Genomic DNA, 1153433 nt, shown 5'->3' with positions numbered 1-1153433 from the left:
GCAAACCCTCACGAGACCTTACTCGTCCACTGGGGTAACCCAGGTGTTGAAAGGGCTTGTTGCATGAGCTAAATGCAACCGTGATTCCTACGAAAGTGAGTTAGGTGATAGTTTGATTTCTTGCATTTTTCTAATTTGCTCAAGGACTAGCAAAACATAAGCATGGGGGTATTTGATCATGCATATATTTCAGGGTTAATTAACATTAAAATATGCATGATTTTATGAAAAAATGTTTCAAAAACCCAATTTTATGTGAGTTTTCAGTAAATGAGCTAAAAGGATTGAAAATTAGAAAATGCTTGAAAAAGTAGCTTTATTTTGCAATTTAGTTAATAAAATAATTTTGGTTTTCTTTATAGAAAAGAAGAAAAAAAATTATTAAATATATAGATTAGAATAGTTATATTTTTTTAGAAAAAAATAATCAAATGAGGTTTTGAGGTTTTTAGCAAATAAAAACTCTTTAAATAGTTTTTTAGATTTTTGAAAAAATAAAACAAACCGGTTTACACGGTTTGGGTTTTGAAAAAACTAAAAATAAAGCAAACCGGTTTACACGGTTTGCTATCTTTTGAAAACTAAAAACTAAGAAAAAAAAACTGAAAAACAAACAGTAACAAACCGGTTCAAACCGGTTTGCTTGCTTTTAAAAACCAAAAAAACAAAAAAAGAGGCGTCTTCACCATTTGCGCCAGACCCTTCTTCTTTCCCCTCTTTCCTTCTCTTCCCTCTTTTTCTCACCCTACTCTACCATCGCCGGCTCTTCTTGACCTACCTTCCCCTTCTCCCTCTTTCTCTGTTTAATCTCCAGCCGGCGGTGGTGGTGGATCCTCAATCCGGCGACGGCGTGGATGGTGGAGGCCGATTTCTTTTCTAATCCCTCTGGTAAGTTCTGATTCTTCATCTTCTTCTTCTTCCTCTTCCTCATCTTCTTCATCTTCTTCTTCTTCTTCAGATTCTCTTCTTCTTCTTCTTTTTCAATTCATTTCTATCGTGTTGTGCTAGTTCTGAAAAAAAAAAAAAACGAAAAACAAAAAGAAAAAAATCGGTAGTTGTTTCAGATTTGTGTTCATCGTCCGATCTTCTGTTTCTTTTATTTGGATTTCTTTAATTTATTAGATTTATTTGTTTGTTACCATTTAAGTTTCATTAGTTTAGTTCATTAGTTATTTGTTAAATCATGTTTCCGTTCATTGCATTAAGTAAATTTCTGCTATTCAGTTTTTTTTATTTCCTGTTACCGATTATTCCTATTTTGTTACATTTTTCATTGTAATTTCCTATTTTTTTATTGCATCTTTTTTTTCCTTTTTAGTGTAATCAATCATTTTCTGTATTTCCTGTTTTGCTTAGTATTCTTTGTTTTTCTATTGTTTTTTTTTTACTTACGAATTTCCTGTTTCAAGTGTTCTTCATCTTCTGTATTTTCTGTTTGATTTGTTTGTTACAGCATTGCAGTTCATCTTCATAATTCTCATTCATTAGTTGTTTGCATCATGTTTTCATTTATCACATTAAATTTCTGATTGTTCTCTCATATTTTTTATCTTTCATTCTCTGTTTGTCTCTGCATTAAAGTCTTGTGTTCATTCAATTTCTGTCGATCTATTGTTAGATGCTTGTTTGTTCATTTACTGAAATTAATTTCTTGTTTTTCTTTAGTTTTGTAATTGCCTGTGTGTCAAGTGATTTCCTGTTGTGTATTCATCTGATCATCATTAATTTTCTTGTTGTTTATGTCATTTTCAATTTCTATTTTGATTCATTATCAGATTTTCTGTTTTTCTTTTAAATCCATTTTCTGTTGTGTCTAATTCATTTAGCGATTGTTCTCTTTTTATCTTTCATTCTCCTGTTTTTCATTCTTTAAGTCCAGTTTTAATTCATTTCATGTCCTGTTTTTAGTTATTGCATTTTCCAGGTTTTGCATTAAGTTTGTTTTCCTGTTTCACGTTTTGTTTTTTTTCCTTCGAGTCAGTTTTCTTGTTTACTTCATTTTCTGGTCTTTTAGTTCATTTCCTGTCATTGATTTCCTGTCATTCAATTAATTTCTAGTTCATTTTCTTGTTTTTGTTAAGTAAGTATTAGTTGTTAGTTAAGTAAACAGTTAGTTAATTGATTTGTAATTAGTTAGTTAGTAGTAGATTTAATTAGAATCAGTTTTCAATTGTAAGTAGTCATTTAGGTTTTTTTTCTAATGTTTTTCATATTTCTAGCATTTAATTAGTTTTTTTTAGTATACATGTTATTTCTTCTATCTCTGGTACTGCTCGTGTTTTGTTTATTTGTGCAGGATAGCACAGGAGTGGAGCTGAAGCGCATACGTGACACGAAGTGCAAGAATAGAAGATTTTTACTTTTCAATTTAGAATTAGGAATTTAATTGGGTTTGTAAATATTGCATTTTTACGCCCTCTACGAAGGGTATTCATTTGTTGTAATAGTTAGTTGTTTTCACTTCTCTCGAACATTTTACATTTTAATATTTCAGCAATAAAGAATAGTTTAGATTTGTGTGCTTGAATACGAAATATTCTTATTCCCTGAGTTCGACCCGGTCTCATCCACTAGTGAGAACCGGTTTTTATTATTTGATGTCTGGTTTTCACATGATTTACACATAAAAATCTTTTCAAAATTACAACGATTTAAAAGAAGACATCACTTCAATCATGCATATATGTGTTATAGGGCTGTCAAAAAAATTTCATAGTGATTCAATCATGCTTATATGTGTTCTAGGGCTGTCAAAAAAAATTCATAGTTATATGTGTTCTACTGCTCTTTACAAAAAATTGTAGTGATTCAATCATGCATATATGTGTTCTAAGGCTGTCAAAAAAAATTCATAGTGATTCAATCATGTAGATATGTGTTCTAAGGTTGTCAAAAAAAAATTATAGTCATTCAATGATGCATTTATGTGTTCTAATGCACTTAAAAAAGATTTGTAGTGATTCAATCATGCATATATGTGTTGTAAAGCTGGCCAAAAAATTTCATAGTGATCCAATCATGCATGTATATGTTCAAAGGTTGTCAAAAAGATTTCAAAGTATTTCAATCATGCATATATGTGTTATAAGGCTGTCAAAAAAATTCATAGCGATTAAATCATGCTAATATGTCTTCTAAGGATGTCAAAGAAATTTCATTGTGCTTCAATCATGTATACATGTGTTCTACAGCTCTTAAAAAAATTTGTAGTGATTCAATCATGCATATATGTGTTCTAAGGCTGTCAAAAAAAATTCATAGTGATTCAATCACGCAGATTTGTGTTCTAAGGTTGTCAAAAAAAATTTATAGTGATTCAATGATGCATATATGTGTTCTAATGCTCTTAAAAAAAAATTGTAGTGATTCAATCATGCATATATGTGTTCTAAGGCGGCAAAAAAAATTCATAGTGATTCAATCATGCATATATGAGTTCTAAGGCAGTAAAAAAAAAATCATAGTGATTGAATCATGCATATATGTGTTCTAAGGTTGTGAAAAATATTTCATAGTGATTCAACCATGCATATATGTGTTCATAGGCTGTCAAAAAGATTTCATAGTGATTCAATCATGCAAATATGTGGTCTAAGGCTGTCAAAAAAATTTATAGTGATTCAATCATGCATATATGTGTTCTAAGGCTGTCAAAAAAAATTTATAGTGATTCAATCATGCATATATGTGTTCTAATGATCTCAAAAAAAAATTATAGTGATTCAATTATGCATATATGTGTTCTAAGGCTGTCAAAAAAAATTTATAGTGATTCAATCATGCATAAATGTGTTCTACCGCTGTCAAAAAAAATTCATAGTGATTCATTCATGCAGATTTGTGTTCTAAGGTTGTCAAAAAAATTTATAGTGATTTAATCAAAGATATACGTGTTCTAAGGCTCTAAAAAAAAAATTTTAGTGATTCAATCATGCATATATGTGTTCTAAGGCTGGCCAAAAATTTCATAGTGATTCAATCATGCTTATGTGTTCTAAGGCTGCAAAAAAATTTCATAGTGATCCAACCATGCATATATATGTTCTAAGGTTGTCTAAAAAAATCATAGTGATTCAATGATGTAGATATGTGTTCTCTGGTTGTCAAGAAAAACTTATAGTGATTCAATCTTGCGTATATGTGCTATAATGCTCTAAAAAAATTTTGTAGTGACTCAATCATGCATATATGTATTCTAAGGTAAAAAAAAATATGTATTGATTCAATCATTCATATATGTGTTCTAAGGCTGTCAAAAAAATCTTATAGTAACTCAATCATGCATATATGTGTTATATGGTTGTCAAAAAAATTTCATAGTGATTCAGTCATTCATATATGTGCTCTAAGACTGTCAAAAAAAATTATAGTGATTGAATCATAAATATATAAGTGTTCTAAGGCTGTAAAAAAAGTTCCATAGTGATTCAATCATACATATATGTGTTCTAAGGCTATCAAAAAAAAATTATAGTGACTCAATCCTGCATATATCTATTCTACGGCTATCAAAACTATTTCATAGTTATTCAATCATGCATATATGTGTTCTAAGGTAGTCAAAAAAAATTATAGTGATAAAATCATGCATATATGTGTTCTAATGAAGTCAAAAAAATTTTATAGAGATTCAATCATGCATATATGTGTTTTAAGGCTATCAAAAAAATCTCATAGTGATTCAATCATGCATATATGTGTTCTATGGTGGTCAAAAACATTTCTTAGTGATTCAATCAATCATATACTCATTCTAGGCTGTCATAAAAAATTCATAATGATTCAATCATGCATATATGTGTTCTAAGGTTGTCAAAAAAAATCATAGTAATTCAATCATACATATATGTGTTCTAAGGGTGTCAAAAAAAATTGTATTGATTCAATGATGCATATATGTGTTCTAAGTCTGTCAAAAAAATCTCCTAGTGATTCAATCATGCATATATGTGTTCTATGGTTGTCAATAAAAATTCGTAGTGATTTAATCATGCATATATATGTTCTAAGGCCGTCAAAAAATTTTTATAGTGATTCTATCTTGCATATATATGTTCTAAGGCTGTCAAAAAAATTTCATAGTGATTAAATCATGGTTATATGTGTTCTAAGGCCGTCAAAAAAAATTTGTAGCAATTCAATCATGCATAGATGTATTCTAATTATATCAAAAAAAATTGTAGTGATTCAATCATGCATATATATTTGTCTAAGGCTGTCAAAAAAATTTTGTACTTATTCAATCATACATCTATGTGTCCTAAAGCTGTCAAAAAAATCTCATAGTGATTCAATCATGCATTTATGTGTTCTATGATTGTCAAAAAAATTTATGGTGATTCAATCATTCATATATGTGTTCTAAGGGTGCAAAAAAATTTCATAACCGTTCAATTATGCGTATATGTGTTCTTAGGCTATCAAAAAAATTTATAGTGATTCAATCATGCGTATATGTGTTCTAAGTCTATCAAAAAAAATTCATAGTGATTCAATCATGAATATATGAGTTCTAGGGCTGTCAAAAAAAATTCATAGTGATTCATTCAGGCATATATGTGTTCTAAGGTTGTCAAAAAAAATTTATAGTGATTTAATCAGGCATATACTTGTAACAATGCTCTAAAAAAAAAATTATAGTGATTCAATGAGGCATATATGTGTTCTAAGGCGGGCCAAAAAAATCCATCGTGATTCAATCATGCATATATGTGTTCTAAGGCTGCAAAAAAATTCCATAGTGATCCAATCCAGTCATGCATATATATATTCTAAGGTTGTAAAAAAAAAATCATAGTGATTCAATCATGCAAATATGTGTTCTAATCCCTCAAAAAAAATTTATAGTGATTCAATCATGCATATATGTGTTCTAAGGCAGTCAAAAAAAATTTATAGTGATTCAATCATGCATATATGTGTTCTTAGGTTATAAAATAATTTCATAGTGATTTAATCATGCATATATGTATTCTGATGTCTTCTTTTAAATCATTGTAATTTTGAAAAGATTTTTATATGTAAAACATGTGAAAACCAGACATCAAATAATAAAAACCGGTTCTCACTAGTGGATGAGACCGGGTCGAACTCAGGGAACAGGAATATTTTGTATTCAAATACACAAATCTAAACTAATCTTTATTGCCGTACTATGAAAATGTAAAATGTTCAAGAAAGGTAAAAACTACTAACTATTACAACAAATGAATACCCTTCGCAGAGGGCATAAAGTACAATATTTACAAACCCAATTAAATTCCTAATTCTAAACTGAGAAGTAAAAAGAAGCTCTACTCTTCGTACTTCGTGTCACGTATGCGCTTCAACTCCACTCATGTGCTATCCTGCACAAGTCAAATGAACATGAGCAGTACCAGAGATAGACATAAAACTATACAAAAAAATTTACTAATTAAATGCTAGAAATATGAAAGAAATCAGAAAAGACATCTAAATGACTAATTACAATTGAAAACTAATTCTAATTAAACCTAATAACAACTAACTAATTAGAAAACAATTAGCTAACAGTTACTTAACTAATAACTAATACTTACTTAACAAAAGCAATAAAATGAACTGAATTTACACTCAACAGGAAATCAAAAGAAACTTAAACAAAACATGAATTTACACTAAATTGAAAGCAAACTGAAATAGGAAAGACAGGAAAATTAAAATTTCAGAAATAGTAGTTAAAAGAATTAAAAGAAAATAGGAAAAATGAATGAATTATAAAACAGGAAATCGTGTAAAAACCAAACTTAAAAACAACTAGAATGTAAGAAAGCAAAACATGAAATCAAGATATGATAAAAACAACTGGATACTCGAAATTAAAACAAAAGTTACATTGAGTAAACACAAGAAAATAAAAAATGAAATCAGGTGCTCATCCTTGAAATGAAATCACAATCTGCTGTAAAATAAACTTCAGGTGCCGTGTGTAACTCAGGTGAGACTGCCGGATAAGGTGAATCACATTTTTCTAGTAGATTGATTCACGGCAACAAGATGCTGATGAAGATGAATTTCCATTTGCTGATTAATCCAGATATTTAAGATGCCTTCCAGTGGATGCATACTCAAATCCGACAGAAACAAATACAGATGATTCCAGAACAGTAGATCGAGTATGTTCTGCCAATGAACAGAGAATGCCGATAAACAGTAAAATTTTGGCAGCTATAATGCAAATCCGGCAGCTCAGGAAATGCAGATTCACAATCCGATGAGTTCAATCATGCACAAATATTCAGATGTAATGAAATTCATAAATGAAGCTAGATCAAGATAGAATTTCACACATGGATGAAAACAGAATCTGGACTAATCTTACTTTGAAACTAAAAAAAAAACAAAAATTGAAATTAACAATGTACCAGAAATCTTTACGGTAGATCGAACAAATCTGGAAAAAAACTATAGGTAGAAATCAGGAAAAAGTTGCAGAGATTACACATTTTTTTTTGTTTTTCTGAAATAAGCACATCATCGATTGAAGAGACAACGAAGAAAAAGAATGAAGAAGTTGAAAAAGAAGAAGAAGAAGAAAAAGATGATGAAGATCAGAAGACTTACCGTGAACAGAGGGATTAGAAAAGAGTGGCGGCCTCCACCACCACGCCGTCGCCGGATTGAGGATCCACCACCACCGCCGGATGGATATTGAACATAGAAAGAGGGAGAAGGGGAAGATGGAGGTAAGAAACCACCGACGATGGTGGAGGATGGTGAGAAGAGAGGGAAGAGATGGAAAGAGGGGAAAGGAGCAAGGCTTCAGCGTAAATGGAGAGAGACCCCATTTTTTTCGCTTTTTTTGGGTTTTAAAAACAAGCAAACCGGTTTGAATCAGTTTGTTGCTGTTTGTTTTTTTTCAGTTTTAAAAGAAACGCAAACCGTGTAATGGTTTGTTTTATTATTTTCAAAAATCTAAAAAAAATTGTTTAAAGAAAGTCTATTAGCTAAAAACCTCAAAACTATTTTAATCTAAAGACTATTTCTTAAAAAATATTTACACTAAACCTCATTTCAACTTATTATTTTTCTAAAACTAACTAACTATATTCTCAACTCTAATTTTTATTTTATTTTTAGGAACTCAAAATGACAAAACATTAAAATATTCATTAAATTGCAAAATAATACTAATTTTCAAGCATTTTCTCTTTTTAATTCATTTTAGCTCATTCACTCAAAACCAGCATAAAATTGGGTTTTAAATCAATTTTTTTATGAAATCATGCATATTTTTTATATGAAATAACCCTAAAATATATATATGACCATATTCTAAGACTCTCAAAAAAAATTTATAGTGATTGAATCATGCTTATATGTGTTCTAAGGCTGTCAAAAACAATTATAGTTATTCAATCATGCATATATGTGTTCTACTGCTCTCAAAAACAATTTGTAGTGATTTAATCATACATATATGTGCTCTAAGGCTATAAAAAAAAGTTCATAGTAATTCAATCAGGCATATATATGTTCTAAGGCTGTAAAAAAGTTCTCATAGTGATTGAATCAAGCATATATGTGTACAAAGGTTGTGAAAAATATTTCATAGTGATTCAATCATGCATATATGTGTTCTATGGCAGTCAATAAGAATTCATAGTGATTCAATCATGCATATATGTGTTCTAAGGCTGTCAAAAAAAATTATAGTGATTCAATCATGCTTATATGTATTCTAAGGTTGTCTAAAAAAATCATAGTGATTCAATCATGCATAGATGAGTTCTACTACTCTCAAAAAAAATTATAGTGATTCAATCATACATATATTTTTTCTAAGGCTGTCAAAAAAAATTCATAGTGGTTCAATCAGTCATATATATGTTCTAAGGCTGTAAAAAACTTTTCATTGTGATTGAATCATGCATATATGTGATCTAAGGTTATGCAAAATATTTCATAGTGATTCAATCACGCATATATGTGTTCTAAGGCAGTCAATAAAATTTCATAGTGATTCAATCATGCATATATGTGTTCTAAGGCTGTCAAAAAAACTTCATAGTGATTCAATCATGCATATATATGTTCTAAAGCAGTGAAAAAATATTCATAGTGATTTAATCATGCATATATGTGTTCTAAGGATGTCAAAAATATTTAATAGTGATTCATTCATGCATATATGTGTTCATAGGATATCAAAAAGATATTATAGTGATTCAATCATGCAAATATGTGGTCTAAGGCTGTCAAAAAAAAATTGTATTGATTCAATCACGCATATAAGTGTTCTAAGGCCGTCAAAAAAATTTCCCAGTGATTCAATCATGAATATATGTGTTCTAAGGCTGTCAAAAAATATTTATAGTGATTCAATCTTGCATATATGTGTTCTAAGGCTGTAAAAAAAAATTCATAGTGATTCAATCATGCAGATATATGTTCTAAGGTTGTCAAAAAAATATTATTGTGATTCATTGATGCATATATGTGTTCTTTTGCTCTCAAAAAAAGATTGTAGTGATTCAATCATGCATATATGTGTTCTAAGGCTATAAAAAAAAATCATAGTAATTCAATCAGGCATATATATGTTCTAAGGCTGTAAAAAAGTTCTCATAGTGATTAAATCATGCATATATATGTATAAAGGTTGTGAAAAATATTTCATAGTGATTCAATCATGCATATATGTGTTCTATGGCAGTCAATAAGATTTCATAGTGATTCAATCATGCATATATGTGTTCTAAGGCTGTCAAAAAAAAATTATAGTGATTCAATCATGCTTCTATGTGTTCTAAGGCTGTCAAAAAAAATCATAGTGATTCAATCAGGCATAGGTGAGTTCTACTGCTCTCAAAAAAAATTATAGTGATTCAATCATGCATATATTTGTCCTAAGGCTGTCAAAAAAAATTCATAGTGGTTCAATCAGGCATACATATGTTCTAAGGCTGTAAAAAAGTTTTCATTGTGATTGAATCATGCATATATGTGATCTAAGGTTATGCAAAATATTTCATAGTGATTCAATCATGCATATATGTGTTCTAAGGCAGTCAATAAAATTTCATAGTGATTCAATCATGCATATATGTGTTCTAAGGCTGTCAAAAAAACTTCATAGTGATTCAATCATGCATATTTATGTTCTAAGGCAGTAAAAAAATATTCATAGTGATTGAATCATGCATATATGTGTTCTAAGGATATCAAAAATATTTCTTAGTGATTCATTCATACATATATATGCTCATAGGCTGTCAAAAAGATTTTATAGTGATTCAATCATGCAAATATGTGGTCTAAGGCTATCAAAAAAATTTATATTGATTCAATCACGCATATAAGTGTTCTAAGGCTGTCAAAAAAATTTTACAGTGATTCAATCATGAATATGTGTTCTAAGGCCGTCAAAAAATATTTATAGTGATTCAATCAGGCATATATGTGTTCTAAGGCTGTCAAAAAATTTTTATAGTGATTCAATCATGCAGATATATGTTCTAAGGTTGTCAAAAAGATATTATTGTGATTCAATGACGCATATATGTGTTCTAATGCTCTCAAAAAAAAATTGTAGTGATTTAATCACGCATATATGTGTTCTAAGGGTGGCCAAAAAATTTCAAAGTGATTCAAACATGCATATATGTGTTCTAAGGCTGAAAAAAAAAATCGTAGTGATCCAATCATGCATATATATGTTCTAAGGCTGTCAAAAAAAAATTATAGTGATTCAATCATGCATATACATGTGAGAAGACTGTCAAAAAAAATTCATAGTGATTAAATCATGCTTATACGTGTTCTAAGTATGTCAACAAAAATTCATAGTGATTCAATCATGCATATATGCGTTCTAAGGATGTCAAAAAAAATTTAAAGTGATTCAATCTTACATATACGTCTTCTAAGGCTGTCAAATAAATTTCATTGTGATTCAATCATGCAAAGATGTGTTCTAAGGTTTTCAAAAAAAAATCATAGTGATTCAATCATGAATATGTGTTCTAGGGCAATAAAAACAATTTCATAGTGATTCAATCATGCATATATGTGTTATACGACTTTACAAAAAATTTCATAGTGATTCAATCATGCATATATGTGTTCTAAGGCTGTCAAAAAAATTCCTAGTGATTCAATCATGCATATATGTGTCCTAAGGTAGTCAAAAAAAATCATAGTGATTCAAACAGGCATGTATGTGTTCCAAGGCTGTCAAAATTTTTTTATAGTGATTCAATATTGCAAATGTGTCGTAAGGCTGTCAAAAAAAAATCACAAAGATTTAATCATGCATATATGTGTTCTAAGGCTGTAAAAAAAATCATAGTAACTCAATCATGTATGTATTTGTTCTAAGGATGTCAAAAAATTTCATAGTGCATCGATCATGCATATATGTGTTATACGGGTGTCAAAAAAAATTCATAGTGACTCAATCGTGCATATATGGGTTCGATGGCTGTTAAAAAAAATTCTTAGTGATTTAATCATGCATATATGTGTTCTACGACTGTCAAAAAAATTTCATAGTGATTCAATCTTGCATATATGTGTTCTAAGGTTTTAAAAAAAAATTATATAGCCATTCAATCATGCATAAATGTGTTCTAATGATGTCAATTTTTTTTTTTAGTGATTCATAGTGATTCAATCATGCATATATGTGTTCAAAGGCTATCAAATAAATTTCTTAGTGAATCAAACATGCATATATGTGTTCTGAGATGTCAAAAAAAATTCATAGTGATTCAATCATGCATATATGTATTCTAAGGTGGTCAAAAATATTTATAGTGATTCAATCTTGCATATATGTGTTCTAAGGCTGTCAAAAAAAATTCATAGTGATTCAATCATGCAGATATATGTCCTAAGGTTGTCAAAAAAATATTATTGTGATTCATTGATGCATATATGTGTTCTTTTGCTCTCAAAAAAAATTTGTAGTGATTCAATCATGCATATATGTGTTCTAAGGCTATAAAAAAAAATCATAGTAATTCAATCAGGCATATATATGTTCTAAGGCTGTAAAAAAGTTCTCATAGTGATTAAATCATGCATATATATGTATAAAGGTTTTGAAAAATAATTCATAGTTATTCAATCATGCATATATGTGTTCTATGGTAGTCAATAAGATTTCATAGTGATTCAATCATGCATATATGTGTTCTAAGGCTGTCAAAAAAAAATTATAGTGATTCAATCATGCTTCTATGTGTTCTAAGGCTGTCAAAAAAAAATCATAGTGATTCAATCAGGCATAGGTGAGTTCTACTGCTCTAAAAAAAATTATAGTGATTCAATCATACATATATGTGTCCTAAGTCTGTCAAAAAAAATTCATAGTGGTTCAATCAGGCATACATATGTTCTAAGGCTGTAAAAAAGTTTTCATTGTGAATGAATCATGCATATATGTGATCTAAGGTTATGCAAAATATTTCATAGTGATTCAATCATGCATATATGTGTTCTAAGGCAGTCAATAAAATTTCATAGTGATTCAATCATGCATATATATGTTCTAAGGCTGTCAAAAAAACTTCATAGTGATTCAATCATGCATATTTATGTTCTAAGGCAGTAAAAAAATATTCATAGTGATCGAATCATGCATATATGTGTTCAAAGGATATCAAAAATATTTCATAGTGATTAACTCATGCATATATATGCTCATAAGCCGTCAAAAAGATTTTATAGTGATTCAATCATGCAAATATGTGGTCTAAGGCTATCAAAAAATTTTATATTGATTCAATCATGCATATAAGTGTTCTAAGGCTGTCAAAAAAATTTCTCAGTGATTCAATCATGAATATATGTGTTCTAAGGTCGTCAACAAATATTTATAGTGATTCAATCAGGCATATATGTGTTCTAAGGTTGTCAAAAAAATTTTATAGTGATTCAATCATGCAGATATATGTTCTAAGGTTGTCAAAAAGATATTATTGTGATTCAATGACGCATATATGTGTTCTAATGCTCTCAAAAAAAATTTGTAGTGAATTAATCATGCATATATGTGTTCTAAGGGTGGCCAAAAAAATTCACAGTGATTCAATCATGCATATATGTGTTCTAAGGCTGAAAAAAAAAAATCGTAGTGATCCAATCATGCATATATATGTTCTAAGTCTGTCAAAAAATATTTATAGTGATTCAATCATGCATATATGTGTCATAAGACTGTCAAAAAAAATTCATAGTGATTAAATCATGATTATACGTGTTCTAAGTATGTCAACAAAAATTCATAGTGATTCAATCATGCAAATATGCGTTCTAAGGATGTCAAAAAAATTTCAAAGTGATTCAATCTTGCATATACATCTTCTAAGGCTGTCAAATAAATTTCATTGTGATTCAATCATGCAAAGATGTGTTCTAAGGTTTTCAAAAAAAAATCATAGTGATTCAATCATGAATATGTGTTCTAGGGCAATAAAAACAATTTCATAGTGATTCAATCATGCATATATGTGTTATACGACTGTACAAAAAATTTCATAGTGATTCAATCATGCATATATGTGTTCTAAGGCTGTCAAAAAAATTCCTAGTGATTCAATCATGCATATATGTGTCCTAAGGTAGTCAAAAAAAATCATAGTGATTCAAACAGGCATATATGTGTTCTAAGGCTGTCAAAAACTTTTTATATTGATTCAATATTGCAAATGTGTCGTAAGGCTGTCAAAAAAAAATCACAAAGATTTAATCATGCATATATGTGTTCTAAGGTTGTAAAAAAAATCATAGTGACTCAATCATGTATGTGTTTGTTCTAAGGATGTCAAAAAAATTTCATAGTGCATCAATCATGCATATATGTGTTATACGGGTGTCAAAAAAAATTCATAGTGACTCAATCATGCATATATGTGTTCTATGGCTGTTAAAAAAAATTCTTAGTGATTTAATCATGCATATATGTGTTTTACGACTGTCAAAAAATTTTCATAGTGATTCAATCTTGCATATATGTGTTCTAAGGTTTTAAAAAAAAATTATATATTCATTCAATCACGCATAAATGTGTTCTAATGATGTCAATTTTTTTTTTTAGTGATTCATAGTGATTCAATCATGCATATATGTGTTCAAAGGCTATCAAATAAATTTCTTAGTGAATCAAACATGCATATATGTGTTCTGAGATGTCAAAAAAAATTCATAGTGATTCAATCATGCATATTTGTATTCTAAGGTGGTCAAAAAAAAAATCATAGTGATTCAATCAAGCATATATGCGTTCTAAGGCTGTAAAAAAAGTTTATGGTGACTTAATCATGCGTATATGTGTTCTAAGGCTGTCAAAAAAATTTTATAGTTATTCAATCATGCATATATGTGTTCTAAAGCTGTCAAAAAAATTTCATAGTGTTTCAATCATGCATATATGTGTCCTAAGGTAGTAAAAAAAATTCATAGTGATTCAAACATGCATATATGTATTCTAAGGCTGTCAAAATTTTTTTTAGTGATTCAATAGTGCATACAAGAGTTCTAAGGCTGTCAAAAAAAATCAAATAGATGTAATCATGCATATATGTTTTCTAAGCTTGTAAAAAAAAATCATAGTGATTTAATCATGCATATATGTGTTCTAAGGATGTAAAAAAAAATCATAGTGATTCAATCGTGCATATATGTGTGCTAAGGCTGTCAAAAAAATTTCATAGTGATTCAATCATGCATTTATGTGTTCTAAGGTTGTCAACAAAAATTCAAAGTGACTCAATCATGCATATATGTGTTCTAAGCTCTCAGAAAAATTTCATAGTGATTCACTCTTACATATATTTGTTCTAAGGTAGTAAAAAAAAATTCATAGTCATTCAATCATGCATATTTCTTTTCTAAGGCTGTCAAAAAGATTTTTTAGTGAATCAATCAGGCAAATATGTGTTCTAAGGCTGTCAAAAAAAAATCATAGTCATTCAATCATGTCGATATGTGTTCTAAGTTTGTAAACAAAAAATTATAGTGATTCAATCATGAGGATATCTGTTTTAAGGTTGTCAGAAAAAATTTAGAGTGATTCAATCATGCATATATGCGTTCTAATGCTCTCAAAAAAAATATATAGTGATTCTATCATGCACATATGTGTTCTAAGTCTGCCAAAAAAATTTCAAACTGATTCAATCATGCATATATGTGTTCTAACGCTGCAAAAAAAAGTTATAGTGATTTAAACATGTGAATATATGTTCTAAGGTTGTCAAAAAAAAATCATAGTTATTCAATCATGCAGATATGTGTTCTAAGGTTGTCAAAAAAAAATTATAGTTATTCAATCCTGCATATATGTGTTCAAATGCTCTCAAAAAAATTTATAGTGATTCAATCACGCATGTATGTGTTCTAAGGCTGAAAAACAAATTGATTGTGAATCATCTTGCGTATATGTGTTTAAGGCTAAAAAAAAATTTATAGTGATTCAATCATGCCTATATATGTTTTAAGGCTATCAAAAAAATTTCATAGTGATTCAATCAAGCAAATATGTGTTTTAAGGTTGTCAAAAAAACTTTATAGTAATTCAGTCATGCATATGTGTGTTCTAAAGCTCTAAAAAAAATTTGCAGTGATTCAATCAAGCATATATGTGTTCTAAGGCTATCAAAAAAAGTTCAGAGTGATTCAATCATGCATATAAGTGTTATTAAGCTGCAAAATAATTTCTTACTCATTCAAACATGCATATATGTGTTCTAAGGTTGTCAAAAAAAATTCATAGTGATTCAATCATGCTTATACATGTTCTAAGGTTGTCAAAAAAAATTAAAAGTGATTCATTCAGGCATATATGTGTTCTAAGGTTGTCAAAAAAAATTATAGTGATTTAATCAAGCATATATTTGTAATAATGCTTTCAAAAAAAATTTAGTGATTCAATCAGGCATATATGTTTTCTAAGGCTGCAAAAAAAATCCATAGTGATCAAATCATGGATATATATATTCTAAGGCTGCAAAAAAAATCCATAGTGATCCAATCGTGCATATATATATTCTAAGGTTGTCAAAAAAAAATCATAGTGATTCAATCATGCATATATGTGTTCTAAGGTAGTCAAAAAAAGTTTATAGTGATTCAATCTTGCATATATGTTTTGTAATGCCCTCAAAAAAAATTTGTAGTGATTCACTCATGCATATTTGTGTTCTAAGGCTATTAAAAAAATTCATCTGATTCAATCATGCATATATGTGTTCTTAGGTTGCAAAATAATTTGATAGTGATTCAATCTTGCATATATGTGTTCTAAGGCTGTCAAAAAAAATTTATAGTGATTGAATCATGCTTATATGTGTTCCAAGGCTATCAAAAAAAATTCATAGCGATTCAATCAAGCATATATATGTTCTACTGCTCTCAAAAAAAAAAAATAGTGATTGAATCATGCACATATGTGTTCTAAGGCTGTCAAAAAAAATTCATAGTGATTCAATCAGGCATATATAAGTTCTAAGGTTGTAAAAAAGTTCTCATAGTGATTGAATTATGCATACATGTGTACTAAAGTTGTGAAAACTATTTCATAGTGATTCAATCATGCATATATGTGTTCTTTGGTAGTCAATAAGATTTCATAGTGATTCAATCATGCATATATGTGTTCTAAGGCTGTCAAAAAGTGTATATACTGATCCAGTCATGCTTATATGTGTTCTAAAGCTGTCAAAAAAAATTTGTAGTGATTCAATCATGCATATGTGAGTTCTACTGCTCTCAAAAAAATTTATAGCGATTCAATCATATATATATGTGTTCGAAGGCTGTCAAAAAAAATCCATAGTGGTTGATATATATGAATCATGCATATATGTGTTCTAAGGTTCTGCAAAATGTTTCATAGTGATTCAATCTTGCATATATGTGTTCTAAGGCAGTCAATAAGATTTTATAGTGATTCAATCATGCATATATGTGTTCTAAGGCTGTCAAAAAAATATCATTGTGATTCAATCATCTATATATGTGTTCTAAGGCTTTAGAAAAAAATTCATAGTGATTGAATCATGCATATATGTGTTCTAAGGATGTCAAAAATATTTCATAGTGATTCAGTCATGCATATATGTGTTCATAGGTTGCCAAAAAGATTTTATAGTGATTCAATCTTGCAATTATGTGGTCTAAGGCTGTCAAAAAACATCATATTGATTCAATCACGCGTATATGTGTTCTAAGGCTTTCAAAAAAAATTCACAAAGATCCAATCATGAATATATGTGTTCCAAGGCTGTCAAAAAATTTTTATAGTGATTCAATCAGGCATATATGTTTTCTAAGGCTGTCAAAAAAAATTCATAGTCATTCAATCAAGCAGATATATGTTGTAAGCTTGTCAAAAAAATTTTATAGTGATTCAATGAGGCATATATGTGTTCTAATGCTCTCAAAACAACTTTGTAGTGATTCAATCATGCATATTTGTGTTCTAAGGCTGGCCAAAAAAATTCATAGTGATTCAATCATGCATATATGTGTTTTAAGGCTGGAAAAATAAATCATAGTGATCCAATCATGCATATATATGTTCTAAGGCTGTCAAAAAAATTTCATAGTGATTCAATCATGCATATATGTGTTCTAAGTCTATAAAAAAAATTCATAGTGATTCAATCATGCAGATATGTGTTCTAAGATTGTCAAAAAAAATTTATAGTGATTCAATCTTGCATATGTGCTCTAAGGCAGGCCAAAAAAATTTATAGTGATACAAGTTTGCATATATGTGTTCTAAGGCTGCAAAAAAAAATCATAGTGATCCAATCATGCATATTTATGATCTAAGGCTGTCAAAAAAATTTCATAGTCATTCAATCATGCATATATCTTTTATAAGGTTGTCAAAAAAAATTCATAGTGATTAAATCATGCTTTTATGTGTTCTAAGGATGTCAAAAAAAATTGTAGTGACTCTAAGACTGGCCAAAAAAAATTATAGTGATTCAATCATGCATATATGTGTTCAAAGGCTGCAAAAATACTTCATGGTGATTCAGTAATCCATATAAGTATTTTAAGGTTGTCGAAAAGAATTCATAGTGATTCAATCATGCATATGTGTGTTCTTAGGTTGTCAAGAAAATTTTATAGTGATTCAATCATGTATATATGTGTTCTAAAACAACCAAAAAACTTTTGAACTGATTCAATCTTGCAAATATGTGTTCTAACATTGTCAAAAAAAAATCACAGTGATTCAATCATCCATATATGCATGATTCAATCTTGTATATGTGTGTTATAAGGCTGTCAAAAAAATTTCCTAGTGATTCAATCATGCTTATATGTGTTCTAAGGCAGTAAAAAAAAATCATAGTGATTTAATCATGCATATATGTGTTCTACTGCTCTCAAAAAAAATTTGTAGTGATTCAATCATGCATATATCTGTTTTAATGCTCTAAAAAAAATTGTAGCGATTCAATCATGCATATATTTGTTCTAAGGCTGGCCAAAAAAATTCATAGTGATTCAATCATGCATATATGTGTTCTAAGGCTGAAAAAAAAATTCATAGTGATCCAATCATGCATATATATGTTCTAAGGCTGTCAAAAAAAATTCATAGTGATTCAATCATGCATATATGTGTTATAAGGCAGTCAAAGAAATTTCATAGTGATTAAATCATGCTTATATGTTTTCTAAGTATTTCAAAAAAAATTCATAGTGATTAAATCATGCGTATATGCGTTCTAGGGCTGTCAAAAAAATTTCAAAGTGATTCAATCTTGCATATACGTCATCTAAGGCTATCAAATAAATTTCATAGTGATTTAATCATGCAGCTATGTGTTCTAAAGTTTTCAAAAAAAAATCATAGTGATTCAATCATGCATATATGCGTTATAGGGCAAGAAAAACAATTTCATTGTAATTTAATCATAAATATATGTGTTATAAGGCTGTCTAAAAAATTTCATAGTGATTCAATCATGCATATATGTCTTCTAAGGCTGTCAACAAAAATTCCTAGTGACTCAATCATGCATATATGTGTCCTAAGCTAGTAAAAAAAATCAAAGTGATTCAAACATGCATATATGTGTTCTAAGGCTGTCAAAAATTTTTTATAGTGATTCAATCTTGCATATATGTGTCCTAATGCAGCCAAAAAAAATTCACAAAGATTTAATCATGCATATACGTGTTCTATGGCTGTAAAAAAAAATTATAGTGATTCAATCATGTATATATGTGTTCTAAGGTTGTAAAAAAAATTCATAGTGACTCAATCATGTATGTATATGTCATAAGGATGTCAAAAAAAATTCATAGTGATTCAATGATGCATATATGTGTTTTAAGGGTGTCAAAAAAAAATTATAGTGATTTAATCATGCAAATATGTGTTCTATGGCTGTCAAAAAATGTTCATTGTGATTAAATAATGCATATATGTGTTCTAAGGTTTTAAAAAAAAAATTATAGTGATTCAATCATGCATATATGTGTTCTAATGATGTCAAATGTTTTTTTATAGAGATTCAATCATGCATATATGTGTTCAAAGGCTATCAAAAAAATTTCATAGTGATTCAATCATGCATATATGTGTTCTGAGGTGTCAAAAAAATTTCATTGTGATTCAATCATGCATATATGTATTCTAAGGTTGTTAAAAAAAATCATACTTATTCAATCAAGCATATACGTGTTCTAAGGCTGTAAAAAAATTTTATAGTGACTTAATCTTGCGTATATGTGTTCTAAGTCTGTCAAAAAAAATTCATAGTTATTCAATCATGCATATATGTGTTCTAAGGCGGTCAAAAAAAACTCATAGTGAATCAATCATGCATATATGTATTCTAAGGATGCCAAAACTTTTTTATAGTGATTCAATCGTGCATTCATGAGTTCTAAGGCTGCCAAAAAAATTTCAAACTAATTCAATCATGCATATATGTGTTTTAACGCTGCAAAAAAAAATTATAGTGATTTAAACTTGTGTATATGTGTTCTAAGGTTGTCAAAAAAGAAATTGTAGTGATTCAATCATGCAGATATGAGTTGTAAGGTTGTCAAAAAAAATTATAGAAATTCAATCCTGCATATATATGTTCAAATGCTCTCAAAAATATTTTGTAGTGATTCAATCACGCATGTATGTGTTCTAAGGCTGACAAAAAAATTTGATAGTGATTCATCTTGAATATATGTGTTCTAACGCTATAAAAAAAATTTATAGTGATTCGATCATGCCTATATATGTTCTAAGGCTGCCAAAAAAATTTCATAGTGATTCAATCATGCAAATATGTATTTTAAGTTTGTCAAAAAAAAATTATAGTGATTCAATCATGCATATGTGTGTTCTAATGCTCTAAAAAAAATTTGTAGTGATTCAATCAAGCATATATGTGTTCTAAGGCTGTCAAAAAAATTTCATTGTGATTCAATCGTACATATATGTGTTATTAGGCAGCAAAATAACTTCTTAGTGATTTAGTCATGCATATGTGTTCTAAGGTTGTCAAAAAAAATTCATAGTGATTCAATCATGCTTATACATGTTCTAAGGCTGTCACAAAAAATTCATAGTGATTCAATCAATTATATATCTGTTCTAATGCTCTCAATAAATTTTGTAGTGATTCTAAGACTGGCCAAAAAAATTCATAGTGATTCAATCATGCATATATGTGTTCTATGGCTGCAAAAATACTTCATAGTTATTCAATCATACATATATATGTTCTAAGGATGTCAAAAAAATCTCATAGTGATTCAATCCGGCATACATGTGTTCTTTGGTTGTCAAAAAAAATTCATAGTGATTCAATCATGTATATATGTGTTCTAAGGCTGTCAAAAAAGTTCCATAGTGATTCAATCATGCATATATGTGTTCTAAGGCTACCAAAAAACATTTGAACTGATTCAATCTTGCATATATGTGCTCTAACATTGTAAAAAAAAAATCATATTGATTTAATCAACCATATATGTGTTCTAAGGGAGTAAAAAAAAATTCACAGTGATTTAATCATGTATATGTGTGTTATAAAGCTGTCAAAAAACTTTCATAGTGATTCAATCATGCTTATATGTGTTCTAAGGATGTCAAAAAAAATTCAAAGTGATTCAATCATGCATATATGTGTTCTACTGCCATAAAAAAAAAATAGTGATTCAATCATGCATATACGTGTTCTAAGGCTGTCCAAAAAATTTTATAGTGATTCAATCAGGCATATAGATGTTCTAGGACTGTAACAAAGTTTTCATAGTAATTGAATCATGCATATATGTGTTTTAAGGTTGTGAAAAATATTTCATAGTGATTCAATCATGGATATGTGTGTTCTAACGCAGTCAATAAGATTTCATAGTCATTCAATCATGCATATATTTGTTCTAAGGCTGTCAAAAAAATTTCATAGTGATTCAATCATGCATATATGTGTTCTAAGGCAGTAAAAAAAAATTCATAGTGATTGAATCATGCATATATGTGTTCTAAGGTTGTGAAAATTATTTTATAGTGATTAAATCATGCATATATGTGTTCATAGGCTGTCAAAAAGATTTCATAGTGATTCAATCTTGCAAATATGTGGTATAAGGCTGTCAAAAAAATTTATATTGATTTAATCAAGCATATATGTGTTCTAAGGCTGTCAAAGAAATATTTATAATGATTTAATAATGCATATATGTGTTCTAATGCTCTCAAAAAAAATTTGTAGTGATTCAATCTTGCAAATATGTGTTATAAGCTTGTCACAAAAAATTTATTGTGATTCAATCATTTATATATGTGTTGTAATGCTCTCAAAAAAATTTGTAGTGATTCTAAGACTGGCCGAAAAATTTCATAGAGATTCAATCAGGCATATATGTGTTCTCCGGCTGCATGAAGAATTCATAGTGATTCAATCATGCATATATGTGTTCTAAGGCTGTCAAAAAAATCTTCTAGTGATTCAATCATGCATATATGTGTTCTATGGTTGTCAAAAAAAATAATAGAGATTCAATCCTATATATATGTGTTATAAGGCTGCAAAAAAAATTCATATCCATTCAATCATGCATATATGTGTCCCAGGGCTATCAAAAAAAATTTATATTGATTCAATCATGCATATATGTGTTATAAGGCTATCAAACAAATTTCATAGTGATTCAGTCATGCATATATCAGTTCTAAGACTGTAAAAGAAAAATCATAGTGATTCATTCAGGCATATATGTGTTCTAAGGTTGTCAAAAAAAAAATTATAGTGCTTTAATCATGCATATATTTGTAATAATGTCCTCAAAAAAAAATTATAGTGATTCAATCAGGCATATATGTGTTCTAAGGCACGCCAAAAAAAATCATGGTGATTCAATCATGCTTATATGCATTGTAAGGCTGCAAAAAAAAATTCATAGTGATCCAATCATGCATATATATATTTTAAGACTATCAAAAAAAAATCATAGTGATTCAATCATGCAGATATGTGTTCTAAGGTAGTAAAAAAAAATTATAGTGATTCAATCTTGCATATATGTGTTCTAATGCCCTCAAACAAAATTTGTAGGAATTCAATCAAGCATATATGTGTTCTATGGCTATCAAAAAAAAACCATAGTGATCCAATCATGCATATATGTGTTATTAGGTTGTAAAATAATTTCATAGTTATTCAATCATGCATATATGTGTTATACTGCTCTCAAAAAAAATTTGTAGTGATTCAATCATGCATATATGTGTTCTAAGGCTGTCAAAAAAAATTCATAGTGATTCAAGCAGGCATATATATATTCTAAGGCTGTAAACAAGTACTCAAAGTGATTCAATCATGTATATATGAGTACTAAGGTTGTGAAAAAATTTCATAGTGATTCAATCATGCATATATGTGTTCTATGGCAGTCAATAAGATTTCATAGTGATTCAATCATGCATATATGTGTTCTAAGGCTGTCAAAAAAAATTATAGTGACTCAATCATGCTTATATGTGTTCTAAGGCTGTCAAACAAAATTCATAGTGATTCTATCATGCATATATGAGTTCTACTGCTCTCAAAAAAAAATTTAGTGATTCAATCATACATATATTTGTTCTAAGGCTGTAGAAAAAAAATTCATAGTGGTTTAATCATGCATATATATGTTCTAAGGCTGTAAAAAAGTTTTCATCGTGATTTAATCATGCATATATGTGTTCTAAGGTTTTTCAAAATATTTCATAGTGACTCAATCATGCATATATGGGTTCTAAGGCAGTCAATAAGATTTCATAGTGATTCAATCATGCATACATGTGTTCTAAGTCTGTCAAGAAAACTTCATAGTGATTTAATCATCCATATATGTGTTCTAAGGCAGTAAAAAAAAATTCAGAGTGATTGAATCATGCATATATGTGTTCTAAGGTTGCCAAAAATATTTTATAGTGATTCTATCATGCATATATGTGTTCTAAGGCCGTCAAAAAAAGTTTATATTGACTCAATCACGCATATATGTGTTCTAAGGCGGTCAAAAAAAATTCATAGTGATTCAATCATGAATATATGTGTTGTAAGGCTGTCAAAAAATTTTTATAGTGATTCAATCAGAAATATATGGGTTCTAAGGCTGTCAAAAAAATGTCATAGTGATTCAATCATGCAGATATATGTTCTAAGGTTGTCAAAAAAAAATTATAGTGATTCAATGATGCATATATGCGTTTTAATGCTGTCAAAAAAAATTTGAAGTGATTCAATCATGCATATATGTGTTATAAGGCTGGCCAAAAAAATTCATAGTGATTCAATCATGCATATATGTGTTCTAAGGGTGAAAAAAAAATCATACTGATCCAATCAAGCATATATATGTTCTAAGGCTGTCAAATAAATTTCGTAGTGACTCAATCATGCATATATGTGTTCTAAGGCTGTCAAAAAAAGTTCACAGTGATTCAATCATGAATGTATGTGTTCTAAGGTTGTCAAAAAAAAATCCTACTGATTCAATTTTACATATATGTGTCCTAAGGTAGTCAAAAAAAATCATAGTGATTCAATAATGCAGATATATGTCATAAGGTTGTCAAAAAATTTTAATAGTGATTCAATGATGCGTATATGTGTTCTAATGCTCTTAAAAAAAATTGTAGTGATTCTGTCATGTATATATTTGTTCTAAGGCTGGCCAAAAAAATTTGTAGTGGTTCAATCATGAATATATGTGTTCTAAAGTAGAAAAAAAAATTAATAGTGATCCAATCATGCATATATATGTTTTAGGGCTGTCAAAAAATTTTCATAGTGATTCAATCATGCACATATGTGTTATAAGGCTGTCAAAAAAATTTCATAGTGATTCAATCATTCATATATGTGTTATAAGTCTGTCAAAAAAAATTCATAGTGATTCAATCTTGCATATACGTCTTCTAAGGCTGTCAAATAAATTTCATAGTGATTCAATAATGCAGATATGTGTTCTAAGGTTTTCAAAAAAAAATCATAGTTATTCAATCAAGCATATATGTGTTCTAGGTCTATAAAAACAATTTCATTGTAATTCAATCATGCGTATATGTGTTGTACTGCTGTCCAAAAAAAATCATAGTGATTCAATCATGCATATATGTGTTCTAAGGCTGTCAAAAAAAATTCGTAGCGATTCAATCATGCATATATGTGTCCTAAGGTATTCAAAAAAAAAATCATAGTGATTCAAACATGCAAATATTTGTTCTAAGGCTGTCAAATTTTTTTTATTATGACTCAGTCTTGAATATATGTGTCGTAAGGCTGTAAAAAAAAATCACAAAGATTTAATCATGCATATATGTGTTGTAAGGCAGTCAATAAGATTTCATAGTGATTCAATCATGCATATATATGTGTATAAGGCTGTCAAAAAAACTTCATAGTGATTCAATCATGCACATATGTGTTCTAAGGCAGTAAAAAAAAATCATAGTGATTGAATCATGCATATATGTGTTCTAAGGATGTCAAAAATATTTCATAGTGATTCAATCATGTATATATGTGTTCATAGGTTGTCAAAAAAATTTTATAGTGATTCAATCATGCAAATATGTGGTCTAAGGCTATCAAAAAAAATTCATATTGATTCAATCACGCATATACGTGTTCTAAGGCTATCAAAAATTTATCACAATGATTCAATCATGAATGTATGTGTTCTAAGGCAGTTAAAAAAAATTCCTTGTGATTTAATCACGCATATATGTGTCCTAAGGTAGGCAAAAAAAATCATAGTGATTCAATCATGCAGATATATGTTCTAAGGTTGTCAAAAAAATTTTATAGTGATTCAATGATGCATATATGTGTTCTAATGCTCTGAAAAAAAATTCAAAGTGATTCAGTCCTACATATATGTCTTCTAAGGCTGTCAAATAAATTTCATAGTGATTCAATCATGCAGATATGTGTTCTAAGGTTTTCAAAAAAAAAACATAGTGATTCAATCATGCATATATGTGTTCTAGGACAATAAAAACAATTTCATAGTGATTCAATCATGCATATATGTGTTATAAGGCTGTCCAAAAAATATCATAGTGATTCAATCATGCATATATGTGTTGTAAGGCTGTCAAAAAATTTTCCTAGTGATTCAATAATGTATATATGTGTCCTAAGGTAGTAAAAAAAAATCATAGTAATTCAAACATGCATATATGTGTTCTAAGGCTGTCAAATTTTTTTTATAGTGATTCAATCTTGCATATATGTGTCCTAAGGTTGTCAAAAAAAAATTCACAAAGATTTAATCATTCGTATATGTGTTCTAAGGCTGTAAAAAAATATTTATTGTGATTCAATCATGCATATATATGTTCTAAGGCTATCAAAATTTTTTATAGTGACTCAATCATGTATGTATATGTTCTAAGGATGTCAAAAAAAATTCATAGTGACTCAATCTTGCATATATGTGTTTTAAGGGTGTCAAAAAAAATTCATAGTGACTCAATCAGAGATATATGTGTTCTATGGCTGTTAAAAAAAATCATAGTGATTTAATCATGCATATATGTGTTCTACGGCTGTCAAAACATTTTCATAGTGATTCAATCATGCATATATGTGTTCTAAGGTTTTAAAAAAAAAATTATATTGATTCAATCTTGCATATATGTGTTCTAATGATGTCAAATTTTTTTATAGAGATTCATAGTGCCTCAATCATGCATATATGTGTTTTGAGGTGTCAAAAAAATTTCATAGTGATTCAATCATGCATATATGTATTCTAAGGTTATCAAAAAAAAAATCATAGTGATTCAATCAAGCATATATGTGTTCTGAGGCTGTAAAAAAAATTTATAGTGACTTAATCATGCGTATATGTGCTCTAAGGTTTCCAAAAAAAAAATTATAGTTATTCAATCATGCATATATTTGTTCTAAGGCTGTCCAAAAAATTTTATAGTGATTCAATCATGCATATATGTGTTCTAAGGTAGTAAAAAAAAAATCATATTGATTCAAACATGCATAGATGTATTCTAAGGCTGTCAAAATTTTTTTATAGTGATTCAATCCTGCATACATGAGTTCTAAGGCTGTCAAAAAAAATCACATAGATTTAATCATGCATATATGTGTTCTAAGGATGCAAAAAAAAAATTATAGTGTTTCAATCATGCATATATGTGTTCTAAGGTTGTAAAAAAATTTTATAGTGATTCAATCATGCATATATGTGTTCTAAGGCTGTAAAAAAAAATTCATAGTGATTCAATCGTGCATATATGTGTTCTAAGGCTGTGAAAAAAATTTCATAGTGATTCAATCATGCATTTATGTGTTCTAAGGTTGTCAACAAAAATTCAAAGTGACTCAATCACGCATATATGTATTCTAAGCCCTCCGAAAAATTTCATAGTCATTCAATCTTACATATATGTGTTTTAAGGCAGTAAAAAAAAAATCATAGTGATTCAATCAGGCATATTTGTATTCTAAGGTTCTCAAAAAGATTTCTTAGCGAATCAATCAGGCAAATATGTGTTCTAAGGTTGTCAAAAAAAAATTTATAGTGATTCAATCATGTCGATATGTGTTCTAAGGTTGTGGAAAAAATTTATAGTGATTAAATCATGAGGATATGTGTTCCAAGGTTGTCAAAAAAAATTCAAAGTGATTTAATCAAGCATATATGTGTTCTAACGCTACAAAAAAAATTTATAGTGATTTAAACATGTGTATATGTGTTATAAGGTAGTCAAAAAAAATCATAGTGATTCAATCATGCAAATATGTGTTCTAAGGTTGTCAAAAAAAAAATTATAGTTATTCAATCCTGCATATATGTGTTCAAATGCACTCAAAAAAAATTTATAGTGATTCAATCAGGCATGTATGTGTTCTAAGGCTGACAAAAAAATTTGATAGTGATTCATCTTGCATATATGTGTTCTAAGGCTACAAAAAAGTTTTATAGTGATTCAATCATGCCTATATATGTTCTAAGGCTGTCAAAAAACTTTCATAGTGATTCAATCATGCAAATATGTGTTTTAAAGTTGTCAAAAAATTATAGTGATTCAATCGCACATCTGTGTGTTCTAATGCTCTAAAAAAAAGTTTTAGTGATTCAATCAAGCATATATGTGTTCTAAGCCTGTCAAAAAAAATTTATAGTGATTCAATCATGCATATATGTGTTATTAGGCTAAAAAATAATTTGTTAGTGACTCAATCTTGTATATATATGTTCTAAGGTTGTCAAAAAAAATTCGTAGTGATTCAATCATGCTTATACATGTGATAAGGCTGTCAAAAAAAATTTACAGTGATTGAATCATGCATATATTTGCTCAAAGGACGCCAAGAATATTTCATAGTGATTCAATCATGCATATATGTGTTCTAAGGCTGTCAAAAAAAATTATATTGATTCAGTCACGCATATATGTGTTCTAAGGCTGTCAAAAAAAATTCATAGTGATTCAATCATGAATATATGTGTTCTAAGGCTGTCAAAATTTTTTTTATAGTGATTCAATCAGGCATATATGTGTTCTAAGGCTGTCAAAAAAATTTTATAGTGATTCAATCATGCAGATATATGTTCTAAGGTTGTCAAAAAAAATTTATAGTGATTTAATGAAGCATATATGTGTTCTAATGCTCTCAAAAAAAAATTTAGTGATTCTATCATTCATATATGTGTTCTAAGGCTGGCCACAAATTTTCGTTGTGGTTCAATCATGCATATATGTGTTCTAAGGCAGAAAAAAAAAATCATAGTGATCCAACCATGCATATATATGTTCTAAGTTTGTCAAAAAAATTTCATAGTGATTCAATCATGCATATATGTGTCATAAGACTGTCAAAAAAAATTTATAGTGTTTAAATCATGCTTATATGTCTTCTAAGTATGATAAAAAAAATTCATAGTGATTCAATCATGCATATATGCATTTTAAGGCAGTCAAAAAAATTTCAAAGTGATTTAATCTTGCATATACGTCTTCTAAGGCTGTCAAATAAATTTCATAGTGATTCAATCATGCAGATATGTGTTCTTAGGTTTTCAAAAAAAAAATCATAGTGATTCAATCATGCATATATGTGTTCTAGGTCTATAAAAACAATTTCATTGTAATTCAATCATGCATATATGTGTTATAAGGCTGTCCAAAAAAATTCATAGTGATTCAATCATGCATATATGTGTTATAATGCAGTCAAAAAAAATTCCTAGTGATTCAAACATGCATATATGTGTCCTAAGGTATTCAAAAAAAAATCATAGTGATTCAAACATGCACATATGTGTCCTAAGGCTGTCAAAAAAAATTCACAAAGATTTAATCATGCATATATGTGTTGTAAGGCAGTCAATAAGATTTCATAGTGATTCAATCATGCATTTATGTGTTCTAAGGCTGTCAAAAAAACTTCGTAGTGATTCAATCATGCATATATGTGTTCTAAGGCAGTAAAAAAAAATCATAGTTATTGAATCATGCATATATATATGTTCTAAGGATGTCAAAAATATTTCATAGTGATTCAATCATCCATATATGTGTTAATAGGCTGTTGAAAAGATTTTATAGTGATTCAATCACACAAATATATGGTCTAAGGCTGTCAAAAAAAATTCATATTGATTCAATCACGCATATATTGTTCTAAGGCTATCAAAAAAAATTCACAATGATTCAATCTTGAATGTATGTGTTCTAACACAGTTAAAAAAAAATTCTTGTGATTCAATCATGCATATATGTGTCCTAAGGTAGTCAAAAAAAATCATAGTGATTCAATCATGCAAATATATGTTCTAAGGTTGTCAAAAAAAATTTATAGTGATTCAATGATGCATATATGTGTTCTAAGGCTGGCCAAAAAAATTCATAGTGATTCAATCATGCATATATGTCTTCTAGGGCTGGAAAAAAAATTCATAGTGATCCCATCATGTATATATATGTTCTAAGGCTGTCAAAAATTTTTTATAGTGATTCAATCTTGCATATATGTGTCCTAAGGTTGTCAAAAAAAATTCACAAAGATTTAATCATTCGTATATATGTTCTAAGGCTGTAAAAAAATATTTATTGTGATTCAATCATGCATATATGTGTTCTAAGGCTGTCAAAATTTTTTATAGTGACTCAATAATGTATGTATATGTTCTAAGGATGTCAAAAAAATTTCATAGTGATTCAATCATGCATATATGTGTTTTAAGGGTGTCCAAAAAAAATCATAGTCACTCAATCATGCATATATGTGTTCTATGTTTGTTAAAAAAAAAACATAGTGATTTAATTATGCATATATGTGTTCTATGGCTGTCAAAACATTTTCATAGTGATTCAATCAAGCATATATGTGTTCTAAGGTTGAAAAAAAAAAAATTTGTTATTCAATCTTGCATATATGTGTTCTGATGATGTCAAATTTTTTTATAGAGATTCATAGTGATTCTATCATGCATATATGTGTTCAAAGGCTATCAAAAAAAATTCAAAGTGACTCAATCATGCATATATGTGTTCTGAGGTGTCAAAAAAAATTCATAGTGATTCAATCATGCATATATGTATTCTAAGGTTGTCAAAAAAAAAATCATAGTGATTCAATCAAGCATATATGTCCTCTGATGCTGTAAAAAAATTTAATAGTGACTTAATCATGCGTATATGTCTTTTAAGGCTGTCAAAAAAAATTTATAGTTATTCAATCTTGCATATATGTGTTCTAAGGCTTTCAAAAAAATTTCATAGTGATTCAATCATTCATATATGTGTTCTAAGGTAGTAAAAAAAAATTCATAGTGATTCAAACATGCATATATGCATTCTATGGCTGTCAAAACTTTTTTATAGTGATTCAATCATGCATACATGAGTTCTAAGGTTGTCAAAAAAAATCACATAGATTTAATCATGCATATATGTGTTCTAAGGATGCAAAAAAAAAATCATAGTGATTCAATCTTGCATATATGTGTTCTAAGCCTGTAAAAAAAATTTTATAGTGATTCAATCATGCATATATGTGTTCTAAGGCTGTAAAAAAAATTCATAGTGATTCAATCGTGCATATATGTGTTCTAAGGCTGTCAAAAAAAAATCATAGTGATTCAATCATGCAATTATGTGTTCTAAGGTGGTCAACAAAAATTCAAAGTGGCTCAATCAAGCATATATGTATTCTAAGCTCTACAAATATTTAATAGTGATTCAATCTTACATATATGTGTTTTAAGGCAGTAAAAAAAATTCATAGTGATTCAATCAAACATATTTGTATTTTAAGGTTCTTAAAAAGATTTCTTAGCGAATCAATCAGGCAAATATGTGTTTTAAGGTTGTCAAAAAAAAATCATAGTGATTCAATCGTGCTGATATGTGTTCTAATCTTGTCAAAAAAATTTATAGAGATTCAATCATGAGGATATGTGCTCCACGGTTGTCAAAAAAAAATTAGAGTGATTCAATCATGTATATATGTGTTCCAATGTTCTCAAAAAAAATTTATAGTGATTCAATGATGCAAATATGCATTCTAATGCTGCCAAAAAAATTTCAAAGTGATTCAATCATGCATATATTTGTTCTAACGCTACAAAAAAAATTTATAGTGATTTAAACATGTGTATATGAGTTCTAAGGTAGTAAAAAAAAAATCATAGTGATTCAATCATGCAGATATGTGTTCTAAGGTTGTGAAAAAAAAAATTATAGTTATTCAATCGTGCATATATGTGTTCAAATGCTCTCAAAAAAGATTTGTAGTGATTCAATCACGCATGTATGTGTTCTAAGGCTGACAAAAAAATTTAATAGTGATTCATCTTGCATATATGTGTTCTAAGGCTACAAAAAAAATGTATAGTGATTCAATCATGCTTATATATGTTCTAAGGCTGTCAAAAAACTTTCATAGTGATTCAATCATGCAAATATGTGTTTTAAGGATGTCAAAAAAAATTATTGTGATTCAATCATGCATATGTGTGTTCTAATGCTCTAAAAAAGATTGTAGTGATTCAATCAAGCATATATGTGTTCTAAGCCTGTCAAAAAAAATTCATAGTGATTCAATCATGCATATATGTGTTATTAGGCTGCAAAATAATTTCTTAGTGATTCAATCATGCATATATGTATTCTAATGTTGTCAAAAAAAATTCATATTGATTCAATCATGCTTATACATGTTCTAAGGCTGTCAAAAAAAATTATAGTGATTCAATCATGCATATATGTGCTCGAAGGCTTTCAAAAAAAAAATTTATTGAATCAATCAATCATATATGTGTTCTAAGGCTGTCAAATAAATCTCATAGTGATTCAATAAAGCATATATATGTTCTATGGTTGTCAAAAAAAATTCATAGTGATTTAGTCATTCATATATGTGTTCTAAGGCTGTCAAAAAAAATTCATAGTGATTAAATCATGCATATATGTGTTCCAGGGCAGTCAAAAAAATTCCATAGTGATTCAATCATGCATATATGTGTTATAAGGCTATCAAAAAAATCTCATAATGATTCAATCATGCATATATGTGTTCTATCTTTGTCAAAAAAAATTCATAGTGATTCAATCATGTATATATGTGTTCTAAGTACGTCAAGAAAAATTCATAGTGATTTAATCAAGCATATATATGTTCTAAGGCTGTCAAAAAAATTTCATAGTGATTCAATCATGCATATATGTGTTCTAAGGCTGTCAATAAACTTTTATAGTGATTCAATGATGCATATATGTGTTCTAATGCTCTCTAAAAACATTTGTAGTGATTAAATCATGCATATATGTGTTCCAAGAATAGCCAAAAAATTTCATAGTGATTCAATCATGCATATATATGTTCTAAGGTTGTCAAAAAAAAATTATAGTGATTAAATCCTGCTTATATGTGTTCTAAGGCTGTCAAAAAAATTTCATAGTGCTTCAAGCATGCATATATGTGTTCTAAGGCTATCCAAAAAAAAACATTGTGATTCAATCAAGCAAATATGTGTTCTAGGGCTGTCAAAAAAAATTATATTTATTCAATCATATGTATATGTGTTCTAAGGACTGCCAAAAAAAATTCATAGTGATTCAATCATGCATATATGTGTTCTAAGGCTATCAAAAAAATTGCATAGTGATTCAATCATGCATGTATTTGTTCTACGGCTGTAAAAAAAAAATTCAAAGGGTTTGAATCATGCATATATGTGTTCAAAGGTTGTGAAAAATATTCCATAGTGATCGAATCATGCATATATGTGTTTTAAGGCTGTAAAAAAGATTTCATTGTGATTCAATCATGCATATATATGTTCTAAGGCTGTCAAAAAAAATTCATGTTGATTCAATCATACATATATGTGTTCGAAGGCCATAAAAAAAAATCATAGTGATTCAATCATGCAAAAATGTGTCATAAGGTTCTCAAAAAAATTTTAGAATGATTTAATCATGCATATATGTGTTCTAACGCTCTCAAAAAAATTTGTAGTGATTCAATCACACAAATATGTGTTCTTAGGGTGGCCAAAAAATTTCATAGTGGTTCAATCATCCATATATGTCTTCCAAGGATGCAAAAAAAAATCATAGTGATCCAATTATGCGTATATATGTTCTAAGGCTTTCAAAAAAAATTTATTGTGTTTCAATCATTCATATATGTGTTATTAGGCTGTCAAAAAAATTTCATAGTGATTAAATCATGCTTATATGTGTTCTTCGGCTTTAAAAAAAAATCATAGCGATTTACTCATGCATATATGTGTTTTAAGGCTGTCAAAAAATTTTATTGTGATTCAATCATGCATATATGTGTTCTAAGGTTGTCAAAAAAAATTTTATTTATTCAATCATACATATATGTGTCCTATGGTTGTCAAAAAAATCTCATAGTGATTCAATCATGCATATATGTGTTTTATGATTGTCAAAAAAAAATCATAGTGATTCAATCATTCATATAAGTGTTCTAAGGCTGCAAAAAATTTTCATAGTGATTCAATCATGCATGTATGTGTTCTAATGCTAACAAAAAAAATTCATAGTGATTCAATCGTGCATATATGTGTTCTAAGGCTGTCAAAAAAAATTCATAATGACTCAATCACGCATATTTGTGTTCTAAAGCTGTCAAAAACAAAATTATAGCGTTTCATTATGGTAGATTGTGTTCTAAGGTTGTAAAAAAAAAATTATAGTTATTTAATCATGCATATATGTGTTCCAATGCTATAAAAAAAAATTATAGTTATTTAATCATGCATATATATGTGTTCTAAGGCTGTCAAAAAAATTTATATTGATTCAATCATTCATATATATGTTACATATACGTGTTCTAAGGCTGTCAAAAAGAATTCATTGTGATTCAATCAAGCTTGAATGTGTTCTAAGGTTGTCAAAAAAATGTCATAGTGATTCAATCATGCATATATGTGTTCTTAGGCAGTCAAAAAAAATTTGTAGTTATTTAATCATGCAAATAGGTGTTCTAATTCTATAAAAAAAAATTATATTGATTCAATCATGCATATATGTGTTCTAGGGCTGTCAAAAAAATCTTAAAATGATTCAATCATGCATATATGTGTTCTACGGTTGTCAAAAAAAAATCATAATGTTTCAATCATTCATATATGTGTTCTAATGCTGAAAAAAAAAATCATAGTGATTAAATTAGGCATATATGTGTTCTAAGGCTGTCAAAAAAATTCCATAGTGATTCAATCATGCATATATGTGTTATAAGGCTGTCACAAAAATTTCATAGTGATTCAATCATGTATATATGTGTTCTACGACTGTCAAAACAATTTCATAGTGATTCAATAATGCAGACATGTGTTCTAAGGTTGTCAAAAAAAATTATAGTGGTACAATCATGCACATATTTGTTCTGAAGTTGTGAATTTTTTTTTATAGAGATTCAATCATGCAAATATGTGTTCTAAGGTTGTCAAAAAATATCATAGTGATTCAATCATGCGTATATGTGTTCTAAGTCTGCAAAAAAAAATCATATTGATTCAATCATGCAGATATGTACTCTAAGGTTGCCAAAAAAAAATTATAGTGATTCTATCATGAAGATATGTGTCTTAAGATTGTAAAAAAAAAATTAAAGTGATTCAATCATGCATAGATGTTTTCTAAGGCTGTCCATAAAATTTCATAGCGATACAGTCGTGCTTGTATGTGGTCTAAGGCAGTCAAAAAAAATTCATAGTGATTCAATCATGCATATATGTCTTCTAAGGCTGCAAAAAAAAATCATAGTGATTCAAACATGCGTATATGCATTCTAAGGTTGTCCAAAAAAAATCATAGTGATTCAATCATGCAGATATGTATTCTAAGTTTGTCAAAAAAAAATTATAGTTATTCAATCATGCTTATATGTGTTCAAATGCTATTCAAAAAAAAATTAGTGATTCAATCACGCATATATATGCTCTAAGACTGTAAAAAAAAATTCATAGTGATTCATCATGCATATATGTGTTCTAAGGCTACAAAAAAAAATCATAGTGATTCAATCATACATATATGTATTCTAAGGCTGTCAAAAAAATTTCATAGAGGTTCAATCATGCAGATATGTGTTTTAAGGTTGTCAAAAAAATTTATAGTGATTCAATCATCCATATATGTGTTGTAAGGCTGTAAAAAAAAATTCATAGTGATTCAAACTTGCATATATGTGTTATTAGGCTTCAACATAATTTCATAGTGATTCAATCATGCATATATGCGTTCTAAGGTTGTCAAAAAAAACATCATAGTGATTCAATTACGCTTATACGTGTTCTAAGACTATCAAAAAAAATTCATAGTGATTCAATCATGCGTATATGTGTTCTAAGGTGGTCAAAAAAATTTATAGTAATCATGCATATATGTGCTCTAAGGCTATCAAAAAAAAAATCTATTGATTCAATCAATCATATTCTAAGGTTGTCAAAACCATCTCATAGTGGTTCAATGATGCATATATATGTTCTACGGTTGTCAAAAAAATGTCATAGTGATTCAGTCATTCATATATGTGTTCTAAGGTTGTCAAAAAAAATTCATAGTGATTCAATCATGCATATATGTGTTCTAAGGCTGTCAAAAAAATTCCATAGTGATTCAATCATGCATATATGTGTTATAAGGCTATCAAAAAAAATTCATAGTGATTCAATTTTTAATATATGTGTTCTACGGCTATCAAAACAATTTCATAGTGATTCAATCATACAGATATATGTTATAACGTTGTCAAAAAAAATTTATAGTGATATAATCATCCATATATCTCTTCTGATGCTGTCAAAAAAAAATTATATAGATTCAATCATGCATATATCTATTCTAAGGTGGTCAAAAAAAATCATAGTGATTCAATCATGCATATATATGTTCTAAGGCTGTAAAATAATTATTACAGTGATTGAATCATGCATATATGTGTTCTATGGTTGTAAAAAAAAAATTATTGTTATTGAATCATGAATATATGTGTTCTAAGGCTGTGAAAAAGATTTCATAGTGATTCAATCATGCACATATGTGTTCTATGGCTGCCAAAAAAAAATCATATTAATTCAATCATGCATATATGTGTTCTAAGGCTGTCAAAAAAATTTCATAGTGATTAAATCATGCATATATGTGTTCTAAGGCTGTCAAAAAAATTTCATAGTGATTCAATCATGCATATATGTGTTCAAAAACTGTCAAAAAAAATTATAGTCATTCAATCATGCATATATGTGTTCTAAGGTTGTCAAAAAAAAATTATAGTGATACAATCAAGCATATGTCTGTTCTGATGCTGTCAAAATTTTTTTATAGAGATTCAATCATGCATATATGTGTTCTAAAACTGTCAAAAAAACTTCATATTGATTCAATCAAGCATATATATATTCTAATTCTGTAAAAAAAATCAAAGTAATTCAATCATGCATATATGTGTTCCAAGTTTTCAAAAAATATTTCATTGTGATTGAATCACGCATATACGTGTTCTAGGGCTGTCAAAAAGATTTCATAGTGATTCAATCATGCATATATATGTTCCAAGGCTGCAAAAAAAATTCATAGTGATTCAATCATGCATATATGTGTTCTAAGGCTGTCAAAAAAATTTCATAGTGATTCAATCATGCATATATGTGTTATAAGGTTGTCAAAAAAATTTGATAGTGATTAAATCATGCTTATACGTGTTCATAAGTTGTCAAAAAATTTTATAGCGATTCAATCATGCATATATTTGTTCTAAGGTTGTTAAAAAAAAAATTCAAGTGATTCAAGCATGCATATATGTGTTCTAAGGCTGGAAAAAAAAAATTATTTATTCAATCATACATATACGTGTCCAAAGGTTGTCAAAAAAATCTCACTGTGATTCAATCATGCATATATGTGTTCTACGATTGTAAAAAAAAATTCTCTGTGATTCAATCATTCATATATGTGCTCTAAGGCTGTCAAAAAAAAAATCATATCCATTCAATCATGCATATATGTGTTCTAAGGCTATCAAAAAAAATTATAGTGATTCAATCAATCATATATATGTTATAAGGCTATCAAAAAAAATTTATAGTGATTCATTCAGGCAAATATGTGTACTAAGGTTGTCAAAAAAAAATTATAGTGATTTAATCATTTATATATGTGTTCTAATGCTCGTAAAAAAAATTTATAGTGATTCAATCATAAATATATGTGTTCTTAGGCTGGCCAAAAAATTTCATAGTGATTCAATCATGCATATATGTGTTTTAAGGCTGCAAAAAAATTTCATAGTGATCCAATCATGCATATATATGTTCTCAGGCTGTCAAAAAATAAATTCATAGTGATTCAATCATGCAAATATGTGTTCTAAGGTAGTCAAAAAAATTTTATAGTGATTCAATCTTGCATATATGTGTTCTAATGCTCTCAAAAAAAAATTGTAGTGATTTAATCAAGTATATATGTGTTCTAAGACTGTCAAAAAAATTTCATAGTGATTCAATCATGTATACATGTGTTCCTATGCTGCAAAAAAATTTTACAGTGATTGAATCTTGCTTATATGTGTTCTAAGGATGTCAAAAAAAATCCTTACTGATATAATCATGCATATATGTTCTAAGGCTGTCAAAAAAAATTCATTGTGATTCAATCATGCATATATGTGTTTTAAGGCTGTGAAAAATATTTCATAGTCATTCAATCATGAATATATGTGTTCTAAGGGAGTCAATAAGATTTCATAGTGAGTCAATAATGCATATATGTATTTTAAGGTTGTCAAAAAAAATCATATTTATTCAATCATGCATATCTGTGTTCTGAGGCAGTCAAAAAAAATTTATAGTGATTCAATCTTGTAGATATGTGTTCTAAGGTTCTCAAAAATTTTTTATGGAAATTCAATGATGCAACTATGTGTTCTAATGCTCTCAAAAAAAATTTGTAGTTATTCAATCTTGGATATATGTGTCCTAAGGATGGCCAAAAAATTTTATAGTGATTAACTCATGCATATATGTGTTCTAAGGCTGCAAAAAAAAATCATAGTGATTCAATCATGCATATATATGTTCTAAGGCTGGTAAAAAAACTTCATAGTGATTCAATCATATATATATATATATATGTGTGTGTGTTCTAAAGCTGTCAAAAAAATCTCATAGTGTTTCAATCATTTATATATGTATTCTATGGCTGTGAAAAAAAATCATAGTGCTTCAATTAGTCATATATGTGTTCTAAGGTTGTCAAAAAAATTTCATAGCGATTCAATCGTGCATATAAGTGTTCGAACGCTGTCAAAAAAATCCATAGCGATTCAATCATGCATATATATGTTCTAAGGCTGTCCAAAAAATTTCATTGTGATTCAATCATGCATATATGTGTTATAAGGCTGTCAAAAAAAATTCATAGTGATTCAATCATGCATATATGTGTTTTAAGGCTGTGAAAAATATTTCATAGTGATTCAATCACGCATATATGTGTTCTAAGGGAGTCAATAAGATTTCATAGTGACTCAGTCATGCATATATGTATTCCAAGGCTGTCAAAAAATTTCATATTGATTCAATCATGCATATATGTGTTCTGAGGTAGTCAAAAAAAAATTATAGTGATTCAATCTTGTAGATATATGTTCTAAGGTTGTCAAAAAAAATTTATAGTCATCCAATGACGCATATATGTGTTCAAATGCTCTCAAAAAAAAAATCTAGTGATTCAATCATGGATATATGTGTCCTGAGGATGGCCAAAAAAAATTATAGTGATTCAATCATTCATATATGTGTTCCATGGCTGCAAAAAAAATTCATAGTCATCAAATCATGCATATATATGTTCTAAGGCTGTCAAAAAAAATCATAGTGATTCAATCATATATTTATGTGTTCTAAGGCTGTCAAAAAAATCTCATAGTGTTTCAATCAAGCATATATGTGTTCTATGGCTGTCAAAAAAAAATCATAGTAACTCAATCATTCATATATGTGTTCTGAGGATGCAAATAAAATTTATAGCAATTCAATCATGCATATATGTGTTCTAAGTCATTCAAAAAAAATTATAGTGATTCAATCATGCATAAATGTGTTTTAAGGCTGTCCAAAAATTTTCATAGTGATTCCTGCATGCAGATATGTGTTCTAAGGTTGTCAAAAAAAAAATATATTGATTTAATGATACATATATGTGTTCTAATGCTCTAAAAAAAATTGTAGTGATTCAATCATGCATATATGTGTTCTATGGCTGGCCAAAAAATTTTATAGTGATTCAATCATGCATATGTGTGTTCTAATGCTAAAAAAAAAAATCATAGTGATCCAATCATGCATATATATGTTCTACGGTTGTAAAAAAAAAATCATAATGATTCAATCATGAAGATTTGGGTTCTAAGGTTGTCAAAAAAAAATGATAGTGATTCAATCTAGCGTATATGTGTTCTAATGCACTCAAAAAAATTTTATAGTGACGCAATCATGCATATATATGCTCTAAGTCTGTAAAAAAAAATTGTATTGATTCAATCATGCATATATGAGTTCTAAGGCTGTTAAGAAAATCTCATAGTGAATCAATCATGGATATACGGGTTCTATAATTGTCAAAAAAAAATCATAGAGATTCAGTCATTCATATGTGTGTTCTAAGGCTGTCAAAAAAAATTTATAGTGATTTAATCATGCATATATGTGTTTTAAGGCTGTCAAAAAAAATCCATAGTGATTCAGTCATGCATATATGTGTTCGAAGGATATAAAAAAAATTTTATAGTGACTCAATCCTGCATATATGTGTTCTACGGCTATCAAAACTATCTCATCGTGATTTAATCACGCATATCCGTGTTCTAAGGTTGTCAGAAAAACATTATAGTGATACAATCATGCATGTCTTTTTTGATGATGTCAAAAAAAAATTATAGAGATTCAATCATGCATATACCTGTTCTAAGGCTATTAAAAAAATCTCATAGTGATTCAATCATGCATATATGTGTTCTATGGTTGTCAAAAAGCATTTCATAGTGATTCAATCAATCATATATGTGTTCTAAGGCTGTCATAAAAAATTCATAATGATTCAATCATGCATATATGTGTTCTAAGGCTGTCAAAAAAAAATCATAATGATTCAATCATACATATATATTTTCTAAGGCTGTCAAAAATAATTTGTATTGATTCAATCAGGCATATATGTGTCCTAAGGCAGTCAAAAAATATATGTAGTGATTCAATCATGCATATATGTGTTCTATAGTTGTCAAAAAAAATTATAGTGATTCAATCATGCATATATGTGTTCTAAGGCAGTCAAAAAAAATTTCTAGTGATTCAATCTTGCATACATAGGTTCTAAGGCTGTCAAAAAAAATTCATAGTGATTCAATCATGCATATATGTATTCTAAGGCTGTCAAAAAACTTTTATAGTGAATCAATGATGCATATATGTGTTCTAATCGATCAAAAAAAAAATTGTAGTGGTCCAATCATGCATATATGTCATCTAATGCTGGCCAAAAATTTTCATAGTGATTCAATCATGCATATATGTGTTCTAAGACTGCAAAAAAGTTTTATAGTGATCCAATCATGCATATATATGTTCTAAGGCTGTCAAAAAAAAATCATGGTGATTAAGTGATGCGTATATGTGTTCTAAGGCTGTCAAAAAAAATTCATAGTGCTTCAAGCATGCATATATGTGTCCTAAGTCTATCAAAAAATATTTTTAGTGATTCAATCATGCAAATATGTGTTCTAAGGCTGTCAAAAAAAAAATGTTTTTATTGAATCATATGTATATGTGTTGTAAGGCTTTAAAAAATGTTTATAGTGATTCAATCACGCATATATGTGTTCTAGGACTGTCAAAAAAAATTCATAGTGATTCAATCATGCATATATGTGTTCTAAGGCTGTCAAGAAAATTTCATAGTATTCATTCATACAAATATGTGTTCCAAGGTTGTCAAATAAAATGTATAGTGATTTAATCATACATATATGTGTTCTAATGCACTCAAAAAAAATTATAGTTATTCAATCAAGCATATATGTGTTCTAAGGCTAGCCAAAAAATTTCATATTGATTCAATCATGCATATGTGTTCTAAGGTTTCAAAAAAAATTCATAGTGATCCAATCATGGATATATATGTTCTAAGTCTGTCAAAAAAAAATCATAGTGATTCAATCATGCAGATATGTGTTCTAAGGTTGTCAAAAAAAAATTAGTGTGGTTTAATCTGGCATATATGTGTTATAATGATCTCAAAAAAAATTTATAGTGATTCAATCATGCATATATGTGTTCTAAGGATGTAAAAAAAAATTGTATTGATTCAATCATGCATTAATGTGTTCAAAGGCTGTAAAAAAAAATCTCATAGTGACTCAATCATGCATATATGTGTTCTATGGATGTCAAAAAAAATTCATAGTGATTCAGACAATTATATATGTGTTATAAGGCTGTAAAAAAAAATCATAGGGATTCAATCATGCATATATATGTTCTAAATCTGTCAAAAAAATTCCATGGTGATTCAATCATGCATATATGTGTTCTATGGCTATCAAAAAAATTTTATAGTGACTCAATCCTGCATACATCTGTTCTATGACTATCAAAACTATTTTATAGTGATTCAATCATCCATATAAGTGATATGGGGTTGTCAAAAAAAATTTATTGCGATACAATCATGCGTATATCTGTTCTGATGCTGTCAAAAAAAATTTATAGAGATTCAATCATGCATATATGTGTTCTAAGGTTGTCAAAAAAATCTGATAGTGATTCAATCATGCATATATGTGTTCTATGGTCATAAAAAATATTTCATATTGATTCAATCATTCATATACGTGTTCTAATGGTATAAAAAAAAATTCATAGTGATTCAATCAGGAATATCTGTGTTCTAAGGCTGTCAAAAAAAATTCATAGTGATTCAATAATACATATATGTGTTCTAACGCTGTCAAAAAGAATTTTTATTGATTCAATCTTGCATATATATGTTCTAGGGCTTTCAAAAAAATCTCATAGTGATTCAATCATGCATATATGTGTTCTAAGGCCATCAAAAAAAATTCATAGTGATTCAATCATGCATATATGTGTTCAAACGCTGTAAAAAAAAAATTGTAGTAATTCAATCATGCAAATATGTGATCTAAGGCTGTCAAAAAAAGTTTTGAGTTGATTTAATCTTGCATATATGTGTTCTAAGGTTGTCAAAAATATTTCATAGTGATTCAATCATCCATATGTGTGTTATAAGGCTGTAAAAAAAAATCATAGTGATTCAATCATGCAAATATCTGTTCCAAGGCCATCAAAAAATTTTCATAGTGATTCAGTCATGCACATATTGCTCTAAGGCTATCAAAAAAATTTCACAGTGATTCAATCATGCAGATATGTGTTCTAAGGTTGTCCAAAATTTTTTATAGTGATTCAATCATGCGTCTATCTGCTCTAATGCGCTCAAAAAAATAGTGTAGTGATTTAATCACGCATTTATGAGTTCTAAGGTTGTAAAAAAAAATCATAGTGCTTGAATCATGCATATATGTGTTCTAAGCCAGCAAAAAAATTTCATACTGGTTCAAACATTCGTATATATGTTCTAAGGCTACCAAATTAATTTCATAGTGGTATAATCAAGCATATATGTGTTCTCAGGCTGTCAAAAAAATTTCATATTGATTAAATCACGCATATATGTGTTCTAAGGCTGTAAATAAAAATCATAGTAATTCAATCATGCGTATATGTGTTCTAAGGGTGTCAAAAAACTTTCATAGTGATTTAATCACACATATTAGGCTGTCAAAAAAAATTCATAGTGATTCAATCATGCAGATATGTGTTCTAAGGTTGTCACAAAAATTTTGTAGTGATTCAATCATGTGTATATGTGTTCTAATTCTTTCAAAAAAATTTATAGTGATTCTAAGGCTGGCAAAAAAATTTCATATTGACTCAATCATGCATATGTGTGTTCTAAGGGTGCAAAAAAAGTTCATAGTGATTCAATCAAACATATATGTGTTCTAAGGCTATCAAAAAAATCTCATAGTGATTCAATCAAGCATATATGTGTTTTATGGTTCTGAAAAAATTTCATAGTGACTCAATTATGCATATATGTGTTCTAAGGCTGTCAAAAAAATTTCATAGTGATTAAATCATTCATATATATGTGTTCTAAGGCTGTAAAAAAAAAATTTACTGATTCAATCATGCATATATATGTTCTAAGGCTGCCAAAAAAATCCTATAGTGATTCAATCATGCATATATGTGTTCTATGGCTGTCAAACAAATTTCATAGTGATTCAATCATGCAAATATGTGTTCTAAGGTAGTCATAAAAATTTGTAGTGATTCAATCATTTATATATGTGTTCTAATGCTCCCAAAAAAAATTATAGTGATTCTAAGGCTGGCCAAAAACTTTTATAGTGATTCAATCTTGTATATAGGTGTTCTAAGGCTGTCAAAAAAATCTCATAGTGATTCAATCATGCATAGAAATGAGTGCTAAGGTTGTCAAAAAACATTTCATAGTGATTCAATCATTCATATATGTGTTCTAAGGCTGTCACAAAAATTTCATAGTGATTCAATCATGCATATATACGTTCTAAGGCAGTCAAAAAAAATTCATAATGATTCAATCATACATATCTGTGTTCTAAGGCTGTCAAAAAAATTTGTATTGATTCAATCATAAACATATGTGTTCTAAGGCTATCAAAAAAATCTCATTGTGATTCAATCATGCACATATGTGTTCTATGGATGTAAAAAAAAAATCATAGTGATTCAATCATGTATATATGTGTTCTAAGGCCGTCAAACAAAATTCATAGTCATTCAATCAGGCATATATATGTTCTAAGGCTATCAAAAAAAGTTTTGAATTGATTCAATCTTGCATATATGTGTTCCAAGGTTGTCAAAAATATTTCATAGTGAGTCAATCATCCATATATGTGTTCTAAGGCTGTCAAAAAATTTTCATAGTGATTCAATCATGCGTATAGGTGCTCTAAGGCAGTCAAAAAAAATTCATAGTGATTCAGTCATGCAGAAATGAGTGCTAAGGTTGTCCAAAATTTTTTATAGTGATTTAATCATGCGTCTATGTGTTCTAATGCTCTCAAAAAATAGTGTAGTGATTTCATCACGCATATATGTGTTCTAAGGCTGTCAAAAAAAATCATAGTGCTTGAATCATGCATATATGTGTTCTAAGGCAGTAAAAAAATTTCATAGTGATTCAATGGTGCATATATATGTTCTCAGGCTGTAAAATAAAATTCGTAGTGATTCAATCATGCGTATATATGTTCTAAGGGTGTCAAAAAAATCATAGTGATTTAATCACACATATATGTGTTCTAAGGCTATCAAAAAATATTCATAGCGATTCAATCATGCAAATATGTGTTCCAAGATTGTCACAAAAATTTTTTAGTGATTCAATCACGCATATATGTGTTCTAATTCCTTCAAAAAAATTTATAGTGATTCTATGGTTGGCCAACAAATTTCATATTGATTCAATCATGCACATTTGGGTTCTGTGGCTGCAAAAAAAATTCATAGTGATTGAATCATGCATGTACGTGTTCTAAGGCTATCAAAAAAATATCATAGTGATTCAATCATGCATACATGTGTTCTATGGTTGTGAAAAAAAATTCATAGAGATTCAATCAGGCATATATGTGTTCTAATGCTGTCAAAAAAATTCATAATGATTAAATCATGCATATATGTGTTCTAAGGCTGTCAAAAAAAATTTGTTGATTCAATCATGCATATATGTGTTCTAAGGCTGCCAAAAAAATCCCATAGTTATTCAATCATGCATATATGTGTTCTATGGCTGTCAAAAAATTATGTAGTGATTCAATCATGCAAATATTTGTTCTAAGGTAGTCACAAAAAATTTGTAGTGATTCAATCATTTATATATGTGTTCTAATGCTCTCAAAAAAATTTGTAGTGATTCTAAAGCTGGCCAAAAACTTTTATAGTGATTCAATCTTGTATATATGTGTTCTAAGGCTGTCAAAAAAATCTCATAGTGATTCAATCATTTATATATATGTTCTATGGTTGTCAAAAAACATTTCATAGTGATTCAATCATTCATATATGTGTTCTAAGTCAATCACAAAAATTTCATAGTGATTCAATCATGCATATATACGTTCTAAGGCAGTAAAAAAAAAATCATAGTGATTCAATCATGCATATATGTGTTCTAAGGTTGTCAATAAAATTTGTATGTATTCAATCATAAACATATGTGTTCTAAGGCTATCAAAAAAATCTCATAGTGATTCAATCATGCACATATTTGTTCTATGGATGTAAAAAAAAAATCATAGTGATTCAATCATGTATATATGTGTTCTAAGGCCGTCAAACAAAATTCATTGTCATTCAATCAGGCATATATATGTTCTAAGGCTATCAAAAAAAGTTTTGAATTGATTCAATCTTGCATATATGTGTTCCAAGGTTGTCAAAAATATTTCATAGTGAGTCAATCATCCATATATGTGTTCTAAGGCTGTCAAAAAAGTGTCATAGTGATTCAATCATGCGTATAGGTGCTATAAGGCAGTCAAAAAAATTTCATAGTGATTCAGTCAAGCAGAAATGAGTGCTAAGGATGTCCAAAATTTTTTATAGTGATTCAATCATGCGTCTATGTGTTCTAATGCTCTCAAAAAAATAGTGTAGTGATTCCATCACGCATATATGTGTTCTAAGGCTGTCAAAAAAAAATCATAGTGCTTGAATCATGCATATATGTGTTCTAAGGCAGTAAAAAAATTCCATAGTGATTCAATCATGCATATATGTGTTTTAAGGCTGTAAAATTAAATTCGTAGTGATTCAATCATGCGTATATGTGTTCTAAGGGTGTCAAAAAAATTTCATAGTGATTTAATCACATATATATGTGTTCTAAGGCTATCAAAAAATATTCATAGTGATTCAATCACGCAGATATGTGTTCTGAGGTTGTCACAAAAATTTTGTAGTGATTCAATCATGCATATATGTGTTCTAAGTCTTTCAGAAAAATTTATAGTGACTCTATGGCTGGCCAAAAAAAATCATATTGATTCAATCATGCACATTTGTGTTTTGTGGCTGCAAAAAAATTTCATAGTGATTGAATCATGCATATACGTGTTCTAAGGCTATCAAAAAAGTCTCATAGTGATTCAATCATGCATATATGTGTTCTATGGTTGTGAAAAAAAATTCATGGAGATTCAATCAGTCATATATGTGTTCTGTCGCTGTCAAAAAAATTTCATAGTGATTAAATCATGCATATATGTGTTCTAAGGCTGTCAAAAAAAATTTTATTGATTCAATCATGCATATATGTGTTCTAAGGCTGCCAAAAAAATCCCATAGTGATTCAGTCATGCAAATATGTGTTCTATGGCTGTCAAAAAAATTTTGTAGTGATTCAATTATTTATATATGTGTTCCAATGCTTTCAAAAGAATCTTTAGTGATTCTAAGGCTGGCCAAAAACTTTTATAGTGATTCAATCATGCATATATGTGTTCTAAGGGAGTTAAAAAAAATCATATTGATTCAACCACACATATATGTGTTCTAAGGCTATCAAAAAAAATTCACAATGATTCATTCATACATATATGTGTTCTAAGCTTGTCAAAAAAACTTTTAAATTGATTCAATATTGCATATATGTGTTCTAAGGTTGTCAAAAATATTTCATAGTGAGTAAATCATTCATATATGTGTTCTAAGGTTGTCCAAACAAATTCATATTGATTCAATATTGTATCTGTGTGTTATAAGGCTGTCAAAAAAACTTCATAGTGATTCAATCATGCAAATATCTGTTCTACGACCATCAAACAAATTTCATAGTGATTCAATCATGCATATATGTGCACTAAGGCTATCAAAAAAAAATCATAGTGATTTAATCATGCAGATATGTGTTCTAAGGTTGTCCAAAAATTTTTATAGAGACTCAATCATGCGTCTATGTGTTCCAAGGTGGTCAAAAAAATTTTGTAGTGATTCAATCATATATATATATGCTCTAAAGCTGTCCAAAAAATTTATTATTGATTTAATCATGCATATATGTGTTCTAAGATTGTCAAAAAAATTTCATAGTGATTTAATCGTGCATATATGTGTTCTATATTTGTCAAAAAAAAAACTCATAGTGATTCAATCATTCGTATATGTGTTCTAAGGCCATCACAAAAAATTCATAGTGATTCAACCATGAATATATGAGTACTAAGGCTGTAAAAAAAAATCATAGTGCTTGAATCATGCATATATGTGTTCTAAGGCAGCAAAAAAATTTCATACTGGTTCAAACATTCGTATATATGTACTAAGGCTACCAAATTAATTTCATAGTGGTATAATCAAGCATAAATGTGTTCTAAGGCTGTCAAAAAAATTTCATAGTGATTAAATCACGCATATATGTGTTCTAAGGCTGTAAAAAAAAATTGTAGTAATTCAATCATGCGTATATGTGTTCTAAGGGTGTCAAAAAACTTTCATAGTGATTTAATCGCACATATAAGGCTGTCAAAAAAATTTTATAGTGATTCAATCATGCAGATATGTGTTCTAAGGATGTCACAAAAATTTTGTAGTGATTCAATCATGTATATATGTGTTCTAATTCTTTCAAAAAAATTTGTAGTGATTCTAAGTCTGGCAAAAAAATTTCATATTGACTCAATCATGCATATGTGTGTTCTAAGGCTGCAAAAAAAGTTCATAGTGATTCAATCATGCATATATGTGTTCTCAGGCTGTAAAATAAAATTCGTAGTGATTCAATCATGCGTATATGTGTTCTAAGGGTGTCAAAAAATTCATAGTGATTTAATCACACACATATGTGTTCTAAGGCTATCAAAAAATATTCATAGCGATTCAATCATGCAGATATGTGTTCCAAGATTGTCACAACAATTTTTTAGTGATTCAATCACGCATATATGTGTTCTAATTCTTTCAAAAAAATTTATAGTGATTCTATGGCTGGCCAAAAAATTTCATATTGATTCAATCATGCACATTAGGGTTCTGTGGCTGCAAAAAAAATTCATAGTGATTGAATCATGCATGTACGTGTTCTAAGGCTATCAAAAAAATATCATAGTGATTCAATCATGCATACATGTGTTCTATGGTTGTGAAAAAAAATTCATAGAGATTCAATCAGGCATATATGTGTTCTAATGCTGTCAAAAAAAATTCATAATGATTAAATCATGCATATATGTGTTCTAAGGCTGTCAAAAAAAATTTGTTGATTCAATCATGCATATATGTGTTCTAAGGCTGCCAAAAAAATCCCATAGTTATTCAATCATGCATATATGTGTTCTATGGCTGTCAAAAAATTATGTAGTGATTCAATCATGCAAATATTTGTTCTAAGATAGTCACAAAAAATTTGTAGTGATTCAATCATTTATATATGTGTTCTAATGCTCTCAAAAAAATTTGTAGTGATTCTAAAGCTGGCCAAAAACTTTTATAGTGATTCAATCTTGTATATATGTGTTCTAAGGCTGTCAAAAAAATCTCATAGTGATTCAATCATTTATATATATGTTCTATGGTTGTCAAAAAACATTTCATAGTGATTCAATCATTCATATATGTGTTCTAAGTCAATCACAAAAATTTCATAGTGATTCAATCATGCATATATACGTTCTAAGGCAGTCAAAAAAAAATCATAGTGATTCAATCATGCATATATGTGTTCTAAGGTTGTCAATAAAATTTGTATGTATTCAATCATAAACATATGTGTTCTAAGGCTATCAAAAAAATCTCATAGTGATTCAATCATGCACATATTTGTTCTATGGATGTAAAAAAAAAATCATAGTGATTCAATCATGTATATATGTGTTCTAAGGCCGTCAAACAAAATTCATTGTCATTCAATCAGGCATATATATGTTCTAAGGCTATCAAAAAAAGTTTTGAATTGATTCAATCTTGCATATATGTGTTCCAAGGTTGTCAAAAATATTTCATAGTGAGTCAATCATCCATATATGTGTTCTAAGGCTGTCAAAAAAGTGTCATAGTGATTCAATCATGCGTATAGGTGCTATAAGGCAGTCAAAAAAATTTCATAGTGATTCAGTCAAGCAGAAATGAGTGCTAAGGATGTCCAAAATTTTTTATAGTGATTCAATCATGCGTCTATGTGTTCTAATGCTCTCAAAAAAATAGTGTATTGATTCCATCACGCATATATGTGTTCTAAGGCTGTCAAAAAAAAATCATAGTGCTTGAATCATGCATATATGTGTTCTAAGGCAGTAAAAAAATTCCATAGTGATTCAATCATGCATATATGTGTTTTAAGGCTGTAAAATTAAATTCGTAGTGATTCAATCATGCGTATATGTGTTCTAAGGGTGTCAAAAAAATTTCATAGTGATTTAATCACATATATATGTGTTCTAAGGCTATCAAAAAATATTCATAGTGATTCAATCACGCAGATATGTGTTCTGAGGTTGTCACAAAAATTTTGTAGTGATTCAATCATGCATATATGTGTTCTAAGTCTTTCAGAAAAATTTATAGTGACTCTATGGCTGGCCAAAAAAAATCATATTGATTCAATCATGCACATTTGTGTTTTGTGGCTGCAAAAAAATTTCATAGTGATTGAATCATGCATATACGTGTTCTAAGGCTATCAAAAAAGTCTCATAGTGATTCAATCATGCATATATGTGTTCTATGGTTGTGAAAAAAAATTCATGGAGATTCAATCAGTCATATATGTGTTCTGTCGCTGTCAAAAAAATTTCATAGTGATTAAATCATGCATATATGTGTTCTAAGGCTGTCAAAAAAAATTTTATTGATTCAATCATGCATATATGTGTTCTAAGGCTGCCAAAAAAATCCCATAGTGATTCAGTCATGCAAATATGTGTTCTATGGCTGTCAAAAAAATTTTGTAGTGATTCAATTATTTATATATGTGTTCCAATGCTTTCAAAAGAATCTTTAGTGATTCTAAGGCTGGCCAAAAACTTTTATAGTGATTCAATCATGCATATATGTGTTCTAAGGGAGTTAAAAAAAATCATATTGATTCAACCACACATATATGTGTTCTAAGGCTATCAAAAAAAATTCACAATGATTCATTCATACATATATGTGTTCTAAGCTTGTCAAAAAAACTTTTAAATTGATTCAATATTGCATATATGTGTTCTAAGGTTGTCAAAAATATTTCATAGTGAGTAAATCATTCATATATGTGTTCTAAGGTTGTCCAAACAAATTCATATTGATTCAATATTGTATCTGTGTGTTATAAGGCTGTCAAAAAAACTTCATAGTGATTCAATCAAGGAAATATCTGTTCTACGACCATCAAACAAATTTCATAGTGATTCAATCATGCATATATGTGCACTAAGGCTATCAAAAAAAAATCATAGTGATTTAATCATGCAGATATGTGTTCTAAGGTTGTCCAAAAATTTTTATAGAGACTCAATCATGCGTCTATGTGTTCCAAGGTGGTCAAAAAAATTTTGTAGTGATTCAATCATATATATATATGCTCTAAAGCTGTCCAAAAAATTTATTATTGATTTAATCATGCATATATGTGTTCTAAGATTGTCAAAAAAATTTCATAGTGATTTAATCGTGCATATATGTGTTCTATATTTGTCAAAAAAAAAACTCATAGTGATTCAATCATTCGTATATGTGTTCTAAGGCCATCACAAAAAATTCATAGTGATTCAACCATGAATATATGAGTACTAAGGCTGTAAAAAAAAATCATAGTGCTTGAATCATGCATATATGTGTTCTAAGGCAGCAAAAAAATTTCATACTGGTTCAAACATTCGTATATATGTACTAAGGCTACCAAATTAATTTCATAGTGGTATAATCAAGCATAAATGTGTTCTAAGGCTGTCAAAAAAATTTCATAGTGATTAAATCACGCATATATGTGTTCTAAGGCTGTAAAAAAAAATTGTAGTAATTCAATCATGCGTATATGTGTTCTAAGGGTGTCAAAAAACTTTCATAGTGATTTAATCGCACATATAAGGCTGTCAAAAAAATTTTATAGTGATTCAATCATGCAGATATGTGTTCTAAGGATGTCACAAAAATTTTGTAGTGATTCAATCATGTATATATGTGTTCTAATTCTTTCAAAAAAATTTGTAGTGATTCTAAGTCTGGCAAAAAAATTTCATATTGACTCAATCATGCATATGTGTGTTCTAAGGCTGCAAAAAAAGTTCATAGTGATTCAATCATGCATATATGTGTTCTCAGGCTGTAAAATAAAATTCGTAGTGATTCAATCATGCGTATATGTGTTCTAAGGGTGTCAAAAAATTCATAGTGATTTAATCACACACATATGTGTTCTAAGGCTATCAAAAAATATTCATAGCGATTCAATCATGCAGATATGTGTTCCAAGATTGTCACAACAATTTTTTAGTGATTCAATCACGCATATATGTGTTCTAATTCTTTCAAAAAAATTTATAGTGATTCTATGGCTGGCCAAAAAATTTCATATTGATTCAATCATGCACATTAGGGTTCTGTGGCTGCAAAAAAAATTCATAGTGATTGAATCATGCATGTACGTGTTCTAAGGCTATCAAAAAAATATCATAGTGATTCAATCATGCATACATGTGTTCTATGGTTGTGAAAAAAAATTCATAGAGATTCAATCAGGCATATATGTGTTCTAATGCTGTCAAAAAAAATTCATAATGATTAAATCATGCATATATGTGTTCTAAGGCTGTCAAAAAAAATTTGTTGATTCAATCATGCATATATGTGTTCTAAGGCTGCCAAAAAAATCCCATAGTTATTCAATCATGCATATATGTGTTCTATGGCTGTCAAAAAATTATGTAGTGATTCAATCATGCAAATATTTGTTCTAAGATAGTCACAAAAAATTTGTAGTGATTCAATCATTTATATATGTGTTCTAATGCTCTCAAAAAAATTTGTAGTGATTCTAAAGCTGGCCAAAAACTTTTATAGTGATTCAATCTTGTATATATGTGTTCTAAGGCTGTCAAAAAAATCTCATAGTGATTCAATCATTTATATATATGTTCTATGGTTGTCAAAAAACATTTCATAGTGATTCAATCATTCATATATGTGTTCTAAGTCAATCACAAAAATTTCATAGTGATTCAATCATGCATATATACGTTCTAAGGCAGTCAAAAAAAAATCATAGTGATTCAATCATGCATATATGTGTTCTAAGGTTGTCAATAAAATTTGTATGTATTCAATCATAAACATATGTGTTCTAAGGCTATCAAAAAAATCTCATAGTGATTCAATCATGCACATATTTGTTCTATGGATGTAAAAAAAAAATCATAGTGATTCAATCATGTATATATGTGTTCTAAGGCCGTCAAACAAAATTCATTGTCATTCAATCAGGCATATATATGTTCTAAGGCTATCAAAAAAAGTTTTGAATTGATTCAATCTTGCATATATGTGTTCCAAGGTTGTCAAAAATATTTCATAGTGAGTCAATCATCCATATATGTGTTCTAAGGCTGTCAAAAAAGTGTCATAGTGATTCAATCATGCGTATAGGTGCTATAAGGCAGTCAAAAAAAATTCATAGTGATTCAGTCAAGCAGAAATGAGTGCTAAGGATGTCCAAAATTTTTTATAGTGATTCAATCATGCGTCTATGTGTTCTAATGCTCTCAAAAAAATAGTGTATTGATTCCATCACGCATATATGTGTTCTAAGGCTGTCAAAAAAAAATCATAGTGCTTGAATCATGCATATATGTGTTCTAAGGCAGTAAAAAAATTCCATAGTGATTCAATCATGCATATATGTGTTTTAAGGCTGTAAAATTAAATTCGTAGTGATTCAATCATGCGTATATGTGTTCTAAGGGTGTCAAAAAAATTTCATAGTGATTTAATCACATATATATGTGTTCTAAGGCTATCAAAAAATATTCATAGTGATTCAATCACGCAGATATGTGTTCTGAGGTTGTCACAAAAATTTTGTAGTGATTCAATCATGCATATATGTGTTCTAAGTCTTTCAGAAAAATTTATAGTGACTCTATGGCTGGCCAAAAAAAATCATATTGATTCAATCATGCACATTTGTGTTTTGTGGCTGCAAAAAAATTTCATAGTGATTCAATCATGCGTATAGGTGCTCTAAGGCAGTCAAAAAAAATTCATAGTGATTCATTCATGCAGAAATGAGTGCTAAGGTTGTCCAAAATTTTTTATAGTGATTCAATCATGCGTCTATGTGTTCTAATGCTCTCAAAAAAATAGTGTAGTGATTCCATCACGCATATATGTGTTCTAAGGCAGTAAAAAAAATTCATAGTGATTCAATAATGCATATATGTGTTTTAAGGCTGTAAAATAAAATTTGTAGTGATTCAATCATGCGTATACGTGTTCTAAGGGTGTCAAAAAAAATTCATAGTGATTTAATCACACATATATGTGTTCTAAGGCTATCAAAAAATATTCATAGTGATTCAATCATGCAGATATGTGTTTTGAGGTTGTCACAAAAAATTTGTAGTGATTCAATCATGCATATATGTGTTCTAATTCTTTCAGAAAAATTTATAGTGATTCTATGGCTGGCCAAAAAAATCATATTGATTCAATCATGCACATTTGTGTTTTGTGGCTGCAAAAAAAATTCATAGTGATTGACACGTGCATATACGTGTTCTAAGGCTATCAAAAAAATCTCATAGTGATTCAATAATGCATATATGTGTTCTATGGTTGTGAAAAAAAATTCATGGAGATTCAATCAGGCATATATGTGTTCTGTCGCTGTCAAAAAAAAATCATAGTGATTAAATCATGCATATATGTATTCTAAGGCTGTCAAAAAAAATATATTGATTCAACCATGCATATATGTGTTCTAAGGCTGCCAAAAAAATCCCATAGTCTTTCAGTCATGCATATATGTGTTCTATGGCTGTCAAAAAAAATTTATAGTGATTAAATCACGCAGATATGTGTTCTAAGGTTGTCACAAAAATTTTGTAGTGATTCAATCATTTATATATGTGTTCCAATGCTTTCAAAAGAATCTCTTGTGATTCTAAAGATGGCCAAAAACCTTTATAGTGATTCAATCATGCATATATGTGTTCTAAGGGAGTTAAAAAAAATCATATTGATTCAACCACACATATATGTGTTCTAAGGCTATCAAAAAAAAATCACAGTGATTCATTCATGCATATATGTGTTCTAAGCTTGTCAAAAAAACTTTTAAATTGATTCAATCAACCATATATGGGTCCTAAGGCTGTCAAAAATATCTCATAGTGATTCAATCATGCATATATGTGTTTTATGGTTGTCAAAAAAACTTAATAGTGATTCAGTCACTCATATATGTGTTCTAAGGCTATCAAAAAAATTTCATAGTGATTTATTCATTAATATATGTGTTCTAAGGCTGTCAAAAATATTTCATAGTGATTCAATCATGCATATATGTATTCTATGATTGTCAAAAAAAATTATACTGATTCAAGCATGCATATATGTGTTCTAAGGTTGTCAAAAAAAAATTATAGTGATTCAATCAAGCATATATGTGTTCGAAGGCTGTCAAAAAAATATTATAGTGATTTAATCATGAAGATATGAGTTCTATGTTTGTCCAAAAAAAATTATAGTGATTCAATCATGCAAATATGTGTTCTAATGCTCTCAAAAAAAAATTCTAGTGATTCAATCACGCATATATATGTTCTAAGGCTGTCAAAATATTTTCATAGTGATTCAATCATGCACATATGTGTTCTAAGGCTGTCAAAAAAATTTCTAAGTGATTCAATCATGCATATAATTGTTCTAAGGCTGTCAAAAAAAATTCGTAGTGATTCAATCATGTATATATGTGTTCTAATGCTATAAAAAAATTTCTAATGTTTCAATCACACATATATGTATTCTAAGGTTGTCAAACCAGTTTCATAGTGATTCAAACAAGCATATTTGTATTCTAAGGCTCTAAAAAATCTCATAGTGATTCAATCATCCATATATGTGTTCTAAGGCTGTCAAAATAATTTCATAGTGATTCAATAATTCATATATCTGTTCTAAGCCTCTCAAAAAAAATTTATAGTGATTAAATCATGCCCATAAGTGTTTAAGGGTGGCAAAAAAAATCATAGTGATTCAATCATGCATATATGTGTGCTAAGGCTGTGAAAAAAACTTTATAGTGATTCAATCATGCATATAAGTGTTCTAATGCTCTCCAAAAAAATTTTAGTGATTCAATCATGCATATATGTGTTCTAAGGTTATCAAAAAAAATTCATAGTGATTCAATCAAGCATATATGTGTTCTATGGTTGTTAAAAAAATTTCACCATGATTTAACCATTCATATATGAGTTCTAAGGTTGCCAAAAATATTTCACAATCATTCAAACATTCATATATGTGTTCTAATGTTGTCAAAAAATATTCATAGTAATTCAATCACGTATATATGCGTTCGAAGGCTGTCAAAAAAATTTATAGTGATTAAATCATGCTCATAAGTGTACTAAGGGTGTCAAAAAAAATTCAAAGTGATTCAATCATGCATATATTTGTTCAAAGGCTGTAAAAAAAAAATCATAGTTATTCAATCATGCAGATATGTGTTCTATGGTTGTCAAAAAAAAATTATATAGATTCAATCATGCATATATGTGTTCTAATGCTCTCAAAATAAAATGCTAGTGATTCAATCATGCATATATGTGTTCTAAGGTTGTCAAAACAATTTCATAGTGATTCAATCATGCATATATGTCTTCTAACTATGCCAAAACAAATTGATAGTAATTCAATCATGCATATATGTGTTCTAAAGCCTGTAAAAAAAAATTCATGGTGATTAAATCATGCTCATAAGTGTTCTAAAGGTGTCAAAAAAAAATCATAATGATTTAATCATGGATGTATGTGTTCTAAGGCTGGCAAAAAATTTTCATAGTGATTAAATCATGCATATATGTGTTCTAAGGTTGTCAAAAAAATTATAGTGATTCAATCACGCATATATGCGTTCTAAGTTGTAAAAAAAATTTATAGTGATTTAATCATGCATATATGTGTTCTAATGCTTTCAAAAAAATTTCTAATGTTTCAATCGCACATATATATATTCTAAGGCTGACAAACCAGTTTCATAGTGATTCAAACATGCATATTTGTTTTCTAAAGCGCTAAAAAAAAATCATAGTGATTCAATCATCCATATATGTGTTCTAAGGCTGTCAAAATAATTTCATAGTGATTCAATCATGCATATATCTATTCTAAGCCTCTCAAAAAAATTTATAGTGATTAAATCATGCCCATAAGTGTTCTAAGGGTGTCAAAAAAAATTCATAGTGGTTCAATCATCCATATATGTGTTCTAAGGCTGCCAAAAAAAATTCATAGTGATTCAATCATGCATATAAGTGTTCTAATGCTCTCCGAAAAATTCTAGACATTCATTCATGCATATATGTGTTCTAAGGCTGTCAAAACAATTTCATAGTGATTCAATCAAGCATATGTGTGTTCTAAGCCTACAAAAACAATTCATAGTGATTTAATCATGCATATATGTGTTCTATGGTTGTCAAAAAAAATTCATAGTGATTTATTCATTCATATATGAGTTCTAAGGTTGTCAAAAAAATTTCATAGTGAATCAATCATGCATATATGTGTTCAAAGACTGCCAAAAAAATCCATATTGATTCAATCATGCATATATGTGTTAAAAGGCTGTCAAAAAAAATTCAGAGTGATTCAATCCTACTTATATGTGTTCTTAGGCTGCAAACAAATTTTATAGTTATTCAATCTTGCATATATGTATTCTAAGGCTGTCAAAAAAATTTTATAGTGATTCAAGCATGCATATAATTGTTCTAAGGTTGTCAAAAAAAATTATAGTAATTCAATCATGCATATATATTTTTGAAGGCTGTCAAAAAAAATTTATAGTGATTAAATCATGCTCATAAGCCTTCTAAGGGTGTCAAAAAAATTCATAGTGATTCAATCATGCATACATGTGTTCTAAGGCGGTTAAAAAAAATCCATAGTGATTCAATCTTGCATATATGTGTTCTAAGGTTGTCCAAAAAATTTTATAGAGATTCAATCATGCATATATGTGTTCTAATGCTCTCAAACAAAAATTCTAGTGCTTCAATCACGCATATATGTGTTCTAAGACTGTCAAAACAATTTCATAGTCATTCAATCATGCATATATGTGTTCTAACTATGTCAAAAAAAAATGATAGTAGTTCAATCATGCATATATGTGTTCTAAAGCCTGTAAAAAAAATCATGCTGATTAAATCATGCTCATAAGTGTTCTAAAGCTGTCAAAAAAAATTCATAATGATTCAATCATGGATATATGTGTTCTAAGGCTGTCAAAAAAAATTCATAGAGATTCAATCTTGCATATATGTGTTTTAAGGCTATTCAAAAAAATTCATTGTGATTAAATCGAACATATATGTGTTCTAAGGCTGTGCAAAAAAATTTATAGTGATTAAATCATGCATATATGTGTTCTCAGGCTGTCATAAAAACAATTGATTGATTCAATCAAGCATATATCTTTCCTAAGGCTGTCAAAAAAATCTGATAGTGATTCAATCATGCTTAAATGTTGTCTATGGTTGTCAAAAAAAAATTCATAGTGATTCAATCATTAATATATGTGTTCTAAGGCTATCAAAAAAAATTCATAATGATTCAAGCATCCATATATGTGTTCTAAGGATGTCAAAAGAAATTCATAGTGATTCACTCATACATATATGAGTTCAAAGGCTGTCAAAAAAAATTTATAGTGATTCAATCATGCATATATGTGTTCTAAGGATGTCAAAAAAAAATCATAGTGATTCAATCATGCATACATGTGTTCTAAGGCTGTCAAAAAAATTTCATAGTGCTTCAATAATGCAGGTATGTATTCTAAGGTTGTCAAAAAAAAAATAGCGATTCAATCATGCATATATGTGTTCTAAAGCCCTCAAAAAAAATTCTAACGTTTTAATCATGCATATATGTATTCTAAGGTCGTCAAACCAGTTTCATAGTGATTCAATCATGCATATTTGTGTTATTAGGCTCTAAAAAAAAATCATAGTGATTCAATCATCAATATATGCATTCTAAGGCTGTCAAAATAATTTCATAGCGATTTAATCATGCATATATGTGTTCTAAGCTTGTCAAAAAAAAATTAGTGATTAAATCAAGCCCATAAGTGTTCTAGGGGTGTATAAAAAATCATAGTGACTCAATCACGCATATATGTGTTCTAAGGCTGTAAAAAAAATTCATAGTGATTCAATAATGTAGATATGTGTTTTAAGGTTGTCAAAAAAATTTTATAGTGATTGAATCATACATATAAGTGTTCTAATGCTCATCAAAAAAGTTTATTGTGATTCAATCATGCATATATGTGTTCTAAGGCTATCAAAAAAACTTCATAGTGATTCAATCATGCATATATGTGTTCCAAGTCTGCAAAAAAAAATCATATTGATTCAATCATGCATATATGTGTTCTATGGTTGTTAAAAAAAATCATAGTGAATCAATCATTCTTATATGTGTTCTAAGGTTATCAGAAAAATTTCATAGTGATTTAATCATGCATATATGTGTTCTAAGGCTGTCAAAAAAATTTCATAGTAATTCAATCATGCATATATGTGTTCTAAGGCTGTCAAAAAAATTGCAGAGTGATTCAATCATGCATATATGTGTTCTTAGGTTGCAAAAAAATTTCATAGTGATTCAAACTTGCATATATGTGTTCTAAGGTTGTTCAAAAAAATCATAGTGATTAAATTATGCTTATATGTGTTTTATGGCAGTAAAAAAAAATTTATAGCGATTCAATCTTGCATATATGTGTTCTATGGTTGTTAAAAAAAATTCATAGTCAATCAATCATTCATATATTTGTTCTAAGGTTGTCAAAAAAAATTCATAGTGATTCAATCATGCATATATGTGTTTTATGATTGTTAAAAAAATTTCATAGTGATCAATCTTGCATATATGTGTTTTAAGGCTATAAAAAAATCATTGTGATTAAATCATGCATATATGTGTTCTAAGGCTGTGCAAAAAAAATTATAGTGATTAAATCATGCATATTTGTCTTCTAAGGCTATCACAAAAATTTGTAGTGATTCAATCATGCATATATGTGTTTTCGGACTGTCAAAAAAATTGTATTGATTCAATCAAGCATATATATGTCCTAAGGCTGTCAAAAAAATCTCATAGTGATTCAATCATGCATATATGTGTTATATGGTTGTCAAAAAAATTCATAGTCATTCAATCATTCATAATAGTGTTTTAACGCTATCAAAAAAATTTCATAATGATTCAAGCATGCATATATGTGTTCTAAGGCTGTCAAAAAAACTTTATAGTGATTCACTCATGCATATATGAGTTTTAAGGCTGTCAAAAAAAAAATTATAGTGATTTAATCATGCATATATGTCTTCTAAGGATGTCAAAAAAAATTCATAGTGATTCAATCATGCATACATGTGTTCTATGACTGTCAAAAAAATTCACAGTGATTGAATAATGCAGATATGTGTTCTAAGGTTGTCAAAAAATATTTTAGCGATTCAATCATGCATATATGTGTTCTAATCCCCTAAAAAAAAATTCTAATGTTTCAATCATGCATATATGTATTCTAAGGCAATCAAACCAGTTTCATAGTGATTCAATCATGCATATTTGTGTTATTAAGCTCTAAAAAAAATTCATAGTGATTCAATCATCCATATATGTTTTCTAAGGCTGTCAAAATAATTTCATAGTGATTCAATCATCCATATATGTGTTCTAAGCCTATCAAAAAAAATTTATAGTGATTAAATCATGCCCATAACTGTTCTAAGGGTGTCAAAAAAAATCATACTGATTCAATAATGCATGTGTCTTCTAAGGTTGTCAAAAAAAAATTATAGTGATTGATTCATACATATAAGTGTTCTAATGCTCATCAAAAAAGTTTGTAGTGATTCAATCATGCATATATGTGTTCTAAGGCTATCAAAAACACTTCATAGTGATTCAATCATGCATATATTTGTTCTAAGTCTGCAAAAAAAATTCGTAATGATTCAATCATGCATATATGTGTTCTATGTTTGTTAAAAAAAATTCATAGTGATTCAATCATTCGTATATGTGTTCTAAGGTTGTAAGAAAAAATTCATAGTAATTTAATCATGCATATATGTGTTCTAATTCTGTCAAAAAAATTCCATAGTGATTCAATCATGCATATATGTGTTCTAAGGCTGTCAAAAAAATTTATAGTGATTCAATCATGCATATATGTGTTCTTAGGCTAAAAAAAATTTCATAGTCATTCAAACTTGCATATATGTGTTCTAAGGCTGTCAAAAAAAATTCATAGTGATTCAATCATGCATATATGTGCTCTAAGGTTTTCAAAACAATTTTATAGCGATTAAATATGCTTATATGTGTTCTATGGTAGTAAAAAAAAATTATAGTATTTCAATCTTGCATATATCTATTCTGTGGTTGTTAAAAAAAAATTATGGTGATTCAATCATTCATATATTTGTTCTAAGGTTGTCAAAAAAAATTCATAGTGATTCAATCATGCATATATGTGTTTTATGGTTGTTAAAAAATTTTCATAGTGATTCAGTCATTCATATAAATGTTCTAAAGTTTTCAAAAAAATTTCATAGGGATTCAATAATGCGTATATGTGTTCTAAGGCTGTCATAAAAATTTCAAAGTGACTCAATCAAGCATATATGTGCTCTAAGGCTCTCAAAAAAATTTTATTATGATTCAATCATGCAGATATGTGTTCTAAGGTTGTCAATAAAAATTTTAAAGTGATTCAATGATGTATATATGTTTTCTTCAGCTGCAAAAAAATTCATAGTGATTCCACCGTGCATATATGTGTTCTAAGGTTGTCAAAAAAATTTCATACTATTTCTATCATGCATATTTGTGTTCTAAGGCTGTCAAAAAAATGTCATATATATTAAATCATGCTTATATGTGTTCAAAGGCTGTCAAAAAAATTTCATAGTGATTGAAATATGCATATATGTGTTATAAGGTGGTCAAAAAAATTTTGTAGTGATACAATCATATATATATATATATATATATGTGTGTTCTGAGGCTGTCAAATAAAATTATATTGATTCAATCATCCATATATGTGTTATAAGGCTCTAAAAAAAATCTCATAGTGATTCAATCATGGATATACGTGTTCTAAGGCTGTCAAAAAAAATCATAGTGATTCAATCATACATATATGTGTTCTAAGTCTGCAAAAAAAATTCATAGTGATTTAATAATGCATGCATATATGTGTTCTAAGGCTATCAAAAAAATTCATAGTGATTCAATCATGCATATATGTGTTTTAAGGCTATCAAAAAAAATTCATTGTGATTAAATCATGCATATATGTGTTCTAAGGTTGTTAAAATTTTTCATAGTGATTAAATCATGCATATATGTGTTCTAAGGCTGTCAAAAAATTTATAGTGATTCAATCATGCGTATATGTGTTCTAAGGCTGTAAAAAAAATTTGAATTGATTCAATCAAGCATATATATGTTCTAAGGCTGTCAAAAAAATCTTATAGTGATTAATCATGAATATATGTGTTTTATGGTTGTCAAAAAAATTTCATAGTTATTCAATCATTCATATATGTGTTCTAAGGCTATCAAAAAAATTTCATAATGATTCAAGCATGCATATATGTGTTCTAAGGCTGTCAAAAAAAAATCATAGTAATTCACTCATGCATATATGTGTTCTAAGGCTGTTAAAAAAAATTTATAGTGATTCAATCATGCATATATGTGTTTTAAGGATGTCAAAAAAAATTCATAGTGATTCAATCAAGCATATATTTGTTCTAAGGCTGTCAAAAAAATTCATAGCGATTCAATCATGTAGGTATGTGTTCTAAGGTTGTCAAAAAAATGTATATCGATTCAATCATGCATATATGTGTTCTAATGCTCTCAAAAAAAATTCTAACATTTCAATCACACATATATGTATTCTAAGGTTGTCAAACCTGTATCATAGTGATTCAATCATGCATATTTGTGTTCTAAGGCTCCAAAAAAAATTTATAGTGATTCAATCATCCATATATGTGTTTTAAGGCTGTCAAAATAATTTTATAGTGATTCAATCATGCATGTATGTGTTTCTAAGCCTCACAAAAAGAAATTATAATAATTAAATCATGCCCATAAATATTCTAAGGGTGTCAAAAAAAACTCATATTGATTCAATCATGCATATATGTGTTCTAAAACTCTCAAAAAAAAATCATACTGATTCAATAATGTAGATATGTTTTCTAAGGCTGCAAAAAAATTTCATAGTGATTCAATCATGCATATATGTGTTATATGGATGTTAAAAAAAATTTATAGTGATTCAATCATTCATATATGTGTTCTAAAGTTGTCAAAAAAAATTCATAGTTATTCAATCATGCATATATGTGTTTTACGGCTGTCAAAAAAAATTCATAGTGATTCAATCCTGCATATATGTGTTCTTAGGCTACAAAAAAAATTTCATAATGTTTCAATCTTTCATATATGTGTTGTAAGGCTGTCAAAAAAATGTCATAGTGATTCAATCATGGATATATGTGCTCTAAGGTTGTCAAAAATATTTCATAGTGATTAAATGATGCTTATATGTGTTCTATGGTAGTAAAAAAAAAATCATAAAGATTCTATCTTGCATATATGTGTTCTATGGTGGTTAAAAAAAATCATAGTGATTCAATCATGCATATATGTGTTCTATGGTTGTTTAAAAAAATTCATAATGATTCAATCATTCATATATGTGTTCTAAGGTTGTCAAAAAAATTTGATAGTGATTCAATGATTCATATATGTGTTCTAAGGCTACCAAAAAAAATTCATAATGATTCAAGCATGCATATTTGTGTTCTAGAGTTGTCAAAAAAATTTCATAGTAATTCACGCATTCATATATGTGTGCTAAGGCTGTTAAAAAATTTTATAGTGATTCAATCATGCATATATGTGTTCTAAGGATGTCAAAAAAAATTCATAGTGATTCAATCAAGATTATATTTGTTCTATGGCTGTCAAAATAAATTCATAGTGATACAATCATACAGGTATGTGTTCTAAGGTTGTCAAAAAAAGTTTATAGTGATTCAATCATGCATATATGTGTTCTAATGCTCTCAAAAAAAATTCTAACATTTCAAACACGCATATATGTATTCTAAGGTTGTCAAACATGTTTCATAGTGATTCAATCATGCATATATGTGTTTTAAGGCTATCAAAAAAAATTCATTGTGATTAAATCATGCATATATGTGTTCTAAGGTTGTTAAAATTTTTCATAGTGATTAAATCATGCATATATGTGTTCTAAGGCTGTCAAAAAATTTATAGTGATTCAATCATGCGTATATGTGTTCTAAGGCTGTAAAAAAAATTTGAATTGATTCAATCAAGCATATATATGTTCTAAGGCTGTCAAAAAAATCTTATAGTGATTAATCATGAATATATGTGTTTTATGGTTGTCAAAAAAATTTCATAGTTATTCAATCATTCATATATGTGTTCTAAGGCTATCAAAAAAATTTCATAATGATTCAAGCATGCATATATGTGTTCTAAGGCTGTCAAAAAAAAATCATAGTAATTCACTCATGCATATATGTGTTCTAAGGCTGTTAAAAAAAATTTATAGTGATTCAATCATGCATATATGTGTTTTAAGGATGTCAAAAAAAATTCATAGTGATTCAATCAAGCATATATTTGTTCTAAGGCTGTCAAAAAAATTCATAGCGATTCAATCATGTAGGTATGTGTTCTAAGGTTGTCAAAAAAATGTATATCGATTCAATCATGCATATATGTGTTCTAATGCTCTCAAAAAAAATTCTAACATTTCAATCACACATATATGTATTCTAAGGTTGTCAAACCTGTATCATAGTGATTCAATCATGCATATTTGTGTTCTAAGGCTCCAAAAAAAATTTATAGTGATTCAATCATCCATATATGTGTTTTAAGGCTGTCAAAATAATTTTATAGTGATTCAATCATGCATGTATGTGTTTCTAAGCCTCACAAAAAGAAATTATAATAATTAAATCATGCCCATAAATATTCTAAGGGTGTCAAAAAAAACTCATATTGATTCAATCATGCATATATGTGTTCTAAAACTCTCAAAAAAAAATCATACTGATTCAATAATGTAGATATGTTTTCTAAGGCTGCAAAAAAATTTCATAGTGATTCAATCATGCATATATGTGTTATATGGATGTTAAAAAAAATTTATAGTGATTCAATCATTCATATATGTGTTCTAAAGTTGTCAAAAAAATTTCATAGTTATTCAATCATGCATATATGTGTTTTACGGCTGTCAAAAAAAATTCATAGTGATTCAATCCTGCATATATGTGTTCTTAGGCTACAAAAAAAATTTCATAATGTTTCAATCTTTCATATATGTGTTGTAAGGCTGTCAAAAAAATGTCATAGTGATTCAATCATGGATATATGTGCTCTAAGGTTGTCAAAAATATTTCATAGTGATTAAATGATGCTTATATGTGTTCTATGGTAGTAAAAAAAAAATCATAAAGATTCTATCTTGCATATATGTGTTCTATGGTGGTTAAAAAAAATCATAGTGATTCAATCATGCATATATGTGTTCTATGGTTGTTTAAAAAAATTCATAATGATTCAATCATTCATATATGGGTTCTAAGGTTGTCAAAAAAATTTGATAGTGATTCAATGATTCATATATGTGTTCTAAGGCTACCAAAAAAAATTCATAATGATTCAAGCATGCATATTTGTGTTCTAGAGTTGTCAAAAAAATTTCATAGTAATTCACGCATTCATATATGTGTGCTAAGGCTGTTAAAAAAATTTATAGTGATTCAATCATGCATATATGTGTTCTAAGGATGTCAAAAAAAATTCATAGTGATTCAATCAAGATTATATTTGTTCTATGGCTGTCAAAATAAATTCATAGTGATACAATCATACATGTATGTGTTCTAAGGTTGTCAAAAAAAGTTTATAGTGATTCAATCATGCATATATGTGTTCTAATGCTCTCAAAAAAAATTCTAACATTTCAAACACGCATATATGTATTCTAAGGTTGTCAAACATGTTTCATAGTGATTCAATCATGCATATTTGTATTCTAAGGCTCCAAAAAAATTCATAGTGATTCAATCATCCATATATGTGTTTTAAGGCTATCAAAATAATTTTATAGTGATTCAATCATGCATATATGTGTTTCTAAGCCTCATAAAAAAAATATATAGTAATTAAATCATGCCCGTAAGTATTCTAAGGGTGTCAAAAAAAATTCATAGTGATTCAATCATGCATATATGTGTTGTATGGCTGTCAAAAAAAATCCACAGTGATTCAATATTGCAGATATGTGTTCTAAGGCTGCAAAAAAATTTCATAGTGATTCAATCATGCATACATGTGTTATATGGTTGTTAAAAAAATTTCATAGTGATTCAATCAAGCATATATGTGTTCTAAGGTTGTCAAAAAAATTCCATAGTGACTCAATCATGCATATATGTGCTCTAAGGCTGTCAAAAACATTTCATAGTGATTAAATCATGCATATATGTGTTCCTAGGCTGCAAAAAAATTCCATAGTATTTCAATCTTGCAAATATGTGTTCTAAGGCTGTCAAAAAATGTCATAGTGATTCTATCATGCATAGATGTGCTCTAAGGTTGTGAAAAAAAATTCATAGTGATTAAATGGTGCTTATATGTGTTCTATGGCAGTAAAAAAAAAATTATAGTGATTCAATCTTGCATATATGTGTTCTATGGTTGTTAAAAAAACTTCATAGTGATTCAATCAGGCATATATGTGTTCTATAGTTGTTAAAAAAAATTCATAATGCTTCAATCATTTATATATGTTTTTTAAGGCTGTAAAAAAAAATTCATACTGATTCAATCATGGATATATGTGTTCTAAGGCTCTCAAAAAAAATTCATAGCGATTCAATCATGCAGATACGTCTTCTGAGGTTGTCAAAAAAAATTCATAGTGATTCAATCATACATATATGTGTTTTAAGACTGTCAAAAAAAATCATAGCGATTAAATCATGCTTATATGTGTTCTAAGGCTGTCAAAAAAATTTCATAGTGATTCAATCATGCATATATGTGTTCTATGGGGGTCAAAAAAATTTTGTAGTCATTCAATGATATATATATGTGTTCTGAAGCTGTCAAAAATAATTTGTACTGATTCAATCATCCATATATGTGTTCTATGGTTGTCAAAAAAAATTCATAGTGATTCTATCATTCATATATGTGTTCTAAGGCTATCAAAAAAAAATCATAGTGATTCAATCATGCATATATGTGTTCTAAGGCTGTCAAAACTATTTAATAGTGATTCAATCATGCTCAAAAATATTTCATAGTGATTCAATCATGCACACAATGTATTATTCGACTTTCAAAAAAAATTCATATTGATTGAAGCAAGCATATATGTGTTCTTAGGCTGTCAAAAAAATTCCTAGTGATTCAATCATACATATATGTGTTCTAAGGCTGTCAAAAAAATTTATAGTGATTTAATCATGCATATATGTGTTCTAAGGCTGTAAAAAAAAATTCATAGTGTTTCAATCATGCATATATGTGTTCTATGGGGGTCAAAAAAATTTTGTAGTCATTCAATGATATATATATGTGTTCTGAAGCTGTCAAAAATAATTTGTACTGATTCAATCATCCATATATGTGTTCTATGGTTGTCAAAAAAAATTCATAGTGATTCTATCATTCATATATGTGTTCTAAGGCTATCAAAAAAAAATCATAGTGATTCAATCATGCATATATGTGTTCTAAGGCTGTCAAAACTATTTAATAGTGATTCAATCATGCTCAAAAATATTTCATAGTGATTCAATCATGCACACAATGTATTATTCGACTTTCAAAAAAAATTCATATTGATTGAAGCAAGCATATATGTGTTCTTAGGCTGTCAAAAAAATTCCTAGTGATTCAATCATACATATATGTGTTCTAAGGCTGTCAAAAAAATTTATAGTGATTTAATCATGCATATATGTGTTCTAAGGCTGTAAAAAAAAATTCATAGTGTTTCAATCATGCATATATGTGTTCTAAGGTTGTCAAAAAAAGATTATAGTGATTCAATCTTGAATATATGTGTTCTAAGGCTCTCAAAAAAAAATTCTAGTTATTCAATCACGCATATATGTGCTCTAAGGTGGTCAAACCACTTTCATAGTGATTCAATCATGGATACATGTGTTCTAATGCCTTAAAAATAATGTGTTCTAATGCATATATGTGTTCTAAGCCTGTCAAAAAAAATGTATAGTGATTAAATCATGCTCATAAGTGTTCTAAGGGTGTCAAAAAATTTCATGGTGATTCAAAAATGCATATATGTGTTCTAAGGCTGTCAAAAAAAAATCATTGTGAATCAATCATGCATATATGTCTTCTAAGGCTGTCAAAAAAAATTCATAGCGATTTAATCATGCATATATGTGGTCTAAGGCTGTCAAAAAAAAAACGTAGTGATTCAATCATTCAAAAATGTGTTCTAAGGTTGTCAAAAAAAATATGTAGTGGATCAATCATGTATATATGTGTTCAAAAGCTCTCAAAAAAAAAATCTAGTGATTCAATCACGCATATTTGAGTTCTAAGGCTGTCAAAACAATTTCACAATGATTCAATCATGCATATATATGTGTTCCAAGGCTGCAAGAAAAAATTATACTGAGTCAATTATGCATATATGTGTTCCAAGGCTGTCAAAAAAAAATCATTGTAATTTAATCATGCATATATATGTTCTAAGCCTGTAAAAAAAAAATTGGAGATTAAATCATACTCATAAGTGTTCTAAGGGTGTCATAAAAACTTTCTAGTGATTCAATTTTGCATATATGTATTCTAAGGCCATCAAAAAAAATTCATAGTGATTCAATAGTGTAGATATGTGTTCTAAGGTTGTCAAAAAAAAATTATGGTAATTCAATCAAGCATATAAGTGTTTTAATGCTCTCCAAAAAATTTCATAGTGATTCACTCATGCATATATGTGTTCTAAAGCTTCAAAAAAAATTCATACTGATTCAATCATGCATATGTATTGTAAAGATGTCAAAAAAAAATCATAGTGATTCAGTCATGCATATATTTTTTTTAAGGCTGTCAAAAAAATTTTATAGTGATTAAATCATGCATATATGTGTTCTAAGACTGTTCAAAAAAATTCTTAGAGATTAAATCATGCATATATGTTATTTAAGGGTGTCTAAAAAAATTGTAGTGATTCAATAATGCATATATGTGTTTCAAGGTTGTCAAAAAAAATTGTATTGATTCAATCAAGCATATATGTTCTAAGGCTATCAAAAATATTTCAAAGTGATTCAATCATGCATATATATGTTTTAAATCTGTCATAAAAAGTTTATAGTGATTCAAGCATGCATATATGTGTTCTAAGGCTGTCAAAAAAAATTCATAGTGATTCAATCATGCATATATATGTTCTAAGGCTGTCAAAAAAAATTAATAGTGATTCAATCATGCAGATATGTGTTCTACGATTGTCACAAAAATTTTATAGTGATTCAGTCTTGCATACATATGTTCTAATGATTTCAAAAAAATTCTACTGATTCAATCACGCATATATGTGTTCTAAGGCTGTAAAAAAAATTTATAGTGATTCAAGCATGCATAAATCTGCTCTAAGGCAATCAAAATAAGTTCATAGTGATACAATCTTGTATATATGTCTTTTAAGCCTCTCATACAAAATTTATAGTGATTAAATCATGCTCGTAAGTGTTCTAAGGGTGTCAAAAAAATTTCATAGTGATTCAATCATGCATATATGTGTTCTAAGGCAGTCAAAAAAACCTTATAGTGATTCAATCATGTAGATATGTGTTCTAAGGTGGTCCAAAAAAATCCGTAGTGATTCAATCATGCATATAAGTGTTCTAAGGCTGTCAAAAAAAATTTGTAGTGATTCAATCATGCAAATATGTGTTATAAGGTTGTCAAAAAAAATCTATAGTGATTCAATCATGCATATATGTTTCCCAAGGTTCTAAAAAAAGTTTAATAGTGACTCAATCATGCATATATGTGTTCTAATGCTCTAAAAAAATTTATAATGATTCAATCACGCATATATGTGTTCTAAGGCTATCAAAAATATTTCCTAGTGATTCAATCATTCATATATGTCTTCTAAGGCTGCAAAAAAAATTATAGTGATTCAATCATGCATATATGTGTTTTAAGGCAGTCAAAAAAAATCATAGAGATTCAATCATGCATATATGTGTTCTAAGGCTGTCAAAAAAATGTCATAGTGACTCAATCATGCTTATTTCTGTTCTAAGGTTGTCAAAAAATTTTCATAGGGATTCAATCATGCATATATGTATTCTAAGGCTGTCAAAAAAATTTTGTAGTGATTCAATCATGCGTATATGTGTTCTAAGGCTGTTAAAAAAAATTGTATTGAATGAATATTGCATATATGTGTTCTAAGGCTATCAAAAAATTCTCATAGTGACTCAATCATGAATATATGTGTTCTATGGTTAAAAAAAAATTAGTGTGATTCAATCATTCATAGGTGCTATAAGGCTGTAAAAAAAATTTCATAGTGATTCAATCATGCATATATGTGTTCTAAGGCTGTCAAAAAAAATTCATAAAGATTAAATCATGCATATATGTGTTCTAAGGCTGTCAAAAAAATTTATAGTGATTCAAGCATGCATAAATCTGCTCTAAGGCAATCAAAATAAGTTCATAGTGATTCAATCTTGTATATATGGCTTTTAAGCCTCTCATACAAAATTTATAGTGATTAAATCATGCTCGTAAGTGTTCTAAGGGTGTCAAAAAAATTTCATAGTGATTCAATCATGCATATATGTGTTCTAAGGCAGTCAAAAAAAACTTATAGTGATTCAATCATGTAGATATGTGTTCTAAGGTGGTCCAAAAAAATCCGTAGTGATTCAATCATGCATATAAGTGTTCTAAGGCTGTCAAAAAAAATTTGTAGTGATTCAATCATGCAGATATGTGTTATAAGGTTGTCAAAAAAAATCTATAGTGATTCAATCATGCATATATGTTTCCCAAGGTTCTAAAAAAAGTTTAATAGTGACTCAATCATGCATATATGTGTTCTAATGCTCTAAAAAAAATTATAATGATTCAATCACGCATATATGTGTTCTAAGGCTATCAAAAATATTTCCTAGTGATTCAATCATTCATATATGTCTTCTAAGGCTGCAAAAAAAAATATAGTGATTCAATCATGCATATATGTGTTTTAAGGCAGTCAAATAAAATCATAGAGATTCAATCATGCATATATGTGTTCTAAGGCTGTCAAAAAAATGTCATAGTGACTCAATCATGCTTATCTCTGTTCTAAGGTTGTCAAAAAATTTTCATAGGGATTCAATCATGCATATATGTATTCTAAGGCTGTCAAAAAAATTTTGTAGTGATTCAATCATGCGTATATGTGTTCTAAGGCTGTTAAAAAAATTTGTATTGAATGAATATTGCATATATGTGTTCTAAGGCTGTCAAAAAATTCTCATAGTGACTCAATCATGAATATATGTGTTCTATGGTTAAAAAAAATTTAGTGTGATTCAATCATTCATAGGTGCTATAAGGCTGTAAAAAAAAATTCATAGTGATTCAATCATGCATATATGTGTTCTAAGGCTGTCAAAAAAATTTCATAGAGATTAAATCATGCATATATGTGTTCTAAGGCTGTCAAAAAAATTTTATAGTGATTGAATAATGCATATATGTGTTCTATGGATGTCAAAAAGATTTCATAGTGATTCAATCATGAATATATGTGTTCTAAGGCAGTCAAAAATAATTCAAAAAATTCATAGTGATTAAATCATGCATATACTTTTTCTAAGGCTGTCAAAAAAAAATCATAGTTATTCAATCATGCAAATATGTCTTCTAAGGCTGTCAAAAAATTTTGATAGTGATTCAATCATGTAGATATATGTTCTAAGTTTGTCGGAAAAAAATTATAGTGATTCAATCACGCATATATGTGTTCTAATGCTCTTAAAAAAAATTCTAGAGATTCAATCACACATATATGTGTTCTAAGTCTCTCAAAACAATTTTATAGTGATTCAATCATGCACACTTGTGTTCAAAGGCTATTAAAAAAATTTATAGTGATTCAATCATTCATATATGTGTTCTAAGGCAGTCAAAAAAATTTCATAGTAATTCAATCAAGGATATGTGTCTTCTAAGCCTATAAAAAAATATTCATGGTGATTAAATCATGCTCATAAGTGTTCTAAGGGTGTCAAAAAAAATTTATAGTGATTCAATAATGCAGATATGTGTTCTAAGGTGGTCAAAAAAAAATTAGTGATTCAATCATGCGTATAAATGTTCTAATCCTCTCCAAAAAAGTTTGTAGTGAATCAATTACGCATATATGTGTTCTAAGGCTCTCAAAAAAATTTCATAGTGATTTAATCATGCATATATGTGTTTTAAGGCTGTTAAAAAAAATCATAGTGAATCAATCAAGCATAAATGTGTTCTAAGGCTGTCAAAAAAATGTCAAAGTGATTCAATCATGCTTATTTGTGTTCTAAGACTATCAAAAAAAATTCATAGGGATTCAATCAAGCATATATGTATTTTAAAGCTGTCAAAAAAAATTTGTGGTGATTCAATCATGCACATATGTGTTCTAAGGCTGTCAAAAAAATTTGTATTGAATAAATCATGCATATATGTGTTCTAAGGTTGTCAAAAAAATTTCATAGTGATTCAATCTGCATATATGTGTTCTAAGGCTGTCAAAAAAATACTATAGTGATTCAATCATGCATATATATGTTCTATGGCTTTCAAAAAATTTTATAGTGATTGAATAATGCATATTTGTCTTCTATGGCTGTCAAAAAATTTTCATAGTGATTCAATCATGAATATATGTGTTCTAAGGCTGTCAAAAAAAATCATAGTAATTCAATCCAGCATATTTGTGTTCTTAGGCTGCAAAAAAAATTGTATTGAATCAATCACACAAATATGTGTTCCAAGGTTGTCAAAAAAAATTCATAGTGATTCAATCATGCATATATGTGTTCAGAAAAAATCATAGTAATTCAATCATGGATATATGTCTTCTAAGCCTGTAAAAAAATATTCATGGTGATTAAATCATGCTCATAAGTGTTCTAAAGGTGTCAAAAAAATTTTAAAGTGATTCAATCATGTATATATGTATGCTAAGGCTATAAAAAAAATTCATAGTGATTCAAAAATGCAGATATGTATTCTAAGCTTGTCAGAAAAAATTTATAGTGTTTCAATCATGCATATAAGTGTTATAATGCTCTCCAAAAAATTTTGTAGTGACTCAATTATGCATATACGTGTTCTAAGGTTGTCGAAAAAATTTCATAGTGATTTAATCATGCATATATGTGTTTTAAGGCTGCAAAAAAAATTGATAGTGATTCAATCATACATATATGTATTCTAAGGCCATAAAAAAAATGTAGTGATTAAATCATGCATATATGTGTTCTAAGGCTATCCAAAGAACTTTATAGTGATTCAATCGTGCATATATGTGTGCTATGGTTGTCAAATAAAATTCATAGTGATTCAATCATTCATATATGTGTTCTAAGGCTATCAAAATATTTTTGGAGTAATTAAAGCATGCAATATGTGTTCTAAGGCTGTCAAGAAAACTTCGTAGTGATTCAATCATTCATATATGTGTTATAAGGTTGTCAAAAAAAATCTATAGTGATTCAATCATGCATATATGTTTCCCAAGGTTCTAAAAAAAGTTTAATAGTGACTCAATCATGCATATATGTGTTCTAATGCTCTAAAAAAATTTATAATGATTCAATCACGCATATATGTGTTCTAAGGCTATCAAAAATATTTCCTAGTGATTCAATCATTCATATATGTCTTCTAAGGCTGCAAAAAAAAATATAGTGATTCAATCATGCATATATGTGTTTTAAGGCAGTCAAATAAAATCATAGAGATTCAATCATGCATATATGTGTTCTAAGGCTGTCAAAAAAATGTCATAGTGACTCAATCATGCTTATCTCTGTTCTAAGGTTGTCAAAAAATTTTCATAGGGATTCAATCATGCATATATGTATTCTAAGGCTGTCAAAAAAAATTTGTAGTGATTCAATCATGCGTATATGTGTTCTAAGGCTGTTAAAAAAATTTGTATTGAATGAATATTGCATATATGTGTTCTAAGGCTGTCAAAAAATTCTCATAGTGACTCAATCATGAATATATGTGTTCTATGGTTAAAAAAAATTTAGTGTGATTCAATCATTCATAGGTGCTATAAGGCTGTAAAAAAAATTTCATAGTGATTCAATCATGCATATATGTGTTCTAAGGCTGTCAAAAAAATTTCATAGAGATTAAATCATGCATATATGTGTTCTAAGGCTGTCAAAAAAATTTTATAGTGATTGAATAATGCATATATGTGTTCTATGGATGTCAAAAAGATTTCATAGTGATTCAATCATGAATATATGTGTTCTAAGGCAGTCAAAAATAATTCAAAAAATTCATAGTGATTAAATCATGCATATACTTTTTCTAAGGCTGTCAAAAAAAAATCATAGTTATTCAATCATGCAAATATGTCTTCTAAGGCTGTCAAAAAATTTTGATAGTGATTCAATCATGTAGATATATGTTCTAAGTTTGTCGGAAAAAAATTATAGTGATTCAATCACGCATATATGTGTTCTAATGCTCTTAAAAAAAATTCTAGAGATTCAATCACACATATATGTGTTCTAAGTCTCTCAAAACAATTTTATAGTGATTCAATCATGCACACTTGTGTTCAAAGGCTATTAAAAAAATTTATAGTGATTCAATCATTCATATATGTGTTCTAAGGCAGTCAAAAAAATTTCATAGTAATTCAATCAAGGATATGTGTCTTCTAAGCCTATAAAAAAATATTCATGGTGATTAAATCATGCTCATAAGTGTTCTAAGGGTGTCAAAAAAAATTTATAGTGATTCAATAATGCAGATATGTGTTCTAAGGTGGTCAAAAAAAAATTAGTGATTCAATCATGCGTATAAATGTTCTAATCCTCTCCAAAAAAGTTTGTAGTGAATCAATTACGCATATATGTGTTCTAAGGCTCTCAAAAAAATTTCATAGTGATTTAATCATGCATATATGTGTTTTAAGGCTGTTAAAAAAAATCATAGTGAATCAATCAAGCATAAATGTGTTCTAAGGCTGTCAAAAAAATGTCAAAGTGATTCAATCATGCTTATTTGTGTTCTAAGACTATCAAAAAAAATTCATAGGGATTCAATCAAGCATATATGTATTTTAAAGCTGTCAAAAAAAATTTGTGGTGATTCAATCATGCACATATGTGTTCTAAGGCTGTCAAAAAAATTTGTATTGAATAAATCATGCATATATGTGTTCTAAGGTTGTCAAAAAAATTTCATAGTGATTCAATCTGCATATATGTGTTCTAAGGCTGTCAAAAAAATACTATAGTGATTCAATCATGCATATATATGTTCTATGGCTTTCAAAAAATTTTATAGTGATTGAATAATGCATATTTGTCTTCTATGGCTGTCAAAAAATTTTCATAGTGATTCAATCATGAATATATGTGTTCTAAGGCTGTCAAAAAAAATCATAGTAATTCAATCCAGCATATTTGTGTTCTTAGGCTGCAAAAAAAATTGTATTGAATCAATCACACAAATATGTGTTCCAAGGTTGTCAAAAAAAATTCATAGTGATTCAATCATGCATATATGTGTTCAGAAAAAATCATAGTAATTCAATCATGGATATATGTCTTCTAAGCCTGTAAAAAAATATTCATGGTGATTAAATCATGCTCATAAGTGTTCTAAAGGTGTCAAAAAAATTTTAAAGTGATTCAATCATGTATATATGTATGCTAAGGCTATAAAAAAAATTCATAGTGATTCAAAAATGCAGATATGTATTCTAAGCTTGTCAGAAAAAATTTATAGTGTTTCAATCATGCATATAAGTGTTATAATGCTCTCCAAAAAATTTTGTAGTGACTCAATTATGCATATACGTGTTCTAAGGTTGTCGAAAAAATTTCATAGTGATTTAATCATGCATATATGTGTTTTAAGGCTGCAAAAAAAATTGATAGTGATTCAATCATACATATATGTATTCTAAGGCCATAAAAAAAATGTAGTGATTAAATCATGCATATATGTGTTCTAAGGCTATCCAAAGAACTTTATAGTGATTCAATCGTGCATATATGTGTGCTATGGTTGTCAAATAAAATTCATAGTGATTCAATCATTCATATATGTGTTCTAAGGCTATCAAAATATTTTTGGAGTAATTAAAGCATGCAATATGTGTTCTAAGGCTGTCAAGAAAACTTCGTAGTGATTCAATCATTCATATATGTGTTATAAGGTTGTCAAAAAAAATCTATAGTGATTCAATCATGCATATATGTTTCCCAAGGTTCTAAAAAAAGTTTAATAGTGACTCAATCATGCATATATGTGTTCTAATGCTCTAAAAAAATTTATAATGATTCAATCACGCATATATGTGTTCTAAGGCTATCAAAAATATTTCCTAGTGATTCAATCATTCATATATGTCTTCTAAGGCTGCAAAAAAAAATATAGTGATTCAATCATGCATATATGTGTTTTAAGGCAGTCAAATAAAATCATAGAGATTCAATCATGCATATATGTGTTCTAAGGCTGTCAAAAAAATGTCATAGTGACTCAATCATGCTTATCTCTGTTCTAAGGTTGTCAAAAAATTTTCATAGGGATTCAATCATGCATATATGTATTCTAAGGCTGTCAAAAAAAATTTGTAGTGATTCAATCATGCGTATATGTGTTCTAAGGCTGTTAAAAAAATTTGTATTGAATGAATATTGCATATATGTGTTCTAAGGCTGTCAAAAAATTCTCATAGTGACTCAATCATGAATATATGTGTTCTATGGTTAAAAAAAATTTAGTGTGATTCAATCATTCATAGGTGCTATAAGGCTGTAAAAAAAATTTCATAGTGATTCAATCATGCATATATGTGTTCTAAGGCTGTCAAAAAAATTTCATAGAGATTAAATCATGCATATATGTGTTCTAAGGCTGTCAAAAAAATTTTATAGTGATTGAATAATGCATATATGTGTTCTATGGATGTCAAAAAGATTTCATAGTGATTCAATCATGAATATATGTGTTCTAAGGCAGTCAAAAATAATTCAAAAAATTCATAGTGATTAAATCATGCATATACTTTTTCTAAGGCTGTCAAAAAAAAATCATAGTTATTCAATCATGCAAATATGTCTTCTAAGGCTGTCAAAAAATTTTGATAGTGATTCAATCATGTAGATATATGTTCTAAGTTTGTCGGAAAAAAATTATAGTGATTCAATCACGCATATATGTGTTCTAATGCTCTTAAAAAAAATTCTAGAGATTCAATCACACATATATGTGTTCTAAGTCTCTCAAAACAATTTTATAGTGATTCAATCATGCACACTTGTGTTCAAAGGCTATTAAAAAAATTTATAGTGATTCAATCATTTATATAATTGTTCTAAGGCAGTCAAAAAAATTTCATAGTAATTCAATCAAGGATATGTGTCTTCTAAGCCTATAAAAAAATATTCATGGTGATTAAATCATGCTCATAAGTGTTCTAAGGGTGTCAAAAAAAATTTATAGTGATTCAATAATGCAGATATGTGTTCTAAGGTGGTCAAAAAAAAATTAGTGATTCAATCATGCGTATAAATGTTCTAATCCTCTCCAAAAAAGTTTGTAGTGAATCAATTACGCATATATGTGTTCTAAGGCTCTCAAAAAAATTTCATAGTGATTTAATCATGCATATATGTGTTTTAAGGCTGTTAAAAAAAATCATAGTGAATCAATCAAGCATAAATGTGTTCTAAGGCTGTCAAAAAAATGTCAAAGTGATTCAATCATGCTTATTTGTGTTCTAAGACTATCAAAAAAAATTCATAGGGATTCAATCAAGCATATATGTATTTTAAAGCTGTCAAAAAAAATTTGTGGTGATTCAATCATGCACATATGTGTTCTAAGGCTGTCAAAAAAATTTGTATTGAATAAATCATGCATATATGTGTTCTAAGGTTGTCAAAAAAATTTCATAGTGATTCAATCTGCATATATGTGTTCTAAGGCTGTCAAAAAAATACTATAGTGATTCAATCATGCATATATATGTTCTATGGCTTTCAAAAAATTTTATAGTGATTGAATAATGCATATTTGTCTTCTATGGCTGTCAAAAAATTTTCATAGTGATTCAATCATGAATATATGTGTTCTAAGGCTGTCAAAAAAAATCATAGTAATTCAATCCAGCATATTTGTGTTCTTAGGCTGCAAAAAAAATTGTATTGAATCAATCACACAAATATGTGTTCCAAGGTTGTCAAAAAAAATTCATAGTGATTCAATCATGCATATATGTGTTCAGAAAAAATCATAGTAATTCAATCATGGATATATGTCTTCTAAGCCTGTAAAAAAATATTCATGGTGATTAAATCATGCTCATAAGTGTTCTAAAGGTGTCAAAAAAATTTTAAAGTGATTCAATCATGTATATATGTATGCTAAGGCTATAAAAAAAATTCATAGTGATTCAAAAATGCAGATATGTATTCTAAGCTTGTCAGAAAAAATTTATAGTGTTTCAATCATGCATATAAGTGTTATAATGCTCTCCAAAAAATTTTGTAGTGACTCAATTATGCATATACGTGTTCTAAGGTTGTCGAAAAAATTTCATAGTGATTTAATCATGCATATATGTGTTTTAAGGCTGCAAAAAAAATTGATAGTGATTCAATCATACATATATGTATTCTAAGGCCATAAAAAAAATGTAGTGATTAAATCATGCATATATGTGTTCTAAGGCTATCCAAAGAACTTTATAGTGATTCAATCGTGCATATATGTGTGCTATGGTTGTCAAATAAAATTCATAGTGATTCAATCATTCATATATGTGTTCTAAGGCTATCAAAATATTTTTGGAGTAATTAAAGCATGCAATATGTGTTCTAAGGCTGTCAAGAAAACTTCGTAGTGATTCAATCATTCATATATGTGTTCTAAGGCTGTCAAAAAAAATCTATAGTGATTCAATCATGCATATATGTTTCCCAAGGTTCTAAAAAAAGTTTAATAGTGACTCAATCATGCATATATGTGTTCTAATGCTCTAAAAAAATTTATAATGATTCAATCACGCATATATGTGTTCTAAGGCTATCAAAAATATTTCCTAGTGATTCAATCATTCATATATGTCTTCTAAGGCTGCAAAAAAAAATATAGTGATTCAATCATGCATATATGTGTTTTAAGGCAGTCAAATAAAATCATAGAGATTCAATCATGCATATATGTGTTCTAAGGCTGTCAAAAAAATGTCATAGTGACTCAATCATGCTTATCTCTGTTCTAAGGTTGTCAAAAAATTTTCATAGGGATTCAATCATGCATATATGTATTCTAAGGCTGTCAAAAAAATTTTGTAGTGATTCAATCATGCGTATATGTGTTCTAAGGCTGTTAAAAAAATTTGTATTGAATGAATATTGCATATATGTGTTCTAAGGCTGTCAAAAAATTCTCATAGTGACTCAATCATGAATATATGTGTTCTATGGTTAAAAAAAATTTAGTGTGATTCAATCATTCATAGGTGCTATAAGGCTGTAAAAAAAATTTCATAGTGATTCAATCATGCATATATGTGTTCTAAGGCTGTCAAAAAAATTTCATAGAGATTAAATCATGCATATATGTGTTCTAAGGCTGTCAAAAAAAATTTATAGTGATTGAATAATGCATATATGTGTTCTATGGATGTCAAAAAGATTTCATAGTGATTCAATCATGAATATATGTGTTCTAAGGCAGTCAAAAATAATTCAAAAAATTCATAGTGATTAAATCATGCATATACTTTTTCTAAGGCTGTCAAAAAAAAATCATAGTTATTCAATCATGCAAATATGTCTTCTAAGGCTGTCAAAAAATTTTGATAGTGATTCAATCATGTAGATATATGTTCTAAGTTTGTCGGAAAAAAATTATAGTGATTCAATCACGCATATATGTGTTCTAATGCTCTTAAAAAAAATTCTAGAGATTCAATCACACATATATGTGTTCTAAGTCTCTCAAAACAATTTTATAGTGATTCAATCATGCACACTTGTGTTCAAAGGCTATTAAAAAAATTTATAGTGATTCAATCATTCATATATGTGTTCTAAGGCAGTCAAAAAAATTTCATAGTAATTCAATCAAGGATATGTGTCTTCTAAGCCTATAAAAAAATATTCATGGTGATTAAATCATGCTCATAAGTGTTCTAAGGGTGTCAAAAAAAATTTATAGTGATTCAATAATGCAGATATGTGTTCTAAGGTGGTCAAAAAAAAATTAGTGATTCAATCATGCGTATAAATGTTCTAATCCTCTCCAAAAAAGTTTGTAGTGAATCAATTACGCATATATGTGTTCTAAGGCTCTCAAAAAAATTTCATAGTGATTTAATCATGCATATATGTGTTTTAAGGCTGTTAAAAAAAATCATAGTGAATCAATCAAGCATAAATGTGTTCTAAGGCTGTCAAAAAAATGTCAAAGTGATTCAATCATGCTTATTTGTGTTCTAAGACTATCAAAAAAAATTCATAGGGATTCAATCAAGCATATATGTATTTTAAAGCTGTCAAAAAAAATTTGTGGTGATTCAATCATGCACATATGTGTTCTAAGGCTGTCAAAAAAATTTGTATTGAATAAATCATGCATATATGTGTTCTAAGGTTGTCAAAAAAATTTCATAGTGATTCAATCTGCATATATGTGTTCTAAGGCTGTCAAAAAAATACTATAGTGATTCAATCATGCATATATATGTTCTATGGCTTTCAAAAAATTTTATAGTGATTGAATAATGCATATTTGTCTTCTATGGCTGTCAAAAAATTTTCATAGTGATTCAATCATGAATATATGTGTTCTAAGGCTGTCAAAAAAAATCATAGTAATTCAATCCAGCATATTTGTGTTCTTAGGCTGCAAAAAAAATTGTATTGAATCAATCACACAAATATGTGTTCCAAGGTTGTCAAAAAAATTTCATAGTGATTCAATCATGCATATATGTGTTCAGAAAAAATCATAGTAATTCAATCATGGATATATGTCTTCTAAGCCTGTAAAAAAATATTCATGGTGATTAAATCATGCTCATAAGTGTTCTAAAGGTGTCAAAAAAATTTTAAAGTGATTCAATCATGTATATATGTATGCTAAGGCTATAAAAAAAATTCATAGTGATTCAAAAATGCAGATATGTATTCTAAGCTTGTCAGAAAAAATTTATAGTGTTTCAATCATGCATATAAGTGTTATAATGCTCTCCAAAAAATTTTGTAGTGACTCAATTATGCATATACGTGTTCTAAGGTTGTCGAAAAAATTTCATAGTGATTTAATCATGCATATATGTGTTTTAAGGCTGCAAAAAAAATTGATAGTGATTCAATCATACATATATGTATTCTAAGGCCATAAAAAAAATGTAGTGATTAAATCATGCATATATGTGTTCTAAGGCTATCCAAAGAACTTTATAGTGATTCAATCGTGCATATATGTGTGCTATGGTTGTCAAATAAAATTCATAGTGATTCAATCATTCATATATGTGTTCTAAGGCTATCAAAATATTTTTGGAGTAATTAAAGCATGCAATATGTGTTCTAAGGCTGTCAAGAAAACTTCGTAGTGATTCAATCATTCATATATGTGTTCTAAGGCTGTCAAAAAAAATTCATAGTGATTCAATCATGCATATATGTGTTCAAAGGCTGTCATAAAAATTTTATAGTGATTCAATCATGCATATATGTGTTCTAAGGCTGTAAAAAAAAATTCATGTTGATTCAATCATGCATATATGTGTTCTAAGGCTATAAAAAAAAATCATAGTGATTAAATCATGCATATTTGTGTTCTAAGGCTGTCAACAAATTTCATAGTGATTCAATCATGCATATATGTGTTCTAACACTGTCAAAAATATTTCATAGTGATTCAATAGTGCATATATGTGTTCTAAGGTTGTCAAAAAAAAATTGTAGTGAATTAATCCTGCAAATATGTGTTCTAAGGCTGTCAAAAAAAATTCATATTGATTAAACCATGCATATATGTGTTCTAAGGCTATCAAAAAAAATTCATGGTATTTCAATCATGCATATATGTGTTCTAAGGATGTCAAAAAAATTTCATATTGATTAAACCATGCATATATGTGTTCTAAGGCTGTCAAAAAATTTTCATGGTAATTCAATCATGCATATATGTGTTCTAAGGATGACAAAAAAAATCATAGTGATTCAATCAAGCATATATGTGCTCTAAGGTGGTCAAAAAAATTTCATAGTGCTTCTATAATGTGTGTATGTGTTCTAAGGCTGTCAAAAAAATTTTATAGTGATTCAATCATTCATATATATGTTCTAAAGATGTGAAAAAAAATTCATGGTGATTAAACCATGCACATATGTGTTCTAAGGCTATAAAAAAAAATTTATGCTGATTCAATCATGCATATATGTGTTCTAAGGCTGTCAAAAAAAATTTATAGTGATTTAATCATGCATATATGTTGTCTAAGGCTGTCAAAAAAAAATTGTAAAGATTCAATCAAGCATATATGTGTTCTATGGATGTCAAAAAAAAATTATAATGATTCAATCATTCATATATGTGTTCTTAGGCTATCAAAAAAATTCATAGTAATTCAAGTATGTATATATGTGTTTTAAGGCTGTCAAAAAAATTTTATAGTGATTGAATCATGCATATATGTGTTATAATGCTGCCAAAAAAAATTCTTAGTGATTCAATCATGCATATATGTGTTCTAAGGCTGTCAAAAAAATTCCATAGTGATTGAATCAAACATATATGTGTTCTAAGGCTGCCAAAAAAATTTTATAGTGACTGAATAATGCATATATGTGTTCTATGGCTGTAAAAAAAATTCGCAGTTAAATCATGAATCTGTGTGTTCTAAGGCTGTCAAAAAAAATCGTAGTGATTCAATTCTGAATATGTGTGTTCTAAGGCTGTCAAAAAAAAAATGTAGTTATTCAAGCATGCATATACCTGTTCTACGACTCTCAAAAAAATTTCATAGTGATTCAATCATGCATATATTTTTTCTAAGGCTGTCAAAAAAAATCATAGTGATTCAATCATGCATATATATGTTCCAAGGCTGTCAAAAAAATTTCATAGTGATTCAATCATGTAGATATGTGTTCTAAGGTTGTCAAAAACAATTATAGTGATTCAATCACGCAATATGTGTTCTAATGCTCTCAAAAAAAATTTCTAGTGATTCAATCATGCATATATGTGTTATAAGGCTGTCAAAACAATTTCATAGTGATTCAATCATGCATACATGTGTTCAAAGGCTGTTAAAAAAATTTATAGTGATTCAATCATGTATATATGTGTTCTAAGGCTGCCTAAAAAAATCATAGCCATTCAATCATGCATATATGTGTTCAAAGGTTGTCAAAAAAATCTCATAGTGATTCAATCATGTATATATGTGTTTTCAGCCTGTCAAAAAAATTTCATACTGATTGAATCATGCATAAATGTGTTATAAGGCTGTCAAAAAAAATTCATAGTGATTCAATTGTGCATATATGTGTTCTAAGGCTGTCAAAAAAATTCTATCGTGATTCAATCATGCGTTTATCTGTTCTAACGTTGCCTAAAAAGTTTTATAGTGATTGAATAATGCATACATGTGTTCTATGGCTGTCAAAAAAAATTCATAGTGATTCAATCATGAATATATGTGTTCTAAGGCTGTCAAAAAAAAATCATAGTTATTCAAGCATGCATATACGTGTTCCAGGGCAGTCAAAAAAAATCATAGTTATTCAATCATCTAGATATGTGTTCTAAGGTTGTAAAAAAATTTTATAGTGATTTAATCATGCATGTATGTGTTCTAATGCTCTTAAAAAAAAATTCTAGTGATTCAATCATGCATATATGTGTTCTAAGGCTGTCAAAACAATTTTATAGTGATTTAATCATGCATAAATGTGTTCAAAGGCTGTTAAAAAAATTTATAGGGATTCAATCATGTATATATGTGTTCTAAGACTGAAAAAAAAATCACAGTGATTCAATCATGCATATATGTGTTTTAAGGTTGTCAAAAAAAATTCATAGTGATTCAATCATGCATATATGTGTTCTCAGGCTGCCAAAAAAAATTCGTAGTGATTAAATCATGGATATATGGGTTCTAAGGCTGTCAAAAAAATTTCATAGTAATTCAATCATGGATATTTCTATTCTAAGCCTGTTAAAAAAAATATTCATGGTGATTAAATCATGCTCATAAGTGTTCTAAGGGTGTCAAAAAAAATTTATAGTGATTCAATCATATATATATGTATTCTAAGGCTATCAAAAAAATTTCATAGTGATTCAATAATGCAGATATGTGTTCTAAGGTTGTCAAAAAAAATTATAGTAATTCAATAATGCATATAAGTGTTCTAATGCTCTCCTAAAAAAATTATAGTGATTCAATCATGCATATACATGTTCTTAGGCTGTCAAAAAAAAATCATAGTGATTTAATCATGCATATATGTGCTTTAAGGATGCAAAAAAACATCGTAGTGATTCAATCATGCATATAGGTGTTCTAAGGCTGTCAAAAAAAAATCATGGTAATTCAATCATGCATATATACATTCTAAGGTTGTCAAAAAAAAATTTAATGATTAAATCAAGCATATATACGTTCTAAGGCTGTCAAAAAAAACTCATAGTGATTCAATCATGCATATATGTTTTTTGAGGTTGTCAAAAAAATTTTATGGTGATTCAATCATTCATATAAGTGTTCTAAGGCTATCAAAATATTTTCAGTGTGATTCAAGCATGCATATATGTGTTCTAAGGCTGTCAAAAAAATTTCATAGTGATTCAATCATGCGTATATATGTTCTAAGGCTGTCCAAAAAAATTTATAGTGATTCAATCATGCATATATGTGTTCTAAGGCTGTAATAAAAATTTTATAGTGATTCAATCATGCATATATGTGTTCTAAGGCTGTCAAAACAATTTCACAGAGATTCAATCATGCATATATGAGTTCTAAGGCTGCACAAAACTTTCATAGTGATTCAAGTCAAAAAAATTCAATAATGCATATATGTGTTCTAATGCTGTCAAAAAAAATTCATAGTGATTCAATAATGCAGATATGTGTTCTAATGTTGTCAAAAAAAAATTATAGTGATTCAATCATGCATATATATAAGTCTTCTAAAGCTTTCAAAAGAACTTTATAGTGATTTAATCATGCATATGTGTTCTAAGGCTGTCAAAAAAAAATTCTTGTGATGCAATCATATATATGTGTTCTAAGGCTGCAAAAAAATTTCAAAGTTATTCAATCATGTATATATATGCGTTCTAAGGCTGTCAAAAAAAAAATTTAGTGATTCAATTCATGCATATATGTATTCTAAGGCTGTCAACAAAATTTCATAGTGATTAAATCATGCATATGTGTTCTAAGGCTGTTAAAAATTATTTATAGTGATTCAATCATTTATATATGTGTTCTTAGGCTGCAAAAAAATTTCATAGTGATTCGTTCATGCATATATGTGTTCTAAGACTGTAAAAAAAAAATCATAGTGATTAAATCATGCTTATTTGTTTTCTAAGGCTGTCAAAAAAAATTCATAGTGATTCAATCATGCATATATGTGTTCTAAGGCTATCAAAAAAATTTGTATTGAATCAATCATGCATATATGTGTTCTAAGGCAGTCAAAAAAATATCATAGTGATTCAATCTTGCATATATGTGTTCAATGGTTGTCAAAAAAATTTCATAGTGATTCAATTATTTGTATATTTGTTCTTGGGCTATCAAAAAAAAATCATAGAGATTCAGTCATGCATATATGTGTTCTAAGGCTGTCAAAAAAAATCCATAGTGATTCAATCATGCATATATGTGTTTTAAGGCTGTCAAAAAAAATCATTACGATTGAATCATGCATATATGTTATCTAAGGCTGTCAAAAAAAATTTATAGCAATTCAATCATGAATATATCTGTTATAAGGTATTCAAAATTATTCCATAGTCATTCAATCATGCATATATGTGCTCTAAGTCTGTCAAAAAAATTTCATAGTGATTCAAGATTGCATATGTGTTCTAGGGCTATCAAAAAAATTTAATAGTGATTGAATCAAGCATATATGTGTTCTAAGGCTGTCAAAAAAAATTCATAGTGGTTCAATCATGCGTATATGTGTTCTAAGGCGGTCAAAAAAATCTCATAGTGATTCAATCATATGGATATGTGTTCTAAGGTTCACAAAAAAAGTTTATAGTGATTTAATCAGGCACATATGTGTTCTAAGGCTATAAAAATAATTTCATAGTGATTCCATCATGCATATATGTGTTCTAAGGCTATCAAAAAAAATTCATGGTGATTCAATCATGCATATATGCGTTCTAAGGCTGCCAAAAAAAATTTGTAGTGATTCAATCATGCATATATGTGTTCTAAGGCTGATAAAATAAATATTTTATTGATTCAATCAAGCATATATACATTTTAAGGCTGTCAAAAAAATTTGTATTGAATCAATCATGCATATATGTGTTCTAAGGTTGTTAAAAAAAAATCATAGTGATTCAATCATGCATATATATGTTCTAAGGCTGTCAAAAAAATCTATAGTGATTAAATCATGCATATATGTGTTCTAAGGCTGTCAAAATTTTTTTATTGTGATTGAATATTGCATATATGTGTTTTATGGCTGTCAAAAAAATTTCATGGTGATTCAATCATGAATATACGTGTTCTAAGGCTGTCAAAAAAAAATCATAGTTATTCAAGCATGCATATATGTGTTCTAAGGCTGTCAAAAAAATTTCATAGTGTTTCGATCATGCATATATTTTTTTCAAGGATGTCAAAAAAAATCATAGTGATTCAATCACGCATATATGTATTCTAAGGCAGTCAAAAAAATTTCATAGTGAAGCAATATTGTAGATATGTGTTCTAAGGTTGTCAAAAAAAAGTTATAGTGACTCAATCATGCATATATGTGTTCTATTTTTCTCTAAAAAAAAAAATTTGTGTTTCAATCATGCATATATGTGTTCTAAAGCAGTCAAAACAATTTCATAGTGATTCAATCATGCATACATGTGTTCAAAGGCTGTTAAAAAATTTTATAGTGATTAAATCACGCGTATATGTGTTCTAAGGCTGCTAAAAAAAATCATAGTGACTCAATCATGCATATATGTGTTCCAAGGTAGTCAGAAAAATTTCATAGTGATTTAATCATGCAAATATGTGTTCTAAGGCTGTCAAAAAAAATTCAAAGTGATAAAATCATGCATATATGTGTTCTAAGGCTATTAAAAAATCTTAGTAATTCAACCATGGATATATGTCTTCTAAGCCTGTAAAAAAATATTCATGGTGATTAAATCATGCTCATAAGTGTTCTTAGGGTGTCAAATAAATGTCAAAGTGATTCAATCATGTACATTTGTATTCTAAGGCAATCAAAAAAAAATCATAATGATTCAATAATGCAGATATGTGTTCTAAGGTTGTCTGAAAAAATTTATAGTGTTTCAATCATGCATACAAGTGTTCTAATGCTCTCCAAAAAAATTTGTGGTCAGTCAATCATGCATATACGTGTTCTAAGGTTGTCAAAAAAATTTCATAGTGATTTAATCATGCATATAAGTGTTTTCAGGCTGCAAAAAATTTCATAGTGATTCAATCATGCATATATGCGTTCTATGGCTATCAAAAAAATTCATAGTGATTAAATCATGCATATATGTGTTCTAAGGCTAATAAAGGAATTTATAGTGATTCAATCTTGCATATATGTGTTCTTAGGCTATCAAAAAAATTTATAGTGATTCAATCATGCATATATATGTTCTAAGGCTGTCAAAAAAAAATTGTATTAATTCAATCAAGCATATATACATTCTAAGGCTATCAAAAAAATCTCATAGTGTTCAATCATGCATACATGTGTTCTATGGTTGTCAAATAAATTCATAGTGATTCTATCATTCATATATGTGTTCTAAGGCTGTCAAGAAAATTTCATAGTGGTTCAATCATGCATATATGTGTTTTAAGGCTGTCAAAAAAAATTCATAGTGATTCAATCATGCATATATGTGTTCTAAGGTTGTGATTGAATCATGCATATATGAGTTCTAAGTCTGCAAAAAAAATCATAGTGATTCAATCATGCATATATGTGTTCTAAGGCAGTTAAAAAAATTCATAGTGATTCAATCATGCATATTTGTGTTCTAAGGCAGTCAAAAAATTTCATAGTGATTCAATCTTGCATATATGTGTTCTAAGGCTGTCAAAGAAATTTCATAGTGATTCAATCATGCATATATGTGTTCCAAGGGTGAGTAAAAAATTTGTAGTGATTCAATCATGCATATATGTGTTCTAAAACTGTCAATAAAAATTCATATTGATCAAACCATGCATATATGTGTTCTAAGGTTGTAAAAAAAATCATGGTAATTCAATCATGCATATATGTGTTCTAAGGCTGTGAAAAAAAAATGTTGTGATTCAATCATGCATATATGTGTTCTAAGGCAGAAAACATATTTATAGTTACTCAATCTTGCATGTATGTGTTCTAAGGCATTCCAAAAAAATTCATAGAGATTCAATCATGCATATATGTGTTCTAAGGTTGTCAAAAAAAATTCATAGTGATTAAATCATACATTTATGTGTTCTAAGGATGTCAAAAAATTTCAGAGTGATTCAATCATGCATATATGTGTTCTAAGGTGGTCAAAAAAAATTCATAGTGATTTAAAAATGCATATATGTGTTCTAAGGCTGTCAAAAAAAATTTATAGTGATTCTATCATTCATATATATGTTGTATGGCTGTCAAACAAATTTCATGGTGATTAAACCATGCATATATGTGTTCTAAGGGTGTCAAAAAATTTCATGTTGATTCAATCATGCATATATGTGTTCTAAGGCTGTCAAAAAAAATTCATGCAGATTCAATCATGCATATATGTGTTCTAAGGCTGTCAAAAAAAAATTGTAGTGATTCAATCATGCATATATATGTTCTAAGGCTGTCAAAAAAAAATTGTATTAATTCAATCAAGCATATATACATTCTAAGGCTATCAAAAAAATCTCATAGTGTTCAATCATGCATACATGTGTTCTATGGTTGTCAAATAAATTCATAGTGATTCTATCATTCATATATGTGTTCTAAGGCTGTCAAGAAAATTTCATAGTGGTTCAATCATGCATATATGTGTTTTAAGGCTGTCAAAAAAATTTCATAGTGATTCAATCATGCATATATGTGTTCTAAGGTTGTGATTGAATCATGCATATATGAGTTCTAAGTCTGCAAAAAAAATCATAGTGATTCAATCATGCATATATGTGTTCTAAGGCAGTTAAAAAAATTCATAGTGATTCAATCATGCATATTTGTGTTCTAAGGCAGTCAAAAAATTTCATAGTGATTCAATCTTGCATATATGTGTTCTAAGGCTGTCAAAGAAATTTCATAGTGATTCAATCATGCATATATGTGTTCTAAGGGTGACTAAAAAATTTGTAGTGATTCAATCATGCATATATGTGTTCTAAGCCTGTCAATAAAAATTCATATTGATCAAACCATGCATATATGTGTTCTAAGGTTGTAAAAAAAATCATGGTAATTCAATCATGCATATATGTGTTCTAAGGCTGTGAAAAAAAAAATGTTGTGATTCAATCATGCATATATGTGTTCTAAGGCAGAAAACATATTTATAGTTACTCAATCTTGCATGTATGTGTTCTAAGCCATTCCAAAAAATTTCATAGAGATTCAATCATGCATATATGTGTTCTAAGGTTGTCAAAAAAAATTCATAGTGATTAAATCATACATTTATGTGTTCTAAGGATGTCAAAAAATTTCAGAGTGATTCAATCATGCATATATGTGTTCTAAGGTGGTCAAAAAAAATTCATAGTGATTTAAAAATGCATATATGTGTTCTAAGGCTGTCAAAAAAAATTTATAGTGATTCTATCATTCATATATATGTTGTATGGCTGTCAAACAAATTTCATGGTGATTAAACCATGCATATATGTGTTCTAAGGGTGTCAAAAAATTTCATGTTGATTCAATCATGCATATATGTGTTCTAAGGCTGTCAAAAAAAATTCATGCAGATTCAATCATGCATATATGTGTTCTAAGGCTGTCAAAAAAAATTTGTAGTGATTCAATCATGAATATATGTGTTCTAAGGCTGTCAAAAAAAAATTGTATTAATTCAATCAAGCATATATACATTCTAAGGCTATCAAAAAAATCTCATAGTGATTCAATCATGCGTATATGTGTTCTATGGATGTCAAGAAAAATTTATAGTGATACAATCTTTCATATATGGGTTCTAAGGCTATTAAAGAAATTTCATAGTGATTCAAGCATGTATAGATGTGTTTTAAGGCTATCAAAAAAATTTCATAGTGATTCAAACATGTATTTATGTGTTATAAGTTTGTCAAACAAAATTCATAGGGATTCAATCATGCATATATGTGTTCAAAGGCTATCAAAAAAATTCCATATTGTTTCAATCTTCCATATATGTGTTCTAACGATGCCAAAAATTTATATAGTGATTGAATAATGCATATATGTATTCTATGGCTGTCAAAAAAATTTCAAAGTGATTTAATCATGAATATATGTGGTCTAAGGCTGTCAAAAAAATTTCATAGTTATTCAAGAATGCATATACGTGTTCTTGGGCTGTCAAAAATATTTCAATGTGATTCAATCATGCATATATTTTTTATAACGTTGTCAAAAAAAGACATAGTGACTCAATCATGCATGTATATCTTCTAAGGCTGTCAAAAAATTTTCAAAGTGATTCAATCATGTAGATATGTATTCTAAGGTTGTAAAAAAAAATTATAGTGATTCAATCACGCATACAACTGTTCTAATGCTCTGGAAAAAAATTTCTAGTGATTCAACCATGCATATATATGTTCTAAGGCTGTCAAAACAATTTCATAGTGATTTAATCATGCATACAAGTGTTCAAAGGCAGTTAAAAAATTTTATTGTGATTCAATCATGTATATGTGTGTTTAAAGGCTGCAAAAAAAATTATAGTGATTCAATCATGCATATATGTGTTCTAAGGTTGTAAAAAAAAAATCATAGTGACTCAATCAAGCATATATGTGTTCTAATGTTGTCAAAAAAATTTCATAGTGATTAAATCATGCATATATGTGTTCCAAGGCTGTCAAAAAACTTTCATAGTAATTCAATCATGGATATATGTGTTCTAATCTTGTAAAAAAATATTCATGGTGATTAAATCATGCTCATAAGTGTTCTAAGGGTGTCAAAAAAATGTTATAGTAGTTCAATCATGTATATATGTATTCTAAGGCTATCAAAAAAATTTCATAGTGATTCAATAACGAAGATATGTGTTCTAAGGTTGTCAAAGAAAATTTATAGTGATTTAATCATGCATATAAGTGTTCTAATGCTCTCCAAAAAAATTTATAGTCATTCAATCTTGCATATACGTGTTCTAAGGCCATCAAAAAAATTTCATAGTGATTTAATCATGCATATATGTGTTCTAAGGCTATAAAAACAATTTCATAGTGATTTAATCATGCATATATGTGCTCTAAGGCTATCAAAAAAAATTCATGGTGATTCAATCATGCATATATGCATTCTAACGCTGCCAAAAAAAAATTGTAGTGATTCAATCATGCATATATGTGTTCTAAGGCTGATAAAATAAATATTTTATTGATTCAATCAAGCATATATACATTTTAAGTCTGTCAAAACAATTTGTATTGAATCAATCATGCATATATGTGTTCTAAGGTTGTTAAAAAAAATTCATAGTGATTCAATCATGGATATATATGTTCTAAGGCTGTCAAAAAAATTCTATAGTGATTCAATCATGCATATATGTGTTCTAAGGCTGTCAAAATTTTTTTATTGTGATTGAATATTGCATATATGTGTTCTATGGTTGTCAAAAAAAATTCATGGTGATTCAATCATGGATATATGTGTTCTAAGTCTGTCAAAAAAAAAATCATAGTTATTCAAGCATGCATATATGTGTTCTAAGGCTGTCAAAAAAATTTCATAGTGTTTCGTTCATGCATATATTTTTTCCAAGGCTGTCAAAAAAAATCATAGTGATTCAACCACGCATATATGTGTTCTAAGGCAGTCAAAAAAATTTCATAGTGAAGCAATATTGTAGATATGTGTTCTAAGGTTGTCAAAAAAAAGCTATAGTGACTCAATCAAGCATATATGTGTTCTATTTTTCTCTAAAAAAAAATTTGAGTGTTTCAATCACGCGTATATGTGTTCTAAAGCAGTCAAAACAATTTCATAGTGATTCAATCATGCATACATGTGTTCAAAGGCTGATAAAAAAAAATTAGTGATTAAATCATGCGTACATGTGTTCTAAGGCTGCTAAAAAAATCATAGTGACTCAATCATGCATATATGTGTTCCAAGGTTGTCAGAAAAATTTCATAGTGATTCAATCATGCAAATATGTGTTCTAAGGCTGTCAAAAAAATTTCAAAGTGATAAAATCATGCATATATGTGTTCTAAGGCTGTTAAAAAATCATAGTGATTCAACCATGGATATATGCCTTCTAAGCCTGTAAAAAAATATTCATGGTGATTAAATCATGCTCATAAGTGTTCTTAGTGTGTCAAAAAAATGTAAAAGTGATTCAATCATGTACATTTGTAATCTAAGGCTATCAAAAAAAAATTATAATGATTCAATAATGCAGATATGTGTTCTAAGGTTGTCTGAAAAAATTTATAGTGTTTCAATCATGCATACAAGTCTTCTAATGCTCTCCAAAAAAATTTGTCGTCAGTCAATGATGCATATATGTGTTCTAAGGTTGTCAAAAAATTTTCATAGTGATTTAATCATGCATATATGTGTTTTCAGGCTGCAAAAAAATTCATAGTGATTCAATCATGCATATATGCATTCTAAGGCTATCAAAAAAATTCATAGTGATTAAATCATGCATATATGTGTTCTAAGGCTAATAAAGGAGTTTATAGTGATTCAATCTTGCATATATGTGTGTTAAGGCTATCAAAAAAATTTATAGTGATTCAATCATGCATATATATGTTCTAAGGCTGTCAAAAAAAATTTATATTAATTCAATCAAGCATATATACATTCTAAGGCTATCAAAAAAATCTCATAGTGTTCAATCATGCATACATGTGTTCTATGGTTGTCAAATAAATTCATAGTGATTCTATCATTCATATATGTGTTCTAAGGCTGTCAAGAAAATTTCATAGTGGTTCAATCATGCATATATGTGTTCTAAGGCTGTCAAAAAAATTTCATAGTGAGTCAATCATGCATATATCTGTTCTAAGGTTGACTAACTAATTTCATACTGATTGAACCATGCATATATGAGTTCTAAGTCTGCAAAAAAAAATCATAGTGATTCAATCACGCATATATGTGTTCTAAGGCAGTAAAAAAAAATCATAGTGATTCAATCATGCATATTTGTGTTCTAAGGTAGTCAAAAAATTTCATAGTGATTAAATCTTGCATATATGTGTTCTAAGGCTGTCAAAGAAATTTCATAGTGATTCAATCATGCATATATGTGTTCTAAGGGTGTCTAAAAAATTTGTAGTGATTCAATCATGCATATATGTGTTCTAAGCCTGTCAAAAAAATTTCATATTGATTAAACCAAGCATATATGTGTTCTAAGGCTGTAAAAAAAATCATGGTAATTCAATCATGCATAAATGTGTTCTAAGGCAGTGAAAAAAAATTTGTTGTGATTCAATCATGCATATATGTGTTCTAAGGCAGAAAAAAAATTTATAGTTACTCAATCTTGCATATATGTGTTCTAAGGTAGTCAAAAAAATTTCATAGAGATTCAATCATGCATATATGTGTTCTAAGGCTGTCAAAAAAAAATCATAGTGATTAATTCATACATTTATGTGTTCTAAGGATTCAAAAAATTTCAGAGTGATTTAATCATGCATATATGTGTTCTAAGGCAGTCAAAAAAAATTCATAGTGATTTAAAAATGCATATATGTGTTCTAAAACTGTCAAAAAAAATTTATAGAGATTCTATCATTCATATGGCTGTCAAACAAATTTCATGGTGATTAAATCATGCATATATGTGTTCTAAGGTTGTCAAAAGAATTTCATGTTGATTCAATCATGCATATATGTGTTTTAAGGCTGTAAAAAAAAATTCATGTTGATTCAATCATGCGTATATGTGTTCTAAGGCTGTCAAAAAAATTTTGTAGTGATTCAATCATGCTTATATGTGTTCTAAGGTTGTCAAAAAAAATTTATATTGATTCAATCAAGCATATATACATTCTAAGGCTGTCAAAAAAATCTCATAGTGATTCAATCATGCGTATATGTGTTCTATGGATGTCAAGAAAAATTTATAGTGATAAATCATTCATATATGTGTTCTAAGGCTATTAAATAAAAAATCATAGTGATTCAAGCATGTATAGATGTGTTTTAAGGCTATCAAAAAAATTTCATAGTGATTCAATCATGTATTTATGTGTTATAAGGTTGTTAAACAAAATTCATAGGGATTCAATCATGCATATATGTGTTCAAAGGCTATCAAAAAAATTCCATATTGTTTCAATCATGCATATATGTGTTCTAATGCTGCCAAAAATTTATATAGTGATTGAATAATGCATATATGTATTCTATGGCTGTCAAAAAAAATTCAAAGTGATTCAATCATGAATATATGTGGTCTAAGGCTGTCAAAAAAAATTCATAGTTATTCAAGAATGCATATACGTGTTCTAGGGCTGTCAAAAATATTTCATAGTGATTCAATCATGCATATATTTATTATAACGTTGTCAAAAAAAATCATAGTGACTCAATCAGGCATATATATCTTCTAAGGCTGTCAAAAAAATTTCAAAGTGATTCAATCATCTAGATATGTATTCTAAGGTAGTCAAAAAAAATTATAGTGATTCAATCACGCATACAACTGTTCTAATGCTCTGGAAAAAAAATTCTAGTGATTCAACCACGCATATATATGTTCTAAGCCTGTCAAAACAATTTCATAGTGATTTAATCATGCATACAAGTGTTCAAAGGCTGTTAAAAACTTTTATTGTGATTCAATCATGTATATGTGTGTTTAAAGGCTGCAAAAAAAAAATTAGTGATTCAATCATGCATATATGTGTTCTAAAGTTGTAAAAAAAAATCATAGTGATTCAATCAAGCATATATGTGTTCTAAGGTTGTCAAAAAAATTTCATAGTGATTAAATCATGCATATATGTGTTCCAAGGCTGTCAAAAAACTTTCATAGTAATTCAATCATGGATATATGTGTTCTAATCTTGTAAAAAATATTCATGGTGATTAAATCATGCTCATAAGTGTTCTAAGGGTGTCAAAAAAATGTTATAGTAGTTCAATCATGTATATATGTATTCTAAGGCTATCAAAAAAATTTCATAGTGATTCAATAACGAAGATATGTGTTCTAAGGTTGTCAAAGAAAATTTATTGTGATTTAATCATGCATATAAGTGTTCTAATGCTCTCCAAAAAAATTTGTAGTCACTCAATCTTGCTTATACGTGTTCTAAGGCCATCAAAAAAATTTCATAGTGATTTAATCATGCATATATGTGTTTTAAGTCTACAAAAAATTTTCATACTGATTCAATCATGCATATAGGTGTTCTAAGGTTGTCAAAAAAAATTTGTGGTCATTGAATCGTGCATATATGTGTTCTAAGGCTATCAAAAAATATTTATAGTGATTCAATCAAGCATATATGTGTTCTAAGGCTGTCAAAAAAATTATAATGATTCAATCATGCATATATATGTTCTAAGGCTGTCAAAAAAATTTGTATTGATTTAATCAAGCATATATAAATTCTAAGGCTGTCAAAAAAATCTCATAGTGATTCAATCGTGCATATATGTGTTCTGTGGTTATCAAAAAAAAAATTATAGTGAGCAAAACATTCATATATGTGTTCTAAGCCTATCAAAATATTTTCAGAGTGATTGAAGCATGCATATATGTGTTCCACGGCTGTCAAAAAAATTTCATAGTGATTCAATCATGCGTACTGTGTTCTAACGCTGTCAAAAAAAATTCATAGTGATTCAGTCACACATATATGTGTTCTAAGGTTGTCATAAAAATTTCATAGTGATTCAATCATGCATATATGTGTTCAAAGGCTGTCAAAACAATTTCACGGTGATTCAATCATGCATATATGAGTTCTAAGGCTGCACAAAAATTTCATAGTGATTCAATCATGCATATATGTGTTCTAAGGCTGTCAAAAAAAATTCATAGAGACTCAATCATGCATATATGTGTTCTAAGGCTGTCAAAAAAAATTTATAGTGATTCAATAATGCAGATATGTGTTCTAAGGTTGTCAAAAAAAATTTATAGTGATTCAATCATGCATATAAGTCTTTTAAAGCTCTCAAAAAAAATTTATAGTGATTCAATCAAGCATATGTTTTCTAAGGCTGTCAAAAAAATTTTAAAATGATTCAATCATATATATGCGTTCTAAGTCTGTCAAAAAATTTTACAGTGATTTAATCATGCATATATGTGTTCTTAGGCAGTAAAAAAAATTCATAGTGATTCAATCATGCATATATGTGTTATAAGGCTGTCAAAAAAAATTCATAGTGATTAAATCATGCGTATTTGTGTTCTAAGGCTTTAAAAAAAAAATTAGAGTAGTTCAATCATGGATATATATGTTCTAAGGCTCTCAAAAAACATTTTATATTGATTCAATCATGCATATATGTGTTCTAAGGATGTCAAAAAAAATTATATTGAATCAATCATGCATATATGTGTCCTAACTCTGTCAAAAAAATATCATAGTGATTCAATCTTGCATATAAGTGTTCAATGGTTGTTACAAAAAAATCATAGTGATTCAATCATGCATATATGTGTTCTAAGGCTGTCAAAAAAATTTCATTATGATTGAATCAAGCATACACATGTTCTAAGGTTGTCAAAATTTTTCCATAGTCATTCAATAATGCATATATGTGTTCTAAGGCTGTCAAAAAAAATCATAGTGATTCAAGCTTGCATATATGTGTTTTAGGGCTATCAAAAAAATTTCATAGTGATTCAAGCTTGCATATATGTGTTTTAAGGCTGTCGAAGAAAACTCATCGTGGTTCAATCATCCATATATGTGTTCTAAGATTGTCAAAAAAAATCCATAGTGATTCAATCAAGCATATGTTTTCTAAGGCTGTCAAAATTTTTTTAAAATGATTCAATCTTATATATGCGTTCTAAGTCTGTCAAAAAAATTTACAGTGATTTAATCATGCGTATATGTGTTCTTAGGCAGTAAAAAAAATTCATAGTGATTCAATCATGCATATATGTGTTATAAGGCTGTCAAAAAAATTTCATAGTGATTAAATCATGCGTATTTGTGTTCTAAGGCTTTAAAAAAAAAATAGAGTAGTTCAATCATGCATATATATGTTCTAAGGCTCTCAAAAAACATTTTATATTGATTCAATCATGCATATATGTGTTCTAAGGCTGTCAAAAAAATTTATATTGAATCAATCATGCATATATGTGTCCTAACTCTGTCAAAAAAATATCATAGTGATTCAATCTTGCATATAAGTGTTCAATGGTTGTTACAAAAAAATCATAGTGATTCAATCATGCATATATGTGTTCTAAGGCTGTCAAAAAAATTTCATTATGATTGAATCAAGCATACACATGTTCTAAGGTTGTCAAAATTTTTCCATAGTCATTCAATAATGCATATATGTGTTCTAAGGCTGTCAAAAAAAATCATAGTGATTCAAGCTTGCATATATGTGTTTTAGGGCTATCAAAAAAATTTTATAGTGATTCAAGCTTGCATATATGTGTTTTAAGGCTGTCGAAGAAAACTCATCGTGGTTCAATCATCCATATATGTGTTCTAAGATTGTCAAAAAAATCCATAGTGATTCAATCATGCGGATATGTGTTCTAAGGTTCACAAAAAAAAATTATAGTGATTCAATCAGGCACATATGTGTTCTATGGCTATAAAAACGATTTCACAGTGATTCAATCATGCATATATGAGTTCTAAGGCTGTCAAAAAAAATTCACAGTGATTTAATCATGCATATATGTGTTTTATGTCTGCAAAAAAATTTCATAGTGATTCAATCAAGCATATAGGTGTTCTAAGGTTGTCAAAAAAAAATTGTCGTCATGGAATCGTGCATATATGTGTTCTAAGGCTATCAAAAAAAATTTATAGTGATTCAATCAAGCATATATGTGTTCTAAGGCTGTCAAAAAAAATTATAATGATTCAATCATTCATATATATGTTCAAAGGCTGTAAAAAAAATTATATTGATTTAATCAAGCATATATAAAATCGAAGGTTGTCAAAAAAATCTCATAGTGATTCAATCGTGCATATATGTGTTCTATTGTTGTCAAAAAAAATTTATAGTGATTCAATAATTCATATATGTGTTCTAAGGCTATCAAAATGATTTCAGAGTGATTCAAGCATGCATATATGTGTTCTACGGCTGTCAAAAAAAATTCATAGGGATTTCAATCATGCGTATATGTGTTCTAACGCTGTCAAAAAAACATCATAGTGATTCAATCATGCATATATGTGTTCAAAGGCTGTCAAAACAATTTCACGGTGATTCAATCATGCATATAAGTTCTATGGCTGCACAAAAAATTCATAGTGATTCAATCATGCATATATGTGTTCTAAGGCTGTCAAAAAAATTTCATAGCGACTCAGTCATTCATATATGTTTTCTAAGGCTGTCAAAAAAAATTATAGTGATTGAATAATGCATATATGTGTTCTAAGGTTGTCAAAAAAAAATTATAGTGATTCAATCATGCATATAAGTCTTCTAAAGCTCTCAAAAAAAAATATAGTGATTCAATCATGCATATGTGTTCTAAGGCTGTCAAAAAAAAAATCTCATGATTCAATCATATATATGAGTTCTAAGTCTCTCAAAAAAAATTATAGTGATTTAATCATGCATATATGTGTTCTTAGGCAGTAAAAAAAAACCATAGTGATTCAATCATGCATATATGTGTTCAAAGGCTGTCAAAAAAATTCATAGTGATTAAATCATGGCTTTTTGGGTTCTAAGGCTGTCAAAAAAAATTTAGAATAGTTCAATCATGCATATATCTGTTCTAAGACTGTCAAAAAACATTTCATAGTGATTCAATCATGCATATATGTGTTCTAAGGCAGTCAAAAAAAATTTATATTGAATCAATCATGCATATATGTGTCCTAACTCTGTCAAAAAAATATCATAGTGATTCAATCTTGCATATAAGTGTTCAATGTTTGTTAAAAAAAATCATAGTGATTCAATCATGCATATATGTGCTCTAAGGCTGTCAAAAAAATTTCATTATGATTGAATCAAGCATATATGTGATCTAAGGCCGTCAAAAAAATTCCATAGCGATTCAATCATGAATATATGTGTTCTAAGGTTGTCAAAATTATTCCATAGTCAATCAATCATGCATATATGTGTTCTAAGGCTGTCAAAAAAGAAGCATAGTGATTCAAGCTTGCATATATGTGTTGTAGGGCTATCAAAAAAATTTCTTATTGATTCAAGCTTGCATATATGTGTTCTAGGGCTGTCGAAAAAATTTCATAGTGATTCAAGCATGCTTATATGTGTTCTAAGATTGTCAAAAAAAAGCCATAGTGATTCAATCATGCAGATATGTGTTCTAAGGTTCACAAAAAAAATTTATAGTGATTCAATCAGGCATGTATGTGTTCTAAGGCTATAAAAACAATTTCATAGTGATTCAATCATGCATATATGTGTTCTAAGGCTGTCAAAAAAATTGCATGGTGATTCAATCTCGCATATATGTGTTCTAAGGCTGCCAAAAAAATTTGTAGTGATTCAATCATGCATATATGTGTTCTATGGCTGTCAAAAAAAATTTGTATTGATTCAATCAAGCATATATACATTTTAAGGCTGTCAAAAAAATCTCATATTGATTCAATCATGCATATATGTGTTCTATGGTTGTCAAAAAACGTTCATAGTGATTCAATAATGCATATATGTGTTTTATAGCTGTCAAAAAATATTTGTAGTGATTCAATAATGCATATATGTGTTCTAAGGTGGTCAAAAAGAATTCATATTGATTAAACCAAGCATATATGTGTTCTAAGGCTGTTAAAAAAATGTCTTGGTAATTCAATCATTTATATATGTGTTCTAAGGCAGTGAAAAAAAAATGTTGTGACTCAATCATGCATATATGTGTTCTAAGGCTGCAAAAACATTTCATAGTGATTCAATCATGCTAATTTGTGTTCTAAGGTTGTCAAAAAAATTTCAAAGTGATTCAATCATGTATATATGTGTTTTAAAGTTGTCAAATAAATTTCGTAGTGAATAAGTCATGCTTATTTGTGTTCTAAGGCTGTCAAAAAAAATTTGTATTGATTCTGTCATGCATGTATGTGTTCTTAGGCTGTCAAAAAAAATTTGTTGTGAGTCAATCATGCATATATGTATTCTAATGCTCTCAAAAACATTTTGTATTCATTCAATCATGCATGTATGTGCTCTAAGGTTGTCAACAAAATCTCCTAGTGATTCAATCATGCTAAAATGTGTCCTGTGGATGTCAAAAAAATTCATAGAGATTCAAAAAAAACTCATAGTGATTCAATCATGCATGTATGTGTTTTAAGGCTGTCAGAAAAATTTCATAGTGATTCGATCATATAGATATGTGTTCTTAAGTTGTCAAAAAAAATTATACTGATTTAATCATGCATGTATGTATTCTAATGCGCATAAAAAAAATGTAGTGATTCAAATATGCATATATGTGTTCTAAGGCTGTCAAAAAAAATTCATAGTGATTCAATCAAGCATATATGTGTTTTAAGGCTGTCAAAAAAAAATCATAGTGATTCAATCAAGCATATATGAGTTCTAAGGCTGTCAAAAAAATCTTATAGTGAATAAGTCATCCATATATGTGTTCTACGGTTGTCAAAAAAAATTCATAGTGATTCAATCATTCGTATTGGTGTTCTAAGGCTGTCAAATAAATTTCATAGTGACTCAATCATGCATATATGAGTTCTAAGGCTGTCAAAAAAATCTCATACTGATTCAATCATGCATACATGTGTTCTATTGTTGTCAAAATAATCTCATAGTGATTCAATCATGCATATATGTGTTCCATGGTAGTCAAAAAAAAATCATAGTGATTCAAATATTGAGATATGTGTTCTATGGCTCTCAAAAAAAATTCATAGTGATTCAATCATGCATATATGTGTTCTAAGGCTGTCAAAAAAAATCCACAGTGATTTATTCTTTTATATGCATGTTCTAAGGCTGTCAAATAAATTTATTTATAATTCAATCATGCATATATGTGTTTTAAGGCTGTCAAAAAAAATTCATAGTGATTAAATCAAGCTTAAATGTGTTTTAAGGCTGTCAAAAAAGATTCTTAGTGATTCAATCATGCATATATGTGCTCTAAGGCTGTCAAAAAAATCTCATAGTGATTCATTCTTTCATATATGTGTTCTATGGTTGTCAAAAAGAACTCATAGGGATTCAATCATGCATATATGTGTTCTAACACTGTCTAAAAATTTTCATAGTCATTAAATCTTTCATATATGTGTTCTAAGGGTGTTAAAAAAAATTCATAGTGATTCAATCATGTATAAATGTGTTCTAATTCTCTAAAAAAAAATTAGAGTGATTCAATCACGTAAATATATCTTATAAGGCTGTCAAAAAAATAATTTCAGAGTGATTCAATCATGCATATATGTGTTCTATGGTTGTCAAAAAAAATTCATAGTGATTCAATCATGCATACATATGTTCCAAGGATGTCAAAAAAAAATTATAGTGATTCAATCATGCGTATATGTCTTCTAAAGTTGTCAAAGAAAATTCATAGTGAATAAATCATGCTTACTTGAGTTCTAAGGCTATCAAAAAAAATTTGATTTGATTCAATCTTGCATATCTGCGTTCTAAGAATGTTAAAAAAAATTAATGGTGATTCAATCATGCATATATTTGTTCTAATGCTGTCAAAAAAAATTTGAATTGATTCAATCATGCATATATGTGTTCTTAGGCTGTCAATAAAATCTCATAGTGATTCAATCAGGCTAATATCTGTTCTATGGATGTCAAAAAAAATTCATAGTGATTCAATCATTCATATATGTATTCTAAGGCTATTAAAAAAAATCATATTGATTCAATCATGCATATATGTGTTCTAAGGCTGTCAAAAAAAAATTTGAATTGATTCAATCATGCTGATATGTGTTCTAAGGTTGTTAAAAAAATCTCATAGTGATTCACTCAAGCATATATGTGTTCTAAGGCTATCAAAAAAAAAATCTAGTGATTTAATCATGGATATATTTGTTCTAAGGCTGTCAAAAAAATCTCATAGTGATTCAACCATTCATATGTGGCTTATGGTATTCAAAAAAAAATCATAGTGATTCAATCATGCAAATATGTGTTCTAAGGCTGTCAAAAAAATTTAGAGTGAGTCAATCCTACATATTTGTGTTCTAAGGCTGTCAAAAAAATTTCACAGTGATTCAATCATGCATATATGTGTTCTATAGCTATCAAAAAATTTCATAGTGATCCAATAATGCATATATGTGTTCTAAGTCTGTCAAAAAAAAATCATACTAATTAAGTCATGCATATATGAGTTCTAAGTCTATCAAAAAAAATTCATAGTAATTAAATCATGCTTATATGTGTTCAAAGTTTGTCAAAAAAATTACATAGTGATTCAATCATTCATATATGTGTTCTAAGGCTGTCAAAAAAATTACATAGTGATTCAATCATGCATATATGTGTTCTAAGGTTGTCAAAAGAAATTAGTAGAGATTCAATCATACATATATGCCTTCTAAGGCTGTCGAAAAATTATTGTATTGGTTCAATAATGCATATATGTGTTCTAAGGCTGTTAAAAAAATCTCATCGTGATTCAATCTTGCATATATGTGTTCTACGGCTGTCAAAAAAATCTCATAGTGATTCAATCTTGCATATATGTGTTCTAAGGCTATCGAAAAATTCTCATAGTGATTCAATCATGCATATATGTATTCTATGGTTATCAAAAAAATTTCATAGTGATTCATTCATATATGTGTTCTAAGGCTGTCAACAAAAATTTATAGTGATTCAATCATGCAGATATGTATTCTAAGGTTATCAACAAAAATTTATACTGATTCAATCATGCATATATGTGTTCAAATGCTATAAAAAAATTTGTAGTGATTCAATTAAGCATATATATTTTCTAAGGCTGTCAAAAAAAATTCATAATGATTCAATCAGGAATATATGTTTTCTAAGGCTACAAAAACATTTCATAGTGATTCAATCATGCATATATGTGTTCTAAGGGTGTCAAAAAAAAATCATAGTAATTCAATCATGCATATATGTGTTCTAAAGTTGTCAAAAAGTTTTCATAGTGAATAAGTCATGCTTATTTGTGTTCTAAGGCTGTCAAAAAAAAATTGTATTGATTCAATCATGCATATATGTGTTCTCTGGCAGCCAAAAAAAATTTGTTCAGTCAATCATGCATATATGTGTTCAAATGAGCTCAAAAACATTTTATATTGAGTCAATCATAAAAGTATGTGTTCTAAGGCTCTCAACAAAATCTCATAGTGATTCAATCTTGCTAAAATGTGTCTTGTACATGTCAAAAAATTTCATAGTGATTCAGTCATGCATATATGTGTTCTAAGGCTATCAAACAAAATTCGAATTGATTCAATCTTGCATATATGTGTGCTAAGGCTGTTAAAAAAATCACATAGTGATTGAATCATATATATATATATGTATTCTATGGTTGTAAAAAAAAAATCATAGTGATCTAATCATTCATATATGTGTTCTAAGGTTGTCAAAAAAAATTCATAGTGAGTTAATCATGCATATATGTGTTCGAAGGCTGTCAAAATAATCTCATAGTGATTCAATCATGCATATATGTGTTTTATGGTTGTCAAAAAAAAATCAAGGTGATTCAATCATGCATATATATGTTCTAAGGCTGTCAGAAAAATTTCAGAGTGATTCAATCCTGCATATATGTGTTCTAAAGCAGGTATAAAAATTTTACAGTGATTCAAACATGCATATATGTGTTCTAAGGAAATCAAAAAATTTCATAGTGATTCAATCATGCATATATGTGTACTACGTCTGTCAAAAAAAGTTCATAGTAATTAAATCATTCATATATGTGTTCTAAGTCTGTCAAAAAAAATTCATAGTAATTATATCGTGCTTATATGTGTTCAAAGGTTGTAAAAAAAATTTCTTAGTGATTCAATCAGTTATATATGTGTTCTAAGGCTGTCTAAAAAATTCTATAGGGATTTAATCATGCATATATGTGTTCTAAGGCTGTCAAAAAAATCTCATAGTGATTCAATCATGCATATATGTGTTGTAAAACTCTAAAAAAAACTCATACTGATTCAATCATGCATATATGTGTTCTAAGGCTCTAAAAAAAATTTCATACTAATTCAATCATGCGTATATGTGTTCTAAGGCAGTAAAAAAAAATCCATAGTGATTCAATCGTTTATATACGTATTCTAAGGCTGTCGAAAAAAATTCAGAGTGATTCAATCCAGGATATATGTGTTCTAAGGTTGTTAAAAAAAATTCACAAGGATTTAATCATCCATGTCCGTTAAGGCTGTCAAAAAATTTCATAGTGATTCAATCACACATAAATGTGTACTAAGGCTATCAAAAAAATTCCATAGTGATTCAATCATGCATATATGTGTTCTAGTGCTATAAAAAAAAATCCATAGTGATTCAATCATGCATATTTATGTTTTAAGGCTGTCAAAAAAAATTTATCGTGATTCAATCATGCATATAATTGTTCTAAGGGCGTCAAAAAAATTTCATAGTGATTCAATCATGCATATATGTGTTCTAAAGCTGTCAAAAAAAATTCATAGTGAATAAATCATGCTTATCTATGTTTTAAGGCTGCCAAAAAAAATTGTATAGATTCAATCATGCATATATGTGCTCTAAGGATACCAAAAAAAATTTGTTGTTATTCAATCATCCATATATGTGTTCTAATGCTGTCAAAAATATTTCATATTGATTCAATCATGCATATATGTGTTCCTTGGACGTCAAAAAAAATTTATAGTGATTCGATCATTCATATATGTGTTCCAAGGCTGTTAAAAAAATTTTATAGTGATTTAGTCATGCATATCTATGTTCTAAGGTTGTCAAAAAAAATTCATGGGGATTCAATCATGCATATATATGTTCTAAGGTTACCAAAAAAAATTATAGTGATTCAATCATGCATATATGTGTTCTAATGTTGTCAAAAAAATTTGTAGTGATTCAATCATGCATATTTGTGTTCTAGAGCTGGTAAAAAAAATTCAAAGTGACTCAATCAGGCAAATATGAGTTCTAAGGCTGAAAAAAAAATCATAGTGATTCAGTCTTGCATATATGTGTTCTAAGGCTATCAAAAAAAAGTCATAGTGATTTAATCATGCATATCAATGTTCTAAGATTGTCAAAAAAAAAATATAGAGATTAAATCATGCTAATATGTGTTCTACGGCTGTCAAAAAAAAATTTTTTATGTATTCAATCATGCATATACTCGATTAAATCATGCATATACGTGTTCTAAGGCTATCATAAAAATATCATATTGATTCAATCATGTATATAAGTGTTCTAAGGCTGTCAAAAAAAAACATAATAATTGAATCATGCATATGTGTGTTCTAAGGCTGTCAAAAAAATTCAGAGTGTTTCATTCACGCATTATGTGTTCTAAGGTTGTCAAAAAAAATTCATACTGATTCAATCATGCTTATATGTGTTCCAAGGCAATCAAAAAAAAATCATAGTGATTCAATCAAGCAGATACGTGTTCTAAGGCTATCAAAAAAAAGTCATAGTGATTTAATCATGCATATCAATGTTCTAAGATTGTCAAAAAAAAATTATAGAGATTAAATTATGCTAATATGTGTTCTACGGCTATCAAAAAAAAATTCTATGTATTCAATCATGCATATACTCGATTAAATCATGCATATACGTGTTCTAAGGCTATCATAAAAATATCATATTGATTCAATCATGCATATAAGTGTTCTAAGGCTCTCAAAAAAAAACCATAATAATTGAATCATGCATATGTGTGTTTTAAGGCTGTCAAAAAAAAATTATAGTGATTAAATCAAGCATATATGTGTTTTGAGGCTGTCAAAAAAAATTCAAAGTGATTCAATCATGCATATATGTGTTCTAAGCTTGTCAAAAAAAAATCATTGTCAATGAATTATGCTTATATATGTTCTAAGGCTGTCAAAAAAAAATCTATGTATTCAATCATGCATATACTTGATTAAATTGTGCATATACGTGTTCTAAGGCTATCATAAAAATCTCATAGTGATTCAATCATGCATATAAGGGTTCTAAGGCTGTCAAAAAAACTCCATAATGATTGAATCATGCTTATATGTGTTCTAAGGGTGACAAAAAATTCATAGTGATTCAATCATGCATATTTGTTTTCTAAGATTGTCAAAAAAAATTATAGTGTATAAATGATGCTTATATATGTTCTAAGGCTGTCAAAAAAAAATCTATGTATTCAATCATGCATATACTCGATTAAATCATGCATATACGTGTTCTAAGGCTATCAGAAAAATCTCTTAGTGATTCAATCATGCATAAAAATGTTCTAAGGCTGTCAAAAAAACTCCATAATGATTGAATCATGCTTATATGTGTTCTAAGGGTGACAAAAAAAATTTATACTGATTAAATCATGCATATATGTGTTCTAAGGCTGTCAAAAAAAATTATACGGATTCAATCATGCATATATGTGTTCTATGGCTGTCAAAAAAATCTCATAGTGATTCAGTCATGCATATATGTGTTCTAAGGTTGTCAAAAAAAATCATAGTGATTAAATCATACTTATATATGTTCTAAGGGTCTGAAAAGAAAATCATAGTGATTCAATCATGCATATATGTGTTGTAAGGCTGTCAAAAAAAATTCATGGGGATTCAATCATCCAGATATATGATACAAGGTTGTCAAAAAAAATTTATAGTGATTCAATCATGCATATATGGGTTCTAATGCTGTCAAAAAAATTTGTAGTGATTAAATCATACATATATGAGTTCTAAGGCTGGTTAAAAAAATTCATAGTGACTCAAGCATGCATATATGTGTTCTAAGGCAGCAAAAAACGTTCATAGTCGTTCAGTCATGCAAATATGTATTCTAAGGCTATCAAAAAAATTTATAGTGATTCAATCATGCATATTAGTGTTCGAAGATTGTCAAAAAAAAATTTAGGTATTCAATCTTGTATATACTCGATTAAATCATGCATATACATGTTCTAAGCCTATCATAAAAATCTCATAGTAAGTGTTCTAAGGCTGTCAAAAAAAATCCATAATGATTGAATCATGCATACTTGTGTTCTAAGGCTGTCAAAAAATTTCATAGTGTTTCAATCACGCATTATGTGTTCTAAGGCTATCAAAAAAAATTCATAGTGATTCAATCATGCTTATATGTGTTCTAAGGCTGTCAAAAAAAATTATAGTGATTCAATCAAGCATATATGTGTCCAAAGGCTATAAAAAACATTTCAAAGTGATTCAATCATGCATATATGTGTTCTAAGCTTTTCAAAGAAATTTATTGTCAGTTAATCAAGCTTATATGTGTTCTAAGGATCTCAAAAAAAAATTAAATGGATTCAATCTTGCATATATGTGTTCTATGGATTTCCAAAAACTCTCATAGTGATTCAGTCATGCATGTATGTGTTCTAATCCTGTCAAAAAAAATTCATAGTGATTAAATCATACTTATATGTGTTCTAAGGGAGTGAAAAAATTTATAGTGATTCAATCATGCATATGTGTGTTCTAATGCTGTCAAAAAAATTTATAGTGATTCAATCATGCATATATGTCTTTTAAGGCTGGTAAAAAAATTTCTGAGTGACTCAATCATGCATATGTGAGTTCTAAGGCAGCAAAAAAAAATCATAGTGATTCAGTCATGCAAATATGTGTTGTAAGGCTATCAAAAAAACTTCATTGTGATTCAATCATACATATCTGTGTTCTAAGATTGTCAAAAAAAATTATAGTGATTAAATCATGCTTATATGTGTTCCAAGGGTGTCAAAAAAATTCATGGTGATTCAATCATGCATATATGTGTTCTAAGACTGTAAAAAAAATTTAATTGTATATTAATCATACTTATATGTGTTCTACGAGTGTGAAAAAAATTGCATAGTGATTCAATCATGCATATATGTGTTGTAAGGCTGTCAAAAAAATTAATGGGGATTCAATCATGCAGATATATGTTCTAAGGTTGTCAAAAAAATATTTAGTGATTCAATCATGCATATATGTCTTCTAATGATGTCAAAACAATTTGGAGTGATTCAATCTTGCATATATGTGTTCTAAGGCTGGTAAAAAAATTTCAGAGTGACTCAATCATGCATATATGTGTTCTAAGGCCGCAAAAAAAATCATAGTGATTCAGTCATGCATATATGTGTTTTAAGGCTATCAAAAAAAATTCATAGTGATTAAATCATGCTTACTTGTGTTCTAAGGTTGTCAAAAAAAGAATCTATGTATTTAATCATGCATATACTCGAATAAATCATGCATATACGTGTTCTAAGGCTGTCATAAAAATCTCATAGTGATTCAATCTTGCATATAAGTGTTCTAAGGCTGTCAAAAAAAATCCATAATGATAGAATCAGGCATATGTGTGTTCTAAGGCTGTCAAAAAATTTCATAGTGTTTCAATCACGCATTATGTGTTTTAAGGCTGTCAAAAAATTTTTATAGTGATTTAATCATGCTTATATGTGTTCTACGGCTGTCAAAAAAAAATCATAGTGATTCAATCATGCAGATATGTGTTTTAAGGCTGTCAAAAAAAAATTAGAGTGATTCAATCAAGCATATATGTGTTCTAAGGTTGTCAAAAAAATTTCAAAGTGATTCAATCATGCATATGTGTTCTAAGCTTCTCAACAAAATTCATTGTCATTAAATCATGCTAATATGTGTTCTATGGGTTACAAAAAAGTTTCATAGTGATTAAATCATGCATATATGTGTTCTAAGGCTATCAAAAAAAATTATGCAAATTCAATCAAGCATATATGTGTTCTATGGTGTCAAAAAAATCTCATAGAGATTCAGTCATGTATATATGTGTTCTAAGGCTGTCAAAAAAAAATCATAGTGATTAAATCATACTTATATGTGTTATAAGGGTGTGAAAAAAATTTCATAGTGATTCAATCATGCATATATATGTTCTAAGGATGTCAAAAAAAATCATGGGGATTTAATCATGCAGATATATGTTCTATGGTTGTCAAAAAAATTTATAGTGATTCAATCATACAGATATATGTTCTAAGGTTGTCAAAAAAATTTATAGTGATTCAATCATGCATATATGTGTTCTAACGTTGTCAAAAAAATTTGTAGTGATTCAATCATGCATATATGTTTTTGAGGCTGGTACAAAAATTTCTGAGTGACTCAATCATGCATATATGTGTTCTAAGGCTGCAAAAAAAAATCTTAGTGATTCAGTCATGCATATATGTGTTCTAAGTCTATCAACAAAAATTCAAAGTGATTCAATCATGCAAAATTTTGTTCTAAGATTGTCAAAAAAAATTTATAGTGATTAAATCATGCTTATATGTGCTTCAAGGGTGTCAAAAAATTCTCATAGTGATTCAATCATGCATATATGTATTCTAAGGCTGTCAAAAAAAATTCAAAGAGATTAAATCATACTTATATGTGTTCTATGGGTGTGAAACAAATTTCATAGTGATTCAATCATGCATATATGTGTTCTAAGGTTGTCAAAAAAAATTCATGGGGATTCAATCATGCAGATTTATGTTCTAAGGTTGTCAAAAAAATTATAGTAATTCAATCATGCATATATGTGCTCTAATGTTGTCAAAAAAAATTATAGTGATTCAATCATGCATATATGTGTTCTAAGGCTGGTAAAAAAATTCAGAGTGACTCAATCATGCAAATATGTGTTCCAAGGCTGCAAAAAAAATCATAGTGATTCAGCCATGCGTATATGTGTTCTAAGGCTATCAAAAAAAACTCATAGTGATTCAATCATGCATATTTGTGTTCTAAGATTGTCAAAAAAAAATTATAGTGATTAAATCATGCTTAGATGTGTTCTAATGCTGTCAAAAAAAATGGTAGTGATTCAATCATGCATATATATGTTTTAAGGATGGTAAAAAAAATTCAGAGTGACTCAATCATGCATATATGTGTTCTAAGGCTACAAAAAAAATTCATAGTGATTTAGTCATGCGTACATGTGTTCTAAGGCTATCAAAAAAAAATCATAGTGATTCAATCATGCATATCCGTGTTCTAAGATTGTCAAAAAAAAATTATAGTGATTAAATCATGCTTATATGTGTTCCAAGGGTGTCAAAAAATCTTCATAGTGATTCAATCATGCATATATGTGTTCTAAGGCTGTCAAAAAAAATCCATAGTAATTAAATCATACTTATATGTGTTCTATGGGTGTGAAAAAATTTTCATAGTGATTCAATCATGCGTATATGTGTTCTATGGTTGTCAAAAAAAATTCATGGGAATTCAATCATGCAGATATATGTTATAAGGTTGTCAAAAAAAAATTATAGTGATTCAATCATGCATATATGGGTTCTAATGTTGTCAAAAAAAATTGTAGTGATTAAATCATGCATATATGTGTTCTAAGGCTGGTTAAAAAAATTCATAGTGACTCAAGCATGCATATATGTGTTCTAAGGCAGCAAAAAAAGTTCATAGTTGTTCAGTCTTGCATATATGTGTTCTAAGGCTTTCAAAAAAATTCATAGTGATTCAATCATGCATATTAGTGTTCGAAGATTGTCAAAAAAAAATTATGTATTCAATCATGCATATACTCGATTAAATCGTGCATATACGTGTTCTAAGCCTATCATAAAAATCTCACAGTAAGTGTTCTAAGGCTGCCAAAAAAAATCCATAATGATTGAATCATGCATACTTATGTTCTAAGGCTGTCAAAAAATTTCATAGTGTTTCAATCACGCAATTTGTGTTCTAAGGCTATCAAAAAAATTTCATAGTGATTCAATCATGCTTATATGTGTTCTAAGGCTGTCAAAAAAAATTATAGTGATTCAATCAAGCATATATTTGTTCAAAGGCTGTAAAAAAAATTTTCAAAGTGATTCAATCATGCATATATGTGTTCTAAGCTTTTCAAAGAAAGTCATTGTCATTAAATCAAGCTTATATGTGTTCTAAGGATGTCAAAAAAAATTTATATGGATTCAATCTTGCATATACGTGTTCTATAGCTTTCCAAAAACTCTCATAGTGATTCAGTCATGCATATATGTGTTCTAATCCTGTCAAAAAAATTTCATAGGGATTAAATCATACTTATATGTGTTCTAAGGGAGTGAAAAAATTTCATAGTTATTCAATCTAGCATATATGTGTTCTAAGGCTGTCAAAAAAAATTTACGGGGATTCAATCATAAAGCTATATCTTCTAAGGTTGTCAAAAAAAATTTATAGTGATTCAATCATGCATATGTGTGTTCTAATGCTGTCAAAAAAATTTATAGTGATTCAATCATGCATATATGTCTTTTAAGGCTGGTAAAAAAAATTCTGAGTGACTCAATCATGCATATGTGAGTTCTAAGGCTGCAAAAAAAAATCATAGTGATTCAGTCATGCAAATATGTGTTGTAAGTCTATCAAAAAAACTTCATTGTCATTCAATCATACATATCTTTGGTCTAAGATTGTCAAAAAAAATTTATAGTGATTAAATCATGCTTATATGTGTTCCAAGGGTGTCAAAAAACTCGTGGTGATTCAATCATGCATATATGTGTTCTAAGACTGTCAAAAAAATTTAATAGTAATTAAATCATAGTTATATGTGTTCTACGAGTGTGAAAAAAATTGCATAGTGATTCAATCAAGCATATATGTGTTGTAAGGCTATCAAAAAAAATTAATGGGGATTCAATCATGCAGATATATGTTCTAAGGTTGTCAAAAAAAATTATAGTGATTCAATCATGCATATATGTCTTCTAATGATGTCAAAAAAATTCGGAGTGATTCAATCATGCATATATGTGTTCTAAGGCTGGTAAAAAAAATTCAGAGTGACTCAATCATGCATATATGTGTTCTAAGGCCGCAAAAAAAATCATAGTGATTCAGTCATGCATATATGTGTTCTAAGGCTATTAAAAAAAATTCATAGTGATTAAATCATGCTTACTTGTGTTCTAAGGTTGTCAAAAAAAGAATCTATGTATTTAATCATGCATATACTCGAATAAATCATGCTAATACGTGTTCTAAGGCTCTCATAAAAATCTCATAGTGATTCAATCATGCATATAAGTGTTCTAAGGCTGTCAAAAAAATCCATAATGATAGAATCAGGCATATGTGTGTTCTAAGGCTGTCAAAAAATTTTATAGTGTTTCAATCACGCATTATGTGTTCTAAGGCTGTCAAAAAAAATTTATAGTGATTCAATCATGCTTATATGTGTTCTACGGCTGTCAAAAAAAAAATCATAGTGATTCAATCATGCAGATATGTGTTTTAAGGCTGTCAAAAAAAATTTAGAGTGATTCAATCAAGCATATATGTGTTCTAAGGTTGTCAAAAAATTTTCAAAGTGATTCAATCATGCATATGTGTTCTAAGCTTCTCAACAAAATTCATTGTCATTAAATCATGCTTATATGTGTTCTATGGGTCACAAAAAAGTTTCATAGTGATTAAATCATCCATATATGTGTTCTAAGGCTATAAAAAAAATATGCAAATTAAATCAAGCATATATGTGTTCTATGGTGTCAAAAAAATCTCATAGAGATTCAGTCATGTATATATGTGGTCTAAGGCTGTCAAAAAAAAATTATAGTGATTAAATCATACTTATATGTGTTATAAGGGTGTGAAACAAAATTCATAGTGATTCAATCATGCATATATATGTTCTAAGGATGTCAAAAAAAAATCATGGGGATTTAATCATGCATATATGTGTTCTAAGGCTGCAAAAAAAAATCATTGTGATTCAGTCATGCATATATGTGTTCTAAGTCTATCAACAAAAAATCATAGTGATTCAATTATGCAAAATTTTGTTATAAGATTGTCAAAAAAAAATTATAGTGATTAAATCATGCTTATGTGTTCCAAGGGTGTCAAAAAATTCTCATAGTGATTCAATATGTATTCTAAGGCTGTCAAAAAAAAAATCATAGAGATTAAATCATACTTATATGTGTTCTATGGGTGTGCAAAAAATTTCATAGTGATTCAATCATGCATGTATGTGTTCTAAGGTTGCCAAAAAAAAATCATGGGGATTCAATCATGCAGATTTATGTTCTAAGGTTGTCAAAAAAATTATAGTAATTTAATCATGCATATATGCGCTCTAATGTTTTCAAAAAAATTATAGTGATTCAATCATGCATAAATGTGTTCTAAGGCTGGTAAAAAAAATTCAGAGTGACTCAATCATGCAAATATGTGTTCTAAGGCTGCAAAAAAATCATAGTGATTCAGCCATGCGTATATGTGTTCTAAGGCTATCAAAAAAAGCTCATAGTGATTCAATCATGCATATCTGTGTTCTAAGATTGTCAAAAAAAAATTATAGTGATTAAATCATGCTTATATTTATTCAATCATGCAAATACTCGATTAGATCATGCATATATGTGTTCTAAGGCTATCATAAAAATCGCATAGTGATTCATTCATGCATATAAGTGTTCTAAGGCTGTCAAAAATTTTTATGGAGTTTCAATCATGCATTATGTGTTATAACGTTGTCAACAAAATTTCATAGTGATTCAATCATGCTTATATGTGTTCCAAGGCTGTCAAAAAACATTCATAGTGATTCAATCATGCAGATGTGTGTTTTAAGGCTGTCAAAAAAAATTTATAGTGATTCAATCAAGCATATATGTGTTCTAAGGCTGTCAAAAAAAATTAAATTGATTCAATCATGCATATTTATGTTCTAAGCTTGTCAAAAAAAATCATTGTCATTAAATCATGCTTATATATGTTGTAAGGGTGACAAAAAAAATCATAGTGATTAAATCATGCATATATGTCTTCTAAGGCTGTCAAAAAAAAATTATACGGATTCAATCATGCATATATGTGTTCTATGGCTGTCCAAAAAATCTCATAGTGATTCACTCATGCATATATGTGTTCTAAGGCTGTCAAAAAATTTCATGGGGATTCAATCTTGTAGATATGTGTTCTATGGTTGTCAAAAAAAAATTATAGTGATTTAATTATGCATATATGTGTTTTAAGGTTGTCAAAAAAAATTAATAGAGATTAAATCATGCATATGTGCTCTAAGGATGTCAAACAAAATTCTTAATGATTCAATCCTCTATATATGTGTTCTAAGGCAGTCAAAAAAAATTCATAGTGATTCAATCATTCATATATGTGTTCTAAGGCTGCAAGAAAATTTCATGGCGATTCAATCATGCATATATGTGTTCTATGGCTCTCAAAAAAAAATCATAGTGATTCAATCATGCAAATACGTGATATAAGGTTCTCAAAAAAATTTATAGTTATTCATTCATGCATATACGTGTTCTGAGATTGTCAAAAAAATTTGTAGTGAATCAATCATTCATATATGTAAAAACTAAGGCTGTCAAAAAAAAATCATATTGACTCAATCATGCATATATATGTTCTAATGCTGCAACAAAGTTTCATAGGGATTCAATCATGCATATATGTGTTCTAAGGCAGTCAAAAAAATTTTACAGTGATTCAATCTTGCAAATATGTTTGCTAAGGTTGTCAAAAAAAAAATTATGGGGATTCAATCATGCATATATGTGTTCTAAGGTTGTCAAAAAAAATTATAGTGATTCAATCATGCATAAATGTGTTCTAATGCTTTCAAAAAAAATTATAGTATTCATTCATGTATATATGTGTTCTAGGGTTGTTAAACAAATTTCATAGTGATTCAGTCATGCATTTATGTGTTCTAAAGCTATCAAAAAAATTCATAGACATTCAATCAACAATATGCTCAATGGCCGCCAAAAAAAATTTATAGCGATTCAAGCATGCATCCATGTGTTCTAAGGCAGTCAATGAAATTTCATAGTGATTCAATCACGCTTATATGTGTTCCAAGGATGTCAAAAAAAAATCATAGTGATTGAATCATGCACGTATGTGTTCTAATGCTGCAAAAAAGTTTCATAGTGATCCAATCATGCTTATATGTGTTCTAAGGGTGTCAAAAAAAATTCAAAGTGATTCAATTGTACATATATGTGTTATAAGGTTGTCGAAACAAATTCATAGTGATTAAATCATGCATATATGTGTTCTAAGGCTCTCAAAAAAAAATCATAGTGATTTAATCTTGCATATATGTGCTCTAAGGCTGTCAAAAAAAATTTATAGTGATTCAATCATGCATACAAGTGTTCTAAGGCTGCAAAAAAAATTCATTGTGATTCAATCATGCATATATGTGTTCCAAGGGAGTAAAAAAATATTCATAGTGATTCAATCATGCATATATGTGTTCTAAGACTGTCAAAAAAAATTCATAGTGATTAAATCATGCTTATATGGGTTTTAAGGGTGTAAAAAAATCATAGTGATTCAAGCATGCATATGTGTTCAAACGTTGTCAAAAAACTTTTATAGTGATTAAATCATGCAGATATGTGTTCTAAGGCTGGCAAAAAAATTTCACAGTGATTGAACCATGCATATATGTGTTCTAAGGCTAATAAAAAAAAATCATAGCGATTTAATCGTGCATATATGTGTTATAAGGCTGTCAAAAAAAAATTATAGTGATTAAATCATGCTTGTATGTGTTCCATGGGTGTAAAAAAAGTTTCATAGTGATTTAATCATGCATATATGTATTCTAAGGCTATCAAAAAAATTTCATAGTGATTCAATCTTGCATATCTGTGTTCTAAGGATGTCAAAAAGAAATTTTCGTGATTAAATCATGCTTATATGTGTTCTAAGGGTGTCAAAAAAAATTATAGTGATTCAATCATGCATATATGTGTTCTAACGCTGTAAAAAAATTCATAGTGATTAAATCATGCAGATATGTGTTCTGAGGTTGTCAAAAAAAAATTATAGTCATTCAATCATGCATATATATGTTTTAAGGCTGTCAAAAAAATTTCATAGTGATTCAATAATGCATATATGTGTTCTAAGGCTGTCAAAAAAAATTTTAGTGATTAAATCATGCATATGTGTTCTAAGGCTGTCAAAAAAATTCATAGTGATTCAATCCTCCAAATATGTGTTGTAAGGCTATCAAAAAAATTTCATAGTGATTCAATCATGCATCTGTGTCTTCTATGGCTTCAAAAACATTTCATAGTGACAATCATGCATATATGTGTTCTAAGGCTGTCAAACAAATTTCATATTGATTCAATCATGAAAATATGTGTTCTAAGGTTGTCAAAAAAATTTTATAGTGATTCAATCATACCTATATGTGTTCTATGGTTGTCAAAAAAAATTATAGTGATTCAATCAAGCATGAATGTAATATAAGGCTGTCAAAAAATTTTCAAACTAACTCAATCATACATATATGTGTTTTAAGGTTGCAAAAAAAATTCATCGTGATTCAATCATGCATAAATGTGTTCTGAGGCTATCAAAAAAAATTCATAGTCATTCAATCATGCATATATGTTTTTCAAGACTGTCAAAAAAATATATACTTGTTAAATTTTGCTTATATGTGTTCTAGGGGTGTCAAAAAATTTTCATAGTGATTCAATCATGCGTATATGGGTTCTAAGGCTGCAAAAAAAAAATTGTATGGTTTCAATCATGCATATATGTGTTCTAAGGTTGTTAAAAAAATCTCATAGTCATTCAATCTTGCATATATTTGTTCTATGGTTGTCAAAAAAATTTCATAGTGATTCAATCATACATATATGTGTTCCAACGCTGTCAAAAAAAATTCATTGTGATTCAATCATGCATATTTGTGTTCTAAGGCTTTCAAAAAAAATTCATATTGATTCAATCAGGCATATATCTGTTCTAAGCCAGTCAAAAAAAAATCCATAGTGATTCAATCATGCATATATGTGTTCTAAGGTTGTCAAAAAAAATCATAGTGATTCAATCCTGCATATATGTATTCTAAGGTTGTTAAAAAAATTTCATTATGATTCAATCATGCGAATTTGCGTAATTCGACTTTCAAAAAAAATTCATAGTGACTCAATCATGCTGATATGTGTTCTATGGTTGTCAAAAAAATTTATAGTGATTCAATTATGCATATATGTGTTTTGATGCTGTTAAAAAAAATTGAAAGAGACTCAATCAGGCATATATATGTTCGAAGGATGTCAAAAAAAAATCATAGTGATTTAATCATGCATATATGTGTTCTACGGCTGAAAAAAAATTCATCAGGACAATCATGCATATTTGTTCTAAGGCTGTCAAAAAAAATTCATAGTGATTCAATCCTCCATATATGTGTTCTAAGGCTATCAAAAAAAATTCATAGTGACTCAATCAAGCAAATATGTGTTATAAGGGTGAAAAAAAATTTATTGTGATTTAATCATGGATATATATGATCTAAGGCTGTAAAAAAATATCATAGTGATTCAGTCATGCATATATGTGTTCTAAGGTTGTCGAAAAAATTTCATTATGAATCAATCACGCATATATGTGTTCTAAGGCTGTCAAAAAAAATTTATAGTGATTCAATCATGCCTATATGTCTTATAAGGTTGTCAAAAAAAATTTATAGTGATTCCATCAGGCAAATATGTATTCTAAGGCTGTCAAAAAAAATTTATAGTGATTCAATCAAACATATATGTGTTATAAGGCCGTCAAAAAAATTCATTGTGTTCAATCATGCATATATGTGTTCTAAGGCTGTAAAAAACTTTCATAGTCACTAAATCAAGCTTATATGTGTTCTAAGGGTGGCAAAAAAATTTTATAGTGATTCAATCTTGCAAATATGTGCTTTAAAGCTGTCAAAAAAAATTATACGGATTTAATCATGGATATATGTGTTCTATGGTTGTCAAAAAACTCTCATAGTGACCGAATCTTTCATATATGTTCTACGATTGTCAAAAAAAAATCATAGTGATTCAATCATGCATATATGAGTTCTAAGGCTATCAAAAAAATTTCATTGTGATTCAATCATGCATATAGGTGTTCTAAGGCTATCAAGAAAATTTCAAAGTGATTCAATCATGCATATATGTGTTCTAAGGCTATCAAATTTTTTATATAGTGATTCAATCATGCATATATGTGTTCTATGGCTGTCAAAAAAAATCATAGTAATTCAATACTCTATATATGTGTTCTAAAGCTGTCAAAAAAATCATAGTGATTCAATTTTGTATATATGTGTTCTAAGGCTACAAAAAAAATTATAGTGATTCAAACATGCATGTATATGTTCTAAGCTTGTCGAAAAAAATTCATGGTGATTCAATCATGCATATATGTGTTCTAAGGCTATCAAAAAAAATCATAGTGATTAAATCAAAGTTATATGTGTTCTAAGGGTGTCAAAAAAAATTCATTGTGATTCAATCATGCATATATGTGTTCTAAGGCTGTCAAAAAAAATCATAGTGATTAAATCAAAGTTATACGAGTTCTAAGGGTGTCAACAAAATTTCATTGTGATTCAATCATGCATATATGTGTGCTAAGGCTGTCAAAAAAAAATCATAGTGATTTAATCATGCATATATGTGTTCTAAGGCAGTCAAAAAATATTCATAGTGATTAAATCAAGCATATGCGTTCTAAGGCTGTCAAAAAACTTTCATGGTGATTAAATCAAGCTTATATGTGTTTTAAGAGTGAGAAAAAAATTTCATAGTGATTCAATCATGCAAATATGTGTTCTGAGGCTGCCAAAAAATTTTGTACGGATTCAATCATGCATATATGTGTTCTATGGTTATCAAAAAACTCTCATAGTGATTCAATCTTTCATATATGTGTTCTACGGTTGTCAAAACAAATTCATAGTGTTTCAATCATGCATATATGAGTCCTAAGGCTATCAAAAAAAAATTTTGTGATTCAATCATGCATATATGTGTTGAAAGGCTGTCAAAAAAAAATCATAGTGATTAAATCATGCATATGTGTTCTAAGGCAGTCAAAAAAAATTCATAGTGATTCAATCCTCCATATATGTGTTCTAAGGCTGTCAAAAAGAATTCATACTGATTGAATCATGCCTATATATGTGTTTTAGGCCTACAAAAATAATTCATAGTGATTTAAACATGCATATATATGTTCTAAGGTTGTCAAAAAAATTCATGGTGATTCAATCATGCATATATGTGTTCTAAGGCTGTCCAAAAAAATTCGTAGTGATTAAATCAAAGATATATGTGTTCTAAGGGTGTCAAAAAAATTTCATAGTGATTCAATAATGCATATATGTGTTCTAACGCTGTCAAAAAATTTCATTGTCATTTAATCATGCATATATGTGTTCTAAGGCTGCCAAAAAAAATTCATAGTGATTAAATCAAGCATAAGTATTCTAAGGCTATCAAAAAAATTTCATAGTGATTCAATCCTCTATATATGTGTTCTAAGGATGTCAAAAAAAATCATAGTGATTAAATCATGCATATGTGTTCTAAGGCTCTCAAAAAAATTTCATAGTGATTAAATGATGCTTATATGTGTTCTAAGGATGACAAAAAAAATTCATAGTGCTTCAATCATGCATATATGTGTTTTAAGGTTGTCAAAAAAATTTTACAACGATTAAATCATGCTTATATGTGTTATATGGGTGACAAAAAATGTCATAGTGCTTCAATAATGCATATATGTCTTCTAAGGCGGTCAAAAAAATTACATTGATTAAATCATGCTTATATGTATTCTAAGGGTGTCAAAAAAATTTCATAGTGATTCATTGATGCTTGTATGTGTTCTAAGGCTGTAAAAAAAAAATTGTATGGATTTAATCAAGCATATACCTGTTTTAAGGCTGTCAAAAAAATCTCATATTGATTCAATCAAGTATATATTTGTCCTATGGTTGTTAAAAAAAGTTTTATAGTGATTCAATCCTTCATATATTTGTTCTAAGGCTTTCACAAAACTTTCATAGTGATTAAATCATGCAGATATGTGTTTTAAGGCTGTCAAAAAAATTAATTAGTGATTCAATCAAGCATATATGTGTTATAAGGCTGACAAAAAAAATTTATAGTGATTCAATCATGCATATATGTGTTCTAAGGCTGTCAAAAAAATTTTATGGTGATTAAATCATGCTTATATGTGTTCTAATGGTGTCAAAAAAAATTCATAATGATTCAATCATGCATACACGTGTTCTAAGACTGTTAAAAAAACCTCATAGTGATTCAATCATGCATATATATGTTCTATGCTTGTCAAAAAATATTTATAGTGACTCAATCCTTTATATATGTGTTCTAAGGCTGTCAAAAAAATTTTATAGTGATTCAATCACGCATATATGTGTTATAAGACTGTGAAAAAAATTTCATGGTGATTCAAGCATCCATATATACACTCTAAGGCTGTCAAAAAAAAATTATTGTGATTAAATCAAAGTTATATGTGTCCTAAGGGTGTCAAAAAAAATCGATTGTGATTCAATCATGCATATATGTGTTCTAAGGCTGTCAAAAAAAATACATGGGGATTAAATCATGCATATATGTATTCTAATGTTGTCAAAAAAATTTGTAGTGATTCAATCATGCATATATATGTTCTGAGGATGTCAAAAAAAATTCAGAGTGACTCAATCATGCATATATGTCTTCTAAGGCTGAAAAAAAAATCATAGTGATTCAATCATGCATATATGTGTTCTAAGGATATCAAAAAAAATTCATAGTGATTCAATCATGCATATCAGTATTCTAAGAATGTCAAAAAAAACTTATCGTGATTAAATCATGGTTATATGTGTTCTAAGCATGTCAAAAAAAAAATTTATAGTGATTCAATCATGCATGTATGTGTTCTAAGGCTGTCAAAAAACTTTCATAGTGATTCAATAGTGCATATATGTGTTTTAAGGCTGTCAAAAAAATTTTATAGTGATTAAATTATGCATATGTATTCTAAGGCTGTCAAAAAAATTTATAGTGATTCAATCCTCGATATATGTGTTCCAAGGGTGTCAAAAAAATTTCATAGTGATTCAATCATGCATGTACATTATAAGGCTGCAAAAAAATTTCATAGTGATTCAATCATGCATATATGTGTTCTAACGCTGTCAAAAAAAATTCATAGTGATTCAATCATGCATATATTTGTTATATGGTTGTTAAAACAAAATTGTAGTGATTCAATCAAGCATATATGTAATCTAAGGCTGTCAAAAAAAATTCATACCAACTCATTTATGCATATATGTGTTTTAAGGCTGCCAACAAATTTCATCGGGATTCAATCATGCATATATGTTCTAAGGCTATCAAAAAAAATTCATGGTGATTCAATCCTCCATATATGTGTTCTGAGGATTACAAAAAAAATTCTTAGAGATTCATTCATGCATATATATGTTCTAAGGCTGTAAAAAAAATCATAGTGATTCCATCATGCATATATGTATTCTAAGGCTGTAAAAAAAAATCATACTGATTCAATCATGCAGATATGTATTCTAAGGTTGTCAAACAAAATTTATAGTGATTCAATCATGCATATATGTGTTCCAACGCTGTCACAAAATTATATAGTGATTCAATCATGCAAAAATGTGTTCTAACGTTATTAAAAAAATTTATAGTGATTCTATCATGCATATATGTGTTCTAACGCTGTCAAAAAAATTTCATACTAATTCAATCATGCGAATATATTTCCAAAGGTTGTCAAAAAAAATTTATAGTGATTCAAACATGCTTATATATGTTCTAAGGCTGTCAAAAAAATTATAGTGATTCAGTCATGCATATATGTGTTCTAAGGCTATCAAAAAATTCCATAGTGATTCAAACATGCATATATTTGTTCTAACGATGTCAAAAAAATTTCATAGTGATTAAATCTTGCAGATATGTATTCTAAGGTTGTCAAAAAAAAATTACTAATTGAATCATGCATATATGTGTTCTAAGGCTATCAAAAAAATATCATAGTGATTCAATCATGCATATATGTGTTCTAAGGATGTCAAAAAAAATTATAGTGATTCAATCATGCATATATGTGTTCTAATGCTGTCAAAAAAAATTTATAGAGATTTAATCATGCATATATGGGTTCTAAGACAGTCAAAAAAAAATTATTGTGAATCAATCTTGCATATATGTGTTTTAGGGCTGTCAAAAAAAATTAATAGTGATTCAATCATGCATATATGTGTTCTAAGGCTGTCAAAAACATTTTATAGTGATTCAATAATGCATATGTGTCCTAAGGTTGTCAAAAATAAAATCATAGTGATTCATTCATGTAGATATGTGTTCTAAGATTGTCAAAAAAAAATTAGAGTGATTCAATCATGCATATATGTGTTCTGATGCTGTCAAAAAAAAATTATAGAGCTTCAATCATGCATATATGTATTCTAAGGCTGTCAAAAAATATTTATAGTGATTCAGTCTTGTATATATATGTTCTATCGCTGTCAAAAAAAATCATTGTGATTCAATCATGCATATATGTATTCTAAGGCTGTCAAAAACATTTCATAGTGATTCAATGAGGCATATATGTGTCCTAAGGTTGTCAAAAAAAATCATAGTGATTCAATAATGCATATATATGTTCTACGATTGTCAAAAAACTTTCATAGTGATTTAATCTTGCAGATATGTGTTCTATGGCCATCAAAAAAAATTCACAGTGATTCAATCATGCATAGATGTGTTCGAAGTCTGTCAAAAAAAAATCACATTGATTCAATCTTGCATATATGTGTTCTACGCGTGTTAAAAAAATCACAGTGATTCATTCATGCATATATGCGCTCTAAGGTTGTCAAAGATATTTCATAGTAATTCAATCATGCATATATGCGTTCTAAGGTTGTCAAAGATATTTCATAGTAATTCAATCATACATATATGTATTCTAAGGGTGTCAAAAAATTTTAATTGTGACTAAATCATGCATATATGTGTTCTAAGGCCATTAAAAAAAATTTACAGTGATTCAATCATGCATATATGTGTTCTAAGGCTGTGAAAAAAATTATTGTGATTCAATCATGAATATATGTGTTCTATGGCTGTCAAAAAAAATCATAGTGATTTAATCATGCATATATGTGTTCTTTAGTTGTCAAAAAAAATTCATATTGATTCAATCAAGCATATATGTGTACTAAGTTTGTTAAAAAAATTCCATAGTTGTTTAATTAGGCATATAAGTGTTCTAAAGCTGTCAAAAAAAATCATAGTGATTCAATCATGTATATATGTGTACTAAGATTGTAAAAAATATTTCATAGAGATCCAATCCAGCGGATATGTGTTCTAAGGCGGTCATAAAAAATTTATAGTGATTCAATAATGCATGTATATGTTCTAAGGCTGTCAAAAAAAAATCATTGTGATTTTATCATAAGAATATATGTGTTATAAGGTTGTCAAAAAAAATTCATACTGGTCAATCATACAAATATGTGCTCTAAGGTTGCTAAAAAAAATTATAGTGATTCTATCTTCAAAATATGTGTTTAAATGTTATCAAAAGTGACTCAATCTTGCATATATTTGTTCCATGGCAGTCAAAAAAAAATCATAGGGATTAAATCAAGCATATATATGTTCTAAGGCTGTCAAAAAAAATCATAGTGTTTCAATCATGCATATATGTGTTCTAAGGTTGTCAAAAGAATTCCATAGTGATTCAATCAAGCATATATGTGTTCTAAGGCTGTAAAAAAAATTCATAGTGTTTCAATCATGCAGATATGTTTTCTAAGGCTGTCAAAAAAATTTCATAGTAATTTACTCATGCAAATATGTGTTATAAAGATGTCAAAAAATTTTGTAATGATTTAATCTTGCATATATGTGTTCTAAGGCTGCAAAAAAAATTCATTATCATTCAAACATGCATATATGCGTTCTAAGGCTGTCAAAAACATTTCATAGTAATTCAATCTTGCATTCATGTGTCCTAAGGTTGTCAACAAAAATTCATGGAGATTCAATTATGCAGATATGTGTTCTAAGTTTGTCAAAAATAATTTATAGTGATTCAATCATGCATATATGTGTTCTAAGGCTGTCAAAAAAAAATCATAGTGATTCAATCAAGCATATATGTGTTCTAAGGCTGTCAAAAACATTTCATAGTGATTCAGTCGTGCATATATGTGTCCAAAGGTTGTCAAAAAAAATTCATAGTGATTCCATCATGCAGATATGTGTTCTAAGGCTATCAAACAAAATTATAGTGATTCAATCATGCATATATGTGTTCTAAGTCTATCAAAAAATTTATAGTGATTCAATCATCCATATATGTGTTCTACGGCTGTCAAAAAAAATTCATAGTGATTCAAGGTAGCATATATGTGTCCTATGGTTGTCAAAAAAAATCATAGTGATTCAATGATGCATGCATGTGTTCTAGGATTGTCAATAAAAATTGAAATTGATTCAAGCTAGCATATATGTGTTCTAAGGTCGTGAAAAAAAATTTATATTGATTCAATCATGCATATATGTGTTCTATGGTTGTCAAAAAAAATCATATTGATTCAATCTTGCATATATGTGTTTTAAGACTATTAAAAAAATTTGATTGTGATTCAATTATGAATATATGTGTTCTAAAGCTGTCAAAAAAAATTATAGTGATTCAATCATGCATATATGTGTTCTAAGGTTGTCAAAGATATTTCATAGTGCTTCAATCATGCATATATGTGTTCTAAGGCTGTCAAAAAAATTTCATAGTGATTCAATCATGCAGATATGTGTTCTAACCTTGTCGAAAAAAAATTATACAGATTCAATCTTGCATATATGTGTTCTAAGGCTGTCAAAAAAAAGTAATAGTGATTCCATGATCCAGATAAGCGTTCTAAGGTTCTGAAAACAAAATTATAGTGATTTAATCATGCATATATATGTTTTGATGCTTATATGAGTTCTAAGAATGGAAAAAAAATATTATACTGATTTGATCATGCATATATGTGTTCTAAGGCTCTTAAAAACATTTCATAGTGATTAAATCATGCATATATGTGTCCTATGGTTGTCAAAAAAAATTCATTATGATTCAATCAAGCAGATAAGTGTTCTAAGGTTGTCAAAAAAAAATTATAGTGATTAAATCATGCATATATGTGTTTTGATGCTGTCAAAAAAATTTTATAGAGATTCAATCATGCATATATGTGTTCTAAAGTTGTCCAACAAAATTATAGAGATTCAATCATGCATATATGTGTTCTATGGCTGTCAGAAAAATTTCATAGTGATTCAATGATGCATATATGTGTCTTATGGTTGTCAAAAAAAAATAATTGTGATTCAATAATGCATATATGTGTTCTAGGATTGTCAAAAAAAAATCACAGTGATTCAGTCATGCATATATGTGTTCTAAGGCCGTAAAAAAAATTCATAGTGACTCAATCACGCATATATGTATTCTACGAATGTAAAAAAAAATCATAGTGATTCAATCATGCATATATGTGTTGTAAGGCTGTGAGAAAATTTTCATAGTGATTCAATGATGCATATATGTGTCCTAAGGTTGTCAAAAAAAAATCATATTGATTCAATAATGCATATATGTGTTCTAGAATTGTTAAAAAAAAATCATACTGATTCAATCATGCATATACATTTTCTAAGGCCGCCACAAAAAATTCATAGTGATTCAATCATGTATATATGTGTTCTACGGTTGTCAAAAAGTTTTCATATTGATTCAATCTTGCATGTATGTGTTCTAAGACTGTTAAAAAAAAATCATAGTGATTCAATCATGCATATATGTGTTCTAAAGCTGTCAAATAAAATTTATAGTGATTCAGTCATGCATATATGTGTTCTAAGGTTGTCAAAGATATTTCATACTGATTCATTCATGTATATATGTGTTCTAAGCCTGTCAAAAAAATTAAATAGTGATTCAATCATGCATATATGTGTTCTATGGCTGACAAAAAAAAATTATAGTGATTCAATCATTCATATATGTGTTCTAACGCTGTCAAAAAATGTTCATAGTGATTCAATCTTGCATATACATGTTCTAAGGCTGTAAAAAAAAAATCATAGTCATTCAATCAAACAGTTATGCGGTCTTAGGATGTCAAAAAAAATTATAGTGATTCAATCATGCATATATGTGTTCTAATGCTATCAAAAAAAATTTATAGTATTCAATCACGCATATATGTGTTCTAAGGCTGTTAAACAAATTTCATAGTGATTCAATCATGCATTTATGTGTATTAAAGCTGTCAGAAAAATTTCATAGACATTCAAACATGCATATATGTGTTCTAAGGCTGCCAAAAAAGATTCATAGTAATTCAATCCTGCGTATATGTGTTATATGGCCGTCAAAAAAAATTTATATTGATTCAATCCTGCATATATGTGTTCAAGGACTGTCAAAAAAAATTTCATAGTGCTTAGATCATGCACATATCTGTTCTAAGGCTGCAAAAACAATTCATTGTGATTTAATCATACATATATGTGTTCTAAGGCTATAAAAAAATTTTATAGTGATTAAATCATGCATATATGTGTTTTAAATCTATCAAAAAATATTCATAGTGATTAAATCATGCTTATATGTGTTCTAAGGATGCCAAAACAAATCATAGTGATTCAATCAAGCATATATTGTTCTATGGCTATAAAAAAAAATTCATAGTGATTATATCAACCATATATGTGTTATAAGGCTATAAAAAAATGCATAGTGATTGAATAATGCATATATGTCTTCTAAGGTTGTCAAAACAAATTTATAGTGATTCAATCACGCATATATGCTTTCTAGGGCTGTCAAAAAAATTTGTATTTTTTCAATCATGCATATATGTGTTCTAAGGCTGTCTAAAAAATTTCATACAGATTCAATCATGCATATATGTGTTCTAAAGTTGTAAAAAAAAAATCATAGTCATTCAATCATGCATATATGAGTTCTAAGGCAATAAAAAAAAAATCACAGTGATTCAATCATGAACATATGTGTTCCAAGGTTGTCAAAAAAAATTCATAGTTATTCAATCATGCATATATATGTTCTAAGTCTATTAAAAAAAAATCAGTCATTTAATCCTTCATATATGTGTTCTAAGGCTGTCAAAAAAATTCATAGTGATTCAATCATGCAGATATGTGTTCTAAGGTTGTCAAAAAAAATTATAGTGATTCAATCACGCATATATATGTTCTGATGTTGTCAAAAAAAAATTTATAGAGATTCAATCATGCATATATGTGTTCGAAGGCTGTCAAAAAAAATTATAGTGATTCAATCATGCATATTTATGTTCTAAGGCGGTCAAAAAAAATCATAGTGATTGAATGATGCATATATGTGTTCTAAGGCTATCTAAAAAATTTTATAGTGATTCAATCATGCATATATATGTTCTAAAGTTGTCAAAAAAAAATCATAGTGATTCAATCATGCATATATGTGTTCTAAGGCCGTCAAAAAAATTACATAGTGATTCAATCATGCATATATGAGATCTAAGGCTATCAAAAAAATTTCATAATGATTCAGTCCTGCATATATGTGTTCTAAGACTGTTAAAAAAATTTATAGTGATTCAAGCATGCATATATGTGTTCTAAGGCTGTCAAAAAAATTTCATAGTGATTAAACTGTGCAGATATGTGTTCTAAGGTAGTCAAAAAAAATTATCCTGATTCAATCATAAATGCATGTGTTTCTTTGCACTCAAAAATTTTTTATAGTGATTCAATCACGCACATATGTGTTCTAAGGCTGTAAAAAAATTTTATAGTTATTCAATCTTTAATATATGTGTTCTGTAGCTGTAAAAAAAAACTCATAGTTATTCAATCATGCATGTATGTGTTCTAAGGCTATCAAAAAATTTTCATAGTGATTCAATCACGCATATATGTGTTCTAATGTTGTCAAAAAAATTACGTAGTGATTCAATCATACATATATCTATTCTAAGTCCATCAAAAAAAATTATATTAATTCAATCAAGCATATATGTGTTCTAAGGCATTCAAAAAAATCTCATAGTGATTCAATGGTGCATATATGTGTTCTACAGTCATTAAAAAAAATCCATAATAATTCAATCATTCATATATGTGTTCTTAGGCTGTCAAAAAAAAATCATAGTGATTCAATCATGCATATAGTTCTTCTAATGCTCTCAAAAAAAATTATAATGATACAATCTTGCATATTTGTGTTCTAAGGTTGTCAAAAAAATTTCATTGTGATATCACGCATATATGTGTTCTAAGGCTGCAAAAAAATTTATAGTGATTCAGACTGATTCGATCATGCATATGTATGTTCTAAGGCTGTCAAAAAAAATTTATAGTGATTTGATGATGCATATATGTTTTCCAAGACTGTAAAAAAAAATCTTTGTGATTCAATCATGCATATATGTGTTCTAAGGCCATCAAAAAAAATCACAGTGATTAAATCATGCATATGTGTGTTCTAAGGCTGTGAAAAAGTATTAACAGTGATTAAATCATGCTTATATGTGTTCTAACAATGCAAAAAAAAAATCATAGTGATTCATACAAGCATATATGTGTTCTATGGCTATCAAAAAAAATTCATAGTGATTCAATCATGCATATATGTGTTCCGAGTTTGTCAAAAAAAATTCATAGTGATTCAAACATGCATATATGTGTTCTAAGGCTGTCAAAAAAATCATAGTGATTCAATCATCCAGAAATATGTTCTAGGGCTGTCAAAAAAAATTCATAGTGAGTCAATATGCAAATGTGTGTTCTAAGGTTGCCAAAAAAATTTATATAGATTCAATCATGCAGATATGTGTTCCAAGTTTGTTAAAAAAAAATTATTGTGTTTCAATCATGCATATATGGCTTCTGATGCTGTTAAAAAAACATTATAGAGATTCAATCATGCATATATGTGTTCTAAGGCTGTCAAAAAAAATTTATAGTGATTCAATCATGAATATATGTGTTCTAAGGCTGGCAAAAAAAAATTATAGTGATTTAATTATGCATATGTGTGTTCTAAGGCTGTCAAAAACATTTCATAGTGATTCAATCATGCATATATGTGTCCTATGGTTGTCAAAAAAAAATCATAGTGATTCAATCATGCAGATGTGTTCTAAGGTTGTCAAAAAAAAATAGTGATTCAATCATGCATGTATGTGTTCTGATACTGTCAAAAAAAATATAGAGAGATTCAATCATTAATATATGTGTTCTAAGGCTGTCTAAAAAAATTTCTAGTGATTCAATCATGCAAATATGTGTTCTAAGGCTGGCAAAAAAAATTTTAAGTGATTCAATCATGCATATATGTGTTCTAAGGCAGTCAAAAACATTTCATAGTGATTCAATCATGCATATATGTGTCCTAAGGTTGTCAAAAAAAATCATAGTGATTCAATATTGCATATATGTGTTCTACGATTGTCAAAAAAATTTCATAGTGATTCAATAATGCATATATGTGTTCTAAGGTCATCAAAAAAAACTCATAGTGATTCAATCATGCATATATGTGTTCTATGGATGTCAAAAAAAAAATTATATTAATTCAATCTTGCATATATCTGTTCTAAGACTGTTAAAAAAATTCATAGTGAGTCAATCATGTATATATGTGTTCTAAAGCTGTCAAAAAAAATTTATAGTGATTCAATCATGCATATATGTGTTCTAAGGTCGTCAAAGATATTTCATATTGATTCAATCATGCATATATGTGTTCTAAGGCAGTCAAAAAAATTTAATAGTGATTCAAATATATGCATATATGTGTTCTAAGGATGTCAAAAAAAATTATAGTGATTCCATCATGCATATATATGTTCTATGGCTATCGAAAAAATTTTACAGTGATTCAATCTTGCATATATGTGTTCTAAGGCTGTCAAAACAAATCATAACGATTCAATCATGCATATATATATTCTAAGGTTGTCAAAAAAAATCATATTGATTTAAACATGCAGATATTTGTTCTAAGGCTTTAAAAAAAATTTATAGTATTCAATCATGGATATATGCCTTCTAAGGCTGTTAAACAATTTTCATAGTGATTCAATCAAGCATTTATGTGTTCTAAAGCTATCAGAACAATTTTATAGATTTTCAATCATGCAGATATGTGTTATAAGGCTGTCAAAAAAAATTCATAGTGATCCAATCATGCATATATGTGTTCTAAGGCTGTGAAAAAAATTTCATAGTGATTCAATAACGCTTATATGTGTTCTGAGGCAGTGAAAAAAAAATTATAGTGATTCAATCATGCATATATTTGTTCTAAGGCTATCAAAAAAAATTGATCGTGATTCAATCATGCATATATTTATTGTAAGGCTGTCAAAAATTTTTCATTGTGATTCAATCAGGAATATATGTGTTCTATGGCTGCTGAAAAAATTTTCTAGGGATTCAATCATGGGTATATGTGTTCTAAGGCTGTCAAAAAAATTTCATAGTAATTCAATCATGGATATATGTGTTCTATGGTAGTCAAACAAATTTCATAGTTATTCAATCATTCATATATGTGTTCTAAGGCTTTCAAAAAAAAATCATAATGATTCAATCATGCATATATGTGTTCTAATGCTGTCAAAAAAAATTCTTGTCATTCAGTCATCCATATATGTGTTCTTAGGTTGTCAAAAATATTTCACAGTGATTCAATCATGCATATCATGCATATTTGTGTTCTAACGTTGTCAAAAAAAATTATAGTGATGCAATCATGCACTTATGTGCTCTAACTCTATCAAAAAAATTTATAGTGATTCATCATGCATATATGTGTTCTAAGGTTGTCAAAAAAAAATCATATTGATTCAATCATGCATATATATGTTCTAACGCTGTCAAAAAAATCATGCATATACGTGTTCATAGGCTTTCAAAGAAATTATAGTGATTCACTCATGCATATATGTATTCTAAGGCCGACAAAAAAATTTCATAATGATTCAATCTTGCATATATGCATTCTAAGGCTATCAAAAAAAATTCACTGTGATTCAATCATGCCCATATGTGTTCTAAGTCTGTCAAAAAAAATCATAGTGATTCAATCATGCATATATGTGTTCTAATGCTGTCAAAAAAAAATTAGTGACTCAATCATGCATATATGTGTTCTAAGGCTGTCAAAAAAATTTCATAGTGATTCAATCATGAATATATATGTTCTAAGGCTGTCAAAAAAATTATTGTCATTCAATCATGGATATATGGGTTTTAAGGACGTCAAATAAAATCATATTGACTAAATCAAACATACATGTCTTATAATGTTGTCAAAAAAAATTATAGAGATTCAATCATGAATAGATGTGTTCTAAGGCTGTGAAAAAAAATTCATAGTGATTCAATCATGCATATATGTGTTCTAATGCTGTCAAAAAAAATTTTATAGTGATTCAATCATGCATTGATGGGTTCTAAAGCTGGCAAAAAATTTCATATTGATTCAATCATGCATATATGTGTTCTAAGGTTTTCAAAAACATTTCATAGTGATTCAATAATGAGTATATGTGTCCTAAGATTGTCAAAAAAAATAATAGTGATTAAATAATGCATATATGTGTTCTACGATTGTCAAAAAAAAATCATAGTGATTCAATGATGCATATATGTGTTCTAAGGCCGTCAAAAAAAAATCATAGTGATTCAATCATGCATATATATGTTCTAAGGCTGTAAAAAAAAATTCATATTGATTCAATCATGCAGATATGTTTTCTAAGGTTCTCAAAAAATAATTTTATAGTGATTCAATCATGCATATATTTGTTCTAACATTGTCAAAAAATATTGTAGTGATTCAATCATGCATATATATGTTCATAGGCTGTCAAAAAAATTTATAGTGATTCAATCATGCATATATGTGTTCTTAGGCTGTCAAAAAAAATCTCAGTGATTCAATCATCCATTTATGTGTTCTAAGGATGAAAAAAAAATCATAATGATTCAATCTTGCATATATGTATTCTAAGGCTATCAAAAAAAATTCATAGTGATTCAATCATGCATATATGTGTTCTAAGTCTCTCAAAAAAATTTATAATAATTTAATCATGCATATATGTGTTCTAAGTCTGTCAAAAAAAATTCATAGTAATTGAATCATGCATATATGTGTTCTACTGCTGTCAAAAAAAATTCTAGTGACTTAATCATGCATATATGTGTTCTAAGGCTGTCAAAAAAAAATTTTAGTGATTCAATCATTAATATATATGTACTAAGGCTGTCAAAAAAATTTCATAGTCATTCAATCATGCATATATGTGTTTTAAGGCTGTCAAAAAAAAATCATGATGATGAAATTAAACAGACATGTTTTCTTAGGTGGTCAAAAAAAATTTATAGTGATTCAATCAAGCATATATGTGTGCTAATGAAGTAAAAAAAAAATCGTAGTGATTTAATCATGTATATATGTGTTTGAATGCGGTCAAAGAAATTTCATATGGATACAATCATTATATGTGCTCTAATGTTGTCGAAAAAAAAGTAGAGATTAATCATTCATATATGTGTTCTAAGGCTGTAAAAAAAAATCATAGTGATACAATCATGCATATTCGTGTTCTAAGGTTGTCAAAAAAAATTTATAGTGATTCATTCATTCATATATGTGTTCTTTGGCTGTCAAAAAAAATTCATTGTTATTCAATCATGCATATATGTGTCCTAAAGCTGTCAAAAAACTTTTGTAGTGATTTAATCAAGCATATATGTGTTCTAAGTCTGTCAAAAAAAATCTTAGTGATTCAGTCATGCATATATGCGGTCTAAGGTTGTCAAAAAGATTTTATAGTGATTCAATCATGCATAAATGTATTCTAATGTTGTGAAAAAAAATTTGTAGTGATTCAATCTTGCATATATGTGTTCCAAGGCTGTCAAAAAATATTCAGTGATTCAATCACGCTTATATGTGTTCTAAGGCTATCAAAAAAATTCATAGTGATTCAATCATGCATATATGTGTTCTAAGCTAGTCACAAAAAATTGTAGTGATTCAATTATGCAGATATGTGTTCTAAGTTTAACAAAAAAAATTATAGTTATTTAAATATGCATATATGTGTTCTAATGCTATCAAAAAAAAATTATAGTGATTCATTCATGAATATATGTGTTCTTACGATATCAAAAAAATTTGTAGTGATTCAATCATGCATATATGTGTTCTAAGGCTATCAAAATAAATGCATAGTGATTCAATCATGTATATATGTGTTCTAAGGTAGTCAAAAAAATTTGATAACAATTCAATCTTGCATATAAGTGTTCTAAGGCTTTAAAAAAAATTATAATTATTCAAACTTGCATATATGAGTTCTATGTCTCTCAAAAAAAAATTCATAGTGATTCAATCCTGCATATATATGTTCTAAGTTTGTCATGAAAAAATCACAGTGAGTCAATCATAAAGATATTTGTTTTTCAAGTTTGGCAAAAAAAATTATAGTTATTTAATCATGCATATATGTGTTCTAATGCTGTCAAAAAATTTTGTAGTGACTCAATCATGCATATATGTGTTGTAAGGCTGTCCAAAAAATTTCATATTGATTCAATCATGCATATATGAGTTCTAAGGCTATCAAAAAAATTTGATAGTGATTTAATCACGCATATATGTGTTCTAATGTTGTCAAAAAAATTACGTAGTGATTCAATCATACATATATATATTCTAAGTCCATCAAAAAAAATTATATTAATTCAATCAAGCATATATGTGTTCTAAGGCATTCAAAAAAATCTCATAGTGATTCAATGGTGCATATATGTGTTCTACAGTCATTAAAAAAATCCATAATAATTCAATCATTCATATATGTGTTCTTAGGCTGTCAAAAAAAAATCATAGTGATTCAATCATGCATATAGTTCTTCTAATGCTCTCAAAAAAAATTATAGTTTTCTAAGGCTGAACAAAAATTTTTATAGTGATTCAATCATGCAGATATATGTTCTAAGGTTGTCAAAAAAATTTAATAGTGATTCAATCATGCATATATGTGTTCTAAGGCTGTCAAAAAAATTTCATAGAGATTCAATCATTCATATATGTGTTTGAATGCTGTGAAAAAAAAATTATAGTATTACAATCATGCATATATGTGTTCTAAGGCTGTAAAAAAAAATCGTAGTGATTCAATCATGCAGATATCTGATCTAAGTTGTTAAAAAAAAATAATTGTGATTCAATCATGCATATATATGTTCTAATGTTGTCAAAAAAATTTATAGTGATTGAATCATGCATATATGTGTTCTAAGGCTGTTAAAAAAAATCATAGTGATTCAATCATGCAAACTCATGCTCTAAGGTTGTCAAAAAAGATCATAGTGATTCAATCATTGAAATATGTGTTCTAAGGCTGTCCAAAAAAAAATCATGGTGATTCAATCATGCATATGTGTTCTAAAAATGTCGAAAAAAATTCATGGTAATTCAATCATGCATAAATGTATTCTAAAGCTATCAAAAAAATTTATAGTGATTCAGTCTTGCATATATGTGTTCTAAGGCTTTGAAAAAAAATTCATAGGGATTCAATCCTGCAGATATGCGGTCTATGCTTGTCAAAAAAAATTATAGTGATTCAGTCATGTATATATGTGTTCTAAGGCTATCAAAAAAAATTCATAGTGATTCAATCATGCATATATGGGTTCTAAGGCTGTCCAAAAAAAAATCATAGCGATTCAATCATGCAGATATGTGTTCTAAGGTTGTAAAAAAAAATTTATAGTAATTCAATCATGCATATATGTGTTCTAATGCTTTCAAAAATAATTATAGTGACACAATCATGCATATATGTGTTCTAGTGTTGTCAAAAAAAATTTATAGTTATTCAATCATGCATATATGTGTTTTGAGGCTGTCAAAAAATTTTCAAAGTGATTCAATCATGCATATATGTGTTCTAAGACTATCAAAAAAATTATATAGTGATTCAATTATGCATATATGTGTTGTAAGGCTAGCAAAAAAAAATTGTAGTGATTCAATCTTGCATATATGTGTTATAAGGCTGTCAAAAAAAATCATAGTATTTTAATCATGCATATATGTGTTCTAAGGCTGTAAAAAAAAATCATAGTGATTCAATCAAGGATAAATGTGTTCTAAGCCTATCATAAAAATTACATAGTGATTCAATGGGGCATATGTGTGTTCTAAGGCTGTCAAAAAAATTATATAGTGATTCAATCTTTCATATATGTGTTCTAAGGATGTCAAAAAACTATATAGGGATTCAATCATGCTTATCTGTGTTCTAAGGCTATAAAAAAATTTTAGAGTGATTAAATCATCCATATTTTTGTTCTAAGACTTTAAAAAAATCATTTATATATGTGTTCTAAGGCTATAAAAAAAAATTGATAGTGATTCAATCACGCATATATGTGTTCTAATGCTGTCAAAAAAAGTTCTTAGGAATTCAATCTTGCATTTATGTGTTCTAAGGCTGTCAAAAAAAAATTATAGTCATTCAATCATGCATATTTGTTCTAAGGATATCAAAAAAAAATTTGTACAGATTCAATCTTGCAGATATATGTTCTACGGTTGTGAAAATAATTTTATAGTGATTCAATCTTGCATATATGTGTTCTAGAGCTGTTAAAAAAATTAAATAGTGATTCAATCAAGCATATATGTGTTATAAGGCTGTCAAAAAAAATTCATAGAGATTCAATCATGCATATATGTGTTCTTAGGCTGTCAAAAAAATTTAATAGTGATTCTATCATGCATATATGTGTTCTAAGGCTGTCAAAAAAATTTATATTGATTCTATCATGCTTATATGTGTTCTGAGGTTGTCAAAAAAATTCATGGTGATTCGATCATGCATATATGTGTTGTAAGGCCGTCAAAAATATTTAATAGAGATTCAATCATGCATATATGTGTTATGGGGCTGTCAAAAAATTTTCATAGTGACTCAATCATGCATATATGTGTACTACGGTCATCAACAAAAATCCATAGTAATACAATCATGTATATATCTGTTCCAAGGTTCTCAAACAAAATTCATAGTGATTCAATCAGGCATATATGTGTTTTATGGTTGTCAAAAAAAAATCATAATGATTCAATCAATCATATATGTGTTCTAACGCTGTCAAAAAAAATTCACAGAGATTCAATCATGCATATATGTGTTCTAAGGCTGTCAAAAATATTTCATAGTGATTCAATCATCCATATATGTGTTCTAAGGCTGTCAAAAAATTTTCATTGTGATTCAATCATGCATATATGTGTTCTAAGGCTTTCAAAAAAAATCAAAGCAATTCAATCTTGCATATATGTGTTCTAAGGCTGTCAAAAAAAATTCACAATGATTCAATCATGCAGATATGTGTTCTATAGTTGTCCAAGCATGCAAATATGTCTTCTAAAGTTAAAAAAAATATATATATAGTGATTCAATGATGCATATATTTGTTTTATGTTGTCAAAAAAAATTTGAAGTGATTCAATCATGCATATATCAAAGGCTGTCAAAAAAAATTCAAAGTGAACCAATCATAAATATATGTGATCTAAGGCTGTCAAAAAAAATCATAGTGATTCAATCTTGCATATATGTGTTCTAAGGCTGTCAAAAAAATTTAATAGTGATTCAGTCAAGCATATACGTGTCTAAAGCTTGTCAAAAAAAATAATACTGATTAAATAACGCATATATGTGTTCTATGTTTGTCAAAAAAAAATCACAGTTATTCACTCTTTCATATATGTGTTCTAATGCTGTCAAAAAAATTCATAGTTATTCAATCTTGCATATATGTGTTCAAAGGATGTTTAAAAATTTTTATAGTGATTGAATCATGCATATATGTGCTCTAAGGCTGTCAAAAAAAAGTCATAGTAATTAAATCATGCTTATAAGTCTTCTAAGGCTGTCAAAAAAAATCATAGTGATTCAATCATGCATATGTGTTTTAATGATGTGAAAAACAGTTGTAGTGATTCAATCATGCATATATGTGTTATAAGGCTGTCAAAAACAATTTAGTGATTCAATCATGCATATATGTGTTTTAAGGCTTATAAAAAAATCTCATAGTGATTTAATCATGCATATGTGTTCTATGGTTGTCAAAAAAATGTCATAGTGATTCAATCATTCAGAAATGTGTTCTAAGGCTGTCCAAAAAAATTCATAGTGATTGAATCATGCATATATGTGTTCTAAGGCTGTCAAAAAAAATCCATAGTGATTCAATCATACAAATATGTGTCCTAAATTTGTCAAAAAAATATCATAGTGATTTAATCATGCATGTATATGTTCTAAGGCTGTCAAAAAAAATTCATAGCAATTCAATCATGCATCTATGTTATCTAAAGCTGTCAAAAAGATTTTATAGTGATTCAATCATGCATATATGGGTTCTGGGGTTGTAAAAAAAATCATAGTGATTCAATCCAGCATATATGTGTTCTGAGGCTGTCAAAAATATTTCATAGTGATGCAATCTAGCATATATGTATTGTAAGGCTATCAAAAAACTTTCATAGTAGTTCAATCATGCATACAAGTTTTCTAATGCTGTACAAAAAAAATCATACTGAATCAATCATGCATACATGTGCTCTAAGGCTGTCAAAAAAAAATCATAGTGATTAAATCATGCTTATATGTGTTCTAAGGCTGTCAAAAAAAAAGCATAGTGATTCAATCATGCATGTATGTATTCTAATGTAGGCAAAAACAGTTGTAGTTATATAATCATGCATATATGTATTATAAGGTTGTCAAAAAAAAATTTAGTGATTCTATCAAGCATATATGTGTTCTAAGGCAAATAAAAAAATCTCATAGTGATTTAATCATCCATATATGTGTTCTATGGTTGTCAAAAAAATATCATTGTGATTCAATCATTCAGAAATGTGTTCTAAGGCTGTCAAAAAAAATTCATAGTAATTAAATCATGCATATATGTGTTCTAAGGCTGTCAAAAATATTCCATAGTGATTCAATCATAGAAATATGTGACCTAAATATGTCTAATGTAGGCAAAAACAGTTGTAGTTATATAATCATGCATATATGTATTATAAGGTTGTCAAAAAAAAATTTAGTGATTCTATCAAGCATATATGTGTTCTAAGGCAAATAAAAAAATCTCATAGTGATTTAATCATCCATATATGTGTTCTATGGTTGTCAAAAAAATATCATTGTGATTCAATCATTCAGAAATGTGTTCTAAGGCTGTCAAAAAAAATTCATAGCAATTCAATCATGCATATATGTGTTCTAAAGCTGTCAAAAATATTTTATAGTGATTCAATCATGCATATGTGGGTTCTGGGGTTGTCAAAAAAAATTCATAGTGATTCAGACTTGCATATATGTGTTCTAAGGCTGTCGAAAAAAAATTCATTGTGATAAAATCATGCATATATGTGTTCTAAGGCTGTCAAAAATATTTCATAGTGATTCAATCTAGCATATATGTGTTCTAAGGCTATCAAAAAACTTTCATAGTAATTCAATCATGCATACAAGTTTTCTAAGGCTGTCAAAAAAAATCATACTGATTTAATCATGGATATTTGTGTTCTAAGTCTGTCAAAAATATTTCATAGTGACTCAATCATGCATATATGTGTTTTGGGTCAGTCAAAAAAAATTCATAGTGATTCAATCTTACAGTCATCTGTTATAAGGTTGTCAAAAAAATTTATAGTGATTTAATCATTGATATGTGTGTTCTAATGCCATCAAAATAATTTTGTAGTGATTCAATAATGTATATATGTTTTCTAAGGCTGTCAAAAAAAATTTATAGTCATTCAATCATGCACATATGTGTTCTAAGGCTGTAAAAAAAATTCATAGTGATTGAATCAGGCATATATGTGTCCAAACGGTGTCCAAAGCATTTTATAATGATTCACACATTCTTATATGTGTTCAAAGGCTATAAAAAATTTTATTGTGATTCTATCATGCATATATGTGTTCTAAGACTGTAAAAAAAAATCATAGTGATTCAATCATTTATATATGTGTTTTAAGGCTGACAAAAAATTTAAATCATGCATATATATGCTCTAAGGTTATCAAAAAAAATTAATAGTGATTCAATCATTTATATAGGTGTTCTAAGGCTGTCAAAAAAAATCGTAGTGATTCAGTGATGCATATATATGTTCTAAGGTTGTAAATAAATCAATCTTGCATATATGTGGTCTAAGGCTGTCAAAAAAAATCACAATGATTCAATCATTCACATGTGTTCTAAGACTGTCCAAGCATGCAGATATGTCTTCTAAACTTTAAAAAAAATAATAGTGATTCAATCATGCATATAGATGTCTTCTAAGGCTGTAAAAAAAATTCATAGTGATTGAATCAGGCATATATGTGTCCAAAGGGTGTCAAAAACATTTTATAGTGATTCAGTCATTCTTATATGTGTTCAAAGGCCATAAAAAAATTTATAGTGAACCTATCATGTATATATGTGTTCTAAGGCTGTCGAAAAAAATCATAGTGATTCAATTATCCATATATGTATTCTAAGGCTGTCAAAAAAATTAAATCATGCATATATATGCTCTAAGGTTATCAAAAAAATTTATTAGTGATTCAATCATTTATATATGTGTTCTAAGGCTGTCAAAAAAATTTGTAGTGATTCAGTCATGTATATATGTGCTCCAAGGTTGTAAATAAAATTTCATAGTGATTCAATCTTGCATATATATGTTCTAATGCTGTCAAAAAAAAATCAGAAAGATTCAATCATGCAAATATGTGTTCTAAGGTTGTCCAAGCATGAAGATATGTCTTCTAATGTTAAAAAAAAATTATAGTGATTCAATCATGCATATTTATGTTTTATGTTGTCAAAAAAATTTTGAAGTGATTCAATCATGCATATATGTGTTCAAAGGCTATAAAAAAATTCAAAGTGATCCAATCATAAATATATGTGATCTCAGGCTGTCAAAAAAAATCATAGTGATTCAATCTTGCATATTTGTGTTCTAAGGCTGTCAAAAAAATTTAATAGTGATTCAGTCAAGCATATACGTGTCCAAAGCTTGTCAAAAAAAATAATAGTGATTAAATAATGCATATATGCGTTCTATGTTTGTCAAAAATAATTCACAGTTATTCAATCATTCATATATGTGTTCTAATGCTGTAAAAAAATCATAGTTATTCAATCTTGCATATATGTATTCAAAGGATATTTAAAAAAATTCATAGTGATTCAATCATGCATATATGTGCTCTAAGGCTGTCAAAAAAAATTCATAGTGATTCAATCAAGCATATATGTGCTTAATGCTGGCAAAAACAGTTGTAGTGATATAATCATGCATATATGTGTTATAAGGTTGTCAAAAAAGAAATTTAGTGATTCTATCAAGCATATATGTGTTCTAAGGCAAATAAAAAAATCTCATAGTGATTTAATCATCCATATATGTGTTCTATGGTTGTCAAAAAAATATCATTGTGATTCAATCATTCAGAAATGTGTTCTAAGGCTGTCAAAAAAAATTCATAGTAATTAAATCATGCATATATGTGTTCTAAGGCTGTCAAAAATATTCCATAGTGATTCAATCATAGAAATATGTGACCTAAATATGTCTAATGTAGGCAAAAACAGTTGTAGTTATATAATCATGCATATATGTATTATAAGGTTGTCAAAAAAAAATTTAGTGATTCTATCAAGCATATATGTGTTCTAAGGCAAATAAAAAAATCTCATAGTGATTTAATCATCCATATATGTGTTCTATGGTTGTCAAAAAAATATCATTGTGATTCAATCATTCAGAAATGTGTTCTAAGGCTGTCAAAAAAAATTCATAGCAATTCAATCATGCATATATGTGTTCTAAAGCTGTCAAAAATATTTTATAGTGATTCAATCATGCATATGTGGGTTCTGGGGTTGTCAAAAAAAATTCATAGTGATTCAGACTTGCATATATGTGTTCTAAGGCTGTCGAAAAAAAATTCATTGTGATAAAATCATGCATATATGTGTTCTAAGGCTGTCAAAAATATTTCATAGTGATTCAATCTAGCATATATGTGTTCTAAGGCTATCAAAAAACTTTCATAGTAATTCAATCATGCATACAAGTTTTCTAAGGCTGTCAAAAAAAATCATACTGATTTAATCATGGATATTTGTGTTCTAAGTCTGTCAAAAATATTTCATAGTGACTCAATCATGCATATATGTGTTTTGGGTCAGTCAAAAAAAATTCATAGTGATTCAATCTTACAGTCATCTGTTATAAGGTTGTCAAAAAAATTTATAGTGATTTAATCATTGATATGTGTGTTCTAATGCCATCAAAATAATTTTGTAGTGATTCAATAATGTATATATGTTTTCTAAGGCTGTCAAAAAAAATTTATAGTCATTCAATCATGCACATATGTGTTCTAAGGCTGTAAAAAAAATTCATAGTGATTGAATCAGGCATATATGTGTCCAAACGGTGTCCAAAGCATTTTATAATGATTCACACATTCTTATATGTGTTCAAAGGCTATAAAAAATTTTATTGTGATTCTATCATGCATATATGTGTTCTAAGACTGTAAAAAAAAATCATAGTGATTCAATCATTTATATATGTGTTTTAAGGCTGACAAAAAATTTAAATCATGCATATATATGCTCTAAGGTTATCAAAAAAAATTAATAGTGATTCAATCATTTATATAGGTGTTCTAAGGCTGTCAAAAAAAATCGTAGTGATTCAGTGATGCATATATATGTTCTAAGGTTGTAAATAAATCAATCTTGCATATATGTGGTCTAAGGCTGTCAAAAAAAATCACAATGATTCAATCATTCACATGTGTTCTAAGACTGTCCAAGCATGCAGATATGTCTTCTAAACTTTAAAAAAAATAATAGTGATTCAATCATGCATATAGATGTCTTCTAAGGCTGTAAAAAAAATTCATAGTGATTGAATCAGGCATATATGTGTCCAAAGGGTGTCAAAAACATTTTATAGTGATTCAGTCATTCTTATATGTGTTCAAAGGCCATAAAAAAATTTATAGTGAACCTATCATGTATATATGTGTTCTAAGGCTGTCGAAAAAAATCATAGTGATTCAATTATCCATATATGTATTCTAAGGCTGTCAAAAAAATTAAATCATGCATATATATGCTCTAAGGTTATCAAAAAAATTTATTAGTGATTCAATCATTTATATATGTGTTCTAAGGCTGTCAAAAAAATTTGTAGTGATTCAGTCATGTATATATGTGCTCCAAGGTTGTAAATAAAATTTCATAGTGATTCAATCTTGCATATATATGTTCTAATGCTGTCAAAAAAAAATCAGAAAGATTCAATCATGCAAATATGTGTTCTAAGGTTGTCCAAGCATGAAGATATGTCTTCTAATGTTAAAAAAAAATTATAGTGATTCAATCATGCATATTTATGTTTTATGTTGTCAAAAAAATTTTGAAGTGATTCAATCATGCATATATGTGTTCAAAGGCTATAAAAAAATTCAAAGTGATCCAATCATAAATATATGTGATCTCAGGCTGTCAAAAAAAATCATAGTGATTCAATCTTGCATATTTGTGTTCTAAGGCTGTCAAAAAAATTTAATAGTGATTCAGTCAAGCATATACGTGTCCAAAGCTTGTCAAAAAAAATAATAGTGATTAAATAATGCATATATGCGTTCTATGTTTGTCAAAAATAATTCACAGTTATTCAATCATTCATATATGTGTTCTAATGCTGTAAAAAAATCATAGTTATTCAATCTTGCATATATGTATTCAAAGGATATTTAAAAAAATTCATAGTGATTCAATCATGCATATATGTGCTCTAAGGCTGTCAAAAAAAATTCATAGTGATTCAATCAAGCATATATGTGCTTAATGCTGGCAAAAACAGTTGTAGTGATATAATCATGCATATATGTGTTATAAGGTTGTCAAAAAAGAAATTTAGTGATTCAATTAAGCATATATGTGTTCTAAGGCTAATAAAAAAATCTTATAGTGATTTAATCATGCATATATCTGTTCTATGGTTGTCAAAGAAATTTCATAGTGATTCAATCATTCAAAAATGTGTTCTAAGGCTGTCAAAAAAAATTTATAGTGATTGAATCATGCATATATGTGTTCTAAGGCTGTCAAAAAAATTCCATAGTGATTCAATCATAGAAATATGTGTCATAAATCTGTCAAAACAATTTCATAGTGATTTAATCATGCAGATATGTGTTCTAAGGTTGTCAAAAATATTTTATAGTGATTTAATCATGCATATATATGTTATAAGGATGTGAAAAAAAATTCATAGCAATTCGATCATGCATATATGTGTTCTAAAGCTGTTAAAATTTTTTTATAGTGATTCAATCATGCATATATGGGTTCTGGGGTTGTCAAAAAAATTTCATAGTGATTCAATCATGCATATATGAGTTCTAAGGCTATCAAAAAAAATTCATAGTGATAAAATCATGCATATATGTGTTCTAAGGCTGTCAAAAATATTTCATAGTGATTCAATACAAGTTTTCTAAGGCTTTCAAAAAAAAATCATACTGATTCAATCATGGATATTTGTGTTCTAAGTCTGTCAAAAATATTTCATAGTGACTCAATCATGCATATATGTGTTTTGGGTCAGTCATAAAAAAGTTCATAGTGATTCAATCTTGCAGTCATTTGTTATAAGGTTGTCAGAAAAATATATAGTGATTTAATCATTCATATGTGTGGTCTATTGCCATCAAAATAATTTTGTAGTGATTCAATAATGTATATATGTTTTCTAAAGATGTCAAAAAAAAATTATAGTCATTCAATCATGCATACATGTGTTCTAATGCTGTAAAAAGATTTCATAGTGATTGAATCTGGCATATATGTGTCCAAAGAGTGTCAAAAACATTTTATAGGGATTCAGTCATTCTTATATGTGTTTAAAGGCTTTTAAAAAATATTATGGTGAAGCAATCATGTATATATGTGTTCTAAGGTTGTCAAAAAAAATTCATAGTGATTCAATCATCCATATATGTGTTCTAAGGCTGTCTAAAAATTTAAATCATGCATATATATGCTATAAGGTTATCAAAAAAATTTATTAGTCATTTAATCACTTATATATGTGTTTTAAGGCCGTCAAAAAAATTTCGTAGTGATTCTGCCATGCATATATGTGTTCTAAGGCTGTAAAAAAAATTCATAGTGATTCAATCTTGCATATGTGTGTTCTAAGGCTGTCAAAAAAAATTCATAATGATTCAATCATGCAAATATGTCTTCTAAGGCTGCCCAAGCATGCAAATATGTCTTCTAAAGTTAAAAAAAAATTATAGTGATTCAATCATGCATATATATGTTCTAAGGCTGTCAAAAAATTTAAATCATGCATATATATGCTCTAAGGTTATCTAAAAAATTTAATAGCGATTCAATCATTTATATATGTGTTCTAAGGCTGTAAAAAAAATTTCGTAGTGATTCAGTCATGCATATATGCGTTCTAAGGCTGTAAATAAAATTTCATAGTGATTCAATCTTGCATATATGTGTTCTAAGGCTGTCAAAAAAAATTCAATGATTCAATCATGCAAATATGTGTTCTGAGGTTGTCCAAGCATGTAGATATGTCTTCTAAAGTTAAAAAAAAATATAGAGATTCAATCATGCATATATATGTTTTATGTTGTCAAAAAAATTTTGAAGTCATTCAATCATGCATATATATGTTCAAAGGCTGTAAAAAATTCAAAGTGATCCAATCATAAATATATATGATCTAAGGTTGTCAAAAAAAATTCATAGTGATTCATTCATGCATATATGTGTTCTAAGGCTGTCAAAAAAAATAAATAGTGATTCAATCATGCATATACGTGTACAAAGCTTGTCAAAAAAAATAATAGTGATTAAATAACGCATATCTGTGTTCTACGGTTGTAAAAAAAAAATCATAGTTATTCAATCATGCATATGTGTTCAAATGCTATCAAAAAAAAATTATAGTTATTCAATATTGCATATATGTGTTTTAAGGATATTAAAAAAAATTCATAGTGATTCAATCATGCATATATGTGCTCTAGGGCTGTCAAAAAAAAAATTATAGTGATTAAATCATGCTTATATGTGTTCTAATGCTGTCAAAAATATTTATAGTGATTCAATTATGCATATATGTGTTATAAGGCTGTCAAAAAATTTTGTAGTGGTTCAATCATGCATATATGTGTTCTAAGGCTGATAAAAAAATCTCATAGTGATTTAATCATGCATATTCGTGTTCTATGTTTGTCAAAAAATTTTTATAGTGATTCAATCATTCAGAAATGTGTTCTAAGGCCATCAAAAAAATTTCATAGTGATTGAATCATTCATATATGTGTTCTAAGGCTGTCAAAAAAAATCCATAGTGATTCAATCATACAAAATTGTGTCCTAAATCTGTCAAAAAAAATTCATAGTGATTTAATCATGCAGATATGTGTTCTAAGTTTGTCAAAAATATTTTATAGTGATTTAATCATGTATATATATGTTCTAAGGCTGTCAAAAAAATTTCATAGTCATTCAATCAAGCATATATGTGTTCTAAGGCTGTCAAAAAAAATTTATAGTGATTAAATCAAAGAGACATGTAGTCTAAAATTGTCAAAAAAAACTTATAGTGATTCAATCATGCATATATGTGTTCTAATGCTGTAAAAAAAAATTCAGAGTGATTCAATCAAGCATATATGTGTTTGAAGGTTGTCAAAGAAATTTTATAGTGATACAATCATGCATATATGTGTTCTAAAGATATCAAAAAAAATCATAGTGATTCAATCATGCAGATCTGTGTTCTAAGTTTGTCAAAAAAAATTATAATGATTAAATCATGCATATATTTGTTCTAATGCTGTCAAAAATATTTATAGAGATTGAATAATGCATATATGTGTTCTCTGGCTGCCAAAAAAATTCTTAGTGATTCAATCATGCATATTTGTGTTCTAAGGCTGTAAAAAAAAATTATAGTGGTTCAATAATTCATATATGTGTTCTAAGGCTGTCAAAAAAAAATGTATATTGATTCAATCATGCATATATGTCTCCTGAGATAGTCAAAAATAAATTATAGTAACTCAATAATGCATATATGTGTTCTACGGTTGTCAAAAAATTTCCTAGGCATTCAATCATGCATATATGTGTTCTAAGGCTGTCAAAAAAAAATCATAGTGTTTTCAATCACGCATATATGTGTTTTAAAGCTATCAAAAAAATTCCAGAGCGATTCAATCTTGCATATATGTGTTCTAAGGATGTCAAAAACAACTCATCGTAATTCAATCATGCAGATATGTAGTCTATGGTTGTCAAAAAATTTATAGTGATTTAGTCATGCATATATGTGTTCTAATGTTGTCAAAAAAAATTTGTAGTGATTCAATCATGTGTATATGTGTTCTAAGGTTGTTAAACAAATTTCACATTGATTCACACATGCATATATGTGTTCTAGGGCTGTTAAAAAATTTTCATAGTGATTCAGTCATGCATATATGTAATGTAAGGTTTTCAAAAAACTTCTATAGTGATTCAATCTTGCAAATATATGTTCTAAGGCTGTCAAAAAAACTTTCATAGTCATTCAATCACGCTTATATGTGTTCTAAGGCAGTCAAAAAAATTTCATAGTGATTCAATCATGCATATATGTGTTTTAAGGATGCCAAGAAAATTTCATAGTGATTCAATCATGCATATATGTGTTGTAAGGCTGTTAAAAAAAATTATAGGGATTCAATCATGCGTATATGTGTTCTAAGAATGTCAAAAAAAACTCACAGAGATTCCATCATGGATATATGTGTTCTATGGTTTTTAAAGAAATTTTAGGTTGATTCAAGCATTCATATATACCTTCTGAGGCTGTCAAAAAATTTTCATTGTGATTCAATTATGCATATTTGTGTTGTAAGGCTGTCAAAAAAATTTCATAGTGATTCAATCATGCATATATGTGTTCTAAGGCATGTGTTCTAAGGCTGTAAAAAAATCATAGTGATTCAATCCTGCATATATGTGTTCTAACGCTGACAAAAAATTTCATAGCCATTCAATCAAGCATATATATGTTCTAGTGCTGTCCAAAAAATTCATGCTAATTCAATCATGCAGATATGTGTTCTAAGGTTGTCAAAAAAATTTTATAGTGATTCAATCATGCATATATGTGTTCTAACGCTATTAAAAAAATTTAGTGATTCAATGATGCATATAATTGTTCAAAGGTTGTCAAAAAAAATTTATAGTGATTGAATCATGCATATATGTGTTCTAAGGTTGTCAAAAAAAAATCATGGTTATGTAATCATGCATATATGTGTTCTTAGGATGTCAAAAAAAATTCATAGTGATTCAATCATCCACATATGTGTTCTAAGGCTGACAAAAAATTTTCATAATGATTCAATCTTGCATGTATGTGTTGTAAGGCTATCAAAAGATTTTCATTGTAATTCAATAATGCATATATGTGTTCTAAGTCTGTCAAAAAAAAATTCATTGTGATTCAATAATGCATATATGTGTTCTAAGTTTGTCAAAAAAAATTGTAGGGATTCAATCATGCATATATGTGTTCTAAGGTTGTCAAAAAAAATTTATAGTGATTCAATCATGAATATACATGTTCTAAGGCTGTCAAAAAAAATTCAGTCATTCAATAATGCATATATGTGTTCTAAGGCTGTCAAAAAAAATTCATGATGATTAAATCAAACAGACATGTTTTCTAAGATTGTCAAAAAAAATTATAGTGATTCAATCATGCATATATGTGTTCTAATGCTGTCAAAAAATTTTATAGTGATTCAATCTTGCATATATGTGTTCGAAGGCTGTCAAAAAAATTGCATTGTGATATAATCATGGATATATGTGTTCTAAGGCTGTCAAAAAAAATTGTAGTGATTCAATCACATAGATATGTGTTCTAAGGTTGTCAAAAAAAAATTATAGTGGATAAATCTTGCATATATGTGTTCTATTGTTGTCAAAAAAAAATTATAGAGGTTGAATCATGCATATATATGTTCTGAGTAGGGTTGGCAATTTCTGACACGACCCGCCAACCTGACCCACCAACCTGCTTCTTAACCAAGTTCGGGTTTTGCTTAAACGGGTCTGTGTCGTAAATGGGTCGACCCTCCTAAACAGGTCAAGTTCGTGTTAGAGGTATGCCAACCCACCAAGTCGGTTAATAAGCGGGTTAGGCGGGCGGGTCAATCGGTTTACCCGACCCGCCGACCCGTAAACTTTGAAATGTAAAACCCCGAACCCGACCCGCCAACCCGTTTTCGCGACCCGACCCGTTTATTATACAGGTTAACTGTGTCGTGTCGGGTTACCCGTTTAATAAATCGGTCGGGTTCGTGTTTGCCACAGCCGACCCATTTAATATACGGGTCGGGTTCATGTTGAGGTATGCTGACTTGATTGCCGCCCCTAGTTCTAAGGTTGTCGAAAAAATTTCAAAGTGATTGAATCATGCATATTCAAGTTCTAGGGTTGTCAAAGAAAATTCATAGTGATTCAATCATTCATATATGTGTTCTAAGGATGTCAAAAAAAATCATAGTGATTCAATAATGCATATATGTATTCTACGATTGTTAAAAAAAGTTTCTAGTGATTTAATCATGTATATATGTGTTCTAAGGATATAAAAAAAATCGTAGTGAATCAATAATGCTGATATTTGTTCTAAGGTTGTCAAAAAAAATTAATAGAGGTTTAATCTTGCATATATGTGTTCTAAGGCTGTCAAAAACAATTCATAGTGATTCAATCATGCAGATATGCAGTCTAAGGTTGTCAAAAAAATTATAGTGATTCAAACATGCATAAATGTGTTCTAATGCTGTCAAGATTTTAACGTAGTGATTCAATCATGCATATAAGTGTTCTATGTCTTTTAAACAAATTTCATAGTGATTCAATCATGCATATATGTGTTATAAGGCTGTCAAAAAAATTCACAGTGATTCAATCATGCATATATGTGTTCAAACGCTATCAAAAAAGTTTCGTACTAATTCAATCATGCGGATATGTGTTCTAACACTGTCAAAAAAATTTATAGTGATTCAATCATGCATATATGTGTTCTAACGCAATAAAAAAAAATAGTGATTCAATCATGCATATATGTGTTATAAGGCTGTAAAAAAAAATCATATAAATCATGCATATATGTGTTCTAAGGATGTCAAAAAAAATTCATAGTCATTCAATCATCCATATATGTGTTCTAAGGCTGTCAAACATTTTTCGTAATGATTCAATCTTGCATATATGTGTTCTAAGTCTGTCAAAAAAAATAATAGTGATTCAATCTTGCAGATATGTGTTCTAACTTTAGCAAAAAAAAATTATAGTGATTCAATCATGCATATATGTTTTCTAATGCTGTCAAAAAAAATTTAGTGACTCAATCATGCAAATGTTTTCTAATGCTGTCAAAAAAATTTGATAGTGATTCAATGATGCATATATGTGTTCTAAGGCTATCAAAAAATTTTGATACTAATTCAATCATGCATATATGTATTTTAAGGGTGTCACAAAAAATTCTTAGTGATTCAATCTTGCATATATGTCTTCTAAGACTGTAAAAAAAAATTCATAGTGAATCAATCATCCATATATGTGATCTAATACAGTCAAAAAAATTCATAATAACTCAATCATGCATATATGTGTTCTAATTCTGTCAAAAAAAATCATAGTGATTCAATCCTGTATGTGTTCTAAGGCTGTCAAAATTTTTTCATTGTGATACAATCATGCATATATGTGTTCTAAGGCTGTCAAAAAAAATTCAAAGTGATTCAATTTTGCATATATGTGTTCTAAGGCTGTCAAAAAAATTTCATAATGATTCAATCATGCATATATGTGTTCTAATGCTATAAAAAAATTCATAGTGATTCAATCTTGCATATATGTGTTCTAAGGCGGTCAAAAAAATTTCATAGTGATACAATCATGCATATATGTGTTCTAAGGCTGTCAAAAAAATTTCATAGTGATTGAATCATGTAGATGTGTGTTCTAAGGTTGTCAAACAAAAATTTGTGATTGAATCATGCATATATGTCTTCTAATGCTGTAAAAAAAATTTTATAGAGATTGAATCATGCATATATTTGTTTTAAGGCTATCAAAAAAATTTATAGTAATTCAATCATGTATATTCATGTTTTAAGGTTGTCATAAAAATTTTATTGTGATTCAATCATTCATATATGTGTTCTAAGGCTGTCAAAAAAAATTCATAGTGATTCAATCATGCATATATGTGTTCTAAGGTTGTTAAAAAAAATTATAGGGATTTAATCATGCGTATATGTATTCTAAGGATGTCAAAAAAATCTCATCGTGATTCAATCATGGATATATGTGTTCCATGGTTGTCAAACAAATTTCATAGTGATTCAATCATTCATATACGTGTTCGAAGGCTATAAAAAAAAATCCTATGGATTGAATCATGCATATATGTGTTCTAAGGCTGTCAAAAAAATTCATAGTGATTCAGTCTTGCATATATGTGTTTTAAGCCTATCAAAAAAATTCATCGTGATTCATTCATGCATATATGAGTTCTAAGGCTGTCAAAAAAATTTCATAATGATTCAATCATGCATACATGTGTTCTCATGCTGTCAAAAAACTATTATAGTGATTCAATCCTGTGTATATGTGTTTTAAGACTGTCAAAAAAATTTCATAGTGATACAATCATGCATCTTTGTGTTCTAAGTTTGTCAAAAAAAATTCATAGTGATTCAAACATACACATATGTGTTGTAAGGTTTTCCAAAAAATTTCATAGCGATTCAATCTTGCATATATGTGTTGTAAGGCTGTGAAAAAAATTTCATAATGATTCAATCTTGCATATATGTGTTCTAAGGCTGTATATGCTGTCAAAAAAAATTCATACTGATTCAATCTTGTATATATTGTTCAAAGGTTGTCAAAAAAAATCCGGTGGTACAATCATGCATATATGTGTTTTAAGGCTGTCAAAAAAAATTATAGTGATTCAAACATGTATATATGTGTCATAATGCTGTCAAAAAAATTTTATTGTGATTCAATGAAGCATATATGTGTTCTACGGTCGTCAAAAAAAAATCGTAGCGGTTCAATCATGCATATATCTGTTCTAAGGCTAGCAAAAAATTTTCATAGTGATTCAATCTTAGATATATGTGTTCTAAGGCTATTAAAAAAAATCATTGTGATTCAATCAAGCATATATGTGTTCTAAGGCTCTCAAAAAGATTTCATAGTGATTCAATCATGCAGATATGTGTTCGAAGGTTGTGAAAAAAAATTATAGTGAATCACGCATATATATGTTCTAATGTTGTCACTAAAATTTTATAGAGATTGAATCATGCATATATGTGTTTTAAAGCTATCAAAAAAATTCATGGGGATTCAATCATGCATATATGTGTTGTAAGGCAGTCAAAAAATTTCATAGTGATATTCAATCATGCATATATGTGTCCTAAGGTTACCAAAAAAAAATCATAGTGATATAATCATGCAAATATGTTGCCTACGGTTGTCAAAAAAAATTTAGAGTGATTCAATGATGTATATATATATTCTAAGGCTGTCAAAAAAAATTATACTGATTCAATCATGCATATATGTGATCTAAGATTGTCAAAAAAAAATCATAGTGATTCAATCATGTATATACGTGTTCTAAGGTTGTCAAAAAAAATTTATAATGATTCAATTATGCATATATGTGTTCGAAGGCCGTAAAAACAAATATTAATCATGCATATTTGTTTTACAAGGCTGTCAAAAAAATTCATATTGATTCAATCAGACATATATGTACAAAGGTTGTCAAAAACAATTTATAGTGACTCAATCATGTATATATGTGTTCTAAGGCTGTCAAAAAAAAAATCCTAGTGATTCAATCATGCATATATGTGTTCTAAGGCTGTCAAAAAAATTTCTAGTGATTCAATCTCTTATATATAAGGCGATCAAAAAAATTTCATAATGATTCAATCAAGCATATATGTGTTCTAAGGCTATCAAAAAGATTTCATAGTGATTCAATCTTGCATATATGTGTTTTAAGGCTGTCAAAAAAAATCATAGTAATTTAATCATGTATATATGTGTTCTAAGGCTATCAAAAAAAGTTCAGAGTGATTCAATCATGCAGATATGTGTTCTACCGTTGTCAAAAAAAATTATGGTGATTCAATCATGCATATATGTGTTCTAATGCTGTCAAAAAAATTTTGTAGTCATTCAATTATTCATATATGTGTTCTAAGGCTATCAAAATAAATTCATAGTGATTCACTCATGCATATATGTGTTCTAATGCTGTCAAAAAAAATTCATAGTGATTAAATCATGTATATATGTGTTCTAAGGTGTTCAAAAAAAAAATCGTAGTGATTCATGCATATATGTGTTCTAAGGCTGTCAAAACAATTTCATGGAGATTCGATAATGCGTGTATGTGTTCTAAGGCTGTCAAAAAAATTTTGTAGTGATTCAATATTGCATATATGTGTTCAAAGGCTGTAAAAAAAAATCATAGTGACTCAATCATACATAAATGTGTTCTATAGTTAAAAAACTTTCACACTAATTCAATCATGCATATATGTGTTCTAAGGCTGTCAACAAAAATTCATAGTGATTCAATCATACATATATGTGTTCTAAGGCTAAAAAAAAAATAATAGTGATTCAATCATGCATATATGTGTTCTACGGCTGTCCAAAAAAAATTAGTGATTCAATCATGCATATATGTTTTCTAATATTGCGACAAATACTTTCTAGAGATTCAATCATTCATGTATGTGTTCTAAGGCTGTCAAAAAATTTGCATAGTGATTCAATCAAGCAGATATGTGTTCGGTGGTTGTCAAAAAAAATTTATAGTCATTCAATCATGCATATATGTGTTGTAAAGTTGTCAAAAAAAAATTGTTGTGACTCAATCACGTATATATGTGTTCTAAGACTGTAAAAAAAATTGTAGGGATTCAATCATGCATATATTTGTTCAAAGGCTGTCAAAAAAAATTCATAGTCATTTAGCCATGCATTTATGTGTTCTAAGGCTGTCAAAAAAAATTCATAGTGATTCAATCTTGCATATATGTGTTCTAAGGCTGTCAAAAAAATTTCATAGTGATTTAATCTTGCATATATGTGTTCAAAGCCTATCAAAATAATTTCATACTGATTCTATCATGCATATACGTGTTCTAAGGCTATAAAAAAAATTCATAGTGATTCTATCATGCAGATATGTGTTCAAAGTTTGTCAAAAAAAAAATTGTAGTGATTCAATCAAGCATTTATGTGTTCTAATGCTGCAAAAAAATTTTATAGTGATTCAATCATTCATATATGTGTGTTCTAAGGCTGTGAAAAAAAATTATAGTGATTCAATCATGCATATATGCGTTCAAAGGCTGTAAAAAAAATTATAGTGATTCAAACCTGCATATATGTGTTCTAAAGCTGTAAAAAATATTTCATAGTGATTCAATCCTGCATATATGTGTTCTAAGGGTGTAAAAAAAAAATCATAGTGAGTCAATCATGCAAATATGTGTTCTATGGCTGTCAAAAAAATTTAATAGTGATTCAATCAAGCATATATGTGTTCTAAGGCTTTCAAAAAAAATTCATAGTGATTCAATCACGCAGATATGTATTCTAAGTTTGTCAAAAAAAATTTATAGTGATTCAAGCATGCATATATGTGTTCTAATGCTGTGAAAAAAAAAATTTACTGATTCAATCACGCATATATGTGTTTTGCGGTTGTCAAAAAACTTTCATAGTGATTCAATCATGCATGTGTTTTGCGGTTGTCAAAAAACTTTCATAGTGATTCAATCATGCATATATGTATTCTAAGGCTATCAAAAAAATTTCATTGTGATTCAATCATGCATATATGTGCCCTACGGTTGTCAAAAAAATTTAATATTGATTTATTCATGGATATATTTGTTCTAAGGTTGTCAAAAAAAATTCATTGTGATTCATTCATGCATATATGTGTTCTAAGGTTGTCAAAAAAAATAAATAGTGATTCAATCATGCATATACGTGTACAAAGCTTGTCAAAAAAAATAATAGTGATTAAATAACGCATATCTGTGTTCTATGGTTGTCAAAAAAAATCATAGTTATTCAATCATGCATATGTGTTCTAATGCTGTAAAAAAAAAATCATAGTTATTCAATATTGCATATATGTGTTTTAAGGATATTGAAAAAATTTCATAGTGATTCAATCATGCATATATGTGCTCTAAGGCTGTCAAAAAAAATTATAGTGATTAAATGATGCTTATATGTGCTCTAAGGCTGTCAAAAAAAATTCATAGTGATTCAATGATGCATATATGTGTTCTAATGCTGTCAAAAATAGTTGTAGTGATTCAATTATGCATATATGTGTTATAAGGCTGTCAAAACATTTTGTAGTGGTTCAATCATGCATATATGTGTTCTAAGGCTGATAAAAAAATCTCATAGTGATTTAATCATGCATATTCGTGTTCTATGTTTGTCAAAAAAAAATTTTAGTGATTCAATCATTAAGAAATGTGTTCTAAGGCCGTCAAAAAAATTTCATAGTGATTGAATCATTCATATATGTGTTCTAAGGCTGTCAAAAAAATCCATAGTGATTCAATCATAAAAATATGTGTCCTAAATCTGTCAAAAAAAATTCATAGTGATCCAATCATAAATATATATGATCTAAGGTTGTCAAAAAAAATTCATAGTGATTCAATCATGCATATATGTGTACAAAGCTTGTCAAAAAAAATAATAGTGATTAAATAACGCATATTTGTGTTCTATGGTTGTCAAAAAAAATCATAGTTATTCAATCATGCATATGTGTTCTAATGCTATAAAAAAAATCATAGTTATTCAATATTGCATATATGTGTTTTAAGGATATTGAAAAAATTTCATAGTGATTCAATCATGCATATTTGTGCTCTAAGCCTGTCAAAAAAAATTCATAGTGATTCAATCATGCATATATGTGTTCTAATGCTGTCAAAAATAGTTGTAGTGATTCAATTATGCATATATGTGTTATAAGGCTGTCAAAAAAATTTGTAGTGGTTCAATCATGCATATATGTGTTCTAAGGCTGATAAAAAAATCTCATAGTGATTTAATCATGCATATTCGTGTTCTATGTTTGTCAAAAAAAAATTTTAGTGATTCAATCATTCAGAAATGTGTTCTAAGGCCGTCAAAAAAATTTCATAGTGATTGAATCATTCATATATGTGTTCTAAGGCTGTCAAAAAAAAAATCCATAGTGATTCAATCATACAAATATGTGTCCTAAATCTGTCAAAAAAAATCATAGTGATTTAATCATGCAGATATGTGTTCTAAGGTTGTCAAAAAATTTGTTGTGATTCAATCACGTATATATGTGTTCTAAGACTGTAAAAAAAATTGTAGGGATTCAATCATGCATATATTTGTTCAAAGGCTGTCAAAAAAAAATCATAATCATTTAGCCATGCATTTATGTGTTCTAAGGCTGTCAAAAAAAAATCATAGTGATTCAATCTTGCATATATGTGTTCTAAGGCTGTCAAAAAAATTTCATAGTGATTTAATATTGCATATATGTGTTCAAAGCCTATCAAAATAATTTCATACTGATTCTATCATGCATATACGTGTTCTAAGGCTATCAAAAAAAAATCATAGTGATTCTATCATGCAGATATGTGTTCAAAGTTTGTCAAAAAAAATTTTGTAGTGATTCAACCAAGCATTTATGTGTTCTAATGCTATAAAAAAATTTTATAGTGATTCAATCATTCATATATGTGTGTTCTAAGGCTGTGAAAAAAATTTCACAGTGATTCAATCATGCATATATGCGTTCAAAGGCTGTAAAAAAATCATAGTGATTCAAACCTGCATATATGTGTTCTAAAGCTGTAAAAAATATTTCATAGTGATTCAATACTGCATATATGTGTTCTAAGGGTGTAAAAAAAATCATAGTGAGTCAATCATGCAAATATGTGTTCTATGGCTGTCAAAAAAATTTCATAGTGATTCAATCAAGCATATATGTGTTCTAATGCTTTCAAAAAAATTTCATAGTGATTCAATCACGCAGATATGTATTCTAAGTTTGTCAAAAAAAAATTATAGTGATTCAAGCATGCATATATGTGTTCTAATGCTGTGAAAAAAAAAATTACTGATTCAATCATGCATATATGTGTTATAAGGCTCTCAAAAAAATTCATAATGATTCAATCATGCATGTGTTTTGCGGTTGTCAAAAAACTTTCATAGTGATTCAATCATGCATATATGTATTCTAAGGCTATCAAAAAAATTTCATTGTGATTCAATCATGCATATATGTGCCCTACGGTTGTCAAAAAATATTAATATTGATTTATTCATGCATATATTTGTTCTAAGGTTGTCAAAAAAAATTCATAGTGATTCATTTATGCATATATGTGTTCTAAGGCTGTCAAAAAAAATTCATAGTGATTTAATCATACATATATTTGGTTTAAGCCTGTCAAAAAAAATTCAATCATGCATATATGTGTTCTTCGGCTGTCAAAAAAATTGATAGTGATTCAATCATGCATATATGTGTTCTAATACTGTAAAAAAAAAATTCAATCATGCATATATGTTTTATAAGGTTGTCAAAAAAATTCATGGTGATTCAATCATTCATATATGTATTCTACGGCTGTCAAAAAATGTTCATAGTGACTCTCTATCATGCATATATGTGTTCTAACGTTATAAAAAAAACATAGTGATGCAATCATGCATTTGTTCTTAGGCTGTCAAAAAAAATTCATATTGATTTAATCATGCATATATGTTTTTTAAGGTTGTCAAAAATATTTCATAGTGATTTAATCATGCATATATGTGTTCTAAGGTTGTCCAAAAAATTTCATAGTGATTCAATCATGCATATATGTGTTCTAAGGTTGTCCAAAAAATTTCATAGTGATTCAATCATGCATATATGTGTTCTAAGGTTGTCAAAAAAATTTCATAGTGATTCAATCTAGCATATATGTGTTCTAAGGTTGTCAAAATTTTTTATAGTGATTCAATCATGGATATATGTGTTTGGATCGGTCCCAACCCGGATCTTGTTTGGGTTGGGTTCGGCCCGGAACATGTTTGGATCGGGTCTGATCCTGATCACGTTTGAATCGGGTTCGAGCCAGTTTTTGTTTGGCTCCGATTTGGCACATATCTTGTTTGGATCGGGTCTCGCCCGTATCCTGTTTGGATCGGTTCTGACCCAAATCCTATTTGTATCAGCTCCAATCTGGATCATGTTTGGATCAGGTCTATCTGAGATCCTGTTTGGATCGTTTCCATTCTGGATGAAGTTTTGATCGGATCTAATCCGGATCACGTTTGGATGGGGTCCGACTAGGATCATGTTTGGGTCGGATCCAAACCGGATCCTATTTGGATGGGGGCTGATCTGAATCCGATTTAGGATAGGTCTGAACCGGTTCTGGTTTCGATCGGGTCAGACTTATATCCGGTTTGTATCGGGTGTTGCTCGGATCCTGTTTGGGTCGGGTCTGAACCAGATCCTGTTTGGATTGGGTCACACCCGGATCCGGTCTAGATCGGGTCCATCCCGTATCATGTTTTGGTTTGGTCCAGACCAGATCCTATTAGATCAAGGCCAATCCAGACCCGGTTTTGGACAGGTTTGACCGTGTTCCAGTTTCGATGAGGTCAGACTCGGATCCAGTTTGGATCGGATGTCGCCCAGATCTTGTTTGGGTTAGGTTTGGACCGAATCCTGTTTGGATCCGGTATGGATCGGGTCTATCTCAAATCCTATTTATGTGGGGTCGGACCAGTATCCGCGTTAGATCGGGTGCGGCTCGGATTACGTTTGGATCGGGTTGAACCCAGATCATGTTTCGATCTTGTTGGACCTGAATCATGTTTGTATCGGGTTGAACCTGCATCCGGTTTGGATCGGTCTGGCCCGACTTCTGTGTTGTATGGGTCCGACCCGGATCCTGTTTGGGACATTTCCAGCCCTGATCCAGTTTGGATCAGATTCGGCCCGAATCCTATTTGGGATGGGTCTGGCCCGGATCGGGTCTGATCCGAATCCGGTTTGGATTGGGTCGAACTTAGATCCGGTTCATTTTGAGTCTGACCTAAATCTTTTTGGATCGGGTCCGACCTGGTTTTGGTTTGGATTGGGTCAGACCTGGATCCAATTTGGATCGGGTCTGGCCTGGATTGGATTATGTTTGGATCAGGTCGATCCAGCATCTTGTTTGGATCGGGTCTGACCCGGATCATGTTTGGAACGATTAGACACGGATTATGTTTGTATCGACTTGAACCCGGATCAGGTTTGGATCGGGTCTGATCCGAATCCGGTTTGGATCGGGTCAAACTTAGATCCGGTTCATTTTGAGTCTGACCTAAATCTTTTTGGATCGGGTCCGACCTGGATCCAATTTGGATCGGGTCTGGCCTGGATCCGGTCGGACCTGGATTATGTTTGGATCAGGTCGATCCTGCATCTTGTTTGGATCGAGTCAGACACGGTTTCAGATTGGATCGGGTCTGACCCGGATCGTGTTTGGAACGATTAGACACGGATTATGTTTGTATCGACTTGAACCCGGATCAGGTTTGGATCGGGTCTGACCCGAATCCTGTTTGGGTCAAGACCAATCCAGATCCGGTTTGGATCTGGTCCGGCCTAATTGGATCGGATAAGGTTTGTTATAGGGTCTAGGCACTATTTATACCTAAACTAGATCAATGACCGAGACGGCCCTTTCTGGGACCAATTCAGAGCTATTTTTGACCAGTTCTTTTGTTTTTCACTGATTTCCAGATGTAGAGACCCTGTTTTCATGAATCCATAAAAAGATAGGGATTTTCTCATTCAGTTATAGGGTTGTTTGCTCATGTATTATACTGGTTCATTAGTTCCAAAACCAGTTCAGAGTCTTAGATGGTCGATTCTGAGCTGTTTCAGACCGGTTCGAGGTGTTTTTAAATCGGTCCTAGCTTAAGGATTCCGGGTTTTACCTATTTGACCTTGTTTTTGTTATTTTTCTGTGTTTTATAAGTGTTCATTGTTAAGAAAGCTTGATTTGTGCATGTTAATTCACGTGTTTTATATTGGTTAAGTTATAAATAATGTTTTTAAGCCTGAATTACGAGACATTTTATCATCAAAATTAGCTTATGCATACAAGTTGAAGCATAGTATTTAGGTTTTTTCACGTATAAAAGTAAGAGGCATGGAGAAAACAATAAAAAAATACATATTTTTAACGTTTTCACGTATCTAAGATTACACAAAGGGATTAACAAACAAAAGTGCTAATGTCACAGCTAGGCCATAATTTGTTAAAGCTTCCATAAAGGCTAGACTAAGCAATGAAGTACCTTGTATTTGACCCTCTTCTTCTAGTTGACTAACGATACCTTCTACGGCTTGGCCTATACCAGTACCTTGACTGACTCTGGGTCCATTAGAAGCAAGTTTTATGAACAATCCAGTAGCAATAACGGAAGCAGCAGAAATTAGGGGATTCACGGTAAGCTCCTCACAACAAAAAATGAAGAAATGGTTAATGATATAACCAAATAAACCAATGAGTTGTTATATTAATTTAATACCCAAAATATATGATTAAATTAGGTAGGAGAGTAGAAAAAGAAATTGTTGAAAGTTCTACCATGTTCCATCAACATACTAAAGGGGAGGGGGGGGGGGGGGGAGTATACGAGATATTAGCTGTGGAAGTAGGCCAACAACATTTCTATTGGCAAATAAGAGGTTTCCAAGTGCATGCCCAAGTACTTATAACTTATTTAGTCGTAATTGCTATCTTATTAGGTTCAGCTGCTATAGCCGTTCAGAATCCACAAACTATTCTGACCGACGGCCAGAATTTTTTAGAATATGTTCTTGAATTCATTCAAGACGTGAGCAAAATTCAAGATGGACAAGAAGAATATGGTCATTGGGTTCCTTTTATTGGAACTCTGTTCCTGTTTATTTTTGTTTCTAACCGGTAAGGTGCGATTTTACCTTGAAGAATCATACAGTTACCTCATGGGGAGTTAGTTGCACCTACGAATGATATAAATAATATTGTTGCTTTAGCATTACTCATGTCAGTGACACATTTCTATGCAAGCCATACTAAAAAGAGATTGGGTTATTTCAGTAAATAGATTCAACCAACTTCAATACTTTTACCAATTAATGTCTCAGAAGATTTCACAAAACCTTTATCACTTAGTTTTGGACTTTTCATAAATATATTGGTCGATGAATTAGTAGTTGTTGTTCTTGTTTCTTTAGTACATTTAGTGATTCCTATATGTGTGATGTTCCTCAGATTATTCACAAGCGGTATTCAGGCTCTAATTTTTGCAACCTTATTTGTGGCTTATATAGGTGAATCTATGTAAGGTCATCATTAAGTAGCTTTCCATCAAATAAATAATAAAATAATACTTTGAATTTCAAAGAGTCGCTTTTTCTTTTTTAATTGATTTAAATTCAAAATTAAGTAAGCACATGAATCTTATTCCAATAATTAATTCATGCATAGCTCAAGATACCTTCTTGAGGAACATGATTGATATAAATTTATTTATTTACGATATGTAGTATATAGTGTAGGAAGAAAACAAGAGCAGGAGAAATATATGTACAATATCAATATTTATTATATTACATATTACACTACGGAATTGTAAAAAAAGGGCAGAATTCCCAATTTTTTTCAAGATCCCCTTTTGTCCTATTCATGTCATACATTTCCTTTATTTTTTCAGACAATTACGACGATTCATAATTGGGGTAATAATTGTGAATCGTGAAATCTGGTGTATGCTTAGAAGCATGATTCCAGAGTCTGATCCCATTAAATAGAAAAAAGATGATGATGGTTTATATGGAAGAAACACATGTATATGTGATGAAGGAGATATTGAAGTATGGGTTTGGATATTATATGGATTTACAAAAACTTGGATAGGGAATAAAAATGAGATATTGAAGTAGTTTTGATGATTTAGAAATATCAAATATCATCCCTTCTCAAATTAGGTTGGGATTTCTTAGTTTAGTTGGATGGATCTTAGTGATGGAATATGAAATACTAAGTAATGCAACTAATTAATATTATAAATATATAAATAACATTAATCAAGCACACTAATCAAGTAATATATAATAATTCATTTGTTTATTTGATTGTATCATTAACCATTTCTTCATTTTTTGTTGTGAGGAGCTTAATATGAATCCCCTAATTTCTGCTGCTTTAGTCAAGGTACTCATGGAAGCTTTAACCGTTTACGGCATGTTTGTGGCATTCTCACTTTTATTTGCTAATACCTTTGTGTAATCTGAGAAACGTGAAAACGTGAAAAATACGTATTCTTTTATTGCTTTGGCCCTGCCTCTTGTCTTTTTTAAATTATATCAACTCAACACTTCACTCCTACAATTCTAAAGAGACATGATTGGAGTGCACTAACAAGTTAACTTGTTTTGACCATATCTTTCTAATCATGCATGCTTTTGATGTATGGTTTAATGAGTTTAGTTTAAATTATAGTAAAAAACAAATTTGGCCAAATTGAATGTCAAAATCAGAATGATAACTTTGTGCATAGACATCCAAATGACTCATTTTTTTTTATTTTTGAAAGATATTCATCATTATTTTAGATAAAATCCTTTCGGATGTTGTTTTATAGTAAAAAAATATAGTGAACATAGAGAGTATGTCGAAAATGACTCTAGGCAACTTGTTTTTTGAAATATGACCATTACACGAGACTACAAGGCCAAAATTGGGGTGTTTACAAATTGTATCTCTTTTTTATCAACCATGTAAAGATAACAAAAAAGTAGACACTGATTTTATAGAATGGATAAGATTAACATTGAGATCAAATCCATCAACTTAACACGAGGGTCTCTCTGTCATAATCAGTTTTTAAACACTCTGATTGATTTCACAAATCATTGATCCTATGTTGGACCACCTCTAATCATTTCACAATCAATGTTAATCTTATCCAAATTGCCTTTTCACTCAAGGACCAGCTGACCTTGGGCATTTTTTAAGCCCCTAGTGATGGATCGACCTGGACCCTAAATGTTGGTTTCAAATTTAGATTTCTGGTTCATATTGGTTGACCTTGAATATCTCTTGGATGATCTAGAAATCATAGTAGGATTCAATGATGTATGTATTATGATTCATATCGAGTGGATAAAGGGACTTGAAGCCACATTGTTAGCTTGAAAGGCTAAGGTTATAGGCGACGTCGATTCATCATTTTTAACGTCTATAATTCAAAACCGATCATGAAACTTTGGTTTCATTCGACTGCTTTATGGAATATGGATCGCTTCCTGGATTTAAGGCATGAAGTGATCTAGTCGAAAAAAATTATGATGTATGATATATTATGTGGTAAATTAATTAATTATTTTAGTACCCGAAATATATGATTAACTTATGAAGAGTAGAAAAAGAAATGGTTGAATCAAAATAATTCCTTCTTAAGTTCCATTTTTGTGAGAGGGTACTACGAATGTTCTACCATGTTCGATCACCACACTAAAAGGATTATGTGGGATATTCGGTGTCGAGGTTTCTAAGAATATGCCCAAATTCTTATAACTTCTTGGGTTGTAATTGCTGTCTTATTAGGTTCAGCCAGTACAGCCGTTCGGAATCCACAAACTATTCTAACCCACATACAAAATTTATTCTGATATGTTCTTGATTTCATTCAAGACATGAGCAAAACTAAAAATGGAGAAGAATATGGTCCTTGGGTTCCTTTTATTGGAAACTCTATTCCTATTTGTTTTCGTTTCTAACTGGTCATGTGCGCTTTTACCGTGGAGAATCAAACGGTTACCTCATGGGGAGTTAGTTGCACCTACAAATGATATAAATACTACTATTGTTGTAGCTTTACTCATGTCAGTGGTACATTTCTTTGCAGGCTTTTCTAGAAAGGGACTGGGGTTATTTCAGTAAATATATTCAACCAACTCCACTACTTTCACCAATTAATGTCTTTGAAGATTTCACAAAACCATTATCACTTAGTTTTTGACTTTTCAGGAATATATTGGCCAATGAATTAGTAATTGTTGTTCTTGTTTCTTTAGTACACTTAGCCATGGAAGGTCATCATTCAGTAGCTTTTCATCCAAATAAACAATAAAATAATGCTTTAATTTTCAGAGTCGCTTTTCCTAAGATCCCCTTTGTCCTATTCATGTCATACAACTCCTTTATTTTCTCAGTCAATTACGACGATTCATAATTTGGGTAATAATTGTTACTTGTTTTGGGGCGTGCAACGTAACAACAAGACTGCTTCTAGATTGCTGCTAGATTGGCCATAGAACTTTCTGCTATTGGACCTAGAGTCGGTCAAGATACTATTGCGGGCCAATCCGTAGAAGGTATCGCTAGTCAACCAGAAGCAGAGGGTAAAATATGAGGTACTTTATTGCTTAATCTTGCTTTTATGGAAGCTTAACAATTTAAGGCCTAGTCGTCGGATTAGGACTTTTATTTGCCAATCTCTCTATGTAATCCCAGAAACGTGAAAACGTGAAAAATACTTCTTTTATTGCTTTGATCTTGCCTCTTCTCTTCTTTAAATTATATCAACTCAACACTTCACTCCTAAAAACCTAGACATGCTTGGACTGCACTAACAAGTTATCTTGTTTGGACTATATCTTTCCAATCATGCATCTTTTTGAGTTATGGTTTAACGCGTTTTGTTTAAATTATAGTAAGAAAACAAATTTGGCAAATTTGAATGTCAAAATCAAAACTAAAGTCAAATTTACATAAAAACAAGTTTTTTAGGTAGTCAAACCGACTTGTTTTGGTTATAACTTTGTGCTTAGACATCTAAATGACTTATTTTTTTCATGTTTGAAAGATATTCATCATTCTTTTGGACAAAAACCATTAGGATGTTTTATATGCAAAAAAATATAGTGAAAATAAGCAATATGTCGAAAATGACTCAGGGCAACTTGTTTTTTTGAAATATGACATTTGACACAAGACTACTAAGACAAAATTGGGGTGTTTACTTATTGTATCTCTTTGTTATCAAGCATTAGATTATGACAAAAAAGTAGGCACACTGATTTATTAGAACTGATAAGATTAACATTGAGATCAAATCCATTTAAAAAAAAGTTGTTTTTGAGGAAGATGAAGATAAAAGTATGAATAAGAAGCTTAAAGCATGTATGCAACTTAACACGAGGATCTCTTTGTGATGCCTCATAATCAGTTTTTGAACACTCTAATTGATTTCACAAATCATTGATCCTTTGTTGGACCACATCTAATCATTTCACAATCAATGTCAATCTTATCCAAATTGCCTTTTGACTACAGGACCAAGTGACTTTGGCATTTTTTATGCCCCTAGTGATGGGTCGACCTGGACCATATTGGTTGACATTGAATATCTCTTGGATGATCTAGAAATCTTAGGAGGATCCAATGATGTATGTGTTATGATTCATATCGAGCGGTCAAAGTGACACAAACCCGCACTGTTAGATTGGAAGGCTAGGGTTATTATAGTCGACGTTGATTCATCATTTTTAAGACCTATAATTCAAAACCGAACATGAAACATTAGTTTCATTCAGCTCCTTTATGGAATATGGATAGCTTCCCAGATTTAGGGCACGAAGTGACCTAATCGAAAAAATTTACGATGTATGATATATTACGTGGTTAATTCATTAATTAATTTAGTACCTGAAATATATGATTAAATTAGGTAGGACTAGAAAAAAAATGGTTGAATCAAAATAATTTCTTCCTAAGTTCCATTTCTGTCAGAGGGTACTATGAATGTTCTACCATGTTCGATCAACACACTAAAGGTCGGCAACATTTCTATTGGTAAATAGGAGATTTCCAAGTGCATGCCCAAGTACTTATAACTTCTTGGGTCGAAATTGCTATCGTATTAGATTCACCCTCTATAGCCGATCGGAATACACAAACTATTTTGACCGACGGCCAAAATTTCTTCGAATATGTTCTTGATTTCATTCAAGACAAGGGCAAATCTCAAAATGGAGAAGAATATGATAATTGGGTTCCTTTTATATGAACTCCATTCCAATTTGTTTATGTTTCTAACTCGTTAGGTGTGCTTTTACCTTTGAGAATCATACAGTTACCTCATGGGGAGTTAGTTGCGCCTACGAATGATATAAATACTACTCTTTGTTTAGCTTTACTCACGTCAGTGGCACATTTCTATGCAGGCCTTAGTAAAAAGGGATTGGGTTGTTTTGGTAAATAGATTCAACAAACTCCAATACTTTTACCAATTAATATCTTGGAGGATTTCACAAAACCTTTGTCACTTAGTTTTCGACTTTTCAGAAGTATATTGGCCGATGAATTAGTAATTGTTGTTCTTGTTTCTTTAGTACAATTAGCCATGGAAGGTAATCACTGAGTAGCTTTCCTTTAAAATAAATAATAAAACAATGCTTTGAATTTCAAATAGTCGCTTTTTCTTTTTGAATTGATTTAAATTCTAAATTAAGTAAGCCCATGAATCTTATTTCAATAATTAATTCATGCGTCTCAAGATACATGCTTGAGAAACATGATTGATATAAATATGTTTATTTACGATATGTATGATATAGTGTAGGAAGAAAACAAGAGCGAGAGAAATATATGTAAATATTATACTTATTATTATATAACGTATTACAGTACATAATTTGTAAAAAAAGGGAGAAATCAAATTTTTTCCAAAGATCCCCTTTTGTCTTTAATCATGTCGTACATCTCCTTTATTTTTTAAGTCAATTACAAGGATTCATAATTGGGGTAATAATTCTTACTCGTTTGGGACGTGTGACGAAACAACAAGAACTATGTTCTGTGAAACCGTTGCTATTTTATTCCATCCTATTCAACAATTAACCAAAATTGAAATTAATTGCAATTGAATCAATCAATCATCAAATCTTGATATGGATGGTTCGCTTTGATGAATCTCTTTGTTTGAATTGATGTGAGATAATGATAAAGACAAGTAAAAATCATGAAGTTTACGCAGGTCGAGGTAGATAGCCGTAGCTACGTATTATACATGAACTCCGATGTATGCTTAGAAGAATGATTCCAAGGTCCGATGCGATTCAAAAAAAAAAAGATGATTGCTTACATTATGGAAGAAACACATGTACATGTTATAGTAGATATTCAATAGTTATATATGGACTACCCATGTGTATTATTTTGTTTCCCATATTACTACCGACTTTTTATAAATATAGATTCCACTTTCTATATATGGATTACGATGTAAGTTTTTTCTGTCTGTGACTGTATGTGTGGAATGAATTTGAAGTCAAGCCTATGAATGCATTTAAAGAAGATGAAGGATCAAACAATTGAAGGATTGGGTTTGGTGCAAAGAAATAGAATAACTATATTATAAGGATTTACAAAAACTTGGATAGGGAATAAAAATGAGATATTGAAGTAGTCCTGATGATACAATAATAACAAATATCATCACTTCTTAAATTAGGTTCGGAGTTCTTAGTTTAGATGAATCTTAGTGATGAAATGTGAAATACTAAGCAATGTAACTAATTCATATTATAAATGTGTAAATAACATTAATTAAGTACACTAATTAAGATATATATAATAATTTATTGGTTTATTTGATTATATCATTAACCATTTCTTTATTTTTTATTGTGAGGAGCCTAACATGAATCCCAAAATTTCTGTTGCTTCCGTTTTAGCTACAGGATTGGCTACAGAACTTGCTTCTATTCGGCCCAAAGTCGCTCAAAGTACTGCTGCGGGCCAAGCCGTAGAAGGTATCGCTAGTCAATCAAAAGCAGATGGAAAAATACGAGGCACTTTATTGCTTAATCTGGCTTATATAGAAGCTTTAACATTTCACGGCCTGGTCGTCGTATTAGCACATTTATTTGCTAATCCTTTTGTGTAATCCTAGAAACGTGAAAACGTCAAAAATACGTACTTCTTTCATTGCTTTAACCCTGCCTCTTCTCTTCTTTAAATTATATCTACTCAACACTTGCTCCTGAAATCCTAGACATGCTTGGACTGCACTAACAAGTAAACTTGTTTTCACCATCTCTTTCTAATGATGCATCCTTTTGAGGTATGGTTTAATGCGTTTAGTTCGAATTATAGTAAAAAAACAAATTTGGCCAATTTGAAAGTCAAAATCAGAATTAAATTAAAGTCTTCAAAAAAAAAGTTTTTGGGTTGTCAAACCGACTTGTTTTGGTCATAACTTTGTACTTTGATATCTAAATGACAAATTTTTTTCTCTAGTTTCATCATTCTTTTGGACAAAAACCATTAGGATGTCGCTTTATACGCAAAAAATACAGTGAAAATAGAAAGTATGTTGAAAATGATTCTAGGCAATTTGTTTTTTGAAATATGACCATTGACAGAAGACTACAATGCCAAAATTGGGGTGTTAACATATTGTGATTCTTTATTATCAGGCATGTGAAGCTCTATCAATAGCAAAAAAGTAGACAAACCGAATTTGTAAGATAGATAAGATTAACATTGAGACCAAATCCATTTCTAAAAATGAAGATGAAAGTATGAATAAGCAGCTTAAAGCATGTATGCAACATAACACGAGGGTCTCTCGACGATGCCTCATAATCAGTTTTAAAACATTCTAATTGATTTCACAAATCATTGATCCTAGGCTGGACCATCTCTAATGTGCCGCCATCATTTCTAACATCTATAATTCAAAACCGAACATGAAACTTTGGTTTCATTTGGCTCCTTTTTGGAATATGGATTGATTCTAGGCTTTAGGGTGCAAAGTTACCTAAACAAAAAAATTTATGATGTGTGATATATTACGTGGTTAATTCATTAATTAATTTAGTACCCGGAATATATGATTAAATTAGGTAGGAGAATAGAAAAAAAATGGTTGAATCAAAATAATTCTTTCTTAAATTCCATTTATGTGAGAGGGTACTACGTATGTACTACCGTGTTCCATCAACACAGTAAAGGGTTAAAAAAAATGCGCGATACTGTGCATAAGTAGGCCAACATTTCAATTGGCAAGTAGGAGGTTTCCATGTGCACGCCCAAGTACTTATAACTTCTTGGGTTGCAATTGCTAACATATTATGTTAAGCCGCTATAGCCGTTCGGAATACACAAACTATTTTGACTGACGACCTGAATTTCTTTGAATATGTTCTTGAACCCATTCAAGACGTGAGCAAAACTCAAAATGGAGAAAGAATATGGTCCTTGGGTTCCTTGTATTAGAACTCTGTTCCTATTTGTTTTTGTTTCTAACTGGTCAATGCACTTTTTACCTTGGAGAATCATACACTTACCTCATGTGGAGTTAGTTGCACTTACGAATGATATAAATACTACTATTGGTTTAGCTGTACTCACGTCAGTGGCACATTTCTATGCAGGCCTTAGTAAAGAGGGATTGGGTTATTTGGGTAAAGAGATTCAACAAACTCCAATACTTTTACCAGCTAATCTCTTGGAAGATTTCACAAAACCTTTGTCACTTAGTTTTCGAATTTTCAGAAATATATTGTCCGATGAATTAGTAATTGTTGTTCTTGATTCTTTAGTACAATTAGCCATGGAAGGTAATCACTGAGTAGCTTTCCTTTAAAATAAATAATAAAATAATGCTTTGAAATTCAAAGAGTCGCTTTTTCTTTTTAAATTGATTTAAATTCAAAATTAAGTAAGCCCATGAATCTTATTCCAATAATTAATTCATGCGTAGCTCAAGTTATCTGCTTGAGAAAAAAGATTGATATAATAAATGTATTTATTTATGATATATTTGATATAGTGTAGGAAGAAACTAAGAGCAAGAGAAACATATGTACGATATTAATATTTTCTAACGTATTACACTACGGAACTGTAAAAAAGGGGGAAATTTCCATTTTTTCTTAAGATCCCCTTTTGTCATATTCATGTCACACATATCCTTTATTTTCACAGTCAATTACGCTGATTGATAATTGGGGTAATAATAGTAATTCATTTTGGGCATGCGACGAAACAACAAGAACTATGTTATGCGAAACCGTAGCTATTTCATTTCATCCTATGCAACAGTTAACAAAAAATGGAATTAAGCAATTGGATATATCAATCATCAAATCTTCATCTGGGATGATTCGATTTGATGAATCTCTTCGTTTGCATTGATATGAGTTAAAAATCACGTAGGTTAGGTGGGTCGAGCTAGATAGCCATAGCTACATATTATACGTGAACTCCAGTGTATGCTTAGAAGAATGATTCCAAGGTCCAATCCGATTCAAAAGAAATAAGATGACGATGGTTTACATTATGGAAGAAACACATTTATATGTGATAGTAGATATTCAATAGCTACATATGGACTACTCATGTATATTATTTCATTCCTCATTTACTGCCGACTTTATATAGATATAGATTCCACTTTCTCTATCTCGATTACGATATAAGCTCTCCATTTTCTATGTGTGACTGTATGTGTGGATTGAATATGAAATCAAGCTTATGAATGCGTTTAAAGAAGATGAAGGAGCGAAGGATTGAAAGGATGGGTTTCGATAAAAAAAAATAGAATAACTATATTATATGGATTTACCAAATCTTTGGATAGGGAATAAAAATGAAATATTGAGGTAGTTCTGATGTTTCAATAATATCAACATCACTTCTCAAATTAGGTTGGGAGTTCTTAGTTTAGTTGTATGATCCAAATTTGTGGTGGAATATGAAATACTAAGAAATGTAAGTAATATAATTCATCACATAATATATCATACACCATAAATTTTTTCGTTTAGGTCACTTTGCGCCCTAAATGATGGAATTTATCCATATTCCATAAAGGAACCGAATAAAACCAAATTTTCATGTTCGGTTTTGAATTATAGACGTTAAATATGATGAATCGACGAATATAACCCGAGCCTTCCAAGCTAAGGATGCAAGTTTGAGTCCCTTTATTCGCTCAATATGAAAGATAAAACATACATCATTGGATTATCTTAAGATTTCTAGATCATCCAAGAGATATTCAAGCTCAACTAATATGGACTAGATATCTAAATTTGAAACCAACCTTCATGGTCCAGGTCGACCCATCAATAGGGGCTTAAAATACGCCAAAGGTCAGTTGGTCCTGGAGTCAAATGGCAATTAATATAAGATTGACATTGATTGTGAAATGATTAGAGGTGGTCCAGCAAAGTATCAATGATTTGTGAAATCAATTAGAGTGTTTAAAAACTGATCATGAGGCATCAAACAGAGACCCTCATGTTAAGTTGCATACATGCTTTAAGTTGCTTATTCATACTTTCATCTTCATCTTCGTCAAAAACAATTTATAGAAATAGATTTGATCTCAATGTTAATCTTATCCATTCTACAAAATCGGTGTTACTTTTTTGTCATCATCTCATGCTTGATAACAAAGAAATACAATATGTAAACACCCCAATTTTGGCCTAGTCGTCTTGTGTCAATTGTCAAATTTCAAAAAATAGGTTTTCGAGAGTCATATTTGACATATTCTCTATTCTCACAATATTTTTTGCATATAAAACAACATCCTAAACACGTTTTTGTCAAAAAGAATGATGAATATCTTTCAAAGATGAAAAAAAAGTCATTTAGAGGTTTAAGCACAAAGTGATTTAGTCATTTAGAAAGGCATGCATAGAAATGTGCCACTGACATAAGTAAAGCTAAAGCAACGTTAGTATTTATATCATTCGTAGGTGCAACTAACTCCCCTTGAGGTAGTTGTTTGATTCTCCAAGGTAAAAGCTTACCCGACCAGTTAGAAACGAAAACAAATCGGAATAGAGCTCCAATAAAAGGAACCTGAGGACCTTATTCTTCTTCATTTTGAGTTTTGCTCACACGTCTTGAATAAAATAAAGAACATATTAGAAGAAATTTTGGCCGTGAGTTAGAATAGTTTGTGGATTCCGATGGGCTATACCGGCTGAACCTAATAAGATAGCAAATACGACCCAAGAAGCTATAAGTACTTAGGCATGCTCTTGGAAACCCCTTATTTGCCAATAGAAATGGTATTTACTTCCGCAATGAATATTTCACATACCCCTTTTGCGTATTGATCGAACATGGTAGAACATTCGTAGTACCCTTTGACAGAAATGAAAGTTAAGAAGGTATTATTTTGATTCAATCATTTCTGTTTCTACTCTCTTACCTAATTTAATCATATATTATGGGTACTAAATTAATTAATGAATTAACGATGGAATATATCACACATCATAATTTTTTTCATTTTTGTCACTTTGTTTAGAAAATCCTTGAATTTATCCATATTCCATGAAGGAGCCGAATGAAACCAAAGTTTCATGTTCGGTTTTGAATTAAGGACATTAAATATGATTAATCGACCTCGACTATAAACCTAGCCTTCCAAGTTCGGATGTGGGTTCGGGTCCGTTTACCCACTCGATATGAATCATAATATACATCATTAGATCCTCTTGTTTCTGGATCATCCAAGAGATATTCAACGTCATCCAATATGGATCAGAAATCTAAATTTGAAACCAAGCTTTAGGGTCCAGGGCGATCCATCACTAGGGGCTTAAAAATGCCCAAGGTCAGTTGGTATTAGAGTCAAAAGAGATTTTGGATGGCCTAGCATTAGAAGTGGTCCACCTAGGATCAATGATTTGTGAAATCCATTACAATATCTAAAAATTGATTATGAGGCATCATAGAGAGACCATCGTGTTAAGTTGCGTACATGCTTTAAGCTGCTTATTCCTATCCATTCTACAAAATCGGAGCGTCTACTTCTAAGTTATTAACATGCTTGATAACAAAGAGATACAGTATGTACACACCCTAACTTGTGTCATACTCAAATTACAAAAACATGTTGCCCAGAGTCGATTTCGACATAGTCTTCATTTTCGCGATATTTTTTCATATAAAACATCCCAAAAGTTTTTGTCCAAAAGAATGATGAATATCTTTCAAACATGAAAAAAATAAGTTATTTTGATGTCAAATCACAAAGTTATAACCAAAACAAATCGGTTTTGACTTTCGAAAAAACTTGTTTTTATGGAAATTTTATTTTAATTCTTATTTTAACAAATTGAATATGTATTTTTCACGTTTCTAGGATTACACAAAGGGATTAGAAAATAAAAACCAGACTAGCGATACCTTCTATGGCATATAGTTGTACAATTAAGTACCTCATATTTTACCATATGCTTCTGGTTGACTAGCGATGCCTTCTATGGCTTGGCCCGCAGTACTACCTTGACCGACTATGGGTCCAATAGAAGCAAGTAATATGTCCAATACAGCACCAATAAGGGAAGCAAAAAAAATTAAATAAACCAATAAATTATTATATATTACTTAATTAGTATACTTAAATAATGTTATTTATATATTTATAATATTAATTAGTTACATTACTTAGTATTTCATATTGCATCGCTAAGATCCGTACAACTAAACAAAGAACTCCCAACCGAAATAGAGAAGTGATGATATTTGATATAACTGAATCATCAAGATTACTTCAATATATCATTTTTATTCTCAAGATTTTGTATATAATATAGTTCAGCTATTTCTTTGCTCCAAACCCTTTCTTTCAATTCTTCTCTTCTTCATCTTCTTTAAACGCATTCATATGCTTGTCTGTTGAATGTCTATTGTCACAAACAAAAAACAAATAGCTTATATCATAATCCATATAGAGAAAGTGGAATCTATGTCCATATTATATGTCGGTAGTAATATGGGTAATGAAATAATATACATGGGTAGTCCACATATAACTATTGAATGTCTACTATCACATATACATGTGTTTCTTCCATAGTCTAAACCATCATCATCTTATTTCTTTTGAATCGGATCGGACCTTGGAATCATTCTTCCAGGCAAACACTGGAGTTAATGTATAATGTAGCTACGGCTACCTTGCTCGACCCACGTAAACTACGTGATTTTCACTTGTCTTTATTATTATCTCACATCAATTCGAATGAAGAGATTCTTCAAAGTGAACCATCCCATACATATAATAGCAACGGTTTCGCAGAACATAGTTCTTGTTGTTTCGTCACAGGTGCCATTGAAGGTATCGCTATTCTACCAGAAGCAGATGAAAAAATACGAGGTACTTTATTGTTGATTGTGGCTTTTATTGAAGCTTTAACCATTTACGGCCTGGTCGTGGCATTATCACTTTTATTTGCTAATCCCTTTGTGTAATCCTAGAAACATGAAAACATGAAAAATACATACTTCTTTTATTGCTTTGACCGTGCCTCTTATCTTCTTTAAATTATATCAACTCAACACTTCACTCCTAAAATCCTAGACATGCTTGGACAACACTAACAAGTTAACTTGCTTTGACCATATCTTTTTAATCATACATCATTTTGAAGTGTGGTTTAATGCATTTTGTTTAAATTATATTAAACAACCAATTTGGATAATTTGAATGTCAAAATCAGAATCTAATTAAAATTTTCGTAAAAACAGGTTTTTTGGGTAGTCAAACCGACATGTGTGCATCATAATTTAGTACGAAATGACAAATTTCTTTCATGTTTGAAAGATAAGACTCTAGTTTCATCATTTTTTTGACAAAAACCTTTAGGATGTTGTTTTATATGTAAAAAATATAGTGAAAATAGAAAACATGTCAACAACGAGTGATGATGGGTCGACCTAGACCCTAAAGGTTGGTTTCAAATTTACATTTCTGGTCCATATTGGTTGACTTTGAATATCTCTTGGATGACTGAGAAATCACACGAGGATCCAATGATGTATGTATTATGATTCATATCGAGCGGGTAAAGGGACTCGAACCCACATCGTAACTTGGAAGGCTAGAGTTATAGTCGACGTCGATTCTTCATTTTTAACATCCTTAATTCAAAACCGAACATGAAACTTTGGTTTCATTCAGCTCCTTTATGGAATATGGATAAATTCAAGGATTTACGCCACAAAGTGACATAAACGAAAAAATTTATGATGTGTGATATATTACGTAGTTCATTAATTAATTTAGTACCCGAAATATATGATTAAGTTAGGTAGGTGAGTAGAAAAAGAAATGGTTGAATCAAAATAATTCCTTAAGTCCCATTTTGATAAAAGGGTACTACGAATGTTCTACCATGTTCGATTAACACACTAAAGGGTTATGCGAAACATTCGGTGTGCAAGTAGGTTACATTTCTATTGGCAAATAGGAGGTTTCCAAGTGCATGCTCAAGTACTGATATCTTCTTGGGTCGTAATTGCTATCGCATTAGATTCATCCTCTGTAGCCAAACGGAATACACAAACTATTCTGAACGACGGCGAAAAATTCTTGAGATATGTTCTTGATTTCAATCAAGAAGTGGGCAAAACTCAAAATGGAGAACATTATGGTAATTAGGTTCCTTTTATTTGAACTCCATTCCTATTTGTTTTTGTTTCTAACTGGTCAGGTGTGCTTTTACCTTTGAGAATCATACAGTTACCTCATGAGGAGTTAGTTGCACCTACGAATGATATAAATACTACTGTAGGTTTAGCTTTACTCATGTCAGTGGCACATTTCTATGCAGGCCTTTCTAAAAAGGAACTGGGTTTTTTAGGTAAATGTATTCAACCAACTCCAATACTTTCACCAATTAATGTCTTAGAAGATTTCACAATACCTTTATCACTTAGTTTTCAAATTTTCTAGAATATATTCGCCGATGAATTAGTAATTGTTGTTCTTGATTTTTTTAGAACACATAGCCATGGAAGGTCATCATTGAGTAGCTTTTCATCAAAAAAATAATAAAATAATGCTTTAATTTTAAAAATCACTTTTCCTAAGATTCCCTTTGTCGTACTTATTTTCCCAGCCAATTACGATGATTTATAATTGGGGTAATAATTGTTACTCTGTTGGGTCGTGCGACGAAACAATAGGAACTATGTTCTACGAAACCACTACTATTTCATTCCATTCTATTCAACAATTAACAAAAATTGGAAACAATTAACCAATCATCTTGATATAGGATGATTTGCTTTGATGAATCTCTTCGTTTGAATCATTGTAAGATAATAATAAAGACTAGTAAAAATCAAGTCGGGTATGTGGGTTGAGCTTGATAGCATAGCTACATATTATACGTGAACTTCATTGTATGCTTTGAAGAATGATTCTAGGGTCCGATCCCATTCAATAAAAATAAGATGATGATGGTTTACAATATTTAAGAAACACTTGTATATGTGATAGTAGACATTCAATAGTTATATATCGACTACCCATGTATGTTATTTCATTCCCCATATTACTATCGACTTTATATAGATATACATTTCACTTTCCTTGTATGAATTATGATATAAGCTCTTCTTTTTTTGCCTGTGACTGTATGTGTGGATTGAATATGAAATCAAGCCTATGAATGCATTTAAAGAAGATGAAGGAGCGAAGGATTTTAATAATGGCTTGGGAGCAAAGAAATAGAAGAACTATATATGGACTTAGAAAAACTCGAATAGGGAATAAAAACAAGATATTGAAGTAGTTATGATGATTCAACAATATCAAATATCATCCCTTCTCAAATTAGGTTGGGAGTTCATAGTCTACTTGGATGGATCTAGTGATTGAATATGAAATACTAAGTAATGCAACTAATTAATATCATAATTATATAAATAACATTAATTAAACACACTAATTAAGTAATATATAATAATAAATTTGTTTAATTGATTATATCATTAACCATTTCTACATTTTTTTGTTGTGAGGAGTTTAATATGAATACCATTTCTGCTGCATCAGTCGGGGTACTCTTGCGGGCCAAGTCGTAGAAGGTATCGCAAGTCAACCAGAAGCAGAGGCGAAAATACGAGGTACTTTATTGCTTAATCTGGCTTTTATGGAAGCTTTAACAGTTTACGTCCTGGTCGTGGCAAATCCCATTGTGTAATCAGAGAAACGTGGAAACATGAAAAATACTTACTTTTATTGTTTTGGCGTGCACTTCTTGATTGGAGTGCATGATTGGAGTGCACTTCTTGCCTCTTGTCTTCTTTAAATTATATCAGCTCAACACTTCACTCCAATCCCAGACAAACATGATTGGACAGCACTAACAAAACTTGTTTTGACTGTATCTTTCTAATCATGGATGCTTTTGTTGCTTGGTTTAATGAGTTTAGTTTAAATTATAGCAAAGAAACAAATTTGTTTTGAATGTCAAAATCAAAATTTAAGTCAAATTTATCGTAAAACATGATTTTTAGTTTGTCAAACCGACTTGTTCTGGTTATAACTTTGGTCTTAGACATCTAAATGACTTTTTTTTTCATGATTGAAAGATATTCATCATTCTTGTAGACTAAAACCTTTAGGATGTTGTTTTATATGCAAAAAATAGTAAAAATAAAGAGTGTCGAAAATGACTATGGGCAACTTGTTTTTTGAAATATCACAATTGACACACGACTACTAAGGCCAAAATTGGGTGTTTACATATTGTATCTCTTTGTTATCAAGCATGAGATGGTGACTAAATAGTAAACACATCGATTTTGTAGAATGGATAAGATTAACATTGAGATCAAATCCATTTCTAAAAAGTCGCTTTTGACGAAGATGAAGATGAAATTATGAATAAGCAACTTAAAGCATGTAAGAACATCTCATAATCAGTTTTTCAACACTCTAATTGATTACACAAATCATTGATCCTATTCTGGACCACCTCGAATCATTTAACAATCAATGTTAATCTTATCCGAATTGCGTTTTGAATCCACGACTAGCTGACCTTGGGCATTTTTTAATCCCCTAGTGATGGGTCGACCTGGACCCTAAAGGTTGGTTTCAAATTTAGATTTTCAGTCCATATTGGTTGACTTTGAATATCTCTTGGATGATTTAGAAATCCTAGAAGGATTCAATGACGTATGTATTATCATTCATATCGAGCGGATAAAGCGACTCGAACCCGCATCGTTAGCATGGAAATCTATGGTTATAGTCAATGTCGATTCAGCATTTTTAACGTGATATATTACATGGTTAATTTTTTAATTATTTTAGTACCAAAAATATATGATTAAATTATGTACTAGAGTAGAAAAAGAAATGGTTGAATCAAAATAATTCCTTCTTAAGTTCCATTTTTGTCAGTGGGTACTACGAATGTTCTACCATGTTCGATCAACACACTAAAGGGTTGTGAGAGATATTCAATGTGGAAGTAGGAAACATTTCTATTGGCAAATAGATGGTTTCCAAGTCCACGCCCAAGTACTTATAACTTCTAGTGTCGTAATTCCATTATAGCCGTTCGGAATCCACAAACTATTCTTACCCACGGCCAGAGTTTCTTCTGATATGTTCTTGATTTCATTCAAGATGTGAGCCAAACTCAAAATCGAGAAGAATATGGTCCTTGGGCTCCTTTTATTGGAACTTTGTTCCTATTTGTTTTCGTTTCTAACTGGTCAGGTGTGATTTTACCTTGGAGAATCAAACACTTACCTCATGGAGTGTTAGTTGCACCTACGAGTGATATAAATACTACTGTTGCTTTAGCTTTACTCATGTTAGTGCAACATTTCTATGCATGCCTTTCTAGAAAGGGACTCGGTTAATTTGGCAAATATATTCAACCAACTCCAATACTTTTTCACCAATTAATGTCTTAGAAGATTTCACAAAACATTTATCACTTAGTTTTTGACTTTTTAGGAATATATTGGCCAATAAATAAGTTATTGTTGTTATTGTTTCTTTAGTACATTTAGCCATGCAACATCATCATTGAGTAGCTTTTCATCCAAATAAATAACAAAATAATTCTCTAATTTTCAGTCACTTTTCTTTTTGAGTTGATAAAATTCAAAATTAAGTAAGCCCATGAATCTTATTGCAATAATTAATTCATACATAGCTCAAGATACCTGCTTGTGGAACATGATTGATATAAATATGCTTATTTACGGTATGTATTATATAGTGTAGGAAGAAAACAAGAGCAAGTCAAATATATGTACGATAATAATATTTCTTATATTACGTATTACACTACGGAATTGTAAAAAAAGCAAGGAATTCACAATATTTCCTAAGATCCCATTTGTTCTATTCATGTCGTACATCTTTATTTTCCCAGTCAATTATGACGATTCATAATTGGGGTATGTTATTCGCTTGGGGGCGTGCAACGTAACAACAGGACTGCTTCTAAATTGCTGCTAGATTGGCTTGCTTCTATTGGACCTAGAGTCGGTCAAGATACTGCTGCGGGCCAAGTTGTTGAAGGTATCGCTTGTCAATCATAAGCAGAGGGTAAAATATGAGGTACTTTATGGAAGCTTTAACAATTTGCGGCCTAAACGTCCTATTGGCAATTTTATTTGCTAATCCCTTCGTGTAATTCGAGAAACCTGAAAAATACATACTTCTTTCACTGCTTTGGTCCTGCCTCTTATCTTCTTTAAATTATAGCAACTCAACACTTCATTCCTAAAATCTTAGACATTCTTGGACTGCACTAGAAAGTTAACTTGTTTTGACCATATCTTTCTAATCATGCATCATTTTGAGATATTGTTTAACGCGATCAGTTTGAATTGTAATAAGAAAACAAATTTGTCAAATTTGAATGTCAAAATCAAAACTAAATAAAATTTACCTTAAAAAAAATTTTAGGTAGTCAAACTGACTTGTTTTAGTTATGACACTGTGCTAAGACAATTAAATGACTTATTTTTTTCATGTTTGAAAGATATTCATCATTCTTTTAGACTAAAACCTTTAGGATGTTGTTTTATATGAAAAAAATAGTGAAAATAGACAGCATGTCAAAAATGACTATGGGCAACTTGTTTTTTGAAATATGACAATTGATACAAGAAGACTAGGCCAAAATTGGGGTGTTTACATATTGTATCTCTTCGTAATAAACCTTGTGATGACGACGAAATAGTAGACACACCAATCTTGTAGAATGCATAAGATTAACATTGAGACCAAATCCCTTTCTAAAAAGTTGTTTTTGACGATGATGAAGATGAAAGTATGAATAAGCACTCTCTCTGTGATGCCTCATAATCAGATTTTAAACATTCTAATTGATTTCACAAATCAATGATCCTTTGCTTGACCACCTCCAATCATTTCACAATTAATGTGAATCTTATCCAAATTGCCTTTGGCATTTTTTAAGCACCTAGTGATGGGTCGACCTGGACCCTAAAGGTTGGTTTCAAATTCACATTTTAGGTCCATATTGGTTGACCTTGAATATCTCTTGGATGATCTAGAAGAAATCTTAGGAGGATCCAATGATGTATGTCTTATGAATCATATCGAGCGGATAAAGGGACTCAAACCCAGATCATCAGCTTGGAAGTCTAGGGTTATAGTCAACGTCGATTCATCATTTTTACAATCTATAATTCAAAATCCAACACGAAACTTTGCTTTCATCTGGCTGCTTTATGGAATATGGATAGCTTCCCGAATTTTGGGTGTGAAGTGACCTAATCAAAAAAATTTACGATGTACGATATATTACGTCCGTTCAGAATGCACACACTATTCTGACCAACGGCCAAAATTTCTTCTGATATGTTCTTGATTTCATTCAAGACATAAGCAAAACTCAAAATGGAGAAGAATATGGTCCTTGGTTTCCTTTTATTGGAACTCTGTTCCTATTTGTTTTTGTTTTTGTTTTTGTTTCTAATGGGTCAGGTGCACTTTTAACTTGGAGAATTATACAATTACCTCATGTGGAGTTAGTTGGACCTACGAATGATAATAAATACCAATGTTGCTTTAGCTTTACTCACGTCAGCAACACATTTCTATGCATGCCTTACTAAAAAGGGATTGGGTTTCTTCGCTATATAGATTTAACCAACTCCAATAGTTTTTCCAATTAATGTCTTAGAAGATTTCACTTTGTTTAGTAAATCCTTGAATTTATCCATATTCCATGAAGGAACCGAATGAAACTAAAGTTTCATGTTTGGTTTTGAATTAAGGACATTAAAAATGATTAATCGACGTCGACTATAAACCTAGCCTTCCAAGTTCGGATGTGGGTTCGAGTCCGTTTACCCACTCGATACATCATTAGATCCTCCTATTTCTGGATCATCCAAGAGATATTCAACGTCAACCAATATGGATCAGAAATCTAAATTTGAAACCAACCTTTAGGGTCCAGGGCGATCCATTACTAGGGGCTTAAAAAATGCCCAAGGTCAGTTGGTATTAGAGTCAAAAGACATTTTGGATGGCCTAGCATTAGAGGTGGTCCACCTAGGATCAATGATTTGTGAAATCCATTACAATATCTAAAAACTGATTATGAGGCATCATAGAGAGACCATCGTGTTAAGTTGCGTACATGCTTTTTAAGCTGCTTATTCCTATCCATTCTACAAAATCGGTGCGTCTACTTCTTTGTTATTAACATGCTTGATAACAAGGAGATACAGTATGTACACACCCCAACTTGTGTCATACTCAAATTTCAAAAACATGTTGCCCAGAATCGATTTCGACAGTCTTCATTTTCGCGATATTTTTTCATATAAAACATCCTAAAAGTTTTTGTCCAAAAGAATGATGAATATCTTTCAAACATGAAAAAATAAGTTATTTTGATGTCAAATCACAAAGTTATAACCAAAACAAATCGGTTTTGACTTTCCAAAAAACTTGTTTTTATGAAAATTTTACTTTAATTCTTATTTTAACTAATTAAGTACGTATTTTTCATGTTTCTAGGATTACACAAAGGGATTAGAAAAAAAAAACCAGACTAGCGATACCTTCTATGGCATATAGTTGTACAATTAAGTACCTCATATTTTACCATATGCTTCAGGTTGACTAGCGATACCTTCTATGGCTTGGCCCGCAGTACTACCTTGACCGACTCTGGGTCCAATAGAAGCAAGTAATATGTCCAATATACAGCACCAATAAGGTTAGCAACAGAAATTAAATAAACCAATAAATTATTATATATTACTTAATTAGTATACTTAAATAATGTTATTTATATATTTATAATATTAATTAGTTACATTACTTAGTATTTCATATTGCATCGCTAAGATCCGTACAACTAAACAAAGAACTCCCAACCGAAATAGAGAAGTGATGATATTTGATATAACTGAATCATCAAGATTACTTCAATATATCATTTTTATTCTCAAGATTTTGTATATAATATAGTTCATCTATTTCTTTGCTCCAAACTCTTTCTTTCAATTCTTCTCTCCTTCATCTTCTTTAAACGCATTCATATGCTTGACTATTGAATGTCTACTGTCACAGACTAAAAACAAATAGCTTATATCATAATCCATATAGAGAAAGTGGAATCTATGTCCATATTATGTCGGTAGTAATATAGGTAATGAAATAATATACATGGGTAGTCCATATATAACTATTGAATGTCTACTATCACATATACATGTATTTCTTCCATAGTCTAAACCATCATCATCTTATTTCTTTTGAATCGGATCGGACCTTGGAATCATTCTTCCAGGCAAACACTGGAGTTCATGTATAATATGTAGCTACGGCTACCTAGCTCGACCCACGTAAACTACGTGATTTTCACTTGTCTTTATTATATCTCACATCGATTCGAACGAAGAGATTCTTCAAGGTGAACCATCCCATATCAAGTAATATGCGAACCATCCCACATATAATAGCAACAGTTTCGCAGAACATAGTTCTTGTTGTTTTGTCACACGTGCCATTGAAGGTATCGCTATTCTACCAGAAGCAGATGGAAAAATACGGGGTACTTTATTGCTGATTGTGGCTTTTATTGAAGCTTTAACCATTTATTGGTCGTGGCATTATCACTTTTATTTGCTAATCCCTTTGTGTAATCCTAGAAACATGAAAACATGAAAAATACATACTTCTTTTATTGCTTTGACCCTGCCTCGTATCTTCTTTAAATTATATCAACTCAACACTTCACTCCTAAAATCCTAGACATGCTTGGACAACACTAACAAGTTAACTTGCTTTGACCATATCTTAATCATGCATCATTTTGAAGTGTGGTTTAATGCATTTTGTTTAAATTATATTAAAAAACCAATTTGGGTAGTCAAACCGACATGTGTGGGTCATAACTTAGTACGAAATGACAATTTTTTTTCATGTTTGAAAGATAAGACTCTAGTTTCATCATTTTTTTGACAAAAACCTTTAGGATGTTGTTTTATATGCAAAAAATATAGTGAAAATAGAAAATATGTCAAAAACGACTCAGGGCAACTTTTTTTTGAAATATGACCATTGACACAAGACTACTATGCCAAAATTGGGGTGTTTACATATTGTATTTTTTTGTTATCAAGCATGTGAAGCTCTGTCAATAACAAAAAAGTAGACAGACTGATTTTATAGATTGGATAAGATTAACATTGAGATCAAATCCATTTCTAAAAAAGTTCCTTTTGACAAAGATGAAGGTGAAAGTATGAATAAGCAGCTTAAATCATGTACGCAATTTAACGCAATGGTCTCTCTATGATGCTTCATAATCAGTTTTTAGATACTGTAATTTATTTCACAAATCATTGATCATTGGGTAGACCACATCTAATTCTCGGCCATCCAAATTGCCTTTTGACTGTAATACCAACTGAACTTGGGCATTTTTTAAGCCCCGAGTGATGATGGGTCGACCTAGACCCTAAAGGTTGGTTTCAAATTTACATTTCTGGTCCATATTGGTTGACTTTGAATATCTCTTGGATGACTGAGAAATCACACGAGGATCCAATGATGTATGTATTATGATTCATATCGAGCGGGTAAAGGGACTCGAACCCACATCGTAACTTGGAAGGCTAGAGTTATAGTCGACGTCGATTCTTCATTTTTAACATCCTTAATTCAAAACCGAACATGAAACTTTGGTTTCATTCAGCTCCTTTATGGAATATGGATAAATTCAAGGATTTACGCCACAAAGTGACATAAACGAAAAAATTTATGATGTGTGATATATTACGTAGTTCATTAATTAATTTAGTACCCGAAATATATGATTAAGTTAGGTAGGTGAGTAGAAAAAGAAATGGTTGAATCAAAATAATTCCTTAAGTCCCATTTTGATAAAAGGGTACTACGAATGTTCTACCATGTTCGATTAACACACTAAAGGGTTATGCGAAACATTCGGTGTGCAAGTAGGTTACATTTCTATTGGCAAATAGGAGGTTTCCAAGTGCATGCTCAAGTACTGATATCTTCTTGGGTCGTAATTGCTATCGCATTAGATTCATCCTCTGTAGCCAAACGGAATACACAAACTATTCTGAACGACGGCGAAAAATTCTTGAGATATGTTCTTGATTTCAATCAAGAAGTGGGCAAAACTCAAAATGGAGAACATTATGGTAATTAGGTTCCTTTTATTTGAACTCCATTCCTATTTGTTTTTGTTTCTAACTGGTCAGGTGTGCTTTTACCTTTGAGAATCATACAGTTACCTCATGAGGAGTTAGTTGCACCTACGAATGATATAAATACTACTGTAGGTTTAGCTTTACTCATGTCAGTGGCACATTTCTATGCAGGCCTTTCTAAAAAGGAACTGGGTTTTTTAGGTAAATGTATTCAACCAACTCCAATACTTTCACCAATTAATGTCTTAGAAGATTTCACAATACCTTTATCACTTAGTTTTCAAATTTTCTAGAATATATTCGCCGATGAATTAGTAATTGTTGTTCTTGATTTTTTTAGAACACATAGCCATGGAAGGTCATCATTGAGTAGCTTTTCATCAAAAAAATAATAAAATAATGCTTTAATTTTAAAAATCACTTTTCCTAAGATTCCCTTTGTCGTACTTATTTTCCCAGCCAATTACGATGATTTATAATTGGGGTAATAATTGTTACTCTGTTGGGTCGTGCGACGAAACAATAGGAACTATGTTCTACGAAACCACTACTATTTCATTCCATTCTATTCAACAATTAACAAAAATTGGAAAAATTAACCAATCATCTTGATATAGGATGATTTGCTTTGATGAATCTCTTCGTTTGAATCATTGTAAGATAATAATAAAGACTAGTAAAAATCAAGTCGGGTATGTGGGTTGAGCTTGATAGCATAGCTACATATTATACGTGAACTTCATTGTATGCTTTGAAGAATGATTCTAGGGTCCGATCCCATTCAATAAAAATAAGATGATGATGGTTTACAATATTTAAGAAACACTTGTATATGTGATAGTAGACATTCAATAGTTATATATCGACTACCCATGTATGTTATTTCATTCCCCATATTACTATCGACTTTATATAGATATACATTTCACTTTCCTTGTATGAATTATGATATAAGCTCTTCTTTTTTTGCCTGTGACTGTATGTGTGGATTGAATATGAAATCAAGCCTATGAATGCATTTAAAGAAGATGAAGGAGCGAAGGATTTTAATAATGGCTTGGGAGCAAAGAAATAGAAGAACTATATATGGACTTAGAAAAACTCGAATAGGGAATAAAAACAAGATATTGAAGTAGTTATGATGATTCAACAATATCAAATATCATCCCTTCTCAAATTAGGTTGGGAGTTCATAGTCTACTTGGATGGATCTAGTGATTGAATATGAAATACTAAGTAATGCAACTAATTAATATCATAATTATATAAATAACATTAATTAAACACACTAATTAAGTAATATATAATAATAAATTTGTTTAATTGATTATATCATTAACCATTTCTACATTTTTTTGTTGTGAGGAGTTTAATATGAATACCATTTCTGCTGCATCAGTCGGGGTACTCTTGCGGGCCAAGTCGTAGAAGGTATCGCAAGTCAACCAGAAGCAGAGGCGAAAATACGAGGTACTTTATTGCTTAATCTGGCTTTTATGGAAGCTTTAACAGTTTACGTCCTGGTCGTGGCAAATCCCATTGTGTAATCAGAGAAACGTGGAAACATGAAAAATACTTACTTTTATTGTTTTGGCGTGCACTTCTTGATTGGAGTGCATGATTGGAGTGCACTTCTTGCCTCTTGTCTTCTTTAAATTATATCAGCTCAACACTTCACTCCAATCCCAGACAAACATGATTGGACAGCACTAACAAAACTTGTTTTGACTGTATCTTTCTAATCATGGATGCTTTTGTTGCTTGGTTTAATGAGTTTAGTTTAAATTATAGCAAAGAAACAAATTTGTTTTGAATGTCAAAATCAAAATTTAAGTCAAATTTATCGTAAAACATGATTTTTAGTTTGTCAAACCGACTTGTTCTGGTTATAACTTTGGTCTTAGACATCTAAATGACTTTTTTTTTCATGATTGAAAGATATTCATCATTCTTGTAGACTAAAACCTTTAGGATGTTGTTTTATATGCAAAAAATAGTAAAAATAAAGAGTGTCGAAAATGACTATGGGCAACTTGTTTTTTGAAATATCACAATTGACACACGACTACTAAGGCCAAAATTGGGTGTTTACATATTGTATCTCTTTGTTATCAAGCATGAGATGGTGACTAAATAGTAAACACATCGATTTTGTAGAATGGATAAGATTAACATTGAGATCAAATCCATTTCTAAAAAGTCGCTTTTGACGAAGATGAAGATGAAATTATGAATAAGCAACTTAAAGCATGTAAGAACATCTCATAATCAGTTTTTCAACACTCTAATTGATTACACAAATCATTGATCCTATTCTGGACCACCTCGAATCATTTAACAATCAATGTTAATCTTATCCGAATTGCGTTTTGAATCCACGACTAGCTGACCTTGGGCATTTTTTAATCCCCTAGTGATGGGTCGACCTGGACCCTAAAGGTTGGTTTCAAATTTAGATTTTCAGTCCATATTGGTTGACTTTGAATATCTCTTGGATGATTTAGAAATCCTAGAAGGATTCAATGACGTATGTATTATCATTCATATCGAGCGGATAAAGCGACTCGAACCCGCATCGTTAGCATGGAAATCTATGGTTATAGTCAATGTCGATTCAGCATTTTTAACGTGATATATTACATGGTTAATTTTTTAATTATTTTAGTACCAAAAATATATGATTAAATTATGTACTAGAGTAGAAAAAGAAATGGTTGAATCAAAATAATTCCTTCTTAAGTTCCATTTTTGTCAGTGGGTACTACGAATGTTCTACCATGTTCGATCAACACACTAAAGGGTTGTGAGAGATATTCAATGTGGAAGTAGGAAACATTTCTATTGGCAAATAGATGGTTTCCAAGTCCACGCCCAAGTACTTATAACTTCTAGTGTCGTAATTCCATTATAGCCGTTCGGAATCCACAAACTATTCTTACCCACGGCCAGAGTTTCTTCTGATATGTTCTTGATTTCATTCAAGATGTGAGCCAAACTCAAAATCGAGAAGAATATGGTCCTTGGGCTCCTTTTATTGGAACTTTGTTCCTATTTGTTTTCGTTTCTAACTGGTCAGGTGTGATTTTACCTTGGAGAATCAAACACTTACCTCATGGAGTGTTAGTTGCACCTACGAGTGATATAAATACTACTGTTGCTTTAGCTTTACTCATGTTAGTGCAACATTTCTATGCATGCCTTTCTAGAAAGGGACTCGGTTAATTTGGCAAATATATTCAACCAACTCCAATACTTTTTCACCAATTAATGTCTTAGAAGATTTCACAAAACATTTATCACTTAGTTTTTGACTTTTTAGGAATATATTGGCCAATAAATAAGTTATTGTTGTTATTGTTTCTTTAGTACATTTAGCCATGCAACATCATCATTGAGTAGCTTTTCATCCAAATAAATAACAAAATAATTCTCTAATTTTCAGTCACTTTTCTTTTTGAGTTGATAAAATTCAAAATTAAGTAAGCCCATGAATCTTATTGCAATAATTAATTCATACATAGCTCAAGATACCTGCTTGTGGAACATGATTGATATAAATATGCTTATTTACGGTATGTATTATATAGTGTAGGAAGAAAACAAGAGCAAGTCAAATATATGTACGATAATAATATTTCTTATATTACGTATTACACTACGGAATTGTAAAAAAAGCAAGGAATTCCCAATATTTCCTAAGATCCCATTTGTTCTATTCATGTCGTACATCTTTATTTTCCCAGTCAATTATGACGATTCATAATTGGGGTATGTTATTCGCTTGGGGGCGTGCAACGTAACAACAGGACTGCTTCTAAATTGCTGCTAGATTGGCTTGCTTCTATTGGACCTAGAGTCGGTCAAGATACTGCTGCGGGCCAAGTTGTTGAAGGTATCGCTTGTCAATCATAAGCAGAGGGTAAAATATGAGGTACTTTATGGAAGCTTTAACAATTTGCGGCCTAAACGTCCTATTGGCAATTTTATTTGCTAATCCCTTCGTGTAATTCGAGAAACCTGAAAAATACATACTTCTTTCACTGCTTTGGTCCTGCCTCTTATCTTCTTTAAATTATAGCAACTCAACACTTCATTCCTAAAATCTTAGACATTCTTGGACTGCACTAGAAAGTTAACTTGTTTTGACCATATCTTTCTAATCATGCATCATTTTGAGATATTGTTTAACGCGATCAGTTTGAATTGTAATAAGAAAACAAATTTGTCAAATTTGAATGTCAAAATCAAAACTAAATAAAATTTACCTTAAAAAAAATTTTAGGTAGTCAAACTGACTTGTTTTAGTTATGACACTGTGCTAAGACAATTAAATGACTTATTTTTTTCATGTTTGAAAGATATTCATCATTCTTTTAGACTAAAACCTTTAGGATGTTGTTTTATATGAAAAAAATAGTGAAAATAGACAGCATGTCAAAAATGACTATGGGCAACTTGTTTTTTGAAATATGACAATTGATACAAGAAGACTAGGCCAAAATTGGGGTGTTTACATATTGTATCTCTTCGTAATAAACCTTGTGATGACGACGAAATAGTAGACACACCAATCTTGTAGAATGCATAAGATTAACATTGAGACCAAATCCCTTTCTAAAAAGTTGTTTTTGACGATGATGAAGATGAAAGTATGAATAAGCACTCTCTCTGTGATGCCTCATAATCAGATTTTAAACATTCTAATTGATTTCACAAATCAATGATCCTTTGCTTGACCACCTCCAATCATTTCACAATTAATGTGAATCTTATCCAAATTGCCTTTGGCATTTTTTAAGCACCTAGTGATGGGTCGACCTGGACCCTAAAGGTTGGTTTCAAATTCACATTTTAGGTCCATATTGGTTGACCTTGAATATCTCTTGGATGATCTAGAAGAAATCTTAGGAGGATCCAATGATGTATGTCTTATGAATCATATCGAGCGGATAAAGGGACTCAAACCCAGATCATCAGCTTGGAAGTCTAGGGTTATAGTCAACGTCGATTCATCATTTTTACAATCTATAATTCAAAATCCAACACGAAACTTTGCTTTCATCTGGCTGCTTTATGGAATATGGATAGCTTCCCGAATTTTGGGTGTGAAGTGACCTAATCAAAAAAATTTACGATGTACGATATATTACGTCCGTTCAGAATGCACACACTATTCTGACCAACGGCCAAAATTTCTTCTGATATGTTCTTGATTTCATTCAAGACATAAGCAAAACTCAAAATGGAGAAGAATATGGTCCTTGGTTTCCTTTTATTGGAACTCTGTTCCTATTTGTTTTTGTTTTTGTTTTTGTTTCTAATGGGTCAGGTGCACTTTTAACTTGGAGAATTATACAATTACCTCATGTGGAGTTAGTTGGACCTACGAATGATAATAAATACCAATGTTGCTTTAGCTTTACTCACGTCAGCAACACATTTCTATGCATGCCTTACTAAAAAGGGATTGGGTTTCTTCGCTATATAGATTTAACCAACTCCAATAGTTTTTCCAATTAATGTCTTAGAAGATTTCACTTTGTTTAGTAAATCCTTGAATTTATCCATATTCCATGAAGGAACCGAATGAAACTAAAGTTTCATGTTTGGTTTTGAATTAAGGACATTAAAAATGATTAATCGACGTCGACTATAAACCTAGCCTTCCAAGTTCGGATGTGGGTTCGAGTCCGTTTACCCACTCGATACATCATTAGATCCTCCTATTTCTGGATCATCCAAGAGATATTCAACGTCAACCAATATGGATCAGAAATCTAAATTTGAAACCAACCTTTAGGGTCCAGGGCGATCCATTACTAGGGGCTTAAAAAATGCCCAAGGTCAGTTGGTATTAGAGTCAAAAGACATTTTGGATGGCCTAGCATTAGAGGTGGTCCACCTAGGATCAATGATTTGTGAAATCCATTACAATATCTAAAAACTGATTATGAGGCATCATAGAGAGACCATCGTGTTAAGTTGCGTACATGCTTTTTAAGCTGCTTATTCCTATCCATTCTACAAAATCGGTGCGTCTACTTCTTTGTTATTAACATGCTTGATAACAAGGAGATACAGTATGTACACACCCCAACTTGTGTCATACTCAAATTTCAAAAACATGTTGCCCAGAATCGATTTCGACAGTCTTCATTTTCGCGATATTTTTTCATATAAAACATCCTAAAAGTTTTTGTCCAAAAGAATGATGAATATCTTTCAAACATGAAAAAATAAGTTATTTTGATGTCAAATCACAAAGTTATAACCAAAACAAATCGGTTTTGACTTTCCAAAAAACTTGTTTTTATGAAAATTTTACTTTAATTCTTATTTTAACTAATTAAGTACGTATTTTTCATGTTTCTAGGATTACACAAAGGGATTAGAAAAAAAAAACCAGACTAGCGATACCTTCTATGGCATATAGTTGTACAATTAAGTACCTCATATTTTACCATATGCTTCAGGTTGACTAGCGATACCTTCTATGGCTTGGCCCGCAGTACTACCTTGACCGACTCTGGGTCCAATAGAAGCAAGTAATATGTCCAATATACAGCACCAATAAGGTTAGCAACAGAAATTAAATAAACCAATAAATTATTATATATTACTTAATTAGTATACTTAAATAATGTTATTTATATATTTATAATATTAATTAGTTACATTACTTAGTATTTCATATTGCATCGCTAAGATCCGTACAACTAAACAAAGAACTCCCAACCGAAATAGAGAAGTGATGATATTTGATATAACTGAATCATCAAGATTACTTCAATATATCATTTTTATTCTCAAGATTTTGTATATAATATAGTTCATCTATTTCTTTGCTCCAAACTCTTTCTTTCAATTCTTCTCTCCTTCATCTTCTTTAAACGCATTCATATGCTTGACTATTGAATGTCTACTGTCACAGACTAAAAACAAATAGCTTATATCATAATCCATATAGAGAAAGTGGAATCTATGTCCATATTATGTCGGTAGTAATATAGGTAATGAAATAATATACATGGGTAGTCCATATATAACTATTGAATGTCTACTATCACATATACATGTATTTCTTCCATAGTCTAAACCATCATCATCTTATTTCTTTTGAATCGGATCGGACCTTGGAATCATTCTTCCAGGCAAACACTGGAGTTCATGTATAATATGTAGCTACGGCTACCTAGCTCGACCCACGTAAACTACGTGATTTTCACTTGTCTTTATTATATCTCACATCGATTCGAACGAAGAGATTCTTCAAGGTGAACCATCCCATATCAAGTAATATGCGAACCATCCCACATATAATAGCAACAGTTTCGCAGAACATAGTTCTTGTTGTTTTGTCACACGTGCCATTGAAGGTATCGCTATTCTACCAGAAGCAGATGGAAAAATACGGGGTACTTTATTGCTGATTGTGGCTTTTATTGAAGCTTTAACCATTTATTGGTCGTGGCATTATCACTTTTATTTGCTAATCCCTTTGTGTAATCCTAGAAACATGAAAACATGAAAAATACATACTTCTTTTATTGCTTTGACCCTGCCTCGTATCTTCTTTAAATTATATCAACTCAACACTTCACTCCTAAAATCCTAGACATGCTTGGACAACACTAACAAGTTAACTTGCTTTGACCATATCTTAATCATGCATCATTTTGAAGTGTGGTTTAATGCATTTTGTTTAAATTATATTAAAAAACCAATTTGGGTAGTCAAACCGACATGTGTGGGTCATAACTTAGTACGAAATGACAATTTTTTTTCATGTTTGAAAGATAAGACTCTAGTTTCATCATTTTTTTGACAAAAACCTTTAGGATGTTGTTTTATATGCAAAAAATATAGTGAAAATAGAAAATATGTCAAAAACGACTCAGGGCAACTTTTTTTTGAAATATGACCATTGACACAAGACTACTATGCCAAAATTGGGGTGTTTACATATTGTATTTTTTTGTTATCAAGCATGTGAAGCTCTGTCAATAACAAAAAAGTAGACAGACTGATTTTATAGATTGGATAAGATTAACATTGAGATCAAATCCATTTCTAAAAAAGTTCCTTTTGACAAAGATGAAGGTGAAAGTATGAATAAGCAGCTTAAATCATGTACGCAATTTAACGCAATGGTCTCTCTATGATGCTTCATAATCAGTTTTTAGATACTGTAATTTATTTCACAAATCATTGATCATTGGGTAGACCACATCTAATTCTCGGCCATCCAAATTGCCTTTTGACTGTAATACCAACTGAACTTGGGCATTTTTTAAGCCCCGAGTGATGATGGGTCGACCTAGACCCTAAAGGTTGGTTTCAAATTTACATTTCTGGTCCATATTGGTTGACTTTGAATATCTCTTGGATGACTGAGAAATCACACGAGGATCCAATGATGTATGTATTATGATTCATATCGAGCGGGTAAAGGGACTCGAACCCACATCGTAACTTGGAAGGCTAGAGTTATAGTCGACGTCGATTCTTCATTTTTAACATCCTTAATTCAAAACCGAACATGAAACTTTGGTTTCATTCAGCTCCTTTATGGAATATGGATAAATTCAAGGATTTACGCCACAAAGTGACATAAACGAAAAAATTTATGATGTGTGATATATTACGTAGTTCATTAATTAATTTAGTACCCGAAATATATGATTAAGTTAGGTAGGTGAGTAGAAAAAGAAATGGTTGAATCAAAATAATTCCTTAAGTCCCATTTTGATAAAAGGGTACTACGAATGTTCTACCATGTTCGATTAACACACTAAAGGGTTATGCGAAACATTCGGTGTGCAAGTAGGTTACATTTCTATTGGCAAATAGGAGGTTTCCAAGTGCATGCTCAAGTACTGATATCTTCTTGGGTCGTAATTGCTATCGCATTAGATTCATCCTCTGTAGCCAAACGGAATACACAAACTATTCTGAACGACGGCAAAAAATTCTTGAGATATGTTCTTGATTTCAATCAAGAAGTGGGCAAAACTCAAAATGGAGAACATTATGGTAATTAGGTTCCTTTTATTTGAACTCCATTCCTATTTGTTTTTGTTTCTAACTGGTCAGGTGTGCTTTTACCTTTGAGAATCATACAGTTACCTCATGAGGAGTTAGTTGCACCTACGAATGATATAAATACTACTGTAGGTTTAGCTTTACTCATGTCAGTGGCACATTTCTATGCAGGCCTTTCTAAAAAGGAACTGGGTTTTTTAGGTAAATGTATTCAACCAACTCCAATACTTTCACCAATTAATGTCTTAGAAGATTTCACAATACCTTTATCACTTAGTTTTCAAATTTTCTAGAATATATTCGCCGATGAATTAGTAATTGTTGTTCTTGATTTTTTTAGAACACATAGCCATGGAAGGTCATCATTGAGTAGCTTTTCATCAAAAAAATAATAAAATAATGCTTTAATTTTAAAAATCACTTTTCCTAAGATTCCCTTTGTCGTACTTATTTTCCCAGCCAATTACGATGATTTATAATTGGGGTAATAATTGTTACTCTGTTGGGTCGTGCGACGAAACAATAGGAACTATGTTCTACGAAACCACTACTATTTCATTCCATTCTATTCAACAATTAACAAAAATTGGAAAAATTAACCAATCATCTTGATATAGGATGATTTGCTTTGATGAATCTCTTCGTTTGAATCATTGTAAGATAATAATAAAGACTAGTAAAAATCAAGTCGGGTATGTGGGTTGAGCTTGATAGCATAGCTACATATTATACGTGAACTTCATTGTATGCTTTGAAGAATGATTCTAGGGTCCGATCCCATTCAATAAAAATAAGATGATGATGGTTTACAATATTTAAGAAACACTTGTATATGTGATAGTAGACATTCAATAGTTATATATCGACTACCCATGTATGTTATTTCATTCCCCATATTACTATCGACTTTATATAGATATACATTTCACTTTCCTTGTATGAATTATGATATAAGCTCTTCTTTTTTTGCCTGTGACTGTATGTGTGGATTGAATATGAAATCAAGCCTATGAATGCATTTAAAGAAGATGAAGGAGCGAAGGATTTTAATAATGGCTTGGGAGCAAAGAAATAGAAGAACTATATATGGACTTAGAAAAACTCGAATAGGGAATAAAAACAAGATATTGAAGTAGTTATGATGATTCAACAATATCAAATACCATCCCTTCTCAAATTAGGTTGGGAGTTCATAGTCTACTTGGATGGATCTAGTGATTGAATATGAAATACTAAGTAATGCAACTAATTAATATCATAATTATATAAATAACATTAATTAAACACACTAATTAAGTAATATATAATAATAAATTTGTTTAATTGATTATATCATTAACCATTTCTACATTTTTTTGTTGTGAGGAGTTTAATATGAATACCATTTCTGCTGCATCAGTCGGGGTACTCTTGCGGGCCAAGTCGTAGAAGGTATCGCAAGTCAACCAGAAGCAGAGGCGAAAATACGAGGTACTTTATTGCTTAATCTGGCTTTTATGGAAGCTTTAACAGTTTACGTCCTGGTCGTGGCAAATCCCATTGTGTAATCAGAGAAACGTGGAAACATGAAAAATACTTACTTTTATTGTTTTGGCGTGCACTTCTTGATTGGAGTGCATGATTGGAGTGCACTTCTTGCCTCTTCTTGTCTTCTTTAAATTATATCAGCTCAACACTTCACTCCAATCCCAGACAAACATGATTGGACAGCACTAACAAAACTTGTTTTGACTGTATCTTTCTAATCATGGATGCTTTTGTTGCTTGGTTTAATGAGTTTAGTTTAAATTATAGCAAAGAAACAAATTTGTTTTGAATGTCAAAATCAAAATTTAAGTCAAATTTATCGTAAAACATGATTTTTAGTTTGTCAAACCGACTTGTTCTGGTTATAACTTTGGTCTTAGACATCTAAATGACTTTTTTTTTCATGATTGAAAGATATTCATCATTCTTGTAGACTAAAACCTTTAGGATGTTGTTTTATATGCAAAAAATAGTAAAAATAAAGAGTGTCGAAAATGACTATGGGCAACTTGTTTTTTGAAATATCACAATTGACACACGACTACTAAGGCCAAAATTGGGTGTTTACATATTGTATCTCTTTGTTATCAAGCATGAGATGGTGACTAAATAGTAAACACATCGATTTTGTAGAATGGATAAGATTAACATTGAGATCAAATCCATTTCTAAAAAGTCGCTTTTGACGAAGATGAAGATGAAATTATGAATAAGCAACTTAAAGCATGTAAGAACATCTCATAATCAGTTTTTCAACACTCTAATTGATTACACAAATCATTGATCCTATTCTGGACCACCTCGAATCATTTAACAATCAATGTTAATCTTATCCGAATTGCGTTTTGAATCCACGACTAGCTGACCTTGGGCATTTTTTAATCCCCTAGTGATGGGTCGACCTGGACCCTAAAGGTTGGTTTCAAATTTAGATTTTCAGTCCATATTGGTTGACTTTGAATATCTCTTGGATGATTTAGAAATCCTAGAAGGATTCAATGACGTATGTATTATCATTCATATCGAGCGGATAAAGCGACTCGAACCCGCATCGTTAGCATGGAAATCTATGGTTATAGTCAATGTCGATTCAGCATTTTTAACGTGATATATTACATGGTTAATTTTTTAATTATTTTAGTACCAAAAATATATGATTAAATTATGTACTAGAGTAGAAAAAGAAATGGTTGAATCAAAATAATTCCTTCTTAAGTTCCATTTTTGTCAGTGGGTACTACGAATGTTCTACCATGTTCGATAAACACACTAAAGGGTTGTGAGAGATATTCAATGTGGAAGTAGGAAACATTTCTATTGGCAAATAGATGGTTTCCAAGTCCACGCCCAAGTACTTATAACTTCTAGTGTCGTAATTCCATTATAGCCGTTCGGAATCCACAAACTATTCTTACCCACGGCCAGAGTTTCTTCTGATATGTTCTTGATTTCATTCAAGATGTGAGCCAAACTCAAAATCGAGAAGAATATGGTCCTTGGGCTCCTTTTATTGGAACTTTGTTCCTATTTGTTTTCGTTTCTAACTGGTCAGGTGTGATTTTACCTTGGAGAATCAAACACTTACCTCATGGAGTGTTAGTTGCACCTACGAGTGATATAAATACTACTGTTGCTTTAGCTTTACTCATGTTAGTGCAACATTTCTATGCATGCCTTTCTAGAAAGGGACTCGGTTAATTTGGCAAATATATTCAACCAACTCCAATACTTTTTCACCAATTAATGTCTTAGAAGATTTCACAAAACATTTATCACTTAGTTTTTGACTTTTTAGGAATATATTGGCCAATAAATAAGTTATTGTTGTTATTGTTTCTTTAGTACATTTAGCCATGCAACATCATCATTGAGTAGCTTTTCATCCAAATAAATAACAAAATAATTCTCTAATTTTCAGTCACTTTTCTTTTTGAGTTGATAAAATTCAAAATTAAGTAAGCCCATGAATCTTATTGCAATAATTAATTCATACATAGCTCAAGATACCTGCTTGTGGAACATGATTGATATAAATATGCTTATTTACGGTATGTATTATATAGTGTAGGAAGAAAACAAGAGCAAGTCAAATATATGTACGATAATAATATTTCTTATATTACGTATTACACTACGGAATTGTAAAAAAAGCAAGGAATTCCCAATATTTCCTAAGATCCCATTTGTTCTATTCATGTCGTACATCTTTATTTTCCCAGTCAATTATGACGATTCATAATTGGGGTATGTTATTCGCTTGGGGGCGTGCAACGTAACAACAGGACTGCTTCTAAATTGCTGCTAGATTGGCTTGCTTCTATTGGACCTAGAGTCGGTCAAGATACTGCTGCGGGCCAAGTTGTTGAAGGTATCGCTTGTCAATCATAAGCAGAGGGTAAAATATGAGGTACTTTATGGAAGCTTTAACAATTTGCGGCCTAAACGTCCTATTGGCAATTTTATTTGCTAATCCCTTCGTGTAATTCGAGAAACCTGAAAAATACATACTTCTTTCACTGCTTTGGTCCTGCCTCTTATCTTCTTTAAATTATAGCAACTCAACACTTCATTCCTAAAATCTTAGACATTCTTGGACTGCACTAGAAAGTTAACTTGTTTTGACCATATCTTTCTAATCATGCATCATTTTGAGATATTGTTTAACGCGATCAGTTTGAATTGTAATAAGAAAACAAATTTGTCAAATTTGAATGTCAAAATCAAAACTAAATAAAATTTACCTTAAAAAAAATTTTAGGTAGTCAAACTGACTTGTTTTAGTTATGACACTGTGCTAAGACAATTAAATGACTTATTTTTTTCATGTTTGAAAGATATTCATCATTCTTTTAGACTAAAACCTTTAGGATGTTTTATATGAAAAAAATAGTGAAAATAGACAGCATGTCAAAAATGACTATGGGCAACTTGTTTTTTGAAATATGACAATTGATACAAGAAGACTAGGCCAAAATTGGGGTGTTTACATATTGTATCTCTTCGTAATAAACCTTGTGATGACGACGAAATAGTAGACACACCAATCTTGTAGAATGCATAAGATTAACATTGAGACCAAATCCCTTTCTAAAAAGTTGTTTTTGACGATGATGAAGATGAAAGTATGAATAAGCACTCTCTCTGTGATGCCTCATAATCAGATTTTAAACATTCTAATTGATTTCACAAATCAATGATCCTTTGCTTGACCACCTCCAATCATTTCACAATTAATGTGAATCTTATCCAAATTGCCTTTGGCATTTTTTAAGCACCTAGTGATGGGTCGACCTGGACCCTAAAGGTTGGTTTCAAATTCACATTTTAGGTCCATATTGGTTGACCTTGAATATCTCTTGGATGATCTAGAAGAAATCTTAGGAGGATCCAATGATGTATGTCTTATGAATCATATCGAGCGGATAAAGGGACTCAAACCCAGATCATCAGCTTGGAAGTCTAGGGTTATAGTCAACGTCGATTCATCATTTTTACAATCTATAATTCAAAATCCAACACGAAACTTTGCTTTCATCTGGCTGCTTTATGGAATATGGATAGCTTCCCGAATTTTGGGTGTGAAGTGACCTAATCAAAAAAATTTACGATGTACGATATATTACGTCCGTTCAGAATGCACACACTATTCTGACCAACGGCCAAAATTTCTTCTGATATGTTCTTGATTTCATTCAAGACATAAGCAAAACTCAAAATGGAGAAGAATATGGTCCTTGGTTTCCTTTTATTGGAACTCTGTTCCTATTTGTTTTTGTTTTTGTTTTTGTTTCTAATGGGTCAGGTGCACTTTTAACTTGGAGAATTATACAATTACCTCATGTGGAGTTAGTTGGACCTACGAATGATAATAAATACCAATGTTGCTTTAGCTTTACTCACGTCAGCAACACATTTCTATGCATGCCTTACTAAAAAGGGATTGGGTTTCTTCGCTATATAGATTTAACCAACTCCAATAGTTTTTCCAATTAATGTCTTAGAAGATTTCACTTTGTTTAGTAAATCCTTGAATTTATCCATATTCCATGAAGGAACCGAATGAAACTAAAGTTTCATGTTTGGTTTTGAATTAAGGACATTAAAAATGATTAATCGACGTCGACTATAAACCTAGCCTTCCAAGTTCGGATGTGGGTTCGAGTCCGTTTACCCACTCGATACATCATTAGATCCTCCTATTTCTGGATCATCCAAGAGATATTCAACGTCAACCAATATGGATCAGAAATCTAAATTTGAAACCAACCTTTAGGGTCCAGGGCGATCCATTACTAGGGGCTTAAAAAATGCCCAAGGTCAGTTGGTATTAGAGTCAAAAGACATTTTGGATGGCCTAGCATTAGAGGTGGTCCACCTAGGATCAATGATTTGTGAAATCCATTACAATATCTAAAAACTGATTATGAGGCATCATAGAGAGACCATCGTGTTAAGTTGCGTACATGCTTTTTAAGCTGCTTATTCCTATCCATTCTACAAAATCGGTGCGTCTACTTCTTTGTTATTAACATGCTTGATAACAAGGAGATACAGTATGTACACACCCCAACTTGTGTCATACTCAAATTTCAAAAACATGTTGCCCAGAATCGATTTCGACAGTCTTCATTTTCGCGATATTTTTTCATATAAAACATCCTAAAAGTTTTTGTCCAAAAGAATGATGAATATCTTTCAAACATGAAAAAATAAGTTATTTTGATGTCAAATCACAAAGTTATAACCAAAACAAATCGGTTTTGACTTTCCAAAAAACTTGTTTTTATGAAAATTTTACTTTAATTCTTATTTTAACTAATTAAGTACGTATTTTTCATGTTTCTAGGATTACACAAAGGGATTAGAAAAAAAAAACCAGACTAGCGATACCTTCTATGGCATATAGTTGTACAATTAAGTACCTCATATTTTACCATATGCTTCAGGTTGACTAGCGATACCTTCTATGGCTTGGCCCGCAGTACTACCTTGACCGACTCTGGGTCCAATAGAAGCAAGTAATATGTCCAATATACAGCACCAATAAGGTTAGCAACAGAAATTAAATAAACCAATAAATTATTATATATTACTTAATTAGTATACTTAAATAATGTTATTTATATATTTATAATATTAATTAGTTACATTACTTAGTATTTCATATTGCATCGCTAAGATCCGTACAACTAAACAAAGAACTCCCAACCGAAATAGAGAAGTGATGATATTTGATATAACTGAATCATCAAGATTACTTCAATATATCATTTTTATTCTCAAGATTTTGTATATAATATAGTTCATCTATTTCTTTGCTCCAAACTCTTTCTTTCAATTCTTCTCTCCTTCATCTTCTTTAAACGCATTCATATGCTTGACTATTGAATGTCTACTGTCACAGACTAAAAACAAATAGCTTATATCATAATCCATATAGAGAAAGTGGAATCTATGTCCATATTATGTCGGTAGTAATATAGGTAATGAAATAATATACATGGGTAGTCCATATATAACTATTGAATGTCTACTATCACATATACATGTATTTCTTCCATAGTCTAAACCATCATCATCTTATTTCTTTTGAATCGGATCGGACCTTGGAATCATTCTTCCAGGCAAACACTGGAGTTCATGTATAATATGTAGCTACGGCTACCTAGCTCGACCCACGTAAACTACGTGATTTTCACTTGTCTTTATTATATCTCACATCGATTCGAACGAAGAGATTCTTCAAGGTGAACCATCCCATATCAAGTAATATGCGAACCATCCCACATATAATAGCAACAGTTTCGCAGAACATAGTTCTTGTTGTTTTGTCACACGTGCCATTGAAGGTATCGCTATTCTACCAGAAGCAGATGGAAAAATACGGGGTACTTTATTGCTGATTGTGGCTTTTATTGAAGCTTTAACCATTTATTGGTCGTGGCATTATCACTTTTATTTGCTAATCCCTTTGTGTAATCCTAGAAACATGAAAACATGAAAAATACATACTTCTTTTATTGCTTTGACCCTGCCTCGTATCTTCTTTAAATTATATCAACTCAACACTTCACTCCTAAAATCCTAGACATGCTTGGACAACACTAACAAGTTAACTTGCTTTGACCATATCTTAATCATGCATCATTTTGAAGTGTGGTTTAATGCATTTTGTTTAAATTATATTAAAAAACCAATTTGGGTAGTCAAACCGACATGTGTGGGTCATAACTTAGTACGAAATGACAATTTTTTTTCATGTTTGAAAGATAAGACTCTAGTTTCATCATTTTTTTGACAAAAACCTTTAGGATGTTGTTTTATATGCAAAAAATATAGTGAAAATAGAAAATATGTCAAAAACGACTCAGGGCAACTTTTTTTTGAAATATGACCATTGACACAAGACTACTATGCCAAAATTGGGGTGTTTACATATTGTATTTTTTTGTTATCAAGCATGTGAAGCTCTGTCAATAACAAAAAAGTAGACAGACTGATTTTATAGATTGGATAAGATTAACATTGAGATCAAATCCATTTCTAAAAAAGTTCCTTTTGACAAAGATGAAGGTGAAAGTATGAATAAGCAGCTTAAATCATGTACGCAATTTAACGCAATGGTCTCTCTATGATGCTTCATAATCAGTTTTTAGATACTGTAATTTATTTCACAAATCATTGATCATTGGGTAGACCACATCTAATTCTCGGCCATCCAAATTGCCTTTTGACTGTAATACCAACTGAACTTGGGCATTTTTTAAGCCCCGAGTGATGATGGGTCGACCTAGACCCTAAAGGTTGGTTTCAAATTTACATTTCTGGTCCATATTGGTTGACTTTGAATATCTCTTGGATGACTGAGAAATCACACGAGGATCCAATGATGTATGTATTATGATTCATATCGAGCGGGTAAAGGGACTCGAACCCACATCGTAACTTGGAAGGCTAGAGTTATAGTCGACGTCGATTCTTCATTTTTAACATCCTTAATTCAAAACCGAACATGAAACTTTGGTTTCATTCAGCTCCTTTATGGAATATGGATAAATTCAAGGATTTACGCCACAAAGTGACATAAACGAAAAAATTTATGATGTGTGATATATTACGTAGTTCATTAATTAATTTAGTACCCGAAATATATGATTAAGTTAGGTAGGTGAGTAGAAAAAGAAATGGTTGAATCAAAATAATTCCTTAAGTCCCATTTTGATAAAAGGGTACTACGAATGTTCTACCATGTTCGATTAACACACTAAAGGGTTATGCGAAACATTCGGTGTGCAAGTAGGTTACATTTCTATTGGCAAATAGGAGGTTTCCAAGTGCATGCTCAAGTACTGATATCTTCTTGGGTCGTAATTGCTATCGCATTAGATTCATCCTCTGTAGCCAAACGGAATACACAAACTATTCTGAACGACGGCAAAAAATTCTTGAGATATGTTCTTGATTTCAATCAAGAAGTGGGCAAAACTCAAAATGGAGAACATTATGGTAATTAGGTTCCTTTTATTTGAACTCCATTCCTATTTGTTTTTGTTTCTAACTGGTCAGGTGTGCTTTTACCTTTGAGAATCATACAGTTACCTCATGAGGAGTTAGTTGCACCTACGAATGATATAAATACTACTGTAGGTTTAGCTTTACTCATGTCAGTGGCACATTTCTATGCAGGCCTTTCTAAAAAGGAACTGGGTTTTTTAGGTAAATGTATTCAACCAACTCCAATACTTTCACCAATTAATGTCTTAGAAGATTTCACAATACCTTTATCACTTAGTTTTCAAATTTTCTAGAATATATTCGCCGATGAATTAGTAATTGTTGTTCTTGATTTTTTTAGAACACATAGCCATGGAAGGTCATCATTGAGTAGCTTTTCATCAAAAAAATAATAAAATAATGCTTTAATTTTAAAAATCACTTTTCCTAAGATTCCCTTTGTCGTACTTATTTTCCCAGCCAATTACGATGATTTATAATTGGGGTAATAATTGTTACTCTGTTGGGTCGTGCGACGAAACAATAGGAACTATGTTCTACGAAACCACTACTATTTCATTCCATTCTATTCAACAATTAACAAAAATTGGAAAAATTAACCAATCATCTTGATATAGGATGATTTGCTTTGATGAATCTCTTCGTTTGAATCATTGTAAGATAATAATAAAGACTAGTAAAAATCAAGTCGGGTATGTGGGTTGAGCTTGATAGCATAGCTACATATTATACGTGAACTTCATTGTATGCTTTGAAGAATGATTCTAGGGTCCGATCCCATTCAATAAAAATAAGATGATGATGGTTTACAATATTTAAGAAACACTTGTATATGTGATAGTAGACATTCAATAGTTATATATCGACTACCCATGTATGTTATTTCATTCCCCATATTACTATCGACTTTATATAGATATACATTTCACTTTCCTTGTATGAATTATGATATAAGCTCTTCTTTTTTTGCCTGTGACTGTATGTGTGGATTGAATATGAAATCAAGCCTATGAATGCATTTAAAGAAGATGAAGGAGCGAAGGATTTTAATAATGGCTTGGGAGCAAAGAAATAGAAGAACTATATATGGACTTAGAAAAACTCGAATAGGGAATAAAAACAAGATATTGAAGTAGTTATGATGATTCAACAATATCAAATACCATCCCTTCTCAAATTAGGTTGGGAGTTCATAGTCTACTTGGATGGATCTAGTGATTGAATATGAAATACTAAGTAATGCAACTAATTAATATCATAATTATATAAATAACATTAATTAAACACACTAATTAAGTAATATATAATAATAAATTTGTTTAATTGATTATATCATTAACCATTTCTACATTTTTTTGTTGTGAGGAGTTTAATATGAATACCATTTCTGCTGCATCAGTCGGGGTACTCTTGCGGGCCAAGTCGTAGAAGGTATCGCAAGTCAACCAGAAGCAGAGGCGAAAATACGAGGTACTTTATTGCTTAATCTGGCTTTTATGGAAGCTTTAACAGTTTACGTCCTGGTCGTGGCAAATCCCATTGTGTAATCAGAGAAACGTGGAAACATGAAAAATACTTACTTTTATTGTTTTGGCGTGCACTTCTTGATTGGAGTGCATGATTGGAGTGCACTTCTTGCCTCTTCTTGTCTTCTTTAAATTATATCAGCTCAACACTTCACTCCAATCCCAGACAAACATGATTGGACAGCACTAACAAAACTTGTTTTGACTGTATCTTTCTAATCATGGATGCTTTTGTTGCTTGGTTTAATGAGTTTAGTTTAAATTATAGCAAAGAAACAAATTTGTTTTGAATGTCAAAATCAAAATTTAAGTCAAATTTATCGTAAAACATGATTTTTAGTTTGTCAAACCGACTTGTTCTGGTTATAACTTTGGTCTTAGACATCTAAATGACTTTTTTTTTCATGATTGAAAGATATTCATCATTCTTGTAGACTAAAACCTTTAGGATGTTGTTTTATATGCAAAAAATAGTAAAAATAAAGAGTGTCGAAAATGACTATGGGCAACTTGTTTTTTGAAATATCACAATTGACACACGACTACTAAGGCCAAAATTGGGTGTTTACATATTGTATCTCTTTGTTATCAAGCATGAGATGGTGACTAAATAGTAAACACATCGATTTTGTAGAATGGATAAGATTAACATTGAGATCAAATCCATTTCTAAAAAGTCGCTTTTGACGAAGATGAAGATGAAATTATGAATAAGCAACTTAAAGCATGTAAGAACATCTCATAATCAGTTTTTCAACACTCTAATTGATTACACAAATCATTGATCCTATTCTGGACCACCTCGAATCATTTAACAATCAATGTTAATCTTATCCGAATTGCGTTTTGAATCCACGACTAGCTGACCTTGGGCATTTTTTAATCCCCTAGTGATGGGTCGACCTGGACCCTAAAGGTTGGTTTCAAATTTAGATTTTCAGTCCATATTGGTTGACTTTGAATATCTCTTGGATGATTTAGAAATCCTAGAAGGATTCAATGACGTATGTATTATCATTCATATCGAGCGGATAAAGCGACTCGAACCCGCATCGTTAGCATGGAAATCTATGGTTATAGTCAATGTCGATTCAGCATTTTTAACGTGATATATTACATGGTTAATTTTTTAATTATTTTAGTACCAAAAATATATGATTAAATTATGTACTAGAGTAGAAAAAGAAATGGTTGAATCAAAATAATTCCTTCTTAAGTTCCATTTTTGTCAGTGGGTACTACGAATGTTCTACCATGTTCGATAAACACACTAAAGGGTTGTGAGAGATATTCAATGTGGAAGTAGGAAACATTTCTATTGGCAAATAGATGGTTTCCAAGTCCACGCCCAAGTACTTATAACTTCTAGTGTCGTAATTCCATTATAGCCGTTCGGAATCCACAAACTATTCTTACCCACGGCCAGAGTTTCTTCTGATATGTTCTTGATTTCATTCAAGATGTGAGCCAAACTCAAAATCGAGAAGAATATGGTCCTTGGGCTCCTTTTATTGGAACTTTGTTCCTATTTGTTTTCGTTTCTAACTGGTCAGGTGTGATTTTACCTTGGAGAATCAAACACTTACCTCATGGAGTGTTAGTTGCACCTACGAGTGATATAAATACTACTGTTGCTTTAGCTTTACTCATGTTAGTGCAACATTTCTATGCATGCCTTTCTAGAAAGGGACTCGGTTAATTTGGCAAATATATTCAACCAACTCCAATACTTTTTCACCAATTAATGTCTTAGAAGATTTCACAAAACATTTATCACTTAGTTTTTGACTTTTTAGGAATATATTGGCCAATAAATAAGTTATTGTTGTTATTGTTTCTTTAGTACATTTAGCCATGCAACATCATCATTGAGTAGCTTTTCATCCAAATAAATAACAAAATAATTCTCTAATTTTCAGTCACTTTTCTTTTTGAGTTGATAAAATTCAAAATTAAGTAAGCCCATGAATCTTATTGCAATAATTAATTCATACATAGCTCAAGATACCTGCTTGTGGAACATGATTGATATAAATATGCTTATTTACGGTATGTATTATATAGTGTAGGAAGAAAACAAGAGCAAGTCAAATATATGTACGATAATAATATTTCTTATATTACGTATTACACTACGGAATTGTAAAAAAAGCAAGGAATTCCCAATATTTCCTAAGATCCCATTTGTTCTATTCATGTCGTACATCTTTATTTTCCCAGTCAATTATGACGATTCATAATTGGGGTATGTTATTCGCTTGGGGGCGTGCAACGTAACAACAGGACTGCTTCTAAATTGCTGCTAGATTGGCTTGCTTCTATTGGACCTAGAGTCGGTCAAGATACTGCTGCGGGCCAAGTTGTTGAAGGTATCGCTTGTCAATCATAAGCAGAGGGTAAAATATGAGGTACTTTATGGAAGCTTTAACAATTTGCGGCCTAAACGTCCTATTGGCAATTTTATTTGCTAATCCCTTCGTGTAATTCGAGAAACCTGAAAAATACATACTTCTTTCACTGCTTTGGTCCTGCCTCTTATCTTCTTTAAATTATAGCAACTCAACACTTCATTCCTAAAATCTTAGACATTCTTGGACTGCACTAGAAAGTTAACTTGTTTTGACCATATCTTTCTAATCATGCATCATTTTGAGATATTGTTTAACGCGATCAGTTTGAATTGTAATAAGAAAACAAATTTGTCAAATTTGAATGTCAAAATCAAAACTAAATAAAATTTACCTTAAAAAAAATTTTAGGTAGTCAAACTGACTTGTTTTAGTTATGACACTGTGCTAAGACAATTAAATGACTTATTTTTTTCATGTTTGAAAGATATTCATCATTCTTTTAGACTAAAACCTTTAGGATGTTGTTTTATATGAAAAAAATAGTGAAAATAGACAGCATGTCAAAAATGACTATGGGCAACTTGTTTTTTGAAATATGACAATTGATACAAGAAGACTAGGCCAAAATTGGGGTGTTTACATATTGTATCTCTTCGTAATAAACCTTGTGATGACGACGAAATAGTAGACACACCAATCTTGTAGAATGCATAAGATTAACATTGAGACCAAATCCCTTTCTAAAAAGTTGTTTTTGACGATGATGAAGATGAAAGTATGAATAAGCACTCTCTCTGTGATGCCTCATAATCAGATTTTAAACATTCTAATTGATTTCACAAATCAATGATCCTTTGCTTGACCACCTCCAATCATTTCACAATTAATGTGAATCTTATCCAAATTGCCTTTGGCATTTTTTAAGCACCTAGTGATGGGTCGACCTGGACCCTAAAGGTTGGTTTCAAATTCACATTTTAGGTCCATATTGGTTGACCTTGAATATCTCTTGGATGATCTAGAAGAAATCTTAGGAGGATCCAATGATGTATGTCTTATGAATCATATCGAGCGGATAAAGGGACTCAAACCCAGATCATCAGCTTGGAAGTCTAGGGTTATAGTCAACGTCGATTCATCATTTTTACAATCTATAATTCAAAATCCAACACGAAACTTTGCTTTCATCTGGCTGCTTTATGGAATATGGATAGCTTCCCGAATTTTGGGTGTGAAGTGACCTAATCAAAAAAATTTACGATGTACGATATATTACGTCCGTTCAGAATGCACACACTATTCTGACCAACGGCCAAAATTTCTTCTGATATGTTCTTGATTTCATTCAAGACATAAGCAAAACTCAAAATGGAGAAGAATATGGTCCTTGGTTTCCTTTTATTGGAACTCTGTTCCTATTTGTTTTTGTTTTTGTTTTTGTTTCTAATGGGTCAGGTGCACTTTTAACTTGGAGAATTATACAATTACCTCATGTGGAGTTAGTTGGACCTACGAATGATAATAAATACCAATGTTGCTTTAGCTTTACTCACGTCAGCAACACATTTCTATGCATGCCTTACTAAAAAGGGATTGGGTTTCTTCGCTATATAGATTTAACCAACTCCAATAGTTTTTCCAATTAATGTCTTAGAAGATTTCACTTTGTTTAGTAAATCCTTGAATTTATCCATATTCCATGAAGGAACCGAATGAAACTAAAGTTTCATGTTTGGTTTTGAATTAAGGACATTAAAAATGATTAATCGACGTCGACTATAAACCTAGCCTTCCAAGTTCGGATGTGGGTTCGAGTCCGTTTACCCACTCGATACATCATTAGATCCTCCTATTTCTGGATCATCCAAGAGATATTCAACGTCAACCAATATGGATCAGAAATCTAAATTTGAAACCAACCTTTAGGGTCCAGGGCGATCCATTACTAGGGGCTTAAAAAATGCCCAAGGTCAGTTGGTATTAGAGTCAAAAGACATTTTGGATGGCCTAGCATTAGAGGTGGTCCACCTAGGATCAATGATTTGTGAAATCCATTACAATATCTAAAAACTGATTATGAGGCATCATAGAGAGACCATCGTGTTAAGTTGCGTACATGCTTTTTAAGCTGCTTATTCCTATCCATTCTACAAAATCGGTGCGTCTACTTCTTTGTTATTAACATGCTTGATAACAAGGAGATACAGTATGTACACACCCCAACTTGTGTCATACTCAAATTTCAAAAACATGTTGCCCAGAATCGATTTCGACAGTCTTCATTTTCGCGATATTTTTTCATATAAAACATCCTAAAAGTTTTTGTCCAAAAGAATGATGAATATCTTTCAAACATGAAAAAATAAGTTATTTTGATGTCAAATCACAAAGTTATAACCAAAACAAATCGGTTTTGACTTTCCAAAAAACTTGTTTTTATGAAAATTTTACTTTAATTCTTATTTTAACTAATTAAGTACGTATTTTTCATGTTTCTAGGATTACACAAAGGGATTAGAAAAAAAAAACCAGACTAGCGATACCTTCTATGGCATATAGTTGTACAATTAAGTACCTCATATTTTACCATATGCTTCAGGTTGACTAGCGATACCTTCTATGGCTTGGCCCGCAGTACTACCTTGACCGACTCTGGGTCCAATAGAAGCAAGTAATATGTCCAATATACAGCACCAATAAGGTTAGCAACAGAAATTAAATAAACCAATAAATTATTATATATTACTTAATTAGTATACTTAAATAATGTTATTTATATATTTATAATATTAATTAGTTACATTACTTAGTATTTCATATTGCATCGCTAAGATCCGTACAACTAAACAAAGAACTCCCAACCGAAATAGAGAAGTGATGATATTTGATATAACTGAATCATCAAGATTACTTCAATATATCATTTTTATTCTCAAGATTTTGTATATAATATAGTTCATCTATTTCTTTGCTCCAAACTCTTTCTTTCAATTCTTCTCTCCTTCATCTTCTTTAAACGCATTCATATGCTTGACTATTGAATGTCTACTGTCACAGACTAAAAACAAATAGCTTATATCATAATCCATATAGAGAAAGTGGAATCTATGTCCATATTATGTCGGTAGTAATATAGGTAATGAAATAATATACATGGGTAGTCCATATATAACTATTGAATGTCTACTATCACATATACATGTATTTCTTCCATAGTCTAAACCATCATCATCTTATTTCTTTTGAATCGGATCGGACCTTGGAATCATTCTTCCAGGCAAACACTGGAGTTCATGTATAATATGTAGCTACGGCTACCTAGCTCGACCCACGTAAACTACGTGATTTTCACTTGTCTTTATTATATCTCACATCGATTCGAACGAAGAGATTCTTCAAGGTGAACCATCCCATATCAAGTAATATGCGAACCATCCCACATATAATAGCAACAGTTTCGCAGAACATAGTTCTTGTTGTTTTGTCACACGTGCCATTGAAGGTATCGCTATTCTACCAGAAGCAGATGGAAAAATACGGGGTACTTTATTGCTGATTGTGGCTTTTATTGAAGCTTTAACCATTTATTGGTCGTGGCATTATCACTTTTATTTGCTAATCCCTTTGTGTAATCCTAGAAACATGAAAACATGAAAAATACATACTTCTTTTATTGCTTTGACCCTGCCTCGTATCTTCTTTAAATTATATCAACTCAACACTTCACTCCTAAAATCCTAGACATGCTTGGACAACACTAACAAGTTAACTTGCTTTGACCATATCTTAATCATGCATCATTTTGAAGTGTGGTTTAATGCATTTTGTTTAAATTATATTAAAAAACCAATTTGGGTAGTCAAACCGACATGTGTGGGTCATAACTTAGTACGAAATGACAATTTTTTTTCATGTTTGAAAGATAAGACTCTAGTTTCATCATTTTTTTGACAAAAACCTTTAGGATGTTGTTTTATATGCAAAAAATATAGTGAAAATAGAAAATATGTCAAAAACGACTCAGGGCAACTTTTTTTTGAAATATGACCATTGACACAAGACTACTATGCCAAAATTGGGGTGTTTACATATTGTATTTTTTTGTTATCAAGCATGTGAAGCTCTGTCAATAACAAAAAAGTAGACAGACTGATTTTATAGATTGGATAAGATTAACATTGAGATCAAATCCATTTCTAAAAAAGTTCCTTTTGACAAAGATGAAGGTGAAAGTATGAATAAGCAGCTTAAATCATGTACGCAATTTAACGCAATGGTCTCTCTATGATGCTTCATAATCAGTTTTTAGATACTGTAATTTATTTCACAAATCATTGATCATTGGGTAGACCACATCTAATTCTCGGCCATCCAAATTGCCTTTTGACTGTAATACCAACTGAACTTGGGCATTTTTTAAGCCCCGAGTGATGATGGGTCGACCTAGACCCTAAAGGTTGGTTTCAAATTTACATTTCTGGTCCATATTGGTTGACTTTGAATATCTCTTGGATGACTGAGAAATCACACGAGGATCCAATGATGTATGTATTATGATTCATATCGAGCGGGTAAAGGGACTCGAACCCACATCGTAACTTGGAAGGCTAGAGTTATAGTCGACGTCGATTCTTCATTTTTAACATCCTTAATTCAAAACCGAACATGAAACTTTGGTTTCATTCAGCTCCTTTATGGAATATGGATAAATTCAAGGATTTACGCCACAAAGTGACATAAACGAAAAAATTTATGATGTGTGATATATTACGTAGTTCATTAATTAATTTAGTACCCGAAATATATGATTAAGTTAGGTAGGTGAGTAGAAAAAGAAATGGTTGAATCAAAATAATTCCTTAAGTCCCATTTTGATAAAAGGGTACTACGAATGTTCTACCATGTTCGATTAACACACTAAAGGGTTATGCGAAACATTCGGTGTGCAAGTAGGTTACATTTCTATTGGCAAATAGGAGGTTTCCAAGTGCATGCTCAAGTACTGATATCTTCTTGGGTCGTAATTGCTATCGCATTAGATTCATCCTCTGTAGCCAAACGGAATACACAAACTATTCTGAACGACGGCGAAAAATTCTTGAGATATGTTCTTGATTTCAATCAAGAAGTGGGCAAAACTCAAAATGGAGAACATTATGGTAATTAGGTTCCTTTTATTTGAACTCCATTCCTATTTGTTTTTGTTTCTAACTGGTCAGGTGTGCTTTTACCTTTGAGAATCATACAGTTACCTCATGAGGAGTTAGTTGCACCTACGAATGATATAAATACTACTGTAGGTTTAGCTTTACTCATGTCAGTGGCACATTTCTATGCAGGCCTTTCTAAAAAGGAACTGGGTTTTTTAGGTAAATGTATTCAACCAACTCCAATACTTTCACCAATTAATGTCTTAGAAGATTTCACAATACCTTTATCACTTAGTTTTCAAATTTTCTAGAATATATTCGCCGATGAATTAGTAATTGTTGTTCTTGATTTTTTTAGAACACATAGCCATGGAAGGTCATCATTGAGTAGCTTTTCATCAAAAAAATAATAAAATAATGCTTTAATTTTAAAAATCACTTTTCCTAAGATTCCCTTTGTCGTACTTATTTTCCCAGCCAATTACGATGATTTATAATTGGGGTAATAATTGTTACTCTGTTGGGTCGTGCGACGAAACAATAGGAACTATGTTCTACGAAACCACTACTATTTCATTCCATTCTATTCAACAATTAACAAAAATTGGAAAAATTAACCAATCATCTTGATATAGGATGATTTGCTTTGATGAATCTCTTCGTTTGAATCATTGTAAGATAATAATAAAGACTAGTAAAAATCAAGTCGGGTATGTGGGTTGAGCTTGATAGCATAGCTACATATTATACGTGAACTTCATTGTATGCTTTGAAGAATGATTCTAGGGTCCGATCCCATTCAATAAAAATAAGATGATGATGGTTTACAATATTTAAGAAACACTTGTATATGTGATAGTAGACATTCAATAGTTATATATCGACTACCCATGTATGTTATTTCATTCCCCATATTACTATCGACTTTATATAGATATACATTTCACTTTCCTTGTATGAATTATGATATAAGCTCTTCTTTTTTTGCCTGTGACTGTATGTGTGGATTGAATATGAAATCAAGCCTATGAATGCATTTAAAGAAGATGAAGGAGCGAAGGATTTTAATAATGGCTTGGGAGCAAAGAAATAGAAGAACTATATATGGACTTAGAAAAACTCGAATAGGGAATAAAAACAAGATATTGAAGTAGTTATGATGATTCAACAATATCAAATATCATCCCTTCTCAAATTAGGTTGGGAGTTCATAGTCTACTTGGATGGATCTAGTGATTGAATATGAAATACTAAGTAATGCAACTAATTAATATCATAATTATATAAATAACATTAATTAAACACACTAATTAAGTAATATATAATAATAAATTTGTTTAATTGATTATATCATTAACCATTTCTACATTTTTTTGTTGTGAGGAGTTTAATATGAATACCATTTCTGCTGCATCAGTCGGGGTACTCTTGCGGGCCAAGTCGTAGAAGGTATCGCAAGTCAACCAGAAGCAGAGGCGAAAATACGAGGTACTTTATTGCTTAATCTGGCTTTTATGGAAGCTTTAACAGTTTACGTCCTGGTCGTGGCAAATCCCATTGTGTAATCAGAGAAACGTGGAAACATGAAAAATACTTACTTTTATTGTTTTGGCGTGCACTTCTTGATTGGAGTGCATGATTGGAGTGCACTTCTTGCCTCTTGTCTTCTTTAAATTATATCAGCTCAACACTTCACTCCAATCCCAGACAAACATGATTGGACAGCACTAACAAAACTTGTTTTGACTGTATCTTTCTAATCATGGATGCTTTTGTTGCTTGGTTTAATGAGTTTAGTTTAAATTATAGCAAAGAAACAAATTTGTTTTGAATGTCAAAATCAAAATTTAAGTCAAATTTATCGTAAAACATGATTTTTAGTTTGTCAAACCGACTTGTTCTGGTTATAACTTTGGTCTTAGACATCTAAATGACTTTTTTTTTCATGATTGAAAGATATTCATCATTCTTGTAGACTAAAACCTTTAGGATGTTGTTTTATATGCAAAAAATAGTAAAAATAAAGAGTGTCGAAAATGACTATGGGCAACTTGTTTTTTGAAATATCACAATTGACACACGACTACTAAGGCCAAAATTGGGTGTTTACATATTGTATCTCTTTGTTATCAAGCATGAGATGGTGACTAAATAGTAAACACATCGATTTTGTAGAATGGATAAGATTAACATTGAGATCAAATCCATTTCTAAAAAGTCGCTTTTGACGAAGATGAAGATGAAATTATGAATAAGCAACTTAAAGCATGTAAGAACATCTCATAATCAGTTTTTCAACACTCTAATTGATTACACAAATCATTGATCCTATTCTGGACCACCTCGAATCATTTAACAATCAATGTTAATCTTATCCGAATTGCGTTTTGAATCCACGACTAGCTGACCTTGGGCATTTTTTAATCCCCTAGTGATGGGTCGACCTGGACCCTAAAGGTTGGTTTCAAATTTAGATTTTCAGTCCATATTGGTTGACTTTGAATATCTCTTGGATGATTTAGAAATCCTAGAAGGATTCAATGACGTATGTATTATCATTCATATCGAGCGGATAAAGCGACTCGAACCCGCATCGTTAGCATGGAAATCTATGGTTATAGTCAATGTCGATTCAGCATTTTTAACGTGATATATTACATGGTTAATTTTTTAATTATTTTAGTACCAAAAATATATGATTAAATTATGTACTAGAGTAGAAAAAGAAATGGTTGAATCAAAATAATTCCTTCTTAAGTTCCATTTTTGTCAGTGGGTACTACGAATGTTCTACCATGTTCGATCAACACACTAAAGGGTTGTGAGAGATATTCAATGTGGAAGTAGGAAACATTTCTATTGGCAAATAGATGGTTTCCAAGTCCACGCCCAAGTACTTATAACTTCTAGTGTCGTAATTCCATTATAGCCGTTCGGAATCCACAAACTATTCTTACCCACGGCCAGAGTTTCTTCTGATATGTTCTTGATTTCATTCAAGATGTGAGCCAAACTCAAAATCGAGAAGAATATGGTCCTTGGGCTCCTTTTATTGGAACTTTGTTCCTATTTGTTTTCGTTTCTAACTGGTCAGGTGTGATTTTACCTTGGAGAATCAAACACTTACCTCATGGAGTGTTAGTTGCACCTACGAGTGATATAAATACTACTGTTGCTTTAGCTTTACTCATGTTAGTGCAACATTTCTATGCATGCCTTTCTAGAAAGGGACTCGGTTAATTTGGCAAATATATTCAACCAACTCCAATACTTTTTCACCAATTAATGTCTTAGAAGATTTCACAAAACATTTATCACTTAGTTTTTGACTTTTTAGGAATATATTGGCCAATAAATAAGTTATTGTTGTTATTGTTTCTTTAGTACATTTAGCCATGCAACATCATCATTGAGTAGCTTTTCATCCAAATAAATAACAAAATAATTCTCTAATTTTCAGTCACTTTTCTTTTTGAGTTGATAAAATTCAAAATTAAGTAAGCCCATGAATCTTATTGCAATAATTAATTCATACATAGCTCAAGATACCTGCTTGTGGAACATGATTGATATAAATATGCTTATTTACGGTATGTATTATATAGTGTAGGAAGAAAACAAGAGCAAGTCAAATATATGTACGATAATAATATTTCTTATATTACGTATTACACTACGGAATTGTAAAAAAAGCAAGGAATTCCCAATATTTCCTAAGATCCCATTTGTTCTATTCATGTCGTACATCTTTATTTTCCCAGTCAATTATGACGATTCATAATTGGGGTATGTTATTCGCTTGGGGGCGTGCAACGTAACAACAGGACTGCTTCTAAATTGCTGCTAGATTGGCTTGCTTCTATTGGACCTAGAGTCGGTCAAGATACTGCTGCGGGCCAAGTTGTTGAAGGTATCGCTTGTCAATCATAAGCAGAGGGTAAAATATGAGGTACTTTATGGAAGCTTTAACAATTTGCGGCCTAAACGTCCTATTGGCAATTTTATTTGCTAATCCCTTCGTGTAATTCGAGAAACCTGAAAAATACATACTTCTTTCACTGCTTTGGTCCTGCCTCTTATCTTCTTTAAATTATAGCAACTCAACACTTCATTCCTAAAATCTTAGACATTCTTGGACTGCACTAGAAAGTTAACTTGTTTTGACCATATCTTTCTAATCATGCATCATTTTGAGATATTGTTTAACGCGATCAGTTTGAATTGTAATAAGAAAACAAATTTGTCAAATTTGAATGTCAAAATCAAAACTAAATAAAATTTACCTTAAAAAAAATTTTAGGTAGTCAAACTGACTTGTTTTAGTTATGACACTGTGCTAAGACAATTAAATGACTTATTTTTTTCATGTTTGAAAGATATTCATCATTCTTTTAGACTAAAACCTTTAGGATGTTGTTTTATATGAAAAAAATAGTGAAAATAGACAGCATGTCAAAAATGACTATGGGCAACTTGTTTTTTGAAATATGACAATTGATACAAGAAGACTAGGCCAAAATTGGGGTGTTTACATATTGTATCTCTTCGTAATAAACCTTGTGATGACGACGAAATAGTAGACACACCAATCTTGTAGAATGCATAAGATTAACATTGAGACCAAATCCCTTTCTAAAAAGTTGTTTTTGACGATGATGAAGATGAAAGTATGAATAAGCACTCTCTCTGTGATGCCTCATAATCAGATTTTAAACATTCTAATTGATTTCACAAATCAATGATCCTTTGCTTGACCACCTCCAATCATTTCACAATTAATGTGAATCTTATCCAAATTGCCTTTGGCATTTTTTAAGCACCTAGTGATGGGTCGACCTGGACCCTAAAGGTTGGTTTCAAATTCACATTTTAGGTCCATATTGGTTGACCTTGAATATCTCTTGGATGATCTAGAAGAAATCTTAGGAGGATCCAATGATGTATGTCTTATGAATCATATCGAGCGGATAAAGGGACTCAAACCCAGATCATCAGCTTGGAAGTCTAGGGTTATAGTCAACGTCGATTCATCATTTTTACAATCTATAATTCAAAATCCAACACGAAACTTTGCTTTCATCTGGCTGCTTTATGGAATATGGATAGCTTCCCGAATTTTGGGTGTGAAGTGACCTAATCAAAAAAATTTACGATGTACGATATATTACGTCCGTTCAGAATGCACACACTATTCTGACCAACGGCCAAAATTTCTTCTGATATGTTCTTGATTTCATTCAAGACATAAGCAAAACTCAAAATGGAGAAGAATATGGTCCTTGGTTTCCTTTTATTGGAACTCTGTTCCTATTTGTTTTTGTTTTTGTTTTTGTTTCTAATGGGTCAGGTGCACTTTTAACTTGGAGAATTATACAATTACCTCATGTGGAGTTAGTTGGACCTACGAATGATAATAAATACCAATGTTGCTTTAGCTTTACTCACGTCAGCAACACATTTCTATGCATGCCTTACTAAAAAGGGATTGGGTTTCTTCGCTATATAGATTTAACCAACTCCAATAGTTTTTCCAATTAATGTCTTAGAAGATTTCACTTTGTTTAGTAAATCCTTGAATTTATCCATATTCCATGAAGGAACCGAATGAAACTAAAGTTTCATGTTTGGTTTTGAATTAAGGACATTAAAAATGATTAATCGACGTCGACTATAAACCTAGCCTTCCAAGTTCGGATGTGGGTTCGAGTCCGTTTACCCACTCGATACATCATTAGATCCTCCTATTTCTGGATCATCCAAGAGATATTCAACGTCAACCAATATGGATCAGAAATCTAAATTTGAAACCAACCTTTAGGGTCCAGGGCGATCCATTACTAGGGGCTTAAAAAATGCCCAAGGTCAGTTGGTATTAGAGTCAAAAGACATTTTGGATGGCCTAGCATTAGAGGTGGTCCACCTAGGATCAATGATTTGTGAAATCCATTACAATATCTAAAAACTGATTATGAGGCATCATAGAGAGACCATCGTGTTAAGTTGCGTACATGCTTTTTAAGCTGCTTATTCCTATCCATTCTACAAAATCGGTGCGTCTACTTCTTTGTTATTAACATGCTTGATAACAAGGAGATACAGTATGTACACACCCCAACTTGTGTCATACTCAAATTTCAAAAACATGTTGCCCAGAATCGATTTCGACAGTCTTCATTTTCGCGATATTTTTTCATATAAAACATCCTAAAAGTTTTTGTCCAAAAGAATGATGAATATCTTTCAAACATGAAAAAATAAGTTATTTTGATGTCAAATCACAAAGTTATAACCAAAACAAATCGGTTTTGACTTTCCAAAAAACTTGTTTTTATGAAAATTTTACTTTAATTCTTATTTTAACTAATTAAGTACGTATTTTTCATGTTTCTAGGATTACACAAAGGGATTAGAAAAAAAAAACCAGACTAGCGATACCTTCTATGGCATATAGTTGTACAATTAAGTACCTCATATTTTACCATATGCTTCAGGTTGACTAGCGATACCTTCTATGGCTTGGCCCGCAGTACTACCTTGACCGACTCTGGGTCCAATAGAAGCAAGTAATATGTCCAATATACAGCACCAATAAGGTTAGCAACAGAAATTAAATAAACCAATAAATTATTATATATTACTTAATTAGTATACTTAAATAATGTTATTTATATATTTATAATATTAATTAGTTACATTACTTAGTATTTCATATTGCATCGCTAAGATCCGTACAACTAAACAAAGAACTCCCAACCGAAATAGAGAAGTGATGATATTTGATATAACTGAATCATCAAGATTACTTCAATATATCATTTTTATTCTCAAGATTTTGTATATAATATAGTTCATCTATTTCTTTGCTCCAAACTCTTTCTTTCAATTCTTCTCTCCTTCATCTTCTTTAAACGCATTCATATGCTTGACTATTGAATGTCTACTGTCACAGACTAAAAACAAATAGCTTATATCATAATCCATATAGAGAAAGTGGAATCTATGTCCATATTATGTCGGTAGTAATATAGGTAATGAAATAATATACATGGGTAGTCCATATATAACTATTGAATGTCTACTATCACATATACATGTATTTCTTCCATAGTCTAAACCATCATCATCTTATTTCTTTTGAATCGGATCGGACCTTGGAATCATTCTTCCAGGCAAACACTGGAGTTCATGTATAATATGTAGCTACGGCTACCTAGCTCGACCCACGTAAACTACGTGATTTTCACTTGTCTTTATTATATCTCACATCGATTCGAACGAAGAGATTCTTCAAGGTGAACCATCCCATATCAAGTAATATGCGAACCATCCCACATATAATAGCAACAGTTTCGCAGAACATAGTTCTTGTTGTTTTGTCACACGTGCCATTGAAGGTATCGCTATTCTACCAGAAGCAGATGGAAAAATACGGGGTACTTTATTGCTGATTGTGGCTTTTATTGAAGCTTTAACCATTTATTGGTCGTGGCATTATCACTTTTATTTGCTAATCCCTTTGTGTAATCCTAGAAACATGAAAACATGAAAAATACATACTTCTTTTATTGCTTTGACCCTGCCTCGTATCTTCTTTAAATTATATCAACTCAACACTTCACTCCTAAAATCCTAGACATGCTTGGACAACACTAACAAGTTAACTTGCTTTGACCATATCTTAATCATGCATCATTTTGAAGTGTGGTTTAATGCATTTTGTTTAAATTATATTAAAAAACCAATTTGGGTAGTCAAACCGACATGTGTGGGTCATAACTTAGTACGAAATGACAATTTTTTTTCATGTTTGAAAGATAAGACTCTAGTTTCATCATTTTTTTGACAAAAACCTTTAGGATGTTGTTTTATATGCAAAAAATATAGTGAAAATAGAAAATATGTCAAAAACGACTCAGGGCAACTTTTTTTTGAAATATGACCATTGACACAAGACTACTATGCCAAAATTGGGGTGTTTACATATTGTATTTTTTTGTTATCAAGCATGTGAAGCTCTGTCAATAACAAAAAAGTAGACAGACTGATTTTATAGATTGGATAAGATTAACATTGAGATCAAATCCATTTCTAAAAAAGTTCCTTTTGACAAAGATGAAGGTGAAAGTATGAATAAGCAGCTTAAATCATGTACGCAATTTAACGCAATGGTCTCTCTATGATGCTTCATAATCAGTTTTTAGATACTGTAATTTATTTCACAAATCATTGATCATTGGGTAGACCACATCTAATTCTCGGCCATCCAAATTGCCTTTTGACTGTAATACCAACTGAACTTGGGCATTTTTTAAGCCCCGAGTGATGATGGGTCGACCTAGACCCTAAAGGTTGGTTTCAAATTTACATTTCTGGTCCATATTGGTTGACTTTGAATATCTCTTGGATGACTGAGAAATCACACGAGGATCCAATGATGTATGTATTATGATTCATATCGAGCGGGTAAAGGGACTCGAACCCACATCGTAACTTGGAAGGCTAGAGTTATAGTCGACGTCGATTCTTCATTTTTAACATCCTTAATTCAAAACCGAACATGAAACTTTGGTTTCATTCAGCTCCTTTATGGAATATGGATAAATTCAAGGATTTACGCCACAAAGTGACATAAACGAAAAAATTTATGATGTGTGATATATTACGTAGTTCATTAATTAATTTAGTACCCGAAATATATGATTAAGTTAGGTAGGTGAGTAGAAAAAGAAATGGTTGAATCAAAATAATTCCTTAAGTCCCATTTTGATAAAAGGGTACTACGAATGTTCTACCATGTTCGATTAACACACTAAAGGGTTATGCGAAACATTCGGTGTGCAAGTAGGTTACATTTCTATTGGCAAATAGGAGGTTTCCAAGTGCATGCTCAAGTACTGATATCTTCTTGGGTCGTAATTGCTATCGCATTAGATTCATCCTCTGTAGCCAAACGGAATACACAAACTATTCTGAACGACGGCGAAAAATTCTTGAGATATGTTCTTGATTTCAATCAAGAAGTGGGCAAAACTCAAAATGGAGAACATTATGGTAATTAGGTTCCTTTTATTTGAACTCCATTCCTATTTGTTTTTGTTTCTAACTGGTCAGGTGTGCTTTTACCTTTGAGAATCATACAGTTACCTCATGAGGAGTTAGTTGCACCTACGAATGATATAAATACTACTGTAGGTTTAGCTTTACTCATGTCAGTGGCACATTTCTATGCAGGCCTTTCTAAAAAGGAACTGGGTTTTTTAGGTAAATGTATTCAACCAACTCCAATACTTTCACCAATTAATGTCTTAGAAGATTTCACAATACCTTTATCACTTAGTTTTCAAATTTTCTAGAATATATTCGCCGATGAATTAGTAATTGTTGTTCTTGATTTTTTTAGAACACATAGCCATGGAAGGTCATCATTGAGTAGCTTTTCATCAAAAAAATAATAAAATAATGCTTTAATTTTAAAAATCACTTTTCCTAAGATTCCCTTTGTCGTACTTATTTTCCCAGCCAATTACGATGATTTATAATTGGGGTAATAATTGTTACTCTGTTGGGTCGTGCGACGAAACAATAGGAACTATGTTCTACGAAACCACTACTATTTCATTCCATTCTATTCAACAATTAACAAAAATTGGAAACAATTAACCAATCATCTTGATATAGGATGATTTGCTTTGATGAATCTCTTCGTTTGAATCATTGTAAGATAATAATAAAGACTAGTAAAAATCAAGTCGGGTATGTGGGTTGAGCTTGATAGCATAGCTACATATTATACGTGAACTTCATTGTATGCTTTGAAGAATGATTCTAGGGTCCGATCCCATTCAATAAAAATAAGATGATGATGGTTTACAATATTTAAGAAACACTTGTATATGTGATAGTAGACATTCAATAGTTATATATCGACTACCCATGTATGTTATTTCATTCCCCATATTACTATCGACTTTATATAGATATACATTTCACTTTCCTTGTATGAATTATGATATAAGCTCTTCTTTTTTTGCCTGTGACTGTATGTGTGGATTGAATATGAAATCAAGCCTATGAATGCATTTAAAGAAGATGAAGGAGCGAAGGATTTTAATAATGGCTTGGGAGCAAAGAAATAGAAGAACTATATATGGACTTAGAAAAACTCGAATAGGGAATAAAAACAAGATATTGAAGTAGTTATGATGATTCAACAATATCAAATATCATCCCTTCTCAAATTAAGTTGGAGTTCATAGTCTACTTGGATGGATCTAGTGATTGAATATGAAATACTAAGTAATGCAACTAATTAATATCATAATTATATAAATAACATTAATTAAACACACTAATTAAGTAATATATAATAATAAATTTGTTTAATTGATTATATCATTAACCATTTCTACATTTTTTTGTTGTGAGGAGTTTAATATGAATACCATTTCTGCTGCATCAGTCGGGGTACTCTTGCGGGCCAAGTCGTAGAAGGTATCGCAAGTCAACCAGAAGCAGAGGCGAAAATACGAGGTACTTTATTGCTTAATCTGGCTTTTATGGAAGCTTTAACAGTTTACGTCCTGGTCGTGGCAAATCCCATTGTGTAATCAGAGAAACGTGGAAACATGAAAAATACTTACTTTTATTGTTTTGGCGTGCACTTCTTGATTGGAGTGCATGATTGGAGTGCACTTCTTGCCTCTTGTCTTCTTTAAATTATATCAGCTCAACACTTCACTCCAATCCCAGACAAACATGATTGGACAGCACTAACAAAACTTGTTTTGACTGTATCTTTCTAATCATGGATGCTTTTGTTGCTTGGTTTAATGAGTTTAGTTTAAATTATAGCAAAGAAACAAATTTGTTTTGAATGTCAAAATCAAAATTTAAGTCAAATTTATCGTAAAACATGATTTTTAGTTTGTCAAACCGACTTGTTCTGGTTATAACTTTGGTCTTAGACATCTAAATGACTTTTTTTTTCATGATTGAAAGATATTCATCATTCTTGTAGACTAAAACCTTTAGGATGTTGTTTTATATGCAAAAAATAGTAAAAATAAAGAGTGTCGAAAATGACTATGGGCAACTTGTTTTTTGAAATATCACAATTGACACACGACTACTAAGGCCAAAATTGGGTGTTTACATATTGTATCTCTTTGTTATCAAGCATGAGATGGTGACTAAATAGTAAACACATCGATTTTGTAGAATGGATAAGATTAACATTGAGATCAAATCCATTTCTAAAAAGTCGCTTTTGACGAAGATGAAGATGAAATTATGAATAAGCAACTTAAAGCATGTAAGAACATCTCATAATCAGTTTTTCAACACTCTAATTGATTACACAAATCATTGATCCTATTCTGGACCACCTCGAATCATTTAACAATCAATGTTAATCTTATCCGAATTGCGTTTTGAATCCACGACTAGCTGACCTTGGGCATTTTTTAATCCCCTAGTGATGGGTCGACCTGGACCCTAAAGGTTGGTTTCAAATTTAGATTTTCAGTCCATATTGGTTGACTTTGAATATCTCTTGGATGATTTAGAAATCCTAGAAGGATTCAATGACGTATGTATTATCATTCATATCGAGCGGATAAAGCGACTCGAACCCGCATCGTTAGCATGGAAATCTATGGTTATAGTCAATGTCGATTCAGCATTTTTAACGTGATATATTACATGGTTAATTTTTTAATTATTTTAGTACCAAAAATATATGATTAAATTATGTACTAGAGTAGAAAAAGAAATGGTTGAATCAAAATAATTCCTTCTTAAGTTCCATTTTTGTCAGTGGGTACTACGAATGTTCTACCATGTTCGATCAACACACTAAAGGGTTGTGAGAGATATTCAATGTGGAAGTAGGAAACATTTCTATTGGCAAATAGATGGTTTCCAAGTCCACGCCCAAGTACTTATAACTTCTAGTGTCGTAATTCCATTATAGCCGTTCGGAATCCACAAACTATTCTTACCCACGGCCAGAGTTTCTTCTGATATGTTCTTGATTTCATTCAAGATGTGAGCCAAACTCAAAATCGAGAAGAATATGGTCCTTGGGCTCCTTTTATTGGAACTTTGTTCCTATTTGTTTTCGTTTCTAACTGGTCAGGTGTGATTTTACCTTGGAGAATCAAACACTTACCTCATGGAGTGTTAGTTGCACCTACGAGTGATATAAATACTACTGTTGCTTTAGCTTTACTCATGTTAGTGCAACATTTCTATGCATGCCTTTCTAGAAAGGGACTCGGTTAATTTGGCAAATATATTCAACCAACTCCAATACTTTTTCACCAATTAATGTCTTAGAAGATTTCACAAAACATTTATCACTTAGTTTTTGACTTTTTAGGAATATATTGGCCAATAAATAAGTTATTGTTGTTATTGTTTCTTTAGTACATTTAGCCATGCAACATCATCATTGAGTAGCTTTTCATCCAAATAAATAACAAAATAATTCTCTAATTTTCAGTCACTTTTCTTTTTGAGTTGATAAAATTCAAAATTAAGTAAGCCCATGAATCTTATTGCAATAATTAATTCATACATAGCTCAAGATACCTGCTTGTGGAACATGATTGATATAAATATGCTTATTTACGGTATGTATTATATAGTGTAGGAAGAAAACAAGAGCAAGTCAAATATATGTACGATAATAATATTTCTTATATTACGTATTACACTACGGAATTGTAAAAAAAGCAAGGAATTCCCAATATTTCCTAAGATCCCATTTGTTCTATTCATGTCGTACATCTTTATTTTCCCAGTCAATTATGACGATTCATAATTGGGGTATGTTATTCGCTTGGGGGCGTGCAACGTAACAACAGGACTTGCTTCTAAATTGCTGCTAGATTGGCTTGCTTCTATTGGACCTAGTGTGGATTGAATATGAATGCATTTAAAGAAGATGAAGGAGCGAAGGATTGAAATAATGGCTTGGGAGCAAAGAAATAAAAGAACTATATATGGACTTAGAAAAACTTGAATAGGGAATAAAAACGAGATATTAAAGTAGTTCTGATGATTCAACAATGTCAAATATCATCCCTTCTCAAATTAGGTTGGGAGTTCATAGTCTACTTGGATGGATCTAGTGATTGAATATGAAATACTAAGTAATGCAACTAATTAATATCATAATTATATAAATAACATTTATTAAATACACTAATTAAGTAATATATAATAATAAATTTGTTTAATTGATTATATCATTAACCATTTCTACATTTTTTTGTTGTGAGGAGTTTAATATGAATACCATTTCTGCTGCATCAGTCGGGGTACTCTTGCGGGCCAAGTCGTAGAAGGTATCGCAAGTCAACCAGAAGCAGAGGCGAAAATAAGAGGTACTTTATTGCTTAATCTGGCTTTTATGGAAGCTTTAACAGTTTACGTCCTGGTCGTGGCATTAGCACATTTATTTGCCAATCCCATTGTGTAATCCGAGAAACGTGGAAACATGAAAAATACTTACTTTTATTGTTTTGGCAGACATGATTGGACTGCACTTCTTGCCTCTTGTCTTCTTTAAATTATATCAGCTCAACACTTCACTCCAATCCCAGACAAACATGATTGGACTGCACTAACAAAACTTGTTTTGACTGTATCTTTCTAACCATGGATGCTTTTGTTGCTTGGTTTAATGAGTTTAGTTTAAATTATAGCAAAGAAACTAATTTGGTTTGAACGTCAAAATTAAAATTAAAGTCAAATTTATCGTAAAACATGTTTTTTAGTTTGTCAAACCGACTTGTTTTGGTTAAAACTTTAGTCTTAGACATCTAAATGACGTATTTTTTTTCATGTTTGAAAGATATTCAGCATTCTTCTGGACTAAAACCTTTAGGATGTTGTTTTATATGCTTAAAATAGTAAAAATAAAGAGTATGTCGAAAATGACTATGGGCAACTTGTTTTTTGAAATATCACAATTGACACACGACTAATAAGGCAAAAAATGGGTGTTTACATATTGTATCTCTTCGTTATTAAGAATGAGATGGTGACTAAATAGTAAACACATCGATTTTGTAGAAAGGATAAGATTAACATTGAGATCAAATCCATTTCTAAAAAGTCATTTTTTACGAAGATGAAGATGAAATTATGAATAAGCAACTTAAAGCATGTAAGAACATCTCATCATCAGTTTTTCAAACCTCTAATTGATTACACAAATCATTGATCCTATTCTGGACCACCTCGAATCATTTAACAATGAATGTTAATGTTATCCGAATTGCGTTTTGACTCCACGACTAGCTGACCTTGGGCATTTTTTAATCCCCTAGTGATGGGTCGACCTGGACCCTAAAGGTTGGTTTCAAATTTAGATTTTCAGTCCATATTGGTTGACCTTGAATATCTCTTGGATGATTTAGAAATCCTAAAAGGATTCAATGGTGTATGTATTATCATTCATATCGAGCGGATAAAGCGACTCAAACCCGCATCGTTAGCATGGAAATCTATGGTTATAGTCAATGTCGATTCATCATTTTTAACATGATATATTACATGGTTAATTTTTTAATTATTTTAGTACCCAAAATATATGATTAAATTATGTACTAGAGTAGAAAAAGAAATGGTTGAATCAAAATAATTCCTTCTTAAGTTCCATTCTCGTCAGTGGGTACTACGAATGTTCTACCATGTTCGATAAACACAGTAAAGGGTTGTGAGAGATATTCAATGTGGAAGTAGGCAACATTTCTATTGGCAAATAGGTGGTTTCCAAGTGCACGCCCAAGTACTTATAACTTCTAGTGTCGTAATTCCAGTATAGCCGTTCGGAATCCACAAACTATTCTTACCCACGGCCAGAGTTTCTTCTGATATGTTCTTGATTTCATTCAATATGTGAGCAAAACACAAAATGGTGAAGAATGTGGTCCTTGGGCTCCTTTTATTGGAACTTTGTTCCTATTTGTTTTCGTTTCTAACTGGTCAGGTGCGATTATACCTTGGAGAATCAAACACTTACCTCATGGGGTGTTAGTTGCACCTACGAGTGATATAAATACTACTGTTGCTTTAGCTTTACTCATGTTAGTGCAACATTTCTATGCATGCCTTTCTAGAAAGGGACTCGGTTATTTCAGCAAATATATTCAACCAACTCCAATACTTTTTCACCAATTAATGCCTTAGAAGATTTCACAAAACATTTATCACTTAGTTTTTGACTTTTTAGGAATATATTGGCCAATCAATAAGTTATTGTTGTTATTGTTTCTTTAGTACATTTAGCCATGCAACATCATCATTGAGTAGCTTTTCATCCAAATAAATAACAAAATAATTCTCTAATTTTCAGTCACTTTTCTTTTTGAGTTGATTAAAATTCAAAATTAAGTAAGCCCATGAATCTTATTGCAATAATTAATTCATACATAGCTCAAGATACCTGCTTGTGGAACATGATTGATATAAATATGCTTATTTACGGTATGTATTATATAGTGTAGGAAGAAAACAAGAGCAAGTCAAATATATGTACGATAATAATATTTCTTATATTACGTATTACACTACGGAATTGTAAAAAAAGCAAGGAATTCCCAATATTTCCTAAGATCCCATTTGTTCTATTCATGTCGTACATCTTTATTTTCCCAGTCAATTATGACGATTCATAATTGGGGTATCTTATTCGCTTGGGGGCGTGCAACGTAACAACAGGACTGCTTCTAAATTGCTGCTAGATTGGCTTGCTTCTATTGGACCCAGAGTCGGTCAAGATACTGCTGCGGGCCAAGCTTTTGAAGGTATCGCTTGTCAATCATAAGCAGAGGGTAAAATATGAGGTACTTTATGGAAGCTTTAACAATTTGCGGCCTAAACGTCCTATTGGCAATTTTATTTGCTAATCCCTTCGTGTAATCCAAGAAACCTGAAAAATACATACTTCTTTTACTGCTTTGGTCCTGCCTCTTATCTTCTTTAAATTATAGCAACTCAACACTTCATTCCTAAAATCTTAGACATGCTTGGACTGCACTAGAAAGTTAACTTGTTTTGACCATATCTTTCTAATCATGCATCATTTTGAGATATTGTTTTACGCGATCAGTTTGAATTGTAGTAAGAAAACAAATTTGGCAAATTTGAATGTCAAAATCAAAACTAAATCAAATTTACCTTAAAACAAATTTTTTAGGTAGTCAAACTGACTTGTTTTAGTTATAACAATGTGCTAAGACATTTAAATGACTTATTTTTTTCATGTTTGAAAGATATTCATCATTCTTTTGGACTAAAACCTTTAGGATGTTGTTTTATATGAAAAAAATAGTGAAAATAGAGAGTATGTCAAAAATGACTATGGGCAACTTGTTTTTTGAAATATGACAATTGATACAAGGAGACTAGGCCAAAATTGGGGTGTTTACATATTGTATCTCTTCGTAATAAACATTGTGATGATGACGAAATAGTAGACACACCAATCTTGTAGAATGCATAAGATTAACATTGAGACCAAATCCCTTTCTAAAAAGTTGTTTTTGACGATGATGAAGATGAAAGTATGAATAAGCAGCTTAAAGCATGTATGCAACTTAACACGAGGGTCTCTCTGTGATGCCTCATAATCAGATTTTGAACATTCTAATTGATTTCACAAATCAATGATCCTTTGCTTGACCACCTCCAATCATTTCACAATTAATGTCAATCTATCCAAATTGTCTTTGGCATTTTTTAAGCACCTAGTGATGGGTCGACCTGGACCCTAAAGGTTGGTTTCAAATTTACATTTCAGGTCCATATTGGTTGACCTTGAATATCTCTTGGATGATCTAGAAATCTTAGGAGGATCCAATGATGTATGTCATATGAATCATATCGAGCGGATAAAGGGACTCCAATCTGGATCATCAGCTTGGAAGTCTAGGGTTATAGTCAACGTCGATTCATCATTTTTAAAATCTATAACTCAAAATCGAACACGAAACTTTGCTTTCAATTGGCTGCTTTATGGAATATGGATAGCTTCCCAGATTTTGGGTGCGAAGTGACCTAATCAAAAAAATTTACGATGTACGATATATTACGTCCGTTTAGAATACACAAACTATTCTGACCAACAGCCAAAATTTCTTCTGATATGTTCTTGATTTGATTCAAGACGTAAGCAAAACTCAAAATGGAGAAGAATATGGTCCTTGGTTTCCTTTTATTCCAAAACGCAAAACTCTGTTCCTATTTGTTTTTGTTTCTATCGGGTCAGGTGCACTTTTAACTTGGAGAATCATTCAATTACCTCATGTGGAGTTAGTTGGACCTACGAATGATAATAAATACCAATGTTGCTTTAGCTTCACTCACGTCAGCAACACATTTCTATGCATGCCTTACTAAAAAGGGATTGGGTTTCTTCGGTATATAGATTTAACCAACTCTAATAGTTTTACCAATTAATGTCTTAGAAGATGTCACAAAACCTTTATCACATAAAATTTGACTTTTCATGAATATATTGGCCGATGATTTAGTAATTGTTGTTCTTGTTTCTTTTGTTCATTTTGCCATGGAAGGTCATCATTGAGTAGCTTTCCATCCAAATAAATAATAAAATAATACTTTTAATTTCAAAGAGTTGCTTTTTCTGTTTGAATTTATTTAAATTCAAAATTAAGTAAGCCCATGAATCTTTTTCCAATAATTAATTCATGCGTATCTCAAGATAGATACCCACTTATGAAACATGATTGATATAAATGTATTTATTTACGATATAGTGTAGATAGAAAACTAGAGCAAGAGAAATATATTTATGATATTAATATTTGTTATATTCCGTGTTACATTACGGAATTGTAAAAAAAGGGGGGAATTCCCAGTTTTTCCCAAGATCCCCTTTTGTCCTATTCATGTCATACATCTTCTTTATTTTCCCAGCCAATTACGACGATTCATAATTGGGTATGGCCATGAGACCAAACAATAAGAACTATGTTATGCGAAACCGTAGCTATTTCATTCCATCCTATTCAAGAATTAACAAAAATTGGAATTAATTGCAATTGAATCAATCAATCATCAAATCTTGATTTGGGATGATTTGCTTTGATAAATCTCTTCGTTTGAATCGATGTGAGATAAAAATCACGTAGGTTAGGAGGGTCGAGCTAGATAGTCGTAGCTACATATTATATGTGAACTCCGGTGTATACTTAGAAGAATGATTCCAAAGTCCAATCCGTTTAAAAAGATATAAGATGATAATGGTTTACATTATGGAAGAAACACATGTATATGTGATAGTAGATATTCAATAGTTATATATGGACTACCCATGTATGTTATTTCATTCCCATATTACTATTGACTTTATATAGATATAGATTCCTTTTTCCCTGTATGGATTGTGATATAAGCTCTTCTTTTTTTTGTCCGTTACTGTATGTGTGGATTGAATTTGAAATCAAGCCTATGAATGCATTTAAAGAAGATGAAGGAGCGAAGGATTGAAATAATGGGTTGGGAGAAATAAAATAGAGTAACTATATTATATGGGTTTACAAAAACTTGGATACGGAATAAAAACAAGATATTGAAGTGGTTTTGATGATTCAACAATATCAAATTTCGTCACTTATGATGAAGTGCTTTGAGTCTCTTTATTTGCTGGATATGAATCATAAAACATACATCATTGGATGCTCCTAAGATTTCTAGATCATCAAAGAGCTCTATTCAAGGTCAACCAATATGAACCAGAAATCCAAATTTTAAACCAACCTTTTGGGTCCAGGTGGACCCATCGCTAGGGGCTTACAAAATGCCCGAGGTCAGTATATTTTTTGCCTATAAAACAACATCCTAAAGGGTTTTGTCCAAAAGAATGATGAAACTAGAGTCTAACATGAAAAAAAATTTGTCATTTTGGTATATAAGTACAAAGTTATGAACAAAACAAGTCGATTTGACTACCAAAAACTTTTTTTATGAAGACTTTACTTTAATTCTGATTTTGACATTCAAAGACTTTACATTGGAAAGAGATGGTCAAAACAAGTTTACTTTTTAGTGCAGTCCAAGCATGTCTAGGATTTTAGGAGTAAAGTGTTGAGTTGATATAATTTAAAGAAGAGAAGTGGCAGCAGGGTCAAAGCAATAAAATATGTATTTTTCAAGTTTTCACGTTTTTAGGATTACACAAATTGATTAACAAATAAAAGTGCTAATGCGACGACCAGGCCGTGAAATGTTAAAGCTTCCATAAAAGCCAGATAAAGCAATAAAGTATATCGTATCTTACCCTTTGCATGCTTCTGGTTGACTCGCAATACCTTTTACGGCTTGGTCCGCAGCAGTACCTTGACCTACTCCGGGTCGAAACGAAGCAAGTTTTGTGGCCAATCCAGCACCAATAACCGAAGCAACAAAATTTTTGGGATTCATGGTAAGCTCCTTCCAACAAAAAATAAAGAAATGGTTAATCATGTAATCAAATAAACCAATGAATTATTATATATTAGTTAGTATACATAATTAATGTTATTTACATATTTATAATATTAATTAGTTACATTACTTAGTATTTCATGTTCCATCACTAAGATCCATACAACTAAACTAAAAACTCCCAACCTATTTTGAGAAGTGATGATATTTGTTATTGTTGTATTATCAAGACTACTTCAATATGTCATTTTTATTCCATATCCAAGTTTTTGTAAATTCTTATAATATCGTTCTTCTATTTCTTTGCTCCAAACCCATTCCTTCAAATCTTCGCTCATTCATCTTCTTTAAACGCATTCATGGGCTTGACTTCATATTCAATCCACACAAACAGTAACAGACAGAAAAGGAAGAGCTTATATCGTAATCCATATTGAGAAAGTGGAATATACGTGGGTAGTCCGTAGTAATATCGGAAATGAAATAATATACATGGGTAGTCTGTATACAACTATTGAATATCTACTATCACGTGTACATGTGTTTCTTCCATAATGAAAACCATTGTCATCTTATTTCTTTTGAATCACATCGGACCCGAGAATCATAATTCAATGTATACCTCAGAGTTCATGTATAACATATAGCTACGGCTATCTACCTCGACCTGCGTAAACTATGTGATTTTTTCTTGTCTGTCTCACATCGATTCAAACAAAGAGATTCATCAAAGCGAACCATTCCATATCAAGATTTGATGATTGATTAATCCAATTACAATTAATTCTAATTTTTGTTAATTGTTGAATAGGATGGAATGAAATAGCAATTGTTTCTCAGAACATAGTTCTTCTTGTTTCAGCGCACGTTCCAAATGAGTAAGAATTATTACCCCTATTATGAATCGTTGTAATTGACAGGGAAAATATAAGATATGTACAACGTGAAAATGATAAAAGGGGATCTTTAAAAAGATTGTGAACTACCCCCTTTTTTTACAATTCCGTAGTGTAATACGTAATATAATAAATATTAATATTGTACATATATTTCTCTCGCTATTGTTTTCTTCCTACACTATATCATACATATCATATTTATATCAATCGTGTTTCTCAAGCCAATATCTTGAGCTACGCATGAATTAATTATTGTTATAAGATTCATGGGCTTACTTAATTTTGAATTTTAATCAATTCAAATACAAAAAGCGACTCTTTGAAATTCAGGAACAACAATGATTAGTTCATCAGCCAATATATTCCTGAAAAGTCGAAAACTAAGTTTGGACTGCAATCCCAGCCAGTCAAGATTGGACTGCACTAACAAAACTTGTTTTGACTGTATCTTTCTAATCATGGATGCTTTTCATGTATGGTTGAATGAGTTTAGTTTCAATTATAGCAAAGAAACAAATTTGGTTTGAACGTCAAAATCAAAACTAAAGTCAAATTTACCGTAAAACAAGTTTTTTAGTTTGTCAAACAGACTTGTTTTGGTTATAACTTTGTTCCTAGACATTTAAATGACTTATTTTTTTCATGTTTGAAAGATATTCATCATTTTTTTTGACAAAAACCTTTAGGGTGTTGTTTTATATGCAAAAAATAGTGAAAATAAAGAGTGAATCTCATCCAAATTGCCATCCAAAAAATAGTGAAAAAATGACTATGGGCAACTTGTTTTTTGAAATATCACAATTGACATATCTCTTTATCATAATCAGTTTTTCAACACTCTAATTGATTTCACAAATCATTGATCCTATTCTGGACCACCTCGAATCAATTAACAATCAATGTTAATCTCATCCAAATTGCCTTTTGACTCCAGGACCAGCTGACCTTGGGCATTTTTTAATCCCCTAGTGATGGGTCGACCGGGATCCTAAAGGTTGGTTTCAAATTTAGATTTCCAGTCCATATTGGTTGACCTTAAATATCTCTTGGATGCTCTAGAAATCCTAGAAGGATCCAATGATGTATGTATTATGATTAATATCGAGCGGATAAAGAGACTCGAACCCACATCATTAGCATGGAAGGCTATGGTTATAGTCGATGTCGATTCATCATTTTTAACGTGATATATTACATGGTTAATTTATTAATTATTTTAGTACCAAAAATATATGATTAAATTATGTACTAGAGTAGAAAGAGAAATCGTTGAATAAAAATAATTCCTTCTTAACTTCCATTTTTGAGGGAGTACTACGAATGTTCTACCATGTTCGATCAACACACTAAAGGGTTGTGCGAGATATTCATTGTAGAAGTATGCAACATTTCTATTGGCAAATAGGTGGTTTTCAAGTGCATGCCCAAGTACTTATAACTTCTAGGGTCGTAATTCAGGTATAGCCGTTCGGAATCTACAAACTATTCTTACCCACGGCCAGAGTTTCTTCTGATATGTTCTTGATTTCATTCAAGATGTGAGCAAAACTCAAAATGGAGAAGAATATGGTCCTTGGGCTCCTTTTATTTGGACTTTGTTCATATTTGTTTTCGTTTCTAACTGGTCAGGTGCGATTTTACCTTGAAGAATCAAATACTTACCTCATGGGGTGTTAGTTTTACCTACGAATCATATAAATACTACTGTTGCTTTAGCTTTACTCATGTTAATGCAACATTTCTATGCAGGCCTTTCTAGAAAGGGACTCGGTTATTTCGGTAAATATATTCAACCAACTCCAATACCTTTTCACCAATTAATGTCTTAGAAGATTTCACAAAACCTTTATCACTTAGTTTTTGACTTTTTAGGAATATATTGGCCAATCAATTAGTGATTGTTGTTCTTGTTTCTTTAGTACATTTAGCCATGGACATCATCATTGAAAAGCTTTTCAGCCAAATAAATAATAAAATAATTCTTTAATTTTCATTCATTTTTTTCTTTTTGAATTAATTAAAATTCAAAATTAAGTAGGCCCATGAATCTTATTGCAATAATTAATTCATACATAGCTCAAGATACCTGCTTGTGGAACATGATTGATATAAATATGCTTATTTACGATATGTATTATATAGTGTAGGAAGAAAACAAGAGCAAGAGAAATATATGTACGATACTAATATTTACTATATTACGTATTACACTACGGAATTGTAAAAAAAGCAAGGAATTCCGAATATTTCATAAGATCCCCTTTGTTCTATTCATGTCGTATATCTTTATTTTCCCAGTCAATTATAACGATTCATAATTGAGGTAATAATTGTTACTCGTTTGGGGGTGTGCAACGTAACAACAAGACTGCTTCTAAATTGCTGCTAGATTGGCTCGCTTCTATTGGACCCAGAGTCGGTCAAGATACTGTTGCGGGCCAAGCTGTTGAAGGTATCGCTTGTCAATCAGAAGTAGAGGGTAAAATATGAGGTACTTTATGGAAGCTTTAACAATTTACGGCCTATACGTCGCATTAGCAATTTTATTTGCTAATCCCTTTGTGTAATCCGAGAAACCTGAAAAATACATACTTCTTTCACTGCTTTGGCCCTGCCTGTTATCTTCTTTAAATTATAGCAACTCAACACTTGATTCGTAAAATCTTAGACATGCTTGCAAGTTAACTTGTTTTGACCATATCTTTCTAATCATGCATCCTTTTGAGATATTGTTTAACGCGATCAGTTTGAATTGTAGTAAGAAAATAAATTTGGCAAATTTGAATGTCAAAATAAAAAAACTAAATCAAATTTACCTTAAAACAAGTTTTTTAGGTAGTCAAACCGACTTGTTTTAGTTATAAGTTTGTGCTAAGACATTTAAATGACTTGTTTTTTCATGTTGAAAGATATTCATCATTCTTTTGGACTAAAACCTTTAGGATGTTGTTTTATATGAAAAAAATAGTGAAAATAGAGAGTGTCAAAAATGACTATGGGCAACTTGTTTTTTGAAATATGACAATTGATACAAGGAGACTAGGCCAAAATTGGGGTGTTTACATATTGTATCTCTTCGTAATAAACATTGTGATGATGACGAAATAGTAGACACACCAATCTTGTAGAATGCATAAGATTAACATCGAGACCAAATCCCTTTCTAAAAAGTTGTTTTGGCCTAGTAGTCTTGTGTCAATTGTCATATTTCAAAAAACAAGTTGCCCAATGTCATTTTCGACATACTCTCTATTTTCACTGTATTTTTTGCATATAAAACGACATCCCAGAGGTTTTTGTCTAAACGAATGATGAATATCTTTCAAACATGAAAAAAACAAGTCATTTAGATGTCTAAGCACAACGTTATTACCAAAACAAGTCTGTTTGTCTACCTAAAAAACTTGTTTTAAGGAAAATTTGACCTTTGTTTTGATTTTGACATTCAAATTTGCCAAATTTGTTTCCTTATAATTTAAACTAAACACATTAAACCATACCTCAAAAGGATGCATGAATAGAAAGATATGGTCAAAACAAGTTAACTTGTTAGTGCATTCCTAGCATGTCTAGGATTTTAGAAGTGAAGTGTTGAGTTGATATAATTCAAAGAAGAGAAGAGGCAGGGCCAAACAATAAAAGTAGGTATTTTTCACATTTTCACGTTCTAGGATTATAGAAAGAGATTGGCAAATGAAAGTGCTACTACGACGATCGGACCATAAATTGTTAAAGCCTCCATAAAAGCCAGATTAAGAAATAAAGTACCTCGTATTTTACTAGCGATACCTTCTTCGGCTTGGCCGGCAGCAGCATCTTGACCGACTCTCAGTCTAATAGATGCAAGTTCTATGGCGAATCTAGCAGCAATCTTAGAAGGACTCATGTTGTAATGTCGCACGCCCCAAATGAGAAACAATTATTACCCCAAATATGAATCGTCGTAATTGATTGAGAAAATAAAGATGTATGACGTGAATAGGACAAAGGTGATCTTAGGACTAATTGGGAATTCCCCCTTTTTTTTACAATTCCGTAGTGTAATACGTAATATAATAAATATTAATATCGTATATATTTCTCTTGCTCTTATTTTCTTCCTACACTAACATACATATAGTAAATAAACATATTTATATCAATCATGTTCGTCAAGCAGGTACCTTGAGCTACTCATGAATTAATTATTGCAATAAGATACATGGGCTTACTTAATTTTGAATTTAAATCAATTGAAAAAGAAAAAGAAACTCTTTGAAAATGAAAGCATTATTTTATTATTTATTTTGATGGAAAGCTACTCAATGATGACCTTCAGTTAAGTGTACTAAAGAAACATCAACAACAATTACTAATTCATCGGCCAATATATTCGTGAAAAGTCGAAAACTAAGTGATAAGCTTTTGTGAAATCTTCTAAGACATTAGCATTGGAGTTGGTTGAATCTATTTACCAAAATAACCCAGTGCCTTTTTAGTAAGGCCTGCATAGAAATGTGCCACTGACATGTGTAAAGCTAAAGCAGTAGTATTTATATCATTCGTACGTGCAACTAACTCCCCATGGGTAACGATTTGATTCTTCTCCAAGGTAACTAGTTAGAAACGAAAACAAATAGGAATAGAGTTCCAATAAAAGGAACCCATGGAGCATATTATTCTCCATTTTGAGTTTTGCTCATGTCTTGAATGAAATCAAGAACATATCAGAAGAAATTCTGGCCGTCGGTAAGAATAGTTTGTGGATTCCGAACGGTTATACCGGCTGAACCTAATAAGATAGTAATTACGACCCAAAAAGTTATAAGTACTTGGGCACGCACTTGGAAACCTAATATTTTCCAATAGAAATATTGCATACTTCCACACCGAATATCTCGCATAATCCTTTAGTGTGTTGATCGAACATGGTAGAACATTCGTAGTACCCTCTGACAAAAGTAGAACTTAAGATGGAGTTATTTTGATTCAACCATTTCTTTTTCTATTCTCCTACATAATTTAATCATATATTTTGGGTACTAAAATAATTAATGAATTAACCACATATATCATACATCATAAATTTTTTTATTAGGTCACTTTATGCCCTAAATCCAGGAAGCTATCCATATTCCATAAAGGAGCCGAATGAAACCAAAGTTTCATGTTCGGTTTTGAATTATAGATGTTAAAAATGATGAATCAACGTCGACTATAACCCTAGCCTTCCAAGCTAACAATGCGGGTTCGAGTCCCTTTATCCGCTCGATATGAATCATACATACATCATTAGATCCTACTAAGATTTCTAGATCATCCAAGAGATATTCAAGGTCAATCAATATGAACAAGAAATCTAAATTTGAAACCAACCTTTAGGGTCCAAGGCTATCACTAGAGGCTTAAAAAATGCCCAAGGCCAATTGGTCCTTTAGTCAAAAGGCAATTTTGATAAGATTAACATTGATTGTGAGATTAGAGGTGGTCCACCATAGGATCATTGATTTATGAAATCAATTAGAGTGTTTAAAAACTGATTATGATAGAGAGACCCTCGTGTTAAGATACATACATGCTTTAAGCTGCTTATTCATACTTTTATCTTCATCTTTGTCAAAAACAACTTTTTAGAAATGGATTTGTTGTCAATGTTAATCTTTATCCATTATACAAAATCGGTGTGTCTACTTTTTTGTCATCTTTACTTGCTTGATAACAAAGATATACAATTTCTAAACACCCCAATTTTGGCGTAGTAGTCTTGTGTCAATGGTCATATTTCAAAAAACAAGTTGCCCAGAGTTATTTTCGACATACTCTCTATGTTCACTATATTTTTTTTATATAAAACAACATCTAAAGGATTTTGTCGAAAAGAATGATGAATATCTTTCGACAATGAAAAAAACAAGTCATTTTGAGGTCTAAGCAAAAAGTTATAACCAAAACAAGTCGGTTTGACTGCCCAAAAAACTTATTTTATGGAAAATTTTACTTGAATTCTGATTTTGACATTCAAATTGGGCAAATTTGTATTTTTACTATGATTTAAACTATACGCATTAAACAATACATCAAAAGCATGCATGATTAGAAAGATATGGTGAAAACATGTTAAGTTGTTAGTGCAGTACAATCATGTCTGTCCAGGATTGTAGGAGTGAAGTGTTGAGCTGATATAATTTAAAGAAGACAAGAGATAAGGCCAAGGCAATAAAAGTACGTATTTTTAACGTTTTCACTTTTCTCAGATTACACAAAGAGATTAGCAAATAAAAGTACTAATGCCACGACCATGCCGTAAACTGTTAAAGCTTCCATAAAAGCCAGATTAAGCAATAGAGTACCTCATATTTTAACCCTCTGCTTCTGGTTGACTACCGATACCTTCTATGGCTTGGCCCGCAACATTACCCTGACTGAAGCAGCAGAAATTAGAGGATTCATATTATATATTTTTGATATAATCAAATAATCATATTACAGAAATTAGGGAATTCATATTAAGCTCCTCACAACAAAAAAATGAAGAAATGGTTACCGATATAATCAAATAAACAAATGAATTAATATATATTACTTAAATAGTGTGCTTAATTAATGTTATTTATATATTTATAATATTAATTAGTTGCATTACTTAGTATTTCATATTCCATCACTAAGATCCATCCAACTAAACTAAGAACTCCCAACCTAATTTGAGAAGGGATGATATTTGATATTACAGAATCATCAGAACTACTTCAATATCTCATTTTTATTCCCTATTGAAGTTTTTGTAAATCCATATAATATAGTTCTTCTATTTCTTTGCTCCAAACCGATTCTTTCAATTCTTGTCTCTCATTCATCTTCTTTAAACGCATTCATAGGCTTGACTTCGTATTCAATCCACATATACAGTCACAGACAGAAAAGAAAGGCTTATATCGTAATCCATATGGAGAAAGTGGAATCTATACCTATATAAAGTCAGTAGTAATATCGGGAATGGAATAATATACATGGGTAGTCTATATATAACTATTGAATATCAACTATCACATAAACATGTGTTTCTTCCATAATGTAAACCATCATCATCTTATTTCTATTGAATGGGATCGGACCCTGGAATCATTCTTCTAAGCATACACCGGAGTTCACGTATAATATGTAGCTACGCTATCTAGCTCGACCCACGTAACCTACTTGATTTTTACTTGTCTTTATCATTATCTCACAAGGATTCAAACAAAGAGATTCATCAAAACGAATCATCACATATCAAGATTTGATGATTGATTGATTCAATTGCAATTAGTTCCAATTTTGGTTAATTGTTGAATAGAATGGAATGAAATAGCAACGGTTTCGCAGAACATAGTTCCTGTTGATTCGTCGCACGACCCAAACGAGTTACAATTATTATCCCAATTAAGAATCATCGTAATTGAGATGAAAAATAAAGTTGATGTATGACATGAATAGGACAAAAGGGGATCTTAGAAAAAAATGGGAATTCCCCCTTTTTTTACAATTCCGTAGTGTAATACGTAATATAATAAATATTAATATTATACATATATTTCTCTTGCTCTAGTTTTCTTCCTACACTATACTACATGTAAATAAATATATTTTTATCAATCATGTTCCTCAAGCAGGTGTCTTGAGCTATGCATGAATTAATTATTGGAATAAGATTCATGGGCTTACTTAATTTTGAATTTAAATCAATTCAAAAAGAAAAAGCGTCTCTTTGAAATTCAAAGCATTATTTTATTATTTATTTGATAGAAAGCTACTTAATGATGACCTTCCATGGATTCACCTATATAAGCCACAAATAAGGTTGCAAAAATCATAGCCTGAATACCACTCGTGAATAATACGAGGAACATCACACGAATCACTAAATGTCCTAAAGAAACAAGAATAACTACTAATTCAACGGCCAATATATTCTTGAAAAGTCAAAAAATAAGTGATAAAGGTTTTGTGAAATCTTCTTAGACATTAATTGGTAAAAGTATTGAAGTTGGTTGAATTTGTTTACTGAAATAACCCAATCTCCTTTTAGTAAGGCCAACATAAAAATGTGCCACTAACGTGAGTAAAGCTAAAGCAAGAGTAGTATTTATATCATTCGTAGGTGCAACTAACTCTCCATGAGGTAACTGCATGATTCTCCAAGGTAAAAGCGTGCCTGACCAGTTAGAAACAAAAATAAATAGGAACAATGTTCCAATAAAAGGAACCCAAGGACCATATTCTTCTTGTCCATTTTGAGTTTTGCTCACGTCTTGAATGAATTCAAGAACATATTCAAAGAAATTCTGGCTGTTGGTCAGAATAGTTTGTGGATTCCAAACGGCTATAGCAGACGAACTTAAGCAATTACGACCAAAGATGTTATAAGTACTTGGGCATGCACTTGGAAACCTCTTATTTGCCAATAGAAATGTTGGCCTACTTCCACACCGGATATCTTGCATAACCCCTTTAGTGTGTTGATGGAACATGGTAGAACATTCGTAGTACCCTCTCACAGAAATGGAACTTAAGCATGAATTATTTTCATTCAACCATTTATTTTTCTACTCTCCTACCTAATTCAATCATATATTTCAGGTACTAAATTAAAATAACAATTAATTGGTTTATTTGATTATATAATTAACCATTTCTTCATTTTTTGTTGTGAAGAACTTACCATGAATCTCCTAATTTCTGCTGCTTCCGTTATTGCTACTGGATTGGCCATAAAACTTTGCTTCTATTGGACCCAGAGTCGGTCAAGGTACTGTTGTAGGCCAAGCCGTAGAAGGTATTGCTAGTCAACTAGAAGAAGAGGGTCAAATACAAGGTACTTTATTGCTTATTCTGGCTTTATGAAAGCTTTAACAAATTACGGCCTGGCCGTGGAATTAGCACTTTTATTTGTTAATCCCTTTGTGTAATCTTAGATACGTGAAAACGTTAGAAATATGTACTTTTATTGCTTTCTCCATGCCTCTTACTTTTATACGTGAAAAAACCTAAATACTAGGCTTCAACTTATATGCATAAGCTTATTTTGATGATAAAATATCTTGAATTTAGTCACAATTCATGCTTAAAAACTTTATGCATAACTTAACAAATGTAAAACAAATGAATTAACATGCACAAGTCAAGTTTTCTTAACAATGAACACTTATAAAGCATGAAAAAATAATTAAAACAAGCTTAAATAGGTAAAACCCAAAGTCCTTAAGATAGGACCGATCTAAAAATACCCTGAACCGATCTGAAATGGCTCCAAATGAACCGGTTTAATACTTGAACAAAAGCACATACAAGCCTACAACCGATTGAGAAAATCCCTGTCTTTTTATGGATTCATGAAAACATGGTCATTACATCTCGGAACTGATGAAAAACTGAAAGGAACCAATTAAAAACAGCCCCGAACTGGTCCGAGAAAGGGCCGTATCGGTCATTTATCCAGTTCAGGTATAAATAGTGCCTAGACCCTATTACAAATATTATTTGATCTAAAAGTGATCCGGGTCTGACCCGATCCAAACCGAAACCGGGTCAGACCCGATCCAAACCGAATCTGGATTGGTCTTGATCCAAACAGGATTCGGGTCAGACCCGATCTAAACCGAATCCGGGTTCAACCCGATACAGTAATAATATGGGTCCAACACGATCAAACACGATTCGGGTCTGACCCGATCCAAACGTGATACGGATTGGACCGATCTAAACCGAAACCGGGCCTGACATTATCCAAACAGGATCCGGGCCCGACTGGATTCAAATATAAACCAGGTCCAATCGGATCCAAACTAAAACCGGCTCAGATCCGATCCAAACAAGATTTGGGTCGGACACGATCCAAACAGGATTCGGGTATGACCCAGTCCAAACATAATCTGGGTCTGACCCGATCCAAACTAAAATTGGGTTAGACCCGATCCAAATCCTATTTGGATCAAACTTGATCCAAACAGGATCCGGGTCAGACTCGAATCAAACCAGATCCGGTTCTAACCCGATCCAAACTAGATATGAGTCTCATCCCGATCCAAACCGGATCTGGGTCTGGCCCGATCCAAACATAATCCGGTCTGACCCGATCATAACCGGATCCGGGTCTGACCTAATCCAAACATAATCCGGGTCTGACCCGATCCAAACCAAAACCGGGTCTGACCTGATCCAAATCCTGTTTGGATCGAACCCGATCCAAACCAAAATCGGGTCTGACCTGATCCAAATCATGTTTGGATCGAACCCGATCCAAACCGGATGCGGGCCCGCCCGGATGCAAACATAATCCGAGTTCGACCCGATCCAAACTGGAACGGGGTCTGACCAGATCCAAATCAGATCCTGGCATGACCTGTTCCAAACACAATCTGGGTTTGACCCGACACAAACAAGATCCGGGTCGGACAAACCCAAACATGATCTGGGCCAGACCTGACAAAACAAGATCCGGGCTGGACCCGTCCCAAACATGATCCAGGCCAGAGCCATTCAAAACAGTATCCAGGTCAGACCCGTCCAAAACAGGACCCAGGTCAAACCATATCCAAACCGGATCTGGAGTAGAACCGTCCCAAACAGGATCCGGGTCGGACCCGTCCAAAACAAGAGCTAGACCGAACCCGATCCAAACCGGATCTAGGTCCAACCTGAAACAAACATGATCTGGGTCCAACCCAATCCAAACTGGATCCTGTTTTGACGTGACTCGAAGAAGATCCGAGCGACACCAGATACAAACCAGATCTGGTTTGCACCCGAACCAAACATGATCCGGGATGGACCCGATCCATACCGGATATAGATCTGACCCAATCCAAACATGATCAGGTCCGGACCGGAGACAAACAGGATCTGGGTGACACCCGAACCAAACCAGATCGGGGTCCGACTTGTCCCAAAATGGGTCAGACCTGTCCCAAACCGAGTAAGGATCAACCCTGATCCAAACAGTATCCGGTCTGGACCAGACCCAAACATGATCCCGGTTAAACCCGATCCAAACGTGATTCTGGTCACACCTGATCCAAACGTGATCCGGATCAGACCTGATCTAAACTTGATCTGGGCCAGAACCGATCCAAACACGGTCCATGTCGGACCAAACCCACACAGGATCTAGGATGGACCTGATCCAAACATGATCCGGAATAGACCCGATCCAAACAGGATTTAGATTGGAACCGATCCGAACAGGATACGCTTCGGACCTGATCCAAACAGGATCTGTGTCGAACTGGACCCAAACAGGATGCGAGTAGAACCCAATCCAAACATGATCTGGATCAGACCTAATTCAAACATGATCTCGGCCGAACCCGACCCAAACAAGATCTGGGTCAGGACTGATCCAAACACATATATGCATGATTGAATCACTATAAAAAAAAATTGACAACCTTAGAACACATATATGCAAGATTGAATCACTATGAATTTTTTTTTAACAGTGAAATTTTCTTGACAACCTTAGAACACATATATGCATGATTGAATCACTATCAATTTTTTTGACAACCTTAGAACACATGTATGCAAAGATGGAATCACTACGAATTTTGTTTGACAGTTTTAGAACACATATCTGCAAGATTGAATCACTATAATATTTTTTTGACAGCTTTAGAACACATATATTCGTGATTGAATCACTATAAAATATTTTTGACAGCCTTAGAACACATATATGCATGATTGAATCACTATGATTTTTTTTTACAACGTTAGAACTCATATATGCAATATTGAGTCACTATGAATTTTTTTTAACGGCGTTAGAACACATATATGCATGATTGAATCACTATGATTTTTTTTTTAGAGCCTTAGAACACGTGTATATATGATTGAATCGCTATAAAGCTTTTTGATAGCCTTAGAACACATACGCATGATTAAATCACTATGAATTTCTTTTGACAACCTTAGAAAAGATATATGCATGATTGAATCACTATAAAATTTGTTTGACAAAGTTAGACCATATATACACATAATTGAATCACAATGATTTTTTTTTTACTGCCTTAGAACCCATATATGCATGATTGAATATATGCATAATTTTTTTATAGCCTTAGAACACAAATATGGATGATTGAATTACTATAAATTTTTTTGGACAACCTTAGAATAAATATTTGCATGATTGAATCACTATGATATTTTTTTACAACGTTAGAACATGGAACAGATATATGCATGATTAAATCACTATGATTTTTTTTGACAAACTTATAACACATATATGCATCAATGAATCACAATAAATTTTTTTTGACAGTCTTAAAACACATATATGCATGATTGAATTACTATGAAATTGTTTTGACATACTTAGAACACATATATGCATGATTGAATCACTATGAATTTTTTTTTGACAACCTTAGAACATATAAATGCCTGATTAAATTACTAATTTTTTTTCACAACGTTAGGACACATATCTGCATGATTGAATCACTATGAAACTTTTTGAGAGCCTTAGAACACATATATGCACGATTGAATCACTTTAAAATATTTGTTACAACCTTAGAACACATATATGCATGATTGAATCACTATAATTTTTTTTTGACAATGTTAGAACACATATATGCATGATTGAATCACAATGATTTTTTTTTTGACAGCCTTAGAATCGATATATGTATGATTGAATCGTTATGAATTTTTTTTGATAGCCTTAGAACACATATATGCTTAATTGAATCACTATGAGATTTTTTTGGCAGACTTAGAACACATATATGCAAGATTGAATCACAATTTCTTTTTTGACAGCATTAGAACACGTATATGCATGATTCACTATGATTTTTTTTTCAAAAAACATAGAACACATATATGCAAGATTGAACCACTACAAATTTTTTTGACAGCCTTAAAACACATATGCATGATTGAATCACTAAGAAATATTTTAGACAGCCTTAGAACACATATATGCATGATTGAATCACTATAAAAATTTTTTTGACAGGCTTAGAAAACATATTTGCATATTGAATTACTATAAATTTTTTTTTACAATGTTAGAACATAAAACACATATATGCATGATTAAAATCACTATGATTTTTTTTGACAACCTTATAACACATATATGGATGAATGAATCACAATAAATTTTTTTTGACAGACTTAGAACGTATATATGCATGATTGATTGACTATAAATTTTTCTTGACAGCCTAAAAACACACATATATGCATGATTGAATCACTATGATTTTTTTTTACAACCTTAGAACACATATATGCATGATTGAATTACTATGATTTTTTTTTGACAGTCTAAAAGCACATATATGCATGATTGAATCACTATGAAATATTTTTGATAGCCTTAGAACACATATATGCATGATTAAATCACTAAAAAATATTTTTTACAACCTTAGAACACATATATGCATAATTAAATCACAACAATTTATTTGACAACTTAGAACACATATCTGCATGATTGAATCACTATGATATTTTTTTGACAGCTTTAGAACACATATATGCATGACTGAATCATTATGAATTTTTTTTCATAGCCTTACAACACATACATGCATGAATGAATCACTGTGATTTTTTTTGACAATGTTAGAACTCATATAAGCAATATTAAGTCACTATGAATTTTTTTTAACGGCGTTAGAACACATATATGCATGCTTGAATCACTATGAATTTTTTTTTTAGAGCCTGAGAACATATGTGTATTTGATTGAATAACTATAAAGTTTTTTGACAGCCTTAGAACACATATATGCATGATTAAATCACTATGAATTTCTTTTGACAGCCTTAGAAAACATATATGCATGATTGAATCACTATAAATATTGTTTGACAAAGTTAAACCACATATATGCACGATTGAATCACAATAAATATTTTTTGACAGCCATAGAACCCATATATGCATGATTGATACACTATAAAAAAAATTTTCGAGCCTTAGAACACAAATATGCATGATTGAATCACTATAAATTTTTTTGGACAGCCTTAGAACAAATATTTGCATGATTGAATCACTATGATATTTTTTTTACAACGTTAGAACATAGAACAGATATATGCAATATTAAATCACTATGATTTTTTTTGACAAACTTATAACACATATATGCATGAATGAATCACAATAGTTTTTTTTTGACAGCCTTAAAAAACATGTATGCATGATTGAATTACTATAAAATTATTTTGACAGACTTAGAAAACATATATGCATGATTGAATCACTATGATTTTTTTTTGACAACCTTAGAACATATATATGCCTGATTAAATTACTATAAATTTTATTGACAACCTTAGGACACATATCAACATGATTGAATCACTATGAAATTTTTTGAGAGCCTTAGAACACATATATGCATGATTCGCTATAAAATATTTGTGACAACCTTAGAACACATATTTACATGACTCAATCAGTATGAAATTTTTTGACAGCCTTATAAACACATATATGAATATTTGAATTACTATGATTTTTTTTTTACAACATTAGAACTCATATATGAAGGATTGAGTCACTATAAAATTTTGTAATGGCGTTAGAACACATATATGCATGATTGAATCACTATAATTTTTTTTGAGAGACTTAGAACACAAGTATTCAATATTGAATAACTATGGTTTTTTTCTTAAAGCCTTAGAACACATATATGCATGATTTAATCACTATGAATTTTTTTTGACAGTCTAAAAGCACATATATGCATGATTGAATCACTATGAAATATTTTTGACAGCCTTAGAACACATATATGCATGACTGAATCACTCTAAAATATTTTTGACAACCTTAGAACACATATATGCATGATTAAATCACTACAATTTATTTGACAACTTAGAACACATATCTGCATGATTGAATCACTATGATATTTTTTTACAGCTTTAGAACAGATATATTCATGATTGAATCACTATAAAATATTTTTGACAGCCTTAGAACACATATATGCATGAATGAATCACTATGATTTTTTTTGACAACGTTAGAACTCATATAAGCAATATTAAGTCACTATGAATTTTTTTTAACGGCATTAGAACACATATATGCATGCTTGAATCACTATGAATTTTTTTTGAGAGCCTTAGAACACATGTGTATTTGATTGAATAACAAAAAAGTTTTTTGACAGCCTTAGAACACATATATGCATGATTAAATCACTATGAATTTCTTTTGATAACCTTAGAAAACATATATGCATGATTGAATCACTATAAAATTTGTTTGACAAAGTTAGACCACATATATGCATGATTGAATCACAATAAATTTTTTTTGACTGCCATAGAACCCATTTATGCATGATTGATACACTATAATTTTTTTTCGAGCCTTAGAACACAAATATGCATGATTGAATCACTATAAAATTTTTTGGACAGCCTTAGAACAAATATTTGCATGATTGAATCACTATGATATTTTTTTTACAACGTTAGAACATAGAACAAATATATGCATGATTAAATCACTATGATTTTTTTTTGACAAACTTATAACACATATATGCATGAATGAATCACAATAAATTTTTTTGACAACCTTAAAACACATATATGCATGATTGAATTACTATAAAATTATTTTGACAGACTTAGAAAACATATATGCTTGATTGATCCACTATGATTTTTTTTGACAACCTTAGAACATATATATGCCTGATTAAATTACTATAAAAATTTTTGACAACCTTAGGACACATATCTCCATGATTGAATCACTATGAAATTTTTTGAGAGTCTTAGAACACATATATGCATGATTGAATTGCTATAAAATATTTGTGACAACCTTAGAACACATATATGCATGACTCAATCAGTATGAAATTTTTTGACAGCCTTACAAACACATACATGCTTATTTGAATAACTATGATTTTTTTTGGCAGCCTTAGAACACATATATGCATGATTGAATCACTTTGATTTTTTTTGAAAAACGATAGAACAGATATATGCCGGAATGAGTAACTATGATTTTTTTTAACAGCCTTAGAACACATATATGCATGATTGAATCACTACAAATTATTTTTGACAACATTAGAACACATATGCATGATTGAATAACTATAAATGCAAGATGGAATCACTATAAATTTTTTTGACAGCCTTAGAACACATATATGGATGATTGATATACTATGAGTTTTTTTTGGAGCCTTAGAACACATATATGTATGATTCGATCACTATGATTTTTTTATGACAACGTTAGAATAGATATATGCACGATTGAGTCACTACGAAAATTGTTGGACAACATTAGAACACATACATAGAGGATTAAATCACCATGAAATTTTTTGACAACATTAAAACACATATATGCAAGATTGAATGACTATAAATTTTTTTTGACAACCTTAGTACACATATATGCATGATTGAATCACTATAAATTTTTTATGACAACCTTAGTACACATATATGCATGATTGAATCAGTATAATCTTTTTTTTAAATCCTTAGAACATATATATGCATAATTGAAACAATATAAATTGTTTTGACAACCATACTACACACATATGCATGATTGAATCACTATAAATTTTTTTTGACAACGTTGGAACAAATATATGCATGATTGAGTCACTGTGAAATTTTTTTGACAACCTTAGAACACACATACGCATGATTGAATCACTATAAATTTTTTTTGACAACTTTAGAACATATATATGCATGATTAAATCACTATAAATTTTTTTGAGTACTTTAGAACACATATGCAAGATTGAATCACTATAAATTTTTTTGAGTACTTTAGAACACATATGCATGAATGAATCACTATAATTTTTTTGACAACGTTAGAACTCATATAAGCAATATTGAGTCACTATGAATTTTTTTTAACGGCGTTAGAACACATATATGCATGCTTGAATCACTATGAAAATTTTTGAGAGACTTAGAACACATGTGTATTTGATTGAATAACTATGAAGTTTTTTGACAGCCTTAGAACACATAAATGCATGATTAAATCACTATGAATTTCTTTTGACAACTTTAGAAAACATATATGCATGATTGAATCACTATAAAATTTGTTTGACAAAGTTAGACCACATATATACATGATTGAATCACAATAAAATTTTTTGACAACCACAAAACCCATATATGCATGATTGATACACTATAAATTCTTTTCGAGCCTTAGAACACAAATATGCATGATTGAATCACTATAAATTTTTTTGGACAGCCTTAGAACAAATATTTGCATGATTGAATCACTATGATATTTTTTTTACAACGTTAGAACATAGAACAGATATATGCATGATTAAATCACTATGATTTTTTTTTGACAAACTTACCACACATACGCATGAATGAATCACAATATAATTTTTTTGACAGCCTTAAAACACATATATGCATGATTGAATTACTATAAAATTGTTTTGAGAGACTTATAAAACATATATGCAGGATTGAATCGCTATGAACTTTTTTTTGACAACCTTAGAACATATATATGCCTGATTAAATTACTATAAATTTTTTTGACAACCTTAGGACACATATCTGCATGATTGAATCACTATGAAATTTTTTGGGAGCCTTAGAACGCATATATGCATGATTGAATCGCTATAAAATATTTGTGACAACAACACAAATATACATGACTCAATCAGTATAAAATTTTTTACAGCCTTACAAACACATATATGCATATTTGAATTACTATGAATTTTTTTTGACAACATTAGAACTCATATATGCAGGATTGAGTCACTATAATTTTCTTTTAATGGCGTTAGAACACATATATGCATATGATTAATCACTATAATTTTTTTTGAGAGACTTAGAACATAAGTATTCAAGATTGAATAACTGGTTTTTTTTTGAAAGCCTTAGAACACATATATGCATGATTTAATCACTATGATTTTTTTGACAGCTTTAGAACTTATATATGCATGATTGAATCACTATGATTTTTTTTAACAGCGTTAGAACACATATATGCATGATTAAATCACTTTAAATTTTTTTTAGAGCATTAGAACACATATATGCATGATTGAATCACTATAATTTTTTTTTGCAAACCTTATAACACATATATGCTTGATTAAATCACTATGATTTTTTTTGACAACCATAGAACACATACATGCATGATTGAATCACTATAATTTTTTTTTGACAATGTTAGAACACATATTTGAATGATTGAATCACAATAAATTTTTTTTGACAGCCTTAGAACCCATACATGCATATTTGAATCACTATGAAATTTTTTTGATAGCCTTAGAAAACATATATGCTTGATCGAATCACTCTGAAATTTTTTTGGCAGCCTTAGAACACATATATGCATGATTGAATCACCAAGATATTTTTTTGAAAAACTTAGAACACATATATGCAAAATTGAACCACTCTTAAAAAATTTTGACGACTTGAGAACACATATATGCATGATTGAATCACTAAGAATTTTTTTAGACAGCCTTTTATGCATGATCAAATCACTAATTTTTTTTGACAGATTTAAAACATATATTTGCATGATTGAATGACTATGATTTTTTTTTACAACGTTAGTACATAGAACACATATCTGCATAATTAAATCACTATGAATTTTTTTGACAACCTTGGAACACATATATGCATGAATGAATCACAATTTTTTTTGATAGCCTTAGAACATATATATGCATTACTGAATCACTATGAAATTTTTTTGACAGCCGCAAAACACATATATGCATGATTAAATATTATGAATTTTTTTGACAGCCTTAGAACACATATATGGATGATTGAATCACTATAAATGTTTTTGACAACCTTAGAGCACATATATGCATGATTGAATTACTGTGAATTTTTTTGACAACCTTAGAACATATATATGCATGATTGAATCCCAATTAAATTTTTTTAACACCCTTAGAACACATATATGCATGATTAAATGACTATTGATTTTTTTTTCAACCTTAGAACACATATATGCATGATTGAATCACTACAAATTTTTTTTGACGGCATTAGAACATATATATGCATGATTCAATCACTATGAAAGTTTTTGACAACCTTAGAACACATATATACATGATTGAATCGCTATGATTTTTTTTTGACAAACTTAGAACACATATATTCATGATTGAATCACTATAAATTATTTTTGACAACCTTAGAACACATATACGCATGATTGAATCACAATGAAATAATTTTGACAGCCTTACAACACATACATGCATGATTTAGTTAGTACCAATTTTTTTTGACAGCCTTAGAACACATATATGCATGATTGAATCACTATAATTTTTTTGGACAACCTAAGAACACATATTCCGGATTGAATCACTATGCAATTTTTTTGACAGCCATCGAACACATATATGCTTGATTGAATCTCTGTGAAATTCTTTTAACAGCCTTAAAACACATATATGCAAGATTTAGTCACTATAATTTTTTTTTGACAACCTTAGAACACATATGTGCATGTTTGAATCACCATCAATTTTTTTTGGCAATCTTAGAACACTTATATGCATTATTCAATTTCTATGATTTTTTTTGACAGCCTTAGAATACATTTATGCTTGATTGAATCATAATAATTTTTTTAATAGAAGTAGAACACATATATGCATGATTAAATGACTATAAAATTTTTTGAACACCCTTAGAACACATATATGCATGATTGAATCACTATAATTTTTTTTAACCGCATTAGAACATATATATGCATGATTCAATCACAATGATTTTTTTGACAGCCTTAAAATACATTTATGCATGATTGAATCACTAAATTTTTTTTGACAACCTTAGAACACATATATGCATGATTGAATTACTATGAATTTTTTTGACAACCTTAGAAAACAAATATGCATGATTGAATCACAATGAATTTTTTTTATCTACCTTAGAACAAATATATGCATGATTAAATGAGTATTGAATTTTTTTTACAACCTTAGAACACATATATGCAGGATTGAATCACTACAACTTTTTTTTGACCGCATTTAAACATATATATGCATGATTCAATCACAATGAAAATTTTTTGACAGCCTTAGAACTTATATATGCATGATTGAATCACTATGAATTTTTTTTGATAGCCTTCAAACACATATACGCATGATTGAATCACTATAAAATATTTTTGACAGCCTTAGAACACATATATGCATTATTGGATCACTACAAAAATTTTTTTGACACATATATGCATGATTAAGTCACTCTAATTTTTTTTTTGACAGACTTAGAACACATATATACATGATTGAATTACTGTGAAATTCTTTAGACATTCTTAGAACAGATATATGCAAGATTGAATCACTTGAATTTTTGTTTGACATACTTAGAACACATATATGCATGATTGAATCTCTACATTTTTTTTTTGACAACCTTAGAACACTTTTATGCCTGATTGAATCAGTATGATTTTTTTTTGACACCCTTAGAAAACATATATGCAAGATTGAATCACTATAAATTTTTTTGACAGCCTTTGAATACATATATGCATCATTAAATCACTATAAAATGTTTTTGACAACCCTAGAGACATCTGCAAACTTAAATCACTATAAAAATTTTTAGACAGCCTTAGAACACATATATGCAAGATTGAATTACTATAAATTTTTTTTAACAACCTTAGAAAACATATATGCATGATTAAATTACTGTCAATTTTTTTTAACAACCTTAGAACACATACATTTATGATTGAATCACTGTAAATCTTTTTAGACTGCATTAGAACATATATATGCCTGATTCAATCACTGTGATTTTTTTTTAAGAGCCTTAGAACACATATATGCATGATTGAATTACTATAAATTTTTTCTGACAGCCTTACAACACATATATGCATGATTGAATCACTATAATTTTTTTTTGACAATGTTAGAATAAATATATACATGATTAAATCACTGTGAATTTTTTTTGACAACATTAGAACACATATCTGCTTGATTGGATGAATATAAATTTTTTTTTGACAACCTTAGAACAAATATATGCAAGATTGAATCACTATACATTTTTTTTTGAAAGCCTTAGAACATATATATGCATGGCTGAATCGCTATTAAATTTTTTTGACAACCGTAAAACTCATATATGCATGATTGAATCACTATAAATTTTTTTTGACAGCCTTAGAACTCATATATGCATGATTGAATCACAATGAAAGTTTTTTTACCAATGTTAAAATACATATATGCATGAGTTAATTACTATAAGTTTTTTTTGACAACATTAGAGCACATAAATGCATGATTGAATCACTATAAATTTTTTTTCACGCGCTTAGAACACATATATGCTTGACTGAATCACTATGACTTTTTTTTGATAGCCTTAAATGTTAGAACACATATATGTATGATTGAGTCACTATAAAAAATTTTTGCCAACCCTAGAACACATATATTAAAGATTGAATCATTACAAAATTTTTTTGATAGCCTTGAACACATATATGCATGATTGAATAAATATGAAATTTTTTGGACAGCCTTAGAACACATATATTCATGATTGAATCACTGTGATTTTTTTTGACAACCTTAGAACACATATATGCAAGATCTATGGATTTTTTTTGACAGCATTAGAACACATATATTCATCATTTATTCACTATAATTTTTTTTGAAAGACAGTACACAAATACGCTTGATTGAATCAGTAAAAAATTTTTTTGACAGCCTTAGAACAGATATATGCATGATTGAATCACTATATTTTTTTTTACAACCATATAACACATATATGCATGATTGAATCACTATGAATTTTTTTTCATAACCTTAGAACATATGTATGCATGATTGAATCACTATGAATTTTTTTTACCGCATTAGAACACATATATGCATGATTGAATCACTATAAAATGTTTTTGACAGCCTTAGAACACATATACGCATGATTGAATCACTATGAAATATTTTTGACAACCTTAGAACACATATATGCATTATTGAATCACTATAATTTTTTTTGACACATATATGCATGATTGAATCTCTATAATTTTTTTTGACAACCTTAGAACACATATATGCAAGGTTGAATCGATGATTTTTTTTAGAAAGCCTTAGAACACAGATATGCATGATTGAAACACTATGAAATTTTTTTGACAACCTTAGAACACATATACAAATGATTGAATCACTATAAATTTATTTTGACAACATTAGAACACATATATTTATGATTGAATCACTATAATTTTGTTTTGACAACCTTAGAATACATACATTCAAAATTGAATCACTATATTTTTTTTGACAGCCTTAGAACACATATATGCAAGATTGAATCACTATGATTTTTTTTTGACAACCTTAGAACACATATGTATGATTGTATCACTATGATTTTTTTTTACTAATTTAGAAAAAATATATGCATAATTGAAAGATTAGAATTTTTTTTTGACAACCTTAGAACACATATATGCATGACTGAATCACTATGATTTTTTTTAGCAAACTCAAAACATATATATGAATGATTGAATCACTATGAAACTTTTTTAAGAGCCTTAGAACACATACATGCGAGATTGAATCATAGTGAATTTTTGTTGATAGCCTTAGAACACATATATACTTGATTGAATCACTATAAAATTTTTTTGACAGCCTTAGAACATATATTTGCATGATTGATTTTTTTTTTTACATTCTTAAGACACATATATGCATGATTGAATCACTGTAACTTTTTTTTTGACAGCCTTAGAACACATATATGCATGTTTGAATCACTGAAATATTTTTGACTGCCTTAGAACACATATATGCAAGATTGAATAACTTTGAATTTTTTTTAGAGCGTTAGAATACATATATGAAAGATTTAATTTTTTTTGATAGCCTTAGAACACATATATGCATGATTGAATCACTATGAAATTTTCTTGACAGCCTTAAAAAACATACATGCATGATTGAATCACTATGATTTTTTTTGACAAACTGAGAACATATATATGAATGATTTCATAATGAATTTTTTTTGACAGCCTAGGAACATATATATGTATGGTTAAATGACTATGAAATTTTTTGACAACCTTAGAACACATATATGCATGTTTGAATCACTACAAATTTTTTTTGACAGCATTAGAACACATATATGCATGATTAAATGACTATAATTTTTTTTTGACATCCTTAGAATACATATATGCCTGATTGAATCACTATAAAATTTTTTGAGAGCATTAGAACACATATATGCATGATTGAATCACTATAATTTTTTTGACAACCTTGGAACACAAATATATATGATTGAAACACTGTGAATTTTTTTAACAACTTTACGACATATATATGCGTGATTGAATCACTATAAATTTTTTTTGAGAGCATTAAAACATATATATGCATGAATGAATTACTATAACTTTTTTTTTGACAACCTTAGAATGCATATATGCATGATTGAATGAATGTGTAAATTTTTTGACAACCTTAGAACACATTTATGCATGATTGAATCACTATGAATTTTTTTAGACTGCCTTAGAACATATATACGCATGATTAAGTCACTCTATTTTTTTTGACAGCCTTAGAACACATAAACACATATTGAATCACTACAAATTTTTTTACAGCATTCACATATAGGCATGATTGAGTCACTATAATTTTTTTTGACAAGTTTAGAAAAAAAATATTGAAGTTTGAATCACTATGAAATTTTTTTGACAGCCTTAGAACACATATACACATGATTGAATTAGTCTAAATTTTTTTTGACAATGTTAGAACACTTATATGCATGACTGAGTCACTATGAATTTTTTTTGACAGCCTTAGAACACATATATGCATGATTGAATCACTAATTTTTTTTTACAAGATTAGAACACATATATGCATGATTGAATCACTATAAAATTTTTATAGAACCTTACAACACATATATGCATGATTTGATAACTATGAATTTTTTTTGTCAGCCTTAGAACACATATATGCATGATTGAATCTCTATAATTTTTTTTTGACAGCCTTAGAACACATATATACATGATTGAATCACTATGAATGTTTTTTGAAAGCCTTAGAACAGATATATGCATGATTGAATCACTATGAATTTTTTTTGCCAGCCTTAGAACACATATATACAAGATAGAATCACTATAAAGCTTTTTGACAACCTTAGAACACATTTATGCATGATTAAATCACTATGAAATGTTTTTGACTGCCTAAGAACACATATATGCATGATTAAATCACTATGAATTTTTTTTGATAGCCTTAGAACAAATATATGCATGATTGAATCACCATAAATTTTTTTTGATAGCCTTAGAACTCATATATGCATCGATGAATCTCTATAATTTTTTTTACAGTCTTACACCACATATATGCATGATTGAATCACTATAATTTTTTTTTATAGCATTAGAACACTTATATGCATGATTGAATCACTAAATTTTTTTTGACAAACTTAGAACACAAATATGCATGATTGAAATAGTGTGATTTTTTTTTGACAACCTTAGAACACATATATGTGTGATTGAATCACTATGAAATTTTAATGACAGCATTAGAACATATATATGCATGATTAAATCACCAAAATTTTGTTTGACAACCTTAGAACACATATACACATGATTGATTCACTATAAATTTTTTTGACAACCTTAGAATGCAAATATGTATGATTGAATCAATGTGTAAATTTTTTTGACAGCATTAGAAAACATATATGCTATATTAAACCACTATGAAATTTCTTGACTGCATTAGAACACATATATGCATGATTGAATATTCGACTATAAAATTTTTTTTCAAGCCTTAGAACACATATATAGGAGATAGAATCACTATAAAGCTTTTTGAGAGCCTTTGAACACATTTTTGCATGACTAAATCACTATAACATTTTTTTGACAGCGTTAGAACACGTATATGCATGATTGAATCACTATGGAATTTTTTTAATAGCCTTAGAACACATATATGCATGATTGAATCACTCTGAATTTTTTTTGACATCGTTAGAACCGATTTATGCTTGATTGAGTCATTCCGAATTTTTTTTGACAGCCTTACAACACATATATGCTTGATTGAGTCACTATAATTTTTTTTAAAAAAATATTAGAACACATATATGCATGACTGAGTCACTATAATTTTTTTTTTGAAAATATTAAAACACATATATGCATGATTGAATCACTATAGATTTTTTTAGAACCTTTAAACACATATATGCATGATTGAATCACAATGAATTTTTTTGACAGCCTTAGAACACATATAAGCATGATTGAATCACTCTGAAATTTTTTTGATACTTAGAACACATATATGCATGATTGAATCGCTATAATTTTTTTTTACAGCCTTAGAACACATATATGCAGAATTGAATCACTATGATTTTTTTTTATAACATTAGAACAAATATTTGCATGATTGAGTCACTATGATTTTTTTGTAGCATTAGAACACGTATATGTAGGATTAAATCACTATGGAAATTTTTGACAGCATTAGAACACATATATGTCAGAGTGAATGACTATAATTTTTTTTTACATCCTTAGAACACATATATGGAAGATTAAATCTCTATAAAAAAGTTTTGAGAGCCTCAGAACACGTATATGCATGATTGAGTCACTATGAATTTTTTTTGCCAGCCTTAGAAGACATATATACACGTTTGAATCACTATAAAGCTTTTTGACAATCTTAAAACACATTTATGCATGATTAAATTACTATGAATTTTTTTTGACAACCTTAGAACACATATACGCATCATTGAATCACAAAGAAATTTTATTAACAATGTTAGAACACATATATGCCTGATTTAGTCACTATGAATTTTTTTGACAACCTTAGAACACATATATGCATGATTGAGTCACTATAATTTTTTTTTGACAACCTTAGAATGCATATATGCATTATTGAAACACTGAATTTTTTTTGACAACTTTAGAACATATATATGCATGATTGAATAACTATGATTTTTTTTTTACCCCATTTGAACATATATATGCATGATTAAATCACTATAAATTTTTTTGACAGCGTTAGAACACATTATGCATGATTGAATGACTATAAACCTTTTTTTGACAACCTTAGAACACATATATGCATGATTGAGTCTCTATAAAAATTTTTTTTACAGCCTTAGAACACATATATGCATGTTTGAATCACTATGAATTTTTTTTGCCAGCCTTAGAACATATATATGCGTGATTGAATCACTACCAAATTTTTTGGACAGCATTAGAACTGCATTATGCAAGAGTGAATCAAATTTTTTTTGACAACCTTAGAACACATATATGCAGGATTGAAACACTGTGATTTGTTTTGACAACCTTAGGACATATATATGCGTGATTGAATCACTATGATTTTTTTTGACAGCATTAGAACACATATATGCAGGATTTGATCAATATAGAATTTTTTGACAGCATTTGAACACATTATGCAAGATTGAATGACTATAAACCTTTTTTTGACAACCATAGAACAAATATATGCATGATTGAATCACTATAATTTTTTTTTACAGCCTTAGAACACATATATACATGAATGAATCACTATGAATTTTTTTTGCCAGCCTTAGAACACATATATGCTTGATTGAATCACTACCATTTTTTTTTGGACAACATTAGAACTCATATATGCATGAGTGAATCTAATTTTTTTTGACAACCTTAGAACACATATATGCAGGATTGAAACACTGTGATTTTTTTGACAACATTAAAACATATATAAGTATGATTGAATCACAATTTTTTTTTGGACAATCTCAGAACATATATGTGCATGATTGAATCACTACTAATTTTTTTGACCAGCTTAGAATGCATATATGCATGATTGAATCATTGTGTAAAATTTTTAACAACCTTAGAACACATACATGCGTGATTGAATCACTATGAAATTTTTTTGACAGCCTTAAACCATATATATGCATGATTAAATCACTATGAAATTTTTTTGACAGCCTTAGAACACATATACGCATTATTGAATCACTACAAAATTTTTTTGACAGCCTTAGAGGAGATATAAGCATGATTGAATCTCGATAAATTTTTTTTGACAACATTAGAACACATATATGCATGATTGAATCACTATAATTTTTTTTAAGAACCTTAGAACTCATATATTCAAGATTAAATCACTATAAATTTTTTTTGACAGCATTAGAACACATATATACATGATTGAATCACTATAATTTTTTTTTGACAGCCTTAGAACACATATATGCATGATTGAATCACTATAATTTTTTTTGACAATGTTAGAACAGATATATGCATGATTGAGTCACTATAAATTTTTTTTGACACCATTAGAACACATATATGCAGGATTAAGTCACTATAATTTTTTTTGACAGCTTTAGAACACATATATGCATGATTCAATGACTATAATTTTTTTTTCACAACCTTAGAAAACATACATGCATGATTGAACAATATAAATTTTTTTGACAGCCTTAGAACACATATTTGCAAGACTGAATCACTACGAATTTTTTTTGACAAGGCTAGAATAGATACATGCATGATTGAGTCACTATGATTTTTTTGACAGCATTAGAACACATATATGCAGGATTAAATCACTATGATTTTTTTTACAGCATTAGAACACATATATACATGATTGAATGACTATAAATTTTATTTGACAACCTTAGAACACATATATGCATGATTGAATGACTAAATTTTTTTTTTGACAGTCTTAGAACACACATATGCATGATTGAATAACTATGATTTTTTTTGACAACCTTAGAACACATATACGCATGATTGAAACACTATGAATTTTTTTTGACAACTTTAGGACACATATATGCGTGATTGAATCTCTATGATTTTTTTGGACAGCAATAGAACAGTTATATACGTGCATGAGTTACTATAATCGTTTTTTAACCTTAGAATGCAAATATGATTGAATCACTTTGTAAATTTTTCAACAACCTTAAAACACATATATGCGTGATTGAATCACTATGAAATTTTTTTGACTGCCTTAGAACATATATATGCATGATTTAATCACTATGAAATTTGTTTGACCACCTTAGAACACATATACGCATGATTGAATCACTATAAATTTTTTTTGACAACCTTAGAACAAATATATTTAAGTTTGAAACAATATGAAATTTTTTTAACAGCCTCAGAACATATATATGCATGATTGAATCACTATAAAATCTTTTTGACAGCCTTAGGACACATATATGCATTATTGAAACACTATGAAATTTTTTTTGACAGCCTTAGAACACATATATGAAAGATTGAATCACTCTGAAATTTTTTTAACAATGTTAGAACAAACATATGCATGATTAAGTCAGTATGCATGATTGAATCACTATAATTTTTTTTGACAAAATTAGAACACATATATGCATGATTGAATCACTATAAATTTTTTTTGAGAACTTAAAACACATATATTCATAATTAAATCACTATAAATTTTTTTTGACTGCCTTAGAACACATATATGCATGATTGAATCACTATGAATTTTTTTGGACAATGTTACAATACATATATGCATGATCGAGTCACTATGAATTTTTTTGACGGCATTAGAACACATATATTCAGGATTAAATCACTATGAAAATTTTTGTCGCTTAGAACACATATTTGAAAGATTGAATCACTATGAATATTTTTTGACAATGTTAGAATAGATATATGCATGATTGGGTCACTATGGTTTTTTTTTACAGCATTTGAACACATATATGTTGGAATAAATCACTATGATCTTTTTTTACTACATTAGAACACATATATGCATGATTGAATGACTATAAATTTTTTTCGACAACCTTAGAACACATATATGCATGATTGAATAACTATAAAATTTGTTTTACAGCCTTAGAGCACATATATGCATGATTAAATCACTATGAGTTTTTTTTGACAACCTTAGAACACATATATCCATGATTGAATCACTATGATTTTTTTTTTGACAACGTTAGAACAAATATATGCATAATTGAGTTACTACAATTTTTTTTGACAACAATAGAACATATATCTATGCATGATTGAATCAGTATAAATTTTTTTGAGAACCGTAGAATACATATAAGCAAGATTGAATCATTATAAAAGTTTTTTGACAGCCTTAGAACACATATACGCATGGTTGAATCACTATGATTTTTTTTTTTGACAGCCTTAGAACACATACATGTGATTGAATCACTATGATTTTTTTTGACAAACTTAGAATACATATATACATGATGGAATTATAAATTTTTTTTGATAGCCATAGAACACATATATGGATGATTCAATCACAATGATTTTTTTTAACAGCCTTAGAAGGCATATATACATGATTAAATGACTATGAATTTTTTTTGACAACCTTATAACACATATATGCATGATTGAATCACTACAAAATTTTTTTACTGCATTAGAAGATATATATGCAAGATTCAATCACTATGAAAAAATTTTAACAACCTTAGAAAACATATATGCATGATTGAATCACTATAAATTTTTTGACCGCATTAGAACACATACATGCATGATTGAGTGACTATAAACATTTTTTAACAATCTTAGAAGAGATATATGAATCACAATAAATTTTTTTTGACAACATTATTACACATATATGCATGATTGAATCACTATAAATTTTTTTGATAGCCATAGAACACATATATGGATGATTGAATCACTATGAATTTTTTTTGACAACATTAGAACACATATATGCAAGATTGAATCACTATTAATTTTTTTTGATAGCCTTAGAATAGATATATGCATGATTGAATCACTATAAATTTTTTTTGCCATCCTTAGAACACATATATACATGATAGAATCACTATAAAGCTTTTTGACAACGTTAGAACACATTTATGCAGGATTAAATCACTATAAATTTTTTTTGACAGCATTAGAACACATATAAGCATGATTGAATCACTAAGAAATTGTTTTGACAACGTTAGAAAACATATATGCATGATTGAATTAGAATCAATTTTTTTTGACAACATTAGAACACATACGCGTGATTGAATCTCTATGAAATTTTTTTGATAGCCTTAGAACACATATATTCTTGATTGGGTCACTATAAATTTTTTTTATGACCATAGAACACATATATGCATGATTGAATCACTACAGATATTTTTTGACAACCTTAGAACACATATATGCATGATTGAGTCAGTATAAATTTTTTTGACAACCTTAGTACCCATATATGCATGATTGAATCACTATAATTTTTTTTGACAACCTTAGAACACATATGTGCATGATTGAATCACTATAAATTTTTTTTGAGAGCATTACAACACATATATACATGATTGAATCCCTATAATTTTTTTTTGACAACCTTGGAACACAAATATGCATGATTGAAACATTGTAATTTTTTTTTTACAACCTTAGGACATATATATGTGTTATTGAATCACTATGATTTTTTTTTGATAGGATTAGAAAAAATATATGCATGATTGAATGTCTTATTTTTTTTTTTTAAACCTTAGAACAAATATATGCATGAATGAATCACTATAATTTTTTTTTGGCAACCTTAGAGTGCATATATGCATGATTAATTCAGTGTGTAAATTTTTTGACAACCTTAGAACACATATATGCATGATTGAATCACTATGAATTTTTCTTAACCGCTTAGAACATATATATGCATGATTAAATCACTCTATTTTTTTTTGACTGCCTTAGAACACATATACGCATGATTGAATTACTACAAAATTTTTTTATAGCATTAGAACACATCTAAGCATGATTGAATCACTATAAAATCTTTTTGACAACCTTAGAGCAAATATATTTAAGTTTGAATCACTTTAAATTTTTTTTGACAGCTTTAGAACACATATATGCAAGAACACATATATGTATGATTGAATGACTGAATTTTTTTGACAGCCTTAGAACACATATATGCATGATTAAATCACTATTTTTTTTTGACAACATTAAAACACATATATGCATGATTGAATCACTATAAATTTTTTTTGAGAACCTTAGAACACATATATGCATGTTTGAATCCCTATGAAATTTTTTTGACAGCGTTAGAACACATATATGCTTGATTGAATCAATCTGAATTTTGTTTGACACCTTCAAACAGTTATATGCATTATTGAATCACTATAAATTTTTTTGACAGCCTTAGAACACATATATACATGATTGAATCACTTTGAATTTTTTTTTACAGCCTTAGAATAGATATATGCATGATTGAATCACTATAAAATTTTTCTGCCATCCTTAGAACACATATATAGATGATAGAATCACTATAAAACTTTTTGACAGGCTTAGAACACATTTATGCATGATTAAATCACTATATTTTTTTTGACAGCCTTACAACACATATATGCATGATTGAATCACTAAGAAATTGTTTTGACAATGTTAGAACAAATATATGCATGAATGAATTAGAATCAAATTTTTTTGACAGCGTTAGAACACATATACGTCATTGAATCACTATGATTTTTTTTTGAGAGCCTTAGAACACATATATGCATGATTGAGTCACTACAAATTTTTTTTGACAGCCTTAGAACTCATGTATGCTTGATTCAATCACTATAAAATTTTTTGATAGCCTTAGACCACATATATGCAAGATTGAATCACTACAAAATTTGTTTGACAACATTAGAACACATATATGCAAGATTGAATCAATATGAATTTTTTGACTACCTTAGAATATAAAATATGCATGATTGAAACACTGTAATTTTTTTTGACAAGCTTAGGACACAAATATGCGTGATTGAATCACTATGATTTTTTTTTGACAACATTAGAACATATATTTGCAAGATTAAATCACCAAAATTTTGTTTGACAACCTTAGAACAAATATATGCAAGATTGAGTCACTATAAATTTTTTTGACAATCTTAGAATGCATATATGTATGATTGAATCAATTTGTAAATTGTTTTGACAACATTAGAACACATATATGGAGGATTAAATCACTATGAAATTTTTTGATAGCATTAGAATACATATATGCATGATTGAATGACTGTAATTTTTTTTGACAACCTTAGAGCACATATATGCTTGATTGAATCACTGCAAATTTTTAATTTACAGCCTTAGAACACGTATATGCATGATTGAATCACTATGAAATTTTTTTGCCAGCCATAGAACACATATACACATGATAGAATCACTATAAAGCTTTTTGATAGCCTTAGAACACATTTATGCATGATTAAATCACTACGAATTTTTTTTTCTACCTTAGAACACATATATGCATGATTGAATCACAATGAATTTTTTTTGACAGCCTTATAACAGATATATGCATGATTGAATCACTCTGAATTTTTTTTTGACAACGTTAGAACCGATATATGCATGATTGAGTCACTATGCTTTTTTTTGACAGCCATAGAAGACATATATGCATGATTGAATCACTATAATTTTTTTTTGAAAACATTAGAGCACATATATCCATGATTGAATCACTATGAAATTTTTTTAGAACCGTAGAACATATGCATGATTGAATCACTATGAAGTTTTTTTGACGGTCTTAGAACACATATACGCATGATTGAATCACTCTAAGATTTTTTTGACAACCTTAGAACACATATATGCATGATTGAATCACTATAAATTTTTTTGACAGCTTTATTAGACATATATGCACGATTGAATCACTATAATTTTTTTTGGCAGATTTAGAACACATATATGCATGATTGAATCACTATGAATTTTTTGACAACATTAGAACAAATATAAGCATGATTGAGTCACTATGAATTTTTTTGGACAGCATTAGAACACATATATGCAAGATTAAATCACTATGGGAATTTTTGACAGCATTAGAACACATATATGCATGAGTGAATGAATATAATTTTGTTTTGACATCCTTAGAACACATATATGCATGATTGAATCTCTAGAAATTTCTTTTGACAGCCTCAGAACACGTATATGCATGATTGAGTCACTATGAATTTTTTTTGCCAGCCTTAGAACATATATATACAAGATAGAATCACTATAAAGCTTTTTGACAGCCTTAGAACACACATATGCATGATTGAATCACAAAGAATATTTATTAACAAGTTTAGAACATATATATGCCTGATTTAGTCACTATAAAGTTTTTGTGCAACTTTAGAGCACATATATGCATGATTGAGTCACTATATTTTTTTTTTGACCACCTTAGAACACATATATGCATGAATGAATCACAATAAAGTTTTTTTGACAGCCTTAGAACTCTTATATGCCTAATTGAATCACTACAATTTTTTTTGACAGCATTACACACTGTGAATTTTTTTGACAACCTTAGGACACATATATGCATGATTTAATCACTATGATTTTTTTACACCATTTGAACATTTATATATGCATGATTGAATCACCAATTTTTTTTGACAACCTTAGACCAGATATATGCATGATTGAATCACTATAAATTTTTTTGACAGCCTTAGAACATGTATATGAATGATTGAATCACTATGAATTTTTTTTGACAGCCTTAGAACACATATACACATGATTGAATCACAATTTTTTTTTGACAGCATTAGAACACATATAGGCATGATTGAATCACTATAAATTTTTTTTAACAACCTTAAAACACATATACGGAAGATTGAATTACTCTGAATTTTTTTTGGCAACATTAGAACACATATATCCAAGATTGAATCACTACAGTTTTTTTAACAGCATTAAAACAGATATATGCATGATTGAAGAGCTATGAATTTTTTTTGACAACTTTAGGACACATATATGCATGATTGAATCTTTATGATTTTTTTTTGACAGCAATAGAACATATATATGCGTGATTGAATCACTAATTTTTTTTTGACAACCTTTGAACAGATATATGCATGATTGAATCACTATAAAATTTTTTTAACCTTAGAATGCATATATGCAGAATTGAATCTCAGTGTAAATTTTTTGACAAGCTTAGAAGACATATATGCATGATTGAATCACTATAAATTTTTTTTGACAGCCTTAGAACATATATATGCGTGATTGAATCACTATCAATTTTTTTGACACACTTAGAACACATATACGCATAATTGAATCACTATAATTTTTTTTGAGAACATTAGAACACATATAGGTAAGATTGAGTCGCTATAAATTTTTTTTGACAACCTTAGAACAAATATATGTAAGTTTGAATCACTATGAAATTTTTATGATTGCCTCATAACACATATATGCATGATTGAATCACTATGAATTTTTTTGGCAGCCTTAGAACAAAAATATGCATGATTGAATCACTATGAAATTTTTTTGACTGCCTTAGAACACATATTTGTATCATTCAATCACTATGGGAATTTTTGACAGCATTAGAACACATATATGCTTGACTGAATGAATATAATTTTTTTATGACATCCTTAGAACACATATATGCATGATTGAATCTCTATAAATTTTTTTTGACAGCCTCAAAACAAGTATATGCATGATTGAGTCACTATGAATTTTTTTTGCCAGCCTTAGAAGAAATATATACATGATAGAATCACTATAAAGCTTTTTGAGAGCCTTAGAACACATTTATGCATGATTAAACAACTATGAAATTTTTTTGACAGCCTTAGAACACATATATGCATGGTTGACTCACAAAGAAATTTTATTGACAACGTTAGAACACATATATGCCTGATTTAGTCACTATAAAGTTTTTGTGACAGCCTTAGAACACATATATGCATGATTGAGTCACTATAAATTTTTTTTAAACCACCTTAGAACACATATATGCATGAATGAATCACAATAAATTTTTTTTGACAGCCTTAGAAAACATATATGCTTAATTGAATCACTACAAATTTTTTTGACAGCATTAGACACTGTGAATTTTTTTGACGACCTTAGGACACTTATATGCGTGATTGAATAACTATGAAATTTTTTTGACACCATTTGAACATATATATGCATGATTGAATCACCAAATTTTTTTTGACAACCTTAGAACAGATATATGCATGATTGAATCACTATAAAATTTTTTTGACAGCCTTAGAATATATATATGAATGATTGAATCACTATGAATTTTTTTTGACAGCCATAGAACAAATATACGCATGATTGAATCACTAATTTTTTTTTGACAACATTAGAACACATATAGGCACGATTGAATCATTATAATTTTTTTTTTGACACCCTTAGAACACATATATGCATGATTGACTCACAATAAAATTTTTTTACAGCCTTAGAACAGATATATGAATGAATGAATCACTATGAATTTTTTTTGCCAGCCTTAGAACACATATATAGATGATAGAATCACTATAAAGCTTTTTGACGGCCTTAAAACACATTTATGCATGATTAAATCACTCTAAAAATTTTTTCACAGCCTTAAAACACATTTGTTAATGATTGAATCACTAAGAATTTTTTTTGACAACGTTAGAACACATATATACATGATTGAATTAGAATCATTTTTTTTCAACCTTAGAAGACATATGCATGATTGAATCACTCTGAATTTTTTTTGACAACGACAGAACAGATATATGCATGATTGAGTCACTATTGATTTTTTTTGAGACCCTTAGAACACATATATGCATGATTGAGTCACTATTGATTTTTTTTGAGATCCTTAGAACACATATATGCATGATTGAATCAGTACAAACTTTTTTTGACAACATTATAACAGATATGCATGATTGAAACACTATGAAATTTTTTTGACAGCCTTAGAACACATGAATGCATGATTGAATCAATATAAAAAGATTTTGACAGCCTTAGAATATATACATGCATGATTGAATCACTATAAATATTTTTTGACAGCCTTAGAACAGATATATGCAAGATTGAATGAGTATGAATTTTTTTTGACAGCATTAGAACACATATATGCAAGATTAAATCACTTAATTTTTTTTTACAGCATTAGAACACATATATGCATGATTGAATCACTATGAATTTTTTTTGACAGCCTTAGAACAAATATATGCATTATTGAATCACTATGAGATTTTTTTTACTGCCTTCGAACACAAATTTGTATCATTCAATCACTATGAGATTTTTTGACAGCATTAGAACACATATATGCTTGACTGAATGAATATAATTTTTTTATCAAATCCTTAGAACACATATATGCATGATTGAATCTCTATAAATTTTTTTGACAGCCTCAGAACAAGTTTATGCATGATTGAGTCGCTATGAATTTTTTTTGCCAGCCTTAGAAGAAATATACACATGATAGAATCACTATAAAACTTTTTGAGAGCCTTAGAACACATTTCTGCATGATTAAACCACTATGAATTTTTTTGACAGCCTTAGAACACATATATGCATGATTGAATCACAAAGAAATTTTATTGACAACGTTAGAACACATATATGCCTGATTTAGTTACTATAAAGTTTTTGTGACAGCCTTAGAACACATATATGCATGATTGAGTCACTATAATTTTTTTTTAAACCTCCTTAGATCACATATATGCATGAATGAATCACAATAAATTTTTTTTGACAGCCTTAGAAAACATATATGCTTAATTGAATCACTACAAATTTTTTTGACAGCATTAGACACTGTGAATTTTTTTGACAACCTTAGGACACTTATATGTGTGATTGAATCACTATGAATTTTTTTTGACACCATTTGAAGATATATATGCATGATTGAATCACAAATTTTTTTTTACAACCTTAGAACAGATATATGCATGATTAAATCACTATAAATTTTTTTGACAGCCTTAGAACATATATATGTATGATTGAATCACTATGAATTTTTTTTTATAGCCATAGAACACATATACGCATGATTGAATCACTAATTTTTTTTTGACAACATTAGAACACATATAGGCACGATTGAATCATTATAAATTTTTTTTGACAACCTTAGAACACATATATGCATGATTGAATCACTATAATTTTTTTTACAGCCTTAGAAGAGATATATGTATGAATGAATCACTACGATTTTTTTTGCCAGCCTTGGAACATATATATAGATGATAGAATCACTATAAAGCTTTTTGACGTCCTTAGAACACATTTATGCATGATTAAATCACTCTGAAAATTTTTTGACAGCCTTAGAACACATTTATTAATGATTGAATCACTAAGAAATTTTTTTGACAACGTTAGAACACATATATACATGATTGAATTAGAATCATTTTTTTTTCAACCTTAGAACACATATGCATGATTGAATCACTCTGAAATTTTTTTGACAACGTCTGAACAAATATATGCATGATTGAGTCACTCTTGATTTTTTTTAGATCCTTAGAACACATATATGCATGATTGAATCAATACAAACTTTTTTTGACAACAATATAACACATATATGCATGATTGAAACACTATGAATTTTTTTTGACAGCCTTAGAACACATAAATGCATGATTGAATCAATATAAAAAATTTTTCACAACCTTAGAACATATACATGCATGATTGAATCGCTATAATTTGTTTTTGACAGCCTTAGACCACATATATGCATGATTGAATCAGTATGATTTTTTTTTGACAGCATTAGAACACATATATACAAGATTAAATCACTCAATTTTTTTTACAGCATTAGAACACATATATGCATGATTGAATCACTATGAATTTTTTTTGACAGCCTTAGAACAAATATATGCATTATTGAATCATTATGAAATTTTTTTGCCAGCCTTAGAACACATATATACATGATAGAATCACTATAAAACTTTTTGACAGCCTTAGAACACATTTATGCATGATTAAATCACTATGAAATTTTTTTGACAGCCTTAAAACACATATATGCATGATTGAATCAATGAGAAATTTTTTTGACAGCCTTAGAACACATATATGCATGATTAAATCACTATAATTTTTTTTTACAGCCTTAGAACACATATATGCATGATTAAATCACTATAAAAATTTTTTACAGCCTTAGAACACATATATGCATGATTGAATCACTACAAATTTTTTTGACAGCCTTAGAACACATATATGCAAGATTGAATCACTATGAAATTTTTTTGACAGCATTAGAACACATATATGCAGGATTAAATCACTACGAAATTTTTTGATAGTATTAGAACACATATATGCATGATTGAGTGACTATAAATTTTTTTGACAACCTTACAACTCATATATGGATGATTAAATCACTATAAAATTTTTTTTACAACCTTAGAATACATGTATGCATGATTGCATCACTATAAATTTTTTTGCTTGCCTTAGAACACATATATACATGATAGAATCACTATAAAGCTTTTTGACAGCCTTAGAACACATATATGCATGATTGAATCACTAAGAATTTTTTTTGACAGCCTTAGAACACATATATGCATAATTAAATAACTGAGAAATTTATCAACAATGTTAGAACACATATTTGCTTGATTTAGTGTCTATCAAATTTTTTTGACAGCCTTAGAACACATATATGCAAGATTGAGTCACTATAAATTTTTTTTGACAACCTTAAAACAGATATATGCATGAATGAATCACAATAAATTTTTGTTTGACAGCCTTAGAGCACATATATGCATGATTAAAAAACTGTGAATTTTTTTGACAACCTTAGGACACATATGCATGATTGAATCACTCTGAAATTTTTTTGACAGCATTAGAACATATATATGCATGATTGAATCACTTAATTTTTTTATTGACAACCTTAGAACAGATATATGCATGATTGAATCACTATATTTTTTTTTGACAACTGTAAAATGCATATATGCCAGATTGAATCACTTTGTGTAAATTTTTTAACAACCTTAGAACACATATATGCATGATTGAATCACTATGATTTTTTTTTGACAGCCTTAAAACTTTTACATGCATGATTGAATCACTATGATTTTTTTTTATTGCCTTATAACACATATACGCATAATTGAAATACTATGATTTTTTTTTACGACATTAGAACACATATAGGCATGATTCAATCACTATAAAGTTTGTTTGACACCCTTAGAACCAATATATTTAAGTTTAAATTACTATCAAATTTTTTTGATACCGTTATAAGAGATATATGCATGATTGAACCACTATTAATTTTTTTTGACAACCTTAAAACAAATATATGCATGATTGAATCACTTTGAATTTTTTTTTGACAACATTAGAATACATATATGCATGATTGAATCACTATAAATTTTTTTTGAGAACCGTAAAGCACTTATTTGCAAGTTTGTGTCATTATAAATTTTTTTTATAGCCTTAGAACTCATATATGCATGATTGAATCACTCCAAATTTTTTTTGACAACCTTAGAACACATATATGCATGATTGAATCACTATGATTTTTTTTGGACAGCCTTAGAACACATATATGCATGATTGAATCACTATAAAATTTTCTTGACAACCTTAGAACACATTTATACATGAATGAATCACTAAATTTTTTTTTTGGCAACCTTTGAACACATATATGCATGATTGAGTGATTATAACTTTTTTTGACAGCCTTAGAACACATGTATGCACAATAGAATCACTATAAAGATTTTTGACATCCTTCGAACATATATGGTGGTCAAAAAAATTTGATAGTGACTCAATCATGCATATATGTGTTCTAAGGCTATCAAAAAAAATTTATAGTGATTCAACCATGCATATATGTGTATTATGATGGTCAAAAAAATTTCATTCTAATTCAATCATGCATATATGTGTTCAAACATTATAAAAAAAAACCATTGTGATTCAACAATGAATATATGTGTTCTAAGGCTGTCAAAAAAAATTCACTATGATTAAATCATGTATATATGTGTTCTAAGGCTATCAAAAAGCTTTATAGTGATTCTATCATGCAAGTAGGTGTTCTAAGGGTGGCAAAAAAAAGTTATAGTGAGTCAATCATGCATATATGTGTTCTAAGGCTGTCAAAAAAAATTCATAGTGATTCCATTGTGCATATATGTGTTCTAAGGCTGTCAAAAAAATTTATACTGATTCAATCATGCATATATGTGTTCTAAGGTGACAAAAAAATTATAGTGATTTAATCATGCATATTTATGTTCTAATGCTATCAAAAAAAATTTATAGGGATTTAATAATCCATATATGTTTTCTAACACTGTCAAAAAAATTTATTAGTGATTCAATCATGCATATATAAAGTCTAAGGTTGTCAAAAAAATTTAATAGTGATCGAATCATGCATACAAATGTTCTCAGGTTGTTAAAAAAATTCCATAGTGATTCAATCATGCATATATGTGTTCTATGGTTGTCAAAACAAATTACAGTATTTCAATCATGCATATATGTGTTCTAAGGCTGTCAAAAATTTTTTACTGATTTAATCATGCATATATGTGTTCTATAGCTGTCAAAAATATTTCATAGTGATTCAATCATGCATATATGTGTTCTAAGGCTGTAAAAAAAACTTATTGTGATTCAATCATGCATATATGTGTGCTAAGGCTGTCAAAAAAAATTCATAGTGATTCAATCTTGCTTATATGTGTTCTAAGGCAGCAAAAAATATTTCGTAGTGATTCAATCATGGATATATGTGTTTTAAGGCTATAAAAAAAATTCATAATGATTCAAGCGTGCAGATATGTGTTCTAAGGTTGTCAAAAAAAAATTATAGTTATTCAATCATGTATATATATGTTCTAATGCTATCAAAAAAAATTCATAATGATTTAATCATGCATATATGTCCTCTAAGGCTGTCAAAAAAAATCATAGTGATTAAATCTTTCTTATATGTGTTGTAAGGCCATCAAAAATAGTTTATATTGATTCAATCATGCATATATGTATTCTAAGGCAGTAAAAAAAATTATAGTGATTCAATCGTGCATATATGTGTTCTACAGTAGTCAAAATTATTTCATAGTGATTCAATCAGGCATATTTGGGTTCTAAGTCCGTGAAAAATATTTCATAGTGATTCAATCATGCATCTACGTGTTCTAAAGTTGTAAAAAAAAAAATCATAATGATTCAATCCTGCGGATATGCATTCTAAGGTTGTAAAAAAATTTTATAGTGATTCATTCATGCATATATGTGTTCTAAGGCTATCAAAAAAATTCATAGCGATTCATTCATCCTTATATGTGTTATCAAGCTGTCAAAAATAGTTCAAACTCATTTAATCTTTTATATATGTGTTCTAAGGCCATAAAAAAAAATTTAGTGATTCAATCATGCATATATGTGTTCTAAGGATGTCAAAAAAAATCATGGTGATTCAATACAGCTTATATGTGTTCTAAGGCTGTCAAAAAATTTTCATAGTGATTCAATCTTGCTCATATGTGTTATAAGGCTGTCAAAAATATTTCATAGTGATTTAATCATGCATATATGTGTTCTAAGGTTGTAAAAAAAATTTGTAGTGATTCAATCATGCATATATGTGTTCTAAGGTTGTCAAAAAGATTTCATAGTCATTCAATCATGCATATATGTGTTCTAAAGCTGTCAAAAAAAATTCATTATGATTCAATCATGCATATATATGTTCTATGGCTGTCAAAAATATTTTGTAGTGTTTCAATCATGCATATACGTTTTCTAAGGCTATAAAAAAAATCATAGGGATTTAATCTTGCTTATATGGGTTCTAAGGCTATCAAAAATGTCATAGTGATTCAATCACACATATATGTGTTCTAAGGCTATAAAAAAAATCATAATGATTCAATTCAATAAATATGAGTTCTAAGGCAGTAAAAAAAAATTATAGTGATTCAATCATGCATATATATGTTCTAATGTTGTACGAAAAAAATTCATAGTGATTCAATCACGCATATATGTGTTCTAAGGTTGTAAAAAAAAATTATACTGACTCAATCTAGCTTATATGTGTTCTAAGGTTGTCAAAAATATTTTTTAGTGATTCAATCATACATATATGTGTTCTAAGGCTGTAAAAAAAATCATAATAATTCAATCCTACATATATGTGTTCTAAGGTTATCTAAAAAAATTTATAGTGATTCAATCATATATATGTGTTTTAATGCTGTGAAAAAATTTCATAGTGATTCAATCATGCATATATGTGCTCTAAGGCTGTCAAAAAATTTTCATAGTGATTCAATCTTGCTTATATGTGTTCTAATGATATCAAAAATATTTCATAGTGATTCAATCATGCATGTATATATTCTAAGGCTAAAAAAAAAATTCATAATGATTCAATCCTAGAAATATTTGTTGTAAGTTTGTCAAACAAAAATTAAACTCATTTGATCATGCATATATGTGTTCAAGGCTGTAAAAAAATTCATAATGATTTAATTCTTCAGATATGTGTTCTAAGGTTGTCAAAAAGTTTTATAGTGATTCAATGATGCATATATGAGTTTTAAGTCTGTCAAAAAAGTTTCATAGTGATTCAATCATGCATATATGTGTTCTAAGGCTCTAAAAAAAATTCATAATGATTCAATCTTGCATGTATGTGTTCTAATGCATTCAAAAAAGTCAGATAGTGACTCAATACTACAACAACTACGCCTTCATCCCAAAACATATGGGGTCAGCGATATGAACCAAAAAAGAAATTCATTTTGGGTCTTCCACATGAATCCTATTCCTCCAATCATTTCTATCCAATGCCATGTCCTCGGTGAGGTTCAAAGCATTCATATCCTTTCCTATCATCTCCATCCAAGTCTTCCTAGGCCTACCCCGACCTCTTTTAACTAATATATTTTCCCATTTCTCCAACCTTCTAACTGGAGCATCATTAGGCCTTCGCCGAATATGTCCAAACCACCGTAAACGATTCTCTCGCATCTTATTTTCAATGGGTGCAACACCTACCTTCTTACGTATCTCCTCGTTCCGAATCTTATCTTTTATTGTATTTCCACACATCCATCTAAGCATCCGCATCTCAGCTACACTCATTTTTTGAATATGATGTCTCTTGGCAGCCCAACATTCCGTACCATATAGTAAAGCGGGTCTAATAGTCGTCCTATAAAACTTTCCCTTCAACCGCAATGGCATTCTACGATCGCACAGCACTCCAGTTGCACTTTTCCATTTCATCCACCCAACCTTTATCCTATGATTTACATCTCCATCAATTTCTCCATACTTTTGAATGATGGATCCCAAATATTTGAAATAATCATTCACCGGTATTTCTTGCTCACCAAGCTTCACTACACTCCCATCACTACTTCGTTGCTTACTAAACCGACATTCCATATATTCAGTCTTACTCTTACTCAACTTAAAACCTCTAGCTTCCAATGTTTGTCTCCATAATTCTAACTTAGCATTAACCCCAGCTCTAGACTCATCAATCAAAACAATATCATCAGCAAACAACATACACCACGGTACATTTTCTTGAATTGATCTCGTAAGCTCATCCATCACTATCGCAAATAGGAAAGGGCTTAAAGCAGATCCTTGATGTAACCCAACTGTTATCGGAAAATTGGTTGTCACCCCTCCATAAGTGTGAACATTGGTTACTACTCCTTCATACATATCTTTAATTATACTAATGTACTTGAGAGAAACACCTTTTTTCATCATTGTCCACCAGAGAACGTCCCTAGGTACTCTATCGTATGCCTTCTCTAAATCAATAAAAACCATATGCAAATCTATGTTCCTCTCTCTATATCTTTCAATAAGTTGTCTAAGAAGATGTATAGCTTCCATAGTTGATCTTCCAGGCATAAAACCAAATTGATTCTCCGATATCATGACAACCTTCCTCAACCTAGACTCAATCACCCTCTCCCAAAGTTTCATAGTATGACTCATGAGTTTTATACCACGACAGTTTGTGCAATCTTGTATATCACCCTTATTCTTATATAAAGGCACCAAAGTACTCTTCCTCCACTCATTAGGCATCTTATTTGTTCGCCAAATCAAGTTAAAAAGATTTGTCAACCATTCTAAACCTTTCTCTCCTAAGCATTTCCAAGCCTCGATAGGTATACCATCTGGGCCAACTACCCTTCTTGATTTCATTTTCTTCAAAGCCTCTGCAATTTCTTTCTTTTGAATCTTGCGCATGAAGTCACGATTTATCTCATGAAAAGGAATGGAGAAGTCTCCAAGATCTTGAGCATGACTATCATTAAATTAGATAGTGACTCAATCATCTATATATTTTTTCTAAGGCTGTCAACAAAATTTCAGAGGGATTGAATTTTACTTATATGTGTTCTGGGGCAGTCAAAAATATTCTATAGTGATTCTATCATGCATATATGTGTTCTAAGGCTATACAAAAGATATCATAATGATTCAATCCTGGAAATATAAGTTCTAACATTGTAAAAAAAAATTATAGTGATTCAATCATGCATATATGTGTTCTAATGTTGTCAAAAAAAATGTATAGTGATTTAATCATGCATATATGGGTTCTAAGGTTGTCAAAAAAAAAATCATAGTGATTCAATCTTCCTTGTATGTGTTCTAAGGCTGCAGAAATATTTCATAGGTGTTCAATCATGCATATATGTGTTCCAAGGTTGTAGAAAAATTATCATAATGATTCAATCCTGCAGATATGTGTTCTAAGGTTGTCAAAAAAAACTTATAGTGATTCAATCATGCATATATTTGTTCTAATGCTGCCAAAAAAATTTAATAGGGATTCAATCATGCATATATTGTTCTAAGGCTGTCAAAAAAAATTCATAGTGATTCAATCTTGCTTATATATGTTCTAAGGTCATCAAAAATAGTTCATACTAACTCAATCATGCATATATGTGTTCTAAGGCTGTAAAAAAATTTTATAGTGATTCAATCATGCATATATGTTTTCTATGGTGGTCAAAAAAATTTGATAGTGACTCAATCATGCATATATGTGTTCTAAGGCTATCAAAAAAAATTTATAGTGATTCAACCATGCATATATGTGTATTATGACGGTCAAAAAAATTTCATTCTAATTCAATCATGCATATATGTGTTCAAACATTATAAAAAAAAACCATTGTGATTCAACAATGAATATATGTGTTCTAAGGCTGTCAAAAAAAATTCACTATGATTAAATCATGTATATATGTGTTCTAAGGCTATCAAAAAGCTTTATAGTGATTCTATCATGCAAGTAGGTGTTCTAAGGGTGGCAAAAAAAAGTTATAGTGAGTCAATCATGCATATATGTGTTCTAAGGCTGTCAAAAAAAATTCATAGTGATTCCATTGTGCATATATGTGTTCTAAGGCTGTCAAAAAAATTTATACTGATTCAATCATGCATATATGTGTTCTAAGGTGACAAAAAAAAATTATAGTGATTTAATCATGCATATTTATGTTCTAATGCTATCAAAAAAAATTTATAGGGATTTAATAATCCATATATGTTTTCTAACACTGTCAAAAAAATTTATTAGTGATTCAATCATGCATATATAAAGTCTAAGGTTGTCAAAAAAATTTAATAGTGATCGAATCATGCATACAAATGTTCTCAGGTTGTTAAAAAAAATCCATAGTGATTCAATCATGCATATATGTGTTCTAAGGTTGTCAAAAAAAATTACAGTAATTCAATCATGCATATATGTGTTCTAAGGCTGTCAAAAAAATTTTTACTGATTTAATCATGCATATATGTGTTCTATAGCTGTCAAAAATATTTCATAGTGATTCAATCATGCATATATGTGTTCTAAGGCTGTAAAAAAAATTTATTGTGATTCAATCATGCATATATGTGTGCTAAGGCTGTCAAAAAAAATTCATAGTGATTCAATCTTGCTTATATGTGTTCTAAGGCAGCAAAAAATATTTCATAGTGATTCAATCATGGATATATGTGTTTTAAGGCTATAAAAAAAAATTCATAATGATTCAAGCGTGCAGATATGTGTTCTAAGGTTGTCAAAAAAAAAATTATAGTGATTCAATCATGTATATATATGTTCTAATGCTATAAAAAAAATTTCATAGTGATTTAATCATGCATATATGGCCTCTAAGGCTGTCAAAAAAAAATCATAGTGATTAAATCTTTCTTATATGTGTTGTAAGGCCGTCAAAAATAGTTTATACTGATTCAATCATGCATATATGTGTTCTAAGGCAGTAAAAAAAATTTATAGTGATTCAATCATGCATATATGTGTTCTACGGTAGTCAAAATTATTTCATAGTGATTCAATCAGGCATATTTGTGTTCTAAGTCCGTGAAAAATATTTCATAGTGATTCAATAATGCATATACGTGTTCTAAAGTTGTAAAAAAAAAATCATAATGATTCAATCCTGCGGATATGCATTCTAAGGTTGTCAAAAATTTTATAGTGATTCATTCATGCATATATGTGTTCTAAGGCTATCAAAAAAATTCATAGTGATTCATTCATCCTTATATGTGTTATCAAGCTGTCAAAAATAGTTCATACTCATTTAATCTTTTATATATGTGTTCTAAGGCCATAAAAAAAAATTAGTGATTCAATCATGCATATATGTGTTCTAAGGATGTCAAAAAAAATCATGGTGATTCAATACAGCTTATATGTGTTCTAAGGCTGTCAAAAAACTTTCATAGTGATTCAATCTTGCTCATATGTGTTATAAGGCTGTCAAAAATATTTCATAGTGATTTAATCATGCATATATGTGTTCTAAGGCTGTAAAAAAAAATTGTAGTGATTCAATCATGCATATATGTGTTCTAAGGTTGTCAAAAAGATTTCATAGTCATTCAATCATGCATATATGTGTTCTAAAGCTGTCAAAAAAAATTCATTATGATTCAATCATGCATATATATGTTCTATGGCTGTCAAAAATATTTTGTAGTGTTTCAATCATGCATATACGTTTTCTAAGGCTATAAAAAAAATCATAGGGATTTAATCTTGCTTATATGGGTTCTGAGGCTATCAAAAATGTCATAGTGATTCAATCACACATATATGTGTTCTAAGGCTATAAAAAAAATCATAAAGATTCAATTCAATAAATATGAGTTCTAAGGCAGTAAAAAAAATTTATAGTGATTCAATCATGCATATATATGTTCTAATGTTGTACGAAAAAAATTCATAGTGATTCAATCACGCATATATGTGTTCTAGGGTTGTAAAAAAAAATCATACTGACTCAATCTAGCTTATATGTGTTCTAAGGTTGTCAAAAATATTTTTTAGTGATTCAATCATACATATATGTGTTCTAAGGCTGTAAAAAAAATCATAATAATTCAATCCTACATATATGTGTTCTAAGGTTATCTAAAAAAATTTATAGTGATTCAATCATATATATGTGTTTTAATGCTGTGAAAAAATTTCATAGTGATTCAATCATGCATATATATGCTCTAAGGCTATCAAAAAAATTTCATAGTGATTCAATCTTGCTTATATGTGTTCTAATGATATCAAAAATATTTCATAGTGATTCAATCATGCATGTATATATTCTAAGGCTAAAAAAAAAATTCATAATGATTCAATCCTGGAAATATTTGTTGTAAGTTTGTCAAACAAAAATTAAACTGATTTGATCATGCATATATGTGTTCTAAGGCTGTAAAAAAATTCATAATAATTTAATCCTACAGATATGTGTTCTAAGGTTGGCCAAAAGTTTTATAGTGATTCAATGATGCATATATGAGTTTTAAGTCTGTCAAAAAAGTTTCATAGTGATTCAATTAATGCATATATGTGTTATAAGGCTGTTAAAAAAAACTCATAGTGATTGAATCATGCATATATATGTTCTAATGTGGTCAAAAAAAGTTTATTGTGATTCAATCAAGCATATATGTGTTCTAAGGTTGTCAAAAAGATTTTATAGTCATTTAATCATGCATATGAGTGTTCTAAGGCTGTCAAAAAATTTCATTGTGATTCAATCATGCATATATATGTTCTAAGGCTGTCAAAAAAAAATCATATTGATTCAATCAAGAATATACGTGTTCCAAGTTTGTCAAAAAAAAATTATAGTGATTCAATCATGGATATATGTGTTCTAAGCTGTCAAAAAATATTCTTAGTGATTCAATCTTGCATATATGTGTTCTAAGGCTGTTAAAAAAAAATCATACTTGCATATATGTTTGTTTAAGGCTCTAAAAAAAAAATCATAGTGAATCGATCTTGCATATATTTGTCCTAAGTCTGTCAAAAAAAAAACATAGTGATTCAATCATGCATATATAGGTTGTAAGAATTTCAAACAAAAGTCACTATGATTCAATCATGCATATTCATAGTGATTCAATCTTGCATATATTTGTTCTGAGGTTGTCGAAAAAAATTTATAGTGATTCAATCACGCATATATATGTTCTAAGGTTGTCAAAAAAAAATCTAGTGATTCAACCATGCATATATTTTATCTAATGCTGTCAAAAAAACTTCATAGCAAAGCAATCATGCATATATGTGTTCTAAGCTTGTAAAAAAAGTCATAGTGATTCAAACATGCATACATGTGTTATAAGGCTGCAAAAAAAAATCATAATGATTCGATCCTATAGATATGTGCTTCATAGATATATGTGTTCTAATGTTGTCAAAAAATTTTTATAGTGATTCAATCATGCATATATATGTTCTAAGGCTGTCAAAAAAAATTTATACTGATTCACTCAGTGCATATATGTGTTCTAAGGCTCTAAAAAAAATCATAGTGATTGAATCATGCATATATATGCTCTAATGTGGTAAAAAAAACTTATAGTGATTCAATCAAGCATATATGTGTTCTAAAATTGTCAAAAAAACATTATACTGATTCAATCAAATATATATCTATTCTAAGGTTGTCAAAAAAAAATTGTAGGGATTCAATCATGCACATATGTGTTCTAATGCTGTCAAAAAAATTTCAAGGTAATTCAATCATGCATATACGTGTTCTAAGTTTGTCAAAAAAAAATTATAGTAATTCAATCATGCATATATGTGTTTTAAGGCTGTCAAAAATATTTAATAGAATTTCAATCATGCATATATGTGTTCTAAGGCAGTCAAAAAAAATTCACAAGGATTCAATCATGCATATATGTGTTCTAAGGCGGTCAAAAACATTTCATAGTGATTCAATCAAGCATATATGTGTTCTAAGGTTGTTCAAAAATTTTTATAGCATTTCAATCTTGTATATATGTGATCTAAGGCTGGCAAAAAAAAATTTTAGTGACTCAATCATGTATATATGTGTTCTAGAGTTCTTCAAAAAAGGTCATAGTGATTTTTTCAATTTGTATTTCAATCATGCAAATATGTTTTCTAAGGATGTCAAAAAAAATCTATAGTAATTCAATCCTGCATATACGTGGTCTAAGGCTGTCAAAAAAAAATCATAGCGATTCAATCATGCATGTATGTGTTCTAAGGCTGTCAAAAAAATTTTATATTGGTTCAATCATGCATATATGTGTTGTAATGCTATCAAAAAATTTTATTGTGATTCAATCAAGCATATATGTGTCCTAAGGCTGTCAAAAAAACTTCATAATGATTCAATCATGCATATATGTATTCTAAGGTTGTCAAAAGAAAAATTAGTGATTCAATCAAGCAAATATGTGTTCTAATGCCTAAAAAAAAAAATCATAGAGATTCAGTCATGCATATATGTGTTCTAAGGTTGTAAAAAAAAATTCATAGTGATTCAATCATGCATAATGTGTTCTAAGCCTGCTCAAAAAATTTTATTGTGATTCAATCGTTCATATATGTGTTCTAAGTCTGTCCAAAAAATTTTATAGAGCTTTAATCTTGCATATATGTGTTCTAAGGTTGTCAAAACAAAATTATAGTGATTTAATCATGCATATATGTGTTCTAATGCTGTCAAAAAAAAATTACAGTGATTAAATCATTCATATATGTGTTCTAAGGCTTTCAAAAAAAAATCATTATGATTCCATCATGCACATATGTTTGCTAAGGCAGTCAAAAAAAATTCATAGTGACTCAATCAAGCATATATGTGTTTTAAGGCTGCCAAAAAAAATTCTCTGTGATTCAATCTTGCATATATGTGTTCAAAGTATATCAAAAAAAATTATAGTGATTCAATCATGCATGTATGTGTTTAATGCTATCAAAAAAAAATTATAGTGATTCAATCATGCATATGTTTGTTCTAAGGCAGTCATACAAAATTCATAGTGACTCAATCATAAATATATGTGTTCTAAGGCTATCAAAAATATTTTATAGTGATTTAATCAAGAATATATGAGTTCTAAGGTTGTCAAAAAAAATTCATTCTGATTCAATCGTGCATATATATGTTGTAATGTTGTCAAAAAAAATTCATAGTGATTCAATCATGCATATATGTGTTTTAAGGTTGTAAAAAAAAAAATCATAGTGATTTAATCATGCATATATATGTTCTAAGGATGTCAAAAAGCTTTATAGTGACTCTATCTTGCGTAAATGTATTCTAAGGCTCTCAAAAAAAATTTATAGTGAATCAATCATACACATATGTGTTCTAATCAAGTCAAAAAAAATTCATAAAGATTGAATCATGCATATATGTATTCTAAGACTATAAAAAAAAAAATCATAGTGACTCAATCATGCATATATGTGTTCTAACATTGTCAAAAAAAAAATCATAGCCATTCAATCATGCATATATGTGTTCTAAGCATGTCAAAAAAATTTCACAGTGATTCAATCATACATATATGTGTTCTAAGGCTCTCAAAAAAAATTTATAGTGATTCAATCATGCAAATATGTCTTCTATGGCTGTTAAAAAAATTTCATAGTGATTCACTCATGCATATATGTGTTGTAACGCTATAAAAAAAAAATCATGGTGAGTTGATCATGCATATATGTGTTCTAAGGCCATCAAAAAATTTCATAGTGAACCAATCATGCATATATGTGTTCTAAGGCAATAAAACAAATTCATTCTGATTCAATCATGCACATATGTGTTCTAAGAATGTCAAAAAAAAAATCATAGTGATTTAACCATGCATATATATGTTCTAAGGATGTCAAAAAGCTTTACAGTGATTCTTTCGTTCTTATAAGTGTTATAAGGCTGGCAAAAAACTTTAATAGTGATTCAATCATGCATATATGTGTTCTAAGGCTGTCAAAAAAAATTCATAGTGACTCAATCATGCATTATGTGTTCTAAGGCAGTCAAAAAAAATTAATAGTGATTCAATCATCTATATATGTGTTATAATGCTATCAAAAAAATTTCATAGTGATTCAATCATGCATATATGTGTTCTAAGGTTGTCAAAAAAAATCATTGTGATTCAATTGTGCATATATGTGTTCTAAGGCTGTCAAAAAAATTAAGAGTGATTCTATCGTACATATATGCATTCTAAGGTTGTAAAAAAAAATCATAGTGAATCAATCATGCATATGTGTGTTCTTAGGATGTCAAAAAAATTTCATAGCGATTCAATCTTGCATATATGTGTTCTAAGGCTATAAAAAAAAATTAATAGTGATTCAATCATGCATATATGTGTTCTAAGGCTGTCAAAAAAAAATTATAGTTATTCAATCAAGCATATATGTGTTATAATGTTGTAAAAAAAAGGTCATAGTGATTCATTCTTGCATATATGTGTTCTAAGGATGTCAAAAATATTTCATAGTGATTCAATCCTATAGGCATGTGTTCTAAGGCTGTCAAAAAAAATTATAGTGATTCAATCATGTATATATATCTTCTAATGCTATCAAAAAAATTTCAATCATGCATATCTATATTCAAAGGCTGTCAAAAAAAAATCATTGTGATTCAATCTTGCATATATGTGTTCTAAGGCTGTCAAAAAAATTTCATAGTCGTTTAATCATGCATATATTTGTTCTAAGGCTGTCAAAAAAAATTCATTGTGATTCAATCATGTATATATGTGTTCTAAGGCAATTAAAAAAAAATCCTTATGATTGAATAATGCATATATGTATTCTAAGTTTGTCAAAAAAATTCATAGGGATTCAATCAAGCATATATTTGTTCTAAGGCTATCAAAAAAAATTTATAGTGATTCAATCACGCATATATGTGTTCTAAGGTCATCAAAAAAATTTCAATCTTGCATATATGTATTCTAAGGCTATCAAAAAAATTTCAATCTGACTCAATCTTGAATATATGTGTTCTAAGGCTATAAAAAAATTCATAGTGATTGAATCATGTATATATGTGTTTTATGGCAGTCAAAAAATTTTTATGGGGATTCAATCATGCAAATGTGTGTCCTAAGGTTGTCAAATAAAAATCATTGTGATTTAAACATGCATATATGTGTTCAAAGGCTGTCAAAAAAAATTCAATCTTGCATATATGTGTTCTAAAGCTGTCAAAAAAAATTCATAGTGATTCAATCTTGAATATGTGTTCTAAGACTATCAAAAAAATTCACTATGATTCAATCATGCATATATGTGTTCTAAGGCTATAAAAAAAAAATTATAGTGATTCAATCACGCATATATATGTTCTAAGGTTGTCAAAAAAAAATCTAGTGATTCAACTATGCATATATTTGTTCTAATGTTGTCAAAAAAAATTCATAGCAAAGCAATCATGCATATACGTGTTCTAAGCTTGTAAAAAAAATCATAGTGATTCAATCATGCATACATGTGTTATAAGGCTGTCAAAAAAAATCATAATGATTTGATCCTACAGATATGTGTTTTAAGGTGTTCAGAAAAATTTATAGTGATTCAATCATGCATATATGTGTTCTAATGCTGTCAAAAAAAATTTATAGTGATTCAATCATGCATATATATGTTCTAAGTCTGTCAAAAAAAAATTATACTGATTCACTCAGTGCATATATGTGTTCTAAGGCTCTAAAAAAAATCATAGTAATTGAATCATGCATATATATGCTCTAATGCGGTAAAAAAAACTTATAGTGATTCAATCAAGCATATATGTGTTCTAAGGCTGTCAAAAAGATTTCATTGTGATTCAATCAAGCATATATGTGTTATAAGGCTGTCAAAAAAATTTCATTATGATTCAATCATTCATATATGTGTTCTAAGTTAGTCAAAAAAAATCATAGTGATTCAATCATGCATATATGTGTTCTAAGGTTGTCAAAAAAATTTCTTAGTGATTCAATCATGCATATATGTGTTCTAAGGCTGTAAACAAAGATTCATTCTTGCATATATGTATTCTAAAGCTCTCAAAAAAAAATCATAATCATTCCATCCTGCAGATATCTGTTCTAAGGTTGTCAAAAAAATTTTATAGTGATTCAATCATGCATTTATGTGTTCTAATGTTGTTGAAAAAATTCTGTTGTGATTCAAGCATACATATATGTGTTCTACAGCTGTCAAAAAAAATTCATAGTGATTCAATCAATGCATACATGTGTTCTAAGGCTGTAAACAAAAATTCATATTGATTGAATCATGCATATATATGTTCTAATTGGTCAAAAAAAATTTATAGTGATTCAATCATGCATATATGTGTTGTAAGGTTGTCAAAAAGATTTCATAGTCATTTAGTCATGCATATATGTGTTCTAAGGCTATCAAAAAAATTTCTTTGTGATTCAATCATGCCTATATGTTTTCTAAGGTTGTCAAGAAAAATTTATTATGATTCAATCATGCATATATATGTTCTAACTTTGTCAAAAAAAATTATAGTGATTCAATCACGTATATTTATGTTCTAATGCTATCAAAAAAAAATTATAGGAATCATGCGTATTTATGTTCTAAGGCTATCAAAAAAAATTTATTGTGACTCAATCATGCATATATGTATTTTAAGGCTATCAAAAAACTTTCATAATGAATCAATCATGCGTATATGTGATCTAAGGTTGTCAAAAAGATTTCATTCTAATTCAATCATGCATATATGTGTTCTAACGTTGTCAAAAAAAATTCTTAGTGATTTAATCATGCATATACGTGTTCTACAGCTGTCAAAAAAAAGTCATAGTGATCCAATCATGCATATATGCGTTCTAAGGCTGTCAAAAAAGAATCATAGTGATTCAATCATACATATATGTGTTCTAAGGCAGTCAAAAAAAATTATAGTGATTCAATCCTGCATATATGTGTTCTAAGGTTGTGTGACAAATTTTATAGTCATTCAATCATGCATATATGTGTTTTAATGCTGTCAAAAAAAATTCATAGTGATATAATCATGCATATATGTATTCTAACATTGTCAAAAGAAAATCATAGTTAATCAATCAAGCATATATGAGTTCTAAGGCGGTCAAAAAAAATTATAGTGATTCAATCATGCATATATGTGTTCTAAGGTTGTCAAAAAAATTTAATATTGATTCAATCATGTATATATGAGTTCTAAGAATGTCAAAATATTTTCATGGTGATTCAATCTTGCATATATGTGCTCTAAGCCTGTCAAAAAAAATTTATAATGATTTACTCTTGCATATTTGTGTCTAAGGTTGTCAAAAAAAAATTATAGTGATTAAATCATATAAATATGTGTTCTAAGTCTATCAAAAAAAATTCACAGTGATTCAATCATTCATATTTGTGTTCTCATGCTCTAAAAAAAATTCACAGTGATTCAATCACGCATATATGTTTTCTAAATTTGTCAAAAAAACTTATAGTAAGTCAATCTTTCATATATGTGTTCTAGGGCTGTCAAAAAAATTTATAGTGATTCAATCATGCATATATGTGTTCGAATGCTATAAAAAAAAAATAGAGATTCAATCAATGCATATATGTCTTCTAAGGCTGTCAAAAAATTTTTATAGTGATTCAATCGTGCATAGATTTGTTCTGAGGCTGTCAAAAAAGTTTTATAGTGATTCAATCAATGCATATATTTGTTCTAAGGCAGTCAAAAAATTTCATAGTGATTAAATCTTGCATATATATGTTCTATTGTGGTCAAAAAATTTTAGAGTGATTCACTCATGCATATATGTGTTCTATGGTTGTCAAAAACATTTCTTAGTCATTTAATCATGAATATATGTGTTCTAAGGTTGTCAAAAAAATTTCACAGTGATTCAATCATGCATATATGCCTTTTGTCATTGTAAAAAAAAAATTATATTGAATCAATCATGAATATATGTGTTATAAGGTAGTCAAAAAAAATTTATAGTGATTTAATCATCCATATATGTGATCTAAGGCTGTAAAAAAAAGTTTATAGTGATTCAACCAATGCATATCTGTGTTCTAAGGCTGTCAAAAAAATTTATAGTGATTCAATCGTGCATATATATGTTCTAAGGCTGTCAAAAAAAATTCATAGTGATTCAAGTAATGCAAATATTTGTTCTAAGGCTTTCAAAAAAAAATCATTGTGGTTAAATCATGCATATATATGTTCAAATGTGGTCAAAAAAATTTATAGTGATTCAAAAATTCATATATGTATTCTAAGTTTGTCAAAAAAAATCATAGTTATTCAATCAAGCATATATGAGTTCTAAGGTAGTCAAAAAAATCTTATAGTTATTCAATCATGCATATATGTGTTCTACGGTTGTCCAAAAAATTTTATAGTGATTCAAGCATACATATATGTGTTCTAAGGTTGTCAAAAAAATTTCACAGAGATTCAATCATAAATATATGTATTCTAAGGTGGTCAAAAAATTTTCAGTGTGATTCAATTATCCATATATGCATTCTAAGGTTGTCAAAAAAAATTAGAGTGATTCAATCATGTATATATGTGTTATAAGGTTGTCAAAGAAAATTTATAGTGATTCAATCATGCATATATGTGTTCTAAGGCTTCCAAAAATATTTCATAGTGATTCAATCTTGCATATATGTGTTCTAAGGTTATCAAAAACATTTCATAGTGATTAAAGCATGCATATATATGTTCAAATGTGGTAAAAAAAAACTTATAGTGAGTCAATCATTCTTATATGTGTTCTAATGCTGTCAAAAAGATTTTATAGAGACTCAATCATGCATATATATGTTCTATTTCTGTAAAAAAAAAATTATAATGATTCAATCAATGCATATATGTGTTCTAAGGTTGTCAAAAAAAATTTATAGTGATTCAATCGTGCATATATATGTTATTAAGCTGTCAAAAAAATTTTATAGTGATTTAATTAAAGCATATATTTGTTTTAAGGCTGTCAAAAAAATTTCATAGTGAATAAATCATGCATATATATGTTCTAATGTGATCAAAAAAGTTATAGTGATTCATTCATGCATATATGTGTTCTAAGTTTGTAAAAAACATTTCATAGTTATTCAATCATGTATATATGTGTTCTAAGGCTGTCAAAAAAATTTTATAGTGATTCAATCATGCATACATGTGTTCGAAGGCTGTCCAAAAAATTTCATAGTGATTCAATCATTCATATATGTGTTGTAAGGCTGTCAAAAAAAATTCACTGTGATTCAATCATAAATATATGTGTTCTAAGGTTGTCAAAAACAATTCACTATGATTCAATCATAAATATATGCATTCAAAGGTTGTCAAAAAAAAATTATAGTGATTCAATCATGTATATATGTCTTATAAGGTTGTCAACAAAAATTTATAGTGATTCAATCATGCATATATGTGTTCGAATGCTGTTAAAAAAAAACCATAGTGATTCAATCATGCATATATATGTTCTAAGGTTGTCAAAAAAATTTGCAATGATTCAATCATGCATATATGTGTTGTACGGATGTCACAAAAATTTTATAGTGATTCAATCAAACATATTAGTGTTGTAAAGCTATCAAAAAAAATTTGTAGTGATTCAATCAAGCATATATGTATTCTAAAGCTGTCAAAAAAAATTCGTAGTGACTCGACCATGCATATACGCGTTCTAAGGCTATTAAAAAAATTCATAGTGATTCAATCATGCATATACGTGATCAAAGGCTGAGAAAAAAATTTAATTCTAATTCAATCATGCATATATGTGTTCTAACATTGTCCAAAAATTTCCTAGTGATTCAATCATGCATATATGTGTTGTAAGGCTGTCAAAAAAATTCATAGTGATTTAATCATGCATGTGTTCTAATGTTGTCAAAAAGCTTTATAGAGATTCTATCATGCATATATGAGTTCTAAGGCTGGCAAAAAAAATCATAGTGATTCAATCACACATATATGGGTTCTAAGGCGGTCAAAAAAATCAATAGTGTTTCAATCTTGCATATAAGTGTTGTAAGGTTGTCAAACAAAATTTATGGTGATTTAATCATGCATATATGTGTTTTAATGTTGTCAAAAAAATCATAGTGATTCAATCATGGACATATGTATTCTAACATTATCAAAAAAAATTCATAGTGATTCAATCAAGCATATATGTGTTCTAAGGCTGTCAAAAAAAATTTATAGTGATTCAATCCTGCATGTATGTGTTCTAAGGTTTAATAAAAAAATTATTGTAATTCAATCATGCATATACGTGTTCTAAGGCTGTCAAAAAAAATAGTTATTTAATCATGCATATATGTGTCTAAGGTTGTCAAATAAATTCATAGTGATTCAATCATGCATATATGTGTTCTAAGGCTGTCAAAAAAAAATCATAGTGATTCAATATGCATATATGTGTTGTAAGGTTGTTAAAAAAATTTCATAGTAATTCAATCATGCATATATGTGTTCCAAGGTTGTCAAAAAAAATTATAGTGATTCAATCATGCATATATGTGCGCTAAGGTTGTCAAAAAAAATTAATAGTGATTCAGTCATGCATATATGTCTTCTAAGGCTATCAACAAAAAATTATTGTGATTCATTTCAGCATGTATGTGTTCTAAGGTTGTTAAAAAAAAATCATAGTAATTCAATCATGCATATATGTGTTCTAAGGCTGTCAAAAAAAACTTAGTGTTTTAATCATGCATATATGTGTCGAAGGTTGTCAAAAAACAATCATAGTGATTCAATCATGCATATATATGTTCTAAGGCTGTCAAAAAAATTTCATAGTGATTCACTCAAGCATATATGTGCTCTAAGGCTGCAAAAAAATTTATAGTGATTTAATCATGCATATAAGTGTTATTAGGTTGTCAAGAAAGACTTATAGCAATTCAATCATACATATATGCAGTCTAAGGCTATCAAAAAAATCACAGTAATTCAATCATGCATATATGTGTTCTAAGGTTGTAAAAAAAAATTATAATGATTTAATCATGCTTATATGTGTTCTAATGATGTCAAAAAAAATCAAAGTGACTGAATTGTGCATATATATGTTCTAAGGTTGTCAAAAAATTTTAATAGTGATTCAATCATGCATATATGGGTTCTAAGGTAGTCAAAAAAATTTCACATTGATTCAATCCGTCATATATGTATTCAAAGGTTGTTAAAAAAAAATCATTGTAATTCAATCATGAATATATGTGTTCTAAGAATATCAAAACAAAATCATAGTAATTCAATCCTACATATATGTGTTCTAAGGTTGTTAAAAAAAATCATAGTAATTCAATCATGCATATATGTCAGGCTGTCAAAAAAACTTTTAGTGATTTAATCATGCATATATGTGTTTAAGGTTGTCAAAAAATAATTATAGTGATTCAATCATGCATTTATGTGTTCTATGGCTGTCAAAAAAAATCCATAGTGATTCAATCATGCATATATGTATTCTAAGCCCGTAAAAAAATTTAATAGTGATTCAATCATGCATATCTGTGTTCTAACGCTGTCAAAAAATTTACTTAGTGATTCAATCATGCATATATGGGTTCTAACATTGTTAAAAAAAATAGTGATTTAATCATGCACATATGTGTCTAAAGTTGTCAAAAAAAAATCATAGTGATTCAACCATGCATATATGTGTACTAATGCTGTAAAAAAAAATCATAGGGATTCAAACATGCATATATGTGCTCTAAGGCTGTCAAAAAAAATTTATAGTTATTCAATCATGCATATATGTGTTCTAAGGCTGTCAACAAAAATTTATAGTGATTCAATCATGCATATATGTGTTCTAAGGTTGTCAAAAAAAATTAATAGTGATTCAATCATTCATATATGTGTTCTAAGAATGTCAAAATATTTTCATGGTGATTCAATTTTGCATAAATGTGCTCTAATCCTGTAAAAAAAAAATTATAATGATTTACTCTTGCATATTTGTGTCTAAGGTTGTCAAAAAAAAATTATAGTGATTAAATCATTTGTATTTGTGTTCTAAGTCTATCAAAAAAATTTCATAGTGATTCAATCATTCATATTTGTGTTCTCATGCTCTAAAAAAAAATCACAGTGATTCAATCACGCATATATGTGTTCTAAGCTTGTCAAAAAAAACTTATAGTGAGTCAATCTTTCATATATATATTTTAGGGCTGTCAAAAAAATTTATAGTGATTCAATCATGCATATATGTGTTCCAATGCTATCAAAAAAAAATTAGAGATTCAATCAATGCATATATGTCTTCTATGGCTGTCAAAAATTTTTTATAGTGATTCAATCATGCATATATATGTTTTAAGGCTGTCAAAAAAGTTTTATAGTGACTAAATCAATGCATATATTTGTTGTAAGGCTGTCAAAAAAAATTCATAGTGATTAAATCTTGCATATATTTGTTCTATTGTGGTCAAAAAATTTTATAGTGATTCACTCATGCATAAATGTGTTCTAAGGCTGTCAAAAACATTTCATAGTCATTTAATCATGCATATATCTGTTCTAAGGTTGTCAAAAAAAAAAATCATTGTGATTCAATCATAAATATATGTGTTCTAAGGTTGTAAAAAAAAATTCACAGTGATTCAATCATGCATATATGCATTTTGTCATTGTCAAAAAAAAATTATAGTGAATGAATCATGAATATATGTGTTATAAGTTTGTCAAAAAAAATTTATTGTGATTTAATCATGCATATATGTGTTCTAAGGCTGTAAAAAAAAGTTTATAGTGATTCAATCAATGCATATATGTGTTCTAAGGCTGTCAAAAAAATTTATAGTGATTCAATCGTGCATATATATGTTCTAAGGCTGTCAAAAAAAATTCATAGTGCTTCAGGTAATGCAAATATTTGTTCTAAGGCTGTCAAAAAATATTCATTGTGGTTAAATCATGCATATATATGTTCAAATGTGGTCAAAAAATTTTATAGTGATTCAATAATGCATATATGTGCTCTAAGGTTGTCAAAAAAAATCATAGTTATTCAATCAAGCATATATGAGTTCTAAGGTTGTCAAAAAATTCTTATAGTGATTCAATCATGCATATATGTGTTCTAAGATTGTCCAAAAAAATTTATAGTGATTCAATCATACATATATGTGTTTTAAGGCTGTCAAAAAAATTTGTGATTCAGTTATAAATATATGTGTTCTAAGGTTGTCAAAAAAATTTCACAGTGATTCAATCATCCATATATCCATTCTAAGGTTGTAAAAAAAAATTAGAGTTATTCAATCGTGAATATATGTGTTATAAGGTTGTCAAAAAAAAATTATAGTGATTCAATCATGCATATATATGTTCTAAGGCTATCAAAAATATTTCATAGTGATTCAATCTTGCATATATGTGTTTTAAGGTTATCAAAAACATTTTATAGTGATTAAAGCATGCATATATATGTTCAAATGTGGTCAAAAAAACTTATAGTGAGTCAATCATTCTTATATGTGTTCTAATGCTGTCAAAAAGATTTTTATAGAGACATGTTCTATTTCTGTGGAAAAAAAATTATAGTGATTCAATCAATGCATATATGTGTTCTAAGGCTGTCAAAAAAAAATTATAGTGATTCAATCGTGCATATATATGATCTAAGGCTGTCAAAAAAAATTACAGTGATTCAATTAATGCATATATTTGTTCTAAGGCTGTCAAAAAAAATTCATAGTGATTAAATCATGCATATATATGTTCTATTGTGATCAAAAAATTTAGAATGATTCATTCATGCATATATGTGTTCTAAGGTTGTCAAAAACATTTCATAGTTATTCAATCATGTATATATGTGTTCTAAGGCTGTCAAAAAAATTTATAGTGATTCCATCATGCATACATGTGTTCGAAGGCTGTCCAAAAAATTTCATAGTGATTCAATCATTCATATATGTGTTCTAAGGCTGTCAAAAAAAAATTCACTGTGATTCAATCATAAATATATGTGTTCTAAGGTTGTCAAAAAAAAATCACTGTGATTCAATCCTAAATATATGCATTCAAAGGTTGTCAAAAAAAATATAGTGATTCAATCATGAATATATGTGTTATAAGGTTGTCAAAAAAAAATTATAGTGATTCAATCATGCATATATGTCTTTGAATGCTGTCAAAAAAATTTATAGTGATTCATTCATGCATATATATGTTCTAAGGTTGTCAAAAAAATCATAGTGATTCAATCATGCATATATGTGTTGTAAGGATGTCAAAATATTTTTATAGTGATTCAATGAAACATATTTGTGTTCTAATGCTATCAACAAAAATTTGTAGTGATTCAATCAAGCATATATGTATTCTAAGGCTGTCAAAAAAAATTCATAGTGACTCAATAATGCATATACGCGTCTAAGGCTATTAAAAAAAAATCATAGTGATTCAATCATGCATATATGTGATCAAAGGCTGAGAAAAAAAATTTAATTCTAATTCAATCATGCGTATATGTGTTCTAACGTTGTCCAAAAAAATTCCTAGTGATTCAATCATGCATATATGTGTTCTAAGGCTGTCAAAAAAACATTATAGTTATTTAATCATGCATATATGTGTTCTAATGTTGTTAAAAAGATTTATAGAGATTCTATCCTGCATATATGAGTTATAAGGCTGGCAAAAAAAATCATAGTGATTCAATCAAGCATATATGGGTTCTAAGGCTGTCAAAAAAATCAATAGTGTTTCAATCTTGCATATATGTGTTGCAAGGTTGTCATACAAAATTTATGGTGATTTAATCATGCATATATGTGTTCTAATGTTGTAAAAAAAAATTCATAGTGATTCAATCATGGACATATGTATTCTAACATTATAAAAAAAAAATCATAGTGATTCAATCATGCATATATGTGTTCTAAGGCTGTCAAAAAAAATTTATAGTGATTCAATCCTGCATGTACGTGTTCTAAGTTTTAGTAAAAAAAAATCATGCTAATTCAATCATGCATATATGTGTTCTAAGGCTGTCAAAAAATAGTGATTTAATCATGCATATATGCGTCTAAGGTTGTCAAAAAAATTCATAGTGACTCAATCATGCATATATGTGTTCTAAGGCTATCAAAAAAATTTCATAGTGATTCAATCATGCATATATGTGTTGTAAGGTTGTTAAAAAATTCCATAGTAATTCAATCATGCATATATGTGTTCCAAGGCTGTCAAAAAAATTTATAGTAATTCAATCATGCATATATGTGCGCTAAGGTTGTAAAAAAAATTTAATAGTGATTCAGTCATGCATATATGTCTTCTAAGGCTGCAACAAAAAATTATTGTGATTCATTCCAGCATGTATGTGTTCTAAGGTTGTTAAAAAAAAATCATAGTAATTCTTAATCATGCATACATATGTTCTAAGGCTGTCAAAAAAATTTATTGTTTTAAACATGCATATATGTGTCTAAGGTTGTCAAAAAAAATCATAGTGATTCAATCATGCATATATGTGTTCTAAGGCTGTCAAAAAAAAAATTTAGTGATTCAATCGTGCATATATATGATCTAAGGCTGTCAAAAAAAATTATAGTGATTCAATTAATGCATATATTTGTTCTAAGGCTGTCAAAAAAAATTCATAGTGATTAAATCATGCATATATATGTTCTAATGTGATAAAAAAATTTAGAATGATTCATTCATGCATATATGTGTTCTAAGGTTGTCAAAAACATTTCATAGTTATTCAATCATGTATATATGTGTTCTAAGGCTGTCAAAAAAATTTATAGTGATTCCATCATGCATACATGTGTTCGAAGGTTGTTCAAAAAATTTCATAGTGATTCAATCATTCATATATGTGTTCTAAGGCTGTCAAAAAAAAATTCACTGCGATTCAATCATAAATATATGTGTTCTAAGGTTGTCAAAAGAAAATCACTGTGATTCAATCCTAAATATATGCATTCAAAGGTTGTCAAAAAAAATATAGTGATTCAATCATGAATATATGTGTTATAAGGTTGTCAAAAAAAATTTATAGTGATTCAATCATGCATATATGTGTTCGAATGCTGTCAAAAAAAATTTATAGTGATTCATTCATGAATATATATGTTCTAAGGTTGTCAAAAAAATCATAGTGATTCAATCATGCATATATGTGTTGTAAAGATGTCAAAAAAAATTTATAGTGATTCAATGAAACATATTTGTGTTCTAATGCTATCAACAAAAAATTGTAGTGATTGAATCAAGCATATATGTATTCTAAGGCTGTCAAAAAAATTTCATAGTGACTCAATCATTCATATACGCGTCTAAGGCTATTAAAAAAAATTCATAGTGATTCAATCATGCATATATGTGATCAAAGGCTGAGAAAAAAATTTAATTCTAATTCAATCATGCGTATATGTGTTCTAACGTTGTCCAAAAAATTTCCTAGTGATTCAATCATGAATATATGTGTTCTAAGGCTGTCTAAAAAATTTATAGTTATTTAATCATGCATATATGTGTTCTAATGTTGTTAAAAAGATTTATAGAGATTATATCATGCATATATGAGTTCTAAGGCTGGCAAAAAAAAATCATAGTGATTCAATCAAGCATATATGGGTTCTAAGGCTGTCAAAAAAATCAATAGTGTTTCAATCTTGCATATATGTGTTGCATGGTTGTCATACAAAATTTATGGTGATTTAATCATGCATATATGTGTTCTAATGTTGTAAAAAAAAAATTCATAGTGATTCAATCATGGATATATGTATTCTAACATTATCAAAAAAAATTCATAGTGATTCAATCATGCATATATGTGTTCTAAGGCTGTCAACAAAATTTATAGTCATTCAATCCTGCATGTATGTGTTCTAAGTTTTAGTAAAAAAAATTCATGCTAATTCAATCATGCATATATGTGTTCTAAGGCTATCAAAAAAATAGTGATTTAATCATGCATATATGTGTCTCAGGTTGTCAAAAAAAATCATAGTGATTCAATCATGCATATATGTGTTCTAAGGCTGTCAAAAAAATTTCATAGTGATTCAATCATGCATATATGTGTTATAAGGTTGTTAAAAAATTTCATAGTAATTCAATCATGCATATATGTGTTCCAAGGCTGTCAAAAAAAATTATAGTAATTCAATCTTGCATATATGTGAGCTAAGGTTGTAAAAAAAAATTTAATAGTGATTCAGTCATGAATATATGTCTTCTAAGGCTGTAACAAAAAAATATTGTGATTCATTTTAGCATGTATGTGTTCTAAGGTTGTTAAAAAAAATTCATAGTAATTCTCAATCATGCATACATGTGTTCTAAGGCTGTCAAAAAAATTTATTGTTTTAAACATGCATATATGTGTCTAAGGTTGTAAAAAAAAAATCATAGTGATTCAATCATGCATATATGTGTTCTAAGGCTGTCAAAAAAAATTCATAGTGATTCAGTCAAGCATATATGTATTCTAAGGCTGTCAAAAAAATTTATAGTGATTTAATCATCCATATAAGTGTTCTAAGGTTGTCGAAAAAGACTTATAGCAATTCAATCATACATATATGTAGTCTAAGGCTATCAAAAAAATCACAGTAATTCAATCATGCATACATGTGTTCTAAGGTTGTAAAAAAAAAATTATAATGATTCAATCATGCTTATATGTGTTCTAATGATGTCAAAAAAAAATCAAAGTGATTGAATCATGCATATATTTGTTCTAAGGTTGTCAAAAAAATTTAATAGTGATTCAATCATGCATATATGTGTTCTAAGGTTGTCAAAAAAATTTCACAGTGATTCAATCTGTCATATATGTGTTCAAATATTGTTAAAAAAAATCATTGTAATTCAATCATGAATATATGTGTTCTAAGAATATAAAAAAAAAATCATAGTAATTCAATCCTGCATAAATGTGTTCTAAGGTTGTTAAAAAAAATAATAGTAATTCAATCATGCATATATATCAGGCTGTTAAAAAAAACTTTTAGTGATTCAATCATGCATATTTGTGTTTAAGGTTGTCAAAAAAAATTTATAGTGATTCAATCATGCATTTCTGTGTTCTACAACTGTCAAAAAATTTCATAGTGATTCAATCATGCATATATGCATTCTAAGCCTATCAAAAAATTTAATAGTGATTCAATCATGCATATCTGTGTTCTAACGCTGTCAAAAAATTTACTTACTGATTCAGTCATGCATATGGGTTCTAATGTTGTTAAAAAAAATAGTGATTTAATCATGCATATATGTGTCTAAGGTTGTCAAAAAAAATCATAGTGATTCAATCATGCATATATGTGTTCTAAGGCTGTCAAAAAAATTTCATAGTGATTCAATCATGCATATATGTGTTATAAGGTTGTTAAAAAATTTCATAGTAATTCAATCATGCATATATGTGTTCCAAGGCTGTCAAAAAAAATTATAGTAATTCAATCTTGCATATATGTGAGCTAAGGTTGTAAAAAAAAATTTAATAGTGATTCAGTCATGAATATATGTCTTCTAAGGCTGTAACAAAAAAATATTGTGATTCATTTTAGCATGTATGTGTTCTAAGGTTGTTAAAAAAAATTCATAGTAATTCTCAATCATGCATACATGTGTTCTAAGGCTGTCAAAAAAATTTATTGTTTTAAACATGCATATATGTGTCTAAGGTTGTCAAAAAAAAATCATAGTGATTCAATCATGCATATATGTGTTCTAAGGCTGTCAAAAAAAAATCATAGTGATTCAGTCAAGCATATATGTATTCTAAGGCTGTCAAAAAAATTTATAGTGATTTAATCATCCATATAAGTGTTCTAAGGTTGTCGAAAAAGACTTATAGCAATTCAATCATACATATATGTAGTCTAAGGCTATCAAAAAAATCACAGTAATTCAATCATGCATACATGTGTTCTAAGGTTGTAAAAAAAAAATTATAATGATTCAATCATGCTTATATGTGTTCTAATGATGTCAAAAAAAAATCAAAGTGATTGAATCATGCATATATTTGTTCTAAGGTTGTCAAAAAATTTTAATAGTGATTCAATCATGCATATATGTGTTCTAAGGTTGTCAAAAAAATTTCACAGTGATTCAATCTGTCATATATGTGTTCAAATATTGTTAAAAAAAATCATTGTAATTCAATCATGAATATATGTGTTCTAAGAATATAAAAAAAAAATCATAGTAATTCAATCCTGCATAAATGTGTTCTAAGGTTGTTAAAAAAAATAATAGTAATTCAATCATGCATATATATCAGGCTGTTAAAAAAAACTTTTAGTGATTCAATCATGCATATTTGTGTTTAAGGTTGTCAAAAAAAATTTATAGTGATTCAATCATGCATTTCTGTGTTCTACAACTGTCAAAAAATTTCATAGTGATTCAATCATGCATATATGCATTCTAAGCCTATCAAAAAATTTAATAGTGATTCAATCATGCATATCTGTGTTCTAACGCTGTCAAAAAATTTACTTACTGATTCAGTCATGCATATGGGTTCTAATGTTGTTAAAAAAAATAGTGATTTAATCATGCATATATGTGTCTAAGGTTGTCAAAAAAAATCATAGTGATTCAATCATGCATATATGTGTTCTAAGGCTGTCAAAAAAATTTCATAGTGATTCAATCATGCATATATGTGTTATAAGGTTGTTAAAAAATTTCATAGTAATTCAATCATGCATATATGTGTTCCAAGGCTGTCAAAAAAAATTATAGTAATTCAATCTTGCATATATGTGAGCTAAGGTTGTAAAAAAAAATTTAATAGTGATTCAGTCATGAATATATGTCTTCTAAGGCTGTAACAAAAAAATATTGTGATTCATTTTAGCATGTATGTGTTCTAAGGTTGTTAAAAAAAATTCATAGTAATTCTCAATCATGCATACATGTGTTCTAAGGCTGTCAAAAAAATTTATTGTTTTAAACATGCATATATGTGTCTAAGGTTGTCAAAAAAAAATCATAGTGATTCAATCATGCATATATGTGTTCTAAGGCTGTCAAAAAAAATTCATAGTGATTCAGTCAAGCATATATGTATTCTAAGGCTGTCAAAAAAATTTATAGTGATTTAATCATCCATATAAGTGTTCTAAGGTTGTCGAAAAAGACTTATAGCAATTCAATCATACATATATGTAGTCTAAGGCTATCAAAAAAATCACAGTAATTCAATCATGCATACATGTGTTCTAAGGTTGTAAAAAAAAAATTATAATGATTCAATCATGCTTATATGTGTTCTAATGATGTCAAAAAAAAATCAAAGTGATTGAATCATGCATATATTTGTTCTAAGGTTGTCAAAAAATTTTAATAGTGATTCAATCATGCATATATGTGTTCTAAGGTTGTCAAAAAAATTTCACAGTGATTCAATCCGTCATATATGTGTTCAAATATTGTTAAAAAAAATCATTGTAATTCAATCATGAATATATGTGTTCTAAGAATATAAAAAAAAAATCATAGTAATTCAATCCTGCATAAATGTGTTCTAAGGTTGTTAAAAAAAATAATAGTAATTCAATCATGCATATATATCAGGCTGTTAAAAAAAACTTTTAGTGATTCAATCATGCATATTTGTGTTTAAGGTTGTCAAAAAAATTTTATAGTGATTCAATCATGCATTTCTGTGTTCTACAACTGTCAAAAAATTTCATAGTGATTCAATCATGCATATATGCATTCTAAGCCTATCAAAAAATTTAATAGTGATTCAATCATGCATATCTGTGTTCTAACGCTGTCAAAAAATTTACTTACTGATTCAGTCATGCATATGGGTTCTAATGTTGTTAAAAAAAATAGTGATTTAATCATGCATATATGTGTCTAAGGTTGTCAAAAAAAATTCATAGTGATTCAACCATGCATATATGTGTACTAATGATGTCAAAAAAAAATCATAGGGATTCAAACATGCATATATGTGTTCTAAGGCTGTCAAAAAAATTTATAGTTATTCAATCACGCATATATGTGTTCTAAGGCTGTCAAAAAAATTTATAGTTATTCAATCACGCATATATGTGTTCTAAGGCTGTCAAAAAAATTCATAGTTATTCAATCCTGCATATATGGGTTGAAAAGTTGTTAAAAAAAAATCATGGTAAGTCAATCATGCATATATGTGTTCTAAGGCTGTGAAAATTTTTTTATAGTGATTTAATCATACATATATGTGTCTAAGGTTGTCAAAAAAAAATCATAGTGATTCAATCATTCATATATGTGCTCTAAGGCTGTCAAAAAAAATTCATAGCGATTTAATCATCCATATATGTGTTCTAAGGCTGTCACAAAAAATTCAAAGTGATTCAACCTTGCATATATGTGTTCTAAGGCGGTCAAAAAAATTCATAGTGATTCAATCTTACATATATTTGTTATAAGATTGTCAAAAAAAATTTATAGTGATTCAATCAAGCCTATATGCGTTCTAAGGCAGTCAAAAAAAATTCATAGTGTTTCAATCTTGCATATATATATTCTACGACTGTCAAAATTTTTTTACAGTGATTCAATCTTGCATATATCTTTTCTAAGGCTATGAAAAAAATTTCATAATGATTCAATCCAGTAGATAGGTTGTCTAAGGTTGTCAAAAAAAAATTATAGTGATCACAGTGATTCAATCAAGCATATATGTGTTCTAAGGCTGTCAAAAAAAATTCATAGTGATTGTATCATGCGTATATATGTTTTAATACGGTCAAGAAAAAATTGGAGTGATTCAATCATGCATATATAAGTTCTAAGGTTGTCAAAAAAAAGCATACTCATTTAATCATGCACATATGTGTTCTGAAGGTTGTCAAAAAAAATTCATACTCATTTAATCATGCACATATGCAAAAAAATTACATTATGATTCAATCATGCATATTTGTGTTTGAAATCTGTCAAGAAAATTTCATTATGATTCAATCATGCATATATGTGTTCTAAGTTTGTCAAAAAAAAATCATAGTGATTCAATCATACGTATATGTGTGTTCTAAGGCTGTCAAAAAAAATTTATAGTGATTCAATGTTGCATATATGTGCTCTAAGGCTGAAAAAAAAAGCAAACTTGCATATATGTATTCTAAGGCTCACAAAAAAATTGCATAGTGATTCAATCTTGCATATATGTGTTCTAAGGCTGTCAAAAAAATTTCTTAGTAATTCAATCATTTATATATGTGTTCTAAGGCTGTAAAAAAAATTCTATGGTGATTCAATCATGCATATATGTCCTAAGGTTGTTAAAAAAATTTCATAGTGATTCAATCCTACATTTATGTGTTCAAAGGTTGTTAAAAAAAATTCATAGTAATTCAATCATGCAAATATGTATTCTAAGGCTATTAAAAAAAATTACAGTGATTTAATCACGCATATATGTGTCTAGGTTGTTAAAAAAAATTATAGTGATTCAATCATAGAAATATGTGTTCTAAATCTATCAAAAAAAATTCATAGAGATACAATCATGCATATATGTGTTCTAATGTCATCAAATAAATTTTATAGTGATTCAATCATGCATTTATGTTCTACGGCTCTCAAAAAAACTTCATAGTGATTCAATCTTGCATATATGTGTTCTAAGGCTATCAATAAAAATTCATAGAGACTGAATCATGCATATATCAGTTCTACAGCTGTCAAAAAAAATTTATAATGATTCAATCATGCATATATGAATTCTAAGGTTGTCAAAAAAAATTATAATGATTCAATCAGTCATATATGTGTTTTAATGCTGTCCAAAAAATTTCATAGTGATTCAATTAAGCGTATATGCATTCTAAGGCAATAAAAAAAAAATCATAGTGATTCAATCCTGCATATATGAGTTCTAGGGCTGTCAAAAATATTTCATAGTGATTTCATCATCCATGTATGTGTTCTAAGGCTGCCTAAAAATTGTCATAATGATTCAATTCTGCAGATATGTGTTCTAAGGTCATCAAAAAAAAATTATAGTGATTCAATTATGCATATATTTGTTCTAATGTTGTCAAAAAAAATTCAGTCAATTAATCATTTACTTATGTGTTCTGAGGCATTCAAAAAAAATTCATAGTGATTGCATATATGTGTTCTATGGCTGTCAAAAAAATTTCATTTTGATTCAATCATGCATATATGTGTTCTAACGCTATCAAAAAAAAGTCAACCTTGCATATATGTATTCAAAGGCTCTCAAAAAATTTTCATACTGATTCAATTTTGCATATATAGTTCTAAGGCTCTCAAAAAAAAATCATAGTCATTCAATCATGCATATATGTGTTCTAAGGCTATCAAAAAAAATTCACAATGATTCAATCATGCATATATGTGTCCCAAGTTTGTCAAAAAAAATTCATAGTGATTCAATTATGCATATATATGTTCTTAGGCTGCCAACATAAATTCAATGATGTATATATGTGTTCTAAGTCTGTCAAAAAAAAATCATAGAGATTCAATCATGCATATATGTGTTCTAAGGCTTTCTAAAAAAATTCATAGTGATTCAATCACGCATATTTGTGTTCTAAGGCTGTCAAAAAAATTCATAGTGATGCAATCATGCATATATGTGTTCTAAGGCTGTCAAAAAATGTTCATAGTGATTCAACCTTGCATATATGTGTTCTAAGGTTGTCAAAAAAAATTTATAGTGATTCAATCATCCATATATATGTTCTAATGCCATAAAAAAATTTATAGTGATTCAATCTTGCCTTGCGTATTTGTGTGCTAAGGAAGTCAAAAAAAATTTATAGTGATTCAATCATGCATATATGTCTTCTAAGGTTGTCAAAAAAAAATCGTAGTGACTCAATCATCTATATATGTGCTCTAACATTGTCAAAAAAAAATCATAGTGATTAAATCCTGCATATATGTGTTCTAAGCATGTGATAAAAAATTTATAGTGATTCAATCATGCATATATGTGTTGTAATGTTGTCCAAAAAAATTTATAGTGATTCAATCATGCATATATGTGTTCTAAGGCTACCAAAAAAATTTTATAGCGATTCAATCATGCATATATGTGTTCTAAGGTTGTCAAAAAAATTTCATAGTGATTCAATCATACATATATGTGTTATAATGCTGTAAAAAAAAAGCTTTATTGTGATTCTATCGTGCATATATGTGTACTAAGGCTGACAAAAAAATTCATAGTAACTCAATCATGCATATATTTTATTAAGGCTATCAAAAAAAATTTATTGTGATTAAATCATGCATATATGTTTTCTAAGGTTGTCAAGAAAATTTTGTAGTGATTTAATCATGCAAATATGTGTGCTAATGCTGTCAAAAAAAAATTCAAAGTGATTCAATCAAGCATATAGTGTTCAAAGGCTATCAAAAAAATTTCATAGTGATTCAATCTTTTGTATATGAGTTCTGAAGCAGTCAAAAATATTTCATAGTGATTTAATCATGCATATATGTGTTCTAAGGCTATCAAAAAAATTTCATAGAGATTCAATCTTGCATATATCAGTTCTAGGGCTGTCAAAAATATTTCATAGTGATTTAATCATGTGTATATGTGTTCTAAGACTATCAAAAAAAATTATAATGATTCAATCCTGCAGATATGTGTTCTAAGGTTATCAAAAAAAATTATAGTGATTCAATGATGCATATATATGATCTAATGCGGTCAAACAAAATTTATAGTGATTTAATCATGCATATATGTGTTCTAAGGCTGTAAAAAAAAACTCATAGTGATTCAATGATGCATATATGTGTTCTATGGCTGTGAAAAAAAAATCATAGAGATTGATTCATGCAATTATATGTTCTAATGCAGTAAAAAAAATGTAGTGATTCAATCATGCATATATGTGTTCTTAGGTTGTTAAGAAAATTTGTAGTGATTTAATCATGCATATATGTGTTCTAAGGCTGTCAAAAAAATTTCATAGTGATTCAATGATGCATATATGTGTTCTATGGCTGTGAAAAAAAATTCATAGAGATTGAATCATGGAAATATATGTTCTAATGCGGTCAAAAAAAATATTGTGATTCAATCATGCATACATGTGTATTCATAGTTATTCAATCTTGCATATATGTGTTCTAACGCTGCCAAAAAAATTACGTAATGATTCAATCCTGTAAATATGTGTTACAAGGTTGTCAAAAAAAATTAGACTGATTGAATCATGCATATATGTGTTCTAATAATGTCAAAAAAAATTATAGTGATTCAATCATGCATATATGTGTTCTAAGACTGTCAAAAAAAATTATAGTGATCTAATCATGCATATATATGCTCTAAGGCTGTCAAGAAAATTTGATAGTGATTGAATCATGGATATATATGTTCTAATATGGTCAACAAAAATTTGTAGTGATTCAATCATGCATATATGTGTTCTAAGGTCATCAAAAAAAATTCACAGACATTTAATCATCCATATATATGTTCCTAGGTTTTCAAAAAACATTCATTATGATTGAATAATGCATATATGTGTTCTAAGTTTGTCAAAGAAAATTATAGTGATTCAATCATGCATATTTGTGTTCTAAGGCTGTTAAAAAAAATTCAAAGTGATTCAATAATGCATATATGTGTTCTAAGGCTGTCAAAAATTTTTAAATCTAGCATATATGTATTCTAAGGCTCTCAAAAAAAATTCATAGTGATTCAATCTTGCATAGATGTGTTCTAAACCTGTCAAAAAAAAATCATAGTCATCCAATCATGCATATATGTTTTATAAGGTTGTCAAAAAAAAATTATAGGGACTCAATCTTGCATATATGTGTTCTAAGGTTATCAAAAAAATTACATAGTGATTCAATCAAGCATATATGTGTTCTAAGGTTACCAAGAAAATTTCAATCATGCATATATGTGTTCTAAGGATGTCAAAAAAAAATTATTACGATTCAATCATGCATATATGTGTTATAAGTTTGCCAAAAAAAATCACTGTGATTCAATCATGCATATATGTGTTCTAAGGCAGTCAAAAAAATTCATAGTGATTCAATCTTTCATATATGTAGTCTGAGGTTGTCAAAAAAAAATTATAGTGATTCAATTATGCATATATGTATTCTGAGGTTGTCAAAAAACAATTCTAGTGATTCATTCATGCATACATTTGTTATATAATGCTGTCAAAAAATTTCTAGTGATTTAATCATGCATACATTTGTTATATAATGCTTTCAAAAAAATTCATAGTAATACAATCATGCATATATGTGTTCTCAGCTTGTCATAAAAAATTTATAGTGATTCAATCATCCATATATGTGTTCAAATGCTGTCAAAAAAAATTTAAGTGATTCAATCATGCATATTTGTGGTCTAAGGAAGTCAAAACATCTGCATAGTGAGTCAATCATGCATATATGTGTTCTAAGGCTGTCAAAAAAATCATAGTTACTCAATCATGCATATATGTGTTCTAAGATTGTGAGAAAAAAATCATACTGATTCAATCCTGCATATATGTGTTCTAAGGCTATCAAAAAAATTTATAGTGATTCAATCATGCATATATGTGTTCTAATGCTGCCAAAAAAAAATCATAGTGATTCAATCATGCATACATGTGTTCTAAGGTTATCAAAAAAAGTTTATAGTGATTCGATCATGCATATTTGGGTTCTTAGGCTGTGAAAAAAAATTCATACTGATTTAATCAAGCATATATGTGTTAGAAGGATGTCTAAAAGCTTTACAATGGATTTATCATGCATATATGTGTTCAAAGGCTTTGAAAAAAAATTTATAGTGACTCAATCATGCATACATTTGTTATATAATGCTGTCAAAAAATTTCTAGTGATTCAATGACGCATAAATTAGTTATATAATGCTTTCAAAAAAAAATCATAGTAATACAATCATGCATATATGTGTTCTGAGGTTGTCATAAAAATTTATAGTGATTCAATAATGCATATATGTGTACTAAGGTTGTAAAAAAAAAATCATAGTGATTCAATCATGCATATATGTGTTCTAAGGCTGTCTAAAAATTTTGATAGTGATTCAATCATGCATATATGTGTTCTAAGGCTGTCAAAAAAAATTTATAGTGATTCAATATTGCATATATGTGTTCTAAGTTTTTCAATAAAAATTTATAGTGATTCAATCTTCCATATATGTGTTCTAATGCTGTCAAAAAAAATTTAAGTGATTCAATCATGCATATTTGTGATCTAAAGAAGTCAAAAAAATTGCATAGTGAGTCAATCACGCATATATGTGTTCTAAGGTAGTCAAAAAAATCATAGTGACTCAATCATGCATATATGTGTTCTAACATTGTCAGAAAAAAATCATACTTATTCAATCCTACATATATGTGTTCTACAGCTGTCAAAAAAAATTATAGTGATTCAATCATGCATATATGTGTTCTAATGCTGCCAACAAAGAAATCATAGTGATTCAATCATGCATACATGGGTTCTAAGGCTATCAAAAAAAATTTATAGTGATTTGATCGTGCATATATGGGTTATAACCCTGTGAAAAACATTTATAGTGACTTAATCAAGCATATATGTGTTCAAAGGATGTTAAAAAGCTTTATAGTGATTCTACTGTGCATATTTGTGTTTTAAGACTGTGAAAAAAAATTATAGTGACTCAATCATGCATATATGTGTTCCAAGGCTGTCAAAAAAAAATTATAGTGATTCAATCTTGTATAAATGTGTTCTAAGGTTGTCAAGAAACTTTTATAGTGATTCAATCATGCATATATGTGTTCTAAGGCTGTCTAAAAAATTTCATAGTGATTCAATCATGCATATATGTGTTCTAAGGTTGTCAAAAAAAATTCAAGGCGATTCAATTTTTCATATATGTGTTCTAAGGTTGTCAAAAAAATTAATAGTGATTCAATCATGCATATATGTGTTTTAATGCTTTAAAAAAAACTTTATAGTGATTCAATCACACATATTTATGTTCTAAGAAAGTCAAAAAAAATCATAGTGATTCAATCATGCATATATGTGTTCTAAGGTTTTCAAAAAAAATTCATAGTGATTCAATCAGTCATATATGTATTCTAACGCTGTCAGCAAAATTTATGGTGATTCAATCAAGCACATATGTGTACTAAGGCTGTCAAAAAAAATTTATAGTGAGTCAATCATGCATACATGGGTTCTACGGTTCTCAAAAAAAAATTATCGTGATCCAATCATGCATATATGTATTCTAATGTTGTCAAAAAAAATTCATAGTGATTCAATCAAGCATATATTTGTTTTAAGGTTGTCAAAAAATTTCATAGTGATTCAATCATGCATACATGGGTTATAACGCTATCAAAAAAAATTCATAGCGATTTAAACATAAATATATTTGTTCTAAGGGTGTCAAAAACATTTTATAGTGATTCGATCATGCCTATATGTGTTCTAATGCTGTCAAAAAAAATTTGTAGTGATTCAATCAAGCGTATATTTGTTCTAAGGCTATCAAAAAAATTTCATAGTGATTCAATCACGCATATATATGTTTTAAGGTTGTTAAAAAAATTCATAGAAATTCAATCATGCATATATGTGTTCTAAGGTTGTTAAAAAAATTACACAGTGATTTAATTATGCATATATCCAATCTATGGTTGTCAAAAAAAATTTATAGTGATTCAATCATGCATATATCTATTCTAAGGTTGTCAACAAAAAAATTTAGTGATTCAATCATGCATATATATGTTCTAATGCTGTCAAAAAAAATCATAGTGATTTAATCAGGCATATTATGTGTCCTAACGGTGTCAAAAAAAATCACAGTGTCTCAATCATGGAAATATGTGTTCTAAGATTGTCAAAAAAAATTTATAGTGATTCAATCATGCATATATGAGTTCAAATGCTGTCAAAACCATTTGGTAGTGATTCAATCACGCATATATGTGTTTTAAGGCTGTCAAAAAAAAATATTGTGATTCATTCATGCATACATGTGTTTTAAGGTTGTCAAAAAAATTTATAATGACTCAATCATGCATATATGTGTTCTAAGGCCATCAAAAAAATTTCATAGTGACTAAATCATGCAAATATGTGTTCTAACGTTGTCAATAAAATTTCTTAGTGATTCAATTATGCATATATGTGTTCTAAGGCTATAAAAAAAAATAGTGATTTAATCATGCATATATGTGTTTTAAGTCTGTCAAAAAAAATCATAGTGATTTAATCATGCATATATGTGCTATAAGGCTATCAAAAAAAATCAAAGTGATTCAATCTTGCATATAGGTGTACTAAGGCTGTCAAAAAAAATTTATAGTGATTCAATCATGCATATATGTGTAATAAGGCTGTCAAAAAAAATTTATAGTGATTGAATCATTCACATATGTGTTCTAAGGTTCTCAACAAAATTTTGTAGTGATTAAATCATGCAAATATGTGTTGTAAGGATGTCAAAAAAAATCATAGAGACTCAATTTTGCATATATCCGTTCTGACATTGTCAAAAAAAAATTAGAGTGATTCAATCATGCATATATGTGTACTAAGGCTGTCAAAAAAATTTCATAGTGATTCAATCACGCACATATTTGTTTAGAGGCTGTCAAAAAAAATTCATAGGGATTCAATCATGCATATATTTGTTCTAAGGCTGTAAAAAAGATTCACAGTGATTCAAACTTAAATATATTTGTTCTAAGGTTGTTAAAAAAAATTATAGTGATTCAATCATGCCTATATGTGTTCTAATGTTATCAAAAAAAATTATAGTGATTCAATCATGCGTATTTGTGTTCTAAGGCTGGAAAAAAAATTTCATAGTGATTCAATCATGCATATATCTGTCCAAAGTTTGACAAACAAAATATTAGTTACTCAATCATGCATATATATGTTCAAATGGTGTAAAAAAAAAATCAGTCTTTGAATCATGCGTATATGTGTTCTAAGGTTGTCAAAAAAAATTTATCGTGATTCAAACATGCATATATGTGTTCTAATGCAGTCAAAAAAATTTTGTAGTGATTGAATTTGGCACATATTTGTTCTAAGGCTGTAAAAAAAAATTATTATGATTCATTCATGCATATATGTGTTCTAAGGTGGTCAAAAAAATGTACAGTGACTCAATCATGCATATATGTGTTTTAAGGCTGTCAAAAAATTCCATCATGGTTTAATCCTGCATATCGGTGTTCTAATGTTGTCAAAAAAATTTCATAGTTACTCAATCATGCGTACATATGTTCTAATGTTGAAAAAAAAAATTCATAGTACCTCAATCATGCATATATGTGTTCTAAGGCAGTCAAAAAAAAATTATAGTGATTCAATCATGCATATATGTCTTTCAAGGCTGTAAAAAAAAATTTGTAGTGATTCAATCATGCATATATGTGTTCTAAAACTGTAAAAAAAAATTCAGAGTGATTCAATCATGCATATATGTCTCCTAAGCCTATCAAAAAAAATTCAGAGTGATTCAATCATGCATATATGTGTTCTAAGGCTATCTAAAAAAATCATAGTGATTTAATAATGCATAAATGTGTTCTAAGACTGTTAAAAAGCTTTATTACCGATTCTATCATGTAAATATGTGTTCTAAGGCTTGCAAAAAAATTTCATAGTGTTTCAATGATGCATATATGTGTTCTAAGGCAGTAAAAAAAATTTTACACTGATTCAATCATGCATATATGTGTTCTAAGGTTGTCAAAAAAAATTTATAGTCATTCAATCATGCATATATGTGTTATAATGCTGTCCAAAAATTTTATAGTGATTTAATCTTGCATATATGTGTTCTAATGCCATCAAAAAAAATTATACATTGATTCAATCATACATATATGCACTCTAAGGTTGTCATAAAATTTTATAGTGGCTCAATCATGCATATATCTCTTCTAAGGTTGTCAAACAAAATTTTGGTGACTTAATCATGCAAATATATGTTCTAATGCTGTCAAAAAAATTCATAGTGATTCAATCATGCATATATGTGTCCTAAGTTGTCAAAAAAATTCACAGTGTTTCAATCATGCATATTTGTGTTCTAAGGTTGTCAAAAAAAATTTATAGTGATTCAATCATGCATATATGTGTTCTAATGGTGTAAAAAAAAATTTATAGTGATTCAATCATGCATATATGTGGTCTAAGGCTGTCAAAAAAAATTTATAGTGATTCAATCATGCATATATGTGTTCTAAGGCAGTCAAAAAAAATTTATAGTGACTCAATCAAGCATATATGTGCTCTAAGGCTATCAAAAAAATTTCATAGTGATTCAATCCTGCATGTGTTCTAAGGCTGTCAAAAAAAATTGATTTTTATTCAATCTTGCATATATGTGTTCTAATGTTGTTAAAACAATTTCTTAGTGATTTAATCATGCATATATATGTTTTAAGGCAGCCAAAAAAATTTTATAGTGATTTAATCATGCATAAATGTCTTCTAAGGTTGTCAAAAAGCTTTATAGTGATTCTGTCTTGTATATATGTGTTCTAAGGGTGGCAAAAAAAATTCATAGTGATTCAATCATGCATATATCTGTTCTAAGGCTGTATAAAAAAAATTCATAGTGATTCAATCATGTATATATGTGTTCTAAGGCTGTCAAAAAAATTTATAATGGTTCAATCATGCATATATGTGTTCTAAGGCTGTCAAAAAAATTTCAGATTGATTCAATCAATCATATATGTGTTCTTAGGCTATCAAAAAAAAATTCATAGTGATTCAATCATGCATGTATGTGTTCTAATGTTGTCAAAAAAAATTAGGGATTCAATCATGCATATATGTGTTCTAAGGCCGTCAAAAAAACTCATAGTGACTCAATCATGCGTATATTTGTTCTAACGTTGTCAAAAAAAAATTAGACTGATTCAATCATGCATATATGTGTTCTAAGGCTGTCAAAAAACATTCATAGTCATTCAGCCAAGCATATATGTGTTCGACGGCTGCCAAAAAAATTTCATAGTGATTCAATCATGCATATATCTGTTCTAAGGCTGTCAAGAAAAATTCATAGTGATTCAAACTTAAATATAGTTCTTCTAAGGTTGTCAAAAAAAATTTATAGTGATTCAATCATGCCTATATGTATTCTAATGTTGTAAAAAAAAATTCTAGTGATTCAATCATGCGTATATGTGTTCTAAGCCTGTCAAAAAAAATTTAGAGTGATTTAATCATGCATATATAAGTTCTAAGATGGTAAAAAAAAAAATCATAGTGATTCAATCACGCATATATGTGTTGTAAGGTTGTCAAAAATTTACACATTGATTCAATCATGCATATATGCATTCTAAGGTTGTCAAAAAAATTTATGGTGATTCATTCAAGCATATATATGTTCTAAGGTTGTCAAAAAAAATTTGGTCATTCAATCATGCATATATATGTTCTAATGCTGTTAAAAAAAATTCATAGTGATTCAATCACGCATATATATACGTCCTAAGGTTGTCAAAAAAAATTCACAGTGTTTCAATCATGCATATTTGTGTTCCAAGGTTGCCAAAAAAAATTATAGTGACTCAATCTTGTATATCTGTGTTCTAATATTCTCAAAAAAATTTATAGTGACTCAATCACGCATATATATGTTCGAAGGTTGTCAAAAAAGATTATAGTGATTCAATCTTGCATATATGTGTACTAAGGTTGTCAAAAAAAATTTATAGTGACTCAATCGTGCATATATATGTTCTAAGGCTATCAAAAAAATTTCATAGTGATTTAATCACGCATATGTGTTCTAACGCTGTCAAAAAATTTTGATTCTAATTCATTCATGCATATATGAGTTCTAACGTTGTCAAAACAATTTCTTAGTGATTCAATCATGCATATATGTGTTCTAAGGCTGTAAAAAAAAAAACATAGTGATTTAATCATGCATAAATGTGTTCTAAGGCTGTCAAAAAGTTTTATAGTGATTCTATCATGTATATATGTGTTCTAAGGATGGCAGAAAAATTTTATAGTGATTCAATCATTCATATATCTATTTTAAGGCTGTCCAAAAAAATTCATAGTGATTCTATCATGCATATATGTGTTCTTATGTTGTCAAAAAAAATTCATAGGGATTCAATCATCCATATATGTGTTCTATGGCTATCAAAAAATTTTATAGTGATTCAATCACGCATATTTATGTAATAATGTTGACAAAAAACTTTTATTGTGATTCAATTATTCATATATCATGCGTATATGTGATATAAGTCTTCAAAAAAATTTTGTAGTTATTCAAACTTAAATATATTTATTCTAAGGTTCTCAAAAAAAATTTATAGTGACTCAATCAGGCTTATATGTATTCTAATGTTGTAAAAAACAATTATAGTGAGTGAATCATGCGTATATGTGTTCTAAGGTTGTCAAACAAATTTCATTGTGATTCAATCATGCATATATATGTTCTAAGGCTGTCAAAAAAAATTCATAGTGATTCAATGAAGCGTATATGTGTTCTAAGGTTGTCAAAAAATTTACACAATAATTCAAACTTGCATATATGCATTCTAAGGTTAAAAAAAATTATAGTGATTCAATCATGCATATATTTGTTGTATTGCTGTCAAAAAAAAATCATAGAGATTCAATCACGCATATGTGTCCTAAAGTTGTCAAAAAAAATTCATAGCATTTCAATCATGCATATATGTGTTCTAAGGTTGTCAAAAAAAATCATAGTTTTTCAATCATGCTTATATGAGTTCTAAGGCTGTCAAAAAAAATTTATAGTGATTTAATCATGCATATATGTGTTCTAAGGTTGTCAAATAAAATTTCTAGTCATTCAATCAAGCATATATGTGTTCTAATGATGTCAAAAAAATTTATAGTGATTTAATCCTGCATATATATTTTCTAATGCTGTCAAAAAAATCATAGTGACTCAATCATGCAAGTATCTATTCTAACGTTGTCAAAAAAATTCATAGTGATTCAGTCTTGCAAATATGTAGTTGTCAAAAAAAATTCTAGTGATTCAATCATGCATATATGTGTTCTAAGGTTGTCAAAAAATTTTTACAGTCATTCAATCATGCATATATGTGTTATAATGCTGTCAAAAAATTTTATAGTGATTTAATCGTGCATATATGTGTTCTAATGCCGTCAAAAAAAATTTATACATTGATTCAATCATACATATATGCACTCTAAGGTTGTCAAAAAAATTTATAGTGGCTCAATCATGCATATATCTCTTCTAAGGTTGTCAAACAAAATTTTGGTGACTTAATCATGCAAATATATGTTCTAATGCTGTCAAAAAAATTCATAGTGATTCAATCATGCATATATGTGTCCTAAGTTGTCAAAAAAATTCACAGTGTTTCAATCATGCATATTTGTGTTCTAAGGTTGTCAAAAAAAATTTATAGTGATTCAATCATGCATATATGTGTTCTAATGCTGTAAAAAAAAATTTATAGTGATTCAATCATGCATATATGTGGTCTAAGGCTGTCAAAAAAAATTTATAGTGATTCAATCATGCATATATGTGTTCTAAGGCAGTCAAAAAAAAATTATAGTGACTCACTCACGCATATATGTGTTCTAAGGCTATCAAAAAAATTTCATAGTGATTCAATCCTGCATGTGTTCTAAGGCTGTCAAAAAAATTTGATTCTGATTCAATCTTGCATATATGTGTTCTAATGTTGTTAAAACAATTTCTTAGTGATTTAATCATTCATATATATGTTCTAAGGCAGCCAAAAAAAAATTATAGTGATTTAATCATGCATAAATGTCTTCTAAGGTTGTCAAAAAGCTTTATAGTGATTTTGTCTTCTATATATGTGTTCTAAGGGTGGCAAAAATTTTTGATAGTGATTCAATCAAGCATATATCTGTTCTAAGGCTGTATAAAAAAAATTCATAGTGATTCAATCATGTATATATGTGTTCTAAGGCTGTCAAAAAAAAATTATAATGGTTCAATCATGCATATATGTGTTCTAAGGCTGTCAAAAAAAATTCAGATTGATTCAATCAATCATATATGTGTTCTTAGGCTACCAAAAAAAATTCCATAGTGATTCAATCATGCATGTATGTGTTCTAATGTTGTCAAAAAAAATTAGTGATTCAATCATGCATATATGTGTTCTAAGGCCGTCAAAAAAAATCATAGTGACTCAATCATGCGTATATTTGTTCTAACGTTGTCAAAAAAAAATTAGACTGATTCAATCATGCATATATGTGTTCTAAGGCTGTCAAAAAACATTCATAGTCATTCAGTCAAGCATATATGTGTTCAACGGCTGCCAAAAAAAATTTATAGTGATTCAATCATGCATATATCTGTTCTAAGGCTGTCAAGAAAAATTCATAGTTATTCAAACTTAAATATAGTTCTTCTAAGGTTGTCAAAAAAAATTTATAGTGATTCAATCATGCCTATATGTATTCTAATGTTGTAAAAAAAAATTCTAGTGATTCAATCATGCGTATATGTGTTCTAAGCCAGTCAAAAAAAATTTAGAGTGATTTAATCATGCATATATATGTTCTAAGACAGTCAAAAAAAATCATAGTGATTCAATCACGCATATTTGTGTTGTAAGGTTGTCAAAAATTTACACATTGATTCAATCATGCATATATGCATTCTAAGGTTGTCAAAAAAAATTATAGTGATTCATTCAAGCATATATATATTCTAAGGTTGTCAAAAAAAATTTGGTCATTCAATCATGCATATATATGTTCTAATGTTGTTAAAAAAAATTCATAGTGATTCAATGACGCATATATATAGCTCCTAAGGTTGTAAAAAAAAATTCACAGTGTTTCAATCATGCATATTTGTGTTCCAAGGTTGCCAAAAAAATTTATAGCGACTCAATCTTGTATATCTGAGTTCTAATGCTCTCAAAAAAATTTATAGTGACTCAATCATGCATATATATGTTCTAAGGTTGTCAAAAAAAATTATAGTGATTCAATCATGCATATATGTGTACTAAGGTTGTCAAAAAAAATTTATAGTGACTCAATCGTGCATATATGTGTTCTAAGGCTATCAAAAAAATTTCGTAGTGATTTAATCACGCATATCTGTTCTAACGCTGTCAAAAAATTTTGATTCTAATTCATTCATGCATATATGTGTTCTAATGTTGTCAAAACAATTTCTTAGTGATTCAATCATGCATATATGTGTTCTAAGGCTGTCAAAAAAAATATAGTGATTTAATCATGCATAAATGTGTTCTAAGGCTGTCAAAAAGTTTTATAGTGATTCTATCATGTATATATGTGTTCTAAGGATGGCAGAAAAATTTTATAGTGATTCAATCATTCATATATCTATTTTAAGGCTGTCCAACAAAATTCATAGTGATTCTATCATGCATATATGTGTTCTTATGTTGTCAAAAAAAATTCATAGGGATTCAATCATCCATATATGTGTTCTATGGCTATCAAAAAAATTTATAGTGATTCAATCACGCATATTTGTGTAATAATGTTGACAAAAAACTTTTATTGTGATTCAATCATTCATACATCATGCGTATATGTGATATAAGTCTTCAAAAAAATTTTGTAGTGATTCAAACTTAAATATATTTATTCTAAGGTTTTCAAAAAAATTTTATAGTGACTCAATCAGGCTTATATGTGTTCTAATGCTGTAAAAAACAATTATATTGATTGAATCATGCGTATATTTGTTCTAAGGTTGTCAAACAAATTTCGTTGTGATTCAATCATGCATATATATATGTTCTAAGGCTGTCAAAAAATTTTCATTGTGATTCAATCAAGCGTATAAGTGTTCTAAGGTTGTCAAAAAATTTACACAATGATTCAAACTTGCATATATGCATTCTAAGGTTAAAAAAAATTATAGTGATTCAATCATGCATATATTTGTTGTATTGCTGTCAAAAAAAATCATAGAGATTCAATCATGCATATGTGTCCTAAAGTTGTCAAAAAAAAATCATAGCATTTCAATCATGCATATATGTGTTCTAAGGTTGTCAAATAAAATCATAGTTATTCAATCATGCTTATATGAGTTCTAAGGCTGTCAAAAAAAATTTATAGTGATTTAATCATGCATATATGTGTTCTAAGGTTGTCAAATAAAATTTCTAGTCATTCAATCAAGCATATATATGTTCTAATGATGTCAAAAAAATTTATAGTGATTTAATCCCGTATATATATTTTCTAATGCTGTCAAAAAAAATCATAGTGACTCAATCATGCAAGTATCTATTCTAACGTTGTCAAAAAAAATTATAGTGATTCAGTCTTGCAAATATGTGTTCTAAGGCTGTCAAAAAAATTTATAGTGATTCAATCATGCATATATGTTTTCTAAGTTTGTCAAAAAAAATTTATAGTCATTCAATCATGTGTATATGTGTTCTAAAGTTGTCAAAAAAATTTATAGTGATTTAATCTTGCATATATGTGTTCTAATGCCGTCAAAAAAAATTACACATTGATTCAATCATACATATGTGCACTCTAAGGTTGTCAAAAAAATTTATAGTGGCTCAATCATGCATATATCTCTTCTAAGGTTGTCAAACAAAATTTTGCTGATTTAATCATGCAAATATATGTTCTAATGCTGTCAAAAAAATTCATAGTGATTCAATCACGCATATATGTGTCCTAAGTTGTCAAAAAAAATCACAGTGTTTCAATCATGCATATTTGTGTTCTAAGGTTGTCAAAAACAATTTATAGTGATTCAATCATGCATATATGTGTTCTAATGCTGTAAAAAAAAATTTGTAGTGATTCAATCATGCATATATGTGGTCTAAGGCTGTCAAAAAAAATTTATAGTGATTCAATCATTCATATATGTGTTCTAAGGCAGTCAAAAAAATTTTATAGTGACTCAATCACTCATATATGTGTTCTAAGGCTATCAAAAAAATTTCATAGTGATTCAATCCTGCATGTGTTCTAAGGCTGTCAAAAAAATTTGATTCTGATTCAATCTTGCATATATGTGTTCTAATGTTGTTAAAACAATTTCTTAGTGATTTAATCATGCATATATATGTTCTAAGGCAGCCAAAAAAATTTTATAGTGATTTAATCATGCATAAATGTCTTCTAAGGTTGTCAAAAAGCTTTATAGTGATTCTGTCTTGTATATATGTGTTCTAAGGGTGGCAAAAAAATTTCATAGTGATTCAATCATGCATATATCTGTTCTAAGGCTGTATAAAAAAAATTCATAGTGATTCAATCATGTATATATGTGTTCTAAGGCTGTAAAAAAAAATTTATAATTATTCAATCATGCATATATATGTTCTAAGGCTGTCAAAAAAATTTCAGATTGATTCAATAAATCATATATGTGTTCTTAGGCTATCAAAAAAATTTCATAGTGATTCAATCATGCATGTATGTGTTCTAATGTTGTAAAAAAAAATTAGTGATTTAATCATGCATATATGTGTTCTAAGGCCATCAAAAAAATTCATAGTGACGCAATCATGCGTATATTTGTTCTAACGTTGTCAAAAAAAATTAGACTGATTCAATCATGCATATATGTGTTCTAAGGCTCTCAAAAAACATTCATAGTTATTTAGTCAAGCATATATGTGTTCGAAGGCTGCTAAAAAAATTTCATAGTGATTCAATCATGCATATATCTGTTCTAAGGCTGTCAAGAAAAATTCAGAGTGATTCAAACTTAAATATAGTTCTTCTAAGGTTGTCAAAAAAAATTTATAGTGATTCAATCATCCCTATATGTATTCTAATGTTGTAAAAAAATTTCTAGTGATTCAATCATGCGTATATGTGTTCTAAGCCTGTCAAAAAAAAATTAGAGTGATTTAATCATGCATATATAAGTTCTAAGATGGTAAAAAAAAAAATCATAGTGATTCAATCACGCATATATGTGTTGTAAGGTTGTCAAAAATTTACACATTGATTCAATCATGCATATATGCATTCTAAGGTTGTCAAAAAAATTTATGGTGATTCATTCAAGCATATATATGTTCTAAGGTTGTCAAAAAAAAATTGGTCATTCAATCATGCATATATATGTTCTAATGTTGTTAAAAAAATTCATAGTGATTCAATCACGCATATATATACGTCCTAAGGTTGTCAAAAAAAATTCACAGTGTTTCAATCATGCATATTTGTGTTCCAAGGTTGCCAAAAAAATTTATAGTGACTCAATCTTGTATATCTGTGTTCTAATACTCTCAAAAAAATTTATAGTGACTCAATCTCGCATATATATGTTCTAAGGTTGTCAAAAAAAATTATAGTGATTCAATCTTGCATATATGTGTACTAAGGTTGTCAAAAAAAATTTATAGTGACTCAATCGTGCATATATATGTTCTTAAGCTATCAAAAAAATTTCATAGTGATTTAATCACGCATATGTGTTCTAACGCTGTCAAAAAAATTTGATTCTAATTCATTCATGCATATATGAGTTCTAACGTTGTCAAAACAATTTCTTAGTGATTCAATCATGCATATATGCGTTCTAAGGCTGTCAAAAAAAAACATAGTGATTTAATCATGCATAAATGTGTTCTAAGACTGTCAAAAAGTTTTATAGTGATTCTATCATGTATATATGTGTTCTAAGGATGGCAGAAAAATTTTATAGTGATTCAATCATTCATATATCTATTTTAAGGCTGTCCAAAAAAATTCATAGTGATTCTATCATGCATATATGTGTTCTTATGTTGTCAAAAAAAATTCATAGGGATTCAATCATCCATATATGTGTTCTATGGCTATCAAAAAAATTTATAGTGATTCAATCACGCATATTTGTGTAATAATGTTGACAAAAAACTTTTATTGTGATTCAATCATTCATATATCATGCGTATATGTGATATAAGTCTTCAAAAAAAATTTGTAGTGATTCAAACTTAAATATATTTATTCTAAGGTTTTCAAAAAAAAATTATAGTGACTCAATCAGGCTTATATGTGTTCTAATGCTGTAAAAAACAATTATATTGATTGAATCATGCGTATATCTGTTCTAAGGTTGTCAAACAAATTTTGTTGTGATTCAATCATGCATATATATGTTCTAAGGCTGTCAAAAAAATTTCATTGTGATTCAATCAAGCGTATATGTGTTCTAAGGTTGTCAAAAAATTTACACAATAATTCAAACTTGCATATATGCATTCTAAGGTTAAAAAAAATTATAGTGATTCAATCATGCATATATTTGTTGTATTGCTGTAAAAAAAAAATCATAGAGATTCAATCACTCATATGTGTCCTAAAGTTGTCAAAAAAAATTCATAGCATTTCAATCATGCATATTTGTGTTCTAAGGTTGTCAAAAAAAATCATAGTTATTCAATCATGCTTATATGAGTTCTAAGGCTGTCAAAAAAAATTTATAGTGATTTAATCATGCATATATGTGTTCTAAGGTTGTCAAATAAAATTTCTAGTCATTCAATCAAGCATATATGTGTTCTAATGATGTCAAAAAAATTCATAGTGATTTAATCCTGCTTATATATTTTCTAATGCTATCAAAAAAATCATAGTGACTCAATCATGCAAGTATCTATTCTAACGTTGTCAAAAAAAATCATAGTGATTCAGTCTTGCAAATATGTAGCTGTCAAAAAAAATTCTAGTGATTCAATCATGCATATATGTGTTCTAAGGTTGTCAAAAAAAATTACAGTCATTCAATCATGCATATATGTGTTATAATGCAATCAAAAAATTTTATAGTGATTTAAACATGCATATATGTGTTCTAATGCAGTCAAAAAATTTTATACATTGATTCAATCATACATATATGCACTCTAAGGTTGTCAAAAAATTTATAGTGGCTCAATCATGCATATATCTCTTCTAAGGTTGTCAAACAAAATTTTGGTGACTTAATCATGCAAATATATGTTCTAATGCTGGCAAAAAAATTCACAGTGATTCAATCATGCATATATGTGTCCTAAGTTGTCAAAAAAATTCACAGTGTTTCAATCATGCATATTTGTGTTCTAAGGTTGTCAAAAAAAAATTATAGTGATTCAATCATGCATATATGTGTTCTAATGCTGTAAAAAAAAATTTAGAGTGATTCAATCATGCATATATGTGGTCTAAGGCTGTCAAAAAAAAATTATAGTGATTCAATCATGCATATATGTGTTCTAAGGCAGTCAAAAAAAATTATAGTGACTCAATCATGCATATATGTGTTCTAAGGCTATCAAAAAAATTTCATAGTGATTCAATCCTGCATGTGTTCTAAGGCTGTCAAAAAAATTTGATTCTGATTCAATCTTGCATATATGTGTTCTAATGTTGTTAAAACAATTTCTTAGTGATTTAATCATGCATATATATGTTCTAAGGCAGCCAAAAAAAAATTATAGTGATTTAATCATGCATAAATGTCTTCTAAGATTGTCAAAAAGCTTTATAGTGATTCTGTCTTCTATATATGTGTTCTAAGGGTGGCAAAAAATTTTCAAAGTGATTCAATCATTCATATATCTGTTCTAAGGCTGTATAAAAAAAATTCATAGTGATTCAATCATGTATATATGTGTTCTAAGGCTGTCAAAAAAAATTATAATGGTTCAATCATGCATATATGTGTTCTAAGGCTGTCAAAAAAATTTCAGCTTGATTCAATCAATCATATATGTGTTCTTAGGCTATCAAAAAAATTTGATTCTAATTTATTCATGCATATATGTGTTTTAACGTTGTCAAAACATTTTCTTAGTGATTCAATCATGCATATATGTGTTCTTAGGCTGTCAAAAAAAAATATAGTGATTTAATCGTGCATAAATGTGTTCTAAGGCTGTCAAAAAGTTTTATAGTGATTCTATCATGTATATATGTGTTCTAAGGATGGCAGAAAAATTTTATAGTGATTCAATCATTCATATATCTATTTTAAGGCTGTCCAAAAAAATTCATAGTGATTCTATCATGCATATATGTGTTCTTATGTTGTCAAAAAAATTTCATAGGGATTCAATCATCCATATATGTGTTCTATGGCTATCAAAAAAATTTATAGTGATTCAATCACGCATATTTGTGTAATAATGTTGACAAAAAACTTTTATTGTGATTCAATCATTCATATATCATGCGTATATGTGATATAAGTCTTCAAAAAAAATTTGTAGTGATTCAAACTTAAATATATTTATACTAAGGTTCTCAAAAAAAATTTATAGTGACTCAATCAGGCTTATTTGTGTTCTAATGCTGTAAAAAACAATTATAGTGATTCAATCATGCGTATATGTGTTCTAAAATTGTCAAACAAATTTCGTTGTGATTCAATCATGCATATATATGTTCTAAGGCTGTCAAAAAAATTTTATAGTGATTCAATCAAGCGTATATGTGTTCTAAGGTTGTCAACAAAATTTATAGTGATTCAATCATGCATATATGTTTTCGAAGGTTGTCAAAAAAAATTTATAGTCATTCGGACATGTATATATGTGTTCTAAAGTTGTCAAAAATTTTCATAGTGATTTAATCCTGCATATATGTGTTCTAATGCTGACAAAAAATTTTCATAGTGACTCAATCATGCATATATCTGTTCTAACATTGTCAAAAAAAATTCATAGTGATTCAATCATGCATGTACGTGTTCTAAGGTTGTCAAAACATTTTTATAGTGATTCAATCGTGCATATATGTGTTCTAAATCTTTCAAAAAAAAATAGTGATTCAATCTTGAATATATGTGTTCTAAGGTTCTCCAAAAAAATTTATAGTGATTCAATCTTGCATATATGTGTTCCAATGTTGTCGAAAAAATTTCATAGTGTTTCAATCATGCATATATGTGTTTTAATTCTGTCAAAAAAAAACTGTAGTGACTCAATCTTGCATCTATGTGTTCTAATGTTGTCAAAAAAAATTTATAGTGATTCAATCTTCCATATATGTCTTCTAAGGCTGTCTAAAAAACTTATAGTGATCCAATCATGCATATATGTGTTCTAATTATGTCAAAAAATTTATTATGATTCAATCATTCATATATCTATTCTAACACTGTTAAAAAACTTTTATTGTGACTCAATCATGCATATATGTGTTCTAATGCTGTCAAAAGTTTTATAGTGATTCAATTGTGCATATATGTGTTCTAACGCTGTTAAAAAAAAATCATAGTGATTGAATCATGCATTTATATCTTCTACTGTGGTAAAAAAAAATTATAGTGATTCAATCTTGCATATATGTGTTCTAAGGATGTCAAAAAAAAAATAATCGTGATTCAATCATGCATATATGTGTTCTAAGGTTCTAAAAAAACTTTTTTAGTGATTCAATCATGCATATATGTGCTCCAAGGATGTTAAAAAAAATTCAAATTCAATAATGCATATATTTGTTCTAAGACTGTCAAAAAAAATTCATAGTGATTCAACCTTGCATATATGTGTTCTAAAGTTGTCAAGAAAAATTTATAGTGATTCAATCATCCATATATGTGTTCTAAAGTTGTCAAAAAGATTTAAAGTGATTCTATCCTACATATTTGTGATAAAAGGAATTCAAAAAAAACTCCATAGTGAGCCAATGATGCATATATGTGTTCTAAGGCTGTCAAAAAGAAATCATAGTGACTCAATCATGCATATATGTCTTCTAACATTGTTAGAAAAAAATCATACTGATTCAATCCTCCATATATGTGTTATAAGGCTGTCAAAAAAATTATAGTGATTCAATCAAGCATATATGTGTTTTAATGCTGCCAAAAAAAAAATCATAGTGATTCAATAATGCATACATGTGTTCTAAGGCTAACAAAAAAAAAATTATAGCCATTTGATCATGCATATATGGGTTCTAAGGCTGTGAAAAATAATTCATAGTGATTTATTCAAGCATATATGGGTTCAAAGGATGTCAAAAAGCATTATAGTGATTCTATCGTGCATACATGTGTTCTAAGGCTGTCAAAAAAATTTATAATCACTAAATCATGCATATATGTGTTCCAAGGTTGACAAAAAAAATTTTAAGTGATTCAATCATGTATAAATGTGTTCTAAGGTTGTCAAGAAAATTTTATAGTGATTCAATCATGCATATATGTGTTCTAAGGTTGTCCAAAAAAATCATAGTGATTCAATCATGCATATATGAAGTCTAAGGTTGTCAAAAAAAATTCATAGTGATTCAATCATTCATATATGAGTTCTAAGGCTGTCAAAAAAATTTATAGTGATTCTATCTTGCAGATATATGTTCTACGGTTCTCAAAAATATTTTATAGTGATTCAATCATGCATATATGTATTCTAATGTTGTCAAAAAAAATTTAGAGTTATTTAATCATGCATATATGTGTTCTAAGGCTGTCAAAAAAAAAATCATAGTGATTCAATCTTGCATATATTTGTTTTAAGGCGGTCAAAAAAAATTCATAGTGATTCAATCATGCATATATGTGTTATAACGCTATCAAAAAAATTGATAGTGATTTAAACTTAAATATATTTGTTCTAAGAGTGTCAAAAAATTTTTATAATGATTCAATCATGCCTATATGTGTTCTAATGTTGTCAAAAAAAATTTGCAGTGATTCAATGATGCATATATGTGTTCTAAGGCAAACAAAAAAAAAATCATAGTGATTCAATCATGCATATATATGTTTTAAGGATGTCAAAAAAAATTCATAGTGATTCAATCTTGCATATTTGTGTTCTAATCTTGTTAAAAAATGTACACAGTGATTCAATCTGGCATATATGCATTCTATGGTTGTCAAAGAAAAATATTTTGATTCAATCATGCCTATATATGTTCTAAGGTTGTCAATAAAAAAATTTAGTGATTCAATCATGCATATATATGTTCTAATGCTGACAAAAAAAATTCATAGTGATTCAATCACGCATATATGTGTCCTAAGGTTGTCAAAAAAATTCAGTGTTTTAATCATGCATATATGGGTTCTAAGGTTGTCAAAAAAAAATTATAGTGATTCAATCACACATATATGAGTTCTAATGCTGACAAAAAAATTTGGTAGTGATTCAATCACGTATATATGTGTTCTAAGGCTGTCAAAAAAAATTTATTGTGATTCATTCATGCATATATGTGTTTTAAGGTTGTCAAAAAAAAATTATAGTGACTCAATCATGCATATATGTGTTCTAAGGCTATCAAAAAAAATTCATAGTGACTAAATCATGCAAATATGTGTTCTAACGTTGTCAATAAAATTTCTCAGTGATTTAATTATGAATATATGTGTTCTAAGGCTGTCAAAAAAAAATTTAGTGATTCAATTATGCATTTATGTGTTCTAAGGTTGTCAAAAAAAATTATAGTGATTTAATCATGCATAAATGTGTTCTAAGGCTGTCAAAAAGCTTTTTAGTGATTCTATCATGTATATATGTGTTCTAAGACTGGAAAAAAAATCATTGTGATTCAATCATGTGTATATGTGTTCTAAGGCTGTAAAAAAAATTTATAGTGATTCAATCACGCATATATGTGTTCTAAAGTTGTCAAAAAAAATTTATAGTCATTCAATCCTGCATATATGTGTTCTAATGCTGTCAAAAAAATTTCATAGTGATTCAATCTTGCATATTTGTATTCTAAGGTCGTCAAAAAAAAAAATTAGTGATTCAATCATGCAAATATGTGTTCTAAGGCTGCAAAAAAAAAATTATGGTGATTCAATCATGCATATATGTGTTCTAAGGTTGTCGAAAAAAAATCATAGTGATTCAATAATGCATATATGTGTTCTAAAACTGTCAAAAAAATTTATAGTGAGTCAATCATGCATATATGTGTTCTAAGGCTGTAAAAAAAAATATATACTGATTCAATCTTGCATATATATTTTCTAAGGTTCTCAAAAAAATTTATAGTGATTCAGTCATACATATATGTATTTTAATGTTGTCAAAAAAAATTCAGAGTGATTTAATCACGCATATATGTGTTCTAAGGCTGTCAAAAAAAAATTATAGTGATTCAATCATGCATATATTGGTTTTAAGGCTGTCAAGAAAATTTCATAGTGATTAAATCATGCATATATGTGTTCTAACGGTATAAAAAAAATTATAGTGATTCAAATAAAAATATATTTGTTCTAAGGGTGTCAAAAAACTTTTATAGTGATTCAATCATGGCTATATGTGTTCTAATGTTCTCTAAAATAATTTATAGTGATTCAATCATGCGTATATGTGTTTGAAGGCTGTCAAAAACAATTTATAGTGATTCAATCATACTTATATATGTTTTGAAGCTGTCAAAAAAATTTCATAGTGATTCAATCATGCATATATGTGTTATAAGGCTGTTTAAAAGTTTATACAATGATTCAATCATGCATATATGCATGCGAAGATTGTCAAAAAAAATTTATAGTGATTCAATCATGGATATATCTATTCTAAGTTTGTCAAAAAAAAATTTGATGATTGAATCTTGCATATATATGTTCTAATGCTGTCAAAAAAAATTTATAGTGATTCAATCATGCATATATATGTGTTCTAATGCGGTCAAAAAAAATTCATAGTGACTCAATCAAGCATATATCGGTTCTAACATTGTCAAAAAAATTTCATAGTGATTCAATCAGGCATATATGTGTTCTAAGGTTGTCAAAAAAAAATTATAGTTATTCAATCAAGCATATATGTGTTCTAAGGCTGTCAAAACAAATTTATAGTGATTCAATCTTGAATATATGTGATCTAAGGTTCTCAAAAAAAATTTATAATGATTCAGTCATGCATATATGTGTTCTAAAGTTGTCAAAAAAAATTCATAGTGTTTCAATTATGCGTACTTGTGTTCTAAGGGTGTCAAAAAATTTCATAGTGATCCAATCATGCATACATATGTTCTAAGGCTGTCAAAAAAAATTTATAGTGATTCAATCATGCATATATGTGTTCTAAGCTTGTCGAAAAATTTACATAGTGATTTAATCCTGCGTATATACATTCTAAGGTTAAAAAAAATTTACAGTGATTCATTCATGCTTATACCTATTCTAAGGTTGTCAAAACAAAATAGTGATTCAATCATGCATATATATGTTCTATTGCTGTCAAAAAAATCATAGAGATTCAATCACGCATATGTGTGTCCTAAAGTTGTCAAAAAAAATCATAGTGTTTCAATCATGAATATATGTCTTTTAATAATGTCAAAAAAAACTGTAGTGATTCAATCTTGCATTTACGTGTTATAATGTTGTCAAAAAAAATTCATAGTGATTCAATCTTTCATATATGTGTTCTAAAGCTATCAAAAAAACTTATAGTGATCCAATCATGCATATATGTGTTATAATTCTGTCAAAAAAAATTATTATGATTCAATAATTCATATATCTGTTCTATGACTGTTAAAAAACTTTTATAGTGACTCAATCATGCATATATGTGTAAAAAAATTTGTAGTGATGCAATCATGCATATCTGTATTCTAAGGCTATCAAAAAAAAATCATAGTGATAAATACATGTTAGAGTTTATTTTGAATCACAAATATGAATATGCACAGTTCTATTTTTAAAAAACTAAGCAAATGAACAAAAGCATAAAAAAGAGCTCAAAAGAGAAAAAAAAGAAGCATGCATTAGGTTGTTTGGATAATTCCACAATCCTTAGTAGATGGGACTTAGATGTAAGTTGAAACTTTTGAATTCCATTTCGAAAAGGAGAGTGGAAAACTTCGTGATCCTAAGTAGCTGAGAACAGATACAAGTTGAAATGTTTGACTCTCACGTTGCAAAGGTGAATGAAGGAAGTCACTTTAATGTCTTAGTTGATATCTTTTGTTGTGCATTGAAAAAGTATAAAAGATATTGACATTGCACAAGGCATAAAAGCAGACCACACGCAAGCTATAAGAGAAGAATGAATGCGCAAAAATAAAAAAAAAAGCGTGAAAAGAAAAAAAAAAGAGAAAAGAGCTTAAAAAGAAAGAAAAGTTCAGTGCTTAGAAGTGTGTTTTTGAAAACCTGTGCAGAAAACATATGAGTGAGGATAAGTAAATAATTTGTTTTTATTGGATTTTCCAAGAATAAAACATAAATAATTGTGATATTTAGAAAAGTGAAAGAAATTCTTTTTCTGTGGTGGTATATAAAAGACTCTAATTATATTGTGATTTTGAAATAACAGGAAATATTGGTAAAAACAAAGTCTTTAATTACCTACTACTTATGAGGATGTGTAATATTTTGCATACATGACAGAGATGTTTGTGGGCAGCATCACTGCAAACCCTCACGAGACCATACTCGTCCACTGGGGTAACCCAAGGGTTGAAAGGGCTTGTTGCATGAGCTAAATGCACCCGTGATTCCTACGAAAGTGAGTTAGATGATAGTTTGATTTCTTGCATTTTTCTAGTTTGCTCAAGGACTAGCAAAACATAAGCATGGGGTATTTGATCATGCATATATTTCAGGGTTAATTAACAATAAAATATGCATGACTTTATGAAAAAATGTTTTAAAAGCCCAAGTTTATGCTAGTTTTTGTTAAATGAGCTAAAATGATTTCAAAACAGAAAATATATGAAAAATAGCTTTATTTGTATATTTTAGTACATATTTTATTGTTTGATATTAACATAGTAGTTTTAGTTTTAGTTTTCAATAAAAATAATAAGTCAAATTAGGTTAGAGTAAACTAATTTTGTTTTGAGGTTTTTAGCAATTAAAATTTCTTTAAATAGTTTTTAGATTTTTGAAAAAAATAAAACAAACCGGTTTACACGGTTTGCTTTCTTTGAAAAACTAAAAAAAAAACTGAAAACAAACTGGTGAACCGGTTTGCTTTCTTTTAAAAAACCACGAATGAAAATTTTTCATCCGTCCCCCCATTCTTGCCTGAACTTCTTTCTTTTCTCCTCTTTCCCTCTCTTCTCACCCTTCTCCACCATTGCCGGCCCTTCCTTCTCCTTCTCCCTCTTTCTCTGTTCAATCTCCAACCGGCGGTGGTGGTGGAAATTCCTCAATCCGGTGACGACATGAGTGGTGGAGGCCACCTTTCTCTCCTAATCCTTCTATTGTTAAGGTAAGGTCTGTATCATCATCAACTTCTTCTTCTTCATCTTTTTCTTCTTCAGATTCTTCATTCTTATTCTTATTCTTCATCTGTTCAATCGATTCTGTCGTTCTGTGTTTGTTTCAGAAAAACAAAAAGAGGAAAAACGAAAACGGAAAAAAAAAACTCGATCATTGCTGTTTCACAATTTTTTTTTCATCGTAATTCGTTCATTAGTTGTTTGATTAGTGGATTCATTAGTTGTTTAATCGATTCATTCATTTGTAATTCTGTTTACTCTGCTTTCATTCATCTTTTTTGTTTAACGTTTTGTTATCTTCATTTCTTGTTTTCTTTCATTTTGGTTTCCTGTTTTCCTGTTTAACGTAATCCTGTTTTCATTCGTAATTCGCAGAGATTTCCTGTGTTGATTTCATTTCTGTTTTGTTTTCTGCGTTGTTCATTTCCAGCTTTAATGCTTTTCATTTGTTAAAGATTAAATTTCTGTTTGTTTGATTTTATTCTCTTGTTATGATTCCATTTCATGCGTTTTTGTTTTGTGTGCACACTGTTTTCAATTCCGTTGTTTACATTCAGTAATGTTCTGTTCCATGTTATCACAATTTCCTATTTGATGTTGTATTCCCTGCTATTTGCAATTCCTGTTGTTTTTCCTTCATATTGCAGTATTAATTTCCATTTTCTTGTTCGTATTTTTTTTTTAGTTAATTTCCTCTTAATTCCATGTCATTTAAGTCATTGTTTTCAATATCCGATTCCTGATTGTAGTCTTTTCTTGGTTTGTTGTTTGTTTTTCTTTATTTGTAGTGCATCGTTTGTTTCATGTTTTTCTTTACTGTATTTTCTGTGTTAAACTATTTGATTTACTTGTTTTTAATATTCATTTTCCAGTTCTAGAGTCAGTTACTGTTTTCACTAATCATCTTCATTCTTTGTTTTCAATTTTTATTGCTGGTTCATTTTCCTGTTTAGTTCATTCAGTAATTTTTCTGCTTTTCAAGTCATGCATTTTCTGCTTGTTTTTACATTCTGAATACTTGCTTTTCATTACATCTTTTATATTTTCTTGTCTTTCAATTCTTGAATTCCTAATCTCTTGTTTTGTTTTCTTAATTAGTTTACTTTATTGTTAGATACTAGTTAATCGAGTTTTAAGTAGTTGTAGTTAAGTAAATGTTAGATAATTAGCGTTGTTACTTAGCTTGTACTCAGTTAGTTTAGTTGTTAGATGTAATTAGAAATCAATTTCAGTTAAAATTGTCATTATATGTCTTTCCTGATTTCTTTTATGTTTTTAGCATTTAATTAGCATAACCTGATTAGTATAGTTTTTCTTTCTATCTCTTGTACTGCTCGTGTTCATTTTATTTGTGCAGGATAGCACAGGATTGGAGCTGAAGCGCATATGTGACACGGGAAGCACAATAGTAGAAGTTGTTATTTTCAGTTTAGAATTAGGAATTTGATTCTGGGTTTATAAATATTGCATTTTACGCCCTCTGCGAAGGGTATTCATTTGTTGTAATAGTTAGTTGTTTTGACTTTTCTCGAACATTTTATATTTTAATAATTCGCCAATAAAGAATAGTTTAGATTTGTGTGCTTGAATACGAAATATTCCCCTTCCATGAGTTCGACCCGGTCTCATCCACTAGTGAGAACCGGTTTTTATTATTTGATGTTTGGTTTTCACATGTTTTACATATAAAAATCTTTTCAAAATTACAACGATTTAAAAGAAGACATTAAGGAGCCGATGCGCCCTCTGACCTTCAGTCACTCGGAGTTAGCGAGGTCGAGGATACCCTCTTAAGGAACCTCTGCTACTGCAGTAGTATCGATTTCAATCCTTTGCCCCTGCGAAAGGTTTCTCCTGGTCGCGTGCTGCCCGCAGGTAGTTTGACTCGGTCTGTAGCATTCCCGGTTATCACATTAGAAATTAAATAACAGACGTCAGGTGCATGTCTCACAGAATGTGAGGTTCCTTCGCGTACCCGAAGGAGTAATCAGAAGAACATAAGTACTAACCAAACAGACTGACATACAATAGTTGGTTACTTGTTTTACTTTAGCACTGCTCGTACTTCTATTTCGTTGTTGTACTTTGCTGTTTCGTTACTGTTCTGTTTGAGTTGTTGCACTGTTACTTACTTCGTAGTTTTACAGTCTTGTAGCACGTGCACCTACCTGACACGCACTGGTACCTTTGTTTAAATGTTTCTAACTGTTCCATCATGCTAGTTGTAGCCTGTTACTTAGTATATCTATGGCATGCTATTTACCTTCTGCATTTCCATAAAAATGATAATGTATGGATGGTTTGTCTCACCAACTCGCAAGAGTACTAACCCCGTGTTATGGGGATATAGATGATGAGTAGACGCAGTGTGATGCGATGGCGCACAGCAAGAGGCTTCTTTTAGTTTTGGGGTTTGAGGGGTTTTTCCTCTCTTTTTGAGACACTGATTCTTTTTGTACTCAGTCTCATTTTGTAATTTTGTAAACATTGTGGTAATGAAATATGTCTTGTTTTGACTCGTGGTTGTTTTACTTACTATGGCTCGCTCAGACTTGCGGCCTTTGCTTTGCCTCTATTTCTCTTTTGTACTTCCGCTGGTTGTCTTCAAACTGTATATCTTTCAAAAATAAAAATTTTGCTCAAAAACCAAAGGTTTTTACAAGGTCGAGGTTTGGGGCGTCACAATGAATTTCATCGACATTGAAAATCTAAGTAAATAATTTTAAAACTTAGGTTGCATTTCATGAAAGGTAAGTCTAAAATAGAGCATTTAAACCATTTAAAACCTAGCTTTTAAATAAAAAGCAATTAGGGTTTCTAAAATAAGTAAATTTCAATTTTTACAAACTCTAAGAGAGGTTTTTCAAAACTTTTGAAAAGGAAGCTTGTTTTGGAATATTTAGAAAGTGGTTTGCATGGGGCCCATGTCAGCCCATGCTACCTTGAGAAAAAATTAAAAACAAAATTCAAAAAAATGCATTTAATAAGGAGTTTTTGAAAAGTTTGGAAAAAAAATCAAATTGAGGGTGGTTTTTGGCATTGTAGGAAGTGGTTGGCATAGACCAACGACTTCTAAGATAGCATGGGTGCCCCTTTAGGGGGTAGCCCATGCTGCATTTAATACAAAAAAAAACAGATTTGAAAGAAAAGGCATTAAAATATGCCTTTGAAAAGTCAAGGGACAACCCCCCCCCCTCCCCCAAAAAAAAAAAATCAAGGAGGGATTTAAGGGAGGGTTGGTAGGAGTGGTCGGAGGAGGCCAGCCTTAGATCCTAGAGAGAAGGGGAGGGGCGTGGAGCTGGAGAGCCCCCCATCTCTCCCTCCAAGCTCCCAGCCCTCCATCTTAATCCCCCTTTGTCCCTCTTTATAAAAACTAGAAGAAGGAGAGGAGAGAGAAAGAACTGATTCTTTCTCCTCCCCTCTCTCCTTCTTCTCTCTTCTCCCCCATCTTCACTTCTCCTTTTTCTATTGTGTTGTGTGTGTGTGGCATCAACCCTCCCAGCTGAAGGAGGAATACATCTTCATACCCTAAGGTGAGTTTACTAACTTTACATTTGATTTCTTTTGGATTAGCATATGACATACTTCTTCTCATAAAACCGATCTGTATACATGATGAGAAAATGATTTTTTATGGTGGATTTAGACACACTGATGTGCTTGTTTTTCCTCTAGAAATGGTTTTCATACTTTTGCATTTTGGCCTTTTTGTTTTTGATGGTTTGGTTTTTTTTTTAATATTCGCATTTTTGTATCGATTTTGGTTGTGTGTTGGCAACCGGGCTGGACCCCTTTGCAGCTAGCCTGGGCCTTTATTTTTTGTTTGGGGCCCCATGGATCTGGTTAGAGGCTGCTGCAACCTTTGCAGTAAGCTCCCAGACTGACCAAGGGTTGGTCAGTCCGGGCTTCCTTCTTTCCCCCCTCTTGTGCGCCATGACCAAGCCACCGCAGCAGCTCCAACTGAGTTGTTGCGGCCTTCATGATGTAGCAGGGTGTCCTGGGCCATTTCAGAACCCAGACCCACCGGAGTGACCCACTCACCGAGTGGGGTAACAGTTGGGGACCTTTCCCCTTGGTTGCTGCGTAGCAACAATGAACCGGGTGCACACAGCACCCGGGTTTTGGGACTTGGGCGCACCCACCCCATGGGGTATGGGCTACAACAGTAGCCCTAGTCTGAACCAGTCACATTCAGACCATGGGGCTTGCACTGCCCCTTGTCCTTTGATCCAGCAAGGTCTTGACCCACAGGGTCCAGACCATGCTGATTAGGCCCGACCCACCATAGTGGGTGTTAGCTGCACCCCCTTGGGTGCACCACCTATTAGTGGGGCGCAGGCCATGGCCTGTGGCCCTGGTCTGGACCCTTTACCTATTCAGACCAGGGGGTACAGGCACAACACACACTCTGGTGTGCCCCCCTCCTTTTTGACCTAGCAAGGTCTGGACCCACAGGGTCCAAACCATGATGTCTAGGTCTGGCGCACCTTATGGGTGCTAGCCGCACCCCTTGGGTGTTCATCTTCAACCCACCCAATAGTTGGGTGTGGGCTGAAGCCTGCAACCCTGGTCTGAACCCTTGGTTTAGACCAGGGATGTACTGCATTGGACCCAGCTGGGTCTGGTCCGACTTGGGCTAGACCAATTTGTAGTTGATGATGCATGAAATGCACATCATATTAACAAGTTTTTCTTGCATTTTGTAACGAGCTTAAGATTTTAAACTCATGTTTGGATGCATTTTGATAGTAAGGGGTTATGGTTCAAATTTCAGAGAAATCGAAGTTAAAATGAGAGAGTTATGGCGATTTCAGTGTTGGGGCACGGATTTCGAGGTGGATCGGATCCATATCCGACCCAATTAGGCAGTTTGGCCCTTGGATCAACATTTAGAAAACCCAAAATCCAACCCACACGCCTATCCATATCCATTTCAAAAAGTTTTGCAGAAAACCCCCCAGAAAGAGGCGCATAGAAAATTATTTTTTTATAACAGTGTTTCTGAAAACTATCAAAAGTATAAATAAAATATTCCAGCAAACCCTAGGCGTCTTTGGCTTGGATTTGACACCCCCTGCAATGCCTCTAGCTCCAGCATCATCTTCCTCATCCATTCCATCACGTTTTGGCCATTGAAGACCGGTTTATGCTTGGAAATCAAGCATATTTTGATCTCCCTTGTTCTTTCTCTACATTTCTTCCTATTCCTTGCTGCGTTTTTCACCATTTTCTATGTTTTTGCAGGTGTAGCAGAGGTGGAGACTACTAACCTTGATTTGTAGTGCGAAATACACATCAAGGTGAGCCGGCCCTACCTCCATCCGGTTTTCTGAGCCCTCTGATCTCGAATCGGCGCACATTCCATCCTCGGTGGATCTCCAACGTGTAGCAGCTGCAAAAGTGCTATTCTTGGCGAAGTTCTAGCATCCTCGAACCGTTTGGGACGCCAAGGCCAAGCCACTGTCCGCTCTTCTTCTTCCCCACGATCGTCGGATCACCCAAGAGGTAGGTCTTCTTCTCCCTTCTCTTCTAGCTAAAACCGAATTGTGCGTGTTGATCTTCTTTTCTTATTTTTTGTGTGTTTCTTATTTTTTTTCTTTTTGTTTCAACCTTAGAATAGATCCCGTGCACAGACCAGCACGTTAGATTAGGTTTATTTGATTGATTGATTCGTTTGAATCTTGTTTTTTAAGATTTTTCACCCAAATCGTGAAAATCGGCTAGATCTTCATCTAGCCGATTCTTCAAGTTTGTCCAGTGGGTTTGTGGGTCTGTTCTACAGAAAAATCACTTTAAACAAGGTTCATTTTGATTCAATTTAGTCGTTGGGTTTGTTTGTTTTGTGTTTCTTTTAAATAGAAAAGAAAAAAAAATCGGCTAGACTATTTCTAGCCGATTCTTGTGTTTTATAAAATTATTCATGTTTTTTTTTTATTGTTTTTTTAGTGTTGCTGTTTGATCTGTGTTGTGACAGCGTGATCTGAGTTTCATTCCTTATTTCCAGTATCATTTAGTCTCGTTTTAGGGAAAGTGGATTTCTTATGTGTTGCATGAGAGGTTTTTGCTAAAATCGTGAATGAATATTTGAAGTCATGTAAGTGTATGTGATTCTCTTATGCTATTCGTGTGGTTTAATGTTTGTGTAGTAGTTGACAGTCTCGTAAATTTGAGTGAGTCAAATTCATCATTTTAGGGTCGTCTTAATTCTTGTTTTTTTTTCTTGTTTTCAAGTTTTAGGTATTTTATTTTTATTCAAAAAATTACAAAAATCAAATTTTACTTTCTTTGTGTTTGTGATTAATGTATTCATCCAGCTGCATGTTTGATATTTATTTTAGTTGGTGTTCTTGTGTTCGTGATTGATTTTATTCTTGAGATTAGATAGTTTTAGCAAGAGATTTAGTCGGTTGCATTTTTGATGCTTTGTTCATTAGAATAATGTGTAGATAATTTAGTGTTTTTCGGTATTTTATGATTTCCAGCATAGTGTTGTTCATGTTTTTATTCGTGTAATTAGGAGTTTGTGATTATACATTACTTTAGTTTTAGCAAGGTACTTGTCATTTAGCTTAATCGTTTTTTTTGTTAGTAGTTTTAGGTCTTCTTCTTCCCCAAGGAGGGGCGGCAGCCATTAGAGCTCCAATTGAGCTCTAGGCCATTTTTAGTAAGTAGTAATTGCAGTTAGGTAGGTTTATTAGGGTGTCTATATTCAGAGTATTAGGTTTTATTGCCTTAGACGTTTTAAGGAGCCATTTAAGTAAGTTTTGGAATTAGGTGTAGCATTTAATTCTAGGAAATCGTGTTTCTATTTGAGTCTTTTCATTCCCTAGGTAGTTTTAAATGCCTTAGCCTAAAAAGTAGCTCAATTAGGGTTGACGATTTTTGAGAAGGAAGGCAATTAAGGTAATTGAATTTGAAAACGTTTTTGGAAATAGTGGATTCTTCAAAAATCGTGTGGAGCATTTAAAGAAGAATTAAATTTTGATTGTTGTTTAAAAAGGAGTTACTTACTTAGCTTTGGAAAGTGCTTTTGAAATTCAATTAAATTTCCAAATTTGGTGACCACGATTTCAAGAAAAAAATCAATGCAATTTAATTCTATCTTGAAAAGCAAAAATCGTGGGTTCTCTAGGTTGAACTTTTCCTTTTTCCAAAGTGAACTTTAAATCTATTTAAGGAGTGTAACTCCCTATTTAATTGGACGATTTTTGATAATCCAACTATTCCAAAATTTGATAATTGTCATTTTTTACCTTCTTTTTCCAACCTTCTATATTAAATTTGTTTAAATGTGAATTAATTCCAGAATTAGATATGTCTTAAATAGGGTTCAACCTAGTCAATTTAGTTGACCTAATTAGTTGAGTCAAACCTAACATAACCTAGTCAAAACCGAACCTAGTTGAGTCAACCGAACCTAGTTAGCTAAGTCAAACCTAGTCCGAGTCACAACCTAGTCTAAGTCAAGTCCTAGATCAAACCTAACCCAACCTTAAGTCAATCGAGTCTGCCTCTCCTAGCATAACCTAGTCAATCTAATTGACTTAGTAGAGGAGTCGTGTACCTAACCCAAACCAACCCTAGCTAAGCCAAGACCGAGTCTACCTAAGTCAACCGAGCCTAGCCGAGTCAACCCTAGTCTTATTGTTAATCTGTACCTTATTGTTCTTTAGTGGCCTCATTCCCTTTAGATTTAATTTATAATTCCTTTAGAATAGCTAGTGTAGTTACTTACTTAATCGTTTTAGTTAAAATTTATCATTGTTAGTTTAACGTGTGATTGTTAATTTTTTATATAGTATTAATTTAGTTAGTTCCGTTGCATTTAGTTTATATTTAGTGCATTACTTAGTCATATAGTTAAATGCATGTTTTAGTACCTTAGTTATATTTGCATTATTAGCTCATTTAGTTTATATTCATAAAATACATATCATATTTCATTTAGACTACATTTAGCTTCATCGTAGTTAGTATCAGCATATCAGCTGCCATTTAGGGTCATTTAAGTCTGCATTACATTTAGATTACATTCATAGTATTTAAAATAGATTCATAGAGTGAATAGTGTATTGAAAGAAAAACCTGATTTTTGCCCCATCGCACTGTCGTAATTTCATGTGCAAAAATTCTGAGTTTTTAGAAAATTCATTTTCTATTCACTTTATCAACGTGTTAGTTAACTGCAGACCAAATTTCAGCTCAATTCGAGTTGGTTTGGTCTGATTTTTAAGCGTTTTGTGAAAACCGCTTTTTCTGGTTTTTAAATTTCGGGACTTTCGATATCCTGATTTTTTCCAATTTTGAAACACTTATATCTGGAGTTACAGATATCGTTTTTTCGTTCTGTAAAAACAGTCAGATTATTTAATCTGTCAGTTACAGAACAGAATAAATTTTGGGAAAATTGGACCTCGTTTGCCTTGTCAAACAGTGGTTTTTCGACAACCTGTCAGAACTCTATTTTAAACTAGTTAGGGGCATATTTGTAATTTCTTTAGTTTCGGCATTTTAGGACTGATTTCAGTATTTTCTGCATCTTAGGAGTTACATAAGCATCATACAGAATTGTTAGACTCAGTTTAGTTAATTTTATAATTAGTTTAATATTTTATTTAATTGTTTGCTTATAATTAGAATTTATTTTAGTCATTTCCTAAAAATTAGATTTAGATTCATTTATAGTTTGCATTATTAGAATAAGTTACTAACTTTGCATTTTCCTTTGTTTTTAGGTTGAAAAGCATATTCATTTTTCAGGGTTCATTGTCCAAGTGTGAAGATTGTCTAATCGGCGAAAGGACCAAAATACCCCTGGCGTGCAACTGAAGATTAGATTGCTTTTTCAATCCTTGTAGTGCTTAATTGTATTTTAATTAGCTGTGTAATTGTAGATTGACATTTATAATTAATAAATTAAATTTTTAGAAATATTCTGAGTAATTCCTGTTCCCTGAGGATTCGACCCGTACTTACCACTTTGTGGAAAGTCGGTTTTTATACTTTTGGTTGACGATTTTCCAAAGTTTTATTGAAAATCATTATTTTAAAAATATCATTTCAAAAGATCAACCAAATTTTGGCGTCGTTGCCGGGGAACGGTGCATTACTTACTTTATTTCTTAGGTTTAATTTATTAATTTGTTTTAGTTAGTTACTTAGTTGTTTTATTTTTTTTAGTTAGTAGGATTAGTAAGTGAATATAGGATTAGCATAGTTAGTAAATATAGGATTCACGTACTGTTCTTTCTAGGATTCACTTCTTTTTCATTCTGCAAGGAGCGATTAGACAGGTGGGTTTTAGAAAAACTTAGTTTGTGATTTTCTGTATTTATCTTTTCAGTATTTTAGAATAGTTTATTCTGTTAGTTTAGTTATTTATTTAGTTATAAAATTCTGACATAGATAGTTAGCGTATCTGTTCCTTAATTGCTGTTATTTGTGTTATTTCTATTTTAGTACCTATGTTAGTTTAGATCTAGATTTAGGTCGTGTGCTTACATCTGGTCTTAGCACCAGTGTATGCAGGGGCGACGAGGTCTAGGAACTCCGTTACATCCATTTGTTGATAACCCAAAGAGAATTTTACATTCTCATCGAAGTTCAACAACAATGGCTGACATGGACCCTCCACCTCCACCCCCAGTTCATCCACGTCCTCTGCGGGAATACTTCATTCCCACCGATTATGTCCAGGCATTCTGCATTCGGAGACCCGATGTAGGAGCGCCTCATTATGAGATTAAGGCCAGTATTATTCAGATGCTACCATCTTTTTATGGCCTTAGTCACAAGGATCCCTACCGGCATTTAGATGAATTCCTCGAAATCTGTTCTACTGTAAAGATACAAAATTTCGATGATGATGCTTTGAGGTTGACTCTATTCCCATTTTCATTGAAGGACAAAGCCAAGTATTGGCTAAAGTCCTTAGATTCTGTAGAAATAGAGTCCTGGGATCAGTTACAGCAGGAGTTTCTTCGGAAATACTTTCCCATTGGTCGTACGAACCAATATCGTCGAGCCATCACTAGCTTTTCAGAGCTAGATGGTGAGCACTTCCATGAGACCTGGGAGAGAATGAAGGATCTCCTCAGGAAATGTCCCCATCATCAGGTGCCGAAATGGCAACTGGTGCAGAGCTTCTACGATGGATTGTCTGACAAGAATCGTCAGATGATCGACTCTTCATGCGGAGGGACATTCATGCTAAAGAGCGAGGATAAAGCATGGAGGTTATTTGATACATTGGCCGAAAATTCCCTCCACCATGCTTCGAGCTCTCATTCGGATAGAGCCACACCCAGCATTCAGAAGAAAGCTGGTGTTCTTGAGATTGGTCCATCTACTGCACTACAGTGCAAGGTAGACATGATTGCTCAGAAGCTGGACCAGCTTCTCTCAGGACCACCCACTACACAGCAGGTGTGTACTCTATGTGCCAGTCCGGTACACGATATTACTGAGTGCCCTTCGGCAGCTCAGTACCCTGAATTTGTTCAAGAACAAGTTCAGGCAGCTCAGGGTTACGTCAGACCGCCGAATAACCCATTTTCATCTACATATAATCCGGGTTGGCGTAACCATCCCAATTTTTCTTGGAAGAATCCACAGTCTTCCATGCAGATGCCTACTTCCTCCCAGCCAGCTCGGCCGCCATCTTTTTCTCAGACATTCCAGAGGCCGAGTTATTCTCAGTCTTCTACCTCATTTCCTCCCCCGATTCAGCAGGAGTCTGCCCTGCAGACATCTTTTGAGGAGAGACTTCTCCAAGCATTTCAAGAGGTGAAAACCTCTAATCAGAACGCCTTCGAGAAGTGTAGCCAGATTTTGAGCTCACATACTCAGTCCATTGCGAAGTTAGAGTCGCAAATGGGACAATTATGTAACGCCCCGAATTTCCAAAACAAAGCTAAGTTAAAATTTTCATGAATTTCTTTTTTTTTTCTTTGCAGCGGAACTTAGAAAAGCTTTTAGCAGCGGAATAAGACGATAATGAGTCGTCGGTTTTAGAAAACTCCGAGCACGTTGCAGGTATGTGGCCAAGCAACTCATTGACCACCAAAGTGTTCCATTTTATCGAAAACCACATGTTTATTACAACATCACTGCTTTGAAAAGCAGTATAGGGTCAATAAAAGGAAGCAGTACAACTCTGTCTAGAGAAACCCTGGAACTCGATGCCGCCTTGCTTCGCATATCGCCACGCAGGTTCAACACCTGAAATCCCCATTAAACGGGGTCAGAACCACTGATGGTCTGGTAAGTAGGCAAACACCTATCTATTCAACTCAAGTAAATGCATAGACCACTCAGGGTCGCAGTTCGTAATACGACGCTCAAGCCTCCATGACTTAGCGTATATCGCAAAAGCCTCCTCAGGGCTATGAGTTGAACATCCACGCAAGTCTTCATGACTTCGCATAAGCCTCTTCAGGGCTGTGAGTTAGAATAACTGTTTAAGTCTCTACGACTTAGCCTTGACTTCTTCAGAGTCACAAATGGATGTCTAGCTCAAGCCTTTATGCTTGGCACATCCGTATCCTACGAATCTAAGGACAGCTCTCCGAGCTTCGCTTAGTCGTACGAATATCAATGGGGTTCTTTCCCAATCGGTCCAGTAGTATACCGACCATGACACCTTCACAAAGGTTATGCAGGACTGACTCAACAACGTCATCCACTCATACATTCAAAGTAGCGCTGTACCTAAGCTAATGCTTTGTTTCGATAATTGCACCTCCCCCTGGGCTTAGAGGACTCATATCTGGGCGACAACGCGACGATCTGAGGGTTGATTATTCTATGTATTTTAGATACCCCAGAGGCCTGTTGACCCCATCCCCCTAGTAGGACGGTACAGCATACCAGAAGAGATCCTTACTAGGTATCCGAATGCATTCTGCTACTGCAGTAGTTGGGTTCAATCCTTAGATATTTAAGGATAACCACGACCTCCATACCTCTGAGTGACGAAGGCCATCAATGAACTCTATCAGGTTCGGGTGAAATATATGTCACTCAAGGTTGCGCCATCACCGTCTTCCTCGGTGAGAAATCCTGAAAGGGGCCTGCCGATCTTACAATTACTTGACGAACATTGCATGCCTATAGGGCAGCCTTTGAGAAGTATGTACCCGACCCCAATCAACCACACGGTTTTCACCGTGGAACAAAGGTTTTATTCATATGCATGCTTAACTCTGCTCTCGGCACTTCGGCCTTGAGGAGCACTTCACCTCTTTCGGTGGAAACAACACACTCCGGCTCAGCGGCCCTTACGAGGCTGGTTGTGTGATAATTCTCAATGAGCATGCACATGACTCGATCTCTACGGATCGGCTACTCGGTGTATTTTTACGCAACGAGCTCAGGACCTTGTCAAGGCGCTACCACTACCTTGGCGCAACGGCACTTACAAGTTTGGTGCCCTTGCAGGTGTCAGGGAGACGAGTCATTCTGACGTCGTTCCAACAAACGGCATCGTTGTGCCACTTAACTGGTTCTGGCATCTCTTCTGCCAACCATTCTGTCAACACCTTCTCTGCTCTACCGGCAGTGGTGTGACGAACCCTTCTACGTTGTGGAAGGCATTCTACGAACTGGGTAGCACTCTGCTATATGCCAGAGTATCCTGCTACGTTCTTTCTGAGTTATTCTTAGCTTCTTCAGAATTTTCAGCAACACTTCCTCTCTTTTACGGAGAAAGCGTGCGTTTCTTTTATCCATTTCAGCGGCATCTCCCCTCTTTGGCGAGAAATCGCTACGCTTAACTCGGGAAATGAATGCGCACCGTTGTGCGTACTTTGCATCCATCAAGGTTGCAGGAACCTTGGGCCATAGCCAGGCCATACGTAATTGATTTAGTTTTTACGTAAAGAGCATTTTGCCAAAAACTGAAGCCTTTCCAATAGGGACTTCATTCGTCAAGCAGAATCTTGAACGAGGAGCGGTAAGGGAATCGCATTGGCGATTTGGAGTTGATCTCCATTTGAACGCTCATTTACGCGCCATATATGTAGTATAAGCAAAAACCCGTGCTTTATACAGCGGCGGCGTAAAGGAAATGCATATACTATTGTTCAGGGTGTGAAACTGAACGAAATATTCTACATATATAACAAAACAGGAGCCTTGGTGTCATTCAACACGACGGCGTAAGTAAATGCATTGCATAATCGAAAGTGCATTAATCGAAAATTGCAGAAAGCAGGGAGCCTTGGCATCATACGACGCGACGGCAAAGGTAAATTACATAGCCTGTGTGATATAGGACGCGTCGGCAGAATCAGCAAATATACACCTAGATCCGCATCCAACGATAGTTACGAGGCGAGCGCGTGAACACCGAAGTGTCCTAGAGGGCTCAACCAAGAACTAGGGCGAGATACCATTTTTGAAGAACGCATATACTGCGCATTCGAACATATATATCCGACAATAGTTACGAGGTGAGCGCGTGAACACCGAAGCGTCCTAGAGGGCTCAACCAAGAACTAAAGCAAGATACTACTTCAGAAAGTATATGCTATATACAAACAATCAAATACTTGAGAGAGATGGATTATTGAAGCGAACTTACTTCAATTTGCGGAAGAAACGACTCCGAAATGCTTTGATGCTTCGAACGAGGCTCGACTCCGAAAAGGATCAACTTCGAACTTCGGACGAAAAAGGACTTGGACTTTGACTTTGAACCAAACCAGGTTCAAGTCAAGTCAACTGGGTTTGGACTTAGGTCAGGTAGGTTCAGACCTAGGTCAGGTGGGTTAGGACCAGGTCAGGCAGGCTCAGGCTAAGTCAGGCAGGCTCAGACCAAGTGGGCTAGGTAGGGGAGGTTTGGAAAAAGGAGGAGAGAGAGAGGGGTTGGCGATTTTCTAAAGGAGGGGGGTCCTCTATTTATAGGGGAGGTTGCTTAGGGGCTAAGCAACCCCAATTACCTAAATGCCCTTGGGCTTTTTCAGAAATCAAGCTTGATCTTATCCATCAGACTATTTGATCTTATCCAGAAGGAATATTCCATGGAATATTCCCTAGAAGGTGCTGGAAGGTCCTGGAATATTCTAGAATATTCTAGAATATTTTCTGAGAAATATTTCTGTGGGTCCCACCAATATTTTCGCGGGTCCCGCAAAAAAGTTGAGTTTTTGGCATTTTTTTCCGAAAAATTCTGAGTAGGCCATTATCTTCGTATTGACGTAACTAAGAAAGTTGGCTCGCAGGAATCCTTTGATTTCGTTCAGATAGGAAGTTATGGCTTCCAGAGTGTTTGAGCATATATTCGCAATTCGATAAATATCTTACGTATAATTGGATCGCAGGAATTGATTCGTTTCGCATTCTAAGAAAAATGCTATTTCTACCGGTAAATGCCTCATGAATTTTATTCAGATATTTCTTGAAAAATTGCGGGTCTTACAAATTAGCAGAGGCTATCAGTAGGAGACCCGAGGGTACATTGCCGAGCCAGGCTGTCATGAACCCGAAGGGTAAGGACCAGATGAATGGAAGCCTGTTTCATGCTGAGTCACACCAGCAGGCCAAATCTGTTATGGCCCTGAGGAGTGGACATGAGTATCACGTCGGGAGCAGAGAGAGTAGAGAGAAGATAGAGGAGCCAGCGACCATTGTTTCACCTGCGTCGGCTCAGACATCATCACCATCAACTTCTTCACCGTCATCATCTTCATCTTCAGTGCAGAAGAAGGATAGGAGTGAGCCTTCTCACAAAGAGGAGGAACCACCCGAGTATATTCCCCCACCACCCTATCCCAAAGCATTAGAGTCTCCCGGATTTAGAGGGAAGCAAGGTGCAAAGATCCAGGACATGCTTGACATATTCTAGCATGTGCAGATCAACTTACCTTTGCTTGATGCGATTCAGCAGGTAGCGCATATGCCAAATTCCTGAAGGAGCTATGTACGCAGAAGCGGAAATTTAGAGAGAGAGTTCCTAACAAGGTCCATCTTACTGAGCAGGTGAGTTCAGTACTTCAGCATTAGACACCACCAAAGCTCAAGGACCCTGGAGCCCCGATCATTGCTTGTACCATAGGGAACATCCGGATAGAACGTGCATTGCTCGATCTTGGAGCAAGCGTGAACATTCTGTCCGGGTATTTCTTTGATTCTTTTGGGCTAGGAGAGATGAGATCGACTCCTATTACACTTCAGCTGGCAGATCATTCTGTCAAGGTACCGAGAGGTGTCTTGGAGGACGTGCTAGTTAAGGTGGATGATTTTTACTTTCCCATCGATTTCATTATTCTGGATATTTAAGGAGTAGACAGCCAGCACCAGACTTCGATCATTTTGGGCAGACCATTCTTGGCGACTGCCAATGCGTGCATCAACTGTAGGACCGGAGCCATGGATCTCTCATTCGGCAATAGGAAGGTCAAGCTGAATATTTTCAATGTCGCGATGGGACCAGCAGGAGACATGAACTGTTTTCATGTAGATATTGCACAGGAATTATTGGAGGAGCAGCCCGAGTTGTACATTACTGAGGATTCCTTAGAATTGTACCATACAGAGAAGAATAGTTGTATAGATAGCGTAGATGTGTCTAGAGTGTCGTCGGAGAGATTACCTGTGGGAGCTATCATTGAGACTCTTCCACCACTTGCGGAGACCCCTGCCAAATCTTCGATCGAGTCACCTCCGAAACTTGAGTTGAAACCCTTACCGGATTCTCTCAAGTATGCATACCTCGGAGATGATAAGACTCTGCCTGTGATCATCTCGTCCCTGCTCACTGAGGAGCAGGAGCAGAGATTGTTGACTATTCTGCGAGAGCACAAGGCAGCGATTGGCTGGGGAGTTGCTGATTTGAAGGGGATTGATCCTTCATTCTGCATGCATAGAATTCATTGTGATGAAGAAGTTAAGCCAGTGAGAGATATGCAGAGAAGGCTAAATCCTAACATGAAGGAAGTGGTGAAGAACGAGGTGGTGAAGTGGTTGGATGCCAGAATCATTTACCCTATTTCTGATAGCCAGTGGGTCAGTCTGATTCAGGTTGTGCCGAAGAAGTCAGGACTCACTGTTGTGGAGAACGAAAAGGGTGAGAGAATTCCGATGAGGACCACTACAGGATGACGGGTCTGTATCGATTATCGGAAGTTGAACGTGGCAACTAGGAAAGATCATTTCCCATTGCCATTCATTGATCAGATATTAGAGAGACTCGCAGGACAGAGCTACTACTGCTTTTTAGATGGATACTCAGGATACAATCAGGTAGCTTTCCATCCTGACGACCAGGAAAAGACTACATTTACATGTCCTTATGGCACCTTCGCGTTCAGACGTATGGCGTTCGGGCTTTGCAATGCCCTGGCAACTTTTCAGAGGTGTATGCTTGCTATCTTCTCGGACATGATAGATTATGTGATGGAGGTTTTCATGGATGACTTTTCTGTGTATGGCTCTTCATTTGAAGATTGCCTCCAAAAACTTACTTGAGTACTGAGTAGGTGTGCAGAGACAAATCTTGTTCTGAGTTGGGAAAAGAGCCATTTTATGGTCCAGGAGGGGATTGTGCTTGGACACATTGTGTCCAAGCAAGGTATTGAGGTTGACAGAGCGAAGGTGAAATCCATTTCCCGTTTGACTCCACCCACCTCTGTGAGGCAGATTCGGTCATTTTTAGGGCATGTGGGCTTTTATAGGCGGTTCATAAAAGATTTCAATAAAATCTCTCGACCGCTGTGTGCTTTATTAGAGAAAGACCAGCCCTTTGTTTTTAGCGAGGATTGTATGAAGGCCGTTGAGATTCTCAAAGAGGCCTTGATTACTGCACCCATTTTGAGACCTCCGGATTGGACTCTCCCATTTGAGATTATGTGCGATGCATCTGATTATGCTATGGGGGCTATTTTAGGACAACGCATTGATAAGAAGCCCTATGTGATTTACTATGCAAGTAGAACTCTGTCTGATGCTCAGATGAATTATACTACGACAGAGAAGGAGCTACTTGCGGTAGTTTTCGCATTGGACAAGTTTAGGTCCTATTTACTCGGTTCGAAGGTGGTTGTCGATTTTGACTATGCTGCATTAAAATATTTGTTGAATAAGAAAGACACCAAACCGAGATTGATTCGTTGGGTTCTACTACTACAGGAGTTTGATCTTGAGATTCGAGATAAGAAGGGAAGCGAAAATGTAGTAGCAGACCATCTTTCCAGACTGATCGTGGAGACCACGCAGGATCAGAGGCCGATCAGTGATTCTTTCCCCGATGAGCAGATCATGTCAGTCAGTACACCGCAGTTACCCTGGTTTGCAGATATTGTGAACTATCTGGTTTCAAGACAGATCCCTGAGCATTGAAACAAGAATGAGCGTGAGAGATTCCTATCTCAGGTGAGGCACTATTATTGGGATGAACCAGAGTTGTTCAAATACTGTGCAGACCAGATCATTAGGAGATGTGTTCCGGAGGAGGAGTACCAGTCCATTCTAAATTTTTCCCATTCATTAGCCTGTGGAGGGCATTTCAGCAGTAGGAAGACGGCTGCAAAGGTTTTGCAGTCAGGATTTTATTGGCCCACACTCCACAGGGATGCTCATGAGTTCTGTAGGCGATGTCTTCGATGTCAGCAGATTGGGAACATGTCCAAGAGGGACATGATGCCCTTGCTTTCGATTTTGATAGTCGAGATTTTTGATGTTTGGGGCATTGATTTCATGGGACCATTTCCGCCTTCATTCGATAATTTATACATTCTTGTGGCGGTTGATTATGTGTCCAAGTGGGTTGAGGCTATGGCAACCAAGACCAATGATCACAGAGTAGTGCTTAAGTTCATTAAGCACAACATTTTCAGTCATTTTGGTGTGCCACGTGCGATGATTAGCGATGGTGGCAAGCATTTTAGGAATGTACAGATAGCTTCTCTTCTGAGAAGATATTCTGTCAATCATAGATTCACCACTCTGTATCATCCGCAGACTAGTGGACAGGTTGAGGTGTCCAATAGGGAGATTAAGCGAATTTTAGAAAAAACAGTTCGCCCGGACCGCAAGGATTGGTCCCAGCGCTTAGATGATGCACTTTGGGCATATAGAACTGCATTTAAGACTCCCATTGGCATGTCACCGTATCGCCTTGTATTCGAAAAAGCATGCCATCTTCCTGTCGAGCTAGAGCATAGAGCGTATTGGGCTATCAAGAAGTTGATTTTTGACCTCACCCAGGCTGGCAAAGAGAGAGCATTGCAGCTCTCAAAATTAGAGGAACTCAGGAATGATGCGTATGAGAATGCCAAATTATACAAAGCTCGCACGAAAGCATTTCATGATAAGCACATTACCAGGAAAGTGTTTGAGCCAGAGTAGAAAGTGTGGCTATACAATTCTCGTATGCATTTATTCCCAAGGAAGTTGAGATCGAGATGGACAGGACCGTACATTGTGAAAGAAGTATTTCCACATGAGCAGTGACATTATTCGATCCCATGACCCAAGGTACATTCAAGGTGAATGGGCAAAGATTGAAGCCCTTTATTTCAGATTCCTTGCAGGATGGTGAGTGTGAGATAGTGCATCTCACGAAGGCATGAGGATTCAACTAGAGGGATGTATCATATGTATACTAGTTAGTTTTTCATTTCAGTATTCTTCTTTATTCAGTATTTTATTTCATATTTGCTAACTTTTGTTTTGATGTATGCAGGATGAATCTAACACTTAGTGTATCAGTTACCAGGTACAGAGAAGAGCTTTCAAAGAATTCAAAGATCAGATGAAATTCAACTTCAGAAGTTCAGAGCAGATCAGGTTGTATCTATCCTTTCTCCCATATTCTTATTGTCTTTTAGTGTGCATGTGCATTGCATTTTTATATATTTTGTATGCCACTAGAGACAGTGTCATTCAAGCATGGGGGGGTGGTTTAGATGTACACTAAATTTTTTATTTTATTTTATGTCTGGTAACTAAGGTAGGCATTTGAGAACAAGTTGTAGCATATATGATTGTTTTTGGCATAATCTAACAGTTTAGAAATTTTTAAGCCCCATGTAAATTTTTTTTTTCTGAACTGATTCGAATAGAGTAGTTATTTATGAGAAAATTTAAAGAAAGATAGTATTTGATTGTTAGAAAATTTTGAATCACTTTAGTATAAGTATGCACAGTATGTTTTGTGAAAGAAATAAGCAATGGAAAGATGTTTTTGAAAAATGAGTTTAAAAAGAATAGAGCTACGTTTAATTGTTGATGTCTTCGTAAATCCTAGTAGTGGAACTCAGACACGAGATGAAGTGTTTGAGTCTCTTAACGAAAAGGATAACGAAGAAGATCATCTTTTTGTCTAGTTGATATCTGTGGCCTTTGTAGTTCGAGTAAGTAGAATCTGAAGGGTGTTTTACACCTGGTGCCCCAAAGCCAGCTGGGTTGGGAGCCATCGGTTTGAAAGCTTGTTACATGGACAACATAGAAAGCCTAAGAGATAGAGACATTGCACATGACGAAAGGAAGACTATACGTAAACTATTAGAATAGAAGGTCTAGTGACTCGAGCAATTAAGTTCGAGGGATACTTTGTATCTAGTGCCCTAAGGTCGGCCGGCCTGGGAGTCACTGACCCAAAGCTCGCTACACGGGTCACGAAAACTGACTATTCGAAATAGTGCTCATGTGAGAAGAATGCTCAAGAGAAAAAAATTGAAAAAGGGTGAAAAATGAAAGAAAAAGAATGTGCTGAATGAGAAAAATTTCATTGCTTAGGCGTTTGTGTGTATTACTGTGCAGAAAATATACAAGTGAGGATAAATGAGTAAAACATGAGAATACTTGACTTTCTGAGAAAAATCATAAAATAGCTACAATGTTAGAAAAGTGAAGGAAAAATAATTTTTACTGTGGTGGCATGAGATTTTTAAACTTGTTTTGAGAATGTCAATTACATGAAATATGTGTTCCAACTGCTTTCTTAATTGCCTAATATTTTTTTAATCATCCTTGCATTTCATTGAGGTTTGTGAGTAGCATCTCTGCAAACCCTCACGAGACCTTACTCGTCCACTGGTGTAAGCTAGGGGTTAAAAGGGCTTGTTGCATACGGTAAATGCAACCGTGATTCCTACGAAAGTGAGTTAGTTTTATGCATTCATGTTCAGCATTTCTTGTCTTTGTTGCATAGCATAATTAGGGTTTGTTAAGGGACTAACAAACATTCAAGCATGGGGGTATTTGATGATGCATGAAATGCACATCATATTAACAAGTTTTTCATGCATTTTGTAACGAGCTTAAGGTTTTAAACCCATGTTTAGATGCATTTTGATAGTAAGGGGTTATGGTTCGAATTTCAGAGAAATCGGAGTTAAAATGAGAGAGTTATGGCGATTTCAGTATTGGGGCACGGATTTCGAGGTGGATCAGATCCATATCCGACCCAATTAGGCTGTTTGGACCTTGGATCAACCTTTAGAAAACCCAAAATCCAACCCACACGCCTATCCATATCCATTTCAAAAAGTTTTGCAAAAAAACCCCCAGAAAGAGGCGCATAAAAAATTATTTTTTTATAACAGTGTTTCTGAAAACTATCAAAAGTATAAATAAAATATTCCAGCAAACCCTAGGTGTCTTTGGCTTGGATTTGACACCCCCTGCAGTGCTTCTAGCTCCAGCATCATCTTCCTCTTCCATTCCATCACGTTTTGGCCATTGAAGACTGGTTTATGCTTGGAAATCAAGCATATTTTGATCTCCCTTGTTCTTTCTCTACATTTCTTTATATTCCTTGCTGCGTTTTTCACCATTTTTTGTGTTTTTGCAGGTGTAGCAGAGGTGGATACTACTAACCTTGATCCGTAGTGCGAAACACACATCAAGGTGAGCCGGCCCAACCTCCATCCGGTTTTCTGAGCCCTCCGATCTCGAATCGGCGCACATTCCATCCTCGGTGGATCTCCAACTTGTAGCAGCTGCAAAAGTGTCGTTCTTGGTGAAGTTCTAGCATCCTCGAACCGTTCGGGACGCCAAGGCCAAGCCACTGTCCGCTCTTCTTCTTCCCCACGATCGTCGGATCACCCAAGAGGTAGGTCTTCTTCTCCCTTCTCTTCTAGCTAAAACCGAATTGTGTGTGTTGATCTTCTTTTCTTATTTTTTGTGTGTTTCTTATTTTTTTTCTTTTTGTTTCAACCTTAGAATAGATCCCGTGCACAAACCAGCACGTTAGATTAGGTTTATTTGATTGATTGATTCGTTTGAATCGTGTTTTTTAAGATTTTTCACCCAAATCGTGAAAATCGGCTAGATCTTCATCTAGTCGATTCTTCAAGTTTGTCCAGTGGGTTTGTGGGTCTGTTCTACAGAAAAATCACTTTAAACAAGGTTCATTTTGATTCAATTTAGTCGTTGGGTTTGTTTGTTTTGTGTTTCTTTTAAATAGAAAAGAAAAAAAAATCGGCTAGACTATTTCTAGCCGATTCTTGTGTTTTATAAAATTATTCGTGTTTTTTTTTTTGTTTTTTTAGTGTTGCTGTTTGATCTGTGTTGTGACAGCGTGCTCTGAGTTTCATTCCTTATTTCCAGTATCATTTAGTCTCGTTTTAGGGAAAGTGGATTTCTTATGTGTTGCATGAGAGGTTTTTGCTAAAATCGTGAATGAATATTTGAAGTCGTGTAAGTGTATGTGATTCTCTTGTGCTATTCGTGTGGTTTTAATGTTTGTGTAGTAGTTGACAGTCTCGTAAATTTGAGTGAGTCAAATTCATCATTTTAGGGTCGTCTTAATTCTTGTTTTTTTTTCTTGTTTTCAAGTTTTAGGTATTTTATTTTTATTCAAAAAATTACAAAAATCGAATTTTACTTTCTTTGTGTTTGTGATTAATGTATTCATCCAGCTGCATGTTTGATATTTATTTTAGTTGGTGTTCTTGTGTTCATGATTGATTTTATTCTTGAGATTAGATAGTTTTAGCAAGAGATTTAGTCGGTTGCATTTTTTATGCTTTGTTCATTAGAATAATGTGTAGATAATTTAGTGTTTTTCGGTATTTTATGATTTCCAAGATAGTGTTGTTCATGTTTTTATTCGTGTAATTAGGAGTTTGTGATTATACATTACTTTAGTTTTAGCAAGGTACTTGTCATTTAGCTTAATTATTTTTTTTGTTAGTAGTTTTAGGTCTTCTTCTTCCCCAAGGAGGGGCGACAGCCATTAGAGCTCCAATTGAGCTCTAGGCCGTTTTTAGTAAGTAGTAATTGCAGTTAGGTAGGTTTATTAGGGTGTCTACATTTAGTGTATTAGGTTTTATTGCCTTAGACGTTTTTAGGAGCCATTTAAGTAAGTTTTGGAATTAGGTGTAGCATTTAATTCTAGAAAATCATGTTTCTATTTGAGTCTTTTCATTCCCTAGGTAGTTTTAAATGCCTTAGCCTAGAAAGTAGCTCAATTAGGGTAGACAATTTTTGAGAAGGAAGGCAATTAAGGTAATTGAATTTGAAAACGTTTTTGAAAATAGTGGATTCTTCAAAAATCGTGTGGAGCATTTAAAGAAGAATTAAATTTTGATTGTTGTTCAAAAAGGAGTTACTTACTTAGCTTTGGAAAGTGCTTTTGAAATTCAATTAAATTTCCAAATTTGGTGCCCACGATTTCAAGAAAGAAATCAATGCAATTTAATTCTATCTTGAAAAGCAAAAATCGTGGGTTCTCTAGGTTGGACTTTTCCTTTTTCCAAAGTGAACTTTAAATCTATTTAAGGAGTGTAACTCCCTATTTAATTGGACGATTTTTGATAATCCAACTATTCCAAAATTTGATAATTGTCATTTATTACCTTCTTTTTCCAACCTTCTATATTAAATTCGTTTAGATGTGAATTAATTCCAGAATTAGATATGTCTTAAATAGGGTTCAACCTAGTCAATTTAGTTGACCTAATTAGTTGAGTCAAACCTAACATAACCTAGTCAAAACTGAACCTAGTTGAGTCAACCGAACCTAGTTAGCTAAGTCAAACCTAGTCCGAGTCACAACCTAGTCTAAGTCAAGTCCTAGATCAAACCTAACCCAACCTTAAGTCAATCGAGTCTACCTAAGTCAACCGAGCCTAGCCGAGTCAACCCTAGTCGACCCTAGTCTTATTGTTAATCTGCACCTTATTGTTCTTTAGTGGCCTCATTCCCTTTAGATTTAATTTATAATTCCTTTAGAATAGCTAGTGTAGTTACTTACTTAATCGTTTTAGTTAAAATTTATCATTGTTAGTTTAACGTGTGATTGTTAATTTTTTATATAGTATTAATTTAGTTAGTTCCTTTGCATTTAGTTTATATTTAGTGCATTACCTAGTCATATAGTTAAATGCATGTTTTAGTACCTTAGTTATATTTGCATTATTAGCTCATTTAGTTTATATTCATAAAATACATATCATATTTCATTTAGACTGCATTTAGCTTCATCATAGTTAGTATCAGCATATCAGCTGCCATTTAGGGTCATTTAAGTCTGCATTACATTTAGATTACATTCATAGTGTTTAAAATAGATTCATAGAGTGAATAGTGTATTGAAAGAAAAACCTGATTTTTGCCCCATCGCACTGTCATAATTTCATGTGCAAAAATTCTGGGTTTTTGGAAAATTCTTTTTGTATTCACTATTTCAATGTGTTAGTTAACTGCATACCAAATTTCAGCTCGATCCGAGTTGGTTTGGTCTGATTTTTAAGTGTTTTGTGAAAACCGCTTTTTCTGGTTTTTAAATTTCGGGACTTTCGATATCCTGATTTTTCTCAATTTTGAAACGCTGATATCTGGAGTTCCAGATATCGTTTTTTCATTCTGTAAAAACAATCAGATTATTTAATCTGTCAGTTACAGAACAAAATAAATTTCAGGAAAATCGGACCTCGTTTTCCTTGTCAAACAGTGGTTTTTCGACAACCTGTCAGAACTCTATTTTAAACTAGTTAGGGGCATATTTGTAATTTTTTTAGTTTCGGCATTTTAGGACTGATTTCAGTATTTTCTGCATCTTAGGAGTTACATAAGCATCATACAGAATTGTTAGACTCAGTTTAGTTAATTTTAGAATTAGTTTAATATTTTATTTAATTGTTTGCTTATAATTAGAATTTATTTTAGTCATTTCCTAAAAATTAGATTTAGATTCATTTATAGTTTGCATTATTAGAATAAGTTACTAACTTTGCATTTTCCTTTGTTTTTAGGTTGAAAAACATATTCATTTTCCAGGGTTCATTGTCCAAGTGTGAAGATTGTCTAATCGGTGAAAGGACCAAAATACCCCTGGCGTGCAACTGAAGATTAGATTGCTTTTTCAATCCTTGTAGTGCTTAATTGTATTTTAATTAGCTGTGTAATTGTAGATTGACATTTATAATTAATAAATTAAATTTTTAGAAATATTTTGAGTAATTCCTGTTCCCTAAGGATTCGACCCGTACTTACCACTTTGTGGAAAGTCGGTTTTTATACTTTTGGTTGACGATTTTCCAAAGTTTTATTGAAAATCATTGTTTTAAAAATATCATTTCAAAAGATCAACCAGTAGTGCTTTGGCCCAGCTCACCCAGGTGGCACCCACCTTGGTGTGACCTTTAGGTAGCCTACCAGCCTGGGTGCCTTGTGGGGGGCCTTGCTGGTATTGCAGCCCCTGGTCTGAACACTCGGTTCAGACCAAAGATGGTGGGGTCTCGAGGACCAGACCCCACCTTTATCATGGTTCGCATCGGATGCTAAGGCGGTCGGCAGCCTTGCTGCCCCTAGTGTAGACCTTGGACTGGACTGCACTCAGTCTGCAGCCCTTGGTCTGAGACATTTTTAGGCTCAGACCTGAATGCCTTGGACCTCCGTCAGGTCTGGTCCAAAGGACCATACCTATGGTCTTGCCTTTGGGTCGGTTGGGACACCACCAGCCGATTCCCCTTGGTGCACCCATTTGGTCTGAACCACCTTGGGTTCAGACCAAGATGGGAATGGGCCTAGCTGGGTCTGATCCCACTGGGACCAGACCTAGTCGACCCTCCTTTAGGAGCTCAGCAGGCTGCTGCAACTCTTCCTCCTTGCTGCCAACCTATGAAGCAAGTAATTAGCTATAAAGCGAAAAAAAAGAGAAATAGTGGTCAATAAAAGAAATTATGAACTTGGGCATCAGATGCCTCATGTCTCGTTATCCCAATGTGGCAGCGATGTGTTAATCCACATACGTGTACTTTCCCACCTTCGTTGGACTTTCCAGTAGAGGGCTTCATTCTTGCCCCGATAGCGTTGTCAGAGTGCGGCCACGCACTTGGGAATGATAATGTAATTCCCATACGAATGAGGATAAGTTAAGATTCATTCTCGACACTCATGACTGTTGATATCGTGAAGTTCCTTCGCAAATGGTTTTGCTATGCGAAACTTGCTGTGGTACGATGTTTGAAAAACGCGTATTTGGGGAATTCATATTTAAAGCTTTGGACACTCATTGCACGTACGACCGTGATGGAATATGCATTTTGAGCCTCGTATCGCTCAAAAATATTGAAATGTGCCTTTCATAAATATATGTTTGTATCATTGGTCATGCTCGATACTTGTGCGAATGATTGAGACTTTGTAGCTTTGCTTGTTTCGCACATGCACGTTGGCACATCTTGAAACGTATGTCACTAGTTTTGGTTTGTCGAGTGTTGCTTGTTGTTGGCTCATGTTCGTATATTGATGACTGTATTATGCACCAAAGGCATGCTACACACTTGATGTGACATATACTTGAAAACTGGAACACCATAAGGGTATAGCATAGAATACCTGTTGAGGTTTTTGACTCGACTGGAGTCTTTGGGCGATGGCCCCATGTTCGTGAGAGAGAGCTCACGTGTTGTGATACCCTAGGCACAAAAATGAAAATGGTGTTGTGATCGTCTTCACAAACGATGTGCTCTTCTGTGGCCATGTGAGGCTGAGCATGTGAATGGGCAGGCTAAGTCCTCATTTGCGTACCCCGCGGGGACCACGAGGCATAAATACCTCAAGAGGAGGTATGACTTGATGCATGAGCCTAAGTAAGATAAATCTGTCGTGCCCCATTCACAAAATTGGTTCACCCAGAGAGAGGGTGGATGGTACAACCCTCAGTGACACGTCATTACTATGACACTTATCCTTGTAGGAGTTGTAGCATCCTTTGACCTCCAGTCACTCAAAGTTAGGGAGGTCGAGGTTACCCTTTCAGGGACCTCTACTACTACAGTAGTACGGATTGCAATCCATTACCCCTGCAAAAGGTTTCTTCCAATTGCGCGCTGCCTGTAGGAGGTTGACTCGGTCTGTAGCATCCCCGGTTATCACACTAGAATTTGAATAACAGACGCCGGTGCATGTCTCAGAGAATGCAAGGTTCCTTTGCGCACCCAAAGGAGTAATCAGAATAACTTAATGACTAACCAAACAGACTGACATACTGTAGTTGTTTGCTTTAGTACTGCTCATATTTCTGTTTCGCCTGTTGTACCTTATTGCTTAGTTTCCTTGTTTTGTTGCTATAGTTGTTACACTTGTTACTTACTTTGTTGTTGCTTAGACATGTAGCACGTGCACCTACCTGACACACACACATATACTTTAATTCAAATGTTTCTAACTGTTACATCATATTAGATAGATTCTGTTATATTTGAATCATGCTTCATACTGTATGCTTTTCCTTTAAAATGATAATGTATGGATAGTTTATCTCACCAACTCACAAGAGTTCTGACCCCGTTTTATGGGGATATAGGTGATGAGTAGACGCAGTGGCGATGCAACGGTGCACAGTGGGAGACTTGAGACCCACACTTGACTATAGATCCTAGCTCCTTCTCGTTTTGGGATTTGAGGGGATTTTTCCTCTCATTTTGAGAGACTGGTTGTATTGATATATTATGTCTCATTTTGTAAACCTTTTGGCATTGTATATATTGGACTTTGATTTTGGTTTGTATCACTTACTGTGGCCCGATCAGACTTGCGGCCTTTGCTTACCCCTTTCCTTTTTGTACCTCCGCTATTGATTTCAAACTATATATAAAAATAAAAAAATTTATATTAAAAACCCAAAGGTTTTCCAAGGTCAGAGTTTGGGGCGTCACAGAGATTGGTATCAGAGCAGTGGTTAAGTGTGGTCCAAGACTTCAACGTGCATCATCCATCGCACTGTAAGTATGATTAACTTATTAAATTTTGTTGCTTATTGTTGAATTCTGCTTTATTTAGTTCTGCATGTATTATTAAACATATAATTTGTTAGATGCATGTGGATCCAAGACATGAAAGAATTCTTGGAGCCCAACACGACTTGGTTCGAGTCGTAGAGGCCTTCAACCGAGCCGTTCAGCAGATTGTGCGAAGTGCACAGGTGATTGCACATCCGGCACCTTCGTATGGGAGATATGAGTTGTACCATGTGGGACAAATTTGTCCACGTGCTTTGAGCGATTGCCCCTACTGTGGCCTTAGGGGGCATATCGAGATTGAATGTCAGCGTAAGTTGGGCGATGAACTCGCGATGGGTAATGCTGAGATCGTAGAAGACGAGGCTTCTGAGATTGGTTAGGCACAGATGGCAGCTGACCCTCTGGGAGATACATATACTCCACCAGCTTCTTCCGAGTACATGCCAGCTTTCTACTCACGTTCTGTTTCCCCTCAGTTGGTGTCAGCTTCACCTCCGTTGTCTCATGCTCTGAGTCCTCTTGAGTACACACCATCCTCTCCTTTTCGTCCGAAGCAGAGACGGTGTGGAAACCAGAACATCTACCGCAACCACTACATCAGTAGACAGTGACGATGTTTGTTCGGATGCGAACATTTTGTGGTTGGAACACTAAGTCAGTGTTCATTTTGCTCATGATGTGGATAGTTATGCTTTTGTAACCTTGTTATAGTAAGTGTATTTTGGCTTGATATGTACGAAAATACATGTATGCATCTTTGGTTTCATGTAATGAAATCCTATTTTAGGACTAGCACTTTTGCTTATACGAGCTTTTCTTTTGTCTAAGATGACCTGAAGAGAACGTTGCAATAACATTATGGACACCCTCAACAACTTGGCAAAGGTTGTTGGTCGACAAGCTGAAGCCATGCGTGCTATGGGTGAAAATCTTCAAGCCACCTAGGGACGTGAGACTCCTACACCTACACCAGCTCTAGTTACGGTGGTACCTTACAAGCAATTCATGAGTATGAACCCTCCGTCCTTTGATGGGAAGTCTACTCCTGAAGCAGCGAAAGATTGGATTCAAGAGATCGAGCATATCTTTCATGTTTTGCAAGTCAGTGACGATTGTAAGGTGAACTTCGGAACGCATCGACTCTGTAAGGATGCCGAAAGGTTGTGGGCGACCACCTTAGATGTCAAATTCGCAGGCGGAGCTGTTACTTGGGAGCAGTTTGTGGAAGTCTTCTATGCTGCCTACTTCCTGACATATGAACGTAGCAAAAAGATGTGGGAGTTCCTTGATCTTCAACAAGGGAACTCTACCCTGGCTGATTACGTTACGAGGTTTTGAATCCTAGAGCGCTTCTATCCCAATGTCTACATTACTGAGAACAATAGGGCAATGAAGTTTGCTTGCGGACTGAAACCTGCTTTGCATACGAGGATGTACACTCGTGCCTTTGTGACTCTTGAGGAAGCCTTGGAGATTGCTACTCTGTTAAAGTAGGATTGGCCCGAGTCGCAGAAGATGCAGCATTTCAAAGGGAATCAGCAATCAGGCCAAAAGAGTTGGCCTAAGAAGAGGCAATTTTAGAAGAATCCTGGTGGAAGGAAATTCACTCCACCAGCAAAGAAGAACCGACATCAGAGCAACAACAACCATCAAAAAAATCTTATAGATATTCAATCATGCATATATGTGTTGTAAGGCTATAAAAAAAAATCATAGTGTTCTAAGGTTGTCAAAAAAATTTCATAGTGATTGAATTATTCAGATATTTGTTCTAAGGTTGTCAAAATAAATTTATAGTGATTCAATCATGCATATATATTTTTTATGCTCTCAAAAAAATTTGTAGTGATTCAATCACGCATATATGTGTTCTAAGGCTATCAAAAAAATTTGGTGGTGGTTCAATCTTCCATATATATGTTCTAAGGTTCTCAAAAAACTTTCATAGTGATTAAATCATGCTTATATGTGTTCTAAGGCAGTCTATAAAATTTCATAGTGATTCAATCATGCATATATGTGCTCTAAGGCTATCAAAAAAATTTCATGGTGATTCAATCTTGCAGATATGTGTCCTAAGGTTGTCAAAAAAAATTTATAGTGATTCAATCATGCATATATGTGTTCTAAGGCTGTCAAAAAAAATTCATAGTGATTTAATCTTGCAGATATGTGTTCTAAGGCTGTCAAATTTTTTTTCAATCATCCAGATATGTGTTCTAAGCCTGCCAAAAAAATTCATAGTGATTAAATCATGCATATATGTGTTCTAAGCCTATAAAAAAAAAATTCAAAGTGATTCAATCATGCAAATATATCTTCTATGGTTGTCAAAAAAAAATTATAGTGATTCAATCATGCAAATATGTGTTCTAAGGTTTTCAAAAAAAATTTATAGTGATTCAATAATGTATTTATGTGTTCTAATGCTGTAAAAAACACTTTATAGAGATTCAAATAAGCATATATGTGTTCTAAGGATATAAAAAACAAAATTATAGTGATTTAATCATGCATATATGTGATCTAAGTCAGTCAAAAAAAATTCATAGTGACTCAATCATGCATATATGTGTTCTAAGTCAATCAAAATTTTTTTATAGTGATTCAATCATGCAAATATGTGATCTAAGTCTGTCAAAAAAAATTATAGTGATTCAATCATGCATATATGTATTCTAAGGCAGTAAAAAATATTTCAAAGTGATTCATTCATGCATATCTGTGTTCTAAGGCTGTCAAAAAAAAATCATAGTGATTCAATCATGCGGATATGTGTTCTAAGGCTGTCAAAAAAAATTTATAGTCACTCAATCATGCATATATGTGTTCTAATGCTCTAAAAAAAATGCAGTGACTCAATCATGCATATTTGTGTTCTAAGGCTGGCCAAAAAAATTATCAGTTATTCAATCATGCATATATGTGTTCTAAGGTTGCAAAAAAAATTCATAGTGATGGAATCATGCATATATATGTTCTAAGGCTGTCAAAAAAATTTCATAGTGATTCAATCATGCATATATGTGTTATAAGGCTATCAAAAAAAAGTTCATAGTGATTAAATAATGCTTATATGTGTTCTAAGGCTGTCAAAAAAATTTTATAGTGATTCAATCATGCATATATGTGTTCTAAGGCAGTCAAAAAAATTCTATAGTGATTCAATCATAAATACATATATTTTAAGGTTGTAAGCAAAAATTGTATTGATTCAATCATGCCAATATGTGTTCTAAGGCTATCAAAAAAATCTCATAGTGATTCAATCATGCATATATGTGTTTTATGGTTGTCAAAAAAAATTTATAGTTATTCAATCATTCATATATGTCTTCTAAGGCTGTCACAAAAAATTCATAGAGATTCAATTATGCATATATGTGTTCTAAGGCTGTCAAAAAAATTCCATATTGATTCAATCATGCATATATGTGTTCTAAGGCTGTCAAAAAAAATTTGTATTGATTCAATCAAGCTTATATGAGTTCTAAGGCTATAAAAAAAAACTCATAGTGATTCAATCATGCTTATATGTGTTCTAAGGCTGTAAAAAAAAAATCATAGAGATTTAATCATGCATATATGTGTTCTAAGGCTGTTAAAAAAATTTCATAGTGATTCAATCATGCATATATGTGTTCTAAGTCTCTCAAAAAAAAATTCTAGTGACTCAATCACGCATATATGTCTTCTAAGGCTATCAAAACAATTTCATAGTGATTCAATCATGTAGATATGTGTTATGATGCAGTCAAAAAAAATTTATAGAGATTCAACCATGCATATGTGTTCTGAGGCTGTCAAAAAAAATTTATAGTGATTCAATCATGCATATATGTGTTCTAAGGTTATCAAAAAACTTTCATCGTGATTCAATTATGCATATATGTGTTCTAAGCCTGTTAAAAAGAATTTTATAGTAATTCAATCATGCATATTTGTGTTCTAATGGTCTCAAAAAAAAGTTTTAGTGATTCAATCGTGCATATATGTGTCCTAAGGCTGTCAAAAAAATTTTATAGTGATTCAATCATGCATATATATGTTATAAGGATCTCAAAAAAATTTCACAGTGATTAAATCATGCTTATATGTGATCTAAGGCAGTCAATAAAATTTTATAGTGATTCAATCATGCATATATGTGCTCTAAGGTTGTCAAAAAAATTTCATAGTAATTCAAATCATGCAGATATGTGTTCTAAGGTTGTCAAAAATATTTCATAGTGATTCAATCAAGCATATATGAATTCTAAGGCTACCAAAAAAATTTCATAGTCACATGCATATATGTGTTCTAAGGCTGTCAAAAAAATTTCATAGTGATTCAATCAAGCATATATGTGTTCGAAGGCAGTAAAAAAAATTGATAGTGATTCCATCATGTTTATATGTATTCAAAGGCTGTCAAAAAAGTTTCATAGTGATTCAATCATGTAGATATGTGTTCTAACGTTGTCAACAAAAATTTATTGTGATTAAATCACGCATATATGTGTTCTAGTGCTCTAAAAAAAAAACTAGTGATTCATTCATGCATATATGTGTCCTAAGGCTGTCACAAAAATTTCATAGTGATTCAATCATGTAGATATGTATTCTAAGGTAGTCAAAATTTTTTTATAGTGATTCAATGATTCATATATGTGTTCTAAGGTTGTCAAAAAAAAATCATAGTGATTCAATCATGCATATATGTGTTCTAAGCTAGTAAAAAAAAATCATAGTGATTAAATCTTGCATATATGTGTTCTAAAGCTGTCACAAAAATTTCATAGTGATTCAATCATGTAGATATTTGTTATATGGTTGTCAACAAAAAAATTATAGTGATTCAATCATGCATATATGTGTTCTAATGCTCTCAAAAATAATTTATTGTGATTTAATCATGCATATTTGTGTTCTAAGACTGTCAACAAAATTTCATAGTGATTCAATCATGCATTTATGTGTTCTAAGGCTACAAAAAAAATTCATAGTGATTCAATCATGCAGATATTGGTTCTAATGCTCTCGAAAAAAATTTCTAGTGATTCAATCACGCAAATGTGTGTTCTAAGGCTGTAAAAAAAAAATCATAGTGATTCAATCATGCATATATGTGTTATAAGTCTATAAAAAAAATTTATAGTGATTCAATCATGCATAGATGTGTTCAAAGGCTGGACAAAAAATTTCAGAGTGATTGAATCATGCATATATGTGTTCTAAGGCTGTCAAAAAAATTTCATAGAGTTTAAATCATGCTTATATGTGTTGTAAGGTTGTCAAAAAAAATTCATAGTGATTCAATCATGTAGTTATGTGTTCTAAGGTTGTCAAAAAAAATTTATGGTGATTCAATCATGCATATATGTGTACTAAGGCTGTCAAAAAAATTTCATAGTGATTCAATCTTGCACATATGCGTTCTAAGGCTGTCAAAAAAAATTTATAGTGATTCAATCATGCACATATGGGTTCTAAGGTTGTCAAAAAAAATTCATAGTGATTCAATCATGCAAATATGTGTTATAAGGCTATCAAAAATATCTCATAGTGATTCAATCATGCATATACGTGTTCGAAGTCTATCAAAAAAAATTCATTGTGATTTAATCATGCTTATATGTGTTCTAAGGCTCTCAAAAAAAATTCGTAGTGATTCAATCATGCATATATGTGTTCTGAGGCTGTTAAAATTTTTTTATAGCGATTCAATCATGCATATATGTGTTCTAAGGCTGTCAATTTTTTTTTGAATTTATTCAATCATGCATATATGTGTTCTAAGGCTGTCAAAAAAATCCCATGGTGATTCAATCATGCATATATGTGTTCTACGGTTGTCAAAAAAAATGCATAGTGATTCAATCATTCATATATGTGACCTATGTATTGTGATTAAATCATGCATATATGTGTTCTAGTACTCTAAAAAAAAATTCTAGTGATTCAATCATGCATATATGTGTTCTAAGGCTCTCAAAACAATTTCATAGTGATTCAATCATGCAGATATGTGTTCTGATGAAGTCAAACTTTTTTATAGAGATTCAATCATGCATACATGTGTTTTGAGGCTGTCAAAAAAATTTCATAGTGATTCAATCATGCATGTATGTGTTTTAAGTTTATCAAAAAACTTTCATAGTGATTCAATTATATATATATATGTGTTCTAAGGCTGTTAAAAATAATTTGGTTGTGATTCAATCATGCATATATGCATATATGTGGTCTAATGCTATCAAAAAAAATTTGTAGTGATTCAATCGGGCAAATATGTGTTCTAAGGCCATCAAAAAGATTTCATAGTGATTGGTTGAATTTTTGTAAATGCACTTTTTAAAAGATAATTTTTCGATAAAATCTTTGAAAAATCGTCAACCAAAAGTAAATAACCGACTTTCCACAAAGTGGCAAGTATGGATCGAATCCACAGAGAACGAGAATTACTCGATTATTTCTATGAAATTTAATTTTTTAATCAATAAATAACAGTTAACAAATACAAGGCTAATAACAATTACAAATTAACACTAAAATAAAATGGAAAAGCACTTCAGTCTTCTATTGCACGCCAAGGGTATTTCTGTCTTTTCGCCACTTCTCAAGTTTTCGCACTTGGACAAGAATCCCTGGAAATGTTTTATGCTTTTCAACCTAATAACACAGGAAAATGCAAAGTTAGTAAATACTTTAATGAAACTAAACTAAAATGTAAATTAAACCTAATTCTGAAGAATTTAAACAAGCAAAACCTAAGTAATAATAAAATAATAAAGAAAGTATCAAACTAATTCTAAAATGAACTAATATAAGTCTAAAAATGCTGGATGATGCAGATGCAGCAATTAAAAAGCAGAAAATAATGAAAATAGACCGAAAATGACTAAAAGAATGAAATTACAAATCTACCCCTAAATAGTGCAAAATAGACTTCTGACAGCTCTTCGTAAACTGACTGTTTGACAAGGAAAACTAGATCCGAATTTCCCAAAATTTGTTCTATTCTGTAAGTAACAGATTAAAGAATCTGCCAGTTTTTATAGAATTGAAAAATGATATCTGGAACTCCAGATATAAGCGTTTCAAAACCGAGAAAAATCTGGATATCGCAGGTCCCGAAATTTTAAAATCCGAAAAAACTGTTTTCACAAAACGCTTAAAAATCAAACCAAATCAACTCGGATTGAGTTGAAATTTGGTCTGCAGACAGTTAACACACCAATAAAGTGAACAGAAAAAGAATTTTTTGGAAAACTCGAAAATTTTGCACATAAAATAACGATTGTGCGACAGGGCAAAAATCGGGTTTCGGGTTCAATGCACTATTCACTTTGGAATTCTATTTTAAACACTAAAAATGCAGTCTAACACTAATGTAGACCTAAATGATGCTTAATGACAGTTTATATGCATACACTAAATGCAATTATACTAAATGTAATGAAAATTGAATAAAATATGAAAATTACGACTAAAGCTAAGTTAATCTAATGCATAAAATGAAACTATCTTCACTAATGATGCAATCCTAACTATATGAAATAAAGAATGCAATTAATTAATACTACACGCAGCTAACTAGATGAACTACACAAATCAAACACTCGCTAAACAATTCCACCTTAGATAAACACTTACTTCTAAAATATAACTTGATCAAGCAAATAACAAACTATATTAACTTACACTATACCTAATATTAATTAAAACTAAGGTCAACTAACCAACTAAACTAATGAGGGATGATTGAAGGTTTGACTTGGACAATGTTCACGCCCCACCTAACTAGGTCAACCAAGTTGACTTGGTTAGATAATGACTAAATTAGGAACCGAAAAATAAAAATCTAATGAATTAAAAATGACAAAGTCAATTAACACTAATAAATCTCTACACCTAACACACTACTATATTAATCGTCATTAAAACTTATCTAATTAGGGACTCAATCTTAATCCTAAAGTTAATGACCAATTAACTTAAATAAGTAATTCTAAATCTAGAATATACTATTAGGTAAATGGAGATAAATGTGAGTAAATGCTCAAGAATAAGTTTGGAAAACTTATACTATCCAAAATGGTCCAGCTAGAGAGGAGTTACACTTTTTGAACTTGCCTTTACTCACTTTGGAAATTTTAAATCAACTCAAAACCGTCCAGGCCAAGGGGGTAACAATTACCATAATTGCTTGATAAATAAAATGGGAAACAAAGGGTTGAAACCGTCTAGCTCAACAAAGGCCACACGTTTTGAACTTTTTCAAAATAAGTGGATAACAATTAAATGTTCTTTCTCAAAACCATAGACACCCCTTCGGAAGGTGTTTTAATTTTCAAAAGATATTTCCAAATCTCAATAGGTAACTCCCTTCTACCTTGACTTGACAATCAAACTTTAAATCTTTCTTTAAACACAGCACACGATTTTAGAAGATCTCCAACTTACCAAATTAAATTCCAAAACACAATTACTCACCTATCCTTTCCTTGAAACTCGATTTAGCTTAGACAAGGAAATTAACCTACCTCTAAATGAATTGAATCAATATCTAACTAAAATAACGCAAGGTTGAAATTGGAAAATATCACTCTCTACACTAAAGGAAATAACACCTAATTCAAATTTGCCAAATACTAAAAGAAAAACGTCTAAACATTCAAGTCCTAATACAATGAACCTAGACACACTAATGACTTTCTAAATGTAGCCTAGAGCTCTAATGGAGCTCTAATGGCTGACGCCCCTTCTTGGGGAAGAAGACACAAAAAAATGACTTTAGCTAAACTAAAAGAAATTACTTCTAACGAAATTGAAACAATTAAATTTAACTACTAACTAAATCAACTAACATGTTGGACACGACCTATTGGAATTACAGCACAGGTCACACATACTCACTTGAAACGAACATAACATTCTTAACAATGACACGACACACCCTCCCGAATGGACCTAACTCGACAAACTTGAAATATGACTAATGACCCACAACGAACAACAATATGTTTCTGGACTTAATTGAACAAAATAATTACTGTAACAGACACTAGTGCTGAACGAAATACAGAATTACGAAAATGACAAAAACAACAAAATCGGCTAACATGGACCTACACGCATTTCACGATTTTTGGATTAACATGAAAATGAAAACAATCTCACAACCTATAACTGGAATCAAATATAGATTTAAGCTAACTAAAATGAAAAATAAAAGCTAATTAATTCCTAGCACTACCACACAACTCCAGAAATCAGAAAACCGAAAAACGCCAAAATCGACTAGAGAGGATCTAGCCGATTATGGATCAAACAATAGTCTAATTCAGATCCAACGATAATCCTAGACCAAAATGAATTTTGAAATTTGTTTTTCTGCAGAAATAACAACCAGTACACCCGAATTTACTGTTGAACAACAAAATAATAAAAATAAAAGAGCACACATAAGATCTATTATGATTTTTCCTCAAAACTAAAAATGCCCAAAGCAAAAGAAGAATATCTAAATCCTACGATGCTGGTTTAAAGCATCACACATCTATACTAAGGTTGAAAACACACACACACACAGCACACACAGAAAAAATATGAATTAACACACACACACACACACGTTGGGCTTTAACTAGAAGAAAGGAGAGAAGAAGACCTACCTCCAGGGCGGTCCGACAATTGTGGGGGAGAAGAGAGCGTACAATGGCTCTAGATTGACGTTCCGGATTGTTCAAGGATGCTGGAATATCACCACGAGCAGGGATCTTGCAGCTGCAACACGTTGGAGATCCACCGAAGATGGAAAAGGTGCCGATTCGCGATCGGAGGGCTTAGAAAGCCGGATGGAGGTAGGGTCGGCTCATCTTGTTGGAGTGTTTTGCACTTCCACACAAGATAGATGGTCTCCACCTCTGCTACACCTGCAAAAACACAGCAACAAATGGTTAATCACAGCAAGGGGGATAAAGAAATGAAAAGAATTGAAACGGGAGATAAGGCGATGCTCGATTTTCCAAGCATAGACTCGATCTTCAATGAAAATGGTGTGAGATGGGAGATTGGAAAGGGCTAGAGCTAGAATCACAATAGGGGGCATCAATTCCAATGCCAAAGACGCCTAGGGTTTGCTGAAAAATCTAATTTATACTTTTGGTATTTTTCAGAAAAAGGTTTAAGAAAAAATATTTTACCCTGCGACACTTTCTGAGGGGTTTTCTGCAAATCTTTTGTAATTGGGTATGGATATACGTGTGGGTTGGATTTTGGCTTTCTAAAGGTTGATCCAAGGTCCAAAACAGCCTAATTGGGTCGGATATGGATCCGATCTACCACGAAATCCATGCTCGAACACTAAAATAGCCATAACTCTCTCATTTTAACTCTGACTTCTCTGAAATTCGAACCACAACCCCTTGACATCAAAATACATCTAAACATGGGTTTTAAACCTTAAACTCACCACAAAATGCATGAATAACTAGTTAACATGATGTGCATTTCATGCATCATCAGTGATTCAATCAAGCCTATATATGTTCTAAGGCTCTCAAAAAAAATTCACAGTGATTAAATCATGCTTATATGTGCTCTAAGGTAGTCAATAAAATTTCACAGCGATTCAATCACGCATATATGTGTTCTAAGCCTGTCAAACAAAATTCACACTAAAACAAATCATGCAGATATGGGTTCTAAGGTTGTCAAAAATATTTCATACTGATTCAATCAAGCATATATGTATTCTAAGGCTATAAAAAAAAATTCATAGTGATTCAATCATGCATATATGTGTTCTAAGGCAGTAAAAAAAATTCCATAGTGATTCAATCATGCATATATATATTCTAAGGCTGTAAAAAAAATTGTATTGATTCAATCATGCCAATATGTGTTCTAAGGCTATCAAAAAAATCTCATAGTGATTCAATCATGCATATATGTGTTCTATGATTGTCAAAAAAAAATTATAGTGATTCAATCATTAATATATGTCTTCTAAGGCTGTTACAAAAATTTCATAGAGATTCAATCATACATATATGTGTTCTAAGGCTGTCAAAAAAAATCCATATTGATTCAATCATGCATATATGTGTTCTAAGGCTGTCAAAAAAATTTTGTATTGATTCAATCAAGCATATACGAGTTCTAAGGCTATCAAAAAACTCTCATAGTGATTCAATAATGCATATATGTGTTCTAAGGCTGTAAAAAAATTTTTATAGAGATTCAATCATGCATATATGTGTTCTAAGGCAGTTGAAAAAATTTCATAGTGATTCAATCATGGATATATGTGTTCTAAGACTCTCGAAAAAAAATTCTAGTCACTCAATCACGCATATATGCATTTTAAGGCTGTCAAAATAATTTCATAGTGATTCAATCATGTAGATATGTGTTCTGATGGAGTCAAAAATTTTTTATAGAGATTCAATCATGCATATATGTGTTCTGAGGTTGACAAAAAAAATTTATAGTGATTCAATCATGCATATATGTGTTCTAAGGTTATCAAAAAACTTTCATCCTGATTCAATTATGCATATATGTGTTCTAAGCCTGTTAAAAAGAATTTTATAGTGATTCAATCATGCATATTTGTGTTCTAATGGTCTCAAAAAAACGTTTTAGTGATTCAATCATGCATATATGTGTCCTACGGTTGTCAAAAAATTTTTGTAGTGATTCAATCATGCATATATATGTTCTAAGGATCTCAAAAAAAATTCACAGTGATTAAATCATGCTTATATGTGATCTAAGGCAATCAATAAAATTTTATAGTGATTCAATCATGCATATATGTGCTCTAAGGCTGTCAAAAAAATTTCATAGTAATTCAAATCATGCACATATGTGTTCTAAGGTTGTCAAAAATATTTCATAGTGATTCAATCAAGCATATATGAATTCTAAGGCTATAAAAAAAAAATCATAGCGACATGCGTATATGTGTTCTAAGGCTGTCAAAAAATTTTCATAGTGATTCAATCAAGCATATATATGTTCGAAGGTAGTAAAAAAAACTTGATAGTGATTCCATCATGCATATATGTATTCCAAGGCAGTCAAAAAAATCTAATAGTGATTCAATCATGCAGATATGTGTTCTAAGGTTGTCAAAAAAAATTTATTGTGATTAAATCATGCATATATGTGTTCTAATGTTCTAAAAAAAAAACTAGTGACTCAATCATGCATATATGTGTCCTAAGGCTGTCAAAACAATCACATAGTGATTCAATCATGCAGATATGTGTTCTAAGGTAGTCAAAATTTTTTTATAGTGATTCAATGATTCATATATGTTTTCTAAGGTTGTCAAAAAAAAATTCATAGTGATTTAATCATGCATATATGTGTTCTAAGCTAGTAAAAAAAAATCATAGTGATTAAATCTTGCATATATGTGTTCTAAGGATGTCAAAAAAATTTCATAGTGATTCAATCATGCAGATGTATGTTCTATGTTTGTCAAAAAAAAATTATAGTGATTCAATCATGCTTATATGTGTTCTAATGCTCTGAAAAATAATTTATTGTGATTCAATCATGCATATTTGTGTTCTAAGGCTGTCAAAAAAAATTCATAGTGATTCAATCATGCATTTATGTGTTCTAAGGCTGCAAAAAAATTTCATAGTGATTAAATCTTGCATATATTGGTTCTAATGGTCTCGAAAAAAATTTCTAGTGATTCAATCACGCATATGTGTGTTCTAAGGCTGTAAAAAAAAAATCATGGTAATTCAATCATGCATATATGTGTTATAAGGCTATCAAAAAATTTTCTAGTGATTCAATCATGCATAGATGTGTTCTTAGGCAGGGCAAAATATTTCAGAGTGATTCAATCATGCATATATGTGTTCTAAGGCTGTCAAAAAAAATTCGTAGAGTTTAAATCATGCTTATATGTGTTGTAAGGTTGTCAAAAAAAATTCATAGTGATTCAATCTAGTAGATATGTGTTTTAAGGTTGTCAAAAAAAATTTATAGTGATTCAATCTTGCATATATGTGTACAAAGGCTGTCAAAAAAATTTCATAGTGATTCAGTCACGCATATATATGTTCTAGGGCTGTCAAAAAAAATTCATAGTTATTCAATTTTGCACATATACGTTCTAAGGCTGTCAAAAAAAATTTATAGTGATTCAATCATGCACATATGGGTTCTAAGGTTGTCAAAAAAAATTCATAGTGATTCAATCATACAAATATGTGTTATAAGGCTATTAAAAAAATCTCATAGTGATTCAATCACGCATATGTGTTTTGTGGTTGTAAAAAAAAAATCATTGTGATTCAATCATGCTTATATGTGTTCTAAGGCTCTCAAAAAATATTCGTAGTGATTCAATCATGCATATATGTGTTCTGAGGCTGTTAAAAAAAATTTATAGCGATTCAATCATGCATATATGTGTTCTAAGGCTGTCAAAATTTTGTTGAATTGATTCAATCATGCATATATGTGTTCTAAGGCTGTCAAAAAAATCCCATAGTGATGCAATCATGCTTGTATGTGTTCTAAGGCTGTCAAAATTTTGTTGAATTGATTCAATCATGCATATATGTGTTCTAAGGCTGTCAAAAAAATCCCATAGTGATTCAATCATGCTTATATGTGTTCTATGGTTGTCAAAAAAAATTCATAGTGATTCAATCATTCATATATGTGATCTATGGTTGTCAAAAAAAATATATTGTAATTAAATCATGCATATATGTGTTCTAATACTCTCAAAAAAATTTATAGTGATTCAATCATGCATATATGTGTTCTAAGGCAATCAAAACAATTTCATAGTGATTCAATCATGCAGATATGTGTTTTGATGAAGTCAAACTTTTTTTATAGAGATTCAATCATGCATACATGTGTTTTGAGGCTGTCAAAAAACTTTCATAGTGATTCAATTATACATATATGTGTTCTAAGCCTGTTAAAAAGAATTTGGTTGTGATTCAATCAGGCATATATGCATATATGTGTTCTAATGCTCTCAAAAAAAATTTGTAGTGATTCAATCGGGCAAATATGTGTTCTAAGGCTCTCAAAAAAAATTCATAGTGATTCAATCAAGCCTATATATGTTCTAAGGATCTCAAAAAAAAATCACAGTGATTAAATCATGCTTATATGTGGTCTAAGGTAGTCAATAAAATTTCATAGCGATTCAATCACGCATATATGTGTTCTAAGGTTGTCAAACAAAATTCACAGTAAATCAAATCATGCAGATATGGGTTCTAAGGCTGTCAAAAAAAAATCATAGTGATTCCATCAAGCATATATGTGTTCTAAGGCAGTCAAAAAAATTTCATAGTGATTCAATCATGCAGATATGTGTTCTAAGGTTGTCAAAAAAATTTTGTTCTGATTAAATCACGCATATATGTGTTCTAATGCTCTAAAAAAAATTTCTAGTGACTCAATCTTGCATATATGTGTTCTAAGGCTGTCAAAACAATTTTATAGTGATTCAATCATTAAGATATATGTTCCAAGGTAGACAAATTTTTTTTATAGTTATTCAATCATGCATATATGTGTTCTAAGGCTGTCAAAAAAAATTCATAGTGATTCAATCTTGCATATGTGTGTTCTAAGGCTGTCAAAAAAAAAATCATAGTGATTCAATCATGCATATATGTGTTTTTTGGCCGTCAAAAAAAATTTAAGGTGATTCAATCAAGCATATATGTGTTCTAAGTCTGTCAAAAAAGTTTCATAGTAATTCAATCTTGTAGATGTGTTCTAATGTTATCAAAAAACATTTATAGTGGTTCAATCATGCATATATGTGTTCTATCTTTCTCAAAAAAAAATTCTAGTGATTCAATCACGCATATATGTGATCTAAGGCTGTCAAAAAAATTTCATAGTGATTCAATCATGCATATAAGTCTCCTAAGGCTGCAAAAAAAATTTATAGTGATTTAATCATGCATATATGTGTTCTAAGGCTCTCAAAAAAATTTCATAGTGATTAAATCATGCTCATATGTGCTCTAAGGGCGTCAAAAAAATTTCATAGAGATTCAATCATACATATATGTGTTCTAAGGCAATCAAAAAATTCTTATAGTGATTCAATCATGCATATATGTGTTGTATGGTTGCCAAAAAATTTCCTAGTGATTCAATAATGCATAAATGTGTTACAAGGCTGTCAAAAAAAATTCATAGTGATTAAATATAGCATATTTGTGTTCTAAGGCTGTCAAAAAAAATTCATAGTGATTAAATCATTCTCATATGTGTTCTAGGTGTGTCAAACAAATTTCATAGTGATTCAATCATGCATATATGTGTTCTAACGCTATCATAAAATTCTCATAGTGATTCAATCATGCATATATGTGTTGTATGGTTGTCAAAAAAAATCCAAGTGATTCAATAATGCATATATGTGTTCTGAGGTGATTCAATCTTACATATATGTGTTCTGAGTCTGTTAAAAAATTACATAGTGATTCAATCATGCATATATGTGTTCTAAAGCTGTCAATTTTTTTTTAAATTGATTCAATCATGCATATATGTATTCTAAGGCTGTCAAAAAAAAATTAGAGTGATTCAATCACATATATATATATATGTGTTTTAAGGCTGTAATTAAAAATTCATATTGATTCAATCATGGGTATATGTATTCTAACATTGTCAAAAAAAATTAATAGTGATTCAATCATGATATATGTTTTCTAAGTCTATCAGAAAAAAATCATAGTAGTTAAACCATGCATATATGTGTTCTGACTCCATCAAAAAAAATTCATAGTGATTCAGTCATGCATATATTGTTCTAAGGCAGTTAAAAAAATTTTATAGTGATTCAATCATGCATATATGTGTTCTAAGGCTGTCAAAAGAATCTTGTAGTGATTCAATCAAGCATATATATGTTCTATGGTTGTCAAAAAAAATTTATAGTGATTTAATCATTCATATATGTGTTCTAAGGCTGTCAAAAAAAATTCATAGTGATTCAATCGTGCATATGTGTGTTTTATGGTTGTCAAAAAAATGTCATAGTGATTCAATCATTCATATATGTATTCTAAGGCAGTTAAAAAAATTTCATAGTGATTCAATGATGCATATATGTGTTATAAGGCTGTCAAAAAAATTCCATCATGATTCAATTGTGCATATATGTGTTCTAAGGCTGTAAAAAAAAATTTAGAGTGATTCAATCTTATATATATGTATTCTAAGACTGTAAAAAAAAATCGCAGTGATTCATTCAGGCATATGTATTTTCTAAGGCTATTAAAAAATTTCATATTGATTCAATAATGCATATATGTTTTCTAAGTCTGTAAAAAAAATTATAGTAATTAAATATTGCATATATGTGTTCTAACTCTGTAAAAAAAACTTCATGGTAATTAAATCATGCTTATATGTGTTATAAGGCTTTAAAAAAAAATCATAGTGATTCAATAATGCATATATGTGTTCTAAGGCTGTCCAAAAAATTTTGTAGTGATTCAATCATGCATATATGTGTTTTAAGGTTGTCAAAAAGATTTTGTTGTGATTCAATCACGCATATATGTGTTCTAAGGCTGTTAAAAAAATATCATAGTAATTCAATCATGCATATATACATTCCAAGGCTGTCAAAAAAATCGCATAGTGATTCAATCATGAATATATATGTTCTAAGGATGTCAAAAAAATCTCATGGTGATTCAATCTTACATATATGTGTTCTATTGTAGTAAAAAAAAATTTATAGTAATTCAATCATTCATATATGTCTTCTAAGGCTGTCACAAAAATTTCATAGAGATTTAATCGTGCATAAATGTGTTCTAAGGCTGTCAAAAAAATTTCATAGTGATTAGATCATGCATATATGTGTTCTGAGGCTGTCAAAAAAATTTCATAGTGATTCAATCATGCATATATGTGTTCTAAGGCTGTCAATTTTTTTTTAAATTGATTCAATCATGCATATATGTATTCTAAGGCTGTAAAAAAAAATTAGAGTGATTCAATCTTATATATATGTGTTCTAAGGCTATAATTAAAAATTCATAGTGATTCAATCATGGGTATATGTATTCTAATATTGTCGAAAATAAGGCTGTCAAAAAAAATTTATAGTGATTCAGTTACGCATATATGTGTCCAAAAGTTTTCAAAAAATTTCATAGTGATTCAATCATGCATATATGTGTTCTAAGGCTGTCATTTTTTTTTTAAATTGATTCAATCATGCATATATGTATTCTAAGGCTGTCAAAAAAAATTAGAGTGATTCAATCATATATATATGTGTTCTAAGGCTGTAATTAAAAATTCATAGTGATTCAATCATGGGTATATGTATTCTAACATTGTCAAAAATAAGGCTTTCAAAAAAAATTTATAGTGATTCAGTTACGCATATATGTGTCCAAAAGTTATCAAAAAATTTCCATAGTGATTTAATCATGCATATATCTGTTCTAAGCCTGTTAAAAAAAATTGTATTGATTCAATCATGAGTATATGAGTTCTAAGGCTATCAAAAAAATCTCATGGTGATTCAATCTTGCATATATGTGTTCTATTGTAGTAAAAAAAAATTTATAGTAACTCAATCATTCATATATGTCTTGTAAGGCTGTCACAAAAATTTCATAGAGATTCAATCATGCATAAATGTGCTCTAAGGCTGTCAAAAAAATTTCATAGTGATAACATCATGCATATATGTGTTCTGAGGCAGTTAAAAAAATTACACATTGATTCAATCATGCATATATGTGTTCTGAGGCTGTTAAAAAAATTACATAGTGATTCAATCATGCATATATGTGTTCTAAGGCTGTCAAATTTTTTTTAAATTAATTCAATCATGCATATATGTATTCTAAGGCTGTCAAAAAAAAATTAGAGTGATTCAATCTTATATATATGTGTTCTAAGGCTGTAATTAAAAATTCATATTGATTCAATCATGGGTATATGTATTCTAACATTGTCAAAAAAAGTTAATAGTGATTCAATCATGATATATGTGTTCTAAGTCTATAAAAAAAAATCATAGTAGTTAAATCACGCATATATGTGTTCTAACTCTATCAAAAAAAATTCATAGTGATTTAATCATGCATATATGTGTTCTAAGGCAGTCAAAAAATTTTTGTAGTGATTCTATCATGCATATATGTTTTCTAAGGCTGTCAAAAGAATCTTGTAGTGATTCAATCATGCATATATATGTTCTATGGTTGTCAAAAAAAAATTCATAGTGATTTAATCATTCATATACGAGTTCTAAGGCTGTCAAAAAAAATTCATAGTGATTCAATCATGCATATGTGTGTTTTATGGTTGTCAAAAAAATGTCATAGTGATTCAATCATTCATATATGTATTCTAAGGCAGTAAAAAAAAATTCATAGTGATTCAATGATGCATATATGTGTTATAAGGCTGTCAAAAAATTCCATCATGATTCAATCATTTATATATGTGTTCTAAGGCTGTAAAAAAATAATTAGAGTGATTCAATCTTATATATATGTATTCTAAGGCTGTAAAAAACAAATCGCAGTGATTCATTCAAGCATATGTATTTTCTAAGGCTATTAAGAAATTTCATATTGATTCAATCATGCATATATGTGTTCTAAGTCTGTAAAAAAAATCATAGTAATTAAATCATGCATATATGTGTTCTAACTCTGTCAAAAAAACTTTATGGTAATTAAATCATGCTTATATGTGTTATAAGGCTTTTAAAAAAATTTCATAGTGATTCAATCATGCATATATGTGTTCTAAGGCTGTCCAAAAATTTTTGTAGTGATTCAATCATGCATATAAGTGTTTTAAGGTTGTCAAAAAGATTTTGTTGTGATTCAATCATGCATATATGTGTTCTAAGGCTATTAAAAAAATCCCATAGTGATTCAATCATGCATATATGCGTTCCAAGGCTGTCAAAAAAATCTCATAGTGATTCAATCATGCATATATGCGTTCCAAGGCTGTCAAAAAAATCTCATAGTGATTCAATCATGCATATATGTGTTCTAAGGCTGTCAAAAAATTTTCACAGTGATTCAATCATGCATAAGTGTGTTCTAAAGCTATCAAAATAATTTCATAGTGATTCAATCATGCATATATGTGTTCTAAGGCATTAAAAAAATTTCTAGTGACTCAATCATGCATATATTTGTTGTATGGTTGTCAAAAAAATTTCCTAGTGATTCAATCGTACATATATGTGTTCTAAGAATATAAAAAAAAATTATATTGATTCAATCATGCATATATGTGTTCTAAGGCTGTCAAAAAAATCCAATAGTGATTCAATCATGCGTATATGTGTTCTGTGGTTGTAAAAAAAAAATCATAGTGATTCAATAATTCATATATGTGTTTTTTGACTGTAAAAAAAAATTCATAGTGATTCAATCATGCATCTATGTGTTCTAAGGCTGTCAAAAAAATTGTATTGATTCAATCATGCATATATGCGTTCTAAGACTATCAAAAAAATCTCATATTGATTCAATCATGGATATATGTGTTCTATAGTTGTCAAAAAAATTTGACAATGATTCAATCATTCATATATGTGTTCTAAGGCTGTCAGAAAAAGATTATAGTGATTCAATCATTCATATATGTGTTCTAAGGCTGTAAAAAAAAATCCATAGTGATTCAATCATGCATATATGTGTTGTAAGGCTGTCAAAAAAAATTCATAGTGATTCAATCATGCATATATATGTTCTAATGCTATCAAAAAAATTTCATGGTTATTCCATCATGCATATATGTGTTCTAACTCTATCAAAAAAAATTTATAGTGTTTCAATCATCTATATATGTGTTCTACGTCTGTCAAAAAAAAATTATAGAAACTAAATCATGCTAATATGTGCTCTAAGGGTGTCAAAAAAAATACATAGTGATTCAATCACACATATATGTGTTCTAAAGCTATAAACAAAAATTCACAGTGATTCCATCAGTCAGATATGTGTTCTAAGGTTGTCAAAAAAAATTATAGTGATTCAATCATGCATATATATGTTTTAATGCTCTCAAAAAAAATTTGTAGTGAGTCTGTCACGCATATATGTGTTCTAAGGCTATCAAAAAAATATTCATAGTGATTCAATCATGCATATATGAGTTCTAAGTCAGCAAAAAAAATTCAAATTGATTTAATCATGCATATATTTGTTCTAAGGATGTAAAAAAAAAATTGTAGTGATTCAATCATGCATATATGTGTTTTATGGCTGACAAAAAAATTTGTATTGATTCAATCATTCATATATGTGACTTCAATCTTGCACATATCTGTTTTTTGGTTGTCAAAAAAATTTCATAGTGATTCAGTCATTCATATATGTGTTCTAAGGCAGTCAAAAAAATTTCACGGTTACTCAATCATGCATATATGTGTTCTAACTCTGTCAAAAAAATTCCATCATGATTCAATCATGCATATATGTGTTCTAAGGCTGTCATAAAAAATTTAGAGTGACTCAATCTTATATATATGTGCTCTACGGCTGTAATTAAAAATTCAGAGTGATTTATAGTGATTTAATGATGCATATGTGTTATAAGGCTATAAAAAATTTTTTATAGTGATTAAATAATGGTTATATGTGTTCTAAGACTGTTAAAAAAATTTCATTGTGATTCAGTTATGCATATATGTGTTCAAAAGTTATCAAAAAAATTCCATAGTGATTCAATCATGCATATATATGTTCTACGTCTATTGAAAAAAATTGCATTGATTCAATCATGCGTATATGTGTTCTAAGGCTATCAAAAAAATCTCATGGTGATTCAATCTTGCATATATGTGTTCTATTATTGTCAAAAAAAATTTATAGTGATTAAATCATTCATACATGTCTTCTAAGATTGTCACAAAAATTTCATAGAGATTCAATCATGCATAAATGTGTTATAAGGCTGTCAAAAAAAATCCATAGTGATTCCATCATGCATAAATGTGTTATAAGAATGTCAAAAAAATGTCATAGTGATTCAGTCATGCATATATGGGTTCTAAGCCTGTCAAAAAAAAATCATACTGATTAAATCATGCATATATGTGTTCTGAGGCTGTCAAAAAAATTTCATAGTGATTTAATCATGCACATATGTGTTCTAAGGCTGTCAAATTTGTTTTAAATTGATTCATTCAGGCATATATATGTTCTTAGGTCGTTAAAAAAAATTTATAGTGATTCATTCATTCAATTATGCATATACGTGTGATAAGCCTGTCAAAAATTTCATAGTGATTCAATCATGATATATGTGTTCTAAGTCTGTGAAAAAAATTCACAGTAGTTAAATCATGCGTATATATGTTTTGACTCTATCAAAAAAATTTCATAGTCATTCAATCATGCATGTGTGTGTTTAAAGGCTGTCCAAAAAATTTTGTAGTGATTCAATCATGCATATATGTGTTTTAAGGCTGTCAAAAGAACCTCATAGTGATTCAATCATGCATATATGTGTTGTAAGGCTGTCAAAAAATTTCACAGTGATTCAATCATGCATATATGTGTTCTAAGGCTATCAAAAAATTTCATAGTGATTCAATCATCCATATATGTGTTCTAAGGCTATCCGAAAAATTCATAGTGATTCAATCATGCATATTTGAGTTCTAATGCTCTCAAAAATTTTCATAGTGATTGAATAATGTAGACATGTGTTCTAAGTCTGTCAAAAAATATTCATAGTGATTCAATCATGCGTATAAATGTCCTAAGGCTGCAAAAAAAATTAAAAATTTTTCAATCATGCATATAATTGTTATAAGGATCTCAAAAAAAATTATAGTGATGCAATCATGCATATATGTTTTCTAACGTTGTAAAAAAAAATTTGTATTGATTCAATCATGCATATATGTGTTATGAGGCAGTCAAAAAAATCTCATAGTGATTCAATCATGCATATATGTGTTTTATGGTTGTCAAAAAAATGTCATAGTGATTCAATGATTCATATATGTATATATGTGTTCTAAGGCTGTCAAAAAAATTCCATCATGATTCAATCGTGCATATATGTGTTCTAAGGTTGTAAAAAAAAGTTTAGAGTGATTTAATCTTATATATATGTATTCTAAGGCTGTAAAAAAAAATCACATTGATTCAATTGGGCATATATATTTTTTAAGGCTATTAAAAAATTTCTTAGTGATTCAATCATGCATATATGTGTTCTAAGTCTGTATAAAAAAATCATAGTAATTAAATAATGCATATATGTGTTCTAACTCTATCAAAAAAACTTCATGGTAATTAAATCAAGCTTATATGTGTTATAAGGCTTTTAAAAAAAAATTATAGTGATTCAATCATGCATATATGTGTTCTAAGGCTGTCCAAAAAAATTTGTAGTGATTGAATCATGCATATATGTGTTTTAAGGTTGTCAAAAAAAAATTATTGTAATTCAATCATGCATATATGTGTTCTAAGGCTGTCAAAAAAATCTCATAGTGATTCAATCATGCATATATGTGTTCTAAGGCTGTCAAAAATTTTTCATAGTGATTCAATCATGCATAAGTGTGTTCTAAGGCTGTCAAAATAATTTCATAGTGGAATCATGCATATATGTGTTCTAAGGCTGTCAAAAAAAATTCATAGTGATTCAATCAGGCATATATGTGTTCTAAGGCATTAAAAAAAATTTTAGTGACTCAATCATGCTTATATGTGTTGTATGGTTGTCAAAATATTTTCCTAGTGATTCAATAATGCATATATGTGTTCTGAGGCTAGAAAAAAAAATTATAGTGATTCATTCATGCATATATGTGTTGTAAGGCTGTCAATTTTTTTTTGAATAGATTAAATCTTGCATATATGTGTTCTAAGACTGTCAAACAATATCCATAGTGATTCAATCATGCACATATGTGTTATATGGTTGTCAAATTTTTTTTATAGTGATTCAATCATTCATATATGTGTTCTAAGGCTGTGAAAAAAATTCTATAGTGATTCAATCATGCATATATGTGTTCTAAGGCTATCAAAAAAAATTCATAGTGATTCAATCATGCATATATGTGTTCTATGGCTGTAAAAAAATATTCATATTCGTTCAATCTTGCATATGTGTGTTCTAAGGCTCTAAAAAAAAATTCATAGTGATTTAATCGTGCATATATGTGTTCTAAGGCCATCAAATAAATTTCATAGTGATTCAATCATTTATATATATGTTCTAAGGCTGTCAAAAAAATACCACAGTGCTTCAATCATGTAGATATGCATTCTAAGATTGTCAAAAAAAATTTATAGTGATTCAATCATGCATATATGTGTTCTAATGCTTTCAAAAAAAATTCTAGTGATTCAATCACGTACATATGTGTTCTACAGCTGTCAAAATAAATTAATAGTGATTCAATCACACATATATGTGTTCTAAGGCTGTCAAAAAAAATTCATAGTGATTCAATCATGTATATATATTTTCTAAGGCTATCAAAAAAATTTCATAGTGATTCAATCATGCATATATGTGTTCTAAGGCTATCAAAAAATTTTCATAGTGATTCAATCACGCATAAGTGTGTTCTAAGGCTGTCAAAACAATTTCATAGTGATTCAATCATGCATATATGTGTTCTAAGGCTATCAAAAAAAATTCATAGTGATTCAATCATGCATATATGTGTTCTAAGGCAGTAAAAAAAATTCCATAGTGATTCTATCATGCATACGAGTGTTCTAAGCCTGTCAAAAAAGTTTCATATTGATTAAATAATGCTCATATTTGTTCTAAGGGTGTCAAAAAAGTTTCAGAGTGATTTAATCATTTATATATGAGTTGTAAGGATGTCAAAAAAAATTTATATTGATTCAATTCTGCATATATGTGTTCTAATGCTCTGAAAAAAGTTTTGTAGAGATTCAATCATGCATATATGTGTTCTAAGGCTGTCAAAAAAATTTCATGGTGATTCAATCATGTAGATATTTATTCTAAGGTTGTCAAAAAATATTTAGAGTGATTCAATCATGTATATATGTGTACTAATGCTCATAAAAAAATTTCTAGTGATTCAATCACGCATATATGTGTTCTAAGGGTGTCAAAAAAATTTCAAAGTGATTCAATCATGCATATATGTGTTCTAAGGCTGCAAAAAATTTTCATAGAGACTCAATCAAGGATATATGTGTTCCAAGGCGGTCAAAAAAATTTCATAGTGATTCAATCATGTATATTCTAAACCTGCAAAAAAAAATCATATTGATTAAATCGTGTTCATATGTGTTCTAATGGTGTCAAAAAAAGTCATATTGATTCAATCTAGCATATATGTGTCCTAAGCTTGTCAAAAAAAAATTATAGTGATTCAATCATGCATATATGTGTACTAAGGCTCTCAAAAAAAATTTCTAGTGATTCAATCACGCATATATGTGTTCTAAGGCGGTCAAAAAAAGTTTATAGTGATTCAATCATGCATATATGTGTTAAATCTTGCATTTTTTTCGAATAGATTAAATCTTGCATATATTTGTTCTAAGGCAGTCAAACAATATCCATAGTGAATCAATCATGCACATATGTGTTATATGGTTGTCAAAAAATTTTTATAGTGATTCAATCATTCATAAATGTGTTCTAAGGCTGTGAAAAAAATTCTATAGTGATTCAATCATGCATATGTGTGTTCTAGGGCTCTAAAAAAAAAATCATAGTGATTCAATCGTGCATATATGTGTTCTAAGGCCATCAAAAAAATTTCATAGTGATTCAATCATTTATATATATGTTCTAAGGCTGCCAAAAAATGCCATAGTGCTTCAATCATGTAGATATGCGTTCTAAGATTGTCAAAAAAAATTTATAGTGATTCAATCATGCATATATGTGTTCTAATGCTCTAAAAAAAAATTCTAGTGATTCAATCACGTATATATGTGTTTTACAGCTGCCAAAATAAATTAATAGTGATTCAATCACGCATATATGTGTTCTAAGGCTGTCAAAAAAATTTCATAGCGATTCAATCTTGCATATATATTTTCTAAGGCTATCAAAAAAATTTCATAGTGATTCAATCATGCATATATGTGTTCTAAGGCTATCAAAAAATTTTCATAGTGATTCAATCACGCATAAGTGTGTTCTAAGGCTGTCAAAACAAGTTCATAGTGATTCAATCATGCATATATGTGTTCTAAGGCTATAAAAAAAAAATCATAGTGACTCAATGTTGCATATATGTGTTCTAAGGCAGTAAAAAAAATTCCATAGTTATTCCATCATGCATATGAGTGTTCTAAGCCTGTCAAAAAAGTTTCATATTGATTAAATCATGCTCATATGTGTTCTAAGGGTGTCAAAAAAGTTTCAGAGTGTTTTAATCATTTATATATGAGTTGTAAGGATGTCAAAAAAAAATTTATATTGATTCAATCCTGCATATATGTGCTCTAATGCTCTGAAAAAAAATTTGTGGAGATTCAATCATGCATATATGTGTTCTAAGGCTGTCAAAAAAATGTCATGGTGATTCAATCATGTAGATATTTGTTCTAAGGTTGTCAAAAAAACTTTAGAGTGATTCAATCATGTATATATGTGTACTAATGCTCATAAAAAAAATTCTAGTGATTCAATCACGCATATATGTGTTCTAAGGGTGTCAAAAAAAATTCAAAGTGATTCAATCATGCATATATGTGTTCTAAGGCTGCAAAAAAATTTCATAGTGACTCAATCAAGGATATATGTGTTCCAAGGCGGCCAAAAAAATTTCATAGTGATTCAATCATGTATATATGTGTTCTAAGCCTGCAAAAAAAAATCATATTGATTAAATCGTGTTCATATGTGTTCTAATGGTGTCAAAAAAAATCATATTGATTCAATCATGCATATATGTGTCCTAAGCTTGTCAAAAAAAAATTATAGTGATTCAATCATGCATATATGTGTACTAAGGCTCTCAAAAAAAATTCTAGTGATTCAATCACGCATATATGTGTTCTAAGGCGGTCAAAAAAAGTTTATAGTGATTCAATCATGCATATATGTGTTCTAAGGCTGCAAAAATATTTCATAGTGATTCAATCATGCATATATGTGTTCCAAGGCTATCAAAAAAAATCATAGTTAATCAATCATGCATATATGTGTTCCAAGGCTGTAAAAAAAAATTCATAGTTATTCAATGATGAATTTATGTGTTCTAAGGCTGTCGAAAAAAATTCATATTGATCAAATCATGCTCATATGTGTTCTAAGGGTGTCAAAAAAATTTCATATTGATTCAATCATGCTTATATGTGTTCTAAGGCTGTCAAAAAAATTTCATAGTGATTCAATCATGCATATATTTGTTCTAAGGCTGCAAAAAAAATTCGTAGTGATTCATTCGATCATGCATATATGTGTTCTAAGGCTCTAAAAAAAAATTGTAGTGATTCAATTATGCAGATATATGTTCTAAGGTTGACAAAAAATTTTTATAGTGGTGCAATCATGCATATATGTGTTCTACAGTTCTCAAATTTTTTCTATAGAATTCAATCAGGCATATAAGTGTTCTAATGCTCTAAAAAAAAATTCATAGTGATTCAATCTTGCGTATATCTGTTCTAAGGCTGTAAAAAAAAATCATAGTGATTCAGTCATGCAAATATGTGTTCTAAGGCTGCAAAAAAATTTCATAGTGATTCAATCATTCATATATGTGTTCCAAGGCTGTCAAAAAATTTTCTTAGAGATTCAATAATGCATATATGTGTTCTAAGGCTGTCAAAAAAAAATCATAGTGACTAGATCATGCTTATATGTTCCCTAGGTCTATCAAAAAAAATTCATAGTGATTCAATCATGCATATATGTTCTAGGGCTGCCAAAAAATTTTTGTTGTGATTCAATCATGCATACATGTGTTCTAAGGTTGTCAAAGAAATTTTGTGTTGATTCAATCATGCATATATGAGTTCTAAGGCTGTCAAAAAAATCTCATAGAGATTCAACCTTGCATATATGTGTTCTATGGTTGTCAAAAAAAATTATAGTGAATGAATCATGCACATATGTGTTCTAAGGCTCTAAAAAAAAAATCGTAGTGATTCAATTATTCATATATGTGTTCTAAGGCTGTGAAAAAAAAATCATAGTGACTCAATCAATCAGATATGTGTTCTAAGATTGTCAAAAAAATTTATAGTGATTAAATCATGCATATCTGTGTTCTAAGGCTGTAAAAAAAAATTTGCATTGATTCAATCAAGCATATATGTGTTCTAAGGCTGTCAAAAAAATCTCATAGTAATTCAATCATGCATATATGTGTTGTAAATCTGTCAAAAAAATTTCATAGTAATTAAATCATGCATATATGTGTTCTACGTCAGTAAAAAAAATTGCATAGTGATTACATCATGCTTATATGTGTTCTAAGGCCGTCAAAAAAAATTTCGATTGACTCAATCATGCATATATGTGTTCTAAAGCTGTCAAATTTTTTTTACAGTGATTCAATCATGCATATATGTGTTCTAAGGATATAAAAGAAAATTGTATTGATTCAATCATGCATATATGTGTTTTAAGGTTGTCAAAAAATTCCTATAGTGATTCAATCATGCGTATATGTGTTCTATGTTTGTAAAAAAAAATCATAGTGATTCAATAATTCATATATGTGTTTTTTGGCTGTCAAAAAAATTTCATAGTGATTCAATCATGCATCTATGTGTTCTAAGGCTGTCAAAAAAATTTGTATTGATTCAATCATGCATATATGCATTCTAAGGCTGTCAAAAAAATCTCATAGTGATTCAATCATGCATATATGTGTTCTATGGTTGTCAAAAAAATTTCACAGTGATTCAATCATTCTTATATGTGTTCTAAGGCTGTCAAAAAAAGATTATAGTGATTCAGTCATGCATATATGTGTTCTAAGGCTGTCAAAAAAATTCCATAGTGATTCAATCATGCATATATGTGTTTTAAGGCTGTCAAAAAAAATCATAGTGATTCAATCATGCATATATATGTTCTAATGTTGTCAAAAAAAATTCATGGTTATTCCATCATGCATATATGTTGTGAACACCCCAAATTTTTTAAAATCTTTTAAATATTCCCTTTTTACCCCTGATTTCATTTTTTTGAGCAATTGAGTCACTTTTAAATCTAAATTCCAGTTCGTTTCTCAAATTTTACTGAAATTAAATTCATTTTATATGTCTGACTTGATTTCGGATCCGGATCCATTGTCCAGATCCAAATCTGAGTCTCGTTTTTAGCTTTTAAATTAAAATTAAAAAAAATACCAAAAATAGTTTTTAAATAGCTCGGACTGTCCATCCGGCATCCGTTTGGATCCATCGTGTTGTATTTTTTGATTCGAGTTTCAAAACTTGAACATTTTTCTCAAAACCTGGATCCAAACCCATTCTTCTGAAGAAATTTCCCTGAAATAACCCTGACTTTTCATAAAAACCCTTCTTTTGTAAATATCTTAAAATTTTGTAAAATCAGTTTAAATTCCTTAGTTTTTAGAGTTTTGTTTTCAAAAAATACAAAACAATGTAGAAAATTCAAGAAAAGAACAAAAAAATAAGAAAATCGAAAAAGAAAACAATAGAAAAATTCCAAAAATTCAGAAAAAATATGCAATTAAACTTATTTTGAAAATTGTTTTGTTAAAACCCTCTCTTGAAAGCCTTTTTTTGGAAATTTTTTAAAAAGGGAACCCCCCTTGGGAATTTTTGGAAAATGGCAACGGCCATCCTCCCGCACGCCCTCCATCTCCAACAGCCTCTCTCTCGAACTCTCCTCTTCTTCTTTAAAAGGGGAGTACACAGATGAATCGAGCATTCATTCTTCACCTCTCCACCGCAGTTTTCCTCTTCTCGATTTCCCCTTCTTCCTCTTCTTCTTATCCCCCTTCTCTAACTTTTCATCGGTTGAAGGAATGATTAAACCACGAGAGCCCCACAGTAGACTGCTTCTTCATCTCTCCTTCAAAGCTCCCGCCTCAATCAACTGCAGCAAGGTAAGAATCTTTTCTATCTCCCCTTTTTCAATCGTTTTCTTTTCTTATTTCTGCCCCATTAATGCATCCTCTGTAATTTCAATTTGCATATAGCAAATTCGGCTTACAGAAAGGCAACATTGACGGAATCTATCGATTCTAACATTTAACTTTTTATTTTATTTTATTTCTTTTTCCTGTTTATCGCTCCTTAAAGCACCCCCTGCGTGGCGTTGATTTGCTTATGGCAATGTTCAATCCACAACCGTACTACATTACCAGGAACAATGGCATTCGAACACTGGTTTTTCCCTTTTTTCATAATTCCTTGCCGAACTCTTTCGATCTTTCCGTGGGTTTTATATAATTTGCAGATCATCTATGAATAGCATAGTTCGTTCTCTGTTGATTTCCTTGTTTTAGCCATTGTTTTACCAATGATTCTGGTATTCTCTCTATCGAATCATTATTAGTTTTCTCCATTTTGTTTTGACCCCCGCTGCATCATGGTCGGCTGTGTCACCATTGTCTGTTGAACCACTGATTGTATCTTGCCCATTACATCAAGGAAGTGACGAGCATAACATGCGATGGCCAGATTTTTCCGCGATGGATGAAGGAGGAGAGAAGGAGGGCCATGGAGGAGTGCGGCTGAGGGCTTCGAGAGTGATTCAACCATGCATATATGTATTCTAAGGTTGTCAAAAAAATGTCATAGTGATTCAACCATTCATATATGTGATCTAAGGATGTCAAAAAAAATTCATTGTGATTCAATCATACCTATATGTGATGTAAGGCTGTCAAAAAAATTTCAAAGTAATTAAATATCGCATATTTATGTTCTAAGGCTGTCAAAAAAATTTATTGTGATTCAACCATGCATATATGTGTCCTAAGGTAGTAAAAAAAAATTCAAGTGATTCAATCATGCATATATGTATTATAAGGTAGTAAAAAAAAATCATATTTATTCAATCATGCATATATGTGTTCTAAGGCTGTCAAAAAAAAATTTAGTGATTCAATCATGCATATATGTGATCTAAGGATGTCTAAAAAATTTCATAGGGATTCATTCACGGATATATATGATCTATGGCTGTCAAAAAAATTTATAGTGATTCAATCATGCATATATGTGTTCAAAGGCAGTAAAAAAAAATCATAATGATATAATCATGCATATATTCCTTCTAAGGCTGTCAAATTTTTTTTATAGTGATTCAATCATGCATATATGCATTCTAAGGCTGTCACAAAAAATTTATAGTGATTCAATCAAGCACATATGTGTTCTAAGGCTGTCAAAAAAATTTCATAGTGATTCAATCACATAAATATGTGTTCTAAGTCCGTCAAAAAAATGTTATAGTGATTTAATCATGCATATTTGTGTTCTAAGTCTTTCAAAAAAACTACGTAGTGATTTAATCATGCATATATATGTTATATGGCTGTCAAAAAAATTTCATAGTGATTAATTACTCTTATAAGTGTTCTAAGGGTGTCAAAAAATTCTTATAGTGATTCAATCATGCATATATGAGTTCTAAGGCTGTCAAAAAAATTTTATAGTGACTCAATGATGCATATATGTGTTCTAATGTTGCAAAAAAAAATTCATAGTGACTCAATGATGCAAATATTTGTTCTAAGGCTGTAAAAAAATTTTCATAGTGACTTAATCATGCAAATATGTGTTCTAACATTGTAAAAAAAAATCATAGTGACTCAATCATGCATATATGTGTTCTAACATTATAAAAAAAAATTTAGAGTGATTCAATCATACGTACATGTGTTCTAAGGCTATCAAAAAAAATTTAAAGTGACTCAATCATGCGTATGTGTGCTCTAACGTTGTCAAAAAAATTTCATCATGACTCAATAATTCTTATATATGTTCTAAGAATATAAAAAAAAAATCATAGTGACTCAACCTTGCATATATCTTTGTTCTAAGTGTCTCAAAAAAAAATCATAGTGCTTCAATCATGAATATATGTGCTCTAAGAATGTCAAAAAAATTTCATTGTGTTTCAATCTTATACATATGCGTTCTAAGGTTGTAAAAGAAAATTCATAGTGCTTCAATCATGCATATATGTGTTCTAAGGCTGTCAAAAAAAATTCATAGTGATTTAATCAATTATATATGTGTTCTAAAAAAGTCAAAAAAATGTTATAGTGTTTCAATCGTGCATATGTGTGTTCTAAGGCTGTCAAAAAAACTTTTAGTGATTCAATCATGCATATATGTGTTATAAGGCTGTCAAAAAAAGGCATAGTGATTCAATCTCTCATATATGTGTTCTAAGGCAGTCAAAAAAATGTTATAGTGATTCAATCTTGCATATATGGGTTCTAAGGCTGTCAAAAAAATTTCACAGTGGTTCAATCATGCATATATGTGTTCTAATACTGTCAAAAAATTTTCAGAGTGAATCAATCATGCGTATATGTGTTCTAACGTTGTAAAAAAAAATCATAGTGATTCAATCACGCATATATCTGCTCTAAGCATGTCAAAAAAATTTCATAGTGATTCAATCTTGTATATATATGTTCTAAGGTTGAAAAAAAAATTCATAGTTCCCCAATCATGTATATAAGTGTTCTAAGTCTGTAAAAAAAATTTTGTAGTGATTCAATCATGCATATATGTGTTTAAGGTTGTCAAAAAAATTTCACAGTTATTTAATCATGCATATATGTGTTCTAAGGTTGTCAAAAAAAAATTATTATGATTCAATCAAGCATAGATGCGTTCTGAGGCTGTCAAAAAAAATCATTATGATTCAATCATGCATATATGTGTTCTAAGATTGTCAAAAAAATTTCATAGAGATTCAAACAAGCATATATGTTTATTAAGGCTGTCACAAATATTTCATAGTGATTCAACCGTGCATATATGTGTTCTCAGGTTGTTAAAAAAAAATTATAGAGACTCAATCATGCATATATGTGTTCTAAGGTAGTCAAAAAAACATTCTAGTGATTCAATCAGGCATATATGTGTTCTAATGTTATAAAAAAAATTTATAGTATACAATCATGCATATATGTTGTCTAAGGTTGTCAAAAAAAATTTATAGTGATTCAATCATGCATATATATGTTCTAAGGCTCTCAAAAAAATTGCATAGTGATTCAATCATGCGTATATGTGTTTTAAGGCTGTCAAAAAAAATTCAGAGTGATTTAATCAAGCATATATGTGTTCTAAGGCAGTGAAAAAAAATTCATAGTGATTCAATCATGCATATATGTGATCTAAGGATGTCAAAAAAAATTGATAGTGATTCAATCATGCATGTATGTGATCTAAGGCCGTAAAAAAAAATTCAAAGTCATTCAATAATGCATATTTGTGTTCTAAAGCTGTCAAAAAAAACTCATAGTGATTCAATCATGCATATATGTGTTCTAAGGCTGCCAAAAAAATCAATAGTGATTTAATCATGATATATGTGTTTTATGGCTGTCAAAAAAATGTTATAGTTATTCAATCTTTCATATATGTGTTCTAAGGCTATAAAAAAAAAATCACAGTGATTCAATCTTGCATTTTTATTTCTAAGGCTATCAAAAAAATTCATAGTGATTCAATCAAGCATATATATGTTCTAAGTTTATCAAAAAAAATTCATAGTAACTAAATCATGCATTTACAAGTTCTAAGTCTATCAAAAAAAATTTAGTAATTAAATCATACTTATATGTGTTCTAAGGCCGTCAAAAAAATGTCATAGTGATTCCATCATGCATATATGTGTTCTAAGGCTGTCAAAAAAAATCTGTAGTGATTTAACCATGCATATACGTGTTCTAAGGCTGTCAAAAAAAATTGTATTGAATCAATCATGCATATATGTGTTCTAAGGCTGTCGAAAAAATCTCATAGTGATTCAATCGTGCATATATGTGTTCTAAGGCTGTGAAAATTTTTCCATAAAGATTCAATCATGAATATATGTGTTCTAAGGCTGTAAAAAAAATTTCTGAGTGTTTCACTCCTGCATATATATGTTCTAAGGCTGTAAAAAAAAATCACAATGATTCAATCATGCATATATGTTTGCTAATGATGTCAAAGAATTTCATAGTGATTCAATCATGCATATATGTGTTCTAAGGTTATCAAAAAAATTTAGTATTGATTGAATCAAACATATGTGTGTTCTAAGTCTGTCAAAAGAATTTTATAGTGATTAAATCATTGTTATATATGTTTTAAGGGTGTCAAAAAAATTTCATAGTGATTCAATCATGAATATATGTGTTCTAAGGCTGTCAAAAAAATTTCACAGTGATTCAATCAGGCCGATATGTGTTCTAAGGTTGTCAAAAGAAATTTATAGTGATTCAATCATGCATATATGTGTTCTAATGCTCTCAAAAAAAAATTCTAGTGATTCAATCACGCATATATGTGATGTAAGGATGTCAAAAAAAATTTAATAGTGATTCGAATCATGCATATATGTGTTCTAACGCTGCAAAAAAACTTCATAGTGATTCAATCTTTCATATATTTATTTTAGGGATGTCAAAAAAATTTATGGTGATTCAATTATGAATATATGTGTTCTAAGGCAGTCAAAATTTTTTGTGTTGATTCAATTATGCATATATGTGTTCTAAGGTTGTCAAAAAAATCTCATAGTGATTCAATCATGCATATATGTGTTCTATGGTTGTCAAAAAAATTTCATAGTGATTCAATCATGCATATAATTGTTTTAAGACTGTGAAAAAATAATTTTATTGATTTAATCATTCATATTTGTGTTCTAAGGCAGTCGAAAAAAAAAATTCACAGTGATTCAATCATGTTTATATGTGTTCTATGGTTGTCAAAACAATTTCATAGTGATTCAATCGAGCATACATGTGTTTGAAGGTTGTCAAAAAAAATTCAGAGTGATTCAATCTTGCATATATATGTTCTAAGGCTGTCAAAAAAATTTCACAATGATTCAGTTATGCATATATGTGTGCTTAGCCTGCCAAAAAATTTCATAGTGATTCAATCATGCATTTATGTGTTCTTAGGGAATCAAAAAAAATTCATAGTGATTCAATCATGCATATATGTGTTCTAAGTCTGTCAAAAAAAATATATAGTAATTAAATCATGCTTATATGTGTTCTAAGGGTTTAAAAAAAAAATCATAATGATGCAATCATGTATATATGTGTTCTGAGGCTGTCAAAAAAATTCATAGTGATTCAATCACGCATAAAAGTGTTCTAAGTCTACCAAAAAAATCTGATAGTGATTCAATCATGCATATATGTGTTCTAAGGTTCTCACAAAAAATGCATAGTGATTTAATCATGCATATATGTGTTCTAAGTCTGTCAAAAAAAATTCATAGTGATTCAATCATGCATATATGTGTTCTAAAGTTGTCAAAAAAAATTTATGCTGATTCAATCAAGCATAAATGTGTTCTAATGCACTAAAAAAAAATTAGCTATTCAATCATGCATATATGTGTTCTAAGTGTGTCAACAAAAATTCAGAGTGATTTAATCATGCATATGTGTTCTAAGGCTGTCAAAAAAATTTCATAGTGTTTAAATCATGAAAATATGTCTTCTATGGTTGCCAAAAAAAAATCATAGTGACTCAGTCAAGCATATATGTGTTCTAAGGCTGTCTAAAAAAATTTCTAGTGACTCAATCATGCATATATTTGTTCTAAGGCTGTCAAAAAAAATTTAGATTAATTCAATCATGCATTAATGTCTTCTAAGGCTGTCAAAAAAATCTCATAGTGATTGAATCATGCATATATATGTTGTATGGTTGTCAAAAAAAAATCATAGTGATTCAACCATGCATATATGTGTTCCAAGGCTATCAAAAAAATTTCATAGTGATTAAATCATTCATATATATGTGCTAAGGTTGTAAAAAAAAAATCATAGTGAATCAATCAACCACATGTGCACTAAGGTTGTAAAAAAAATTTTTAGTCATTCACTCATGCATATATGTGTTCACGCATATATATGTTCTAAAAATGGAAAAAAAAATTCAGAGTGATTCAATCAAGCATATGCATGTTCTAAGGCTGCAAAACACTTCATAGTGATTCATTAATGCATATATGTGTTCTAAGGGTGTCAAAAAAAATTCATAGTGATTCAATCATGCATATATGTATTCTAAGGCCATCAAAAAAAATTATACTGATTCAATCGTACGTATATGTGTTATAAGGCTATCAAAAAATTTGTATTGATTGAATTATGCATATATGTGTTCTAAGGCTGTCAAAAAAATCTCATAGTGATTCAATCATGCAGATATGTTTTATATGGTTGTCAAAAAAATTTCATAGTGATTCAATCATTCATATAGGTGTTCTAATGCTCTCAAAAAAAATTTGTAGTGATTCAATCATGCATATATGTGTTCTAAGGCTGTCAAAAAAATTCACAGACATTAAATCATACTTATATGTGTTCTAAGGCTGTCAAAAAACATTCATAGTGATTCAATCACGTATATATATGTTCTAAAGCTGTCAAAAAAAATTTATAGTGATTCAATTATGCATTTATGTGTTCTAAGGCTATCAAAAAAAATTTGTATTGATTCTATCAAGCATATATGTAAGGCAGTCCAAAAAATCTCGTAGTGATTCAATCATGCATATATGTGTTTTATGCTTCTCAAAAAAAAATCATGAATAATCAGGATTATATTTGTTCTAACATTGTTAAAAAAAATTCATTGTGATTCAATCATTCATATATGTGTTCTAAGGCTATCAAAAAAATTTCATTGTGATTAAATCATGCATATATGTGTTCTCAGGTGGTCAAAAAAAAAAATTTAGTGATTCAATTATGCATATGTATGTTCTAAAGTTGTCAAAACAAGTTAAGAGTGATTCAATCACTCATATATGTGTTATAAAGCTGTCAAAAAAATGTTATAGTGATTCAATCAAGCGTATATGTGTTCTAATGTTGTCAAAACAAATTCATAGCGATACAATCATTCTTATATGTGTTTTATATGGTTGTCAAAAAATATTTCAGAGTAATTCAAAGTTGCATATATGTGTTCTAAGGCAGTCAAAAAAATTTCATAGGGATTCAATCATGCATATGTTTGTTCTAAGGCTGTCAAAAAAAATTCAGAGTGATTCAATCACTCATATATGTGTTCTAAGGCTGTCAAAAAAATGTTATAGTGATTCAATCATGCATATATGTGTTCTAATGTTGTCAAAAAAAATTTGTAGTGATTCAATCATGCATATATGTGCTCTAAGGCTATCAAAAAAATATTCATAGTGATTCAATCATGCATATATGTGTTCTAAGTCAGCAAAAAAATTTCAAATTGATTTAATCATGCATATATTTGTACTGAGGATGTAAAAAAAAATTATAGTGATTCAATCACGCATAAAAGTGTTCTAAGTCTACCAAAAAAATATGATAGTGATTTAATCATGCATATATGTGTTTTAAGGTTCTCACAAAAAATTCATAATGATTCAATCATGCATATATGTGTTCTAAGTCTGTAAAAAAAAATTCATAGTGATTCAATCATGCAGATATGTGTTCTAAAGTTGTCAAAAAAAATTTATGATGATTCAATCAAGCATAAATGTGTTCTAATGCACTAAAAAAAAAAATTTAGTTATTCAATCATGCATATATGTGTTCTAAGTCTGTCAACAAAAATTCAGAGTGACTTATTCATGCATATGTGTTCTAAGGCTGTCAAAAAAATTTCATAGTGTTTAAATCATGCAAATATGTGTTCTATGGTTGCCAAAAAAAAATCATAGTGACTCAGTCAAGCATATATGTGTTCTAAGGCTGTCAAAAAAATTTTGTAGTGACTCAATCATGTATAAATTTGTTCTAAGGCTGTCAAAAAAATTTTATATTAATTCAATCATGCATATATGTCTTCTAAGGCTGTCAAAAAAATCTCATAGTGATTGAATCATGCATATATATGTTGTATGGTTGTAAAAAAAAATTCATAGTGATTCAACCATGCATATATGTGGTCTAAGGCTGTCAAAAAAATTTCATAGTGATTAAATCATTCATATATATGTGCTAAGGTTGTAAAAAAAAATTCATAGTGAATCAATCAACCACATGTGTACTAAGGTTGTAAAAAAAAAATTTAGTCATTCACTCATGCATATATGTGTTCACGCATATATATGTTCTAAAAATGGAAAAAAAAAATCAGAGTGATTCAATCAAGCATATGCATGTTCTAAGGCTGCAAAAACACTTTATAGTGATTCATTAATGCATATATGTGTTCTAAGGGTGTCAAAAATTTTTTATAGTGATTCAATCATGCATATATAAGTTCTAAGGCTGTCAAAAAAAATCATAGTGACTATCAAATGCTTATATGTGTTCTAAGGCTGTCAAAAAAATTTTATAGTTATTCAATCATGCATATATGTGTTCTAAGGCCATAAAAAAAATTTGTACTGATTCAATCTTACGTATATGTGTTCTAAAGCTGTCAAAAAAATTTGTATTGATTGAATTATGCATATATGTGTTCTAAGGCTGTCAAAAAAATCTCACAGTGATTCAATCAAGCAGATATGTTTTATATGGCTGTCAAAAAAATATCACAATGATTTAATCATTCATATAGGTGTTCTAATGCTCTCAAAAAATTTTTATAGTGAATCAATCAAGCATATATGTGTTCTAAGGCTGTCAAAAAAATTCATAGACATTAAATCATACTTATATGTGTTCTTAGGCTGTCAAAAAAAATCATAGTGATTCAATCACGCATATATATGTTCTAAAGCTGTCAAAAATTTTTTATAGTGATTCAATTATGCATATATGTGTTCTAAGGCTGTAAAAAAAAATAGTATTGATTCTATCAAGCATATATGTGTTCTAAGGAAGTCCAAAAAATCTCGTAGTGATTCAATCATGCATATATGTGTTTTATGGTTGTCAAAAAAAAAATCATGAATAATCAGGCTTATATTTGTTCTAACGTTGTTAAAAAAAATTCATTGTGATTCAATCATTCATATATGTGTTCTAAGGCTGTCAAAAAAATTCCATAGTGATTAAATCATGCATATATGTGTTCTCAGGTGGTCAAAAAAATTTTGTAGTGATTCAATCATGCATATATGTGTTTAAAGGCTGTCAAAAAAAATTTGTATTGATTCAATCTTGCATATATGTGTTCTAAGGTTGTCAAAAAAATTCCCATAGTGATTCAATAATGCAAATATATGTTCTATGGTTGTCAAAAAAATTTCCTAGTGATTCAATCATTCATATATCTGTTCTAAGGTTGTCAAAAAAAATTCATAGTGACTCAATCATGCATATATGTGTTCTCAGGCTGTCAAAAAAAATTTGTATTGTTTCAATCATGCATATATGTGTTCTAAAGCTGTCAAAAAAATATTATAGCGATTCAATAATGCATATGTATGTTTTATGGTTGTCAAAAAAAATTCATAATGATTCAATCATTCATATATGTGTGCTAAGGTTGTCAAAACAATTTCATAGTGATTTAGTCATGCATATATGTGTTATAAGGCTGTCAAAAAAATTTCAGAGTGATTCAATCCTACATATATCTGTTCTAAGGCTGTCAGAAAGATTTCATAGTGATTCATTTAGCCATAATTGTGTGCTAAGGTTGTCAAAAAAAAATTTAGTGATTCAATCTGGCATATATGTGTTCAAAGACTATCAAAAAAATTTCATAGTGACACAATCTTGAGTATATGTGTTCTAAGATTGTCAAAAAATGTTTATAGTTGTTCAATTGTTCATATATTGGTTCTAAGGCTCTCAAAAAAAATTGTAGTGGTTCAATCATGCATATATGTGTTTCAGGATGTCAAAAAAAAATCATAGTGATTCAATCATACATATATATGTTTTCTAAGGCCATCAAATTTTTTTTAATGGGATTCATACATACATAGATGTGTTCTGAGGCTGTTAAAAAAAATTCATTGTGATTCAATCATACATAGATGCGTTGTAAGGCTGTCAAAAAAATTTCATTGTGATTCAATCATGCATATATGTGTTCTAAGGTTCTCAAATTTTTTTTATAGTTATTCAATCAATCATATATGTTTTCTAAAATTGTCAATAAAATTTCATAGTGATTCAATCGTGCATATATGTGTTCTAAGGTTGTAAAAAAAATTTATAGTGATTCAATCATGCATATATGTGCTCTAAGTAGTCAAAAACAACTTCTAGAGATTCAATCATGCATATATATGTCTAAAAAAATCATAGTCATAGAGTCAAGCATATATATTGTCTAAGGTAGTAAAAAAAAATTCATAGTGATTTAATCATGCATATATAAATGTTCTAAGGCTGTCAAAAAAACTGCATAGTGATTCAATCCTGCATATATATGCTCTAAGGCTGTCAAAAACATTTCATAGTAATTCAATCATGCATATATGTGTTCTAAGGCTATTAAAAAAATTTCTTAGTGATTCAATCAGGCATATATATGATCTAAAGAAGTCAAAAAATTATATAGAGATTCAATCATGGATATATGTGAGCTAAGGCTGTCAAAAAAACTGCATAGTGATTCAATCATGCATATATATTCTCTAAGGCTGTCAAAAAAATTTCATAGTAATTCAATCATGCATATATGTGTTCTAAGGTAGTTAAAAATTTTTCTTAGTGATTCAATCACCCATATATATGATCTAAGGAAGTCAAAAAAATTATATAGAGATTCAATCAAGGATATATGTGAGCTAAGGCCTTCAAAAAAATTTCAAAGTGATTCAATAATTCATATTTGTGTTCTAAGGCTGTCAAAAAAATTTCACAGTGATTCAATCTTACATATTTGAGTTCTAAGATTGTCAAAAAAAATTCATAGTGATTCAATCCTGCATATATGTCTTCTACGGTAGTAAAAAAAAAGTTCAAGTGATTCAATCATACATATATGTGTTCTAAGATAGTAAAAAAAAAAATTAGTGATTCAATCATGCATATATGTGTTCTACGATAGTAAAAAAAAAATCATAGTAATTCAATCGTGCATATATGTGTCTAAGGATGTCAAAAAAAAATTATAGTGATTCAATCATGCATATATCTGATCTAAAACTGTAAAAAAAATTCACAGCGATACAATCATGCATATATGTGTTCTAAGGCAGTCAAATTTTTTTTATAGTTATTTAATCATGCATATATGTGTTCCAAGGCTGTGGAAAAAACTTCATAGGGATTCTATCATGCATATATGTGTTCTAAGGGTGTCAAAAAAACTTTGTAGTGATTCAATCGTGCATATATGTGTTATATGGATGTCAAAAAAAATTCATAGTGATTAAATCATTTATATACGTGTTCTAAGGCTGTCCAAAAAATGTTATAGTGATTCAATCATGCAAATATGGGTTCTAAGGTTGTCATAAAATTTTCATAGTGATTCAATCATGGGTATATGTGTTCTAACTTTGTCATAGAATTTCAAAGTGACTCAATCATGCGTATATGTGTTTTAACTTTGTCAAAAAAAATTTATAGTGATTCAATCATACATATATGTGTTCTAAGAATGTCAAAAAAAATTCATAGTGATTCAATCTTGCATATTTGTGTTCTAAGGTTGTAGAAAAAAATTCAAAGTGTTTCAATCATGCATATATGTGTTTTAAGTCTGTCAAAAAAAATTCATAGTGAATCAATCTTGCATATATGTGTTCTAAGGTTGTCAAAAAAATTTCATAGTGATTCAATCAGGCATATATGTGTTCTAAGTCTGTCAAAAAATTTATAGTGATTCAATCGTGCATATATGTCTTCTGAGGTAGTAAAAAAAATGTAGTGATTGAATCATGCGTATATGTGTTCTAATGTTGTAAAAAAAAATCATAGTGATGCAATCATGCATATATGTTGTCTAAGGTTGTCAAAAAAAATTCATAGTGATTCAATCATGCATATATGTGTTATAAGGCTGTCAAAAAAATTGGATGGTGATTCAATCATGCATATATGTGTTTTAAGGCTGTCAAAAATTTTTTATAGTGATTCAACCATGCAGATATGTGTTCTAAGGCTGTCAAAAAAAATAGACACTGATTCAATCAAGCATATATATGTTGTAAGGCTGTCAAAAATTTTTTATGGTGATTCAACCATGCATATATGTATTCTAAGGTTGTCAAAAAAATGTCATAGTGATTCAATCATTCATATATTTGATATTAGGATGTCAAAAAAATTTCATTGTGATTCAATCATACATATATGTGATGTAAGTCTGTCAAAAAAATTTCAAAGTAATTCAATACCGCATATTTATGTTCTAAGGCTGCCAAAAAAATTTTATAGTTATTCAATCATGCATATATGTGTTTAAGGATGTCAAAAAAATTTCATAGTGGTTCAATCATGCATATATGTGATCTAAAATTGTCAAAAAAATTCATAGCGATACAATCATGCATATATGTGTTCTAAGGTAGTCAATTTTTTTTATAGTGATTTAATCATGCATATATGTGTTCCAAGGCTGTTGAAAAAATTTCATAGGGATTCTATCATGCATATATGTGTTCTAAGGGTGTCAAAAAAAAATCATAGTGATTCAATCACTCATATATGTGTTCTAAGGCTGTCAAAAAAATTTCATAGTAATTCAATCATGCATATATGTGTTCAAAGGTTGTCAAAAAAACTTCGTAGTGATTCAATCGTACATATATGTGTTATATGGATGTAAAAAAAAATTCATAGTGATTCAATCATGCATATACGAAAAAATGTTATAGTGATTCAATCATGCAAATATGTGTTCTAAGGTTGTCAAAAAAATTTCATAGCGACTCAATCATGCGTATATATGTGTTCTAACTTTGTCATAAAATTTAAAAGTGACTCAATCTTGTGTATATGTGTTTTAACTTTGTCAAAAAAAATTTATAGTGATTCTATCATACATATATGTGTTATAAAGTTGTCAAAAAAAATTCATAGTGATTCAATCTTGCATATTTGTGTTCTATGGTTGTAAAAAAAAATTCAAAGTGTTTCAATCATGCATATATGTGTTTTAAGTCTGTCAAAAAATTTTTATAGTGAATCAATCTTGCATATATGTGTTCTAAGGTTGTCAAAAAATTTCATAGTGATTCAATCAGGCATATATGTGTTCTAAGTCTGTCAAAAAAATTTATAGTGATTCAATCATTCATTAATGTCTTCTGAGGTAGTCAAAAAAAATGTAGTGATTGAATCATGCATATATGTGTTCTAATTTTGTAAAAAAAAATTCATAGTGATACAATCTTGCATATATGTTGGCTAAGGTTGTCAAAAAAAATTTATAGTGATTCAATCATGCACATATGTGTTATAAGGCTGTCAAAAAAATTGGATGGTGATTCAATCATGCATTTATGTGTTCTAAGGCTGTCAAAAATTTTTTATGGTGATTCAACCATGCATATATGTGTTCTAAGGCTGTCAAAAAAATTAAACGGTGATTCAATCATGCATATATGTGTTGTAAGGAAATTTTTTTATGGTGATTCAACCATACATATATGTATTCTAAGGTTGTCAAAAAAATGTCATAGTGATTCAATCATTCATATATGTGATCTAAGGATGTCAAAAAAAATTCATTGTAATTAAATACCGCATATTTATGTTGTAAGGCTGTCAAAAAAATTTATTGTGATTCAACCATGCATATATGTGTCCTAAGGTAGTAAAAAAAAATTCAAGTGATTCAGTCATGCATATATGTATTATAAGGTAGTAAAAAAAAATCATATTTATTCAATCATGCATATATGTGTTCTAAGGCTGTCAAAAAAAAATTTAGTGATTCAATCATGCATATATGTGATCTAAGGATGTCTAAAAAATTTCATAGTGATTCATTCACTTATATATATGATCTATGGCTGTCAAAAAAATTTATAGTGATTCAATCATGCATATATGTGTTCAAAGGCAGTCAAAAAAATCATAATGATATAATCATGCATATATTCCTTCTAAGGCTGTCAAATTTTTTTTATAGTGATTCAATCATGCATATATGCATTCTAAGGCTGTCACAAAAAATTTATAGTGATTCAATCAAGCACATATGTGTTCTAAGGCTGTCAAAAAAATTTCATAGTGATTCAATCACATAAATATGTGTTCTAAGTCCGTCAAAAAAATGTTATAGTGATTTAATCATGCATATTTGTGTTCTAAGTCTTTCAAAAAAACTACGTAGTGATTTAATCATGCATATATATGTTATATGGCTGTCAAAAAAATTTCATAGTGATTAATCACTCTTATAAGTGTTCTAAGGGTGTCAAAAAATTCTTATAGTGATTCAATCATGCATATATGAGTTCTAAGGCTGTCAAAAAAATTTCATAGTGACTCAATGATGCATATATGTGTTCTAATGTTGCAAAAAAAAATTCATAGTGACTCAATGATGCAAATATTTGTTCTAAGGCTGTCAAAAAAATTTCATAGTGACTTAATCATGCAAATATGTGTTCTAACATTGTAAAAAAAAATCATAGTGACTCAATCATGCATATATGTGTTCTAACATTATAAAAAAAAATTTAGAGTGATTCAATCATACATACATGTGTTCTAAGGCTATCAAAAAAAATTTAAAGTGACTCAATCATGCGTATGTGTGCTCTAACGTTGTCAAAAAAATTTCATCATGACTCAATAATTCTTATATATGTTCTAAGAATATAAAAAAAAAATCATAGTGACTCAACCTTGCATATATCTTTGTTCTAAGTGTCTCAATAATACATGCATATATGTGTTCTAATGTTGCAAAAAAAAATTCATAGTGCTTCAATCATGAATATATGTGTTCTAAGAATGTCAAAAAAAATTCATTATGTTTCAATCTTATACATATGCGTTCTAAGGTTGTAAAAGAAAATTCATAGTGCTTCAATCATGCATATATGTGTTCTAAGGCTGTCAAAAAACATTCATAGTGATTTAATCAATTATATATGTGTTCTAAAAAAGTCAAAAAAATGTTATAGTGTTTCAATCGTGCATATGTGTGTTCTAAGGCTGTCAAAAAAACTTTTAGTGATTCAATCATGCATATATGTGTTATAAGGCTGTCAAAAAAAGGCATAGTGATTCAATCTCTCATATATGTGTTCTAAGGCAGTCAAAAAAATGTTATAGTGATTCAATCTTGCATATATGGGTTCTAAGGCTGTCAAAAAAAATTCACAGTGGTTCAATCATGCATATATGTGTTCTAATACTGTCAAAAAAATTTCAGAGTGACTCAATCATGCGTAAATGTGTTCTAATGTTGTTTAAATAAAATCATAGTGATTCAATCACGCATATATCTGCTCTAAGCATGTCAAAAAAATTTCATAGTGATTCAATCTTGTATATATATGTTCTAAGGTTGAAAAAAAAATTCATAGTGCCTCAATCATGCATATAAGTGTTCTAAGTCTGTCAAAAAAATTTTGCAGTGATTCAATCATGCATATATGTGTTTAAGGTTGTCAAAAAAATTTCATAGTTATTTAATCATGCATATATGTGTTTAAGGTTGTCAAAAAAATTTCATAGTTATTTTAATCATGCATATATGTGTTCTAAGGTTGTCAAAAAAAAATTATTGTGATTCAATCAAGCATAGATGTGTTCTGAGGTTGTAAAAAAAAATCATTATGATTCAATCATGCATATATGTGTTCTAAGATTGTCAAAAAAAATTCAAAGTGATTCAAACAAGCATATATGTTTATTAAGGCTGTCACAAATATTTCATAGTGATTCATCCGTGCATATATGTGTTCTCAGGTTGTTAAAAAAAATTTATAGAGACTCAATCGTGCATATATGTGTTCTAAGGTAGTCAAAAAAACATTCTAGTGATTCAATCAGGCGTATATGTGTTCTAATGTTATAAAAAAAATGTATAGTATACAATAATGCATATATGTTGTCTAAGGTTGTCAAAAAAATTTCTTAGTGATTCAATCATGCATATATATGTTCTAAGGCTCTCAAAAAAATTGCATAGTGATTCAATCATGCGTATATGTGTTTTAAGGCTGTCAAAAAAAATTCAGAGTGATTTAATCAAGCATATATGTGTTCTAAGGCAGTGAAAAAAAATTCATAGTGATTCAATCATGCATATATGTGATCTAAGGATGTCAAAAAAAATTGATAGTGATTCAATCATGCATGTATGTGATCTAAGGCCGTCAAAAAAAATTCAAAGTCATTCAATAATGCGTATTTGTGTTCTAAAGCTGTCAAAAAAAACTCATAGTGATTCAATCATGCATATATGTGTTCTAAGGCTGCCAAAAAAAATCCATAGTGATTTAATCATGATATATGTGTTTTATGCCTGTCAAAAAAATGTTATAGTTATTCAATCTTTCATATATGTGTTCTAAGGCTATCAAAAAAAAATCACAGTGATTCAATCTTGCATTTTTATTTCTAAGGCTATCAAAAAAATTCATAGTGATTCAATCAAGCATATATATGTTCTAAGTTTATAAAAAAAAATTCATAGTAACTAAATCATGCATTTACAAGTGCTAAGTCTATTAAAAAAAATATAGCAATTAAATCATACTTATATGTGTTCTAAGGCCGTCAAAAAAATGTCATAGTCATTCCATCATGCATATATGTGTTCTAAGGCTGTCAAAAAAAATCTGTAGTGATTTAACCATGCATATACGTGTTCTAAGGCTGTCAAAAAAAATTGTATTGAATCAATCATGCATATATGTGTTCTAAGGCTGTCGAAAAAATCTCATAGTGATTCAATCGTGCATATATGTGTTCTAAGGCTGTGAAAATTTTTCCATAAAGATTCAATCATGAATATATGTGTTCTAAGGCTGTAAAAAAAATTTCTGAGTGTTTCACTCCTGCATATATATGTTCTAAGGTTGTCAAAAAAAATCACAATGATTCAATCATGCATATATGTTTGCTAACGATGTCAAAGAATTTCATAGTGATTCAATCATGCATATATGTGTTCTAAGGCTATCAAAAAAATTTAGTATTGATTGAATCAAACATATGTGTGTTCTAAATCTGTCAAAAGAATTTTATAGCGATTAAATCATTGTTATATATGTTTTAAGGGTGTCAAAAAAATTTCATAGTGATTCCATCATGAATATATGTGTTCTAAGGCTGTCAAAAAAATTTCACAGTGATTCAATCAGGCAGATATGTGTTCTAAGGTTGTCAAAAGAAATTTATAGTGATTCAATCATGCATATATGTGTTCTAATGCTCTCAAAAAAAAATTCTAGTGATTCAATCACGCATATATGTGATCTAAGGATGTCAAAAAAAATTTAATAGTGATTCGAATCATGCATATATGTGTTCTAACGCTGCAAAAAAACTTCATAGTGATTCAATCTTTCATATATTTATTTTAAGGATGTCAAAAAAATTTATGGTGATTCAATTATGAATATATGTGTTCTAAGGCAGTCAAAAAATTTTGTGTTGATTCAATTATGCATATATGTGTTCTAAGGTTGTCAAAAAAATCTCATAGTGATTCAATCATGCATATATGTGTTCTATCGTTGTCAAAAAAATTTCATAGTGATTCAATCATGCATATAATTCTTCTAAGACTGTGAAAAAAAAATTGTATTGATTTAATCTTGCATATTTGTGTTCTAAGGCAGTCAAAAAAAATTCACAGTGATTCAATCATGTTTATATGTGTTCTATGGCTGTCAAAACAATTTCATAGTGATTCAATCGAGCATATATGTGTTCAAAGGTTGTCAAAAAAAATTCAGAGTGATTCAATCCTTCATATATATGTTCTAAGGCTGTCAAAAAAAATTCACAATGATTCAGTTATGCATATATGTGTGCTAAGCCTGCCAAAAAATTTCATAGTAATTCAATCATGCATTTATGTGTTCTAAGGGTATCAAAAAAATTTCATAGTGATTCAATCATGCATATATGTGTTCTAAGTCTGTCAAAAAAAATATATAGTAATTAAATCATGCTTATATGTGTTCTAAGGGTTTCAAAAAAAAATCATAATGATTCAATCATGTATATATGTGTTCTAAGGCTGTCAAAAAAATTCATTGTGATTCAATCATGCATTTATGTGTTCTAAGGTGGTCACAAAAATTTCATAGTGATTCAATCACGCATAAAAGTGTTCTAAGTCTACCAAAAAAATCTGATAGTGATTCAATCATGCATATATGTGTTCTAAGGTTCTCACAAAAAATTCATAGTGATTCAATCATGCATATATGTGTTCTAAGTCTGTCAAAAAAAATTCATAGTGATTCAATCATGCATATATGTGTTCTAAAGTTGTCAAAAAAAAATTATGCTGATTCAATCAAGCATAAATGTGTTCTAATGCACTAAAAAAAATTAGCTATTCAATCATGCATATATGTGTTCTAAGTCTGTCAACAAAAATTCAGAGTGATTTAATCATGCATATGTGTTCTAAAACTGTCAAAAAAATTTCATAGTGTTTAAATCATGCAAATATGTGTTCTATGGTTGCCAAAAAAAAATCATAGTGACTCAGTCAAGCATATATGTGTTCTAAGGCTGTCTAAAAAATTTTGTAGTGACTCAATCATGCATATATTTGTTCTAAGGCTGTCAAAAAAAAATTAGATTAATTCAATCATGCATATATGTCTTCTAAGGATGTCAAAAAAAACTCATAGTGATTAAATCATGCATATATATGTTGTATGGTTGTCCAAAAAAATTCATAGTGATTCAACAATGCATATATGTGTTTTAAGGCTGTCAAAAAAAATTCATAGTGATTAAATCATTCATATATATGTGCTTAGGTTGTAAAAAAAAAATCATAGTGAATCAATCAACCACGTGTACTAAGGTTGTAAAAAAAATTTTTGGTCATTCACTCATGCATATATGTCTTCACGCATATATATGTTCTAAAAATAGAAAAAAAAATTCAGATATGTGTTCTTAGGCTATCAAAAAAAAATTGTATTGATTGAATTATGCATATATGTGTTCTAAGGCTATCAAAAAAATCTCATAGTGATTCAATCATGCAGATATGTTTTATATGGTTGTCAAAAAAATTTCAAAGTGATTCAATCATTCATATAGGTGTTCTAATGCTCTCAAAAAAAATTTGTAGTGATTCAATCATGCATATATGTGTTCTAAGGCTGTCAAAAAAATTCATAGACATTAAATCATACTTATATGTGTTCTAAGGTTGTCAAAAAAAATTTATAGTGATTCAATCATGCATATATATGTTCTAAAGCTGTCAAAAAAAAATTATAGTGATTCATTTATGCATATATGTGTTCTAAGGCTGTCAAAAAAAAATTGTATTGATTCTATCAAGCATATATGTGTTCTAAGGCAGTCCAAAAAATCTCGTAGTGATTCAATCATACATATATGTGTTTTATGGTTGTCAAAAAAAAATCATGAATAATCAGGCTTATATTTGTTCTAACATTGTTAAAAAAAAATCATTGTGATTCAATCATTCATATATGTGTTCTAAGGCTGTCAAAAAAATTCCATAGTGATTAAATCATGCATATATGTGTTCTCAGGTGGTCAAAAAAAAATTATAGTGATTCAATCTTGCATATATGTGTTTAAAGGCTGTCAAAAAAAAATTGTATTGATTCAATCCTGCATATATGTGTTCTAAGGTTGTCAAAAAAAATCCCATAGTGATTCAATCATGCAAATATATGTTCTATGGTTGTCAAAAAAATTTCCTAGTGATTCAATCATTCATATATGTGTTCTAAGGTTGTCAAAAAAAATTCATAGTGACTCAATCATGCACATATGTGTTCTCAGGCTGTCAAAAAAAATTTGTATTGTTTTAATCATGCATATATGTGTTCTAAGGCTGTCAAAAAAATATTATAGTGATTCAATAATGCATATGTATGTTCTATGGTTGTCAAAAAAAATTCATAGTGATTCAATCATTCATATATGTGTGCTAAGGTTGTCAAAACAATTTCATAGTGATTCAGTCATGCATATATGTGTTATAAGGCTGTCAAAAAATTTTTAGAATGATTCAATCCTACATATATGTGTTCTAAGGCTATCAGAAAGATTTCATAGTGATTCCTTTAGCCATAATTGTGTGCTAAGGTTGTCAAAAAAAATTTAGTGATTTAATCTGGCATATATGTGTTCAAAGACTATCAAAAAACTTTCATAGTGACACAATCTTGTGTATATGTGTTCTAAGATTGTCAAAAAATGTTTATAGTTGTTCAATTGTGCATATATCGGTTCTAAGGCTCTCAAAAAAAAATTGTAGTGGTTCAATCATGCATATATGTGTTTCAGGATGTCAAAAAAAATTCATAGTGATTCAATCATACATATATATGTGTTCTAAGGCTATCAAAATTTTTTTATTGGGATTCAAACATGCATAGATGTGTTCTGAGGCTGTCAATAAAAATTCATTGTGATTCAATCATACATAGATGCATTCTAAGGCTGTCAAAAAAATTTCATTGTGATTCAATCATACATAGATGTGTTCAAAGGTTCTCAAATTTTTTTTATAGTTATTCAATCAAACATATATGTTTTCTAAAATTGTCAATAAAATTTCATAGTGATTCAATCGTGCATATATGTGTTCTAAGGTTGTAAAAAAAAATTATAGTGATTAAATCATGCATATATGTGCTCTAAGTAGTCAAAAAAAACTTCCAGAGATTCAATCATGCACATATATGTTCTAATATTGTAAAAAAAAAATCATAGTCATAGAGTCAAGCATATATATTGTCTAAGGTAGTAAAAAAAAATTCATAGTGATTTAATCATGCATATATAAATGTTCTAAGGCTGTAAAAAAAATGCATAGTGATTCAATCATGCATATATATGCTCTAAGGCTGTCAAAAAAAATTTATAGTAATTCAATCATGCATATATGTGTTCTAAGGCTATTAAAAAATTTTCTTACTGATTCAATCAGGCATATATATGATCTAAAGAGGTCAAAAAAATTATATAGAGATTCAATCATGGATATATGTGAGCTAAGGCTGTCAAAAAAACTGCATAGTGATTCAATCATGCATATATATGCTCTAAGGCTGTCAAAAAAATTTCATAGTAATTCAATCATGCATATATGTGTTCTAAGGCAGTTAAAAATTTTTCTTAGTGATTCAATCACGCATATATATGATCTAAGGAAGTCAAAAAAATTATATAGAGATTCAATCAAGGATATATGTGAGCTAAGCCCTTCAAAAAAATTTCAGAGTGATTCAATAATTCATATTTGTGTTCTAAGGCTGTCAAAAAAATTTCACAGTGATTCAATCTTGCATATTTGAGTTCTAAGATTGTCAAAAAAAATTCATAGTGATTCAATCTTGCATATTTGTCTTCTACGGTAGTAAAAAAAAAGTTCAAGTGATTCAATCATACATATATGTGTTCTAAGATAGTAAAAAAAAAAATAGTGATTCAATCTTGCATATATGTGTTCTACGGTAGTAAAAAAAAATTTATAGTGATTCAATCATGCATATATCTGATCTAAAACTGTCAAAAAAATTCATAGCGATACAATCATGCATATATGTGTTCTAAGGCAGTCAAATTTTTTTTAAAGTGATTTAATCATGCATATATGTGTTCCAAGGCTGTGGAAAAAATTTCATAGGGATTCTATCATGCATATATGTGTTTTAAGGGTGTCAAAAAAAATTAATAGTGATTCAAACACTCAAATATGTGTTCTTAGGCTGTCAAAAAAAATTCATAATGATTCAATCATGCATATATGTGTTCAAAGGCTGTTAAAAAAACTTCGTAGTGATTCAATCATGCATATATGTGTTATATGGATGTCAAAAAAATTTCATAGGGATTCAATCATTTATATACGTGTTCTAAGGCTGTCCAAAAAATGTTATAGTGATTCAATCATGCATATATGTATTCTAAGGTTGTCAAAAAAATGTCATAGTGATTCGATCATTCATATATGTGATCTAAGATGTCAAAAAATTTCATTGTGATTCAATCATACATATATGTGATGTAAGTCTGTCAAAAAAATTTCAAAGTAATTCAATACCGCATATTTATGTTCTAAGGCTGCCAAAAAAAATTTATAGTGATTCAATCATGCATATAAGTGTTTAAGGATGTCAAAAAAAATTCATAGTGATTCAATCATGCATATATGTGATCTAAAATTGTCAAAAAAATTCATAGCGATACAATCATGCATATATGTGTTCTAAGGTAGTCAATTTTTTTTAATATTTGCAAAATTAAACTATATGAAATGCAATCCTAGTCTAAGCTGAAATTTAAATTCTTATTCCAAATTTAATTTAATTTACATCACTATTGAATTTAAATACATGAAATTAAAGGAAAGTAAAGTCTTCAATGTCCCTGCAAAACTAGAAAACTTTGTTAGTGATGATATGTTGGCTTTTCTAGATTTATCCAGTAATATCTAGAAATTACTGGATTTTGCTAGACATAAGCCTTTTTGCCATGATTCCCTTAAATAAAAATTGATAAAATATGAAATAAGATTGAATAAATATGAAAGATAAGATATGAAATTTTGAAATTGGGGGTCAAAATGACCAAAATACCCCTGATAGCAAGACTATGGCCTTGAAATCAAGGTTTTCAGAAAGATATTTTGTAAAAATACAAGTATTAAAATTCAAATAAGAATAAATTGAACTAAGTATGATATGACATGATTAAAAATATGAAAATTAGGGTTTAGAATTTTGAAATTGAGGTCAAATGACCAAATTACCCCCGATAGCAAGACTATGGCCTTGAAATCAAGGTTTTCTGAAATAGATTTTGGTAAAAACTTTGGATTTATGATTGAAATAAACACAAAATCAAACATGAAACACCCTAATATGATTCTAGATATGAGTAAACCCTAAAAACATGAAATTATATACGAAAATCAAGAAATATCACCAAAATTGTGATTTTATCAATGTTTTTGGATCTTCCAGGTATCCTGTTTTGCAATTTTATTATTTCAGACATCAAATGAATTCCAAATTTTATAAAAATTGGCACAGACACTTATTATAACCCTAAAATCAGATTGGAATTGCAAAAATAATTTTTTGACATTATTTTAATCCGAAAATGGCATTAACAACCTAAAATAAGTTATTTTTAACCTAGGTCACCAACCAGTTTCAAAGTTAGACCCGAATCAGGGGTCAATTCTCTATGAAAATTTCTGAATTTTTACAGAGATAAACTAGGATGAAAAACAGAGATTTACCAATTTACAGATCGAAAAACGCATCTTCGGTTATGGAGAAACCCTTCCGGCAATCTGAACTAGAATCTAACAAACCTAACAGGGGTTAAAACAGCTACTTCAAATTGAAAATACAGACATAAATAGCAAACTTAATCAAAAATTTCTGAATTTTTAACAGTAAACAATAAACAGAAAAATAATAATACTCACGTTTTACAAATCATGAATCGGATCTGTGGTTTTGGAATTTATGAACAACACAAATCTGATTAGGGTTTTGGTAAACCCTAACGAGTTTTAAATTTAAAATCACACTTTCTGTCAAAGGAAAAATACTAAACAGATATCAAAAGATCTCAAAATTTCACAGTAGATAGATCTAATCAATATGAATCCATGACACTTTACAGATCTCAAATCGGATATAGGATGAGAAAAATATCATCACAGCAAGGTACCTTCCTGATTTTAACAATGATTTTAAAGCTTTAAAAACCCGAATTAATGTCTGATTTTTCTGACATGGTTCTCGAATCCCAAAAACTCTGATTTTTCTACAGTAGTTTATTTACATATGCATGTATCACATATAAAAAAATCAGCAATTAACAGTTAATATTTCAATCGTAAACAGCATGCTCTTTTATGTTCTAAACTAAAAACACACAGAAATCTAATAAACTTGAGAAAGCATGCATTAACTAATGAAAAACAATAAAATAAACACTAAAACAGTAAAATAAAAATTATTTTTATGCTAGAAAACGTGTAATAAACATAGATAAACAAATAAATAAATAAAATATAGGGAATCAATGGCTGGAATTTAATGTTACCTTTAAAAGCATGGATTTAACCCATTAAAAGGGTAAATCACATGTTTTATCGGTTAATAATATAAAAAATAATGCAATAAACGATTCTAATGGATTAGAATCATGAAAAACAGCTTGGAATAGAGTTAGATCATCTTCATGAATTGATTTTGGGGTTCTTGGATGAAATCCATAGTTAAATCTATGAACACAAGAGTTTCCATGGTGAAATCTATTGAAAAATCATAAAAAACTAATAAAAAAATAATAAAATAATATTAAATAACTCACCTTGGGGCTGCAGCTGCAATGGAGAAAGGTGGAGGTGCTGGAGAGGAGAGAGAAGCCACGAAAATTTGAGAGAAAAAAAGCCCCTTTGACCCCCTTTAGGTCCCCTATTTATAGATTTTTTTTTTTGGATTTGTTTAGGAAGAGTTTTGATTTTCTTGGACTCTTTTTAATTGTTTTTGATAAACCACATGGGGAGGATGAATTTTTTGGAGAATTCTAACCTAAATGGACTCTAACTAATCCCTAATTAACACCTAATTAAACCCTAGAAAGTCCAAATGTGGCACCACCTAGTATGGACCCACATTTGGTTTTTAAAACTTGAATTTAAAACCTTTAAAAACCAATGGTTTAAAACTTAAATTAAATAGATTTTTAAAATTGATTTTGACTCTTGACTTTCCTAATTAAGCCTCTAACTAACCTAAGACTACTAATTAGACCTCTAACTGACCTAAAAACCCCAAATGTGGCGCCATTTGGGTTTTTCAAAAACCTAATTTTTTTAAAACTTTAAAATCAAAGTTAGAAACTAGAGTGAAGATAGGGGTTTTTAAAATTAAATTTTGACTCACCTAGACATCTAACCTAAGTAGGACCTAGTCTAATCCTGACTTTTACAAATGTGGCGCCACCTTGAGTGGGCCCCACTTGAATTTTCAAAAACAATTTTAAAGCTTGAAATTGAGAGAATTTTCAAAAGAGATTCAAAAGTAGACTTGAAATTAAAAGTTTTGAAATGACATAGAGTTCCAACTGGGTCAGAACTCTTCTGGATATGGCGCCAACTGAGTGGACCCCACATCAGAGTTTTAAAAATTTGAAATAAATACTGAAAATGGCTTTGAAAAGGGGATAAAATCAATAGTTGAAATTCAAAGTTTTGAAAGTAGAGTCTCAAGCGAACTGGAACTCCGGGTTAGAGTCTTGGATTTTTAGGACTCTGTGATTTTGGTTTTTAAAAGCCAAATGAAGGAGTTTTTAAAAAGATTTAATCGAAAATGGTAAAACAAGTTAGAAAATACAGTCAGGGTTAGACTCCTAACTCAATGAGAACTCTGAAATAGAGTCCTGAATTAACTGGACTCTACAAAATGACCTAATTTTTGAAAAACAAATGAAAATAAATGAAAATAGAAGTAAAAACAGACTCTAGAACAAACTCCTGACTGGGTTAGGACTCTGGGACAGAGTCCTGATCAGACTGAAACTCTAGATTTTTTTGGTATTTTCTGAAAAACAGTTGAAAGAACTTGTGAAAATAGCGAAAACAATAATAAATATTGGAATAAAACAGAGTTCTGATTCAACTGAGACTCTGGGGACAGAGTCCTAATTGAACTAGGACTCTCAGATTTTTGGATTTTCTGAGAAAACAAATGAGAGAATTTTGAAAAACAGTTAGAAACAAGATGAAGTTGAAGTTTTGGTTCAGAGTCCTGATCTAATTAGGACTCTAAGAAAGAGTCTTGATTCGATCAGAACTCTAAAAATTTTAGTTAAGATAAGCAAATGATGAAATTTGGGTAAAGCTTTTGAAAACCAATGAAAATGAAGTATAAAAATCAATTTTGGATAGAGTCCTACTTCGATCAGGACTCTGGGGTAGAGTCCTGATTTGATCCGGACTCTGAGATAAAATCTCAGAATTTTGAAATTCTTTGATAAAAGTGTAATAGTTTTGGTAGATTGAAAGATTTCTGAAAGATTCTTTCAAAATTGAAATCAGGATCAGAGTCCTGATCCAACTAGGACTCTCTGAATAGAGTCTTGTTTTGACTAAAACTCTGAGTTTCTGACTCATTTTGAAAGATTTTGAAGGATTTGATTAAAAATGGATAAAATAGCTGTAAAAGATTAGAGTCCCAATCCAATTGAAACTCTGAAGAAGAGTCCTGATCCAACTAGGACTCTAAAATTTTGGCCAAAACAGAAGATTTTAAAAGGTTTTCTTCAAAAATAGGTAAAAAGGTAGTGAAAAGTAGAGTTCTGATCCGACTAGGACTCTGGAAAAAGAGTCTTGATCCAACTAGGAGTCTAAAATTTTTGACAAGTAAAGGAATCCAGAAACGACACCACCTAAATGGGTCTCATCTGAGAATTAAAATCAATTGAAATTGAGTTTGAAATGAATCCAGATTGTTTTTCTGAGAAAATATTTCAAAATATAAAGTCCTGCGGTTGGAAAATGACAGAATGTTGAGTAAAAACCCATGTTTTGAAATTGATTTTTGAAAGAAAAAGTTTTAAAACTCAAATCTGGATTAAATATTTTGAAAACATGAGTGCTGGATCTCGAAAATGAGATGTAATGACATGCAATGCAATGAAATGATATGCTGAATTCATGCAATGATATGCAATGACACAAGAAATGTAGACACTGAACGAGGATAAAATATTGGGGTGTTTACAGGGTAAAATGGGACATTCCTCCTACTTCTCTTCAATATCTTTTATCATGGTTGACAACCTCGCCTAGGTTACAAGGCACATTTCTCCGTTATCATAAAAATGGTAACACAATTATCACAAATCTTGTGATGACCCAATCCCGGGTAATGGGATAATCTCTTAAAATTGTCTACCAAAACCCTTTATTCTTTCCTCAAAAATTATGGTTTGCAAAAAAAGCTTCTCCATACTCTAACCATTCCCGTATTCTGCAGGAAAACTTTGGCATCCCAAGATGGTTCAGACTAGAGCTGGTAAGCAGACTGTGCAACAACCCAGTGACAGCGAGCGAGAAGAAATGAATTCTCCCAGATTATCCAAGAAACACGACTCAGGGGATGAGAGTGATGTTGATCCTGCTATGTACAGAGTTTTTCAAAAAATGATGTAAAAAATGATGGCAGAGCAGGCTAAGGTTGGTCCAAAGAAAGCAGCTGCTAAAAGCAAGATTAAGAAAGAGCCTATGAAAAAGCCTGTCAAGATTAGTAAGCAGAAGATCCAGCGTGACAACACCTCTGAGGACTCGGAGTCAGCAGAAGAAGTCTCTGAAGAAGAAGAACAACTGATTTATATCCCCAAGCATCTGCGATAGCCTAAGAGGGCAGTTGAAGAGCCTGTGCCAGTAAGTAAACCCAAATACGGGCCCCCCGTGGAAGATCCAATTCAAGCATTGACAAAGATAGTCAAGGATCTGCAAATCCGAGACAAAGGGAAAAGATCATATACCAGGCAGAACTTCTATCTCGGATTGGAAGGGGATAACAATCTGGAGAACCTCCCTCGAAAATTCATTAAGTTTGACGGAACCGGCGATTCTAAAGCTCATTTGGCTATGTTTTTCGCAGAATGCGCCAGGTCAAGCGAGGATAACCGTGCCCTTTTCCTCTGTTTTCCCCACAGTTTGGAGGGGATAGCTGCCAAGTGGTATGATGAGCACGTCAATCCCATTGATTTGAGGGATTTTGATAAAGTTGTCAACATGTTTGTTGAGCGCTTTCTGTTCAATACAGAAGCTCTGCCTACGCTCAATCATCTGTGCAACCTCAAGCAAGAGCCCAATGAAAAGGCCAGGGATTTCATCCATAAATGGAGGAGTATTTGTAACAAAATGAGGAATCCCATTTCTGAGGAGCATGCCCTCCAAATCATTCTCAATAACTTCTCTCAGCCTCTAAAAAGCCTCATCTTTCCATACCCGTCCAAATCATTTATTGAATTGACAGAACGAGCAGAATGGCTCGAAATGGGAGTAGAGAATGGAATGTATGAAGGCGTCACTTTGGCCAAGAATGTCCAGGATCCGAAGAAGGCACATTTCACTTATTCAGCCGATGCTCCAGGCGACAATCAGGGCAGTAGCAGCCAGAACAGCAACGACAGTGTCACAGAGCCTGAGCAGAACAGATGTAGAAAAGGAAAGTTCTTCAAGAACAATGATAAGCCTCTCTCAAGCGGTCCTCAACAAAAAGGGGATCTTCAGGAAAAGCCCAAGCACATCAATTAGAGCAAGGATCGAAAATTCACTCCTTTGGACCAGCCTCTAGAAAAGGTCTTGGAATATCTATTGTCCCACGGAATGGTGAAACTTCCCAAAGTTGCAGATCCACCAGTGATCATGGGAAAGTTCAAAGAACAGTTCTATAAGTTCTACAGGGCAATGGGCCATGATACAGAATATTGCTTCGTCCTGAAGCACTTGATTTAAGACTGTATTGACAAAAGCATCCTCATAGAAGATGAAGAGGAAGGCAAAATGGCAATCATGTCTGCCCCATTCCCAAAACATTCCACCGCAGCCATTTCAGAACATTCATTCCTTCCACAAAGCCATATACATCCATGCTCCAGTGAAGACATAAGTCTTCAGCATCAGGTAATGGTTCTACATCAGGATCAACCTACCTCTCAGAAGATGAATATCTTCTCATTTTTGAACCAAATGAATGCATTAGTTGAGAGCGGAAAAACTCAAGTTTTCCCGAAGAGATTCCTTAAGAAAAAAGCCTGCACAGAGGAATCAGAAACCTCTAAGGCAGCAGAAGAGCGGGCCAATAATCTTCAGAAGCCGATTACAGCGCTCTCCAACATTTCCATCTTCGAATTGACTCATGATTCCCCCAAGCATCAAGAAATGTTGGATGATCTGTTGAGAAAGATTAAGGTGAAGCCAGACACTACGTCCGAAGATATGGCACAAATTGTAAATCAGGCGATGACTAACGCGCCGCGCGCCTATCACCTTTTTAGATGAGGACTTGCCAAAGCCTCATTCTTTCCATAACAATGCATTATATATTATGGTAAGAACCAGAGGCATGACTGTCCCGCACGTACTTGTTGATGGAGGTAGCAGCCTCAACATTTGCCCAGAGATGACAACAAAGGCCTTAGGATTGAAAGAAGAAGAATATGTGCCTGATCCTATTACAATTTATGGCTTCGACAATCACGGGCAGACTGCAAAGGGCAAGATCTTTTTGGAAATTTTCATCAATTATTCAGTGCACATAGTCTTATTCCATGTTGTCAACGTGCCGCCAACTTACAATCTTCTGTTGGGACGAACATGGATCCATAATGCCAATGCCGTACCATCAACCCTCCACCAGTGCATAAAATGGTCCAAAGGAGGAATGATTACCACTATCCTGGGAGAAGATCCTGAAGAGAGGCTGCCACAGCCTATGATTCTTCGCCCAACATTTACGGCAGATATTTCAAGCATCCGGAAAGCGGATGAAATCAACCTCAGCGAAAGTTTAGAAATGCTGAAGCTGAAAGATGTCATGGAAGAAGAAAATATGGCAGCAGTAGTCCAATGGCAAGGACCCTGTTTCTTCAAGCTAGGAGGATGTATCAACTACACCTTCTTAAAAGATCATCCTCTATTTCCATAATTTTTCAAAGCAAGAAAAGGATTTGATCTGTTGATACAACATGGATACCAGTCATTCAGAGGCATGGGGAAAAATGAGGACGGCATAGTGGAGCCTATCGTTCCCATTCAGCATGCAGACAGTTCAGGGTTGGGGTTCACCGGCCAAGATTCCAGCAAGAAAACAGTTTTTGTCAGAGGAAACAAGTGAAAAGATGATGCCTTAGTTTTCCTGTTTTCTTCTCTTGTTAATCTTGTAGGGACGACACAGTCCCATCTTTTTTTTTTAAATCTTGTAAATATTTTATTCTCAAATCAATGAACGATCAATCTTCTCTTCATATTTTGAGCATCTATCATTCTTGCTTACATTTTGTCTGTGCCATTATTCTTTGCCTTGTACAAAAAGCTTGTTGTGGCTTGTACTTTCTCTTAAAAACTTTTCTTACATTTTCAGGACCATTAACTCATAAATCGATGAAGAAATTCATTATCAATCCCAAATATTTAAAATTGGCAAGGATTCCTAAGATAAAAGCCAGAGCAGAGGTCAGCCAGACAGCAGAGCAGACTGAAGAGCTAGCAGAGTTTGATTCAACTATCTAAGAATTGCCAGAATTTGCTCATATTCAGAAGCAGGATAAACCATCATCTTTGGTTCAAGATCCAACTGAGGATATCAACATTGGTTCGGAAGATGATCCGAAAATCCTCAAAATCGGTTCAAGTCTAAGTGAAGTTGAAAGAGCAAGACTCATCCAATTCCTTAAGCACCATCAAGAGGTATTTGCCTGGACTTATGAAGATATGCCAGGGCTAGATCCCAAGCTGGTTGAGCATCGACTCAAGTTGAAACCAGATTCCAGACCAATCAAGCAGAAACTGAGGAAGTTAGACCCTTGAATTGAGCAGCAAGTCAAGGAAGGACTTAAAGATTTGTTGAAAGCAGGCTTCATCCGAGCCATTGATTACCCCGATTGGTTGGCAAATATCGTGGCAGTTCCCAAAAAGAACGGAAAAGTTTGGATCTGCATTGATTTCAGGGATCTCAACAAAGCTACCCCGAAGGATGATTATCCGCTTCCCAATATTGATCTTCTGATCGATAGCACAGCGGGGCATGCCATGTTTTCTTTCATGGATGGATATTCAGGCTATAATTAGATCAAGCTGGCCGTTCGTGATCAGTCAAAGACTTCCTTTACCACACCATAGGGAACCTTCTGCTACATCGTTATGCCGTTTGGGCTCAAAAATGCCAGGGCAACCTATCAGAGGGCAATGACCGTTATTTTCCATGACCAAATGCATAAGAATATGGATGCATATGTGGATGACATTCTGGTCAAGTCTAAAGAAGAAGAGGATCACCTTGATGCTCTAGGTCAAGTTTTTGAAAGACTCATTCTTTATAAGTTGAGACTTAATCCTCAGAAATGTATTTTTGGGGTAGAGTCTGGCAAATTGCTCGGCTTTATAATCAGCAAAAGAAGAATAAAGGTGGATCCAGCTAAAGCAAAAGCCATTATTGACATGCGCCTCCAACTAATCTAAGGAAACTGCGAAGCCTTTAAGGGCGTATTCAGTATATTCGCAGATTCATTTCCAACTTAGCTATGAGGTGTGAACCTTTCAATCATTTGCTAAGAAAAGGTGTAAAATTTGAATGGGGATCGGAATGCCAACTCTCATTTGAGCGCATCAAGCAGTATCTCCTTAACCCACCAGTTTTGAAGCCTCCAAAATTGGGAAAGCCTCTCTTACTATATATTTCCGTCAATCAGAATGCCTGTGGTGGATTCCTCGCACAGTATGAAGAAGGCAGCCTGATAGAGCACGTCATCTACTATGTGAGCAAAACTTTCATTGATTATGAAAAGAAGTATTCTCAAATGGAGAAAACTTGTCTAGCTCTGGTTTGGATGTGCCAGAAATTGAGACATTACTTGTTGGCATCTGAAATTAAATTCCTATCAAAGCTTAATCCTCTCAGATATATTCTTGAACAACCATTTCTCACTAGACGGATTGCAAAGTGGTAGGTCCTTCTTATGCAATATGACTTAAAGTATGTTTCTCAAAAGACAATTAAAGTCCAAGCGATCGCAGATCAGTTGGCAGATTTTCCTTTGACAGAAGAAATTAAAGCAGAGGATGATTGTAAAACCCATGAATTTTAAAGAATTTTCAATGAAATAAAAATGTGTGTTTACGTGAGATAATATGGTTTATGAGATATTCAATGTGATTTTGAGGCTTGCGGGCCAGTCGAGCCAACCCAATAACGAATACTGGAAAGGGTACTTGGATCCGGACTTTGACGAGATCCGATGATCCGACCCGGTTCATGAGGCCAAGTAAGGAAACCCGATGGTTTCGGGATGATAGCGTGAGATCCAAAACACAATTAGAGTAAGCGAGTGCAAGTTTAGACCAAACGGGTGAAAAATCCATGTGAAAACGAAAGAAATCCATCAACAAGGAAAAACGTCCCAATATGAAATAAAAAGAATATTTTTGCAAAAGTAAACACCAAGTGATGGTGTGGTGTTGTGGTAGGACACACGGTGTGTGATACCACCACCCAAGTTCAAAAACCCCTGTGCACAATTTATTTTTTTTTCACAAGAAAGTGATGATTTCTACCTTGGTGAAAAGGGTAAAAACGTGGGATTAAGTTAAGCCTAAATTTTTGGCTTTTTCATCTAGCTCTACCAAGGATTGAGGAGAATCCCATGCATCATGGGATGAGGGGTACCACAATAAGGGAAAAAAAGAGTGGAAGTTAAAAAAAAAAAATGACACATGGAGTAAAGGGCCAAAATCAGAAGAGATGCTATCCCAACAAAAATCGTGGGATTTGGAGGAGATTTATGAGGTTGGAGTTTTGAAACTCCACCTAAGAAAGAGGAGACAAATCAAGGAGTTTTTTTTTTTTAGAAATCGTGAAACACGATTTTCTATCTCTCTCTCTCTCTCTCTCTCTCTCTCTCTCTCTCTCTCTCTCTCTCTCTTGGGTGATCAGACCTCCATAGTTGGTGGTGGAGTTTTCTATTGCTGCACGACTGGACTTCCATTGGCAAACGTAGTGTGCTACTCCAACGAAGGAAGAAGCGTTTCTTCGTTCGCTTGACGCTCCAACAAGAGGTAAGAAGCATTGCTATTTGTATGTAAGTGGTTGATGCCTTATTGCACATCTATGTTGCAATATCATGGAGTTTACGCGACAAGCACCACCTATATGTAGGTGCGTTTAGGGCCTCGAAACCGAGGTGGTACGAGCTGAAACACCTAGTCGCCAATATGTTAATATGTAGTGGTTCAGCCAATGGTTCTCACCCTTGGCCAACGTTGGGGCACTGTGGTGTTCTTAGTAAGGGCATTATGTTCCTATGTGTATGCCTGGTGATGTGTAGTACTCATATCAAAACCTATAGTTCGAATCTATGTAGGGAAATGCATATATTTTTGGTGTGGGCGTTAGCCATGACGGATTCAAGATCGAAACAAAATAAAGTAGGCGAATGGCATGGAACCTTAAGTATCTCGGATTATTATTCATGAAATTATTGTTTGGTTGTATTTTCTTGTTCAATACACCTTTCATACTTTGTAGATTAAATGGTGTTAATCAAGTCTGAAGTTATGTATACGTGATTGCTATTTCACATCATGGTAAAATAAAGATATATCATTCCTATTGGGTAATTCGATTGGATTTGATGTTTTTGAGTGTGAAATGCACTCATATTTATAGTTGAAAGATCCCATATATTGAGGATGAAAGGGGTGGCAAAACAGTCCATTTAGAATGATCAAAATGTTTGAAAAATAAAAAGATACACCCTTTTAAAAGTTACAGAAAAACGACAAAATTAGTCGACTGGAACAATAGTTAGTCGATTGATAATATGTTCAGTCGATTGATAAAACCTTCAGTCGACTGCTGCTAAAATTTCCAGGAAACAGACATTCTGTTTAGTCGACTGATAAAACCTTCAGTCGACTCATGCTAAATTTTTTCCAGAAAACAGATATTCTGATCAGTCGACTGATAAACCCTTCAGTAGACTGCTGCTAAATTTTTTCCAGAAAACAGATATTCTGATCAGTCGACTGATGCTAAAATTTCCAGAAGATTGATATTCTGTTCAGTCGACTGATAAAACCTTCAGTCGACTGCTGCTAAATTTTCCAGAAAACAGACATTCTGTCTGGTCGACTGATAAAACTTTTGGTCAACTAACTTTATGATCAGTCGACTGATAAACCCTTCAGTTGACTGCTGCTAAGTTTTCCAGAAAACAAACATTCTGTCCGGTCGACTGATAAAACTTTCGGTCGACTAATTTTATAAAAAATAACATTTTGCTTAGAAGATTTGAAGCAAAAAGGTTGGTCGACCGGTGAGTCTATTGGTCGACTAATAAACCTGAAAAATTAAGTAAAGAGTTTTCTAAAATGATTTCATGAAGGGTTCTTTTAGAAAAGTTCTCCTAAAGACTTTTTAGGTGAAATGCAATTGAAATATCTATGAAGGGAATAGTTTTGATGGTAAACTAAATATGTGATTCACATATGAACTTTAGGATTATGTCCAATACATGGAACACACATGGTACAAATACTTGCACAACGAAGATCATTTCTTGTTAGGACAATATAAGTGTTAAAAAATGAACATGTGGTTTTGCTAAATGTTGGGAGTGCCAAACAAGCACTTAAGAAATGATAAAGTTCGATAATGCCATGTTGCGGCGTAACCAGTGGGGGTATGAAACGTATACTCGAACTCATAAACAAATCTTAAAATGCTGAATGTATAAGTACTCGACACAAAGTTGAACCAGAATTCTGAGAAATTATGGTTGCCGCCTATTGGGCTTCTAGTGAGTAATGTGCATACACTAAGATCACCCCGAATGTGGGTTGGGATTTTGGAAAACCCCTGTGGTGCAATGACTTGCACATAAGAATAAATAAAATATGCATACATAACCTAAATATGGGATTCTGAGTATACCTGAAAGATGGTGTATGTTACTGGTTTCCCAGGGTTCTGGGTACATCTGAAAGACGATGTATGTTACTAGACCCAAACAAACAAGAATGAAAATTATGCACATATATAATAATTATGTGATTCTGGGTATACCTGAAAGATGGTGTATGTTACTGGTTTTCCCAGGGTTCTGGGTACATCTGAAAGACGATGTATGTTACTAGACCCAAACAAACAAGAATGAAAATTATGCACATATATAATAATTATGGGATTCTGGGTATACCTGAAAGATGGTATATGTTACTAGTTTTCCCTAGGTTCTGGGTACACTTAAAAGTCGGTGTATGTTACCGGACCCCTCGTGGTGTGATGATTCGCACGTGATTATAAAGATGTTAAATGATAACATAAACATAAAACCTTCGAGACTCTGGGTATAACTGAAAGACGGTATATGTTACCAGATTTTTCGGGCTCTGGGTACACCTGAAAGATGGTGTATGTTACTGGACCCATGGTCTACCTTGGAGAGGGTAGGTGGTACGAACTTCGTGGACGTTCGTGTTTTCGTGAGAGTTAGGCGTCTCACCGTATGGTCTTGGTCCGCTACGAGGTCTATGCCTGTGCGTACCCACAGGGTAAGAGTAAGTTAAGCATTAGATAATTTAAGTTGACTGGAAACTTATCTCTAAAGAATTATATAGTGTTGAATTGGCTTTAGTGAAACTTGTGGAATCTATAGCTTGTACTAATGTAGATGAATATACCTTTAGTTCAGTCATCTTTTGCACTGTATCATGAATTAGAAATCATAATTATCTTCTTAGAATGATATAAACTTTCATGCTAGTTATATCTGTAGTTGTTGTACATATTTGTACACAGGACACTGAGCACCACATATAAATACATTGCTTCTTACGCAGACAAGGTAGTCTGACCCTTCTGCTTTAAATGTTTTTCAGGCAACACATAAATGGAGCATCTTGGCGTCGCATTTGAAAGTAGTCAAGAGATCTCAGATTTTCAGTGTTTTTTGTTTGAACTCTGATTAGTAGATTTACATTTTTGTTATGAGATGTACTTAATGTCATTAATGTTTCAATTAATGAATGGTATGTTTTTGGTACTTCTCTGTTTTTACCATGTAATGTACCCGACTTGTGTTTTTCGCACTTCCGCTATTTCAAAAAAAAAAATTACTCCAAAATTTTCACTATAATAAGTTGGGGCGTTACAGCTTTGGTATCAGAGCAGGACTGAAAAATCTGAGATCTTGGCTCTTCCAGCGACCGCGATGGCTCTGTAAATATATAGAAATGTGGTTTTCTTAATGTAGCGATAAAAACATATAATTGCATATTATATTTTCATGAAGTTATAACTAAGGTTAGAATGGCCTTTTACTTCCCAAACGAATGGCTTGGGTAAACCGTTGCAATGATTTATGGAGATGCTACATAACCTGGCCGAAGTGGTAGGCCGACAGACTGCTGCAATACAGCTGATGGGCGACAAATTACATCATGTGAACCATTAGAGGATACATAGAAGATGAGTGCCACTTAAAGTACGGTATAAATTTTTCTGGATGAGAAACGTGAATGCGCTTGAAGGCGTAGCTTCCCAAGTTAGTCTCGTGTCAACTCCTGCGAGAGTTGAAGTTCTGGAGCGAAACCCAGGGACTGCTTGTGTATTTTACCTTCTCGAAAATGATTGGTGAATCGTAACGAATATCAAAATTATTATCCCAATCGCATTGGAAACGATGATTTTGTTGATAAGAGTCATCGGATGAGGCTCTAAGTTAATGTTTTTCCTTTTTCCAACTTCGTTGGAGATGTTAGTGACTCTATCATTGATGAGGGGTACTTTCCCGAATAATCTTTCAGACAGAAAGTGAAAGCCTTGTCTGTACCCGTTAAACCTTTGAGTTCCTAGTTGGAGGATGTTGTAGATCCCCAGTTGTTCTTGGTGATGAGAACGTAAATGATGTTATATGCTTAGCAAATGGCTTCTGGGTTGCCGATGATGGCAATCGACTCCAGAGAGGGTCATAGTTGGGGAGTACATAACACCAGACTTCTGGGTGTTATGGTTTTTGAAAGAGCGTTGTGGGAATTCTTGTTTCCCAACCACAGTTGAAAGGGATTGTGGTGAGTTGAGTTGGCTCAGGTGGTGATTCCAGGTAATGCCAACGTTGTCATTAGGGTGGTAATGCTCTAATGATGTCATTAGAGTGGTGATTCTCTAATGAAGGTTGCTGGAGTGGTGATTCTTCAGCGATGCCGTTAGAGTAGTGATTCTCTAACGATGCCGCTAGGGTGGTGATTCCCTAACGATGCCATTAGAGTGGTGATTCTCTAATGAAGGTTGTTGGAGTGGTGATTCTCCAGCAATGCCGTTAGAGTGGTGATTCTCTAACGATGCCGCTAGGGTGGTGATTCCCTAACGATGCCATTAGAGTGGTGATTCTCTAATGAAGGTTTTTGGAGTGGTGATTCTCCGACAATGCCGTTAGAGTGGTGATTCTCTAACGATGCCGTTAGGGTGGTGATTCCCTAACGATGCCATTAGAGTGGTGTTTCTCTAATGAAGGTTGTTGGAGTGGTGATTCTCCGGCAATGTCGTTAGAGTGGTGATTCTCTAACGATGTCGTTAGGGTGGTGATTCCCTAACGATGCCATTAGAGTGGTGATTCTCTAATGAAGGTTGTTGGAGTGGTGATTCTCTGACAATGCCATTAGAGTGGTGATTCTCTAACGATGCCGTTAGGGTGGTGATTCCCTAACGATGCTATTAGAGTGGTGATTCTCTAATGAAGGTTGTTGGAGTGGTGATTCTCCAACAATGCCGTTAGAGTGGTGATTCTCTAACGATGCCGCTAAGGTGGTGATTCCCTAACGATGCCATTAGAGTAGTGATTCTCTAATGAAGGTTGTTGGAGTGGTGATTCTTCGGCAATGCCGTTAGAGTGGTGATTCTCTAACGATGCCGTTAGGGTGGTGATTCCTTAACGATGCCATTAGAGTGGTGATTGTCTAATGAAGGTTGTTGGAGTGGTGATTCTTCAGCAATGTCGTTAGGGTGGTGATTCTCTAACGATGCCATTAGAGTGGTGATTCCCTAATGAGGGTGTTGAAGTGGTGATTCTTCAACAATATTGTTAGAGTGGTGATTCTCTAACAATGTCATTAGAATGATGATTCTCTAATGAAGTGGTGATTCTTCAACAATGCCATTAGAATGATGATCTTCTAACAATGTCATTCGAGTGATGACTCTTTCTTTATGATATTGGAGTGGTAATTCTCCGGATAGTGTATTAGAGCGGAAGTTCTCTAACGTGAGTCGTCTAGAATGGTGATTTTCTGACGATAGCGGCCTTATGCGGTGTCGCTTGAGGTCGTTCCAAGAATATATGTATAAAATGAGTTATTGCACCAATAAATTTTATTATGGCACTGTTTGAATTGTGTATCGTACATTTGAGAACTATGAAAGATTGCTAAGGGTATTACTTAGCAAGCATAATTGTGTAACCTAACGATTAACTATTATTATGCTTCTGTCCTGATAGATGGCATGGGAGGCCAGGTGCAACGACATCATGGACACTATGAACAACCTTGCGGAGGTTGTGCAACAGCAGGTGGTTGTAATGCAACAAGTGGGTGCAAACCTTCAACAGGTGGCCCAAGATAGGCAGAATATAGGTGCAGTCACTTACAAGCGCTTTATGGAAATGGATCCTCTTGTTTTTAAGGGCAAGACGGATCCTAAAGCGGTTGAGACGTGGATACGTGAGATTGAACGTATTTTTCATGTTTTGAATGTTCCAGAGGAACAAAAGGTGAACTTTGGTACTTATCGTTTGAAGGACCACGCTGAGAAGTGGTGGGATACAATCTATGCGGTCAAGTTCCAGAATGAAAAGGTTACTTGGGACGAGTTTATTGCGGTTTTTAACTCTGCATATTTCCCTAAGCATGAACGTAGTAAGAAGATGCAAGAATTTTTAGACCTACAACAAGGGGCAACAACACTGGCGGATTATATCACTAAGTTTCGTTGTCTGGAACGATAATGCCCAAGTGTATACACCATGGAAGAGGATCGAGCAATGAAGTTTGCTCGTGGATTGAAGCCAGCTTTGAGAACCAAGGTGTTCACCCGAGGGCCAAAATCACTCGATAAGGCCATCGAAGTAGCGACCCTATTGGAAGAAGACTGGGTCAAAGAGCAAAAGAACCAATGGAATAAACCCGAGCAACAGATCAAGGTTTATGTGATTAGTAATGAGAAAAATCCTAGTGAAAGGGAGTTCACACCACCTATAAAAAAGAGAATGCAGCAGGAAGGCTACCCGAACCGCCAACAACAAAGGAAATCACAACAACCAAAGGTTCAACAAATTTGTCGACGGTGCGATAAGGATCATCTCTTCGGAGTTTGCCCTCTCTATAATGGCAAGTGTTTCAAATGTGAGCAACCAGGACATATTGCTAAGTTTTGCCAGAAGAAGTCTACTGAAAATTTAGTTTAAGCTGATTCGACTCCATTGAAAGAAAAGACGTGCCAATAAGTAAGAAATACCATAACCTTTTTGTCGAGTGATGTTTGTGATTTCGCGGACGAAATCCTTTTTAAGGAGGGTAGGATGTAAAACCCATGAATTTTAAAGAATTTTCAATGAAATAAAAATGTGTGTTTACGTGAGATAATATGATTTATGAGATATTCAATGTGATTTTGAGGCTTGCGGGCCAGTCGAGCGAACCCAATAACGAATACTGGAAAGGGTACTTGGATCCGGACTTTGACGAGATCCGATGATCCGACCCGGTTCACGAGGCCAAGTAAGGAAACCCGATGGTTTCGGGATGATAGCGTGAGATCCGAAACACAATTAGAGTAAGCGAGTGCAAGTTTAGACCAAACGGGTGAAAAATCCATATGAAAACGAAAGAAATCCATCAACAGGGAAAAACGTCCCAATATGAAATAAAAAGAATATTTTTGCAAAAGTAAACACCAAGTGATGGTGTGGTGTTGTGGTAAGACACACGGTGTGTGATACCACCACCCAAGTTCAAAACCCCCTGTGCACAAATTATTTTTTTTCACAAGAAAGTGATGATTTCTACCTTGGTGAAAAGGGTAAAAACGTGGGATTAAGTTAAGCCTAATTTTTTGGCTTTTTCATCTAGCTCTACCAAGGATTGAGGAGAATCCCATGCATCATGGGATGAGGGGTACCACAATAAGGGAAAAAAAGAGTGGAAGTTAAAAAAAAAATGACACATGGAGTAAAGGGCCAAAATCGGAAGAGATGCTATCCCAACAAAAATCATGGGATTTGGAGGAGATTTATGAGGTTGGAGTTTTGAAACTCCACCTAAGAAAGAGGAGACAAATCAAGAAGTTTTTTTTTTTTTTAGAAACCGTGAAACACGATTTTCTATATCTCTCTCTCTCTTTCTATCTCTCTCTTGGGTGATCAGACCTCCATAGTTGGTGGTGGAGTTTTCTATTGCTGCACGACTGGACTTCCATTGGCAAACGTAGTGTGCTACTCCAACGAAGGAAGAAGCGTTGCTTCGTTCGCTTGACGCTCCAACAAGAGGTAAGAAGCATTGCTATTTGTATGTAAGTGGTTGATGCCTTGTTGCACATCTATGTTGCAATATCATGGAGTTTACGCGACAAGCACCGCCTATATGTAGGTGCATTTAGGGCCTCGAAACCAAGGTGGTACAAGCTGAAACACCTACTCGCCAATATGTTAATATGTAGTGGTTCAGCCAATGGTTCTCACCCTTGGCCAACGTTGGGGCACTGTGGTGTTCTTAGTAAGGGCATTATGTTCCTATGTGTATGCCTGGTGATGTGTAGTACTCATATCAAAACCTACAGTTCGAATCTATATAGGGAAATACATATATTTTTGGTGTGGGCGTTAGCCATGACGGATTCAATCGAAACAAAATAAAGTAGGCGAATGGCGTGGAACCTTAAGTATCTCGGATTATTATTCATGAAATTATTGTTTGGTTGTATTTTCTTGTTCAATACACCTTTCATACTTTGTAGATTGAATGATGTTAATCAAGTCTAAAGTTATGTATACGTGATTGCTATTTCACATCATGGTAAAATAATGATATATGATTCCTATTGGGTAATTCGATTGGATTTGATGTTTTTGAGTGTGAAATGCACTCATATTTATAGTTGAAAGATCCCATACATTGAGGATGAAAGGGGTGGCAAAATAGTCCATTTAGAATGATCAAAATGTTTGAAAAATAAAAAGATACACCCTTTTAAAAGTTACAGAAAAATGGCAAAATTAGTCGACTGGAACAATAGTTAGTCGACTGATAATATGTTCAGTTGACTGCTGCTAAAATTTTCAGGAAACAGACATTCTGTTCAGTCGACTGATAAAACCTTCAGTCGACTGATGCTAAATTTTTTCCAGAAAACAGATATTCTGATCAGTCGACTGATAAACCCTTCAGTCGACTGCTGCTAAATTTTTTCCAGAAAACAGATATTCTGATCAGTCGACTGATAAAACCTTCAGTCGACTGCTGCTAAATTTTCCAGAAAACAGACATTCTGTCCGGTCGACTGATAAAACTTTCGGTCAACTAATTTTATGATCAGTCGACTGATAAACCCTTCAGTTGATTGCTGCTAAGTTTTTCGTTAAACAAACATTCTGTCCGGTCGACTGATAAAACTTTCGGTCGACTAATTTTATAAAAAATAACGTTTTGCTTAGAAGATTTGAAACAAAAAGGTTGGTCGACCGGTGAGTCTATTGGTCGACTAATAAACCTGAAAAATTAAGTAAAGAGTTTTCTAAAATGATTTCATGAAGGGTTCTTTTAGAAAAGTTCTCCTAAAGACTTTTTAGGTGAAATGCAATTGAAATATCTATGAAGGGAATAGTTTTGATGGTAAACTAAATATGTGATTCACATATGGACTTTAGGATTATGTCCAATACATGGAACACACATGGTACAGATACTTGCACAATGAAGATCATTTCTTGTTAGGACAATATAAGTGTTCAAAATTGAACATGTGGTTTCGCTAAATGTTGGGAGTGCCAAACAAGCACTTAAGAAATGATAAAGTTAGATAATGCCATGTTGCGGCGTAACCAGTGGGGGTATGAAACGTACACTCGAACTCATAAACAAATCTTAAAATGCTGAATGTATAAGTACTCGACACAAAGTTGAACCAGAATTCTGAGAAATTATGGTTGCCGCCTATTGGGCTTCTAGTGAGTAATGTGCATACACTAAGATCACCCCGAATGTGGGTTGGGATTTTGGAAAACCCCTGTGGTGCAATGACTTGCACATAAGAATAAATAAAATATGCATACATAACCTAAATATGGGATTCTGGGTATACCTGAAAGATGGTGTATGTTACTGGTTTCCCAGGGTTCTGGGTATATCTGAAAGACGATGTATGTTACTAGACCCAAACAAACAAGAATGAAAATTATGCACATATATAATAATTAAGGGATTCTGGGTATACCTGAAAGATGGTGTATGTTACTGGTTTTCCCAGGGTTCTGGGTACATCTGAAAGACGATGTATGTTACTAGACCTAAACAAACAAGAATGAAAATTATGCATATATATAATAATTATGGGATTCTGGGTATACCTGAAAGATGGTATATGTTACTAGTTTTCCCTAGGTTCTGGGTACACTTAAAAGTCGGTGTATGTTACCGGACCCCTCGTGGTGTGATGATTCACACGTGATTATAAAGAAGATGTTAAATGATAACATAAACATAAAACCTTCGAGACTCTGGGTATAACTGAAAGACGGTATATGTTACCAGATTTTTCGGGCTCTGGGTACACCTGAAAGATGGTGTATGTTACTGGACCCATGGTCTACCTTGGAGAGGGTAGGTGGTACGAACTTCGTGGACGTTCGTGTTTTCGTGAGAGTTAGGCGTCTCACCGTATGGTCTTGGTCCGCTACGAGGTCTATGCCTGTGCGTACCCACAGGGTAAGAGTAAGTTAAGCATTAGATAATTTAAGTTGACTGGAAACTTATCTCTAAAGAATTATATAGTGTTGAATTGGCTTTAGTGAAACTTGTGGAATCTATAGCTTGTACTAATGTAGATGAATATACCTTTAGTTCAGTCATCTTTTGCACTGTATCATGAATTAGAAATCATAATTATCTTCTTAGAATGATATAAACTTTCATGCTAGTTATATCTGTAGTTGTTGTACATATTTGTACACAGGACACTGAGCACCACATATAAATACATTGCTTCTTACGCAGACAGGGGAGTCTGACCCTTCTGCTTTAAATGTTTTTCAGACAACGCATAAATGGAGCATCTTGGCGTCGCATTTGGAAGTAGTCAAGAGATCTCAGATTTTCAGTGTTTTTTGTTTGAACTCTGATTAGTAGATTTACATTTTTGTTATAAGATGTACTTAATGTCATTAATGTTTCAATTAATGAATGGTATGTTTTTGGTACTTCTCTGTTTTTACCCTGTAATGTACCCGACTTGTGTTTTTCGCACTTCCGCTATTTCAAAAAAAAAATTTACTCCAAAATTTTCACTATAAAAAGTTGGGGCGTTACAATGATTTTCCTGATGAGCACATCTGCAATATCCAACAGCCCCCAGTTTGGAATCTATTCTTCAATGGATCTAAAAATATGTCTAGCATAGGGATTGGAGTTTTGTTAATCACTCCAGAAAAAGAAATGATCCCTTATTCCCTCAAGCTTGGTTTCCAATGCACTCATAATATGGCCGAGTATGAAACTCTAATACAAGGCCTCAAAATTTTGCAAAGTTTCAATGTCAAGAGAGTGCATGCCTTTGGCGATTCATTACTTGTTGTCAGTCAAGTTAACACTGAATGGCAGGTGAAAGATTCCAAATTGATTCCCTATCAGAAGATCGTCCTAGCTCTTGTGGATAGCTTCGAAGAATTTCAGCTCAACCATATCAGAAGAGAGCACAATCAGATAGTCGATGGTTTAGCCAGCCTGGACTCTATTTTATCCTTCAAAGGCAGCAAATCATGTCATTCTTTTGAAGTTGGCAGACTTGAGCAACCCGCTTTCATTTTAACCATGCAAGTAAACCAGGTCAATCAGAAGGAGAAGCCTTGGTACCAAGATATCAAATTTTTTATTAAAACTAGTGAATTTCCATCAGAAATGCCAAAAAGGGAGCAACATGCAATTCAACGTATGTCTACCCGTTATTTCATTCTTGCCAATGTCCTCCACCGCTGTGGGTTCAATTTTGAGTATTCGAGATGCTTAGACAAAGAAGAAGCTATGGAAATCATCCAAGAGGCACACGAAGGGATTTGTGGTGGCCATGTCGGCTATCAAACCCTTGTCAAGCAGATCGTCCGAGCAGGGTACTACTGGAATACCATGCAGCAGGATTGTCATCGATTTGTGAGGAAGTGCGTCAAGTGCCAAATGCATGCACCTTCCATCCATGCGCCGACCACAAATCTACAATCAGTTGTTTCTCCTTGGCCATTTTCTATGTGGGCGTTCGATGTTGTAGGCCCAATTACCCCTTTTGCTTCCAACGACCACAAATACTTTCTCGCCGCTACAGAGTATTTCACAAAATGGGTTGAAGCTGTTACTCTACGCACAGTAGAAGGCCGCCATGTGGTTTCTTTCATTCACAAGAACATTCTTTACCGCTTTGGCATACCACATGACATTGTCTCAGACAATGGAAGCCATTTCAAAAATGAGAGGATGAAAACATTTTGTTCTAAATTCAAAATTTACCATCATTTCTCAGCTCCCTATTATCCTCAAGAGAACGGCCAAGTAGAAGCCACCAATAAGATTCTGATCCGCATTTTGGAAAGGACTGTGAGGACAGGTCGAGATTGGTATGAGAAAATTCATGATGCACTTTGGGTATACTGAACCACCATTCGGACTCCGACCAATGCCACTCCTTTGGAACTTGTTTACGGACCTGAAGTAGTGTTGCCTCTCCATATCCAGAAGCCCGCTCTCAAATTTGCTTCCCTTATAGAATTGTCACTTGATCAGTATCAACAACAGAGATTGGTGCAGCTGGATCTACTTGATGAAAAAAGGCTCAAGGCAGCGGAGCATGCTCAAGATTATCGTCAGAGGGTAGCTCGACACTATGCCAAGTCCGTCATTGAGAGAAAATTTCGAGTTAACGATTTGGTGCTCAGATCAATGGCTCATCTCAAGCTTCAACCACGGGGCAAGTGGTCACCCAATTGGGAAGGCCTTTATGTGGTTAAGGAAGCACTTCATCGTAATTCTTATCATCTGATTAACGCAGATGGGGTGGAAATGTCAGATCCTGTCAATGCTGCATTTGAAGAAGTTTTATACCTGAAATGTTCATTCTAAAGCCTCTTGTACTCTTTAAATAGCCATTTTCAATAAAAATCTTCTATCAATTCTTACGTCCTTCTCCATGATACTGGAGCATTTTATTTTGATATATAATTGTCTTCAAATACTACTAATTTTTCAAATGATTTTGCAATCTGTAATAATTTCATTCATATGGTTTATCTTCTCAATTTAATCAAATTTTCATCAAATTACTGTCAATATTTGTCAAGTTTTTAAACAATTTTCATCAATCTTATCTTTTATCCACCTTCATCTTTAAAAAGTACCCTTTCAGGATAAGGGATAAACCTAATGCCTTCTTTCAATGAGGTATTTCTTCTATTATTTTCCCTCGTTCAGGATAAGAGGATAAATCCTAAAAGCCGACCACATGCAATTAAACTATGATGGTCCATTAATTCTCTCCAAGAATCTTTACCTTCTAAATTCATTGTGAAAATCTAGCTCATCTTCAAAACCCAGTCCTCGCACTGGTTATTTCTCAAACTTTTTCAAAATCCTATATTAAGATCATTTTCAAAATCCAGTCCTCGCACCGATAACTTTCTACATTCAGTCTTCTGATCAAAGTCTTTCCTTCTACAAAATGCAAGTTCTGACTTAAACTTCCCAAAATTTCATGTATGTCCAAAAGATCCAACACCCGTTGGTCATATATTTCCAAAAGATCCAACACCCGTTGGTCATGTATTTCTAAAAGGTTTCAGCTCTTGCTGGTCATGTATTTCAAACGTTCCAGCTTTTGCTGGTCATGTATTTCAAAGGTTCCAGCTTTTGCTGGTCATGTATTTTAAAGGTTTCAGCTTTTTGCTGGTCATGTATTTCAAAGGTTTCAGCTTTTGCTGGTCATGTATTTCCAAAGGTTCCAGCTTTTGCTGGTTATGTATTTCAAACGTTCCAGCTTTCGCTGGTCATGTATTTCAAAAGGTTCCAGCTCTCGCTGGTCATGTATTTCAAACGTTCCAGCTTTTGCTGGTCATGTATTTCAAAGGTTCCAACTTTTTGCTAGTCATGTATTTCAAAATGTTCCAGCTTTTTGCTGGTCATGTATTTCAAAGGTTCCAGCTTTTTGTTGGTCATGTATTTCAAAGGTTCCAGCTCTTTGCAGGTCAGGTATTTCAAAAGGTTCCAGCTTTTTGCTGGTCATGTATTTCAAAGGATCCAGCTGTTGCTGGTCATGTATTTCAAAAGGATCCAGCTTCTGCTGGTCATGTATTTCAAAGGTTCCATCTTTTGCTGGTCATGTATTTCCAAAATCGAAGATTGCAACTAAAGGTCTCATCAAAATCCATATTGAGTGATTATTTCGCAAAAGGATTCTGAAAAATTATGCCAGTTTGCTAAAAACAGTTGTTGATTCCAATATTCTCATTGCACGAAAAAAATTACCTCAGATTACCTCTAGTATTCTTTCCAAAAAGGTGAAACTTTTGCGAAAAAGAGGTAAAATTCAAATCTTTTCTTGTTGATCAACCAAAAGGATGTAAGAAATGTCCTCGATATGATTTGTGAAAGAAATATTCAATGATGTTGAAAAGCCAGAAGTAAATTGATATTGATCATGGCTATGGCGCATGTTTAAAGACGACTATCTGGCAATCAGGCAGTGGAAATATCCTGAGCTATAAAAAGAATCCACTCAACCCATATCTTCTCATTCGTTTAAAGTTACAATCAAATATCTGCAAAAGGGATCTCTCAATTATCGTTAAGATGAAGACGAATATGCGAGCTAGACCCCTGGGGCCAAAGAAGATTTGGATCATCTTCGAGATGAAGGAGTTTGTGAAGGATCCTTCCAGGGAAAGTTCAGATCACCGTCAAGATGAAGGTGAGTGTGATGAACCTACCGACAAACCCTAAATGATATTTGATTTCTGCTATCATTTAAAGACCTTTTGAGCCAATACCTCCAATAGAATTCTTGAGATAAAAGAAGGATCGGAACATCTCCAAGATGAAGAAGTTTGTGATGTGCCCTTTCCCGAAAAAGAGAGAAAAGTCAGGACATCTCCAAAATAAAGGATGATGTAAAAGCCCGAAAAGCCCAATGACTCAAAAAGAGTGCAAAAAGATTATCATGGGAAAACGCCTAGATATCAAACTACCGAAATTGCCAGAAGTCATCTTTTCTTATGCAAAATTCTTTTATCAATATCTTTTCACTACTTGCTTTTATGAAATTAAGAATATTTCTTCTCTTCTCACATCACGAAAATGGATAGCTTTCTTGAAGAAAATCATCAGCGCTAAAATTTTGAATTTGACTCTTTAGACCGAGAAGTTAACCTCGTTGGAGGAAATACTCTAGGTAAAAGGGGGAATATCTTTTGCACATACGTGCACATTTTCAAGCGTTTGAATCAATTATAATTTTATCTCATTGGCAAAATTTTCTAGCTATTCCAAGAATGAAATAAATTTCAATATCCATTTTGATGCAACCTAATGTTGTTTATATCTTCCAAGAAGAGTTGCCTCATTCAAAAGAAGCATCTCTTCTCGTCCCATCACGGTTTTCTCATTTAAGAAATTCTGTATGGTTGTACCCACTCAGGTTAAGGGTCAAACCTGTATTTTCTGTGAGAGGTCATTGATTTCAAAAGCTATTTCAGTCTCAGCAATGAGACACCAAAAATCATCTTTTTTTCCAAGCTTTAGGGAACCCCATCTTCTTCCTTTCGCAAACCCCTTTCGGATTTGTTCGTCCAAACTCCGAATGTCCCATTATGGTTTTTTTCATTCAAGGATTGCATTTGGTCATCCCCTTTCAGGTTACGGGTTAAGCCTGAACCTCGTTCCACGAGGTATCTTCCTTTTTCAGGTTTGGGTTAAACCTGAGTCTTGTTCCCTACAAAATTCCTCGTTTTGACAAGATGTTTTCTTTCAGTCCCATCGAGGAATCCATACTTTGTATATCCATCCAGGATAGGATTTTACTTGAGCTTCATCTCACAAGGCATTTTTCAAAAATGTCCCATCAAGGTCTTCATGCATTCCTTTCCTCATTTCAATACATCTTGATATATTTTCGTCCCATCCAGGTTAAGGGCTAAACCTGAATCATCCCAAAAGCATATCTTGTCTCATCTATGAGACTTGATCAAAATTGTCATTTTTACCATTTCGGGATTTTCACCCAAATTCCCATCACGATTTCCTCATTTCTATTATTCAGTCATAACATTTTCGAGGATTTCGTCCTCCAGGTGCATTCAGGATAAGGTTTTCAGCCTGAGAAACCATGTTTCCAAAATAATTCTTTCACACCCAGTTCAGATCTGCTGACTGGGGCATTTTCAAAATTTGGAGTGTTATCTTTGCCACTAAGCTCGGCTTTCAACCGGCTTAGTAGCAAAGAGGGGCATCTGTGAACATCCCAAATTTTTCAAAGTTTTTTAAAAATGACCTTTTTTCCCCTGATTCCATCTTCTGAGAAAATCAAAGCTAAATTTCAGTTATTCTTCAGACTTTCTGGATTAAATTCCATTCAAACTCGATTTCGGATCCGAACCCAGTATCAAAACCCAAATTTGAGCCTCGTTATCTAAATTTTCAAATAAAAAAAAAATACAAAAAATAAATTTTGAAAGGCTCAGACAACCCATTTGGTATCCTGTTGGATCCACATCTCTGTATTTCTCGATTCGAGGTTTTAAACCTCGAATATTTCCTCAAAACCCGGATATAAACTCGCTTTTTGAAGAATTTTTCAGAGAAATAGCTTTGAATTATTAAGAAAACCCTCATTTGTAAATATTTTGCAAAAAGACAAAAAAATTAGTTTTAAATCTTTATTTCCTCGTAAATCTTAGGATCTTATTTTAAAAATACAAAAATATAGAAAAACAACAAAAAAACCAAAAAAATTGAAAAAACTACGAGAAAAACAAATGGTTTTAAGCTTTTTAAAGTTAATTTTGCTAAAAACCTCATTTTAAACCATTTTATAAAAAGTTTTTTTTAAAGGGACCTCCCTTTTGAAAAAAGAGGAAAATTTACAACGGCTCGTTCCCGTACATTTCCCGCTCTAGAAACCTCCATCGAACTCCATTGCAAGGGGGGGGGGGGGGGGAGGGGGGCTCTCCACCTTCAATCCTCAAAAGCCTTCTCCCCTCTTCACCCTCCGATCGACCGCTCTCACCTCAGCCCTTCGATCCATTAAACTGTTTTCCTTCTCGATCCTTCTCCTCTGATTTATATAAACAAACACCGGAAGAAGGGTGGGGATGGATTTATGTTTTTGCGCTATTACTACTTTGGATCCATTATTAGCAGCATCCAGTCGCCTCTTCCTTCCTCCGATTTTTCCCCTGCAAGAGCTGAAAGAAAAACTCTCTTTCTTCTTCTTCTTCATTTTTTTTTTCCCTGTTCCTTTCCCTAAGCAACTGAGGATCGGCTACCATTCAAGAGGCGTCTCCCCCTCTTTTTTAGTCAAAACCCTGCGATCAGCAGAACCATAAGCAAAGAGACGGGAAGAAAGATCGTTCGATCAACCAAAACTGTAAGTGACCGTCTCTATTTCTTTCTTTCCATCCTTTTTCCCCTTTTCTTTTGTGTGACCTGATCGTAAGCCTCATGCGTGGTGCTGGGCTACATAACTGCAGCATCGGTCCATACACGGCAATATCAATGGAATTTCATATTCCAATATATTTTTTATTTTATTTATTATTCGGTATGTTTGGTTTTGATTTCCAATTTTAATAGACTTTTTATTTCCTTCTATTATGCTCTCTTCCCTCTGTGTTAATTCTGACGAGCTTATTTTGACAGTACACTTCAAGTTATCATCTATATATTAATGTTCCCCATAGTATCATCCCATTGTGATTCTGCATCTTTATTTCCCTGTTATGTTCGATTTTGCCTGGATTTCTTCTCCTTGATTCTTTGTTTCATTTAAACTTCTGTTTTCCCCGATGTTATTCCAGGCAAATTTAAGTTATTTGAGCAACAAGGATTTATATCCTTTCTTTTGATTTTCTCGGTTAATAGCATTTGAAGCAAATAACCAGGGTATTGGATGGGCTCAATTTTCCTGATTATACCTACATTGCATTTGATGGACGAAAAGGGATGAAACCTTTATGGTTTTCAGCATGGTCATAAACAGTTAGTATTCAGGTTATTACCTGATTATGTACACATGGTTTTTCTTCTTCTTTTTTTCTTTTCTTTTTCTCTCTTCTTCTCTTCTTCCCTTTGCCTCACGTTGTTCATCCTTCCCCTCCTCTTTACGTTGATGTCATAAGTCTCCTTAACATTTATTTTGTTTATCTTATTTTGTTTACTGGGTTAGCTGATTCACTCACTACTTTATTGTTTCATTGGTTGTTTACTCGATCTCTTTGTACATATTGTCATGGTGAATCAACAATACATACCATAAGTATTTTTTTTTTGTCATGCTGCGCAAGCGTCAATTACAGTCATGATTGCCTGATCGTATGTATTAAGCCTCCCTTACTCCACTAACGGAGGTCCTGCGGTCTGCATTTTTTTAGTATGTATCCTCAAAGAGGTTTTAGAGTGTGTTCTAGGATCTAAGATTACCTTTAGCAGGGGTCTAACTCTGAATCCAAGTTCCAGGGCCTACAAGTTGAGTAGCACTGTTCATATTCTGAAATGATACACTATTTTCACTGTAGGTTTGCTGCCATCCTAATCCATGTTGAAGCATCAGGGGATGTTTCACACTTCTGGTTTTAGAATCATAATTTTGACTGCTTTCTTTTATTTACCATATATGGATTCATGCCTAATGCAGGGTTTACAATTTAGCCTATGACGTAGATAGCACAGGTAATTTAAGATGAATGGCAATGTGTGGTGGAGATGGGACTTTATACCCCATACGGTATATCTCTTAGGAGGTTACCTCCTTGAATGCGAAAATTGAAGTTTCTCACATTTCTCCAAGTCTCCTCTTAGATTTCTGGTAAACAATATTGATTCATTTGGATGATCATTGCAATGGTCTGGTGACATTTCCCCACGATCAATAATTGGTAAACAAAAAAAAAAATTATAAAAAGTGTTCTGCCATAACCATTCGAATGCATTGTCTCGAATGTCTATAATGAACAAGTTCTGATAGTGGCGGATGGTGGGATCAACGATGCAACAGCCTTGCCTAAGAGGCGCGATTGTGAACAGCCACTATGTGTGTGGATCCCAGGGGCATGGACAACAGTGCTAAAAGAAAGGGGATGTTCAAAACTGTCCTGAAGCAGGGTAAGTCCATAAAGAAATCCTAAGCTACCTGATTTCAACAGCTGAGGAATGCCTTCAGGGTTAAAATCAGAATTTGCTGATCTTCCTGTGTTTATGGATTGTAAACACCCCAAATTTTCACTCACCTTCTTGACATCGCCCTCAATCATCATATTTCATTTTTTTCAGAAGCAATGAAGGGCAAAATGGTCATTTTCCAAGATTGAACCGAACAGAAAGTCCTAAATTTCATTCTTGAGCCTCAAAATTTCTATATTTAGGTTCAGAGACATCTTCAAATTGCAAAATTTCAAAATCCTTTTTCTGGACAAAAAGCTAGAATTTCCAAGTCCGAGCTTAGAGTGACATTTCATAGAACATGTCTTTGCATAGCATCGCATCATTTCACTGCATAGCATGTCAGTTTGAGATCCAAAACTCCTGATTTTCAAAATTGTCCATCCAGATTTGATTTTTAAACTTTTTCAAATTGATTTTTAACCCTAGGTATTCAAAATTACCAAATTTTCCCATTTTACCCCCAGGACTTTGAATTACAAAAATTTTTCTCAAGAAAAACAATCTGGATATTTGGATATTGATTTTAAAGATTTTATCTCAAAACTTTTTGCAAAAGATTTTAAATCTCTTTACAAATTTTTTTACTTTTATCCATATTTTGCCTTGAAAAACCAATTTTTTCCAAATTCTTGAAAACAAATAATGTTTTATCTCGTATTTTCAAATAAATGGAGCAGGACCCGCCTTTGAACTAGCATCATACTCAGAATCTCAGGTAAGTTGTTTATTCTCAAGCGGGACCCACCCGAAGTTCATACCAATTTACAAATTTTTCTTTTTAATTTCTCAATATTTATTTATTTATTTTTTAGTTAATGGGCCCACACACATGTGGCACCCCAATTGAAAATAAAAGACTTTCAAAAACAAAACAAAACTTTATTTTCAAAAGGATTTTAAAAGTGGAGTGAGATGGCATTTCCATAAAAGCCTCTCATTTATGTCATTATTCATTTTTTTTATTTTTATTTCTTTTACTTCTTTTCATTAATTTGCTTACCTAAAATCTTAAAAGGAAACGGCCCAAACGGCGCCACAACCATATTTTCAAAAAAAAATCATTTTACCCAAAACTTAGGTAAATGAAACACATTTTTTTTGAAAAAAAATACAGCAGCGCCCTTTTGAAAAACGGCTACTTTAATGTTTCAGTTTCAAAATCTTCAACGAAGGTAACAGATTTTCAAAAAAAGGAAGCTGCGATCTTTTGAAAAAAAGGAAGAAGCTCAACATCTTTAAGAGAGGGGGAGCCTGGTCGATGAGGAGGGAGGAAAAATTTGTGATTTTTTTTGGTTTTGTTGGGTTTTTGCAGGGGCTTTCTTCCCAGCAGCAAAAGACACAGGGATCCAACCAATCTCTACACCTTCTTCAACCTTCTACCTACCTGCAGCTGCCTCTTTCTTCAATCCCATCAGCAAAAGGCTCCAACGACTGCTGTCCACCTTCTTCAGCCCAGCCGATTGCCATCCCCACTTCAGTCGCAGACCATCCAGCTTGAACAGGTCGCCCCTTTCCTTCAGCCCAGCGTGTCCATCCCCAGCAGCAAAGGATTCCAGCCGGCTGCATCTTCCTTCAACCCCAGCAGCAAAAGGTTCCAGCCAGTTGCAATTTGCTTCAGCTCACCTGCAGAAAATCCCATCCAGCAAGGCTCATCCTTCATCTTCTTCAGTCTAGCCACAGCAAGAGAGCCCAGCCAACGGTTCCTGCATCCCCACTTCAGCCCAGCCGCAGGATCAACCACCAGGCGTTTCAACGGTTCTTGCATCCCCACCAAACCCAGGTAAAAGACACTCTCTCTCTGCCATCATCCGTCATTGCCCATCTAGTTAGCGTGATCTCTCTCTCTCTGCGGTGTGATTGATCGTGGCCACCATCTTGGACACTTTTATCTCCGTTGGTTGAGCTTCTTCATCTGCTCTTTCTGAAAGAGTTAGGCTTTCATCATTGTTGACATATGTTTTGTGTTTGGTTCAATTCTAAAATTACTATATATATCTTAGAATCACTTTTGAAGCGGATTCATAGCAGGACTTGGACATTGAGAACTTCAAGAAATTGGCTTTAACTATAGACTGTTGCTCTGTTGGGTAAATTTGAGGTTTTACCACGGGTATAATAGACGATCATGGCAAAAATTTCCTTGCAATTTGCTATTCTGCGGATCTTGTTGATGGGCAGCCTATCCATGTTTCTTCAAATTGTCTGCCTGTGAAGGCTGCAAATTTTGAACCAGCAGGTCATTCTTTTCATTTCTGCTGCCCTTAAAATGCTTGGTTTCTGTGAAAAAGATGAAGCAGATGCTTTTGAGTCAAGTTTGCTAGATAAAAAAAAAAGGTCAGGGCTCTATACCTTCAGAATTTTATGGTGGTAAAGACAAGAAGTCTACAACCCAGTTGGATTCAATAAATTGGTATCTTACCTATATGTACAGGTCATTTGCAGGAGGTTTATTAGCCACCTATATGTCATCTCATTCACTATTTCCTGCACCCGTGCCCTTCACAGCCGTTGGTTATACCTATCCATTATAGCCATGGTTCACATGGCTGTCACTTACTTTCAGCCCTGCACATACATGCCACTCATCATCTACAATCAGTTTCAGCTCCAGCATTTTGCCCTACTGCACCCCTGTTGCTGCTATACCCACCTTTACTTGCCATATGATACATAGATCATTTGATTCCTTGAAATTTCCAATCAGATTTTAAGCTTTTGCTGAGAACACATTGAAATACTAGCTTAAAACCAGGTTTGGAAGCACTATGAGATGTGTTTTTATTGACTAAGTCTTGTTTTAATATGTATTACATCCTCTACATATTCATTGTATGTTGTACATCAACTTCCGGTCCTGTGGCAGGTAAATAGTTAGAAAGTGAAGTTAGGAAAAACAAAATTGCAGGTGAATTCAATTTTGTACAATATGGCTGTAATGCCAAGAGAACATCAATGACCTCCGGCTATATTGCACCAACACTCTCCTTCAGCCCAGCCGCAGCCCATCATCCATCATCCATCTCCACTTCAGCCCAGCCGTCGCCCTTTTCTTTCAGCCCACCAACAGAAGGTCCAGCTAGGCCTCCTTTCCAACTCTTTTCAACCCAACAGCAGAAAATCGATCCTTATCCGCTGCCTACAGATCACTTGGTGCAGGGGATCTACAAGAATGTTTGTATCGTCAAGTCTTGGCTCAATATACATCTATAAACTTGGTGGTGGTGGAAATTTAAGATAATATCACCAACATTTATATGATTTCTGCAAATGTGGTCCGAGAAACTTCTCCTTTTTCTATGTGGGAAGGTTTGGGTTCTGTAGCTTGAAAGAAAATATTTTCTGCTGCTGCCAATCTGCCATGGTTTGGATGTGATATTGTTTTTTTTTTTTTGAGACTTATTTTTGGTCAGCTAGTCTAATCTTTCTTGCTGAACAACTCTTTTGGCTAAGGGTTCTGGATTTTGATATGTTACCAACAGAGAGCAGTGATCAAGCTTTTGATGATGATAGCTAGTATTGTGGTGCTATTAATGATGTTGATGAGTTCGAAGATCTTTTGGAAAGCTGTCCTCCAAACCTATCATTCATGCCTCGAAGCTGATCTGATTTCTTGTTGAGAACTGCGGATGTAAAACAAGAATATCATTGATCGCTGTGTTCAGTTTTCTGATTGCAAGAATTATTGCCATTCACCTGTTGCTTCATCCACTGCAGCATATTTCATGCACATATCCATTTTCTGCTGTGGGTGTGCAGTCTTGATAATCGGCTATGTTCATGAAGGGATATATCCATATCCGTTCATGATCTGTATGCCATCTTTTACAGGCTTCGTTATTGATATATAGGGAAGCTCCATACCCATTTTTATTGAAAATTATCTTGTAATTTGAGAAATACAGCTGTGCAAAATCCCCTACAGAAACTGTATATACCTGTATTTTCTGATTTTATCCATTATATGGAATTTCCATTAAATATGTATATTTTCTCATTATATATATATATATATATATATATGTATATGTATATCTATTGTATATCTACCTATATGGATACGTATATATGTATATATATATATATGTATATATATGTATATATATATATATACATATATATATACTTATATATATGTATATATATCCCTTCATGTGCATTTGTTATCACATATTTTTTTCTTTTCCTTTTCTTTTTTGTAAATGCATCTTCATTATCATATATCATTTATCATAAATTCAAGTATTTCTATATTTACCTGTATATCTTTGTTGTATATAGTATATATACCCATTTCCTTGGCTATGTGGTACTAACTCTCATTTTGCAGGAAAATATAGAAGATGCTGATTCCTTGGCTCCATTTCATTTTTTTTTACTTTATGTTAGCAATGTAATAATCTAATGTAAACCTTGGAATAAGATTTACTTTTACTGCTTAGATTAGGCCGCATCTCATATAGCTTGATTTCAGTAATATCCTGATTCTATGATGCATATATCTCAATTTTCCAAATTCACCGTGGATGAACACGAATGGAACGTGCACCAACTCTTAGAGAGTTGATGAACTCGGTGGAGTCCATATTTACGGCCCTAGTCGGAATATGGACGAGACCCAGATCCATCATCTTTCTACCAGTCACATTGAGCCTACACTCTTGGGCTATCTTAAAAATGCACATCATATTTCTAAATTTTCAAAATATTGTGAATTAACTCAAGTAAACTCTGAACATATTCATGGCCACAGTCAGAATATGTGAAGGATTTACTTTGGCTTAATCCACATTTTTCCAACACATTTTTCATAAATCTTTTCAAAGTGCATTCATTCATTCAAATCATCTGCATTATTCGTTTTTCTCATGATTTTCTCAAAAGATTTTCACTTCATGGAATCGATTTCTCAAGAAACTATGATGATATTCGAAGTTGGATTTTCCAAATCAAAGTTTTCCCGTGATTTTCCCTGAAAATGTTATTTTTCTTACGATTCTTTTCAAAAGGAAATTTTTATCTTTCTCAAGAATCAAAGCTGATTTTCAGATATTTCAAAGATAAAATTCTCAGGATTTCAATTTCCTAAGTTCTAAATTTTCTTCTCCGACGAATTTTCTTATAAACTTTCTATCCTTTTCTTAAGAAAAATTCTCAAAGTCCGAGTTTTCCCAAGTGCTTTCCTTTTCAAATGTTCATCTTTTCTCAAGAATTCCTTCCATTTTCCCGAGATTCTCATTTCCTCATGATTTTCCAAGTCTTTCTAAACTTTCTTAAAATTTTCCTGAGATTCTTATTTCCTCATGGTTTTCCAAGTCTTTCTAAGCTTTCTCAAAATTTTCCTGAGATTCTCATTTTTCTAAGTCTTTATAAACTTTCTCAAGATTTTCCCGAGATTCTCATTTAAACTTTCTCAAGATTTTCTTGAGATTCTCATTTCTGCCTGATTTTCCAAATCTTTATAAAATTTCCCGAGATTTTCAAACCTTCTTCGTCTGAGTTTTTCTGAGAGATTGATTTCCATCTTTTCCTGAGAAATGCTTTTCAATTCCAAATATTTCCTAAGCATATATCATATTTTTCCAATTTACATTTTCCAAAATTCTCATAGCACCTGCCTGAATTCTCTGTGCATTTAGGATAGAACACAATTTCAATGATTTTATTAAGTTAAGCACAATTTTGGTCCTTGGTTTGATTACCCCTATTATAGGCGGCAGGAACGGTCGAACCTCGTACCGACAGGTCGAGCCCCATCCCATGGATTTTCCCGCAATTTTCAAAACGGAGGCGAGTATTTCAAAACAATTTCCGAAACCCGGTCAAGTTTGAATCGCGAAAGCATTTCCCTCTCTCTTCTGCAAGGAAGGGAAGACGGGAAAAATTTTGCGACGATAACATGGATCTTCTCCAGAAACCTGAGAATGTTGTGTATTATTCAAGATAAATCTGTTATATCATGCACTATCGGATTTGGGTAATCCCTTTTGTGGGGATTAAGCTGCTATTTAAACCATTATAGTTAGACGTAAGTCATTTATTTGTTTTATTCACTGATTGAAGTTTATATACTGCATAATGTTTTCATTGATCCTTGTCTATTAAGTTGATTTTGGCACGCATGTCATTGCCTCAACCCATTAATCTGCATAGCACCAATGATAATCCCATTACACTTTCACCCATCTGCTACATTCCTGTTTACAAGAGCTACTTTATCATTATCACATGCCTTCCATCTTAACCCTATTCACATCCCTACATTGTCACTCAGCATTTCATATCTTCATTACAGTCTATATCTGATCCCGAGCCACTTCCTGTTTCACGGTATAATACCAGCATACTACTTCACAGCATTTCATTGCAATGCATGTCCACATTTATCATTATCATCTGCATTTATTTGATTGTGTCCCAAAGCCTTATATAGTATCACAAGCCCCTCAACTCCACTGCTAACCACCTGTATGTTACGCAGGTCGTTTTCCTGCACACCTATGCTTTGTCACCATCTGTACCAACATCATATCCCATACACCTTTACACTTAGCATTTATATTTTAGTGGTGCCTCTTACATTTTTTTTGTCACTTACATTTCCCCTGCCAGACTTTGTTTACCCTCATCTTCACATAACCCTGTAAGTAAGCTAATTGTTGCCATGTTATTTATCCACTGCATTACATCCATCATGGCATTGCCTATCTGTAACATTTGTTCCTCACACTGCTGAATCATCAGTTGTGTCTCTCCACACAGCATCCACCTGCTGAAGGTGCATCTTCTGTAAACATTCCATCATACGGTATGCACCTCTTCTGTAAGGTGCCATCCACAGCAACATTCATGTTGTCATACCAGCACCCCATATCCATCATGCACCTGCTATACAGCAGCATTTTGTTGTATTTCACCTTCACAAAGCTTCCCAAATGCTCGGTGTCTATCTTTTGCTTTTCCTTCCTTGTAAACGTTGCTGATTTTTCAAACTTCAACATGGAATTTAGCATTGATGTCTTTTGAGGTTGATTTTGTCATAAAATCAACTTTGAACATGTTTTGGAAAAGTTGTTTTGTAATCTGTTCAAAATCAATAAGCTGGAACAGTTCAATTCAGCAACATAGTATGAGTGCATACCCAATTCTCATCTCTCTTATCTCACAAGGTATTGTATATGCCCTACATATATATATATATATATATATATATATACAGATATATACATATACCTATATATATATACATATATACATATATATATATATATGTACGTATATATATATGCATATATATATATATATAGGTATGTATATAGGTATGTATGTCATTTTTCATCTCTTCATCATGTATGTCTCGATATATGAGCATTTTATCATTGGCATCTTTGAAATCCATATGATATGAGCAATTCTTTTCTATACTCACACTAAGTGTTTTTGCAGGGAATATGTGGAAAATGTCGTTACTTGGGAGTTGTAAATTCAATTTTATATGTTGTAATAAGTTAGGTCTTAATGAGAATTTGCATTTCCAGCTTTTAGATAGAATGAATGAGCATAGTAATGTCATAAATTGTTTGTTTTCATGCTTTTGCCTTTATTTTCCAAAACCTCACAATGGCGAAACACGAATGGCACGTGCACCATTTTATAAAAGGTGATTAATCCTAAGTTGATGATTTACATCAATGGCCATAGTCAGGATGTAAACAAAACTTAGGATTTTCATCTTTTATAGAATAACACTGGATCCACACTAGATCCTTTTTCAAAAATCATCATATTTTCCTCTTTTATCAGAGTTTACTTTAAAATTTATTCAATACATATATCAATGGCCATAGTCAGGATATATTGAGAATTAATTTCATTTTAAACTCTATAAAAGCACCAAAATATGTTTTATTCTTCACCTGAATTTAAATATGATTGTTATATAATATATCCAATGACCATAGTTAGGGATATATTATATCATTAATCTTATTCACATTCATTTAAAGAATGAAGTATGATTTTCAAAAACCAATTTCAAACTCTTTAAATTCATTCATCATTTAGGATAGAATTGCATCATATTTTCAAAATTCCCTTTTAAAAACTCCAAGTGATTTCGAGAAATTTTTTCATTTCTCAGATCAAATCTTATTTATAGTTTCAAATTCAAAATTCCATCTCATTTTTAAGATTCAAAATTCGATTTCAAAGTCCAAATTTGACTTTGAAATTTCAAATTCGTGTTGTATTCAAACTTCAATTTCCAAATCAAAATCCAAACTCCAAAGTTCAATTTAACTTTGAAGTCATCTTCTGTTTCAAAATCAAGTTTATTTTTCTTCAAACTCAAAATCGAAGTCCTAGATTGATTTTGAAATCTCAAAAACTTGACCCTTCCTATAAATAAATTTTAAATTCAATCTGGGTTTTCAAACCCAGATCCATCTTCAAAAAGTCCCATTTGGACTTTCAAAATCCAAATCCAAAGTTAGAACCCAATCCCAACTTGGATCCAGATTTCCAAATGCAATCTCCACTTTTTGGATCTCAGACTTCAGATCCAAAATCTATTTTAGGATCCAGAATCTAACTTCATCTTGGATCTCAGACTTCAGATCCAAATTCCATTTAGGATTCAGAATTCAATTCCATCTTGGATCTCAGACTTCAGATCCAAATTCCATCATTGGATCTCAGATTTCAGATCCAATTCCCATTTAGGACTCTAAATCCAGAATTCAATTTTGATCTCAATTCTGTTTAGGATCCAGACTTTGGATTCAAATTCTATTCCAGATTTCAAATCAAATTCTATTTCCAATTCCAACTTTCAAATCCAATTCCATTTCATTCCAAATTTCAGAATCCAAATTGATCTTTGATGATGCATAAATTATATGTTTTATTAATACAATTTCACTGCATAAATGCATCATCTATAGGATAAAAGCATACACTTAGATGCATAATGATATTATAGAGCTCTGGTTTGAATTTCATCAAAATCAGAGTTAATTTGAAGGAATTAATGCATTTACAGTGTAACGGGTCAAATCTTGGAGCAGAATTGAGAGATCTGGATCCAGACGCCCATTTGGATCTTGGATTTAGGTCAAAATACATGGATTCAACCCAGCTCCAATCCATTCACGTTTTCATAAAACATTTTCTGAAAACCCCCTGCAGAAAGAGGCGCCCAACAATTCTTTTGTTTTTAACACTGTTTTTGAAAATAAACCCAAACAAGCAAAATCGTCAAAAGAGGGGGAGACACCCAGCCATTCCTTGTCTTTGCTTTGGATTTCATGCCCTAGGGGCACGAATCTAACTCCAGCCCCCTTCTCAACCCTCACCTCCTTTCATCTCCATTGAAGACATGGCAAAAAGCTTGAGATCCAAGCCTTCTACTTTGTCTCCCTTTCAAATCTTTTCATTTCTTTAGCTTCCATGTTGGCTAATCTCCATGTGTGCTATGTTTTGCAGGTGCAGCAGAGGTGGGAAACATCTATTCTCGTTTGGAAGTGCGAAACACTCCAACGAGAAGGGCCAGCTCTACCTCCATCCGGTCTTCTACGCCCCCCGATCGAAAATCGGTTCACATTTCATCTTCGGTGGATTTCCAACGTGTTGCAGCTGTAGGACATGGTGTATTTCCAGCATCAACGAGGTTCCGAACGGTGCGAAGCCAAGCAAAGTCCGTTCTTCTTCTTCCCCTCAGTCTTCGGATCGCCCTTGAGGTAGGTCTTCTTCTATCTTTTCTTCTAGTTAAAACCTATCATGTGTGTGAGTTATGTGTGCTGCGTTTTTCTGTATTTTTGTCAGCCTTAGTATAGCTTTTGTTCGTGCAAAAACCAGCACGTAGTGTGTTTAGGGGTTTGGTTTATTTAAAATAATGTTTTTCATCCAACGTTGGCATGTTTTGGGTGTGTGCGTGTGTTTGAAATGAGATTTCTGTATGTCTGCGTTTTTCAGTTGTTCTAAGTCCATTAGTTCTTGTTTTGTTCGAGTTTAGTACCTTAGGAAAAGTGTCTAGATGATTTCATGTTTTGTGTATCTTTACATTTTGATAAGATTGTATAGTCGAATGTGGTTTTCTGATTTTTTTTTAGGTAGGACGTCCAGCAGTCTGTGATTTGTTTTTGTTTGCTATTTTAATTTTAGTTTGTCAATTATTGTTATGTTTTTATTAGATTTTAAATCATGTAGTAGTTTAGTTTATGAATTTCTGTTTTGTTCTTAGTCTAGCCGATTATAGGAATATGTTAGAATTTATTTTCTGTTTTGATTTTCTGTATAGCATAGTAGTTAGATGTTTTTCATGCTGTTTAGTTTAAAATTTCATTCATACCCGTATAGTCATGTAGTTGCTTTAGATTTTGAATAGTGTCATGAGTTTCCTACTTTTTAGTTGTTAATTTAGTGTATATTTCATCTTAGGTTTTGATTAATTCATTTTTTAGTTCAAGATTCTGTACGAAAAAGCATATTGATCTTAATATTAGATATAGTTGCTTCTAGATTTAGGCATAGGGTAAGTAGTATACTTCAATTCCTGATTTTCGTTTTATCCAACTTCGAAGTAAATTAGTATGTCGATTTTGACTTAGCATTTAAAATAGTTGTAATCTTCTAATTCTTTTTTTCCTCTTTATGCCCTTGAGTTAGTTGTGTATGTTTTTAACTTAGTAGAGTAATGTTAGAGTAATGTAGTTAGTTGATTTATTTTGCATTTTAGTCAAAGGGCACATGGGTCTTTGTGATTGAATATCCGTTTTTGGTATAAGGCCAATCCCTCCAAAATCGTGAAGTGCATTTAAGGAAAATTCGAATTTCTAGCCAAGTCATAAATGACTTCTCCTTTCCAATGTGGAAACCCTTTGGAATTCCAAAGGTCTCTTTAAATAGGGTTACACGATTTTTGGAAAACCTTTGGAATTCCAAAGGTCCTTCTAAAAGTGTCTACACGAGTTTTGGGGCAAGTTTTGAAATTCCAATTTTCATTTAAAACAACCCTAAAAATCGTGTGGGATGCTTTGGGAAAGAATTTTCAAAAAAAAAAAAGGAAGTTAATGTTTTTACTGCAAAGAAGGAAAAACGGATGGTCCATTAGTTGGACGGTTTTTGTAATATCAAGTTTCCATATGTGCACTTAAGGCAATTAAGAATAGAGATGATCCGCATTCAAATCCGTGGATTGCATTTAAGGAGAGCTACCTTTTCCAAAATGGAAACCCTTTCGATTTCCAAAGGATTTTCTAAAGAGTCTACACGTTTTGGGGAAAGATTTGAAATTTTAAATGTGCATTTAAAGCTAACCCAAAAACGTGTATTGTGTTTTAGGAAAGAATGTCAAAAGGACTTAATGCTTTTAATGCAAATATGAAAAATCGTGTAAGATAATGGCTGGACGGTTTTTGAAAATTACACTTTCCAACATGCAATTAAGACAAGAAGAGGAGGAGTTGGCCCCTACCAAAAATCGTGTTTCTCATATTCATTAGCCCTAGTTAATCCTTTCCTAGTTTTTGACTTAGCATTAATTAGGTAGTAATAGTTTAGATTTTGTAAAATCGTGTAGGGCTTGTTTAGGTATTTATTATCTTTATTTATTTAGTTAAACCCTAGGTATATAACTCGAGTTAGTCACTAACATAGATAGTTAGTTAATACTAACCCTAGGTAGTTAGTTACTAACTTGCCATAGTTAACCTATCTCTCCTAGTCGACCCTACCTTAGGTAGTTAAGTCTAACTCTAGTTAGTTATTAACCTAGTTAGATAACCTAGGTGGCGTGAACCTAAGCTAATGCCATATCATAAAACCGCCACCTAGCTCCTCCCTTAACACTAGTTAGTTTAACTAACCATAGTTAATCAATTAACCTACCCGATCCTAGAATAGTTAGTTAACCCTAGCCTTAGTTAGGATACTAACCACAACCGACCCCTAGTTAAACCTTAACCATCTTAGTTAAATCCTAACCTAACCATAGTTAAAGCCTTAGTCAAACCTTAGTTAGTAACTAACCTAGTTGACCTTAACTAACCGTAGTTAAGACTTAACCCTAGGTAGTCAACCCCTAGTTAAGCCTACTAACCACCACCGAACCCAATTAGACTAACCCTTAGCCGTAGTCTAGTCATTTACCCTAACCGACCCCTTAACTACCTTAGTAGACCATAGTTAACTGTACCTTAGATAGATAACCATAGTTACTAGGTAGATCCTAACACTAGTTAGCTTAACCGTAGGTTAGTAATTACTTTATTAGGTTAGAATTAACATTTCATTAATTAGTTCATTAGTTAATTATGTTAGCTAGAGTATATTAGATTTAGTTAGATTGGTAATTTAGTTAGCTAGTAATTAATTTAGTTAGTTGTTATTGTCGCAAAATTTTTCCCGTCTTCCCTTCCTTGAGAAAGAGAGAGGCAAATGCTTTCACGATTCAAACTTGACCGGATTTTGGAAATTGTTTTGAAATACTCACCTCCGTTTTGAAAATTGCGGGAAAATCCATGGGATGGGGCTCGACCTGTCGGTACAAGGTTCGACCGTTCCTGCCGCCTTTAACAAGGGTAATCGAACCAAGGACCAAAATTGTGCTTGACTTAGTAAAATTATCGAAATTGTGTTCTATCCTAAATGCACAGAGAATTCAGGCATGTGCTATGAGATTTCATAAAATGCAAGTTGGAAAAATATGATGTATGCTTAGAAAACAAAAGCATTTCTCAGGAAAAAGATGGAAATCAATCTCTCAGGAAACTCAGACGAAGAAGGTTTGAAATCTCGGGAAAGTTTATAAAGACTTAGAAAACCATGAAGAGATGAGAATCTCGGGAAAATCTCGAGAAAGTTTATAAAGATTTGGAAAATCATGAAGAAATGAGAATCTCAGGAAAACTGAAGGAATTCTTGAGAAAAGATGAATATTTGAAAAGGAAAACACTTGTCAGGAAAACTCGGACTTTGAGAATTTTCTTAGGAAAATGAGGGAAAATCTATAGGAAGACTCATTGGAGAAGGAAATTCAGAACTTAGGAAATTGAAATCCTAAAAACGTTGTCCTTGAAATCTCTAAAAATCAATTTTGATTCTTGAAAAAGATGAAAATTCCTTTTGAAAATGGATCTTAAGAAAATAACTTTTTAGGGAAAATCACGGGAAAACTTTGATTTGGGAAATCCAACTCCGAATATCATCATAGTTTCTTGAGAAATTCATTTCCATGAAGTGAAAATTACTTGAGAAAATCATGAAAAAACAGATGATGCAGATGATTTGAATGAATGAATGCACTTTGAAAAGATTTCTGAAAAATTTGTTGGAAAAATGTGTATTAAGCCAAAGTAAAGCCTTCACATATTCTGACTGTGGCCATGAATATGTTCAGAGTTTATTTGAATTAATTCACGAGATTTTTGAAAATTTAGAAATATGATGTGCATTTTAAGATAGCCTAAGAGTGTAGGCTCAGTGTGACTGGTAGAAAGATGATGGATCTGGGTCTCGTCCATATTCCGACTAGGGCCGTAAATATGGACTCCACCGAGTTCATCAACTCTCTAAGAGTTGGTGCACGTGCCATTCGTGTTCATCCACGGTGAATTTAGAAAATTGAGATATATGCATCATAGAATCAGGATATTACTGAAATCAAACTATATGAGATGCAGCCTAATCTAATCAGTAAAAGTAAATATTATTCCAAGGTTTACATTTGATTGTTACATTGCTAACATAAAGTAAAAAAAAATGAAATGGTGCCAAGGAATCAGCATCTTCTAGATTTTCCTGCAAAATGAGAATTAGTACAAGATAACCAAGGAAATGGACATATATATATAATATACAAAGAAGAGATGTATATATATATATCAAAATTGCTAAAATTGGGGCTAAATGATATGTAACAATGGAGGTGTATTTATATGAGAAATTAGATACATGGATGCTCATATATGAAAATAAGTGCACATGAAGGGATATATATATATATATATATATACAAGTATATATATATGTATATATATATATATATATGTACATAACACATATATATATATACATATATATGTATACATATAGGTAGATATACAATAGATATACATATATATAGATATATATATACATGTAATGAGAAAATATACATATTAATGGAAATTCCATATAATCAGAAAATACAGGTATATACAGTTTCTGTAGGTGATTTCACACAGCCGTATTTCCCAAATTACAATATAATTTTCAATAAAAATGGGTATGGAGCTTCCCTATATATCAATAATGAAGTGTGCAAAAGATGGTATAGAGATCGTGAACGGATATGGATATATCCATTCATGAACATAGCCGATTATCAAGACTGCACTTCTGCAGAAAATGGAATGACTTCAACAAAAAAAAATAAGTACAGCCAATTACTTTCATGAACCAGTATCGATTCTAAAAATCGATCTTCCAGATTGGATACTTGACTCGAATAGCCAATGAATCTTGTGTCTTTCAACATATTTGAGGCTATACAACAAATTCATCAGCAACCCAACTATGATAAATTGGCTAAATTAGATGATTATTTACAACATTGTAAACGATGAACAGAATTTGCAAAAAAAAAACAGAAAACAGGAATCTTGTAATGAATGTAAAACAAAAACATTATGATGAATCAGAACTGACAATCAAACAACATAATTCTAAAGATGAACAAAACTAAAACAGGGATGGTTGAAATGAAAGCCAACAGGAAAGTATATAGAAAACTGAATAAAAACAGGAAATTACAAAGGAGAATGAAATCAAATGGTGAAGAGCTCAAATCTAAAATTTTAAACAAAGCTGGAGATGAGTGGAAAACAGGGAAATTACAAGATACAGAATTCCATCTTTCCATTTTCCTTTTCGTTTTTTTTTACAAACAAAAAAGATTGAAAACCTCACGTACTCACCATTCCAACCTCAGATCAGATGGCTGGAAACCCCAACATGTTACAAACTATTCTTTTGGCCAGGGCTGTAACCAATGACAAAGAGGTCGATCCTCTTTTATTGGGCTGAAAAAAAAATGGGTAAAATGCTGCTGGGCTGAAGGCAAAGGGGGCAGCCTGCGTCTTCAGCTGGATGGCTAGGCTGAAGGTGATGGGCTGAAAGGAATGGGGAAAACGTTGGCTGGGTTTCCTGTGTGCGTGGAAGAGAGCCTCACGCTTGAGAGGAAAGATCCATGTTAAATCCCCTGCAGCTGAGCTGAAGAAAGAATAGTCCTTCTTCACGCTGGATGAAGGAAAAGAGCAGCACCAAGGGTCAATTTTCTATGGCTGGCTGAAGAAAGCTGGGAAGGAAACTAATGGTTGTATCTCTTGCAGGTGGGTTGAAGAAGATGGGAAGGCAATCAGCTGTGCTGAAGGAGAGGTGAAAAGCATCTGCTGGGGATGGAAGAAAGCTCCACGTTGAGAAGGAAAACCTGCAAAACAGAAAAAAATAACAATCAATCGGCTCTTCCCTCTCTTCAGCCTCAATCGGCCTCCTCTTCTCTTCAGCCCTCCATCGGCCAGCTCCTCTTCCCCCTCTTAAGAAAAACTTTCAGCCCCCCCTAAAAAAAAAACACAGCCTCTCTTCATGAGGTTCCGTTACCTCTCTTTTGAAAAATTTTTGAAACAGCCGTTTCAAGAGCACCTTATGGATTTTCAAATTTTTGTTTCATTTACCTAGGTTTTAGGTAAAATTACATTTATTTCTTTAGGGAAATTCGGCTGTGCCATTTAAGGCTGCATCCTTCTTAAAAAAAAAAAAAATTTATTTAAACAAATCAATAAAAAGGAATAAAATAAAAAATGAATGTTGAAATAAATGAGAGGCTTTTATGGAAATGCCATCTCAACCTACTTTTAAAATCCTTTTGAAAATAAAGTTTTGTTTTGTTTTTGCAAGTCTTTTATTTTCAATTGGGGTGCCACATGTGTGTGGGCCCACTAACTAAGATAAATAAATAAATATTAAGAAATTAAAAAGAAAAAATTGCAAATTGGTACGAACTCCGGGTGGGTCCCGCTTGAGAATAAAAAAATTTACCTGAGAGTCTGAGTATGATGCTAGTTCAAAGGCGAGTCCCGCTCCATTTTTTTGAAAATACAAGATAAAACATTATTTGTTTTCAAGAATTTGGAAAAATTAGTTTTTCAGAGCAAAAATATGGATAAAGTAAATGTAAAAAATTTTGTAAAGAGATTTACAATTTTTTTGCAAAAAGTTTTGAGATAAAATCTTTAAAATCAATATCCAAATATCCATATTGTTTTCCTGAGAAAACTTTTGTAATTAAAAAGTCCTGGGGGTAAAATGGGAAAGATTGTCAATTTTGAAAACCCAGGGTTTTAAAAATCAATTTCGAAAAGTTTAAAAATCAAATCTGGATTGACAATTTTGAAAATCAAGAGTTCTGGATCTCAAAATGACATGCTGTGTAATGAAATGATGCAATGCTATGCAAAGACATGTTCTATGAAATGTCACTCTGAGCTCGGACTTGGAAATTTTAGCTTTTTGTCCAGAAAAAGGATTTTGAAATTTTGCAATTTGAAGATGTCTCTGAACCTAAATATAGAAATTTAGAGGCTCAAGAATGAAATTTTGGACTTTCTGCAAGGTTCAATCTCAGAAAATGACCATTTTGCCCTTCATTGCTTCTGAAGAACTGAAATATGATGATTGAGGGCGATGTCAAGAAGGTGAGTGAAAATTTGGGGTGTTTACATTAGTGAACTAGTTAGTTTAGGTTAGATAGCTATTTAAGTTAGTTAGTGAGTTAGTAAGTTTAGATTAGAGTAGGTTTAACAAGTAGTTTAAATTAGAATCAATATTAGTTATGTAGGTTATTTCTTAGATTTTATAATTTAGTTTAATTGTTATTATTTTCTGTAGTTTATCAGTAGCTTAGGTGTAATTTAGGACTGTAGTTCATGTGATTTAATGTGTAAATTCATTAGTGGATTCAAAGGGATGAATAGTGCACTGAACCAAAACCCTAATTTTTACCCGATCGTGCACTCATCATCGTATGTAGATTTTTCTCGAATTTCCTGAAAATTATTTTTCTATTCACTTTATCTGCATGTTAACTATCTTAAGACCAAATTTCAGCTCGATCCGAGTTGATTTGGTCTGGTTTTTAAGCGTATTATGAAAACAGCTTTTTCGGATTTTGAAATTTTGGGTCCAGCGATTTCCCAAATTATTCCGATTTTGAAACGCTTAGTTCTGGAGATCCAGAACGTATTTTTCACTTCTGTAAAATGTGTCAGTTTCTTGGATCTGTCTTTTACATAATAGAAGTGATTTGATGAATTTTGAAATTCTTTTACCCCTCAAACAGTCATTTTGCAAAAAGCTGTCAGAATCCATTTTTGCCTTCTTTAGGGACAAAACAGTCTTTTAACTATTTGTCTGATTTCGTGTAGTTTTACTGTTTTCTAACATTGTAGTTAGTATATTAACAGTATTTAGAGTAATTAGAGTTGCTTAGCTTAGTTAGTTCACTTAGTTAGTATAACTTTAGTTTTCTATATTTAAATTAACTGTAGTTTAATTTAGAAATAGTTTAAAAATAGTTGTAGATGTAATTTAGATTAATTCTTGATTTAGTTACTGATTTTGTGTTTTTATTGTGTAGGTTGTTAAGTTAGAACAGGTTCACAGGTGTAATTCAATTATAATGTGCGACTGCACTTGTGGTGAAAAGACAGTTTTGCCCCTGGAGACCTGCTGAAGACTTAGCCGCCTATTGTAGTTTATTTTCATAGTTAGAATGTTATTTAATGTAGCTTGTAAACATTGACATAGATTGTAAAATTTTTATGTTAATAAAGTGTTATTTTAGAATTAATTCAGAAATATCCCGTTCTTTGTGGATTCGACCCGTACTCGCCACTCTGTGGAAAGTCGGTTTTTGTATCTTTGGTTGACGATTTTCCAAAGTTTTTATTGAAAAATAATGTGTTAAAAATAACAACTGCAAAAGTCAAACCAATCTTGATTCCCAAAAATTCCCAAAACCAATTCCATCTCTCAATTCTATTTTGGATTTCCCAAATCTCATTCTAACTTCAAAGCTAGAATTCAATTACATTCCAAACATTCATCCAGGTTCAAAATTCTAATTCAAAGTCCATTTATGACTTTAAAATTTCCTTTCTTCTCTTTTTATCTCAACTTCAAAATCATTCCTTTCAAAGTCCAGATTTATTTTTCCAAAACTCTGATTATTTTCAAAAGACTTAGAACTTCAAAATATCTCTCCTGATCTATCTCAAGTTCTAAATTAGGATTCAGAAGCCATTTCTTCACTCTATTATCAAATTCATCTCAGAAACACTTGGAGATTTCCAAATCATTTTTTTTAAAAAAAGCATACATCCTTGCATCGCACAAGCATGATTCTTTGTGCATCTAGACTTAGAATAAATTCTTAAATAATCTTTTAGCAAAGCAAAAAGGCATAAAATTTGACCCTTGGTTCAATTACCCCTGGTAAAGGCGCCAGGAACGATTGAACCTCGTACCGACGAGCGAGCCTCGTCTCCCAATTTTCTCGCAAATATTTCAAAACGGAGGTGAGTTATTTTCTTAAATATTATCAAATTAAGGTCAAGTGAGACCCTGCAAAAGAGTTCCTCTCTTTCTCTTATTTTTTTTCTTTTCTCTTCTCTTTTCTTTTCTTTCTTTTAATTTTCTCCATTCATAAAAGGAGGAAATAGAGGCTCAAAAAGGAAAAGGAGAAGGAAGAGAGAGAAATACCAAGAGAGGAAAAATTTTGCGATGATCACACATTACTGGAGAATCACCACTCCAGTAGCATCATTAGGGAATCACCACCCTAATGGCATCGTCAAAGAATCACCACCCTGACGACATTACTGAAGAATCACCACTTCAGTAGCATCATTAGAGAATCACCACCCTAATGGCATCTTTAGGGAATCACTACCCTAATGACATTGCTGAAGAGTCACCACTCCAACAACATAATTGGCACTACCAAGAATCACCACCTGAGCCAACTCACCACAATCCTCCCGACTGTGGTTGGGAAACAAGAATTCCCACAACACTCTCTCAAGAGCAACAATACCCTGAAGTCTGGTGTTAAGTTGTTGATGTCTTCTTTATAATCGTTGTAATTTTGAAAAGATTTTTATATGTAAAACATGGGAAAACCAGACATCAAATAATAAAAACCGGTTCTCACTAGTGGATGAGACCGGGTCGAACTCAGGGAACGGGAATATTTTGTATTCAAACACACAATTCTAAACTAGTCTTTATTGCCGTATTATTAAAATGTAAAATGTTCGAGTAAAGTAAAAACAACTATCTATTACAACAAATGAATACCCTTCGCAGAGGGCGTAAAGTGCAATATTTACAAACCCAAAATCAAATTCCTAATTCTAAACTGAAAAGTAAAAATCTTCTATCTTCGTACTTTGTGTCATGTAATCGCTTCCGCTCTAATCCCGTGCTATCCTGCACAAATCAAATGAACACGAGTAGTACAAGAGAAAGAAGTAAAAACTATACTAAACACAGTTTATGCTAATTCAATGCTAGAAATATGAAAGAAATCAGAAAAGACATCTAAATGACTAATTACAATTGAAAACTAATTCTAATTAAATCTACTAACAACTAACTAATTACAAAACAATTAACTAACAGTTACTTAACTAATAACTAATGCTTACTTAACAAAAGAAAGAAAAGGAAATGAATTGTTTTAAAACAAACTAGAAATTAATTGAATGACAGGAAATCAATGACAGGAAATGAACTAAAAGACTGGAAAATGAAGTAAACAAGAAAAATGACTTGAAGTAAAACAAAACGTGAAACAGGAAAACAGACTTAATTCAAAACCTGGAAAATGCACTAACTACAAACAAGACATGAAATGAATTAAAACTGGACTTAAAGAATAAAAAAAACAGGAAATCAGTAATTATAAAAATGAAAGACAGAAGAAAATTGAATTAACAAAAACACAACACCAAGAAATTAAGCAGATGAAATAAGATCTATACTAACAATAAAAACAGGAAATGAAAACTTCAGAAAACAAGAACATGCAATGAATGAAAAACAAAAAAAAACTAAATGAAGAAACAGAAAAAATGAAATTCAGTAAATGAACATACAGACATCTAACACTTGATCGACAGAAATTGAATGAACAGAAGACTTTAATGTAGTGACAAACATAAATTCAGAAGAAAACAAACAGAAAAAAAATTACAAAACAGAAAAATCAGCATGTAAAAAAAATCAAAGAGTAAACAGAAAATGTAGGTAATGAACAAGAAATTACATAGTAAAAAATTTTTTAGGCAAGTGCAGGAAATATAAAAACGCAGAAGGACAGATGAACGCAGAACAACAAATTGGAAATATTAAAACAGTAAATCGGAAGAAAAAAAAAGAAAATCAGATATTCAAAACATGACATTAGAGCATGAAAAAAAACAGGAAATTAAAGTGATGAAAAAAAAAAAAAACAAACAATATAATGAAAGAATGAACAGAAAATGGAAAGAAAGAACAAGACAAGAAATCAGAAGAATTACTGAATGCTATACGACTGAAAAACAATAAACTATAGTATATGTAAAATAGGAAAACACAGAGAATGATAAAAAGAAACAGAAAATGCAAGAAATCGAGCATGAATAAAACCAGAAGATGAGAAAATTAGGAAGAAACAAGAAATCGAAATCTGATGCACATTTTTTTTCGTTTTTCTGTTTTTTTTTCATTTTTTTCAGAACTAACACAACACGATTTAAGAAGAAGAAGAAGAAGAAGATGAAGAAGATGCAGAATCGGAATAAGAAGAAGAAGAAGAAGTAGAATCATACTTACCGTGACCAGAGGGGTTAGAGGAGAAGTTGGCGACCTCCACCACCACGCCGTCGCCGGACTGAAGAGCCACCACCACCACCGGCTGGATTGAACAGAGCAAGAGGGAGAAGGGGAAGAATGAGTCGGTGATGGTGAAGAATGGCGAGAAAAGATGGAAGATAGGGAAAGAGGGGAAAGGAGCAAGGCTTCAACCGAGAATGGGGGAGGCGCCTGAAAATTTTTTCATTCGTGGGTTTTAAAAACCCCAAACCAGCTTGAATCGGTTTGTAACTGAGATTTTTTTTTTCAGTTTTAAAAAACCCAAACCGGTTAAACCGATTTGTTATTATATATATATTTTTTTTTAGTTTTTTCAATTTTCAAAAATCACAAACCGTGTAATGGTTTGTTTTATTATTTTCAAAAATCTAAAAAAAACTATTTAAAGCAATTATATTTGCTAAAAACCTCAAAACTACTCTAATCTAAAGACTACTTCTTAAAAATATTTACACTAAACCTCATTTCAACTTATTTTTTAAAACTAACTAACTAACTTTATTTTTAACTCTAATTTTTATTTTATGTTTAGAAACTCACAATGACAAACATTAAAATATTCATTAAATTGCAAAATAACACTAATTTTCAAGCATTTTCTCTTTTTAATTCATTTAAACTCATTCACTCAAAACCAGCATAAAATTGGGTTTTAAATAAATTTTTTATGAAATCATGCATATTTTTGATATGAAATAACCCTAAAATATATACATGATCAAATACCCCCATGCTTATGTTTTGCTAGTCCTCGAGCAAACTAGAAAAATGCAAGAAATCGAACTATCACCTAACTCACTTTCGTAGGAATCACGGTTGCATTTAGCTCATGCAACAAGCCCTTTTAACCCCCGGGTTACCCTAGTGGACGAGTAAGGTCTCATGAGGGTTTGCAGTGATGCTACCCACAAACATCTCTGTCATGTATGCATAATATTACACATCCTCATAAGTAGTAGGTAATTAAAGACTTTGTTTTCACAAATATTTCATGTTACAAAAAAAATCAAAACATAATTAGAGTCTTTTATATACCACCACAGAAAAAGAATTTCTTTCACTTTTTTAAATATCACAATTATTTATGTTTTATTCTTGGAAAATCCAATAAAAATAAGTTATTATTTACTTATCCTCACTCATATGTTTTCTGCACAGGTTTTCTCAATCACACTTCTAAGCACTGAACTTTTCTTTCTTTTTAAGCTCTTTTCTCTCTTTTTTTTCTTTTCACGCTTTTTCTTTTTTGCGTATTCATTCTTCTCTTATAGCTTGCGTGTGGTCTGCTTTTATGCCTTGTGCAATGTCAATATCTTCTATACTTTTTCAATGCATACCAAAAGATATCAACTAAGACATAAAAGTGACTTGCTTCATTCACCTTTATAACATGAGAGTCAAACATTTCAACTTGTATCTGTTCTCAGCTACTTAGGATCACGAAGTTTTCCACTCTCCTTTTCGAAATGGAATTAAAAGTTTCAACTTACATCTAAGTTCCATCTACTAAGGATTGTGGAATTATCCAAACAACCTAACGCATGCTTCTTTTTTTCTCTCTTGAGCTCTCTTTTTACGCTTTTGTTCATTTGCTTAGTTTTGCAAAAATACAACTGTGCATATTCATATTTGTGATTCAAAATAAATTCTAACATGTATTTATCATCATTTCTTTGAAATCCACATAAACAACCATAATTTTTAGATCCATGTCAGAAAAAATTTTCGTGGGGCTTAAAAATCCTCTAAAAATATCAGATTTGAAATAAGATTCATATAAGTTCAAACTCTTTCTTTAAAAATCTACTTTTTATGAGAGATGTGTAAACATGTGCAAGAACGTGGACAAAAATATTTAAGGTGTGCAAACTACACCCTCCCCCATGCTTGAATGACACTGTCCCAGTGGCACTCCCCCATGCTTATATGAAACTGTGTAAATGCACATGAGAGAAAATAAATAAGGGAAAAGAGTAGAATGACCTTACATAAATTAAAAATATACGTTCTATGAATGTAATGAATGCAATGTATACATGACAAAACATGAAACTCATAGAAAGAGATAAAAAAAAACGAAAAATAAAAGCAAAGAAAATCTACAAATCCTAATAACGAATGTAATACTATACAAAATATGGGTTGCCTCCCATAAAGCGCTAAGTTTGACGTCCCCAGCCAGACGGATTCCTGGAAAAACCTTCATCGTCCATGAGATCAATGGACATGAAGTATCGCTCAATGAGGCTCTATGAAGAAAAGAGTGTCATCTGTGACACTACGCACTGTGTTTCCATCCCGTCTACCTCTAAATGTAGTATCAAATCTCTATTGACATGAAGAACAGAAATTAGTCTCATCTGAGAGACTGGTCAAGAAATGAGAGTCTAGGACCGACCGACTATCAAAGAATGCAACTTCAGACAAGTGGTGAATATGATCAGGCTTGACTTGGTCAAGCACCTTCTGCATCTGCACCTCTTGCTTACTAAAAACAATCGGTGATCCTAAAAGCTGAGAGAATGGGGCTTTATGAATATGTGATGATAATGCATGCTGTGGGTAAGGCCCCTTCTGTTGAGGTATCATGGAGATCAACTCGTCAGTAGAAATGATATGGGGCTCATGAGTCGATTCCCGAGTGGAGTGACACGCCTTCCCATACTGAAGGGATGTAACAGATTTGACTTGCTCATGATGTGAATCGGTGGGTTGCAAGTCAAATGACATGGGCTCCTCTCCCTTGGATGTGACAACAGACTTACTAGATGGGTTCCCCTCGCTTTGTCTACTGAAGGTCTCAACCAACTATCCCATTTGAGTCTCTAGCTTGGCTATTGACTGCGTATGGGAGCTCAAAACTTGTAATATCCTATCTTGGAAGGATTGACTAAATGAAGGCTCATGAGAATGGGGTTGAGTATAAGCAGGTTGGGCTGGGGGATGAACCTGTGGAAAAATGGGATGCGAGTAACCTTGTGAAGGGTTACTGTATCTATACTGTGTCTGGGAGGGCTGATGGGATAGGGGAATAGACTGGTTTCACCAACTTGGGTTATATGATGATGTAAATGAATCACGCATGGGTTTAGCGAAACCTTGGGCAGCATTCACCTGCTCCTGAACGAATTCAGGATATAATGGCGCTGCCGGACAATCTGAAACACAATGTGCAGGGCTAGTACATAGCTCGCACACTCTTTCTACTGGACTTCTCGAAGAATTGGCTAGGAATTGATCTAACTTCCTAGTCAACTGATCAACCTTGGTACGCAATTCTAACTCGGACCCAACTTCGGAAATCCCTATTTTCCTATGACCACTAGACAGAGATGTAGTCCTATCGAGTCGTGAAGACAAAGCATGATGCATCGTATTTTCACTTAAGGTCTCGAATAGAGACCACGCCTCGTCCTCACTCTTGAGCATAAAAGTGCCCCACAAGACGAATCAACCATTTGATGATGCTTCTCAGTAAGCCCGTCATAGAAATACTGCACCAACTGCCAACGTGATGGGGACACTTACGGAGAAGATTTTTCAATCTCTCCCAAGACTCGTGAAACTATTCTCCCTTAATTTGAGAAAAACTGGTTATAGCTTTACGAAACTGATTCGTTTTACCAATTGGGAAGTATTTTTTGAGGAATTCACGCTGCATTCCTTCCCAAGTAGTAATATGAACCGTCTCAAGAGATTTTAGCCAGTGCTTGGCTTTATCTTTGAGAGAGAACAGAAACAAAGTCAACCTCATAGCGTCGTCTCCAAAGTTATTGATTCGCACAGTCGAGCAAATCTCTAGGAATTCGTCGAGATGACGATATGGGTCTTCATTACTAAGGCCATAAAACGAAGGTAGCATTTGAATCACCCTGGCCATAATCTCAAAATGGCTCGCTTCTACATCAGGTCTCGTGATGCAGGAGGCGGGAGTATATGTATTTGGCATGAAGTACTCCCTCAGAGGACGTATCAAATGGTGATCGTCAGCCATTGCGTACACCTTGGAGTAGACCGGTGTAGCACACATCCTAACTTTGGGTTTTCTACCTAACTAACGCACTAAGCGGCCAAACCACGCAAACCACAAAGCGAGTAATCTAAAAACAATAAAAACTAAATAAACACCACGCAGTTACACATAACAGAGATTATGCAAAAGAAATATGAAATCTATGTGTACGGTACCAATCGTACACAGTCACCTCTAAGGGGATCCTAGTAGGTGGGCTGTGCAGAAAAGTAAGCTCGTCTCTAAGATATGCACATACGTGGTTCTAAACCTAAATGCAAGCAAACACTAGGCAATAAAACGAATACTAATATTATGCCGTTCCCCGGCAACGGCGCCAAAAATTTGATGTCTTCTTTATAATCGTTGTAATTTTGAAAAGATTTTTATATGTAAAACATGTGAAAACCAGACATCAAATAATAAAAACGGTTCTCACTAGTGGATGAGACCTGGTCGAACTCAGGGAACGGGAATATTTTGTATTCAAACACACAATTCTAAACTATTCTTTATTGCCGTATTATTAAAATGTAAAATGTTCGAGTAAAGTAAAAACAACTATCTATTACAACAAATGAATACCCTTCGCAGAGGGCGTAAAGTGCAATATTTACAAACCCAAAATCAAATTCCTAATTCTAAACTGAAAAGTAAAAATCTTCTATCTTCGTACTTCGTGTCACGTAATCGCTTCCGCTCCAATCCTGTGCTATCCTGCACAAATCAAATGAACACGAGCAGTACAAGAGAAAGAAGTAAAAACTATACTAAACACAGTTTATGCTAATTCAATGCTAGAAATATGAAAGAAATCAGAAAAGACATCTAAATGACTAATTACAATTGAAAACTAATTCTAATTAAATCTACTAACAACTAACTAATTACAAAACAATTAACTAACAATTACTTAACTAATAACTGATGCTTACTTAACAAAAGAAAGAAAAGGAAATGAATTGTTTTAAAACAAACTAGAAATTAATTGAATGACAGGAAATCAATGACAGGAAATGAACTAAAAGACTGGAAAATGAAGTAAACAAGAAAAATGACTTGAAGTAAAACAAAACGTGAAACAGGAAAACAGACTTAATGCAAAACCTGGAAAATGCACTAACTACAAACAGGACATGAAATGAATTAAAACTGTACTTAAAGAATAAAAAAAATAGGAAATCAGTAATTATAAAAATGAAAGACAGAAGAAAATTGAATTAACAAAAACACAACACCAAGAAATTAAGCAGATGAAATAAGATCTATACTAACAATAAAAACAGGAAATGAAAACTTCAGAAAACAAGAACATGCAATGAATGAAAAACAAAAAAAAACTAAATAAAGAAACATAAAAAATGAAATTCAGTAAATGAACATACATACATCTAACACTTGATCGACAGAAATTGAATGAACACAAGACTTTAATGTAGAGACAAACAGAAATTCAGAAGAAAACAAACAGAAAAAAAATTACAAACAGAAAAATCAGCATGTAAAAAAAATCAAAGAGTAAACAGAAAATGTAGGTAATGAACAAGAAATTACATAGTAAAAAATTTTTTAGGCAAGTGCAGGAAATATAAAAACGCAGAAGGACAGATGAACGCATAACAACAAATTGGAAATATTAAAACAGTAAATCGGAAGAAAAAGAAAGAAAGAAAATCAGATATTCAAAACATGACATTAGAGCATGAACAAAAACAGGAAATTAAAGTGATGAAAAAAAAAAAAAAACAATATAATGAAAGAATGAACAGAAAATGGAAAGAAAGAACAAGACAAGAAATCAGAAGAATTACTGAATGCTATACGACTAAAAAACAATAAACTATAGTATATGTAAAATAGGAAAATACAGAGAATGATAAAAAGAAACAGAAAATGCAAGAAATCGAGCATGAATAAAACCAGAAGATGAGAAAATTAGGAAGAAACAGGAAATCAAAATCTGATGCACATTTTTTTTTCGTTTTTCTGTTTTTTTTTTCGTTTTTTTCAGAACTAACACAACACGATTTAAGAAGAAGAATATGAAGAAGAAGAAGAAGATGAAGAAGATGCAGAATCAGAATAAGAAGAAGAAGAAGAAGAAGAAGTAGAATCAGACTTATCGTGACCAGAGTGGTTAGAGGAGAAGTTGGCGGCCTCCACCACCACGTCGTCGTCGGACTGAAGAGCCACCACCACCGCCGGCTGGATTGAACAGAGCAAGAGGGAGAAGGGGAAGAATGAGCCGGTGATGGTGGAGAATGGAGAGAAAAGAGGGAAGAGAGGGAAAGAGGGGAAAGGAGCAAGGCTTCAGCCGAGAATGAGGGAGGCGTCTGAAATTTTTTTCATTCGTGGGTTTTAAAAACCCCAAACCGCCTTGAACCAGTTTGTAACAGAGATTTTTTTTTCAGTTTTAAAAAACCCAAACCGGTTAAACCGGTTTGTTATTATATATATTTTTTTTCAGTTTTTTCAATTTTCAAAAATCACAAACCATGTAATGGCTTGTTTTATTATTTTCAAAAATCTAAAAAAAACTATTTAAAGCAATTATATTTGCTAAAAACCTCAAAACTACTCTAATCTAAAGACTACTTCTTAAAAATATTTACACTAAACCTCATTTCAACTTATTTTTTAAAACTAACTAACTAACTTTATTTTTAACTCTAATTTTTATTTTATTTTTAGAAACTCACAATGAAAAACATTAAAATATTCATTAAATTGCAAAATAACACTAATTTTCAAGCATTTTCTCTTTTTAATTCATTTAAGCTCATTCACTCAAAACCAGCATAAAATTGGGTTTTAAATCAATTTTTTATGAAATCATGCATATTTTTGATATGAAATAACCCTAAAATATATGCATGATGAGTTGTCCCCAAGAATGACCCTCTCAGGAGTCAATTGCCATCATCGGCAACACAAAAGCCATAAGTTAGGCGCTCATATCATACACATTCTCATCACCGAGAATGATTGGGGATCAACAACATCCTCCAACGAGGAACTCAAAGGCTCAACCGGCACAGACAAGGCTTTCGCCTTCTGTCCGAAGATCACACCGAAGAGATACCCTTCATCCAAGACAGGGTCAAGAACATCTCTAACGAAGTTAGAGAAGGAAAAACACGAACTTAAAGCCTCATCTGATGATTTTCATCAAAACCACATTGTCTTCAACATGATTGGTGCAACAATTCGATATTCGTTACGATTCATCCATCGTCTCCACTCAAGCAAGATGGAACGAGAAGGTGAAATACGCAAGTGGTCTCTGAGTTAGATCAACGACTTCAACTCTCATAGGAGTTGACACGAACTAGCTTGGGAAACTATATTTGCAAGCGTAAAAGCACTATCGTTCACGAATTTTACACCGACTTCAACTGACACTTAATGTAGCGCCCCCAGATTTCCCGACTTGTAAAGCCCCTTATAAATTTTTGAGTGAACCCCCTTTTGATTTTTTTTTTTTTGAAAATGAGTACGCAAGCGCGGAAGAAACCAAAAGGGGAAACTAACAAGAGGAAAAACCCTGGGCGGCCACTATGAGAGTGAAACAACATTGAATGGAGCAACTTTATTAATTAAATCTTTACAAAAATTGTACAACCAGTCCCTTATAAAAAAAAAACACTGTCAGGATCCAACAAGCGAGGTTCAGAAGTGTGGGTTCAAAAGTCCGCTGCAGCACACCCAGCTCCATCGCACGCCCAAGTAAACCTGTATCCCCATAAAACGGGGTCAGTACTCTTTCGAGCTGGTGAGACAAACCATCATGATATGCCAAAGGTGTGGAAATCAGAAACAAGCTATACAAGGTAAACATAGCATGCCAACATACAATATTTGAGCAATTGCAGCATGAACAAGTATAGAACAGTGATATCTACACATGGAACATTATTGACAATTTCTATTAATAATATAGCATGCATCAAACGAACATGATTTAGCACTGAATCAACATTTGTAACAAGGTATGCATCACAGAACATAAAGTACAAGTATATCAATATAAAAGACTATAACTAGCATACATCAGTGTAAGTAGTCAAAGCATGAGTGACTATTATGCATCACAGAACATAAAGTACAAGTGAACAATTTTATGCATCGTGTCATAGGCGAAAGAACTGTCCTATGATGATTCGAACATTGTATGCTCTGACGCTAGGATGGGACAGTTAGAAGCATTTGGCATGTAAGGCTTAACTCACAAGCAGTGCCAAGGTTCACAACCCGCACCCGGCATCCATAAGCGAACTCATCTCGCTAACAACTCACCATGGAGTCCAAGGTTGCGCAGGTCATGCACCACTGCAATATCCATAGGCTAAATCGCATAAGTCTCGTACAACTGCAATATCCACAGTGCACCCCAAGGCATAGCAAGCACGATGTTGCCCACTCTCTCCGTAGGTGACAAACACACGAGATTCACTAACATGAGTTAGCGATCATACACCCTACGCGTGCCATCCACATACTAAAATGCGCACCAACTATGCTAAGTCGCACCATGATACATGATATCGGTCCACACACATACCTCGCGTAAGTCAAAACACTTAGTGCACTCGTTGGAATATTTTTGGTCCCTCTTGTAAACACCCCAAATTTTCATTCACCTCCCCGAAATTTCCACCAAGCATCATCATCCAGCCTCTGAAATCGCTGGAGGGCAAAATGGTCATTTTCTGAGCCCGGACCTTACAAAAGTCAAAATTTCATCTGCAACTCTCAAAATTTCTCTATTTTCAGCTCAGATGTTCAAAATTTTACTCCTGACAGGAGACAGACATCTCCAAGTCTTGGTTCAAGATTGCATTTCATAAGACATGGCATTGCATATCATTGCATGAGCATCTCATATCACTGCACTGCACAGCATGTCATTTCGAGGTCCAGAACTCTTGATTTCAAAATTTTCAATCCAGATTAGAATTTTAACTCTTTTCAAAATTGATTTCAAAACCCTGGGTCTTCAAAGTTATCAATTGTTCCCATTTTACCCCCAGGGCTCTGAATTTCAAAATATTTCCTCAGGAAAACAATCTGGATAATTTTCAATAAATTTCAACTCAGATTTTGCCCTTTTGACAATTTCAAATATCTTCCTTTTACAAAATTGCCCTACAGGGGCCAACTCTTTCCAAAAATTCCTGTTTTACCAATTAGTCCAGATTTTATGAAAATTCCAAAAAGAAGTTGTTGTCTTGTCCTTATTTCAATAAAGAAGCAATGTGGGGCCCACATTAAGGTGGTGTCACATAGGCTTTTCTTTTGAAAATTTGAATTTTGAAAAACCCAAAAATATAGGAGCCTTGTCCCCTGGATTGGTGCCACTTGTCTTTTCTCTCTCCTCCCATTTCCATGCCAAGTGTCAGTGTGGGGCTACCCTAAGAAGCCGCCACATGTCATCCCATTTATCTGCCATGTGTCACCCTATCCATCCTGCGCCATGTGTCATTCCAAGATTACCAGGAGATGCCAAGTGTCATAGGTTGTCCTGTCTAGAAAAAAGTGGAGCTTGTCTCCTCTGAGGTGGCGCCACTTGAAGTGTGTCTCCTGCAGGGGACACGTGTCAACCTCTTACTCCTTCTAGAAAAGTAGCCTGACACATGTCTCTCCCTACTTTTCTCAGAAAAGTAGGAGACACGTGTCACTCCTAGATTCCTCCAGAAAAAGTAAGCTTGTCTCCTCTGAGGTGGCGCCATCTGGAGTGTGTCTCCTGCAGAGGACACATGTCAAGCTCTCACTTCCTCAGAAAAAGCAAATGCCATGTGTCATCCTCTACTCTTTTCAGAAAAAGCAGGTGACATGTGTCATTCTCTGCTCTTCTCAGAAAAAGTAGATGCCATGTGTCATTTCCTGCTCTCTTCAGAAAAGCTAGAATTCAAATATTCAAATCTCCTCATAGGTGGCGCAGATCCTGAACTCCTACCTTTTCCATGTTGTCTGAGATGGCGCCACATGGCTTGGCCCTCCTTCTCTCCCCTCTGCCACGTGTCATTCTCTGCTTCTTTCAGAAAAAGCAGGTGACACATGTCTCCTTCTACCTCCTTCAGAAAAAGTAGAGGACACATGTCTTCTCCCTACTCTTTTCAGAAAAGTGGGAGACACATGTCACTCCTGGCTTTCTTCAGAAAAAGCAAACCATTCAAATATTCAAATCTCCTCCTAGGTGGCACAAATCCAGAGCTCTGATTTTTCCAGATGGCCTCTAAGGACGCCACATGTCCCTTGCCTATCCCTCTTGCCACAGGGCATTGTAGGAGCCACCCTGAGGTGGAGCCACATGTCCATCCCCCATTCCTCCAGGGCCAACCTCCATTTGAAATTCAAATTCTCCTCTGAGGTGGCGCCATTTGAGAAAGCCTCTCCAGACAGCTGACACTTGTCTGCCACATGTTCAGACCTCCCTGCATCAGAAAAGGTAGAAAAACCCCCCTATGAGGTGGCGCATTTTGCTTCCTCCCTTCATGTTCTCCTGCCACATGGCATCGTAGGAGCCACTCTGAGGAAATGCCACATGTCAGTCCCTCCTTTCCTGCAGAAAAAGCAAAATTTCAAACATTTGAACTCCCCAGAGGTGGCGCCACATGGCATGCCCCTACTGTTCCAACTTTACACCTCAGAACACCTTTTGAGGTGGTGCCATTTCAGGACTCCACTTGGCTCCATTTTGATTTTTTTATTTATTTTTAATAAAAGTAGCCCACCATGAGGTGGCGCCACCTGAGGACTCCCTACAAAAGGTGAGTTTGAATTTCAAATTCCAAGAGAACACCCTCTGAGGTGGCGCCTTCTGGGAGTTCCCTGCAGAGAGAATCAAGCAAACTTTTGAAAAATTCCAAATTCCCCCTGCTGAGGTGTCTCACCCACAAAATTTCTATTTTTTTTATTTTTCTCAAAAATCAAAATAGCCTCATGAGGTGGCGCCACCTGAGGGCTCCCTGCAAAAGCCAAATTCGAATTTCAAACCCCCAGATGGAACCCCCTGAGATGGCGCCACATGGAGGGCTCAGATTGAGCCTGTTTGAAATTCAAAATTTTTCAGAAAATCTATAAAAACAAGGCTCCACGCCCAGGAGAAAGGGGGCATCTTTGGAGACCATTTTTTTCTGAGAGAAGACCATTTTTGAGAACTCCTGTTGGACTTGAAAATTCGACCTAGCCTTCTTGAGAATCCGATTTTTGCACTTTGGAATTCACGCCCCCTTTGGCTCAGTGAAGAAGGCACGGTGGGTCGATTTTGGTGAATCATCCGAAGCTCGGAGCGAAGGACGAAGGAAGCTCGTGATAGCCGCCCCTTTCAAGAGCTTCTACACTGCGTAACGAAGCAAGGTGCACTTCTTTTCCCCTTGATGTAATTCCATAATCCGATTCGGGAGTCGTTTGAAGAAAGAGCTCATCCGAGAGATGGATTGAGCTATTCTCACAAAACGACATATATAAAAATGTTTAATTATACTTCCTTGATGATTTTTAACATTCATGTAGTTAGCTAGGTTTAATTTGCATTTTATTTCATTCATTTAGCACATTTCATGAATTAATTAGGATTGGTTTAGCATTTATTTCAACTCTGCTCATTTTCAGTAGGTCTCTGTTTTTGTCAGTCAGTCCACACGTCATTTCATGCATTTTTTTTTATTAAAAATCCCAAAAAAATCACGAAATGCGCCCTTAGGTGTCCCTGAAATTTTGCCAAAAATTTGGAGGCATTTGAATTTGTTTACTGCGGTAAACATTAAAAATGGCAAGTCGGGTTTTGTTACCCGGGATGCGTTTTGAAAATCATTTGCCGACTTGTAAAATCGAGATATCCCTCATGGGAGATTCGATTTTCGATCCGAAAGATGTTATGAACGCGAGGGAATGTCTAGTTTTTAATAGGATGTTTTCAGATTTTTATGATTTTTTTTAATATCTGACAAAAATCAGAGAGTTCGGGACACGTGTCAAAGCCTAATTTGGGCCTCTGAGATTTTGGATCGACTTGGTCGATGGGTTCTCTTTGTGTGTTGCTCCAAATCCAAAACTGTAAAATGTGAAAGTTATGTACAAGGTGTCCTCGAATTGCATCTAAAAGCCTGTGATTTTTAGAATAGTGTTGATACCTGCCTCGGATTTGATTTGTCAGTCCTCTGTTTTGCTACATTTGTCTGTTCTGTTAGTTTAGGCAGGAATAGTTATATTTTTATCTATGTTTCCGTTGATCAAATGCCAAAGTCATAAACATGAAAGTTGTTCATGTAGGGTCGTGCATAGCTCTGATTAATTTCATAAATTTCCATGGCTGTTTTATATTTTTTTAGCATTTTACATCAGATTAGGGTGATTTTTACCTCCGTCAAAACTAAATCCCTGTTGCCGAACTCACCATGGCTCAAATCCCAAGGCTGTAAAAACCAAAAATGTTTCATTTCGGGTCTTTTATCAGTCTGCAAAATATCAGAAGTTTCCATGGTGTAGATCTTGCATTATCATATTAGGCATTGCATTTGGTTCGGATCCATAGGCAAAATCCACCATTTTAGGACTTTCTTTGAATTTTAGCATTTAAATCATATCATTTCGTAAATTTTAGCATTCTAAGCTGTTTATCAGAGTAAGTAGAGGCTTCATACCGAATTTGGTGCAATTTGGAATCGATTTGAGGTTCGGATTATCCGTAATACCAAAACAGGGTCCCGCAGGACCCGGATCCAAGAGAAAAACAAGCGAAAATCGTTATTTTTGATAAATTGCAAAATACCAAATTCTGATTTTATAGTCCTAATGTGTTTAGCAGCATGTCATACTGCATTTCATCATCATTTGATTCAATTTGAACTTCAAAATCTCAATTTTACCAAGTTTTCCTTCAAAAAACCCTGATTTTAAAGGTATAACTTTATAATTAGGGGTATTTTGGTCATTTTGACCACCATTACAAATTTCAAACTATTTTCTACTGAATTTCCTGCATTTTCATCATTTCAAAATATCAAGGAAGCATGATAATAGGGTTTATATCCAATTAAATCCAATAATTTCATAATATTATTGGAAAATCTTGGAAAAACCCACATAGTTGAGCTAACCCTATTTCAAGTTTGGCAGGAACAATCAAAAGAAGGAGCTGAAGTCTGCAAATTTCTTTTACTTCCTTTATTTAGTGATGTAATAATGTAAATTTTGGAATAAGAGACTAGGATGCATATCATCTAGTTTAAATTTATGCAATATCCTGATTATATGATTCATGCATTTTATTTCAAAAGCACTATGAATGTTCACGAATGGCACGTGCACCAACTCTTAGGGAGTTGATGGACTCGGTGGGATCCATATTTACGGCCCTAGTCGGAATATGGACGAGACCCAGATCCATCATCTTTCTACTAGTCACATAGAGCCTACACTCTTAGGCTATCTTAAAATGCACATCATATTTCCAAAGTTTTCAAAGTCATTTGCATTAAATCAATTAAACTCTGAACATATTCATGGTCACAGTCAGAATATGTGAAGGATTTATTTTGACTTAATACACATTTTCCAACAAATTTCTTAGAAAATCTTTCAAAGTGCATTCATACACTCATATCATTTGCATCATGAAATCATTGATTTTCTCATGATTTTCTTAAGAAAACTGCATTCTCAGAGAAATCAATTTCTCAAGAAACTCTGAGTATTTTCCAAAATCGGTTTTCCCAAGTCAAGTTTTTCCACAGTTTTCTATGGAAAAGGTTATTTTCCCAAGATTTTCAAAAGAAGTCTCTCACCTTTCTCAAAATCAAAATTGATTTCCAAGTGTTTCAAGGCTAAGATTCTCAGGATTTCAATTTCCCAAGTTTTGAATTTTCTTCTCCAATGAGTTTTCCTATAAATTTTCCACCATTTTTCTAAGAAAATTCCCAAAGTTCAAGTTTTTTTCCTGAGAAGTGTTTCCCTTTCCAAATGTTCACCTTTTTCTCAAGAATCACATCTATTTTCCCAGGATTTTCAACTATTCATGATTTTCCCACATCTTTATGAGCTTTCTCGTGATGTCAAAACCCCTTTTTCACATGAGTTTTCCTGAGAAATTGACTTTCATCTTTTTCCTGAGAGAATCTTTTCAACTCCAAATATTTTCCAAGCATACATCATGTTTTCCCAAGCTGCATTTTCCCAAAACCTCATAGCACATGCCTGAATTCTCTATGCATTTAGGATAGAACATAACTTCGATAATTTAACTAAGTCAAGCATAGTTTTGGTCCTTGGTTCGATTACCCCTGTTAAAGGCGGCAGGAACGGTCGAACCTCGTACCGACAGGTCGAGCCCCATCCCATGGATTTTCCCGCAATTTAAAAAAAAAAACGGAGGCGAGTATTTCAAAAGCAATTTCCAAAATCCGGTCAAGTTTGAATCGCGAAAGCGTTTTCCCTCTCTCTCTTCCGCAAGGAAGGGAAGACGGGGGAAAAATTTCGCGACGATAACAGGTTTGGCGACCGTGATGGGACCTGTCCTCGTCTGGTCAAAGTTGTGCTTGACTTAGTTCAATTATCAAAATTGTGTTCGCAAAATGTCAGCTCTTTACTTTTGCTATCATGCGAACCTAGGAGCCTAGATTATGACCTAGCTGACATTGACTGCATATAGCTTAGGCATGGTTTGGTAGGACCAGATTGAGGAGATATTTTCATGTTCACATAGACTTAGGTCTAAATACAACTCTCCTCAATTTAGGATCTGAATGTAAACAATGTATGCTTCTTCAAGGATTTTCAAAATCTATCTTTTTAGGACTTAGAGCCTCTATTTCTTGCATGTGATCATTTTTCAAAACCTCCATTACCTATCATTACCCGGTCTTCACGTTGCTGGGCTCTCTTCCAGAACCATAGTTCGGGACAGAGCCTCCCAACTGGGCCAACTATTTGGGTTAACACCCCCCTACCACGTACCGCGGGCCACAGTCCGAAGTATATCGGTAGGCGCTCAAGGATGTTGGAAAACCTTACCTTAGAACTGGAGTTGAAATTCTATGCCACGTACCTCAGGTTTCGATTCGAGTATATCGGCATAACTGGATTGGAGAAAGACGATCTGAACCTAGAGTTAGGATTAGGGTCCTACAGTTGTTTTCAAAGTGATGCATCTAGAGTCAGCCTTTTAGGGAGTGCTGAATGTGCATAAATGTTTGTGCAGGATGTGATTGTATGTGTGATTTCCTCAATTCTTTATATTTCCCAATGTTTTCCAACTTATTAGGTCTTGTTCAAAATATCCTTATTTTTCACAAGATCTTTTTCTCAAACCCTGGATGATTTCTCCAAATATCTAATTTCTTCCAAAACTCCAGGTGATTTTCTATTCTCTCGTTCTACTGGATCTCGAACTTCCAGCCTTATTCCAATCCTGCCTGCAAATTTTTGAAATTTCAAATTTTGCTTATATCTTCAAAAACTTTTCCCTATCTTCCAGTATATCTTCCAAATTTTATCCAAAATTTTTGTCATGTCCTTCTAATCCCATCATTTGTTTTCTCTCAAGATTGTCGCTTTTAAAATTCTTTTTCCCATCATCCCAGGTTGTTCTGCAGAGGGCATTGGCATAGTTGTGTGATCCAGACGAGATCAAGGACTGCGCTACTTCAGTACATTAGTGAGTGAGAGATGGATTCCCTAAAGTCTGTCAAAGAGGGAGCTCAGACCATCAAGGAGGAGATGGATCCCGCTATATATCGGTTGTTCAAAAGAATGATGATGGAGATATTATCCGAGCAAGCTGAAGCCAATCTCAGAAAAGTTCCTGTTAAAGAAGAGGCACCCATCACCATCCCTATGAGCATCATTGGAGACCACAACAGGGCAACCAGTTCTAAACCCAGCAACAACAAAAATAGAGGCAGTCAAAGCAGCAAGTTAGAAGAGTCTAAAGATTTGAAAGGAAAGTATTCTAGAATCCAGAATAGACCTTTTCAATCCAGCCCTCAGCAAAAGGAAAAAAATCAAGGAAAACCAAAGCGCGAAAACTGGAGCGGCGATCGAGATTTCACTCCTATAGACAAGCCACTCGACGAAGTCCTTGAATACATGTTGATTAAGGGATTAGTGAAGCTCCCAAAGGCCACAACTCCTCCCACCATCATGGGAAGGTTCAAGAATCAGTTTTGCAAGTTCCATCGGGCAGTAGGGCATGACACTGATCATTGTTTTGTCCTCAAAAATATTGTACAAGACTGTATTGATAAGAACCTCTTTGTTGAAGGCAGAGAAGAAGAACATTCAGTAGCCCTAACCAAGAAAGAAGTCAGCATTCAACAGAAATCCAACAATCCGAAGAAGATAAAGCGTGATGGTTGGAGTTATGATCGCGAGTTTACTCCTTTAGGTGAGCCAATCGAAGAAATTCTTGGATATCTGCTCGCGAAGGATATGATCAAACTTCCAAGGATTGTGGATCCTCCTGTCACCATGGGAAAATGGAAAGATTGTTTCTGTGAGTTCCATCGGGCAATGGGGCACGATACTGAACGTTGCTTCGTTCTAAAAAATATTGTACAGGACTACATCGATAAAGAGCTTTTGGTGCCGGAAGAAAGGGAGGGACGAGTTGCAGTCCTGACCAAGCCTCTCTCAGATCACTCTGAAGAATGACAATGCCAATGCCAATGCCTTCTCATTTTGTCATATTTATTTTTGTCAGGACGATATAGTCCTAGTGGTTTTCCTTTTTCAAGTTGTCATCCCTTTTTAAGGCATCAATAAAATCATCAACTTTTCTCGTTTAATTATGACATTCTTTTTTTGGTTGTTCTGTTTTGTTATTATTCTCTCTCCCCCATTACACTGAGGCATCTTTTTGAAAATTTGTTTTCAAGCATTCTATATGCAGGCAGGATAAACAAATTCCTCATTTCATGCACTTGTGCATTCATATGCATCAACTCATATTCATTTGCATTCAATTGCATTAATAACAATCCGGTCGGTATTGGGATTTCAACAAACAGTCCCATCACAATTTCTAATGATCCAAAGATCATCGCCAATACTGAACCAAAACCCAGCACTCGAACTGGTATTATTTCAAAATCCAGTATTCAAGCTGGTACATTTTCAACTTTTTGGAAAACCGAGTTCCGACTCGGGTTTTTATTCAAATCATTTTCCTTTGTTGATCCGGGTTCCGACTCGTGATCTCTCTACCTTACTCGAGCCTTGACTCGAACTCTTCATTTTCCTTTGTTGATCCGGGTTCCGACTCGTGATCTCTCTACTTTACTCGAGCCTTGACTCGATTTCTTCATTTTCCTTTGTTGATCCGTGTTCCGACTCGTGATCTCTCTACCTTATTCGAGCCTTGACTCGATTTCTTCATTTTCCTTTGTTGATCCGGGTTCCGACTCGTGATCTCTCTACTTTACTCGAGCCTTGACTCGATTTCTTCATTTTCCTTTGTTGATCCGGGTTCCGACTCGTGATCTCTCTACCTTATTCGAGCCTTGACTCGATTTCTTCATTTTCCTTTGTTGATCTGGGTTCCGACTCGTGATCTCTCTACCTTATTCGAGCCTTGACTCGATTTCTTCATTTTCCTTTGTTGATCCGGGTTCCGACTCGTGATCTCTCTACCTTATTCGAGCCTTGACTCGATTTCTTCATTTTCCTTTGTTGATCCGGGTTCCGACTCGTGATCTCTCTACCTTATTCGAGCCTTGACTCGATTTCTTCATTTTCCTTTGTTGATCCGGGTTCCGACTCGTGATCTCTCTACCTTATTCGAGCCTTGACTCGATTTCTTCAATTTCCTTTGTTGATCCGGGTTCCGACTCGTGATCTCTCTACCTTATTCGAGCCTTGACTCGATTTCTTCATTTTCCTTTATTGATCCGGGTTCCGACTCGTGATCTCTCTACCTTATTCGAGCCTTGACTCGAACTCTTCATTTTCCTTTGTTGATCCGGGTTCCGACTCGTGATCTCTCTACTTTACTCGAGCCTTGACTCGATTTCTTCATTTTCCTTTGTTGATCCGGGTTCCGACTCGTGATCTCTCTACCTTATTCGAGCCTTGACTCGAACTCTTCATTTTCCTTTGTTGATCCGGGTTCCGACTTGTGATCTCTCTACTTTACTCGAGCCGTGACTCGAACTCTCCATTTTCCTTTGTTGATCTGGATTTCGACTCGTGATCTCTCTACTTGACTCGAGCTCTTCATTTTCTTTTGTTGATCCGGGATCCGACTCGAGATCTCTTTATTTATTCGAGTTCAGATTCGAGCTCTTCATTTTCTTTTGTTGATCCGAGTTCCGACTCGTGATCTCTATACCTTGTTCGAGCTCAGATTAGAGCTCTTCATTTTCTTTTGTTGATCCGAGTTCCGACTCGTGATCTCTATACCTTGTTCGAGCTCAGATTCGAGCTCTTCATTTTCTTTGTTGATCCGGGTTCCGACTCGAGATCTCTTTATTCATTCGAGCTCAGATTCGATCTCTTCATTTTCTTTGTTGATCCGGGTTCCGAATCGAGATCTCTTTATTTGTTCAAGCTCTGATTCGAGCTCTTTATTTTCCTTTGTTGATCCGGGTTCCGACTCGACATCTCTTTATTTGTTCAAGCTTTGATTCGAGCTCTTTATTCTCCTTTGTTGATCCGGGTTCCGACTCGAGATCTCTTCGAGCTTGTCATTCTCTTTTGTTGATCCGGGTTCCGACTCGTGATCTCATTACCTTACTCGAACCCTGAATCGAGTTCTTCATTTTCTTTTGTTGATCCGAGTTCCGACTCATGATCTTATTACCTTACTCGAGCCCTGACTCGATTTCTTCATTTTCTTCTGTTGATCCGGGTTTCGACTCATGATCTCTGTATTTTATTCGAGCTCTGACTCAAACTCATTATTCTCCTTTGTTAATCCAAGTAATTTCAATCATCAGGGTCTGTCAATTGCTCGAATTTGATATTTTGTCCTCCAAATTTCAATTTAAATCTTCGAATCAGGCAATTCTCCAATTCCGACCTCTGGGTCACCCAATTTCCAATTCTCAATTTCAATTACCAATTTCCATTTTTCGACCTTCGAGTCAATCAATTTCCAATCTTTGACTTTCGGGTCACTCAATTTCCAAATTTCGACTTTCGGGTCACTCAATTTCTAAATTTCGACCTTCGGGTCACTCAATTCTCAATTTCGACCTTCGGGTCACTCAATTTCTAAATTTCGACCTTCGGGTCACTCAATTCTCAATTTCGACCTTTAGGTCACTCAATTCTCAATTTCGACCTTTTGGTCAACCAATTCTCAATTTTGACCATCAGGTCATCCAATTTCGACCTTCGGGTCATTCAATTTCCAGCAACCAATTTTCCAATTTTCAATTTCGACCTTTGGGTCAATCAATCTCAATATCCAATTTCAATCATTTTCTCTTGCGAGAGACCCTTTTAGGGAGAGTTCGAGGGAGCTCGTTCTTTTTGCATGCTATCCAATTCGTTCACTTAGCCCCTTTTCAGGGAGAGTTTGAAGGGACTCGCGTCTTTGTGAACCGTTTGCAAAACAATTTACAATTTCACACGAGGAACCCTTTTTAAGGGAGAGGCTCGACGGAGACTCGCTTTTCTTGTGACCCCCCAATTTCATACTAGGCCATCTTCATCATGAAGGACCCTCTTTGCAGGGAGAGTGTGATGGACTCGTTCCTTTCATGACCCAATTTTTTGACCTCACTATTATCGACCCCCTTTCCATAAGAGAAGCCTAATATTAGGGAGCTTTGACGAAAGCTCAATTTCTCTTTGAAAGTTCGTTTTGCAAACACCTCCTCTTCAGGGAAGAGAGGAGTATTTCCCAATTCCCATTCAGGTAAGGGCTAAGCCTGAGTCTCTCTTTTTGGGGAAAAAGAGAGGAGAATTTTCGTCACGGATGTGTTGAGCCGGATTTCAAATACTCACTTTCACCAAGGATTTCAAGAAAATTTTGTCAAATTGTCAATCAAATTATTTGTTGATTTCAGAATATTTATTGCACAAATCTCTATCTCAGTTTACCTTCAGCATCACTTCCAAAAGAGTGAAGCTTTTGCGAAAAGAGATTCAAAACTCAAATTCTTTCTATTGGCCAACCAAAAGGATGAAGGATAAATCCTCAATATGGCCAGAAAAGAAGATTCAATGTTATTGAAAAGCCGTAGATGATCGATGTTGATCGAAGTCAATGGCGCATCTTTAAAGGCTATTCTTGTAAGGACGAGGCAGTGGAAATATCCTGAGTGCTAGAAAAGAGAGAATTCACCCAAACCCTGTCTCCTCAGAATCACCTAAGCTGCAATTAAATATCCGCAAAAGGGATCTCTCACCTGTCGTCAAGATGAAGGCGAATTAGGCGAGTAGACCCCCGGGGCCAAAGAAGATTCAAAACATCTCCAAGATGACGGAGTTTGTGACGGATCCTTCCAGGGAAGGTCCAAAGCACTGTCAAGATGAAGGCAGATGCGATGAACCCCTCGACAATCCCTAAAAGGTATTTAATTTCAGCTAAAGATCTTCCAGCCAATGAGCCAATATCATCAACATAACCCATGAGCCAATATCATCAAAGAGGGATCGAAACATCTCCAAGTTGAAGGAGTTTGTGACGTACCCTTCTCCAAAAGAGAGCAAGAGAGGAAAAAGAAAGTGAGAAAAAAAGTTAGAACATCTCCAAAATAAAGGAGAATGTAGCAAAACAACAGAGAGCCAAAAGAGTGCAGAAAGATTATCATGAGAGAAGCCCTCAGGATATCAAACTGCCAGATCTATCAAGAATCCTCTTTAAATTTGTGAAATTCTATTATCAATACTCTTTCATCAACTGCTTTTACAATATCAAATTCTCTTTCCTGCTCATATCAAGGAAATTGATAACTTCCTTGGAGAAGGTCAATTGCGAGCAATTTGGATTTCAAGTCTCGATTCTACGAAGTGAACCTTATTTGGAGGTAATACTTTGGGTAGAAGAGAAAGAATATCTTTGCAACAATGTGCAACATTTTCAAAAACTTTGAATCAACAACAGAATTCTCAATATTTTGACAATATTTTCTAGCTATCCTGACGTGAAGTGAGAGCTTGATATCCGTTTTTGATCCATCCTGACACCAATTTTAAATCCCTCTTAAGGACTTGATTCCTTCCCTTCTTTGAGAGCATGAACTCTCAGACTTGCACACTTCCCGGTGTCCCCACTGTCCCACTATAGACAATCCCATTTCGGTTCGAGGTCGAACCACCAATCATTTTCTCGCGAAAGGCAATTTCAAAAGCTGATTTTAGTCTCAGTAATGAGACGCCCAAAATCAATCCCTTTTCAAAGCTTTAGGGACCCCATTTTCCTTCCTTTTGCAAAAACCCTATTGGATTTATTGTGCAGAATCCAAATGTTCCATCATGGTCTCTTCTTTCGAGGATTCCATCCATTTTCTGCCCGATCAGGATAAGGGTACAAACCTGAGCCTCAATCAAAGAGGTATTTCATCTTCTGCCCGATCAGGATAAGGGTACAAACCTGAGCCTCAATCAAAGAGGTATTCCATTTTTTGCCCGATCAGGATAAGGGTATAAACCTGAGCCTCAATCGACGAGGTATTTCATTTTATGCCCGATCAGGATAAGGGTATAAACCTGAGCCTCAATCGACGAGGTATTCCATTTTCTGCCCGATCAGGATAAGGGTACAAACCTGAGCCTCAATCAAAGAGGTATTTCATCTTCTGCCCGATCAGGATAAGGGTACAAACCTGAGCCTCAATCAAAGAGGTATTCCATTTTCTGCCCGATCAGGATAAGGGTATAAACCTGAGCCTCAATCGACAAGGTATTTCATTTTCCACCCGATCAGGATAAGGGTACAAACCTGAGCCTCAATCAAAGAGGTATTCCATTTTCTGCCCGATCAGGATAAGGGTATAAACCTGAGCCTCAATCAAAGAGGTATTTCATTTTCCGCCCGATCAGGATAAGGGTACAAACCTGAGCCTCAATCAAAGAGGCATTTCATTTTCCGCCCGATCAGGTTAAGGGTACAAACCTGAGTCTCATGTTATGAGATATTCCATCCCCAATCAGGTTAAGGGCCAAACCTGAGCTTCGTTCCATACGAGGTATTTCTGTCCCATCCAGGTTAAGGGCATAAAACCTGAATTTCACTCTCAAAGAGTGAGTCTTTTCTCTCCATTCTCCATTTCATATCTACCATCTTCCTCGGGCTAATTTCTTCACACCCAGTCAGATCCTTCTAACTGGGGCAATTATTATATATAGCCCAAATTTGGAGTGTTTTTCTTTGCCACTAAGCTCGGCCACAAGCCGGCTTAGTAGCAAAGAGGGGCATCTGTAAACACCCCAAATTTTCATTCACCTCCCCGAAATTTCCACCAAGCATCATCATCCAGCCTCTGAAATCGCTGGAGGGCAAAATGGTCATTTTCTGAGCCCGGACCTTACAAAAGTCAAAATTTCATCTGCAACTCTCAAAATTTCTCTATTTTCAGCTCAGATGTTCAAAATTTTACTCCTGACAGGAGACAGACATCTCCAAGTCTTGGTTCAAGATTGCATTTCATAAGACATGGCATTGCATATCATTGCATGAGCATCTCATATCACTGCACTGCACAGCATGTCATTTCGAGGTCCAGAACTCTTGATTTCAAAATTTTCAATCCAGATTAGAATTTTAATTCTTTTCAAAATTGATTTCAAAACCCTGGGTCTTCAAAGTTATCAATTATTCCCATTTTACCCCCAGGGCTCTGAATTTCAAAATATTTCCTCAGGAAAACAATCTGGATAATTTTCAATAAATTTCAACTCGGATTTTGCCCTTTTGACAATTTCAAATATCTTTCTTTTACAAAATTGCCCTACAGGGGCCAACTCTTTCCAAAAATTCTTGTTTTACCAATTAGTCCAGATTTTATGAAAATTCCAAAAAGAAGTTGTTGTCTTGTCCTTATTTCAATAAAGAAGCAATGTGGGGCCCACATTAAGGTGGTGTCACATAGGCTTTTCTTTTGAAAATTTGAATTTTGAAAAACCCAAAAATATAGGAGCCTTGTCCCCTGGATTGGTGCCACTTGTCTTTTCTCTCTCCTCCCATTTTCATGCCAAGTGTCAGTGTGGGGCTACCCTAAGAAGCCGCCACATGTCATCCCATTTATCTGCCATGTGTCACCCTATCCATCCTGCGCCATGTGTCATTCCAAGATTACCAGGAGATGCCAAGTGTCATAGGTTGTCCTGTCTAGAAAAAAGTGGAGCTTGTCTCCTCTGAGGTGGCGCCACTTGAAGTGTGTCTCCTGCAGGGGACACGTGTCAACCTCTTACTCCTTCTAGAAAAGTAGCCTGACACATGTCTCTCCCTACTTTTCTCATAAAAGTAGGAGACACGTGTCACTCCTAGATTCCTCCAGAAAAAGTAAGCTTGTCTCCTCTGAGGTGGCGCCATCTGGAGTGTGTCTCCTGCAGAGGACACATGTCAAGCTCTCACTTCCTCAGAAAAAGCAAATGCCATGTGTCATCCTCTACTCTTTTCAGAAAAAGCAGGTGACATGTGTCATTCTCTGCTCTTCTCAGAAAAAGTAGATGCCACGTGTCATTAACTACTCTCTTCAGAAAAGCTAGAATTCAAATATTCAAATCTCCTCATAGGTGGCGCAGATCCTGAACTCCTACCTTTTCCATGTTGTCTGAGATGGCGCCACATGGCTTGGCCCTCCTTCTCTCCCCTCTGCCACGTGTCATTCTCTGCTTCTTTCAGAAAAAGCAGGTGACACTTGTCTCCTTCTACCTCCTTCAGAAAAAGTAGAGGGCACATGTCTTCTCCCTACTCTTTTCAGAAAAGTGGGAGACACATGTCACTCCTGGCTTTCTTCAGAAAAAGCAAACCATTCAAATCTCCTCCTAGGTGGTGCAAATCCAGAGCTCTGATTTTTCCAGATGGCCTCTAAGGACGCCACATGTCCCTTGCCTATCCCTCTTGCCACAGGGCATTGTAGGAGCCACCCTGAGGTGGAGCCACATGTCCATCCCCCATTCCTCCAGGGCCAACCTCCATTTGAAATTCAAATTCTCCTCTGAGGTGGCGCCATTTGAGAAAGCCTCTCCAGACAGCTGACACTTGTCTGCCACATGTCCAGACCTCCCTGCATCAGAAAAGGTAGAAAAACCCCCTATGAGGTGGCGCATTTTGCTTCCTCCCTTCATGTTCTCCTGCCACATGGCATCGTAGGAGCCACTTTGAGGAAATGCCACATGTCAGCCCCTCCTTTCCTGCAGAAAAAGCAAAATTTCAAACATTTGAACTCCCCAAAGGTGGCGCCACATGGCATGCCCCTACTGTTCCAACTTTACACCTCAGAACACCTTTTGAGGTGGCGCCATTTCAGGACTCCACTTGGCTCCATTTTGATTTTTATTTTATTTTTAATAAAAGTAGCCCACCATGAGGTGGCGCCACCTGAGGACTCCCTACAAAAGGTGAGTTTGAATTTCAAATTCCAAGAGAACACCCTCTGAGGTGGCGCCTTCTGGGAGTTCCCTGCAGAGAGAATCAAGCAAACTTTTGAAAAATTCCAAATTCCCCCTGCTGAGGTGTCTCACCCACAAAATTTCCATTTTTTTATTTTTCTCAAAAATCAAAATAGCCTCATGAGGTGGCGCCACCTGAGGGCTCCCTGCAAAAGCCAAATTCGAATTTCAAACCCCCAGATGGCGCCACATGGAGGGCTCAGATTGAGCCTGTTTGAAATTCAAAATTTTTCAGAAAATCTATAAAAACAAGGCTCCACGCCCAGGAGAAAGGGGGCATCTTTGGAGACCATTTTTTTCTGAGAGAAGACCATTTTTGAGAACTCCTGTTGGACTTGAAAATTCGACCTAGCCTTCTTGAGAATCCGATTTTTGCACTTTGGAATTCACGCCCCCTTTGGCTCAGTGAAGAAGGCACGGTGGGTCGATTTTGGTGAATCATCCGAAGCTCGGAGCGAAGGACGAAGGAAGCTCGTGATAGCCGCCCCTTTCAAGAGCTTCTACACTGCGTAACGAAGCAAGGTGCACTTCTTTTCCCCTTGATGTAATTCCATAATCCGATTCGGGAGTCGTTTGAAGAAAGAGCTCATCCGAGAGATGGATTGAGCTATTCTCATAAAACGACATATATAAAAATGTTTAATTATGCTTCCTTGATGATTTTTAACATTCATGTAGTTAGCTAGGTTTAATTTGCATTTTATTTCATTCATTTAGCACATTTCATGAATTAATTAGGATTAGTTTAGCATTTATTTCAACTCTGCTCATTTTCAGTAGGTCTCTGTTTTTGTCAGTCAGTCCACATGTCATTTCATGCATTTGTTTTTTATTAAAAATCACAAAAAAATCACGAAATGCGCCCTTAGTTGTCCCTGAAATTGTGCCAAAAATTCGGAGGCATTTGAATTTTTTTACTGCGGTAAACATTCAAAATGGCAAGTCGGGTTTTGTTACCCGGGATGCATTTTGAAAATCATTTGCCAACTTGTAAAATCGAGATATCCCTCATGGGAGATCCGATTTTCGATCCGAAAGATGTTATGAACTCGGGAGAATGTCTAGTTTTTAATATGATTTTTTACGATTTTTATGAGTTATTTAATATCTAACAAAAATCCGAGAGTTTGGGACACGTGTCAGAGCCTAATTTGGGCCTCTGAGATTTTGGATCGACTTGGTCGATGGGTTCTCTTTGTGTGTTGCTCTAAATCCAAAACTGTAAAAAGTGAAAGTTATGTCCGAGGTGTCCTCTATTTGCATATGAAAGCCTGTGATGTTTAGAATAGTGTTGATACCTGCCTCAGATTTTTTTTGTCAGTCCCCTATTTTGCTACATTTGTCTGTTCTGTTAGTTTAGGCAGGAATAGTTATATTTTTATCTGTGTTTCCGTTGATCAAATGCCAAAGTCATAAACATGAAAGTTGTTCATGTAGGTGTCTTTCATAGCTCTGATTAATTTCATAAATTTTCATGGCTGTTTTATATGTTTTTAGCATTTTACATCAGATTAGGGTGATTTTTACCTCTGTCAGAACTAAATCCATGTTTCCAAACTCACCATGGCTCAAATCCTGAAGCTATAAAAACCAAAAATGTTACATTTCGAATCTTTTAGCAGTCTGCAAAATATCAGAAGTTTCCATGGTGTAGATCTTGCATTATCATATTAGGCATTGCATTTGGTTCGGATCCATAGGCAAAATCCACCATTTTAGGACTTTCTTTGAATTTTAGCATTTAAATCATATCATTTCGTAATTTTTAGCATTCTAGGCTGTTTATCAGAGTAAGTAGAGGCTTCATACCGAATTTGGTGCAATTTGGAATCGATTTGAGGTTCGGATTATCCGTAATACCAAAACAGGGTCCCGCAGGACCCGGATCCAAGAGAAAAACAAGCGAAAATCGTTATTTTTGATAAATTGCAAAATACCAAATTCTGATTTTACAGTCCTAATGTGTTTAGCAGCATGTCATACTGCATTTCATCATCATTTGATTCAATTTGAACTTCAAAATCTCAATTTTACCAAGTTTTCCTTCAAAAAACCCTGATTTTAAAGGTATAACTTTATAATTAGGGGTATTTTGGTCATTTTGACCACCATTCCGAATTTCAAACTATTTTCTACTGAATTTCCTGCATTTTCATCATTTCAAAATATCAAGGAAGCATGAGAATAGGGTTTATATCCAATTAAATCCAATAATTTCATAATATTATTGGAAAATCTTGGAAAAACCCACATAGTTGAGCTAACCCTGTTTCAAGTTTGGCAGGAACAATCAAAAGAAGGAGCTGAAGTCTACAAATTTCTTTTACTTCCTTTATTTAGTGATGTAATAATGTAAATTTTGGAATGAGAGAGTTAATTTCCTGCTTAGACTAGGATGCATATCATCTAGTTTAAATTTATGCAATATCCTGATTATATGATTCATGCATTTTATTTCAAAAGCACTATGGATGTTCACGAATGGCACGTGCACCAACTCTTAGGGAGTTGATGGACTCGGTGGGATCCATATTTACGGCCCTAGTCGGAATATGGACGAGACCCAGATCCATCATCTTTCTACTAGTCACATAGAGCCTACACTCTTAGGCTATCTTAAAATGCACATCATATTTCCAAAGTTTTCAAAGTCATGTGCATTAAATCAATTAAACTCTGAACATATTCATGGTCACAGTCAGAATATGTGAAGGATTTATTTTGACTTAATACACATTTTCCAACAAATTTCTTAGAAAATCTTTCAAAGTGCATTCATACACTCATATCATTTGCATCATGAAATCATTGATTTTCTCATGATTTTCTTAAGAAAACTTCATTCTCAGAGAAATCGATTTCTCAAGAAACTCTGAGTATTTTCCAAAATCGGTTTTCCCAAGTCAAGTTTTTCCACAGTTTTCTATGGAAAAGGTTATTTTCCCAAGATTTTCAAAAGAAGTCTCTCACCTTTCTCAAAATCAAAATTGATTTCCAAGTGTTTCAAGGCTAAGATTCTCAGGATTTCAATTTCCCAAGTTTTGAATTTTCTTCTCCAATGAGTTTTCCTATAAATTTTCCACCATTTTCCTAAGAAAATTCCCAAAGTTCAAGTTTTTTTCCTGAGAAGTGTTTCCCTTTCCAAATGTTCACCTTTTTCTCAAGAATCACTTCTATTTTACCAGGATTTTCAACTATTCATGATTTTCCCACATCTTTATGAGCTTTCTCGTGATGTCAAAACCCCTTTTTCACATGAGTTTTCCTGAGAAATTGACTTTCATCTTTTTCCTGAGAGAATCTTTTCAATTCCAAATATTTTCCAAGCATACATCATGTTTTCCCAAGCTGCATTTTCCCAAAACCTCATAGCACATGCCTGAATTCTCTATGCATTTAGGATAGAACATAACTTCGATAATTTAACTAAGTCAAGCATAGTTTTGGTCCTTGGTTCGATTACCCCTGTTAAAGGCGGCAGGAACGGTCGAACCTCGTACCGACAGGTCGAGCCCCATCCCATGGATTTTCCCACAATTTTCAAAAAAAAACGGAGGCGAGTATTTCAAAAGCAATTTCTAAAATCCGGTCAAGTTTGAATCGCGAAAGCGTTTTCCCTCTCTCTCTTCCGCAAGGAAGGGAAGACGGGGGGAAAATTTTGCGACGATAACACCTCTTTAAACACATCTGCAGCCCTTATTGGCTGCATCTCTGAGGTCCGCTAACAAGGCTATAAGCACGACGATAAGAATGTGAATATTATGCATAAAGTTTGCTTTTGGACAGTACGCACTATTCGCTGTGTTACAATGAGTCAAAACTATAACTTTATTGGGGTATTGGACCCCGCGCTATGAACACATACTTGCAGCCCCGTGGGCTGCAGTCCAAAGTACTGCGGCTAGGCTGCAACAACCCCATGTAGCACCAGTTTGCTGGTCACAAGGGCGGAAAACCCCTTAACTGAACCTGGTTCGGTTAGGGACGTTAAACAGGTAAACCAACACCGAAAAAGGGTGGGGTGCAGGCCTGCCGCCTGCACCCAGCTACAGCCGTAAGGCTACAGCCAAGGCGGGAGCAACAACTCAAAGCCGAAAAGGGCTTTAGGCCCAACCTAGCTAGGCCGGGCTCGGCCAGGGCCTATGACAGGTCTGATCCGAGTTCGGTCCAGACCATGTCAGGCCAACAGTAATCCGAGTCCACTTGCTGGGATGCTGGGCAAGAGGGGTCGCTCAAGGCGGGACGAAAACGAGGGGAGAGAGGTGTCCCGGGCTGACCTAGCTGCGGTCGGCCTGAGCCACACTTGCTGGAACGCCCAGCAACAAAGGCAACCTGGCGTTTATGGGTCATCAATCAAAACAAAAAGGGGGAAATGCTGAGAAAGGAAATGATCTTTTCCCATGGCTCGGACTGCTTGAGCTTAAGCCAGCACCTCCAAAGGAGGTCAACCCAAACGGGCATGTAGCTAGGCTTATGCCAAGGCGTGCCTCCTTGCCAACTGAACCGGACTTTAGGAAGGTCTTGCGGTTACAAGGCAAGTCATGCAAAAGAATACTTGAAGCTTTTGAGGGACCGAAAAGGCTTAAACGTTATCTTGCAAATCACACTTTTACAAATGCTAAAACGAGATTTGAAAAGGGTATCAATGGGTTTGCAAACACGAAGAACTGTAAGGGCTTAAGCTATAATGCTTACATTGCGCAAGGGAAAGGCTTAGAAACGTGCTTAACCGAACATTCATAATGCGTGCAATCTTACCCATCAAAAATCCACACATCCAAAGGAAAACATGTATTGGCAACTCCCGAAAATGCATGAAACAAGATGCATTTACTTATCCGAAATCCACACTAAGCATAGGGAAAGGAGGTGTCTCACCTTCGAGGCTTTAAAATGGAAGAAACGAAGAAGGTGGAGGCAATGGTGTCCACGGCTGGAGTTGTACCAAACCCACTCTCACACACACATGTTGGAGAAGAAGAAAGGGAGAAGAGCAAGGGAGGAGAGAGAGACTCTCCCAAAAAAAAATTGCCCAAGAGAGGGCTCTCTTCTCTCTCTTCAAGGGTTAAGTAGGTAGGGTTAGGAGGGACGGACGGCTGAGATTAAAACTCATAAGATGGAGGGCTGGAGTGCTCCACGCCCCACCCATAGGTATCCACGCCCAATGCATGTTGAGCTTTTAAAACATTTCAGAAATCTTTCAAAAATGCCATTGCAAAGTACCTTTAATGTTTGAAAGTTTTACGAAAGAGCCACCCAAGCTCACCCAATCAGATTTTAGCATTTGAATTATTTTGAAACAATTTCAAAAATGCCATGGGGCGCCAACCCCATGGTCCTCTTATTGAAAAATGCTTTTCATGATGAGCTTCAAGGCTCATCATGAGTTTCAAAAGAAGAAAAGGGCCAATCGTGGCCTATTTTTCAAAAGCCATGCAAAATCTTACAAGTATGCCATACAGCTGGTCAAACCTAGACCATCTGGTCAACCAAGTCTAAACTCGTTCTCTTAGAGGGGTGCACTAAGGATTTGGGTCCTCTAGGTGACCCGGATCCAAGATCCAAAATCGCCAATTAATAAGTTTCAACACAATACTTATTTAATGCCTTAAAATATCCAATAAATTCTGATAATTCATTTAATGCTGTACCAAACCTTAATTAATACGAAATGCATGAAGCCTTATAAGGAAATTCTCTTCCAATTGCGAGAATTAAGCGTATTACGATTCGGGTCCCAACTTGGGCCAAAACTCGTAATTCACATGCACTAACGAGGTTTTTACGTCGGGTAAGTCTCAAATTCGGGGAAAAACCATGAAAGTATAACATAATTTAACCCTTACATTCTTGGAAGCTAATTCGTCCAGAATTAGACACTTCTTACTTGCACACATATTTACGCGATTTTGAGGTCGCGAATACAAGGCAGAAATACAAAGCATAATCAAATCTCATCAAATCACGTGCTACACCTCACAAGTACACACAAACATATATTCCAACTCAAATAAATCAATAAAGCACTCAGAAATTCGCGGGTCTTACATTCTACCCTCCTTAAAAGGGATTTCGTCCGCGAAATCACGAAACAACAAGCAACAATAAAAGGGTCAGATCACGTCTGACTGCGCCTACTCGACAACAACTATGTCTGTCGGAGGCTTCACCGAACAAAACTTGGCAATATGCCTAGGTTGTCCACACATGAAACACTTGCCATTGAAACGAGGACAAGCTCCAACAGCGTGATCTACATTGCATTGCCGACACTTCCGCTGAACTTCTGGTCGCTGAGGCTGCTTTCACTGGCGATTCGATTGCTGAGGTCGTCTCCGCTGGACATTCTGCTGCACTTTCTGACGCTTCTGCCCTCTAGTGGGTGGCGAGGACTCCACCACACTAGGTTTCTTCCCTGCTACAATCGTGAAAACTTGAGCCTGATGCTCGAATTGATCTTCATCCAACAAAGTAGCTACCTCGATAGCGTCTTTGAGAGATTTAGGCCCGTTAGTGAACACCTTAGTTCTCAAAGCAGGCCTCAAACCACGAGCAAACTTCATTGCTTGATCGTTCTCCGCAACGTACACGTTCGGACAATATCGTTCCAAACAACGAAACCTTGTAGTATAATCGGACAAGGTCATCGCTCCTTGCTGCAAGTCTAGAAATTCTTGCATCTTCCTACTGCGCTCGTGCTTCGGAAAATAAGCAGAGTTAAAAAATTCTACGAATTCATCCCACATAACAGTCGCATCCTTGAATCTGACCGAAGAGACAGTGTCCCACCACTTCTCAGCATGGTCCTTCAAGCGATAAGTGCCAAAATCCACTTTCTTCTCTTCTGGGACATCCAGAACACGGAAAATACGTTTCATCTCATGCAACCATGACTCAGCAGCTTCAGGGTCTGTCTTACCCACAAAAGCAAGAGGGTCTAACTCCATGAATCGCTTATACGTAACCGCACTACTGTTTTGCACACTCCGAGCTACATGCTGAAGGTTCTCGCCCATCTGATGCATTGTAGCCGCTTGCTGATGCACAACTTCCACAAGGTTGTTCACAGTGCCCATAACCACATTGCATCTAGTTCTCTAAGTTATCTATCATTATCAGAAGGCAAGGTGAGTCAAAAGGTACGTCTGAAAAACCTAGCTCACGAAACAACAATCGCAGCAGTCAACAACTATCATAAGCATAAAGCACACAAAAATTCAGACAAAATACGAGAGTCATCTATACTCGTCTAGCATCGTCACAGATATCATTAGTAGTAACATTGTTACTCGTATCTTGTTAAGTCCACCATCGTTAGGGAATCACCACCCTAGCGGCATCATTAGGAAACTACCATCCTAACGGCCTCGTCAGCAAATCTCCATGCTAACAGCATTGTCAGAGAACTACCATGCTGACGGCCATGCTAAGGAAATCACCATCCCCGCAACCTCATTAGGAAATCACCATCCGAATGGCATCATCAGCGAATCACCACGATAACGGCATTACTAAAGAATCATCACTTCAGTAGCGTCATTAGGAAATCACCATCCTAATGGCATCATTAGCGAATCACCACGCTAATGGCATCATCGAAGTGTCACCACTCCAACGGTATTACTGAAAAATCACCACTCCAATGACCTTCATTAGAGAATCACCACTCTAATGGCATCACTGAAGAATCACCACTTCAATAGCGTCATTAGGAAATCACCATCCTAATGACATCATTATCGAATCACCACGCTAACGGCATTACTGAAGAATCACCACTTCAGTAGCATCATTAGGAAATCACCATCCTAATGGCATCATTAGCGAATCACCACGCTAATGGCATCATTGAAGTGTCACCACTCCAACGGTATCACTGAAGAATCACCACTCCAATGACCTTCATTAGAGAATCACCACTCTAATGGCATTACTGAAGAATCACCACTTCAGTAGCGTCATTAGAAAATCACCATCCTAATGGCATCATTAGCGAATCACCACGCTAACGGCATTACTGAAGAATCACCACTTCAGTAGCGTCATTAGGAAATCACCATCCTAATGGCATCATTAGCGAATCACCACGCTAATGGCATCACTGGAGAGCTACTCCATCCAGCGGTACAATCGGCACTACCAGGAACCACTTCCTGAGCCACTCGCCACCGTCCTCCAAACAGTGGTGGGGGAAACAAAAATCCCCGCAACGCTCTCTCACGAACGGCAACACCCAGATAATCGGTGTCGAACCATCCCCAGAACACGACCCTCTCAGGAGTCAAATGTCATCACTGGCAACACACGCAACAAGCAAGGCACGAAACAACAGATACATTCTCATCACCAAGAATGACTGAGGGATAATGACAGTGTCAAGTATCCGCCTACGGGATAAACGAAGGCTCACTGGCACAAACAAGGCTTCCATCTTTCTGTCTAAAAAGGTTTGCAAGAAATACCCTTCGTCAAAGACAGGGTTACGAACAATTCCAACGAGGTTGGAAAAGAGAGATAACATCCACTCTGAGCCTCATCTGACAATTCTTATCGAAGCCATCTCGTCTTCAACGCGATAAGGCTAAAAGCTCGATAATTACGACGATATATCAACCGTTCCCACCATCATCACGTGGAACAAGAAGGGTGAACTACGCCAGTAGTCCCCTAAATCTCAGTCGAAAAATCTCCAATTCTCACCGGAGTCGACTCAAAACGGCTTGGAAACTAGATCCACAAGCACGAACGAACCCTTAGGTTCCGACAATCGATGTCTCAAGCCCGATATACGAGGCTAAAGCATGAAATGGGGCCTCACCTCAGAAGACACCCGAAAAGTACACAAGATCATCAAGTCAAACAGAACAAGTCATTTAACAAAAACTGAACTAGAGATACTTACAGTGCGATAGCTGATGCGTGCAGAGACTCGAACCACACTTCTCGACTCTTTAAAAAAAACACGGCTCTGATACCAAAACTGTAGCGCCCCCAGATTTCCCGACTTGTAAAGCCCCTTATAAATTTTTGAGTGAACCCCTTTTGATTTTTTTTTTTTTTTTTTGAAAATGAGTACGCAAGTGCGGAAGAAACCAAAAGGGGAAACTAACAAGAGGAAAAACCCTGGGCGGCCACTACGAGAGTGAAACAACATTGAATGAAGCAACTTTATTAATTAAATCTTTACAAAAATTATACAACCAGTCCCTTATAAAAAAAAAACACTGCCAGGATCCAACAAGCGAGGTTCAGAAGTGTGGGTTCAAAAGTCCGCTGCAGCACACCCAGCTCCATCGCACGACCAAGTAAACCTGTATCCCCATAAAACGGGGTTAGTACTCTTTCGAGCTGGTGAGACTGTTATCATCGCAAAATTTTTACTTTTTGCGAGTCAAACTGACCTTTGAAAAAGTTTTTGAAAATGACTAGCCTCCGTTTTAAAATGCGGGAAAATTCCGTAGAATGGGACTCGTCTGTCGGTACGAGGTTCGACCGTTCCTGCCACCTTTAACAGGGGTAATCGAACCAAGGATCAATCTACTGCTCTGCTCTATTCAGCTTGTCTAAACCATATTCTAATTCCTAAATGCACAAAGAATCAGGCATGTGCTTATGAATTTATGAAAATGTTTGCTTCAAAGTTGAGAAATAATTGGAAATTCTTGGGAAATGTATCTCTTGGAAAATCGTGAATCATGGAGAAAGGACCTTTCTGAGAAAAATGAAAATCGATTTCTGAAGAATCCAGAGGTTTTGTGAAAATCGATTTTGAGAAATGTGAAATGACTTTGAAAAAAAATTTGATTTCCTTGAATTTAAACTTTGAAATTGAATGTATAACTTGGAAAATTGAGTTTCTGAACTTGAGAAACACTTGAAATATTCTTTGAAAATTCAATGCTTTTGAGAAAATCGATTTTGCCATAAGACTTAGAAAATTCTGAGAAAATGAACTTCTTTAAATTGAGATTTGGATTGGAATTGGTAAATGAATGAAATGAATGAATATGGATTTGAGGAATTGAGAAATACTTTTTGTATTTTTGAGAAATGCAGTGCATTTTGAAGTTAGCCTAAGAGTGTAGGCTGAATGTGGCTAATGTGAAGATCATAAATCTAGATATCCTTCATATTCTGACTATGGCCATAAATACGAATTCCACCAAGTTTATAAACTTCATAAAAGCTAGTGCATGTGCCATTCGTGTAGACCATAGTGAGTTTGAATATGCATGAATCATCATCCATCACACATTAACATTATTAAAAAGAAAATAAACTATATGCAATGCAGCCTAAGCTAAGCAGGAAATGTAAATTCTTATTCCAAAGTTTAATTACAAATTACATCACTATTGAAATTTAAATACATGAAATAAAGGAAAATAAAGTCTTCAATGTTCCTGCAAAACTAGAAAGCTTGGTTAGTGAATATATGTTGGCTTTTCTAGGTTTATCCAGTAATATCTAGAAATTACTGGATTTTGCTAGATATAAGCCTTTTTACCATGATTCCATTAAATCAAAATGATAAAGTATGAAATAAAATTGAATAAATAAGGAAGATAAGATATAAAATTTCGAAATTGGGGTCAAAATGACCAAAATACCCCTAATAACAAGACTATGGCCTTGAAATTAGGGTTTTCAGAAAGATATTTGGTAAAATGCAAGTTTTGAAGTTCAAATGAAAATAAATCAAACTAAATATGCTATGACATGAAAAAAAATATGAAAATTTGGGTTAGGGATTTCGAAATTTAGGTCAAATGACCAAATTGCCCCTGATAGCAAGACTATGGTCTTGAAATCAGGGTTTTCTGAAATAAATTTTGGTAAAAACTTAGGTTTTATGCACTAAATGAAATCAAATGAGCATCAAATTAAACCTAAAGCATCCTAATATGATTATGATTATGATTAAACCCTAAAAATATATGCTTATGCACGAAAATCCAAGAATATCAAAAATTTTGTGATTTTTGCAGTGTTTTGGAATTCTTCGGGTGCCCTGTTTTGCAATTCAAGCCATTCAAGCATCAAACGGATTCTAAAAATCCTCAAAATTGGTACCTGCACTTGTTATAACCCTAAAATCATATTAGAATTATAAAAATATTTTTTTGGCATTAAATTAATCCGAAAATAGCATCAAACCCTAAAAATATGCTATTTTTGACCGAGTTCACCAACCAGTCTCAGTCCAAGACCCGAACCAGGGGTCAAACCTCCATGCAAATCTATGAAACTTTACAGAGAACAAATAGACAGGATAACAGAACTTTTCTTTTTTACAGATATGAAAAAGCCTTTAAAACCAGGGAGATCCCAATCCGACAATCCAGACTTGAATATATTGATTTTAACTTTGGTCTGAACTGATACTTTCAATTGAAAATTCTGGGATAAATATCAGCACTCATTCAAAATATCGGAGATTTTAACAGTTGAAAGAAATATAACAATACTTACTTTTTACAGATCATGCATTGGATCTGTAGTTCGGGATTTATAAACAACACATGTCTGATTAGGGTTTTGATAAACCCTAACGAGTTTTAAATTGCAAATCAGAGTTTCTGACAGAGGAAAAATACTAAACAGTAATAAAAAATTTTGAAAATTTCACAGTAGATAGATCTAATCAATGTGAATCCATGGCACTTTACATATTTAAAATCGGATATAGGATGAGAAAAATATCATCACAGCAAGTTACCTTCCTGATTTTAACAACGATTTTAAAGTTTTAAAAACCCGACTTGATGTCTGATTTTTATGACAGGGTTCCCGAAGTCCAAAATCTCTGATTTTTTTACAGTAGATCAATCACATATTCATACATCACATATAAAAAAATCAGAAATTAACAACACATATTTCAATCCAGAACAGCATGCTCTTTTCTGTTCTAAACTAAAAACACACAGAAATCTAATAAACTTGAGAAAACATGCATTAACTAATGAAAAACAATAAAATAAACACTAAAACAGTAAAATAAAATTGATTTCTATGCTGGAAAACGTGTAATAAACATGAATAAGCAAATAAAAAAATAAAATACAGGGAATCTATGGCTGGAATTTGCTTTCACCTTTGAAATCATGGATTTAACCCATTTAACGAGTAAATCTCACGTTTCGTCGGTTAAGAACATGAAAAACGTACCTCTCATCGATTCTAATGGATTAGAATCCTTGAAATCACCCTCAAACTGAGTTAGATCATCTTCTTGGGTCGATTTTGGGGTTCTTGGATGAAATCCATGAACACAAGAGTTTCCATGGTGAAATCTATTGAAAAACCATAAAAACTAATAAAATAATAATAAAATAATATTAAATAAACTCACCTTGGGGCTGCAGCTTCAATGGAGGAAGGTGGAGGTGCTGGAGAGGAGAGAGAGGCCACGCAAATTTTAGAGAAAAAGAGCTCTCCTTTGACCCCCTTTAGGTCCCCTATTTATAGATTTTCAAAAAGTCACTTAATTAGGGTTAATTAAGAGGTTTTTCATTTTTTTAGGACTCTTTCTAACAAATCCACTAAGGGCAACGATTTTTTGTAGTTTCCTAACCCTAAATGAACTCTAATTAAACTCTAATTAATACCTAATTAAACCCTAAAAAGTCCAAATGTAACACCACCTAGTATGGACCCACATTTGGTTTTTAAAACCTGAATTTAAAACCTTTAAAAACCAATGGTTTAAAAGTTAAATAAAATGGATTTTTAAAATTGATTTTGACTCCTCTAAACCCCTAACCTAACTAGGACAATGACTAACCCTAGTCTAGCCCTGACTTACTCGAATATGGTGCCACCCCGAGTGGGCCCCACTTGAATTTTCAAAAACGATTTTAAAACTTGAAAATGAGAGGTTTTTCAAAAGAGATTCAAAAGTAGACTTTGAGATTGAAAGTTTTGAAATGGTACAGAGTCTTGACTGAGTCAGAACTCCTCTAGATACGGCGCCAACGGGGTGGGCCCCATATCGAAGTTTTGAAAAACTTGAAATAAATACTAAAAATGGCTTTGAAAAAAGGGTTAAAATCAACAGTTGAAATTCAAAATTTTCAAAATAGAGTTCTAAGCAAACTGGAACTCTGAGCTAGAGTCCTGGATTTATAGGACTCTGAGATTTTGGTTTTTAAAAGCCAAATGAAGGAGTTTTTGAAAAGATTTCATCAAAAATGGTAAAACAAGTCAAAAAATACAGTCAGGGTTAGACTTCTAACTCAATCAGAACTCTGAAATAGAGTCCTGAATTAACTGGACTCTACAAAATGACCTAATTTTTTAAAACAAATGGAAATAAATGAAAATGGAATAAAAACAGACTTCAAAACAGACTCCTGACTGGACTAGGACTCCGGGACAGAGTCCTGATCGGACTAAAACTCTAGATTTTTTTTTGGTATTTTCTGAAAAACAGTTGAAAGAACTTGTGAAAACAGTTAAAATAATAACAAATATTGGAATAAACCAGAGTTCTGATTCAACTGAGACTCTGGGGACAGAGTCCTGATTGAAATAGGACTCTCAGATTTTTGGATTTTCTGAGAAAATAAATGAGAGAATTTTAAAAAACAGTTAAAAACAGGATGCAATTAAAATTTTGGTTCAGAGTCCTGATCTGATTAGGACTCTCAGGAAGAGTCCTGATTCGATCAGAACTCCAAGAAATTTTGGTTTTCTGGTGAGTAAATGATGAAATTTAAGCAAAGCTTTTGAAAACCAGTGAAAATGAAGTATGAAAATCAATTTTGGATAGAGTCCTGCTTCGATCAGGACTCTGGGGTAGAGTCCTGATTGGATCAGGACTCTGGGATAAAACCTCAGAATGTTGAAATTCTTTGATAAAAGTGCAACAGTGTTGATAGATGAAAAGATCTTTGAAAGATTCTTTCAAAATTTGAAATCAGGATCAGAGTCCTGATCCAACTAGGACTCTCTGAACAGAGTCCTGTTTTGACTAAAACTCTGAGTTTCTGACTCATTTTGAAAGATTTTGAAAGTTTTGATTGAAAATGGATGTAAAAGATTAGAGTTCTAATCCGATTAAAACTCTGAAGAAGAGTCCTGATCCGACTGGACTCTTGAAGAAGAGTCCTGATCCCACTAGGACTCTGGGATTTTGGCCAAAACAGAAGATATCAAAAAATTTTCTCCCAAAACAGGTAAAAAGGTAGTGAAAAGTAGAGTTTTGATCCGACTAAGACTCCGGAAAAAGAGTCCTGATCCAACTAGGACTCTAAAATTTTTGAGATTTTTGATAAATGAAGGAATCTAGAAGCGACACCACCTAAATGGGCCTCATCTGAGAATTGAAATCAATTAAAATTGAGTTTGAAATAAATCCAGATTGTTTTCTGAGAAAATACTTCAAAATATAAGGTCCTGGGGGTTGACAAATGACACAATGTTGATTAAAAACCAGGTTTTAAAATTGATTTTTGAAAGAAAAGTTTCAAAACTCAAATCTGGATTGAATATTTTGAAAACAGAAGTGTTGGATCTCGAAAATGAGATGTAATGACATGCAATGCTATGCTATGCAATGCAATGATATGCTGAATTCATGCAATGATAAGCAATGACACATGAAATGTAAGCACTGGATAAGGTTGAAAATTTGGGGTATTTACAGATGCCCCTCTTTGCTACTAAGCCGGTTGTAAGCTGAGCTTAGTGGCAAAGAAAAACACACCAAATTCAGACTATAAAAAAAATGCCCCAGTTAGATAAATTTGACTGGGTATGACAGAATTAGTTCAAATGATGGTAGTAGATATAGCATAAAGAATAAAGAAGAAGATTCACCTCATCGAAATGAGGCTCAGGCTTAGCCCTTAACCTGAATGGGACGACAAATGAAATACCTCATCAGAATGAGGCTTAGGTTTAACCCCTTGATTTGAAAGGGGACGATACCTCGTGGAAAAACGAGGCTCAGACTTAATCCTTAACCTGAAAGGGGACGATATACGGAGTCCTCGAATGAAGAAACCATAATGGGACCTTCGAATTTTGCATAATAAATCCGAGAGGGGTTTGCAAAAGGAAGAAAGGGGGTTCCCTAAAGCTTGAAAAGGGATTGATCTTGGACGTCTCATCGCTGAGACTGAATGGCTTTTAAGACAGATGACCTTTTTGCAGAAAATTCAGGTTTAACCCTTAACCTGAACGGGAACTGTCTATGGTGGGACAGTGGGGAGCACAGGGAAGTGTGCGAATCTGAGAGCCCAGGCGCTCAGATTATACCAAAGAAGGGAAGGAATCTTGAAAACTCCCGTTATCAAGTCCTAAAAGGGATAACAACTGATGTCAGGATGCGCCAAAGATGAACCTCAAGCTCTCGCTTCACGCCAGGATAGCTAGAAAATATTGTCAAAATGTTTAAAATTATTGTTGATTCAAAATAATTGAAAGTGATTGTTTTAAAAATATCTCCTCTTTTCTACCTGAAGTATTACCTCCGACTGAGCTTAACTCCGTAGAATCAGGATTCGAATTCAAATTGCTTGCGATTGGCTTTCTTTCAAGGAAGCTATCAATTTCCTTGATATGGACGTAAAAGAAAGTATTCTTGATGTTGCGAGAGCTATTGGTGAAAGAATATTGATAGAAGAATTTCACAAAATTAAAGAAGATTCTTAGTAGATTCGGCAGTCTGATATCCTGGGATTCTTTTCTCATGATGATCTTTCTGCACTCTCTTTTTAACAGAATTGGAGCTTTCTTGGATTTTTCGGGAATTACATCATCCTTCATTTTGGAGATGTCCTGGCTTTTTCTCTCTTTTTAGAAGGGTACGTCACAAACTCCTTCATCTCAGAGATGTTCCGATCCTTCTTTTCTCTTAGGGATTCTCTTGATAGTTATTAGCTCTTTGGTTGGAAGTCTCTTGATGATAGCGGTAATTAAATATCCTTTAGGGTTTGTCGGTAGGCTCATCACACTCGCCTTCATCTCGACGGTGATCTGAACTTTCCCTGGAAGGATCCGTCACAAACTCCGTCATCTTGGAGATGATCCAAATCTTCTTTGGCCCCGGGGGTCGACTCGCTTAATTCGCCTTCATCTTGACGACAATTGAGAGATCCCTTTTGCAGATATTTAATTGCAGCTTAGGTGATTGAGGAGATATGGAGATTGAGTGGATTTTTCTGTGTCACCCAGGATATTTCAATTGCTTTATTTTTCAAGAATGGTCTTTAAAAATGTGCCATTGACTGTGATCAATATCAATCACTTATGACTTTGCAACAACCTTGAATTTTCTTTGCTGGCCATATCGGGGATTTATTCTGCATCCGTTTGGTTGGCCAATAGAAAGATTTTGAACTTTGAATCCTTTTTCGCAAAAGCTTTGTCCTTTCGGAAGTAATACTGGGGTTATTCTGAAGTAATAATTTTGTGCAATAAAGATTTTTGAAATCAACAAATATTTAATGACAAATTGGCAGAATTTTCTTGAAATCCTTTGTGAAAGCGAGCATTCGAAGCACAACGCAACACATCCATGACAGAAATTCTCTTCTCCTTTCCCCAAAGGAGAAGATTCAGAAATTGGAATCAGGATATTGGATGACCTAAAGATCAAAATGGAGAATTGGTTTACTGGGAGTGACATGGGTTCTGTAGGGATTCAGCCTAAGAACGACATTGGTTCGATTGAGAACGATATTGGTTCACTGGGAACGACATGGGTTCAATAGGTATTCAGCCTAAGAACGACATTGGTTCAATTAAGAACGACATTGGTTCACTGGGAACGACATGGGTTCAATAGGTATTCAGCCTAAGAACGACATTGGTTCAATTATGAACGACATTGGTTCACTGGGAACGACATGGGTTCAATAGGTATTCAGCCTAAGAACGACATTGGTTCAATTGAGAACGACATTGGTTCATTGGGAACAACATTGGTTCACTGGGAACGACAAGGGTTCAATAGGGATTCAGCCTAAGAACGACATTGGTTCAATTGGGAACGACAAGGGTTCAATAGGGATTCAGCCTAAGAACGACATTGGTTCAATTAAGAACGGCATTGGTTCACTGGGAACGACATGGGTTCAATAGGTATTCAGCCTAAGAACGACATTGGTTCAATTGGGAACGACATTGGTTCACTGGGAACGACATGGGTTCAATAGGGATTCAGCCTAAGAACGACATTGGTTCATTTGAGAACGACATTGGTTCACTGGGAACGACATGGGTTCAGTAGGGATTCAGCCTAAGAATGACATTGGTTCAATTAAGAACGGCATTGGTTCACTGGGAACGACATGGGTTCAATAGGTATTCAGTCTAAGAACGACATTGGTTCAATTGGGAACGACATTGGTTCACTGGGAACGACATGGGTTCAATAGGGATTCAGCCTAAGAACGACATTGGTTCAATTGAGAACGGCATTGGTTCACTGGGAACGACATGGGTTTAATAGGGATTCAGCCTAAGAACGACATTGGTTCAATTGAGAACGACATTAGTTCAATAGGGATTCAGCCTAAGAACGTGGACCAGGAGGACTTCAACCTAAAAAAAAATCACATATCTGAAAGATACCAATCCAAAAGGAGTTCGACCTAAGGACTGTAAAGAATATTGGATCAGGAGGACTTCAACCTACAGATCAAATTTTTCGGCAGTGAAATTAGTTCCGAAGGAGTTCAACCTAAGAACCGGGGATTAGTAGGACTTCAACCTACAGGTCGAATTTGTGAATACGAGATTGGTTCGAAAGGGGTTCAACCTATGAGCCGTATTGGTTTGACAGGCGTTCAACCTACAAATCACATCGACTCCGCAGGGGTTCGACCTACGAACTATCAATTCCATGAGGATTTAAACTAAGATCACATCGGTTCCGCAGGGGTTCGACCTACGAACTATCAATTCCATAGGGATTTAACCTAGGATCACATCGGTTCCGCAGGGGTTCGACCTACGAACTATCAATTCCATAGGGATTTAACCTAGGATCACATCGGTTCCGCAGGGGTTCGACCTACAAACTATCAATTCCATAGGGATTTAACCTAGGATCACATCGGTTCCGCAGGGGTTCGACCTACGAACTATCAATTCCATAGGGATTTAACCTAAGGATCACATTTTAATAGGGAAAAGTTCAACTTATGGGTTTTGAATTTGGGAAATAAAAATTTTTAGTTCATGATTTGAATGGACCATCATAGTTAGCTTCTCAAGACCTGTTTTCAGGATTAACCCCTTCTCCTGAGCGAAGAAGCTTGATGCAAATGCAAACGAATGCAAATGAATGCAGATGAATGCAAATGTATGCAAAATGATATAAATGGGTGCACATGCGTGCAAAATGAGAGATTTGTTTGATCCTGCCTGCATACAGAAAGTTTTGATGACAATTTTCAAAGTAATGCCCCAGTATAATGGGGAAAGAATATTTTGAACAAAAGGATAAATGATTGATGTTTGAAGAATGCTCTCTGAAGGTGACACGACAACTGGCTTTTGATTGATTCAGAAGAGACTCTGAAGAGGTCATTCCTCATAAAAGAACATTTTATAGAGAAGGGGAATAAAAGGTGGCACCGGTGCTTGCGGGAAAAATAATCAACTTTATTGATGCATTGAAGGAAAATGACAAATTTAGAGAAGAACTGGGACTACATTGTCCCTTTTAAAATGATAAAATGATGAAAGTGACATAGTCTTGACATTGTCAACTTTTAGAAAACTTGCTCAGGATGGTCGACTGGTATTTTCCTCATCTTCAATAAGGATATTCTTGTCGATGCAATCTTGAATGATATTCTTCAGGACGAAACAATTCTCAGTGTCATGTCCCACTGCCCGATGAAATTTGCAAAATCTTTCTTTGAATTTGCCCATGATTGTTGTGGGATCAGCTGCTTTAGGTAAACGGATCATATCTTTTGCAAGCATGTATTCCAGAACACTCTCTAGTGTTTGGTCCAGAGGGGTGAACTTTCGATCCGTACTCCAATCCTTGCGCTTTGGCTTTTCTTGATCTTTCTCTTTATGCTAAGGACTAGATTGAAGAGGCCTATCATTGTTGGAGAACTTTCCTTTTTGGCCCTTGGATCCCTCTGAATAGTGATCATGATTTTTCTTGTTGCTTTTGCTATCATTGGCAGAAAGAGTGAAGTGAGCCTTCTTCTTCTGCTCACTCTGATTGTTACCTTGTGTAAAGATGAAGCCTTCATAAACTCCATTTTCCATGCTTAGCTCGAGCCACTCGGTTCATTCTGTCAGTTCGATGAAGGTTTTTGACGGTGCCGTGGAAATGAGACCTTTCAAGGGTTGTGAAAAATTATTCAAGATTAGTGACAATGCATGCCCTTCTGATATCGGGTCTCTTATCTTATTGCAAGCTGACCTCCATCGGTGGATAAAATCTCGGGCCTTCTCGTTTTCTTTCTGCTTGAGGCCGCAAAGATGACTGAGAGTCGGGAGTGCTTCAGCATTGAATAGAAAGCGCTCAATAAATAAATTGACCACTTTATCGAACTCTTTCAGCTCTATCAGGTTGATATGCTCTGAATACCACTTTGCCGCGATACCCTCCAAGCTGCGAGGGAAGCAGAGAAATAAGGCACGATTATTCCTCTTGAACCTGGAACACTCTGCGAAGAATAGGGTGAGATGCGCTTTTGGATCGCCCGAACCATCAAACTTGATAAATTTCTTGGAGAGATTATCAAGATCATCATCCCCATCCAGTCCATCATAGAAGTCTTCACTTGTAAAGACTCTTTTTCCCTTGTCACGAGTTTGAAGATCCTTAACTATTTTCATCACATCTTTGAGTTGTGACTGTGTAGGGTCGTCAACAGACTGATTCTTGGATTTGTAGGCCGACCCCTGCCCCTGAGTCGACCTTTTGAATTCTTGCTTGTTTTCATATTCTTTGTCAGTATCATCTACTGATTCTGACTCATCGAACATTTCCTCATGACGATTCTGCTTTTTACTGATCTTCACATTTCTGGCCGTGTGATCCCTATCCTTCTGTTTGATCTGAGTCTGTTCAGTACTGGCTTCAGCTTGCTCTGCCAGCATCTTGGTCATCATTTTCTTGAACATGACGTACATCTGAGGATCCACGTCATCCTCCACCTGCTGTCCTTGACTTTTGGCTGATCGGGGTGAGTCCATTTCTTCTTCTGAAGCGACTGAGTACGCGATGCCTTCAACTGATGTGGTTTTCTTTCCGGACCTTGTATGAACCATTAAATGTCACGACAACTCTCTGGAGGTTGCTAACGCTCTCTGCATGGCAGAATTGATGGTTAGGCTTTTGAAGGAAATTTGGTTTGGAGGAAAATATTTATTGAGAATTTTGGTAGACAATTGAAAGAGTATCCCATTACTAGGGATTGAGTCGTCGCTGGGATTACGACAATTGCGTTGCTATTCCTTTGCAAAAATAAACAACTGAAAAATATGCCTTGTTACCTAGGCGAGGTCGTCAAACCAAGATAGGATGAAATTTAAAGGAATTTTATTGAAGAAAAAAAAAGACATGATTTTATTAATAATAGACTCGACAAAGGGGAGGGGGACAGACAATTTTCCACCACTCCTGATAATCAGAGGACACTCGAGGACCAGGAAAAATAGTAAGAGTAATAAAGGAATCCCAGCCATGTCTGGCAGAATGGTATGCTCCGGACCACTGATCTGATGCGAGGTCGAATTCTGGCAGAACCCCTGCTAGTGGACGAATCTCTACGCGTTTTTGTCTCTGAGAGAACTGCCTGACACACCGCTCTGGATGGTAGTATGCGCAGAAGAATGGACCAAGTAGCCTGAACCGCTTGCCGTATGCATAAGTGTATCTAGGAGGCGATTCCTGACGATCAAAGTAGTCCCATACGACCTCTTCCTCCTGAAGATTATCGATCAAGAACCGGTATCGAGTAACCGGAAGAAGCTTTTCACCATTATATCTGAATGAACTGGCTCGGGCGGGCACATGCCGGAGGAACCAAGATTGTAATGTGTAGGTGCACCTTTCGACTAGAATTGATTCTCCGAGTGTGAAACGGGTCAACCCTCGGTATAGAAAAGCGAGTGCGGCCATGGCTATGGAGAGGTGGCTGGTCTGTCGACTTCCCCATCTCCTTAGAAGCTGAACTATTCTGATATCTATATAATTCCGCCCATCAGGAAAGAAGGCTAATCCCACCGTGCACAGAACCATCGCGTGCTGGATTCTCTCTCGAGCTGTCTTGGACAATGAGCTGACCTCTGCAAATGTTCCATACTGTTTGTAGATTTCGAGCAGGTCCACATATTCATTTTCATCCTCCTCGATCAAGGGCCACAACTTACGTCCTGTCATGCAAGCTAAGGCATCCTTAGGGTCCGGACCCTTAACATTAATCAGAAACTGTTTCTCCAATGGGTCTCCAGGCTGACCGACTGGCTCGGGTAATCCCATAATCTCTGAAAATTCATCTATCAGCACCGTCATCTCGCCCCAAGGGAACCAGAAGGTAGAAGTGCTCGGATTCCACCGCTCTTCTAGTGCATGGATCAAATTGTCGTTGACTGTCTGCTTTTCCACCGCGGATGCCAGTTCTAGCCCACAATCGTCCAAATGGTCCGGAAACATACGAGAGAAGTTCTTGAACCATGAGTAGTACCACCGGGGAAAGAAGGATCCGGTGCTGAGGACTCGATGTTCTGAAAGACCTTGTTGCACCTCGTAGGAGATGTGACCCTCGGGGAAGACTGAATCAAGCTGACTGGATGCCATCAGAATCGACTGGAAAACATGGAAAATTTGGAATAAGACTTTGGGAAAATAGAGAGACTTTTAAAAAAATGCAGGCAGGACAAAATGAAGTAGGAAATTCGAGATCCAGAAGAAAGGAAAGATAGAAAATTACCTGGAGTTTTGAAGAAAATGGAGGAATTTTATGAAAATCGCCCAGGGTTTTAATGGAATATAAGGAAGTACTTCATAAATGAAGTATTTTGAAAATCGTCCAGGGTTTAAAACATGGACAGTACATGGACATAGATTGGGGAACTTTGAGAAATTGTCCAGTATTTTTAGAAAATTGGGAAAATATGGAAAATACAACGGAAATGACTATAACCTATTCAATCACATCCTGCATAAACAAGCATGCACATACAACATTCCCTAAAAGCTGACTCTAGATGCACAAATTTTGAAATAGCTGTAGGACCTTAATCCTAACTCTAAGGTTCAGATCAACTGTGTTCAATCATGCTATGCCTATATACTCAAGCCAAGGCTCGATGTACGTGGCATAAAATCAATTCCTTCGGTTCTAGGTTCAAGTTTTCCAACATCTTTGAGCACCTGCCGATATACGTTGGACTATGGCCCTTGGTACGTGGCAGAGGGGTTTTCACCCAAATAGGTGGCCCAGTTGTGAGGCTCTGTCCCGAACTATCGTTCTGGAAGAGAGGCCAGCAACGTGAAGACCGGGACAATATAGGTGGGGTGGTTTTTGAAAAATATGAGCACATGCAATCAAACAGAAGGCTCTAAGTCCTAAAGAGATAGAATTTTGAAATATTTGAAGAAGCAAACATTGTTTTCATACAATTCCTAAATTGAGGAGTGTTGTATTAGACCTAAGTCTATGTGAGCATGAATAATTTCCTCCTCAATATGGTCCTACCAAACCATGCCTAGTCTATATGCAATCCATGTCAGCTGGGTTCAAGTCTAGGCTCCTAGGTTCACATGATAGCATAAATTAAAAGCTGACATTCCATGGAAATCGATTTTGACAATTTGAACTAAGCAAAGCATTAGATTGATCAGACGAAGACAGGTCCCATCACGGTCGCCAAACCTGTTATCATCGCAAAATTTTTACTTTTTGCGAGTCAAACTGACCTTTGAAAAAGTTTTTGAAAATGACTCGCCTCCGTTTTAAAATGCGGGAAAATTCCGTAGAATGGGACTCGCCTGTCGGTACGAGGTTCGACCGTTCCTGCCACCTTTAACAGGGGTAATCGAACCAAGGATCAATCTACTGCTCTGCTCTATTCAGCTTGTCTAAACCATATTCTAATTCCTAAATGCACAAAGAATCAGGCATGTGCTTATGAATTTATGAAAATGTTTGCTTCAAAGTTGAGAAATAATTGGAAATTCTTGGGAAATGTATCTCTTGGAAAATCGTGAATCATGGAGAAAGGACCTTTCTGAGAAAAATGAAAATCGATTTCTGAAGAATCCAGAGGTTTTGTGAAAATCGATTTTAAGAAATGTGAAATGACTTTGAAAAAAAAATTGATTTCCTTGAATTTAAACTTTGAAATCGAATGTATAACTTGGAAAATTGAGTTTCTGAACTTGAGAAACACTTGAAATATTCTTTGAAAATTCAATGCTTTTGAGAAAATCGATTTTGCCATAAGACTTAGAAAATTCTGAGAAAATGAACTTCTTTAAATTGAGATTTGGATTGGAATTGGTAAATGAATGAAATGAATGAATATGGATTTGAGGAATTGAGAAATACTTTTTGTATTTTTGAGAAATGCAGTGCATTTTGAAGTTAGCCTAAGAGTGTAGGCTAAATATGGCAAATGTGAAGATCATAAATCTAGATATCCTTCATATTCTGACTATGGCCATAAATACGAATTCCACCAAGTTTATAAACTTCATAAAAGCTAGTGCATGTGCCATTCGTGTAGACCATAGTGAGTTTGAATATGCATGAATCATCATCCATCACACATTAACATTATTAAAAAGAAAATAAACTATATGCAATGCAGCCTAAGCTAAGCAGGAAATGTAAATTCTTATTCCAAAGTTTAATTACAAATTACATCACTATTGAAATTTAAATACATGAAATAAAGGAAAATAAAGTCTTCAATGTTTCTGCAAAACTAGAAAGCTTGGTTAGTGAATATATGTTGGCTTTTCTAGGTTTATCCAGTAATATCTAGAAATTAGTGGATTTTGCTAGATATAAGCCTTTTTACCATGATTCCCTTAAATCAAAATGATAAAGTATGAAATAAAATTGAATAAACAAGGAAGATAAGATATGAAATTTCGAAATTGCGGTCAAAATGACCAAAATATCCCTAATAACAAGACTATAGCCTTGAAATTAGGGTTTTCAGAAAGATATTTGGTAAAATGCAAGTTTTGAAGTTCAAATGAAAATAAATCAAACTAAATATGCTATGACATGAAAAAAAATATGAAAATTAGGGTTAGGGATTTCGAAATTTAGGTCAAATGACCAAATTGCCCCTGATAGCAAGACTATGGCCTTGAAATCAGGGTTTTCTGAAATAAATTTTGGTAAAAACTTAGGTTTTATGCACTAAATGAAATAAAATAAGCATCAAATTAAACCTAAAGCATCCTAATATGATTATGAATATGATTAAACCCTAAAAATATATGCTTATGCACGAAAATCCAAGAATATCAAAAATTTTGTGATTTTTGCAGTGTTTTGGAATTCTTCGGGTGCCCTGTTTTGCAATTCAAGCCATTCAAGCATCAAACGGATTCTAAAAATCCTCTAAATTGGTACCTGCACTTGTTATAACCCTAAAATCATATTAAAATTATAACAATATTTTTTTGGCATTAAATTAATCCGAAAATAGCATCAAACTCTAAAAATATGCTATTTTTGACCTAGTTCACCAACCAGTCTCAGTCCAAGACCCGAACCAGGGGTCAAACCTCCATGGAAATCTATGAAATTTTACAGAGAACAAATAGACAGGATAACAGAACTTTTCTTTTTTACAGATATGAAAAATCCTTTAAAACCAAGGAGATCCCCATCCGACAATCCGAACTTGAATATATTGATTTTAACTTTGGTCTTAACTGATACTTTCAATTGAAAATTCCGGGATAAATATCAGCACTCATTCAAAATATCTGAGATTTTAACAGTGAACATTTGAAAGAAAAATAACAATACTCACTTTTTACAAATCATGAATCGGATCTGTAGTTTGGGATTTATAAACAACACAAGTCTGATTAGGGTTTTGATAAACCCTAACGAGTTTTAAATTGCAAATCAGAGTTTCTGACAAAGGAAAAATACTAAACAGTAATAAAAAATTCTGAAAATTTCACAGTAGACAGATCTAATCAATGTGAATCCATGGCACTTTACATATCTAAAATCGAATATAGGATGATAAAAATATTGTCACAGCAAGTTACCTTCCTGATTTTAACAACGATTTTAAAGTTTTAAAAACCCGACTTGATGTCTGATTTTTCTGACAGAGTTCCCGAAGTCCAAAATCTCTGATTTTTTTCCAGTAGATCAATCACATATTCATGCATCACATATAAAAAAATCAAAAATTAAAAACACATATTTCAATCCAAAACAGCATGCTCTTTTCTGTTCTAAACTAAAAACACACAGAAATCTAATAAACTTGAGAAAACATGCATTAACTAATGAAAAACAATAAAATAAACACTAAAACAGTAAAATAAAATTGATTTCTATGCTGGAAAACATGTAATAAACATGAATAAGCAAATAAAAAAATAAAATACAGGGAATCCATGGCTGGAATTTGCTTTCACCTTTGAAATCATGGATTTAACCTATTTAACGGGTAAATCTCACGTTTCGTCGGTTAAGAACATGAAAAACGTACCTCTCATCGATTCTAATGGATTAGAATCCTTGAAATCACCCTCAAACTGAGTTAGATCATCTTCTTGGGTCGATTTTGGGGTTCTTGGATGAAATCCATGAACACAAGAGTTTCCATGGTGAAATCTATTGAAAAACCATAAAAACTAATAAAATAATATTAAATAAACTCACCTTGAGGCTGCAGCTTCAATGGAGGAAGGTGGAGGTGCTGGAGAGGAGAGAGAGGCCACGAAAATTTTAGAGAAAAAGAGCTCTCCTTTGACCCCCTTTAGGTCCCCTATTTATAGATTTTCAAAAAGTCACTTAATTAGGGTTAATTAAGAGGTTTTTCATTTTTTTAGGACTCTTTCTAACAAATCCACTAAGAGCAACGATTTTTTGTAGTTTCCTAACCCTAAATGAACTCTAATTAAACTCTAATTAATACCTAATTAAACCCTAAAAAGTCCAAATGTAACACCACCTAGTATGGACCCACATTTGGTTTTTAAAACCTGAATTTAAAACCTTTAAAAACCAATGGTTTAAAAGTTAAATAAAATGGATTTTTAAAATTGATTTTGACTCCTCTAAACCCCTAACCTAACTAGGACAATGACTAACCCTAGTCTAGCCCTGACTTACTCGAATATGGCGCCACCCCGAGTGGGCCCCACTTGAATTTTCAAAAACGATTTTAAAACTTGAAAATGAGAGGTTTTTCAAAAGAGATTCAAAAGTAGACTTTGAGATTGAAAGTTTTGAAATGGTACAGAGTCTTGACTGAGTTAGAACTCCTCTAGATACGGCGCCAACGGGGTGAGCCCCACATCGAAGTTTTGAAAAACTTGAAATAAATACTAAAAATGGCTTTGAAAAAAGGGTTAAAATCAACAGTTGAAATTCAAAGTTTTAAAAATAGAGTTCTAAGCAAACTGGAACTCTGGGCTAGAGTCTTGGATTTATAGGACTCTGAGATTTTGGTTTTTAAAAGCCAAATGAAGGAGTTTTTGAAAAGATTTCATCGAAAATGGTAAAACAAGTCAAAAAATACAGTCAGGGTTAGACTCCTAACTCAATCAGAACTCTGAAATAGAGTCCTGAATTAACTGGACTCTACAAAATGACCTAATTTTTTAAAACAAATGGAAATAAATGAAAATGAAATAAAAACAGACTTCAAAACAGACTCTTGACTGGACTAGGATTCCGGGACAGAGTCCTCATCGGACTAAAACTCTAGATTTTTTTTTGGTATTTTCTGAAAAACAGTTGAATGAACTTGTGAAAACAGTTAAAATAATAACAAATATTGGAATAAACCAGAGTTCTGATTCAACTGAGACTCTGGGGACAGAGTCCTGATTGAAATAGGACTCTCAGATTTTTGGATTTTCTGAGAAAATAAATGAGAGAATTTTAAAAAACAGTTAAAAACAGGATGCAATTAAAATTTTGGTTCAGAGTCCTGATCTGATTAGGACTCTCAGGAAGAGTCCTGATTCGATCAGAACTCCAAGAAATTTTGGTTTTCTGGTGAGTAAATGATGAAATTTAAGCAAAGCTTTTGAAAACCAGTGAAAATGAAGTATGAAAATCAATTTTGGATAGAGTCCTGCTTCGATCAGGACTCTGGGGTAGAGTCCTGATTGGATCAGGACTCTGGGATAAAACCTCAGAATGTTGAAATTCTTTGATAAAAGTGCAACAGTGTTGATAGATGAAAAGATCTTTGAAAGATTCTTTCAAAATTTGAAATCAGGATCAGAGTCCTGATCCAACTAGGACTCTCTGAACAGAGTCCTGTTTTGACTAAAACTCTGAGTTTCTGACTCATTTTGAAAGATTTTGAAAGTTTTGATTGAAAATGGATGTAAAAGATTAGAGTTCTAATCCGATTAAAACTCTGAAGAAGAGTCCTGATCCGACTGGACTCTTGAAGAAGAGTCCTGATCCCACTAGGACTCTGGGATTTTGGCCAAAACAGAAGATATCAAAAGATTTTCTCCCAAAACAGGTAAAAAGGTAGTGAAAAGTAGAGTTTTGATCCGACTAAGACTCCGGAAAAAGAGTCTTGATCCAACTAGGACTCTAAAATTTTTGAGATTTTTGATAAATGAAGGAATCCAGAAGCGACACCACCTAAATGGGCCTCATCTGAGAATTGAAATCAATTGAAATTGAGTTTGAAATGAATCCAGATTGTTTTCTGAGAAAATACTTCAAAATATAAGGTCCTGGGGGTTGGCAAATGACATAATGTTGATTAAAAACCCAGGTTTTAAAATTGATTTTTGAAAGAAAAGTTTCAAAACTCAAATCTGGATTGAATATTTTGAAAACAGAAGTGTTGGATCTCGAAAATGAGATGTAATGACATGCAATGCTATGCTATGCAATGCAATGATATGCTGAATTCATGCAATGATAAGCAATGACACATGAAATGTAAGCACTGGATAAGGTTGAAAATTTGGGGTGTTTACAGAGACAAACCATCATGATATGCCAAAGGTGTGGAAATCAGAAACAAGCTATACAAGGTAAACATAGCATGCCAACATACAATATTTGAGCAATTGTAGCATGAACAAGTATAGAACAGTGATATCTACACATGGAACATTATTGACAATTTCTATTAATAATATAGCATGCATCAAACGAACATGATTTAGCACTGAATCAACATTTGTAACAAGGTATGCATCACAGAACATAAAGTACAAGTGTATCAATATGAAAGACTGTAACTAGCATACATCAGTGTAAGTAGTAAAAGCATGAGTGACTATTATGCATCACAGAACATAAAGTACAAGTGAACAATTTTATGCATCGTGTCATAGGCGAAAGAACTGTCCTATGATGATTCGAACATTGTATGCTCTGACGCTAGGATGGGACAGTTAGAAGCATTTGGCATGTAAGGCTTAACTCACAAGCAGTGCCAAGGTTCACAACCCGCACCCGGCATCCATAAGCGAACTCATCTCGCTAACAACTCACCATGGAGTCCAAGGTTGCGCAGGTCATGCACCACTGCAATATCCTTAGGCTAAATTGCATAAGTCTCGTATGGATGCAATATCCACAGTGCACCCCAAAGCATAGCAAGCACGATGTTGCCCACTCTCTCCGTAGGTGACAAACACACGAGATTCACTAACATGAGTTAGCGATCATACACCCTACGCGTGTCATCCACATACTAAAATGCGCACCAACTATGCTAAGTCGCACCATGATACATGATATTGGTCCACACACATACCTCGCGTAAGTCAAAACACTTAGTGCACTCGTTCGAATATTTTTGGTCCCTCTCCAAACACATCTGCAGCCCTTATTGGCTGCAGCTCAGAGGTCCGCTAACAAGGCTATAAGCACGGCGATAAGAATATGAATATTACGCATAAAGTTTGCTTTTGGACAGTACGCACTATTCGCTATGTTACAACGAGTCAAAACTATAACTTTATTGGGGTATTGGACCCCGCGCTATGAACACATACTTGCAGCCCCGTGGGCTGCAGTCCAAAGTACTGCGGCTAGGCTGCAACAACCCCGTGTAGCACCAGTTTGCTGGTCACAAGGGCGGAAAACCCCTTAACTGAACCTGGTTCGGTTAGGGACGTTAAACAGGTAAACCAACACCGAAAAAGGGTGGGGTGCAGGCCTGCCGCCTGCACCCAGCTACAGCCGTAAGGCGGGAGCAACAACTCAAAGCCGAAAAGGGCTTTAGGCCCAACCTAGCTGGGCCGGGCTCGGCCAGGGCCTATGACAGGTCTGATCCGAGTTCGGTCCAGACCATGTCAGGCCAACAGTAATCCGAGTCCACTTGCTGGGATGCTGGGCAAGAGGGGTCGCTCAAGGCGGGACGAAAACGAGGGGAGAGAGGTGTCCCGGGCTGACCTAGCTGCGGTCGGCCTGAGCCACACTTGCTGGAACGCCGAGCAACAAAGGCGACCTGGCGTTTATGGGCCATCAATCAAAACGAAAAGGAGGAAATGCTGAGAAAGGAAATGATCTTTTCCCATGGCTCGGACTACTTGAGCTTAAGCCAGCACCTCCAAAGGAGGTCAACCCGAACGGGCATGTAGCTAGGCTTATGCCAAGGCGTGCCTCCTTGCCAACTGAACCGGACTTTAGGAAGGTCTTGCGGTTACAAGGCAAGTCATGCAAAAGAATACTTGAAGCTTTTGAGGGACCGAAAAGGCTTAAACGTTATCTTGCAAATCACACTTTTACAAATGCTAAAACGAGATTTGAAAAGGGTATCAATGGGTTTGCAAACATGAAGAACCGTAAGGGCTTAAGCTATAATGCTTACATTGCGTAAGGGAAAGGCTTAGAAACGTGCTTAACCGAACATTCATAATGCGTGCAATCTTACCCATCAAAAATCCACACATCCGAAGGAAAATATGTATTGGCAACTCCCGAAAATGCATGAAACAAGATGCATTTACTTATCCGAAATCCACACTAAGCATAGGGAAAGGAGGTGTCTCACCTTCGAGGCTTTAAAATGGAAGAAATGAAGAAGGTGGAGGCAATGGTGTCCACGGCTGGAGTTGTACCAAACCCACTCTCACACACACATGTTGGAGAAGAAGAAAGGGAGAAGAGCAAGGGAGGAGAGAGAGACTCTCCCAAAAAAAAATCGCCCAAGAGAGGGCTCTCTTCTCTCTCTTCAAGGGTTAAGTAGGTAAGGTTAGGAGGGACGGACGACTGAGATTTAAACTCATAAGATGGAGGGCTTGAGTGCTCCACGCCCCACCCATAGGTATCCACGCCCAATGCATGTTGAGCTTTTAAAACATTTCAGAAATCTTTCAAAAATGCCATTGCAAAGTACCTTTAATGTTTGAAAGTTTTACGAAAGAGCCACCCAAGCTCACCCAATCAGATTTTAGCATTTGAATTGTTTTGAAACAATTTCAAAAACGCCATGGGGCGCTAACCCCATGGTCCTCTTATTGAAAAATGTTTTTCATGATGAGCTTCAAGGCTCATCATGAGTTTCAAAAGAAGAAAAGGGCCAATCGTGGCCTATTTTTCAAAAGCCATGCAAAATCTTACAAGTATGCCATCCAGCTGGTCAAACCTAGACCAGCTGGTCAACCAAGTCTAAACTCGTCCTCTTAGAGGGGCGCACTAAGGACTTGGGTCCTCTAGGTAACCTGGATCCAAGATCCAAAATCGCCAATTAATAAGTTTCAACACAATACTTATTTAATGCCTTAAAATATCCAATAAATTCCGATAATTCATTTAATGATGTACCAAACCTTAATTAATACGAAATGCATGAAGCCTTATAAGGAAATTCTCTTCCAATTGCGAGAATTAAGCGTATCACGATTTGGGTCCCAACTTGGGCCAAAACTCGTAATTCACATGCACTGACGAGGTTTTTACGTCGGGTAAGTCCCAAATTTGGGGACAAACCATGAAAGTATAACATAATTTAACCCTTACATTCTTGGAAGCTAATTCGTCCAGAATTAGACACTTCTTACTTGCACACATATTTACGCAATTTTCAGGTCGCGAATACAAGGCAGAAATACAAAGCATAATCAAATCTCATCAAATCACGTGCTACACCTCACAAGTACACACACAAACATACATTCCAACTCAAATAAATCAATAAAGCACTCAGAAATTCGCGGGTCTTACACTTAATCTCTAAGTATCCCCTCTGGCCACAATAGGCACGTATACTCAGTTCACCAAGATAGATTCACCTCACAAATCTATCTTACATAATAGTCCGAACCTCTTGGTTTCGACACTCGATACCTTGAGCCAAAACATATAAGGCTTTAAACATAAAATTGCGTCTCACATCAGACGACAACCGCAATATCATATAAATTTATCTAAACATGCATAAAAAGCAATAAAGCAACAGAAACTCAATTCAACTAAATTAAGCATACTTACAGTGCGATGGTCGATGCGTACAGAGACTTGAACCACACTTCTAAAACATTGCTCTGATACCAAAACTTGTAACGCCTCAGAATCCTAGCTTGGAAAATCCTTTAGATTTTCAGGATAAATTAATTAATTTTTTTAAATACATTGTGCGAAGCGGAAAAACCAAAAGGGAAAAACAAGTAGAAATTCTGGGTGAGTTACAAAGAACAACAAGATGAAACATTTTATTAACCACATTTTATAAGATGATATAACATTTCCCTTTTTACAAAAACCAACTGCCATGATCTTTGACGTTCTAGAAGTGTGGGTTCATGTCTTCCGCCGCACATCGAGCTCCATCGCACACCTATAAGCAAACACCTGCACCCTCATAAAATGGGGTCAGACCTCTTGCGAGGTGGTGAGGCGAACCAAAACACAATATACCAATATGTGGAAAAATGAAAGCAAGTCTATCATGATACACTTAACATTATCATTCATTCATTCATTCATTTGCAATAATTGAACAGGTATAGCATAAGCAAGTATAAAGAGAGTGGCAAAACTACATATGGAGCAATAAGTGATAACTACTAGCAATAACATGCTTTTACAACATAAGTTAATGCAATTAAGCGAATTATGCAAGTAAAGCATAGGTGTGTGTGAACATACATGTGCATCCTGCGACAAGTACGCGAACAAGCAATGCAACAATACAAAGCAATGTGCATCATGATGAGACGGTTAGAAACATTTAGCCACGGTAAGGCATCTCTAGAAACGAATCACGAGACATGTAAAAGCATATAAAAACTATGTATCTCTAACATAAGTGAGTTCATCTCACGAGGTGGGGCCATCACCCTTACCAAAACTCGCCAAGATGTTCCAAATATCACATAAGTCTTAAAAGACTAAAATCTCCATATATGTGCCTCAAGATCCCTTCGTACTTAGGGAACACATTTAATTGCCAAGGTGATTCGTACATCCAAACATAACAAATACGAGCATGTGATTGCATTCATTTGTGCACTAGCTTTCGTGCTAGAGTGTGTGACAGTGTACATGCTATACAAACTTCTTCATAACACTACATTACATAACACATAATGATACGCCTAATTAAATAATTTGTGACATGCCATGGTGCCAGTAATGTATAACAAGAGAAGCGCCACAATTGCATTATTTCGTTTGACATACGCCATAAGTTTCTTAATTACGCAAAAACCTTATATTATTTGAAGGCATTCAATAAGGTATCATTTGCAAGCACTTTGTATTCTATGCAAAAGCGGACATACGCACAAAAGTGTGAATCCACACTACGCATATCGACGGGTTTACCATTTCTTTATGCATACATAACTATGTATATATAAGTTTGCTTTGGACAATCACGCACTCTTCGTCCACGACGTGATGAGTCGAAACTATGGACTTATCGGTCGATTGGAACCACGTGATACTCATATGCAGCCCCAAAAGTTGCAGCCTTGAGGCTCACTAACAAGGCAAGATAGCGCGACATATGGGTTCCTACGAGTGAGAGAAAATCCCAAAGGCTAAGCTGGAGTCTGTCCAAGTCAGACCCGCTAACTTACTAGCCTCACGGTGCCATGGGGCACCACACACACACAACAGGTCCCGGTTTGGGCGGCTCTGCTGAACCAAAAGAAAGCAGCCGACTATGCTGCATGGCGTCTACACTCAGCTCGCTGCAGGGACTGAACCACCTGGTCCAAGTGGGTTTGGTCCGGGGGAAAGACCACACATGTGGGTCGCAACCACCAAGAAAAACCCAGGTCTGGACCGACTGGTCCAGACCCACAAACGGGCGTGCTCAGACCTGAGCAAGGTCTGGACCACATGTCCGGTTTCGAGTTGGACTCAGCCAACACCAAAGGGAGGGGTGCATGCCATCTGCCTGCACCCGGTCGCAACCTACCTGCTCCAACATGGTTGCAGCCGGTCCAAGGAGCACCAACCTTAGCCGGCACGAGGGCGAAGTGCCCTTAACCGAACCCAGTTCAGCTAAGGGCCTTTGACAGGTTTGGACCAGATTCGGTCCATACCATGTCAAGCCAAAGGGAACCAGACTTACAGCCATCCGAGTTGGTGGGTTCAGCTAAGGGTCACACCCAACCAAAGAGGGAAAGAGGAAGGTGCCCAGGCTGGCCCGTGGGCGATCGGCCTTGTGCCACCCCCACTGCTGGACACGTCCAACAGTCTGGACTAGCCCCACCGAACAGGAAAGAGGGGAAAGAAGCTAGTGTTGTGGGACCACCCTGGCCTGGCCTGGCCTCGGCTAGCCTAGGCCAGCCGCACCCGAACCCAAGAAGGGTGGGTCCAAAGGCCACCTAGCCATCCGAAACGCACCATGGTAGCCCAGTTTTGTTGCCATAAAAGTGTAGAACCGTAGGCTACCATGAATCCCCAAAAATCATGGAGAAAAACAAGAAAAAACCAAAAGAAAATGCGAGAAATAGAAAGATTACTCATGCTCCCGCAAGGACACAACATCCAACCCTACAGTTTGCATCAAAACACCATAAGATGGACAATAACACAGTGCCATAAGTGTGTGTACACGTTTGTGAATAACAAAATAATAACTTGGAGTTTAGAGCACCTAATCCGACCATTTCCCATTCATGGCAAAGCCTACCTTGGGAAGAATGGTCTTCATGAAGGAATACACGGTTTCCATAAAAGAAGATCATGGTGAGCAAATTCCTCACCAACACAAAAAGAAAACATGAGAGCTTGCTCACATGAAAACCACAAATATTGAGATGCGACATGGTAGCTCACCTCCGACGGCTTTCAAAGGAAGAGGGTGTCCATGGATGGGAGAAAGAGAGAAGAGAGAGTGAATGAGGGAAAGGGAGATAGAGAATGAGAAAGAATGAAGGGAAGAGAGAGAGAAGGAAAATCACCCATTAGGGATTTCCTTCTTTCTTCAAGGTACAAGTACCTAGGGTTCTAGAATGGACGGCCAGGATTAATCCGGAATGGATGGAGGACTGGGATGAAACACGCCCCTCCATGGCCGCCCACTCCATATCAAAATCTATTATTTGAAATGATTTAAACCCTTTTCAAAAATGCCACTCAAAAGGGTTTTGAAAAGCCATTAAAGCCTTGGAAATTTATAATAAATGTCTTAGGGTTGCCGCCCCTTTCTAGCCTCTAGAAGTGTGCCATTTAGGCTACACTAAAAACCTTTCAAAACTGTCATGAGTTGCCGCCCACTTGGCCAACCCATGGCTGGGATTCAAATCAAACTTGGGGTTTTACACCCCTGCCACCACCCAGCTGGTCTACCATTGACCAACTGGTTTTCATGGCCACAAACGTCCATCTATAGGGGCACAAAAAGGGTCTGGGTTGTCCCCTGGGTCTGGGTCATCTCCATATCCAAAAACGATAATGTAATAATAAAAACAAATATTCTTTTAATGCTTTTAAAAAAAAATTGACCTCAACACATAATATACTCATTTTTTAATTCTTAATTGACATGAAATGTTCAAAACTTCTTTAAAGCATCATCCATCGTTTACGAGAAATGCACTCGTTACGACTCACGTATTATCGATAAGCAATTCTCGTAATTCACATGCACTGACGATGTTTTTACGTTGTCTGGGTCCCAAATTTGAGGACAAACTAAATACATATATTATGAACTTACCCTAAAATTTTCAGAAGTTAATTTGTCCGGGATTGGGCTCTTCTTACTCATATATTATACTTACGCGATTTCGGGTCTTGCTCATTATGAACCGAATTTCAAAGCATAATTCAAATTTTACATCTACTTACGTGCTACAACCTCCTAAACATGCGAAAGTATCCACCTCAAAATCATGCAAACATTGAATTCCTCAGAAAAAATCGTGGGTCTTACACCCAACCACTCCCCTTGATTCAAGGGGAGTGGTTGACTTTGACTTTTTAAAGCCAAAGCCAACAATCAATGAGAAAATTGACTTTTTTTTTTTCAAACACCATTTTTTTTATATGAGTGCATTTAATGTGGTTAGGTGCTACCCCTTAAGGGGATCCCTAACCCAAAAATCATGGGCACTCCAAGAGTGCATTTTGCAAACTTTTCAAAATTCCTTTGTAAGGTGAGTTTTTTTGAAAAGTTACTTTTTTTTTAATTTAAAATATCATGGGATGGGGTGGGGCCCTTGCCAACCACCCTTTTATAATTCCAAAAAAATCAACCTCTTTAAAACTTTTAGAAAAACCGCTTTTAGGTTTTATGAAAATTACTATTCACTTTATGAAAAACCCTAATTACTTGTCATTTAAATGGATATGTTTTAAGTAACTCAAATGTTTTATTTCTAATTTATTTTTCATGCATTAAGACCTAAATTTTAAATTTCCAATTCCGACGAATTCGAACCTCGCTATGATTCATATTTACCGATATACCCCTTTTCGCCAAATACAAGAAATAATGAGATATTTTTCTCGTTTAAGCTCCAAATTTGGAGAGAATCTAACTAGATATAATATAAATCTAATTTACAAACATCGAGGTTCAATTCATTGCAGTTTGCTCTGAATCACCTTGTAAAGCGAATTTACGCGATTCAGAATCTCAGAAAGCAATATACTTTAATTTTATGAGCAATCCTCACGTAGAAACACGAAATTTTCAACACAGAAGCATATATCAAATAAAATTTCTTCAGAAAATACAGTGGGTCTTACATTCATTCTCGTTACGACTCGTATCTTGTCGATATTTGGTTGAGTTTTTATAAATGCTCTTTTTAGAAGATAGTTTTTCAATAAAATCTTTGGAAAATCGTCAACCAAAAGTAAATAACCGACTTTCCACAAAAGTGGCAAGCACGGGTCGAATCTACAGGGAACGAGAATTACTCAATTATTTTTAAGAAATTCAATTTATTAATCAACAAATACCAGTCAACAAATACACTGCTAATAACAATTACAACTTAACACTAAAGCTAACTAGAAAAGCACTTCAATCTTTTGTTGCACGCCAAGGGTATTTCTGTCTTTTCACCACTTATCAAGTTTTCGCAGTTGGACAAAAATCTCCTAGAATTTTTTAATATGCTTTTCAACCTAATAACACAGGAAAATGCAAAGTTAGTAAATAATTCAATGAAAGTAAACGAAAATTTAAACTAAACCTAATTCTGAATAAATTAACACAAGCAAAGCCTAATTAACACTAAAATAATAAATAAAATATCAAAATAATTATAAAATTAAGCAATCTAGGTATAACTATGCTAGATGATGCAGATGCAACAACTACAATGTAGAAAACAATGAGAATTAACCGAAAATGACTAAACTAGTGAAATGACTATCTTACCCCTAAATAGTGTAAAAATGACCTCTGACAGCTTTTCGTAAATCGACTGTTTGACAAAGAAAACAAAATCCAAAATTCCCGAAATTTCTTCTGTACTGTAACTAACAGATTAAAAAATCTTACAATTTTTACAGAATTAAAAAATGATATATGGAACTCCAGATATAAGCGTTTCAAAACCAGGGAAAATCTGGATATCGCAGGTCCCGAAATTTTAAAACCCGAAAAAGCAGTTTTCACAAAACGCTTAAAAACCAGACCAAATCAACTTGGAATGAGTTGAAATTTGGTCTGCAGACAGTGAACACGTCAATAAAGAGAATAGAAAAAGAATTTTTAGAAAAATCGAAAATTTTGCACATAAAATGACGAGTGTGTGACAGGGCAAAAATCGGGTGTCAAGTTCAATCCACTATTCACTTTAGAAATCTATCTTTAGCACTAAGAATGCAACCTAAATGCAAATACCGTCCTAAATGCTGCTAAATGACAGGCACAATGCAGAGGATGGATGCACTTGAACTACGAAATAAACATGCAAATACACCACACGTCTAAATGCTAACAATCACTTCAAGAACACACCAAATGCAATTTAATCTAACTAACGATGCAATATTAACTAATCTAGCGAGAGAATCCAACTTAAAACAATCTAAAACTGTAAGCTATACTAAAGGTTAAACCAACGACATACTTTCAAAATCACATGTATTTAAAATTAGCAACACAAATGAACTAAATTTAACTAACTAGATTAGATAAAATGACTAATGATCCAAAGTTAATTAGAGACTAAAAATTACTAAGTGAACCAATTTGGATGAGGATTAACCTTAGCTAGGTTCATGGATCACCCTATGGACTCTCTAAAGCTTTAACACTACTTGCTAAAAATAAAAAATTGCAAATGACTAATTAAACTAAATTAATTACTCAACTAAAAGGAATTAAATCACCCTAATTAATACCTTGTTGACTAAGACTCTAATTACTACCTAAGGTTAACATAAGTAACTAAAGTAATTACTCCTAAATCTAAGCTATGCTACTATGGCAAGATAGATAGGAAAGAGTAAATGCTTAAAGATATTTTTGGAACTTTGGTTGATTCAAAAATCATCCAGCTAGAAGGGAGTTACAATTCTTGATGCCTTTGCTCAATTTAGGAAATTTGAATCAAACCAAAACCGTCCAACCAAAGGAGGATCTTTTCTTTAATTGATTTGTAAATCAAATTAGAAAGTAAGAAAACCGTCCAACCCAACAAGAGCCCACACGTTTTGAACTTTCTAAAAATGTTTGGAAAACAATTAAATTTCTTTCTCAAAACTGTGGACCCCCCATTTAGCAATTCAATTGAATTTCAAAATACATTTCCAAATTGAAACAAGTAACCCCCTTCTATGTAACGCCCCAACTTTTTATATTAAAAATTTTGGAGTAATTTTTTTTTTTTTTTAAATAGCGGAAGTGACAAGTTCAAGCGTCGGGCGAGTTACAGGTAAGCCAGAGAGGTACTGAAATCATTTCATTCATTTATTAAAGCTTTAAGTACATCTCATCAATGGGAATACAAATCTAACTATTCAGAGTTTAAACATGAAACACTGAAAAACTGAGATCTCTTGACCACATCCATACGCGATGCCCACGATGCTCTGATTTAGTTGCTACCTGAAAAACATTTAAATGCAGAAGGGTCAGACTCCCCTGTCTGCGTAAGAAGTATTATATTTATATGTTGTGCTCAGTGTCCAGTGTACAAATATGTGCAACATTTGCAGATATTATAATTGTAAAGTTTCATGCAATATAACTTGCTAAGAAGGAAAATTCTACTCAAATAAGCATGCTTTCTACCTTGCTATGAAACAAGAAAATACCATGTGTGTGTTCATTCGTACATGCACTATTTGTTTTTATCCTTTACAAGATTCACTGCAAGGATTACAACATTTATTCACAAACATCTACGAAAACAATGTAAACTTTTTATGTTTATCTTTTCATTACCCTATGGGTACGCATAGGCATTCGACATCGTATCCGACCCTCTCCAAGGTAGATCAATGGGTCCAGTAACATATACCGTCTTTCAGGTATACCCAGAGCCCAAAGAATCCGGTAACATATACCGCCTTTCAGGTATATCCGGAATCTCGAAAGTTTTATGTTTATATTTCATTTTACATTTTCTTTATAACCATGTGCGAGCTATCACACTACGAGGGGTCCGGTAACATATACCTTCTTTCAGGTATACCCAGAGCCTCAATATCTCATATTTGATTTCTCAATTATTTTCCTGTGCGAGTCATCGCACCACAAAGGATTCTCAAAATCCCGAACCCGCCTTGGGGTTCACACACATTGTGTGAATTTTTTTTTTTTTTATAGTCTGGGTGATATACGCACCACCCATGAGTGAAGTTTCCTTGGGATCGGCTCGACCCGAAACCCACGTTCAACAATTTACATTTATGGTGTACTCTTTTGTACCCTAGAACAACAACATATTGGCGGCAAGCATTGTTGTCCTTTCTTATACACTTTACATTTTGACGTATCATTGCCATTGTGGCCCTCGCCACAGCTATCGTCCAAACCGGGTGTACAACACCTCCACTTGGTTAAAGTGGGTCGATTGGGTTGCAAAAATGATTAACCGCGTCCCGTGAGTACAACGACCACCAGGTCATCGGGATCCGTTGCAACGGTGCAACCAAAAAAAAAAGACCAAGGACAAGAAATCTTTTGCCAAACCCATGCACGAGTGTTGTGGTATTTGGCAAATTCACATGGAGTTCCAAATACAACTCCGACATTCAGCCAGAAGCAACATTAACAGGTTATTGATCCAGCTATATGCTGGATAGGCCAGCATCACCAACATGGTGATTCACGGTTTCAATCAGCCGAACATGCTGTGTCGACGTCATATGATCACCCAACAGATGTGGTCCATTTGCAGCCTACGCACCACCGCTCCTCAGCCCCGTGCGTGAATGTATAGCAGGGCCATACATGGTCACAACAAAAATCTACGTGTTTTATTTATATATATATATATATATATATATATATATATATATATATATATATATATATATATATATATATATATTTATGCAGCCCACACAGGAATTACAGGTCTGTTTGTGCACCATGTCGTTGTTGTTTGTTTTTTTTTTTTCCATAGATTCTACCAAAGAGCAATGTATACTAAGAACATCATGTTCCATTATTACGAAAATTTTCATGCGAACAGGCCTATAACATACATGTAGGACATATATATATCCTCTTCCCTTCAGCAAAAGCTTCTCTAACTCTCCTTTTTGGTTGCTTTATTGGTACCCCCACCACATTTGGGGGGATTTTCCATGTTTCTTGGAAAAGAGAAGGCAAAAAGGCCAACTCCCACACGCTTATTGTGGGAGGGAATCTAGAAAGTAGGGGTTTAACTCAACCACGATTTTCTCTTTTTATATATTTTTTTTTCAAGTAAAAAATTTAACTTGTGTGTGTAAAAAAAAAAATCTGTGCACATGGGGTTTTGAACTTGGGTTTCCTACCTAAGGGGTAATGAGCCCCACCACTTGTGCTATGTTGTTTTTCATTGCAAAGGGTGTGAATTAAATTGTATATAACCCTTTCAATTTCGTTCCGGATTTCATAAAAAAAATAATGTTTTTCACTTCTACGTGGGTGCACCGTGGAACTTGGGTTGTGACTCCAAACAACCATGTGCCATACCACTACACCACACCATAACTTGGTGTTTACTTTTGCAAGAAAATTCCTTTTATGTCATATTTGGACGTTTTACCTTGTTGATGGATTTCTTCTATTTTCAAGTGGGTTTTTCACCCGTTGGTTCTAAACTTGCACTCTCTCACCATAAACGTGCTTCGGATCTCATGCTATTATCTCGAAACCATCGGATTTCTCCACTTGGCCTCGTGAACCGGGTTGGATCATCGGATCTCGCTTAAGTTCGGATCCAAGTACCCTTTCTAGTATTCGTTACCGGGTTCGCTCTACTAGCCTGCAAGCCTCAAAATCACATTGAATATTTCACAAACCATATTATTTCACATAAACACACATTTTTATTTCATTGAAAATTCCTTAAAATTCATGGGTTTTACATCCTACCCTCCTTAAAAAGGATTTCGTCCGCGAAATCATAAACATTAATCGACACAAAAGTTATGGTATTTCTTAGTTAATGGCACGTCTTTTCTTTCAATGGAGTCGAATCAGCTTAAACTAAATTTTCAGTAGACTTCTTCGGGCAAAACTTAGCAATATGTCCTGGTTACTCACATTTGAAACACTTGCCATTATAGAGAGGGCAAACTCCGAAGGAATGATCCTAATTGCACCGTCGACAAATTTGTTGAGCCTTTGGCTGTTGCGATTTCCTTTGTTGTTGGCGGTTCGGGTAGCCTTCCTGCCGCATTTTCTTTTTTGTAGGTGGTGTGAACTTCCTTTCACTAGGATTTTTCTCATTAGTACTCACCTTGATCTGTTGCTGGGGTTTATTCCATTGATTCTTTTGCTCTTTGACCCAGTCTTCTTCCAATAGGGTCGCTACTTCGATGGCCTCATCGAGTGATTTTGGACCTCGAGTGAACACCTTGGTTCTCAGAGCTGGCCTCAATCCACGAGCGAATTTCATTGCTCGATTCTCTTCCATGGTGTATACATTTGGGCAATATCGCTCCAGACAACAAAACTTAGTGATATAATCCGCCAGTGTTGTTGCCCCTTGTTGTAGGTCTAAACATTCTTGCATCTTCTTACTACGTTCATGCTTAGGGAAATATGCAGAGTTAAAAACCTCAACAAACTCGTCCCAAGCAGCCTTTTCATTCTGGAACTTGATCGCAGAGGTCGTGTCCCACCACTTCTCAGCGTGGTCCTTCAAACGATAAGTACCAAAGTTCACCTTATTTTCCTCTGGAACATTCAGAACACGAAAAATACATTCTATCTCGCGTATCCATGTCTCTACAGCTTCAGGGTCCGTCTTGCCCTTAAAAGCAGGAAGATCCATTTCCATAAAGCGCTTGTAAGTGACTGTCCCTATGTTCTTCCTATCTTGGGCCACCTGTTGGAGGTTCGCACCCACTTGTTGCATTGCAACCACCTGCTGTTGCACAACCTCGGCAAGGTTGTTCACAGTGTTCATGATATCGTTGCACCTGGCCTCCCATGCCATCTATCAGGACAGAAACATAATAATAGTTAATCATTAGGTTACACAATTATGCTTGCTAAGTAATATCCCTAGCAATCTTTCATAGTTCTCAAATGCACGATGTGCAATTCAATCAGTGCCACAATAAAATTTATTGGTGCCATAACTCATTCTATACATATATTCTTCGAACAACCTCAAGTGACACCGCATAAAGCCGCTATTGTCAGAAAATCACCATTCTAGACGACCCACGTTAGAGAATTTCCACTTTAACACTGTATCCAGAAAATTATCACTCTGATATCATAAATAAGGAGTCATCACTCGAATGACATCGTTAGAAGATCATCATTCTAACGGCATCGTTAGAGAATCACCACTCTAATGCCATTGTTGAAGAATCACCACTTCAACAACATCATTAAGGAATCACCACCCTAACGGCATCGTTTGAGAATCACCACTCTAACAACCTTCATTAGAGAATCATCATTCTAATGACATCGTTAGAGAATCACCAATCTGACGACATTGTTGAAGAATCACCACTTCAACAACATCATTAGGGAATCACCACCCTAATGGCATTGCTGAAGAATCATCACTCCAACGACATCATTAGAGCATCACCACCCTAATGACATTGCTGAAGAAACATCACTCCAACAGCATCATTAGAGCATCACCACCCTAATGGCATCGTTAGAGAATCACCACCCTAACAGTATCGTTGAAGAGTCACCAATTCAACTATTTTATTAGAGAATCACCACTCTAACAACCTTCATTAGAGAATCACCACTCTAACAGCATCGTTAGGGAATCACCACCCTAACGGCATCGTTAGAGAATCACCACTCTAATGGCATTGTTGAAGAATCACCACTCCAACAACCTTCATTAGAGAATCACCACTCTAATGGCATCGTTAGGGAATCACCACCCTAGCGGCATCGTTAGAGAATCACCACTCTAACATCATTGCTGGAGAGTCACCACTCCAACAACCCTCATTAGAAAATCACCACTCTAATGACATCGTTAGGGAATCACCACCCTAGCGGCATCGTTAGAGAATCACCACTCTAACGTCATTGCTGGAGAATCACCACTCCAACAACCATCATTAGAGAATCACCACTCTAACGGCATTATTGAAGAATCATCACTCCAACAACCTTCATTAGAGAATCATCACTCTAATGGCATCGTTAAGGAATCACCACCCTAGCGGCATCGTCAGAGAATCACCACTCTAACGTCATTGCTGGAGAATCACCACTCCAACAACCATCATTAGAGAATCACCACTCTAATGACATTATTAGAGCATCACCACCCTAATGACAACACTGGCACTGCCAGGAATCACCACATGAGCCAACTCAACTCACCATAATCCCTTTTGACTGTGGTTGGGAAACAAGGATTCCCACAACGCTCTCTTAAGAGCAATAACACCCTAAAGTTTGGTGTTATGTAGTCCCCAATTATGACCCTCTTAGGAGTCGACTGCCATCACCGGCAATACCAAAGCTACTTGCTAAGTGTACATCTAAATGTTCCCATCACCAAGAACAATTGGAGATCTACAACATCCTCCAACGATGAACTCAAAGGTTCAACGGGCACAGACAAGGCTTTCGCCTTCTGTCCGAAAGATTATTCGGGAAGGTACCCTTCATCAATGATGGTGTCACTAACATCTCCAACGAAGTTGAAAAAGGGAAAACATTAATTTAGAGCCTCATCCGATGACTCTTATCAAAACAATCATCGTTACCAATACGATTGGGATAATTTTGAGACTCGTTACGATTCACCAATCATTTTTGAGAAGGTAAAATACACAAGCAGTCTCTGAGTTTTGGTCCAGAACTTCAACTCTCGCAGGAGTTGACACGAAACTAGCTTGGGAAGCTACGCCCTCAAGCGCATCCATATTTCCCATCCAGAAAAAATATATATATATATAGTACTTTAAGTGGCACTCATCTTCTATGTATCCTCTAATGGGTCACATGATGTAAATTGTCGCCCACCAGCTGCATTGCAGCAGCCTGCCGGCCTACCACTTCGGCTAGGTTATGTAGCATCTCCATAATATCATTGAAACGGTTTACCCAAGCCATTTGTTTGGGCAATAAAAAGGTCGTTACAACCTTAGTTATAAATTCATGAAAATATAATGCAATTATATTTTTTTATCTCTACATTAAGAAAACAACATTTCTACATACTTACAGAGCTAGCGCGGTCGATGGAAGAGCCAAGATCTCAGATTTTTCAGTCCTGCTCTGATACCAAAGCTGTAACGCCCCAACTTTTTATAGTAAAAATTTTGGAGTAAATTTTTTTTTTTGAAATAGCGAAAGTGACAAGTTCAAGCGTCGGGCGAGTTACAGGTAAGCCAGAGAGGTACTGAAATCATTTCATTCATTTATTAAAGCTTTAAGTACATCTCATCAATGGGAATACAAATCTAACTATTCAGAGTTTAAACATGAAACACTGAAAAACTAAGATCTCTTGACCACATCCATACGCGATGCCCACGATGTAAGACCCACTATTTTTTTTTTCTTTTCTGTAGAATTTTGATTGATATATATATTTCATGATTGAGAAATTCTTGTGTCGGCATGAGCATTGCTCGTGAATTTAACATTTATCGCTTTCTGAGGTTCTGAATCGCGTAGATTCGCTCTACGAGGTGGTTCAGGGCAAATCGCGATGAATCGAACCTCAATACTTGGGGATTATATTTATATTGTGTTCATATGGGTTCACTTCGATTTTTGAGCCTAAACGAGGAAAATATCATGTTATTTCAAGTATTTGGCGAATAAGGGGTATATCGGTAATTATGAGTCATACCGAGGCCCAATTTTGCCGTAGTTGAGGAATTAAATATACTTTATGATAGTTTAAATCTTAATTCACAAAATCGAATTTAAAATTTTAATTTTAAATTAGTTTGGATGAGTCCATTTAAATACTCATTATATTGAGTTTTACAAAAACAAAAAAGAAGTAAATTGCAAATTCGTAAAAATCTAGAAGTGAGTTTTTGAAAACACTTTTATATGAGGTGGGTTTTGGTATTTAGAAAGGTTTGGCATGGGCTCCACCTCAGCCCATGTCCCTTTTAAAGGTTTATGAAAAACAAATTTACAAAAAACCTCTTTTCAAAAAGAAGATTTTGAAAAGCTAGAAAAAAATCCAACTTGGGGCCTTAGAATGACATTTTTAGAAGTGGGTGGGCTCAGCCCATGATTTGGGGGAGTAGACTGGGCGCCCCTTAGGGGGTAGCCCCTACTCATTTCAAAAAAAAATTATTATATTTTATAAAAGGGGAGGGGCGATTTCCCTTTTTGGAGTTGGCTTGACCTTGAAAGGTCAAGGCCAACCACTCCCCTTAAATTAAGGGGAGTGGTTGGGGGTGGTTGGGGCCACCTTTGACCCCCCCCCCCATAGGCTCTAGGAGAGGGTGGGGCATGGGAGGGGGAGGGGGAGACCTCTCATCTCCCCTCCTTCCCTCCCCACCGTCCATCTCTTTTTCCCCCCTTTTTAAACAAGGGAAGGGAAGAGAGAGAGGGTTGATACCCACTCTCTTCTTCCTCTCTTCTCCAACTTCTCTCCTCTCTCTCTCCCTTCCACTTGAGTTGTTGTTTCAGCTGGGCCAACCCAACACTAAGGTGAGCTCCCCCTTTCATGCTTTTCATTTAAGTTTTAATTTTTTTTATATGCATTTTGTTTTCATTAATGGTTTTATTGCCCTTTAGGGTTGGTTCTTGGTGGGACGCTGGGCTGAGCCTTCCATGGCCAGCCCAGGTTCCCTTGGTGGTTTGGGTGGGTCCGTTGCAGACCTTGCAACTGGCTCACGGACTGACCCCAGGTCGGTCAGTCCGGGTCCCCGCCCCCCCACCCCCTTCTTTTTTTTAGCCATGCGCCAGCCATGGCTGGGGCATGCAGCAGTCCCAGTCGGACTGCTGCAGCCCACCGGCTAGCAGGGTGGTCTGGGCCACTCTGGACCCAGACCTACCCGGGGTGGACTCACCTGTAGGGTGAGCCCACCATTGGTGAGCTCCCTCCCTTTGTTGGCCCAACCGAACCACCCAGGTGCCTTAGCACCCGGTGGTTTTTGCGTGGGAATTGACCTGCATGGTCAAAGGGGCCACAGCTCTGGTCTGAGCCACCCTTTGGCTCGAACCAGAGGCTTGTGTGGGCCCCCTTTTTGCCCCTTGCTCGCTGCCTAGGAGCAGCTGAGGGCCGGGTGCGCGTGGCACCCGGGCCACCTCCTTGGTGCACCCACTTGGTAGGCATGCCAGGTAGGTGCGGCCTGGCTCAGCCCATGGATGGGTTGAGCCAGGTGCTACAGACCTAGGGTCTGTAGCAGGTGGCTATAACCCCCCCCCCCCTGACCTGTTTGGCTGCTGTGCAGCTTGAGGCCGGGTGCTTAGAGCACCCGGGCCTGTGCTGGGCGCGCCCCTTGGTGGCGCGCTGGCCCACTTGTGGGCCTGGTCTGGACCCATGACTATGACTGGGTCGGACCAGACGTGGCCTGCCCCCAGCAACCTCAGTTGCTGGGTGTAAGCCCCACTGTTTTTCTGAAGAATTTTAAAGGATATATACTTCATTGTTGGAAAATTTCTTGTTTCGGCACAAGCAATACTCGTAATTTTGGCAATTATTGCTTTCTGAGGTTCTGAATCGCGTAGATTTGCTCTACGAGGCGATTCGGGGCAAACCGCGATGAATCAAACATCATTGTTTGTTGATTATATTTATATTGTATTCACATGGGTTCGCTTCGAATTTGGAGTTTAAACGAGAGCAATATCTCGTTATTTTGCGGATTTTGGCGAAATAGGGGTATATCGGTAATTATGAGTCATACCAAGGCCTAATTTCGCCGTAATTGGGAAATTAAATATACTTAAGGAAAGCTTAAATCTTAATTCACATGAACTAATTTAAAATTTTGATTTTTAAATTAGTTTAGATTAGTCCTTTTTAAATACTCATTATATTGAGTTTTTACAAAAGAAAAGAAATGAAGTAAATTGCAAAATCCTCAAAACCTAGAATAGGGTTTTTGAAAATACTTCTACATGGGGTGGGTTTTGGGTATTTAGAAAGGTTTGGCATGGGCTCCACCTCAGCCCATGTCCCTTTTAAAGGCTTATGAAGAGCATATTTACAAAAAACCTCTTTTCAAAAAGAAAATTTTGAAAAGCTGGAAAAATTTCAACATGGGGCCTTAAAAAGGCATTTTGTAAAGTGGGTGGGCTCAGCCCATGATTTAAGGGGAGTAGGCTGGGTGCCCCTTAGGGGGTAGCCCCTAAGCATTTCAAAAAAAAAAATATAATTTAAAAAAAAAAGGAGAGAGGGGCGATTTTCTTGGGAGACTTTGACCTTGACCTTGAAAGGTCAAGGCCAACCACTCCCCTTAGATTAAGGGGAGTGGTTGGAAGGTACCTTGTACCCTAGACCCCCCCCCCCCCCATAGGGCCTTTAGAGTAGGGTGGGGCGTGGGAGGGGGAAACCACACATCTCCCCTCCTTCACTCCCCACCACCCATCTCTTCTTCCCCCTTTTTAAACAAGGGAAGGGAAGAGAGAGAGGGTCGACACCCTCTCTCTCCTTCCTCTCTTCTCCAACTTCTCCTTCCTCTCTTCTTCTTCTTCTACTCTCTCTCCCTCCTTTGTGCTGCTGCTCAGATGGGCCAACCTAGCACAAGGTGAGCTCCTCCTTCCCTTGTTCATTTTAGCTTTTGTTTCAAATTTTTTTTTTTTTATGTCCATGCTCGTTTTTTTTGTTCATAGTGGTAGAACGCCCCTTTGGGGCTGGTGCTTGGTAGGGCGCTGGGCTGAACCTTTGCATGGCCAGCCCAGGTCCTTTCGATGACCTTGCTGAGCCCACAGTAGGTGGGCTGGGCCATTGCAGGCCCTGCAATGAGCCCTCGGACTGACCCAAAGTTGGTCAGTCCGGCTTTTTATCTATCGGCTAGGCTGGCTGCAGCTCGTGCTGCAGCCCACGGTTGGCGGGGTGCTCTGGGCCATCCTGGACCCAGACCCACCCGAGGTGGGACCCATCCATGGGTGAGCCCCCCCCCCCCCCCCCCCCCCCCCTTTTTCCTTGGTTAGCCCAAACGCACCACCCGGGTGCCTTAGCACCCGGGGGTTTTGGTTTAGGGTTTGACCTGCTTGGTCAAGGGCTACAGCCCTGGTTCGAGCCACCATTTGGCTCGAACCAGGGGCCTGTATGGGCCCCTTTATCCTTGTTTTGCCCCTGGCCGCTGCCTAAGGGCAGCGGGAGGCCTGGTGCGCGTTGCACCCGGGCCACCTCCTTGGCTCACCCACTTGCTAGGTGTGCCGGGTAGGTGCGGCCTGGCTCAGCCCATGGTTGGGTTGAGCCAGATGCTACAAACCTAGGGTCTGTAGCAGATGGCTAACCCCCCCCCCCCCCGCCTTGACTTGGTTGGATGCTGTGCAGCCTGGGGCCGGGTGCTTAGAGCACCCAGGCTTGGTGCTGGGCGCGCCACTTAGTGGTGTGCTGGCCCCTTGTGGGCTTGGTCTGGACCCATGGCTGGGTCAGACCAGGCGTGGCCTGCCCCCAGCAACCTCAGTTGCTAGGGTAGTCAGGCTGGGTCTGGACCCTCGGTGGTCCAGACCACCACCTTGGTATGGCGCCACCTAACCCGGGTGGGCGCCCCTCCTTGGGCACTCCTTGTGGGCTGGCATGCACCCGCTGGGTGCCTTGGTCTGGACCCACTCTTGGGCCAGACCAGGGGTGCCTGTGGGGCACGCCCCCCTTGTGCCCCTGCCCCCGTGCAATCGGCTGAGCCTGGGCCAATAGGGCCCAGGCCAGATCGGTGGGTCTAACCCACTTGGTGGCATGGTTGCGTTAGCCGCACCCTCAAGGGTGTGGGCTAAGGCCCAACACTCTGGTTCGAACCCATGGTTGGGTTCAAACCAGGGGCTTTCATGACCCAGTTAGGTCTGGTCACGTGTGGACCAGACCTCGCTTGAGGTCTTGGTTGGCCGTCGGGCCCTGGGCTAAGCCTAGCACCCTTGCGGGCGCTCCAGGCTTAGCCGGGTGTTGTTACACCCGGGTTTGCGAGCATGGGCTGAAGCCATTGTGGCTGTCAGCCCCACTTGGACTGCCGCTGGGCTTGGACAAGGATGGCAGGGCCCCCGTGGCCTGGCCACTTGTTCAGCCCCTCCAGGTTTTTGGTCCCTTGTCGGCGCCAATTCGGCACCGGGTGCCAAGGCACCCGACCACCTTGATGCCAGTGTGAGCAGCCCTTGTTGGACTCTGACATGGGGCCCGGACCACTCACAGATTTCGGCATGATGGGCATGACTTCATGGAGTCCCACGGGAACTCCCCCGTGGTGACGTTTGCTCATCCGTGCCGATAGGAATAGTTCGAGCCTTATAGTGGAACGCGTCGCTTGTTAGCAACGTACTTGCCGCTTCAGGTTTTGGGTTCTCGTATCCCGCATCCCCGTAGGGGTGGCCATGCGGTTGAGCTTGCAAGCGGTGTCGTGACACACGCTTGCATGGGGTTGTCCGGTACTACGGACCTTTGTAAACACCCCAAATTTTCACTCACCTCCCCGACATTTCCACCAAGCATCATCATTCAACCTTTGAAATCGCCGGAGGGCAAAATGGTCATTTTCTAAGCCTGGACCTTGCAAAAGTCTAAATTTCATCTGCAACTCTCAAAATTTGTCTATTTTTAACTCAGATGTTCAAAATTTTACTCCTGACAGAAGACAGGAATCTTCAAGTCTTGGTTCAAGATTCTATTGCATAAGACATGGCATTGCATATCATTGCATGAGCACCTCATATCACTGCACTGCACAGCATGTCATTTCGAGGTCCAGAACTCTTGATTTCAAAATTTTCAATCCAGATTAGAATTTTAACTCTTTTCAAAAGTGATTTCAAAACCCTGGGTCTTCAAAATTATCAATTCTTCCCATTTTACCCCCAGGACTCTGAATTTCAAAATATTTTCTCAGGAAAACGATCTGGATAGTTTTCAATATGGATTTCAGCCACTTCACCTCAGATTTTGCCCTTTTTGACAATTTCAAATATCTTCCATTGCCCTACAGGGGCCAACTCTTTCCAAAAATTCCTGTTTTACCAATTAGTCCAGATTTTATGAAAATTCCAAAAAGAAATTATTGTCTTGTCCTTATTTCAATAAAGAAGCAATGTGGGACCCACACTGAGGTGGTGTCACACAAGCTTTTCTTTTGAAAATTTGAATTTTGAAAAACCCAAAAATATAGGAGCCTTGTCCCCTGGATTGGTGCCACTTGTCCTTTCTCTCTCCTCCCATTTACATGCCATGTGTCAGCATAGGGTTCACCTAGAGTTGGTGCCACATGTCACCTTCCCTCTTCTGCCACGTGTCAGTGTGGGGCTACCTTCAGAAGCCGCCACATGTCATCCCATGTGTCAGTATCCATCCTGCGCCATGTGTCATTTCAAAGACTACCAGGAGATGCCAAGTGTCATAGGTTGTCCTGTCTAGAAAAAGTGGAGTTTGTCTCCTCTGAGGTGGCGCCACTTGAAGTGTGTCTCCTGCAGGGGACACGTGTCAACCCCTCCTTCCTTCTAGAAAAGTAGCCTGACACATGTCCTCTCCCTACTTTTCTCAGAAAAGTAGGAGACATGTGTCACTCCTAAATTCCTACAGAAAAGGTAGGCTTGTCTCCTCTGAGGTGGCGCCATCTGGAGTGTGTCTCCTGCAGAGGACACGTGGCAAGCTCTCATTTCCTCAGAAAAAGCAAGTGCCATGTGTCATTTCCTGCTTTCTCCAGAAAAAGCTAGAATTTAAACATTCAAATCTCCTCATAGGTGGCGCAGATCCTGAACTCCTACCTTTTTCATCTTGTCTGAGATGGCGCCACATGGCTTGGCCCTCCTTCTCTCCCCTCTGCCACGTGTCATCTTCTGCTTCTTTCAGAAAAAGCAGGTGACACATGTCTCCTTCTAACTCTTTCAGAAAAAGCAGAGGACACATGTCTCCCTCCTATTTTTCTCAGAAAAGTAGATGACACATGTCATCTCCAGCTTCCTTTAGAAAAAGTAGAAGACACATGTCACTCCCTGCTTTTCTCAGAAAAAGCAAGTGACACATGTCACCCTCTGCTCTTCTCAGAAAAAGCAAGTGACACATGTCACTTTCTGCCTCCTTCAGAGAAAGCTAGAATTCAAATGTTCAAAGTCCAGGCTGAGGTGGCAAAAATCCTGAACTTCACCTTTTCTATTTTGTGTGAGATGGTGTCATGTGTCCCTTTCCCTCCTTTTCCTCCCTCTTGCCACATGGCATTGTAGGAGCCACCCTGAGGTGGCGCCACATGTCCATCCTCCATTCCTCTAGGGCCGACCTCCATTTGAAATTCGAATTCTCTTCTGAGGTGGCGCCATTTGAGAAGGCCTCTCCAGACAGCTGACACTTGTCCGCCACATGTCCAGACCTCCCTGCATCAGAAAAAGTAGAAAAATCCCCCCTATGAGGTGGCGCATTTTGCTTCCTCCATTCATGTTCTCCTGCCACATGGCATCGTAGGAGCCACTCTGAGGAAATGCCACATGTCAGCCTCTCCTTTCCTGCAGAAAAGTAGAATTTGAATTCCTCTGAGGTGGCACAGTCTGCTTCCTCCACTCCTGTCCTTCGGACACATGTCAAGAGCCTCCAGAGGTGGCGCCACATGGCATGCTCCTATTGTTTCCAGCTTTACACCTCAAATCTCCTTTTGAGGTGGCGCCAATCCAGAGCCCCACTTGGCTTCCTCTCTTTTCTTTAATATATTTTTTTATAAAAATAGCCCCATGAGGTGGCGCCACCTGAGGGCTCCCTGCAAAAGCCAAATTCGAATTTCAAACCCCCAGATAGCACCCCCTGAGATGGCGCCACATGGAGGGCTCAGATTGAGCCTGTTTAAAATTCAAATTTTTCAGAAAAATCTATAAAAACAAGGCTCCATGCCCAGCCTAGGGGGACCATGTTTTGAGAACTCTTGTGAACTTGGAAATTCAACCTAGCCTTCCTGAAAATCCGATTTTTGCACTTTGGAATTCACGCCCCCTTTGGCTCAGTAAAGAAGGTAGTGGGTCAATTTTGGTGAACCATCCGAAGCCCGGAGCGAAGGACGAATGAAGCTCGTGATAGCCGCCCCTTTCGCAAGCTCCTACGCTGCCTAACGAAGCAAGGTGCACCTCTTTTCCTCTTGATTTGATTTCATAATTCGATTCGGGAGTCATTTGAAGAAAGAGCTCATCCGAGAGATGGATTGAGCTATTCTCATAAAACGACATACATAAAAATATTCAATTATGCTTCCTTGATGATTTTTATCATTCATGCATTTATCTAGATTTAATTTGCATTTTATTTCGTTTATTTAGCACATTTCATGAATTAATTAGGATTAATTTAGGATTTATTTCAATTCTGCTCATTTTCAGTAGTTCTCTGTTTTTGTCAGTCAGTCCACACGTAATTTCATGCATTTATTTTTTATTAAAAATCTGCAAAAAATCCTGGAATTCGCCCTTAGGTGTCCCTAAAATTGTGCAAAAAATTCGGGGGCATTTGAATTTTTTTACTGCGGTAAACATTCAAAATGGCAAGTCGGGTTTTGTTACCGGGGATGCATTTTAAAATTTATTTTCCGACTTGTAAAATCGAGATCTCCCTCATGAGAAATCCAATTTTCGATCCGAAAGATGTTATGAACTTGTGAGAATGTCTAGTTTTTAACCTGATGTTCTCAGATTTTTCTGATTTTTTTTTATGTTTGACAAAAATCCGAGAGTTCGGGACATGTGTCAGAGCCTGATTTGCACCTCTGAGACTTTGGATCGACTTAGGGCTATGGTTTCTCTTTGTGTGTTGCTCCAAATCCAAAACTGTAAAAAGTGAAAGTTATATCCGAGGTGTCCTCTGTTTGCATATGAAAGCCTGTGATTTTTAGAACAATGTTGATACCTGCTTCGGATTTTGTTTGTCAGTCCCCTGTTTTGCTATATTTGTCTGTTCTGTTAGTTTAGGCAGGAATAGTTATATTTTTATCCATGTTTCTGTTGATCAAATGCCAAAGTCATGAACATGAAAGTTGTTTATGTAGGTGTCTTTCATAGCTCTGATTAATTTCATAAATTTCCATGGCTGTTTTATATTTTGTTGGCATTTTACATCCGATTAGGGTGATTTTTACCTATGTCAGAACTAAATCTCTGTTATCGAACTCACCATGGCTCAAATCCCGAGGCTGTAAAAACCAAAAATGTTCCATTTCGGGTCTTTTAGCAGTCTGCAAAATATCAGAAGTTTCCATGGTATAAATCTTGCATTATCATATTAGGCATTGCATTTGGTTCGGATCCATAGGCAAAATCCACCATTTTAGGACTTTCTTTAAATTTTAGCATTTAAATCATATCATTTCGGGAATTTTAGCATTCTAGGATGTTTATCAGAGTAAGTAGATGTTTCATACCGAATTTGGTGCAATTTGGAATACATTTGAGGTTCGGATCATCCATAATACCAAAACAGGGTCCCGCAGGACCCAGATCCATGCGAAAAACAAGCGAAATTCGTTATTTTGGATAAATTGCAAAATGCCAAATTCTGATTTTACAGTCCTAATGTGTTTAGCAGCATGTCATCATGTCCCTTACTGCATCTCATCATCATTTGAGTCAATTTGAATTTTGAAATCTCAATTTTACCAAGTTTTCCTTCAAAAAACCCTGATTTTAAAGGTATAACTTTATAATTAGGGGTATTTTGGTCATTTTGACCACAATTCCGAATTTCAAACTGTTTTCTACTGAATTTCTTGCATTTTCATCATTTCAAAATATCAAGGAAGCATGAGAATAGGGTTTATATCCAATTAAATCCAATAATTTCATAATATTATTGGAAATCTTGGAAAAACCCACATATTCGAGCTAACCTTATTTCAAGTTTGGCAGGGACATTCAAAAGAATGAGCTGAAGTCTGCAAATTTCTTTTATTTCCTTTATTTAGTGATGTAATAATGTAAATTTTGGAATAAGAGAGTTAATTTCCTGCTTAGACTAGGATGCATATCATATAGTTTGAATTTATGCAATATCCTGCTTATATGATTCATGCATTCTATTTCAAAAGCACTATGGATGTTCACGAATGGCACGTGCACCAACTCTTAGGGAGTTGATGAACTCGGTGGAATCCATATTTACGGCCCTAGTCGGAATATGGACGAGACCCAGATCCATCATCTTTCTACTAGTCACATTGAGCCTACACTCTTAGGCTATCTTGAAAATGCACATCATATTTCCAAAGTTTTCAAAATCATGTGCATCAAATCAACTAAATTCTGAACATATTCATGGCCACAGTCAGGATATGTGAAGGATTTATCTTGACTTAATGCACATTTTCCAACCAATTCCTCAGAAAATCTTCTCAAAGTGCATTCATTCACTCATGTCATTCGCATCATGAAATCATTGATTTTCTCAAGATTTTCTCAAGAAAACTTCATTCTCAAGAAATCGATTTCTCAAGAAATTCTAAGGATTTTTCAAAAATCGGTTTTCCAAAGACAAAGTTTTTCACAGTTTTCTTTGGAAAATGATATTTTCTTAAGAGATTCAAAAGAGTTTTCCAATCTTTCTCCAAGATCCAAAATCGATTTCCAAGTATTTCAAAAGGGTAAAATTCCCAGGATTTCAACTTCCCAGGTTTTGAATTTCCTTCTCCAATGAGCTTTCCTATGAATTTCCATCATTTTCCTAAAAAAAAAAAAAAAACTCTCAAAGTCCAAGTTTTCCTAAGAAGTGTTTCCCTTTTCAAAAGGTTCATCTTTTCTCAAGAATCACTTCCATTTTCTCAAGATTTTCAACTATTTCTGATTTTTCCACATCTTTATAAGCTTTCTCATGTTTTCAAAAACCCCTTTTTTTATCTGAGTTTCCTGAGAAATTGACCTTTTTCCTGAGAGATTCTTTCCAACTCCAAATGTTTTTCTAAGCATACATCATGTTTCCCAAGCTGCATTTTCCAAAATCTCATAGCACATGCCTGAATTCTCTGTGCATTTAGGATAGAACATAACTTTGATAATTTAACTAAGTCAAGCATAGTTTTGGTCCTTGGTTCGATTACCCCTGTTAAAGGTGGCAGGAACGGTCGAACCTCGTACCGACAGGTCGAGCCCCATCCCATGGATTTTCCCGCAATTTTCAAAAACGGAGGCGAGTATTTCAAAACAATTTCCAAAATCCGGTCAAAGTTTGAGGCGCGAAAGCGTTTCCTCTTTCTCTCTTCCGCAAGGAAGGGAAGACGGGGGAAAAATTTTTGCGACGATAACAGGTTTGGCGACCGTGATGGGACCTGTCCTTGTCTGACCTAAATTATGCTTGACTTAGTTCAATTATCAAAATTATGTTCATAAAATGTCAGCTCTTTTACTTTCAATATCATGTGAACCTAGGAGCCTAGATTCTGACCTAGCTGACATTGATTACATATAGTTTAGGCATGGTTTGGTAGGACCATATTGAGGAGAAGCTTTCATGCTCACATAGACTTAGGTCTAAATACAACTCTCCTCAATTTAGGATCTGAATGCAAACAATGTATGCTTCTTCAAAGTTTTCAAAATCTATCTCTCTAGGACTTAGAGCCCTCTATTTCTTGCATGTGATCATTTTTTCAAAACCTCAATTACCTATCATTACCCGGTCTTCACGTTGCTGGGCTCTCTTCCAGAACCATAGTTCGGGACAGATCCTCACAACTCGGCCAACTATTTGGGTTAACACCCCCCTACCACGTACCGCGGGCCACAGTCCGAAGTATATCGGTAGGCACTCAAGGATGTTGGAAAACCTTACCTTAGAACCGGAGTTGAAACTCTATGCCACGTACCTTGGATTTCGATTCGGGTATATCGGCATAACTGGATTGGACAAAGATGATCTGAACTTAGAGTTAGGATTAGGGTCCTACAGCTGTTTTCAAATTGATGCATCTAGAGTCAGCCTTTTAGGGAGTGTTAAATGTGCATAAATGTTTGTGCAGGATGTGATTGTATGTATGATTTTCTCAATTCTTTATATTTCCCAATGTTTTTCAACTCATTAGGTCTTTTTCCAAATATCCTTATTTTCCACGAGATCTTTTCTCAAACCCTGGATGGTTTTTCCCAAATATCCCTTTTCTTCCAAAACTCCATGTGATTTTTCATTCTCCCTTTCTACTGGATCTCGAATTTCCAGCTGCATTTTTATCCTGCCTGCAATTTTTCAAAATCATATGTTTTCTCTCATTGGATTTTCGATCCTGTTGTTTACTTGCAAAATTCTTCACCGCATTTTCCTCGTGCATACCTTGATTATTGTGGTGGAAATTGTTTACCCACTTGCCTTCTTCTTACTTTAAATCTGTTTCCGGATTGTTTTTCCAAGAGGTATCTCTTTCCTTCAAAATGGTATTTTCCTCGTGGTTGACGACCTCGCCTAGGTAACAAGGCACATTTTCCGTTGTTCATTTCTCTTACAAAGAATGACAACATAATTGTCGTGACTCCAACGACGACTCCATCCCTAGTAATGGGATATTCTTCCAATTGTCCACCATATAATTTTCTTCCCAATCCAAAAATTTCCTCAAAGTCTAATCAAGACCTTATCCTGCAGAGAGCCTTCGCAACATTTGATGGTTCAGACAAGGTCAGGGAAGAAGACCGCACCAATTCAGTGTATCAGTTACTCATCAACATCAGAAGGAGAGATGAATTCGCCAAGGTCAGACAAAGACCAAGAGCAGCCAGAAGATGATGGTATCGACCCTCAGATGTACGCAATGTTTCAGAAGATGATGAAGAGGATGATGAGTGAGCAGGCTGGCACCAGCTCAGACAAAAATCCATTCAGTCAGAGAATTAGAGATCGTGTGGCCAAGAGGTCAACCAAGTCCTCTGAGGAGAATGTTCAAGATACTTCAGACGAAGATGATACCGATGAAGAATATGAGGTGCCTCCGGCATTTCAGAAATGTTGCCAAAGGAGGAGTCACAAATCAAAAAGTCAGGTCGCAGAAGAGCCCCTACAAGCACAATTCAGGGAAATGGCCAGAGTGGTCAAGGATCTGCAAGCCCGCGACAAGGGCAAGAAAGTCTTCACCAGCGAGGACTTCTATGATGGCTTAGAAGGAGACGAAGATCTGGAGAATCTTCCCCGAAAATTCATCAAGTTCGATGGTTCTGGCGACCCAAAAGCCCATCTCGCCATGTTCTTCGCTGAATGCTCTAGGTTCAAAAGAGACAATAGAGCACTGTTCTTATGCTTTCCTCGCAGCCTAGAAGGAGTCGCGTCCAAATGGTACGCGGAACATGTCAATCCTATAGAACTGAAAGAGTTCGACAAAGTCGTGAATTTGTTCGTTGAACGATTCTTGTTCAATACTGAAGCGCTCCCAACATTGAGCCATCTCTGCAATCTAAGGCAGAATGAAAATGAAAAGGCAAGGGACTTCATTCGCAGATCGAGGGATCCTATATCAGAAAGACATGCTTTATCATTGATCCTCAATAATTTTTTGCAACCTCTGAGAGGATTAATTTCTACCTCACCATCCAAATCTTTCGTTGAACTCATTGAACGAGCAGAATGGCTTGAGTTGAGTGTGGAGAATGGAGTCTATGAAGGCTTCACATTTTCCAAGAATAACTCTCAAGGTGAACAAAAGAAGAAGGCTCACTTCACTTTTGCGGCCAAATCTTTCAATAATAGCAAAGGCAACAAGAATGATCATAGTTTGGAGAGAATCAAAAAGCAAAAGGGGAAGGACATCAACAGTGATAAACCTCTCCAATCCAGCCCTCAACATCAAAAGAAAGATCAGGAAAAATCAAAGCGCAAGGACTGGAGAACTGATCGAGAATTCACCCCTCTGGATCAGACACTCGAGAGTATCCTCGAGTATATGCTTGAGAAAGACCTTGTCCGGTTGCCTAAAGTTGCTGATCCTCCAGCAATTATGGGCAGATTCAAAGAACAATTTTGCAAGTTTCATCGAGCAGTAGGGCATGATACAGAAAACTGCTTCGTCCTTAAGAACATTGTTCAAGACTGCATTGACAAGAAGCTCCTCGTTGAAGATGAAAAGGAAGACTAGTCATCCTGACAAAGATTTTTTCTACAATCATTCAAGAAGATGACAATGCCAACAATTTCCCATTTCCCATCTTGCTTTTTCAAAAGAATAATGTAATCCCATTCTCTTTCCTTGATTTTAAAGCATCAATAAAGTCATCAAATTTTTTTCAATAGCTTGGTGTCGTCTTATTTACTTCCTCTTCCTTTTCATAATGTCTCTCTTGTGAGGAATGATCTTGAGGACATCTATCAGTCAAGAAGCTTGTCGCCTTATTCATCAATTATCCTTCTTTTATTCAAAATTTTCTCCCTAGTTACACTGGGGCATTTTTTTTGGAAAATTTATCTTTACCTCAAAACATCCTGTATGCAGGCAGGATAAACCATTCTCTCATTTTGCATATATATGCACTCATTTGCATTCATTTGCACTTCATTTGCATTTCATGTGCATGTGCATTGCATTTGCATTGACTATGCACCCAATTCCATTTCCCCTTCCGGTTAAGGGATAAACCTGAATCATTTTCCATAATTCTTCAATTTCAACCCTCGGGTCATCCAATTCTTCAATTTCGACCTCCGGGTCGCCCAATTCCTAATTTTAAAATCACCAAAATTCTCAATTTTGATCGCCAGGTCATCCAATTTTCATTCCCCGTTCAGGATAAGGGGATAATCCTGAAACCATTCATAGAAGCAATCCAACTCTCTATAATGGTCCTTGTTCTTCATTGAACTGATAGTGTTCCTATGTGAACTGATAGTCATTCTTCATCGAACTGATAGTGTTCCAAACGAACTGATAGTCGTTCTTCACTGAACTGATAGTGTTCCAAGCGAACTGATAGTCGTTCCAAACGAACTGATAGTCGTTCTTCATTGAACTGATATTGTTCCAAGTGAACTGATAGTCGTTCTTCATTGAACTGATAGTGTTCCAAGTGAACTGATAGTCGTTCTTCATTGAACTGATAATGTTCCCAGTGAACTGATAGTTGTTCTTCATCGAACTGATAGTGTTCCAACCAAACTGATAGTGTTCTAAGTGAATTGATAGTCGTTCTTCATTGAACTGATAGTGTTCAAGTGAACTGATAGTCGTTCTTCATTGAACTGATATTGTTCCAAGTGAACTGATAGTCGTTCTTCATCGAACTGATATTGTTCCCAGTAAACTGATAGTCGTTCTTCATTGAACTGATAGTATTCCAAGCGAACTGATAGTCGTTCTTCATCGAACTGATAGTGTTCCAAGTGAACTGATAGTCGTTCTTCATCGAACTGATAGTGTTCCAAGTGAACTAATAGTCGTTCTTCATCGAACTGATAGTGTTCCAAGTAAACTGATAGTCGTTCTTCATCGAACTGATAGTGTTCCAAGTGAACTGATAGTCGTTCTTCACTGAACTGATAGTCTTTCCAAGCGAACTGATAGTCGTTCCAAACGAACTGATAGTCGTTCTTCACTGAACTGATAGTCGTTCCAACCAAACTGATAGTGTTCCAAGTGAACTGATAGCCGTTCTTCATTGAACTGATAGTGTTCAAGTGAACTGATAGTCGTTCTTCATTGAACTGATAGTGTTCCAAGTGAACTGATATTGTTCCAAGTGAACTGATAGTCATTCTTCATTGAACTGATATTGTTCTCAGTGAACTGATAGTCGTTCTTCATTGAACTGATAGTATTCCAAGCGAACTGATAGTCGTTCTTCATCGAACTGATAGTGTTCCAAGTGAACTGATAGTCGTTCTTCATCGAACTGATAGTGTTCCAAGTGAACTGATAGTCGTTCTTTATCGAACTGATAGTGTTCCAAGTAAACTGATAGTATTCCAAGCAAACTGATAGTCGTTCTTCATCGAACTGATAGTGTTCCAAGTGAACTGATAGTCGTTCTTCATCGAACTGATAGTGTTCCAAGTGAACTGATAGTCGTTCTTTATCGAACTGATAGTGTTCCAAGCGAACTGATAGTCGTTCTTCATTGAACTGATATTGTTCCCAGTGAACTGATAGTCGTTCTTCAGTGAACTGATATAGTTTCCATCGAACCGATGATCGTTCTTAATTGAACTGATATTATTCCCAGCGATGAGCGTTCTTAATTGAACTGATATTGTTTCCAATGAACCGATGGTTGTTCTGACACTGTTCCCAGTGAACTGATAGTTGCCTCCTTTGGGGAAAGGAGAGGATGATTTTCGTCACGGATGTGTTAAGCAGGACTTCAAATACTCACTTTCACCAAGGATTTCAAGAAAATTTTGTCAATGTGTCAATCAATTACCTGTTGATTTCAAAATTTTATTGCATAAATCTTTACCTCAGTTTACCTTCAGCATTACTTCCAAAAGAGTGAAGCTTTTGCGAAAAGAGATTCAATCTTCAAATTCTTTCTATTTGGCCAACCAAAAGGATGAAGGATAAATCCTCGATATGGCCAACAAAGAAAATTCAATGTTTTGCAAAGCCATAGATGATTGATAGTGATCGCAGTCAATGGCACATTTTTAAAGGCTATTCTTGTAAAATGAGGCAGTGGAAATATCCTGAGTGCTAGAAAAGAGAGCATTTACCCAAACCCTGTCTCCTCAGAATCACCTAAGCTGCAATTAAATATCCGCAAAAGGGATCTCTCACCTGTCGTCAAGATGAAGGCGAATTAGGCGAGTAGACCCCTGGGGCCAAAGAAGATTCGAAACATCTCCAAGATGACGGAGTTTGTGACGGATCCTTCCAGGGAAAGTCCAAAGCACTGTCGAGATGAAGGCGGATGCGATGAACCTCTCGACAATCCCTAAAAGATATTTAATTTCAGCTATCATCCAAAGATCTCCAGACCCATCGTCCAAGAAGGATCGAAACATCTCAAGATGAAGGAGTTTGTGACGTACCCTTCCAAAAGAGAGCAAGAGAGGAAAAAGAAAGAGAGAAAAAAAAAGTCAAAATATCTCCAAAATGAAGGAGAGTGTAGCAAAAACCCAGAGAGCCAAAAGAGTGCAGAAAGATTATCAAGAGAGAAGCTCTCAGGATATCAAGCTGCCAGATTTATCAAGAATCCTCTTTAATCTTGTGAAATTCTATTATCAATACTCTTTCATCAATTGCTTTCATAATATCAAATTCTCTTTCTTGTTCATATCAAGGAAATTGATAACTTCCTTGAAGAAGGTCAATTGCGAGCAATTTGGGTTTCAAATCTCGATTCTACGAAGTGAACCTTGTTTGGAGGTAATGCTTTGGGTAGAAAAGAAAGAATATCTTTGTAGCCATGTGCAACATTTTCAAAAACTTGGAATCAACAACAAAATTCTCAATATTTTGACAATATTTTCTAGCTATCCTGACGTGAAGTGAGAGCTTGATATCCGTCTTTAATACATCCAGACACCAATTTTAAATCCCTCTTAAGGACTTGATTCCTTCCCTTCTTTGAGAGCATGAACTCTCAGATTTACACACTTCCCTGTGTCCCCACTGTCCCACCATAGACAGTCCCATTTCGGTTCGAGGTCGAACCACCAATCATTTCCCGCAAAAGGCAATTTCAAAAGCTGATTTTAGTCTCAGCAATGAGACGCCCAAAACCAATCCCTTTTCAAGCTTTAGGGACCCCATTTTCCTTCCTTTTGCGAAAAACCCTATCAGATTTATTGTGCAAGATCCGAAGGTTCCATCATGGTCTCTTCCTTCGAGGATTCCATCCATTTTCCGCCCGATCAGGATAAGGGTACAAACCTGAGCATCAATCAAAGAGGTATTCCATTTTCCGCCCAATCAGGATAAGGGTACAAACCTGAGCCTCAATCAAAGAGATATTTCATTTTCCGCCCGATCAGGATAAGGGTACAAACCTGAGCCTCATTCAAAGAGGTATTCCATTTTCCGCCCAATCCGGATAAGGGTACAAACCTGAGCCTCATTCAAAGAGGTATTCCATTTTCCGCCCGATCAGGATAAGGGTATAAACCTGAGCCTCAATCAAAGAGGTATTTCATCTTCCGCCCAATCAGGTTAAGGGTACAAACCTGAGTCTCATTTCGATGAGATATTCCATTCCCCAATCAGGTTAAGGGTTAAAAGCCTGAGCTTCGTTCCATACGAGATATTTATGTCCCATCTAGGTTAAGGACATAAAACCTGAATTTCGCTCTCACAGAGTGAGTCTTTTCTCTCCATTCTTCGCTTCATATCTACCATCTTCCTCGGGCTAATTTCTTCACACACAGTCAGATCCTTCTAACTGAGGCATTTTTATGTATAGCCCAAATTTGGTGTGTTTTTCTTTGCCACTAAGCTCGGCCATGAGCCGGCTTAGTAGCAAAGAGGGGCATCTGTAAACACCCCAAATTTTCACTCACCTCCCCGACATTTCCACCAAGCATCATCATTCAACCTTTGAAATCGCCGGAGGGCAAAATGGTCATTTTCTAAGCCTGGACCTTGCAAAAGTCTAAATTTCATCTGCAACTCTCAAAATTTGTCTATTTTTAACTCAGATGTTCAAAATTTTACTCCTGACAGAAGACAGGAATCTTCAAGTCTTGGTTCAAGATTCTATTGCATAAGACATGGCATTGCATATCATTGCATGAGCACCTCATATCACTGCACTGCACAGCATGTCATTTCGAGGTCCAGAACTCTTGATTTCAAAATTTTCAATCCAGATTAGAATTTTAACTCTTTTCAAAAGTGATTTCAAAACCCTGGGTCTTCAAAATTATCAATTCTTCCCATTTTACCCCCAGGACTCTGAATTTCAAAATATTTTCTCAGGAAAACGATCTGGATAGTTTTCAATATGGATTTCAGCCACTTCACCTCAGATTTTGCCCTTTTTGACAATTTCAAATATCTTCCATTGCCCTACAGGGGCCAACTCTTTCCAAAAATTCCTGTTTTACCAATTAGTCCAGATTTTATGAAAATTCCAAAAAGAAATTGTTGTCTTGTCCTTATTTCAATAAAGAAGCAATGTGGGACCCACACTGAGGTGGTGTCACACAAGCTTTTCTTTTGAAAATTTGAATTTTGAAAAACCCAAAAATATAGGAGCCTTGTCCCCTGGATTGATGCCACTTGTCCTTTCTCTCTCCTCCCATTTACATGCCATGTGTCAGCATAGGGTTCACCTAGAGTTGGTGCCACATGTCACCTTCCCTCTTCTGCCACGTGTCAGTGTGGGGCTACCTTCAGAAGCCGCCACATGTCATCCCATGTGTCAGTATCCATCCTGCGCCATGTGTCATTTCAAAGACTACCAGGAGATGCCAAGTGTCATAGGTTGTCCTGTCTAGAAAAAGTGGAGTTTGTCTCCTCTGAGGTGGCGCCACTTGAAGTGTGTCTCCTGCAGGGGACACGTGTCAACCCCTCCTTCCTTCTAGAAAAGTAGCCTGACACATGTCCTCTCCCTACTTTTCTCAGAAAAGTAGGAGACATGTGTCACTCCTAAATTCCTACAGAAAAGGTAGGCTTGTCTCCTCTGAGGTGGCGCCATCTGGAGTGTGTCTCCTGCAGAGGACACGTGGCAAGCTCTCATTTCCTCAGAAAAAGCAAGTGCCATGTGTCATTTCCTGCTTTCTCTAGAAAAAGCTAGAATTTAAACATTCAAATCTCCTCATAGGTGGCGCAGATCCTGAACTCCTACCTTTTTCATCTTGTTTGAGATGGCGCCACATGGCTTGGCCCTCCTTCTCTCCCCTCTGCCACGTGTCATCTTCTGCTTCTTTCAGAAAAAGCAGGTGACACATGTCTCCTTCTAACTCTTTCAGAAAAAGCAGAGGACACATGTCTCCCTCCTATTTTTCTCAGAAAAGTAGATGACACATGTCATCTCCAGCTTCCTTTAGAAAAAGTAGAAGACACATGTCACTCCCTGCTTTTCTCAGAAAAAGCAAGTGACACATGTCACCCTCTGCTCTTCTCAGAAAAAGCAAGTCACACATGTCACTTTCTGCCTCCTTCAGAGAAAGCTAGAATTCAAATGTTCAAACTCCAGGCTGAGGTGGCGAAAATCCTGAACTTCACCTTTTCTATTTTGTGTGAGATGGTGCCATGTGTCCCTTTCCCTCCTTTTCCTCCCTCTTGCCACATGGCATTGTAGGAGCCACCCTGAGGTGGCGCCACATGTCCATCCTCCATTCCTCTAGGGCCGACCTCCATTTGAAATTCGAATTCTCTTCTGAGGTGGCGCCATTTGAGAAGGCCTCTCCAGACAGCTGACACTTGTCCGCCACATGTCCAGACCTCCCTACATCAGAAAAAGTAGAAAAATCCCCCCTATGAGGTGGCGCATTTTGCTTCCTCCATTCATGTTCTCCTGCCACATGGCATCGTAGGAGCCACTCTGAGGAAATGCCACATGTCAGCCTCTCCTTTCCTGCAAAAAAGTAGAATTTGAATTCCTCTGAGGTGGCACAGTCTGCTTCCTCCAATCCTGTCCTTCGGAAACATGTCAAGAGCCTCCAGCGGTGGCGCCACATGGCATGCTCCTATTGTTTCCAGCTTTACACCTTAAATCTCCTTTTGAGGTGGCGCCAATCCAGAGCCCCACTTGGCTTCCTCTCTTTTCTTTAATATATTTTTTTATAAAAATAGCCCCATGAGGTGGCGCCACCTGAGGGCTCCCTGCAAAAGCCAAATTCGAATTTCAAACCCCCAGATAGCACCCCCTGAGATGGCGCCACATGGAGGGCTCAGATTGAGCCTGTTTAAAATTCAAATTTTTCAGAAAAATCTATAAAAACAAGGCTCCATGCCCAGCCTAGGGGGACCATGTTTTGAGAACTCTTGTGAACTTGGAAATTCAACCTAGCCTTCCTGAAAATCCGATTTTTGCACTTTGGAATTCACGCCCCCTTTGGCTCAGTAAAGAAGGTAGTGGGTCAATTTTGGTGAACCATCCGAAGCCCGGAGCGAAGGACGAATGAAGCTCGTGATAGCCGCCCCTTTCGCAAGCTCCTACGCTGCCTAACGAAGCAAGGTGCACCTCTTTTCCTCTTGATTTGATTTCATAATTCGATTCGGGAGTCGTTTGAAGAAAGAGCTCATCCGAGAGATGGATTGAGCTATTCTCATAAAACGACATACATAAAAATATTCAATTATGCTTCCTTGATGATTTTTATCATTCATGCATTTATCTAGATTTAATTTGCATTTTATTTCGTTTATTTAGCACATTTCATGAATTAATTAGGATTAATTTAGGATTTATTTCAATTCTGCTCATTTTCAGTAGTTCTCTGTTTTTGTCAGTCAGTCCACACGTAATTTAATGCATTTATTTTTTATTAAAAATCCCCAAAAAATCCTTGAATTTGCCCTTAGGTGTCCCTAAAATTGTGCAAAAAATTCGGAGGCATTTGAATTTGTTTACTGCGGTAAACATTCAAAATGGCAAGTCGGGTTTTGTTATCGGGGATGCATTTTAAAATTTATTTTCCGACTTGTAAAATCGAGATCTCCCTCATGAGAAATCCAATTTTCGATCCGAAAGATGTTATGAACTTGTGAGAATGTCTAGTTTTTAACCTGATTTTCTTAGATTTTTCTGATTTTGTTTTATGTTTGAAAAAAATCCGAGAGTTCGGGACACGTGTCAGAGCCTGATTTGCACCTCTGAGACTTTGGATCGACTTAGGGCTATGGTTTCTCTTTGTGTGTTGCTCCAAATCCAAAACTGTAAAAAGTGAAAGTTATGTCCGAGGTGTCCTCTGTTTGAATATGAAAGCCTGTGATTTTTAGAACAACGTTGATACCTGATTCGGATTTTGTTTGTCAGTCCCTTGTTTTGCTATATTTGTCTGTTCTGTTAGTTTAGGCAGGAATAGTTATATTTTTATCCATGTTTCTGTTGATCAAATGCCAAAGTCATGAACATGAAAGTTGTTTAGGTAGGTGTCGTTCATAGCTCTGATTAATTTCATAAATTTCCATGGCTGTGTTATATTTTGTCGGCATTTTAAATCCAATTATGGTGATTTTTACCTATGTCAGAACTAAATCTCTGTTATTGAACTCACCATGGCTCAAATCCCGAGGCTGTAAAAACCAAAAATGTTCCATTTCGGGTCTTTTAGCAGTCTGCAAAATATCAAAAGTTTCCATGGTATAAATCTTGCATTATCATATTAGGCATTGCATTTGGTTCGGATCCATAGGCAAAATCCACCATTTTAGGACTTTCTTTAAATTTTAGCATTTAAATCATATCATTTCGGGAATTTTAGCATTCTAGGATGTTTATCAGAGTAAGTAGATGTTTCATACCGAATTTGGTGCAATTTGGAATCCATTTGAGGTTCGGATCATCCATAATACCAAAACAGGGTCCCGCAGGACCCAGATCCATGCGAAAAACAAGCGAAATTCGTTATTTTGGATAAATTGCAAAATGCCAAATTCTGATTTTACAGTCCTAATGTGTTTAGCAGCATGTCATCATGTCCCTTACTGCATCTCATCATCATTTGAGTCAATTTGAATTTTGAAATCTCAATTTTACCAAGTTTTCCTTAAAAAAACCCTGATTTTAAAGGTATAACTTTATAATTAGGGGTATTTTGGTCATTTTGACCACAATTCCGAATTTCAAACTGTTTTCTACTGAATTTTTTGCATTTTCATCATTTCAAAATATCAAGGAAGCATGAGAATAGGGTTTATATCCAATTAAATCCAATAATTTCATAATATTATTGGAAATCTTGGAAAAACCCACATATTCGAGCTAACCTTATTTCAAGTTTGGCAGGGACATTCAAAAGAATGAGCTGAAGTCTGCAAATTTCTTTTATTTCCTTTATTTAGTGATGTAATAATGTAAATTTTGGAATAAGAGAGTTAATTTCCTGCTTAGACTAGGATGCATATCATATAGTTTGAATTTATGCAATATCCTGCTTATATGATTCATGCATTCTATTTCAAAAGCAATATGGATGTTCACGAATGGCACGTGCACCAACTCTTAGGGACTTGATGAACTCGGTGGAATCCATATTTACGGCCCTAGTCGGAATATGGACGAGACCCAGATCCATCATCTTTCTACTAGTCACATTGAGCCTACACTCTTAGGCTATCTTGAAAATGCACATCATATTTCCAAAGTTTTCAAAATCATGTGCATCAAATCAACTAAATTCTGAACATATTCATGGCCACAGTCAGGATATGTGAAGGATTTATCTTGACTTAATGCACATTTTCCAACCAATTCCTCAGAAAATCTTCTCAAAGTGCATTCATTCACTCATGTCATTCGCATCATGAAATCATTGATTTTCTCAAGATTTTCTCAAGAAAACTTCATTCTCAAGAAATCGATTTCTCAAGAAATTCTAAGGATTTTTCAAAAATCGGTTTTCCAAAGACAAAGTTTTTCACAGTTTTCTTTGGAAAATGATATTTTCTTAAGAGATTCAAAAGAGTTTTCCAATCTTTCTCCAAGATCCAAAATCGATTTCCAAGTATTTCAAAAGGGTAAAATTCCCAGGATTTCAACTTCCCAGGTTTTGAATTTCCTTCTCCAATGAGCTTTCCTATGAATTTCCATCATTTTCCTAAAAAAAAAAAAAAACTCTCAAAGTCCAAGTTTTCCTAAGAAGTGTTTCCCTTTTCAAAAGGTTCATCTTTTCTCAAGAATCACTTCCATTTTCTCAAGATTTTCAACTATTTCTGATTTTTCCAAATCTTTATAAGCTTTCTCATGTTTTCAAAAACCCCTTTTTTTATCTGAGTTTCCTGAGAAATTGACCTTTTTCCTGAGAGATTCTTTCCAACTCCAAATGTTTTTCTAAGCATACATCATGTTTCCCAAGCTGCATTTTCCAAAATCTCATAGCACATGCCTGAATTCTCTGTGCATTTAGGATAGAACATAACTTTGATAATTTAACTAAGTCAAGCATAGTTTTGGTCCTTGGTTCGATTACCCCTGTTAAAGGTGGCAGGAACGGTCGAACCTCGTACCGACAGGTCGAGCCCCATCCCATGGATTTTCCCGCAATTTTCAAAAACGGAGGCGAGTATTTCAAAACAATTTCCAAAATTCGGTCAAAGTTTGAGGCGCGAAAGCGTTTCCTCTTTCTCTCTTCCGCAAGGAAGGGAAGACGGGGGAAAAATTTTCGCGACGATAACAACCTTTCAGGTTGCAGTCTTGTTCGTGCCCCAGTCGTGCAGCCGCGCATCTGGATATGCCAATGTTATTCCCATTAGCATGGGATTAGGTTGGATTCTATCCCTTGACACTCGTGAGAGTCGGACTCACGAAGATCCCTGGCGGATGGCTTCGCTATGCGAGATTCTGCCGCGTTATGATAATGGTACGCGTTTTTGGATGAACTTACACCTGTGTGAGTTGTCCGGGTTTCGTACGTGCAAGCCGGCACGTTTTGACAAGTATGTCACTGGCCCAGATGTCGGGTGCTTCCCTGTTTGACTTCCGTTCGTATATCGACGAACGTGCACTGCACCAGAGGCGTGCTTTACACTCGATATGGCATACACTTGGAAAGGAACTGGAATTATTGTAGGGTTTGACACTTTTGACTGATGATGCATGAAATGCACATCATGTTAACAAGTTTTTCATGCATTTTGTACTGAGTTTAAGGTTTTAAACCCATGTTTAGATGTATTTTGATAGTAAGGGGTTATGGTTTGAATTTCAGAAAAATCGGAGTTAAAATGAGAGAGTTATGGCTATTTCAGTGTTTGGGCATGGATTTCGAGGTGGATCGGATCCATATCCGACCCAATTAGGTTATTTGGACTTTAGATCAACCCTTAGAAAGCCCAAAACCCAACCCACACGCCTATCCATATCCATTTCAAAAAGTTTTGCAGAAAACCCCCCAGAAAGAGGCGCATAGAAAATAATTTTTTTATAACAGTGTTTCTGAAAATTATCAAAAGTATAAATAGTTTTTTCCAGCAAACCCTAGGTGTCTTTGGCTTTGTTTGGACGCCCCTTACAGTGCTTCTAACTCCAGCAGCTCCTTCCCCTCCATTCTCCCAAGTGTTGGCCATTGAAGATCGGTTCATGCTTGGTTTCCAAGCATATTTCGACCTCTTTTGTGATTTCTCTCCATTTCTTTCTTTCTCCTTGCTGTATTTTCACCATTTTTTTTGTACTTTTGCAGGTGTAGCAGAGGTGGAGACCATTAACCTTGTGTGGGAGTGCGAAACACACCAACAAGGTGAACCGGCCCTACCTCCATCCGGCTTTCTACACCCTCCGATCGAGAATCGGCGCATCCTCCATCTTCGGTGGATCTCCAACGTGTAGCAGCTGCAAAGGTGCTGTTTTTTTTGGTGAAGTCCAGCATTCTCGAACTGTTTAGGACGTCCAACTCAAGCCACGGTCCGCTCTTCTTCATCCCCCCGGTCGTCGGATCTTCCAAGAGGTAGGTCTTCTTCTTCCTTCTCTTCTAGCTAAAACCGAATTGTGTGTTGGTTTTCTTTTATTATTTCTGTGTGTTTCTTTTATTTTTTTTTTATTGTTTCAACCATAGAATAGTATCCATGCATAGGCCAGCACGTTAGATCTAGGTTTGTTTCATTGTTTGCATGTTCGAGTATCGATCTCCATCATTTTTCAAGAAAAACGTGTAAATCGGCTAGAGGTTCTTCTAGCCGATTTGGGTTGTCTTCTCCCACGTGTGTGTTTGTGTTATTTCTACAGAAAAAGCCTTCAAAAAGATGAGTTTGAGTTATTTTGGGTGTTGGGTCTAGATCCAAAGGTGTTTTTCATTGAAAACCAATAAATCGGCTAGAATCTAATCTAGCCGATTTCTTTTATTTTATTTGTAATCTGTCATAGGCGTGTTCTTGGTTTTGTTCTACTGAAATTCCATTTATAAAAGTTCATTTTGATTCATCTTATTCGTGGGTTTTGCTTGTGTCTTGTTTTTGCTTTTATTTTTAAAAAGAAAAAAAAATCGGCTAGATTTATTCTAGCCGATCTTTGCATTTTCATTAAAAGTGTGTGTTTAGGTTGGTAAGTCGTGTGGTTTGCTGTGTATTTTGTATGTTAACAGCAACATAAACTTGTGTTAGTTCATTTCATTATTTTCGGATTGTTTTAGAGAATCGTTTTTAGCATTTTGTGTTTTTGGTGTTTTGGATCTATTGAAGAAAAAAAAAATTTACAAAAGTCGAATTTTCATTTCTTTATGTTTTTAAATAAATTCCAGCATAGGCTGTTCATGTTTGCATTTGTGTAATTAGGAGTTCTTTTTATTATATTTTAATTTAGTTTTATCAAAATAGTGGTTACTTAGTAAAGTCATTTTTTTTTGTTAGTTTATGTTTTTATTTTTTATTTTTGTTGGTCTTCTTCTTCCCCTAGGTGGGGCGGCAGCCATTAGAGCTCAATTCGAGCTCTAGGCTATTTTTGGTAATTAGTAATTGCAATTAGGTATGTTTAAATTAGGTTGTCTAGGTTCAATGTATTAGGGTTTATTGCCTTAGCCGTTTTTAGGATTGCATTTAGGTAGGTTTTGGGAATTAGGTTAGTATTTAATCCTAGGAAGTCGATTGTCTATTTAAGTCATTTTAGTCCCTAGGTAGCTTTAATTGTATTAGTTTAGAAAGTAGCCCCATTAGAAGTTGGCGATTTTTTAGAAAGGAGGTAATTAAAGTAATTGAAATTTGGAAAGCTTTTGGAAAGAGGAGTTTCTTCAAAAATCGTGTGAGGCATTTAAGGGAGATTTAAATTTTGAATGTGCATTAAAGAAGGAGTTAGTCTTTAACTTTGGAAAATGTTTTTGAAATTAAACAAAAATTCCAATTTAGGCTCCACGATTCTCAGAAAGGAATAAATGCCTTTACTCAAGTTGGGAAAGCAAAAAATCGTGGGGTTTTTCTAAGTTGGACTTTTCATTTTCCAAAGTGAGAATTTAAATACAATTAAAGAGTGTAACTCCCTCATTAAGTGAGGCGATTTTTGAGAATCCAAATCATTTCAAAAGTTTGAACATTGGTAATTATTACTTTACTTTCCCAACCTTCTCCATTAAAATCGTTAGCCTTGAAATTAATTTAGTATAATTACTAAGTTACTAATTTGGTCGATCCATTTGAGTGAGTCAAACCAAAATGAAACCCAGTTGGTCTAGGTCAAGTCAAAGACCAAGACCTAACCCTAGTCAAGTCTTAGTCAAACCTAACCTAAGTTTAGGTCAACCGAGTCAACCTAACCTAATCTAAGTCAAACCTAAGCTTGAGTCAACCTTAGTCCGAGCCCACCTAAACCAAACCAACCTTAGTTGACTAAGTCAACCCTAAACCGAGTCCAACCTAGTCTTAGTAAACCTAACCAAGTCAAAACCTAACCCTAGTCGAGTCTTAGTTCAACCCATGGTGAGTCAAGACCGAGCCTAGTTCGAGTCAACCTTAACCAAGTTAATCCAACCTTAGCTAAGGCAAATCGATCTTAGCTAAGTCCTAAACCGAGCCTACCTAATCCAAACCGAGTTCACCCAAGCCAACCCGAATCGAGTCAAGTCAAAACCGAGCCTAGTTGAGTCAACCGAGTGAACCTTAACCTTATCTTTGTTCTTTAGTGGATTTACTTTCATTTAGATGTGCTTTATTTTTATTTTAGATTAAGTAGTTTAGTTACTTGATGTAGTGATAGTGTAGAAGTGGGTGTGCGTATATTGTACTTGTTTCGTGTGTGTGATCTGTGTTTTGTGATTGTTTTACTTGTAGTTAGGTATTATTTAGCATAGTAGTTCGGATTGCATTTCCTTGAGTAGCATAATTGCATTTGCATCATTATTTAACGTAGTACTAGTCATAATTTGCTTATCGTATTTCGTTTGTCATGCATTTAGCATAGTTGTAATATTCATCTGCATATACACTGTTATACAGTGTCATTTAGACTGCATTAGGTTTCATTTGCATTTTATAGTGTTTAAATAGATTCATAAAGTGAATAGTGCACTCAAAGAAAAACCCGATTTTTGTCCTGTCGCACAAGCGTTATTTTCTGTGCAAAAATTTCGTGTGTTCCAAAAATTCTTTTTCTGTTCAATTTAGTGGCGTGTTATCTGACTGCAGACCAAATTTCAGATCGATCCGAGTTGGTTTGGTCTGATTTTTAAGCGTTTTGCGAAAACCGCTTTTTCTGGTTTTGAAATTACAGGACTTTCGATATCCTGATTTTTCCCAGATTTGAAACGCTTATATCTGGAGTTCCAGATATTGTTTTTTCATTCTGTAAAAACTGTTAGATTGTTTAATCTGTCATTTGCAGAACAGAACAAATTTCGGGAAAATCGGACCTCGTTTGTTCTGTCAAACAGTGGTTTTTCGATAACCTGTCAGAAATCTATTTTACACTAGTTAGGGGCAGTTTCGTAATTTTCTTAGTTTCGGCATTTTAGACCTGTTTTCAGTAGTTTCTGCATTTTAGGAGCTGCATAATCATCATACAACATTAGTAGAACTAATTTATCTAATTTTAGAATTAGTTTAGTATTTTATTTAATTATTGTTTGATAATTAGCCTTTGTTTTATTAACTGCATAAAATTAGATTTAGTTTCATTTATAGTTTTCATTCTTAGATTAAAATACTAACTTTGTATTTTCCTTCATTTTTAGGTTGAAAAGCATATTTAGTTTCCAGGGTTATTGTCCAAGTTCGAAGAGCGAATAATTGGTGAAAAGACGAAAATACCCTTGGCATGGAGCAGAAGACTTAGTTGCTTTTTCATTTTCATTTTAGTGATAAATTGTAGTTGTATTAGCTTTATAATTGTAGATTGACATTTGTAATTAATAAATTAAATTTTAAAAAATACTCTGATTATTTCCTGTTCCCTGAGGATTCGACCCGTACTTACCACTTTGTGGAAAGTCTGTTTTTATACTTTTGGTTGACGATTTTCCAAAGTTTTATTGAAAATAATTGTTTTAAAAAGATCATTTCAAAATATCAACCATTGACCTATTGAGGTCTTGAGACTCGGTTGGAGTCTACGGGCAATGGCCCTAGTTAGTGAGAATGTGCTCACATGTTCGTGTCGCCCTAGGCATAAATAAAATGATATATTATCGTCGTCACAAGCGATGTGCTCGTGGTGGCCGTGTGAGGTTGAGCACGTGAATGGGCGGGCCAAGTCCTCGTTTGCGTACCCCGCGGGGACCACGAGGCGCGATTACCTCGAGAGGAGGTACGACTGGAAGTTTGAGATTAAATAAGATAAACCTGCCATGCCCCATTCACAATTTGGTCACCCAGGGAGAGGGTGAATGGTACAGCCCCGAGTGATGTGTCGTTACTACGACTTGTTCTTTAGAGGAGCCGATGTGCCCTCTGACCTCCAGTCACTCGGAGTTAGGGAGGTCAAGGTTGCCCTCTACAGGGACCTTTGCTACTGCAGTAGCACGGATTGCAATCCTTTACCCTTGCGAAAGGTTTCTCCTGGCTGTGTGTCGCCCGCAGGTGGTTTTCTCGTCCTGTAGCATCCCCGGTTACCACATTAGAAATTGAATATCAGATGCCGGGTGCATGTCTCACAGAACTTGAGGGTTTTCCTTTGCGTACCCGAAGGAGGTAAAAAGATGAACATAAAGACTAACCAAACAGACTGACTTACTGTAGTTGTTACTCTGGAGCAGTACACACTTTTGTCGAGTTGCTACCCTCTGTTGGTTAGTTCCTACTCTGTTACTTTAGCTGCTACCTTCTGATGTTCAGTTTCTGTTTTGTTACTTTAGTAGCTGCACTATTACTTACTTGTAGTTTTATAGTCTTGTGGCACGTGCACCTACCTGACACGCACTTGTACTTTTGTTTCAAATGCTTCTAACTGTTCCATATGATAGTTGTAGTCTGGTATTTAGCATACTTGTGTCATGCTGCCTACTTTCTGTTTTTCCTTTAAAAAGAAAATGTATGGATGGTTTGTCTCACTAGCTCGCAAGAGTACTGACCCCGTTTTATGGGGATACATGTGACGAGTAGATGCAGCGCGATGCGACGGCGCACAGCAGGAGCCTTGAGACCCACACTTTGCAGCAAATTCTGGCTTCTTCTGGTTTTGGGGTTTGAGGGGTTGTACCCCTCCTTTTTGGGAGACTGTTCCTTTTTGTACCCAGTCTCGTTTTTGTACCATTGCAACTATTATGGAAATGAAAAATATTTTACTTAGCTTGTGGTTGGTTTTCTCACTGTGGCTCGCTCAGACTTGCGGCCTTTGCTTTGCCTCTATTTCCCTCCTTTACTTCCGCTAGTGTTTTCCACTCTGTATATTCCTTAAAGAAAAAAAAAAAATTTACAAGGTCGGGGTTTGGGGCGTCACAGAGATTGGTATCAGAGCTGCAATTTATAAGTGTGGTCCAAGACTTCTGCGTGCATCGTCCATCGCACTGTAAGTATGTTCTGAATTATTACTTCCATTTGCTTCTTAATGATTTTGTTGTATGTAGCTGTGCATGCTTGATTAGTTGCATAAATTGTTAGATGCCTGCTGACTCGAGAAATGAGCGAATGCTCGGAGCTCTTATCGACTTGATTCGAGGCACAGAGGCCCTCGATCAAGCGGTTCAGCAGATTGTGCAGAGTGCGCGGATACTTTCACATCCAGCACCTCCTTGTGGGAGATGTGACCAGTATCACGCAGGACAGATTTGTCCTCGTGCCTTGAGCATATGCCCCTACTGTGGCTTTAGGGGGAACATTGAGATCGAGTGTCAGCGTAAGTTGGGCGACGAACTCATAATGGGTAACGCTGAGACCAAAGAGAACGAGGCTTCTGAGGGCGGTCAGGCACAGTCAGCAGTTGACCAAGCAGGAGATGCACAGGTTGCACCAGGTTCTCTCGAGTACACGCCAGCTTCCTACTCTCGATCAGTTTCTCCGGAGTACACACCTTCTTCTCCTCCTCGTCTGATGCAGAGACGATACGGTAATCGGAATACCTACCGCAACTACTACACTCGTAGGCAGCGGTGATTGTGTTTGTTCATGTGAACTTGTGTGGTTGGAACACTGAGTCAGTGTTCATTTTGTAGCCTTGCTTTGTTTTGGCTTTTGTTGCGGAGGTTTATGTATGGTAACCCTGTAGTAGAAGGTAATTTTTGGCTTGTACGGAAGATCTGTATGCATTTGCTTTTTAAGTAATGAAATTATGTTTTGACTTGTCTCATCGCTTACACGTATCTTCTTTTTGCACAAGATGGCTTGGCGCGAGCGATGTGACCCTATTATGGACACTGTGAGCAACCTGGCCGAGGTTGTGGGCAGGCAGGCCGAGACCATGCGTGCTATGGGAGAGAACATGCGTTCCTCTCAGGAGCGAGAGACTCCGGTTCCTACTCCCTCTCTAGTTCCAGCGACAGCCATGCCCTATAAGCAGTTCATGGATATAAACCCTCCCTCCTTCGATGGGAAGTCTACACCCGAGGCGGCCGAGGACTGGATACAAGAGATCGAGAGGATCTTTCGAGTGTTGCAGGTCAGTGACGACCAGAAGGTGGATTTCGGCACGTATCGGCTCCAAAAGGATGCCGAGAGGTGGTGGGCGACCACCTTGGATGTCAAGTTTGGAGGCGGAGCAGTTACATGGGAGCAGTTCGTAAAAGTCTTCTACGCGGCCTATTTTCTGACCCACGAGCGCAGCCGAAAGATGCAGAAGTTCCTCGACCTTCAGCAGGGGAACTCTACCTTGGCGGACTACATCACGAAGTTCTGAAGCCTGGAGCGCTTCTGCCCTCATGTCTACGTGACTGAGAAGGAACGAGCGATGAAGTTCGCTTGTGGATTGAAGTTAGCCCTACGTCTGAGAGTGTTCACGCGTGCTCCCTCGACTCTAGAGGAAGCCCTGGAGACGGCTACACTTCTGGAGCAGGAGTGGACAGAATCCCAGAAGACTCCGCAGACCAAGGGTAACCAGCAGCAGCAAGGCCAAAAGAGTTGGCCTAAGAAGCGTTCTTTTCAGCAGAATTCGGGTGGAAAGAAATCTGCCTCGCCAGCAAAGAGGAATCACAACAACAACCGGCAGCGACAGAATCTCCAGCCTCAGCAGCAGCAGCAGCAGAGACAGATGGTGGCAGCATCGGGTTGCCCAAAATGTCGGATGGATCATCCTGGCCGACCGTGTCCATGGGATCTCGGAGGATGCATCTATTGTGGCAAGATGGGCCACTACATCAAGGATTGTTGGAAGAAGCAGTCCGACGATCTAAGGAGGAACACGCCAGGAACGTCGCAGCCAGCACCTCAGCGACTTCCTCAGCAGCAGCAGCAGTCGTACCCGCCACAGCAATCTTCCCAGCAGAAGATGGGTAACCAGAGGACGGTGGCAGGGCGTGCCTACGCAGCCACTATCGAGCAAGTGTGTAAACACCCCAAATTTTCACTCACATTCTTGACATTGCCCTTAATCGGCACATTTCAGTTCTCCAGAAGCAATGAAGGGCAAAATAGTCATTTTCCAAGATTGAACCTTGCAGAAAGTCCTAAATTTCATTCTTGAGCCTCAAAATTTCTATATTTAGGTTCAGAGACATCTTCAAATTGAACATTTTCAAAATCCTTTTCCTGGAGAAGAAAGTAGAATTTCCACTTCCTGGTTCAGAGTGACATTTCACTGAAACATGTCTTTGCATCGCATTGCATGAACACTTTGCATCATTTCATTGCATAGCATATCAGTTTGAGATCCAGAACTCCTAATCTTCAAAATTGTCCATCCAGATTTGATTTTTAAACTTTTCAAAATTGATTTTTTTTAAAAACCCTGAGATTTCAAAATTGCCAATCTTTCCCATTTTACCCCCAGGACTTTGAATTACAAAAATTTTCTCAAGAAAACAATCTGGATATTTGGATATTGATTTTAAAGATTTTATCTCAAAACTTTTTGCAAAAGATTTTAAATCTCTTTACAAATTTTGTTTCTACATTTATCCATATTTTCGCCCTGAAAACCCAATTTTTTTCAAATTCTTGAAAAACAAATAATGTTTTATCTCGTATTTTCAAATAAATGGAGCGGGACCCACCCGGAGTTCGTACCAATTTGCAAAATTTTCTTTTTTATTTCTCAATACTTATTTATTTATTTTATTTTATTTTTAGTTAGTGGGCCCCACACATATGTGGCACCCCAATTGAAAATAAAAGACTTTCAAAAACAAAACAAAACTTTATTTTCAAAAGGATTTTAAAAGTGGGTTGAGGTGGCATTTCCATAAAAGCCTCTCATTTTTTTTTTTTTTTTTATTTGTTTAAATAAAGTTTTTAGAAGGAGGCAGCCTTAAATGGCACAGCCGAACTTCCAAAAAAAAAAAAAAGGTAATAAATTTGATTTCTATCTAAACTTAGGAAAGAAAACAAGGTTTTGAAAAAAAAAAAAAACCAAAGAGGCGCCTCTTTTAAAAATAGCAAGCTTTCAAAGCAATGAGGCATCGGTTTCATGCCTTTTGCAAAAATTTTCAATTTTTTTTTTTTTAACGGAACCTCATTAAGGGGAAGGGGATGCGTTGCTTTTGTAGAAGAAAGGAATTTTTTTTTTAGAAAGAGAGACACTCACGAAGGAAAGGAGGAGGATCTTTTGATGTGGATTTTCGGTTTTTGGTAGGGAGCTCAAAGGAGAAAGGGAAGAGGCGTTTTCAAGCTTCAGCCCCAACCATTTAGGGGGGAGCCATCTTTAGCAAAAGGGGCGACGTCTTCACGGACTTTGGGTAGATTTCTTTCAAGCCATCTTCAGCCCCAGCCATTGGAGGATCGAGGGCCATCTTCAGCCCTTCAGCCCAGCCAACGTTGGCATCTCTTTCACCTCCACCGGTTGGCTCAACAGCAGAAGATCGGCCATCACCATCCTCCACGTTACCTTCAGCCTTCCCAGCTTCTCCAGCCCACCAGCAAAAGAGGAAGCCATCTCCAACCTCTGCGTTACAGCCTTTTTCCAATCCATCAGAAGTTGCCGCACACCCTTCAATCCAGCCAGTTTCTGCACTTTCATTCAGCCCACACGCTGCAGGGATCTACAAGTTCAGCCTACAAACCATCTAACGCAGAGATCCAGCAGGGGGCTCTCCTGTCTTCAGCTCCACCAGCAGCCCAACTGCAGGAGAGCCAGCGTGACCATCTTTCTTCAGCCCAGCTGAGGTCCAGAAGGAAACCTCCCCTGCTCTTAGTTGCTGTTGAACCAAAGGTAAGGATCAGAATTTATTTTTCTATAAACATTTTTTTTTTGTCTACAATGAGAAATCCCTTTACCCATATTTTGTTCTGCACTTTACATGTTTTCCTTCCATCGTGCATTAGTTGCAGATGGATGTTATATTCAGTTCTGCACCATTTTATCTTGCCTTTTTACTTTCAAAAAAAAAAAAAAAAACTCTGTATCTGTGCATTGTTAACATCCATCACCTTAACTGCGTATTTTTGATTCATCACACCATTCATAAATCTGTTATTGTGCATTCCTGCATTTTCTTTTCTTTTATTATCATTATAGCATTCATTTTCTTTTTTTTTTTAACATCACACGATGCATGGCTGTCTGATTTTTATTTTATGCAAAAGTTTTAAGCATTGACGCACTTCCCTCTAAGTTTTAAGCATTGCTGAAACAGAAGGTATTTTGTGTTTGATATATCATTGCTGCATTTGCTTCATGTACCACTAAATGAACATCTGCAGGTGTCTGTTCTGTGCTTCAATGCGTATCTGCAAGTGTCTTTGCATCTACTAGTTCACCAGAACATGTAACTTTAGTTGTTCATACAACCTCTTTTGAACTTCCATTGGTGGGGATCATGATCTTTAGTGATTTCCATATCTTAACATGGAATATAGTGACCCCTTTAAACACCCATGAACTTCAGAACACCCTTAGGTGTTGCCTTATCAGGCCCTCCAAGCTGTGTGATGGCTTCAACAAATCTATCATGAAGATCAGGTGTCCAGCGAAGACGCTGTTTGGTTGATCCCATTCCACTTGTTGAAGCATGAATTCCGACTGAACCCATAGGGATATCAACATCTCCTGTAGAGAATGGCTTCTTTCCTTATCTCTCATGAGAAACTTAAGTGAATTTTGAGTTTTGATCTTCATGAAGCATAGAGAGCTGGTGCTGTTTCATGGGCCTGAGTGTGAAGCCTCCAAGAGTTGGTGGGGCTTTTGAGTTATGTGTATGTATGTGTGAGAGAGAGAGAGAGTGGGAGAAGGTTTTGACATGAGCAAAAGGTCAAAATGTGATGAGAAAACCATGTAGAAAGGCTTCTAGGCATTAGCAGCGTGTTTGGTAGTTGAACATTGCCTTGACTAAGTTGTTCAATTGATTATAAGCTGTTGTACATGATGAGTATGGTTGAGCAAGATCTTAGAAAAATCTGCACAGGAAGGCTCTCTTCAACACACACCATATGTATCCTATGACTGGGGAGGAGCTGGACTAAAAAAAAAATATTTTTTCTCCATCATGTCTTAATTGTTGACAGATTTCCACATTTTTTTTTTAGGCTTTGTTGCATATGTAACTTCTGCAATGTTCCACGTATATATCAGCAACTTAGTGTCTTGCATATATTCTGCATATATTCTCATATATTCATACATTCTGCATATATTCTGTATACATCCTGAAAATTAATATTGGATATACCATTTCTTGCTTTCGTCTAGCATGATTCTGTGCAAAGAAATTAATTTTTTTTTTTTTTTTTTATGCCCTCACCATTCACTTTTACACAGCAGCTACTGCATTTTTTTTTTTTCTTATTTTCTCTTGCTGCATTTGCACAACAGCACCTGCTGTGTCAATATCATGTTCCACTTATCTTACGTGTACCATCGCCATTAGTTTCTCTTCACACCATCATTTGTTTTCTCATGAATATCAAGTGTTGCTACCAGATTTATAAACGTAGGAGGATAGGTTTTCTATTGATATGAGACCCTCTTGATAAAACCGTAGGATGCATTTAGCCTTTCTCTTCTGCTGCAGGTACACAGTCTTGAAAATTGATTATGTTCATGAACGGATATATCCATATCCGTTCATGATCTTTGTGCCAACTTTTGCACGCTTCTTTACTGATATATGGAGAAGCTCTATACCCGATTTTGTTGCAAAATATGTTGTAATTTGTGAAATATGACTGCGTAAAATTGCCTACAGAAAATGTATATATCTGTATTTTCTGGTTTTACCCATTATATGGAATTTCCATTAAATTTGTATATTTTCTCATTATATGTATATATATATCTATGTATATGTATATCTAGAGTATATCTACCTATATGTATACGTATATATGTATATATATGTATATATATATACATATACATAGATACATACTTATATACATATATATATATCCCTTCATATGTACTTGTTATTACATATATTTTCATTTTCTCTTACTTTTGTAAATATATCTTCATTATCATACATCATCCATCATAAATTCGAGTATTTCTATATTTATCTATATATCTTTGTTGTATATAGTATATATGTCCATTTCCTTGTTTATTTTGTCTTAACTCTCATTTTGCAGGAAAATCTAGAAGATGCAGATTCTTTGGCTCCATTTCAAAAAAATTTTTTTTTATGAAATGTAATAATCCAATGTAAACCTTGGAATAAGATTTACTTTTACTGCTTAGATTAGGCCGCATCTCATATAGTTTGATTTCAGTAATATCCTGATTCTATGATGCATATATCTCAATTTTCCAAATTCACCGTGGATGAACACGAATGGAACATGCACCAACTCTTAGAGAGTTGATGAACTCGGTGGAGTTCATATTTACGGCCCTAGTCGGAATATGGACGAGACCCAGATCCATCATCTCTCTACCAGTCACATTGAGCCTACACTCTTAGGCTATCTTGAAAATGCACCTCATATTTCCAATGTTTTCAAAATATTGTGAATTAATTCAAATAAACCCTGAATATATTCATGGCCATAGTCAGAATATGTGAAGGATTTACTTTGGATTAATCCACACCTTTCCAACAAATTTTTCAGAAATATTTTCAAAAGTGCATTCATTCATTCAAATCATCTGCATCATTCGTTTTTCTCATGATTTTCTCAAAAGATTTTCACTTCATGGAATCAATTTCTCAAGAAACTATGATGATATTCGGAGTTGGATTTCCCAAATCAAATGTTTTCCTGTGATCTTCCTTAAAAAGTTATTTTCTTAAGATCCATTTTCAAAAGGAATTTTCATATTTCTCAAGAATCAGAAATCGATTTTCCAACATTTCAAAAGAAAAGATTCTCAGGAATTCAATTTCCTATGTTTTGAATTTCCTTTTCCAATGAATTTTTCCTACAAAATTTTCTATCGTTTTCTTAAGAAAATTCTCAAAAATCTGAGTTTTTCTGACAAATGCTTCCCTTTTCAAATATTCATCTTTTCTCAAGAATTCCTTATCTTTTCCCGAGATTCTCATTTCTTCATGATATTCCAAGTCTTTCTAAACTCTCTTAAAATTTTCCTGAGATTACTATTTCCTCATGGTTTTTCCAATCTTTCTAAACTTTCTCAAGATTTTCCTGAGATTCCCATTTCTTCATGATTTTTCTAAGTCTTTCTAAGCTTTCTCAAGATTTTTCTAAGATTCTCATTTCTTCATGATTTTCTGGATTTTATAAACTTTCTCAAGATTTTCTCGAGATTCTCATTTCTTCAGAATTTTTAAAGTTTTTATAAACTTTCTCAAGATTTTTTCGCGATTCTCACTTCTCCAAGATTTTCCAACTCTTTATAAACTTTTTCGAGATTTCAAAACCTTCTTCGTCTGAGTTTTCCTGAGAGATTGAGTTCCATCTTTTTCCTGAGAAACGCTTTCCAACTTCAAATGTTTTCTAAGCATACATCATAGTTTTCCAACCCATATTTTACCAAATCTCATAGCACATGCCTGAATTCTCTGCGCATTTAGGATAGAACACCATTTCGATGATTTTACTAAGTCAAGCATAATTTTGGTCCTTGGTTCGATTACCCCTGTTAAAGGCGGCAGGAACGGTCGAACCTCGTACCGACAGGTCGAGCCCCATCCCATGGATTTTCCCAAAATTTTCAAAACGGAGGCGAGTATTTCAAAACAATTTCCAAAATCCGGTCAAGTTTGAATCGCGAAAGCATTTCCCTCTCTCTTCCGCAAGGAAGGGAAGACGGGAAAAATTTTGCGACGATAACAGGTTTGGCGACCGTGATGGGACCTGTCCTTGTCTGACCTAAATTATGCTTGACTTAGTTCAATTATTGAAATTATGTTCACAAAATGTCAGCTTTTACTTTCAATATCATGTGAGCCTAGGAGTTTAGATTCTGACCTAGCTGACATTGACTGCATATAGCTTAGGCATGGTTTGGTAGGACCAGATTGAGGAGAAATTTTCATGTTCACATAGACTTAGGTCTAAATACAACTCTCCTCAATTTAGGATCTGAATGCAAACAATGTATGTTTCTTCAAAGATTTTCAAAAGTCTATCTCTCTAGGACTTAGAGCCATCTATTCCTTGCATGGGATCATTTTCAAAACCTCAATTACCTATTATTACCCGGTCTTCACGTTGCTGGGCTCTCTTCCAGAACCCTAGTTCGGGACAGAGCCTCACAACTGGGCCAACTATTTGGGTTAACACCCCCCTACCACGTACCGCGGGCCACAGTCCGAAGTATATCGGTAGGCGCTCAAGGATGTTGGAAAACCTTACCTTAGAACCGGAGTTGAAATTCTATGCCACGTACCTCGGATTTCGGTTCTAGTATATCGGCATAACTGGACTGGACAAAGATGATCTGAACCTAGAGTTAGGATTAGGGTCCTACAACTGTTTTCAAAATGATGCATCTAGAGTCAACCTTTTAGGGAGTGCTGAATGTGCATAAATGTTTGTGCAGGATGTGATTGTATGTGTATGATTTCCTTAATTTTTTATATTTCCCAATATTTTGCAACTTATTAGGCCTTTTCCAAAGCATCCTTATTTTCCCACAAGATCTTTTTCTCAAACCCTGGACGATTTTTTTCAAATATCCCATTTCTTCCAAAACTCCAGGCGATTTTACATTCTTCCTTTCTACTGGATCTCGAATTTCTAGCTGCATTTTTATCCTGCCTGTAAAATTTTTCAAAATTTCTCACATTTTCCTAAGTCTCATTCTGAGTCTTTCTCTGTTTTCAGTTCGATGGCATCCAGTCAAGTCGATCCTATCTTTCCTGAAGGTCACATCTCCTTTAAGGTGCGACAAGGTCGTCCTGAACATCGAGCCCTTAGCACCGGAACTTTCATTCCCCAGTGGTATTATTCCTGACTAAAGAGCTTTTCCCGAATGTTCCCGGACCATTTGAGCGAGTGCGGATTAGAACTGGTGTCAGCAGTTGGGAAGCAGACCATTAACGGCAACTTGATCCATGCAATGGCAGAACGATGGAATCCTCGAACATGTACCTTCTGGTTCCCATGGGGAGAGATGACCGTTTTAATGGATGAATTTTCAGAAATCATGGGATTACCAGAACCAGCCGGTCAGCCAAGTGATCCATTAGAACATCAATTCCTGATCAATGTCAAGGGTTTGGACCCCCGAGACTCCTTAGCTCGTATGACAGGCCGCCGATCCTGGCCTTTGATCCAGTTGGAAGGGAATGAATATGTCGATTTGCTTGAGTTGTACCGCCAGTACGGGACCTTCGTCGAAGTCAGCTCGCTATCAAGAACAGCCAAAGAAAGGATTCAGAATGCAATGGTTCTGTGCACCGTAGGATTATCCCTCTTCCCAGATGGACAAAACTACATGGACATCAGAATAATTCAGCTCATGAGAAGATGGGGAAGTCGACAGACTAATCGCCTCTCCATAGCCATGGCAGCGCTCGCCTTCCTATATCGAGGTCTAACTCGATTCTCACTTGGAGAATCCATCTTAGTTGAAGGACGCATCTACGCGCTTCAATCCTGGTTCTTTCAGCATGTTCCAGCCCGAGCAAGCTCTTTCAGATATAATGGTCAAGAACTTCTTCCAGTGTTGCAGTACCGGTCTATGATCAACAACATTCAAGAGAATGACGTAGTTTGGGACTATTTTGATCGGCAGTTATCTCCTCCCAGATACACCTATGCTTATGGCAAGAGGTTCAAGTTACTGAGCCCATTCTTCTGCACTTACTACCAACCAGAGAGGTGTGTCTGGCAGTTCTCCCAGAGACAGCAGTACGTCGAAGCCCGATTGTTATCAGGTGTTATGGCAGAGTTTGATCTCACTTCCGCGCAATGGTCCGGAGCATATCATTTTGCCCGCTACGGCTGGGATTCCTTTGTCTCTCTTAAAATTTTCCCTGGTCCTAGAGTGTCTGCTGATTATCGTGAATGGTGGCAAATTGTTTGTCCTCCATCTCTTTGTCAAGATCAATAAAATCATGTTTTCTCATTTTAATAAAATTCTCACTTTTTCTATTATGGCTTGACGACCTCGCCTAGGTAACAAGGCATATTTTCGTTGTTTGTTTCTCGTGCTAAGAATTGACAACACAATTGTCGTGATTCTCGCGACGACTCAGTCCCTAGTAATGGGATATCTTCTTCAAATTGTCTACCATATTTTTCCATAAATATTTCTTCCAAAAGCCAATTCCTTCATAATCTAATCAGGTCTTTGCCCTGCAGAGAGCATCCGCAGCAAAATCTGAGAGCATCCATATCATTTGATGGTTGAGACAAGATCAGGCAAAAGAACAACGGTATCGCAGTACTCGTCAGCCTCAGAAGAAGAGATGGGCTCTCCTCGATCCGAGAAGAGTCAAGAGCAGCAACAAGTGGATGACGGCATAGACCCTCAAATGTATGCCATGTTCCGAAAGATGATGAATAAAATGATGAGTGAACAGGCTGGGACTAGTGCAGAAAAAAATCAATTCAGAGAAAAGTTCCACTGGCACAAGAATAAGAAGGCTCCCAAAAAGCAGATTCAATCAGAAGAAATCTCAGATAAATCTGAATCAACTGAAGACACTGAGGAAGAATATGAGGTGCCTCCGGCATTTCAGAAACGTGGCCGAGAACAAAGGAGGAGCCGAAAAGCAAAGAATCAAGTTACAGAGGAGCCCCTGCAGTCGCAATTCAGGAAAATGGCCCGAGTTGTTAAGGATCTCCAAGCCCGTGACAAGGGCAAGAAAGTCTTTACCAGTGAAGACTTCTATGACGGCCTCGAATGGGATGATGATCTCGAAAACCTTCCCCGAAAATTCATCAAGTTCGATGGCTCTGGCGATCCGAAAGCCCATCTCGCCACTTTCTTCGCAGAGTGTTCAAGATTCAAGAGAGATAACAGAGCACTGTTCCTGTGTTTCCCTCGCAGCTTGGAAGGAGTTGCAGCTAAATGGTATGCTGAGCACATCAATCCCATCGAGCTCAAGGAGTTCGATAAAGTGGTAAATTTATTTATTGAACGCTTTTTGTTCAATACAGAAGCGCTCCCGACATTAAGTCATCTCTGCAGTCTGAGGCAGAATGAGAATGAAAAAGCACGGGACTTCATTCACAGATGGAGGTCAGCCTGTAATAAGATGAGAGATCCTATCTCGGAAAGGCATGCATTGTCCCTAATCCTCAACAATTTTTCGCAGCCGTTAAGAGGATTGATCTCCATAGCGCCATCCAGGACCTTCATTGAGCTGACTGAACGAGCCGAATGGCTCGAACTGAGTGTGGAAAATGGAGTCTATGAAGGCTTTACCTTTTCCAAGAACAACTCTCAGGGTGAGCAGAAGAAGAAAGCTCACTTCACCTTCTCTGCCAACAATAACAACAACAATAGCCGAAATCAGTACAAAGGGCAGAAGAAAGATTACTGCTACGGTACAGGCAATTCCAACAATAAAGGAGATCAGAAAACAAAGCCTGCTCCTCAATACAGCAAGCCCTCTCAGCAAGACTAAGGGCCGAAACTGCGCGAAAAAGTTAAACATGAAGGATGGAGTTATGACCGAAAATTCACTCCTCTCGACCAATCACTCAAAGATGTGCTCGAGTATATGCTGTCGAAAGAAATGGTCAAGTTGCCTAGACTGGTCGATCCACCTGTGCCTATGGGGAAATGGAAGGATCAATTCTGCAAGTTTCACAGAACAGTGGGACATAGCACTGAGAACTGTTTCGTTCTCAAGAACATTGTGCAGGATCTTATCGATAAAAATCTATTGGTAGAAGGAGAAGAAGAAGAAAAAATGGACATTCTTAAGCAGCCTTTTCCTTCACACACCACAGCAGTAGTATCTGCCCAACCATTCCTGCCACATGAGCGCATCAAGCCATGTTCTGCACAAGATCTTCAGGTTCAGCACCAGGTGTCAGTACTTCGACAAGCGACTCCTAATTCTAAGAAGATGGATCTAATCTCAGCATTGGGTAAGATGAAAGTCTCCGAAGCATTGGTAAAGTCAGTCCCCAAGTCAAAGGGACTTCCTGATTTTCTTAATCAAATCATCAAGCCCAAGCCGGGGAATTCAAGTCAGAAGCCTCTGACCGCTCTGTCCAATGTTTCCATTTTTTGACTTGGCCAAAAGTTCCTGCAAGCATCAGCAAGTACTGGACGATCTGCTCAGAAAAATCAAAGTTAAGCCCAGTACCACTCCTGAAGACATGGCACAAATTGTGAATTCAGCTATGACTAATGCGCCGATTACTTTCTCGGATGAGGACCTTCCAAAGCCTCATTCCTTTCACAATAATGCTCTTTACATCGTCGTTCGGGTAAGGGGAATGACAGTACCCCATGTACTAGTTGATGGAGGCAACAACCTCAACATATGTCCCGAAATGACCGCAAAGGCGCTAGGCATTAAGGAAGAAGAATACATTCCAGATCCTATCACCATCTATGGGTTTGACAACCATGGTCAGACGGCAAAAGGCAAGATATTCCTGGAAGTATTCATTAATTATTCGGTACATTCAGTGCTTTTTCATGTGGTCAATGTGCCACCCACCTACAATTTGCTGCTCGGAAGGACATGGATTCATAATGCAAATGCAGTACCTTCCACCTTACATCAATGCGTAAAATGGTCAAAAGGTGGAATGATTACAACAGTGCTCGGAGAGGACCCGGAAGAAAGGCTCCCACAGCCTATGATACCTCGACCATCATTCACTGCAGATATTCCTAGCATCAGAGAGAATGAAGAAATCAGTCTCAAAGAAAGTCAGGAGATACTCCAGGCAACATCAGAATTATCCCTGCACACTGTAGCTATGACCCGATGGAAAGGTCCCAAGTTTTTCAAGATTGGAGGTCGTATCAGCTACGACACTGTCAAAGATCATCCATTGTTTCCACAATTCATGAAAGTAAGAAAGGGATTCGATTTACTTCTGAAACATGGTTATCAACCCTTTAAAGGTCTGGGCAAAAATGAAGATGGTCGTGTTGAGCCAATGATCCAAAAGCATCGTCCCCACAGGGCAGGACTAGGGTTTTCCGGCAAGAGCTCACCAAAGAAGACCGTTTTTGTTAAAGGGACACATTGAGAATCGTTGTTGCATTTCCTTTCTATTCCTTTCAAAATAAATGTCTCAATGTCTTTTATCAATTCAAATCAATAAAATGTCAATTTTCTTTGTCTATTTGGATGCCATCTGCCTCTTTTGTCTCTACATCCTCATTTTATAACTCAATGTCATTTTATGCATAATTCTTTTTAAATGATGGTTTGTCGTATGATGGACGATTTTTCCTGAATCCCATTTCTTATCTAAAATTTCAGAAATGTCTTCCCGAGCAATCAAGAAACTCGTTATCAATCCCAAGGCTTTCCAGAAATCGGCAACAATTCACCGAGTCAAAGCAAGCACAGGAGATAGCAAGGTTGCAAAGCAGTTAGATGATTATGCAGAATTTGATCCGTCTCTTCAGGAATTACCAGAGTTCGCCTCAGTTCAGAAGCAAGATGAACCATCCGCTCTAGTACAAGATCCAACCGAAGATGTTAATATCGGTTCAGAGGAAGATCCCAAAATTCTCCAGATCGGAACTAGTCTGAGTCCGCAAGAAAAGAAAAGGCTTACAGATTTTCTCAAGTGGCATGAAGAAGTGTTCGCATGGACATATGAAGACATGCCGGGCTTAGACCCCAAATTGGTCGAACACCGACTCGTTTTGAAGCCAGAGGTAAAGCCAGTTAAGCAAAAGCTGAGAAAAATGGATCCTAGAATAGAGCAACAAGTCAAAGAAGGACTTGAAGATCTGCTCAAAGCAGGATTTATTCGAATTATTGACTACCCAGACTGGTTAGCCAATATCGTCGTTGTCCCAAAGAAAAGTGGCAAAGTCAGGATTTGCATAGACTTCAGAGACCTCAACAAGGCAACTCCGAAGGATGACTATCCACTGCCAAGCATTGATCTGCTGATTGACAGCACAGCAGGACATGCCATGTTCTCCTTCATGGATGGATATTCCGGCTACAACCAGATCAAGTTGGCCGCCCGCGACCAATCAAAACTTCCTTTACTACGCCATGGGGCACTTTTTGCTATACAGTTATGCCTTTTGGGCTCAAGAATGCTGGAGCAACATATCAACGGGCGATGACCGTTATCTTTCATGATCAAATGCGCAAAATCATGGATGCATATGTTGACGATATTCTTGTGAAATCTAAAGAGGGAGAGGATCACCTCGAAGCACTTGATCAAGTCTTTAAAAGACTTATTCTTTACAAGTTAAGGCTTAACCCACAAAAGTGTGTCTTTGGAGTCGAATCAGGCAAACTGTTGGGTTTTCTGGTCAGTAAAAAAGGAATTGAAGTTGACCCAGCCAAAGCCAAGGCTATCATTGATATGCCACCCCCGAAAAATCTCAAAGAGTTGCGTAGCCTTCAGGGACGCATGCAATCAATTCGGCGATTTATTTCCAACTTGGCGATGATATGTGAACCTTTCAACCACTTGCTCAGAAAAGGAGTAAAGTTCGAATGGGGACCAGAGTGTCAGCTATCGTTCGATCGAATCAAGAAGTATCTTCTCAATCCTCCAATCCTGAAGCCGCCAGAATTGGGAAAACCTCTTCTGTTATACATCTCAGTCAATCAAGTTGCATGTGGTGGATTCTTGGCACAATACAAAGAAGGCAGCCTGATATAGCACGCCATCTATTACGTGAGTAAGACTTTCGTAGATTATGAAAAGAAATACTCTCAAATAGAGAAGACCTGCCTAGCTCTGGTATGGATGTGTCAGAAGCTAAGACACTACCTGCTAGCATCAGAAGTTAAAATCTTGTCTAAACTCAATCCTCTAAAGTATATTTTAGAGCAGCCTTTCCTCAGCGGACGAGTCGCAAAATGGCAAGTCTTATTGATGCAGTATGACTTAGAATATGTCTCGCAGCAATCAATCAAAGGCCAAGCAATTGCAGACCAATTGGCGGATTTTCCTCTGGCAGAAGAAGTGAAAGCCGAAGATGATTTCCCTGATGAGCAGATTTGCAATATCCAGCAATTTCCAGTATGGAGTTTATTTTTCGATGGTTCTAAGAATATGGCCGGAATAGGCATCGGAATTTTATTAATCACTCCTGAGAAAGAAATGATTCCATTTTCTCTCAAGCTCGACTTTCAATGCACTCATAATATGGCTGAATATGAAGCCCTGATTCAAGGTCTAAAGATTCTACTAGACTTCAATGTCAAGAGAGTACATGCCTACGGTGACTCATTACTCGTTGTCAATCAAGTTCGAGCCGAATGGCAAGTGAAAGATCAGAAGTTATTTCCCTATCAGAAAATTGTTTCAGCTCTTGTCAGCAAGTTTGAAGAATTTCAGTTATTCCACATCAAGAGAGATTTTAATCAAGTGGCCGATAGTCTCGCCAGTTTAGGCTCCATTATGGCATTCAGAAATGGAGAATCTTGTCGCTCTTTTGAAATTGGCAGACTTGACCAACCTGCTTTCCTTCCAGCGGAACAAGTAAACCAGGCTGAGCAAAGGAAGAAACCTTGGTATTACAACATCAAAAATTTCATAGAAACCGGCGAATTTCCTCCAGAACTCTCAAAGAAAGAGCAACGAGCAATCCAGCGTATGTCTACTCGATACTTCATTTTGGCCAATATCCTATATCGCCGTGGATTCAGTTCAGAGTATTCCAGATGTTTAGATGAAGACGAAGCCAAAGAAGTCGTGCGAGAAGCACACGAAGGCATTTGTGGTGGCCACGTCGGCTACCAAACCCTTGTCAAGCAAATCATAAGAGCAGGGTACTATTGGAAGACTATGCAACAAGACTGTTATCATTATGTGAAGAAGTGTGTACAATGTCAGATACATGCACCTTCCATCCATGCTTCAGCAACTTATTTACAGTCGGTTGTTTCTCCATGGCTGTTCTCCATGTGGGCCTTCGATGTCGTAGGTCCCATCACTCCTTCAACTTCAAATGGCCATAAATATTTCCTTGCTGCAACAGAATATTTCACCAAGTGGGTAGAAGCTATCACTCTTCGCACAGTAGAAGGCCGACATGTGGTCTCTTTTATTCACAAGAGCATCCTTTGTCATTTCGGCATCCCGCATGACATTGTATCAGATAATGGTAGTCATTTCAAGAATGAAAGAATGAAGACATTCTGCTCAAAATTCAAGATCTATCACCATTTTTCCGCTCCATATTATCCTCAAGGGAATGGTCAGGCAGAGGCCACCAATAAGATTTTGATTCGAATCCTGGAGCGAACTTTGGAAACAGGTCGTGACTGGCATGAGAAGATCCACGATACACTATGGGCCTACCAGACCACTATTCGCACCCCAACGAATGCTACTCCATCAGAATTGGTATATGGAACAGAAGTAGTATTGCCGCTACATGTTCAAAAGCCCGCTTTGAAATTTGCATCGCTGCTAGAATTACCCCTTGATCAATATCAACAGCAGCGATTGGTACAGTTAGACTTACTCGACGAGAGAAGGCTGAAAGCAGCAGAACATGCTCAATCCTATCGCCAGAGAGTAGCCAGGCAGTATGCGAAGTCTGTCATCGAAAGAAGGTTCAAAGTCAATGATTTAGTACTTCGATCCACGGCTTATCTCAAGCATCATACCGGCGGGAAATGGTCGCCAAATTGGGAAGGCCCATATGTCATCAAAGAAGCATTACCCCAAAACTCATATCGGCTCATCAACACCGATGGGGTAGAATTGCCAGATCCCATTAATGCTCGACACTTGAAAAAGTTCTACACTTGAAACATTTAGTCTCCTCTTGTAATCTGCCCGTTTCCTTCAAATAATGATTCATCTTTCCTAGTTACATTGGGGCATTTTAAAATTTTGTTCTGTATGCAGGCAGGATAAACAAATTCCTCATTTCACGCACCTGTGCATTCATGTGCATCAATTAATATTCATTTGCATTCAACTACATTAACAACAAGCCCAGTCAGTAGTGGGATTTCAATAAACAGTCCCATCACAATTTCTAATGATTCAAAATTTGAAGGTAATTACCAATACTGAACTAAAACCCAGTGCTCGAACTAGTATTATTTCAAAATCCAGTACTCAAACTGGCACATTTTCAAAATCCCAATTTTTCAGAAAACCGAGTTCCGACTCGGGTTTTTTATTCAAATCATTTTCATTTATTGATCCGGGTTCCGACTTGAGATCTCTCTATGTATTCGAGCTCAGATTCGAGCTCCTCATTGTCATTTGTTGATCCGAGTTCCGACTCGTGATCTCATTATCTTATTCAAGCTCAGATGTGAGCTCTTCATTTTCTTTTGTTGATCCGGGTTCCGACTCGAGATCTCTTTAGTTACTCGAGCCTTGACTCAAGCGCTTTATTTTCTTCTGTTGATCCGAGTTCCGACTCGTGATCTCTGAATTTTATTCGAGCTCTGACTCGAACTCATCATTCTCCTTTGATTAATTCCAGTCATTTCAATCATCAAAGTCTGTCAATTGCTCGAATTTGACATTTTGACCTCCAAATTCCAATTTAAATCTTCAAATCAGGCAATTCTCCAATTTCGACCTCTGGGTCACCCAATTTCCAATTCTCAATTTCAATTACCAATTTCCAATTTTCGACCTTTGGGGTCACACAATTTCGACCTTTCGGTCAACCAATGCCAAATTTTCGACCTTCGGGTCAATCAATTCTCAATTTCGACCGTCAGGTCATCCAATTTTGACCTTCGGGTCATTCAATTTTCAACAACTAATTTTCCAATTTCCAATTTCGACCTTCGGGTCAATCAATATCAATATCCAAGTTCAATCATTTTCTCTTGCGAAAGACCCTTTTAGGGAGAGTTCGAGGGAGCTCGTTCTTTTCGCATGCTATCCAATTCGTTCACTTAGCCCCTTTTTAGGGAGAGTTTGAAGGGACTCGCGTCTTTGTGAACCGTTTGCAAAACAATTTCCAATGTCACACGAGGAACCCTTTTTAAGGGAGAGGCTCGACGGAGACTCGTTTTTCTTGTAACCCCCAATTTCATACTAGGCCATCTTCATCATGAAGGACCCTCCTTGCAGGGAGAGTGTGATGGACTCGTTCCTTTCATGACCCAATTTTCTGACCTCACTATTATCGGCCCCCTTTTCATAACAGAAGCCTAATATTAGGGAGCTTTGACGAAAGCTCAATTTCTCTTCGAAAGTTCGTTTTGCAAACACCTCCTCTTTAGGGAAGAGAGGAGTATTTCCCATTTCCCATTCAGGTAAGGGCTAAGCCTGAGTCTCTCTTTTTGGGGAAAAAGAGAGGAGAATTTTCGTCGCGGATGTGTTGAGCCGGATTTCAAATACTCATTTTCACCAAGGATTTCAAGAAAATTTTGTCAATTTGTCAATCAATTGTTGATTTCAGAATCTTTATTGTACAAATCTTTATTTCAGTTTACCGTCAGCATTACTTCCAAAAGAGCGAAGCTTTTGCGAAAATGGATTCAAACTTCAAATTCTTTCTATTGGCCAACCAAAAGGATGAAGGATAAGTCCTCGATATGGCCAGAAAAGAAGATTCAATGTTATTGAAAAGCTGTAGATGATCGATATTGATCGCAGTCAATGGCGCATCTTTAAAGGCTATTCTTGTAAAGACAAGGCAGTGGAAATATCCTGAGTGCTAGAAAAGAGAGCATTTACCCAAGTCCTGTCTCCTCAGAATCACCTAAGCTGCAATTAAATATCCGCAAAAGGGATCTCTCACCTGTCGTCAAGATGAAGGCGAATTAGGCGAGTAGACCCCCGGGGCCAAAGAAGATTCGAAACATCTACAAGATGACGGAGTTTGTGACGGATCCTTCCAGGGAAAGTCCAAAGCACTGTCGAGATGAAGGCAGATGCGATGAACCTCTCGACAATCCCTAAAAGATATTTAATTTCAGCTATCGCCCAAAGATCTCCAAACCCATCATCCAAGAAGGATCGAAACATCTCCAAGTTGAAGGAGTTTGTGACGTATCCTTCCCAAAAGAGAGAAAGAGAGGAAAAAGAAAGAGAGAAAAAGTAAGAACATCTCCAAAATGAAGGAGAATGTAGCAAAAACCCAGAGAGCCAAAAGAGCGCAGAAAGATTATCATGAGAGAAGCCCTGAGGATATCAAACTGCCAGATCTATCAAGAATCCTCTTTAATCTTGTGAAATTCTATTATCAATACTCTTTCATCAATTGCTTTCATAAATATCAAATTCTCTTTCCCGCTCATATCAAGGAAATTGATAACTTCTTTGAAAAAGGTCAATTGCAAGCAATTTGGATTTTAAGTCTCGATTCTACGAAGTGAACCTTGTTTGGAGGTAATGCTTTAGGTAGAAAAGAAGGAATGTCTTTGCAACAATGTGCAACATTTTCAAAAATTTTGAATCAACAGCAGAATTTCCAACATTTTGACAATATTTTCTAACTATCCTGACATGAAGTGAGAGCTTGATGTCCATTTTCGATGCATCCTGACACCAATTTTAAATCCCTCCTAAGGACTTGATTCCTTCCCTTCTTTGAGAGCATGAACTCTCAGATTGCACATTCCCTGTGTCCCCACTGTCCCACCATGGACAGTCCCATTTCGGTTCGAGGTCGAACCACCAATCATTTCCCGCAAAAGGCAATTTCAAAAAGCTGATTTTAGTCTCAGCAATGAGACGCCCAAAATCAATCCCTTTTCAAGCTTTAGGGACCCCATTTTCCTTCCTTTTGCAAAAACCCTGTCAGATTTATTGTGCAAAATCCGAAGGTTCCATCATGGTCTCTTCTTTCGAGGTATTCCATTTTCCGCCCGATCAGGATAAGGGTATAAACCTGAGCCTCCTTCAAGGAGGTATTTCATTTTCCGCCCGATCAGGATAAGGGTATAGACCTGAGCCTCCTTCAATGAGGTATTCCATTTTTCTGCACGATCAGGTCAAGGATTAAAAACCTGAGCTTCGTTCCACACGGAGCATTTTCTGTCCCATCCAGGTTAAGAGCAAAAACCTGAACTTCGCTTTCACTGAGCGAATTTATTTCCTCTTTATTCTCCATTTCATATCTACCATCTTCTTCGGGCTAACTTCTTCATACCTAGTCAGATCCTTCTAACTGGGGCATTTTTTTTTTATATATATAGCCCAAATTTGGTGTGTTTTCTTTGCCACTAAGCTCGACCATAAGCCGGCTTAGTAGCAAAGAGGGGCATCTGTAAACACCCCAAATTTTCACTCACATTCTTGACATTGCCCTTAATCGGCACATTTCAGTTCTCCAGAAGCAATGAAGGGCAAAATAGTCATTTTCCAAGATTGAACCTTGCAGAAAGTCCTAAATTTCATTCTTGAGCCTCAAAATTTCTATATTTAGGTTCAGAGACATCTTCAAATTGAAAATTTTCAAAATCCTTTTCCTGGAGAAGAAAGTAGAATTTCCACTTCCTGGTTTAGAGTGACATTTCACTGAAACATGTCTTTGCATCGCATTGCATGAACACTTTGCATCATTTCATTGCATAGCATATCAGTTTGAGATCCAGAACTCCTAATCTTCAAAATTGTCCATCCAAATTTGATTTTTAAACTTTTCAAAATTGATTTTTTTTAAAAACCCTGAGATTTCAAAATTGCCAATCTTTCCCATTTTACCCCCAGGACTTTGAATTACAAAAATTTTCTCAAGAAAACAATCTGGATATTTGGATATTGATTTTAAAGATTTTATCTCAAAACTTTTTGCAAAAGATTTTAAATCTCTTTACAAATTTTGTTTCTACATTTATCCATATTTTCGCCCTGAAAACCCAATTTTTTTCAAATTCTTGAAAAACAAATAATGTTTTATCTCGTATTTTCAAATAAATGGAGCGGGACCCACCCGGAGTTCGTACCAATTTGCAAAATTTTCTTTTTTATTTCTCAATACTTATTTATTTATTTTATTTTTTTTTTAGTTAGTGGGCCCACACACATGTGGCACCCCAATTGAAAATAAAAGACTTTCGAAAACAAAACAAAACTTTATTTTCAAAAGGATTTTAAAAGTGGGTTGAGGTGGCATTTCCATAAAAGCCTCTCATTTTTTTTTTCTTTTTATTTGTTTAAATAAAGTTTTTAGAAGGAGGCAGCTTTAAATGGCACAGCCGAACTTCCAAAAAAAAAAAAAAGGTAATAAATTTGATTTCTATCTAAACTTAGGAAAGAAAACAAGGTTTTGAAAAAAAAAAAAACCCAAAGAGGCGCCTCTTTTAAAAATAGCAAGCTTTCAAAGCAATGAGGCATCGGTTTCATGCCTTTTGCAAAAATTTTCAAATTTTTTTTTTTTAACGGAACCTCATTAAGGGGAAGGGGATGCGTTGCTTTTGTAGAAGAAAGGAAATTTTTTTTTAGAAAGAGAGACACTCACGAAGGAAAGGAGGAGGATCTTTTGATGTGGATTTTCGGTTTTTGGTAGGGAGCTCAAAGGAGAAAGGGAAGAGGCGTTTTCAAGCTTCAGCCCCAACCATTTAGGGGGGAGCCATCTTCAGCAAAAGGGGCGACGTCTTCACGGACTTTGGGTAGATTTCTTTCAAGCCATCTTCAGCCCCAACCATTGGAGGATCGAGGGCCATCTTCAGCCCTTCAGCCCAGCCAACGTTGGCATCTCTTTCACCTCCACCGGTTGGCTCAACAGCAGAAGATCGGCCATCACCATCCTCCATGTTACCTTCAGCCTTCCCAGCTTCTCCAGCCCACCAGCAAAAGAGGAAGCCATCTCCAACCTCTGTGTTACAGCCTTTTTCCAATCCATCAGAAGTTGCCGCACACCCTTCAATCCAGCCAGTTTCTGCACTTTCATTCAGCCCACACGCTGCAGGGATCTACAAGTTCATCCTACAAACCATCTAACGCAGAGATCCAGCAGGGGGCTCTCCTGTCTTCAGCTCCACCAGCAGCCCAACTGCAGGAGAGCCAACGTGACCATCTTTCTTCAGCCCAGCTGAGGTCCAGAAGGAAACCTCCCCTGCTCTTAGTTGCTGTTGAACCAAAGGTAAGGATCAGAATTTATTTTTCTACAACAACAACAACAACAACAACAACTACGCCTTCATCCCAAAACAATTGGGGTCAGCGATATGAACCAAAAAAGAAATTCATTTTGGGTCTTCCACATGAATCCTTTTCCTCCAATCATTTCTATCCAACGCCATGTCCTCGGTGAGGTTCAAAGCATTCATATCCTTTCCTATCATCTCCATCCAAGTCTTCCTAGGCCTACCCCGACCTCTTTTAACTAATATATTTTCCCATTTCTCCAACCTTCTAACTGGAGCATCATTAGGCCTTCGCCGAATATGTCCAAACCACCGTAAACGATTCTCTCGCATCTTATTTTCAATGGGTGCAACACCTACCTTCTTACGTATCTCTTCGTTCCGAATCTTATCTTTTATTGTATTTCCACACATCCATCTAAGCATCCGCATCTCAGCTACACTCATTTTTTGAATATGATGTCTCTTGGCAGCCCAACATTCCGTACCATAAAGTAAAGCGGGTCTAATAGTCGTCCTATAAAACTTTCCCTTCAACCGCAATGGCATTCTACGATCGCACAACACTCCAGTAGCACTTTTCCATTTCATCCACCCAACCTTATCCTATGATTTACATCTCCATCAATTTCTCCATACTTTCGAATGATGGATCCCAAATATTTGAAATAATCATTCACCGGTATATCTTGCTCACCAAGCTTCACTACACTCCCATCACTACTTCGTTGCTTACTAAACCGACATTCCATATATTCAGTCTTACTCTTACTCAACTTAAAACCTCTAGCTTCCAATGTCTGTCTCCATAATTCTAACTTAGCATTAACCCCAGCTCTAGACTCATCAATCAAAACAATATCATCAGCAAACAACATACACCACGGTACATTTTCTTGAATTGATCTCGTAAGCTCATCCATCACTATCGCAAATAGGAAAGGGCTTAAAGCAGATCCTTGATGTAACCCAACCGTTATCGGAAAATTGGTTGTCACCCCTCCACAAGTGCGGGCATTGGTTACTACTCCTTCATACATATCTTTAATTATACTAATGTACTTGAGAGAAACACCTTTCTTCATCATTGTCCACCAGAGAACGTCCCTAGGTACTCTATCGTATGCCTTCTCTAAATCAATAAAAACCATATGCAAATCTTTGTTCCTCTCTCTATATCTTTCAATAAGTTGTCTAAGAAGATGTATAGCTTCCATAGTTGATCTTCCAGGCATAAAACCAAATTGATTCTCCGATATCATGACAACCTTCCTCAACCTAGACTCAATCACCCTCTCCCAAAGTTTCATAGTATGACTCATGAGTTTTATACCACGATAGTTTGTGCAATCTTGTATATCACCCTTATTCTTATATAAAGGCACCAAAGTACTCTTCCTCCACTCATTAGGCATCTTATTTGTTCGCCAAATCAAGTTAAAAAGATTTGTCAACCATTCTAAACCTTTCTCTCCCAAGCATTTTCAAGCCTCGATAGGTATACCATCTGGGCCAACTGCCCTTCTTGATTTCATTTTCTTCAAAGCCTCTGCAATTTCTTTCTTTTGAATCTTGCGCATGAAGTCACGATTTATCTCATGAAAAGGAATGGAGAAGTCTCCAAGATCTTGAGCATGACTATCATTAAATAGCTTATCAAAATAATCTTTCCATCTCTCCTTAATCTCCTCATCTTTAACTAAAACCCTTTGCGTTTCATCTTTGATACATCTAACCATACCCAAATCCTTCGATTTCCTATCTCTCATCTTTGCAAGCCTATAAATATCCTTCTCGCCTTCTTTGGTATCCAACTTGTCATAAACCTCCTTATATACCTTAGCCCTCGCGTTTCGAACAACTTTTTTAGCTTCCTTCTTTGCTATCATATACTTCTCCAAATTCTCATTATCACGACTCTTACTTAGATTTCTATAACACTCTCTTTTAACCTTAATAGCTAATTTGACATCCTCGTTCCACCATGATGTATCCTTACCTAGTAGTGCACCGCCTTTAGACTCACCCAATACCTCCTTAGCTACTTTTCTCATACCACCCGCTATCTTATTCCACATTGATTCTGAATCCTCCTCGAGACACCAATCAACTTCCTTAACTACCTGCTCTACAAACATTCCTTGTTTAGCTCCTTTCAGTGCCCACCACTTAATTCTAGGATCTATCCTATGTCTATCCCTTTTGCGGCATTGTCTAATTCTAAGATCTAAAATTAAGACTCTATGTTGTGTAGCTACACTTTCTCCTGGTATAACCTTACAATCGATGCAACAACCCCTATCTCTCTTTCTAAGTAGGAAAAAATCAATCGATGTTTATAGAATTTATTTTTCTATAAACATTTTTTTTTTGTCTACAATGAGAAATCCCTTTACCCATATTTTGTTCTGCACTTTACATGTTTTCCTTCCATCGTGCATTAGTTGCAGATGGATGTTATATTCAGTTCTGCACCATTTTATCTTGCCTTTTTACTTTCAAAAAAAAAAAAAAAACTCTGTATCTGTGCATTGTTAACATCCATCACCTTAACTGCGTATTTTTGATTCATCACACCATTGATAAATCTGTTATTGTGCATTCCTGCATTTTCTTTTCTTTTATTATCATTATAGCATTCATTTTTTTTTTTTTTAACATCACACGATGCATGGCTGTCTGATTTTTATTTTATGCAAAAGTTTTAAGCATTGACGCACTTCCCTCTAAGTTTTAAGCATTGCTGAAACAGAAGGTATTTTGTGTTTGATATATCATTGCTGCATTTGCTTCATGTACCACTAAATGAACATCTGCAGGTGTCTGTTCTGTGCTTCAATGCGTATCTGCAAGTGTCTTTGCATCTACTAGTTCACCAGAACATGTAACTTTAGTTGTTCATACAACCTCTTTTGAACTTCCATTGGTGGGGATCATGATCTTTAGTGATTTCCATATCTTAACATGGAATATAGTGACCCCTTTAAACACCCATGAACTTCAGAACACCCTTAGGTGTTGCCTTATCAGGCCCTCCAAGATGTGTGATGGCTTCAACAAATCTATCATGAAGATCAGGTGTCCAGCGAAGACGCTGTTTGGTTGATCCCATTCCACTTGTTGAAGCATGAATTCCGACTGAACCCATAGGGATATCAACATCTCCTGTAGAGAATGGCTTCTTTCCTTATCTCTCATGAGAAACTTAAGTGAATTATGAGTTTTGATCTTCATGAAGCATAGAGAGCTGGTGTTGTTTCATGGGCCTGAGTGTGAAGCCTCCAAGAGTTGGTGGGGCTTTTGAGTTATGTGTATGTATGTGTGTGAGAGAGAGAGAGAGAGTGGGAGAAGGTTTTGACATGAGCAAAAGGTCAAAATGTGATGAGAAAACCATGTAGAAAGGCTTCTAGGCATTAGCAGCGTGTTTGGTAGTTGAACATTGCCTTGACTAAGTTGTTCAATTGATTATAAGCTGCTGTACATGATGAGTATGGTTGAGCAAGATCTTAGAAAAATCTGCACAAGAAGGCTCTCTTCAACACACACCATATGTATCCTATGACTGGGGAGGAGCTGGACTAAAAAAAAAAATTTTTTTTCTCCATCATGTCTTAATTGTTGACAGATTTCCACATTTTTTTTTTAGGCTTTGTTGCATATGTAACTTCTGCAATGTTCCACCTATATATCAGCAGCTTAGTGTCTTGCATATATTCTGCATATATGTATACATCCTGAAAATTAATATTGGATATACCATTTCTTGCTTTCGTCTAGCATGATTCTGTGCAAAGAAATTAAATTTTTTTTTTTTATGCCCTCACCATTCACTTTTACACAGCAGCTACTGCATTTTTTTTTTTTTTCTTATTTTCTCTTGCTGCATTTGCACAACAGCACCTGCTGTGTCAATATCATGTTCCACTTATCTTACGTGTACCATCGCCATTAGTTTCTCTTCACACCATCATTTGTTTTCTCATGAATATCAAGTGTTGCTACCAGATTTATAAACGTAGGAGGATAGGTTTTCTATTGATATGAGACCCTCTTGATAAAACCGTAGGATGCATTTAGCCTTTCTCTTCTGCTGCAGGTACACAGTCTTGAAAATTGATTATGTTCATGAACGGATATATCCATATCCGTTCATGATCTTTGTGCCAACTTTTGCACGCTTCTTTACTGATATATGGAGAAGCTCTATACCCGATTTTGTTGCAAAATATGTTGTAATTTGTGAAATATGACTGCGTAAAATTGCCTACAGAAAATGTATATATCTGTATTTTCTGGTTTTACCCATTATATGGAATTTCCATTAAATTTGTATATTTTCTCATTATATGTATATATATATATCTATGTATATGTATATCTAGAGTATATCTACCTATATGTATACGTATATATGTATATATATGTATATATATATACATATACATAGATACATACTTATATACATATATATATATATCCCTTCATATGTACTTGTTATTACATATATTTTCATTTTCTCTTACTTTTGTAAATATATCTTCATTATCATACATCATCCATCATAAATTCGAGTATTTCTATATTTATCTATATATCTTTGTTGTATATAGTATATATGTCCATTTCCTTGTTTATTTTGTCTTAACTCTCATTTTGCAGGAAAATCTAGAAGATGCAGATTCTTTGGCTCCATTTCAAAAAAAATTTTTTTTTTATGAAATGTAATAATCCAATGTAAACCTTGGAATAAGATTTACTTTTACTGCTTAGATTAGGCCGCATCTCATATAGTTTGATTTCAGTAATATCCTGATTCTATGATGCATATATCTCAATTTTCCAAATTCACCGTGGATGAACACGAATGGAACATGCACCAACTCTTAGAGAGTTGATGAACTCGGTGGAGTTCATATTTACGGCCCTAGTCGGAATATGGACGAGACCCAGATCCATCATCTCTCTACCAGTCACATTGAGCCTACACTCTTAGGCTATCTTGAAAATGCACCTCATATTTCCAATGTTTTCAAAATATTGTGAATTAATTCAAATAAACCCTGAATATATTCATGGCCACAGTCAGAATATGTGAAGGATTTACTTTGGATTAATCCACACCTTTCCAACAAATTTTTCAGAAATATTTTCAAAAGTGCATTCATTCATTCAAATCATCTGCATCATTCGTTTTTCTCATGATTTTCTCAAAAGATTTTCACTTCATGGAATCAATTTCTCAAGAAACTATGATGATATTCGGAGTTGGATTTCCCAAATCAAATGTTTTCCTGTGATCTTCCTTAAAAAGTTATTTTCTTAAGATCCATTTTCAAAAGGAATTTTCATATTTCTCAAGAATCAGAAATCGATTTTCCAACATTTCAAAAGAAAAGATTCTCAGGAATTCAATTTCCTAAGTTTTGAATTTCCTTTTCCAATGAATTTTTCCTACAAAATTTTCTATCGTTTTCTTAAGAAAATTCTCAAAAATCTGAGTTTTTCTGACAAATGCTTCCCTTTTCAAATATTCATCTTTTCTCAAGAATTCCTTATCTTTTCCCGAGATTCTCATTTCTTCATGATATTCCAAGTCTTTCTAAACTCTCTTAAAATTTTCCTGAGATTACTATTTCCTCATGGTTTTTCCAATCTTTCTAAACTTTCTCAAGATTTTCCTGAGATTCCCATTTCTTCATGATTTTTCTAAGTCTTTCTAAGCTTTCTCAAGATTTTTCTAAGATTCTCATTTCTTCATGATTTTCTGGATTTTATAAACTTTCTCAAGATTTTCTCGAGATTCTCATTTCTTCAGAATTTTTAAAGTTTTTATAAACTTTCTCAAGATTTTTTCGCGATTCTCACTTCTCCAAGATTTTCCAACTCTTTATAAACTTTTTTGAGATTTCAAAACCTTCTTCGTCTGAGTTTTCCTGAGAGATTGAGTTCCATCTTTTTCCTGAGAAACGCTTTTCAACTTCAAATGTTTTCTAAGCAAACATCATAGTTTTCCAACCCATATTTTACCAAATCTCATAGCACATGCCTGAATTCTCTGCGCATTTAGGATAGAACACCATTTCGATGATTTTACTAAGTCAAGCATAATTTTGGTCCTTGGTTCGATTACCCCTGTTAAAGGCGGCAGGAACGGTCGAACCTCTTACCGACAGGTCGAGCCCCATCCCATGGATTTTCCCGAAATTTTCAAAACGGAGGCGAGTATTTCAAAACAATTTCCAAAATCCGGTCAAGTTTGAATCGCGAAAGCATTTCCCTCTCTCTTCCGCAAGGAAGGGAAGACGGGAAAAATTTTGCGACGATAACAGGTTTGGCGACCGTGATGGGACCTGTCCTTGTCTGACCTAAATTATGCTTGACTTAGTTCAATTATTGAAATTATGTTCACAAAATGTCAGCTTTTACTTTCAATATCATGTGAGCCTAGGAGTTTAGATTCTGACCTAGCTGACATTGACTGCATATAGCTTAGGCATGGTTTGGTAGGACCAGATTGAGGAGAAATTTTCATGTTCACATAGACTTAGGTCTAAATACAACTCTCCTCAATTTAGGATCTGAATGCAAACAATGTATGTTTCTTCAAAGATTTTCAAAAGTCTATCTCTCTAGGACTTAGAGCCATCTATTCCTTGCATGGGATCATTTTCAAAACCTCAATTACCTATTATTACCCGGTCTTCACGTTGCTGGGCTCTCTTCCAGAACCCTAGTTCGGGACAGAGCCTCACAACTGGGCCAACTATTTGGGTTAACACCCCCCTACCACGTACCGCGGGCCACAGTCCGAAGTATATCGATAGGCGCTCTAGGATGTTGGAAAACCTTACCTTAGAACCGGAGTTGAAATTCTATGCCACGTACCTCGGATTTCGGTTCGAGTATATCGGCATAACTGGACTGGACAAAGATGATCTGAACCTAGAGTTAGGATTAGGGTCCTACAACTGTTTTCAAAATGATGCATCTAGAGTCAACCTTTTAGGGAGTGCTGAATGTGCATAAATGTTTGTGCAGGATGTGATTGTATGTGTATGATTTCCTTAATTTTTTATATTTCCCAATATTTTGCAACTTATTAGGCCTTTTCCAAAGCATCCTTATTTTCCCACAAGATCTTTTTCTCAAACCCTGGACGATTTTTTTTAAATATCCCATTTCTTCCAAAACTCTAGGCGATTTTACATTCTTCCTTTCTACTGGATCTCGAATTTCTAGCTGCATTTTTATCCTGCCTGTAAAATTTTTCAAAATTTCTCACATTTTCCTAAGTCTCATTCTGAGTCTTTATCTGTTTTCAGTTCGATGGCATCCAGTCAAGTCGATCCTATCTTTCCTGAAGGTCACATCTCCTTTAAGGTGCGACAAGGTCGTCCTGAACATCGAGCCCTTAGCACCGGAACTTTCATTCCCCGGTGGTATTATTCCTGACTAAAGATCTTTTCCCGAATGTTCCCGGACCATTTGAGCGAGTGCGGATTAGAACTGGTGTCAGCAGTTGGGAAGCAGACTATTAACGACAACTTGATCCATGCAATGGCAGAACGATGGAATCCTCGAACATGTACCTTCTGGTTCCCATGGGGAGAGATGACCGTTTTAATGGATGAATTTTCAGAAATCATGGGATTACCAGAACCAGCCGGTCAGCCAAGTGATCCATTAGAACATCAATTCCTGATCAATGTCAAGGGTTTGGACCCCCGGGACTCCTTAGCTCGTATGACAGGCTGCCGATCCTGGCCTTTGATCCAGTTGGAAGGGAATGAATATGTCGATTTGCTCGAGTTGTACCGCCAGTACGGGACCTTCGTCGAAGTCAGCTCGCTATCAAGAACAACCAAAGAAAGGATTCAGAATGCAATGGTTCTGTGCACCGTAGGATTATCCCTCTTCCCAGATAGACAAAACTACATGGACATCAGAATAATTCAGCTCATGAGAAGATGGGGAAGTCGACAGACTAATCGCCTCTCCATAGCCATGGCAGCGCTCGCCTTCCTATATCGAGGTCTGACTCGATTCTCACTTGGAGAATCCATCTTAGTTGAAGGATGCATCTACGCGCTTCAATCCTGGTTCTTTCAGCATGTTCCAGCCCGAGCAAGCTCTTTCAGATATAATGGTCAAGAACTTCTTCCAGTGTCGCAGTACCGGTCTATGATCAACAACATTCAAGAGGATGACATAGTTTGGGACTATTTTGATCGGCAGTTATCTCCTCCCAGATACACCTATGCTTATGGCAAGAGGTTCAAGTTACTGGGCCCATTCTTCTGCACTTACTACCAACCAGAGAGGTGTGTCCGGCAGTTCTCCCAGAGATAGCAGTACGTCGAAGCCCGATTGTTATCAGGTGTTATGGCAGAGTTTGATCTCACTTCTGCGCAATGGTCCGGGGCATATCATTCTGCCCGCTACGGCTGGGATTCCTTTGTCTCTCTTAAAATTTTCCCTGGTCCTAGAGTGTCTGCTGATTATCGTGAATGGTGGCAAATTGTTTGTCCTCCATCTCTTTGTCAAGATCAATAAAATCATGTTTTCTCATTTTAATAAAATTCTCTCATTTTCTATTATGGCTTGACGACCTCGCCTAGGTAACAAGGCATATTTTCATTGTTTGTTTCTCGTGCTAAGAATTGACAACACAATTGTCGTGATTTTCGTGACGACTCAGTCCCTAGTAATGGGATATCTTCTTCAAATTGTCTACCATATTTTTCCATAAATATTTCTTCCAAAAGCCAATTCCTTCATAATCTAATCAGGTCTTTGCCCTGTAGAGAGCATCCGCAGCAAAATCTGAGAGCATCCATATCATTTGATGGTTGAGACAAGATCAGGCAAAAGAACAACGGTATCGCAGTACTCGTCAGCATCAGAAGAAGAGATGGGCTCTCTCCGATCCGAGAAGAGTCAAGAGCAGCAACAAGAGGATGACGGCATAGACCCTCAAATGTATGCCATGTTCCGAAAGATGATGAATAAAATGATGAGTGAACAGGCTGGTACTAGTGCAGAAAAAAATCAATTCAGAGAAAAGTTCCACGGGCACAAGAATAAGAAGGCTCCCAAAAAGCAGATTGAATCAGAAGAAATCTCAGATGAATCTGAATCAACTGAAGACACTGAGGAAGAATATGAGGTGCCTCCGGCATTTCAGAAACGTGGCCGAGAACAAAGGAGGAGCCGAAAAGCAAAGAATCAAGTTACAGAGGAGCCCCTGCAGTCGCAATTCAGGAAAATGGCCCGAGTTGTTAAGGATCTCCAAGCCCGTGAAAAGGGCAAGAAAGTCTTTACCAGTGAAGACTTCCATGACGGCCTCGAAGGGGATGATGATCTCAAAAACTTTCCCCGAAAATTCATCAAGTTCGATGGCTTTGGTGATCCGAAAGCCCATCTCGCCACTTTCTTCGCAGAGTGTTCAAGATTCAAGAGAGATAACAGAGCACTGTTCCTGTGTTTCCCTCGCAGCTTGGAAGGAGTTGCAGCTAAATGGTATGCTGAGCACATCAATCCCATCAAGCTCAAGGAGTTCGATAAAGTGGTAAATTTATTTATTGAACGCTTTTTATTCAATACAGAAGCGCTCCCGACATTAAGTCATCTCTGCAGTCTGAGGCAGAATGAGAATGAAAAAGCACGGGACTTCATTCACAGATGGAGGTCAGCCTGTAATAAGATGAGAGATCCTATCTCGGAAAGGCATGCATTGTCCCTAATCCTCAACAATTTTTCGCAGCCGTTAAGAGGATTGATCTCCACAGCGCCATCAAGGACCTTCATTGAGCTGAATGAACGAGCCGAATGGCTCGAACTGAGTGTGGAAAATGGAGTCTATGAAGGCTTTACCTTTTCCAAGAACAACTCTCAGGGTGAGCAGAAGAAGAAAGCTCACTTCACCTTCTCTGCCAACAATAACAACAACAATAGCCGAAATCAGTACAAAGGGCAGAAGAAAGATTACTGCTACGGTACAGGCAATTCCAACAATAAAGGAGATCAGAAAACAAAGCCTGCTCCTCAATACAGCAAGCCCTCTCAGCAAGACTAAGGGCCGAAACTGCGCGAAAAAGTTAAACATGAAGGATGGAGTTATGACCGAAAATTCACTCCTCTCGACCAATCACTCAAAGATGTGCTCGAGTATATGCTGTCGAAAGAAATGGTCAAGTTGCCTAGACTGGTCGATCCACCTGTGCCTATGGGGAAATGGAAGGATCAATTCTGCAAGTTTCACAGAACAGTGGGACATAGCACTGAGAACTATTTCGTTCTCAAGAACATTGTGCAGGATCTTATCGATAAAAATCTATTGGTAGAAGGAGAAGAAGAAGAAAAAATGGACATTCTTAAGCAGCCTTTTCCTTCACACACCACAGCAGTAGTATCTGCCCAACCATTCCTGCCACATGAGCGCATCAAGCCATGTTCTGCACAAGATCTTCAGGTTCAGCACCAGGTGTCAGTACTTCGACAAGCGACTCCTGATTCTAAGAAGATGGATCTAATCTCAGCATTGGGTAAGATGAAAGTCTCCGAAGCATCGGTAAAGTCAGTCCCCAAGTCAAAGGGACTTCCTGATTTTCTCAATCAAATCATCAAGCCCAAGCCGGGGAATTCAAGTCAGAAGCCTCTGACCGCTCTGTCCAATGTTTTCATTTTTGACTTGGCCAAAAGTTCCTGCAAGCATCAGCAAGTACTGGACGATCTGCTCAGAAAAATCAAAGTTAAGCCCAGTACCACTCCTGAAGACATGGCACAAATTGTGAATTCAGCTATGACTAATGCGCCGATTACTTTCTCGGATGAGGACCTTCTAAAGCCTCATTCCTTTCACAATAATGCTCTTTACATCGTCGTTCGCGTAAGGGGAATGACAGTACCCCATGTACTAGTTGATGGAGGCAGCAACCTCAACATATGTCCCGAAATGACCGCAAAGGCGCTAGGCATTAAGGAAGAAGAATACATTCCAGATCCTATCACCATCTATGGGTTTGACAACCATGGTCAGACGGCAAAAGGCAAGATATTCTTGAAGTATTCATTAATTATTCGGTACATTCAGTGGTTTTTCATGTGGTCAATGTGCCACCCACCTACAATTTGCTGCTCGGAAGGACATGGATTCATAATGCAAATGCAGTACCTTCCACCTTACATCAATGCGTAAAATGGTCAAAAGGTGGAATGATTACAACAGTGCTCGGAGAGGACCCGGAAGAAAGGCTCCCACAGCCTATGATACCTCGACCATCATTCACTGCAGATATTCCTAGCATCAGAGAGAATGAAGAAATCAGTCTCAAAGAAAGTCAGGAGATACTCCAGGCAACATCAGAATTATCCCTGCACACTGTAGCTATGACCCGATGGAAAGGTCCCAAGTTTTTCAAGATTGGAGGTCGTATCGGCTACGACACTGTCAAAGATCATCCATTGTTTCCACAATTCATGAAAGTAAGAAAGGGATTCGATTTACTTCTGAAACATGGTTATCAACCCTTTAAAGGACTGGGCAAAAATGAAGATGGTCGTGTTGAGCCAATGATCCAAAAGCATCGTCCCCACAGGGCAGGACTAGGGTTTTCCGGCAGGAACTCACCAAGAGGACCGTTTTTGTTAAAGGGACACATTGAGAATCGTTGTTGCATTTCCTTTCTATTCCTTTCAAAATAAATGTCTCAATGTCTTTTATCAATTCAAATCAATAAAATGTCAATTTTCTTTGTCTATTTGGATGCCATCTGCCTCTTTTGTCTCTACATCCTCATTTTATAACTCAATGTCATTTTATGCATAATTCTTTTTAAATGATGGTTTGTCGTATGATGGACGATTTTTCCTGAATCCCATTTCTTATCTAAAATTTCAGAAATGTCTTCCCGAGCAATCAAGAAACTCGTTATCAATCCCAAGGCTTTCCAGAAATTGGCAACAATTCACCGAGTCAAAGCAAGCACAGGAGATAGCAAGGTTGCAAAGCAGTTAGATGATTATGCAGAATTTGATCCGTCTCTTCAGGAATTACCAGAGTTCGCCTCAGTTCAGAAGCAAGATGAACCATCCGCTCTAGTACAAGATCCAACCGAAGATGTTAATATCGGTTCAGAGGAAGATCCCAAAATTCTCCAGATCGGAACTAGTCTGAGTCCGCAAGAAAAAAAAAGGCTTACAGATTTTCTCAAGTGGCATGAAGAAGTGTTCGCATGGACATATGAAGACATGCCGGGCTTAGACCCCAAATTGGTCGAACACCGACTCGTTTTGAAGCCAGAGGTAAAGCCAGTTAAGCAAAAGCTGAGAAAAATGGATCCTAAAATAGAGCAACAAGTCAAAGAAGGACTTGAAGATCTGCTCAAAGCAGGATTTATTCGAATTATTGACTACCCAGACTGGTTAGCCAATATCGTCATTGTCCCAAAGAAAAGTGGCAAAGTCAGGATTTGCATAGACTTCAGAGACCTCAACAAGGCAACTCCGAAGGATGACTATCCACTGCCAAGCATTGATCTGCTGATTGACAGCACAGCAGGACATGCCATGTTCTCCTTCATGGATGGATATTTTGGCTACAACCAGATCAAGTTGGCCGCCCGCGACCAATCAAAAACTTCCTTTACTACGCCTTGGGGCACTTTTTGCTATACAGTTATGCCTTTTGGGCTCAAGAATGCTGGAGCAACATATCAACGGCCGATGGCCGTTATCTTTCATGATCAAATGCGCAAAATCATGGATGCATATGTTGACGATATTCTTTTGAAATCTAAAGAGGGAGAGGATCACCTCGAAGCACTTGATCAAGTCTTTAAAAGACTTATTCTTTACAAGTTAAGGCTTAACCCACAAAAGTGTGTCTTTGGAGTCAAATCAGGCAAACTGTTGGGTTTTCTGGTCAGTAAAAAAAGAATTGAAGTTGACCCAGCCAAAGCCAAGGCTATCATTGTTATGCCACCCCCGAAAAATCTCAAAGAGTTGCGTAGCCTTCAGGGACGCATGCAATCAATTCGGCGATTTATTTCCAACTTGGCGATGAGATGTGAACCTTTCAGCCACTTGCTGAGAAAAGGAGTAAAGTTCGAATGGGGACTAGAGTGTCAGCTATCGTTCGATCGAATCAAGAAGTATCTTCTCAATCCTCCAATCCTGAAGCCGCCAGATTTGGGAAAACCTCTTCTGTTATACATCTTAGTCAATCAAGTTGCATGTGGTGGATTCTTGGCACAATACAAAGAAGGCAGCCTGATAGAGCACGCCATCTATTACGTGAGTAAGACTTTCGTAGATTATGAAAAGAAATACTCTCAAATAGAGAAGACCTGCCTAGCTCTGGTATGAATGTGTCAGAAGCTAAGACACTACCTGCTAGCATCAGAAGTTAAAATCTTGTCTAAACTCAATCCTCTCAAGTATATTTTAGAGCAGCCTTTCCTCAGCGGACGAGTCGCAAAATGGCAAGTCTTATTGATGCAGTATGACTTAGAATATGTCTCGCAGCAATCAATCAAAGGCCAAGCAATTGCAGACCAATTGGCGGATTTTCCTCTGGCAGAAGAAGTGAAAGCCGAAGATGATTTCCCTGATGAGCAGATTTGCAATATCCAGCAATTTCCAGTATGGAGTTTATTTTTCGATGGTTCTAAGAATATGGCCGGAATAGGCATCGGAATTTTATTAATCACTCCTGAGAAAGAAATGATTCTATTTTCTCTCAAGCTCGACTTTCAATGCACTCATAATATGGCTGAATATGAAGCCTTGATTCAAGGTCTAAAGATTCTACTAGACTTCAATGTCAAGAGAGTACATGCCTACGGTGACTCATTACTCGTTGTCAATCAAGTTCGAGCCGAATGGCAAGTGAAAGATCAGAAGTTATTTCCCTATCAGAAAATTGTTTCAGCTCTTGTCAGCAAGTTTGAAGAATTTCAGTTATTCCACATCAAGAGAGATTTTAATCAAGTGGCCGATAGTCTCGCCAGTTTAGGCTCCATTATGGCATTCAGAAATGGAGAATCTTGTCGCTCTTTTGAAATTGGCAGACTTGACCAACCTGCTTTCCTTCCAGCGGAACAAGTAAACCAGGCTGAGCAAAGGAAGAAACCTTGGTATTACAACATCAACAATTTCATAGAAACCGGCGAATTTCCTCCAGAACTCTCAAAGAAAGAGCAGCGAGCAATCCCGCGTATGTCTACTCGATACTTCATTTTGGCCAATATCCTCTATCGCCGTGGATTCAGTTCAGAGTATTCCAGATGTTTAGATGAAGACGAAGCCAAAGAAGTCGTGCGAGAAGCACACGAAGGCATTTGTGGTGGCCATGTCGGCTACCAAACCCTTGTCAAGCAAATCATAAGAGCAGGGTACTATTGGAAGACTATGCAACAAGACTGTTATCATTATGTGAAGAAGTGTGTACAATGTCAGATACATGCACCTTCCATCCATGCTCCAGCAACTTATTTACAGTCGGTTGTTTCTCCATGGCCGTTCTCCATGTGGGCCTTCGATGTCGTAGGTCCCATCACTCCTTCAACTTCAAATGGCCATAAATATTTCCTTGCTGCAACAGAATATTTCACCAAGTGGGTAGAAGCTATCACTCTTCGCACAGTAGAAGGCCGACATGTGGTCTCTTTTATTCACAAGAGCATCCTTTGTCGTTTCGGCATCCCGCATGACATTGTATCAGATAATGGTAGTCATTTCAAGAATGAAAGAATGAAGACATTCTGCTCAAAATTCAAGATCTATCACCATTTTTCCGCTCCATATTATCCACAAGGGAATGGTCAGGCAGAGGCCACCAATAAGATTTTGATTCGAATCCTGGAGCGAACTTTGGAAACAGGTCGTGACTGGCATGAGAAGATCCACGATGCACTATGGGCCTACCGGACCACTATTCGCACCCCAACGAATGCTACTCCATCAGAATTGGTATATGGAACAGAAGTAGTATTGCCGCTACATGTTCAAAAGCCCGCTTTGAAATTTGCATCGCTGCTAGAATTACCCCTTGATCGATATCAGCAGCAGCGATTGGTACAGTTAGACTTACTTGACGAGAGAAGGCTGAAAGCAGCAGAACATGCTCAATCCTATCGCCAGAGAGTAGCCAGGCAGTATACGAAGTCTGTCATCGAAAGAAGGTTCAAAGTCAATGATTTAGTAATTCGATCCACGGCTTATCTCAAGCATCATACCGGCGGGAAATGGTCGCCAAATTGGGAAGGCCCATATGTCATCAAAGAAGCATTACCCCGAAACTCATATCGGCTCATCAACGCCGATGGGGTAGAATTGCCAGATCCCATTAATGCTCGACACTTGAAAAAGTTCTACACTTGAAACATTTAGTCTCCTCTTGTAATCTGCCCGTTTCCTTCAAATAATGATTCATCTTTCCTAGTTACATTGGGGCATTTTAAAATTTTGTTCTGTATGCAGGCAGGATAAACAAATTCCTCATTTCACGCACCTGTGCATTCATGTGCATCAATTAATATTCATTTGCATTCAACTACATTAACAACAAGCCCAGTCAGTAGTGGGATTTCAATAAACAGTCCCATCACAATTTCTAATGATTCAAAATTTGAAGGTAATTACCAATACTGAACTAAAACCCAGTGCTCGAACTGGTATTATTTCAAAATCCAGTACTCAAACTGGCACATTTTCAAAATCCCAATTTTTCAGAAAACCAAGTTCCGACTCGGGTTTTTTATTCAAATCATTTTCATTTATTGATCCGGGTTCCGACTCGAGATCTCTCTATGTATTCGAGCTCAGATTCGAGCTCCTCATTGTCATTTGTTGATCCGAGTTCCGACTCGTGATCTCATTATCTTATTCAAGCTCAGATGTGAGCTCTTCATTTTCTTTTGTTGATCCGGGTTCCGACTCGAGATCTCTTTAGTTACTCGAGCCTTGACTCAAGCGCTTCATTTTCTTCTGTTGATCCGGGTTCCGACTCGTGATCTCTGAATTTTATTCGAGCTCTGACTCGAACTCATCATTCTCCTTTGATTAATTCCAGTCATTTCAATCATCAAAGTCTGTCAATTGCTCGAATTTGACATTTTGACCTCCAAATTCCAATTTAAATCTTCAAATCAGGCAATTCTCCAATTTCGACCTCTAGGTCACCCAATTTCCAATTCTCAATTTCAATTACCAATTTCCAATTTTCGACCTTTGGGGTCACACAATTTCGACCTTTCGGTCAACCAATGCCAAATTTTCGACCTTCGGGTCAATCAATTCTCAATTTCGACCGTCAGGTCATCCAATTTTGACCTTCGGGTCATTCAATTTTCAACAACTAATTTTCCAATTTCCAATTTCGACCTTCGGGTCAATCAATATCAATATCCAAGTTCAATCATTTTCTCTTGCGAAAGACCCTTTTAGGGAGAGTTCGAGGGAGCTCATTCTTTTCGCATGCTATCCAATTCGTTCACTTAGCCCCTTTTTAGGGAGAGTTTGAAGGGACTCGCGTCTTTGTGAACCGTTTGCAAAACAATTTCCAATGTCACACGAGGAACCCTTTTTAAGGGAGAGGCTCGACGGAGACTCGTTTTTCTTGTAACCCCCAATTTCATACTAGGCCATCTTCATCCTGAAGGACCCTCCTTGCAGGGAGAGTGTGATGGACTCGTTCCTTTCATGACCCAATTTTTCTGACCTCACTATTATCGGCCCCCTTTCCATAACAGAAGCCTAATATTAGGGAGCTTTGACGAAAGCTCAATTTCTCTTCGAAAGTTCGTTTTGCAAACACCTCCTCTTTAGGGAAGAGAGGAGTATTTCCCATTTCCCATTCAGGTAAGGGCTAAGCCTGAGTCTCTCTTTTTGGGGAAAAAGAGAGGAGAATTTTCGTCGCGGATGTGTTGAGCCGGATTTCAAATACTCATTTTCACCAAGGATTTCAAGAAAATTTTGTCAATTTGTCAATCAATTGTTGATTTCAGAATCTTTATTGTACAAATCTTTATTTCAGTTTACCGTCAGCATTACTTCCAAAAGAGCGAAGCTTTTGCGAAAATGGATTCAAACTTCAAATTCTTTCTATTGGCCAACCAAAAGGATGAAGGATAAGTCCTCGATATGGCCAGAAAAGAAGATTCAATGTTATTGAAAAGCTGTAGATGATCGATATTGATCGCAGTCAATGGCGCATCTTTAAAGGCTATTCTTGTAAAGACAAGGCAGTAGAAATATCCTGAGTGCTAGAAAAGAGAGCATTTACCCAAGTCCTGTCTCCTCAGAATCACCTAAGCTGCAATTAAATATCCGCAAAAGGGATCTCTCACCTGTCGTCAAGATGAAGGCGAATTAGGCGAGTAGACCCCCGGGGCCAAAGAAGATTCGAAACATCTCCAAGATGACGGAGTTTGTGACGGATCCTTCCAGGGAAAGTCCAAAGCACTGTCGAGATGAAGGCAGATGCGATGAACCTCTCGACAATCCCTAAAAGATATTTAATTTCAGCTATCGCCCAAAGATCTCCAAACCCATCATCCAAGAAGGATCGAAACATCTCCAAGTTGAAGGAGTTTGTGACGTATCCTTCCCAAAAGAGAGAAAGAGAGGAAAAAGAAAGAGAGAAAAAGTAAGAACATCTCCAAAATGAAGGAGAATGTAGCAAAAACCCAGAGAGCCAAAAGAGCGCAGAAAGATTATCATGAGAGAAGCCCTCAGGATATCAAACTGCCAGATCTATCAAGAATCCTCTTTAATCTTGTGAAATTCTATTATCAATACTCTTTCATCAATTGCTTTCATAAATATCAAATTCTCTTTCCCGCTCATATCAAGGAAATTGATAACTTCTTTGAAAAAGGTCAATTGCAAGCAATTTGGATTTCAAGTCTCGATTCTACGAAGTGAACCTTGTTTGGAGGTAATGCTTTAGGTAGAAAAGAAGGAATGTCTTTGCAACAATGTGCAACATTTTCAAAAATTTTGAATCAACAGCAGAATTTCCAACATTTTGACAATATTTTCTAACTATTCTGACATGAAGTGAGAGCTTGATGTCCATTTTCGATGCATCCTGACACCAATTTTAAATCCCTCCTAAGGACTTGATTCCTTCCCTTCTTTGAGAGCATGAACTCTCAGATTGCACACTTCCCTGTGTCCCCACTGTCCCACCACGGACAGTCCCATTTCGGTTCGAGGTCGAACCACCAATCATTTCCCGCAAAAGGCAATTTCAAAAAGCTGATTTTAGTCTCAGCAATGCGACGCCCAAAATCAATCCCTTTTCAAGCTTTAGGGACCCCATTTTCCTTCCTTTTGCAAAAACCCTGTCAGATTTATTGTGCAAAATCCGAAGGTTCCATCATGGTCTCTTCTTTCGAGGTATTCCATTTTCCGCCTGATCAGGATAAGGGTATAAACCTGAGCCTCCTTCAAGGAGGTATTCCATTTTCTGCCCGATCAGGATAAGGGTATAGACCTGAGCCTCCTTCAATGAGGTATTCCATTTTTCTGCCCGATCAGGTCAAGGATTAAAAACCTGAGCTTCGTTCCACACGGAGCATTTTCTGTCCCATCCAGGTTAAGAGCAAAAACCTGAACTTCGCTTTCACTGAGCGAATTTATTTCCTCTTTATTCTCCATTTCATATCTACCATCTTCTTCGGGCTAACTTCTTCATACCTAGTCAGATCCTTCTAACTGGGGCATTTTTTTTATATATATAGCCCAAATTTGGTGTGTTTTCTTTGCCACTAAGCTCGACCATAAGCCGGCTTAGTAGCAAAGAGGGGCATCTGTAAACACCCCAAATTTTCACTCACATTCTTGACATTGCCCTTAATCGGCACATTTCAGTTCTCCAGAAGCAATGAAGGGCAAAATAGTCATTTTCCAAGATTGAACCTTGCAGAAAGTCCTAAATTTCATTCTTGAGCCTCAAAATTTCTATATTTAGGTTCAGAGACATCTTCAAATTGAAAATTTTCAAAATCCTTTTCCTGGAGAAGAAAGTAGAATTTCCACTTCCTGGTTTAGAGTGACATTTCACTGAAACATGTCTTTGCATCGCATTGCATGAACACTTTGCATCATTTCATTGCATAGCATATCTGTTTGAGATCCAGAACTCCTAATCTTCAAAATTGTCCATCCAAATTTGATTTTTAAACTTTTCAAAATTGATTTTTTTTAAAAACCCTGAGATTTCAAAATTGCCAATCTTTCCCATTTTACCCCCAGGACTTTGAATTACAAAAATTTTCTCAAGAAAACAATCTGGATATTTGGATATTGATTTTAAAGATTTTATCTCAAAACTTTTTGCAAAAGATTTTAAATCTCTTTACAAATTTTGTTTCTACATTTATCCATATTTTCGCCCTGAAAACCCAATTTTTTTCAAATTCTTGAAAAACAAATAATGTTTTATCTCGTATTTTCAAATAAATGGAGCGGGACCCACCCGGAGTTCGTACCAATTTGCAAAATTTTCTTTTTTATTTCTCAATACTTATTTATTTATTTTATTTTTTTTTTAGTTAGTGGGCCCACACACATGTGGCACCCCAATTGAAAATAAAAGACTTTCAAAAACAAAACAAAACTTTATTTTCAAAAGGATTTTAAAAGTGGGTTGAGGTGGCATTTCCATAAAAGCCTCTCATTTTTTTTTTTTATTTCTTTTTATTTGTTTAAATAAAGTTTTTAGAAGGAGGCAGCCTTAAATGGCACAACCGAACTTCCAAAAAAAAAAAAAAGGTAATAAATTTGATTTCTATCTAAACTTATGAAAGAAAACAAGGTTTTGAAAAAAAAAAAAACCCAAAGAGACGCCTCTTTTAAAAATAGCAAGCTTTCAAAGCAATGAGGCATCGGTTTCATGCCTTTTGCAAAAATTTTCAAATTTTTTTTTTTTAACGGAACCTCATTAAGGGGAAGGGGATGCGTTGCTTTTGTAGAAGAAAGGAATTTTTTTTTTAGAAAGAGAGACACTCACGAAGGAAAGGAGGAGGATCTTTTGATGTGGATTTTCGGTTTTTGGTAGGGAGCTCAAAGGAGAAAGGGAAGAGGCGTTTTCAAGCTTCAGCCCCAACCATTTAGGGGGGAGCCATCTTCAGCAAAAGGGGCGACGTCTTCACGGACTTTGGGTAGATTTCTTTCAAGCCATCTTCAGCCCCAGCCATTGGAGGATCGAGGGCCATCTTCAGCCCTTCAGCCCAGCCAACGTTGGCATCTCTTTCACCTCCACCGGTTGGCTCAACAGCAGAAGATCGGCCATCACCATCCTCCACGTTACCTTCAGCCTTCCCAGCTTCTCCAGCCCACCAGCAAAAGAGGAAGCCATCTCCAACCTCTGCGTTACAGCCTTTTTCCAATCCATCAGAAGTTGCCGCACACCCTTCAATCCAGCCAGTTTCTGCACTTTCATTCAGCTCACACGCTGCAGGGATCTACAACTTCAGCCTACAAACCATCTAACGCAGAGATCCAGCAGGGGGCTCTCCTGTCTTCAGCTCCACCAGCAGCCCAACTGCAGGAGAGCCAACGTGACCATCTTTCTTCAGCCCAGCTGAGGTCCAGAAGGAAACCTCCCCTGCTCTTAGTTGCTGTTGAACCAAAGGTAAGGATCAGAATTTATTTTTCTATAAACATTTTTTTTTTGTCTACAATGAGAAATCCCTTTACCCATATTTTGTTCTGCACTTTACATGTTTTCCTTCCATCGTGCATTAGTTGCAGATGGATGTTATATTCAGTTCTGCACCATTTTATCTTGCCTTTTTACTTTAAAAAAAAAAAACTCTGTATCTGTGCATTGTTAACATCCATCACTTTAACTGCGTATTTTTGATTCATCACACCATTCATAAATCTGTTATTGTGCATTCCTGCATTTTCTTTTCTTTTATTATCATTATAGCATTCATTTTTTTTTTTTTTACATCACACGATGCATGGCTGTCTGATTTTTATTTTATGCAAAAGTTTTAAGCATTGACGCACTTCCCTCTAAGTTTTAAGCATTGCTGAAACAGAAGGTATTTTGTGTTTGATATATCATTGCTGCATTTGCTTCATGTACCACTAAATGAACATCTGCAGGTGTCTGTTCTGTGCTTCAATGCGTATCTGCAAGTGTCTTTGCATCTACTAGTTCACCAGAACATGTAACTTTAGTTGTTCATACAACCTCTTTTGAACTTCCATGAAGTATAGTGACCCCTTTAAACACCCATGAACTTCAGAACACCTTTAAACACCCATGAACTTCAGAACACCCTTAGGTGTTGCCTTATCAGGCCCTCCAAGCTGTGTGATGGCTTCAACAAATCTATCATGAAGATCAGTTGTCCAGCGAAGACGCTGTTTGGTTGATCCCATTCCACTTGTTGAAGCATGAATTCCGACTGAACCCATAGGGATATCAACATCTCCTGTAGAGAATGGCTTCTTTCCTTATCTCTCATGAGAAACTTAAGTGAATTCTGAGTTTTGATCTTCATGAAGCATAGAGAGCTGGTGTTGTTTCATGGGCCTGAGTGTGAAGCCTCCAAGAGTTGGTGGGGCTTTTGAGTTATGTGTATGTATGTGTGTGAGAGAGAGAGAGTGGGAGAAGGTTTTGACATGAGCAAAAGGTCAAAATGTGATGAGAAAACCATGTAGAAAGGCTTCTAGGCATTAGCAGCGTGTTTGGTAGTTGAACATTGCCTTGACTAAGTTGTTCAATTGATTATAAGCTGCTGTACATGATGAGTATGGTTGAGCAAGATCTTAGAAAAATATGCACAGGAAGGCTCTCTTCAACACACACCATATGTATCCTATGACTGGGGAGGAGCTGGACTAAAAAAAAAAATTTTTTTCTCCATCATGTCTTAATTGTTGACAGATTTCCACATTTTTTTTTAGGCTTTGTTGCATATGTAACTTCTGCAATGTTCCACCTATATATCAGCAGCTTAGTGTCTTGCATATATTCTGCATATATGTATACATCCTGAAAATTAATATTGGATATACCATTTCTTGCTTTCGTCTAGCATGATTCTGTGCAAAGAAATTAAATTTTTTTTTTTTTTTTTTTATGCCCTCACCATTCACTTTTACACAGCAGCTACTGCATTTTTTTTTTTTCTTATTTTCTCTTGCTGCATTTGCACAACAGCACCTGCTGTGTCAATATCATGTTCCACTTATCTTACGTGTACCATCGCCATTAGTTTCTCTTCACACCATCATTTGTTTTCTCATGAATATCAAGTGTTGCTACCAGATTTATAAACGTAGGAGGATAGGTTTTCTATTGATATGAGACCCTCTTGATAAAACCGTAGGATGCATTTAGCCTTTCTCTTCTGCTGCAGGTACACAGTCTTGAAAATTGATTATGTTCATGAACGGATATATCCATATCCGTTCATGATCTTTGTGCCAACTTTTGCACGCTTCTTTACTGATACATGGAGAAGCTCTATACCCGATTTTGTTGCAAAATATGTTGTAATTTGTGAAATATGACTGCGTAAAATTGCCTACAGAAAATGTATATATCTGTATTTTCTGGTTTTACCCATTATATGAAATTTCCATTAAATTTGTATATTTTCTCATTATATGTATATATATATCTATGTATATGTATATCTAGAGTATATCTACCTATATGTATAGGTATATATGTATATATATGTATATATATATACATATACATAGATACATACTTATATACATATATATATATATCCCTTCATATGTACTTGTTATTACATATATTTTCATTTTCTCTTACTTTTGTAAATATATCTTCATTATCATACATCATCCATCATAAATTCGAGTATTTCTATATTTATCTATATATCTTTGTTGTATATAGTATATATGTCCATTTCCTTGTTTATTTTGTCTTAACTCTCATTTTGCAGGAAAATCTAGAAGATGCAGATTCTTTGGCTCCATTTCAATTTTTTTTTTTTTATGAAATGTAATAATCCAATGTAAACCTTGGAATAAGATTTACTTTTACTGCTTAGATTAGGCCGCATCTCATATAGTTTGATTTCAGTAATATCCTGATTCTATGATGCATATATCTCAATTTTCCAAATTCACCGTGGATGAACACGAATGGCACATGCACAAACTCTTAGAGAGTTGATGAACTCGGTGGAGTTCATATTTACGGCCCTAGTCGGAATATGGACGAGACCCAGATCCATCATCTCTCTACCAGTCACATTGAGCCTACACTCTTAGGCTATCTTGAAAATGCACCTCATATTTCCAATGTTTTCAAAATATTGTGAATTAATTCAAATAAACCCTGAATATATTCATGGCCACAGTCAGAATATGTGAAGGATTTACTTTGGATTAATCCACACCTTTCCAACAAATTTTTCAGAAATATTTTCAAAAGTGCATTCATTCATTCAAATCATCTGCATCATTCGTTTTTCTCATGATTTTCTCAAAAGATTTTCACTTCATGGAATCAATTTCTCAAGAAACTATGATGATATTCGGAGTTGGATTTCCCAAATCAAATGTTTTCCTGTGATCTTCCTTAAAAAGTTATTTTCTTAAGATCCATTTTCAAAAGGAATTTTCATATTTCTCAAGAATCAGAAATCGATTTTCCAACATTTCAAAAGACAAGATTCTCAGGAATTCAATTTCCTAAGTTTTGAATTTCCTTTTCCAATGAATTTTTCCTACAAAATTTTTTATCGTTTTCTTAAGAAAATTCTCAAAAATCCGAGTTTTTCTGACAAATGCTTCCCTTTTCAAATATTCATCTTTTCTCAAGAATTCCTTATCTTTTCCCGAGATTCTCATTTCTTCATGATATTCCAAGTCTTTCTAAACTCTCTTAAAATTTTCCAGAGATTACTATTTCCTCATGGTTTTTCCAATCTTTCTCAACTTTCTCAAGATTTTCCTGAGATTCCCATTTCTTCATGATTTTTCTAAGTCTTTCTAAGCTTTCTCAAGATTTTTCTAAGATTCTCATTTCTTCATGATTTTCTGGATTTTGTAAACTTTCTCAAGATTTTCTCGAGATTCTCATTTCTTCAGAATTTTTAAAGTTTTTATAAACTTTCTCAAGATTTTTTCGCGATTCTCACTTCTCCAAGATTTTCCAACTCTTTATAAACTTTCTCGAGATTTCAAAACCTTCTTCGTCTGAGTTTTCCTGAGAGATTGAGTTCCATCTTTTTCCTGAGAAACGCTTTTCAACTTCAAATGTTTTCTAAGCATACATCATAGTTTTCCAACCCATATTTTACCAAATCTCATAGCACATGCCTGAATTCTCTGCGCATTTAGGATAGAACACCATTTCGATGATTTTACTAAGTCAAGCATAATTTTGGTCCTTGGTTCGATTACCCCTGTTAAAGGCGGCAGGAACGGTCGAACCTCGTACCGACAGGTCGAGCCCCATCCCATGGATTTTCCCAAAATTTTCAAAACGGAGGCGAGTATTTCAAAACAATTTCCAAAATCCGGTCAAGTTTGAATCGCGAAAGCATTTCCCTCTCTCTTCCGCAAGGAAGGGAAGACGGGAAAAATTTTGCGACGATAACAGGTTTGGCGACCGTGATGAGACCTGTCCTTGTCTGACCTAAATTATGCTTGACTTAGTTCAATTATTGAAATTATGTTCACAAAATGTCAGCTTTTACTTTCAATATCATGTGAGCCTAGGAGTTTAGATTCTGACCTAGCTGACATTGACTGCATATAGCTTAGGCATGGTTTGGTAGGACCAGATTGAGGAGAAATTTTCATGTTCACATAGACTTAGGTCTAAATACAACTCTCCTCAATTTAGGATCTGAATGCAAACAATGTATGTTTCTTCAAAGATTTTCAAAAGTCTATCTCTCTAGGACTTAGAGCCATCTATTCCTTGCATGGGATCATTTTCAAAACCTCAATTACCTATTATTACCCGGTCTTCACGTTGCTGGGCTCTCTTCCAGAACCCTAGTTCGGGACAGAGCCTCACAACTGGGCCAACTATTTGGGTTAACACCCCCCTACCACGTACCGCGGGCCACAGTCCGAAGTATATTGATAGGCGCTCAAGGATGTTGGAAAACCTTACCTTAGAATCGGAGTTGAAATTCTATGCCACGTACCTCGGATTTCGGTTCGAGTATATCGGCATAACTGGACTGGACAAAGATGATCTGAACCTAGAGATAGGATTAGGGTCCTACAACTGTTTTCAAAATGATGCATCTAGAGTCAACCTTTTAGGGAGTGCTGAATGTGCATAAATGTTTGTGCAGGATGTGATTGTATGTGTATGATTTCCTTAATTTTTTATATTTCCCAATATTTTCCAACTTATTAGGCCTTTTCCAAAGCATCCTTATTTTCCCACAAGATCTTTTTCTCAAACCCTGGACGATTTTTTTCAAATATCCCATTTCTTCCAAAACTCCAGGCGATTTTACATTCTTCCTTTCTACTGAATCTCGAATTTCTAGCTGCATTTTTATCCTGCCTATAAAATTTTTCAAAATTTCTCACATTTTCCTAAGTCTCATTCTGAGTCTTTCTCTGTTTTCAGTTCGATGGCATCCAGTCAAGTCGATCCTATCTTTCCTGAAGGTCACATCTCCTTTAAGGTGCGACAAGGTCGTCCTGAACATCGAGCCCTTAGCACCGGAACTTTCATTCCCCGGTGGTATTATTCCTGGCTAAAGAGCTTTTCCCGAATGTTCCCGGACCATTTGAGCGAGTGCGGATTAGAACTGGTGTCAGCAGTTGGGAAGCAGACCATTAACGGCAACTTGATCCATGCAATGGCAGAACGATGGAATCCTCGAACATGTACCTTCTGGTTCCCATGGGGAGAGATGACCGTTTTAATGGATGAATTTTCAGAAATCATGGGATTACCAGAACCAGCCGGTCAGCCAAGTGATCCATTAGAACATCAATTCCTGATCAATGTCAAGGGTTTGGACCCCCAGGACTCCTTAGCTCGTATGACAGGCTGCCGATCCTGGCCTTTGATCCAGTTGGAAGGGAATGAATATGTCGATTTGCTCGAGTTGTACCGCCAGTACGGGACCTTCGTCGAAGTCAGCTCGCTATCAAGAACAGCCAAAGAAAGGATTCAGAATGCAATGGTTCTGTGCACCGTAGGATTATCCCTCTTCCCAGATGGACAAAACTACATGGACATCAGAATAATTCAGCTCATGAGAAGATGGGGAAGTCGACAGACTAATCACCTCTCCATAGCCATGGCAGCGCTCGCCTTCCTATATCGAGGTCTGACTCGATTCTCACTTGGAGAATCCATCTTAGTTGAAGGATGCATCTACGCGCTTCAATCCTGGTTCTTTCAGCATGTTCCAGCCCGAGCAAGCTCTTTCAGATATAATGGTCAAGAACTTCTTCCAGTGTCGCAGTACCGGTCTATGATCAACAACATTCAAGAGGATGACGTAGTTTGGGACTATTTTGATCGGCAGTTATCTCCTCCCAGATACACCTATGCTTATGGCAAGAGGTTCAAGTTATTGGGCCCATTCTTCTGCACTTACTACCAACCAGAGAGGTGTGTCTGGCAGTTCTCCCAGAGACAGCAGTACGTCGAAGCCCGATTGTTATCAGGTGTTATGGCAGAGTTTGATCTCACTTCCGCGCAATGGTCCGGGGCATATCATTCTGCCCGCTACGGCTGGGATTCCTTTGTCTCTCTTAAAATTTTCCCTGGTCCTAGAGTGTCTGCTGATTATCGTGAATGGTGGCAAATTGTTTGTCCTCCATCTCTTTGTCAAGATCAATAAAATCATGTTTTCTCATTTTAATAAAATTCTCTCATTTTCTATTATGGCTTGACGACCTCGCCTAGGTAACAAGGCATATTTTTGTTGTTTGTTTCTCGTGCTAAGAATTGACAACACAATTGTCGTGATTCTCGCGACGACTCAGTCCCTAGTAATGGGATATCTTCTTCAAATTGTCTACCATATTTTTCCATAAATATTTCTTCCAAAAGCCAATTTCTTCATAATCTAATCAGGTCTTTGCCCTGCAGAGAGCATCCGCAGCAAAATCTGAGAGCATCCATATCATTTGATGGTTGAGACAAGATCAGGCAAAAGAACAACGGTATCGCAGTACTCGTCAGCCTCAGAAGAAGAGATGGGCTCTCCCCGATCCGAGAAGAGTCAAGAGCAGCAACAAGAGGATGACAGCATAGACCCTCAAATGTATGCCATATTCCGAAAGATGATGAATAAAATGATGAGTGAACAGGCTGGGACTAGTGCAGGAAAAAATCAATTCAGAGAAAAGTTCCACGGACACAAGAATAAGAAGGCTCCCAAAAAGCAGATTGAATCAGAAGAAATCTCAGATGAATCTGAATCAACTGAAGACACTGAGGAAGAATATGAGGTGCCTCCGGCATTTCAGAAACGTGGCCGAGAACAAAGGAGGAGCCGAAAAGCAAAGAATCAAGTTACAGAGGAGCCCCTGCAGTCGCAATTCAGGAAAATGGCCCGAGTTGTTAAGGATCTCCAAGCCCGTGAAAAGGGCAAGAAAGTCTTTACCAGTGAAGACTTCCATGACGGCCTCGAAGGGGATGATGATCTCGAAAACTTTCCCCGAAAATTCATCAAGTTCGATGGCTTTGGTGATCCGAAAGCCCATCTCACCACTTTCTTCGCAGAGTGTTCAAGATTCAAGAGAGATAACAGAGCACTGTTCCTGTGTTTCCCTCGCAGCTTGGAAGGAGTTGCAGCTAAATGGTATGCTGAGCACATCAATCCCATCGAGCTCAAGGAGTTCGATAAAGTGGTAAATTTATTTATTGAACGCTTTTTGTTCAATACAGAAGCGCTCCCGACATTAAGTCATCTCTGCAGTCTGAGGCAGAATGAGAATGAAAAAGCACGGGACTTCATTCACAGATGGAGGTCAGCCTGTAATAAGATGAGAGATCCTATCTCGGAAAGGCATGCATTGTACCTAATCCTCAACAATTTTTTGCAGCCGTTAAGAGGATTGATCTCCACAGCGCCATCCAGGACCTTCATTGAGCTGAATGAACGAGCCGAATGGCTCGAACTGAGTGTGGAAAATGGAGTCTATGAAGGCTTTACCTTTTCCAAGAACAACTCTCAGGGTGAGCAGAAGAAGAAAGCTCACTTCACCTTCTCTGCCAACAATAACAACAACAATAGCCGAAATCAGTACAAAAAGCAGAAGAAAGATTACTGCTACGGTACAGGCAATTCCAACAATAAAGGAGATCAGAAAACAAAGCCTGCTCCTCAATACAGCAAGCCCTCTCAGCAAGACCAAGGGCCGAAACTGCTCGAAAAAGTTAAACATGAAGGATGGAGTTATGACCGAAAATTCACTCCTCTCGACCAATCACTCGAAGATGTGCTCGAGTATATGCTGTCGAAAGAAATGGTCAAGTTGCCTAGACTGGTCGATCCACCTGTGCCTATGGGGAAATGGAAGGATCAATTCTGCAAGTTTCACAGAACAGTGGGACATAGCACTGAGAACTGTTTCGTTCTCAAGAACATTGTGCAGGATCTTATCGATAAAAATCTATTGGTAGAAGGAGAAGAAGAAGAAAAAATGGACATTCTTAAGCAGCCTTTTCCTTCACACACCACAGCAGTAGTATCTGCCCAACCATTCCTGCCACATGAGCGCGTCAAGCCATGTTCTGCACAAGATCTTCAGGTTCAGCACCAGGTGTCAGTACTTCGACAAGCGACTCCTGATTCTAAGAAGATGGATCTAATCTCAGCATTGGGTAAGATGAAAGTCTCCGAAGCATCGATAAAGTCAGTCCCCAAGTCAAAGGGACTTCCTGATTTTCTCAATCAAATCATCAAGCCCAAGCCGGGGAATTCAAGTCAGAAGCCTCTGACCGCTCTGTTCAATGTTTCCATTTTTGACTTGGCCAAAAGTTCCTGTAAGCATCAGCAAGTACTGGACGATCTGCTCAGAAAAATCAAAGTTAAGCCTAGTACCACTCCTGAAGACATGGCACAAATTGTGAATTCAGCTATGACTAATGCGCCGATTACTTTCTCGGATGAGGACCTTCCAAAGCCTCATTCCTTTCACAATAATGCTCTTTACATCGTCGTTCGGGTAAGGGGAATGACAGTACCCCATGTACTCGTTGATGGAGGCAGCAGCCTCAACATATGTCCCGAAATGACCGCAAAGGCGCTAGGCATTAAGGAAGAAGAATACATTCCAGATCCTATCACCATCTATGGGTTTGACAACCATGGTCAGACGGCAAAAGGCAAGATATTCCTGGAAGTATTCATTAATTATTCGGTACATTCAGTGCTTTTTCATGTGGTCAATGTGCCACCCACCTACAATTTGCTGCTCGGAAGGACATGGATTCATAATGCAAATGCAGTACCTTCCACCTTACATCAATGCGTAAAATGGTCAAAAGGTGGAATGATTACAACAGTGCTCGGAGAGGACCCGGAAGAAAGGCTCCCACAGCCTATGATACCTCGACCATCATTCACTGCAGATATTCCTAGCATCAGAGAGAATGAAGAAATCAGTCTCAAAGAAAGTCAGGAGATACTCCAGGCAACATCAGAATTATCCCTGCACACTGTAGCTATGACCCGATGGAAAGGTCCCAAGTTTTTCAAGATTGGAGGTCGTATCAGCTACGACACTGTCAAAGATCATCCATTGTTTCCACAATTCATGAAAGTAAGAAAGGGATTCGATTTACTTCTGAAACATGGTTATCAACCCTTTAAAGGACTGGGCAAAAATGAAGATGGTCGTGTTGAGCCAATGATCCAAAAGCATCGTCCCCACAGGGCAGGACTAGGGTTTTCCGGCAGGAGCTCACCAAAGAAGACCGTTTTTGTTAAAGGGACACATTGAGAATCGTTGTTGCATTTCCTTTCTATTCCTTTCAAAATAAATGTCTCAATGTCTTTTATCAATTCAAATCAATAAAATGTCAATTTTCTTTGTCTATTTGGATGCCATCTGCCTCTTTTGTCTCTACATCCTCATTTTATAACTCAATGTCATTTTATGCATAATTCTTTTTAAATGATGGTTTGTCGTATGATGGACGATTTTTCCTGAATCCCATTTCTTATCTAAAATTTCAGAAATGTCTTCCCGAGCAATCAAGAAACTCGTTATCAATCCCAAGGCTTTCCAGAAATCGGCAACAATTCACCGAGTCAAAGCAAGCATAGGAGATAGCAAGGTTGCAAAGCAGTTAGATGATTATGCAGAATTTGATCCGTCTCTTCAGGAATTACCAGAGTTCGCCTCAGTTCAGAAGCAAGATGAACCATCCGCTCTAGTACAAGATCCAACCAAAGATGTTAATATCGGTTCAGAGGAAGATCCCAAAATTCTCCAGATCGGAACTAGTCTGAGTCCGCAAGAAAAGAAAAGGCTTACAGATTTTCTCAAGCGGCATGAAGAAGTGTTCGCATGGACATATGAAGACATGCCGGGCTTAGACCCCAAATTGGTCGAACACCGACTCGTTTTGAAGCCAGAGGTAAAGCCAGTTAAGCAAAAGCTGAGAAAAATGGATCCTAGAATAGAGCAACAAGTCAAAGAAGGACTTGAAGATCTGCTCAAAGCAGGATTTATTCGAATTATTGACTACCCAGACTGGTTAGCCAATATCGTCGTTGTCCCAACGAAAAGTGGCAAAGTCAGGATTTGCATAGACTTCAGAGACCTCAACAAGGCAACTCCGAAGGATGACTATCCACTGCCAAGCATTGATCTGCTGATTGACAGCACAGCAGGACATGCCATGTTCTCCTTCATGGATGGATATTCCGGCTACAACCAGATCAAGTTGGCCGCCCGCGACCAATCAAAAACTTCCTTTACTATGCCTTGGGGCACTTTTTGCTATACAGTTATGCCTTTTAGGCTCAAGAATGCTGGAGCAACATATCAACGGGCGATGGCCGTTATCTTTCATGATCAAATGCGCAAAATCATGGATGCATATGTTGACGATATTCTTGTGAAATCTAAAGAGGGAGAGGATCACCTCGAAGCACTTGATCAAGTCTTTAAAAGACTTATTCTTTACAAGTTAAGGCTTAACCCACAAAAGTGTGTCTTTGGAGTCGAATCAGGCAAACTGTTGGGTTTTCTGGTCAGTAAAAAAGGAATTGAAGTTGACCCAGCCAAAGCCAAGGCTATCATTGATATGCCACCCCCGAAAAATCTCAAAGAGTTGCGTAGCCTTCAGGGACGCATGCAATCAATTCGGTGATTTATTTCCAACTTGGCGATGAGATGTGAACCTTTCAACCACTTGCTGAGAAAAGGAGTAAAGTTCGAATGGGGACCAGAGTGTCAGCTATCGTTCGATCGAATCAAGAAGTATCTTCTCAATCCTCCAATCCTGAAGCCGCCAGAATTGGGAAAACCTCTTCTGTTATACATCTTAGTCAATCAAGTTGCATGTGGTGGATTCTTGGCACAATACAAAGAAGGCAGCCTGATAGAGCACGCCATCTATTACGTGAGTAAGACTTTCGTAGATTATGAAAAGAAATACTCTCAAATAGAGAAGACCTGCCTAGCTCTGGTATGGATGTGTCAGAAGCTAAGACACTACCTGCTAGCATCAGAAGTTAAAATCTTGTCTAAACTCAATCCTCTCAAGTATATTTTAGAGCAGCCTTTCCTCAGCGGACGAGTCGCAAAATGGCAAGTCTTATTGATGCAGTATGACTTAGAATATGTCTCGCAGCAATCAATCAAAGGCCAAGCAATTGCAGACCAATTGGCGGATTTTCCTCTGGCAGAAGAAGTGAAAGCCGAAGATGATTTCCCTGATGAGCATATTTGCAATATCCAGCAATTTCCAGTATGGAGTTTATTTTTCGATGGTTCTAAGAATATGGCCGGAATAGGCATCAGAATTTTATTAATCACTCCTGAGAAAGAAATGATTCCATTTTCTCTCAAGCTCGACTTTCAATGCACTCATAATATGGCTGAATATGAAGCCCTGATTCAAGGTCTAAAGATTCTACTAGACTTCAATGTCAAGAGAGTACATGCCTACGGTGACTCATTACTCGTTGTCAATCAAGTTCGAGCCGAATGGCAAGTGAAAGATCAGAAGTTATTTCCCTATCAGAAAATTGTTTCAGCTCTTGTCAGCAAGTTTGAAGAATTTCAGTTATTCCACATCAAGAGAGATTTTAATCAAGTGGCCGATAGTCTCGCCAGTTTAGGCTCCATTATGGCATTCAGAAATGGAGAATCTTGTCGCTCTTTTGAAATTGGCAGACTTGACCAACCTGCTTTCCTTCCAGCGGAACAAGTAAACCAGGCTGAGCAAAGGAAGAAACCTTGGTATTATAACATCAAAAATTTCATAGAAACCGGCGAATTTCCTCCAGAACTCTCAAAGAAAGAGCAGCGAGCAATCCAGCGTATGTCTACTCGATACTTCATTTTGGCCAATATCCTCTATCGCCGTGGATTCAGTTCAGAGTATTCCAGATGTTTAGATGAAGACGAAGCCAAAGAAGTCGTGCGAGAAGCACACGAAGGCATTTGTGGTGGCCACGTCGGCTACCAAACCCTTGTCAAGTAAATCATAAGAGCAGGGTACTATTGGAAGACTATGCAACAAGACTGTTATCATTATGTGAAGAAGTGTGTACAATGTCAGATACATGCACCTTCCATCCATGCTCCAGCAACTTATTTACAGTCGATTGTTTCTCCATGGCTGTTCTCCATGTGGGCCTTCGATGTCGTAGGTCCCATCACTCCTTCAACTTCAAATGGCCATAAATATTTCCTTGCTGCAACAGAATATTTCACCAAGTGGGTAGAAGCTATCACTCTTCGCACAGTAGAAGGCCGACATGTGGTCTCTTTTATTCACAAGAGCATCCTTTGTCGTTTCGGCATCCCGCATGACATTGTATCAGATAATGGTAGTCATTTCAAGAATGAAAGAATGAAGACATTCTGCTCAAAATTCAAGATCTATCACCATTTTTCCGCTCCATATTATCCTCAAGGGAATGGTCAGGCAGAGGCCACCAATAAGATTTTGATTCGAATCCTGGAGCGAACTTTGGAAACAGGTCGTGACTGGCATGAGAAGATCCACGATGCACTATGGGTCTACCGGACCACTATTCGCACCCCAACGAATGCTACTCCATCAGAATTGGTATATGGAACAGAAGTAGTATTGCCGCTACATGTTCAAAAGCCCGCTTTGAAATTTGCATCGCTGCTAGAATTACCCCTTGATCGATATCAGCAGCAGCGATTGGTACAGTTAGACTTACTCGACGAGAGAAGGCTGAAAGCAGCAGAACATGCTCAATCCTATCGCTAGAGAGTAGCCAGGCAGTATGCGAAGTCTGTCATCGAAAGAAGGTTCAAAGTCAATGATTTAGTACTTCGATCCACGGCTTATCTCAAGCATCATACCGGCGGGAAATGGTCGCCAAATTGGGAAGGCCCATATGTCATCAAAGAAGCATTACCCCGAAACTCATATCGGCTCATCAACGCCGATGGGGTAGAATTGCCAGATCCCATTAATGCTCAACACTTGAAAAAGTTCTACACTTGAAACATTTAGTCTCCTCTTGTAATCTGCCCGTTTCCTTCAAATAATGATTCATCTTTCCTAGTTACATTGGGGCATTTTAAAATTTTGTTCTGTATGCAGGCAGGATAAACAAATTCCTCATTTCACGCACCTGTGCATTCATGTGCATCAATTCATATTCATTTGCATTCAACTACATTAACAACAAGCCCAGTCAGTAGTGGGATTTCAATAAACAGTCCCATCACAATTTCTAATGATTCAAAATTTGAAGGTAATTACCAATACTGAACTAAAACCCAGTGCTCGAACTGGTATTATTTCAAAATCCAGTACTCAAACTGGCACATTTTCAAAATCCCAATTTTTCAGAAAACCGAGTTCCGACTCAGGTTTTTTATTCAAATCATTTTCATTTATTGATCCGGGTTCCGACTCGAGATCTCTCTATGTATTCGAGCTCAGATTCGAGCTCCTCATTGTCATTTGTTGATCCGAGTTCCGACTCGTGATCTCATTATCTTATTCAAGCTCAGATGTGAGCTCTTCATTTTCTTTTGTTGATCCGGGTTCCGACTCGAGATCTCTTTAGTTACTCGAGCCTTGACTCAAGCGCTTCATTTTCTTCTGTTGATCCGGGTTCCGACTCGTGATCTCTGAATTTTATTCGAGCTCTGACTCGAACTCATCATTCTCCTTTGATTAATTCCAGTCATTTCAATCATCAAAGTCTGTCAATTGCTCGAATTTGACATTTTGACCTCCAAATTCCAATTTAAATCTTTAAATCAGGCAATTCTCCAATTTCGACCTCTAGGTCACCCAATTTCCAATTCTTAATTTCAATTACCAATTTCCAATTTTCGACCTTTGGGGTCACACAATTTCGACCTTTCGGTCAACCAATGCCAAATTTTCGACCTTCGGGTCAATCAATTCTCAATTTCGACCGTCAGGTCATCCAATTTTGACCTTCGGGTCATTCAATTTTCAACAACTAATTTTCCAATTTCCAATTTCGACCTTCGGGTCAATCAATATCAATATCCAAGTTCAATCATTTTCTCTTGCGAAAGACCCTTTTAGGGAGAGTTCGAGGGAGCTCGTTCTTTTCGCATGCTATCCAATTCGTTCACTTAGCCCCTTTTTAGGGAGAGTTTGAAGGGACTCGCGTCTTTGTGAACCGTTTGCAAAACAATTTCCAATGTCACACGAGGAACCCTTTTTAAGGGAGAGGCTCGACGGAGACTCGTTTTTCTTGTAACCCCCAATTTCATACTAGGCCATCTTCATCATGAAGGACCCTCCTTGCAGGGAGAGTGTGATGGACTCGTTCCTTTCATGACCCAATTTTTCTGACCTCACTATTATCGGCCCCCTTTCCATAACAGAAGCCTAATATTAGGGAGCTTTGACGAAAGCTCAATTTCTCTTCGAAAGTTCGTTTTGCAAACACCTCCTCTTTAGGGAAGAGAGGAGTATTTCCCATTTCCCATTCAGGTAAGGGCTAAGCCTGAGTCTCTCTTTTTGGGGAAAAAGAGAGGAGAATTTTCGTCGCGGATGTGTTGAGCCGGATTTCAAATACTCATTTTCACCAAGGATTTCAAGAAAATTTTGTCAATTTGTCAATCAATTGTTGATTTCAGAATCTTTATTGTACAAATCTTTATTTCAGTTTACCGTCAGCATTACTTCCAAAAGAGCGAAGCTTTTGCGAAAATGGATTCAAACTTCAAATTCTTTCTATTGGCCAACCAAAAGGATGAAGGATAAGTCCTCGATATGGCCAGAAAAGAAGATTCAATGTTATTGAAAAGCTGTAGATGATCGATATTGATCGCAGTCAATGGCGCATCTTTAAAGGCTATTCTTGTAAAGACAAGGCAGTGGAAATATCCTGAGTGCTAGAAAAGAGAGCATTTACCCAAGTCCTGTCTCCTCAGAATCACCTAAGCTGCAATTAAATATCCGCAAAAGGGATCTCTCACCTGTCGTCAAGATGAAGGCGAATTAGGCGAGTAGACCCCCGGGGCCAAAGAAGATTCGAAACATCTCCAAGATGACGGAGTTTGTGACGGATCCTTCCAGGGAAAGTCCAAAGCACTGTCGAGATGAAGGCAGATGCGATGAACCTCTCGACAATCCCTAAAAGATATTTAATTTCAGCTATCGCCCAAAGATCTCCAAACCCATCATCCAAGAAGGATCGAAACATCTCCAAGTTGAAGGAGTTTGTGACGTATCCTTCCCAAAAGAGAGAAAGAGAGGAAAAAGAAAGAGAGAAAAAGTAAGAACATCTCCAAAATGAAGGAGAATGTAGCAAAAACCCAAAGAGCCAAAAGAGCGCAGAAAGATTATCATGAGAGAAGCCCTCAGGATATCAAACTGCCAGATCTATCAAGAATCCTCTTTAATCTTGTGAAATTCTATTATCAATACTCTTTCATCAATTGCTTTCATAAATATCAAATTCTCTTTCCCGCTCATATCAAGGAAATTGATAACTTCTTTGAAAAAGGTCAATTGCAAGCAATTTGGATTTCAAGTCTCGATTCTACGAAGTGAACCTTGTTTGGAGGTAATGCTTTAGGTAGAAAAGAAGGAATGTCTTTGCAACAATGTGCAACATTTTCAAAAATTTTGAATGAACAGCAGAATTTCCAACATTTTGACAATATTTTCTAACTATCCTGACATGAAGTGAGAGCTTGATGTCCATTTTCGATGCATCCTGACACCAATTTTAAATCCCTCCTAAGGACTTGATTCCTTCCCTTCTTTGAGAGCATGAACTCTCAGATTGCACACTTCCCTGTGTCCCCATTGTCCCACCATGGACAGTCCCATTTCGGTTCGAGGTCGAACCACCAATCATTTCCCGCAAAAGGCAATTTCAAAAAGCTGATTTTAGTCTCAGCAATGAGACGCCCAAAATCAATCACTTTTCAAGCTTTAGGGACCCCATTTTCCTTCCTTTTGCAAAAACCCTGTCAGATTTATTGTGCAAAATCCGAAGGTTCCATCATGGTCTCTTCTTTCGAGGTATTCCATTTTCCGCCTGATCAGGATAAGGGTATAAACCTGAGCCTCCTTCAAGGAGGTATTCCATTTTCCGCCCGATCAGGATAAGGGTATAGACCTGAGCCTCCTTCAATGAGGTATTCCATTTTTCTGCCCGATCAGGTCAAGGATTAAAAACCTGAGCTTCGTTCCACACGGAGCATTTTCTGTCCCATCCAGGTTAAGAGCAAAAACCTGAACTTCGCTTTCACTGAGCGAATTTATTTCCTCTTTATTCTCCATTTCATATCTACCATCTTCTTCGGGCTAACTTCTTCATACCTAGTCAGATCCTTCTAACTGGGGCATTTTTTTTTATATATATAGCCCAAATTTGGTGTGTTTTCTTTGCCACTAAGCTCGACCATAAGCCGGCTTAGTAGCAAAGAGGGGCATCTGTAAACACCCCAAATTTTCACTCACATTCTTGACATTGCCCTTAATCGGCACATTTCAGTTCTCCAGAAGCAATGAAGGGCAAAATAGTCATTTTCCAAGATTGAACCTTGCAGAAAGTCCTAAATTTCATTCTTGAGGCTCAAAATTTCTATATTTAGGTTCAAGGACATCTTCAAATTGAAAATTTTCAAAATCCTTTTCCTGGAGAAGAAAGTAGAATTTCCACTTCCTGGTTTAAAGTGACATTTCACTGAAACATGTCTTTGCATCGCATTGCATGAACACTTTGCATCATTTCATTGCATAGCATATCAGTTTGAGATCCAGAACTCCTAATCTTCAAAATTGTCCATCCAGATTTGATTTTTAAACTTTTCAAAATTGATTTTTTTTAAAAACTCTGAGATTTCAAAATTGCCAATCTTTCCCATTTTACCCCCAAGACTTTGAATTACAAAAATTTTCTAAAGAAAACAATCTGGATATTTGGATATTGATTTTAAAGATTTTATCTCAAAACTTTTTGCAAAAGATTTTAAATCTCTTTACAAATTTTGTTTCTACATTTATCCATATTTTCGCCCTGAAAACCCAATTTTTTTCAAATTCTTGAAAAACAAATAATGTTTTATCTCGTATTTTCAAATAAATGGAGCGGGACCCACCCGGAGTTCGTACCAATTTGCAAAATTTTCTTTTTTATTTCTCAATACTTATTTATTTATTTTATTTTATTTTTAGTTAGTGGGCCCACACACATGTGGCACCCCAATTGAAAATAAAAGACTTTCAAAAACAAAACAAAACTTTATTTTCAAAAGGATTTTAAAAGTGGGTTGAGGTGGCATTTCCATAAAAGCCTCTCATTTTTTTTTTTTTCTTTTTATTTGTTTAAATAAAGTTTTTAGAAGGAGGCAGCCTTAAATGGCACAACCGAACTTCCAAAAAAAAAAAAAAAGGTAATAAATTTGATTTCTATCTAAACTTAGGAAAGAAAACAAGGTTTTGAAAAGAAAAAAAAAACCCAAAGAGGCGCCTCTTTTAAAAATAGCAAGCTTTCAAAGCAATGAGGCATCGGTTTCATGCCTTTTGCAAAAATTTTCAATTTTTTTTTTTTTAACGAAACCTCATTAAGGGGAAGGGGATGCGTTGCTTTTGTAGAAGAAAGGAATTTTTTTTTTAGAAAGAGAGACACTCACGAAGGAAAGGAGGAGAATCTTTTGATGTGGATTTTCGGTTTTTGGTAGGGAGCTCAAAGGAGAAAGGGAAGAGGCGTTTTCAAGCTTCAGCCCCAACCATTTAGGGGGGAGCCATCTTCAGCAAAAGGGGCGACGTCTTCACGGACTTTGGGTAGATTTCTTTCAAGCCATCTTCAGCCCCAGCCATTGGAGGATCGAGGGCCATCTTCAGCCCTTCAGCCCAGCCAACGTTGGCATCTCTTTCACCTCCACCGGTTGGCTCAACAGCAGAAGATCGGCCATCACCATCCTCCACATTACCTTCAGCCTTCCCAGCTTCTCCAGCCCACCAGCAAAAGAGGAAGCCATCTCCAACCTCTGCGTTACAGCCTTTTTCCAATCCATCAGAAGTTGCCGCACACCCTTCAATCCAGCCAGTTTCTGCACTTTCATTCAGCTCACACGCTGCAGGGATCTACAACTTCAGCCTACAAACCATCTAACGCAGAGATCCAGCAGGGGGCTCTCCTGTCTTCAGCTCCACCAGCAGCCCAACTGCAGGAGAGCCAACGTGACCATCTTTCTTCAGCCCAGCTGAGGTCCAGAAGGAAACCTCCCCTGCTCTTAGTTGCTGTTGAACCAAAGGTAAGGATCAGAATTTATTTTTCTATAAACATTTTTTTTTTTTGTCTACAATGAGAAATCCCTTTACCCATATTTTGTTCTGCACTTTACATGTTTTCCTTCCATCGTGCATTAGTTGCAGATGGATGTTATATTCAGTTCTGCACCATTTTATCTTGCCTTTTTACTTTCAAAAAAAAAAAAAAAAAACTCTGTATCTGTGCATTGTTAACATCCATCACCTTAACTGCGTATTTTTGATTCATCACACCATTCATAAATCTGTTATTGTGCATTCCTGCATTTTCTTTTCTTTTATTATCATTATAGCATTCATTTTTTTTTTTTTAACATCACACGATGCATGGCTGTCTGATTTTTATTTTATGCAAAAGTTTTAAGCATTGACGCACTTCCCTCTAAGTTTTAAGCATTGCTGAAACAGAAGGTATTTTGTGTTTGATATATCATTGCTGCATTTGCTTCATGTACCACTAAATGAACATCTGCAGGTGTCTGTTCTGTGCTTCAATGCGTATCTGCAAGTGTCTTTGCATCTACTAGTTCACCAGAACATGTAACTTTAGTTGTTCATACAACCTCTTTTGAACTTCCATTGGTGGGGATCATGATCTTTAGTGATTTCCATATCTTAACATGGAATATAGTGACCCCTTTAAACACCCATGAACTTCAGAACACCCTTAGGTGTTGCCTTATCAGGCCCTCCAAGCTGTGTGATGGCTTCAACAAATCTATCATGAAGATCAGGTGTCCAGCGAAGACGCTGTTTGGTTGATCCCATTCCACTTGTTGAAGCATGAATTCCGACTGAACCCATAGGGATATCAACATCTCCTGTAGAGAATGGCTTCTTTCCTTATCTCTCATGAGAAACTTAAGTGAATTCTGAGTTTTGATCTTCATGAAGCATAGAGAGCTGGTGTTGTTTCATGGGCCTGAGTGTGAAGCCTCCAAGAGTTGGTGGGGCTTTTGAGTTATGTGTATGTATGTGTGTGAGAGAGAGAGAGTGGGAGAAGGTTTTGACATGAGCAAAAGGTCAAAATGTGATGAGAAAACCATGTAGAAAGGCTTCTAGGCATTAGCAGCGTGTTTGGTAGTTGAACATTGCCTTGACTAAGTTGTTCAATTGATTATAAGCTGCTGTACATGATGAGTATGGTTGAGCAAGATCTTAGAAAAATATGCACAGGAAGGCTCTCTTCAACACACACCATATGTATCCTATGACTGGGGAGGAGCTGGACTAAAAAAAAAAATTTTTTTCTCCATCATGTCTTAATTGTTGACAGATTTCCACATTTTTTTTTTAGGCTTTGTTGCATATGTAACTTCTGCAATGTTCCACCTATATATCAGCAGCTTAGTGTCTTGCATATATTCTGCATATATGTATACATCCTGAAAATTAATATTGGATATACCATTTCTTGCTTTCGTCTAGCATGATTCTGTGCAAAGAAATTAAATTTTTTTTTTTTTTTTTTTTATGCCCTCACCATTCACTTTTACACAGCAGCTACTGCATTTTTTTTTTTCTTATTTTCTCTTGCTGCATTTGCACAACAGCACCTGCTGTGTCAATATCATGTTCCACTTATCTTACGTGTACCATCGCCATTAGTTTCTCTTCACACCATCATTTGTTTTCTCATGAATATCAAGTGTTGCTACCAGATTTATAAACGTAGGAGGATAGGTTTTCTATTGATATGAGACCCTCTTGATAAAACCGTAGGATGCATTTAGCCTTTCTCTTCTGCTGCAGGTACACAGTCTTGAAAATTGATTATGTTCATGAACGGATATATCCATATCCGTTCATGATCTTTGTGCCAACTTTTGCACGCTTCTTTACTGATATATGGAGAAGCTCTATACCCGATTTTGTTGCAAAATATGTTGTAATTTGTGAAATATGACTGCGTAAAATTGCCTACAGAAAATGTATATATCTGTATTTTCTGGTTTTACCCATTATATGGAATTTCCATTAAATTTGTATATTTTCTCATTATATGTATATATATATATATCTATGTATATGTATATCTAGAGTATATCTACCTATATGTATACGTATATATGTATATATATGTATATATATATACATATACATAGATACATACTTATATACATATATATAAATATATCCCTTCATATGTACTTGTTATTACATATATTTTTATTTTCTCTTACTTTTGTAAATATATCTTCATTATCATACATCATCCATCATAAATTCGAGTATTTCTATATTTATCTATATATCTTTGTTGTATATAGTATATATGTCCATTTTCTTGTTTATTTTGTCTTAACTCTCATTTTGCAGGAAAATCTAGAAGATGCAGATTCTTTGGCTCCATTTCAATTTTTTTTTTTTTTATGAAATGTAATAATCCAATGTAAACCTTGGAATAAGATTTACTTTTACTGCTTAGATTAGGCCGCATCTCATATAGTTTGATTTCAGTAATATCCTGATTCTATGATGCATATATCTCAATTTTCCAAATTCACCGTGGATGAACACGAATGGCACATGCACCAACTCTTAGAGAGTTGATGAACTCGGTGGAGTTCATATTTACGGCCCTAGTCGGAATATGGACGAGACCCAGATCCATCATCTCTCTACCAGTCACATTGAGCCTACACTCTTAGGCTATCTTGAAAATGCACCTCATATTTCCAATGTTTTCAAAATATTGTGAATTAATTCAAATAAACCCTGAATATATTCATGGCCACAGTCAGAATATGTGAAGGATTTACTTTGGATTAATCCACACCTTTCCAACAAATTTTTCAGAAATATTTTCAAAAGTGCATTCATTCATTCAAATCATCTGCATCATTCGTTTTTCTCATGATTTTCTCAAAAGATTTTCACTTCATGGAATCAATTTCTCAAGAAACTATGATGATATTCGGAGTTGGATTTCCCAAATCAAATGTTTTCCTGTGATCTTCCTTAAAAAGTTATTTTCTTAAGATCCATTTTCAAAAGGAATTTTCATATTTCTCAAGAATCAGAAATCGATTTTCCAACATTTCAAAAGACAAGATTCTCAGGAATTCAATTTCCTAAGTTTTGAATTTCCTTTTCCAATGAATTTTTCCTACAAAATTTTTTATCGTTTTCTTAAGAAAATTCTCAAAAATCCGAGTTTTTCTGACAAATGCTTCCCTTTTCAAATATTCATCTTTTCTCAAGAATTCCTTATCTTTTCAAGAGATTCTCATTTCTTCATGATATTCCAAGTCTTTCTAAACTCTCTTAAAATTTTCCTGAGATTACTATTTCCTCATGGTTTTTCCAATCTTTCTCAACTTTCTCAAGATTTTCCTGAGATTCCCATTTCTTCATGATTTTTCTAAGTCTTTCTAAGATTTCTCAAGATTTTTCTTAGATTCTCATTTCTTCATGATTTTTTGGATTTTATAAATTTTCTCAAGATTTTCTCGAGATTCTCATTTCTTCAGAATTTTTAAAGTTTTTATAAACTTTCTCAAGATTTTTTCGCGATTCTCACTTCTCCAAGATTTTCCAACTCTTTATAAACTTTCTCGAGATTTCAAAACCTTCTTCGTCTGAGTTTTCCTCAGAGATTGAGTTCCATCTTTTTCCTGAGAAACGCTTTTCAACTTCAAATGTTTTCTAAGCATACATCATAGTTTTCCAACCCATATTTTACCAAATCTCATAGCACATGCCTGAATTCTCTGCGCATTTAGGATAGAACACCATTTTGATGATTTTACTAAGTCAAGCATAATTTTGGTCCTTGGTTTGATTACCCCTGTTAAAGGCGGCAGGAACGGTCGAACCTCGTACCGACAGGTCGAGCCCCATCCCATGGATTTTCCTGAAATTTTCAAAACGGAGGCGAGTATTTCAAAACAATTTCCAAAATCCGGTCAAGTTTGAATCGCGAAAGCATTTCCCTCTCTCTTCCGCAAGGAAGGGAAGACGGGAAAAATTTTGCGACGATAACAGGTTTGGCGACCGTGATTGGACCTGTCCTTGTCTGACCTAAATTATGCTTGACTTAGTTCAATTATTGAAATTATGTTCACAAAATGTCAGCTTTTACTTTCAATATCATGTGAGCCTAGGAGTTTAGATTCTGACCTAGCTGACATTGACTGCATATAGCTTAGGCATGGTTTGGTAGGACCAGATTGAGGAGAAATTTTCATGTTCACATAGACTTAGGTCTAAATACAACTCTCCTCAATTTAGGATCTGAATGCAAACAATGTATGTTTCTTCAAAGATTTTCAAAAGTCTATCTCTCTAGGACTTAGAGCCATCTATTCCTTGCATGGGATCATTTTCAAAACCTCAATTACCTATTATTACCCGGTCTTCACGTTGCTGGGCTCTCTTCCAGAACTCTAGTTCGGGACAGATCCTCACAACTGGGCCAACTATTTGGGTTAACACCCCCCTACCACGTACCGCGGGCCACAGTCCGAAGTATATCGGTAGGCGCTCAAGGATGTTGGAAAACCTTACCTTAGAACCAGAGTTGAAATTCTATGCCACGTACCTCGGATTTCGGTTCGAGTATATCGGCATAACTGGACTGGACAAAGATGATCTGAACCTAGAGTTAGGATTAGGGTCCTACAACTGTTTTCAAAATGATGCATCTAGAGTCAACCTTTAAGGGAGTGCTGAATGTGCATAAATGTTTGTGCAGGATGTGATTGTATGTGTATGATTTCCTTAATTTTTTATATTTCCCAATATTTTCCAACTTATTAGGCCTTTTCCAAAGCATCCTTATTTTCCCACAAGATCTTTTTCTCAAACCCTAGACGATTTTTTTCAAATATCCCATTTCTTCCAAAACTCCAGGCGATTTTACATTCTTCCTTTCTACTGGATCTCGAATTTCTAGCTGCATTTTTATCCTGCCTGTAAAATTTTTCAAAATTTCTCACATTTTCCTAAGTCTCATTCTGAGTCTTTCTCTGTTTTCAGTTCGATGGCATCCAGTCAAGTCGATCCTATCTTTCCTGAAGGTCACATCTCCTTTGAGGTGCGACAAGGTCGTCCTGAACATCGAGCCCTTAGCACCGAAACTTTCATTCCCCGGTGGTATTATTCCTGGCTAAAGAGCTTTTCCTGAATGTTCCCGGACCATTTGAGCGAGTGCGGATTAGAACTGGTGTCAGCAGTTGGGAAGCAGACCATTAACGGCAACTTGATCCATGCAATGGCAGAACGATGGAATCCTCGAACATGTCCCTTCTGGTTCCCATGGGGAGAGATGACCGTTTTAATGGATGAATTTTCAGAAATCATGGGATTACCAGAACCAGCCGGTCAGCCAAGTGATCCATTAGAACATCAATTCCTGATCAATGTCAAGGGTTTGGACCCCCGAGACTCCTTAGCTCGTATGACAGGCTGCCGATCCTGGCCTTTGATCCAGTTGGAAGGGAATGAATATGTCGATTTGCTCGAGTTGTACCGCCAGTACGGGACCTTCGTCGAAGTCAGCTCGCTATCAAGAACAGCCAAAGAAAGGATTCAAAATGCAATGGTTCTGTGCACCGTAGGATTATCCCTCTTCCCAGATGGACAAAACTACATGGACATCAGAATAATTCAGCTCATGAGAAGATGGGGAAGTCGACAGACTAATCGCCTCTCCATAGCCATGGCAGCGCTCGGCTTCCTATATCGAGGTCTAACTCGATTCTCACTTGGAGAATCCATCTTAGTTGAAGGATGCATCTACGCGCTTTAATCCTGGTTCTTTCAGCATGTTCCAGCCCGAGCAAGCTCTTTCAGATATAATGGTCAAGAACTTCTTCCAGTGTCGCAGTACCGGTCTATGATCAACAACATTCAAGAGGATGACGTAGTTTGGGACTATTTTGATCGGCAGTTATCTCCTCCCAGATACACCTATGCTTATGGCAAGAGGTTCAAGTTACTTGGCCCATTCTTCTGCACTTACTACCAACCAGAGAGGTGTGTCTGGCAGTTCTCCCAGAGACAGCAGTACGTCGAAGCCCGATTGTTATCAGGTGTTATGGCAGAGTTTGATCTCACTTCCGCGCAATGGTCCGGGGCATATCATTCTGCCCGCTACGGCTGGGATTCCTTTGTCTCTCTTAAAATTTTCCCTGGTCCTAGAGTGTCTGCTGATTATCGTGAATGGTGGCAAATTGTTTGTCCTCCATCTCTTTGTCAAGATCAATAAAATCATGTTTTCTCATTTTAATAAAATTCTCTCATTTTCTATTATGGCTTGACGACCTCGCCTAGGTAACAAGGCATATTTTCGTTGTTTGTTTCTCGTGCTAAGAATTGACAACACAATTGTCGTGATTCTCGTGATGACTCAGTCCCTAGTAATGTGATATCTTCTTCAAATTGTCTACCATATTTTTCCATAAATATTTCTTCCAAAAGCCAATTCCTTCATAATCTAATCAGGTCTTTGCCCTGCAGAGAGCATCCGCAGCAAAATCTGAGAGCATCCATATCATTTGATGGTTTAGACAAGATCAGGCAAAAGAACAACGGTATCGCAGTACTCGTCAGCCTCAGAAGAAGAGATGGGCTCTCCCGGATCCGAGAAGAGTCAAGAGCAGCAACAAGAGGATGACAGCATAGACCCTCAAATGTATGCCATGTTCCGAAAGATGATGAATAAAATGATGAGTGAACAGGCTGGGACTAGTGCAGAAAAAAATCAATTCAGAGAAAAGTTCCACGGGCACAAGAATAAGAAGGCTCCCAAAAAGCAGATTCAATCAGAAGAAATCTCAGATGAATCTGAATCAACTGAAGACACTGAGGAAGAATATGAGGTGCCTCCGGCATTTCAAAAACGTGGCCGAGAACAAAGGAGGAGCCGAAAAGCAAAGAATCAAGTTACAGAGGAGCCCCTGCAGTCGCAATTCAGGAAAATGGCCCGAGTTGTTAAGGATCTCCAAGCCCGTGACAAGGGCAAGAAAGTCTTTACCAGTGAAGACTTCCATGACGGCCTCGAAGGGGATGATGATCTCGAAAACCTTCCCCGAAAATTCATCAAGTTCGATGGCTCTGGCGATCCGAAAGCCCATCTCGCCACTTTCTTCGCAGAGTGTTCAAGATTCAAGAGAGATAACAGAGCACTGTTCCTGTGTTTCCCTCGCAGCTTGGAAGGAGTTGCAGCTAAATGGTATGCTGAGCACATCAATCCCATCGAGCTCAAGGAGTTCGATAAAGTGGTAAATTTATTTATTGAACGCTTTTTGTTCAATACAGAAGCGCTCCCGACATTAAGTCATCTCTGCAGTCTGAGGCAGAATGAGAATGAAAAAGCACGGGACTTCATTCACAGATGGAGGTCAGCCTGTAATAAGATGAGAGATCCTATCTCGGAAAGGCATGCATTGTCCCTAATCCTCAACAATTTTTTGCAGCCGTTAAGAGGATTGATCTCCACAGCGCCATCTAGGACCTTCATTGAGCTGACTGAACGAGCCGAATGGCTCGAACTGAGTGTGGAAAATGGAGTCTATGAAGGCTTTACCTTTTCGAAGAACAACTCTCAGGGTGAGCAGAAGAAGAAAGCTCACTTCACCTTCTCTGCCAACAATAACAACAACAATAGTCGAAATCAGTACAAAGGGCAGAAGAAAGATTACTGCTACGGTACAGGCAATTCCAACAATAAAGGAGATCAGAAAACAAAGCCTGCTCCTCAATACAGCAAGCCCTCTCAGCAAGACCAAGGGCCGAAACTGCGCGAAAAAGTTAAACATGAAGGATGGAGTTATGACCGAAAATTCACTCCTCTCGACCAATCACTCGAAGATGTGCTCGAGTATATGCTGTCGAAAGAAATGGTCAAGTTGCCTAGACTGGTCGATCCACCTGTGCCTATGGGGAAATGGAAGGATCAATTCTGCAAGTTTCACAGAACAGTGGGACATAGCACTGAGAACTGTTTCGTTCTCAAGAACATTGTGCAGGATCTTATCGATAAAAATCTATTGGTAGAAGGAGAAGAAGAAGAAAAAATGGACATTCTTAAGCAGCCTTTTCCTTCACACACCACAGCAGTAGTATCTGCCCAACCATTCCTGCCACATGAGCGCGTCAAGCCATGTTCTGCACAAGATCTTCAGGTTCAGCACCAGGTGTCAGTACTTCGACAAGCGACTCCTGATTCTAAGAAGATGGATCTAATCTCAGCATTGGGTAAGATGAAAGTCTCTGAAGCATCGGTAAAGTCAGTCCCCAAGTCAAAGGGACTTCCTGATTTTCTCAATCAAATCATCAAGCCCAAGCCGGGGAATTCAAGTCAGAAGCCTCTGACCGCTCTGTTCAATGTTTCCATTTTTGACTTGGCCAAAAGTTCCTGCAAGCATCAGCAAGTACTGGACGATCTGCTCAGAAAAATCAAAGTTAAGCCTAGTACCACTTCTGAAGACATGGCACAAATTGTGAATTCAGCTATGACTAATGCGCCGATTACTTTCTCGGATGAGGACCTTCCAAAGCCTCATTCCTTTCACAATAATGCTCTTTACATCGTCGTTCGGGTAAGGGGAATGACAGTACCCCATGTACTCGTTGATGGAGGCAGCAGCCTCAACATATGTCCCGAAATGACCGCAAAGGCGCTAGGCATTAAGGAAGAAGAATACATTCCAGATCCTATCACCATCTATGGGTTTGACAACCATGGTCAGACGGCAAAAGGCAAGATATTCCTGGAAGTATTCATTAATTATTCGGTACATTCAGTGCTTTTTCATGTGGTCAATGTGCCACCCACCTACAATTTGCTGCTCGGAAGGACATCGATTCATAATGCAAATGCAGTACCTTCCACCTTACATCAATGCGTAAAATGGTCAAAAGGTGGAATGATTACAACAGTGCTCGGAGAGGACCCGGAAGAAAGGCTCCCACAGCCTATGATACCTCGACCATCATTCACTGCAGATATTCCTAGCATCAGAGAGAATGAAGAAATCAGTCTCAAAGAAAGTCAAGAGATACTCCAGGCAACATCAGAATTATCCCTGCACACTGTAGCTATGACCCGATGGAAAGGTCCCAAGTTTTTCAAGATTGGAGGTCGTATCAGCTACGACACTGTCAAAGATCATCCATTGTTTCTACAATTCATGAAAGTAAGAAAGGGATTCGATTTACTTCTGAAACATGGTTATCAACCCTTTAAAGGACTGGGCAAAAATGAAGATGGTCGTGTTGAGCCAATGATCCAAAAGCATCGTCCCCACAGGGCAGGACTAGGGTTTTCCGGCAGGAGCTCACCAAAGAAGACCGTTTTTGTTAAAGGGACACATTGAGAATCGTTGTTGCATTTCCTTTCTATTCCTCTCAAAATAAATGTCTCAATGTCTTTTATCAATTCAAATCAATAAAATGTCAATTTTCTTTGTCTATTTGGATGCCATCTGCCTCTTTTGTCTCTACATCCTCATTTTATAACTCAATGTCATTTTATGCATAATTCTTTTTAAATGATGGTTTGTCGTATGATGGACGATTTTTCCTGAATCCCATTTCTTATCTAAAATTTCAGAAATGTCTTCCCGAGCAATCAAGAAACTCGTTATCAATCCCAAGGCTTTCCAGAAATCGGCAACAATTCACCGAGTCAAAGCAAGCACACGAGATAGCAAGGTTGCAAAGCAGTTAGATGATTATGCAGAATTTGATCCGTCTCTTCAGGAATTACCAGAGTTCGCCTCAGTTCAGAAGCAAGATGAACCATCCGCTCTAGTACAAGATCCAACCGAAGATGTTAATATCGGTTCAGAGGAAGATCCCAAAATTCTCCAGATCGGAACTAGTCTGAGTCCACAAGAAAAGAAAAGGCTTACAGATTTTCTCAAGCGGCATGAAGAAGTGTTCGCATGGACATATGAAGACATGCCGGGCTTAGACCCCAAATTGGTCGAACACCGACTCGTTTTGAAGCCAGAGGTAAAGCCAGTTAAGCAAAAGCTGAGAAAAATGGATCCTAGAATAGAGCAACAAGTCAAAGAAGGACTTGAAGATCTGCTCAAAGCAGGATTTATTCGAATTATTGACTACCCAGACTGGTTAGCCAATATCGTCGTTGTCCCAAAGAAAAGTGGCAAAGTCAGGATTTGCATAGACTTCAGAGACCTCAACAAGGCAACTCCGAAGGATGACTATCCACTGCCAAGCATTGATCTGCTGATTGACAGCACAGCAGGACATGCCATGTTCTCCTTCATGGATGGATATTCCGGCTACAACCAGATCAAGTTGGCCGCCCGCAACCAATCAAAAACTTCCTTTACTATGCCTTGGGGCACTTTTTGCTATACAGTTATGCCTTTTGGGCTCAAGAATGCTGGAGCAACATATCAACGGGCGATGGCCGTTATCTTTCATGATCAAATGCGCAAAATCATGGATGCATATGTTGACGATATTCTTGTGAAATCTAAAGAGGGAGAGGATCACCTCGAAGCACTTGATCAAGTCTTTAAAAGACTTATTCTTTACAAGTTAAGGCTTAACCCACAAAAGTGTGTCTTTGGAGTCGAATCAGGCAAACTGTTGGGTTTTCTGGTTAGTAAAAAAGGAATTGAAGTTGACCCAGCCAAAGCCAAGGCTATCATTGATATGCCACCCCCGAAAAATTTCAAAGAGTTGCGTAGCCTTCAGGGACGCATGCAATCAATTCGGCGATTTATTTCCAACTTGGCGATGAGATGTGAACCTTTCAACCACTTGCTGAGAAAAGGAGTAAAGTTCGAATGGGGACCAGAGTGTCAGCTATCGTTCGATCGAATCAAGAAGTATCTTCTCAATCCTCCAATCCTGAAGCCGCCAGAATTGGGAAAACCTCTTCTGTTATACATCTTAGTCAATCAAGTTGCATGTGGTGGATTCTTGGCACAATACAAAGAAGGCAGCCTGATAGAGCACGCCATCTATTACGTGAGTAAGACTTTCGTAGATTATGAAAAGAAATACTCTCAAATAGAGAAGACCTGCCTAGCTCTGGTATGGATGTGTCAGAAGCTAAGACACTACCTGCTAGCATCAGAAGTTAAAATCTTGTCTAAACTCAATCCTCTCAAGTATATTTTAGAGCAGCCTTTCCTCAGCGGACGAGTCGCAAAATGGCAAGTCTTATTGATGCAGTATGACTTAGAATATGTCTCGCAGCAATCAATCAAAGGCCAAGCAATTGCAGACCAATTGGCAGATTTTTCTCTGGCAGAAGAAGTGAAAGCCGAAGATGATTTCCCTGATGAGCAGATTTGCAATATCCAGCAATTTCTAGTATGGAGTTTATTTTTCGATGGTTCTAAGAATATGGCCGGAATAGGCATCGGAATTTTATTAATCACTCCTGAGAAAGAAATGATTCCATTTTCTCTCAAGCTCGACTTTCAATGCACTCATAATATGGCTGAATATGAAGCCCTGATTCAAGGTCTAAAGATTCTACTAGACTTCAATGTCAAGAGAGTACATGCCTACGGTGACTCATTACTCGTTGTCAATCAAGTTCGAGCCGAATGGCAAGTGAAAGATCAGAAGTTATTTCCCTATCAGAAAATTGTTTCAGCTCTTGTCAGCAAGTTTGAAGAATTTCAGTTATTCCACATCAAGAGAGATTTTAATCAAGTGGCCGATAGTCTCGCCAGTTTAGGCTCCATTATGGCATTCAGAAATGGAGAATCTTGTCGCTCTTTTGAAATTGGCAGACTTGACCAACCTGCTTTCCTTCCAGCGGAACAAGTAAACCAGGCTGAGCAAAGGTAGAAACCTTGGTATTACAACATCAAAAATTTCATAGAAACCGGCGAATTTCCTCCAGAACTCTCAAAGAAAGAGCAGCGAGCAATCCAGCGTATGTCTACTCGATACTTCATTTTGGCCAATATCCTGTATCGCCGTGGATTCAGTTCAGAGTATTCCAGATGTTTAGATGAAGACGAAGCCAAAGAAGTCGTGCGAGAAGCACACGAAGGCATTTGTGGTGGCCACGTCGGCTACCAAACCCTTGTCAAGCAAATCATAAGAGCAGGGTACTATTGGAAGACTATGCAACAAGACTGTTATCATTATGTGAAGAAGTGTGTACAATGTCAGATACATGCACCTTCCATCCATGCTCCAACAACTTATTTACAGTCGGTTGTTTCTCCATGGCCGTTCTCCATGTGGGCCTTCGATGTCGTAGGTCCCATCACTCCTTCAACTTCAAATGGCCATAAATATTTCTTTGCTGCAACAGAATATTTCACCAAGTGGGTAGAAGCTATCACTCTTCGCACAGTAGAAGGCCGACATGTGGTCTCTTTTATTCACAAGAGCATCCTTTGTCGTTTCGGCATCCCGCATGACATTGTATCAGATAATGGTAGTCATTTCAAGAATGAAAGAATGAAGACATTCTGCTCAAAATTCAAGATCTATCACCATTTTTCCGCTCCATATTATCCTCAAGGGAATGGTCAGGCAGAGGCCACCAATAAGATTTTGATTCGAATCCTGTAGTGAACTTTGGAAACAGGTCGTGACTGGCATGAGAAGATCCACGATGCACTATGGGCCTACCGGACCACTATTCGCACCCCAACGAATGCTACTCCATCAGAATTGGTATATGGAACAGAAGTAGTATTGCCGCTACATGTTCATAAGCCCGCTTTGAAATTTGCATCGCTGCTAGAATTACCCCTTGATCGATATCAGCAGCAGCGATTGGTACAGTTAGACTTACTCGACGAGAGAAGGCTGAAAGCAGCAGAACATGCTCAATCCTATCGCCAGAGAGTAGCCAGGCAGTATGCGAAGTCTGTCATCGAAAGAAGGTTCAAAGTCAATGATTTAGTACTTCGATCCACGGCTTATCTCAAGCATCATACCGGCGGGAAATGGTCGCCAAATTGGGAAGGCCCATATGTCATCAAAGAAGCATTACCCCGAAACTCATATCGGCTCATCAACGCCAATGGGGTAGAATTGCCAGATCCCATTAATGCTCGACACTTGAAAAAGTTCTACACTTGAAACATTTAGTCTCCTCTTGTAATCTGCCCGTTTCCTTCAAATAATGATTCATCTTTCCTAGTTACATTGGGGCATTTTAAAATTTTGTTCTGTATGCAGGCAGGATAAACAAATTCCTCATTTCACGCACCTGTGCATTCATGTGCATCAATTCATATTCATTTGCATTCAACTACATTAACAACAAGCCCAGTCAGTAGTGGGATTTCAATAAACAGTCCCATCACAATTTCTAATGATTCAAAATTTGAAGGTAATTACCAATACTGAACTAAAACCCAGTGCTCGAACTGGTATTATTTCAAAATCCAGTACTCAAACTGGCACATTTTCAAAATCCCAATTTTTCAGAAAACCGAGTTCTGACTCAGGTTTTTTACTCAAATCATTTTCATTTATTGATCCGGGTTCCGACTCGAGATCTCTCTATGTATTCGAGCTCAGATTCGAGCTCCTCATTGTCATTTGTTGATCCGAGTTCCGACTCGTGATCTCATTATCTTATTCAAGCTCAGATGTGAGCTCTTCATTTTCTTTTGTTGATCCGGGTTCCGACTCGAGATCTCTTTAGTTACTCGAGCCTTGACTCAAGCGCTTCATTTTCTTCTGTTGATCCGGGTTCCGACTCGTGATCTCTGAATTTTATTCGAGCTCTGACTCGAACTCATTATTCTCCTTTGATTAATTCCAGTCATTTCAATCATCAAAGTCTGTCAATTGCTCGAATTTGACATTTTGACCTCCAAATTCCAATTTAAATCTTCAAATCAGGCAATTCTCCAATTTCGACCTCTAGGTCACCCAATTTCCAATTCTCAATTTCAATTACCAATTTCCAATTTTCGACCTTTGGGGTCACACAATTTCGACCTTTCGGTCAACCAATGCCAAATTTTCGACCTTCGGGTCAATCAATTCTCAATTTCGACCGTCAGGTCATCCAATTTTGACCTTCGGGTCATTCAATTTTCAACAACTAATTTTCCAATTTCCAATTTCGACCTTCGGGTCAATCAATATCAATATCCAAGTTCAATCATTTTCTCTTGCGAAAGACCCTTTTAGGGAGAGTTCGAGGGAGCTCGTTCTTTTCGCATGCTATCCAATTCGTTCACTTAGCCCCTTTTTAGGGAGAGTTTGAAGGGACTCGCGTCTTTGTGAACCGTTTGCAAAACAATTTCCAATGTCACACGAGGAACCCTTTTTAAGGGAGAGGCTCGACGGAGACTCGTTTTTCTTGTAACCCCCAATTTCATACTAGGCCATCTTCATCATGAAGGACCCTCCTTGCAGGGAGAGTGTGATGGACTCGTTCCTTTCATGACCTAATTTTCTGACCTCACTATTATCGGCCCCCTTTCCATAACAGAAGCCTAATATTAGGGAGCTTTGACGAAAGCTCAATTTCTCTTCGAAAGTTTGTTTTGCAAACACCTCCTCTTTAGGGAAGAGAGGAGTATTTCCCATTTCCCATTCAGGTAAGGGCTAAGCCTGAGTCTCTCTTTTTGGGGAAAAAGAGAGGAGAATTTTCGTCGCGGATGTGTTGAGCCGGATTTCAAATACTCATTTTCACCAAGGATTTCAAGAAAATTTTGTCAATTTGTCAATCAATTGTTGATTTCAGAATCTTTATTGTACAAATCTTTATTTCAGTTTACCGTCAGCATTACTTCCAAAAGAGCGAAGCTTTTGCGAAAATGGATTCAAACTTCAAATTCTTTCTATTGGCCAACCAAAAGGATGAAGGATAAGTCCTCGATATGGCCAGAAAAGAAGATTCAATGTTATTGAAAAGTTGTAGATGATCGATATTGATCGCAGTCAATGGCGCATCTTTAAAGGCTATTCTTGTAAAGACAAGGCAGTGGAAATATCTTGAGTGCTAGAAAAGAGAGCATTTACCCAAGTCCTGTCTCCTCAGAATCACCTAAGCTGCAATTAAATATCCGCAAAAGGGATCTCTCACCTGTCGTCAAGATGAAGGCGAATTAGGCGAGTAGACCCCCGGGGCCAAAGAAGATTCGAAACATCTCCAAGATGACGGAGTTTGTGACGGATCCTTCCAGGGAAAGTCCAAAGCACTGTCGAGATGAAGGCAGATGCGATGAACCTCTCGACAATCCCTAAAAGATATTTAATTTCAGCTATCGCCCAAAGATCTCCAAACCCATCATCCAAGAAGGATCGAAACATCTCCAAGTTGAAGGAGTTTGTGACGTATCCTTCCCAAAAGAGAGAAAGAGAGGAAAAAGAAAGAGAGAAAAAGTAAGAACATCTCCAAAATGAAGGAGAATGTAGCAAAAACCCAGAGAGCCAAAAGAGCGCAGAAAGATTATCATGAGAGAAGCCCTCAGGATATCAAACTGCCAGATCTATCAAGAATCCTCTTTAATCTTGTGAAATTCTATTATCAATACTCTTTCATCAATTGCTTTCATAAATATCAAATTCTCTTTCCCGCTCATATCAAGGAAATTGATAACTTCTTTGAAAAAGGTCAATTGCAAGCAATTTGGATTTCAAGTCTCGATTCTACGAAGTGAACCTTGTTTGGAGGTAATGCTTTAGGTAGAAAAGAAGGAATGTCTTTGCAACAATGTGCAACATTTTCAAAAATTTTGAATCAACAGCAGAATTTCCAACATTTTGACAATATTTTCTAACTATCCTGACATGAAGTGAGAGCTTGATGTCCATTTTCGATGCATCCTGACACCAATTTTAAATCCCTCCTAAGGACTTGATTCCTTCCCTTCTTTGAGAGCATGAACTCTCAGATTGCACACTTTCCTGTGTCCCCACTGTCCCACCATGGACAGTCCCATTTCGGTTCGAGGTCGAACCACCAATCATTTCCCGCAAAAGGCAATTTCAAAAAGCTGATTTTAGTCTCAGCAATGAGACGCCCAAAATCAATCCCTTTTCAAGCTTTAGGGACCCCATTTTCCTTCCTTTTGCAAAAACCCTGTCAGATTTATTGTGCAAAATCCGAAGGTTCCATCATGGTCTCTTCTTTCGAGGTATTCCATTTTCCGCCCGATCAGGATAAGGGTATAAACCTGAGCCTCCTTCAAGGATATTCCATTTTCCGCCCGATCAGGATAAGGGTATAGACCTGAGCCTCCTTCAATGAGGTATTCCATTTTTCTGCCCGATCAGGTCAAGGATTAAAAACCTGAGCTTCGTTCCACACGGAGCATTTTCTGTCCCATCCAGGTTAAGAGCAAAAACCTGAACTTCGCTTTCACTGAGCGAATTTATTTCCTCTTTATTCTCCATTTCATATCTACCATCTTCTTCGGGCTAACTTCTTCATACCTAGTCAGATCCTTTTAACTGGGGCATTTTTTTTTATATATATAGCCCAAATTTGGTGTGTTTTCTTTGCCACTAAGCTCGACCATAAGCCGGCTTAGTAGCAAAGAGGGGCATCTGTAAACACCCCAAATTTTCACTCACATTCTTGACATTGACCTTAATCGGCAGATTTCAGTTCTCCAGAAGCAATGAAGGGCAAAATAGTCATTTTCCAAGATTGAACCTTGCAGAAAGTCCTAAATTTCATTCTTGAGCCTCAAATTTTCTATATTTAGGTTTAGAGACATCTTCAAATTGAAAATTTTCAAAATCCTTTTCCTGGAGAAGAAAGTAGAATTTCCACTTCCTGGTTCAGAGTGACATTTCACTGAAACATGTCTTTGTATCGCATTGCATGAACACTTTGCATCATTTCATTGCATAGCATATCAGTTTGAGATCCAGAACTCCTAATCTTCAAAATTGTCCATCCAGATTTGATTTTTAAACTTTTCAAAATTGATTTTTTTTAAAAACCCTGAGATTTCAAAATTGCCAATCTTTCCCATTTTACCCCCAGGACTTTGAATTACAAAAATTTTCTCAAGAAAACAATCTGGATATTTGGATATTGATTTTAAAGATTTTATCTCAAAACTTTTTGCAAAAGATTTTAAATCTCTTTACAAATTTTGTTTCTACATTTATCCATATTTTCGCCCTGAAAACCCAATTTTTTTCAAATTCTTGAAAAACAAATAATGTTTTATCTCGTATTTTCAAATAAATGGAGCGGGACCCACCCGGAGTTCGTACCAATTTGCAAAATTTTCTTTTTTATTTCTCAATACTTATTTATTTATTTTATTTTTTTTTTAGTTAGTGGGCCCACACACATGTGGCACCCCAATTGAAAATAAAAGACTTTCAAAAACAAAACAAAACAAAACTTTATTTTCAAAAGGATTTTAAAAGTGGGTTGAGGTGGCATTTCCATAAAAGCCTCTCATTTTTTTTTTATTTCTTTTTATTTGTTTAAATAAAGTTTTTAGAAGGAGGCAGCCTTAAATGGCACAACCGAACTTCCAAAAAAAAAAAAAAGGTAATAAATTTGATTTCTATCTAAACTTAGGAAAGAAAACAAGGTTTTGAAGAAAAAAAAAAAAAACCAAAGAGGCGCCTCTTTTAAAAATAGCAAGCTTTCAAAGCAATGAGGCATCGGTTTCATGCCTTTTGCAAAAATTTTCAATTTTTTTTTTTTAACGGAACCTCATTAAGGGGAAGGGGATGCGTTGCTTTTGTAGAAGAAAGGAAATTTTTTTTTAGAAAGAGAGACACTCACGAAGGAAAGGAGGAGGATCTTTTGATGTGGATTTTCGGTTTTTGGTAGGGAGCTCAAAGGAGAAAGGGAAGAGGCGTTTTCAAGCTTCAGCCCCAACCATTTACGGGGGAGCCATCTTCAGCAAAAGGGGCGACGTCTTCACGGACTTTGGGTAGATTTCTTTCAAGCCATCTTCAGCCCCAGCCATTGGAGGATCGAGGGCCATCTTCAGCCCTTCAGCCCAGCCAACGTTGGCATCTCTTTCACCTCCACCGGTTGGCTCAACAGCAGAAGATCGGCCATCACCATCCTCCACGTTACCTTCAGCCTTCCCAGCTTCTCCAGCCCACCAGCAAAAGAGGAAGCCATCTCCAACCTCTGCGTTACAGCCTTTTTCCAATCCATCAGAAGTTGCCGCACACCCTTCAATCCAGCCAGTTTCTGCACTTTCATTCAGCCCACACGCTGCAGGGATCTACAAGTTCAGCCTACAAACCATCTAACGCAGAGATCCAGCAGGGGGCTCTCCTGTCTTTAGCTCCACCAGCAGCCCAACTGCAGGAGAGCCAACGTGACCATCTTTCTTCAGCCCAGCTGAGGTCCAGAAGGAAACCTCCCCTGCTCTTAGTTGCTGTTGAACCAAAGGTAAGGATCAGAATTTATTTTTCTATAAACATTTTTTTTTTTGTCTACAATGAGAAATCCCTTTACCCATATTTTGTTCTGCACTTTACATGTTTTCCTTCCATCGTGCATTAGTTGCAGATGGATGTTATATTCAGTTCTGCACCATTTTATCTTGCCTTTTTACTTTAAAAAAAAAAAAAAAAACTCTGTATCTGTGCATTGTTAACATCCACCACCTTAACTGCGTATTTTTGATTCATCACACCATTCATAAATCTGTTATTGTGCATTCCTGCATTTTCTTTTCTTTTATTATCATTATAGCATTCATTTTCTTTTTTTTTTTAACATCACACGATGCATGGCTGTCTGATTTTTATTTTATGCAAAAGTTTTAAGCATTGACGCACTTCCCTCTAAGTTTTAAGCATTGCTGAAACAGAAGGTATTTTGTGTTTGATATATCATTGCTGCATTTGCTTCATGTACCACTAAATGAACATCTGCAGGTGTCTGTTCTGTGCTTTAATGCGTATCTGCAAGTGTCTTTGCATCTACTAGTTCACCAGAACATGTAACTTTAGTTGTTCATACAACCTCTTTTGAACTTCCATTGGTGGGGATCATGATCTTTAGTGATTTCCATATCTTAACATGGAATATAGTGACCCCTTTAAACACCCATGAACTTCAGAACACCCTTAGGTGTTGCCTTATCAGGCCCTCCAAGCTGTGTGATGGCTTCAACAAATCTATCATGAAGATCAGGTGTCCAGCGAAGACGCTGTTTGGTTGATCCCATTCCACGTGTTGAAGCATGAATTCCGACTGAACCCATAGGGATATCAACATCTCCTGTAGAGAATGGCTTCTTTCCTTATCTCTCATGAGAAACTTAAGTGAATTCTGAGTTTTGATCTTCATGAAGCATAGAGAGCTGGTGCTGTTTCATGGGCCTGAGTGTGAAGCCTCCAAGAGTTGGTGGGGCTTTTGAGTTATGTGTATGTATGTGTGTGAGAGAGAGAGAGTGGGAGAAGGTTTTGACATGAGCAAAAGGTCAAAATGTGATGAGAAAACCATGTAGAAAGGCTTCTAGGCATTAGCAGCATGTTTGGTAGTTGAACATTGCCTTGACTAAGTTGTTCAATTGATTATAAGCTGCTGTACATGATGAGTATGGTTGAGCAAGATCTTAGAAAAATCTGCACAGGAAGGCTCTCTTCAACACACACCATATGTATCCTATGACTGGGGAGGAGCTGGACTAAAAAAAAAAATTTTTTTCTCCATCATGTCTTAATTGTTGACAGATTTCCACATTTTTTTTTTAGGCTTTGTTGCATATGTAACTTCTGCAATGTTCCATTTATATATCAGCAGCTTAGTGTCTTGCATATATTCTCATATATTCATACATTCTGCATATATTCTGTATACATCCTGAAAATTAATATTGGATATACCATTTCTTGCTTTCGTCTAGCATGATTCTGTGCAAAGAAATTAATTTTTTTTTTTTTTTTTTTATGCCCTCACCATTCACTTTTACACAGCAGCTACTGCATTTTTTTTTTTTCTTATTTTCTCTTGCTGCATTTGCACAACAGCACCTGCTGTGTCAATATCATGTTCCACTTATCTTACGTGTACCATCGCCATTAGTTTCTCTTCACACCATCATTTGTTTTCTCATGAATATCAAGTGTTGCTACCAGATTTATAAACGTAGGAGGATAGGTTTTCTATTGATATGAGACCCTCTTGATAAAACCGTAGGATGCATTTAGCCTTTCTCTTCTGCTGCAGGTACACAGTCTTGAAAATTGATTATGTTCATGAACGGATATATCCATATCCGTTCATGATCTTTGTGCCAACTTTTGCACGCTTCTTTACTGATATATGGAGAATCTCTATACCCGATTTTGTTGCAAAATATGTTGTAATTTGTGAAATATGACTGCGTAAAATTGCCTACAGAAAATGTATATATCTGTATTTTCTGGTTTTACCCATTATATGGAATTTCCATTAAATTTGTATATTTTCTCATTATATGTATATATATATATATCTATGTATATGTATATCTAGAGTATATCTACCTATATGTATACGTATATATGTATATATATATACATATACATAGATACATACTTATATACATATATATATATATATCCCTTCATATGTACTTGTTATTACATATATTTTCATTTTCTCTTACTTTTGTAAATATATCTTCATTATCATACATCATCCATCATAAATTCGAGTATTTCTATATTTATCTATATATCTTTGTTGTATATAGTATATATGTCCATTTCCTTGTTTATTTTGTCTTAACTCTCATTTTGCAGGAAAATCTAGAAGATGCAGATTCTTTGGCTCCATTTCAAATACATGTCTATATATGTATATACATTGGCACATATTTATATATATATATACACATATATATATATATACACATATACATATCGAATTCTTTAAAACCTGAGGCATGAGTACTTATGCCAAAACCCTAACCGAGTGCACGGAGGGTGCGGGCAAAGCAATCACTAGTTGAACCGACTGTGGTTCAACTTGAAGTAGCCACGGACTGGGTTTTTAATGGGGTAGAGTGTTAATAGCCACACTAATAACATACGGGCTGCAATTGTGTCAATACGAAGTTCCACACACTTGCCGCCAACCGGCTCTAACTAATAGGATGGTTTGGTCCTACGGATCAGGCTGTCGTGCCTACCATCAAGGTCTGGTCTAACGCATGGATTGGGCCATACCTGCTAAAGGGATTCGGTTGGTGCTAACTCAAGCCCCGACAAGGGCAACCCGTTTTCATGTGCAAGGGGACTAAGGTCGACCGAGGTGTCTGGTCCATAGGACCAGACTGCAGTCACGACATGCTAAGGTCTGAACCCTTCGGTTCAGGCCAAAGCCCAAAGGGGCTCTGCTGAAAGAGAGACCCGGGAACGTTCAGCATTAAGCAGCTGGCACCCGACTCCAAATATGCGTGAGCCGCAGCTAGCACTAAGCGCTAGCTGGGCTGCCATTGGGTTCATGTCTGAACCATGGTTCAGACCTGCGCCCACAAGGTACTCACAGGGTACCACGAGTGGTCAGCACCCAGGTGGTGCGCACCAGGCTCCAGCCGACGAGGGTAACAGCTGGGCTATGCTCATGCCACAGCCGGTCCAGTCCAGGCTATGGTGCTGGTCTGAATCCAGGGTTCAGACCAACACCTAGCCTAGTCGAAAACCCAACCAAAATAAAGAAGAACAAAGGTATAATCGGATGGTCTAGGCACAAAAAAGGAAAAGATCAAATAAGTTTTAAGTTACGTAAGCTGGGCGCCTAAGTGCTACGCGCGTACACAGGTCATCCGTACGGGGATCAGCTCTAATGTCTGGTGAGCATGCTGGTTGGAGGGTCTGGTCCACTGGACCCGACCTTGCGCCACTCCCAACTCACGATCAGAGGTCCAAAGGGGCCAAATAGCCAACCCAAAGGGGTCTGGCCTCGAACAACTGGGCTTACCTGGTCGATTAGACCATGCGGTGTCCTGGTGCGCCAAACGAATGGACTCAACCGAAAACCAACGAGGGTCGAAAATAACAACAAAAAAAGAAATAAGAAACCAACGTCACCTTGTTGCTGGAATTGCCTAGGGGTTCCACTCTCAAGCAAGGCTGGTCACGACGTGACCCAAGCCCAAAGGTAGGGCTGCAACCCCAGTCCCAATATGTTGGGTCTGGGTCGAGCCCAACACTTCAAGAAGAGAGCAACAAGGGAAGGAAAAAAAATGCTAGTGGCTGGAACGCACCAGCCGGCGTTCCAGCACCTCGATAGACCATCAAACAGACCGGGTGTAGGCTGGACGAGCTTGGCTTGGTCCAGCACACCCAGAGATATCGCAAGGTCCATGAACACACCGGCAGAAAGGAGAATAGTAACAACATTGTATTAGAAAGGTAAACAACAACTAAGCATAGAAGATGATTAAACTGAAACAAGATTGTAAAAAAAATAAAAAGGAATAGAATGTAATTGCATGCAGCAAGGTATTGATGCAGAAACCAAGGTGATTCAAGATTAAAAAAAAAGAAAACAACATCACTTAGACTAATCCGCCTTCTTGGGCTTGCATGCATTGATGCATAGCGCCATTGAATTCATGTCAATCCGGAATCATAGGATTAATGTGAGTCTTCACCTTTGCTATTGAAGAAGATGAAAGAAGGTTGCGGTGTTGCAACTTCTCACACCCAAGAAAGCGCCCACGGCTGGAGTGAGGAAACTTGAGAGAAAAGAAGAAGTTTGGCAGAGAGAAAGAGAGAAAGAGATAGGAAAAAATTGCCCATTAGAGAGAGGGGCCCATTTTTTTCTAAAGTTTTTATAGAGGTTGAACAAAGGTTTGGACGGCTGGGATATAATCTAGTTGTACTTTTTGCAATGGGTATTTTTAAAACATATTTTGTAATGAAAACAAGGGAAACTCGTCAACCAAAGATATAAAAACCGACTTTCCACCGAAGTGGCGAGTACGGGTCGAATCCACAGGGAACGGGATAAATTATGAAATAATTATAAAATAACACTTTATTAATATAACAAAGTTTACAATCTATGTCAATGTTATAAATTAAATGAAATAACACTCTAACTATGAAAATAAACTAAAATAGGAGGCTAAGTCTTATGCAGGTCTCTAGGGGCAAAACTGTCTTTTCACAACATGTGCATTGGCACCTCATATTTGAATTACACATGTGAACCTGTTCTAACTTATCAACCTACACAATAAAAACACAAAGTTAGTAACAATTAATACTTAAATCTAAATTACAAACTACAACTAATGTTAAACGAATTCTATAATTAAACTATAATTAAATAAACAAGAACACTAAAATTAAACTGTCTAATTAAACTAAGAAAATTAATTCTAATTAATATAAATTACAGTTAATTAACTAACTACAAGACTAGAAAACACGAAAACTGCATAAAATCAGAGAAATAGCTAAATGACTGTTTTGTCCCTAAAGAATGCAAAAGTAGACTCAGATAGCTTTTCGCGAAACACTAATTTGAGGGGTCAAACGAATTCCAATTTTTTCGAAATCACTTTTGTTCTGTAAAAGAAAGATTCAAAAATCTGACACATTTTACAGATTTGAAAAATACGTTCTGGATCTCCAGATCTAAGCGTTTCAAAATCAGGATAATCTAGGAAATCGTAGGACCCGAAATTTTAAAATCCAAAAAAGCTGTTTTCACAAAACGCTTAAAACACAGACCAAATCAACTTGGATCAAGCTGAAATTTGGTCTGCAGATAGTTAACACACAGATGTGAAGAATGAAAAAATAATGTTTAGAAAACTCAGTAAAAATCCACATGAAATGACAAGTGCACGATTGGGTAGAAATTAGGGTTTTGGCTCAGTGCACTATTCATTGATTTGAATCCACTAATGACATTTTACTTTGAAATCACAGACAAATACAGTCCTAACTAAACCTAAGCTATTGCTAAACTACAGAAAACAATAACAATTAAACTAAGTTATAAAATCTAAGAAATAACCTAAACAACTACTATTAATTCTAATCTACACTACTTGTTAAATCTAATTTAACCTAAACTCACTAACTAACTAACTAAATTAATTAACTATCTAACTAATGTTAAAAGTTAATAGAAACAACTACTAACCTATGGTCATGCTAACTAAGGTTAACTAAGGTTCGGATCAACTATCTAACTAGGTTAGTTACCTAGGGTTAACTAATGCTAATCACTAACTATGGCTCGCTAGGGTTGACAAGGTTCGATTAGGGTTAGTAGCATTAACTAACTAACTAAGGTTTAGACTAACTAGGATCGGTTGTGGTTAGTAGGATTAACTAAGGTAATTAACTACCTAGGGTTAGGCATTAATTAACTATCTAGGTTAGTTGACTAACTATGATTACTTAATAACTAGAGTTCTAGGGTACGGTGGGAGTTAGTAGGGTTTAACTAAGGCAATTAACTACCTAGGGTCGACTATGGTTTAGCTAGAGTTAACTAATTAAAACTACTAACTAAGGTTAAGCCTAACTAAAGGGAGTTAGAGTGGCGGTTTAGGATAGGACATTGGATTAAGGTTCACGCCACCTAAGGTTACTAATTACACTAATAGTTAATTCCTAATTTAAATATAACCTAGAATTATTACTTACCTACTTAGACATACACGATTTTGACCAACTAATCCTAATTCAAACATTACTAACTACTATAATTAAATCTAGCTACATTAAACCACTAATGGCTATCCACTAAGAGTAAGACCATCTAATATACTTAACTAAAGTAGCATACACAATTTTTTTCTAAGCTAACGCCAAACTTACTAAATTAATTCATTAACACCTAATTAATGCTAACTCCTAACTAAGCAAGTCATAACTAGGGCTTATAAAAGGTAGAACACGCATTTGGTAGGGAACATCCTCTCTCATTCTTGCCTTAATAGCACTTTAGGAACGTTTTAAGTGTAAAACCGTCCAGCCCATTGGCACCATGCGTTTTTTTCTTTTTATCATTAAAAGCAATCTAGCCAAATTGAAAACCCTTCCAAAATCACAATACACGATTTTGGCTAGCTTTAAAAGCATTACTCCCTTTTTAGAAATCCTTTTCTAATCCTTGCACAAGTTTTGGTTGGCTTTAAAAGACATGTCAACACTTACCAAAATCGTGTAAATACATTTTAGAGAAATTCATTTGAAATTCAAATGGGTTTCCACCTTTGAAAATGTAACTCATGGTAATTGGCTGGATAACAATCATTACAACTTTCCTAAATTCATTCCCACGAATTTGGATAGGACATCCTCCTTCCCAAAAACGCATTCTAACAATAAAGACTGAATTGCCCCTTATCTAAAATATCATATTAAGCAACTAACTAAATTACTCTAGCATTAATCTAACTAAACTAATATATATACAACTAATTCAAGGGCACAAAGAATAAAACGAAATGGACATTATCTATCAAAGTAAATGCTATACACCAAATTAAATTACTACATTAATACTAAATTAACTAAAACCAAAATTAAAGACTATAACTATTCTAATGAACACATGCCTAACCTAATTATCAAACACGTTAAACAATAATCTATAAACTCCTATCTACAGAACTTTTAAGCAACACACGAATTGAACAAATCTAATATGCAATCTACATTAAATTAACAACAAAAAAATACAAACTAAGGACTCTAAGCAAAATCTAAATTATATTCTACATGATTACACATCTAAACTGAAATATTAAACTAAGAAACATGAAAAGAAGCTAACTACTATGCTGTACAGAAAATCAAAACAGAAAATGAATTCTAACATATCCCTACAATCGACTAGACTAAGAACAAAACAAAAATTCATACTAAACATACTACACTATTTAAAATCTATTAAAAACCTAAACAACAATTTACAAACTGAAATTAAGACACCAAACTAAAGAATCACAGCAAACATCACAACTAACTGGACGACCTACCTAAAAATCAGAAAGACAATACTCGACACTTAGTTTTATCAAAATCTAAAAACATTACAAACAAGGAATGACATCTACATGATTTCTAAGGTAATGGATTCAATCAAGACGAGGTTCATGAGACTGAGAAACACTGGAAAATGCAGACACACTCAACACAAATTTCATATCACACGCACACCCACAAAAAAACGCTAAAGACATCCAGCGTTGGAATGAAAATAAAACAATTAAATAAACCACACACCTAAACATTCTACGTGCTGGTTTATGCACGAAATTTCTATTCTAAAGCTAGACGAAAATACAGAAAACACACAGCCACATCACTCACGCACATATGGGTTCTATCTAGAAGAAAGGGATAAGAGAACCAACCTCCAGGGCGATCCGACGACTGAGGGGGAGAAAAAAGCGAACTTTGCTTGGCTTCGCACAGTTAGGAACCTCGTTGATGCTGGAAATACACCATAGAACCATGTCCTACAACTGCAACACGTTGGAAATCCACCGAAGATGGAGGATGAACCGATTCTCGATCGGGGGGCTTAGAAGATCGGATGGAGGTAGGGCCGGCCCTTCTTGTAGTGCCCCAAACCCAGATTTTTCCGACTTGAAAATCCTTTGGATTTTGAGTAAAAATCTTTTTTTTTTTTTAAAACCAAAGCGCAAGCGCGGAAGAAACTGAATGGGGGAGAAACAATCGGAAAACCCTGGGCGGTCACTACAGGTGTGAAACAACATTTAAATGAAACAACTTTTATTAAATTCATTTACATCTTTACAATTTATACATATCAATCCCTTATACAAAACCAAACCGCCAGGATCCAACAGGCGAGGATAAGAAGTGTGGGTTCAGAGTCTCCTGCAGCACACCGAGCTCCATCGCACGCCTAAGTAAACCTGTATCCCCATAAAATGGGGTCAGTACTCTTTCGAGCTGGTGAGACAAACCAAACACGATATACCATATGTGGAAATCGAAAGCAAGTTATACAAGGTAAACATAGCATGCTAAACTTACATTACCTGAGCAATTACAGCATGAACATCTATAAAACTATACATGGATCTACGAGAGACTGCATCTAGCATGAATCAGTGCAAGTAGGCAAAACATGAATAATTAACTAGGACTATTCATTTCACAGCTCATATCAAATAGTAAGGTATGCATCAAGGAACATAAATTTCTCACACGATACGTAACATTGTAACAAGGTATGCATCATAGAACATAAAGTACTAACAACATACTGTGCTAGGCAAGTAGATGTGTCATCATGAACTGTGCACAAGTACAAGTGGACAAGTATGTGCATCGTGTCATAAGTGAGAGAACTAGTCGGTGATGATACCAAACATTTCACCTTAAGATGAGACAGTTAGAAACATTTGTCACGGAGAAGCGTGACTCTCAAGTGGTGCCAAGGTTCATAACTCATTATTGCAACCATAAGCGAGCTCATCTCGTTGAGTGGGGCCATTGCCCACAAACAACTCGCCAAGGAGTTCCAAAGTCACATAAGTCTCACACGACTGCAATATCCATAGTATCCCTCAAGCTTAGGGAAAACCACTCATTTGCCAAAGTGACTAATACACCCATGTAGTGCGAACAAAAACAAGTAATCACATTTATTAAGCAATCGCTTTCCCTGCCAAAGCGTGTATGGCCATGCTTCTATCATTCCAAAACCATCCAACCACACCACAAACAAGTGTTTTAAATTCTTAAGTAAACATACATGTAGTTGCAACTGTCTTATAAGGCAAGGGAGGAGCCATGATCATTCGATTCCCTTGACCTACGCTATAGGTTTCTCAATTATGCCAAAGCCTTATTTTCTTTAAAATCATTCCATAGGGTGTCATCGCAAAACCTTTGTGTTCCTTAGCGAAAGCAGACTTACGTGCAAAGGCTAAGTCCATACAGTCATATTAATGACATTATCATTTATTTACGCACACATGTATATATATAATTTGCTTTGGCAATCGTGCGCTCTTGTCTAAGTCGAAACGAGTCAAAAAGTGGAAACCATTGGGGTATTGGACTCCGTGCTCCATAAGCACACATGCAGTCGCCTATGCTGCTGCAGCGCAAAACCTTATTCATAACGCTAACGGTGTGGCGAGGAGAAGGAGAATCAGTTGCGGCTGATGTTCATCCACAACGACCCTACAACATGCATCTATACATCCAGTGCCATGGGGCACACATCCATACCTAGCAGACTCCGAAAGGGCAGCCCGACTGATACGAAGGAAGGCGGTAGCGGCTGCGATATGACAGCAACACGCTTGCTGCAGGTTCTGCACCACCGGGACCAAAAGAACGGGTCAATGGAAGACTACCCGCACGGCTGCGAGCATTGCAAGGACCCAGGTCTAGACCGGCTGGTCCAGACCGACCAAAGAATTGTGCTCAGTCCCGTCAAGGTCTGGACCATGTGTCCAGTCCCCACGTGCTTCGGCTATCAACAAACAAAATGGAAAGGCATCGTAAGCATACTCAAACGAAATCCAACTTCATGGAGTTGTGTAGGATTGTATCACCTATGAGGCTTTACAATGGAGAAGGAGATGAAGGTGCTGCCACGGTTTGGAGTCTCCACACCACACACACACCCATTGGAGCTAGAGGAGAGATGGGAGAGCAAGAGAGGAGAGAAATGGAGTTTCCAAGAAAATCGTCCAAGGGGAGAGCTCTTTCTCTCTCTTGCTTCCCTAAGTAGCTAGGTTAAATGGAATGGACGGACGAGATTGAAGGAGGGGTGATGGACGGCTGGGGTGCTCCACGCCCCCCCATGGCCAGCCATGAACCAATGCATGTTGTGCATTTAAAATCTCTAACTTTTCTTTCAAATACGCCACTTTGAAAAAACATTAAAACTTGAAAGAATTACATGGGCTGCCACTAATGCTAGCCAATCAACCTTTGTTATTTGAATTAATTCGAAAGCATTGCAAAAATGCCATGGGGCACCAGCCCCATGCTCCTTTTATGGGAAAATCGCCCCTCATAATGAGCTCTAGGCTTCATTATGAGGGTTTTGAAAAGAGCAAAGGCCAATCATGGCCTTCTTTTCAAAGGCCATGCAAAATATTTCAAAATTTCCACCCAGCTGGCAAACCTTGACCAGCTGGTCAACCATCGATAGAAACGTCCACTAGGGAGGACGCCCAATGAATTTGGGCCCTCCGCTAGTGATCTGGGTCCAAATCCAAAATCGCTAATGCATTAAGCTTCAAAACAATGCTTAATTAATGCCTCAAACTATCAAGTTAATCCCAATAACTCATTTAGTGCTGTACATAACCTCAATTAATATGAAATGCACCAAGTCTTTCAAGGAAATTCTTATCCGATTGCGAGAATTAAGCGTATTACGATTTGGGTCCAAATTGGGGCCAAAACTCGTAATTCACATGCACTGACGAGGTTTTCAGGCCGTATAAGTCCGAAAATCAGGAACAAACCTTAAGAATATATTATAAAATAACCCTTAAAGTTTCAAAAGCTAACTCGTCCAAAAATTAGACACTTCTTACTTACACAGTAAAACAACGTGATTTTCGGGTCGCGCGTACAAGGCAGAGATACAAAGCACAGTCAATTTACATCAAATTACATGCTATATCTCATAGATACACAAAAGCATACATTTACAACTCAAATCAAACAGTAAAGCCCTTAGAAAATTCGCGGGTCTTACATTCTACCCTCCTTAAAAAGGATTTCGTCCGCGAAATCACAAAACACCAAGCAACAACAAAATGGTCAAATCTCGTCTGACAGCTCCTAATCGGCCACAACTAAGTCTGTCGAAGACTTCTTCAAGCAAAACTTGGCAACATGCCCGGGTTGTCCACATCTGAAACACTTTCCATCGAAACGAGGATAAGTTCCAAAAGCGTGATCTACATTGCATTGCCGACACTTTCGCTGAACTCTAGCGATTCAATCGCTGAGGTCGTCTCCGCTGGACATTCTGCTGCACTTTTTGACGCTTCCGCCCTCTAGTAGGTGGCAAGAACTCCACCCCACTAGGTTTCTTCTCGGCTACAATCGCAAAAACTTGAGCCTAATGCTCGGGTTGATCTTTATCCAATAGAGTAGCTACCTCGATAGCTTCTTCGAGCGACTTAGGCTCGCTAGTGAACACCTTAGTTCTCAAAGTAGACCTCAAACCACGAGCGAACTTCATTGCTCGATCATTCTCCGCAACGTAAACGTTCGGACAATATCGTTCCAAACAACGAAATCTTGTGACATACTCGGATAAGGTCATTGTTCCTTGCTGCACGTCCAGAAATTCTTGCATCTTCCTACTGCGTTCGTGCTTCGGAAAATAAGCAGAGTTAAAAACTTCCACGAATTCACCCCACGTAACAGTCGCGTCCTTGAATCTGACCGAAAAGACAGTGTCCCATCACTTCTTTCCATGGTCCTTCAAACGATAAGTGCCAAAATCCACTTTCTTCTCTTCTAGGACATCCAGAACACGGAAAATATGTTCCATCTCACGTAACCACGACTTAGCAGCTTCAGGGTCTGTCTTACCCGTAAAAGCAGGAGGATCTAACTCCATGAATTGCTTATACGTAACCACACTGCTGTTTTGCATACTCTGGGCTACCTGCTGAAGATTCTCGCCCATTTGATGCATTGCAGCCGCTTGCTGATGCACAACCTCTCCAAGGCTGTTCACAGTGCCCATAACAACATTGCATCTAGTCTTCCAAGTCATCTATCATGTCAGAAAAGCAAGCGAGTAAAAAGGTAGGTCTGAAAAATCCTAGCTCGCGAAACAACACTCGTAGTAATCAAACAACAATCATGAGCATAAAACACACATCATTCAGACAGAAATCACATCACAATTTAATCGTGCAACACAATATGACGAGAGCACATTCTACGAACGATCTCAAGCGTCACCAAACAAGGTTGCTATCGCTAGAAAATCACTATTCTAGACGACAAGCGTTAGAGAAACACCATCCTAACGAAACAAGGAGAGTCATCATCACATGACAAGACAAAATACGAGAGTCATCTAAACTCATCTAGCATCATCACAAGATATCATTTATAGTAAAATCGTTAATCACACCATCGTTAGGGAATCACCACCCTAGCGGCATCATTAGGAAATCACCATCCTAATGGCATTGTTAGCGAATCACCACGCTAACGGCATCGCCAAAGAATTGCCATGCTGACGGCCTTGCTGAGGAAATCACCATTCCTACAACCTCATTAGGAAGTCACCATCCTAATGGCATCGCTAGAGAATCACCACCCCAGCGGCATTACTGAAGAATCACCACTTCAGTAGCATCATTAGGAAATCACCATTCTAATGGCATCATTAGCAAATCACCACGCAAACGGCATCGCTGAGGTGTCACCACTCCAATGGTATCTGTAACGCCCCGGATTTCCAAAACAAAGCTAAGTTTAAAATTTTCATGAATTTCTTTTTTTTTTCTTTGCAGCGGAACTTAGAAAATCTTTTAGCAGCGGAATCAGACGATAATGAGTCGGCAGTTTTAGAAAACTCCGAGCACGTTGCAGGTATGTGGCCAAGCAACTCATTGACCACCAAAGTGTTCCATTTTATCGAAAACATATGTTTATTACAACACTACTGCTTAGGAAAGCAGTGTAGGTTCAACAAAAGGAAGCAGTACAACTCTGTCTAGAGAAACTCTGGAACTCGATGCCGCCATGCTCCGCATATCGCCACGCAGGTCCAACACCTGAAATCCCCATTAAACGGGGTCAGAACCACTGATGGTCTGGTAAGCATGCAGTCATACATCCATTCAACTCAAATACAATAATGACCACTCAGGGTCGCAATGCGCAATAACGACGCTCAAGCCTCCAAGACTTAGCGTATATCGCAAGAGCCTCCTCAGGGCTATGAGTTGAGCATCCGCTCAAGTCCTCATGACTTAGAGCAAGCCTTTTCAGGGCTGTGATTTGAATAGCCGCTTAAGTCTCCATGACTTAGCCATGACCTCTACCGGGTCTCAAAGTGACGTTTAGCTCAAGTCTTCATACTTGGCACATCCGTATCCCACGCATCTAAGGACAACTCCTCGAGCTTCGCTTAGTCGTGCGGATACAACACGGGTCTTTGCCCAGTCGGTCCAGTAGTATACCGAACATGACACCTTCACAAAGGTTATGCAGGACTGACTCAACACGTCATCCACTCATACATTCAAAGCATCGCTGAACCTAAGCTAATGCATTGTTTCGATAATTAACCGCTCCCGCCTTTGGTACGCAGGTAGAGCTATTGTTCGGGCATCAACGCGACGTTCTGGGGGTTGATTATTCTATGTATTTTAGATACCCCAGAGGCCTGTTGACCCTATCCATAGTAGGGCAGTGTGTTTCAACTGGGAGAACCCTACTAGGCCCATATTCGGATGCATCCTCTACTTGCAGTAGTTGGGTTCAATCCTTAGATCTTAAGGATAACCACGACCCCAAAACCCATGAGTGACTGAGGCCATCGTGGACTCTATCAGGTCCAAAGTAAAATACATGTCACTCAAGGCTGTACCATCACTGTCATTTCACAGTGAGCATAATTCCTGAAGGGGTCTGCCAGTCTTACAATTACTTGGACAGAATCTGCATGCCATTTAGGCAGCCCGTGCTTTCAGCACTACGGGAGTATGTACCCGACCCCATTCAGTCTTCCCCAATACAGTCATTACTGAGGGGGTACCCCTAACACGATCTTCAACCGCGGGGTATGTGCGACCTTAAGTCTTATTCATATGCATGCAGAACACCGCTCTTTGGCACTTCGGCCACCACGAGCATCACACCTCTTTGGGTGGAAACAACACACTCTGGCTCTTCGGCCCTTACGAGTCTGGTTGTGTAACCGTTCTCAATGAGCATGCATATGACTCGATCTAAATAGATCGGCTACTCGGCGTATTTTTACGCAACGAGTCCAAACCTAGCCAAGGCGCAACCTCTACTCCGGCTTAGCGGCCCTTACGAGCAAGGTGCCCTTGCAGGCACAAGGATACGAGCCGATCTGGCATCGTTCCATCAACGGACATCATTATGCCGTTCCATTGGTCCCGGCAGCTCTTCTGCCGACCATTTCGTCAGCACCTCCCCTGTTCTACCGGCAGTGGTGCGACGAACCCTTCTACGTTTTAGAGGGCAAACCATGAACTGGGTAGCACTCTGCTATATGTCAGAGTATCCTGCTACGTTCTTTCTGAGCTATTCTTAGCTTCTTCAGAAATTTCAGCAGCACTTCCTCTCTTTTACGGAGAAAGCGTGTGTTTCTTTTATCCATTTCAGCGGCATCTCCCCTCTTTGGTAGGAAATCGCCACGCTTAATTCGGGAAATGGATGCGCACCGTTGTGCGTACTTTGCATCCATCAAGGTTGCAGGAACCCTTGGCCATAGCCAGGCCATACGTAATTGACTTAGTCTTTACGTAAAGAGCATTTTGCCAAAAAGCGAAGCCTTTCCAATAGGGGCTTCATTCGTCAAGCAGAATCTTGAACGAGGAGCGGTCAAGGAATCGCATGGGCGATTTGGAGTTGATCTCCATTTGAACGCTTATTTATGCGCTATATATGTAGTATAAGCAGAAGCCTGTGCTTTATACAGCGGCGGCGTAAAGAAATGCATATACTATTGTTCAGGGTGTGTAACTGAACAAAATATTCTACATATATAACAAAGCAGAAGCCTTGGCATCGTTCGACGCGACGGCGTAAGTAAATACATTGCAGAAAGCAGGAGCCTTGGCATCGTTCGACGCGACGGCGTAAGTAAATGCATAATCGGAAGTGCAGTAATCGGAAGTGCAGAAAACAGGGAGCCTTGGCATCATACGACGCGACGGCAAAGGTAAATTACATAGCCTGTGCGATATAAGATGCGTCGGCAGAATCAGCAGATATACACCTAGATCCATATCCAACGATAGTTACGAGGCGAGCGGGTGAACACCGAAGTGTTCTGAAGGGCTCAACCAAGAACTAGGGCGAGATACCATTTTAAAAACGCATATACTGCGTGTTTGAACATAGATATATCCGACGATAGTTACGAGACGAGCGGGTGAACACCGAAGTGTCCAAAAAGGGCTCAATCAAGAACTAAAGCAAGATACTACTTCAGAAAGTATATTCTATATACAAACAATCAAATACTTGAGAGAGATGGATCAACGAAGCGAACTTACTTCAAATCGTGGAAGAAACGGCTCCGGGTTGCTTCTTTGGCTTCGAGCCTTCCTTCGAGAGGTCAGACTAAGTCAGATGAAGCTGACTTAGTTGAGAAAGAGGTAGAGCAGGTCAAGCTACTCAACCTAAGTGGTTTGAACCAAACAGGGTTCGATCCAAGTCAACTGGGTTCAGCAGGTTCGAACTCAGCTCAAGTAGGCTAAGTCTGGGTTTAGAAATCCAAACCGGAATCTGGACCAAAAAGGACTTTGACTTTGACTTTAAACCCAACTAGGTTCAAGTCAAGTCAACTGGGTGTGGACCAGGTCAAGTGGGTTCAGACCCAGGTCAGGTGGGTTAGGACCAGGTCAGGCAGGCTCAGGCTAAGTCAGGCAGGCTCAGACCAGGTCAGGTGGGCTCAGGTGGGCTAGGCTAGGTAGGGGAGGTTTAGGAGAGAGAGAGAAGGCAAGAGAGAGAGGGGGGGTCGAAATTATGAGAAGAGAGAGAGTGGGGAGGGCTATTTATAGCCCAAGCCCACCTCCTCTTGGGTTTTTCCATGCCCCTTTTACCCCTTGGCTTCTTTTAAATTCCAAGAGATTCCTTGGTGTGGGGCCCACTTGGATATTTCCATGAGATATTTTCGTGGGTCCCACCAGATATTTTCTGAGGAATATTTCTGTTGGTCCCGCAAGAATTCGGGTTTCCGGCGATTTTTTTCCGAAAAATTCTGAGTACGCCATTATCTTCGTATTGATGCAACTAAGAAAGTTGGCTCGCAGGAATCCTTTGATTTCGTTCAGATAGGAAGTTATGGCTTCCAGAGTGTTTGAGGATATATTCGCAATTCGACGAATATCCTAAGTGTAACTGGCTCGCAGGAATTGATTCGTTTCGCATTCTGAGAAAAATGCTATTTTTAGCGGTAAATGCCTCATGAATTTTATTCAGATTTTTTTGAAAAATTGCGGGTCTTACATCATTACCCCCTTAAAGGAATTTCGTCCGCGAAATTCAGCTAAGAGTACAAGGTGAAGAGTTCAGGATATTTATCCCGCATATCCGACTCGGGCTCCCAAGTGCAATCGTCGATTCCATGATGCTGCCACCTCACTTTAACAAGTGGAATGACCTTCGTCCTTAGCACTTGCTCCCGGTGGTCCATGATCTCCACTGGCCTTTCTTCTACCGTCATATCTTCTCGGATGTCAATGTCTTCATGTTGAATGACGTGAGAAGGATCATGAACGTACTTTCTAAGCATTGATACGTGAAATACATCATGTATTTGCGCGTATTGCGGTGGCAATGCTACACGGTAGGCAGTCTCTCCGATTCGGTTCAAAACCTCGAAGGGACCAACGAATCTGGGGCTGAGCTTCCCCTTCTTTCCAAAACGAAACACACTCTTGGTTGGAGAGACCTTGATAAAAACCTTATCTCCAACCGCAAAAGCGAGTTCCCTACGTCGCTGATCGGCGTAGCTCTTCTGTCGACTCTGAGCAGTCAGTAGCTTCTTTCTGACCATGTGGACTAGTTCAGTATAATGCTGCAACACAATGGGCGAGTCCAAGGTTCGCTCACCCACTTCACCCCAATGGATTGGTGATCTACAGGGTCGTCCATACAAGGCTTCATACGGCGCCATCCCAATGCTAGCGTGGTGGCTATTATTATAAGCAAATTCAGCCAACGCTAGGTGGGAATCCCAATCACCTTTCCATTCCAGCATACAGGCTCTTAGCATATCTTCAAGAGTCTGTATGGTTCGTTCTGATTGCCCATCTGTTTGGGGATGGAATGCTGTACTGAACTTGAGTTTCGTCCCCAGGGCTTTCTGAAGCTGCTCCCAAAAGTGAGAGGTGAACTTCGGGTCACGATCAGATATGATCGAAATCGGCACTCCATGGAGTCTAACGATTTCCCGAATGTAGATCTCCGCCAATCGTTCAGTTGAGTATCGAGTGTTGATTGGCAGGAAGTGAGCAGACTTGGTGAGTCTGTCCACGATCACCCATATTGAGTCATGTTGTCTCTTGGATCGAGGCAATCCAACGATGAAATCCATCGTAATGCCTTCCCATTTCCATTCTGGAATCTCGATCCGTTGCATCTTTCCACCAGGTCGCTGATGTTCGATCTTAACTTGCTCGCAGATCAAACACTTCGAGACAAACGTAGCCACATCACGTTTCATACCCCTCCACCAGTACTTCCTCTGCAAATCTCGGAACATCTTTGTACCTCCAGGGTGAATGGTGTACTTGCTATTATGAGCCTCCTGGAGTACTTCCTGTCTTAGCTCAGGGTTATTTGGAACCCAAATTCTTTCTTTCATCCATATTCCTCCATCTTCTTTCAAATGGAAGAAAGTATCATCTTTTTCAGCACGAGCTTTCAATTCCAAGTACTGGGGATCCTTGAACTGTTCGGCTACGATGCGATCGAGGAACTCAATGTGGATCGTCAAACATGACATTTGGATTCTGCCAGAATCAGCCAAAAATGGCTTCCACTTGACGAAATCCTCCATCAACTTCCATTGTCCGGTTAGGCTGGCCAGAGTGCCAATAGTCTTGCGACTAATGGCATCTGCTACAACATTCGCCTTTCCAGGGTGATAGGAAAGCGTGAATTCATAGTCTTTGAGGAATTCCAGCCATCGCCGTTGCCGCATATTGAGTTCTTTTTGAGAAAAGAGGTATTTTAGGCTTTTATGGTCCGACATGACCTCAAATTTCTATCCATAAAGGTAGTGTCGCCAAATTTTAAGTGCGAACACTACTGCGGCAAGCTCAAGATCGTGGGTTGGATAATTTTTCTCATGGACTCTCAACTGTCGTGACGCATAGGCGATTACTTTGCCATGCTGCATCAACACACAACCCAGACCTGTTCCCGAGGCATCGGTATAAGCAACGAAGCCTCCCTGACCAGAAGGTAAGGTAAGGACAGGGGCAGTGGTAAGCCTCTGTTTGAGAACCTCAAAGCACTCCTTACACTGGTCAGTCCATTCGAACTTCACTCCATTTTTAAGCAATTTCGTCATCGGTACGGCGATTCGGGAGAAGTCTTGTATGAACTTCCGATAATATCCGGCAAGTCCAAGGAAGCTGCGGACCTCAGTGATATTTTCTGGCTGCTTCCAGTCCATCACAGCTTCCACCTTCGCAGGATCCACTGCGATTCCATCTTTTGAGATCACATGACCAAGGAACATCACTTTATCTAGCCAGAATTCACATTTTGAAAACTTAGCATAGAGTTGGTTATCTTGAAGGGTTTTCAAGACGATTTTCAAGTGCTCCATGTGTTGTTCCTTGTTCTCAGAATATACGAGAATGTCATCAATAAAGACGATGACAAAGCTATCCAAATATGGTCTGAATATCCGGTTCATTAGATCCATAAAGGCAGCAGGCGCATTAGTGAGTCCGAAGGGCATTACTATGAACTCATAATGGCCATATCTCGTTCTGAAGGCAGTCTTAGGTATATCCTCTTCCTTTACTCTGAGCTGATGGTATCCAGACCTGAGGTCGATCTTGGAAAACACCCTCGCTGTTCTGAGTTGATCGAATAAGTCCTCAATCCGAGGCAACGGGTACTTATTTTTAACAGTTGCCTGGTTAAGCATCCGATAATCGATGCATAACCGAAGGGATCCATCCTTCTTCTTTACAAACAGCACCGGGGCTCCCCACGGTGACACACTAGGACGGATGAACCCTTGTTCCATCAGTTCTTCCAACCGACACTTCAACTCACTGAGTTCAGCTGGCGCCATTCGATACGGGGCTTTGGATATCGGCGTTGTTCCAGGTAAGGATTGAATTCCAAATTCAACCTCACGAAGTGGCGGAAGTCCTGGCAATTCCTCAGGAAACACATCGGGAAACTCCCGCACCACTTCCAAACTCTCAAGGGGTTGGTCATTGGATTTTTCCACCGAGAGACTCAACAGGAAGGCCACACAACCCTTCCTAAGGTATTTTTGTACCTTAAGTGCTGATATGAGACTTTTCTGTGGAACAGGTTTGGATAACCGGTATTCCATCTTAGGCAATCCGGGTCGAGATAGAATTACCCTGCCCTCGCGGCACAGAATCTTGGCATTATTCTGAGCCAACCAATTCATTCCCAGAATGACATCGTACTGTATCATATCGATCAGGATGGCATCAGTAGGCAAGTGTTGCTCTGCTATCTCAATATCCAAATTTTTCACACACCGGATACATTTGGTGCGTGAACCCAACGGGTTATACACTTCGATCATTTTATCAATCGGTTGCACCGAAGCGTGGAGTTGTTCGGTGAAATCGTCAGAGATAAACGTATGAGTAGCACCACAATCAAACAAGACGTAAGCTGCATGTCCATTAACAGGTACGGTGCCTTCAATCAGGTCACCATTTTCGACTTGTTCAGTCGTTATAGCATATACACGACCTGCAGCAGGCCTTTGTTCTATTCTAGGTGGAGGTCGTTGAAACTGAGAACGTTGTGGTGCAGGTCGAGAGGGTCCGGCAGATCCGGCATTACTCCTCTGTTCATCTGCAGCCTTCTTGGCGCAATCCCTTATAAAGTGGCCCATCTTGCCACAATATAAGCACTCACCAATGTCACGAGGACATGGCTTTCCAGGGTGGTTCATACGACACCTTGGGCAGCTGAAGTTGGACTGCTGACCATTCGGAGTTGGGTTCTGTCTTGTCCTCACGACTTATTGAGTGTTGTTCCCTCCTTGGAACTTCTTCTTTTGAAAGGGTTGTCGTGAACCCTGGCCACTTGGGAACGTCCTTTTACGATTCCCACCATTCACTATGGGCTTCTTTGCTATGATCACTTTAGATCGCGCCCAATCCTCTTGGATTTTTGAAGCCGCTGCTACCGCAGCCTGAAAGATCGAAGGCATGCTTGTTATCACTCGAGATCGCAGCCCTTCGCGCAGACCATTCACATATTTGTCGGCCCTTTCTTGGTCTGTTTCGAACAATCGAGAGTAGTAGCGCTCTAGATTCTGAAATTTGGTGGTATAGTCCATTAGACTCATACCGCCCTGTTCCAACTCCAGAAACTCCATCTTTTTCTTGTTTCTGGAATGCAACGGGAAGTAGTTATCCATAAAAGTCCTCCGAAAGTCAGTCCAAGGAATGACTTCGACTTGTGAGAACTGGATAAGTTTAGTGGTATCCCACCACTTCCGTGCATTGTCTTTCAACCGATACGTGCCAAAGTTAGTCTTCTTTTCCTCTGGTACTCCCAGTACTAAGAAGGCACGTTCTGTCTCTTCGATTCAACTCTCCGCGAGCTCAGGATCGGCTCTGCCAATGAAAACTGGCGGATCAAGCTTGAGGAACTTCTCATAAGTCATTCCTCCTAGGTGCTCATTTCGTGGTGCGACTGGTTCTGGCCTCGTTTCACGGATGGCTGTAACCAGGTTGTTGAGCGTTTCTAGCAGGAATCCTTGAGTATGGGACTCCTCGCTCGGCATGGTCCTCCTCGTCGTAGGAGCCATTTATCTATGCACACACAAGCACTTGTTTTTAGTTTCTCAATGTATATATTGAAGCAAAGTTTCATTTACTTAATATACATCACATTTACACAAGCATCGCCTTAGACAAAATGTCATGCCGCACTGGCAGACTTTTAGGCGTGGAGAAACTATATACGTGAGTCTATTGACTCCAACACACTACCAGTCTCTTCTAGGAACTGGATTTCTTTCTTGACCCAAACAACCCGAAGTATCGTTTGCTTCCACATTGCCTTGGTGCAGGCACAACCAGTTTCGGCTTGGGCGGCACTTCCGCGCTCTCAAGCGAATCTTGTGGATAGATTAGTGATGCCGGACCACTTGCCCATTCAGTGGCATCATGGCTCGGGGAATCCGATACCATAACGGGATGATAGGGGTTGTATCCCTCTTCCTGGCCATTCAGACTCGGCGTTGGTGAAGCCGCTCTGTTCCCCCATATAACGGCACTATGATCCGAGGAATCCGAAATCATAATGGGATTATAGACGGAGTTGTTGCATCCCTCATCCCGACTGTGCAAGCTAGGCGTACGTGATGCCTGTTGATAGCCTTGCGATTGACCGAATCCCTCAAGGAAGTTCATGTCAAACCCTACCAGAGATGGTAGTTCATCTGAAGTTGCTGGGGTACGGCTACTCCCTCTACTGAAGTAATGTGGCCCACTAACACGCGAGGTCTCATCCCTAAGACCAAGCGATCCCCGCCGACCCATATCGGCGGTATGTTTCATTTGGCATTCGTTGGCGGAATGCCCATTTTCGCCACAATACTGGCAGTCTTGGACTTCGTACGGGCATATCCACTCATCGTGCATGACCTTGCAACGATAGCAATATCCTCGGGAGTCATGAGTTGCCATCTATACAAAGATGCACCCAGATCAGAACAAAAGTATAAAAACATATACTTACAGTGCGATATCGGGACTATGACGGATCTTGAACCAGGTTTCTCAGACTCATGCTCTGATACCAATTCTGTAACGCCCCGGATTTCCAAAACAAAGCTAAGTTTAAAATTTTCATGAATTTCTTTTTTTTTTCTTTGCAGCGGAACTTAGAAAAGCTTTTAGCAGCGGAATCAGACGATAATGAGTCGTCAGTTTTAGAAAACTCCGAGCACGTTGCAGGTATGTGGCCAAGCAACTCATTGACCACCAAAGTGTTCCATTTTATCAAAAACATATGTTTATTACAACACTACTGCTTAGGAAAGCAGTGTAGGTTCAATAAAAGGAAGCAGTACAACTCTGTCTAGAGAAACTCTGGAACTCGATGCCGCCATGCTCCGCATATTGCCACGCAGGTCCAACACCTGAAATCCCCATTAAACGGGGTCAGAACCACTGATGGTCTGGTAAGCATGCAGTCATACATCCATTCAACTCAAATACAATAATGACCACTCAGGGTCGCAATGCGCAATAACGACGCTCAAGCCTCCAAGACTTAGCGTATATCGCAAGAGCCTCCTCAGGGCTATGAGTTGAGCATCCGCTCAAGTCCTCATGACTTAGAGCAAGCCTTTTCAGGGCTGTGATTTGAATAGCCGCTTAAGTCTCCATGACTTAGCCATGACCTCTACCGGGTCTCAAAGTGACGTTTAGCTCAAGTCTTCATACTTGGCACATCCGTATCCCACGCATCTAAGGACAACTCCTCGAGCTTCGCTTAGTCGTGCGGATACAACACGGGTCTTTGCCCAGTCGGTCCAGTAGTATACCGAACATGACACCTTCACAAAGGTTATGCAGGACTGACTCAACACGTCATCCACTCATACATTCAAAGCATCGCTGAACCTAAGCTAATGCATTGTTTCGATAATTAACCGCTCCCGCCTTTGGTACGCAGGTAGAGCTATTGTTCGGGCATCAACGCGACGTTCTGGGGGTTGATTATTCTATGTATTTTAGATACCCCAGAGGCCTGTTGACCCTATCCATAGTAGGGCAGTGTGTTTCAACTGGGAGAACCCTACTAGGCCCATATTCGGATGCATCCTCTACTTGCAGTAGTTGGGTTCAATCCTTAGATCTTAAGGATAACCACGACCCCAAAACCCATGAGTGACTGAGGCCATCGTGGACTCTATCAGGTCCAAAGTAAAATACATGTCACTCAAGGCTTTACCATCACTGTCATTTCACAGTGAGCATAATTCCTGAAGGGGTCTGCCAGTCTTACAATTACTTGGACAGAATCTGCATGCCATTTAGGCAGCCCGTGCTTTCAGCACTACGGGAGTATGTACCCGACCCCATTCAGTCTTCCCCAATACAGTCATTACTGAGGGGGTACCCCTAACACGATCTTCAACCGCGGGGTATGTGCGACCTTAAGTCTTATTCATATGCATGCAGAACACCGCTCTTTGGCACTTCGGCCACCACGAGCATCACACCTCTTTGGGTGGAAACAACACACTCTGGCTCTTCGGCCCTTACGAGTCTGGTTGTGTAACCGTTCTCAATGAGCATGCATATGACTCGATCTATATAGATCGGCTACTCGGCGTATTTTTACGCAACGAGTCCAAACCTAGCCAAGGCGCAACCTCTACTCCGGCTTAGCGGCCCTTACGAGCAAGGTGCCCTTGCAGGCACAAGGATACGAGCCGATCTGGCATCGTTCCATCAACGGACATCATTATGCCGTTCCATTGGTCCCGGCAGCTCTTCTGCCGACCATTTCGTCAGCACCTCCCCTGCTCTACCGGCAGTGGTGCGACGAACCCTTCTACGTTGTAGAGGGCAAACCATGAACTGGGTAGCACTCTGCTATATGTCAGAGTATCCTGCTACGTTCTTTCTGAGCTATTCTTAGCTTCTTCAGAAATTTCAGCAGCACTTCCTCTCTTTTACGGAGAAAGCGTGTGTTTCTTTTATCCTTTTCAGCGGCATCTCCCCTCTTTGGTAGGAAATCGCCACGCTTAATTCGGGAAATGGATGCGCACCGTTGTGCGTACTTTGCATCCATCAAGGTTGCAGGAACCCTTGGCCACAGCCAGGCCATACATAATTGACTTCGTCTTTACGTAAAGAGCATTTTGCCAAAAAGCGAAGCCTTTCCAATAGGGGCTTCATTCGTCAAGCAGAATCTTGAACGAGGAGCGGTCAAGGAATCGCATGGGCGATTTGGAGTTGATCTCCATTTGAACGCTCATTTATGCGCTATATATGTAGTATAAGCAGAAGCCTGTGCTTTATACAGCGGCGGCGTAAAGAAATGCATATACTATTGTTCAGGGTGTGTAACTGTATGAAATATTCTACATATATAACAAAGCAGAAGCCTTGGCATCGTTCGACGCGACGGCGTAAGTAAATACATTGCAGAAAGCAGGAGCCTTGGCATCGTTCGACGCGACGGCGTAAGTAAATGCATAATCGGAAGTGCAGTAATCGGAAGTGCAGAAAACAGGGAGCCTTGGCATCATACGACGCGACGGCAAAGGTAAATTACATAGCCTGTGCGATATAAGACGCATCGACAGAATCAGCAGATATACACTTAGATCCGTATCCAACGATAGTTACGAAGCGAGCGGGTGAACACCGAAGTGTTCTGAAGGGCTCAACCAAGAACTAGGGCGAGATACCATTTTAAAAACGCATATACTGCGTATTTGAACATAGATATATCCGACGATAGTTACGAGACGAGCGGGTGAACACCGAAGTGTCCAAAAAGGGCTCAATCAAGAACTAAAGCAAGATACTACTTCAGAAAGTATATTCTATATACAAACAATCAAATACTTGAGAGAGATGGATCAACGAAGCGAACTTACTTCAAATCGTGGAAGAAACGGCTCCGGGTTGCTTCTTTGGCTTCGAGCCTTCCTTCGAGAGGTCAGACTAAGTCAGATGAAGCTGACTTAGTTGAGAAAGAGGTAGAGCAGGTCAAGCTACTCAACCTAAGTGGTTTGAACCAAACAGGGTTCGATCCAAGTCAACTGGGTTCAGCAGGTTCGAACTCAGCTCAAGTAGGCTAAGTCTGGGTTTAGAAATCCAAACCGGAATCTGGACCAAAAAGGACTTTGACTTTGACTTTAAACCCAACTAGGTTCAAGTCAAGTCAACTGGGTGTGGACCAGGTCAAGTGGGTTCAGACCCAGGTCAGGTGGGTTAGGACCAGGTCAGGCAGGCTCAGGCTAAGTCAGGCAGGCTCAGACCAGGTCAGGTGGGCTCAGGTGGGCTAGGCTAGGTAGGGGAGGTTTAGGAGAGAGAGAGAAGGCAAGAGAGAGAGGGGAGGTTGAAATTATGAGAAGAGAGAGAGTGGGGAGGGCTATTTATAGCCCAAGCCCACCTCCTCTTGGGTTTTTCCATGCCCCTTTTACCCCTTGGCTTCTTTTAAATTCCAAGAGGTTCCTTGGTGTGGGGCCCACTTGGATATTTCCATGAGATATTTTCGTGGGTCCCACCAGATATTTTCTGAGGAATATTTCTGTTGGTCCCGCAAGAATTTCGGGTTTCCGGCGATTTTTTTCCGAAAAATTCTGAGTACGCCATTATCTTCGTATTGATGCAACTAAGAAAGTTGGCTCGCAGGAATCCTTTGATTTCGTTCAGATAGGAAGTTATGGCTTCCAGAGTGTTTGAGGATATATTCGCAATTCGACGAATATCCTAAGTGTAACTGGCTCGCAGGAATTGATTCGTTTCGCATTCTGAGAAAAATGCCATTTTTAGCGGTAAATGCCTCATGAATTTTATTCAGATTTTTCTGAAAAATTGCGGGTCTTACAGTATCACTGGAGAATCACCACTCCAATGACCTTCATTAGAGAATCACCACTCTAATGGCATCGTTAACGAATCACCACGCTAACGTCGCTGAAGCATCGCCACTTGTAAACACCCCAAATTTTCACTCACCTTCTTGACATCGCCCTCAATCATCATATTTCATTTTTTTCAGAAGCAATGAAGGGCAAAATGGTCATTTTCCAAGAATGAACCGAACAAAAAGTCCTAAATTTCATTCTTGAGCCTCAAAATTTCTATATTTAGGTTCAGAGACATCTTCAAATTGCAAAATTTCAAAATCCTTTTTCTGGACAAAAAGCTAGAATTTCCAAGTCCGAGCTCAGAGTGACATTTCATAGAACATGTCTTTGCATAGCATCGCATCATTTCACTGCATAGCATGTCAGTTTGAGATCCAAAACTCCTGATTTTCAAAATTGTCCATCCAGATTTGATTTTTAAACTTTTTCAAATTGATTTTTAACCCTGGGTATTCAAAATTACCAAATTTTCCCATTTTACCCCCAGGACTTTGAATTACAAAAATTTTTCTCAAGAAAAACAATCTGGATATTTGGATATTGATTTTAAATATTTTATCTCAAAACTTTTTGCAAAAGATTTTTAATCTCTTTACAAAATTTTTTACTTTTATCCATATTTTGCCTTGAAAAACCAATTTTTCCAAATTCTTGAAAACAAATAATGTTTTATCTCGTATTTTCAAATAAATGGAGCAGGACCCGCCTTTGAACTAGCATCATACTCAGAATCTCAGGTAAGTTGTTTATTCTCAAGCGGGACCCACCCGAAGTTCATACCAATTTGCAAATTTTTCTTTTTAATTTCTCAATATTTATTTATTTATTTTTAGTTAGTGGGCCCACACACATGTGGCACCCCAATTGAAAATAAAAGACTTTCAAAAACAAAACAAAACTTTATTTTCAAAAGGATTTTAAAAGTGGAGTGAGATGGCATTTCCATAAAAGCCTCTCATTTATGTCATTATTCATTTTTTTTATTTTTATTTCTTTTACTTCTTTTCATTAATTTGCTTACCAAAAATCTTAAAAGGAAACGGCCCAAACGGCGCCACAACCATATTTTCAAAAAATTTTCATTTTACCCAAAACTTAGGTAAATGAAACACATTTTTTTTGAAAAAAAATACAGCAGCGCCCTTTTGAAAAACGGCTACTTTAATGTTTCAGTTTCAAAATCTTCAACGAAGGTAACGGATTTTCAAAAAAAGGAAGCTGCGATCTTTTGAAAAAAAGGAAGAAGCTCAACATCTTTAAGAGAGGGGGAGCCTGGCCGATGAGGGGAGAGGAAAAATTTGTGATTTTTTTTTGTTTTGTTGGGTTTTTGCAGGGGCTTTCTTCCCAGCAGCAAAAGACACAGGGATCCAACCAACCTCTACACCTTCTTCAACCTTCTACCTACCTGCAGCTGCCTCTTTCTTCAATCCCATCAGCAAAAGGCTCCAACGACTGCTGTCCACCTTCTTCAGCCCAGCCGATTGCCATCCCCACTTCAGCCGCAGACCATCCAGCTTGAACAGGTCGCCCCTTTCCTTCAGCCCAGCGTGTCCATCCCCAGCAGCAAAGGATTCCAGCCGGCTGCATCTTCCTTCAACCCCAGCAGCAAAAGGTTCCAGCCAGTTGAAATTTGCTTCAGCTCACCTGCAGAAAATCCCATCCAGCAAGGCTCATCCTTCATCTTCTTCAGTCTAGCCACAGCAAGAGAGCCCAGCCAACGGTTCCTGCATCCCCACTTCAGCCCAGCCGCAGGATCAACCACCAGGCGTTTCAACGGTTCCTGCATCCCCACCAAACCCAGGTAAAAGACACTCTCTCTCTGCCATCATCCGTCATTGCCCATCTAGTTAGCGTGATCTCTCTCTCTGCGGTGTGATTGATCGTGGCCACCATCTTGGACACTTTTATCTCTGTTGGTTGAGCTTCTTCATCTGCTCTTTCTGAAAGAGTTAGGCTTTCATCATTGTTGACATATGTTTTGTGTTTGGTTCAGTTCTAAAATTACTATATATATCTTAGAATCACTTTTGAAGTGGATTCATAGCAGGACTTGGACATTGAGAACTTCAAGAAATTGGCTTTAACTATAGACTGTTGCTCTGTTGGGTAAATTTGAGGTTTTACCACGGGTATAATAGACGATCATGGCAAAAATTTCCTTGCAATTTGCTATCCATGTTTCTTCAAATTGTCTGCCTGTGAAGGCTGCAAATTTTGAACCAGCAGGTCATTCTTTTCATTTCTGCTGCCCTTAAAATGCTTGGTTTCTGTGAAAAAGATGAAGCAGATGCTTTTGAGTCAAGTTTGCTAGATAAAAAAAAAAGGTCAGGGCTCTATACCTTCAGAATTTTATGGTGGTAAAGACAAGAAGTCTACAACCCAGTTGGATTCAATAAATTGGTATCTTACCTATATGTACAGGTCATTTGCAGGAGGTTTATTAGCCACCTATATGTCATCTCATTCACTATTTCCTGCACCCGTGCCCTTCACAGCCGTTGGTTATACCTATCCATCATAGCCATGGTATACATGGCTGTCACTTACTTTCAGCCTTGCATATACATGCCACCCATCATCTACAATCAGTTTCAGCTCCAGCATTTTGCCCTACTGCAGCCCCTGTTGCTGCTATACCCACCTTTACTTGCCATATGATACATAGATTATTTGATTCCTTGAAATTTCCAATCAGATTTTAAGCTTTTGCTGAGAACACATTGAAATACTAGCTTAAAACCAGGTTTGGAAGCACTATGAGATGTGTTTTTATTGACTAAGTCTTGTTTTAATATGTATTACATCCTCTACATATTCATTGTATGTTGTACATCAACTTCCGGTCCTGTGGCAGGTAAATAGTTAGAAAGTGAAGTTAGGAAAAACAAAATTGCAGGTGAATTCAATTTTGTACAATATGGCTGTAATGCCAAGAGAACATCAATGACCTCCGGCTATATTGCACCAACACTCTCCTTCAGCCCAGCCGCAGCCCATCATCCATCATCCATCTCCACTTCAGCCCAGCCGTCGCCCTTTTCTTTCAGCCCACCAGCAGAAGGTCCAACAAGGCCTCCTTTCCAACTCTTTTCAACCCAACAGCAGAAAATCGATCCTTATCCACTGCCTACAGATCACTTGGTGCAAAGGATCTACAAGAGTGTTTGTATCGTCAAGTCTTGGCTCAATATACATCTATAAACTTGGTGGTGATGGAAATTTAAGATAATATCACCAACATTTATATGATTTCTGCAAATGTGGTCCGAGAAACTTCTCCTTTTTCTATGTGGAAAGGTTTGGGTTCTGTAGCTTGAAAGAAAATATTTTCTGCTGCTGCCAATCTGCCATGGTTTGGATGTGATATTGTTTTTTTTTTTTTGAGACTTATTTTTGGTCAGCTAGTCTAATCTTTCTTGCTGAACAACTCTTTTGGCTAAGGGTTCTGGATTTTGATATGTTACCAACAGAGAGCAGTAATCAAGCTTTTGATGATGATAGCTAGTATTGTGGTGCCATTAATGATGTTGATGAGTTCGAAGATCTTTTGGAAAGCTGTCCTCCAAACCAATCATTCATGCCTCGAAGCTGATCTGATTTCTTGTTGAGAACTGCGGATGTAAAACAAGAATATCATTGATCTCTGTGTTCAGTTTTCTGATTGCAAGAATTATTGCCATTCACCTGTTGCTTCATCCACTGCAGCATATTTCATGCACATATCCATTTTCTGCTGTGGGTGTGCAGTCTAGATAATCGGCTATGTTCATGAACGGATATATCCATATCCGTTCATGATCTGTATGTCATCTTTTACAGGCTTCGTTATTGATATATAGGGAAGCTCCATACCCATTTTTATTGAAAATTATCTTGTAATTTGAGAAATACAGCTGTGCAAAATCCCCTACAGAAACTGTATATACCTGTATTTTCTGATTTTACCCATTATATGGAATTTCCATTAAATATGTATATTTTCTCATTATATATATATATATCTATGTATATGTATATCTACCTATATGGATACGTATATATGTATATATATATGTATATATATATATACATATATATATACTTATATATATGTATATATATCCCTTCATGTGCATTTGTTATCACATATTTGTGAAATATGACTGCGTAAAATTGCCTACAGAAAATGTATATATCTGTATTTTCTGGTTTTACCCATTATATGGAATTTCCATTAAATTTGTATATTTTCTCATTATATGTATATATATATATCTATGTATATGTATATCTAGAGTATATCTACCTATATGTATATATATGTATATATATATACATATACATAGATACATACTTATATACATATATATATATATATATAACCCTTCATATGTACTTGTTATTACATATATTTTCATTTTCTCTTACTTTTGTAAATATATCTTCATTATCATACATCATCCATCATAAATTCGAGTATTTCTATATTTATCTATATATCCTTGTTGTATATAGTATATATGTCCATTTCCTTGTTTATTTTGTCTTAACTCTCATTTTGCAAGAAAATCTAGAAGATGCAGATTCTTTGGCTCCATTTCAAATTTTTTTTTTTTTATGAAATGTAATAATCCAATGTAAACCTTGGAATAAGATTTACTTTTACTGCTTAGATTAGGCCGCATCTCATATAGCTTGATTTCAGTAATATCCTGATTCTATGATGCATATATCTCAATTTTCCAAATTCACCGTGGATGAACACGAATGGCACGTGCACCAACTCTTAGATAGTTGATGAACTCGGTGGAGTCCATATTTACGGCCCTAGTCGGAATATGGACGAGACCCAGATCCATCATCTTTCTACCAGTCACATTGAGCCTACACTCTTGGGCTATCTTAAAAATGCACATCATATTTCTAAATTTTCAAAATATTGTGAATTAACTCAAGTAAACTCTGAACATATTCATGGCCACAGTCAGAATATGTGAAGGATTTACTTTGGCTTAATCCACATTTTTCCAACTAATTTTTCAGAAATCTTTTCAAAGTGCATTCATTCATGCAAATCATCTGCATCAACGGTTTTTCTCATGATTTTCTTAAGAGATTTTCACTTCATGGAATCGATTTCTCAAGAAACTATGATGATATTCGAAGTTGGATTTTCCAAATCAAAGTTTTCCCGTGATTTTCCTTAAAAAGTTATTTTCCTAAGATCCATTTTCAAAAAGGAATTTTCACTAAGAGTTGGCCCCTGTAGGGCAATTTTGTAAAAGGAAGATATTTGAAATTGTCAAAAGGGCAAAATCTGAGTTGAAATTTATTGAAAATTATCCAGATTGTTTTCCTGAGGAAATATTTTGAAATTCAGAGCCTTGGGGGTAAAATGGGAACAATTGATAACTTTGAAGACCCAGGGTTTTGAAATCAATTTTGAAAAGAGTTAAAATTCTAATCTAGATTGAAAATTTTGAAATCAAGAGTTCTGGACCTCGAAATGACATGCTGTGCAGTGCAGTGATATGAGATGCTCATGCAATGATATGCAATGCCATGTCTTATGAAATGCAATCTTGAACCAAGACTTGGAGATGTCTGTCTCCTGTCAGGAGTAAAATTTTGAACATCTGAGCTGAAAATAGAGAAATTTTGAGAGTTGCAGATGAAATTTTGACTTTTGTAAGGTCCGGGCTCAGAAAATGACCATTTTGCCCTCCAGCGATTTCAGAGGCTGGATGATGATGCTTGGTGGAAATTTCGGGGAGGTGAATGAAAATTTGGGGTGTTTACAGATGTCCCTCTTTGCTACTAAGCCGGCTTGTGGCCGAGCTTAGTGGCAAAGAAAAACACTCCAAATTTGGGCTATATATAAAAATTGCCCCAGTTAGAAGGATCTGACTGGGTGTGAAGAAATTAACCCGAGGAAGATGGTAGATATGAAATGGAGAATGGAGAGAAAAGACTCACTCTGTGAGAGTGAAATTCAGGTTTTATGCCCTTAACCTGGATGGGACAGAAATACCTCTATGGAACGAAGCTCAGGTTTGGCCCTTAACCTGATTGGGGATGGAATATCTCATAACATGAGACTCAGGTTTGTACCCTTAACCTGATCGGGCGGAAAATGAAATGCCTCTTTGATTGAGGCTCAGGTTTGTACCCTTATCCTGATCGGGCGGAAAATGAAATACCTCTTTGATTGAGGCTCAGGTTTATACCCTTATCCTGATCGGGCAGAAAATGGAATACCTCTTTGATTGAGGCTCAGGTTTGTACCCTTATCCTGATCGGGTGGAAAATGAAATACCTCGTCGATTGAGGCTCAGGTTTATACCCTTATCCTGATCGGGCAGAAAATGGAATACCTCTTTGATTGAGGCTCAGGTTTGTACCCTTATCCTGATCGGGCAGAAGATGAAATACCTCTTTGATTGAGGCTCAGATTTGTACCCTTATCCTGATCGGGTAGAAAATGGAATACCTCGTCGATTGAGGCTCAGGTTTATACCCTTATCCTGATCGGGCAGAAAATGAAATACCTCGTCGATTGAGGCTCAGGTTTATACCCTTATCCTGATCGGGCAAAAAATGGAATACCTCTTTGATTGAGGCTCAGGTTTGTACCCTTATCCTGATCGGGCAGAAGATGAAATACCTCTTTGATTGAGGCTCAGGTTTGTACCCTTATCCTGATCGGGCAGAAAATGGATGGAATCCTCGAAAGAAGAGACCATGATGGAACCTTTGGATTCTGCACAATAAATCCAATAGGGTTTTTGCAAAAGGAAGGAAAATGGGGTCCCTAAAGCTTTGAAAAGGGATTGATTTTGGGCGTCTCATTGCTGAGACTAAAATCAGCTTTTGAAATTGCCTTTCGCGAGAAAATGATTGGTGGTTCGACCTCGAACCGAAATGGGATTGTCTATAGTGGGATAGTGGGGACACCGGGAAGTGTGCAAGTCTGAGAGTTCATGCTCTCAAAGAAGGGAAGGAATCAAGTCCTTAAGAGGGATTTAAAATTGGTGTCAGGATGGATCCAAAACGGATATCAAGCTCTCACTTCACGTCAGGATAGCTAGAAAATATTGTCAAAATATTGAGAATTCTGTTGTTGATTCAAAGTTTTTGAAAATGTTACACATTGTTGCAAAGATATTCTTTCTCTTCTACCCAAAGTATTACCTCCAAATAAGGTTCACTTCGTAGAATCGAGACTTGAAATCAAAATTGCTCGCAATTGACCTTCTCCAAGGAAGTTATCAATTTCCTTGATATGAGCAGGAAAGAGAATTTGATATTGTAAAAGCAGTTGATGAAAGAGTATTGATAATAGAATTTCACAAATTTAAAGAGGATTCTTGATAGATCTGGCAGTTTGATATCCTGAGGGCTTCTCTCATGATAATCTTTCTGCACTCTTTTGGCTCTCTTGTGTTTTGCTACATTCTCCTTCATTTTGGAGATGTTCTAACTTTTTTTCTCTCTTTCTTTTTCCTCTCTTGCTCTCTTTTGGAGAAAGGTACGTCACAAACTCCTTCAACTTGGAGATGTTTCGATCCTTCTTTGATGATATTGGCTCATGGGTTATGTTAATGATATTGGCTCATTGGCTGGAAGATCTTTAGCTGAAATTAAATACCTTTTAGGGATTGTCGAGGGGTTCATCGCATCTGCCTTCATCTTGACAGTGCTTTGGACCTTCCCTGGAAGGATCCGTCACAAACTCCGTCATCTTGGAGATGTTTTGAATCTTCTTTGGCCCCGGGGGTCTACTCGCCTAATTCGCCTTCATCTTGACGACAGGTGAGAGATCCCTTTTGCGGATATTTAATTGCAGCTTAGGTGATTCTGAGGAGACAGGGTTTGGGTGAATTCTCTCTTTTCTAGCACTCAGGATATTTCCACTGCCTCGTCCTTACAAGAATAGCCTTTAAAGATGCGCCATTGACTGCGATCAACATCGATCATCTACGGCTTTTCAATAACATTGAATCTTCTTTTCTGGCCATATTGAGGATTTATCCTTCATCCTTTTGGTTGGCCAATAGAAAGAATTTGAGTTTTGAATCTCTTTTCGCAAAAGCTTCACTCTTTTGTTAGTGATGCTGAAGGTAAACTGAGATAGAGATTTGTGCAATAAATATTCTGAAATCAACAAATAATTTGATTGACAATTTGACAAAATTTTCTTGAAATCCTTGGTGAAAGTGAGTATTTAAAATCCGGCTCAACACATCCGTGACGAAAATTCTCCTCTCTTTTTCCCCAAAAAGAGAGACTCAGGCTTAGCCCTTACCTGAATGGGAATTGGGAAATACTCCTCTCTTCCCTGAAGAGGAGGTGTTTGCAAAACGAACTTTCAAAGAGAAATTGAGCTTTCGTCAAAGCTCCTTAATATTAGGCTTCTCTTATGGAAAGGGGGCCGATAATAGTGAGGTCAGAAAATTGGGTCATGAAAGAAACGAGTCCATCACACTCTCCCTGCAAAGAGGGTCCTTCATGATGAAGATGGCCTAGTATGAAATTGGGGGGTCACAAGAAAAGCGAGTCTCCGTCGAGCCTCTCTCTTAAAAAGGGTTCCTCGTGTGAAATTGGAAATTGTTTTGCAAACGGTTCACAAAGACGCGAGTCCCTTCAAACTCTCCCTGAAAAGGGGCTAAGTGAACGAATTGGATAGCATGCAAAAAGAACGAGCTCCCTTGAACTCTCCCTAAAAGGGTCTCTCGCAAGAGAAAATGATTGAAATTGGATATTGAGATTGATTGACCCAAAGGTCGAAATTGAAAATTGGAAAATTGGTTGCTGGAAATTGAATGACCTGAAGGTCGAAATTGGATGACCTGATGGTCGAAATTGAGAATTGGTTGACCAAAAGGTCGAAATTGAGAATTGAGTGACCTAAAGGTCGAAATTGAGAATTGAGTGACCCGAAGGTCGAAATTTAGAAATTGAGTGACCCGAAGGTCGAAATTGAGAATTGAGTGACCCGAAGGTCGAAATTTAGAAATTGAGTGACCCGAAGGTTGAAATTTGGAAATTGAGTGACCCGAAGGTCAAAGATTGGAAATTGATTGACTCGAAGGTCGAAAATTGGAAATTGGTAATTGAAATTGAGAATTGGAAATTGGGTGACCCAGAGGTCGGAATTGGAGAATTGCCTGATTCGAAGATTTAAATTGAAATTTGGAGGACAAAATATCAAATTCGAGCAATTGACAGACCCTGATGATTGAAATTACTTGGATTAACAAAGGAGAATAATGAGTTCGAGTCAGAGCTCGAATAAAATACAGAGATCATGAGTCGAAACCCGGATCAACAGAAGAAAATGAAGAAATCGAGTCAGGGCTCGAGTAAGGTAATGAGATCATGAGTCGGAACTCGGATCAACAAAAGAAAATGAAGAACTCGATTCAGGGTTCGAGTAAGGTAATGAGATCACGAGTCGGAACCCGGATCAACAAAAGAGAATGACAAGCTCGAAGAGATCTCGAGTCGGAACCCGGATCAACAAAGGAGAATAAAGAGCTCGAATCAAAGCTTGAACAAATAAAGAGATGTCGAGTCGGAACCCGGATCAACAAAGGAAAATAAAGAGCTCGAATCAGAGCTTGAACAAATAAAGAGATCTCGATTCGGAACCCGGATCAACAAAGAAAATGAAGAGATCGAATATGAGCTCGAATGAATAAAGAGATCTCGAGTCGGAACCCGGATCAACAAAGAAAATGAAGAGCTCGAATCTGAGCTCGAACAAGGTATAGAGATCATGAGTCGGAACTCGGATCAACAAAAGAAAATGAAGAGCTCTAATCTGAGCTCGAACAAGGTATAGAGATCATGAGTCGGAACTCGGATCAACAAAAGAAAATGAAGAGCTCTAATCTGAGTTCGAACAAGGTATAGAGATCACGAGTCGGAACTCGGATCAATAAAAGAAAATGAAGAGCTCGAATCTGAACTCGAATAAATAAAGAGATCTCGAGTCGGAACCCGGATCAACAAAAGAAAATGAAGAGCTCGAGTCAAGTAGAGAGATCACGAGTCAAAATCCGGATCAACAAAGGAAAATGGAGAGTTCGAGTCACGGCTCGAGTAAAGTAGAGAGATCACGAGTCGGAACCCGGATCAACAAAGGAAAATGAAGAGTTTGAGTCAAGGCTCGAATAAGGTAGAGAGATCACGAGTCGGAACCCGGATCAACAAAGGAAAATGAAGAAATCGAGTCAAGGCTCGAGTAAAGTAGAGAGATCACGAGTCGGAACCCGGATCAACAAAGGAAAATGAAGAGTTCGAGTCAAGGCTCGAATAAGGTAGAGAGATCACGAGTCGGAACCCGGATCAACAAAGGAAAATGAAGAAATCGAGTCAAGGCTCGAATAAGGTAGAGAGATCACGAGTCGGAACACGGATCAACAAAGGAAAATGAAGAAATCGAGTCAAGGCTCGAATAAGGTAGAGAGATCACGAGTCAGAACCCGGATCAACAAAGGAAAATGAAGAAATCGAGTCAAGGCTCGAATAAGGTAGAGAGATCACGAGTCGGAACCCGGATCAACAAAGGAAAATGAAGAAATCGAGTCAAGGCTCGAATAAGGTAGAGAGATCACGAGTCGGAACCCGGATCAACAAAGGAAAATGAAGAAATCGAGTCAAGGCTCGAATAAGGTAGAGAGATCACGAGTCGGAACCCGGATCAACAAAGAAAAATGAAGAAATCGAGTCAAGGCTCGAGTAAAGTAGAGAGATCACGAGTCGGAACCCGGATCAACAAAGGAAAATAAAGAAATCGAGTCAAGGCTCGAATAAGGTAGAGAGATCACGAGTCGGAACCCGGATCAACAAAGGAAAATGAAGAAATCGAGTCAAGGCTCGAGTAAAGTAGAGAGATCACGAGTCGGAACCCGGATCAACAAAGGAAAATGAAGAGTTCGAGTCAAGGCTCGAGTAAGGTAGAGAGATCACAAGTCGGAACACGGATCAACAAAGGAAAATGATTTGAATAAAAACCCGAGTCGGAACTCGGTTTTCCAAAAAGTTGAAAATGTACCAGCTTGAATACTGGATTTTGAAATAATACCAGTTCGAGTGCTGGGTTTTGGTTCAGTATTGGCGATGATTTTTGGATCATTAGGAATTGTGATGGGACTGTTTGTTGAAATCCCAATACCGACCGGATTGTTATTAATGCAATTGAATGCAAATGAATATGAGTTGATGCATATGAATGCACAAGTGCATGAAATGAGGAATTTGTTTATCCTGCCTGCATATAGAATGCTTGAAAACAAATTTTCAAAAAGATGCCCCAGTGTAATGGGGGAGAGAGAATAATAACAAAACAGAACAACCAAAAGAAGAATGTCATAATTAAACGAGAAAAGTTGATGATTTTATTGATGCCTTAAAAAGGGATGACAACTTGAAAAAGGAAAACCACTAGGACTATATCGTCCTGATAAAAATAAATATGACAAAATGAGAAGGCATTGGCATTGGCATTGTCATTCTTCAGAGTGATCTGGGAGAGGCTTGGTCAGGACTGCAACTCGTCCCTCCCTTTCTTCCGGCACCAAAAGCTCTTTATCGATGTAGTCCTGTACAATATTTTTTAGAACGAAGCAACGTTCAGTATCGTTCCCCATTGCCCGATGGAACTCGCAGAAACAATCTTTCCATTTCCCCATGGTGACGGGAGGATCCACAATCCTTGGAAGTTTGATCATATCCTTCGCGAGCAGATATCCAAGAATTTCTTCGATTGGCTCACCTAAAGGAGTAAACTCGCGATCATAACTCCAACCATCACGCTTTATCTTCTTCGAATTGTTGGATTTCTGTTGAATGCTGACTTCTTTGACTTCTTTCTTGGTTAGGGCTACTGGATGTTCTTCTTCTCTGCCTTCAACAAAGAGGTTCTTATCAATACAGTCTTGTACAATATTTTTGAGGACAAAACAATGATCAGTGTCATGCCCTACTGCCCGATGGAACTTGCAAAACTGATTCTTGAACCTTCCCATGATGGTGGGAGGAGTTGTGGCCTTTGGGAGCTTCACTAATCCCTTAATCAACATGTATTCAAGGACTTCGTCGAGTGGCTTGTCTATAGGAGTGAAATCTCGATCGCCGCTCCAGTTTCCGCGCTTTGGTTTTCCTTGATTTTTTTTCTTTTGCTGAGGGCTGGATTGAAAAGGTCTATTATGGATTCTAGAATACTTTCCTTTCAAATCTTTAGACTCTTCTAACTTGCTGCTTTGACTGCCTCTATTTTTGTTGTTGCTGGGTTTAGAACTGGTTGCCCTGTTGTGGTCTCCAATGATGCTCATAGGGATGGTGATGGGTGCCTCTTCTTTAACAGGAACTTTTCTGAGATTGGCTTCAGCTTGCTCGGATAATATCTCCATCATCATTCTTTTGAACAACCGATATATAGCGGGATCCATCTCCTCCTTGATGGTCTGAGCTCCCTCTTTGACAGACTTTAGGTAATCCATCTCTCACTCACTAATGTACTGAAGTAGCGCAGTCCTTGATCTCGTCTGGATCACACAACTATGCCAATGCCCTCTGCAGAACAACCTGGGATGATGGGAAAAAGAATTTTAAAAGCGACAATCTTGAGAGAAAACAAATGATGGGATTAGAAGGACATGACAAAAATTTTGGATAAAATTTGGAAGATATACTGGAAGATAGGGAAAAGTTTTTGAAGATATAAGCAAAATTTGAAATTTCAAAAATTTGCAGGCAGGATTGGAATAAGGCTGGAAGTTCGAGATCCAGTAGAACGAGAGAATAGAAAATCACTTGGAGTTTTGGAAGAAATTAGATATTTGAAGAAATCATCCAGGGTTTGAGAAAAAGATCTTGTGAAAAATAAGGATATTTTGAACAAGACCTAATAAGTTGGAAAACATTGGGAAATATAAAGAATTGAGGAAAACACACATACAATCACATCCTGCACAAACATATATGCACATTCAGCACTCCCTAAAAGGCTGACTCTAGATGCATCACTTTGAAAACAGTTGTAGGACCCTAATCCTAACTCTAGGTTCAGATCGTCTTTCTCCAATCCAGTTATGCCGATATACTCGAATCGAAACCCGAGGTACGTGGCATAGAATTTCAACTCCAGTTCTAAGGTAAGTTTTTCCAACATCCTTGAGCGCCTACCGATATACTTCGGACTGTGGCCCGCGGTACGTGGTAGGGGGGTGTTAACCCAAAGAGTTGGCCCAGTTGTGAGGCTCTGTCCCGAACTATGGTTCTGGAAGAGAGCCCAGCAACGTGAAGACCGGGTAATGATAGGTAATGGAGGTTTTGAAAAATGATCACATGCAAGAAATAGAGGCTCTAAGTCCTAAAAAGATAGATTTTGAAAATCCTTGAAGAAGCATACATTGTTTGCATTCAGATCCTAAATTGAGGAGAGTTGTATTTAGACCTAAGTCTATGTGAACATGAAAATATCTCCTCAATCTGGTCCTACCAAACCATGCCTAAGCTATATGCAGTCAATGTCAGCTAGGTCATAATCTAGGCTCCTAGGTTCGCATGATAGCAAAAGTAAAGAGCTGATATTTTGCGAACACAGTTTTGATAATTGAACTAAGTCAAGCACAACTTTGACCAGACGAGGACAGGTCCCATCACGGTCGCCAAACCTGTTATCGTCGCGAAATTTTTCCCCCGTCTTCCCTTCCTTGCGGAAGAGAGAGAGGGAAAACGCTTTCGCGATTCAAACTTGACCGGATTTTGGAAATTGCTTTTGAAATACTCGCCTCCGTTTTTTTTTTGAAAATTGCGGGAAAATCCATGGGATGGGGCTCGACCTGTCGGTACGAGGTTCGACCGTTCCTGCCGCCTTTAACAGGGGTAATCGAACCAAGGACCAAAACTATGCTTGACTTAGTTAAATTATCGAAGTTATGTTCTATCCTAAATGCATAGAGAATTCAGGCATGTGCTATGAGGTTTTGGGAAAATGCAGCTTGGGAAAACATGATGTATGCTTGGAAAATATTTGGAGTTGAAAAGATTCTCTCAGGAAAAAGATGAAAGTCAATTTCTCAGGAAAACTCATGTGAAAAAGGGGTTTTGACATCACGAGAAAGCTCATAAAGATGTGGGAAAATCATGAATAGTTGAAAATCCTGGGAAAATAGAAGTGATTCTTGAGAAAAAGGTGAACATTTGGAAAGGGAAACACTTCTTAGGAAAAAAACTTGAACTTTGGGAATTTTCTTAGGAAAATGGTGGAAAATTTATAGGAAAACTCATTGGAGAAGAAAATTCAAAACTTGGGAAATTGAAATCCTGAGAATCTTAGCCTTGAAACACTTGGAAATCAATTTTGATTTTGAGAAAGGTGAGAGACTTCTTTTGAAAATCTTGGGAAAATAACCTTTTCCATAGAAAACTGTGGAAAAACTTGACTTGGGAAAACCGATTTTGGAAAATACTCAGAGTTTCTTGAGAAATCGATTTCTCTGAGAATGAAGTTTTCTTAAGAAAATCATGAGAAAATCAATGATTTCATGATGCAAATGATATGAGTGTATGAATGCACTTTGAAAGATTTTCTAAGAAATTTGTTGGAAAATGTGTATTAAGTCAAAATAAATCCTTCACATATTCTGACTGTGACCATGAATATGTTCAGAGTTTAATTGATTTAATGCACATGACTTTGAAAACTTTGGAAATATGATGTGCATTTTAAGATAGCCTAAGAGTGTAGGATCTATGTGACTAGTAGAAAGATGATGGATCTGGGTCTCGTCTATATTCCGACTAGGGCCGTAAATATGGATCCCACCGAGTCCATCAACTCCCTAAGAGTTGGTGCACGTGCCATTCGTGAACATCCATAGTGCTTTTGAAATAAAATGCATGAATCATATAATCAGGATATTGCATAAATTTAAACTAGATGATATGCATCCTAGTCTAAGCAGGAAATTAACTCTCTTATTCCAAAATTTACATTATTACATCACTAAATAAAGGAAGTAAAAGAAATTTGCAGACTTCAGCTCCTTCTTTTGATTGTTCCTGCCAAACTTGAAATAGGGTTAGCTCAACAATGTGGGTTTTTCCAAGATTTTCCAATAATATTATGAAATTATTGGATTTAATTGGATATAAACCCTATTCTCATGCTTCCTTGATATTTTGAAATGATGAAAATGCAGGAAATTCAGTAGAAAATAGTTTGAAATTCGGAATGGTGGTCAAAATGATCAAAATACCCCTAATTATAAAGTTATACCTTTAAAATCAGGGTTTTTTGAAGGAAAACTTGGTAAAATTGAGATTTTGAAGTTCAAATTGAATCAAATGATGATGAAATGCAGTATGACATGCTGCTAAACACATTAGGACTGTAAAATCAGAATTTGGTATTTTGCAATTTATCAAAAATAACGATTTTCGCTTGTTTTTCTCTTGGATCCGGGTCCTGCGGGACCCTGTTTTGGTATTACGGATAATCCGAACCTCAAATTGATTCCAAATTGCACCAAATTCGGTATGAAGCCTATACTTACTCTGATAAACAGCCTAGAATGCTAAAAATCACGAAATGATATGATTTAAATGCTAAAATTCAAAGAAAGTCCTAAAATGGTGGATTTTGCCTATGGATCCAAACCAAATGCAATGCCTAATATGATAATGCAAGATCTACACCATGGAAACTTCTGATATTTTGCAGACTGCTAAAAGACCCAAAATGGAACATTTTTGGTTTTTACAGCCTCGGGATTTGAGCCATGGTGAGTTCGGCAATAGGGATTTAGTTCTGACAGAGATAAAAATCACCCTAATCTGATGTAAAATGATAAAAAAATATCAAATAGCCATGGAAATTTATGAAATTAATCAGAGCTATGCAAGACACCTACATGAACAACTTTCATGTTTATGACTTTGGCATTTGATCAACATAAACACATATAAAAATATAACTATTCCTGCCTAAACTAACAGAACAGACAAATGTAGCAAAACAGGGGACTGACAAAACAAATCCGAGGCAGGTATCAACACTATTCTAAAAATCACAGGCTTTCAGATGAAATTAGAGGACACCTCGGACATAACTTTCACTTTTTACAGTTTTGGATTTGGATCAACACACAAAGAGAACCCATCGACCAAGTCGATCCAAAATCTCAGAGGCCCAAATTAGGCTCTGACACGTGTCCCGAACTCTCGGATTTTTTTCAGATATTAAAAAAAATCATAAAAATCAAAAAAACTCATATTAAACACTAGACATTCTCCCGAGTTCAGAACATCTTTCGGATTGAAAATCGGATCTCTCATGAGGTATATCTCGATTTTACAAGTCGGCAAATGATTTTCAAAACGCATCCCGGGTAACAAAACCCGACTTGCCATTTTGAATGTTTACCGCAGTAAACAAATTCAAATGCCTCCGAATTTTTGGCAAAATTGTAGGGACACTTAAGGGCGTATTTCGTGATTTTTTTGGGATTTTTAATAAAAAATAAATGCATGAAATGACGTGTGGACTGACTGACAAAAACAGAGACCTACTGAAAATGAGCAGAGTTGAAATAAATGCTAAACTAATCCTAATTAATTCATGAAATGTGCTAAATGAATGAAATAAAATGCAAATTAAACCTAGCTAACTACATGAATGTTAAAAATCATCAAGGAAGTATAATTAAATATTTTTATATATGTCATTTTGTGAGAATAGCTCAATCCATCTCTCGGATGAGCTCTTTCTTCAAACGACTCCCGAATCGGATTATGGAATTACATCAAGGGGAAAAGAAGTGCACCTTGCTTCATTACGCAGCGTAAAAGCTCTTGAAAGGGGCGGCTATCACGAGCTTCCTTCGTCCTTCGCGCCGAGCTTTGGATGATTCACCAAAATCGACCCACCGTGCCTTCTTCACTGAGCCAAAGGGGGCGTGAATTCCAAAGTGCAAAAATCAGATTCTCAAGAAGGCTAGGTCGAATTTTCAAGTCCAATAGGAGTTCTCAAAAATGGTCTTCTCTCAGAAAAAAATGGTCTCCAAAGATGCCCCCTTTCTCATGGGCGTGGAGCCTTGTTTTTATAGATTTTTTGAAAAATTTTGAATTTCAAACAGGCTCAATCTGAGCCCTCCATGTGGCGCCATCTTAGGGGGTGCCATCTGGGGGTTTGAAATTCGAATTTGGCTTTTGCAGGGAGCCCTCAGGTGGCGCCACCTCATGAGGCTATTTTGATTTTTGAGAAAAATAAAAAAAATGGAAATTTTGTGGGTGAGACACCTCAGCAGGGGGAATTTGGAATTTTTCAAAAGTTTGCTTGATTCTCTCTGCAGGGAACTCCCAGAAGGCGCCACCTCAGAGGGTGTTCTCTTGGAATTTGAAATTCAAACTCACCTTTTGTAGGGAGTCCTCAGGTGGCGCCACCTCATGGTGGGCTACTTTTATTAAAAATAAAATCAAAATCAAAATGGAGCCAAGTGGAGTCCTGAAATGGCGCCACCTCAAAAGGTGTTCTGAGGTGTAAAGTTGGAACAGTAGGGGCATGCCATGTGGCGCCACCTCTGGGGAGTTCAAATGTTTGAAATTTTGCTTTTTCTGCAGGAAAGGAGAGGCTGACATGTGGCATTTCCTCAGAGTGGCTCCTACGATGCCATGTGGCAGGAGAACATGAAGGGAGGAAGCAAAATGCGCCACCTCATAGGGGGGTTTTTCTACCTTTTCTGATGCAGGGAGGTCTGAACATGTGGCAGACAAGTGTCAGCTGTCTGGAGAGGCTTTCTCAAATGGCGCCACCTCAGAGGAGAATTTGAATTTCAAATGGAGGTTGGCCCTGGAGGAATGGGGGATGGACATGTGGCTCCACCTCAGGGTGGCTCCTACAATGCCCTGTGGCAAGAGGGATAGGCAAGGGACATGTGGCATCCTTAGAGGCCATCTGGAAAAATCAGAGCTCTGGATTTGCGCCACCTAGGAGGAGATTTGAATATTTGAATGGTTTGCTTTTTCTGAAGAAAGCCAGGAGTGACATGTGTCTCCCACTTTTCTGAAAAGAGTAGGGAGAAGACATGTGTCCTCTACTTTTTCTGAAAGAGGTAGAAGGAGACATGTGTCACCTGCTTTTTCTGAAAGAAGCAGAGAATGACACGTGGCAGAGGGGAGAGAAGGAGGGCCAAGCCATGTGGCACCATCTCAGACAACATGGAAAAGGTAGGAGTTCAGGATCTGCGCCACCTATGAGGAGATTTGAATATTTGAATTCTAGCTTTTCTGAAGAGAGCAGGAAATGACACATGGCATCTACTTTTTCTGAGAAGAGCAGAGAATGACACATGTCACCTGCTTTTTCTGAAAAGAGTAGAGGATGACACATGGCATTTGCTTTTTCTGAGAAAGTGAGAGCTTGACATGTGTCCTCTGCAGGAGACACACTCCAGATGGCACCACCTCAGAGGAGACAAGCTTACTTTTTCTGGAGGAATCTAGGAGTGACACGTGTCTCCTACTTTTCTAAGAAAAGTAGGGAGAGACATGTGTCAGGCTACTTTTCTAGAAGGAGTAAGAGGTTGACACGTGTCCCCTGCAGGAGACACACTTCAAGTGGCGCCACCTCAGAGGAGACAAGCTCCACTTTTTTCTAGACAGGACAACCTATGACACTTGGCATCTCCTGGTAATCTTGGAATGACACATGGCGCAGGATGGATAGGGTGACACATGGCAGATAAATGGGATGACATATGGCGGCTTCTTAGGGTAGCCCCACACTGACACTTGGCATGGAAATGGGAGGAGAGAGAAAAGACAAGTGGCACCAATCCAGGGAACAAGGCTCCTATATTTTTGGGTTTTTCAAAATTCAAATTTTCAAAAGAAAAGCCTATGTGACACCACCTTAATGTGGGCCCCACATTGCTTCTTTATTGAAATAAGGACAAGACAACAACTTCTTTTTGGAATTTTCATAAAATCTGGACTAATTGGTAAAACAAGAATTTTTGGAAAGAGTTGGCCCCTGTAGGGCAATTTTGTAAAAGGAAGATATTTGAAATTGTCAAAAGGGCAAAATCTGAGTTGAAATTTATTGAAAATTATCCAGATTGTTTTCCTGAGGAAATATTTTGAAATTCAGAGCCCTGGGGGTAAAATGGGAACAATTGATAACTTTGAAGACCCAGGGTTTTGAAATCAATTTTGAAAAGAGTTAAAATTCTAATCTGGATTGAAAATTTTGAAATCAAGAGTTCTGGACCTCGAAATGACATGCTGTGCAGTGCAGTGATATGAGATGCTCATGCAATGATATGCAATGCCATGTCTTATGAAATGCAATCTTGAACCAAGACTTGGAGATGTCTGTCTCCTGTCAGGAGTAAAATTTTGAACATCTGAGCTGAAAATAGAGAAATTTTGAGAGTTGCAGATGAAATTTTGACTTTTGTAAGGTCCGGGCTCAGAAAATAACCATTTTGCCCTCCAGCGATTTCAGAGGCTGGATGATGATGCTTGGAGGAAATTTCGGGGAGGTGAATGAAAATTTGGGGTGTTTACAAGAGGGACCAAAAATATTCCAACGAGTGCACTAAGTGTTTTGACTTACGCGAGGTATGTGTGTGGACCGATATCATGTATCATGGTGCGACTTAGCATAGTTGGTGCGCATTTTAGTATGTGGATGGCACGCGTAGGGTGTATGATCGCTAACTCATGTTAGTGAATCTCGTGTGTTTGTCACCTATGGAGAGAGTGGGCAACATCGTGCTTGCTATGCCTTGGGGTGCACTGTGGATATTGCAGTTGTACGAGACTTATGCGATTTAGCCTATGGATATTGCAGTGGTGCATGACCTGCGCAACCTTGGACTCCATGGTGAGTTGTTAGCGAGATGAGTTCGCTTATGGATGCTGGGTGCGGGTTGTGAACCTTGGCACTGCTTGTGAGTTAAGCCTTACATGCCAAATGCTTCTAACTGTCCCATCCTAGCGTCAGAGCATACGATGTTCAAATCATCATAGGACAGTTCTTTCGCCTATGACACGATGCATAAAATTGTTCACTTGTACTTTATGTTCTGTGATGCATACCTTGTTACAAATGTTGATTCAGTTCTAAATCATGTTTGTTTGATGCATGCTATATTATTAATAGAAATTGTCAATAATGTTCCATGTGTAGATATCACTGTTCTATACTTGTTCATGCTGCAATTGCTCAAATATTGTATGTTGGCATGCTATGTTTACCTTGTATAGCTTGTTTCTGATTTCCACACCTTTGGCATATCATGATGGTTTGTCTCACCAGCTCGAAAGAGTACTGACCCCGTTTTATGGGGATACAGGTTTACTTGGGCGTGCGATGGAGCTGGGTGTGCTGCAGCGGACTTTTGAACCCACACTTCTGAACCTCGCTTGTTGGATCCTGGCAGTGTTTTTTTTTTATAAGGGACTGGTTGTACAATTTTTGTAAAGATTTAATTAATAAAGTTGCTTCATTCAATGTTGTTTCACTCTCGTAGTGGCCGCCCAGGGTTTTTCCTCTTGTTACTTTCCCCTTTTGGTTTCTTCCGCGCTTGCGTACAAAAAAAAAAAAAAAAAAAAAATCAAAAGGGGGTTCACTCAAAAATTTATAAGGGGCTTTACAAGTCGGGAAATCTGGGGGCGCTACATTAAGTGTCAGTTGAAGTCGGTGTAAAATTCGTGAACGATAGTGCTTTTACACTTGCAGATATAGTTTCCCAAGCTAGTTCGTGTCAACTCCTATGAGAGTTGAAGTCATTGATCTAACTCAGAGACCACTTGCGTATTTCACCTTCTCGTTCCATCTTGCTTGAGTGGAGACGATGGATGAATCGTAACGAATATCGAATTGTTGCACCAATCATGTTGAAGACAATGTGGTTTTGATGAAAATCATCAGATCAGGCTTTAAGTTCGTGTTTTTCCTTCTCTAACTTCGTTAGAGATGTTCGTGACCCTGTCTTGGATGAAGGGTATCTCTTCGGTGTGATCTTCGGACAAAAGGCGAAAGCCTTGTCTGTGCCGGTTGAGCCTTTGAGTTCCTCGTTGGAGGATGTTGTTGATCCCCAATCATTCTCGGTGATGAGAATGTGTATGATATGAGCGCCTAACTTATGGCTTTTGTGTTGCCGATGATGGCAATTGACTCCTGAGAGGGTCATTCTTGGGGACAACTCATCATGCATATATTTTAGGGTTATTTCATATCAAAAATATGCATGATTTCATAAAAAATTGATTTAAAACCCAATTTTATGCTGGTTTTGAGTGAATGAGCTTAAATGAATTAAAAAGAGAAAATGCTTGAAAATTAGTGTTATTTTGCAATTTAATGAATATTTTAATGTTTGTCATTGTGAGTTTCTAAAAATAAAATAAAAATTAGAGTTAAAAATAAAGTTAGTTAGTTAGTTTTAAAAAATAAGTTGAAATGAGGTTTAGTGTAAATATTTCTAAGAAGTAGTCTTTAGATTAGAGTAGTTTTGAGGTTTTTAGCAAATATAATTGCTTTAAATAGTTTTTTTTAGATTTTTGAAAATAATAAAACAAGCCATTACATGGTTTGTGATTTTTGAAAATTGAAAAAACTGAAAAAAAATATATATAATAACAGACCGGTTTAACCGGTTTGGGTTTTTTAAAACTGAAAAAAAAATCTCTGTTACAAACTGGTTCAAGGCGGTTTGGGGTTTTTAAAACCCACGAATGAAAAAATTTTCAGGCGCCTCCCTCATTCTCGGCTGAAGCCTTGCTCCTTTCCCCTCTTTCCCTCTCTTCCCTCTTTTCTCTCCATTCTCCACCATCACCGGCTCATTCTTCCCCTTCTCCCTCTTGCTCTGTTCAATCCAGCCGGCGGTGGTGGTGGCTCTTCAGTCCGGCGACGATGTGGTGGTGGAGGCCGCCAACTTCTCCTCTAACCCCTCTGGTCACGGTAAGTCTGATTCTACTTCTTCTTCTTCTTATTCTGATTCTGCATCTTCTTCATCTTCTTCTTCTTCTTCTTCTTAAATCGTGCTGTGTTAGTTCTGAAAAAAACGAAAAAAAAAACAGAAAAACGGAAAAAAAATGTGCATCAGATTTCGATTTCCTGTTTCTTCCTAATTTTCTCATCTTCTGGTTTTATTCATGCTCGATTTCTTGCATTTTATGTTTCTTTTTATCATTCTCTGTATTTTCCTATTTTACATATACTATAGTTTATTGTTTTTCAGTCGTATAGCATTCAGTAATTCTTCTGATTTCTTGTCTTGTTCTTTCTTTCCATTTTCTGTTCATTCTTTCATTATATTTTTTTTTTTTTTTTCATCACTTAATTTCCTGTTTTTGTTCATGCTCTAATGTCATGTTTTGAATATCTGATTTTCTTTCTTTCTTTTTCTTCCGATTTACTGTTTTAATATTTCCAATTTGTTGTTCTGCGTTCATCTGTCCTTCTGCGTTTTTATATTTCCTGCACTTGCCTAAAAAATTTTTTACTATGTAATTTCTTGTTCATTACCTACATTTTTTGTTTACTCTTTGATTTTTTTTACATGCTGATTTTTCTGTTTGTAATTTTTTTTCTGTTTGTTTTCTTCTGAATTTCTGTTTGTCTCTACATTAAAGTCTTGTGTTCATTCAATTTCTGTCGATCAAGTGTTAGATGTCTGTATGTTCATTTACTGAATTTCATTTTATATGTTTCTTCATTTAGTTTTTTTTTGTTTTTCATTCATTGCATGTTCTTGTTTTCTGAAGTTTTCATTTCCTGTTTTTATTGTTAGTATAGATCTTATTTCATCTGCTTAATTTCTTGGTGTTGTGTTTTTGTTAATTCAATTTTCTTCTGTCTTTCATTTTTATAATTACTGATTTCCTGTTTTTTTTATTCTTTAAGTACAGTTTTAATTCATTTCATGTCCTGTTTGTAGTTAGTGCATTTTCCAGGTTTTGCATTAAGTCTGTTTTCCTGTTTCACGTTTTGTTTTACTTCAAGTCATTTTTCTTGTTTACTTCATTTTCCAGTCTTTTAGTTCATGTCCTGTCATTGATTTCCTGTCATTCAATTAATTTCTAGTTTGTTTTAAAACAATTCATTTCCTTTTCTTTCTTTTGTTAAGTAAGCATCAGTTATTAGTTAAGTAATTGTTAGTTAATTGTTTTGTAATTAGTTAGTTGTTAGTAGATTTAATTAGAATTAGTTTTCAATTGTAATTAGTCATTTAGATGTCTTTTCTGATTTCTTTCATATTTCTAGCATTGAATTAGCATAAACTGTGTTTAGTATAGTTTTTACTTCTTTCTCTTGTACTGCTCGTGTTCATTTGATTTATGCAGGATAGCACAGGATTGGAGCGAAAGCGATTACGTGACACGAAGTACGAAGATAGAAGATTTTTACTTTTCAGTTTAGAATTAGGAATTTGATTTTGGGTTTGTAAATATTGCACTTTACGCCCTCTGTGAAGGGTATTCATTTGTTGTAATAGATAGTTGTTTTTACTTTACTCGAACATTTTACATTTTAATAATACGGCAATAAAGAATAGTTTAGAATTGTGTGTTTGAATACAAAATATTCCCGTTCCCTGAGTTCGACCCGGTCTCATCCACTAGTGAGAACCGGTTTTTATTATTTGATGTCTGGTTTTCACATGTTTTACATATAAAAATCTTTTCAAAATTACAACGATTATAAAGAAGACATCACGGGAAAATTACAACGACGATTAAGAACAAGTATCCGTTGCCGAGAATAGAAGACCTCTTTGATCAGTTGCAGAGAGCGAAGATATTCTCAAAGATTGACCTCAGATCGGGTTATCATCAACTTCGGATCAGAGAAGAAGATGTCTCGAAGACGGCTTTCGAACTAGGTACGGGTTGTACGAGTTCGTTGTGATGCCTTTTGGGCTCACAAATGCACCAGCAGCATTCATGGATTTGATGAATCGCATTTTCCGTCCATTCGTGGATACATTTGTGATCGTATTTATCGATGATATCTTGATCTACTCAGAGACCTCTGAGCAGCACCGAGAGCATCTGCGTATTGTGTTGGGAGTACTTCGGGAGCACAGATTGTTCACCAAGTTCTCCAAGTGCGAGTTTTGGCTTCGACGAGTCATGTTTTTGGGTCATGTGATATCCAGTAATGGTGTGTCAGTTGATCCAGTGAAGGTCGAAGCAGTGTTGGACTGGAAGCAGCCTCAGTCTGTTATAGATATCCACAGTTTTCTCGGGCTAGCTGGTTACTACCGGCGTTTCATACAGGATTTCTCCAGGATTGCGCTTCCTTTAACGAAGCTTCTGCGTAAGAGAGTCAAGTTCGAATGGACTGACTCTTGCGAAGAGAGTTCTCAGATCCTGAAGACGAAGCTGACGACCTCTCCGGTGTTAGCTTTACCTTCTGGTAGAGGCGGTTTTGGGGTGTACACTGACGCCTCAGGTACAGGATTGGGATGCGTGCTTATGCAGCACGGTCGTGTTATTGCGTATGCTTCGCGATAGTTAAAGATTCACGAGAGGAATTACCCGACTCATGACTTGGAGTTGGCGGCTATGGTCTTCGCCTTGAAGTCCTGGCGACACTATCTGTACGGAGATACGTTCGAGGTCTTTTCTGACCATAAGAGTCTCAAGTATTTATTTTCTCAGAAGGAATTGAATATGAGACAACGTCGTTGGCTCGAGTTTATCAAGGACTATGAGTTTACGTTGTCTTACCACAGTGGTAAGGCGAACGTCGTTGCAGATGCGCTTAGTCAAAAATTGAGCAGTGTTCTGGCTAGTCTTGTGTGGAGCCAGAAGTTGGTCGAAGATTTCGTGGCTTGGCAGCCATTCGGGATCGGAGGCAGAACGATCAGACTGTCTGGGTTGGCCATCCGATCAGAGTTCTTGCCTAAGGTTATCGAGGCACAGAAGCGGAACGCTCAATATCAAAAGTTTGTTGACCGAGCTCGTGAAGAGGGCTCAGTCTTTCGCATAGACGATAGCGGTTGTATCCGCATGAAGGATCGACTTTGGGTGCCAAATGACCCCGAGTTGAGAAAGGAGATTCTTGATGAGGCACATCTGTTGAAGTACACCGTCCATCCTGGTGGTACGAAGATGTTTAAGGACCTTCAACGAAGGTATTGGTGGAACGGGATGAAGCGTGAAGTCGCAGCGTATGTTTCGAGGTGTTTGACTTGTCAGCAAATCAAGATCGAGCACCAACGTCCCGGTGGCACCATGCAGAGGATTGAGATTCCTCAGTGGAAATGGGAGGATATCACGATGGATTTCATGGTAGGTTTACCGCGAACCAGGCGAAAGCACGATGCGATATGGGTGATTGTGGACAGACTCACCAAGTCTGCTAACTTCTTACCTATTCGGATTAGTCAGTCGCTTGAGAGCTTAGCAGACTTGTATATCCGAGAGATTGTACGGTTACATGGCGTACCTATATCTATCATTTTGGATCGTGATCCCAGATTCACGTCGCGATTGTGGGGACAATTGCAGTCAGCTTTGGGAACGAAGTTGAAGTTCAGTACCGCTTTTCACCCTCAGACTGATGGCCAGTCAGAGAGAACGATTCAGACGCTTGAAGACATGTTGCGGGCTTGTATGCTCGACTGGAAGGGTGAATGGGATTCACACTTATGTTTGGTCGAGTTTTCCTACAACAATAGTTATCACGCTAGTATCGGTATGGCTCCGTACGAGGCTTTGTACGGGAGACCTTGCCGATCACCGTCATATTGGGACGATATCAGCGATCGATCCATCGAATCGCCGATTGTTCTTCAGCACTACACTTAGCAAGTGCAGAAGATCCGAGAACGTCTGAAGGCAGCCCAGGACAGACAAAAGAGTTACGCCGATAAGAGGCGGCAAGAGCTTCAATTTGATGTGGGCGACATGGTTTTCGTGAAAGTATCACCGACAAAGAGCATCTTTTGTTTCGGAAAGAAAGGAAAGTTGAGTCCTAGATATGTTGGGCCGTTCAGGATCCTTGAGAGGATCGGTGGAGCAGCCTATCGGATCGAGCTACCGCAGCAGTATGCTCAAATTCATAATGTTTTTCACGTATCGATGCTGAGGAAGTACATTCCGGACCCATCGCACGTCATCCGATACGAAGATGTAGAAGTACAAGAGGACTTAACGATGGCCAAAAGACCTGTTGAGATTGCCGATTGTCGTGATCAAGTTCTGCGTACCAAGACCATTCCATTGGTTAAGGTACGGTGGCAACACCATGGCATCGAAGAATGCACATGGGAGCCAGAGGCCAGTATGAGAGAGAAATACCCTGACCTTTTTGTGGCCTAGCATTCGTGATTTCGCGGACGAAATTCCTTTTTAGGAGGGAAGGATGTAAGCCCCACTATTTTTTTGAAGAATTTTAAAGGATATATACTTCATTGTTGGAAAATTTCTTGTTTCGGCACGAGCAATACTCGTAATTTTGGCAATTATTGCTTTCTGAGGTTCTGAATCGCGTAGATTTGCTCTACGAGGCGATTCGGGGCAAACCGCGATGAATCAAACATCAATGTTTGTAGATTATATTTATATTGTATTCACATGGGTTCGCTCCGAATTTGGAGTTTAAACGAGAGCAATATCTCGTTATTTCGCGGATTTTGGCGAAATAGGGGTATATCGATAATTATGAGTCAAACCGAAGCCCAATTTCGCCGTAATTGGGAAATTAAATATACTTTAGGAAAGCTTAAATCTTAATTCACATGAACTAATTTAAAATTTTGATTTTTAAATTAGTTTAGATTAGTCCTTTTTAAATACTCATTATATTGAGTTTTTACAAAAGAAAAGAAATGAAGTAAATTGCAAAATCCTCAAAACCTAGAATAGGGTTTTTGAAAATACTTCTACATGGGGTGGGTTTTGGGTATTTAGAAAGGTTTGGCATGGGCTCCACCTCATCCCATGTCCCTTTTAAAGGCTTATGAAGAGCATATTTACAAAAAACCTCTTTTCAAAAAAAGAAAATTTTGAAAAGCTGGAAAAATTTCAACATGGGGCCTTAAAAAGGCATTTTGTAAAGTGGGTGGGCTCAGCCCACGATTTAAGGGAGTAGGCTGGGCGCCCCTTAGGGGGTAGCCCCTAAGCATTTCAAAAAAAAATATATAATTTAAAAAAAAAGGAGAGAGGGGCGATTTTCTTGGGAGACTTTGACCTTGACCTTGAAAGGTCAAGGCCAACCACTCCCCTTAGATTAAGGGGAGTGGTTGGAAGGTACCTTGTACCCTAGACCCCCCCCCCCCCCCCATAGGGCCTTTAGAGTAGGGTGGGGCGTGGGAGGGGGAGACCACACATCTCCCCTCCTTCACTCCCCACCACCCATCTCTTCTTCCCCCTTTTTAAACAAGGGAAGGGAAGAGAGAGAGGGTCGACACCCTCTCTCTCCTTCCTCTCTTCTCCAACTTCTCCTTCCTCTTCTACTCTCTCTCCCTCCTTTGTGCTGCTGCTCAGCTGGGCCAACCTAGCACAAGGTGAGCTCCTCCTTCCCTTGTTCATTTTAGCTTTTGTTTCAAAATTTTTTTTTTTTATGTCCATGCTTGTTTTTTTTGTTCATAGTGGTAGAACGCCCCTTTGGGGCTGGTGCTTGGTAGGGCGCTGGGCTGATCCTTTGCATGGCCAGCCCAGGTCCTTTCGATGACCTTGTTGAGCCCACAGCAGGTGGGCTGGGCCATTGCAGGCCCTGCAATGAGCCCCCGGACTGACCCAAAGTTGGTCAGTCCAGCTTTTTATCTATCGGCTGGGCTGGCTGCAACTCGTGCTGCAGCCCACGGTTGGCGCGGTGGTCTGGGCCATCCTGGACCCAGACCCACCCGAGGTGGGACCCATCCATGGGTGAGCCCCCCCCCCCCCCCCTTTTTCCTTGGTTAGCCCAAACGCACCACCCGGGTGCCTTAGCACCTGGGGGTTTTGGTTTAGGGTTTGACCTGCTTGGTCAAGGGCTACAGCCCTGGTTCAATCCACCATTTGGCTCAAACCAGGGGCCTGTATGGGCCCCTTTATCCTTGTTTTTCCCCTGGCCGCTGCCTAAGGGCAGCGGGAGGCCTGGTGCGCGTGGCACCCGGGCCACCTCCTTGGCGCACCCACTTGCTAGGTGTGCCGGGTAGGTGCGGCCTGGCTCAGCCCATGGCTGGGTTGAGCCAGATGTTACAGACCTAGGGTCTGTAGTAGATGGCTAACCCCCCCCCCCCCCCCCCCCCCCCGCTTGACTTGGTTGGCTGCTGTGCAGCCTGGGGCCGGGTGCTTAGAGCACCCGGGCTTGGTGTTGGGCGCACCACTTAGTGGTGCGCTGGCCCCTTGTGGGCCTGGTCTGAACCCATGGCTGGGTCAGACCAGGCGTGGCCTGCCCCCAGCAACCTTAGTTGCTGGGGTAGTCAAGCTGGGTCTGGACCCTCGGTGGTCCAGACCACCAACTTGGTATGGCGCCACCTAACCCGAGTGGGCGCCCCACCTTGGTCCCTCCTTGGGCGCCCCTTGTGGGCTGGCATGCACCCGCTGGGTGCCTGGTCTGGACCCACTCTTGGGCCAGACCAGGGGTGCCTGTGGGGCACGCCCCCTTGTGCCCCTGCCCCCGTGCAGTCGGCTGAGCCTGGGCCAATAGGGCCCAGGCCAGATCGGTGGGTCTAACCCACTTGGTGGCATGGTTGGGTTAGCCGCACCCTCAAGGGTGTGGGCTAAGGCCCAACACTCTGGTCTGAACCCATGGTTAGGTTCAGACCAGGGGCTTTCGTGACACAGCTAGGTCTGGTCACGTGTGAACCAGACCTCGCTTGAGGTCTTGGTTGGCCGTCGGGCCCTGGGCTAAGCCTAGCACCCTTGCGGGCGCTCCAGGCTTAGCCGGGTGTTGTTACACCGGGGTTTGCCAGCGTGGGCTGAAGCCATTGTGGCTGTCAGCCCCACTTGGACTGCCGCTGGGCTTGGACAAGGATGGCAGGGCCTCCGTGGCCTGGCCACTTGTTCAGCCCCTCCGGGTTTTTGGTCCCTTGTCGGCGCCAATTCGGCACCGGGTGCCAAGGCACCCGGCCACCTTGACGCCAGTGTGAGCAGCCCTTGTTGGACTCCGACATGGGGCCCGGACCACTCACAGATTTCGGCAAGATGGGCACGACTTCGTGGAGTCCCACAGGAACTCCCCCGTGGTGACGTTTGCTCATCTGTGCCGATAGGAATAGTTCGAGCCTTATAGTGGAACGCGTCGCTTGTTAGCAACGTACTTGCCGCTTCAGGTTTTGGGTTCTTGTATCCCGCATCCCCGTAGGGGTGGCCATGCGGTTGAGCTTGCAAGCGGTGTCGTGACACACGCTTGCGTGGGGTTGTCCGGTACTACGGACCTTTCAGGTTGCGGTCTTGTTCGTGCCCCTGTCATGCAGCCGCGCATCTGGATATGCCAATGTTATTCCCATTAGCATGGGATTAGGTTGGATTTTATCCCTTGACACTCGTGAGAGTCGAACTCGCGAAGATCCCTGGCGGATGGCTTCGCTACGCGAGATTCTGCCGCGTTATGATAATGGTACGCGTTTTTGGATGAACATACACCAGTGTGAGTTGTCCGGGTTTCGTACGTGCAAGCCGACATGTTTTGACAAGTATGTCACTGGCCCAGATGTCGGGTGCTTCCCTGTTTGACTTCTGTTCGTATATCGACGAACGTGCACTGCACCAGAGGCGTGCTTTACATTCGATATGGCATACACTTGGAAAGGAACTGGAATTATTGTAGGGTTTGACACTTTTGACCTATTGAGGTCTTGAGACTCGGTTGGAGTCTACGGGCAATGGCCCGGGTTAGTGAGAATGTGCTCACATGTTCGTGTCACCCTAGGCATAAATAAAATGATATATTATCGTCGTCACAGGCGATGTGCTCGTGGTGGCCGTGTGAGGTTGAGCACGTGAATGGGCGGGCCAAGTCCTCGTTTGCGTACCCCACGGAGACCACGAGGCGCGATTACCTCGAGAGGAGGTACGACTGGAAGTTTGAGACTAAATAAGATAAACCTGTTGCGCCCCATTCACAATTTGGTCACCCAGCGAGAGGGTGAATGGTAGAGCCCCGAGTGACGTGTCGTTACTACGACTTGTTCTTTAGAGGAGCCGATGTGCCTTCTGACCTCCAGTCACTCGGAGATAGGGAGGTCAAGGTTGCCCTCTACAGGGACCTTTGCTACTGCAGTAGCATGGATTGCAATCCTTTACCCCTGCGAAAGGTTTCTCCTGGCTGCGTGTCGCTCGCAGGTGGTTTTCTCGTCCTGTAGCATCCCCGGTTACCACATTAGAAATTGAATAACAAACGACGGGTGCATGTCTCACAGAACTCAAGGGTTTTCCTTCGCGTACCCGAAGGAGGTAAAAAGATGAACATAAAGACTAACCAAACAGACTGACTTACTGTAGTTGTTACTCTGGAGCAGTACACACTTTTGTCCAGTTGCTACCCTCTGTTGGTTAGTTCCTACTCTGTTACTTTAGCTGCTACCTTCTGATGTTCAGTTTCTGTTTTGTTACTTTAGTAGCTGCACTATTACTTACTTGTAGTTTTATAGTCTTGTGACACATGCACCTACCTGACACGCACTTGTACTTTTGTTTCAATTGCTTCTAACTGTTCCATATGATAGTTGTAGTCTGGTATTTAGCATACTTGTGTCATGCTGCCTACTTTCTGTTTTTCCTTTAAAATGAAAATGTATGAATGGTTTGTCTCACCAGCTCGCAAGAGTACTGACCCCGTTTTATGGAGATACATGTGACGAGTAGATGCAGTGCGATGCGACGGCGCACAGCAGGAGCCTTGAGACCCACACTTTGTAGCAGATTCTTGCTTCTTCTGGTTTTGGGGTTTGAGGGGTTATACCCCTCCTTTTTGGAAGACTGTTCCTTTTTGTACCCAGTCTCGTTTTTGTATCATTGCAACTATTATGGAAATGAAAAATATTTTACTTAGCTTGTGGTTGGTTTTCTCACTGTGGCTCACTCAGACTTGCGGCCTTTGCTTTGCCCCTATTTCCCTCCTTTACTTCCGCTAGTGTTTTCCACTCTGTATATTCCTTAAAGAAAAAAAAAATTTACAAGGTCGGGGTTTGGGGCGTCACAGTGGGTCTAGACCCCCAGTGGTCCAGACCCCCACCTTGGTGTGGCGTCACCTAACCCGGGTGGGTGCCCTACCATAACCCCTCCTTTGGCGCCCCTTGTGGGCTGCTGCGCACCCAACGGGTGCCCTGGGTCTGGACCCACTTGTGGGCAAGACCAGGGGTGCCTATGGGGCACACTCCCATGTGCCCCAGCCCCCTCTTTGTCGGCCGGGCCTGGACCAATAGGGCCCAGGCCAGAGCAGTGGGTCTAACCCACTTGGTGGTGTGTTTGGGTTAGCCGCACTCTCAAGGGTGTAGGCTAAGGCCCAACACCCTGGTCCAAACCCATGGCTGGGTTCAGACCAGGGGATTTTGTGACCCAGCTGGGTCTGGTCACGTGCGGACCAGACCTCGCTTTTAAGGGCAAGACGAACCCTGAAGCTGTAGAGACATGGATACGCGAGATAAAACGTATTTTTCGTGTTCTGAATGTTCCAGAGGAACACAAGGTGAACTTCGGTACTTATCGTTTGAAGGACCACGCTAGGAAGTGGTGGGACACGACCTCTGCGATCAAGTTCCAGAATAAAAAGGTTACTTGGGACGAGTTTGTTGAGGTTTTTAACTCTGCATATTTCCCTAAGCATGAACGTAGTAAGAAGATGCAAGAATTTTTAGACCTACAACAAGGGGCAACAACTTTGGCGGATTATATCACTAAGTTTCGTTGTCTGGAGCGATATTGCCCAAATGTATACACCATGGAAGAGAATCGAGCAATGAAATTCGCTCGTGGATTGAGGCCAGCTCTGAGAACCAAGGTGTTCACTCAAGGTCCATACGGGTCGAATCCACAGGGAACGGGATACTTCTGAATTAATTCTAAAATAATACTTTATTAATATAACAAAGTTTACAATCTACGTCAATATTACAAATTAACTGAAATAACACTCTAACTATGAAAATAAATTAAAATAGGAAGCTAAGTCTTCTGCAGGTCTCCAGGGGCAAAACTGTCTTTTCACAACATGTGCATTGGCACCTCATATTTGAATTACACCTATGAACCTGTTCTAACTTATTAACCTACACAATAAAAACACAAAGTCAGTACACAATACAAAATGAAATTTAAATTACAATCTACAATTAGTTCTAAGCTAATAAATAAATTAAACTACACTTAAATAATTAACAGAAAACTAAAAACACATTAACTAACTAAACTAACTAAACAAAACAACTCTAATTAATCTAAATACTGTTAATTTACTAACTGCAATACTAGAAAACATGAAAACTACATTAAACCAAACAAATAACTAAAAGACTGTTTTGTCCCTAAAGAAGGCAAAAATGGACTCTGACAGCTTTTTGGAATTTACAGTTTTGAGGGATCAAACAATTTTCAAAATTAATAAAACCACTTCTATACTGTAAAAGACAGATCCAAGAAACTGACACATTTTACAGATTTGAAAAATACGTTCTGGATCTCCAGATCTAAGCGTTTCAAAATCAGGATAATCTAGGAAATCGCAGGACCCGAAATTTGAAAACCCGAAAAAGCTTTTTGCATAAAACGCTTAAAAACCAGACCAAATCAACTCGGATCGAGCTGAAATTTGGTCTGCAGATAGTTGACACACAGATGTGGAGAATAGAAAAATAATTTTTAGGAAAATCTAGAGAAATCCACATAAACTAACGAGTGCACGATCGGGTAAAAATTAGGGTTTTGGTTCAGTGCACTATTCATTGTTTTGAATCCACTAATGACATTAAAACCATAAACCAAATAGCAAAACAGTCTTAACCTAAGCTAAACTACTGTTAAACTACAGCAAACAATAACAATTAAACTACGTTACAAAAATTAAAAAATCAACTAAACAAATTAACTTATACCTACTCTAAATAAATCGTTAGTACTACTCTAATATAACTTAAACTCACTAACTAACTAACTCTAATTCTAAACTATCTAACTGCATCACCAATCTAACTAAGTCTAATATACTCTAGATAATATAATTAACTACTAAACTAATTAATTAAATATCTAACTAATCCTAACACCTAAAGGAAACAACTACTAACCTACGGTTAAGTTAACTAGAGTTAGGTAGCGTTAGTTTCTAACTAACTAAGGGGAGTTAGGGACTGACTATTGTTAACCTAATAACTAGGGTTAGCTAATTGCCTAGGGTTAGTTGACTAACTAACTAATGGCTAGGGTTTAACTATGGTTGATAAGGTACGGTTAGGGTTAGTAACTAGATTTAGGGTACGGTTAGGGTTAGTAACTAGATTTAGGGTACGGTTAGGGTAACTAACTACCTACGATTAGTAAGTAATTAACTAGGGTTAGGTATTAGCTATTTGGGGTTAAACTAGGGTCGACTAGGGCTAAGGGTAAGATCTAACTAGGCTTACTAAAATAACTAATGAACTCTGGATTAATAGGACACGGTTAGGGTGAACTTGGGTTTGACTAAGGTTTAACTACCTACTAGGTTTGACTACTAACTTAGGTTAGCTAGGGGCGGTTAAGGATAAAACATTGACTAGGGTCCACGCCACCTAGTTAGGTTAGTTATGCTAACTAAGGTTAAGACTAACTAAATTAAACACCTACCAAAAAGACTCAACTCCTAATTAATCTATCTAATTAAAACCACTAAATGGAATATAAACTAAGGTGAATACATATCTAATTAGCCACACACGATTTTAGAAAATATACACTATTACTATCTTTACTAAATTAACTAATACCTAATTAATACTAAGTCCTAACTAAGAAAGTGCTCACAATGGCTAATGAATGCTCAATCATGCAATTGGAAAGAAAGAAAGCCCCATCCATAATTGCTTTAAATTTCAAATAGGCAACTTATCTTCAAAAACCGTCTAGCCTTGATAGGCATACGTTTCTCCATATTTTCATTAAAAGCAAGATAGGCACTTGAAAATCTTACCCAAAACATCACACACAGTTTTGAGGTTGTCTTTACAAAATTTGAAACAATGAATTTCTTACTCCAAACTCGTGTAATCACTTTTAGAAAGGTTTTTAATATTCAAAACATAAGATCCCTTGTTGAAACCTTTCCAAAAGATTTGGCCACGATTTTAGAAAAGGAATTAAATTTCAAATCAGTTTCCAAACATGTCAAAGGGTAAAATCCCATATCTTGGCTGGACTTCACAAGGTCAATGCCTTCTAAAATTGGTTCCCACGAATTTGAATGGCATTTCCTTTTTCCCAAAAATGCAATGCATTACAATGACCTCAATGCCCTTAACTAAAATACAAAATTAAATAAATAACTAAGCTATGCTAAAATTAATCTAACCAAGTTAACCTATACATGTATAATCACAAGGATATAACGGAGAACACAAATATTTGAAACAACCTAAGTTAATGACTACATACCACTCGAATTAGCTAAATACATTACAAATTGACTAAATAAATTCTAATGAAACTAGATATATTAATTAACATGGAATGACATCTAAATTAAATCAAACATTAACCTAACCTAATGTACCTACAGAATTTTAACCACGTGAAACTGGAAATAATACTACATGGAATCTAACGAAATTACAATTTCAACTAAAGACAAATACCAACGGAAATCTACCTAAGCATCTAAACAACATTACACTAACATGTTTATAAATGAATTTTAAAACTAAAGAATACAAAAATGAATCTAACTAATATGATAGAAATTCAATTGTACAAGGAACACGCTAACACCTAAATCCACTACAATCGACCATTCTAAAGCAAAATATAATTTAATCTAAAACTCAAGCTACTACATTACGAGAAACGATTTTAAAACTACGCAGCAAACAACTTAAATTAATTTGATTTATCTACACTACGGATCTACAACAAATATTATAGATAATTTAACTAATGAATTAGGACAAACTACATGACACGCTATTTACAAAAATCAATCAAATAACTAAGAACTCACAACGACATCAACTATTACATGGTATACATAATCTAATGTGAATAAAACACCCTCAGAACTAGTAACTAATGGACGAACATGAGGAACAAGCAGACCTACAGATCCGAAAACTCAAAGCACACGCACACACCCACAAGATCCAACGTTGGATTAAAAAGATTATTTTCAATAACACAAAACCTAAACACCCTACGTGCTGGCTTTTGCACGACACTTTCTACACTAGGGCTGACGAAAAATACAGAAAATTCGTAGCACATGACTCACGCACATATATTGGGTTCTATCTAGAAGAAAGGGATGAGAGAACCAACCTCCAGGGCGATCCGACGACTGAGGGGGAGAAAAGAGCGGACTTTGCTTGGCTTCGCACTATTAGGAACCTCGTTTATGCTGGAAATACACCATGGAACCATGTCCTACAGTTGCAACACGTTGGAAATCCACTGAAGATGGAGGATGAACCGATTCTCGATCAGGGGGCATAGAAGACCGGATGGAGGTAGAGCCGGCCCTTCTCGTTGGAGTGTTTCGCACTTCCACACAAGAAAAGTGTTTCCCACCTCTGCTGCACCTGCAAAACACAGCAACAAAGTGATTAGCCAACAAGAGAGAATAAGAAATGAGAAGATTTGAAAGGGAGACAAGGTAGAAGGCTTGAATCTCAAGCTTTTCTTCATGTCTTCAATAGAGATGGAAGGAGGTGAGGGTTGAGAAGGGGGCTGGAGCTCGATTCATGCCCCTAGGGCATGAAAACCAAAGCAAAGACAGCAGCCACCATGGGCGTCATCTCCTCTATACACGATTTGGCCCTTTTGGGCATTTTTTCAGAAACAGTGTTAAAAAGAAAATAATTGCTGGGCGCCTCTTTCTACAGAGGGTTTTTGAAAAATAATTTATGAAAACTTGAATTGGGTTGGAGCTGGATTGATTTCATGTGTTTTGACCCAAATCCAATATCCAAATGGGCGTCTGGATCCAAATCTCTCAAATCGGCTCTGATATTTGACCCGCTACACTGTAAATGCATTAATTCCTTCATTTTAAGTCTGATTTCAATGAAATTCGAACCAAAGCTCTATAACATCATTATGCACCTAAGTGTATGCCCTTAACCTATAGCTGATGCATTTATGCAGTGAAAACATGTTAATAAAACGTAATAATTATGCATCATCAAGATGCATGAATGATTTATCAAGAATAGTAGGCAGTTTAAGAAATCAGTTGAAGCAAATATTTCATGTAATGGACATTCTCAAAACAAATTCAGAAATCTCATGCCACCACAGTAAAAATCTTTTTCCTTCATTTTTCTAAACTTGTAGCTATCTATGATTTTTCTCGGAAAGTCAAGTATTCTCATGTATTACTCATTTATCCTCACTTGTTTATTTTCTGCACAGTAATTTACAAATATTCCTAAGCAATGAAATTTTTCTCATTCAGCTCATTCTTTTTCTTTCTTTGGATTTTCAATTTTTTACCATTTTTCAATTCTCTCCCTTGAGCATTCTTCTCACTTGAGCACTATTTCGAATATCCAGTTTTGTGACCCATTTAGCGAGCTTTGGGTCAGTGACTCCTAGGCCAGACGACCTTAGAGCACTAGATATAGAGTATCCCTCAGACTTAATTGCTCGAGTCACTAGACCTTCTATTCTAATAGTTTATGTATAGTCTTCCTCTCGTCATGTGCAATGTCTCTATCTCTTAGGCTTTCTATGCAGTTCATGCAACAAGCTTTCGAATCGGTGGCTCCCAAACCAGATGGCTTTAGGGCACCAGGTGTAAAACACCCTTCAGATTCTACTTACTCGAACTACAAAGGCCACAGATATCGACTAGACAAGAAGATGATCTCCTTCGTTATCCTTTTCGTCAAGAGACTCAAACACTTCATCTTGTGTCTGAGTTCCACTACTAGGATTCAGGAAGTCATCAACAACTAAACGTAGCTCTATTCTTTTAAGCTCATTTTTCAAAAACATCTTTGCATTGCTTATTTCTTTCACAAAACATACTGTGCATACTTATACTAAAGTGATTAAAAACTTTCTAACAATCAAATACAATCTTTTCTTTGAATTTTCTCATAAATAACTACTCTATTTGAATCAGTTCAAATTTTTTTTTTTTTACATGGGGCTTAAACATTTCTAAACTGTTAGATTATGCCAAAAACAATCATATATGCTACAAACTTGTTCTCAAACGCCTACTTTAGCTACCAGATATATATATAAAAAAAATTTAGTGTGCATCTAAACCACCCCCCCATGCTTGAATGACACTGTCCCTAGTAGCATATAAAATATATAAAAATGCAATGCAAATGCACACTAAAAGACAAGAAAATGAATATGGGAGAAAGGATAAATACAACCTGATCTGTGTCGGGCTTCTGAAATTGTTTAACTTGACTTTGCAGCATCCTATGCATATCTGATTGCATAATTTTATGCTCATCTGATCAATGAATGCTCGGAAAGCTCTGCCTTGTACCTGGTAACTAATTCTCATACACTAAATGTTAGATTCAACCTTTATAAACCAAAAACAAATGTCAGCACATATGAAATGAAATACTGAATAAAAGAAAATACTGAAATGAAAAACAAAACTACTCTACTATGTACATATGATACATCCCTCTCGTCAAATCCTTATGCCTTTGTGAGATACACTATCTCACACTCACCATTTTGCAAGGAATCTGAAATGTAGGGCTTCAGTCTTTGCCCATTAACCTTGAATGTACCTTGGGTCTGAGGATCAAATAATGTGACTGCTTCATGTGGAAACACTTCTTTCACAATGTACGGTCCCTCCCATCTCGATCTCAATTTTCCTGGGAATAAATGCAAACGAGAATTATATAACCAAACTCTTTGCTCCGGCTCAAACACTTTTCTGACAATGTGCTTATCATGAAATGCTTTAGTGTGAGCTTTGTATAACTTGGCATTCTCATATGCATCATTCCTGAGTTCCTCTAATTCTGAGAGCTGCAATGCTCTCGCTTTTCCAGCCTGGGTGAGGTCAAAATTCAATTTCTTGATGGCCCAATATGCTCTGTGCTCCAGCTCGACAGGAAGATGGCATGATTTCCCGAATACAAGGCGATACGGGGATATGCCAATGGGGGTCTTAAATGCAGTCCTATAAGCCCAGAGTGCATCATCTAAGCGTTGGGACCAATCCTTGCAGTCCGGGCGAACTGTCTTCTCTAGAATCCGCTTTATCTCCCTATTTGAGACCTCTACCTGTCCACTGGTCTGCGGATGATAAGGCGTGGTGAATCTATGATTGACAGAATACTTTCTCAGCAGAGAAGCATGTACATTCCTAAAATGCTTGCCACCATCACTGATCATCGCACGTGGCACACCAAAACGACTGAAAATGTTGTGCTTAATGAACTTAAGCACCACTCTATGATCATTGGTCTTGGTTGCCACAGCCTCGACCCACTTGGACACATAATCAACTGCCACTAAAATGTATAAATTTCCGAATGATGGCAGAAATGTGCCCATAAAGTCTATGCCCCAAACATCAAAAATCTCAACTATCAGAATCAAGAGCAAGGGCATCATGTCCCTCTTGGACATATTCCCAATCTGCTGACATCTAATACATCTTCTGTAGAACTCATGTGTATCTCTGTGGAGTGTGGGCCAATAAAATCCAGACTACAAAACCTTTGCAGTTGTCTTTCTACTGCTAAAATGTTCTCCACAGGCTAAGGAATGGAAAAAACTCAAAATGGACTCGTACTCCTCCTCCGAAACACATCTTGTGGCACCCCAAACCCCGACTTTGGAAAGCTTGGAATTTCCAGGATTTTTATTTTTTTGAAAGGGTTTAAGTGAAAAATCAGCGGAAAGCAGATGTGGAAAAAAAACAACAAAGCCGCAAGTCTGAGCGGCCACCACAGATAAGTGCAACAAGTGGAAACAGTGTAACCAATGGTGAGTATAAAAGTGTAACGGTGAAGTAAAAAGGGGAAACACCCCAACAGTTTAAAGAGTTTACAAATGTAAGTATAAAAGGTACAAAACCGGGAATTTATCCCAACAACAACCAAAACCCAAAAACCACCAGGTACAGGAACTGCAGTCAAGTGTGTGGGTCCTCCGAGCCTCCACCGTGTATCACCGCATCCACACTACACCTGTTCGTCACCTACATCCCTATAAAATGGGGTTAGTCCTCTTGCGAGGTGGTGAAGAAACAACCACAAGCATATATATATATATATATATATATATATATATATATATATGTGTGTGTGTGTGTGTGTGTGTGTGTCATGTGCACACAGAAAGAAGGAAAGCTAAAAAGTGTAAGTGCCTATGTCGGGTAGGAGTAAGGTGACAAGTACTAGTCAACAAGCTATAGCAACAGAGAAAGCATGCGGCTAAAGCAACTAACTAAGCAGCGAATAACTAAGGAAGCAACAGTAACTATAAAGCAAGTGCTCAAGGTAGTAACAACTATAACAAGTACTGAGCAGCAAAGTAACCAAGTAACAACTGAAGCAAGTAAAGCAACTGGAGTAAAGTCCACAGCACAAGGGAAGTAGCAACTACAATAAGTCAGCTGATTGGTTAGTCTTTATGTTCTTCTGATTACTCCTTCGGGTACGTGAAGGAAACCACGCATTCTGTGAGACATGCACCAGGCGTCTGTTATTAATTGTCTAGTGTGGTAACCGGGGAAGCCACAGACCGAGTCAACCTCATGCAAGCAGCACACGGCTAGGAGAAAATACTCACATAGGCAATGATTGCAATCCATACTACTACAGTAGTGAGGTCCTAAGAAGGCAACCTCGACCTTTCTGACTCTGAGTGACTGGAGGCCCAAGGACTCTACAGCTCCTGTCAAACACGTGTCATAGTAATGACAAGTCACTCAGGGTTGTACCATCCACCCTCTCCCAAGGTGAACCATTTTTTTGAATGGGGTGAAGCAGGTTTATCTTTCTTAAGGCTCATGTTCAATCATACCTCACAATGAGGAATCTGCCTCGTGGTCCCTGCAGGGTACGCAGAACGAGGACTTGGCCTGCCCATCCACGTGCTCAGCCTCACACGGCCAACGGAGCACACCGTTTGTGAAAGCAGTCAAAACACCATATTATTATTATTTTCTGTTTTAGGGTATATCACACAAGAGTCCACACAACACAAGGGCCACTGCCCGAAGACTCCAACTGAGCCCACAACAAAACATTTCAATATTCATACCCTTTGGTGTTCAATTTTCTTTCTCTTCATTACATAAGGTAAGTGCACCTAATGCGCTCACCAATGCCTCAGTGATGTACCTCCTCAGGGTACACACTACTCAATAACAGTGTCAAGATGTGCTAAGTGCAAAGTGAAGGAATATCACATGTTTCTATCTTTTGCACAAGTATAAACAACAGAGGCATCACATGATATTAAACTGCACTATATTGCATACTTCAGTGTTATGATTGCATTCATCAACATTTTCATACTTAAGGGTTCAAAATTGAATTCATCTAAAATTCCATCTTATGGGAACAACATTAGCTATTTCCACGGTATGGGGTGCCGCGCCTGCGGACCTGAAGCAAGAATATTTCAACTACACTTGTAATTCAATGAAGCTTCCAAATATGTGGATTTGCAATAGTGTTCGTCGGGGTTCTTTAACTAGGCATTGTACGTAACTCACGACATAAGGAACTTCCTTACGCAATATGACACACTTACGTGTCGAAGGTGATATTGAAATAATCCATCTGATGGGTATTACATTGGCATTGCCACGGTTCAGGGTGCCGCGCCCGCGGACCCGCAACAAACCGTTGCCAAAAGGAACACAGGGCCACAATATGTAACTCCTACCTAGATAAGAAAGTGGAAACAACTAAGGAAAACACGAGGACGGGACACCAGAGTGTCGTGTGTCCATACAGTCATATCAAGTAATCATTTGAGTATTTGACAAATAGGTGTATACTTAGCTATACCTATGTGTATGCGTATTTACATATGTTTCCCATGTCATTGCACGAAATAAGATACGACCTTACATGTATACATATATATACGTATATGTACATATACCCATACTCATTCGCACCCAAAATACATGTCTATATATGTATATACATTGGCACATATTTATATATATATATATACACATATATATATATATATACACATATACATATCGAATTCTTTAAAACCTGAGGCATGAGTACTTATGCCAAAACCCTAACCGAGTGCACGGAGGGTGCGGGCAAAGCAATCACTAGTTGAACCGACTGTGGTTCAACTTGAAGTAGCCACAGACTGGGTTTTTAATGGGGTAGAGTGTTAATAGCCACACTAATAACATACGGGCTGCAATTGTGTCAATACGAAGTTCCACACACTTGCCGCCAACCGGCTCTAACTAATAGGATGGTTTGGTCCTACGGATCAGGCTGTCGTGCCTACCATCAAGGTCTGGTCCAACGCATGGATTGGGCCATACCTGCTAAAGGGGTTTGGTTGGTGCTAACTCAAGCCCCGACAAGGGCAACCCATTTTCATGTGCAAGGGGACTAAGGTCGACCGAGGTGTCTGGTCCATAGGACCAGACTGCAGTCATGACATGCTAAGGTCTGAACCCTTCGGTTCAGGCCAAAGCCCAAAGGGGCTCTGCTGAAAGAGAGACCCGGGAACATTCAGCATTAAGCAGCTGGCACCCGACTCCAAATATGCGTGAGCCGCGGCTAGCACTAAGCGCTAGCTGGGCTGCCATTGGGTTCATGTCTGAACCATGGTTCAGACCTGCGCCCACAAGGTACTCACAGGGTACCACGAGTGGTCAGCACCCAGGTGGTGCGCACCAGGCTCCAGCCGACGAGGGTAACAGCTGGGCTATGCTCATGCCACAGCCGGTCCAGTCCAGGCTATGGTGCTGGTCTGAATCCAGGGTTCAGACCAACACCTAGCCTAGTCGAAAACCCAACCAAAATAAAGAAGAACAAAGGTATAATCGGATGGTCTAGGCACAAAAAAGGAAAAGATCAAATAAGTTTTAAGTTACGTAAGCTGGGCGCCTAAGTGCTACGCGCGTACACAGGTCATCCGTACGGGGATCAGCTCTAATGTCTGGTGAGCATGCTGGTTTGAGGGTCTGGTCCACTGGACCCGACCTTGCGCCACTCCCAACTCACGATCAGAGGTCCAAAGGGGCCGAATAGCCAACCCAAAGGGGTCTGGCCTCGAACAACTGGGCTTACCTGGTCGATTAGACCATGCGGTGTCCTGGTGCGCCAAACGAATGGACTCAACCGAAAACCAACGAGGGTCGAAAATAACAACAAAAAAAGAAATAAGAAACCAACGTCACCTTGTTGCTGGAATTGCCTAGGGGTTCCACTCTCAAGCAAGGCTGGTCACGACGTGACCCAAGCCCAAAGGTAGGGCTGCAACCCCAGTCCCAATATGTTGGGTCTGGGTCGAGCCCAACACTTCAAGAAGAGAGCAACAAGGGAAGGAAAAAAAATGCTAGTGGCTGGAACGCACCAGCCGGCGTTCCAGCACCTCGATAGACCATCAAACAGACCGGGTGTAGGCTGGACGAGCTTGGCTTGGTCCAGCACACCCAGAGATATCGCAAGGTCCATGAACACACCGGCAGAAAGGAGAATAGTAACAACATTGTATTAGAAAGGTAAACAACAACTAAGCATAGAAGATGATTAAACTGAAACAAGATTGTAAAAAAAATAAAAAGGAATAGAATGTAATTGCATGCAGCAAGGTATTGATGCAGAAACCAAGGTGATTCAAGATTAAAAAAAAAGAAAACAACATCACTTAGACTAATCCGCCTTCTTGAGCTTGCATGCATTGATGCATAGCGTCATTGGATTCATGTCAATCCGGAATCATAGGATTAATGTGAGTCTTCACCTTTGCTATTGAAGAAGATGAAAGAAGGTTGCGGTGTTGCAACTTCTCACACCCAAGAGAGAGCCCACGGCTGGAGTGAGGAAACTTGAGAGAAAAGAAGAAGTTTGGCAGAGAGAGAGAGAGAGAAAGAGATAGGAAAAAATCGCCCATTAGAGAGAGGGGCCCATTTTTTTCTAAAGTTTTTATAGAGGTTGAACAAAGGTTTGGATGGCTGGGATGTAATCTAGTTGTACTTTTTGCAATGGGTATTTTTAAAACATATTTTGTAATGAAAACAAGGGAAACTCGTCAACCAAAGATATAAAAACCGACTTTCCACCGAAGTGGCGAGTACGGGTCGAATCCACAGGGAACGGGATAAATTATGAAATAATTATAAAATAACACTTTATTAATATAACAAAGTTTACAATCTATGTCAATGTTATAAATTAAATGAAATAACACTCTAACTATGAAAATAAACTAAAATAGGAGGCTAAGTCTTATGCAGGTCTCTAGGGGCAAAATTGTCTTTTCACAACATGTGCATTGGCACCTCATATTTGAATTACACCTGTGAACCTGTTCTAACTTATCAACCTACACAATAAAAACACAAAGTTAGTAACAATTAATACTTAAATCTAAATTACAAACTACAACTAATGTTAAACGAATTCTATAATTAAACTATAATTAAATAAACATAGAACACTAAAATTAAACTGTCTAATTAAACTAAGAAAATTAATTCTAATTAATATAAATTACAGTTAATTAACTAACTACAAGACTAGAAAACACGAAAACTGCATAAAATCAGAGAAATAGCTAAATGACTGTTTTGTCCCTAAAGAATGCAAAAGTAGACTCAGATAGCTTTTCGCGAAACACTAATTTGAGGGGTCAAACGAATTCCAATTTTTCCGAAATCACTTTTGTTCTGTAAAAGACAGATTCAAAAATCTGACACATTTTACAGATTTGAAAAATACGTTCTGGATCTCCAGATCTAAGCGTTTCAAAATCAGGATAATCTAGGAAATCGTAGGACCCGAAATTTTAAAATCCAAAAAAGTTGTTTTCACAAAACGCTTAAAACACAGACCAAATCAACTCGGATCAAGCTGAAATTTGGTCTGCAGATAGTTAACACACAGATGTGAAGAATGAAAAAATAATGTTTAGAAAACTCAGTAAAAATCCACATGAAATGACAAGTGCACGATTGGGTAGAAATTAGGGTTTTGGCTCAGTGCACTATTCATTGATTTGAATCCACTAATGACATTTTACTTTGAAATCACAGACAAATACAGTCCTAACTAAACCTAAGCTATTGCTAAACTACAGAAAACAATAACAATTAAACTAAGTTATAAAATCTAAGAAATAACCTAAACAACTACTATTAATTCTAATCTACACTACTTGTTAAATCTAATTTAACCTAAACTCACTAACTAACTAACTAAATTAATTAACTATCTAACTAATGTTAAAAGTTAATAGAAACAACTACTAACCTATGGTCATGCTAACTAAGGTTAACTAAGGTTCGGATCAACTATCTAACTAGGTTAGTTACCTAGGGTTAACTAATGCTAATCACTAACTATGGCTCGCTAGGGTTGACAAGGTTCGATTAGGGTTAGTAGCATTAACTAACTAACTAAGGTTTAGACTAACTAGGATCGGTTGTGGTTAGTAGGATTAACTAAGGTAATTAACTACCTAGGGTTAGGCATTAATTAACTATCTAGGTTAGTTGACTAACTATGATTACTTAATAACTAGAGTTCTAGGGTACGGTGGGAGTTAGTAGGGTTTAACTAAGGCAATTAACTACCTAGGGTCGACTATGGTTTAGCTAGAGTTAACTAATTAAAACTACTAACTAAGGTTAAGCCTAACTAAAGGGAGTTAGAGTGGCGGTTTAGGATAGGACATTGGATTAAGGTTCACGCCACCTAAGGTTACTAATTACACTAATAGTTAATTCCTAATTTAAATATAACCTAGAATTATTACTTACCTACTTAGACATACACGATTTTGACCAACTAATCCTAATTCAAACATTACTAACTACTATAATTAAATCTAGCTACATTAAACCACTAATGGCTATCCACTAAGAGTAAGACCATCTAATATACTTAACTAAAGTAGCATACACAATTTTTTTCTAAGCTAACGCCAAACTTACTAAATTAATTCATTAACACCTAATTAATGCTAACTCCTAACTAAGCAAGTCATAACTAGGGCTTATAAAAGGTAGAACACGCATTTGGTAGGGAACATCCTCTCTCATTCTTGCCTTAATAGCACTTTAGGAACGTTTTAAGTGTAAAACCGTCCAGCCCATTGGCACCATGCGTTTTTTTCTTTTTATCATTAAAAGCAATCTAGCCAAATTGAAAACCCTTCCAAAATCACAATACACGATTTTGGCTAGCTTTAAAAGCATTACTCCCTTTTTAGAAATCCTTTTCTAATCCTTGCACAAGTTTTGGTTGGCTTTAAAAGACATGTCAACACTTACCAAAATCGTGTAAATACATTTTAGAGAAATTCATTTGAAATTCAAATGGGTTTCCACCTTTGAAAATGTAACTCATGGTAATTGGCTGGATAACAATCATTACAACTTTCCTAAATTCATTCCCACGAATTTGGATAGGACATCCTCCTTCCCAAAAACGCATTCTAACAATAAAGACTGAATTGCCCCTTATCTAAAATATCATATTAAGCAACTAACTAAATTACTCTAGCATTAATCTAACTAAACTAATATATATACAACTAATTCAAGGGCACAAAGAATAAAACGAAATGGACATTATCTATCAAAGTAAATGCTATACACCAAATTAAATTACTACATTAATACTAAATTAACTAAAACAAAAATTAAAGACTATAACTATTCTAATGAACACATGCCTAACCTAATTATCAAACACGTTAAACAATAATCTATAAACTCCTATCTACAGAACTTTTAAGCAACACACGAATTGAACAAACCTAATATGCAATCTACATTAAATTAACAACAAAAAAATACAAACTAAGGACTCTAAGCAAAATCTAAATTATATTCTACATGATTACACATCTAAACTGAAATATTAAACTAAGAAACATGAAAAGAAGCTAACTACTATGCTGTACAGAAAATCAAAACAGAAAATGAATTCTAACATATCCCTACAATCGACTAGACTAAGAACAAAACAAAAATTCATACTAAACATACTACACTATTTAAAATCTATTAAAAACCTAAACAACAATTTACAAACTGAAATTAAGACACCAAACTAAAGAATCACAGCAAACATCACAACTGACTGGACGACCTACCTAAAAATCAGAAAGACAATACTCGACACTTAGTTTTATCAAAATCTAAAAACATTACAAACAAGGAATGACATCTACATGATTTCTAAGGTAATGGATTCAATCAAGACGAGGTTCATGAGACTGAGAAACACTGGAAAATGCAGACACACTCAACACAAATTTCATATCACACGCACACCCACAAAAAAATGCTAAAGACATCCAGCGTTGGAATGAAAATAAAACAATTAAATAAACCACACACCTAAACATTCTACGTGCTGGTTTATGCACGAAATTTCTATTCTAAAGCTAGACGAAAATACAGAAAACACACAGCCACATCACTCACGCACATATGGGTTCTATCTAGAAGAAAGGGATAAGAGAACCAACCTCCAGGGCGATCCGACGACTGAGGGAGAGAAAAAAGCGGACTTTGCTTGGCTTCGCACAGTTAGGAACCTCGTTGATGCTGGAAATACACCATAGAACCATGTCTTACAGCTGCAACACGTTGGAAATCCACCGAAGATGGAGGATGAACCGATTCTCGATCGGGGGGCTTAGAAGATCGGATGGAGGTAGGGCCGGCCCTTCTTGTAGCACCCCAAACCCATATTTTTCCGACTTGAAAATCCTTTGGATTTTGAGTAAAAATCTTTTTTTTTTTTGAAAACCAAAGCGCAAGCGCGGAAGAAACTGAATGGGGGAGAAACAACCGGAAAACCCTGGGCAGTCACTACAGGTGTGAAACAACATTTAAATGAAACAACTTTTATTAAATTCATTTACATCTTTACAATTTATACATATCAATCCCTTATACAAAACCAAACCGCCAGGATCCAACAGGCGAGGATAAGAAGTGTGGGTTCAGAGTCTCCTGCAGCACACCGAGCTCCATCGCACGCCTAAGTAAACCTGTATCCCCATAAAATGGGGTCAGTACTCTTTCGAGCTGGTGAGACAAACCAAACACGATATACCATATGTGGAAATCGAAAGCAAGTTATACAAGGTAAACATAGCATGCTAAACTTACATTACCTGAGCAATTACAGCATGAACATGTATAAAACTATACATGGATCTACGAGAGACTGCATCTAGCATGAATCAGTGCAAGTAGGCAAAACATGAATAATTAACTAGGACTATTCATTTCATAGCTCATATCAAATAGTAAGGTATGCATCAAGGAACATAAATTTCTCACACGATACGTAACATTGTAACAAGGTATGCATCACAGAACATAAAGTACTAACAACAGACTGTGCTAGGCAAGTAGATGTGTCATCATGAAATGTGCACAAGTACAAGAGGACAAGTATGTGCATCGTGTCATAAGTGAGAGAACTAGTCGGTGATGATACCAAACATTTCACATTAAGATGAGACAGTTAGAAACATTTGTCACGGAGAAGCGTGACTCTCAAGTGGTGCCAAGGTTCATAACCCATTATTGCAACCATAAGCGAGCTCATCTCGTTGAGTGGGGCCATCGCCCACAAACAACTCGCCAAGGAGTTCCAAAGTCGCATAAGTCTCACACGACTGCAATATCCATAGTATCCCTCAAGCTTAGGGAAAACCACTCATTTGCCAAAGTGACTAATACACCCATGTAGTGCGAACAAAAACAAGTAATCACATTTATTAAGCAATCGCTTTCCCTGCCAAAGCGTGTATGGCCATGCTTCTATCATTCCAAAACCATCCAACCACACCACAAACAAGTGTTTTAAATTCTTAAGTAAACATACATGTAGTTGCAACTGTCTTATAAGGCAAGGGAGGAGCCATGATCATTCGATTCCCTTGACCTACGCTATAGGTTTCTCAATTATGCCAAAGCCTTATTTTCTTTAAAATCATTCCATAGGGTGTCATCGCAAAACCTTTGTGTTCCTTAGCGAAAGCGGACTTACGTGCAAAGGCTAAGTCCATACAGTCATATTAATGATATTATCATTTATTTGCGCACACATGTATATATATAATTTGCTTTGGCAATCGTGCGCTCTTGTCTAAGTTGAAACGAGTCAAAAAGTGGAAACCATTGGGGTATTGGACTCTGTGCTCCATAAGCACACATGCAGTCGCCTATGCTGCTGCAGCGCAAAACCTTATTCATAACGCTAACGGTGTGGCGAGGAGAAGGAGAATCAGTTGCGGCTGATGTTCATCCACAACGACCCTACAACATGCATCTATACATCCAGTGCCATGGGGCACACATCCATACCTAGCAGACCCCGAAAGGGCAGCCCGACTGATACGAAGGAAGGCGGTAGCGGCTGCGATATGACAGGAACACGCTTGCTGCAGGTTCTGCACCACCGGGACCAAAAGAACGGGTCAATGGAAGACTACCCGCACGGCTGCGAGCATTGCAAGGACCCAGGTCTAGACCGGCTGGTCCAGACCGACCAAAGAATTGTGCTCAGTCCCGTCAAGGTCTGGACCATGTGTCCAGTCCCCACGTGCTTCGGCTATCAACAAACAAAATGGAAAGGCATCGTAAGCATACTCAAACGAAATCCAACTTCATGGAGTTGTGTAGGATTGTATCACCTATGAGGCTTTACAATGGAGAAGAAGGAGATGAAGGTGCTGCCACGGTTTGGAGTCTCCACACCACACACACACCCATTGGAGCTAGAGGAGAGATGGGAGAGCAAGAGAGGAGAGAAATGGAGTTTCCAAGAAAATCGTCCAAGGGGAGAGCTCTTTCTCTCTCTTGCTTCCCTAAGTAGCTAGGTTAAATGGAATGGACGGACGAGATTGAAGGAGGGGTGATGGATGGCTGGGGTGCTCCACGCCCCCCCATGGCCAGCCATGAACCAATGCATGTTGTGCATTTAAAATCTCTAACTTTTCTTTCAAATACGCCACTTTGAAAAACCATTAAAACTTGAAAGAATTACATGGGCTGCCACTAATGCTAGCCAATCAACCTTTGTTATTTGAATTAATTCGAAAGCATTGCAAAAATGCCATGGGGCACCAGCCCCATGCTCCTTTTATGGGAAAATCGCCCCTCATAATGAGCTCTAGGCTTCATTATGAGGGTTTTGAAAAGAGCAAAGGCCAATCATGGCCTTCTTTTCAAAGGCCATGCAAAATATTTCAAAATTTCCACCCAGCTGGCAAACCTTGACCAGCTGGCAAACCTTGACCAGCTGGTCAACCATCGACAGAAACGTCCACTAGGGAGGACGCCCAATGGATTTGGGCCCTCCGCTAGTGATCTGGGTCCAAATCCAAAATCGCTAATGCATTAAGCTTCAAAACAACGCTTAATTAATGCCTCAAACTATCAAGTTAATCCCAATAACTCATTTAGTGCTGTACATAACCTCAATTAATATGAAATGCACCAAGTCTTTCAAGGAAATTCTTATCCGATTGCGAGAATTAAGCGTATTACGATTTGGGTCCAAATTGGGGCCAAAACTCGTAATTCACATGCACTGACGAGGTTTTCACGCCGTATAAGTCCGAAAATCAGGAACAAACCTTAAGAATATATTATAAAATAACCGTAAAGTTTCAAAAGCTAACTCATCCAAAAATTAGACACTTCTTACTTACACAGTAAAACAACGTGATTTTCGGGTCGCGCGTACAAGGCAGAGATACAAAGCACATTCAATTTACATCAAATTACATGCTATATCTCATAGATACACAAAAGCATACATTTACAACTCAAATCAAACAGTAAAGCCCTTAGAAAATTCGCGGGTCTTACATTCTACCCTCCTTAAAAAGGATTTCGTCCGCGAAATCACAAAACACCAAGCAACAACAAAATGGTCAAATCTCGTCTGACAGCTCCTAATCGGCCACAACTAAGTCTGTCGAAGACTTCTTCAGGCAAAACTTGGCAACATGCCCGGGTTGTCCACATCTGAAACACTTTCCATCGAAACGAGGATAAGTTCCAAAAGCGTGATCTACATTGCATTGCCGACACTTTCGCTGAACTCTAGCGATTCAATCGCTGAGGTCGTCTCCACTGGACATTCTGCTGCACTTTTTGACGCTTCCGCCCTCTAGTAGGTGGCAAGAACTCCACCCCACTAGGTTTCTTCTCGGCTACAATCGCAAAAACTTGAGCCTAATGCTTGGGTTGATCTTTATCCAATAGAGTAGCTACCTCGATAGCTTCTTCGAGCGACTTAGGCTCGCTAGTGAACACCTTAGTTCTCAAAGTAGGCCTCAAACCACGAGCGAACTTCATTGCTCGATCATTCTCCGCAACGTAAACGTTCGGACAATATCGTTCCAAACAACGAAATCTTGTGACATACTCGGATAAGGTCATTGTTCCTTGCTGCACGTCCAGAAATTCTTGCATCTTCCTACTGCGTTCGTGCTTCGGAAAATAAGCAGAGTTAAAAACTTCCACGAATTCACCCCACGTAACAGTCGCGTCCTTGAATCTGACCGAAGAGACAGTGTCCCACCACTTCTCTCCATGGTCCTTCAAACGATAAGTGCCAAAATCCACTTTCTTCTCTTCTAGGACATCCAGAACACGGAAAATATGTTCCATCTCACGTAACCACGACTTAGCAGCTTCAGGGTCTGTCTTACCCGTAAAAGCAAGAGGATCTAACTCCATGAATTGCTTATACGTAACCACACTGCTGTTTTGCATACTCTGGGCTACCTGCTGAAGATTCTCGCCCATTTGATGCATTGCAGCCGCTTGCTGATGCACAACCTCTCCAAGGCTGTTCACAGTGCCCATAACAACATTGCATCTAGTCTTCCAAGTCATCTATCATGTCAGAAAAGCAAGCGAGTAAAAAGGTAGGTCTGAAAAATCCTAGCTCACGAAACAACACTCGTAGTAATCAAACAACAATCATGAGCATAAAACACACATCATTCAGACAGAAATCACATCACAATTTAATCGTGCAACACAATATGACGAGAGCACATTCTACGAACGATCTCAAGCGTCACCAAACAAGGTTGCTATCGCTAGGAAATCACTATTCTAGACGACAAGCGTTAGAGAAACACCATCCTAACGAAACAAGGAGAGTCATCATCACATGACAAGACAAAATACGAGAGTCATCTAAACTCATCTAGCATCATCACAAGATATCATTTATAGTAAAATCGTTAATCACACCATCGTTAGGGAATCACCACCCTAGCGGCATCATTAGGAAATCACCATCCTAATGGCATTGTTAGCGAATCACCACGCTAACGGCATCGCCAAAGAATTGCCATGCTGACGGCCTTGCTGAGGAAATCACCATTCCTGCAACCTCATTAGGAAGTCACCATCCTAATGGCATCGCTAGAGAATCACCACCCCAGCGGCATTACTGAAGAATCACCATGTAAGACCCGCAATTTTTCAGAAAATATCTGAATAAAATTCATGAGGCATTTACCGGTAAAAATAGCATTTCTTCTCAGAATGCGAAACGAATCAATTCCTGCGAGCCAGTTATACTTAGGATATTCGTCGAATCACGAATATATCCTCAAACACTCTGGAAGCCATAACTTCCTACCTGAATGAAATCAAAGGATTCCTGCGAGCCAACTTTCTTAGTTACGTCAATACGAAGGGTATGGCGTACTCAGAATTTTTCAGAAAAAAATCGCCGGAAACCCGAAATTCTTGCGGGACCCACGGAAATATTGGTGGGACCCACAGAAATATTCCTCAAAAAATATCTGGTGGGACCCACAAAAATATCCCATGGAATATCCAAGTGGGCCCCACACCAAGGAACCTCTTGGAATTAAAAAGAAGCCAAAGGGGTAGAATGGGCATGGAAAAACCCAAGAGGAGGTGGGCTTGGGCTATAAATAGCCCTCCCCACTCTCTCTCTTCTCATAAAAATCGACCCCCTCTCTCTCTTGCCTTCTCTCTCTCTCATAAACCTCCCCTACCTAGCCTAGCCCACCTGACCTGGTCTGAGCCTGCCTGACTTAGCCTGAGCCTGCCTGACCTGGTCCTAACCCACCTGACCTGGGTCTGAACCCACTTGACCTGGTCCAAACCCAGTTGACTTGACTTGAACCTAGTTGGGTTTAAAGTCAAAGTCAAAGTCCTTTTTGGTCCAGATTCCGGTTTGGATTTCTGAACCCAGACTTAGCCTACTTGAGCTGAGTTCGAACCTGCTGAACCCAGTTGACTTGGATCGAACCCTGTTTGATTCAAACCACTTAGATTGAGTAGCTTGACCTACTCTACCTCTTTCTCAACTAAGTCAGCTTCATCTGACTTAGTCTGACCTCTCGAAGGAAGGCTCGAAGCCAAAGAAGCAACCCGGAGCCGTTTCTTCCACGATTTGAAGTAAGTTCGCTTCGTTGATCCATCTCTCTCAAGTATTTGACTGTTTGTATATAGAATATACTTTCTGAAGTAGTATCTTGCTTTAGTTCTTGATTGAGCCCTTTTTGGACACTTCGGTGTTCACCCGCTCGTCTCGTAACTATCGTCGGATATATCTATGTTCAAACACGCAGTATATGCGTTCTTCAAAATGGTATCTCGCTTTAGTTCTTGGTTGAGCCCTTTAGGACACTTCGGTGTTCACCCGCTCGCCTCGTAACTATCGTTGGATGCGGATTTAGGTGTATATCTGTTGATTCTGCCGACACGTCTTATATCGCACAGGCTATGTAATTTACCTTTGCCGTCGCGTCGTATGATGCCAAGGCTCTCTGTTTTCTGTACTTCCGATTACTGCACTTCCGATTATGCATTTACTTACGCCGTCGCGTCGAACGATGCCAAGGCTCCTGCTTTCTGCAATGTATTTACTTACGCCATCGCGTCGAACGATGCCAAGGCTTCTGCTTTGTTATATATGTAGAATATTTCGTTCAGTTACACACCCTGAACAATAGTATATGCATTTCTTTACGCCGCCGCTGTATAAAGCACAGGCTTCTGCTTATACTACATATATAGCGCATAAATGAGCGTTCAAATGGAGATCAACTCCAAATCGCCCATGCGATTCCTTGACCGCTCCTCGTTCAAGATTCTGCTTGACGAATGAAGCCCCTATTGGAAAGGCTTCGCTTTTTGGCAAAATGCTCTTTACGTAAAGACTAAGTTAATTACGTATGGCCTGGCTATGGCCCAGGGTTCCTGCAACCTTGATGGATGCAAAGTACGCACAACGGTGCGCATCCATTTCCCGAATTAAGCGTGGCAATTTCCTACCAAAGAGGGGAGATGCCGCTGAAATGGATAAAAGAAACGCACGCTTTCTCCGTAAAAGAGAGGAAGTGCTGCTAAAATTTCTGAAGAAGCTAAGAATAGCTCAGAAAGAACGTAGCAGGATACTCTGACATATAGCAGAGTGCTACCCAGTTCATGGTTTGCCCTCTACAACGTAGAAGGGTTCGTCGCACCACTGCCGGTAGAGCAGGGGAGGTGCTGACGAAATGGTTGGCAGAAGAGGTGCCTGAACCAATGGAACGGCATAATGATGTCCGTTGATGGAACGATGCCAGATCGGCTCGTATCCTTGTGCCTGCAAGGGCACCTTGCTCGTAAGGGCCGCTGAGCCGGAGTAGAGGTTGCGCCTTGTCTAGGTTTGGACTCGTTGCGTAAAAATACGCCGAGTAGCCAATCTATTTAGATCGAGTCATATGCATGCTCATTGAGAACGGTTACGCAACCAGACTCGTAAGGGCCGAAGAGCCAGAGTGTGTTGTTTCCACCCAAAGAGGTGTGATGCTCGTGGTGGCCGAAGTGCCAAGAGCGGTGTTCTGCATGCATATGAATAAGACTGAAGGTCTCACATACCCCGCGGTTGAAAATCGTATTAGGGGTACCCCCTCAGTAATGACTGTGTTGGGGCAGACTGAATGGGGTCGGGTAGATACTCCCGTAGTGCTGAAAGCACGGGCTGCCTAAATGGCATGCAGATTCTGTCCAAGTAATTGTAAGACTGGCAGACCCCTTCAGGAATTATGCTCACTATGGAATGACAGTGATGGTACAGCCTTGAGTGACATGTATTTTACTTTGGACCTGATAGAGTCCACGATGGCCTCAGTCACTCATGGGTTTTGGGGTCGTGGTTATCCTTAAGATCTAAGGATTGAACCCAACTACTGCAAGTAGAGGATGCATCCGAATATGGGCCTAGTAGGATTCTCCCAGTTGAAACACACTGCCCTACTATGGATAGGGTCAACAGGCCTCTGAGGTATCTAAAATACATAGAATAATCAACCCCCAGAACGTCGCGTTGATGCCCGGACAATAGCTCTACCTGCGTACCAAAGGCGGGAGCGGTTAATTATCAAACAATGCATTAGTTCTAGGTACAACGATGTTTTGAATGTATGAGTGGATGACGTGTTGAGTCAGTCCTGCATAACCTTTATGAAGGTGTCATGTTCGGTATACTACTGGACCGACTGAGCAAAGACCCGTGTTGTATCCGCACGACTAAGCGAAGCTCGAGGAGTTGTCCTTAGATGCATGGGATACGGATGTGCCAAGTATGAAGACTTGAGCTAGACATCACTTTGAGACCCGGAAGAGGTCATGGCTAAGTCGTGGAGACTTAAGCGGCTATTCAAATCACAACCCTGAAAAGGCTTGCTCTAAGTCATGAAGACTTGAGCGGATGTTCAACTCATAGCCCTGAGGAGGCTCCTGCGATATACGCTAAGTCTTGGAGGCTTGAGCGTCGTTATTGCGCATTGCGACCCTGAGTGGTCATTATTGTATTTGAGTTGAATGGATGTATGACTGCATGCTTACCAGACCATCAGTGGTTCTGACCCCGTTTCATGGGGATTTCAGGTGTTGTACCTGCGTGGCGATATGCGGAGCAAGGCGGCATCGAGTTCCAGGGTTTCTCTAGACAGAGTTGTACTGCTTCCTTTTTATTGAACCTACACTGCTTTTCTAAGCAGTGGTGTTGTAATAAACAAGTGGTTTTCGATAAATGGAACACTTTGGTGGTCAATGAGTTGTTTGGCCACATACCTGCAACGTGCTCGGAGTTTTCTAAAACTGACGACTCATTATCGTCTGATTCCGCTGCTAAAAGCTTTTCTAAATTCCGCTGCAAAGAAAAAAAAAAGAAATTCATGAAAATTTTAACTTAGCTTTGTTTTGGAAATCCGGGGCGTTACAGAATTGGTATCAGAGCATGAGTCTGAGAAACCTGGTTCAAGATCCGTCATGGTCCCGATATCGCACTGTAAGTATATGTTTTTATATTTTTGTTCTGATCTAGGTGCATCTTTGTATAGATGGCAACTCATGACTCGCGTGGATACTGCTATCGCTGCAAGGTCATGCACGATGAGTGGATATGCCCGTATGAAGTCCAAGACTGCCAATACTGTGGCGAAGATGGGCATTCCTCCAACGAATGCCAAAGGAAATATACCGCCGATATGGGTCGGCGGGCATCAAAGGGTCTCAAGGATGAGACTTCGCGTGTCAGTAGACCGCATCACTCTAGTGTTGGGAGCAACCATACCCCAACATCTCTTGATGAATTACCAAGGCTGAGGGATTTTGACTTGAACTTCCCTGCGGAGGTCTATCACTCGCCAAGCTACCATCCGGCATCACATACGCCGAGCTTAAACGGCAAGAAACAAAAGAGGGGATTCTTTCTGTTCGCCGATTATTATTCCAGACTCCCAGAGTCTTGATCTTGCTGACTGGGAAAGTGGACTGGAGTCCCTCATATATCCCCAATATTCGCTTGCTAGTGCGGAAGTGCCGCCCAAGCCAAAGCTAGTAGTGCCTGCACCAAGGCCATGTGGCAATAGATGGACCTTTTGGAGTTCGTCTTCATCAAAGAAATCCAAGTCTTAAAGAGACTGATAATGTTTTGGAGTCAGTAGACTCATGTATATAGTTTCTCAACGCCTAAAGTCTGTCAGTGCGGCATGACGTTTTGTTTAAGGCGATGCTTGTGTAAATGTGATGTATATTAAGTAAATAAAGCTTTTACTTCCTCATATACATCGAGAAACTAAGAACAAGTGCTTGTGTGTGCATAGATGAATGGCTCATACGACGAGGAGAACCATACCAAGCGAGGAGTCTCATACGCAAGGATTCCTGTTGGAGACACTCAACAACCTGGTTACCGCCATCCGTGAAACGAGGCCAGAACCAGTCGCACCACGAAACGAGCACCTGGGAGGAGTGACTTATGAGAAGTTCCTCAAGCTTGACCCGCCAGTTTTCATTGGCAGAGCCGATCCTGAGCTCGCGGAGAGTTGGATCGAAGAGACAGAACGTGCCTTCTCAGTACTGGGAGTACCAGAAGAGAAAAAGACCAACTTTGGCACGTATCGATTAAAAGATAATGCATGGAAGTGGTGGGATACCACTAAACTTATCCAGTTCTCACAAGTCGAAGTCATTCCTTGGACTGACTTTCGGAGGACTTTTATGGATAACTACTTCCCGTTGCATTCCAGAAACAAGAAAAAGATGGTGTTTCTGGAGTTGGAACAGGGCGGTATGAGTCTAATGGACTATACCACCAAATTTCAGAATCTAGAGCGCTACTGCTCTCGATTGTTCGAAACAGACCAAGAAAGGGCCGACAAATATGTGAATGGTCTGCGCGAAGGGCTGCGATCTCGAGTGATAACAAGCATGCCTTCGACTTTTTAGGCTGCGGTAGCAGCAGCTTCAAAAATCCAAGAGGACTGGGCACGATCTAAAGTGATCGTAGCAAAGAAGCCCATAGTGAATGGTGGGAATCGTAAAAGGATGTTCCCAAGTGGCCAGGGTTCACGACAACCCTTTCAAAAGAAGAAGTTTCAAGGAGGGAACAACACTCAGCAAGTCATGAGGCCAAGACAGAACCCAACTCCGAATGGTCAACAGTCCAACTTCAGCTGCCCAAGGTGTCGTATGAACCACCCTGGAAAGCCATGTCCTCGTGACATTGGTGGGTGCTTGTATTGTGGCAAGATGGGCCACTTTATAAGGGATTGCGCTAAGAAGGCTGCAGATGAACAAAGGAGTAATGTCGGATCTGCCGGACCCTCTCGACCAGCCCCACAACGTTCTCAGTTTCAACGAACTCCACCTAGAGTAGAACAAAGGCCTGTTGCAGGTCGTGTATATGCTGTAACGACTGAACAAGTCGAAAATGGTGACCTGATTGAAGGCACCGTACCTGTTAATGGACATGCAGCTTACGTCTTGTTTGATTGTGGTGCTACTCATACGTTTATCTCTGACGATTTCACCGAACAACTCCACGCTTCGGTGCAACCGATTGATAAAATGATCGAAGTATATAACCCGTTGGGTTCACGCACCAAATGTATCCGGTGTGTGAAAATTTTGGATATTGAGATAGCAGGGCAACACTTGCCTACTGACGCCATCCTGATCGATATGGTACAGTACGATGTCATTCTGGGAATGAATTGGTTGACTCAGAATAATGCCAAGATTCTGTGCCGCGAGGGCAGAGTGATTCTATCTCGACCCGGATTGCCTAAAATGGAATATCGGTTATCCAAGCCTGTTCCACAGAAAAGGCTCATATCAGCACTTAAGGTACAAAAATACCTTAGGAAGGGTTGTGTGGCCTTCCTGTTGAGTCTCTCGGTGGAAAAATCCAACGACCAACCCCTTGAGAGTTTGGAAGTGGTACGGGAGTTTCCCAATGTATTTCCTGAGGAATTGCCAAGACTTCCGCCACTTCGTGAGGTTGAATTTGGAATTCAATCCTTACCTGGAACAACGCCGATATCCAAAGCCCCGTATCGAATGGCGCAAGCTGAACTCAGTGAGTTGAAGTGTCAGTTGGAAGAACTGATGGAACAAGGGTTCATCCGACCGAGTGTGTCACCGTGGGGAGCCCCGGTACTATTTGTAAAGAAGAATGATGGATCCCTTCAGTTATGCATCGATTATCGGATGCTTAACCAGGCAACTGTTAAAAATAAGTACCCGTTGCCTCAGATTGAGGACTTATTCGATCAGCTCAGAACAGCGAGGGTGTTCTCCAAGATCGACCTCAGGTCTGGGTACCATCAGCTCAGAGTAAAGGAAGAGGATATACCCAAGACAGCCTTCAGAACGAGATACAGCCATTATGAGTTCGTAGTAATGCCCTTCGGACTCACTAATGCGCCTGCTGCCTTTATGGATCTAATGAATCGGATATTCAGACCATATTTGGATAGCTTTGTCATCGTCTTTATTGATGACATTCTCGTATATTCTGAGAACAAGGAACAACACGTGGAGCACTTGAAAATCGTCTTGAAAACCCTTCAAGATAACCAACTCTATGCTAAGTTTTCAAAATGTGAATTCTGGCTAGATAAAGTGATGTTCCTTGGTCATGTGATCTCGAAAGATGGAATCGCAGTAGATCCTGCGAAGGTGGAAGCTGTGATGGACTGGAAGCAGCCAAAAAATATCACTGAGGTCGGTAGCTTCCTTGGACTTGCCGGATATTATCGGAAGTTCATACAAGACTTCTCCCGAATCGCCGTACCGATGACGAAATTACTTAAAAAGGGAGTCAAGTTTGAATGGACTGACCAGTGTAAGGAGTGCTTTGAGGTTCTCAAACAGAGGCTTACCACTGCCCCTGTCCTTACCTTACCTTCTGGTCAGGGAGGCTTCGTGGCTTATACCGATGCCTCGGGAACAGGTCTGGGTTATGTGTTGATGCAGCATGGCAAAGTAATCACCTATGCGTCACGACAGTTGAAAGTCCATGAGAAAAATTATCCAACCCACGATCTTGAGCTTGTCGCGGTAGTGTTCGCACTTAAAATTTGGCGACACTACCTTTATGGAGAGAAATTTGAGGTCATGTCGGACCATAAAAGCCTAAAATACCTCTTTTCTAAAAAAGAACTCAATATGCGGCAACGACGATGGCTGGAATTCCTCAAAGACTATGAATTCACGCTTTCCTATCACTCTGGAAAGGCGAATGTTGTAGCAGATGCCATTAGTCGCAAGACTGTTGGCACTCTGGCCAGCCTAACCGGACAATGGAAGTTGATGGAGGATTTCGTCAACTGGAGGCCATTTTTGGCTGATTCTGGCCGAATCCAAATGTCATGTTTGACGATCCACATTGAGTTCCTCGATCGCATCGTAGCCGAACAGTTCAAGGATCCCCAGTACTTGGAATTGAAAGCTTGTGTTGAAAAAGATGACACTTTCTTCCATTTGAAAGAAGATGGAGGAATATGGATGGAAGAAAGGATTTGGGTTCCAAATAACCCTGAGCTAAGACAGGAAGTACTCCAGGAGGCTCATAATAGCAAGTACACCATTCACCCTGGAGGTACGAAGATGTTCCGAGATTTGCAGAGGAAGTACTGGTGGAAGGGTATGAAGCATGATGTGGCTACGTTTGTCTCGAAGTGTTTGATCTGCCAGCAAGTTAAGATCGAACATCAGCGACCTGGTGGAAAGATGCAGCGGATCGAGATTCCAGAATGGAAATGGGAAGGCATTACGATGGATTTCATCGTTGGATTGCCTCGATCCAAGAGACACCACGATTCGATATGGGTGATCGTGGACAGACTCACCAAGTCTGCTCACTTCCTGCCAATCAACACTCGATACTCAACTGAACGATTGGCAGAGATCTACATTCGGGAAATCGTTAGACTCCATGGAGTGCCGATTTCGATCATATCCGATCGTGACCCGAAGTTCACCTCTCACTTTTGGGAGCAGCTTCAGAGAGCCCTGGGGACGAAACTCAAGTTCAGTACAGCATTCCATCCCCAAACAGATGGGCAATCAGAACGAACCATACAGACTCTTGAAGATATGCTAAGAGCCTGTATGCTGGAATGGAAAGGTGATTGGGATTCCCACCTAGCGTTGGCTGAATTTGCTTATAATAATAGCCACCACGCTAGCATTGGGATGGCACCGTATGAAGCCTTGTATGGACGACCCTGTAGATCACCAATCCATTGGGGTGAAGTGGGTGAGCGAACCTTGGACTCGCCCATTGTGTTGCAGCATTATACTGAGCAGGTCCACATGATCAGAAAGAAGCTACTGACTGCTCAGAGTCGACAGAAGAGCTACGCCGATCAGCGGCGTAGGGAACTCACTTTTGCGGTTGGAGATAAGGTTTTTATCAAGGTCTCTCCAACCAAGAGTGTGTTTCGTTTTAGAAAGAAGGGGAAGCTCAGCCCCAGATTCGTTGGTCCCTTCGAAGTTTTGAGCCGACTCCGAGAGACTGCCTACCGAGTAGCATTGCCACCACAATACGCGCAAATACATGATGTATTTCACGTATCAATGCTTCGTAAGTACGTTCATGATCCTTCTCACGTCATTCAACATGAAGACATTGACATCCGAGAAGATATGACGGTAGAAGAAAGGCCAGTGGAGATCATGGACCGACGGGAGCAAGTGCTAAGAACAAAGGTCATTCCACTTGTTAAAGTGAGGTGGCAGCATCATGGAATCGATGATTGCACTTGGGAGCCTGAATCGGATATGCGGGATAAATATCCTGAACTCTTCACCTTGTACTCTTAGCTGAATTTCGCGGACGAAATTCCTTTAAGGGGGTAATGATGTAAGACCCGCAATTTTTCAGAAAATATCTAAATAAAATTCATGAGGCATTTACCGGAAAAAATAGCATTTCTTCTCAGAATGCGAAACGAATCAATTCCTGCGAGCCAGTTATACTTAGGATATTCGTCGAATCACGAATATATCCTCAAACACTCTGGAAGCCATAACTTCCTACCTGAATGAAATCAAAGGATTCCTGCGAGCCAACTTTCTTAGTTACGTCAATACGAAGGGAATGGCGTACTCAGAATTTTTCGGAAAAAAATCGCCGGAAACCCAAAATTCTTGCGGGACCCACGGAAATATTGGTGGGACCCACAGAAATATTCCTCAGAAAATATCTGGTGGGACCCACAAAAATATCCCATGGAATATCCAAGTGGGCCCCACACCAAGGAACCTCTTGGAATTAAAAAGAAGCCAAAGGGGTAGAATGGGCATGGAAAAACCCAAGAGGAGGTGGGCTTGGGCTATAAATAGCCCTCCCCACTCTCTCTCTTCTCATAAAAATCGACCCCCTCTCTCTCTTGCCTTCTCTCTCTCTCGTAAACCTCCCCTACCTAGCCTAGCCCACCTGAGCCCACCTGACCTGGTCTGAGCCTGCCTGACTTAGCCTGAGCCTGCCTGACCTGGTCCTAACCCACCTGACCTGGGTCTGAACCCACTTGACCTGGTCCAAACCCAGTTGACTTGACTTGAACCTAGTTGGGTTTAAAGTCAAAGTCAAAGTCCTTTTTGGTCCAGATTCCGGTTTGGATTTCTGAACCCAGACTTAGCCTACTTGAGCTGAGTTCGAACCTGCTGAACCCAGTTGACTTGGATCGAACCCTGTTTGATTCAAACCACTTAGGTTGAGTAGCTTGACCTACTCTACCTCTTTCTCAACTAAGTCAGCTTCATCTGACTTAGTCTGACCTCTCGAAGGAAGGCTCGAAGCCAAAGAAGCAACCCGGAGCCGTTTCTTCCACGATTTGAAGTAAGTTCGCTTCGTTGATCTATCTCTCTCAAGTATTTGACTGTTTGTATATAGAATATACTTTCTGAAGTAGTATCTTGCTTTAGTTCTTGATTAAGCCCTTTTTGGACACTTCGGTGTTCACCCGCTCGTCTCGTAACTATCATCGGATATATCTATGTTCAAACACGCAGTATATGCGTTCTTCAAAATGGTATCTCGCTTTAGTTCTTGGTTGAGCCCTTTAGGACACTTCGGTGTTCACCCGCTCGCCTCGTAACTATCGTTGGATGCGGATTTAGGTGTATATCTGCTGATTCTGCCGACGCGTCTTATATCGCACAGGCTATGTAATTTACCTTTGCCGTCGCGTCGTATGATGGCGAGGCTCCCTGTTTTCTGTACTTCCGATTACTGCACTTTCGATTATGCATTTACTTACGCCATCGCGTCGAACGATGCCAAGGCTTCTGCTTTGTTATATATGTAGAATATTTCGTTCATTTACACACCCTGAACAATAGTATATGCATTTCTTTACGCCGCCGCTGTATAAAGCACAGGCTTCTGCTTATACTACATATATAGCGCATAAATGAGCGTTCAAATGGAGATCAACTCCAAATCGCCCATGCGATTCCTTGACCGCTCCTCATTCAAGATTCTGCTTGACGAATGAAGCCCCTATTGGAAAGGCTTCGCTTTTTGGCAAAATGCTCTTTACGTAAAGACTAAGTTAATTACGTATGGCCTGGCTATGGCCCAGGGTTCCTGCAACCTTGATGGATGCAAAGTACGCACAACGGTGCACATCCATTTCCCGAATTAAGCGTGGCGATTTCCTACCAAAGAGGGGAGATGCCGCTGAAATGGATAAAAGAAACGCACGCTTTCTCCGTAAAAGAGAGGAAGTGCTGCTAAAATTTCTGAAGAAGCTAAGAATAGCTCAGAAAGAACGTAGCAGGATACTCTGACATATAGCAGAGTGCTACCCAGTTCATGGTTTGCCCTCTACAACGTAGAAGGGTTCGTCGCACCACTGCCGGTAGAGCAGGGGAGGTGCTGACGAAATGGTTGGCAGAAGAGGTGCCTGAACCAATGGAACGGCATAATGATGTCCGTTGATGGAACGATGCCAGATCGGCTCGTATCCTTGTGCCTGCAAGGGCACCTTGCTCGTAAGGGCCGCTGAGCCGGAGTAGAGGTTGCGCCTTGTCTAGGTTTGGACTCGTTGCGTAAAAATACGCCGAGTAGCCGATCTATTTAGATCGAGTCATATGCATGCTCATTGAGAATGGTTACGCAACCAGACTCGTAAGGGCCGAAGAGCCAGAGTGTGTTGTTTCCACCCAAAGAGGTGTGATGCTCGTGGTGGCCGAAGTGCCAAGAGCGGTGTTCTGCATGCATATGAATAAGACTGAAGGTCTCACATACCCCGCGGTTGAAAATCGTGTTAGGGGTACCCCCTCAGTAATGACTGTGTTGGGGCAGACTGAATGGGGTCGGGTACATACTCCCGTAGTGCTGAAAGCACGGGCTGCCTAAATGGCATGCAGATTCTGTCCAAGTAATTGTAAGACTGGCAGACCCCTTCAGGAATTATGCTCACTATGGAATGACAGTGATGGTACAGCCTTGAGTGACATGTATTTTACTTTGGACCTGATAGAGTCCACGATGGCCTCAGTCACTCATGGGTTTTGGGGTCGTGGTTATCCTTAAGATCTAAGGATTGAACCCAACTACTGCAAGTAGAGGATGCATCCGAATATGGGCCTAGTAGGATTCTCCCAGTTGAAACACACTGCCCTACTATGGATAGGGTCAACAGGCCTCTGGGGTATCTAAAATACATAGAATAATCAACCCCCAGAACGTCGCGTTGATGCCCGGACAATAGCTCTACCTGCGTACCAAAGGCGGGAGCGGTTAATTATCAAACAATGCATTAGTTCTAGGTACAGCGATGTTTTGAATGTATGAGTGGATGACGTGTTGAGTCAGTCCTGCATAACCTTTGTGAAGGTGTCATGTTCGGTATACTACTGGACCGACTGGGCAAAGACCCGTGTTGTATCCGCACGACTAAGCGAAGCTCGAGGAGTTGTCCTTAGATGCATGGGATACGGATGTGCCAAGTATGAAGACTTGAGCTAGACATCACTTTGAGACCCGGAAGAGGTCATGGCTAAGTCGTGGAGACTTAAGCGGCTATTCAAATCACAGCCCTGAAAAGGCTTGCTCTAAGTCATGAAGACTTGAGCGGATGTTCAACTCATAGCCCTCAGGAGGCTCCTGCGATATAAGCTAAGTCTTGGAGGCTTGAGCGTCGTTATTGCGCATTGCGACCCTGAGTGGTCATTATTGTATTTGAGTTGAATGGATGTATGACTGCATGCTTACCAGACCATCAGTGGTTCTGACCCCGTTTCATGGGGATTTCAGGTGTTGTACCTGCGTGGCGATATGCGGAGCAAGGCGGCATCGAGTTCCAGGGTTTCTCTAGACAGAGTTGTACTGCTTCCTTTTTATTGAACCTACACTGCTTTTCTAAGCAGTGGTTTTGTAATAAACAAGTGGTTTTCGATAAATGGAACACTTTGGTGGTCAATGAGGTGTTTGGCCACATACCTGCAACGTGCTCGGAGTTTTCTAAAACTGACGACTCATTATCGTCTGATTCCGCTGCTAAAAGCTTTTCTAAATTCCGCTGCAAAGAAAAAAAAAAGAAATTCATGAAAATTTTAACTTAGCTTTGTTTTGGAAATCCGGGGCGTTACACACCACTTCAGTAGCGTCATTAGGAAATCACCATTCTAATGGCATCATTAGCAAATCACCACGCAAACGGCATCGCTGAGGTGTCACCACTCCAACGGTATCACTGAAGAATCACCACTCCAATGACCTTCATTAGAGAATCACCACTCTAATGGCACCGTTAACGAATCACCACGCTAACGGCATCGCTGAAGCATCGCCACTTGTAAACACCCAAAATTTTCACTCACCTTCTTGACATCGCCCTCAATCATCATATTTCATTTTTTTCAGAAGCAATGAAGGGCAAAATGGTCATTTTCCAAGATTGAACCAAACAAAAAGTCCTAAATTTCATTCTTGAGTCTCAAAATTTCTATATTTAGGTTCAGAGACATCTTCAAATTGCAAAATTTCAAAATCCTTTTTCTGGACAAAAAGCTAGAATTTCCAAGTCCGAGCTCAGAGTGACATTTCATAGAACATGTCTTTGCATAGCATCACATCATTTCACTGCATAGCATGTCAGTTTGAGATCCAAAACTCCTGATTTTCAAAATTGTCCATCCAGATTTGATTTTTAAACTTTTTCAAATTGATTTTTAACCCTGGGTATTCAAAATTACCAAATTTTCCCATTCTACCCTCAGGACTTTGAATTACAAAAATTTTTCTCAAGAAAAACAATCTGGATATTTGGATATTGATTTTAAATATTTTATCTCAAAAATTTTTGCAAAAGATTTTAAATCTCTTTACAAAATTTTTTACTTTTATCCATATTTTGCCTTGAAAAACCAAGTTTTCCAAATTCTTGAAAACAAATAATGTTTTATCTCGTATTTTCAAATAAATGGAGCAGGACCCGCCTTTGAACTAGCATCATACTCAGAATCTCAGGTAAGTTGTTTATTCTCAAGCGGGACCCACCCTAAGTTCATACCAATTTGCAAATTTTTCTTTTTAATTTCTCAATATTTATTTATTTATTTTTAGTTAGTGGGCCCACACACATGTGGCACCCCAATTGAAAATAAAAGACTTTCAAAAACAAAACAAAACTTTATTTTCAAAAGGATTTTAAAAGTGGAGTGAGATGGCATTTCCATAAAAGCCTCTCATTTATGTCATTATTCATTTTTTTTATTTTTATTTCTTTTACTTCTTTTCATTAATTTGCTTACCTAAAATCTTAAAAGGAAACGACCCAAACGGCGCCACAACCATATTTTCAAAAAAATTTCATTTTACCCAAAACTTAGGTAAATGAAACACATTTTTTTGAAAAAAAATACAGCAGCGCCCTTTTGAAAAACGGCTACTTTAATGTTTCAGTTTCAAAATCTTCAACGAAGGTAATGGATTTTCAAAAAAAGGAAGCTGCGATCTTTTGAAAAAAAGGAAGAAGCTCAACATCTTTAAGAGAGGGGGAGCCTGGCCGATGAGGGGAGAGGAAAAATTTGTGATTTTTTTTTGTTTTGTTGGGTTTTTGCAGGGGCTTTCTTCCCAGCAGCAAAAGACACAGGGATCCAACCAACCTCTACACCTTCTTCAACCTTCTACCTACCTGCAGCTGCCTCTTTCTTCAATCCCATCAGCAAAAGGCTCCAACGACTACTGTCCACCTTCTTCAGCCCAGCCGATTGCCATCCCCACTTCAGTCGCAGACCATCCAGCTTGAACAGGTCGCCCGTTTCCTTCAGCCCAGCGTGTCCATCCCCAGCAGCAAAGGATTCCAGCCGGCTGCATCTTCCTTCAACCCCAGCAGCAAAAGGTTCCAGCCAGTTGAAATTTGCTTCAGCTCACCTGCAGAAAATCCCATCCAGCAAGGCTCATCCTTCATCTTCTTCAGTCTAGCCACAGCAAGAGAGCCCAGCCAACGGTTCCTGCATCCCCACTTCAGCCCAGCCGCAGGATCAACCACCAGGCGTTTCAACGGTTCCTGCATCCCCACCAAACCCAGGTAAAAGACACTCTCTCTCTGCCATCATCCGTCATTGCCCATCTAGTTAGCGTGATCTCTCTCTCTGCGGTGTGATTGATCGTGGCCACCATCTTGGACACTTTTATCTCCGTTGGTTGAGCTTCTTCATCTGCTCTTTCTGAAAGAGTTAGGCTTTCATCATTGTTGACATATGTTTTGTGTTTGGTTCAGTTCCAAAATTACTATATATATCTTAGAATCACTTTTGAAGTGGATTCATAGCAGGACTTGGACATTGAGAACTTCAAGAAATTGGCTTTAACTATAGACTGTTGCTCTGTTGGGTAAATTTGAGGTTTTACCACGGGTATAATAGACGATCATGGCAAAAATTTCCTTGCAATTTGCTATTCTGCGGATCTTGTTGATGTGCAGCCTATCCATGTTTCTTCAAATTGTCTGCCTGTGAAGGCTGCAAATTTTGAACCAGCAGGTCATTCTTTTCATTTCTGCTGCCCTTAAAATGCTTTGTTTCTGTGAAAAAGATGAAGCAGATGCTTTTGAGTCAAGTTTGCTAGATAAAAAAAAAAGGTCAGGGCTCTATACCTTCAGAATTTTATGGTGGTAAAGACAAGAAGTCTACAACCCAGTTGGATTCAATAAATTGGTATCTTACCTATATGTACAGGTCATTTGCAGGAGGTTTATTAGCCACCTATATGTCATCTCATTCACTATTTCCTGCACCCGTGCCCTTCACAGCCGTTGGTTATACCTATCCATCATAGCCATGGTACACATGGCTGTCACTTACTTTCAGCCCTGCACATACATGCCACCCATCATCTACAATCAGTTTCAGCTCCAGCATTTTGCCCTACTGCAGCCCCTGTTGCTGCTATACCCACCTTTACTTGCCATATGATACATAGATCATTTGATTCCTTGAAATTTCCAATCAGATTTTAAGCTTTTGCTGAGAACACATTGAAATACTAGCTTAAAACCAGGTTTGGAAGCACTATGAGATGTGTTTTTATTGACTAAGTCTTGTTTTAATATGTATTACATCCTCTACATATTCATTGTATGTTGTACATCAACTTCCGGTCCTGTGGCAGGTAAATAGTTAGAAAGTGAAGTTAGGAAAAACAAAATTGCAGGTGAATTCAATTTTGTACAATATGGCTGTAATGCCAAGAGAACATCAATGACCTCCGGCTATATTCCACCAACACTCTCCTTGAGCCCAGCCGCAGCCCATCATCCATCATCCATCATCCATCTCCACTTCAGCCCAGCCGTCGCCCTTTTCTTTCAGCCCACCAGCAGAAGGTCCAGCAAGGCCTCCTTTCCAACTCTTTTCAACCCAACAGCAGATAATCGATCCTTATCCACTGCCTACAGATCACTTGGTGCAGGGGATCTACAAGAGTGTTTGTATCGTCAAGTCTTGGCTCAATATACATCTATAAACTTGGTGGTGGTGGAAATTTAAGATAATATCACCAACATTTATATGATTTCTGCAAATGTGGTTCGAGAAACTTCTCCTTTTTCTATGTGGAAAGGTTTGGGTTTTGTAGCTTGAAAGAAAATATTTTCTGCTGCTGCCAATCTGCCATGGTTTGGATGTGATATTGTTTTTTTTTTTTTGAGACTTATTTTTGGTCAGCTAGTCTAATCTTTCTTGCTGAACAACTCTTTTGGCTAAGGGTTCTGGATTTTGATATGTTACCAACAGAGAGCAGTGATCAAGCTTTTGATGATTATAGCTAGTATTGTGGTGCCATTAATGATGTTGATGAGTTCGAAGATCTTTTGGAAAGCTGTCCTCCAAACCAATCATTCATGCCTTGAAGCTGATCTGATTTCTTGTAGAGAACTGCGGATGTAAAACAAGAATATCATTGATCTCTGTGTTCAGTTTTCTAATTGCAAGAATTATTGCCATTCACCTGTTGCTTCATCCACTGCAGCATATTTCATGCACATATCCATTTTCTGCTGTGGGTGTGCAGTCTAGATAATCGGCTATGTTCATGAACGGATATATCCATATCCGTTCATGATCTGTATGTCATCTTTTACAGGCTTCGTTATTGATATATAGGGAAGCTCCATACCCATTTTTATTGAAAATTATCTTGTAATTTGAGAAATACAGCTGTGCAAAATCCCCTACAGAAACTATATATACCTGTATTTTCTGATTTTACCCATTATATGGAATTTCCATTAAATATGTATATTTTCTCATTATATATATATATATATCTATGTATATGTATATCTATTGTATATCTACCTATATGGATACGTATATATGTATATATATATGTATATATATATACATATACATATATATATACTTATATATATATGTATATATATCCCTTCATGTGCATTTGTTATCACATATTTTTTTCTTTTCCTTTTCTTTTTTGTAAATGCATCTTCATTATCATATATCATTTATCATAAATTCAAGTATTTCTATATTTACCTGTATATCTTTGTTGTATATAGTATATATACCCATTTCCTTGGCTATCTGGTACTAACTCTCATTTTGCAGGAAAATATAGAAGATGCTGATTCCTTGGCTCCATTTCATTTTTTTTTACTTTATGTTAGCAATGTAATAATCCAATGTAAACCTTGGAATAAGATTTACTTTTACTGCTTAGATTAGGCCGCATCTCATATAGCTTGATTTCAGTAATATCCTGATTCTATGATGCATATATCTCAATTTTCCAAATTCACCGTGGATGAACACGAATGGCACGTGCACCAACTCTTAGAGAGTTGATGAACTCGGTGGAGTCCATATTTACGGCCCTAGTTGGAATATGGACGGGACCCAGATCCATCATCTTTCTACAAGTCACATTGAGCCTACACTCTTGGGATATCTTAAAAATGCACATCATATTTCTAAATTTTCAAAATATTGTGAATTAACTCAAGTAATGTAACGCCCCGGATTTCCAAAACAAAGCTAAGTTAAAATTTTCATGGATTTCTTTTTTTTTTCTTTGCAGCGGAACTTAGAAAAGCTTTTAGCAGCGGAATAAGACGATAATGAGTCGTCGGTTTTAGAAAACTCCGAGCACGTTGCAGGTATGTGGCCAAGCAACTCATTGACCACCAAAGTGTTCCATTTTATCGAAAGCACATGTTTATTACAACACTACTGCTTAGAAAAGCAGTGAAGGTTCAATAAAAAGGAAGCAGTACAACTCTGTCTAGAGAAACCCTGGAACTTGATGCCGCCTTGCTCCGCATATCGCCACGCAGGTTCAACACCTGAAATCCCCATTAAACGGGGTCAGAACCACTGATGGTCTGGTAAGTAGGCAAACACCTATCTATTCAACTCAAGTAAATGCATAGACCACTCAGGGTCGCAGTTCGTAATACGACGCTCAAGCCTCCATGACTTAGCGTATATCGCAAAAGCCTCATCAGGGCTATGAGTTGAACATCCACGCAAGTCGTCATGACTTCGCATAAGCCTCTTCAGGGCTGTGAGTTAGAATAACCTCTTAAGTCTCTACGACTTAGCCTTGACTTCCTCAGAGTCACGAATGGATGTCTAGCTCAAGCCTTTATGCTTGGCACATCCGTATCCTACGAATCTAAGGACAGCTCTCCGAGCTTCACTTAGTCGTACGGATATCAATGGGGTTCTTTCCCAATCGGTCCAGTAGTATACCGACCATGACACCTTCACAAAGGTTATGCAGGACTGACTCAACAACGTCACCCACTCATACATTCAAAGTAGCGCTGTACCTAAGCTAATGCTTTGTTTCGATAATTGCACCTCCCCCTGGGCTTAGGGGACTCATATCTGGGCGACAACGCGACGATCTGGGGGTTGATTATTCTATGTATTTTAGATACCCCAGAGGCCTGTTGACCCCATCCCCCTAGTAGGACGGTACAGCATACCGGAAGAGATCCTTACTAGGTATCCGAATGCATTCTGCTACTGCAGTAGTTGGGTTCAATCCTTAGATATTTAAGGATAACCACGACCTCCATACCTCTGAGTGACGAAGGCCATCAATGAACTCTATCAGGTTCGGGTGAAATATATGTCACTCAAGGCTGCGCCATCACCGTCTTCCTCGGTGAGAAATTCTGAAAGGGGCCTGCCGGTCTTACAATTACTTGACGAACATTGAATGCCTATAGGGCAGCCATTGAGAAGTATGTACCCGACCCCAATCAACCACACGGTTTTCACCGTGGAACAAAGGTTTTATTCATATGCATGCTTAACTCTGCTCTCGGCACTTCGGCCTTGACGAGCACTTCACCTCTTTCGGTGGAAACAACACACTCCGGCTCAGCGGCCCTTACGAGTCTGGTTGTCTGATAATTCTTAATGAGCATGCACATGACTCGATCTCTACGGATCGGCTACTCGGCGTATCTTTACGCAACGAGCTCAGGACCTTTTCAAGGCGCTACCACTACTTTGGCGCAACGGCTCTTACAAGTATGACCCCCTTGTAGGTGTCAGGGAGACGAGTCATTCTGACATCGTTCCAACAAAGGACATCATTGTGCCACTTAACTGGTTTTGGCAGTTCTTCTGCCAACCATTCTGTCAACACCTTCTTTGCTCTATCGGCAGTGGTGCGACGAACCTTTCTACATCGTAGAAGGCGTTCCATAACTGGGTAGCACTTCTGCTACGTTCTTTCTGAGCCATTCTTAGCTCCTTCAGGAATTTCAGCAACACTTTCTCTCTTTTACGGAGAAAGCGTGCGTTTCTTTTATCCATTTCAGCGGCATCTCCCCTCTTTGGTGGGAAATCGCTACGCTTAACTCGGGAAATGGATGCGCACCGTTGTGCGTACTTTGCATCCATCAAGGTTGCAGGAACCTTGGGCCATAGCCAGGCCATACGTAATTGATTTAGTCTTTACGTAAAGAGCATTTTGCCAAAAGGCGAAGCCTTTCCAATAGGGGCTTCATTCGTCAAGCAGAATCTTGTACGAGGAGCGGTAAGGGAATCGCATGGGCGATTTTGGAGTTGATCTCCATTTGAACGCTCACTTACGCGCCATATATGTAATATAAGCAGAAGCCTGTGCTTTATACAGCGGCGGCGTAAAGGAAATGCATATACTATTGTTCAGGGTGTGTAACTGAACGAAATATTCTACATATATAACAAAGCAGAAGCCTTGGCATCGTTCGACGCGACGGCGTAAGTAAATGCATAATCGAAAGTGCAGTAATCGGAAGTACAGAAAGCAGGGAGCCTTGGCATCATACGACGCGACGGCAAAGGTAAATTACATGGCCTGTGCGATATAAGACGCGTCGGCAGTATCAGCAGATATACACCTAGATCTGTATCCAACGATAGTTACGAGGCGAGCGAGTGAACACCGAAGTGTCCTAGAGGGCTCAACCAAGAACTAGGGTGAGATACTATTTTGAAGAACGCATATACTGCGTATTCAAACATATATATCCGACGATAGTTACGAGTCAAGCGCGTGAACACCGAAGTGTCCTAGAGGGCTCAACCAAGAACTAAAGCAAGATACTACTTCAGAAAGTATATGCTATATACAAACAATCAAATACTTGAGAGAGATGGTTTAATGAAGCGAACTTACTTCAAATCGTGGAAGAAACGGCTCCGGGTTGCTTCGTTGGCTTTGAGCCTTCCTTCGAGAGGTCAGGCTAAGTTAGATGAAGCTGACTTAGTTGAGAAAGAGGTAGAGTAGGTCAAGCTACTCAACCTAAGTGGTTTGAACCAAACAGGGTTCGGTCCAAGTCAACTGGGTTCAGCAGGTTCGAACTCAACCCAAGTAGGCTAAGTCTGGGTTCAGAAATCCAAACCAAAAGTTGGACTAAAAAGGACTTTGACTTTGACTTCCAACCCAACTAGGTTCAAGTCAAGTCAACTGGGTTTGAGCTAGGTCAGGTGAGTTCAGACCTAGGTCAGGTGGGTTAGGACCAGGTCAGGCAGGCTCAGGCTAAGTCAGGCAGGCTCAGACCAGGTCAGGTGGGCTCAGGTGGGCTAGGCTAGGTAGGGGAGGTTTGGAAAAGGAGGAGAGAGAGAGGGCTAGATGATTTTTCAAAGGAGGGGGGCTCCTCTATTTATAGATTCTGAAACTTGAGCCCCAAGTTTCAGAATTTCCATTTTAGTCCATAGCTTTTTCAGAAATTCCCTTTGATCTTATCCATCTGACTGTTTGATCTTATCCATCTGACTGTTTGATCTTATCCATCTGAGATATTTCCATGAGATATTTTCGTGGGTCCCACCGGATATTTTCTGAAGAATATTTCTGTGGGTCCCACCAACATTTTCGTGGGTCCCGCAAAAAAGTTGAGTTTTCGGCATTTTTTTTCTGAAAAATTCTGAGTAGGCCATTATCTTCGTATTTATGCAACTAAGAAAGTTGGTTCGCAGGAATCTCTTGATTTCGAGCAGGGAGGAAGTTATGATCTCCAGAGCGTTTGAGCATATATTCGTGAAGATACGAATATCTTAAGTATATCTGGGTCGCAGGAATCGGTTCGATTCGCTTTACGGTAAAAATGCTATTTTTCACTGAAGAATGCCTCAGGAATTTATTCAGAGTTATCTGAAAAATTGCGGGTCTTACATCATTACCCCCTTAAAGGAATTTCGTCCGCGAAATTCAGTTAAGAGTACTAAGTGCGTAACTCGGGATATTTCTCCCATATGTTAGATTCATAATGTTGTTCACTTAGTTCAACATCGTATTTATTCCAATCATTACCTCATATCATGATTCCTGATCAATGAGGTATGTTTCTCATATCTGAGTTCAAATTATGCTACAACCACGATAGTTTGTTGAATCAATGTTCTTCCAACCGGCTATTTAACATAGCCATCTTGTGTAACTATTTCATACACACAGATCATTCTTCTAGAGATTAACCATATTGGAATAAGTCCCCTGTCAGACTACCTGGTATTGGAAACGTATCTCCTCACAGGTTCGCCCTTGTCAGACTTACCTGATATTGGATCAGTACACCCTCACAGAATCATACTAACCAAGCTACTGGTTTTGGAACATATACACTCACACGGAGCTGTATACCCTCACAGGCTCGCTCTGGCTAGACGATCTGATCTTGAATATGTAAAACCTCACAGGACTCTCTTCTTGGGAACAATTCCTCGATGGTTTATTTTATTAAGTGACTTTTATCGTTCTAATTACGCAAACTTAATTTCTCAATCATGGGGTCTATAGCCATCAACCTTTGGGCATAAGCACTTAAGATTTTATTTTGACAAATCCAAAATTTCTTTAGAAAGCAAGGATACATATCGATCCAGATGTCCGTACACAAGGTCATAAGCCACTTGTCTCAAGCATTCATTGGATCTTGTCTTTCAATCGCTTTTTACCCATTACAACTCTATCTATCAAGGTATCCAGATTCCTTGATATGGTCATCATTCGTGAGTTGTTCGGCTGTCACCACATAGACACGACCTGCCACAGGTTTCTGCTCTATTCTGGATAGTGGCAGTCGTTGTTGTTGTATTTGTTGAGAGGGTCCTCCAGATCCCATATTTCTTCGTTGAAGATCTGAGGCCTTCTTGTGGCATTCGCTTACACGATGCCCTGGTTTGCCGCAATACAGGCAACCTCCCGTATCGCGAGGACAAACCCCTCCGGGATGATCTGAGCTACACCTTGGGCATCGAAAATTAGACTGTTGGTAGAGCTGATTGACTTCTACCATCTGTAATAGCCGCTCGGCCGGTGGAGTAAAGTTGTTGTCTTGAAAATTCCTCTTATAAAAAGGTGGTCGTGAGTCCTGGCCACTTGGTAACGTCCTCTTATTGTTCCGACCATCAACTATGGGCCTCTTTGCTATAATCACCTTAGATCGCGCCCAATCCTCGCTAATCTTTGAAGATGCTGCTACAGCAGCTTGAAAAGTCGAGGGCATACTTGTTATTACACGAGATCGCAACCCTTCTTGCAATCCATTTATATATTTATCGGCCCTTTCTTGGTCAGTATCAAATAACGTGGAGCAATATCGTTCAAGGTTTTGAAATTTAGTGGTATAGTCCATCAGACTCATAACACCTTGCTGCAATTCCAGAAACTCCATCTTCTTCTTATTTCTGGAGTGTATCGGAAAGTAATTATCCAAGAAAGTTCTCCGAAAATCATCCCAAGGGATGACTTCAAGCTGAGAGAACTGGATTATCTTAGTGGTATCCCACCACTTTCGTGCATTATCCTTCAGCCTATATGTGCCGAAGTTAGTCTTTCTATCCTCTGGTACTCCCAATACCAGGAATGCACGCTCCGTCTCCTCGATCCAGCTTTCTGCGAGCTCTGGATCGGCACTACCAACGAAAACAGGTGGGTCGAGTTTGAGGAACTTTTCATAAGTCACTCCTCCCAGATTCTCATTGCGAGGTGGGGCTGGTGCTTGCCTTGATTCATGAATGGCAGACACAAGCCTGTTGAGTGTTTCCAGCAGGAAGCCCTGTGTATGGGACTCCTCACTCGGCATGGTTCTCCTCGTCCTAGGAGCCATTTTATCTATTCACACAAATACACCCAAATCAGAGAAAGTATAAAATTTATACTTACAGTGCGATACCGCAAACACGACGAATCTTGAACCAGGTTTCTCAGACTCATGCTCTGATACCAATTCTGTAACGCCCCGGATTTCCAAAACAAAGCTAAGTTAAAATTTTCATGGATTTCTTTTTTTTTTCTTTGCAGCGGAACTTAGAAAAGCTTTTAGCAGCGGAATAAGACGATAATGAGTCGTCGGTTTTAGAAAACTCCGAGCACGTTGCAGGTATGTGGCCAAGCAACTCATTGACCACCAAAGTGTTCCATTTTATCGAAAGCACATGTTTATTACAACACTACTGCTTAGAAAAGCAGTGAAGGTTCAATAAAAAGGAAGCAGTACAACTCTGTCTAGAGAAACCCTGGAACTTGATGCCGCCTTGCTCCGCATATCGACACGCAGGTTCAACACCTGAAATCCCCATTAAACGGGATCAGAACCACTGATGGTCTGGTAAGTAGGCAAACACCTATCTATTCAACTCAAGTAAATGCATAGACCACTCAGGGTCGCAGTTCGTAATACGACGCTCAAGCCTCCATGACTTAGCGTATATCGCAAAAGCCTCATCAGGGCTATGAGTTGAACATCCACGCAAGTCGTCATGACTTCGCATAAGCCTCTTCAGGGCTGTGAGTTAGAATAACCTCTTAAGTCTCTACGACTTAGCCTTGACTTCCTCAGAGTCACGAATGGATGTCTAGCTCAAGCCTTTATGCTTGGCACATCCGTATCCTACGAATCTAAGGACAGCTCTCCGAGCTTCACTTAGTCGTACGGATATCAATGGGGTTCTATCCCAATCGGTCCAGTAGTATACCGACCATGACACCTTCACAAAGGTTATGCAGGACTGACTCAACAACGTCATCCACTCATACATTCAAAGTAGCGCTGTACCTAAGCTAATGCTTTGTTTCGATAATTGCACCTCCCCCTGGGCTTAGGGGACTCATATCTGGGCGACAACGCGACGATCTGGGGGTTGATTATTCTATGTATTTTAGATACCCCAGAGGCCTGTTGACCCCATCCCCCTAGTAGGACGGTACAGCATACCGGAAGAGATCCTTACTAGGTATCCGAATGCATTCTGCTACTGAAATAGTTGGGTTCAATCCTTAGATATTTAAGGATAACCACCACCTCCATACCTCTGAGTGACGAAGGCCATCAATGAACTCTATCAGGTTCGGGTGAAATATATGTCACTCAAGGCTGCGCCATCACCGTCTTCCTCGGTGAGAAATTCTGAAAGGGGCCTACCGGTCTTACAATTACTTGACGAACATTGCATGCCTATAGGGCAGCCTTTGAGAAGTATGTACCCGACCCCAATCAACCACACGGTTTTCACCGTGGAACAAAGGTTTTATTCATATGCATGCTTAACTCTGCTCTCGGCACTTCGGCCTTGACGAGCACTTCACCTCTTTCGGTGGAAACAACACACTCCGGCTCAGCGGCCCTTACGAGTCTGGTTGTCTGATAATTCTTAATGAGCATGCACATGACTCGATCTCTACGGATCAGCTACTCGGCGTATCTTTACGCAACGAGCTCAGGACCTTGTCAAGGCGCTACCACTACTTTGGCGCAACGGCTCTTACAAGTATGATCCCCTTGCAGGTGTCAGGGAGACGAGTCATTCTGACATCGTTCCAACAAAGGACATCATTGTGCCACTTAACTGGTTTTGGCAGTTCTTCTACCAACCATTCTGTCAACACCTTCTCTTCTCTATCGGCAGTGGTGCGACGAACCTTTCTACATCATAGAAGGCGTTCCATAACTGGGTAGCACTTCTGTTACGTTCTTTCTGAGCCATTCTTAGCTCCTTCAGGAATTTCAGTAGCACTTTCTCTCTTTTACGGAGACAGTGTGCGTTTCTTTTATCCATTTCAGCGGCATCTCCCCTCTTTGGTGGGAAATCGCTACGCTTAACTCGAGAAATGGATGCGCACCGTTGTGCGTACTTTGCATCCATCAAGGTTGCAGGAACCTTGGGCCATAGCCAGGCCATACGTAATTGATTTAGTCTTTACGTAAAGAGCATTTTGCCAAAAGGCGAAGCCTTTCCAATAGGGGCTTCATTCGTCAAGCAGAATCTTGTACGAGGAGCGGTAAGGGAATCGCATGGGCGATTTTGGAGTTGATCTCCATTTGAACGCTCACTTACGCGCCATATATGTAATATAAGCAGAAGCCTGTGCTTTATACAGCGGCGGCGTAAAGGAAATGCATATACTATTGTTCAGGGTGTGTAACTGAACAAAATATTCTACATATATAACAAAGCAGAAGCCTTGGCATCGTTCGACGCGACGGCGTAAGTAAATGCATAATCGGAAGTGCAGTAATCGGAAGTACAGAAAGCAGGGAGCCTTGGCATCATACGACGCGGCGACAAAGGTAAATTACATGGCCTGTGCGATATAAGACGCGTCGGCAGTATCAGCAGATATACACCTAGATCTGTATCCAACGATAGTTACGAGGCGAGCGAGTGAACACCGAAGTGTCCTAGAGGGCTCAACCAAGAACTAGGGTGAGATACTATTTTGAAGAACACATATACTGCGTATTCGAACATATATATCCGACGATAGTTACGAGGCGAGCGCGTGAACACCGAAGTGTCCTAGAGGGCTCAACCAAGAACTAAAGCAAGATACTACTTCAGAAAGTATATGCTATATACAAACAATCAAATACTTGAGAGAGATGGTTTAATGAAGCGAACTTACTTCAAATCGTGGAAGAAACGGCTCCAGGTTGCTTCGTTGGCTTTGAGCCTTCCTTCGAGAGGTCAGGCTAAGTCAGATGAAGCTGACTTAGTTGAGAAAGAGGTAGAGTAGGTCAAGCTACTCAACCTAAGTGGTTTGAACCAAACAGGGTTCGGTCCAAGTCAACTGGGTTCAGCAGGTTCGAACTCAACCCAAGTAGGCTAAGTCTGGGTTCAGAAATCCAAACCAAAAGTTGGACTAAAAAGGACTTTGACTTTGACTTCCAACCCAACTAGGTTCAAGTCAAGTCAACTGGGTTTGAGCTAGGTCAGGTGAGTTCAGACCTAGGTCAGGTGGGTTAGGACCAGGTCAGGCAGGCTCAGGCTAAGTCAGGCAGGCTCAGACCAGGTCAGGTGGGCTCAGGTGGGCTAGGCTAGGTAGGGGAGGTTTGGAAAAGGAGGAGAGAGAGAGGGCTAGACGATTTTTCAAAGGAGGGGGGCTCCTCTATTTATAGATTCTGAAACTTGAGCCCCAAGTTTCAGAATTTTCATTTTAGTCCATAGCTTTTTCAGAAATTCCCTTTGATCTTATCCATCTGACTGTTTGATCTTATCCATCTGACTGTTTGATCTTATCCATCTGAGATATTTCCATGAGATATTTTCGTGGGTCCCACCGGATATTTTCTGAAGAATATTTCTGTGGGTCCCACCAACATTTTCGTGGGTCCCGCAAAAAAGTTGAGTTTTCGTCATTTTTTTTCTGAAAAATTCTGAGTAGGCCATTATCTTCGTATTTATGCAACTAAGAAAGTTGGCTCGCAGGAATCTCTTGATTTCGAGCAGGGAGGAAGTTATGATCTCCAGAGCGTTTGAGCATATATTCGTGAAGATACGAATATCTTAAGTATATCTGGGTCGCAGGAATCGGTTCGATTCGCTTTACGGTAAAAATGCTATTTTTCACTGAAGAATGCCTCAGGAATTTATTCAGAGTTATCTGAAAAATTGCGGGTCTTACAAGTAAACTCTGAACATATTCATGGCCACAGTCAGAATATGTGAAGGATTTACTTTGGCTTAATCCACATTTTTCCAACTAATTTTTCAGAAATCTTTTCAAAGTGGATTCATTCATGCAAATCATCTGCATCAACGGTTTTTCTCATGATTTTCTTAAGAGATTTTCACTTCATGGAATCGATTTCTCAAGAAACTATGATGATATTCGAAGTTGGATTTTCCAAATCAAAGTTTTCCCGTGATTTTCCTTAAAAAGTTATTTTCCTAAGATCCATTTTCAAAAAGGAATTTTCATCTTTCTCAAGAATTTCTTCCATTTTCCCGAGATTCTCATTTAAACTTTCTCAAAATTTTCCTGATATTCTCATTTCTTCGTGGTTTTCCAAGTCTTTCTAAACTTTCTCAAAATTTTCCTGAAATTATCATTTCTTCATAATTTTCCAAGTCTTTCTAAACTTTCTTAAAATTTTCCTGAGATTCTTATTTCCTCATGGTTTTCCAAGTCTTTCTAAACTTTCTTAAAATTTTCCTGAGATTCTTATTTCCTCATGGTTTTCCAAGTCTTTCTAAACTTTCTTAAAATTTTCCTGAGATTCTTATTTCCTCATGGTTTTCCAAGTCTTTCTAAGCTCTCTGAAAATTTTCCTGAGATTCTCATTTCTTCATGGTTTTCTAAGTCTTTAAAAACTTTCTCAAGATTTTCCCATCTAAACTTTCTCAAGATTTTCTCGAGATTCTCACTTCTTCAAGATTTTCCAACTCTTTATAAACTTTCTCGAGATTTCAAACCTTCTTCGTCTGAGTTTCCCTGAGAGATTGATTTCCATCTTTTCCTGAGAAATGCTTTTCAACTCCAAATGTTTTCTAAGCATACATCATATTTTCCAATTTACATTTTCCAAAATTCTCATAGCACATGCCTGAATTCTCTGTGCATTTAGGATAGAACACAATTTCAATGATTTTACTAAGTCAAGCACAATTTTGGTCTTTGGTTCGATTACCCCTGTTAAAGGCGGCAGGAACGGTCGAACCTCGTACAGACAGGTCGAGCCCCATCCCATGGATTTTCCCGCAATTTTCAAAACGGAGGCGAGTATTTCAAAACAATTTCCAAAATCCGGTCAAGTCTGAATCGCGAAAGCATTTCCCTCTCTCTTCCGCAAGGAAAGGGAAGACGGGAAAAATTTTGCGACGATAACAGGTTTGGCGACCGTGATGGGACCTGTCCTTGTCTGATCAGAATTGTGCTTGACTTAGTTCAATTATCGAAATTATGTTCACAAAATGTCAGCTCTTTACTTTTGATAACATGCGAACCTAGGAGCCTAGATTCTGACCTAGCTGACATTGACTGCATGTAGCTTAGGCATGGTTTGGTAGGACCAGATTGAGGAGAAATTTTCATGCTCACATAGACTTAGGTCTAAATACAACTCTCCTCAATTTAGGATCTGAATGCAAACAATGTATGCTTCTTCAAGGATTTTCAAAAGTCTATCTCTTTAGGTTTTAGAGCCCTCTATTTCTTGCATGTGATCATTTTTTTTCAAACCCCCATTACCTATCATTACCCGGTCTTCACGTTGCTGGGCTCTTTTCCAGAACCATAGTTCGGGACAGAGCCTCACAACTGGGCCAATTATTTGGGTTAACACCCCCCTACCACGTACCGCGGGCCACAGTCCGAAGTATATCGGTAGGCGCTCAAGGATGTTGGGAAACCTTACCTTAGAACCGGAGTTGAAATTATATGCCACGTACCTCGGATTTCGGTTCGGGTATATCGGCATAACTGGATTAGACAAAGATGATCTTAACTTAGAGTTAGGATTAAGGTCCTACAACTGTTTTCAAAATGATGCATTTAGAGTCAGCCTTTTAGGGAGTGCTCTATGTGCATAAATGTTTGTGCAGGATGTAATTGTTCTTATATTACCTCTATTTTCCTATATTTTTCCCAAAAATATTTTCAAACACCCATATTTCTCATCTTTTCCTTTTATTTTCTAAAACCCTGGACGATTTTCCCAAATATCCAATTTCCTTCAAAACTCCAGGTGATTTTTCATTCTCCCATTCTACTGGATCTCGAATTTCCAGCTGCATTTTATCCTGCCTGCAATTTTCCCAAAATCATATATTTTCTCTCATTGGATTTTCAATTCTTTTGTCTATTTGCAAAAATTCTTCATCTTATTTTCCTCGAGCATACCTTGACTATTGCGGTGGAAATTGTTTACCCACTTGCCTTCTCCTTATTCTAAATCTGTTTGCGGATTGTTTTTCCAAGAGATATCTCTTTCCTTCAAAATGGTGTTTTCCTCGTGGTTGACGACCTCGCCTAGGTAACAAGGCACATTTTCCGTTGTTATTTCTCTTGCAGAGAATGACAACACAATTGTCGTGATTTCAACGGCGACTCCATCCCTAGTAATGGGATATTCTTCCAATTGTCTACCATATCATCAATTATCGTTATTTTACTCAAAATTTTTCTCCCTAGTTACACTGGGGCATTTTTCTAAATTTCGTCCTATATGCAGGCAGGATAAACAAATTTCTCATTTCACGCACTTGTGCATTCATGTGCGTCAATTTGCATTCATTTACATTCAATTGCATTAACATTAATCTGGTCAGTATTGGGATTTCAACAAACCGTCCCATCATAATTCCTAATGATTCAAAAGCGAAAGATAATCACCAGTACTGAACCAAAACCCAGCGCTCGAACTGGTATCGTTTCAAAATCCAGTGTTCAAACTGATACATTTTCAAAATCCAAGCTTTTGAGTCGATCTTGGAAAACCGAGTTCCGACTCGGGTTTTTATGCAAATCATTTTCTTTTGTTGATCCGGGTTCCGACTCGAGATCTCTTTATTTACTCGAGTCCTGACTCGAGCTCTTCATTTTCTTTTGTTGATCCGGGTTCCGACTCGTGATCTCTATAGTTTATTCGAGCTCTAACTCGAATTCATCATTCTCCTTTCTTGATCCAAGTCATTTCGATCCTCAGGGTCTGTCAATTGCCCAAATTTGATATTTTGCCCACCAATTTCCAATTTAAATCTTTGGATCATGCAACTCTCCAATTCTGACCTCTGGGTCACCCAATTTCCAATCTCGATTCTCAATTCTCAATTCCAAATTTTCAATTTTGACCTCCAGGTCATTTAATTCTCAATTTCGACCTTCGGGTCACTCAATTTCAACCTTCGGGTCACTCAATTCTCAATTTCGACCTTTGGGTCGCTCAATTCTCAATTTTGACTTTTGGGTCACACAATTTCGACCTTTCGGTCAACCAATTCTAAATTTCGACCTTTAGGTCATCCAATTTCGACTTTCGGGTCATTCAATTTTCAGCAACCAATTTTTCCAATTACCAATTGCGACCTTTGGGTCAATCAACTTCAATATCCAATTTCAATCATTTCTCTTGCGAGAGCCCCTTTTAGGGAGAGTTCGAGGGAGCTCGTTCTTTTCGCATGCTATCCTATTCGTTCACTTAGCCCCTTTTCAGGGAGAGTTTGAAGGGACTCGCGTCTTTGTGAACCGTTTGCAAAACAATTTCCAATGTCACACGAGGAACCCTTTTTAAGGGAGAGGCTCGACGGAGACTCGTTTTTCTTGTAACCCCCAATTTCATACTAGGCCATCTTCATCATGAAGGACCCTCTTTAGGGAGAGTATGATGGACTCGTTCCTTTCATGATCCAATTTTCAGACCTCACTATTATCGGCCCGCTTTCCATAAGAGAAGCCTAATATTAGGGAGCTTTGACGAAAGCTTAATTTCTCTTTGAAAGTTCATTTTGCAAACACCTCCTCTTCAGGGAAGAGAGGAGTATTTCTCATTTCCCATTCAGGTAAGGGCCAAGCCTGAGTCTCTCTTTTTGGGGAAAAAGAGAGGAGAATTTTCGTCACGGATGTGTTGACCCGGACCTCAAATGCTCACTTTTACCAAAGATTTCAAGAAAATTTTGTCGATTTGTCAATCAATTATTTGTTGATTTCAAAAACTTTATTATACAAAACTTTGCCTCAGTCTACCTTCAGCATTACTTCCAAGAAAGTGAAGCTTTTGCGAAAAGAGATTCAAAACTTGAATTCTTTCTATTGGCCAACCAAAAGGATGAAGGATAAATCCTCGATATGGCCAGCAAAGAAGATTCAGTGTTATTGCAAAGCCATAAATGATTGATATTGATCGCAGTCAATGGCACATCTTTAAAGACTATTCTTGAGAAAATGAGGCAGTGGAAATATCCTGAGTGCTAGAAAAGAGAGCATTTACCCAAGCCCCGTCTCCTCAAAATCACTCAAGCTGCAATTAAATATCCGCAAAAGGGATCTCTCAATTGTCGTCAAGATGAAGGCGAATTAAGCGAGTAGACCCCCGGGGCCAAAGAAGATTTGAAACATCTCCAAGATGACGGAGTTTGTGACGGATCCTTCCAGGGAAAGTCCAAAGCACTGTCGAGATGAAGGCAGATGCGATGAACCTCCCGACAATCCCCAAAAGATATTTAATTTTAGCTATCATCCAAAGATCTCTCAGCCCATGAGCCAATATCGTCAAAGAAGGATCGAAACATCTCCAAGTTGAAGGAGTTTGTGACGTACCTTCCCAAAAAAGAGAAAGAGAGGAAAAAAAAAGAAAGAAAAAGTCAGAATATCTCCAAAATGAAGGAGAATGTAGCCAAAAATCCAAAAGAGCCCAAAAGAGTGCAGAAAGATTATCATGAGAGGAGCTCCCAAGATATCAAACTACCAAATCTATCAAGAATCTTCTTTAGACTTGTGAAATTCTATTATCAATATCCTTTCATCAACTGCTTTCATAATATCAAATTCTCTTTCCTGTTCATATCAAGGAAATTGATAGCTTCCTTGAAGAAGGTCAATTGCAAGCAATTTGGATTTCAAATCTCGATCCTACGAAGTCAATCTTGTTCGGAGGTAATGCTTCAGGTAGAAAAGAAAGAATATTTGGCAACAATGTGCAACATTTTCAAAAAAAAATTTGAGTCAACAACATTTTGATAATATTTTCTAGCTATCCTGACGTGAAGTGAGAGCTTGATGTCCGTTTTTGATACATCCTGACACCAATTTTAAATCCCTCTTAAGGACTTGATTCCTTTCCTTCTTTGAGAGCATGAATTCTCAAATTCGCACAATTCCCTGTGTCCCCACTGTCCAATCATAGACAGTCCCATTTCGGTTCGAGGTCGAGCCACCAATCATTTTCTCGCAAAAGGCAATTTCAAAAGCTATTTAGTCTCAGCAATGAGATACCCAAAATCAACCCCTTTTCAAGCTTTAGGGACCCTATTTTCCTTCCTTTTGCAAAACCCCTGTCGGATTTATTGTGCAAAATCCGAAGGTTCCATCATGGTCTCTTCTTTTGAGGATCCCATTCCATTTTCCGCTCGATCAGGATAAGGGTACAAACCTGAGCCTCATTCAAAGAGGTATTCCATTTTCCGCCCGATCAAGATAAGGGTACAAACCTGAGCCTCAATCAAAGAGGTATTTCATCTTCCGCCCGATCAGGATAAGGGTACAAACCTGAGCCTCAATCAAAGAGGTATTTCATCTTCCGCCCGATCAGGATAAGGGTACAAACCGGAGCCTCATTCAAAGAGGTATTCCATTTTCCGCCCGATCAGGATAAGGGTACAAACCTGAGCCTCATTCAAAGAGGTATTCCATTTTCCGCCCGATTAGGATAAGGGTGCAAACCTGAATCTCATTTCTATAAGATATTTCAATCCCCAATCAGGTTAAGGGTCAAACCTGAGCTTCGTTCCATACGAAGCATTTTCTGTCCCATCCAGGTTAAGGGCAAAAACCTGAATTTCACTCTCACATAGTGAGTCCTTCCTCTTCATTCTTTGCTTCATATCTACTATCTTCCTCGGGCTAATTTTCTTCATACCCAGTCAGATCCTTCTAACTGGGGCATTCTTTTATATATAGCCCAAATTTGGTGTGTTTTCTTTGCCACTAAGCTCGACCATAAGCCGGCTTAGTAGCAAAGAGGGGCATCTGTAAACACCCCAAATTTTCACTCACCTTCTTGACATCGCCCTCAATCATCATATTTCATTTTTTTCAGAAGCAATGAAGGGCAAAATGGTCATTTTCCAAGATTGAACCGAACAGAAAGTCCTAAATTTCATTCTTGAGCCTCAAAATTTCTATATTTAGGTTCAGAGACATCTTCAAATTGCAAAATTGCAAAATCCTTTTTCTGGACAAAAAGCTAGAATTTCCAAGTCCGAGCTCAGAGTGACATTTCATAGAACATGTCTTTGCATAGCATTGCATCATTTCACTGCATAGCATGTCAGTTTGAGATCCAAAACTCCTGATTTTCAAAATTGTCCATCCAGATTTGATTTTTAAACTTTTTCAAATTGATTTTTAACCCTGGGTATTCAAAATTACCAAATTTTCCCATTTTACCCCCAGGACTTTGAATTACAAAAATTTTTCTCAAGAAAAACAATCTGGATATTTGGATATTGATTTTAAAGATTTTATCTCAAAACTTTTTGCAAAAGATTTTAAATCTCTTTACAATTTTTTTTACTTTTATCCATATTTTGCCTTGAAAAACCAATTTTTTCCAAATTCTTGAAAACAAATAATGTTTTATCTCGTATTTTCAAATAAATGGAGCAGGACCCGCCTTTGAACTAGCATCATACTCAGAATCTCAGGTAAGTTGTTTATTCTCAAGCGGGACCCACCCGAAGTTCATACCAATTTGCAAATTTTTCTTTTTAATTTCTCAATATTTATTTATTTATTTTTTAGTTAATGGGCCCACACACATGTGGCACCCCAATTGAAAATAAAAGACTTTCAAAAACAAAACAAAACTTTATTTTCAAAAGGATTTTAAAAGTGGAGTGAGATGGCATTTCCATAAAAGCCTCTCATTTATGTCATTATTCATTTTTTTTATTTTTATTTCTTTTACTTCTTTTCATTAATTTGCTTACCTAAAATCTTAAAAGGAAACGGCCCAAACGGCGCCACAACCATATTTTCAAAAAAATTTCATTTTACCCAAAACTTAGGTAAATGAAACACATTTTTTTTGAAAAAAAATACAGCAGCGCCCTTTTGAAAAACGGCTACTTTAATGTTTCACTTTCAAAATCTTCAACGAAGGTAACGGATTTTCAAAAAAAGGAAGCTGCGATCTTTTGAAAAAAAGGAAGAAGCTCAACATCTTTAAGAGAGGGGGAGCCTGGCCGATGAGGAGGGAGGAAAAAATTGTGATTTTTTTTGGTTTTGTTGGGTTTTTGCAGGGGCTTTCTTCCCAGCAGCAAAAGACACAGGGATCCAACCAATCTCTACACCTTTTTCAACCTTCTACCTACCTGCAGCTGCCTCTTTCTTCAATCCCATCAGCAAAAGGCTCCAACGACTGCTGTCCACCTTCTTCAGCCCAGCCGATTGCCATCCCCACTTCAGCCGCAGACCATCCAGCTTGAACAGGTCGCCCCTTTCCTTCAGCCCAGCGTGTCCATCTCCAGCAGCAAAGGATTCCAGTCGGCTGCATCTTCCTTCAATCCCAGCAGCAAAAGGTTCCAGCCAGTTGCAATTTGCTTCAGCTCACCTGCAGAAAATCCCATCCAGCAAGGCTCATCCTTCATCTTCTTCAGTCTAGCCACAGCAAGAGAGCCCAGCCAACGGTTCCTGCATCCCCACTTCAGCCCAGCCGCAGGATCAACCACCAGGCGTTTCAACGGTTCCTGCATCCCCACCAAACCCAGGTAAAAGACACTCTCTCTCTGCCATCATCCGTCATTGCCCATCTAGTTAGCGTGATCTCTCTCTCTCTGCGGTGTGATTGATCGTGGCCACCATCTTGGACACTTTTATCTCCGTTGGTTGAGCTTCTTCATCTGCTCTTTCTGAAAGAGTTAGGCTTTCATCATTGTTGACATATGTTTTGTGTTTGGTTCAGTTCTAAAATTACTATATATATCTTAGAATCACTTTTGAAGCGGATTCATAGCAGGACTTGGACATTGAGAACTTCAAGAAATTGGCTTTAACTATAGACTATTGCTCTGTTGGGTAAATTTGAGGTTTTACCACGGGTATAATAGACGATCATGGCAAAAATTTCCTTGCAATTTGCTATTCTGTGGATCTTGTTGATGGGCAGCCTATCCATGTTTCTTCAAATTGTCTGCCTGTGAAGGCTGCAAATTTTGAACCAGCAGGTCATTCTTTTCATTTCTGCTGCCCTTAAAATGCTTGGTTTCTGTGAAAAAGATGAAGCAAATGCTTTTGAGTCAAGTTTGCTAGATAAAAAAAAAAGGTCAGGGCTCTATACCTTAAGAATTTTATGGTGTTAAAGACAAGAAGTCTACAACCCAGTTGGATTCAATAAATTGGTATCTTACCTATATGTACAGGTCATTTGCAGGAGGTTTATTAGCCACCTATATGTCATCTCATTCACTATTTCCTGCACCCGTGCCCTTCACAGCCGTTGGTTATACCTATCCATCATAGCCATGGTACACATGGATGTCACTTACTTTCAGCCCTGCACATACATGCCACCCATCATCTACAATCAGTTTCAGCTCCAGCATTTTGCCCTACTGCAGCCCCTATTGCTGCTATACCCACCTTTACTTGCCATATGATACATAGATCATTTGATTCCTTGAAATTTCCAATCAGATTTTAAGCTTTTGCTGAGAACACATTGAAATACTAGCTTAAAACCAGGTTTGGAAGCACTATGAGATGTGTTTTTATTGACTAAGTCTTGTTTTAATATGTATTACATCCTCTACATATTCATTGTATGTTGTACATCAACTTCCGGTCCTATGGCAGGTAAATAGTTAGAAAGTGATGTTAGGAAAAACAAAATTGCAGGTGAATTCAATTTTATACAATATGGCTGTAATGCCAAGAGAACATCAATGACCTCCGGCTATATTGCACCAACACTCTCCTTCAGCCCAGCCGCAGCCCATCATCCATCATCCATCTCCACTTCAGCCCAGCCGTCGCCCTTTTCTTTCAACCCACTAGCAGAAGGTCCAGCAAGGCCTCCTTTCCAACTCTTTTCAACCCAACAGCAGAAAATCGATCCTTATCTGCTGCCTACAGATCACTTGGTGCAGGGGATCTACAAGAGTGTTTGTATCGTCAAGTCTTGGCTCAATATACATCTATAAACTTGGTGGTGGTGGAAATTTAAGATAATATCACCAACATTTATATGATTTCTGCAAATGTGGTCCGAGAAACTTCTCCTTTTTCTATGTGGGAAGGTTTGGGTTTTGTAGCTTGAAAGAAAATATTTTCTGCTGCTGCCAATCTGCCATGGTTTGGATGTGATATTGTTTTTTTTTTTTTGAGACTTATTTTTGGCCAGCTAGTCTAATCTTTCTTGCTGAACAACTCTTTTGGCTAAGGGTTCTGGATTTTGATATGTTACCAACAGAGAGCAGTGATCAAGTTTTGATGATGATAGCTAGTATTGTGGTGCCATTAATGATGTTGATGAGTTCGAAGATCTTTTGGAAAGCTGTCCTCCAAACCAATCATTCATGCCTCGAAGCTGATCTGATTTCTTGTTGAGAACTGCGGATGTAAAACAAGAATATCATTGATCTCTGTGTTCAGTTTTCTGATTGCAAGAATTATTGCCATTCACCTGTTGCTTCATCCACTGCAGCATATTTCATGCACATATCCATTTTCTGCTGTGGGTGTGCAGTCTAGATAATCGGCTATGTTCATGAACGGATATATCCATATCCGTTCATGATCTGTATGTCATCTTTTACAGGCTTCGTTATTGATATATAGGGAAGCTCCATACCCATTTTTATTGAAAATTATCTTGTAATTTGAGAAATACAGCTGTGCAAAATCCCCTACAGAAACTGTATATACCTGTATTTTCTGATTTTACCCATTATATGGAATTTCCATTAAATATGTATATTTTCTCATTATATATATATATATATATCTATGTATATGTATATCTACCTATATGGATACGTATATATGTATATATATATGTATATATATATATACATATATATATACTTATATATATGTATATATATCCCTTCATGTGCATTTGTTATCACATATTTTTTTCTTTTCCTTTTCTTTTTTGTAAATGCATCTTCATTATCATATATCATTTATCATAAATTCAAGTATTTCTATATTTACCTGTATATCTTTGTTGTATATAGTATATATACCCATTTCCTTGGCTATCTGGTACTAACTCTCATTTTGCAGGAAAATATAGAAGATGTTGATTCCTTGGCTCCATTTCATTTTTTTTTACTTTATGTTAGCAATGTAATAATCCAATGTAAACCTTGGAATAAGATTTACTTTTACTGCTTAGATTAGGCCGCATCTCATATAGCTTGATTTCAGTAATATCCTGATTCTATGATGCATATATCTCAATTTTCCAAATTCACCGTGGATGAACACGAATGGCACGTGCACCAACTCTTAGAGAGTTGATGAACTCGGTGGAGTTCATATTTACGGCCCTAGTCGGAATATGGACGAGACCCAGATCCATCATCTTTTTACCAGTCACATTGAGCCTACACTCTTGGGCTATCTTAAAAATGCACATCATATTTCTAAATTTTCAAAATATTGTGAATTAACTCAAGTAAACTCTGAACATATTCATGGCCACAGTCAGAATATGTGAAGGATTTACTTTGGCTTAATCCACATTTTTCCAACTAATTTTTCAGAAATCTTTTCAAAGTGCATTCATTCATGCAAATCATCTGCATCAACGGTTTTTCTCATGATTTTCTTAAGAGATTTTCACTTCATGGAATCGATTTCTCAAGAAACTATGATGATATTCGAAGTTGGATTTTCCAAATCAAAGTTTTCCCGTGATTTTCCTTAAAAAGTTATTTTCCTAAGATCCATTTTCAAAAAGGAATTTTCATCTTTCTCAAGAATTCCTTCCATTTTCCCGAGATTCTCATTTAAACTTTCTCAAAATTTTCCTGAGATTCTCATTTCTTCGTGGTTTTCCAAGTCTTTCTAAACTTTCTCAAAATTTTCCTGAAATTCTCATTTCTTCATAATTTTCCAAGTCTTTCTAAACTTTCTTAAAATTTTCCTGAGATTCTTATTTCCTCATGGTTTTCCAAGTCTTTCTAAACTTTCTTAAAATTTTCCTGAGATTCTTATTTCCTCATGGTTTTTCAAGTCTTTCTAAACTTTCTTAAAATTTTCCTGAGATTCTTATTTCCTCATGGTTTTCCAAGTCTTTCTAAGCTCTCTCAAAATTTTCCTGAGATTCTCATTTCTTCATGGTTTTCTAAGTCTTTATAAACTTTCTCAAGATTTTCCCATCTAAACTTTCTCAAGATTTTCTCGAGATTCTCACTTCTTCAAGATTTTCCAACTCTTTATAAACTTTCTCGAGATTTCAAACCTTCTTCGTCTGAGTTTTCCTGAGAGATTGATTTCCATCTTTTCCTGAGAAATGCTTTTCAACTCCAAATGTTTTCTAAGCATACATCATATTTTCCAATTTACATTTTTCAAAATTCTCATAGCACATGCCTGAATTCTCTGTGCATTTAGGATAGAACACAATTTCAATGATTTTACTAAGTCAAGCACAATTTTGGTCCTTGGTTCGATTACCCCTGTTAAAGGCGGCAGGAACGGTCGAACCTCGTACCGACAGGTCGAGCCCCATCCCATGGATTTTCCCGTAATTTTCCAAACGGAGGCGAGTATTTCAAAAACAATTTCCAAAATCCGGTCAAGTTTGAATCGCGAAAGCATTTCCCTCTCTCTTCCGCAAGGAAAGGGAAGACGGGAAAAATTTTGCGACGATAACACCACTCCAGCGGTATCACTAGAGAATGATCACTCCAACGACCTTCATGAGAGAATCACCACTCCAATGGCATCGTTAACGAATCACCAGGCTAACGGCATCGCTAGAGAGCTACTCCATCCAGCGGCACAGTTGGCACTACCAGAAATCACCCCCTGAGCCAACGCACCACAATCCTCCAGACAGTGTTAGGGAGAACAAAAATCCCCGCATCGCTCTCTCACGAGCGGCAATGCCCTGGAAATCGGTGTCGAGCCATCCCCAGTACACAACCCTCCCAGGAGTCAAATGCCATCACCGGCAACCCACGCAACATGCAAAGCACAAAACAACAGATACGTTCTCATCACCAAGAACGACTCGGGAAAAATGACAGTGTCAAGTATCCGCCTACGGGATATGCAAAGGCTCACTGGCACAGACAAGGCTTCCACCTTTCTGTCTAAAAAGGTTAGCATTAAACGAGATACCTCTTCGTCTAGGATAGGGTTACAAACAATTCCAACAAGGTTGGAAAAGAGGGAAACATCCACTCCGTGCCTCGCACGATGGTTCTCGTCGAAGCCATCTCGTCTACAACACGATAAGGCTAAAGCTCGATAATTGCTATGATATATCAATCGTTTTCACTAACACAACGTGGAACGAGAAGGGTGAACTACGCACGTAGTCCCCTAAGTCTCAGTCGAAAACTCCAACTCTCACTGGAGTCGACTCGAAACAGCTTGGGAAACTAGATCCACAAGCGCAAACGAACCCTTAGGTTCCAACAATCGATGTCTTAAGCCCAATATACGAAGCTTAAAACATGAAATGGGGTCTCACATCAGAAGACACCCGAGAAACACATAGTTCATTCAATCAAGCAGTACAAATCATTAAACAACAGAGACTAAATTAGAAATACTTACAGTATGATGGCTGATGCGTGCAAAGACTTGAACCACACTTCTTAAATCTTTTAAAACATCGCTCTGATACCAATTTTGTAGCGCCCCAAACCCAGTTTTTTCCGACTTGAAAATCCTTTGGATTTTGAGTAAAAATCTTTTTTTTTTTTTGAAAACCAAAGCGCAAGCGCAGAAGAAACTGAAAGGGGGAGAAACAACCGGAAAACCCTGGGCGGTCACTACAGGTGTGAAACAACATTTAAATGAAACAACTTTTATTAAATTCATTTACATCTTTACAATTTATACATATCAATCCCTTATACAAAACCAAACCGCTAGGATCCAACAGGCGAGGTTCAGAAGTGTGGGTTTAGAGTCTGCTGCAGCACACCGAGCTCCATCGCACGCCTAAGTAAACCTGTATCCCCATAAAATGGGGTCACTACTCTTTCGAGCTGGTGAGACAAACCAAACATGATATACCATATGTGGAAATCGAAAGCAAGCTATATAAGGTAAACATAGCATGCTAAACTTACATTACCTGAGCAATTACAGCATGAACATGTATAAAACTATACATGGATCTACGAGAGACTGCATCTAGCATGAATCAGTGCAAGTAGGCAAAACATGAATAATTAACTACGACTATTCATTTCACAGCTCATATCAAATAGTAAGGTATGCATCAAGGAACATAAATTTCTCACACGATACGTAACATTGTAACAAGGTATGCATCACAGACCATAAAGTACTAACAACAGACTGTGCTAGGCAAGTAGATGTGTCATCGTGAACTGTGCACGAGTACAAGTTGACAAGTATGTGCATCGTGTCATAAGTGAGAGAACTAGTCGGTGATGATACCAAACATTTCACATTAAGATGAGACAGTTAAAAACATTTGTCACGGGGAAGCGTGACTCTCAAGTGTTGCCAAGGTTCATAACCCATTATTGCAACCATAAGCGAGCTCATCTCGTTGAGTGGGGCCATCGCCCACAAACAACTCGCCAAGGAGTTCCAAAGTCACATAAGTCTCACACGACTGCAATATCCATAGTATCCCTCAAGCTTAGGGAAAACCACTCATTTGCCAAAGTGACTAATACACCCATGTAGTGCGAACAAAAACAAGTAATCACATTCATTGAGCAATCGCTTTCCCTGCCAAAGCGTGTATGGCCGTGCTTCTATCATTCCAAAACCATCCAACCACACCACAAACAAGTGTTTTAAATTCTTAAGTAAACATTCATTTAGTTGCAACTGTCTTATAAGGCAAGGGAGGAGCCATGATCATTCGATTCCCTTGACCTACGCTATAGGTATCTCAATTATGCCAAAGCCTTATTTTCTTTAAAATCATTCCATAGGGTGTCATCGCAAAACCTTTGTGTTCCTTAGCGAAAGCGGACTTACGTGCAAAGGCTAAGTCCATACAGTCATATTGATGACATTATCATTTATTTGACCACACATGTATATATATATAATTTGCTTTGGCAATTGTGCGCTCTTGTCTAAGTTGAAACGAGTCAAAAAGTGGAAACCATTGGGGTATTGGACCCCGTGCTCCATAAGCACACATGCAGTCGCCTATGCTGCAGCCCGAAACCTTATTCATAACGCTAACGGTGTGGCGAGGAGAAGGAGAACCAGCTGTGGCTGATGTCCGTCCACAACAACCCTACATGTAACGCCCCGGATTTCCAAAACAAAGCTAAGTTAAAATTTTCATGAATTTCTTTTTTTTTTCTTTGCAGCGGAACTTAGAAAAGCTTTTAGCAGCGGAATAAGACGATAATGAGTCGTCAGTTTTAGAAAAACCCCGGGCACATTCCAGGTATGTGGCCAAGCAACTCATTGACCACCCAGGTGTTCCATTTTATCGAAAACCACATGTTTAATACAACATCACTGCTTGGAAAAGCAATGTAGGTTCAATAAAAGGAAGCAGTACAACTCTGTCTAGAGAAACCCTGGAACTCGATGCCACCTTGCTCCGCATATCGCCACGCAGGTCCAACACCTAAAATCCCCATTAAACGGGGTCAGAACCACTGATGGTCTGGTAAGCATGCAATCATACGTCCATTCAGCTCAAGTAAATGCATAGACCACTCAGGGTCGCAGTTCGTAATACGATGCTTAAGCCTCCATGACTTAGCGTATATCGCAAGAGCCTCCTCACGGCTATGAGTTGAACATTCATGCAAGTCTTCATGACTTCGCATAAGCCTCTTCAATGCTGTGAGTTAGAATAACCGCTTAAGTCTTTACAACTTAGCTTTGACCTCTTCAGGGTCACGAATGGATGTCTAGCTCAAGCCTTTATGCTTGGCACATCCGTATCCTACGAATCTAAGGACAACTCTCCGAGCTTCGCTTAGTCGTACGGATATCAATGGGGTTCTCTCCCAATCGGTCCAGTAGTATACCGACCATGACACCTTCACAAAGGTTATGCAGGACTGACTCAACAACGTCCATACACGCATACATTCAAAGTATCACTGAACCTAAGCTAATGCATTGTTTCGATAATTGCACCTCCCCCTGGGCTTAGGGGACTCATATCTGGGCGACAACGCGACGATCTGGGGGTTGATTATTCTATGTATTTTAGATACCCCAGAGGCCTGTTGACCCCATCCCCCTAGTAGGACGATACAACATACCAGAAGAGATCCTTACTAGGTATCCGAATGCATTCTGCTACTGTAGTAGTTGGGTTCAATCCTTAGATATTTAAGGATAACCACGACCTCCATACCTCTGAGTGACGGAGGCCATCAATGAACTCTATCAGGTTCGGGTGAAATATATGTCACTCAAGGTTGCGCCATCACCGTCTTCCTGGGTGAGAAATTCTGAAAGGGGCCGCCGGTCTTACAATTACTTGACGAACATTGCATGCCTATAGGGCAGCCTTTGAGAAGTATGTACCCGACCCCAATCAACCACACGGCTTTCACCGTGGAACAAAGGTTTTATTCATATGCATGCTTAACTCTGCTCTCGGCACTTCGGCCTTGACGAGCACTTCACCTCTTTCGGTGGAAACAACACACTCCGGCTCAGCGGCCCTTACGAGTCTGGTTGTCTGATAATTCTCAATGAGCATGCACATAACTCGATCTCTGCGGATCGGCTACTCGACGTATTTTTACGCAACGAGCTCAGGACCTCGTCAAGGCACTACCACTACTTTGGCGCAATGGCTCTTACAAGTATGGTGCCCTTGCAGGTGTCAGAGAGACGAGTCATTCTGACATCGTTCCAACAAACGGCATCGTTGTGCCACTTAACTGGTTCTGGCAGCTCTTTTGCCAACCATTTTGTCAGCACCTCCTCTGCTCTACCGGCAGTGGTGTGACGAACCTTTCTACATCGTAGAAGGCGTTCCATAAACTGGGTAGCACTCCTGCTACGTTCTTTCTGAGCTATTCTTAGCTCCTTCCGAAATTTCAGCAACACTTCCTCTCTTTAACGGAGAAAGTGTGCGTTTCTTTTATCTATTTCAGCGGCATCTCCCCTCTTTGGTGGGAAATCGCTACGCTTCGGGAAATGGATGCGCACCGTTGTGCGTACTTTGCATCCATCAAGGTTGCAGGAACCCTGGGCCATAGCCAGGCCATACGCAATTGACTTAGTCTTTACGTAGAGAGCATTTTGCCAAAAAACTGAAGCCTTTCCAATAGGGGCTTCATTCGTCAAGCAGAATCTTGAACGAGGAGCGGTAAGGGAATCGCATTGGCGATTTGGAGTTGATCTCCATTTGAACGCTCATTTACGCACCATATATGTAGTATAAGCAGAAGCCTGCGCTTTATACAGCGGTGGCGTAAAGAAAATGCATATATTATTGTTCAGGGTGTGTAACTGAACGAAATATTCTACATATATAACAAAACAGGAGCCTTGGTGATCATGCATATATTTTAGGGTTATTTTATATCAAAAATATGCATGATTTCATAAAAAAATGTTTTAAAAACCCAAGTTTATGCTAGTTTTCGTTAAATGAGCTAAAATGATTTCAAAACAGAAAATGTGTGAAAAATAGCTTTATTTGTATATTTTAGTACATATTTTAATGTTTGATACTAACATAGTAGTTTAGTTGTAGTTTTTATTAAAATAATAAATAAAAATAATAAAAAATGGATAAAATAGTTTTATATTGTTAATAAAATCATTTTAATTGTTTGTTTTTTTTTAGAAAAGAAAAAAATTATATAAATAAGTAGAATAGTCTTATTTTGAGTTTCTTTATAAATAAAAAAAAAAAAAAATTGTTTGTAACTTTTTGAAAAAAATTTCTAATAAACCATAAACCGGTTTATAAGGTTTGTGAGTTTTAAAAAAAAAAAAACTGAAAAAAAAAATAATAATACCAAACTGGCTGGAACCGGTTTGGATTTTTTTAAAAACTGAAAAAAAATTCTGTTACAAACCGGCTGGACCGGTTTGGGGTTTTAAAACCCACGAAGTGAAAAAAATTTTGGTATCTCTCATCCTGTGCTCCAAAACTTCCCCTTCTCCCTCTGATTTTCTTCCTTTGCCCTTTTTCCCAGTTGCCGGATTCTTTTTTTCCCATCTTCTTCTTCTTCTTCTTCTTCCATCATCCTTTGATCTTATCCTCTTCTTCATCCGGTGGCAGAGAGTCTTCAATCGGCGGTAGCGCACGAGGTGGAGGCCACCTCTCCCTGATTTTCTCCATTTCACGGTAAGTTTGATTCAGATCTTCTTCTTCTTCTTCTTCTTCTTCTTCTTCTTCTTCTTCTTCCTCAGCTTCTTCTTCTTCTTCTTCGGATTCTTCTTCTTCTTCCTCAGCTTCTTCTTCTTCTTTTTCGGATTCTTCTTCTTCTTCTTCCTTAGCTTCTTCTTCTTCTTCTTCGGATTCTTCTTCTTCTTCCTCAGCTTCTTCTTCTTCTTCTTCTTCGGATTCTTCTTCTTCTTCCTCAGCTTCTTCTTCTTCTTCTTCGGATTCTTCCTCAGCTTCTTCTTCGGATTCTTTTCTTGATTGTTGCTATTTCTGTAAAACGAAAAAAAAAGGAAGAAAAAAATAAACAAATAAATATAATCAAACAATGATTTCAGCATTCCCGATTTTCCATATCTTCATTTTCATTTCTATAATCGTGCAAATTTTACTTTGATCATTCAAATTGTTTCTGTTTGAGTTCATATTATTGATTTCCTGCTTGTTTCATTTCTTTTATTTTGTTCATCTATCAATGTGGTTTGTTATTCATTGAATTAGTCTGCATATACTGAATTACCTCTTTCATTTGTTTCCATTTCCTGTAATTTCTGTTACATCTTGACATCCTTTGATTTTCTTGTTACTCATTGAAATTCTTGTTTTGTTTGATTTCAAATGTTGATTAATCGTTGTTTTCTTGATTGTGTTTGAGTTTGAAATCTTTGGATTGTTAATGTTTTCTGCCATAACAAGCACTGTTTTACATTGTAATTGAATTAGGTTTCTTAAAAATTTCAATTCTTGTTTTACAGATTTATATTTCCTGTTGCTTCCTATAGTGATCAATTATGATTTGCTGTAGTTTTTAAGTCTCTGTTTTGTAACTCCTGATTACTGTGACTGGTTTTCAGTTATCTGCAATAAGAGGATTCTGCATCCTTGATATACCTGCGTTATCATTGCTATATCACTATTTGTTGATACAGATTTCTGAAAGAATCTGGTTCAATAAGTCCAGCTACTACTATCAAATAAATTTCTGCCAATTCAAAATTCAAATTTCAAAGTTCAATTTAAACTTTGGAGTTTCTGATTCATCTTCTGATCCAAAACCAAGTTTTCTTCAAATTTCAAAATCAAAGTTGAGATTGATTCTGAATCTCAAAATCTAAATCTTCCTAAGTTTTAAATTCAATCTGGGTTTCCAAAAAACCAAATCCATCCGAACTTTCAAAAATCCAAATCCAAAGTCAGACCCAACTTCACCTTGGATCTCAGACTTCATATCTGATCCCCATTTGGATCCAGATTTCCAAATGCAATCTCCACTTTTGGATCTTAGACTTCAGATTTGATCCCCATTTGGATCCAGATTTCCAAATGCAATCTCCACTTTTGGATCTCAGACTCCAGATCCAATTCCCATTTAGGATTCTAGATCCAGAATCCCACTTCACCTTGGATCTCAGACTTCAGATCCAAAATCCATTTTAGGATCCAGAATCCAACTTCATCTTGGATCTCAGATTTCAGATCCAAATTCCATCTTGGATTTCAGATCTTAGATCCAATTTCATTTAAAATTCAGAATTCAACTTCATCATTGGATCTTAGACTTCAGATCCAAAACCCATTTAGGATCCATAATCCAATTCCAGCTTGGATCTAAGACTTCAGATCCAAATTCCATTTAGGATCCAGAATTCGATTCCATCTTGGATCTCAGACTTCAGATCCAAATTTCATTCCAAATTTCGAATCCAATTCCATCTGGGATCTCAGATTTCAGATCCAATTCCCATTTAGGATTCTAAATCCAGAATTTCATTTCATCTTGGATTTCAACACTATTTAGGATCCAAACTTTGGATTCAAATTCCATATTGAATTCCATATTTCAAATCAAATTCTATTCCCAATTTCAACTTTCAAAACCAAATTTCATTTCATTCCGAATTTCAAAACCAAGTTTATCTTGATTCCCAAAAATCCAAAAAAACAATTCTGTTTCTCAAATCTATTTTGGATTTCTCAAATCTCATTCTGATTTCAAATTTTAAAGCCAAAATTCAATTCCATTTTAAACATTCATCCAGGTTCAAAATTTTGAATTCAAAGTTCATTTATGACTTTGAAACTTCCTTTCTTTCCCTTTTATCTTAGCTTCAAAATCATTTATTTTCCCAAACTCTGATTATTCCAAAAATTTAGAACTTTAAATCTTAAGTTCTAAGTTAGAAACCATTTCTTCACTCTATCATCAAATTCTTCTCAGAAACACTTGGAGATTTCCAAAAATCATTTTTTTGAAAAGAGCATACGTCCTTGCATTGCACAAGCATGATTCTTTGTGCATGTAGACTTAGGATAAATTCTTAGATAATCTTTTAGCAAAACAAAAATGCATGAATTCGACCCTTGGTTCGATTACCTCTGGTAAAGGCGTCAGGAATGGTCAAACCTCGTACCGACGAGCGAATCCCGTCTCCCAGTTTTCCCGCAAATATTTCAAAATGGAGGCGAGCTATTTTCTTAAATATTTTCAAATTAAGGTCAAGTGAGACCCCGCAAAAGAGTTCCTCTTTCTCTTCTTTCTTTTCTTTTCTCTTTTCTCTTCTTTTCTGTCTTTTATCTTTTCCCTTCAAAAAGGAGGAAATAGCGGTTAGAAAGGAAAAGAGGTGGAAGAGAGAGAAAGATACAAGAGGAAAATTTTTTCGATGATCACAGGTTTTGCAACCGTGATGGAACACGTCTTCGTCCGGTCGAATTTAATGCCTTTTTCTTTTGCTTTGATATTATCTAAGTCTTTATTCTACAAATATCAGCTACATTTTCATGCAAACCTTAAGAGCCTAGACTCTGTCCTAAGCTGACATCATTGCATATAGGATCTAAGTATGGTTTGGTAGGACCATATTGAGGAGATTATTTCATGTTCACATTAGACTTAGGTATGAAATACAACTCTCCTCAATTTTAGGGATTGAATGCAAACAATGTATGCAAGTATATGCTCCTCTTCATTTTAATCTATCTCTTCTAGGGCTTGCATTAGAGCTTTCTGGTTTTATTGTGTGATGCCCCAAACCCCGGCCTTGTAAAAACCTTTGGTTTTTTAGCAAAAAAATTTTTTTTAAAGGATATACAGAGCGGAAAACAACTAGCGGAAGTAAAGGTGGGAAACAGGGGCAAAGCAAAGGCCGCAAGTCTGAGCGAGCCACAGTGAGAAAACCAAACTCTAAGACAATTAAAGTATTTTTCATTTCCACAATAGTTACAATGATACAAAAAATGAGACTGGGTACAAAAAGAAACAGTCTCACAAAAAGGAGAGGTACAACCCCTCATAAACCCCAAAACCAGAAGAAGCCAGAATCTGCTGCAAAGTGTGGGTCTCAAGGCTCCTGCTGTGCGTTGTCGCATCGCGCTGCGACTACTCGTCACCTGTATCCCCATAAAACGGGGTCAGTACTCTTGCGACTTGGTGAGACAAACCATCCATACATTATCATTTTCAAGGAAAAGTAGAAAGTAAGCAACATGCTACAAGTGCTAAGTACCAGACCATAACTAGCATGATGGAACAGTTAGAAGCATTTGAATAAAAGTACAAGTGCGTGTCAGGAAGGTGCACGTGCTTCAAGACTGTAAAACTACAAGTAAGTAACAGTGCAACAACTAGAGTAACAGAGCAGAAACTGAACAACAGGAAGTAGCAGCTAAAGTAACAGAGTAGGAACTAACCAACAGAGTGCAGCAACTGAACACAAGTATATACGGCTCTAGAGTAACAACTACAGTAAGTCAGTCTGATTGGTTAGTCCTTATGTTCATCTTTTTACCTCCTTCGAGTACGCGAAGGAAAACCCTCGAGTTATGTGAGACATGCACCTAGCGTCTGTTATTTAATTTCTAATGTGGTAACCGGGGATGCTATAGAACGAGAAAACCACCTGCGGGCGACACGCAGCCAGGAGAAACCTTTCGCAGGGGCAAAGGATTGCAATCCATACTACTGCAGTAGCAAAGGTGGGTAAAGGGCAACCTTGACCTCCCTAACTCCGAGTGACTGGAGATCAGAGGGCACATCGGCTCCTCAAAAGAACAAGTTGTAGTAACGACACGTCACTCGGGGCTGTACCATTCACCCTCTCCCTGGGTGACCAAATTGTGAATGGGGCGTCGCAGGTTTATCTTATTTAGGCTCAAAACTTCAAGTCATACCTCCTTTCGACGTAGTCGTGCCTCGTGGTCCCCGTGGGGTACGCAAACGAGGACTTGGCTTGCCCATTCACGTGCTCAGCCTCACACGGCCACTACGAGTACACCGCCTGTGAAGACGATAATAATATACCATTTTTATTTTATGCCTAGGGCGACATGAACACGTGAACATATTCTCACGAACCCGGGCCATTGCCCGTAGACTCCAACCGAGTCTCAGAACCTCAACAGGTCAAAGGTGTTGAACCCTACAATATTTTCAGTTCTTTTCCAAGTGTATGTCATGTCGAGTGTAAAGCACGCCACTATTGCAGCGTATATCCGTCGATATACGAATGGAAGCCAAACAGGAAGGCACTCGACACCTGAGCTAGTGACATACGTGTCAAGACGTGCCAACTTGCACAGGCGAAACAAGACACCCCACACAGGTATAATTTCGCCCAAGTATCGTGCTGTGAGCAACGATACGTCGACAAGCAGGTAAGGTACCGTTAACTAAAAGTTCTGAGGGGCACAAGGCTCAAAATACAAATACTGTAGTTACGGGGTATGTGAGGAGCGTCCCGAGCCTGAACTACGTATTTCCTCCAAATACGCATACAATTAACATAACAAGGCAAAACTCGCGTAGCGAAGCCATCCGCAAAGGATCCACGCGAACCCGACACTCACGAGTGTCAAGGGATAGAATCCAACCTAATCCTCTGCTTATGGGAACAACATTAGCATATCCAGATGTGCAACCACACTCTGCTCGCACAAATGGGGCACGAACAAGACTGAAAACCTGAAAGGTCCGTAGAACCGGACAAACCCACGCGAGCGTGTGTCACGACACCGCTTGCAAGCTCAACCGCACGGCCACCCCTATGGGGATGCGGGGTACGAGAAACTGAAGCCTGAAGCAGCAACGTACGTTGCTAGCAAGCGACGCATTCCGCTATAAGGCTCGAACATCGCCTATCGGCACGGAAGAGCAAACGTCACCACGAAGGAGTTCCCGTGGAACTCCACGGGGTCGTGCCATCCTTGCTGAAACCCGCGAGTGTTTCGGACCCCATGCCGGTGTCCAACAAAGGGCTGCTCCACTGGCGGCAAGGTGGCCGGGTGCCTTAGCACCCGGTGCCGATTTGGCGCTAACGGGGACCAAAAACCCGCAGGGGCTGAACAAGTGGCTAGGCCACGGAGGCCCTGCCACCCCTGGTCCACGCCCAGTTGGCAGGCCAAGAGGGGCTGACAGCCATACGACTATAGCTAGCATGGCAGACCTGGGTGTGTCAACACCCGGCTAAGCCTAGAGCGGCCACAAGGGTGCTAGGCTTAGCCCAGGGCCCAACGGGCCAACCAAGACCTCAAGCGAGGTCTGGTCCGCACATGACCAGACCCAGCTGGGTCACAAAAACCCTTGGTCTGAACCCAGCCGGGGTTCGGACCATGGTGTTGGGCCTTAGCCCACACCCTTAACGGTGCGGCTAACCCAACCATCCAAAGCAAGTGGGTCAAACCCATGGATCTGGCCTGGACCCTATTGGTCCAGGCCCAACCGACAGAGCGGGGGCTGGGGCACATGGGAGTGTGCCCCATAGGCACCTGGTCTGGCCCAAAAGTGGGTCCAGACCCAGGGCACCCGCTGGGTGCGCAACAGCTCACAAGGGGCGCCAAGGTAAAAAGGGGTGGGGCGCCCACCCGGGTTAGGTGGCGCCACACCAAGGTGGTGGTCTGGACCACTGAGGGTCCAGACCCAGTCGGACTACCCCAGCAACTAAGATTGCTGGGGGTAGGCTACGCCTGGTCTGACCCAACCGTGGGTCCAGACCAGGCCCAACAAGGGCCAGCGCGCCACCTAGGGGGCGCGCCCAGCACAATCCCGGGTGTTTTAAGCACCCGGCCACCAGCTGCACAACAGCTACCAAGGTAAGGGGGGGGGGGGGGGGGGGCTTCAGCCACCTGCTACAGACCCTAGGTCTGTAGTACCTGGCTTAACCCAGCCCAGGGTTGAGCCTAGTCGCACTTGCTTGGTGCCCCCACCATGTGGGTGTGCCAAGAGGATGGCCCGGATGCCACGCGCACTGGGCCCTCAGCTGCACCTAGGCTGCGAGCAAGGGGGCCAAAAAAAAAAGGGGCCTGTATAGGCCCCTGGTTCGAGCCAAATGGTGGCTCGCACCAGGGCTGTGGCCCTTTGACCATGTAGGTCAATACCCACACAAAACCACCGGGTGCTAAGGCACCCGGGTGGTTCGGTTGGGCTAACAAGGGGAGGGGCTTACTAATGGTGGGCTCACATTATAGGTGGGTCCACCCCGGGTGGATCTGGGCCTAGGGTGGCCCAGACCACCCTGCCAAGCCATGGGCTGCAACAGTCCAACTAGGACTACTGCATGTCCAAACTGCAGCTGGCCCAGCCGAAATGAAGAAGGGAGCCGGACTGACCAAATTTGGGTCAGTCCAGGGCTCGTTGCAGGGCCTGCAACGGCCCAGCCCATAGGTTGTGGGCTCAGCCAGGTCACCAAAGGAGCTGGGCTGGCCATGGGAAGGCCTAGCCCAGTGCCCTACCAAAACCCCAGCCCAAATGGGCGTTCTACCCTCAATGAACCACAAACGAATAAAAAAAATTCAAACAAAAATGACAAGGCATGGAAAGGGGAACTCACCTTGTGCTGGGTTGGCCCAGCTGGAGCAACCACAACGTGAGAGGAGGAGGGAGTAGAGAGTTTGAGAAGAGAGGAAGAAGAGAGAGGGTGTCGACCCTCTCTCTCTTCCCTTCCCTTATTTAAAAAGAGAGAAGGAGAGATGGACGGTGGGGAGGGAAGGAGGGGAGATGAGAGGCCTCCCCCTCCCACGCCCCACCCTCTCCTAGAGCCAATGGGGGGGGGGGGGGGTCAAAGGTGGCCCCAACCACTCCCCTTAATTTAAGGGGAGTGGTTGGCCTTGACCTTTCAAGGTCAAGGTCAAGCCAAAATCGCCCTCCCCCTTTTTTATATAAATTATTTTTTTTTTGAAATAAAGTAGGGGCTATCCCCTAAGGGGCTCCCAGCCTACTCCCCCAAATCGTGGGCTGAGCATACCCACTTCCCAAAATCCCATTTTAAGACCCCAAATTAGCTATTTTTGAAACTTTTCAAAAATGCCTATGAAAGGTGAGTTTTTTGAAATTAAGTTTTTCATAAACCTTTAAAATGACATGGGCTAAGGTGGAGCCCATGCCAAACCTTTTTTTTTAATGTCAAAACCCACCCCATGTAAAAGTGTTTTCAAAAATCCACTTCTAGGTTTTTACGAATTTGCAATTACCTCTTTTTTTTTATGGACTTGTTTAAACTAATTCAAAAACTAAATTTTTAAATTACATTTTGTGAATAAGATTTAAACTATCATAAAGTATATTTAATTTCCCAACTACGGCAAAATTGGGCCTCGGTATGATTCATAATTACCGATATACCCCTTTTTTGCCAAATACTTGGAATAACGAGATATTTTTCTCGTTTAGGCTCCAAATTCGGAGCGAACCTATATGAATACAATATAAATATAATCCACAAGCATTGAGGTTCGATTCGTCGCGGTTTGCCCTGAATCACCTTGTAGAACGAATCTACGCGATTCAGAACCTTAGAAAGCGATAATTGCCAAAAAAAAATTTTACGAGCAATGCTCGTGCCAAGACAAAAATTTCTCAATCGTGAAAAATATATATCATTTAATATCCTTCAGAAAAACAGTGGGGCTTACATCCTTCCCTCCTAAAAAGGGATTTCGTCCACGAAATCACGAATGCTAAGCTGCAAAAAGATCAGGGTATTTCTCCCTCATGCTGGCCTCTGGCTCCCATGTGCTGTAAGACCCATGATATTTCTGAGAAAATTTGATATGAAATATGCTTTCAGTATTGGTCATTTCGGGTTTTCCCGCAAGAATTTCTCGTAATTATGCATATAGAGCTATACGAGATCTTAAATCCCATATTTTTTTTACAAAGCGATTAAGGACAACCCTGGCGAATTAAGGTCCGATATTCCTAAATTAGATTTATTATTAGACTTACCTCGAGTTTGGAACCTAAAAGAGGATATTACCTCATTATTTTATGTAATTGGCAAAAAAGGGGTATATCCGTAAATACGAGTCGGATCGAGGCCCGAATTCGTTGGAACTGGAGATCTAAATACGTAATATTGAAATTTAGGTCTTAAAATTATGAAATATAATTTGGAAATAAAGCATTTAAATTATTTAAATCTAACTTTTAAATAAGAAAGCAATTAGGGGTTTTAAATAACTAAATAGCAATTTTTATAAAACCTAATTGAGGTTTTTCAAAAAGTTTAAAGGAGAGCTTGTTCTTGGCATTATTAGAGAATGGTTAGCATGGGGCCCACCTCAGCCCATGCTACCTTGATTTAAATTAAAAAGAATTTCAAAAAAATGCACTTTGTAAAGTGTTTTTGAAAAGTTTGCAAAAAAAACAAAATTTGGGGCTTATTTTGGAAATAGGGGAAGTAGTTGGCTAAAGAGCCAACATTTTTTTCAAAAATGGCTGCGAGCTTCTAGGGGGTAGGCCATACCCCCTTTAATGAATGTCATTTCAAAGAAAAAAAAAAAAAGAGAAGGTTTGAAAAAGTCAAGCAAGGGACAATGACCCTTGATTTTAGGAAAGTGGGTGAAGGGTTAGGTAAGAGTGGTTGGACCCTTGAAAGGGGTCTTTCAAGGGTCAAACCCAGGCATCCTAGAGAGGGGGGTGGGGGGGGGCGTGAGATGGGAGGACCACTCATCTCCTACTCCCAATCTCAGCCACTCATCTCCCTTTTTGCTTATTTAAGGGCTTGAGAGGGGGAGGAGAGAGAAAATGTCTCTCTCTTCCACTCCTCTCCTTCTCTCTTCTCCTTTTCTTCACCATTTTTCCCCAGCTAGCTTCTTCTTTTTCCTTAGCTTGTGTGCTGTGTGTGTTAGAGTGTCTCAGCCCCAGCTGGAGGAAAACCTCCATCGTCTTCCCCAAGGTGAGTTTTCCATTTGGCATTTTCGTTTTAATGGATTAGCTTCCGGTTCAAGGCATGACCCACAAAACCGATTTGCTTGCATATGAACCGAAGGATTTTGTAGTGGATTAGATCCACACTGTTCCTTTTCTTATTTTAAGTGGTTGTTCTTAATTTGGAAATATCTCTCATGAAACTCGTTTACTTTCGATTCACCCGTTTCCCGTTTTACCGATTTTTCTGAAAGACCTCTGGTAAAATGGCCGTATATCCCTGGATACAGCTCAGATCGAAGCGTGCTTAGGCATTCTGGAAAGGGAAGACAGAGTTCTACAACTTTTCAGTTAAAAACTTTGTCTGATTCGGCAAGTAGGGCCGCCTAAAATCAGTATAATTGGCTGATAGCGTTTTCCATCAGCAACCCAGAAACGTCCCGGATGACGCCCGGTGTTTCTGTGGTAACTCCATGACCGTTTATCAAAATGCAGACTTTTTGGGCTTGGTGGAAAGCTATCGAATAGCTCCATGAGTTATATGTTGATCATTTTTGCTGGAACCACCTATAGACTGCCTGGAAATTGAAGCCTTTTGGCTCCAGTTTACAGGGAAATACATATATATAAGTATATAGTTTTCTTTGGGGTTTTGGTGTTTTTGTCCTCCGTTTGCATGGTGGGACAGTGCCACCTGTCCGGTCTGTACCCTTGAAGGACAGACCCAACTAGGGCACACTGGTCCGAGCATGAGCTTGGCCAAGTGCACCTAGCTGGACTAGCTTTGGCGCAGCTTCTTGCTGCCGGGCGCTAGGCGCCCCACCTTGTTTTTTTTGGCGCACCTACTTTGTGGTGCGTTGGGCCATGGTTTGGCCTGGTCTGGACCCATGTGTGGGTCGGACCACGGGGTATAAACCCCCAGCTGACAGCCTCTGCCTGACCAAGACGGTCTGGACCCACAGGGTCCAGACCATGCCCTTTGGTCTGCGCCACCCGATTTGGGTGTTGGGCGCACCCATGGTGCGGGCCCAACCTGCGTCCTGGTCCGAGCCCACCTTTGGGATGGACCAGGGGCATTTGCTGGGCACACTATGGAGTGCCCCAGCCCCCGTTTTGCCCAGCTGGGCCTGGACCCATAGGGTCTAGGCCTAGCCGGTTTGACCCAGCCCGCCGGCTATCGGCTTTTGGGCTAGCCGCACCCCATATGGGAGCAGGCTAAGCCCAACTCCTTGGCCCGAACCCACTGGGGTCAGACCAGGGGCTCTTCCGTGACCCTAGCTGGGTCTGGTCCTTGTTGGATCAGAGTCGCTGAGTGGTCTTGGCCCGGCCCAAGTGGTCCTAGCCTTGCCGAGCCCACCACGGGGCTCTCCTTTTGCTTAGCTGGGTGTGGGTGCACCCGGGTGAGCTTGGTGTTGGCCTTTGGGCAAGTGCTACAGCCTAGTAGCACTTGGTCTGCACATGGGGTGCAGACCAAGGTCGATGTAGGTCTAGTGGCCCGTCGCAGCAGGCTCCACACGCGCCTCGCTCATTTTTTTCTCTATTCGGCGCCAAGTTGGCACCGAGTGCTAAAACACCCGTCAACCTGGTTGCCACTTGGGCAATCATGTGTGGGACCACGGCACTGGGTCCAGACTGCTAAGCTGGCTCTTTTGGGTTGTCATCCATTGAGTTTCCATGAAAACTCACTGGTGGCGGCAACCGCCCCTTCGTGCCGCCAACCCATGAACGGTGAGATTAGCCATAAAGTGAGAAGTGTCGCTCGCACGCAACGGAATCCTTGCAGTCTCAGGTTTCACTTGCTCATATTTCCCTGACCCATCGTGGCAGCGAGGTGGTTGAACTCACGACTGGTGTCACGCCACACGCGCACGTGTGTTTGTTCATTTCGTCGGACCTTTCTGGCGGATAATCATGTTCGTGCCCCATTGTACAAGCAGAGCGCGGTCTTGCCTTGGGAATCGATAATGCAATTCTCGTTCGAATGGAATTAAGTTGGGTCTCGCTCTCGACATGCTTGGTTGTCAATTTCGTGAAGATCCTTCGTCGAAGGTTTCACTATGTGAGATTTGCTGTAATACGATGGATGAAATATGCGTATTGGGAAAATATGTATTTCCAAGCCCTGGTCACTCAACGCGTATACCATAGCTATTGTATGTACATTTTGAGCTTCGTGTCACTTAGAAACAATGAATTGTGCCATTGTATATATATATATATATTGTTTGTATCGTGGCTTCGGCTTGATACTCGTGCGATTAATTGTGACTCTGTTTCGCACGTGCACGTTGGCACATCTTGTTCGTATGTCACTAGCTTTGGGTTGTCGAGTGTTACTGTTGTTTGGCTCTCATTCATATGTTGGTGAATATACGGTGCCCCAGAGGTGTGCTTTATACTTGACGTGACACACACTTAGAAAATGGAACACCATCTGGGTATTAACACAGTTTGACCCATTGAGGTTTGGGACTCGGTTGGAGTCTTTGGGTAGTGGCCCACGATCGTGAGAGAGCTCACGTACTGTGATACCCTAGAAATGGAAATGGTAGTGATGTGAGATCGTTTTCACCGGCAACGTGCTCTTCTTGGGTCATGTGAGGCCGAGCACGTGGGTGACATGGCTAAGACCTCGCTGCATACCCCACGAGGACAGCAAGGCATTTGCAAAGTTTAAATCTGTGCAGGGAGGCACAAGTTGGATACTGGATATGCTCGCATTGTTTTTGCAAATACCAAATTACAATCACTGGTTTACCGTTGTGTGGATTGCCACTTAGCTCTTACACGTGTTCGCACGTGAATAGTAATGAGATACATAAATATTAATATTTACGTTTGACGGTTGAGCAATTATACCTTGTAGTTATTGACATGTATGTTATATGGATCGTATGCGACATCGGTACGCATACATATGCGGTGATTCACACTTGGCATTAAGCTAATGTTTATCACATCTCTGATTGTTATATATGGTTATCGCCTTCGTTGGTAAGGCTCTTCACTATGCTGATAGTGCTGGAGCACATAAATGTCTGAGTGTGTCCTCAGCATTTCTGCTCGTGTTGCCCTGCGGGGAACACCAGGCTGGATGGGCCTAAGTACCTCAGGAGGAATTGTGACTAGATACGCAAATTATGCCTAGGCGTGGTTTGGTGTACACGATGATTTTCATCATCATAATGGCTCCTTTAATTAAGTGCTTTACTGCTTAAGTGTCTGATTAGTTTCGTATGCATTTGCATTGGGCACACGACTTACCTCATGATCTGTTCCGTAAGTACAAAGGGGACTTGTTACGTATTTTAGAAATATATGCTTGTTTTGAGACGGGTTTTTAGAGGTGATGAACTCCGTGGCAAGTTCTTGTGGGCGATAGACCCATCTCGTGAGTTGAGCTCACTTGTGCTAAGGACGTGTGGTTACACGTAATTTTCCTTGTAGTATATCCTGTGTGCCTTGGATATATAATTAATGAACATTCATTGTTGCCCTGGAATGTGAATGCTAACCGTTTGGTCATGATAGCGCTGCTCATCCTTGTTCGTGATGCTAGAGTTGTAGCTTCTTTGCTTACTCGCTTAGATGGTTGCCGTTACTGTCTATGTTGTTCGTGTTCAACACTGTCATTTATCACTTAGCAGTATTCGCTACCTTGCTTACTTACTCAGATGTTTGACGTTACTTTCTAAATGTTTTAAGGCTTGACTTTGTCGCTCATCACTTACTATTATTTTTACTTCACTGCTCGTGTTAGTACTGTTCTTGCTCTTGTCTCGTGCTTGGTTCTCTAGTTGCTTGTTGTTTAGCAGTTGTTTGGCTCAGCCCTTTGTTTTGCTTAGTTCCCTCGTTTCATTGTTCAGTAGTTGCGTGTTTTGTTTTTCCTTGTTCAGTTCGTTGTAGTAGTCGTACTTGCTACTTTCACGGTTGCTTAGACTTGTAACACGTACACTTGCTTACTTGACACACACACTTGTACTTTAGTTTAAATGTTTCTAACTGATCCATCATGTTGGCAATAGCCTGTTACTTGTAGTTTTCAAGCATGACATATCTGTATCTTGTTTCATGCTTTATACCTTATGCTTTTCCTTAGAAATGATAAATGTATGGATGGTTTATCTCACCAGCTCGTGAGAGTACTGACCCCGTTTTATGGGGATACAGGTGTTTGGCTTCTAGTGGTGCGATGGAGCTCGATGTGCGGCGAAGGACTGAACCCACACTCTAGAACTTGAAGATCTTGGCAGTGGTCTTTGGAAAAGGGAAATGATGTATATTGCTCATGTATCAATTTGTAATAAATAAAATGTTTCTTCTTGTTGTTTCTTCCTGTGACCCGCTCAGAATTTCCAACTGTTTTCCCTTGCCAGTTTTCATTTTTGCGCAATGCTTTAAAAAAAAAATTTACTCTGAAAATTTAAGGATTTTCCAAGTTGGGATTTTGGGGCGTCACAGATCTTGGTATCAGAGCAATGTTTTAGGAGTGTGGTTCAAGCCTCTGCACACATCGACCATCGCACTGTAAGTATGCCTCATTTAGCATGATTGTGATTCTGTTGTTTAGTTGCTTTTCCTGCATGCTTGAGGTAGTTTTCTCGTAAAGGGTTTTTGTTGCGCATGTGGATGTGGATTCCCAAGCTAGTTCGTACTTCCTTTGTGTTTTTCAACTTCGTTGGATATGTTCGTAATCTTATCTTTGTGAAGGATATATTTCTGGAAGCGATCTTTCGGACAGAAGGTTAGAGCCCTGTCTGTGCCGATTGAATCTTTGTGTTCCTCGTTGGAGGATGTTGTTGTTCCCAGTTGTTCTTGGTGATGAGAACATGTGCGCCTAGCAGTGGCTTTTGCGTTGCCAATGATGGCAATCGACTCCTGAGAGGGTCGTCGTTGGGAACAACATAACACCGGACTTCAGGGTGTTGTTGCTCTTGAGGGAGCGATGTGGGAGTTCTTGTTTCCCAACCACAGTCGAAAGGAATTGTGGTGTGATGAGTTGGCTCAGGTGGTGATTCCTGGTAGTGCCAACGATGCCGTCAGGGTGGTGACTCTCTGACGATGCCCTTAGGGTGGTGATTCCCTAGTGATGCTACTGAAGTGGTGACTCTTCAGTATTGTCGTTAGAGTGGTGACTCTCTAACGATGCCGTCAGGGTGGTGATTCTCTGACGATGCCATTAGGGTGGTGATTCCCTAGTGATGCTACTGAAGTGGTGACTCTTCAGTATTGCCGTTAGAGTGGTGACTCTCTGACGATGCCATTAGGGTGGTGATTCCCTAGTGATGTTACTGAAGTGGTGACTCTTCAGTATTGCCGTTAGAGTGGTGACTCTCTAACGATGCCGTCAGAGTGGTGATTCTCTGACGATGCCATTAGGGTGGTGATTCCCTAGTGATGCTACTGAGGTGGTGATTCCTCAGTATTGCCGTTAGAGTGGTGACTCTCTAACGATGCCGTCGGAGTGGTGATTCTCTGGCGATGCCATTAGGGTGGTGATTCCCTAGTGATGCTACTGGGGTGATGACTCTCCAGTAATGCCGCTAGAGTGGTGATTCTCTAGTGATGCCGTTAGAGTGGTGACTCTCTAACGATGATGTCAGGGTAGTGACTCTTCGACGATGCCATTGGGGTGGTGATTCCCTAATGATGTCGCTGGGGTGGTGACTCTCTAGCAAGGCCGCTAGAGAGGTGATTTTCTAACGATGCCATTAGAGTGGTGACTCTCTAATGAAGGTTGTTGAAGTAATGATTCTTCAACGATGTCATTTGAATGATGATTCACTTGTGATGATGTCGGAGTGGTGATTCTCCGGACAACGTGTTAGAGTGGTGATTCTCTAATGTTGGTCATCAAGAAGGGTGATTTTCTGATGACAGCGGCCCTATGTGGTGTCGCTTGAGATATTGCACAATTAGATTTGTGTTGTGACATTGTTTGATTATGCATCAAGTACTAAGAACTTTTGAAAAATTGTTATGGTTATTATTTAGCGAACATGATTATGAAACCTATCGCTTAATAACTATTATATATGTTTGTCTTGATAGATGGCCTAGGAAGCCAGGTGCAACGATATCATGGGTACTGTGAACAGCCTTGCGGAGGTTGTGCAACAACAAGTAGTTGCGATGCAACAGATGGGCGCGAACCTTCAGCGGGTCGCCCATGATAGGCAGAACGTAGGTACGGTTACCTACAAACGCTTTATGGAAATGGATCCTCCTGCTTTTAAGGGTAAGACAGACCCTGAAGCTGCCGAGTCATGGCTACGAGAGATAGAACATATTTTTCGCATTCTGGATGTCCCTGAGGAGCAGAAAGTGAACTTCGGCACCTATCGTTTGAAGGACCACGCTGAGAAGTGGTGGGACACAATATCTGCGGTTAAATTCCAAAACAGGAATGTCACGTGGGATGAATTTGTAGAGGTTTTTAACTCTGCATATTTTCCCAAGCATGAACGAAGCAAGAAGATGCAAGAGTTTTTGGACCTGCAACAGGGGACGATGACCCTGTCTGATTATATCACCAAGTTTCGCAGTTTGGAACGATATTGTCCGAATGTGTACGTCCTGGAAAAGGATCGAGCAATGAAGTTTGCTCGTGGGTTGAAGCCAACTCTGAGAACCAACGTGTTCACTAATGGACCAAAGTCACTTGACGAGGCCATCGAGGTAGCAACACTGTTGGAAGAAGCCCAGATCGAGGAGCAGAAGAACCAGTGGAAGGGAGCTGGATCACAGACCAAGATTCTCGCGTGTACCAGTGAGAAGGATCCCAGTGGAGATGAGTCCACACCGCCTGCAAAGAAGCAAAAGCGTCAGGTGGACTACCAGAACCGTCAGCAACGGAGTCGATCTCGACAACCAAATGTCCAACGAAAGTGTAGACGGTGCAACAAGGATCATGCTTTCGGAGTTTGCCCTCTCTATGACGGCAAGTGTTTCAAGTGTGAACAACCCGAGCATATTGCTAAGTTTTGTCCGAAGAGGTCTCTTGAAGATCGTGCTTATGCGGATTAGACTCCATCGACAGAAAGGGACGTGATGATAAACGAGGAACCTGTCAAGATCGTGGATCTTTGAGATCAAAGTTTTGTGTACCGAGACCATTCTGTTGGTCAAGGTGTGTTGGCAACTCCATGGCATCGAAAAATGCTCATGGGAGGCTGAAGCGTGTGTGAGGGAAGACTATCCCGACTTTTGTGCTTCTGATTTCGCGGACGAAATCCTTTTTAAGGAGGGAAGGATGTAAGACCCATGATATTTCTGAGAAAATTTGATATGAAATATGCTTTTAGTATTGGTCATTTCGGGTTTTCCCGCGAGAATTTCTCGTAATTATGCATATAGAGCTATACGAGGTCTTAAATCGCATATTTTTTTTACGAAGCGATTAAGGACAACCTTGGCGAATTAAGGTCCGATATTCCTAAATTAGATTTATTATTAGACTTACCTCGAGTTTGGAACCTAAACGAGGATATTACCTCATTATTTTATGTAATTGGCAAAAAAGGGTATATCGGTAAATACGAGTCGGATCGAGGCCCGAATTCGTTGGAACTGGAGATCTAAATACGTAATATTGAAATTTAGGTCTTAAAATTATGAAATATAATTTGGAAATAAAGCATTTAAATTATTTAAATCTAACTTTTAAATAAGAAAGCAATTAGGGGTTTTAAATAACTAAATAGCAATTTTTATAAAACCTAATTGAGGTTTTTCAAAAAGTTTAAAGGAGAGCTTGTTCTTGGCATTATTAGAGAATGGTTAGCATGGGGCCCACCTCAGCCCATGCTACCTTGATTTAAATTAAAAAGAATTTCAAAAAAATGCACTTTGTAAAGTGTTTTTGAAAAGTTTGCAAAAAAAACAAAATTTGGGGCTTATTTTGGAAATAGGGGAAGTAGTTGGCTAAAGAGCCAACGTTTTTTTCAAAAATGGCTGGGAGCTTCTAGGGGGTAGCCCATACCCCCTTTAATGAATGTCATTTCAAAGAAAAAAAAAAAAGAAGAGAAGGTTTGAAAAAGTCAAGCAAGGGACAATGACCCTTGATTTTAGGAAAGTGGGTGAAGGGTTAGGTAAGAGTGGTTGGACCCTTGAAAGGGGTCTTTGTAAACACCCCAAATTTTCACTCACATTCTTGACATTGCCCTTAATCGGCACATTTCAGTTCTCCAGAAGCAATGAAGGGCAAAATAGTCATTTTTAAAGATTGAACCTGGCAGAAAGTCCTAAATTTCACTCTTTAGCCTCAAAATTTCTATATTTAGGTTCAGAGACATCTTCAAATGGCAAAATTTCAAAATCCGCTTTCTGGACAAAGAGTTAGAATTTCCAAGTCCGAGCTTAGAGTGACATTTCACTGAAACATGTCTTTGTATCGCATTGCATGAACACTTTGCATCATTTCATTGCATAGCATATCAGTTTGAGATCCAGAACTCCTGATTTTCAAAATTGTCCATCCAGATTTGATTTTTTAAACTTTTCAAAATTGATTTTTAAAACCCTGGGTTTTCAAAATTGCCAATCTTTCCCATTTTACCCCCAGGACATTGAATTACAAAAATTTTTCTCAAGAAAAACAATCTGGATATTTGGATATTGATTTTAAAGATTTTATCTCAAAACTTTTTGCAAAAGATTTTAAATTTCTTTACAAATTTTGTTTTTACATTTATCCATATTTTTGCCCTGAAAACCCAATTTTTCCAAATTCTTGAAAAACAAATAATGTTTTATCTCGTATTTTCAAATAAATGGAGCGGGACCCGCCTTTGAACTAGCATCATACTCAGACTCTCAGGTAAGTATCTTATTCTCAAATGGGAACCACCCGAAGTTCATTTTTGCAAATTTTTCTTTTTTTTTATTTATTTTATTTATTTATATTTTTAGTTAGTGGGCCCACACACATGTGGCACCCCATCTTAAAATAAAAGAGTTTATAAAACAAAATAAAGCTTTATTTTCAACAATTTTTTTTTTTAAGATGGCTGAGGTGGCATCTCCCATTTATTATTATCATTAAATTTTTTTTTTTTTTATGATATCACTATTCATTTTAGAAACAGTTTTAAAGAAAAAAAATCACAGCCGAACTTGCTTAAAATACTCATTTACCTAAACTTTAGGAAAATGAACCCAATCTTTTTAAAACCCAAGATCCGCCCCTTTTTGAAAACGGCAAATTTTCAAAAACCAAATAAATTTTCAGTTTTAAAACTTTCAAAAAAAAAAAAAAGTAACGGACCCCTAAAAGGAAGCTGCGATTTTTTTTGAAAGAGGGGTTTCAAAATCTTTAAAGAGGGGAGATTTGGGAAGGAGAAGAGAGGACCGACTGGCGATTAATTTTTTGGTTTTTTTGTTGGATTCTTATTGCAGAGGTCTGGGATCGAGAGAGGAGGTCTTTTGGGGGAGGCAGAGCGCAGGGGATTCAAAGAGGGAAAACCATTTTTTCCTACAGCCAAAGGAAGAGGGGGCCAATTGAGTTCGAGATTTTGGGTTTTGCAGAGGATTCCATTACCAGCACCACCTTCCTTCCCCACCAGGAGAAGATCAAGCCAGCCGCAGCCCATCTTCAGCCACAGCTAGCCAACGTCTTCACTTCCTTCAGTCCAGCCATAGCCCAGCGTGAACTCCATCCACGTTTTCATCCATTCCAGCTCAACCTACTGCTGTCCACCTCTTCTTCAGCCTAGCAGCAAAGGAAGCAGAACCCCATCCGCAGCTGCCTTTTTTTTTTTTTTTCAATCCACAATCCAGCAGGAAACTCCAGACAGGAGGCTGCCCATCCTCCATCTTACCTTCAGCCCCACAGCCGAGAATCAACCCCTTTTATGCTGTTTGAAGTATCGTTTGGTGCAAAAGATCCAGCGTGATTTTTTTTTCCATTTCCTTCAGATCAAGTGGTGCAGAGGATCTACAAGGAGATCCAGCCAACGTGCTTTTCACTTCCTGCATCCCCACCAAACCCAGGTAAATACACTCTCTCTCTGCCATCATCCGTCATTGCCCGTCTAGCTAGCGTGATCTCTCTCTCTCTCTATATATATATATAGCAGTGGGGACCTTTCTTTAGTTTGTTATTCTTGTATCCTATTTTTACTGTTCCTGTAGATAGCTGCTCCCTTGTCAAATTCTAGTAGGTCCTCTTTCAAGGAAATCTTTCAATGTTTTCCTTCTCTGGAGGCTGTGCTATTTCAATTGATCCCCATCAAGTGAATACAATAATTTGATCAAAACATTGGAAATGGGCATGTGCGAATCATAAGAAGGATTAGTTTGATGGTTGTATGTTACAGATATTGTGAAGCTTTCTTGGCTGGCATCACGAATGAAAAAAATGAAACAGAGAATCAGTCGCAAGACTGATGGAAAGACTATTGTAGTAGCACCATTAATCTATAATTTATGTGGAAATTTAATGTACCAGGTACACGAGAACTGTCTTAAACCACTGTTTGAATTTGCTATCATACAAACAATAATGCAGAATTGTTCTAATCCATTGCTTGTGACCTTTCCTGCATGTTGAAATTTTTTTGGAACCCTTAAACTAATGCATACTCAATGTTGTATTCAGTATGATGTTTTTGCTATGGAAAATTTTCCTCATTGTGGCTGCCCATCCAAGATACAGCCTCTGTTGCATCCTTTAGTAGTCATCATGGCTTAAGATACTCATAATTGATTCTATGGCTTTTGTTCTTTGCAATGGTGGCTGTTTAAAATGCATCATTTCTTAATAAAAATATGTCCTGATTATGTTGTTACTATGAATGGCACCATTCATTTTGCAAAATCTGTTTTCATTATCGAGAGGTTATCCCCATAAATCTTCGTATTCTAATTTTGTTTTATTCATTTATTTATTTTATTTGGTGAGATACTTATTTGAAAGAATCTTGAGAGCTCACATATCATAATCGTCAACCTTGGCATCATCCATTCTAATATGTAGTCTGCCTTTATTTAATAATGACAATCTTTGCATGCATAATATGTCTTTTACTTGTGTTAGTTGTACATTTTCATCTCCTGTTGCGTCTTCACCGCCACCACTTACAATGGTACTTTTGTACTCATACCCTTCTCATTTCTGCTGCAGAAGTGCAGTCATGATAAACAGCCACCTTCATGAACGGATATATCCATATCCGTTCATGATCTCTTGACCATCTTTTGCACGCTTCATTATTGATATATAGAGAAGCTCTATATCGAATTTTATCGAAAAATATGATATAGTTTGGAAATTACGGCTGTGTAAAATTGCCTACAGAAACTGTATATACCTGTAATTTCTGGTTTTACCCAATATATGTAATTTCCATTAGCATATATATTTTCTCATTATAAATATATATACCTATGTATATGTATGTTTATTGTATATCTACCTATATGTATGCGTATATATATATATATATATATATATATATATATATACATACTTAGATACATATATATACATCCCTTCATGTGTACTTGTCATTACATATATTTTCCTTTTCTCTTACTCTTTGTAAATATATCTTCATTATCATATATCATTCATCATAAATTCAAGTATTTCTACATTTACTTGTATATCTTTGTTGTATATATAGTATATATACCCATTTCCTTTGTTATCTTGTACTAACTCTCATTTTGCAGGAAAATCTAGAAGATGCTGATTCCTTGGCTCCATTTCAATTTTTTTTTTTTACTTTATGTTAGCAATGTAACAATCCAATGTAAACCTTGGAATAAGATTTACTTTTATTGCTTAGATTAGGCCGCATCTCATATAGTTTGATTTCAGTAATATCCTGATTATATGATGCATATATCTCAATTTTCTAAATTCACCGTGGATGAACACGAATGGCACGTACACCAACTCTTAGAGAGTTGATGAACGCGGTAGAGTCCATATTTACGGCCCTAGTCGGAATATGGACGAGACCCAGATCCATCATCTCTCTACCAGTAACATACACCACGGTACATTTTCTTGAATTGATCTCGTAAGCTCATCCATCACTATCGCAAATAGGAAAGGGCTTAAAGCAGATCCTTGATGTAACCCAACCGTTATCGGAAAATTGGTTGTCACCCCTCCACAAGTGCACCTCATATTTTCAATGTTTTCAAAATATTGTGAATTAACTCAAATAAACCCTGAATATATTCATGGCCACAGTCAGAATATATAAAGGATTTACTTTGGCTTAATCTACATTTTTCCAATAAAATTTTCAGAAATCTTTTCAAAAGTGCATTCATTCATTCACATCATCTGCATCATTTGTTTTTCTCATGATTTTCTCAAAAGATTTTCACTTCATGGAATCGATTTTCTCAAGAAACTATGATGATATTCGGAGTTGGATTTCCCAAATCAAATGTTTTCCTGTGATTTTTCTTAAAAAGTTATTTTCTTAAGATCCATTTTCAAAAGGAATTTTCATATTTCTCAAGAATCAGAAATCGATTTTCCAACATTTCAAAAGACAAGATTCTCAGGAATTCAATTTCCTAAGTTTTGAATTTCCTTCTCCAATGAATTTTTCCTACAAAATTTTCTATCATTTTCTTAAAAAAATTCTCAAAGTCCGAGTTTTCCCAACAAGTGTTTTCCTTTTCAAATATTCATCTTTTCTCAAGAATTTCTACAGTTTTCCTGAGATTCTCATTTTCCTCATGATTTTCCAAGTCTTTCTAAGTCTTCTCAAAATTGTCCTCAGATTCTCATTCTTCTAAGTCTTTATAAACTTCCTCAAGATTTTCCCGAGATTCTCATTTAAACTTTCTCAAGATTCTCACTTCTTCAAGATTTTCCAACTCTTTATAAACTTTCTCGAGATTTCAAACCTTCTTCGTCTGAGTTTTCTTGAGAGATTGATTTTCATCCTTTTCCTGAGAAATACTTTTCAACTTCAAATATTTTCTAAGCATACATCATATTTTCCAATTTACATTTTCCAAAATTCTCATAGCACATGCCTGAATTCTCTGTGCATTTAGGATAGAACACGATTTCGGTAATTTCACTAAGTCAAGCACAATTTTGGTCCTTGGTTCGATTACCCCTGTTAAAGGCGGCAGGAACGGTCAAACCTCGTACCGAAAGGTCGAGCCCCATCCCATGGATTTTCCCGCAATTTTCAAAACGGAGGCGAGTATTTCAAAACAATTTCCAAAAATCGGTCAAGTTTGAATCGCGAAAGCATTCCCTCTCTCTTTCGCAAGGAAGGGAACACGGGGAAAATTTTGCGACGATAACAGGTTTGGCGACCGAGATGGGACCTGTCCTTGTCTGACCTAAATTCTGCTTGACTTAGTTTAATTATCAAAATTATGTTCACAAAAGGTCAGCTCTTTTACTTTTGATATCATGCGAACCTAGGAGCCTAGATTCTGACCTAGCTGACATTGACTGCATATAGCTTAGGCATGGTTTGGTAGGACCAGATTGAGGAGAAATTTTCATGCTCACATAGACTTAGGTCTAAATACAACCCTCCTCAATTTAGGATATGAATGCAAACAATGTATGCTTCTTCAAAGATTTCAAAATCTATCTCTCTAGGACTTAGAGCCCTCTATTTCTTGCATGTGATCATTTTTTCAAAACCCCAATTACCTATCATTACCCAGTCTTCACGTTGCTGGGCTCTCTTCCAAAACTCTAGTTAGGGACAGAGCCTCACAACTGGGCCAACTATTTGGGTTAACACCCCCCTACCACGTACCGCGGGCCACAGTCCGAAGTATATCGGTAGGCGCTCAAGGATGTTGGAAAACCTTACCTTAGAACCGGAGTTGAAATTATATGCTACGTACCTCGAATTTCGATTCGGGTATATCGGCATAACTGGATTGGACAAAGATGATCTGAACTTAGAGTTAGGATTAAGGTCCTACAGCTGTTTTCAAAATTGATGCATCTAGAGTCAGCCTTTTAGGGAGTGCTGAATGCGCATAAATGTTTGTGCAGGATGTGATTGTATGTGTGTGATTTCCTTTCAACTTATTAGGTCTTTTTCCAAATATCCTTATTTTCCACAAGATCTTTTTCTCAAACCCTGGATGATTTTCTCAAATATCCCATTTCTTCCAAAAATTCCAGGCGATTTTAAATTCTACCTTTCTACTGGATCTCGAATTTCTAGCTGCATTTTTATCCTGCCTGCAAAATTTTTTTTCAAAATTTCTCACATTTTCCTAAGTCTCATTCTAAGTCTTTCTCTGTTTTCAGTTCGATGGCATCCAGTCAAGTCGATCCTATCTTTCCTGAAGGTCACATCTCCTTCGAGGTGCGACAAGGTCGTCCTGAACATCGAGCCCTTAGCACCTGAACTTTCATTCCCCGGTGGTACTATTCCTGGCTAAAAAGCTTTTCTCGAATGTTCCCGGACCATTTGAGCGAGTGCGGATTAGAACTGGTGTCAGCAGTTGGGAAGCAGACCATTAACGGCAACTTGATCCATGCAATGGCAGAACGATGGAATCCTCGAACATGTACCTTCTGGTTCCCATGGGGAGAGATGACCGTTTTAATGGATGAATTTTCAGAAATCATGGGTTTACCAGAACCAGCCGGTCAGCCAAGTGATCCATTAGAACATCAATTCCTGATCAATGTCAAGGGTTTGGACCCCCGAGACTCCTTAGCTCGTATGACAGGCCGCCGATCCTGGCCTTTGATCCAGTTGGAAGGGAATGAATATGTCGATTTGCTCGAGTTGTACCGCCAGTACGGGACCTTCGTCGAAGTCAGCTCGCTATCAAGAACAGCCAAAGAAAGGATTCAAAATGCAATGGTTCTGTGCACTGTAGGATTATCCCTCTTCCCAGATGGACAAAACTACATGGACATCAGAATAATTCAGCTCATGAGAAGATGGGGAAGTCGACAGACTAATCGCCTCTCCATAGCCATGGCAGCGCTCGCCTTCCTATATCGAGGTCTGACTCGATTCTCACTTGGAGAATCCATCTTAGTTGAAGGATGCATCTACGCGCTTCAATCCTGGTTCTTTCAGCATGTTCCAGCCCGAGCAAGCTCTTTCAGATATAATGGTCAAGAACTTCTTCCAGTGTCGCAGTACCGGTCTATGATCAACAACATTCAAGAGGATGACGTAGTTTGGGACTATTTTGATCGGCAGTTATCTCCTCCCAGATACACCTATGCTTATGGCAAGAGGTTCAAGTTACTGGGCCCATTCTTCTGCACTTACTACCAACCAGAGAGGTGTGTCCGGCAGTTCTCCCAGAGACAGCAGTACGTCGAAGCCCGATTGTTATCAGGTGTTATGGCAGAGTTTGATCTCACTTCCGCGCAATGGTCCGGGGCATATCATTCTGCCCGCTACGGCTGGGATTCCTTTGTCTCTCTTAAAATTTTCCCTGGTCCTAGAGTGTCTGCTGATTATCGTGAATGGTGGCAAATTGTTTGTCCTCCACCTCTTTGTCAAGATCAATAAAATCATGTTTTCTCATTTTAATAAAATTCTCTCTTTTTCTATTATGGCTTGATGACCTCGCCTAGGTAACAAGGCATATTTTCGTTGTTTGTTTCTCGTGCTAAGAATTGACAACACAATTGTCGTGATTCTCGCAATGAGTCAGTCCCTAGTAATGGGACATCTTCTTCGAATAGTCTATCATATTTTTCAATAAATATTTCTTCCAAAAGCCAATTCCTTCATAATCTAATCAGGTCTTTGCCCTGCAGAGAGCATCCGCCGCAAAATCTGAGAGCATCCATATCATTTGATGGTTGAGACAAGATCAGGCAAAAGAACAACGGTATCGCAGTACTCGTCAGCCTCAGAAGAAGAGATGGGCTCTCCCCGATCCGAGAAGAGTCAAGAGCAACAACAAGAGGATGACGGCATAGACCCTCAAATGTATGCCATGTTCCGAAAGATGATGAATAAAATGATGAGTGAACAGGCTGGGACTAGTGCAGAAAAAAATCAATTCAGAGAAAAGTTCCACGGGCACAAGAATAAGAAGGCTCCCAAAAAGCATATTCAATCAGAAGAAATCTCAGATGAATCTGAATCAACTGAAGACACTGAGGAAGAATATGAGGTGCCTCCGGCATTTCAGAAACGTGGCCGAGAACAAAGGAGGAGCCGAAAAGCAAAGAATCAAGTTACAGAGGAACCCCTGCAGTCGCAATTCAGGAAAATGGCCCGAGTTGTTAAGGATCTCCAAGCCCGTGACAAGGGCAAGAAAGTCTTTACCAGTGAAGACTTCTATGACGGCCTCGAAGTGGATGATGATCTCGAAAACCTTCCCCGAAAATTCATCAAGTTCGATGGCTCTGGCGATCCGAAAGCCCATCTCGCCACTTTCTTCGCAGAGTGTTCAAGATTCAAGAGAGATAACAGAGCACTGTTCCTGTGTTTCCCTCGCAGCTTGGAAGGAGTTGCAGCTAAATGGTATGCTGAGCACATCAACCCCATCGAGCTCAAGGAGTTCGATAAAGTGGTAAATTTATTTATTGAACGCTTTTTGTTCAATACAGAAGCGCTCCCGACATTAAGTCATCTCTGCAGTCTGAGGCAGAATGAGAATGAAAAAGCACGGGACTTCATTCACAGGTGGAGGTCAGCCTGTAATAAAATGAGAGATCCCATTTCAGAAAGGCACGCCCTGTCCCTAATCCTCAATAACTTTTTGCAGCCTTTAAGAGGGTTGATCTCCACCGCACCATCCCAGACTTTCATCGAGTTGACTAAACGAGCCGAATGGCTCGAGCTGAGCGTAGAAAATGGAGTCTATGAAGGCTTCACTTTTTCCAAAAGTAACCCCCAAGGTGAGCAGAAGAAGAAAGCTCACTTCACCTTCTCTGCCAACAACAACAACAACAATCACAATAGCCGAAATCAGTACAAAGGGCAGAAGAAAGATTACTGCTACGGCACAGGCAATTCCAACAATAAAGGAGATCAGAAAATGAAGCCTGCTCCTCAATACAGCAAGTCTTCTCAGCAAGATCAAGGGCCGAAATTGCGTGAAAAAATTAAACATGAAGGATGGAGTTATGACCGAAAGTTTACTCCTCTCGACCAATCACTCGAAGATGTGCTCGAGTATATGCTGTCAAAAGAAATGGTCAAGTTGCCTAGACTGGCCGATCCCCCTGTGCCTATGGGGAAATGGAAGGATCAATTCTGCAAGTTTTACAGAACAGTGGGACACAGCACTGAGAACTGTTTCGTTCTCAAGAACATTGTGCAGGATCTTATCGATAAAAATCTATTGGTAGAAGGAGAAGAAGAAGAAAAAATAGACATTCTTAAGCAGCCTTTTCCTTCACACACCACAGCAGTAGTATCTGCCCAACCATTCCTGCCACATGAGCGCATCAAGCCATGTTCTGCACAAGATCTTCAGGTTCAGCACCAGGTGTCAGTACTTCGACAAGCGACTCCTGATTCTAAGAAGATGGATCTAATCTCAGCATTGGGTAAGATGAAAGTCTCCGAAGCATCGGTAAAGTCAGTCCCCAAGTCAAAGGGACTTCCTGATTTTCTCAATCAAATCATCAAGCCCAAGCCGGAGAATTCAAGTCAGAAGCCTCTGACCGCTCTGTCCAATGTTTCCATTTTTGACTTGGCCAAAAGTTTCTGCAAGCATCAGCAAGTACTGGACGATCTGCTCAGAAAAATCAAAGTTAAGCCCAGTATTACTCCTGAAGACATGGCACAAATTGTGAATTCAGCTATGACTAATGCGCCGATTACTTTCTCGGATGAGGACCTTCCAAAGCCTCATTCCTTTCACAATAATGCTCTTTACATTGTCGTCCGGGTAAGGGGAATGACAGTACCCCATGTACTAGTTGATGGAGGCAGCAGCCTCAACATATGTCCCGAAATGACCGCAAAGGCGCTAGGCATTAAGGAAGAAGAATACATTCCAGATCCTATCACCATCTATGGGTTTGACAACCATGGTCAGACGGCAAAAGGCAAGATATTCCTAGAAGTATTCATTAATTATTCGGTACATTCAGTGCTTTTTCATGTGGTCAATGTGCCACCCACCTACAATTTGCTGCTCGGAAGGACATGGATTCATAATGCAAATGCAGTACCTTCCACCTTACATCAATGCGTAAAATGGTCAAAAGGTGGAATGATTACAACTGTGCTCGGAGAGGACCCGGAAGAAAGGCTCCCACAGCCTATGATACCTCGGCCATCATTTACTACAGATATTCCTAGCATCAGAGAGAATGAAGAAATCAGTCTCAAAGAAAGTCAGGAGATACTCCAGGCAACATCAGAATTATCCCTGCACACTGTAGCTATGACCCGATGGAAAGGTCCCAAGTTTTTCAAGATTGGAGGTCGTGTCAGCTACGACACTGTCAAAGATCATCCATTGTTTCCACAATTCATGAAAGTAAGAAAGGGATTCAATTTACTTCTGAAACATGGTTATCAACCCTTTAAAGGACTGGGCAAAAATGAAGATGGTCGTGTCGAGCCAATGATCCAAAAGCACAGTCCCCACAGGGCAGGATTAGGGTTTTCTGGCGGGAGCTCACCAAAGAAGACTGTTTTTGTTAGAGGGGCACATTGAGAATCGTTGTTGCATTTCCTTTCTATTCCCTTCAAAATAAATGTCTCAATGTCTTTTATCAATTGAAATCAATAAAATGTCAAGTTTCTTTGTCTATCCGGATGCCATCTGCATTTTTGTCTCTACATCCTCATTTTATAACTCAATGTCATTTTATGCATAATTCTTTTAAAATGATGGTTTGTTGTATGATGGACGATTTTTCCTGAATCCCATTTCTTATCCAAAATTTCAGAAATGTCTTCCCGAGCAATCAAGAAACTCGTTATCAATCCAAAGGCTTTCCAGAAATCGACAACAATTCACTGAGTCAAAGCAAGCACAGGAGATAGCAAGGTTGCAAAGCAGTTAGATGATTATGCAGAGTTTGATCCGTCTCTTCAGGAATTACCAGAGTTCGCCTCAGTTCAGAAGCAAGATGAACCATCCGCTCTAGTACAAGATCCTACTGAAGATGTCAATATCGGCTCAGAGGAAGATCCCAAGATTCTCAAGATCGGTACCAGTCTAAGTCCGGAAGAGAAAGAAAGGCTTACAAAGTTCCTCAAGCAACATGAAGAAGTGTTCGCGTGGACATATGAAGATATGCCGGGTTTAGATCCCAAATTGGTCGAACACCGACTCGTTTTGAAGCCAGATGTAAAGCCAGTAAAGCAAAAGCTGAGAAAAATGGATCCTAGAATAGAGCAACAAGTTAAAGAAGGACTTGAAGATTTGCTCAAAGCAGGATTTATCCGAGCTATTGACTACCCGGATTGGTTAGCCAATATCGTCGTTGTCCCAAAGAAAAGTGGCAAAGTCAGGATTTGCATAGATTTCAGAGACCTCAACAAGGCAACTCCGAAGGATGACTATCCGCTGCCAAGCATTGATCTGCTGATTGACAGCACAGCAGGACATGCCATGTTCTCCTTCATGGATGGATATTCCGGCTACAACCAGATTAAGTTGGCCGCCCGCGACCAATCAAAAACTTCCTTTACTACGCCTTGGGGCACTTTTTGCTATACAGTTATGCCTTTTGGGCTCAAGAATGGTGGAGCAACATATCAACGGGCGATGGCCGTTATCTTTCATGATCAAATGCGCAAAATCATGGATGCATATGTTGACGATATTCTTGTGAAATCTAAAGAGGGAGAGGATCACCTCGAAGCACTTGATCAAGTCTTTAAAAGACTTATTCTTTACAAGTTAAGGCTTAACCCACAAAAGTGTGTCTTTGGAGTCGAATCAGGCAAACTGTTGGGTTTTCTGGTCAGTAAAAAAGGAATTAAAGTTGACCCAGCCAAAGCCAAGGCTATCATTGATATGCCACCCCCGAAAAATCTCAAAGAATTGTGTAGCCTTCAGGGACACATGCAATCAATTCGGCGATTTATTTCCAACTTGGAGATGAGATGTGAACCTTTCAACCACTTGCTCAGAAAAGGAGTAAAGTTCGAATGGGGACCAGAGTGTCAGCTATCGTTCGATCGAATCAAGAAGTATCTTCTCAATCCTCCAATCCTGAAGCTGCCAGAATTGGGAAAACCTCTTCTGTTATACATCTCAGTTAATCAAGTTGCATGTGGTGGATTCTTGGCACAATACAAAGAAGGCAGCCTGATAGAGCACGCCATCTATTACGTGAGTAAGACTTTCGTAGATTATGAAAAGAAATACTCTCAAATAGAGAAGACCTGCCTAGCTCTGGTATGGATGTGTCAGAAGCTAAGACACTACCTGCTAGCATCAGAAGTTAAAATCTTGTCTAAACTCAATCCTCTCAAGTATATTTTAGAGCAGCCTTTCCTCAGCGGACGAGTCACAAAATGGCAAGTCTTATTGATGCAGTATGACTTAGAATATGTCTCGCAGCAATCAATCAAAGGCCAAGCAATTGCAGACCAATTGGCGGATTTTCCTCTGGCAGAAGAAGTGAAAGCCGAAGATGATTTCCCTGATGAGCAGATTTGCAATATCCAGCAATTTCCAGTATGGAGTTTATTTTTCGATGGTTCTAAGAATATGGCCGGAATAGGCATCAGAATTTTATTAATCACTCCTGAGAAAGAAATGATTCCATTTTCTCTCAAGCTCGACTTTCAATGCACTCATAATATGGCTGAATATGAAGCCCTGATTCAAGGTCTAAAGATTCTACTAGACTTCAATGTCAAGAGAGTACATGCCTACGGTGACTCATTACTCGTTGTCAATCAAGTTCGAGCCGAATGGCAAGTGAAAGATCAGAAGTTATTTCCCTATCAGAAAATTGTTTTAGCTCTTGTCAGCAAGTTTGAAGAATTTCAGTTATTCCACATCAAGAGAGATTTTAATCAAGTGGCCGATAGTCTCGCCAGTTTAGGCTCCATTATGGCATTTAGAAATGGAGAATCTTGTCGCTCTTTTGAAATTGACAGACTTGACCAACCTGCTTTCCTTCCAGCGGAACAAGTAAACCAGGCTGAGCAAAGGAAGAAACCTTGGTATTACAACATCAAAAATTTCATAGAAACCGGCGAATGTCCTCCAGAACTCTCAAAGAAAGAGCAGCGAGCAATCCAGCGTATGTCTACTCGATACTTCATTTTGGCCAATATCCTCTATCGCCGTGGATTCAGTTCAGAGTATTCCAGATGTTTAGATGAAGACGAAGCCAAAGAAGTCGTGCGAGAAGCACACGAAGGCATTTGTGGTGGCCACGTCGGCTACCAAACCCTTGTCAAGCAAATCATAAGAGCAGGGTACTATTGGAAGACTATGCAACAAGACTGTTATCATTATGTGAAGAAGTGTGTACAATGTCAAATACATGCACCTTCCATCCATGCTCCAGCAACTTATTTACAGTCGGTTGTTTCTCCATGGCCGTTCTCCATGTGGGCCTTCGATGTCGTAGGTCCCATCACTCCTTCAGCTTCAAATGGTCATAAATATTTCCTTGCTGCAACAGAATATTTCACCAAGTGGGTAGAAGCTATCACTCTTCGCACAGTAGAAGGCCGACATGTGGTCTCTTTTATTCACAAGAGCATCCTTTGTCGTTTCGGCATCCCGCATGACATTGTATCAGATAATGGTAGTCATTTCAAGAATGAAAGAATGAAGACATTCTGCTCAAAATTCAAGATCTATCACCATTTTTCCGCTCCATATTATCCTCAAGGGAATGGTCAGGCAGAGGCCACCAATAAGATTTTGATTCGAATCTTGGAGCGAACTTTGGAAACAGGTCGTGACTGGCATGAGAAGATCCACGATGCACTATGGGCCTACCGGACCACTATTCGCACCCCAACGAATGCTACTCCATCAGAATTGGTATATGGAACAAAAGTAGTATTGCCGCTACATGTTCAAAAGCCCGCTTTGAAATTTGCATCGCTGCTAGAATTACCCCTTGATCGATATCAGCAGCAGCGATTGGTACAGTTAGACTTACTCGACGAGAGAAGGCTGAAAGCAGCAGAACATGCTCAATCCTATCGCCAGAGAGTAGCCAGGCAGTATGCAAAGTTTGTCATCGAAAGAAGGTTCAAAGTCAATGATTTAGTACTTCGATCCACGGCTTATCTCAAGCATCATACCGGCGGGAAATGGTCGCCAAATTGGGAAGGCCCATATGTCATCAAAGAAGCATTACCCCGAAACTCATATCGGCTCATCAACGCCGATGGGGTAGAATTGCCAGATCCCATTAATGCTCGACACTTGAAAAAGTTCTACACTTGAAACATTTAGTCTCCTCTTGTAATCTGCCCGTTTCCTTCAAATAATGATTTATCTTTCCTAGTTACATTGGGGCATTTTAAAATTTTGTTCTGTATACAGGCAGGATAAACAAATTCCTCATTTCACGCACCTGTGCATTCATGTGCATCAATTCATATTCATTTGCATTCAACTACATTAACAACAAGCCCAGTCAGTAGTGGGATTTCAATAAACAGTCCCATCACAATTTCTAATGATTCAAAATTTGAAGGTAATTACCAATACTGAACTAAAACCCAGTGCTCGAACTGGTATTATTTCAAAATCCAGTACTCAAACTGGCACATTTTCAAAATCCCAATTTTTCAGAAAACCGAGTTCCGACTCGGGTTTGTTATTCAAATCATTTTCATTTATTGATCCGGGTTCCGACTCGAGATCTCTCTATGTATTCGAGCTCAGATTCGAGCTCCTCATTGTCATTTGTTGATCCGAGTTCCGACTCGTGATCTCATTATCTTATTCAAGCTCAGATGTGAGCTCTTCATTTTCTTTTGTTCATCCAGGTTCCGACTCGAGATCTCTTTAGTTACTCGAGCCTTGACTCAAGCGCTTTATTTTCTTCTGTTGATCCGGGTTCCGACTCGTGATCTCTGAATTTTATTCGAGCTCTGACTCGAACTCAGCATTCTCCTTTGATTAATTCCAGTCATTTCAATCATCAAAGTCTGTCAATTGCTCGAATTTGACATTTTGACCTCCAAATTCCAATTTAAATCTTCAAATCAGGCAATTCTCCAATTTCGACCTCTGGGTCACCCAATTTCCAATTCTCAATTTCAATTACCAATTTCCAATTTTCGACCTTTGGGGTCACACAATTTCGACCTTTCGGTCAACCAATGCCAAATTTTCGACCTTCGGGTCAATCAATTCTCAATTTCGACCGTCAGGTCATCCAATTTTGACCTTCGGGTCATTCAATTTTCAACAACTAATTTTCCAATTTCCAATTTCGACCTTCGGGTCAATCAATATCAATATCCAAGTTCAATCATTTTCTCTTGCGAAAGACCCTTTTAGGGAGAGTTCGAGGGAGCTCGTTCTTTTCGCATGCTATCCAATTCGTTCACTTAGCCCCTTTTTAGGGAGAGTTTGAAGGGACTCGCGTCTTTGTGAACCGTTTGCAAAACAATTTCCAATGTCACACGAGGAACCCTTTTTAAGGGAGAGGCTCGACGGAGACTCGTTTTTCTTGTGACCCCCAATTTCATACTAGGCCATCTTCATCATGAAGGACCCTCCTTGCAGGGAGAGTGTGATGGACTCGTTCCTTTCATGACCCAATTTTCTGACCTCACTATTATCGGCCCCCTTTCCATAAGAGAAGCCTAATATTAGGGAGCTTTGACGAAAGCTCAATTTCTCTTCGAAAGTTCGTTTTGCAAACACCTCCTCTTTAGGGAAGAGAGGAGTATTTCCCATTTCCCATTCAGGTAAGGGCTAAGCCTGAGTCTCTCTTTTTGGGGAAAAAGAGAGGAGAATTTTCGTCGCGGATGTGTTGAGCCGGATTTCAAATACTCATTTTCACCAAGGATTTCAAGAAAATTTTGTCAATTTGTCAATCAATTGTTGATTTCAGAATCTTTATTGTACAAATCTTTATTTCAGTTTACCGTCAGCATTACTTCCAAAAGAGCGAAGCTTTTGCGAAAATGGATTCAAACTTCAAATTCTTTCTATTGGCCAACCAAAAGGATGAAGGATAAGTCCTCGATATGGCCAGAAAAGAAGATTCAATGTTATTGAAAAGCTGTAGATGATCGATATTAATCGCAGTCAATGGCGCATCTTTAAAGGCTATTCTTGTAAAGACAAGGCAGTGGAAATATCCTGAGTGCTAGAAAAGAGAGCATTTACCCAAGTCCTGTCTCCTCAGAATCACCTAAGCTGCAATTAAATATCCGCAAAAGGGATCTCTCACCTGTCGTCAAGATGAAGGCGAATTAGGCGAGTAGACCCCCGGGGCCAAAGAAGATTCGAAACATCTCCAAGATGACGGAGTTTGTGACGGATCCTTCCAGGGAAAGTCCAAAGCACTGTCGAGATGAAGGCAGATGCGATGAACCTCTCGACAATCCCTAAAAGATATTTAATTTCAGTTATCGCCCAAAGATCTCCAAACCCATCATCCAAGAAGGATCGAAACATCTTCAAGTTGAAGGAGTTTGTGACGTACCCTTCCCAAAAGAGAGAAAGAGAGGAAAAAGAAAGAGAAGAAAAGTAAGAACATCTCCAAAATGAAGGAGAATGTAGCAAAAACCCAGAGAGCCAAAAGAGCGCAGAAAGATTATCATTAGAGAAGCCCTCAGGATATCAAACTGCCAGATCTATCAAGAATCCTCTTTAATCTTGTGAAATTCTATTATCAATACTCTTTCATCAATTGCTTTCATAAATATCAAATTCTCTTTCCCGCTCATATCAAGGAAATTGATTATTTCTTTGAAAAAGGTCAATTGCAAGCAATTTGGATTTCAAGTCTCGATTCTACGAAGTGAACCTTGTTTGGAGGTAATGCTTTAGGTAGAAAAGAAGGAATGTCTTTGCAACAATGTGCAACATTTTCAAAAATTTTGAATCAACAGCAGAATTTCCAACATTTTGACAATATTTTCTAACTATCCTGACATTAAGTGAGAGCTTGATGTCCATTTTCGATGCATCCTGACACCAATTTTAAATCCCTCCTAAGGATTTGATTCCTTCCCTTCTTCGAGAGCATGAACTCTCAGATTTGCACACTTCCCTGTGTCCCCACTGTCCCACCATAGACAGTCTCATTTCGGTTAGAGGTCGAACCAACAATCATTTCCCGCAAGAGGCAATTTCAAAAGCTGATTTTAGTCTCAGCAATGAGACGTCCAAGATTAACCCCTTTTCAAGCTTTAGGGACCCCATTTTCCTTCCTTTTGCAAACCCTGTAGGATTTATTGTGCAAAATCCGAAGGTTCCATCATACCAATTCATTTTTCTACCCAATCAGGATAAGGGTACAAACCTGAGCCTCCTTCAATGAGGTATTCCATTTTCTGCCCGATCAGGTCAAGGGTTAAAACCTGAGCTTCATTCCACACGGAGAATTTTCTGTCCCATCCAGGTTAAGAGCAAAAACCTGAACTTCGCTCTCACTGAGCGAATTTATTCTCTCTTTATTCTCCATTTCATATCTACCATCTTCTTCGAGCTAACTTCTTCATACCCAGTCAGATCCTTCTAACTGGGGCATTTTTTTATATATAGCCCAAATTTGGTGTGTTTTCTTTGCCACTAAGCTCGACGATAAGCCGGCTTAGTAGCAAAGAGGGGCATCTGTAAACACCCCAAATTTTCACTCACATTCTTGACATTGCCCTTAATCGGCACATTTCAGTTCTCCAGAAGCAATGAAGGGCAAAATAGTCATTTTTAAAGATTGAACCTGGCAGAAAGTCCTAAATTTCACTCTTGAGCCTCAAAATTTCTATATTTAGGTTCAAAGACATCTTCAAATGGCAAAATTTCAAAATCCTATTTCTGGACAAAGAGTTAGAATTTCCAAGTCCGAGCTCAGAGTGACATTTCACTGAAACATGTCTTTGTATCGCATTGCATGAACACTTTGCATCATTTCATTGCATAGCATATCAGTTTGAGATCCATAACTCCTGATTTTCAAAATTGTCCATCCAGATTTGATTTTTTAAACTTTTCAAAATTGATTTTTAAAACCCTGGGTTTTCAAAATTGCCAATCTTTCCCATTTTACCCCCAGGACTTTGAATTACAAAAATTTTTCTCAAGAAAAACAATCTGGATATTTGGATATTGATTTTAAAGATTTTATCTCAAAACTTTTTGCAAAAGATTTTAAATTTCTTTACAAATTTTGTTTTTACATTTATCCATATTTTTGCCCTGAAAACCCAATTTTTCCAAATTCTTGAAAAACAAATAATGTTTTATCTCGTATTTTCAAATAAATGGAGCGGGACCCGCCTTTGAACTAGCATCATACTCAGACTCTCAGGTAAGTATCTTATTCTCAAATGGGAACCACCCGAAGTTCATTTTTGCAAATTTTTCTTTTTTTTTTATTTATTTTATTTATTTATATTTTTAGTTAGTGGGCCCACACACATGTGGCACCCCATCTTAAAATAAAAGAGTTTATAAAACAAAATAAAGCTTTATTTTCAACAAATTTTTTTTTTAAGATGGCTGAGGTGGCATCTCCCATTTATTATTATCATTAAATTTTTTTTTTTTTTTTATGATATCACTATTCATTTTAGAAACAGTTTTAAAGAAAAAAAAATCACAGCTGAACTTGCTTAAAATACTCATTTACCTAAACTTTAGGAAAATGAACCCAATCTTTTTAAAACCCAAGATCCGCCCCTTTTTGAAAACGACAAATTTTCAAAAACCAAATAAATTTTCAGTTTTAAAACTTTCAAAAAAAAAAAAAGTAACGGACCCCTAAAAGGAAGCTGCAATTTTTTTTGAAAGAGGGGTTTCAAAATCTTTAAAGAGGGGAGATTTGGGAAGGAGAAGAGAGGACCGGCTGGCGATTAATTTTTTGGTTTTTTTGTTGGATTCTTATTGCAGAGGTCTGGGATCGAGAGAGGAGGTCTTTTGGGGGAGGCAGAGCGCAGGGGATTCAAAGAGGGAAAACCATTTTTTCCTACAGCCAAAGGAAGAGGGGGCCAATTGAGTTCGAGATTTTGGGTTTTGCAGAGGATTCCATTACCAGCACCACCTTCCTTCCCCACCAGGAGAAGATCAAGCCAGCCGCAGCCCATCTTCAGCCACAGCTAGCCAACGTCTTCACTTCCTTCAGTCCAGCCATAGCCCAGCGTGAACTCCATCCACGTTTTCATCCATTCCAGCTCAACCTACTGCTGTCCACCTCTTCTTCAGCCTAGCAGCAAAGGAAGCAGAACCCCATCCGCAACTGCCTTTTTTTTTTTTTTTCAATCCACAATCCAGCAGGAAACTCCAGACAGGAGGCTGCCCATCCTCCATCTTACCTTCAGCCCCACAGCCGAGAATCAACCCCTTTTATGCTGTTTGAAGTATCGTTTGGTGCAAAAGATCCAGCGTGATTTTTTTTTCCATTTCCTTCGATCAAGTGGTGCAGAGGATCTACAAGGAGATCCAGCCAACGTGCTTTTCACTTCCTGCATCCCCACCAAACCCAGGTAAATACACTCTCTCTCTGCCATCATCCGTCATTGCCCGTCTAGCTAGCGTGATCTCTCTCTCTCTATATATATATATATAGCAGTGGGGACCTTTCTTTAGTTTGTTATTCTTGTATCCTATTTTTACTGTTCCTGTAGATAGTTGCTCCCTTGTCAAATTCCAGTAGGTCCTCTTTCAAGGAAATCTTTCAATGTTTTCCTTCTCTGGAGGTTGTGCTATTTCAATTGATCCCCATCAAGTGAATACAATAATTTGATCAAAACATTGGAAATGGGCATGTGCGAATCATAAGAAGGATTAGTTTGATGGTTGTATGTTACAGATATTGTGAAGCTTTCTTGGCTGGCATCACGAATGAAAAAAATGAAACAGAGAATCAGTCGCAAGACTGATGGAAAGACTATTGTAGTAGCACCATTAATCTATAATTTATGTGGAAATTTAATGTACCAGGTACACGAGAACTGTCTTAAACCACTGTTTGAATTTGCTATCATACAAACAATAATGCAGAATTGTTCTAATCCATTGCTTGTGACCTTTCCTGCATGTTGAAATTTTTTTGGAACCCTTAAACTAATGCATACTCAATGTTGTATTCAGTATGATGTTTTTGCTATGGAAAATTTTCCTCATTGTGGCTGCCCATCCAAGATACAGCCTCTGTTGCATCCTTTAGTAGTCATCATGGCTTAAGATACTCATAATTGATTCTATGGCTTTTGTTCTTTGCAATGGTGGTTGTTTAAAATGCATCATTTCTTAATAAAAATATGTCCTGATTATGTTGTTACTATGAATGGCACCATTCATTTTGCAAAATCTGTTTTCATTATCGAGAGGTTATCCCCATAAATCTTCTTATTCTAATTTTGTTTTATTCATTTATTTATTTTATTTGGTGAGATACTTATTTGAAAGAATCTTGAGAGCTCACATATCATAATCGTCAACCTTGGCATCATCCATTCTAATATGTAGTCTGCCTTTATTTAATAATGACAATCTTTGCATGCATAATATGTCTTTTACTTGTGTTAGTTGTACATTTTCATCTCCTGTTGCGTCTTCACCGCCACCGCTTACAATGGTACTTTTGTACTCATACCCTTCTCATTTCTGCTGCAGAAGTGCAGTCATGATAAACAGCCACCTTCATGAACGGATATATCCATATCCGTTCATGATCTCTTGACCATCTTTTGCACGCTTCATTATTGATATATAGAGAAGCTCTATACCCAATTTTATCGAAAAATATGATATAGTTTGGAAATTACGGCTGTGTAAAATTGCCTACAGAAACTGTATATACCTGTAATTTCTGGTTTTACCCATTATATGTAATTTCCATTAGCATATATATTTTCTCATTATAAATATATATATACCTATGTATATGTATGTTTATTGTATATCTACCTATATGTATGCATATATATATATATATATATATATATATATATATATATGTCTATATATATATATATATACATGTATACATACTTAGATACATATATATACATCCCTTCATGTGTACTTGTCATTACATATATTTTCCTTTTCTCTTACTCTTTGTAAATATATCTTCATTATCATATATCATTCATCATAAATTCAAGTATTTCTACATTTACTTGTATATCTTTGTTGTATATATAGTATATATACCCATTTCCTTTGTTATCTTGTACTAACTCTCATTTTGCAGGAAAATCTAGAAGATGCTGATTCCTTGGCTCCATTTCAATTTTTTTTTTTTACTTTATGTTAGCAATGTAACAATCCAATGTAAACCTTGGAATAAGATTTACTTTTATTGCTTAGATTAGGCCGCATCTCATATAGTTTGATTTCAGTAATATCCTGATTATATGATGCATATATCTCAATTTTCTAAATTCACCGTGGATGAACACGAATGGCACGTACACCAACTCTTAGAGAGTTGATGAACTCGGTAGAGTCCATATTTACGGCCCTAGTCGGAATATGGACGAGACCCAGATCCATCATCTCTCTACCAGTCACATTGAGCCTACACTCTTAGGCTATCTTGAAAATGCACCTCATATTTCCAATACAACAACAACAACAAAAACTACGCCTTCATCCCAAAACAATTGGGGTCAGCGATATGAACCAAAAAAGAAATTCATTTTGGGTCTTCCACATGAATCCTTTTCCTCCAATCATTTCTATCCAACGCCATGTCCTCGGTGAGGTTCAAAGCATTCATATCCTTTCCTATCATCTCCATCCAAGTCTTCCTAGGCCTACCCCGACGTCTTTTAACTAATATATTTTCCCATTTCTCCAACCTTCTAACTGGAGCATCATTAGGCCTTCGCCGAATATGTCCAAACCACCGTAAATGATTCTCTCGCATCTTATTTTCAATGGGTGCCACACCTACCTTCTTACGTATCTCTTCGTTCTGAATCTTATCTTTTATTGTATTTCCACACATCCATCTAAGCATCCGCATCTCAGCTACACTCATTTTTTTAATATGATGTCTCTTGGCAGCCCAACATTCCGTACCATATAGTAAAGCGGGTCTAATAGTCGTCCTATAAAACTTTCCCTTCAACCGCAATGGCATTCTACGATCGCACAACACTCCAGTAGCACTTTTCCATTTCATCCACCCAACCTTTATCCTATGATTTACATCTCCATCAATTTCTCCATACTTTTGAATGATGGATCCCAAATATTTGAAGTAATCATTCACCGGTATATCTTGCTCACCAAGCTTCACTACACTCCCATCACTACTTCGTTGCTTACTAAACCGACATTCCATATATTCAGTCTTACTCTTACTCAACTTAAAACCTCTAGCTTCCAATGTTTGTCTCCATAATTCTAACTTAGCATTAACCCCAGCTCTAGACTCATCAATCAAAACAATATCATCAGCAAACAACATACACCACGGTACATTTTCTTGAATTGATCTCGTAAGCTCATCCATCACTATCGCAAATAGGAAAGGGCTTAAAGCAGATCCTTGATGTAACCCAACCGTTATCGGAAAATTGGTTGTCACCCCTCCACAAGTGCACCTCATATTTCCAATGTTTTCAAAATATTGTGAATTAACTCAAATAAACCCTAAATATATTCATGGCCACAGTCAGAATATATAAAGGATTTACTTTGGCTTAATCTACATTTTTCCAATAAAATTTTCAGAAATCTTTTCAAAAGTGCATTCATTCATTCACATCATCTGCATCATTTGTTTTTCTCATGATTTTCTCAAAAGATTTTCACTTCATGGAATCGATTTTCTCAAGAAACTATGATGATATTCGAAGTTGGATTTCCCAAATCAAATGTTTTCCTATGATTTTCCTTAAAAAGTTATTTTCTTAAGATCCATTTTCAAAAGGAATTTTCATATTTCTCAAGAATCAGAAATCGATTTTCCAACATTTCAAAAGACAAGATACTCAGGAATTCAATTTCCTAAGTTTTCAATTTCCTTCTCCAATGAATTTTTCCTACAAAATTTTCTATCATTTTCTTAAGAAAATTCTCAAAGTCCGAGTTTTCCCAACAAGTGTTTTCCTTTTCAAATATTCATCTTTTCTCAAGAATTTCTACAGTTTTCCTGAGATTCTCATTTTCCTCATGATTTTCCAAGTCTTTCTAAGTCTTCTCAAAATTGTCCTCAGATTCTCATTCTTCTAAGTCTTTATAAACTTCCTCAAGATTTTCCCGAGATTCTCATTTAAACTTTCTCAAGATTCTCACTTCTTCAAGATTTTCCAACTCTTTATAAACTTTCTCGAGATTTCAAACCTTCTTCGTCTGAGTTTTCTTGAGAGATTGATTTCCAAGTATTTCCTGAGAAATACTTTTCAACTTCAAATATTTTCTAAGCATACATCATATTTTCCAATTTACATTTTCCAAAATTCTCATAGCACATGCCTGAATTCTCTGTGCATTTAGGATAGAACACGATTTCGGTAATTTCACTAAGTCAAGCACAATTTTGGTCCTTAGTTCGATTACCCCTGTTAAAGGCGGCAGGAACGGTCAAACCTCGTACCGACAGGTCGAGCCCCATCCCATGGATTTTCCCGCAATTTTCAAAACGGAGGCGAGTATTTCAAAACAATTTCCAAAAATCGGTCAAGTTTGAATCGCGAAAGCATTCCCTCTCTCTTCCGCAAGGAAGGGAAGACGGGGAAAATTTTGCGACGATAACAGTCTTTCAAGGGTCAAACCCAGGCATCCTAGAGAGGGGGGTGGGGGGCGTGAGATGGGAGGACCACTCATCTCCTACTCCCAATCTCAGCCACTCATCTCCCTTTTTGCTTATTTAAGGGCTTTAGAGGGGGAGGAGAGAGAAAATGTCTCTCTCTTCCACTCCTCTCCTTCTTTCTTCTCCTTTTCTTCACCATTTTTCCCCAGCTAGCTTCTTATTTTTCTTTAGCTTGTGTGCTGTGTGTGTTAGAGTGTCTCAGCCCCAGCTGGAGGAAAACCTTCATCGTCTTCCCCAAGGTGAGTTTTCCATTTGGCATTTTCGTTTTAATGGATTAGCTACCGGTTCAAGGCATTACCCACAAAACCGATTTGCTTGCATATGAACCGAAGGATTTTGTGGTGGATTAGATCCACAGGGTTCCTTTTCTTATTTTAAGTGGTTGTTCTTAATTTGGAAATATCTCTCATGAAACTCGTTTACTTTCGATTCACCCGTTTCCCGTTTTACCAATTTTTCTGAAAGACCTCCGGTAAAATGGACGTATATCCCTGGATACAGCTCAGATCGAAGCATGCTTGGGCATTCTGGAAAGGGAAGACAGAGTTCTACAACTTCTCAGTTACAAACTTTGTCTGATTCGGCAAGTAGGGCCGCCTAAAATCAGTATAATTGGCTGATAGCGTTTTCCATCAGCAACCCAGAAACGTCCCGGATGACGCCCGGTGTTTCTGTGGTAACTCCATGACCGTTTATCGAAATTCAGACTTTTTGGGCTCGGTGGAAATCTATCGAATAGCTCCACGAGTTTTATGTTGATCATTTTTGCTGAAACAGCCCTTAGACTGCCCGTAAATGGAAGCCTTTTGGCTCCAGTTTACAGGGAAATACATATATATAAGTATATAGTTTTCTTTGGGGTTTTGGTGTTTTTGTCCTCCGTTTGCATGGTGGGACAGTGCCACCTGTTCGGTCTGTACCCTTGAGGGACAGACCCAACTAGAGCACACTGGTCCGAGCATGAGCTCGGCCAAGTGCACCTAGCTGGACTCGCTTTGGCGCAGCTTCTTGCTGTCGGGCGCTAGGCGCCCCACCTTGTTTTTTTTGGCGCACCTACTTTGTGGTGCGTTGGGCCATGGTTTGGCCTGGTCTGGACCCATGTGTGGGTAGGACCACGGGGTACAAACCCCCAGCTGACAGCCTCTGCCTGACCAAGACGGTCTGGACCCACAGGGTCCAGACCATGCCCTTTGGTCTGCGCCACCCGATTTGGGTGTTGGACGCACCCATGGTGCGGGCCCAACCTGCGTCCTGGTCCGAGCCCACCTTTGGGATGGACCAGGGGCATTTGCTGGGCACACTATGGAGTGCCCCCAGCCCCCGTTTTGCCCAGCTGGGCCTGGACCCATAGGGTCTAGGCCTAGCCGGTTTGACCCAGCCCGCCGGCTATGGGCTTTTGGGCTAGCCGCACCCCATATGGGAGCAGGCTAAGCCCGGCTCCTTGGTCCAAACCCACTGGGGTCAGACCAGGGGCTCTCCCGTGACCCTAGCTGGGTCTGGTCCTTGTTGGATCAGAGCCGCTGAGTGGTCTTGGCCCGGCCCAAGTGGTCCTAGCCTTGCCGAGCCCACCACAGGGCTCTCCTTTTGCTTAGCCGGGTGCGGGTGCACCCGGGTGAGCTTGGTGTTGGCCTTTGGGCCAGTGCTGCAGCCTAGTAGCACTTGGTCTGCACATGGGGTGCAGACCAAGGTCGATGTAGGTCTAGTGGCCCGTCGCAGCAGGCCCCACACGCGCCTCGCTCATTTTTTTCTCTGTTCGGCGCCAAGTTGGCACCGAGTGCTAAAACACCCGTCAACCTGGTTGCCACTTGAGCAATCATGTGTGGGACCCTGGCACTGGGTCTGGACTGCTAAGCTGGTTTTTTTGGGTTGTCATCCATTGAGTTTCCATGAAAACTCACTGGTGGCGGCAACCGCCCCTTCGTGCCGCCAACCCATGAACGGTGAGATTAGCCATAAAGTGAGAAGTGTCGCTCGCACGCAACGGGATCCTTGCAGTCTCAGGTTTCACTTGCTCATATCTCCCTGACCCATCGTGGCAGCGAGGTGGTTGAACTCACGACTGGTGTCACGCCACACGCGCACGTGTGTTTGTTCATTTCGTCGGACCTTTCTGGCGGATAATCATGTTCGTGCCCCATTGTACAAGCAGAGCGCGGTCTTGCCTTGGGAATCGATAATGCAATTCCCGTTCGAATGGAATTAAGTTGGGTCTCGCTCTCGACACGCTTGGTTGTCGATTTCGTGAAGATCCTTCGTCGAAGGTTTCACTATGTGAGATTTGCCGTAATACGATGGATGAAATATGCGTATTGGGAAAATATGTATTCCCAAGCCCTGGTCACTCAGCGCGTATACCATAGCTATCGTATGTACATTTTGAGCTTTGTGTCACTTAGAAACAATGAATTGTGCCATTGTATATATATATATATTGTTTGTATCGTGGCTTCGGCTTGATACTCGTGAGATTAATTGTGACTCTATTTTGCACGTGCACGTTGGCACATCTTGTTCGTATGTCACTAGCTTTGGGTTGTCGAGTGTTACTGTTGTTTGGCTCTCATTCGTATGTTGGTGAATATACGGTGCCCCAGAGGTGTGCTTTACACTTGACGTGACACACACTTAGAAAATGGAACACCATCTGGGTATTAACACAGTTTGACCCGTTGAGGTTTGGGACTCGGTTGGAGTCTTTGGGTAGTGGCCCACGATCGTGAGAGAGCTCACGTAATGTGATACCCTAGAAATGGAAATGGTAGTGATGTGAGATCGTTTTCATCGGCAACGTGCTCTTCTTGGGTCATGTGAGGCCGAGCACGTGGGTGACATGGCTAAGACCTCGCTGCATACCCCACGGGGACAGCAAGGCATTTGCAAAGTTTAAATCTGTGCAAGGAGGCACAAGTTGGATATTGGATATGCTCACATTGTTTTTGCAAATACCAAATTACAATCACTGGTTTACCGTTGTGTGGATTGCCACTTAGCTCTTACACGTGTTCGCACGTGAATAGTAATGAGATACGTAAATATTAATATTTACGTTTGACGGTTGAGCAATTATACCTTGTAGTTATTGACATGTATGTTATATGGATCGTATGCGACATCGGTACGCATACGTATGCGGTGATTCACACTTGGCATTAAGCTAATGTTTATCACATCTCTGATTGTTATATATGGTTATCGCCTTCGTTGGTAAGGCTCTTCACTATGCTGATAGTGCTGGAGCACATAAATGTCTGAGTGTGTCCTCAGCATTTCTGCTCGTGTTGCCCTGCGGGGAACACCAGGCTGGATGGGCCTAAGTACCTCAGAAGGAGGAATTGTGACTGGATACGCAAATTATGCCTAGGCGTGGTTTGGTGTACACGATGATTTTCATCATCATAATGGCTCCTTTAATTAAGTGCTTTACTGCTTAAGTGTCTGATTAGTTTCGTATGCATTTTCATTGGGCACACGACTTACCTCATGATCTATTCCGTAAGTACAAAGGGGACTTGTTACGTATTTTAGAAATATATGCTTGTTTTGAGACGGGTTTTTAGAGGTGATGAACTCCGTGGCAAGTTCTTGTGGGCGATAGACCCATCTCGTGAGTTGAGCTCACCTGTGCTAAGGACGTGTGGTTACACGTAATTTTCCTTGTAGTATATCCTGTGTGCCTTGGATATATAATTAATGAACATTCATTGTTGCCCTGGAATGTGAATGCTAACCGTTTGGTCATGATAGCGCTGCTCATCCTTGTTCGTGATGCTAGAGTTGTAGCTTCTTTGCTTACTCGCTTAGATGGTTGCCGTTACTGTCTATGTTGTTCGTGTTCGACACTGTCATTTATCACTTAGCAGTATTCGCTACCTTGCTTACTTACTCAGATGTTTGACGTTACTGTCTAAATGTTTTAAGGCTTGACTTTGTCGCTCATCACTTACTATTATTTTTACTTCACTGCTCGTGTTAGTACTGTTCTTGCTCTTGTCTCATGCTTGGTTCCCTAGTTGCTTGTTGTTTAGCAGTTGTTTGGCTCAGCCCTTTGTTTTGCTTAGTTCCCTCGTTTCATTGTTCAGTAGTTGCGTGTTTTGTTTTTCCTTGTTCAGTTTGTTGTAGTAGTTGTACTTGCTACTTTCACGGTTGCTTAGACTTGTAACACGTACACTTGCTTACTTGACACACACACTTGTACTTTAGTTTAAATGTTTCTAACTAATCCATCATGTTGGCAATAGCCTGTTACTTGTAGTTTTCAAGCATGACATATCTGTATCTTGTTTCATGCTTTATACCTTATGCTTTTCCTTAGAAATGATAAATGTATGGATGGTTTATCTCACCAGCTCGCGAGAGTACTGACCCCGTTTTATGGGGATACAGGTGTTTGGCTTCTAGTGGTGCGATGGAGCTCGATGTGCGGCGAAGGACTGAACCCACACTCTAGAACTTGAAGATCTTGGCAGTGGTCTTTGGAAAAGGGAAATGATGTATATTGCTCACGTATCAATTTGTAATAAATAAAATGTTTCTTCTTGTTGTTTCTTCCTGTGACCCGCTCAGAATTTCCAATTGTTTTCCCTTGCCAGTTTTCATTTTTGCGCAATGCTTTCAAAAAAAAATTTACTCTGAAAATTTAAAGATTTTCCAAGTTGGGATTTTGGGGCGTCACATGTGCATTCTTCAATGCCATGTTGTTGCCACCATACCTTAACCAACGGAATGGTCTTGGTACGCAGAACTTAATCGTCACGATCGACGATCTCAACAGGTCTCTCGGCCACCGTTAAGTCCTCTTGTACTTCGACATCTTCGTATCGGATGGCGTGCGATGGGTCCGGAATGTACTTCCTCAGCATCGACACGTGAAAAATATTATGAATTTGAGCATACTTGTTATCATCGCCAAATTTTTACTTTTTGCGAGTCAAACTGACCTTTGAAAAAGTTTTTGAAAATAACTCGCCTCTGTTTTTAAAATGCGGGATAATTCCGAAGAATGGGACTCGCCTGTCGGTACGAGGTTCGACCGTTCCTGCCACCTTTAACAGGGGTAATTGAACCAAGGATCAATCTTATGCTCTACTCTATTCAACTTGTCTAAATCATATTCTAATTTCTAAATGCACATAGAATCAGGCATGTGCTATGAATTTTCAGAAAATGCACATTTGAAAACATGATGTTTGCTTTGAATGTTTGAAATATTTAGAATATTTAGAAAATGTAAATCTTGGAAATGATATCACCTGAAAAATCGTGAATTGGGATTTGAAATGTACTTCTGAGAGAAGTAAAAATCGATTTTGAGGAATCCTTGACATTTGGTGAAAATCGATTCTGAGAAACTTGGTTTCTCTGAATTTAAACTTTGAAATTGAAAATAAAACTTAGAAAATCGAATTTGGAACTTGGGAAATACTTGAAATATCATTGGCAAATCAATGTTTTGAGAAAATCGATTTTTGAATAAGACTTAGAAGATTTTGAGAAAATGAACTTCTTTGAATTGAGATTTGGATTTGAATTGGTAAATGCATGAAATGAATGAATATGGATTTGAGGAATTGAGAAATACTTTTTGTATTTTAAGAAATGCAGTGCATTTTGAAGTTAGCCTAAGAGTGTAGGCTGAATATGGCTAATGTGAAGATCATAAATCTGGGTATCATTCATATTCTGACTATGGCCATAAATACGAATTCCACCAAGTTTATAAACTTCATAAAAGCTAGTGCATCTGCCATTCGTGTAGACCATGGTGAGTTTGAATATGCATGAATCATCATCCATCACACATTAACATTATTAAAAAGAAAATAAACTATATGCAATGCAGCCTAAGCTAAGCAGGAAATGTAAATTCTTATTCCAAAGTTAATTTAATTTACATCACTATTGAAATTTAAATACATGAAAAATAAAGTCTTCAATGTACCTGCAAAACTAGAAAGTTAGGTTAGTGAATATATGTGGGCTTTTCTAGATTTATCCAGCAATATCTGGAAATTGTTGGATTTTGCTAGATATAAGCCTTTTCCATGATTCCCTTAAATAAAAATTGATAAAATATGAAATAAAATTGAATAAATATGAAAATGAAATTTGAATTTTCGAAATTGGGGTCAAAATAACCAAAATACCCCTAATAACAAGACTATGACCTTGAAATTAGGGTTTTCAGAAAGATATTTGGTAGAATGCAAGTTTTGAAGTTCAAATGAAATAAATCAAACCAAATATGATATGACATGATTAAAAATATGAAAATTAGGGTTAGGGATTTCGAAATTTAGGTCAAATGACCAAATTGCCCCTGATAGCAAGACTATGGCCTTGAAATCAGGGTTTTCTGAAATAAATTTTGGTAAAAACTTAGGTTTTATGCACTAAATGAAATCAAATTAGCATCAAATAAAACCTAAAGCATCCTAATATGATTAGGAACATGATTAAACCCTAAAAATATATGCTTATACACAAAAATCCAAGAATATCACAAATTTTATGATTTTTGCAGTGTTTTGGAATTCTTCGGGTGCCCTGTTTTGCAATTCAAGCCATTCAAGCATCAAACGGATTCTAAAAATCCTAAAAATTGGTACCTGCACTTGTTATAACCCTAATATCAAATTAGAATTATAAAAATATTTTTTTGCATTGAATTAATCCGAAAATAGCATCAAACCCTAAAAATATGCTATTTTTGACCTAGTTCACCAACTAGTCTCAGTCCAAGACCCGAACTAGGGATCAAACCTCCATGGAAATCTATGAAATTTTACAAAGAACAAATAGACAAGAAAACAGAACTTTTCTTTTTTACAGATCTGAAAAAGCACTTAGGATCAAGAAGATCCCCATCCGACAATCCGGACTTGAATATATTGATTTTAACTTTGGTCCTAACTGATACTTTCAATTGAAAATTCCGGGATAAATAGCAGAACTCATTCAAAATATCTGAGATTTTAACAGTGAACATCGGACAGAAAAATAACAATACTCACTTTTTACAGATCATGAATCGGATCTGTAGTTCGGGATTTATAAACAACACAAGTCTGATTAAGGTTTTGATAAACCCTAACAAGTTTTAAATTGAAAATCAGAGTTTCTGACAGAGGAAAAATACTAAACAGTAATAAACAATTCTGAAAATTTCACAGTAGACAGATCTAATCAATGTGAATCCATGGCACTTTACATATCTAAAATCGAATATAGGATGAGAAAAATATCATCACAACAAGTTACCTTCCTGATTTTAACAACGATTTTAAGGATTTAAAAACCCGACTTGATGTTTGATTTTTCTGACAGAGTTACCGAAGTCCAAAATCTCTGATTTTTTTACAGTAGTTCAATCACATATGCATGCATCACATATAAAAAAATCAGAAATTAACAACACATATTTCAATCCGAAACAGCATGCTCTTTTCTGTTCTAAACTAAAAACACACAGAAATCTAAGAAACTTGAGAAAATATGCATTAACAAATGAAAAACAATAAAATAAACCATAAAACAGTAAAATAAAAATTATTTCTATGCTGGAAAATGTGTAATAAACATGAATAAACAAATAAAAAAATAAAATACAGGGAATCCATGGTTGGAATTTGCTTTCACCTTTGAAATCATGGATTTAACCCATTTAACGGGTAAATCTCACGTTTCGTCGGTTAAGAACATGAAAAACTTACCTCTCATCGATTCTAATGGATTAGAATCCTTGAAATCACCCTCAAACTGAGTTAGATCATCTTCTTGGGTCGATTTTGGGGTTCTTGGATGAAATCCATGGTTAAATCCATGAACACAAGAGTTTCCATGGTGAAATCTATTGAAAAATCATAAAAACTAATAAAATAATAATAAAATAATATTAAATAAACTCACCTTGGGGCTGCAGCTGCAATGGAGGAAGGTGGATGTGCTGGAGAGGAGAGAGAGGCCACAAAATATTTAGAGAAAAAAGGTTCTCCTTTGACCCCCTTTAGGTCCCCTATTTATAGATTTTCAAAAAGTCACTTAATTAGGGTTAATTAAGAGGTTTTTCATTTTTTCAGGACTCTTTCTAATAAATCCACTAAGGGCAACGATTTTTTGTGGTTTCCTAACCCTAAATGAACTCTAATTAAACTCTAATTAATACCTAATTAAACCCTAAAAAGTCCAAATGTGACACCACCTAGTATGGACCCACATTTGGTTTTTAAAACTTGAATTTAAAACCTTTAAAAACCAATGGTTTAAAACTTAAATAAAATGGAATTTTAAAATTAATTTTGACTCCTCTAAACCCCTAACCTAACTAGGACAATGACTAACCCTAGTCTAACCTTGACTTCTTCAAATGTGGCGCCACCCCGAGTGGGCCCCACTTGAATTTTCAAAAACGATTTTAAAACTTGAAAATGAGAGGTTTTTCAAAAGAGATTCAAAAGTAGACTTGGAATTAAAAGTTTTTGAAATGGCATAGAGTTCTAACTGCGTCAAAACTCCTTTGGATATGGCGCCAACTGAGTGGGCCCACATCAGGTTTTGAAAATTTTGAAATAAATACTGAAAATGACTTTGAAAAGGGGTTAAAATCAATGATTGAAATTCAGAATTTTTAAAAATAGAGTCTCAAGCGAACTGGAACTCCGGGTTAGAGTCCTAGATTTTTAGGACTCTATGATTTTGGTTTTTAAAAGCCAAATGAAGGAGTTTTTGAAAAGATTTCATCGAAAATGGTAAAACAAGTCAGAAAATACAGTCAGGGTTAGACTCCCAACTCAATCAGAACTCTGAAATAGAGTCCTGAATTAACTGAACTCTACAAAATGACCTAATTTTTTAAAACAAATAGAAATAAATGAAAATGGAATAAAAATAGACTTCAAAACAGACTCCTAACTAGACTAGGACTCCGGGACAGAGTCCTGATCGGACTAAAACTCTAGATTTTTTTGGTATTTTTCTGAAAAACGGATGAAAGAACTTGTGAAAGCAGTGAAAACAATAACAAATATTGAAATAAGACAGAGTTTCGATTCAACTGAGACTCTGAGGACAGAGTCCTGATTGAACTAGGACTCTCAGATTTTTGGATTTTCTGAGAAAACAAATGAGAGAATTTTGAAAAACAGTTAAAAACAGGATGAAATCGAAGTTTTGGTTCAGAGTCCTGTTCTGATTAGGACTCTGAGAAAGAGTCCTGATTCGATCAGAACTCTAAGAATTTTGGCTTTCTGATAAGCAAATGATGAAATTTGGGCAAAGCTTTTGAAAACTAGTGAAAATGAAGTATAAAAATCAATTTTGGATAGAGTCCTACTTCGATCAGGACTCTGGGGTAGAGTCCTGATTTGATCAGGACTCTGAGATAAAATCTCAGAATTTTGAAATTCTTTGATAAAAGTGTAATAGTTTTGGTAGATTGAAAGATTTCTGAAAGATTCTCTCAAAATTGAAATCAGGATCAGAGTCCTGATCCAACTAGGACTCTCTGAACAGAGTCCTGTTTTGACTAAAATTCTGAGTTTCTGACTCTTTTTGAAAGATTTTGAAAGATTTGATTGAAATAGCTAAAATAGCTGTAAAAGATTAGAGTCCCAATCCAATTGAAACTCTAAAGAAGAGTCCTGATCCGATTGGACTCTTGAAGAAGAGTCCTAATCCAACTAGGACTCTAACATTTTGGCCAAAATAGAAGACTTTAAAAGGTTTTCTCCGAAAACAGGTAAAAAGGTAGTGAAAAGTAGAGTTCTGATCCGACTGGACTCTAGAAAAAGAGTCCTGATCCAACTAGGACTCTGAAATTTTTGGAGATTTTTGACAAGTAAAGGAATCCAGAAGCGACACCACCTAAATGGGTCTCATCTGAGAATTGAAATCAATTGAAATTGAGTTTGAAATGAATCCATATTGTTTTCTGAGAAAATATTTCGAAATATGAGGTCCTGGGGTTGGAAAATGATAGAATGTTGACTAAAAACCCAAGTTTTGAAATTAATTTTGAAAGAAAGCTTTAAAACTGAAATCTGGATTGAATGTTTTGAAAACAGGAGTGCTGGATCTCGAAAATGAGATGTAATGACATGCAATGCTATGCAATGCGATGAAATGATATGCAAAAATGTATGCAGTGATATGCAATTACATATGAAATGGACAAACACTGGATGAGGGTGAAAATTTGGGGTGTTTACAGATGCCCCTCTTTGCTACTAAGCCGGTATAGGGCCGAGCTTAGTGGCAAAGAAAACATACCAAATTTGAACCATAAAAATGCCCCAGTTGGATAAATCTGACTGGGTATGAAAGAATTAATTCAAATGATGATGGTAGATATGGAATGGAGAATAAGGAGAAAATTTTATTTCAAAAGAAGTGAGATTCAGGTTTTGCCCTTAACGTGGATGGGACGGGAAATACCTCGTATGGAACGAAGCTCAGGCTTAACCCTTAACCTGACCGGGTTGAAAATGAAATACCTCATCAAAGAAGGCTCAGGTTTGTACCCTTGACCTGATTGGGTGAAAAATGGAATACCTCATCAAAGGAGGCTCAGGTTTGTACCCTTAACCTGATCTGGCAAAAAATGGAATACCTCATCAAAGGAGGCTCAGGTTTATACCCTTAACCTGATTGAGCAGAAAATGGAATACCTCATCAAAGGAGGCCCAGGTTTATACCCTTAACCTAATTGGGCAATGAAAATGAACGGAATCCTCGAAAGAAGAGACCGTGATGAAACCTTCGGATTTCCGCACAATGAATTCGATAGGGGTTTTGCAAAAGGAAGGAAATTGGGGTCCCTAAAGCTTGAAAAGGGATTGATTTTGGGCGCCTCATTGCTGAGACTAATTAACTTTTGAAATTGCCTTTTGCTGAAATTGGTGGCTTAACCTCAAGCCGAAATTGGACTGTCTATGGTGGGACAGTGGGACACAGGGAAGTGTGCGAATTTGAGAACCTAGGCGCTCAGATTATACCGAAGAAGGGAAGGAATCTTGAAAACTCCCGTTATCAAGTCCTAAAAAGGGATGGTGTCAGGATGCGCCAAAGATGAACCTCAAGCTCTCGCTTCATGCCAGGATAACTAGAAAATATTGTCAGAATGTTGAAAATTGTTGTTGATTCAAAATAATTGAAAATGATGCACATTGTTTTGAAAGTATTCCTTCTTTTCTACCTGAAGTATTACCTCCAACTGGGCTTAACTCTGTAGAATCAAGATTCGAATTCAAATTGCTTGCGATTGACTTTCTTTCAAGGAAGCTATCAATTTCCTTGATATGGAAGGAAAAGAAAGTATTCTTGATATTGCGAGAGCTATTGGTGAAAGAATATTGATAAAAGAATTTCACAAAATTAAAGAAGATTCTTGATAGATTTGGCAGTCTGATATCCTGGGATTCTTTTCTCATGATGATCTTTCTGCACTCTCTTTTTAGCAAATTGGAGCTCCCTTGTATTTTTCGAGAATTACATCATCCTTCATTTTGGAGATGTCCTGACTTGTCTCTCTCTCTTTTTTTTTTGGAAGGGTATGTCACAAACTCCTTCATCTCAGAGATGTTCCGATCCTTCTTTTCTCTTAGGGATTATCATATGATTATTGGCTCTTTGGTAGGAAATCTCTTGATGATAGCTGAAATTAAATATCTTTTAGGGTTTGTTGGTAGGCTCATCACACTCGCCTTCATCTCGACGGTGATCTGAACTTTCCCTGGAAGGATCCGTCACAAACTCTGTCATCTTGAAGATGATTCAAATCTTCTTTGGCCCCGGGGGTCGACTCGCTTAATTCGCCTTCATCTTGACAACAATTGAGAGATCCCTTTTGCAGATATTTAATTGCAGCTTAGGTGATTGAGGAGATATGGAGATTGAGTGGATTTTTCTGTGTCACCCAGGATATTTCGACTGCTTTATTTTTCAAGAATGGTCTTTAAAAATGTGCCATTGACTGCGATCAATATTAATCACTCATGGCTTTGCAACAACATTGAATTTTCTTTGCTGGCCATATCGGGGATTTATTCTTCATCCTTTTGGTTGGCCAATAGAAAGATTTTAAATTTTGAATCCTTTTTGCGAAAGCTTTGTCCTTTCGGAAGTAATACTGAAGGTATTTTGAAGTAATGTTTTTGTGCAATAAAGATTTTGAAATCAACAAATATTCGACGACGAATTGGCAAAATTTTCTTGAAATCCCTTGTGAAAGCGAGCATTTGAGGCACAACGCAACCCATCCATGACAGAAATTCTCTTCTCCTTTCCCCAAAGGAGACGATTCAAAAATTGGAATTAGAAATTACTCCTCTCTTCCCTGAAGAGGAGGTGTTTGCAAAACGAACTTTCGAAGAGAAATTAAGCTTTCGTCAAAACTTCCTAACATTAGGCTTCTCTTATGGAAAGGGGGCCGGAATTGGTGAGATTGGTAAATTGGTCATGAAGGAACGAGTTCATCACACTCTCCCTGAAAAGAGGGCCCTTCACGATGAAATGGCCTAGTCTGAAATTATGGGGCCACAAGGAAGGCAAGTCTCCGTCGAGTTTCTCCCTATAAAAAGGGTTCCTTGTGTGAAATTTGGAATTTTGTTTTGCAAACGGTTCACAATGACACGAGTCCCTTCAAACTCTCCCTGAAAAGGGGCTAAGTGAACGAATTGGATAGCATGCGAAAAGAACGAGCTCCCTCAAACTCTCCCTATACAAAGGGTCTCTCGCAAGAGAAAATTGTTGGAATTGGTATTGGATGACCAAAAGGGTCAAATTTTGGAAATTGGAAATTTGAATTTTGGATTCTGAAATTTGGTATTTGAAATTGGAAGTTGGAAATCTGGAAATTGGAAATTTGAAAGTTTGAAATTCGAAATTTGAAACTGGAAATTGGAAATTGGAAATTGATTGACCTAAAGGTCGAATTTGAAAATTTGAAAATTTGAAATTTGAAGTTTGAAGTTGGAAATTGATTGACTCGAAGGTCGAAATTGGAAATTTGGAATTTTGAAAATTGGAAATTGAAAATTGAGAATTGGTTCATTGGGAATGACATGGGTTCAATAGGGATTCAGCCTAAGAACGACATTGATTCAATTGAGAACGTCATTGGTTCACTGGGAACGACATAGGTTCAATAGGGATTTAGCCTAAGAACGACATTGGTTCAATTGAGAACGACATTGGTTCACTGGGAACGACAAGGGTTCAATAGGAATTCAGCCTAAGAACGACATTGGTTCAATTGAGAACAACATTGGTTCACTGAGAACGACATGGGTTTAATAGGGATTCAGCCTAAGAACGACATTGGTTCAATTAAGAACGACATTGGTTCACTGGGAACGACATGGGTTCAATAGGAATTCAGCCTAAGAACGACATTGGATCAATTGAGAACGACATTGGTTCACTGGGAACGACATGGGTTCAATGGGGATTCAGCCTAAGAACGACATTGGTTCGATTAAGAACGGCATTGGTTCACTGGGAATGACATGGGTTCAATAGGGATTCAGCCTAAGAACGACATTGGTTCGATTAAGAACGGCATTGGTTCACTGGGAACAACATGGGTTCACTAGGGATTCAGCCTAAGAACAACATTGGTTCAATTAAGAACGACATTGGTTCACTGAGAACAACATGGGTTCAATAGGGATTCAGCCTAAGAACAACATTGGTTCGATTAAGAACGGCATTGGTTCACTGGGAACAACATGGGTTCAATAGGGATTCATCCTAAGAACAACATTGGTTCAATTAAGAACGACATTGGTTCACTGGGAACAACATGGGTTCAATAGGGATTCAGCCTAAGAACAACATTGGTTCAATTAAGAACGGCATTGGTTCATTGGGAACAACATGGGTTCAATAGGGATTCAGCCTAAGAACAACATTGGTTCGATTAAGAACGACATTGGTTCACTGGGAACAACATGGGTTCAATAGGGATTCATCCTAAGAACAACATTGGTTCAATTAAGAACGACATTGGTTTACTGGGAACAACATGGGTTCAATAGGGATTCAGCCTAAGAACAACATTGGTTCAATTAAGAACGGCATTGGTTCACTGGGAATGACATGGGTTCAATAGGGATTCAGCCTAAGAACGACATTGGTTCAATTAAGAACGACATTGGTTCACTAGGAACAACATGGGTTCAATAGGGATTCGGCCTACGAACTATCAATTCCTTAGGGATTTAACCTAAGGGTCACAGTTTAAGAAGGAAGAGTTCAACTTATGGGTTTTGAATGGACCAGGTGCTAAACTGAGTTTTGAAGAAAGATTCAAATCGAAATTCAAATCTTCACGGAAAAACTAAATGAATTGGATTTTGAAAGAGAATTCGAGTCGAAACTCGGATCTTCTAGACCAATTTGCAGGGTAGTTTGAGTAGAAGTTCAAACTTGTAAAGGAAAGCTAAGCGAATTGGATTTGAAAGAAAATTCAAGTTGGAACTTGGATTTTCTAGACCAACTCTGAAGGAAAAGAAAACTCGAGTCGGAACCCGAATCTTCGAAGGAAAACCAAGTCCATTATGGAAGGAAAAGAAATCCGAGTCGGAACTCGAATCCTGAAGGAAAGGTAGATCAATTTGGAAGGAGAAGAAATTCGAGTCGGAACCCGAATCCCAAAGGAAAACTAGACCGGTCAGAAGGAAAAGAAATTCGAGTCAGAACTCGAATTCCTGAAGGAAAACTGAATCAATTAGAAGGAAAGGAAATTCGAGTCGGAACTCGAATTTCAGAGGAAAACTAAACCGGTTAGAAGGAAAAGAAATTCGAGTCGGAACTCGAATTCCTGAAGGAAAACTGAATCAATTAGAAGGAAAGGAAATTCGAGTCGGAACTCGAACCTCAAAGGGAAACTAAACCGGTTAGAAGGAAAAGAAATTCGAGTCGAAACTCGAATTCCTGAAGGAAAACTAGATCAATTAGAAGGAAAAGAAATTCGAGTCGGAACTCGAATTTAAGAGGAAAACTAAACCGGTTAGAAGGAAAAGAAATTCGAGTCGGAACTCGAATTTCTGAGAAAAACTAGATCAATTAAAAGGAAAGGAAATTCGAGTCGGAACTCGAATCCCAAAGGAAAACTAAACCGGTTGGAAGGAAAAGAAATTCGAGTCGGAACTCGAATTCCTGAGAAAAACTAAATCAATTAGAAGGAAAGGAAATTCGAGTCGGAACTCGAATCCCAAAGGAAAACTAAACCGGTTGGAAGGAAAAGAAATTTGAGTCGGAACTCGAATTCCTGAGGAAAACTAGATCAATTAGAAGGAAAGGAAATTCGAGTCGGAACTCGAATCCCAAAGGAAAACTAAACCGGTTAGAAGGAAAAGAAATTCGAGTCGAAACTCGAATTCCTGAAGGAAAACTAGATCAATTAGAAGGAAAGGAAATTCAAGTCGGAACTCGAATTTCAGAGGAAAACTAAACCGGTTAGAAGGAAAAGAAATTCGAGTCGGAACTCGAATTCCTGAGGAAAACTAGATCAATTAAAAGGAAAGGAAATTCGAGTCGGAACTCGAATCCCAAAGGAAAACTAAACCGGTTGGAAGGAAAAGAAATTCGAGTCGGAACTTGAATTCCTGAGGAAAACTAAATCAATTAGAAGGAAAGGAAATTCGAGTCGGAACTCGAATCCCAAAGGAAAACTAAACCGGTTGGAAGGAAAAGAAATTTGAGTCGGAACTCGAATTCCTAAGGAAAACTAGATCAATTAGAAGGAAAGGAAATTCGAGTCGGAACTCGAATCCCAAAGGAAAACTAAACCTGTTAGAAGGAAAAGAAATTCGAGTCGGAACTCGAATTCCTGAAGAAAACTAGATCAATTAAAAGGAAAGGAAATTCGAGTCGGAACTCGAATCCCAAAGGAAAACTAAATTAGTGGGCACTGAATTTTAAAGTGTAACAGTGTAAACACCAGATTTTGAAAATGTACCAATGCAAGCATTATGTTTTGGAAAATTACCAGTACGAATACTGGGTTTTGGAAGATTACCAGTACGAGCACTGGATTTTGGAAGATTACGAGTACGAGCACTGGATTTTAAAAGATTACCAGTACGAGCACTGGATTTTGAAAATGCACCAGTACGAGCACTGGGTTTTGAAAGATTACCAGTACGAGCGCTGGATTTTGGAAAATTACCAGTACGAGTACTGGATTTTGAAAGATTACCAGTACGAGCACTGGATTTGAAATGGTTACCAGTACGAGCACTGGGTTTTAAATGGTTACCAGTACGAGCACTGGGTTTTGAAAGTTTACCAGCACGAACACTGGATTTTGAAAAATTACCAGCACGAACCCTGGATTCTAAAGAATTACTAATTGATTTTGATGGAAGATTTTCAGTCTTCATCCTTACGACAACTTGGACAACTGTCGGGGCCTCAGGATTTATCCCTTATCCTGAATGGGGAGTTCGATGCAGATGAATGCAAATGAATGCATGCAAATGCAAATGAATGTAAATGGGTGCACATGTGTGCAAAATGAGAGATTTGTTTGATCCTGCCTGCATACAGGATGTTTTGAAGACAATTTTCAAAATAATGCCCCAGTGTAACTGGGAAAGAAGAATTTGAACAAAAGGATAAATGATTGATGTTCGAAGAGCGCACTCTGAAGGTGACACGACAACTGGCTTTTGATTGATTCAGAAGAGACTCGGAAAAGGTCATTCCTCATAAAAGAACGTCTTGCGAGAAAAATTGACAACTTTATTGAGGTATTGAAGGAAAGGTAACAAATAAAGGAGAGACAAACGAGATTACATCATCCCTTTGAAATAATAAAAGCAAGATGAGAAATTGGGAAAGCGCTAGTGTTATCAATTTTTTGAATGATTGGGGAGAAACATGATCAGGATGAATGGTCCTCCTTTTCATCTCCAACGAGAAGATTCTTGTCAATGCCGTCTTGGATAATATTTTTAAGGACAAAACAATGCTCGGTATCGTGACCCATTGCTCGATGAAATTTGCAGAACTGATCTTTAAACCTTCCCATGGTCACAGGAGGATTTGCTATCTTGGGGAGTCTAACCTTCCCTTTGGCTATCATGTATTTCAGAACTTGCTCCAGTGGCTGTTCTAAGGGAGTAAAATTGCGATCGTATCCCCAACCATCATGCTTTGGTTTTCCTTGGAATTTTAATTTGAATTGGACATTTAAGGAAGACTTGTCATCTCGCTTGTCCATTTTATCCTTCCGACTTGCGAGGTCATTTCTCTCTGGGTTTGGATTTCTTGAGCCTCCAGTATGATTTTTTTCTACCTCCTCTTTTGTTTTGGCCATTGCTACTTCTGGTGGAATTGGTAGAAAATGTGGAGTGAGCCTTCAGAGACCAGATTGTATCTTTTGTGTGCATGTATTCTAAGAAACTCTCGAGTATTTGATCTAACGGGGCCATCTTGTGGTCCTGGTTTGGATCATCACGCTGCATCTCTTGTCGAGTACTTGATTTTTGCTGCTCTTTCTCATTTTCAATGAAGAGATTCTTGTCGATATGATCTTGGACAATGTTTTTGAAGACGAAACAGTGGTCGGTGTCATGCCCTACTGCCCGATGGAATTTGCAGAACTGGCTTGTGAATCTTCCCATGACTGTGGGAGGATTTGAGACTCTTGGAAGCTTTACCAATTCCTTGGCCAACATATATTCAAGGATTTCATCAAGAGACTGCTCGAGAGGAGTAAACTGGCGATCGCAATCCCAGTCGTCCCACTTTATCTTTTCTTTGTGTTGACTCAATTTTCCACTCTGCTTTAAAGATTTCTCTTTCTGACTTGTATGATTGCCTTTGTTATCCTTGCACCCCTCGCGGTGGGCCTTGACAGAATTTGTCTTTTTTGAATCTTGATTATTCCTGACGGGAGTGATGCTCTTGTAGAAATCTTTGCTCGTGAAGACCTTCTTGCCCTTGTCGCGGGCTTGCAAATCTTTAATCTTCTTTGCCATTTCCTTTAGCTGTATTTGGACCGGATCGTTCATTGCTTGATTTTTCCATTTATAGGTTGTCCCTTGCCTATGAGGGGATCTTTGAAATGCTTGCGAGACTTCATACTCTTCATCAGTGCCACCTACTGATTCTGATTCATCAGATGTATCCTCGTGTTGGAAAACTTTCTTGGCTAACCGACTTTTTGCCCTCTGCTTGACCTGGATTTTTTCTGTACTAGCTTCAGCTTGTTCTGTCGACATTTTGGTCATCATCTCTTTAAACATAGCATATATCTGGGGATCAACATCATCCTCTGCTTGCTGACCCTGACTTCTGACTGATCGAGGTGAGTCCATTTCCTCTTCTGAAGCGACTGAGTATGCAACGCCTTCAACTGATGAGGTTTTCTTTCCGGACCTTGTATGAACCATCGAGTATCACGAGTATTCTTTTAGATGTTGCTGATGCTCTCTGCAAGGTAGAACTGATGGTTAGGCTTTTGAAGGAAATTCGGTTGGAGGAAAATATTTGTTGAGAATTTTGATAGACAATTGAAATAATATCCCATTACTAGGGATTAAGTCGTCGCTGGAATTACGACAATTGCATTGCTATTCTTTGCAAAATAAACAACTGGAAATATGCCTTGTTACCTAGGCGAGGTCGTCAAACCAAGATGAGATGTAGAATAAAGGAATTTTATTGAGGGGAAAAACATGATTTTATCAATAATACACTTGACAGAGGGGAGGGGGACAGACAATTTTCCACCACTCCGGATAATCAGAAGACACACGAGGGCCAGGAAAAATAGTAAGATTGACAAAGGAATCCCAGCCATGTCTGGCAGAATGGTATGCTCCGGACCACTGATCTGATGTGAGATCGAACTCTGGCAAGACCCCTGCTAGTGGACGAATCTCTACGCGCTTCTGCCTCTGAGAGAACTGCCTGACACACCGCTCTGGATGATAGTAGGCGCAGAAGAAGGGGCCAAGTAGCCTGAACCACTTGCCATATGCATAAGTATATCTGGGAGGTGATTCCTGACGATCAAAGTAGTCCCATACGACTTCTTCCTCCTGAAGATTGTCAATCAGGAATCGGTATCGCGCAACTGGCAGAAGCTTTTTACCATTGTATCTGAAGGAACTGGCTCGGGCTGGCACATGCCGGAGGAACCAAGACAGCAACGCGTAGGTGCACCCTTCGACTAGAATCGATTCTCCAAGTATGAAGCGGGTCAACCCCCGGTACAGAAAGGCGAGTGCGGCCATGGCTATGGAGAGGCGGCTGGTCTGTCGACTTCCCCACCTCCTTAGAAGCTGAACTATTCTGATATCCATATAATTCCGTCCATCGGGAAAGAAAGCTAATCCCACCGTGCACAGAACCATCGCATGCTGAATTCTTTCTCGAGCTGTTCGAGACAACGAGCTGACTTCCGCAAATACCCCATACTGTCTGTAGATTTCGAGCAGGTCCACATATTCGTTTCCATCCTCCTCGATCAATGGCCAAGACTTGCGTCCTGTCATGCGAGCTAAAGCGTCTCTGGGGATCCAGACCCTTGACATTGATCAAAAATGTTTCTCCAATGGATCTCCAGGCTGACCGGCTGGCTCGGGCAATCCCATAAGCTCTGAAAATTCATCTATCAGTACTGTCATCTCGCCCCACGGGAACCAGAAGGTAGAAGTGCTCGGATTCCACCGTTCTGCTAGTGCATGGATCAAGTTGCCGTTGACTGTCTGCTTTCCCACTGCGGACGCAAGTTCTAACCCACAATCGTTCAAGTGGTCCGGAAACATACGAGAGAAGTTCTTGAACCATGAATAGTACCACCGGGAAAAGAAGGATCCGGTGCTGAGAACTCGATGCTCGGGAAGACTTTGTCGCACCTCGTAGGAGATGTGACCCTCAGGGAAGACTGAATCAAGCTGACTGGATGCCATCAGACTGGAAAAGATGGAAAATTGGAATAAGACTTGGGAAAATGCAGGGAATTTGAGGAAAATGCAGGCAGGATAAAAATAAAGTAGGAAATTTGAGATCCAGAAGGAAGAAAGGATGGAAAATAACCTGGAGTTTTGAAGAAAATGGAGGGAAATTTGGAAAATCGTCCAGGGTTTATTGAAATATAAAGAAGTACTTCAGAAAATGAAGTATTTGAAAATCGTCCAGGATTTAAAACATGGACAGTACATTGACATAGATTGGGGAACTTTGAGAAAATCGTCCAGTATTTTTAGAAATTTGGGAAAATATGGAAAATAAAAGGGACATGATTATAACACATTCTGCACAAACAAGTATGCACATACAGCATTCCCTAAAAGCTGACTCTAGATGCACAAATTTTGAAATGGCTGTAGGACCTTAATTCTAACTCTAAGGTTCAGATCAACTGTGTCCAATCATACTATGCCTATATACTCAAGCCAAGGCTCGATGTACGTGGCATAATATCAATTTCTCCAGTTCTAGGTTCAAGTTTTCCAACATCCTTGAGCACCTGCTGTTATCGTCGCGAAATTTTTCCCCCGCCTTCCCTTCCTTGCGGAAGAGAAAAAGAGGAAACGCTTTTGCGATTCAAACTTTGACCGGATTTTGGAAATTGTTTTGAAATACTCGCCTCCGTTTTGAAAATTGCGGGAAAATCCATGGGATGGGGCTTGACCTGTCGGTACGAGGTTCGACCGTTCCTGCCGCCTTTAACAGGGGTAATCGAACCAAGGACCAAAACTATGCTTGACTTAGCGAAATTATCAAAGTTATGTTCTATCCTAAATGCATAGAGAATTCAGGCATGTGCTATGAGATTTTGGAAAATGCAGCTTGGGAAAACATGATGTATGCTTGGAAAATATTTGGAGTTGAAAAGATTCTCTCAGGAAAAGAGTAAATTTCTCAGGAAACTCAGATGAAAAGATTTGAAATCTTGAGAAAGTTTATAAAGACTTAGGAAAATCATGAATGAGTGGAAGTCCTGAGAAAATGTGAGTAATTCTTAGGAAAAGTGTGAACATTTGAAGGGAAATGCTTGTCAGGAAAACTCCAACTCTGAAAATTTTATTTGGAAAGAGGATTGAAAATTCATAGGAAAACTTTTGGAGTTGAAAAGCATTTCTTGGGAAAATGGAAGTGATTCTTGAGAAAAGATGAACCTTTTGAAAAGGGAAACACTTCTTAGGAAAACTTGGACTTTGAGAGTTTTTTTTTTTTTTTTAGGAAAATGATGGAAATTCATAGGAAAGCTCATTGGAGAAGGAAATTCAAAACCTGGGAAGTTGAAATCCTGGGAATTTTACCCTTTTGAAATACTTGGAAATCGATTTTGGATCTTGGAGAAAGATTGGAAAACTCTTTTGAATCTCTTAAGAAAATATCATTTTCCAGGGAAAACTGTGGAAAACTTTGTCTTTGGAAAACCGATTTTTGAAAAATCCTTAGAGTTTCTTGAGAAATCGATTTCTTGAGAATGAAGTTTTCTTGAAAAAATCTTGAGAAAATCAATGATTTCATGATGCAAATGACATGAGTGAATGAATGCACTTTGAGAAGATTTTCTGAGGAATTGGTTGGAAAATGTGCATTAAGTCAAGATAAATCCTTCACATATCCTGACTGTGGCCATGAATATGTTCAGAATTTAGTTGATTTGATGCACATGATTTTGAAAACTTTGAAAATATGATGTGCATTTTAAGATAGCCTAAGAGTGTAGGCTCAATGTGACTAGTAGAAAGATGACGGATCTGGGTCTCGTCCATATTCCGACTAGGGCCGTAAATATGGATCCCACCGAGTCCATCAACTCCCTAAGAGTTGGTGCACGTGCCATTCGTGAACATCCATAGTGCTTTTGAAATCAAATGCATGAATCATATAATCAGGATATTGCATAAAATCAAACTATATGACATGCATCCTAGTCTAAGCAGGAAATTAACTCTCTTATTCCAAAATTATTACATCACTAAATAAAGGAAATAAAAGAAATTTGCAGACTTCAGCTCCTTCTTTTGATTGTTCCTGCCAAACTTGAAATTGGGTTAGCTCAAATATGTGGGTTTTTCCAAGATTTTCCAATAATATTATGAAATTATTGGATTTAATTGGATATAAACCCTATTCTCATGCTTCCTTGATATTTGAAATGATGAAAATGCAAGAAATTCAGTAGAAAACAGTTTGAAATTCGGAATTGAGGTTAAAATGACCAAAATACCCCTAAAATTAAAGTTACACCTTTAAAATCAGGGTTTTTTGAAGGAAAACTTAGTAAAATTGGGATTTCGAAATTCAAATTGAATTCAATGATGATGAAATGCAATATGACATGCTTCTAAACACATTAGGACTGTAAAATCAGAATTTGGTATTTTGCAATTTATCAAAAATAGCGATTTTCGCTTGTTTTTCGCATGGATCTGGGTCCTGCGGGACCCTGTTTTGGTATTATGGATGATCCGAACCTCAAATGGATTCCAAATTGCACCAAATTCGGTATGAAGCATCTACTTACTCTGATAAACAGCCTAGAATGCTAAAAATCACGAAATGATATGATTTAAATGCTACAATTCAAGGAAAGTCCTAAAATGATGGATTTTGCCTATGGATCCGAACCAAATGCAATGTTTAATATGATAACGCAAGATTTACACCATGGAAATTTCTGATATTTTGCAGACTGCTATAAGACCCGAAATGGAACATTTTTGGTTTTTATAGCCTCGGGATTTGAGCCATGGTGAGTTCAATAACAGAGATTTAGTTCGGACAGAGGTAAAAATCACACTAATCTGATGTAAAATGCTAAAAAAATACAAAACGGCCATGGAAATTTATGAAATTAATCAGAGCTATGCAAGACACCTACATGAACAACTTTCATATTTATGACTTCGGCATTTGATCAACATAAACACCAATAAAATATAACTATTCCTGCCTAAACTAACAGAACAGACAAATGTAGCAAAACAGGGGGCTGACAAGAAAAATCCGAAGCAGGGGTCAACGCTGTTCTAAAAATTACAGGCTTTCATATTCAAACAGAGGACATCTCGGGAACCACTTTCATTTTTTACAGTTTCGGATTTGGAGCTACACACAAAGAGAAACCATAGCCCTAAGTCGATCCAAGATCTCAGAGGCCCAAATTAGGCTCTGACACGTGTACCGACATCTCGGATTTTTGTCAGACATTAAAAAAAATCAGAAACATCTGATAAAATCATATTAACAGCTAGACATTCTCTCGAGTTCAAAACATCTTTCGGATCAAAAATCGGATCTCCCATGAGGGATATCTTGATTTTACAAGTCGGAAAATGATTTTCAAAACGTATCCCGGGTAACAAAACCCGACTTGCCATTTTGAATGTTTACCGCAGTAAAAATCCGAATTTTTGGAAAAATTTCAGGGACACCTAAGGGCGCATTCCGTGATTTTTTTGGGATTTTTAATAAAAAACAAATGCATAAAATGACGTGTGGACTGACTGATAAAAACAGAGACCTACTGAAAATAAGCAGAATTGAAATAAAGGCTAAATTAATCCTAATTAATTCATGAAATGTACTAAATGAATGAAATAAAATGCAAATTAAACCTAGCTAACTATATGAATGTTAAAAATCATCAAGGAAGCATAACAAAACATTTTTATATATGTCATTTTATGAGAATAGCTCAATCCATCCCTCGGATGAGCTCTTTCTTCAAACGACTCCCGATTCGAATTATAGAATCACATCAAGGGGAAAAGAAGTGCACCTTTCTTCGTTACGCAGCGTAGGAGCTCTTGAAAGGGGCAGCTATCACGAGCTTCCTTCGTCCTTCGCTCCGAGCTTCGGATGGTCCACCAAAATCGAGCTCTGTTGGAATCGAATTGGCCACAGCACGAGCTTTACTCCACCTTCTTCAATGCGCCACAAGGGGCACGATTTCCAAGGTTCAAAATCAGATGTTAGGAAGGCTAGGTCGGATTTTCCAAGTTCACAAGAGCTAAAAAAAATGATCTCCTCTAGGCTGGGCGTGAACCCTTGTTTTTATAACTTTTCTGAAAATTTTTGAAATTCAAACAGGCTGGATCTGAGCCATCCATGTGGCACCATCTCAGGGGTTGCCATCTGAGGGGTTTGAAATTCGAATTTGTCTTCTGCAGGGAGCCCTCAGGTGGCGCCACCTCAAAAGGTGTTTTAATTTTTGAGAAAATTAAAAAAATGGAAATTTTGTGGGTGAGACACCTCAGCAGGGGGAATTTGGAATTTTTCAAAAGTTTGCTTGATTCTCTCTGCAGGGAACTCCCAGAAGGCGCCACCTCAGAGGGTGCTCTCTTGGAATTTGAAATTCAAACTCACCTTTTGTAGGGAGTCCTCAGGTGGCGCCACCTCATGGTGGGCTACCTTTATTAAAAATAAAATAAAAAATAAAAATGGAGCCAAGTGGAGTCCTGGAATGGTGCCACCTCAAAAGGTGTTTGACACATGTCAGAAGGACAGAGCAGTGGGCTCAGAAGGCGCCATCTCAAAGGAATTTGAATTCTGCTTTTTCTGGTGAAAGGAGATCTGGACATGTGGCAGTCCAGAATGGTTCCAAGTGTCAGCCTGCTGGAGAGGCTTTCTCAAATGGCGCCACCTCAGGGGGGAGTTTGAAATTCAAATGGAGGTTGGCCCTGGAGGAATGGAGGGTGGACATGTGGCGCCACCTCAGGGTGGCTCCTACAATGCCATGTGGCAAGAGGGAGGAAAAGGAGGGAAAGGGACATGTGTCTCCTACTTTTCTGAAAAAAGTAGGGAGAAGACATGTGTCCTCTACTTTTTCTGAAGGAGTGAGAAGGAGACATGTGTCACCTACTTTTTCTGAAAGAAGCAGAAGATGACACGTGGCAGAGGGGTGAGAAGGAGGGAAGGGACATGTGGCGCCCTCATAGGCCATCTGGAAAAATCAGAGCTCCGGATTTTCGCCACCTAATGCCTTGTTTGAATTTTAAATGGTTTGCTTTTTCTGAAGAAGGCCAGGAGTGACATGTGTCTCCTACTTTTCTGAAAGAGGTAGGGAGAAGACATGTGTCCTCTACTTTTTCTGAAAGAAGCAGAGGGTGACACATGGCAGAGGGGAGAGAAGGTGGGCCAAGCCATGTGGCGCCATCTCAGACAGGATGAAAAAGGTAGGAGTTCTTGATTTTCGCCACCTATGGGGATTTTTGAATATTTGAATTCTAGCTTTTCTGAAGAAAGCAGAAAATGACACATGGCACTTGCTTTTTCTGAGGAAATGAGAGCTTGCCATGTGTCCTCTGCAGGAGACACTCCAGATGGCGCCACCTCAGAGGAGACAAGCCTACCTTTTCTGTAGGAATTTAGGAGTGACACATGTCTCCTACTTTTTTGAGAAAAGTAGGGAGAGACATGTGTCTCCTACTTTTCTAGAAGGAGGGAGAGGTTGACACATGTCCTCTGCAGGAGACACACTTCAAGTGGCGCCACCTCAGAGGAGACAAGCTCCACTTTTCTAGACAGAACAACCTATGACACTTGGCATCTCCTGGTAGTCTCTGCAATGACACATGGCGCAGGATGGGTAGGGTGACACATGGCAGATAAATGGGATGACATGTGGCGGCTTCTTAGGGTAGCCCCACACTGACACGTGGCAGAAGAGGGAACGTGACATGTGGCACCAACTCTAGGTGAACCCTATGCTGACACATGGCATGTAAATGGGAGGAGAGAGAAATGACAAGTGGCACCAATCCAGGGACAAGGCTCCTATATTTTTGGGTTTTTTCAAAATTCAAAATTTCAAAAGAAAAGCTTGTGTGACACCACCCCAGTGTGGGTCCCACATTGCTTATTTACTGAAATAAGGATAAAATAACAAAACCTCTTTTTTTTGGAATTTTCATAAAATCTGTAATAATTGGTAAAATAAAATTTTTTTGGAAAGAGTTGGCCCTTTGTGGGGCGATTTTGTAAAAAGGAGATATTTGAAATTGTTGACAAACTGGCAAAATCTGAGATGAATTGGCTGAAATCCATATTGAAAACTATCCAGATCATTTTCCTGAGGAAATATTTTAAAATTCAGAGCCCTGGGGGTAAAATGGGAAGAACTGATAATTTTGAAGACCCAGGGTTTTGAAATCAATTTTGAAAAGAGTTGAAATTCTAATCTGGATTGAAAATTTTGAAATCGAGAGTTCTGGACCTCGAAATGACATGCTGTGCAGTGCAGTGATTTGAAATGTTCATGCAATGATATGCAATGTCATGTCTTATGAAATGCAATCTTGAATCAAGACTTGGAGATGTCTGTCTCCTGTCAGGAATAAAATTTTGAACATCTGAGTTAAAATTAGAGAAATTTTGAGAGTTGCAGATGAAATTTGGACTTTTGCAAGGTCTGGCTCAGAAAATGACCATTTTGCCCTCCAGCGATTTCAGAGGCTGGATGATGATGCTTGGTGAAGATGTCGGGGAGGTGAGTGAAAATTTGGGGTGTTTACAGATGCCCCTCTTTGCTACTAAGCCGGCTCATGGCCGAGCTTAGTGGCAAAGAAAAACACACCAAATTTGGGCTATATAAAAAAAATGCCCCAGTTAGAAGGATCTGACTGGGTGTGAAGGAATTAGCCCGAGGAAGATGGTAGATATGAAGCGAAGAATGAAGAGGAAAGATTTGCTCTATGAGAGCGAAGTTCAGGTTTATGCCCTTGACCTGGATGGGACAAAAATACCTCGTATGGAACGAGGCTCAGGTTTGACCCTTAACCTGATTGGGGAATGGAATATCTCATCGAAATGAGGCTCAGGTTTGTACCCTTATCCTGATCGGGCGGAAAATGGAATACCTCTTTGATTGAGGCTCAGGTTTGTACCCTTATCCTGATCGGGCGGAAAATGGAATACCTCTTTGATCGAGGCTCAGGTTTATACCCTTATCCTGATCGGGCGGAAAATGAAATACCTCTTTGATTGAGGCTCAGGTTTGTACCCTTATCCTGATCGGGCGGAAAATGAAATACCTCTTTGAGTGAGGCTCAGGTTTGTACCCTTATCCTGATCGGGCAGAAAATGAAATACCTCTTTGATTGAGGCTCAGGTTTGTACCCTTATCCTGATCGGGTGGAAAATGAAATACATCTTTGATTGAGGCTCAGGTTTGTACCCTTATCCTGATCGGGTGGAAAATGAAATACCTCTTTGATTGAGGCTCAGGTTTGTACCCATATCGTGATCGAGCGGAAAATGGAATACCTCTTTGATTGAGGCTCAGGTTTGTACCCTTATCCTGATCGGGCGGAAAATGAAATACCTCTTTGATTGAGGCTCAGGTTTGTACCCTTATCCTGATCGGGCGGAAAATGAAATACCTCTTTGAGTGAGGCTCAGGTTTGTACCCTTATCCTGATCGGGTGGAAAATGAAATACCTCTTTGATTGAGGCTCAGGTTTGTACCCTTATCCTGATCGGGCGGAAGATGAAATACCTCTTTGATTGAGGCTCAGGTTTGTACCCTTATCCTGATCGGGCGAAAAATGAAATGGAATCCTCGAAGGAAGAGACCATGATGGAACCTTTGGATTTTGCACAATAAATCCAATAGGGTTTTTGCAAAAGGAAGGAAAATGGGGTCCCTAAAGCTTGAAAAGGGATTGGTTTTGGGCGTCTCATTGCTGAGACTAAAATTAGCTTTTGAAATTGCCTTTTGCGGGAAATGATTGGTGGTTCGACCTCGAACCGAAATGGGACTGTTAATGGTGGGACAGTGGGGACACAGGGAAGTGTGCAAATTTGAGAGTTCATGCTCTCAAAGAAGGGAAGGAATCAAGTCCTTAGGAGGGATTTAAAATTGGTGTCAGGATGCATCGAAAACGGACATCAAGCTCTCACTTCATATCAGGATAGCTGGAAAATATTGTCAAAATGTTGGAAATTTTGCTGTTGATTCAAAATATTTGAAAATGTTGCACATTGTTGCAAAGATATTCTTTCTTTTCTACCCAAAGCATTACCTCCAAACAAGGTTCACTTTGTAGAATCGAGACTTGAAATCCAAATTGCTTGCAATTGACCTTCTTCAAGGAAGTTATCAATTTTCTTGATATGAGCAGGAAAGAGAATTTGATATTATGAAAGCAATTGATGAAAGAATATTGATAATAGAATTTCACAAAGTTAAAGAGGATTCTTGATAGATCTGGCAGTTTGATATCCTGAGAGCTTCTCTCTTGATAATCTTTCTGCACTCTTTTGACTCTCTGGGTTTTTGCTACATTCTCCTTCATTTTGGAGATGTTCTGACTTTTTCTCTCTTTCTTTTTCCTCTCTTTCTCTCTTTTGGGAAGGATATGTCACAAACTCCTTCAACTTGGAGATGTTTCGATCCTTCTTGGATGATGGGTTTGGAGATCTTTGGGCGATAGCTGAAATTAAATATCTTTTAGGGATTGTCGAGAGGTTCATCGCATCTGCCTACATCTCGACAGTGCTTTGGACTTTCCCTGGAAGGATCCATCACAAACTCCGTCATCTTGGAGATGTTTCGAATCTTCTTTGGCCCCGGGGGTCTACTCGCCTAATTCGCCTTCATCTTGACGACAGGTGAGAGATCCCTTTTGCGGATATTTAATTGCAGCTTAGGTGATTATGAGGAAACAGGGTTTGGGTGAATTCTCTCTTTTCTAGCACTCAGGATATTTCCACTGTCTCGTCCTTACAAGAATAGCCTTTAACGATGCGCCATTGACTGCGATCAATATCGATCATCTACGGCTTTTCAATAACCTTGAATCTTCTTTTCTGGCCATATCGAGGATTTATCCTTCATCCTTTTGGTTGGCCAATAGAAAGAATTTGAATTTTGAATCCCTTTTCGCAAAAGCTTCGCTCTTTTGGAAGTGATGCTGAGGGTAAACTGACTAGTTCAATAAAGATTATGAAATCAGCAAATAATTTGACAAATTGACAAAATTTTCTTGAAATCCTTAGTGAAAGTGAGTATTTGAAATCCGGCTCAACGCATCCGTGACGAAAATTCTCCTCTCTTTTTCCCCAAAAAGAGAGACTCAGGCTTAGCCCTTACCTGAATGGGAATTGGGAAATACTCCTCTCTTCCCTGAAGAGGAGGTGTTTGCAAAACGAACTTTCGAAGAGAAATTGAGCTTTCGTCAAAGCTCCCTAATATTAGGCTTCTCTTATGGAAAGGGGGCCGATAATAGTGAGGTCTGAAAATTGGGTCATGAAAGGAACAAGTTCATCACACTCTCCCTGCAAAGAGGGTCTTTCATGACGAAAATGGCCTAGTATGAAATTGGGGGGTCACAAGAAAAGCGAGTCTCCGTCGAGCCTCTCCCTTTGAAAGGGTTTCTTGTGTGAAATTGGAAATTGTTTTGCAAACGGTTCACAAAGACGTGAGTCCCTTCAAACTCTCCCTGAAAAGGGGCTAAGTGAACGAATTGGATAGCATGCGAAAAGAACGAGCTCCCTCGAACTCTCCCTAAAAAGGGTCTCTCGCAAGAGAAAATGATTGAAATTGGATATTGAGATTGATTGATCCGAAGGTCGAAATTGAAAATTGGAAAATTGGTTGCTGAAAATTGAATGACCCAAAGGTCAAAATTGGATGACCTGACGGTCGAAATTGAGAATTGATTTGACCACAAAGGTCGAAATTGAGAATTGGTTGACCGAAAGGTCGAAATTGTGTGACCTGAAGGTCGGAATTGAGAATTGAGTGACCTAAAGGTCGAAATTGAGAAATGAAGGTCAAAGATTGGAAATTGATTTACCCGAAGGTTGAAATTTGGAAATTAATTGACCCGAAGGTCGAAATTGAGATTGGTAATTGAAATTGAGAATTGAAAATTGGGTGACCCAGAGGTCGAAATTGGAGAATTGCCTGATTTGAGGATTTAAATTGAAATTTGGAGGGCAAAATGTCAAACTTGAGCAATTGACAGACCCTGATGATTGAAATGACTTGGATCAATAAAAGAGAATGATGAGTTCGAGTCAGAGCTCGAATAAAATATAGAGATCACGAGTCGGAACCCGAATCAACAGAGGAAAATGGAAGGCTCGAATCAGAGCTCAAATAAGATAATGAGATCACGAGTCAGAACCCGGATCAACAAAGGAAAATGAAGGACTTGAGTTAGATCTTGGGTAAGATAAGGAGATCTCGAGTCGGAACCTGGATTAACAAAAGAAAATGAAGAACTCGATTCAGGGTTCGAGTAAGGTAATGAGATCACGAGTCGGAACCCGGATCGACAAAAGAGAATGACAAGCTCGAAGAGATCTCGAGTCGGAACCCGAATCAACAAAGGAAAATGATTTGTTTGAGTCAAGGCTCGAATAAAGTAGAGAGATCACGAGTCGGAACCCGGATCAACAAAGGAAAATGATTTGTTCGAGTCAAGGCTCGAGTAAAGTAGAGAGATCACGAGTCGGAACCCGGATCAACAAAGGAAAAATGAAGAATTTGAGTCAAGGCTCGAGTAAAGTAGAGAGATCACGAGTCGGAACCCGGATCAACAAAGGAAAATGAAGAATTCGAGTCAAGGCTCGAGTAAAGTAGAGAGATCACGAGTCAGAACCCGGATCAACAAAGGAAAATGAAGAATTCGAGTCAAGGCTCGAGTAAAGTAGAGAGATCACGAGTCGGAACCCGGATCAACAAATGAAAATGAAGAAATCGAGTCAAGGCTCGAATAAAGTAGAGAGATCACGAGTCGGAACCCGGATCAACAAAGGAAAATGATTTGAATAAAAACCCGAGTCGGAAATCGGTTTTCCAAAAGAATCGAAAATGTGCCAGCTTGAATGCTGGATTTTGAAATAAAACCAGTTCGAGTGTTGGGTTTTGGTTCAGTATTGGCGATGATCTTTGGATCATTAGGAATTGTGATGGGACGGTTTATTGAGATCCCAATACCGACCAGATTGTTGTTAATGCAATTGAATGCAAATGAATGTGAATTGATGCTTATGAATGCATACGTGCATGAAATGAGGAATTTGTTTATCCTGCCTGCATATAGAACAAAATTTTAAAATGCCCCAGTGTAACTGGGAAAGAAAGTTGGATCATTATTTGAAGGAAACAGGAAGGATTACAAGAGGAGAATAAATGTTTCAAGTATAAAACTTTTTCAAGTGTCGAGCATTAATAGGATCTGGCAATTCTACTCCATCGGCATTGATGAGCCGATATGAGTTGCGGGGTAATGCTTCTTTGACAACATAGGGACCTTCCCAATTTGGCGACCATTTGCCGCCAGGACGATGCTTGAGATAAGCTGTGGATCGAAGTACTAAATCATTGACTTTGAATCTTCTTTCGATGATAGATTTCGCATATTGCCTGGCTACTCTCTGGCGATAGGATTGAGCATGCTCTGCTGCTTTTAGCCTTCTCTCGTCGAGTAAGTCTAGTTGCACTAGTCGCTGCTGCTGGTATTGATCAAGAGGTAATTGCAGAAGTGAAGCAAATTTCAAAGCGGGCTTCTGAACATGTAGCGGCAATACTACTTCTGTTCCATAGACCAGTTCTGATGGGGTAGCATTCGTTGGTGTACGAATGGTGGTCCGATAGTCCCACAGTGCATCGTGGATCTTCTCATGCCAGTCACGGCCTGTTTCCACAGTTCGCTCCAAGATACGAATTAAAATCTTGTTGGTGGCCTCTGCCTGACCATTCCCTTGAGGATAATATGGAGCAAAAAAATGGTGATAGATCTTGAATTTTGAGCAGAATGTCTTCATCTTTTCATTCTTGAAATGACTGCCGTTGTCTGACACAATGTCATGCGGGACGCCGAAACGGCAAAGGATGTTCTTGTGAATAAAAGAGACCACGTGTCGGCCTTCGACTGTGCGGAGACTGATGGCTTCTACCCACTTGGTGAAATATTCTATTGCGGCAAGGAAGTATTTGTGGCCATTTGAAGCTGAAGGAGTGATGGGACCTACAACATCGAAGGCCCACATAGAAAATGGCCATGGAGAGACAACAGACTGTAAATAAGTTGCCGGAGCATGAATAGAAGGTGTGTGTATCTGGCATTGCACACACTTCTTCACATAATGATAACAGTCTTGTTGCATAGTCTTCCAGTAGTACCCTGCTCTGATGATTTGCTTGACAAGGGTTGGTAACCAGCGTGGCCACCACAAATACCTTTGTGTGCTTCTCGCACGACTTCTTTGGCTTCGTTTTCATCTAAGCATCTGGAATACTCTGAACTGAATCCACGCCGATAGAGGACATTGGCCAAAATGAAGTATCGAGTAGACATACGCTGGATTGCTCGCTGATCTTTCTTTGAGAGTTCTGGAGGTAATTCGCCAGTTTCTATGAAAGTTTTGATGTTGTAATACCAAGGCTTCTTCCTTTGCTCAGCCTGGTTTACTTGTTCCGCTGGAATGAAAGCAGGTTGGTCAAGTCTGCCAATTTCAAAAGAGCGACAAGATTCTCCATTTCTGAATGCCATAATGGAGCCTAAACTGGCTAGGCTATCAGCCACTTGATTGAAATCTCTCTTGATATGGAAGAGCTGGAACTCTTCAAACTTGCTGATAAGAGCTGAAACAATTTTCTGATAGGGGAATAGCTTCTGATCTTTGACCTGCCATTCGGCTCGAACTTGATTGACAACAAGTAATGAGTCACCGTAGGCATGTACTCTCTTAACATTGAAGTCTAATAGAATCTTTAGACCTTGAATCAGGGCTTCGTATTCAGCCATATTGTGAGTGCATTGAAAGTCTAGCTTGAGAGAAAATGGAATCATCTCCTTTTCAGGAGTGATTAATAGGATCCCGATGCCTATTCCCGCCATGTTCTTAGAACCATCGAAAAATAAATTCCAGACTGGAAATTGCTGGATATTGCAAATTTGCTCATCAGGGAAGTCATCTTCGGCTTTCACTTCTTCGGCCAGAGGAAAATCCGCCAATTGATCTGCAATTGCTTGGCCTTTGATTGATTGCTGCGAGACATATTCTAAGTCATACTGCATCAGTAAGACTTGCCATTTGGCAACTCGTCCGCTGAGGAAAGGTTGCTCTAAGATATACTTGAGAGGATTGAGTTTAAACAAGATTTTGACTTCTGATGCTAGCAGGTAGTGTCTTAGCTTCTGACACATCCATACCAGAGCTAGGCAGGTCTTCTCTATTTGAGAGTATCTCTTTTCATAATCTATGAAAGTCTTACTTACGTAATAAATGGCGTGCTCTATCAGGCTGCCTTCTTTGTATTGTGCCAAGAATCCGTCGCATGCGACTTGATTGACTGAGATGTATAACAGAAGAGGTTTTCCCAATTCTAGCGGCTTCAAGATGGGAGGATTAAGAAGATACTTCTTGATCCGATCGAACGATTGCTGACACTCTGGTCCCCATTCGAACTTCACTCCTTTTCTGAGCAAGTGGTTGAAGGGCTCACATCTCATCGCCAAATTGGAAATGAATCGCCGGATTGACTGCATACGTCCTTGAAGGCTACGTAGTTCTTTGAGATTCTTCGGGGGTGGCATATCAATGATAGCCTTTGCTTTGGCTGGGTCAACTTCAATTCCCTTTTTGCTGACCATAAAACCCAACAGTTTGCCTGATTCGACTCCAAAGACACACTTTTGCGGGTTAAGCCTTAACTTGTAAAGAATAAGTCTTTTAAAAACTTGATCAAGTGCTTCGAGGTGATCTTCTTCCTCTTTAGATTTCACGAGAATATCATCAACATACGCATCCATGATTTTGCGCATTTGATCGTGAAAGATAATAGCCATTGCCCGTTGATATGTTGCTCCAGCATTCTTGAGCCCAAAAGGCATGACTGTATAGCAAAAAGTGCCCCAAGGCGTGGTGAAAGAAGTTTTGGATTGGTCGCGGGCGGCCAACTTGATCTGATTGTAGCCGGAATATCCGTCCATGAAAGAGAACATGGCATGTCCTGCTGTGCTATCGACTAGAAGATCGATGCTTGGAAGTGGATAGTCATCCTTCGGAGTTGCCTTATTGAGGTCTCTGAAGTCTATGCAAATCCTTACTTTGCCGCTTTTCTTTGGGACAACGACGATATTGGCTAACCAATCCGGGTAGTCAATAGCTCGGATGAATCCTGCTTTGAGCAAATCTTCGAGTCCTTCCTTGACTTGTTGTTCTATTCTGGGATTCATTTTTCTCAGCTTCTGCTTGACTGGCTTAGCATCCGGCTTTAAGACAAGACGGTGCTCGACCAATTTGGGGTCTAAGCCCGGCATGTCTTCATACGTCCATGCGAACACTTCTTCATGCCGCTTGAGAAAATCTATAAGCCTTTTCTTTTCTTCTAGACTCAGACTGGTTCCGATCTGGAGAATTTTTGGATCTTCCTCTGAACCGATATTGACACCTTCAGTTGGATCTTGTACTAGAGGAGATGGTTCATCCTGCTTCTGAACTGCGGCGAACTCCGGTAATTCCTGAAGAGACTGATCATATTCCGCACAATCATCAGACTGCTTTGCACTCTTGTCATTTCCGGTGCTTGCTTTGATTCTGTGAATTGCTGTCGACTTTTGAAAGGCCTTGGGATTGAGAACGAGCTTCTTGATTGTCCGAGAGGTCATTTTGAAATTTTGGATAAGAAATCTGGTTCAGAAAAATTTGTCTATAGTAAGACAAGCAATCATTTGAAGAGAACCATACATAAAATGGCATTGAATTATAAAATGATGAGACAGACACAAAGGGAGTAGACAAAGAAACTTGGAATTTTATTGATTGAATTGATCAATGACATTGGTAAAATGAGACATTTATTTGGAAAAGAATAGAAAGGAAATAACAAATGGTCTTCATTGTGCCCCTTTGACAAAAACAGTCTTTCTTGATGAGCTTCCTCCGGAGAACCCCAATCCTGCCCTGTGGGGACGATGTTTCTGGATCATTGGCTCGATGCGGCCATCTTCATTCTTGCCGAGTCCCTTGAAGGGTTGATAGCCATGCTTCAGGAGTAAATCAAATCCCTTTCTTGACTTCATGAATTGAGGAAACAAGGGATGATTCTTAATGGTGCTGTAGTCGATTCGACCTCCAACCTTGAAAAATTGAGGACCTTTCCATCGTGTCGTGGCTACTGTGTGCAGAGATGGCTCTGATGGTGCCTGAAGTATTTCTCGATTCTCCCCGAGATTGATCTCTTCACTTTCCCTGATGCTGGGAATATCTGCATTGAATGATGGCCGAGGAATCATGGGCTACGGGAGCCTTTCTTCTGGGTCTTCTCCCAGTATTGTGGTAATCATTCCACCTTTTGACCACTTTACACATTGATGGAGGGTAGAAGGCACTGCATTAGCATTGTGAATCCATGTCCTTCAGAGTAGCAAGTTGTAGGTTGGTGGTACGTTAACCACGTGGAAAAGGACGGAGTGCACCGAATAGTTGATAAACACCTCCAGAAATATCTTGCCCTTGGCCGTTTGACCATGATTGTCAAACCCATAGATAGTGATGGGATCTGGAATGTATTCCTCATCCTTGATCCCTAATGCCTTTGCGGTCATTTCAGGACATATGTTGAGGCTACTGCCTCCATCGACCAGCACATGGGGAACCGTCATTCCTCTGACTCGAACGACAATGTAAAGAGCATTATTGTGAAAGGAATGAGGCTTTGGAAGGTCCTCATCTGAAAAGGTGATTGGCGCATTGGTCATGGCGGAGTTCACAATCTGTGCCATGTCTTCAGGAGTAGTGCTGGGCTTAACTTTGATTTTTCTGAGTAAATCATCCAGTACTTGCTGGTGCTTGCTAGAATTCTTGGCCAAGTCAAGGATGGAGACATTGGATAAAGCAGTCAGAGGCTTCTGACTTGACTTCTCTGGCCTTGGTCTAACGATTTGCTTGAAGAAGTCAGGAGTTCCTTTTGATTTGGGAATTGACTTCACAGGTGCTTCCGCAACTCTCATTTTACTGAATGCTGAAATTAAGTCCATCTTCTTAGAATCTGGAGCTGCTTGTCGTAGCACCGTCACCTGATGTTGAACTTGGAGATCTTGCGCAGAACATGGCTTGATATGTTCATGCGGTAGGAAGGGTTGTGCAGATACTACTGTTGTGGTGTGCGAAGGGAAGGGGTGGTTGAGAATGTCCATTTTCTCTTCTTCTTCTCCTTCTACCAATAGATTCTTTTCAATGAGATCTTGCACGATATTTTTGAGAACAAAGCAGTTCTCGGTGTTGTGTCCCACTGTTCTGTGGAACTTGCAGAATTGATCTTTCCATTTCCCCTTGGGCACAGGGGGATCGGCCAATCTGGGCAATTTGACCATCTCTTTTGATAGCATGTACTCTAGCACGTCTTCGAGTGATTGGTCAAGAGGAGTAAACTTTCTGTCGTAACTCCATCCTTCATGTTTGGCTTTCTCGCGCAGCTTCGGCCCTTGATCCTGCTGAGGAGGCTTGCTGTACTGAGGAGCAGGCTTTGCTTTCTGGTCCTTGTTGTTCGAACTGCCTGAGCTGTAGCAGTAATCTTTCTGCTGCCCTTTGTGCTGATTAAGGCCTTTGTTGTTGTTGTTAGCAGAATAAGTGAAGTGAGCTTTCTTTTTCTGCTCACCATGGGAGTTGTTCTTGGAAAAGGTGAAGCCTTCATAGACTCCATTTTCCACACTTAGTTCGAGCCATTCGGCTCGTTCAGTCAGCTCAATGAAGGTCCTGGACGGCGCTGTGGAAATTAATCCTCTTAACGGCTGCGAGAAATTGTTGAGGATTAAGGACAATGCATGCCTTTCCGAGATAGGATCTCTCATCTTATTACAGGCTGATCTCCACCTGTGAATGAAGTCTCGTGCTTTTTCATTCTCGTTCTGTCTCAAATTGCAGAGATGACTTAATGTAGGCAGCGCTTCTGTGTTGAACAAGAAGCGTTCAATAAAGAGATTTACAACTTTATCGAACTCCTTGAGCTCAATGGGGTTGATATGCTCAGCATACCATTTGGCGGCAACTCCTTCCAAGCTGCGGGGGAAGCATAGAAACAATGCTCGGTTATCCCTCTTAAACCGAGAGCATTCAGCAAAGAAAGTGGCGAGGTGAGCTTTTGGGTCACCAGAACCATCGAATTTGATGAATGTTCGGGGGAGATTTTCCAGATCATCATCCCCTTCTAAGCCGTCATAGAAGTCCTCACTGGTGAAGACTTTCTTGCCCTTGTCGCGGGCTTGCAGATCTTTGACAACTCTGGCCATTTCCCTGAATTGCGCTTGCAAAGGCTCTTCTTTATCTCTGCTCTTTGATCTGCGGCTTTTACTTTGGCCACGCTTCTGAAATGCCGGAGGCACCTCATATTCTTCATCTGTGCTTTCAGTGGAATCAGATTCATCTGAAATCTCTTCTGGCTGGATCTGCTTCTTGGGAGCCTTCTTACCCCTGTGACCATGGAACTTTTCTCTGAATGGGTTCCTTTCTGAGCTGGTCCCGGACTGCTCAATCATCATTTTGTTCATCATTTTTCTGAACATGGCATACATTTGAGGGTCTATGCCATCGTCTTCTTGCTGCTGCTCTCGACTCTTCTCAGATCGAGGGGAACTCATCTCTTCTTCCGAGGCTGACGAGTACTGGGATGTTGTGGTTCTTTTGCCTGATCTTGTCTCAACCATCAAATGATATGGATGCTCTCTGCAGGGCAAAGACCAGATTAGATTATAAAGGAATTAGCTTTTGGAAGAAATATTTGCCGAAAATATGGTAGACAATTTGGAAAAGATGTCCCATTACTAGGGACTGAGTCGTCGTGGAAATCACGACAATTGTGTTGTCATTCCTTCTGCAAAAGAAATAAACAACGAAAATATGCCTTGTTACCTAGGCGAGGTCGTCAAACCACAATGGAAAGAGAAAGAAAATTTTATTGAAATGGGGAAAACATGACTTTATTGATCTTGACAAAGAGGTGGGGGACAAACAATTTGCCACCATTCACGATAGTCGGCAGACACTCTAGGACCTGGAAAGATTTTGAGAGAGACAAAGGAATCCCAGCCCTAGCGGGCAGAATGATATGCCCCGGACCATTGTGCGGAGGTGAGATCGAACTCTGCCATAGCTCCTGATAACAAGCGGGCTTCGACGTACTGCTGCCTTTGAGAAAATTGCCGAACACATCTCTCTGGTTGGTAGTAAGTGCAGAAGAATGGTCCCAGCAACTTGAACCGCTTGCCATAAGCGTAGGTATATCTGGGAGGAGATATTTGCCGATCAAAATAGTGCCAAACAACGTTATCCTCTTGAATGTTGTTGATCATAGACCGGTACTGCGCCACTGGAAGGAGTTCTTGACCATTGTATCTGAAAGAGCTTGCTCGGGCTGGAACGTGCTGGAAAAACCAGGACTGAAGTGCGTAGATGCATCCTTCAACTAAAATGGACTCTCCGAGTGAGAATCGAGTCAGACCTCGATAAAGGAAGGCGAGCGCTGCCATAGCTATGGAGAGGCGATTGGTTTGCCGACTTCCCCATCTTCTCATAAGTTGGATTATTCTGATGTCCATGTAATTCTGTCCATCTGGGAAAAGGGACAGTCCTACAGTGCATAGAACCATTGCATTCTGAATCTTTTCTTTGGCTGTTCTTGATAGCGAGCTGACTTCGATGAAGGTCCCGTACTGGCGGTACAACTCAAGTAGGTCAACATACTCATTTCCTTCCAACTGGATTAGGGGCCAAGATCGGCGGCCTGTCATACGAGCTAAGGAGTCTCGAGGGTCCAAACCCTTGACATTGATAAGGAATTGATGCTCTAATGGGTCGCTTGGTCGACCAGCTGGTTCTGGCAACCCCATGATTTCTGAAAATTCATCCATTAAGACGGTCATTTCTCCCCACGGGAACCAGAAGGTACACGTTCGAGGATTCCATCGCTCCGCCATTGCATGGATCAGGTTGCCATTGATGGTCTGCTTTCCGACTGCTGATGCCAGCTCTAATCCGCACTCGCTCAAATGGTCCGGGAACATTCGAGAAAAGCTCTTTAGCCAGGAATAATACCACCGGGGAATGAAAGTTCCGGTGCTAAGGGCTCGATGTTCAGGACGACCTTGTCGCACCTCGAAGGAGATGTGACCTTCAGGAAAGATAGGATCGATTTGACTGGATGCCATCGAACTGAAAACAGAGAAAGACTCAGAATGAGACTTAGGAAAATATGAGAAATTTTGAAAAATTTTGCAGGCAGGATAAAAATGCAGCTAGAAATTCGAGATCCAATAGAATGGTAGAATGTAAAATCGCCTGGAGTTTTGAAAGAAATGGGATATTTGAAAAAATCATCCAGGGTTTGAGAAAAGATCTCGTGGAAAATAAGGATATTTGGAAAAAGACCTAATGAGTTGAAAAACATTGGGAAATATAAAGAATTGAGAAAATCATACATACAATCACATCCTGCACAAACATTTATGCACATTCAGCACTCCCTAAAAGGCTGACTCTAAATGCATCAATTTGAAAACAGCTGTAGGACCTTAATCCTAACTCTAGGTTCAGATCATCTTTGTCCAATCCAGTTATGCTGATATACCCGAATTGAAATCCGAGGTACGTGGCATAGAATTTCAACTCCGGTTCTAAGGTAAGGTTTTCCAACATCCTTGAGCGCCTACCGATATACTTCGGACTGTGGCCCGCGGTACGTGGTAGGGGGGTGTTAACCCAAATAGGTGGCCCAGTTGTGAGGCTCTGTCCCGAACTATGGTTCTGGAAGAGAGCCCAGCAACGTGAAGACCGGGTAATGATAGGTAATGGAGATTTGAAAAAATGATCACATGCAAGAAATAGAGGGCTCTAAGTCCTAGAGAGATAGATTTTTGAAAACTTTGAAGAAGCATATATTGTTTGCATTCAGATCCTAAATTGAGGAGGATTGTATTTAGACCTAAGTCTATATGAGCATGAAAATATCTCCTCAATATGGTCCTACCAAACCATGCCTAAGCTATATGCATTCAATGTCAGCTGGGTCAGAATCTAGGCTCCTAGGCTCACATGATAGCAAAAGTAAAGAGCTGACATTTTGTGAACATAATTTTGATGATTGAACTAAGTCAAGCACTACTTTGACCAGACGAGGACAGGTCCCATCACGGTCGCCAAACCTGTTATCGTCGCGAAATTTTTCCCCCGCCTTCCCTTCCTTGCGGAAGAGAAAAAGAGGAAACGCTTTTGCGATTCAAACTTTGACCGGATTTTGGAAATTGTTTTGAAATACTCGCCTCCGTTTTGAAAATTGCGGGAAAATCCATGGGATGGGGCTCGACCTGTCGGTACGAGGTTCGACCGTTCCTGCCGCCTTTAACAGGGGTAATCGAACCAAGGACCAAAACTATGCTTGACTTAGCGAAATTATCAAAGTTATGTTCTATCCTAAATGCATAGAGAATTCAGGCATGTGCTATGAGATTTTGGAAAATGCAGCTTGGGAAAACATGATGTATGCTTGGAAAATATTTGGAGTTGAAAAGATTCTCTCAGGAAAAGAGTAAATTTCTCAGGAAACTCAGATGAAAAGATTTGAAATCTTGAGAAAGTTTATAAAGACTTGGGAAAATCATGAGTGGAAGTCCTGAGAAAATGTGAGTAATTCTTAGGAAAAGTGTGAACATTTGAAGGGAAATGCTTGTCAGGAAAACTCCAACTCTGAAAATTTTATTTGGAAAGAGGATTGAAAATTCATAGGAAAACTTTTGGAGTTGAAAAGCATTTCTTGGGAAAATGGAAGTGATTCTTGAGAAAAGATGAACCTTTTGAAAAGGGAAACACTTCTTAGGAAAACTTGGACTTTGAGAGTTTTTTTTTTTTTTAGGAAAACGATGGAAATTCATAGGAAAGCTCATTGGAGAAGGAAATTCAAAACCTGGGAAGTTGAAATCCTGGGAATTTTACCCTTTTGAAATACTTGGAAATCGATTTTGGATCTTGGAGAAAGATTGAAAAACTCTTTTGAATCTCTTAAGAAAATATCATTTTCCAGGGAAAACTGTGGAAAACTTTGTCTTTGGAAAACCGATTTTTGAAAAATCCTTAGAGTTTCTTGAGAAATCGATTTCTTGAGAATGAAGTTTTCTTGAGAAAATCTTGAGAAAATCAATGATTTCATGATGCAAATGACATGAGTGAATGAATGCACTTTGAGAAGATTTTCTGAGGAATTGGTTGGAAAATGTGCATTAAGTCAAGATAAATCCTTCACATATCCTGACTGTGGCCATGAATATGTTCAGAATTTAGTTGATTTGATGCACATGATTTTGAAAACTTTGGAAATATGATGTGCATTTTAAGATAGCCTAAGAGTGTAGGCTCAATGTGACTAGTAGAAAGATGACGGATCTGGGTCTCGTCCATATTCCGACTAGGGCCGTATATATGGATCCCACCGAGTCCATCAACTCCCTAAGAGTTGGTGCACGTGCCATTCGTGAACATCCATAGTGCTTTTGAAATAAAATGCATGAATCATATAATCAGGATATTGCATAAAATCAAACTATATGACATGCATCCTAGTCTAAGCAGGAAATTAACTCTCTTATTCCAAAATTATTACATCACTAAATAAAGGAAATAAAAGAAATTTGCAGACTTCAGCTCCTTCTTTTGATTGTTCCTGCCAAACTTGAAATTGGGTTAGCTCAAATATGTGGGTTTTTCCAAGATTTTCCAATAATATTATGAAATTATTGGATTTAATTGGATATAAACCCTATTCTCATGCTTCCTTGATATTTGAAATGATGAAAATGCAAGAAATTCAGTAGAAAACAGTTTGAAATTCGGAATTGAGGTTAAAATAACCAAAATACCCCTAAAATTAAAGTTACACCTTTAAAATCAGGGTTTTTGAAGGAAAACTTAGTAAAATTGGGATTTCGAAATTCAAATTGAATTCAATGATGATGAAATGCAATATGACATGCTTCTAAACACATTAGGACTGTAAAATCAGAATTTGGTATTTTGCAATTTATCAAAAATAGCGATTTTCGCTTGTTTTTCGCATGGATCTGGGTCCTACGGGACCCTGTTTTGGTATTATGGATGATCCGAACCTCAAATGGATTCCAAATTGCACCAAATTTGGTATGAAGCATCTACTTACTCTGATAAACAGCCTAGAATGCTAAAAATCACGAAATGATATGATTTAAATGCTACAATTCAAGGAAAGTCCTAAAATGATGGATTTTGCCTATGGATCCGAACCAAATGCAATGTTTAATATGATAACGCAAGATTTACACCATGGAAATTTTTGATATTTTGCATACTGCTAAAAGACCCGAAATGGAACATTTTTGGTTTTTATAGCCTCGGGATTTGAGCCATGGTGAGTTCAATAACAGAGATTTAGTTCGGACAGAGGTAAAAATCACACTAATCTGATGTAAAATGCTAAAAAAATACAAAACTGCCATGGAAATTTATGAAATTAATCAGAGCTATGCACGACACCTACATGAACAACTTTCATGTTTATGACTTTGGCATTTGATCAACATAAACACCGATAAAATATAACTATTCCTGCCTAAACTAACAGAACAGACAAATGTAGCAAAACAGGGAGCTGACAAGAAAAATCCGAAGCAGGGGTCAACACTGTTCTAAAAATTACAGGCTTTCATATTCAAACAGAGGACATCTCGGACACCACTTTCACTTTTTACAGTTTCGGATTTGGAGCTACACACAAAGAGAAACCATAGCCCTAAGTCGATCCAAGATCTCAGAGGCCCAAATTAGGCTCTGACACGTGTACCGACATCTCGGATTTTTGTCAGACATTAAAAAAAATCAGAAAAATCTGATAAAATCATATTAAAAGCTAGACATTCTCCCGAGCTCAAAACATCTTTCGGATCGAAAATCGGATCTCCCATGAGGGATATCTTGATTTTACAAGTCGGAAAATGATTTTCAAAACGTATCCCGGGTAACAAAACCCGACTTGCCATTTTGAATGTTTACCGCAGTAAACAAATTCAAATGCCTCCGAATTTTTGGCAAAATTTCAGGGACACCTAAGGGCGCATTCCCTGATTTGTTTGAGATTTTTAATAAAAAACAAATGCATGAAATAACGTGTGGACTGACTGACAAAAACAGAGACCTACTGAAAATAAGCAGAATTGAAATAAAGGCTAAATTAATCCTAATTAATTCATGAAATGTACTAAATGAATGAAATAAAATGCAAATTAAACCTAGCTAACTATATGAATGTTAAAAATCATCAAGGAAGCATAACAAAACATTTTTATATATGTCATTTTATGAGAATAGCTCAATCCATCCCTCGGATGAGCTCTTTCTTCAAACGACTCCCGATTCGAATTATAGAATCACATCAAGGGGAAAAGAAGTGCACCTTGCTTCGTTACGCAGCGTAGGAGCTCTTGAAAGGGGCAGCTATCACGAGCTTCCTTCGTCCTTCGCTCCGAGCTTCGGATGGTCCACCAAAATCGAGCTCTGTTGGAATCGAATTGGCCACAGCACGAGCTTTACTCCACCTTCTTCAATGCGCCACAGGGGGCATGATTTCCAAGGTTCAAAATCAGATGTTAGGAAGGCTAGGTCGGATTTTCCAAGTTCACAAGAGCTAAAAAAAATGATCTCCTCTAGGCTGGGCGTGAACCCTTGTTTTTATAACTTTTCTGAAAATTTTTGAAATTCAAACAGGCTGGATCTGAGCCCTCCATGTGGCGCCATCTCAGGGGGTGCCATCTGAGGGGTTTGAAATTCGAATTTGTCTTCTGCAGGGAGCCCTCAGGTGGCGCCACCTCAAAAGGTGTTTTAATTTTTGAGAAAATTAAAAAAATGGAAATTTTGTGGGTGAGACACCTCAGCAGGGGGAATTTGGAATTTTTCAAAAGTTTGCTTGATTCTCTCTGCAGGGAACTCCCAGAAGGCGCCACCTCAGAGGGTGCTCTCTTGGAATTTGAAATTCAAACTCACCTTTTGTAGGGAGTCCTCAGGTGGCGCCACCTCATGGTGGGCTACCTTTATTAAAAATAAAATAAAAAATAAAAATGGAGCCAAGTGGAGTCCTGGAATGGTGCCACCTCAAAAGGTGTTTGACACATGTCAGAAGGACAGAGCAGTGGGCTCAGAAGGCGCCATCTCAAAGGAATTTGAATTCTGCTTTTTCTGGTGAAAGGAGATCTGGACATGTGGCAGTCCAGGATGGTTCCAAGTGTCAGCCTGCTGGAGAGGCTTTCTCAAATGGCGCCACCTCAGGGGGGAGTTTGAAATTCAAATGGAGGTTGGCCCTGGAGGAATGGAGGGTGGACATGTGGCGCCACCTCAGGGTGGCTCCTACAATGCCATGTGGCAAGAGGGAGGAAAAGGAGGGAAAGGGACATGTGTCTCCTACTTTTCTGAAAAAAGTAGGGAGAGGACATGTGTCCTCTACTTTTTCTGAAGGAGTGAGAAGGAGACATGTGTCACCTACTTTTTCTGAAAGAAGCAGAAGATGACACGTGGCAGAGGGGTGAGAAGGAGGGAAGGGACATGTGGCGCCCTCATAGGCCATCTGGAAAAATCAGAGCTCCGGATTTTCGCCACCTAATGCCTTGTTTGAATTTTAAATGGTTTGCTTTTTCTGAAGAAGGCCAGGAGTGACATGTGTCTCCTACTTTTCTGAAAGAGGTAGGGAGAAGACATGTGTCCTCTACTTTTTCTGAAAGAAGCAGAGGGTGACACATGGCAGAGGGGAGAGAAGGTGGGCCAAGCCATGTGGCGCCATCTCAGACAGGATGAAAAAGGTAGGAGTTCTTGATTTTCGCCACCTATGGGGATTTTTGAATATTTGAATTCTAGCTTTTCTGAAGAAAGCAGAAAATGACACATGGCACTTGCTTTTTCTGAGGAAATGAGAGCTTGCCATGTGTCCTCTGCAGGAGACACTCCAGATGGCGCCACCTCAGAGGAGACAAGCCTACCTTTTCTGTAGGAATTTAGGAGTGACACATGTCTCCTACTTTTTTGAGAAAAGTAGGGAGAGACATGTGTCTCCTACTTTTCTAGAAGGAGGGAGAGGTTGACACATGTCCTCTGCAGGAGACACACTTCAAGTGGCGCCACCTCAGAGGAGACAAGCTCCACTTTTCTAGACAGAACAACCTATGACACTTGGCATCTCCTGGTAGTCTCTGCAATGACACATGGCGCAGGATGGGTAGGGTGACACATGGCAGATAAATGGGATGACATGTGGCGGCTTCTTAGGGTAGCCCCACACTGACACGTGGCAGAAGAGGGAACGTGACATGTGGCACCAACTCTAGGTGAACCCTATGCTGACACATGGCATGTAAATGGGAGGAGAGAGAAATGACAAGTGGCACCAATCCAGGGACAAGGCTCCTATATTTTTGGGTTTTTTCAAAATTCAAAATTTCAAAAGAAAAGCTTGTGTGACACCACCCCAGTGTGGGTCCCACATTGCTTATTTACTGAAATAAGGATAAAATAACAAAACCTCTTTTTTTTGGAATTTTCATAAAATCTGTAATAATTGGTAAAATAAAATTTTTTTGGAAAGAGTTGGCCCTTTGTGGGGCGATTTTGTAAAAAGGAGATATTTGAAATTGTTGACAAACTGGCAAAATCTGAGATGAATTGGCTGAAATCCATATTGAAAACTATCCAGATCATTTTCCTGAGGAAATATTTTAAAATTCAGAGCCCTGGGGGTAAAATGGGAAGAACTGATAATTTTGAAGACCCAGGGTTTTGAAATCAATTTTGAAAAGAGTTGAAATTCTAATCTGGATTGAAAATTTTGAAATCGAGAGTTCTGGACCTCGAAATGACATGCTGTGCAGTGCAGTGATTTGAAATGTTCATGCAATGATATGCAATGTCATGTCTTATGAAATGCAATCTTGAATCAAGACTTGGAGATGTCTGTCTCCTGTCAGGAATAAAATTTTGAACATCTGAGTTAAAATTAGAGAAATTTTGAGAGTTGCAGATGAAATTTGGACTTTTGCAAGGTCTGGCTCAGAAAATGACCATTTTGCCCTCCAGCGATTTCAGAGGCTGGATGATGATGCTTGGTGAAGATGTCGGGGAGGTGAGTGAAAATTTGGGGTGTTTACAGATGCCCCTCTTTGCTACTAAGCCGGCTCATGGCCGAGCTTAGTGGCAAAGAAAAACACACCAAATTTGGGCTATATAAAAAAAATGCCCCAGTTAGAAGGATCTGACTGGGTGTGAAGGAATTAGCCCGAGGAAGATGGTAGATATGAAGCGAAGAATGAAGAGGAAAGATTTGCTCTATGAGAGCGAAGTTCAGGTTTATGCCCTTGACCTGGATGGGACAAAAATACCTCGTATGGAACGAGGCTCAGGTTTGACCCTTAACCTGATTGGGGAATGGAATATCTCATCGAAATGAGGCTCAGGTTTGTACCCTTATCCTGATCGGGCGGAAAAATGAAGTACCTCTTTGATTGAGGCTCAGGTTTGTACCCTTATCCTGATCGGGCGGAAAATGGAATACCTCTTTCATCGAGGCTCAGGTTTGTACCCTTATCCTGATCGGGCGGAAAATGGAATACCTCTTTGATCGAGGCTCAGGTTTGTACCCTTATCCTGATCGGGCGGAAAATGGAATACCTCTTTGATTGAGGATCAGGTTTGTACCCTTATCCTGATCGGGCGGAAAATGGAATACCTCTTTGATCGAGGCTTAGGTTTATATCCTTATCCTGATCGGGCGGAAAATGAAATACCTCTTTGATTGAGGCTCAGGTTTGTACCCTTATCCTGATCGGGTGGAAAATGGAATACCTCTTTGATTGAGGCTCAGGTTTGTACCCTTATCCTGATCGGGCGGAAAATGAAATACCTCTTTGAGTGAGGCTCAGGTTTGTACCTTATCCTGATCGGGCAGAAAATGAAATACCTCTTTGATTGAGGCTCAGGTTTGTACCCTTATCCTGATCGGGTGGAAAATGAAATACCTCTTTGATTGAGGCTCAGGTTTGTACCCTTATCCTGATCGGGTGGAAAATGAAATACCTCTTTGATTGAGGCTCAGGTTTGTACCCTTATCCTGATCGGGCGGAAAATGGAATACCTCTTTGATTGAGGCTCAGGTTTGTACCCTTATCCTGATCGGGCGGAAAATGAAATACCTCTTTGATTGAGGCTCAGGTTTGTACCCTTATCCTGATCGGGCGGAAAATGAAATACCTCTTTGAGTGACGCTCAGGTTTGTACCCTTATCCTGATCGGGTGGAAAATGAAATACCTCTTTGATTGAGGCTCAGGTTTGTACCCTTATCCTGATCGGGCGGAAGATGAAATACCTCTTTGATTGAGGCTCAGGTTTGTACCCTTATCCTGATCGGGCGAAAAATGAAATGGAATCCTCGAAGGAAGAGACCATGATGGAACCTTTGGATTTTGCACAATAAATCCAATAGGGTTTTTGCAAAAGGAAGGAAAATGGGGTCCCTAAAGCTTGAAAAGGGATTGGTTTTGGGCGTCTCATTGCTGAGACTAAAATTAGCTTTTGAAATTGCCTTTTGCGGGAAATGATTGGTGGTTCGACCTCGAACCGAAATGGGACTGTCTATGGTGGGACAGTGGGGACACAGGGAAGTGTGCAAATTTGAGAGTTCATGCTCTCAAAGAAGGGAAGGAATCAAGTCCTTAGGAGGGATTTAAAATTGGTGTCAGGATGCATCGAAAACGGACATCAAGCTCTCACTTCATGTCAGGATAGCTGGAAAATATTGTCAAAATGTTGAAAATTTTGCTGTTGATTCAAAATATTTGAAAATGTTGCACATTGTTGCAAAGATATTCTTTCTTTTCTACCCAAAGCATTACCTCCAAACAAGGTTCACTTTGTAGAATCGAGACTTGAAATCCAAATTGCTTGCAATTGACCTTCTTCAAGGAAGTTATCAATTTCCTTGATATGAGCAGGAAAGAGAATTTGATATTATGAAAGCAATTGATGAAAGAATATTGATAATAGAATTTCACAAAGTTAAAGAGGATTCTTGATAGATCTGGCAGTTTGATATCCTGAGAGCTTCTCTCTTGATAATCTTTCTGCACTCTTTTGACTCTCTGGGTTTTTGCTAAATTCTCCTTCATTTTGGAGATGTTCTAACTTTTTCTCTCTTTCTTTTTCCTCTCTTTCTCTCTTTTGGGAAGGATATGTCACAAACTCCTTCAACTTGGAGATGTTTCGATCCTTCTTGGATGATGGGTTTGGAGATCTTTGGGCAATAGCTGAAATTAAATATCTTTTAGGGATTGTCGAGAGGTTCATCGTATCTGCCTTCATCTCGACAGTGCTTTGGACTTTCCCTGGAAGGATCCGTCACAAACTCCGTCATCTTGGAGATGTTTCGAATCTTCTTTGGCCCCGGGGGTCTACTCGCCTAATTCGCCTTCATCTTGACGACAGGTGAGAGATCCCTTTTGCGGATATTTAATTGCAGCTTAGGTGATTCTGAGGAGACAGGGTTTGGGTGAATTCTCTCTTTTCTAGCACTCAGGATATTTCCACTGTCTCGTCCTTACAAGAATAGCCTTTAACGATGCGCCATTGACTGCGATCAATATCGATCATCTACGGCTTTTCAATAACCTTGAATCTTCTTTTCTGGCCATATCGAGGATTTATCCTTCATCCTTTTGGTTGGCCAATAGAAAGAATTTGAATTTTGAATCCCTTTTCGCAAAAGCTTCGCTCTTTTGGAAGTGATGCTGAGGGTAAACTGACTAGTTCAATAAAGATTCTGAAATCAGCAAATAATTTGACAAATTGACAAAATTTTCTTGAAATCCTTAGTGAAAGTGAGTATTTGAAATCCGGCTCAACGCATCCGTGACGAAAATTCTCCTCTCTTTTTCCTCAAAAAGAGAGACTCAGGCTTAGCCCTTACCTGAATGGGAATTGGGAAATACTCCTCTCTTCCCTGAAGAGGAGGTGTTTGCAAAACGAACTTTCGAAGAGAAATTGAGCTTTCGTCAAAGCTCCCTAATATTAGGCTTCTCTTATGGAAAGGGGGCCGATAATAGTGAGGTCTGAAAATTGGGTCATGAAAGGAACAAGTTCATCACACTCTCCCTGCAAAGAGGGTCTTTCATGACGAAAATGGCCTAGTATGAAATTGGGGGGTCACAAGAAAAGCGAGTCTCCGTCGAGCCTCTCCCTTTGAAAGGGTTTCTTGTGTGAAATTGGAAATTGTTTTGCAAACGGTTCACAAAGACGCGAGTCCCTTCAAACTCTCCCTGAAAAGGGGCTAAGTGAACGAATTGGATAGCATGCGAAAAGAACGAGCTCCCTCGAACTCTCCCTAAAAAGGGTCTCTCGCAAGAGAAAATGATTGAAATTGGATATTGAGATTGATTGACCCGAAGGTCGAAATTGAAAATTGGAAAATTGGTTGCTGAAAATTGAATGACCCAAAGGTCGAAATTGGATGACCTGACGGTCGAAATTGAGAATTGATTTGACCACAAAGGTCGAAATTGAGAATTGATTTGACCACAAAGGTCGAAATTGAGAATTGGTTGACCGAAAGGTCGAAATTGTGTGACCTGAAGGTCGGAATTGAGAATTGAGTGACCTAAAGGTCGAAATTGAGAAATGAAGGTCAAAGATTGGAAATTGATTTACCCGAAGGTTGAAATTTGGAAATTAATTGACCCGAAGGTCAAAATTGGGATTGGTAATTGAAATTGAGAATTGAAAATTGGGTAACCCAGAGGTCGAAATTGGAGAATTGCCTGATTTGAGGATTTAAATTGAAATTTGGAGGGCAAAATGTCAAACTTGAGCAATTGACAGACCCTGATGATTGAAATGACTGGGATCAATAAAAGAGAATGATGAGTTCGAGTCAGAGCTCGAATAAAATATAGAGATCACGAGTCGGAACCCGAATCAACAGAGGAAAGTGGAAGGCTCGAATCAGAGCTCAAATAAGATAATGAGATCACGAGTCGGAACCCGGATCAACAAAGGAAAATGAAGGACTTGAGTTAGATCTTGGGTAAGATAAGGAGATCTCGAGTCGGAACCCGGATTAACAAAAGAAAATGAAGAACTCGATTCAGGGTTCGAGTAAGGTAATGAGATCACGAGTCGGAACCCGAATCGACAAAAGAGAATGACAAGCTCGAAGAGATCTCGAGTCGGAACCCGAATCAACAAAGGAAAATGATTTGTTTGAGTCAAGGCTCGAATAAAGTAGAGAGATCACGAGTCGGAACCCGGATCAACAAAGGAAAATGATTTGTTCGAGTCAAGGCTCGAGTAAAGTAGAGAGATCACGAGTCGGAACCCGGATCAACAAAGGAAAAATGAAGAATTCGAGTCAAGGCTCGAGTAAAGTAGAGAGATCACGAGTCGGAACCCGGATCAACAAAGGAAAATGAAGAATTCGAGTCAAGGCTCGAGTAAAGTAGAGAGATCACGAGTCGGAACCCGGATCAACATAGGAAAATGAAGAATTCGAGTCAAGGCTCGAGTAAAGTAGAGAGATCACGAGTCGGAACCCGGATCAACAAATGAAAATGAAGAAATCGAGTCAAGGCTCGAATAAAGTAGAGAGATCACGAGTCGGAACCCGGATCAACAAAGGAAAATGATTTGAATAAAAACCCGAGTCGGAACTCGGTTTTCCAAAAGAATCGAAAATGTGCCAGCTTGAATGCTGGATTTTGAAATAAAACCAGTTCGAGTGCTGGGTTTTGGTTCAGTATTGGCGATGATCTTTGGATCATTAGGAATTGTGATGGGACGGTTTATTGAGATCCCAATACCGACCAGATTGTTGTTAATGCATATGAATGCAAATGAATGTGAATTGATGCTTATGAATGCATACGTGCATGAAATGAGGAATTTGTTTATCCTGCCTGCATATAGAACAAAATTTTAAAATGCCCCAGTGTAACTGGGAAAGAAAGTTGGATCATTATTTGAAGGAAACAGGAAGGATTACAAGAGGAGAATAAATGTTTCAAGTATAAAACTTTTTCAAGTGTCGAGCATTAATAGGATCTGGCAATTCTACTCCATCGGCATTGATGAGCCGATATGAGTTGCGGGGTAATGCTTCTTTGACAACATAGGGACCTTCCCAATTTGGCGACCATTTGCCGCCAGGACGATGCTTGAGATAAGCTGTGGATCGAAGTACTAAATCATTGACTTTGAATCTTCTTTCGATGATAGATTTCGCATATTGCCTGGCTACTCTCTGGCGATAGGATTGAGCATGCTTTGCTGCTTTTAGCCTTCTCTCGTCGAGTAAGTCTAGTTGCACTAGTCGCTGCTGCTGGTATTGATCAAGAGGTAATTGCAGAAGTGAAGCAAATTTCAAAGCGAGCTTCTGAACATGTAGCGGCAATACTACTTCTGTTCCATAGACCAGTTCTGATGGGGTAACATTCGTTGGTGTACGAATGGTGGTCCGATAGGCCCACAGTGCATCGTGGATCTTCTCATGCCAGTCACGGCCTGTTTTCACAGTTCGCTCCAAGATACGAATTAAAATCTTGTTGGTGGCCTCTGCCTGACCATTCCCTTGAGGATAATATGGAGCAAAAAAATGGTGATAGATCTTGAATTTTGAGCAGAATGTCTTCATCTTTTCATTCTTGAAATGACTGCCGTTGTCTAACACAATGTCATGCGGGACGCCGAAACGGCAAAGGATGTTCTTGTGAATAAAAGAGACCATGTGTCGGCCTTCTACTGTGCGGAGACTGATGGCTTCTACCCACTTGGTGAAATATTCTATTGCGGCAAGGAAGTATTTGTGGCCATTTGAAGCTGAAGGAGTGATGGGACCTACAACATCGAAGGCCCACATAGAAAATGGCCATGGAGAGACAACAGACTGTAAATAAGTTGGCGGAGCATGAATAGAAGGTGCGTGTATCTGGCATTGCACACACTTCTTCACATGATGATAACAGTCTTGTTGCATAGTCTTCCAGTAGTACCCTGCTCTGATGATTTGCTTGACAAGGGTTTGGTAACCGGCGTGGCCACCACAAATACCTTCGTGTGCTTCTCGCACGACTTCTTTGGCTTCGTTTTCATCTAAGCATCTGGAATACTCTGAACTGAATCCACGCCGATAGAGGACATTGGCCAAAATGAAGTATCGAGTAGACATACGCTGGATTGCTCGCTGATCTTTCTTTGAGAGTTCTGGAGGTAATTCGCCAGTTTCTATGAAAGTTTTGATGTTGTAATACCAAGGCTTCTTCCTTTGCTCAGCCTGGTTTACTTGTTCCGCTGGAATGAAAGAGATAGAATTTTGAAATATTTGAAGAAGCAAACATTGTTTTCATACAATTCCTAAATTGAGGAGTGTTGTATTAGACCTAAGTCTATGTGAGCATGAATAATTCTCCTCAATATGGTTCTACCAAACCATACCTAGTCTATATGCATTCCATGTCAGCTGGGTTCAGGTCTAGGCTCCTAGGTTCACATGATATCATAAAGTAAAGCTGACATTCCATGGAAATCGATTTTGACAATTTGAACTAAGTAGAGCATTAGATTGATCAGGTGAAGACAGGTCCCATCACGGTCGCCAAACCTGTTATCATCGCCAAATTTTTACTTTTTGCGAGTCAAACTGACATTTGAAAAAGTTATTGAAAATAACTCTCCTCCGTTTTTAAAATGCAGGATAATTCCGAAGAATGGGACTCGCCTGTCGGTACGAGGTTCGATCGTTCCTGCCACCTTTAACAGGGGTAATTGAACCAAGGATCAATCTTATGCTCTACTCTATTCAACTTGTCTAAATCATATTCTAATTTCTAAATGCACATAGAATCAGGCATGTGCTATGAATTTTCAGAAAATGCACATTTGAAAACATGATGTTTGCTTTGAATGTTTGAAATATTTAGAATATTTAGAAAATGTAAATCTTGGAAATGATATCACCTGAAAAATCGTGAATTGGGATTTGAAATGTACTTCTGAGAGAAGTAAAAATCGATTTTGAGGAATCCTTGACATTTGGTGAAAATCGATTCTGAGAAACTTGGTTTCTCTGAATTCAAACTTTGAAATTGAAAATAAAACTTAGAAAATCGAATTTGGAACTTGGGAAATACTTGAAATATCATTGGCAAATCAATGTTTTGAGAAAATCGATTTTTGAATAAGACTTAGAAGATTTTGAGAAAATGAACTTCTTTGAATTGAGATTTGGATTGGAATTGGTAAATGCATGAAATGAATGAATATGGATTTGAGGAATTGAGAAATACTTTTTGTATTTTAAGAAATGCAGTGTATTTTGAAGTTAGCCTAAGAGTGTAGGCTGAATGTGGCTAATGTGAAGATCATAAATCTGGGTATCATTCATATTCTGACTATGGCCATAAATATGAATTCCACCAAGTTTATAAACATCATAAAAGCTAGTGCATGTGCCATTCGTGTAGACCATGGTGAGTTTGAATATGCATGAATCATCATCCATCACACATTAACATTATTAAAAAGAAAATAAACTATATGCAATGCAGCCTAAGCTAAGCAGGAAATGTAAATTCTTATTCCAAAGTTAATTTAATTTACATCACTATTGAAATTTAAATACATGAAAAATAAAGTCTTCAATGTACCTACAAAACTAGAAAGTTAGGTTAGTGAATATATGTGGGCTTTTCTAGATTTATCCAGCAATATCTGGAAATTGCTGGATTTTGCTAGATATAAGCCTTTTCCATGATTCCCTTAAATAAAAATTGATAAAATATGAAATAAAATTGAATAAATATGAAAATGAAATTTGAATTTTCGAAATTGGGGTCAAAATAACCAAAATACCCCTAATAACAAGACTATGGCCTTGAAATTAGGGTTTTCAAAAAGATATTTGGTAGAATGCAAGTTTTGAAGTTCAAATGAAATAAATCAAACCAAATATGATATGACATGATTAAAAATATGAAAATTAGGGTTAGGGATTTCGGAATTTAGGTCAAATGACCAAATTGCCCCTGATAGCAAGACTATGGCCTTGAAATCAGGGTTTTCTGAAATAAATTTTGGTAAAAACTTAGGTTTTATGCACTAAATGAAATCAAATGAGCATCAAATTAAACCTAAAGCATCCTAATATGATTAGGAACATGATTAAACCCTAAAAATATATGCTTATACACAAAAATCCAAGAATATCACAAATTTTGTGATTTTTGCAGTGTTTTGAAATTCTTCGGGTGCCCTATTTTGCAATTCAAGCCATTCAAGCATCAAACGGATTCTAAAAATCCTCAAAATTGGTACCTGCACTTGTTATAACCCTAATGACAAATTAGAATTATAAAAATATTTTTTTGTCATTGAATTAATCCGAAAATAGCATCAAACCCTAAAAATATGCTATTTTTGACGTAGTTCACCAACCAGTCTCAGTCCAAGACCCGAACTAGGGGTTAAACCTCCATGGAAATCTATGAAATTTTACAAAGAACAAATAGATAAAAAAACAGAACTTTTCTTTTTTACAGATCTGAAAAAGCACTTGGGATCAAGGAGATCCCCATCCGACAATCCGGACTTGAATATATTGATTTTAACTTTGGTCCTAACTGATACTTTCAATTGAAAATTACGGGATAAATAGCAGAACTCATTCAAAATATCTGAGATTTTAACAGTGAACATCGGACAGAAAAATAATAATACTCACTTTTTACAGATCATGAATCGGATCTGTAGTTCGGGATTTATAAACAACACAAGTCTGATTAGGGTTTTGATAAACCCTAACAAGTTTTAAATTGAAAATCAGAGTTTCTGACAGAGGAAAAATACTAAACAGTAATAAACAATTCTGAAAATTTCACAATATACAGATCTAATCAATGTGAATCCATGGCACTTTACATATTTAAAATCGGATATAGGATGAGAAAAATATCATCACAACAAGTTACCTTCCTGATTTTAACAACGATTTTAAAGATTTAAAAACCCGACTTGATGTCTGATTTTTCTGACAGGGTTCCCGAAGTCCAAAATCTCTGATTTGTTTACAGTAGTTCAATCACATATGCATGCATCACATATAAAAAAATCAGAAATTAACAACACATATTTCAATCCGAAACAGCATGCTCTTTTCTGTTCTAAACGAAAAACACACAGAAATCTAAGAAACTTGAGAAAATATGCATTAACTAATGAAAAACAATAAAATAAACCATAAAACAGTAAAATAAAAATTATTTCTATGCTGTAAAACGTGTAATAAACAAATAAAAAAATAAAATACAGGGAATCCATGGTTGAAATTTGCTTTCACCTTTGAAATCATGGATTTAACCCATTTAACGAGTAAATCTCACGTTTCGTCGGTTAAGAACATGAAAAACGTACCTCTCATCGATTCTAATGGATTAGAATCCTTGAAATCACCCTCAAACTGAGTTAGATCATCTTCTTGGGTCGATTTTTGGGTTCTTGGATGAAATCCATGGTTAAATCCATGAACACAAGAGTTTCCATGGTGAAATCTATTGAAAAATCATAAAAACTAATAAAATAATAATAAAATAATATTAAATAAACTCACCTTGGGGCTGAAGCTGCAATGGAGGAAGGTGGAGGTGCTGGAGAGGAGAGAGAGGCCACAAAAATTTTAGAGAAAAAAGGTTCTCCTTTGACCCCCTTTAGGTCCCCTATTTATAGATTTTCAAAAAGTCACTTAATTAGGGTTAATTAAGAGGTTTTTCATTTTTTCAGGACTCTTTCTAATAAATCCACTAAGGGCAACGATTTTTTGTGGTTTCCTAACCCTAAATGAACTCTAATTAAACTCTAATTAATACCTAATTAAACCCTAAAAAGTCCAAATGTGACACCACCTAGTATGGACCCACATTTGGTTTTTAAAACTTGAATTTAAAACCTTTAAAAACCAATGGTTTAAAACTTAAATAAAATGGAATTTTAAAATTAATTTTGACTCCTCTAAACCCCTAACCTAACTAGGACAATGACTAACCCTAGTCTAACCTTGACTTCTTCAAATGTGGCGCCACCCGAGTGGGCCCCACTTGAATTTTCAAAAACGATTTTAAAACTTGAAAATGAGAGGTTTTTCAAAAGAGATTCAAAAGTAGACTTGGAATTAAAAGTTTTTGAAATGGCATAGAGTTCTAACTGGGTCAAAACTTCTTTGGATATGGCGCCAACTGAGTGGGCCCACATCAGGTTTTGAAAATTTTGAAATAAATACTGAAAATGACTTTGAAAAGGGGTTAAAATCAATGATTGAAATTCAGAATTTTTGAAAATAGAGTCTCAAGCGAACTGGAACTCCGGGTTAGAGACCTAGATTTTTAGGACTCTATGATTTTGGTTTTTAAAATCCAAATGAAGGAGTTTTTGAAAAGATTTCATCGAAAATGGTAAAACAAGTCAGAAAATACAGTCAGGGTTAGACTCCCAACTCAATCAGAACTTTGAAATAGAGTCCTGAATTAACTGGACTCTACAAAAATGACCTAATTTTTTAAAACAAATGGAAATAAATGAAAATGGAATAAAAACAGACTTCAAAACAGACTCCTAACTAGACTAGGACTCCGGGACAGAGTCCTGATCGGACTAAAACTCTAGATTTTTTTGGTATTTTTCTGAAAAACGGATGAAAGAACTTGTGAAAGAAGTGAAAACAATAACAAATATTGAAATAAGATAGAGTTTCGATTCAACTGAGACTCTGAGGACAGAGTCCTGATTGAACTAGGACTCTCAGATTTTTGGATTTTCTGAGAAAACAAATGAGAGAATTTTGAAAAACAGTTAAAAACAGGATGAAATCGAAGTTTTGGTTCAGAGTTCTGTTCTGATTAGGACTCTGAGAAAGAGTCCTGATTCGATCAGAACTCTAAGAATTTTGGCTTTCTGATAAGCAAATGATGAAATTTGGGCAAAGCTTTTGAAAACTAGTGAAAATGAAGTATAAAAATCAATTTTGGATAGAGTCCTACTTCGATCAGGACTCTGGGGTAGAGTCCTGATTTGATCAGGACTCTGAGATAAAATCTCAGAATTTTGAAATTCTTTGATAAAAGTGTAATAGTTTTGGTAGATTGAAAGATTTCTGAAAGATTCTCTCAAAATTGAAATCAGGATCAGAGTCCTGTTTTGACTAAAATCCTGAGTTTCTGACTCTTTTTGAAAGATTTGATTGAAATAGCTAAAATAGCTGTAAAAGATTAGAGTCCCAATCCAATTGAAACTCTAAAGAAGAGTCCTGATCCGATTGGACTCTTGAAGAAGAGTCCTGATCCAACTAGGACTCTAACATTTTGGCCAAAATAGAAGATTTTAAAAGGTTTTCTCCGAAAACAGGTAAAAAGGTAGTGAAAAGTAGAGTTCTGATCCGACTGGACTCTGAAAAAAGAGTCCTGATCCAACTAGGACTCTGAAATTTTTGGAGATTTTTGACAAGTAAAGGAATCCAGAAGCGACACCACCTAAATGGGTCTCATCTGAGAATTGAAATCAATTGAAATTGAGTTTGAAATGAATCCAGATTGTTTTCTGAGAAAATATTTCGAAATATGAGGTCCTGGGGTTGGAAAATGATAGAATGTTGACTAAAAACCCAGGTTTTAAAATTAATTTTGAAAGAAAGCTTTAAAACTCAAATCTGGATTGAATGTTTTGAAAACAGGAGTGCTGGATGTAAACACCCCAAATTTTCACTCACCTCCCCGACAGTTCCACCAAGCATCATCATCCAGCCTCTGAAATCGCTGGAGGGCAAAATGGTCATTTTCTGAGACTGGACCTTGCAAAAGTCCAAATTTCATTTGAAACTCTCAATTTTCTCTATTTTTATCTTAGATATTCAAGATGTTACTCCTGACAGGAGACGGACATCTCCAGAGTCTTGGTTCAAGGTTACATTTCATAAGACATGACATTGCATATCATTGCATGAGCATTTCAAATCACTGCACTGCACAGCATGTCATTTCGAGGTCCAGAACTCTTGATTTCAAAATTTTCAATCCAGATTAGAATTTCAACTCTTTTCAAAATTGATTTCAAAACCCTGGGTCTTCAAAATTATCAATTTTTCCCATTTTACCCCCAGGACTCTGAATTTCAAAATATTTCCTCAGGAAAACCATCTGGATAGTTTTCAATATGGATTTCAGTCACTTCACCTCAGATTTTGCCCTTTTTGACAATTTTAAATATCTTTCTTTTACAAAATCGCCCTACAAGGGCCAACTCTTTCCAAAATTCCTGTTTTGCCCATTAGTCCAAATTTTTATGAAAATTCCAAAAAGAGGTTTTACTGTCTTGTCCTTATCGCAATAAAGAAGCAATGTGGGACCCACATTGAGGTGGTGTCACACAGGCTTTTCTTTTGAAAATTTGAATTTTGAAAAAACCCAAAAATATAGGAGCCTTGTCCCCTGGATTGGTGCCACTTGTCTTTTCTCTCTCCTCCCATTTACATGCCATGTGTCAGCATAGGGTTCACCTAGAGTTGGTGCCACATGTCACCCTCCCTCTTCTGCCAAGTGTCAGTGTGGGGCTACCTTAAGAAGCCGCCACATGTCTGTCATATGTCACCCTATCCATCCGGCGCCATGTGTCAATCCAAGACTACCAGGAGATGCCAAGTGTCATAGGTTGTCCTGTCTAGAAAAAGTGGAGTTTGTCTCCTCTGAGGTGGCGCCACTTGAAGTGTGTCTCCTGCAGGGGACACGTGTCAACCCCTCTTTCCTTCTAGAAAAGTAGCCTGACACATGTCCTCTCCCTATTTTTTTTCAGAAAAGTAGGAAACATGTGTCACTCCTAAATTCCTACAGAAAAGGTAGGCTTGTCTCCTCTGAGGTGGCGCCATCTGGAGTGTCTCCTGCAGAGGACACATGGCAAGCTCTCATTTCCTCAGAAAAAGCAAGTGCCATGTGTCATTTCCTGCTTTCTTCAGAAAAACTAGAATTCAAAAGTTCAAACCTCCTCATAGGTGGCGCAGATCCTGAACTCCTACCTTTTTCATCATGTCTGAGATGGCGCCACATGGCTTGGCCCACCTTCTCTCTCCTCTGCCACGTGTCATTCTCTGCTTCTTTCAGAAAAAGTAGAGGACACATGTCCTCTCCCTACTTTTTTCAGAAAAGTAGGAGACACATGTCACTGCCCTTATTTTCCTCCCTCTTGCCACATGGCATTGTAGGAGCCACCCTGAGGTGGCGCCACATGTCCATCCTCCATTCCTCCAGGGCCAACCTCCATTTGAAATTCGAATTCTCCTCTGAGGTGGCGTCATCTGAAGAACCTCCTCCAGCAGACTAACACTTGGAACCATCCTGGACTTCCACATGTCCAGATCTCCTTTCACCAGAAAAAGCAAAATTCAAATTCCTCTGAGGTGGCGCCTTCTGAGCCCACTGCTCTGTCCTTCTGACATGTGTCAAACACCTTTTGAGGTGGCACCATTCCAGGACTCCACTTGGCTCCATTTTTATTTTTTATTTTATTTTTAATAAAGGTAGCCCACCATGAGGTGGCGCCACCTGAGGACTCCCTACAAAAGGTGAGTTTGAATTTCAAATTCCAAGAGAGCACCCTCTGAGGTGGCGCCTTCTGGGAGCTCCCTGCAGAGAGAATCAAGCTAACTTTTGAAAAATTCCAAATTCCCCCCGCTGAGGTGTCTCACCCACAAAATTTCCATTTTTTTATTTTTCTCAAAAAATCAAAATAACCTTTTGAGGTGGCGCCACCTGAGGGCTCTCTGTAGAAGACAAATTCGAATTTCAAACCCCTCAGATGGCACCCCCTGAGATGGCGCCACATGGAGGGCTCAGATTGAACCTGTTTGAATTTCAAAATTTTTCAGAAAAGTTATAAAAACAAGGGTTCACGCCCAGCCTAGGAAAAGAGATCATTTTTTTAGCTCTTGTGAACTTGGAAAATCCGACCTAGCCTTCCTAGAATCAGATTTTGAACTGTGGAAATCGTGCCCCCTTTGACGCATTGAAGAAGGTGGAGCAGAGCTCGTGCTGTGGCCAATTCAATTCCAACAGAGGTCGATTTTGGTGGACCATCCGAAGCTCGGAGCGAAGGACGAAGGAAGCTCGTGATAGCTGCCCCTTTCAAGAGCTCCTACGCTGCGTAACGAAGCAAGGTGCACTTCTTTTCTCATTGATTGGATTCCATAATTCGAATCGGGGGTCGTTTGAAGAAAGAGCTCATCCGAGGGATGGATTGAGCTATTCTCATAAAACGACATACATAAAAATGTTTCATTATGCTTCCTTGATGATTTTTAACATTCATATAGTTAGCTAGGTTTAATTTGCATTTTATTCATTTAGTACATTTCATGAATTAATTAGGATTAATTTAGCCTTTATTTCAATTCTGCTTATTTTCAGTAGGTCTCTGTTTTTTTCAGTCAGTCCACACATCATTTCATGCATTTGGTTTTTATTAAAAATCCCAAAAAAATAACGGAATGCGCCCTTAGGTGTCCCTAAAAGTTTGCCAAAAATTCGGAGCCATTTGGATTTGTTTACTGCGGTAAACATTCAAAATGGCAAGTCGGGTTTTGTTACCCGGGATACGTTTTGAAAATCATTTTCCGACTTGTAAAGTCGAGATATCCCTTATGGGAGATCCGATTTTCGATCCGAAATATGTTTTGAACTCGGGAGAATGTCTAGTTTTTAATATGATTTTATCAGATTTTTATGATTTTTTTTAATGTCTGACAAAAATCCGAGATGTCGGTACACGTGTCAGAGCCTAATTTGGGCCTCTGAGATCTTGGATCGACTTAGGGCTATAGTTTCTCTTTGTGTGTTGCTCTAAATCCAAAACTGTAAAAAATGAAAGTGGTTTCCGAAATGTCCTCTGTTTGAATCTGAAAGCCTGTAATTTTTAGAACAGTGTTGACTCCTGCTTCGGATTTTTCTTGTCAGCCCCCTGTTTTGCTACATTTGTCTGTTCTGTTAGTTTAGGCAGGAATAGTTATATTTTTATCTGTGTTTCCGTTGATCAAAGGCCGAAGTCATAAACATGAAAGTTGTTCATGTAGGTGTCGTGCATAGCTCTGATTAATTTCATAAATTTCCATGGCCGTTTTGTATTTTTTTAGCATTTTATATCAGATTAGGGTGATTTTTATCTATGTCAGAACTAAATCCCTGTTATTGAACTCACCATGGCTCAAATCCTGAGACTGTAAAAACCAAAAATGTTCCATTTCGGGTCTTTTAGCAGTCTGCAAAATATCAGAAGTTTCCATGGTGTAAATCTTGCATTATCATATTAGGCATTGCATTTGGTTCGGATTCATAGGCAAAATCCATCATTTTTAGGACTTTCTTTGAATTTTGGCATTTAAATCATATCATTTCATGATTTTTAGCATTCTAGGTTGTTTATCAAAGTAAGTAGATGCTTCATACCGAATTTGGTGCAATTTGGAATCCATTTGAGGTTCGGATTATCCACAATACCAAAACAGGGTCCCGCAGGACCCGGATCCAAGTAAAAAACAAGCAAAATTCGTTATTTTGGATAAATTGCAAAATACCAAATTCTGATTTTACAGTCTTAATGTGTCTAGCAGCATGTCATCATATCTCTCACTGCATTTCATCATCATTGAATTCAATTTGAATTTCGAAATCCCAATTTTACTAAGTTTTCCTTCAAAAAACCCTGATTTTAAAGGTGTAACTTTAATTTTAGGGGTATTTTGGTCATTTTGACCCCAATTCCGAATTTCAAACTGTTTTCCACTGAATTCCCTGCATTTACATCATTTCAAAACATCAAGGAAGCATGAGAATAGGGTTTATATCCAATTAAGTCCAATAATTTCATAATATTATTGGAAAATCTTGGAAAAACCCACATATTTGAGCTAACTTTATTTCAAGCTTGGCAGGGACATTCCAAAGAAGGAGCTGAAGTCTGCAAATTTCTTTTATTTCCTTTATTTAGTGATGTAATAATGTAAATTTTGGAATAAGAGATTTAATTTCCTGCTTAGACTAGGATGCATATCATATAGTTTGATTTTATGCAATATCCTGTTTCTATGATTCATGCATTTTATTTCAAAAGCACTATGGATGTTCACGAATGGCACGTGCACCAACTCTTAGGGAGTTGATGGACTCGGTGGGATCCATATTTACGGCCCTAGTCGGAATATGGACGAGACCCAGATCCATCATCTTTCTACTAGTCACATTGAGCCTACACTCTTAGGCTATCTTAAAATGCACATCATATTTCCAAAGTTTTCAAAATCATGTGCATCAAATCAACTAAATTCTGAACATTTCATGGCCACAGTCAGGATATGTGAAGGATTTATCTTGACTTAATGCACATTTTTCCAACAAATCTCTTAGAAAATCTTTTCAAAGTGCATTCATTCACTCATGACATTTACATCATGAAATCATTGATTTTCTCAAGATTTTCTCAAGAAAACTTCATTCTCAAGAAATCGATTTCTCAAGAAATTCTAAGGATTTTTCAAAATCGGTTTTCCAAAGACAAGCTTTTTCACAGTTTTCCCAGGAAAATGATATTTTCTTAAGATATTCAAAAGAGTTTTCCAATCTTTCTTCAAGATCGAAAATCGATTTTCGAGTATTTCAAAAAGGTAAAATTCCCAGGATTTCGATTCCCCAAGTTTTGAATTCCCTTCTCCAATGAGCTTTCCTATGAATTTCCATCATTTTCCTAAGAAAACTCTCAAAGTCCAAGTTTTCCTAAGAAGTGCTTCCCTTTTCAAAAAGTCCATCTTTTCTCAAGAATCACTTCCATTTTCCCAAGATTTTCAACTATTTCTGAATTTTCCACATCTTTATAAGCTTTCTCATGTTTTCAAAAACCCCTTTTTATCTGAGTTTCCTGAGAAATTGACCTTTTTCATGAGAGATTCTTTCCAACTCCAAATGTTTTTCTAAGCATACATCATGTTTTCCAACTGGCATTTTCCAAAATCTCATAGCACATGCCTGAATTCTCTGTGCATTTAGGATAGAACATAACTTCGATAATTTAACCAAGTCAAGCATAGTTTTGGTCCTTGGTTCGATTACCCCTGTTAAAGGCGGCAGGAACGGTCGAACCTCGTACCGACAGGTCGAGCCCCATCCCATGGATTTTCCCGCAATTTTCAAAAACGGAGGCGAGTATTTCAAAACAATTTCCAAAATCCGGTCAAAGTTTGAAGCGCGAAAGCGTTTTCCTTCTCTCTCTCTTCCGCAAGGAAGGGAAGACGGGGGAAAATTTTCGCGACGATAACACTGGATCTCGAAAATGAGATGTAATGACATGTAATGACATGCAATGCTATGCAATGCGATGAAATGATATGCAAAAATGTATGCAGTGATATGCAATTACATATGAAATGGACAAACACTGGATGAGGGTGAAAATTTGGGGTGTTTACAATACTGCTGCGATAGCTCAATCCGATAGGCGGCTCCACCGATCCTCTCAAGGATCCTGAACGGCCTAACGTATCTAGGACTCAACTTTCCTTTGTTTCCGAAACAAAAGACGCTCTTCGTCGGTGATACTTTCACAAAAACCATGTCGTCAACATCAAACTGAAGCTCTCACCGCCTCTTATCGGCGTAACTCTTCTGTCTGTCCTAAGCTGCCTTTAGACGTTCTCGGATTTTCTGCACCTGTTGGGTATAGTGCTGAAGAACAATCGGCGATTCACTGGATCGATCGCTGATATCGTCCCAATATGATGGTGATCGGCAAGGCCTTCTGTACAAAGCCTCGTATGGAGCCATACCGATACTAGCGTGATAACTGTTGTTGTAGGCAAACTCGACCAAACACAAGTGTGAATTCCAATCACCTTTTCAGTCGAGCATACAAGCCCGCAACATATCTTCTAACGTCTGAATCGTCCTCTCTGACTGGCCATCAGTCTGAGGGTGAAAGGCTGTACTAAACTTCAGCTTCGTTCCCAAAGCTGACTGCAACTGTCCCCACAGTCGCGACGTGAATCTGGGATCACGATCCGAAATGATAGACGTAGGTACACCATGTAACCGTACAATCTCTCTGATATACAAGTCTGCTAAGCTCTCAAGCGGCTGACTGATCCGGATAGGTAAGAAGTGAGCAGACTTGGTGAGTCTGTCCACAATCACCCATATCGCATCGTGCTTTCGCCTGGTCCGCGGTAACCCTACCATGAAATCCATTGTGATATCCTCCCATTTCCATTAAGGAATATCGATCCTCTGCATGAAACCACCGGGACGTTGGTGCTCGATCTTGATTTGCTGACAAGTCAAACACATCGAAACATACGCTGCTACTTCACGCTTAATCCCGTTCCACCAATACCTTCGTTGAAGATCCTTAAACATCTTCGTACCCCCAGGATGGATGGTGTACTTCGATAGATGTGCCTCATCAAGAATCTCCTTCCTCAACTCGGGGTCATTTGGCACCCAAAGTCGATCTTTCATGCAGATACAACCGCTGTCATCAATGCGAAAGACTGAGCCCTCTTCACGAGCTCGGTCGACAAACTTCTGATATTGAGCGTTCTGCTTCTGCGCCTCGATAACCTTAGGCAAGAACTCTGATCGAATGGCCAACCCAGACAATCTGATGGTTCCGCCTCCGATCGCAAATGGCTTCCAAGCCACGAAATCTTCGATCAGCTTCTGGCTCCACACAAGACTAGCCAGAACACTGCTCGCTTTGCGACTAGGCGCATCTGCAACGACGTTCGCCTTACCAGGGTGGTAAGACAATGTAAACTCATAATCTTTGATAAACTCGAGCCAACGACGTTGTCTCATATTCAATTCCTTCTGGGAAAATAAATACTTGAGACTCTTGTGGTTAGAAAAGACCTCGAATGTATCTCCGTACAAGTAGTGTCGCCAGGACTTCAAGGCGAACACCACAGTTGCTAACTCTAAGTCATGAGTCGGGTAATTTCTCTTGTGAATCTTCAGCTATCGCGAAGCATACGCAATAACACGACCGTGCTGCATCAGCACGCATCCCAATCCTGTACCTGAGGCATCTGTGTACACCAGAAAACCGCCTCTACCAGAAGGTAAAGCTAACACCGGAGAGGTAGTCAGCTTCGTCTTCAGGATCTAGAAACTCTCTTCGCAAGAGTCAGTCCACTCGAACTTGACTCCCTTACGCAGAAGCTTCGTCAAAGGAAGCGCAATCCTGGAGAAGTCCTGAATGAAATGCCGGTAATAACCAGCTAACCCGAGAAAATTATGGATGTCTGTAACAGACTGAGGCTGCTTCCAGTCCAACACTGCTTCGACCTTCGTCGGATCAACTGACACACCATCACTGGATATCACATGACTTGTCGAAGCCAAAACTCGCACTTGGAGAACTTGGCGAACAATCTGTGCTCCCGAAGTACTCCCAACACAATATGCAGATGCTCTCGGTGCTGCTCAGGGGTCTCTGAGTAGATCAAGATATCGTCGATAAATACGATCACAAATGTATCCACGAACGGACGGAAAATGCGATTCATCAAATCCATGAATGCTGCTGGTGCATTCGTGAGCCCAAAAGGCATCATAACGAACTCGTACAACCCGTACCTAGTTTGGAAAGTTGTCTTCGAGACATCTTTTTCTTTGATCCGGAGTTGATGATAACCCGATCTGAGGTCGATCTTCGAGAATATCTTCGCTCTCTGCAACTGATCAAAGAGGTCTTCTATCCTCGGCAACGGATACTTATTCTTAATCATCGCTTGGTTGAGCATTCTGTAGTCAATGCACAACCTCAGGGATCCGTCTTTCTTCTTCACGAACAGAACAGGTGCACCCCACGGCGATGCATTGTTTCTGATAAACCCTTGCTCCATTAACTCTTCCAACTGACGCTTCAGTTCTTCGAGTTCTGCCGGAGCCATACGATACGGTGCCTTTGAGATCGGAGTTGTTCCAGGTAGCAACTCAATACAAAACTCGATCTCAAGCTTCGGAGGTAATCCAGGCAGTTCCTCTGGAAACACTTCGGGCAACTCCCGAACTACTTCAAGATCCTTGATAGGGGTTAACACGGAGTAAACAGGGGCGATACTGACCAAGAAAGCAGTACCCTCATTCTGCAAATACTTCTGAACCTTAAACGACGAAATCATATGACTGTCTCGAATAGGTCGAGCAAGGCTGATCTCCAAAACCGGACGATCAAGAGGGTACAAAACCACCTTGCCTTCTCTGCACAGAACTTGAGCATGATACTCAAACAACCAATCCATGCCTAGAATGACATCAAACTCTGTCATGTCTAGCAGGATCAAGTCAGCTGGCAAGTTCTGACTCGCCACTGACACCTCTACGCTCGGGATGTACAAAGTACACAAGGACTGATCGTCAGTCGGTGTACAAACTTCCAATGGATAATTCAATAACACAATAGACATGGGCAAAGAACTAGCAAATCTTGAAGCTATGAAAGAATGCGAAGCACCACAGTCAAACAAGGTAAAAGCTGCATGACCAGCGACTGGAATAGTACATTAAACCAACTCTCCCTTGGTCACTTGCTCGATAGTGGTTGCGTAGGCACGCCCTTCCACCGTCCTCTGGTTACCCATCTTCTGCTGGGAAGATTGCTGCGGTGGGTATGACTGCTGCTGCTGCTGCTACTGAGGAAGTCGCTGAGGTGCTGGCTGCGACGTTCCTAGCGTGTTCCTTTGTAGATCATCAGACTGCTTCTTCCGACAATCCTTGATGTAGTGGCCCATCTTGCCACAATAGATGCATCCTTCGAGGTCCCGTGGACACGATCGGCCAGGATGATCCATCCGACATTTTGGGCAACCCGATGCTGCCACCATCTGTCTCTACTGCTACTGGGGCTGGCGATTCTGTCGCTGCCGGTTGTTGTTGTTGCGGTTCCTCTTTGCTGGCGGGGCGGACTTCTTTTCACTCGAATTCTTCTCAAACGAATGCTTCTTAGGCCAACTCTTTTGGCCTTGCTGTTGCTGGTTGCCTTTTGACTGTGGAGTCTTCTGGGATTCTGTCCACTCCTGCTCCAGAAGTGTAGCCGTCTCCAGGGCTTCCTCAAGAGTCGAGGGAGCACGCGTAAACACTCTAAGATGTAAGGCTAACTTCAATCCACGAGCGAACTTCATCGCTCGTTCCTTCTCGGTCACGTACACGTGAGGGCAGAAGCGCTCCAGGCTTCTGAACCTCATGATGTAGTCCACCAAAGTAGAGTTCCCCTGCTGAAGGTCAAGGAACTCCTGCATCTTCCGGTTGTGCTCGTGGGTCGGGAAGTAGGCTGCGTAGAAAACCTCTACGAACTGCTCCCACGTGACGACATCGTCTGCAAACTTGACATCCAAGGTGGTCGCCCATCACCTCTCGGCATCCTTCCGGAGCCGATACGTGCCAAAATCTACCTTCCGATCATCACTAACCTGCAGCACCCGAAAGATCCACTCGATCTCTCGTATCTAGTCCTCGGCTGCCTCGGGTGAAGACTTTCCGTCGAAGGAGGGAGGGTTCATAGCCATGAACTGCTTATAGGGCACGATTGTCGCTGGAACTGGAGAGCGAGTAGGAACCAAAGTCTCTCACTTCTGAGAGGTCCGCATGTTCTCTCCCATAGCATGCATGGCCTCGGCCTGCCTGCCCACAACCTCGGTCAGGTTGCTCACGGTGTCCATGATACGATCGCAACACTCGCGCCAAGCCATCTTAACAAAAGAAGACACGTATAAGCAAAGAGACAAGATGAAGCATAATTTTATTACTTAAAAAATAGATGCATACAAATATTCAGTACAAGCCAAAATTACCCTTCTACAACAGGGTTACAATGCATAAACCTCTGCAACAATGCAAAAACAAGGCAGTTCTATAAAATAAACACTGACTCAATGTTCCAACCACACATGTTCCCGTCTGAACAACACAATCACTGCTGTCTACGAGTGTAGTAGTTGCGGTAGGTGTTCCGATTCCCGTATCGTCTCTGCATCGAACGGGGAGGAGAAGCAGGTGTGTACTCAGGAGGACTCACTGCCTGAGACCACGGAGGTGAAGCTGGCGTGTACTCGGGAGAAACAGAGCGTGAGTAGGAAGCTGATGTGTACTCGGGAGAACCTGGCGCAACCCGTGCATCTCGCACTGGGTCAACTGCTGACTGTGCCTGACCGCCCTCAGGAGCCTCGTTCTCCTCGGTCTCAGCGTTACCGGACGCAAGTTCATCACCCAACTTACGCTGACACTCAACCTCAATATGCCCCCTAAGGCCACAGTAGGGGCATACGCTCAAAGCACGAGGACAAATCTGTCCTGCATGATACTGGTCACATCTCCCACAAGGAGGTGCCGGATGTGCAAGTATCCGGGCACTCTGCACAATCTGCTGAACAGCGTGATCGAGGGCCTCTGTGCCCCGAATCAAGTCGATAAGAGTTCTGAGCATTCGCTCATTCCTCGAATCAGCAGGCATCTAACAAGTTATGTAACCAATCAAGCATGCAAAACTAAATATAGCAGAAATCATTAAGAAACAATTGAAAGCAATAATTCAGAACATACTTATAGTGCAATGGACGATGCACGCAGAAGTCTTGGACCACACTCATAACTGCAGCTCTGATACCAATCTCTGTGACGCCCCAAACCCCGGCCTTGTAAAAACCTTTGGTTTTTGAGCAAAAAAAATTTTTTTGAAAGGATATACAGAGCGGAAAACAACTAGCGGAAGTAAAGGATGGAAACAGGGGCAAAGCAAAGGCCGCAAGTCTGAGCGAGCCACAGGGATAAAAACAAACCACAAGACAAGTAAAGTACTTTTCATTTCCATAAGATATACAATGATACAAAAAATGAGACTGGGTACAAAAAGGAACAGTCTCACAAAAAGGAGAGGTAAAACCCCTCATAAACCCCAAAACCAGAAGAAGCCAGAATCTGCTGCAAAGTGTGGGTCTCAAGGCTCCTGCTGTGCACCGTCGCATCGCGCTGCGACTACTCGTCACCTGTATCCCCATAAAACAGGGTCAGTACTCTTGCGACTTGGCGAGACAAACCATCCATATATTATCATTTTCATGGAAAAGCAGAAAGTAAGCAACATGCTACAAGTGCTAAGTACCAGACCATAACTAGCATGATGGAACGGTTAGAAGCATTTGAATAAAAGTACAAGTGTGTGTCAGAAAGGTGCACGTGCCTCAAGACTGTAAAACTACAAGTAAGTAACAGTGCAACAACTAGAGTAACAGAGCTGAAAATGAACAACAGGAAGTAGCAGCTAAAGTAACAGAGTAGGAACTAACCAACAGAGTGCAGCAACTGAACACAAGTATATACGGCTCTAGAGTAACAACTACAGTAAGTCATTCTGATTGGTTAGTCCTTATGTTCATCTTTTTACCTCCTTTGGGTACGCGAAGGAAAACCCTCGAGTTCTGTGAGACATGCACCCGACGTCTGTTATTTAATTTCTAATGTGGTAACCGGGGATGCTACAGAATGAGAAAACCACCTGCAGGCGACACCCAGCCAGGAGAAACCTTTCGCAGGGGCAAAGGATTGCAATCCATACTACTGCAGTAGCAAAGGTCCCTGTAAAGGGCAACCTTGACCTCCCTAACTCCAAGTGACTGGAGGTCAGAGGGCACATCGGCTCCTCAAAAGAACAAGTCGTAGTAACGACACGTCACTCGGGGTTGTACCATTCACCCTCTCCCTGGGTGACCAAATTGTGAATGGGGCGTGGCAGGTTTATCTTATTTAGGCTCAAAACTTCAAGTCATACCTCCTTTCGAGGTAGTCGTGCCTCGTGCTCCCCGTGGGGTACGCAAACGAGGACTTGGCCTGCCCATTCACGTGCTCAGCTTCACACGGCCACTACGAGCACACCGCCTGTGAAGACGATAATAATATACCATTTTTATTTTATGCCTAGGGCGACACGAACACGTGAACATATTCTCACGAACCCGGGCCATTGCCCGTAGACTCCAACCGAGTCTCAGAACCTCAACAGGTCAAAGGTGTCGAACCCTACAATATTTTCAGTTCTTTTCTAAGTGTATGTCATGTCGAGTGTAAAGCACTTCACTAGTGCAGTGTATATCCGTCAATATACGAATGGAAGCCAAACAGGGAGGCACTCGACACCTGAGCTAGTGACATACGTGTCAAGACGTGCCAACTTGCACGGGCGAAACAGGACACCCCACACAGGTATAATTTCGCCCAAGTATCGTGCTGTGAGCAACGATACGTCGACAAGCAGGTAAGGTACCGCTAACTAAAAGTTCTGAGGGGCACAAGGCTCAAAATACAAATACTGTAGTTACGGGGTATGCGAGGAGCGTCCCGAGCCTGGACTACGTATTTCCTCCAAATACGCATACAATTAACATAACGCGGCAAAACTCGCGTAGCGAAGCCATCCGCAAAGGATCCTCGCAAACTCGACACTCACGAGTGTCAAGGGATAGAATCCAACCTAATCCCCTGCTTATGGGAACAACATTAGCATATCCAGATGTGCAACCACACTCTGCTCGCACAAATGGGGCACGAACAAGACTGAAAGCCTAAAAGGTCCGTAGAACCGGACAAACCCATGCGAGCGTGTGTCACGACACCGCTTGCAAGCTCAACCGCATGGCCACCCCTACGAGGATGCGGGGTATGAGCAACTGAAGCCTGAAGCAGCAACGTACGTTGCTAGCAAGCGACACATTCCGCTATAAGGCTCGAACATCGCCTATTGGCACGAAAGAGCAAACGTCGCCACGGGGGAGTTCCCGTGGAACTCCACGGGGTCGTGCCATCCTTGATAAAACCCGCGAGTGGTCCGGACCCCATGTCGGTGTCCAACAAATAGGCTGCTCCACTGGCGGCAAGGTGGTCGGGTGCCTTAGCACCCGGTGCCGATTTGGCGCTAACGGGGACCAAAAACACGGAGGGGCTGAACAAGTGGCTAGGCCACGGGGGCCCTGCCACCCCTGGTCCACGCCCAGTTGGCAGACCAAGAGGGGCTGACAGCCATACGGCTACAGCCAGCATGGCATACCCAGGTGTGTCAACACCCAGCTAAGCCTAGTGCGCCCACAAGGGTGCTAGGCTTAGCCCAGGGCCCAACGAGCCAACCAAGACCTCAAGCGAGGTCTGGTCCGCACGTGACCAGACCCAGCTGGGTCACAAAAACCCCTAGTCTGAACCCAGCCGGGGTTCGGACCACGGTGTTGGGCCTTAGCCCACACCCTTAAGGGTGCGGCTAACCCAACCACCCAAAGCAAGTCGGTCAAACCCACGGATCTGGCCTGGACCCTATTGGTCCAGGCCCAGCCGACAGAGAGGGGGCTGGGGCACATGGGAGTGTGCCCCATAGGCAGCCCTGGTCTGGCCCAAAAGTGGGTCCAGACACAGGGCACCCGCTGGGTGCGCAACAACACACAAGGGGCGCCAAGGTAAAAAGGGGTGGGGCGCCCACCCAGGTTAGGTGGCGTCACACCAAGGTGGTGGTCTGGACCACTGGGGGTCCAGACTCAGCCGGACTACCCCAGCAACTAAGGTTGCTGGGGGCAGGCTACGCCTGGTATGACCCCGCCGTGGGTCCAGACCAGGCCGACCAAGGGCCAACGCGCCACCTAGGGGGAGCGCCCAGCACAAGCCCGGGTGTTTTAAACACCCGACCACCAGCTGGATAACAGCTACCAAGGTAAGGAGGGGGGGGGGGGTTCAGCCACCTGCTACAGACCCTAGGTCTATAGTACCTGGCTTAACCCAGCCCAGGGTTGAGCCTAGTCGCACCAGCTTGGTGCGCCCACCATGTGGGTGCACCAAGAGGATGGCCCGGGTGCCACGCGCACCGGGCCCTCAGCTGCACCTAGGCAGCGAGCAAGGGGGGCAAAAAAAAAAAAAAGGGGCCTACACAGGCCCCTGGTTTGAGCCAAATGGTGGCTCGGACCAGGGCTGTGGCCCTTTGACCACGCAGGTCAATACCCACACAAAACCACCGGGTGCTAAGGCACCCGGGTAGTTCAGTTGGGCTAACAAGGGGAGGGGCTTACCAATGGTGGGCTCACCTTATAGGTGGGTCCATTCCGGGTGGGTCTGGGCCCAGGGTGGCCCAGACCACCCTGCCAAGCCATGGGCTGCAGCTGTCCAACTAGGACTGCTGCATGTCCAAACTGCAGCCTAAGCTGCAGTTGGCCCAACCGAAATGAAGAAGGGAGCCGGACTGACCAACTTTGGGTCAGTTCGGGGCTTGTTGCAGGGCCTGCAACAGCCCAGCCCACAGGTTGTGGGCTCAGCCAAGTCACCAAAGGAGCTGGGCTGGCCATGGGAAGGCCTAGCCCAACGCCCTACCAAAACCCCAACCCAAAGGGGCGTTCTACCCTCAATGAACCACAAACGAATAAAAAAAAGTTCAAACAAAAATGACAAGGCATAGAAAGGGGAACTCACCCTGTGCTGCGTTGGCCCAGCTGGAGCAACCACAACGTGAGGGGAGGAGGGAGTAGAGAGTTGGAGAAGAGAGGAAGAAGAGAGAGGGTGTCGACCCTCTCTCTCTTCCCTTCCCTTATTTAAAAAGAGAGAAGGAGAGATGGACGGTGGGGAGGGAAGGAGGGGAGATGAGAGGCCTCCCCCTTCCACGCCCCACCCTCTTCTATAGCCTATGGGGGGTGGGGGGTCAAAGGTGGCCCCAACCACCCCCAACTCCCCTTAATTTAAGGGGAGTGGTTGGCCTTGACCTTTCAAGGTCAAGGTCAAGCCAAAATCGCCCTCCCCCTTTTTTATGTAAATTATTTTTTTTATTGAAATAAAGTAGGGGCTACCCCCTAAGAGGCGCCCAGCCTACTCCCCCAAATCATGGGCTGAGCCCACCCACTTCTCAAAATCCCATTTTAAGACCCCAAATTAGCTATTTTTGAAACTTTTCAAAAATGCCTATGAAAGGTGAGTTTTTTGAAATTAAGTTTTTCATAAACCTTTAAAATGACATGGGCTAAGGTGGAGCCCATGCCAAACCTTTTTTTTTCAATGTCAAAACCCACCCCATGTAAAAGTGTTTTAAAAAATCCAAGACAAAAATTTCCCAATCGTGAAAAATATATATCATTTAATATCCTTCAGAAAAATAGTGGGGCTTACATATTGCATGTTGAACATATTTTTGAAAACATCCCTACCTATATTGTCCTCGTCTTCACGTTGCTGGGTTGTCTCACTGAACCATAGTTCGGGAGAGAGCCTCACAACTGGACCACTTATTTGGGTTCGCGCCCCCCTACCATGTACCTAAGGGCCATAGTCCGAGGTATATCTGTAGGTGCTCAAGGATGTTGGGAAGCCACTACCTTAGAACCGAAGAAATATTTCTATGCCATGTACTTTGAGCTTCGGCTTGAGTATATCGGCGTATCTTGATTGGAATCAGATGATCTGAACCCTAGAGTTAGGATTAAGGTCCTACAAGCCATTTTTAAATATTGCATTTAGAGTCAGCCTTTAGGGAGTGTTGTGTGCGCATCCTTGTTTGTGCAACTTTGATTATTTGATGTTTCTCTTATTCTCTCATATATATGTATCAAACCCTTTTCAAAAACCCTGGGTGTATTATTCAAAATTTTCCCTTACTTTCAAAAACCCCAGGTATATATTTTCCTCTACCTACATTTCTCTTTCTCTCTTTTAGATCAAATTTTCTTCAAAACCCTTGAAAATTCCTTTAAAAATTTCCTCGATCTTTTCAATTTTTTTTTCCAGGTTTGTATCTTCAAGAGTCTATCAGTAAGTCCTGCATTCTATCTGATTCTCCTCACTTCTTCTTTGCCCCATTATCATTTCGATGGCGTCTGATTCTCTCGATGCTGTCTTTTCCCGAGATCATGTCTTCTATCAGATACAAGATGGATCCCCGGATCATCGGGTCATCTAGTCTCATCTTTTCTTCCCTCGGTGGTATTATTCTTGGTTTGCCACCTTCTCGCGTATGTTCCCAGACCATTTGGATGACTGTGGGTTGGAAATGGCATCGGCAGCAGGCAAGCGAATCATCAATGGAGCTCTGATTCAAGCTATGGCAGAATGGTGGAATCCACGTACCTGCACATTTTGGTTTCCTTAGGGAGAGATGACTGTTATCGTCATAAAATTTTTCCCTTCTTCCCTTCCTTGCGAAAGAGAGAGGAAAATGATTTTGCAATTCAAACTTGACCGGATTTTGGAAATTGTTTTGAAATACTTGCCTCCGTTTTGAAAATAGCGGGAAAATCCATGGGATGGGGCTCGACCTGTCGGTACGAGGTTCGACTGTTCCTGCCGCCTTTAACAGGGGTAATCGAACCAAGGACCAAAACGTGCTTGACTTAGCTAAATCATCAAAATCGTGTTCTATCCTAAGTGCACAGAGAATTTAGGCATGTGCTATGAGATTTTGTAAAATGTAAGTTCGAAAAATATGATGTATGCTTAGAAAACATTTGGAGTTGAAAAGCATTTCTCAGGAAAAAGATGGAAATCAATCTCTCAGGAAACTCAGATGAAGAAGATTTGAAATCTCAAGAAAGTTTATAAAGATTTGGAAAATCATGAAGAAATGAGAATCTCGAGAAAATAGAAGGAATTCTTGAGAAAAGATGAACACTTGAAATAGAAAATACTTGTCAGGAAAACTCGGACTTTGAGAATTTTCTTAGGAAAACGATTGGAACTCATTGGAAAACTCTTTGGAGATGGAAAATCAAAACTTAGGAAATTGAAATCCTGAGAATATTGTCCTTGAAATATCTGAAAATCGATTTGGATTCTTGAGAAAGATGAGAAACTCCTTTTGAAAATGAATCTTTAAGAAAAGAATATTTTCCAGGTATAATCATGAGAAAACTTGACTTGGGAAATCCAACTTCGAAAATTTTCAGAGTTTCTTGGGGAATCGATTTCCATGGAGTGAAATTTTTTTGAGAAAATCATAAGAAAAACAGATGATGAGATGATTTGAATGAATGAATGCACTTTGAAAAGATTTCTGAAAAATTTGTTGGAAAAATGTGTATTAAGCCAAAGTAAAGCCTTCACATATTCTGACTGTGGCCATGAATATGTTCAGAGTTTATTTGAATTAATTCATAATATTTTGAAAATTTTGGAAATATGATGTGCATTTTTAAGATAGCCTAAGAGTGTAGGCTTAATGTGACTGGTAGAAAGATGATGGATCTGGGTCTCGTCCATATTCCGACTAGGGTCGTAAATATGGACTCCACCGAGTTCATCAACTCCCTAAGAGTTGGTGCACGTGCCATTCGTGTCCATCCACAGTGATTTTGAAATAAAATGCATGAACCACATAATCAGGATATTGCAAGAATTCAAACTACATGAAATGCATCTTAATCTAAGCAGAAAAATAAATATTATTCCAAAGTTTATATTTGATTGTTACATTGCTAACAAAAAAAAATATATATATATAACTAAGTAATTGATAGCTCCAAAAGAAATCATATCTTCCAGATTTTCCTGCAAAATGAGAATTAGTACAAGGAATGGATATACAAGATACCCAAGGAAATGAGTATATATATAACATGTACAACAAAATATATAGGTATGTATATCTAAATGCTCAAATTTGTGCTAAGTGACATGTGATAATGGAGATGTATTTACAAGAAAAAGTGTATACCTATATGCTTATACATAAAACTAATGTATATGAAGAGATCCACATATATATATATATATATATATGTGTGTGTGTGTGTGTGTGTGTGTGTGTGTGTATGTGTGTGCTTGTAATGGGAAAAATATGCATAATAAGTGAATTCCCATATGTAATGGGGAAATGCAAGTTGAAATGATATGCAGGAATTCATATAACTAGGAATATGTCAATGTGTTGTGGAATGCATGAATGAAACATGGAATATATCTAGCTGTGGAGGAGGAGGCAACCTATGACTAGTATGTAATGGATGTCTACTTGAAGGGCATCTCCATGAATAGGCTGTTGAAGAATCCACTGATATTGTAAAAAAAAAATTCAGGATATGTTATAGATATATCAGCTAATGTGCTGTAAACGATCAAAATAGGCATTATGAATATGCAAAAGGCAAAATATGGAGATGCTTCAATGACCGTACCAATACACTCTTGATATTCAAACATACAATGCAGAAAAGGCATTAATACACACATATAAATATATTGTTGGTATGCTAAATATCGATATGTAGTTTATTATACCAACATTCAGCAAATCAAGGAAATGTTTATACATTTTGAAGTAGAATATCCAATGACTAAGTCAAGGACATAGCACCTTTGACACAGCGCATTTCATTGTACATCTAAATGAGGAATTGCAATCGAATACAGTGAGAACCCAAGATTAATGATGCTTTGTTCCCTGTTATTAGATTGATTTCAGTCATCTAATGAATTGAGACAAGCTGATTTACCAGAAAAAGAAGACTCAAGTTCCAACATGCCCATTCCAGAATAATTTCCAACTATGGTAGAGACAAATCAATATCCTCAAACAAATGGAAACATACAGTTATTAACTGATATCCTGTAGCATCTGCTGAGACACTTTTGAGCACTAAAATGCCTACCAAAGTACCACTTGAGAAACAACAAAGCAAATATCAACCAAATTGAGTCCAGAGTGATGTCAATCAAGCTGCTAAATATAACCTCAAATGACTCTCCAATCAATCTTATTTTCCAAAAGAGAAGGATCAAAAAAATCGTCTGAATGAATCATAATGCAGTCATCGAGATAGCTGATATTCAATAAAATGGAACAAGGAGACCAACCTCAACATAAATCAGAATAAGGAAGCTACATATCATTTATAATGCAATGTAAAAAAAAGAAGAAGCTAAAAAGTGCAAAAGACTAAAGATTTACAAAGAATAAGCAACACAAAATGCTAAAAGCTACAGAAATTTCAGACGTGCTCAAGTAACAATTCCTGTAAAGAAATCGCTAAAACACAAACAGAAAAGAAAAAACGAAAACCTCACATACTCACCAGTCCAAACTCAGATCAGATGGCTGGAAACCAAAACATGTCACAACTATTCTTTTGGCCAGAGCTTCCTGCAATAAGAACCAAAGGCTAAAAAAAATCCATTGGCCAAGGATCCTCTGCTGCTGGGTTGAAGGAAAATGGGAAGGAGGTCTTATGAATCCCCTGCTGGATCCCCTGTTACCAGCAAGAAAGGGCCGATATTCTTCTGAATTGGTTGAAGGAAAACAGGAAGAACGTCTCTATCACACGGCCAGCCAAGGGTTAGAGTTTTTCCTGCAATCTGGATGGAAGGAACGGCATCCCAAATGGGGAAAACTTTACGACAGAGAAGAGATTCGGTGGACAGGCTGAAGGAAGAGGTGAGCCCACCTTCACAATCAGCAGTCAATGGAGGGTTTGATCTTCTTCTGATGGACTGAAGGAAAGGGGAAAGAAGCTTGCTGGATCTTCTGCACCAAACAATCTGCTGGATCTTCTTCACGCTGGATGGAAGAGAGGCTATCCTCCAAAGGGTAAAAGGCTCCACGACAGGGAAGAGGGTACCTGCGAAGAACAAAGGGGTGAAGAAAAACAAACAATCGGCCCCCTTTACCAGCCGAGAGGAACAGGGGTCAGAAGAGCAGGGAATGGAGAGGTCTGGAGCCATGGATCTCCTCTTGATCACAGCAGCCAAGAGCTTCAGTGAGGGGAAAAGGGAAGGTCGAGGGTTCTGATGAGGCCGCACGAGGAGTGGAAAAAGAGGGGGAAATCAGAGGGATTCGTGAAAAGGGGAGGAAGAGCCAGAAAAAAATCCAAAAGAAAAAGTCTCGTTTTCGGCTGCCCAAAGCCCCCTTTTTAAAACATTCATCCTTTCAGCCAAAAAAATCGGGACTTTTCGAATTTTATTTTTGAAAGGTTTTGATAATCTCAAAAACTAACTTTTGAAAATGTCGCCATCTTGAGAGGGGGACGGCTCTTAGCCTTTGAAAGTTTTTTTTTTTTTTGGAATTTTCATAATAATAGGCTAATTTAGAAAACACGAAGTGAACTTTGGTTCGCTTTCAAGATTTAGGAGAAAATGGTTCTTCAGGGCATAATTTAGAAAGATGCGGAGAAATCCAGAGCCCTTTTTGTAAAAGTTTAAAATAAGGTCTTATGGATTTTGAAATTGTGTCCCCCTCTTTTCAACTAACGAAATCTTGAAAATCAATGTCCAAAACTATCCAGATCATTTTCTTGAGAAAACTTTTGTAATTCGAAGCCCTGGGGTAAAATGGGAAGAATTTGACAATTTTAAAAACCCAGGGGTTTGAAATCAATTTTGAAATATTTAAAACTCGAATCTAGATTGACATTTTTGAAAATCAGAAGTTCTGGATCTCAAAATGACATGCTGTGCAGTGAAATGATATGAAATGCTCATGCGATGTTATGCAAAGACATGTCCTACAAAATTGCCACTCTGAATTTGAATTTGAAAATTCTGACTTCTGGTTAAGCATGAGATTTTAAAAATTTGCAGTTTGAAGATGTCTCTGAGAAGTTTTGATACTCGAGAATGGAATTTAGGACTTTCTGCAAGGTTCAATCTTGGAAAATGACCATTTTGCCCTTCATTGGTTTCGGAGAACCGAAATGTGATGATTGATGTAGATATCAGGAAGGTGAGTGAAAATTTGGGGTGTTTACAGATGCCCCTCTTTGCTACTAAGCCGGCTTATGGCCGAGCTTAGTGGCAAAGAAAACACACCAAATTTGGGCTATATAAAATGCCCCAGTTAGAAGGATCTGACTGGGTATGAAGAAAATTAGCCCAATGAAGATGATAGATATGAAATGGAGAATGAAGAGGAAAGATTCGCTCTGTGGCGGTAAAGTTCAGGTTTTGCCCTTATCCTGGATAGGACAGAAAATGCTTCGTATGAAACGAAGCTCAGGTTTGACCCTTAACCTGATTGGAAAATGAAATATCTCATCAAAATGAGGCTGAGGTTTGTACCCTTAACCTAATTGGGCGAAAACTGAAATACCTCTTTGAATAAGCCTCAGGTTTGTACCCTTATCCTGATTGGGCGGAAAATGAAATACCTCATCAAAGGAGGCTCAGGTTTGTACCCTTATCCTGATTGGGTGGAAAATGAAATATTTGGAAGGTGAATAAGACAACTTTTCTTGAAGAGGAACGAGGCAATGGAAATGGAATTGTAAGAGGCAATCTTGGAAGATGATCAAGATGATCCGGCGAATTTTTCATCAGTGTGAAATATGAATATGGTAAGGAGTAAGACGACTCTTTTGACAACGCGAAAGATGGATATGGCAATCTTTTGACGAGAATAAGGCAACTCTTTCGGCAGCGCAAAAGACAGACAAGGCAAACTCTTTCAGAGAAGAGTAAGGCAACTCTTTTGACAACACAAAAGATGAATAAGGCAATTTTTCCAACGAAGAATAAGGCAACTCTTTCGGCAATGCGAAAGATGAACGCAGGCAATCCAAAGGAACCGGGCGATTCTTTAGACAACGTGGTAATCCGAAGGAACAAGGTGATTCTTTCGACAACACGAAAGATGACAAAGCCAATCCAAAAGAACAAGGCGATTCTTTCGACAATGCGAAAGATGACAAAGGTAATCCAAAGGAACAAGGCGATTCTTTCGACTATGCGAAAGATGACAAAGGAAATCCAAAGGAACAAGGTGATTATTTCGACAACGCGAAAGATGACAAGGCGATCCAAAGGAACAAGGCAATTCTTTCGACAACGCGAAAGATGACAAAGGTAATCCAACGGAACAAGGCGATTCTTTCGACAACGCGAAAGTGTTATCATCGCAAAATTTTTCCCCTCCCTTGCGAGAGAGAAACGAATTTTGCGAGTCAAACTCGACCAAAGTTTTGAAAATTGTTTTGAAAATTTACTCGCCTCCGTTTTGAAAAATTATGGGAAAATTCTGTGGAATGGGATCTGCCTGTCGGTACGAGGTTCAACCGTTCCTGATGACTTTACTAGGGGTAATTGAACCAAGGACCAATTATGTGCTTTAACTTGACTCAAATATCTAAATTATGCTCTATTTTTCCTAGGATGCACAAAGAATCAGGCTTGTGCTATGAAATTTTGAAAATAATGCAAGTTTGAGAAAATATGATGTTTGCTTTGGAAAATTAAAATATGCTTGAAAATTGATTGGAAAAGTACTTGAAAATTGAATTCTTGAGAAAATCATTGAATTTCATTGAAAATCAGAAATTTGCATTGGAAAGTGATTTCTCAAGAAAATTTGAACTTTAGAAAATTGATTTTGAAATTTGAAATTGCTTTTCTGAGGAAATGGATTTGAAAATTCTGAGAAAATCAGGAAGTTCATTGGAAAAGGGATTTCTGAAAGGGAAAATGAATTCTCAGGAAAACAGGAATTCTGAGAAAATGGATTTCTGAAAACTTGGGATTTTGAAATTTGAGAATGTTAAAACATAGGAAAATCTTGATTTGAACTTGGGAAATACTTTGAAATCTCATTTAAAAATTTAGAATTCTGGGAAAATCCAATCCTGAGAAAGACTTGGTAAATCCTTGAGAAAATTGATTTTTCTGAATTTGAAATTGGAAAATGAATTTGAAAATAATGCAATTTGAATGATATGAATGAATGAATATGAATTTGAAAAGGGAATTTCATTGAGGAATTGGGAAATCCTTTTAAAACTTTGAGAAATGCAGTGCATTTTGAAGTTAGCCTAAGAGTGTAGGCTGAATGTGGCTGATATAAAGATCATAAATCTTGGTTTTCTTCGTATTCTGACTATGGCCATAAATACGAATCCCATCGAGTTTATAAACTCTATAAAAGCTTGTGCACGTGCCATTCGTGTCAACCATAGTGAATTTGAAATAATGTGCATGAATGATACATCACATATTAAAATTTGCAGAAATTAAACTATATGCAATGCAGTCCTATTCTAAGCAGAAAATGTAAATTCTTATTCCAAATTATTAAATTTGATATTACATTGAATTGAAATAAAATAAGATAAAACTAAGTCTTCTTCTTGAATATTCCTGCAAAACTAGAAAACAATGTTAGCACAAAAATGTAGGTTTTTATGAATTTATTCGAAAATATTGGAAATTATCAGATATTATTCAGATATAAACCAAAATTCATACCTCCTTTGATATAAACATGATAAATAATGAATAAATTTCGAAAATAAACTTTAATTTTCGAAATTAGGGTCAAAATGACCAAAATACCCCTGATGACCTTGAAATCAGGGTTTTCTGAAAGAATTTTTGTAAATTTTGGAATTTTGAAAATCAAATGAAATAAATCAAACATAATATGATAAATAAAGATGATATTCATGAAATTTTGGAGAATTAGAAATTGAAATTTCGTAATTTAGGTCAAAATGACCAAAATACCCCCGATAACAAGACTATGGCCTTGAAACCAGGGTTTTCTGAAATAAATTTTACAAAAATGAAAAATGTGAAATGCAAATGACATTGAAATTAACCCTAATATAATTCTATATGCTCATGTACATGATAAAAACCTTAAAATGACGAAAATATCATAAAATATCAAATTTAACCTGATTTTTGCTTCTGAACTTAAAGATAAATTAACACATGGAGCAAATGAACTTGGAATTAATCCAAATTTGGCATGGACACCTAAAATATCCCTAAAAACAGAATGGAGCTCGAAAATATAAATTTTTTGTATTTTTAAATATGGAAATTCAAGTAAAAACCCTAAATTTTGAGATTTTTGCCTAAAATATTGATTCTAAAGGGGATTTAGGATATCAAACTTCCATAAACATTTTCCAAATTTTATGGGGTGATATAGGATATTAAGGCAAGGATTTTTTCATTTTACACTTTCTGGTTTTGACCTATGGTCGGAGCTGTGCTACTCCGGCAAGTCAGATCAGAATCCGGCGACTCCAGTAAATGAAGAAAACAGACAAGTTTCGGTAGAAAATGTGGGAAAAATAATACACTGATGAGAAAAAGTCTGAAATTGTGGGAAAATATCACTGACAAACAGGTAAAAGTTTTATCTTTTGACACAATTGGGATTCGGGTTAAGATTTGGAAAATGCCACACTGTTATCAGAGACCTAAATCTCTGGAATTTCTGGACATTGGAATCTGTTAGACAGAAAGCGAAAATCCGGGAAAAATACTAAAACAGATTTAAAAATTCCCCAATTTTCTGAAATGATAGGAAATAATGTTAGGAATAACTTTCGTGTTGAAAGTTTTTGCATACAAGCTACAGATTGGGTGGACTTAGTGCATTAGAGTCTGTCTATACCCTGACGAAAGAAAATCAATATTTTCCCAGGGGTCTGAGAAATCCGATTTTTTACAGAGAACAAAACTGCTTGGAAAAACCTAAAAATTTCCAGATCACTAGTAAATTCAATTATAAATCTACTATGATTTTTGGAAGATGATTCAAATCTTTCACAGGGGTGATTCCAAACATTCTTGTCTGCTAAAGCAGAAATTGGAAGTTCCATAAATGAAAAATCCCGGTTTGGGATTTGATTTATTTAATGGGGTTGCAAAACCCAAATTAAATCAAAATTTCATAAGAAATCAAAGACAAATAATCACGACTATCATGAAATTTTTAGGATTTGAAAATGAAGATACATCCATGAAATAACAACTGGACTCTACGCCTAGATTGAAAACTACAAACTAATAAGCAAACATGGATGAAACTAAGTAAAATACCTATTAAGCAATAACATAAATTAAATATAATGCTTCTAATCACGAAATTTACATGTAACCAAGAATAAAATCAAAGTGATTGGGGAGATATGATCTTATATTTGATATTTGCTATTGATGAGAAAGGATCTGATCCATTGATCGGACGGATCCCTTCCCATACGTAGCTTTAATCTAAAAGGCAAAATCTTTCTTTTCTTTTTGTTTTGCAACATAAATACAGTCTTAAACTGATCTTTTATATCGGATTAATCAAATGAAAAAGATGAAATAGATTTTTACCTTGGGTTATGTGGATCAGGTGGAGATGCTATGACGAAACTACAACAAGGTGGCTAGAACTGTGGTGAAGGAGGCTGCAATGAAGGGCTGAAGCTTCGAGGCTTGGAGGGGCAGCCGAAGGGCTGGAGCTTGAAGGTGTTGTAAGGGCTGGATGTATTGAAGGTAGTGAACCTGTTGGGGCGTCACCAAGGGGGAGTTAGGCTGCAACAAGGAAGACTGCGGCTGGAGGAGACTGCACCTAGTAGATGACTGAAGATGCTGCCCCTTGTAGATGACTGAAGCAGAGTTGAAGGTGGGCTGCACCGTGTGGTTGAAGGAGGAGGTTGATGATGTGTCTGGGCGTCGGTTGGAGTTGCCTTGAGATGGGCTGAAGGAAGGCTGGAAGGGAGCTGCCAATGATGTTGAAGACTGCTTCAAAGTAGCTGTGGTGGTTGAAGGTGGTGGTTCAAGGTGGTGGCTGCCTTGGTGCAGCTGAAGGTGTAGCTAGGTGGGCTGCTAGAAGGCTGGTGCAGGTGGTGAGGATGGTGCTTCAAAGTGGCTTCAATGGCTGAGAGTTGCAGCCAAGGATAGCTGCAGCCAAAAGAGAGAGAGAGAGAGGGAGGGAGGCGTTGAATAGGAATCAGCCGTAAGTGGTTTCTTTCTTTTTGTATGGAACTAACGTTTTGATTTTCATCAAAACCTAAGTTTCTATTATTATCTAAAGACCCATACGTGAATGGCTATGGCTGGGGAAAAAGAAGGAAGGAAGGGAAGAAAGAAGGAAGAAGAAAAGGAAGAAAAAGAAAGAAAAGGGAAAAAGAAAGGAAAGAAAGAAAAGGAGGGAAAAAGGAAAAGGGAAAGAAAATGAGGAAAAAAATGGAAAGTGGGGCTGGAGGCTTGGGTGACCACCTTGTGGGTCCCACCTCTCTAAAATGCAAAATAAATAATAATAATAAAAAAAAACATAACTGAACAAATAAAAAGAAAATTAAAAGGAATAAAAGAATATATTTAAAAAAAAAAAAACAGAAATGTAAATGAGTGGGCCATCTCAGAGCGGGTCCAAATTCCACTTTTGAAATTTATTTTGACGATTAGAGCGGTAAAATAGTCTTTTTAGAAAATTTCCACACGAAACGAGCTATTTTTGGCAGTTTTTGAAACAAGCTCGAATTTTGAAGTTCAATACTCCGTTGCGAAGCAAATCCAGTGTAGAATTTAAAATTTTGATTTTGAAAGAAATCCAGATTGTTTTTCTTTAGAAAATACTTCCAAATTTATTTCCAGACAAAACGAGCTATTTTTGGCAGTTTTTTGAAACGAGCTCGGATTTTGAAGTTCAATACCCCGTTGCGAAGCAAATCCAATGTAGAATTCAAAATTTTGAGTTTGAAATAAATCCAGATTATTTTTCTTTAAAAAATATTTCCAAATTTAGACTCTCGGGGGTAAAAATATCAATTTTGAAAACCCAGGGTTTGAAATTGATTTCTGAAAGCTTTTGACACTTGATCTGGATTGAAATTTATAAAACTGGAGTTCTGGACTTCGAAAATAAAATGAAATGTGATGAAATGTTATGAAATGCTGAGAAATGATATGAAATAATGAGAAATGACATGCGAAATGCAGACCCTGAATGAAGAATTTTGGATGTTAGACCCCGATTAACACTTGTACCAGTTTAAAAAGCATTAAAACTGATAAAATTTGCAAAATGGCTTAAGAAATGGTTTTCGGGACTCTACTGGGTCAGAGTGACACTGAAAATTGGGGTTCGAGCTGGATTGAACTGAAATGAGCTAGATTGAGCTGGGTTTTAGAGTTTCAGAACTCAAATGAACTCACCAGACACTGAGTCAACTGACCTTTTCAACTGAATTTTCAAGAAAAGTTGCCATTTTTAGAGAAATGGTATGGAATGATCACTGGAGCGAAGTGAATTATGAACTTGAGCTGACTTTGAGCTGAAACAGAGGTTAGTAATACTGACATAAACTAAAATTGGAGCTTAGACACTAGCTCAATTGGCTGAACTCAGCTAAATTTCAGCTGAAAGAGCTGAAATAGACTAAAATGGGCTCCTGGACACTTAAAAATGGTCTTGAACTGAAACTGGAGCATTTGAACTTCTGGTGAGCTCAAGTTAGACTCTGGGGAATATGACTAACTGTGAATGACTGACTCGAAGACAATTGGCTTAGATTTGGGTGAGAAATGAGCTCATTTCTGAAGAAATGATCCCATTTTGGCAGGAATGGTCAGAAATGAAAATAACCTTCTCACTGTGAGCTCGGGTGAGCTTGAAATGATTGATATTCTAACTGTTCTGAACTGGCCAACGAGCTTGGTTGACTCCAACTGTCTGGGGTCTGGAATGACCTAGGGGGTAAAATGGTAATTTTCCTAATGAAAATGGGTAAGATGGTGATTTTCTGAAACTGAATCGGGGTTTGACTCCTACACTGACCTAACAGGGTTGGCACTGCCTGAGGAGGGTTATTTGAGAATGGATGATGAAAATTTGGGGTGTTTACAGATGCCCCTTTTTGCTACTAAGTCGGCTTGAAGACGAGCTTAGTGACAAAGAAAAACACACCAAATTTGGGCTATAAAAATGCCCCAGTTAGAAGGATCTTACTAGATATGAAAATATTAGCCCTGATAAAAATGGTAGATATGAAATGGAGAATGAAGAGGAAGGAATTTACTTCGAATGAAGTGAGATTCAGGTTTTGCCCTTAACCTGGATGGGACCGAAAATACTTCATGTGGAAACGAAGCTCAGGTTTGACCCTTAACCTGACCAAGATATGAAATACCTCATCAAAGGAGGCTCAGGTTTGTACCCTTATCCTGATTGGGCGGAAAATGAAATACCTCATCAAAGGAGGCTCAGGTTTGTACCCTTATCCTGATTGGGCAAAAAAATGATGAGATTATCGAAAGAAAAACTCATGATGGAACCTTCGAATTTCCGCACAATGAATCCGATAGGGGTTTTGCAAAAGGATGAAATTGGGGTCCCTAAAGCTTGAAAAGGGGTTTGATTTTGGGCGCCTCATTGCTGAGACTAAATAACTTTTGAAATTGGTGACCTTTTGCGAGAAAATGATTTGTGGCTTAACCTCAAGCCGAAATTGGACTGTTTATGGTGGGACAGTGGCGACAGAAAAGTGTGCGAATCTGAGACCCCATGCGCTCAGATTATATCAACAGAAGGGAAGGAACCATGAAAACTCCCGTTATCAAGTCCTAAAAGGGATAACAACTGATGCCAGGATGCTCCAAAGATGAACCTCAAGCTCTTGCTTCACGCCAGGATAGCTAGAAAATATTGTCAAAGTGTTGAAAATTATTGTTGATTCAAAATAATTGAAAATGATGCACATTGTTTTGAAAATATTCTCTCTTTTCTACCTGAAGTATTACCTCCGACTGGGCTTAACTTCGTAGAATCAAGATTCGAATTCAAATTTCTTGCAATTGACTTTCTTTCAAGGAGGCTATCAATTTTCTTGATATGAATAGAAAAGAGAGTATTCTTGATATTGTGAAAGCGATTGGTGAAAAAATATTGATAATAGAATTTCACAAAATTTAAAGAAGATTTGGCAGTCTGATATCCTGGGATTCTTTTCTCATGATGATCTTTCTGCCCACTTTTTTTTTTCTTTTTTTTTTCTTTTTGGCAGAATTAGAGCTCTCTTAGGCTTTTGGGGATTTTATTACATCATCCTTCATTTTGGAGATGTTCTGACTTTTCTCTCTTTTTTTTTTGGAAGGGTACGTCACAAACTCCTTCATCTTGGAGATGTTCCGATCCTTCTTTTTCTCTCAGGGATTATATCGACAGTTATTGGCTCATTGGTTGGAAATCTCTTGATGATAGCGGAAATTAAATATCCTTTAGGGTTTGTCGGGAGGCTCATCGCAGTCGCCTTCATCTTGACGGTGCTCTGAACTTTCATTGGAAGGATCCATCACAAACTCCGTCATCTTGTTGATGATTCAAATCTTCTTTGGCCCCGGGGGTCTACTCGCCTAATTCGCCTTCATCTTGACGACAATTGAGAGATCCCTTTTGCAGATATTTAATTGCAGCTTAAGTGATTGAGCAAATATAGGGATTTAATGGATTTTTCTGTATCACCCAGGATATTTCGACTGCTTTATTTTCCAAGAATGATCTTTAAAAATATGCCATTGACTGCGATCAATACAGATCACTTATGGCTTTGCAACAACATTGAATTTCCTTTTGCTGGCCATATCGAGGATTTATTCTTCATCCTTTTGGTTGGCCAATAGAAAGAATTTGAATTTTGAATCCTTTTTCACGAAAGCTTTGACCTTTCGGAAATAATACTGAAGGTATTCTGAGGTAATGTTTTTGTGCAATAAAAATTTTGAAATCAACAAATATTTAATGACAAATTGGCAAGTTTTTCTTGAAATCCTTTGTGGAAGCGAGTATTTAAAGCACAACGCAACGCATCCATGACAGAAATTTTCTTCTCCTTTCCCCAAATGAGAAGATTCAGAAATGAAAAATAGAAATTACTCCTCTCTTCCCTGAAGAGGAGGTGTTTGCAAAACGAACTTTTGAAGAGAAATTAAGCTTTCGTCAAAACTTCCTAACATTAGGCTTCTCTTATGGAAAGGGGGCCGGTAATGGTGAGGTCGGTGAATTGGTCATGAAGGAGCGAGTCCATCACACTCTCCTTGAAAAGAGGGTCCTTCATGATGAAATGGCCTAGTACAAAATTATGGTCACGAGGAAAGCGAACTTCCGTCGAAGCTCTCCCTGAACTAAGGGTTTCTTGTATGAAATTGGAATTTTGTTTTGCAAACGGTTCACATAGACACGAGTCCCTTCAAACTTTCCCTGAAAAGGGGCTAGGTGAACAAAGGATAGCATGCGAAAAGAACGAGCTCCCTTGAACTCTCCCTGGAAAAAGGGTCTCTCGCAAGAGGAAATGACTGAAATTGGTATTGGGTGACCAAAAGGGTCGAAATTGGAAATTGAAATTTTGAAATTTTGAAATTTGATATTTGAAATTTGAAATTGGAAATTGGAAATTGGAAATTGGAAATTGGAAATTGGAAATTGGAAATTGGAAATTGGAAATTGGAAATTGGAAATTGGAAATTGGAAATTGGAAATTGGAAATTGGAAATTGGAAATTTGGAATTTGGAAATTGATATTTGGAAATTGGAAATTGATTGACCCGAAGGTCGAAATTGGAATCTATTGACCCAAAGGTCCAATTTGAAAATTTGACAATTGGTTGACCTGGAGGTCGAAATTAGAAATTTGGAAATTGATTGACTCGAAGGTCAAAATTAGAAATTTGGAAATTGGTTGACCCAAAGGTCTGAAATTGGAAATTTGGAAATTGATTGACCCGAAGGTCAAAATTAGAAATTTGGAAATTGGTTGACCCGGAGGTCTGAAATTGGAAATTTGGAAATTGATTGACCCGAAGGTCAAAATTAGAAATTTGGAAATTGGTTGACCCGGAGGTCTCAAATTGGTAATTGGGTGGCCCAAGGGCCGAAATTGGAATTAGAAATTGGAATTTTGAATTTAGAAATTGGAAATTGGAAATTGGAAATTGGAAATTTTGAAATTGATTGACCCGAAGGCCGAAATTGGAAATTAGTTTATTGGGAACAACATGGGTTCAATAAGAATTCAGCCTAAGAACGACATTGGTTCTATTGAGAACGACATTGGTTCACTGGGAACGACATTGGTTCTATTGAGAACGACATTGGTTCACTAGGAACGACATGGGTTCAATAGGGATTCAGCCTAAGAACTATCAATTCCATAGGAATTTAACCTAGGGATCACATCGGTTCAGCAGGGATTCAATCCACGAACTATCAATTCCATAGGGATTTAACCTAAGGACCATAGTTTAAGAAGAAAGGATTCAACTTGTGAGCTTTGAATTGACCAAGTGCTAAACTGGGTTTTGAGGGAAGATTCCAATCGGAATTCAAATCTTCAAGGAAAAACTGAATGAATTGGGTTTTGAAAGAAAATTTGAGTTGGAACTTGGATCTTCTAGACCAATTACTAATTTGTAGAAAAGTTTGAGTAGGAGTTTAAACCTTTAAAGAAAAGACAATCGAATTGGATTTGGAAGAAAATTCGAGTCGGAACTCTAATTTTTCGAAGGAAAACTGGATCCATTGTGAAAGAAAAAGAAATTCGAGTCGGAACTCGAATCCTGAAGGAAAAGTAGATCAATTAGAAGCAAAAAAAATTCGAGTCGGAACTCGAATCTCGAAAGAAAACTAGACTAATTAGAAGGAAAGAAAATTCGAGTCGGAACTCGAATCCCGAAGGAAAACTAGACCGGTTAGAAGGAAAGAAAATTCGAGTCGAAACTCGAATCTTCGAAGGAAAACTAGATTCATTGTGGAAGGAAAAGAAATTCAAGTCGGAACTCGAATCCTGAAGGAAAAGTAGATCAATTAGAAGGAAAGAAAATTCGAGTCGGAATTCGAATCTCGAAGGAAAACTAGACCGGTTAGAAGGAAAGAAAATTCGAGTCGGAACTCGAATCCCGAAGGAAAACTAGACTAATTAGAAGGAAAGAAAATTTGAGTCGGAACTCGAATTTTCTAGACCAATTCTAGGACATTTGAATTGGATTTGGAAGAAAATTTGAGTCGGAACTCTAATTTTCTAGACCAATTTAGAAGGAAAAGAAATTCGAGTTGAAACTCGAATCCCGGAGGAAAGAAAATTCGAGTCGGAACTCGAATCCCACAAGAAGACTAGACTAGCATGGATTAGGTTTGAGAACATTAACCAGTAAAACCAGATTTAGAAAGTTTGACCAATAAAAATTGGATTTTGAAAGATGTACCAGTGTGAATATCGGATTTTGGAAATGAACCAGTTTAAGTACTAGATTTTGGAAAATCAGTATGAATATTGTTTTTGAAAGAATTACCAGCACGAACACTGGATTTAGAAAATTTACCAGCACAAACACTGGATTTTGAAAATTTACCAGCACGAACACTGAATTTAGAAAATTTTACCAGCACGAATACTGGTTTTTGAAAATTTTACCAGCACGAACACTGGATGTTGAAAATTTTACCAGCACGAACACTGGATTTTGAAAATCTTACCAGCACGAACACTGGATGTTGAAAATTTTACCCAACTAATTCTGATGAGAGATTTTTAGTCTTCATCCTCACGATGACTTAGACAACTGTAGGGGTCTCAGGATTTATCCCTTATCCTGAATGGGCAACTCAGGTTTATCCCTTAACCTGAAAGGGAAACTTGATGCAAATGGATGCAAATGAATGCATGTAAATGCAAATGAATGCAAATGTATGCAAAATGATGTAAATGAGTGCACATGCATGCAAAATGAGAGATTTGTTTGATCCTTCCTGCATACAGGATGTTTTGAAGATAATTTTTAAAATAATGCCCCAGTGTAACTGGGAAAGAAGAATTTGACCATTATTGAAGAAAATATATTGAGGAATTACAAAGGATGAAATAAAGGATTTAAGTATAGAAAATTTTCAAATATTGAACATTGATAGAGTCTGATAATTCCACACCATCGGCATTGATGAGCAGATATGAATTGCAGGGTAATGCTTCCTCGACAACATAGGGCCCTTCTCAATTCGGTGACCATTTGGTACCCGGGCGGTGCTTGAGATAGGTCGTTGATCTGAGCCCTAGATCATTGACTCAGAATTTTCTTTCAATGACAAATTTTGCATATTGTCAAGCTACCCTCTGCCGATATGATTGGGCGTGCTCTGTTGCTCAGAGCCTTCTTTCATTGAGCAAATCAAGTTATACCAGTCGCTGCTGCTGATACTGATCAAGCGGTAACTCCAGTAGTGATGCGAACTTCAAGGCAGGTTTCTGAACATGTAGAGGCAGCATTATCTCAGTTCCGTAGACAAGTTTTGACAGAGTAGCATTAATTGGAGTTCGAATGGTGGTTCTGTATGCCCCCAATGCATCATGGATCTTCTCATGCCAATCACGGCCTATTTCCAAAGTTCGCTCCAGGATTCGAATCAAAATCTTATTGGTGGCCTCTGCTTGGCCATTCCCTTGAGGATAATAATGAGCGGAGAAATGACGATGGATTTTGAACTTCGAACAAAAAGTCCTCATTCTCTCATTCTTGAAATGATTGCCATTATCTAACACAATATCATGCGGTATGCCGAAACGACATAGGATATTCTTATGGATGAACGAGACCACGTGTCGACCTTCTACTGTGCGTAGAGTGACTGCTTCTACCCATTTAGTAAAATATTCTGTTGCGGCAAGAAAATATTTGTGGCCATTTGAAGCAGAAGGGGTAATGGGGCCTACAACATCAAAAGCCCACATAGAAAATGGCCATGGCGAAACAACAGATTGCAAATATGTTGTTGGAGCATGAATAGAAGGTGCATGTATCTGGCATAGAGCACACTTCTTTCACAAAATGGTAGCAATCTTGCTGCATAGTCTTCCAATAATATCCTGCTCGGATGATTTGCTTGATAAGATTTTGGTAGCTGACGTGACCACCGCAAATACCTTCGTGTGCTTCTCGCACAACTTCTTTGTCTTCATCTTCATCTAGGCATTTGGAATATTCAAAACTGAATCCACAACAATAGAGGACGTCGGCAAGAATAAAATATCGAGCAGACATGCGCCGAGTCACTTGTTGCTCTTGCCAATGATATTTTGAGAGAAGGAAACAGATGTCTTCTCCTTAATGGGAGCCTTTTTGAGACCGTCTTCAGCTTGCTTAGACATCATCCTAATCATCATTTTCTTAAATATCTGATATGCAGCAGGATCAATGTCATCTCTATCATTCAGACTCTGTCTTCTGGCAGATCTTGGAGAATCCATTTCTTCTTACCTGCTTCTAAAATCACTGATGCACTGACACAGTGGTGTCTTCTTGCTTGATCTAATCTGAACCACTTGGAAATACCGATATTCTCTGCAGAGTGAGATGGATGATTAAATTTTGATGATAAAGATTCAGGATAAAAATGAATATAGGAAAAATATTTGATGAGAATTTGGTAGATAATTGGAAGAACATCCCATTACTAGGGATTGAGTTGTCGCTGGAATTACTACAACTGCGTTGTCATTCCTTTGCGAAGAAAATAAACAACTGAAAATTATGCCTTGTTACCTAGGCGAGGTCATCAAACCAAGAATAAAGAATTTGAAAGATTTTTATTCATTGAAGGGAAAACATGATTGCATTAATAATAAACTTGAGAAAGAGGGGGCGAACAAACAATTTGCCACCACTCTTTATGATCAGTAGAGACACGAGGACTGGAGAAAAGAGTGAGAATTATGAAAGAATCTCAGTCATATTTGGCAGAATGGTATGTTCCAGACCACTGCGCTGATGCAAGGTTGAACTCTAGCATAACCCCTGATAGTAGCCGAGCTTCTACGCACTTCTGTCTCTGAGAAAATTGCCTGACGCATCACTCTGGATAGTAGTAGGTACAGGAAAATGGGCCAAGTAGCTTAAACTGTTTGCCATACGCATATGTATATTTGGGAAGAAGGCGAGCCCTTCAATGCACAAAACCATCGAATGCTGGATTCTTTCTCGAGTTGTTCTGGATAGAGTGCTGACTTCTGCGAATTCTCCATACTGTCGGTAGATCTCGATCAGTCTCACGTACTTATTCCCATTTTCTTCAATTAGTGGCCAAGACTTGCACCCTGTCATGCGAGCTACGGCATCTTTGGGGTCCAGACCCTTGACATTGATCAGAAATTGCTGCTCTAACGGATCTCCAGGCTGACCGGCTGGCTCAGGTAGTCCCATAATCTCTGAAAACTCATCCATCAGTAGTGTCATCTCACCCCACGGGAACCAGAACGTGCAGGTACGCGGATTCCACCGCTCTGCCAGTGCATGGATCAGATTGTCGTTGACTGTCAATTTCCCCACTGCAGATGCCAGTTCCAACCCACAATCGCTCAAGTGATCCGGAAACATACGAGAGAAGTTTTTGAACCAAATGTAGTACCACCGGGGGAAGAAGGGTCCGGTGCTGAAAGCTCGATGCTCGGGAAGACTTTGTCGCACCTCGTAGGAGATGTGACCCTCAGGAAAAACAGAATCAAGCTGACTGGATGCCATTGGACTGAAAGATAGGAAGATTAGAAATTAGACTTTTGGAAAAATACAAGAATTTTGAAAATTGCAGGCAGGATAAAATAAAAAGCTGGAAATTTGAAGTCCAGAGGAACGAAAGAATGAAAAATAACCTGGAGTTTTGAAGAAAAGGTGGATAATTTGAAAAAATCGTCCAGGGTTTTTGAGAAAATGAGATATTTCATAAAAGATGAAAAATGAGGTATTTTGGAAAATTGTTCGGTATTTTGGAAAAATTGGGAAAAATATGAGAAAATAAGGCAAAAATGAATATCATACATTCAATTACAAACAATTATGCACATACAGCAATCCCTAAGAAGCTGACTCTAAATGCATCAATTTTGAAAGAGCTTTAAGACCCTAATCCTGACTCTAGGCTCAGATCAACTGTGTCCAATCATGCTATGCCGATATACTCGAACCGAGGCTCGATGTACGTGGCATAAAAATTCATCTCCGGTTCTAGGCTTGTGTTTTCCCAACATCCTTGTGCGCCTGCCGATATACGTTGGACTATGGCCCTTGGTACATGGCAGGAGAGCGTTAGCCCAAATAAGTGGCCTAGTTGTGAGCTCTGTCCCGAACTATGGTTCTGGAAGAGAGCCCAGCAACGTGAAGACCGGGTAGACATAGGTGGGGTGGTTTTTGAAATATGATCACATGCAAGCAAACAGAGGGCTCTAAAACCTAAAGAGATAGAGATTTTAAAATTTTTTGAAGAAGCAAACATTGTTTTCATACAAATCCTAGATTGAGGAGTGTTGTATTTCAGACCTAAGTCTATGTGAGCATGCATAATTCTCCTCAATATGGTTCTACCAAACCATGCCTAGTCTACATGCAATCCATGTCAGCTAGGTTCAAGTCTAGGCTCCTAGGTTCACATGATATCAGAAATTAAAAGCTGACAGTTTATAGAGCACGATTTTGATAATTGAGCTAAGTCAAAGCACATAATTGATCAGACGAAGACAGGTCTCATTTCGGTCGCCAAACCTGTTATCATCGCAAAATTTCTCCCCTCCCTTGCGAGAGAGAAACAAATTTTGCGAGTCAAACTCGACCAAAGTTTTGAAAATTGTTTTGAAAATTTACTCGCCTCCGTTTTGAAAATTTGTGGGAAAATTTCGTGGAATGGGATCAGCCTGTCGGTACGAGGTTCAACCGTTCCTGACGCCTTTACCAGGGGTAATTGAACCAAGGACCAATTATGTGCTTTAACTTGACTAAAATATCTAAATTATGCTCTATTTTTCCTAGAATGCACAAAGAATCAGGCTTGTGCTATGAAATTTTGAAAATAATGCAAGTTTGAGAAAATATGATGTTTGCTTTGGAAAACTGAAATATGTTTGAAAATTGATTGGAAAAGTACTTGAAAATTGAATTCTTGAGAAAATCATTGAATTTCATTGGAAATCAGAAATTTGCATTGGAAAGTGATTTCTCAAGAAAATTTGAACTTTAGAAAATTGATTTTGAAATTTGGAATTGCTTTTCTGAGGAAATGGATTTGAAAATTCTGAGAAAATCAGGAAGTTCATTGGAAAAGGGATTTCTGAAAGGGAAAATGAATTCTCAGGAAAACAGGAATTCTGAGAAAATGGATTTCTGAAAACTTGGGATTTTGAAATTTGAGAATGTTAAAACATAGGAAAATCTTGATTTGAACTTGGGAAATACTTTGAAATCTCATTTAAAAATTTAGAATTCTGGGAAAATCCAATCCTGAGAAAGACTTGGTAAATCCTTGAGAAAATTGATTTTTCTGAATTTGAAATTGGAAAATGAATTTGAAAATAATGCAATTTGAATTATATGAATGAATGAATATGAATTTGAAAAGGGAATTTCATTGAGGAATTGGGAAATCCTTTTAAAACTTTGAGAAATGCAGTGCATTTTGAAGTTAGCCTAAGAGTGTAGGCTGAATGTGGCTGATATAAAGATCATAAATCTTGGTTTTCTTCGTATTCTGACTATGGCCATAAATACGAATCCCATCGAGTTTATAAACTCTATAAAAGCTTGTGCACGTGCCATTCGTGTCAACCATAGTGAATTTGAAATAATGTGCATGAATGATACATCACATATTAAAATTTGCAGAAATTAAACTATATGCAATGCAGTCCTATTCTAAGCAGAAAATGTAAATTCTTATTCCAAATTATTAAATTTGATATTACATTGAATTGAAATAAAATAAGATAAAACTAAGTCTTCTTCTTGAATATTCCTGCAAAACTAGAAAACAATGTTAGCACAAAAATGTAGGTTTTTCTGAATTTATCCAAAAATATTGGAAATTATCGGATATTATTCAGATATAAACCAAAATTCATACCCCTTTTGATATAAACATGATAAATAATGAATAAATTTCGAAAATAAACTTGAAATATCGAATTTGGGGTCAAAATGACCAAAATACCCCTGATGACCTTGAAATCAAGGTTTTCTAAAAGAATTTTTGTAAATTTTGGAATTTTGAAAATCAAATGAAATAAATCAAATATAATATGATAAAATATGATGATATGCATGAAATTTTGGAGAATTAGAAATTGAAATTTCGAAATTTATGTCAAAATGACCAAAATACCCCCGATAACAAGACTATGGCCTTCAAACCAGGGTTTTCTGAAATAAATTTTGCAAAAATGAAAAATGTGAAATGCAAATGACATTGAAATTAACCCTAATATAATTATATATGCTCATGTACATGATAAAAACCTTAAAATGATGAAAATATCATAAAATATCAAATTTAACCTGATTTTCGCTTCTGAACTTAAAGATAAACTAACACATGGAGCAAATGAACTTGGAATTAAGCCAAATTTGGCATGGACACCTAAACTATCCCTAAAAACAGAATGGATCTCGAAAATATAATTTTTTTGTATTTTTAAATATGGAAATTCAAGTAAAAACCCTAAATTTTGTGATTTTTGCCTAAAATGTTGATTCTAAAGGGGATTTAGGATATCAAACTTTCATAAAAAAATTCCAAATTTTATGGGGTGACAGAGGACAGTAAGGAAAGGATTTTTGCATTTTACACTTTCTGGTTTTGACCTATGGTCGGAGCTATGCCACTCCGGCAAGTCGGATCGGAATCCGGCGACTCCAGTAAATGAAGGAAACAGACAGGTTTCGGTAGAAAATGTTGGAAAAATAGTAAACAGATGAGAAAAAGTCTGAAATTGTGGGAAACTATCCCTGACAAACAGGTAAAAGTTTTATCTTTTGACACAATTGGGATTCGGGTTAATATTTGGAAAATGCCACACTGTTATCAGAGACCTAAATCTCTGGAATTTCTGGACATTGGAATCTGTTAGGCAGAAAGAGAAAATCGGGGAAAAATACTAAAACAGATTAAAAAATTCCCCAATTTTCGGAAATGACAGGAAATAATGTTAGGAAGAACTTTCATGTTGAAAGTTTTTGCATACGGGCTACAGATTGGGTGGACTTAGTGCATTAGATTCTGTCTATACCCTGACGAAAGAAAATCAATATTTTCCCAGGGGTCTGAGAAATCCGATTTTTTACAGAGGACAAAACTGCTTGGAAAAACCTAAAAATTTCCAGATCACTAGTAAATTCAATTATAAATCTACTATGATTTTTGGAAGATGATTCAAATCTTTCACAGGGGTGATTCTAAAGATTCTTGTTTGCTAAAGCAGAAATTGAAAGTTCCATAAATGAAAAATCCCGGTTTGGGATTTGATTTATTTAATGGGGTTGCAAAACCCAAATTAAATCAAAATTTCAGAAGAAATCAAAGACAAATAATCACGACTATCATGAAATTTTTAGGATTTGAAAATGAAGATACATCCATGAAATAACAACTGGACTCTACGCCTAGATTGAAAACTACAAACTAATAAGCAAACATGGATGAAACTAAGTAAAATACCTATTAAGCAATAACATAAATTAAATATAATGCTTCTAATCACGAAATTTACATGTAACCAAAAATAAAATCAAAGTGATTGGGGAGATATGATCTTATGTTTGATATTTGCTATTGATGAGAAAGGATCTGATCCATTGATCGGACGGATCCCTTCCCATACGTAGCTTTAATCTAAAAGGCAAAATCTTTCTTTTCTTTTCTTTTTTTTTTGTTTTGCAACATAAATACAATCTTAAACTGATCTTTTATATCGGATTAATCAAATAAAAAAGATGAAATAGATTTTTACCTTGGGTTATGTGGATCAGGTGGAGATGCTATGACGAAACTACAACAAGGTGGCTAGAACTGTGGTGAAGGAGGCTGCAATGAAGGGCTGAAGCTTCGAGGCTTCGAGGGGCAGCCGAAGGGCTGGAGTTTGAAGGTGTTGTAAGGGCTGGATGTATTGAAGGTAGTGAACCTGTTGGGGCGTCACCAAGGGGGAGTTAGGCTGCAACAAGGAAGACTGCGGCTGGAGGAGACTGCACCTAGTAGATGACTGAAGATGCTGCCCCTTGTAGATGACTGAAGCAGAGTTGAAGGTGGGCTGCACCGTGTGGTTGAAGGAGGAGGTTGATGATGTGTCTGGGCGTCGGTTGGAGTTGCCTTGAGATGGGCTGAAGGAAGGGTGGAAGGGAGCTGCCAATGATGCTGAAGACTGCTTCAAAGTAGCTGTGGTGGTTGAAGGTGGTGGCTGTCTTGGTGCAGCTGAAGGTGTAGCAAGGTGGGCTGCTAGAAGGCTGGTGCAGGTGGTGAGGATGGTGCTTCAAAGTGGCTTCAATGGCTGAGAGTTGCAGCCAAGGATAGCTGCAGCCAAAAGAGAGAGAGAGAGAGAGGGAGGGAGGCGTTGAATAGGAATCAGCCGTAAGTGGTTTCTTTCTTTTTGTATGGAACTAAAGTTTTGATTTTCATCAAAACCTAAGTTTCTATTATTATCTAAAGAGCCATACGTGAATGGCTATGGCTGGGGAAAAAGATGGAAGGAAGGGAAGAAAGAAGGAAGAAGAAAAGGAAGAAAAGAAAGAAAAGGGAAAAAGAAAGGAAAGAAAGAAAAGGAGGGAAAAAGGAAAAGGGAAAGAAAATGAGGAAAAAAATGGAAAGTGGGGCTGGAGGCTTGGGTGACCACCTTGTGGGTCCCACCTCTCTAAAATGCAAAATAAATAATAATAATAAAAAAAAACATAACTGAACAAATAAAAAGAAAATTAAAAGGAATAAAAGAATATATTTAAAAAAAAAAAAACAGAAATGTAAATGAGTGGGCCATCTCAGAGCGGGTCCAAATTCCACTTTTGAAATTTATTTTGACGATTAGAGGGGTAAAATAGTCTTTTTAGAAAATTTTCACACGAAACGAGCTATTTTTGGCAGTTTTTGAAACGAGCTCGAATTTTGAAGTTCAATACTCCGTTGCGAAGCAAATCCAGTGTAGAATTTAAAATTTTGATTTTGAAAGAAATCCAGATTGTTTTTCTTGAGAAAATACTTCCAAATTTATTTCCAGACAAAACGAGCTATTTTTGGTAGTTTTTTGAAACGAGCTCGGATTTTGAAGTTCAATACCCCGTTGCGAAGCAAATCCAATGTAGAATTAAAAAATTTGAGTTTGAAATAAATCCAGATTATTTTTCTTGAGAAAATATTTCCAAATTTAGACTCCCGGGGGTAAAAATATCAATTTTGAAAACAAGGGAAGAAATTGAATTCTGAAAGCTTTTGACACTTGATCTGGATTGAAATTTATAAAACTGGAGTTCTGGACTTCGAAAATGAAATAAAATGAAATGTGATGAAATGTTATGAAATGCTGAGAAATGATATGAAATGATGAGAAATGACATGCGAAATGCAGACCCAGAATGAAGAATTTTGGATGTTAGACCCCGATTAACACTTGTACCAGTTTAAAAAACATTAAAACTGATAAAATTTGCAAAATGGCTTAAGAAATGGTTTTTGGGACTCTACTGGGTCAGAGTGACACTGAAAATTGGGGTTCGAACTGGATTGAACTGAGATGAGCTAGATTGAGCTGGGTTTTAGAGTTTCAGAACTCAAATGATCTCACCAGACACTGAGTCAACTGACCTTTTCAACTGAATTTTCAAGAAAAGTTGCCATTTTTAGAGAAATGGTATGGAATGATCACTAGAGCGAAGTGAATTATGAACTTGAGCTGACTTTGAGCTGAAACAGATGTTAGTAATACTGACATGAACTAAAATTGGAGCTTGGACACTAGCTCAATTGGCTAAACTCAGCTAAATTTCAGCTGAAAGAGCTGAAATAGACTAAAATGGGCTCCTGGACACTTAAAAATGGTCTTGAATTGAAACTGGAGCATTTGAACTTCTGGTGAGCTCAAGTTAGACTCTGGGGAATATGACTAACTGTGAATGACTGACTCGAAGACAATTGGCTTAGATTTGGGTGAGAAATGAGCTCATTTCTGAAGAAATGATCCCATTTTGGCAGGAATGGTCAGAAATGAAAATAACCTTCTCACAGTGAGCTCGGGTGAGCTTGAAATGATTGATATTCTAACTGTTCTGAACTGGCCAACGAGCTTGGTTGACTCCAACTGTCTGGGGTCTGGAATGACCTAGGGGTAAAATGGTAATTTTCCTAATGAAAATGGGTAAGATGGTGATTTTCTGAAACTGACTTGGGGTTTGACTCCTACACTGACCTAACAGGGTTGGCACTGCCTGAGGAGGGTTATTTGAGAATGGATGATGAAAATTTGGGGTGTTTACAGATGCCCCTTTTTGCTACTAAGTCGGCTTGAAGACGAGCTTAGTGGCAAAGAAAAACACACCAAATTTGGGCTATAAAAATGCCCCAGTTAGAAGGATCTTACTGGATATGAAAATATTAGCCCTGATAAAAATGGTAGATATGAAATGGAGAATGAAGAGGAAGGAATTTACTTCGAAAGAAGTGAGATTCAGGTTTTGCCCTTAACCTGGATGGGACGGGAAATACTTCATGTGGAAACGAAGCTCAGGTTTGACCCTTAACCTGACCGGGATATGAAATACCTCATCAAAGGAGGCTCAGGTTTGTACCCTTATCCTGATTCGGCGGAAAATGAAATACCTCATCAAAGGAGGCTCAGGTTTGTACCCTTATCCTGATTGGGCAAAAAAATGATGAGATTATCGAAAGAAAAACTCATGATGGAACCTTCGAATTTCCGCACAATGAATCCGATAGGGGTTTTGCAAAAGGATGAAATTGGGGTCCCTAAAGCTTGAAAAGGGGTTTGATTTTGGGCGCCTCATTGCTGAGACTAAATAACTTTTGAAATTGGTGACCTTTTGCGAGAAAATGATTTGTGGCTTAACCTCAAGCCGAAATTGGACTGTTTATGGTGGGACAGTGGCGACACAGAAAAGTGTGCGAATCTGAGAGCCCATGCGCTCAGATTATATCAACAGAAGGGAAGGAACCATGAAAACTCCCGTTATCAAGTCCTAAAAGGGATAACAACTGATGTCAGGATGCTCCAAAGATGAACCTCAAGCTCTTGCTTCACGCCAGGATAGCTAGAAAATATTGTCAAAGTGTTGAAAATTATTGTTGATTCAAAATAATTGAAAATGATGCACATTGTTTTGAAAATATTCTCTCTTTTCTACCTGAAGTATTACCTCCGACTGGGCTTAACTTCGTAGAATCAAGATTCGAATTCAAATTTCTTGCAATTGACTTTCTTTCAAGGAGGCTATCAATTTTCTTGATATTGTGAAAGCGATTGGTGAAAGAATATTGATAATAGAATTTCACAAAATTTAAAGAAGATTCGGCAGTCTGATATCCTGGGATTCTTTTCTCATGATGATCTTTCTGCCCACTTTTTTTTTTCTTTTTTTTTTCTTTTTGGCAGAATTAGAGCTCTCTTAGGCTTTTGGGGATTTTATTACATCATCCTTCATTTTGGAGATGTTCTGACTTTTCTCTCTTTTTTTTTTTGGAAGGGTACGTCACAAACTTCTTCATCTTGGAGATGTTCCGATCCTTCTTTTTCTCTCAGGGATTATATCGACAGTTATTGGCTCATTGGTTGGAAATCTCTTGATGATAGCGGAAATTAAATATCCTTTAGGGTTTGTCGGGAGGCTCATCGCAGTCGTCTTCATCTTGACGGTGCTCTGAACTTTCCCTGGAAGGATCCATCACAAACTCCGTCATCTTGGAGATGATTCAAATCTTCTTTGGCCCCGGGGGTCTACTCGCCTAATTCGCCTTCATCTTGACGACAATTGAGAGATCCCTTTTGCAGATATTTAATTGCAGGTTAAGTGATTGAGCAAATATAGGGATTTAATGGATTTTTCTGTATCACCCAGAATATTTCGACTGCTTTATTTTCCAAGAATGATCTTTAAAAATATGCCATTGACTGCGATCAATACAGATCACTTATGGCTTTGCAACAATATTGAATTTCCTTTTGCTGGCCATATCGAGGATTTATTCTTCATCCTTTTGGTTGGCCAATAGAAAGAATTTGAATTTTGAATCCTTTTTCACGAAAGCTTTGACCTTTCGGAAATAATACTGAAGGTATTCTGAGGTAATGTTTTTGTGCAATAAAAATTTTGAAATCAACAAATATTTAATGACAAATTGGCAAGTTTTTCTTGAAATCCTTTGTGGAAGCGAGTATTTAAAGCACAACGCAACGCATCCATGACAGAAATTTTCTTCTCCTTTCCCCAAATGAGAAGATTCAGAAATGAAAAACAGAAATTACTCCTCTCTTCCCTGAAGAGGAGGTGTTTGCAAAACGAACTTTTGAAGAGAAATTAAGCTTTCGTCAAAACTTCCTAACATTAGGCTTCTCTTATGGAAAGGGGGCCGTTAATGGTGAGGTCGGTGAATTGGTCATGAAGGAGCGAGTCCATCACACTCTCCCTGAAAAGAGGGTCCTTCATGATGAAATGGCCTAGTACAAAATTATGGTCACGAGGAAAGCGAACTTCCGTCGAAGCTCTCCCTGAACTAAGGGTTTCTTGTATGAAATTGGAATTTTGTTTTGCAAACGGTTCACATAGACACGAGTCCCTTCAAACTTTCCCTGAAAAGGGGCTAGGTGAACAAAGGATAGCATGCGAAAAGAACGAGCTCCCTTGAACTCTCCCTGGAAAAAGGGTCTCTCGCAAGAGGAAATGACTGAAATTGGTATTGGGTGACCAAAAGGGTCGAAATTGGAAATTGAAATTTTGAAATTTTGAAATTTGATATTTGAAATTGGAAATTGGAAATTGGAAATTGGAAATTGGAAATTGGAAATTGGAAATTGGAAATTGGAAATTGGAAATTGGAAATTGGAAATTTGGAATTTGGAAATTGATATTTGGAAATTGGAAATTGATTGACCCGAAGGTCGAAATTGGAATCTATTGACCCAAAGGTCGAATTTGAAAATTTGACAATTGGTTGACCTGGAGGTCGAAATTAGAAATTTGGAAATTGATTGACTCGAAGGTCAAAATTAGAAATTTGGAAATTGGTTGACCCAGAGGTCTGAAATTGGAAATTTGGAAATTGATTGACCCGAAGGTCAAAATTAGAAATTTGGAAATTGGTTGACCCGGAGGTCTGAAATTGGAAATTTGGAAATTGATTGACCCGAAGGTCAAAATTAGAAATTTGGAAATTGGTTGACCCGGAGGTCTCAAATTGGTAATTGGGTGGCCCAAGGGCCGAAATTGGAATTTTGAATTTAGAAATTGGAAATTGGAAATTGGAAATTGGAAATTTTGAAATTGATTGACCCAAAGGCCGAAATTGGAAATTAGTTTATTGGGAACAACATGGGTTCAATAAGAATTCAGCCTAAGAACGACATTGGTTCTATTGAGAACGACATTGGTTCACTGGGAACGACATTGGTTCTATTGAGAACGACATTAGTTCACTAGGAACGACATGGGTTCAATAGGGATTCAGCCTAAGAACTATCAATTCCATAGGAATTTAACCTAGGGATCACATCGGTTCAGTAGCGGTTCAATCCACGAACTATCAATTCCATAGGGATTTAACCTAAGGACCATAGTTTAAGAAGAAAGGATTCAACTTGTGAGCTTTGAATTGACCAAGTGCTAAACTGGGTTTTGAGGGAAGATTCCAATCGGAATTCAAATCTTCAAGGAAAAACTGAATGAATTGGGTTTTGAAAGAAAATTTGAGTTGGAACTTGGATCTTCTAGACCAATTACTAATTTGTAGAAAAGTTTGAGTAGGAGTTTAAACCTTTAAAGAAAAGACAATCGAATTGGATTTGGAAGAAAATTCGAGTCGGAACTCTAATTTTTCGAAGGAAAACTGGATCCATTGTGAAAGAAAAAGAAATTCGAGTCGGAACTCGAATCCTGAAGGAAAAGTAGATCAATTAGAAGGAAAAAAAATTCGAGTCGGAACTCGAATCTCGAAGGAAAACTAGACTAATTAGAAGGAAAGAAAATTCGAGTCGGAACTCGAATCCCGAAGGAAAACTAGACCGGTTAGAAGGAAAGAAAATTCGAGTCGGAACTCGAATCTTCGAAGGAAAACTAGAACCATTGTGGAAGGAAAAGAAATTCAAGTCGGAACTCGAATCCTGAAGGAAAAGTAGATCAATTAGAAGGAAAGAAAATTCGAGTCGGAATTCGAATCTCGAAGGAAAACTAGACCGGTTAGAAGGAAAGAAAATTCGAGTCGGAACTCGAATCCCGAAGGAAAACTAGACTAATTAGAAGGAAAGAAAATTTGAGTCGGAACTCTAATTTTCTAGACCAATTTAGAAGGAAAAGAAATTCGAGTTGAAACTCGAATCCCGGAGGAAAGAAAATTCGAGTCGGAACTCGAATCCCACAAGAAGACTAGACTAGCATGGATTAGGTTTGAGAACATTAACCAGTAAAACCAGATTTAGAAAGTTTGACCAATAAAAATTGGATTTTGAAAGATGTACCAGTGTGAATATCGGATTTTGGAAATGAACCAGTATAAGTACTAGATTTTGGAAAATCAGTATGAATATTGTTTTTGAAAGAATTACCAGCACGAACACTGGATTTAGAAAATTTACCAGCACAAACACTGGATTTTGAAAATTTACCAGCACGAACACTGAATTTAGAAAATTTTACCAGCACGAATACTGGTTTTTGAAAATTTTACCAGCACGAACACTGGATGTTGAAAATTTTACCAGCACGGACACTGGATTTTGAAAATCTTACCAGCACGAACACTGGATGTTGAAAATTTTACCCAACTAATTCTGATGAGAGATTTTTAGTCTTCATCCTCACGATGACTTAGACAACTGTAGGGGTCTCAGGATTTATCCCTTATCCTGAATGGGCAACTCAGGTTTATCCCTTAACCTGAAAGGGAAACTTGATGCAAATGGATGCAAATGAATGCATGTAAATGCAAATGAATGCAAATGTATGCAAAATGATGTAAATGAGTGCACATGCATGCAAAATGAGAGATTTGTTTGATCCTTCCTGCATACAGGATGTTTTGAAGATAATTTTTAAAATAATGCCCCAGTGTAACTGGGAAAGAAGAATTTGACCATTATTGAAGAAAATATATTGAGGAATTACAAAGGATGAAATAAAGGATTTAAGTATAGAAAATTTTCAAATATTGAACATTGATAGAGTCTGATAATTCCACACCATCGGCATTGATGAGCAGATATGAATTGCAGGGTAATGCTTCCTCGACAACATAGGGCCCTTCTCAATTCGGTGACCATTTGGTACCCGGGCGGTGCTTGAGATAGGTCGTTGATCTGAGCCCTAGATCATTGACTCAGAATTTTCTTTCAATGACAAATTTTGCATATTGTCAAGCTACCCTCTGCCGATATGATTGGGCGTGCTCTGCTGCTCAGAGCCTTCTTTCATTGAGCAAATCAAGTTATACCAGTCGCTGCTGCTGATACTGATCAAGCGGTAACTCCAGTAGTGATGCGAACTTCAAGGCAGGTTTCTGAACATGTAGAGGCAGCATTATCTCAGTTCCGTAGACAAGTTTTGACAGAGTAGCATTAATTGGAGTTCGAATGGTGGTTCTGTATGCCCCCAATGCATCATGGATCTTCTCATGCCAATCACGGCCTATTTCCAAAGTTCGCTCCAGGATTCGAATCAAAATCTTATTGGTGGCCTCTGCTTGGCCATTCCCTTGAGGATAATAATGAGCGGAGAAATGACGATGGATTTTGAACTTCGAACAAAAAGTCCTCATTCTCTCATTCTTGAAATGATTGCCATTATCTGACACAATATCATGCGGTATGCCGAAACGACATAGGATATTCTTATGGATGAACGAGACCACGTGTCGACCTTCTACTGTGCGTAGAGTGACTGCTTCTACCCATTTAGTAAAATATTCTGTTGCGGCAAGAAAATATTTGTGGCCATTTGAAGCAGAAGGGGTAATGGGGCCTACAACATCAAAAGCCCACATAGAAAATGGCCATGGCGAAACAACAGATTGCAAATATGTTGTTGGAGCATGAATAGAAGGTGCATGTATCTGGCATAGAGCACACTTCTTTCACAAAATGGTAGCAATCTTGCTGCATAGTCTTCCAATAATATCCTGCTCGGATGATTTGCTTGATAAGATTTTGGTAGCTGACGTGACCACCGCAAATACCTTCGTGTGCTTATCGCACAACTTCTTTGTCTTCATCTTCATCTAGGCATTTGGAATATTCAAAACTGAATCCACAACAATAGAGGACGTCGGCAAGAATAAAATATCGAGCAGACATGCGCCGAGTCACTTGTTGCTCTTGCCAATGATATTTTGAGAGAAGGAAACAGATGTCTTCTCCTTAATGGGAGCCTTTTTGAGACCGTCTTCAGCTTGCTTAGACATCATCCTAATCATCATTTTCTTAAATATCTGATATGCAGCAGGATCAATGTCATCTCTATCATTCAGACTCTGTCTTCTGGCAGATCTTGGAGAATCCATTTCTTCTTACCTGCTTCTAAAATCACTGATGCACTGACACAGTGCTGTCTTCTTGCTTGATCTAATCTGAACCACTTGGAAATACCGATATTCTCTGCAGAGTGAGATGGATGATTAAATTTTGATGATAAAGATTCAGGATAAAAATGAATATAGGAAAAATATTTGATGAGAATTTGGTAGATAATTGGAAGAACATCCCATTACTAGGGATTGAGTTGTCGCTGGAATTACTACAACTGCGTTGTCATTCCTTTGCGAAGAAAATAAACAACTGAAAATTATGCCTTGTTACCTAGGTGAGGTCATCAAACCAAGAATAAAGAATTTGAAAGATTTTTATTCATTGAAGGGAAAACATGATTGCATTAATAATAAACTTGAGAAAGAGGGGGCGAACAAACAATTTGCCACCACTCTTTATGATCAGTAGAGACACGAGGACTGGAGAAAAGAGTGAGAATTATGAAAGAATCTCAGTCATATTTGGCAGAATGGTATGTTCCAGACCACTGCGCTGATGCAAGGTTGAACTCTAGCATAACCCCTGATAGTAGCCGAGCTTCTACGCACTTCTGTCTCTGAGAAAATTGCCTGACGCATCACTCTGGATAGTAGTAGGTACAGGAAAATGGGCCAAGTAGCTTAAACTGTTTGCCATACGCATATGTATATTTGGGAAGAAGGCGAGGCCTTCAATGCACAAAACCATCGAATGCTGGATTCTTTCTCGAGTTGTTCTGGATAGAGTGCTGACTTCTGCGAATTCTCCATACTGTCGGTAGATCTCGATCAGTCTCACGTACTCATTCCCATTTTCTTCAATTAGTGGCCAAGACTTGCGCCCTGTCATGCGAGCTACGGCATCTTTGGGGTCCAGACCCTTGACATTGATCAGAAATTGCTGCTCTAACGGATCTCCAGGCTGACCGGCTGGCTCAAGTAGTCCCATAATCTCTGAAAACTCATCCATCAGTAGTGTCATCTCACCCCACGGGAACCAGAACGTGCAAGTACGCGGATTCCACCGCTCTGCCAGTGCATGGATCAGATTGTCGTTGACTGTCAATTTCCCCACTGCAGATGCCAGTTCCAACCCACAATCGCTCAAGTGGTCCGGAAACATACGAGAGAAGTTTTTGAACCAAATGTAGTACCACCGGGGGAAGAAGGGTCCGATGCTGAAAGCTCGATGCTCGGGAAGACTTTGTCGCACCTCGTAGGAGATGTGACCCTCAGGAAAAACAGAATCAAGCTGACTGGATGCCATTGGACTGAAAGATAGGAAGATTAGAAATTAGACTTTTGGAAAAATACAAGAATTTTGAAAATTGCAGGCAGGATAAAATAAAAAGCTGGAAATTTGAAGTCCAGAGGAACGAAAGAATGGAAAATAACCTGGAGTTTTGAAGAAAAGGTGGATAATTTGAAAAAATCGTCCAGGGTTTTTTAGAAAATGAGATATTTCATAAAAGATGAAAAATGAGGTATTTTGGAAAATTGTTCGGTATTTTGGAAAAATTGGGAAAAATATGAGAAAATAAGGCAAAAATGAATATCATATATTCAATTACAAACAATTATGCACATACAGCAATCCCTAAGAAGCTGACTCTAAATGCATCAATTTTGAAAGAGCTTTAAGACCCTAATCCTGACTCTAGGCTCAGATCAACTGTGTCCAATCATGCTATGCCGATATACTCGAACCGAGGCTCGATGTACGTGGCATAAAAATTCATCTCCGGTTCTAGGCTTGTGTTTTCCCAACATCCTTGTGCGCCTGCCGATATACGTTGGACTATGGCCCTTGGTACATGGCAGGAGAGCGTTAGCCCAAATAAGTGGCCTAGTTGTGAGCTCTGTCCCGAACTATGGTTCTGGAAGAGAGCCCAGCAACGTGAAGACCGGGTAGACATAGGTGGGGTGGTTTTTGAAATATGATCACATGCAAGCAAACAGAGGGCTCTAAAACCTAAAGAGATAGAGATTTTAAAAATTTTTGAAGAAGCAAACATTGTTTTCATACAAATCCTAGATTGAGGAGTGTTGTATTTCAGACCTAAGTCTATGTGAGCATGCATAATTCTCCTCAATATGGTTCTACCAAACCATGCCTAGTCTACATGCAATCCATGTCAGCTAGGTTCAAGTCTAGGCTCCTAGGTTCACATGATATCAGAAATTAAAAGCTGACAGTTTATAGAGCACGATTTTGATAATTGAGCTAAGTCAAAGCACATAATTGATCAGACGAAGACAGGTCTCATCTCGGTCGCCAAACCTGTTATCATCGCAAAATTTCTCCCCTCCCTTGCGAGAGAGAAACAAATTTTGCGAGTCAAACTCGACCAAAGTTTTGAAAATTGTTTTGAAAATTTACTCGCCTCCGTTTTGAAAATTTGTGGGAAAATTTCGTGGAATGGGATCAGCCTGTCGGTACGAGGTTCAACCGTTCCTGACGCCTTTACTAGGGGTAATTGAACCAAGGACCAATTATGTGCTTTAACTTGACTAAAATATCTAAATTATGCTCTATTTTTCCTAGAATGCACAAAGAATCAGGCTTGTGCTATGAAATTTTGAAAATAATGCAAGTTTGAGAAAATATGATGTTTGCTTTGGAAAACTGAAATATGTTTGAAAATTGATTGGAAAAGTACTTGAAAATTGAATTCTTGAGAAAATCATTGAATTTCATTGGAAATCAGAAATTTGCATTGGAAAGTGATTTCTCAAGAAAATTTGAACTTTAGAAAATTGATTTTGAAATTTGGAATTGCTTTTCTGAGGAAATGGATTTGAAAATTCTGAGAAAATCAGGAAGTTCATTGGAAAAGGGATTTCTGAAAGGGAAAATGAATTCTCAGGAAAACAGGAATTCTGAGAAAATGGATTTCTGAAAACTTGGGATTTTGAAATTTGAGAATGTTAAAACATAGGAAAATCTTGATTTGAACTTGGGAAATACTTTGAAATCTCATTTAAAAATTTAGAATTCTGGGAAAATCCAATCCTGAGAAAGACTTGGTAAATCCTTGAGAAAATTGATTTTTCTGAATTTGAAATTGGAAAATGAATTTGAAAATAATGCAATTTGAATTATATGAATGAATGAATATGAATTTGAAAAGGGAATTTCATTGAGGAATTGGGAAATCCTTTTAAAACTTTGAGAAATGCAGTGCATTTTGAAGTTAGCCTAAGAGTGTAGGCTGAATGTGGCTGATATAAAGATCATAAATCTTGGTTTTCTTCGTATTCTGACTATGGCCATAAATACGAATCCCATCGAGTTTATAAACTCCATAAAAGCTTGTGCACGTGCCATTCGTGTCAACCATAGTGAATTTGAAATAATGTGCATGAATGATACATCATATATTAAAATTTGCAGAAATTAAACTATATGCAATGCAGTCCTATTCTAAGCAGAAAATGTAAATTCTTATTCCAAATTATTAAATTTGATATTACATTGAATTGAAATAAAATAAGATAAAACTAAGTCTTCTTCTTGAATATTCCTGCAAAACTAGAAAACAATGTTAGCACAAAAATGTAGGTTTTTCTGAATTTATCCAAAAATATTGGAAATTATCGGATATTATTCAGATATAAACCAAAATTCATACCCCCTTTGATATAAACATGATAAATAATGAATAAATTTCGAAAATAAACTTGAAATATCGAAATTGGGGTCAAAATGACCAAAATACCCCTGATGACCTTGAAATCAAGGTTTTCTAAAAGAATTTTTGTAAATTTTGGAATTTTGAAAATCAAATGAAATAAATCAAATATAATATGATAAAATATGATGATATGCATGAAATTTTGGAGAATTAGAAATTTAAATTTCGAAATTTAGGTCAAAATGACCAAAATACCCCCGATAAGAAGACTATGGCCTTGAAACCAGGGTTTTCTGAAATAAATTTTGCAAAAATGAAAAATGTGAAATGCAAATGACATTGAAATTAACCCTAATATAATTATATATGCTCATGTACATGATAAAAACCTTAAAATGACGAAAATATCATAAAATATCAAATTTAACCTGATTTTCGCTTCTGAACTTAAAGATAAACTAACACATGGAGCAAATGAACTTGGAATTAAGCCAAATTTGGCATGGACACCTAAAATATCCCTAAAAACAGAATGGATCTCGAAAATATAATTTTTTTGTATTTTTAAATATGGAAATTCAAGTAAAAACCCTAAATTTTGTGATTTTTGCCTAAAATGTTGATTCTAAAGGGGATTTAGGATATCAAACTTTCATAAAAAAATTCCAAATTTTATGGGGTGACATAGGACAGTAAGGCAAGGATTTTTGCATTTTACACTTTCTGGTTTTGACCTATGGTCGGAGCTGTGCCACTCCGGCAAGTCGGATCGGAATCCGGCGACTCCAGTAAATGAAGGAAACAGACAGGTTTCGGTAGAAAATCTGAGAAAAATAGTAAACAGATGAGAAAAAGTCTGAAATTGTGGGAAACTATCCCTGACAAACAGGTAAAAGTTTTATCTTTTGACACAATTGGGATTCGGGTTAATATTTGGAAAATGCCACACTGTTATCAGAGACCTAAATCTCTGAAATTTCTGGACATTGGAATCTGTTAGGCAGAAAGAGAAAATCCGGGAAAAATATTAAACAGAGTAAAAAATTCCCCAATTTTCGGAAATGACAGGAAATAATGTTTGGAAGAACTTTCGTGTTGAAAGTTTTTGCATACGGGCTACAGATTGGGTGGACTTAGTGCATTAGAGTCTGTCTATACCCTGACGAAAGAAAATCAATATTTTCCCAGGGGTCTGAGAAATCCGATTTTTTACAGAGGACAAAACTGCTTGGAAAAACCTAAAAATTTCCAGATCACTAGTAAATTCAATTATAAATCTACTATGATTTTTGGAAGATGATTCAAATCTTTCACAGGGGTGATTCCAAAGATTCTTGTCTGCTAAAGCAGAAATTGGAAGTTCCATAAATGAAAAATCCCGGTTTGGGATTTGATTTATTTAATGGGGTTGCAAAACCCAAATTAAATCAAAATTTTAGAAGAAATCAAAGACAAATAATCACGACTATCATGAAATTTTTAGGATTTGAAAATGAAGATACATCCATGAAATAACAACTGGACTCTACGCCTAGATTGCAAACTACAAACTAATAAGCAAACATGGATGAAACTAAGTAAAATACCTATTAAGCAATAACATAAATTAAATATAATGCTTCTAATCACGAAATTTACATGTAACCAAAAATAAAATCAAAGTGATTGGGGAGATATGATCTTATGTTTGATATTTGCTATTGATGAGAAAGGATCTGATCCATTGATCGGACGGATCCCTTCCCATAAGTAGCTTTAATCTAAAAGGCAAAATCTTTCTTTTCTTTTCTTTTTTTTTTGTTTTGCAACATAAATACAATCTTAAACTGATCTTTTATATCGGATTAATCAAATGAAAAAGATGAAATAGATTTTTACCTTGGGTTATGTGGATCAGGTGGAGATGCTATGACGAAACTACAACAAGGTGGCTAGAACTGTGGTGAAGGAGGCTGCAATGAAGGGCTGAAGCTTCGAGGCTTCGAGGGGCAGCCGAAGGGCTGGATCTTGAAGGTGTTGTAAGGGCTGGATGTATTGAAGGTAGTGAACCTGTTGGGGCGTCACCAAGGGGGAGTCAGGCTGCAACAAGGAAGACTGCGGCTGGAGGAGACTGCACCTAGTAGATGACTGAAGATGCTGCCCCTTGTAGATGACTGAAGCAGAGTTGAAGGTGGGCTGCACCGTGTGGTTGAAGGAGGAGGTTGATGATGTGTCTGGGCGTCGGTTGGAGTTGCCTTGAGATGGGCTGAAGGAAGGCTGGAAGGGAGCTGACAATGATGCTGAAGACTGCTTCAAAGTAGCTGTGGTGGTTGAAGGTGGTGGTTCAAGGTGGTGGCTGCCTTGGTGCAGCTGAAGGTGCAGCAAGGTGGGCTGCTAGAAGGCTGGTGCAGGTGGTGAGGATGGTGCTTCAAAGTGGCTTCAATGGCTGAGAGTTGCATCCAAGGATAGCTGCAGCCAAGAGAGAGAGAGAGAGAGAGAGAGAGAGAGAGAGAGAGAGAGAGAGTTGGAGAGAGAGAGAGGGAGGCGTTGAATAGGAATCAGCCGTAAGTGGCTTCTTTCTTTTTGTATGGAACTTAGGTTTTGATTTTCATCAAAACCTAAGTTTCTATTATTATCTAAAGAGCCATACGTGAATGGCTATGGCTGGGGAAAAAGAAGGAAGGAAGGGAAGAAAGAAGGAAGAAGAAAAGGAAGAAAAAGAAAGAAAAGGGAAAAAAAAAGGAAAGAAGGAAAAGGAGGGAAAATGGAAAAGGGAAAGAAAATGAGGAAAAAAATGGAAAGTGGGGCTGGAGGCTTGGGTGACCACCTTGTGGGTCCCACCTCTCTAAAATGCAAAATAAATAATAATAATAAAAAAAACAAAAATGAACAAATAAAAAGAAAATTGAAAGGAATAAAAGAATATATATTTTTTTTAATAAAACAGAAATGTAAATGAGTGGGCCATCTCAGAGCGGGTCCAAATTCCACTTTTGAAATTCATTTTGACGATTAGAGGGGTAAAATAGTCTTTTCAGAAAATTTCCACACGAAACGAGCTATTTTTGGCAGTTTTTGAAACGAACTCGAATTTTAAAGTTCAATACTCCGTTGTGAAGTAAATCCAGTGTAGAATTTAAAAATTTAATTTTGAATGAAATCCAGATTGTTTTTCTTGAGAAAATACTTCCAAATTTATTTCCAGACAAAACGAGCTATTTTTGGCAGTTTTTTGAAACGAGCTCGGATTTTGTAGTTCAATACCCCGTTGCGAAGCAAATCCAATGTAGAATTAAAAAATTTGAGTTTGAAATAAATCCAGATTATTTTTCTTGAGAAAATATTTCCAAATTTAGACTCTCGGGGGTAAAAATATCAATTTTGAAAACAAGGGAAGAAATTGAATTCTGAAAGCTTTTGACACTTGATCTGGATTGAAATTTATAAAACTGGAGTTCTGGACTTCGAAAATGAAATGAAATGAAATGTGATGAAATGTTATGAAATGCTGAGAAATGATATGAAATGATGAGAAATGACATGCGAAATGCAGACCCTGAATGAAGAATTTTGGATGTTAGACCCCGATTAACACTTGTACCAGTTTAAAAAGCATTAAAACTGATAAAATTTGCAAAATGGCTTAAGAAATGGTTTTTGGGACTCTACTGGGTCAGAGTGACACTGAAAATTGGAGTTCGAACTGGATTGAACTGAGATGAACTAGATTGAGCTGGGTTTTAGAGTTTCAGAACTCAAATGAACTCACCAGACACTGAGTCAACTGACATTTTCGACTGAATTTTCAAGAAAAGTTGCCATTTTTAGAGAAATGGTATGGAATGATCACTGGAGCGAAGTGAATTACGAACTTGAGCTGACTTTGAGCTGAAACAGAGGTTTGTAATACTGACATGAACTAAAATCGGAGCTTGGACACTAGCTCAATTGGCTGAACTCAGCTCAATTTCAGCTGAAAGAGCTGAAATGGACTAAAATGGGCTCCTAGACACTTAAAAATGGTCTTGAACTGAAACTGGAGCATTTGAACTTCTGGTGAGCTCAAGTTAGACTCTAGGGAATATGACTAACTGTGAATGACTGACTCAGAGACAATTGGCTTGGATTTGGGTGAGAAATGAGCTCATTTCTGAAGAAATGATCCCATTTTGGCAGGAATGGTCAGAAATGAAAATAACCTTCTCACTGTGAGCTCGGGTGAGCTTAAAATGATTGATATTCTAACTGTTCTGAACTGGCCAACGAGCTTGGTTGACTCCAACTGTTTGGGGTCTGGAATGACCTAGGGGTAAAATGGTAATTTTCCTAATGAAAATGGGTAAGATGGTGATTTTCTGAAACTGACTCGGAGTTTGACTCTTACACTGACCTAACAGGGTTGGCACAGCCCGAGGAGGGTTATTTGAGAATGGATGATGAAAATTTGGGGTGTTTACAGAAAGATGACAAAGGCAATCCAAAGGAACAAGGTGATTCTTTCGACAACGCGAAAGATGACAAAGGTAATCCAAAGGAACAAGGCAATTCTTTCGACAACGCGATAGATGACAAAGGCAATCCAAAGGAACAAGGCGATTCTTTCGACAACGCGAAAGATGACAAAGGTAATCCAAAGGAACAAGGCGATTCTTTTGACAGCACGAAAGATGACAAAGGTAATCCAAAGGAACAAGGTGATTCTTTCGACAACGCAAAAGATGACAAAGGTAATCCTTTCGAGGAGAAGACTAATCTTTCAACAACGTGAAAGATGATAAAGGCTATCCTTTCGGAGATAAGGCTAATCTTTCAACAATGTGAAAGACGACAAAGGCAATCCCAATGAGCAAGGCGATTCTTTCGACAACGTGAAAGATGACAAAAGCTATCCTTTCGGAGAGAAGGCTAATCTTTCAACAACGTGAAAGATGATAAAGGCTATCCTTTCGGAGAGAAGGCTAATCTTTCAACAACGTAAAAGATGACAAAGGAAAATCTCTCGAAGGGGTCAAGATGCATCAATATGGACATTAAGCTCTCACTTAACGTCAAGATAGCTAGAAAATATTGCCAAATGTTGAGAATTTTGTTGTTGATTCAAAGTATTTGAAAACGATGCATATCGTTGCAAAAATATTCCTTCTTTTCTACCTGAAGCGTTACCTCCAAACGAGCTTCACTTCGTAGAATCGAGATTAGAATCCAAATTACTTGCAATTGACCTTCTTCAAGGAAGCTATCAATTTTCTTGGTATGAACAGAAAAGAGAATTTTATATTATGAAAGCAATTGATGAAAGGATATTGATAATAGAATTTCACAAGTTTAAAAAAGATTCTTGATAGATTTGGCAGTTTGATATCCTGGGAGCTTCTCTCATGATAATCTTTCTACACTCTTTTGGGCTTTGAGGGAGTTTATTACATCATCCTTCATTTTGGAGATGTCCTGACTTTTCTCTCTTTCTTTTTCCTCTCTTGCTCTCTTTTTAGAAGGGTACGTTACAAACTCCTTCAACTTGGAGATGTTTCGATCCTTCTTTGCTCCAGGGTTATCTTGATGAAATTGGCTCATTGGTTAGAGATCTTTGGATGATAGCTGAAATTAAATATCTTTTAGGAATTGTCGAGAGGTTCTTCGCATCTGCCTTCATCTCGACAGTGCTTTGGACTTTCCCTGGAAGGATCCGTCGCAAACTCCATCATCTTGGAGATGTTTTAAATCTTCTTTGGCTCCGGGGGTCTACTCGCTTAATTCGCCTTCATCTTGACAACAAGTGAGAGATCCCTTTTGCGGATATTTAATTGCAGCTTAGGTGATTTTGAGGAGACAGGGCTTGGATGAATTCTCTCTTTTCTAGCACTCAGGATATTTCTACTGCCTCATCTTTACAAGAATGGTCTAAAAAATGTGCCATTGACTGCGATCAATATCAATCCTCTATGACTTTGCAAAACATTGAATCTTCTTTTCTGGCCATATCGAGGATTTATCCTTCATCCTTTTGGTTGGCCAATGGAAAGAATTTGGATTTTGAATCCTTCTTCACAAAAGCTTTGCCTTTTTGGAAGTAATATTGAAGGTAAACTGAGGTAAAATTTTGTGCAATAAAATTCTGAAATCAACAAGTAATTGATTGACAAATTGACAAAGTGTTCTTGAAATCCTTAGTAAAAGAAATCGCTTGACATCCGAGTTGACACATCCCTGACGATGGTACTCAATTTCGAAGGTAAATCCAATACGAAGTTGGAAGTTTGAAGGTGAGTCCTGGCATAATGCTGGATTTTGAAGGTAAACCCCACTATGAAGTTTGGTTTCAAATTAGATAAAGTTCGGGTCGAAACCCAAATCTTCGAAGGAAAAACTAGGCCAATTCAGATTTTTGAGTCGAAACTCAAATATTCAGAGGAAAGTTGGAAAGTTCGAGTCAGGGCTCGAATCTTAAAGGAAAATTGGGAAGTTCAGATTTTGAAGGAAAGAAAAACTCGAGTTAAAACTCAAATCTTCAAAGGAAAGCAGGAAAGTTCGAGTCAGGGCTCGAATCTCAAAATGAAACTGGAAAGTTTAGATTTTGAAGGAAAGAAAACTTGAGTTAAAACTCAAATCTTCGAAGGAAAGCAGGAAAGTTCGAGTCAGGGCTCGAATCTTAAAGGAAAATCTTTAATCAGAAGATTGGTTTTTGAAAATTGATATTGCGAGGACTGGGATTGAAAGTTTTGAGAATGTCCAGTTCGAGGACTGGGATATTTGACTTGCAATGAAAAAGACCATCATATTTAGATGTATGTGGTCTGATTTTCAGGATTAACCCCTTATCCTGAACGAGAATATGAATAGAAATTGGAGAATTTTGGGGAAATCATGGAAAATGATTCAGGTTTATCCCTTAACCTGAAGGGGAATTAAATGGATGCAAAATGAAATGCAAATGCACATGAAATGTAAATGAATGCAAAATTAATGCAAGTGGGTGCATATACATGCAAAATGAGAGATTGGTTTATCCTGCCTGCATACAGGATGTTTTGAGGTAAAGATAGATTTTTCAAAAAAAAATGCCCCAGTGTAACTAGGGAGGAAAATTTTGAATATAAAGAAGGATAATCGAAGAATAAGGTGACAGGCTTCTTGATTGAGAGACATCCTCAAAGTCATTCCTCACAAGAGACAAATTGTGAAAAGGAAAGAGACACAAATAAAATGGTGCCAAACTATTGGCAAATTTAATAATTTTATTGATGCTTAAAATCAGGGAAAGGAAATAGAATTATATTATCCCTTTGAAATGATAAGAGCAAAATGAGAAGTGAGAAAGTGTTTGCACATAGGATCTTTAAAGTAAAAGGAAAATGTTATTTTGAAAGTGAGAAATCATTATGGGAAGAAAATCAACTGCAAGGTTAATTTTGAAGAATGATCAGCGTGAGAGTTGATCTTTGAAAGGGGAATCAACACGAGGGTTGATTTTGAAGAGAGATCATCATGAGGGTTGATTTTGAAAACGAATTGGTTTAACACTAATTTTGGAAAGGAAAATCAACACAAGGGCTGAATTTTAAAGATAATGGTTTGAAACCAATTTAAGAAGAGAAGATCACCGCGATGGTTGATTTTTGAAAAAGATTGGACCGAAATATTAAACTTTTGGGTGATCATAACAAAGATGCTTGTAGAAAATTTTCAAAATTTCACGATTTTTGAAAAACCCTCATAGGTAATTTCATTTCTCTCATGAATGATGTTGGGATTGCCCCTCATCTTGAAAAAAAAATGGGAATTTAATGTGGCTTAATAGAAGCCGATGGCAAAGACGGTTTTGTTTAACGAAAATGTTAAAAGGTGCCCTAATGGGGCAAAAAAAAGAAGTATTGGATGAAGAAAATTGACATTTTATTGATAAGCAGAACTGATAACAAAAAGACTGCATATTTATAAGCACTCGACCAAAAGGTTGCAAAAACTGGACTGACTTGCCCCTTATGAGGTGACTGGCAAAACGAAAGGAAGAAAGCAGGGAACTTTGGCATCATCAACTTTATGAATGATCTGGGAAAGGCTTGGTCAGGATGGCCAGTTCGTCTTCTTCTTCAGCTTCAGCAAGGTGGCTCTTGTCAATGCAATCTTGAACAATATTTTTGAAGACAAAACAATGATCAATGTCATGCCCTACTGCCCGATGGAACTTGCAAAACTGATTCCTGAACCTTCCCATGATGATGGGAGGAGTTGTGGCCTTTGGGAGCTTCACTAATCCCTTAGTTAACATGAATTCAAGGGCTTCTTCGAGTGTTTGTTTGAGAGGAGTGAACACACGATCATTACTCCAACCTTCACGCTTTATCTTTTCCTTTTGTGGAAAGTTGGGCTGAGATAGCTTGCTATTCTGTTTTTCCTCTCGATCTGCATGGTTGCCCTTACTACTTTTGTTATCATTGCGACTGATGTTGGCGGAGAGGTGAAATTTACCTTTTTCTTTGAATCTAGATTGTTCTTGACGAGGGTGATACCATCGTAGACACCGTTCTCCAACCCCATCTCGAGCCACTCGGCTCGTTCAGTAAGTTCAATGAAAGACTTGGATGGTGAGGTAGAAATGAGACTCCTCAAAGGCTGTGAAAAGTTGTTGAGGATCAGTGATAAAGCATGTCTCTCTGATATAGGATCCCTCATTTTGTTGCAGGTCTCTCTTTATCTGCGAACGAAGTCCTTGGCTTTTTCACTATCTCCCTGCTTCAGATTACAGAGGTGATTTAACGTTGGTAGCGCTTCATTATTGAACAGAAATCGCTTGATGAATAGATTGACCACCTTATCGAATTCTCGCAGCTCGATTGGATTGATATGCTCGGAGTACCACTTGGCGGCAGTGCCTTCTAGGCTACGGGGAAAGCAGAGAAATAGGGCTCTATTGTCTCTCTTGAATTTGGAGCATTCGGCAAAGAACATGGCGAGGTGGGCTTTGAGATCACTAGAACCGTCGAACTTGATGAATTTACGAGGTAGATTTTCCAGATCTTCGTCTCCTTCTAGGCCATCATAGAAGTCCTCGCTGGTGAAGACTTTCTTGCCCTTGTCGCGAGCTTGCAGGTCTTTTACCACTCTAGCCATTTTTTTGAACTGCGCTTGAAGAGGATCTGTCACAGTTTGAACCTTTGGCTTGCGAGTGATTTCTGGAATGATCTCGCATTCTTCCTCGGTATCATCTTCGTCTGAAGTATCTTGAACATTCCTCTCAGAGGACTTGGTTGATCTCTTGGCCACACGATCTCTAATTCTCTGACTGAATGGGTTTTTGTCTGAGCTGGTGCCAGCCTGCTCACTCATCATCCTCTTCATCATTTTTTGAAACATCGCGTACATTTGAGGGTCGATACCGTCATCTTCTGGCTGCTCTTGGTCTTTGTCTGACCTTGGCGAATTCATCTCTCCTTCTGATGTTGATGAGTAGCTGATATGCTGCGATGATGTTTTCCTTTTGGACCTTGTCTGAACCATCAGATGTTGTGGATGCTCTCTTGTGTTCTCTTTCTTTCTCTTTCTCTGCAGGACTCTGCAGGGCAAAGACAGGATCAAATTTCGAGGAAAATATGGTAGACCATTGGAAGAGTATCCCATTACTAAGGATTGAGTCATCGTAAGGATTACGACAATTGTGTTTTCATCCTTTTGCAAGAGAAATAAACAACGGAAAATGTGCCTTGTTAACTAGGCAAGGTCGTCAACCACGAGGAAAACACCATTTTGAAGGAAAGAGATATCTCTTGGAAAAAAAATCCGCAAACGGATTTAAAATAAGGAGAAGGCAAGTGGGTAAACAATTTCCACCACAATAATCAAGATATGCACGAGGGAAATAAGGTGAAGAATTTTGCAAATAGACAAAAGGATTGAAAATCCAATAAGAGAAAACATATGATTTTTGAAAATTGCAGGCAGGATAAAAATGCAGCTGGAAATTAGAGATCCAGTAGAACGGGAGAATGAAAAAAAAACACCTGTAGTTTTGAAAGAAATTGGATATTTGAGAAAATCTGCCAGGGTTTGAGAAAAGAAAGGGAAAGGATGAGAATATGGGTATATGAAAATATTTTGGGAAAAATGTAAGAAAATAGAGGTAACATACAATCACATCCTGCATAAACATTTATGCACATACAACACTCCCTAAAAGGCTGACTCTAGATGCATCATTTTGAAAACAGCTGTAGGACCCAAATCCTAACTCTAAGTTCAGATCATCTTTGTCCAATCCAGTTATGTTGATATACTCGAATTGAAATCCGAGGTATGTAGCATATAATTTCAACTCCGGTTTTAAGGTAAGGTTTTCCAACATCCTTGAGCGCCTACCGATATACTTTGGACTGTGGCCCGCGGTACGTGGTAGGGGGGTATTAACCCAAATAATTAGCCCAGTTGTGAGGCTCTGTCCTGAACTAGGGTTCTGGAAGAGAGCCCAGCAACGTGAAGACCGGGTAATGATAGGTAATGGAGATTTTGAAAAATGATCACATGCAAGAAATAGAGGGCTCTAAGTCCTAGAGAAATAGATTTTGAAAATCTTTGAATAAGCATACATTGTTTGCATTCAGATCCTAAATTGAGGAGAGTGATATTTAAATCTAAGTCTATGTGAGCATGAAAATTTTTCCTCAATCTGGTCCTACCAAACCATGCCTAGTCTATATGCAGTCAATGTCAGCTAGGTCAGAATCTAGGCTCCTAGGTTCGCATGATAGCAAAAGTAAAGAGCTGACATTTTGTGAACATAATTTCGATAATTGAACTAAATCAAGCACAATTTTGATCAAACAAGGACAGGTCCCATCACGGTCGCCAAACCTGTTATCGTCGCAAAACTTTTCCCATCTTCCCTTCCTTGCGAAAGAGAGAGGAAAATGCTTTCGCGATTCAAACTTGACCGGATTTTGGAAATTGTTTTGAAATACTCGCCTCCGTTTTGAAAATAGCGGAAAAATCTATGGGATGGGGCTCGACCTGTCGGTACGAGGTTCGACCGTTCCTGCCGCCTTTAACAGGGGTAATCGAACCAAGGACCAAAACGTGCTTGACTTAGCTAAATCATCAAAATCGTGTTCTATCCTAAGTGCACAGAGAATTTAGGCATGTGCTATGAGATTTTGTAAAATGTAAGTTCGAAAAATATGATGTATGCTTAGAAAACATTTGGAGTAAAAAAGCCTTTCTTAGGAAAAAGATGGAAATCAATCTCTCAAGAAGCTCAGATGAAGAAGATTTGAAATCTCAAGAAAGTTTATAAAGATTTGGAAAATCATGAAGAAATGAGAATCTCGAGAAAATGGAAGGAATTTTTGAGAAAAGATGAACACTTGAAAAGGAAAATACTTGTCAGGAAAACTCGGACTTTGAGAATTTTCTTAGGAAAACGATTGGAATTCATTGGAAAACTCTTTGGAGATGGAAAATCAAAACTTAGGAAATTGAAATCCTGAGAATATTGTCCTTGAAATATCTGAAAATCGATTTGGATTCTTGAGAAAGATGAGAAACTCCTTTTGAAAATGAATCTTTAAGAAAAGAATATTTTCCAGGTATAATCACGTGAAAACTTGACTTGGGAAATCCAGCTTAAAAAATTTTCAGAGTTTCTTGAGGAATCGATTTCCATGGAGTGAAATTTTCTTGAGAAAATCATGAGAAAAACAGATGATGCAGATGATTTGAATGAATGATGCACTTTGAAAAGATTTCTGAAAAATTTGTTGGAAAAATTTGTATTAAGCCAAAGTAAAGCCTTCACATATTCTGACTATGGCCATGAATATGTTCAGAGTTTATTTGAATTAATTCACAATATTTTGAAAATTTTGGAAATATGATTTGCATTTTTAAGATAGCCTAAGAGTGTAGGCTTAATGTGACTGGTAGAAAGATGATGGATCTGGGTCTCGTCCATATTTCGACTAGGGCCGTAAATATGGACTCCACCGAGTTCATCAACTCCCTAAGAGTTGGTGCACGTGCCATTCCTGTCCATCCACAGTGATTTTGAAATAAAATGCATGAACCACATAATCAGGATATTGCAAGAATTCAAACTACATGAAATGCATCTTAATCTAAGCAGAAAAATAAATATTATTCCAAAGTTTACATTTGATTGTTACATTGCTAACAAAAAAAATATATATATAACTAAGTATTTGATAGCTCCAAAAGAAATCATATCTTCCAGATTTTTCTGCAAAATGAGAATTAGTACAAGGAATGGATATACAAGATACCCAAGGAAATGGGTATATATATAACATGTACAACAAAATATATAGGTATATATATCTAAATGCTCAAATTTGTGCTAAGTGACGTGATAATGGAGATGTATTTACAGGAAAAAGTGTATACCTATATGCTTATACATAAAACTAATGTATATGAAGAGATCCACATATATATATATATATATGCTTGTAATGGAAAAAATATGCATAATAAGTGAATTCCCATATGTAATGGGGAAATGCAAGTTGAAATGATATGCAGGAATTCATATAACTAGGAATATGTCAATGTGCTGTGGAATGCATGAATGAAACATGGAATATATCTAGTTGATGGATGTCTACTTGAAGGGCATCTCCATGAATAGGCTGTTGAAGAATCCACTGATATTGTAAAAAAAAATTCAGGATATGTTATAGATATATCAGCTAATGTGATGTAAACGATCAAAAGAGGCATTATGAATATGCAAAATGCAAAATATGGAGATGCTTCAATGACCGTACCAATACACTCTTGATATTCAAACATACAATGCAGAAAGGGCATTAATACACACATATAAATATATTGTTGGTATGCTAAATATCGATATGTAGTTTATTATACCAACATTCAGCAAATCAAGGAAATGTTTGTACATTTTGCAGTAGAATATCCAATGACTAAGTCAAGGACATAGCACCTTTGACACAACGCATTTCATTGTACATCTAAATGAGGAATTGTAATCGAATACAGTGAGAACCCAAGATTAATGATGCTTTGTTCCTTGTTATTAGATTGATTTCAGTCATCTAATGAATTGAGACAAGCTGATTTACTAGGAAAAGAAGACTCAAGTTCCAACATGCCCATTCCAGAATAATTTCCAACTATGGTAGAGACAAATCAATATCCTCAAGCAAATGGAAACATACAGTTATTAACTGATATCCTGTAGCATCTGCTGAGACACTTTTGAGCACTAAAATGCCTACCAAAGTACCACTTGAGAAACAGCAAAGCAAATATCAACCAAAATGAGTCCAGAGTGATGTCAATCAAGCTGCTAAATATAACCTCAAATGACTCTCCAATCAATCTTATTTTCCAAAAGAGAAGGATCAAAAAAATCGTCTGAATGAATCATAATGCATTCATCGAGATAACTGATATTCAATAAAATGGAACCAGGAGACCAACCTCAACATAAATCAGAATAAGGAAGCTACATATCATTTTATAATGCAATGTAAAAAAAAAAAGCTAAAAAGTGCAGAAGACTAAAGATTTACAAAGAATAAGCAACACAAAATGCTAAAAGCTACAGAAATTTCAGACGTGCTCAAGTAACAATTCCTGTAAAGAAATCGCTAAAACACAAACAGAAAAGACAAAATGAAAACCTCACATACTCACCAGTCCAAACTCAGATCAGATGGCTGGAAACCAAAACACGTCACAACTATTCTTTTGGCCAGAGCTTCCTGCAATAAGAACCAAAGGCTAAAAAAAATCCAATGGCCAAGGATCCTCTGCTGCTGGGTTGAAGGAAAATGGGAAGGAGATCTTATGAATCCCCTGTCACCAGCAAGAAAGGGCCGATATTCTTCTGAATTGGTTGAAGGAAAAAAGGAAGAACGTCTCTATCACACGGCCAGCCAAGGGTTAGAGTTTTTCCTGCAATCTGGATGGAAGGAATGGCATCCCAAATGGGGAAAACTTTACGGCAGAGAAGAGATTCGGTGGACAGGCTGAAGGAAGAGGTGAGCCCACCTTCACAATCAGCAGTCAATGGAGGGTTTGATCTTCTTCTGATGGACTGAAGGAAAGGGGAAAGAAGCTTGCTGGATCTTCTGCACCAAACGATCTGCTGGATCTTCTTCACGCTGGATGGAAGAGAGGCTATCCTCCAAAGGGTAAAAGGCTCCACGGCAGGGAAGAGGGTACCTGCGAAGAACAAAGGGGTGAAGAAAAACAAACAATCGGCCCCTTTACCAGCCGAGAGGAACAGGGGTCAGAAGAGCAGAGAATGGAGAGGTCTGGAGTCGTGGGTCTCCTCTTGATCACAGCAGCCAAGAGCTTCAGTGAGGGGAAAAGGGAAGGTCGCGGGTTCTGATGAGGCTGCACGAGGAGTGGAAACAGAGGGGGAAATAAGAGGGATTCGTGAAAAGGGGAGGAAGAGCCAGAAAAAAATCCAAAAGAAAAAGTCCCGTTTTCGGCTGCCCAAAGCCCCCTTTTTAAAACATTCATCCTTTCAGCCAAAAAAATTAGGACTTTTCGAATTTCATTTTTGAAAGGTTTTGATAATCTCAAAAACTAACTTTTGAAAATTTTTGAAAATGTCGCCATCTTGAGAGGGGGACGACTCTTAGCCTTTGAAAGTTTTTTTTTTTTAGAATTTTCATAATAATAGGCTAATTTAGAAAACACGAAGTGAACTTTGGTTCGCTTTCAAGATTTAGGAGAAAATGGTTCTTCAGGGCAAAATTTAGAAAGATGCGGAGAAATCCAGAGCCCTTTTTGTAAAAGTTTGAAATAAGGTCTTATGGATTTTGAAAGTGTGTCCCCCTCTTTTCAACTGACAAAATCTTGAAAATCAATGTCCAAAACTATTCAGATCATTTTCTTGAGAAAACTTTTGTAATTCAAAGCCCTGGGGTAAAATGGGAAGAATTTGGCAATTTTAAAAACCCAGGGGTTTGAAATCAATTTTGAAATATTTAAAACTCGAATCTGGATTGACATTTTTAAAAATCAGGAGTTCTGGATCTCAAAATGACATGCTGTGCAGTGAAATAATATGAAATGCTCATGCGATGTTATGCAAAGACATGTCCTACAAAATTGCCACTCTGAATTTGAATTTGAAAATTCTGACTTCTGGTTAAGCATGAGATTTTGAAAATTTGCAGTTTGAAGATGTCTCTGAGAAGTTTTAAGACTCGAGAATGGAATTTAGGTCTTTCTGCAAGGTTCAATCTTGGAAAATGACCATTTTGCCCTTCATTGGTTCCGGAGAACCGAAATGTGATGATTGATGGAGATATCAGGAAGGTGAGTGAAAATTTGGGGTGTTTACAATGACTCTACTGATGGACGAGTTCAATGACATTATGGGATTGCCCGAACCAGCCAGTCAACCAGATGATCCTGTTGAGCAGCAGTTCTTAATCAACATCAAGGGGATAGATGTTCGAGAAGCTTTGGCCTGAGCAACAGGGAGTAGATCATGGCCTGTCACTGAGATCGATGGGAATCAGTTCATTGACCTGTTCGGACTCTATCGCAAGTACGGAACTTACGAAGAGGTTGACACTTTGTCTCGAGCAGCAAAAGACAGAATTCAGCATGCAATGATCCTATGCACAGTGGGACTAGCTTTCTTCCAAGATGGTCAGAATTTCATAGATGTCAGAGTTGCCCAGCTCTTTCGAAGATGGGGAAGCAAGCAGACCCGTCAGCTATCACTTTCTATGGCAGCCTTGGCCTTTCTTTACCGAGGCTTGGCTCGTTTCACCCTTGGAGAGACTATTCTGGTAGAAGGATGCACTTATGCCTTGCAGTCATGGTTCCTGCGACATGTACCATCGAAGGCCAACTCCTTCAGATTCAGCAGTAAGCAGCCGAAGTCGGCCATTCAGTATCGAGCCTTGATTGAGAAACTGCATCAGGAGGAGATCGTTTGGGACTTCTTTGACGGAAAAGAGACAGTTCCTCGTTACACTTATGCTCGTAGCAAGCGCTACAGATTGCTTGGCCCCTTCTTCTGTGTTGATTATCAGCCAGAAAGATGTCTCAAGCAGTTTTCGCAGCGGCAGGTTCGTGTCAACACCCGTTTCCCGACGGGCAACATGCCAGAATTCAACTTACACTCGGATTAGTGGTCTGGGGCATACCATGTCACCAAATATACTTCGGATTCCTTCATTTCCCTATCTGTATTTCCGGGATCAAATGTATCTTCTGAATATCAAGAGTGGTGGCAAACTGTCTGCCCACCCTCTCTTTGTCTTTGAATATTACTATCAATAAAAAATACTTTTGGGCCAAATTTTATTTCTTATATTTTGTTTTATAGCACAAATGGTCACGATTCTGGTGACGACCTCATCCTGGGTAAATGGGACATTCCTCCTACTTCTCTTAAATATCTCTTATCATGGTTGACGACCTCACCTAGGTAACCAAGCACATTTCTCCGTTATCATAAAAATGATAACACAATTATCACAAATCTCGTGATGACCCAATCTCGGGTAATGGGATAATCTCTTGAAATTGTCTACCAAAGCCCCTCATTCTTGCTTTTCTCAAAGAATTATGATTTTCAAAAGGTTTCTTCCATACTCTAATCATTCCCGTATTCTGCATGAAAACTTTGGCATCTCGAAAATGGTTCAGACGAGAGCTGGTAAGCAGACTGTTCAGCAGCACAGCGATAGCGAGCAAGAAGAAATGAACTCTTCCAGATTATCCAAGAAGCACGATTCAGGGGATGAGAGTGATGTTGATCCTGCTATGTACAGAGTCTTCCAAAAGATGATGTCCAAAATGATGGCAGAGCAGGCTAAGGCTGGTCCAAAGAAAGCCGCTGCTAAAAGCAAGATTAAGAAGAAGCTTATGAAAAAGCCTGTCAGAATCAGTAAACAGAAAGTACAGCGTGACAGCACCTCGGAAGATTTAGAATCAGCAGAAGATAACTCTAAAGAAGAAGAGCAGCTGATTTATATCTCCAAGCATATGCGGCAGCCTAAGAGAACAGTTGAAGAGCATGTGCCAGTAAGCAAGCCCAGGTACGGCCCCCCCACAGAGGATCCGATCCAAGCATTGACCAAGATAGTCAAAGATCTACAAATCCGGGACAAAGGGAAAATGTCATACACCAGGTAGGATTTCTATCTTGGCTTAGAAGGGGATAACAATCTAAAAAACCTCCCCGAGAAATTCATTAAGTTTGATGGATCCGGAGATCCTAAGGCCCACCTTGCCATGTTCTTCGCCAAATGCGCCAGATTTAGCGAGGATAACCATGCCCTTTTTCTTTGTTTCTCCCATAGTTTGGAGGGGATAGCTGCCAAATGGTATGCCGAGCACGTTAATCCCATTGAGTTGAGGGATTTTGACAAAGTTGTTAACATGTTCATTGAGCGCTTTCTGTTCAATATAGAAGCTCTGCCTACGCTCAACCATCTGTGCAACCTCAAGCAATAACCCAATGAAAAGGCCAGGGATTTCATCCATAAATGGAGGAGTATTTGTAACAAGATGAGAAATCCCATTTCTGAGGAGCATGCCCTCCAAATCATTCTCAATAACTTCTCTCAGCCTCTAAAAAGCCTCATCTTTCCATACCCATCCAAATCATTTATTGAGTTGACAGAACGAGCAGAATGGCTTGAAATGGGAGTGGAGAGTGGAATGTATGAAGGCATCACTCTGGCCAAGAATGTCCAGGATCCAAAGAAGAAAACCCATTTTACCTACTCAGCCGATGCTCCAGGTGACAATCAGGGCAGTAGCAACAAGAATGGCAGGATCAGAACTGAGGGAGAAAGCGAAAGATCTTCAAGAACGATGATAAGCCCCTCTCAAGCGGTCCTCAACAAAAGGGGGATCTGCAGGAAAAACCCAAACACATCAATTGGAGCAAGGATCGGAAGTTCACTCCTTTGGACCAGCCTCTAGAAAAGGTCTTGGAATATCTATTGTCCCACAGAATGGTGAAACTTCCCAAAGTTGCAGATCCACCAGTGATCATGGGAAGGTTCAAGGAGCAGTATTGCAAGTTCCGCAGGGCAACTGGGCACGATACAGATTATTGCTTCATCCTGAAAAACTTGATCCAGGACTGCATTGATAAGAGCATCCTCATGGAAATTCTTTCCGCCCCATTCCCAAAACATTCCGCATCAACCATTTCAGAACATGCATTCCTTCCAGAAAGCCATATACATCCATGTTCCACTGAAGAACTAAGTCTCCAGCATCAGGTAATGGTTCTACATCAGGATCAACCTACGTCTCATAGGATGAACATCCTCGCATTTTTTAACCAAAGAAATATGTCAGTTGAAAGTGAAAAAACTCAAGTTTTTCCAAAAAGATTCCTTAAGAAAGAAGCCTGCGCAGAGGAAGCAGAAACCTCTAAAGCAGCAGAAGAGCGGGCCGATAATTTCCAGAAGCCGATTACAGCGCTCTCCAACATTTCCATCTTTGAATTAACTCATGATTCTCCCAAGCATCGAGAAAAGCTAGATGATTTGTTGAGAAAGATTAAGGTGAAGCCAGGCACTACGCCAGAAGATATGGCGCATATTGTAAATCAGGCGATGACTAATGCGCCTATCACCTTTTCAGATGAGGACATGCCAAAGCCTCATTCTTTTCACAATAATGCATTATATATTATGGTAAGAACCAGGGGCATGACTGTCCCACATGTACTTGTTGATGGAGGCAGCAGTCTAAATATTTGCCCAGAAATGACAGCGAAGGCCTTGGGATTGAAAAAAGAAGAATACGTGCCATATCCCATTACTATCTACGGCTTCGACAATCACGGGCAAGATGTTTTTGGAAATTTTCATCAATTATTCAGTACACATAGTTTTGTTCCATGTCGTCAATATGCCGCCAACTTATAATCTCTTGTTGGGACGAACATGGATCCACAACGCCAATGCCGTTCCATCAACCCTCCACCAGTGCATAAAATGGTCCAAGGGAGGAATGATTACCACCATTCTAGGCGAAGATCCTGAAGACAGGCTGCCACAACCTATGATTCCCCGCCCAACATTTACAGTGGATATTCCCAACATCCGGGAAGCAGATGAAATCAACCTCAGCGAGAGCTTAGAAATGCTAAAGTTGAAAGATGTCATGAAAGAAGAAAATGTTGCAGCCACGGTCCAATGGCATGGACCTTGTTTCTTCAAATTAGGAGGACATATTAACTACACCTTCTTAAGAGATCATCCTTTATTTTCACAATTTTCCGAAGCCAGAAAAGGATTTGATCTGTTGATAAAACATGGATATCATCCATTCCAAGGCATGGGGAAAAATGAGGATGGCATAATAGAGCCTATCATTCCCATTCAGCATGCAGACAGTTTAGGGTTGGGGTTCACCGGCCAAGATTCCAGTAAAAAAACAGTTTTTGTCAGAGGAAGCCAATGAGAAGACGATGCCTTAGTTTTTCCTGCTTTTTCCATTCCTCTTCTTTTAGTTAACTCTTGTAGGGACAACACAGTCCCATCTTTTGTCAAGTCTTGTAAATATTATATTTCAAATCAATGAAAGATCAATCTTTTTTTCATATTTGGGCATCTATCATTCTTTCTTAAATATTTTGTCTGTACCATTCATTCTTTGCCTTGTATAAAAAGCTTGTGTTGGCTCGTACTCTCTTAAAAACTTTTCTTGGCATTTTCAAGATCATAACTCCTGAATCAATGAAGAAATTCATTATCAATCCCAAATATTTAAAATTAGCAAGGATTCCTAAGATAAAAGACAGAGCAGAGGTCAGCTAGGCAGCAGAGCAGACCGAAGAGCTAGCAGAATTTGATTCAACTATCCAAGAATTGCCAGAATTTACTCACATTCAGAAGCGGGATGAACCCTCATCTTTGGTTCAAGATCCAACTGAGGATATCAACATTGGTTCGGAAGATGATCCAAAAATTCTCAAAATCGGTTCGGGCCTAAAAGCAGAAGAGAAAGCAAGACTCATCCAATTCCTTAAGCAACATCAAGAAGTATTTGCCTGGACTTATGAAGATATGCCAGGATTAGATCCCAAGCTGGTTGAGCACCGACTCAAGTTGAAACCAGATTTCAGACCAATCAAGCAGAAACTGAGGAAACTAAACCCTCGAATTGAGCAGCAAGTCAAAGAAGGACTTGAAGATTTATTGAAAACAGACTTCATTCGAGCCATTGACTACCCCGATTGGTTGGCAAATATAGTGGCAGTTCCTAAAAAGAACGGAAAAGTTCGGATCTGCATTGATTTCCCGGATCTCAATAAGGCTACCCCGAAAGATGATTATCCACTTCCCAACATTGATCTGCTGATTGATAGCACAGCAAGTCATGCCGTATTTTCTTTTATGAATGGATACTCAGGCTATAATCAGATCAAGCTGGTCATTCGTGATCAGTCAAAGACTTCATTTACTACACCATGGGGAACTTTCTGCTACACAGTAATGCCGTTTGGGCTCAAAAATGTCGAGGCAACTTATCAGAGGGCAATGGCCGTTATTTTTCACGATCAGATGCATAAGAATATGGATGCATATGTGGATGACATTCTAGTTAAGTCTAAAGAAGAAGAGGATCATCTTGATTCTCGTGGTCAAGTTTTTGAAAGACTTATTCTCTACAAGTTAAGACTTAATCCTTAGAAATGTGTTTTCGAAGTTGAGTCCGGCAAATTGCTCAGCTTCATTATCAGCAAGAAAGGAATCAAGGTGGATCCAGCCAAAGCAAAAGCCATTATTGATATGCCACCTCCAACTAATCTCAGAGAATTGCAAGGCCTTCAAGGGCGTATTCAGTCTATTCGCAGATTCATCTCTAATTTGGCTATGAGATGTGAACCCTTCAATCATTTGTTAAGAAAAGGAGTAAAATTTGAATGGGGATTGGAATGCCAACTCTCGTTTGAGCGCATCAAGCAATACCTCCTTAATCCACCAGTTTTGAAGCCGCCAAAATTGGGGAAGCCTCTCCTACTATATATGTAAGACCCGCAATTTTTGAGAAAATATCTGAATAAATTCATGAGGCATTTACCGGTCAAAATAGCATTTTTTCTCAGAATGTGAAACAAATCAATTCCTGCGAGCCAGTTATACTTAGGATATTCGTCGAATCGCGAATATATGCTCAAACACTCTGGAAGCCATAACTTCCTACCTGAATGAAATCAAAGGATTTCCTCGAGTCAACTTTCTTAGTTACGTCAATACAAAGAGAAAGGCGTACTCAGAATTTTTCGAAAAAAAATCGCCAAAAACTCGAAATTTTTGCAGGACCCACGGAAATATTGGTGGGACCCACAGAAATATTTCTAAAAAAAACATTATAGAATATTCTAGAATGTTCCAGCACCTTCCATGACATTCCAGAGCCTTCCAGCATGTTCCAGCACCTTCCATGGAAGGAATTCTCAAAAAAGCCAGGGGCATTTGGGTAAATGGGGTTGCTTAGCCCCTAAGCAACCTCCCCTATAAATAGAGGACCCCCCCTCCTTTAGAAAATCGCCAACCCCACTCTCTCTCCTCCTCTTTCTCTCTCTAGAACCTCCCCTACCTAGCCCACTTGGTCTGAGCCTGCCTGACTTAGCCTGAGTCTGCCTGATCTGGTCTTAGCCTGCTTGACCTGGTCCTAACCCACCTGACCTAGGTTTGAACCCACCTGACCTAGCTCAAACCCAGTTGACTTGACTTGAACCTGGTTTGGTTCAAAGTCAAAGTCAAAGTCCTTTTTCGTCTGAAGTCCAGAGTTGATCTTTTTAGAAGTCGAGCCTCGTTCGAAGCATCGAAGCGTTCCAGAGTCATTTCTTCCTCAAATCGAAGTAAGTTCGCTTCGTTGATCCATCGCTCTCAAGTATTTGATTGTTTGTATATAGCATATACTTTTTGAAGTAGTATCTTGCTTTAGTTCTTGATTGAGCCCTTTTTGGACACTTCGGTGTTCACCCGCTTGCCTCGTAACTATCATCGGATATATATGTTCAAATACGCGGTATATGTGTTCTTCAAAATGATATCTCGCTTTAGTTCTTGGTTGAGCCCTTTAGAACACTTTGGTGTTCACCCGCTCGCCTCGTAACTATCGTTGGATGCAGATCTAGGTGTACATCTGCTGATTCTTCCGACGTGTCCTATATCGCACAGGCTATGTAATTTACCTTTGTCGTCGCGTCGTATGATGCAAAGGCTCATGCTTTCTGCAATTTCCGATTATTGCACTTCCGATTATGCATTTACTTACACCGTCGTGTTGAATGACAACAAGGCTCCTGCTTTCTGCAAATATATATGTAGAATATTTCGTTCGGTTAAACACCCCGAACAATAGTATATGCATTTCTTTACGCCGCCGCTGTATAAAGCACACGTTTCTGCTTATACTAAATATATGGCACGTAAATGAGCGTTCAAATGGAGATCAACTCCAAATCGCCAATGCGATTCCCTTACCGCTCCCCGTTCAAGATTCTACTTGACGAATGAAGCCCTATTGGAAAGGCTTCGCTTTTTGGCAAAATAATCTTTACGTAAAGACTAAGTCAATTACCTATGGCCTGGCTATGGTCCAGGGTTCCTACAACCTTGATGGATGCAAAGTACGCACAATGGTACGCATTCATTTTCCGAGTTAAGCGTAGCGATTTCCCGCCAAAGAGGGGAGATGTCGCTGAAATGGATAAAAGAAACACACGCTTTTTCCGTTAAAGAGAGGAAGTGCTGCTGAAATTCTTGAAGAAGCCAAGAATGTAGCAGGATACTCTGTCATACAGCAGAGTACTACCCAGTTCATGGAATGCCTTCTACAACGTAGAAGGGTTCGTCGCACCGCTGCCGATAGAGTAGGGGAGGTGCTGACGAAATGGTTGGCAGAAGAGCTGTCGGAACCAGTTGAACGACATAATGATGTCCGTTGATGGAATGATGCCAGAACGACTCGTCTCCCAAATGCCTGCAAGGGCACCTTGCTCGTAAGGGCCGCTAAGCCAGAGTAGAGGTTGCGCCTTGGCTAGGTTTAGACTCGTTGCGTAAAAATACACCGAGTAACCGATCTATTTAGGTCGAGTCATATGCATGCTCATTGAGAATGGTTACGCAACCAGACTCGTAAGGACCGAAGAGCCAGAGTGTGTTGTTTCCACCTAAAGAGGTGTGATGCTCGTGGTGGCCGTAGTGCCAAGAGCGGTGTTCTGCATGCATATGAATAAGACTTAAGGTCGCACATACTCCGCGGTTGAAAATCGTGTTAGGGGTACCCCCTTAGTTAATGACTGTATTGGGGCGGACTGAATGGGGTCGGGTACATACTCCCGTAGTGCTGAGATATGGGCTGCCTGAATGGCATGCTTATATCTGTCCAAGTAATTGTAAGACTGGCAGACCCCTTCAGGAATTATGCTCACTATGGAATGAGAGTGATGGTACAACCTTGAGTGACACGTATTTAACTTTGGACCTGATAGAGTCCACGATGACCTCAGTCACTCATGGGTTTTGGGGTCGTGGTTATCCTTAAGATCTAAGGATTGAACCCAACTACTGCAAGTAGAGGATGCATCTGAATATGGGCCTAGTAGGGTTCTCCCAGTTGAAACACACTACCCTACTATGGATAGGGTCAACAGGCCTCTGGGGTACTTAAAATACATAGAATAATCAACCCCCAGAACGTCGAGTTGATGCCCGAAAAATTGTTTCGCCCGCGTACCAAAGGTGAAAGAGGTTAAATATCGAGACAATGCATTAGCTTAGGTATAACGATGCTTGAATGTATGAGTGGATGGACGTTGTTGAGTCAGTTCTGCATAACCTTTGTGAAGGTGTCATGTTTGGTATACGACTGGACCGACTGGGCAAAGACCCGTGTTGTATCCGCACGACTAAGCGAAGCTCAAGGAGCTGTCCTTAGATGCGTGGGATACAGATGTGCCATGTATGAAGACTTGAGCTAGACATCCTTTTGAGACCCAGAAGAGGTCAAGGCTAAGTCGTGGAGACTTACGCGGTTATTCGAATCACAGCTCTGAAGAGGCTTGCTCTAAGTCATGAAGACTTGAGCGGATGTTCAACTCATAACCCTGAGGATGCTCTTGCGATATACGCTAAGTCATGGAGGCTTAAGCGTCGTATTACGAACTGCGACCCTGAGTGGTCAACGCATTGCTTGAGTTGAATGGACGTATGATTGCATGCTTAACAAACCATTAGTGGTTCTGACCCCGTTTAATAGGGATTTCAGGTGTTGGACCTGCGTGGCGATATGTGGAACAAGGCGACATCAAGTTCTAGGGTTTCTCTAGACAGAGTTGTTCTGCTTCTTTTTATTGAACCTATACTGCTTTTCAAGCAGTGATGTTACAATAAACATGTGGTTTTCGAAAAAATGGAACACTTCGGTGGTCAATGAGTTGCTTGGCCACATACCTGCAACGTGCTCGGAGTTTTCTAAAACTGACGACTTATTATCGTCTGATTCTGCTGCTAAAAGCTTTTCTAAGTTCCGCTGCAAAGAAAAAAAAGAAATTCATGAAAATTTTTAACTTAGCTTTGTTTTGAAAATCCGGGGTGTTATAGAATTGGTATCAGAGCTTGTGTATGAGAAACCTGGTTCAAGATCCGTCATGTTCACGATATCGCACTGTAAGTATATTTTATACTTTTTGTTCTGATCTAGGTGTATCTTTGTATAGATGGCAACTTACGACTCATGAGGATACTGCTATCGTTGCAGGATCATGCACGATGAGTGGGTATGCCCATATGAGGTCCAAGACTGCCAGTTTTGTGGCGGAGAGGGGCATTCCGCCAACGAATGTCAAATGAAATATACCTCCGATATGGGTCGACGGGGATCGCTTGGTATTAAGGATGAGACCTCGCGTATTAGTGGACCACATTACTCCAGTAGGGGGAGTAGCCATACCCCAGCAACTTTAGATGAACTACCACATCTGGTAGAATTTGACTTGAACTTACTTGAGGGATTCGGTCAGACGCAAGGCTATCAATAGGAATCATATATGCCTAGCTTGCACAGTCGGGATGAGGGATGCAATAACTCCTATAATCTCATTATGATTTCGGATTCTTCGAATCATAGTGCCATTATATGGGGAAACGGAGCGGCTTCACAAACGCCAAGCCTAAATGGCCAGGATGAGGGATACAACCCCTACCATCCCGTTATGGTCTCGGATTCCCCGAGCCATGATGCCACTGAGTGGGCAAGTGGACCGGCATCATTGATCTACCCACAAGATTTGCTTGAGAGTGCGGAAGTGCCAGCCAAAACTAGTTGTGCCTACACCAAGGCCCTGTGGCAATAGGTGGACTTTTATTAGTTCATCTTCATCAAGGAAATCCAGGTCTTAAAGAGATTGGTAATGTGTTCGAGTCAATAGACTCATGTATATAGTTTCTCAACGCCTCAGTCTGCCAGTGCGGCATGACGTTTTGTTTAAGGCGATGCTTGTGTAAATGTGATGTATATTAAGTAAATAAAGTTTTGCTTCAATATATACGATGAGAAACTAAAAACAAGTGTTTGTGTGTGAATAGATAATTGACTCCTACCACGAGGAGAACCATGCCGAGTGAGGAGTCCCATACTCAAGGATTCCTTCTAGAGACGCTCAACAACTTGGTTACAACCATCCGTGAAACGAGGCCAGAACCAGTCGCACCACGAAACAAGAACCTGGGAGGAGTGACTTATGAGAAGTTTCTCAAGCTTGACCCACCGGTTTTCGTTGGCAGAGCCGATCCATAGCTCGCGGAGAGTTGGATCGAAGAGACAGAACGTGCCTTCTTGGTACTGGGAGTACCAGAAGAGAAAAAGACCAACTTTGGCACGTATCGATTAAAGGACAATGCACGGAAGTGGTGGGATACCACTAAGCTTATCCAGTTCTCACAAGTTGAAGTCATTCCTTGGACTGAATTCCGGAGAACTTTCATGGATAACTACTTCCCGTTGCATTCCAGAAACAAGAAAAAGATGGAGTTTCTGGAGTTGGAACAGGGCGGTATGAGTCTGATGGATTATACCACCAAATTTCAGAATCTAGAGCGCTACTGCTCTCGATTGTTCGAAACAGACCAGGAAAGGGCCGACAAATATGTGAATGGTCTGCGTGAAGGGCTGCGATCTCGAGTGATAACGAGCATTCCTTCAACTTTTCAGGCTGCAGTAGCAACGGCTTTAAAAATCCAAGGGGATTGGGCGCGATCTAAGGAGATCGTGGCAAAGAAGCCCATAGTTAACGGTGGGAACCGTAAAAGGACGTTCCCAAGTGGCCAGGGTTCACGACAACCCTTTCAAAAGAAGAAGTTCCAAGGTGGGAACAATGCTCAACAAGTCATGAGGCCAAGACTCCAAATGGTCAGCAGTCCAACTTTAGCTGCCCAAAGTGTCGTGTGAACCACCCCGGAAAGCCCTGTCCTCGTGACATTGGTGGTTGCCTTTATTGTGTCAAGATGGGCCACTTTATAAGAGATTGCACCAAGAAGGCTGCAGATGAACAGAGGAGTAGTGCCAGATCTGCCGGACCCTCTCGACAAGCACCACAGCGTTCGAAGTTCCAACGACTGCCACCTAGAGTAGAACAAAGACCTGTTGCAGGTCGTGTATATGTTGTAACGACTGAACAAGTAAAAAATGGTGACCTGATTGAAGGCACCGTACCTGTTAATGGACATGCAGCTTACGTCTTGTTTGATTGTGGTGCTACTCATACCTTTATCTCCAATGATTTCACCGAAACACTCCACGCCTCGGTGCAACCGGTTGATAAAATGATCGAAGTGTATAACCCGTTGGGGTCACGCACCAAATGTATCCGGTGTGTGAAAAACTTGGATATTGAGATAGCAGAGCAACACTTGCCTACTGACGCCATCCTGATCGATATAATATAGTATGATGTCATTCTGGGAATGAATTGGTTGGCTCAGAATAATGCCAAGATTTTGTGCCGCGAGGGCAGAGTGATTCTATCTCGACCGGGATTGCCTAAGATGGAATACCGGTTATCCAGACCACTTCCACAAAAAAGGCTCATATGAGCACTTAAGGTACAAAAATACCCTAGGAAGGGTTGTGTGGCCTTCCTGTTGAGTCTCTCGGTGGAAAAATCCAACGACTAGCCCCTTGAGAGTTTGGAAGTGGTGCGGGAGTTTCCCGATATGTTTCCTAAGGAATTGCCAGGACTTCCACCACTTCGTGAGGTTGAATTTGGAATTTAATCCTTACCTTGAACAACGCCAATATCCAAAGCCCCGTATCGAATGGCGCCAGCTGAACTCAGTGAGCTGAAATGTCAGTTGAAAGAACTGATGGAACAAGGGTTCATTCTTCTGAGTGTATCATCGTGGGGAGCCCCGGTACTGTTTGTAAAGAAGAAGGATGGATCCCTTCGGTTATGCATCGATTATCGGATGCTTAACCAGGCAACAGTTAAAAATAAGTACCCGTCGCCTCGGATTAAGGACCTATTCGATTAGCTCAGAACAACGAGAGTGTTCTCCAAGATCGACCTCAGGTCTGGGTATCATCAGCTCAAAGTTAAAGAAGAAGATATACCTAAGACTGCCTTCAGAACGAGATATGGTCATTATGAGTTCGTGGTAATTCCCTTCGGACTCACTAATGCGCCTGCTGCCTTTATGGATCTAATAAACCGGATATTCAGACCATATTTGGATAGCTTTCTCATTGTCTTCATCGATGACATTCTCGTATATTCAGAGAACAAGGAACAACACGTGGAGCACTTGAGGATCGTCCTAAAAACCCTTTAGGATAACCAACTCTATGGTAAGTTTTCAAAATGTGAATTCTGGCTAGACAAAGTGATGTTCCTTGGCCATGTGATCTCAAAAGATGGAATCACAGTAGATCCTACAAAGGTGGAAGCTGTGATGGACTGGAAGCAGCCAGAAAATGTCACTGAGGTCCGTAGCTTCCTTAGACTTGCCGGATATTATTGGAAGTTCATACAAGACTTCTTCTGAATCGCCTTATCGATGACAAAATTGTTGAAAAAGGGAGTCAAGTTCGAATGGACTGACCAGTGTAAGGAGTGAATTGAGGTTCTCAAACAGAGGCTTACCACTACCCCTGTCCTTATTTTACCTTCTTGTCAGGGAGGCTTCGTAGCGTATACCGATGCCTCGGGAACAGGTCTGGGTTGTGTTGATGCAGCACGGCAAAGTGATCACTGTTATCGTCGCGAAATTTTTCCCGTCTTCCCTTCCTTGCGGAAGAGAAAGAGGGAAACACTTTCGCGATTCAAACTTGACCGGATTTTGGAAATGGTTTTGAAATACTCGCCTCCGTTTTGAAAATTGCGGGAAAATCCATGGGATGGGGCTCGACCTGTCGGTACAAGGTTCGACCGTTCCTGCCGCCTTTAACAGGGGTAATCGAACCAAGGACCAAAATTGTGCTTGACATAGTTAAATCATCGAAATCGTGTTCTATCCTAAATGCACAGAGAATTCAGGCATGTGCTATGAGACTTTGGAAAATGTAAGTTGGAAAACATGATGTATGCTCAGAAAACCTTTGGAGTTGAAAGATATTTCTCAGGGAAAAGTTCAATTTCTCAGGAAACTCAGATGAAAAAGGGTTTTTGAAATCACGAGAAAGCTCATAAAGATGTGGGAAAATCATGAATAGTTGAAAATCCTGGGAAAATAGGAGTGATTCTTGAGAAAAAGGTGAACATTTGAAAAGGGAAACACTTCTCAGGAAAACTCGAACTTTGAGAATTTTTTTAGGAAAATGATGGAAAATTTATAGGAAAACTCATTGGAGAAGAAAAAAAAACTGAACTTGGGAAATTGAAATCCTGGGAATCTTACCCTTGAAATACTTGGAAATCGATTTTGATCTTTGAGAAAGGTGAGAGACTTCTTTTGAAAATCTTGAGAAAATAACCTTTTCCATGGAAAACTGTGAAAAGACTTGACTTGGAAAACCGATTTTAAAAGATCCTCAGAGTTTCTTGAGAAATCGATTTCTTGAGAATGAAATTTTCTTAAGAAAATCATCGGAAAATCAATGATTTCATGAAGCAAATGATATGAGTGAATGAATGCACTTTGAAAGATTTTCTAAGAAATTTGTTGGAAAAATGTGTATTAAGTCAAAATAAATCCTTCACATATTCTGACTGTGGCCATGAATATGTTTAGAGTTTAATTGATTCAATGCACAATACTTTGAAAATATTAGAAATATGATGTGCATTTTAAGATAGCCTAAGAGTGTAGGCTCAATGTGACTAGTAGAAAGATGATGGATCTGGGTCTCGTCCATATTCCGACTAGGGCCGTAAATATGGATTCCACCGAGTTCATCAACTCCCTAAGAGTTGGTGCACGTGCCATTCGTGTACATCCATAGTGCTTTTGAAATAAGATGCATGAATCATAGAATCAGGATATTGCCTGAATTTAAACTATATGATATGCATCCTAGTCTAAGTAGAAAATTAAATCTTTTATTCCAAAATTTACTTTATTACATCACTAAATAAATAAAATAAAAGGAAATTGCAGACTTCATCTCTCTCTTTTGAATGTCCCTGCCAAACTTGAAATAAGGTTAGCTCAAATATGTGAGTTTTTCCAAGATTTTCCAATAATATTATAAAATTATTGGACTTAATTGGATATAAACTCTCTTCTTATGATTCCTTGATATTTGAAATGATGGAAATGCAAGAAATTCAGTAGAAAATAGCTTGAAATTCGTAATTGGGGTCAAAATGACCAAAATACCCCTAATATTAAAGTTATACCTTTAAAATCAGGGTTTTTGAAGGAAATTTTGGTAAAATTGAGATTTTGAAATTCAAATTGAATCAAATGATGATGAAATGCAGTATGAGGCATGATGACATGCTGCTAAACACATTAGGACTGTAAAATCAGAATTTGATATTTTGCAATTTATCCAAAATAACGAATTTCGCTTGTTTTTCGCTTGGATCCGGGTCCCGCAGGGCCCTATTTTGATGATATGGCTAAATCAAGCTTCAAATGAATTCCAAATTATACCAAATTCGGTATGAAGCATCTACCTACTCTGATAAACAGCCTAGAATGCTAAAATCACGAAATGATATGATTTAAATGCTAAAATTTAAAGAAAGTCCTAAAAAGGGTGGATTTCGCCTATGGGCCCGAACCAAATGCAATTCTTAATATGATAATGAAAAATTTACACCATAAAAACCTCTGATATTTTGCAGACTGCTAAAGGACCCGAAATCAAACATTTTTGGTTTTTACAGTTTTGGGATTTGAACTACGGTGAGTTCGGTAACGGGTATTTGGTTCTGTCAGAGGTAAAATCGACCTAATCTAATATAAAATTGCTAAACAAATAGAAAACAACCATGGAAATTTCTGATATTTAACTGAGCTACTCAAGACACATACAGAGACAACTTTCATGTTTATGACTTTGGCATTTGATCAACATAATCACAGATAAAAATACAACTTTTCATGCCTAAAGCAACAGAATATACAAATGTGACAAAATAAAAGACTGACAAGAAAAATCCGAAACAGATATCACAACTGTTCTAAAAATCACCAGCTTTCATATGAAAATAGAGGACATCACGTACATAACATTCACTTTTTACAGATTCAGATTTTGATCAATACCCAAAGAGAACCCATCGACCTAAGTCGATCCAAAGTCTCAGAGGCCCAAATCAGGCTCTGACACGTGTCCTGAACTCTCGGATTTTTTTCAGACATAAAACAAAATCAGAAAAGTCTGAGAAAATCATGTTAAAAACTAGACATTTGCCTGAGTTTATAACATCTTTCGGATCGAAAATCAAACCTCCCACGAGAGAGATCTCGATTTTACAAGTCGGAAATGAAATTTTAAAACGCATCCCGGGTAACCAAATCTGACTTATCATTTTGAATGTTTACTATAGTAAACAAATTCAAATCCTTCCGAATTTTTGGCACTTTTCTAGGAACACCTAAGAGAGTATTTCGTGATTTTTTTAGAATTGTTAATGAAAAATAAATGCATGAAATGATGTGTGGACTGACTGACAAAAACAGAGAACTACTGAAATTGAGCAGAATTGAAATAAATGCCTAATTAAGCATAATTAACTTATGAAACATGCTAAATTAACGAAATAAAATACAAATTAAATTTAGCAAAATGCATGAATGCTAAAAATCATCAAGGAAGTATAATTATATATTTTTATATTTGTCGTTTTATGAGAATAGCTCAATCCATTCCTCGGATGAGCTCTTTCTTCAAACGACACATGAATCAAATCATGATATTATGAAATCAAGAGGAAAAGAGGTGCACCTTGCTTCATTATGCAGCTTTGAAACTCTTGAAAGGGACGGCTACCAACGGCTTCGTTCGTCCTTCGATCTGGGCTTCGGATGATTCACCAAGATCGACCCACGCTTGAATCGAATTGGCCACTGCCCGAGCAATGTAGATACTTCACTGCACCTTCTCCACTGAGACCAAGGGGGCCGTGAATTCAGGGGAACACTTGAGTTCTGATAGGGACCTAGGCTGGAGTTCAAAATCTCAAAATTGGAGTCTAAAAATTGAAGTCCCCTAGGCTGGGCGTGAGCCCTTGTATTTGTAGAATTTTTTTGAAAAAATTGAATTTCAAACAGGCTCAATCTGAGCCCTCCATGTGGCACCATCTCAGGGGGTGCTACTTTGATTTTTTTTGAGAAAATAAAATGGGAAATTTGTGGGTGAGACACCTCAGCAGAATTTGAAAATTTTCAAAATTGGGGTTTGCTTGATTTTCTCTACAGGAGACTCCCAAATTGCGCCACCTCAGGGGGTGTTCTCTTGGAGTTTGAAATTCAAACTTGGTTTTTCTGAAGCTTCTCAAATGGTGCCATCTCAGGGGCTACTTTTATTAAAAAATATAAAATAAATATCAAAATAGAGCCAAGTGGGGATCTGGAATGGCGCCACCTCAAAAGAGATTCTGAGGTGTAAAGTTGGAAATAGTAGGAGCATGCCACGTGGTGCCACCTCTGGAAGCTCTTGACACATGTCAGAAGTACAGGAATGGAAGAAGCAGACTGTGCCACCTCAGAGGAGTTCAAATTTCTACTTTTCTGCAAGAAATGAGAGGCTGACATGTGGCAGTTCAGGATGATCCTTGGTTTTGACAAGTGTCAGCTGTCTGGAGGAGCCTTCTCAAATGGCGCCACCTCAAAGGGGGATTTGAATTTCAAATCAAGGTTGGCCCTAGAGGAATGGAGGGTGGACATGTGGCGCCACCTCAGGGTGGCTCCTACAATGCCATGTGGCAGTTGGGAGGAGCAAAGAACATGTGGCGCCCTCATAGACAAAGTAGGAAAAGCAGAATTCAGGATTTGCGCCACTTAGGTCTTGTCTGAAGATCTTTGAATGGTTGCTTTTTCTGAAGAGAGCCAAGAGTGACATGTGTCTTCTACTTTTTCTGAAGGAAGCTAGAAATGACATGTGTCAGTCTGCTTTTTCTGAGAAGAGCAGAGAATGACATGTGTCAGTCTGCTTTTTCTGAGAAGAGCAGAGAATGACACGTGTCACCTGCTGCAGGAGAGAATACCTCAGATGGCGCCACCTCAGAAGGAGACAACTCTACTTTTTCTGGAGGAAGCTAAGAGTGACACGTGTCTCCTACTTTTCTGAAGGAGGAAGAAGTTGACACGTGTCCTCTGCAGGAGACACACTTCAAATGGCGCCACCTCAGAGGAGACAAGCTTTACTTTTTCTGGACAGGACAACACATGACACTTGGCATCTCATGGTGACTTTGAATGACACATGGCACAGGGTGGAGACGGACACATGGCGTGGAATGACATGTGACAGCTTCTTAAGGTAGCCCCACACTGACACTTGGCAGATAAATGGGAGGAGAGAGAAAAAACAAGTGGCGCCAATCCAGGGGACAAGGCTCCTATATTTTTGGGTTTTTCAAAATTCAGGTTTTTTTTTTTAAAAGAAAAGCCTGTGTAACACCACCTCAGTGTGGGTCCCATATTGCTTCTTTATTGAAATAAGGACAAAACAACAAAACCGCTTTTTGGAATTTTCACAAAATCTGGACTAATTGGCAAAACAGAAATTTTGAAAAGATTTGGCCCCTGTAGGGCGATTCTGTAAAAGGAAGATATTTGAAATTTGTTGACAAAAGGGCAAAATCTGAGATGAAATTTATTGAAAATTATCCAGATTGTTTTTCTGATAAAATATTTTGAAATTCAGAGTCCTGGGGGTAAAATGGGAAGAATTGATAATTTTGAAGACCCAGGGTTTAAAATCGATTTTGAAAAGAGTTGAAATTCTAATTTGGATTGAAAATTTTGAAATCAAGAGTTCTGAACCTCGAAATGACATGTTGTGCAATACAGTGATATGAGATGCTCATGCAATGATATGCAATGTCATGTCTTATGCAATATAATCTTGAACCAAGGCTTGGAGATTCCTGTCTTCTGTCAGGAATAGAATTTTGAACATCTGAGCTGAAAATGAAGAAATTTTGAGAGTTGCAGATGAAATTTAGACTTTTGCAAGGTCCGGGCTCAGAAAATGACCATTTTGCCCTCTAGCAATTTCAGAGGCTGGATGCTGATGCTTGGTGGAAATGTTGGAGAGGTGAATGAAAATTTGGGGTGTTTACAAATGCCCCTCTTTGCTACTAAGCCGGCTTGTGGCCGAGCTTAGTGGCAAAGAAAAACACACCAAATTTGGGCTATACATAAAAAAAATGCCCCAGTTAGAAGGATCTGACTGGGTGTGAAGAAATTAGCCCGAGGAAGATGGTAGATATGAAATAGAGAATGAAGAGAAAAGACTCACTTTGTGAGAGTGAAATTCAGGTTTTATGCCCTTAACCTGGATGGGACAGAAAATGCTTCGTATGGAACGAAGCTCAGGTTTGACCCTTAACCTGATTGGGGAATGGAATATCTCATCGAAATGAGACTCAGGTTTGTACCCTTAACCTGATCGGGCGAAAGATGAAATACCTCTTTGATTGAGGCTCAGGTTTATACCCTTAACCTGAAGGGGCGGAAAATGGAATACCTCTTTGAATGAGGCTCAGGTTTGTACCCTTATCCTAATCGGGCGGAAAATGAAATACCTCTTTGATTGAGGCTCAGGTTTATACCCTTATCCTGATCGGGCGGAAAATGGAATACCTCATTGAAGGAGGCTTAGGTTTATACCCTTATCCTGATCGGGCAGAAAATGGAATACCTCTTTGATTGAGGCTCAGGTTTGTACCCTTATCCTGATCGGGCGGAAAATGGAATACCTCTTTGATTGAGGCTCTGGTTTATACCCTTATCCTGATTGGGCGGAAAATGGAATGGAATCCTCGAAGGAAGAGACCATGATGGAACCTTTGGATTTTGCACAATAAATCCGACAAGGGTTTTGCAAAAGGAAGGAAAATGGGGTCCCTGAAGCTTGAAAAGGGATTGATTTTGGGCGCCTCATTGCTGAGACTAAATAGCTTTTGAAATTGCCTTTTGCGAGAAATGATTGGTGGTTCGACCTCGAACCGAAATGGGACTTTCTATGGTGGGACAGTGGGGACACAGGGAAGTGTGCAAATCTGAGAGTTGATGCTCTCAAAGAAGGGAATGAATCAAGTCCTTAGGAGGGATTTAAAATTGGTGTCAGGATGTATCAAAAACGGACATCAAGCTCTCACTTCACGTCAGGATAGCTAGAAATATTGTCAACATATTGAGAATTCTGTTGTTGATTAAAAATTTTTTGAAAATGTTGCACATTGTTGCAAAGATATTCTTTCTTTTCTACCCAAAGCATTACCTCCAAACAAGGTTCACTTCGTAGAATCGAGATTGGAAACCCAAATTACTTGTGATTGACCTTCTTCAAGAAAGCTATCAATTTCCTTGATGTGAACAGAAATAGAATTTGATATTATGAAAGCAATTGATGAAAGAGTATTGATAATAGAATTTCACAAATTTAAAGAAGATTCTTGATAAATTTGGCAGCTTGATATCCTGGGAGCTTCTCTCATGATAATCTTTCTGCACTCTTTTGGCTCTCTTGGGTTTTTGCTAAATTCTCTTTCATTTTGGAGATGTTCTTACTTTTTCTCTCTTTCTTTTTCCTCTCTTGCTCTCTTTTGAGAAGGGTACATCACAAACTCCTTCATCTTGGAGATGTTTCGATCCTTCTTGGGCGATGGGTTTGGAGATCTTTGGATGATAGCTGAAATTAAATATCTTTTAGGGATTGTCGAGAGGTTCATCGCATCTGCCTTCATCTCGACAGTGCTTTGGACTTTCCCTGGAAGGATCTGTCACAAACTCCGTCATCTTGGAGATGTTTCAAATCTTCCTTGGCCCCGGGGGTCTACTCGCTTAATTCGCCTTCATCTTGACGACAATTAAGGGATCCCTTTTGCGGATATTTAATTGCAGCTTAGGTGATTTTGAGAAGACAGGGCTTGGGTGAATTCTCTCTTTTTTCTAGCGCTCAGGATATTTTCACTGCCTCATTTTTGCAAGAATAATCTTTAAAGATGTGCCATTGACTGCGATCAATATCAATCATCTATGGCTTTTCAATAACATTGAATCTTCTTTTCTGGCCATATCGAGGATTTATCCTTCATCCTTTTGGTTGACCAATAGAAAGAATTTGAATTTTGAATGTCTTTTCGCAAAAGCTTCACTCTTTTGGAAGTAATGCTAAAGGTAAATAGAGATTTGTGCAATAAAGATTCTGAAATCAACAAATACTTTGATTGACAAAATTTTCTTGAAGTTCTGGGTGAGAGATAGCGTTTGAAGTCCGGCGCAACACATCCGTGACAAAAATTCTCCTCTCTTTTTTCCCAAAAAGAGAGACTCAGGCTTAGCCCTTACCTGAATGGGAAATGGGAAATACTCCTCTCTTCCCTGAAGAGGAGGTGTTTGCAAAACGAACTTTCAAAGAGAAATTAAGCTTTCGTCAAAGCTCCCTAATATTAGGCTTCTCTTATGGAAAGGGGGCCGATAATAGTCAGGTCTGAAAATTGGGTCATGAAAGGAACGAGTCCATCACACTCTCCCTAAAAAGAGGGTCCTCCATGACGAAAAATGGCCTAGTATGAAATTGGGGGGTCACAAGAAAAGCGAGTCTCCGTTGAGCCTCTCCCTTTAAAAGGGTTCCTCGTGTGAAATTGGAAATTGTTTTGCAAACGGTTCACAAAGACGCGAGTCCCTTCAAACTCTCCTTGAAAAGGGGCTAAGTGAACGAATTGGATAGCATGCGAAAAGAACGAGCTCCCTCGAACTCTCCCTAAAAAGGGTCTCTCGCAAGAGAAAATGATTGAAATTGGATATTGAGATTGATTGACCCAAAGGTCGAAATTGGAAATTGAAAAATTGGTTGTTGAAAATTGAATGACCCGAAGGTCGAAATTGGATGACTTGACGGTCAAAATTGAGAATTGGTTGACCAAAAGGTCAAAATTGTGTGACTCGAAGGTCGAAATTTGGAAATTGAGTGACCCGAAGGTCGAAAATTGGAAATTAGGTGACCCGAAGGTCGAAATTTGGAAATTGGGTGACCCGAAGGTCGAAATTTGGAAATTGATTGACCCGAAGGTCAAAAATTGGAAATTGATTGACCCGAAGGTCAAAAATTGGAAATTGATTGACCCAAAGGTCAAAAATTTGAAATTGGTAATTGAAATTGAGAATTGGAAATTGGGTGACCCAGAGGTCGGAATTGGGGAATTGCCTGATTTGAAGATTTAAATTGGAATTTGGAAGGCAAAATATCAAATTTGAGCAATTGACAGACTCTGATGATTGAAATTGTAAGACCCGCAATTTTTCAGAAAATATCTGAATAAAATTCATGAGGCATTTACCGCTAAAAATGGCATTTTTCTCAGAATGCGAAACGAATCAATTCCTGCGAGCCAGTTACACTTAGGATATTCGTCGAAACGCGAATATATGCTCAAACACTCTGGAAGCCATAACTTCCTATCTGAACGAAATCAAAGGATTCCTGCGAGCCAACTTTCTTAGTTGCATCAATACAAAGATAATGGCGTACTCAGAATTTTTCGGAAAAAATTGCCGGAAACCCGAAATTCTTGCGGGACCCACAGAAATATTGGTGGGACCCACAGAAATATTCCTCAGAAAATATCTTGTGGGACCCACAAAATATCCTATGGAAATATCTTGTGGGCCCCACCTCAAAAGGAACCTCTAGGAATTTAAAAGAAGCCAAGGGGTAAAAGGGGCATGGAAAAACCCAAGAGGAGGTGGGCTTGGGCTATAAATAGTCCTCCCCACTCTCTCTCTTCTCATAATTTCGACCCCCCCCTCTCTCTCTTGCCTTCTCTCTCTCTCCTAAACCTCCCCTACCTAGCCTAGCCCACCTGAGCCCACCTGACCTGGTCTGAGCCTGCCTGACTTAGCCTGAGCCTGCCTGACCTGGTCCTAACCCACCTGACCTGGGTCTGAACCCACTTGACCTGGTCCAAACCCAGTTGACTTGACTTGAACCTAGTTGGGTTTAAAGTCAAAGTCAAAGTCCTTTTTGGTCCAGATTCCGGTTTGGATTTCTAAACCCAGACTTAGCCTACTTGAGCTGAGTTCGAACCTGCTGAACCCAGTTGACTTGGATCGAACCCTGTTTGGTTCAAACCACTTAGGTTGAGTAGCTTGACCTACTCTACCTCTTTCTCAACTAAGTCAGCTTCATCTGACTTAGTCTGACCTCTCGAAGGAAGGCTCGAAGCCAAAGAAGCAACCCGGAGCCGTTTCTTCCACGATTTGAAGTAAGTTCGCTTCGTTGATCCATCTCTCTCAAGTATTTGATTGTTTGTATATAGAATATACTTTCTGAAGTAGTATCTTGCTTTAGTTCTTGATTGAGCCCTTTTTGGACACTTCGGTGTTCACCTGCTCGTCTCGTAACTATCGTCGGATATATCTATGTTCAAACACGCAGTATATGCGTTTTTAAAATGGTATCTCGCCCTAGTTCTTGGTTGAGCCCTTCAGAACACTTCGGTGTTCACCCGCTCGCCTCGTAACTATCGTTGGATACGGATCTAGGTGTATATCTGTTGATTCTGCCGACGCGTCTTATATCGCACAGGCTATGTAATTTACCTTTGCCGTCGCGTCGTATGATGCCAAGGCTCCCTGTTTTCTGCACTTCCGATTACTGCACTTCCGATTATGCATTTACTTACGCCGTCGCGTCGAACGATGCCAAGGCTCCTGCTTTCTGCAATGTATTTACTTATGCCGTCGCGTCGAACGATGCCAAGGCTTCTGCTTTGTTATATATGTAGAATATTTCGTTCAGTTACACACCCTGAACAATAGTATATGCATTTCTTTACGCCGCCGCTGTATAAAGCACAGGCTTCTGCTTATACTACATATATAGCGCATAAATGAGCGTTCAAATGGAGATCAACTCCAAATCGCCCATGCGATTCCTTGACCGCTCCTCGTTCAAGATTCTGCTTGACGAATGAAGCCCCTATTGGAAAGGCTTCGCTTTTTGGCAAAATGCTCTTTACGTAAAGACTAAGTCAATTACGTATGGCCTGGCTATGGCCAAGGGTTCCTGCAACCTTGATGGATGCAAAGTACGCACAACGGTGCGCATCCATTTCCCGAAATAAGCGTGGCGATTTCCTACCAAAGAGGGGAGATGCCGCTGAAATGGATAAAAGAAACGCACGCTTTCTCCGTAAAAGAGAGGAAGTGCTGCTGAAATTTCTGAAGAAGCTAAGAATAGCTCAGAAAGAACGTAGCAGGATACTCTGACACATAGCAGAGTGCTACCCAGTTCATGGTTTGCCCTCTACAACGTAGAAGGGTTCGTCGCACCACTGCCGGTAGAGCAGGGGAGGTGCTGACGAAATGGTCGGCAGAAGAGCTGCCGGGACCAATGGAACGGCATAATGATGTCCGTTGATGGAACGATGCCAGATCGGCTAGTATCCTTGTGCCTGCATAGGCACCTTGCTCGTAAGGGCCGCTGAGCCGGAGTAGAGGTTGCGCCTTGGCTAGGTTTGGACTCGTTGCGTAAAAATACGCCGAGTAGCCGATCTATTTAGATCGAGTCATATGCATGCTCATTGAGAACGGTTACACAACCAGACTCGTAAGGGCCGAAGAGCCAGAGTGTGTTGTTTCCACCCAAAGAGGTGTGATGCTCGTGGTGGCCGAAATGCCAAAGAGCGGTGTTCTGCATGCATATGAATAAGACTTAAGGTCGCACATACCCCGCGGTTGAAGATCGTGTTAGGGGTACCCCCTCAATAATGACTGTGTTGGGGAAGACTGAATGGGGTCGGGTACATACTCCCGTAGTGCTGAAAGCACGGGCTGCCTAAATGGCATGCAGATTCTGTCCAAGTAATTGTAAGACTGGCAGACCCCTTCAGGAATTATGCTCACTGTGGAATGACAGTGATGGTACAGCCTTGAGTGACATGTATTTTACTTTGGACCTGATAGAGTCCACGATGGCCTCAGTCACTCATGGGTTTTGGGGTCGTGGTTATCCTTAAGATCTAAGGATTGAACCCAACTACTGCAAGTAGAGGATGCATCCGAATATGGGCCTAGTAGGATTCTCCCAGTTGAAACACACTGCTCTACTATGGATAGGGTCAACAGGCCTCTGGGGTATCTAAAATACATAGAATAATCAACCCCCAGAACGTCGCGTTGATGCCCGGACAATAGCTCTACCTGCGTACCAAAGGCGGGAGCGGTTAATTATCGAAACGATGCATTAGCTTAGGTTCAGCGATGCTTTGGATGTATGAGTGGATGACGTGTTGAGTCAGTCCTGCATAACCTTTGTGAAGGTGTCATGTTCGGTATACTACTGGACCGACTGGGCAAAGACCCGTGTTGTATCCGCACGACTAAGCGAAGCTCGAAGAGTTGTCCTTAGATGCGTGGGATACGGATGTGCCAAGTATGAAGACTTGAGCTAGACATCACTTTGAGACCCGAAAGAGGTCATGGCTAAGTCGTGGGGACTTAAGCGGCTATTCAAATCACAGCCCTGAAAAGGCTTGCTCTAAGTCATGAGGACTCGAGCGGATGTTCAACTCATAGCCCTACGGAGGCTCTTGCGATATACGCTAAGTCTTGGAGGCTTGAGCATCGTTATTGCGCATTGCGACCCTGAGTGGTCATTATCGTACTTGAGTTGAATGGATGTATGATTGCATGCTTACCAGACCATCAGTGGTTCTGACCCCGTTTTATGGGGATTTCAGGTGTTGAACCAGCGTGGCGATATGCGGAGCAAGGCGGCATCGAGTTCCAGGGTTTCTCTAGACAGAGTTGTACTGCTTCCTTTTATTGAACCTACACTGCTTTTCTAAGCAGTGATGTTGTAATAAACAAGTGGTTTTCGATAAAATGGAACACTTTGGTGGTCAATGATTTGCTTGGCCACATACCTGCAACGTGCTCGGGGTTTTCTAAAACTGACGACTCATTATCGTCTTATTCCGCTGCTAAAAGCTTTTCTAAGTTCCGCTGCAATGAAAAAAAAAGAAGAAATTCATGAAAATTTTAACTTAGCTTTGTTTTGGAAATCCGGGGCGTTACAAAATTGGTATAAGAGCATGTGTCTGAGAAACCTGGTTCAAGATCCGTCATAGTCCCGATATCGCACTGTAAGTATATGTTTTTATACTTTTGTTCTGATCTGGGTGCATCTTTGTATAGATGGCAACTCATGACTCGCGTGGATACTGCTATCGCTGCAAGGTCATGCACGATGAGTAGATATGCCCGTATGAAGTCCAAGACTGCCAATACTGTGGCGAAGATGGGCATTCCGCCAACGAATGCCAAAGGAAATATACCGCCGATATGGGTCGGCGGGCTTCAAAGGGTCTCAGGGATGAGACTTCGCGTGTCAGTGGACCGCATCACTCTAGTGTTGGGAGCAACCATACCCCAACATCTTTTGATGAATTACCAAGGCTGAGGGATTTTGATTTGAACTTCCCTGCGGAGGTCTATCACTCGCCAAGCTACCATCCGGCATCACATACGCCGAGCTTAAATGACAGGAACAAAAGAGGGGATTCTTTCTGTTCGCCAATCATTATTCTAGACTCCCAGAGTCTTGATCTTGCTGACTGGGAAAGTGGACTGGAGTCCCTCATATATCCCCAATATTCGCTTGCTAGTGCGGAAGTGCCGCCCAAGCCAAAGCTAGTAGTGCCTGCTCCAAGGTCATGTGGCAATAGATGGACCTTTTGGAGTTCGTCATCATCAAAGAAATCCAAGTCTTAAAGAGACTGGTGATGCTTTGGAGTCAGTAGACTCATGTATATAGTTTCTCAACGCCTAAAGTCTGCCAGTGCGGCATGACATTTTGTTTAAGGCGATGTTTGTGTAAATATGATGTATATTAAGTAAATAAAGCTTTTTACTTCCATATATACATTGAGAAACTAAAAACAAGTGCTTGTGTGTGCATAGATAAATGGCTCCTACGACGAGGAGAACCATACCAAGCGAGGAGTCCCATACGCAAGGATTCCTGTTTGAGACACTCAACAACCTGGTTACAGCCATCCGTGAAACGAGGCCAGAACCAGTCGCACCACGAAACGAGCACCTGAGAGGAGTGACTTATGAGAAGTTCCTCAAGCTTGACCCGCCAGTTTTCATTGGCAGAGCCGATCCTGAGCTCGCGGAGAGTTGAATCGAAGAGACAGAACGTGCCTTCTTAGTACTGGGAGTACCAGAGGAAAAGAAGACTAACTTTGGCACGTATCGGTTGAAAGACAATGCACGGAAGTGGTGGGATACCACTAAACTTATCCAGTTCTCACAAGTCGAAGTCATTCCTTGGACTGACTTTCAGAGGACTTTTATGGATAACTACTTCCCGTTGCATTCCAGAAACAAGAAAAAGATGGAGTTTCTGGAGTTGGAATAGGGCGGTATGAGTCTAATGGACTATACCACCAAATTTCAGAATCTAGAGCGCTACTGCTCTCGATTGTTCGAAACAGACCAAGAAAGGGCCGACAAATATGTGAATGGTCTGCGCGAAGGGCTGCGATCTCGAGTGATAACAAGCATGCCTTCGACTTTTCAGGCTGCGGTAGCAGCAGCTTCAAAAATCCAAGAGGATTGGGCGCGATCTAAAGTGATCATAGCAAAGAAGCCCATAGTGAATGGTGGGAATCGTAAAAGGACGTTCCCAAGTGGCCAGGGTTCACGACAACCCTTTCAAAAGAAGAAGTTCCAAGGAGGGAACAACACTCAACAAGTCGTGAGGCCAAGACAGAACCCAACTCCGAATGGTCAGCAGTCCAACTTCAGCTGCCCAAGGTGTCGTATGAACCACCCTGGAAAGCCATGTCCTCGTGACATTGGTGGGTGCTTATATTGTGGCAAGATGGGCCACTTTATAAGGGATTGCGCCAAGAAGGCTGCAGATGAACAGAGGAGTAATGCCGGATCTGCCGGACCCTCTCGACCTGCACCACAACGTTCTCAGTTTCAACGACCTCCACCTAGAATAGAACAAATGCCTACTGCAGGTCGTGTATATGCTGTAACGACTGAACAAGTCGAAAATGGTGACCTGATTGAAGGCACCGTACCTGTTAATGGACATGCAGCTTACGTCTTGTTTGATTGTGGTGCTACTCATACGTTTATCTCTGACGATTTCACCGAACAACTCCACGCCTCGGTGCAACCGATTGATAAAATGATCGAAGTATATAACCCGTTGGGTTCACGCACCAAATGTATCCGGTGTGTGAAAAATTTGGATATTGAGATAGCAGGGCAACACTTGCCTACTGACGCCATCCTGATCGATATGATACAGTACGATGTCATTCTGGGAATGAATTGGTTGGCTCAGAATAATGCCAAGATTCTGTGCCGCGAGGGCAGAGTGATTCTATCTCGACCCGGATTGCCTAAGATGGAGTACCGGTTATCCAAACCAGTTCCACAGAAAAGGCTCATATCAGCACTTAAGGTACAAAAATACCTTAGGAAGGGTTGTGTGGCCTTCCTGTTGAGTCTCTCGGTGGAAAAATCCAATGACCAACCCCTTGAGAGTTTGGAAGTGGTGCGGGAGTTTCCAGATGTGTTTCCTGAGGAATTGCCAGGACTTCCGCCACTTCGTGAGGTTGAATTTGGAATTCAATCCTTACCTGGAACAACGCCGATATCCAAAGCCCCGTATCGAATGGCGCCAGCTGAACTCAGTGAGTTGAAGTGTCAGTTGGAAGAACTGATGGAACAAGGGTTCATCCGTCCTAGTGTGTCACCGTGGCGAGCCCCAGTGCTGTTTGTAAAGAAGAAGGATGGATCCCTTCGGTTATGCATCGATTATCGGATGCTTAACCAGGCAACTGTTAAAAATAAGTACCCGTTGCCTCGGATTGAGGACTTATTCGATCAACTCAGAACAGCGAGGGTGTTCTCCAAGATCGACCTCAGGTCTGGATACCATCAACTCAGAGTAAAGGAAGAGAATATACCTAAGACTGCCTTCAGAACGAGATATGGCCATTATGAGTTCGTAGTAATGCCCTTCGGACTCACTAATGCGCCTGCTGCCTTTATGGATCTAATGAACCGGATATTTAGACCATATTTGGATAGCTTTGTCATCGTCTTTATTGATGACATTCTCGTATATTCTGAGAACAAGGAACAACACATGGAGCACTTGAAAATCGTCTTGAAAACCCTTCAAGATAACCAACTCTATGCTAAGTTTTCAAAATGTGAATTCTGGCTAGACAAAGTGATGTTCCTTGGTCATGTGATCTCAAAAGATGGAATCGCAGTGGATCCTGCGAAGGTGGAAGCTGTGATGGACTGGAAGCAGCCAGAAAATATCACTGAGGTCCGTAGCTTCCTTGGACTTGCCGGATATTATCGGAAGTTCATACAAGACTTCTCCCGAATCGCCGTACCGATGACGAAATTGCTTAAAAAGGGAGTCAAGTTTGAATGGACTGACCAGTGTAAGGAGTGCTTTGAGGTTCTCAAACAGAGGCTTACCACTGCCCCTGTCCTTACCTTACCTTCTGGTCAGGGAGGCTTCGTTGCTTATACCGATGCCTCGGGAACAGGTCTGGGTTGTGTGTTGATGCAGCATGGCAAAGTAATCGCCTATGCGTCACGACAGTTGAGAGTCCATGAGAAAAATTATCCAACCCACGATCTTGAGCTTGCCGCGGTAGTGTTCGCACTTAAAATTTGGCGACACTACCTTTATGGAGAGAAATTTGAGGTCATGTCGGACCATAAAAGCCTAAAATACCTCTTTTCTCAAAAAGAACTCAATATGCGGCAACGGCGATGGCTGGAATTCCTCAAAGACTATGAATTCACGCTTTCCTATCACCCTGGAAAGGCGAATGTTGTAGCGGATGCCCTTAGTCGCAAGACTGTTGGCACTCTGGCCAGCCTAACCGGACAATGGAAGTTGATGGAGGATTTCGTCAACTGGAAGCCATTTTTGGCTGATTCTGGCAGAATCCAAATGTCATGTTTGACGATCCACATTGAGTTCCTCGATCGCATCGTAGCCAAACAGTTCAAGGATCCCCAGTACTTGGAATTGAAAGCTCGTGCTGAAAAAGATGATACTTTCTTCCATTTGAAAGAAGATGGAGGAATATGGATGGAAGAAAGGATTTGGGTTCCAAATAACCCTGAGCTAAGACAGGAAGTACTCCAGAAGGCTCATAATAGCAAGTACACCATTCACCCTCGAGGTACGAAGATGTTCCAAGATTTGCAGAGGAAGTACTGGTGGAGGGGTATGAAACGTGATGTGGCTACGTTTGTCTCGAAGTGTTTGATCTGCCAGCAAGTTAAGATCGAACATCAGCGACCTGGTGGAAAGATGCAACGGATCGAGATTCCAGAATGGAAATGGGAAGGCATTACGATGGATTTCATCGTTGGATTGCCTCGATCCAAGAGACAACATGACTCAATATGGGTGATCGTGGACAGACTCACCAAGTCTGCTCACTTCCTGCCAATCAACACTCGATACTCAACTGAACGATTGGCAGGGATCTACATTCGGGAAATCGTTAGACTCCATGGAGTGCCGATTTCGATCATATCTGATCGTGACCCGAAGTTCACCTCTCACTTGTGGGAGCAGCTTCAGAAAGCCCTGGGGACGAAACTCAAGTTCAGTACAACATTCCATCCCCAAACAGATGGGCAATCAGAACGAACCATACAGACTCTTGAAGATATGCTAAGAGCCTGTATGCTGGAATGGAAAGGTGATTGGGATTCCCACCTAGCGTTGGCTGAATTTGCTTGTAATAATAGCCACCACGCTAGCATTGGGATGGCGCCGTATGAAGCCTTGTATGGACGACCCTGTAGATCACCAATCCATTGGGGTGAAGTGGGTGAGCGAACCTTGGACTCGCCCATTGTGTTGCAGCATTATACTGAGCAAGTCCACATGATCAGAAAGAAGCTACTGACTGCTCAGAGTCGACAGAAGAGCTACGCCGATCAACGGCGTAGGGAACTCACTTTTGCGGTTGGAGATAAGGTTTTTATCAAGGTCTCTCCAACCAAGAGTGTGTTTCGTTTTGGAAAGAAGGGGAAGCTCATCCCCAGATTCGTTGGTCCCTTCGAGGTTTTGAGCCGAATCGGAGAGACTGCCTACCGTGTAGCATTGCCACCGCAATACGCGCAAATACATGATGTATTTCACGTGTCAATGCTTAGAAAGTACGTTCATGATCCTTCTCACGTCATTCAACATGAAGATATTGACATTCGAGAAGACATGACGGTGGAAGAAAGGCCAGTAGAGATCATGGACCGCCGGGAGCAAGTGCTAAGGACGAAGGTCATTCCACTTGTTAAAGTGAGATGGCAGCATCATGGAATCGATGATTGCACTTGGGAGCCCGAGTCGGATATGCGGGATAAATATCCTGAACTCTTCACCTTGTACTCTTAGCTGAATTTCGCGGACGAAATTCCTTTAAGGGGGTAATGATGTAAGACCCGCAATTTTTCAGAAAATATCTGAATAAAATTCATGAGGCATTTACTGCTAAAAATGGCATTTTTCTCAGAATGCGAAACAAATCAATTCCTGCGAGCCAGTTACACTTAGGATATTCGTCGAAACGCGAATATATGCTCAAACACTCTAGAAGCCATAACTTCCTATCTGAACGAAATCAAAGGATTCCTGCGAGCCAACTTTCTTAGTTGCATCAATACGAAGATAATGGCGTACTCAGAATTTTTCGGAAAAAATTGCTGGAAACCCGAAATTCTTGCGGGACCCACAGAAATATTGGTGAGACCCATAGAAATATTCCTCAGAAAATATCTTGTGGGACCCACAAAATATCCTATGGAAATATCTTGTGGGCCCCACCTCAAAAGGAACCTCCAGGAATTTAAAAGAAGCCAAGGGGTAAAAGGGGCATGGAAAAACCCAAGAGGAGGTGGGCTTGGGCTATAAATAGCCCTCCCCACTCTCTCTCTTCTCATAATTTCGACCCCCCCTCTCTCTCTTGCCTTCTCTCTCTCTCCTAAACCTCCCCTACCTAGCCTAGCCCACCTGAGCCCACCTGACCTGGTCCTAACCCACCTGACCTGGGTCTGAACCCACTTGACCTGGTCCAAACCCAGTTGACTTGACTTGAACCTAGTTGGGTTTAAAGTCAAAGTCAAAGTCCTTTTTGGTCCAGATTCCGGTTTGGATTTCTAAACCTAGACTTAGCCTACTTGAGCTGAGTTCGAACCTGCTGAACCCAGTTGACTTGGATCGAACCCTGTTTGGTTCAAACCACTTAGGTTGAGTAGCTTGACCTACTCTACCTCTTTCTCAACTAAGTCAGCTTCATCTGACTTAGTCTGACCTCTCGAAGGAAGGCTCGAAGCCAAAGAAGCAACCCGGAGTCGTTTCTTCCACGATTTGAAGTAAGTTCGCTTCGCTGATCCATCTCTCTCAAGTATTTGATTGTTTGTATATAGAATATACTTTCTGAAGTAGTATCTTGCTTTAGTTCTTGATTGAGCCCTTTTTGGACACTTCGGTGTTCACCCGCTCGTCTCGTAACTATCGTCGGATATATCTATGTTCAAACACGCAGTATATGCGTTTTTAAAATGGTATCTCGCCCTAGTTCTTGGTTGAGCCCTTCAGAACACTTCGGTGTTCACCCGCTCGCCTCGTAACTATCGTTGGATACGGATCTAGGTGTATATCTGCTGATTCTGCCGACGCGTCTTATATCGCACAAGCTATGTAATTTACCTTTGCCGTCGCGTCGTATGATGCCAAGGCTCCCTGTTTTCTGCACTTCCGATTACTGCACTTCCGATTATGCATTTACTTACGCCGTCGCGTCGAACGATGCCAAGGCTTCTGCTTTGTTATATATGTAGAATATTTCGTTCAGTTACACATCCTGAACAATAGTATATGCATTTCTTTACGCCGCCGCTGTATAAAGCACAGGCTTCTGCTTATACTACATATATAGCGCATAAATGAGCGTTCAAATGGAGATCAACTCCAAATCGCCCATGCGATTCCTTGACCGCTCCTCGTTTAAGATTCTGCTTGACGAATGAAGCCCCTATTGGAAAGGCTTCGCTTTTTGGCAAAATGCTCTTTACGTAAAGACTAAGTCAATTACGTATGGCCTGGCTATGGCCAAGGGTTCCTGCAACCTTGATGGATGCAAAGTACGCACAACGGTACGCATCCATTTCCCGAATTAAGCGTGGCGATTTCCTACCAAAGAGGGGAGATGCCGCTGAAATGGATAAAAGAAACGCACGCTTTCTCCGTAAAAGAGAGGAAGTGCTGCTGAAATTTCTGAAGAAGCTAAGAATAGCTCAAAAAGAACGTAGCAGGATACTCTGACACATAGCAGAGTGCTACCCAGTTCATGGTTTTCCCTCTACAACGTAGAAGGGTTCGTCGCACCACTGCCGGTAGAGCAGGGGAGGTGCTGACGAAATGGTCGGCAGAAGAGCTGCCGGGACCAATGGAACGGCATAATGATGTCCGTTGATGGAACGATGCCACATCGGCTCGTATCCTTGTGCCTGCAAGGGCACCTTGCTCGTAAGGGCCGCTGAGTCGGAGTAGAGGTTGCGCCTTGGCTAGGTTTGGACTCGTTGCGTAAAAATACGCCGAGTAGCCGATCTATTTAGATCGAGTCATATGCATGCTCATTGAGAACGGTTACACAACCAGACTCGTAAGGGCCGAAGAGCCAGAGTGTGTTGTTTCCACCCAAAGAGGTGTGATGCTCGTGGTGGCCGAAGTGCCAAAGAGCGGTGTTCTGCATGCATATGAATAAGACTTAAGGTCGCACATACCCCGCGGTTGAAGATCGTGTTAGGGGTACCCCCTCAGTAATGACTGTGTTGGGGAAGACTGAATGGGGTCGGGTACATACTCCCGTAGTGCTGAAAGCACGGGCTGCCTAAATGGCATGCAGATTCTGTCCAAGTAATTGTAAGACTGACAGACCCCTTCAGGAATTATGCTCACTGTGGAATGACAGTGATGGTACAGCCTTGAGTGACATGTATTTTACTTTGGACCTGATAGAGTCCACGATGGCCTCAGTCACTCATGGGTTTTGGGGTCGTGGTTATCCTTAAGATCTAAGGATTGAACCCAACTACTGCAAGTAGAGGATGCATCCGAATATGGGCCTAGTAGGATTCTCCCAGTTGAAACACACTGCCCTACTATGGATAGGGTCAACAGGCCTCTGGGGTATCTAAAATACATAGAATAATCAACCCCCAGAACGTCGCGTTGATGCCCGGACAATAGCTCTACCTGCGTACCAAAGGCGGGAGCGGTTAATTATCGAAACAATGCATTAGCTTAGGTTCAGCGATGCTTTGGATGTATGAGTGGATGACGTGTTGAGTCAGTCCTGCATAACCTTTGTGAAGGTGTCATGTTCGGTATACTACTGGACCGACTGGGCAAAGACCCGTGTTGTATCCGCACGACTAAGCGAAGCTCGAAGAGTTGTCCTTAGATGCGTGGGATACGGATGTGCCAAGTATGAAGACTTGAGCTAGACATCACTTTGAGACCCGGAAGAGGTCATGGCTAAGTCGTGGGGACTTAAGCGGCTATTCAAATCACAACCCTGAAAAGGCTTGCTCTAAGTCATGAGGACTCCAGCGGATGTTCAACTCATAGCCCTACGGAGGCTCTTGCGATATACGCTAAGTCTTGGAGGCTTGAGCGTCGTTATTGCGCATTGCGACCCTGAGTGGTCATTATCGTACTTGAGTTGAATGGATGTATGACTGCATGCTTACCAGACCATCAGTGGTTCTGACCCCATTTTATGGGGATTTCAGGTGTTGAACCTGCGTGGCGATATGCGGAGCAAGGCGGCATCGAGTTCCAGGGTTTCTCTAGACAGAGTTGTACTGCTTCCTTTTATTGAACCTACACTGCTTTTCTAAGCAGTGATGTTGTAATAAACAAGTGGTTTTCGATAAAATGGAACACTTTGGTGGTCAATGAGTTGCTTGGCCACATACCTGCAACGTGCTCGGGGTTTTCTAAAACTGACGACTCATTATTGTCTTATTCCGCTGCTAAAAGCTTTTCTAAGTTCCTTTGCAATGAAAAAAAAAAAAAAGAAATTCATGAAAATTTTAACTTAGCTTTGTTTTGGAAATCCGGGGCGTTACAGAAATGGCTGGAATTAACAAAGGAGAATAATGAGTTTGAGTCAGAGCTCGAATAAAATACAGAGATCACGAGTCGGAACCCGGATCAACAAAAGAAAATGAAGAGCTCGAGTCAGGACTCGAGTAAATAAAGAGATCTCGAGTCGGAACCCGGATCAACAAAAGAAAATGAAGTGCTTGAATTAGAGCTTGGATAAGATAAAGAGATCTCGGGTCGGAACCCGGATCAACAAAAGAAAATGAAGAGATCGAGTCAGGACTCGAGTAAGGTAATGAGATCACGAGTCGGAACCCGGATCAACAAAAGAAAATCAAGAGCTCGAATAGGAGCTCGAATGAATAAAGAGATCTCGAGTCGAAACTCGGATCAACAAAAGAAAATGACAAGCTCGAGTTTCAGCTTGAGTGAATAAAGAGATCTCGAGTCGGAACCCGGATCAACAAAAGAAAATAAAGAGCTCGAATCTGAGCTCGAATAAGGTAATGAGATCACGAGTCGAAACCCGGATCAACAAAAGAAAATGACAAGCTCGAATCTGAGCTCGAATAAAGAGATCTCGAGTCGGAACCCGGATCAACAGAAGAAAATGATTTGAATAAAAACCCGAGTCGGAACTCGGTTTTCCAAAAAGTTGGGATTTTGAAAATGTACCAGTTTGAACACTGGATTTTGAAATAATACCAGTTCGAGCGCTAGGTTTTGGTTCAGTATTGGTGATTACTATTCAATTTTGAATCATTAGGAATTATGATGGGACTGTTTGTTGAAATCCCAATACTGACCGGATTATTGTTAATGCAGTTGAATGCAGATGAATATGAATTGACGCATATAAATGCACAAGTGCGTGAAATGAGGAATTTGTTTATCACTGCCTGCATACAGAATAAAATTTTAAAAATGCCCCAGTGTAACTGGGAAAAGAAAGTTTGATCATTATTTGAAGAATATAGGAAGATTACAAAGGAAGAGTAGATGCTTTAAGTATAGAACTTTTTCAAGTGTCGAGCGTTAATGGGATCTGACAATTCTACCCCATCGGCATTGATGAGCCGATATAAGTTGCGGGGTAATGCTTCTTTGACAACATAGGGACCTTCCCAATTTGGCGACCATTTCCCGCCGGGATGATGTTTGAGATAAGCTGTGGATCGAAGTACTAAATCATTGACTTTGAATCTTCTTTCGATGATAGACTTCGCATATTGCCTGGCTACTCTCTGGCGATAGGATTGAGCATGCTCTGCTGCTTTTAGCCTTCTCTCGTCGAGTAAGTCTAGCTGCACTAGTCGCTGCTGTTGGTATTGATCAAGAGGTAATTCTAGAAGCGATGCGAATTTCAAAGCGGGCTTTTGAGCATGTAGCGGCAATACCACTTTTGTTCCATAGACCAATTCGGATGGAGTAGCATTCGTTGGAGTGCGAATGGTGGTCCGATAGGCCCATAGTGCATCGTCAATCTTCTCATGCCAGTCACGGCCTGTTTCTACAGTTCGCTCCAAGATGCGAATTAAAATTTTGTTGGTGGCCTCTGCCTGACCATTCCCTTGAGGATAGTAGGGAGCGGAAAAATGATGATAGATTTTGAACTTTGAGCAAATGTCTTCATTTTTTCATTCTTGAAATGACTGTCATTATCTGACACAATGTCATGTGGGATGCCGAAACGGCAAAGGATGTTCTTGTGAATGAAAGAGACCACGTGTCGGCCTTCTACTGTGCGAAGAGTGATAGCTTCTACCCACTTGGTGAAATATTCTGTTGCGGCAAGGAAGTATTTGTGGCCATTTGAAGCTGAGGGAGTGATGGGACCTACGACATCAAAGGCCCACATAGAGAACGGCCATGGAGAGACAACAGACTGTAAGTAAGTTGCCGGAGCATGGATGGAAGGTGCGTGTATCTGGCATTAAACACACTTTTTCACATAATGATAACAGTCTTGCTGCATAGTCTTCCAGTAGTAACTTGCTCTGATGATCTGTTTGACAAGGGTTTGGTAGCCGACGTGGCCACCACAAATGCCTTCGTGTGCTTCTCGCACGACTTCTTTGGCTTCGTCTTCATCTAAACATCTGGAATATTCTGAACTGAATCCTCGACGATAGAGAATATTTGCCAGAACGAAATATCGGGTAGACATACGCTGGATTGCTCGCTGCTCTTTCTTTGAGAGTTCTGGAGGAAATTCACCGGTTTCTATGAAAGTTTTGATATTGTAATACCAAGGTTTCTTCTTTTGCTCAACCTGGTTTACTTGCTCTGTTGGATGGAAAGCAGGTTGGTCAAGTCTGCCGATTTCAAAAGAGCGACAGGATTCCCCATTTTTGAATGCAATAATGGATCCTAAACTGGCTAGGCTATCGGCCACTTGATTAAAATCTCTCTTGATATGGAATAACTGAAATTCTTCAAACTTGCTGACAAGAGCTGAAACAATTTTCTGATAAGGAAATAACTTTTAATCTTTGACTTGCCATTCGGCTCGAACTTGATTGACAACGAGTAATGAGTCGCCGTAAGCATGCACTCTCTTAACATTGAAATCTAGTAGAATCTTTAGACCTTGAATCAAGGCTTCATATTCAGCCATGTTGTGAGTGCATTGAAAGTCTAACTTGAGAGAAAATGGAATCATCTCTTTCTCAGGAGTGATTAGTAAGATTCCAATGCCTATCCCAGCCATATTCTTGGAACCATCAAAAAATAAATTTCAGACCGGGTATCGCTGGATGTTGCATATTTGCTCATCTGGGAAATCATCTTCGACTTTCACCTCTTCTGCCAGAGGAAAATTCCCCAATTGATCTGCAATTGCTTGGCCTTTGATTGACTGTTGCGAGACATATTCTAAGTCATACTGCATCAGTAAGACTTGCCATTTTGCGACTCGTCCGCTGAGGAAAGGTTGCTCCAAGATGTACTTGAGAGGATTGAGTTTGGACAAAATTTTGACTTCGGATGCCAGTAGGTAGTGTCTTAGCTTCTGACACATCCATACCAGAGCTAGGCAGGTCTTCTCTATTTGAGAGTATCTCTTTTCATAATCTATGAAAGTCTTACTCACATAATAGATAGCATGCTCTATCAAGCTGCCTTCTTTGTATTGTGCCAAGAATCCGCCGCATGCGACTTGATTGACTGAAATGTATAGCAAAAGAGGTTTTCCCAATTCTGGCGACTTCAAGATAGGAGGATTGAGAAGATACTTCTTGATCCGATCGAACGATTGCTGACATTCTGGTCCCCATTCGAACTTAACTTCTTTTCTGAGCAAGTGATTGAAAGGTTCGCATCTCGTTGCCAAATTGGAAATAAATCGTCGGATTGATTGCATACGTCCTTGAAGGCTACGCAATTCTTTGAGATTTTTTGGGGGTGGCATATCAATGATAGCCTTTGCTTTGGCTAGGTCAACTTCAATTCCCTTTTTGCTGACCAAAAAACCCAACAGATTGCCTGATTCGACTCCAAAAACACACTTTTGCGGGTTAAGCCTTAACTTATAAAGAATGAGTCGCTTAAAGACTTGATCAAGGGCTTCGAGGTGATCTTCTTCCTCTATAGATTTCACGAGGATATCATCAACATACGCATCCATGATTTTGCGCATCTGATCGTGAAAGATAACGGCCATTGTTCTTTGGTACGTTGCTCCGGCATTCTTGAGCCCAAAAGGCATAACTGTATAGCAGAAAGTGCCCCAAGGCGTAGTGAAGGAAGTTTTGGATTGGTCGCGGGCGGCCAACTTAATCTGATTGTAGCCGGAATATCCATCCATGAAAGAGAACATAGCATGTCCTGCCGTGCTGTCGACTAGGAGATCGATGCTTGGAAGTGGATAGTCATCCTTCAGAGTTGCCTTATTGAGGTCTCTGAAGTCTATGCAGATTCTTACTTTGCTACTTTTCTTTGGGACAACGACGATATTGGCTAACCAATCTGGGTAGTCAATAGCTCGAATAAATCCTGCTTTGAGCAGATCTTCAAGTCCTTCTTTGACTTGTTGTTTTATTCTAGGATCCATTTTTCTCAGCTTTTGCTTAACTGGCTTAGCATCTGGCTTCAAGACAAGGCGGTGCTCGACTAATTTTGGGTCTAAACCCGGCATATCTTCATATGTCAATGCGAACACTTCCTTATGTTACTTGAGAAATTTAATGAGCCTTTCCTTATCTCCCAGACTCAAACTGGTTCCGATCTGGAGAATTTTGGGATTTTCCTCTGAACCGATATTGACATCTTCAGTCGGATCTTGCACTAGAGGAGATGGTTCATCCTGCTTCTGAACTGCAACGAACTCTGGTAACTCTTGAAGAGACTGATCATATTCCGTATAATCAGCTGACTACTTTGCACTCTTGCCATCTTCGGTGCTTGCTTTGACTCTGTGAATTGTTGTCGACTTCTGAAAAGCCTTGGGATTGAGAACGAGCTTCTTGATTGTCCGAGAAGTCATTCTGAAATTTTGGATAAGAAATTTGGTTCAGATAAATCGGCCTATAGTAAGACAAGCAATCATTTGAAGAGAACTATGCATAAGATGGTATTTAAAATTATAATGAAGAGATAGAAGGAAAGGAGACAAATGACATCCGGATAGACAAAGAAATTTGGATTTTTATTGATTGATCAAAGACATTGATAAAATGAGACATTTATTTTGAAAGAATAGAAAGGAAATAACAAATGTTCTTCAATGTGACCCTTTGACAAAAATAGTCTTCTTTGACGAGCTTCCTCTAGAGAACCCCAGTCCTGCTCTGTGGGGACGATGCTTCTGGATCACTGACTCGATGCGGCCATCTTCGTTCTTGCCGAGTCCTTTGAAGGGTTGATAACCGTGCTTCAGGAGTAACTCAAATCCCTTTCTTGACTTCATGAATTGAGGAAACAACGGGTGATCCTTAATGGTACTGTAGTTGATCCGGCCTCCAACCTTGAAGAATTGAGGGCCTCTCCATCGGGTCATGGCTACGGTGTGCAGAGATGGTTCTGACGATGCCTGGAGTATTTCTCAATTTTCTCCGTGACTGATCTCTTCACTTTCCCTGATGCTGGGAATATCCACATTGAATGAGGGCCGAGGAATCATTGACTGCGGGAGCCTTTCTTCTGGGTCTTCTCCCAGTATTGTGGTAATCATTCCACCTTTTGACCACTTCACGCATTGATGGAGGGTGGAAGGCACTGCATTTGCATTATGAATCCACGTCCTTCCGAGTAGCAAGTTGTAGGTGGGTGGCACATTAACCACATGAAAAAGTACTGAATGCACCGAATAGTTGATGAACACTTCCAGAAATATTTTGCCTTTGGCCGTTTGACCATGGTTGTCAAATCCGTAGATGGTGATGGGATCTGGAATATATTCTTCATCCTTGATCCCTAATGCCTTCGCTGTCATCTCGGGATAAATATTGAGGCTACTGCCTCCATCGACCAGCACATGCGGTACTGTCATTCCCCTCACTCGAACGACGATGTACAAAGCATTGTTATGAAAGGAATGAGGCTTTGGAAAGTCCTCATCCGAGAAGGTGATTGGCGCATTGGTCATGGCGGAGTTCACAATCTGTACCATGTCTTCAAGAGTGGTACTGGGCTTAACTTTGATTTTCCTGAGTAAATCATCCAGGACTCGTTGGTGCTTGCTAGAATTTTTGTCTAAGTCAAAGATGGAAACATTAGATAGAGCGGTCAGAGGGTTCTGAGTTGAAGTTTCCAGCCTAGGTTTGATGATTTGCTTGAAGAGGTCAGGAGTTCCCTTTGACTTGGGGGCTGACTTTACAGGTGCTTCAGAAACTTTCATCTTGCCGAATGCTGAGATTAGGTCCATCTTCTTGGAATCAGGAGTTGCTTGTCGTAGCACTGACACCTGATGCTGAACTTGTAGATCTTGTGCAGAACACGGCTTGATGTGTTCGTGAGGCAGAAATGGCTGTGCAGATACTACTGCCGTGGTGTGCGAAGGAAAGGGGGTGATTGAGAATATCCATTTTCTCTTCTTCTTCTCCTTCCACTAGAAGATTGTTTTCAATAAGATCTTGTATAATGTTTTTGAGAACAAAGCAGTTCTCAGTGTTATGTCCCACTGTCCTGTGGAACTTGCAAATATGATTTTTCCACTTCCCCATAGGCACAGGGGATCAGTCAATCTGGGCAACTTGACCATCTCTTTTGACAACATATACTCGAGCACATCCTCGAGTGTTTGGTCTAAAGGAGTAAACTTTCTGTCGTAACTCCATCCTTCATGTTTAGTCTTCTCACGCAGTTTCGGCCCTTGATCCTGCTGAGGAGGCTTGCTGTATTGAGGAGCAGGCTTTGCTTTCTGATCTCCTTTGTTGTTTGAACTTCCTGCGCCGTAGCAGTAATCCCTCTTCTGCCCTTTGTACTGATTTCGGCCTTTGTTGGCGGAATAGGTGAAGTGAGCTTTCTTCTTCTGCTCACCTTGAGGGTTGTTTTTGAAAAAGGTGAAGCCTTCGTAGACTCTATTGTCCACACTCAGCTCAAGCCATTCGGCTCATTCAGTCAACTCGATAAAAGTACGGGATGGTGCAGTAGAGATCAATCCTCTTAATGGCTGCGAGAAATTGTTGAGGATTAGGGACAGTGCATGCCTTTCCGAGATAGGATCTCTCATTTTGTTGCAGGCCGATCTCCATCTGTGAATGAAGTCCCGTGCCTTTTTCTTCTCATTCTGCCTTAGGTTGCAGAGATGACTCAATGTAGGAAGCGCCTCTGTGTTGAACAAGAAGCGTTCAATAAACAGGTTTACAACTTTGTCAAACTCCTTGATCTCGATGGGGTTGATATGCTCAGCATACCACTTGGCTGCAACTCCTTCCAAGCTGCGGGGAAAGCATAAGAACAGTGCTCTGTTGTCCCTTTTGAACCTAAAGCATTCTGCGAAGAAAGTGGCGAGATGAGCTTTTGGGTCGCCAGAACCGTCGAACTTGATGAATTTTTGGGGAAGATTCTCCAGATCATCATCCCCTTCTAGGCCGTCATAGAAGTCCTCACTGGTGAAGACTTTCTTGCCCTTGTCGCGGGCTTGCAGATCCTTTACCACTCTAGCCATTTCTTTGAATTGTGCTTGCAGGGGCTTTTCTGCATCCTGACTCTTAGATCTGTGGCTTTTTCTTTGTTCTCGGCCTCGCTTATGAAATACCGGAGGCACTTCATATTCTTCGTCTGTATCTTCAGTGGACTCTGTTCCATCTGAGATTTCTTCCAGCTGGATTTGCTTTCTGGAAGCCCTCTTATCCCTTTGACCATGAAACTTTTCTCTGAATGGGTTTCTTTCCGAGCTGGTCCTGGGTTGCTCATTCATCATTTTGTTCATCATCTTTCGAAACATGGCATACATTTGAGGGTCTATGCCATCATCTTCTTGTTGCTGCTCTTGACTCCTCTCAGACCGGGGGGAACCCATCTCTTCTTCTGAGGCCAACGAGTACTATGGTGTTGCTGTTTTTTTGCCTTATCTTGTTTGCACCATCAAATGCTGTAGACGCTCTCTGCAGGGCAAAGACCTTATTAGACTCTGTAGGAATTGGTTTATGGAAGAAAATATCTACTGAAAATATGGTAGACAATTTGAAAAAGATATCCCATTACTAGGGACTGAGTCGTCGCGAGAATCACGACAATTGTGTTGTCATTCCTTTTGCAAGAGAAATAAACAACGAGAATATGCCTTGTTACCTAGGCGAGGTCGTCAAACCACAATGGAAAGAGAGAAAATTTTATAGAAATGAGAAAACATGATTTTATTGATCTTGACAAAGAGGTGGAGGGCAAACAATTTGCCACCATTCATGATAGTCGGCAGATACTCTAGGACCAGGAAAGATTTTAAGAGAGACAAAGGAATCCCAACTGTAGCGGGCAGAATGATATGCTCCAGACCATTGTGTGGAAGTGAGATCGAACTCTGCCATAGCTCCTGATAACAGTCGGGCTTCGATGTACTGCTGCCTCTGGGAGAACTGTCGAACACATCTCTCTGGTTGGTAGTAAGTGCAGAAGAATGGTCCCAACAACTTGAACCGCTTGCCATAAGCGTACGTATATCTGGGAGGGGATAATTGCCGATCAAAATAGTCCCAAACTATGTCATCTTCTTGAATGCTGTTGATCATGGATCGGTACTGCGCTACTGGGAGAAGTTCTTGACCATTGTATCTGAAAGAGCTTGCTCAGGCTGGAACATGCTGGAAGAACCAGGATTGAAGCGCGTAGATGCAACCTTCAACTAAAATGGATTCTCCAAGTGAGAATCGAGTTAGACCACGATATAGGAAAGCAAGCGCCGCCATGGCTATGGAAAGACGGTTGGTTTGTCGACTTCCCCATCTTCTCATAAGCTGGATTATTCTGATGTCCATGTAGTTTTGTCCATCTGGAAAGAGGGATAATCCTACAGTGCACAGAACCATTGCATTATGGATCCTTTCTTTAGCTGTCCTGGATAGCGAACTGACTTCAACGAAGGTCCCGTACTGGCGGTACAACTCGAGCAGGTCAACATATTCATTTCCCTCCAACTGGATCAGGGGCCAGGATCGGCGACCTGTCATACGAGCTAATGAATCTCGGGGGTCCAAACCCTTGACATTGATAAGGAATTGATGTTCTAATGGATCGCCTGGTTGACCAGCTGGTTCTGGTAACCCCATGATTTCTGAAAATTCATCCATTAAAACGGTCATTTCTACCCAGGGGAACCAGAAGGTACACGTCCGTGGATTCCATCGCTCCGCCATTGTGTGAATCAGGTTGTCGTTGACGGTCTGCTTTCCAACTGCTGACGCCAGTTCTAATCCGCACTCGCTCAAATGGTCCGGGAACATTCGGGAAAAGCTTTTGAGCCAAGAATAGTACCACCGGGAATGAAAGTTCTGGTGCTGAGGGCCCGATGTTCAGGACGACCTTGTCGCACCTCGTAGGAGATGTGACCTTCAGGAAAGATAGGATCGACTTGACTGGATGCCATTGAACTGAAAACAGAGAAAGACTCAGAATGAGACTTACGAAAATATGGGAAATTTTGAAAAATTTTGCAGGCAGGATATAAAATGCGGCTGGAAATTCGAGATCCAGTAGAAAGGTAGAATGGAAAATCTCCTGGAGTTTTGAAAGAAATGGGATATTTGAGAAAATTATCCAGGGTTTAAGAAAAATACCTCGTGGAAAATAAGGATATTTTGAGAAAGGCCTAATAAGTTGGAAAACATTGGGAAATATAAAGAATTAAGGAGATAACATACAATCACATCCTGCACAAACATTTATGCACATTCAGCACTCCCTAAAAGGCTGACTCTAGATGCATCATTTTGAAAACAGCTGTAGGACCCTAATCCTAACTCTAGGCTCAAATCATCTTTGTCCAATCCAGTTATGCCGATATACCCGAATCGAAATTCGAGGTACGTGGCATATAATTTCAACTCCGGTTCTAAGGTAAGGTTTTCCAACATCCTTAAGCACCTACCGATATACTTCGGACTGTGGCCCGCGGTACGTGGTAGGGGGGTGTTAACCCAAATAGTTGGCCCAGTTGTGAGGCTCTGTCCCGAACTAGGGTTCTGGAAGAGAGCCCAGCAACGTGAAGACCGGGTAATGATAGGTAATGGGGATTTTGAAAAATGATCACATGCAAGAAATAGAGGGCTCTAAATCCTAGAGAGATAGATTTTGAAAACTTTGAAGAAGCATACATTGTTTGCATTCATATCCTAAATTGAGGGGAGTTGTATTTAGACCTAATTCTATGTGAGCATGAAAATATCTCCTCAATCTGGTCCTACCAAACCATGCCTAGTCTATATGCAGTTAATGTCAGCTAGGTCAAAATCTAGGCTCCTAGGTTCGCATGATATCAGAAAGTAAAAGAGCTGACATTTTGTGAACATAATTTCGATAATTAAACTAAGTCAAGCACAATTCTGATCAGACAAAGACAGGTCCCATCTCGGTCGCCAAACCTGTGCTCGTCGCAAAATTTTTCTCGTCTTCCCTTCCTTGCGGAAGAGAAAGAGGGAAACGCTTTCGCGATTCAAACTTGACCGAATTTTGGAAATGGTTTTGAAATACTCGCCTCCGTTTTGAAAATTGTGGGAAAATCCATGGGATGGGGCTCGACCTGTCGGTACGAGGTTCGACCGTTCCTGCCGCCTTTAATAGGGGTAATCGAACCAAGGACCAAAATTGTGCTTGACATAGTTAAATCATCGAAACCGTGTTCTATCCTAAATGCACAGAGAATTCAGGCATGTGCTATGAGACTTTGGAAAATGTAAGTTGGAAAACATGATGTATGCTCAGAAAACCTTTGGAGTTGAAAGATATTTCTCAGGGAAAAGGTCAATTTCTCAGGAAACTCAGATGAAAAAGGGTTTTTGAAATCACGAGAAAGCTCATAAAGATGTGGGAAAATCATGAATAGTTGAAAATCCTGGGAAAATAGGAGTGATTCTTGAGAAAAAGGTGAACATTTGAAAAGGGAAACACTTCTCAGGAAAACTCGGACTTTGAGAATTTTCTTAGGAAAATGATGGAAAATTTATAGGAAAACTCATTGGAGAAGAAAAAAAAACTGAACTTGGGAAATTGAAATCCTGGGAATCTTACCCTTGAAATACTTGGAAATCGATTTTGATCTTTGAGAAAGGTGAGAGACTTCTTTTGAAAATCTTGAGAAAATAACCTTTTCCATGGAAAACTGTGAAAAGACTTGACTTGGAAAACCGATTTTAAAAGATCCTCAGAGTTTCTTGAGAAATCGATTTCTTGAGAATGAAATTTTCTTAAGAAAATCATCGGAAAATCAATGATTTCATGATGCAAATGATATGAGTGAATGAGTGCACTTTGAAAGATTTTCTAAGAAATTTGTTGGAAAAATGTGTATTAAGTCAAAATAAATCCTTCACATATTCTGACTGTGGCCATGAATATGTTTAGAGTTTAATTGATTCAATGCACAATACTTTGAAAATATTAGAAATATGATGTGCATTTTAAGATAGCCTAAGAGTGTAGGCTCAATGTGACTAGTAGAAAGATGATGGATCTGGGTCTCGTCCATATTCCGACTAGGGCCGTAAATATGGATTCCACCGAGTTCATCAACTCCCTAAGAGTTGGTGCACGTGCCATTCGTGTACATCCATAGTGCTTTTGAAATAAGATGCATGAATCATAGAATCAGGATATTGCCTGAATTTAAACTATATGATATGCATCCTAGTCTAAGCAGAAAATTAAATCTTTTATTCCAAAATTTACTTTATTACATCACTAAATAAATGAAATAAAAGGAAATTGCAGACTTCATCTCTCTCTTTTGAATGTCCCTGCCAAACTTGAAATAAGGTTAGCTCAAATATGTGAGTTTTTCCAAGATTTTCCAATAATATTATAAAATTATTGGACTTAATTGGATATAAACTCTCTTCTTATGATTCCTTGATATTTGAAATGATGGAAATGCAAAAAATTCAGTAGAAAATAGCTTGAAATTCGAAATTGGGGTCCAAATGACCAAAATACCCCTAATATTAAAGTTATACCTTTAAAATCAGGGTTTTTGAAGGAAATTTTGGTAAAATTGAGATTTTAAAATTCAAATTGAATCAAATGATGATGAAATGCAGTATGAGGCATGATGACATGCTGCTAAACACATTAGGACTGTAAAATCAGAATTTGATATTTTGCAATTTATCCAAAATAACGAATTTCGCTTGTTTTTCGCTTGGATCCGGGTCCCGCAGGGCCCTATTTTGATGATATGGCTAAATCAAGCTTCAAATGAATTCCAAATTACACCAAATTCGGTATGAAGCATCTAGCTACTCTGATAAACAGCCTAGAATGCTAAAATCACGAAATGATATGATTTAAATGCTAAAATTTAAAGAAAGTCCTAAAAAGGGTGGATTTCGCCTATGGGCCCGAACCAAATGCAATTCTTAATATGATAATGAAAAATTTACACTATAAAAACCTCTGATATTTTGCAGACTGCTAAAGGACCCGAAATCAAACATTTTTGGTTTTTACAGCCTCAGGATTTGAACTACGGTGAGTTCGGTAACGGGTATTTGGTTCTGTCGGAGGTAAAATCGACCTAATCTAATATAAAATTGCTAACAAAATAGAAAACAACCATGGAAATTTCTGATATTTAACTTAGCTACTCACGACACATACAGGGACAACTTTCATGTTTATAACTTTGGCATTTGATCAACAGAATCATAGATAAAAATACAACTTTTCATGCCTAAAGCAACAGAACATACAAATGTGACAAAACAGGAGACTAACAAGAAAAATCCGAAACAGATATCACAACTGTTATAAAAATCACCAGCTTTCAGATGCAAACATAGGACATCTAGTACATAACATTCACTTTTTACAGATTCGGATTTGGATCAACACCCAAAGATAACCCATCGACCTAAGTCGATCCAAAGTCTCAGAGGTCCAAATCAGGCTCTGACACGTGTCCCGAACTCTCAGATTTTTGTCAGACATAAAACAAAATCATAAAAATCTGCGAAAATCATGTTAAAAACTAGACATTCTCTGAGTTCATAACATCTTTCGGATCGAAAATCGGACCTCCCACGAGAGAGATCTCGATTTTACAAGTCGGAAATGAAATTTTAAAACGCATCCCGGGTAACAAAACCCGACTTATCATTTTGAATGTTTACCGCAGTAAACAAATTCAAATCCTTCCTAATTTTTGGCACATTTCTAGGGACACATAAGGGCGTATTTCATGATTTTTTTAGAATTTTTAATGAAAAATAATTGCATGAAATGACGTGTGGACTGACTGACAAAAACAGAGAACTACTGAAATTGAGCAGAATTGAAATAAATGCCTAATTAAGCCTAATTAACTTATGAAACATGCTAAATTAATGAAATAAAATACAAATTAAATTTAGCTAAATGCATGAATGCTAAAAATCATCAAGGAAGTATAATTATATATTTTTATATTTGTCGTTTTATGAGAATAGCTCAATCCATTCCTCGGATGAGCTCTTTCTTCAAACGACACATGAATCAAATCATGATATTATGAAATCAAGAGGAAAAGAGGTGCACCTTGCTTCGTTATGCAGCTTTGAAACTCTTGAAAGGGACGGCTACCAACGGCTTCGTTCGTCTTTCGATCCGGGCTTCGGATGATTCACCAAGATCGACCCACGCTTGAATCAAATTGGCCACTGCACGAGCAATGTAGGTATTTCACTGCACCTTCTCCACTGAGCCCAAGGGGGGCGTGAATTCAGAGGAACACTTGAGTTCTGAAGGGGACCTATGCTGGAGTTCAAAATGTCAAAATTGGAGTCTAAAAATTGGAGTCCCCTAGGCTGGGCGTGAGCCCTTGTATTTGTAGAATTTTTTTGAAAAATTTGAATTTCAAACAGGCTCAATCTGAGCCCTCCATGTGGCGCCATATCAGGGGGTGCTACTTTGATTTTTTTTGAGAAAATAAAATGGGAAATTTGTGGGTGAGACACCTCAGCAGAATTTGAAAATTTTCAAAATTGGGGTTTGCTTGATTTTCTCTGCAGGAGACTCCCAAATTGCGCCACCTCAGGGGGTGTTCTCTTGGAGTTTGAAATTCAAACTTGGCCTTTCTGAAGCTTCTCAAATGGCGCCACCTCAGGGGCTACTTTTATTAAAAAATATAAAATAAATATCAAAATAGAGCCAAGTGGGGTTCTGGAATGGCGCCACCGCAAAAGAGATTCTGAGGTGTAAAGTTGGAAATAGTAGGAGCATGCCACGTGGTGCCACCTCTGGAAGCTCTTGACACATGTCAGAAGTACAGGAATGGAAGAAGCAGACTGTGCCACCTCAGAGGAGTTCAAATTTCTACTTTTCTGCAGGAAAGGAGAGGCTGACATGTGGCAGTTCAGGATGATCCTTGGTTTTGACAAGTGTCAGCTGTCTGGAGGAGCCTTCTCAAATGGCGGCACCTCAAAGGGGGATTTGAATTTCAAATGGAGGTTGGCCCTGGAGGAATGGAGGGTGGACATGTGGCGCCACCTCAGGTTGGCTCCTACAATGCCATGTGGCAGTTGGGAGGAGCAAAGAACATGTGGCGCCCTCATAGACAAAGTAGGAAAAGCAGAATTCAGGATTTGCGCCACCTAGGTCTTGTCTGAAGATCTTTGAATGGTTGCTTTTTCTAAAGAGAGCCAAGAGTGACATGTGTCTTCTACTTTTTCTGAAGGAAGCTAGAAATGACATGTGTCGGTCTGCTTTTTCTAAGAAGAGCAGAGAATGACATGTGTCAGTCTGCTTTTTCTGAGAAGAGCAGAGAATGACATGTGTCAGTCTGCTTTTTCTGAGAAGAGCAGAGAATGACACGTGTCACCTGCTGCAGGAGAGAATACCTCAGATGGCGCCACCTCAGAAGGAGACAACTCTACTTTTTCTGGAGGAAGCTAAGAGTGACACGTGTCTCCTACTTTTCTGAGAAAAGTAGGGAGAGACATGTGTCAGACTACTTTTCTGAAGGAGGAAGAAGTTGACACGTGTCCTCTGCAGGAGACACACTTCAAATGGCGCCACCTCAGAGGAGACAAGCTTTACTTTTTCTGGACAGGACAACACATGACACTTGGCATCTCATGGTGACTTTGAATGACACATGGCACAGGGTGGAGACTGACACATGGCATGGAATGACATGTGGCGGCTTCTTAAAGTAGCCCCACACTGACACTTGGCAGATAAATGGGAGGAGAGAGAAAAGACAAGTGGCGCCAATCCAGGGGACAAGGCTCCTATATTTTTGGGTTTTTCAAAATTCAGGTTTTTTTTTTTAAAAGAAAAGCCTATGTAACACCACCTCAGTGTGGGTCCCATATTGCTTCTTTATTGAAATAAGGACAAAACAACAAAACCTCTTTTTGGAATTTTCACAAAATCTGGACTAATTGGCAAAACAGAAATTTTGAAAAGATTTGGCCCCTGTAGGGCGATTCTGTAAAAAGAAGATATTTGAAATTTGTTGACAAAAGGGCAAAATCTGAGATGAAATTTATTGAAAATTATCCAGATTGTTTTTCTGATAAAATATTTTGAAATTCAGAGTCCTGGGGGTAAAATGGGAATAATTGATAATTGTGAAGACCCAAGGTTTAAAATCGATTTTGAAAAGAGTTGAAATTCTAATCTGGATTGAAAATTTTGAAATCAAGAGTTCTGGACCTCAAAATGACATGTTGTGCAATACAGTGATATGAGATGCTCATGCAATGATATGCAATGTCATGTCTTATGCAATATAATCTTGAACCAAGGCTTGGAGATTCCTGTCTTCTGTCAGGAATAGAATTTTGAACATTTGAGCTGAAAGTAGAGAAATTTTGAGAGTTGCAGATGAAATTTAGACTTTTGCAAGGTCTGGGCTCAGAAAATGACCATTTTGCCCTCTGGCGATTTCAGAGGCTGGATGCTGATGCTTGGTGGAAATGTTAGAGAGGTGAATAAAAATTTGGAGTGTTTACAATCACCTACGCGTCACGACAGTTGAGAGTTCATGAGAAAAACTATCCAACCCACGATCTTGAGCTTGCCGCGGTGGTGTTCACGCTTAAAATATGGCGACACTACCTGTATGGAGAGAAAATTGAGGTCATGTCGGACCATAAAAGCCTAAAATACCTCTTTTCTCAAAAAGAACTCAATATGTGGCCACGACGATGGCTAGAATTCCTCAAAGACTATGAATTCACACTTTTCTATCACCCTAGAAAGGCGAATGTCGTAGCAGATGCCCTTAGTCGCAAGACTGTTGGCACTCTGGCCAACCTCACTGCACAATGGAAGCTGATGAAGGATTTCGTCAGCTGGAATCCATTTTTGGCTAATCCAGGAAAGATTCGATTGTCATGCCTGACGATTCATATCGAGATCCTCGATCGCATCGTAGCCGAACAATTCAAGGACCCCCAGTACTTGGAATTAAAAGCTCGTGCTAAAAAGGATGATACTTTCTTCCATTTGAAAGAAGATGGAGGAATATGGATGGAAGAAAGGATTTGGGTTCCAAATAACCATGAGCTAAGAAATGAAGTACTCTAGGAGGCTCATAGTAGTAAGTACACTATCAACCTTGGAGGTAAAAAATGTTTCGGGACTTGCAGAGAAAGTACTGGTGGTGGGGTATGAAACGTGATGTGGCTACGTTTGTCTCAAAATGTTTGATTTGCCAGCAAGTTAAAATCGAACATCAACGACCTGGTAGAAAAATGCAATAGATCGAGATTCCAGAATGGAAATGGGAAGGCATTACAATGGATTTCATCATAGGATTGCCTTAATCCAAGAGACAACATGACTCAATTTGGGTGATTGTGGACAGACTCACCAAGTCTGCTCACTTTCTGCCAATCAACACTCGGTATTCAACAGAACGGTTGGCAGAAATTTACGTTCGGGAAATCGTCAGACTCCATGGAGTGCCGATATCGATCATATCTGATCGTGACCTGAAGTTCACCTCTCACTTCTGGGAGCAGCTTTAGAAAGCCTTGGGGACGAAACTCAAGTTCAGTACAACATTTCATACCCAAACAGACGAGCAATCAGAACGAACCATACAGACTCTTGAAGATATGCTAAGAGCCTGTATGCTGGAATGGAAGGGTGATTGGGTTTCCCATCTAGCGTTGGCTGAATTTGCTTATAATAATAGCCACCACGCTAGCATTGGGATGACACCGTATGAAGCCTTGTACGGGCGACCCTGTCGATCACCAATCCATTGGGGTGAAGTCGGTGAGCGAACCTTGGATTCGCCCATTGTATTGCAGCACTATACTGAGCAGGTCCACATGATCAGAAAGAAGCTACTGACTGCTCAGAGTCGATAGAAGGGCTACGCAGATCAACGGTGTAGGGAGCTCATTTTTGCGGTTGGAGATAAGGTTTTTATCAAGGTCTCTCCAACCAAGAGTGTGTTTCATTTTGGAAAGAAGGGGAAGCTCAGCCCCAGATTCGTTGGTCCCTTCGTATTTCACGTATCAATGCTTAGGAAGTACGTTCATGATCCCTCTCACGTCATTCAACATGAAGATATTGACATACGAGAAGATATGACGGTGGAAGAAAGGCCAGTAGAGCTCATGGACCGATGGGAGCAAGTGCTAAGAACGAAGGTCATACCACTTGTTAAAGTGAGGTGGCAACATCATGGAATCGACGATTGCACTTGGGAGCCCGAATCTAATATGCGGGACAATTATTCTGAACTCTTCACTTTATACTCTAAGCTGAATTTCGTGGACGAAATTCCTGTAAGGGGTAATGATGTAAGACCCGCAATTTTTCAGAAAATATCTGAATAAATTCATGAGGCATTTACCGGTCAAAATAACATTTTTTCTCAGAATTCCAAAACTAGCCTATTATTATAAAAATTCCAAAAATTCCACTTGGCTCTTAAAAGTGACGTGGGACCCGCCTCAATGTGGTGTCACACTAAAATTTTCAAATATTTCTTTTAATTTCAAAACAGTGCCCCTCTGGAAGTGGCACCGATATATAAAATTCTTTTATTTTGATTTAATTTTTTACAAAATAATTAGTGGACCCACATAGGTGGCGCCCCACTAAGGCTCCTTGCCAAGAAAAACAAAATTTTTGTTTTCTCAAAAAGTTTTCAAATCTAGCTAAGGTGGCAAGGAAAAAGGGAAAACAAAATCCATTTTTTTAAAATCATTTTTTTGCTTTTTCAGCCCCAAAATGGAGCCACCGTGAAACCCTACCAAAATTTTCCTTTTACCTAAGTTTTCTTTCTAATTTTTTTTTTTCTTTTCTTAAGAGTAGGAGCCGCCCCCTCTCAAAACGGCGAGTCCCTTTTTTTTTCAAAAAGATTTCAAAAAATTTTGAAAGTCAGTTTTAAGAGTTATCAAGGTCGGCTAAAGGGGAGGAAAAGGGGGGATTTTGGAGGGCCGGCTATTAAAGAGAGGAGGGGAGCCCAGCAAAGACCATCAGCGATTTCCCTTAACCTCAGCCATCTCTCGCTCAAGGAGTGCCTGCTCTCATCTCCTTCAACCCATCAACCAGCAGGAGGCCGACTGCATCCATTACTTTGTTTTTTTTTTTGTTTGTTGGCCCCCCCCCTTTCATCACGTTGCCTCTTTCCTTCCAGCAAAAGAGAAGACCCATAGTTCCAGTCCTTCCTCCTGGCATTACGATTGACCTTCTGCAGAGCCTTCAAAAAAAGAGATCTCCTCGGCCTTGCTAAACCAAGGTACTGCCCCTTTCCTCTGTGGATAAAGCACATATCATGTTCAACATCGCAGATCTATCAAAGTAATGGTACAGGCTGCATCTAGTTTCATGTTCGTAGGTTAGGAATCGATTACACCTCGCAATGGTGTTGTCGATTCGTGGGAGTAATTGTGTTTGATGACTGTTTTCCATTAAAATTTCCAGCACCCCGTTTCAGCATCATAACATTGAAGAATAACGTTTCATCTGCAAAATGGTGTCTTTTCAGGTTCATGTCCAAATTTTCTCATCTAGCCTACCACCGATTGCACGCCCGTTTAAGAGAATCGTTTTCACCAAAAGAAGAGGGGTTTTGGCAATAAAACAAATCTGATTCTCGTCACAAAAGTTTGATTTGTTGTAACAAAATCAGATTTCTGCAACTGCATTATTCTAACTAAAGCCTGTTCTTTGGTTTTGGGTGCTTTCCCTTTGTTATTATTTTTTTTTATATGCTTTCAGGATTTGCACTGATATTGCCTGATCTCTGTACAGCTTATGGTTCCCAGCATCCTCCCATAACCTTTTTCTTTTCTTCCTTCTGTCGCACACCCCTGATTTATACTCATTTAAGAAGACTTTTTTTTTTTTATAAACTTCAGCCTTTAGGTCTTCTATAAGCGCAGCAACTCAAGTCGTGAGTCTTAGCAGTGATATCATTCTCATTGCCTTATGACCCTTTTGTTTAAAGTTAACTTTTAAACTTTCAACATGTCAATTTTTTTTTTTTTTGCATATTTATTGCTTTTTATTGAGTCACTTACCTATAAAGGAGTAAAGTGATGGCCAACAAGGCTCATCATACAGCAACGGTGCTCTTAACCAGAGCACCACATTTAAATTCAGCATTTTGTTGCTTACAATATCCTATAGCGTCAATAGTGTTTATGTCTGTATCTTTTGAATGTTTATAGTTTCATGCATTCCCCTGTTTCATTTTACAGTTCATCTGTTGTATGGTTCCCAATGTGTTGAACTGTATTCAAATTTACTTGCTGCCCCATTCAGATATTCAAGTTAGAACATAGATCTTTAAATCAATTCATGAGACCATTCAGTTATGGGTATGAACTCAGTCCCTTACTGTCTGGCTGGAATACCTTCTGTTGCAAGTTGACGTGCCAGGGCTAAAGGGGACTTGTGATATCTTCTGGTTGTGATGAACCAATGTAAGAGTTCGAGTTGCTAAGTGAACTCTACTGGCTGGGGCTGACCAGTCATCAAATTGAGAAATCTGGTAGCTTATTTCATGACATTGATTGATGACAACCTGCTAATGCTAACACTATAGCATAATGAATTAAACATTTGTAGTTCACATTGTCTCTGCATGTGTTTTTACCCCACTGAAATGACGGTTGTGCTCATCCCAGCCGATGGTCTATGAACATATATTTGTTTCTTTTAAGTCTTTAGCCCTTTGTTCTTCTATGCATTTTGTATTTAGCAATCCTTATTCTTCTGTACATTCTATATTTTAGCAGGGTATCTATAAACTGGCCTCACAACATTCATGTGTCATGAACAGAGCAATGTAGGAATAAAAGATTAAGTTGAGCAATGATTATAGCATGCTGCTAATAATAACAAGTAGGGGCTGTGTTATTTCTTTGATTTTTGGTTACCGATTATCATGTGCATGCCGATCATTGGGCTAAGATGAGCCTGTAGCCGAATTAAAGACTTAAAATTCTGGGTAGTAGATATTGCATCAGCCATATAGTGCGTTCTGTAAAAGCTCTTTATAAAAGTTTGTTGATAAACTTAGCAGGTTCGATGGTGTATAATGTGATCTAGTCAAGTAAGACTGATTTGCAGGTTTGTGATAGTTTTTTTTTTACTGCACTGTGGCAGACCATTTAATATATATATGTCATTAGTTTAATCCTTGTACATCCCATATTTTTTTTTTTATCATTTCAGTTTTCAATATAACAGGGCCCTCCATTTACTGAATATATGTTCTGATTCCTCTTATCTCCTTCTGTTTACTATAGGCATTTGTTTTATAATCATTTTCTATTATGTCACATATGGTATATGCCATATATCGATATCATTTGTACCTTAGGTGTTTCAAAATTTTCTTTTTCTTTTTTTGCTCTGTCACCATGTATATGTTTTACTACTAGGCGTTTATTGGCTTTTGGGCTCTTCCCCATCATTCCCATTCACAAGGGTGTCATCCATGTGTTTTCATATCCCCTGTCATCACCCAAGTCACAAACATTTTCAACTTACATGTATTACATACATTTTCCAATCAAACATATTATGGGCATTTCCTACTCCATTCCATCATATCCGTTTCTCATTTAGTAATACACTTAAGCCTAATTTTAGACATCCTTCACTTAGCATAGGTATGAACTTTAGGTATTAGCATGAGTCCAATCACGTAGTTAGTTCAAAATGTAATTTTTTTTTTTCTTTTTCTTCTGTACTTCTTGTATTTCCATTCCTTGTACTAATCCACCTTTGCAGGAAAATCTGGAGGATGCTGACTATTTTAATTTTGTATTTCTTTTATTCATTTTGCTTTATGTCAGAGATGTAATAATTCAAGTTTGGAATAATATTTACTTTTACCGCTTAGATTAGGATGCATTTCATGTAGTTTGATTTCAGCAATATCCTGATTCTATGATGCATATATCTCAATTTTCAAAATTCACCGTGGATGAACACGAATGGCACATGCACCAACTCTTAGAGAGTTGATGAACTCGGTGGAGTCCATAATTACGGCCCTAGTCGGAATATGGACGAGACCCAGATCCATCATCTCTTTACCAGTCACATTGAGCCTACACTCTTAGGCTATCTTAAAAATGCACATCATATTTCTAAATTTTCAAAACATTGTAAATTAACTCAAGTAAACTCTGAACATATTCATGGCCACAGTCAGAATATGTGAAGGATTTACTTTGGCTTAATCCACATTTTTTCCAACAAATTTTTCAGAAATCTTTTCAAAGTGTATTCATTCATTCAAATCATCTGCATCATGGCATCATCTGCTTTTCTCATGATTTTCTCAAGAAATTTTCACCTCATGGAAATCGATTTCTCAAGAAACTATGAAGATTTCCGAAGTTGGATTTCCCAAATCAAAGTTTTCCCGTGATTTTCCCTGAAAATATTATTTTCTTAAGATTCATTTTCCAAAGGAATTTCTCATTTTTCTCAAGAATCCATGTTGATTTTCAGATATTTCAAAGACCAGATTCTCAGGATTTCAATTTCCTAAGTTTTGAATTTCCATCCCTAAAGAGCTTTCTCATAAATTTTCCATCATTTTCCTAAGAAAATTCTCAAAATCCGAGTTTTCCTGACAAGTGTTTTTCCTTTTCAAGTGTTCATCTTTTCTCAAGAATTCTTACCATTTTCTCGAGATTCTCATTTCTTCTAGATTTTCCAAATCTTTATAAACTTTCTCGAGATTTAAAAACTTCTTCGTCTGAGTTCCCTGAGAAATTGATTTCCATCTTTTATTTTTAGAAATGCTTTTCAACTTCAAATGTTTTTTAAGCATACATTATATTTTCCAACTTGCATTTTACAAAACCTCATAGCACATGCCTGAATACTCTGTGCATTTAGGATAGAACAGAATTTCGATGATTTAACTATGTCAAGCACAATTTTTGGTCCTTGGTTCGATTACCCCTGTTAAAGGCGGCAGGAACGGTCGAACCTCGTACCGACAGGTCGAGCCCCATCCCATGGATTTTCCCACAATTTTTAAAATGGAGGCGAGTATTTCTAAACATTTTCCAAAATTCGGTCAAGTTTGAATCGCGAAAGCATTTTCCTCTCTCTTCCGCAAGGAGGGGAAGACGGGAAAAATTTTGCGACGATAACAGTTCCATGCAGAGGATCGAGATTCCTCAGTGGAATGAGAGGATATCACGATGGATTTCGTGGTAGGGTTACCGCGAACCAGGCGAAAGCATGATGCGATATGGGTAATTGTGGACAGACTCACCAAGTCCGCTCACTTTTTACCTATCCGGATCAGTCAGCCGCTTGAGAGCTTAGCAGACTTGTATATCCGAGAGATTGTACGGTTACATGGTGTACCTACGTCTATCATTTCGGATCGTGATCCCAGATTCACGTCGCGACTGTGGGGACAGTTGCAGTCAGCTTTGGGAACGAAGCTTAAGTTTAGTACAACCTTTCACTCTCAGACAGATGGCCAGTCAGAGAGGATGATTCAGACGTTAGAAGATATGTTGCGGGCTTGTATGCTCGACTGGAAAGGTGATTGGGATTCATACTTGTGTTTGGTTGAGTTTGCCTACAACAACAGTTATCACGCTAGTATCGGGATGGCTCCGTACGAGGCTTTGTATGGAAGGCCTTGCCGATCACCGTCATATTGGGACGATATCAGCGATCGATCCAGTGAATCGCCGATCGTTCTTTAGCACCACACTCAGCAAGTGCAGAAGATCCAAGAGCGTCTGAAGGCAGCTCAGGACACACAGAAGAGTTACGCCGATAAGAGGCGGCGAGAGCTTCAGTTTGATGTGGACGACATGGTTTTTGTGAAAGTATCAACGACAAAGAGCGTCTTTCGTTTCAGAAAAAAAGGAAAGTTGAGTCCTAGATACGTTGGGCCGTTCAGGATCCTTGAGAGGATCGGTGGAGCAGCCTATCGGATTGAGCTACCGCAACAGTATGCTCAAATTCATAATGTTTTTCACGTGTCGATGCTCATGAAGTACATTCCGGACCCATCGCACGTCATCCAATACGAAGATGTCGAAGTACTGTAAACACCCCAAATTTTCACTCACCTTCCTGATATAGCCATCAATCATCACATTTCGGTTCTCCGGAACCAATGAGGGGCAAAATGGTCAGTTTCCAAGATTGAACCTTGCAGAAAGTCTTAAATTCCATTCTCGAGTCTCAAAACTTCTCTATTTAAACTCAGCGACATCTTCAAACTATAAATTTTCAAAAACTCATGCTTAATCAGAAGTCAGAATTTTCAAATTCAAATTCACAGTGGCAATTTTGTAGGACATGTCTTTGCATAACATCGCATGAGCATTTCATATCATTTCACTGCACAGCATGTCATTTTGAGATCCAGAACTTTTGATTTTCAAAATTGTCAATCCAGATTTGAGTTTTAAACTTTTCAAAATTGATTTCAAAACCCTGGGTTTTTAAAATTACCAATTCTTCCCACTTTACCCCCAGGACTTCGAATTACAAAAATTTTCTCAAGAAAATAATCTGGATGGTTTTTTTTTATTGATTTTTCAAATCTCATCAGTTGGAAAGAAGGGGACACAACTTTAAATGGAGAAGATTTTATTTCAAACTCTTGCAATTAAATTTCTTTATAAAATCTCTGCATCTTTTTATGTTGCCCTGAAGGACCATTTTTTTTTTATTTTGAAATCAAGCCAATTCTTCGTATTTTCCAAACTAACCTACTATTATAAAAATACCAAAAAAAAAGAAGGAAGTCATTATTGCTTTTTATGTAAATAAATAATCAGTGGGCCCACGCATAGGTGGCACCTCACTAGAACTCCCTGCAGAGAAAAAGCAAAATAAAATCTTATTTCAAAAAGTTTTTTTTTTATTTCTTTTTTTTATGCAGCTGAGGTGGCACCACCTTAAAAAAAAAGAAAAAGAAAAAAAGAAAAAGAAAACCCATTTACTCATGTTTTTCCTTTTTGTTTTAGCCCCCAAATGGCGCCATCGCAAAGCCCCCTCCATAAAAAAATCACTTTATTTAACTTTTAGGTAAAGTAACTCAAAATTTCTTCAGGTAAAGAGGCCGTCCCCTTTTAAAATGGAGAGATTTCAAAAAATTTTAAATTTCGGTTTTAAAGTTTTCAAAACTCGGTTCAAGAGCTAGAAAAGGTTCCGACTTTTCAGAAAAGAGGGAAGTCGATGTTTTAAAGAGACATCAAGCGTACAGGAAAAAGGGAGAGGAGGCTCAAAAATTTTCTTTCTCCTAATCGGCTGGAAGATCCTAGTGAAGAGATCCTTTCCTTCCTTCCAGCAGGAGCAGAACCGACGGCTGCTCCCCCTTATCACTGGAATCCTTCTGCTCTCTCTCCATTAGTCCTCGTTCTCCTCACAGTTACCTGCTGCCATCCTCTCTCAACGAAACATTCAGGGAATCCGATCTAATTGGGAGCAAAAGACAGAGGAAGGACCCTTCCTGCGCCACCCAAACTTGCTCAAGGTGAGGGCCACTCTCTCTTTGTTTCTTTCAGATCGGTTTCTTATTTCATTTCTGTCCTTGTTATTCTAAGCATTTGATTCCCCAGCTTTTCCTGTTTTCTTTATAGGTGCCATTATTTTCCTCTTGTCATCCCCTATTGTCATCAAAGCAGTATTTGCATTATCAATCTGCAGGCAGCAACATTGATACGCATCATGCTATAGAAATGTCTCAGCCCCCCCCTCCTTTGCTGGCTACATCCCCTCCATCATTTTTTTTTTCTTTTTCACCCCTTTATCAGCAGCCTTGTTCTTCATTCATTTGTTAATTAACAGCATGATATTATAACTCTGCACATTTTGATTAAACTTGATGTGTTTCATGATCTCATAGGCTACTCAAGCATCATCATTCATATCCCTTTAGGCAGGCCATTGAGCATCATCGATCTGCCCTGCTCACGCTTGTGGTTTGAGGGGGAGCATCAGATCTAATTTGTTGCAAAACTGCGATCCTGTTTTGGCCATCAGACCGACCTGTCTAAAAAAAAAAAAATGGGCCTTGACTGACGCCTGCAAGCCATCTGCAGTGTATCATCAGATCGATATACTCTGATCATGGCCTACATTTCTTGAGTTTCTCTCAAGCTATCACCGCACTCTCATTATTTAGCATTCTATCTTTGTATACCTTCTTTCCCCTGCACTTGTTACATACTCATTCTCCATGGTCATTTGCACACCTTTAATCACTTTTCCATTACGCACTACCATCCGTGCACAGCATTTGCCCCACTTTCATCCACATGTTTATTCATAGTGTGTATTTGCTCATTCATCATATTCTAGCACTGCATCTCTACATCAAATATTCTGATTTCCCATACATTGTACATGTACATGAGTTTTCCCACAGGTTGTGCACTATCGTTGTTTCACATCTCAGTTTACCTCCTCTGCATCCTATCATCTATTTGTATTGCATTTCGATGGCTAACTACATTGCATGTCCTTAGTATTAATTCCATTACACTGCAACTACATGAGTGCATCCATCTTACTTGCTTACTACTATGTAGAGCCGGTGAAACAAATTCTTCACCCTTTTCATGATCTGATATCAGTTTTGATACCGAAAACATGTCATCTTATGCTTACCTGGATAATATCCCTGGTTAAATAGACTGCTTACAGGATGTGATGAATAACCTGGCTTTGGAGGTCAGGTATAAGCGTTTTAGATACTTTTCTTAATGCTTGTGTAAAATAGTCAAGGGGTATAGTCAGTTCCATATTTTTCTTTTTTGAGTTGGGATCAAGTAATGGGGAATCTGATGACATCCAGTGGTTACATTGTTTGAGAAGTTGGGATTGAATGAAGAGGATTCATAATTTAATGAAATTAAAAGGATGGGGTAATCTGTAGAGGAGCTTCCACTGTAGCAATGCAGTAGCTAACACATCCTACATATTACCACTACACGAGTATGTTCACTGCCGTACTCATGTATCAGCCACCACCTTCTGCACTTCATAATGCCCATCAGTTGAAGTTTCAATAGTTTGTCACTGTGTATACCCCTAGCATATTGTTTGAGGTTTTCATGGTATATAGTTATATATATTTTATAACATGTGCACCCGAATTTTGGTATGTACATCTGTTTATACATTCGCTATATGCTAATATCTCTACATGTGCATTAAAGTTTGATCATATAGACTGCGGCTGCAGATGTACATATATATTTTTTGCCACCTATACATTTTCATTTCAATAGGACATGCATTCATTTAGGAGAGTCTATATGTAACCTCTTAGGCATTCCCTCATAAAGCATAAGCATTGGCATTCAGCTAATTTCATTTCCCCCTAGTTTGAATAAGCATAGTATATAGGCTATACTTATGAAAATTTTAGCTAACTTAAGCATTGCATATAGTCATTTTCATATGCATTCCATTCATGCTTTAGATATTATATTAATATGTATATTTCCACTATAGTTCAGGTATAATCATCTATAGATGGAATTTTTCAATTTCTTGTATGTATTTCCTTTTTTTTCTTTTTTGCGCTAACTCACTTTTGCAGGAAAATCTGGAGAAGGCTGAGTCCTTTAATTCTGTATTTTTTTTTTTATTTATTTTGCTTTATGTCAGAGATGTAATAATTAAATTTGGAATAATATTTACTTTTACTATTTAGATTAGGATGCATATCATGTAGTTTGATTTATGCAATATCCTGATTATGTGGTTCCTGCATTTTATTTCAAAATCACTGTGGATGACCACGAATGGCACGAGCACCAACTTTTAGGGAGTTGATGAACTCGGTGGAGTCCATATTTACGGCCCTAGTCAGAATATGGACGAGACCCAGATCCATCATCTTTCTACTAGTCACACTGAGCCTACACTCTTAGGCTATCTTAAAAATGCACATCATATTTTCAATGTTTTCAAAATATTGTGAATTAACTCAAATAAACTCTAAACATATTCATGGCCACAGTCAGAATACGTGAAGGATTTACTTTGGCTTAATACACAATTTTCCAACAAAATTTCTCAAAAAAATCTTTTCAAAGTGCATTCATTCATTCAAATCATTTGTATCATGGCATCATCTGCTTTTCTCATGATTTTCTCAAGAAAATTTCATTCTTTGAAAAAAATCGATTCCTCAAGAAACTATGAAGATTCTCAGAGATTAAATTCCCCAAGTCAAAGTTTTCCCGTGATTTTCCCTGAAAATGTTATTTTCTTAAGATTCAGCTTCAAAAGGAATTTCTCATCTTTCTCAAGAATCAAAGTTGATTTTCAGATACTTAAAAGACAATATTCTCAGGATTTCAGTTTCCCAAGTTTTGAATTTCCTTCTCCAAAGAGTTTTCCAATGAATTTCAATCGTTTTCCTAAGAAAATTTTCAAAGTCAGAGTTTTCCTGATAAATATTTTTTTTTCCAAATATTCATCTTTTCTCAATTCTCCATTTTCCCAGGACTTTCATCCATTCACGATTTTCCCAAAACTTCATAAAATTTCTGGTGATTTCCAAATCCTTTCATCTGAGTTTCCTGAGAGATTGATTTCCTGAGAAATGCTTTTCAACTTCAAATGTTTTCTAAGCATACATCATATTTTTCCAAGTTACATTTTCTAAAATCTCATAGCACATGCCTGAATTCTCTATGCATTTAGGATAGAACACAATTTCGATGATTTCACTAAGTCAAGCACAATTTTGCTCCTTGGTTCGATTACCCCTGTTAAAGGCGGCAGGAACGGTCGAACCTCTTACCGACAGGTCGAGCCTCATCTCATGGATTTTCCCGCAATTTTCAAAACAGAGGCAAGTATTTCAAAACATTTTCCAAAATCCGGTCAAGTTTGACTCGCGAAAGCATTTTCCTCTCTCTCCCGCAAGGCAGGGAAAGGGAAATTTTTTGCGACGATAACAGGTTTGGCGACCGTGATGGGACCTGTCCTTGTCTGGTCAAAATTGTGCTTGACTTGGTTCAATTATCGAAATTGTGTTCACAAAATGTCAGCTCTTTACTTTTGATATCATGCGAACCTAGGAACCTAGATTCTGACGTAGCTGACATTGACTGCATATAGCTTAGGCATGGTTTGGTAGGACCAGATTGAGGAGATATTTTCATGCTCACATAGACTTAGGTCTAAACACAACTCTCTTCAATTTAGGATCTGAATGCAAACAATGTATGCTTCTTCAAAGTTTTCAAAATCTATCTCTCTAGGATTTAGAGCCCTCTATTTCTTGCATGTGATCATTTTTCAAACCTCCATTACCTATCATTACCCGGTCTTCACGTTGCTGGGCTCACTTTCAGAACCCTAGTTCGGGACAGAGCCTCAAAATTGGGCCAATTATTTGGGTTAACGCCCCCCTAACACGTACCGCGGGCCACAGTCCGAAGTATATCGGTAGGCGCTTAAGGATGTTGGAAAACCTTACCTTAGAACCAGAGTTGAAATTATATGCCACGTACCTCGGATTTAGATTCAGGTATATCAGCATAACTGGATTGGACAAAGATGATCTGAACCTAGAGTTAGGATTAGGGTCCTACAGTTGTTTTCAAAATGATGCATCTAGAGTCAGCCTTCTAGGGAGTGTTGTATGTGCATGAATGTTTGTGCAGGATGTGATTGTTTATATGTTACCTCTATTTTCTTACATTTTTCCCAAAATATTTTCAAATACCCATATTCTCATCCTTTCCCTTTATTTTCTCAAACCCTAGATGATTTTCCCAAATATCCAATTTCTTTCAAAACTCCAGGTGATTTTTCATTCTTCCATTCTACTGGATCTCGAATTTCTAGCTGCATTTTTATCCTGCCTGCAATTTTCCAAAATCATATGTTTTCTCTCATTGGATTTTCAATTCTTTTGTCTATTTGCAAAATTCTTCATCTTATTTTCCTCATGCATACCTTGACTATTGCGGTGAAAATTGTTTACCCACTTGCCTTCTCCTTATTCTAAATCTATTTGCGGATTGTTTTTCCAAGAGATATCTCTTTCCTTCAAAAATGGTGTTTTTCTCGTGGTTGACGACCTCGCCTAGGTAACAAGGCACATTTTCCGTTGTTATTTCTCTTACAAAGAATGACAACACAATTGTCGTGATTTCAGCGGCGACTCCATCTCTAGTAATGGGATATTCTTCCAATTGTTTACCATATCGTCAATAATCATTTTCCTCCCAATCCAAAATTTCCTCAGAGTCTAATCAAGACTTCATCCTGCAGAGAGCATCCACAACATTTGATGGTTCGAACAAGGTCAGGAAAAAGAACCACATCACCACAGCACTCCTCAGACTCAGAAGGAGAAATGGATCACCCCAGAAACCAAGATCAGCAGCAAGAAGATGATGGTATAGATCCACAAATGTATGCTATGTTCCGGAAGATGATGAACAAAATGATGGGTGAACAGGCTGGAACCAGTTCAGAAAAGAATCCATTCAGAGAGAGGTTCCACGGGCACAAGGATAAGAAGACTTCCAAGAAGCAAGTTCAGCCAGAGGAAATTTCAGATGAATCAGAATCAGAGGAAGACACCGATGAAGAATATGAGGTGCCTCCAGCATTTCAGAAACATAGCCAAGAACAAAGGAGGAGTCGCAAATCAAAAGGTCAAGAAGAGCTCTTGCAGACATAGTTCAGAGAAATGGCCAAAGTGGTTAAAGATCTGCAAACCCGCGACAAGGGCAAGAAAGTTTTCACTAGCAAGGACTTCTATGATGGCCTAGAAGGAGACGAAGATCTGGAAAATCTGCCTCGTAAATTCATCAAGTTCGACAGTTCTGGTGATCCCAAAGCCCACCTCGCCATGTTCTTTGCCGAATGCTCCAAATTCAAGAGAGACAATAGAGCCCTATTTCTCTGTTTTCCTCGTAGCCTAGAAGGCACTGCCGCCAAGTGGTACTTCGAGCATATCAATCCAATCGAGCTGCGAGAGTTTGATAAGGTGGTCAACCTATTCATCGAGCGATTTCTGTTCAATACCGAAGCGCTACCAACGTTAAATCACCTCTGTAATCTCAAGCAAGGAGATAGTGAAAAAGCCAAGGACTTCGTTCGCAGATGGAGAGAGACCTGCAACAAAATGAGGGATCCTATATCAGAGAGACATGCTTTATCACTGATCCTCAACAACTTTTCACAGCCTTTGAGGAGTCTCATTTCTACCTCACCATCCAAGTCTTTCATTGAACTCATTGAACGAGCCAAATGACTCGAGATGGGAATAGAGAACGGTGTCTATGATGGTATCACCCTCGTCAAGAACAATCTAGATTCAAAGAAAAAGGCAAATTTCACCTCCTCCGCCAACATCAGCCGTGATGATAACAAAAGTAGTAAGGGCAACCATGCGGATCGAGAGGAAAAACAGAATAGCAAGCTATCTCAGCCCAACTTTCCACAAAAGGAAAAGATAAAGCGTGAAGGTTGGAGTAATGATCGTGTGTTCACTCCCCTCAAACAAACACTCGAAGAAGCCCTTGAATTCATGCTGACCAAGGGATTAGTGAAGCTCCCAAAGGCCACAACTCCCCCCACCATCATGGGAAGGTTCATGAATCAATTCTGCAAGTTCCATCGGGCAGTAGGGCATGACATCGATCATTGTTTTGTCTTCAAAAATATTGTTTAGGACTGCATTGACAAGAGCCTCCTCGCTGAAGCTGAAGAAGAAGACGAGCTGGCCATCCTGACCAAGCCTTTCCCAGATCATTCAGAAAGTTGATGATGTCAAAGTTTCCTGCTTTCTTCCTTTCGTTTTGCCAGTCACCTCGTAGGGGCAAGTCTGCCCAGTTTTTGCAACCTTTTGGTTGAGTGCTTATAAATATGCAGTCCTTTTGTTATCAGTTCTACTTATCAATAAAATGTCAATTTTCTTCAGCCAATACTTCTTTCTTTTGCCCCATTAGGGCACCTTTTTCAAAAAGAAAGGAAAAAAAATATATAAATATAACATTTTCATTTTAAAGAATCTTCTTTGCCATCGGCTTCTATTAAGCCACATTAAATTCCCATTCTTTTCAAGATGAGGGGAAATCCCAACATTATTCATGAGAGAAATGAAATTACCTATGAGGGTTTTTCAAAAATCATGAAATTTTTGAAAATTTTCTACAAACATCTTCGTTATGATCACCCAAAAGTTTAATATTTCGGTCCAATCTTTTTCAAAAATCAACCATCGCGGTGATCTTCTTTTCTTAAATTGGTTTTGAACCATTATCTTTAAAATCAACCCTCGTGTTGATTTTCTTTTCCAAAATTAGTGTTAAACCAATTCTTTTCAAAATCGACCCTCATGATGATCTCTCTTCAAAATCAACCCTCGTGTTGAGAATCCCTTTAAAAGATCAGCTCTCACGCTGATCATTCTTCAAAATCAACCTTGCAGTTGATTTTCTTCCCAAAATGATTTCCCGCTTTCAAAATAACATTCTCCTTTTACTTTAAAGATCCCATGTGCAAACACTTTCTCACTTCTCATTTTGCTTTTATCATTTCAAAGGGATAATATAATTTTGTTTCCTTTCCTCGATTTTTAAGCATCAATAAAATTATTAAATTTGCCAATAGTTTAGCACCATTTTATTTGCGTCTCTTTCCTTTTCACAATATGTCTCTTGTGAGGAACGATCTTGAGGACGTCTCTCAATCAAGAAGCCTGTCACCTTATTCCTCGATTATCCTTCTTTGTATTCAAAATTTTCCTCCCTAGTTACACTGGGGCATTTTTTTTTTTTTGAAAAATCTCTCATTTTGCATGTATATGCACCCACTTGCATTAATTTTGCATTCATTTACATTTCATGTGCATTTGCATTTCATTTTGCATTAATTCTGCATCCATTTTCTTCCCCTTCAGGTTAAGAGATAAACCTGAATCATTTTCCATGATTTTCCAATTTCTTTTCATATCCTCGTTTAGGATAAAGGGGTTAATCCTGAAAATCAGACTACATACATCTAAATATGATGGTCCTTTTCATTGCAAGTCAAATAATCCAGTCCTCAAACTGGTCATTCTCAAAACTTTCAATCCCATCTCTCGCACTATCGATTTTCAAAAATTCAATCTTCTGATTAAAGATTTTCCTTTAAGATTCGATCCCTAACTCGAACTTTCCAGCTTTCCTTTGAAGATTTGAGTTTTAACTCAAGTTTTTTTTCCTTCAAGATCTAAACTTTCCAGTGTCCTTTTAAGATTCGAGCCCTGACTTGAACTTTCCTGCTTTCCTTCGAAGATTTGAGTTTTAACTCAAGTTTTCTTTCCTTCAAAATCTGAACTTCCCAGTTTTCCTTTGAGATTCGAGCCCCGACTCGAACTTTCCAATTTTCCTCTGAATATTTGAGTTTCGACTCAAAAATCTGAATTGGCCTAGTTTTTACTTTGAAGATTTGGGTTTCGACCCAAACTTTATCTTATTAGAAACCAAACTTTTTAGCTTTCCTTCGGAGGCTCGAGTTTTCGACTCGAATATTCTAACTTTCCTTGTAAAACCTGAGTCCTGATTCGGATGGTATTTCAAAATCCAGCATTATGCCAGGACTTACCTTCAAAAATTCCAACTTCGTATTGGATCTACCTTCGAAATTGAGTACCATCGTCAAGGATGTGTCAACTCGGATGTCAAGCGATTTCTTTTACTAAGGATTTCAAGAACACTTTGTCAATTTGTCAATCAATTACTTGTTGATTTCAGAATTTTATTGCACAAATTTTACCTCAGTTTACCTTCAGTATTACTTCCAAAAAGGCAAAGCTTTTGTGAAGAAAGATTCAAAATCCAAATTCTTTCTATTGGCCAACCAAAAGGATGAAGGATAAATCCTCGATATGGCCAGAAAAGAAGATTCAATGTTTTTCAAAGCCATAGATGATTGATATTGATCGCAGTCAATGGCACATTTTTAAAGACCATTCTTGTGAAAATGAGGCAGTGGAAATATCCTGAGCGCTAGAAAAAAAGAGAGAATTCACCCAAGCCCTGTCTCCTCAAAATCACCTAAGCTGCAATTAAATATCCGCAAAAGGGATCTCTCAATTGTCGTCAAGATGAAGACGAATTAAGCGAGTAGACCCCCGGGGCCAAAGAAGATTTGAAACATCTCCAAGATGACGGAGTTTGTGACCGATCCTTTCAGGAAAAGTCCAAAGCACTGTCGAGATGAAGGCAGATGCGATGAACCTCCCGACAATCCCTAAAAGATATTTAATTTTAGCTATCATCCAAAGATCTCTAACCCATGAGCCAATATCGTCAAAGAAGGATCAAAACATCTCCAAGTTGAAGGAGTTTGTAACATACCCTTCCAAAAAGAGAGCAAGAGGGGAAAAAGAAAGAGAGAAAAGTCAGAACATCTCCAAAATGAAGGATGATGTAATAAACTCTCCCGAAGCCCAAAAGAGCCCAAAAGAGCCCAAAAGAGTGCAGAAAGATTATCATGAGAGAAGCTCCCAGGATATCAAACTGCCAAATTTATCAAGAATCTTCTTTAAATTTGTGAAATTCTATTATCAATATCCTTTCATCAATTGCTTTCATAATATTAAATTCTCTCTTTCCTGTTCATATCAAGGAAATTGATAACTTCTTTGAAGAAGGTCAATCGCAAGCAATTTGGATTCCAAATCTTGATTCTATGAAGTCAATCCTGTTTGGAGGTAATACTTCAGGTAGAAAAGAAGGAATATTTTCACAAAAATGAGCTTCATTTTCCATTACTTTGGATCAACAAAATTTTCAACATTTTGACAATATTTTCTAGCTATCCTGACGTTAAGTGAGAGCTTGATATCCATATTGATGCATCTTGACTCTTTCGAGAGATTTTCCTTTGTCGCCTTTCACATTGTTGAAAGATTAGCCTTCTCTTCGAAAGGATAACCTTTATCATCTTTCGCGTTGTTGAAAGATTAGCCTTCTCTCCGAAAGGATAACCTTTATCATCTTTCGCGTTGTTGAAAGATTAGCCTTCTCTCCAAAAAGATAGCCTTTATCATCCTTCGCGTTGTTGAAAGATTAGCCTTCTCTCCGAAAAGATAGCCTTTGTCATCTTTCGTGTCGTCGAAAGAATCGCCTTGTTCCTTTGATCGCCTTTGTCATCTTTCGTGTTGTCGAAAGAATCGCCTTATTCCTTTGGATTGCCTTTGACATCTCTCATGTTATCGAAAGAATTGCCTTACTCCTTTGGATTGCCTTACCATCTTTCGCGTTGTCGAAAGAATCGCCTTGCTCCTTTGGATCGCATTATCATCTTTCGTGTTATCGAAAGAATTGTCTTGCTCCTTTGGATTGCCTTTGTCATCTTTCGCGTTGTCGAAAGAATCGCCTTGTTCCTTTGGATCGCCTTATCATCTTTCGCGTTGCCGAAAGAGTTGCCTTGTTCCTTTGGATCGCCTTATCATCTTTCGCGTTGCCGAAAGAGTTGCCTTATTCTTCGTTGGAAAAGTTGCCTTATTCATCTTTTGCGTTGTCAAAAGAGTTGCCTTACTCTTCTCTGAAAGAGTTTCCCTTGTCTGTCTTTCATGTTGCCGAAAGAGTTGCCTTATTCTTCGTTGGAAAAATTGCCTTATTCATCTTTTGCGTTGTCAAAAGAGTTGTCTTACTCTTCTCTGAAAGAGTTTGCCTTGTCTGTCTTTCGCGTTGCCGAAAGAGTTACCTTATCAAAAGATTGTCATATCCATCTTTCGCGTTGTCGAAAGAGTCGTCTTACTCCTTATCTTATTCATATTTCACACTGATAAAAAATTCACCGGATCGTCTTGATCATCTTCCAAGATTGCCTCTTACAATTCCATTTCCATCGCCTCGTTCATCTTCAAGAAAAGTTGTCTTATTCACCTTCCAATATTTCATTTTCTGCCCAATCAGGATAAGGATACAAACCTGAGCCTCCTTTGATGAGGTATTCCATTTTCCGCCCGATCAGGATAAGGGTACAAACCTGAGCCTCATTTGATAAGGTATTCCATCTTCCGCCCAATCAGGATAAGGGTACAAACCTGAGCCTCCTTTGATGAGGTATTCTATTTTTCACCCGATCAGGATAAGGGTACAAACCTGAGCCTCCTTTGATGAGGTATTCTATCTTCCGCCCGATCAGGATAAGGGTATAAACCTGAGCCTCATTTGATGAGGTATTCCATTTTCTGCCCGATCAGGATAAGGGTACAAACCTGAGCCTCCTTTGATGAGGTATTCTATCTTCCGCCCGATCAGGATAAGGGTATAAACCTGAGCCTCCTTTGATGAGGTATTCCATTTTCCGCCCAATCAGGATAAGGGTACAAACCTGAGCCTCATTTGATGAGGTATTCCATTTTCCGACCGATCAAGTTAAGGGTACAAACCTGAGTCTCATTTCGATGAGATATTTCATTCCTCAATCAGGTTAAGGGTCAAACCTGAGCTTCGTTCCATACGAAGCATTTTCTGTACCATCCAGGTTAAGGGCAAAAACCTGAACTCCACTCTCAGCAGAACAAATCTTTTCTCTTTATTCTCCATTTCATATCTACCATCTTCACCGGGCTAATATTGCTATACTCAGTCAGATCCTTCTGACTGGGGCATTTTATATATAGCCCAAATTTGATGTGTTTTTCTTTGCCACTAAGCTCGGCCACAAGCCGGCTTAGTAGCAAAGAGGGGCATCTGTAAACACCCCAAATTTTCACTCACCTTCCTGATATAACCATCAATCATCACATTTCGGTTCTCCGGAACCAATGAAGGGCAAAATGGTCAGTTTCCAAGATTGAACCTTGCAGAAAGTCCTAAATTCCATTCTCGAGTCTCAAAACTTCTCTATTTAAACTCAGAGACATCTTCAAACTGCAAATTTTCAAAATCTCATGCTTAACCAGAAGTCAGAATTTTCAAATTCAAATTCAGAGTGGCAATTTTGTAGGACATGTCTTTGCATAACATCGCATGAGCATTTCATATCATTTCACTACACAGCATGTCATTTTGAGATCCAGAACTCTTGATTTTCAAAATTGTCAATCCAGATTTCAGTTTTAAACTTTTCAAAATTGATTTCAAAACCCTGGGTTTTTAAAATTACCAATTCTTCCCACTTTACCCCCAGGACTTCGAATTACAAAAGTTTTCTCAAGAAAATAATCTGGATGGTTTTTTTTTATTGCTTTTTCAAATCTCGTCAGTTGGAAAGAAGGGGACACAGCTTTAAATGGAGAAGATTTTATTTCAAACTCTTGCAATTAAATTTCTTTATAAAATCTCTGCATCTTTTTATGTTGCCCTGAAGGACCATTTTTTTTTATTTTGAAATCAAGCCAATTCTTACTTCGTATTTTCCAAACTAACCTACTATTATAAAAATACCAAAAAAAAAAGGAAGTTATTGTTGCTTTTTATGTCAAATAAATAATCAGTGGGCCCACGCATAGGTGGCGCCTCACTAGAACTCCCTGCAGAGAAAAAGTAAAATAAAATCTTATTTCAAAAAGTTTATTTATTTATTTCTTTTTTTTATCCGAATGAGGTGGCACCACCTTAAAAAAAAAAAGAAAACCCATTTACTCATGTTTTTCCTTTTTGTTTTAGCCCCCAAATGGCGCCATCGCAAAGCCCCCTCCATAAAAAAATCACTTTATTTAACTTTTAGGTAAAGTAACTCAAAATTTCTTCAGGTAAAGAGGCCGTCCCCTTTTAAAATGGAGAGATTTCAAAAAATTTTAAATTTCGGTTTTAAAGTTTTCAAAACTCGATTCAAGAGCTGGAAAAGGTTCCGACTTTTCAGAAAAGAGGGAAGTCGATCTTTTAAAGAGGCATCAGGCGTACAAGAAAAAGGGAGAGGAGGCTCAAAAATTTTCTTTCTCCTAATCGGTTGGAAGATCCTAGCGAAAAGATCCTTTCCTTCCTTCTAGCAGGAGCAGAACCGACGGCTGCTCCCCCTTATCACTGGAATCCTTCTGCTCTCTCTCCATTAGTCCTTGTTCCCCTCACAGTTACCTGCTGCCATCCTCTCTCAACAAAACATTCAAGGAATCTGATCTAATTGGGAGGAAAAGACAGAGGAAGGACCCTTCCTGCGCCACCCAAACTCGCCCAAGGTGAGGGCCACTCTTTCTTTGTTTCTTTCATATCGGTTTCTTATTTCATTTCTGTCCTTGTTATTCTAAGCATTTGATTCCCCAGCTTTTCCTGTTTTCTTTATAGGTGCCATTATTTTCCTCTTGTCATCCCCTATTGTCATCAAAGCAGTATTTGCATTATCAATCTGCAGGCAGCAACATTGATACACATCATGCTATAGAAATGTCTCAGCCCCACCCCTTTGCTGGCTACATCCCCTCCATCATTTTTTTTTTCTTTTTCACCCCTTTATCAGCAGTGTAAGCACCCCAAATTCTCACTCACCTTCTTGACATCGCCCTCAATCATCATATTTCAGTTCTTCAGAAGCAATGAAGGGCAAAATGGTCATTTTCCAAGATTGAACCTTGCAGAAAGTCCTAAATTTCATTCTTGAGCCTCAAAATTTCTATATTTAGGTTCAGAGACATCTTCAAATTGCAAAATTTCAAAATCCTCTTTCTGGACAAAAAGTTAGAATTTCCAAGTTCAAGCTCAGAGTGATATTTCATAGAACATGTCTTTGCATAGCATTGCATCATTTCACTGCATAGCATGTCAGTTTGAGATCCAAAACTCTCGATTTTCAAAATTGTCCATCCAGATTTGATTTTGAAACTTTTTCAAATTAATTTTTAAAACCCTGGGTATTCAAAATTACCAAATTTTCCCATTTTACCCCCAGGACTTCGAATTACAAAAATTTTCTCAAGAAAAACAATCTGGATATTTGGATATTGATTTTAAAGATTTTATCTCAAAACTTTTTGCAAAAAGGATTTTAAATCTCTTTACAAAATTTTTTTACATTTACTTTATCCATATTTTGCTCTGAAAAACCCAATTTTTCCAAAGTCTTGAAAACAAATGATGTTTTATTTCGTATTTTCAAATAAATAGAGCGGGACCCGCCTTTGAACTAGCATCATACTCAGACTCTCAGGTAAGTTTCCTATTCTCAAGCGGGACCCACCCGAAGTTCATTTTGCAAATTTTTCTTTATCAGTATTTATTTATATTTTAGTTAGTGGGCCCACACACATGTGGCACCCCATTTTAAAATAAAAGATTTTATAAAACAAAATAAAGCTTTATCTTCAAAAGGATTTTAAAAGTGGATTGAGATGGCATTTCCATAAAAGCCTCTCATTTATTTCAATATTCATTTTTTTTTTATTATTATTATTTTATTTTTTTGATTTGTTTAAATATTTTTTTTTTTTTTAAGAAGGAGGCAGCCCCAAAACGGCGCCACAACCAAACTTTCCAAAAAAATATTCATTTTTTACCTAAAACTTAGGTAAATGAACCCAAAATGGTTTTAAAAACCTAAGATTTCGTCTACCTTCAAAACGGCGAGTTTTCAAAATTCGGTTACAAAATTTTCAAAAACTTTCAAAAAAAAAATACAGGAAGCGCCCTTTTGAAAACGGCTACCTTCAATGCTACGGTTTTAAAAAAAATTTCAAGAGGAGTATAACGGATTTTCAAAATGGAAAGGAGGCTGCGATCTTTGAAAAAGAAGGAAAATCTTTAAAAAGGGGGCCTGGGCCGATTGAGGAAAAAAAGAAAAACTTGCGTTTTTTTCTTTTGTTGGGTTTTGTTGGGTTTTTGCAGGGGCTTTCTTCCCAGCAGCAAAAGACGCAGAGATTCAACCTCTGCACCTTCTTCAACTTCCTACTTATCCTCAGCCACTACAGCCCAGCCGCAGGGTTCATCCACCTCCAAGCTGCAGGAAACTCCATCCAGCCGATTACCCATTTTCCTTCAGCCCATCTTCAAGCCAGCCGCACATCCTTCAGCATAGCGTGTGGATGCCCTCACTAGCCATTCATTTCCCCATTTGCTTTCAGCCAAGCCAACGTTTGCCCCTGTTCTTCAATCCATCCATACCAACAGGACCTCCAGCCTAACAGTTGCTCCCCATCTTCACGCAATCCAACAAAAATCCAGCGGATCCCTCTTCCTCTTCAACCCATCAGTAGAAGCCACCCGGTTGCTGCCTATTCTTTGAGTCCAGCAGCAGAGTGCCCAACACAAAAGGGGTCTGAGTTTTCCTTGGAGAAGTCCCACCTCTAACGGCTGTTTTCCCTCTCTCTTCCGCAAGGAAGGGAAGACGGGGAAAATTTTGTGATGATAACAGGTTTGGCGACCGTGATGGGACCTGTCCTTGTCTGACCTAAATTCTGCTTGACTTAGTTTAATTATCAAAATTATGTTCACAAAAGGTCAGCTCTTTTACTTTTGATATCATGCGAACCTAGGAGCCTAGATTCTGACCTAGCTGACATTGACTGCATATAGTTTAGGCATGGTTTGGTAGGATCAGATTGAGGAGAAATTTTCATGCTCACATAGACTTAGGTCTAAATATAACCCTCCTCAATTTAGGATCTGAATGCAAACAATGTATGCTTCTTCAAAGATTTCAAAATCTATCTCTCTAGGACTTAGAGCCCTCTATTTCTTGCATGTGATCATTTTTTCAAAACCCCAATTACCTATCATTACCCGGTCTTCACGTTGCTGGGCTCTCTTCCAGAACCATAGTTCGGGACAGAGCCTCACAACTGGGCCAACTATTTGGGTTAACACCCCCCTACCACGTACCGCGGGCCACAGTCCGAAGTATATCGGTAGGCGCTCAAGGATGTTGGAAAACCTTACCTTAGAACCGGAGTTGAAATTATATGTCACATACCTCGGATTTCGGTTCGGGTATATCGGCATAACTGGATTGGACAAAGATGATCTGAACTTAGAGTTAGGATTAAGGTCCTACAGCTGTTTTCAAAATTGATGCATCTAGAGTCAGCCTTTTAGGGAGTGCTGAATGCGCATAAATGTTTGTGCAGGATGTGATTGTATGTGTGTGATTTCCTTTCAACTTATTAGGTCTTTTTCCAAATATCCTTATTTTCCACAAGATCTTTTTCTCAAACCCTGGATGATTTTCTCAAATATCCCATTTCTTCCAAAAATTCCAGGCGATTTTACATTCTACCTTTCTACTGGATCTCGAATTTCTAGCTGCATTTTTATCCTGCCTGCAAAATTTTTTTTCAAAATTTCTCACATTTTCCTAAGTCTCATTCTAAGTCTTTCTCTGTTTTCAGTTCGATGGCATCCAGTCAAGTCGATCCTATCTTTCCTGAAGGTCACATCTCCTTCGAGGTGCGACAAGGTCGTCCTGAACATCGAGCCCTTAGCACCGGAACTTTCATTCCCCGGTGGTACTATTCCTGGCAATAAAGCTTTTCTCGAATGTTCCCGGACCATTTGAGCGAGTGCGGATTAGAACTGGTGTCAGCAGTTGGGAAGCAGACCATTAACGACAACTTGATCCATGCAATGGAAGAACGATGGAATCCTCGAACATGTACCTTCTGGGTCCCATGGGGAGAGATGACCGTTTTAATGGATGAATTTTCAGAAATCATGGGTTTACCAGAACCAGCCGGTCAGCCAAGTGATCCATTAGAACATCAATTCCTGATCAATGTCAAGGGTTTGGACCCCCGAGACTCCTTAGCTCGTATGACAGGCCGCCGATCCTGGCCTTTGATCCAGTTGGAAGGGAATGAATATGTCGATTTGCTCGAGTTGTACCGCCAGTACGGGACCTTCGTCGAAGTCAGTTCGCTATCTAGGACAGCCAAAGAAAGGATTCAGAATGCAATGGTTTTATGTATTGTAGGATTATCCCTCTTCTAGATGGACAAAACTACATGGACATCAGAATAATCCAGCTCATGAGAAGATATGGAAGTCGAAAAACCAATCGTCTCTCCATAGCCATGGCAGCGCTCGCCTTCCTATATCGAGGTCTGACTCGATTCTCACTTGGAGAATCCATCTTAGTTGAAGGATGCATCTACGCGCTTCAATCCTGGTTCTTTCAGCATGTTCCAGCCCGAGCAAGCTCTTTCAGATATAATGGTCAAGAACTTCTTCCAGTGTCGCAGTGCGGTCTATGATCAACAACATTCAAGAGGATGACGTAGTTTGGGACTATTTTGATCGGCAGTTATCTCCTCCCAGATACACCTATGCTTATGGCAAGAGGTTCAAGTTACTGGGCCCATTCTTCTGCACTTACTACCAACCAGAGAGGTGTGTCCGGCAGTTCTCCCAGAGACAGCAGTACGTTGAAGCCCGATTGTTATCAGGTGTTATGGCAGAGTTTGATCTCACTTCCCCGCAATGGTCCGGGGCATATCATTCTGCCCGCTATGGCTGGGATTCCTTTGTCTCTCTTAAAATTTTCCCTGGTCCTAGAGTGTCTGCTGATTATCATGAATGGTGGCAAATTGTTTGTCCTCCACCTCTTTGTCAAGATCAATAAAATCATGTTTTCTCATTTTAATAAAATTCTCTCTTTTTCTATTATGGCTTGATGACCTCGCCTAGGTAACAAGGCATATTTTCGTTGTTTGTTTCTCGTGCTAAGAATTGACAACACAATTGTCGTGATTCTCGCAACGACTCAGTCCCTAGTAATGGGACATCTTCTTCGAATAGTCTATCATATTTTTCAATAAATATTTCTTCCAAAAGCCAATTCCTTCATAATCTAATCAGGTCTTTGCCCTGCAGAGAGCATCCGCCGCAAAATCTGAGAGCATCCATATCATTTGATGGTTGAGACAAGATCAGGCAAAAGAACAACGGTATCGCAGTACTCGTCAGCCTCAGAAGAAGAGATGGGCTCTCCCCGATCCGAGAACAGTCAAGAGCAGCAACAAGAGGATGACGGCATAAACCCTTAAATGTATGCCATGTTCCGAAAGATGATGAATAAAATGATGAGTGAATAGGCTGGGACTAGTGCAGAAAAAAATCAATTCAGAGAAAAGTTCCACGGGCACAAGAATAAAAAGGCTCCCAAAAAGCAGATTCAATCAGAAGAAATCTCAGATGAATCTGAATCAACTGAAGACACTGAGGAAGAATATGAGGTGCCTCCGGCATTTCAGAAACGTGGCCGAGAACAAAGGAGGAGCCGAAAAGCAAAGAATCAAGTTACAGAGGAACCCCTGCAGTCGCAATTCAGGGAAATGGCCCGAGTTGTTAAGGATCTCCAAGCCCGTGACAAGGTCAAGAAAGTCTTTACCAGTGAGGACTTCTATGACGACCTCGAAGGGGATGATGATCTCGAAAACCTTCCCCAAAAATTCATCAAGTTCGATGGCTCTGGCGATCCGAAAGCCCATCTCGCCACTTTCTTCGCAGAGTGTTCAAGATTCAAGAGAGATAACAGAGCACTGTTCCTGTGTTTCCCTCGCAGCTTGGAAGGAGTTGCAGCTAAATGGTATGCTGAGCACATCAACCCCATCGAGCTCAAGGAGTTCGATAAAGTGGTAAATTTATTTATTGAACGCTTTTTGTTCAATACAGAAGCGCTCCCGACATTAAGTCATCTCTGCAGTCTGAGGCAGAATGAGAATGAAAAAGCACGGGACTTCATTCACAGGTGGAGGTCAGCTTGTAATAAAATGAGAGATCCCATTTCAGAAAGGCACGCCCTGTCCCTAATCCTCAATAACTTTTCACAGCCTTTAAGAGGATTGATCTCCACCGCACCATCCTGGACTTTCATCGAGTTGACTGAACGAGTCGAATGGCTCGAGCTGAGCGTAGAAAATGGAGTCTATGAAGGCTTCACTTTTTCCAAAAGTAACCCCCAAGGTGAGCAGAAGAAGAAAGCTCACTTCACCTTCTCTGCCAACAACAACAACAACAATCACAATAGCCGAAATCAGTACAAAGGGCAGAAGAAAGATTACTGCTACGACACAGGCAATTCCAACAATAAAGGAGATCAGAAAATGAAGCCTGCTCCTCAATACAGCAAGTCTTCTCAGCAAGATCAAGGGCCGAAACTGCGCGAAAAAGTTAAACATGAAGGATGGAGTTATGACCGAAAATTCACTCCTCTCGACCAATCACTCGAAGATGTGCTCGAGTATATGCTGTCGAAAGAAATGGTCAAGTTGCCTAGACTGGTCGATCCACCTGTGCCTATGGGGAAATGGAAGGATCAATTCTGCAAGTTTCACAGAACAGTGGGACATAGCACTGAGAACTGTTTCGTTCTCAAGAACATTGTGCAGGATCTTATCGATAAAAATCTATTGGTAGAAGGAGAAGAAGAAGAAAAAATGGACATTCTTAAGCAGCCTTTTCCTTCACACACCACAGCAGTAGTATCTGCCCAACCATTCCTGCCACATGAGCGCATCAAGCCATGTTCTGCACAAGATCTTCAGGTTCAGCACCAGGTGTCAGTACTTCGACAAGCAACTCCTGATTCTAAGAAGATGGATCTAATCTCAGCATTGGGTAAGATGAAAGTCTCTGAAGCATCGGTAAAGTCAGTCCCCAAGTCAAAGGGACTTCCTGATTTTCTCAATCAAATCATCAAGCCCAAGCCGGAGAATTCAGATCAGAAGCCTTTGACCGCTCTGTCCAATGTTTCCATTCTTGACTTGGCCAAAAGTTCATGCAAGCATCAGCAAGTACTGGACGATCTGCTCAGAAAAATCAAAGTTAAGCCCAGTACCACTCCTGAAGACATGGCACAAATTGTGAATTCAGCTATGATTAATGCACCGATTACTTTCTCGGATGAGGACCTTCCAAAGCCTCATTCCTTTCACAATAATGCTCTTTACATCATCGTTCGGGTAAGGGGAATGACAGTACCCCATGTACTAGTTGATGGAGGCAGCAGCCTCAACATATGTCCCGAAATGACCGCAAAGGCGCTAGGCATTAAGGAAGAAGAATACATTCCAGATCCTATCACCATCTATGGGTTTGACAACCATGGTCAGACGGCAAAAGGCAAGATATTCCTGGAAGTATTCATTAATTATTCGGTACATTCAGTGCTTTTTCATGTGGTCAATGTGCCACACACCTACAATTTGCTGCTCGGAAGGACATGGATTCATAATGCAAATACAGTACCTTCCACCTTACATCAATGCGTAAAATGGTCAAAAGGTGGAATGATTACAACAGTGCTCGGAGAGGACCCAGAAGAAAGGCTCCCACAGCCTATGATACCTCAACCATCATTCACTGCAGATATTCCTAGCATCAGAGAGAATGAAGAAATTAGTCTCAAAGAAAGTCAGGAGATACTCCAGGCAACATTAGAATTATCCCTGCACACTGTAGCTATGACCCGATGGAAAGGTCCCAAGTTTTTCAAGATTGGAGGTCGTATCAGCTACGACACTGTCAAAGATCATCCATTGTTTCCACAATTCATGAAAGTAAGAAAGGGATTCGATTTACTTTTGAAACATGGTTATCAACCCTTTAAAGGTCTGGGCAAAAATGAAGATGGTCGTGTTGAGCCAATGATCCAAAAGCATCGTCCCCACAGGGCAGGACTAGGGTTTTCCGGCAAGAGCTCACCAAAGAAGACCGTTTTTGTTAAAGGGACACATTGAGAATCGTTGTTGCATTTCCTTTTTATTCCTTTCAAAATAAATGTCTCAATGTCTTTTATCAATTCAAATCAATAAAATGTCAATTTTCTTTGTCTATCTGGATGCCATCTATCTTCCTTCTTTATCTCCTCATTTTATAACTCAAATGTCGTTTTATGCATAATTCTTTTTTTTTTTGATTGTTTGTCGTATGATGGACGATTTTTCCTGAATCCAATTTCTTATCCAAAATTTCAGAAATGTCTTCCCGAACAATCAAGAAACTCGTTATCAATCCAAAGGCTTTCCAGAAGTCGGCAACAATTCACCGAGTCAAAGCAAGCACAGGAGATAGCAAGGTTGCAAAGCAGTTAGATGATTATGCAGAATTTGATCCGTCTCTTCAAGAATTACCAGAGTTCGCCTCAGTTCAGAAGCAAGATGAACCATCTGCTCTAGTACAAGATCCTACTGAAGATGTCAATATCGGCTTAGAGGAATATCCCAAGATTCTCAAGATCGGTACCAGTCTAAGTCCGGAAGAGAAAGAAAGACTTACAAATTTTCTCAAGCAGCATGAAGAAGTGTTCGCATGGACATATGAAGATATGCCGGGTTTAGATCCCAAATTGGTCGAACATCGACTCGTTTTGAAGCCAGATGTAAAGCCAGTTAAGCAAAAGCTGAGAAAAATGGATCCTAGAATAGAGCAACAAGTCAAAGAAGGACTCGAAGATCTGCTCAAAGAAGGATTTATCCGACCTATTGACTATCCAGATTGGTTAGCCAATATCGTCGTTGTCCCAAAGAAAAGCGGCAAAGTCAGGATTTGCATAGACTTCAGAGATCTCAACAAGGCAACTCCGAAGGATGACTATCCACTGCCAAGCATTAATCTTTTGATTGACAGCACAGCAGGACATGCCATGTTCTCCTTCATGGATGGATATTCCGGCTACAACCAGATTAAGTTGGCCGCTTGCGACCAATCTAAAACTTCCTTTACTACGCCTTGGGGCACTTTTTGCTATACAGTTATGCCTTTTGGGCTCAAGAATGCTGGAGCAACATATCAACGGGCGATGACCGTTATCTTTCACGATCAGATGCGCAAAATCATGGATGCATATGTTGACGATATCCTCGTAAAATCTAAAGAAGGAGAAGATCACCTCGAAGCATTTGATCAAGTCTTTAAGAGACTCATTCTTTACAAGTTAAGGCTTAACCCGCAAAAATGTGTCTTTGGAGTCGAATCAGGCAAACTGTTGGGTTTTCTGGTCAGTAAAAAAGGAATTGAAGTTGACCCAGCCAAAGCCAAGGCTATCATTGATATGCCACCCCCGAAAAATCTCAAAGAGTTGCGTAGCCTTCAGGGACGCATGCAATCAATTCGGCGATTTATTTCCAACTTGGCGATGAGATGTGAACCTTTCAACCACTTGCTCAGAAAAGGAGTAAAGTTCGAATGGGGACCAGAGTGTCAGCTATCGTTCGATCGAATCAAGAAGTATCTTCTCAATCCTCCAATCCTGAAGCCGCCAGAATTGGGAAAACCTCTTCTGTTATACATCTCAGTCAATCAAGTTGCATGTGGTGGATTCTTGGCACAATACAAAGAAGGCAGCCTGATAGAGCACGCCATCTATTACGTGAGTAAGACTTTCGTAGATTATGAAAAGAAATACTCTCAAATAGAGAAGACCTGCCTAGCTCTGGTATGGATGTGTCAGAAGCTAAGACACTACCTGCTAGCATCAGAAGTTAAAATCTTGTCTAAACTCAATCCTCTCAAGTATATTTTAGAGCAGCCTTTCCTCAGCGGACGAGTCGCAAAATGGCAAGTCTTATTGATGCAGTATGACTTAGAATATGTCTCGCAGCAATCAATCAAAGGCCAAGCAATTGCAGACCAATTAGCGGATTTTCCTCTGGCAGAAGAAGTGAAAGCCGAAGATGATTTCCCTGATGAGCAGATTTGCAATATCCAGCAATTTCCAGTATGGAGTTTATTTTTCGATGGTTCTAAGAATATGGCCGGAATAGGCATCAGAATTTTATTAATCACTCCTGAGAAAGAAATGATTCCATTTTCTCTCAAGCTCGACTTTCAATGCACTCATAATATGGCTGAATATGAAGCCCTGATTCAAGGTCTAAAGATTCTACTAGACTTCAATGTCAAGAGAGTACATGCCTACGGTGACTCATTACTCGTTGTCAATCAAGTTCGAGCTGAATGGCAAGTGAAAGATCAGAAGTTATTTCCCTATCAGAAAATTGTTTCAGCTCTTGTCAGCAAGTTTGAAGAATTTCAGTTATTCCACATCAAGAGAGATTTTAATCAAGTGGCCGATAGTCTCGCCAGTTTAGGCTCCATTATGGCATTCAGAAATGGAGAATCTTGTCGCTCTTTTGAAATTGGCAGACTTGACCAACCTGCTTTCCTTCCAGCGGAACAAGTAAACCAGGCTGAGCAAAGGAAGAAACCTTGGTATTACAACATCAAAAATTTCATAGAAACCGGCGAATTTCCTCCAGAACTCTCAAAGAAAGAGCAGCGAGCAATCCAGCGTATGTCTACTCGATACTTCATTTTGGCCAATATCCTCTATCGCCGTGGATTCAGTTCAGAGTATTCCAGATGTTTAGATGAAGACGAAGCCAAAGAAGTCGTGCGAGAAGCACACGAAGGCATTTGTGGTGGCCACGTCGGCTACCAAACCCTTGTCAAGCAAATCATAAAAGCAGGGTACTATTGGAAGACTATGCAACAAGACTGTTATCATTATGTGAAGAAGTGTGTACAATGTCAGATACATGCACATTCCATCCATGCTCCAGCAACTTATTTACAGTCGGTTGTTTCTCCATGGCCGTTCTCCATGTGGGCCTTCGATGTCGTAGGTCCCATCACTCCTTCAGCTTCAAATGGCCATAAATATTTCCTTGCTGCAACAGAATATTTCACCAAGTGGGTAGAAGCTATCACTCTTCGCACAGTAGAAGGCCGACATGTGGTCTCTTTTATTCACAAGAGCATCCTTTGTCGTTTCGGCATCCCGCATGACATTGTATCAGATAATGGTAGTCATTTCAAGAATGAAAGAATGAAGACATTCTGCTCAAAATTCAAGATCTATCACCATTTTTCCGCTCCATATTATCCTCAAGGGAATGGTCAGGCAGAGGCCACCAATAAGATTTTGATTCGAATCCTGGAGCGAACTTTGGAAACAGGTCGTGACTGGCATGAGAAGATCCACGATGCACTATGGGCCTACCGGACCACTATTCGCACCCCAACGAATGCTACTCCATCAGAATTGGTATATGGAACAAAAGTAGTATTGCCGCTACATGTTCAAAAGCCCGCTTTGAAATTTGCATCGCTGCTAGAATTACCCCTTGATCGATATCAGCAGCAGCGATTGGTACAGTTAGACTTACTCGACGAGAGAAGGCTGAAAGCAGCAGAACATGCTCAATCCTATCGCCAGAGAGTAGCCAGGCAGTATGCGAAGTCTGTCATCGAAAGAAGGTTCAAAGTCAATGATTTAGTACTTTGATCCACGGCTTATCTCAAGCATCATACCGGCGGGAAATGGTCGCCAAATTGGGAAGGCCCATATGTTGTCAAAGAAGCATTACCCCGCAACTCATATCGGCTCATCAACGCCGATGGTGTAGAATTGCCAGATCCCATTAATGCTCGACACTTGAAGAAGTTCTACACCTGAAACATTTAGTCTCCTCTTGTAATCTTCCCGTTTCGTTCAAATAATGATTCAACTCTCTTTCCCAGTTACACTGGGGCATTTTTAAAATTTTGTTCTGTATGCAGGCAGGATAAACAAATTCCTTATTTCATGCACTTGTGCATTCATATTCATCAATTCATATTCATTCAACTGCATTAACAACAATCCGGTCAGTATTGGGATTTCAATAAACAGTCCCATCACAATTTCTAATGATTCAAAATTTGAAGGTAATTACCAATACTGAACTAAAACCCAGTGCTCGAACTGGTATTATTTCAAAATCCAGTATTCAAACTGGCACATTTTCAAAATCCCAACTTTTCAGAAAACTGAGTTTCGACTCGGGTTTTTTATTCAAATCATTTTCTTTTGTTGATCCGAGTTCCGACTCGTGATCTCTATACCATGTTCGAGCCCTGACTCGAGCTCTTTATTTTCCTTTGTTGATCCGAGTTCCGACTCGTGATCTCATTACCTTACTCGGACCCTAAATCGAGTTCATCATTTTCTTTTGTTGATCCGGGTTCCGACTCGAGATCTCTTTATCTTATCCGAGCTCTAATTCAAGCACTTCATTTTCCTTTGTTGATCCGGGTTCTGACTCGTGATCTCATTATCTTATTTGAGCTCTGATTCGAGCTCTTTATTTTCCTTTGTTGATTTGGGTTCCGACTCGAGATCTCTTTGAGCTTGTCATTTTCTTTTGTTGATCCGGGTTCCGACTCGTGATCTCATTATCTTATTCGAGCTCAGATTTGAGCTCTTCATCTTCATTTGTTGGTCCGGGTTCCGACTCGAGATCTCTTTATTCACTCGAGCCTTGACTCGAACTCTTCATTTTTCTTTTGTTGATCCGGGTTCCGACTCGTGATCTCTTTACATCAGTCGAGCTCTGATTCAAGCTCTTCATTTTCTTTTGTTGATCCGGGTTCCGACTCGAGATCTCTTTATTCATTTGAGCTCAGATCCGAGCTCTTTATTCTCATTTGTTGATCCGGGTTCCGACTCGAGATCTCTATATTCATTTGAGCTCAGATCCGAGCTCTTTATTCTCATCTGTTGATCCGGGTTCCGACTCGAGATCTCTTTTCATTCGAGCTCAGATTCGAGCTCTTTATTTTCATTTGTTGATCCGGGTTTCGACTCGAGATCTCTTTATTCATTCTAGCTCAAATTCGAGCTCTTCATTTTCTTCTGTTGATCCGAGTTCTGACTCGTGATCTCTCTACTTTATTCGAGCTCTGACTCGAACTCATCATTCTCCTTTGTTGATTCAAGTCATTTCCAATCACCAGGGTCTGTCAATTGCTCAAATTTGATATTTTGCCCTCCAAGTTCCAATTTAAATCTTCAAATCAGGCAATTCTCCAATCTTCGACCTTCGGGTTAATCAATTTCCAATTTTCGACCTTCGGGTCAATCAATTTCCAATCTTTGGCCTTTGGGTCACTCAATTCTCAATTTTGACCTTTAGGTCACTCAATTCTCAATTTCAACTTTCGAGTCACACAATTTCGACCTTTTGGTCAACCAATTCTCAATTTCGACCGTCAGGTCATCCAATTTCGACCTTCGGGTCATTCAATTTCCAGCAACCAATTTCCCAATTTCCAATTTCGACCTTCGGGTCAATCAATATCAATATCCAAGTTCAATCATTTTCTCTTGCGAAAGACCCTTTTAAGGAGAGTTCGAGGGAGCTCGTTCTTTTCGCATGCTATCCAATTCGTTCACTTAGCCTCTTTTCAGGGAGAGTTTGAAGGGACTCGCGTCTTTGTGAACTGTTTGCAAAACAATTTCCAATTTCACACGAGGAACCCTTTTTAAGGGAGAGGCTCGACGGAGACTCGTTTTTCTTGTGACCCCCCAATTTCATACTAGGCCATTTTCGTCATGAAAGACCCTCTTTGCAGGGAGAGTGTGATGGACTCGTTCCTTTCATGACCCAATTTTCAGACCTCACTATTATCGGCCCCCTTTCCATAAGAGAAGCCTAATATTAGGGAGCTTTGACGAAAGCTCAATTTCTCTTCGAAAGTTCGTTTTGCAAACACCTCCTCTTTAGGGAAGAGAGGAGTATTTCCCATTCAGGTAAGGGCTAAGCCTGAGTCTCTCTTTTTGGGGAAAATAGAGGAGAATTTTTGTCGTGGATGTGTTGAGCCGGATTTCAAATACTCATTTTCACCAAGGATTTCAAGAAAATTTTGTCAATTTGTCAATCAATTGTTGATTTCAGAATCTTTATTGTACAAATCTTTATTTCAGTTTACCGTCAGCATTACTTCCAAAAGAGCGAAGCTTTTGCGAAAATGGATTCAAACTTCAAATTCTTTCTATTGGCCAACCAAAAGGATGAAGGATAAGTCCTCGATATGGCCAGAAAAGAAGATTCAATGTTATTGAAAAGCTGTTGATGATCGATATTGATCGCAGTCAATGGCGCATCTTTAAAGGCTATTCTTGTAAAGACAAGGCAGTGGAAATATCCTGAGTGCTAGAAAAGAGAGCATTTACCCAAGTCTTGTCTCCTCAGAATCACCTAAGCTGCAATTAAATATCCGCAAAAGGGATCTCTCACCTGTCGTCAAGATGAAGGCGAATTAGGCGAGTAGACCCCCGGGGCCAAAGAAGATTCGAAACATCTCCAAGATGACGGAGTTTGTGACGGATCCTTCCAGGGAAAGTCCAAAGCACTGTCGAGATGAAGGCAGATGCGATGAACCTCTCGACAATCCCTAAAAGATATTTAATTTCAGCTATCGCCCAAAGATCTCCAAACCCATCATCCAAGAAGGATCGAAACATCTCCAAGTTGAAGGAGTTTGTGACGTACCCTTCCCAAAAGAGAGAAAGAGAGGAAAAAGAAAGAGAGAAAAAGTAAGAACATCTCCAAAATGAAGGAGAATGTAGCAAAAACCCAAAGAGCCAAAAGAGCGCAGAAAGATTATCATGAGAGAAGCCCTCAGGATATCAAACTGCCAGATCTATCAAGAATCCTCTTTAATCTTGTGAAATTCTATTATCAATACTCTTTCATCAATTGCTTTCATAAATATCAAATTCTCTTTCCCGCTCATATCAAGGAAATTGATAACTTCTTTGAAAAAGGTCAATTGCAAGCAATTTGGATTTCAAGTCTCGATTCTACGAAGTGAACCTTGTTTGGAGGTAATGCTTTAGGTAGAAAAGAAGGAATGTCTTTGCAACAATGTGCAACATTTTCAAAAATTTTGAATCAACAGCAGAATTTCCAACATTTTGACAATATTTTCTAACTATCCTGACATGAAGCGAGAGCTTGATGTCCATTTTCGATGCATCCTGACACCAATTTTAAATCCCTCCTAAGGACTTGATTCCTTCCCTTCTTTGAGAGCATGAACTCTCAGATTGCACACTTCCCTATGTCCCCACTGTCCCACCATAGACAGTCCCATTTCGGTTCGAGGTCGAACCATCAATCATTTCTCGCAAAAGGCAAATTCAAAAGCTGATTTTAGTCTCAACAATGAGACGCCCAAAATCAACCCCCTTTTCAAGCTTTAGGGCCCCCATTTTCCTTCCTTTTGCAAAACCCCTGTCGGATTTATTGTGCAAAATCCGAAGGTTCCATCATGGTCTCTTCTTTTGAAGATTCCGTTCATTTTCCGCCCGATCAGGATAAGGGTACAAACCTGAGCCTCAATCAAAGAGGTATTTCATTTTCCGCCCAATCAGGATAAGGGTACAAACCTGAATCTCATGTTATGAGATATTCCATCCCCAATCATGGATAAGGGTACAAACCTGAGCCTCCTTCAAAGAGGTATTCCATTTCCTGCCCGATCAGGTTAAGGGTACAAACCTGAATCTCACGTCTATGAGATATTTCAATCCCCAATCAAGTTAAGAGTCAAACCTGAGCTTCGTTCCATGCGAGGTATTTCTGTCCCATCCAGGTTAAGGGCAAAAACCTGAACTTCGCTCTCTCAGAGCAAATCTATTTATTCTCCATTTCATATCTATCATATTCCTCGGGCTTAATTTCTTCATACCCAGTTAGATCCTTCTAACTGGGGCATTTTTTTTGTTATATAGCCCAAATTTGGAGTGTTTTTCTTTGCCACTAAGCTCGACCATAGGCCGGCTTAGTAGCAAAGAGGGGCATCTGTAAGCACCCCAAATTCTCACTCACCTTCTTGACATCGCCCTCAATCATCATATTTCAGTTCTTCAGAAGCAATGAAGGGCAAAATGGTCATTTTCCAAGATTGAACCTTTCAGAAAGTCCTAAATTTCATTCTTGAGCCTCAAAATTTCTATATTTAGGTTCAGAGACATCTTCAAATTGCAAAATTTCAAAATCCTCTTTCTGGACAAAAAGTTAGAATTTCCAAGTTCAAGCTCAGAGTGATATTTCATAGAACATGTCTTTGCATAGCATTGCATCATTTCACTGCATAGCATGTCAGTTTGAGATCCAGAACTCCCGATTTTCAAAATTGTCCATCCAGATTTGATTTTGAAACTTTTTCAAATTAATTTTTAAAATCCTGGGTATTCAAAATTACCAAATTTTCCCATTTTACCCCCAGGACTTCGAATTACAAAAATTTTCTCAAGAAAAACAATCTGGATATTTGGATATTGATTTTAAAGATTTTATCTCAAAACTTTTTGCAAAAAAGGATTTTAAATCTCTTTACAAAATTTTTTTACATTTACTTTATCCATATTTTGCTCTGAAAAACCCAATTTTTCCAAAGTCTTGAAAACAAATGATGTTTTATTTCGTATTTTCAAATAAATAGAGCGGGACCCGCCTTTGAAGTAGCATCATACTCAGACTCTCAGGCAAGTTTCCTATTCTCAAGCGGGACCCACCCGAAGTTCATTTTGCAAATTTTTCTTTATCAGTATTTATTTATATTTTAGTTAGTGGGCCCACACACATGTGGCACCCCATTTTAAAATAAAAGATTTTATAAAACAAAATAAAGCTTTATCTTCAAAAGGATTTTAAAAGTGGATTGAGATGGCATTTCCATAAAAGCCTCTCATTTATTTCAATATTCATTTTTTTATTATTATTATTTTATTTTTTTTATTTGTTTAAATATTTTTTTTTAAGAAGGAGGCAGCCCCAAAACGGCGCCACAACCAAACTTTCCAAAAAAATATTCATTTTTTACCTAAAACTTAGGTAAATGAACCCAAAATGGTTTTAAAAACCTAAGATTTCGTCTACCTTCAAAACGGCGAGTTTTCAAAATTCGGTTACAAAATTTTCAAAAACTTTAAAAAAAAAAAAAAAAAAATACAGGAAGCGCCCTTTTGAAAACGGCTACATTCAATGCTACGGTTTTAAAAAAAATTTCAAGAGGAGTATAACGGATTTTCAAAATGGAAAGGAGGCTACGATCTTTGAAAAAGAAGAAAAATCTTTAAAAAGGGGGCCTGGGCCGATTGAGGAAAAAAAGAAAAACTTGCGTTTTTTTCTTTTGTTGGGTTTTGTTGGGTTTTTGCAGGGGCTTTCTTCCCAGCAGCAAAAGACGCAGAGATTCAACCTCTGCACCTTCTTCAACTTCCTACTTATCCTCAGCCACTACAGCCCAGCCGTAGGGTTCATCCACCTCCAAGCTGTAGGAAACTCCATCCAGCCGATTACCCATTTTCCTTCAGCCCATCTTCAAGCCAGCCGCACATCCTTCAGCATAGCGTGTGGATCCCCTCACCAGCCATTCATTTCCCCATTTGCTTTCAGCCAAGCCAACGTTTGCCCCTGTTCTTCAATCCATCCATACCAACAGGACCTCCAGCCTAACAGTTGCTCCCCATCTTCACGCAATCCAACAGAAATCCAGCGGATCCCTCTTCCTCTTCAACCCATCAGTAGAAGCCACCCGGTTGCTGCCTATTCTTTGAGTCCAGCAGCTGAGTGCCCAACACAAAAGGGGTCTGAGTTTTCCTTGGAGAAGTCCCACCTCTAACGGCTGTTTTCCTTCTCTCTTCCGCAAGGAAGGGAAGACGGGGAAAATAATGCGATGATAACAAGCAGCCTTGTTCTTCATTCATTTGTTAACTAACAACATGATATTATAACTCTGCACATTTTGATTAAACTTGATGTGTTTCGTGATCTCATAGGCTACTCAAGCATCATCATTCATATCCCTTTAGGCAGGCCATTGAGCATCATCGATCTACCCTGCTCACGCCTGTGGATTGAGGGGGAGCATCAGATCTAATTTGCTGCAAAACTGCGATCCTGTTCTGGCCATCAGACCGACCTGTCTAAAAAAAAAAAATGGGCCTTGACTGACGCCTGCAAGCCATCTGCAGTGTATCATCAGATCGATATACTCTGATCATGGCCTACATTTCTTAAGTTTCTCTCAAGCTATCACCGCACTCTCATTATTTAGCATTCTATCTTTGTATACCTTCTTTCCCCTGCACTTGTTACATACTCATTCTCCATGGTCATTTGCACACCTTTAATCACTTTTCCATTACGCACTACCATCCGTGCACAGCATTTGCCCCACTTTCATCCACATGTTTATTCACAGTGTGTATTTGCTCATTCATCATATTCTAGCACTGCATCTCTACATCAAATATTCTGATTTCCCATACATTGTACATGTACATGAGTTTTCCCACAGGTTGTGCACTATCGTTGTTTCACATCTCAGTTTACCTCCTCTGCATCCTATCATCTATTTGTATTGCATTTCGATGGCTAACTACATTGCATGTCCTTAGTATTAATTCCATTACACTGCAACTACATGAGTGCATCCATCTTACTTGCTTACTACTATGTAGAGCCGGTGAAACAAATTCTTCACCCTTTTCATGATCTGATATCAATTTTGATACCGAAAACATGTCATCTTATGCTTACCTGGATAATATCCCTGGTTAAATAGACTGCTTACAGGATGTGATGAATAACCTGGCTTTGGAGGTCAGGTATAAGCGTTTTAGATACTTTTCTTAATGCTTGTGTAAAACAGTCAAGGGGTATAGTCAGTTCCAGATTTTTCTTTTTTGAGTTGGGATCAAGTAATGGGGAATCTGATGACATCCAGTGGTTACATTGTTTGAGAAGTTGGGATCGAATGAAGAGGATTCATAATTTAATGAAATTAAAAGGATGGGGTAATCTGTAGAGGAGCTTCCACTGTAGCAATGCAGTAGCTAACACATCCTGCATATTACCACTACACGAGTATGTTCACTGCCGTACTCGTGTATCAGCCACCACCTTCTGCACTTCATAATGCCCATCAATTGAAGTTTCAATAGTTTGTCACTGTGTATATCCCTAGCATATTGTTTGAGGTTTTCATGGTATACAGTTATATATATTTTATAACATGTGCACCCGAATTTTGGTATGTACATCTGTTTATACATTCGCTATATGCTGATATCTCTACATGTGCATTAAAGTTTGATCATATAGACTGCGGCTGCAGATGTACATATATTTTTTTTGCCACCTATACATTTTCATTTCAATAGGACATGCATTCATTTAGGACAGTCTATATGTAACCTCTTAGGTATTCCCTCATAAAGCATAAGCATTGGCATTCAGCTAATTTCATTTCCCCCTAGTTTGAATAAGCATAGTATATAGGCTATACTTATGAAAATTTTAGCTAACTTAAGCATTGCATATAGTCATTTTCATATGCATTCCATTCATGCTTTAGATATTATATTACTATGTATATTTCCACTATAGTTCAGGTATAATCATCTATAGATGGAATTTTTCAATTTCTTGTATGTATTTCCTTTTTTTTCTTTTTTGCGCTAACTCACTTTTGCAGGAAAATCTGGAGAAGGCTGACTCTTTTAATTATGTATTTTTTATTTATTTATTTTGCTTTATGTCAGAGATGTAATAATCAAATTTGGAATAATATTTACTTTTACTGTTTAGATTAGGATGCATATCATGTAGTTTGATTTATGCAATATCCTGATTATGTGGTTCCTGCATTTTATTTCAAAATCACTGTGGATGACCACGAATGGCACTAGCACCAACTTTTAGGGAGTTGATAAACTCGGTGGAGTCCATATTTACGGCCCTAGTCGGAATATGGATGAGACCCAGATCCATCATCTTTCTACTAGTCACACTGAGCCTACACTCTTAGGCTATCTTAAAAATGCACATCATATTTTCAATGTTTTCAAAATATTGTGAATTAACTCAAATAAACTCTGAATATATTCATGGCCACAGTCAGAATACGTGAAGGATTTACTTTGGCTTAATACACATTTTTCCAACAAAATTTCTTAAAAAAATCTTTTCAAAGTGCATTCATTCATTCAAATCATTTGTATCATGGCATCATCTGCTTTTCTCATGATTTTCTCAAAAAAATTTCATTCTTTGAAAAAAATTGATTTCTCAAGAAACTATGAAGATTCTCAGAGATTGGATTCCCCAAGTCAAAGTTTTCCCGTGATTTTCCTTGAAAATGTTATTTTCTTAAGATTCAGTTTCAAAAGGAATTTATCATCTTTCTCAAGAATCAAAGTTGATTTTCAGATACTTCGAAGACAATATTCTCAGGATTTTAGTTTCCCAAGTTTTGAATTTCCTTCTCCAAAGAGTTTTCCAATGAATTTCAATCGTTTTCCTAAGAAAATTTTTAAAGTCAGAGTTTTCCTGATAAATATTTTTTTTTCCAAATATTCATCTTTTCTCAATTCTCCATTTTCCCAGGACTTTCATCCATTCACGATTTTCCCAAAACTTCATAAACTTTCTGGTGATTTCCAAATCCTTTCATCTGAGTTTCCTAAGAGATTGATTTCCTGAGAAATGCTTTTCAACTCCAAATGTTTTCTAAGCATACATCATATTTTTCCAAGTTACATTTTCTAAAATCTCATAGCACATGCCTGAATTCTCTATGCATTTAGGATAGAAAACAATTTCGATGATTTCACTAAGTCAAGCACAATTTTGGTCCTTGGTTTGATTACCCCTGTTAAAGGCGGCAGGAACGGTCGAACCTCGTACCAACAGGTCGAGCCCCATCCCATGGATTTTCCCGCAATTTTCAAAACGGATGCGAGTATTTCAAAACATTTTCCAAAATCCGGTCAAGTTTGACTCGCGAAAGCATTTTCCTCTCTCTCCTGCAAGGCAGAGAAAGGGAAAAATTTTGCGACGATAACAAGTACAAGAGGACTTAACGGTGGCCGAGAGACCTGTTGAGATCATCGATCGTCGTAATCAAGTTCTGCGTACCAAGACCATTCCATTGGTTAAGGTACGGTGGCAACACCATGGCATTGAAGAATGCACATGGGAGCCAGAGGCCAGCATGAGGGGAAGATACCCTGATCTTTTTGTAGCCTAGCGTTCATGATTTCGCGGACGAAATCCCTTTTTAGGAGAGAAGGATGCAAGCCCCACTGTTTTTTTGAAGGATATGAAATGATATATATTTTCGCGAGTGGGAAATTCTTGTTTCGGCACGAGCATTGCTCGTAAAATTGGCAATTATCGCTTTTTAAGGTTCTGAATCGCGTAGATTCGCTCTACGAGGTGATTCAGGGCAAACCACTATGAATCGAACCTCAATACTTGTGGATTATATTTATATTGTATTCATATGGGTTCGCTCCGATTTTGGAGCCTAAATGAGAAAAATATCTCGTTATTCCAAGTATTTGGCGAAAAAGGGGTATATAAGTAATTATGAGTCATACGGAGGCCCAATTTCGCCGTAGTTGGGAAATTAAATATACTTTATGATAGTTTAAACCTTAATTCACAAAATGTAATTTAAAATTTTAATTTTTAAATTAGTTTAGATGAGTCCATTTAAATACTCATTGTATTGAGTTTTACAAAAAAAAGAAATAGTAAATTGCAAATTCGTAAAAACCTAGAAGTGGGTCTTTGAAAATACTTTTACTTGGGGTGGGTTTTTGACTTTTAGAAAAGGTTTGGCATGGTCTCCACCTCAGCCCATGTCATTTTAAGGGTTTATGAAAAATATATTTACAAAAAACCTCATTTCAAAAGAGGATTTTGAAAAGTTTGCAAAATCCAAAACTTGAGGGCTTAATAAGGGATTTTGGGAAGTGGGTGGGTACAACCCACGTTTTAAGGGGATGGGATGGGCACCCCTTAGAGGGTAGCCCCTACTTGTTTAAAAAATAATAATAATTTAAAAAAAAAAGGATTTTTGAAAGTGGATTTTAAAAATTGTATTTCATTCTTTACATGAATTGAAATAAGATTGAAAATATAATACATCATTGACTATGGTCATTGAATGTATTATATAATGATCTATATTTAAATTCAGGTGAAGAATAAAACATATTTTTGTGATCCAATTTCAAAATTTAAATTCATTCATCATTTAGGATAGAACTGCATCATATTTTCGAAATTCTTTTCAAAATCCAAGTGATCTCAAATATCCTTCTTCAATCTCTATCTCAATTCATTCTTCTATCTTATTTCAAAGATTTAGATTTCAATTTCAAAGTCCAATTTGACTTTGAGATTTCAAAAATTCAATTTTATATTCAAAAGTTCCAATTCAAATCAGATTTCAAAGTTCAATTTGACTTTGAAATTCCAAAATTCATCTTATATTCAAAACTCCAATCAAATTCAAAGTTCAATTCAAAACTTTGAAATTTCTGATTTATTTTCTAAATTCCAAATTCAAAGCTCCTAAATTCAAGTCCAATTTGACTTTGAAATTCATTTGTATATTTAAGATTCAAATTCTAAATCTCATTTTTCAAGTTCAATTCAAACTTGGAAGTTCTTGATTCATCTTCTGAATTTAACAAACTCCAAATACATTTTAGGATCCAGGATTCAATATTCATATCGGATCTTAGACTTCAGATCTAATTCCGCTTTAGGATCCAGAATCCGATTTCACTTTGGATCTCAGACTTCAGATCCAATTCCATTTTAGGATCCAGAACCCAATTCTACTTTGGATCTCAGACTTCAGATCCAAATCCATTTTAGGGTCCAGAATTCAATCACACTTTGGATCTCAGACTTCAGATCCAAATCCATCTTAGGATCTAGAACTCAATTTTACATCGTATCTCAGATTTCAGATCTTAAATCCATTTTGAGATCCAATTCCACTCCCAATTCTAGATTTCAAATCCAATTCCATTTTCAGATTTCATCTGAACTTCCTAAATCCATTTCTATTTTTAAATACCATTTGATTTTTTTAGATCCATTCTAAGATTCGAATTCAATATCACTTCGAAATTTCATCTTCTTCTCCTAAATCCATGATTAAATTCAAAGTCCATTTCTGACTTTGAAACTTTATTTCCTTTCATTTCAAAGCTTTAAATCATTCTTTCTCAAAGTCAAGACTTATTCTTTCAACTCTGATTTACTTCAAAGACTTAAAACTTCTCTGATCTATCTCAAGTTCTAAGTTAAATTCAATCATTTCTTCACCCTCTTACTAAGTTCATCTTAGAATACCTTGAAATTTCCAAATCAATTTTCAAAAAAAGCGTACATCCTTGCATTGCACAAGCATGATTCTTTGTGCATTTTAGACTTAGAATAAATTCTTAGATAATATTTAGGCAAAGCAAAAGGCATAGATTCGATCCTTGGTTCGATTACCCCTGGTAAAGACGCCAGGAATGATCGAACCTCGTACCGACGAGCCAATCCCGTCTCTCCATTTTCCCGCAGTATTTTTAAAACGGAGGCGAGTAATTTTCTAAATATTTTCAAATCAAGGTCAAGTGAGACCCCGCAAAAGAGTTCCTCTTCTCTCTTCTTTTCTCTCTTTTATTTTTCTCCCTTCAAAAAGGAGGAAAATAGAGGTTAGAAAAGGAAAAGAGAAGGAAGAGAGAGAAACCACAAGAGAGGAAAAATTTTGCGATGATCACAGTTTTGGCGACCGAGATGGGACAATTTTGGGAAAATGCCTCGTGAGATGAAGCTCGAGTAAGATCCTATCCTGGATGAATATACAAAGCATGGATTCCTCGATGGGAAGAATCATGATGAGACGGGAGGAAAACACCTTGTCGAAACGAGGGAAACTCTTTGGAACGAGATTCAGGTTTAACCAAAACCTGAGAAAGGAAGATACCTCGAGGCACGAGGTTCAGGCTTAACCCTTAACCTAAAGGGGACGACCATATGAAATCCTCGAGTGAAGAGACCATGATGGGGCCTTCGGAGTTTAGACGAACAAATCCGAAAGTGGTTTGCGAAAGGAGGAAGAAAATGGGGTTCCCTAAAGCTTTAAAAAGGGATGAACTTGGACGTCTCATTGCTGAGACTAAATCAGCTTTTGAATTTAATGACCTCTCGCAGAAAATACAGGTTTTGAACCTTAACCTGAGTGGGAACAACCATACGGATTTCTCGAAACCGTGATGGAACAGGAGAGATACTTTAAATAAATGGGGTAACTCTTCTGGGAATGTGAGAGGTGGAAAAAAAGGAGATGTGAGACAATACAAAACAAACGATAAATAAGGTGAATCTTTCGTCAAAATGATCGATGAATATTGTAACAGAAGGCGAATCTTTTGATGGTGTGAAAGATGAAAAGGGCAATCGGAGAAGGCAAAAATTTTGATTCAAAGCGGAAGATGAATAAGGCAATCATTTTGACAGGAGAAGGCGAATCTCTCGATCAAAGCGAAAAGATGAGGAGGGCAATCTTTTTGGAAAGGAGAATGTGAGAATGAAATATGAAGATGACAATCCTTTTAATAAGGAGAAGGAAAAATGTGAAATATGAAGATGGCAATCCTTTTAGCAAGGAGAAGGAAAAATGTGAAATATGAAGATGGCAATCCTTTTAGCAAGGAGAAGGAAAAAATGTGAAATACGAAGATGGCAATCCTTTTAGCAAGGAGAAGGAAAAATGTGAAATATGAAGATGGCAATCCTTTTAGCAAGGAGAAGAAAAAAATGTGAAATATGAAGATGGCAATCCTTTTGGTAAGGAGAAGGCAAAATGTGAAATATGAAGATGGCAATCCTTTTGGTAAGGAGAAGGCAAAATGTGAAATATGAAAAAGGCAATCCTTTTAACAAGGAGAAGGCAAATCTTTTGATCAAGGCAATCCTTTTATCAAGGAGAAGGTGAGTCTTTTGACAAAGCGAAAGACGGGGAAGGCAATCCTTTCATCAAGGAGAAGGCGAGTCTCTCGACAAAGCGGAAGACGGAGAAGGCAACCTTTTTATCAAGGAGAAAGCGAGTCTCTCGACAAAGCGGAAGACGGGGAAGGCAATCCTTTTATCAAGGAGAAGGTGAGTCGCTCGACAAAGCGAAAGACGAGGAAGGCAATCCTTTTATCAAGGAGAAGGCGAGTCTCTCGACAAAGCGAAAGACGGAGAAGGCAATCCTTTAATCAAGGAGAAGGCGAGTCTCTCGACAAAGCGAAAGACGGAGAAGGCAATCCTTTAATCAAGGAGAAGGCGAGTCTCTCGACAAAGCGAAAGACGACGAAGGCAATCCTTTTATCAAGGAGAAGGCAAGTCTCTCAACAAAGTGAAAGACGGGGAAGGCGATCCTTTTAGAAAGGAGAAGGCGAGTCTCTCGACAAAGCGAAAGACGGGGAAGGCGATCCTTTTAGAAAGGAGAAGGCGAGTCTCTCGACAAAGCGAAAGACGGAGAAGACGATCCTTTCATCAAGGTGAAGGCGAGTCTCTCGACAAAGCGAAAGACGGAGAAGGCAATCTTTTTATCAAGGAGAAGGCGAGCCTCTCGACAAAGCGAAAGACGGAGAATGTAAACAACTCTAGGTTGTATCAAAATGGATATTAAATATTTATTTCATTCTTAGAATATCTAGAAAATTTTGCCAATAAGATAAATTTATATTTGACTTCAACGCTTGAAAATGTGCACATGTGTGCAAAGATATTCCCTCTTTTACCCAGAGTATTTCCCCCAACGAGGTTAACTTCTCGATCTTAAGAGTCAACAACAACAACAACAACTACGCCTTCATCCCAAAACAATTGGGGTCAGCGATATGAACCAAAAAAGAAATTCATTTTGGGTCTTCCACATGAATCCTTTTCCTCCAATCATTTCTATCCAATGCCATGTCCTCGGTGAGGTTCAAAGCATTCATATCCTTTCCTATCATCTCCATCCAAGTCTTCCTAGGCCTACCCCGACCTCTTTTAACTAATATATTTTCCCATTTCTCCATCCTTCTAACTGGAGCATCATTAGGCCTTCGCCGAATATGTCCAAACCACCGTAAACGATTCTCTCGCATCTTATTTTCAATGGGTGCAACACCTACCTTCTTACGTATCTCCCCGTTCTGAATCTTATCTTTTATTGTATTTCCACACATCCATCTAAGCATCCACATCTCAGCTACACTCATTTTTTGAATATGATGTCTCTTGGCAGCCCAACATTCCGTACCATATAGTAAAGCGGGTCTAATAGTCGTCCTATAAAACTTTCCCTTCAACCGCAATGGCATTCTACGATCGCACAACACTCCAGTTGCACTTTTCCATTTCATCCACCCAACTTTTATCCTATGATTTACATCTCCATACTTTTGAATGATGGATCCCAAATATTTGAAATAATCATTCACTGGTATTTCTTGCTCACCAAGCTTCACTACACTCCCATCACTACTTCGTTGCTTACTAAACCGACATTCCATATATTCAGTCTTACTCTTACTCAACTTAAAACCTCTAGCTTCCAATGTCTGTCTCCATAATTCTAACTTAGCATTAACCCCAGCTCTAGACTCATCAATCAAAACAATATCATCAGCAAACAACATACACCACAGTACATTTTCTTGAATTGATCTCGTAAGCTCATCCATCACTATCGCAAACAGGAAAGGGCTTAAAGCAGATCCTTGATGTAACCCAACCGTTATCGGAAAATTGGTTGTCACCCCTCCACAAGTGCGGACATTGGTTACTAGTCCTTCATACATATCTTTAATTATACTAATGTACTTGAGAGAAACACATTTCTTCATCATTGTCCACCAGAGAACGTCCCTAGGTACTCTATCGTATGCCTTCTCTAAATCAATAAAAACCATATGCAAATTTTTGTTCCTCTCTCTATATCTTTCAATAAGTTGTCTAAGAAGATGTATAGCTTCCATAGTTGATCTTCCAGGCATAAAACCAAATTGATTCTCCGATATCATGACAACCTTCCTCAACCTAGACTCAATCACCCTCTCCTAAAGTTTCATAGTATGATTCATGAGTTTTATACCACGATAGTTTGTGCAATCTTGTATATCACCCTTATTCTTATATAAAGGCACCAAAGTACTCTTCCTCCACTCATTAGGCATCTTATTTGTTCGCCAAATCAAGTTAAAAAGATTTGTCAACCATTCTAAACCTTTCTCTCCCAAGAATTTCCAAGCCTCGATAGGTATACCATCTGGGCCAACTGCCGTTCTTGATTTCATTTTCTTCAAAGCCTCTGCAAATTTCTTTCTTTTGAATCTTGCGCATGAAGTCACGATTTATCTCATGAAAAGGAATGGAGAAGTCTCCAAGATCTTGAGCATGACTATCATTAAATAGCTTATCAAAATAATCTTTCCATCTCTCCTTAATCTCCTCATCTTTGACTAAAACCCTTTGCGTTTCATCTTTGATACATCTAACCATACCCAAATCCTTCGATTTCCTATCTCTCATCTTTGCAAGCCTATAAATATCCTTCTCGCCTTCTTTGGTATCCAACTTGTCATAAACCTCCTTATATACCTTAGCCCTCGCGTTTCGAACAACTTTTTTAGCTTCCTTTTTTGCTATCATATACTTCTCCAAATTCTCATTATCACGACTCTTACTTAGATTTTTATAACACTCTCTTTTAACCTTAATAGCTAATTTGACATCCTCGTTCCACCATGATGTATCCTTACCTAGTGGTGCACCGCCTTTAGACTCACCCAATACCTCCTTAGCCACTTTTCTCATGTCACCCGCTATCTTATTCCACATTGATTCTGAATCCTCCTCGAGACACCAATCAGCTTCCTTAACTAACTGCTCTACAAACATTCCTTGTTTAGCTCCTTTTAGTGCCCACCACTTAATTCTAGGATCTATCCTATGTCTATCCCTTTTGCGGCATTGTCTAATTCTAAGATCTAAAATTAAGACTCTATGTTGTGTAGCTACACTTTCTCCCGGTATAACCTTACAATCGATGCAACAACCCCTATCTCTTTTTCTAAGTAGGAAAAAATCTATCTGACTCGTATTAACCCCACTTTTAAATGTTACTAGGTGAGACTCTCTCTTCCTAAAGCAAGTGTTTGCTAAGATCATATCATAGGACAAACAAAAATCTAAAATCCTTTCTCCACTTTCATTTCTTTCTCCTATACCATAGCCTCCATGGATACTCTCAAATCCATCCCTACTAATGCCTACATGTCCATTAAGGTCACCGCCGATGAAAAGCTTTTCTCCATAAGATATCCCTTGTACTACTCCATCTAAATCTTCCCAAAATTGATGCTTAATGGAATCATCTAAACCTACTTGAGGTGCATAAACACTAATAATATTAATAATATCCGTACCTAATACTAATTTAATAAGTAAAATTCTATCACCCTTCCTACGGACCTCAACTACATTATCTATAAACTGACGACTCATAACAATCCCTACTCCATTCCTATTCCTATTTATTCCTGTATACCAAATCTTATATCCCCAAGGTTCTATCACTTTTGCTTTCTCACCTACCCATTTGGTCTCTTGAAGACATAAAATATCAATCTTTCTCCTACACATAACATCTACTAACTCTACCAACTTACCAGTTAAAGAGCCTATGTTCCAAGTGGCTAACCTAATTTTATGGTCTTGGACTAACTTCTTTACCCCCACCCGTCCAACAAAGTGAGAGAATCCTTGCCTATTTGACACCACACTCGAGCGCCGGTGTGACGCGTCGCTTCTGGGCGACGACCTAGCAACCCTTGCCCATTTATCACTGCCTCCGGGCCTAGAGAGTACAGCGTGTCACTCAGTAGGGAACGCCCCAACGAAATTCTCATATTGGTTCATTTTCATAGGGTATGACAAAGTTTTTATGCTGGCTGTCACAGGCCTACCGCAACCCTCCTCCTTTATCCGGGCTTGGGACCGGCAGTGTATAACTAAACAGTTATACACAAGCGGAGTTGCTGATGATCTTAAGAGTCAAATTCAAAATTTTAGCGCTGATGATTTTCTTCATGGAGGCTATCTATTTCCTTGATATGAGAAGAGAAGAAATATTCTCAATTTCATAAAAGCAAGTAAAGAAAAGATATTGATAACAGATATTTTGCATAAGAAAAGATGACTTCTGGCAATTTAGGCAGTTTGATATCTGAGTGTTTTCTCATGATGATCCTTTTGCACTCTTTTTGAGTCATTGAACTTTTTCGGGCTTTTTACATCATCCTTCATTTTGGAGATGTCATGACTTTTCTCTCTTTTTTCAGAGGAAGGGTACGTCACAAACTCCTTCATCTTGGAGATGTTCTGATCCTTCATTTTCTCAGGGATTCTATTGATGATATTGGCTCAAAGGTCTTTAGATGATAGCTGAAATCAAATATCATTTAGGGTTTGTCGGTAGGTTCATCACACTCGCCTTCATCTCGACGGTGATCTGAACTTTCCCTGGAAGGATCCTTCACAAACTCTTTCATCTCGGTAGATGATCCAAATCTTCTTTGGCCCCGGGGGTCCGCTCGCATATTCGCCTTCATCTTGACGACAATTGAGAGATCCCTTTTTGCAGATATTTGATTGCAGCTTTAGAAATAAGAAGATATGGATTAAGTGGATTCTTTTTGTAGATCATGATATTTCCACTGTCTGATTGCCAGAAAATCATCCTTAAACATGCGTCAAAGCTAAGATCAATATCAATTCATTTTTGGCTTTTCAAAGTCATCGAACATTTCTTTCGCTAATCATACCGAAGATATTTCTTTCATCCTTTTGGTTGATCAGCAGGAAAAAGATTTGAATTTTACCTCTTTTTCGCAAAAAGTTTCACCTTTTTTGAAGGAAATACTAGAGGTAATCTGAGGTGATTCTTTTGTGCAGTAAGAATATTGGAATCAACAAATACTTTTAGCAAATTGGCAAATTTTTCATGAATTCTTTGTGAAATAATCGCTCAATATAGATTTTGATACGACCTTTAGTTGCAATTTATGATTTTGGACATTCTGACTAGTAAAACTGGAACCTTTCATTTAACGACCAGCAAAGTAGCTGGGACATTTCATTTAATGACTAGTAAAAACTGGGACCTTTCATTTAACGACCAGCGAAGTAGCTGGAACCTTTCATTTAACGACCAGCGAAGTAGCCGGGACATTTCATTTAATGACCAACGAAGGAGTTGGAACATTTCATTTAACGACCAGCGAAGTAGCTGGGACATTTCATTTAACGACCAGCGAAGTAGCTGGGACATTTCATTTAATGACCAACGAAGGAGTTGGAACATTTCATTTAACGACCAATGAAGGAGTTGGAACATTTCATTTAACGACCAGCGAAGTAGCTGGGATATTTCATTTAATCATTTAACGACCAGCGAAGTAGCTGGGACTTTTCATTTAATCATTTAACGACCAACGAAGTAGCTGAGACTTTTCATTTAATCATTTAACGACTAGCGAAGTAGCAAGGACATTTCATTTAATCATTTAACGACCAACGAAGCAGCTGAGAAATTTCATTTAATCATTTAACGACCACCGAAGTAGCTGGGACATTTCATTTAATCATTTAACGACCAGCGAAGTAGCTGGGACATTTCATTTAATCATTTAACGACCAGCGAAGTAGCTGGGACATTTCATTTAATCATTTAACGACCAGCAAAGTAGTTGGGACATTTCATTTAATGACCTTTGATTTAATGTTTTGATCTAAGATTTCAAGCTTTCTGAAAGACAAACAGTACAAGGACTGAGTTTTGTGAATGAACTTGATATTTAGATTTGAAGATTTTGAGAGGTAACCCTGTGCGAGGACTGGGTTTTCCGATCGAAAGTCGGGAAGGAGACCAGCATTTTTAAGATATTTAGAGATTTGAAGCAGGAATGATTGCCGGGGTTTTAGGATTATCCTTTATCCTGAAAGGGAAAAAAGAAAAAAAAAATAGAATAGACACTTGATGAGAATTTAGGAAAAGAATGATTCAGGTTTATCCCTTAACCTGAAGGAGAAATAGAAGATTTTGTGAAGAAATAACTTGAATTTAGAAAGGATATGACAAGATTTAGAATTTATGATCTATGATTTAGATGGGCTAGGTATGCGGTCCAATTTTCAGGATTTAAACCCTTTATTCTGAACGGGAAATATAGAAAGAATAAACTTTGAGAAGACAAAAGGATATAGAACTTTGAAAAAAAAATGTAGAACATTTGAGGAAATTGATTTATTTTTGTAAAAAGAATTCTCACAGGTAGCATGGTTGCCCCTATGAGTGATCTCAGGATTATCCCTTATCCTGAATGGGAAAAAGAATAGAATTTGAAGAGAAATTGATATAAATTTAGAAATCAATAAAGATCGATAAAACTTGTATTTGCAAAAAGAATTCTCATAGGTAGCATTGTTGCTCCTACGAGGGGTTTCAGGATTATCCCTTATCCTGAATGGGAAAAAGAATAGAATTTGAAGAGAAATTGATATAAATTTAGAAATCAATAAAGATCGATAAAACTTGTATTTGCAAAAAGAATTCTCATAGGTAGCATTGTTGCTCCTACGAGGGGTTTCAGGATTATCCCTTATCCTGAATGGGAAAAAGAATTTAAGGAATTTTAATAAAGAGAAATTGATATAAATTTAGAAAATCAATGAAGGTTGACAAAACTTGTATTTACAAAAGGAATCCTCATAGGTAGCGTTTATTGCTCCTACGAGGGGTCTCAGGATTTTCCCTTATCCTGAATGGGAAAAAGAATAGAATTTAAAGAGATTTAATGAAGGGAAATTGATATAAATCTAGAAAATCAACAAAGATTGACAAAACTTGTATTTACAAAAGAATACTCATAGGTAGCGTTATTGCTCCTACGAGGGGTCTCAGGATTATCCCTTATCCTGAATGGGAAAAAGAATAGAATTTAAGGAAAATAAATGAAGAGAAATTGATATAAATTTAGAAAATCAATAAAGGTTGACGAAACTTGTATTTACAACAGAGTCCTCATAGGTAGCATTATTGCTCCTACGAGGGGTCTCAGGATTATCCCTTATCCTGAATGGGAAACACCTCGGACAACGAGGGTCAGGTTTATCCCTTAACCTGAGGGGGAACACCTCGGACAACGAGGGTCAGGTTTTTCCTTTAACCTGAAAGGGGTAACAGAAGATTTAGAAAATACCTCATGGGAAAGAGGCATCAGGTTTATCCCTTAACCTGAAAGGGTAATAGATTTTGATAAAATTTAATAGAATTGAGGGAAAAACTTGATAAAATTTGATAAAATTGATGTAAACTTGATAAAAAAATATGAATAAAATGAATGAAACTGATAAAGATATCCAAATTAACTGAAAATTTATAAGATTTAAGAGAAAAAGGAGTTTTTCTGATCCTGCCTGCATATGGAATTTTGAAAGGAAAATGTTTATTTAAAAGATAAATGAGAAATCATTTTGGGGGAAGAAAATCCACCACAAGAAGAATGATCAGCGCAAGATCTGATCCTTTAAATCAAACATGAGAGATCATCATGAGGGTTAATTTTTGAAGGCAATGGTTTTGAAAACCTATTTTTGAAGAAGAAGATCAACAATAGATCTGATTTCTAAAAATAACAATTCAAAATTGATAATAAGATCAATACAAGGGTTGATCTTTGAAGATAATGTTTTAAAAATCAATCTTGGAAGATAAGACTAACAGAGGGGTTGATCTTTGAATATAATGATTTAAAACCCATATTTGGAAGATAAGACCAATGCAAGGATTGATCTTTGAATATGATGATTTATAACCCATTTTGGAAGATAAGATCAACGCAAGGGTTGATCTTTAAATATGACGGTTTTGAAAAACCACTTTTGGAAAATATGATCAACACAAGATTTGAGACCTATTTTTGGAAGATAAGATCAACACAAGGGTTGATCCTTTAATGCAATGGTTCAAAAACCTATTTTGGAAAAACATGATCAACACGAGGGTTGATTTTTCAATGCAATGGTTCAAAAACCTATTTTGGAAAACATGATCAACACGAGGGTTGATTTTTGTCAAAGATTGGACCAAAGAATATTTGAACTCTTTGGTCATAGCGAAGACTTTTTTTAAAATTTCATGATTTTTTAAAAAGCCCTCATAGGTAATATCATTTCTCTCATAAATGATGTCAGGATTGTCTCGCATTCTGAAAAGAACAGGAATTTAAATGTCCCAGTATGGCAAAGGAGGGAAGTAAAAAAGATAAAAAGAACATTGACATTTCATTGATAAGCAAAGGTTCGATAACAAGACTGAATATTTACAAGAACTTTAAAAGAAAAAAGATTCATAAAAGACTTGGGCTGACTTGCCCCTACAGGACGATTAACAAAAGAAAATGACAGTGCAGAAGAACTTGGGCATCCTGAATTCTTGGAGTGATCCGGAAATGGCTTTGTCAGGAATGCTGGCTGTCCTTCTTCCTCGTCCTCTATCAGCTCACTTCTGTCAATGCAGTCTTGTATCATGTGCTTGAGGACGAAACAGTGCTCGGTGTCGTGCTCTGTTGTCTTATGGTACTTGCAGAATTGGTCCTTGAACTTTCCCAAGATTACGGCAGGATCCGCTATTTTAGGGAGTTTGATCATCCCATGCTTTAAAAGGTAATCCATAATCACTTCTAAACTCTGAGATAGCGGAATGAAGACTCGATCTTTTTCCCACTTGATATACTTGGGCTTCTCTTGAAGATCACCTTTTTGCTGAAGGCCATTTGGAAGCGGCTTGTCATTGTTCTTATAAGATCTCTCCTTCTGCCCCTTGCTCTGATCTATTCTCGGGCCACTGCCACTGTTGTTCTTGTTTCCTTTGCTGCTGCTACCAAGATTATTGCAGGAGGCATCCACTGAATGAGCGAATTGTGTCTTCTTCTTCTGGTCTTGGACATTCTTGACCAGAGGTGTGCCCTCGTAAAGCCCGCTTTCTATCCATGCTTCGAGCCATTCAGCTCGCTCAATCAACTTGATGAAGGAATTCGCCGGGGAAGTGGCGATGAGGCTCCTTATGGGCTGAGAAAAATTGTTGAGGATCACCTGCAATGCGTGCTCCTCTGGAATGGGTACCTTCATCTTATTGCAGGTGCTTCTCCACCTGTGAATGAAATCACATGCTCTTTCAGTCTCTCCTTGCTTCAGGTTGTAAAGATGATTTAATGTAGGTGAGGCTTCAGTGTTGAATAACAAGCGCTCGATGAACAGATTTACTACATTATCGAACTCTCGTAGTTCGATAGGATTTACATGGTCAGCATACCATCTGGCTGCTATGCCCTCTAGGCTGCGGGGAAAACATATGAACAGAGCCCTGTTGTCTTTCCTGAAACGGCTGCACTCTGCATAAAATGTGGCTAAATGGGCTTTAGGGTTGCCAGTTCCATCAAACTTGAGAAATTTACGAGAAAGGTTCTCCAGGTTATCGTCCCCATCTAGACCATCGTAAAAATCTTCGCCAGTGTAGGTCTGCTTGCCCTTACCCTTGGCTTGAATGTCTTTAATTGCTCAATTCATCTCCTTCATCTGCTTACTCATCGGGTCCTCTGCTGGAGCCCCAGACTTGGGCTTGTTGACAGATTCAGGCTCTTCTACAACTATCTTTACAAACTGTCTTGGAGGATTCTGTTTGTACACAATCTGCTCTTCCTCTTCTGACTCTTCCTCGACTGACTCTGATTTCTCAAAAGCAGTGTCTGGCTGCACCTTCTTTCTGATGATTCTGACTTGCTTCTTTACAGGCTTCTTTCTCAGCTTGCTTTTAGGAACTGCCTCTTTCAGCTTAGCCTCGGCTTGCTCCGACATCATCCTTGCCATCATCTTTTGGAACATATCATACATAGCGGGGTCGATGTCATCTTTCCTGTTCTGACCCTGTCCCCTGACTGATTTAGGAGAGCTCATCTCTTCTGCCTCACTGTCGCTGAGTTGAGGAACTGTTTCTTTTCCAGCTCTTGTCTGAACCATTTTTGAATATCAGTGCTCTCTGTAGAGGAAAGTGGAGGTTTTTAGACCAAAGAAACTTTTTCGAGAAGTTTTGACAAAAGGAAGGATTTAGATTAAAATCTAAAAAAATTGTATCCCATTACTAGGGATCGAGTCGCCACAAAATTTTGTGACAATTGTGTTGTTTACTCTACGAGGGAGAGTAACCAACTAGAAATATGAAAGAAAATACCATTTTGAAAATGATATCTCTTGACGGAAAGAGATTTTTATGAAAATATAAACAAGAATATAAAATCAAAAGAAAATAAGAGAATAAATGAAATTTGAAGATAAATGGTAAAGATTTAAATTTTGAAGAACTTGCAGGCAGGATCAGAAGAATTTTTGAAGAAATGTAGAAGAAGAAGAGAAAGAAAAATACACCTGGGTTTTAGAAACAAAGAGGAAATTTTGAAGTATATACCCAGGGTTTTGGAAAATATAAGGAAGATATAAAATATCACACAATCACAGATATACAAGCAAGGATGCACAAACAGCACTCCCTAAAGCTGACTCTATATGCAATATTTTAAAATGGCTGATAGGACCTTAATCCTAACTCTAAGATTTAGATCATCTGATTTCAATCAAGGTATGCCGATATACTCAAGCCGAAGCTCGAAGTACGTGGCATATAAGATATCTCTCCGGTTCTAAGGTAATGGCTTCCCAACATCCTTGAGCGCCTACTGATATACCTCAGAATAAGGCCCTTAGGTACGTGGTAGGGGGGCGCGAACCCAAATAAGTGGTTCAGTTGTGAGGCTCTCTCCCGAACTATGGTTCAGTGAGACAGCCCAGCAACGTGAAGACCGGGACAATATAGGTAGGGACGTTTTCAAAAACATGTTCAACATGCAGATAAAACCAGAAGCTCTAATGCAAGTCCTAAAGAGATAGATTTAAATGAAAAGAAGCATACACTTGCATACATTGTTTGCATTCAATCCCTAGAATTTGAGGAGAGTTGTATTTCTGACCTATATCTAATATGAACATGAATATAATCTCCTCACTATGGTCCTACCAAACCATACTTAGATCCTATATACAATGATGTCAGCTTAGGACAGAGTCTAGGCTCCTAAGGTTTGCATGGAAATGTAGCTGACATATGTTAGAATAAAGACTTAGATTATATAAAAGCAAAGCAAAGGCATAGATTCAACCGGACGAAGACGGGTCCCATCACGGTCGCCAAAACTGTGATCATCGTAAAAATTTTCCTCTCTTGTGGTTTCTCTCTCTTCCTTCTCTTTTCCTTTTCTAACCTCTATTTTCCTCCTTTTTGAAGGGAGAAAAATAAAAGAGAGATGGTTGATATTTTGAAATGGTATTTTTAAAACAATAATTTTCAATAAAAACTTTGGAAAATCGTCAACCAAAAGTATAAAAACCGACTTTCCACAAAGTGGTCAGTACGGGTCGAATCCTCAGGGAACAGGAATTACTCAGAATATTTCTCAAAATTTAATTTATTAATTACAAATTTCAATCTACAATTACACAGCTAATTAAAATACAATTAATCACTAAAAGGATTGAAAAAGCAGTCCACTCTTCAGTTGCACGCCAGGGGTATTTTGGTCCTTTCGCCAATTAGACAATCTTCGCACGTGACCAATGAACCCTGAAAAAATGAATATGCTTTTCAACCTAAAACAAAGGAAAATGAAAAGTTAGTAATTTACTCTAATAATGCAAACTAAAAATGAAACTAAATCTAATTTTCACGAATTAGTAAAACAAATTCTAGTTATGAGAAAATAATTAAATAAAATATTAAACTAATTCAAAAATCAGCTAAACTAATTCTAACAATGTTGTATGATGCATATGCAGCTCCTAAGATGCAGAAAATACTGAAAACAGTCCTAAAATGCCGAAACTAAAGAAATTACAAATATGCCCCTAACTAGTGTAATATAGAGTTCTAACAGCTTGTCGGAAAACCACTCTTTGATAAAGCAAACGAGGTCCGATTTTTCCAAAATTTGTTCTGTTCTGTAACTAACAGATTAAATAATCTGACAGTTTTTACAGAATGAAAAAAAAATATCTGGAACTCCAGATATAAGTGTTTCAAAACTGGAAAAAATCAGGATATCGAAAGTCCCGAAATTTAAAAACCAGAAAAAGCGGTTTTCACAAAACGCTTAAAAATTAGACCAAACCAACTCGGATTGAGCTGACATTTGGTATGCAGTCAGCTAACACGCCAATAAAGTGAATAGAAAAAGAATTTTTTAAAAACTCAGAATTTTTGCACATAAAATAACGACAGTACGATATGGAAAAAATCAGGTTTTTCTTTGAGTGCACTATTCACTAAATAACTCTATTTTGAACACTAAGAATGCAAAATAACCCTAATGCAATCTAAATGAGACTACTTGACAGTGTATATGCTGCTATTGAATGCACTATTACTAAAGAAATTAAAGAATAACCGTAAATTGTAATTTATGACTAACACTAAGCTAAAATAATGATGCAAATGCAACTAAGCTAATAAAAAAGATGCACATCTATTTAACTAAGTTAAATACTAACTAAATACTATTGGAATAATCGAAATACACAAATCACCCACAAGAAACAAATACAACTTACGCATACACACTTCTACAGTATAACTAGACCAAATAACTAAAATAATTAGTCTAAAATCAATATGAGTTACAATTAAATGAAATGAAGCTACTAAAGACCAAAGGTTGCGGGTTTAGGATAGGACTAGGGTTATGTTCACTTGGTTGACTCGACTAGGTTTGGTTAACTCAACTAGGTTCGGTTGACTTGGCTAGGCTCGACTCGGGCTAGGTCTTGACTTGGCTAATTGGGTCAACTAGAATGACTAAGTTTGACTAAGACTAGATTCAGTTGACTCAATTAGGCTCGGTTTTGACTTAGCTAGGTTCGGTTTGGGTTAGGTTTGGTCTAGGACTTGACTTAGACTAGGTTGTGACTCAGACTAGGTTTTGACTTAGCTAACTGGGTTCGGTTTTGACTAGGCTAGGCTCGGTTTGACTCAACTAACTGGGTCAACTAGATTGACTAGGTTGACTAGGTCTAGATACTCGATTCCCCTAGGTTAGCTAGGTTAGATTGACTACTTTAGTAACCTAATAATGTAAATCTAATTAATTAACCACCTAAAATGAGAATGAATAATTAAATACACTAACTACACACCTACTAGAGTAAATCAACCCCTATTTAAGACATATCTAATGAGTAACCTACTCACTAACCTAAAATTAATTCAAATCTAAACGAATTTAATATAGAAGGTTGGAAAAAGAAGGTAATAAATATCAATTATCGAATTCTAGAAAGTTGGATTATCAAAAATCGTCCAATTAAATGGGGAGTTACAATCCTTAAATAGCTTTAAAGTCCACTTTGGAAAAGGGAAACGTCCAGCCTAGAGAACCCCACGATTTTGGCTTTCCAAGATAGAATTAAATTGCAATTATTTCTTTCTTAAAATCGTGGACACCAAATTTGGAAATTTAATTGAATTTCAAAATCACTTTCTAAAGCTAAGTAAGTAACTCCTTTTTAATAGACAATTAAAATTTAATCCTTTCTTTAAATGCTCCCCACGATTTTTGAAGAATCCACTATTTCCAAAAACGTTTTCAAATTCAATTACCTTAATTGCCTTCCTTCTCAAAACTCGTCAACCCTAATTGAAGCTATTTTCTAGGCTAAGAAATTTAAAACTTACCTAGGTAATGAAAAGACTCAAATAGAAAACACGATTTCCTAGAATTAAATGCTACACCTAATTTAAGACTTACTTAAATGAAATCCTAAAAACGTCTAAAGCATTAAACCTAATTCATTGAACCTAGACACCATAATGAACTTACCTAATTCTAAGACCTACCAAGAATAGCCTAGAGCTCGAATGGAGCTCTAATGGCTGCCGCCCCTCCTTGGGGAAGAAGAAGACCTAAATAACACTAGAAATTTTCACTTAATTAAAATAGAATTGCAAAACTAATCAAAGGAAATTACGCTTATGACAAATCTAACTTACACAAGACCCTAATGAATCTAATTACACTAAACAAAAACACATTATCTAAATATGATGCTGGGAATTACATGAACAATAAAAATACACGCATAGACTAAAATACTAAGACTTTAAACTAATCACTAATAACTCTATTACACGATGAAAATCTAACTTAAGCTTGCATCAACAATTATACTAAGAGAAGAAAAAAAAAAAACTAAACTAAACTAAATAGCAGACCTACAGCCGGCTGAACACATCAATCAAAAACACAAAGAAAAGAAAACTCGATTTTTGTATTTTTAGCAATGAAACACACTACCGAAAACATTTAAACATCAAAACGAAATTTAAAAAGACCCAAACATGTTGAACTTGAATCACACAAACTTACAAACTGACAAACTGCAATCGAAAAACAAACTACACGACATCCATAATGGAATCACACGCACTTCCCTAATTTCAACTTCTCATTCAACGATTTTGGCATAAACTCTCACACGCCACCTAAGAAATCCAACTTCCCCAAAAACGAAAATGAATAATACTGGAAACAACAGAGTACACACATATCAAACAGAAAAACTACAGAAAAAAAAAAAACCATGAATAATTTTATAAAACACAAGAATCGGCTAGAAATAATCTAGCCGATTTTTTTTTTATTTTCTATTTAATTGAAACACGAAACAAGCAAACCCAACGACTGCACTAACATGAAATAAAACTTTGTCAAATGCTTTTTCTGTAAAAACAATACAGTAAAACACGTTGGACAGACTTGAAGAATCGACTAGATGAGGATCTAGCCGATTTTCACGATTTGGATGAAAAATGTTGAAAATCAAGACTCAAACGAATCAAACAATGAAATAAATCTAATCTAACGTGCTGGTCTGTGCACGGGATCTATTCTAAGGTTGAAACAAAAAGAAAAACAAGAAACACCCAGAAAATAATAAAAGAAAATCAACACACACAATTCGGTTTTAGCTAGAAGAAAAGGAAGAAGAAGACCTACCTCTCGGGCGATCCGACGATCGTGGGGAAGAAGAAGAGCGGACAGTGGCTTGGTCTTGACGTCCCGAATGGTTCGAGGATACTGGAACTTCACCAAGAACAAAACTTTTGTAGCTGCAACATGTTGGAGATCCACCGAGGATGGGATGGGCGCCGATTTGCGATCGGAGGGCTTAGAAAACCAGATGGAGGTAGGGACGACTCACCTTGAGGGTGTGTTTCGCACTACCAATCAAGGTTAGTAGTCTCCACCTCTGCTACACCTGCAAATATACCGAAAATCGTGAAAAACGCAGCAAGGAAGAAGAAGAAATGCATAGAAGTAACAAGAGAGATCAAAATATGCTTGATTTCCAAGCATAAACCAGTCTTCAATGGCCAAAACATGATGCAATGGAAGAGGAGACATTGCTGGAGCTAAAGGCACTGTAGGGGGCGTCAAATCCAAGCCAAAGACGCCTAGGGTTCTTCTAAAAAGTATATTTATACTTTTTGGAATTTCAGAAACAAGGTTATAAAAAATTATTTTACTAGGCGCCACTTTCTGAGGGGTTTTCTGCAAAACTTTCTGAAATGGATATGGATATGCGTGTGGGTTGGATTTTGGGCTTTATAAAGGTTGATCCAAGGTCCAAACAGCCTAATTGGGTCGGATATGGATCCCATCTACCTCGAAATCTGTGCCCAAACACTGAAATTGCCATAACTCTCTCATTTTAACTCCAATTTCTCTGAAATTTGAACCATAACCCCTTACTATCAAAATGCATCTAAACATGGGTTTAAAACCATAAACTCGTTACAAAATGCATGAAAAACTTGTTAGCATGATGTGCATTTCATGCATCATCAAGAGAAAAGAAGAGAGAAGAGAAGAGAAAAGAAAAGAGAAAAGAAAAGAAGAGAGAAGAGGAACTCTTTTGCGGGGTCTCACTTGACCTTGATTTGAAAATATTTAGAAAATTACTTGCCTCTGTTTTGAAAATACTGCGGGAAAATGGAGAGACGGGATTCGCTCGTCAGTACGAGGTTCGACCGTTCCTGGTGCCTTTACCAGGGGTAATCGAACCAAGGATCGAATCTATGCCTTTTGCTTTGCCTAAATATTATCTAAGAATTTATTCTAAGTCTAAAATGCACAAAGAATCATGCTTATGCAATGCAAGGATGTATGCTCTTTTTGAAAATTGATTTGGAAATTTCCAAGTATTCTGAGATGAACTTAGTAAGAGGGTGAAGAAATGATTGAATTTAACTTAGAACTTGAGATAAATCAGAGAAGTTCTAAGTCTTTGAAGTAAATCAGAGTTGGAAGAATAAGTCTTGACTTTGAGAAAGAATGATTTGAAGCTTTGAAATGAAAGGAAATGAAGTTTCAAAGTCAGAAATGGACTTTGAATTTAATCATGGATTTAGGAGAAGAAGATGAAATTTCGAAGTGATATTGAATTCGAATCTTAGAATGGATCTGAGAAAATCAAATGGTATTTAAAAATAGAAATGGATTTAGGAAGTTCAGATGAAATCTGAAAATGGAATTGGATTTGAAATCTAGAATTGGGAGTGGAATTGGATCTCAAAATGGATTTAAGATCTGAAATCTGAGATCCGATGTAAAATTGAGTTCTGGATCCTAAGATGGATTTGGATCTGAAGTCTGAGATCCAAAGTGTGATTGAATTCTGGACCCTAAAATGGATTTGGATCTGAAGTCTGAGATTCGAAGTAGAATTGGGTTCTGGATCCTAAAATGGAATTGGATCTGAAGTCTGAGATCCAAAGTGAAATCGGTATCTGGATCCTAAAGCGGAATTGGATCTGAAGTCTGAGATCCGATATGAATATTGAATCCTGGATCCCAAAATGTATTTGAAGTTTGTTAAATTCAGAAGATGAATCAAGAACTTCCAAGTTTGAATTGAACTTGAAAAATGAGATTTAGAATTTGAATCTTAAATATACAAATGAATTTTAAAGTCAAATTGGACTTGAATTTTGGAGCTTTGAATTTGGAATTTAGAAAATGAATCAGAAATTTCAAAGTTTTGAATTGAACTTTGAATTTGATTGGAGTTTTGAATATAAGATGAATTTTGGAATTTCAAAGTCAAATTGAACTTTGAAATTTGATTTGAATTGGAACTTTTGAATATAAAATTGAATTTTTGAAATCTCAAAGTCAAATTGGACTTTAAAATTGAAATCTAAATCTTTGAAATAAGATAGAAGAATGAATTGAGATAGAGATTGAAGAAGGATATTTGAGATCACTTGGATTTTGAAAAGAATTTCGAAAATATGATGCAGTTCTATCCTAAATGATGAATGAATTTAAATTTTGAAATTGGATCACAAAAATATGTTTTATTCTTCACCTGAATTTAAATATAGATCATTATATAATACATTAAATGACCATAGTCAATGATGTATTATATTTTCAATCTTATTTCAATTCATGTAAAGACTGAAATACAATTTTTAAAATCCTTGACTATGGTCATTGAATGTATTATATAATAATCTATATTTAAATTCAGGTGAAGAATGAAACACATTTTATGCTTTTATAGAGTTTAAAATGGAATTAATTCTCAATATACCCTGACTATGGCCATTGGTATATATATTGAATTAATTTTAAGTTAAACTTTGATAAAAGATCAAATATTTGAAAATATGATGATTTTTGAAAAGGATCCAGTGTGGATCCAGTGTTATTTTATAAAAGATAAAAATTTTAAGTTTTGTTTACGGATACTATGGCCATTGATGTAAATCATCAACTTAGAATTAATTTACCTCTTACGAAATGGTGCACGTGCCATTCGTGTTTCCCATTTGTCAGATTTTGTCAAATGAAGGAAGAAGCATGAAAATAAGCAATTTATGACACTACTATGCCCATTCATTCTATCTAAAACATGAAAATGTAAATTTTCATTAAGGCTCTAACTTATTACAATACATGAAATTGAATTTACAACTCTGAGTAATGATCTTTTCTTCATATTCTCCTGTAAAACACTTGATTAGTATGAAAAATGAAAGGAAACTGTACAGGTTATATAGATATCAATGGCAAAAATTGTCCTATGTCAAGATATTTGGGGTCTAAAAATGTGGGAAAGATGAAAATTGATATGTATTTATATATATATATTCATGTGTATGTATACTTATATACATATATGTATGAGGATATGAATGTATATATATATACACATATATGTATATATACATATATATATATATATATATATATATATATATATATATATATATATATATATATATGTATGTATAAGTGGAATGATGAATGTGAAGGGTTGACATAGTGGATGATATGGTAGTGACTATTGAATGAATCAAATATATATATATATATATATGTATATATGTATATATATATAAATATATATATGAATCAAGCCCAAAGCGTAAGTAACCACGAATCATACAAGAGCAATACAATGAAGGCACACTGTAGTGAATTTTTATTGCTGCAAAAGCAATTATGTAATGTAACATTTTGCGAGAAATATGGCCTGTTAAACCATACAATACAAGCAACGAGATCACAGTCGTAGAAGATATGGATTTACATTCAAATCACAGAGCAAGTGAGTTAAACAGATTCCAGAAATCCCATAAAATCCCTGTGCCGAAATGAGAAATCAAAGGATATGGATGCTCAGTACAGCAAAATTCCTTTTATGACCTGTTTAGATTGCCTTTAATCTTCATGCCGGATTATTTAAGAAATACTTTACAACATACAACACCAAACTGGAATGCATGGATGCTAAACAGAACATGTAATGGGATGAAGGGTTTCATGTGTGTGCTGATGGAGTATGATTGCTATGAATGTGGCAATATTAACATGAGAATTGTGTTAAGTACAAGTGGTGACAGGTGGAGGCTGAACAATATGAAATGCTTGTGGTGCCGTGAATATATTCAGGTAAGGTGGGAAATAAAGGTGGCTATTTAGGTGGATGTTGTGGTTTGCACAACAAATGACACCCAAGTTGCAACTGAATATTGTGATGGAGAAGGCAAGTATTGAAATGGGTGTCGATAGGCAAATATGGATATGTTAATGGGTTTTTTACACCAACAGCAACAAGCCATGAATAGGGTGAATAGTGTGCTACAGGTGGAAGTCTCACAGTAACAGGTTATAAAGGTATGAAAGTATGTACTCAAAAAGTTGTTATTGTTTTTGGCATCAACTGACATGGATTCACGAGTCTGCAGTGATATACAATTCACTTGAGTAGCATTTGGTCTTACACCTTGATCCATACACACTACACAACATTGGCTCATCAGGTGATTCATTTCCCCACAGTAGAGTGCTTGTAGCCCCACAATGACAACCAGGGTTTTGTTCACCTATGAGTTTTCCTTGGGATAATCCTTAACTATGCACAAAACCCACTTATTAGTTATCGCACCAAACATAATGCTTCGGGTCATAGATTTATACATATTAGAATCAATATGCAATCCCCAGTGATCAAGGAAAACTAATGCTGATCAAAGAATCCACAATGAGACCATAAATTCTCTTCCTCTGCTAAAATAAAATTGTAGGAAATCGATGGGGATAATGCTTTTGAAAACCAATGCAAAGAATAATAAAAAAAAAAAATACAGTCATCCAGACCATGGTGAAAGAGAACAACAATGCCAGCAATATTGCTTAACGACAGATATAAGCACAAAAATATCAAAACTAAATGAAACTTATGATTTGCATTTGCAACATAAACCACCAAAGCCAATGACCTTACAGGAAAGGGGATAATACTAAACGACAGCATGATCAGTAATGTATACACAACAACAAACCTATGATAAAATATAACAAATGGATGAAATAAACAGTCAAAGTGAATGACATGGGTATACGAACCTGAAGCTTATTGTGCAAGTCAGGTACTACGATGACATGTGCTGCTGCAGGTGTAAGGTGGTTATGGTGAATATAAATGAAGCAGAGTTTACAAGAAGCAACCAAAGGTGAATGCTTTTGAATCAAGATTTGAATGATTCTTCGAGCGACTGCTGGTAAAATTTTGAGTCATCAAGTAGTTCAGAGTTGCCATCCACATTTGCTAGTTCACATTTTGATTGAAAGCACATAATTTGCTTTCAAAAGCAACTGCACCAGTCGCCTTTGGTGTCTTTTCTGCCATTCATCAATTTGAGCTATCTCTGAATGATATAGTCCTGGACTGCCTTATTGGTATTTGTAATCATTCTCTCTTGACACTTCAAGCAACTCTCCATTGTTGGGTTTGGTCGAGACTAATGGCACTTTATAGATTTCATCCATCACTCCATCTCCAACAGAAGCAGGAATCAACCAAACAAATCCAATGACTACAGAAACATGAACAAGAATCATTTGCAGAGAAAAATAAAAAAAATAAAAATAATACAGGTGTGTGGCAGGCAAAGGGAGATGTTGTTGCATGGGTTGAGCAATTTTAACTTGTTGAGTCTGTGATTACCTGCTAAATCACTTTGATTCTTTGAACATACCCACCTGAAGTATAGAATTTACTCTGAGCTTTTAAAAGTCCTGGTCCTTGGAGGAATTCTGAAGACATCATCTGCTGAGTCATTTCCTGCTTTTATGCTAGAGTGTAGGCTTTGGTTAGAACTAAGAAATGCACCAAAGGGCCCTTTCGTTTTGAGGCAATCCCAGCAGGTGAAGGCATCAATTGATCTGATTCCTTGTTGTAACAATGAATATTCAAAAACCCAACAAAACCAAATTACCCCAGATATACCATGCTGGAGCAACTTACCATCTCCACTTCCCCTTTTTTTTTTTGTTATTTTGAGATACTAAGCTGAAAAGATCATAAGAATGATATAATATGCAGAGTTGGTGCACAGTGGGGCTACACATAGACCAGGCATACATCAATGAAAGCTATAAATAATGTACAGAGGTTCATATATCCAGGGTATACAAATGCATAGATCATATCAGAACATGGAATGACATACAGGATCCTGGCAACCACAAAAACAAACACACCACGCCACCCCTGCTTTGTTCCTGAGCAGAATTTTTATGATGGCCACAGATGCATCGAAAGAATTTGCTATTGCCGATAAGCAGATATTTCTTGTCCCATCATAGCGCAAACCTTGACCAGCAGAAGCGATGATACTCCGTGTTCTATGCAAAGCTACAAGAGCCTTCAATTCTCTGCCAATTCTTTGCAAATCGGAGATAGGTACCATGGTTGTATTATTTTGTCCATATCCACGCCACGAGATCCTTTCTAATGGTCTTTGTCGCCCCTTTCTTTTAACTTGATAGCTTTATAAGTGTAAACACCCCAAATTTTCACCCTCATCCAGTACTTACATTTTATATGTCATTGCATATCGTTGCATGCATTCGGCATACCATTTCATTGCATTGCATGGCATTACATCTCATTTTCGAGATCCAGCACTCTCGTTTTCAAAATATTTAATCCAGATTTGGGTTTTTAAAACTTCTCTTTCAAAATTAATTTTAAAACCTGGGTTTTTAATCAATATTATGTCATTTGCCAATCCCTAGGAGCTTATATTTTGAAATACTTTCTTAGAAAACAATCTGGATTCATTTCAAACTCAATTTCAATTGATTTCAATTCTCAAATGAGACCCATTTAGGTGGTGTCGCTTCTGGATTCCTTTACTTGTCAAAAATCTCCAAAAATTTCAGAGTCCTAGTTGGATCAGGACTCTTTTTCCAAAATCCTAGTCGGATCAAAACTCTAATTTTCACTACCTTTTTACCTGTTTTTGAGAAAAACCTTTCAAAATCTTCTGTTTTGGCCAAAATGTTAGAGTCCTAGTTGGATCAGGACTCTTCTTCAAGAGTCCAGTCGGATCAGGACTCTTCTTCGGAGTTTCAATTGGATTGGGACTCTAATCTTTTACAACTATTTTATCTATTTTCAATCAAATCTTTTAAAATCTTTCAAAATGAGTCAGAAACTCAGAGTTTTAGTCAAAACAGGACTCTGTTCAGAGAGTCCTAGTTGGATCAAGACTCTGATCATGATTTCAATTTTGAGAGAATCTTTCAGAAATCTTTCAATCCACCAAAACTATTATACTTTTATCAAAGAATTTCAAAATTCTGAGGTTTTAGCCCAGAGTCCTGATCAAATCAGGACTCTATCCCCAGAGTCCTAATTGAATTAGGACTCTATCCAAAATTGATTTTCTCACTTCATTTTCACTGGTTTTCAAAAGCTTTGCCAAAATTTCATCATTTGCTCATCAGAAAACCAAAATTCTTAGAGTTCTGATTGAATCAGGACTTTTTCTTAGAGTCCTAATCAGATCAGGACTCTGAACCAAAACTTCAATTTCATCTTATTTTTAACTGATTTTCAAAATTCTCTCATTTGTTTTCTCAGAAAATCCAAAAATCTGAGAGTCCTAGTTCAATCAAGACTCTGTCCTCAGAGTCTCAGTTGAATCGGAACTCTGTCTTATTTCAATATTTGTTATTGTTTTCACTGCTTTCACAAGTTCTTTCATCCGTTTTTCAGAAAATACCAAAAAAAATCTAGAGTTTCAGTCCGATCAGGACTCTATCCCGGAGTCCTAGTCCAGTTAGGAGTCTGTTTTGAAGTCCGTTTTTATTCCATTTTCATTTGTTTTCAAAAATTAGGTCATTTTGTAGAGTCCAGTTAATTCAGGACTCTATTTCAGAGTCCTGATTGAGTTAGGAGTCTAACCCTGACAGTATTTTCTGACTTATTGCATCATTTTTGATAAAATCTTTTCAGAAACTCCTTCATTTAGCTTTTAAAATCCAAAATCTCAGAGTCCTAAGAGTTCAGGATTCTAACCCGGAGTTCCAGTTCGCTTAGAACTCTATTTTCAAAACTTTGAATTTCAACTGTTGATTTTAACCCTTTTTTAAAGCCATTTTTAGTATTTATTTCAAGTTTTTCAAAACTTCGATGTGGGGACCACCCCATTGGCGCCGTATCTAGAGGAGTTCTGACTCAGTCAAGACTCTGTACCATTTCAAAACATTCAATCTCAAAGTCTACTTTTGAATCTCTTTTGAAAAACCTCTCATTTTCAAGTTTTAAAATTGTTTTTGAAAAATTCAAGTGGGGCCTACTCGGGGTGGCGCCACATTTGAAGAAGTCAAGGTTAGACTAGGGTTAGTCATTGTCCTAGTTAGGTTAGGGGTTTAGAGGAGTCAAAATCAATTTTGAAAATCCATTTTATTTAAGTTTTAAACCATTGGTTTTTAAAGGTTTTAAATTCAAGTTTTAAAAACCAAATGTGGGTCCATAGTAGGTGGTGCCACATTTGGACTTTCTAGGGTTTAATTAGGTGTTGATTAGGGATTAATTGGAGTCCCACCTAGGCTATAATTCTCAAAAAAATCGTTGCCCCCTTTATTGGATTTATTAGAAAGAGTTCTAAAAAAACAAAACTCCTTAATTAACCCTAATTAAGGAGGTTTTGAAAACCTATAAAAGGGGGACTTCAAGAGGTCAAAGGGGCTCTTTTTCTCTCAAATTTTTGTGGCCTCTCTCTCCTCTCCAGCACCTCTACCTTCCTCCATTGCAGCTGCAGCCCCAAGGTGAGTTTATTTAATATTATTTTATTAGTTTTTTATGATTTTTCAATAGATTTCACCATGGAAACTCTTGTGTTCATGGATTTAACCATGGATTTCATCAAAGAACCCCAAAATCGACCCAAGAAGATGATCTAACTCAGTTTGAGGGTGATTTCAAGGATTCTAATCCATTAGAATCGATGAGAGGTACGTTTTTCATATTCTTAACCGACGAAACGTGAGATTTACCCGTTAAATGGGTTAAATCCATGATTTCAAAGGTGAAAGCAAATTCCAGCCATTGATTCCCTGTATTTTATTTATTTATTTGTTTATTCATGTTTATTACACGTTTTCCAGCATAGAAATAATTTTTATTTTACTGTTTTATGGTCTATTTTATTGTTTTTCATTAGTTAATGCATATTTCTCAAGTTTCTTAGATTTCTGTGTGTTTTTAGTTTAGAACAGAAAAGAGCATGTGTTGTTAATTTCTGATTTTTTTATATGTGATGCATGCATATGTGATTGAACTACTGTAAAAAAATCAGAGATTTTGGACTTAGGTAACCCTGTCAGAAAAATCAGACATCAAGTCGGGTTTTTCAATCTTTAAAATCATTGTTAAAATCAAGAAGGTAACTTGCTGTGATGATATTTTTCTCATTCTATATCCGATTTTCGATCTGTAAAGTGCTATGGATTTATATTGATTAGATATACCTATTGTGAAATTTTCAGATTTTTTGACCACTGTTTAATATTTTTCCTCTGTTAGAAACTTTGATTTTTAATTTAAAACTCGTTAGGGTTTACCAAAACCCTAATCAGACTTGTGTTATTCGTAAATACCAAAATACAGATCCGATTCATGATCTGTAAAAAGTGAGTATTGTTATTTTTATGTCAACTGTTTACTGTTAAAATATCAAATATTTTGAATGAGTGCTGCTATTTATCCCAGAATTTGCAATTGAAAGTATCAGTTAGGACCAAGGTTAAAATCAATGTATTCAAGGCCGGATTGTCGGATGGGATCTCCCTGGTTTTAATAGATTTTTCAGATCTGTAAAAAGGAAAAGTTTTGTTTTTATGTCTATTTGGTCTCTGTAAAATTTCATAGATTTTCATGGAGGTTTGACCCCTGGTTCGGGTCTTGGACTGAGACTGGTTGGTGAACTAGGTCAAAAATAGCATATTTTTAGGGTTTGATGCTATTTTCGGATTAATTTAATGCCAAAAAAATATTTTTATAATTCTAATTTGATATTAGGGTTATAACAAGTGCAGGTACCAATTTTGAGGATTTTTAGAATCCGTTTGGTGTTTGAATGGCTTGAATTGCAAAACAGGGCACCCGAAGATTTCTAAAACACTGCAAAAATCACAAAATTTGTAATATTCTTGGATTTTCGTGCATAAGCATATATTTTTAGGGTTTAATCATATTCATAATCATATTAGGATACTTTAGGTTAAATTTGATGTTCATTTGATTTCATTTAGAGCATAAAACCTAAGTTTTACCAAAATATTTTCTGAAAAACCCTGATTTCAAAGCCATAGTCTTGTTATTAGGGGTAATTTGGTCATTTAACCTAAATTTCGAAGTCCCTAACCCTAATTTTCATATTTTTAATCATGTCACATCATATTTAGTTTGATTTATTTTATTTGAACTTCAAAACTTGCATTTTATCAAATATCTTTCTAAAAACCCTAATTTCAAGGCCATAGTCTTGTTATTAGGGGTATTTTTGTCATTTTCACCCCAATTTCGAAATTTCATATCTTATATTCATGTTTATTCAAGTTTAATTCATATTTTTATAATTTTGATTTAAGGGAATCATGAAAAAGGCTTATATCTAGCAAAATCCAGTAATTTCTAGATATTACTGGATAAATCTAGAAAAGCCAACATATCATCACTAACAAAGTTTTCTAGTTTTGTAGGGACATTGAAGACTTTACTTTCCTTTAATTTTTTGTATTTAAATTCAATAGTGATGTAAATTTAATTAAATTTGGAATAAGAATTTAAATTTCAGCTTAGACTAGGATTGCATTGCATATAGTTTAATTCTGCAAATATTAAATGTCTGATGAATGTATCATTCATGCACATTTTTATCAATTCACTATGGTCTACACGAATGGCACATGCACTAGCTCTTATGGAGTTGACAAACTTGGTGGAATTTGTATTTATGGCCATAGTCAGAATACGAATGATACCCAAATTTGTAATCTTCGTATTAGCCACATTCAGCCTACACTCTTAGGCTAACTTCAAAATGCACTGCATTTCTCAAAAATACAAAAAAAATTTCTCAATTCCTCAAAATCAAGTGTTTCAAATCCATATTCATTCAATTCATGTATTTACACATTTCAATTTCAATTCAGAGAAATCAGTTTTCTCAAATTTTTCTAAGTCTTATTCAAAAATCGATTTTCTCAAAATATGGATTTGCCAATGATATTTCAAGTATTTCCCAAGTTCCAAATTCGATTTTTCTAAGTTATATTTTCAATTTCAAAGTTTGAATTCAAAGAAATCAAGTTTTCCAAAGTTATTTCACATTTCTCAAAATCGATTTTCACAAAACCTCTAGATTCTTCAGAAATTGATTTTCACTTTCTCAGATACAATATCTCAACCATGATTCATGATTTTCCAAGTGTTATATTTTTCAAGAATCTCCAAATATTTTCCAATCTTTGAAGCAAACATCATGTTTTCAAATATGCATTTTCAGAAATTCATAGCACATGCTTGATTCTTTGTGCATTTAGGAATTAGAATATGGTTTAGACAAGTTGAGCAAAGCTAAGCACACAATTGATCCTTGGTTCAATTACCCCTGATAAAGGCGCCAGGAACGGTTGAACCTCGTACCGACAGGCGAGTCCCATTCTATGGAATTTTCTTGCATTTTAAAACGGAGGCGAGTTATTTTCAAAAACTATTTCAAAGGTCAGTTTGACTCGCAAAAGCAAAAATTTTGCGATGATAACAGGTTTGGCGACCGAGTTGGGACCTGTCTTCGCCTGATCAATTTAATGCTCTACTTAGTTCAAGTTGTCAAAATCGATTTCCATGGAATGTCAGCTTTTAATTTATGCTATCATGTGAAACTAGGAGCCTAGGCTTGAACCCAGCTGACATGGACTGCATGTAGAATAGGTATGGTTTGGTAGGACCATATTGAGGAGGAAATTTTCATGCTCACATAGACTTAGGTCTAATACAACCCTCTTCAATCTAGGTTTGATTGAAAATGATGTTTGCTTCTTCAAATATTTCAAAATTCTATCTCTTTAGGACTTAGAGCCCTCTGTTTTCTTGCATGTGCTCATATTTCAAAAACCACCCCCACCTATATTGTCCCGGTCTTCACGTTGCTGGGCTCTCTTCCAGAACCATAGTTCGGGACAGAGCCTCACAACTGGGCCACCTATTTGGGTGAAAACCCCCGTGCCACGTACCAAGGGCCATAGTCCAACGTATATCGGCAGGTGCTCAAGGATGTTGGAAAACTTGAACCTAGAACCGGAGAAATTGATTTTATGCCACGTACATCGAGCCTTGGCTTGAGTATATAGGCACAACTGGATTGGATACAGTTGATCTGAACCTTAGAGTTAGGATTAAGGTCCTACAGCTATTTCAAAATTTGTGCATCTAGAGTCAGCTTTTAGGGAATGCTGTATGTGCATACTTGTTTATGCAGGATGTGATTGAATATGTTATAGTCATTTCCTTTGTATTTTCCATATTTTCCCAATTTTCTAAAAAAAAAAAAACTAGACGATTTTCTCAAAAGTTCCCCAATCTATGTCCATGTACTGTCCAGGTTTTAAATCCTGGACGATTTTCAAATACTTCATTTTCTGAAGTACTTCTTTATATTTTAATAAACCCTGGACGATTTTCCAAATTTCCCTCCATTTTCTTCAAAACTCCAGGTGATTTCCCATCTTTCCTTTCTTTTGGATCTTGAATTTCCTACTTCATTTTTATCCTGCCTGCATTTTCCTCAAATTTCCTGTATTTTCCCAAGTCTTATTCCAATTTTCCATGTTTTCCAGTCCGATGGCATTCAGTCAGCTTGATTCAGTCTTTCCCGAGGGTCACATCTCTTACGAGGTGCGACAAAGTCTTCCCGAGCATCGAGTCCTCAGCACCGGATCCTTCTTTCCCCGGTGGTACTATTTATGGTTCAAGAATTTCTCTCGTATGTTTCCGGACCACTTGGACGATTGTGGGTTAGAACTGGCGTCCGCAGTGGGAAAGCAGACAGTCAACGGCAACTTGATCCATGCACTAGCAGAACGGTGGAATCCGAGCACTTCTACCTTCTGGTTCCCGTGGGGCGAGATGACAGTACTGATAGATGAATTTTCAGAGATTATGGGATTGCCCGAGCCAGCCGGTCAGCCTGGAGATCCATTAGAGAAGCAGTTTTTGATTAATGTCAAGGGTCTGGACCCTAAAGATGCTTTAGCTCGCATGACGGGACGCAAGTCTTGGCCATTGATCGAGGAGGATGGAAACAAATATGTGGACCTGCTCGAAATCTACAGACAATATGGGGCATTTGTGGAAGTCAGCTCGTTGTCCAGGACAGCTCGAGAGAGAATTCAGCATGCGATGGTCTTATGCACTGTGGGACTCGCTCTCTTTCCAGATGGACGGAATTATATGGATATCAGAATAGTTCAGCTTCTAAGGAGATGGGGAAGTCGACAGACCAGCCGCCTCCCGATAGCCATGGCCGCACTCGCTTTTCTATACCGAGGGTTGACTCGTTTCACGCTCGGAGAATCTATTTTAGTTGAAGGGTGCACCTATGCATTGCAATCTTGGTTCCTCCGGCATGTGCCAGCCCGAGCCAATTTATTCAGATACAATGGCGAAAAGCTCCTTCCAGTTACACGATATCGGTTCTTGATCGACAACCTTCAGGAGGAAGAAGTCGTATGGGACTACTTTGATCGTCATGAGTCACCTCCCAGATATACCTATGCATACGGCAAGCGGTTCAGGCTACTTGGCCCCTTCTTCTGCGCATACTATCATCCAGAGCGGTGCGTCAGGCAGTTCTCTCAGAGGCAGAAGCGCGTAGAGATTCGTCCACTAGCAGGGGTTCTGCCAGAATTCGACCTCGCAACAGATCAGTGGTCCGGAGCATACCATTCTGCCAGACATGGCTGGGATTCCTTTGTCCATCTTACTATTTTTCCTGGCCCTGGAGTGTCGTCTGATTATCTGGAGTGGTGGAAAATTGTCTGTCCCCCTCCCCTCTGTCAAGTGTATTATTGATAAAATCATGTTTTTCCCCTCAATAAAATTCCTTTATTCTACATTTCACCTTGGTCTGACGACCTCGCCTAGGTAACAAGGCATATTTCCAGTTGTTTATTTTGCAAAGAATAGCAACGCAATTGTCGTAATTCCAGCGACGACTCAATCCCTAGTAATGGGATATTATTTCAATTGTCTACCAAAATTCTCAACAAATAGTTTCCTTCAATCAAATTTCCTTCAAAAGCCTAATCATCAGTTCTACCTTGCAGAGAGCATCAACGACATTCAAGAGAATATTCTTGACATTCAATGGTTCATACAAGGTTCGGAAAGAAAACCACATCAGTTGAAGGCATCGCGTACTCAGTTGTGTCAGAAGAGGAAATGGACTCACCCCGTAGTCAGGGTCAGCAAGCAGAGGATGACGTGGATCCCCAGATGTACGTCATGTTAAAAAAGATGATGAGTAAGATGCTGGCAGAGCAAGCTGAAGCCAGTACTGAGCACATTCAGATAAAACAGAAGGATAGGGATCACACAGCCAAGAATGTGAAAATCATTAAAAAACAGAATCGCCATGAGGAAATGCCTGATGAGTCAGAATCAACAAATGATACTGACAAAGAGTATGAAAACAAGCAAGAATTCAAAAGGTCGACTTAGGGGCAGGGGTCGGCCTACAAATCCAAGAATCAGTCTGTTGACGACCCTACGCAGTCACAACTCAAAGATGTGATGAAGATAGTTAAGGATCTTCAAGCTCGTGACAAGGGTAAAAGGGTCTTTACAAGCGAAGACTTTTATGATGGATTGGATGGGGATGATGATCTCGATAACCTCTCCAAGAAATTCATTAAGTTTGATGGCTCGGGTGACCAAAAGGCACACCTCGCCCTTTTCTTTGCAGAGTGTTCCAAGTTCAGGAGGAATAACCGAGCCTTATTTCTTTGTTTCCCTCGCAGTCTGGAGGGTATTGCAGCAAAATGGTATTCAGAGCATATTAATCCCATAGAGCTGAAAGAGTTTGATAAAGTGGTCAATTTGTTTATTGAGCGCTTTTTATTCAACGCCGAAGCCCTCCCGACTCTCAGCCACCTCTGCAGTCTGAAGCAGAAAGAAAATGAAAAAGCCAAGGATTTTATTCATAGATGGAGATCTACTTGTAACAAAATGCGTGATCCAATATCGGAGGGACATGCACTATCCTTAATTTTGAGCAACTTCTCGCAACCCCTAAGGGGACTGATTTCCACCTCTCCATCAAAGACCTTCATAGAACTGATAGAACGAGCTGAATGGATTGAGTTGAGTATGGAAAATGGATCTTATGAAGGTTTCATGTTCACCAAAAGCAGCAGTCAGCAGGAATCTAACAAGAAAACCCATTTTACCTACTCTACCAACAAGAACCATTATAAGGGAAATGTGAAAGATCACAGCTCTGGCCCAGGGGGACCAAACCTCAGCAAAAATGAGCAAAAAGGTGAGTCGATTCCCCAGTATGATAAGCAACCTCAGCAATCTTTTGAGCAAGGGTCAAGACCTCAAGAAAAGTCGAAGCACGACAACTGGAGTTTTAAACGTGACTTTACTCCCCTAGATCAACCGCGTGAAGAAATCCTTGAATATATGTTGGCCAAGGAGATGATTAAGCTCCCAAGAGTCAATGATCCTCCTATCACTAGGGGAAGATTTAAAGATCAATTCTGCAAGTTTCATCGGGCCATGGGGCATGATACCGAGTACTGCTTCGTTCTCAGGAATATTATTCAAGACTATATCGATAAAAATATCCTTGTGGAAGGCAAATAAGAAGATAAAGCAGCCAACTCATCAGCACCCTAAGAGCGACAAGGCCATCACTCTTTCATTCTTGCATTTTGCTTTCGTCATTTTGTATGGATGGCATGGTCTCATCTCTTTCATCAATAAAATTATCAATCTTCCTCATAGTTTGGCATCATCTTTTGTATTTCTCCTTCTTTACAAAATGTCTTTTTATAAGGAGTAACCTCTTTCAGAGTGTCTCCCGAATTCATCAAGAAGCACATCGTCAATCTTTTCACTGTTATCTTCAGAGAACATTCCTCAAATATCAATTATTTATCCTTTTATCCAATATCTTACTCCCCCATTACACTGGGGCATTATTTTAAAAATTGTCTTCAAAACATCCTGTATGCAGGCAGGATCAAGCAAATCTCTCATTTTGCACACATGTGTACTCATTTACATCATTTTGCATTTGCATGCATTCATTTGCATTTTTGCATACATCAACTTGCATCAATCCAATACCCATTTAGGATAAGGGATGAATTCTGAGACTCGTGGCATTTGTCTAGGTCAGCGTGAGGGTGAAGATTGAAAATCTCACATTACAATCATCAAGCGCTTTCTAAACACCAACCTTTTTCAAGTTCGTCCTGCGGGCCGAGTTTTTATCAAAAACATTTTTACCGGTCAACCTTCGGGTGAAGCCTACTTTCTAAATCCGGTTTTCACTGGTCGAACTTCCTAAATCCAGTTTTTACTGGTCGAACTTCCTAAATCCAGTTTTCACTGGTCGAACTTCCTAAATCCGGTTTTCAATGGTCGAACTTCTTAAATCCGGTTTTTATTGGTCGAACTTCCTGAATCCAGTTTTTACTGGTCGAACTTTCTAAATCCAGTTTTCACTGGTCGAACTTCCTAAATCCGGTTTTCACTGGTCGAACTTCTTAAATCCAGTTTTCACTGGTCGAACTTTCTGAATCCAGTTTTTACTGGTCGAACTTTCTAAATCCAGTTTTCACTGGTCGAACTTCCTAAATCCGGTTTTTTCTGGTCGAACTTCTTGAATCCAGTTTTCGCTGGTCAAACTTCCAGAATCCAGTTTTCACTGGTCGAACTTCTTGAATCCAGTTTTCACTGGTCAAACTTCCTAAATCCGGTTTTTACTGATCGAACTTTCAGAATCCAGTTTTTACTGGTCGAACTTCTTGAATCCAGTTTTCGCTAGTCGAACTTCTTAAATCCGGTTTTTACTGGTCGAACTTCTTGAATCCACTTTTCGCTGGTCGAACTTCTTAAATCCGATTTTTACTGGTCGAACTTCCTAAATCCGGTTTTTACTTGTCGAACTTTCTGAATCCAGTTTTCACTGGTCGAACTTCCTGAATCCAGTTTTCACTGGTCGAACTTCCTAAATCCGGTTTTTACTGGTCGAACTTCCAGAATCCAGTTTTTACTGGTCGAACTTCTTGAATCCAGTTTTCGCTGGTCGAACTTCTTAAATCCGGTTTTTACTGGTTGAACTTCTTGAATCCAGTTTTCGCTGGTCGAACTTCTTAAATCCGGTTTTTACTGGTCGAACTTCTTGAATCCAGTTTTCGCTGGTCGAACTTCCTAAATCCGGTTTTCACTGGTCGAACTTCCTGAATCCGGTTTTCACTGGTCGAACTTCCTGAATCTGGTTTTTACTGGTCGAACCCTCTAAATTCAGTATTCACTGGTTAGACTTTTTCAAAGCCCAGCGTTCGTGCGGGTACTTTTTTTAAAATCCAGTGCTCGTACTGGCAATCTTTCAAAATCCAGTGCTCGTATTGGTAATTTTCCAAAATCCAGCGCTCATACTGGTAATCTTCCAAAACCGGGTATTCGTACTGGTAATTTTTCAAAACATGATGCTTGTATTGGCACATTTTCAAAATCCGGTGTTTGCACTGGTACACTTTAAAATTCAGTGTCCACTAATTTAGTTTTCCTTCAGGAATTCAAGTTCCGACTCGAATTTCCTTTCCTTCTAATTGATCTAGTTTTCCTTCGGGATTCGAGTTCCGACTCGAATTTCTTTTCCTTCTAACCGGTTTAGTTTTCCTTTGAGATTCGAGTTCCGACTTGAATTTCCTTTCCTTCTAGTTGATCTAGTTTTCCTCCGGGATTCGAGTTCCGACTCAAATTTCCTTTCCTTCTAACCGGTTTAGTTTTCCTTAGGGATTTGAGTTCCGACTCGAATCTTCTTTCCTTCTAGTTGATCTAGTTTTCCTTCAGGATTCGAGTTCCAACTCGAATCTTCTTTCCTTCTAGTTGACCTAGTTTCCTTTGGGATTCGGGTTCCGACTCGAATTTCTTCTCCTTCCAAATTGATTTACCTTTCCTTCAGGATTCGAGTTCCGACTCGAATTTCTTTTCCTTCCATAATGGACATGGTTTTCCTTCGAAGATTCGGGTTCCGACTCGAGTTTTCTTTTCCTTCAGAGTTGGTCTAGAAAATCCAAGTTCCGACTTGAATTTTCTTTCAAATCCAATTCGCTTAGCTTTCCTTTACAAGTTTGAACTTCTACTCAAACTACCCTGCAAGTTGGTCTAGAAGATCCGAGTTCCGACCTGAATTTTCTTTCAAAATCCAATTCATCTAGTTTTCCTTGAAGAGTTGAATTCCGATTCGAATCTTCCCTCAAAAACCCAGTTTAGCACCTGGTCCATTCAAAGCTCACAAGTTGGAATCATTCCTTCTTAAGCTATGATCCTTAGGTTGAATTCCTATGGAATTGATAGTTCGTAGGTCGAACCCCTGCGGAACCAATGCCGTTCTCAATAGAACCAATGTCGTTCTTAGGCCGAATCCCTATAGAACCCATGTCATTCTCAGTAAACCAATTCACAATTTCGACCCTTTTAGCCAATCAATTTCCAATTTCCAATTTTTAAATTCCCAATTTTCAGATTTCCAACTTCCAATTTCAAATACCAAATTTCAGAACCCAAATTTCAAAAATTCCAATTTCCAAAATTCGACCCTTTTGAGTCACCCAATACCCAATTTCAATCATTTTCTCTTGCGAGAGACCCTTTTTATAGGGAGAGTTCGAGGGAGCTCGCTCTTTTCGCATGCTATCCAATTCGTTCACTTAGCCTCTTTTCAGGGAGAGTTTGAAGGGACTCGTGTCTTTGTGAACCGTTTGCAAAACAAAATTCCAAATTTCACACAATGAACCCTTTTTATAGGGAGAGACTCGACGGAGACTTGCCTTCCTTGTGGCCACATAATTTCAGACTAGGCCATTTCATCATGAAAGACCCTCTTTTCAAGGAGAGTGTGATGAACTCGCTTCTTCATGACCAATTCACTGACCTCACCAATACCCACCCCCTTTCCATAAGAGAAGCCTGATGTTAGGAAGTTTTGACGAAAGCTTAATTTCTCTTCGAAAGTTCGTTTTGCAAACACCTCCTCTTCAGGGAAGAGAGGAGTAATTTCTAATTCCAATTTCTAAATCTTCTCCTTTGGGGAAAGGAGAAGAGAATGCCTGACATAGATGTGTTGCGTTGTGCCTCAAATGCTCGCTTTCACAAAGGATTTCAAGAAAATTTTGCCAATTTGTCATCAAATATTTGTTGATTTCAAAAATCTTTATTGCACAAAATTATTACCTCAGAATACCCTCAGTATTACTTCCAAAAGGACAAAGCTTTCACGAAAAAGGATTCAAAGTTCAAAATCTTTCTATTGGCCAACCAAAAGGATGAAGAATAAATCCGCGATATGGCCAGCAAAGAATATTCAATGTTGTTGCAAAGCCATGAGTGATTGATATTGATCGCAGTCAATGGCACATTTTTAAAGACCATTCTTGAAAAATAAAGCAGTCAAAATATCCTGGGCAATACAGAAAAACCCACTTAATCTCCATATCTCCTCAAACACCTAAGCTGCAATTAAATATCTGCAAAAGGGATCTCTCAATTGTTGTCAAGATGAAGACGAATTAAGCGAGTAGACCCCCCGGGGCCAAAGAAGATTTGAATCATCTCCAAGATGACAGAGTTTGTGACGGATCCTTCCAGGGAAAGTTCAAATCACCGTCAAGATGAAGGCGAGTGTGATGAGCCTACCGACAAACCCTAAAGGATATTTAATTACTGCTATCATCAAGAGATTTTCAACCCATGAGCCAATAACCATTCAATATAATCCCTGAGTGAAAAGAAGGATCTGAACATCTCTGAGATGAAGGAGTTTATGATGTACCCTTCTAAAAAGAGAGAAAAAGCTAGGACATCTCCAAAATGAAGGATGATGTAATGAATTCCCCAAAAAGCCAAAAGATCCAATTCTGTCGAAAAAAAAAAGTACAGGCAGAAAGACCATTTTGAGAAAAGAATCCCAGGATATCAGACTGCTGAATCTATCAAGAATCTTCTTTAATTTTGTGAAATTCTATTATCAATATTCTTTCACCAATACCTCTCGCAATATCAAGAATACTTTCTTTTCTGCTCATATCAAGGAAATTGATAGCTTCCTTGAAAGAAAGCCAATCGCAAGAAATTTGAATTCGAATCTTGATTCTACGGAGTTAAGCCCAGTCAGAGGTAATACTTCAGGTAGAAAAGAGGAGATATTTTCAAAACCATATGCATCACTTCCAATCATTTTGAATCAACAATATTTTCAACATTTTGACAATATTTTCTAGCTATCCTGGCACGAATCGAGAGCTTGAGGTTCATCTTTGACGCATCCCGACACCATCCCTTTTAGGACTTGATAACGAGAGTTTTCAAGATCCCTTCCCTTCTTTGGTATAATCTGAGCGCACGGGCTCTCAGATTCGCACACTTCCCTTTGTCCCCACTGTCCCACCATAGACAGTCCAATTTCGGCTTGAGGTTAAGCCACCAATTCCAGCAAAAGGCAATTTCAAAAGTTATTTAGTCTCAGCAATAAGGCGCCCAAAATCAAATCCCTTTTCAAACTTTAGGGACCCCAATTCCATCCTTTTGCAAAATCCCTGTTGGATTTATTGTGCAAAATCCGAAGGTTCCATCACGGTCTCTTCTTTCGAGGATTCCGTTCATTTCATTGCCCGGTCAGGATAAGGGTATAAACCTGAGCCTCCTTTGATGAGGTATTTCATTGCCCGGTCAGGATAAGGGTATAAATTTGAGCCTCCTTTGATGAGGTATTTCATTGCCCGGTCAGGATAAGGGTATAAGCCTGAGCCTCCTTTGATGATGTATTTCATTTCCCGGTCAGGATAAGGGTACAAACCTGAGCCTCCTTTGATGAGGTATTTCATTGCCCGGTCAAGATAAGGGTACAAACCTGAGCTTCACTTTGATGAGGTATTTCATTTCCCGGTCAGGATAAGGGTACAAACCTGAGTTTCACTTTGATGAGGTATTTCATTTCCCGGTCAGGATAAGGGTACAAACTTGAGCTTCATTTTGATGAGGTATTTCATTTCCCGGTCAGGTTAAGGGTCAAATCTGAGCTTCGTTTCTACACGAGGTATTTTCTGTTCCATCCAGGTTAAGGGCAAAACCTGAATCTCACTTCCTTTTGAAATAAAATTTTCTTCTTATTCTCCATTTCATACCTATCATCATCACTTGGATTAATCTAACTGGGACATTTTTATAGTCTGAATTTGGTGTGTTTTCTTTGCCACTAAGCTCGGCCCTATACCGGCATAGCAGCAAAGAGGGGCATCTGTAAACACCCCAAATTTTCACCCTCATCCAGTACTTACATTTTATGTGTCATTGCATATCGTTGCATGCATTCGGCATACCATTTCATCGCATTGCATGGCATTACATGTCATTACATCTCATTTTCGAGATCCAGCACTCTCGTTTTCAAAATATTTAATCCAGATTTGGGTTTTTAAAACTTCCTTTTCAAAATTAATTTTAAAACCTGGGTTTTTAATCAATATTATGTCATTTTCCAATCCCTAGGACCTTATATTTTGAAATACTTTCTTAGAAAACAATCTGGATTCATTTCAAACTCAATTTCAATTGATTTCAATTCTCAGATGAGACCCATTTAGGTGGTGTCGCTTCTGGATTCCTTTACTTGTCAAAAATCTCCAAAAATTTCAGAGTCCTAGTTGGATCAGGACTCTTTTTCCAAAATCCTAGTCGGATCAAAACTCTAATTTTCACTACCTTTTTACTTGTTTTTGAGAAAAACCTTTCAAAATCTTCTGTTTTGGCCAAAATGTTAGATTCCTAGTTGGATCAGGACTCTTCTTCAAGAGTCCAGTCGGATCAGGACTCTTCTTCAGAGTTTCAATTGGATTGGGACTCTAATCTTTTACAACTATTTTATCTATTTTCAATCAAATCTTTTAAAATCTTTCAAAATGAGTCAGAAACTCAGAGTTTTAGTCAAAACAGGACTCTGTTCAGAGAGTCCTAGTTGGATCAGGACTCTGATCCTGATTTCAATTTTGAGAGAATCTTTCAGAATTCTTTCAATCTACCAAAACTATTATACTTTTATCAAAGAATTTCAAAATTCTGAGGTTTTAGCACAGAGTCCTGATCAAATCAGGACTCTATCCCCAGAGTCCTAATTGAATTAGGACTCTATCCAAAATTGATTTTCTCACTTCATTTTCACTGGTTTTCAAAAGCTTTGCCCAAATTTCATCATTTGCTCATCAGAAAACCAAAATTCTTAGAGTTCTGATTGAATCAGGACTTTTTCTTAGAGTCCTAATCAGATCAGGACTCTGAACCAAAACTTCAATTTCATCTTATTTTTAACTGATTTTCAAAATTCTCTCATTTGTTTTCTCAGAAAATCCAAAAATCTGAGAGTCCTAGTTCAATCAAGACTCTGTCCTCAGAGTCTCAGTTGAATCGGAACTCTGTCTTATTTCAATATTTGTTATTGTTTTCACTGCTTTCACAAGTTCTTTCATCCGTTTTTCAGAAAATACCAAAAAAAATCTAGAGTTTCAGTCCGATCAGGACTCTATCCCGGAGTCCTAGTCCAGTTAGGAGTCTGTTTTGAAGTCTGTTTTTATTCCATTTTCATTTGTTTTCAAAAATTAGGTCATTTTGTAGAGTCCAGTTAATTCAGGACTCTATTTCAGAGTCCTGATTGAGTTAGGAGTCTAACCCTGACAGTATTTTCTGACTTATTGCATCATTTTTGATAAAATCTTTTCAGAAACTCCTTCATTTAGCTTTTAAAATCCAAAATCTCAGAGTCCTAAGAGTTCAGGATTCTAACCCGGAGTTCCAGTTCGCTTAGAACTCTATTTTCAAAACTTTGAATTTCAACTGTTGATTTTAACCCTTTTTTAAAGCCATTTTTAGTATTTATTTCAAGTTTTTCAAAACTTCGATGTGGGGACCACCCCATTGGCGCCGTATCTAGAGGAGTTCTGACTCAGTCAAGACTCTGTACCATTTCAAAACATTCAATCTCAAAGTCTACTTTTGAATCTCTTTTGAAAAACCTCTCATTTTCAAGTTTTAAAATTGTTTTTGAAAATTTCAAGTGGGGCCTACTCGGGGTGGTGCCACATTTGAAGAAGTCAAGGTTAGACTAGGGTTAGTCATTGTCCTAGTTAGGTTAGGGGTTTAGAGGAGTCAAAATCAATTTTGAAAATCCATTTTATTTAAGTTTTAAACCATTGGTTTTTAAAGGTTTTAAATTCAAGTTTTAAAAACCAAATGTGGGTCCATAGTAGGTGGTGCCACATTTGGACTTTCTAGGGTTTAATTAGGTGTTGATTAGGGATTAATTGGAGTCCCACCTAGGCTATAATTCTCCAAAAAATCGTTGCCCCCTTTATTGGATTTTTTAGAAAGAGTTCTAAAAAAACAAAACTCCTTAATTAACCCTAATTAAGGAGGTTTTGAAAACCTATAAAAGGGGGACTTCAAGAGGTCAAAGGGGCTCTTTTTCTCTCACATTTTCGTGGCCTCTCTCTCCTCTCCAGCACCTCTACCTTCCTCCATTGCAGCTGCAGCCCCAAGATGAGTTTATTTAATATTATTTTATTAGTTTTTTATGATTTTTCAATAGATTTCACCATGGAAACTCTTGTGTTCATGGATTTAACCATGAATTTCATCAAAGAACCCAAAAATCGACCCAAGAAGATGATCTAACTCAGTTTGAGGGTGATTTCAAAGATTCTAATCCATTAGAATCGATGAGAGGTACGTTTTTCATATTCTTAACCGACGAAACGTGAGATTTACCCGTTAAATGGGTTAAATCCATGATTTCAAAGGTGAAAGCAAATTCCAGCCATTGATTCCCTGTATTTTATTTATTTATTTGTTTATTCATGTTTATTACACATTTTTCAGCATAGAAATAATTTTTATTTTACTGTTTTATGGTTTATTTTATTGTTTTTCATTAGTTAATGCATATTTTCTCAAGTTTCTTAGATTTCTGTGTGTTTTTAGTTTAGAACAGAAAAAAACATGTGTTGTTAATTTTTGATTTTTTTATATGTGATGCATGCATATGTGATTGAACTACTGTAAAAAAATCAGAGATTTTGGACTTAGGGAACCCTGTCAGAAAAATCAGACATCAAGTCGGGTTTTTAAATCTTTAAAATCATTGTTAAAATCAAGAAGGTAACTTGCTGTGATGATATTTTTCTCATTCTATATCCGATTTTCGATCTGTAAAGTGCTATGGATTTATATTGATTAGATCTACCTACTGTGAAATTTTCAGAATTTTTGACCACTGTTTATTATTTTTCCTCTGTCAGAAACTCTGATTTTTAATTTAAAACTCGTTAGGGTTTACCAAAACCCTAATCAGACTTGTGTTATTCGTAAATCCCAAAATACAGATCCGATTCATGATCTGTAAAAAGTGAGTATTATTATTTTTCTGTCAAATGTTCACTGTTAAAATATCAGATATTTTGAATGAGTGCTGCTATTTATCACAGAAGTTTCAATTGAAAGTATCAGTTAGGACCAAGGTTAAAATCAATGTATTCAAGGCCGGATTGTCGGATGGGATCTCCCTGGTTTTAATAGATTTTTCAGATCTGTAAAAAAGAAAAGTTCTGTTTTCTTGTCTATTTGGTCTCTGTAAAATTTCATAGATTTTCATGGAGGTTTGACCCCTAGTTCGGGTCTTGGACTGAGACTGGTTGGTGAACTAGGTCAAAAATAACATATTTTTAGGGTTTGATGCTATTTTCGGATTAATTTAATGCCAAAAAAATATTTTTATAATTCTAATTTGATATTAGGGTTATAACAAGTGCAGGTACAAATTTTGAGGATTTTTAGAATCCGTTTGGTGTTTGAATGGCTTGAATTGCAAAATAGGGCACCCGAAGAATTCTAAAACACTGCAAAAATCACAAAATTTGTAATATTCTTGGATTTTCGTGCATAAGCATATATTTTTAGGATTTAATCATATTCATAATCATATTAGGATACTTTAGGTTAAATTTGATGTTCATTTGATTTCATTTAGAGCATAAAACCTAAGTTTTACCAAAATATTTTCTGAAAAACCCTGATTTCAAGGCCATAGTCTTGTTATTAGGGGTAATTTGGTCATTTAACCTAAATTTCGAAGTCCCTAACCCTAATTTTCATATTTTTAATCATGTCACATCATATTTAGTTTGATTTATTTTATTTGAACTTCAAAACTTGCATTTTATCAAATATCTTTCTAAAAACCCTAATTTCAAGGCCATAGTCTTGTTATTAGGGGTATTTTTGTCATTTTCACCCCAATTTCGAAATTTCATATCTTATATTCATGTTTATTCAAGTTTAATTCATATTTTTATAATTTTGATTTAAGGGAATCATGGAAAAGGCTTATATCTAGCAAAATCCAGTAATTTCTAGATATTACTGGATAAATCTAGAAAAGCCAACATATCATCACTAACAAAGTTTTCTAGTTTTGCAGGGACATTGAAGACTTTACTTTCCTTTAATTTCTTGTATTTAAATTCAATAGTGATGTAAATTAAATTAAATTTGGAATAAGAATTTAAATTTCAGCTTAGACTAGGATTGCATTGCATATAGTTTAATTCTGCAAATATTAAATGTCTAATGAATGTATCATTCATGCACATTTTTATCAATTCACTATGGTCTACACGAATGGCACATGCACTAGCTCTTATGGAGTTGACAAACTTGGTGGAATTTATATTTATGACCATAGTCAGAATACGAATGATACCCAGATTTGTAATCTTCGTATTAGCCACATTCAGCCTACACTCTTAGGCTAACTTCAAAATGCACTGCATTTCTCAAAAATACAAAAAGATTTTCTCAATTCCTCAAAATCAAGTGTTTCAAATCCATATTCATTCAATTCATGTATTTACACATTTCAATTTCAATTTAGAGAAATCAGTTTTCTCAAATTTTTCTAAGTCTTATTCAAAAATCGATTTTCTCAAAATATGGATTTGCCAATGATATTTCAAGTATTTCCCAAGTTCCAAATTTGATTTTTCTAAGTTATATTTTCAATTTCAAAGTTTGAATTCAAAGAAATCAAGTTTTCCAAAGTTATTTCACATTTCTCAAAATCGATTTTCACAAAACCTCTAGATTCTTCAGAAATCGATTTTCACTTTCTCAGATACAATATCTCAATCATGATTCACGATTTTCCAAGTGTTATATTTTTCAAGAATCTCCAAATATTTTCCAATCTTTGAAGCAAACATCATGTTTTCAAATATGCATTTTCAGAAATTCATAGCACATGCCTGATTCTTTGTGCATTTAGGAATTAGAATATGGTTTAGACAAGTTGAGCAAAGCTAAGCACACAATTGATCCTTGGTTCAATTACCCCTGGTAAAGGCGCCAGGAACGGTTGAACCTCGTACCGACAGGCGAGTCCCATTCTATAGAATTTTCCCGCATTTTAAAACGGAGGCGAGTTATTTTCAAAAACTATTTCAAAGGTCAGTTTGACTCGCAAAAGCAAAAATTTTGCGATGATAACAATAAGGCGCCATTTTCTCCTTCAACTTTGCTTCAGTAACCTCTTTGAGAAAAAAAAATTAGTTGGAATCGTTCCATAAAGATTATTTTTAGATGCATCCTTGATCCTTTTCAGTAACATCTTCTTAAAGGAATTTCTCTGGTTGTATAGTCAGCCTTGAGGACAGCATGGGACCAGCTTCTTCTTCTTGAGACATTTTGCTTCTGATGTTTGAAACAGCTAGGGGGTCTAATCCAGGCCTCATCAAGGATTGACTTCTGTGGATTTAGCACTACCTGTATCTCTCAAATATCAAATGACTGCAGCTAGCTTGCAAATGCTAGTGATCATTCTTGTCCTAAGCCCACACTGGGAATGAACCCAACAGGTGAACTCAAGGGGTGCATCTGCTTATGGTAATAAAACCCACGAAACAGATTCTTTGGTTGCTCTTTCTTTAGTAGGTAAGGCAGTTAGCCTTTGAAACCTATCTAATCAGATGCCTTTTGGGTTACGAGTAGCTCTGAGAGAGGGAAAAAGAAAGAGCTGGCACTGGCGATGAAAGTTCACATATCGGCCTGGCCACTTACTGCTATCATTCCAAGTAGAAAACTGAAAGAGAAATCGCAAGTGCATGTAGAAAATGGTGCAAGTATGACTCTAACAGATCAAAACATGATATTGGTAAATTGACAAGACCATGCTGAACAAAAGAAATCAACGTATGAGGTTGATGAATCAAAGGAGCTGAATGATGATGCTATCTAAAAAAAAAGAAGAAGAACTATACAGATGCCAAGAAGGATCAAAGTCATACAAACAAATGGGCGATATTTGTCTAAAAGGCTAATGTGCTACTGTCTGACCTCCGATCTCAGGAAACCGAGGGCATGGTGCTTAAACGTGGCCTTGATCATCCCATCAAAATGCTTCTGAATGTCGGCTGTGTGACACAAACTAAGTAACTCCTCGTTTGTACTCAAGACATCAGCTGATGCAAAACAACTGAGAACAATGTAATCATACGATCGGAGGGAAAATCCAGTAGACAAACAACATTAGTGGATGAATCAACAGAGACATCAAGATGTTAACATTAATCGACCATATACAATGCAGCACATAAAATAAAACAGGGAATCTGAACATAAATCGGACATTTAGAAGGAGCATAACATTCAGAAATGGAAGTAAGGAATCATATATAACAAACTACTAAAATAAAACTGAAGTTAGACAAACATTCAAGAGTCTACGAAATTTTTAAAGGGATTCAAAAACAGATATTGGAATTTTTGCATTCCATTGCTATTGCAGCACGAGGAGGCATTGGGATTGCTACAAACAACCCAATACCCATCCTTGGTGTGTTAATGGGGGTTAAAAACTGAAGAAAACTAAAGGATAAATCATATATAAAAAAAATGAAATATGATTAACACAGGAATGAAATCGAAGTTCAGGGGAGAACAAATGGATCGATCATCAGTATGTGAGGAAAGATAAAAAAAAACAAAAAGGAAATCTACAGGAATAACCGCTAGAAATCAAGGTGCAGTTGAAAAATCATTTGAAGATTGAAAATCCAACTATAAACAATGTCCCAAAACTAGTGAAAATCAAAGAAAAATCGTGAGTAAATGATAAAAAAAAAAGGAGAAGGGAAAATGAATGACAACTTATCTTTGTTTTGCAGGGTGATGAAGGAGGGATTCTCTTCTTCCCTCTTGCGTGGAACTCCTGCGGTTACAGAGGTAACCGACCTTTATCTGTTACTTGAGGGGGGTGGGGGGAAGACCAGGAGAAATAGGAAGGTGAAGAAATGGCTCATGAAGAAGCAGAAAGGAAAGGGGGAAGACGGATCCGAGAAGAAGGAAGAAGGTGCTGGGGTGAGAACGGATGGGGAGAAGAGGCCCATGCATGCTTCTTTTAAAGAGAGAGGAGGAGGATTCGGTTGGGGGATGAGAGGCTGAAGATGAAGCTATTGGCGATGGGTGGCTTGCGGAGGAGGAGATGGGGGTTTGTTGCAGATGGACGGTGGCTGGAGGCTTCGAGAAGTGGTTGGAGGCACATGGGCGCTTCCGGAAGGCTATGGAGAGGGGCGATCGGCCATGGAGGTTCGAGGGTGAGAGAGGGAGAAGGCGAGAGTTAGGGTTTTCAAAACCCTAACTCGACTCTTAAACAAAAATAAAGTTTTTCACAAAAAGGGGCCTCTTTAAAAAGTTTTTTTTTTTTCCAAAACGGGTTTCCAAAAACCATTTTTGAAATTTCCTTCATTTATTTCTGATTTTTTTTTTGTTCTTTTCTCAATATTTTTATTTTTTTGTATTTTTGGAATGAAAATATAAGATTTTACGAGAAAATAAAGATTAAACACTAATTTTTTTGTATTTTTTTCTATTTTTCTGAGAAATATTTACAAAAGTATTTTTATGAGAATTTCCGACCATTTCGGGGAAATTTCTTCAGAAGAATGGGTTCGGACCCGAGTTTTGAGAAAATATTCGAGTTTTAAACCTCGAATCGAGGAATATAATACGATGGGTCCAAGCGGAGGTCGGAGGGACTGTCTGAGCTATTTAAAAAGCTGTTTTGGAAATTTTGAGAATTTGATTTAAAAATTGGATAACGAAGCTCAGATTTGGATCTTTTATCTGGATCCGGATCCGAAATTGAGTCAGATATACAAAATGAATTTAATTTCAAAAAACTTGAGAAAAAAATGGGATTTATATTTAAAAGTGACTCAATTGCTCAGAAAATGTAATCAGGGGCAAAAAGGGGATATTTAAAAGATTTTGAAAAATTTGGGGTGTTCACACGCCTCCTCCATTCAGGGAACCAGTCCCCAAAACACGGCGTCTGGAAGTAAAACAGCTCAAGACATCAGCACCCCTCAGCAAGTCATTCAAGGACAGTCCGAAAAGGGAAGACCCTCTGCACCCTTGCCGAATCAAGGTAAAACCCCTCTACACCTGCATCTATGTAAATTAGGCATCGTGTTCCTGCCATGTGCTTTGCAGACCCATTTTAGTGGTTGATGTGGTTTGCACCTCTGTGTATCTAATGTATAAAGAATCGATGATGCCTCGCAATGGCATTATCGATTCAGTAGAGTGTCATATTTTAACCAACTCGTAATTTTTCTCCTAAGATTTTATGTGATTCAGTCCAGCATCATAAACAGTTTAGAATAATATCTCCTTTTTTATTCAGGATTTCCATATTCGTATCTAGAGCATCCTCTATTGAGTATCCTTGATTTCATCACTAAAAAAAAAAAAAAAAATTTTATAAAAGACTTCAGTTTTATTGATGCCTTAATCTTTTATAAATGCAGTAAACAACGTTTCAGGGGTTAGCCATGATAATCTTCTTATTTTCGTATGATTTTTTATATTTTCTTATGTCTTTTTTATTTAATATTGACTCTAAATTTCCTGCGTATCATTAGTCTTTACATATTCATCTGGCTTTTGAAGAGAGTGTCTGCAAAACGATGTCCAGAAGGGACCATCGTACAATGAGCAATGCCATTAACAAAGGCACACATATTTCCTGTGTGTTATCTGTGTACCATCTAAGGTTCTATAGTCCCCCCCCCCCCCTTAGCACATTCTCATGGCATCATAGTTATTGCATTTGTCATTTTTTTTTGACTGTTGATATCGTTATCTGTATATATATATATATTTTTACATGCCCTGTATTATCAATATATCCTCTTCTGTAAATCATACTTTCATGTTGATATTTGTTCCATTTCTAGTCATTTATGCCCATCTGTACTTGTATCTAGTTTTCTATATTCACACATAGTTAATTTCATTATATAATTTGTTCTCTACATTTATTCTAAGTACCTGGGTATCGATCCATACATCAGCATGTCCTATTGCTGTTTCATTTTTTTTTAGTCACCTGAGTTAATTCCACTACCCGCAGCATATCTGCCTTTATTTTCTTTCTGTATATCTACTTACATCTTCTTATAAGCCCTCCTTACTTACTATTTTTTTTTTTTAGCCTCTGCAAACTAATATATCCTATCTTCTGTCCAGCAGAGTAGATGTATAACCTCCAACTCATCTCTGTAAACAGCATCATCTAAGGCCTTTTTATCACAATAGTCATTAGGAGTGGACACCTACTGATGCCGTTTATTACAAGCAATTGATCCCATTTTGCAAGATCAGTTTGTTTGATTTACTGTATAAGATGGCTCTAAGATATATGATATATCATTTATTTTCAATTGTTATGTCATTAATATATATATATATATGTAGCTTGGTTTGTGTTGATTATGCTCTGTTGCATCTAGAAATCGATTCAATGCTGAATAGTCACCATAGATTCAATCCATGATGGTTAGTTCATCCGTGCTTCTTTAGATTTAGATATTTTAGTTATACTCTGCCACACACTCACTGTATTTGTTCACCTGCACACTATGTATGTTATATATTTACCATCTTTTCTGCTGTAGGTACCCAGTCTTGATAATCGGCTATATTCATGAATGGATATATCCATATCCATTCGTGATCCCTATGCCATCCTTTGTATGCTTTGTTATTGATATATAGGGAAGCTCCATACCCAATTTTACTAAGAAATGTGCTATAATTTGAGAATTACAGCTTTGTGAAATCACCTACAGAAACTGTATATACCCTGTATTTTCTGTTTTTACCCATTATATATGAAATTCTAATTACTATACATATTTTCTCATTATACGTATATATATATATATGTATATATATATCTATGTATATCTATATGTATATATATATATGTATATATATGTATATATATATATATATGTATATCTTCATGTGCACTTGTTTTCACATACAAGTATTTATGTAAATATTTTTCTTTTCCTTGTCCTTTTTATAAATACACCTTCATTATCACATGCCATTTAGCACAAATTCAAGCATTTATACATGACCATGTGTAAACACCCCAAATTTTCACTCACCTTCTTGACATCGCCCTCAATCAGCACATTTCAGTTCTCCGGAATCAATGAAGGGCAAAATGGTCATTTTCTGAGTTTAGACCTTGCAGAAAGTCTAAAATTTCATTTTTGAGCCTCAAAATTTTTATATTTAGGTTCAGAGACATCTCCAAATTGCAAAATTTCAAAATCCTTTTTCTGGACAAAAAGCTAAAATTTCCAAGTCCGAGCTCAGAGTGACATTTCATAAAACATGTCTTTGCATAGCATTGCATCATTTCACTGCACAGCATGTCATTTTGAGATCCAGAACTCCTGATTTTCAAAATTGTCAATCCAGATTTGATCTTTAAACTTTTTCAAATTGATTTTTAAAACCCTGGGTATTCAAAATTACCAAATTTTCCCATTTTACCCCCAGGACTTTGAATTACAAAAATTTTCTCAAGAAAAACAATCTGGATATTGATTTTAAAAGATTTTATCTCAAAACTTTTTGCAAAAAGATTTTAAATCTCCTTACAAAATTTTTTACATTTATTTTATCCATATTTTGCCCTGAAAAACCAATTCTTCCAAATTCTTGAAAATAAATAATGTTTTATCTCATATTTTCAAATAAATAGAGCGGGACCCGCCTTTTTACTCAGACTCTCAGGTAAGTTTCTTATTTTCAAGCGTGACCCACCCGAAGTTCATACCAATTTGCAAATTTTTCTTAATTTCTCAATATTTATTTATTTATTTTTAGTTAGTGGGCCCACACACATGTGGCACCCCAATTGAAAATAAAAGATTTGCAAAACAAAACAAAAACTTTATTTTCAAAAGGATTTTAAAAGTGGGTTGAGATGGCATTTCCATAAAAGGCTCTCATTTATTTCAATACTCACTTTTTATTTTATTTCTTTTTATTGATTTGTTTAAATAAAATTTTTTTTAGAAGGAGGCAGCCTTAAATGGCACAGGCGAATTTCCCTAAAGTAATAAATTTGATTTTGCCTAAAACTTAGGGAAATGAAACCAAATTTTGAAAAAAAAGGGAATGCGCCCCTCTTGAAACGGCTATTTCAAAGGAAAAAATTTTCAAAAATGAGGTAACGGAACCTCATGAATGGGGAGGCTGCGTTTTTTTTTGAAGGGAGCTGGAAATTTTTTAAAAGGGGAAGGCCATTGATCGATGGAGGGGGAGGAAGCCTGGCCGATTAAGGAGGATTTACGGTTTTTCTTTTTGGATTTTCTGCAGGGATGTCATCCTCAACGTGTTCTGGCTTTCCCGATTTTCATTGAGCCCAACAGCAGAGGAGAGGAGGCTTTGGCTTTCCCTTCTCAGCGTGGAGTCCCCTTTCACTTGCAGCAGCCGCAGGTCTTCCATCACCATCCCCTTCTTCAGCCCAGCGTGAAGCCCATCCTTCTTCAACATACTTTCCTTCATTCCAGCCACCACAGGACCTCCAACAACAGCTGTCCACCTTCTTCATTCCAGCCACAGCAGGAAGCCAACGCCTACCTTCCTCATTTCAGCCCAGCAAGAGAGCCCAGCCAACGGTTCCTGCATCTCCTTCAGTCCATCATCCTTCAGCCAACAGAGGTCCAGCAGAAGACGTGGTCTTCATCCCCTTCTTCAAGCCACCAGAGGCTGCCATCACCTTCAGCCCATCAACGTTTTACCCATCTTCCTTCAGCCGCAGGACATTGCCCCTTTCTTGCTGGTGCAGGGGATTCACACGAAGGTCTCCTCCAACAGCAGCTACATTGTGAGTCCCTCTTCATCTTCTTCTTCTGTGTGAAAATCATTTCCTGCTAGTAGCTGTGTGAATGGCTGTGTAAAAAATCATTTCCTGCTATTAGCTATATGAATGGCTGTGCAAAAAAATCATTTCCTGCTATTAGCTATATGAATGGCTGTGCAAAAGGATTCATTTCCTGCAATTAGGCTGTGCGAATGACTGCAAATAGATTCATTTTCTGCAATTAGCTGTGTGAATGGTTGCAAAAAGATTCATTTCCTTCAATTAGCTGTGTGAATGGCTGCAAAAAGATTCATTTCCTGCAATTAGCTATGTGAATGGCTGCAAAAAGATTCATTTCCTGCAATTAGCTGTGTGAATGGCTGCAAAAAGATTCATTTCCTGCAATTAGCTATGTGAATGGCTGCAAAAAGATTCATTTCCTGCAATTAGCTATGTGAATGGCTGCAAAAAGAATCATTTCTTACCATTAACTATGTGAATGGCTGTGTGAAAATCATTTCTTGCCATTAGCTATGTGAATGGCTGTGTGAAAATCATTCCTTGCCATTGGCTATGTGAAAGGGCTGTGTGAAAATCGTTTCCTGCCATTAGCTATGTGAATGACTCATTAAGATCATTTTCTGCAATTGGCTGTGTGAATGGTTTATGAAAATCATTTCCTACAATTGATTTTGTAAATGGCTGTGTGAAAACCAATGGTTTATGAAAGTCATTTCATACAATTGATGTTGTGAATGGCTGTATGAAAATCAACTATTTTGATTGCGTGAATGGCTTATGGAAATCATTTCCTGCATGTATCCATTTTTTTTTCTGCTGCAGGTGTGCAGTCTTGATAATTAGTCATCTTCATGAACGGATATATCCATATCCGTTCTTGATCTATATGCCATCTTTGGCATGCTTTGTTATTGGTATATGGGGAAGCTCCATACCCATTTTTATTGAAAAATACATTATAATTTGAGAATTACAGCTTCGTGAAATCCCCTACAGAAACTGTATATACCTGTATTTTCTGATTTTACCCATTATATAGAATTTCCCTTAAATGTGTATATTTTCTTATTATAGGTATATATATCAATACATATGTATATCTACCTATATGTATACATATATATGTATATATATATATATGTGTATATATATATATATATATATATATATATATATATATATATATATATATATATATATATATATATATATATATATATATATATATATATATATATTCCTTCATGTGCACTTGTTATCACATATATTTTCTTTTCTTCTACTTTTTTGTGAATATATCTTCATTACCATATATCATTTAGCATAAATTCAAATATTTCTATGTCTACATATATATCTTTGTTGTATATAGTATATATATACCCATTTCCTTGGTTATCTTGTACTAACTCTCATTTTGCAGGAAAATCTAGAAGATGCTGATTCCTCGGCTCCATTTCATTTTTTTTTTTTTACTTTATGTTAGCAATGTAATAATCCAATGTAAACCTTGGAATAAAATTTACTTTTACTGCTTAGATTAAGCCGCATCTCATATAGTGTGATTTCAGTAATATCCTGATTCTATGATGCATATATCTCAATTTTCAAAATTCACCGTGGATGAACACGAATGGCACGTGCACCAACTCTTAGAAAGTTGATGAACTCGGTGGAATCCATATTTACGGCCCTAGTCGGAATATGGACGAGACCCAGATCCATCATCTTTCTACTAGTCACATTGAGCCTACACTCTTAGGCTATCTTGAAAATGCACCTCATATTTCCAATGTTTTCAAAATATTGTGAATTAACTCAAATAAAACCCTGAATATGTTCATGGCCACAGTTAGAATATGTGAAGGATTTACTTTAGCTTAATCCACATTTTTCCAACAAATTTTTCAGGAATTTTTTCAAACTGCATTCATTCATTCAAATCATCTGCATCATCTGTTTTTCTCATGATTTTCTCAAGCGATTTTCACTTCATGGAATCAATTTCTCAAGAAACCATGATGATATTCGGAGTTGGATTTCCCAAATCAAAGTTTTCCCGTGATTTTCCTTAAAAAGTTATTTTCCTAAGATCCATTTTCAAAAAGGAATTTTCATCTTTCTCAAGAATAAAAAGCTGATTTTCAGATATTTCAAAGATAAAATTTTCAGGATTTCAATTTCCTAAGTTCTGAATTTCCTTCTCCAATGAGTTTTCCTATAGATTTTCCCTCATTTTCCTAAGAAAATTCTCAAAGCCCGAGTTTTCCCGACAAATGCTTTCTTTTTCAAATGTTCATCTTTTCTCAGGAATTCTTCCCATTTTCCTGAGATTCTCATTTCTTCATAATTTTCCAAGTCTTTATAAATTTTCTCAAGATTTTCCTGAGATTCTCATTTCTTCATAATTTTCCAAGTTTTTATAAACTTTCTCAAGATTTTCTCGAGATTCTCACTTCTTCAAGATTTTCCAACTCTTTATAAACTTTCTCGAGATTTCAAACCTTCTTCGTCTGAGTTTGTCTGAGAGATTGATTTCCATCTTTTCCTGAGAAATGCTTTTCAACTCCAAATGTTTTCTAATCATACATCATATTTTTCAATTTATATTTTCCAAAATTCTCATAGCACATGCCTGAATTCTCTGTGCATTTAGGATAGAACACAATTTCAATGATTTTACTAAGTCAAAGCACAATTTTGATCCTTGGTTCGATTACCCCTGTTAAAGGCGGCAGGAACGGTCGAGCCCCATCCCATGGATTTTCCCGCAATTTTCAAAATGGAGGCGAGTATTTCAAAACAATTTCCAAAATCCGGTCAAGTTTGAATCGCGAAAGCATTTCCTTCTCTCTTCCGCAAGGAAGGGAAGACGGGAAAAATTTTGCGACGATAACACCATGTATATCTTCGTTGTATATATTACATATACATACCCATTTTCTTGGGTATCTTGTATTAACTCTCATTTTGCAGGATAACCTGAAGGATGCTGATTCTTTTATACCATTCTTTTTTATTTCATTTTGACTTATGTCAGAGATGTAATAATCAAATTTAGAATAATATTTATTTTACTGCTTAGATTAGGATGCATCTCATGTAGTTTGATTCCTGCAATATCTTGATCCTATGATTCATATATCTCATTTTACGAAATCACCATGGATGTACACGAATGGCACGTGCACCAACTCTTAGAGAGTTGATGAACTCGGTGGAGTCCATATTTACGGCCCTAGTCGGAATATGGACGAGACCCAGATCCATCATCTTTCTACCAGTCACCTTGAGCCTACACTCTTAGGCTATCTTAAAAATGCACATTATATTTCTAATTTTTCAAAATATTGTGAATTAACTCAAGTAAACTCTGAACATATTCATGGCCACAGTCAGAATATGTGAAAGATTTACTTTGGCTTAATCCACATTTTTCCAACAAATTTTTCAGAAATCTTTTCAAAATGCATTCATTCATTCAAATCATCTGCATCATCTATTTTTCTCATGATTTTCTCAAGAAATTTTCACTTCATGGAAATCGATTCCTCAAGAAACTATGAAGATTTTCGAAGTTGGATTTCCCAAGTTAAAGTTTTTTCGTGATTTTCCCTGAAAATATTATTTTCTTAAGATGCTTTCAAAAGGAATTTCTCATCTTTCTCAAGAATCAAAGTTGATTTTCAGATACTTCAAAGACAATATTCTCAGGATTTCAACTCCCTAAGTTTTGAATTTCCTTCTCCAATGAGTTTTCCTATAAATTTTCTATCATTTTCCTAAGAAAATTCTCAAAGTCCGAGTTTTCCAGACAAGTGTTTTCCTTTTCAAGTGTTTATCTTTTCTCAAGAATTCTTACCATTTTCTCGAGATTCTCATTTCTTCAAGATTTTCCAAATCTTTATAGACTTTCTCGAGATTTAAAAACTTCTTCGTCTGAGTTCTCTGAGAAATTGATTTCCATCTTTTTCCTGAGAAATGCTTTTCAACTTCAAATGTTTTCTAAGCATACATCATATTTTCCAACTTGCATTTTACAAAACCTCATAGCACATGCCTGAATTCTCTGCGCATTTAGGATAGAACACAATTTCGATGATTTAACTATGTCAAGCACAATTTTTGGTCTTTGCTTCGATTACCCCTGTTAAAGGTGGCAGGAACGGTCGAACCTCGTACCGACAGGTCGAGCCCCATCTTATGGATTTTCCCGCAATTTTCAAAACGAAGGCGAGTATTTCAAAACAATTTCCAAAATCCGATCAAGTTTGAATCGCGAAAGCATTTTCCTCTCCCTTCCGCAAGGAAGGGAAGACGGGAAAATTTTTGCGACGATAACATGTTTGGCGACCGTGATGGGACTTGTCCTTGTCTGACCAAAATTGTGTTTGATTTAGTTCAATTATCGAAATTATGTTCACAAAATGTCAGCTCTTTTACTTTTGATATCATGCGAACCTAGGAGCCTAGATTCTGACCTAGCTGACATTGATTGCATATAGCTTAGGCATGGTTTGGTAAGACCAGGTTGAGGAGAAATTTTCATGCTCACATAGACTCAGGTCTAAATACAACTCTCCTCAATTTAGGTTATGAATGCAAACAATGTATGCTTCTTCAAAGATTTTCAAAAGTCTATCTCTTTAGGTTTTAGAGCCATCTATTTCTTGCATGTGATCATTTTTTTTTCAAACCTCAATTACCTATCATTACCCGGTCTTCACGTTGTTGGGCTCTCTTCCAGAACCCTAGTTCGGGACAGAGCCTCACAACTGGGCCAATTATTTGGGTTAACGCCCCCCTACCATGTACCGCGGGCCACAGTTCGAAGTATATCGGTAGGCGCTCAAGGATGTTGGAAAACCTTACCTTAGAACCCGAGTTGAAATTATATGCCATGTACCTTGAATTTCGATTCGGGTATATCGGCATAACTGGATTGGACAAAGATGATCGGAACCTAGAGTTAGGATTAGGGTCCTATAGCTGTTTTCAAAGTGATGCATCTAGAGTCAACCCTTTAGAGAGTGCTGAATGTGCATAAATGTTTGTGCAGGATGTGATTGTTTGTATGCTATCTTTATTTCTTTCATATTTTCACCAAAACTATTTTCAAATACCCATATTCTCATCCTTTTCCTTTATTTTCTCAAACCCTGGATGATTTTCTCAAATATCCCATTTCTTTCAAAACTCCAGGTGATTTTCCATTCTACCTTTCTACTGGATCTCGAATTTCCAACTGCATTTTTATCCTGCTTGTAATTTTTTTCAAAATCATATGTTTTCTCTCATTGGATTTTCAATCCTTTTTGTCTATTTGCAAAATTCTTCATCTTATTTTCCTCGTGCATACCTTGATTATTGCGGTGGAAATTGTTTACCCACTTGCCTTCTCCTAATTCTGAATCTGTTTGCGGATTGTTTTCCAAGAGATATCTCTTTCCTTCAAAAATGATATTTTCCTCGTGGTTGACGACCTCACCTAGGTAACAAGGCACATTCTTCGTTGTTCATTTCTCTTGCAAAAAGATGACAACACAATTGTCGTAATCCTTACGACAACTCAATCCCCAGTAATGGGATAATCTTCCAATGGTCTACCATATTTTTCTCAATATTTTCTTCCAAAAATCCAAAAATTTTCCTCAAACTCTGATCCTATCTTTGCCCCGCAGAGTCCTGCAGAGAAAGAGAACACAAGAGAGCATCTATAACATTTGATGGTTCAGACAAGATCAGGCAAAAGAACAACGACATCTCAGTACTCGTTGGCCTAAGAAGAAGAGATGGGCTCCCCCCGATCCGAGAGGAGTCAAGATCAGCAACAAGAGGATGACGGCATAGACCCACAAATGTATGCCATGTTTTGAAAAATGATGAATAAGATGATGAATGAGCAGGCTGGGACCAGTGCAGAAAAGAATTCATTCAGAGAAAAGTTCCACGGGCACAAGGATAAGAATACTTCCAAGAAGCAAGTTCAGCCAGAGGAGATTTCAGATGAATCAGACTCAACTGAAAACACCGATGAAGAGTATGAGGTGCCTCCGGCATTTCAGAAACGGGGCCAAGAACAAAGGAGGAGTTGCAAATCAAAAGGTCAAGTTGCAGAAGAACCCCTGCATTCACAATTCAGAGAAATAACCAGAGTGGTTAAAGATCTCCAAGCCCGCGACAAGGGCAAGAAAGTCTTCACCAGCGAAGACTTCTATGACGGTCTAGAAGGTGATGAAGATCTAGAAAACCTTCCCCGTAAATTCATCAAGTTCGATGGTTCTGGCGACCCAAAAGCCCATCTCGCCATGTTCTTTGCCGAATGCTCCAAATTCAAGAGAGACAATAGGGCCCTATTTCTCTGTTTTCCTCGTAGCCTAGAAGGCACTGCCGCCAAGTGGTACTCCGAGCATATCAATCCAATCGAGCTGCGAGAATTCGATAAGGTGGTCAATCTATTCATCGAGCGATTTCTGTTTAATACTGAAGCGCTACCAACGTTAAATCACCTCTGTAATCTGAAGCAGGAAGATAATGAAAAAGCCAAGGACTTCATTCGCAGATGGAGATAGACCTGCAACAAAATGAGGGATCCTATATCAGAAAGGCATGCTTTATCGCTGATCCTGAACAACTTCTCACAACCTTTGAGAAGTCTTATCTCCACCTCGCCTTCCAAGTCTTTCATTGAACTTACTGAACGAGCCGAATGGCTCAAGATGGGGTTGGAGAACGGGGTCTACGATGGTATCACCCTCGTCAAGAACAATCTAGATCAAAAGAAAAAGGCAAATTTCACCTCCTCCGCCAACATCAGCCGCAATGATAACAAAAGTAGTAAGGGCAACCATGCGGATCGAGAGGAAAGACAAAATAGCAAGCTATCTCAGCCCAACTTTCCACAAAAGGAAAAGATAAAACGTGAAGGTTGGAGTAATGATCGTGTGTTCACTCCTCTCAAACAAACACTCGAAGAAGCCCTTGAATTCATGCTGACTAAGGGATTAGTGAAGCTCCCAAAGGCCACAACTCCTCCCACCATCATGGGAAGGTTCAGGAATCAGTTTTGCAAGTTTCATCGGGCAGTGGGGCATGACATTGATCATTGTTTTGTCTTCAAAAATATTGTTCAAGATTGCATTGACAAGAGCCTCCTTGCTGAAGAAGAAGAAGAAGACGAGCTAGCCATCCTAATCAAGCCCTTCCCAGATCATTCAGAAAGTTGATAATCCCAAAATTTCCTGTTTTTTTTCTTTTGTTTTGCTAGTCACCTCGTAAGGGCAAGTCCGCCCAGTTTTTGCAACCTTTTGGTCGAGTGCTTATAAATAGGCAGTCTTTTTGTTATTAGTTCTACTTATCAATAAAATGTCAATTTTCTTCATCCAATACTTCTTTCTTTTTCCTCATTAGGGCACCTGTTTTCGTTTTAAAGAATTTTCTTTGCCCATTCTTTTCAAGATGAGGGGCAATCCCAACATCATTCATGAGAGAAATGAAATTACCTATGAGGGTTTTTCAAAAATCGTGAAATTCTTGAAAATTTTCTACAAACATCTTCATTATGATCACCCAAAAGTTTAATATTTCGGTTCAATCTTTTTCAAAAATCAACCATCGCAGTGATCTTCTTTTCTTAAATTGGTTTCAAACCATTATCTTTAAAATCAACCCTTGTGGTGATTTTCTTTTCCAAAATTAGTGTTAAACCAATTCGTTTTCAAAATCAACCCTCATGAAGATCTCTCTTCAAAATCAACCCTCGTGTTGATTCCCTTTTCAAAGATCAGCTCTCACGCTGATCATTCTTCAAAATCAACCTTGCAGTTGATTTTCTTCCCCAAAATGACTTCTCACTTTCAAAATAACATTCTCCTTTTACTTTAAAGATCCCATGTGCAAACACTTTCTCACTTCTCATTTTGCTTTTATCATTTCAAAGGGATAATATAATTATGTTTCCTTTCCTCGATTTTTAAGCATCAATAAAATTATTAAATTTGACAATAGTTTGGCACCATTTTATTTGCGCCTCTTTCCTTTTCACAAAATGTCTCTTGTGAGGAACGATCTTGAGGACGTCTCTCAATCAAGAAGCCTGTCACCTTATTCATCAATTATCCTTCTTTTATTCAAAATTTTCCTCCCTAGTTACACTGGGGCATTTTTTTGAAAAATCTATCTTTACCTCAAAACATCCTGTATGCAGGCAGGATAAACCAATCTCTCATTTTGCATGTATATGCACCGACTTGCATTAATTTTGCATTCATTTACATTTCATGTGCATTAGCATTTCATTTTGCATTAATTCTGCATCAATTTTTTCTTCCCCTTCAGGTTAAGGGATAAACCTGAATAATTTTCCATGATTTTCCAATTTTTATTCATATCCCCGTTCAGGATAAGGGGTTAATTCTGAAAACCAGACCACATACATCTAAATATGATGGTCTTTTTCATTGCAAGTCAAATAATCCAGTCCTCGAACTGACCATTCTCAAAACTTTCAATCCCAGCGCTCGCACTATCGATTTTCAAAAATTCAATCTTCTGATTAAAGATTTTCCTTTAAGATTCGAGCCCTGACTCGAACTTTCCAGCTTTCCTTTGAAGATTTGAGTTTTAACTCAAGTTTTCTTTCCTTCAAGACCTAAACTTTCCAGTTACCTTTTGAGATTCGAGCCCTGACTCAAACTTTCCTGCTTTCCTTCGAAGATTTGAGTTTTAACTCAAGTTTTCTTTCCTTCAAAATCTGAACTTCCCAGTTTTCCTTTAAGATTCGAGCCCCGACTCGAACTTTTCAACTTTCCTCTGAATATTTGAGTTTCGACTCAAAAATCTGAATTGGCCTAGTTTTTCCTTTGAAGATTTGGGTTTCGACCCGAACTTTATCTCCTTAGAAACCAAACTTCCTAGCTTTCCTTCGAAGGCTCGAGTTTCGACTCGAATCTTCCAGCTTTCCTTGTAAAACCTGAGTCCTGATTCAGATGGTCTTTCAAAACCAACTTTTGAGTTAGGCTTACTTTCAAAATCCAGCATTATGCCAGGACTTACCTTCAAAATTCCAACTTCGTATTGGATTTACCTTCGAAATTGAGTACCATCGTCAGGGATGTGTCAACTCGGATGTCAAGCGATCTCTTTTACTAAGGATTTCAAGAACACTTTGTCAATTTGTCATTTTGTCAATCAATTACCTGTTGATTTCAAAATTTTATTGCGCAAATTTTAACCTCAGTTTACCTTTAGCATTACTTCTAAAAGAGTGAAGCTTTTGCGAAAAGAGATTCAAAATTTGAATTCTTTCTATTGGCCAATCAAAAGGAGGAATGATAAGTCCTCGATATGGCCAGAAAAGAAGATTCAAGGTTATTGCAAAGACATAGGTGATTGATATTGATCGCAGTTATGGCACATCTCTAGAAAGATTATTCTTGTAAAGATGAGGCAGTGAAAATATCCTGAGCGCTATAAAAAGAGAGAATTCACCCAAGCCTTGTCTCCTCAAAATCACCCAAGCTGCCATTAAATATCCGCAAAAGGGATCTCTCAATTGTCGCCAAGATGAAGGCGAATTAAGCGAGTAGACCCCCGGGGCCAAAGAAGATTTGAAACATCTCCAAGATGACGGAGTTTGCGACTGATCCTTCCAAGGAAAGTCCAAAGCACTGTCGAGATAAAGGTAGATGCGATGAACCTTCCGACAATCCCTAAAAGATATTTAATTTCCGCTATCATCCAAAGATCTCTAACACATGAGCCAATATCGTCAAAGAAGGATCAAAACATCTTCAAGTTGAAGGAGTTTGTAACGTACCCTTCCAAAAAGAGAGCAAGAGAGGAAAAAGAAAGAGAAAAAAAAAGTCAGAACATCTCCAAAATGAAGGAGAATGTAGCAAAAACCCAAGAGCCCAAAAGAGTGTAGAAAGATTATCATGAGAGAAGCTCCCAGGATATCAAATTGCCAAATCTATCAAGAATCTTCTTTAAATTTGTGAAATTCTATTATCAATATTCTTTCATCAATTGCTTTCATAATATTAAATTCTCACTTTCTTGTTCATATCAAAGAAATTGATAACTTCTTTGAAGAAGGTCAATCGCAAGCAATTTGGATTCCAAATCTTGATTCTATGAAGTCAATCCTGTTTGGAGGTAATACTTCAGGTAGAAAAGAAGGAATATTTTCACAACAATGAGCATCATTTTCAATTATTTTGAATCAACAAAATTTTCAACATTTTGACAATAGTTTCTAGCTATCCTGACTTAAGTGAGAGCTTGATGTCCATATTGATGCATCTTGACCCCTTCGAGAGATTTTCCTTTGTCGTCTTTCATATTGTTGAAAGATTAGCCTTATCTCCGAAAGGATAACCTTTATCATCTTTCACGTTGTTGAAAGATTAGCCTATATCATCTTTCACGTTGTTGAAAGATTAGCCTTCTCTCCGAAAGGATCGCCTTATCATCTTTCGCGTTGTCGAAAGAATCGCCTTACTCCTTTGGATCACCTTATCATCTTTCGCGTTTGTCGAAAGAATCGCCTTACTCCTTTGGATTGCCTTTATCATCTTTCGCGTTGTCGAAAGAATCGCCTTATTCCTTTGCATCACCTTATCATCTTTCGCGTTGTCGAAAGGATCGCCTTACTCCTTTGGATCGCCTTATCATCTTTCGCGTTTGTCGAAAGAATCGCCTTACTCCTTTGGATTGCCTTTATCATCTTTCGCGTTGTCGAAAGAATCGCCTTATTCCTTTGGATTGCCTTATCATCTTTCGCGTTGTCGAAAGAATCTCCTTACTCCTTTGGATTGCCTTATCATCTTTCGCATTTGTCGAAAGAATCGCCTTATTCCTTTGGATCGCCTTATCATCTTTCGCGTTTGTCGAAAGAATCGCCTTACTCCTTTCGATTTCCTTTATCATCTTTCGCGTTGTCGAAAGAATTGCCTTATTCCTTTGGATCGCCTTATCGTCTTTCACGTTGTCGAAAGAATTGCCTTATTCCTTTTGATCGCCTTATCATGTTTCGTGTTGTTGAAAGAATTGCCTTGCTCCTTTGGATTGCCTTTTTTCATCTTTCGCGTTGTCGAAAGAATCGCCTTACTCATTTGGATTGCCTTTATCATCTTTCGCGTTGTCAAAAGAATCGCCTTATTCCTTTTGAATACCTTTGTCATCTTTTGTGTTGTCAAAAGAATCGCCTTATTCCTTTGGATTACCTTTATCATCTTTCGCGTTGTCAAAAGAATCGCCTTACTCCTTTGGATCGCCCACGTTCATCTTTCGCATTGCCGAAAGAGTTGCCTTATTCTTCGTTGGAAAAATTGCCTTATTCATCTTTTGCGTTGTCAAAAGAGTTGCCTTACTCTTCTCTGAAAGAGTTTGCCTTGTCTGTCTTTCGCGTTGTCGAAAGAGTTACCTTATCAAAAGATTGTCATATCCATCTTTTGCGTTGTCGAAAGAGTCGTCTTACTCCTTACCTTATTCATATTTCACACTGATGAAAAATTCACCATATTGTCTTGATCATCTTCCAAGATTGCCTCTTACAATTCCATTTCCATCGCCTCGTTCATCTTCAAGAAAAGTTGTCTTATTCACCTTCCAATATTCCATTTTCTGCCCGATCAGAATAAGGGTACAAACCTGAGCCTCATTCAAAGAGGTATTTCATTTTCCGCCCGATCAGGATAAGGGTATAAACCTGAGCCTTATTCAAAGGGGTATTCCATTTTTCGCCCAATCAGGATAAGGGTACAAACCTGAGCCTCATTCAAAGAGGTATTCCATCTTCCGCCCAATCAGGATAAGGGTATAAACCTGAGCCTCATTCAAAGAGGTATTTCTATTTTTTGCCCGATCAGGTTAAGGGTACAAACCTGGGACTCATTTCCATGAGATATTTTCATTCCCCAATCAGGTTAAGGGTCAAACCTGAGCTTCGTTCCATGCGAGGTATTTCTGTCCCATCCAGGTTAAGGGCGAAAACCTGAACTTCGCTCTCACAGAGCAAATCTATTCCTCTTCATTCTCCATTTCATATCTACCATCTTCCTTGGGCTAGTTTCTTCATACCCAGTCAGATCCTTCTAACTGGGGCATTGTTTTTATATATATAGCCCAAATTTGGAGTGTTTTTCTTTGCCACTAAGCTCGGCCATGAGCCGGCTTAGTAGCAACGAGGGGCATTTGTAAACACCCCAAATTTTTACTCACTTTCCTGATATACCCATCAATTATCACATTTCAGTTCTCCGGAACCAATGAAGGGCAAAATGGTCATTTTCCAAGATTGAACCTTGCAAAAAGTCCTAAATTCCATTCTCGAGTCTCAAAACCTCTCAGAAACATCTTCAAACTGCAAATTTTCAAAATCTCATGTTTAACCAGAAGTTAGAATTTTCAAATTCAGATTCAGAGTGGCGATTTTGTAGGACATGTCTTTGCATAACATCACATGAGCATTTCATATCATTTCACTGCACAACATTTCATTTTGAGATCCAAAACTCCTGATTTTTAAAATGTCAATCTAGATTCGAGTTTTAAATATTTCAAAATTGATTTCAAATTCCTGGGTTTTTAAAATTGCCAAATTCTCCCCTTTTTACCCCCAGGGCTCCAAATTACAAAAGTTTTTCTCAAGAAAACGATCTGGATAGTTTTGGACATTGATTTTTAGGGTTTGGTCAGTTGAAAAGAGGGGGACACAATTTCAAAATTCATAGGACCTTATTTCAAACTCTTACAAAAGGGCTCCGAATTTCCCTACATTTTTTTCAAAATTTCACCCCGAAGGACCATTTTCTTCTAAGTTTGAAATATAGCCAAGTTTTGCTTCGTGTTTTCCAAAACTAGCCTACTACTATGAAAATTTCAAAAATTCCACTTGGCTTTTATTTCAAATAAGTGATGTGAGACCCGCCTCGAGGTGGTGTCACACTAAAATTTTCAATTATTTCCCTTATTTTCAAAACAGTGCCCATCCGGAAGTGGCACCAATTTATAAAATTCTTTTATTTGATTTAATTTTTAATAAAATAATTAGTGGGCCCACATAGGTGACACCCCACTAAGACTCTTTGCCAAAAAAAAAAAAATCGTTTTTTTTCTTTATTTTATTTTCCTTTTGTTTTACTTTTTCAACCCCAAAGGGCGCCACCGTAAAACCCCCATTTTACCTAAGTTTCAAATATAATCTTAAGAGTAGGAGCCGTCTCCTCTCAAAACGGCGAGTTCCCTTTCTCAAAAAGATTTCAAAAAAATTTAAGAGTTTGTTTTAAGAGTTATCAAGATCGGCTAAAGAGGAGGAAAAGGGGGGTTTTGAAGTGGCGACTATTAAAGAAAAGAGGGGGGTCCAGCAAAGGCATCGACGGTTCCAGCTCTCCCTTTTCACAAGGCCTGCCTTCATTCCCCTTCAACCGAAGAGACCAAGAGGAGTTCCCCTTTTCTCATTGGTTTCCCCTTTTATGAAGAATCAGAGGACTCCTGTGGAACTACAAGGCATACATAAGAAGCCCCGTTGCCTGCAGTCGATCTTGAGTGTTGCACCTCCTCCATTCAGTGAACCAATCCCCAAAACACGGCGTCTGGAAGTAAAACAGCTCAAGACATCAGCACCCCTCAGCAAGTCATTAAGGAGACAGTCCGAAAAGGGAAGACCCTCTGCACCCCTGCCGAATCAAGGTAAAACCCCTCTACACCTGCATCTATGTAAATTAGGCATCGTGTTCCTGCCATGTGCTTTGCAGACCCATTTCAGTGGTTGATGTGGTTTGCACCTCTGTGTATCTAATGTATAAAGAATCGATGATGCCTCGCAATGGCATTATCGATTCAGTAGAGTGTCATATTTTAACCAACTCGGGATTTTTCTCCTAAGGTTTTATGTGATTCAGTCCAGCATCATAAACAGTTTAGAATAATATCTCCTTTTTTATTCAGGATTTCCATATTCGTATCTAGAGCATCCTCTATTGAGTATCCTTGATTTCATCACTAAAAAAAAAAAAAAAAATTTATAAAAGACTTCAGTTTTATTGATGCCTTAATCTTTTATAAATGCAGTAAACAACATTTCAGGGGTTAGCCATGATAATCTTCTTATTTTCGTATGATTTTTTATATTTTCTTATGTCTTTTTTATTTAATATTGACTCTAAATTTCCTGCGTATCATTAGTCTTTACATATTCATCTGGCTTTTGAAGAGAGTGTCTGCAAAACGATGTCCAGAAGGGACCATCGTACAATGAGCAATGCCATTAACAAAGGCACACATATTTCCTGTGTGTTATCTGTGTACCATCTAAGGTTCTATAGCCCCCCCCCCTTAGCACATTCTCATGGCATCATAGTTATTGCATTTTTCAATTTTTTTTTTGACTGTTGATATCGTTATCTGTATATTTTTTTTTTACATGCCCTGTATTATCAATATATCTCCTTCTGTAAATCATACTTCCATGCTGATATTTGTTCCATTTCTAGTCATTTATGCCCATCTGTATTTGCATCTAGTTTTCTATATTCACACATAGTTAATTTCATTATATAATTTGTTCCCTACATTTATTCTAAGTACCTGGGTATCGATCCATACATCAGCATGGCCTATTGCTGTTTCATTTTTTTTAGTCACCTGAGTTAATTCCACTACCCGCAGCATATCTGCCTTTATTTTCTTTCTGTATATCTACTTACATCTTCTTATAAGCCCTCCTTACTTACTTTTTTTTTTTTTTAGCCTCTGCAAACTAATATATCCTATCTTTTGTCGAGTAGAGTAGATGTATAACCTCCAACTCATCTCTGTAAACAGCATCATCTAAGGCCTTTTTATCACAATAGTCATTAGGAGTGGACACCTACTGATGCCGTTTATTACAAGCAATTGATCCCATTTTGCAAGATCAGTTTGTTTGATTTACTGTATAAGATGGCTCTATGATATATGATAAATCGTTTATTTTCAATTGTTATGTCATTAATATATATATATATATATATATATATATATATATATATATATATATATATATATATATATATATATATATATATATATATAGCTTGGTTTGTGCTGATTATGCTCTGTTGCATCTAGAAATCGATTAAATGCTGAATAGTCACCATAGATTCAATCCATGATGGTTAGTTCATCCGTGCTTCTTTAGATTTAGATATTTTAGTTATACTCTGCCACACACTCACTGTATTTGTTCACCTTCACACTATGTTTGTTATATATTTACCATCTTTTCTGCTGTAGGTACCCAGTCTTGATAATCGGCTATATTCATGAATGGATATATCCATATCCATTCATGATCCCTATGCCATCCTTTGTATGTTTTGTTATTGATATATAGGGAAGCTCCATACCCAATTTTACTAAGAAATGTGCTATAATTTGAGAATTACAGCTTTGTGAAATCACCTACAGAAACTGTATATACCCTGTATTTTCTGTTTTTATCCATTATATATGAAATTCTAATTACTATACGTATTTTCTCATTATACGTATATATATATATTTATATATATATCTATGTATATCTATATGTATATATATATGTATATATATGTATATATATATATATACTTATATATATATGTATATCTTCATGTGCACTTGTTTTCACATACATGTATTTATGTAAATATTTTTCTTTTCCTTGTCCTTTTTATAAATACACCTACATTATCACATGCCATTTAGCACAAATTCAAGCATTTATACATGACCATGTATATCTTCGTTGTATATATTACATATACATACCCATTTCCTTGGGTATCTTGTATTAACTCTCATTTTGCAGGATAACCTGAAGGATGCTGATTCTTTTATACCATTCTTTTTTATTTCATTTTGACTTATGTCAGAGATGTAATAATCAAATTTGGAATAATATTTATTTTACTGCTTAGATTAGGATGCATCTCATGTAGTTTGATTCCTGCAATATCTTGATCCTATGATTCATATATCTCATTTTACCAAATCACCATGGATGTACATGAATGACAGTGCACCAACTCTTAGAGAGTTGATGAACTCGGTGGAGTCCATATTTACGGCCCTAGTCGGAATATGGACGAGACCCAGATCCATCATCTTTCTACCAGTCACCTTGATCCTACACTCTTAGGCTATCTTAAAAATGCACATCATATTTCTAATTTTTCAAAATATTGTGAATTAACTCAAGTAAACTCTGAACATATTCATGGCCACAGTCAGAATATGTGAGATTTACTTTGGCTTAATCCACATTTTTCCAACAAATTTTTCAGAAATCTTTTCAAAGGGCATTCATTCATTCAAATCATCTACATCATCTGTTTTTCTCATGATTTTCTCAAGAAATTTTCACTTCATGGAAATTGATTCCTCAAGAAACTATGAAGATTTTCGAAGTTGGATTTCCCAAGTTAAAGTTTTCCCGTGATTTTCCCTGAAAATATTATTTTCTTAAGATGCTTTCAAAAGGAATTTCTCATCTTTCTCAAGAATCAACGTTGATTTTCAGATACTTCAAAGACAATATTCTCAGGATTTCAACTCCCTAAGTTTTGAATTTCCTTCTCCAATGAGTTTTCCTATAAATTTTCCATCATTTTCCTAAGAAAATTCTCAAAGTCCGAGTTTTCCTGACAAGTTTTTTCCTTTTCAAGTGTTTATCTTTTCTCAAGAATTTTTAACATTTTCTCAAGATCTCATTTCTTCAAGATTTTCCAAATCTTTATAAACTTTCTTGAGATTTAAAAACTTCTTCGTCTGAGTTCTCTGAGAAATTGATTTCCATCTTTTTCCTGAGAAATGCTTTTCGACTTCAAAAGTTTTCTAAGCATACATCATATTTTCCAACTTGCATTTTACAAAACCTCATAGCACATGCCTGAATTCTCTGTGCATTTAGGATAGAACACAATTTCGATGATTTAACTATGTCAAGCACAATTTTTGGTCCTTGCTTCGATTACCCCTGTTAAAGGCGGCAGGAACGGTCGAACCTCGTACCGACAGGTCGAGCCCCATCCCATGGATTTTCCCGCAATTTTCAAAATGGAGGCGAGTATTTCAAATCAATTTCCAAAATCCGGTCAAGTTTGAATCACGAAAGCATTTTCCTCTCCCTTCCGCAAGGAAGGGAAGACGAGAAAAATTTTGCGATGATAATAGTAATCCAACGATGAAATCCATCGTAATACCCTCCCATTTCCATTCCGGAATTTTGATCCGTTGCATTTTTCCGCTAGGTCGTTGATGTTCGATCTTAACTTGCTGGCAGATCAAACACTTTGAGACAAATGTAGCCACATATCTTTTCATTCCCCTCCACCAGTATTTTCTCTGCAAATCTCTGAACATTTTGGTACCTCTAGGGTGGATAGTGTACTTGCTACTATGAGCTTCCTGGAGTACTTCTTCTCTTAGCTCAAGGTTATTTGGAATCCAGATCCTTTCTTCCATCCATATTCCTCCATTTTCTTTTAGATGGAAGAAAGTATCATCTTTTTCAGCTCGAGCCTTTAGCTCCACGTACTGGGGATCTCTTAATTGTTTGGCTACGATCCGATCCATGATTTCAGGCTGTATTATCAGGCTTGACAATCGTATTCTGCCTGTATCAGCCAGGAATGGCTTCCAGTTGACGAAATCCTCCATCAACTTCCATTGTCCGGTTAAGCTGGCCAGAGTGCCAACAATCTTGCGACTAAGGGCATCTGCTACGACATTTGCCTTTCCAAGGTGATAGAAAAGTGTGAATTCATAGTCTTTGAGAAATCCTAGCCATCGTCATTGCCGCATATTAAGTTTTTTTTGAGAAAAGAGGTATTTTAAGCTTTTATGGTCTGACATGACCTCAAATTTCTCTCCATAAAGGTAGTGTCGCCAGATTTTAAGTGCAAATACTACCGCGGCAAGCTCAAGATCGTGGGTTGGATAGTTTTTCTCATGAATTCTCAACTAACGGGATGCATAGGCGATTACTTTGCCATGCTACATCAACACGCAACCCAGACCTGTTTCCGAGGCATCGGTATAAGCAATGAAGCCTCCCTGACCAGAAGGTAAGGTAAGGACAGGGGCAGTGGTAAGCCTCTGTTTGAGAACCTCAAAGCATTCCTCACACTGGTCAGTCCATTTGAACTTGACTCCCTTTTTCAATAATTTCGTCATTGGTACGACGATTCGGGAGAAGTCTTGTATGAACTTCCGATAATATCCGACAAGTCCAAGGAAGCTGCGGACCTCAGTGATATTTTCTGGCTGCTTCCAGTCTATCACAGCTTCGACCTTCGCAGGATCTACTGCGATTCCATCCTTTGAGATTACATGACCAAGGAACATCACTTTGTCTAGCCAGAATTCATATTTTGAAAACTTGGCATAAAGTTGATTATCTTGAAGGGTTTTCAAGACGATTCTCAAGTGCTCTTTGTATTGTTCCTCATTCTCTGAATACACGAGAATGTCATCGATGAAGACAATGACAAAAGTGTCTAAGTATGGCTTGAACACTCTGTTCATCAGGTCCATAAAGATAGCAGGCGCATTAGTAAGTCTGAAGGGAATTACTACGAACTCATAATGGCCATATCTTGTTCTGAAGGCAGTCTTAGGAATATCCTCTTCCCTAACTCTGAGCTGATGGTACCCAGACCTGAGGTCGATCTTGGAGAACACTCTCGCTGTTCTGAGCTGATTGAATAAGTCCTCAATCCGAGGCAACGGATACTTATTTTTAACGGTTGCCTGGTTAAGCATCCGATAATCGATGCATAACCGAAGGGATCCATCCTTCTTCTTTACAAACAGCACCGGGGCTCCCCATGGTGACATACTTGGTCGGATGAACCCTTGTTCCATCAGTTCCTCCAACTGACACTTCAACTCACTGAGTTCAGCTGGCGCCATACGATAATGGGCTTTGGATATTGGTGCAGTTCCAGGTAAGGATTGAATTCCAAATTCAACCTCACGAAGTGGTGGAAGTCCTGGCAATTCCTCAGGAAACACTTTGGGAAACTCCCGAACCACTTCCAAACTCTCAAGGGATGGGATATTTGAGCCTTCAGCTGAAAGGCTACACAACCCTTCCTAAGGTATTTCTGTACCTTAAGAGCTGATATAAGCCGCTTTTGTGGAACTGACTTGGATATCCGGTATTCTATCTTAGGCATTGCAGGTCGTGATAGAATCACCCTACCCTCTCGGCATAAGATCCTGGCATGGTTCTGGGCTAACCAATTCATTCCCAGAATGACATCGTACTGTACCATATCGATTAAGATGGCATCAGTAGGCAAGTGTTGCCCAGCTATCTCTATATCCAAATTCTTGATGCAATGGATACATTTGGTGCGTGAACCCAACGGGTTGTATACTTCGATCATTTTATCCACCGGTTGCACCGAGGCGTGGAGTTGTTCGGTGAAATCATCAGAGATAAAGATATGAGTAGCACCACAATCAAACAAGACGTAAGTTGCATGTCCATTAATAGGTACGGTGCTTTCAATGAGGTCACCAGTTTCGACTTGTTCAGTCGTTATAGCGTATACACGACCTGCAGCAGGCCTGTGTTCTACTCTAGGTGGGGGTCGTTGGACTTGCGTTCGCTGTGGTATTTGTTGAGAGGGTCCGACAGATCCGGCATTCCTCCTTTGCTCATCTGCAAGCTTCTTTCTGCACTGCCTTGCAATGTGGCCTACTTTGCCACAATAGAAGCAACCACCTATGTCACGTGGACATGGTCCTCTTGCGTGATTCACATGGCATTTTGGGTAGTTTGGGTTGGACTGCAGATTGTTTAGAGCCATGTTCTGCCTTTGCCTCACGACCTGTTGAGTAACATTACTACCTTGGAACCTTTTCTTTTGAAAGGGTTGTCGTGAACCCTGGCCACTTGGGAACGTTCTCTTCTTGTTCCCATCATCAACTACGGGCCTCTTTGCTATGATCACTTTTGATCGCTCCCAATCCACTTGTATTTTCGAAACTGCTGCCACAGCAGTTTGAAAAGTTTAGGGCATGCTGGTGATAACCCGTGACCTTAGCCCTTCTCGCAGTCTGTTGATGTACTTGTCGGCCTTTTCTTGGTCGGTCTCAAATAACTGGGAGCAGTACCGCTCAAGATTTTGAAATTTAGTGGTATAGTTGATCAGACTCATGCCACCCTGCTCCAATTCCAGAAACTCCATTTTCTTCTTGTTTCTGGAGTGTAACGAGAAATAATTATCCATGAAAGCTCTCCGGAAGTCAGTCCATGGAATGACTTCAACTTCCGAGAACTAGATAATCTTAGTGGTATCCCACCACTTCCGTGCGTTGTCTTTCAGTCTGTACATGCCAAAGTTGGTCTTCTTTTCTTCTGGTACTCCCAGTACCAGGAAGGCACGTTCTGTCTCTTCGACCCAACTCTCTGCCAGTTCAGGATCGGCTCTACCGGTGAAGACTGGTGGATCGAGCTTGAGGAATTTTTCATAGGTTATTCCCCCAAGGTTTTCGTTTCGAGGTGCGACTGGTTCTGGCCTTGTTTCACGGATGGCGGTAACCAGATTGTTGAGCGTTTCTAGCAGGAATCCTTGAGTATGGGACTCCTCGTTCGGCATGGTTCTCCTCGTCGTAGGAGCCATTTATCTATCACATACAAGCAACGTGTTTTAGTTTCTCAATGTATATACTTAAGCAAAGCTTTATTTACTTAATATACATCATATTTACAGAAGCATCGCCTTAAACAAAATGTCATGCCGCACTGGCAGACTTTAGGCGTTGAGAAACTATATATATGAGTCTATTGACTCCAAAGCATTACCAGTCTCTCCTAAGAACTAGATTTCTTTCTTGACCCAAACAACCCGAAATATCGTTTGCTTCCACATTGCCTTGGTGCAGGCACAACTAATTTTGGCTTGGGCGGCACTTCTGCACTCTCAAGCGAATCTTGTGGGTAGATCAGTGATGCTGGTCCACTTGCCCATTCAGTATCTTTATGACTCAGGGAGTCCGAGATCATAACGGGATAATAAGAGTTGTATCCCTCTCCCTGGCCATTTAGGCTCGGCGTTTGTGAAGCTGCTCTGTTCCACCATATAATAACACTATGATCCGAGGAATCAGAAATCATAATGGGATTATAGAAGGATTTGTTGCATCCCTCAGGTGAGATAGTATTATTGGGATAAGACAGAATTGTTCAAATATTGTGCAGATCAGATCATTAGAAGATGCGTCCCAGAGGAGGAGTATGAGTCCATCCTCAGTTTTTGTCATTCTTTAGCCTGTGGAGGGCATTTTAGTAGTAGGAAGACAGCTGCAAAGGTTTTGCAGTCTGGATTTTTTTGGCCTACACTCCACAGAGATGTGCATGAGTTCTGTAGGAAATGTCTTCGTTGTCAGCAGACTGGGAACATGTCCAAGAGGGACATGATGCCCTTGCTCCCGATTTTGATTATAGAGATTTTTTATGTTTGGGGCATATATTTTATGGGCCCATTTCCGCCATCATTCGGTAATCTGTACATCTTAGTGACAGTTGATTATGTGTCCAAATGGGTCGAGGTTGTGGCAACCAAGACCAGTGATCATAGAGTGGTGCTTAAGTTCATTAAGCATAATATTTTCAGTCGTTTTGGTGTGCCACGTGCGATGATAAGTGATGGTGGCAAGCATTTCAGGAATGTACTGATAGCTTCTCTTCTGAGAAAGTATTTTGTCAATCATAGATTCACCACTCCTTATCATCCGCAGACCAGTGGACAGGTAGAGGTTTCTAATAGGGAAATCAAGCGGATTTTAGAAAAGACAGTTCGTCCGGACCACAAGGATTGGTCCTAGTGCTTAGATGATGCACTTTGGGCATATAGGACTGCATTTAAGACTCTCATTGATATGTCCCCGTATCGTCTTGTTTTCGGGAAAGCGTGCCACCTCCCTGTCGAGCTGGAACACAGAGCATATTGGGCAATCAAGAAGTTTAATTTCGACATCACCTAGGCTGGCAAAGAGCGATCATTGCAGCTCACTGAGCTAGAAGAACTCATGAATGATGCATACGAGAATGCCAAGTTATATAAAGCTCATACTAAGGCATTTCATGATAAACACATTATCAAAAAAGTGTTTGAGCCGGATCAGAAAGTTTGATTATTCAATTCTCGTTTGCATCTATTCCCAGGAAAATTAAGGTGAAGATGGGATGGACCTTACATTGTGAAAGAAGTATTTCCACACGGGGCACTCACATTATTTGATCCACAGACCGGAGGTACATTCAAGGTGAATGGGCAAAGACTAAAGCCCTACATATCAGATGCCTTATAGGTTGGTGAGGGTGAGATCTGGGATCTCACGAAGGCATAGGATTTGAGCAGAGGAATGTATCATATGTAGATAGTAGAGTAGTTTTGTTTTTCAGTTCAGCATTTGCTTTTGTTCAGTTATTTTATTTCATATGAACTGACATTTGTTTTGATTCATGCAGGTGTTATCTAATATTCAATGTGTGAGGATTAGTTACTAGGTACAGGGCACAACTTTAAGAACAGACCATTGACCACATTAGCAGAAAACTATGTTGTCATAGGATGATGCAAAGTCAAGTCAATCAACTTCAGAAGCCTGACACATATCAGGTTGTATCTATCATTTCTCCAGTATTTATTTTATTGTTCTTTAGTGTGCATTTGCATTGCATGTTTACATATTTTGTATGCCACTAGGGACAATGTCATTCAAGCATGGGGGGATGGTTTAGATACACACTAATTTTTTTTTTTATGTCAGGTAGCGAAAAACTCATAAAATTAGGTCATTGAGAACAAGTTTGTAGCATATATGATTGTTTTTGGCATAATCTGACAATTTAGAAAAATTTTAAGCCCCATGTAAAATTTTTTTTCTGATCTGATCCAAATAAAGTAGTTATGTATGAAATTATTCAAAGGAAAGATAGTACTTGAATGTTAGAAAGTTTGGAATCACTTTAGTATAAGTATGCACAGTATGTTTGTGGGAAAATCAAGCAATGGAAAGATGTTTAAAAAAAAAGATGATCTTAAAATTAAAGAGCTACGTTTAGTTGTTGATGTCTTCGCGAGTCCTAGTAGTGGAGCTCAAACACAAGTTGAAGTGTTTGAGTCTCTTAACGAAAAGGATAACGAAGGAGATCATCTTCTTGTCTAGTCGATATCTGTGGCCTATGTAGTTCGAGTAAGTAGAGTCTGAAGGGTGTTTTACACCTGGTGCCCTAAAGCCATCCGGTTTGGGAGCCACCGATTCGAAAGCTTGTTACATGAACTTCATAGAAAGCCTAAGAGATAGAGACATTGCATATGATGAGAAGAAGACTATACGTAAACTATTAAAATAGAAGGTTCAATGACTCGAGCAATTAAGTCTGAGGGATATTTTGTATCTGGTGCCCTAAGGTTGTCTGGCCTGGGAGTCACTGACCCAAAGCTCGTTACACGGGTCAAGAAACTGGATATTTGAAATAGTGCTCAAGTGAGAAGAATGCTCAAGTGAGAGGAATTGAAAAATGGTGAAAAATTGAAAATCAAAAGAAAGAAAAAAGAGTGAGCTTAATGAGAAAAATTCATTGCTTAGGAATAATTGTTAAGTACTGTGCAGAAAATATACAAGTGAGGATAAATGAGTGATAACATGATAATACTTGACTTTCTGAGAAAATTCATAGATAATTACAGTTTTAGAAAAGTGAAAGAAAAATAGTTTTACTGTGGTGGCATAAGAATTCTAAATTTGTTTTGAGAGTGTACATTACATGAAATATTTGCTCAAACTGATTTCTTAATTGCCTAATATTTTTGAAAAATCATTCTTGCATGACATTGATGTTTGTGGGTAGCATCTCTGCAAACCCTCACGAAACCTTACTCGTCCACTGGGGTAACCCAGGGGTTTAAAGGGCTTGTTGCATGAGCTAAATGCAACCGTGATTCCTACGAAAGTGAGTTAGGATTTTAATTGTTTAGTACATATTTATTTTCAATTCATAACATAGTTAGTTGTTTGTTAAGGGACTAACAAACATTCAAGCATGGGGGTATTTGATGATGCATGAAATGCATATCATGTTATTAATTTATTCATGCATTATGTGGTGATTTTAAGATTTAAAACCCATGATTGGATAGATTTTGACATCAATGAGTCATGGTTCGAATTTCAGGAAAATCAGAGTTAAATTGAGTAAGATATGGCTATTTTAGTGTTCGGGCATGAATTTCAAGGTGAATCGAATCAAGATTCAACCCAAATAGACCTTTTTGGACCTTGGATCAATGTTTAAAATATCACAATCCAACCCAAACGTAACCCAAGAACCATTTAGAAAAGGTTTTTAGAAAACCCCTTCAAAAGAGGCGCCCAACAATATTTTTTTTATAAACCACTTTCTGAAAAGAGCCCAAATTATAAAATCGAGTTTCCAGAAAACCCAAGACATTTTTGCCTTGGGATTTGCACCCCCTCATCCAAGTCTTGCTCCAACCACCTCCTTCCCCAACCATTCCACACCATCTCCATCGTAGTTTTGGGTTTTGCTTGAGATTCAAGCATTTCCCCTTGTTGTTTATCGGTGTTTTCATATCTATCGTTTATTTCTTTTCCTCCTTGCTGGTTTTTTATCATATGTGCTTTGTTTTGCAGGTGTAATAGAGGTTGAAGTCACTCTTCTTGCGTGGAGTGTTGTCTACTCCAACAAGAACGATCAGCTCTACCTGCATCCGATCCTCTACCTCCACCCGATCGCGAATCGGTTCCCTTTCCGCCCTCGGTGTACTTCAAATGTGGTGCAGCTGCAAGGAAGAGCTCCATTGTGACGTTCCAGCATCAACAAAGATGATGAGGCACGTTTCCAAAGGTTGATTCCGCTCTTTCCACCCCCACAGTCATCGGATCGCCCTTGAGGTAGGTCTTGTCTTCCCCCATTCTCGTAGATAAACTCGTGTCCACCTAGTCGATTCTTTAAACCTCAGCCCACTTTTTGTTTTTTCTCAATCTTTGACAGTAAACCACTGTCATTTTTCTGTTATTTTCTAGTTGTGAATGTTGTTTTTGGGTCTAGATTAGGAGTAATTGTTGTTGATCAGTCATTTTAGTCAAAAAGTGGAAATCGGCTAGATTTAGTCTAGCCGATTCCAGCATTTTTTTATCTTCTATTTTCTGGGATTTATTTCAGTAATAAACAGTGTTAAAACGTGTTTAGTCTGATTTAATTTCTTGTTGGGTCGTTGATCATATCTTAGGTTTGTCAAGTTGGGTTGATCGGCTAGGTGTGTCGTGTTATGTCTAATGAATTTTTTTTCGTTTCAGCTTAATATTAGTTTTCTTTTTGCTGCAATCTCAGTAGGTCATGTCTCAGCAGTTTTACATTTGATTTAGTTGATAATTAGGTTGCATTCAATTTCGTTTGGAGTTTGTTCAAAAGAAAAAGAAAAAAAAATGTATTATCGTTTTTCATAGTTTAGGTAAAAATTGAATTTTGTGTAGGTTGGCTTTCTTCTCCAAAGAGACGTCTGCCATTAAAGTCCAACTTGAGTTTAGGTTTCAATTGGTAAGTTTGTTAGGATTAGGGAGGTTGGCTAGAGTGTCTACATTCATTGCATTGGGTATTGGTGCATAAGACGTTTTAGAGGATTATTTAGGTAAGTTTTAATTTGAGTCTTGTCTAATTATCTCTTTTGAAAATCGTGTTTTCCTTTCCATTCCTAACCCTTCTTTGCATTAGGTAAATATTAGTTTAATTAGATTAGTGATAGTTTAATTTCATTAATTAGGTAAGGTCGAATTTTAGAAGAAAGGGTACTTGAGTAATTAAGGTGAAGAAACGATTTTGGTAACTTTGAACTCCTCCAAATTTGTGGGCTTCATTTAAGGAATGCTTTGAATTTTTGATCCAGCCAAGAGAGAAAGATTTCTCTCATTTACACTTTTGGAAACAAAATTTAATTTTCAAATCCATTTCCAAAATCGTGTTTTTGGGAAAAAATTTCAAAAAGGATTTCTTGCTTTTAATACAAAACCAAAACCGTGTGTGACACCCCAGCTGGACGGTTTCACCTTCTCAAAGCTTGCTAATTTGGTTTTTAAGGCAATTAAGGAGGGTGATAGTCTTACCAATTTCGTTAATTTTCATTTAGGAACCCTTTTCTATCTTTCTATCTTGACCTAGCATAGGTTTAGTAATAATCTTTTTAGTTAATATTGAATTAGCCTTAGGTTTTAGCAATTGTAATGTATCATTTAGGTAGGTCTTAATTAGTCTTTATTGACTTCCAATTAGGCGTGTAGGTTAGATAGTTTCATTTAGTTTCTTTTATTTTTCGGTTTTACATAATTAGTCTTTAATTCTTAGGTGTTTATTTTAATTAAGTTTCTAACTTAGTTAACTTAGTGGGTCCATAGGGTGATGTGAGCCAAGTCAAGGTCAAAGATCTATTCTAAACCGTCCCCCTAATTAACCCTAGTTCCTAATTAACCTTAGATAGTTATTCATTTTAGTTAATTTAATTAATTAATTTTAGTTAATGTTCTTTTTAATTCTAATGATAATTTAGCTTTGAATGTGTATTGCGTGTTTCTAGTTCAATGTTTAGTTTATGTTAGTGCATTAGATTGATTTAATTTTAGTCCTTTAGATAATTTAATTAGTATTACATATTAGTTAGGATAGCTTACATTTGGCGTGTTATTTAGATTAGACTTAGCATCGACTTGTGTGTTACATTTACATTTTCGTGTATTTCTTTTTCATTGTGTGTATTCTCTGCATTTTGACAGTCAATTAATTGTGTTGGGACTGTTTTGACAAAGAATTTACAGTCATAGTGTCAAAAGTGGATTGAGTCAAGTGAATAGTGCATTGATTCTAAAATGTGATTTTTGCTGCATCTTGCACTCATCATTTTATGTGCAAATGTTTGAAGTTTTTCACGAAATTTTGTTTTATTCTCTTCATCAAGGTGTTCACTGTCCACAGACCAAAAATCAGCTCATTTCGAGTTGATTTGGTCTTATTTTTAAGCGTTTTCCAAAATCAGCTTTTTCGGGTTTTTCAGTTTCGGGCCCTGCGATTTCCAGAATTTTCACAATTTTGAAACGCTTATATCTGGAACTCAAAATGAATTTTTCAAATCCATAAATACTGTCAGATTCTTGAATCTGTCAGGAACAGAAGAAAAAAGATTTCGTGAAATTTGGACTTCGTTTGCCCCTTTAAATTCTCTGTTTACGAAAAGTGTCAGAATCCACTTTTGCACTAGTTAGGGGTAAAATAGTCATTTCATTAGGAGTTTGATTTTCGGTAGTTTTACTGTTTTCTCTGCATTTTAGTTAGTGCATCTGCATCAATTAACGTAGTTAGACATAGCCTAATTAGTTAGTAGAATTAACTTTGATATTTTATTTGATTTTTAGTTTTAATTAGAAGTTAAGTTAGTTAATTTTCGAAGAATTAGTTTTAACATAAATTCTAGATTTATTTTTCATAATTGTGTACTGATTTAATCTTTTTCTTGTTTAGGTTGATAAATACTACAGATTACAAGGCTAATACTGTCCAGTGTGAAAAAAGGGATATTTGGCGAAAGGACGAAATTGCCCTTGGCGATCTGAAGAAGCATTTAGATTTGTTTTTATAGTTAATTGTAAACCTTAGTCTGTAATCTCTTTAGAATTGTACTTGTTAACTTAGATTCTATTTTTTATATTAATAAATTGAAATTTTTAGAATTAATTTGAATATTTCTCGTTCCCTATGGATTCGACCCGTACTTGCCACATTCGTGAAAAGCCGGTTTTTATTACTTTTGGTTGATGATTTTCCAACTATTTTTATTGAAAATATTGTTTTAAAAATATCACTTACAAAAATCCAACCATTTGGGTTGCGTGCTAATACAGCATGGCAGAGTGATTGCTTATGCTTCAAGGCAATTAATGATTCATGAGAGAAATTATCCGACACACGATTTGGAATTAGCAGCAGTTGTGTTTGCCTTGAAATCTTGGCAACATTATTTGTATAGAGAATCATTTGAGGTCTTTTCAGACCACAAGTGTCTCAAGTATTTGTTCTCTCAGAAGGAGTTGAACAGGAGACAACGACGTTGGCTCGAGTTTATCAAGGACTATGACTTCATGTTGTCTTACCATCCTGGTAAGGCGAACGTGGTGGCAGATGCACTTAGTCGCAAGATGAGTGGTGTTCTCGCTAGTCTCGTGTGTAGCCAAAAACTGATTGAAGATTTTGTAGCTTGGAAGCCTTTTTCAGTTGGTAGTGGATCGATCAGATTGTCTGGTCTGACCATTCGATCAGAGTTTTTGCCTTGAATTGTGGTGGCTCAGAAGCTTGATGACCAGTATGGTAAGCTTCTAGCCCTAGCAAGGCAAGAAGATACATTCTTCAGTATATCAGACGATGGTGGTATTCGTATGAGAGATCGACTTTGGGTTCCGAGCGACCCTGAGCTGAAGAGGGAGATACTTGATGAAGCTCACATGTCAAGATACATGATTCATACAGGTGAAACAAAAATATTTAAGGATTTGCAACAGAAATATAGGTGGAACGGTATGAAGCGTGAGATAGCAGCGTACGTTTCGAGATGCTTGACTTGTCAGCAGATCAAGGTGGAGAACCAGTGTCCTGGCGGTTCCATGCAGAGGATTGAGATTCCTCAGTGGAAATGGAAAGATGTTACGATGGACTTCGTGGTAGGTTTACCGCCAACAAGACGCAAGCATGATGCGATTTGGATAGTTGTGGACAGACTCACCAAGTCTGCTCATTTCTTACATATCAGGATCAGTCAGTCTCTTGAGAGCTTAGTTGGCCTATATGTCAGAGAGATCGTACGATTGCATGGTGTGCCGAGATCGATTATTTCTGATCGTGATCCTAGGTTCACATCGCGACTATGGGGTCAGTTGCAGTTTGCTTTGGTTACGAAGTTGAAGTTCAGTATAGCTTTTCACCCTCAGACTGATGGTCAATCAGAATGGACTATTCAGATGCTAGAGGATATGTTGCGAGCCTGTATGCTCGATTGGAAAGGCGAATGGGATTCACACCTGTGTTTGGTTGAATTTGCATATAATAACAGTTATCACGTTAGTATCGGGATGGCTCCGTACGAAGCGTTGTATGGGAGACCGTGCTGATCATCGTCTTATTGGAACGACATCAGTGATAGATCCAGAGAATCGCCGATTGTTCTTCAGCACTACAATCAGCAAGTGCAGAAAATCTGAGAACGTTTGAAAGCAGCGCAAGATAGACAGAAGTGTTATGCTGATAAGAGGAGACATGAGTTATCGTTCGAAGTTGGTGACATGGTTTTCGTCTGAGTTTCACCAACCAAGAGTGTGTTTCATTTCGGTAAGAAAGGGAAGTTGAGTCCTAGGTATGTAGGACTATTCGAGATTTTGGCAAGGATCGGTGAAGTGGCATATCATGTTGAGCTACCTCAACACGATATGCCAGATCCAGATCCATCGCACATCATTCGTTATGAAGACGTGGAAGTTTAGGAAGATCTAACATTGGCGGAATGAACTATTGAGATTGTTGATTGACGAGATCAAGTGTTGTGTACAAAGACTATTCCGTTAGTAATAGTACGTTGGCAGCACCATGGCATTAAAGAATGCACATGGGAGCCAGAAGCGAGTATGCGAGAGAAGTATCCGGATCTGTTTGTAACCTAGTTTGGCTGATTTCGCGGACGAAATCCTTTTCAAGGAGGGAAGGATGTAATGTCCTCGATGATTTTGAGGTAATATTATGCGAAGTGTTGTTGTGAATGGAAATTTCTTTTTTGATTCACGAACTTTTCATTTTGTACCTTTGTAAATATACGAAGTTGAAAATCGCGTAAGTTTAATGTAATAGCAATTGAGGGAAATTCGTGATGAGTTAACCTCTAAATTTGAGTTGTCCCTAAATTTGAGACCTAAATGATGGAAAAACTCTGTCAGTGCATGTGATTTACGGGAGATCGCATAGCGATTTAACAATGGCCTTTACGAGAGCCATTTCGTAAGAAGACAAAATTTTCCTCTTGGATGGGGTTGGATAGTTAATGGTATTGAAAATTTAAAACTGAAATAAGGTATACGACGTAGTTCATTTTAATCTTACTTAAGAAAATAAATTATAAAACTCCCTTCTTTTTTTTGAGATAGTTAGTCCAGGGTCGACCAAGCCCTTGGTCGACCACTAAGGACTACATTGAGACAATTTTGGTCATGAGACCAGCTGGTCAAGTTGACCAGCTGGGGTAGTGGCAGGTTGGTAATATGTGTGGGGCGGATTTTAAAGGGAGGACCACGATTGGCCTTACCCAAAACAAATATATATATATATATATATATAATAATAATGTAAAATATATATAAATAAGAGTCGACCTTTTTAGTTGGGGATTTTGGTTCATGATGATGCAAGGGACACCATCATGTAGATGGGAAACTTTTCCAAGAAATCAGCATGGGGCTGCGCCCCATGGGATTTTAAGGAAATCCCCTTTTTGTTCTTTCAAGAAGGCAATTATGAACCCCTTTTCAAACTACACGAGCTGAATGGAGGAGCTGGGCAGTCATGCAAGGATATTTCATCCTTGCCATCACCTAGAGGGGTGTGAAACCCACCCCAACCGTTGGATCCCTTGGGATAATCCTGGCCATTCATTTGACATGCAGTGATATAAAAAAAATTTTAAGGAAAGAGCCCAAAGGGGGGGGCGGGGGGGGGGGGGGGGGCGATTTTTTTTAGCTCTCTCTCTCTCTCTCATCCTCACTCTTCTCCTCCTTTAGCTGTGAGGTGTGGATCAACCACCATTGAGGCTGAGCCCTTGCAACTGAGACCTTCTTCTTCCGGACTTGCAAGGTGAAGCTTCATCCTTTTCACGTACTCGTTTCCTGCTGGAAAAGAAAATAAATGTATGTATACTTGTGTATATAGTTTGGTACATGAAGCCAAGAGGTCGATGGCATCCGTACATGCACATCTCTTGGTGGAGTTTAGATGGGTTATTTCCTTTTTTTTTGTGAAGCATTACTCATTTGAGCCCATGGAAAACGAGGGTGCTCTACCAACCGTGGTTGGGTGGCCTTTGTTCACGTTTTTCTTTTTTTTGTTGTTGCATAGTAGCCTTATCAAGATTTTGTTGAAGGACCTGCTCCTAATCTCAGTTTTTGCACACACCCTCACCTTCCAAAAGGATTTTCTATTAGACAATGAAATTCTTGCACTCGTCTAAGTGCTTCTAACTGGTACTCGCATGTATTTTTTTTTATGGAGTTTCCGATTGTCATTAGTATTAGATCGGATGTTGCATCCTTGTTTTGTTGCATATATTAAAGATATCATGCTCAACGTTTTGGAAAGCTTTCAATTAGTACTTTTTGAGTTTTCCTTTTTCTTTCTTTCTTTTTTTTTGGTTCTTTCAGTTGGACCGTTCCCTAGTGGGACAAACCTACTAGGTGCTTCCTGGTCCGAGCAAGGCTCGGCCAAAGACACCCAGCCCCTTGGCCATTGAGGGCATCTTACTTTTGTTTTTTGTGCTTGGCGTGTGGCAGACCACCGGGTATCGAACGCACCCGGGTGGTCTAGACGGATGGGCGAGCCTATAGCAGGCTTCCGGTCCTTTTGGCAAGCTGGTCCGAGCCCACGGGCTCAGATCCTTAGGCCTGGGTGGTCGAGTGGTCTTGTCCAACAGACCAGACCCAATGACCAAACCCTTGAATTTTTATTTTTGGCGCTATGGCACCCTGCGGGTTGTCCGCTACACTTGCGGGTAGCCCAATTTTGAGGCTTAGGTTTTGGTCGGGGTGACCGGTCTGAACCACGGGTTTAGACCATGTGGGCTGGACCAGGGGACCAGTCTCACTCCAGGTCTGGGGCGCATCAGGCCTAACCCGTTTTTAGCTTGGTGCGAGCTGTCGGGTGCTAGGCACTTGGGCCGCCCAGACTACCCCTTTAGTTTCGGTCTGAACATAGGGTTCGGACCTATGTGGATGTTTGGCAGCACGGGATGGTCCAGAGGACCAGACCTAAGACAAACCCCTACACCTTACCTTGGTGTCGTGACACCTTCCATGTGTTAGCCGCTTTGGTAGCCCAGATTTGGGTTACCCTGTCTTAACTTAGGCATCTGGTCCAAACCCTAGGTTCAGACCAGAACCAATGTCAAACCCACGGTCTGGTCCAGAGGACCAGACCTGCACCTATCTAGCCCCTTTGGGAGCACCTGGACGCAGCAGTGGGCTGCCATATGCAGTCCCTATTCAGGTGCCCCTACCGTTTTGTTGGTAGATTATCACCCACCGCTACCTAGTCCGAGTTTGGACCTTCGAGTTATGGTTGAACCAAGTCTGTGGTCCGGTCCAAAGGACCAGACCCAAATTCCCTTGTCGTTACCCCCCTGTATTTATGTTTGGCCCTTGTACCATTGTTCGGGTTATGAGTCGTTTAGCCACCATGAGAAGAATAGTTAGAATAGCTATATATATATATATATATATATATATATATATATATATATATATATACACACACACACACACTTATATATGAGTTGTCAAATGATGTAAGTTCACTGTCTGGACGAACTTAGTCCGACACATGGCACTCTTGTGCCTGTTCAAATATTTTTTTTGACTGGAATCCTTAGACTCAGACTTGGTGTTTTGGTCACATAGGGGTTTCGAACGTAGCGATTGTTAACCGTGGTAGCCGAACTGAAGTACGAGTTCGGAGTGGACCCCATATCCTCCTTAGTAACCGTGTTGATGGTTTAGCACGAGGAATCAGGTGAGCTCCGTGCCATCTACACAGGCAATAAGCCTTTTTACCAGTTATGAAATTTAGAATTTCTAATCATATCATTAGCAGGTTCCGCATATGGTGCCCAGAACCGTGGAAATGCTAATGTTATTCCCATAAGTTGGGAATATCCTAGATTCCATCCTTGACACATAAGTGTGTCAAACTACGTAACCTAAAAAGGTGAAATGCTTACGCATATCTTTTGTGATTTTAAATACTTTGGTTCTCCCATAAGAGCGGCGACACACCGTGTAATGATGATGTGATTCACATACGTATGGGAATCACTTAGATTTCCATCTCAATACTTGAATGGACCGAGATCATGAACGTTTTTTATGTGAGTAGCCTCTCTGCGAAAGATTTGCCAAAATTATGACATTGTAGTTCTAACTACTCAAAATGTGACATTTAAAGGCTGGCAATACCTATTCCAACGTAATGAATTCGCAAATATGTTTTTAGTATGTGCATACCTCTTGAAATTATGGAATTATACAGGCACACACACATTATCATGTAATTGCATTATTGTTTCTCAGTTATGCACTTGTATTATGCCTTTGTTGCTTATGTTGTGCGAGTAACTTAAAATCATGTAGTACTTAGTCGCACTCTGCACGTAGCACATTGATGATGCATGAAATGCACATCATGTTAACAAGTTATTCATGCATTTTGTAGTGAGATTAAGGTTTTAAACCCATGTTTAGATGCATTTTGATAGTAAGGGGTTGTGGTTCAAATTTCAGAGAAATCGGAGTTAAAATGAGAGAGTTATGACTATTTTAGTGTTCGGGCACGGATTTCGAGGTGGCTCGGATCCATATCCGACCCAACTAGGCTGTTTGGACTTTGGATAAACCTTTAGAAAGCCCAAAATCCAACCCACACGTATATCCATATCCATTTCAAAAAGATTTGCAGAAAACCCCTCAGAAAGTGGCGCATAAGAATAAAATTTTTTATAACCTTGTTTCTGAAAACTATCAAAAGTATAAAATACAATTTCCAGCAAACCCTAGATGTCTTTGGCATTGGGATTCACACCTCTTGCAGTGATTCTAACTCCAGCCCCTTCCCTACCTCTCATTCCACCTCATTTCCATTGAAGATTGGGTTTATGCTTGGAAATCAAGCATTCTTCGATCTCTCTTTTCATTTCTATACATTTCTTTATCTTCCTTGTTGTGTTTAATCACCATTTGTTGTGTTTTTGCAGGTGTAGCAGAGGTGGAGACCATTAATCTTGCTTGGAAGTGCGAAACACCCCAACAAGATGAGTCGGCCCTATCTCCATCCGGTTTTCTAAGCCCTCCGATCGCGAATCGGCACCCGTTCCATCTTCGGTGGATCTCCAACTTGTTGCAGCTGTAGATACCAGGCTCGTGGTGATATTCCAGCATTCTTGAACCGTTTGGGACGTCAAGCCAAGGCCATTGTCCGCTCTCTTCTCCCCCACGATCGTCGGATCGCCCTTGAGGTAGGTCTTCTTCTATCTTTTCTTCTAGTTAAAGCCCAAAACGTGTGTGCTTATTTTTTTTTTCTGTGTGTTTGTTTTATTTTTGTTGTTTCAGCCCTAGTATAGAGCTTGTGCACAAACCAGCATGGTAGATCTAGGTTTGATTTCGTTTTTTGAATTGTCGAGTCTTGATTTTCCACGATTTTCCCTAAAAACGTGAAAAACGGCTAGAACCCCTTCTAGCCGATTTTTCAATTTTGTCCAGAGTGTTTTGTTGTGTTCTTTTTACAGAAAAATCATTTAAAAAGTTTATTTTGAATTAGTTTAATAGTTGTGTTTGATTGATTATCGTTTCAATTAAAAAGAAAAGAAATATCGGCTAGATTAACTCTAGCCGATCTTTGTTTTTCGGCGAGTGTAATTTCTGTAATTTTTTTTAGTTTTCTCATGTAGTCTGAGTATTGTTCAGTTGTGGCCTAGGTATTTTAGTTTTGTTTTCATTTGAGAGTTGTGATTGGTTTGATTCTATGCATAGTGTGTGATTGGTTTTGAAGAAGTCAATGAATCAAAGTTGAAGTTGGGTGAGTATGTGTGAGTCCATTGTGTAAGTCGTGTAGTATGCTGTTTGTTTTGCAGTCCAACAGTCTCGGAAAGCTGTATTACTCAAAGTTCAGCATATTCAGGTCATTTTAAATCTTGTTTTTGTGTTTTCGTGTTTTAGTTGTTTTACTTATATTGAAAAATCAAAAATCGAGTGTATTCTTTTGGTTTATAGCCTTGTTCAGCTGACTGTAGGAAATTTTCATTTAGTTTCAGTTTGTTAAAGTCTTCTAATTTGTTGATTACTGTTTTAGTGAAGGTAGAAATTTGTTTTTGTGATAAAGTTAGTGTTACTTGTGTTCAATGCTTTATGTTTAGATTAGGCGTGTAGCTAGATTGCAATTAGAATATTTTTTTTTAGATTGTCCTAATTCTCAGCATATTAGATAAAATGTTTATAATTGCAGTAGTGTAATTAGTTAATTTTAGTTAGGTGTTAATTTAGTTTTATCACCCTCGTAGTAGTTTTAGTGTGATCTTTATTTTATGGTTTTAGTATTGTTTTGCTAGTCGTCTTCCCCAAGGAGGAGCGGCAGCCATTAGAGCTCCAGTCGAGCTCTAGGCTGCTTTTGGTAGGTCTTAGAATTTAGGTAAGTGTCTTAAGGTGTCTAGGTGCATTGTATTAGAGCTTGTTTAGTTTTAAACGTTTTTAGTGAAATTTTTAGTAAGTTTCTTTTGTTAGGTAATCTAATTTAATTGCCTATAGTCATTAGTTGTAAGTTAGAAAACGTTTTTGGTTGTGTTAGGAAAGTTGATTTGAATTAGTAGAATAATTGCTCCAAAAAGAAAAACGTTTTGAGAAAAGTGATTGCTCCAAATTCGTTGACTATTATTTAAGTAAGTTTGAAATTGGGTTTAAGAAAGGATAGCCAAGATTGAATCAATAAATTTTTGGAAAGTTGAATTGAAGTTTCAAATCTTTTCTAAAAAGGAGATCACGATTTTGATAGAGGTATTTATTTGTTTTATCAATCATTTTTGGAAAGCTAAATTCGTTGAGACTATCTTGAATTGGATATTTTCAAATTGTCTATTTGCTTAAATTAGTTTTTAAAGATATTAAAGAAGTGTAACTGCCCCTAGCTGGACGGTTTTACACTTCTTACCTTTCTAAATTGCAAATTAAGGCAAGTCAAGACAAGCATTTAGAGTTGGACGATTTTTGGAGTTATCAAATTTCCCAAAATTATCCTTGAGTATTTATTCTTTCCTAAGTCTCTAACCGTCCATAGTGATTTAGCCTATTCTTAGTCTTAATTAATTTAGTCAGTTGTGTATTAACCTTAGGTTAGTTAGTAAGCTACTAAGGTAGTTAACCTAACCTAGTCAACCTAGTTGACCCAATTAGGTGAGTCGTGTATCTAGTTGATCCTAGTCCTAGTCAAACCTTCAATCGTACCTCATTAGTTTAATTGGATAGTTGACCTTAGTATTAAGTCATCTTAGATTTAGTATAAGTTAGTTTAGTTCTTCACTTACTCAATTTAGTTAGATTTTAGAAGTAGATGTTTCGTTGACTTATAATTAGTTAGTGAGTGTTTGTTTTTGTGGTTCTCATTTAACTAATTTGTATTTAGTTTTAGTAACTGCAGCTGCTTATTCATCTAGTTAAGTGTGCACATTTAAATATATTAGTTGTATTTGCATTGGTAGTTCACTTAGCTTTATTCATAATTTGCATTGTGCATTGCATTTTTATGTCATTTAGCATAATCACATTCATCATCTGCATATACACTGTTATTCAGTATCATTTAGGTTTGCATTAGGGTTAGATTGCATTTTTAGTGTTTAAAATAGATTTATAAAGTGAATAGTGCATTGAAATCAAAACCTGATTTTTGCCCTGTCGCACAGTCGTTATTTCATGTGCAAAAATTTCGAGTTTTCAAAATATTATTTTTCTATTCACTTTATTGGCATGTTAACTGTCTGCAGACAAAATTTCAGCTCGATCCGAGTTGGTTCGGTCTGATTTTTAAGCGTTTTGTGAAAACCGCTTTTTCGGATTTTAAAATTTTGGGACCTGCGATATCCTGATTTTTTCCAGTTTTGAAACGCTTATATCTGGAGTTTCAAATATCATTTTTTAATTCTGTAAAAACTGTCTGATTTTTTAATCTGTTAGTTACAGAATAGAATATATTTCGGGAAAATTGGACCTTGTTTGCCATGTCAAATAGTCATTTTTCGAAGAACTATCAGAAGTCTATTTTGCACTAGTTAGGGGTAGTTTCGTAATTTCAGTCTGTTAGTTATTTTCGGTTTGTTTTCAGTATTTTCTGCATTTTAAGTGCTGCATCTGCATCCTTCAGCATTGGTAGACTTAGGTTAGTTGATTTTAGAATTAGTTTGATATTTTATTTAATTATTTTCTCGTAATTAGGATTTGTTTTGTTAATTTCTTGAAAATTAGGATTACTGTCATTTCTAGTTTGATTTATTAGAAACAGTTGCTAACTTTGTATTTTGCTGTGTTTTTAGGTTGAAAAGCATAATCATTTTCCAGGGATTATTGTCCAAGTGCAAAGATTTGATAATCGGCGAAAAGACAGAAATACCCTTGGCGTGCAATAGAAGACTGAAGTGCTTTTCTACGTAGTTGTAGTGTTAATTTGATATTGTATTAACATTGTCTTTGTAATTAGTGTTTAGTGATTAATAAATTAAATTTCTTAGAAATATTTGAGTAACTCCCGTTCCCTGTGGATTCGATCCGTACTTACCACTTCGTGGAAAGTCGGTTATTTACTTTTGGTTGACGATTTTCCAAAGAGTTTATTGAAAAATATTGTTTTAAAAATACCACTTCCAAAATATCAACCACACATCTTGACACTCGTACTGCTTAGTGTGTACCTCGATCGGTACATTGTGAGACTCGTGCTAGAGGCATTGATGAGTGCACGAAGTGCACCTTGTTCGTATAATAAAAAGATTGACACACAAAAACTTGAACACCATAGGGTATGAGTAGCACTGTTGTGGCTTGGACTCTGTTGGAGTCTCTGGGCAAGGCCCCTTGTTCGTGAGTGAACTCACGTGTGTCTATACCTCAGATATGAAAATAATAATATGGTGTTTTGATTTCTTTTGCGAGCGATGTACTCTTGATAGCCGCATAAGGCTGAGCATGTGGATGGGCAGGCTAAGCCCTCGTTTGCTTACCCTATGGGGACCACGAGGCATAAAACACCTCGGTAGGAGGTATAACTGATTCATGAACCTAAGATAGATAAACCTGCTTCGCCCCATTCACAGATGGTTCACCTTGGAGAGGGTGGATGGTACAACCCTGAGTGACTTGTCATTACTACGACACTTGTTTTGATAGGAGCTGTAGCGTCCTTTGACCTCCAGTCACTCAGAATCAGGGAGGTTGAGGTTACCTTTTTAGGACCTCACTACTGCAGTAGTATGGATTGCAATCCTCACCTATGCGAGAATCTCTCTCAGCTGCGTGTTGCTCGCATAAGGTTTACTCGGTCTGTAGCATCCCCGATTACCACCTTATAATTTGAATAACAGACGTCGGGTGTATGACTCACAGAATGCGAGGTTCCTTCACGTACCCGAAGGAGTAATCAGAACTTAAAGACTAACCAATCACAGCTAACGTACTGTAGTAGTTGCTTTACTTGTTTCACTGCTTCAGTACCTGTTATGTTTCTTTTACTTTTCCATAGCTACTCACGTTTAGTAGTTGTTCAGTTCTGTTCATTGTTTTACCTTGTTACACGTGCACTTGACACAGATACATATATATGTTGTTCACCTGTTTCCTATTCTTGCTTCCTGTTTTTCCTTGAGATATATGAATTGTTGTTGATTCTTTACCACCTCGCAAGAGTGCTGACCCCATTTTATGGGGATGCAGGTGATGAATAGGTACAACAATGATGCAACAGCACATGGTGGAGGGTTGGGGGCCCACACTTAGTTGCAGATCCTGCCTCTGTTTGGTTTTGGGTTTTGAGGGGATGTTCTCCCTATTGTTGAGAGACTGACAGACTTGTAGTACTTTTCTCATTTTGAAATTTTAAAACTGATGGGTTGTATACCCCTTTAAACTTGAAGTTGTACCCTTCCTCAGTATGGTAGACATGTATGCTTTACTTACCTGTGGTCTGCTCAGACTTGCAATCTTGTTACCTAGCGACCCCCTTTTCCTTGCTTTCCGCTGTTTATTGTAAAACCATTTCAAAAAAAAAAAATTATAGAAATTCAAAGGTTTTTCCAAGGTCGGGGTTTGGAGCACCACACTATATGGATTGTAAGACTAAAATAAAAAAAATAGCAAGGATATGATTTACTTTGTTGTTGGCTTTCGAATGAGAGATCTAGTCCATCCAACGGATAGATCCCATCATTCATCGAGCCTACACACATAGAGTATGTGTTTTATTATTTTCATCATTCAAAACCTCTAAAAAGAGATTTTCACATACTCACGGATTTGACTTTTGAAGTGCATATACGTAGTTTCAATGAAACTTGGTAATATCACATTGAAATGCAACAAGTAGTAAAAAAAAAGAATCAATAAAACAAAGAGAACATCAAGCAAAGGGAGAGAAGGAGATGCACCTTGGACGTGGCTGAAGGTTGGGGTAGTATCAACTGCTACTAAGGAGGCTGGACGATGCTGATCCGGTGGAAAGGTGGTGTTGCCTTGGCTAGAGAGAGAGAGACTCTTTGTTGGAGGTGGTTGTGGTCAACAATGGAGGTGGCGCTTTGCTACAGAGGGGGTGCCAACTGAAGGATATGCTTCAAAGTGGGCTGGCTGGAACCAATTGAAGGTGAACATGGCGCCAACTGAAGGTGGTGGTGTTGCTATGCCACTACCTTGGTGTGGTTGGAGGTTGGGGTCGCTGCAGCCACAAGGGAAGCGATGGCTAAAGCCACTAAGGGGCCAAGAGAGAGAGAGAGAGACTCTAAGAGCTGGGCATGAGATCCTTGGGGAATAGTAAGAAAGGAGGAGTTTTATGGTGGCTGAACCAAAGAAAAGGGAAAGAAAGGAAGCAGGGAAAAGAAGAAGGAAAGAAAGAAGAAAGAAAGAAAAGGAAAGAAAAAGGAGAAGATAAAGGATGAAGAAGAGAAGAAAATGAGGAAGGGCTGGTCGACCAAAAGGGAGAAGGAGAAAGGAAGGAAAGAAAGAAGAAAAGAAAAGGAATAAAGGAAAGAAAGAAAAGGAAGAAAAGGAAGAAAGAAGGAAAAAAAGAAAGAAGAAAGGAAAGAAAAGAAAGAAGGAGAAGGAAAGAAAAGGAAAGAAGGAGGAAAAGGGGGGGGTCAACCCCCTTGTGGGTCCCATAGGGTAAAAAAAAAAGGATAGAATAAAATAAAAAGATAAAAAAAAAATGATTACAAGGAAATTTTTTTTTTCTTTTTTTATTTTAAAATGAAAGGGTAGATATGACTGAAGGAGCCATCTCAGAGTGGGCTCACTTTTCAAATTGAAAATTCATTTTGAGGAACATAGGGGTAGAATAGTCTTTTAGCAAATTTTTGGACGAAACAAGCTATTTTTGGCAGTTTTTGAAACAAGCTCAGAATTTGAAGCTTCATACCCCATTGAGAAGCAAATCCAGTTTGGAATTTGAAAATTTGAGTTTGAAAGAAATCCTGATTTTTTTTCTCGAGAAAATATTTCTAAATTTAGAAGCCTGGGGATAAAAATATAAATTTTGGAAACCCAGGGATTGAAATTGATTTCTGAAAACTTTTAAAACTCAATCTGGATTAAAATTTATAAAACTGGAGTTCTGGACTTCAACAATGAAATGAAATGTGATGAAATATTATGAAATGCTGAAAAATTGTATGAAATGATGAGAAATGACATGAAATGCTATGCTAAATGTAGACCCTGAATGAAGAATTTTGGATATTGGACTTTGATTAACAATTGTACCAGTTCAAAAAGTGATAATTTTGATAAAATTTGCAAAATGGTTCAAGAAATGATTTTCGGGCTCTACCAGACCAGAGTGACATTGAAAATTGGGGTGTGAGCTGGATTGAACTAAAATGAACTGGATTGAGCTGGGTTCTAGGGTTTCAGAACTCAAGTGAATTGACAAGACACTGACTCAACTGAGCTCCCCGAATAATTTTTCAAGAAAAGCTGCCATTTTTAGAGAAATGGTATGGAATGGTCACTGGAGTGAAGTGAATTACGAACATGAGCTGGGTTTGAGATGGAACAAAGGTCAGTAATACTGAGATGAACCAAAATTGAAGTTCAAACACTAGCTCAACTGACTGGACTCAGCTCAATTTCAGCTAAATGAGCTGAAATAGGCTAAAATAGGATCATGGATACTTGGAAGTTGTTTTGAACTGAAACAGGAGCACTTGAACTCCTGGTGAACTTAAGCTAGACTCAGGGGAATATGACTGACTAGGAATGACTAACTCGAAGACAATTGGTTTGGATTTGAGTGAGAAATGAGCTCATTTCTGAAGAAATGATCCCATTTTGGCAGAAATGGTCAGAAATGAAAATGGCCTTCTCACTGTGAGCTCAAGTGAGTTAGAAATGACTGACATTCTAACTGTTCTAAGTTTACAAATGAGCTTGGTTGACTCCGACTGACTAGGATCTTGGAGGACCTAGGGGTAAAATGGTAATTTTCCTAATAAAAGTGGGTAAAATGGTAGTTTTCTGACACAAACTTGAGGTTAGACTCCTACACTGACCTACCAGGGTTGGCACTGCATGAGGGGTGTGTTTGAAAATGAATAAGGAAATTTTGTGGTGTTTACAGGTAGCACACAGGGATGTGTGCTAGGCCCATGCCCTTGGTCAGACCCCGGGAAAGGGACTCGACCAAGGCTGCAGACCACAGCCTGCACCCACACCTAAGAAAGCCATGGGAGAGACCTAACACCTAGTTTGGGTGGGGCAGTCAAGGCAGCACGGTCTGGTCCTAATGGGTCCAGACCTTGCTTAGCAAAGGGGAAGGGGGATACAGGCTTGGGGTCTATACCCCTTGGTTTGACCCTGAAATGGGTCCAGACCACGCCCGACCAAAGTCGACACCCCACAATGTGTGTGCGCCCAGATGAAGGAATCCGGGTGCTAGGTGCAATCGGTTTCAAGTTGCCTCTGTGATCATCGCAAAATTTTTCCTCTCATGTTTCCCTCTCTTCCTTCTCTTTGCCTTTCTAACCTTTATTTCCCTTTTTGAAGGGGAAAATAAAAGATAGAAAAGATAGAGAATAAGAAAAGAAAGAAGCGAGAGAAACTTTTTTGCAAGGTCTCACTTGACCTTAATTTTGAAAAATATTTAGAAAAATTACTCGCCTCTGTTTCAAAAATTTGCTGGAAAAATGGAGAGACGGGATTTGCTCGTCGGTACGAGGTTCAACCATTCCTGGCGCCTTTACCAGGGGTAATCAAACCAAGGATCGAATTTATGCCTTTTTGCTTTGCTAAAATATTATCTAAGAATTTTATTCTAAGTCTAAAAATGCATAGAGAATCATGCTTGTGTGAATGCAAGGATGTATGCTCTTTTGAGAAAAATGATTTGAAAATTTCCAAGTGTTTCTGAGATGAACTTGATAATGGAGTGAAGAAATGGTTTTTGAAAGTTGAATCTAACTTAGAACTTTGAGATAGATCTTGGAGAGATATTTGAAGTTCTAAGTCTTGAAATAATCAGAGTTTGGAGAAATAAATCTTGATTTAAAAAAAATAAAGAAAAGGGGAATTTTGAAGCTGAGATAGAAAAAATGAAGTTTTTAAAGTCAAAATAGACTTTGAATTTGAATTTCGAAGTTAGATGATGAAATTTGAAATGGAATTGAATTTTGGATTTGAAGTTTGAAATCAGAATGGAATTTGGATTTAAGAAATCCAAATGGAATTTGGATTTAAGAAATCCAAATGGAATTTGAAAATAGAATTGGATTTAAGAAGTCTAGATGGGATCTGAAAATGGAATTGGTTTTTGAAATCTGGAATTAGGAGTGGAACTGAATCCGGAATCTGGAATCCTAAATAGAATTGGATCCAAAGTCTGGAATCCAAAATGGAGTTGAATCCGAAATCTGAAATCCTAAATGTTATTGGATCCGAAGTCTGGAATCCAAAATGGAGTTGAATCCAGAATCTGAAATCCTAAATGAAGTTGGATCCGAAGTCTGGAATCCAAAATCTAGAATCCAAAATGAAGTTGGATCCGAAATATGGAATCCAATATGAAATTAGAAGATGGGTTTGGATTTTGGAAATCCAGAAGAGATTTAAAGATGGATCTGGATTTTGGAAATCCAGATGGGATCCGAAGATGGGTCTGGGCCTTGGAAATATAGATGGGATTTGGATTTTGGGAACCCAGATAAAACTTGAAGTTGGATTTGAGAAATTCTAGATCAATTTTCAAAATTTGGGAAGAAGGATAGAGAATGAAACTTGATTTTCAAATTTTGAATTTTGAAATCAGGAGATGAATTTGGAAATTTCAAAGTTGAATTGAACTTTGAAATTTGATCTGGAATATTAAATTAAATTTGAAATTGAATCCTGATCCTGGAAATGAATTTGGAATTTCAAAGTTGATTTGAACTCTGAAACTGGATTTAGATTGGAAATTGAATTTAGAATATAGGAATGACTTTGAAATCTCAAAGTCAAATTGGACTTTGAAATTGAAGTTTGAATCTTTGAAATAAGATAGAATTTGAGGTTAGAAAGGAGATTTTGAATTTATAAATGGGAATTGAAAATTGATCTGAGAGGTGAAGAAGATATTTGAAGAATTGTCTCAAAATCACTTGGTTTTTTAAAGAAAAATTTGAAATAATAGGATGTGATTTTATCCTAGATGATGAATGAATTTAAAAGAATTTTGAAATTGTATTTTGAAAAAGCATATTTCATTCTTTAAATGAATTGAAATAAGATTGAAGATGTAATACGTCCCTGACTATGGTCATAAGATGTATTATATAATAATCGTATTTAAATTCAAGTGAAGAATAAAACATATTTTTTTGTGCCTTTATAGAGTTCAAAATGAAATTAACTTTCAATATATCTTGACTATGGCCATTGATATATATTTTGAGTTAATTTTAAGTTAAACTCTAATAAAGGAAGAAAATATTTGAAAACATGATTATTTTTTAAAAGAGACCCAGTGTGGATCCAATGTTATTCCATAAAAGATGAAAACCATAAGTTTTGTTCACATCCTGACTATGGCCATTGATGTAAATCGTCAACTTATGATTTAATCACCTATTATTAGAATGGTGCACGTTCCATTCGTGTTCCCATTCATGAATTTTTGAAATAATAAAAAGGAAAATGATATGAGACAAGCATTTCTAGAAAATATGCATGCTCATACATTCTAATCTAGTTCTCGAAATATAAAATTTTCATTATAAGCTAGCTATTACCTTTTTGAAATTGTATTGGAATTTAGATTCCTAATCTAGAAAAAGGAAATTCAACAATTTACAGTTCTCCTGCAAAGGTAGAGTTAGTTTAAAACAAGCTTGCAAATCTTAGGCAAAATCTAGATATCATATTTACATTGAATGAGAAATGCATGAAGGCATTCATATCTAAACAGGAAACGTATGAAGGCATTCATCTAAACATATACAAGAATACATTTATCTAACTAAAGATAATGATGGAACAAGGAGTAAGATGAGACCATGGATTAATCATTATAACATCACTTCAATTTCGGAAAAAGTGAGATTAGTAACACATCCTATGGATTTCACATATCATGACAATACATTGATTTTAGCAAAATGAGATCAACAACGTAGCAGCATGTTTATTCTCAGCAAGGTAAAACAATGATCATCATAGCAATATAGTTATTTTGGCAAGATGAAGATAGTGGGTGCATTGTGTATATATATATTCAGTGATGTTTAGTGATATTATCAAATGATACCTGGTGATGTCAAGTGGTAACAGTGAAACTGAAAGCATGAGTACTTATGCTGATGAACAAAGGTGATGCCGAGGTGACATGAAATGATATCCCTAGATGTATCATGATGCAAAAATGCAAGTGTGGGTGCAGTAGATGGATGAGCATAAGTGGTGGGATACCTGTGTTATGTAATGAGTGAAGTGGATGGCAGTTGGAGTGGCTATAGATATGAATATTACAGGCAAATGAGTGTTAAAGACTGATTTGCAGCAGCTCATGATAGTGATGTTAGCATGTGTTGGAGCTGGAAGAAGATGGATGTTGTGAAGGGTGAGTGAAGGGCTGGTGCACAGTGGGGCTGGGGTAATGAGCTGGGTAATAAGGTGCAGCTGTAGTGTTATACCTATATACATATGGAGATTATCAACGTGTATTAGTCTAATAATATTCAGAAAATGCAGGTGGTTGGGAGAATCTGATATACATCCATTCAGATTTTTAAATCAATCCACAGCAGGATGGTATATCCCATGGGCAGCAGCATTGAAAGCTACTGCAAATGAGTTACAACAGGATGATTTGCTAAAGAAAAATGATGGGTTACTTGACAGCAAACTGGTCTACAGTGAGTCGATTGCCCCCAGCAAATCGACCCCTATAAACTGACTTCTGCATATTGATTCCAAAGGGTAGTCATTACCATGACTAGCAATATGCCAGAATACACAGATAGCAGCGTACAAATATAATAATGCTTGTTATTACACATACAATATAAGGCAACATGCAAGAAATGTAATACATAAAAAGAAAAGTAAAGAATTAACTCTACTGTTGCACGACTTTGGTATGGAGATTCATAATACCTGGAATTCCCAAATGAGTGAGGGACATGAGTCCTATCATCCAATTCTTTGCTTCCCCACGAACACCATGGAGCTTGGCATCGAAAACAGATGAAAACCTCTGGATATTGATTGCTTGCCTTCCCTTCCAATGTCGATCATAGAATAACACTAGCAGGAGGTCTTACCAATAGGCCAGGAGTTTATCGCCCACAACCCACGTAAGATCCGTGAAATTTTCTGAGGAATTATTGGTTGCATTAAGTTGATATGCTTATATTTCGTGTGGTTATGAGGTCTAATCGCATAATTAAGTATAATTGACTATGCTTTGTGTTTTAGCTTTGCACGTGCAAACCAAAAATCACGTAAATACACTATGTAAGTAAGAAGTGCCTAATTCTGGATGAATTAATCTTTAAAATTTTAAGGGTTAATTTATAATATATTTTTATAGTTTGTTCCCGAATTTGGGACCTATACAACGTAAAAACCTCATCAGTGCATGTGAATTATGAGTTTTGATCTACGATTGGACCCGAATCGTAATACACTTAATTCTTGCAAACGAAAGACAATTTTCTTGAGAGGCATTAGGCATTCCATGTTAATTAAGGTTTTGAAGAGAACTAAATGATTTATTGAAATTAATTTAGTATTTTAATGCATTAATTAAGCATTGTTTTGAAATATCATTATAGGCGATTTTGGATTTGGATCCGGATCGACTAGAGAGGACCCAAACCCATTGGGCGTCCTCTCTAGAGGACGTTTTTAGCCTTGGTTGACCAGCTGGTCAAGGTTTGACCAGCTGGGTGGTGTTTTTGAAAAGTATTGCATGGGTTTTAAAAAGGAGGCCACTATTGGCCATGTATCTTTTCAAAAAAAAACCATGATGGAGCCTAGAGTCCATCATGAGGGGCACAATTTCCTAAGTGGAGGCTTGGGGCTGGCGCCCCATGGCCCTTTTGTAATTATTTTGGAACTAATTCAAATGGTGAAACTCGGTTGGGCATAAGGGGCGGCAGCCAAGGGCACCCCCTTATAAAATTTTCAAACAATAAAGGCTTTTTGAAACTCCTTTTAATGGCATCTTTGAAAACCTTTTCAAAAGTTTTAAAAGCTAGACATGCATTGGGCGTGAGATGGCTATGGGGGGACGTGGAGCACCCCAGCCCTCCATCTTGCCCCATTAAATCTTAGCCATCCATTTCTTTAACCCTACCTATTTAAAGTTTTAAGAGAGAGAAAGAGGGAACCCCTTGGGCGATTTTTGAGGAGCCTTTCTTTCTTCCCCCTCTTCTTCTTCTCTAAATCCGTGTGTGAGAGAGTAGTGAGTGTGGTGAGGAGCAGCTCCAACCGTGAACACCATATCTCCTCCATTGTTGAGAAAGCCTCGAAGGTGAGACGCTCCTACACATGTCCAAACCATGGTCTTTTTCGGTTGAGCAATTTCTAGGCGTTTTTGCATTCTTGTGAGCTTTCTTTGCATGCACAAATTGCGGGTTTCATTTTTGAACAAGATTTTTACTTGTTCATGCATTTCCTTTTTCGTGAGCTGTCATTACATGCATTTTATTTCAGATTTGCGAGTTTGAGCATGCTCTTATGAAACTGTATTTCCTTTGTTAAGCAAGTGACTGCAACGATTGAGGGCTTTCTTATGTTTCTTGAGTTTTGTCTTGAGTTGATGCACCATCTTCCTAAGCTACTAGTAGATAGGTTCAGATTTATCATCTTAATGTATATTCTAGCATGCATTGTGCAGGTATTTTTGGTTGCACAATGGCTGGAAGTCATATTGTGCGTTTTTCATTATGGGCGTTGCACCTTGTTATTCTGGCTTGTTTCATGTTCGCCAAAGTGTTTCTCACTAGCAGGGTTTCGGTTGGCTAGGAAGCCTTAGACCGACTCTTTTGTCCAGCAGCCATGCCCAGCTGGGTCGACCCTCTTGGGTTCGGGCAATGCTGGCTCGGGGTGGTCGGGCTGAGCCCATTCTCTTTTTTTTTTCCACTCAAAATTTCTGTTTGAGCATGTTATCGTCGCAAAATTTTTCCCGTCTTCCCTTCCTTGCGGAAGAGAAAGGAAAATACTTTCGCGATTCAAACTTGACCGGATTTTGGAAATTGTTTTGAAATACTCGCCTCCGTTTTGAAAATTAGCGGAAAAATCCATGGGATGGGGATCGACCTGTCGGTACAAGGTTCGACAGTTCCTGTCGCCTTTAACAGGTGTAATCAAACCAAGGACCAAAATGTGCTTGACTTAGTAAAATTATCGAAATTGTGTTCTATCCTAAATGCACAGAGAATTCAGGCATGTGCTATGAGATTTGGTAAAATATAAGTTGGAAAACTATGATGTATGCTTAGAAAACATTTGGAGTTAAAAAAACATTTCTCAGGAAAAAGATAGAAATCAATCTCTCAAGAAACTCAGACAAAGAAGATTTGAAATCTCGAGAAAGTTTATAAAGATTTAAAAATTTTTGAAGAAATAAAAATCTTGAGAAAATGGTAAGAACTCTTGAGAAAAGATGAACATTTGAAAAGAGAAACATTTCTCAGGAAAACTCGGACTTTGAGAATTTTCTTAGGAAAATGATGAAAAATTTATAGGAAAACTCATTGGAGAAGGAAATTGAAAACTTGGGAAATTGAAATCCTGGGAATGTTAGCCTTGAAACCCTTGAAAATTGGTTTTGATTCTTGAGAAAGATTGGGAAACTCTTTTTGAAAATCTTAAGAAAATAGCATTTTCCAGTGAAAATCAAGGGAAAACTTTGATTTCGGAAATCCAACTTCGGAAATTTTAAAAGTTTCTTGAGAAACTGATTTCCATGGAAAACTGTGGAAAAACTTGCCTTGGGAAAACCGATTTTGAAACATTTTCAAAATTTCTTGAGAAATCGATTTGAGAATGAAATTTTCTCAAGAAAACCATGAGAAAACGAATGATTTCATGATGCAAATGATATAAGTGAATGAATGCCCTTTGAGAAGATGTTCTGAGAGATTTGATTGGAAAATGTGTATCAAGCCAAAGTAAATCCTTCACATATTCTGACTGTGGCCATGAATATGTTCAAGGTTTTATTTGAGTTAATTCACAATGTTTTTAAAAATTGGAAACATGATGTGGATTTTTAAGATAGCCTAAGAGTGTAGGCTCTGTGTGATAGGTAGAAAGATGATGGATCTGGGTCTCGTCCATATTCCGACTAGGGCCGTAAATATGGACTCCACCGAGTTCATCAACTCCCTAAGAGTTGGTGCACGTGCCATTCGTGTACATATTCATAGTGCTTTTGAAATAAAATGCATGATTCATAAGATCAAGATATCACAAAATCAAACTACATGATATGCATCCTAACCTAAGCAGTAAAAGTAAATATTATTCCAAACTTGATTATTACATCTCTGACATAAATAAATAAAAAAAAAGAAAAATATACGGAATTGAAAGAGTCCGCATACTCCATATTTTCCTGTAAAATGAGAATTAGTAGAAGATAACCAAGGAAATGGATATATATACTATATACGACGAAGATATACATGTATATGATAAATGATATGTGATAATGAAGATGTAATTACAAAAAGAAAAAAAAGAAAAGAAAAATATATATGATAACAAGTGCACATGAAGGGATCTATATATATATATGCAAGTATATATATATGTATATACATATACATAGATATATACATATATATGTATACATATAGGTAGATATACATAGATATACATATATATATAGATATATATATACCTATAATGAGAAAATATACATATTAATGGAAATTCCCTATAATGGGTAAAATAAAAAAAATACAGGTATATACAGTTTCTGTAGGTGATTTTACACAGCCGTATTTCACAAATTATAATGTATTTCTCCGTAAAATTGGGTATGAAGCTTTCCTATATATCCATAACAAAGCATACAAAAGATGGCCTAGAGATCATGAATGAATATGGATATATCCATTCATGAATATAGCCGATTATCAAGACTGGGTACTGTTATCATCGCAAAATTTTTCCCCTCCCTTGCGAGAGAGAAACGAATTTCGCGAGTCAAACTCGACCAAAGTTTTGAAATTGATTTTGAAAATTTACTCGCCTCCGTTTTGAAAATTTGCGAGAAAATTCCGTGGAATGGGATCCGCCTGTCGGTACGAGGTTCAACCGTTCCTGGCGCCTTTACCAGGGGTAATTAAACCAAGGACCAATTATGTGCTTTAACTCGACTCAAATATCTAAATTATGCTCTATTTTTCCTAGAATGCACAAAGAATCAGGCTTGTGCTATGAAATTTTGAAAATAATGCAAGTTTGAGAAACATGATGTTTGCTTTGGAAAATTGAAATATGCTGGAAAAATGATTGGAAAAGCACTTGAAATTGGGATTCCTGGGAAAATCATTGAAGTTCATTGAAAATCAGAAATTTGCATTGGAAAGTGATTTCTCATGAAAACTTGAACTTTGGAAAATCGATTTTGAAATTTGGAATTGCTTTTCTGAGAAAATGGATTTGAGAATTCTGAGAAAATCTAAGAAATTCATTGGAAAATGACTTTTGAAATGGAAAATGAATTCTCAGGAAAACTGGAAAATATGAGAAAATCGATTTCTTAAAACTTGGGATTTTGAAATTTGAGAATTTGAAAACATAGGAAAATCTTGATTTGAACTTGGGAAATGCCTTGAAATCTCATTTGAAAATTTGGAATTCTGAGAAAATCCAATCCTGAGAAACTTGGAAATTTTTGGGAAAACTGATTTATCTAAAATTGAAATTGGAAAATGAATTTGAAAATAATGCAATTTGAATGATATGAATGAATGAATATGAGTTTAAAAGAGAATTTCAATTGAGGAATTGGGAAATCCTTTTAAAACTTTGAAAAATGCAGTGCATTTTGAAGTTAGCCTAAATGTGTAGGCTGAATGTGGCTGATATAAAGATCATAAATCTTGGTTTTCTTCGTATTCTGACTATGGCCATAAATACGAATCCCACCGAGTTTATAAACTCCATAAAAGCTTGTGTATGTGCCATTCGTGTAAACCATAGTGGATTTGAAATAAATGCACATGAATCATACATCAAATATCGAAATTTGCATAAATTAAACTATATGCAATGCAACCCTATTCTAAGCAGAAAAGTAACTCTTATTCCAAATTATTACATTTGAGATTACATTGAATTAAAATAAAAAAAAAAAAAAAATCTAAGTCTTCTTCTTGAATGTTCCTGCAAAACTAGAAAACAAGGTTAGCACAAAAATGTAGGTTATTCTGAATTTATCCGAAAATATGAGAAATTATCAGATATTATTCAGATATAAACCCAAATTCATACCCCCCTTTGATATAAACATAATAAATAATGAATAAATTTGGAAAATAAACTTGAAAATTCGAAATTGGGGTTCAAAATGACCAAAATACTCCTGATGACTTTGAAATCAGGGTTTTATGAAAGAATTTTTGTAAATTTTGGAATTTTGAAAATCAAATGAAATAAATCAAACATAATATAATAAAATATGATGATATGCATGAAATTTTGGAGAATTAGAAATTGAAATTTCGAAATTTAGGTCAAAATGACCAAAATACCCCTGATAACAAGACTATGGCCTTGAAACCAGGGTTTTCTGAAATAAATTTTGCAAAATTGAAAAATATGAAATGCAAATGAGATTAAAATTAACCCTAATATGATTCTACATGCTTATGTACATGATACAAACCCTAAAATGGCGAAAATATCATAAAATATCAAATTTAACCTGATTTTCGCCTGATTTTCGCTTCTGAATTTAAAGATAAACTAACACATGGAGTAAATGAACTTGGAATTAAACCAAATTTGGCATGAACACCTAAAATAACCCTAAAAATAGAATGGAGCTCGAAAATCTAATTTTTTTTGTACTTTTAAATATGAAAATTCAAATAAAAACCTTAAATTTTATGATTTTTGCCTAAAATATTGATTCTAAAGGGGATTTAGGATATCAAACTTCCATAAAAATTTCCCAAATTTTATGGGATGACAGAGGACAGTAAGGAAAGGATTTTTTCATTTTACACTTTTTGGTTTTGACCTATGGTCGGAGCTGTGCCACTCCGGCAAGTCGGATCGGAATCCGGCGACTCTAGGATTTAGGAGAAACAGACAGGTTTCAGTAGAAAACATGGGAAAAATGGAACACAGATGGGAAAAAGGCTGAAATTGTGGGACAATGTCCCTGACAAACAGATGAAGATTTGATATTTTGACAACATTGGGATTCGGGTTACGGTTTGAAAAAGGGCACACTGTTATCAGAGACCCAAATCTCTAAAATTTCTGGATATTGGAATCTGTCAGACAGAAAATAAAATTTTGGGAAAAATACTGAAACAGTTCCAAAAATCCCCAAATTTTGGAAAATGACAGTAAAACATGTTAGGAACAACTTTCATGTTGAAAGTTTTTGTAGATGAGCTACGGATTGGGTGGACTCGGTGCATTAGGGTCTGTCTATACCCTGACGAAGGAAAATCAAGATTTTCCCAGGCGGATGGGAAATCTGATTTTTGACAGAGGACAAAACTAACTGGAAAAACTTCAAAATTTCCAGATCATCAGTAGATTCGATTATGAATACACTGTGATTTTTGAAGGACAATCCGAATCTCCCACAAGGGTGGTGCTGGAGGTTCTTTTCTGCTAAAGCAGAAATTGAAATTTCTAGAGGGTCCAAAATCCAGTTTGGTTTTCGATTTATTTAACAAGGTTCTAAAATCCTAACTGATCCATATTTTTGACATACAATCATAGACAAACAGAGACAAACATAACAAAATTTTTGAGATTTATCGACAAAAAATTGAGCATAAAATGATGACTAGACTGGACGGCTAAATGGAAAATGTATAAACTAATAGGACATGCATTAATGAAACAAGTGAAATGTATCTAATGAAATCAATTAAAAAAAAAAAAAACAATACCTAAATTATACAATCTATATAAAATCAAAACAAAGGAAAGAGGTGAAATATTTATTTGATATAGCCATTGAAATGAGGGGTTCAATCCATCGGCTAGATGAACCCTCTCATTTACGCATGCTTTGTCATGAAAAGTAAAAAAAAAAAAAAAATAGAAACTTAAGGTTTCCTACCTTCTAACACCATAAAGAAAGCCTTACCTTGAAATAATTTCAACCCCAAATTCCTCATCATTTTCATGAAAGCCATATGTAAGGGTCTCATTTCGACGATCAACCAAGAAACCCAACATGTGGTACTTAATAAGATCAACAAGACATACAATATGTCTTACTTTAAGGGGCAGTTACGGCAATGGAGGAGTGGAACGATGGTTGGCTGCCACAAGTGATGTCACCAGTAAAGATGGTTGGAGCTCTTTGGGGAAAACAAAAGGGAATAGAGGAGACTGCACGGTGAAGAAGGCTGGAACAAGGCTGCAGCTGTTTGAAGGTTGAAGGAGGAGGTTGCAGCGTCAAAGAGGCTGCTGTAATAGCTTGTTGCTGTAGCTGTAATGAAAGGCTGTGGATGGCAGCTTCTGGTGGCACTGTTGGGTGTTGTGTAGAAGAGGTGAACTGGCTGGTGGCTGTTGGCTGGAGCAGTGAGCGTGGAACCGGTGGAAGAAGCCGTTGGCTAGTGGCTGTTGGCTGGAGCAAGGAGCTTGGAGGTGGGCTGCAGCAAGGATGGTGGCTGGAATGGAGAGCTGGCTGAAGCTAGAGTATTTGAAGAAGATGGCTGAATGTTGCTGCAGCTGCAAAGAGGATGTCGGAGGTTGAAGATGATCTGGAGCTGCTGGGCATGGAGCTTCAAAGAGGTGCTGCTGGCTGCAAGGAAGAAGATGGTTGAACCGTTCTATTGGTGGTTGCAGCTTTTGTTCGATGGCTGGGCATCCAAAGAGGTGGCTGTAGAGAGGTTGGAAGGCTGCTGTGGCTGTAGCAGCTAAGGAGAGAAGAAGGGAGGTAAAGAGAGAGAATATGAGAGAGAATAGGAGAGAGGCGTGAGATGGGAGAGGAGCCGTAAGTGGCTTCCTTTTGTCTTTTTCTTTAACCAAACCCAACTTAGGTCTTTAATCAGCCTCAACTTAGGGTTTTTAGGGGTTAATGAAAAGAGAGGGAAAGAGTGTACGTGAATGGGCTGGAGAAGGGAAAGGAAGGAAGGGAAGGGAAGAAGAAAAGAAAGGGAAGAAGAAGAAAAAGAAAGAAAAGGGAAAAAGAAAGGAAAGAAAGAAAAGGAGGGAAAAAGGAAAAGGGAAAGAAAAAAATGAGAAAATGGAAAGTGGGGCTGGAGGCTTGGGTGACCACCTTGTGGGTCCCACCTCCTCTCTAAAAAAATAAAAATAAAAAAATAAATAAAAATCAATAAAAACAAAAATAAACAAATAAAAAGAAGCATTTTTTTTTTATATAAAATAGAAAAGTAAATGAATGGGCCATCTCAGAGCGGGTCCAAATTCCACATTTGAAATTCATTTTGACGATTAGAGGGGTAAAATAGTCTTTTTAAAAAGTTTCTAGACGAAACGAGCTATTTTTGGCAGTTTTTTAAACGAGCTCGGATTTTGAAGTTCAATACCCCGTTGCAAAGCAAATCCAGAGTAGAATTTAAAAATGTATTTTTGAAAGAAATCCATATTGTTTTTCTCGAGAAAATGCTTCCAACCGAAACGAGCTATTTTTGGCAGTTTTTGAAACAAGCTCGGATTTTGAAGTTCAATACCCCATTGCGAAGCAAATCCAATGTAGAATTTGAAAATTTGATTTTGAAAGAAATCCAGATTATTTTTCTTGTGAGAAAATATTTCCAAATTTAGACTCTCGGGGGTAAAAATGTCAATTTTGGAAACCCAGGGTTTCAAATTGATTTCTAAAAGCTTTTAAAACTCGATCTGGATTGAAATTTATAAAACTGGAGTTCTGGACTTCGAAAATGGAATGAAATGTGATGAAATGTTATGAAATGCTGAGAAATGATGAGAAATGACATGAAATGCTATGCGAAATGCTAACTCTGAATGAAAAATTTTGGATGTCAGACCCCGATTGACACTTGTATCAGTTCAAAAAGTGTTAAAATTGACAAAATTTGCAAAAATGGTTGAAGAAATGATTTTCGAGCTCTGCCAAGCTAGAGTGACACTAGAAATTAGGGTTTGAGCTAGATTAAACTGAAATGAACTGGATTGAGCTGGGTTTTAGAGTTTTAGAACTCAAATGAACAGACCAGGCACTGACTCAACTGACCTTTCCGACTGAATTTTCAAGAAAAGCTGCCATTTTTAGAGAAATGGTACGGAATGATCACTAGAGTGAAGTGAATTACGAACCTGAACTGGGTTTGAGCTAGAACAAAGGTCAGTAATACTGATATGAACTAAAATCAAAGCTTGAACACTAGCTCAATTGACTGAACTCAGCTCAATTTCAGCTGAAAGAGCTAAAATGGACTAAAATGGGCTCCTAGACACTTGGAAATGGTTTTGAACTGAAACTGGAGCACTTGAACTCCTGGTGAGCTCAAGTTAGACTCTGGGGAACATGACTGACTGACTTAGAGACAATTGGCTTGGATTCAAGTGAGAAATGAGCGCATTTTTGAAGAAATTATCCCATTTTGGCAGGAATGGTCAGAAATGAAAATGGTTTGTTCATTGTGAGCTCAGATGAGCTTGAGATGTCTGATATTCTAATTGTCTTGAACTGACCAATGAGCTTGGTTGACTCCAACTGACTGGGGTCCGGGATGACCTAGGGGTAAAATGGTAATTTTCCTAATGAAAATGGGTAAAATGGTGATTTTCTGAAACTGACTCGGGGTTTGACTCCTACACTGACCTGACAGGGTTGGCATTGCCTGAGGAGGATTGTTTGAGAATGAGTGAGGAAAATTTGGGGTGTTTACAGATGCCCCTCTTTGCTACTAAGCCGGCTTGAAGACGAGCTTAGTGGCAAAGAAAAACACACCAAATTTGGGCTATAAAAATGCCCCAGTTAGAAGGATCTGACTGGATATGAAAATATTAGCCCTGATGAAAATGGTAGATATGAAATGAAGAATAAAGAAGAAAATTTTACTTCAAAAGAAGTGAGATTCAGGTTTTGCCCTTAACCTGGATGGGACAGGAAATACCTCGTGTAGAAACGAAGCTCAGGTTTAACCCTCAACCTGATCGGGGAATGAAATACCTCATCAAAGGAGGCTCAGGTTTGTACCCTTATCCTGATTGGGAGGAAAAATGAAATACCTCATCAAAGGAGGCTCAGGTTTGTACCCTTATCCTGATTGGGCAGAAAATGAAATACCTCATCAAAGGAGGCTCAGGTTTGTACCCTTATCCTGATTGGGTAGAAAAATGAAATACCTCATCAAAGGAGGCTGAGGTTTGTACCCTTATCCTGATTGGGCAGAAAATGAAATACCTCATCAAAGGAGGCTCAGGTTTGTACCCTTATCCTGATTGGGGAAAAAATGAAATACCTCATCAAAGGAGGCTCAGGTTTGTACCCTTATCCTGATTGGGCAGAAAATGAAATACCTCATCAAAGGAGGCTCAGGTTTGTACCCTTATCCTGATTGGGCAGAAAATGAATAGAATCCTCGAAGGAAGAAACCATGATGGAACCTTCGGATTTCCGCACAATGAATCCGATAGGGGTTTTGCAAAAGGATGAAATTGGGGTCCCTAAAGCTTGAAAAGGGGTTTGATTTTGGGCGCCTCATTGCTGAGACTAAATAACTTTTGAAATTGGTGACCTTTTGCTGGAATTGGTGGCTTAACCTCAAGCCGAAATTGGACTGTCTATGGTGGGACAGTGGGGACACAGGGAAGTGTGCGAATCTGAGAGCCCATGCGCTCAGATTATACCAACAGAAGGGAAGGAATCTTGAAAACTCCCATTATCAAGTCCTTTAAAGGGATAGCAACTGATGTCAGGATGCGCCAAAGATGAACCTCAAGCTCTCGCTTCACGCCAGGATAGCTAGAAAATATTGTCAAAATGTTGAAAATTATTGTTGATTCGAAATAATTGAAAGTGATGCACATTGCTTTGAAAATATTCCCTCTTTTCTACCTGAAGTATTATCTCCGATTGGGCTTAACTTCGTAAAATCAAGATTCGAATTCAAATTGCTTGCAATTGGCTTTCTTTCAAGGAAGCTATCAATTTCCCTGATATGAGCAGAAAAGAGAGTATTCTTGATATTGTGAAAGCAATTTGTGAAAGAATATTGATAATAGAATTTCACAAAATTTAAAGAGGATTCTTTGGCAGATTTGGTAGTCTGATATCCTGGAATTCTTTCTCATGACGATCTTTCTGCCTACTATTTTTTTTTTTGGCAGAATTAGAGCTCTCTTGGGTTTTTGGAGATTACATCATCCTTCATTTTGGAAATGTCTTGACTTTTCTCTCTCTTTTTTTTTTTTAGAAGGGTACGTCACAAACTCCTTCATCTCAGAGATGCTCTGATCCTTCTTTTCTCTCAGGGATTATATTGACGGTTATTAGCTCTTTGGTTAGAAATCTCTTGATGATAGCAGAAATTAAATATCCTTTAGGGTTTGTCGGGAGGCTCATCGCAGTCGCCTTCATCTTGACGGTGCTCTGAACTTTCCCTGGAAGGATCCGTCACAAACTCCGTCATCTTGGAGATGATTCAAATCTTCTTTGGCCCCGGGGGTCTACTCGCCTAATTCGCCTTCATCTTGATGACAGTTGAGAGATCCTTTTTGCAGATATTTAATTGCAGCTTTAGGTGATTGAGGAGATATAGGGATTGAATGGATTTTTCTGTATCACCCAGGATATTTTGACTGCTTTATTTTCCAAGAATGATCTTTAAAAATGTGCCATTGACTGCGATCAATACCGATCACTTATGGCTTTGCAACAACATTGAATTTCCTTTGCTGGCCATATCGAGGATTTATTCTTCATCCTTTTGGTCGGCTAATAGAAAGAATTTGAATTTTGAATCCTTTTTCACGAAAGCTTTGACCTTTCAGAAATAATACTGAAGGTATTCTGAGGTAATGTTTTTATGCAATAAAAATTTTGAAATCAACAAATATTTAATGACAAATTGACAAGATTTTCTTGAAATCCTTTGTGGAAGCGAGTATTTGAAGCACAACGTAACACATCCATGACAAAAATTTTCTTCTCCTTTCCCCAAAGGAGAAGATTCAGACATTGGAAATAGGAATTACTCCTCTCTTCCCTGAAGGGGAGGTGTTTGCAAAATGAACTTTCGAAGAGAAATTAAGCTTTCGTCAAAACTTCCTAACATTAGGCTTCTCTTATGGAAAGGGGGCCGGTAATGATGAGGTCGGTGAATTGGTCATGAAGGAACGAGTCCATCACACTCTCCCTGAAAAGAGGGTCCTTTATGATGAAATGGCCTAGTTTGAAATTGCGGTCACAAGGAAAGCGAGCTTCCGTCGAAGCTCTCGCTGAATTAAGGGTTCCTTGTATGAAATTGGAAATTTGTTTTGCAAACGGTTCACATAGACACGAGTCCCTTCAAACTCTCCCTGAAAAGGGGCTAGGTGAACAAAGGATAGCATGCGAAAAGAACGAGCTCCCTTGAACTCTCCCTGTACAAAGGGTCTCTCGCAAGAGGAAATGATTGGAATTGGTATGAAATTGGAATTTGGAAAATTTGAAATTTTGAAATTTGGAATTTGAAATTGGAAATTTGGAAACTTGGAAATTGATATTTGGAAACTGGAAATTGATTGACTCGAAGGTCAAAATTGGTTGACCCAAAAGTTGAAATTGGAAATTTGGAATTTAAAAATTGGAAATTGGAAATTGGGAAATTGATTGACCCGAAGGTCGAAATTGGAAATTTTGGAAATTGATTGGCCCAAAGGTCGAAATTGGAAATTGAGTGACCCGAAGATCGAATTTGAAAATTGGTTGACCCGGAGGTAGAAATTTGAAATTTGGAAATTGGGTGGCTCGAGGGCCGAATTGGTAATTGAAATTTGAACTTTGATGTATGATCAACACAAAGACTGAACCCGAGAGGTTGACTGATACGACCCACCAGTGAGACACTAACACAAGTGCTCAATCTTGAAAGAACACCAGCATGAATACCGGGTTTTGAAAATATGTCAACATAGACATTGGATTTTAAAAATATATCAGTTCGAGCACTGGATTTTGGAAGTGTACCAGTTTGAGCACTGGATTTCAAAATTGTACCAGTTCAAGCACTGAGTTTTGAAAATATACCTTGTTTTTAATTTGAAATTTGATTTTTTAAAAGAGACCTATGCGCTTAAAGTATTTGGGAATTGTAACGAGAATGATTGTCGGGGTCTCAGGATTATCCCTTATCCTGAATGGGTAGCGAACTTGATGCAAATGCATGCCAATGAATGCAGATGTATGCAAATATGAAAATGATATAAATGAATGCACATGCGTGCAAAATGAGAGATTTGTTTATCCTGCCTGCATACAGGATATTTGTATGTAAAAACAAAATTTTAAAAATGCCCGAGTATAACTGGGAAAGGAGAATTTAATCACTATTGAACAAAATTTGGAGGAATTACAAAAAATAAGACATGGTTTAAGTATAGAATTTTTTCAAATGCCGAGCATTGATGGGATCTGGTAATTCCACTCCGTCGGCATTTATGAGCCGATATGAATTACGAGGTAATGCCTCTTTGACAACATAGGGACCTTCCCAATTTGGTGACCACTTGCCACCTCGGCGGTGCTTGAGATAAGTCGTTGATCTGAGCACTAGATCATTGACTCGAAATTTTCTTTCAATGACTGATTTTGCATATTGTCTGGCTATCCTCTGACGATATGATTGAGCGTGCTCTGCTGCTCTGAGTCTTCTTTCATCTAGCAAATCAAGCTGTACTAGCCGCTGTTGCTGATACTGATCAAGAGGTAATTCGAGAAGTGATGCAAATTTCAGAGCAGGTTTCTGAACATGTAGAGGCAATACTACTTCGGTTCCGTAGACAAGTTCTGACGGAGTAGCATTAGTTGGAGTTCGAATGGTGGTTCGATACGCCCACAATGCATCATGAATCTTCTCATGCCAGTCACGGCCTGTTTCCAAAGTTCGCTCGAGGATTCGAATCAAAATCTTATTGGTGGCCTCTGCTTGGCCATTTCCTTGAGGATAATAAGGAGCGGAGAAATGATGATGAATTTTGAACTTCAAACAGAAAGTCCTCATTCTCGCATTCTTGAAATGACTGCCATTATCTGACACAATATCATGTGGTATGCCGAAACGACATAGGATATTCTTATGGATGAATGAGACCACATGCCGACCTTCTACTGTGCATAGAGTGACTGCTTCTACCCATTTAGTAAAATATTCTGTTGCAGCAAGAAAATATTTATGGCCATTTGAAGCAGAAGGAGTAATGGGACCAACAACATCAAAAGCCCACATAGAAAATGGCCATGGCGAGACGACAGATTGCAAATATGTCGCTGGCGCATGAATGGAAGGTGCATGCATCTGGCATTGAACACACTTTTTCACAAAACGATAACAATCTTGTTGCATAGTTCTCCAGTAATAACCTGCTCGGATAATTTGTTTGACAAGAGTTTGGTAGCCAACATGACCACCGCAGATACCTTCATGTGCTTCTTGCACAACTTCTTTGGCTTCTTCTTCGTCCAAACATCTGGAATATTCAGAGCTGAATCCACGATGATAAAGGACGTCAGCAAGAATAAAATATCGAGCAGACATGCGCTGAATTGCTCGCTGCTCTCTCTTTGATAATTCGGGAGGAAATTCGCCAGTTTTAATGAAATTCTTGATATCATGATACCAAGGCTTCTTCTTTTGCTCAGCCTGGTTTATCTGCTCTACTGGGACGAAAGCGGGTTGATCAAGTCTGCCAATTTCAAATGAGCGACAAGATTCTCCACCCTTGAAAGACATGATGGATCCCAGATTGGCTAAGCTGTCTGCAATTTGATTGAAGTCTCTCTTGACATGGAAAAGCTAGAATTCTTCGAAATTGCTAACAAGAGCTGAGACGATCTTCTGATAAGGAAGTAACTTCTGATCCTTCACTTGCCATTCAGCTAAGACTTGATTGACGACGAGCAAAGAGTCGCCATAAGCATGCACTCTTTTGACATTGAAGTCTTGTAGAATTTTCAGACCTTGTATCAAAGCTTCATACTCGGCCATATTATGAGTGCACTGAAAATCTAATTTGAGAGAAAAGGGGATCATCTCCTTCTCAGGTGTGATCAACAGAATCCCGATTCCTATGCCTGCCATATTCTTGGAACCGTCAAAGAATAAATTCCAAATTGGGGATTGTTGAATATTGCAGATCCGCTTATCGGGAAAATCATCCTCGACTTCAACATCTTCTGCTAGAGGAAAATCTGCTAATTGATCTGCAATTGCTTGGCCCTTGATAGATTGCTGAGAGACATATTCCAAATCGTATTGCATCAATAAAACCTGCCATTTGGCAATCCGTCCACTGAGGAAGGGTTGCTCTAGAATATACTTGAGAGGATTTAATTTGGATAGGATCTTGACTTCAGATGTCAACAGATAGTGTCTCAATTTCTGACACATCCAAACCAGTGAGAGTATTTCTTCTCATAATCAATGAAGGTTTTACTCACATAGTAAATGGCATGCTCTACCAGACTGCCTTTTTCGTATTGCGCCAAGAATCCGCCACAAGCCACTTGATTAACTGAAATGTATAGCAGTAGGGGTTTCCCTAATTCTGGCGGCTTTAACACAGGAGGATTGAGCAAATATTTCTTGATGTGTTCGAACGATTGCTGACACTCTGGTCCCCATTCGAATTTCACTCCTTTTCTGAGCAAATGATTGAAAGGCTCACATCTCATGGCCAAATTGGATATGAATCGCCGAATTGATTGCATACGTCCCTGAAGGCTACGTAATTCTTTCAAATTAGTCGGGGGAGACATGTCAATGATAGCTTTGGCCTTAGTGGGATCAACTTCTATCCCCTTTTTGCTGACTAAAAAGCCTAACAATTTGCCAGATTCGACTCCAAACACACATTTTTGTGGATTGAGTCTTAGCTTGTAAAGAATGAGCCGCTTGAAAACTTGATTGAGAGTTTCGATGTGATCTTCTTCTTCTTTGGATTTTACCAGAATATCATCGATATAGGCATCCATGATTTTGTGCATCTGATCATGGAAAATGACGGCCATAGCACGCTGATAAGTGGCTCCAGCATTCTTAAGACCAAATGGCATGACTGTATAACAAAAAGTGCCCCAAGGAGTAATGAAAGATGTCTTGGACTGATCACGAGCGGCCAACTTGATCTGATTATATCCGGAATATCCATCCATAAAAGAGAACATAGCGTGACCTGTTGTGCTATCAATCAAAAGATCAATATTAGGAAGTGGATAATCATCCTTAGGAGTCGCTTTATTGAGATCTCTGAAGTCGATGCAAATTCGAACTTTACCATTTTTCTTGGGAACAACAACAATATTTGCTAGCCAATCTGGATAGTCAATGGTTCGAATGAACCCTGCTTTGAGTAGGTCTTCTAGACCTTCCTTAACTTGTTGTTCCACTCGAGGATCCATCTTTCTCAGTTTCTGCTTAACCGGCTTGACATTTGGTTTTAGGATGAGACGATGTTCAACCAATTTGGTATCTAGACCTGGCATGTCCTCATATGTCCACGCGAACACTTCTTCATGTTGCTTGAGAAAACGGGTGAGCCTTTCTTTCTCTTCCGGGCTCAAACTGCTGCCAATCTTGAGAATTTTAGGATCGTCTTCTGATCCAATATTGATATCCTTAGTCGGATCCTGAACTAAGGATGATGGCTCATCTTGTTTCTGAATTGCTGCAAATTCTGGTAATTCTTGAAGAGCTGAATCAAATTCTGCAGGTTCTTCTGACTGCTTTGTAATCTGACTATATTCTGCTCTTATTTTAACCTGATGAATCACTGTTGGCTTTGAAAAGGCCTCTGGATTAAGAACGAGCTTCTTGATAGATTGGGAAGACATTCTGAAAATTGGAGAATAAATCGATTCAGGAAAATCTCCTATCATAAAACAAATTACTTTTGTTAAGAAAATAATTTAAAAGATAAAAGAGAAGAATAATGGCAAATTTTCAAATATTTGATAACGAGAAGTAAAGAGACAAATGGCATCCAGATAGACAAAGGAAATTTGCAACTTTATTGAAAGATTGAATTGAGGACAATGATTGAAATGAAACGGGATATCATCCTAAATATGAAAACAAAAGAATAGAAATGAAAGACAAGCAGATGCCCTTAGTGCGTCCCTTTGATAAAGATAGTGCCCTTCTGAGATCTTCTGCCACTAAAGCCCAATCCGGCTCTCTGAGGATAGTGCTGAGGAATTACTGGCTCGAGACGACCATTCCCATTTTTTCCCAGGCCTTGAAAAGGCTGATAACCATGCTTTACTAACAGATCGAATCCCTTTTTGGCCTTCATAAATTGGGAGAACAGTGGATGATCTTTGAATGTACTATAGTCAATTCGTCCTCCAATCTTGAAAAACTGTGGGCCTCTCCATCGAGTCATGGCCACTGTATGTGCTGGCTGTTCAGCCGTCTGCAGTATTCCCGAATTTTCTTCAAAGCTGACCTCATCAATGCCCCTAATGCTAGGGATATCAGTAGTGAAAGTGGGCCTAGGAACCATGGGTTGTGCAAGCCTCTTCTCCGGATCCTCACCCAAGACTGTTGTGATCATTCCACCTTTTGACCACTTGACACACTGATGCAGAGTAGACGGCACCGCGTTCGTGTTGTGAATCCACGGTCGTCCCAACAACAGATTATACGTTGGGGGTACATTGACCACATGAAAGAGGACAGAGTGGACCGAGTAGTCAATGAAAATTTCCAAGAAAATTTTCCCTTTAGCTATCTGGCCATGATTATCAAACCCGTAGATGGTGATCGGGTCCGGGATATATTCCTCTTCTCTAATGCCCAAAGCTTTGGCTGTCATTTCTGGGCATATATTGAGGCTGCTGCCTCCATCTATCAGCACATGAGGAACAGTCATTCCTCTGGCTCGAATCACAACATACAAAGCGTTGTTGTGAAACATATGCGGCTTAGAAAGATCTTCATCTGAGAAAGTGATTGGAGCATTTGTCATGGCCTGATTGACTATCTGGGCCATGTCTTCAGGAGTTATGCTCGGTTTCACTTTGATTTTCCGCAACAGATCATTCAACACCTGCTGGTGTTTGGTGGAAGCTTGGGCTAAATCCAAGATTGAGACATGGGATAATGCAGTAATCGGCTTTGGTGCCGATGTCTCACCTTTCTCCGGAGCGGGCTTAATAAAGTGCTTGGGGAGCCATGGCATTCTTTTAGCCACCTCAGGAGATACCCCAGCGGGTTTATCAGATACTTTCATTTTACCAAAAGCTGCAATGAGATCCATTTTCTAAGCTTTGGACTGAGCCTGCTGCAGCACAAGGGCCTGATGTTGGACTTGCATATCCCTTTTAGAGCATGGCCTAATATGCTCTTGCGGCTGAAAAGGCTGTTCAGAGACGACCGTCGTAGAATGATGGGGAAAGGGTTTCTTTACAATATCCATTTTTTCATCTTCGGCACCCTCTACCAGAAGATTCTTGTCGATGAGATCCTGAACAATATTCTTGAGAACGAAGCAGTTCTCAGTATTGTGCCCCACTGTTCTGTGAAATTTACAAAATTGATCTTTGAATTTCCCAATGGGAATAGGGGGATCAACCAACCTAGGCAGTTTGACCATCTCCTTGGTCAACATATACTCGAGCACAGTCTCGAGGGATTGGTCTAGTGGAGTGAATTTCCTGTCATAACTCCACCCTTCATGCTTTACTTTTTCTCGGGGCTTCGGTCCCTGTTCTAATTGAAGTGGCTTATTGAATTGAGGGACTGACTTGCCTTTCTGATCGTTCTTGTTGGAACTTCCTACCCCATAACAGAAATCTTTGTTCTGCCCCTTACGGTGGTTCCAATTATTATTTCTGACAGAATGAGTGAAGTGAGTCTTCTTCTTCTGCTCATTCTGGCCGTTGTTCTTGGTGAAAGTGAAGCCTTCGTAGAAACCATTTTCCATGCTCAACTCGAGACATTCGGCTCGCTCTGTCAGTTCAATGAATGTCCTTGATGGTGCAGTAGAGATGAGGCCTCTTAGAGGCTGTGAGAAGTTACTCAGAATTAGGGACAAAGCATGTCCCTCTGATATGGGGTCCCTCATCTTGTTGCAAGCTGACCTCCATCGGTGGATAAAATCTCTGGCCTTCTCATTTTCTCTCTGTTTAAGGCCGCAAAGATGGCTGAGGGTGGGAAGTGCCTCAGCATTGAAGAGAAATCGCTCAATGAACATGTTTACCACTTTGTCAAATTCTTTCAACTCAATTGGATTTACATGCTCTGAGTACCATTTAGCTGTGGTTCCCTCCAGACTGCGAGGGAAACATAGGAAAAGTGCACGGTTGTCTCGCTTGAATCTGGAGCATTCAGCGAAGAACATGGCGAGATGAGCTTTGGGATCGCCAGAACCATCGAATTTGATAAACTTTCTGGGGAGATTCTCGAGATTGTCGTCCCCATCCAAACCATCATAGAAGTCTTCACTGGTGAAGACTTTCTTGCCCTTGTCGCGGGCCTGCAGGTCTCGAAGCATTCTGACCACATCTTTGAACTGCGGCTGGTCAGAGTCATTGACAGACTGCTCTTTGAATTTGTGGGCTGACCCCTGCCCCTGGGTAGACTTGCGGAATGCCTGATGGGTCTCAAACTCTTCATCTGAATCTTCCACTGATTCCTCTTCATCAGTTGCATCAACATGCTGGGCAGGCTTCTTGGATATCTTCAAGGCTTTCTTGACTGCCCAGCCTTTTGTCTTTTGCTTCACCTGTGCTATCTCTGTACTAGCTTCAGCTTGTTCTGCCAGCATCTTAGTCATCATCTTCTTAAACATGGCATACATTTGAGGATCAATGTCATCCTCAACCTGTTGCCCCTGATTTTTGCCTGAGCGCGGGGAATCCATTTCTTCGTCTAAAGCTGTCGAATATGCGATTCCCTCGACTGGTGCAGTCTTCTTCCCTGACCTTGTTTGAACCATTGACTGTCACGAATGCTCTCTGCAGAGCAAAATCGATGGTTAGGCTTTTAAGAGAGATTTTGATTAGAAGAAAATATTCGCTGAGAATTTTGGTAGACAATTTGAAAGAATATCCCATTACTAGGGATTGAGTCGTCGCTGGGATTACGACAATTGCGTTGTCATTCCTTTGCAAAGAAAATAAACAACTGAAAATTAAGCCTTGTTACCTAGGCGAGGTCGTCAAACCAAGAATTGAAGAATTTGCAAGATTTTTATTTATTGAAAGAAAACATGATTGCATCAATAATAAACTTGAGAAAGAGGGGGCGGACAGACAATTTGTCACCACTCTTTATAACTAGCAGAGACACGAGGACCGGGAAAAAGCGGAAGAGTAACAAAAGAGTCCCAGCCATATCTGGCAGAATGGTATGCTCCAGACCACTGTGCTGATGTAAGGTCGAACTCTGGCACGACTCCTGATAGCAGCCGCATCTCTATGTGTTTCTGTCTCTGAGAAAACTGTCGAACACACCACTCCGGATGATAGTAAGCACAGAAGAATAGACCAAGCAACTTGAATCTCTTGCCATATGCATAGGTGTATCTGGGAGGCGATAATTCTCGATCAAAATAGTCCCACACCACTTCTTCTTCCTGCAGATAGTCGATCAGAAATCGGTACCGCGCAACTGGAAGGAGCTCCTTGCCGTTGTATCTGAATGAACTAGCTCTGGTCGGTACATGCTGAAGGAACCAAGATTGAAGAGCATAAGTACATCCCTCGACTAAGATGGACTCTCCAAGTGTGAAGCGGGTCAGTCCTCTGTATAGAAAAGCAAGCGCGGCCATGGCTATTGAGAGACGGCTGGTCTGTCGACTTCCCCATCTTCTCAAAAGTTGAACTATTCTGACATCCACATAATTCTGTCCATCTGGAAAGAAAGCAAGTCCCACAGTACACAAAACCATTGCATGCTGAATCCTCTCTCGAGCTGTCCTGGACAACGAGCTGACTTCTGCGAATTCTCCATACTGTCGGTAGATCTCGATCAGACTCACGTACTCATTCCCATTTTCTTCAATCAGCGGCCAAGACTTGCGCCCTGTCACGCGAGCTACGGCATCTTTGGGGTCTAGACCCTTGACATTGATCAGAAACTGCTGCTCTAACGGATCTCCAGGCTGATTGGCTGGCTCAGGCAGTCCCATAATCTCTGAAAAATCATCCATCAGTAGTGTCATCTCGCCCCACGAGAACCAGAACGTGCAAGTGCGCGGATTCCACCGCTCTGCCAGTGCATGAATCAGATTGCCGTTGACTGTTAACTTTCCCACTGCAGATGCCAATTCCAACCCACAATCGCTCAAGTGGTCCGGAAACATACGAGAGAAGTTTTTGAACCAGACATAGTACCACCGGGGGAAGAAGGGTCCGGTGCTAAGAGATCGATGCTCAGGAAGACTTTGCCGCACCTCATAGGAGATGTGACCCTCAGGAAAAACAGAATCGAGCTGACTGGATGCCATTGGACTGAAAGATAAGAAGACTGAAATTAGACTTTGGAAAAATACAAGAAATTTGAAAATTGCAGGCAGGATAAAATGAAAGCTGGAAATTCGAAGTCCAGAGGAACGAAAGAATGGAAAATCTCCTGGAGTTTTGAAGAAAAGGTGGATGATTTGGAAAAATTGCCCAGGGTTTTTGAGAAAAAGGAGATATTTCATAAAAGATGAAAAATGAGGTATTTTGGAAAATTGTTCGGTATTTTGGAAAAACTGAAAAAATAAGGCGAAAATGAATATCATACATTCAATTACAAACAATTATGCACATACAGCAATCCCTAAGAAGCCAACTCTAAATGCATTGATTTTGAAAGAGCTTTAGGACCCTAATCCTGACTCTAGGCTCAGATCAACTGTGTCCAATCATGCTATGCCGATATACTCGAGCCGAGGCTCGATGTACGTGGCATAAAACTCATCTCCGGGTCTAGGCTTGTGTTTTCCCAACATCCTTGAGCGCCTGCCGATATACGTTGGACTATGGCCCTTGGTACGTGGCAGGGGGGCGTTAGCCCAAATAAGTGGCCCAGTTGTGAGGCTCTGTCCCGAACTATGGTTCTGGAAGAGAGCCCAGCAATGTGAAGACCGGGTAGACATAGGTGGGGTGGTTTTTGAAATATGATCACATGCAGGCAAACAGAGGGCTCTAAGTCCTAAAGAGATAGAATTTTGAAATTTTTTGAAGAAGCAAACATTGTTTTCATACAAGTCCTAGATTGAGGAGTGTTGTATTTCAGACCTAAGTCTAAGTGAGCATGCATAATTCTTCTCAATATGGTCCTATCAAACCATGCCTAGTCTACATGCAATCCATGTCAGCTGGGTTCAAGTCTAGGCTCCTAGGTTCACATGATATCAGAAATTAAAAGCTGACAGTTCAAAGAGCATGATTTTGATAATTGAGCTAAGTCAAAGCACATAATTGATCAGACGAAGACAGGTCCCATCTCGGTCGCCAAACCTGTTATCATTGCAAAATTTTTCCCCTCCCTTGCGAGAGAGAAATGAATTTCGCGAGTCAAACTCGACCAAAGTTTTGAAATTGATTTTGAAAATTTACTCGCCTCCGTTTTGAAAATTTGCGGGAAAATTCCGTGGAATGGGATCCGCCTGTCGGTACGAGGTTCAACCGTTCCTGGCGCCTTTACCAGGGGTAATTAAACTAAGGACCAATTATGTGCTTTAACTCGACTCAAATATCTAAATTATGCTCTATTTTTCCTAGAATGCACAAAGAATCAGGCTTGTGCTATGAAATTTTGAAAATAATACAAGTTTGAGAAACATGATGTTTGCTTTAGAAAATTGAAATATGCTGGAAAAATGATTGGAAAAGCACTTGAAATTGGGATTCTTGGGAAAATCATTGAAGTTCATTGAAAATCAGAAATTTGCATTGGAAAGTGATTTCTCAGGAAAACTTGAACTTTGGAAAATCGATTTTGAAATTTGGAATTGCTTTTCTGAGAAAATGGATTTGAGAATTCTGAGAAAATCTAAGAAATTCATTGGAAAATGACTTTTGAAATGGAAAATGAATTCTCAGGAAAACTGGAAAATATGAGAAAATCGATTTCTTAAAACTTGGGATTTTGAAATTTGAGAATTTGAAAACATAGGAAAATCTTGATTTGAACTTGGGAAATGCCTTGAAATCTCATTTGAAAATTTGGAATTCTGAGAAAATCCAATCCCGAGAAACTTGGAAATTTTTGGGAAAACTGATTTATCTAAAATTGAAATTGGAAAATGAATTTGAAAATAATGCAATTTGAATGATATGAATGAATGAATATGAGTTTAAAAGAGAATTTCAATTGAGGAATTGGGAAATCCTTTTAAAACTTTGAAAAATGCAGTGCATTTTGAAGTTAGCCTAAATGTGTAGGCTGAATGTGGCTGATATAAAGATCATAAATCTTGGTTTTCTTCGTATTCTGACTATGGCCATAAATACGAATCCCACCGAGTTTATAAACTCCATAAAAGCTTGTGTATGTGCCATTCGTGTAAACCATAGTGGATTTGAAATAAATGCACATGAATCATACATCAAATATCGAAATTTGCATAAATTAAACTATATGCAATGCAGCCCTATTCTAAGCAGAAAAGTAACTCTTATTCCAAATTATTACATTTGAGATTACATTGAATTGAAATAAAAAAAAAAAAAAATCTAAGTCTTCTTCTTGAATGTTCCTGCAAAACTAGAAAACAAGGTTAGCACAAAAATGTAGGTTATTCTGAATTTATCCGAAAATATGAGAAATTATCAGATATTATTCAGATATAAACCCAAATTCATACCCCCCTTTGATATAAACATAATAAATAATGAATAAATTTGGAAAATAAACTTGAAAATTCGAAATTGGGGTTCAAAATGACCAAAATACCCCTGATGACTTTGAAATCAGGGTTTTATGAAAGAATTTTTGTAAATTTTGGAATTTTGAAAATCAAATGAAATAAATCAAACATAATATAATAAAATATGATGATATGCATGAAATTTTGGAGAATTAGAAATTGAAATTTCGAAATTTAGGTCAAAATGACCAAAATACCCCTGATAACAAGACTATGGCCTTGAAACCAGGGTTTTCTGAAATAAATTTTACAAAATTGAAAAATATGAAATGCAAATGAGATTAAAATTAACCCTAATATGATTCTACATGCTTATGTACATGATACAAACCCTAAAATGGCGAAAATATCATAAAATATCAAATTTAACCTGATTTTCGCCTGATTTTCGCTTCTGAATTTAAAGATAAACTAACACATGGAGTAAATGAACTTGGAATTAAACCAAATTTGGCACGAACACCTAAAATAACCCTAAAAATAGAATGGAGCTCGAAAATCTAATTTTTTTTGTACTTTTAAATATGAAAATTCAAATAAAAACCTTAAATTTTATGATTTTTGCCTAAAATATTGATTCTAAAGGGGATTTAGGATATCAAACTTTCATAAAAATTTCCCAAATTTTATGGGATGACAGAGGACAGTAAGGAAAGGATTTTTTCATTTTACACTTTTTGGTTTTGATCTATGGTCGGAGCTGTGCCACTCCGGCAAGTCGGATCGGAATCCGGCGACTCTAGGATTTAGGAGAAACAGACAGGTTTCGGTAGAAAACATGGGAAAAATGGAACACAGATGGGAAAAAAGCTGAAATTGTGGGAAAATGTCCCTGACAAACAGACGAAGATTTGATATTTTGACAACATTGGGATTCGGGTTACGGTTTGAAAAAGGGCACACTGTTATCAGAGACCCAAATCTCTGAAATTTCTGGATATTGGAATCCGTCAGACAGAAAATAAAATTTTGGGAAAAATACTGAAACAGTTCCAAAAATCCCCAAATTTTGGAAAATGACAGTAAAACATGTTAGGAACAACTTTCATGTTGAAAGTTTTTGTAGATGAGCTACGGATTGGGTGGACTCGGTGCATTAGGGTCTGTCTATACCCTGACGAAGGAAAATCAAGATTTTCCCAGGCGGCTGGAAAATCGTATTTTTGACAGAGGACAAAACTAACTGGAAAAACTTCAAAATTTCCAGATCATCAGTAGATTCGATTATGAATACACTGTGATTTTTGGAGGACAATCCGAATCTCCCACGAGGGTGGTGCCGGAGGTTCTTTTCTGCTAAAGCAGAAATTGAAATTTCTGGAGGGTCCAAAATCTAGTTTGGTTTTCGATTTATTTAACAAGGTTCTAAAATCCTAACTGATCCATATTTTTGACATACAATCATAGACAAACAGAGACATACATAACAAAATTTTTGAGATTTATCGACAAAAAATTGAGCATAAAATGATGACTAGACTGGACGGCTAAATGGAAAATATATAAACTAATAGGACATGCATTAATGAAACAAGTGAAATGTATCTAATGAAATCAATTAAAAAAAAAAAAACAATACCTAAATTATACAATCTATATAAAATCAAAACAAAGGAAAGAGGTGAAATATTTATTTGATATAGCCATTGAAATGAGGGGTTCAATCCATCGGCTAGATGAACCCTCTCATTTACGCATGCTTTGTAATGAAAAGTAAAAAAAAAAAAAAAATAGAAACTTAAGGTTTCCTACCTTCTAACACCGTAAAGAAAGCCTTACCTTGAAATAATTTCAACCCCAAATTCCTCATCATTTTCATGAAAGCCATATGTAAGTGTCTCATTTCGACGATCAACCAAGAAACCCAACATGTGGTACTTAATAAGATCAACAAGACATACAATATGTCTTACCTTAAGGGGCAGTTACGGCAATGGAGGAGTGGAACGATGGTTGGCTGCCACAAGTGATGTCACCAGTAAAGATGGTTGGAGCTCTTGGGGAAAACAAAAGGGAATAGAGGAGACTGCACGGTGAAGAAGGCTGGAACAAGGCTGCAGTCGTTTGAAGGTTGAAGGAGGAGGTTGCAGCGTCAAAGAGGCTGCTGTAATAGCTTGCTGCTGTAGCTGTAATGAAAGGCTGTGGATGGCAGCTGCTGATGGCACTGTTGGGTGCTGTGTAGAAGAGGTGAACTGGCTGGTGGCTGTTGGCTGGAGCAGTGAGCGTGGAACCGGTGGAAGAAGCCGTTGGCTAGTGGCTGTTGGCTGGAGCAAGGAGCTTGGAGGTGGGCTGCAGCAAGGATGGTGGCTGGAATGGAGAGCTGGCTGAAGCTAGAGTATTTGAAGAAGATGGCTGAATGTTGCTGCAGCTGCAAAGAGGATGTCGGAGGTTGAAGATGATCTGGAGCTGCTGGGCATGGAGCTTAAAAGAGGTGCTGCTGGCTGCAAGGAAGAAGATGGCTGAACCGTTCTATTGGTGGTTGCAGCTTTTGTTCGATGGCTGGGCATCCAAAGAGGTGGCTGTAGAGAGGTTGGAAGGCTGTTGTGGCTGTAGCAGCTAAGGAGAGAAGAAGGGAGGTAAAGAGAGAGAATATGAGAGAGAATAGGAGAGAGGCGTGAGATGGGAGAGGAGCCGTAAGTGGCTTCCTTTTCTCTTTTTCTTTAACCAAACCCAACTTAGGTCTTTAATCAGCCTCAACTTAGGGTTTTTAGGGGTTAATGAAAAGAGAGGGAAAGAGTGTACGTGAATGGGCTGGAGAAGGGAAAGGAAGGAAGGGAAGGGAAGAAGAAAAAGAAAGAAAAGGGAAAAAGAAAGGAAAGAAAGAAAAGGAGGGAAAAAGGAAAAGGGAAAGAAAAAAATGAGAAAATGGAAAGTGGGGCTGGAGGCTTGGGTGACCACCTTGTGGGTCCCACCTCCTCTCTAAAAAAATAAAAATAAAAAAATAAATAAAAATCAATAAAAACAAAAATAAACAAATAAAAAGAAGCATTTTTTTTTATATAAAATAGAAAAGTAAATGAATGGGCCATCTCAGAGTGGGTCCAAATTCCACATTTGAAATTCATTTTGACGATTAGAGGGGTAAAATAGTCTTTTTAAAAAGTTTCTAGACGAAACGAGCTATTTTTGGCAGTTTTTTAAACGAGCTCGGATTTTGAAGTTCAATACCCTGTTGCAAAGCAAATCCAGAGTAGAATTTAAAAATGTATTTTTGAAAGAAATCCATATTGTTTTTCTCGAGAAAATGCTTCCAACCGAAACGAGCTATTTTTGGCAGTTTTTGAAACAAGCTCGGATTTTGAAGTTCAATACCCCATTGCGAAGCAAATCCAATGTAGAATTTGAAAATTTGATTTTGAAAGAAATCCAGATTATTTTTCTTGTGAGAAAATATTTCCAAATTTAGACTTCTGGGGGTAAAAATGTCAATTTTGGAAACCCAGGGTTTCAAATTGATTTCTAAAAGCTTTTAAAACTCGATCTGGATTGAAATTTATAAAACTGGAGTTCTGGACTTCGAAAATGGAATGAAATGTGATGAAATGTTATGAAATGCTGAGAAATGATGAGAAATGACATGAAATGCTATGCGAAATGCTAACTCTGAATGAAGAATTTTGGATGTCAGACCCCGATTGACACTTGTATTAGTTCAAAAAGTGTTAAAATTGACAAAATTTGCAAAAATGGTTGAAGAAATGATTTTCGAGCTCTGCCAAGCTAGAGTGACACTAGAAATTAGGGTTTGAGCTAGATTAAACTGAAATGAACTGGATTGAGCTGGGTTTTAGAGTTTTAGAACTCAAATGAACAGACCAGGCACTGACTCAACTGACCTTTCCGACTGAATTTTCAAGAAAAGCTGCCATTTTTAGAGAAATGGTACGGAATGATCACTAGAGTGAAGTGAATTACGAACCTGAACTGGGTTTGAGCTAGAACAAAGGTCAGTAATACTGATATGAACTAAAATCAAAGCTTGAACACTAGCTCAATTGACTGAACTCAGCTCAATTTCAGCTGAAAGAGCTAAAATGGACTAAAATGGGCTCCTAGACACTTGGAAATGGTTTTGAACTGAAACTGGAGCACTTGAACTCCTGGTGAGCTCAAGTTAGACTCTGGGGAACATGACTGACTGAGAATGACTGACTTAGAGACAATTGGCTTGGATTCAAGTGAGAAATGAGCTCATTTTTGAAGAAATGATCCCATTTTGGCAGGAATGGTCAGAAATGAAAATGGTTTGTTCATTGTGAGCTCAGATGAGCTTGAGATGACTGATATTCTAATTGTCTTGAACTGACCAATGAGCTTGGTTGACTCCAACTGACTGGGGTCCGGGATGACCTAGGGGTAAAATGGTAATTTTCCTAATGAAAATGGGTAAAATGGTGATTTTCTGAAAATGACTCGGGGTTTGACTCCTACACTGACCTGACAGGGTTGGCATTGTCTGAGGAGGATTGTTTGAGAATGAGTGAGGAAAATTTGGGGTGTTTACAGGTACCTGCAGCAGAAAAGATGGTAAATAGATAACATACATAGTGTGCAGGAGCTACGCATCAGTTTATTATGTCGGTGCTATACACAATAACATAGATACAGGTGATAGTGTTGTGCTTAGTGTAAGGTACCTAAGTATAATTGAGGTGATAGCAGAGTATACAGGGGAAAGGCACTACACTGTTAGCACCTAAGTGCCAACCGTGAAGATGTAAGAGGAAGAAACAGGTTGCTGCCAGTTTGTGAAAGTTGGTTTTTCTTTAGTTTCAAACCCTGAGTAAATGCATAAAAGGGGTATCTTTGTGTAACCAACGAATATCATAGAAGTCTCTACAGGTAAAGAGAAAAAAAAAATTTAGACTGGAGAAGAAGCCATCAAAACATTGAGTCAGGATAAGCCAGCATACTTAACCTTACCAATGTGAGCACACAGATTAACATGATTTTGATAACACAAAAATTATTCAATGCTATTATACTTAACAAAAAAGAAGAAGAAGCAAAACACAGATGAAAACAGATATAGGATGATTGAAAACACCGACCATGGCCATGTTTGTCTGCAAGGTATTAAGTGCAAGAACATGATATTTTGAAACTGATTTGCACATCCAAGTGGACTGCATAATGTTGCCTATGCCATACTGGACCAGACCGACTCAAGAGGCACTGATCTAGTATGGTCTGTATACTTAAGAATAAAAAGGCAAACCAAAGTGTATGGCTCTGGACTATCCGACACCAGAATTCCTGGAAAACAAGGAATGTAATGATACTGACGATGAACTAATGTTTAGCCATGCTCTGCCACGAATTCATCTATGGTGTGATACCCTTCAAAGCTGAGAGTCAATCGGATGCTGTCAAGCCAAATCAGTTGCTTATGCTCTCTTATGAAGCAGCTTTCAACATTGTTACTTAGACAAAAAAAAAACTGAAGATATTTTCCTCACAGAATTACAAAGGCTAATTTGAGTTTTCTTCCCATTTCATCTTCTGAACTTCTTAATAAGAAGTAAACCATAAACGCCACATCTCTGGTCATGGCTGTTGTGGGCATATCTGAACCTATATGAGCCCATTCATGCTGCCAGAATCTCAAAGATCCATTTGGCAACCTCCATATACAGGGTGTGAGACAAAAAAAAAAAAGTAGGAAGCTGGAATCAAATGGAACATCAGAGCCTAAACAGATTCTCATTACATTCATCAGCATCAGCACATGGCAAGATTTCAGCTCTATGTTAAAATTTGGAGACATTCAACAGTGCGCAACAAGTCATAAAACGCTCGGCTCCTTCCCGTTTAGAGACATACAAAACAAGTGAAATTTTCTAAAAATATAAAACCGTGAAACAGAAGGCTATATGGACTTAAACATGGTTGACGCAGGGGAATATAAGGAATAATACACTAAGTTTAAATGTGGTGCTTTGGTTAAGAGCACACTTTTCTGTAGGATGAGCCTTGTCGGCTATCACTGTATCCCTCAATCTACCGGCATTTTCAGCAAAAAAATATCACCTGACATGTAAAAGGGGTTTGCAACCAAATTTTAAACAAGAAAGCCATGAGGAAATTGTCATAAATAATACCTAAAGCCTCAAATATTGCATTTGCAACCGACTGAAGGTTGGAAAATTTTGATAAAACGATCCCTTTGAATGATAAAGCATAGGCGTATGACAGTATAAGAACATTTATGAATTGAAGTAAAAAAAAAAACAGTTATTTGAAATTGTTCATAATGCTGAATCGAATTACAAAAAAAAAAACTAAAAAATAACAAAATGAAAGAAAACAGTCATCTGGTGAAATTCGGACTGAATTGAGAATATCATTGAACGATATCTTCAACTCTCGATACCTTGGACAACCAGAATGCAAAACACGTCAATGGCTGAAACGATTTTGCAATAAGATTCCTACTTCACGCAAACACGGGTGTATGAGGTCTTTACCTTGGATTCAGCAGAGTTGACAAGGTCCCTTCCTTTTGAGGGCTCTGCAGAAGATCAATCGTGAAGCCAAGAGGAAGGGAAAGCTGACTCTGCAACTGGAGGCCTTTCGGATGTCACCTCTTGAAGCCTTACAGGTTTTTGCTGGAGTTCTTTGGTCCCTGGGCTGAAGGAAGGGCTGCAAATGGTAGGGGGAAAGGAGCTGTCAGGCTTGGCCTCCTGCTAGCCGAGAGGGGAAGTGAAGAAAAAGTGAAAAGCTCTGGAATTGCCGATGTTTTGCTGGACCTCCCTCCTTTCTTTAATAGCCGATGCCTCAAAACCCCTCCTTTTTCTCCCCTTTAGCCGATCTTGATAACTTTTGAAACAAACTTTTAAAAAAAATTTGAAATCCTTTTGAGAAAGGGGGCTCGCCGATTTGAGAGGGGGCGACTCCTATTCTTAAGCTGATATTTGAAACATAGGTAAACATGGGATTTTGGGTAGGGTTTCACGGTGGCTCCTTTTTGGGGCTGAAAAGTAATAAAAATAAAGTAAAAAAATTGAGTAAAAAAAATGGATTTTGTTTTGGTGGTGCCACCTCAACTGAAAAAATCTTTCTCTTGGCAAAGAGTCTTAGTGGGGTGCCACCTATGTGGGCCCACTAATTATTTTATCAAAAATTTAATCTAATAATAAAAAAAAGTTTTATAAATCAGTGCCACTTCCGGATGGGCACTATTTTGAAAATAAGAGAAATATTTGAAAATTGAGTGTGACACCACCTATGGGTGGGTCCCACGTCACTTATTTGAAATCAAAGCCAAGTGAGATATTTTTGGAATTTTCATACTAGTAGGCTAGTTTTTGGAAAACACGAAGCAAAATTTGGCTTGATTTCAAAACTTGGAAGAAAATGGTTCTTCCGGGCAAAATTTTGAAAGAAGTAGGGAAATTCGGAGCCTTTTTGTAAAAGTTTGAAATAAGATCTTATGAATTTTGAAATTGTGTCCCCCTCTTTTCAATTGGCAAAATTTTGAAATGTCAAAACCATCCAGATTGTTTTCTTGAGAAAACTTTTCGTAATTCGGGGTCCTGGGGGTAAAATGGGAAGAATTAATAATTTTGAAAACCCAGGGTTTTAAAATTAATTTTGCAAAGTTTAGAAATCAAACCTGGATTGATAATTTTGAAAATCAGGAGTTCCGGATCTCAAAATGACATGCTGTGGAGTGAAATGATATGAAATGCTCATGCAATGATATGCAAAAGACATGTCCTACAAAGTTGCCACTCTGAATTTGAAAATTCTGACTTCTGGTTGAGCATGAAAATTTGCAGTTTTAAAATGTCTCTGAGAAGTTTTGAGGCTCGAGAATGGAATTTAGGACTTTCTGCAAGGTTCAATCTTGGAAAATGACCATTTTGCCCTTCATTGGTTCCAGAGAACCGAAATGTGATGATTGATGGAAATGTCAAGAAGGTGAGTGAAAATTTGGGGTGTTTACAGAGTGTCCAGAAAATTTCTGGACGCATGTTTGTTTTTAGGGTGACCCTAGGCCGACCACCAACGGGTCAGCCTGGGTGCCCTTTTCCCCTCCCGGTTGATGGTGAAACACTTGGGCCGATGTAAACACCCCAAATTTTCACTCACCTCCTTGACATCTCCCTCAATCATCACATTTCAGTTTTCCAGACTCAATGAAGGGAAAAATGGTCATTTTCTGAGATTGAACCTTGCAGAAAGTCCTAAATTCCATTCTCGAGTCTCAAAATTTTCATATTTAGGCTCAGAAATATCTTCAAACTGCAAACTTTCAAAATTCTACTCTTGACAAAAAGCTAGAATTTCTCATTCCTGATTCAGAGTAGTATTTCTTGAAACATGTCTTTGCATAGCATTGCATGAACATTTCACACCATTTCACAACACAACAAGTCATTTTGAGATCCAGAACTCTTGATTTTCAAAATTGTCAATCCAGATTTGAGTTTTAAACTTTTCAAAATTGATTTCAAAACCCTGGGTCTTTAAAATTACCAATTCTTCCCATTTTACCCCCAGGACTCCGAATTACAAAAGTTTTCTCAAGAAAACAATCTGGATAGTTTTGATATTGATTTTAAAAAAATTTTGTCAGTTGAAAAAAAAAAGAGGACACAATTTTAAAGATTTTTATCTCAAAAAATTTTGCAAAAAGATTTTAAATCTCTTTACCAAATTTTTGCATTTTCTTTATACATATTTTTGCCCTGAAAAACCATTTTCTTCCAAATTCTTGAAAAAAGACAAAGTTTTATCTCGTATTATAAAAATTCCAAAAAGAAGTTATTTCTTTTGCCTTTTATTGTCAAATAAATGGTGTGGGACCCGCCTTGAACTAGCATCACACTCAGATTCTCAGGTATGTTTCCTATTTTCAAGCGGAGTCCACCTGGAGATGGTACCAATTTGCAAATTCCTCTTTCTAGTATTATTTATCTTATAAATTAGTCAGTGGGCCCACACATGGGTGGCGCTTCACTTGAAAATAAGAGATTTGCCAAACAAAATAAAACTTTATTTTCAAAAGGATTTTAAAGCTGGCTGAGGTGGCATTTTCCTAAAAGCCTCCCATTTATTCCACTATTCGTTTTTTTTTTTTTAGAAGCAGCCTTAGATGGCGCCACAACCAAAATTTCTTAAAATACTCATTTTACCTAAACCTTAGGCAAATGAACCAAATGTTTTTAAAAAATCATAAGATTCGTCTCCTTTTGAAAACGACGGATTTTCAAAGCATTGAAATTTCAGTTTCAAAATTTTTCAAAAGCTGTAACGAAACCCCTAAAAGGAAGCTGCGATTTTTTTGAAAGGAGGCTCAAAAATCTTTAAAAGGGGAGGTTTTGGATGGAAGAGAAAAGGCCGATTGACTTGGTTTCTTCTTTTATTCTTATCGCAGGTACCCTCTTCTGGAGCTTGGAACTTTTCCCCTTTTGGAAGTCGTTTCCTCCATCCAGCGTGAAGAGCTTCATACCTTTCAACTTTTGTTGGGCTGTGTGAGAGTTTATTTGGTGCAGGAGATCCAGCCGTCTCTTCCCCCATTTCCTTCAGCCCAAGAGAAGAGGATCAACCTCTTGATAGTTGGCTACAAGTCGTTGGGGTGCAAAGGATTCACAAAGCTTTTTACCCATCTTCCTTCAGCCTAGCAGCAGAGAACGACTCTTACCTGCTATCTACAAGGTTCATTTGAGGCAGAAGATCTACAAGGCTGTTTACCCATTTCCTTCAGTCCAGCAGAAGAAGATCGGCCCTATCATCGTTGGTTACAGCTTCATCGGGTGCAGGGGATCTACAAGGTAATGCAAAGCTATGATTCTACCATACTTTCGTTCAATTTTATTAAATCAAAATCCTGTTTGCAGTTTGTTAGCTGGAGTAAACATAAGATGAATGTCCATTTATTGCTTTATTTTCAGCATAATAACATGATTTTTTTTCTGTTGTGCATCATGTCTACAACCCATCTACTGTTACATTACCTCTTTCCTCTTTGACATTTCATTTTTTTTTTCTTTCTGGTTTTTCTGCATCTTTTGTTATCTTTAACATCTCACGTTTTCTGTATCTCATGTTAGCTTTACCATTTCACGATTTTCTGTTTTTTTTTCATCTTATTTCATCTTTTGACATTTCATGTTTTCTGTATCTTATGTTAGCTTTACCATTTCACATTTTTCTGTCTTCTGCATCTTATGTTAGCATAATTTAGATTTCTGCATCCTGTAGGATTTGACACTATTAATATTGGTTCAGGTAATTACCTATATTCATAGTAGATCTTAGTTCATATAACACCCATAGCTGTATTATATAGTGATAATCCCTTGTAATATCACAACCTCTCTACTGTAAGAAATTTTTTTATTTTCTCTTCATCCTCTCTGGTTTTCACAACTCTATTTTCTCTTCTCTTAGTCTTCTTGAGTTATTGAAAGTAGGTTGTGCGTCATCAAGCTGCCTGTAGCAGCATTGATGCCACGTATTGGCAACAGTATTGTCGCCCATTGGATTGGAGGCCAACATATATAACACAAATTTACCCTTTTGCTTTAAGGTGTTATTTTCACTGTCTTTCTAGTTCTTCGTTTAAATGTCCATTATATTATTTAGATATGTTTGGTTCATTACAGTTTTCTTTTATTTCCTGTTTTTAGCATGCACAGATATGTAGTCTGTGATACTAGTTTATTGCTAATATTCTTTGATATAGTTGATTAATTCTAAAACCTTTAACCTCTTAATAGCATACAACCTACCTAGTAATGTTGTACAATATACGTTTTTTACTTATTGCATATTCCTGTTTAAGTTTTGCTGAATCACTGTGTTCCTGTTACCTGTCAAATTTCTGTTTTGGCTGCATAAACGAGGAAAATCTATTGTAGATAAGAATACAGGTCTTTCTAAGATGAAACCCGTCATAAATAGGGATATATATAGGTAGATATTGCAGTTTCCAGCATTATAACATATTTCTTGTTTATGAACCTTCTTAATATCAGTTCATAGCAGATGGTTCATGTGAATTACACTCAGCAGCTACTCACGCATGCCATATTGCCTAACATTTCTCGGTTATTAGTCATCTCACCTAGTAATTCCTACGCTTACTGCAAATTTCAGTAGTGTTGTCTTCACCATACCATATTATTATTTTTCCATATGCATCATCCTTATCTCATATATATACATATACAAGGGCGTCCATGTATAGTTATATCCAATACCTATCAATTTCATTGCACATTTTGGCTACTACACAGGTTGTCCATGTATACCAAATATTCGCATCACTGCCCTATTTGTTCACATTGCCATATAACACTAATGCTCATCTACCATTACTCTTCCCCTGTACACTTTAGCCACGGCTCATCCATTGACATAGCTATCAACATAAATTTTCTGTAAATCATTAGCCTTTTGCACAGTAATCTCCATTATGTATAGCCCATTCATGTAGATATCCTTTTATGTAGATATCTATTACCTATGGAAATTCAATTATTATGCATATTTTCCTATTTATCTGTATATATATATATCTACATTTATATACATATATATATGTATATGTATACCTATATATATATATATATATATATATATATATATATATATATATATGTATCTCTTCATATACATTGGTTTTCATGTATAAGCCTTTAGATTGATATTTTCTCCTGTAAATACCTCTCCATTACCACATTTCATTTAGCATAAATTTAAGCATTTAGAGATATATGTATATATTTCTCATTTAAGTTTAGGCATGGTACCTAAATATTATCATAGGCATTTCAGTCATGTTTTAGCCATTGCATTGTATATTCCCGTGTAATCCAAGTGTAATTACTTAGGTATTGTCATTAATGTGAAATTTGCACATCTCTCTTTTGTATGCCGTATTTCTCGTACTAATTCTCATTTTGCAGGAAAATCTGGAAGATAGGGTCTGTTGGAGCTATCAAATATTTAGTTATATTTTTATTTTTGTCAACAATATAACAATCAAATGTAAATTTTGGAATAATATTTATTTTTCTGCTTAGATTAAGATGCATGTCAAATAGTTTGAATTCCTGCAATATCCTGATTACGTGGTTCATGCATTTTATTTCAAAATCACTGTAGGGAAACACGAATGGCACGTGCACTAACTCTTGGAGAGTTGATGAACTCGGTGGAGTCCATATTTACGGCCCTAGTCAGAATATGGACGAGACCCAGATTCAGCATCTTTCTACTAGTCACACAGAGCCAACACTCTTAGGCTATCTTCAAAATTGCACATGATATTTCCAATTTTGCAAAATATTGTTAAACTCTGAACATGTTCATGGCCACAGTCAGAATATGTGAAGGATTTACTTTGACTTAATACACAATTTTCCAACAAATTTCTCAGAAAATCTTTTCAAAGTGCATTCATTCATTCAAATCATCTGCATCACGGTATCGTCTGCTTTTCTCATGATTTTCTCAAAAAAAATTCACTCCATGGAAATCGATTCCCCAGGAAACTCTGAAAGTTTTCAAAGATGGATTTCCCAAGTCAAGTTTTCCCGTGATTTTCCCTGGAAAATGTTATCTTCTTAAGATTCATTTTCAAAAGGAATTTCTCATCTTTCTCAAGAATCAAAATTGATTTTTTAATATTTCAAGGTCAATATTCTCAGGATTTCATTTTCCCGAGTTTTGATGTTCCTTCTCAAAAGAGTTTTCCAATAAATTTCAATCATTTTTCAAAGAAGATTTTCAAAATTAGAGGTTTCTTGATAAACATTTTCCTTTTCGAATGTTCATCTTTTCTCAAGAATTCTCTCCATTTTCTCAAGATTTTCTCATATCATCATAAACTTTCTAGTGATTTCCAAATCCTTTCATCTGAGTTTCCTGAGAGATTGATTTCCATCTTTTGACTGAGAAAGACTTTTCCAACTCCCAAATGTTTTCTAAGCATACATCAGGTTTTTCCAACTTGCATTTTACAAAATTACATAGCACATGCCTGAATTCTCTGTGCATTTAAGATAGAACACGATTTTGATAATTTAACTAAGTCAAGTACACTTTTGGTCCTTGGTTCGATTACCCCTATTAAAGGCGGCAGGAACGGTCGAACCTCGTACCGACAGGTCGAGCCCCATCCCATGGATTTCCCCACTATTTTCAAAACGGAGGCGAGTATTTCAAAACAATTTTCTCAAACTCTGGTCAAGTTTGACTCACATGAAGCGTTTTCCTCTCTCTCCTGCAAGGAAGGGAAGACGGAAAAATTTTGCGACGATAACAGCCGAGCCCCCCCTTTTCGGTGGCTGTGAGGTTCGTTGCCTTGGCCTGACACAGTCTGGACCGAATATGGTCCAGACCTGTCAAAGGCCTGTTCTGAGCACGTTTTGTTGGGCGTGAACCCTTCACGCTTTTCTCTTTGAGTTTCGGACCTTGCTACAGGTGCTGGCTGAATGCCAGCTGGGTCTGGACTCACGGCCCAGACCGTGCTCAACGTGAGCACATCCTCCATGGTCTGGACCAATCGGTCTAGACCTGGATCGGTTTGTATGGCTGAGCCATGCCGGGTCCAGACGCCCAGTCTAGACCCCTTTCTTTGGTGTGCTTTAGCTTGGAGCGTGGTTGGACTACTCAGTCCAAACCCAGGGTCGTCCTTCTATTACTGAGATCCACGACGTGGCCCTCCCCGGACCGGACCCCATTCGATCCAGGGTGTGCGGCCCTTGCAGGTTTGCGTGACAGCATAGGCTGTTGTCTTCTTCTTTGGATCGGCTCCCTGTGTTTTTGTGACAGCCCAGCTGTTTCTGCTCCAGTCCAGCAGCGTCGCCCGAATCGAGCATGCATGTGTGCGCTTGGTGCAACATGGCAGCGGGCGGCCGGTGGTCACAACAGCTGCAGTATATGTATTTTCCCATCTTTATCGCCCTGCTTCTAGCCTTGTTAGCGAACCTCTGAGCTGCAGCAAAGG

The 1153433-nt window shown here is 36.3% G+C and overlaps 1 long non-coding RNA gene across 1 annotated transcript; it reads left to right on the top strand.

Moving 5' to 3' along the window:
- The first annotated feature begins 1123043 nt into the window (after nt 1–1123043).
- Nucleotides 1123044–1123360, top strand: LOC149849089 (uncharacterized). The gene is made up of 2 exons (XR_016433226.1): nt 1123044–1123210; nt 1123309–1123360. It is a non-coding gene; the product is annotated as an uncharacterized LOC149849089 (long non-coding RNA).
- Nucleotides 1123361–1153433: the final 30073 nt, after the last annotated feature.

The sequence above is a fragment of the Nuphar pumila genome, chromosome 1 (assembly GCF_984573655.1).
Source record: "Nuphar pumila chromosome 1, dmNupPumi1.hap1.1, whole genome shotgun sequence".
Lineage (NCBI taxonomy): Eukaryota > Viridiplantae > Streptophyta > Magnoliopsida > Nymphaeales > Nymphaeaceae > Nuphar > Nuphar pumila.
Note: the sequence above shows the minus strand (reverse complement) of the source record. Positions and strands in the feature narration are given on the sequence as shown.